This window comes from Falco punctatus (assembly GCF_963210335.1).
Source record: "Falco punctatus genome assembly, chromosome: 5".
NCBI lineage: Eukaryota > Metazoa > Chordata > Aves > Falconiformes > Falconidae > Falco > Falco punctatus.
In genome coordinates, this window is record NC_137584.1 from 10,455,506 (window position 1) to 11,536,604 (window position 1,081,099).

The following is a 1,081,099-nucleotide window of genomic DNA, read 5'->3' on the forward strand; positions in this document are numbered from 1 at the left end:
TAGACATTATAGATGCCGGTGACTGATCATAACCACAAAATGTGCATGCATCCCAAAATCACAGTTACAGAACTCCATATGTTGCCAAAATCCCCTTAAGCGGATCACTCCAGACCTCACAAAAAATATTAAGACAACTGTTTAAAATACTAAAGACCTTCAGGATGACATCTTCAAAGCTCCAGAATCTGTTGGGTTTTTCATGCATAACAGTTATCACCCACCACACCAACCAGTAAATAAAAAAACTTCAAAATACATTTGTCAATCAAATATGTGGATGGTATACCATCATTATATTTCCTGTTAATGTTACTTACAGATTTCCTTTGGTTCTCTTGGAAAATGTATTTCCAAGTTCTTTTGCAAGAAAATTTTAAGAAACAAACCTTAGCTTTTTTAAGTCTTAAAGAATTTCAAGAATATTTCTTCTTTCCCTGACAGAAATAAAATTAATTAGTGTAAAACCTGAAGTTGGGTAGTGTTTTTCAAATTACTGATATTCAGTGGTTTTCAATATATCTAGCTGTTTTACAAAAGCAGAAAGTTTCACATAGAGATATAAATAATTAGTGTTTTCGGTTCAGACTCTGTTAACTTAAAGTATCTTGATTTGAATGCTAAATTCATAAAGCTACTGTTGATTCTTTGCTTTTGGATTTAGCATTTAACTTCATACTGCTGATCACGGTAGTAAGCACTGCACACTGGGGACCAGTATAAAGTGGTGCCCGAATATCAGCAGATGATGGAATCTAGGGGAGATATGCATAGTTTACGTATGGTAATCACCCAGATTAAGCATTAATCCACCATATGCAAATCGCAACATTAATTATCATATGTACAATCATTATGTCTGAGGTTATTGTGGACTGAAATCATTCTGTGATATGTTGTGACATATTAGTGCTCATTGTCAGCTTATTTCTGAAGAGAACTATCACAACATGCTTCTGTGTCATTTAAATAACCAGATAGTCCTGCCTATGCAACCCTCACTTTTCTTAATTTTGCTCATTCTCTACTGGCGATAGTACATTACTAAATAATTAATAACTAAATTAGGCTAAGTGAAGGCTGTATTTTTATGAACTTTCCCATGCAGTATATATGCCCACTTGGGGCAGAAAAATATCTTGTCTGTCTTTCATGATACTCTCAGCACATTTTTTTAGGTTAATAATGGATTTGATGATGGTATCTAATTGTCCGTATCACTATATTATTTAAGTTCATTTTTAGAGATGGCCATACTGGAGTTTAATTTGTATACATGAGTCTTATTTTTATGCCAATAACACAAAATATTTATTTTTACATTTATATAGATACAAACTATTTACATTTGTTACTTACACATTCATTTTTTAAGGCCCTGGACCAAAATTTCAAAATACCGTCTATCTGTTCATGTTTAACTTTCTGTAGGAATTGCTGCATAGTAAAATAACCTTTGGGTATAGATTAGTTTGTCAGGAATTCTCATGCTTACAGGTTGCCCACAAAGCTCTTTTGAGCACAACAAACATTTACACAAAAGATTAACCACATGTGATTGCATTTCTATGTTCAAGTATTTTAAATAAATTCTACCCAAGCAGCTTATGCATGTCACCATTTGCTTTAGCCAATTACCAGTAACGAATATTCGGCAGCCTCCGGCTTGCATCAGGTATCTGATAGAAGACTGCAAGACTGGACACACTCCAGTGATTTAACGATGCAAGCAGACAGCAATGCAATAGCAGACAAAGGAAGAAATTAATCTTTGAAAAGAAACAATGTCAACAAAATCTCTGACATCTTCGATAATATACCTCAAAGCCATGATAATACCTTGTATTTGACAGCTCTGCAATATCCTTTATGGTCCTATGTCTCCTTTTTTTATTATTATTTTTTGGTTTGTAATGTACTAGACCCACTAGAAGAGTCCCTCATCTGTCTATTCATAGCTCCCTGCTCACCTGCTGATGTTAAGATGTATGGTGAGACTCAAAAAGCAGTAAATGTATGCCCCTTCCATGATCAGTGCTGCTCTCATACCTCCCTGGGGATGGAGAAGGTTTTTTGGTTGGAATCCTGGTGGCTCCCAGAGGAGTGAGGGAAACCTTAGATGACTGCGGCTGGCCCATAATTCCTGCAGTCTGGTGCCCTCACGCGCTCTCCTGGTTGCTGCTGCTCCGTGTTTCACCTCTTAGCCCAATATGGTTCTCATACAACTGGTTGAGAAGCACCAAAACTCCAGACCCCTATTTTTTTTCTAGGTAGGGAAAGAGGCTTCCTGGGGACCTGACTGCCTTATCTAAAGGCTCCCTCTCTAAGCTGACATACAGGAGGAGGTTGTCCCTAGAGGCTGTCCCTTGTTCTTTCTGTCTTTGCCATCTCGGTTTTACATTACTAATGATGATGAAAACAACGAAATATGTAAAATACAAAACATTCCCATACAGCAGCATTGAATCAAAATCCCAGATGTGTCTGCTATGGCATACACAGCCTGCTCAGAAAAAAACAATTGAACATACAGAAACATGTGTAAAATCACCACAAAATAAGCATAAACATAGTTATGATTACATGTCTCCACTGTACAAAATCATGCTGATAAAAGAATTCATTGGGTCACCACAGATTTTAAGATGCATGTGTTTAGGCTTCTTTCCTACACTGTGCTGACTGGCCAGCGGGTTGAGCAGGAGCTGGCTGGGAGCTGGACCATTAAGAAAGCTCAGAAAGAGGATTCCTGGAAAACATGGCCCAAAGCTTCAGGCTCCCCAGAGGATCTCCCCTAGAGCCTTTTCAGGCTATGTCTTCTATGAATGGCATCAGTGGGGTCCTGCACTGGTGTTCGGCCACTGCCTATACCTTACGGCTTGGATTGCAAAGCACGTGAGCACAGATAGCGCTACTCAAGGGAAAAATAACTAATCAGGTTTAGGGGAGAGATTATATTGTTTTCCGTTACTGAACACTCCTACTTAATCATGTCCCCCTTGTCTCTCAAGAACACAGGAACTTTTCACTGGAAATTGAATGGACATGAAAATAGAAAGTGGAATGAAAGCTGGATTTAAAGCTCATGTATAATTAGGCTGTGTAAATGACATGAAGGCTGTTTAGTCTCCTCCCTCTTCTCGCCCAGCAGGTGCTGACACAGGAGCAGTATTTATTGTACAGTAACTATACCACAATTGCCATTTGTAGTTATCCTTTTTCAAGTTATAACACCAAGAAATAATATTTCAGGGCCAGGTGTGCTATTTAATCACCCCTCTCCATTCAGTTTTGTGAAAGCTGTTGTTACAAAAATACGTTGGTGAGTAAGAATTAACTTTTGGATTTTGAGGGAGCAGTTGTTTTATCTGTCCTTCTCTGCTGTAATTTCTCATCATTTGATGCTTCAGAAAGTATGAATTCCAGAAACTTTAAGAGCATTTATGCTTCCAGCTAACATTCTGAACTTGCTTTATGAAATCCATTTCAGAGACTAATCTATAGCAGCTCTTTCAATATATACAGCAGGAGGAAGCGTGTGTACTGGTTTTGGCTTTGATGGTTACCCATGGGACTGTCCATCCTGTCTGCATACCTGAAGAAATCCATTTGAAGATCCAAAAAGTGAAAATGAGGTATAGCACTGTTCATTAGCCTATTTTAAACCCAGCTGGAAGGATAGGATGGGTTGGTACATAATACTTAGCCTGAAAATGCATTAAACAACAGCCAGAGCTGAGTCTGCCTTACTTTTCTGTCACTCCCAGTGAAGAAGGAATTCTTTCTCCAGTTCCCTGCAAAAGGACTTTTCTCTGTAAATTAAGACAGCTTTTGTCAAGTGACTCTAAACTCTTAACTGCTCTCCCAGGAGCTCCTAAACCCCCTCCTTGTGAACAATGGTTATACCAAAAAACATACTACCATCGAAGATTTCCTCAACAGTTGTGTGTTGGCGATTTTAGTTCAGGGCAGAAATAATTGAAAAGGACTGGATGATTTTAGACACTACAAAAAGAAATGGAATGAAACATTCAATTTTAAGAAAAAGCAAAGAAATTAACAAGGCACCTTTTCTTCAAGGTTACACTCAGAAGAAACTATCCTGTGAACTGCCTTGTAAAGTACTGCAAAAACATAAAATATCTAGCAGACATTGGTAGGAAAAGAATGGGGTATTTTCTTCTTGTCTTCTTGTCAGGTAGTCTTTTCAATCAACTGCAGACGATCTGTCACATTATCAGCTTCTGTGAGTTGAGGGCTTGATAAATAAGCTGGAGCATGCAATGGCACCAGAACTGCTGTGACCACACAGTCACCACAGTCAGTAGGTACGCTTCTGAAGGGTAGCGTGACATTTATAGGGCACAATAAGCAACTGGGAGCCGAAGATGCTGCACCAAGAGAAACATATGAAGAAACCCCTGAAATAAATATTTTCTCACTAATAATATCACATTAAAGTAGCAAAGTCAACAAAAAGGTCTGTGGTTGGCAGAGTGCACTGAACCAGTTCAGAAAACCCTACTCTGATCAGTTCAGAAGTTTATGATCCAAATTAGTTTGACTTATGAAAAATGGCAGAAGATCCTCCTTTCCCATAGCAGTGCACCCCCCACTAATCCTTTTGGTCTTTTTCTTTATGCTCAGCCTCAAAGTCCCAGAATGAGACAAGGGCGGTAAAGGATTTCCTTGTTTGCAACCATACTAATTTGTTGATGCCTCTTTCCACAGAATTAAATTACACAGAGGTTAAAATAAAGGTTAAAAGAGGTTAGAACAACATCATAGTATACTTAAAACTTATTCCACCAGCTGCTACTGCATTAATAGACAGAGCTGTCATTTCTTTCTGTTGCTCTGATATGTTACATCATCCCTAGGACCTGCTCATTCTGCTATACTGTGAAATATGTCTGAGAAGAGCATGAAGCACAGAAACTCCAGTATATACTGAGAACGCATGACTGTAGCATTGTCAAAATCATGCTAACCCTCACTCCTGGAAACACGATCCATAACTCAGCCCTGCCGCTTCTCCTCAGCCCTCGCCTTTGGAAAGGGTTAGTAACAAATCTACTGCTGTGATTTTGATCTTTGCCTGAATGACTCTTGCAGTGAATATCTACTTCTGTCAAAAAATACACGTAAAGAAATAAATTCCTCCCTTTTACAACAAAAGGAGCAGGGACAGGTCCTACACATATCCAGGAGGAAGCCAGCAGCAGGAACTGAAGGAACCAATTTTACACATCAAGAGGCAACAACTGTGCAACGGACAGAGTTATGTTCTTGGGAAGAGAACCCAGGGATTATGTTGGGGTGCTCTCAAGGGCATTCTCATGCAGGCAGCTCAAGTAAGCACAGGGAGCCATGCTCCAGAAGAACCAGGAGTGGGAGAACATCTTCAACGTGCAGTGTTGCTGTGTTCAGCTGAAGCAACATCTACATCTTTAGATGAGGTGAGTAGACAAGGTACTAGGACTAAAATTGAATGCAAGTTTTCATTTTTTAAATTACACAAAATAGTATCAAGGTGTATGTATGAAGATATTTACCACTTTTTTGTAAACTTTTGTTCAGCCAAACCTAAATGTTCACCCTCTTTTGTACGCCATGTAAGAAATTAACTGTAGAAGAAAATAGCAGCGAAGACCGTATTAATTCCAGAGTGTTTTCATTTGGAGTTTGTAAGCTCAAGCAGACTGAAGATAAAAAAATGATCGCAAAATAGAAACTGAGGACAATTTTATGTTTATGCCCAAGTATTTCTCAAGGAGGAAGGAAATCAGGCTATGTCTGGACAAGTGGCCCCTGCCACTGTCTTATGTAAAGACTGTCCTACTTTATAGGAAAAAGCAATGTTTCACCATGTAATAATGCACTGCTTGCAAATTGCTTCCTTTACTTTAGCAATCAGTGGGTACTCACTAACTCTTGGATTACAAAACAAAGCAATCACCATTCCACATGCAGTGCCTCCATATGTTTTATGGGCTGCTTTCATATCTTTGTTCATCCTCTTCCAAGCCAAGGACTCCAACTGTACTGAGTTTTTTTTCTCTATGGAAGTGGTTCCAATTCCATGGATCAGCTTTGTCGCCTTCTCTGTTTCTGTCTTAATTTCTCTACATTATTTTAATGGTCTCCAGTATAATTCAACTTTTTTTCCCAAAACATCTTAAACCATCTGTGGGATAGTTCATAGGAAACTTAATCCGTACATTTCACACTGGTGACTTCCACACAGTTTATGTAGATCAAGATGCCATAGCAAGCTGCACGACTTTAGGATACTTAAGACATGGAACCACCTAACTTGAGATGATGTATTTACTGTGTAAATACTTATCAAAACATATGTTTGTTAGAGGCAGCATTAAGATTCTTCTGATAATCTTAATTATAATGTTGTCTCTTGAGTGTTTGTGTGTTCATAATAGCTTCCTTTTCAAGTTCTTAGCCTTTAAAACAATCCTATGCAGTATGCCAACTTCTGAATACTGCACAGGTCCTTTAGAACAATGGAAAAGTCTGCAACAAGGAAGATTGAGGAAGATCAGGTTAGCAAACATTTAAACAAACTGCACACAAGTCCACAGGACAGGATGAGATAGAGCCACAAATGCTGAGGAAGCTGCCTGGTTGCAATGCCACTTTAAATTATCTTCAAAATGTCATAGCGATTTGCAGAGGTTCCTAAGGACTAGAAGAAAACAATCACTCCAGCTTTCAAGAGGGACAGGAAGGAGAATCCAGGGAACTAGAAGCTAGTAAACATCACCTCAATCATTGGAAAGGTTATGAAGCAAATAACCATGCAAATATTTCCAAATATTTGAAAGACAAGGAAGTAATTGGGAGTAATCAGCATAGATTTATGAAGGGGAAATCACATCTGACCAACCTGATAGTCTTGTACAATGAGATTATGAGCTCAATGGATGTTGTTTACCCTGGTTTTAGGGAGGCTTTTGATACTGTCCCCATAATATCCCCACTGACAAAACTGGAACGTGGACTAGATACGCAGACAGTTAAGACAAGTTGAAAATGGTCTGAATTGCAGGGTTTATTAAACAGCTGTGAGCAGCAGCACAAAGTGCAACCAAAAGACAGTCATTAGTGGTATCCAGAGGTCAATACTGGTGCCAGTACTGTTCAGCAGCGTTGTGAATGACCTGGATAATGAGACAAAGTGCTCCCTCAGCAAGCATGCAGATGACACAAAACTATCAAAAAAAAGTTGCCGATACATCAGAGTTTTGTGCTGCTATTCAGAGGGACCTCAAGGGTCTGCAGAAGTGAGTCAACAGGAACCTCATGAAGTTCAACAAGTGAAGTGCAAAATCCTGCATCTGGGGAAGAACAAACCCATGCAGCAGTACATACTGGAGCCAGCTCTCTGGAAAGCAGATTGACAGAAAAGATCGTAAGAGTCCTGGTTGTCAAGAAGCTGACCATGAGCCAGCAATATGCTTTTTTAACAAAGACCTACAGCATCCTGGGCTGTATGAGGGAAAGCATTGCCAGCAGGTAAAGGAGGTGATCCATCTCTTCTATCCACCACTGGTGAGACACGCCTGGTTCCAGTTCTGGGCTCTTCAGTACTGAAGAGACATAGACATACTGGACTGAGCCCATTGGAAGCCATGGGTTTGATTAAGGTACAGAAGTATCTGAAATGCAAAGAGAGGGGCTGAGAGAGCTGGGACAGTTCAGCCTGAAGAGAAGGTTCAGGAGGATCTTATCAGTGCGCATAAATACCTGATGAGAAGCATTAAAGAAGATGGAACCAGACACTTCTCAGTGATGGCCCGGGAAAGAACAAGAGACAATGGCCACAGTCTGAATTGCAGGAAATTCCATTTAAACATAAAAAAACTGGGGATGTGTTTTTTTTTTACTGTGCAGGTGGTCAAACACTGGAAGAGGTTGCACAGAGAGCACCTGCATGGAGATATTCAAACCTCAGCTGAACATGGTCTTGCATTACCTGCTCTAGCTCACTATGCTTTGAAGAGAAGGGCTGGACTAGATAATCTTCAGAGATGCCTTCCTACCTCGTCCATTCTGTGAATGTCAAGATCTTCCAGTTACATCCTCTTTAATACATTTAAAGATTTGTATATAAAATTTTTTCATAGATATCTGTATTTTACAAGAGCATATAGTGATAGGATAAGGCTAATGGCTTTAAACTGAAAGAGGACAAATTTAGATCAGATGTTAGGAAGAAATCTTTCCCTGTGAGGCACTGGAACAGGCTGCCCAGAGAAGCTGTGGATGCCCCATCCCTGGGAGTGCTCAGGGCCAGGCCGGATGGGGCTTGGAGCAACCTGGTCTGGTGGAAGGCGTCCCTGCCCATGGCAGGGGGGTTGGAACTAGATAATCTTTAATGTTCCTTCCAACCCAAACCATTCCATGATTCTGTGATTTTATATCCACAGGGTTCTTCCACATGACAGTCTATTTTCTCCAAATATATTAAAGGCATACTACTATGTCACATAGAAATGTCTTCTGTGTCACTCCATACCTATATCACATAATTTTGCCCTAGATAACTACCTCATAGGAAATTCTTAATGTAAGAAACACCTTGGGTTACTAGAATGAGTTGAAGCACAGGCACAGATGTAATATGACCATAAATGAACAGTTAGTGACATGGATCTTCATTTACTTAGTTTCTGAAGTGCTGTCATTATGAAATAACTAATCTAAGGACATTCATTTGTTTCAAGAGAAGAGATTTGTTGCTGTGAAGGGTTCCTAAAGTTACCATCTCCCTTACTGCCTTTCCAAATCTAACTATTCAAAACATAATCTCACACCCATTAATTTAATGGGGAAGCCAACAGACAATTTAACTATCTTCATCTCTCCCTTTTGCATGTCTCAAATTCATTCAAATTCCTGTAAAGGATATAGGCCTTTTGGTTCTCTCCATTATCTCCTTTGAGACCCAAGGAGATCTAGAATTATTATACAAGTGTAAAGCACATAGGAAGAAATTCCATTCTGTGCAAGTATCAGCTCCTACTCTGTCATCTGATCACTATCAGCTGTCTGCTTGTGCAAAAAGTTTTTTCTTGTTAGATGAGATAAGGATGTTTATAGAGGTAACAAGGCTTACAATAGTTAGACCAAAAGCAAAAGTGTCAAGAGCTGTTGTCATTTTGTGCCTGTTTGGACCACAGGCCACCCGTCTGGTAGTGACTGTTCTGTTATAACAGACATGAGGAACCAGAGCATTAGCAGGGCAAGGCAGGAAGCTGAAAGACGTGATGTGCTATTGAAAAACTCTGGGTGAGATCCAGACTGGAATTGGGGCATCTGAAACTAGTTTTCCATGTGTGCACTAGCTGTCTAAGCACCTATTACTCTGAATGAAAAGCTACTCAGTGCAGCCAACGAAGCCTGGAAAATACTCAGCACACACTAAAGTAGATGTTTGTTGGACAGCCGTTTGAAGCTCACCCTCTTGAAAATGAGGACAGACAGGACCAAATGTTAAGCTGGTATGGGTGTGTATTGAGCACAGAGAACTTCAGATTGCATGAAGCACACTAGCTTCCAGAAGTCCCTCAGTGAGAACAGGTGACAACATAAATTTGTTTAAAAGATTTGTTTTCTACCATCATCTACCATTTCAAACTGAGAAACCTGTGAATACAGTTGATTCCTATTAGGCAGCACATGCAACCCTCAGATGAGCTAAAAGTGCAGCCTCATGGGGAAAGAAGCAATGACCTGGGGCACTCCTAACCCTTGAAAGCACACTCCACCACCACAGTAAAGAATGCCAAGGGAAGTTAGACCCTTCCTGGCAATGAAAAAGGACACATTTAGACATGGTTTTCTACATCCTGTGCCCTGGGACAGCACCTCCCCTTCTGGGAGGTTAAAAACTCCTAGAAGACATGAAGAAATTAACAGCTGTGCAGCATTTCAATGTCACTGCAAACAGAAAGTGGAATTTCACTGAAGGTGGCATTGGTGAGACATGGTATAACAGTGAAGAATTAGCAATTGCAACCCCCCTATCTGACAGTCCTCCACCATGCCCCTCAACCTTCCCTGCTTGACTCAATAGTGATGGTTTGAAGAGAAACACAGCTTGAGATCACACACAGAGCTCTGGAAACAAGCAAACCACAGCTGTGGCTGCATTCCCAGAAGACCTCCCTGTCTTCGTACAGTCCCTTTTCACTGCAACAACTTTCAACGCAATTTGGCTGCATTCATGGCTACCTGATCTCCCAGCTCTGTATAGTATCTGCCTGTTCTCCAGCACAGCTAGGTGAGATAGGAAACTTGGAGCCGAAAGCATCACAGGACAACGTGGCTGCCAGGCAGTAGGACAGCTGCCATACAGTATGGCAGGAATTCACTGGACTCATCCTTCTACTTTCATATCTGAGTTTCATATCTGCTGGGGCAATTCACTCCTTGCTGACCAGAAACTACTCAGAGCAGGGCACACATGGTAAACATCTTATGCAAGTCCCACCACATCTGGTCCAAGACTGTTCTATAAAAGTTAAAGTGTCATAACACCTGCACTATGCCAATCTCTGCTTAAATGTGTCCTGGGAATAATACTGCATGGAGTACACTCACAGCCGTATGACACCAGTGGTTTCACATGTCTACTTGGTTCCCAGAGGCAAAATCCAGCTGACAGTGCTAGCTAGAAAATAAAAGAGGGTGGCATCATTTGGTAGATAGATCAGAGACAGGCTACCTCCTTTCACGACCATGGCTGCAAGCTCTGATTTCTAGGGAGGTAGTCTTGTCAGGACATCAGACTGCTTGCCTGCTGAAAACACCAGACATGGAAGTCTACTGGATTTTGCTTATCGTGATAGTGCTCAGTCAGTTTATTAGCATTTAAGCACCAAAGCATTTGATACAGACATCGAAAGATGTCTTTTGTAGCAGTTTCAGGTTGGATTTCTGCCCAAGGAGCAAGGCAACATTTTCTTCCTGGACTCCTGACACAGCCCTTGAGTATGAAGTAATTTCAAATGTCTTTGGCAGCTCCCCTTGGTTATTTTCAAGTTAGATAAAAAGTTAATTTTTCATGATATTTACTTATAGAACTTGTTTTTTCACAAATTTCTCTTCAGTTTGGCCTAAAGTTAGCTGGAAAATTTAGCTGGAGTATTTGTCCACTGAGAAATGTAATCATATTGAATAATGGCATACTGTAGCTTCTGCTGAAATTTCGTTCTGGAGAGAAAAGCGGGAAATGTTCAGACATTTCCAAAATATTTTGCAATTTTCTTATGATTTTTTTTAAAAATTGTGCTATCTCATATGGTATACTCTACCATAACATTTTAAATTGCAACATCAGAGTATTTTTGTCAAAATAAAATATTTATCAACTCTAAATGCATTTTTTTGAATGTTATCAAATTTGTTTCAGGCTTTCTTTTCAATCTGAAATATGCCAAATGGAACAGTCACCCTCTGTTCAGCAGTTCCAAGCGTGCCCCTCTTCATAGGACAAGAGGGTCAAAGAAGCAGCGAGCAAAGGCAGCTGTAAGGTGCACGTGACTCCTAGTAATTGAACCTGCCACCAGTAACAGTTGTGAGTTTTACCTGACTGCATATAAGGACTTTAAAAGAGAGAGAACAATCTGTCAAAATGGTGCCAGAGCAATAAAGGGTGCAAAGATTAACAGAGAAGCTGACGCAGATGAGAAGCAGTACAAAAGTGGTATGATTATTTGTATAGAGAGATTTTGTCTGACATTGTGATACATCTGTGAAAACCTTATGCCACTGTTATTCATGCCAGAAGAGTTATGTAGCTTCCAGAACGCAATAATTAAAGCAAGACAAGGCTCCAGAAAAAACCCAAAACAAAACAGGTATAGTGGTGCAAGGGGTATTATGCCAAAAAAAGCTGCTTATATCCATTTGGAAATTAATTCCAAAGAAAGATATCTTTGTATTTATCCATACTGGGTTTTTTTCCATATGTCTCAATGTGAAGCATGCTGTGCTAAGCTTATATGCAGCAGCATGACATGATAATTACCCTGAGAAGACAAAATAGATACATAAAAATGCTCATTAATTTTATACAGAATAGAAACAAGAATTCTGCATCTGTAGTCAGCAACTACAATCCTTAAAGGAGGAATACAAGAATTCTGATGTCATGATTATTTATAGACTTAGAGACATAACACATGCATACATGTCAGATGTTTCTAAAGGCTTTTTTAAGTTATGCTGTCTTACTAGCCTGAGCAGGCTTGAGTGCCAGCGTTTTCCCACTGAACAGTAATAAGGACATTCTGCAGCCATCACCAAGGTCCACAGGCTGCTGCCAGAAGACAAATGGTCATATTCTAAGCAATTCTTCAGGATTATGCTTCATTCTGTACACTACATCTCATATTATTAAGAAAAACTCCTCTTATAGCTGTTTTCCTCAAAATTCATTGAAACATAAGGTACCCATTTATTTAGTAAGCCAAATAAATTTGGGCCAGGATTCATCCCAACTCACTTCACCTAGAAGCCAAGTCACTCTGTCCTCCCTTTATAGTAAAAGAATAGAAAACACTTGAATAGGCAATAGTGGGGCCTTGGGAGGACCCAACCAAGATCGAAGCCAGGACCTGGAGGTGCACCTTTCTCCACTGGCTGCATTAAAAACCTAGAGTGACTGTGCCTAAGATACGGCATGAATCCAGTCCTCAGTGAGAATTCTGCAGTCTGTTTGGAAGAACAATTTCTCTGAAATCTTTTAGGTGCCTTATCTGACTTACAACCAGTCATAAACTCCAGAAATATTCTTTGAATACTGAAAGTTCAACACATTTTCAATTGGTTTGGTTAAGGAACAAGTCCCTCTGAAAATGGCCAGACTGAGATTTTGGGCTCCACAGGCCCTGAATGCTTGGTTTGGTTCATCATTGCTTGCTCCAGCTCATCATGTTAGGACCAGATTTTAATTCATGGATGCAGAATTGGATGACCTACCTGATAATGATGGTGTAAACATTTTACTTTTGTTTTCTTTTTAGAACACTTACAAGCAAGTTGTGTAACAAACGTCTTTAACCTGTGCAAAAGCCAGGATGCATAGGACATCTTAACTCCCTGACCCATGGATTCTTCCACTTCACCTCTTCTGCTGCCCTTCAAGTTCCACTTAGCTTGGGCTGCTTCTCAGATAGCCTCACAGGCTGAAACAGGAGACTCATTAGTATCTGACTTCTTTCATCTCTACTCTCCCAGGCACAAACTGCTCTAGATTGCTCTCTCCTTCAGTAACAAAAACAGACAAGTAGCTTCAAAAGTTTCAGAGCACAACATATATTTCTATATGTTAATACTAATGGTAGTAAATAAAAAGCACTTTCAATAGGTTATGAATACTAATTTAGTGAAAAGCAATGCATTTTCTTAATCACCATAGTTAAATGGATTTTTTAAAAGCAGAAAATTGCAAAAACAGGGAGAAAATTAAGTCCAAAATTCCCCTAATTGTTTTGTAAAGAAAAAGAAACGCAGAAAAGATTGAGAACACAGAAATAGATTGTGCTCATTGAATCAAAGCCATGTCCACCGATCCAGTGGTCCACAGTAGAGACCACCTTACAAATATCCCACAGAGAAATCAATATTTTGTTGTTCACCAAAATCTGCTATGTAACAAAGAACACACCTTTTTCTGCTCTTGTATGGGTTTTTAAAACAATGAATACACAATTCTTGCATCATTTATTAGCAGCTTTTCACCAGACTGAGTAGATGCAAACCACAGTATTGCTCTTTATATTTGTTTAAAATTTCAGCAAGATGGAAAATTTCCCTCTATGCCATGCCTGAAAGTTCTCCTTCTTGCAAGAGGGTTCTCAGATCCACAGCAATAAATATATTTTCTGCATAGTCCCAAGCCAAGAAAAAAAACATGAATGGCAAAAGATAGGCAGCTTCACATTTGAGGTGCTGCTATTTATGACAGCTGTAGATTTGGGGAGCTCTAACAATTCTATTAAAGAAAGCTGAAAGACAAAATAAAAGATACTTCCCTCATGAGAATGAGAAGTTTGATGAACAAAAGCAGTGAACTAAGGATCAATTACTCATATCATTTTAAGCAATGTTATGTCCTGGGTTGTTTGGATCAATGCACCTTATTATTGCAAGAAAGGAAACTGTCAGGTACCAGCTGTGTGACACATTTCACATGTAATTATAAAGCTTTCACTTATGAAAACAGCTGAAATTCCATGAAATCAAGGTTTTCATAGCCAAAATCCACTCCAGGATAAGCAGGTCTACTTTAAGTTCTACACATGAAAAAACAAGTATTGCATGCTGCGGGCATTTCGGGCGAGCGGGAGTCAGATACAAATACTCATGGAGTTCAAGATCTGATCCGTTTATTGTACTAACCAGGTAAACTTTTATAAGGCATTCTGTAAGCATGTGATAATGTGATTGGCTATCTTACAAGCATATAATATTATGATTGGTTAACAATTGTTTATTGGCAAGATTTCAGTTTCTGCTTGTTCTGGCACATAGGCTCCTTTCTGCGGTTTCCTAGTTCCTCTTATCGCGTCCTGTTGGCCTTGGTTTTGTGCAAGCATCTGCAATTTGTTCCTCTTTCTTCATTCCACTGTTCTGGTCGTGACCTCGTCTTATTTCTTCAGTATTTTCCCACTTGCTTCAGAGTTCAGTATAATCGTTCAACACAGCAAGAGCCCCAACACCTCCCCCTTTCTTTTTAAATACAGTCTTAATACTGCGTTCCACACAGCTCTGAAAATATCGTAAAAGACAAGGTACTAAAAGTAACAAAAGAATAACAAACAACAATATAGACAGACCTTGTTTCAATAAATCCATCAACCATCCTCCAATGCCTAAAGAAGCAAACCATGCGTCTATGCCTGAAGAACCTTCTTTAACTTGATGTATACAATCTCTTAACTCCTCCAGCTGTCGGTGAATACTTTGTGAATGATCAGAAAGATTTAGACAACACATACCTTCAAAATCCTGACACCCATGCCCATGTGCCAAAAGCAAAAAATCTATAGCAGCTCTATTTTGCAAAACTGCATGTCATAAGCTATCAACATCAGTGGCAAGTCCTGATAAAATGTCTGCAATAGAATTAAATTGCTTTACTGCCCAACAAGCTAAAGTCTTTATTTTAGCCCAGTTTGCAGCTGCTGCGCCACCGGGAAGAAAAAATGAAAGAGCCACAGTTCCAGCCACTGTGCCAAGATTTACCTTATCATCACAATCTGGCTTTAAGTCATGAAGACTGCGTTTCGTTCTAGTCCGATTTACCAGGTCACGCATGGCAGGTGCAAACATGGTTAATTTGCCAATGTAACAGGGCCCTCCTACGGGGCGAAATGGTATAGCAGGCCATGCCCTATCCCCACAGATTAAAAAATATCCTTCTGGCAATAATTTTGCTGTAACATTGTCCACATCGAATTCACCGGCATATTTTGAAGTGTTCCAATGACTGGAACTCCCTGATACGTTTTGATATCCCAAATAAAATTGTGTTACATTATCACGATGCATGATGCGTTTCCATGCATCCCCAAACATAACAGCGCCTGAGCCATTGACAGGTCGAGACTCTGGACGATCTATGGTACAATTAAGTGTTTGACTAATGTTTTCTAAAGGCCCAGCTGCTGGAAAAGATCCCCAGAGGTCTAATTCTTGTTGAGGTAAATAAATTGATACATTTAGGTGGTAAACCAATTGTTGTAAAAAATACGTGTTTTTAATAATTGTAGTATTCCACCAGGTACAGTTATCATCAATTCCAAAATTCGTGTTATTATACTCCTTGTCTAACCAAGCTAAATATGATTGATTTATGGCCGTATAGTTTACTCCCAAAGGTTCAAAATCAGGCCAGTGTATATAAGGGTAGCCAATTAAACACGTTCGAAAAGGATCACTTGCTTTCTGCAGAGAAAGGCAAAAATCTGTAACGCCTGACCGATTTGCCCACGTAACCCACATATTCTGTCTAGGCTCTATACTATGCAAAGCAAAAGCAAAAGCAATATTCATTAGGCCTATTCCCAAAAATAATGCCATCATTCACACTTACAATGACGTTGTATTATATGAGATTCAAAACCTTTTTTAATAATGCGAACCCAGAAGATGAGTTCGTTTCGATGTTCTGCTAAAAATATCTGTTCAAAGGCTTCATAAGGTTGTAAGGCTTCGTTTATACCTGAAAAAGTAGGGACATGTGTCCCAGTAAGAAGGGAAAAACCATCGGAACCAAAGCGTAGGATACTATACCGACAGGGTGGACACAGCCAAGAGTGTAAAGCCTTCCGCCTATACACTCCAACCTTTTTACAATATCCACAATATAGGGTAACTCTTGAATTACAAGAAGTAGCACATATAGGACAAAAGTTTTCTGTTTCTATCGGTCCTTGCCCGAAAAGATCCTGCAACATACGTATGATACGATTACAGTGTAACAAAGACAATTCACCGGAGGGTAATTGACATTGTACCTCCCGAGGCAACTGCTGTAAGATGGGCAGAATAATGTATGTTAACTTATCTACAAGCTGCTTTTCTTCATCTGGTCGTGGTGATCGGAATAACCTTTCTTGATGCCGTGCCCACTGTGCCCACTGATCCCTCCTGTCCATTTAAGAGTCAATCCTGTCATAGTCACCCTGCTCTTTCTTTTCAGTGGGTCGACTTTCAATCCACGGACGAACCCATTTTGCCGGAATCCACTTGGTCACTGCTCCTGTGGAGATACATGCATAACCCCGACCCCACGTTAATAAACTATGAGGCCCCGACCAACAATTTGAGACAGGGTCAAATACCTGGACAGCTATGTCACGAGTCGAAAAATCGTTGGGATTGTTAGAAAAGTGATAGAAAATTGGCTGTTCAGTACATTCCGTTCTGGGGTTCAACCAGTTCAGTACATAGCATGCTTTTGCCACTATTACATGAGGACTCCTCTCCCCCTCTTTTTGAAAAACAGAAAGGTAATGTTTCAATGACTGATGGGCACGTTCAATAATTGCCTGACCACCAGAATTATATGGAATTCCGGTAACATGCTTCACCTGCCATTGCAGCAAAAAGGTCTTTACTCGGGCACTAAGATATGCAGGGGCATTATCTGTTTTTACCATATCTGGGCAGCCCAGCACAGCCATGGCTGACGTCCAATGCTGAATACAGGCAACAGCATTGGTAGACTTATGAGCAGTCGCCCAAATAGCTTTCGAGCAGGTATCAATTGTGACATGGACGTACTTAAGTACTCCAAATGAAGTGAATTCTGTGACATCAGTCTGCCAGATCTGTCGAGGTTGTAACCCTCTAGGATTTGTACCTTCCTGTTGAAGAGGTGTTAACCTGGCACAATCAGGACAGGCCGCCACGACAGTCCTGGCGTCTTGATGAGACAGACCAAACTGTTTTTGGAGAGACCGGGCAGATTGGTGAAAAAAGGCATGTGACTGTCGCTTGTTTTAGAAGAGAATTTTGTAATACTGGGGACGCCACTTGAGTGTCTATATAAGCATTGCCTTCTGATAAAACACCAGGTAAATCTAGATGACTTCTGATATGTGTAATCCACCAAGGAAATTGTCTAAAGTTTATTTCATTCCACATCTGAATCACCAGGGCCATAAGTCTGTCATTCGTAAAAGACCCTAAAAGAGAGCGTGAAAGACGTGAAACTATTCCAACAACATATTTAGAATCACTTACAACATTAAGAGGGACGTTGCGAAATTCCTGAAACACCATTAACACCGCTTTTAATTCCAAAATTTGAACTGAACCTTCCATCTGTTCTATATGAGAAATCCAATTGTTCCTGTCATCCCTATAGGCGTAGCCGCACTTTTGAGTTTTGCTACTAGCGTCGGTAAAAACCCTAAGTGCATTTTTTATAGGATTTTGTTGCTGTAAAGGTTTTTCCTCCAATACTAAAGAAGTTTTAAATAAGGGATGATTGGGATAATGATTATCTAATTGAATACCCAGGGTCGCCATAGCAAAACACTCAGAAATCTGAATCCACCAGTCAGCCAAAGACAAATTTTTCACAGGTAAGAATTTTTTCAGGGTCACATCCTGCAAGAGTACGCAAACGTTCTCGTGCATTCAGCAATAACTGTCCTACTGCATCCACTCTAGTAGTAACTGTGGCTTTTAATGTACTACTGTGAAAAACCCATTCCAACAAAATCATAGATCAATTGACAGGCAATTGTGCTATTATAGCCACAATTTCTGTGTCTTGGTTATACACGAGCAGGGTAAATGGACAATTCAATAGTCATCTGTCCACTCCGACATTTTGAATTTTCTGTGTGATCTTTTCTAGGGCTTTTTCAGCTTCAGGTGAAAGAGATCTGGGATCAGCAGGTGATGAGCTACCCTTCAATAATGCAAATAAAGGAGCTAAATCCATATTGGTAATTCCACAGAAAGTTCCTAACCATTGAATGTCTCCGACTAGCTTCTGAATATCGTTAACGTTTTTTATATTTGGGGCACTAATAATTTTTTGTGGCTGGATTCTTGTTTCTGAGATGCGTAGACCAAGATAATTCCAGGGCGCTAGTTTTTGCACCTTTTCTTTTGCTATAACCAATCCAAAGGTATGCAGACTCTGTATAAGTTCCTGTTCTTTTTCAGGGGCTAGTGTGTGAGGGCTAGCTATCAAGAGATCATCCATATAATGATAAGTAATGAGTTTAGGATTATTCTCTCTCCAGGATTGTAAAGCTAAGTCCACAAACCACTGACATATTGTTGGGGAGTTTTTCATACCCTGAGGTAGTACAACCCACTCATACCTTTTTGCTGGAGCGGCACGGTTTATAGCTGGTACTGTGAATGCAAATTTTTCACAATCATCCTCATGCAGGGGGATAGTAAAAAAGCAATCTTTTAAATCAATAATTAATAAGTCCCAATTTTGTGGTAATATAGTGGGAGAAGGCAGTCCAGGCTGAAGGGCACCCATGTCAACCATTTTTTCATTTACTGCTCTTAAATCATGTAATAATCTCCATTTTCCTGATTTCTGTTGAATTGTAAAAATGGGTGTATTCCATGGGCTAACAGAAGGTCTAATATGGCCTAAATCCAATTGTTCTTGGACTAATTTTTGAATATGATGCAGCTTCTCTTGAGGTAAGGGCCATTGATCAACCCATACAGGAGTTTCTGATTTCCATTTTAATTTCAAGGTTGGGCGAGAGCTGCTATCAATGGCCCCAGTCAAAAATCTGTAGAGATTCTCATTCCCCATTGGGAAAGTACATCTCTACCTAACAAGGACAAGGATGTATGTAGGACATAAGGTTTTACCCATGCTTGATGTCCTTCTTGATCCATAAAAAGAATGAAGTTTTTACTGACCTGTGTCAGACAACTTCCCCCAATGCCTGAAATGGTTGAACCCGCACTATCTAATTCCCACATGGTAGGCCAAACTGAAAAAGGAAGAACAGTAACATCAGCGCCAGTATCAATCATCATCGAAACATTAGGAAGAATTACATCTTGTGGACCAGATATTTTAACATTACATTTTGGCCGCTCGACACCAATAAGTTGACAAAAGGCAATGTTTGGCATACCCGTTGAGCCAAATGCACCCTGACCCCTGTCCTTTTCTCCTTTTTGAGGGACAGTAGCTTGAAATGGAATGAGCTGTGCAATAGTGCTTCCTGCTGGATTATGAACAGGTGGAGAAAAAACTTTTACCATAATTCCAATAGGTCCAGTATAATCGGCATCAATACAACCAGGAAGAACAAAAATCCCCTTTTTTGACACAGAAGAGCGTCCTATAAGGAGTGCAGATAAACCATAACCCAAAGGACCACTAACAGTAGAAGGAAGTACATGTACTTTTTCATCAGTGATATTTATGGGTTCTGCCACGGCCAAATCGACTCCTGCGCTTCCTCTGGTGGCTGAACACAGCTCGCCGAGGCAGCCATGAATTTTGTTGGGTTCTGGGGATATTTCTTGGCCGCGTCCCTCAGAGCACGGCTGTTCCCGTTTCCCGGAACAGAAAGGGGTGTACCATCTTTTCTAAATTTTGAGCGACAATTGGCCGCTTTATGACCAAATTTTTGACAACGCAAACAATTTCCATTCAAAGACTTTCCTCCTAGATTCTTTTTGCAGTCACGTTTAAAGTGACCTTCCTGTCCACATTGATAACATTTTTGCTTAGGACCCCGGTCCCCTCGGCCTTGCACTTTGTTATTGTTTAGAGCTACTGCTAGAGCATTGGCATGTATTTTTGCCTTGGCCTCTTCCTCAACCAAAGAAGCCCTTGCGCATGCCTCTATCATTTGAGTAATGGATGCCCCAGGGGGTAAGGATGCTATAAGTTGTTTACAAGTGGCATTTGCATTTTGTACAGCGATTTCTTTAGTCAAAACAATCTTGAGATCAGGAGTGACGTTAGGAGCATTATCAATGGCCTCTCTTAATCTGTCAACAAAACTAAAAAAGGATTCATTAGGTTTCTGTAAGATTTTTGTATATGGTAAGGTTGGCGTATGCAATTGAGGTAGCGCCAAGAAAGCTGCTAACCCAGCTTGTTTCGATTGCTGTAACACCCTAGTATGTAACGCTGCTTGTGCAGCTCCATCGTGATAAGGACCTGTACCCATTAAGGCATCTAACGGTGCTACTCGTAAGGGATCTCCTTGTGGCAAATGAATGTTATCTATAAGTTTCATTTCTAAATTTTCCTGCCACTTTGCCAACCAAAGCATGAATGTTGTTGGAGACAGGATAAGCTCCATAACTGCTCTTAGGTCGGCCGGCACCAACTCAGTATATTTAATTAAGGCTGTTACTTGATTTCTTACTAGTTTATTATTATGGCCATACTGCATTATGGCTTTTTGAATACCCTGCACCAATTTCCAATCCAGGGGTTCCCATGTCGGTTGACCCTGACGCAACACTACAGGGGCAGCTAATGGGGTAAACGAAAAATCCCCTTCTATGCTACAATTCTCTACCAGGCCCCTGTATCGCCTTCGGGGGTCAAAGTTAGGGTCTATAGGTACCACGCATGCATCCTGTTTGATTTTATCCCCCAGAGCCTCTAACCCCTCAACTATAGCCTTATGGGCACTTTTATACGCCTTTTTAACATCTTTCTTTTTAGAGTCCTTGTCGAGCCTCTCCATATGATGTAGTAGGCTGGACATCATCTTTTCCTGCTCTCGCAGCTCTTTCCGTAATGCCGAATAAGGTGTTGATGCTGCCTCTTCATCACTACTGCAAAGACTACCTCCCGAAAGTGGCAAAGGAGGCAGATTGCCAAACGGTTCAGGCTCAGTCTCCATTTCCTCCTCTGGTGGAGCTGTAGGCTGTGACGCTCCCATCCCAGCAGTCTTACATCCAGTACTCGCAACTGCCGGTATTAATGTCTGTCTGCCATTTGCCGTTTGTTCCTTGTCAGGACACCAGGGTGGCAATTCATCATCTAATCCCCACGCTATTCGTTCAGCAATAGTCATCACTGGATAAGCTTTGGGTATATAATCGGGGGGATTTTCACATGGAGGTTGCCCCTCTGGCTCTTCCTCCGGCTGAGCGGTAGGATCGCCGGGAGACCGCACTGCAGCCTTAACAGCTGCACCAACTTGCGCCTCACCATGTAACTGCGCGACCATACTCCGTACAGCCCGATACGTGCGAGCCAAAGTCTTTACCCCCTTAGTCCCGACTTGCACAGATTCCCATAAGTCCTCTCCCACTTTCTTCCATGTTTCATTATTGTATACATCTTGCGTAGAAGCAAGGTAACCACGGCGGCGACTCCAACATAGCAGATCAACTACTGCCTGCCGTGAGACTGGCGTTTCAGTTTTTTCTGCCAGTTTCATTAAACTGTCTACAACTGCTTTTTCCACCACTGATGCAGTGATCCCCATCCTGCTTAAATTTCCTGACTCACCGGTCAGCCGTGCACGTTCCGCCTTTCTTCGGGCGCCCAGCTCTCTCTCCGCTGGCAGCAGGATCCTCGCCGGCTCCGCAGCTTGCAACACGACCTTTAATGGATCTTTTCCAACCCTCACCGTATCACGTCGGGGTCACCAGATGCTGCGGGCATTTCAGGCGAGCGGGAGTCAGATACGAATACTCATGGAGTTCAAGATCTGCATAATAGTACTTAGAGATAGGACTTATCTGTACATTTGTCTGATGGGACAAAATGCTGTATCCATAGCTATACCTGCACCCGTTGACCGATGCTTCCTTTGGAACAAAGGAGTTATTCCAGACAGCAAATGATGTTATCTCACCAAAAATACGTGAAATGAAACGGGCACATTTCTCTCTGCTGACCATAAACAGACCTTACAACAACTAGCTCAGATGAATATTCTGCGTAGCGGGTGAGATGAATGCCATCATAGGCTACTACAGCAAGGAATTTACAAGCAGCAGGGAATAATGACAGATTATCCATCCAGCAACATCTGGGGATTATATGAACAAAGGTGTTGTTGACTGCTTTACTGAATTTTTCTTTTAAGGTCTTTTTGTCTTACCAAGCTCAGAGAAGAGCTCTTGCTGTACAGGTTAAAGAGGTTTTTTGTATGCTTCTTACATACAGTATCTTAACTCTCAGGAATTAGAGGCATTTGTCTCAATTTTCTACTGAGGCCAGATAATAAAGTACTAACAAATCCCACCCCCACCCCCTTTTTTCAGCTGAACCTCACAGTGTAGATATGTAAAGTTATATAGAAATACTTGTCAAATTCTGACTATACAAAGGATGCTGCAGGATTTTTGGTAGTACAATGAAGAAAAATTGGAAGCTGTCATCCATCTCTGCATGAGCCTAGTCTTCATCCGGGATATAAAAACCTCACTCTGTTCCGAATACTTTATCATTATAAAAGATGTAGCTTTGACATTGCAGGAAAAGAGCTTCTGATGCAAAACCAGTGACCTGACACAATTGTTAACAAAAGTCCACTTTAATGATTCAATAGCAATGAGTGTCCTTCATAACCAATTCAAAAAGAATCCTATAACAGCATTAAAATCCAAATGAGATTTTCATTCATGAGACCTACAATCTGAGGGCTCAGAGATTTAAAAAAAATTCTCAGTCTCTAAGTTGGATGAAATTTGTTGCCTGCCATAGTATAACATACAAAAAAATACCCAGCAGATTTCTGAATGGCTTGAGTTTGCAGAATTAGTTAGTTTCCAGCATAGTTAGGATGCAAAGTGCTGGATGTTTGGGTTTTTTCTGGCCCTTTTTAAATTAAAATGACTGCTTATATCCCTTCCATCTTTCCACAGCCACCATTCCAGGGAAGCCATTGGAAATAGCATTGAGTCCTAAACTCAAGAGTGTCATATCAAAAGTGGCTGAAAGATTGAGGACATTTACAATAAATAAAAAGCCAGCAAGCTTAGCTAGAAGGTCAGTGTAAAATGTAGAAAAAGACCACTTCAATTAAATGATTTGTGTGAAAGTCAAGCTGAACAGAAAAAGTTAGTGGAGATTAAATTAACAGCAAGAAGGCAGACTTTAGCCTTCAACTGAGCAAGCAAGAAAAGGTACAAGTGGGCTCTCATAAGACTTTCCACAGTGGCATGATAAAGATGCATCATAAAGTGGTTATATCTACAGTGTAAGCTTAACCTAGGCCTGATCCTGCACCTGTCCTTATCCCCATTAACACAACCGTAATTAACATGTCTGAACTTGCAGCAAGTTTGTAGTCAATATCAAGTTTTGTGGAGTTGCCAGTAAGCTGGAGGACAGGGCTCCTGTTCAGGGGGAACTTGATCACTTGTGGGCTGATGGAAGTTTCATGAAGCTCAAAAAAGGCAAGTGCAAAGTCCTGTACTCAGGATGTCATAGCTCTATGTAGCAGTATAGGCTGAGGGTCAACTGACTAAAGAGCAGCTGGGCAGAAAAAGACCCTCATGATGTTGCAGACAAGCTCAGCACGAGCCAGCAATATGCCCTTGCAGCAAAGGTCAACAGCCCCCTGGACTGCATTAGCAAGAGTATAGCCAGTAGGATGAAGGAGGTGATTCTTCCCTCTGCCCTGGTGAGACACATCTAGGGTGCTGGGTCCAGCTCTGGACTGCCCACTACACAAGAGAAACTGAAACACCAGACCTATGGAAGTGCCTGAGAAGGCATGGGAACACAGGATCTATGAGGAGAGGCTGAGAGAACTGGCTTTCTTCAGCCAAAACAGGATAAGGCTCAGAAAGATCCTACAACTGTGCAAGTACCTAAAGGGAGGGTGGTAGAGACTAGAGCCAGACTGTGCTCAGAGGTGCCAGTGGCAGTACAAGAGGCAGAAACGTGGGAAATTCCAACTCAATATGCAGGATGGGAATGGGGGGGAACCCACAGTGAGTGAGGGTGGCCAAGTGACTGGCCAGGCTGCTCAGAAAGGCTGTGGAGTTACTCAGAGCTGGACTGGACACAGCCCCGAGTGCCTGCTCTAACTGGACCTGCTTCGCACAGGGCAGTGGATCAGAAAACCTCTGGAGGTCCCTTCCAACCTTAGTGATCCTAAAGCTCTTCAGCCTGGTTACAGCAACCTCTGCTAGTGTTTCCATATCCCTGTCATCCGTTGGGTAAGGCTAGTGTGGGTGATCCAGCTGGAGGCCAAATGAAGTTAAGCACAACATAAACCAGTGTCTGTCTCCTCTCTAGAGAACAGGGTTTTTCTTTCTTCTATTCCAGCTCAAAATCAACCAGTTCATTTAAAGGCTATGTGTATTTGAATTTTTTGCTGGAACAAAGAGGAATAGATGTCTTATATGGCACTGACATTGGCTTTGATGCAGGAATTGCAACCTGATACTTTAGTCTAGCTCTGTGTCAGAAGATTCACTGTGCTAGAGCATAAGGCTTACAACCTCTCTCATATGTGTGGGCCAATTTAGTGAAAGGAGGGAACCAGCCCAAAGCTGCTGGTAAAGCATCAAAGACTGAAAAGGAATAAAGCTAAACTGGAAGGAGATAAATTGGGAAAGGAAATATGTGAGGAATAGGAGAAATCTCACCACATGGTAGCACAAAGCAATACAAAGTATGTGGTGGCAAACAATAAACACTGGAAACATCTTGTAACGCAATGCTAACTTGCGGAATTCATTACCATGTATAAATCTGAGGTCAAAAATCTCAACGAGACCAAGCCTTAAAAAAAGGCCTGGATAACAATATCCAGGGTTTTCATAGATACACAAGAAATTTTGTAGTGTAAATCTTCACACTGAGACTTCCAGGTAATTCTCTTGCAATATGTAAAATTCAATGCCTACTGAAAAGTTTCTTGCTCTTTAGATGCAGCTGATGTTTAGCTATACACTGATCCTCTGTGACAGTTCCCATGTATGAGAGAGAACTAAGAGCAGAGCACACTGGGAAGCAGATGATTCTCATCACTTGGGTGCATATCTACATTCAAAATAAACCAGCTAATCTGTGGAAGGAAAAAAGACTGTCCTTTAAGGTAGCTGCAGGAGAGATTCTTTTGATTTAAAAAGCCCACAGAGACATAGCAGAATCTGAAGCTTTACACACTGATGGTGATGGAAAAACAGCAACAAGTATTGGCCTACACCAGTGGAAACCTATAAGAGAGTAGATCTTCCTCTAGCCTGTGAACACTGTCACCCAATGCTACAGGGACAGGCAAGTTCTTTTAGGGATCCTTGGTAGAGGGAGGAATAGTCACAGGCTTGTAATAATTAGAACTTGATTATTACATAAAAAATGTTATCAGCATAGTTTGTTACCTATGATTTCCAGCAGTTAATATATTTTACTGTTACACAGAATGTTGAGCAATTAATGAACATAGTTTTCAATTAAGCAAGATTTCTAGTAATCAGTGTAGTCTTTGTGTTATCTAGTCTGGTTATCTGGTCACTGGTCACCTGTACCCTCTGCAGATCAGGTTAAATCCTTAATAATCAGCATATGATACAGTTTTAAAAGTACTTATTTGCTTTCAACAGGAGCTGATTAAAAATGCTAACATTTGTGTGAAAGAACAGCCTGTTGTAAAGGTACCTCTGTTTTGAGGACATTAAAAATTTCTAATGCAAAAAGAGTCTTAGGTTATCCAAGGGTATCTGTAGTATGTAGGTGAAGTGACATACTTCTCTAAATCCATTATCAGTGTTACATTTATCATTGAGAAAAATGGCCATCCCACAGATAATGCTTAAAGCAATTTGAAGCAAAGAAAACCATGCTTTCCTCTGCATCCTAAATAAAGGTTACTAATTTTGTTTCCATTTCTGACACCAGCTATCTACACATGGTGATTGCAGTAATCTAGTTGAACAAAATATTGCGAATTCATATTATAGGGAATATTCTGAAGACTTGTTAAGCCTTGAAGTGTGGTCATCATACACTCTTGTAATTACTGTATTTGAAATTTCTGGATAAGATCCATTCCATCTCCATTCATGTTCACAGAACTGGAACACAACAGGGGTTTATATGGTTGGGAAGAGAAGGAAAGAATTAAAGTAACTTTTATGTTATTTAATTTGTGAATTACATAGAAGTGGGACACTGACAGTTCTAGAAACATTCTGAGTCAGTTCAAAATGATATGTAACATCTTTAATCACTCCAACAAATGCTGCTCCTGTCACATCAGTAACTCCTGGGAAAAACTATTTCTAATCCTCTGAATATTCATATATAGGTAAGCCAATACAACCATAGACTAATCATGCATCTGTTGTGTATTAAAAGTAGGCAACTATTTAAAATATTGAAAGTCACTGGAAATATAGTTAAATATATTAATAGAAATGTGAAATATGATGTCCTGCAACTACAGAATGTCAGTCTGCTAAGGAAAGAAATGTTTACCATCTCCTATCTTATTTCATTAAATTTGTATTGAGATATTTATAATTGTATTATTAGTCAAATGCTTGTCCATCATGGGAATTTCAGAAAGTGGAGATGGCTATAAATACAATTTGGAGATTTCTTGAAGTGAACATTTCCATTTCTAGCAAAAAATCTAAATTATAAGCAGGAGGTTTTCAAAGTATTTTCAAAAGTATTCTTGTCCCATTTATCTTACCATTTCGTAATAAGAGTGTGATTTAACTGTAGGAGATAATCTTTCAAAAAAATAAGAGTTACCAATAATTCAGGATGGGTTATTCAGAGAAATAAAATTTCTATGACACCTAGAAAAATCAAAGATTACATAGATCTGATTATATTTAAGTGAAATAATAATTACTGTTCTCCTGTTGCTGTAGAATAATGATTAAATAGATATTGAACTGTAGTCATCTGCCTCAGAAGCCTGATAATAGTACATTGCATCAATAACACAATCTTTATCTAGGCTGAGAATTTCAGCTTTCTCTACTTTTCATTTAAGCACCAAAGTCAAAGAAAATAAAATTGTGTTGGTCTTGAAGTAACTTAAGTAGCTTAAATATTAGGCAAGAAACTAACTCAAAGAAATTCCACATGAGGTAAAAGCAATTAGACTTACAATAGGATATTTAAATATCTCCTTATTTTAGTGCGTTAGCATGGCCAGGTTTTGGTAGCAGGGGGGCCACTGAGGTGACTATTGTGAGAGAACACCAGAAGCTGCCCCCATGTCTAACAGAGCCAATGCCAGCCATCTCCAACAGGGACCCACCACAGGCCAAGGCTGAGCCCATCAACAGTGGTAGCACCTCCATAACAGTATACTAAGAAAGAAAAAAAAAAAAAAATCTATCTGCACCAGCAGGAGAGATGAGTGAGAACATGTGAGAGCAGCAGCTCTGCAGACCCACAGCCCAGTGCGGAAAGAGGGGGAGCAGCTGCTCCAGACACCAGAGCCAATTCCCCTGCAGCTCATGGTGAGGCCGGCTGGGCCCTGCAGCCTGTGGAGGTTAACGGTGGAGCAGGTATCCACCTGCAGCCTGTGCAGGACCCCATGCCAGAGCAAAGAGATGTGCCTAGGGAACACTAACCCCATGCTGGAGCACAGTCCTGACAGGACTTGTGGCCCTGGGGGGGCCCCACACTGGATCAGCCTGATGCTAAAGGACTCCACCCTGCCACAGCATTATCAAAATTAGGCTGCTGCAACAAGGCTTCTACCATCCCACACCAGGTTAACTTCAATAAATAGCTCCCACACCTTGCCCCAGCACAGCCACCAATCCCTCACAAGGTTTCAAAAGTTCACCTACTGTCTGTGCTGTTTCTTCATCTTCTCCTAGCCAGTCCACCCACCTTCTTGCCTCTGCTGCAGCCAAATTATTCCTTCTCCGGACTCCTCTTCCAGCCAGCCTCATCCAGGCCCCCTTCTTCTCTCTGCCTCTTCAGGAGCCTCACCTCTCCTACACTTGGGGTGCTCTCTCTTCTCCCTCTACTTCTTCCTCATCTCTCTTTCACCCAATACCCATCTTCCCTACCCCTCAGAGCTATTTAAGCACTTAGCAGAAACCAGCCACAGCTGCACGTTATCCACATCAGCCAACCCAACGCCCCTGAAGCCAGCCCACAGCTGTATGTTATCAGTGTTAATTAACCTGCCTTCACTCCTCTATAATTCCTCTACAATTCCTCCCGATATGGAACCCTGGGGAACACCACTTTTGACTAGCCACCAATTGGATTTAACTCCATTCACCACCACTCTTTGGGCTTGGCCATACAGCAATCATTTAACCAGCGTAAAGTAAACCTTTCCAAGCCATGAACAGTCAGTTTCTCCAGCAGAATGTTGTAGGAAATGGCGTCAAAGTCTTTACTAAGGTCCAGGTAGACAATATCTACAGCTTTTCCCTCATACATCGAGTCATCTCATAGAAGGTGATGAGGTTAGTCAAGCAGAACTTGTCTTTCATAAATCCATGCTGGCTGGACCTAATTCCTCAGTTGTCTGGTACATGCTGTGTGATGGCACTCAAGATTATATGCTCCATAACCTTCCCTGGCACTGAGGTCAGGCTGACAGACCTGTAGCTCCCCAGATCCTCTTTCCTACCCTTCTTGAAAATAGGCATCGTATTTGCTAACTTCCAGTCAGCTGGGACCTCCCTGGTTGTTAGCCAGGGCTACTGATCAATGACTGAAGGTGGCTCAGTGAGCACTTCTACCAGGTTCCTCAGTGCCCTTGGGTGGATCCCACCTGGCCCCATAGACTTGTGTGTGTCCGAGTGGAGCAGCAGGTCACTGACCATTTCCCCTTGGGTTACGGGGGCTTCGTTCTGCTCCCCATCCCTGTCTTCCAGCTGAGGGAGCTGGGTACCCTGAGATCAACTGGTCTTACTATTAAAGACTGAGGCAAAGAAGGCATTAAGAACCTCAGCCTTTCCTCCTCCTTTGGCGCTATGTTTCCCCCTGCATCCAATAAAAGTTGAAGATTCTCCTTAGCCCTCCTTTTGTTGTTAATTTATTTATAGAAACATTTTTTATTGTCTTTTATGGCAGTAGCCAGATTAAGTTCTATAAGGGCTTTGGCCCTTCTGATTTTTTCCCTGCATAACCTCACAACATGTGCCAGGGAGGCAGCAGATTTCAGTAAGTGGGTCCAGTCTGCGGACAGGGCCTTCCCTTCAGAAGGGAGTGCTCTATGACAATGACTTTTCTTTTTTTTTTTTTTTTTTTTAATGGAAGCCAGTTTGACACAGGGCTTAGACTGACTTAACCTCAGTAACACCTCCATGGTAGATGAACCATCATCCTTGTCATTGTTCGGTTCTACTAGCAGAGCCTTATACCATTAATGCAAGGGCACCTCAAAAAATGATGGGCCAAAATAACAGTAAAAACAGTGAAAACAGAAAATTAAACTTGAATTAATATATATATAATAAGTATTAAAAAAGAGAGTGAAAGTATTATCTTGAATATTTTTAGAATTGTGGTGGTCTGACCCTGTCTGGATGCCAGGTGCCCACCAAAGCCACTCTGTCACTCCCCTCCTCAACTAGGCAGGAAAGAGAAAATATAATGAAAGTCTCATGGGTCAAGGTAAGGACAGGAAGATCACTCAGCAATTACTGTCACGGGCAAAACAGACTTAACTTGGGGAAAATTAGTTTAGTTTATTACCATTCAAATCAGAAAACCACCTTGTGCTCATGCATCCCTTCTTCCTAGGCTTAACTTAATTCCCAATTTCTCTATGTCCCCCCTCCCAGCAATGTGGGGGAACAGGGAATTGGTGTTATGGTCCGTTCATCACACATTTCTGCTGCTCCTTCCTCTCCACACTTTCCCCTGCTCCAGCCTGGGGTCCCTCCCATGGGAGACAGTTCTCCATGAGCTTCTCCAACATGAGTCCTTCCCATGACGTGGTGTAGAGGAATTGTAGAGGAATGAAGCTGGGTTAATTAACATTGATAACATACAGCTGTGGCTGGCTTCAGGGGCGGTGGGTTGGCTGATGTGGATAATGTGCAGCTGTGGCTGGTTCCTGCTAAGTGCTTAAATAGCTCTGAGGGGTAGGGAAGATGGGTACTGAATGAGAGATGAGGAAGAAGTAGGGGGAGAAGAGAGAGCACCCTAAATGTAGGAGAGGTGAGGCTCCTGAAGAAGCAGAGAGAAGAAGGGGGTCTAGATGAGGCTGGCTGGAAGAGGAGTCCGGAGAAGGAATAATTTGGCTGCAGCAGAGGCAAGAAGGTGGGTGGACCAGCCAGGAGAAGATGAACAGCACAGACAGTAGGTGAACTTTTGAAACCTTGTGAGGGATTGGTGGCTGTGCTGGGGCAAGGTGTGGGAGCTATTTATTGAAGTTAACCTGGTGTGGGATGGTAGAAGCCTTGTTGCAGCAGCCTAATTTTGATAGTGCTGTGACAGGGCAAGTTCTGTTTAATGTCCTTATCAACAATATCAACAAGGGGATCAAGTGTACCCTCAGTGAGTTTGCAGATGACACCAAGTCAGAGCCGAGTGTTGATCTGCTTGAGGGCAGGAAGGCTCTGCAGAGTGAGCTGGACAGGCTCGATCAATGGGCTAAGGCTAACTGCATGAGGCTTAACAAGATGAAGATCCATGTTCTGCCCTTGGGTCACAACAACCCCATGCAGCACTACGGGCTTGGGGAAGAGGGGATGGAAAGCTGCCTGGTGGGAAAGGACCTGGGGATGTTGGTCAATAGCTGGCTCAACCTGAGCCATTGGTGTGGCCAGGAGGGCAACAGCATCCTGGCTTGTATCAGCAACAGTGTGGCCAGCAGGACCAGGGCAGTGACTGTTCCCCTGTACTGGGCACTGGTGGGGCCCCACCTCAAACCCTGGGTTCAGGTTTGTGCCCCTCACTGCAAGACAGACATTGAGCTGCTGGAGCGTGTCCAGAGAAGGGCAACGGGGCTGGGGAAGGGTCTGGAGCACAAGTTCTATGGGGAGCAGCTGAGGGAACTGGGGATGTTTAGCCTGGAGAACAGGCAGCTCAGGGGTGACTTATAGCTCTCTACAGCTGCCTGAAAGGAGGTTGTAGCGAGGTGGGTGTTGGTCCCTTCTCCCAAGTAAAAAGTGATAGGACAAGAGGTAATAATCTGAATCCGAGCAAGGGGAGGTTTAGATTGAATATTGGGAGAAAATTTCTTCCCTGAAAGATTTGTTAAGCATTAGAACAGGCTGCCTAGGGAAGTGATTGGCTCACCATCCCTGAAGGCATTTAGAAGTTATGTAGATGTGGCGCTTAGGGAGATGGTTTGGTGATGGAATTGGCAGTCCTGGGTTACTGGTTGGACTTCATGATCTCAAAGATCTTTTCTAACCTAAATGGTTATATTTTGAGTCTATCTTTTTCTAATGCAATTGTGTAACTGTGCCATAATGAGCTCTGCCTGCAGAGGTCCAGTGTAAGACAGCAAGACAGATGTTGGTATCTCTCACCAAGCAATCATGGCACTGGAGCACAAGGGAGTCTTAGCTTCATGGCTTTATTTGGATCCACTTTATACTCAACAATGTGGGCATAAAATACAGTAGAAGTAGAAATGAAGGTTCTGACACGAAGAAACTATAAGAGGGATGTGGGGGTAATGCCATAATGGCCTCTGTAATAAGTTATACAGTAATGCATACTGTTAACTGACTCGCCCATCAGAGCTGCAATTAGCTAAGAGACATTCTTCCAAGGAGATGATTTTGCACCTCCTCTAGCTGAAAAGGGGACTGAACCAGGATTTTTTACTTCCCAGAAAAGTAACTACTTGCTATCAGATAAGCAATGTCCAGCACCATTCCAAAGCCTCCTACTTTTTAAAAACATGCTGTAGGATTTTCAGCTACTCTGGGACTATGTTAAGTTACTGTGAGGTACCGAGTGAAGGAGTGACTGGAAGTGGAAGGACTGTTTGGGTTTTGGCCTGAGGTACACGTGAAAATGCTCAGCCCAGGAGCATTATTATATATATATAAACCACTTATCATATACAAGCTCAAAAAATTTGAAGCTTTACAATTAAAATGTAAGAACCAAGGGTGCAACTTCTGGGTTAAGCAGTAACATGCATTTTGTACCACGACTTCAGATTTTAATTCAAGCCCATAAGCCCTCTCTTGTTTAACCCCCTTCTCTTCCCCTCTGCATTCCCAGAGGTGAGGACACAGCCAACTGACACAGTTTCCCCTATCCTGAAGAAAGAAGATCAAGCAAGAAGAGTTCCTTGCTACAGCAAAATTGTACTCCTGAAAGTAGGGTGCTGATTCCATCCCATACCTCTGCTGCATGCGGTCAGATAGTGGCAGAATTACATTCAGCACTGTTCATATTGTCTGTAGCTGAGAAGCTACACATGACACAAGTATTTATAATGAAACTGTTATAAGGTCTCTAGCTTTTGCCTCAAAAGCACACTTCTTATAGCGTAACATGAACAGAATATGAGCACAAACACATAATTACAGCAATGGTTGCTGACGGTAAACTGTTACTATCAGTTAGTTGCTCAGAAACTAAGGCTCTTAATTCCTTTTATTAGAGTTTATTCTGTCAGAGAGGAGATCACAGACATAATGGATGGGAGCAGATGGTCAGGATTACATACCTGTGGGGAAGAAGGGGAAGTAATCTATCTGGAAGTTAAGTGAAGGATAAAGGGTGAAGGGGAAAATATTTAGTTGTATGCACAAAGAATTCAGTGACAGGAGTGTAACTCAAGTTCATCCCTGTAGGGGCTTTCTGACACAAACCACAAGAGGAATCACATTGCTGTCATTTTACAGTATTTACCACTCTGTTAATCTATATAGCTGCATGCTATGTTTTGTTAGTAGTGGTGCAATCTCATGCAGTACATGTGCTCTAAGCATTCTTTCTTTTAATGTTACTGGTGTAGGAAATAGCAAGCAAAATATGTACAGCTGTTTACTTATGCCAATATGAGTTAAATTTGGCCTAAGAAAAATGTACCGCCATCCAAATCAGAAGACAGTCATCTGCTATGTTTCAAGCACTGCAGTGTTACAGAACACAGTAAGTCAGCAGCAGCAATCAAGTCATATTTTCCAATCAATTACTCCAGTAAACATGGTGTAACAATTAGTGACTGAAAACACGAGGCTTCAGTGAACCAGTTACTATTAAAGTGAAGTCATTAATATGAAACAGAATGGTCTTAGCTGAGAAGATGAGCCTTGAGGCTGTATTTAAGGCTAAGGTAAGCACTTCTTAAAGACTTCTTAAGGAGACTATAAATTTAGCTGTAGTGCAATTGGGAACATAATCGGTTAAATTAACCACCACTACAGATCTTGGGCAGGACATAAAAAGCCAGCCTCAAACAGGACTGTGAGGCTCTGACTGCACTGATACTTTAACCACAGCTGAGACTGAGGCCTGGGCCCTGCAGTGTGATCCCTTCTGCCATCCAAACTGATAGAAGGGTCTCTGGCCGTTTTGGGGCCAAAACAATTATATTCTACTGCAAACAATTTTTGTGGATAGAGGAAAAGTTAGCACAGGCTGGGGACCACTCTTAAAATGCAGTTTGGGTATGTCTGTCTTTCCTGAGAGGATGCTGACTGAGACACTAGCTGTTCTGTACCAGCTGGACTCTGTGCTGGAGAACAGGTCTTGCAACAGCTCAGTTTGTGACTACAGATGCAGCCTTTATGCACTAACAATCACATACTACAGTGCATAACACAAAAATAGTCATGTTGATCCACTGGTTCAGCAGTCTGTAAGTTGGTTTTTAGGAGCTGCATAGTTCACTGGCTGTAAGGATTGAAAACAAACTAAGAGAAACCTATTCAAGAAATTATTAGATCTTGGAAAAACTGATACAGCAATTCCTACAGCACTATGTAGCCCTTCAATGGTGTTCTTCAGGTTTCACCTTCACTGACAAGTAAAATTACTCCTTTCAATACACCCTACCAGCTACAGGGAGCACTGAGAAAAAAGAACTTTAATAGAGAGAAACCATAACCTTTAAAGTATAGTCAATTTTCCCATTTTGTTCCACAGCCAAAAATTCTTTGCTGTTTTGTTTTTGGTTTTTTGAACACATTGTGGCTTTATTTACCTTGTACTCATGTGAGAGTACAAGCCAATCCTGCATTCAAAATGAGCATGTGTCAAGTATACAAGTAAAGTATTAAAAGAGTTTCTGACATTTGCTTACTGCAATACCATCAAGCAAGTTAATGTATTAAAGGCATAATAAGACTTTACTGTGTGCTTAAATTGTATTAACTAGAGTATTAAAGGTTAGGAATAGGTATGTGGTAGACACTTTAAGTCTTATCCCTTATTATAACATGCATCACACATACAGTATATATTGTATAATCATATATATAAACTATAGATCATATAGTAATTTCCAGAATTGTATCCATCAGTGTTGTGAAACTGGTTATTTTACTTCTGCTTTTATAAATTTTGGAAAGTGGTTCTCATGCCACATTGTTCACTTAATTCAAATATTGATATAACCTTTAACCCAAAATTCTGAACAGCTAGTTTATATTTGCTGTTTTGGTGGTAGTACAGACTTTCAGTTTAAATTCTTCTCTTGATGTTTATGCTACACTGTACTCACAAAGAGCAATCATATCCAGTTTTGGAGAGCTTCTTGTGAAGTGAAACAAGAAAAGCTCTTTTAATCTCCTCATGCTAGATAGGATCTTTGTTCCTTGCTATCTTGGTAGCCTTTTTTTATCTAGTTTATCTTGTTTATAGCATTCTACGTGAGATCTTACAAGGCTGAATAAAGTGATACTGTTATTCCCCAGAGATTATCTGTTTTAGGATAACTTTGGCTTTTCTACAATTTTGTCATCTTAGTCACTCATAGACATATTTATCAAATAACATTACTGGACTTTTCATCAGTTCAAAGTGATGAGGTCTTTAATTTTAATGTAAATTTTTATTTATTTTTTAAAACTTAGGACTAACTTATTATATAGTCATTATTCCTTATATAACGATAATTTAATTAAATTTATTCGATTTTATTAAGCACCCTATCATGATCACCATATAACTATTTTTCCTTCCAATTTTACAACTATCATACCTATGAAGATTCAGTTCCCCACTATATAAACAGTGCTCTGAGTTTGTACCATTGTCAGTTACCACCATACTCCTGATTTTTGCACCAGCATGTTAAGGAAAACTTTTGATAAGATCTGTAGCAAGATGAGTCCTTGAAGAACACCAAACAACAAGGTCCTCCCTACTCAGTAATCTCTTTATTCAACAAGACCTATTGTTGCCATTGCAGTTTCCAATAAAGAAAAATTCCTCGAGGCCTTTAAGTTCTTTACCAAGTGGAGATAAAAATTTGCTGTATAGGACTGGATGTATTTCATCACTGAAGTACCAAGAAATCAGACCTATTGCACTTTCTTTGCCTAGAAATTGACTTTTCAAAGGAACTTTTAAAAAATGCATAGTGAGGACAGAATTTTATTGGCAGGTAAATAAGCCAGAAGACATGAGAAACAGCTTCCTACACAAAATTTCTATAGCAGCTGTTTCTGATTGTGACAGCATCACTGTAGGGATGTAGAGGTTGACATGGTTTCATATGGCCCTATAGCACCAAAAATGACCTCTATTTAGCATGAAGACACATGATGCCTTGCTGCCTGGGCCTAGTAGAATTAAGTTGGAAAGAGGAACACTGCTTTTTCACAGCTCAACTGCAGCACACAAACCAGAATTTCTCTTTTAAATTAAGTAATTTTAAATAAAAAGAGGAAGGAAAGGACAAAATACATATCTTAGCAAGCCCCAGCCTTTTATTCAAATGTATTATTTCCATTTCTGTGCAAATTGTAATAATAATTCATGGTGATTTGGCCTTGAGAAGGGAAATCCACCTTCGTTATAATCATCATCAACTTCATTACAATCATGTTAAATCATAAAAAGACTTGTTTGAAAACTGTTCAAGTTGATCTCAAAAGCTTTTCTTGTCATCAAGAAAGATAATAACACATTGCATGCTAGCACTTCCTATCAGTATATCTCAAAGTGCTTTGCAAAGCAGATCATGAGCTCATTGCCTTTATATTGTTTGGGAAATGTGAACAGGGAGTGGAAGTGACTAAGCATATGTCAGTGGCAGTCCCAGTTCCAGAGTACAGACTGAAAGACAAGGCTGCAAGTCTTCATCCATTCTTCAGACCTTCATGCACATATGTCCTCATATTGTACTTTCAGTTAACCACAATAGGCATTCATTTGCTGCATTTATAAGCCTACAAACCTGAATCATGTGATTAACTGGAAATTAGAAATCTATTTTAGGCTGGAAGCTGCAGATAGCCTGCTTGTAAAAATGTCCGAAGTACAGGTTTCTCCCTCTTCAGTACTGGAAGTTGTCAAAATTGACAGTTTCTAGAACTGAAACTTGATCACACTTCTTCTAGGTTACAGTAATTTATTTTCTTTACTATTAACAGCTCAGGTGGCTGCAGGTCTCAGTAAGGAGATCAGGAATTTAATTTTCTTCAATATGTTCTATAACTCACTATTGAACAGGTTTTACAAGACAGCCCGTTCATTGCTGTCACCATAAAGCTGAATTTGGAGACCAGTAAGCACCCACCCATGAAACGGTGGCTTCCAGTGGTTTTGAATTCAGAGGCCTACATTAAGGCTATGTGTCAAAAAGCACTACCAGCAGGAAGTTTGATTGATGGATTTTGGAAGTGTAACAAAGAGTACACAAGTTCAGTTGAATCTACTTATGATACTGTTCTTCGACAACAGTTGAAATAGTATCAGACATGAATATTAACATACAAGCATGCCTGAACAGCCATTTCCATGCAGACACTTAAGAGTGCCATATTCTCAATCTGACTAAACTGATGAGCTGAATCATAGAGTTCAAAATTGTAGTAGCCATAGGATTCAGCAGTACTCTGTGAATCAAAATCTTTCAGATGTTTATTTGTACTGTTGTTTTCAAATAACAAGGTAAGAGAGTGTATCAACACTCCCCAGGTCACTTGTGGCCATTTCAGGTAGTGTCTCACTAGAACATTCCCCTTCTAAGCAGGAAAAAACAGATTTCCCGCTGTGCATGTATTCACATTTAGGTGAAAAAGAAGAATGAAACTTCCCAGAAGACTTGGCTCTCTGTTCTAGAGTGGTCTGAAGAGAACATTCATTACAAATGATGCCTGCAAGAATCACCATTGCAATAGACTGGATTTGAATGTGACAGTTCAACATTGCAAGTATTAACCCTGTTGTGGCAAACAGCATAGAAACTCCGAGATCTGATGGAAAAGTTTTGGAAAATTAGCTATTTTTAATCTTTAACACTACTTTTATTTCAAAGACATTGAATAATGCTAAAGCATGTTTCAAGAGAGTGCTGGAGACGCCATCTGCTCACAAAAAATAATACTGAAAGTGACTTGAATAGATGTCACTGCACCTGTGCTAAAGATGCAGGGAGTTTTACACACTTCAAATGTATTTAATTTTGGATTGTTTCAATTATGCTTTTGATTGAATTGAGCTACACTTCCCTCCCACAAATACAAAACCAGTCTTCTTTTACTCAGTATATTTACTAAGGTATACTGCTTCCTTGGTTTACCTTGGATGTAGCGGCAGTTCAGTGCTTCTTGTATGCCAGACCTCTAGATCCAGAAGCAAATTTATCTACCATGAAACCCACATAATTTGCAACTTGTGTGGTCCTGCAAGGTAACTATTTGTGTGGCATATGGCAAGCATGTTGGAAGTGATCCTGAACTGTTCATTGGGCAGAGCATGGTCAGCTCCAGTAGCTGGGAGATGACAACCTGCCTGGCCCAGAAGACATGAGGAACATCCAGTGTGCCATGGTAGCCTTTATCCTCTGGATCTGGGACTTAAAGCCAGTTATAGAATATAATGAATTTGTGTTCATTCAACCGGGCAAGGGTTCAGTCATGAAGGGAAGAAGTAAAGACTGAATTGCTAGTAATCTTCCTGTTGTTTCCTTGTGCATGTCAGCTGGTTTTCACTTCTCTATCTTTTAAACCCACTCTGGTATTCCCTGTCTTCCCATTCATGCCTGAAAACCGGGCACGGTGTCCTTACAGGCCAGCTACACAGGACAGCTGTTCTCTAAGCCTCACGATCAGATGGGGCCTTTGGGTGAGACAGGTGGAAGAAAAACCTAGTGGTTTTATAAAGGCTTTAATTCTGCTGCTTGGTAGGAGTGGCTGTATGCAAGAATAGAAGCATTATTCAGATGTGTAGCAGTTCTAATTTATTAGTCTAATTCTTTTCCTAGGTTGGCCAGGGTGCTGTCAGATCCTTTTGTATGAAGAAAAGCATGTTTCTTTTCTTAATATGGCATCTACTGTTTAGGGTATTAGCTTCATGCGCCAATAGTTTCCCAAGTGAAGCAGCAAATTTTTCATTTAGAGTCTTATCTGCTGCAAGGTGAGAAGTTTGGCACTTGTCTTTAAACATTTTTTATTATTATTTTTAAACATAAAATTCAGTTTAATCTTAGTTCTAAAGGAATGTAAGCTCCTATGGCAAGCAAATATAAAAGCTCAGATATTAGTTAGAAAACCTCACACAGAACTGTAACACGCCCCCAGCCCTTGCCAGCATAAACTGGTGTCATGCTGAGCAATTGTAATATGTGTAATTTCTTACAACTTTGGGTATAGATCAAAATTGGCATAAACCTTATGTGTAAGAGTGACAAAGTGATGACTGAACAATGTGTCCTGAAATGTTTTTAGCCTGGATCTTTTATGTGACTCTGCAGGCCTTGCTAAAGGAAAAAAAAGAGGTAGCAGATGGATGTGAGTGAAGTGTATCGCTCATCAAAACCGGAGACAGAGGAGGTTGTCAGCCAGCTTTCACTCCAGGATACATTGGCAGTATCTACTTAATTGCACTCGGGTTGTGGTTTCCTTTTAGAAAATTTTAGAAAGCACAAATTTCATTGGTAACAGTACTGGGCTTCTTCACAGTAATAAGCAAAGGGCAAAAATAGCAACCTGAGGTGATTTCAGCTTATGCTGGTACAACATATTACATGGTTAGGAAAACCAGTCTGGATATCTGACAAGTAACACCATGTCAACACGGCTAGGAATTGATGCTCACAGCATCCACATTATGGCATTTGGTTCCTGCCTATTGTTTTTAGTGCTGATTGCGATCGTTTCTTTGCCATTATTCCAAAACTTAGTGAAGTCCCATTATGTCTACGGTCTGAAAGTGAAACTATTTGAATAGTACAATATATTTTTGTACAAAATATATTGTACAATAGTGCAATAAAGTTTAAAAGAATGTGAGAAAATGTTCTGGATTCATTGAAGGGACATTGAAAAGTCATCTTACTATCCTGTTAATTGCTGGCTTAAATCCAGTCATCACTGACACCTCTACTCTTCCATATGAAATACCGGTGACTTTCTTTTACTTTTTTTGCTATACATCAAATGACATTCCAGCAGAATACAATCAGAAGTCCTCATCAGTCCAAGAAGCAGCTGCTCAGTGCTTAATGAAATGGTGTCACCTTTGGCTATACATTGATTAGACAATAATTTTGATCTTAATAATTACAAGATATGAACTCTTTAAATTTTTGAGTGAGGCCATAATGGAAAAGAAAATAGCAAAGGAGATAAATATAACAATCTAGGGTTTTGCCTACCTTCTGCCACAGCTTCTGCTGCTGGGGAGGAACTCAAATATGCTTTATGTTTCAAATAATTTGTTATCATATAGTTCTCTACAGGCCATGTCATCTTTGTGCCTAAAAACTTTCAAATGGCAAAAAATTCTCTTTGCTTCTGTCAGTCCTATTTCCCTGATAAAATGCACTCTGCTGTCAGCAATGTCAAACTGCAAGGAATCCCATTTTGGCCCTGAATGGTTCCTACATCCTAGATCAATCTTCATTCCAGAATCTGTGTCATCAGATGAGGTTAAACCATGTATTTTACTTGAAGATTTGTTGGGATTTTTTTCCTCTAGTTCCAACACCCTCAGCTGATGATTTCCTCCACCCACTGCTGTTTCACACAGAGGAATTTCTGGCTTGCTTTGCCCCCCTTCCTAAGTTATAGTGCTACTGCTTTTTTAGGCAGTTTTGAGCCATAGGAACACTTCACAACAAATACCTTTTAGTTTTAAAGAATACATGACCTGGAGGAGGTGTAGCAAGAGAAAAGCCTCAGGGCCAGGAAATTGCTTAGTATTTCTGTTTGAAATTCTGTTATCAAACCTGCAACGTAACAAAGTGTGATATTAAAAAAAAGGGGAAAAAAATCAAAAAGAGTTTTTTAGGCTTCAGGTGAATTATTTCCCAATTGTACTCAAGCAACGAATATACAGGCAAGGTCAAACTAATCTCATTTTTAAAAGTTATGAGAACTAATCAGAAAATTCTTCTAAACATATTATAAGAAACATACACATAAGGATGGAGACTTGGAACTGTGTTCATCAGAAAAGCCAGAAGACCAAAAAGCATGCTCACTCTTAAGTTAATTCAATCAAAATGAAGATCAGTGAAGAAGAAAAATCAAATCCCCACAATGTTCATAACAAGGATCTTTTGAAGACATAAGGGAAATTGATTAGCACAGCATTTTAGGCAATTCACCTACATGCCTTTACAAGGAAACAAAGGTTGAGATCATGCTACAGAGAAATCATATTTTTCAGTGTAGGAAACTTTACAGATGCTCAGTGTCAAGTTGTGTTGAACATACGTGTCTATTTTAGTTTGCAATCTTACTCTTCTATCATTTCCCCATTTCTTTCCCCTTTTTCCTGTTCTTTATCAGATCTAATTTCTATTTTAAAATTCTTGGGAAAAACTGACTTCTTATTTGTATTAGTCTGTTAACACTCATGCCAGCACATGAGATGATGAACTTTCATTACCTTCAATAATTTTAATGTCATTCAGTACAAAAAGAATATCAAGGGAAGATTAACAGAAATCTCAATCAGCCTCCCTGAAGAAAAGCAGTAATTTACTTATTAACTTCTCAGGTTTCTGGGCAATATGAAATATCTGCTAGGGTTTTATATAAGATACAGATCACATAAGTCCTTTCAGAAAACATAAAAGGGGCAGAAGGTGTCACATAAGGATATTCCCCACGTTGAGGAAAAAAAGCAGTACTGCTAAAGGACTGTATGTTCTTTCTTTTCTTGTTCTGGCAGTCTTACTCAGTCTGCAGTTCCTAATGAGGAAAAGCACAGGAGTTATCTTTTTCTGTCTCTATTACTCAGAGGTTTCTCCAAAATAAACACTTTTGAAGTGTTTGTACCTTGAATCTCTTTGTTCATGTCTTCTCAGATTTCTCTGTACGTTGTGTTTGTTATATTTCAGATATAGATAACATTTCTAATGACATGTGCGTATGCAGAAATGTATTTCTTCATTCAGTCGCTATCTTCTGTATTTGATTTTTTTATTAACTATTCCTTCTTCTTCTTCTTCTTCTTCTTCAGGGTTGGGTAATACTCCTTGTATCTACTTCACTGCTGTTCTTTAAAACAAAGGAAATTGACTGATAATATAAAACTCCTACTGTTTTTAAGCTTAGAGAATGAAACGCTAGCCCAAATTAAATCAACAGAAATACTTTTACTGGCTTCATTAGTATTAGGATCTCAAGTGCAATTTTAAAAAGGGGCACAAAAAGTTAACTACCATACTTTTGGAATGGTGCCAGAAACATTTGAAATCAGACCACACTAACCTGGGTTTTTTTCTTCTATAGTATAAATATAGGTGCAATTCTTATTCATGGATTTGATGAAGATACTTCTAGTATAGATATATGATAGTTGTCAGAAGATTGCAATGATATGCAAGGTCTATACACACATTTATTTTTTAAATGTGAATTTATAACCCCATTAAAACATCTAATTTGTTACAGTACCTACATAACTATATCATTTTTTTTATATATATAAAGTTCTTAATCAGATAGGTTTTTCCCTTTCCTTTCCTGACATACTGATTGTACTGACTAACAGCTCTTGAGTATTAGTAAAAGTGGAGAGGGAGACCAAAAACAAAATCTCTAATGTGTTTTCAGTTCTTTAACATCACTAAGTTCTTGGAAGTATGTTCTGTTCTGGAAGACCTTGACAGGTGGTCTACAGAAGGCTACTAAAAAGGCTAAGTAATCTTGAGGTAAGAGACAAAAAAAGTCATCAGTCAATGACTGGGTAAGAATTGGTAATGAAATTAGATGATTCAACAGCATTATATTAATAATTAAAACTTTTATTCTTTAATATACGTGGAAGTGATTTAGAATGTTGCTAGTGGGCATATTGAGGCAGCTGAATTTGTAGCGATATAGAATAGTTCAGTTAGGAACAGAAAGCAACATGAAAAGCCCTCAAAAGACCTGAGCAAGTGAAGTGAATCATAACGACAAATGATTGTCCATACCAATGAAAGCAAATGTTAGAGGTGAAACAATTAAGTATTTTAACTACATTTAGGGTATTAAAGTAATGATTGCATGTTAGAAAGATATGAACATTATTAAACACTAGTTAAGAATTTCACCCAGTGTGAAGCAGTAATCAGAAGCAAAGGAAATATTTAACAAGATTACTGAAGAATGGGATAAAAAATAATTCCAAAATTTTTATCATACAATAATAGCAAGCAGTGGCTCACCCTCAGTTGGAATGCCATCACCTAGTCTCAAAGTTAATGAAGCAGCAGAGAGTTCTCCAGGAACACACAATGCAAAGTAAAAAAGGCACACGATTGAATATTTAAATGAAAATTTTAACTCTTTTCACTAATGAAAGCTGAAGCAAGCATGATAAAATATGCAAAACTATGATTTCTACACAGAAATTCTATCAGAAATTTCCATTTGCACTGTTCAGAGGACAAGAACATTTAGTCATATATACGAAAAGGGGGCTAGAAAATATATAATCAATAAAAAAATCATTTTCCATATAATGTACTATCATACTGTGAAATTCTTTGTCAGTTGATATTACTGAAAACATAATTTTAGCCAGGCTAAAAAAGTATTGGAAAATTGAATGTGTAACACCAATACCAGATGTGTAGCATCAAATCTATCTCTAAAATAAATGTTTATGAGAAAGCATAAACTTTATACCTCCATGATCTAAGGGCATAAGTATTGTTTCCTAACAGTACTTAATAGGAAACATTAATTGATGGTGGATTCCTGCAAGATCCCCTTTTCCCTTGAAAAAGTTTTTGAAAGTACCAATAAAATTAGTTTAATCTATTTTATATCTGTTTATTGTATCTATATATGCATGTTTATATCCACTCTTACCCAATCGAAAGCCTTTGACATTCCATACTGTTGCTACTGCCATTAATTGTTTCTTTTCTCTGTCTAAAGCTGCAAATTTTTTTATCTTCTTCCATTGTAAATAATACACAGCCCAAAGTTTCAACTTGAAAGGAGTAGTAGGCCATCTTGTTACTTGTCGTATAGGATTCTTATATCTAGAAAAGGAACAATCTCCACTCAGTCTGCCATTCCCTGCTGGCTTCATGAGGTAAAAAGTGAAACAAGTTTTTGCTTCTTTTAAACAAAACCAAAGTTCTAAACATGAATTCCTATCATCCTTGTGTTTCTGAGCAAACAAGATGCTAGAAAAGAGCTAATCCAGAAAACAAAACAAGGGTAAAAAGAACGTGTTGTCAACTTCTCTGGTTTTAGTTCTGAAGTATTTATTGACTTTGTACTCAGCTGATAAATAAGCAACGTCAAGAGAAACTCAGCTTTCACTTTTCGTAGACTTTTTAAGGACCTTTCTCACACTTTTGGCTGTGGTGAAAAACTGAAAGACTAAGTCAAAGGCACATAAACAAACATGCTCCTCAAATGCACTACCATTGCTCAAAAAAATGTCTCTAAAGGTAATCTGTCATTTTTTTAACCGATTACATGGGGTTTGTGCACTCAGATGAGATACACTTTGAAAAAGTCTGCAGTGCTTACCTTCAAAGGACAAGTACATAGTTCAGAAGGACAAAACAGATGTATTTTTCCATACATTTCGGAGAACAAAAAAAGTAGTAACTCTATTACTCCTGCTCTGAGGGCAAAGAAGGCTGCACTGCAGCTGTCCCTTGCCTTTCTCTAATGTACCACAAAGCCTTGCACTAGATGTGCAGACTCAGCCTTCAAATCACCACGGCTAGTCTATAAAACTGAAAAGCAAAATAGGAGCTTGCAAGAACGAGCAGGTTATTTCAAGGAATGGTACCACAGGAACTGCCACCTGCTGTCCTGAGGATGCTCCTCTGTCCCCTACAGCAGTCAGTGCAGCTCACCCGGCTGTGTCCAACGGCAGCACACAGACCATGGACACCCCCAGCATCAGCAAGGCAGCTGCTTCCCAAGGTAACTCGACAGCTCTTAGTCAAAAGAGCAATTCCCAGTTAACTCTGCAAGGCAGTTAAAAAGCACAGCTAATTATAATCCTATTAAGTTTTTATTGAACCTTAAAAGTTTGCGAGCAACTAGTCTGAGCGAACTGCATTCCCTAAGAACGTTAAAAACTAATCTTCTCTCACGCTGATCCAGTTAGACAGAAGTTTATGCTTTGAGCAATAATGAATGCAATCACACACATAAAGTTGAGCGTGACTGTAAGAGACCTTATACGTGGAAGCAAAATCTTTAAATCCATTATGTATTTACAGTACCAAGATGGAGTTCCTTTGCCAGTGAAATATAAGCATGAAACCTCCTAAGGAAATACAAGTTTTGTACTTGCAAACAACCTAGACAGGCAGCAATAATTTCAATTTATCTGGATCATTGTTTGCCCTGCTTGTGCACCAGATAAACTCAAGAATGCTAAACCCTTCTAAAGAATAATTCACCAGCAGGTTTACGTTATACTCCAATTTTCTGAATATGCAGTATATCTCTCTTGATCAAAAACAACGGCATCAAGCTCACCAGTAAAAGAAAGACAGGGACTGCTAGGTATCCTTATTAATTGCCACATTATGCAACATCAAGTAAGAAGGAAAAGAAGCTAATAATGGCACAATTTATTCAAAGTTACATTAAACTCAAAATACAGTCCAAATATACACAATTTATCAATTTTTTTTCCATAGTACATTATATATGTATGTTGTAGATGTATCTTTTTCTACTCCTAGATGACCTCCCAACCTGGCCTTAAATCACATACTCCCTGACCCATCAGTTACTAAAACAATTAGGGTACCATTTAACAGGATGTTAAGTAATATATCAGGCAGAAACAAAGAGATGGTGTTTGCTTTATGTAAACATTGTGGAAACATCAGCAGTTTTCAAGGATCCAGCCCTTCAATGCAGACCACTGCCACTGCAGCACAGCCTGCAAACTGAACCAGTCAGATTTAATTCATTATGACTATTAAATGCCTTAAGACAATTCTTAGAAAAAGGAAAAATTTTTAATATGAAGATATATTTACTTGGAAGTGTTATACAGATAAATGTAACTAATCCATACTGCATGAATACATGGACTGTTTTCAATAATTTAGTTCTGAGTAGTCTCCTAGAACTTTCTTTTTCTAATTGTGTTAATTCCTAGATCTAGTTTTAATATCAGGTGCTGTTTGAGACTAAGCCGGTCATCTTTACTTGACAGACTGCACTCTACCATACACCACAGATCTGTATTTTGCATTTTATTTGTGACTTTTCACAAGATCAATAGAACTTCAAATGTATATAGCTTGCAGAATTCAAGTTTAGAATATTCCGACATGAAGGTTCACATCTGGATTATTTAGTTTGCCATATGCATTAAATCTTGATGAATTCGTATCAAATTCAAATATCTAGTGGATGATTGCTGATATCAAAGGAAACAGAAACATTGCTATTTTCCCAGAGTTTGAACATATCATAGTGTCTAAAATGTAGTTTTCTGCATTGACCTTTACACATTGATAGCAGTATTTTTTAAGGTTAGTTAGATTAATGCCTGCTGATTTTTTTTTTTAATACACTATTTGCTTTACCAGTTACTACACATTTAGAAAGAGAGAACACATATCTACACCAAAAAATAATAATTAAAACCACTGCATTGACCTAAGTATGTAAATTCTGGGAAATTACTATTATTAAAATTATATTGATTCTGTTCCTTACTTTCCACCTGACTGTTTCCTGAAGAATTTTTTCAGAAACTTGTAAGTGAACAATAACAAAAGTAAGTCTAAAGCTGTTGATAAAATTCAACAAGATTTTTCAAGAAACATGGTTGATGGGTATTCAGCTAGTTTAGCTCTCATTCTATGTTAATTGACATTTTCCAGTAAAGCTCTTTGAACGCAAAGATGTAACTGATTCCTATGGAAATTACAGAGCAATAAACAAGGTTCACACATAATATACACAATGTTCCCAATATTTCTAATACAAACAATATCATTTTGCATTCTGTAATAAGTAGAACTCACAGTGACAGGCTGTGATTTGGTTTTTTCAACAGGTTGTCCTGAAGAAATATCAACTTCTGACATCCACCTGTGGTATTCCTTTTATGCTATTCTTTCTCCTACAGAAATAAATCAGTTTGCTTTGACTCAGTCCCTAATGGCACCAGGGCTGCCAGCCTGCACAAGAACATGACAAACATCCCACACACAAATGATCACAAAAGCTGGGCCACTGCCTCTTGTCCTACCATTGGGCCCCACAGAGAAGAGTCTGGTCCGTCTTCTTTGCCATCTCTCAAGAGGTATTTTTTCACAATGATAAGATCCCCCTCCTCCCCCAGAAGCCTTCTTTGCAGCAAATTGCTGGCTCATGGTCAGCTTGTTCTCCAGCAGGACTCCCGGTCCTTTTCTACCAAGTTGCTTTCCAGCTGGGTGGCCCCCAGCACGTTTTGGGGTTCCTCCTCAGGTGCAGGACTTTGCGTTGCCCAGTGTTGTACCACCTGCAAACTTGCTGAGGTTCCCATCACCCAGATCATTAATGAAGACATTAAACAGTACTGGTGCAAATTTCAAACCCTGTGGTACACCTCTAGTGTGCAGACAGTGGTCTCTATCTGGACTTCGCGCTGCTGACCATGCACCCTGAGCCTGACGGTTCAGCCAGCTTTCAGTCCAGCTTTCAGTGCATTTACCTTACCTGTGTCGCCTGTGTGCGTGCCCTGCTTGCACTGGGCAGCCCAAAGCTCGGCGCAGCCCTCCCTCTGCTACCACAGTAGCTCAATTCTCTGACAGTGCTTACTAAAAAAACGTCAAGTTGTTATTTTACTTATCTGACTACAGTGATGGAGGACTTTTTCTCAGCATTATACTAGTGTCTTGTCCACATAAATTTCTTTAACATTAGCAAGTTACGTATACCTCTTCTTCCAGGAAACAAATACTTATAGCTTTATGCTGTCATTTAAGTCAGTGTTGGACTGGAAGGGGTTTTTGGTGGGAGTAAAGCACTCTGTTAAAAGCTATGAATCTGATGTGTAAATGTTAGAAGAGAACTTAGTGTTTTCATGATTTTTTGCACTGATAACCAACTTATTGCTCCCTCATCTTATTTTCAGCTATCACCATGGATTTTTTGCCATCTATTCAAAGCATTTGTAATACCAAGGATCCTCTTTAATTCGAAGTACTAATTTTCCTCTCACTTACTTTACCCACACATAAATATAATTTTATTCATTCAGATGAATCAATTCATGAATTACTCTATTGTAAGAGAGAAACTGTTTCTTTTTATATAGACTCAGACCTAATGGGCCATACTTAATTTATTCTATTTTTATTGCATATTAGAGGCATCATGTTAAAGTGATCGCCTTTCAGACTGCAGCTCATAAATATTCATTAGGATATGACTAATCATAGAATCATGGAATCACAGAATGGTGTGGTTTGGAAGGAACCTTAAAGATCATCTAGTTCCAACCCTCCTGCCATTGACAGGGACAATCACATGGCATTTTCTGCAAGTTATTTTAAAACAATATCCTTCCTCCTGCAGACCTAAGTTTTGAATTCAGACAAGTTTATCAGTTATTGACTGCATAAAGGTACCTGAATTTCCCTGTTCTAGCAGTATATAAGGCAGTACTCTATATGCTATGAAAGGATCCCCTTTTAATAAAAAATAACAACAAATTCTAATGTGTTCACAGATCATTAATGGATTTTTTACAGAAGAAAAATATTGACAAGACCTAGTACTATTGCTATACAAAAAAAAAAAAAAAAAAAAAAAAAACAAACAAAAAACCAACAACAACAAACAAACAAAAAAAAAACCCAAAAATAAACAACCAGTATTTTTAGGCACAAGTACAATTTTGTCTTCTCAGCTACCAAAATGGTTCTGAATTAACCTTAATAATTGTTCATGTATTCAGTCACAGAGAATACAAATTTTCTACTCTGTAGTCAAGCTGTGGTGATTTTCTAGATAACAGCCAGGATCTAAAATCAGTTATATTACAGTGGAAGAGTATTTTGCACTGCTGAATTCTCAGTTACTCAATCTCTTCATGAGGTTCTCCATATTAGTTTCACAGCTAGAGGTATATTAGTTTCACAGCGTAAGACATACAAAAGAAAAATATGTCTAAATATACAAGCCAAGTGGACACAGCCTGTAGGACCTATTACAAACAAAAACGAAAGGCTTTTTTTTTTTTTCCCTACAAAAATTGCCACAGTTCTTAAAGTTCTCCTTTTCTTGTTTTATACTGCAATATCAAACTAGAATTGTGTCCCTATTACATGTGAAATAATTTCTTCTCTAAACAACACTTACAATAACTGTAATTCACCAGAAATCAGCCTTATGTCTGCAAATGCCTTTTCTCTGGGAGAATGTAACAAGAATGGGGCAATGCGTGTGAGAGGGAGAGGATGGGGCAGGGTGTGGGTGTGTGTGATAGGGAGTTTCATAGGGTTTCTTTAATTTTTTTAACAGTGGCCTTCACATTTCACACTACCTGTGTCAGACAATTGTCTATTCCAGCAATGGGGAAAAGATGACCATGTTCTTCACTTCCACCTTGGTGGGTCTTGAGCTTCAGGGGAGGTGGGCATGGGACAGTGAGGTTGCAGGTCTACAGTTTAGCTGTCAAGCTGCACTTTTACCATCACTTACCAACATCTTTGCATATTTTAGCTACTCTTCTGTAAAGTGGAGTTTGCAAACCATGCATATGAAAGATTTTTTCACCATAGTTTGGCTGGGATAGCCAGCTTCTGATTCACCTTTGGGATAAGACAGATTTTTATTTTTTTTTCTGACCTTCCAGCTTCTTTAAAAATCTCCTCTGCACAGATTCAGAAAATCCTGCACACTGACTTGGAATGCCATGCTTTCTTTTCAGATGCCTCTGAAATATCAATGTTTCTGGTGGGTCAATGCAAAGTAAAAAGTCTAAAAAAAAGCCCCAGCAAACTAAAGGAACTTCATTAGAATTATGCTGCCCTACACTGTACCTTTAATCAAGTTTTTTTTTTTTTTTCCTGAAAATTAGAAACGACAGAAAAACCCCAAACACTTCCTTTGTCGTGATAAGTTATTTCCTTGTTAATTGTTCATTATATCTCTAATATAGCCAAGTTGACAAATAAGAAAGGGTGAAATATTGTAAATGGTGTTCTGTCATGTATGATGGCTGTGGGAGGAAGCATGTTATAAAAACAAGATCTTGAAGGGCAGGCTCCATGACCTGGAACCTGAGTACACAGAGTAGTGAGTAGAACAAGTTGAAGATGATACAGTTGCCAGTATAATACAACTGACAATACCAAGCAAGTTCTACTGAAAACTAATGAAGGACCTGCCCAGACTGATACCAAACCTCCAAAATTCCCAGATGGACCCTACATTCCAGGCCCATCTCTGTGTTAGAGCCAATATATGCATGAATAGACATGACACTAATGAAGCATCATTTACAAACAGCCCCTGCACTGTTGTTGCCTGTGCAGATGAAAGGAAAGACTGGAGAGAAACAAAACCAAGAACAACTATTCAGGCAGCTGATGCCTGCACGACTAAATCTTCCTGAACATTTTGTAAATACTTCCATTTTAGTTAATATTTCAATTTCTTTTTATTGCACCTTATCTGATAGTGTAAAATTTCATTTACTTCTTGTTAACAGTCAGCAGAACTAATGCCAGGGCTCTGAATTGGTTTTTTTACGTATACATAAGTATAAGGAGCCCTGCAGTTTTGGTAAGTAGTGGCTGTTGTCCATTCAGTTGCAAGAAATGGGAAGTTGTAGCTATGCCAGAGTGGTTTATTAAGTATCCAAGAAATGTATAAAAACAATTAAAAGGCTCACCTCAGGCCCCTGAGTTAGAAAACACAGAGTTATATTTAAACTTATGCTCTATTGGGCAAATAAATCATTCCTTATGCAATGTGGTCCATAAAATTATTCAGGTTCAATATGTACTGGTTAGCAGTCTCCTCCCAACTTAGTATAAAAATGTATTGAACATTCATGCGTAAGTGCCACATGTTCCCTGTGAATATTATTCTATTCACTGTTATAGGGACCTACAGTATTCATCTAGTTTTCTACTCAAAACCCACTTTTTACATTTGGAACGAAAACACAATTACCATGTCCACCTTGTTGATCTTGCATGCTTTGTCTACATCCATTGCACCCAGCATCTTACTGGGTATAGATTTGTACTGCCAGCTGCAAGCATCATAGATGGTAGTCTTACAGTAAGAAGACAGTCTTTAAAAAAAAAAAAAAAGGAAATATAGTTTTTCTAGAACAACTGCAAAGCCAGAGACATGGAAGACAACAGCTGCTAGTCAAAAAGAGAAAGCACATCATCTTACAGTGCCTAGATTGGAATGACTCCCTATTATACTAGAAAGTCCATGCAAATACTAGTTTTATATAAGAATAGCCAGCATGTCTAGAATTAATTAAATATTTAGAGTCTGACACACATTAAGTAAAGCAGTGTCGAGTGCGACAGACAAGAAGTGGTGCATTTGGATTAAGCTCATGGTTTTGGAGTTTAGGCTTTTCGCAGCAAAATCATACTCAGTCTTTATGGCCAGAATACATCTCACCCAATTTATGCTGTTGAGCATCTGGGTGGCTGTTCTAAGCTAAGCATCTAGGGAAAAATTCAGTTCAAGATTAAGATCCCTACACTTAAGCATCCACGTGTAGGTGTGTACCAGTGCACTAGGCATTTACATCTACCTTGTGTAGGCCTTGATTTCATTGCCTCCAACCTGACATCTAAACTCATGGCCTGTGTCCTGCCTGGAGACAAATAATAATTTTTAGCTTTGTGGATGACAGTAATATATTTAGGCTTTTTCTCTATGCAGTAGGATTTTAAATAGGTCTTTATACAAGCTCTTTGTTATCTAGCCATTATTTAATTCTTATGCCAGAAAATCTGATAATTTTCTTAAAAGGCGGTTTTATTCCCTGTAGACAATAAAAATACTGACTTTTTAAAAAGCATTTTTCTATATACTATTGTCATTTTCTTACTGCATAATTTTTTCTTATCTGCTATCTCATCTGAACATATTGGCAATTATCTTGCTATATTACTTCTTTCTATAATTTAATTTTCAATTTGATTTTTGGACCAAAGCCTCTCTTTATATCTGAGAAATCCATTTTTTATGATCAGTATTACTGATCTTTTTAACAGCCTCTATCTGCAAACCATTTTTTGATCAACTCAAGCACATACTGAGAGAGAAACTAACATCCAATAATCATCTTCTCTCTTTTTTATTTTTGGTTTTGTTTTGGTTTTTTTTTTGTGTGGGTTTTTTTTTATTACAATAACTTGTCTTTAAAGTTCCTCCACTTTCTCTGTCAGAAATGCTTCACTTCCTGCAGAGGTCTAATATCACTATTGTTTTCTTTTCACTCTTCCCTCCTTTCCCACTCATACCTTGTAATTTGATCTGTGATAGTTTTAGAAAAAAAAAACAAACAAACAAACAAACAAACAAAAGAGCAGGCTGATTTTAGTAACTTTATGTCATTCAGTGTTTCACTAAATTGTTATGCAGAACTGAGATCCAAATACTCCCCAAATTTGGGAAAAATCAGATTCACGTTCAAATAGTGTGTTATAGAGAAATCCTCCAAAAATCCACCATAACCTAAAGTGCAAGACAACATACTATTAGGAAGAACTTCATTCTTTCCTAAGGCGAAAAAAGACACTTTGTGACTAATAACAGCTAAGGGAGAATGTACAAGAAGAATTAACATCCCTGGGCACAGAAATACCTATTGGAAACAAAGCCAGGTTTCATAATCACTGTTAAATCTACAGCTGAGACCAATGTTACTACCTGCCTTGTATACATTATTTGCTTTGGTGTCCTGGTAAGAACCAAGTCACCCTCTCAGCACCACCCGCACATCTGGCTCTTGCTTCCACCCCTGCAAGGCTCGGAGGACTTCTCACTGAGAGTGTTTTGATCACTCTGGATAGTTAGATGACTTCTTTTCACATGGAGTCATTTTGGTCTGTGCTCTGAATGTCTTTTCCCTGAATATCACTCCCTGCTACTTGGGTTATTATTTACCTGCTTGGTTGCTGGCTGGTTCTGAGGCACTTTTGTTACCTGTGTTGGCAGAGCACACCAGCAGCAGGCATCGGACTCACTGAGATTGCATTGGTGGCCCAGGAATGCTCAGAGGCAGAGGCAGCTCATCATTTGCACAAAACAAAGCTGTGATGCTTGTTTCAAGATAAACCCTAAGAACAACAGGTGACCCACGACTTACGGGGCACAGCCCTCCTCAACGCATTGCAGCTGAAGGGATCATTTAACAGATTAAGTCCATTGCAAGGCACTGAGAGTTTAAAATTAGAAAGTATTTGGTTTGCCTAGAGATATTTTGATAGCACAGAAATGAAAGCAGAACAGTACAATTTTTGTAAGGTTCAGACTAATGTAAAGGTAAGAAAGAGCATCTCTCAACAGAAATGTAAGAAATATCAGTAGCTCTCCAGTGCCATTTTCCCATGACAAGCATTAAGATGGAACTAAAGGATGACAGGACAAAACTCCTCTGTGCTGTCATGTTAAGAAGGGAGGGTTTCCTTGAACCCCTTATATTTGATCAGCCTGTCATTTTCCCAAGAAAGACAAGACCCTTTTGTCTGACCAGCCTGCCTGCTACCTGCGTTTTGACAGCCCACTGCATCGGAGGGTGATTCGACTGACCTATTCAGGGACCTCCGCTGACAGCATCACTGAGTCAAATCCCTTATAACAACTACTCAAATCTCCAGAGACTTATACAAAATAAGCATCAGCTGAAGATTTTAATTACACAACATATAAGTTTGTGAAAGAGTAAGGTTCGAAGATTGCTGGTGATAGTACACTGACTGCAAAACAAGATTAAAACAATACACTTAATAACAGCTAACATGAGTCGGTCATAGAATAAAGTGCTTACCCAATAGGCATCCCTAGGGGGGAGAAGATAGGTTCAGCCTGTCGACTGATCCCAGAAGTTATGATGGAGTCTTCCCTAACTTCTCCCCTCATTTGTCAACTTTTTATACTTCATAGTACACTGCATATTCATTTCTCATACACAGAGTAGATTACAAGTTGTTCACTTCTAACGCAAATTAGCACACATCCTCAGGCAGCGCTACTGAAGTTTTTCACTAACTACGCATGCTTTCCAAGCGGGGTTTTGCTCTCTTTCAAGGGGACTATTTGAGTCAGAGGTCATGATCTCCCACTACCACAATTACCTTTTTCCTACTTTCAACTAATTTTCTGTAGATGTATGGGGGTTACAACACCTTACCAGCTTCTCTTCTCCTGCGGCCAGAAATTTCTCGCTTGAATGCTCCTTTCTTAGATAACAGTGTTCTTTTCACCATCTGTTCTTTGTCACTCATCCTTCCCAAGGCTGACTCCCTTGATTAGAAGTCCCTTCATCCATAGAGAGTGGGTCAGCTTGACCTAACTTTGTGCACAGGTGCGTTTAACATATAGTTAAACACTGAATCAGTGTGGTAATTCGGGATTGTAGACAGCAATTCCACCCTTGCCCTTTTTGGACTTATTTCAGTCCAGGACCAGTCCATTTTCTTTACATTTAGGTGGAGCTTAAGTGGCTCTAGTCATACATATTTTTGTTACTGATTTGTATTGCGTGTCCAGTGAGGTGCAGTAGTACCTTGGAGGCAGGTAACTTTGGGATGGAGGTGTGTGTTAGCATTACAATAAGAATATTTAATCTGAGGAAAGTAATTTCACTACAATGGGCGGCTCAGCAGCAGACATCTCGTATATTCATGTGATAACTGCTAAACAGCTTACCAGCTATGTGGTACCATCAAGTTCCCATTCCTGCAGGGAGTACAACAGAGCCTGGCCATGGGGTCTCCACCCTGCTCCACTCTTCGTTACTCCTATCAGCAGGTGCTGGGATGGCAGGGGGTGTTCCTTAGGGAGCAGCAGTAGATTCTGTGCATGCCAACCATCCTGAAAGCAATAGCTGTATGTTACCCTAAAAAGCTTTCTGTAATACTATGCTTCTATTAGGTTCTGGTTTTCTCTAATTCCCCCACAAAGTAATTTTTCCCACAGTTGTTTAAAGAGAGAAGCTTGAGGGCATGAATTGTGCAAGACACATTGCTGCTGAAAAGGACACACATCTACAGTGGGCTTCATCTCAGCTTATACTTGAAGATCTACTACATGTCTCTTCCCTACATGAATTCCAAACCATCTGAAAGCAGAGCACAAGGTAATCATATGGCTTTTTAACTGCAATGTCATTGATAGCCTCTTTGCCAAAAAGTAAATTTGATGGGAATCTGGTTTGTCCTGTGTTCATCTGTTATTCTTTCTTGGGGTTACCTGAGACTGACTTTTTAAAGTGCAGTTCTTACATGTACAAGAAATTTTTATTGCATTTTCAGGTCCAGTGCACATACACTCCAATTCAGTCATCACATGTATAGAAACAATCATTTGTAGATATAAAACAACCCCATATGAAAAAGCTTTAATTTGTATATCATCCTTGATTTGGTTTAGAAAACCAAAATAAATTAAATAAACTTAGACATCTCCTTCAATTGAATTAGAAGTTGAAGAGAGAAACGAACAAGGAAAGAAAGAACATATTTTGCTAGTTTTGCTCCAAGTTAATATTCGTGGTTTTCCTTATTTCTTATCCTCCTTTTCCCCTTCAAATTTTAAATTATTTGTTTACCTCACCAGAGCCAACTCACTTTGATTCTTTAATTCTCTGAATTATTTTTTCTGTGTTCCTTGTTTCTCTGCCAATCATTAATCCATCTTGTGAACAGACTATTAAAGTTCAACTTTTGCTCCAGCAGAGCAATGACATATTATACGCTGAGCTTTTACATCCAAGAGGTTGAAGACTTCTTGATTCATTGTATGTGCCAATGAACAAGTTTTTCTAATGCTTTGCAAAAGGAGTAATGATGCTGTGTCTGCTGTCATTGTTTCCTTTTTGATTACCATATTCTCTTGAGTACCACTGTCAAACTGACTTCTGTCAGAGCTAATTAATTCCTCTGTGATTGTGTCTTTAACAGAAACACTGACTCTTAAAAACCTCTGTCAGTACGGTAACAATAAACCTGAGAGCTAAGCCTTCTAATGTAAACTGGCAAACCTAAGGAACTGCTCCTTAAACTTCGGTTGTTGGGAACACCATATGTTTCAGACATGCCCTGGCAGGGCTGTGCTGTTTTGAGTAGTTTTCAGCTCTACACTGGATATTTAACTGTCTTCCTCCCCAGTCATCATTTCAACCTCTTTCCTTCTATTGCTTCTGTGTTGCTCCCCTCCAACACCCTTCTTCTCAGCCTCTCACTGTCCTACATTTCCTTTTTCTCTTTCAGAAAGTTCAGAAATTTCACTCAGGAAATTCCCTAATTTCCATACTAATTTCTAACCCCTTTCTCAAACTCTGGTTCCATTCCAGGTGCCCCCCCATCTCTAAAACCCTGTGATGTACTGCCTACAACAAACCCACCAGCTTCCTCTTCTGCAGCTGTTTACCTTCCAGATTGGCTTCCAATATTTCTGCTCAGCTGAAGCTACTGTCACTGCAGTCTCCATGTCCCTTTCCAAAGTCAAACTTCAGGACCCTTTCTTAATAATTTTCATCTTTACTTCCTCTTTTGTTTTAGATATGAACCAACTCTTTAGTTTTTACTTAAATTTTATTCCGATGCACATTTGAAATGAGGCATTTTCTCACTTATAGCCTCCATGACTTCTTCAGCAATCCTCAAGAAAGTACAGTAATTTCCCTGAGAAGATTCCCAAGGTTCCTAAAATGGTCATCTACACACACCTCTTGAAGATCTACTTTATGATCAGTCATCTGAATCACACCATCAAGGACCATGAACTGCCCCTTAGGGATCCAAAAAGTATACAGCATATACTACAAATTTTTGAAAATAAATATTTTGTCATGAGTTTTTTATGAATTATCAGTTTTTACAAGATAATTTCTATAGTGTGGAAAGATTTCCCATAAAAGAAGCATTTTTTAAAAAAATTCTTCTTAGACAAGTAAATTTAGACATGGAGAATTTTCTTCCCTTCTTTGAGTATTAAGAAAGAGAAACAAAACTATCACGGCTAACTGGAAAGTCCTTGTTTGCTACTCAGACTGCAAAAACAATAAGAAACACATGTCAATATGAAAATCAAGTTATAGTAGTAACAAATAAATGAAGTACAGCCTACAAGAAGAAATACAATGCCTTTGGCAGAGCTCAGGCTTTTAGGAAACAGAATGTTTGTATTAGGAAGAAAACCACAGCAAGACTGGTTAATTCCTGAAACAGAGATGAATTGAGCACAGATTCTAACATCAAAGGAAGAAAGAATAGAGACCATGGAAACATTTGTCAGCCTGAGGAAATGAAAGCTCTGTCCAACTAAAAGTGCAGATGCAAATATGAGTCAGTTGGTATGAGAATCCAGCAGTGGGGATTTTCATTATAATGGTGCAATATAAATGATCACATAGAGAAGATCTGGAAACATAGCAAGGAAGTTGCTATATTTCTTACTTTAAAAAAAAAAAATATGTATTAAGGAAATTTTTATCTATTAAAGATACCATTTCAGGCATGATGCTACAGACACATCACTAGATTTCTCCAGTAAAAAACATTCATACAAAATGGCTTGCTATAGAAAAGGTGCATCTCTAGCCTCTCTCTGTGTTAATCTTTTTACAACTGCTGCTCCACCTTTTGTGTATAGGTAATAGAAAATATCTTCATGGGGAAAGGAGCGTGGAAGGTCCAAGTTCAACAGTAGGCATTATTTTAAATTACTGTTTCAGTATTTATGATATTGCCTGAAAGAAAATCAAGTGCAGGCTGAAGTCAGCCATGGGTCTCTCTCCCCTTTAATTCAAAATAAAAAATGCCTGATAGAAAGATTTACATTTGTTCACGGTACTTATCAAAACCTGGACAGTTTGACATTTTCTTTTTCAATATTCCTTTTCACTGACAGTGCTGATTACAAGAATGTACTTAGAGAAAAAAATCCTTGGTCAGATGCTGATCTCAGGTAGCAAAGGATAAATCTGGAGTAATCTGACTGCTCTTGAGAGCATAATAACTCCAGATTTATGTTTATATGCCTAACCATTCAATCTGGTCTCAAGCTTTAGTAACAAGCAAACCCCTTCTGTTTTGTTTTTTTTTCCCATTGTCCTTATCATCTGGTGTATGAAGCCTAAAAATAAGGTAGTTATGTTGATGTTTTAGTTGATGATCTATTTTATTATTGAATGCATTGAAAAAGACACTTATCATATTAAGAAAACAAAAACTCCGCTAAGCCAAAGATTTCATTGCCTTTTCTGCAAAATGAAGCCTTCAAGAACAACACGAGAAGAGCTAGTAAAAGCTGGGAATGTTTTTTCTTAAGGTTAATGTTTGTGGTATATGTGTATCGCCTTCTATTTCAAAGAGCATTTTGTTAGCTCAGTATTTTTAAACCAAAACATTGACTCTGAAACGACTGTCCAAATACTAGAAATTCTCTGTGCAAGAGAGGCATGAGTCTGGTTGTGAGCTCTGTCCCTTTACAGGCAGACTCATCCTGAATGTGTAGCCAGCATCCAGCTTGTGGTGCCTGCCACCAGAATACAAATAACAAGTAAACATGGCAGAAAATGTATAGGAAGAGATTCTTTAATACTGAGTGATTTCTTCAGAACTCATTATTTTAATAATGAACACAGCCCATCCATAACAGGTGCAAGACTGAACTTTTATGCAAATATATTAATCAGTTCTGGAACCACTCTAGCCCTAAAAATCAAATTAATAGCATCCATCAAGAGACATAATACATTTGCACACACCAAAAAAGTGAGGAGGCACTTTCCTCTTGGTAGCAGAGAAGGTTAAAAATATAGTTTATGGTAGACAATGTCCCTCTGTAAGCAAGAACAACACCATAGCAACAGTTGCTATTGTTTAGGTATAACGTTGAAGTTTTTGTACTCAAAGTACTGGATGAACGTGAAAAATAATACATTGAATAATTAAATAAATAGCAGTATTATACCTCTAACATTTTTCACCATTGATTAAGCTCTAAAAATGTGTGGACAGAGACACTGAAATGTTACGCTTACATTTCCAAAGACACACCAGCTGCAAAAACTATGAATCCTAATAGAAGCATTGTAGTATCTTTAATTATGCAAGGTTATAAATTAAGTTTGACTGCTTTATAGCTGTCCCTGCAGGACCTACCAGTTATGAAGAGAAAGTTTGAACGACTTCATTATGGTGAATAGAGATGTGAAAAGCAAAAAAGCTATTTGTCACCTTATTCAGGCATTTGGAGAATGTATTTCCACTTTTTTTTTTTTTTTTTTTTTTTTTTTTTTTTAATAAGAGATGCTCAGGCAGAACTGCAGCACTTAAACAAATACCCTGACTTGTAGCTAGGGAAGGGTAATAATATCTATCTGACTTGAGGTTCATACAAACACAGTAAGACACATAGTTGTGACAAAAACAAGGGGATGTACTGCCTTCTTTGGAGACCTTTGCAGATGGATGCACAGGGGCAACAGGTAACTGTGCCCCTGCTTCATTGTGCAGTTCTACCAGCACCAACTGTCCATTCTTGGCACCCATTCATTTCTCAAAAATAACTTTCCCTTTTATCCCTCCCTTTTTAGTTTTACATCTAGTTGAAGCCAGTCTAAAACAGCAGATCTGCCAAAAGTCTCTAGGAATTATGCAGCCATGGAGTGGACAAGACTTGCAAACCAACATGAAACTAGCCTAGAGAAAAAAGAAAAAAAATCCTACCTGTTTTAATCTCAGATCAGTGAGTCAGTCACATTCAGACTATTTTTGTGGGATGACTAATGTCAGAGCAAGAGACAGGGTAGGAACACCATGCCAGGACAAGAAGAGGATGAGACTGCTTTTTCAGCCTCAGTGCAGACTTATGTCAACTTAAGCTGCCCAGGAAGCTCAAGCTGCTTCATCCTTACAGACCCTTCAGGAAAAATGAACTCAACTGCCACATCCAACCATTACAAAAATCATCTTTCTGTGTATAATCTGGTACTTCATGAACTGACATGTCCCTTTTGGAAACCACATCAGCCATCACACTGCTTCATTCTTGTCCTTCACCTGGATAAACATAAAACTTCTCTTCTTGCCAGTGCTACGTTACATTTTTCTGTGAGACCTGAGCAGCTCTTTTGGCTAAAGGGCATCATTTTTTTCCAAGCAGATGATTTGTATAAAAAAAAAAAAACAAAAACAGCTTAACAACCCAACATTTTCAGAATAGCTAAACTAGTTGCAAATGTGGGTTAACTTTCATGTAAGATGTTTTTAAATTTCTGAATAATTAACTGTAGAATATCCAAATTTAGTTGTTTTCCTGTAGCCCAGATTTTTTATTTGGTGGCACTCAGGGAAAAAAAATAAAATAAAAAAAATAAGGAAACAAAAATATATTCACCCAAATTGTAGGAAGCAGATGCAATTTTTTCTGTTTCATGTGAGGATTTGAAGCCATGTCTCCTCAAAAGTGACCAAGCTACAACATTGTAAGGTACCCTAGAGAGGTTTGTTCACAATCTCTTCCACTAATTCTGTTCCATTTTGCATGGACTGCTTAAATATTCATTAAGCCAGTGAGAAAGAAAATGACTCAGTATTAAAGCACTTTCCTGGAAGGTGACAAATCTTGGCTCAAATCCTTGTTTTGATTCAGACCATAAGTTTGAATCAAAGTCTCTCAGAACTGTATCCTAACCAAGCTGTATTTATTCTTTTTTATTGCCTTAGAGAACATTTAGCCTCTACAAAGTGGAAGACAGTCAGCGAAAGGTGTTGCACACACAAGACAAGATAACATGGGCTTTAAGTCGTCCTGGAAGATGCAAATATAAATCTCTGCAGGGACGGGCTGGTGAAAATGTGATGAAATGGACAATTTCATCAGCTAGAGGGCATGCAACCACAGTGCAACTAGCCTTTCATCTGTCACATTTTCAATTTTGCAATTATACCTACAAATGCTGTTTTGAACTTTATGTCATAGTTCATGAAGCCCTACAGCAGAAAACAATAAGTATTGTTCTGATGGGAGGTAGGAAAAAAGAGAGGACAGCTTGTTCCGCTGTAGCTTGAGTCTCCAGGGCGACAAGAAATCTTAGACTTAAATTTTTATCTCACCGTGTTTGGATTTCTGGGGAAATGAGTGGTAAAATCAGACCACAGAAAAGACCTCCTTTCACTTCAAGACCTATCAAGTGGTATAACTGTCAATAATCTACGTTTATGTTAATCTATGGTAAATGTTGATATAGCAGCGCTGTTAAAAACTGACTGTCTGCCATCAGCAACTGTGATGGCAAAACCAAGACACCACTCTGGGACACATACATTAGTCAGAAGCTACTGAAGGATGAAAGAAAAGATTACTTGCCATGGCTACCATATCCCTGAAAGCTAAAAGAACACTTTAGAAAAAAAGATACCAGTATTTCAGCTCACCTAGGAAATGAGATCTTTTCCTTCAGTATCTTCCTTCAGGAGATAGATAAAGCTAGAAGGATATCTTGAACAGCAATGCATTATTTTAATGTTTATGTTCTGGAACATCAATTATTTCATTTGTTTATGTTGCAATTAGTACAGTTTGGTGACTATTTTAAATGTCCCAGATAATCATGACTGAAAATCAACTTAAGATCCCTTAGAAACTTTCAAAATAAACAAAAGAAAAACAAAAACAAAACAAACGAACCAAAGAAAAAACAACCTAGGGCATTACTCTTTGAAACACCACCTATTTATCTGGAGGAACAGTATGTCACATTTCATGGCATTCAGCCTGAAACACCAGGTCACAGCACTAGACCTGAGAGTAAGGAGTTTTACATTCTTCCCCTTGCCTCAGTGCATAAACTTGAAAGGCGAGAAGTCACCCGATGTCACCAGAAGGCACACTGCAGGCCTGGCCCATCTGCAGAGAAGGAGAAGGGACAGTGCGATCAGTCGTGCGGAAAACAGCAAATGCGACCCGATGTGTGCTGCCCCAGGGGGGCTCCGAGGTGCCCACCCCAGCCAGGCAGCGCAGCCTCCCCGGCAGCCTGCCATTCCCAGCCACCTCCCAGCCTCCACCCTCCAGCACCAGAACATTTTCTGAGCCCTTCAAAACCTTGTAGGAGACCCCTGACTTGAGACTTTTGCTTAAGGCTACATATCAACTGCTCCAGGGTGTCTTTACAATGAGAACCAACAAGAGGCAGGGCAGCAGCTAGACTGGTTTCTGAATCTGGGTGTATGTCAAAGAAAATCTCTGCCTTTCATTAGTGTGGAAAGCTTTCCTTTCCTTGCTAATTTTTTACATGTTTGTAACCTAGCAGTAGTTTTTAGGGGTTTTTGATTGGCTTTGCAAGAAAACATAAAGAAGGATTTTTGTATCATGCATTTTAACATATTTTTTGATATGTTCAAGAATAACATCTGTGGAATGTAAGCTTTCAATTCTCTCTCATGTATTTCCTTTGAAGAAAAAGTATTCTCAGACCTCTCTGTAAACTGGCATTGTATTTACCATATTGATGCACATACGACACAAAGATTAATTATTAAAAATAACTGCTGACTTCCATCAGCTGTAAATTCAGAAACAGCAGATCTGATGGAATCTTCCTTCTTCCTACTGCACATGGGCAATATTATACACCCATGGACAGGCTGATAATATACTGCCTATATGAGTCCAAAGGCCCTGGAATGGAGGCTTACCACACCTGCACAGCAGTCCCTCTCCCTGCATCAAATGTAAAATGTACACCTTAAATGGCTATACCTACCCTCATGGCTTACTTAGGTTCGTCTCTTCTCTTAAGCTTAAAAAATAACTTTGTCATCATCAGACAGAGCCTGCAGAAAATGAGCATCACAGCAATTGTAGACTTTGTAATACTGACATGAACTCTCGGTTGAAACCTTCTGAACTCTGTTAATGAGTTGGAAAAGGATGCATTGCGCTTCCACTGCTCTGATGTTATACCACCGAGGTCCCACTAAGCCTGAATCTTGCTGAGGGTTCAAAGGCATCTAGCTGCCAGCTGGAAATCTGCTAAATGCACATCATGAGAGCAAAGATGTACAAAAGTTGCCTTAGAACATGCATGTGTTGCAGTGAGCTCTGAACATAAATTAAATTCAAGGCAATTTTAAATAATTTATCTAAATAGGAAAATAACATCCAGTTTTAGAGCTCCTCGTCTTCTTTAGGAAAATTGGTCCAGGAGAAAAGGACACACCAAATTATAATTACTGCAACGTGAATTGATTTTAATTAAATACATTCTCAGTATCCTTCTGGCGCTGTCTAAAGCAAACTTTAACTTTAGTTATTGTGCTCATAACATAAGCTGAATGACAGTGAATTAATCTAGGCTGAGAATTAGTTTAAAAGACAAGAGCCCTGACAACCACATGTACAGTGACAGGTCATGAAGATACGCTGTTGATCATAGTCAAGGGCAAATGGTCATTTCTGATTTATATTGAAGTCACCTTAGAGCTAGTCACCAGACAGAGACTCACAAAAAAATATTAATTTTGGCAAACAGCAGAGAAACGTATCCATTTATTTTATTCTCTACCTTATAGAATAATTTAGGTTGGAAAAGACCTTTGAGATCATCGAGTCCAACTGTTATGCAGTTAACAGCTCTAAAGTTCTATGTTATCTACAGGTTTTTGAAGATCTAGTCCATTACCTGCACAAAACAGATGACTTAAACATTTTTTTCACCATTTAGAAGTCCAAATATAAAATATAATGTCATACATTAATCTGTATGCATCCACACAATTAAAAATAGAGGTTTGGTCTTAGCTTTGTCAAAGTCAGTAATTCACTGATACCTAAACAGCATGTGGATATGCAGAGGTGAATGGGATGGGATTTGCTTTATTTATTTATTTATTTATCTATCTATTTATTTATTTATTTATTTATTTATTTATTTATTTATTTGGTTCGCTCTTTACTTATTTCTTTCTTTATCTATCTATTTATTTATTTATAATAGAATTGGGGTTTTTTTTTCAGTAACTAAGGCATGTAGCCATGCTTTAAAAAAGCTCTCCAAATAGGGGCCTGTCAACTTTATTTTCTGTTGGGGAGCACAGACAAAAGAGGGAGGACCACGCACTGTAACAGCACCAGCTCCTGGCTCCAGCAGCCATGGAATACTGAAGCACAACCACAGCTGGAGCAGTTCCAACCTGGGTGTTTGTGGGGAGGGTGGGAGCTGGGCTGGGTAGCACCTGAAGGTGTGGCAGGAGCTGGTAAAGAGGGGGCTCTGCAACCAACTCTCCTTTATCCTTCAAAGGTCAAAAGTACTGTCCACAAAACAGAGAAGGCTGCAAGGTCAGGTGAAGGGCTTCTGTCTTGATACTTATTTCATATTAACTGCTTTATAAGTGAACATTTCATCACATTTGGACTCTGATCTTTTTTACTGTCACTATAAATGAGATACTAAAGCTGAGCTTGCCTGGCAGGTAACGTCAGCCGTAGTCATGGTAGCAGCGCACTTCCACTTACAACGTGACCCCAGGTCACAGTTCAAGATACCGAACAGAACAGTGCAGAGATGCTTAAATTACTAACAGTTAAATTAAAGCATAGTGAAGAGGCACGCAATGTTTTTCAAATACGTAAAAGGCTGCTGAAAGGAGAAATAAAATAATTGACTGTGCCAGTGGTGGAGAGGGCAGGAAGTAATTGGCTTAAATTAGCATGAAGATTTAGATTACATACTAGCAGTTTCTTTGATGTTAAGTGTAGTGTAGCACTGGAGTACATCAACCTGGGAAAGCTGTTGAGGCTCTGGCGCTGGGGATCCTTAGGAACTGCTCATACAAACACCTGACAGGAATGGTCAAGAAAGACCTAGTGACCCTTGCCATGGAGCAGAGTAACCCACTGAGGCTCTGGAGGTCCTTGCTGGTCTGGTGCTGTGATGTCCATACAGATTTGAGTGTTCCCCTGCACAGCAAGTCTGGGAGGAAATACAACCTTAGCTGTCATGTTTAAATTCATTTGTAATTATTATATGTAATTTATGGATTACTGGCTCTGCTCAAAGACACAGCTTGAAAACAAATGTGCCTCTTTTCTGTATTGATCAAATTGTGTGATCATGATCAATAAGAAAGAAGCATAATATTTCATCTGCTAAACTATTTTATATTTTAGCGTTTGCAATTCATATCAGCTCACTTATGATATCTAAAAGCTAGGTGTCTGGCGTAAGGCCCCTTCTTTAAAACGCAAGACATCTCTTCAGGCAAATTCACCCTATTCTTACTGCCTAAATTAAACAAAGTGGTTTGTTTACTATGTGTGTGTCTCTCTCGGCACACAGGAAGCCTCATCAACTAGACAACAATTTCCGCAGATTGCCAAGACAAGCCTTGAAGTAACTGAAAAGATTTTGAAAGGAACAAATAGCAACCCTAGTGTGGAAACAGCAATCTGCATTTCAATTCATATTGCATTACTGATTAAATAGCACCAGTTTAAATGCTCAGATCTATTTTAGGTGTCACGCTGAGAGGATACTGTTTTTTCTACACACCTAGGTATATTTACAATTTTTTACAATTTGACAGGCATTGTTTGAAGTACATTATGATGTTATGAGCCAGTACATTCCAAATCAGCTGGACTGTTGAAAGAAGGGCTTCCAAAAGGTAGACGTTCAAGCCAATTTTTCCCTAAGACCAATGTATGATTGCTGCTTCAGCTCTGGGGCTGTATTCAAAAGCCTGACCCTCCTGCCATGGCCTTCCATTGCCCTCTGTGGTATGTGATACTTCAATGTGCCTTCTACTAAAGGAAAATGCCACATCAGATTTCAGCAAGATTTACAAGTTCCCTGCAGACTGCTGTCAATATTTCATAACAAAATTAAGCCAATGTACATTTGAATCCAACCATGTGTTTAAACAACGGAAAAACTCTGTAAGGTAGACTTTATTAATTATCTGGGATGTCTTGTGCCAGATAGCGGTAAGGAGGTTTCTAATTAGTCTCTATGGATAAGGAAGACTTATCCTTATATTAGTTAGGTTTTTATTATAGTGCTGCAATATTAGTAGTCTTACTTTATTAGTAATCTTACTCTGAAGCAGAATACATAATTTTTAAAAAAATAATTGGTACAAGTTATGTTTTGTGGCATGCATATTATGTAAATCAAGTTTCATTGTGTTAGAATCTGCACACACACACACACAAATCATTTTTCGCTAAGTTATAACTGATATTATATACAATATGCAATTAACATAATTACTTTCCCTAGTGCATGGATAGATAAGATATATTTCTTAATTTTTCATACAGCTTTGAAAGTGATCATAAATGATGTTAAATAAAATTTAGTTTTGGTTTGGATGCTCTTTCATGACAGGAGTTCTAAATGAATTCCAAAATCAAAATGCAACACAGTGGGGAGCTGCAGCTGATAGGCAAAGATCTGCTCAGTGCCTGATATATTAATTAACAACATTTTAAGAGTGCCCCTGTTATTTAATACAATGTTAAATGAAGGTCCTGCTCAATATAAAGTTATTATAGAAGAAAATAGATAATTTTTTTGTGTCAAAAGGGTCAGTGGGAAAAATCTCGTTGTTGCCAACTCGGATCGCATTCTGGTAATGTATATATCCTTGAAGAAAGTGTAACTTTTATTGATAAAGGATGAAAATATTCAAAACCCAGCTGGACAAGAGACCAAACAACCTGCTCTTTTTAACTTTGCTTTGAGCTGGGGTGGCAGGGCAGGCTAGATGACCTCCAAAGGTGCCTTTCTATCCCAGACATACTGTGATTCTGCCACTTTATGAATGCACAGGTGAACTAAGAAAACACAGATAGTAACTGCAATATAGTGATGTGTGTGAACCTTTCCTTTTCCTGGAAATTTCTCTTGCCTTTGGAACAAGCTCATTATTTTGATTAGACATGTGGTGGTATCACCCCAAATCCCCTGTTTGCTGATAGACTAGCTGTCATCCCAGAAGGGACTGATTCAAAAATAGAGAAAAAACAACAGATCAGACACGGGGCTACATAACACAATAAAAGGAATACACATATCTGAGCAAAATTACAGTAGCATTCTCTTCCAGTTTTACTATCTGAAAATCTGGCGTCTAAGACAGCCTAGCTATTGAAGACCCCTCTGTGAAACAGGTGGGATTAAGGCATCTTTAGAGGATGATATCTTTACTGACTTTAAAAGGACATTAGGAGACTTATGACTTGCTTAAACTGAACACTTGACTTTTAGGTAGCAAAGATTATGGAACAGGAACCTCATTATAAAAAAACAAGAGACATTTAGTGAACAATAATCTTAAGTGAGTGCTAGGAACATGGTGTTAGTTGGAGAGAAGCCAATCAAGCACATATCTTGCAATATATTTTTATGTGTTCAAACCTCCACAAAGTTTTATCATCTGTCTTTATAACTGTTTAGATTTGAGTAGTCCTACTTCAACAGATGTATTTTTTTAAATTCAGACCAAGTTCCTGCTTTGAGAAATACATGGTAATAATTAGCCAGGACGATGTTTCTGCAGTGTTGGATATGCATTTTCACCATCTTCTTGTTTGCATGTTTCTGTTTACATACACATTTGTTCAGAGCAGCAGCACAGCCTGCATGCTCTCAGGCAACCAGAGCAGACATAGATGAGCATGTGCCAGTCACCAGAAAGGCTTCAGAGAGATCAGGGAGAATTTGCTATGAGAGCATCTCTCCAGCACACACCACTCTATAATACTTCTCAAGACACAGCACAGTGTATCCTTCCTTGTGTCGTTCAGCAGTCCTTTCTGCTGAACGGATACAGATAGCCTTGTGAAGCGCATCACACTTTCTAACCCTTTGTTTCTCCATCTAGCATTTATTTGAAATGAATGTGCCTTTTGTCCCGTTCCTTGTCATTCTTTCCAATTGCCAGGTCTTTCTGCTATTGCCAGCCTGAAGAATATTAACCTTGAGACAAAAGAAAACCCATGAAACCTGAAGACCTCTGAGTAGAGGCAGCAACATTACAAGGTCTGAATCGTCATTCAGAACTGTGAAGAATGGGGAAGAATTTATATGTATTTGGATATGATGTTTCAGCAAATTAGTACAGTATTAGTAAGCAGAGAATAAGCAGCAAAATTAAAAATTTCCTGACTCCATCGTTTCCATGTGCTGTTCACAGTAACAATGCTTCTAGCTCCAAAGGTTGCAATGCCATGCGGTTTGAGAACAGTACTGATAAAAAGGCATCTAACACCTGTGACCATGGTGCAAAGGGGACCTCAGGGAGAGCACACTAAAAACTCTGAACCAGTTTCCAACACTAAAGAAGACATGGAGACATCAGAGCTTTCATACCTTTCCCCTAGATAAAGCCTGAGAAGTTTTAGGCACACCGGTTAGAGGCAATTATTTGGACCTCCAGTGCCTACCTCTACTTCCCTTGAATGTTACATTGATTTTAAGGAGAATCCTTAAGGACTTAGTTCTATGTGTCAAGGGTACAACCTGACCCTGTTCCACCACAGAGACTAGCAATTCTGGAACAAAGAGACAAACAACCAAGATGTAAAAGAAAGTTTTGTCTGGATGGTAACACACAACATTCAGGTAGTTCTCCAGGGAGCTCTGTGGTCACAGTCTAATAAAATGAGAAAAGTTAGCTTCACTTTTTTTTTTCCTAATACAATGCAGTAGCCTTGCAGCAGTAATAGAAAGAAAAGAGTCCAGTTCCTATTAGAAACCAGCCCTAAAAGTTGTCCTTTACCTGGCACGTGGCAGTTGTTGGGCTGCAGAATGCCAGCTGCAGCAGTTCGGCAGGAACTAGAGCACAAGGCAATAAAGGGTTGTTGGTGATGGAGGGTAGTTTGCTGCCATCCACCACTGTAAGAAACACATATTTTTGATGGAAGTCATCAGAACTGAACAAAATCTCCCTCAAACACCAGGCTTTTATCCACAGGATGTGTGGGCAAAGAACCTAGTTGCACGCTCAGTTGGGCACTTAATACGCTGCAAGTGAATTTCATGCACAGTAAGTTTTGATTAGGATTTCAGCAGATGTGCACAGCGTCGTACCATTCAGAAGGCATGTAGCAAAAGAGAAAAAGCCAAAGAGATTGCTTAGAAAGGGCAAAGCCAGTGCTGATTTTTCTCCTGGCTCTGGTGTGCAGACTGTACACAGCTCATCTTAAATAGGAGCCCCTCCAGGAAAGCTGTGAACTCACAGTATCTTCCCAATGGATCTTCCCGCTTTCAGCGGTGGGAAAGAGAGTAGGGAAGGAGGGACAGAGTCAAACCAGAATTGTACTGCAGGTTCCTTCATTCACTGTGGCACAGTGAAAATTTTTCCAGGGAGAAAATGATGGGGACATAAAATGGGAAGTGATTCTGCGCAGGATTTCTGAACTCATGAATCTGCTAACATCAGTTCTACTTCATTCCTGAAGTGAAATGAATCACCGTGGCAAAGATGGAATTAAATCGTACCAGAGCACTGCCCTGCCCCGCACAGTGGATCCATGCCCGTTACACCTGGCATTCCTTCCCTCTGGCAGGCAATGGGGGCGACAGTACCGACTGTCACAGAGTGGCAGCTGCCCGCTGCCCGGCAAAGTCACAGCGGTGTCACTGCAGCTCAAGAGGGCTCACCGGAGGTTTGAAATACTTCTTATCACCGCATGGAAACACAGTTAACTGCTCATGCCATTGAAAACTTCCACCCGTTACTTCCAGCTCACAATTCCCTTTGTTCTCCTTTGGTGTAAAATCTTGATTTTAATTTCTTACCAAATGCAAGTACAAAACCCAGGACAATTGGGGAAATGTTTTCAAGTGGAAGATGTCATTAAAATGAATGTGCTGGTGAAAAACCTTTTGTTGTAAAATAGAACTGCTCAAGAAAACACATTCCAGCTAGTTCTCCTAACCTGACCGCTGTTCCAGTGATCTGTAAATGCACCTGTGCTCTTGCAGTGCTGCTGGACTGCCAAATACTGACATCTACAATTTCTAATAGGTCAGCTTTTTTTTTTTTTTTAAATTAATCTACATAATATTTTTGCCACCACTTGTACTTTTGCATGCAAATAAGCAGAGCAAATACACTAATGAGCTTCAGTAGTGGATTATATACTCAAAATATAGCAAACCACATCCATAAATTTTCCATCCCATATTTTCTTTATAAAAAAAATTCCAATTATGTGCACACAGTTCACAATTACTTAATTGCTTGTAACAAATTTTAAGTGTATATTTTGCAATTAGTCCTACATAGTAAGAATATAATTAAGGCATAGTTGATAAACATTTGAAACTTGAGTGAGAGAAAAATTGATGGCATGGTGTTTGTATTGCAATTTGATTCCATTTTAGAAGGAAACACTTTAAAGTGTTATTTCTAAACAATAGAGGACATATTTAAAATATTGGTCAGTAGGAGTTGTGTGCATTTACCGTTGGCCACTGTTCTTCATAAAACTATTGTGTTTTAAGGTTGTTTTGGGTTTTTTCTCAAGTAACAAAATCAAGAGAAATCAATCATGCCATATTAAGTATTTTATCACCCTTTTTAAATGTATAGTCTTATCTTAGAATGAATTCACTCTCCATTGGCATAACCTTCCTCAGTATTTCATATTTGCCTACCATCTGGTCATTAGCATTGCCGAAATACCTGGATATATCTAAGTGGTTTGAAGTGTTCAGTGATTTGGAGGACATTTCGATTTTCTGCATCTGTCTGGAGGCATTCAAAATAGATGACTTTTAGCAGTTCTGAAACTCAGTCATCTGAAGAGTGCTTGTGGTTAGGAATACAACATCACTAGTCACTTTTAGCAAATTTAGAAAAAAATACCATATCTGGCCACTTCATATTCACACAAAGTACAATGTGGCAAACAATACAGATTAGAAGAAGAATTTGGAATCCAAAAGGTTGAACTTCTAGGTTACAATGGAAATCCAAGGTATATCACTAGGATTTCAACTCAGTCTCCATCCATGATTTAGTGATCTTATGCAACAACTGTTTGGCTTCAGATGGGAAGGGTTGTTACCATCACTCAAGTTTTTAAGCAGCATAAGAACTAAATCTCAAAAGTGAATCTCAGAACAGTCAGATTTCATCTGCTTTGTTACAGAAGTCCCTTGTGGCCTTCTGGCCTGAATGCTTATAATGCAAAATCTGCTTTGTCCACTTGTTCCAAGTGTAGACCAACCTACATGGGAGTTCTTACAAAACTCTTGTTAACTTCCGATACACCAAACTCACACAATATGTTTCAGACTGAAACGTAATGTAGGACCAAGTCTATTCCATATGGTGTTAAGTCTAAATGCAGATGTTCCCCAAATGCTATGTGGAATCAGAGAAAAATGCCAGTATTAAAATTACTCTGAAGCCAGTTTGCAGGGGAGGAAGGCAGAAGGAGAAAAGAAAAGGGTTTTGTGACATTTGTTTCTCAGCCAAAATTACAGTGTGTGCCACTATGGTGGGTAATGCACAGTGTGATCACATTAATTTAAACTTTTATTTTCATATGTTCATAAACTTCATAGTCTTTGATGAATTTTTAGGCAGCTGAGCTTTACTATTTTGAATATTTCTCAGAAAATAACATAATAATATTTCATTTATAGTTCTACAGGTAGGCAAACTAGTCTGCTAGCTATGAAAAGTGAAACAATAATTCCACCTTTTTAGTAAAATACACATTTCAAAAAACACTTAACCACAGAAAAAAACCCACCAGATTTCAAGTGAGAAAAAGATGTCTAACAAGTTGATAAGTAATTTTGAGCAATTAATATTCTTGAAGTGTTGCAATCCATTCAAAATGTATTTGCAAACATGAATAAGCAAAACTCAAATACATTCTTCAATAGAAATAATTTCTGAGTTCTCACAGTAACCCTTTCAACATATAATAGGCAATCACATTTTTAATGTCAGTTTTTCTCATAAAGAGTGCTGCTAATCCTGTTTGTGTCCTGCTGAGCACAGTAAGCATAAGGTTATAACATTCTTTTCATGTGTCCTGCTAATGGGACCTTGTCTGATTTTCATAACTGGGGTAAAGCCTATACATTTTTACAAAAGCAAAAGAATTTTGCCTCTCTTGTTCTTGTTCAAATAATGCCCTCCTTCAAAAGCAATCTTAGGAACTTCTATAGGGCTATACAAAAAGTAAGGTAATATTCAGCACAGTCAAAGACACTACCCACTTTCAAACTCAAGTCATGACTTTAGGAAATATAAGGGAAGTTACATTTTAACCATTTCTGTTCTAGTTGAACTACAATGACTAAAGGGTTTTAGATATGAATCTAAACTCAATTTTATCCAGTAATACTATGACGATTGTGACAATGGAGAACGTGCTAGATAATTCACTAATAAATTTGGAAATATGGATTGAATGAATATTGAAAAATTGTTCTTTCATTCAAAGACATTTCAGCCTTCTTGGTCAAAATATGACTTTGAATTTCTTACAAGATTATGATTTTCTTATTTGTGTGATTTCTGCTTTGTGTTTTGACTGGCCCACCATAGCCAAGATATACCAAAAATAGGAAAAGCTTTCAGGCTTAAAACTTGGAGTTTACTTAATTTTATTAAGCATAAAAAGCAAGTTATATCTATTCAAATTTTTTGAAAGCTCACACATTGTATCTTACTAGAACAAGCTTTCTTCTCTACAGAGAAATATCTAAAATACCTAGAAATAACATGTGGACGCTTGGGGTTCATCTTGCCTTTAGTCCGTGTTTATGTTTGGTGTTCATATTAGGAAAATATCAGAAACATTCTGGGACCTTACATTTAACAAAAGAAAGATTAGAAGTCTTTTTCTTCTGTTTTTAGATTAAAATTTCTCAACATGTGAACATACCAAATTATTTTACTGACTTGTTCTGGCAGCCGTTGGATTTTATATATGTCAGTAAATGTTCATTGAACACCTTTAAACTACGGTGAAACTCATTTGTGTAAAGGGCTGGAAAGATAATTACACACTTTAAACACAAACTGCAAACACAGTGGTAATTGTTTGCCTTTGCCAGCGATGCTGAGAGCACATATTTACATGACAATGGTATGTTACCTGGAGTTCTCCTTGGCTAATGCAAGGCATGGGCACACTGCTGGGAGCTTTCTTGTCCTATCTTTTTCATATCTTAAAGTCCCTAACAATAATCCATGGCAATCCTTTCAACATATGTATACGCTTTTGAGGATTGGGTGAGGAGGTTTGATGCCAAAGGACAAAGGCTTCTCCCTGGCATTTGTGTTAAAAATTAGATTCACAGTTTCTTCTAATTATACAGTTTATCAAAAGTTCTAGTTCTAGTTGTTAAAACCTGGCTTCATTTTCACATTGATGTCCCTCATCTTTGTTGTTGAATACAGATTTCTTCTTTCACAAATGTAAATTCCAAATTAGTGTGTACGTTCTTACATACACGTGAGAAATTAGCATTCAGCACAGTTTTCCAGTTTTTTGGAAGCTAGCAAGATCCCTACTGAGTTGTGTGGGCTAAAGTGGCATATTTAAGCAATCAAAGGGAAATATAAAAGGCTGAACACACCAACGCACTCTGATTCTTTCTGGCACAAGAGATTAATATTATATGCAACACTTATTTGTGAACACCCAAAGCATATTTAGGGGGGGTGGGAGGGAAATTTTCTCCTTATATTTTAAAAGCTGAGTTGAATTTTGTGTCCTTAAAGGTATACCAATACTGAATTGTTCAGTGAGTTATGAGAACACAGTGGTTCACACTTGAGTAGAGGGGGTAAAGGACATTGATCAGTTGTGCAAAATTTTATCTAGTGACATTTTATTTAGGATACTGTTAAGCTTCTAAGACACTCAGAAAGCAGATACAACCCAAGGCCTTCAGGACATTTGCAGGTACCTAGAGTTGTAGCCACAAAAGTCTGGACAGTCACATTCAGGCAATGGATTTCAGCACAAGTTGTCCCAGGAGGTTAAACTATGATGTATGATGAGATTGGCTTTGAAGCCAAGAGTTGACAGGCCTTCATGTAACAAAAGCCACAATAAATATCCTAGGTCATGTATTTATTGTCACGTTAGCCTGGATCCATGTTCATAATATCCACCTATTTTTTCTCACTCATGATTGCCTCTGGCACAAACAGATGTGTCCCTCAGAAATCTGTGAACAGTTCACATTTGTTCCTACTTCATTTGTCCCAAAATGATCCTCCTTGGACATACAGACTACAAGTAGTAAAGTGGATGTTTCCCCCAACACCATCCTTTACCAGTGAAGCCAGGAAACAGTCAGGTTCATAAAACTGGGTGACCCAGACTGGCCCGTGTCCATACAATTAAATGTTACTACTCTCCAGAAGATGAATTGTTCCAAACTACCGACTGGCACTGGTGCTTGACCTGTGGTAACTCCCAGTCAGAAATCACCTGGGGAATCCCGAGGTGGTGAGGCCAAAAGCATGCTAAGGGGCCATCTGAGCCCTTGTTCAGCCTGTGCAATCCCGTTCCAGTGCCTGGGAAATCCTGGCTGAGGCACCGTACAATTTACTGGTAGATGGAGATGGTCATTTTCTGAAGGAATTAATGAGATTTATCATCCAGGCACAAAAGGGCAGTTCAGCTGCATCTGGACAAGCATATTACACCTTCCTGGTCTGTAGGAAGGAGTCACATGTGCATCTTTTTTGTTCTGGTGTCTTCTTTACAATACATCACAGGGAGAATATTGTCTCCAAATCCTAATTTGAGAACGCCTAGCCAGCAGAGATGTAGCAATACAGCACTTCTTGCTGAGTTTTACTTGGGCTGGGAGAATTTTTGCTGGGAAAAGAAAGTCTGGGTGTCATAGTGAGCATGCTTAGGTTGGGCAGTTGAGCAACCTGCGTGAGGAGTTGTTGGTGCCGGACTTTCCATGAAAAGGAGACGGAGAAATCCACCCCCTTGACTCAGGAACACACTAGCAGACCCCCTTGGGAGTCTGCCCCGCACCCTGCCATCTTCCTTTTATGTTCTGTTAAAAGGCCTCAGGGAATCATGCTCTGCCTGTGCATGCGGAGAAGAGGGGCACTGGGAATGGCACAGCCTTTGGCACAGGGTGTCACAGATGGCCGTTTACATCGGGAAGCTTTGTGCCCGCAACCAGCTGCTGTAAGCCTGGAGGACACACTGCTGATGTCTTTTTGCCAGAACCTCAGGGGGATAAAAGGACATAGTAAGTAAGTATGGCTGAGACATAGCCAAGACCCATCTGCCATGGCTGATGCAGAAATGCAGCCAATTAATTTCAGGCCTGAAATGACAGCACTGAGGAACTGTCTTCCTCCTTTCCCATGGTGCATGGGATTATGTAAAAAAAAAAAAAAAAAAAGCCCTCAAACTTTCCCTCCTGCTTCTGGCCACACTCCACCTGCATCTTGCAGCAAGAGGCAGTGAGTTCAGCACAGCAGCTGAACAAGTGATGGGTACCAGACACTGTCAAGACAGGGACACCAGTAGCACAGACTGGGTGCTGGGAGCAGCATGGACAGCAAGACAGATGACAAGCCTGAGTTTTCTCAAGTTAAAGTGTAACATACCTGGAATTAACTAAAACCATAGGAACACATAAAAAGTAGTACCTAGAAATAAGGCTGTGTGGTAACAGCAAAGGTGACAACTTTGAGCTTCAGTAACTTACTGATACATGACTGAAGCTAGCATGACAGTAAGACCAAGGAAAATTAATTTTCAAAATAGCAAAAGAATGTGATTTCCGAAGCAGCTAGATGTAAAATGGAAACTGACTAGTAGCTCGAAAGGAATGGCTAAACAAACTACCAGAAAAAATAACTGAACTGAGACTCCAGAAGTGCCAAAGTGCTGGCACGACTGAGAAGATGTAGAATAGCTCGGAGGAGCAAATGTGTTTTAAATAAGCAAGTCAAACCAAAAGCATCCAGAAGTCATGCCAGCAGCAGCTTAATAATTAATATATTGAATCAGGGGGAGCTGTTAGGAGAAGCATTGCCTTCACCAAGCACACATGAAAAGTAGATGTGACTAGTCCAGAACAGCTATTTTGCAAGCACCGGTGTGCCCTGTCCCACTGACCCCCACTGTTCATTATTCTATAGTTTGGCAAATTGAGTGACCAAGGAAGGTTAGAATGGCACGATTTAACAGTATTTAAATGGAAATAAAGCAACAAAAACCCCACAAAAAACAACAACAAAAAAAAAAAAACAAACAAACCAGGCAGCCCAGAAAGACCCTTTTAAAATGTTGACAAAAATATCAGCCTTCCATAACATAAGCTTCACTCTTGATATAATTAATACTTATGAAATTTTCCTATAAACAGGAGATATAAACCATTGATGTAGAAGAGTACTTGAGGAGTAAAAGCCAGCTAAATTACTTTATTCTCAGGTTAAAAACTGAATTACCTTCTAAACTCTTCAATCACTTATCAACTCAGGGATCATGGGGGTGCCTGCATAAGAGTTATGTTCAGATTTCTCTATGAAACATTTTTAAACAATTTTAGATAAACTACTCACTGTGTGCACAAAACTAGTAACATCAGCATTCACATAAGTCTGCAAAATAATGGAAGTCCATAGGAACAGAAAGTGTTAAAACAAACCCAAATTCTCAGTGAATTCACAAGGTCAAATTCACTGATGTGATTAGGTTTGGTATTTAGTAACTATTAGATCAGACAAAAAGAAATCCTGATGTTTTCAGAACCCAGCGCCAACTATTTTTAAATAACTATTCAATCGTAATGGCTCCATCTAAAAAAAGTACAGAAAGGTGAAGCTCTCTAGGAAAAGAGGCACAATATGGTACAACTGGAAACGTCCCCAAAGAGCTGAATGTTCCAAATAAAAAGGAAATATTCTATGGCAACCTTTCAGAAGGGGCATTACATCAATTTGACCTGTCGGAAGGTAACCACAACCAGTGACGTTTCTATCTGTAAGCTTTGCTTCCCTGCTTTAATGCAGTTACATAGGAGGCTCCTACAGCAAGCGGCAATGCAGCCTTCATACACAGATCAGTCTTTTGTAAAAATAGGTATATCTGAGTACAGAAGGAAAGTTTAGAGCTCCTAGAATGCTTGGGGGATAGGAAATTTTTTTTTTTTTTTTCCTGAAGAGAGTTTGATAGCATTGGGAGATGCACGCAAGCTTGAACTGAGATTAAAGTAAGTTGAATCAATGAGGAAAGATTCCTACTATGTTTCCAGTTAATTTTTAAGGCAGGCAAATTGAACTCAATTACCAATTTTTGTTTCTCATTACAGCTGTCAAACTGCAAAAAATGTATGCTCTCTTCCAACTGCAACAGGAATCGCACTGATCTAACAGGAGGAAAAAAACAGCAATTTAGAGGTAAAAAAAAATCTAAAGTTTTTTTTCTGTGTGTGTGTTTTTTGTTTTTTTTAATTATTGTGTGATATTTTTTCAACAACTTCTAATACTGTCTGGTGGGGGAAATGTGGTGATGTTTTCAAATCACAGAATCTTGTAATCATTTAGGCTGGAAAATACCTTTAAGATCATCAGGTCCAATTGTTAACCTCATACTCCCAAGCCCACCACCAAACCATGTCCCAAAATGCCACATCTACATGTCTTTTAAATGCCTTCAGAGATGGTGACTCAATCACTTCCCTAGGCAGCCTGTTCCAATGCTTAACAAACCTTTCAGGGAATAATTTTTTCTTAATACCCAATCTAAACTTTCACTGGCACAACTCAAGGCCATTTCCTCTTGTCCCGTCACTTGTTACCTGGGAGAAGAGACCAACCCCCACCTGCCCACAGCCTCCTCTCAGGCAGCTGTAGAGAGCGATAAGGTCCCCCCTGAGCTGCCTCCTCTCCAGGCTAAACACCCCCAGTTCCCTCAGCTGCTCCCCATAGAACTTGTGCTCCAGACCCTTCCCCAGCCCCGTTGCCCTTCTCTGGACACGCTCCAGCACCTCAATGTCTGTCTGGCAGTGAGGGACCAAACCTGAACCCAGGGTTCGAGGGGCGGCCTCACCAGTGCCCAGTGCACGGGGACAGTCACTGCCCTGGTCCTGCTGGCCACACTGTTGCTGATACAAGCCAGGATGCTGTTGCCCTCCTGGCCACCTGGGCACACCGATGGCTCATGTTCAGCCGGCTGTTGACCAGCATCCCCCAGGTCCTTTCCCACCAGGCAGCTTTCCAGCCGCTCTTCCCCAAGCCTGTGGTGCTGCGTGGGGTTGTGGTGACCCAAATACAGGACCTGACACTTCTCCTTGTTGAACCTCATACAATTGGCCTCAGCCCATTGATCCAGCCCTCAAGCAGATCCCTCTGCAGAGCCTTCCTGCCCTCAAGCAGATCAACACTCCCCAACTACCACCACCCAACTTGGTGTCATCTGCAAACTTACTGAGGGTGCACTCAATCTCCTTGTCCATATTGTTGATAAAGACATTAAACAGAACTTGCCCCAATACTGAGCCCTGGGGAACACCATTTGTTTGTTGCTCGTGCTGCGTGCATTGGTGTAGATGCACTTTAGTTGTGTTATGGATCCCTCCACCTTTTTGGGGGGAGAAGCCCTAATTCCTACATGACCATTCTCAAGCACTTCTGTGATTTCTAACACATCAATAACCCTTGTGTCTTTGCTGCTGCATGGATCTCCATCCCCTGCCTCCACTGAGACAGGAGACTGAAGGACTTTGCTAGCACACTGTCCCTCAAACACTGGCATGCTGCCCCCAAGCTTATCTCTACCAAGCCTGATTTTATCACTTTCCCCCTTCAAATCTAGTTTAAAGCTCTTTCAGTGAGCCCTGCTAACTCCTATGCAAAGAACCTTTTCCCACTTTGAGACAAGGGGAAATCACTGTGTTGCATCTTCTGCTCCTTTCCCCACCTTCTCCCCCAACCTTCTTGTCTTTCAATTCTATCCATCTGTCTTTATTTTTTCCTTCTGATTACTAACATAGTCTTTATTCAGTGCTCTTTAAAAATGATTTGGCATTACCATAGTTAATGTTTGGAGCAGTGGCAGCTCTAACATTTTTAACCCACAGAATTCTCAAAAGAAAATTTCTTAATAAGTTTGTGTTTGTCTCTGTGTGCTGACACCCGTAACACAACAGAGGTTTAAGAGAAATATGTTGTACAAAAAAATCAGCATAGCTTATTCATAACCAAAGTAACAGGAACAAGACAAGAATATCAGAGAAAACAGAAAAACTGCCCATTGCCAAACAAAGGACGGCGTAATCATCCCCCATGTGTGCCTTTCTGTGCGCAGCCTAGGCTGATACATGACCACCTCTGTGAGCCTGGGACGATCAGTGAGATCCCAGGTGACCGTTACCATGCAAACACAAATGTCCAAGAATTAGGCAGCACATTTAAATGCTATTAAAAATGTATGTGTCTACAGAGAAATGCTACGCACCGTAACAAGTCTGTAGCAGGTTTGCAGTAACCCCTGTCGCATTATGCCACTACTGCATGTCACTATTGAGACAGAAAGGAAAAGAAAGGTATTGGAGATGGTCGAGATGGTCCCCACTATCCAAGAGCAAGAAAAGCCCGCTTCTATTCAGTGTCTTTTGTGATGACTCAAGGAAATGATGCAGGAACTGTGAATTTCTACCCTCAAATCATTGCTTCATGTGATTACAGGCTTAAGGAGACCACATTGCATCAGTTACAATTAGGTCACATCTGGAAATTTTTCTTCCTAATCATAAGCGCAAATATTGATTACTGCACAATCTGAAGGTGGCATGTGGATCACCAAAAACCCCCAAAAAACCAAACCAAACAAACAATCAAAAAAAAAACCAACCCACAACCGAAAAACAGTTAGGAGATGCATCTGATGTTATCTAATGGAAAGTTTTAAAGAAAATGTCAGCTTCCCATGGAACAGACTCCTTGGAAGATGATGTCTTCATGGGACTGCAAAGAGAACAAAGAGCTTCTCGTCTCCAGCTAGTAACCTCATAACAATAGAGATGAGGGCAGCTAATTCTCATAGTTTTCTGAAAGTCCTCTGGGCTGTTGAAATGATTTGGCAGCTTCCATGCAGTTCATCATGCCCAAGTTATGAATATTCATGGTGTGCTCTCACTGGATCATTCACCCCCTTACTGAAGGATAGTTTTGCAGATGCATATTCCCTCTGTCTCATTGAGCTAATCTGTAACAGTGGATTGCACACTGGAAGCCTGCATTGGCACTGGTTACATGATTCCTGTTTTGTGGCCAGCCATTCCCTCAGCGATTAGCCATTCATCCAACCCCTCACTGAACTGGCACAAGCAAGTGCTTCAGAAGATCCTCTTGTGGTTCCTTGGGCTAGCCTAACAGGCAGATAATGGACAGACAGGAAAAAGAAAAATGAAATACGAGATACTTCTGTGTCCATGGCTTCCGTCATTTTTGATCAGTTGTTCTTCTCCATCAGAAATACAGACATGTGGTAACGAGGCGCAAAAGTCTCCCTCTCCCTTCCCTATTGATCTGAAGTAATGGTAGATATTGAATAGTGAGTGTTTGTTCCTGGCTGAAGTTTTATTAATAAATTCCAGCAGGTGGTGGAAGAATGAGGTTGGTAACTGTGGTCTTGCTTGAAAAATATCAGAACAGGCTTTTCTTCCTATGATGTTTTTGTCTTGTGAAGCGCTTCTTACTCAGACCCAGTCAAAGTATTCTGAGAGATGAAAATCTGGTTACTGAAACTGAGCTATTTCTGAACACCCAGTAGAAGCAGTGCATGAAAGGTGTGTGGCATAAAGTACACATATTTGAAACTGCACATTACTCACAGAATTCACCCCAAGCAAAAAGAGGGAAGCCCATAATTAGCAGGCACAATGCTTGGACTTAGGCACTGAAGTAGTGAAACCATTTATAAAATGGTAGGAACATACAATTTTGGCCAACAACATGTAACATATTCTCTCTAAAAATTAGAACACAAGGAGGGAGAAAAAGGGTAAAAATAAGGCTAGACAGCTGCTGAAATAGCCACATCTAAACAAACAAGGGTGCTAAAGGTCATTCTGAGTATCCCATTTAGCTAAACTCAGAACAAAGAGCTAGTTGAGCAGCAGTAGTTGTCACAAAACTCAGTCTATAAAAGGCTTTTCAAAATTTATTTCTGTTGTTTAAACAGGTTTATGTGTCAGCTTTAATCTTTCTAATACATCAATAATGCTTTGAAACCAGTTGTTATTTTCCAGACAACATTAAGGTCCTACAGAGACCTTTTCTATAATTGAGTTTACATATGAGCAAATGCAGTAAAGGTGTCAAATTCGAGAGCTTCAGATGAAGACTAGTATCCTGCTGTGAATATTTTCCTAGAGGAAGCTTGGAGCTTTGAAGGACAAATAATTATTGATACAAGATGTATTTGGAAGCATGTTAGGCAAGTTAATCCAGTGTCAGGGGGAGGAAAAATCTGGATGCCATGTACTACACAAGGGATCTCCCATAGGGTTAAGAGCATCTGTCAGTTTCATATAGGTCTCTCAAATACCCTACATCCTCTAAAATGGCACTAGATGCCTATTTTTAGGCACTCACATTTCTTGAGCACACTCACATTCACATTGGTTCTCCACAGTCTAAAATCCATTTAAAACCAAAACGTTTGTTTTAGTGCCAGGGTTTCCTACACATTACTAGGTTTTCCCTTACACTGTAGAACAAAAGACACATAAAGTAAAACAAAAATGAAAGTTACCACAATCCCAGAAACTGGCCTTTCACTGATAACATTCCAACACTCAGCTTAGTGTGCACGACTCCGATCTGAAAAAGGAGAGAGAACAGTGGGGCAAATACAGCGCTGCATGTAGTTTTAAAAGTTAAACTCAATAAAAATGAACCAGTAAATTTTGCAGTAAAGAAAAATTCCAGAAAGGCATAGAGAAACAGAGGTTACTCACTTATTTTTAGCAGTGACACAGAAAATCTATGACACTCAATTGATCCCTTCTGCGATAAGGGCAAGCCACAGTGTAGACAGGTAACAAAAAATATATCATCTATTTGAGATGTGACAACTCAAGGTCCTTGTTCAATGAAGCCCTTAAACATCTATTTAATTGAAGTCCCATTGATTTCAAGATCCTTTATGTTAAGCAGGTGGGTTAGTGCTTTGCTGATTCATTAGGTGATAAAGTAGTTTCAGTCAATAGAAATGTTTTAGGGGAGCAATTACATCTGTTTAGGTAGACAGGAGCAAAAGAAATACAACTAGATCTAATGATATAAAATAAAGCCAGACACATCAAAATAAGAAATAACACATTTGTTTTTAAATTGAGGGTCATTATGCACTGGCACCAGAATATCTGTCTCCTTTTTTAAAGTCATCATGTCAAGACAGATGAAGATTAAATTCTATTTAATTTTATTTCATTGTAATGGTGTTCACAGTCTCAGCAGTCCTTCTGGTATTAAAACCTGTATGTTATATCCTTTGACACTAATACATTACTAACCTATACATTAAAACATATACATTATATCTCCTAATTCAAATTTCATGGTTTAGTTCTGAGACTTTTGGAATGAAGTAACTTTTTAAAATACAATATTTCATTAAAATGTTGTTGATAAATACTGCATATTTCTCTTTCTAAAATTACATTATTGTATTAAGTATTCAGTTTAGTAATCTGCACTCACAAATGTAGAGGCATATGAAGTATGCAGAGAGTGTATGGAATCAACAGAACTCCAAGCTTTTGCAAACACAAACCATGCGGTTCTGCCTGTAAGTAGTAAAATGTTGAACTTGCAGGTCAGATACTTTAGCTTCACCTTAGTGTGGAACAAAGTGTTCAAAATCAACAAACATGCAAAAGCATTTTGGTTGAAGATTATTTGGTTTTTATGTATCATGCACCAGTAATGTAGCTATGGCTGCAGCTAGCTAAGCTAATTAACTAATTTAGCTAATGCTAAACTGTTTTTTACATATATAACTTCAGCTGGAATGATCTTACTATCAGTAGAAGTAACGTCTTGGAAAGCTTGGAATTTTATAGCACAAAAGCATTTGTGGGAAAGGAAGTCCTCATTCTGCTTTCTATTGGCATTGGATGGTCTCTGATGACTTTAGAGTTTAACATCAGAAGATTATTCCATCCCTTTCCCCACAAGTTGTTCATTTTTTTTTGATTTTTTTGTCCACCACTCCAGTCTTATCCCAAAGTTACCTTTTCCCTTAGCCCTGTTCTCCAAACATTTTGGTTTAACAACAACAGAAGCATATGCATGGAAAGGAAGGTGTAGCAGTAGGCATCTGCATAACCTGTATACATAAAGAACAAGACATACATAGCCAGTTTTAATCAGAAGTCAGTCCTATTTCTTTTAGTATTTGCCTAATATTCTTGCATTGTACCTACCCCACTAGGTATTGTGTTTATTGACAACACAATATGCAAAGGAACTACCCGAATACCTAAAAAGAGATGCAAGTTCAAACGATGAGAAGATGTGAGGATCCAAGATGCTGCAAGTTTACCATCAGTGTGGTTATGCAGAGTAGTAAAATATGCTCAACTCTACAAAACCAGTTAATACCTCTAGGATAACAGCATGCCTGAAAGCATCACAACAGAAAAAGTGATGGAGCAATGGGAAAGGGAAGAATTGTTCAGAGAAGGAAAGTGATAAGCCAGCAGTTTAATCAGCAAAAGGGGAAAAATAAAGACAAGGAAATGTAAAACGTTATGGTGTAATTTGAAAGTTTTAAAGTTAAATACATAACTAAATCCAGAGAAAGTTAAGGTTCACCACAACAGCAGTCATTATTTATTTCTGAGGATATATTAGAGGGGTTTTAACAATAACTACACTGTCTGAGATTAGTCTTAATGATATTTTCATACTTTTAGTTCAGTATCTCAAGATAAATGGATTTCATAAAGAATGATGAGCTCAGTAATTGCTCAGGCTCTAAGATGCTTGAAAGATTTCCTTATTCACTGATGTACTTTCAACAGTCTTATTAGTAAAGACATATTCTGCATTGCCTGCTCCCAAGGGTTCCTAAGTCTGGGGAACGGAGCCCCCTTGAGAGGTGCAGCACCTGAGACTTCTCAGTGCTGTTTTCACCTACAAATGAAGGTATATTCTTTAACTCTTGATGCTTCCTTAAGCAGAGGAAAAAGAAAACTTTCATCTTTTCCATCTAAAGATTAAATATTAATAATAAAAAGAACATTTCTATTGTATCAGGTTTTGGTTTTCCCATCACTGTTAATATTGAACATTTTGGTTATATTTATTTAAACAACAAATTCTTGTTCATGCAGATCAGGTCAGCAGCAGTGACTGGGACAGAAAATCAATAGTGGAAAAGAGCAATGCTTTGGCAAAGGAAAGAAAGAGATTGCTAAATATTTTTGCTGTCACTTGCCTTGCTTATCACTTTCCTACATCCAGGATAAAACCTGAGTGTGAAATTCTAGACATCACCTGCCATCTCCTTTTCTTAAAAAGGTTTTGACACATTTATCACCTAGGAAATAACAGAAAAGAAAAGTAAAAACAAACAAACAAACAAACAAACCACCAAACCCCAAACCTCTCCATCCTTTATTTATTTATTTATTTATTCATTCATTTATCCATTTATTTCTTTATTTTTTTATTTATGTATTTATTTATTTATTTCTATAAAATTCAGGAAGATTACAGAAAATGCTAGACAACTCTGGCTACTGTACTTCACAGAAGTATATGTCCAGGCACCCCCTCTGGAAAAGCTCAGTTAGTATAACTGGTGACTTGAAATACAACTCTTGAAATTGTCAGCAGTTTTCTTTCCCCCTTTCAGAAAAGAGTATAAAGAATTTATGTAGCAAATTCCTCACAACCTTTGGTTTTTTGACATATGGGCACATTTTCATTGCACTGGTCTGAATGAATCTCTTCCAAATAAACATTTAAAGCTGTCACATGGACAGGGTCTGCCCTAGACAGACACAAAGTACCTGGCTGCCTCTGGTAGCAGACTGCTTAGAGAAAGCTTTTTCCGCATTACCTGGGCACCGGCTCTGCACTGCCTCACCATTGCCCCCTCCCAGATTTCCTAAACTATGCTGTCAACACAAAATTTAATTTCACTGCCATTGGTGATGAGGACAAAAAAGCCTTTCTTCGCCATCCTTGGGGTGACCAAATTAATTTTTCTGATACTTCTGAGCAGCTTTGGGTCAGGTCTGCCTTACTGCAGCTGATTACAAACAGGAGCAAATAAGCTCCCAACACATATTTATTATTGCAAAATCTCCTTGTGGATTCGCTCTGACTCCAATTATCAGCCTGGTGTAAAGTCCAATAACTACAGGATCCAGGAGTTCTTTCACACAGTTTTCTCTAAAAAGAAAGCTAGACCCGGTGCCAAACAATAGTATAGAATAATCATTGATACAAGGAAATAGAACAATAGAGATTACAACCTGCATTTACATGTTGATCAACTTTTGAGGAGGAAAATGAGGGCTAAATTCTCCAGGGATTAAGATCCAGATCAAAATTGCTGAGTACTTTTCATAAACATCAAATGTTATTACTTAATATTTTATTTTTCACGAGTTGTTTGTGATTCAGATTTGAATATGAACATCCTTAATTTTATGTTATTAAGTTATATTTTCCCTAGATCATACAAGTAGAGTTCTTTCAAATTGCTATGCTATATTAAAGCTTTTAAAAGTATTTTATTCTATAACCTCATTATTGTTTGCTAGATTTGATCACATTCCGATTATTCAGGATTAATATGATTGTAACGCTTTTCAAAAGATTCATTAACTCTGATTCTTGAACAGCTGGCAATAAAAAGGCTAAAAGCAAACAAGATTTGTTAGTTAGACTCCTCAGGCATTAGCATTCAAACAGAAGTGAAATCCAATAAATGCAAATTTAAGACTGCCAGCACTTTGAAACCAAAATGAACTTTTAAGAGTAAAGTTAGTTTTAGTGCCTGAAACTACCTTTTTTTTTTTTTTTTTTTTTTTTTTTTTTCTGAGCTCTTCCATAAGCTTTGGGGTTTTTTATAGTAACAATTACGTTTTGGATTTCTATCTCTGTTGCAACATGAAAGATCTACAGAAACTGCAAATGAAAAACTGATTACTATCCATCTATGCAAGGAACCAAATGAGATTGATTGTAATTATAGCGATTCCAAGCATAGTTTAAAGCATCAAGAAAAAAAAGCTTTCACTTAAACAACTATTTTAAATCCTATTTTTACTTCTTACTGCAAAATATGCTAATATAATTATGTGATTATGTGGCATAGATTTATTCAAGTTCTTATGTTTTGTGCAGTCTAATTATTGGAAATGTTGAAGAACTTAATTATAGACAACTGATCAATTTGCGATTTATGTCAAGTTCCATTTGAAGTTGAAATCAGAATTGCATTCTTAACCTGACAAATGTTTTTGTCATTGATACGAACAGATTTAAGTCCAAAAACTGGTTTGCTGACCAGGAACGTATTACCCACAGTTAAGGAATGTAACTGTTTTCTTCTGATTTATTTGATTTTAAAACTACTAGATCCCACCTCCCTTTCCTCATTTAATTCATATATTAGGAAGTTTCTGCCTTTCCAAGTCGGTCTGACAGCTTTCAAAGCCGATTAATTAAACTGAAACAAGGAGGAGTAACAGCTGCAAAAAAAGAATTGTCAATACCAAATGTAATAATTCAACAAGCTCTTCTAACTCCTTGTTGGTTGTCACAATGACTAGTCCAGGCTTTAAAACTCATTTTTACATTTGCAGACAATTCAGAAATGTTAAAGCCTGTATTGCCTTGATACCTACATGCAACATCAACAATACATTTGGCTCAAATTATCTGCGATTGTGATGTTCACAGCACCCACTGCTGAATGCCATACAGGCCCTCTGCATGCTCCACGCCCAAGCTTCTCTACCTGAAGATGAAGTCAGCTGGAACCAGAGGATTATCCAGCATGGGGACAGTGTGGATGAACAGGGAGCCTGGCTTCAAGCCTGGGTTCTCTTTGCCACAAACATAAAATAAATAGCTGAGGCTTTTATCATGGGTACCTAATTATCACAGGCAGTTCATCCGCAGCACAGATTCATTATGCCACGAACAGCACGACACGTGGCACAGCTCTCTACAGACTCCAGCTCAGTGCTGGACATGGCTATCTTGCTTCCACTGCCAGCTGTGGCTGACAAACAGTAACGCCATGTCTGCCCGGAGCAGAGCCCGTGCCAATAAACCTCAAAGAGTAAAGCTGGCTCTTTGCCAGCACAACACGGGATAGGATTTGTCTTTATGGTTTTTTTCTAGATCTGCTGGAGAAACCTGTACACAGGCAGCCCCGTACACATTTCTGCAGAGAGCCAGCTCCCATCCTACAAGGCTGGCGCTGAGCTGAAGCCAGAGCACCAAGTACATCCAGGCTGCTCCGGGCAGAGCTGTGTGGCTTTGGCTGTGCCACACACCCACAGCACTCCAGCTTCCAGTGGGGTGTATTTGCTAGAACACAGTGCCAAGCTTATGGTAGCTCCTTGTCTTTGTCTGAAGCGCGATGCAGAGATGCTTGAGTGACTTTTCAGGGGCAGCTGCAGGGCAGTGCAGGAACACAGCCCACACGGCTGCTCTGCAATGCAGCCTGCTACCCACACCTTCCCGTTACTCAGGGAATCCTAGCTCCCACAGAAGTGCAGAGCTGACTACTGCAGGAATAACACATTTTTAATAAGTAATTCGTGACTGAACTGTCTAACTTCTGCTTGTTATTTATATCATAGAATCATGTAGACTGGGAAGGACCTCTGGATGGAGATCATCCAGTCCAACTCCCTGATCAAAGCAAGCCCAATCCCCAGACTGAACCCTGGCAAGCTGATCTAACTGTAGCTGGATCTACTTTCAAGTCACTCAATGCACTTCCATTTCAGTTACCTTCCATTAAATACATAGAAATTATTTCAGGATTGTCTTGGTTTCAGCTGGGATAGAGTTAATTTTCTTCTTAGTAGCTGGTGCAGTGCTGTGTTTTGGATTTAGTATGAGAATAATGTTGATAACACACGATGTTTTAGTTGTTGTTAAGTAGTGCTTGCTCTAAGTCAAGGACTTTTCAAGTTTCCCATGCTCTGCCAGTGAGCAGGTGCACAATAAGCCAGGAGGGAGCAGAGCCAGGACAGCTGACCCAAACTGGCCAAAGGGATATTCCATACCATAGTATGTCATGCTCAGTATATAAAGCTGGAGGAATAAGCAAGACGGGGGGACACATTTGGAGTGATGGCATTTGCCTCCCCAAGTAACCATTATGTGTGCTGGAGCCCTGCTTTCCTGGAGATGGCCAGACACCTGCCTGCCCATGGGAAGCAGTGAATGAATTCCTTGTTGTGCTTTGCTTGTGTGTGTGGATTTTGCTTTACCCATTAAACTGCCTTTATCTCAACCCACAAGTTTTCTCACTTTTACTCTTCCAATTCTCTCCCCCATCCCACCAGGAGGGAGGGAGGGAGTGCTGCGTGGGGCTTAGCTGGTGGCCAGGGTTAAACTGCGACAAGGATCCAGTCGTCTTTGAGATTCAAAGTGATCCTATTTATATAAATCTAAACAGAAACTTCTTACCCTAAACTCACTGACTCATCACTGTACTGCTGGTGAACTCTGTTAGAATCCTTCATGTGAAATATATTTACATAGCAATATGCACTCTTTGTAAGAAGACTTCAAACCATTTCAGAGCCACACAGGTCGCTGTGGTCTCCATACACAGGCAGACAGTGGCTGACACAGCTTCACATGCAGTGCTGCACACAACAGTTAACGTACAATGTACAGCCAGCAGTACCCGTGCAATAACATGAATACATTGTAGAGGAGGATGAGACCTGGTAGTACTTAAACACAGCACAGAAAGTAATTTCTCTGCAGAAAAATAACAACACAGCACAGAAAGTAATTTCTCTGCAAAAAAATAACAACACAGAACAAAACATTAACTTGACAATAGATTAAGTTTCAGCAAACAGGTTTTTAGCATCTGGGGTTTTGTAAAAGTATCACTTCCTACTAATGTCAGGATAGTTAATACAATTATAATGCATTAATAATGCATTAATAATGCATATAATGCAATATCCTTAAAATGGATATGGTCATGAATTTCTGGACAACACTAGTACATATACAAACAAAATACCTAATGGACTCTGTCTCACATGAAACCGTTTTCTTTTAGTTATTCGTGCTAGCCCCAACATATTTTAGAAATCTTAATGAGTTGTAGAAGCAGCAGTCTAGCTACAAATTTAGGAGACCAAACACTGTTCGGATGAGTTTGAGAAGGCTATGACATTCTGTGAAAATTTATCGAGCAATACAGGGAATACGCTGTTCGACACAGAGAAAAGCAGACTGCCTCTTCCTCCAGAAATTAAATGCCTGTGAGGTAACAAGGAACGGCACTACTGGCGCTCAGATTTATTTGTAACAGAGTTGTAATTTCAGTTCGCTTGTTCATGTCCTCCATTAAAGCAGTTGCCGGTGTTTCTGAAAATCATATGGTGTCAGCCAACACCAAGAGCACCAAAAACTCTGCAGCAATCTCCTTAGAGTTATTTTGTCAGTTGAATAAGGAGCAATTTCATTTCAAGGCCAAATTGATCCCAAGGAATCAAGAATCATCTTGGATGCCCTGTGTCTTTGAAGCATTATTCCCTTCCCACAGCAGACGCCCTTCCACGGACTGAAAGTATTGCTGGGGCCTCACTGTTCTTTATATAGTTGCTTCCAGAAATGAACATTTTTCAGGGAAGGGGAGGGAATATCCCCCTTCTAGTTTGCCCCCGGTGATGCTCAAGGACGGGTTGATCAGCCACGTGACAGCCCCCATGGCAGCACTGCTCCTGCCATGGCCTGGGGCTGCCCCCGGGCTCCCAGCGGTGCTCCACAGGCGCAGGCGGTGCGGGAGGCAGCCTTGCGAGCTACCTGCAGGCCCTAGTGTTCCTCTTGGGACCACCATTTCAGAACAGCGTAGGCATACCTAGCAAGTCCTTAAAAAATTGTGTGTGTTAATCTCTTGCCTTTGTAATATGCTTGTAAGATAGGGGGGGGGGTTAACCCTCTTTCTCATTCCTGCGTTCAGGCTAGTCCATGCGCAGAGGAGTAGCTTATTCTAACTACCATCTGGCATAGCTGTTTGCTTTGCTTAAGTAACAGAGCTTCGTGCGTAGGCTTGAAGGTTCCAGAGTTCAGGCGCTGAAATGCTTTTAACAGAGAATTTTTTTAGTTCTGTTTTAGTTTTGGGTCTGTCCAAGGACGAAGCAAAGACACTATTTTCAATAGGTTGTGAGTCAGACCCATGCCTAAAATACAGGAATTTTTATTGACAAACATGAAGTTCTGTTACTTGAGCACCCCAGCAGAAGACATCGAAACTAAAATACTTTCCTACGTGGAGTAGCTACAAAGGGGTGGCACAACACTCATTTGACTGCTGCACATTGCAACCCTCATTGAATGGAGAAGGGAGATGTGCAGTGCAGCTGCAAAGTGGATGCCTTAATACTCCATAGCACCAGACTATAACTGAGTCAGGGTAATGGGGAGAAACAAAAACTCATTTAGCATTCCACTTTTCCCCACCAGTAAATCAGCAGCTAAATTTACCAGTAAATTACTCAAGTATATGCATATTACAGTAGTGTTCAAAAAGAGTATGTTAAAGAGAACGTAGCTACAGCATATGGTTGGAAATACCATATGAAGTGCAGAAACAAGGCAACAGGAAAAGATGGTCATTCTTTGTATTAATTTAGCTAAAACTAAGTCAGGTGCTATTTAATCAGTAGTGTTCCAACTTGACCCCTTTTCAGTGGGTCATTAATATTAAGGATGAGAGCCTTTAATACTGCAGTTAAGTTCTATACAATATCTGAAATGTGACAGACTTGATTTTTATATGTTTTAAGAAGTATTACCCTCATGTCACGGTGAATGAACTCAAAACTCTGGGGAAGAACATTTATTCTTATTCTGATGTTGGTCTACTGTGTTCCTTAATTATATTTTCCCAATGGAGCCAAACTCCAAATACATCTCATTCTTCACCCTTCAGGACAGAAATTCTTACACACAAGCCCACCTAAGGATCATGTTCAAGCAGAGTTGTAGGATAGATCTAGTTCCTCTCATGTTCTCTGTCACTGGTGCCTCTCTCAGATACAATCCTTGAGACATATCAAACTTGTTTTCTCATCTTTCTTAGTTGTGTATTTTTTTTCTCACAGTGCAGCTAACCTAGGATTGGGTTAGTACAGCCAATGGACTTGTACCTCGTACTTGTAGGTGCATCTCCAGTCCCTAGTAAGAAGTTCTACTGGAAGAGCTTAGCTTTCCTAGCATCCTTAAGTAGGTTACTGGAAAAAAGCTTTGAAATAAAAAGATCTGCCAAAGAACCTTTGCATCTTAAACCAGCATCTAAAATTAATTTTCAGAAATATTGACAAATAAAACTTGGGAAATAGAGGTTTAGGCCAATTAAGTTATTTTGTTACTGTTGACAGATTACTTTTTTGGTATAAAATAACTTGTAATATAAAAGAAAACATTCAAATCAGAAAAAATGGGGGTTTTATTTTTTAATTATCAAAACAAGGAGGCATCAACAATTTGCAATCAAAAAAGTAAAAGAACATCACTGAGCAATTAATCTAAACCAGTACCTTCCCATGAAAAGGTTATAGGTATGACTAATTGAAATTTTCAACAGAAAGGCTTTATCAAAAAAATTTTCTCAGTGGCTGTACTTTGCAACTTTTTGTAAGCATCTTTGACTTTGATACTTTCAAATAAGACATCATTAACCTACTAGTCAATAAGGAAGTTTAAAGGAAGAAAATAATTCCTATAAATTCTGGGTTGATATAAACCATAGGCTATTAGTATGCATGTTTATATAACTTAAGTTTTAAGGATATAGAAAACTTTAATGAAATAATTACTCATATATATTATTTCAGGGAGGGCTATCTTACATTATTTAGGGAACTAGGGCATGCACACACGTGGCTACCGTAATGGAATTAGCAAGATCCACATTCACCACTTACACTACTACAGGGTAACCTGTTTAGCTGGACCTTAGGATTCCTTTTTATTGCAAGACTTCACAGAGACCCTGTCCCTGAATACAGTTCCAGCATGCCGGGCTACAGCGTTATAAAGACGTAGCAAAAAATGATCCAAGCCATAAAAAGCAATTTAAGTTATCTTACCTAAATTAGTTGTTTTTAAATGAAAATACTTTCCAATACCTTCATCTTGGTTACATCAGTTCATTTTCCACCAACAAGCCCACACAGATTTGGAAGAGGCTATTATGTACTCAGTATTTCTGAACAGTTTTTGAGCCAGAAGCACGAAAAATAACCATTACCCCAAGTAATGGGGTCCCAAGACCATTTAATGAAAACAACTACAGAACAAGTAATAGTTTCATTGAGGTCAGGTAGCAGGCTTCTTTTTTCTTTGCTCATCTCACCTCTTTTTCTTTCAGACAAGAGAAGCTGTTCAGGAAGCTGTTACCCCTCATCCTTTGTCACAGCTGTTGAAGCAAAGTCTAGATTCAAATGAATGGATAAAATAGATGATAGCTAGAGATCTGGTGACAAAGTGGAACTTGTTCAACTTCACTGCCAGACAATGAAGAAGAAAAGCCTGCGAGAGAACAAGGGAAATGACAACCAGTTACACAGACTATGCTACCAAAGGAAACCAAAAACCACGCGAAGGGCAGGTTTCTGTAAGCTGCTTTACTTAACATACTTTTATGTCTTTATGGGAAGTAATACAAGCAGAAGAATCCTCCTTAAGGATGTAAAGCCTGTTATCTTCTTGACAAGAGCGACCAAGTGATTTAGAGAGGCTTGTATGCACAGTGCACTCATCAATTTTCAGAAAAACCCTTCACCCACAAACATTGCATGTAGTGGTAAAAGCTCTCACTTTGACTGATTCAAAGAGCAAGATTTCCCATTAGGCTTGCCCAAGAGTGCCTACAAACCATGTGATTAGTCCATTTGGGAGTCTGCCACTGAGCTGCATTTGTGTATGCATACATTATAGAATTGTTATTGACCCTTACGCATATTGGTTGGTGCCATCCGTCAGTAATATTGTTAGACACTTCCCACTGTGTAACACCTTGTTTGCTTTTTTTTTTTTTTTTTTTTTTTTTTTTTTGAAGCTTGCAAAGCTAAATGGGGAGAAATTCTCCAGACCAGATGTTTGCTTGAGCTCACACTTGAATGGAGAAATTCCAGGAGATTAGTTCAGCTAGGAACACATCCAGAAGAAAATATATTTTTGTTTAAATATTAAAAGCATTTATCCTTTCTTATAGAAAGGGTTCTACTGGCCCCTGACTCTACAAAAGGACCATGACATTTGCAGGGCTGAGCTTTTTCATTAAGAATGTGCCTTTTGCCACCCTGTTGAAAATCACCCCATGTGGTTCCAGTCAAAGCCTTTGCAAAATCAGGATTTGCATAGGTAAGACCAACAGAAACTTGCCAACATTTCTGAGATTTAAAAGTGAAAGTTTCTGAAGGCCTGTTTTTACTAAGAATGCTTGAGCCTCACACTGCTCCCACTGCACCTTCTGATGACCAAAGTGCCCCTAGTGTGTTCATAAGAGAAATGACAGAAGCTAGAAAAAAAAAGGTTTTCAGGGGGGAACAAAGCAGAGGAAAGGGAAAAGGAGAGAAAAACATATAGAAAGAGAGGTCTTGACCAGAAAGCTATCTGAAAGATCCCTGGAGCTGTAAGAAAACTAGACCCTGTGTTCAGGCAAAGGAGACCATTTACTTTCTTTGCAAATAAACAAATTTATATCAAAGAGAGCTGGGACTTTTCATCCAAACAGAAAAAATCCTGGAATTTTAGCTAAATGGGAGTGAAAACAGGCAACAACTTTTGCTTCAGCACTAGTCCCCTGCTTCCTAGAATTTCAATTTTCTGCAGGATACCTATTCAAAATTTTTAATTTAGTTGGAAGGACACAGGTTGCTATTGATCACCAGCTTAGTCAGTTCATACAATCTGAACATCAGAGTCTGCAAAACTGTCAGAATTTTGTGAAGCTTTATGAAATTATTAATACAATTATTTAGAAAATATGGATATTACAGGGACTGATGTTTGCCTCTGTATTTTTTCTTCTTGACAGCCTAGTTTCGCTCTTCTACATGAAACTACTTTTGTTTACAGAAGTAGATTTCTGGCATACCATAAATAACCATATTTAAATCCTATCACCATCCGAGCAGCAGCTTCTCCTAAAAAGGCATGAGCTGTGGGATTTGAGTACAAATCTAATTTAGTTCTGTCTCCAGTGGCCACTGCTCATAAAACTAAACATAATTTTTTGCAATTGGCAACTTCTGCTGAAAAGAATCTTGCAAGTTCCCCAGTACAATAAAGTATACAGCTGGTGTGAAACTCTGCTTTCTGCAGGGGTGAGGGACTGAGAAAACAAGAGTCAATTACAGCCTTCCAATTCCTTTTGCAGGATCTAGGCATACATATATTATCCTTATCAAAGTTTCCTGTGAAACACAGGCAATAGGAAAACCCCACTAATTTCAGTGCAGTCTGACACCACAGTATTTAGAGTTTGCTTGAGAGTCCTGGAAGCTTTCAAATAAAAGCTTAAATAGTTGTGTTACTGAATAGATTAGGATGGCTGAATATATCTGAGAAAGTATTTAATGAACATTTGGAAACATCTATCCAATGTTAAGAAACAAAAATAGGAAAGGGGGATTTTTTTCCCCACAAACCAAAATAATTTACAAAACTGTCTTACTCCAAAGATGAGTGTAACCTAACTCAGCTATAGGTGATGCTAGAACAGTTTCTTAAAATTTATGCACATAATAGAATATAAAATAGGCTCATGACCATCCTCTGGTGCTGAGGCCAGTTGGCACAGCACAGCTGGTACCCTGCAAATAAACCTTCCCCCAACCCAACACATGGTAGTTTCATCTAAATAAATAATTTGAAGCACTACGCTACTCCCATACCAAGGAAAGCATACTAACAACTCATCTGTGTGGAGACTAATGGAACAACACTTCAACATCTACCTTGTGGCTTTAGTATAAACACAAGCAAAGATCCCCGACCATGTTTTGGTTTGCTGCATAGTTTATATTGTTGTCGTAGTTTAACCCCGGCTGGCAACCAAGCACCACGCAGCCGCTTGCTCACTCCCCCTCACCCAGAGGGATGGGGAGGCGAATCAGAAAGGAATGTAAAACTTGAGGGTTGAGATAAGAACAATTTGATAGGTAAAGCAGAAGCTGAACATACAAGCAAAGCAAAACAAGGAATTCATTCACCACTTCCCATGGGCAGGCAGGTGTTCAGCCATCCCCAGGACAGGAGGGCTCCATCATGCATAACAGTTACTCAGGAAGACAAATGACATAATAACAAATGTCCCTCCCTTCCTTCTACTCCCGGTTTGTATATCCAGCATGAGTCCCATGGTATGGAATATCCCTTTGGCTAGTTCAGCTCAGCTGTCCTGGCTGTGTCCCTTCCCAGTTTCCCGTGCCCCTCCAGCCCTCTCACTGGCAGGGCCTGAGAAACTGAAATGTTCTTGACTTAGTATAAACATCACCCAGAAACAATCAAAACCATCAGTGTGCTATCAACATTATTACACCAAATCCAAAACAGCACCACACCAGGGACCAAGAAGAAAATTCACTGTATCCCAGCTGAAATGAGGACAATTATTAATTCTTTGATGTCTTTTCTAGTGCAAGAGTCAGCCTTCATCCATCAGACACCAGCAGAGCTGAAGTTCTCACAAGTTCTCACCAGTTCCTCTGCCAAAGAACCATGTACTTTAAATGACAAGGGTGACTTGGGTTATCAACACTGTCTTGATGCTTCAAGACACGGCATACAGTCCACCACTGCTTTTGGAAGTACAGCCTGGGCGTCAGGAAGCCTTTCCGAATATATTACTGCCAAAGGATTTTTCAGGAATAATTTCCAGAGAAATAAACCACCAAGCAAATCCTCCACTCTCTGCCATGGCTACTTTGCAAAGAGCATAGTAAAAGAAACTATGACAGTGTACGTAGGTTAGGGTTTGTTAGCTCAGGTGCAACATTGTCTAACACAACCTCTCCAGGCACAGACACGAGCCCATGCAACATCTGCACAGCACAGGTCTCTGCTAGGTTGGGTCTTTGTACCACTCTCCATTTCACGGTGTAGATTTTCCTGGGAGGTGGCAGCACTGGCAAGTACTGCTTCCCTGAGGGAACTGGCAGGGATACAGAAAAAAAAATTCTCTTCAGTCATTGAGGTTTACAGCATTTTTCCACCTATAAAAGGCAATTTCAGCAATTGCTGATTGATTTTTCAGGCAATTGCAGCAAGTAGCTTTGAGCACCGAAATCAGGAGGGCAAAGACAGTGGAGTAAGCACAAGTATTGCAGAGAAAGTGTAAAAAGACTTTGTATGAAAGTGATAACAGAGGCACCAGCTGGGTAAGCTTCTTTATTACCTTATCTAAGCTCAACTGCAATGTAACTGAAAGCAGGCCTGTTCTCTGCAGGCAAGGTTTTAGCTCCAGCTTGCCTCTTGCGTGATCTGCCCTACATCCGTGAGACCACTTGATTCTTCAGCGTTATCCATACCTACCTATTTGCCACAGATATCAGTTGTGAAAACCTTGCATGTAGTCCTGTTCTCCAAGAGAAAGGTCTAGGAGGTATTTTTGTCATTTATTACTTTTAGTTAATGGATATTGTTAATACATTGTTTCCTGATGAAAGCTTTTATACATGTGAGCAAACAACTTCCAATTTTGCATCTTAACGTTCAGGCTATACAAAGAAGAATGTGAATAGTCATGTGCTGACATACATTCCACTATGAAATACAATTGTACCATCTTTTTCATCAATTTGGTCCTGCCTACCTCAAAGGAAAACACAAAAATGGGTTAGCTAATATACAGTTTTCTTATCTGCCTCCAACATTGTTCACACAGCTGTTGGTGAAAAATTTTATCTTTGAAACTGCCACAAATATCAGCTTAAAAGGTTTTGGTCTGTTTTCCCATCACTGTGCTTCAACAAGCTATTCATGGAATGAAACCAAATTTTACCCCTACTTAAATCAATGGGCAGAATTTGAACAGAACGTTCCCCAAGGTCTTATTCCTACATGCTTAGGACTTGTCATGTTATTCCAATCTCTTTATTCTCCTGTCACTTTACATGTTTGACAGTCTTTTGGTGTGAATTAAACTTATTACATTTTACCTTTTAACCTTATTTTACTTACACCAGAATTAAAGCCTTCCATAACACAGTGTTACCTTGCCTCCAGTCTAAAGCCTTGAGATAGCCTCATTCAAATCACCCTGTTTCCCTTCAGTTGGGCTTGCCTTTTATTTCTTGGGCTGGCAGAAAATCATATGAGAATCTTTTCTTCTGCTCAGAAACATGGCATATTCTCATTTTGTAACATATGAGGGCACAGACCCCTCGTGAGATCCTTTATTGCATACATAAGTGCTGGTTATATACTATCGCTTACCGACCCGAGTTCTGCCCTGGAACGTGCCCATGCGCAGCAAAGCACCTTTGCAGCCATTTCACACTCCACGAAGCTGTTTACTCCTTCCATGCTCATCTCAGAAGATCTCTTCTTCCCCCAATGCTTAAGCTGAGGGAGGCTTTGGGCAGCCTCTCATTGCAGACAGGTGTGCACAGAACTGATTTGCAAGTGAGCTCAGAGCCAGATTCAGTGTCAGTTGTTTCCTCACTACATTTTAAGGCATAATCACTCTGCAACCTGGCACCCAGACAAGGAACAAAGACTTTTCTCAGAAAGGGCTCTTATAATTCCCTGGGTTTTATTTGCTAAATTGAATAAGGTTAAGACTGTGTGAATTTGAATAGTCATAGCTTGATGGATAGCCCTCTATCATGGCTCGCATCAGGTTTGTCACACATGGTAGATGTAAAAATGGCCCAAAACCCTAGCAATATAACAAACCCACACATCAATATTTTTTGTATCACATCTTAACTTACTCAATGTGGTTAAAGCTTGTGCAGCAGCAATGCCAGGTGCAAGGAAAAAAGCAATAGGAAGTTCTACATTATTCTAGTTTGTTCTCTGGCTCATCTTTGGTAAGAGGTCAGTGATCAGCTGGTCAAACGAGCCAAGCAGGGATCCACTGAGGCCCTTGATCTATATTTTTCATGTTCATTAAATTATCCATTGTCTGCACAGTAGCTCAGTCCCAGTACCACATTATCCAAACTGTATACTGCATGGAGGTAAGCATCATATAGGGTCTTTACATATCCTTCTGCAATGGCAGCGTACAAGCTCACAGTAAATGCCCTTACAGCTTTTGATACTTATTGTTGACATATACTGACACTACATTCGAAATCTACAGTAAGCATTGATCCAGTGTTAATTATTTCTTAAAAATAATTTTGGAAGTGTTTTTCTTTCTTTCCTGATATATATTATGAAGATGTTGAGATCTTTTCTAACCATTTCTCCCTAGCCAGTTAAGAAAAGGGAGTCTATGGAGAACAGACAAAAACTATGTCCTTTACATATATATTGACATGTTGAGGACAAAAATCACTCTTATTTATTTCAGATATTTACTTTGCATTTATTTCATTCTTTACCACTTTTCCCACTTACCCTCCATGCTTCAAGGAATCTTCTATGAAACAGCCCTCTGGCATTCCCCCCAGGAATTCATACATATTTCATCTTTGCAGAAACCGCCTAGCAAATATTCCCCCTGTATGTGAAAATTCCAAAATGGAAGTCCAGCAAGAGAATAAAACTGTTAACGACTGTTGAGAAATCAAATATATGTGAAATGAATCCCAAAAAGTGAGCAAAGTTGCTAAGACTTGAAAAATGTGACTACATACCACCTGAGCATTGTACTATTACACATTCCCAGAAAGAAAACCCCCTCTGCTTTAGCAGTCTGCTGCAACCTGTTCTCTTTCTCCCCTCACAGCCAGTAGGTTTCCTTCTCAGGACTTCACAGTAAACTAAAATAACAAATCCTTCCCCCCGCAGTTGTGGTTAGACTGAGTGCCTGACGATGGTATATTTGCAATTTACTAGGATATGGTTTGGGGTAAGTGTAGTGTCTTCAGTAGATCATAATATTACAAGCTTTCAAAATTGTATGTAGTCTGAGGTATCTTAAATTAAAGTTAGTAGTACAAATAAAGCCATGTATCCTCACATGTGTTTATGAGGCTGCAGCCTAAACAGCAATCACAGATGAAGACTTTAGGAAGGTAAAAGCAGCACCAGACTTTAAGAGAAAATGTACAGAAAGCATCATATAATAAGCATATCACCTTCTCTTAATGGATGTGGGGAACATACTGAGATAAATTATCATTGGGCAAGCAAAACCTAACTGAACCATATTTCTTAAACTATGCAAAGTATGGTGAATAAAACTTACCAGACAAATATGGTCAATTTTTCTGACAAAATTAAATGGCTACTTATTACTATGTGGAGTATTTGTGGGATGATCAAAGTAGGAGCAGGGTATTAGGGACCAAATATGATGTAGTAGATAAAAGGGATTTGATTGTTAAGTAAAGTATTGACCGGGATCAAAACACTATTTCACCATACTAATACATTTTAGCTAAATTTTTTCTTTGTTTTAACAGCAATAAAAAGTAAACTTCAGACTTGCAAAAGGCAAAGAATTAATGGAAAGTAATTGTGGATCTGAATGATCACAATGTCCACATAAATTTGCCATAATCAGTGTTGAACCCAGCCTATTGCAGATCTTTTACTAACAATATAGCAGGTGATGAAGTCATGCCTTTTGTTTGTGAATGTAAATGTAGATTAACTTGCCAGGACACACAAATAGTATATGGAAGTGAAATTACTATGGTAGAAAAAGCCAAAAAAAAAGGCTACAACAATTAATGTCTTTCCCATTTTTCTCTATAAATTCTTTTCACAAATGACTTCTTGACATATTGTTTTCTGCTCTGTGAAGTTTGACCTTTCAAACTCTGAGCGTGAATATTGCTTGATTGTAATTTCTTTTAAAATAATCTAATCAAATTGGACCATTTGCACTTAAGTAATCTTTTATTATCAGTTCTGTAAAAAAATACTTTCATCTGAACAGGAATTGAGTGCAAGGTTCTTGCCTGAAGAATTTGGTATTTAATTATTTTTTTAAGCTTTCCAGAAAAATCCTAATACTGTCAGCATAAGCCCTCCTGAATATGTTGGCCAGAATAATGTCCTCCCTAATGACAGGTATTTTTTCCTGTTTCTTGTAGATGAATGTTTAAATGATTGATCTTTCTGTTTTCCAGTCTGTGCTTTATCTATTAATGCATTGATCTCTGCACTTCTGAGATTATTTGCTTTAGAGTTGTCTGCAATTCGGGAACAGACAATGCTGATTTGACATTAAGTGCCTTTACCCTTTTCTGTCTTGTCTGTCTGTGAAGTCCTTCCAGAAAAGGTTTATAAACTCTGGGTAATATTCCAGCAATTTTTGAAGATTTAGTGATAGCCAATATGATCCATTTTATGCTAACGAAATATGAATTCCCACTGTTTAATGATTAGATTTGTAATATTTATGAGCAAGCAAATAAAAAATCTCTTCCCTTCAGAACCATCAAAACCTTGACTTTCCTGTGACATCTGACTTCATTCCCTTTCTCTCATAGGACATAAATGATAGTTCCATAAAATCCTCAACTTTATACCATGTACCATTAAGCTATTCACTTGCAGAGTTTTCTTTCTTCCATACACTTGCTCCTAACCTTATGCAAGTCCTAAAGTAAGGCTGTTTACTTTTGCGTTAATAATTGTTTATAACTGCTTATCTAGTGGCCTAATTGTCTTCCTCATGAGTTAGGTATATTCCAGTGAATGTGCTAGTGTCAAAGAAGAGACTGAGAAGAGTGAAGTCTTTGATCCTAAATGGACAGAGGTTTGTATGCATATCTTGTGCACAGACAGAAGCAAAGGTGCACTAAATTTGGTTGGAAAAAAATTGGTTTGCATCTTGTTCTACCTTGGTTGGGTCTAAGCAGTTATAATTTTCAAAACAAGAATATAATGAAAATAATCGTGTCTGTATTCCTCCTCTGCAACAGCATCGCTGGTTTTGGAGTCTAGAAGCATTGTGAAGCTATGGTCTCCAAGGTGAACCACAACTCAGCTGCAGAATCATCTTACGGATAGCTTGTAATGCAGCAGCATTAATTGCCAGTGTGTTAAAAGGGCTGGTGTTTTACAGTAATAGAAAGAGGCTTGAACTAAAATAAAACAATGGTATAGAGAGGAATAAAGACACTGAAAAGGGACCTTCTGAATGTGCAATGGTTATGGCCATCTGAAAAATTGTAAAGCACAAATAATAATATCTTGCAATAAATAATGATAAAAAGTAATATATTGCCACAGCAATATAGAAACCGGTGGTTGGTGGTAGAACACTGAAGAGCAGAGAAGAAAAATCCCATCAACGCAGCAACACATTTCCTAACATCGCATTACATATTAATTAAAACTAGTATTGCTTGTCCTAAGGACTTAAGTCATCACTGAGGAAATGTTTCCTGGCAGAAAGTCCCTCTTGTTTTCAGAAAAGTATGTTCATATCTTTCCTGACACCGTGCAAAAACCATAGGCTGGAGCTGATAATGGTGGGGGTTTTCCACCATGCAGTTCATCCTTCAGCAAGGCATGATTGCCATCTGCATTGCAGTTTTACCCAGAGGTCCAAATACTGAGGCTCCATTGTTCAAATTATGCACATACAGGAATGACTTCTGAATCCAGATGTTTACAATGTAAATATCCTGAAAGTTCTGGGTTTCTCCTGCCTTGTCAGCAGGGCCCCAATGCAGGCTCACATGCAGCACGTGCCCTGGCTTCATGTCGTTGTACCCTCTGTATCCTGAAAGAAGGGTGAAGCTGGATTTCAAGTCAGTACTCCTCCCTTGGACATTCCCACTCTTTCTTCTTTCCTGGCACAAGTTTCTCCACCTGTAAACCATCTGGTTTAGTCCAGATCAATCTGAAAACCAACACATACACAGGAGGAGCAGAGTGTCTGACATTACACGTGACCTTAAGCAGCAAAGTAAGATGACAAGAGAAGGATCCACCTCCAGAGGCTGCAAGTCGCTGCCCCAATCATCTTTTACTTTGTGCACTATTGAGGTGCCCATGGTGTTGGGATGAAGCAAGGGCCCTGCTGATGGATGCCCCTCAGAATGAGACAGCGTTGAAGTCTGTTGCAAGAGAAGCTTGTTCCAGCACGTTCAAGGCACACTCAAAACCAGAGGTGAGGCACAACTACCCTCCCTGCACCACTGCCTGCAGCCCAGGTGGACCAGAAAGCCCAGCTCAGCGAGTAAACCTCTGCCTTTCAGGAGAGGCTGTATTTTGTGGCTTAGCTCTGACTTTCTATAGACAGGGAAGCCTTTAATAACATTAGCAGGCTTCTTGAGGAAAACAAACTGTGGCACCCAGGGGAAGAAAAGAAATTAAGACATCTGATAAAACTGGACAGGTAATAGGGGGAAACATGAAGTAGAAAGAAGAAGCATTGAAAATAAGAGGCATCTACCTTTTATTTTTTTTTAATTTTTTATGTTGAACTATAGTAAGAAGGTAATGCACAAGTGTCATGGACTGAGAAAAAAGAAACAGGTAGTTACAGAAAACTCTTATTTTTTAAGAGTATGTAGGAGCTGAAGGACTAAATGAGCAAAAAATTATTCATTACAAGTAAATCTGCTTCCTTAAGTGAGGGGTTTATGTCAGACAAATTATCAGATTCTTTCATTTCACTTCATTCATCAGATTCATTGCTTTTCAAATATCAAATCTTTTTGATAACCATGAACATTTGAAAACCTTTTCACCTTTCTCTGATGATTTTTGCTGCTCATTAATACTTCTGGATGTGTCCTTGTCTCTCAGACATCTTTTCTGTTTTTAAGGACAGTCAGGTATCTGTCTTCCTCCTGTCCTGACATAGCCTTTTCTTCCGCTATGTTACCAGATATTTAATATTTCATACACTGATTTATTTTTATTTATGTGATAAAGAATATTTTAGAAAGAGTAATAAGAAAGATAGAAATTGTGCTTGTAGTTTGCTCGTTCATGCTTTCATTTAATAAGGCATCGGTTTACTATATGCAAGCAAGGAAGAACAAAAGGCATTGAAAAGGAAGGCTCTGGTAGCATTTGGGATTACTGCTAACTGGGTTGCCACTTAGTATCCTATTGGTTAATCAGGATGTTTGCACTCTGCCCATCCTCTGTGTGTGTCTGTGCATGCACACGTGCGCATTTTGTGGGCTTTTTTTAAATAAAATTTTTGCTATACAGGGAGAAGACCAAGACTTTCACTTTGAAAAGTTCTTGCTGCTATTCTAGAAAGACTGTAGTGAATTCTGTACTGCAAGGTCAAAACTACAATAGAAAGAATAATCCTTACCATAAAGTGATACCTTTGGACTAGAAAATCATTAAATTCAAAAGATAAATGTCAATATGGTGTTTAGTTAGTGAAATATCTTTCACATTTTAAAGTGAAATATACTATAGTTTTAAGTAGCATACAATATGCTACATTAGAAAAGAATGATAATACAGATTTACAATAAGCATAGAAATCAGGACTAAAATATATTGTATGCATGTGAAAAACATCCAGACTCATAAAAAAACCCACAGCGTAGAATTTTTTTTATTCTTATTTATTTGATTTTGCAGTCTGAACAGTACATTGCTACATGGTAATTTATTTACTAGGTTTGATGAACAACTGGAGTAACTCCATGAGATAACTGTAGCAGACACCTGACATATAACATGAAAAACATAGTAGTATTTGCATTTGCAACCAATAAATACTCAGCTTTTGTCTCTATCTTTTTTTTTTTTTTTTTTTTTTTTTTGAGTACAGAAGTATTTGAAAACATTACTTGGTCATTCTAGGAGTAAATTAAAATTGTATGTTAATTTTGAAGGATAATAATAATAGGTAAGGTATTGGGTAATAATTTAAGGAAATAACTGCTGAATCATCTTGTCCATCCCAGCAGTGCAGGTGTTCAGTTCCTACAGCTCCTGCAATTAGCCAGTTCCTCCTCCCTTTCTGTTGGTTAGTTTCTTGATGCTGTAAGATACCATGGTCCAGCATGTGAAACATTATTTATCAGTAGATCAGTCATCCAAAAAACAAATACCTGTTTACCTCAGTAGCTTTGCTGCCATTTAAAATGTAGAATTGCTGCATATAATTGCTAGCAATTGTCTCCGATAAACCAATTAGTGAAACGAATATAATTTTCTCTCTGGCTCTGATATTCTTTCTCTGTGTCTCTTTCTTACACGACTGTTCATCTGTATAGACAGTTCCTTTCTACATCTGAGAGACTTCACAAACTGTTGTCACAGACATAATTGTAATTACTTTAACAACATAAAAACAAGATCAATGCAGCACAGCAGGCAGAAATGCCACCTAACCTTTGAGCTTGCCTTGACAACAGTTAATGTCAGTGTGCAGCTGGAAAAGGACCAAGCTTTGATGCTTTTATTCACACTTCGCAAACACTGGGAGAGTCTTAATGAGGGTGAATGCTGTGTGCCCTAAAATACACACGACTGAATGCGCTCCAAGTTGTCTCATCTTCATGAGCAAACAGTGATGGTTTGCTATGTACTTAATGGTGATATTTCCTAGAAAATGACAAGTCAAAGAATCCCGGTCATCAGTAACAGCAGCACACCAGACCACAGACCCCTGCTGAAAAGGACAAGAATGGTGCTTATGGCAGTAACTGCTTTTGTGACTGCAAAAGTCACTTCCAAGCCCTTCAGCACAGGTGTACGTGCCACAGCTGAGACCACGGGGGAATTTAATCCCAGCCTAGGAGGGAAATGGCGCGCTGGCATCTCCATGGCTATTAGGTACCACAGTCCAAAACCACTGAAAATTTCTGTGCATCCAGTCTTGCAGCCAAGCTGAGAGTCTGGAAGGAGGGAATGGATGCAGGAGCAGGAAGTGCTTTGACAACAAAGTCATCCAAACTGAGACAGGGTACAAAGAAAAGATAGCACAACTCCTTCTCTAGAGGCCAAGGGGATGCAGTATTTAATAAAGATTGGACCTAAAACCATCACTCTCTCTCCCATATATTACACATTACCCCAACTTTTAGGGGAGCAGCCAACTCCCACATTTATTTCCGAAGTTTAGTGGAAAAACATTGCAAGGAAATGTCTACTTGTAAATGAACATTTTCTTGAGTATTACAAAAAAAATAAACTCCAAACCTCGCCACAAAAAGAGCAACATAAAGCTACATGAGGCTTATTTTGTCCCTTTAACAAAACTGAGATCACTTGCAGCTCTTGTTGCTCTACATGCCTGTTTCCAGTTACTTTTTCAGTGATTTCTGAAAACAAAACTAGGCCATGCATTGTTACAACGGAAACATGTCAACACATTTCCGCAAAATTTACATTTTTAATGCAAAATAAATCACCATAGTACTGAAATGTTTTTGCAAAGCAAGAAGACTCACACTGAATCATTGCAACTATGTACAATATTCCTGAAACACAAATAAGGGTTTTCTTTGCAGATTAAATTTTCTTAAAATTAATAAGCGAAGTATTTACAGAAGAGAAAGAAATATGTGTATAGTTTCTACCTCAAAGCAAGAAGGTTTTGATCAGTTTCTAGGATTTCTTGAGCTCAGAGAGGATCCTTGCTCATGTGCCAGCCATTATGTGGAAGGCCCAGAGGTGTGCTATTGTGCTGCTATGCACTCCCCACCACCTCCCAGATGAAACGAAGTTCTGTATTTTCTTGTGGATATTCAACTGAAGAATTTGCTCACTGGCATTAGTCAGAGTTTATTTCAATTGGTCAAAAGGACTTTTATTTCCTTAATACTTTTCTCTAATTATTTGGTTTTCACTTCATGTCACCTGTAACCAAAGAAACAGCATGACTCTGGTTCCAGACAAGGAAAAAAGCACTTCTTGGATCATTTTGTAAATAATAACCTTGACCTTTTATATGCTTTTTTTAATTCATAAAATCTACCACACCATCTTTATTACATGATGATTGCTTCTACTGCCACTTTTAGTTCTTTTGTGGCACTACAGCAATCTGTATTGTGTTAGACTCTTGTTTTAGCAGGGTCATCTCCTGGATTAATTTCAGACAGAATTTATTTACCATTTGCTCTCAATTATTCCAGGTTTTAGAATATATTTTACTGTAGTGCTCCGAGCTAGTCAAATATGAAGTAGTTGTTACTGTATTCCATGCTGAAATATCAGTTTTTATTCTTGCCTAATGCATGTCTAAAATCTTATACAACTAATAAACAGAACAAATAGCTGGTAACGTAGTTCTCAAAATCTTTGATGGTTAGAGAGGAAATATGTCTTGCAGTTGCATAGGTCTCCATGTTCTCATTTTTCACCTATAACAACTATGTGCCAAATTACCTATCACCTTCAGTATCAGACTGTAACAGCAATAATATAGTTTACTGAGTGATAGCAAGTACTCTTAGTTTGTGGCTTAACATGACTTAGCTTCTACTTAACTCAGAAGGGTAGAGACTTGACACTTCAGTTAAATAACACTAAATCTATTCAGGGGCATTCAGGTTTGCTGCCCCATTTTAAAACAGTGTTTACATTCATTGTTAGATTGGACTTTCAGTGTGGAATCTGGCAGCTTCATCCCCACTGACAAACATAGCGTTCAGCTGTACAAGGTCTAGGTTAATCATTAAATGCCCAATGTAAACGCAAAGGAGTATATGCCCAGTGGCTCCATGACAGCAACTGGGACAGACATAAGCTACTTAAAAAACACCCACTGGAACAGAGCTATTTATCTTCTGATTTTCATCAACTTTTGTTCCTTTCAGGCAATTTTTTAAAAGATGTTGTAAGTTCAAGTGGCCTATTGAAAAGTTCTAAGTTGCCTTAAGTAGGAAGATTTATCAGGCTCGTGATTGACAGATGGTAACAAGTCTCAAAGGATTTATTGAGCATGAGAGCCTCTGGTCTCCTAAAGCTCATTATATTATATCTTACATGACAAGGGTACAGACTGCAAAGCAGGAAAATCTTTGAAGATTTTAATAGAAAAAAGGTCCTGCATTGGAGCACTGATTGAATGAGACTGGACACTACACAGCAATGGGGAAAGGATACAGCACACAAAAAGATCTTCTGCACATTGTGCAGCGTTCACTGTCGTCAAGTGTCCAGCTTGTGACATTTTGCCTTTGCAAATGAATCTGCATATGGGCTTCAAGTGATGAAGAGCACTCTAAAATTTATCAGAGGAGAGGAGCCACAGAGACTACCTACATTGAGACTTAAGAGTGTGTGTCCCTCTACTCCAGCCTCTCTCCAGGCAGCAGGTACCTGATGTTTCCCAGACCCAAATACCCTCCTGAAACAGGACATCTAACTATTGCCTTTGAAAAGTGAGCCAGGTCTTTCATTCAGAGCTGTTTCCTTTTACCCAATTGCATTTATTCAGCCAGTGTATGTGAGAGCTTCAGTTCTCTGCTGATCCCAAGCAGATTTGGTCAAGCATTTCCAGTCTTTCAAGAGAGTGCAATAATTTCCGAGCATGGGGAATACCTGTTTATTGAGTCATAGAAACTATTTCCTCCCTCACAGTAAGGAAATGGTTGAATACTGCTACACCAAAATTCATGCGGAAGGCTGTCATCATGAGGCTAATCAATGAAAAGGGATGTAAGTAATTCTGGGAAAAATCAAATATATGGTAGGTGGACATTTCACCTAACTTCAGCTTTGTAAAAGTAATTTGAAAAGATTATTAATATGACATAGCACAACTTACCAGCAGTACAGCATTCTTCAAACCTCACTAAATCCTTTGAGCGTGAAAGACAACTTTCTTTAGTCTTCTGTCAGCAGTTGGAAATATCAGACAGTGGACATGAGAATGTGAACCATCTTTCTTCTCTCTTCCTCCTCCCTAACAAAGATACAGTTTTATGATTTTGATGTATTCCCACACTGCAATTTCCTATAGACCACAAACAAGAGAGGATGAAGTCACCAGCTGCTTGCCTCCGCAGCCAATGAATCCTAGCCAATATCCCAGTACAAAATCCACTAGTTCTCAGCAAGGAGTAAATTCAAAGTTGCCTAGGGAAGTGCAAAGAAGTATTAGTACTGTTACATTTTCTACAAGTATTGCACTGACTTCCTTTCCCCCCTAGCTCTCTCTAGCCAAGTAGCACAGAAACTGTTTGTCCATGAGTGATGAAAATACATAAACTAAACCAGTACTTTTTCTAAAATGAAAGAAGCCAAATCCCTGCAGGTTTTAATTTTTTCTCTGTGTGCTGGTATCAAAGCATAAATATGCAGGAAGAAAATCTTAATTATGTATGACTGTTTCAATCCTTTAAAAGGTCTTTGTAGCTTCCAAGGCAGTGATTTCTGTTAAGAGCCAGTGACTGAACTAGAAGCCACAGGCCATGTAAATTGCTTATCTATTGATCAGTCGGTAGAAAGTGCGCAGTCACAAAGAGTGAATCGGTTTTGCATGGAGGCACCTTGAGTTTAACAATAAATGTCATGTGTAATTTGAGACTAAAAACAAAGAAGTGAGTGGCGGCCTTCAGACACTATCTGACAGCTTAAATACATTTGTCAAACAGGAGGGAGCCTAATAATAACTTACTCAGGCAAATGTGACATTATCCAACTCAGAAATACACTGGAAATGGCTCACTTTCTACATAAAAATGTTTTCAGTACCTCACTGATAGTCACTGGCAAATAATGTGGCTAACCTCCCCTCTCTTCAGATTTTTGCATTTTTCCTTTTTTATGTATAAAATCATATTCCATGCATGATATGATGAAATGGTTCTTATTTTTCAGTTGAAATATCCAGCATATTACAGTGTTTCTTATTATACAGATAGTTATTGTGCGAAACTACAGCAGCCAAAAGTTATGGCATCAATGTGCATTCTTGTCATCTTTTTTCTTACACAGACTCCACTTCTTTTTATAAATGCTTCTAGTTTAATGGCTGATCAAAATAACGATGTTGTTAATTAATTTCAGGCTGCATCTGCTCTTTGCTTCCTCCTGCCACATAGTGTTAATTCCTGGGCCATGCCAGTCACTTCTGTTAAAATATATAAATGCTGCATTTAATTAATAAGTATTATGTCACCATACGTGCTACCGCTGTGGTGCCGCTGTTCCACAAATCATGTGGAGCTGCAGAATGTGTCTTATCCACTCTTGGAAAGCTAAGTTAGAACACAGTTAATATGTTTCTGGCTTGGAGGGCTGGAAATGGTTGTGACAACTACAAGGGTGAGAAATACCACATATAACCCAATATAGTAGATAACGTTACATGTTTTGATATGTCACTATATACCATTCTGTTAAAATAAAATCACTGAAAATCTAGATAAGCATCTTTTGCTTGACCTTAGGCAAACCTCGAACATATATGCCTTGGTCTCCTCCAGTAAAGAAACTGCCTATGGTGTTTATTTGGCTGAAAATTATAGCTGTTGCGTAGTTGCCCTGATTCAGGATTCTAATGTGAGTGCAACAAGTGCCTGGGTTGTGGAAGATACTTTATAATTACAAAGCATCATAGTCGATACCTAGAATCCTTCATGCCACTATTACACGATCTAGTAACAATTTTGTAATTTCAGCTCTGTTCCACCTTGATGTATCTCCCTCCATTATTAACTGAGGGATAACCAACTGGAAATTCCTGGGGTTTAGCCTGATGTGAAGCAGAAGAAATCTTGCTTCCACAGCAGAGACTCATGCCCAAAGTTACTTTCAGGTCTCATGCCGTCCTTTGCCGTTTGCCCTGGCGCCCCTTCGCTTCCCCCTCTCCTACCAGGGTGGAACTGCACGTTCTGCTACTGCAAGGACTGGCCTTGCCTTTCCTGGTAGAGATGGTGAAGGGAGCTACAGGGTGAGAGGACACAAACTGACTGCAATCGAGCTAGTGCACATCAGAGACAGAGTGATTGTACATTCTCTAAAATCTGCTACCAAAGCAGTATCTGCAGGACCCCTGCTGTGTTGTTTCACAACCATACGGTTGACAGGGAGAAACTGGAACTACAGCTTCATCCTGCTCCACGGCCAGGACTACACAGTGCCTTATGGCACCAGGTATTTTTCTCCTCTTGTGCTCGGAGGTCTGTATTGGAAAATACCCATGGGCTTGGTTTGGAAGATGTCAAGCACCCCTAATCCTACCAAACTCAGTAACAGCTGTGACCACTACCTTACCACTCCTCAGGCTGGCCATTAGTACCAATGGGCAAAATAAAAAAGTTGGCCTTAAGAGCAAATATGTTATGGAGCAGGACTCAGAGTTCAGGTGCTACAACTCCCCATCTCACACCTTCCTTGGGTGTGACCAAGCAAGTTCTTTTCTTTCTGATCTTGAGGCCAAAAGCAGAGTTCAGTAGCAAAAGAAAATGAACTCAAGGAGTCTGGCAGATAGATTTGTGCAGGCTCAATTCACTGGCTACCAGCAGCCAAGCGATAAATAAGAAGCTGCATGGCTTTAGCTCCAGTGGAAAGGCGATACAGCAGCAGGATCAGGTGTAATAAAAGAAATTTTCTAAGATTATATTAACCACCACCACCATTCTTTCTTTCTTTTGTTTCAATCCAAATGAATCCTAGTCATTTCAAGTGCATTGACTTGATTTCTCCTCTTGCATTCAGATGGGTTCATTATTCAGTAACTGCAAGAATGCTAGGTGGGAAATAATGATTCATTTAATTATTTGTATGCCTTTGATATAATAACATTGTAGAATTTGTTTTGGAATACCACATTTCTCAAGAGTCTTAGCAATTATTTTAAGACTGTAATCAAGCAGGTGCTCAGACAGGCTGGGCTGGTAGAACCTGACAAAAAGCTTGGAAATAATGAATACTTATTTCCATGGAATAAATGTGAAACAAAATGGGTAGCGCTCTTTTCCTCCCCATAAAAAAAAAAAAAAGACCATTGTTTACATTGATTATCTAAATATAAAGCAAAAAGGCTCCCAAATACCTCACTCAGTACAGAAAGTTTTAAAATGAGAAAGTAACAGTCTTTTAATTATATCATCTGGTGACTTCAGTGTTACAAATGACTTTACATAGGAACTTTCAGTTGCAGTCCTCCTGAAGCAGCAGCAGAGGAGCAGCATGCCATTCCTCTGCAATCCCGAACAGCAACTTCCAGCAGCCTGGTAGCAAAGCTAGCTACCAGTGACAAAGCCCACCACGTTGGAGTCATGACTGAAATGAAAAGCAGGATCCTTCTTACACAGCTTTCTAGTTCTTCCAGCAAGAAACAGACAACCTCTTAATATTCAGAACAAAGGCACTGCTCTTTGCAGAGCTGGCACTGCATTTTTGTGGGGATGAGCCATGGTAACTGTACTCGCTGGGGTGAGAAACCCATGTTGGACCCAATTTCTCATTGCCTGTTTTGGCAAGGAATTCTCAATCCCACTGTTTCATATCAGATGTGAATGTCCTAATATTCAGATGATAAGAAAGATCCATGTGTGTTTTTAGAGCCAAAGAAAGCAGGTTGTTATTTATACAATAGCGTGGATGATGGAAATTCTAACAATTTAAAAGTGGATAAAGAACCCAATAATCCTGCAAAATCATGTGCCAGAGAATAGGTAGTAAAAGTGGTAATTTTGCTTGGCAAAATCTGGATATACATTTTTGGCCAACTGTTAAGTTTTAGAGATATAAGTAAGTTTGAAATAGCTTAAAATAGCTATTTAATTTTGACTAAGTCAGAACTACATTCATTACATTTATTCAGTACAAGAGATCATTGTTTTAAAAGACTGCAATTGCTTTTTGTTATGCAAGGAGAATAATCTTCAGTAAGTGGAAAAGCTCTTGCATTCAGCTGGTGAGAGTCATATCAGAAAGTGTTTCATACAGGAACCATATAATTGGTATAGAAAAGTAATAAAATAAGAGGGTGAAATTGCAATAGGGTAAAATCGTTCTGCTCTCATCTGAGGAATGTAAATGTGTATGCAAGAAACGCATGCAGTATATTTGGGGATAATCTACCATATCAGTCTAGGAGTCAATTCTGACAAGACCTTGTTATTCACAGTTTAGTATTTTTGTGAACATGAACATTCTTTGCTATTCCCACTTGAAAATCAGTGTGGACCTTTACTGCTGGAAGGACACTTGATGAAATGGAGGATCATATCCTTCCTGTTGAAAAATTAGCAGTTTAATCTCTGGCTTCAACAACAGTGAAGAGCTCCATACTCATGGGTTTTTTCTTCATTTAGCATTATCCCTTTTGTATGTAAACATATACTGCCACATAACATTTAGGGAAGAATCTATTGAATCTGCTTGTATCTATGGCAGTTTAAGGTGATAAGAAAAACAAGGTTTTCTGGTGGAAATAATTTTTTATACACCAACTGGTATGTAAAAAATAAGGGTATTCCAGGCACACAAGCCCTCCTTACGGTCTTCATCACATTACACTGACGGTTGGGTATATAGTTATCAATAGTAAAAAAGCCCATAGTACTGGCATTTTTATTAGTAACCTTTGAAGAAATTTAAGAAGAAAAATATAAAAGTTAAATAAGCGCTATGATCAATATATTGCTTTTTAAATTATTCTTGCTATAAAGGATCATACACTAAAATGATTTTTTAAAAAAAAAAGAAAAAAAAGAAAAACAATTAAATGTAAAACTTCACAGCCCTTCTATAGCACAAACTGATTGTGATATGAACTAAGCTGGACATCCTCCACAACCCTGAGAACACATAACAACTTCAAAAGGAAGGCTGAAGTAGTTGTTTTTCTTTGCCTGCTGATACATTTGTTTAAGAAAAGTGTATCACTCTGATTTTTAAACCCTTTAAAAAATTAATTCTAAATATTTAATCTTTTTTTAAAAGACTTCCTACAAAAATTATCTTAAAGAGAAATTGTTTTAATGAAGACATTTCTCCAGAAAAAAAATAATATTAAAAATCAAGTTTTCACACAAGGCCAAGCATTTTCAGCAAGAAAGAAATGTACACTTAACATTTTAACGATGCTAAAATACTTTCACAATGAAACAGGTTACAAATTCCTGTCTGCACCCATTCATTTAAACCAGTGTCAGCTAGCAATAATTTCAGTAGGTACCATGGTCACATAAGGGCAACAGTGCTGGATGAGACCTACAGCCTTCATATGAATAAAACAGATAATACTGAAGACAAACTGCTGCTGGTTTGCCTAAAGCTATTTACAAATTATTTCAGAACTTTTTAATACTAGTAACACCATCTTCAAACACACTGAGATCGTGGCCCATGAACAAGTACTTCAGAAAGAGCAAAAGGTCACTAAAAGCCTTGGCCAGTCTCAGGCCAGAAACCATGTCTGCTTCACATGAACTGGAATAAGGCAAAACATCATAGATGTCTACTGGGGAACTTCTCTCTGCAGAACTGCACTGAGCACTGCAACCTGCGTGACTGTATCTTGAGATGCTACCTGTATCAGGCTTCCTTAATTTGGGCATGAATATTAATCTGTACTCCCGAGCAGCAGCTCTGCAAAACACATGCCATTCCTACCCTGGATCTAAAAAACACCATGTTTAAATGCATGCTTGGATGCACTTATTTTTGCAAGATACTCTAATTTAAGTACATAGTTGAGGTGTAGGTAGAAAACTAAATGTTTCAGTATTTTCAGTAGAAAAGAGAAAATATGGAGCTCTAGTCAACAAGACCTAATCTGAAGAAGTTAAACGTTCTTCTAAGATCTACTAGGTAAGATGATATGATTGATTTAATTTTGATATTGAAGACAAATCATCTTTGTTCATTAGACAGCAGAGTAATGAGCCTGTTATGCATCATTTTGTTAGGACTGAAACGTGTTATGACTAAGCAGAATGAAGTAAATTGATTTGATAATTTCAAATTACATTTATGAGACAAGTTGTTTTGACTTTGAAATAATTCAGTTATAAGAATAAAATCGTTTTTTCTTCCATAAATACAAATGTCTCTATGTTTAAATCAACAGAATATGATGCTCTGCCTTTATCATGGAGTCATAATGGCCGTGTCCTGTAATTTAACAAGAATGTAGGCACATGGTGTGAAATTAAAAAGGAGTTAAGAATGGTTCTTTTGAGAAGTTCCCCAAAGTGACACCTTGATGAACTTTGATCAACCTTTTTGTCTGTGACACAAAGATTTTGAACAAGTTCACTGTTAGAACTGGCTTTGGTTTAAGCAATAAGAGGAACAATTTTATTTAGTTTGTGTTTTGCTGTGCAAACACAGGTCCCTACAAGGGATCTCAGGTAAGGTGCGCATCTACTATTATTCCAATCGGGAATACTTTGGCTCGCTTGCTGCTAGCCTAGGGCAGGTAGATAGCAGCCTCTAAGAATACAGAAATGGGGCAGTTTCTGTTCACAGCAGTAAGGCAGGACTGCTTGGCACAGAGGAGAGAAGAGTTTTAGGACCTGCACAGAATACCTGTATCAAGATATCAGTGTCTGATGCAACTGTCATCAGAGGGCTCTCAGGGCTGTGGGTGACATGGGGTGAGGCACTCAGCTACACAAATCAAGAGCAAATGGAGACTTATTTGGAGGTATAGTGCAAGTGTTCTCTGGTTTAAATGAAGGTAGTTGAAAGGCCAGTGTTGGGAAAAGGTTTCTCTAGTGCCTGTCTTGTCAGCCTTTACGCATTTGATGCTATCAAAAGCTAGCTGCCAGGTTTTCAGTCTCATTGACCGGAAAGGAAAACTCCCTTTTGTGAAACAATTCATAAGAAGCACCAACTTTGGTTGAAGTCCCCCACTTCAGCTATCACTCACCTTTCCATAACGGAAACATTCTTCTGGGCTGGTGCTGGAGTTTCTCAGCTATGAATCAAATGATGGGAATAAGAAGTCATGCAAAGGTTTAAACAAAGACACCAATAATGAGAGTTTTGCACCATCCATTACTTTCAAAACCACTCATTATTACTCCTTTAATTTATTCTAATTCAAAGACATACTTGCAATTAATTTACAGTGAGGCTTTGTATGCTTACTAATCTCAGAGAAATATTTAAATTATATTCTTGTTCTTATTGCTTCCAAGGGCAGGATAACAAGGTGTTCTCCCTATTAGGGAATCTTCTGCTAGTCAAAGAATCCACTGATTGAAAGGATATTAGAATAAAAATCCTTCTTATACTTAAATCCATTACTTGGTTTCTTTTTAAAGGTATCTTTCTATTCTTGATAATAGTGAGAGGATTCAGATTTCTTCTGCACAATTTTCCAAATAGAGGATAATTTTATCATCTTGGCATGCTACTAGGGAAATAACACATACTAAGTTACACATTACCGGAAGGAAAGAATGGAACAGAATGCAAGAGGAACTCCTTTAGGTATTAAAAAAAAAAACAGTTTAAGAACATCTAGAAAATCATGTTTGAGTATTCAGATAACATTTTTCCAAAATGCAAACTCCACTGAAGGATATATCTTCTTTAGAAACACTGTTCCCCTTCCCTGTCTGTAGAGGTAAACTGTGTTTCCTTCAAAGAACAAAAGAGAGTTTTACTAAATTTTCATTTCAACATTATATGAAGATAGAAACAGCTGTTCAACAACAGGAAAAAACAGCTGTTCAACCACAGGAAAAAACTCATCATTTTCTCTGTTGGAGAATCCAAATTCGTAAGAACAATATCCAAGAAAAATCTACAAAAACTGCAAGGAAGTTGCTGGGTTGAGAACTGAATTTGAACCTCAAAGGATTCAATGACTGTTGTGTGCCAGAGGGCAGAAAAGTGTTATGATTGTGTGTTTCTTAACCTTTTTTAAAGGGTCAGGACTAATGGGAAATTTCAAATGTGACAATTGTTGAAAACGTGTATTTATTCCTGTGATGACAACAGAAATACATATTTTGCGTATCCATCATAGAAATACACATTTTCAACCATTTTCACATTTTCAGTAATGATACAATAGTTCTTTGAGGGAGGTTCTTAGAGAGCAATGGAATGTGGAAACTTATGCCTGAGCAAACCAAGAAGTGCAGGCTTTGAAAACACCCAAGCTACTGCTCTATAAGACCTCTAACAGTCAATGGAGAGATTCCTGTGACCCTCTGACTCAGGTCAGCCCCCCAACAAATGATGGGGGCAAACTATCCTGTCCATTAACTAGGAGGTGTCAAGAAGGGTAGACAAGACACAGCTTTCAGATGGCTAAGCCAAGAGAAGCTAATTTTTTCCTAAACAATGTGGAACATGTGCTTCCTATTTCCAGGTTTATCTGTTAAACTATGAGAAGCCACAGGAACCAATAAAAATTCAGAGATAATTCATTATAAGCTGCAATTATGTAGCAGTGGGGGAGTAAGTATACAAAAGACTTTAAAACTCTAATTAACCCTAGAAAATAAAAAATGAAAGTGACTGAATGTGCATCGTAATAAATGTAGGATATATTATGCTGCAGTGACAGCTCAGACAAAAGACTCCTTTTTCGGTTAAAAAAAATAAATGATTTCACATTTAAACTGAACTCTCACTTTTTGTATACTAATTTTGTAAATGGAAATTATTATAGGATATCTAATCTAGTAGTGAAATGCCCAGAGCTTTTATGTTATTCTCTCCAGTCCATCTGTCTGGATGTCAATTCAAAATATTGACTCCTCCACCTGTCAAAGGTTTACACACCCCTACTTATCATGATAGGAAAGATACTTAGGAGAATGTCAAGGTTTTCAACTTCAGTACAAATGCTCACCCTTATTCCAATTTTCCCAATCTACCCACTCTCATCCCCACATCACAAAACAGGCACTTCCGACTGCACATTTTGCTCTGTTTTTTTTAACTTCGTTAGTGAAGTAAGAGGCAGTGCTCTGAACTCCATCTCCACCACCTTTAAAAACATCCCTTTACAAATAGCTCTCCCACCATTCACCATCAGCTACTTTCCTATCTTCTGTGTGTCTAGAAGCACCAAGCTGGTTAAAGAGGTATAGCTTCTTTACCATAGCAGTCCTGCTTCACTCCATGTACCCGATGATCAGCGTCCAGGGAAAGAAGCAAGATAAACTACTCTGTTTGGGAAATGTTTCCATCTGAAAGTGATCCTCAACCCAGATATTTCAAAATTCTTATAATTCACAGCAGCGCCTGAATTCAGTGTGAAGAAATTTAATTTAACCTAAAACATAAAATTCAAGTCCTAGAAACCACAAACCAGGAGACAAATTTAATAGAATACAGTCTTCTGGATGATGTTACTTGCCTATAAAATATGTGTCAATAGGAAATTTTTGTCAAGAACTAGATTTTATATGATGAATCATAAAGCTACTAATAAAATTATTATTTCTTTTATTTCATAGGAGAGTTTGATTAGTGTACAGTATATAATATATATACATCCATTATTAAAAAGCAAAGTTAAGTATATGGAAATGTGTTTCCAGCCTTAATTTCAGCCTGCTTATACAGATGTGTGTGTATATCTCTATATAATATATAAAAATATATGTGTGTTATAATACACTCATACATATACTCCTCAAGCAAAAAAGCATTGTTTTGTTTGATCAAATATCTCCATAATTTTTTGAGAGGAGCGTTACCTACTTGGGAATTATGCAGACAGTCCCAGAAAGCATTGAAAATACTTCTGATACAGTATTTTACATGTTTCAGGGGAAAAAAAAGCTATTCTGAAATGTTAGAACATTTCAGAGAGAAAATCATTAGTATTAAAAACATTAGGCTTTTCTACTGAAAAGCAGTTTGAAGAAAAGACAATTACAGAAGGTGCACTTAAGATGTTTCTTAAAAAAAAAAACAACCAAACAAACAAAACTCAAACAACTCATGTTTTCCTATCACAAACAACCCTCCTTACTGTTCCATCTTTCAGATTCTTACATAGTTGCATAGCCCTACTGGACATCCAGGCATTTTTACTGTCACGAGTTATAAAGTCTGAAGGGCTAATAGATACAAGATTTTAAGTCACCATTTTTGCGTGATTGAACAACACCCTCCTGTACTCAGACCTGCTTTTTTTTTTGGAGGTAAAATTCCTTAGCAAAGGGAAATTTGAGTTTGATTTTTAAAAGATAAGGCAGCTATTTAAAGCTGCTTAGAGACTTGGAGCATTACAATTTTCCTAGCTGAGATAGGTTCATAGACAGATGAGTGATGAAGTAGATAAAATATTAGAGGCATAACAATTGCAGTTAATGATCTGACCCTGCGATTTATGCGATATCTATTACTCTTGCAAATAGTCACTGTCCCTGTAATAGAAATATGTAGCTGATCAGGCTAAAATCATAACAAGCCATTAATCTGCATTCAGGGAGTACTTTTAATGAACAGTTTTAAGATAAGGAGAAAAAAAAGGTGGATGAATCACAATATAAAAAAGATAGTTCTGACAGGACAAAAAAAGAAAACAGATCAGCTGATCATGTTAGCACATAAGAAGCCAGACTGAACAGCTGATGTATTTATTCATACTTTTTAAAAATATCTGGATTTCAAGGAGACACACTGTGGTGCGTTGACTTTGGCTGGACACCAGGTGACCACAAAAGCTGCTCTGTCACTGGCCTTCTCATCCGGACAGGGGAGAAAAAATATAACAGAATGCTTGTGGGTCATTCAGCAATTGCCATCATGGGCAAAACAGACTTGACTTTGGGAAAATTAATTTAACAATCAAAATCAGAGTAGGATAATGAGAAATAAAACCAAATCTTAAAGCACCTTCTCCCACCCCTCCCGTCTCCCTGGACTTACCGTCACCCCGATTTCTCCACCTCTTCCCCCCAGCAGTGCAGGGAGATGGGCAATGGGGACTAGGCTCCTTCCCCCTCAGGGGCAGGGTCCTCACACTCTGCCCGGCTCCAGCCTGGGGTCCCTCCCATGGGACACAGTCCTCCATGAACCGCTCCAGTGTGAGTCCTTCCCATGGGCTGCAGCTCTTCACGAACTGCTCCAGCCTGGGTCCCCCACAGGGTGCAGTCCTTCAGGAGCACACTGCTCCAGTGGTGGGTCCACCTTTGAAGCTGGCTGACATTGGCTCCATTGGACATGGGGGAGCTTCTGGCAGCTTCTCACAGAAGCCACCCCTGTAACCTCCCTGCTACCAAAACCTTGCCATGCAAACCCAATACACACACTGAATCTCATTCCTCCTGCTGAAATAAAGACCAAGAAACCCCCACAATCTTAGTAAATAACATAATCATTATTATAAATACTGATTTAATTTTTCTGACTTTTAAAACATACCAGAATACTAAATGCTAAAAGGAGTGAGTTAATCAGAGTTTAAGTGATTTGATTTAATTTAAGTTTTAACAATATGGATGCTACAAACTGGGAAATGCAGAAGTCATTTTGTAAAGTCAAGTAGCAGACAAATCATTACGCACCAGTTCCCAGTAAATTTGTGTATGCAGCCTGTTCCGTTAATCCAGGGTAGAGAGCAAGGATAATGTGCTGCACTCTCTTAAGCTCTATTATTACATGTAATTAGTTTATCTTACACTAGTACCCAGAAACTGTAGTCCTAGACCATGTCCTGTGCTAGAATCTGTATGATACATAATGGTAATAAACTTCTACTACAGCTGTGTTTATATGAGCAAATCAGATTGAGGGCCTTCATTGCAGTCCATGTGGTACAAATGGAAAAAACACAACACAGTTGTGGGTAGCAACTATATGTCTGACTAGAAAGCACAGTGATTAACACATTGACAGAATAAAGTAACCAAGATCTTAAGATCCTGAAACAATGGGAACACTACAATGAAAGCTTCTCTTGATACAGGGTCAGGAGTTGTAATGAAGTCAGGAAGGAATCAGGGAAAGAGAAAAGGGAAAGAGAACGAACACAGCATTTGAAAGCACAGAAAAAAATATGGAAAAACAGAACTAAAACAGGAAAAACATAAGCAAGGCTTTTCTTTTTTTTTTTTTTTTTTTTTTTTGATTGTTAATAAATAAGCACGCTCTCAAAACTGCCTTCAAACCTTCTTCCATCTTCTATTGTATTATTCATTTAAAATACAGTAAATCTAATCCCATAATTTTGTTGTACTCCCAAAGACTCTTCCCATACATCTATGCCCATTTTTGCTTCATAAAAGATCAGTAAAGATGAAAAACACAAGGAGCCTTGGGAAAAGAGGCAGCTGGGGAAGAGAGAAGGAAAGGAGATGCCACACACAACACTGCTGTTAGGAGTCTAAGAAATGAGGTAGTGAAGGGAGTGAGCAGGAGTCAGCTGGGGAAAAGAAAGTCTTGCTACAACCTGGGAGAGCAGAAAATATGGAGGCTGTATACCCAGATGGCGGAGAAGCTGCCATCTAAAAACATGTGAAGTAAGCACTCCATTGACAAGAAAAGAGCCTGGATACCAAGTTCTCTATAAAAGCTCCAGTTTCCTTCCCTGACCCCTGTTGTGGGACCTCAGGAACTCTATAAAAAAGGCAATGTCTTTTAAGTAGAATGGCAAAATTCAGGCTTAAGTCTGTTCAGCTGATTTTAATTGTCTTATTCTGCTCTGTGTCCATATGCACAGTTCTTGCTGATGCAGAGTGGCAATCGGTGTTTACCATGCATAGCTGTAAGCAGATTTATATTTAACATCTCTTATAACAGAAAGAAACATAGATGCAAACACAGTAATGCAGTTTAATTGAAACATGCTCCTGCTACAGAAATGACACGTTATTTATCGACCAACAAGCCTGTGATGTATTTCTGCACAAGGCACCCATCGCTGTCTCATGCCATGCAAGACTGCTGCAGCCTGAAATGTTAGCTGTTAGCATCCTGACAGCCAAACACACAAGGCTGTCACGCCACTTTAAAAGGCATCTGGTTGAGCAGCAACCACCAAATTTCCAGAAAGGCCTTCTTAAAGCTGAGTATTATGTTAAGAACCATAACTTTTAAGAAAAAAAAAAAAAAAAAAAAAAAAAAAAAAAAAAAGACAAAGAAAAGAAAAATATCCGGTCTATACACATTTTTTAATTCCTTAAAGTTTACCAGCTCCTGCAATGCTTACTATCATTACCAACTGCATCAGGTCTCTGTAAATGTGTATGAAAACCTTCCTATTTCCCTCCTCTATAAAGAGTTTTCAACTATTTAGATTTCCTAACCTCCAAACTCACTTCAGATTAGTTTGGAAGTAAGCCACTGTCTATTATTTGACCTCTCACATATTGCTGTTTCTCTTCTCTCTCCAATATGCTGTTATTAGGACAGGCTACAACATTTCATAAAAGAAAAGGTAATAACCATGTTCAATAATTTTACTTCACAGCCCATGCCGTATGAAGTACTCATAAACCCAGTACCAACCAGCTTTACATTGCACAGCAGATCACACCTTCATTTCCTGCTTCTCTCCTTTTGCAAAGCATATTTGCCACCATCATCCTTTTTTAAGCTATCCAAACTGCAATGCTTCTAAACAAAGAGCAGCACAAGACAAACACATTCTCCAGAGGACAAACTCTTGGCTCAGCTGTTTCCTCTACTGAGCCACTGGAAGACTTTTATATAGGCATGCAATCACCAGCACGAAAATATCTGACAAATGTGATTGTACATAGGAGAATAAAGTTCTATATGAAAAAGTACAAGAGAAATTTATTCTTGAAAACTGAAGTGTGCTAGTACAGGAAGAGTATTGTTTTCAATTTACTCCAAGATAGGCCATTTACAGATTGAATGAGTTTTTAAAACTCATTCCCAAAGGAGACTTTTCATGACAGTTGATGCAACATAACTGTAAGAGATATTACCCATGGAAGTCCATACACTTGCTAGAATGTCTCATAAAGGGAAAAAAAAAAGTTATTTCTTTAGCTTCTTTTTAACATCCTGTTTTATATAGCATCTTCTTATTGTAATTTCTTCTTCATACATTGTCTAACTGTTTCACTATTATTACTGAAGGCCAAATAGGATTGAAAAAAACCCAAAATAAATGTGTCAGCCTGTTCACAAAGGATCCCCAGACAAGATGGTGATAATTTCTTTACCAGCGCAAAGAAAAATATTTTCAGTATAAACTTAGATCTTATAAAAACAGCTGTAAACAAACGACCACATCAATGTTACATCTGCTAGGTGTTGCATTAAATGGTTTGCAAATTAATTAATGTCCAGTAACTGCTAGTAATGCTATGCATTCGTTGGTCATTGTTATTTTTTAAAGAAGTATCGTCATCATGTCACGAAATCCTAGCATAAGTGGCTATATGAATCATTTAATCTGAATTCATCAAAGATATCCAGTTTTATATGGCACATTTATTCTAAATCTAATATGTTTTTATATATTTGCAGTGAGTTATTACCATAGTTGGTCACCAGGGTTCTAATTTGGCCTTTGTCTGGCTGCACATATCCAAAATATTACTTGTGAATTGAAAACCTCCATTTTCTTATTTAAAGTTGACTATTTAATATTCCAAATTCTGGCGCACACAGAATTGAAAAGTACAGCCTACATACAGGTCACACGGACTCTGAGAAGCATTTGTATGCAGACACATGCAAACACCTAGCTTTCCTGGCCATCCTTCTGAAGCCATGATTTTCTTATGCACCTTCATGTTACATCCTAGCAGTTAAACAGTCTTTAATGAACCAAACCTCAAGGCCCACTCTATTAGCACTTAAAGGACAACACATTCAACCAGCAACATCCTGTCTTTGCACCTGGCAGTTAACGCCTTATTTTTCAGGCACACACACTCTTTGTCTCTAATGCAACAGGAAAAAGTCTTTTTGTATGCAGAGGGCATTCAAAGCCAGGTGCATTGACAGTAACACATTATTTTCATCCACAGAGCCCAAACACAATCCCATGCCCTCAGCTCATATTCTACCACTGTATATCAGTATCTCCTCACAAAAACTGTTCCCATCCTGCATCACAACTCAGTGGCGAAATCCAGAACAAAAGCATATGAAGCTCTATTACCCTCCTGCAAACCTTCTGGATAGAAAGGAACATGTGTAGTGAAGGATGCACATTACATTATTATTCCTAAAGATGGCAACTGTATATTTTGCAGTTTTGACTTGTGAATGTTGGTGGATTCAATTTAACAGCTAAAGGTGCTTCTGCTGCAAGATACCCACCCATGTACATTCCTTGACGCTGTTGCTGGACAAGAAGGTGGAATAGCCCCAAACCCACTGCAGCATAGTCATGTAAACTGATACTCATTTTCAATTGCATTAGAGTGCTTGACAGTAAATGCTTCAGTTCAGGAACTGGTTCATGTATGCTTCAGCCAATCTTGCCTTTTGTAGCAGTAATATCTGCCACAGAGCAAACAACAGAAAACACCAGCTGCCTCAGACACACAGCTTTAAATTGTTTTTGTCTGCATTTCATTATCTCACTAGTGGATATAAATTCTCCCTTACTGCTGTAAACAACAGCAAAGATGTCTAATAGGTGAATAAATGCTGAATTCTATACATATGCAGTCTGAAAATAACATGAAAATCAGCGGAGTGCCAAGGAACAGTATATAGAACTTTTATTCACAGTAATCTGTTCCAGAAGATGTATATTTTTGAAAACCATGCAATTTGCAGAGATAAAAACAAGATATAAGAGCAAAATGAAAGACCACATTCTGAAACACATTTACACTGAGAAAGATTCTGGGGTCATAGTAAATGAGCTAATTAAGCATTCAGCACAGTGATAGCATAAGAAAATGACTGTGATTTCTGGATGCTCTAAGCCAGCAAATACTAAGATTACTGAAGAGCTGGTATTTATCTCTGTAAAGAGTATTAGTGAGACCATTACTGGAATATTATGTCATGCTGTGCAGTGTGCACTTTGAAAATTACTTGGCAAAAAGTTAGAATGGATTCAAAAAAGGTCTTCAAAATAATGTGTGATATAGAAAACCAATCTGTGAAAGCATCAATAAGCTCTTATTAGTTTATCAGAAGACTAAGATATGACTTGATCAGCATCTACACATGCATGTAAGTAAAAGATTCCAGGCTTATAGCTCCTTACAATAACACTTTTAAAAATGTATCCAGCAACCAGAAAACAACAAAAGATAAAGTTCAGGTTTACATTTCAACTGCAAGCCTAAAGGATCACTGGGAAAATATTAGGAGACAGGTGGATTCTCAAGTACTTTTTTAGTTTTTTAATCATACCTTCTTGTTCAACATATGCTATATATTATGCAGTAATTTTGTGCAGCCTAGGGACTGTCGCTAAATGAATACAATAGTCCCTTTCGCTCTTAAAATTCATGAAGCGCTGAGTATTCCTCAAATTGTATGGTTAAAACAAATGTTGGAAAAAAACAAGGGAGTCCCCTGGAAAAACATGTTTATTTTCCTGTATGTTTCTCAGGTGGATGTTGTCTAGAAGAGTATCTGATTGTATTTTAAAGTTCTTCACAGTCTATTCAGAACCTATTTGTCTTATTCATTACTCAAAGATTAGTTCCTAAAGACTTTTTAAAAGACACATAAACTGAGCATCAGGAATCACCAAAGACAATCACAGACAACAGCAAGACCTGGAGCACATGCTGTCAGGCATTCACAGGCAGCCTGAGTTCCAGCAGACTGTTTCTAATTAAATTCTTGCTTAAAATACTCTAAGCAATGCCTCTGCTTTGACCATCCTAGAATAAAATCTTCCACTACTATGCGCAGTTTGATTTTCAAAGCTTTGCACTTGTTCTTTTGAAGTGCCATTTATACACCAGTACCTTTCTTTTATTTTGATATAAACACACAATGGACTGTCGCAGTTTAACCCCAGACAGCAACTAACTGTGGCAGTTTAACCATGAGAAAAGAACAATATAATTGAAGTAATTTTTATCATCATCATCATCATTATTACAATTATAATAAACGGGAGAGAGAAGGAGAGAGGAATAAAATCCAAAAGGGAAAAAACCAAGCGATGCACAATGCAATTGCTCGCCACCGGCTGAGCGATGCCCAGCCAGTCCCCGAGCAGCGAGCGGCAGGCCCCAGCCAGCTCCCCCCAGTTTACATTCTCAGCACCACTTTCTGTGGTGTGCAATATCCCTTTGGCCAGTTCAGCTCAGCTGTCCTGGCTGTGTCCCCTCCCAGTTTCTTGGGCCCCTTCAGCCTTCTCAATGGCAGAGCCTGAGAAACTGAAAAGCCCTTGATTTACAATATAAACATTACTTAGCAACAACTAAAAACACCAGTGTGTTATCAACGTTGGTCTCACCCCAAATCCAAACCACAGCACTGCACCAGCTACCAAGAAGGAAATTAACTCTGTTCCAGCTGAAACCAGGACACTGCCTGTACAGGGCAGCAGCTGGCAGCAGCTGGACAGCCACCCTGCTGCCTTCTCTCAAGTTGCGCCTTACTGCGATGCTTACAAAAGCTTGAGAACATCTAGGCTGCTAATCCTTTTTAAAATATTTCCTTTCTAGGTGAGCAGTTTTGTCTTCATGTACCATACTCCCCATTTATGATACTCCCATTTTACAGATATGGTTAAACCATATACTTTTGGGGACAAGGATTGCCTTTTGCCTTAACCCTATGCAGGCCTGGGCCAACACAGTCCCAGGGTGCATCTAGATTACCTGACAAAAGCCCTGCATTTTACATTATTTTTATACCTATGAAAACACTGAACCATGGATAGAAAGTATAATTCACTCATTTACGTTTACCATTGCTACTGTCCCCAGCTAGAAAGTGTCTTTTAATTCATGATGCAGACATGAGTGTTTCAGGATTGAGAAATCTCGCTTTGGTTCTTCAGGGTTCAGCTAAGGGCATCTACAACATCAGACTGCTTCAGAAATTACTTTTTTGCAATATTAAATTATTGTACAATGTTTTTAAGTACTGCTGTTTTCAGCAAGTCAAGGAGTCTTTTCCTGCAGCTAATATTATGCACTAAATATCACGTTTAAAAATTCAAACCACACTTATCTAATTCCTACTATCAAACTTCACTTTTTGTCCTTGCCTAGTTATTTGTACACCTCCTTTTCTCTAGGTTTGCTATTGCTATAGCTATTGCTATTTTTTTCAAGTTCATTGAGTGCAAGCATCCATTTGTTTACTTCACAGTCACCCCTTTCACAAATACCTGCCCTGTCCTGGCATCACTGTCTGAATCTGCTTCATATTGATTTCCTTGATTTTCAATACTCCATAGGTATGTTACTGCCCATATGCTACTTTCGATCACCTGCTACCCTTCTTTCCAATTTGCATGTTCTCCTTTGCCTTTTGCCATGCCATTCATGTTCCTTCTGTTGAACTCTCAAAATCTCTTTTTCATTGTTTTTTGTCACCTGATCCCTGTATACAGGAATGCTTTTGGAAATATGTATATACACAAAATTTCCAGTACCCTCTATAATCTCTCCTCATTATCTGGCATTTTTCCTACGGTCTCTCCAAAAATAGTTTTCTGATTTCCTATAAATTTAAGAGTGCTGTCTTGTTCATCCCTGATTCATTGCTCGTAGTTTAAGAAACCTTGATGTAATCATTTTTTTCTATCTGAAAGATTACGTCTAGTTTACTGATGTTTCTAAAGTTCATCCATCAAGATATTTACCATATGTAAATAATCATATGGTATTGTTCCCATTACTTTCTTTTATTACTACCTTGCATCTCATGTTATTCGTTACTCTTGAAGGATGTCAAAATTACACAGTAAGTAATACTCTCTGCTCACTTTTGCCTGCTGCATAGATGATGTAAGCAATGGAAGTTTTGTATTAATAATATGAAAAGAATTTTGCTAATGTAAGGAACACTGTAAGAAAACATAAATCCCAGAAGAAAAAAGAAATTTGAATAGTTCACTGCATTGGGACAGCACTATGAGGTAGTAACAAAGAAACAGGTGGCTAATATCAAAAGCCTATTAGCCACTGATGATATAAAATACTATTTTGTAATGTTCTCCGGCACATGTGCATCGTCATTTTAAGTGAAAGCTATCTCAAAGACACACGACTGCACTGTCAGCAAAAGGTTGCTATTATGCTCAACAGCCAGGCCAAAGTGGTAACTGGCCCAGAATGGGAAAATATGAACAAAGCAATGTTGTGGGGGAAAAAAATTGCAGTTGGCCCCACATGTTGAAATACACGAGATATTTTGTATTGTTTTGTATGTTTCAAAAGGCACTAACAAAATAATTAAAAAATGCATGACAGAGGATGTTAAGCTATTCACTATGTAAGGGGACATATTTCGGTGCCCATATTTTACTTCTAACCTTTTCAAAAAGTGCTTTTGTACATATAACTAATCTTGAGAAGCTAATGTGGAAAGTTTATATCTAGTGGACCTTGTTGATTAGTTATCTTTCTTTTACTCCTTGTATTCAATTTGTTAACCATGAAGCATGTTACCAGTGCCATTCCTCCATGGTGGTCACAAACTTTCAGAACTCTTTTTCGAGTTATACAGTGCTGTAGCTTTGATAGGTAATAATTGGGGTGAGCTCTACATACCATGTTCTTCTGTCATTTGACCATTCTCCCACTCATACTGGGAACTTAGTTACAAATGCCAAAATGAATATCAACATAACTGTGCTTTGTTTTAACATTCGGTTTAATCAGACTTGATCTTGATAGTGACACTTTTAAGACTACAGGGTGCATAGGAGGGGTGCATTAATCAAACATGGTAAAAAAAAAGTGATTTAACATCAGTCTTGTTTTGCAAAAGTAGGAGGCCCATTAGATAGCCTGTTTATTTGCCACACAGAGCATTCAGCAAGATGAGGTTGATTCAATGAAGAAAGGTTCTTTTCTGATTAACTGAAAGAATAAAGAAGTTTTCAAGTGAAAACAGCTCTTCACTCTGCAGCAAATAACTGCATATCTGGTTTGACCAACTTGCTAGTGCTACAAAAGTACAGCACACATAGTAACAGAGGAACTTATTGCCATCTAGGAAGAGTAGACAGAAAGCAATCTTTCTGAGTTCAGTTAAAATAAACAAAGACAAGATTATTCCTATATTAGTGTGCATTTCAAATATATACTGAATTTATAAATAATGTTATATCTTATTAGGTCTTTATCTAATTAATTCATTTTTGGCATAAGATTTAGGGCTAAATTTTGAGAACCAACACCATCCAAACCTTAAGTTTTTATGTCCAGAAGGATAATTTCTGACATCAAATATGTCTGGCATCACATGTCTTCGTCTATCTTATCCCACTAAAAGTCAAAATCCTGTTATTTGTACCCACATCAATTATGTTCCTTAGTAGGTGGTGGCACATAGTCAAAACCTGGTTTTAAGACTTGTTCTAGAACTACTTTACATAAGCTGTTCTGTGAAAAAAGAAAAAAAAAAAAAGGGGGTAAACAAACAAAAAGCAAGATACAGTTCGGCTACTTATCACAGTCTAGATAAAATTACCTTCATATGTAATTTACTAAATCTCCAGTATTGAACAAGTTAAAGCATCTTTGTTTAATGTGTTTCAGTGCTATGAAAATTCAGATTAATGGTTAAAAATTGAATAATCTTGCATTATTTGTAACTATGGTGGAGATACGTGGTTTTGTTAATGCAGTTACAAAGGAACTTTCCTGAGCCACAAATGTACTTTATTAAATGATGTGCTGGGAAATGCTTGTTTTGCCCAGACCACCCTGAGGACACTGCAAATTAGAATGAATGAAACAGCATGGTTCTTTTCAAGCTGCATCTCCATATCTCTCTTCCTGCTAATTCTGAAATCAAGAATATTCAAGACTATCTTCTGTACTATCTACTTCTCCTATTGATAAATTCCTTTCCCATACAAGCTCGTAAATCTATGATTCTGTCTTTTCCAGCAAATTATTTTTCATTTTAATGGCAATTAAAAATCAGGTGGAAAAAAAATTTATTTGGCTTGGAAATTTAAATCTTTGTTTTCTTCAACAAAGCAAAAAAAGCAGCGGTTTTTATTATTTCAGGATTAATTACGAGTCTCTCTTCTCCCATTTTTTTAAACACCTAAATATTAACAATCAATGGGATAGACTGAGAAGATATTCACAGAATTGATGGAATAAACCTGGCATTTTCTTTTTTTTCCAAGCAGCCCAAAAACAGGGCCTTTCAGTCAGAGGTGAGACTCATGTTCATACACATACCTGTTCTTTTTTATGGGATTTGAACCTTTGTATCCCAAGAGTGTGTCTTTACCAAGAGGTTTCAGGATATTTCTCATTAAAATTATTCTCAATCCCTCTTCTTGACACCAACACTTTTAATAGAAAAGTATGATAGATATTGCCTTAGAAAGGAAGCAAGAACTATTTTACAGCTGATAGATAGCTGACTTGCAAAACTCAGTTTTCAGTCAGTGCCTCGACTAAGATGCATTTTCTGCAAGTGGAGTAACAGGAGAGACCATGAGAGATAGAATGCTTACAATTTGTGGGCAATTTTGACAAAAAGGGCTACAGAAGAAACTTTGGTTAAGAAGTGCTGGAAAGCACTGCCTGCCACTCATTTTTTCGTGATTTTTTTTTTTCCCAACCAATTGGAAAACTCCAAATCAAAAATCACAAACAGTTTTGCATTAAATTAATTTTTAATATCTTAAATAAATAGAATCACCTTAAATTATCTATATCATGGATCAGAAAGCCATCTAGATATGTCTGAAAAAGCACTGTTATTTTGACAGTTGGAGCAAAACACTTGCCAATCTGGATTTTAAGACACATATATTTCACTATCATTAAATAGCAATTTGATGCTATTGATAGCAAATTGAACAAAAATTGGTTCAGTACTGGCTCAGATAGCTGAAAATATTATTGGGTTTAGTTAGTTAGCAATTGAGAAAAAAACTTGTAAGGGTTTGCAGATGTCTATCTTAGGTTCAGCTATAATTTTTGCACTTGCTTGTTTTTCCTAACAGACCCATATTAAACCAAATGAAGACAAACAAGAAGCATTCCCACAGCTTGGTCAATACACTACACTGGCAAAAGACTGCAGTGTGGCTCCAGAGCAATTGTATAACCAACAGAGGCTACAGAAAGAATCACTTCTATTTTTCTGTTGAAGTGTTGAAGGTACCGATATGTTGACCAGCGTGAATTTGCAGACAATCTTTTAATTATCAAATTGAACCCTATGTCAATCACATGATAGACTTCAGAAGACAAAATATTTGCAGCTACCAAAGGGGGACTGTGAATGCGGAATAACGCAAGGCAGAGAAGTCCCAAGCCTCCCTGTATGGTAGAATGGCACAGACAGACACATTGAAATTGTTTTAGCTACTGGTCCCAAAGGAGTACAGGGGTATCCCAGTGACACTTTGTTAAATGAATAAACTACACTTCAGAAGCAAATAAGATGTTTAGCATTAAGTACACCACTGCTGCGAGATAGCTGCGTTGCCTCCAGCTCCTGTTTGGTGGAAAGGTGTCAGGTGAGACTAGTTCTGGGTTACCTCTACTGGGCTCCACTGCACCATGGACATGCCTTGAAGAGCTGAGGGACACGGCTTCCAGTGACTCTCAGTGGAGTTGCCATAGCCCACCTTTTTTTCTAGGTGGGTGTGACTTAAAGGTAAATATTTCTGCATTTGTGCCATGTTAGGTGGAACACGTGAGATATGTACACACATTTCAATAAAGAAGGCTTCCCAGAGAGCTGAAGCAAGTAGTAAAAAAGGAAAACATAAGCAATACCCATTGAAATTATTTTAGAGAATCATTCAATGTTGCACAAAAAGCAAGGCAACTCCAGACCCTAACAAGACACCCAGCTGGCAAGCCCGCAGTATTTCCAAAGCAACAGCCAGAGCGGACTGTGGCAGCTGCCAGCTGATCAGGTGTTTTAGCTGATGAGATACTATTTCCGATATATTTATATCTAACTCCACTACTATCTAAAACATACTTTCCGTTAAAAAAAATAGAGCATACAGTAGAAAACTGTTGTGAAGAAGAAATCTAGAGGCAAAAATATGCATTTGATGTTTCAATGGTAAAGTTACACTCCATATTCCAAGAATGTACAGAGATCTGAACCATAGTTCACCACCTCTGCCTCAAAAACTTCAAGGGATATAGTATACAAATACACTTGAACCTTCAAAGAAAAGCCCTTTACTCTACAGAAAGGCCTTACACACTATCCACACAGAGCTCTCCAGAAGTGTTTTCAGCCACTGGTCATGGGAGTCCGCTTGTGCAGATCAGATTATAAATTCACAGTGAAACACTGACAGGATCAGCTCTTGGGCTTGAAACCACTTTATGAGACAACCTGAGAGTGGACGCTTTAAGGTACAAAGTCAGGACTCCTGCAATAGAAGCAGCTCCTACCCTACCTCCCAAGCCAAAGTCCGAATTATTGCTTCCTTTAGCATGGCCAGTCACTGCTTGAAGGCAACGGCATGAATCAAATCTTGTAACTCATGGTCTAAGTATGTCGTTCTAAAATCAGGTCCTTGAGCTCTGCACTGGTTCGTGGCATGAACTTTTACAAAGGCTACAAATAGCATATTTGCACACTTTGTGAACTAGTCTATTTATACCAGCTGTTGGTGTTTGCAGAAATTTAAACACTTCTGTGGCTCACTGAGCATTTATTTCTAAGCTTCCGGGAGGTATACTATGGAAAACAAAACAGAGATACTGTAAAACACCAATCCTGTCTCTCAAGGCTATGAAATTCAAATGGCCACACAAGTCTTTTGATGCTGGTTCTGTTTTATGGGCTGTGATCAGGAACCAAGTAATGAAGTTAGCTAAAAGCATGTTGTCTTCAAAAAAGCATTAAATGACAGCTTGACTGGAATGTTAGATGTGAACATCTCTTTTCCAAAGCTTTCATTAAAAATCTCATTGTTCAAAGACAACAAATTAAAAGTATTACTCAAAGTTTATTTAAAGACAATTCAGCAGATGGGCACTGAACCTCACAAGCACTTGAATGTGCAGCATAGGACAGGATCCAGGACTCTTCAGCACAGTGATCTAAAGAGGTTAAGAATACGAGGGAAAAAGTCTACTTAATTGAACCAGAAGATAAATAGAATTTCCTTGAATCGCAGGTATCCCTGACAATATTGCCTTAACTAGGCCCTAAGCAAGCTCTGTCATGGACACTGCTAAGACACTTCCCTCCCAAACTTCCAACAGTCACTGGACCTCCCCTCTCCAATGCAAAGTGCAGCCTGTAAATCACACCAGCACTGTGTTAGCTGTTCCATGATGTAAACGAACAGGGATAGATGTTCAAGATCTTATTTTTTAGACAGAAGGCAGCATCACACTTAAATTGCATCAAGGGTGATTTTAGTGATCTTAATTCAAACCCCAGTTAAATCACAGAGCCACCTAATCCCAAAATCTGTTTGGGGTTGGGTTTTTTTCTGTTGTACCTAATAGAATTTCTCCTGTTGCTCAGTCTGAAATTTTCACACGCAGATTTGTTTCTCTGAAGTTGAAGTCCTCAAACTTCATCTCTTCAGAGAGGGCAGTCTTCTGGAATGGTTCAAACTCTCAACTTAGTCTTTCGTCATATTTTTAATGATATTTTCAGCTCTTCAATATCTCTATGGCTACAGAATCTAAAAAGGCAAGTTCAAGAGGATTTTCTTTTTTTCAAGGTTAAGTGCAAACCAATCTTCTTATTTCTTCCCTTTCCACACCCAGGGGATGTCACCTTAAAGAAAGAGAGCAAATTACATAAGGAAGATCAAAAGCTTCTGAGATATTCCTACCTGTGTCGCTTGTAAGACTCTGATCTATGTTTGCAAAGACGAATATGCTATTCTGGCTATCTGTATTGTCAGAGCCTGCTCTGGAAGAGAGAGAGAATGGGGGAAGGATGGGGGAATAGTTCCTGCACAGCTGCTTCTCACATCACATATATCTGGAAAGACAGCAATGTATTGGAATGAGGTAAAGAGACAAAAAAAATTGTTGGGGCAAATCATACTCCTTACTGGATGAAGATAAAAAACCCCACCGGATTAATCACAAGCAGGTTCCCACCTTCCTGAAGCAAACGTGTGGTGAATGAAGAGTCGGGACGTAGCTTGATGCAAGCAAGATGTCGATTTATTAGTGATTCTTTTACATTAATATACATTTCTACCTTCTACATGTTAGACACTGATTGGTTAAATCTTAAGCGTGAACTACACAGATTGGCTATCTTCTAAGACACATAATTTAAACAATAGGTACTGATTAGTCTATCTTATCTTAGCATCAATCTTTATTCTAAGATTAGGGGTTTTCTTTCTACTTGACTTTCGTGAATAACAAAGTTCCTTATCAGCACTATCTGTTCCCTTATCTTGCTGTATGTCCCTCTTTTGTCCGTAGGGTTGGCATCTCAACTGCTATGGCTCAAGAGTCTGCTGTTGTTAACTTGTTCCTTTGTTCCCATGGCTTATGCCCTACAAGTCCTAACATGTCTCCAATCATCAGGCTAACAGTGCTCAAACTCTCGTCCTTGAGACCTTGCCCTACACAAACTAAACAAATACATTGCCTCAGACTACAGCTAGACTGCAACATTGCAAAGTAATGATATACAAAAAAACGATGTTAAAAGAACATTATTAACATTGCCATTCAAATGCCAGAACTCAGACTTAGGCAGTAACAGAACTGTCTGTACAGACATCGTCATTCACCTCATCTGTTCCAGGAATGTATCTTCTACAACACCATTTTGCTGCATAATCATACTCTCAGTGCAGACATACCAGGTGTCACAGACAACAGTTAGACAACAGGCTCACATCCCATGCTCTTCCACTGCAAGCTCCATACCTTTCATCACAACATGGGACCTTCCTCTTGCCCTGTGACTTCACATCATGTTTCCCCAAATGCATGGATCTGAGGCAGTCTGTGTGCAGCCCACAGATGAAGTACTACAAGAGGAGTTGTGCCTGGTGGGTAATGTTCACCCAGTGCCTCACCACTGTGGTCTACTTCATGTCATAGTGACGTGCAGAATTAGACTCTAACTCGAAAGTTATAAAGTAGGTTCGTTTATTGCACGCAGATGCACAGGGGATCGCTCCTCCACAAGCGCGCATGCCCGAAGTGACGAACCATCTCACATTTATACAATAAAACAAATGAATATTCAATTAACACCTATACATATTCGTTACCTAAACCCGCTTACTCTCGCTTCGTATGTTAATTAGCTTATCAGTCCTTTGCCTGAAATGTGGTGGCCTTGCAGGTTTGTAGGTGATTCATGTTCTTGTGACCATCTGATCTTCTCCAGCAAAGAACTTAGCACTCCCTCCCTCTAGATAGCATTGGAATATCTCTCATCCTTTTCTCATTCTTTTTTAAATAGTTTTCCAGTTTCCAGTTCCTTCTGATTGTAAGGAAATGCTGTAAAAAGTTTTATACAACTCTGCTGATATATCTTTTAACTCCTGTGTTTCTGTGGGAATTATTTATTAGGAAAAATTTGTAACATTTTGCATGTCATGTTTAACTTAGAATATAAAACTAGAAACTCTATGTCTTTCTGTGTTCAACAAATATTGGTCAGGAATGGTTTGCAAGATGTCATTCTTGGCTTTGTACAGAAGGATGGCTTCATGCTTTCCTACGTTTTCTTTCAAAGTTAACATAACCCTTTTTATAAGTCCTGTACCTCCACACCCTTAAAACTACAAATATGGACATTCACATCATCAGTAGCCTAAAACTATCCCTTTTGCATCAGCAACATATAAAAAGAGGCAGTAAGTGTTTGTGCTAACTGCAGCTAGGTTTATCAAACTGTGTCTTTCGCCTCTAGTAGTTTCAGTTACTACAAGTCATACAAAGATATCACAGAAAATAAAAATAAAAAAGTCTGAGGACTGTTGAGGCTACATTTACACTAGCAAGAGGCAGAGGTGCCACCAGAAGCAGATTTATAGGTAAAACAATTAGTGCTGAGAACCTGCTCTTAGCAACAGATACACATTTTGGGTGTTTTACTATGAACTAGCCCTACACTGGTCCCACTGGCAGTCAGTTAGCTGTTGAAGCAAGGTATGGAGTTCATGGAGTTCATCTTCTGACTTAATTTCACCAGAAAGGAGGTAGTTCCTGTCCAGTCTCTCCAGCTGAGAAACTCACTTCAAAAGAACACTCCTGGCCCAAACCAGGACCCTAATATAGGCACACTTTGACAATGAGATCTCTGAAGCTATAGTACAAGCCAAGATTGACCCTAGTAACATTAGTGTTATGAAGTAAGCGAGATCTAAATCAGGGCCCTATAACCATATTGCTGACCTTTACAGATTAATTAGCAACGTTTACATAAAGGTTTATATTTGCCTACAAGGAAAAGGAGGGAAAGCAGGCAGCTTGAGATCCAAGCAAGTAAATTAGAGATTATGCTCATCAACATTTTAAATAATTGCAAGGAATTGTACCTTAGCTGGACAAGGTAGGTAGCCTGTAGATTCATTACTGCCTTAGCTGAACTGTCCATATATGCTGCAGAAAAAGAAAACCCACTTTACTTTTTGTTTGGGTCATGCAGGGCTAGATGCAGAGAATCTGGGTGGACTGTGTAACATGAAGAATTTACAAAGTCTTGCAGGGTAGCCAGAAGCTATCAATTTCTAGATTCCCAGAAGTCCCTATTATAACTGAACTCTAAAAATTTAAAAGGAACCTGTGATGTAAACATATGTATTGTTCTAGTTATAATGCCTGGAGCACAAGTAACTTATCCAAACAAGGCATATAAATTAATTCTTCTGATGAGCAAGGGAGATTCTCCACTTATTTATCCAGTGTGGGTGAACAAACCTGTGCGTGTGTGGAAGGGTTTGGGGAGTTGTTTGTTTGATTTAATGAGTATAATTTCTGTATTGAATTTTCAAGCATACATGAAATTTCAAGCAATTATTTCTACACAGAGCCTCATGGAAGTATATCCTTGCAGGCCTTTAAAAAGAAAAGCACACAATATGATTTAAGATATTCCTCCCTCCTACTTTTCCATAGAATTAAATAAAAAAATAATCCTGTAGCAAAACATCTAACTTTAAAAACAGTATTCAGCAAATATCAAAAAAAATTTAGAAAGAAGATTCAGGCTCTTTCTCCGTGACCAGCTTTTCTGCCTTCCTGATTTAGCCAGCTAAGGTCAGTCCAGTAAAAAGAAATCAATGCTTGAACCAGATATCAGGCCAGATATTATTCCTTTGACACATTTCTGTCTCTGCCACAAAGGTTTGAAAGATTTTTCATGCTTCTGTTGTACCAGGACCAGAAGATTCAAATGCAAAAAAAAAAATTACTTCACCATTCATGATAAAAATAATATGCCATCTTATTGATATTGTGTACTCCAATAATAATAAATGGAAAAATTTATGTTCTTTGTTAGGTTAAAAAGTTCCATACTTCCAATATCTGCTCCCTTTTTTCCCTGTAGACTGGCGTCAAATCAATTCTTAGCCTTTCCTTAGGATACAAATAGATGTTTCCTTAAGTCTCATGAGCGTAACCCAGTTTTCCAGATGCCAACCAATTTCTCTGGTTCTTTCCTAAATATTACCCAGTTTTTCAACTCATTTTTAAGTGTAAGCTCCAAATCTGTGCTTTAAATCAGAAACTTATAACATAGATTTCAGAAATGCTGAGTATAGGTAAAATGTTGTGCTGTGAAGGCCTGTCTTCTAAGCTGCCAAACTAGAAAAGAAAATCTGTCACCACTGAAGTGAACCTGTTTATGAAAGTCAGCCAAAGCCCAAGTGAAACAGAATGGTACAAACTGTATGGTTTAAAAGCTCTCTGACAAGTTGGTCTCAAAAGCACCTGTTATGATTCTAGGTCAGCATGACCCTGGTCTGAAGGATCCTACAAACAATAGGAGATGTTTAGCATGGAGGGCACTCACAGATACTTTTGCTGTGTGTTCATAATGGTTTAAGGCTGCTTATCCGTCTTGAAACTGGTTATAAGGCACTCCTTTGTGGAAACACAGTAGATGACTGGACTTTACTGTAAGCTTTGTCATCAATAGTTACCATACCCGTATTAAATCCTGAAACTCCTCAGCCCAGTTTGTGCTTTTATAGACCTAGTCCTTCAGAGGCATTGACAGTAGATCAGCTCAGACTGAGAATGAAGCCACAGCTTGTGACTAAATTCTGAATGGTGTGCAGACTTGGGGATCCTGCGCTTAACAACTCCTGCCTGTTTTTCCTATCCTTTTTCTAATATTTCCTTTTCTTTGGCATACTTCTGTCTTCATTCAATAATATACTGGCTTAGTAGACCAGAAATATCTCTCTTGAAATGTCTTTTGAGGTCATGATTAGTGAAATCCTAGAAATATTACTCAACAAAACATGTGAATGACACAAATTTTTTCAGCTTTGTAATGGGGCTATTGCAGCTGTCTTCCAGCAATAAGGTTAAGTGTCATTATCATCCTCAAAACTACCTAAATCAAGTCAGTTAGGTTTTTCTTCTAGAAGTACTCACTAGTTGAAGGGAATAGAGAATTTTATCTAAACAAGACTTGTATTTCACAGTTGTTGTTGAAGCTGACGTATACTTCAAGTGCTTTAACATCCATTCTAGCTATATTAACAGGTAATGCTGGTTAGCTATTACAAACTAAACAAGTGTTTTACCACTTTACTGGCAAACTAGTCACTTTTTGTCTTTCCAGCTCAATGTAATGTATTTATATTCCAAAGAACACAGAGAGGAGTGCGGAGTTATGCACATTCCACAGGATGGGACCATTGAGAAGAGAGGTGGAATAGGTTCAAGTACAATGGCATTGGAAGACCCCAATACAACACCACTAGGATCTCACAGAGGGTCTGTGCTTTCTAGGATTATAATAAAAAGGGTTGGGATTTTTTTACTGTTTATAATTCAAATTGTTACATGTTACTAAAACCAACATATTTCCACATAAAAATGGCAGGCAAGTAGAGTCGGGAAGGACTACGTTGAGGCTTTTTGATAATTATCCATTAAACTCTCCAATTTCTCTTCTGTTTTTTCCCTCTTAACAAGAGTTACTAGACAAGCGGCTAAAAGCAAGAACTGTAACAATCAGCAGAAATATCCTTTCTCTTCTCAGTTTCCACATTTTACTCAGAAGTGTTTTCTCTTGTCTTTGGAACAACCTTTCAGCCAAAAAGCTACACAAAATCGATAGGATTATTTTCTTTGTAAGGCACCATTTCTTGTTTCATATTGAAACCTTAATAACTTTAAAGCAACTCAACCTTCCCAGGGGAGGAGAACTTGTCAGTATCTTAAATCTACTACATGAGCTCTGTGCTGTATGAACTAGACAAGAAAACTGTGATACAACATGATGCGGTATAAATCTGTATTACACAAACTTTGTTTAAGTGAAATTCTGTCAGGATACCCTGAGATAGTCAGAAAATTGGGGAAACCTCACCCAATACGAGAAAAAGATGAATGGATTGTAGTACTGTCCAGCTGGAGGCGTCTACCTGAACTTAGGCAATAAGCACAGAAGTTTTAATAATTCTTGTTAAATTAGTCCGCAGGATCTCTTCTCTATCCCAAGGGGAGATTCCATGGCTCCCCTTTTAATTCCATTTTGCTGTAACCTCCATAGGCCCCACCTCATTCCAAAATCAGTCTTTTCCTACCCTGTTGCCTGACCCAGAGCTAACCTCCACTCCCCCTCCTCTCCACACCCCTACGTGTTCAGTCTCAGCCGTACGCTTTCAGATAGGGGCCTACAATGATCGCACAATCGTTAGTGCCCTTAAACTGCTTATGCCTTCTTCATGAGGTCAGCCCCATGCTACACACCCTCAGCAGGGCCCTGAACCACTGTATCCTTTATTTCCAGCCAGCACAGGGTGCTGCTGCAGTGTTTCTAGCTGCAGAAACATTTCTGCAGAAAACAGAAAATCACGTGCCAGTGAGCGGTAATGGCCTGCGCTGCACGGAGGGGAAGAAACCCACCCTTATTTAGAAGGTTCCTTTAGCCAGACCATTAAAGCGCAGCTGCACTCACAAAGCAATGGGGGCTGAGAGTTACAGCACAAGAAGGGATCAAGGAAGGACAAAAGGCAAGACCAAAGTTTTGGCAAAAACCGAACAGGTTTTGCTGCCAGAGACAAATGGTGACAGCCGTCTGGTCTGCTCAGATGCTGTCCTGGAGAGCAGAGCAGGCACCAGGGACTGGGCAGGGGTCGAGGAGGCCCAAGGCCAGGGCAGCCTGCGCCCCCCCAACCCAGGCCTGACCCTCAGCTCTGCGAGGGGCCATCACAGGGAAGGCGTTTGGCTCTCGGGGCAGCCTTGCCCCTTCCATTCCGAGGAAAGGGCCTTACAGAGACATAAATGTTTCGAAATTTTTGGAAAAGATTGCCCTGAGGCCTGCCAGTTCCTGACACTATGCAGCCTTGGCTTTGACATACCCAAAAAGAAAATCCTGTTGGAAATATTTGCTCAGGCAGAGGTTGTTTTGTGAAGAAGAACACAGAAGCTCCATGTTCAAGCTCTCTTCCTTCTATTTTCTTTGCCTCAGGTACGCTGAGATGACATTAATCTCATCTCAAAGTTTAAAGGACTTAATTCCATATTCTTTTGTGACTGTTAAAAGAAAGAAGCAGGAGACAAATATAACTACAATGTGATGTTCAATTATTTCAATTACCACCTCCTGTCTAAATGAAGTCTGTTCTTTCAAAGACATCTGCAATTTTACACTCATTTACTCTTAAAATAACATTCATTTTAATAGTTTCATTGGAAATAATAAAATATGAACAACTTAAATAATTACTTATATACATTAAAAAGTTGCATACACGTTTAATTTATAAATTAGTTATTTACCTTACATAATTAATCATGAGCCAAGCACAAGTCTAAACGAGTATCTCATGAATGTAACATGAGATTTTTGTTCCCTTTTTTTACACGGATTGTAAGAGTCATAGTAATATAGGATTCCAAGCCACTTCACAAAACAAAACAAGTGGACCTTAAGTAGTTGATACTTACAAAACCCACAGTAAAATGTTATAACTTAAAATGGGAACTACCATGCTATCACTTTGGTGCTTTCTCTGGGATGGGGATGATAAGTGTTGGTGGGACTGTTTCTCTGTATGGGATTTTACTAGAGTGTGGATCAATGAAATGAAAGAACAGAGAGGTGAAAAAAGATAGAAAAACAAAGAGAGGAGAAGTCAAGAGAGCAGAAGATTGTTGCACAGTCAGAAAAGGAGTGAAGCAACTGTGAAGCTGGCAATTGTGTTTCACGCAGGGTCCCAGGACATCCACTGCAAACAGCCTGCAAAAGAAAATATGGATAAAGGCTCACAAAGAAGCAGGTCTTTGTGATGTTTTCTGCAGGAAAACTGTATTTGTCACTCTCTATGTAAGGATTTTAATTCAGTTATGAGAAATAGCAGTGAATAAAGGCCCTAAAGTTGAGAAAATACTTCAGTGTAGCAGGTGTACAGGAGTGAAGCGAGATTTACTTACAGACTACCTTGTTGCATGGTTGTGGTTACTGAACATTGTCAGAACAGAAAATGAGCTGACACAAAGTGGTACATTTCTGAAAGATCTATTTTAAATTGTAATCATGTTTTGTGTCTCGTCCTAGGAAATTGTTTTTGTACTCAGAAAAAGCAGGTGCTATAATTTTAAGGTGAATAAACGATGAAGTAATTTAACTTCTGCTTAGACTGCCAGATTCCATTCAACCTTACCTATGAAAATCATCCTCTTTGTATCCAGAGACAAATGGAATGAAAGATGTATAATCCCAGCATGAACAATCTGCATATTAAAAATTTCATTCCCAGATTTCAGCCAGAAAAACTGCAGTGGGCATTGACAAGAAAACAGTGCAAAGAACCTTTAATTTTGTTCTTTAATCTGCTCTTTTTACTGTGCTCCACAGCACAAATTGATGCCACTGCTTTGCTGGGATCAGTGTCAAAGACACACTACTTATTTTCAGGGTACTTCTGTGCAACATACTTACCGGTTTCCCAAGATATGGACATACCTAGGTACATACTGATTCTACATTATTATCTTGTAAGACTGATTCAGGAATACAGACAATATACTACTACTTTTTTTTTTTTTTTTTTTTTTTTTTGCAAAACCATATTATTTGTCCTGTTTAGGTCTAAGGATGGAGTTTGTCATTATTCTGCAGTGGGTGTGGGTGACCAGGTTTGACAGGATGAATATTAATGGAACCAGACATTGAAATTCTCTGCATAACATTGAAGAATGTTAACATTGTACTGTGTTAACATTGTACAAACACAATGACGTAATTCAGCAAATTATAACGAATCAGATCCCAGACGACTGCTTATCTCTAAATCAAAACCTCATACATTGATTTTATTCCTCATCTGTAGAAAAAAATTGCAAAAAATTGACGGTCTATATGTCCACTTAAAACTCCGTGACTCTGTAGGGCATGTGACAGCAGGGACTGGACCCCTGAGTACTGTCAGCATCAGCATGGGCAAAGAAATTGTACACACATAATAAACCTGATTTAAAACAGCTAGTGTCTCTTACCTATTATTTCAAGAAGCTTCTGGTAAAGGGGGCAGAAAATCTTAGCCTTGGGGACTCAGTAAAGGCATATTTTCTTATTAGAATCTTGTTGAAGGAGGAGATTTAGTGCACCAGGGCCAGGATATTACCCTTTCTGATTGAGTAGTAATTAATGAATGATATAAAAAGTGGGTGGAAGCACTGCTGAAACTTAGGCTGCTCAGAGATTTTCTATCTGAATAATGAGATTGCTAGATAATAAGAGGTGCTGGCTCTGTGTTCCTCTCCATCTCAAATAATTCCAGAAGTAAATCTTATATACAACAGCTCCCACTATCTGATCCTTCAATCCTTCTCTGCCTCTGTATTTTAATCTTTGTTGTTCCCTGGTGCTCCTCCTTAGCTGTACATATCACAATTGCTAAAACTCTTCAAGTGTAGTGTGAGAAAAACATATAGACAAATAGGTAGAGTATATGTTTAAACCTCAAACACTGCTATATTAAAAATATAATCCTTTTGTTCATTGGACACGATTTCCCTCTGCTTAATCATACATTGGCAGAAATAGACAACGGATCCCAGAAACAAGAGAAGAATACTTTGTGTAACAATCTGTCAGATTTTTTTCCATGATTTTTTTTACACAGATATTAAAACAGTGGGAGGGAAACCTCAAATGCTTATCCCAAATCATCTTCATTCATTCTCTATAGTGACGCAAAGAGTTCTCTGTATGCCCTCAAAGTCATAGACTAGAATTTAAATAATTTTATTATCTAAAAGAAACTTCCACAAATGGGAAAAGTTTATAGAAACTCATGATAGCTTTATTTTCTGCTTTTCTTTTACTTTTAACTTATAAAATATATGGCATATCCCTTTATTAGTTGACAGCCTTTAAAATTGCACTTAAAAGTTCTACCAATGATATCTGAGCAACTATCATGCAGAACTTTCCTTTTCCTAAATTGTCCTCATGAATGAACATTAATTCTAGACATGATTATAATCCATTATGAGGTACAGCTCTGAAATCTTGAAGTACTGCAGCCCCAGTTCTGTTGATACTTTTCAACTACCAGTTCTGCTGTCACTGGAAACACTCACCTGGAATTTGCTGGCCAGTGAGGATGGACAGGAGTCATCCTTCCCCTACTGTGACATAACGACCTGGCAATGAATACAAAGGGTCCCAGGATAAGAGAGACTGGGATATGAAGTGGTTTCCCTGGAAAATGGTCCTGTTACCTCTTTCAGAGGACAGAGCAAATACGATGTGGGGCCAGAAAAAGGCAAGAGCGAGATAAGATATCTAAAGAGCCCAGCATTCATAGAGAGATCTCCTTTGTCATTTTTCACCCATGATCCAGTGGTGAATTTCCTGATATACTATCTCAGAACAAACCTCTTGGCTACCTACATAAACAGCAGCACAACAGCTACATGAGTAACTAATTCTTACATGAATGCATGTGCTTCCAAGGATCCGTACAGTATTTGCCCTTCCCCAGAAGGACATGATGAGGTCAGAAGGCGCAGATATAGTGACAACATGAGGCTGTGACAGTGTGCTCCTGCCCTGCCCACAACCCAAGTCTGATCTTTATTTCCTGTATCCCTGCTCAAGAGATAACCACCAGGGGGTCATAATGGCTGCATCTGGTGGTGATAGCTGCATCTGACTCACAGTGGGTTTGGGGCAGACAAATAAAAATGCAATAGCCAAGGGATAAAACAAGCAATGCACCCACCTAACCACAGTGCTGGTCAAGGTCCAACTCAAGCCAAGTTTGAAAGAAACTGCTGTACTCAGTATGCAAATAGGACTACAAGTCAATTATCTTACAGCATAAATAGTAGACAGTCCAGGGCCCACTGAGCTCTCCTGCACAGTAGCAGGCTGCATGCCAGGATCTCCCTTTGAGTAGGGATACCTTTCAAGGTTATTTTTTGAGGTTAAGAGTTTCCTTGCCAGAATAGATTCTTGGCAAGTGATTAATAGCATGCTAAACTGAAAATTTAGCTGAGTGACATGAAGGATTGATTGTGCACATTTAAATCTTTAAATATAAATATTGACCAAGTCTGGGACTAAGGCTGGATCCAGCTGCACCTAAACTCCCCTCTGAGGAGTTCAGAATACGAAGGGGTCCTTTCTGAACCTCATGACCCACTAGGAGGGTCTCTTGATAATTTAAATCAGTTAAATTGCTGTTTTATATCAATGAACATAATGCTGCTTCTCTCTTACAAGAGAAGTGCATGACTCCATCTGTGACAAAGGCTGACTATTAACATCATATTTAACAGGATATTTCTCCAGGGGCACAAAAGCTGGCCTAACATATAGCATTCACCAGCAGATGTGGAGCAAAAAGAAACGTTCCTAGGAGCTATTCTTAGAGAATACCACTAACAAAAGAAATGGCAGACAAACTGTTCAGTCCTCCCTGAGAAGAAGACTTCACATGGTCTGAGGCTTAGGCCAGAGGCCAAGAGGACTGAATGTTCATTTAGTGCGTGCATAGAATCTGATGGACTTTAAGGGACAGACAGGAGCTGGAAACATATGGCAATGGTCAGGATGCTCCTGCTGTGCTATATGGAACATCTGAGGTACATTATGAACGGGTGCCTATGGATCATCTAAGTAGAAACCTGACTCAAGATCAGGACATGACTCATGGCAGAGGGAGGCTGAGAGAGAACAAGTAATGTTTTCTGCCTTCCTTTTCACTGTGTCAACCAGGGCACCTCATGATATCCTCAAGAGTGGTGAAAGGACTAGACAATCTGGACAGTTCGGACACAGGCCCTATGACCAGTTCTGGAGCACCTGTCCTGCTGACATGATCACTACTGTCTAAATAACCATACAATGTGGAACGACTAATCACTAGTCTAATGTATTGAGCATATTATGAACATTCATAATACAAATCAAAAAAAACTGATGTCATTCAGCATAACTCAAATCAGGAGCAGATAATTTAGTTTTAAAAAAACCCATATGATCTGAACACTGCTGAAAATGGACCAGCCATGTTCTGTGTAATAAATCCATTGTTCAGAGTGCCCATGCAGATTCTAGGCCTTCTGCAAGAAAAGGTAGTACAAAGTCTCACTTTCAGTTCTCTGGAGAAGTTGGAACACTAGTCGGTTCTGTAAAAAGGTAGGCAACACACCTGTGCTCTTAGAGAGCACTGACATAAAGCATAGTCATAATTTTCATTCAAGCAGCACAGTGGTGGCACTGGCTGTCAATGTTCCCACTCAATTCTTTGGTTTTAAAGAAGAGGAGCCACGAGGTTCGGACAGAAGGAATTCAAAACCATGTATTTGAGCGGTATTTGCATTCACCTAGCTCACTGTGTGGTTTTTTGAGACTGCCCTACACCAACCCAAATTTCTTTATTGCTTACATAGGGAATCTAGTCACTTGTTGATGCTTCTGAACTTGAAACTTCTCTCTTAGGCACTGCAATATTTAACAGTAACATCAGCAGGCAGAAGGGATTTTATGCATAGGTACATCTCCTCCGTACTTTGTCAACAAAGTATCAGCACTTCTTTTAATTCCAGAGGGGATCATTAGCTGAGGAACAACCAAATACTAGGAAAATGAGGCAAAAAGCATACTTCAAAGAAAAATGTACATTTTTTTGTGGCAGCTCCAGGTGCAGACACATCTTCAATTCACAGGGTCTCATCTTTATTATTTTATAATCCTGTGTCAAATTGGATTTTATGAAAGTATCCAGGTTTCTGCAAATATCTATGACACTGTTCCTGCCGACCTTTCTGTCAAGAGAAATGTCGACATTTTTTTAAAGATGCAATTTCTCCTCAAAGCAGCATCTCTTATTATGCCAATATAAAGCAAGAAGATTTGTGCTCCAGCTCAGCTTCCATCCCAGTAAAAGGAAAGATTTAAGGTCCTTAATAGGTAGGTGAGAAACCTGGTGAAATATATGGAATATTTCATAGCAGATGCCTCTGGAATGGCCCATCATGGTACGTTACAAGAAAAAGCATTACTTCAATCAGGAAGGGTTTCAGTTGCTTTACTAAAGATTTTTTAGCAGACAATGAAAGTTTCTTTGAGAAAGAAAAAGAAACATAAATAATACACATAAATGTGTATTATGGGCATATATTATTATGTAAATGCAAAGAATACACATAAAGTAGCTGACTTTTGACACAGCTTCATGCCTCCTAACCTAGCCCAGAACAGGAGAACAGGACCTAAGAAAGAAATGTCGGATAGTCAGAAACATCCTCCAGAAGCATTACAGAAGACTCTCCATATGTCTGTCTATTGCTGTGCAAAATAATTAAGAGTGGAAGCTAAGCAACGAAAACTTTCTGGCAATTGTACTTTCTGGTACAATTAGCTTTCTCTGGGTTTCTCTCAGTAGAAAAACGTTTTTCTGTAATGTTTTTCACAGGCACCTTTTATATAACCATCCAGTTTCCTATTTTTCTAATTTCTTTTTGTCTTCACTATTGCAGGTTTTCAGCATCTCCTCAAAGGCACAGGAAAACTAGACTAAATTATAATTAAAGGATAATACTGAACTACTGTTCGTGGGCAGATTAGAAAAAGAAGAAGAAAACAGGAATATGTTAAAAATATTCTGCCAGTAACTTCTGTTTCCACATGAAATTTCTCAGCTAAATGCAATTGTAGATACACTTCTGCAGAGTATAAGAAAACAATATTAATATTCTACAGTATAACTATTTGTAGATATTTTGTCTTTCTACCAATATTTCATTTCAGCCTTCCTTTGTGTTTACAGCAGTGAAGCCTTTGAAAGAAGCAGCTGTACGGATAGATATATGCTTTAAAAAAAATCATGCCAGCCAAGATCTCGGTTAGGTAAAAACCACACATCTGAACACAGCACTAAGTAAAAACGTTGCTTAGCCTAACACACTCTTTCTGCCTGTAAGCCAGTGAACATGCTTAGGGAAAGAATACAAGAAACAAGTGACTAAAGATTCATCTTTTCCCTACCTAGTGGACTCCTCAGCTTCCTGAAAAGAGTATGTTGAAGGACTTCTTCAGTCAGAAGTTGTAGACAGACTATCATGTTTAACAGCTACTTCATAAATTCATCCAACTTTTTTTAAAACCTGTATAGTCTTTTGGCCTATACAGTATCCCAATGCAGTAAATATCAAAGTTTAATTGTGTTTGATCAGCAGCTCATCTTTTTATTTGTTTTGAACATGATGCCTGATGGTTTTGCTGGATATCCCTTCCTGCTTATGTGAAATAAAGAGGAAGTATTCCCAGGTATTATTTTTACGAGCTGCGAGATCATAATGTTTAGTATATTCTCATATAGCGGCAATCCTGTACCTCTGACCCTTTTTTTATCCTTCATTGTTCCTTTTTCTTATGTGTCTGGGGTGAGTAGAGCTACATTCAACACATGCAGATGGAAAATACCCTCCCATGGTGAGCTCAAGATGGCAAAATTGTGGTTTCAGCCACCCTACTAAGCAGCAATTTTCATAATTTTAACCTTCACTACAACTGAGCTTAAGTATGAATTTCACACAAAGTGCTTCAATAAGAGATTTTAAGGCACAGAAATTAACTGTATAATGAAATAATAGACACTGAAATTCAGTTCTCCCCTGACCTGCAAGTTATAGAATCACACTTATGATTTTTAGGGTTCTTGTTTTAACTGTCAATTTTAAAATAAGATTCTTGTGTTTGCTTATTTTTCAGTAAGCTCTTTTTCTAATTAATTCTGCTATGCTACTAGTCAAGTTTATCTGAGAAATTACAGTCTGTCATAGTATTAGAATGTAATATCATAAGCACAAGAATTTAAAGCAACAGCAAAAAGAGAAGTCGTGTAAGTTGTATCTAGGAGGAAAGATTTCTCATTCAAATATACATTTCCTCAACAAACACAAGTGGAACACAACACAAAGTGAATTTCTTTTTCTGACAGTTTTTTTCTTGCAGTGAAAGTACTTCTTCTAATGCATAAAAATCAACTGGAAAATTGTTTTTTAATCCTAAATAGTATGTTAAATACTTGGCTTTCAATACAAATGTATAAATTATCTGTTAAATGTCTGTACCACTTATACTGAATAATAGCTTCACTGATGAACAAATTTAACAGAACTTCAATAGCAAGTCACTGATCTAAACAAAGTAGAAGCTGTCTGATCGTTTGTGAGAAGAGAGTGGTATGTGCCTCTATGTTTTTCTGGACAAAGATAAACAGATTCAAGAGAGTGCCCTTAAATAATGTCATATTAAATGTGGTGTTGAGCTCCTATTATTTCCGGGCAGGTCCATTTAAGTTCAGAATGCATTAGTATCAAGCAGATAACATCACTGCTTGTACTGTGGACCCTGGCACAGAGCAGTTTAAACATAAAAGGCAGAAAACCCTCCAGGTTGATCCTTTTTCATTTAGAGTTCACAATTTGTAAGCTATTCTGAGCATAAGGACTTGAAAATAAAAGTTTGACACAATGCTAGCTTAAGAAACCAGTGAGAACCTCCTCCCTTCTACTACATGTTTACCATCTAGAGAAGATAACAGTGGGATTCTGTCAATTCCCAGGTTGTAATGAAGTTACTAAGATCAATACATTAATTTCTCATTTTCAATAAGCTTCCATGCATATACAAATGCCTGAAGTGTGGCTTCAGTCATCTTACTAGATAGAATTTCAATATGAGTGCCTTCTACATGCCCATGATTATCACAGTCAAGTGTATTTTATAGTTGTGTCATTTATTAATCATTTGAAAATCGTTCCTTCACATCTAATACAGATTAATTATTACCAAGTAATAAAACATGAGTCCTAATGAGAAATAGGAATTCTATAATATTGTCCTGGAACTGATAATTTGTAAGATACAGCCTGTATGATTTCATTTGAAAGTAGCTATTATCCCAGAAATAATTCCTCAGCAAATAGCTTCTCTGATGGCTTTGCAAAGATGGCCACACAAAGGCTCAATCAAAAGGCATATGATGACAAATTCAACATCACTAAGAGAAATGAGAGCTAGTACTAACTGGAAGATGGCAGTCAATAGTGCTAAGCAAGTATGAAATAAAATATAAAGTTTATTCTATGAGAGGAAGCCATAAAATTGTTTCTATAAAAACGCAACCATCACTACTAAACAAAACAGTTACTCTGAATTTAGAAAATAAAATTAAACTGGGTTTGCAGATTTTTTTTGTCTCCCTTAGGTAGTGGTTAGGTCCAGGCCACAGCAAAGTGGGGAACACTTAGTCACCATCACTGTGTGATACTGACTTCAGAAAAGGCCTTTCACTACACAGAGACTTAGCTTCTTTTTGTGCTAGAAAAGGGAAAGGGCAAAATAATTATTACAGTTATGCATATTTTCCAAACCATCTAGGGGCTGATGCAGCTATTTACCTAGGCTGAATGTTGATTAAGTATTTTGTCTTCAGGCAATTAAAAGCATGAAGTGCAGGACCTGTTCAACTCTAGGCTGATGTACTTACCTGTATAGACAAAGGTAAGCTCCATATGCCACTAAATGCATCAAAAGTTCTGTTTGCGTTCAGTACTTGTGCAACCACAGGCAGCATACACTGTCCAGTTCTGGTCTCCCAGGGTGCAAGAAAAACATTAACACACGAACAAGTCAAATGAGAGCCACCAGGATGGTCAGGAACAAAAGCACAAGCTGTATAAAAATGATGGAAAGAAATGGGTTTGTACAGCCTTAGGAAGAAAAGACAGAGGAGAGATGTTATGGATGTCTTCTGCTATGTAATAGCAAGGTAAGAGGAAAAACAGGCAAATGCTTCTCAGAGGTTAACAGTTTTTACTGGGCCACTCCATTCTGATAATGAATACACAGCTTAATGAAGGCTGATAAACACTCAGAAGTTGGGTGAATTTTCCAAAAGTGTGCTCTGTTCTTATATTGTGGCTACATGTGGAGATGTGGTTTACATCTGGTAAGATAGCGTGGGCCTGCATACAGTCACATGGCAATGACCCTTGACATGAAATGACATTAATACTAAATAAGTTGTCAGGAATTATAAGTGGGGAGGGAAATAAAATACAACTCAGAGTCATTGTACATATTTTTTCCTACATATTATTACTAAAAACAGAGGGCTTGCTTTCAACCTAATTGTTCTGCTTTATAGATAAAGTATATCCTGTAGTCCAATGGCAAAATTTTTCAGTCCTTTAGTTACAGCTTATATCAGCCTCCTAGATCTTTATTGATTCAGCAGGAGTGCTCAAACTGTTATTTCAGTATTATGAACACAGCATGTTAGCAAAGGTTTCTGAATGCTGGTCATATATTTGGCCTGCAATACAAAGGCTTTCCTGTATCAGTCAAAGGAATCTGCTTATAAAATGTCTACATTTTCCTTCTTTCATAAAAAAAATAAATCTTAATTGACTTTGTAGTAAGAATTATATCACTTTAAAATGTCAGCTGACAGACTTGCAAGAACTGTTATAGCTTGCCACTGTTATGTTGGTTTAGCTAAGCGGAGGGAGCAACCTTTCAAACAGTTATTAACATTTCAAGAAACTCCAATCTCTCCCCGATACTTCAATTTGTGGCAGAAGCCAATGCAGCTGAAACTCTACAGGCCCTGAGGGATCCTTCACTTTGTCTGATGGAGCTCTTCAGTTGATGATTCGATGCAGTCAGCTTTTCCCCTAGTTTAGTCTGACACTCTGGTTCACATCTGCTATCTAACAGGAAGTATAAGGGAAATTTTCTAACACCAAAGAGATTTGTGCTTAGTCTTCAAACACGCTCATCAGTAACAATACAACATTCAGTGTTTCCCCAGCAGTTCCTTCAACATTAATAGAGCTATGCTCGGTTTAGACAAGCAAGTGTAACTCTCCTGATAGCTCCACATATACAATAAATTTGCCATTAATGACAGTGTTGTGGTATTGGTTTCTTCCTCACAGCAGCTGAGAAGTATATTAAAAATCATATTTTGAAAATCTTCCTAGAGATGCTCTAGTAAGTATGAAAAAATTTGTCTCTTGTCATTCTCTACTAGTTCATTTTCATGCTGGAGGATGCAATACATCAGGCAAGTTCTCTGAACTGTCAAGGGCTCTGAAGTTCTAGAGGTATATAAACCTGAACATGTCATCATTTGCATTTTAAAATGTATACTTAGATTTGACTTCACGTTTGCATCCAAACCAAGGTAAAAGGGCTCCCTGCATACTTAAATTTGACATCTTTAAAATAAAGTATTGAATTGATATCATGTGTTAGGAAAAAGTTATCATATCTCCCTTCTGAAAATACTGCAACGTGTACTGTGCTTTCTTCAAACTAGTTTGCACTTTGTATGTGGGAGAAGTAATTACATTCGTATTTCATATTCAGAAAGATGAAAAAGTTTTTACTTTGAAAACCATACGAATGACTTCAACATTTATTTAAATGCTGTTCAAGCTCCACAGACATAACAAAGAACTTTTCCACTCCTGCCATTTGAGAATATTATCTAATTCTACAGTTCAACTGCTGGAGCTTTTAATACATATTAATCATGAAACAAATTTATACATTTCTTCAGCAACCTTTAAGGGAAATAATGATCCTGATTCAGCTTTCACTTGCATAAGCACTAATAACTAACAAGTTATTGAATTTTAATAATTTATTTAACCAACATAAGTAAGAACACAAGGTCTGATGTAAGGAGGCAAACCTTATGTGTATATGATCTGCAGTGATAAAACAAAATTGCCTAATATAAATTCTTAGAAAAGTAGAACTACTGCATAGGTTCTGCAGGCATTCTTCAGAGTATATCCTAGCATTGTAACAAAATGGCTTGGGATGAACGAGTTAGTGCCGTAAGTGTCCGACAACTCAAGCTCAAACTAAAAACCATTTTGGTGCAAGAATATTCAAATTAGAAATCTAATGATATTGTTTTTCCTTTGAGGAGAAAGGCTTCATGATTTGACTCTTTGGCAGTATATTATAACTTTTGTACTGTCTAGGAGTCACAATTGCATTCCTATGCAAGATTAAGCACATTGTCAGGACTCAATAATTAATATTAATGGTAGAATAAACTTATTAAAACAGTAGCTCAAACAATAAATTAAAGCTAGTGAAAAAGAAGGGTGGGAATGATAGCTGGTATTTTTAAATGCTGGGTCATGCTGAATATTTCTTTCCAATGTTTGTACTACTTCTCATATCTTTTAGCACACAGAGTGACAAGAATCTTGTGAAAAATAAAACACCAGCACCTGACTAGTGAACTAAAAAACTTAGATTAATCTTAAAAGCTTGCTAGGGTTAAGAATGCAGCAGAACTGGCTTTTATAAAGTTCCAGCAAGCCAGTGTTTTATATTCAACTGACCTCTGCCTATTACATCTCTTCTTGCAAATTCTTCAGAGAAAAGGTTATTCTTCACATTTTTTAAACTTAGACTGAAAAGTAGCAAGTTATTAAAAGTATGTTTTAAAAGGTGTGAGCCAACATTCAGAAAACACACCCTGTATCTCTGAAAAAATACTGGAATAGATGTCAGTTCTACAACCTTTCATTTATTTTCCCAGTTTATTAAGTGCTAAGGGGGGGTATGTGTGTTTGAAAATAATTTGTATGTCATCCAAAACTGCAAACCTGTGATCAGGTTCGAACACAGCATAAAATAAGTAGCCATAAAGTTAAATGATCTATTCTTCCAAGACAACTGCACACTACTAAAATTTTGTCACAGTTAGACATCATAGCCTCTATGTCCCTCTCATCTATTTAATGAATTCAAATTCAGGAAAATAACAATAATTTCCGAATCATCATCTAAACCAATCTGGAATCTCGTAACAATAGTCCTTGACACATCCCAGAGAAATGTCTCATCACCTCAATTTCACAACATCCAAACATAAGAAATGGTAAACAGTGACATTTCAGTGTTCGGTTACATAGCTGAGGATTTAAAAGTCTTGGCCCTGAAAAGAAAACTAGAAAAAGAAAGAACACAAGCATGAACTAGACTTGACAAATTTCTTCTTCTATGACACAGGGATATCACATAAACCCCTCAACATATTGTTCTCTTTCAAACTAAAAGTTGATTATCTAATTATGCTACTTTTAGTCATCATAGAGAGTTAGAATTTACTCTCTTAAAAAAAGTGATTTCATTAACCAAAACTCCACTTTCCATAAATAATTGCATAAAGAAATTTTACTCATATAACATTTGCTGAAAAATGATCAAAAAGGTGTTTTTAAAATGTGATTCTAAAAGCACAAAATGTGGATAAGTACTTCACCCAGGTCCCAGTTTTCCCAGACTTGGAGATGTCTTCACTTGCCCTTTAATGACTAAGAAATGTATAACACAAGAAAATAAACAGCCTGAAGCCAGGAATTTTGCAAGGGGCTGGAAACAATCTCAAGAAATTATTAAAATCACATCTACTTGTGTTAGAATAGAAACATCTGCATAATGAATTTTCCTTCAATGGCATGAAAATAATAGATAATGTATGTATATAATCTGTATATATGCTATTAAGAAACTTTAATTAAAAGAAAAATATGCAGACATTTTCTAGATCTAACAGATGAGACGTTTACCACAACATAAATTACTTCCAAGTCACATTATTGCTTAAACAATTCAACAGCTCAGACCAAAGCCTTCTTTAACAGGTAACAGGCAACCCAGGTGAGACCAGCGTCTAAGCAGTTGTTCAAAGGCTTAGTGTTTCCTATAGTTGCTTCCCTGCTACAGTGGACTGTAAAACCAGTAATTTCTTAAAGGGATAGACATCATTCAGGTGAGACATAGCTCCAGTGTGTTACATCTTTGTGAGAAACTCAACTGAAGCCAGAGTGCAGTAGAGCCTTAGCTCCCCTCAAGATGTGGCTTATGAAATGTTAGAGATGCAAACATATTTAATTAAATCAACACTAATCCCCACAAAAACAGATGGAGCTGTGGCATTTATTTCCTAGATATTTTCAGGAGAGGTTATTAACACACCATATCAATCTACAAGATGAATAATAGAAGGGAGACGGCACTGTGTTAGTGTTTCCTTGAGGTAAGGCAACAAGTCAGACCTTGGCTAAGACTATGAGTCTGATTGGCTTGGCCTGGAGAACTTCAAAGAGATTCACTTTAAAACAGCACCAACAGCGTCAACAAAATCTAATGAACATATTTTACTTTGAACAAAGCTTCACACAATTACTTGTACCTATTAATTCAACAGAAAAGGCTCAAGGGTCATCCTAATGCTGTCTACAAATACCTGCTGGAAAGGTATAGAAAGGACAGAGCCAAACTCATCTCAGAAGTTAACAGTGAAGAATGAGAGACAACAGGCAAAAGCTGCAGCGAGGGAAACTCCAACAAGATATTAGGGAAAAAAAAAATCACTATGGAGGTGGTTAAGTCCTAGAAGTTGCTCAGAGAGATTGTGGAATCTCCACCCTTGGATATATCCAAAACTTGATTGGTATAGGCCCAGTGCAACCTCCTCAGAAAGGATCTGTTTTGATGGGAACGCTGGACTGCACAACCTTCAAAGACTTCCTACAACCCACATCATTCCACAACTCTGTTCAAACATGTATCAGGGTTATAGTACTAAAGAGTTCCAAATACCACATTAGAGAACCCCATATTAAAGGTGGCACACTTCCACATAGCAGCAATCACTGCATGCGTGTAAAGATTTGTAAAACCGTAACAGATACTGCTCATTCGTTAAATCTTTAATTGTAGTGCGAAAAAAACAATTTACTTAAGCATCGTGCTAAGTAATTTATAGCTATAGCTACAGCTATATAACGTCTTTTAAGAAGTATATTTATTATATTTATACCGATTAATATATTTTAAGATCATAGTCCATCTCTAAAGTGCTACAAACGTCTAAAACAGATATACATTTTTCATTGTAAGTAGCTTAAAAGGAAAATAGTTTAACAGAGCTCCAGTGATGTCTGACAGCTCTTTCATTGCAGCCATCCTAATTAGACCAACTAGGAACATTAATATGGTTTGGACAACGATGAAAAGCTCAAAATTATAATATTTGCAACGGGTTCCATTTCTTTTAATGTAATTGGATGTGAATTCTACCCATATATTTAAGAAGTATTAAGCCAGTATTTTAATTCCTATCAACTAAATTACATAAACTTTCAACTTCATGATGTGTAATAAAATTTCAAAACAATAAATTAAACTCTTATTGAAGCATGAGGACACATATGAAGTCACATTCTATTGAACTTGGGACATGTTACTAACAAAGGAGGTGGCCACACTTCCCAACAGTAACAAAGTAAGATGCAAGAGTAAGATGCACATTCTCAAATGTGCAGTAGTTCAAGAAATTCCTAGGCAGCATCTCCTAATTTGGGTGGTAGCAGAAGCAGAAAATAAATCAGCAATATTTAGACCAAGCTAGCAATATTTGGAAAGAGGGAGCTTTCTTTTTACTCAGTGCCGACTTACCTGTCTCCAAGCTATGGGCCACGAATGAAAGCATGACACAAAAAGAAATTAAATCAGAGTATTCTCTAATTATATTTACAACTGTAAATATAGATACCTCTAGGCATAAATCCTGTTGAGCCCACAGGAATATTTTTCCCTGAGGTTCCTAGATCTAATTTTAGCTTTTGCTGGATATAGAACAAGGAACACAGTTCACACACACCTAGAGGTGTCCACCATTTTTACAAAGCTAATGGTCCATCAGCCTGCCTCCAGGAACAGTTAGTTATACTCTTAATATTTTTCCATCTAAGGATTTGCCTTTGACCTTCCACCTTCCCTGAACTTTGCATTAACTGTTATATGAGCAGTATGGACACCTCTATCCAGATACAATGTCTAGCCTGCTTTTCAATGAACTCAGTTCATTTAAGACGCATTCAAGACATGAGACTTGACATTCTGTACATTTTGATCATATGCACAGGATGACCCTGTAATGGCAAGCACAAGTTCTACAATAAGCCTGCACTGCTCTACAGACTGTGTTTGTCCATGTTTCAACCTCATAACCCATTCAAAGTAGAAGTTATTCCTATTGTCAATAAATTAAGATCACTGGTATTCTATCCGATACACTCACTTTGTCATTGCTGCCAACTGAAACCTGGTTAGCAGTCCCCAGTTCCACTGTATGAGTGCTACCAGCCTAGCTCCAGATTCTCAAGTGCTTCTGTCTAAACATATTGCAGAAGACCTGGTGCATTTACATCAATATACCCTACATAATTGTTCTCAGGCATATATCCCAACAACACACAGTAGCAAGAAATACACCAAGCCATAACAAAAACTCACTCCTCCCAGCTGATGAAGCTGTGCCCTTGATGAGTTGACTTATGTAAAATACTGCTGTAGATTGTGAGGCACTTATCCACCCTTAAATTCTAAAACCTTCTTAGGAGTCAACCTATTTCACATCTGCCTACTGACAGCCATTTTAGTGCTGACCAAGTTGTGTTGAGCATCATTGTGGCCTCTGAAAAGGTACATAAATGTTACTGTTGGAATTTTCATCTGAAACTGACCTGAGCACCTTCTGCCACTTCATGGTTGGAGGTCTCAGGTCTGAAAGAATCCAGCATTATGTACATGGCCTCCAGCTGCTGTTCCAGAAGGTCACAGGTCTAGCAGAGGCACTGTGTCAGGTCTGTCAGTCTTGTACAGATGTTTTGGATGCCTTTGGGCACCTCTTATGACACAACATATATATGGGTAAACTGAATCAATCCCTAGGGATTTTCTTAATCATCAGCTGAATATTTCTGACTGCTGGCTAGATCTCCACTGACAATGTCTTAGACACTTTACTGTGTAGAATCCTACATTCAGAAACCTCATCATCTATGTTTTATTCTCAATCTGAATCCTTTGCTTAATTATGAAGATGGTCTTGACTGTTTGTTTAAGAAAAAGTAGAAGCCCATAAGCATAATTTATGAGGTTAAGATAGTTCTGCAGAGAATTACTACTACTGCTACTTTATTTTTATACTTTGTCCCTACATATTTGCCATTCGCTACAGTGGTGAGAGATAGACAAATCAAGAAAAATATTTGGCCTGATCCATTATGTCTATTTAGATTTTTTTTTTTTTTTTTAATGAAGAAAATGTTGAAATATTTAAAAAAGATATCCAAATACTGAGGGTTTTATTTTGAACATGGTAATTTTGAAATTTAATTAAATTCATTCTTTTAAAAAGGAATCTTGGACATAAGCTTTCATTAAAAATTTGATTTAATATACTGAGCTGTCCTTTTGTAATAAGAAATACAAAGAAACATCAAAGTCTAGAGCAGATTTCTCCACTTAAGCAATGTAGTCTGCCTTATATAACACACACATATATATAAATATATATTATTTATAAATAGTTGTTATTTATGATTAGTATTAGAGTAATTACCTGTATTTAAAGGAAAAGAAAGAAAAAAGAAAAAAGAGACTGGAAACTCTCAAACTAGTTCTCAGCATGATTGTCCAGGAGAGGTAAGAATTTCAGAATTCTTTCAAATTTTTCATAGCTCATAGAAATGATAGACGTTACTCAGTCACTTAAAAATTGGCTTGAAAATTAATTTTTATGCCCAGATAAAAGTACTTTCTTGAATTTTATATTCAGCAGGTGCCTCATCAGAGGAACTAGGATTTTATGAATGATTTATCTCATTTGGGGGCTACAATAGGTGCAGGATGAACAGAAAACTTGTTTCACAGGAATTTCAGACTGTGGATTAACATTTTGAATCAATCAGTATTCATGGTGTCTCTTAAGCATTAAAAATCTTTGCCATCTTAAATGTTAATGTAACATAATAATAATACTCTGCACCTATTATATCACCTTCCAGCTAGAGGCCTCAAGATAGTTATCAGGCATCCATAAATTAAGCCTCAAAAAAATCATTGTTACATCAGATTATTTTTCTGGAAAGGAAACAGGAAAAGAATGGTTCCATGCCTTACTAAAGGTTATATAAAAAATATTATAAAGGAATGATCCCAGAACCGAAAACAGTATTCCAGGTAAGCGCAACACATTAAGCTACATGAAAAGTTGATACAAGTTCAGGATCATCTCTCTTCTCTTCTCTGGGGTATTCTCTAGCCTTGTCTTAGTTTTCACTGAGGTGACAACAGTGATGATTAGGTCTCTGTATATGGGTGGCTCTGTATGCAGACCACAATGAGAGATACGAGAATTTCCAATTTTTTATTCTAACACTAACTACATTGCATTCATCAACCATGAATTCTGTTTACCATCTTCCTACTTGACTTCCTAATTCCCTCAGGAGTTCCCCTAAAGGTTTTTTTATAGATTCATACACAAACTTATTAGATCTGAGTAATAATGGTTTCTAGTGGCCAATAGAACTCATATTTTTGTATAAATACATTGGGACAAATTCTGTTCTAATATAAGATGATATGTCTCCTCCGATGACAAAGAAACTGAACATATTTACCACTGTGTATAACTAAACCTTTAAAATTTTTATCAGGAAAGTAGAACACCATTGTTGCCATCAATTCAACACTTCTCAGCAGAAAATAATATATTGGATAGTTTCCTTTTTTTTTTTTTTTTACATTCATTCTTGTCTTCCAATAATGAACCATGTAGACAAACTGATAGTTCTGAGCCAGATCATAAATGCACTTTCATACTGTTTCTGCTGTCTGTGTCTATAGCTCTGTGTTTGCAAGGCTTCTAATAATTTTAGAGGGATAAGTTTGAAAAAGTGCACAAGTTGGATCATTGCAGGTAAATTCAAACAATCTCTCTGAACGCAAAAGTAAGGTTCCTATTCCATTCTTATGTAAACAAACTTAAAACAGCCCTTTTCTACAAATAAGCTATCACTCATGCTTCAGGAAGTGCTGAAAAGTTGATAAAGATTACTTCTGAAAATCCATTTTATAAGAGAAAGAAAACCAGAAAAAGTTCAAAGGCAGGAATTTGCTTTCACTCCTCAGGAGAGAAATTTTCAAATAGATTTTTATAAGGAAGGAGAAATAGTATAAAGAAACATTACATAAATGATTTAAAAGCAACAGGAAGACCTATAAAGTATGAGATGTCCCCAGAGTCCACTGACATATTCAACATAGAGAAAATCCGGCAGGGATTTTATTTTATTTAATTTTTTTTGGCCAATGGGAGTTACATAAATCCTAGAAAGATATTAAAGTTAAGCAAGCAATGACAGGTAGTCTCTAATAGTATCAGAGTTCCATGAAATCTTTTATAACAAGTCCCACTAACCGAAGAGTCACCTCCTGATAAAACCAGAACTGATCAGCTAAAAGTTTCTCTACTAGTGCTTTTGTTCAGTTCATCAATTTTGACTTGAAGTTATCTGGTCTGGTATAGAAAAAACATCAAGAAAACTTTTTCTCCTATGCAAGAAAAGAAGTCTATACTATTATGATTCAGTCAAGCATCTGCATGCACCTTTTGAAGCTATAAGTAAGGTCAGTAACTGCACAAGTCAGCCTTCCGGTTTTGAAGTGCCTGTGGTGCTTCTCTTACTATCATAAAAGCACACTTTTTAACATGCTCATCCTCCCAACACTGCCTAGACATGTGAAAGTTTTATGGAAATGAGTTAGACTGATCAACAAATCTCCAGATCATCAAAGGCTATTAAGCCTCTAACCCCCCGGACTGCAGCCTTAGGGATCTGACCCAAGGACTTTGCTGAAGGTCACACATGTCTGTAGATGAACACAGAATTCAATCCAGCTTTCTAAATTCCCAGAATATTATTCTAATTACAGTTCCTTGAATCCCTATGCCTTAAACAGATTGCTGGGATAATTTTCTTGTATGAGCAATACACTGATGTTTTACATATAGATACTTTCTGTCATCTCCAAACTACATACTGTTCAGTGGCAAAAATATGGGGGATGTGGACTGTTGGTTTTAAGTTGTTTCAATTAGCTTTAATACTGCGTCAGTCAGGATTATCTCAGTTACAGCCTCATTCAGGGTTTGTATCCAGATAACACTCAATTTTTTTTGGATTATGTAAGGCAACATTTGCATATATGCGAGGTAACCTTCTGAACATCTGCTTTGCCTGCACCTACCCTAGCCTCTCCTCTGAACACTTATTTCTTGAGTACGCTTAGCTGCAGTCTCTGATTCAGTCATTAGATGTCCCTGTGCACTGTGAAGGATTCTGTGTGAGGTGTAGTCCCTGGTAAACAACTTCGATCTCAACTAGATTGGTTCTGGGAAGTCTGCTTGTTGTATTTGTGCTTGTTACTAATCTGTTAACAGGCCTCTTTAACAAGGCCTGTTATTTACCGTTTTACAGAGGTAATCCAGGTGATTGCACATCCAGAAATATCAATTGGCTAATCCTAGTTAAATAGCACAGTTCCTTTTATTCAGTAGGACAGGATATTGTCAACTATGCTTTAATTCAGCCCCTTCAGTTTGTCCAGTTTAGATTGATCTTTAGTTCTCATTGGTAAAGCTGCTAGACCGCCTTGCTCACGTGCCGTGAGCACCTTTGTATCCTCTTTTCCCTCCCCACTTGAACCTGTGGTTTTGTACAGCTGGTTTTTAGTCTCTACCTATCCCCCTTGTGCAATATGCAGTCTCCTGAACTATGTAGTAGATTCTGTGGGAATGAAAACTTGCTGATTTGCTCATAAGTTTGAAGTGTCTCATTAGTTGGAATTCTGAACTCAGCAATTTTATAACCATTCTCCCTCATATTCAGTATTAGTTAAGAAGCCTTAAAAAACTAAACAATAAATCATAAAATACAACACGGGTATAAAATACTACTCACTGATTCCCTTGAGACCATAAACAACTTCAACAGGGGCACTGACTGCACAATTAAAGCAGACCAGGCTAGTTTGTATTATGTCAAAAGAATCAATATCATCTGCCGTATCAACAGGAGCAATGCATTTTTGCAGCGCACTCAACAAACAGTGGAATTTTCATTGCTGATGTTCAGTATCAAAGTATCCACTCTGCATTTGGGGACATGAAACAAGCTTGCAAAAACTGTGGAGAAAAGGAGCTTTTCTGCCTTATCATTTGGCAAACTGAACAAGTGCTGCACAATATTTTCATATTTCCCTAGCGCTTCAGTAGCTGTCATGTAAATTTCACGAAGCCCTTTTGTATTATGAAGTGGAAAACACATTCAGAAGCATCAGAATTCCCTGATATTAAATGTTTCCCTCTGTAATGAAGTCTCTGTGAGTGTAACAAAGGCAACAACTGTAGCAACATTTCTAATTATGTTCTTACAGCACTGAAATAAATGATGGCATTTTAATGGAAATTTAATCTCTGCAATTTAAAAAAGATGTGTATTCCTATTATTTCCTGTGTATTGCTTTATGTGTTAAGACATGGGCAGGACTGTGTAGGTTTCCCCACCCTCAAAAAGTGTCAGCAAAACAATTTTTAGTGAACGTTTTACTTGCTGCTCTTTTTACTATTTGTATATTCTGTATAAAATTCCATAAGTGAGCTATATATTTTTAAAGAGGTTCTGACAAAGTGCCTAAGTGCCATGATGCATAACCATTCTAAATTTGTACCAACCTTTGTAAAGGCCAGATGCATTTAAATTTTTGTGTAAAAAATAATATTAAGGTGTCTATGAAACTATAACCTGCTTTCAGAATCCAGTCACAATCCAAAACAAATCCAAATCCAGAACCCAAAACAAATAGCTAGTTTGGTTTGGTGTATTATTTATACCATGCCTTTGCCAATTTTTTATCATTCTAAGATCCATCTCTAAATCTTAGCTGACAGTCCAAGACATACATTCATTATGTTGAAGCAGAAAACTATGAACATTAGCTAAGAAAAGTAGGTATCCAGGGCTTCAGTCATACAAACACATGCATGTGTTGCTACACTCTGCTCACAAGTGGAATCAGTAGTTTTGGTGAAACTGATTGCATACTTTTGGTCAATTATATACCATTTTGTAGAATTCAAGCCAAAAACATGAGGGGATCAAGTCCTTTAAGAGTACACCTGGGACACTTCGTTACAGGACTCCTCAGATTATAACTCTCCATCTGTTGTGTGTTAATAAGAATTAGAATAAAGCTAATTTAAGAGCTGCAAGGCAATGCACTTTCACTAAAAAAGCACAAATCCAGCCTACTAAGAGGGTTACGAGAAGAATCAGTAATGCAAATATAAGGTACTTATCTGATGTTGCTGGCTCTGTGCAATGTTCTGGAAGGAGAAGCTATCTTCCCATTCTGCAGAAGCCCTGCCTTCCATCTCTGCAAGTTTTCAGTAGAACTGTCTGCATTCATAGAAGAAAATTAAGCCCCATTTACAGTTGCTTTTATAAAACACGTAAACTGACAGCTATTCTACAGCACACAATTCTTTGTGGAAAGCAATATAATTTAATCAGTGCAATGAAATTAAGCATGCAGCATAATACATAACAATTTACGTGACATTAACTGCTTTTCTACAGTAAAGCAAAATATAATTTGAAAACATTTCTCTTCAATTGTGAATAAAGACCCAAGTTTGAAGTAATGATGATGTATTACAGAAACCTTTCTGTTCCTTTTGGTAGGCTCTGTAACACCGAATGAGAAGTTATATATCTTTGTTTTATACTTCTCAGCCATCCTAGTGGTGGCAGCCAATAGTTTGTTTTACAGAGGAGCGTTGGTTTTGCCAGGTAAATCACTTATACCTCTAGATCTAGGTATATGCAATCAGCACACTTCCTCACAGTGAATTCCATTTTTACCCAGTCTGTTCCCATGAGACATGCAGCACGTACGGCTTCAATACAGCTTCTACAAATTCAGTAGTGAGGTTTTTTTTTCACCAGTTTTGTTCATTTATTTATTTTGCTGTGAAATCTGCTGGGTGCGCAGCGTTTCCAAGGTGCAACAGGAAATCAATACCAAAAGTCTTGTTAGGGGATTTCTAATATATTTAATTTTTTTTAACATGTTACTTAATCTGCAATACCTTTGTTATCAGGAATCTTCATGTTACATATGTGATAAGACTTTGTAACTGCATTAGAAAAATGAATACTGATAAGAGGCTATTACAAATTATGACAATTTGATCAGACTGTCATATTGCAGCAGAAGCTTGTTTTTAGATTCAAAAAATAACATTAAGAATGTGGAATACACTAGATCTCTTTCATAGTTGATGTAGGAAAATTGACAGTGATCCTATTCACAGATTTGTAAAATATTTGTAAGATTGGATCTCAGTCCATGTCTCACATCCTCTTGCCTGGTTTAGCAAAGTTCTAGGCTATTTTAGGTAAAAATTACCTCTGTTTCTTGTATGTTTATACATAGCGCCATATTCCATTGCTTTCCATCATTGCTATTTCTCACATTGTCATAAAAAACTGCTTCTACTGGACCTCCTGTTTCTCCCCTCTCTAATTCTTCCTCATGATCCATTTTATTTCATTGTGATATTTGCATTCCATTCTCTTTTTATTGTGTAGTTTTGTTGGGGTTTTTACACTCGCTTTCACATTATGCTTCTGGATGAAAACCTGGTCACCATGAGGGATTTTTGCTAATCACAGTGGGATTTTTTCTAATCACTTCTGTAACACCAAGCACTCAGCCTTTTACTCTATGCAAATTAACTTCTCTTTTCTAACCTTCATGTGTCATATTGTCTAACTTGTTTGGAGATTTTACTGACTTAGATAAGTTACACTTTTACAGCACAGAGTTTAAAAACACATGCAATGTTTCTAAAGAAGTGGCCACACATCCTAACACAGTGTTAGACTTTGAGTGAAAGGGAATATCTCACACTTCTAATCCATTCTGTGGTATAAACTTTGTCCCATTTCTGTGTTGCAGGAGTAGAACTGACAGATGTCTGACCCCAAATCCAGACTAATCCTGAAACTACAGTCCTGAAGATATCAGTGTGAGAAACTGCCTGACTTGACAGTTGGAAAGCCTGACTATCAAGAATGTGTATTGCTCCTTGCCCTATATCTCTGACCTGAAATCCTGATCTAAAAGTCAGATCAACCACAGCCATTGCACAAGCTCATTCATGAAAGCTCTTAGCGCGCACACACACACACAAAAATGTTACTTCTTAATAAGTATTGTCCTGTTTTAAAATCAGCTGTCTGGATTTCATTACTATTAAGAAGACACAACACCAGCAGTTCAGGAATTTCAGCTTAGTGAAGTATTAGTTTGCATTGTTCTTAAAAAAGTGTTGGATTTCCCAAAACAGGTAAAAGCTTTCCAGCTAAGAACCGAGGGCCAATTTCAACACTAAGATGTGTAGACATATTTGCCTTGGATGAAAATGAGACTCAGAGAAAAATATACAGAAAGAAAAATGAGGATAAATAGGAATTTGACATTATCTTCAACACGAAAGTAGGACAGAATGTTGCTTTTACCTTGTTCTTGTAGTCTAGATAATCATATGCTTATCATTTTCCTAGGGTAAAGGAAAGATCCTATAGACAAAATTCCTACAGACCAGGGCCATTTGACTTATGAACGTTTCAAAAGTATTTGAGCAAATGGCCCTCATGGATAGCCCACAAATTATTTTCAGAGAAAACTTAGGTCCCAAGAAAGCAGGAGCTTCTTCACATATAATAAGCACACTTACCCATGTGGAGACTGTAAGAGAAGACAAGACAGCTGTTAAAACCCTGCATGAGCTCCCCATGAGAGATGCTACCACAGACCTTAATCTGGGATTCCGCATATTCTGTGCTTCAAATAAGGATGGCCACATTTGTTTTAAACTAGATAATTCAGTCCTTGGCGGGGGGGGGGGGGAAGTAACATGGAGCTTTGCACTGCCTGACTGCTTATTTTTTTTCCTTGCCTCACTTTCATGGGCAATGCTGAGTGTGTGCTGCTGTGGTTCCACCACTAGCTGCATGTAAACACAGATGGACTTCGGGTATTGCTACACAAGTTACAGAAGTTCTAAAAAATGCTCATTCAAACTGAAACCAGAGTCATCTGTGGTAAACAGAAGAAACAGAGCAGTGCCATCCCTCCAAAGACACTATTTTCTTTCCTCCCAAGCTATTAAAGCTGATTGAGGAAGTAATTTGGAGCTGTGACCTGGTGCCACATGTCCCCATGTCCTCACATGTGAAGACGGGTCAATGAAGCTTGTTTGGTTTAAGTACTAATCTATAAAATGTTCCTGGAACATTTTCATGGAAGTTGGCACCCGGGAAAGCATCTGAGCTCCAAAAAAGCTCCCCGCCTGCTGAGAAGGTGGTCAGTTTCACCAGTAAGACCTGTTTGCAGAAGCAGGATCCCAAACAGATCTCAAACAGACAGCAGTAAAATAGCTGTCACTAGCACCCTCAAGGCATGGCAACAACAGCCTCTTGATAACCTTCAATTCAGAGTAGCATTTATTATATTTGCTACCACAGTGCTTATAAAAGTGGGGCTTGTACAATACACACACAGTATCCCTACTGTACAACAGCTTCTTATCTAAACAGACAAGCAGATAACATCTAGAGTGAAGGATTAAATATACAAACAGAGCAAGAGGAGTAACAGACTGCAAATTTCATGTCAGTTCAGCTACTTTTTTTTACCTGTCCTTTGGGCAGAGTTTAATTAGCAAGGGATTAGTTGACAGAAAGACAGAGAACAGGGGATGTTAAAGATAGCATGAAAGAGACAATGCAATGGCCAGAGGGCAGGAAGAGATGCTCACCGAAAGTGGCTGGAGTGATCTGAGCTCAAAGAGTCTGTAAGAAAGGAAGCTCAGAGGGTTGCAGAAGGTGGCTGCATGGCACAGGGAAAAGGCATTCATAACCAGAACTGCAAAAAGCAGTTTGGTGTTTGTGGTATTAAAGGTATAGGGACAGACGCACTTTCTTGTCTTGCCTCTAACAAGTTCATTGCAAAGAGGCAGCCATAAATGGGTAATAAGGATACTCATCCAGCCCATAGTACGTCTTGCATACCTGCTACACAGAAAGCTTTGGGGTTTTAACTTCTGTGCCAAAATCTGCCTTGAGCTGGCTCCTCCAAAACCATCTGGCTGGTTGAGAGTTGCTGTGGTGCAAAAAGCTGATGCATCCCCAGAGGGTGCCTCTTTTTTGCTGTTCCAGATCAGAGAGCTGAGGACCCCCAGTTCACTGCCCAGTCATTTCAGGGCTGAGATGGGAGGTCCACGTAGCACATCCTCTGCACTGAGCAGAGCACCAAGTCCAGCTGACAACAGGGCCTGTTTTTTGGAACCTGCTTTGCCTCCTTGTGTTGTGACATGGGAAACTGAAGATAACAATGAAGAAAGAGGAGCTGGAATGAAAAAGACATCTGAGAAGGAGCTAAATAAACCCTTGTGTTAACACAATCTACTGTAGGAGGTAGAAAGAAGGTACAGTGCTGCTGGGTTTGGGTTGCTTGGTGGTGGTGTTTTCCTGATGAAAACATAAGCTATTCAACCTTTCTAATGATAATTCTCTTGTGAATTTTGAAGGCAGGAGCCATTAGTGGAATTCAGAGGGAAGGAAGGAGGAACTGCCAGCGGAGGGTAGTATTGCTTAAGATAAAATAAGTAGCTTCTCCCTTCTTACCTTGGAGTTACCAACCAGGGGTAACTATAATAAACACCTTAACAATCCTCCACTCCACTCAGCTTCCAAAGTAATGCACCATAGTGGGCTGGAAAGCAACTTCAGGCCAAGGACATGGAGAAGATGAGAAAACTGTGGAAAGAAGCAGAATGAAATCAGGAGATGGGATAAAATGAGAAGGTCAGAAAGGAGAGAAAGCAGAAATGGAGAGGATGGAAACCTGGGGAGAAGAGACCAGACAAGAGGCCAGATGGTCACCAGGGCAGAGGATTAAAAATGGTGCTTGGGTAAATAACAACTTGGTGAGGAGCGGAGCAAAAGATCAGAGAAATATTGAATATATAGTGTTCATGCTGGACTGAAGGAGAAGGAACAATACCATTTGTGTACAGCAGATTTTCTGACCCAGTGTCCAGTTGGGTTTTGAGTATTTCCTAGAACAGAGACTTTATAACCTCTCTGGAGATCACTGTCCCAGTGTTTGACCACCCTTACATTTAAAAAAAAAAAAAAAAGTCTGTTCAAAATTAATTTCTTGTATTTCAGTTCTTGCTCATTGCTCCCTCTCATTTCACTGGGCAACACTGAGAAGTCTGGTTCTGCTTCTTTACTCCCTCCCATCTGGTATTTAAAAATGTTAATATTCCCCCAAGCCTTCTCTTCTGAAAGCTAAACAATCCCAGCTCTATTCAGCATGCAAAGTAACACATGTATAATACATTTGGCCTTGTAAATTAGTACACTGAAAAAGCAAACACTTCCAGAAATACAAATCTGCAAGGAAGAAAAATAAATGGAAGTGAGAGGCAATTAGCAACTTCATAGAAAAGCAAGGTCACAACCTTACTAAATAATATATGACAACTTCTCAAGCTGCTTAATGCTTCATGAAAGTGAAAAAGGCATTCTTAAATATGAGAACTTTACAGTTACTACTTTTGGAAACAATAAAGATATACCTGTCTTCACAGAAAAGTCAAAACATATTTAATTTTTTTCTGTTTAGAATGGACACTAAGAACTCATCTAATTGATATTACCCTTAAAGCTTATTAATACCATGATATCAAAATGAGAAAAAGCAGCTGAGCAATACAAACAAAAACTGGAACATAGTTTAAAAGAACTAGAGTAAGTATTTCCATACCCTTAGTCTGCATCAGCTGCATTTCCAAAAATGTGGCTATGAGATGCAGAATAATGCCCAATTAGCACAGAGCCATTCAGAAAGGATGTAAATAGTAATAATAAAACTTTATTTAACAGTCTAAGATAAGGTGACTAGTGACACAAGGAACAAAGCATGATTTGGATAACGGCAACGTCACACTGTTAATGTTATACCGAATAAAACATAAAGGAGTTTACTGGCGGTAACCACAACATTGGAGTTAACTGTGTGAGATTCCATGGAAGGATCCAGCAGCAACAGCACTGGGAAAAGCAGCTTCTGCATATACACAGAATCCACTGTGTAAACAATTACAAGTATGATACTGTCAGCTGGATAAAAAAAGAGATAGGAATCTATCAAAAGCATAGAACAAGCTTGTTAGATGAGAGGCCAATACTTGTAAAGTTGACATATAACCTGTTTCTCAAAGCATCTCTGACAGAAGAGGTTTTTCACAGCATTTCTCTGAGTTCAAACACTGTAGCTTTATTACTAAAATTAACTGAAGCAAAAAGACCAATAGTATAGATAACAGCAGTGTTTAAATAACTTTTATATAAGTCTCCAAGCCTTGCCAGGTCTATTTAAATGCAAGTTCCACACTACTACTTCCAATTTTCCTACATTTTGTTAAGAAAATGTTGGAATTAAATTTGGATATTTACTCTTGCTGGAACTACATTGTAGATAACTTGCCACTGTTGTTAACTAAGCCATTAACTTTGTAATGACAGTTATCATCACATACAGATCAGGAAGTTCCAGGGTATGGTCGGGTCCGTAAGAGTCCTAACTGTCAGCTGCTTGCTGAAAACAAAAGCAATACCCATCCTTCCTGAAAAAGGAGAGTAAGAAACGGTTAAGATCTGTTTAAAGAAATATATATGTTGTCTACCATAAAGATAATACATTTCCATACATTTGCACACATTTTTATCTTTCTGGGTGGGTTTTTAACTTCTCTCCTTCCAACAGCTTCAGTGTCACAAAACACTGGTGTACTTACTAGGATTTTTTTGCAAGACCTCTTCTTGAGATAAAACCTCTTGCCTGCCAGTCCTGTGCACAGAAAATAGTGTCATTTCAAACGTCTCTCATGTGGTAAATCTGGGAAGTAAAATACTGATGAACAAATGCAGCCTTGTGCGTGACAAGGAGTAATTGAAAGAAAAACTGAGAAAGAGAAAACTGAACAGCATCAGGCTAAGCAATAAAGAGTAACTATTACCTCATGCCAAATCTCTCAAAGAGGGAAAAACTAAACTAGGATAAAGATACAAGCACACCTAACAATTTAGATAGCTTCCTTTTTGCCTGCTCACTCACTACTAAACATCTTCTCCCATTACCATAAAAAGAAACTAAGCTACCAGGTATTCCTGTTTCAACACATTATAAAAGACCACATCTCTGCAGGGTTGGTTTACGTACAGAGACATATCTGATAGCTTGAATTTTTTATTGTTGATAACTACAATGTTCAATTTGATTTGCTACACTGCTGAGGACAGTTTTGTGAATAGTAAATCCATCAGTTAACTCTATCAGCTAACTCCAGAAAGATCCTTTCCGAGCATCAAGAGAAAAACAACCTGGCAAGCATGGGAAGAAACATGTTCCAGCTCATTACAGCTCCCCCTGATAGGAGCCTAAGCAGCTCCACGAATAACAGGAAGTTGTGCATTGGTGTGGAACCAAGTACTTGATAAGCTGTTTGAGCAGATGTACTTTAGTCTTTATCTCCATTGACTGGAAGCTAATGGTCAGCTTGCTGTATTGCTGCTCACTAGAAAAAAAAAGTAGTTTTAATCCCATTTAGATGTTTGATGAAACCAAAGAAAGATCATACCACTATCAACATGACCATAATTTGTTTATCAGTGATCATCCTGAAGCAACAGTCAGGCTGGGGTATTTTCCTTATAATTACTCAGTTAATACCATGCTTTTTTCATACCCTTATCTCCCTTATTACACTAAACAGCATCTAAATACATTAATCCTTTTATGAGTGTAGAGTATAAAGAGTTTCAGAAGAAAGCATGGATGATGGGGTCACACAGTCATCATAGATATATCTGTAACTCATCATGTAAATTAATGTACACAATACTTTTACACATTCTAAATAATAAGGGATTCTAGGACTTCATAACTCTGTTAGTAACAGCAAAACAGCAAAGCTTTTTAAAGACCCCAGGGAACCTTGGAGGTATCTTTCAATTGCAGAAGAGGTTTCAGTTTACATTCATAAAAGGAGGCAAAGAAAGAACTGCAGTAACGTATCACCTGCTTCGATTTTGTATTCAGGCTAAAATTCCACAATGTTTGCTGCAACTGCAGAACAGAGCAGCAGGCTTCTTGTTTTGGAGCAGAGGGGCATCACAGAAAAGGGGCGAGTTTGCTGCACAATTCAGTTTGGGCAGGAGTTGTTATAATTACTGGGTAAGAGTGACTAATGGCAGGTTAGTCTGAGTTAGGGGCTACAGCTCAGTGCCTAACACTAGTCATGTTGGGTCAGATCAAAGACCCAGTCAATCTACCTACATCTATAGCCAATAAATAGTTAAGGAAATAGCATAAGGAACAGGAAATCAAAAATGCTCCAGTTTCTAACTTGCCCTTACAGTGTTTGACAATCAGTGATTAATGGACTTTGTGCAAGAGGTTGCAACTGGAACAGCATATGTATCCCATTCCTTGATGGGCCTAATGTTCATGAATTTGACAAATTCCTTCTTACTCTTATATAAAGAAAGTAAATTTTATTAAAATGCATATATATTGGAAACTTTATTGTCCCAGCAAGCTGCAGAGACCAGAAGCATAAAAGGCAAGGGAAGAAGGTAGAAAATAGAAAATTAAATTGGGTATTTTCCTGTTCTCACATTACAAAAATAAATAAATAAATAAATAAATAAATTTCCTCAATCTTTCTGTCAGCTCTCTTTCAGGCCAAAGAGTCCTAGCCTGTCTTGTATTTCCTTATATGGAAACCATTCCATTCTTCTGACAGTCTTTGCCACCATCCCATTAACATTCCTAGTTTTACTAGGTATTATTGCTATTGCAGGACCAGAGCATCATTAAATATGTATGCTATACTATTTTATTTTAAAAAAAATGCTTTCCTGTCTCCTTCTTTCTTATAAACCACTAATATTCTATTTCTCCTTTTGATCACTGCTAAAGATTGAGCTATTAATCAGAAAATTATTTTTTCAAATGCTCCTTGCCAAATAGCTATTACTGAGTTAGAGCAAATAATAACCTGTTGATTGATAGAATTATTTTTTACCATGGATATATTTTATCTGCAGCTTTTTTATCCACATTCAGTAGGAGGACACAACATCTTTTCACTATTAGAGTAAATATCAATGATTCTGAGCAATTCTGTACGATCAGCAAATTTTGTTACCTTATCATTTGCTACTTCTTCCAGCACAAAACCTAACTGTAACACCTAGCCTTTGAAATGCTTTTTTTCCCCCACCCTTATTTCTCATCTTTTATCAAGCTATTAATACAGTAGATTTTTCTTTTTACCCCATGACAGCTTAGTTTCTTTAAGAGCAGACCTCATGAAAATCTGTTGGCTGTCCAAAGATATTGTATTAGCCAGAACATTTTTGTTATTGTGGTTATTTCTTTTATTATAGTTTCTATCAATTTGCCTAGTACAGAATTTAGACTTGCTGAAATACAATTCTCCAGATTTGTAATGAAACCTTTCTGAAAACTCTTTCCTCTGGTATAGAGGCCCACTTACACACTCAGTTGCACATTCAGCAATTCAGAACCTTAATCTCCAGGTTTCTTTTGAACTCCTGGGTCACTGATACCTGTTATTGGCTATTTCTTGCAATTCAAATTCTGCTTATTTTTCTTTTTTATTTGATTTTATTTACAGATTAAATATAAATATTGTACCAGTTCAGTAAGAAAGAAAAAACATGGTGGATGGGCAGCAGCAGAGAGCAAAATACAAATACTGCCCAACTGTAAAACCTCAAAGAGCAAAAAGAAAATTTGTGTTCTTCATGACAAACTATTTAAGTCTACTACAGGACTACTACTGATGTGTAACTTTGATAGTCAAACTACAATATCTAAAAATAAAATATTGCTTTAAGATTTAGAATGATAATATGTGCAATATTTATCTACATTTTAATGCATGAGAAAGGAGGAAAAAAAAAATCAGTGTTGCTTATATATATTATCTTGTTTGTTCCTACAGAGGCTTTTCTAGCTCATCCCCTCCATTTGCAGATATGGAGGCTGAGAGACAGGCAAGGCTCAATTTGGCCAAACTCAACAGCAAAAAAGGGAGCAGAAGAACCCAGGTTTTCTCACTTCTCATCAGAAGCTTAAAGCTGTGCTGGTGTGTGCTGGCTGCCAGGTACCAATTTGGTCACTATGGAAATAATAAAAACCATAGAAAGATGAGGTTATTCAAAATGCACTACTTAATTATATATTTCTCCTTCCTCAGGGTGAGACAGGTCTCTCAGGTAAACACAGCATGGAAACTGTAAGGAAAACAGTTGGCTAGACCAGTAGGAGAAACTACTCAGGACAACTAAACCAGAAGTCAAACTTAGATGGTACAGACTATGACTCTGATGGTATAGAATCTGACTTGCCTTTTATGGGTAACACGAGTTGGCTGACACCCTGATTTACATGGTTATGTAGGGTATCTAAAACTCAGCACTATGGATAGCAGCTTTTACATCGCCTTTATGTGACAACGTCTTCAGCCCCAGACTTGCCAACAATTTAGATCAAAACTCTTCTAAACAGACTCCTCGATGGCCTAAACTGTCATTTTTCTGCAAGAAAAGGAAACAGCTTTAGTCATATATCAAAAGGCACATCAGTGTATCATTCTAGATATGTACGCTGATTCACTGAGGTGACCATTGAAGGGTCTGATGTAACCCATTTACACGCACTTATCCCCAGTGAATGGGTATTTTAGCATACAGTTCTGCCCTTCCCATGTCTTGGTGGTATATTTGTAATGCACTATTGAATTTCAGTAAGATTTTTTTAACCACCTCTTTAACAATATATAATTATTGTCGACAGCAAACCAACTAGAAGAAACACTTCTAGATTAATTAACAGTGACCTATAATTAAACACCACAGTACTTAGAGATGGAGTGGTCCCTAGATAATATTGCTTTAGCTTTAATTAATGTTTATCATTCTTCTTTGCTTCCCCTGTGGCAGTTATCAAGGTTAGTTACAAAATTCCTTAATTAAATTGAAATACATAGAAGGCAATGCCTTAACAGAAATCAGAAATATTAATGATTTAAGAATCATCTCAAGGTATACAGACTCCTGCTCTACAAATTTTTAGTCATAGTTTACCTGTGGAGCTCAATATTTTGCTTAAGTCACACTTAGATGCTAAACAATATTGTTGTGTGTTCTAGGACTGTTCCTGTTCCTTTATCTCTGAAAGATAAGAGTATGCTTTATTAAATGTTTGTTTTCTCCACCGTGTGCAGGGCTCAAAAATACATTTTTAAATGAAAGCTTTCATAAAGGATTTCTGATTCCTGCTCAGGCTTTACTGGCAAGTCTATGCATAGTAATTAAGTAAATCTCTTTATTGCACATTTTCAAAATGTAGTCTGATGCTTAAATTAGATTCCTAATGGAATTAAAGGATCACATTCCTACCACATTCCATAGGGAGTTTGGTACCTAGAGTGCTCAGAGGAAATAATCTGACTTTCGCCAACCCTGCACTTTCAGATGTAACCAGAAACAGCAGATTCCACCACCCTCAGAAAAATTCCCTACACTTCCAATTGTTGCAGATTGAGAGCTGAAGCAACTAAAAATAATATACAGGGGGGAACTTAATCTTTCAACTATAACATGCTTATAAATGTTTATAAAAGCTAAAGCTTACCTGGTTCAGATGTAGCACTTATCTGAATACGCTATATACTATATGATTATGATTGATATGTAAAGACAAATATTGGTACTGCTAAAGAACAGTCCTTATGTAATATTCAAATTTTCTCCAGTAGAAATCCTGTTCATCTCCACTGTTGCTGTGGCTGCTGGCCAGGTATTTTTAATTTTTTCTGTTAGAATAATAAAACAGTGTGCATGAAACTATATATATATATGTATATATAGCATTAAAATGAGCACTGAAAATCAGGAAAAGATTGTGAAAATAAAAAAAAAAAAGTAGCTCTTATTTGGTCCCAACTCAGTCTTTCTACTAGCTGGTCTGAGCAGCTAAAATTAGGCAATCTTGGGAAGGGAGAGAGGTTGTGACTGTTTAAATCCTAAGTAAAACTGATTGGGTTCAGCTGAAGGCTGTTCTTGAAGTAACTTGCACTTACAGATTCTTGCTGCCAGTCTAGATACTTCCTATGTCAAAGCACAATTGCACAAAAAACTCTAAGGGGGACAGACCAAATGCCCACCTGGTAGCTTTTATAGGTGAAATGCAACAGTAAAAAATATCCTGGAAAATAAAAAATAAATATGGAACATTTACATATGCCAAATATGTAACCAGAGTAGTTACTTGGGAAACTGGAACAGAGCTGTTTGAACAGTGTTTTCACTCACTGCCAATTCTTGGCCTCGTTGTAGCTATGTGCTTGAAACAGCATTTCCCACCACTGTTTCTTATTCTCTCTCCATGCAGCACCTTCCCTCCCCCACTCCCAGTTTGGTGTCAAATTGTGCCAGCCCTGAACACTGCTGCAGTTTACTGCTGACTCATCATTTCACCACTGTCACAGAACATCATCATCACTGCTCCGATAGGAACATTGCAACAGCAACCTTTCGGTATGAAAAGGGAGAGTTTTCCAAGACATACACGGTGGAAAAGCTGAGTATAATATGTTCTTTCAGAAAAAGCTGTCTTCCTCTTCAAAGGAAGTTCCTGGGGGTTTATGATCACTGTTTGGGAAATGGCACAATTAGCTCTCCCTGTGATTTTGCCTTTGCTCACATGCTGTGCCTCTGGAATGGCCAAAGAATCAATGTTCGAAGGCAATGGGCACTAGAAGAGACTTCCGTTGTTTATCGTGGTGCTGCTGAAGTCTTCTGGGGTTGACAGATGCTGCTCCAGAAGGTTAATAAGATGAAGAAAGCTCTTCCAGCTGGACCGTAAGAGGGATTATGTCTGAGCAGCAGATAAACAGATTATTCCAGAAACAGACTCTGCTTTTTTTTAAAACTTCGTCACTCTTGTCTTACCACTCCAGTACCCCAGGCTAGAAGTGTGTGTATTTGAGGTTTTTTTCCAGCTCTTGCATTCTGGCACCTGTTGCACTCTTTGCCTAGTTGCAATTCAATGCAGTTCAAAGCTGGAGATACCTGAAAAACAGTAAGAGAGAAGACGTTTGGGGATTTCAGTTAAGAAAACAAAATCCTTCTACTTGACCTAAATATTCTTATTTCCTGCATGATTGATCTTGAAAACTGTGAATGATCAATAGACAGCATGCATTTGAAAACTGGATTAATATTTTTGATCATTTGCCTTGCTCTCCAAGTTCAGGGAAGCAGAGGTAAGTTCATACATTAAAGGTCTATATACATTGCATATGTTAAAAAAAATATTGAAAGATCAGGGTATTTTCACATTACAGAATTCTTTGTTTGCAATTTGGCATTTTGACAATTCAGCTAGAGACAGTAGTTACTAATGCTGCTAGAAAGTTGAAACAGGAAACGCTGGCAAGATTTCTTACACCTGTTTCCCAGGCTTTACAATCCCTATATGATATGTCATTTGGTTTCTTTTTATCAGCATATGTTCTGTTATGAAAAAAACTAATTTCAAGAACAATTATATGAAAGGGGTAAAATAGCTGAAAGAACATCTAATTGCTGACATTGTTAAAGATGGTCTGTCATCCTTGAAATGAAGATAAAGTAGTAAAGTATATCTTTGTATTTACTAGTCTCATTGTCAGAAATAACTTCAAAAACAGTTAGATATGCAAATTCTGGAGGAATAAACCATACTGGCAAATATACAAGAAATGGCAGTATTAGTAAGGATTACTGTAATAATAATTGTAAAATTATTTGCAAGAAAACACAAATACAGACAACTGTGCTTAGTACAACAACTAACTATTGTTCCTTTTAAAACCATTAAAGTCACAGCAATTTTAAACCTTCATCAACAACAAAAAAGAAAAGGCAGTGATGTGATTTTTTCCTGCTCAGTCCCACATTTAATACATTTAAAGCTTTTGGGAACATGTTTAATTTCGGGGAAAGTTTCTTGCTAACTTTTCCATCCATTGTTTGATATTTATATAACTGAATTAAAAGCCAATGCTACAACTGCTTAATGCTTTGCCATGTCAATGATATCCTATTTATGTCAGTCTCGGACATATTAATTAAATGCAAAGAATGTAAAATGATAAAAGTCTCCTCAATTATATTTAAATATTTGTTAAAGAGACTGTATGAAACAGTCTGCTGTTAATGATACTTGGAAAGTTTTATTTACACTTTTTTTCTTTTTTTGTCTTGCTTCTCTGCACAGATTTTCTTTAAAAAAATAAAGAACACATTTTTTATATCTCACTGAAATGATGTAAAACTTCTCTAGTGGACAATTACAGTACTGAAACAACCCTTGGGGGAAAAGTAACATATTAGTTACCACTGGATTTATATTCTATTGTTCTTTGATTTTGCTTTTAATTCCATAAAAACAGTGTAATTTAATCATTAATGATATTTTGGAAATGTGGCAAAAAAAAATGAGTGATATTCCACATATGACAAGAAGAAAAGTTATATCGAAATACAGTGCTTTTGCATTTAAGTTGTATATCCTATGATGAAAAGAAATAGAAAGAATTCCAGGTAATTTGTGCATGCTTGATGCTATCATTACAGTCCACATTTATAATTATGAACCGAGAAAGTGAAAATGTAAAAAGTGGGGTCACAGAGTTTCACCCATTGTAAATTGTGATTGTATTTTACATTTCCCATAAAAACCTCCCAGAATTTTGCTGAAGTCTATCTTGACAGAAAGGAATACAGAACTGTATATTATCTCGCTAAGAGATGTAGCAGAAGACTGGGTGTACAGAACATTTATCAACACTCAGGAAACAATGACCAATAATAAACTTCACATAGCATCTTGCTTATGTAGCAGTATTGGAATTTTCTCATTGTTGATGGATTTCAGGGGAAAAAACATTTTTTCTATACATGCATGTGAATGATAATTAGAAAAAATCCTTCCCACCAGTTTTATAAACTACATGTTGTACTTGGAAATGCATAACAATATTTTTTTATTGCCATGTAGTCATGCCATATATAATATTTTAAAGCTACATTACCTCAAATATATGCATACAGATCTTTAAAAACTTAATGCTTGTGTTAAGAAACTTTTTTAGCAGAGCAGGGGATGCTTCCAGCACTGTTACTTTATGACTTAGCATTAGGGTCAGATACTTACAAAAAATATGTTCAAAAGTATACAGGCTCCTAATAGTCTGAATACTTACATTAATGACTCGTTAGTGATCCTAACATAGATTATTTGAGGCTTTTATGGCTATTCAGGTTTGCAGTACATGTTAACAGTGACAGACTGGGAAATAAGAGACTAAGATAAAGAATACTTCCATCTTAAAAGAAAAAAACATGAAGCTAATTATCTTTAAATATTTGTAGGGTTAATCAGTTGAATTTTTCCCCCTTCATGAACAAAAATATATTCAATTCAAATGCATGATTTACTCACATCTATATTTAACGAAATGTGAGTTAACAGAAGTGGGGCTTGCTCAGCAATTTCTTTTGGTCCTTCCTCCCCGTCCCTGTTTTAGGATGAAAAGAGTCCTTCTCCCAGTCATTTGGAGGCTGTCCAGGAGCACCTCAAATTCCACCTTAAACAAACAGGAAACTGTAGGGAGCAAACCAAACATTTTAAAGTGTTTGTCTTTGGCCAGAATCCAGGATATTATCTCAGAACTTGAACTCAGGTCTTTGCCACTGTCCTGGCACAAACTCTCTAACAACGGGAAGGGAAAGTGAGTGGGATAAAAACTTTGTAACAGCAAAAAAAAAAATCTACAAGTAAAATATGATAATAGATTCATTTTTAACTTGAATTGTAAACCACTGGAAACCCAGATGAACTAGCAAAATACAGAGGAGCTTTGAACTCCCAAAATTATACATTGATGCTGGGTACATCACAGTACTTTATACTGAGAATGTAAGGGAGCCAGAGACCATTCAAGGCTGTTTAGTGTTATTTTTTATTCAGCAAGCAAATATCTGCTATTTACTTAGCCATTCTTTAGGACACAAAGGCTTTCTGTGTGCTCTATGAAATCATTTTAATTCATTCTGACTTACCCCTTCCCGCTCGGCTGTTCCAATTCAGTAGTAAGTGTTGCAAATCTTCATTACTATAATTGCCCTTGAAAAAAAGAGTTAAGCAAATTTGTGCCAAAGGGAAAGGGAAGTCAAAGAACATATAGCTTCAAAGAAAGAATGAAAAAAAAATGACACCTGCTTATTGCACTAAAATTATTTTCTACTTTCATCCATAGAATAAGAATTACAAGTTAAAATTAGCCTTCCTGGTTATGCTTCTAAACAAATGAATGCTAAACCTTTCTTTTTTCCCCTTCTCAAACAAAGGTAACACTGGATTAGATTTCCTGGCTAAAAGCCAAACTTGAATGAAAATGCTAGAATATTGTCACTCAATCTTAAAGATTAATTCCAGATATAATCACACCTGTATCATAGCGATTAGTAAACTGTATGTGAATGAACAGTTAGATGTGCTGGATATTTTCTCTGAAAACACCTGTGGACAAGATAATAACTATTAATAATAAAAGGTTTTCTCCCTCTACAGGACATTAATTTACAACTTTATTTGGAGTCTTAACCTGCTAGAAATCTCAGCCAATTGTGGTGTCCTAGTAGCTTCAGCAGTGCACTAAGCAACATTCATCGAATGTAGGAAACACACTGTTGTCTTCCCAGAAGGAAAAATGTGTACGCATTTTACTGCATTTTGATGCTTAAAAATATTTTAAATATATGGTTTCCCCTCTGCTTTCTTATCTCTGTTCTATTCCCAGTTCCTTTGGAATTCAAGTGAGTCTTCTGCTCATTCTTTACAATTCTTCCATTTTTATCAGGAGTTAGGTGCTCTACTGTGCACATTTCATGAGCTTTGCACACCCAGCTGTGCTTCAAAAAGTTTCTTCTCCTTAGGAATGTGTGATATTGAACATCACACTTCCTAAAAAGAAATATCTATCTGTCTGCTTGTATATACATATATACTGGCATTTAGTCACTATTAACTGCTGTTTACTGGACAGATGCTTCAGAATAGTAACATATCTGGAAAATGTAAGATTAATGATCATCTGGGAGTACCCTGACACCTGCCACAGTGTAGGTGTGTTTATATACCCTTACATAATTGCACCATGCCTTATCATTTTATGCAAGCACACCGCCAGTTTTAACCTTACAATATAGCTGACAGAGTGACACTGTCATCCTCATTTCACAAAAGCACAAGGACCTGAGGTGTAACATAGAAACTGAAGCCCTGACCAGTAAGAAGTATTGCAGTCAAAGCAGGACAACAGCAGAGTTTAGCAGGCTGATTCTCAAAGCAACAGTCTAGTCACACAGACATCTGCAAATCAGTAGAACCCAGACCCACAGCTACGTAGCTAATTGTGCTGAAGCAACCATGCTTATCTTTTCAATGGTGAGGTTCTACTGGCTTTTAATTTTCTGCTTCAGTGCAGAACCAAAACTACCTTCTCATTGGCCACTGAATATTTCAGTACCTCTCTCAGACTTTATCCAATTGTATATTAACAATCTTGGTAATCCTGTTACCTGAAATACTCGTTTGAGTGGGTATGCTCCAAGTGTACCTTTCATACATATGCGTCAACATAGATCATAGAAACCCCAGCAGTTTCAGGTAGGAAGCAGTAATGCACTCATCTTTCATTTTGGGATTTTGTGGTCACAGCACGAAATGAAGACAGTTCTAATCAAGATCTTTTCCTTTTCCTCTTCTCTCTCAAAACTACGTCAATTTCATCTAGCTCAGAAGCTGGACATGCTTAGAGCAAGGAATTGAACTAGGTGACCTCCAAATGTCCTCCCAATCTAACTTGGTCTATGCAGCTTGACATACAACTAAGTAAGGTTAAGTCCAAGTCACTCTTTGTCAAAATGAGATGGAGTCAATTAGCCAGAGACCACAGACTGTACTGCAGGATGAGTGCCCCTGAACTGTGAAGTAAAACTGACCACTTCGAATTACATAAGTTCAAGTAAAGAAATGGTACTCTGGCTTCTGTCTCCTGAAAACTTTCTCATATGCCAACCATCCCAATCATTATCATATTTAAATAGTTTCCTCAGTAAGCACATTCTGCAGTGAAACTCTTTGACTCATGCTGTCAAAATTGTTGAATTGTTGAAACACATGGCAAAATATTGCTGGAATTTATTCTGTCTCACTGACTTTCTCAGAGGATGGCTGTATGTCTTGAGTGAGACTGATGAGAAAATGAATAGCAGAGGTGCTCAAGTGTTTCATCACTGCAGATCGGATGTATCCCTCCAAGAACTACTCAAACACTTAAAGCATTTTCTTGCATCCTTTGATGCAAACCATATCAAATAACAGAACAGCATTTCAGGTGAAATGCTTCTTGCCTTATTTGAGTATAATGTTAACAGTAACTAAATTCTTCATCTTCCATAAATGTTTAAAGGATCATCATCATGTATTTCTGCCAAGAAGTAGGATTTATGAAAACCCATCACCTTCCTGAATTCTTAAGAAGGAAAACCCCTTGGTACTAAAGGATTCTAATTCAAAACAAGAAAATAGCCTTTAAAAGGTTGAAAATTAAAGAACTTGCCTTTTAAGCAGGACCCTGGAGCTCCTCTCCTGTGTCATAGAGAGCTTGAGCACAGCTTGTAAACATGTGCAGGTGATGTTTTGTCATGCTGAATCCAAGCAAGAGATACAGAGATCAGATTTCTTTTGTCTCCAGTACGAAGTCCCCATTGCACAGGCAGGGCCTAGCACCTCCCTGACACCTCAGGTGATGCAGAGTCTTGCGTAACACAACGTATTAGTATGTATGTGAAAGGTTCTGTAGCGCTGTGTGTACACACCGGCTTTACGGCACTTGTGCAGGAACTTTGCTAGCGGACATCAGTCAATTGAACACAGGGTCTTCCAAACTGGAGGCCTGGACATGGTCCCCATAGCACCCTGCCCCAGTTAGATACCCAGACCTCATTCCACAGGTAATGTTACTGTTTAGTGACATTTAAGAATAGCATTCACACAAACCAACGTAGCAAACAGGAATTACCAAGTACCTCATTGTCAACATCTGTTTTGAGGAATTAAAATTAATCACTTTTAATAGAAATGCCTTAGCCTTCTTCCTCTCTTTTAGGAACACAGGCATACTGACCTGGCCACTGTTAATCATCTTCTGAAGCTAGTCATCAATGTCAGCTCCTTATCTTTCAGCAAAACTTCCCCACAACACTGGATACTAGCCTCTTACCCAGCTGTTCACTGGCTAAGTACACTAAATCTGAAGGAGACTGAAACTGAGTTATCTCCTGTGTCTCAGCTACCCCAATTAGCTTCCAGATAAGACCCACTAACCACCAGGATGAAACAACTGTTGGGGCTCAGTTGCCTCAGTAACTCCTCTCAAAGATCATTCACTGCATACAATGAAAATAGTTGAAGAATATGTTGGACCCAAAGATAAGTACAAGCAAGACATATCATCTTGTGTTTAAGGGCACTGAGCTCTCAGAGACAAGACCTGAGCAGATTAAATGTTAGTATTAATGTTTCTAATATTGGATTCCATACTGTCAAGGTTTTGAAGCTGTGAGCCTTCACAGTTGTGAAAACAAGCTTGGAAACGTAATGCAAACACAGTCAGATATACAGCGTCTGACAAAGCACTGGCAAAGCATCCCCAAGCATCAGCAAGAGTACAAGGAAAGGGCCTCTACTTCCACATCTGCATGGGAAGATATAGGTTGTTGCATGCTTCTCTGGGAGAAGGTAGGTGCTGCTCCCAGTAGTCATATGCAAGGTCTAGGCTGCATTTGATGATAAAGCCATGCCATATTTTAATCTGTCCCTGCTCATCTAAGCCACTTCAATCCTGTCAGACCTTTCCCATGCAACTGGAACTGAGGAAATATGACACAAAAAAGGCTGAAAAAGGACTATGAGGAGAGAACATGTCATGAGCAACCTGTCTGTCACTAGCAAGTGCCCTTAGAATTTGGGGTCCTCACTATTTCCTTGACAGGAGGAAACTGCCTTTAAGCAAAGAGTCTACAATACTGCTTCTCTTTGTACTCTATGCTCCATCTGGTGCTTACACTGATCACCCCTTTCAGAGATCTCAGGATCAACTTTCCATCACTAGTCATCCTTGCTTTTGTTACTGATTGAATTATCAACACAGGGGCTGTTGGCCCCGATGTATATTTAATTGGATCACATTGTCACATTTATGTTGAATTAACTCTCTCTGATAAGCATTCCTCGTCCTATTTCAGCAGCGCCCCTTAAAATAAGCTTAGTCTTTTAATTAGTAATTATTTTATTGTGTAGGTAATGTGTCTTATTTATCAATCAAGCAGTCATCTCTATCCTAAGAACATCCACTTACTTTTGAAATTAATCTGCTTTTTCATACATGTCAAACCTTGTGATGATTTTAATAATGAATTATTCAGACTTCAACAGTTTTGTCCTGATGTGCCCTTGAATTTTCCTGCCTAAACCTTTAGTTATCATATTTTAAGTTCTTCTCTTTGTATATGATGACATCTTAATTTTCTAAGGTCAAATAAAACTAAAAATTTACTTCCAAATTAACACTATAAGCAAAAGTTCCTACACAGAGATTGCCTGTATTGCTGAAAAAAACCCTAAACAATCCACACCAAAACTGGAGGCCTCCCAGAAGTAATACTATTAATATATTGATAAAGCTGTATCGAAAACATCCACTACAGTTATACAAAAAAGTTATGAATACAAGCTTCTTGCTCCTGTGTCTATAAAAGCAAATTAAAAAAAACAACTGCTGACCAATTTTATCTGAATGGCTTTTAACTCTTTTATTTAGAATCCAGTTAAGTAATGATGTACTTTTCCTTTTTCATCATGCAGATTATATGTTTTTACCTCTGACCTTTGAAATCTATTTCTCCTGCTTGTTTTTTTAGTGAGGGTATAAATCTGATAATGCAGGTCTCAAGAGACACAGGGCAGAGGCCTGCCCTAATTCCGAGGATTTCAGATTTTTAATTTCAGACATGAATACCAGTTATCTGCCTGAAAACAAAACCTGAAGATCAGTGGTGTGTGCTTGAGACACCTGTATGGATGTCAAAGCACTTTGATTAGGTCCCGTATGAATACTATTGCTGTACCATACTTTGAAAATTGCTTTATCATATTTTGAAAATCTTTTGTTCTATTTGCCTAAGTTCAGGACTAGAGGTCAGGAACTCCACATTTTAATAATGGCTGACAGTGACTCTGTAGATCACCTTGGTAAAACTATCTCAACTTTTTTCCTCAACTATGCCACCTGGAAAATGGGGACAACAATGCAGATTCTTTCATGTGAGAATAAAGAAGAGTTAAATCTTGTTTTAAGGCACCTTGGAGATTAAGCTAAAGTACAATAAAATTTTACCAGACTTTGCACTTATCTGCCCTTCTTCCCTAGAACTGTCAAAGAAAACTAAAAATCTTAGACATACCTATTAAAGCCAAAACTGAAACAATCACCTTTGTAAAAAAATAGAGTTAAATTTAAAAAAAAAAGTCAAATTGGGCAAACAATCTATTATGCTAAATCTATTAGTTGCATATGTTTGTTTCAGAAAAGAGAACAAGAACAAAAAAAAAAATTACAAGAATTGCTTATTTTAAGAAAAGTAAAACAGCCTAATATTATTGGGGAATTTTTTTTTCATGATCAAACAATTTGTATTTTTTTTTACACCTGTAAATTTTGCACCACTCCAGTTTACTCAATTACTATGTTGCATGGTAAAAAAAAAAAAGGGGGATCAGGTAATATACATGGGTTCAATGTCATAATAGTACAGGTCTTTTTAGATAATTTTTTCAACCCAGGACACTGAAAACAAAGCACCTAAAAAGCTGTAGATGAAGGCATATTATAGTAAAGTATATGGCTGAACCATTTGGGAGACACAGGGGAAATTCATAGGTCTGAAGAATTACAATCAAATAATGTTTGTACCAGAAGACAGGTTTTCTCCCACTCACATTCAGTAAATATTAGGAAATAAGTATTGTACAATCATGTGGAGAGAGGGGCTGATACTTTCTCCAACTCAAATTTTGCTTAAGTTCAGTAAAAAAGTGATTTCAAGAACCGATGATAATAGAAGTCACTCTAGTAAGGGAAATTTACTAACCAGAAGGTATAAATGAAATTAAACCTATTACAGTAAGCATACTTAAGAACAAATCCCTCCCACAAAAAAGTGGAAATTGAAGGCAAGAGATGAAAAGAGAAAACCTGGCCTGAACAGGCTAGCAGAACAGTAATAACTGGAAGTAGATCATGTATGGTCACTTTCTCCGACCAAAAAGTCCAAACAGTGACCCTAACACAGAAAGTTTGAAATCATTACAACAATCATTTGATAAGAATCTCCTTTGTCATTCTTATGAATAGTGTAATTCTTAATTCAAGTTAATGACTTGGGGTAAATCCTGGTGAAGAAGCAAATCCTTGAAGAAAAGCCTCTCCTCTATACAAAAGCTATCAAAGAGCTTACTGACAAAATCCTCTGCCCCAGTTGGTCAGACTGCCTGGGCAGCTGGTCTATTATAGTTAATATACCTTGCAAAAGGTAATAGATTTTTAACTGGCTATTTTCCATGTAGATTTTTGGTGTTTTCTTCTAGAGGATTTCAGGAGTCTGTTTTGAGATGTCAATAGCATTGGATCTTCTGCTCTCACCCCATACGTACATCATTCAAATAATCCAGTGTCTCTGCTGACTCAGTGTTTGGCCACTTGTGGTTTCTGATGGACCCAGAGCCATTTTTTCACAGGGGAAATTCCTTTTATGCAGTTTATGGCTCACGATCTAACATTAATGTGGAAAAATTACTTCCATTTCATTTAATGAAAAACATTATATGACTGCATAATCATTTTAAATTGCCTTGCAACTATTAGTTACAGGTCTACAGGCTGCTGCCTCTGGCTTGCTTTGCACAGAAATAACAATCACCTTAGTGTTTTTGTACAACACAAACTGTTGTCTTCATTGTATAACTTCCTGTCTTTCATAAAATATTCACCATAATCAAACAGTTGACTTTTCTCCATATCAGAGTACTAGCTAACTCATAATACGTATGTCATTAGTATGATATCTACACAGTAAGCCTTGGATGTTCACTCTGAAGTTAAGAACTGAGACATACACATAGATACACAGAAATATATGTATACTGACATATATGGTAGAACTTTTCCCACTCTTTACTTCAAGTACTATTCTTTTTGTAACAGCATGCTTTTCAATTATTTTTCTCTTATCATTTATCTGCCCACTGTTCTTCAAACATTTAATTAACACAGTTCAAAATTGTTGAGATAATGTGGTTTTACCTTCCTTATTTTCTCTTGATTTGCCTAAGAACATGATAGTGTTTCCTATATGCAGCATGACATTTCTTCTTTCTCCAGCAAAATGATAATTTTTTACTCTTACTTTTTTGATAGCATTACTCTCATTGAACTTGATCCTTTTGAACGCTATTTTTTCCTTTTACTCTTCTTTTACAAGTTTTTTAACCATTCTTCAAAGTAATTTTTTCAGTTGATTCATCAGCGTTCAGGTACGCATATGCCATGTCTTTCCTACATTTTCTTCCTTTAGGTTTTCCAATTATCTACAAATTTTACACTTTTCTTTCAAAACCATTCTTTCAAAATGTCTTGTATGGTTTACATTTTTCTTTATTTTTCATCTGTAAAAACTGTATCAAAAGTATGAAAATGCAACCCAAAAAAAGATATTTCCAGATTAACATTAACATCTTTATTAATATGTATGTAAAATTTTGGAAGATAATATAAAAGATACTAATTGCTCCTGTCACATGATCCTGCAAAATGCTGTATTTCAGCTCATTTAAATGTGTATCTTATATGCTATTTTTATCATTAATATTTTTACATTAAATTTAGCTGCTATGTCACATAATACTGCATCACAAATACTTATAAAGTGGAACCTGAAGTGTCCTGAATTTTTGCGTGCCTTTTAAGACAGGGGTTCCTATGCTTAAGGGTATTTTGACACCCTAGAAGCATTACCACTTTTCATAACTGAATAGCTCCATAAGTAAAACTTAAGCCTAGACCTTCAACTCCCACTCACTGATTTCACTTTTTCCTACTGTAGCTGTTCCACTTTGCCAGGAATAGTTAAAGATCTATTGAGATACAATGCCAGAGCATTCACAACACCTATCATCCAGTGGCAAAGAAACATAATTGCAGTCTGTTCTGAATAATTCTTCAGTTTATGAGGGAAGGATACAGAAGTGCACTGTGGAGTAAAAGAGGGAGACTGGAAACAGCTCTTTCTTTCCCCAAAGACAATCAACCTCCTGTTCAGCTTTTGAAAGAAAGTATTTCAAGGTCCAGTTCTTGGGATGGGTTCAAGACTATGAACCTGATGTGAAGGAGGATGTGCCTTAACATTCAAAGGAAAGATAAGAATGTCTTCAAAGAGCGCAGGTTCAAGGTACAACTATTTCTCATTTTACTTATCTACTAGCATAGACACCTTTTTACACTGTAAGCTGATACAGATATGCTTCACTTTCCCCAAGCTCCAGACCATTACTTATCACTGTACTGTAAATTTCCCTGCAGGGTGATATGCTTACAAATGAGATGCTGCAGCACAAAGTCAAGCACTTAAGTGTCCTTTGCAAATCTAACCCAAAGTCACTTTTGAAAACAAGATTTAGGGCTTCTGAAACTTTTACCCTGTGTGTCCTGGGATCATGTGTTGAGATGTAAGGAAATTACTTACCGCGTCTCTTGAGTTCCAGTTCCCCCAGGGTGACCACAGGACATTTTTTCTCAGCACATTAATTCAGTCAGGGCATTGACACCAATATAATGTAACACAAAGAATTCTCAGGTTTATGCCCATTTTTCCATGGGCATAAACTGCTTATGCAATGTATGTTTACGTATACGCTTACTTTTTATCTTTTCCAGAAATCCCTAATAAAATAAACCGTGGTGAAGCCAAACATCTTGCAGATGCCTCAGGGACAGACAAAACAGAAAGGACAACAAAGAGGTCCAGGATATCAACTATAAGGCGGATATTTGACATGGCAAAGCACCGAACAAAGAGGTCATCCTTTTTCTCAACTGGTGTGAAAGTTTGTCCACAAGAATCAGTGAAGCAAATTTTAGCCAGTCACCAAGCTTACTATAGATTAAGAGGTAAGATGATGACTGTAGCATGTACTTCCTCCTTGAAAGTATTTCTTTAGATTGAGAAAACACAGTAATTTTCCAGAATCTTGTTCTTTAGTTCTGGGCTATTTGCTTTATGCTTTATTTTTACATAGATAATCAAATGTTACATGTACATCAGCATGGTTCAAGACAGACAGTTACCAGAACAGAATCAAACAATGGATTCAAAGGACTAATGAACTCTGTGTGATTGCATAGTGTTCCAGCATGGCAGAACGTGAAGTCCAAATCATTGTTGCGCTACTGTGTAAAAATGTACCATCTTTCTCAAAAGTGCAGCAAGTACCATCATCGCTACTCAGAATTAATCCCACAAGCTCAAGACAAGTAATGGAACTATTCATTGGTCATTGCACATGTTGGTGTATCTATTTATATGAAGTCTGTGGCAGAAGTGGAACATTACAAACAGCCCTTTTGGTGTTTTTCCATGCCAGCAGCTTATGCAAAGACCTTAGTCTTATTTTTAAAAACTTTAAAATGGTTTTTCTGCCCTTTCCCAATTAACTCGTCCCCCCCTCACCATTTCTTTACCTCCCTTGGCTTTAGAGAGCCTGGAGTTTTACCACTCTAATTTTAGGTCCCTACAGAGCACAGTGCAAATAACCCCCTGGATTTTGTATTTCCCCTCTCCCTCCTTCTGCTTCTCCCAGTGTTTCATTCTATGTTTGTTCCAATTTGTATTAGAAAAATGCATTTTATTGTGGTCTACAGCTAATTCTAAAACCTACTCAGCACTTCTGGGATGCAAGTATCTAAGGCAACTTCTACTTTTAAAATCAACTTTGCTTATCTATTTGTCCTCTATACTGGTTTCCAACCATTACGTAACTTGGCTGCTCCTCAGCTCTCTTTCAGGGAATCATCAACTTCTTTCTGTCATGAAACCTGGAGTAGAGCTGCAAAAATTTTACTTCAGCAGCCACTTGCTATAGGCAACATGGGCAAACTACACCAATGTCTGTAGCCATTCCTATACATATATACATATTTCGTATCCATTGTGGGACTCAATTCCAACCCAATGGGTATTAGACATAATTCTGAAATATGTTAAAGAGGCTGATCCAAAAAGCCTTTCTTAAATGCTCATTAATCCTGAAAATCCCTAAAACTCACAGGTCATGTCCCAGATTAGGCTGAAAACAAGATATCCTGGGGCAGTCTTGTATCATTGACTGGAACTCAAAGAATGGCAATGATGACATTTTCATTTAAAAACTGATGATGCCAATACTAGAACCTTTTTGGAGAGCAGCACATCAGCTGGGATATTGGGCTCCGTAAGTCTTGTAGTACAAGCAGGTTTACACTTGCATCTCTTTCCCAGCAGAGTGTCCTACACTCACAAAATTCCCTGAGTAGGTGTCATCCTGTTCTTCAATTGAAGCTGGAGCACTTCTCAAAAAGTAAGCAAGAAAACAACTGCAGCTGAATAATTTGTACACTCATTCAGAAAAAGGTACTTCTGCTCCCTTGAATAGTTGCACATTTTCCATTACTATGTCCTTCATTAAAACCTAAAATAACCTTTCTTTCTAGGAAAGATCAGAACCCAACACTTCTGCCCTCCCACCTCAGCATGCTAATTTACCTGCTGAAAGTGATAAATGAAAAAAAAAAAAGTTAGAAGTGAAAACGTGTGGATGCAAACATTATCCTTGAAGTTGTAGCCACAGTATAAACCTCCATGAAAAGATAATTTGGTAGTCATACTGGAGTCTTACAGCCTGTGCCTACCTGTGGGACAATCTTGCCTTCATTTTGTTTTGTAGGCGTACCTTTAGGTCCATTCTTTTCCATATCTACAGTCTAGATCACTTCCAACTCTCCATTTTCCATGACACATTTAGAATTGTAACAACACTGTGAATCATATCTGTCCTCTAGAGAATTTTACTGCTTCGTAAGAAAAATTACATAACTTTTATTTTTTTTTTACAGATATATACAGACATATACATGTATATATTCTGTAATTTCAGGAACGAGCCCACAGCACAAAGCAGCTCAGATACAGGAGCTCAGTCAGTTGCTATTGGATAACCTGAGCCTACTATGACTCTATACCAACTCTGAAATAACACACCATAGTTTAAGTCACCTCATGTGGGGCAAACTGGGAGCATGCATGGAATCAGCTATGCTGCTTCCTCAACTGGCCATGTGTCATGTTTATCTAAATCCTGGTAAACAGACTATTTTTCATCAGATAATAAGTCTTTATTCAGTCATTACTGCTCAGAAAAACATGCTAGAGAATTGTGAGAGAAAGATGATAGAAAGTAGCCTTAACTGCTAGCTCATAAAGATTAAACCTCTTCAAAAGACAGCCTGTTCCTTTTTATTAATCTGACCACATCTGTTCCACATGCAGTTGCTCTATTGGGAGGACAGGTTTTTCCCGAGGTATTACTAAGGTGCTCTTACACAGCTAGGTGAGTGCATACCTACAGCAAGTTTAGAGCATACCCAGAGAAACAGATTGCACCAATATTTTATATAAATGCAGATAATTATCTCCCTCTAAGACAAAGCAGGTATCAAGTACTGAAAATACACGTCCTATCTCACAGTAATGAACTTTGCAAAGTAAAATGCTAAAGGCAACAGCTTTTAAATTGCTAGCAAGTTTTTGTTAAAAATGTTTTTTCTAGTTTGTTTGAAAATCCCCTTCTCTAAAAGCATTTAACTTTATACAACATTTTGAAGTGCATGCCTTTATTTTGAATGAGTGTACTTTATATTTTCAGAAAGACAAACCTACAGTTGGCTTTGTTGACTCCAACAATACCAGAGGAATCAACAAGTAGTGACAGAGACAGTCACCAATGAATGGGAAGGTATAGCGACAGACGAGATAAACAGAACTGGCTTTGCTGAAAACACATTAGTTCTAGCAGCCACCGAGCCATGTTGGTTATCCTACACAACTGAGTTCAAAGACTCTGCAGAGGACAACCTGTGTGGTGGGTTGACCCTGGCTGGATGCCAGGTGCCCACAAAAGCTGCTCTGTCACTCCCCCTGCTCAGCCAGACAGGGGAGAGAATTTATAACAAAAGGCTCATGGGTTGAGATGAGGACAAGGAAATCACTCACTAGTGAACATCACAGGCAAAGCAGACTTGACTGGGGGTGGGGTGGGGGGTGGAAATAATTTATTAACAATCAGATCAGAGTAGGGTAATGAGAAATAAAACCAAATCTTAAAACACCTTCCCCCCACCTCTTCCTTCTTCCCAGGCTTAAATTTACTCAGGATTTTCTCTGCCTCCTCCCCCACAGAGACACAGGGGTACAGGGAATGGGCGTTGCGGTCAGTTCATCACATTGTCTCTGCCTCTCCTTCCCCCTCAGGGGCAGGGTCCTCACACTCTGCCCCAGCTCTAGCATGGGGTCCCTCCCATGGGGACAGACCTTCATGAACTGCTCCAGTGCGAGTCCTTCCCACAGGCTGCAGTTCTTCACGAACTGCTCCAGCATGAGTCCCTACCATGCGGTGCCGTCCTTCAGGACAGAGTGCTCCAGCCTGGGTCCCCCCTGGGGTCACAAGCCCTGCCAGCAAACCTGCTCCAGCCTGGGCTCCTCTCTCCATGGGGCCACAGGTCCTGCCAGGACCCTGCTCCAGCGTGGGCTTCCCACAGGGTCACAGCCTCCTTTGGGCACAGCTGTTCTGGCACGGGGTCCTCCATGGGCTGCAGGTGGATACCTGCTCCACTGTGGGCATCCATGGGCTACAGGGGGACAGCCTGCATCACTGTGATCTTCACCACAGGCTGCAGGGGAATATCTGCTCTGGCACTTGGAACACCTTCTCCCCCTTCCTCTTCACTGACCTTGGTATTTACATAGTTGTTTCTCGCACACAGTCTTACTCCTCTCTCTTCTACAGCTGCAGTTGCTGCTGCACAGGGTTTTTTTTTGTCCCCTTCTTAAATATGTTATCACAGAAGTGCTACCACCATCAATGATGGGCTCAGCCTTGGCCACCAGTGGGTCCATCTTGGAACCAACTGGCATTGGCTCTATGGGATATGGGGGAAGTTCTCATCAACTTATCACAGAAGCTACCCCTGTAGCACCACTGTTACCAAAACTTTGCCACACAAACCCAAAGCACTAAGTGGACATTTCTGCAGTTAAGCAGGAATGTACATACAGAACAGCACTTCCCGGCTGGCTCTGTGCTAGCTCGAGGATCTCTTTGGACCACTCAGTCATTTTAAATGTGACTCAGGTGCAGCCAGAATTCATTCCATGTTTAGTGTGAGGCTGTGCAAAGCAGGTTAAGTGAAACCCAAGTGTTTTGGGTGTGGGGAAAGGCTGCTATCTTAACAGAAATCCAAAGGCATGTTAGTATACTTAGGCAGTCAGTAGCTGTTTGGAGGAGGACATAGTTTATCCTCCAAAGTCTCTTAGAAATGGTTTCAACCTCAAAAAAAAAAAGAGGACACGTCAGCAAGATGTTGGTAAAAATGCACTCAGAAGTGTAGCCCCACCTGGCCATCTGCAATTCTCAAAAACGCACATCTGCAGACATATTTAAGACCTGTGTTATCAGGATCATCAAGAGAAATTAAACTCTGCAAAGTATTTCTGAGCAGTTATTTTATAACCTAGCTGCTGCTGCTCCTTTTTCCCCTCCCTCACATACTCATACATGTCCTGATCCTCACTCACAGTGCTAGAGAGAAACATCCTTGCAGCAAGAACTTATCTTCTACAAGTTTTCCCAGAAATGGCTGACAAGAGTTCTGACTGCTAGAAAACAGATCAAAAAGCTGGACACCACACCCAAATATGCATTCTAATGTATTTCGTAACATACTAAAGCTGAACTTCACAGATTTCCTGCATAAAGAGCAAACAGAATATGTAAAAGTATTAGTCTCCATTATTATATGATGCATTTTACATAATCTCATGTAAAGTCAGTTTGCATCCAGTGAGTGAAGCTTCCTTAGAGCCACTCCTGAATACTGCCTTTTCAAAATCTCCCTCACTGTCTTATTCTCTTTTTGTTCACTTTAATTCCCCTAAATGATGCAGAACACTACAGTTCTCTCTGCAGCCACAGTACCTGTTAATCTTGTCTGATGTAGCCCGGCATTTAACTGGGTGATTCATCACCATGGAAGAGGTATTTAACATTGAACAAATGATTGTATACAGTTGTGCAGAGAGGAAGGAAATCATGTTCTTTCTAAAGGAATTTTGCCTATACTAAGTAATTCAATTATTCCAGTGGTGTTTAAAGAAACCCAAAAGCAGGTACCTGGTGCAGAATATCCTTAAGATTTTAAAAAGACTGATTTCATTGAAAATTTGAAATATAATCAAACCAGTCTGCTGCATTTAAAAAATATTTTTCCATTAAAATATTTTTGTATATAAGTGGGCAACATCAAAATTTTGAATATGTTCTGTTTATCTTGCTTTATGCATAGTGAACCATACTAATGTACAAAACCTTTGTATACAGTTAAAATTATCATTATTCAAATATGACTGCTAGATATTTTTTTTCTCTGCCTCCCTGTTTGCTCTTACTATAACGTCCAGTATGTATCTTTGTTTGTATGTACTTTTGAGGTGAAGGAAGTGTGCTTTGTGTTTTCTCCTGATTCATGATGATTTTGATGTCAGGCCAAATTAATCTCTCTTTTAAATGAGAGAAATTAGCAGTCCTTAAAGACAGTTAATCCTTTAGCACAAAGATAAAGGACTGTCAACTCAAAAATACCTAAAAGATGTAAGAATCTAAAAACACCTAGAAGCTGGATTTGTTTATTAAGGCCAGAAAAATGTTTAAATCCCAAGTCACTTTAAAAAGGCTTTCAAGTTTACTTGTTGGTACAAAGCATCCATCCCCAGCCCCCTTCTTCTTACTCAGTCTGCCAGGAAGCTGTGTGGGAAGCCTTTCGTATTTTTCTGGATCGGATTCCTGATACTTCTGAATATCAGAACTGGGTAACTGCCTGCCAGAGGGAAACCTTCTGCATATTCGACATTGGCAAAAATTTCAGCAATTCTCAAGAGCACCTGGAAATAATCCAACGGGTAAGGATTACTGACATTTGCTTAGAAACTGAGGGAGACTTCCAAGTCCCTCCCCATCTGCTTATATAAGGGCAAAGTATTGCTCAGGAAGAGGAGGGGGCATGTGTTAGAAGGAAAACATAAAAGCACAGTAAATGAAAGAGCTAACAGGCTTCTGCTCAATGGTTGGATACACCCACTAGTAAAACGCTGTTTTTCTTAATCTTTTCGCAGCGAGTAAAACATAGAACCTTCCAGGAAAGGTAAGTAGCACAAGTAGATCCTTGCCACTTGATGTTACTGCCTTTTTTTCAAAAAGATATGTGTAGATGTGCATGTATGTGAACAGATAAACAGATAGAACTGTGGTGTATTTGGTGTGTGCTGTGAGAGTTGTGTATACTGTAGGTCATAGTACACAGTAATTGAATCACAAATAACGAAGGCGGCCAGATTTTGCCCATTCACTTTGAGGCACCACAGAATGTCTTCTTAGATTAATGTGAGCATAAAACCCTGACAGAGCCACGGCTTTGTGTTATACTGGTGTTGACTGGAACTGTGACACAAGATCACCCACAATTACTATAATTCTCAACAGACAAGTGAGAGAGCTTAACAGAAGTTGATCTGGGAGGCTACATTAGGCAAAAATATGAAAACTCTTTGCCTTCACTTTAGCTTTCCCCTGTATTTTTAGTTAACACTATCATGATATGTAATGTGATGGTTTATTCCATAAACTCTTGGGGAAAAATATGCTCCTGGCAATGCTCAGGAGTCTGAGAATGGCAGGACTAAATTACAATACTGAACTCTGTCTCTCTGCACATAAATAATACAGTACAGCCAGACAAATCACCATCCACAGTTTCTCTGATTGATGTATTATTTTTTTCCTTCGAATTTTTTTAGATTTTCATCTGTAGCAAATAATCTTTTCCATTCCTAAAGTATACTGTCTCATGATCACAGAGGGCGTACGTATCTGTGTTCATTATGACATGGGAACTTTGAGTGTTCTTCTTTCTCAGAAATGTATTTAATAATGTAGGGCCTAATTAAACTCCCCTGGAAGTCCAAAGTGAAGTCTTTTTACTCAGTCTAGTGCAAACAGCAGCAGCAAGGCAGTAAGTCAAGTGACTGATCTCAGAGTTCTTATGCTCTTTGTGAACAGTACAGTTCTCCCTAATCACAATTCAGAAGGTGAAGTAAATTCTATGAAATTACTTTGTATTTTAGCTGGAAATACAAGCAGTCACGATTATGCATTGCTGGGCTTCATCTTTACTACTGCGTGGTTTGGGAAACATTTTGTATCTTCTGTAGATGCCATGTAGAGAGATCAGGCTGCAGTTTAAGACACAACACATAATTAGTTAACATTGTGAAAACTTTTCAAATATACTTTAGTTCTCACCACACAAGACACGCAGAGGATGTGGTAAATCAGAGGTTGTTCATGTTCTATATTTATGTTATTGAATATTTAGGTTGGTCCTGTATAGAAATGCCACCCAGTCATCTTTTCTGTCTATGCTATAAGTTTCGTGTTGTCTCACTTAACACCACACTGCAAATGTGCAGTGCTCTTACTTCTTTCACTCATATCAGTTTTCACAAGCACTTCACCTGTGTGCACTGCCTTTAATAATAGGTATTTCAACAGAAAATCTGAGGAATTCTATCCTCATTTATTTCCACAGTTGGGCTTTTTATTTTATACTGTTTGTCTCCACATTCTACTCGGAATCTGAAAGAACTGAAATTATTCATCCCAGTTTCAGAAAAGAAAATTTTCAAATTGTCACTTAGAAGAGTCTTACCTAAGAATCTAAATGTTTCCAAAAGCTACAAATGAATAAAAATTTGGTTTCAGAGCAGAAATTATTCTGTAGATTTAACTGCAGGAATCTGTAACATATTTATTATAAAATGTACCTATAGATACATACGACTTCTGTTTTTTGGGCAAGCTAACAGTTGCAGTTACAAAATTTATTCATCAGCACATGACTGTAAAACAACAGAAAATAATATCGACAATACAAAAACAAATCCTGTGAGGCAAGGCAGACAATCTGTACATCACACCCACGATATTCTTATTTGAGTTTTCAGCTGTCTGCCACAGGCCCCATGGTTGGCATTAACCCATGAATATTACATCCAGATCCAAACATAAACATTGCTATAATTCATAATAATCTTGATCCAGGAACCTGATTTGAAACTTTCATTTGTTGGAAGTGCCCTTACAACATTATAATGCAGGCTGACAACTGAAAAATAAGCCTACCCATCCTCTCCTCACAGCTAACTATATGAAATACCCTTGGAACCATAAAACATTAATTGGGTCTAAAATCAGAAGCAGCCTAAAGCCCTCATCTTAACAGGATAGGATATAGCAAAGGAGACAATAGTTGGTTTAACAATGTACAAGAAGTCTTGCTTCCATTTTAGTCAGTGGTCAGCCATTCATAGACTTTGAAATGAGAAAAAGCAGACCTGCGCACCGATTAAATTGCTGTGACTCCATCCCTTTGATTACTTGGAGAAAATCAGTAATAAAACCTCATGAGCAGACACTTGACAGGATTGGTAGTCCTTGGTAGAAGAATGTATCAAATCAGTATTTTTGTCATTGTAAAAGCAAATACCATATTGAAGGAGAGGAAGGGAAATACATAAACTGTTGAATATAAAATACCATCTACTGTTCCATTGCCTGTTTAACTAGCTTATCAAATATTCCATTAGGTGTAAATTCTCTCATTTAAAGTACACTTAATATAGGGGACATTTCTACTTTTTTTTTTTTTTTTTTTTTTTTTTTTTACACCTTTGCCATTGCTGGTACAACATGCTGATACTTAAATCACTCATTTTTATTTGATTGATAGGAAAGATGAAATATCGACAGAGAAAACAGGTGGAAAAAAGCTGGAAGATGTTCCTTCCGTTTCTGCAGGTAACCAAATCTGCTTGCTGTGCACCTACCTGTTAAATAGAATTGCTAAAACCATAGATCTTAGAAGGCTGTAATTTAATGAATGCAGTAGAAGCATGACAAGTTTAGTGAAGTACAATGAAAATGCTTTAGCAAAATAACCTGTAAGAAGTATTTTTTTATTTCTTTACAGCATGTCTGCTACTCCAGTATAGTATTCTAGTTTGTTTTGGTCTTTAAATACATTTTCCTAATTTCACCTGTAGATAGTAGCACTAATCTAGCTTCAGTTATGAAACATTCAGTGTCAGCTGCTGCATTGTGTTAGCCAAAATAAGCAGATGGATTAAAATAATTACTTTAGCCATAAATTCACAGCAATGCTAGACATCTGAGAAGATTATTTCGTTTAGACCTTCTAACACTGTTGTGTACTACAGTTCTTTAAAATTATGCTAGAAATTTATGCAGTAATAAAAATCTTTAAATATGAGCTTTTTTGTTCAAGGAGGAAACATCTTGCACACATACCTTTATGAGGGCCAAATATGACAGAACCTTATTGATAGCAACTTCCAGCATGGTAATTTTACCTCTAGCTGGAAAACTCTGTCAAAGCCTCTTGTTACTTTACACTGAGCCCTAAAGGTGGCTACCATTGAGACAAAGATCTGAATTAGCAACATCAAGCTTAGACATTTGATGATATATAATGCAATATGACAGGAAATTATCTAATATTCTTATTTAATTCACCCAGTTTCATTGACGCATAGTCAGTGCCATCTTTGCCTTCAGTCACACACATGGATGCTACTGATGTTTTGAGCTGGAAAGGCCATCTATTGCATATAAAAGCAGCAGCTTTACCCATGCCATAAATTGTTGGTGTGCAAACCTGTTCTTGCCTGATTTTACTTTAAACCCTCGCAGGTTCCCCTGGCACATCCCTCTCTCCATATGCACCAGTACCTAATGGCACGCTGCTCAATGAAATTGTTAATGACACGAAGACTCCTGTAAAGGTGAGGGCCACCTGTTTTGCTATCCCATTTTTTTCACCCACATGTTCTTTTGGAGCTCAGCCAGCAGAAAAGAAGGGGAAACCTTATAAACACTTAGTGGTTATAAACCACAAACTGTCCACTCTGTTACTGCTAGCAGGACTGAAGTTTCATTAGCATCTGTCCTGTACTGGAATAGTGCGTGATGTTTCTTGCAAACATGTTAGAAAGTATAAAACCATGCCAACCAGCTTTTAGGCAGAGCCTTCACTCCTCTGAGAGGTCCATTGCCTGTTTTGCACTACTTTGTAACCTTGTTCTTCATTAAATAATGTAAAAACACATACCTTCTGAGCTTTCCACACAGGTGATAGGACCAGACCTTCTTGCCAGCAGCCAGACAGGGGAACCCCACAGATGCCCCCTCAGAGCAGCCGTGCAGCAGGGGCAGCATGGCAGCAGAAACAGGCAGCCCCTCCCCTGCAGGTCCACAGCAGCTGCTGCAGGTTGCCCCTGAGGTGGGGGCAGGAGGGAGGAGGGTCTGTTATGTTCCCTGCCCGGGCTTGTTGTGCCTGGGGGTGGCAAGGTGGGAGTTCTCATCTTGATCCAGCTGTGTGGCTTCAGGGAACCTTCTGGAACCTCCCTTTGGAGGGAGACCAAGGCCTCACGAGGGCCCAGGGTGAACCCGACTGCTGAGGAGCCCCAGGTGGGAGCTGGCGCCTTGCATTTCCCCTCTACTTTACTCTGAGATATTTTTTTTTTCAGTTTCTGAAAAGTTTGCCCTTCTAGAGCAGCTCCTGAAAAAGCCAGTCTGGCTGATTTTTTTGTTGTTTGTGCATGCTGGCTGTAGGAAGAGGCTTATGCAGTGTCCTCCCCACTTCAGTGAACTTAAGGTCTCGGTGCCGCTGCTGCCAAGAATTTGAGGGCAGAAATGCCAGCTGAAGCCTCGGCCATCACACCCCTGGCAAACCACCACTGTTCTCTGCAAGCTTCTCAGCTCCAGCCCAGGAATTGCACCTGAGGGATCCCAGATGAATGCTATTTTTACTATTTTGTAATGTAATTATTACATCCTCAGGATTTGAGAAAGCAAAATAATCTGAATAGTCTTAACAGTGTATTTCCTATCTGTATCATAGCTGCTGGAGTGAAAAAGCAGATAAAATATGAGGTAAAAAGTGGTTTGGAAATCACTTATTTGTGATGTTGGAGATGTACCAGGAGACTGGCATTAACCACTTCCTCTGTTATAGGTCTCCTCGTTCCTTCTCGACCCAGTCCTTAGTGACCAGCTCCCTAAGGGCTGGCTCCTCAAAAGTCATAGGGCAGCTATGCATAAAGTGCGTATTCCTTAATCTTCTGTTTATGGGTTAGAGCATTACAGAATGCTCTTTCTCTAGCTGATGAGCCATATTTTTATATACAACACAAAACATATGTTCCTCTAAAAGTGAGGCATCCTAAGGAATGACTTAGCAGAGCTGAGTTATGCAGAATCAATGGATGCAGAAAGTGTTCCCTGAGTTTCACTCATTCTTTATTATATTAAAGTATTTTCTGTACTACTGACACACCGTAATTGCACATATTTCTTGTTCTGCTTTTTCTTGGAAGTTAGCAAACCTAGGTGTTATGTATGTGATAGATGCCTCTAGCAGCCTCGTGCCAACCCACCTGGCAGCAGAAGTGGAAATCCCAGGCTGATGAGGTTGCTGCTCTTTTAGGACAGTCTTTTCTTGATCATTACCTTGTTCTTCTGTTTGTTTATCAAAGATAGAAAAACCCTGGCTGAGAGTAGAATCATCTTTGAGCAAATCAAAATATTAAAAACTGTTTTAAGAATACAGAATATGTAAGTATTGCTAATAAGTATAAACATGCAATGTATGTGCAGTACTTGCAGTAAAGAAAAACTTGTTCTGTGTTCCAAAATCTTTGTATTTTTAACAGACAAACTTTACAGAACCCTGAAAAGTTTTATTCAGAAAAAAACCAAAGCCTTTTTTGTGTAATAAAACACATTGGCAGTGGAATGTAGGCATTGTATGTGTTAACATTAGTAACAAGATTTTTGAAGAAGGACTGAGAGATTGGCAGAAGGCAGGAGTTTCCTGGGTGTCTTCTCTGCATCACCTCTTCAGGTACTTGTGTTCCAAGACTTGAAATTTGAAGTCTAGGTCTGCTTGTGAATAAGGAACGAGAGATACATTCTGATCTTAAAATTAGCAAATGTGTAATTTTGTATCTAGGATGAATTAGGAAATCTTTCTGAATGCACCCATACTGGCTTTCCTGCTCATGGGCCAGCACGCTGAACCCTACAAATGAATTGGCTTTTGGAGTTTAATATTATTAAAGGAAAAAATTATTAAGCATAGACCAAAACTGCAAATAGTGTTAGGAAACAGCAAACGAAAAGTGCTTTTAATAGCAGTGAAGTCAACTGTACAGGAAAGGTGTTACACAGGTAGGGCTAATCCTACTTTATTATCAGGAAAAACCAAATGCGAATGTCTGAACACAAAACAGTAACAGAGCATCTGGCACTCTGCTCTGGTTGACCATGGGTTTATTGAGGGTAGAATAACAATTAGCCTTTACCATTTACCTGCCACTCTGCTTCATGTCACACACTTTCCTCCAAAATGGCAACTAAAGCTCTAAGACTTTAATGATAATGGAAATAAGAAGACTTGGTAACACTCTGTGCAAGAAATGGTTTGATTCTCTTCATTTATACATATCAAAGGCAATTCTCAAGTCACAGTAATAGAAACTTGTTTGCAAAGGCAGAAGAATTAAGTCAACAGATGTGGCTAGGAACCCTTGACTTATGTAGGGCATGGTTCAGAATGGTATTTTGGGGGTGAGTTTAAAAGGCAGCCGTTCTACCTACTAAACATTGAAATGTGGGGGGGAAATCACTTAGTTTTGGTTCTCCCCTTTTTTGACTCTCCTTTTCTTTTCCAGGAGCTGGGAACAAACACAGTCCCAGAATTGCCTGTGGAGCAAATGGTAGAATTCAGTGTCACTCTCACTGATCAGGAGTACACACCTGAACTTAGTGATCCCAACTCCCCACAGTACCAACAACTAGCTGCCAAATTTCAGCTACAGGTAAGGAGGCTGAGTGAATATTGGCTTTGTAACTTGGGTGAGATTCATACTATGAAAATACCTTCACCATGAAACAGAAATAGATAATTCTGATTGTCTCAAGACCTTCAGTTTTCCTTCATATATAGTCAGCTTTTCCCTTCATTTAGGCCACGTCAGCAGTAGAGCCTCAGACAACTGATGAGCAGAATAACTTTGGGAATATAATTCGGGCTTAATCAGGAATTCAGGGACAGTACTTTGTCGTAATTTAATTTCTGTAATAAATCTAATGAGAAATGTAATATAAATGTTAATAGTCATTAGCTACTGTTGTCTGAACTATTCTTGAAAGGACTTACAGTCATTTTTTTGTACATTACCATAGTCTCTGTAAGAACTGGAACATCTGCAGTGTTTTCATATAATCAATAATATTAACTGAATGTTCAGCTATCAATTTAATAGATAGCTGTTAATGACTTGAGGTTCCCAAAAGATTCTCTTAGCAATAAAGCTTCTCATCAGTTTCATGATCATTCCTTAGTGCAAGCTGTTTCACTATCCTGGTTCAGTTTCGGATATGCACAGAAAAATGGTGAAGGATGTGTTGGCAGAGCTAATAAAAAGTGGCTTCTCTGGAGAATTCCAGTATTATTCTTAAACTGAACTGCCTGCAGACTTTGTTTATTACACATGTAATGATGTAATTCAGCAATCTGACTTCTAAGTTATTTCATCAGTTGGATGGGGAGAAATGCAAAGTTTCTTGATTGCTATTTTCCATTTTCACCAAGTTTTATCTGTTGCTTTAACGAATCCAAAGCTGTTCTTGACATGCAATGTTGAATAGAAAATTATTTGTAGTGCAGTACCATGAAATAAAGCTGATGTGCTTTCCTCCAAAGACAGATGATGGAGGAGGCAGAGGGTAATCTTGATACAAGACAGTTTTACAAGTGCACTCAGAAGGTGAGAGTGAGGAGGTTAGATTCAGAATTAAACCTCTGTCCAGATACAGGAGCTCCTGTACAAATTCCAGAGAAGCCTTTGCAAAGGTTAAGGCTGTGGAGCTCCAAGTTCAGTTTGTAATTCATTCCAGGACATGGTAAGAGAGCAGTTACAGCAGGCATTACATTGCAAATATTCAGAAGTACATCTGTATACCACAACATACATTTAAAATCACATGAGAAATGGAATGCAGATTCAGATGCTCACACTACTCAGTAAATTGAGATTCATTTGGTGAAAGTAGGAAACAGAAAGCTACATACATGCATACAGTGAAAAGAAAGCATCAGCTTCGTTATGATATAAAGCAAACCAAGAAAAGACTGAACAGAGCCCATGCCAACAGTCAGCTGGCATAGCATGGCTAAAGGGGGATTCAGTTACCTAAACTTGGATATCTGGTGCCATTTTAGGTGTCCCAGGTTATCCAAAAATCTGCAAGGGCCTCTCAAATATGAGAGCTGTACTCTTCAGAAGCAGCAACTGAGCAGATGACAACCATAAGGCATCTAAAATTACAGTGTTTGCCCAAGTTTAGGAAAACAAATTGCATCCTCATGATTTAGGCCCTTAATGTCTGTTACTTCCAGTGAGCATTAGTCACATGGATGACATTTAGAATCTCCCCACAGTCTAATTGCTACTTCTGCACTACTTTTGCTAAGTTAGACCAAGCTTAAAATGATTTAGTTCAGTTCCTTTCCTACTGTCCTCCTGTGAGAAATGAGCAAGAGGAGTGTAGATGGCAGGCCATTTTCTGCTCTAGACATTATCTTCTTTTGTGCTTGCTCTGATGAAAAAGACATCTAGGCTTATACAGTGTGGCTGATACCTGATATTGTGATAACATGCTGATCTTCTGCTACTCTTCTTCACTTGACCTACATTAGAGATGCAGAGAAAGCTGTGAGTCTGATCACCCATTCCCTACCAGTTCTGACAAATTCTCATACACGAATGAATCAGTTTCAAATTTATGCTGTATTTGTACAGAATGATATAGCTAAGGAAGAGGAAAGATTGCCACATTAGTTTATATACTTTTTCAGTGATATGCTGAATTAAAAGGACCTGATTCCTCAAAAGGCTCTTTCACTTCTTTTCATGTGCTAAATTCCCTCAACTCCACAGGCTGTGCTTGCAGATGAAAGATGATGTGTTGCCTGGTACTTAACAGGACCAGGAAGTGAATCAGAAAGGAACTATGGAACTGTGTGCCTAAAAAAAAGTCCCTTTCCTCTGACATAGTAGATGTACAGAAAATATTTTATTTCACATAGCTATATAAATGTTGCTAATTGTGAAAGACTAAAAGATCAATCAGCTGGATCTCAAAACACTCAATTCTTGAGTTAATGGTAAAACCACTTATCCTAAAGTCTATACAGAGGCTTCACCTTTTCTGTTCATTTTTAATTCTTCATAAGGTCTCTTCTATTCAAAACCATGAAACTCTACATTTGTTTACATTAGAATTAAAAATATATGAAGTTATTTTATTTGTACAAGATAGTTAAAACTGTTTATAAATGATTTGTCAAATAATCTAACTCCATCTGCATCTGACTAATATTTCTAAAAAATTAGCGATTTACAGTTAAGGTGACTTGAATCAAAAAATTATTCATGGACCAAAACTGCTGAAAGTGAGAAAATAATTTAATTTGTGTTGTTTGATTCACTCATGAACTAGATTATCACTGATTTACATAATTACATTACTAAGAAAAGCTGTACTTTGTACTTCATTTTCCCTATTAACAGGTAATAAAGGCAGCATATACAAACCAAATATTGTGTTTAAGTTGAGCAATGATGATACCACAAAGAGGACTGTTTTCTAAAGCTGTTTCTGAAATATGAAAAGTATTGTTTAGGTAGTCAACCTGTGCTTTCCTTTTAGCTGTAGAACTTGCACTGAATTAATGATTTTATGGTTTTCTATAGATGCAAAAAATATTTGAGAAACTTCCAGGATTCAAAGAAATCCACGTATTAGGATTTAAGTAAGTAAGAAAATGGGGCTAATTTTTCTGTTGGCTACTAGAATTCTCCTCTTCTTTCTTTCCCTCCAACACGAAGAGACCTATAGAATAGTGGGGTGTTTATCACTATAAACAGGAAATAGTTTTCTGGGAGCAACAGAGACAGTATGGAGAGAAGTGCAAACACACCCCAGGTGAGACTATGAGGTTTTGAATTACTAAGCAGAAGTAGCTTTGATTCCCTGAGGGGTCAAGTAATCAATAAATCCTTTGAAATTGTTTGCTAGCAACATTGTATTAAGGACTTACTTAAATGACAAGGTGAAGAGAGTTAGGAGTATGATTATTTAGGTGGCTACTTTTTTGTGTGTGGATCCTGTGCCCTTCATAGATCAAAGTGAAGGTGCCTTGGCAAGAGAAGGTTGCAGGAGGCTACATGTTCACATATATAAAATTTAGCCAGTAGGTGTTTCCCAGGTGTTTCAAACAATTAAAAATATTTCTTTTTTTTTTTACAAATTTGTGTTCTGTCTTGCCATTTTTTTTCAGTTTAGCTTTTTTGTATGCTTACTACTAATGCAAGCTACTGCGTGTCTTTTCAATAGAGAATCTGCAGGGGAAGGAGAGGGATCAAAATCTGAGTATTTGATACTTTTTTTCTTCTGTAGATAAGAGCACATTATGTAAAGAATCAAGGGGAAAGCTAATTATTAATAGTAAGAAATAATATAAATTTGAAAGGGAATAAAGAGCAGGAAAAAAGACATAAATTCATGTGGGTGTTCATTGCCACCATAAAGATACAGATTAGCAATGACAGTGCTCAGATTGCACCATTTGTAGTGGGAAATAGGAAAGCAAATATTTCAAACTATCAAGGTAAAGTAAAATTTCTGTTTCCCCACTCAGATCATGGAGATTCCCATTGTTTGGAAGGGAAAAAGTGAAATGATGGAGAGTAGGCTGTCATTTCCACACAGAGATAAAAATTATAGATGACACACAGAAGATAAGATAAATTGGTAAAAGGTGTTTTTGATGTATAACTGACTGATTTCCTAGTATTCATGAATCTTTGTTTTTCTTTCTTTTGCAATCCTTTATCACACCCTTTCTTCTGTGATGAAATGAAGACAGAAGAAGGAGAAAGATGGGTAATTTGTAATTTATAATTAAGATTAATCATTTTATAGACTATTAGGTGTAGATAGATACATCAATAAATGTTCTTTATCTTGATGTGACAAAGTGAATTGATTTGTGTTCTGCCTAAGTGTAAAATCTGTGATATAAAGCAACAGGGACAGCTTTTACCTTATCCTGAAAGGTTCATGTAATCAACTATTGTCAGGATCTCTCTGAAGAAAAGAAAATTGTTTGACCTAAGAAAATTCACATCCAGACAACTAAAGTTCTCTATTAGTCATAAACTGAAAGTGAAAAAAGAATAGGGGAACTTCATATTTAAAGTTTCATTTTTGATCTGCTGTTTCCTAACTGTATTCCCGTATACACATCATCTTCAATTATTATGTATTTGTTTTGTTTTGTTATCTCTATTATCAGGCCAGATAGAACGGCAAAGAGACCAGTTACTAGCCTGATTAAATGCAGGGTGCTTTTGACTGGTAATACAAACAGCTACAGAGTCTGTTGTTGCTTAAAAGTGTTGCTGGGGAATAATTTGTCTAGCATTTCCCAGAATTTCTCTTTTACTTGTAGTTTAAAAGGAGGAACTGTCTAACGCTTTTCCTGAATTCTTGCAATGTCATATAAATGTAAATATGTAGCACGTACCAGATAAAGTGAAATTCCTCTCTCTCCAGTTATTTGATGTTATAAAAAGCAACATAGAGGAGTACAAATATTTTACAATGTACTCTTTATTTTTCATTTTAACTAGGTGAATTTAGCATCTATGAAAAGTATTGTATTCATAATGGTGAAAATTCAAGATTTCTCTTAAACGAGTACATCTAGGGAGAACCTATACACATTCATTTGGACTTGGAAAAGATACCCATTATGAAAAGTTATTTGCTTGCCATATTAACTAACTTTCATGCTATTCTTCAAAAAAGAGCAAAAAATTGCACCAGATGTGATCTAATTTTTGTTTATCCTTAGTTTTATGAAATGTCTAATCCTTTTTCATTGGTTTCTGCATAATTAATAGGTGGTTATGGCTTCCAGTAACACTCCTGAACGACTATTTGAATGAATAGTCAACAACTTCAAACTATTTTACCAGTTCTACAGGTCTCTGAGTAGTCAGATTAAACTGAATTATTTTAGACCATTTTTATAATTTTCTTCAATATTAGAATTTTTATTAAAAAATTTGCATAGAGAAAAAAAGGTTTAGGTATAGCAAAAGTGACAGTCTCATTAGAAAGAAGTATATCTGCATTATTTTTACAGAATTTAATAAGTTGTGGTTGCATATATTTTTGTTTGTTTGTAAAATCAGTCCTCAGCCAGTAACTAATTTTGCTGCACTGGGCATTTTTGCATCTTCCCTTTGCAGATCAAGCAGCACTATAGCACGATATGTGGTAAACTTTGAGAGAGATGGCTCAGAAATCAAAAGCACACCAGATGACATTTCAACTATTGGATCTAATAAGGTTGAAAATGAGAAAATTCCACTTTCTCCAAAGGAAGAGAGGGAAATATCAGGAACTAAACTCACAGTAACAGACCTTCAGCAACTTGTTGCCATAGCACTCCATGAAGACCAGTCTCTGCCAATGGACCTCGGAACACTTCAGTTTACTGATGGTCAGTGGGCAGGCCAGTGCCAGGCACAGGTCTGAACCTTGCCCGTTCAAACTGATGCAATTTCAGTAAGGTCTCCTTTGCCTCTCTAACAGATCGTTTTCATTTGATGTGTCCCATTCTCCAAAGTGTTGCATAGCACCCAAAGGATGCACAGATCTGAGTTAAATTTTATAGCTAGATGTGCCTTTATAATTATGCAGCCTAACTGCCAGTCATGTTGGAGGATCTATTTTCCTTGGTTCTTTGTTTAGAAAAGCTGGATATTTTGCACGTTAAGACAAATAAGGGGGGTGGGGAGAAGACTATGAATATTCACTGTATCTTTTTAATTCCCCAGTATGGACAGTTTCATTTCTCTAATATGACAAAAAGTGAGGGCTTCCTTTAACATAAATTTAGCTTTCTGAAAGCTGTGTCGATTGTAAGCAAGCCATCTAAGCTCATAGTGATATCAGAGAGTGGACACCTTAAAAAGCATTTGATCCCATCTAAAACTGGTGGTGTGAAACACACTGTAGAGGTGCATTTTGCTCTCTGAAACACAGAGGGAGTGTAGATGACAAGCTAGGTGTGAAGACCTCCAGCAGAAGGCTGAAGGGCTGCCGCCTGTTCAGTAAACCACCTAATAAATATCCCCTTCTAGTCCATCAATGATCTTTTCAAAGCTAGAATAGCCCTGGTTTTGGGGAAGTAAGTTAAAAAGGGGGAAAATAACTTAGAATATTTTTTCTTTTATATATTTACCAAAACAATCTTAAAACACACAAAATACTTTAGCTGCAGTGTTTCATTTTCGAATAGCAACATTTTCTTTCAAAAAAAATACATTTAGATGAACTAATACTCTCTGTAAGAATAAAAGGACATATTTTAATGTAGATTAAAGTCCCAAGAAAAAGTTTCATTGATATAGAATAGAATAACAATAATTATTGTAATCAACTTTTTCCAACTGGTTATTTTTAATAACCAGTTTTAGAAAAACAGTTTGCATGCAGATATATTTAAAAAGCTCCTCTGAGGGGCTGAAGGGAGCATCTGGGCACCAAAGTCAAAATACTTAAAAGTAACAATGGTGTGGACTCTGGGTAAACACAATATAATGAGTCATCACAGCCCATGCAAATTTAACTGAGTGGTTCATACTTCAGCTGGTTATAAGCGTTCATCCATTGTTCAGCTGTCTGCAGACCTATCCCATTTATACTAAATAAAAGGGACAAAGAATAATGCATATAAAATTCCTGTTTTCCTCACAATTGCTAGTTTAGATAGAAATGTATGCCTTTCTTCTTAACATGGATTTTTTTTAAAGTTGGGTTTTTTTGGTGGAGAATAGCTTTAATACTGGTTTTTACTGAGTTTATGAGCTTTAAGCAGTTTTCAGTGTGCCACTGCTGAAATATTGTGTGCTCTCTCTTTTTTCTTTTTTTCCCTGCCAGAATCTATTATACCACCTAGTGATTTTGATAATGATATCCAGGCCATGGTAACTATTCCTCTGGAAGGTCCTGATTTGGTAAGTCTATACTGGTTGTTACATTTATTTATTTATTTCTCCATAAGAAATAAAATTAAGCAGTGTTAAGGTGTACATAGATATACAGACAAAGGCTCTTATGCTAAAATACATAACCGCCTTTTATAAATGCTGTAAGGATTAATTTTGTACTGTTACACGGCAACAGAGATACTGTTCAGAGCATTTACAGGTTAATGCTGCTGCTTGATTACCTTTTCCAGTTTTAATTACAAAGTAAACAATGCCTTACCAATTCAGTAGTACTTTTCAATGTCAGAAGGAGAGCTATTGACAGGGATAGTTAAATTCATCTTTCTTTGACCATTTTTAAAATTACAGGCAATATGATTAGGATCACATGCACATGCCAAACTTTTTATATGTCCCATGACTTCATGCTGAGTAAGCTGTTTGCAAGCTCCTGTGGCTAAAGATTATTGGCCTTTTTAGCAATGACAGTTAAACGTAATAATGAAAGCTGCTTTTAAAAAACTTTTTCAGGACTCCGTGAGTGTGGAACTCCCACTAGGTTACCCCAGCGCAGCAACAGTGGACCAAACCAGAGACATTTTGATCAATGAATTTACAACTGGAATTCCTGTGCTAAGTGGAGAGGTCAGTGCCCCTGAAGAGTTTAATAATTTTGTTTCATCTGAACCTGTGTTCCCTACCAAACCCTCCAGAGAACAATTTCAGGTCAAATCTCCTCCAGACGCAGAAGATATCGCGACTGACCACCAAAGTTTCACAGTGCCTTTCAGTGCTCTGGGTAGCACTAGCAGTCCTCCAGAATCAGAGGATTCCTATTTGCCTCCTCCAGCAGATGATTCTGCTAGCAATGACTTAATCACCGATGGCTATGAGTCTCCAGTGGAGCAGGCTACCACATCAGCAGCTGATACCACAGGTAGCTTTACCCCACCTAATCTCCTGCAAGCCAGAGATGAGAACAGTGAAGCTGAAGAGAAGAAAGAACTGCCTGATATAACAGAAACACCTTTCAAGGAAGCTGACCAAGATAGTCTGTCTGGACAAGGTAAGACACAAAAGATTTTTCCGTAAGAGAGAATGGGAAAGATCCAGTTGTTATTACACACACATACAGCCATGTGTACAGTAAGCATTCCTTTCAGTTGTGACAGAAATTTTTCTGGACCATCAAAGGTGCAAAATTTAAATTTCTAATGCCCAAGTCAGGAAAATCCTGATGTACCTGACTTCAAGGTCGTCAAAGAAAAAAAAAATCCTACCCAACAACAAATGCCTAAGGATAAGGCATGCTTTGTACAGGGTATTACAGTAAAAATTCAAAGGGGCAAGCAAAAAAAAAAGGAAATCCCAAGCAAACACACAAAAAAAATCAGTATTTAAAACATGGAAGGTAAATTACTTTGGATTCCACGGATAGATATGGGTGATAGCAGCAAGAGTATCATGAAATAATTTATTGCAAGCAAAAAATACCATGGCTAAAGAATTTTACATATCTACAGGTCTGATGAATGTAAAAAAGTTTTTTAAATTCCTGTTTCCTATTTTGTTTATTCAGTTTTATCCATACAGTAGGGTTTTTTAAAGGCATCCAGATAAATAAGAAAAAACACTTACATCAAAAACGTATGTACATACATATGTCTGGGTGGAAAAAAGTCTGTATAATTTAACCTTTAAAATGAAAAATACATGATAGTCATGTTTCCCATGGTTATCAGAAAAGTGTTGACTCTGCAGATGAAAAAACTTCAGACAAAGATAAGGTTAGCTTTGAGGCACAGGCAAATTAGGCTTTCCCCTAGAACAGCAAAATGCCTCCATCACCTCCATCGGGGGCTTGGAAAGCCATTCTAGATGCTGTGGAGAACTATAATGCACAGGTAACTGGATTCTGTGGGGCAGCAGCCTCCACTGGCAAAGCAGCAAGAGTCATGGTTCCAGCTATTGCTCTTCATCTGTCCCAGTTTGTCTGCTCCCTCTCCTGATCCCTGGCTTGGCCTCACCATCTCAACATTAGGTCAGTAAACTTTAATTTTACTTACATTTCTAAGAAGCCTGTGCTAGCTGTGTAAGATGCTAGGGTTGCTACAAACACATGCAAGGAATTGGTTCTTGAATGAATCTTCAGATGTGCTTTGTCTCAGATTTTTGACTGACCATCTCAACAGAAATGTAGAGGGCAGGTAAGAACTTCATCGAAGTCGGCAGGATTCTCTGAAGTCCCCACATAGTCTCTAAGCAATACTAAAAAATCTGCAGAAAAAAACAAATTCAGGGCAAAATTCCCACAGTATGCACTAGCTTGCACAAGCACACTCAGTGTTTCTGGATCCCCAAGAACATCATCCTCAAAGCTCACAAGTTTGCTCCCTGCTGCAGGAAAGTCCCCTGCTCCTGCAGGAGGCTCTATTCTGTCCCTGTTCTGCCAGCTTCCTCCTTGCTCAGTCCTTGGCCTTTCATGTCCCACCCTGCACTCCAGAAACCTCTTGGAGTGAGCATAACAAACCCTCCTCCCCCTTTCAGGACGTTCTTCCTGACCGAGCATGCCCAGAAACAGCGAGGCGGCAGGGCCCATTCATCCCTCCTGCCCAGCCACATCCCGTAAGGCAAACAGGCAACGTTCACATAGCTGATCGGAAACACCCCACTACATGGGGATACATCCTTCACAATGAGCCCACAGAGCAAAAATGTGAGAGGGGGGAAGTGCCTATGTACAGTGTATAGTCTATAGCATTCTTCTTTCTGAATCCAGTAAATAACAAGATAATTTTCAAGAATAAAGAACGTAAAAGCGGCCACTTGGGATCATGCACTAATCTGCTCCAGACAGACACCGAAGAGCATAACATGGTCAAGTTGTTGCACCTGGTAGTTTATGTACTGAATAAGAACTTCCCATCCTGTAGTCTGGCCTTTATACGCAGGGTTCTGAAGTGAAAGACAAATACCTTATGACTTAGATTAGAAAATCACTTCTCATAAGAATCAATTTTCAAATGTTCCTGAAAAGAAAGTTTATGTTGAAAAGTGTTAAACACAACTATTTTCAAATGCATGCTGAGAGGTCTTGTAGTGCTACTGATAAAAGCACAGCATACCTTTAAATAACAGTACAGCATACCTTTAAATAGCATTCATTATAACTGTGGTAAAGCATTACATTTGCAGGGGAAAAAAAGAGTCATATGCATTTTTCATTCTCATTGGGTTAGAGATTTGGTGTCATTAAAACCACATAAAGCCACATATTTTGCAGCTTGCTAAATAGCTGAAAAACTTTGTAGCCTAACAGCTTCAAATGATTGAAGAGAAGCAGCAGAGGGTATTTGGCTCACCAGAAACGCAGAGCAACTCAGGCTGAAAATACTAGTTTCATTCTAAAATTGTAAAGAATTTGTTTATTACAATTTATTACAGTTAGTGCTTGACTTTTTCACTGGGTGGGAGAGATACAGGAGATGGATCTCTCTGGCTCCAGGGTTCGAGCTTGCTTGATTGTTCCACAGTGACAGTGTAGGACCACAGTTCATTTGACTCTCACACAGACTTCGATACCTCAGTTCAAAACGGGGATTAGATTCTGTGTTTCTAAGTGATCCTCAGAGACAATATATTGCATATTTAAATGAATTTCAATGTCATCAGGACCAAGGGAAATTTTAGGAAGGATAATACAAACGGAAAGTTCACCACCTACTGACACAGATTTCTTCAACAATTTTTTCTCGTATAATTTGAGGTTTGGTCAAAAAATACATAAAGGTTTTTCATCTTCCTAAAGCCATTATTGCCTGTGCTCACAGAGCATGGAATAGTTTGCTTAAAGAGATGAAGACCTTCTGTAAATGCAGTTTTGATCCTGTAAGCAGGTGATACTGACCCTTTAAACACTACTTTAAGAAATTATTTGTTGCATGTTTGGGTTGGAACCTGTCAATCTGTAAAACAGAATTAAATATATAGAGCTGTAAAAAAGAACTTCCACCAAAATAAGGACCACTATCTTGTTCCTCCTTGTTGAACACAAGCTGTGTTTAAAATAAGCACTACAATATAAGAATTCCATCATTATCTCTGCAGCTGAGTAGCAGAAGAAAAATAATTGTTCCCTGCCTAAAAAGAAGGGATGCTGTAGTTATTATATTTGCTTAAAATCTTATAGTACACAAAACATACTGCATGGATAACAGAAAAGAGATGTTAAAAATCTATTTACTGAGTTCTTAAATAAGTAAATAGTATATACTCTTTAATGCTTTTTCTATTTCTAAAGTTTTTTTTCAGTTCTGGCAGTACTGTGTATAGCATCCCCTGTATTATTTTCTTTCCCTAGATTTTGCATATTTCATAGGAACTTACAGAATTTGATCTGGGAATTCAGGACTTAACAGCATTTACAACAGAGATTTTATTAAAGTCAACAGTGTTGGTAATATTAATTTTAATGCAGCAAGCAGAATTCCTCACTAACAGGTACAGAATTATTCACGCTTTGTGCCTGGCTGCATTTCATAGCTGCATTTCTTAGCAAGATTTAAAAAACAACAACAAACCTTTGAACTGTTGCTGGTGTGAAACAGCAGAAACTACTTGGTGTTGTGTAATGTTGGACAGAGGGTTAGGGTCTAAACAGCTGCCTGCAGTTCTGCTACATAAATTTCCATCCATTTCCCCACCCTACAATTCAGAAGATGAAGCTAATTTTTCTTCACTGCATGTTTAGGACCTTAAATTTACTCTTTTTTACCACAAAAGGAAGAGCTGGCTACCAGAAATAAAATAGTATGAGATTCTTTTTGGTATCCCCATCGGCTATATGCTTCACAGATGGACTTTATTGCATTGATTATCAAATGTGTGCAACTGCAGGCTGAACATTACTACAGACTTCTGAACATTGAACACCAGTAACCTACACCGACTACTTTAATTGTGCCTACCTGAGGTCACTAAGAAAAGCAATAAAAAAATTATTTCACAGCTCCCAAAAAGATAATCAGACTCAGCCTCACACATACAATCGTACACAAACATCTGCATACAACGTCTAGGGAAAGCAGAATGAAAACAGGTGATGGGCAAAGAATCAAACTAGTGAGAGGTGTCGTTTTAGGCTGTGTGGGATGGGATTTGTCAGGCTTGAGCAGCCAGTGGGAGGAATGAGCCAGGACCAGGTGTGAAGCTTCTTTCAGACAGTATTGTGCTTATTGTGGACAGTAATGTTGTGCATGGGCAGTAAAGAGCAGGGCAGTGATGATTAGGCAGTTGTGCTTGCCAAATGGTGATAGTAGTTACTCCACCCCCTGAAGTAGCCCAAAACTACTAGGAAGATGCTAAGTACTGTCTTTAAAGTAAGCTTAACATTTGAATTTCAAATTGTTTTGAGATTTCACAATAGAATTAAGAAAAAAAAAAAAAAAATGAAAAAAAAAAAAAAAAACTGGTATAAATGTCCAGACCTCTTACTGAAAAGTTCTGGAATGGCTGGATCACATGTTGTGGTTTAAACATTTGACTGCTCAAAAAGGTTTTGCTGTGGCACTCTCAAATTTTAGGCTGTTTTGATTTCCCATTTTCAACCAGTGCAAAAACCTTGCTTTTTTTTCTGTTGTCTGAGATTATACCTGTTCACACACCTGTTCACAAAGCATTCCTCTTTCTCCTTGGTATTTTTCCCCCCTCCAGAGTTAATTCATCAATATATCTTCTGTATGGTTAAATTTCTTCTGCCGTTCATTGCAGTCTTCCTGTGGCTCTATCTAAAACAATATGACCATTCAGAAAGGAAGCCACTTGTGCAACAAATTAGACAGATTGTTATTTCAAAAAATGAGAAAATTTCAGTAATAAACCAAATACAAATGTATAAGCAGATAAAAGAGTTCATGAAAGATGTAACAATAATGCTATGTCTTTACTTCCTAAACAGTAAGAATTTAAATTTGTATTTGTTTTAATTGTAGCTACTAGCAAGTTATGCAATCTAGGTAAATGCTTATCCCAAAATCTTGACCATCATGGAGGAAGCATTATTTCTGGAGAAGTTATTCCAGAAGCATAGAACAAAAGCTAGCAATAGAATACTTCAACTATTGTTGTACTACATCTGAGCCTCACCAGCCTGGATCTCAAGAAAAGCTCTGAGAGAAGGCAACTCTGTAGGGTGTATCACGGGTTTTTTTCTGCAAGAAAAAAACACTGATGAAGAGTAGATGGTGGTCACATCTCTGTGTGGGTAACTGATAAAATCCTCATTAATTCCCATAATTGCTTTCATGTTCACACAGCCTTGTTGTGAATGGTACCCTGTAATATCTTCCTCCTGCCCAACAAGGTTGTTGTGCACTCTCAATCACTAAGATTTCTAAACACTATCTAGAAAACCTTGGTTTTCTGCATGTTCGGGGATTCTTTCTGCCTCTGGTTCATCCCCAGCTGCCTAAGCACAATCTATGCTTAGCATAGCTTTCTATTTGGCATAACTGGCATCGTCATGGAAAAGAAAACCGTTATGTCTTGCAAGAATCGCTGTGGAAGTTCCCAGGATTGGAATTCACCCATTCTCTGTGCCACGAATGCTCACCAGTTTTTTCACGTCAACAGTTATACAGGGTAAGCACTCCCCTATTTCCTTGCATGTTTTTCTGTTTTTATGTTTTCTTTGACCATAAACTGACAGGATTTTCTCAACTTTCTCCCCCATCAGCTTCTATCTGTGCCCTTTCATTTGTTGCTTGCTGCTTCAGATGTGCAACGAATGCTTTTCATGGACATGCTACTCCAGACTGATGTTCAGAGAAATGAACAGGTAAGTCTAGCTATGTCCTTTTCTCAAGAATTATGCAATATTGATTAGCCTAAAATTTATCTGTTCACTGATGAGGCTGAAGCAGAAGTTTCAGCAGGCCCGTATTAGGACACGTCAGATTTAAGAAAAATTTCATACGATGTTCACTGTGATAAAATTAGTTCTGCATACACAGAGTACTACAGGTATCGTGAAGAGTTCTAAACATATTAGAGTAAGTGATTAGCATATGGCCAAAATTTGATAGCCTGCTCTGCTCAGTGCTGGGAACAGCAGGAGCAATCTGGGTAGAAAAAAACCTGCATCACTTCTTCAAAACATACTTAAAAATGCTAAAATGAAATTACTAATACAAGCAAAAAGTATGAGAGAGAGTACTATCTATCGTCCCAATTTAACACATCACTTGTTAAAATTATTAAGCTGTCCAATCAGTTCAGTTCAGTTTTATTTTAAGGTTAAGCTTTGCTTCCTTCAAATATGATTTCTTATTCACACATCCTCAAATATGCAATATAAATGCACATTAACCAAAACAAGCGAAACTTTACTTTATATCCAATTGGTAGTTCCAATGACCCATTGAAATTACTGTGTGAGGTACAGAAAACAATTTATATTTCTGCTAAGAAAATTTGCTTATCCAGAGGCAAATCATCTGGGCCACTTGTATAATGAAAAAATGTAACACCTCATTCTCTAGCTATACAGCTAGTAGGTCGATATACCTCAGTGTTCTGCCACTTGTTCACTCATACTTTTTACTCTTAAGTCTCTCCCCCAGACACAATTGCTGTCCCATTGTTTACACCTATTGTGTGCACACCTATTATATGTTCATAGTCTACATACACACATGGGGTTTCTTTTTCACACAGTCACCACTGTATATCGCTAGTCACCTCCATTGCTCCTGCAGCTAATTCTCATGTACCTCACATGTGCCATTTTAGACTTTCAAATCTACATATACTTCAGTACCTGTTTCCTAAATGCTATAACTTCTCTTATTATTAATGTTCCCCTGATGACTGACCCCTTCTATGTTCAGTGCTATTTCACTCCAAAGTAATCCTCTCCCTCCCTCCAAATTCACAATAATACTGCTGACTTAAAATCACTCCGCTAGTCAAAACTTAATCTTTTAATTGGTTGCGGGTAACCCTCTACTACGAGTGAGATGTAACATGTACTACACACTTTCATACATTTCAGTCTCAGATCCCATCTTGTCTTGAAACCAAATCTTCCTGCCTGTGTGCAGAGACAAGATCTAAAGCTGAAAAATGGGGAAGTTTTCTTACCTGCTGCCCAGGAAGAGAGCAGCAGCCACAAGGGCTATAGACACTCAGGGGAGAGAAGTGAAGGAGTACTTGTCATATGATAACATTCAAAACCTGACAAGCCTACAACCCGCCCATAATTTTTCATCTTTCTTACTGTGCATGAAGGAGCTCTCCCTCCAGGAGGGACACATAGCTGTTGCTGCATGTGGTCTAACTGCACTTTGCTCCAGAAAATTAATTTTCTTTGAAAAACTTCTTTCAGGAAGCTTACAGTCTTCAGATAGAAATACAGTAGTTCAAATCCTCTAATAAAACTGGAATATAAAAAGGCAGAAATAAGTTCAGAATTTGAAGAGCCAGTATCACAAATAACTTTAATATGTTAATGCCCTGAATAAAAGCTTTTAAAATCATGTGACCAATGCAGTAGTAAAATAAGAAAAATACTTTAAGACAAATAATACAGCCTTCTAGGCTGGGGGTGTAAGGATACCCTTTGCCAGGTCATAAATGAATGAAACTAATGAAGTTTACATGTCATGTAGTCCAGTTGGAACAAATGTCAGGTAAAGTGGCACCCCTGAGACTGACATACCCTAAAAAATGCATTTCCCTCACTTGTTAAAATCCTTGATCTTGCTAGAAATGCTGGCTTCAAGAAGTAATGTGTTATGATCAAATGGTACTAAAATTTTGATTTTCTAAAATTACAGTCCTCTCTTTGGAAGATTCAGTATCCTTCCAGTGTAATAAAGTCCATCTCAGCTCAGCCTGGAATTTTTAATATCCCCTTATTAGGGGATAACTCATGCCATCTGCATTAGACTATTACAAGCAAATTGTAACTTGAGTGCTGTGAATTGCATCTCTGGATGGAGTTTTATGTATTTACCTACAGAGAGAGCTTGATCTTCCAACTTTGATTCTTTCGGCCATACCTGAGATGCCTTCCATGGATGGCACTGATGCCAATGTCAATTTAAGCTTCAGTTTGAAAGATGTCATAGTAATTAAAGCTAGCAAACATAAATACATGAAAATCGTAAATGGAGACAAATTTTCAAGAATGTTTATACTAAATTTAATGGGGTTTGTGTTTGTGAAAATCTAGAATAAGCAAAACTCCTGCCAGGATAGATCTCATATATATGCACATAGCAATTTACAAAAAAAGAAAGAAAAAAAATACGTTCTGACTTCTGTTTGAAGATAACATGCATTTTTTTCCAATAAGTTCTTAACATTGCTTTCTAAATGCAACTTTATAGAAAGGTATGTAGAAGAAAGTGCTAAACACAATTTCAAGCAATGATACCTTGGTGTAAATCAGGAGGCAGAAGTTTTAATTTTGTTCTATAGAATGGTACAATCATTATGTGCACCAGTAAGAACATGATTAAACTAAACCTCAGTGCAAAAGAATTTGTTTCTCCTTCATTTTATTGTGTTTACATGTTTAGGTTTCTTTTTCATTCTTCCTCAGTTGGTGGAGGTTTTGTTGGCTTTTTTTTTTTTTTTTTAATTGAAGTATTGTAGTGTACAATACTTGTAGAATAGTGGTGTCAATAACAGATAACTGAGTTTACAGTCAAAATTTTATATATGACCAAACATTTATTTAATAATCATCTTTATTGCTGTGCAATTTGGAACGATGTGCTTTCAGGCAGAGTGGGAGGAGGAAGGTATTGTTGGCATAACAAAACCCGTCAAGGGTTGTCTGAGAAAACATCTTCATACCTGAAGATTTCAGTTCCTAAGCTGTACCTTTCAATGAAACTTGCCATTGTTTTGATTTATTTTTCTAGAAGTCAGAAGGGCTGAAGCTGGAAAAATACTGCAGCAATAATATATTTCAGTCCTTTCCCCTGAACATATATGTAGTCCAAAGCAGTGGCAAAACCTGACTAAACTTGTCTTAGATTAAGATAAGCCCAAATTTCCATTTTTATTCCCATTAAATATCTTATTCCCCATTTCAGAATCAGACACTGACACTCTACAGTGAAACAATAAAAATCAAAATTATGCTGAGCAGTTCTTGAAGAAGCATCAGGCCCAAAATCATTATTAATATCACTAAAACTGAGAGGTATTCTTCCAGTGCAATATGGTTAAAAAAAAAAAAAAATGGAGTGATTTGCTCCATTTCAAAGCTGTGAGAAAAAACAGATTACCTACATTCAAAGCACAACAGTTAGAATAACAAAACATTCCTCATTCTGTGACTTCCATTCCATTAATTTCATGGTTTTCATATACAAGTAACTATATAGTATGAAAAAAAAATTGTATTCAATGTTTTCATTTTTATTGTTAAATCTTAAAGTGCTCAACTAATGACAAGATTTTAAGTGTCATGGATTTTAACTTTCTAATTTCATGTTTTTCTTTTCTGTTTTTAGGTCCTTGGGTCAACACATTACTTGAATTTATATCACGTGACCTCTCTTTTGTTTTTACCATTTTGCAAACTAATAAACTTCAATAACACGAAACTGTCTGATGGTCCTATCACCAACAAAAATCTGATCTTTTTTTTTCTATCACACAGTTGATAAAAATAGAGGAAGTGGGCAGGAAATGGGGAGTACTTTCAATTCTGAAAGATAGGTGTTGTAACTGACACGTTTTGGTCCTAATAATTCTGAAGAATAAATCAAAAGTAGTATTCCAGGTTCTCCATCTGGGGTGCTACAAAACTGTTACAGTGGCATGCAAGGGTATTTGCAACATTTAGATGGATGCTTCTTTATGTTTCTAGGTGTTTGTAAAGCTTTAGGTTATTTTCACACAGATTTCATTATTTTAAACTCATGAAATATTTTTTTCCAATTTAATTGTAGAACAGTTAACAACAGCAATAAGAATGGCTAATCCTCCTGAAGCTATGGTTTTAAGTGAGACGTTTCTTATTCAGCTTTGATTCCATTCCTTTGCAGACTTTATTCATGTTTGCAAATTCACTGCTGCTCAGTTTTGCTTCTTTTATTTAATTCACTGAATGGAATACCAATCAAGTCCAGACTTCTCAGGTTAGCATGGTTATTTGTTTAAGATCTGTTTTAATATGACTTTACTATGGTAGCAAATAGTGCAGAACTTTAATACAAAATAGCTTACAATAAATGACAGTCACAGCAGCCTCTGGCATTTTTAACACATTTTCATTGTAAATGTACTTACTAATTCCATTACTTCACAAAAGTATTCTAATCTTAGTTGAATCATTTCTTTAGCAAGGACTTTAATTAGAAAACTGACTTTTAGAGCGCTTGAGCACTAGCATGTTATTTTATCTAGCAATATGAGTAGCAGAAGAGTTAAAGGTTCTGTAAATGGTAAAAGTGACTTGTCAAGTTAGAGAAATAACCTACCACTGACCTACTGTCTATACAAGGTATCTAATTATACACCTCTTTGTATAGTATTCTTATGAAATGGAGGAATACTGCCTCAACATCCAACTTTGTAATCCCTTAATTATGAGTGTGAATACTGTTAACTGCCTAAAGCAATTATTATGGAAATACTGCCTTTTCCTCTGCTGTAGTCAGAAGAGGGCTGAGGCAAATGGATGTTTCTGCATCTTTTCTGAGTCTTAACTTAGGCAGAACAAACACCATAACCAGGTGCAGCAGATGTTGAAGTCAGTGGAGGGATTGTAGTGGCGTGATGGTTCAGACCCAAGTTTAACGGATTGTCATGGACTGCTCTTCAGTCTCTTCCACAGATACTTCCACTGCAGTTTCAGTGCAAAATGAAGTCAAGCACTGCTACACAGAGCTTTGGGGATGCTTTAAACACTATCTGTTTCTGTGCTGTTCAAAGTACTTTTCTGTTTCTAAAATGCTTAATCCTCTAGAACTGCTGAAAAATGAGAAAGCCAAAGACAGTCATTAAACAGCGAAGTCTCTCAGTATATGAATTTGACACAGGTCTTTAAAGTAAGCTTGCCCAATTAATTTTATATCTATAGCTGTATTTCTACCTGTTGTACTTAAATGACTACTTTGAAGCTGGAAAAGTTTTTTTTTAAAATCGTTAAATGTATTTATTGCATTATTTCAAAGTTTTAAAGAAATAGTCTTATTCAAAAACTATGCCAAAAGCTTTAACGAGAGACCCATTAGCAGAGAGCTAACTGAAGTCCTTAATAAAACAGAAAATGGTTATCTAAATTACTGTTTTTCAGCCATGCCTTGGCCAATGCATGTGAAAATTATAATCAAAGAACAAATTAATTTCTAATTGCACAAGAAACTGGTATGTCAGTGGACTCTTACAGGTACAGTGACTAAACATGAAATTGCTCAAGGCAGATGTGACTCCTTTTTGCTACTGACTGATTTCCATGAAGACTAAGGGAGCTTGCATTTCCCAAAGAGAGTCAGATCAATGAAAATATTAACCCTCAGACATCCCATAAAGGAAATTCCTTCTCTGTATTGAAAACTTTGTGTGAGTTGAGTAAGACCAGCTAATTTACATCAGTGAAAAGTTTATGGGCAGAGAGACTGTTGTGAGCTGCACCATTCTGCTTCTCCCACACAGAAGTAGCTGCATCGAGGGAAAAGTTGCAGGGAGCAAAAGTAGTCAGGTCTTGGCTTTATTCTTAATGATTTACTCTTAATCTTTATGCATCTTTGAGGAAAAGTGAAGAATTCTTTGCTTTTTACGTCTTCATTCATTGCAGAAGTATATAGTTCTACTGACCTCCAAAAAAAGGAATCATGGTACAGATCCCAAAGTGAGATGAGGGCCATGTCATAACTCTGGGAGCAAACATCCCAAATCAAACACACAATCTGTTGCCCCAGTCAAAGTACTCAGCTAAGGATGAGAGACAGTAAAACAGGGTTGTCCAGGTTGTCTAGTTACCAAGTAGAAGGCAGGCTTTATTGCTAGTGTGCCGAGACAACTAAAGAAGTAAATGGAAGATTCTTTCATAATGAACATAGGCAAGATTAGGAAGCTGTAGTTGCTCAACACCCTGAATTCTGCAGTGTTTTAGCTTTTCAGATCTTGATTTTGCAAATTTTATGTTTTCCTTTTAGCTTTCCATATCAGGTAGATCTGGATTGTTCTGAGAATAATGAGAGAAGATTATAATTATTAAGTAGTATTTTATTAGGATAGAAAATACTCCTCTTGTGACACCATGTCAGAATGACATTTATATGCATCTTTGGTGGAGACAACATGACGATGAGGCACAGTTGCAAGGTATGAAAATTTTGAGAATAAACTGAAGGCTTCTTCTATAAGTTACACAGAGTACTACATAGTAGTGGAGCTAGAGCTGCAGCTATCAGGCTGCTCTGTGAAAAATGTTTCAGTGAGGATGCTAAGGAAAAAAGGTCAAGAGATACAAGAATTTTTAGGACTGGAGTTGGAGAAGAGATGGGGTTCAACTGAGGTTCACTGGAGAAGGAGTTCTGTTGGTTTCACTGGACACAGAACCCGACTTCTGGAGAATTCATATACACAGACAGAATGACAGCCATAGATTGTGCTGGCTCTTCTGGCTTAGCCTTACAGTTAAAAAGACAAACTTAATCAGTAATTATTTGCTGCAAGACATTTGTTGTGACACGTTAGGTTAATGATCCTCTTCTCTTAATTCTTTTAATCCTCATCTTACTTGTGCCCTAGTTAAAATGAAAGATCTCGAATGCAAATTTGGCACTTTATCTATTTGTTTATATACAATAGTCCTGCATCCAGGGATTTTGTTGTATTTCAGGCACCAACAAAATGTGTAAATTTGAATCCAGCTACTTGCTGTACCAGTCTGGTATTTATATCAGCAAAGCTGCCCATAAGGAGATTCTTACCCTGCATTATGGACCACCCTTTTAATTGCACACTTTTTCCTTCAATAGTTACTTTCTTCAGTCAACATGCATGCAAATATATTCATAAACATTGTAATACTGTAACTTCTGTATACAGAACAATACCCATCAGTGGACTTGGAAAGTTTGTCTGTTGTCAATAGGAAATGTCAGTGCTTATTAAGCTCATGAATGCAATGAAATGCTGGGACCTCTTAATGCATAACCTTCTGGGCCTGCTTATTAATGCAAACCCACTAGAAAAATGTCTCATGAGAATTTGACCTTTCCCAAACAATAACTCCTTATTCATGGTCAATTAGGAGGGTTTCCCTCACTTAAAAAAAATATAAGAGGACCAACTAATTATATACCTAAAATAAAGTTGTTGAAATGGCAGTTGATTTTTTTCTGATAAGTCAAACCTTTCTATTTTACTCCCTCAGCTGGGAATAAATGCCTGCATGCAGCACACTTATTACAAAGATTTAATATAGCAATGTGCCCAGGAAATTGCCTCTTAATTTCGTGTTTACACATCTTTGCCAACAGCAGTTTAATTTTAGATATAAAACTCTCCTCAGTACAATATTTTCCTGCCTTATCCATGTAATACAAAAAAACATCTGCAGAGTTCAGTGAACATCTTTGTGGGAGGGTAAGTGGTGGCTGAGTTAGAGCTGAGTTTTTTATTGCTTTCAACATTTTTTAATTCCATGCCATTGTTTAACCTTCAATATGGTTACTCTGGGGGTATATTTGCATTCAGCATCTTATTTTGTGCTCTCTGTGGATTTCCTACACCTGAATGATAGTGTTGTAGACCAAACTGTATGCTGAAACTAAATATGCTGAGATTAGGAATGTCTAAACTGTTCGTGTTTGTAGCATTAGAGGTTTCATAAAGTAATTGTCTATGTTTCTTCTAGTATTCTGCTCTAAAATTCTCATCTACAAGGCAAACTGTGTGAAGGTTTACAAAATTGCTTTATGATGAACCAGTTTAAGCATATTTTATGTTCCATTTCAAAATTGTATGTGTGTGTATATATATATATATATATGCACATATAGAATCATAGAACAGTTCGGGCTGGAAGGGACTTTTAAAGGTCATCAAGTCCAACCCCCCAGCAATAAGCAGGGACATCTTCAACTAGATCAAGTTGCTCAGAGCCCCATTCAGCCTGACCTTGAATGTTTCCAGGGACTGGGCTTCTACAACCTCTCTGGGCAACCTACTCCAGTGTTTTATTACCCTCATCATTTCTTCTTTATATCTAGTCTGAAAACCAATATATATTGGGCTTATATACAAACCCAATGTTTTAAATGCAAAGGGGTTGGGTTTTTTTCATTCCATTGATCAGCAGGTTGAGGGAAGTGATTCTCCCCCTCTACTCTGCTCTCCTGAGACCCCACCTGGAGTACTGCATCCAGCTTTGGAGCCCTCAACACAAGAAGGACATGGACCTGTTGAAGCGAGTCTAGAGGAGGGCCATGAAGATGATCAGAGGGCCAAAGCACCTCTCCTATGAAGACAGGCTGAGAGAGTTGGCATTGTTCTGCCTGGAGAAAGAAGGCTCCAGGGAGACCTAATAGCAGCCTTCCAGTACCTCACGGGGGCCTACAAGGAAGCTGGAGAGGGACTTTTACAAGGGCATGTAGTGATGGGACAAGGGGGAATGGCTTTAAACTGAAAAGGGTAGATGTAGATTTAGATTTGATATGAGGAAGAAATTCTTTACTGTGAGGGTGGTGAGGCACTGGCGCAGGCTGCCCAGAGAAGCTGTGGATGCCCCATCCCTGGGAGTGCTCAGGGCCAGGCTGGATGGGGCTTGGAGCAACCTGGCCTAGTGGAAGGTGTCCCTGCCCATGATGGGGAAGTTGGAACTAGATGATCTTTAAAGGTCCCTTCCAACCCAAACCATTCTATGATTCTATGAAATGTCTAGGTCTTCTTTGTTTCATCCATAGTTTTTAACTCCTTAGGATTGTTTTTATCAACTTCTCACATAAACAGTGGGAAAGCTTGGCAAAACAAGTTGCAAATCATTTTGCTGCTGATTTCAACATGTCACTCGTGTAGGCAAGTCTTGCAGCAGTAACGTGACATGCGTTAGTGCAACCAACAGAAGGAGTCAGTAACCCCTGGTTTTGGGACTGCTGCTGTGCTTCAGCAAGCACTCGGGAGCCTTGAGGTGAGCCCATTTACTTCCACCTTGCAGGGGACTAACACCACCTCTGCAGTCAGTCACTGTCTGCCTAAGCTGGAGAGACAGTGGCTGGTAAGAACTGGCAGCTTATGAAAATAGATGTTACGTGCACAGAGACCATCTTGGTATGCCCTCAAGGCATTTTAAGTGACTTTGCTTGTAATAAGAGGATGCCAGAAGACCTTTCTAGTGCACATATAGACTATATATACACACGTGTATACACAGCTATATGCCAAATGCATAAGGTATATGGTTATTCTGCTTCAAACTTGCTGCAATTTCAAAGTCATTTCAGTGCTTCTTTCTCCTGTAGTTATCTCTTTCTAAAATCTAATCTGCCTAACAAATACCATCACGATCATATGCTAGAGTGTATATCGTCATGCTGAGAGAAGGTTGGTTTGTGGAGCTGCAGGTTCATCCCATGAGTAGATCATCCTGCATTAATGCCTCAGGCACTAATGCTAAGAAATCTGTTCTGAGTTCCCTTAACTAATAAGTGACTCTCACTCCTTATCAGCGTAACAAGTAACAGCAAGAGCTTTGTAAACAGAGAACGTCACTAGGCTCTTTTTTTATAATCTCTCCATATCCTTGATTACACAAGAAACACAAGGACATGACAAGAGAAAAGCATCTCAAGTTCTCAACAAAGTATTAGGGCATCAAGCTGTGGTGCAGCATTTGGTGTGACGAGCTGTGTGCACAACCCCAGGTTCCATAGCAGCAGTTTGCTATTCTTTTTTGGCTGCACTCTAGGACTGGAGGGACTTGTATAATACTTGTAGCCCTTGTATAATACTGCCAGCAGTGCAAATTACATACCAACACATAAATACCAACAAATAAAAGGACAACTGTGCTAGTTTAAATAGGAATTTGCTGCACCCACTTTGTGGTCCTGTTCTGCTTCCAGACCACCCCAGTTTGGCCTTGCAGTAAAGGATAATGCAGCAGCACTTGGTCTTTTCCTGCATCCCATCCAACACAGATGCTTCATATTAGCAGTGTACTTCAGTCTTTCCCAGAATTACCAGCGCTCTAAGCTCACTTGTTATTTTGTACACTTTGGTCATGGACAGCCACCAGGGAGGGTGGGAGGGAGGTGGGAGGAGCTCAGCATGTGAAAAGCAAGGAACTATTTTATAATCTGGCAGAAAGCTTTTCCCCTAAGGGCCATAGGACTGGGCAATCCCGATCCTCAGAGTAAAGCTGAATATCCTGATCTCTGTTGCTCAGGTTTTATGCTACACAGTTCAATTGATTTCAATGAGTTCACTAATAAATATTAGATTAGAACTCAACCCTAAACATCAAACCCAAAATAGGTGAAATACAGTCTCTTACCAAGTGGGAATTTTTGTCATGTAAATAATTCTGGTTTCCAAATATTCTGCCAGTTAAAATGAGGCACTCGGGGAAGACGTTTTCATGCATGCAGATGAAGGCAACAAAATTGACTGTAAAAATCTGCCTTATCCAATACAGGAAAGGGATACTAAATATTGACAGAGATGAATGATGTTCAATAACATACCGTCAGCCAGCTAGAGTTAAGGGCAAAACAGGCATGCGCTGTGGCATGTCCCTGCTCTGCAGTTGCCTCCCCTAAAACGTGGTCTCTGGAAAACCTTGGCAGCACCCAGCCCCTAGTGATTTGTTCCAATACGTCAAAGTATTACAAAATGTCCATAATCATCAGCTGTCCAAGACAATTTAGGAACTGTCTTTGATGGCTGTTCTACTTAAAACTGCAAGATAACAGAGGAATCCTGCAAGAACATGTAACAGTAACTAATAACCTGGTCTTCAAAAAAGGGGGAGCATCCTGCAAGGTAATTGCCTTACAAACTTGCAGTATTTTGTCCATCCAGAAAGTAGCAAATGTGGAAGGTGTCCTTTCCCTGATTACCCTTGTCAGAGTAGTCCATACCTTGTTTCTCGAATGCTTTTTCGTGCATAGCTATGAGAACATGCATTGCTGCTGTGATAAACTCTGCTCTAGCAAGAATTTGCCCGACATTTCTCAGCACCTTGCTGAAATACAATTTAACATGTTACTCAATACCTGTTAAAAAAAGTCTTAAAATACATTGTGCTTTCAGACGGCTTTATTTGTAACAGAATAACATGCACTAGGGATTGATGTAGTGACTGCATAAATAAGCAGATGCAGTAATGATCTTTCAGCATATCCAGGTGATGTTTGGAAATTATTTCTAGAAGTTCACTTCCCTGCAGAACAGACCAAAAAAATATCTAGTGCTTCCCTTAGCCAAGGCATGCAAAACACTTGTAAGGAATGGAAAACCTTTGAACCGAGAATGAGAGGGGTGCTCCAGTAACACCATGTTACTGGTGTCCCAGAGTAAAATTCACTGACCCTTCTTCGCCAGAGCCAGAACCACACCGCCCTTCTGGTAGTGTCAAACCATGACACAATGGAAAGTGTTTCCCTTTTTCAGAAAACTTTAATAGTCCTTAGTCCAATACTTGAGCACCTCAGAGAAATCACAGAAATCACTGAACCTCAATGCTACAAAGAACTAAGAGGTTGATTTAAGTAGCAGAAATTATGACAGGAGGAAACCAGGCATCTTACATAAATTTGCTGTGTTCTGAAGTCAACAGAATGATAATAGGTACTTCAAAAGATCCAGCATATGTTTGGATGGTTTTCTTCAAGTGAGATAAATGTCTGTCTTGACTAAAAAGGGAACAAAGATGGCTGGCTTAAAGGATGCATCTCGCTTTTAAATGCCTCCTAGAAGTGAGAGCAATACTACCCAAAGGCATATTCCTAAGACTTCTGAGAAGATTGAAGCAGAACCAAAAAGTAAAACTAGCTCTCTCACAGCCTGCTCCAATAATTTAAACACCGCTCGGTCTATTATGTGTTTTATTACTCTTGATACTATTTAGTATTTTATATATTAATTTTAATGTAATATTATTTTTATATTATTAACTTATTTTATTAGCATGCATTTTATTTATCTCTTTACACTACTACCACTGAATCATCATATATGTACTACAACATACATAATTAAACAAATACTAAAGGGGGGGGAAGGAATATATGTAGCAGCTCTTAACATAAGTCTATGCAAAGTGGTAACCAGATGGAAGAAGATTTTTTTCAAGCATCTAATTCTAGTAAAACCACATACGTGCCTTAGAAGAATTCTTCGCTAGTTTAAGAAGTGTGGCCCTAAGAATGGGGCTATATAGAAAATAATCCACATTAGATCAAGGCATTGTATCTGCAGAGGGGAAGCACACAGCTAGTACATGCCGTTAAATTAACAGTGTCAAGAAAATAGCTATCTCTTATTAAGATTGTCCTTGTTGAAAAATGTACATTTGTTCCACAAACCAGCAATACAATAAGCAGAAGATTGGGCTGCATACATTTAGAAGCAAGGAAACAGAAAGGGACAGAAAGACCATTCACGGACAACTCCTATGCCATGGACAGAATAGTTGCCACCTTCTTCAGTCCATGTTACGCCCAATGCAAAACTGCGCTCTGCTTTAGGACTTTCCTTGGCCACTGGGAGGAAGTTAGTGCGTAGGGAATAGAAGAGTTCATCGGTTGGAGAAAAACTTCTTTCCTATCAGCTGATAAGTGGTTTTGCTTGCAGGGGGCATGTCCCACATGAAGGACCCACATATGTATATCACTGGAAAAGGACAAAGTTGTCAGCTTGGGTAGATGTCTGTTCCTTGGAGGCCATCACTTGCTGTGAAGGCATGGTGCTCAGGTAGCTGCAAGCCAAACTCAGAGTCTCATTCATCCTGCTTTAGATTTGGATTTCAGTTACAGCTATCACACAGCCTAGATATGTGCCAAGCCCCAGTGGGGACCTCATAAAAGTTCAGCATCTGGATCGAATGGCTGCTTCAGGTGCAACAGATGATTTCTTAAGGCTTGAATTTGCTTTCACTTGGTGCAGTTATCTTTGGAGTAAATTGACAGTTTGCATCTGAAGAGGCTGTACTGTTTTTTGTAACCACATTTTAGGATTACCACCAAATAATAGCTGTAACCTCTCACAAAGGGGAACAGAATGACTCTAGCTTACAACTGATCTGAACAGACAGCTTAAAGCTGCAATCTACTCTTTCAGTCAATACAAACTGACATTGTGATTATGTGCCTTCAAAACGAGAATGCACTTTGGAATGGCTCAGGAAATATTTACCAAGTGTAACTCTTATATAAACACAGCACCCACAGAAATCTCATCACTCAAACATGTGGATGAGGTGGTTGATTCCAGTACTTCTTTGGTGATGGAAATAATATTTTCAAGTTTAGATAGTGTTAAATCTTGTTTTTAAAAATGTTTCAGTGGAAATACAACAAGCATATTGTTTCCATGCTTGATGTTTGCTATGCTTGCTTTTCAAAATAGCTATTTGTTGTACCCCTGTTTTTCTGCAGCAATTAAGATCATGGATGAACCAGAATCATCAGGCGATGACATTTTGGTTACAGAAAGCACTTACGAAACGTTGCCTTTCTTTATTGGTTCGAGCAATCTCTCTACCACACCGCCTGAAGATGTTATTACAGATATGCTACCATCAGCACCAATGCCTGCAGCAACCAGCCCATCCTACAGCCACACTGAGATCATCAAGCAGTCCCTTGAGGTACTGGATTCCTCAGTGCCTGCATCTGAGAGCGTTCCTCCCGATGGCACTGAGACAGGAGTGCAGGACATTGCTGCCGAGTTAGACCACGTTGTGATGAGCACAGCAGCACTAGATGAAGTGGAGCACGGCAGCGGTTATATCTCTGAGCCCGCAGAAGCCACCCCAGCTCCTACGCCGAAGTATGTAACTACCAGCTCCATGACAACCGCGGCCAAAGGCAAAGAGCTAGTGGTTTTCTTCAGCCTGAGGGTAACCAACATGCACTTTTCAGATGACCTCTTCAACAGGAGTTCGCTGGAATACAAAGCACTAGAACAACAGTTCATGCAATTGGTGGGTGAAAAATCAACTTGAACACCACATGCAATAATCAGGCACAGTTTAAAGAAATACACTGAAGAGCATGGTATTTTAACAATATCAGACCCTACTACAATTCAGTCTAATAAGTTGTATTTTTAAAGGATCCATAAGCCTGGCATGCTCTCGGGGTACGAAGAAAGAGTTTATAAAGCCAGCGATGGGAGTTCTTACTTACTCAAGAGACTCCAGATATACACCTGGCATGTAGTTTATTTGCCTTTTTCTTAGATTCACGTCAACAGTATAGCAGTGCTGAATACATCCGAGGCTTGTGTCTACATGCTAGATTTAAAATTAGGCCTTTTAAACTATATAATAGCTTAGCAAGGGGAATGTGATTAGATATGGATTTTCTCTACGGGTACAATAGGGCAGCAGGTCAGCTCAGTAACATGCCGATTATGCTATGCTCTAACCTGCCTGGATTGAACATTTGAAAATAATTAAAGTTGGCTCTTGAGTAAGGTGATTTTTTTCTCTTCCAGATGAATAAACTCCCCAGCTGCTGTGCATTTCATTACAGGGAAAATTGCTGCCCATCCATCTCAATACATTATACAGAAATATGCAAGAGTCCAGAAGAAGATAGTGCTAAACAGAAAAATGAATTTGGTGGTGGAGTTTAACAATTGTATTAAATTCAGACATAAGTGTGTGGTGTGTGTACTTGATAATGAAAAGTGACTATAAGAGAAATCAATAGCAGGTAGACATTGACAGTAAGTTAAAATAAAGGCAAATTTGTGTTTTTCAGCTACTTCCATACCTCCAGTCCAACCTTACAGGTTTTAAGCACCTGGAAATACTTAACTTCAGGAACGGAAGTGTGATTGTGAATAGCAAAATGAAATTTGCCAGGACAGTGCCATACAATATCACAGAAGCAGTACACTGCGTTTTGGAAGATTTCTGTGATGCTGCAGCTCAACACCTCAATTTAGAGATTGACAGCTATTCCCTGGATATTGAGCCAGGTAAGATTGCATTACTAGTGTATGTGCAAAATCAAAACCAAGCAGATAATCTTTTCCAGATTGCTACAGCTTCAGAAGTATTGCTGTTTTGGAAATAACTATATTAGCAATAGCCTCCCAATGAGCAGAAGTAATAAGAAAAAACAAGATCATAGAATCATAGAATTGTTTAGGTTAGAAAAGACCTTTAAGATCATCAAGTCCAACCGTTAACCCAGCACTGCTAAGTCCACCACTAAACCATGTCCCTAAGTGCCACATCTACACGTCTTTCAAATACCTCCAGGGATGATGACTCAACCACTTCCCTGGGCAGTCTGTCCCAATGTTTGACAACCCTTTCAGGGAAGAAATTTTTCCTAATGTCCAATGTTGCAAATTACGTTGCAGACATATTTTCACACTATAATGAAATGCTGGGTGGAAGTGTTGGTCTGTGCATGTACACCTACTGCTTTTCAGAGACGAATATAGTGAACTAAAAACTCATTCTAGAATAAGGGCTGAACAAAGACAGGTGTAAAGAATGCTCATGTGCAGTTTACAGGAGTGACTTAGGCAAATTGTGCACCAAAGTACGTAAATATAGTTTCTGATAATTTTTGCAATGCTGTAAGGAAACCATAGTTTAGAGCTTCATTAAATCTTTTTTTAAAGGGCTACAGATTTCAGGACTGAAGGAGGCAATTTCTAGGAATAATTTGATTCTACAGCTACTCACTGACCACAGCATGGCTATATGTAGCACTCCATAGATTTGTAATTACAGAATCCTTTCTGGATTAATACCTTTCAAATAAACCTTTGTCTGTTAAACAGTAGAAAGTCAGTAATATATCTGGATGGTATTGTAACATCAGAAGCTTACAGTTTTCAAAATCTACGTTGTTTTAAAAAATTGAAGCCTAGATCTATTTTCAGGTTCTGGTAACTATTTCAGAGCCGAATTTAATTTCATTGGCATGGAGAAAAACAATACTGATTTGGTTCAGCTGCCTTTTTATGTACATAACTGACAATTCCAGAACAAAAATCCATTTGCAATTTATGCAGGCAGTTCCTATTCTGTTTTCATTTCACATACCTTCTCGTGGCCACTAAAAGCAGAGATAGTGGGTGGTCAAGAAAGTTAACAAAATCGCAGTGTTCAAACTATCAAATACTGACATGAAATACTGATATTTTGCTGAATAAAGTATTAAATGAGTTCCCTGGAAAGAGTGAACTTTGGACCACTATACCTTGTCTGCTTTGCTAGTAAATTTTTGATAAATAAAAATTAAAATGGTAAAGTTGCTAAAACGCAAACACAGAAAAATTTAAAAATCTTTCGTTGTCGTCCATATCAGCTGCTTTACTGATGTGGTATTTCAACATTAATTCAAGAAAATAGTGTCACAATGAGTTTGTTAATGGGGCTGTTCTTTCAAGGCTTATGAGCAGTAATAAAATGTCAAAATAGAAGAAATTATGTTTAGAAAGCCAGTGTATTCCCAAGCAGTTGTTTCAAAGCCCAACGGTCTTTTCACTTGAGGGAAAAAAACCCAACAACAACAAACCACAACAAACCAAAAAAACAAAAAACAAACCAAAAAACAACAAAAGAACCCCAATCTGTTTAGAAAATTAAGATAATTAAGCAAATTTCTATTCGTTGTGAAAGTAAGAGCCATCTAGTGGTAATGATGTTATACAAATTGAAACACTGATGGGAACTGACAGTCCAAAATATATACCAAGATTCAGCAGCTGCAAAGGGTTGACTGCATTGATCATTATTAATACCATAAAGAATAACATGGCAGGCTTTTAAAAATACCTGCTTGCATTATTTTTATAATCTAAACAAAGTGAAAATACAGCAAAGATGACAAAGTATGGCAGGTAATTAGCCCAACACTTTAAGGAAAGTGAGACCACATTGTGCAAACTTACAAAAAATGACACTAACACAGCAAAATATTCATGCCAAGCTCTGCTTGTCAAACAGAAATGTGCCAAGACCTTCTAGCTCCTGAAAACTGCACGCAACCCTGGGTAATGCTTAGACGGAGCCTGTCTCTCCTAACTAGTGACGTACGGAATTAAACTCTCTAACTCGAAAGTTATAAAGTAGGTATGTTTATTGCGCCCAGATGCACGGAGGATCCCTCCACCACAAGCGCGCATGTCCGAAGTGACGAACCATCTCACATTTATACAATAAAACAAATGAATGTTCAATTGATGCCTATACATATTCGTTACGTAAACTCGCTTACTCTCGCTTCATATGTTAATTAGCTTATCAGTCCTTTGCCTGAAATGTGGTAGTCTTGCAGGTTTGCAGCTAATTCATGTCCTTGTGGACCATCCGGTTTCCTTTAGCGAGGAGATTTAGTGCTCCCTCTAGATAACACTGGAATGTTTCTCATCCTTTTTTATAAATAGCCCCTTTGTTAGAGGAAGAAGAGTAGGTATTTCCTTAAAGCTGTGTGGTTACCTGACCAGACACCACACCCATGACCAGTCACCATACCTACATTCCTTGAGCAGACATATACAATCACAATCGATGTTTATTCTCCCTATTTCACACTATTTCTTCATATCACTAGCAGTATCAGTCTTTCTTTCCACGGATAGAAAGGTAAACTGTGACCATCAAAACTGGGGAGAGACTTGCAGGAGAACATGCAGTTAATGCAGCTGTTACTGTTTTAATCAAGTACTCAATCATACAAACTCCTTTATTAACCGTTTTTCCTTTGGAAGCATTCTGGTTTTGCTTGGAGTGCAATTCTGTGTGGGGTAAGAAAAGAATCAGTAAGAATCCCCTTTTGATTTGCCAGCTCATTTTGTTTCATTAGAGACTAAACTTTGTAATTCCTAATCAGTCGTATCAATGACTAGGGCAAAGTACTTGGAATATATATATATAATTTTACAGATAACCAAAGGTTTGCCTGACAATAAAGTTGCTTGTATTTTATTGTATTACTTTGATGCCCAGTTGTTAGAGTTTACATGTACATATATTTGCAGCCCAGGAGCAAAGTATGTCCCAACATCTTTATGCTGCGCTTTACCACGCAGTACGCAGGAAAATGACAAGGTCGGTGGTGCAGCCCTCCCTCTCCTCATCCCGTCAGCCCAAGCTGGGCTGAGCACCACGTTAAAATGACTCCTGGGTCTTTTTTTCACATTTCTAGTAAGAAGCAGAGAATGGGAAAGGAGTGGACTTGTGTGACAGCTGAACTCAGGACTTTAAGCTCTCTCTGATTTGAGCCTTCCTGTCAACATCAGCGGGCTTATTTCCCCTTAATCTCACAGAGGCATCCCTTATTAATAATAATAAAAAAAAATAAAAAAAAAAAAAACCAGCAAGTTTTCCCAAGGCTAACACATCACCTAAAAAAAAAAAAAAGAAGACCTGCAAGCACATATTTTCTCTAGATCATGCCAGTATTTCTGGGCTGCAGTCTTCATAGTACTGTGCAATATTCAATAATCTAACTCCCTACCCTTGTCATGTCCTCAATTATGTGTTTAGGATCATTACAGCAGAAACGATTTCTTACACATACATAGGACTGTAACACAGTATCCATGAGTATAAAACTAGCACTTACAGTAAAAAATGGGATAAAAATATCCAAATATGAAAATTCTTGTCAGCGAGATGAAAGTAAGATCACAACTTAATAGTGATGAGGTAGACAAACGTAGAAGTAAATATAAGCTCGCATGCTTGCTGTGTTATCTCCAGAAAGAAGGACCTGTGTCTTTTTATGCTAGATGACATCCTCCTATTAAACACACAAATAGCAGGCTAGTAAATGTGAATTGTTTTCTCTAGCTGACACAGCCTGCCAAGTTACTTTCGGTAATGCATGAATTAACGATTTACGCATCGTTTACAGCCGATCAGGCAGACCAATGCAAATTCATGGCATGTGATGAGTTTTCCGAGTGCATAATGAACGAGTGGACAAAAGAGGCTGACTGCCTTTGTAAACCTGGTTATGCAAGCCGAGACGGATCACCCTGTCGGAGCCTGTGTGAGTCTGAACCACATCTTTGCGTCAATGGTGGGAAATGCGAGTTAGTTCCAGGAAGAGGAGCTGTCTGCAGGTAAATAAATGGTGCTTAAGATGAATGCTGCTAACAGACCCCTGGTATGCCTATTGCATGAACAAGTAGGGCTGAGTATATACTTTTCAACAGCATAAACTATGCTAACAAGCCAAGACCTCAATATTCAGACACTTTAATCTACATTGCAATACCCTTCTTTCGTATAAATAGTCTCACTGTGGATAAATCCATTTCTGCCTGTTAGTACACACAGAGCATCATGATCTATTTATTTTTTAGAGACGCTTTAGAAATTTATTAGAAATTCAGCATCATTGGCAGAGATGACACGTACAAACCCATGCGTTCTTTTCAGATTTCCAAATACATTTTGGAGACATGAAAAAACACATTCACAGTTTTACCGTGGGTTACATAGTAGTATTTTAAGAAATTGCATTTTTCTAAGATTATTAAAAAGGAAATCTATATTCTTATAAACATACCTATGAGCACTATTCTGATTCTCGACCACCCAACAAAGCACATGAAGGCTGAAGCTGCTTTCAGGGCTTTCTGGGAAAGACTTGAAGATTAGCAGCTCCTCCTAACTGCAAACACACTCCGTAAGGATTTTTACATGAAATTATGTTAGAATATGGCCATCTTCTCCTTTGTTTAAACTGAGCTATTTGTAGTAGAATTCTTATTTCAAACCTCACTACTCAGACTGAAATCACCAATGAACAGAACATCGGCTTCAAAGAAGTATTTAGATGTTTCTCTAAAACACACCTGAACTTGTAAGGTTCTAAGCCACAAATATTATTTCGTCTTCACCCGTGGGGCTAGAAATTTGCCAGACATGTTCCAAATGCATCATGTCCTTAAAATCTGGAGGTTGGCAAAGAAAATATCGGTGTCTTTTTATATAACATTCACTCTCATGAATCTAAGAATATTATCTTTCCTCTATTATCAATCACGTTTTTTCATACATAACAATTAATTGTATTGGGAGTACTGTCCTTATATTTAATCGCAGATTTTCCTTTGAGGTACTCTATATTTTCTGCCTTCAAGTTCTGTACATTATCCTCTTCTTCTCCCTATTTTAGATGCCCAGTACGTAGACACGAGCTTTACCAAGGACAGCGCTGTGCAAAATTTGCTCCAGAACCCATACAACCCTTCATTTTTAAACCTCTCCTACTTGGCTTACTAAGCCTTGTTTTTCTTTTCATCATTTTAATTTTTAAGTTAAGAAGAAAAAGCAAAAGAAACTCTAATTTGCAGTAAGCTGCTCACAATCTTTTTCTACACATTTCAAAATATTCCTTTTTTTTCTTTTGCAATTTAAAAACTTACCTAAACAAAAATGTTCTGCATTGTAGAAGTGCTACTCTCAACAGCTGCAATTCAGAAAATGCTGTAAGGATTAATCCTGTTTTTGAACATGATGAACCGATAACTAGCTTTTGTCAAACGGCTTGCAGTGTAAGTGCTTGTGTCAGTTCCACAGAGATCATTGATCACGAAGCATTACACGAACTTGAAAACACAATTCAGCATGGAGGTAAAATGCATGGAAATCCTTTTTTTACCCCTCAACATACAGCCCCACCTCACATAACAGGTCCATCTTCATGTATTAATCCTACAACTAAATCAAATTTGATTCTAACCACTTGCTTGGCTATTTCAGAACTAAAAATACTAATAATTTATTTGCTTTCCACATTTACTGCTGTGTAGGTTTCATAAACAGGACTGTTAGAACTGCTTTTCTTACAGCTCTCTTGCATGGCTTTGGTGGTCCCTCCTATCTGAGTGCCTTTTGTGCTTTAGTGAAATAATTAATCTGGTGTTTTGATTTCTTTTTTAAATGTTGTAGGTCACCAGACCAGTTTACAAAGCCAAGACTGACAAGTTAGTCTCCGAAATTAATTTCCAGCATCAGCCAGACAAAACCAAGGTTTGTGACTACTTTCGAGAACTTTAAATGATGTTTGCAATTAGTATTTTACACCCATCTTAAAGAAACGTGTCTGTGGGTAATTGTAGAGCAATAAACAATAAACTTTCATTGCAGCTGATCTACTTAAAATTACTACTTACAAAAACACTAAATATTTTATGAAAGGAATAAAATGGCACATCTGTGGGAGAAAACCAGGCCTGCATCATCTAGACTCTACTTGAATTGTCAAAAGTATATTGTCAGAGCTTTTCTCAAGATCTAGTCAAGGGAATACATTTAGTGAGAAGCGAGGCAACCACAAATGGGTTTAAGAAAAGCTAGGTGGTTTGGGCCACTTTTAACCATTACTTAAGTTTAAAACGAGCCCTAGTGTTGAACACATTTTTAATCATTTGGAAAAAGTCGATAGAGGAAGAAAAACTTACATAGAACAAACACAGCTTTTGTTAGCTGAAACTAAGAGCACCACTTCCATAACACAAGGTGGAAAACACCTTACAGGCTAGGATTTTTAACACAGAATATGGCATCTGAACTGAATTTTCAGAAGGGGGTGGATACTGAGGATTCTTATGCCAAATTGAAAATTCCAGTCTTTCAATTCCGATTTGCAATGTGTAATGACAGCAGTGACAGCTTTGTAGGACATATTATCTACAGTAGTTACAGGTCTTATTTCTAAAGGCATATATGAAAATAAGCATAAAATTCCAGTAGAAGCCAAAATAACCTTTGGTTTCTTTGGAAGCATGAAAAATGTCTCCAGTTTAGTTTAGGGTCACTACACAGAAAATGATTGCAAAATCAGAAGGGTTTCCTTTGGTTGGGGTTTTACCCAATTAGTCATCCAGGTACTAAAAAACAACATTTCATGTTCAGGAGAAGAACTTGCTCTTCCGAGTTCAGTAGAAAACACAAGTTATTGCAGGCAGCTGAAAACCCCAGCTGGCTCTCTACATGGTCAGGTCTCTGGGAACTTGGTGTGCCTTGGTCCACAAGTAGCGCAATACGAGTAACAAAATGACTGGGACAGTCACCTTTCTGTGGGCTACGGCAGAATGCAACAATGAGCTGGAGTTCACGCACTCAAGCCGATCAGCTCATTCAGACTGAGGCACGAGGCCAACAAGTCCACATTCAGTTGGCCTACCGCGCTTGACAGTCAAACATGCCCGAGTTTCCAAAATGATGCGACCCTCTGCTGCCCACCTCCCCCACGCATGTGCTCTCTGTGGCTTTGAGATGAAAGCTGAAGACACAACCTCATTCAAAATGCAACTTTTCTAACACCTGCTGCCCCTGTTAGTGACCGCGCTGAGTGTTCTCTCTTCTGTGAAAAAGGTGCTGAGAAATAAAGCACATAGCTTGACATAAGACCCTCACAGCTGAAAAGCAACCTGTGAAATCCGTTATTTTTCAGTTGATCTAATGGATGCTAACCTATAAACATCATTTATTTGTGCTAGTACATGGCATGGCTGAGTGGGCTTCTTTTTCAAGATGTTATCTGGCAAAATTCAGTAATGGATCTAACCCTTGGGCGGGGGGTGGGGTGGGGGTGCAGGGAACGGATCTCCTCTAAAGATTCTTCACAAACTTTTCTAATCTTTCAAAAGAACTGTACTGCAACAGATACCACAGAAAATTGGTTTTAACAAATTTAGATAAAACAGTACAGCAGGGGTCTTCAAACTTTTTAACCAGGGGGCCGGCGCGAATGAAGTGGCAGCAGGCCATCTGCGGCTGCTTGGTTTCCCCCCCAACCCCTGGCGGGGGGGTCTGTAAATACCGGGGGCCGGATTGAGGACCCTGGGGGGCCGTACCCGGCCCATGGGCCGTAGTTTGAGGACCCCTGCCTTACAGAATCCAGAAATATTTGACACAAAATAGCCCAGAAACATTGGAAACGTAGCACTGGGTAAGAGGATGGTAGAATAATTTGTTTCATAAAGCTGAATGTAATTGGTATGGACAAAGACTGCTACATTTGATGTAATTCGAATGAAGCCTAAAAGTCATTATCAAATATTCCCAAGATATATGTAAAATGCATCATTCTTTGCTCATCAAAACCAGTAACTAACACACAGCATGATCCTCTGAAAAACTGACTCTCAACCACCAAGCAAGATAACTGACATTAAATCTGAAGCAAAAAACGAAACTGCTATTTGTTTCATCCTCACGTCAGTCACTTGGATCATCAAGCAAACAGTATTTTGGATTAAACCAATAGAACAATACAAGCTAGCCTGTTATATCTCCTCCACCAATATCAGAGACTTTGTGCTTCGTTACCAGGATCACAGAGGAAAGAACACCTAAAATACCACACAGAGATGGAAGTGGTGTGCTCTTAGTTTGAGAATGCCAGGCGTCAGGTTTTATACATTCACAAGTTCGCATGGCACAGCTGCCACACTTACACTTAAAACAATGCATAGAAGCTGAACATCCCAAAGATCATTTTATCCCAGTTCTGCTGTGTGACACTTGTAGATACTTTAGCTGTGACTTCTTTTCTAGCACACTGCACTGTCATTATTTTAGTCAAAAACATGGTCTTCAGATTATGATGGTATCAGCGGTACTTGCTTGTTATTTCACACAGAAGCACAGCACTGTTACACCACGAAGGAAAAATAATAACTTTACTCTGAACTCAGTAACTTAGTATGTAAAAAATAACTTCAGGATTAACTCAGTTGTTCTTACAATGACCTGGACATTATCTCAACAGATTTAGTGATTTATCTAGCAGTAGATAAATAATGCATTTTCAAATTCACAAAAGCTATTCAAATGTCTTATGAGAGTTTCTCTTACAGGTACTCAAAAAAGGAGGACTTCATTATCCAAGACTGGACTTCAGGTTGATGATGCATATGGAAAATATTCAAGGATTTCTAAGGTTATAACATTTCAGCTTTAAAATCAGTACACATTAAAAAAAAATTGTTTTATTAAATAAGAACAAGCTGACCATATCTAAAGTTTGCCTAGTAAGAAGTCACCAGTGTTAAGATGCTTGCATTAAGCATCCAGTGCTTACACACCTGAACTGTATTTTTATTTAAGGGCTGAGTGCTAGAAATAGATTTTGCTGACAAGTGACTTTTTTCCAATATTGTATGTCACAACCATTCCGATAAAAATGTCAGGGAAACTTTATCACATTCCTCTACCCTTTTATGAACCTTCCTTACAAACACTCCTGTGACTGGCAGACACAGAAATAAGACCTGTCATTGACCAAAGGCCACATTAAAAGCATTTGGGAACATTTTCATTCTCTCCCTGCAATGCTCACATTGCAAACCACACAGAAGCTGGGATTATTTTTTTTTAACCGTTTCTATGAACATCAGATTCCTATTTTTCTGCTAGCAAACACATTATGTATACATATGTACACATACACTTCACTGCTTAACTTCTGGTTAAACTGTCAGGTTATCCCAAAACTTCAAACCTTTTGCTGAGGCACAATACCTGCAGTTTCATCTTTTTAGAACATGAGATTTAGGTTCACGAGCACCCCCCGAGGCAAGCAGGTTACAGTCTTGCCCGTAAGTGCGTACACTTTAAACTCAACATACACACAAACAATTTTTAGAGGTTACTATTAGTGTTTGTAGAAGAAATCTAAGCAGACAATGGGTGGCCATTAAGTATTTAATAGGCTTAAGAGTTCATGCTCTATGGATCCACAATCCTGATTCAGGTATGAGCATTACTTTACCTTGAACATCTTTTTCTTGAGTATATCTACATCTATATGCTGCACCTGTGTATCATATTCAGGCACTGTTTGTTGCTCGGTGCATATCGCAAGTTGTACTTACAGCTCAAACTGAGCTTCTACAACATTCACGACTACGCTGGATGACAGCTCCTCATTCAGATGTGAAACTCTCATGTATTCAGGACAGTAGCTGGGTTTAGTGACAATTCTTTTTACTTTGTACCACACAGTTACCACAGCGAAGACCGAACTTTAGTTTACCTTATTATGTACACTCAAAAGAACCGTTTATGAATTCCAAACAATTAACTGCACAGATTTGCCTCCAAAACCACCAAAACTGGTGATTGTGTACAAACGAAGGCAATGCACCAAGAATACAAGGTTGAGTTTTTACAGCTGAAAAAGTATTTTTACTTACTTTATTTAACTAGGAAAAAAAAATATAATAAAGAAACCTAAGATGTGGTTTTACACAGTAACACTTCAGAATAAAACTCTACTTTAAAAGTACTTCTTGCAGGGCACCAGAAGTCACCCCTGCCAACAAATGTTAGCTTTTCACTATTGCTCATGTAAGTTAAGAATGCATTAAGAATGCTGACAGCATTCATTTTTTCCATTACAAATGTATTTTTGTATGTGTTTAGTACATTTCAATTCATGCTAGTTATCAATAATCAGATTAAAAAATAAGTGATTTTAAAATGTGTATTTTAATAATGATTATTCATTACTGTATTTATCACTCTCAACTATTAATTACCAAATATATTTGCTGGACGTAAGCCTTTTGTATTTCAATAAAATATAATAAAAATATTTACTTGAAAATTTCACAGAGAATTGAGCTGGTATTTAATCTCACACTAAAACACATCATGTTATCTTAAAACTGATGTAAAGCTACAGTTGGAGATGAAAGCCATAAAGAAAGTGAAACAAAATTGCATCTCCTAGATATCAAAGTCTGAATTATTTCACTCTTTTAAATTAAAAAAAAAAACAAAAAACAAACAAAACCACCAACTCAACAGTCTGATTTGTCCCTTAAGACAGGAAAGTTTGATAACACTTTTTATAAAAAAAACAAAACAAACAAAAATCCCCATAACTAAAAGTGACACCACATCTCCACCCCAAACAAGGCTTTTCCTGCAGCCCACAAACCTGAAGCATCAGGAGTGGTTTCACTAGTCACCAAGTGTTGTATCTAAAATGGAAAAGATGCAAACAGTACACAGCACAGCAAACGATAAATACATTGGAAGTGATAGCACTATAGGTTAAAAAATAGTAATAAAAAGATACTTGTTTCAACAAATACTGAGAAATGACGTTTGAGACTTAAATGATAACAAAATCAGGATTTTTTTAATATCAGGATGTTATTTTAGAGGAACACTTACCTTAGAAAATAAAGACCAAGCCTCTACTAGAGTAGCTTTAAGCACCATAAACATCTGATAGAAAAGCACCAGACAGCTGCAGCACAGAACTCCTTTTATCCTTCTCATAACTTAATTTACCCTTACTTATTATGCTTTAAATCTTTAAAGACAAAATGGTAATGAGATACAACTGAGATTTCAACATGGAATGTATTTATTTTTTAAAATTTTCAGTACAGTATTAGGAGGTAATTTAAATACTTTAAATAAAGAATGTAGAGAAAAACCCAAAGGATGCAACTAGGTAAAGAAAAACAATCTTATCAGTGGATGAAAGACAAGTATTTAATGACTTTGTGATATTCGAAGTAGCATTCTCTAGAAAATTCATATTCCTGGGTCACCTAGTCAGGAATGTAGCCTAGCACGGTGATTCTCTTCCTCTCCTTTGTTTTGTGGAGTGTTTCATGCAGAAGAATTCAATAACGGACAGCTTCACTGAGAGGCAGGAACATTTTTTTTTTTTTAAATCAAACACACAGAACCAAGCCAACATGCTTACCTCATCATTTTGCTTCAAAAAACAATTGAAATTTTCCTCTATAACCATAGATCAGAAGGGCATTAAGCAATACTGCAATCCTACAGATCAACCCCCTCTTCTCCTTTTTTATTTTATCTCCAAATCCACCAACAGTATAATTATCTGACACGGTAGATGGGACTACAGAAACAATTGGCAAGCAGCTGAACATTGTCTGACATGTCAAAAAAAAAATAAATCTGAAATGACTTGAGAATTAATTTTGTGCACAAAAAGATCAGTAAAAGTAAAAGCAGACGCTGCTTTTGCTGAAAATAATTTTTAAAAAGAAAAAAAAGCAAGCCTGCTACTGTGCAAACGAAAATATCCTGATGTTTTGAATGCGTCTTCTGCTTGCCTCAGGCATACCACTGGAGCAATGCAGAGAGGTGGGAACATCTCATTTGAGAACGTCCAGCCACCAGTTCCTCTTCCACTATTTCAAAGTCAATTTTATTTTCCCGACAGGTCATATTTTTCAGTAATTTAGTTAACAAGCATTCTCATACACCCCATTCTGAAAAATAAATTTTCTTTCTGATGCCAGGCCAGGACATCCTGGCATAATCAAAGGGACAGACTGGAAAAAAATCAGTTAATTTTTAGTTCCCCACAAGTACGTTTACACATACATATACAAAAAAAGTTAAGCATGTATATGTGTATATACATATACACTTAAGTATTGAGGTTCTTTGCTTACCATGTTCAGTCTCAGATGATCTCTTTTATATTACCCCTCTCTCTCTCTCTCTCTCTCTCTAAACTGAGACAGAATGTGTTAAGTCAAGAAGCTAAATCCAGATAGTAATAAACACAGGGTAGGGCGTCTCAGCCCTATCAGTTCAGTGATTTTTGTTCCTTGTATTGCATGAATGACCATAGCTTCTTGCAGTGCCAAGTTTCTAGAGGCTGGAAGTTCTGAAACTTTGGTTCCAATTCATTCACCACTGTACAGGTTTGCACACAACTTGCTAGCCAGCAGTCTGATCCACCGCTTTTGCCTTCCAGCCAAAAATTACTGCTTCAGTGAAGAATTTGGGTAAAAAGAAAACATTTTCTCATTCACAATCACATGTTGAAAAAGTAAGAGTAGGTACACAGTGGAAGCTGAGATTCCCTGATGCAGTGGACTCATATGGAGTTAATGTGTTAACCAAATATCTCCACATGTATTAGAGTAAGGAGTGCATTTATAACAACAAGAAAACTGTGGCATGCAACCGCAATCCAAGGTCAGCAAAGGTGTATGCATCAGGAGCTCTCTCTTTCTGTAGCCTTCTTGCTACAGAACCGTATCCCTTGAAAGTTCAATTAAGTGTATCTATGCATTTAAAAAAATAAAGCTTCCGAGAGGTTTCAAACTGAGTAAACAGTGAAGAAATTATTTTATAGCGTAAGCAAACTTTATCAATTCATAGAGCAAGGCTTCATTTTTAAATCAGGTTCAGTAAGTAGTTAGATATCAAGCTACTTATATTTCAAAATCCTATCAGAGAGATAATAAATAATCAAGTTTACTTTGTTGATATAATGGCCAGCACAGTGAAACTGTGTTCACATAGAGTGAACAAGATGCATCCTAAAACTGCGAGAATTTAATAATTCCCACCCACAAAACCTCCCAAAAGAAACTGCTTAATAAGGGAACAGTTATAAGCTATGAAACTTGATAGAGGCGATTAAGGTAAAGCTCAGTGTCTGAATCACTACCATATTCCAGTATACTAAAAACTGTAGCTATTTCATCAGCACATAGTATTAGGATGATGCATTACATTATTGGACCAAGTTTTTACACGGTCTAACAAACGGTACAGAACTTATGCATCTTTTTACAATTAAAATAAACAGGATATCTGAGGCTCAGGCCTCAATATTCAGTGAAGTTATACCACCACCAAAAAGCTGAACACATTTCCCTTATGCTATCCTTAATCTTACATGCCTCCAGATACAAGTCTTGGACAATTTTGCATAATATACTGAAATTACACTAGCTGGATAAACAAATTGTCCAAAAATTCCTAATGGAAACCTGGTCAGAAAATAAAGGTCTAAAGGAAATTTGTACTTAAAGAGAAAAAGAAACTAAGGGAGAAGTGGTATAAGCCCTAATGAGCAGTACATTCTTTGAGTACCTCCAGTATTACACAGTATTGACATACATGAATGCTCTTCTCTGGATGTACAGAAAACCCTTTCTCTTAAACCAAGACAGAGAATGCATTAAATAGGACTTTATGGGTCTCAAGTTTAGGAGGATTTCCCATCAGTTTCTGAAAAAGTAAGTACAGACACTAACCAGCCTTCAAATCAGGACATAAAAATGTCTCAGATTATATAAAAGTATACTCCAACTTCTCCGAAACAGAAGTCAAAGCTAAGGCCTCACAATTCCAGTTATTAGCAACAGCATACCCTCTTACTAGGGTCACCACTAGAAGCCAACTATTCAGTGTTTTAAAGAGGGGACATTATAAAAAGGTGGTTGCAATACAGTTCTTTGTAATATGTACCCAAGTACAGACAAATTGCTTAGAAGAGTTATAACAGAAACTGTTAAGGAAAAACGCAACATATAAACAAAATGCAACAAACTACACTGAAGTTTCTTCAAGGTCCTCATACCTAGTGAAGGTCACTACACAAATTAAACATCATAAAGTACAAATTATCAAACCACATGATTAATAAAATCTGTTCACTTTATATTAAACAACTCTAATACGATTCTAGAATGTGTACGTCCTCTGTTGCGCAGAGGAACTCTTCCCTTTGTATCATGGGCAAGGGTTCTCATCTCAAACGCTACGGTGCAAAATGACCATTTATTTCAACAGGTTCTGCAGCATGGCTGTAGCGTACGTAGGACGAGCCTGTCTGCTTTCAATTGCATTTTGAAGATACTGGATACCTCCACAGCGCTCCCAAATTTCTTCAAACTGTCTCGGCAAAATTTCAGCACCTCGCTTTCGAGTTAAACCAGTCTCTTCAAGATTAAGCTCACACATATCCATATCATCCTTACCTGGAATGGTAAAGGGAAAAAGAAAAAGCTCTTACATCATCAAAGGTCCCATTAACAAAGATTAGATCTTTGTTAATTATATTTCCTCTGTCAAGCTCTAGTTTGTTAATACACCAGAGTTTACTGGGAAATCAGTCCTCAGACACAGATTATTTTTGGTTTTTGGTTGGTTTTTTTTTTTTGTGTTACATACAGAGCAGAAAAGCACTATCAGAATAAAGTAGTATCAGATGTTGCAACTGACAAAATTGTCCTTAAAAAGGGAGCAAAATGGAACAGAAAAGATCCGCATCTTGATACAGTCTCCTTAAATCCACTACAGGATGACAACCTGCATTTGTTTTACACACACTTTCAGTTTTACACTGAACTGCTGTTATTATTTAATTTGTTTAAATGTAGCAAAGCAACTAAGAACTCAAGACTTGATCAAGTAGCCAGTATTCTTAATCTCTCGACCTCCCATGCTAAACAATGTTTCCCAAATGGGACTGACACAGAGAATCTAATGAAATGATGAGTGCAGCTCACACACTGTATTTTAATCGTACTTTTTAAACGCAATCCACTGAATGTGGTATACATGGTAGCAATGCTATTTTTAGCTATGGGCTTTGACACCGAACAGGCAAGTTGTATAAGGAATTCTATTAAAAATAATCAGCAGAACACAAATGAACTTTTGATGCTAGTAAAGCATCACTACGAAGCTAAACAAATTGGTTATGGCCTTTTCTGCAGTCGTCAAGCTAAAAATAAAAACTTGAAACACAGAACTGTAAACAGCATTTCCCCAGTGTTTTCTCCCCCTTTCGTTATACTCCAGAAAAGGACACATCTCATTACCAGATAAATCTCTACCTATCCATTGCCACGTTTAGTTTTTATTTTAAATGTTTAAGATTAAAAAGCTATTCTCCCATACTAGGCAGCATAAACATGGTAAAAGCATCAGTTTGCTATTAGCACTTTACTATGGAACGACAGTATATTGTGTGTGCAAATTGTTTTGATACAAACTGCTGTAATTTTTCAAAGCTAACTAAAACCTAATACAATGACGACTAGAACTATTCCAGATAAATTGTGACTTTTTATCTTCACGCTGTCTTGAGTTCAGTGAATCATCTGAGGACACTCAGTGATAAAACTATTTACATCTGGATTCCCACTCTGTCTATTATTTCCTAGATTAAAGTACATGTACAAGTAAAACACGCGACCAGTTATATTTCCAACTGATATTCTGTAACATTTGGCCACCATCAACAGCCATCCCAAATCCTCAAATTCTGCCCAGACAAGAACTGCTGGTGAAAACAAGATGACACAACTTGGGAAATTTGTATCATTACCCTCTTTTTCTGAAGTTAGTTATCAACTCTGACCCTTTTCAACACTTGAATTTTGCTGTCAATACCAACCTGCTACAAGGAGAATGGGTGCCTTGTCAGGATGAAGTTCCATTTGTCGAGCAATCCATGGCCCATCAAAATGCGCATACCACCAACCCTTCTTCTTGTTCTGGGGATCTTTGTACTGGTCCGCAGGACGGATGAAGGGAATGCGGAAGTAGCGCTGCTGCCTGTTCATTTCAATCTCTTGTTGCCTGGCTGGTAGCTGGGTTGTCGAATTCTGTTGAGCTAACATACAGGAAAAAAAAAAAAAAGGCAAACAAAAAAGGCAGAAAACAAGAAAGATGTATTACGACTTGCTTGATACTAGCAAAGGAAAAAAAAAAAAAAAGGAAAAAACCAAACCAACCAAACACCCCCCCCAAAAAAAACCCCAAACCAGACCCCCCAAAACCAGAGATTCTCTCTGAATACAAGGTCATCTGAAGTCCAAAAAACCTGAAAAGTCCTCCCATCTCATAAAATATGCATTCTTTTAATCACTACAGCTACAACACTGGTGAGGAAAGGCTCACATTAACTATTGTATCTATAGGTTACTCTATAGGTTGCTCAGTGGCATCAGGTACATTTAGACAAAACAGAGTAAGTAAAATAACACATTCTGCTTTAAATCAATATTTAGGTAAAACTTCCCCATATAAAATTGCTTATCAACAGAAACATTAATCAGCAACTGCCCTAGTTCAGTCCATCTCTTTGTAAAACAAGGTCAGTGTCACAGCGCAAAGAAGCATTTTCAGTTACAAAAATACAAAGCATCACTTGAAGATTTTTGATAGTCAACACAGAAGTGTGTATAATACTGTTAGAAATGAATAATTTGTTAATAGAAACATTGACAACAAATTGCTTATTACAAACTGCCACCACACATAACTTTCTGCCTAGATTTGTGTGTACTAAACTCCAGCATTAGAACTAGTCTCTGGCTGCTTTCTTTTTCAAAGAAATTGTTTATGTCAGACCATCAAGATCAACAGACCGAACTCTAGAGGAGACAAGAGTTATATGAAATCTTAAAGCTTCCTATATATATATATTTTAGTATACATTTCTTGTGCAGTTCTGGAGTCCCTCAGAGTCCCACACATTTCAGACTTGGGAGAGAAACTTTCTTTTGAATAAAAGCATATACTCTCTATGTTAACTCATCAACTGACCAACCTTCTTAATTTTATGTATACACTAAAATAATCAGTTTAGAATAGTAAATACTCTTATAAGCAAGATCTTTTCCTTTAATAACTGCCTCCTGTAAAATTACAGATCCTATTTTAGTGGTTTACAATATCACTGTTACATATATCCTGTTTAAGAAATTCTGATTGTGAATCTATGTCACCTCTACAAAAGAAAATCAGTATTAACAGTTCCATGTTTCAGCATAAATGGAATAAATAAAAATGTATTCCTTTTTTTTCCCCCATTGTCTATTAAGCAGCAAAGCTAATTTAGAGCTAAAATTTGATTAAATAAAAAATTACAATCTCTTCTAATTATGTATTTATGTTATGAACAAGACTAATAGACTAGCAACTGCACCTTGAAACTCATTTCACTTAGATTCAAGCAAAAATAGTTTTTCTAAATGTGAAGAGCAGAACCTTAAAAAAAAATACATACTATACAAATCATATCCCCTATTTTACTTCCATGTCTACATAAACAAAGAGGAGAAAACCAAGAGATTTTAACAGGTGAATGCCACTTTTATACACCAACTCTGATAAAGCATGTATTTTACAAGGAGATATAGTTCACAGTTTATAAGAGATTAATTCTATTTTCTGCAAATTGTCTGAACATCTATCACAGCAGACCAGTGCTTTAGCATCATCTAACACTTTTTTGCACTGGGTGGTAACTGCTAAGGCTTATGTCTACACCTATGCATAGCTAAATCCAAGAGGAAATCTACAGGACAGAAATGCTAAGCAGCCAGTATAGCCTCTACTTTTCAGTGCTATAGAATTGTAGTTCTTTATTCAAAAGAAACCATCACCTGAATGTTAGTCTGTGTGCTAGGAAAATAGTTGTTATATTAAGTTGATTCCAGAGTTTTGCTACAACAAAAAGCCATGTGCAGACAGTAAAAAATATCAGAGCAAGCACAGTATTTCTTGGGGGCCTGGGGAGGGGAGGGGAGGGGGGGGAAATAGGGATTATACCTTCAAATAACCTACATAAAAAGGTTATTTCATTCTCCCTTCCCATGACTGCTCAAATGGATAAGAAGGATCTCATGAAGATCAGCAGTAAAGTACGTTCATATATTACTAGAGTAACATATAATTACCATCAGCTGAATAACGTTGCCAAATTGTAAAATAGAATTTTTTTGAACAATTAAATTATATGTACAGGTGTAGCAAAACACTGGATTAATTAATGTTAGTACAGAGCTCTCAAGTGTTCCTATTCTTCAAAGTTAGCTTAAATAATCATCTCCCCACTTACTTGAGTTGCTCAAAAATGGTGCAAAATCTGTGAACAAATATTACATGTTGAACAAAACATAAAATTGCTGATCCTTTATAAGTTATAGTTTCATTACCTCAACATTTTTCATCAATGCTGAAGACGGACAAATGGAAATTCTAGTTAAAAAATAAACACAGATGTTGAGCTAAATATTTCTATTCATTTTCTGCTCACTGACATATATAAAATGTCTCCTCAAGTTTCATAAATCTCCAAATACTTCTATCTTCAGGATTTAATTTTGAAATTGATTACTTCAATGATTTGTGATACCTGTTATAAAGCCTTGGCTGCACACATGCTAAGCACAGACTGCCATAACAAATCTCCTATCTAATTAACATAGTGCTTTTTAATTTTTGACATTTCTGTTAAGGAAAAAGATTCTATTAATACCGAATCTGCCTATTCCAATAATAATACACAAACCAGTGGTTGGCTTCTATACTGAATGTATAAATTTAATTAAAGGATGCCTGTAAAATTACACTACATCAGTGAAAAGGTGGAAAGATAAAACTACATAATTTGAAGCACACATCCACTGACACCTGAAAGACTTTTAGCTTAAACATCTAAGAAATCAGAGTTCCTTCTTACTACCCTCTCAGATCACAGTAATATATAGATGTGAAATGCCCATATAGTATAATTATTTGCAATAGGAAGAATTACTTCCTGCATTCATGAGAGTTCCTGACGGTCACTATCAGTGACTTTCTCTGAACAGCAGCATTCTAACTTCTCTTCAGAAACATGAAGCCATGTTTCAAGAAAAATTAAAAAATGCAATGAAAAACACTGAAAGGAATGCTGTAAACGTCTATCTAAATGTGAGGAGAACATGAATATTCCAAGCTTTATTTGCACAAATCCAAATATTTCTCTGCTCTTTGATACTTTCCATCAGCAATGCTATGCATGAATATTTATTTTACCCATTTAGCTTCAGACAGAACTTGCAAGCTCAAGTTCAAAGCAAAATACCACTTTGCAGAAGTGCTTCAAATGCCTTTTCCTGCTATTTCAGTCATAAGCTTTCTTAAGCACTTAAAACTGCATTACTAGGTATGGACACAAGGACCCCTTCTTTGATAACATCTCTTCCAGGGGCCGAGATTTCACCTACCATATACCTGTACCAAACTTCCCTGAAAAACTCAAATTCTCAGGTAATGCTATAAGCAACACATAACTCGGGAAACGAACCAAGGGGAAGGAGGCACCTTTGTAGAAGGACTAACACTGAGAATAAGAAGGGCATCCATATCCCCCATTGCTCAGGACAATGCTCCAGTCCCAGGCTAATGGGACTTTGGGGAGAGCACCTTCTTGACATCATCTCTTTCCTTTGCCTCTCCCATTACCTGTGTGCCCAGGAACACAAAAATCACAGAACCAGAAAACTGCACGAAAAATCTGACTTTATTGTACCATTTGCTGTGATCCTGTTAATTTCGTAGATTCCTTTTATAACAGATGATCACTGGACTTTTGGGGTGGAGTGGCATGAAAATAGTAATAACAAACTCTGCAAGTATCACTCCAGAAACTGGGCACCTGATTTTCAGGTCTGCCGGTGATAAACATGTGGTAACTCCTACACCTTCTTGTTGAATTTAAAAGGCAGTCACTTTCATTAGTGCAATGTTTGATGATAAATATCCATGTGTGAAATCAGAATGACAGTCTAGAAAGAAAGTAGGGACTATGCAAAGTTTATCATCCCATAATAAAAAACTGCAGTATCAACACCCATAAAATTTTTATAAAAAGAATGTAACCTGAAGTCTACAAGGCTTACAGTGATGTAAATGGGAAAATTATTAGCACATTTCAAAAGGATCTAAATCTATGTCTATATATCTATATCTTACAAAAGAATAAACCCTTATCACCAACACTTTTTGTTTTGTCTGGCCCCAAATGTAACAGGGAATTACGTAACAGAGCATAACTCCTTCCAATCTTGTTCTTCATAGTACCAAAAAAATCACAGGCAATTCCTCATAGATGGACTATCTGAAAATGGCAACAAGTGGTGTTCCCCTGGGCCCAGGATTGGGGCCAGTTCTGTTTAAGCTCTTTTATCAATGGTATGGACGAGGGGATTGAGTGTATCTTCAGTAAGTTTGCAGATGACAGCAAATTGGGGGGGAATGTTGATCTGCTTGAGGGCAGGAAGGCTCTGCAGGGGGGTCTGGACGGGCTGGACTGATGGACCAAGGCCAGTTGCATGAGGTTCAGCGAGGCTCAGTGCCGGGTCCTGCACCTCGGTCACCACAACCCCACACAGCACCACAGGCTTGGGGAAGAGCGGCTGGAAAGCTGCCTGGTGGGAAAGGACCTGGGGGATGCTGGTCAACAGCCGGCTGAACATGAGCCATCGGTGTGCCCAGGTGGCCAGGAGGGCAACAGCATCCTGGCTTGTGTCAGACACAGTGTGGCCAGCAGGACCAGGGCAGTGACTGTCCCCCTGTACCGGGCACTGGTGAGGCCGCCCCTCGAACCCTGGGTTCAGGTTTGGTCCCTCACTGCCAGACAGACATTGAGGTGCTGGAGCGTGTCCAGAGAAGGGCAACGGGGCTGGGGAAGGGTCTGGAGCACAAGTTCTATGGGGAGCAGCTGAGGAACTGGGGGTGTTTAGCCTGGAGAGGAGAAGCCTCAGGGGGGACCTTATCGCTCTCTACAGCTGCCTGAGAGGAGGCTGTGGGCAGGTGGGGGTTGGTCTCTTCTCCCAGGTAACAAGTGACGGGACAAGAGGAAACGGCCTCCAGTTGCACCAGGAGAAGTTTAGATTGGGTATTAGGAAAAATTTTTTCCCTGAAAGGGTGGTCAAGCATTGGGACAGGCTGCCCAGGGAGGTGGTGGAATCACCATCCCTGGAGGTATCTGAAAGACGTGTGGATGTGGAGCTTAGTGACATGGTTTAGTGATGGCCTTGTCAGTGCTAAGTTAACGGTTGGACTCAATGATCTTAAAGGTCTTTTCCAACCTAAATGATTCTATGATTCTTACTATTTTTAGTATTTCTATGCTAACCTTACATATAACTCTCTGTTCTGAATTTTCACTATCTCAGAAAGCAACATTTGTAATTATGAGGTCAGAACTGGTATGAACAACCTTAAAAATGAAGTCTCAAAAGTCTCAAAATGCAAACCACGGTTTCTAAAATGAAAAATTAAATTCCTTATTCTTAAGTAGCACAGCAATGAATACTTAGCAAAAATGCCAGCAACTGCATCAGCACATCGAGAACTACTTTTAACAGATGTGAGCTGGTATGAGAAAAAGTTTCAGGGAAAGCTATTCAGCTCTAGAAATATTCTACTTTCTCAAAGTATTTGCCAGTTCCAATCCTTTCAAAATATTTACCTTAAATCGATATAAAAATACTCTTTAGAAACCCAAGAATTTCTTTCAACCTAGCAATGCCAACATTCATTCTAGAAATGTTTTCTTTAGAATACTGTCACCAAAATTATTATAAACACAAAATTCTCTCTCCTCACCATAGTCTGTGACTGATTTGGGAGCACGCTGTTCTGCTTCTGCATTGCGTTTCTTGTTCTTGGATTTCCAAGCATGATATACCTTTAGCCTCCTGTGAAACTCTTCTCTGCAAGCTGCCAACAGTTCGATATCTGTCACAAAAAGAAGGAAGAGATGAACAAGAAATCAGAAAAAGTATCTATGCAATGCTTTTCTATATTGACAGGTAAATAATTGTAGATCACATTGTAATACTAATATGTTATAACAAACCCTCGTTCTCTGCAGCAACAGGACCTGTATTTTATGGCCCAGAAAGACTCTCAGAGTGCTATATATCCTTTTCTCCCTTAGTGAGAGTAGTCCCCAAAGTAGCTGTTCTACTGTGAGATTTGGATCAGTGAAATGTTACAAATAAAACATTCAATTCACTAAATTTGGCTGTTAACAGTATCACAAGCCAAGCAGTAAAGAAACAGATCAAGTTTCACTGCTGAACTTTATTTCTGCAATTTAAAAAAGGAAAATCAGCAATTTGACTGCTCAGACCTAGGGTCTTTTTTCCACTTTCATAAACATATTTTAATTTTGCTGAATTTCATGATACTAAGAGACTGAATGATTGCAAGGCTTCTTCATTAGCCACCTAAGAGAATCCAAACTGGTTTCACTAGGAACGAACACATATTATCACCATGTATTGCTGCAACACCTATTCAGCTGAAAACATTGCTCCAGTCTTGCATATATAAAAACAAAAGAGGAGCTAACTTTGGGTTTTAAATACAAATAGAGAGAATGGGTTTATTTCTAATTCCTACATCCAGGGAGACATTTTGAGTTATCTTAAATCAGAAATTAACCAACTGCTTTCAATCAGAAGGAGGAAGAAACAGTAAAATTTAATAAAGGAATAATTCTTATCCATCTTCATAATATTGGGGAAGAGTAATTCATGTCCCATCTGTGAGCTTGCCAGTGAAATGACACATTTTGAAATTAAAGAATAATCTGAACATCTAAGACAGAAAATATTTCACACTGTGCTTTACATGACATATTTTGTTTTTTGTGATTTTTGTGGTAACAAGAAGCGATAACAAAATAGTTCTTAGAACAAGCAAATTCTAGGTAAAGCATTATCACTATTATTCGCTTTGTGGAAATTCATAATTCTGAGAAATTAAATTCATGTAAAATAAAAAAATGTATTTAATGGCACAAGCAGTTTAACATCATAAATATATAATCAGTAAAGCAGGTAATAAAGGAAATTCTGTTTCCTCAGTAGGGAAATAGCTTAGTTTGCTGTTCTTTTGGGGGTAATAGAACTTTTAAAAATTTATTTGACATTCATTCAAACCTGAATATATGAATGAGCAGGTTTTTATCTTTGTCAGAGAAAGAAAGGAACACCTTTCATACAACAACAACTTGACTGCTTTCTCAAATCAGAAAAAAAAACCCCAAACAACTTACCACAGGATGTATTGATTGTATCACGAAGCTCTGCATATTTCCACTTACTGAGATCATGCTTCTTAGTACCAGCAGCAGCTTTCGTGGCTTGAACTGAAGGACCCCTACAATTATTAAAAAAACCAGATGTATTTTTTCAAGTATGAAACAGGAATTGCTAAAACAGGAGGAACAGACCACATGATCCACACTGCAGTACATTTATTACAATGAAAAGCAGCAGCAGAGGGACTGAATTCAAAGATAAAGTGCCATATTATTTTCCACATGTTCAAATGATTAAGAGAAAACGAAAGTATCATTTATGTCCAAAATCATATAATAATCTGATTGCTTGCCTAGAGAGTAAAAGGAATTGTCATTAATTATTAGCACTTATTTGTGAAAAGACACATATTCCATTTATGTGTACATCACCCCACAATGATGTACATTTTTCTTAGTACTAGTCAAGATGCAGAATACAGGCAACAATGAGTGGCCACACACATTTTTAGTTCCATTAGAAAAACAGGTGTAGAAAAATATTTCTGAAGTAGACAAGTAGAAGGAAGAAAAGGTGTTTCCTCCGCTGTTTAAAACTGGATTAGGACAAAAACCTCACACCAAGATTAGAAAAAATATTCCATGTCTTTGACAAAAGTCTAATATAAGAGAAATCAAACTAATTCCCTACTATTTCTATAGTAGCTGTCTGAGAACAGCAATACTTATTTTTGGGGGGTGAGGTTGGAACCATCAAAAGATGCCAAGGATAAAAGGACCACTCTCAGAAGAAAGGCTGACCAGTATAAAAAGACTTATCCAGAAACAGTGTTTTTCAAAGGCAAAAGGTATTTGTCGTGTAGGTAGTGTATGCAATAAAGTCAGTAAATACAATTGATATATTATTACTAAAATCTCCATCGTCTTTAACCATATGTGTAAGGTTGCCCATGAAACAAACATTAAATATATATGTATAATGATAAACCTGAATTTTTTATTTTTTTTTCTTAAAAGTGGTATGGATAAGAAGTGGAAGAACTCTCCCCTTGGAACAGTAAACTTCCCATGGATTATTTGGATATAAACGAAGTTCAAAACAGTCCAACATTTAGTGACAACCAGAATACCTTTTAAACACTAAGGAAATCAAGACCACAGACATGCTTCTAACCAACCTCTGCTAAAGCTGAGGACTAAGAACATGAGGCAAACTGAATTATCTTTCAGGATCTGAGAGGATTTGTTCAGAAGAAACTAGATCTTTAACAGGGTAGCAAAATACTTGATACAATATGTGATATTGAAAATCAACAAGACAAAAAAACAGAAGAGACCAGGGCTTTTCATTTAAAGCCCGTTTGTGCAGCAATATCTTTGTGGAACTGTTACATTATTACAGTATTTATAATCCAGTTAATATTATTGTAAAGTTTGTTTTTCCATAAAGGTCTCATGTGGTACTATAAAGTTTGATATTGTTTATTCTCCCTTTTTATTTAATAGGTTATAAATAAATTTTCTGTGAAAAATCTCTCTATATAGATACAGCAGTTTTAAAACCAAGGTAACAAAGGCCATTTAAATTTCATAGAATAAAACAATCTGTTTAACCAAATGTTCTTAATAGCAACTGAATCATCTCTTCAAATGTAATTAAAACTACAGAATCTTACTGTTTATTGGACCATCAGCTTAATTATGCCTATGTATACTACTAATCTGAGTCAACACACAGCTTCCAGTTACGGTATGTGAGAACTCTGACATAAAAAATTACCTCTTTGACTTTTAATCAGTACATAGCTGAAGGACAAGAACTCTTCTGCACCCTCAGCACTACTCACTAAGTGTAAAACAAATCATTAGACAGTCCCCTTCAAAATATGTATTTTAATATTTTGTTATCACTGGCATACCTGCAGGTCATTAAAGGATTGCTGCTAAATGTAATTTCCGCTGCCTGGTGTCTAACCTTTTTGAACCTAATTTGACAAATCCTAAGGATTTTCCTTATTTAGCAACACTGCCCACCACTCTAAGAGTTTGCTCCATAATTTAGAGCAGCAGAACTAGGCTGTAAGATCTCTGGTTAAACTAGTAATCTTTAAGAATGCTAATCCAATTGAACGGCTTAGTCTTTCCATTACAGTACTACTCTGCACTCTGCAGATCACTCTTGTTTTCTACATGACTTTAAGCATAACAGTCTGGCAGTGAGAAGCGCATGATACATGACAGTCAGTCTTCAACACTCAATCTAACAAAATTATGTGTCATAAACAGTATTTTCAGACCTAATAAAAAAAATAAAAATCAGTCTTCAGTGAAGTTTTCAGTACATGAAAAGTTAAAAAAAAAATAATAGTTAAACAAGCATACAGTAAGTACTGCATTTTTAATTCAACCAAAACACAAACCCTCTGATTTTGCCCCAAAGTTTTGTGACTTTTTTTCACATTAAGTATTGGCCGTTGTCACTGGAACTGTGTCAATATATGCAATACAATCTAGCCATCGAAATTCACATGCTAACTTCATTACACACAACATTGTTTATTCCTAGTCTTAAAACACCACTGCAAGAAACACATTTAGTTAACAGCTGTACTCCCAATTATCAACGCTACAACTACAAAACTCATCAATCATGAGAGACCAATCATCTTCAGACTATATATACACAGCGTAGCAGCTTATGTAACAACAGATTCACTTTTAAAAGCTCTCTAAACAATTTCGCTTCTTAGTAGGCTTCAGAAAATGAATGTCAAAAGGTTATTTCTGTCCTAAGTTGCACAATACACTTTCTAATTACTCACTGACATGTAGGACATTGTTACAATTTCTTTCCACAGAGTATTAGTATTCTAACACAAGTTAGTATGAGACTGTTCCAGCAGAACTGTGTTCAGATCTAGACCTGCATTCACCTTTTCTCCTGCATTGTGCATAAAAATTTGCATTAGCATTCAAGAAATCTCAGAAGGGGATGTTGTTTAGTTGTCTTAAGAGGGGGTTTAATATGCTTTTAACATGGTAATTTTCAAAATTGCTTTTATTTGAACTAGAATATCATCTTACTATAAGTGCTAACAGTTATCATTAAATAACATCTTTAACTTTGTGTTGAATCTATAGAAGTACTCCTACAAAAGATGTGGAGCCTAGTTTTCTATTATCATTTTAAGAAAGGTGAAAAGAGAAGAGCACTGGAGGAACATTACCAAAATTACATAAAACACCAGGGTACATGAACTATTTAATTTTTTTAGAACCAATTAAAATAGCAGAAAAATAATTGCTGACAAAAGGTGTTGATTAAGGAATCATCTGAATTATTAAGGATTAAGGAATTATCTGAATTATCTGAAAGAAATAATTTACTTATTTGCTTAGCACTTAAAAAACCCACCAAACTTGATTCTATGATTTTTTATTCCGTAACACTTCAATCCATTTAATGTGTGATTTTATAAAATAATTAGTTTGGTGTTGTCTTCTCACCTACCTAGACAATATTTCTGACATTTCTGTGGCCATTTGTTCCCTATAAGAAAATTGATAAATAAGCATAAACCAAACATATGAATATAAAAACAACCTTTACAACTGTGAAAGTCTCTTGCCAACCAAACAGAAGCTAATTAAAAGTGCACCAAAAAGTGGCTACTTATTTACATATTTTCCATTCTAATATATATATACACACACAGAGCTCTGATTCTTTTAAGAGCAATAAATCACACAGGGCAGTGAAAAATAGATGATGATATGTGAAAAAATTTACACTATATAATCATCTCTAAATAGATCTTATTAGGTATATTAGATTATTAACTTTTTTATTAGAAGCAAAGTAGTGGATATAAGGTATTGCAAACTGATTTAAATTTTACAGATGCACACTAATAGAATTATTATGGGGTATTAGTAAATATCAGGACTATCAATCTCCTTTGAATTAATTAGTATTGCTTTTTTTTCTATTAGAGCATTCAAATAGAAAAAAAATGCCATACGCAGTCATTTGCAGCTTTGCTCCACTGGCTCTGCAAATAGAAGATATTTATGTTAGACAGACTACTTCCTAGTTACTTTTAACAATGTGAAGTGGGAAAAGGTGGGTCATAGTATTTACATCTTATTTACTATCTTATGATTATTTTTTTTATTAACAGAGAAACAGCATTATATTGACCTTTTTTCCTCACCTTTCTCATTCAATCATGACTGTTAAATTATTTTTTTAAAAATAAGTTAAATTAAGACAATCTGGAAAATATGTACAAGCTAAAACTTCCCCCACCCCTTCTACCCTCCCACCCCACCTTTCAAAATCAAAGATTTTGAGACATGCTACTGATAATTTAATGTCTGGATAAGCATATCAGAAGAAATAACAGCAATCCTTATGTAGCTACTCTGGGAACAGAACAGATAGCTTCTTCTTGCAAGTTCTGAAAAGACACTAACTGCCATAATGAAAATCCACATAATACACACCATAGCATTAAATACGCTACAAATTAGAACTTACTTGGATTGTTCCAGCACAATGCACAGAAGAGAGATACAACACCTTCACTGAAGCTGGCTTATTTTGTTGCTATATGCTATATTATATTTCAATAAGCCACATAAATAAAAAACAGCTACCTATTATTTAACTATTTTTTAACTTAAGCACTAAGCACTTCTGTTAAGGGATTCACTGCACCTAGGAGTAAACTATTACACATGATTTCACATGGGTGAGTAATAAAATTGTATGAAGCTAGGAGAAGTCCAGCATACTCAGCCCAGAATAAGCACAAATTAAAATGCTGGATCTACTGGCAGAACAAACAACTTCTCTTTTTCAAAAGGAGTCAATGAGTATATTTTTCAAAGAAACTACTAATACTTACGAACCTTTAAATATCTATGAAAACTAATGGTGGATGCAGCAAGGTATTGAGAAGGAAAGAAATAAAGTATTTTCAACATACAACACCACACAAGGAACCAATGAGCAAAATACAAGAGTTCCTTCAAAGTAGCACATAAAAATCACCTTCTTCTTACTATTCTCACTGCACAGGTAGTACAGCACAATGGAAAATACCCTCTTATTCATGCCAATATGTAAGCATGAAATGATTCTTTACAAAATTGTGTGAACATACTGTAGAACCAGTATACTCCATGAATTCAGCACGGAGTGATACATGCTTTATCTTACTACAGCAGAATTTAATAGAAAATGGAAATACACATATGTAAGTCATAGTGATTTCAGTGCATCGTACGGTAATACACAAGTCTCTAATCCAGAAGATGGAAGAACTTAAGTTCCTTAGACTCTAGCAAAATTTTAATTGCTATCAGTTAAAATAACTCTTGAGAATTTAGGTTTAAACTATTAAATTACATGTTTTGTTCAAACCAATAAATATTTTTCATTTCAGAAAATTCCCACAGTTTCTACCTTTAAGCCTATTCCCGCAGTTATGTGGAAATCTACCCTTGGATTTCAGTAGAAGATACTGGGGTCTGGGAAACGTTTTAGTTTGTTTTTAAACAAACCAAAACAAAATCAAATCAAAGAGGCAATTAAAAGCATTTTCTTCAATTTTTGGACATACTTAAAACTCTTTGAAGTAACTGCAGAAACGGAATGAAAAAGATCTGCTAATGAGCTGAAAAGAAATCTCACAGAAGCAGAAACAACTATTGCTTTTTTTCTAGATTTATACGTTATCTTGTTGAAGAAAGTATTTACATTGTGAACTTAACTTGTTCAGACCATTCTGCACTTTCCAATCACTCAGAAAAGAGTCTTCATTCTCCTACTGCTAACTACACAGCAGAGAGAAACCGGCAGCCGGTTAGTTCATCATCCATTCTGGGACTAGACAAGAAATACAAATACCAGGGTCACCCGTGAGCAGTAGGAAACACTGTGGGAATTAGAGCTTCACTGTCAGAAAAGCTGAATCCTCTGAGTCTTTCTTGTCTATTGCCTCAATTCTTTCATAATTAAGAGAAGTCTGCCAGGTTGCAACAGTAGAGTGACTTTGTGTTTACCTTCAAAGTACTGCACCAAAATCCAAACAAGGGAAGTATGAAAATCTCCAGAATGCTGTCTGTGATGTACTTGGACATTCAACTGAGCGTGTTAAAGTCTTATCTAAGACAATATGACAGCTGTTGTGTACTGAGAACCAAACCACAATAATTTTACTGGAAGTGTCTAAAAATCAGTATTGTACATGAAAAGTAAATCACCCAGCTACCTCACATAGGCATAGAGTTATTAAAAAAAAAAAAAAAAGAGTATACATCTATATAACATTTGAGTAGCAAAGAGCACAGCTGGGAGCTTGAAATTTCATGGAAACACTTGGGATGTTTTACACCCCTTCTTTCAACAAGAACAAACTGAGTAGACTAGCACTAATGATGTGATCATGTTCATAGGTCCCTTTACACAATTTGACCAATAAGTACCATTTTTACTGGAACTTCTAAGTTGCTTCTAAGGTGTCATCCTTCACACACAAAGAATTCTTGTTTTGCATGCAGTGTGGATCTGTATACCAAAAGCCACGCACTTCTTGAGACACATCAAAAAATTAACATAGAACAAAATACTTAGACAACATACAAACTTCAAACCCATTTATGTTAAATGTATTCATTCCACTTTAAAAAACTTGCCAGTCAGGACACAGGAATAACTACTATTTCTGCATTCAAAGAGGGCTTCTTGTTAAAAAAACCTCAAAACATATACAAATTCACACTATACTACTGGAACCATCAAGTACCTGAAAGGATATATTTCATTACTACCTACCACTGAAGAAATTCCATTCACTACTCCAAATGAGTCATAAAAATAATAATTTGCATTGGTTGTCATCCTTGCCAGAGCTCAAAAAAAGAAAAAGAACCGTAGCTGTATTCACAAGCACCTATTAAACTACTGATGTAGCAAGATGCAAAATGGAGAAAGTCTTTAAGCAAAAGTAATCTATTTCTAAACAAATTTCATGAGTTAATTTGAAAAATTTGACTTATAAGGTCATTTAATTAATACAAAAATACATTTAAAAAATCAACAAATGCATAGTCTTCTCAAAGGGATAAGTACAGTATGATGGGGGGGTTGGGGGGGTAGCGGAGGTGGTAAGGAGCAGGGGAGGCAGGGAGCAGGGGAAGAGATATGTAATTATTTAGCCCCATACCTGCGCAATCCTAAATCAAGTTGAGCCTCATCACTGATGAGTTCTGCCTCACTCTGGGCAATTCTCATTGCAAGTTCATGATCACGGCGTTCCTGTTCAAGCACTGCCTGGTGCTGGGTTTCCTCTTCTCGTTCTCTAGCTAGCTGAGCCTCAATTTCAGCCTGTTTTATAAAAACACACCTTTAACCTTATCCAATCAAACCCAAAACGCTATGTAAGGTAATTATTAGAAAGATATGCCAAGTAGTATATTTATAGCTTTCAAAACATGCAAAATTTACAGAACTGAAAAAGTAACAGCCTTAGTATTTAGGTTGACCCACGAAATGCAAAAAAGCTACAGACTGCATCTTGGGTTTCATATAGTCATCAAATCATTATTGTCCACCACTTGTATTACTTTTTCAAATTGAAGCGCCAATCAATTATTCCTTATTTAAACAGCACATGAAGCTTTTTGTAGCTATTAAGAAAATTAAGACTTCAAAAGTTTTTAGAATTACTAAAACAACTCAGATGATACAGAGCGATATGTTTACTACTCCATAGCACTAACAATACTCCCTTGATATTCTGCACTTGGCATTATAGGACTTTGCAACAGGCATTGTTTGCATCTAGGTCCATGGTTCATTTTGAAAAGGGATCAAGACAAACAGTGAAATCCTCTGTGCACTTGACCTGGCTTTGAATTTAAGCAAATGGTAAAATTCTGACTTACTGAAATGCAGAAGCAATCCAGATATACTGCCTCTGCAGAGCAAAACTGTAATTCCGGTTTACCATCATTATTTAACACAGGGTTACTTCTGCACAGAGTAAGCAAAACACAACCATCCAATTCATACTCTATAAGTCATACATGCTAAGTCTTAGCACCTTTCTTGGTGCCCAAACTTCAACAAAGGAGACAAAGTCATTCCCACTCATCATTGTGAATTTGCACCACTAAAGCAATGCAGTAACACCAGAGATTTTATCCTATGAATCCCATTGTAGATTAGCTGATAGTAGCAACCACCAGCAGGAGAGATAATGAGTAATTAACTGTATGTAGAAGAAAGCAATACCCTACTGGATTACATATCTTCTTTGTATCCAAACACAGTGTTTTAAAGTGTAAATTACATTCTGCATTGCAGATATTCACATCTCAGAAACAAAGAAACATAAAGAAAGGCAATCCCTAGAGACGCTCATAGTGCTGGCAGACCCTGTTGTTAAACCTTCTGGCAACAGGCCATCTTGCTTCCTCAGTGGACAAAGCTGAATTCATTTAAACTGTCCCTGAATGGAAACTTATTCCACAAATTTCTCACAAAACTAGGCACATCTGCAATGGTCTCCAAGCAATGATTTAGAGCCTAATCAAACAGCAGCTTACTCTTTTTACGTTTAACTTCTACAAGCTGCTAGTGCTTATTATTCTGATACAGGTGACAGACTCAGTAACACAGGAAAGATCCATTTTTTCATCAAAGTTAGGCTATAATTTCTCTGTTCGTTTCAACGACTTGTTTATCAAGAATGAGGATGAGGTAGATAGAAAGAGTATGCAGATGCAAGGAGGATAAGCAGTGCTAGGCTAACGCCAGGGATAACAAGATACCGCAGAAAAATACTGCTTCTGCTTAGTCATGGAGAGGGCTTAAAACAGTCTTTAAATAACAATGACCACAGCCCTACGCTTGCTACAACTGCCGTACAGAGAAGCTTTTTCTCTCTGAAACTGCTCCCCCAGGTCACACACGTCATCTCCAAGACAAGAGAAAAACAAGGGTGCAGGGGCCAAACACAACTCAGAGTGAGAGTTCATGATGGGATCAGTAAGAAGTGTCAGAAATCAAGGGGGAGGGGTGGAGGAGAAGTGTTTACACTGCATGTATTCTACATGAATGTAGCCAAACGAGCTACTAGAGACAGTCCTGTACCCTCTCATTACCACCAATATTCTGAAAGTGTTTACAGTTAAATGGTACGTAACACAGCCAGATGTCCAGATGTGACTGCTAGTAAACGTGTACCAAACTTGACTGACATAGAACATCTGCAAAAATTTCAAAGGCTAAACTAGGATCCTCCACTGTTGTGTATTTTTAAATTTAAAATAACTTTTAAAAACAAATGCACCTCTACTCATAAGACCTGAACTTGCATGTGTACTAGAAATGATGATCTGTCTTGGGAAGCCCTAATCCTGATTTTCACCTTTACATTTACTACTAAAGCAACACTACTGAATGACTCTGAGACACAATTTTTAAAATAAAGCCATTAGACTCAGTAAAGAACCTAAGCTGTGAAAACAATTTAAAAAAATAAAACCAAACCAAAACAAGCTAAAACACTGACCTGAATATGCTTTTCTTCCTCTTCCCTCCTTTTCCTCTCTTCCTCTTCCTGTTTTCTTTTTGCCTCAATCTCAGATTTCCTATTAGAAAAGAGGAAGCGGGAATGAAAGCACGTTATTACGATGCGAACGAACAAGAGATAGGAAAGCATCTTCCATAAAACTGAACGGTAATCCAGAAGTCAGTACAGTCCTGATGACAGGACACTACATGTAAAGTCAAGAAACTTTCCAAGTTAATCTCTGTTTCCAGCTGCATCATGTCATTTCTTCCATACTCTATTCTGACTACACTTACCTTAAACCACTGGGAAAGGGAATGTTTTAACACTGCATAGCACACCAGGAGTACGATCCAAGTGACCCTCTTTAAGCACAGGAGTATTAAAAAAGACCTCACTAAAGCACCATTCCTATTTTCTTCTCATTCTATAACCAGCAACTTATTCAAGACTCACAGACGTCTTTCCTTTTCTTCCTTCCTTCGTTGTTTTTCCTCCTCTTCACGTCTCTTTCTTTCTTTTTCCATTTCCTCCTGGATGCGTCGCAGCCTCTCTGCTTCCTCCTCTTGTTGTTTCTTCTTTTGCAGTGCGCTCAGAAGCTGCTCTGAGCTTCTAACTAGAGCATCATACTCTTTCTGTATCTGCTCCCTAGTCATTACAGTGGTCTGCAAAATGAATAATAACAGAAGATTATACTCCTTTACATTTGTACTTCATTTTTTAAAAATGTATATTGAAAAATATTAAGTGAAATGAGAGCGTCGAGCAGTATAATTAAAATATATATACACTTCAAGGTAGGGGAGCTTAAGCACATCTTTCCCTTTCTTCCTAAAGTCCTGGGGATCCACTACTCTCTTATAAAACCATACAAGGTAATCTCCACTTTACCACTGAAATGAAACATGACTTCTCTTTAAAACATGCCTTCATTTTTTAAACCTTGCAGTTTTAAGCAACAGAAAGTAATTGTTACCACACTAAGATAAAAACTAAAGGTCTCCTATGCGCATTTTGTGTGGTGTTCCCAGCTGCTACAGTGGTTATTTACAGCTCTGCCTTTTATGCCATAGCACAGAGTAGTTTTTCTTACTACGTGTGCTAGCACTCAGAAAAATTATTGAACTGTGCTGTGACTTTTTTTAGAAAAGATAGTAGTAGCAAATAACAGTTTGAAAATATTTCAAACACTACCCTTTGATACATACGATTTCAAACCTCGTTGATAGCTACAATTTAATTTCACTTCACAATTCACACTGATGTATAACTAATAAAATTGTGATATGGGGAGCTTGCTGACCTTTTCTGAGGGTGTATCATGATGATAATCAAATTATCTTATTTTTATTAGAAAAGATAACTGTAAGTTGATAGGGTAACTCTAGCATCTTTTCAGCTGTGATTTTAAAAAGAAAAATCTTAATGAAGTACACTAAGAAAGTTATAATATAGCATGAAAGAAAAATTCAATACAACGATTTTTTTCTAACATTAATAAATCCTAGAGTGTTTTCATTTTGTCTGTGTAGTTTTGTGGTAAGAAACTGAGAACTGTAGACCTTGAGGCATAATGAGCAATCTGAATTATCTTTCCTACCAAGTCTGAAAAAAAGTTGTAACTAAAATATAAATCTCTTCACTTTGTGATAAATGCTTGTATGTTTAAGCCCTGATTAATTTAAAACATTGCTAACATGCATTATTCCAATAATAAAAGCAACAAGCAAATTATTGACAACATTTGTCTCAAAATATCAACATGCATTTTTGCTTTAAATTATCCAGTGCTGATTTTGAAACATATATATTATTTTGAAAATAATACCAAAGTCTAGACATATGCACCCAGTTTCAAGGTTCACTTTAGTTACATTACTAAATAATTCTAAACAGGATTTACCCAGTGCCTCTGAAAATTAAGACCTCTGTATCAAAATGTCTTTTATAGAGAGAAAAATAAGTTTTTTAAATGTAATGAAAAACTATTATCTCTGGTTATTATTATACCTTAATTTTGGTCATTGATGCATCAATAGAATACTCCAGCTCCTTGACCTGCTTGCTTGTCTCTGCCTTCCCCTCCTTCAGAGCACTTACTACTTCATTAAATTTATCAAGTCTCTTCTTCAGTGTACGCACTTTTATCAGGCCATCAATGCTGTGAAGGTAAGACAGTTTATTTGTATAGTGAGATGGTTTTACAAGGCGGTATTTTTAAAACCACCGCTAACCACACACATTAAAGAGGTAGATAGGGGAGACAAGTTATGCCTTCTGGTAGAACTCATCCTCTTTTCTTGTAATTCAAACATTATCACATAAAGTGCCTAAGCAATAGAGCCTTTTGCAAACAATAATTAAAACTGGTTAGCAGACACTGACTCAAAATAGAAAAATATGGTTTTATTTTGAGGATTAACATGGGGTGGTGGTTTTTTCTTTTCAGTAACAAAACATACTGATGTTACACCTGTAACGTAAAAATCTACGAGATTACTGTAATGTAAAATGTACTGGAGGATTCTGACTGGAGTAGATAAAGGTTGAGTTGTGCCACTTACTCAAAGAGCAATAATGGGACTGAATCAGATAAAGCTCAACTATACAGCAGGGAATCCAGTCATTAAGCCCCATAGGGAAAAAAAAGTCTGGGGAAAAGAAGAGTTTAGGAAAACCTGGGACAGTCTTCCTAGAAAGAAACTGAACTGAGATTCAGGAAAACAACATACAAAAGGCAGAAACTAAATCCAATCATTACAGATGAGTACAGAACAGCTTAAAAACACAGGGACATTGTCAGAAATGCCAAGGTACAAAATGAAACATAACTATCAAAGGATGTAAAAGAAAACATTTTATAAGAACCCCACTATTAAAGAACAGAGAGTTGGATCTCTAACAAAGAGCAAAAAGGTGTCAGCAGAGCTTCATGACTGAAGAGTTTTTTCCATCAGTATTCCATGTAGTCAGATTAAAGCTAATGGAATGACATAATTTCATGAGGAGACAAGATAGACAGAACACACAATTATTTTTAAGATAAAAAAGAAAGGGGGCCTATAAGGGAAGGTGTGAATGGGTAAAGGATAAAATTAATGAGCTTAAATTTCATTTAGAGGGACTTAACTAAGGATTTCTAATAACTAGACGATCACTGAAGGATTTTATGAACAAAGAGCTAAACAAACATATCTTGGGAAAGGCTCAGATTTAGTCTATTCATCCTTGGGAAAGAGGAAGAACGTGGCAACTATTAAGTCTCTTTCAGTCATACTTAGCATCATTCTATGACTTCAGATACATTTAGTTAAGTGTAGTAAATCTCTTTACATTCACAAGAAAATTATATTAAAAATCCATTTTCTTCACCCAAGGAATATCCCCTTACCGTGGTTTGTGCTTTCTCTTGCAAAGCCACATACGAACAGTCTTTTGTATTTTAATGCAGGCACTGGCTCGATATTTTATCTTATTTTTCACTGTAAATAGACAGAAGATACTGAGTCTCAATGGTTTATACCATTTAACGCAACTCATACTACTCACACACTTGATGGCTCAAAACTCTATGTAGACTGCATGTGCCTAACAGCGAGGTCTACACTAGGACCGTAACACTTAACGCACGGCAGACAACAGAATTCACAATCCTGAGCCAAGCACAGAGGTTTCCACCCGAAACAAACAGGAAGGATTAAGCACGTGCACACTGGCACGCATGCACACCCCCCCTCCAGATTCTCAGACATCAGTAAGCTCAGTGAAAAGCCACTGGACCTAGCAAGCAGGAAACGCTCAACCTCTAAGTCCTGTGCTGAAGGGTAATCAAGTATCCAGTATCTGCTAAAGATAATACAGTAGCTGCAACTTTGCTGAGCATTTCTTTGAAATATTGAAATGAAAGAACAGAAAACAAAACCTCCAGCTGTGGCTGTTCTAACAGTCTTCATCTAGATTGGGACCAAGAGGCAAATTAAACAGAGAATAATGTCAAGGCACAGGCACAAGGATGTGTGCCAAGTAGCTCAGAAGTGCAAGAATGTATTTTTATCTGTCAACTAGACAAAGCATAGATACCTAAGGATCCATGCTAGTTTTAGTCATCAGCCGAGCACATGGCTCGTGAACATAGTAATACTTAACTACAGGACGGAGGTGATCACAAAGACGTACTCTACTTTTTGTGTATCTATTTCAGCGTTATTCTGGGGATAAAATGAGCTTCCAATTTTCCATAAAACACTAAAAAAAAAGTAAGGCACATCAAACCAGCATATTATTTTCCTGGGTTTCTACTTTTTGAACACAGGACTTTCTGTCCTATCTTTCCGAAAAAACAGACTGACCAGCACAAATTTCTAGGTCAAAACCATTATTTTACTTTTACAATTTCTGATATCCGAAACCTATATAAGAATTCACAACTTGCATTTGCCCCAGTGCAAACAGTAAAAAATAGTATCCAATCAGTGGCAGATGTCACGATTGTGCTGGCCCAAATGCACAGCCATAAGGCATGAAGCCTTTGTGATCTTCTTTCCCATCTTAATGTATACTTTCCACCCTCTGTGTTATTATTAGATCCCTGACATCCTGCATCAGATCTTTCCCAATCTCCCAGACATCTTTACTGAAGCAGCCCACAAGCACCAATGTCTATTCCACACGACCACATTCCTACTTTGCACAGTAAACTGGACAGGCCAAGCAATTAGAAACTGCATATCAATAGTGATAGGCACTTCTTTGCTGATCAGCAGTAATTGCTGAGGCGGAGATGTTTGCCCTGTAATTCACGTTAGTGCTTTCAAAAATGCAGTTTCTGCCCAGAGATGACAACCACTTGCAGGGACTTTCCAGAACTAAATGACTCCACGTTGTCAGCTAAAAGTTGAACTACTGTTCCTTCCTGCTGATGTAGAAGTGTCTCCCATGCAAGATCTGTGATAGCTAATTATTTTTGTACAAGTGTTTACCCAGGCTTCAGTAAGCACCCAGCAGACAGGACGCAGGAGACATATAACTGGTGGGTGGTGGCCTTATATCCCACTTTGAAAAACCTCTGCTTTAAGTGCCTCTCTTGGCAATCTTGAAATCAATTACTCAGACTTTAGTATGTAACCGTGTGCTATGCATCTTCTTGGCTACATTTCAAGGCGATAATAATTGCTTTACTATATTTTTAACAAATATTTTGATTTAATAAAACATAAAATACGTACATTTAATCACAGAGAGAGAACACCACTGAACTTTTTTCCAGCGACTGCAGATAAGCCAGCGATTCACTCGTTTAACTAGCTCTGCTAAGTGATCCGGATCAGACTTCATTATCTGATCAAACTCTGCAAACTAAACAATAATGAAAAAAAGTTTTACAAAAAAGGAGAACGGGGAGGGTTAAACATTATTATTATTATTCAAGAGCATGTTGAGTTAAAAGGTAAAATATTTTTAATGTAAACTGTGTCATCATATCAGCTTTCAATTAATTCAAGTGAGCGAGTATGTCTGGCATCACTTTATTCTTTAATAACAGCAGTGACTACTAGTTTTTTCTGTTTGTTTAATTGCTGTGCAACACTTATCATTTAGAATAATTTAACTATTTGTTAATTACTAAAAGTATTTATTGCCAAAATTTTAAAAAAAATGTTTCTCTATATCTTGAACACTTACTCTAGCCTTCCACAACTTCAAGACACTTCTAATTCTGTATCTGGGAAAAAATAAAGCCCTGAAAGCACTTCTCAATTTCTAAACTTTGTACAAGTGTACAACTAAGGCAACTTTTTCTGAAAATCCTGCACTTCTACTTTTCAGTAATTGTTACAGTTAAAAACATATTTCTGGGACTACAGTAATTCCCCTTTCTAGTCACAACAGCTCCCTACTTCATCTCCTTTCTCTGCACAGCAGCAGCAATACTCAGAATCACAGAAAGAGATTTCAGCTATAAACAGATTTCATTAGAAAAGTTTTTTTTTCTTTGCCCTGACTCGCTCTTTTTAATAGTCAACATAAGTCATAACTGACTGGTAGAACATCTTGGAATACAAACACTGCATCAGGAATATATTAGCAACAAGCATATACAGCTTGCATTAGCAACAAGACTGTGAAGCCAATTATATCAGTATTAATACTGATTTTTTTTCATAGAAAAGGAACAGCATTTGCAAAAAGCCCTGAGCAGTAAGTTGGCCACGCTTTTAGCAATGTGTTGAACAACGTTACCTTTGGAGGTCCCTTCCAACTGAAATTATTCTAAGATTCACATTCATAAACTCCAAAAGAAACATTACCTTGCCAGGTCTAAAAAACACCTTGGTTAGCCCAAATTTGTAATCATTTTCATTCAGTCCCAAAGCTTTAAATAGTGCCTGAAACACAGAAAACAGTTAAGATTACATTCTGTCTTGTTAAAAAAAAAAAAAAAAGTTCAGAAAATCCCCACAGCACATTTTATGTCCAGGACGATATAGCATAAGAATTTATTTCTTACCTTGCAAAAGAGCCTAGGATCCAGTCGAGCCAGTTTTTCAGGCAAGTATTTCTTGTACATATTATATAGTTCATGAAATGAAGCTCGTGAAGGGAAACCACCTTGCATCAAATCGAGAACTGACACCATTCCTAAATTCATAGGAACACAAGGACAAAAGCTGGTATCGGTAAAATGCAAATGAAGCAGTGATTTTTATGAGACATTGTTCAGAGACTAAACCATAAAGTTCAGCTGGGTCTTGATCCAGCCTGTAATGTTTCTTGATCATGGGATCATTCACAAAAAGTTAATACTGAACAGATGAGAAGAGCCCACACAATTCTGTCCCTATTTCAGCAACAAGGAACATCCAATTGTGCAGCGGATCTTTTTCCTAATACTTCTTCTAAGTGTTTTCTTCTTTTTAGCAGATTTGGCATTTTCCTTTTTAATGAAAAAAAAAGCCAGTAATGCCTAACCAGGCTTTTATTTTTCTCATGTCAGTATTTGTGAGATGAGATGCAGATGCAACATCAGATTCATACACGGTGCCAGAACATTTTGTGTATACATTTTCAATACAAGGCATCAGATGCTAAGATGAAATTTGATGTCCCAAACAGTGTTACTACATTTTGGCTGCAACTAGAACATGAGTAAAGCACAGACACAGTCAGTAAAAGGTATGAATCACTTCAAGCAGCCCAGGCCATGCCAGTTTTTGCCTGCTGCTTTACATAACCCTATCAACAGATTTTTTTAATGTTTTTAAGTTAGCCCTTAACTTGTGGTTACCGTCTTTAAACTTCATCTTTTCCATATTTGCTTTCAATGACAATTATTTTTTTGTTTACATTAAGTCTTTCTTTTTGAAAAAAAGATTTTATAGCATTACATCTTGCTCTTTTATCATTAAATGTTGTAACTTTGTTCTACTACATTAAGCTTCATTTACTGTTGTTAAAGTAAACACATGGAAAAGTGAGCTTGTAAGACTACTGTAAAACAGCAATTGTTGAAGCTTGGAAATTAATTTGCTATTTTTTTCCTCTCTGACACATCAAATGCTGTTAAACTGAAGAAATCTGCTGATAATGCTGTTAATGGCAGAAAAGGACCTGAGAGTGTTGGTTGATGGCTGGCTGAACATGAGCCATCAGTGTGACCAGGTGGCCAGGAGGGCAACAGCATCCTGGCTTGTATCAGCAACAGTGTGGCCGGCAGGACCAGGGCAGTGACTGTCCCCCTGTACTGGGCACTGGTGAGGCCGCCCCTCGAACCCTGGGTTCAGGTTTGGGTCCCTCACTGCCAGACAGACATTGAGGTGCTGGAGCGTGTCCAGAGAAGGGCAACGGGGCTGGGGAAGGGTCTGGAGCACAAGTTCTATGGGGAGCAGCTGAGGAACTGGGGGTGTTTAGCCTGGAGAGGAGGAGGCTCAGGGGGGACCTTATCGCTCTCTACAGCTGCCTGAGAGGAGGCTGTGGGCAGGTGGGGGTTGGTCTCTTCTCCCAGGTAACAAGTGACGGGACAAGAGGAAACGGCCTCCAGTTGCACCAGGAGAAGTTTAGATTGGGTATTAGGAAAAATTTTTTCCCTGAAAGGGTGGTCAAGCATTGGGACAGGCTGCCCAGGGAGGTGGTGGAATCACCATCCCTGGAGGTATTTAAAAAAACACGCACAGATGTGGTGCTTGGTGACATGGTTTAGTGATGGACTTGGTAGTCCTGTGTTAACGGTTGGACTGGATGGTCTCAAAGGCCTTCTCCAATCTAAATGGTGCTATGCTTCTAATCGCTGAAAACTGGTAAGCTTTTGTGACAGTAACAGGACATGCCAAACACATGGGCTTGTCAAAACATCAGCTGCAGAACATGGAAATATCTTTGACTTAAAAAGAGGAAAAAAAATCAAGCACAAGCTACTGAAAGTACAAAAATACAGAAGAGGGAAAAAAATACTGAAGTACTTTGATGAACAAATGCCCTATGAAGATCGACAATACCAGCAGTGATTCCCAGACAAGCAGTTCCCTCTGCTCTTCAGTGAGGCATAAGCAGAACTGCAAATATTTACTCTTTAAAAATAAAGCTGTAAAATTGGAAAGCGCCTAGTATTTCAAGAGTAATGAAAATGCAGCTTTGCAATCTGTAGTATACAAAGCAACAGGAAAGACTACACTGAAGTGTCCTTGTTCAAAGTCCTGCTGCAAATCAAATTAACAGCGGTATAAAGAAATCTAAAAAAGTAAACCAATATGATTCAATTCTTATTATAGTATCTATAAAATTAAACAGGTGCGTTTCAATTATTAGGTATCTCAGCTAATACTGACTGCCTCTAAGTGCACACAGGCGTTTCTAATGCTTCAACTGCCCCAGTAATCTAAAAGCATTCTATTGTTCTGACCTGAACTGCTGCCCCTTATTAACACTGTGGGCAATGCAAAGAGATGGGATTCAGCTCCAGGTCAGGAAATATAAATCTGTGTGCCAATTTATGGCTATATATGCTCCTGGTCTCTGAACTCTCATAATCAATTGGAAAAACAGTTGATGGAAATTACACCAACTCTTCCTGCAAGGAAGAGACCTTACGGCTGTTCAGATGAATTATTTCTAGGGTTCTATGGACTAAAATGAGACCTAAGTCACTAAGAATCTAAATAATTGTTCACACGGCATAAATAAGGTACCTTCTAGAAAGCAACCATTCAAGTAAGGAAATACTGCTTGCATCACACATATTTCAAACTTAAATCAATCTATAATGCCCAAAGTGATAAACAGAGAGAAAAATATCAGAGGTATACATTACCTGAACACTGGAGCTGAGAGAGGATCTGTCCTCCTTCAAAATGGTGATTTGTCATCTTTAAATTAGGCTTGATACAGCGAATAAAGCTAGACCCCTAATAACAAAACAAGAAGTTAGCAGAATCTACACATTTCTAAACCTCCTGAAGCAACAGTTAATAATTTAAGTATTGGGGGGGGGGGGGGGGGAAGATACAAAGTAACAGTATTCTAAAAGAGAAATGCCAATGTTCTTTTTCTCTCATGTATCAGTTCTGTACTCTAGCCTTGATCTTGATGTAACAGATCTCAGTGCTCAAGCTATTAATTGGAGTTTTTTGAGTTTTCACTCAACTCTTCTTAACATTACTATGACCTAATTATGATTTAGCAATCTAGATTCTACTACCCTCGTTATCTTCTACAGTCAAATCACCTAATGCCTCAGTCCTCCAGAGTTCACATCAGTGAACATGCTACCAGCCTCCTGACATTGGAATCATCCCAGATGAACCTGACTTTCCTTTCTTATTATTTTTACTTTTTACAGTTTCTTCCGGCTCACTGCTTCACTCTCCCTTCCTCCATGTTATTCCGGTCTGCTCCTCTCTCATCACCATGTGTACTATCTCTACAATTTTCACCACTGCTTTCTCTGATCATTTCACATTCATCAAGGATGACGTTTTTGCAAAACAGCATCCAGTTATTCAGATTTTCCTATGACAGGTGGCTGCTAATGATAGCCTGCCTTATAAACTAAAACAAACTGAGCCTGAGAAAACAAAGTATTACTCCTTGTTTGCAGTGTTTTCTCTCTTTTTCTATCTCTCAGCTCAGAGTCAGAGAGCACTTGCCAAGTGAGCTCTATATTAACAACACATCCTCAGTCGTGGCTTAGCTAAACTCAGAGTACAGCAAGCCTGGCCACATACTTTTTCCTTGGACTGGATCTCTGTTCCTGAGTGTTCTGTGTGAAAGCGATCATCTTTCTTTCAGACCAGCCTCATGAGTACAGTAAAATCTTAATGTTGGATATACCCCAGCAGCTGTCCCATTTGTTTTCCATGTTTTTCCCCCTTTTTCTTTTTTGGACAGAGAATAACCTCACATCTAGAACTGGTTAGAACATGTGGTCAGGAGAAACAAGAATGTGTTCTTACAACTTCAAGTTCTAAAACATGGGTATGTTAAACCACACGGAGCATTCCACAAACTATCAAATTACATCAGCTACATTAGCAAATACCCATTAGGGGAATCATTCTTTGACCATCTGTGCGTTTACAGCCTATCACAAAAATGAAATGAAACATTTAATTTCTAACGGCATTACAGAATCCAAAAACAGTAACTAATAATAAATTATCATCTGCCTTACTTCTAAATAACTTCTCTAGGTCTTCTGCAAATGAGTCATCAATGATAAACAGTGAATGGAAGGAAGTAAAAGTGACAAAAAATGAGATCACAGCCCAGACAGATTTCATATTGCTTACTCAAATTATGTAAATATCATTCTACAACTTTTTTAAAGGTGGTGGTTTTGTAGTGCAATAATCATCACCTGCACAGCAAGGCATCTCAAAAGTGCCATGTAACTGCAAACTCTAAAGCAATTACTTATCACAGTTATTGTAAGCCATATTGTTGAGATAATTGATTATGACTTACATCAGAAAATTATGAACCTGCATCTGTATATATACTTACAGTACTGTGAAGCTTCTCAAGAAGCAAATTTAACTGAGTCTGTAAAAGAAAACAGGTATTTCAAGAGTCTTACCATGACAACTACAGAAATACACACACAGAATAGTGTACAGCATCACTGCATGCATGTTTGTTGTTAGTAAATCAGATGAATTGATAAATCAAACGTTCACAAATTTTAATAGACAAAAATCATGCAATTGTGCATGAATGGTCCTGAGGAAATTACTTGTGTTTAATTGCACAACAATACTGTATGGACTAGTTAGTTACTACAACATAGTTATAAAAAAAAAAGTGCAAGCCTATTGGGAAAATACAGGAAATAATGGCTATGTGATAAAATTATAAAGAAAACGAGACTGATCAGCAGTAATTAAAAAAAAATACACTGCAAATTTGCAAAAGCCCAAATTTAATTTAGAACAAGCATATATTTGTACATCAAATAATTAACACAGAACACACATACGCTCAGGGTTTTCTTGTTTTTTTAAAGCTAAGTCAGTGTTTAGGTGAATGAACCTACACGAACTATTTTTAATTCTCTGTTGATGACAATTGACTATAATTTTAAAATCACATTTACTGAGGCTGCATTTAAACATATTGTGATGAGAAAAGACCACAGTCCTATGATTATCTTGGGCAAGTCTACAGGATCACCAGAGACTTAAGGCTATCAGGGAAAACAAGTCACAGTTGCTACTGAATGTAATTGGTAGGGACTTCAAAATATTTCAGAACCACATCAGGAAAACAGCTATACTTCTACTTTATAGATGCATCTGTTTTACCACAGAGATTACTGCTGTGCCAGCCCTTCTAGCATACTAGCAAGCTTTAAGTACACAGACTGACAACAAAATTCTGTATGTCTAGCATATTCTTCCTTTTCTGTACTAGAACCAAAACTGAAAATTTCTGACTTCTGACTAATGTTTGTTTGTTTGTTTTTAACCAGATCTTTCAATTACCTAGAATCTATGAAATGAGATTTGTACGGGTGATGTGCGTCACCTACAGCCACCAGTCATCCTTCCGGTGAATAAAACTGGTTTGGTTTTTTTTAACTTATCATGGACATGGTTAGAAAGAGAGAAGGAGTGCCACAAGAGGCATGACAAACACTAATAACCTCCTGCTCAGTTCTCACTTACACATACTCTTCATATCTCTACTTGAATATAATCATCATGGTTTTTTAAGTTAGGAATACTTCATTTTGGAAGGGACAGCCTAATTTCCATCAACAAAATACATTTCTGCTAGAGGGAAAATACCCCTTCCTTATACTCTGTGATTTGACAAGAAATAAGCCAGAGCCATTCTCAGGTAAATTTCGCTAATGAAATGACCATATGAATAGAACATAATGCTAAAACTACTGCTCTTTGAATTACAACAATTGAATCCATCATTACCACAGTAAGGTAAAATCATCCCAGAGATTCTGCATAGATCTGATGACCTAATTAATCATTATTTCCTCAACTGATTTAAGTGAATTAGTTTTAATTAGTTATAAGGAAGGGAATTGTGAAAGATTTCATAAAGAGAAGTCCTGCGACATCATCTAATAAATTGATGTAATTACAAGAATTTGAGACTGACATACTGACACACTAAGAATTCTTACTCTTAAAGAGATGAATTTCTACTAAGATAACAGAACTTATTTTGATGTCATCTGATGTGAAATTTTCAAGGCTATTAGTGTTCATCAGCAGCACATGTTGTGTCTGGGAAGGTAACACTAAATGAATTACTGGAAGTAACACATACATTCAAAATGCCATGAAACTCAAAAACATTGAAAGAATTATAGATTGATGGGCCAGATCCAAAGAGGACGTTAGTCATGTTCTAGGTGCAGAGGTGAACACCAAAGTCCAAAAGGCAATCCAAAAAGTTCCCTTTCAATTGCTGCTTAACTTAAAAAAAGCCTCCTTTTTTACTTCAGCCCTCCTTGAACAATGGTATCATTGACATGTCCGTATCTACTGGATGTGGGGTGCTAAATCCAAGAGGAATTGAAAACCCAGATGTAAGAATGTGGAAACTATCTCAAAGATCCCACAGACGCTTTCATTTTGAAAATGTAGCTATAAAAAACAATGGATCATTGCTTCACCTACAACAGACTCATGGTTGCAGGGTTTGCTCAGGAGATGGCTTATCTGTATGCATTTCCATTTTTCAGTCTGCCTTCTGATCATGCATTTTATACTGTCTCCTGCTTTTCCTGGCCCTGTGAAAATTTTAATTCTGGCTACATAACAAACCATCTCCAGAAAGGTGGAAGAGGAATTCCCTTCGTCAGACTGAACAATAACTTCACACTACAGGAAATACAGTAGATATAAAACACTGAATACTCTATAGACCTAAAGCAGAATACTGTTGCTACACAAAAAAGCAAGTGCTGCTACCATATCCTTCCCATTCTTCAGCCCCTGCATTTTTAGAGAACTGTTCTAAACACTAGCCACAAGACAGAATTATGCAAGAAGGAATTTATCTTGCAATCACAATTCAGCACTTAACCTTGACATGGAGCAGAAATGGTCTTCTGCTACTGGAAGTGCTCCACTCTACAAGAACGTTTTTGGATTGTTTAAAATACCTGCTTTTCCCAGGGACTGTGTAAGGAGTATAGCCAGGAACATGATGTGGGGTTTTAGGTGCGCTAGGTAAGGCAGCGTACCAAAAATGTTGCAGCACTTGACCTGAAGGCATGCAAATCCTTCATTGGATCTGGCCCAGATGTGTAGAGAAGAGCTCTTGCTGAAATTGCAGCAGCTCTACCAACAATAAATCCATGAGATTGAAAAATTTACCTGCAGCCCACGGCTGTGTCTGCTTTTCATCTCTTAATTCCCCTACAGTTCTCTTTCTAGCCATCCTGAGCTGGAATAGTCCAGCTCAAATAAAACTGCTGAATGAGAAAAGGATGCAGAAAACATTTGGAGAAGACAAGGTTTGAAGGTCAGCTTTACAACAAGCAGAAGAAAGGAGAAAATGAGGAGAAGCATCAGATTCCGGTATTGAGAAAGGAAACATTCAGCACATTGAACATCTTTCTGTGAAAGCCATGACTATATATTTTAGAAGAGGAAAACCAGTGGTTAGGTTAGGTTTTGAATTTTGAGAATGTCAAACTGTAGCCAACTGATACATCTTCTAGAATGCACAATAAAGATAGGAGGGAAGAACACCTTTGTTACATTTAGAACCCCTTAAAGTCCACAGAATCCAAATTTAGATCTCAAGACTTTAAAACTTTTGAATAAAGTCTTCCATGTGGCTTTGCAAAATTCTGACTTAAAAATTACTCCATAAGCTCTGTAAGGACTATTATGAAACATCTTTTTGACAGAAACACATAGCACGTAGCTTGAATATAGTGGTTTCTTATAATTCAACAGAAAAAAATGTCTATTTAACATTTTCTTTGTCTGAATCTCAAGTTACCACTAATTCTCCCAACCTTTAGGTTCTGCTTATTTCAGGTAACTTGAAAGTGGCACATACTACAACAAGATACAATACTTTGCTATATTATGTTACCTTGAATTTGTTTCCCACACTGATGAAGCTAAGTTTCCCAGCTTTTTGTTTGGGATCCTTGTTGTTGTTACTGTTGGATTCAAACAGCTGTCGAACAAACTTGTCCTTGGATTCACATATAAGAGACTCAAGGGACATGTGCAAAGCATCATTGTTTTTTTCCACAAATTGCATCTGAAAAGACAACCCAAGAAATAGCAGCACATTTATTTCACTACCCCAGTTACTTAAGTCTTAAAGAAAATTAAAGAAAACAAAGTTATATACTTATTTCAAAGAACAGCAAGAACATGTGGGGTAAATATTCATACATTATTCTAAGCAATTTTTCAATTGGACACATGAAACACTAATGACAGAGAGAAAAGATACTCTCAGATTTGAAGGATGTTGTTGGAATCATGAAACCCAAGGTAAGGGTTAGCACCTTTTAAAAGATAGCTGTGTTTTTGTCAATCATTTCTTTCCATTTCCAGTACTCAGCACATCATCACTTGTTTGTTCTGAGAAGCTTAATACTTTCATGGCTCGTAATATCAGTTAAGATCTGTTGTGAAATAGGAATTAACATGCACACGAACTGGTGCATCTACAGAGTTTGGAAAATTAAATGAAAAAGTTATTTCAGTAGTACTATGACTATTCAAGGACAGTTGATTAAAGATACTGTCCTGCTTTCTATAAACTTACCTCTGTGTTTTACTTAAATTTGCTCGCTAACTTCTAGAAGTTACGAACAATACATTACACTGGAATGCAGAGATCAAGACACCAGTATCCAATTTCACACTAAAAAATTTCTCAATGGCTGTTGGTGCAACTATAATAGTGAGTTTGATATTTATGAGGACAGTAGGCCAAGACTAATTGGAAGAAAATACAAATTTGCAAGATATCCCACAAAAGGATTTAACGGTGATGACAATCAAAGGACAAACACGGGCCTTCAAAATTCCCTTGGGCTATGAAAACAAAAGACTGGAATATGAATGCAGTCGGATGAGCATCCTCACCACAAACCAGATTGTGAGAAGTGCCACAAGTGGCAGTGAGAAAGAGAAACAAGTAACAGGTGAGGTACAAGGCAGCTATAGTCTAAAATTCTAAGGCCCAAGTCAGTCCCCCCCTGAAGGAGCGAATAAATCAAGTGAAGCATATTAGGATAGCTCCTGGACCAAAGGCACCTCACATTTGACCTAGCTCTGACAGCAGAGCTTATGTGCTCATATCTGGCTCCTCTGGTCCTGCAGACACTCTAAATTATTATTAACATACCACGATGAGGTACACAGTTAAATATAAGAGCACTTGGAACAAATGTGTTCCACTTTTATTTGTTATTTTCATACTGACTCACTGAGTGACCTCAGAAAATCAGGTAGGCAACACACACTTCAATTTTCTTATTTGTAAAATGACCTACAGCGTGTGCTTACTTCAAAACAGCACAACAATCATTATCATTCTTGGAGTATTTTGAAGTAAGAACGAACAAGCCTTTGAAGAACACATTTTCAAATTACAAAAAAACATCTTTGGCAATAGCTTCCCTCTTACACACAGGAGTTACAGACCAGAAAAGCAAAGCATTATGGATCTTCTGTTTATCCTATACTCTTTTTTTTACTAAAAAATTAGGTTTTAAATATTGGCTTCAGGTGTTTCAATGGTTTTGTATGTTGAACGTCAAAAAAGCAGAAGAATCTGGAATGTATTTTGACGGTAGAAATTTCAGGTATTTTATATTCTTGCATGAGTGATTCTATTTCCAGTAGAAATAGAAAACAAGAAGTATAAACTGTGATTTTTATTATACCATAAACAGTGATTGCATACAAAGATAAGCATGCTTCCAAAAAGCTACCCTTTACAATACTTTTACAACACGTAGTGTATTCCTCTCCCCAAGACACAAACGTCTGTTGATGCAAGACTTGCAGTAGATCATGAATCAATATATTTAATATTGACACCGTTACCTATAGATTTATAACAAAGTCTTACACAAAATACGTCACCAAAACAGTCTGTAATCTGAGAAGTAATCTGAGAAACCGTCAATTCTGTCAAACACTCACAAAATCAGTTTTAAAGCTAAGACATATCAACTTTTGAATTTCTCTTTTGATTAAAAGAAATTTTGTTATTTAACCTATATGCACTGAAAAATACGAAAGTACTACAAAGCATAACATAAATAGTTTTGCGTAAGTAAAATTACCGTCTCATAGCACACTGCTCCTGCAAAGTGTCGGATAATAAAGCCTTCATCATCTCTGATATTTCTGTGAACAGCCAATTTAGATTTTCTAGGAATCTGGAATTAAAAAGTTGAATTACAAACAAGGATTACACTGGAGAGTGAGAAAAAGCTTACTCTTACATCACTACCATGATTCTGCCAGGAGCACTAAGTTTTGAAAATGACATTTCCTGCAGTACAATTGTGATGACCACTACCATTTCCATTCAAATTCGGATATTCCAAAAACTTATTTTCAATCTCATTTGCACTCTTAAGTACCTCACATTCAAAATAAATTAATGACAATGTTATTTGGCTCCCTTTGCTTGTGTTTTTTCAGCAAGGAAGTAACTTTTTTTTCTTTTTTTGCATTTCAACAGAAGTCATGTACATAAATTGCAATAATTTGCATTAATCTTCCAGAGAGTGCTGTACGTTAAAGAATTAACAAGAAGATTTCCTTGTGCATTCCCTATTTTCATCTCTGAAGTGCTAGCTAGACACTCCATGAGTCAAATATTCTCCAAAGCAAGCAGTGTTTGGAAGGAACAACAAAATAACTCATCTGATACGAAATAATCTAAATTAAAATGTGGTTTTATTTCCTTTTCGTGCATTACATGTTAACAAACTTCAAAAGTAAGTGAAGAATATGGCTTTAGTTTCAGCAGGATATTAGAATTCCTAGAAGACTTAAGCCTTCAGTGAACTTTTCAACAAACCTAATAACCAAACTTGTCCTTAACAAAAGAATATGGATTGTGCAGACTGGTGTGGTATGTGATTTCTTAGGAAAGGTTTTCATTAAACTGAAGTGTTACTATCAACTGTTCCAAGACCTGTTTTATTAAAACAAGACAGCATAAATAAACCTACAGACAGCCTGAAATGGTCCTTGTGTTTTTGGTGCACAACTGAAGTAAAATGCTGATCACTTGGTTGGGGAAGACGATTTTCTTCATCCAAAATATCCAGTACACCTATTAATTTTGCTTCAATCAGATCTGTTAATAAAACAAAATATATGTACAAAAATTGAATACCTAAACTCTTATCAGAACTGAACATTACAAGTTTAAAACACTACTGATCCGATTCTGTACAAATGTTATGTTAGGGAAAGCTGTTAACACAAAATTTGAAAAGTCATTGCAAATTAATTCTACATGTCCGAATTGTTGATTTAATCAATATCCTACACATACCAAGTTCTAACTGTAACACAATGAACACAGGGGAAAAAAGATCAGACAGGTTTTGTTTGATTTTCACTCTGGGTCTTATGTTGGATTTAGTCATCTAATTCCCAAAAGGTGCCTAAATGTTTCGGTGGTATGACCATCAGTCTTTATGGGATAACTGCTTATACTGTTGCGGGTTTTTTTAAGCTTCTCATCTGTGCTTCACCACATGTCAAAACTAAAAACATGAAAAGGTAAATACTTCAATTTACAACAGGATCCAGGGAGAAAAATGAAGTGCATTTGTTTTAAGAAAGGTAGATCAGACTTGAGCGTACAGAGGTGGTTTCACAACATTTTACAAGCGTATTGCCTTGACCTTCCACATACATATACAAAAGCCCTTGTAAGCTGACACAGAAATGCATGGTCTTGAAACTATTAGACACAAGAATTTTGCGGCTTTTAAAAGTTTTTTATATTATCTACACAACTGTTCTTATAAGAGGAATTTTTACTACCCACTTTCTTACTGTGGAAAGGCAGAAGAAATTACTATTGCTTGTACTACAGCCATGTCTATGAACTTACCACAGCTTGTACAGTATGAGGCTATATCTAAAGCATAAAGACAGCCCCAATGCAAAGAATTTACGCTTATAAAATCTGAATAAGCTATTTAGCTACAGAGTTGACTACCATTCCATCAAAACATTCTAACATACTAATGACTGCTTCTAAGATTCTTCCACAGTGTTAAAAAATTGTCCACCTCAACATAATATCCTTCTCTTTTGTGACAGTTAATATTTCTGCATGTTCACTGCTGTCACAGGACTGGCTCAACACCTTAAACAAAATCGTATTTTGACAGAAACCAACATTATTTTTCTCATTCACTTCAAAAGGCAGCAGAAAATCCCCCTTTCTTCTGACTATGCAATAATAGGAAAAAAAGGTTTAGCTAAGCTAGAAGTGATTAACTTATATAAGAATAACTCATCCAATGAAGACATATGTCAAATCTGTGGTGGGGTGTGATATGTTGGTTGGAATAGTAAACGGGGTCATGACTGAGGGACTGCTACTTACAGTCTTAGGTAAGCTGCCCAAACCTTTCCTATGGCAGGAAAAGGCAACAACTTGGCAATTTCTACAACTCGACCCATTTTCCCACTATCAGGTCAGACAGAGACCTTTTCCTCCAACAGGCACCACAAAACCCTTTTTGATTCTGATATATGTTTCAAACAAAATTAAAAAAACAAAACAAAACAAACCCCCCCCCCCCATGCATTAGGGGGGAAGCAACCCTTTTTATATAAACATGGCAGTCCCTAAACTACAACAACATTTTTGGGAACAGACTCGGGCTCACATACGCATTTTAAACCACCACTAAAGAGAGAAGGTTTGTATTCATAGAAGTCACTTATTTCTTGTTTCTGTGCTTTTGCTCTCTCCTCCAAATACCTTCCTGCTGCTTTTTCACAAGGTAGCCAAAGGCTTGCTTGTAAAAAGTTGTCTTTAATTAAGTCAGTTAGTGACTGTACAGTCTTGTCTGACAAAGTGAACACTTCTTCAGCAGAGCAACAGAAACTCAGAAGAACCAGACGTTTTGCAACAGATGTTGAATTTTGATGTCACTCTGGATCCTCTGCTCAGTCAGGACTGACTAGTTACCACAAGTAAATTACTGTAACTGCAAAAGCAAGATGAACTTTGGTTCACAACACACCAGTCTGGAGAATACAAGCTGAATGCAGGGGGGGGGGGGGGGAAAACCACAAACAAAAAACCCCCCAAACCAAACAATATCTTAATCCTCTGGTCTGTGGAAATCTTAAAGCAGCGTTAATATCTACGGCCTGCTGCCTATAGGTCATTTTGTTTCTTTGCTCGCTGGCTCAAAAAAGGTGGGGGAATGGGATGGGATTCTTTTTTAATTCATGGAATACTGATCCGCAGACAGCTTCACACCTTTCTTCACTTTATTTACCCTATTCAGATGTTCTAATCAGTTTTCTAGGAAAGTGCACAAGAAATTCACAAGTCCCAGCTGCTGTTATCACACACTGTAGGACAACGTGGCTCTATTACCAACCAGAACTGGCATGTTACACAAAGCTAGAAGAATTCACAAGGTTGCAGTCATTAAATGCATAATTAGAGCATTACTAGTTTACTAGTAATTTACTAGCATTATTAGTACTAGGGATATTTTGTCTCTTCTGCTTGAAGCTTTCTTCCTCCAGGATACTAATAAACAGCTTGACATTGCAGGACGTACATACCTATACAATCCTGATTATCTACATAGCGCACTTCATTAACTCCCAGGCCTTCTTTTTGGTAAAGTTCTTGTTCCTAAAAAAAACCAAAAAACACAACCAAATACCACTCACCGTATTTTTTTTACCCACCAATATTATTTCTTTTTAAATAAGCATGGAGACATTTTTAAATACAGCATGAATCAACACACATTTTGGAATTTCCTTCCATGGCATAAAATATTCCAACTTCACCTTCTTAATGACAAGGCCATGCAATCAGGTATTCACATTAGATATGGCCTATTGTCCAGTATCTGGATGCCTTATTTTAATGAAAGGTAAAAAAGAAGAAAAAAAGATCGTTGGTGTTCAAAAAGCCATATTCTTTTCTGGCACAATGAGATGTCACACAGTAGGAAAAGTTTGTCAACTTAATTTTTTTTTAATTTAAGCATAATGTGCAATCTCATGGAAAGCAGTGCTACTGTAAGTATCTCTCTACTAAAAAAATAAATCCTCAAATATAACATTAAATATAACATACCTCTTTCAGAATCCTTTCATTAAAAAACTGTTGCAGCTTTTCATTACAGTAGTTAATACAGAATTGTTCAAAACTGTTGTGTTCAAAGTATTCTGAAAAACAGAAGTCAAACTTCTATGATAAACCAGTGTTCCAAGAACTTTTATTAAACAGTAAATAAGAGAAGCTTCACAGTGCTAATATTTAACGATGTGTTCAGATGCATATCTGTTTCTTTCAGTAAAATAAAAGCTTTGACAGATTTTTCAAGTTGGACATAAGACAGATAAAAACATGCAAGCAGATTGTATTCCTAAAACAAATAAGAGACAGTTATGTCTGGCAGCAAACCAAAGCAAGATGCTACCATACAGTAAAACTGTACGAACACATGCATCGCCATGCATCCACATTGGAACAGGCTGGCACAGGATAACATAGCTCTGAAGACCTGAACACTAAAGGTTCCTTTTTTCGCTGTTCTTGGACCACCTTAGCAGGGCTAAGACCAGAAAACATGCCCTATTCTGAAGCTCAGTGAGCCAAACCAGACAAAAGCTTTATGGGAACCATCAACACCCATCACTTCCCAAGTGCAAGCAGGAGCCCAAAGTCCAACTCCAACAGAACTATTCATCCTCCAGGAAACAGTATCATAATTCAAAGACTTCCTTTGCCTGTCTGTCAGTATGCAGTGACCTTCTCAGGACTGAATGGGAAAAGAGCACGCACATGCGATAGCTTTCCTAATTTTACTGGGTGGCCACAGTAAGATGCAATTCTAAATTTTTAGACCTTCAAAAAGTGTGCCTATGTAAACATTACAGGAATCTGAAACCGTTACAAAGATGCTCAGTTTCACACTAACAAGTGTTAGTGTACCAGGTCATCAGGAGAAGCTCTAGACCTCCTTTACACTCTTGTATCTCAGGAAAGCAAGGCTTTATCTGCTTTCTTGTCATCTTCTTAAGCCCATGTAACCATCTCACCCACCACAACCAAAAAGCAAATCCTCCCACTCTCCGTTACAGAATTTATCCCTGAATCTTTGGTGGCAATAATAGACAACTAGATTTATTTTTTTTTAAAGTATACTTACCAAAACCAGCTATATCTAGAACTCCAATGAAGAAAGAAGAAGTCTCAAATGGAAAACACTGGTTTACCCTGTTCACTACGTGGTCAAACAGATGACTATAAACTGTTTTAGCCAAGGCATCACGAGCATTGTTTGCTTGTTCCACTTTCAAGGGTACTCTAAAAACCAAAAGACACAGATATTATTTTTCAGAATTCCTTACTCTGAAATACTGACATTCGATGCTAAACTTACAAAGAGCCGTTCCAATTATTGTAAATTAAGGTACAAAAGAAACCTGAGCTCTAGGCCCAGGTAAGAAACAATCTTGCCAGGTTAGACTAACCTGGAAAAACAAATAACATTCCACTATCCTCAGCAGAAGTGAGATGCAGACGTTTTCACACTCTTTTATTAGGTAATTAGAAACTATATTGGCAACTGCCAGAGAGATATTTAAAATATATACATAACCACTCCAAAAAATATTTCAACTACTAATTTATGAGCAGTCCCATTACAATAGTAAGAATCATTTAGATTGGAGAAGGCCTTTGAGATCATCAAGTCCAACCCTTAACCCAGGGCTACCAAGTCCATCACTAAACCATGTCACCAAGCACCACATCTACGCATGTTTTTTTAAATACCTCCAGGGATGGTGATTCCACCACCTCCCTGGGCAGCCTGTCCCAACGCTTGACCACCCTTTCAGGGAAAAAATTTTTCCTAATACCCAATCTCAACCTCCCTGGTGCAACTGGAGGCCGTTTCCTCTTGTCCCGTCACTTGTTACCTGGGAGAAGAGACCAACCCCCACCTGCCCACAGCCTCCTCTCAGGCAGCTGTAGAGAGCGATAAGGTCCCCCCTGAGCCTCCTTTTCTCGAGACTAAACACCCCCAGTTCGCTCAGCTGCTCCCCATAGAACTTGTGCTCCAGACCCTTCCCCAGCTCCGTTGCCCTTCTCTGGACACGCTCCAGCACCTCAATGTCTGTCTTGCAGTGAGGGGCCCAAACCTGAACCCAGGGTTCGAGGGGCGGCCTCACCAGTGCCCAGTACAGGGGGACAGTCACTGCCCTGGTCCTGCTGGCCACACTGTGTCTGACACAAGCCAGGATGCTGTTGCCCTCCTGGCCACCTGGGCACACCGATGGCTCATGTTCAGGTGGCTGTTGACCAGCACCCCCAGGTCCTTTCCCACCAGGCAGCTTTCCAGCCACTCTTCCCCAAGCCTGTAGCGCTGCGTGGGGTTGTGGTGACCCAAGTGCAGGACCCGGCACTTCTCCTTGTTGAGCCTCATGCAGTTGGCCTTGGACCATCAATCCATCCTACCCAGATCCCTCTGCAGAGCCTTCCTGCCCTCAAGCAAATTAACACTCTGCCCTGACTTGTTGTCATCTGCAAACTTTCTGAGGGTGCACCTAATCCCCTCATCCAGATCATCGACAAAAATATTAAAACTGGGGGGAACACCACTTGTGACTGGCCACCATCTGGAGGTAACTCCGTTCACCACCACTCTTTGGGCTCGGCCATCCAGCCAGCTTTTAACCCAGCACAGAGTACACCCATCCAAGCCATGAGCAGCCAGTTTCTCCAGGAGAATGCTGTGGGAGACTCTCTCAAATGCTTTGCTAAGGTCCAGATAGATAACATCCACAGCCAAAATTAAAGCCTATAGTTCAGTTTTGCTCTGATGTCTTTGTCCTTACGCTTTCATACGTGCTGTAACTAAGGCTGTAAGTTAATTGTTTACAGAAGTAAAAAAAATTAGATAAGGGATTGTGTTCTCATTAAAGTTAGATGCAATCCCAAAATAATGATTCTTTTTAAACACTGGAAGAAGGGCCTTTTAAACGTTGATAATTTATTCTTTCCCTCTTATTTATAAGCCTTTATTCCGCATTGTGACTACTTTATTACAAGTTTATATCCCAGTTTAGCAGTTAAGTAAAAATAACAAAAAAAACCTATGAGTCACAACTTCAAAGCCTATTAAATGCACGACAAAACTGGGAATATCAGACAAATAAACTACATCTTTAGCTACATATATAATAATATATAGCTAGCTATTTCATAAATTCAGTAGAACAGCGACATGCTTATCATGGCTATATCTCAAAGCACATTTAACCACCTCATTTCCTGGATAAATACATTCTTCAACACCATTGTTGGTTTTTTTAATAGGTTTCAGATCAGCAGATGAGAGTACCAAAATAAAGAACAGTTATACTGTACACAGCTGAGGAAGCACACCTGTAGAATTCTCCAGAATAAGACAATTCATACAAAAATAAAGCTTTAAGAAAGTGTTTTAAGAAACAATGAGGGAGAACTACATAAAATGCAATTTTGGCTTTATGGTATGTTTGCAATTTGCGCTTAGATCCTAATCATGTTGCCAAAGAATTCAAAAGCAAAAGTCCCACCAGCCTGGACAGAATCAGATCAGAGCAGAATCAGACTGTCAAGGATCAAAACTCCAAAGGATTTTTACATGTCAATAAAAAAAATATAAAGAGAAAAAAAATTAAACTGAAATACTGATAACCTCTTGACCAGTCAGTATCAAAATTTCATACATAGAAAGACAGCCTATAATTTAGAACAATTACAGGTACACAAAAGCTTTGCATAACACTGTACCATGACATATAGATACTTCAGATATTAAAGTCAATAAAAAGAAGAGACTTTCAGGGAAAGCATCTTTGCTAATCAAACTGATAAAATTTGCAGAGAGGAACAGGGAGAAGTAATGTCAAGATTTCTATCACACCAAGCCCTTTTCATGAAGAATACAGGATGACAGCTGTACGCTAAAGCTCTTATGCTTTTTCCAAATATCTCAATCAAGTTGGCTTATAAAATAAATCACCTCTCCCCATATAATTCCCTGTATTACTGCTTTCCATATACCTTGCCTCTCACATCCTTGGACCACCAGTGCTACAATAATAAATAACAATAATCAAGGGATAGACGCTCCAGTAAAGGTGGCGGATAACCAATTATGAAACTTCTCAAGCACACAGCAAATCTCGGTTTAAAAAAAAATCCCTCTAATCTGAACTGTTTAGTAAGCCCAATGTACAAAGTTCAAGATGTCCCCACTGCAGAACTGCCCTGTTACCCCCTCCAGATAGTCTTCTGTTCACTGGAGTACAAAGAACTGGCAGGTCAGGAAAGGAAAACTTAACACTACACAGCTGTGCTGGTTTGGGCAGGGATAGAGTTAATTTTCTTCATAGTAGCTAGTATGGAGCTATGTTTTGGATTTGTGAAAAAAACGGTGTTGATAACACACGGATGTTTTAGTTACTGCTGAGCAGTGCTTGCACAGTCAAGGCCTTCTCTGCTTCTCACACCACCCCGTAAGTGAGTAGGCTGGGGGTGCACACTAAGCTGGGAGGGGACACAGCTGGGACAGCTGACCTCGACTGGCCAAAGGGATATTCCATGCCATAGGATGTCATGCTGAGTATATAAAGCTGGGGGGAAAAGAAGGATGGGGGGACGTTCGGAGCAATGGTGTTTTATCAGCCCAAGTAACCATTGCACATGACGGAGCCCGGCTTTCCTGGAGATGGCTGAACATCTGCCTGCCGATGGAGAGTAGCGAACAAATTCCTTGTTTTGCTTTACCCATCAAACTGTCTTTATTTCAGCCCATGAGTTTCCTCACTTTTACTCTTCCGATTCTCTCCCGCATCCCACTGGGGCAGGGGGGTGAGCAAGCGGCTGTGTGGAGCTTAGTTGCCGGCTGGGGTTAAACCATGACAACAGTTACCCATACTGCATCATTTCCTTCATTTCCCAGAATTCACAAGCACCAAACTAACTCATTATTATTTTTATTTCTGTATTTTTTTCAAGGATGATACTTCTGATGCAGAAATGTGAAACTGATGGAGATCACTTTCTATTGTGACCGGTAAGTCAGGGAACCAGAGACTCTGTTCATTAAGGACAGCTGCAGCTACATTACATTAGATAGTAATTAGCTTTAACACACAATCTTATCTTCCACTAAGTATCTGCTGACTTATCTTAAGGTAATGAGTACTGACAGAAATCTTATGTTATAAATAGAAGAAAGATACCTTTACATTCCATTCTGATACGTTTAAGAGATCAGAATACTAATTCCCACGTCAGCTGCAGGCCCATTACATAATACAATAGTCTAAAATTATTTATGCATTCAAGTTCTTTTTTTTTTTTAAACAACATAGCAAACAGTCATACTTCTAGACCACATATTTATAAAATGGCCCTGTTCTTCAAAAATAACAAATTCTGCCATCATTACGTAGAATTCCAGAGGCTGTACAAAACCCTATTGTTAAATTTCATAGCATGCAGCAGAAACACATGGAAAGAAAATGTAACCCTGAAATGCATTTTGCACAGCAAAAGTATAGAATAACAAAATAATGCCGAAATTGCGCTGATCCAGTAGATACAAAAAAGCCCTATTACAGAACAAGTAACTTCTCATAGATTTGCTTTCCCTCAGGTCCTCCTTTCCTCTGGTCTGCATGCCAACAAAGGAATCTCCTTGTTCCTCCTGTTTCTTGTCTGAACAGGAAAAGAAATGTTTTCCTGCCTCCTTTTAAACATCTCCTCTCCTCCTCCATCCGTCAGCTACTTGTAAGGAACAGGGAAGAAAGGGAATTAGTTTTTCCAAATTCTAAACTATTCAGTAAGGCTGAAAATTAAAAAAAAAAAAAAACAACCACACACAACCAGAAAAAAAACCAACCTTGTTTGGTCTTCATACTGATTTCTTCAGCAAGGTTTCCAGATATCTACAGAGTCTGAGACCTAGGGGAAAGTGCTCTCATGGGCTGGACTTATCCTGTAGACAATTCCATGCAGCCCCCAGACAGTTTCCAGAACAAATAAACCGCAATTAACATATGTATAATTTGCCCATGGTTGACAATAATTAAGGGAGAGAGCAGGTGAAGAATACTCATCAGTTACTGTCATCCAATACAGTTTATTTGCTTCACAAATAAAATGGCCTGGATGAAATAATCTACCTAGTGAAAAAACTATGTAATTAAAGAATATAAGCGGTACATCTGTAATTTGAGAAATGATGAAGTTCAAAAAACTATAGGAAAATATCTTTTTAAAATACCACGGTGTTTTTCCAACAGACATTTTAGTACCGCCACCAAAAAAAAAAAAAGAACACACACACATTTTGGTAGAATACATACTCCGAAAGAATCTGAAGCTGGACTGATGTAAGTTATTTTTTTCACACTGTAAAATCATTTACTTTGTGATGACAGAGTCCTCTTTGAAAGTCTTCTTGGAAAGGCAAAAACTGATTAAGAAAGTAGTACAGTGCATTTACAGTCTAAGAGTTGTACCAGATTTTGAATACTAACACGTTATTTCTCTCTGTAAACACACTTTACATGGATGGCAAAAACATCAGCCAACTAGGTGATCATTATGCTCTTTTTAGGAGACTAACAGGGACAGATAAATGTAGTGCAGGTGTCAAGTCTCCCTGGCAGTCCTCTGCACATTAGTATTTCATAAAATTCACAGAGATAGCGCTTAGCATCACCCTCCTACTGTTCCTTGTTGGCTCCATTGCACCCAGCAGAACAAAGCCTTTGTTATACTCTAAGCACAGTGATTTCAGCTGAGCTATTTATTCCCTGTGACCTATTAGGACTCACATGATCTACTTGCACACAAAGGGACACTAAGAAAGAGAAATGAGTAGCTCTTTGGGTTGCTGGAACAAAATAAAACACTGTACTTGTCAAAACTCTGATATTAATATCAATCAAACAGTTTTTAAACTATGCTACCACAGAAAAAACTGCTTGCTATTTAGTAAGTATCTAAAGCAGTCCAGTCCATTTTCCTTCTACACCCAGTAAGTCACACAAGAAGATACTGGTGTATTTATTAGTGTATGTTTGCTTTTAGCTGCACAAGTTTAGAGAAGGCTAGAAAAGGAGGCTTAATGCATTAATTCCTTGAGATGGTGGAAGGAGTCCTCCAAATTAGTTTTTGCCATTCACCAAATAAAACACTGGGGAAAAATAAGATCTGCTGGCACAAAAACATAGCTCCTTGTGTTTGCAGGCTGTTGAAACAGTACACTGCTAACAACACCCCATGCTTGTCAGGATAAACAGGCTGAACAGAAAATCTTTACAGCCTTAATCCAAAATGAATTTGAAGCTGTAACAAAAATTGTATTTGTTCTAAGAAACCTTCCTTGGCAAGGTCACCTCAGGTGTGCTGAAAGAGAAGCAGTATATTACAACACACCTTTGCTTTAGTGCTTGATATGTCCCACCAAACGTTCTCAAAAGAAAACTAGACAGACACACTTCATGTGTACAACAGCCAAAACTAATCTGTTCACAGGGTCTGAGTCAATAGTTCCCTGAGAGCATTTCCAGTGGGGTGCCATCTGAATCTGACATTGATGCTGTTTGTTCAAACCTCTTCTACCTCTAGTTAACACTTTCACTTAAAAGGAATGCAAAAGTAAGGATCTTTTCAAAAAATGGTCTGATCATACTGAACTAAGAAAGCAGAAAATCTTGGTAATGAGATGAGCATACAAAATTATTTTCACAAATTGAAGATAGAATTGAAAAATACACAAGATAGATCTCGGTAAAGTGTGTGGTGGTAATACTTGAGAATTCAAAAACACAAAGGCAAGATGGTGAATAACCAGGTAAGCAGTGAGTCAACAGAGAAAGATCATCAGTTACAGTGGATCACAACCTGAATTAACTAAAAAAAAAAAGTGACTAACTTTCAAAACCTGCAATTCTTATACTGCCATGTGTTAATATGAGTACCGTCTGTACTACACAATATATAATTTTCTACTCTAATGTTATTCATAACACGGATGAAGGTTCTCCTGGATGAATATATCAAAGATCTTGCTGTCAATTTAGACATGGTCTGGAAGAGAGCAAATAGTAAAACTTGGAAAATACTGGCCACGGGAGGCACTTTGTCCTGCAAGACCCACATCTTCCTACATGTAAAGGTTATTATAAAGAGAACAATTCTTTTTAACTTTTCATATCAGCTGATAAGGCAGCAAGATGATAGTGACTAAGAGTCCCCAAGTTTCCAATGACTGGGGGAGGAGGCGGCAGGAAGGAAGAATTTATAATCACTTTCCACAAATGCACCATTGCATATACTACAAAGAGACCCAGATCTTGAGCTTTCAACTCAAGGCAGAATAACCCCTCCCCAGTCATTACTTACCATTTGTCACTGTATTGTAACTTTTTCCACGGTAGTCACTATGAAGTTCTAACTCTTGAACATCCTTTCTTTCAAATTACAGAAATAAGCAGGCCACCAAGAAGTCTACTTGTTTGCTCGATCTAGAAGTACACCTCAAAAGATCAGCTGTTTGGCAATAATGTATTACAGCCCACACTCATGCTAAACTTAAGACTCCTGAATAGGAGTTAATTCAGAAGAGCTTCTGCATTCCCCTAAAACCCCACAATGTTCAAGCAGCAAAGCCTGTCACTGATGGTTTATTACGCTCAATTTTTTGCCAGGAAGATCAGTTTCACCCTGGAGATCAGGAAGCGAGCACTGGAAAGTATTTCCCTAGCTATTCTCTTTTAATTTATCATTATTGGTTAGAATTAGGTAGAGATCAAGATTACTTCTCCTGCACAGAATGAACTCTTGGCCACTGGAAACCTTCATTACTCAAATCCATTACCTCCCTTGGGGACTAAAAAAGCCAATGCTCTCAAGCGCTCAAAGATCAACTTTTCACCTCATAAGTCTGACATAACCTAAGCATGCATTAACTAACACCTGCCACCTTTACTGGCCACAGTGACATACCAAGGTTAAATCAATCAGCTGTTACTTTGTTTCAGTCCACAAGTTTATGAAACGTTAACAAACACTTCATACTGTAAGATACAAATATAAATAATAGTAATAAATTTCAAAATAAATTTATCTGTCCAAAAGAAATTTCAAAAGACATAAAATAGACAAGCAACTTATAAAAAACACATTAACACAGATAATTATGGCTTTCATATATTAAACTTATGGTGTAATGTGCATAACGTTGTATTTCTGATTCACAAGAACAACTTGATTGTTTCTGTAAGTCAGTGAGAAGCACCCATGCATTCTTCCAATGAGTGAAGGTTCATTAGTTTCCTAATTAAAAGATTGATGCATTCAGCTAATTACTTTCAGTGTGCTCAGAATGGTTTAACCCAAGTTCAGTTTTCAATGGGATGTTTTCTCTAACTCCAGAAAATACAAAACACAGAAAACCAAACTTTAAAACACACAATTCAGTTGCACACATTTTAGCTAACATCCCTGACAGCTTGCATGCTAGAAGGATCCGTCTCAACAGGAGAAAACTTGTGGTGGAAGCTAGAGGTTTTTCACAAAGAAAAAGCAACTGTAGTGAAATCATCTTCATAAAACCCAGTTTCACAAGAGTCATAACTTCCACAGTATTGAGACGTTATCATTGGTACCATGTTTAGACATTTTCTTTGCAATTATTCCTTCTCCATGTGTGTACAGAAAGAAATCAGTACCCTGCTTCTGTGCCTAGGAAGTTACCTTGATAATAGCTTCTTGTCAAAATAAAAGGGACAATCACTTTTTTTTTTTTTTTTTTAATTAAGGTCACTGTTTACTTAAACAGTGATGTGTTCTCTTCCTAATAGCTACTGGGGGGGGGGGGAGGGGAAAGGATGGGACAGGATGACATGACCCAAAACCCACACCTTTCTCGAATTCATCCTGTTCCACTACTTTTCATGTTTCTGTGAAACAGTATTAACTTTGCAGTTATGAGTAAACGTTGACCAGCAACAGCAAGCAGCAGCACATTTCTGGATTACCATTTGCAGTGGTGTTTTTAAAGCTGAAACTTTATTTCAGAAGAATTAGATGTGGCAAACACAGGGATGCTGGTCACCCAGACACTGAGAAGGGTGGATATACTACCCCCTCATTAGAGCACCCCAGACCTAATTATCACAGGGCAGCAGTCTTGGGAGTACGGTGCAGCACCCATGACGAGAAAGACAAAGTATCTTCTGAAATATGTCAGGCACAGTGTTGTCATTCCTTGATACAGTGTATCTGTTAAATCTATTAGGGTATGTAAATTTCTGTGTAGGTTATGGATTTAACAAGCCAACTGCTATACTTTCTTTGGCCACACATCATACTCACTGGCATGCAACAGGTCTTATAAAATGTGATAGTGACTTATTGAAAGCTGTTCTTTTCCTGGAAAAAGGGCCATTTTGGTCAGACATTGTACAACCACCACTCTTCCAAATAAAAGTAAGAAAACTCCAGTGACCTCACAACAACGAAACAAATACGAAGCATCTAAAAATGTGCGTTTGGGTCAACTGGTTTAGAATAAAAAAGTGAAACAATAAAAACGCAAAGCCCTGTTAAAAAGCTGTAATCCCAAAATTATCACTTGCATGATGGAAAAGCATAGCACGTTGTTTCTGTTTGGAAGGGACTAACAGTGTCAGCGCGGTAGCCTTCTGCACTCAGGTCTACTTGTAGCACTGTGGGTTTGTACTTTGTAAAGCATTAAGTAAGCACTTCCAACAGCTGCACTCACGCCAACTGCGACTCAGTTCCCACTTGCAAACGGCCAAGTGGGGGGGTCTGAGGCCGGTTTTCCCCTTTCCCCCGTGGGTAAGAAGGCAAAGCCGGCGTCCGGCGGCAGAGCCCCTGGGCAGCGGGGCTCCCCCCGGCCGCGGCTCGCCGTGCCGTGCCGTGCCGTGCCGTGCCGTGCCGGGCGCCGCACTCGCTGCGGGCCCCTCCGCGAACACACCGCACCGCCCCCCCGCGGCCGCCCGCGGGACTCACTTGATGACCGTTCCTTTGGCGCCCCCTGCCGTGGTGAGCATGACGCGCGTGGTGAGGCTGCCGCGCAGGTCCTCCGTGTCCAGCCCCAGCAGCGCGGCGCAGCGCTCCAGCGCCGGCTCGCTCCGCGCCCGCAGCGCGCAGCCCCCTGCGAGCAACGCCACAGCCGTTACCGCCACGCCACAGCCGTTACCGCCCGCCCGCCCGCCCGCGCTACAGCGCTAACGGCAGCGCCGCGGCTGCCGGCTGGCGCTTCCAAGGAGAACTCCAGGTAAGAGAGCAAGCTGGTGACGATCGTGCCATGGCGACTGGAAGCAACTCAACTTTAAAAGGAACTAAAGTTTGCCTCCGGAAATTACTTCTATATTAAATGTGAAAAGTCAGTTCTCCAAAACAAGAACAACCCCCCCCCCAAAAAAAAAAAAAAAACAAAAAAAACAAAAAACCAAAAAAACCAAACCAAAAAACCAAACCACAAACAAAACCCCACCCCCCCAATAAAACCCCAACCCCCCCCCCCAAACAAAACCCAAAAAACAAACCCCCAAAAACCAAACCAAACAAAAACCCCAAGAAAACACCCCCCCACCACAAAAAAAACCCACACCAAACCCTATGGAATTACGCGTGCAATTCTGTACTTCTAGAACACTGTTCTAAATGTGGGCTGTTCGAAAGCTAACCTGCTTGTCAGTGAACGCACTATCTCACAATGCAGAAGTGCTAATACATAAAAAACTATCTGTATTGATTTAAAACCTTTCAAATTTAGATTTTCCTGTAATCCTTCAGACTTCCTTGCCATGCAACAGAAGTGCCTGGCACAGCGGATTCCTGGCACTTACACTTTGAGATAACGGTGGTACCTTTGCGCTGGTAAACAGCTGAGAGGCGTGTTCCCTGCTGCTCTGCACCAGGGCCTTAGTGCCGGAGCTTGTCCAGCCACAACAGGTTCATAAATCCCTAACTGAAATGCTCAAACACTTCAGCAAAATCTAACACTTAATTACTTATGTCAGGATTTATTTCCTGCTCTCAGTAAAATTTATTTCTACAGGCAAGTGAAGGGACCAAAAGGGCTAGTAACTAACTAGTCAAACTTTGCTTGAATTCCTTAACCCTACAATGGCACTAAGCAAACAAAACAAAGAAAAAAACAAATGGAGAAAGGAGTCCTTAAAAGAGTAAGGTTTTCATGACTTGATTTTGGAAGCTCTGAAACACCATCTGACCTGTAATAAAGAGCTTTCGTTTGGCATTTCCCATGTTTTTGGGGCAGCAACAGAACTTTCCAGGCTCTCCGGTAAGAGACATACTGCCTGAGGCAGTGCAAATGCACACCCTGTGCGTACACATACAGGTGAGCGCAGAATAAAACCTGTATTTGCAAGGCACACTTTAGAAGTATAATAACTTACTCCATAAAAAAACATGGGTTTGAATTTCAACGTTCAAGAGAAAGTAAGTTTCCTGTTGTCCTCCTTCCCTTCTCTAAACCCTGACGTTCCTCAGCATCTGTGGTTCCCCCTCTCCTTGTTCGTTTGCCTCCTGAAATTGCCTCTCCACTCACATTTGCACCTTTTTCACTCTGTCCCACCTTGTCAAGTCCCAAGGCCCAAAGAGGGCAGCTCCTGCAGCGTGCTGCCGAGCCCCACGAACCCCCTGCCCTCCTCTACCCTCATGTCTTCCTAGATTCAGTCACATTAAATCATGGTCATTTCACTCATCTTCATGAAGACAGCAGCATCATGAACTGATACTGGGGAGGTTCTGATTTGATCTGAGGGGGTGTGAGGGGGGCAACACTGGGAGGGTGGACAAAAGAAGAGAGAAAACCCCACCTTCTCTGTGACAACCCTAAGCTGCCCCGACTGAATTCAGTGTTGACCGTGCTTTGACACAGGACACATCCAGAGAGATGGGTGGGAGGTCTCCAAACAGAACGTTTGTGTGGTTCTGTGGTAATTCTGTGCTTGGGGTCAGGAGCTACTGAACCTGTAAGCCTAGTACTCATTTAATCATTCTTCAAAACACCTTTTTAAAAGTTCTTTGGTATTCCCTTCCTAACAACTTTACCAAGTTTGGCAACAGCTACACATACCTGAGCATGACTAAGAGGAACCAGTTTCACTGTATCTTGCAACTCAAGGTAAGGTTCTACAGAAATATCCTTTCTACTATAGTTACATTTGTGGTACATCCTGATCAAGAGTTTCTTCAGTCCTTCAGGAATATATGAACAGCAGTTCTCAACTTAAGAGAGGCTGATTTCGGTAGTAAGGCAAGAACAACTGTTCCCAAAATACTCATTCCCCTTCCTCAGCCTTCCTGCACATTCTGCTATATAGTCCCAGCCACGCTCATACCAACTCATCCTGTGAGTGACATCTTGAAATTAGGAAGTTTACAATTACCTGTAGTTTTGCTGTAACTTCCCCCCCCCCCTCGCCTCTCAAAATACTAACACGATGGTGTTTTTGGAAGCCAAAGGACATAACACCTTTCCCTACAGATGGAGTTGCTGATTTCAAGATGTTTTCATGACATTAGCAAGAAGTTGGACTTTTAAAAAACATTATTAAAATACAAGTACAATTTTGAGTCACAAAATGTCTCTTTTCTTCATATCAAACCTTGCACTGAACAATTTCTTGAACAATTTCAGTGAGAGCCTATTTGCTTTCAGAGCCTATAAAGAAGTACAACTTTAAAAGAAATAGGCAAACCTGACTTCAAAATGCGGTGAATTAAGACTGAATTACCCTTGAACACAAGGCAGCTTTCTAAAGCACTAATCCACATGGAAAGGAATCATTTACAATCAAGAGGCATTTTCAGTATTTTTACAGAAAACAATTTATGTTTCATCTAACCTGAACTGCTCCCAGCTTCCTCAAAATCAATATTTCCAAGGTGAAGGACACCAGCCACTACTCTAAAAAGATCGAGTTTTTCTGCATCATCCAGTCCAATCTTTTTCATTGCTGTGCACATTCTGTTGAAATCTCCATGATCATCTAAGAGTGGATCCTTCAAGGAACCCGCTTTGAGATACTATAAAACAACAAGAGAAACACAAAATTCAGAAGATTATTTTAAAGTAAATGTAAGCGATTATTTCCAGTCAAGAATAAACCATAACAAAAAGCGTAAAAAAGCATGCCAAACTAAGTAGAAAGAGATGAGAGCTCTTCATACAATACAGGCTTTGCAAAAACCCTAATTTAGTTTAATTTCTTGATACTTCAAAGCATGATCTTCAGCTTCAAAGCAAACTTCAAACTGTCTTCAGAAAGCAGAAGTTGGAGGATGTGACAGCTAAGGACGGGAATATAGAGGAGTGAGCAGTGGAAAGGAAGAATATGGCTAAGGGAGCTGTCGAAGCAGTTACGTATGAGGAGTGCTTCTAGCCCCCAGCAGCTGATAGAAGATTGAGGTACTTGTAACAGCATGGCAGAAAGTCTGAGAGGCCACGGGAAAGGAGTATCGGACAAATCAGAACTGGAAGAGTAACTGCTGTCCTAAGCAGACTTATTTAGAGAAATATGCTTGTTAACGTTTGCTGGTGATTAAGAAACAGCAAAGTTGTTTGCAGTGTTCTATGGGTTAGAAGAATAGCAGTTACGTTTTAAAATACCAGTTTAACATTTAAATACATCAAAGGCCATTTTAACTATTAATGGGTTTAAATAGTAGATAGCAACACACTGCATGCAATCAAGAGACTAACTGAACATGCACAGACTGAGCTACATTTTTAGTTACTTTGTTTTCAGCTAAGAACAATGAAATAAATAGAAGCCTTGTTAATGTCAAATAAGCTAAAGTGATTTTTATCAAAACAAAACACCACATGCATCTGAAAAATTCACTTCACACAACATTTAGACACATCAGTAAAATTAAACTACATCTTAATGATGTAAAATGATCACCTCATCTTCCTGATAAGGAAAACACAAAAATAGTTTAAGTATTAATTGACTATTCCAGCTACTTTTATTCAAATAAACAATATCTTTCATAAAATGACAGAGCAAATACTAACATTTCTTTTAAAAAACGTGAACAATGCAATACATTTCCTGTTTAAGTGGCTAGGCTAGGTTTAAATATCATTGAAATTTGATCTTTTATTCAGCCTTCAAATTGACATGGCTGTAACATGCAGGTATTGTGGCACCAAATGTTCCACTACTTAATGTCTAATACACATTTTCAGAATTATTCTCTCAGTATGTTTTAGACAAACACTTATTTCAAATTAAGTCCTGTAGAGGACATGTTTTATGACAGAACACCTGCCTGCAAATAACATCAATAACAAGATTGCTCAGGTTCATCTTCCAATAGCAAGAATAAGTGAATGTTGATACTTCCTACCTACATAAAACGCCAATTTCACCACAAGTCTTCATTTAAGGCAGATCAGGGAAACTGAGGCAAAAAGTCCCAACCATCTATCTCCTAGCCTGTATGTTTGGCAAGAATTAAGTATCTACCAGCTCTCTGCCTCCTAGTAATATCAAATCAGCATTTGTGCATCGCACTTTACACCACCCCTGATTATAGAAAACAGCCTACATTCAAGCAAAAGAAATTGCAATTACGTGCTCAAGTGTTTACAACGTACAAACACTAGAAATCCAGGAGCAGCCTTTACAATGCTGACCTGAGCAAGGGAAGTACCTGTATTGTCTCTCACAGCTAGGCACGAGCTACGTAACAAGCTTAAGCACAAGTTCTTAAAGGCAAAAGATATGGCATGGTCACTGGGGGAGAGAAGCTCTTGAGTAAAGATACCTTTGTACTTTTCCCATGTGCATGCAGCCTGCTCTGCTACTGAGTCCCAAGTACGGATTTGATTAAGATTTGAAACATCTTCCAGCTATGCAAGTAAGAAGTTCATACTTTGGGTACAAATAGATGAAAATTGTAGTAGTTTAGAAGTTTAATGAAGTGTTTAAACAACTTCCTATTCACATATATTATTAATTGGGACCAAATTCTTTAGTGTCCTCATGTGAACAAGCTCAAAGGCTTAAATGCTACAAATTCTAGTAATTCTAATTTTAAAAAATATAAATGGAGATGGAGCAAGAGGAAAAAAATGTTTTGAAGTTCCACGCTTTCTTCCAGGAATCGCCATGCTCTGCCATAAGAGTTCATAGCAAGGGGACAACAAAAAACAATAGAAAACACAGTGTACTGAGGAGGGGGATATACTTGTGCTGGAATTGAGGTTGCACTAATGTTTTATAAAACAGTTTGGAGCATCACTTCAAAAATCCAGACAGTAAAAATGGCTCTGGAAAAAACTACTGCTCCTGACCTGTTCCTAGCACTAGTAAGATTAAAAAAAAAAAAAAAATCAAAAAGATTTTTGTTTTCCACAGAAGAAACGCTGCATCATTAAGTGTTATATTATTAAAAGAATGAAAAGGAAACAACTTTATATACTGTTCTACTTGGGATTTTAAAATTTATGTTAAAATGTCTTTCTAAGACTGTACTCCGAAACCAGAGTTCCGAATGCACCAGCTTTGACAGAACCCATTCAGACCTATAAAGATGTGTAAAATGAACATTTCATTCCACACTGTAAAACTGCATCAACATTCAACTCCATCTGCATTAATTAATAATATAAAGGAAACAACAATACCAACATACCTCAGGACTCTTGCGGTTTTGCAAAATCTGCTTGTCTGTTTCTTTGTTAGCAAAGTACCTGGTACAGCCTCGATTTAAATACTGTAACAATAAAAAAGTGGAAATTCATACTTAAAGACAGAACGAAGGAAAACTTATGTTTTTATTTAAGGCTTCCTCTACATAGGTTTATTTAATCGTGTGATACCAGCAACATGGCAGGTATTCAGAATCAATGTCTTGAAAACATACTTATCTACAGAATTACAGAAGTGCAACAGTAACAAACTTCTATTGAAAGCTACTCAATTTTGACAACTAAAATACTTTTTGACACAGTGGGATATTCATTTTGTTAAGTTCCATGAAGTTTTCTTAATGTTTGACTCTCCTAAACTTACTAATGGAGTTTGGAATTACAAAAAAGACAATCATAATTAGGAATCAAGAAAATAAGTTTTCTGTCCTATGCATAATACTGAACTTTACTCTTTTTTCCTCACCAGCGAAATATTTCTACAGCTAATAAGACACATAGTGTATTAAAAAGCTTGAAGAGTATTAAAAGCTTATAAACATGGTACAAGCAGAAGCCCAAGACAGAATCTGGCTTCTGATATCCATCTCGTGTTGTATGGTAAAAGGAATAGACCAGGCTTTCAGATAATGACTGACACTTCCAGCAAAATGGGATTGCCAGCTTCTTCTTCCTGATTTGTTTAGCTGAAAATAAGAACTCTGTCCAAAAAGCTTGGACAGAGCCCTTTGTCTAAAGGAAGTGAACTGATTCTTCGCTCTAGCCCATGAACAAAGAAGATGTTTTCAACTAGGTGAACACAGATAATTCTACACTTTGATCAAAATTTATATACAAAATTCTAAAAAATAAAATACTCTTCAAAGCATTTTTAACAACAGAAGAAAACCCGATGACAAATTTGCTATTAAAAGTGACAAGACAAACAGCAAGCTAACTTTGAACAGTGTAACAAAATATTGAAGAGTCTTCTCTATCAGCCAGTAAGAATGCAATGCACAGCACATTTTAAACACAATATATCCCTGTATTACAGTATTAGTAACACAACCCCAGCAACTGGGGCTGGAAAGTGAAAAAGGTCATACTTTTCAAGAAGGGAGTGTGGAAATTGATGTGACAGGCTGAGAATGTGAACCAGCACGGTATTCAATAATAACCTATGTATGAGACATTTAATCACAAGATAATTTCTTTCATTCAAAAGCTAAAAACTCAAATAAATTTACATACTAAGTCTAGGAGAAATTGTATTTTTAAAAGCAGAGAAATACAGAACTTGAGGCTATCATATATAACGTACAAATACCACTAGATTTTGGGTTTTTAAACTCTGAAGTGCAACACCCCATTATAACACCAGTGACCCAAACATAAGGCAATCTGATTTGCCTTACGGAAATTAAGATCTGAAAAAAATTCAGGTTCTCATCTCCATCAGCTATACTCCAGGTACAGATTTACCGTGCAGCTTTACTTTCAAAGCTATGTGGTACAGCCCAAGGCACTTAGACCTACAACGTTTGCACTGACTTTGAATTTCTCAAAACTTAAAACATGAGCATCCACGACTGCATGTTTTTATGTGGGTGTGCTCAGAGTAGGAGTGTGTAAGAAACCTGCAACTGTTCAAACTCCTTTGCCAAGCAAATTCACGCTTCCCCAGGGGAACTGCAGGGGAAGGATGAACTAACAGAGCGGTAACCCCCATCAGTGCTGCTGAAATCCAGACAACAGGTCAGGCGGGTGCAGCCAGTGCCGTTGTCTTGGATCCCATGCCTAGAGCAACTGCGCGCCTATGCCAAGATGGCCAAAGGCACGGGGAGAAGACTCCAAGGGATCACTTAAGTCAAAGGGCAGGGGCGCATTAAGTTACTCTTTGTCTTTTAGTACTGTTTCACTTCTGTGAAAAATGAGAATTGCCTTAGATTTGAGATGGTCCTATTTTCAAGTGAGTGTAGTTAAGAGAAACCAGGCATGGAGCAAAACATGTCTGAGTCTTAGAATCCAAGCTGGCCCTAATTTGGACTTTGACTTGATTAGGCTAAAAGGCACGTGACAAGTGGCACAACAGAGCCAATGCAAAACTGTGAATTTAGGGGTGGGTTTTTCTAAATAATTGATTTAAGAGTATTATTTGTTCTTGTCAAAAAATTAGCAGTAATATCAAAACACTGATCAATCACCAGACCTTGCCTCATATAATATCACCATCTATTATTAGAAGCTTAAAAGACAGTATTTTCCTTGAAATTTGAACCAGACAGACACACAGTCAACAAAACGTGGTAAAAAAGTGTGATTATTCAGAACCTTTTTATAATAAAACCTGAATGAATAACACAGAAAAAAAAATCTTGACAAAAATAATATGGATTTAGGAAGAACATTAACCTTTTACAACTTTTGTTCCTAAAAATCTCCTATAAAGTGATAATACATGAAAATTTAGTGCAATACAACTAATAAACTTCAAGTACATTTCTTTTAATTTACGTACATACAAAGATGAAAATTATTCTAAGGTATTTGTTGGGGTTTTTTCTTTATACATAATCTACTTCATCTTCAGAAAGGAAAAGAACTGTTAAAACTTAACACACAGAGTAGACCTTTCACACGCAGCAAGGAACTCAGGATTCAAATACTAACAGGGTAGTAAAGCAATAAATATTCTTAATGGAAATGAAAGTACCTGCTGCAAACTTAGTAGAAGTCAAGTTATGTCACAGTGTGGTAAGGCTGGTGTGACTGTAAACTCTTTATAAATTAAACAGGCAAGTGAGTGCCTTCTGTAAAGGTACTCCAGCTGTTCAGTACTGTACTGCACCAACCTGATTTTAAGCAGGTTATAATTCTGACCATGAAATCTACCCTCATTAGCAGAGGTTTTGATTAAAAAAATCCCCAAGAGTGGGCACACAGCATATTCAGCTCCAAAATTAAAAGTCTATTAATGACAAGAAATAATTTTTAATGGAAAAGTGGCTGCACAATAAAAATACATGTATTCAAAATTTTGTTCAAGATTTTAGCTTTAAAACATACAAGAGACTATTGCATAGAATAACTGCACAGTAAAGAAGAAAGTTTTGAAAACTAGGTCCATATTACATGAAAATAAATGGTGTGGGAGTTTTTTAAGTATTGTTGAGTGTTTAAAAAAAAAATTCCTTCTAGAGAACAGAAGTAGTTCTTTCTTAATAAGCATCAGATCAAGTTTCCATCACACAACTAAGTACAAATAGATGACCTATAAGAAGATACAAACCAAGTATTTGGTGAAATATATATATATAAGGCCCCTAAGAATGCCTTTGAGGAAGTAAGAAAACTTGTCCTAAAATACTGCCAGGGCTTTTACGGAGCAAGATCATCTAGATACCACAGTACAGATGTATGACGTGGACCAGATGTAACTGTAGTTCTGTGTATTTTAGAAATACAGAAAATTCTGCTTCCATGAGGTTCCAAGCCAAGCATAAGCCAAGAAACAGTGAGAGATGCAGACAAATGACAGAACACAAGCAAACAACTGACCAGTATTTACCAGTAGGATTTGATTTGCAAATATTTTTCTTTTCAATGCAACTCAACAAAGCACATGGCGATATTTGTAGATACTTACAGTTCAAATGTGATTGTCAAAACAAAAAGAAAAACAAAACTAAAAAAAAATGTAACAATATATTTATAAGTAATTAAATAGCAGGAATGAGTGATTGAAGGCAAGAGTCTTCACTTTACTAGTAAAATTGGTGATGACAGTATAAGATGTGAATAGGCTGTAGAAGGACCCTGAAAGGGATGGTAGAAGCTTGCTTTGAAGAGAAAGAGAAGGGACAATCAGGAAAACAACAAGAAACAGCTGTACCAGCAAAGCTGCACTGGTAGGATAAGAGTTCAATAATATTCTTTTCTCGAGGAAAGAAAATACTGCAATAATTGAGATGTAACACATTGAGAAATTAAAAGAGACTTTAAAAATAAGGGCAGTGGGGGCTGGAGTCACTCAGACAAATAGAAAAAAAAATAGAGAAAAAATTTTGACTGCCAAGAAGGGAAAGAAAGCAAAAGGAATCACCATGTTGTTTGTCAATCATTTCTGAAAACCAATTCAATGAAAACTAAACAGAGTAGGGGAGGAGAAAGAAGGAACGCTCGAGGAAAAAGTTAAAAGTTAAACTGAAGTAGTTAAAAAAAAAAAAAGGGTAACAAAAATGCAATAACTTAGTGGTGGGACAAAAAGTCTGCCTGTTTGCAAGTTTGCTACTAGAAACATAACAGAGAATCAGGGTTAATCAGGAGAAACCACATATGTCACGTAAGAATAAAGCATAGGGAGAAGGGAAGACAGTAAACAAATCAGAAGTGGTAAGAACAGGCACGCTGGATTGAATGAAAGGGACCATACTATCCAAAAGGCTATTTTCAACCATGACCTCTGCTTCACCCAAAGATTTTACTGTTCCTTTCTGAGATGGGGTGACAAAACTGTGTATGCAATTTACAAATATGGATGTACATTGGCAGCACAACTCACTATTTTTTCTCCCTTCCTTTCCTAAGAACTCCTAAGATTCGACTCTGCTTTTTCCCTGCACTGAACATTCACCTAACATTTTTAAAGGAGTATGCACAACAATTCAAGTCTTATTTCCCTGGTGTTTACTTGAAGTTCACTTTCATTTAGGTATAGTTAGGAGTATTACATTCAGCACTGATTTTATTTGTATTTTATTAACTTCTCCATTATTTGAGTGACTGGACCAGTAACAGGTTGTGGAAAGACAGCCAAAACTCAGAAATAGTAAGTGGTCCTCAGGAAGGACTACATTAGGTGAAGAAAAACCTAAGAGGGAGGATCATGCTTAATGAATATAAGTAATCTTGGCAGAAAGAGCTGAACATGGGCTTTGGGTCAATTGGAGACAAAAGGGTAAGCTTTCAGCTGAAAGGGACTAGTGAGTCTTATCACGTAACCTGGAGTGACCAAGAATGACACAGACATATGACGACAGGAATGGGAGAGACTGGAACAATACAAATGACAACCTAGAGTGTACAGTATTATAGGAACAAGGTGCAACAGAGTAGAAAAGACAGGTGATGTGAAAGCACATGGACCGGAACAGAGAAGCAACAACCTTTTTACCGTGTCTGATATTTGGTAGGAAGTATGAGGAAAAAATTATTTGAGAGAGAACTGTGGGACAACTACATCTTCCTAAAGGCATGGTTGGACTAAGTTTTCAGGACTTAAAAGATGGGTTACCCACAGAACAGTTAGGTCACAATCAAGAAATTCACACTTTGCAACTCTAGAAGAACCCGTATCAACATTACTAGCAGCTGGGTATGCAAAAGTTCATCTCTGGAAAGCAAAGATTCCTCAGTTTTAAGACACAGAGAAAACACATAGGAAATCTTCCAATAAGGAAGAATGGCAGGCGGCTTTATTTCAGGATCAAACAGATTTAACAAAAAAAAAAAATATTCTGATTCTTGTAACAAGAATGTCTGTCAAAGCTAGTGAACAGCAATTTTAATAATATCTGTATGAAAAATCCATGTATAGCAACATGAGAAACTTTATCAGCAGTGACTCTGATACTCACCCTAAAGTTGTCAGGAGAGCTTAGATGTAGTTTTTCCCTAATGTCTTCTGGAGCACCAGCACAAAGCCTGTAAAAGATATGATAATTCCTCTCTTCTTTGCCTTGCACACAGATCCTAGATTTCTCCAGCAGATAATGTGATACAAATCCACCAACCACCAAGTTCTAGGAGGAAGAAATATTTTTCTGATTAACCGAGTACTTTTTTGATTGTTTAAGATTCAGCAGTTTTCAATTTGCATTTGTCTAACAACATGTAATTCAGTGGACACTGCTTCAAAGATGTATTAGGTGTAGGTATATTTTAATATTAAGCTTAGAAAAGAAACCATTTACTAACTTCTCCCCCCAGCTCCTGTATTGCATATACATACATTCCTCTTAAAAGGGTGTGCTTTACCCCAACAAGCAGAATCCTTTGTATAATTCCAGTAGTTCCTGCAAAAAGCATTGCTACAGCCACCCTTATACTTTTGGATGGCAGTAAGTGCCATCCTCTAGTTACATTTCACCGAGACTCTTGCAAAGTAGAGGAAGGGTTACATGACAGAACACATACTTGGACAACATCCTAGGCAGACTCACTATGAGCAAACATTTTATTTCAAACACTTGCACTTCTTTTCCGAGACAGAAGTCTGACACAGATTTCAAAAGCCATTTATTATCTGGCCTATAATGAAATTCCCTATGCCTAGACAAATCTTAACAGCAAGGAAATTCCTGAGCATATGGCCATTACAGCAACTAAGAAGAACTTGCTGACTGACAAGTTTGACCACGGTTATGCAGCCATTCACTCATTCAAGAGGCCCCAGTCTGTACTCACACTGCTTTGAGAAACCAGAACTGATAAGGTCACCACAAAATGAAGTCTTGTGAATTATGAAGTCTTGTAAAAAGGGGACTCAAGTAAACAGGCCAATCTTGCACTGGTAAGCTAAAACAGGCTTTTAAGCAGTTTCTGAAGATACTCTGAGCGCTATTTGCTTCAACCAAAGCAATTAACATGAAACACACTTAAGTGTTGACAGGTCACGAATGCATCATTCCAAGTAGAAATTTGGGTCCTTTCCATAAATTTATTAACATGTACTGGACCAACAGATAAAGTCCTTCTGCTCTTACAGGAACATAGTTATTTAGTGTCTAAAATATTAACCAAAGATCTGAAGTTTAGTTACAAAACCAAGTGATGAAAGGTTCGGAAAAGACCACAAGCTCAAGAGCAGATGATGAGCTTAAACTCTGCAGGAAGGAACTGCAGCTATTTGTTTCTTTATGTCCTCAGTCAGAAAGATGAGGAGGCACGTACGTAATCTCTACAGGGATCATCAACAAAAGCCTGTGACTTGAACATGCTAGACAGACATACAGTCATCCTTAATAATGGAATGTGTTATACATATGCTATCCAAACAGAACTACATGCAAAGGAAACCATACGCTACACAAAAGCTGACAAAAGCCAGTTCCATTACTTGTGTCACATGCATAATACTAATCTGAGGTCCATAGATTTCCTATAAATACATAAAACCATCAATAATTGAAGTATTAAAGCATTAAAATACATTTGTATCTGTTTATATCCAATATGCAACTCACACTTATTTGTATATTAAAGGAATGCTTAAACACTTAAGAGCAAGTAAGTTATTCTTCAGATATATATGCCTTTTTGCAATGAAGGGAACCATTTTTATTCTTTTGTGGATGGAAGCAACTGCCTCCTACTGACTTAGCCTGCTGTTTTCCAGTAGTAACACAGTACTGCGTCGCTTTGGTTTTCCTTTCAAGATGACAGAATACAAATCAAATCTGTAAAGTAGGACAGTAGCTATTTGGTGCAAGATTAATAAGTCTCTTCAGCCTGCTGTTAGTCTAACATTTCCATTTTATGGCAAAAAATCATTACTGGTTACCTGTAACAAAATTCTAGTACCTTTTCATTGAAATGAATTTCAACAAATTTTCCAAAACGACTGCTGTTGTTGTTGCGAACAGTCTTTGCATTTCCAAAAGCTTCCAATAGGGGATTTGCTGTTTAAAAGATTGAAATTAACATTTTGGAAGTGTTAATACTGGATCAATAAACTACCAAAAAGAAAGAGAGAACAAAACATGGTAACTATTCAGTGTACTTACTGGGAATAAAGTTTGAAAATTAAAGGAAAAGTATTACCCATTAGGAATAATCAATATTGCAAATTGTACCGGATATACTGTGGTGGAATTTACAATGAAGTACTTAAATATCACATAACACTGCAAAGTATTTGAAGCGAAACACCAAAAATTATTCAGTGATGTTCTTCTACAGCAAGTAGATAAATAACTGATACATAAACTATATGACACAACACACAATTTGACACTTCCCAATGAGTTGTTATTCATAAAATCTGAACTACCCATTTATCCCACTGACAAAAATGCCACTTAAATGTCATGTACACAACATGTTAGATTGATTAGGGAATTAAACAAAAAAAAAAGTATTAGAAGAGTGTGTTGATTTCAAAAACAACTTAAAAATGCCCTTTAAAATTATAATTAGGTCGATTAAGTTTTTTACTGGCTGCTATTTTCAAGCACCTTAAAGCCCATACAGAAAGAGTGGCAGCAATGTAATATGCATATATACATATACACACACGAACATCATGCAGTTTGAAAATGCATAGTAGTTATGAAACACAAGGCCTCTGAAAGACTGCATTTTACCAGCTCTGAAGATCAGAGAAAACCTATTTACTGAATCACACTAACAATAAACCACTGAAAATATCTGCAAGATTTTTTTAAGGCTTCTAGCCAAAAATATGCACTGGAAACTAAGTGAGCAGAAACTCAAATTCAAAACTCCACCAACAACCATCAACAAATCTGCTCCTACAAAAAATAAAGAATGAAAGAGAAACTACAATGGTTGGATAAAGTATGGATGATAATGCATCATTTAGCAGCATTCATTTTTTTGTTTTGGTGAGATTTTCATTTATTTAATGAAAATTAAATCTTAATCTTATGAAAGTGCAAACGTGACTTTCAAAAATTGACTTCTTAAGAGTTTTTAGGTTAACTATTTGGTTATTTTACATTATATTAAGAATTCCAAAGAAAAGTTTATGAATAAGAACAAATTGTAAGAGATCTTCTGGATAGGTTAAATGTTCCTCTAGCAACACATATGCTGTAAGCATGCTTGTTAAAATCGTGCCTAAAAACCTTCAAAACTCATGCATCAGGTGCTGTTTTAGACTAAACAAAACAAACTCTTCTAAGAATACCTACAAGTACCAATTAATTTTATGGCATACAGCATCAGGCATTATCCAACACTTGGCCACTTCATGAGTTCCTTTAGCACACAGTGGATTTCACTAAGGAATTGGTTTAAGCAAACCTACAGCAACAAGAGATTAAAGCCTGCAGTACTTTTGTATAATCCAGTGGCTTGAATTTGAAAGGAAAAAAATTTAAAGCAAAAGGAAAAATTTTTGGTTTAAGACAGAGAGTAACAAAATTCCAAAGTAAGTCTACTACATGCTATAGAAGACTAAAACTGATGTATGAGGCATTATTAGATTGGCTGAGAGTTCTTTGTTTTTGAGATATGTCTACTTTCACAAAAAGTTATTTTCTGTTCAATTAGGAAGTGCACGCAACGTTCAAGAGGCCCAACTGGATGATAATCAGGCTCTTCTGACCTTGTTTGAGAGTCTATTATAAAGACAGACACAATGAAAGTATTAGTTCAAATTATGTGCTTTCTGACAAAAAAGTAGTAAGAGAAAAATTACTCAGAATAATAATTTAAAAGAACTTCCCTGCTTTATCTGACTTTTTGAGACCATTTGAGAACTTTATGGTGAGGAGGAGGAATTATTCTTTCCTGGTACTAACAGATAGTAATGATAACACAATCTTGTCCTTACAGTTTTCAGGCAGCTTAAAATCCAATCTTGGGTACACATGTGTGTGAAGTTCAACTCAAACACACACTTAAACATTTTCTAGATCAAGGACTGCATGACACTATGCTAAATAAAGTGAATCACAAATATAAAAATACGTTTTCAGAATTCAGGATCAAGGTAAACAACCAGTAAATTATTCCCTAGGAAATCTGATAGTATTTCCATGCTAGCTTTTATTTAGTTGCTGTTGATTGACACTTCAAATTTGAAAAAAAAATTAAAACATTGGAACCTTTAATTCAATGGAAGAAAATTCAATACCTTCTACAATTCTGTCATCAATATCTTGGCCAGTACCATAGGATTCTGTCAAATACCTGTAAAGCAAGACAAAAATATCATTATTTTCATGAGACAGGTTACCACAATTCAACAGGGTTTAGCATGGCTCTGCATCATACTTCCTAACCATTTACTAACGCGAAAGCATGTTGATTTTAAGTTCCAAATACCTGTATCTTTTAAAATAAATGCAGCTGGACTTTTCCTTTTTGTTAAAACAAAGGTATTCTTGCAGACTTTCAATTTTTTTTCAATACTTCAAGACATTAGAAATTTCTTTCAGACACGCATAGGGAAATTACACTTTTTTATCAGTATAATGAAACCATTACTGTACTATCTATTTATTAATAATCATAGTAAATGCATAAGGCTTCATGTGTATTTCCTGACTTAAAGACTGTTTCCATGCTTACATTTTTTGGATTCATAACTATTAGTGTTAATAAAAATTCCACATGGAGATGGTGAAATAGGAAATTGCAGGTGCATAATTAAGGTAAGATTCAATTTAGCAACTGAAGAAAGAATTTGAAAATAAATACTCAACATACTTGCTCCAAAGTTGCAGCTTTTTTAATATATTTTTTTCCTGTGCACACGATACGGAAATTTACAAGTAAATCTGGAACAAACTAAAAACAGTTCTTGAAAATGGGGCCTTCCAAAACAAAACAAAAACAACCCTTTAGGAGCACTAACAGGGATGTACCTCTTGCTTTCTCACCACACAAGGAAAACACCCTCCTGCTTTTAAAAGTCAATAATGTTTTATACGCTGACTCTATGGGGGTGGGTTGTGGGGAGAGGAACAGCAATGGTATTTGCCTGCTGTGTAATCAGAACTTCCCTTGCTGAGAAGCAGAAGAATAACCTCCTTTGAGAGCACTCCTCAGAAGTTATCCTCCCAGTGCCTGCTGTCTTTTTTTACTCTTAGCAGGACCAACTCCTGTAAAATCATTACCGGCACCTTGCAGTAATTCTTAAGAGCTATCTCCTAAAGGCTGCACAGGGGCAGAGAAGAGCAGTATGAAGGACAGACAGTCACGACAATTCTTCAAGAGATAATACTGGTACTGTACATAAATACTAGAGAACACATGATGTCAGGGAAAAGGGAACTGAAGATTTATACAGGGAAACGAGGGCAAGGTGAGGAAGGGAGCATATTCACACTGCCTGCACTGTGCTTCCCTGGATAATTAGGCCACCTTAATGGAGCAGTGTTCTCCAGTTAGTGTTGCAAAGTGACATAAAGCCATTAAAGTATAATGCAAATATGGTCAAAAACATTAAAAATCATAGAAGAGGAAGCAAGGCTGATATATATCAGCAATATGGCCTCCATGTGGTTTAATATGCTTGAGTTAGTATTGGTCATACATGAACATCAATAAATAAATAAATCCCATTATTCAATCTTATTCAGTAAACCAGGATAAAGTATATTACAGAATCCCTGCAGTCATCTAAAATCAAGAGTTAAAAACCTTGGATACTCAAGCAAAATAAAAACACTGAAGATAGGGAAAACGGAAATGTACATTTATGGCAAAACCTACAGTGTCTTGCAGGATACAGTTAAAATGCCTAGTTACGTTTTTATCTACCACAATACCAGATGTGCGATACCAAAATGACTGCATCATAAACCATAACTACACAGTGTCACTGCAACTGAGTTAAGGTTTTTGTGAGTATGTAGCCATCTCCCTGTATCATCATCAGCACTTAAGTTTAACCCAATGAATTTCTTATATTAAAGTGCACATAGAAGCACGTATGTATCTTAATGAATTGTCTCTCAAACCTACCAACTACCTTGTAATTTGCTCCATCTGTATGTCAACTAAATGCATCAGCACAAGCAATTCACAGAATAACTTTGGTCCAAAAGCACAAACCTCAAAACAAATTTAGTGTTTTCTGTCTTGCCAGCTCCCGATTCTCCAGAGACTATGATGGACTGACTCATCTTGAGCACTTTCATGTCACGGAATGCTTTATCAGCTTAAAAAGAATACGTTAAACATGACAAGAATTAATATTCATGAGAACTGCAAGCATAAAGTTAAGCTACAATGCACATATTAAAATGTAAGAACATTAATTAAAATTTTCAGGAATGAAAGGTAAATATTCACAATTAAGTGCATTACAATTTATTAAAGTCTGTTTCCTTTTAATTTATATGATAGCTGCTCACTCCCCAACATGGATATGTAAGAGCTTAGTCTTCAAAAATAAAATCCTACTCAATTATATCCAGGACAAAATAAAACAAAAACCACCAACCTGAACTAAATCTCTTTAATTAAATGTAATCACAAAACAGTAACTGATCTTAGTTTAATACATTTTTTAAAGGGAAAATTTCAGTTGTGCTTCATAACAAGTAACATCTGAGACAAGGAAACCTGGAAAAACGTAGGTTTCTTGTTTGCAACAGGTACTAAAACCCCAGCTATTTATACTTTTGATTACAAAACAAAAATGCAGCATTGTGAGAAGTCCTTTAACAAGTCAAATGCTGATTTGTTTTGGAAACTCCAATATTTTTTTTCTTAAAAAAAGTGACAGAAATCAGGTTTATCACATTAATAACATTTAAATACACTTTCTGCCTGTAACACAAGCACATAAAAAGAAACAGTGCATGTCCTCTGGCAACATAAAAAAAGGCAAAGGAAATGACTGCACTGAAAGACAGTGCCAATCATAATTATGTTATTCTTCACTTGTAAATTCTGAATTTCTTTTTCTTTTTTTTTAATGGTTATATAATATATTTAAACTGCTTAGACAAAAAACACTGGAGGTGCAGAATAATCACAACAGGGCTGCTAGGGTTGCTGATTTCCAAGTTCTGCAAACTGATTATCAAGGACAACAAGATTTGCAATTTTAGTAATCAGTGGTTTTATTTTATAATACTTTAAAATTATTTAATTACTATTACAGGTGGAAATTTTTAGATTACTGCAAAGTATTTAATGTTTGTTTTTTAAAAGACAAATACAGGTTAAATACATACCAATAGCAAAAACATGTGGTGGCAATGTTCCAAGCGATCTCCCCTGGTACTTTTTAACAGTATCTGAAGAGTAAAACTTGGGTATATCAAAATACGGATTCACTGCAATAAGAATGTTGGCTACATAGGTCTGTGAAGAAAACAGTTAAGAGCAAACTATTAGCTAGTATCCAACCAAGTGGTTAACATCAATTTTCTATTACTATTGAAGGCTATAGCCGAAGTATTAACAATTACATTTACAATTCTCCCCAGCTAATGCAGATACAAAAAGGGATATATTTTCAGAGTTCCTCTAATTATCTTCTCAGGACTTCTATGAAACTCTCTCAGGAGCATTTCCTAACCACTGAGCTGTGCAGTATGTCCTGAATTTGACCTCTCTTCCAATCTCCTTTTAAATAATTTCCTATTGCCCGAGTTATTGGATCAAGGATAGGACACCACAACCTCCTTCACAGAAGTGAATAAACTAAGCTCCTGGCTAGCATAACACACTCTCCTCCAGTAAGGAGGATAACTTTTCATTATCTACTGGAAGCAACTCAGCAGGAAGAACTGACAGGATCCTGCCTGGGAACACACTCAAGCCAGGCAATAAAAGCATTCAGCCGAGAGAAAATTAGCTATGGCTGTTTCTACGGTGAGAAATACAGCATGAAAATGTTCTCTCACGGAGAAAAAAAAAAGGCAAAGAATCTTAAACCAAGACTTTTTTACCTTTTTTTTTACCTTTCCATAGGATAAGGAAAACTGAAGATAAGGTTTTTTAAGATTTCTGTACAAAATTTTCATAGCTTGGCTATAATGGCCAGATTACATACGAGGAAGAACAGATGTCTGAATCACAGAAAAAAGCAAATTCGCAGGAAAAGGTCTGAAGAAAATCAGATAAGCCTTCAGCTTGAATAACTTATTTGGTTTGTCGTTACTGAGCGTATCCTTAGACAAGTGAAATTTGGACACTACTATAATATGTTAATAGAAGGCTGGATCACACACAATGTATGAATTTTCTTAGTTTCTATTTTAAGCACTTATTTCACTGACGGAAAACATTTCAAGAGCTGCAAGTACTAATATTAGTTTTCCTTTTAGTAACAAGACAAATACTGTTAACCAGCATTAAACAAAAAGCAAAAAAATTTACTGATTCAATCTGTATTTTAATGTTACAGGGCAAATATAGTTAAAATATAAATTGAATTTTTTTCCCCTCCAGAAAATACACCCACTGAGGACAACATATTAGTAGTACTTGTTTACAATGAAGAAAGGCTTTATGAACCTAAATACTATCCTACCTCATAACCAGTTCAGATGTAGAATTTTACTTCCTTGGATTTGTTTCTTTCTTAATTATTATTTTTCTAGAACAGCATTCAAATGAGCATTTTTATTTATTTATTTTAAAGCTAGTGCCTGATCTTAAGCCATAAAGAATTTATAGCTATGTGAAGTTAACTGCAACAAAGACAACTATAATTTCTTTTTATGTTTATATTTACATAAAAGGGTTTACCTCCAATTCATTTTGTCACAGCATGCTAACACAAAAGTTGATTATCTTAACACTTTAAAAAAATGCATAGAACTGTTTTGTGTTATCACTAGCCAGCATTCTATTAGGAAAAAAAAAAAGTAAGAAAGAAAACTCTTATCTTTCTTCTATTTCACAGCTGTCAGTGTCCAGGCAGATGGCAAGGACAAAATGTAATTTAGTCAGAATTCATTAAGCACAATTAGGCAATCTGATAGCAATATAAAAGATTAAGATGGACATCTGAGCTAGGAAGTGTCAAAGACAGCACCTGTTTGCTTCGTTCAAAAATAATGAAGAAAGAAAACCATCTTTGTTAACAGCTACTCCACTGGCGAAGTAAGCTATCTTTGTGTTACAACACCGTGCTATGGTTGCACATGAACAGTTATGTAGAGAAAAATCTACTGCTCTGCCTGGTAAAAATTAGCTACCGTTAATGCAATTAATGTGATTCAGATCTCAAACAAGGTATAATGAAGACAAAAACCACCAAAACCAGACCTAAAAAACAAACAAACAAAAAAAAAAAAAAAAAAAAAAAAGGCAAGAAAACCCCCCAAACCTAAAGCCTCCTAACCTTCCAACGTTACCATTTCTGTTTAGTTTCTGTTACAGGAAAAAACAGAACTGGAAACAATTGTATTGTTGATTTTCTGAAAAGACATCTATATCTATCATTAGTGTCCTTGTCATGACTTGTAATACTTACGTAAATTCTGTCCTTATTGTACCGAACTTTGATGTTGTGAAGGAGAGTGGCCTCATTTAAATACATAAGGGAACCTACAAGTAAAAAAATCATATACTATTAAGAGCTCAGGACTACTTTCATGTACAGCTGAAAAACTAAGTCTTAGGATAAAGAAAATTTTACTTCCCCTCTCTTTTGTTACAGTTTAATCCTGTCATTTCTTCACATGCCTTTGCAGGCCTCTGAGGTGAGCATGGCCCGTCTCCCACCCCGCTGCCCCACAGCGCCGGAGCCTGCGCCTACCAAAATCCCAGCGCCCGCTGTCTCCTTCCTTCCCACTCCCCTCTCCCATCTCGGCCACAGTGTCCCCAGGGTAATGCCACCTACCTGACATTTAGAATAACTGCTGGCTCCTGGCAATTTTTAGATGTTTATATTCACTGATTCGATCGGGAAATACTGCCTAGAGGCGGCAGCAGGCATCACTGCAATGCCAGGCACCAACACAACCTTTTGTGTTTCAATTCTGAATTTTGTTGCTACTAGGCACTCTCAAAGAAACTAAACCGACAGCGCTGCAATGTTACAAGGTGGCGGCTCAAGGCAGCGGGTACCCACAGAAAGCTTCAGACCATACAGGTTCACATTCTGGCAAAGTTCATCCTTGTTTTCAGCTATAGAGCACTGGAAAGCATTAGCAGCCGTAATTACAGAGGTCATTACCAGTTCCCATTGTAACAATATTAAAAACATTATCCCTAAACCAGCTGAGGGCCCTACTCACTACACAGCCTCCATTTTCAAATATGCTCAGTCCTCTTTTTCTCACCACTTGAATTTTAAGTGCACAGCACTTATTTTGTCTAGGTGCAACTGACTGACTACCATACTGGTAAACTTTACAGTATTAGGGCCGCTTAAAAAGCTGTACATATCTGACTACTGTTCATGGAGTAAGCACTGTGCCTGTAATAGTAACAGCTACACTGCGCCTCACACATGGGCCACATATGCACCTCTCGTGTAATGACTGAAGTTGCTTCCCAAGTTGGATCGATGCCCTTTCTCTAGGGCTCCAGCAGAGAAAAAACATATTGCAGCTTATTTACACAAATGTGCAAGAAAGGCTGACGGTTCTTAGCACCTAGTCAACCTGCCCAGCCACCCTGCCCTGCAAGGATGCCTGAAACTCAGTAAGCAGCTCTTAACACCTCCTTCAATGCTCCTCCTGCTGAACTAAAAGATATTGGCAAAGGATAATGGCAGCTTCTCAAAAGAATGTGTTTTTGTTTTCAACCTTTTACCATTCTTCCTGCAGTGGACTGAGAAGCGGCTGTGGCTCTGCATCGCGCTACTTACACCTGATCAGCCTGAAGCAAAGGGAAGTGCAGCAGCCACTCGCTGCCTCCCTTTGGCTTGCGTAGCTCCGCTGAATAACAGCCCTTCCTTCCCTTACGGGACCACATACAGCTTTGCTTCAAATGGCTGGAATCGTTCACGCTTCTCAAAGGACCCTGCAACTTCTGGGTTGTTTAGAAGAAGCCATCCTTCTTCCCAAAATCCCTTGCACACACATCCCTGCGTTGCCAGAGGCATAAGACACACTTTATCTTTACACTACGAAAAACCTCCCCTTGGATCACAACAGCCTTGAAACCGGGCCTGTGCATGATACCTCCATGAAGCAGCAGGGCTGGCCCACATCACCGTGGCTTTTCCCCCACCGCTCCAGCAGACCTACATCCCCCCACCCGCATGGTCACTGGTCCATGCAGCGACCGAGTGCAGCACTGCACACTTCTCCTCCTCCCCTCCCCAGGCACACACAGTCCACATGGCTGAGAAAACAGTGCTGGGACCACAGATTGCAGCTCTGTCCATAGACCTCCATCAGCCTTCACCTCTTTTAATGAGGTCATCTCAACAGAAAGAGAAATTAAAAGGAAATGGACCAGAAACCAAAATGCCTGCTTGCTCTAATGAAAGTTAACATTTTCTCTCCTTGTGTATGCCTTGGGGAGGACAGACTTTTGAAATTTGCTATTTTTTTTTCTCAGCATCAAGTTCAGAAACTACCATATAGTAACGGTCTACATGCACTCAAAGAAACGACGGTCTCACCTGACTTTACTTCATGTCAAGAGTTTGCAGTATGTTTTAAAGGAAACAATCCAGTTAGGCATCCTAATAAAAACTTGATAATTATCTAAACAACAAACGACTCTAAATTTCAGTGCCTCCCCATTACTCTCTTTGCAAGTCCTTGTTCAAGCAGTTATACCTGCAGACTCCATGCATAATGGGAGCTTGCTCACCAAGGGAATGTTACCACCTTCACTCAAGACATGCAGACTAAGGCTTATGTCAGCAACTTTGAAATTAGAATTTCATTAGAATAAATCCTTTAAAAGAGGCATCCATATCCAGAGGCAAAGGAAGTCACCAGAGAGAATTCTGAATACTCACATGGTTCATGCCTAAATATAACCAGTGTATGTGCATGCATTTAGTAGTCCATATATTTACACATACACACACACAAAGTTCACAGAAGTGAAGTCAGGCACTCAAAGCTAGGAAATATCAATGTCAAATTTGCTCACACCAGTTGTCCTGTGCACGCAACGAAGCAGGTTTTGTATGGAAAGTAATTTTATCTAGTAATTGCAAGGCTCTGCATCTGTAGAACTGGGGTTTTTTTAAGATTCTTATCTGATACCCTGCCCCCTCTTCATTTTTTTTTTAAATGTTTCCCCCCAGAAATAAAAAATAAATAAAACCATCTTTTTCTTGGCCACAAAAAAAAAAAAAAAAGGCACATATGCTGATAACCCCCCAAAACCAAGTGGCATCTAGGGGGGGAGGGGGGCACAAGAGGAGTGTGAATCATAAAAAAAAATCCAACAGTAAATGCTTTGTCTCTGCACCGCTTGCAGTATTTACTGAAAATTCACATCTGAGGAAGGGCTAGATTCTCAAAAGTTGTCTCTTGCAGCTACTGCATTTGGGATATGGAAGACTAAGCATGCAAAAAAGCAATACTTCAGCAAATCACTTCCTAGAAGGGAGTTAATCACTAAACCATAGGTTGGAAGTGTATTATTAACTAGTTTTTCAGGATTTTTCAGAACATTATTGTAAGGAGAGACTGAAAGCATTCAGTATTTCATAAAGTTTTTTACTTAAAGATCAATGATATTTGGCACAAATGCCCTCTGACAGAGAAGGAAAATGAACTTGGGTTTCACACATCCTGGAAATAAACTTCAACTAGTGAACACAAAGTAAGAATACATTAGAAAAGTCTCAAAATAATGTTTGATACAGAAAGGATTACAAAGTTTTATAATTTACTCAGTAAGCTAAAGATTACATTTCTTTGATAGGAATACTGTTTTAACTGAATTGGATAGTATTTTGATGGAATCTTAAGTTATTGCCATAACCTCATTCCAAAGTTCAGTTCCCTGACTAGCATGCTGAGATGCCAAGACTTCTCAGTAAAATCACTGTGGCAGATGCACAGATTAACTGCATTTCCCTAACAATCATCATGTTCAGAGAAAACAGATACCAGCTTTGAAGAGTTTCAACCTGCGCAATGGTTGCAAAAATACGAGCAACTGGAAACAAGGCTACCAGCTTGGTTCCATCTCTAACGACTCTGCACCACATAAAATAAATCATAAGCCTCAGGTCTCGTCTTCTTGTTCCTCATGGAACAGCTGAAACAGCTGTATTTCCTGTCACGGGATATAAATAGTAACCCCTATTCCAAAACACAAATTGTGGTTAAATCAACTAAACAACTTTCAAAGTCCTAGCCTGTATTTTAAATGAAGAACAGCAGAAGATACATTTGCCCAGCATTTACAAAGTTACCAGGATTTTCAACAACCAGTACACACCATAGGAAACCTTTAGAAGAAAAGCCTCACTAAGGTTTTCAAGACAGGAGAGTCTCTGTGATTTGCTCACGCTGAGCAACAGCAGAAAAATATTTGTTTAACAGTTCTCTACAAGCTGATGCTAGTACTTACTCATTCTTCTTGGTATTCTCTCCCCTCTACCCAGATCTGAATACTGTATTTTTTTCTACACATCCAACTATAAAATGTCTAACAAAATAAAAGCCCTGTAGATCAACACTTCAGTTTATTACACAAGTTCACCTCAAAACTCCTTCTTCAGAAGCACTCCTGTATCTGATTCACTATAATCCATTTCCTTTTCCAGCAGCCTCTACAAGTCCAGATTCCTGTCTCCAGTTTTGGGAAGGTTATCTTAAAATTTATTTTCAATTACCTGCACTTCCACAGCAATGCTATCTGAGAAATAGGTTACGTGCAGGAAAATGCTGTACAATACAGCTGCTGATAAAGCAACTAATGCTTTTGCTGCACTATAAAAGATACAGTTAACCCCCGTAATGCTGAATTAAGTTGATCCTGATGCAGTTAGGTAACACCTGATACACATCTGAAGTCAAGTAACAGTTGTATGTGAGAATAATGTAACTACGAGTTCCTCTAAAGTATTCAATTCAAAACTAAACACCACACTAAATGGTATCTAAAATGGGCTTACTTTAAGAAGTTTAAAAGACTAGTAAAGGTCATAAATTCATATAAGCAAAACAAAGACTACAAGGAAGAAAGAAGCTTGTAAGGAAAGAATATTCTCTTCTATCCAGTTGTTTTTTTCAAATGCATAATTTATTTTTAAATTCATAACTTACAATTATCTTCTACATCCTTTTTGCTGTCCTCTTCCGCAGGAAACACTTGATTGATAGCAGCCTGGAAAGTCTGTTAGATGAAAATATTAACATTGTCAGAATTCTGTAAAAATATATTTCAAAGATGCCTGATGCAACGATACAAGTGAGTGCACTGTAACGGTGCGTGGTTCAAAATTAAGTTGCTAGCTTTCTACATCATCATGGGAAATGTTACTGTTACTGGATGCACATAGGAGCTGCTGCATTTACATTACTACAGTACAATATAAAAATGCAGCCACTGTAACATTTTTTTATTGCACTATTTGATGCTCATTTCCAAAATGGCATGTAATATTGTGCAATATAAAAAATAAGGATTAAAAAAAAAATGAAGTACTTCAAAGGGAACAGCATTGTAAAGGACAAAACTTCCTCAGTTTTGCAAAGAAGCACAAAGATTCAAAAACAAATCATTAATTCAGTCGAAGGACTGTGCTGTCATTATCATATGCTGTTTAAACATTCCTACTTGAAATATAAACGCTCAAAACATAATATCCTCTGTATCCTCCAATACTGTAGCTTTGGTTGTTGCCTTTTTTTTTTTCTTCAATAAATCAATACTGAAGTGAAACAAGACCTTTCTTCCTTTCTTCAACCCTTGTATTTCAGTTACACAAAACAGGCATTTATCAAGTGTGCATGTCCGACTGGAGAAATCTGTAACAAAAGCAACTTTGTTTCTTCTTTATTCTCCAGAAATCATAACTTACATTGTTGTAAAAAGGAAGGGAAAACATCCTAGCACACAGACATTGCAGCCTCTGCACAAAAATACCTATTGTAAAAGGTAAGGTTTTAATTATACTATTTTATTTACCGTAGTAACAGCTTGTTTAAGCTACCTATGAATGAATAAAAACCCTGTTGTACCAATTATGCACGATAGCTGCCATGCTGCTGCAGGCACACTCTCCTTTTACCCACGGAAATGGAGACAAGAAGTCTAGCCTCATATTTGAAAAGGCAACCAACAGGATATAAAGAACAACCTTAATAAACAAACATGTTTGCTCATTTAATTTTGTATTCAGCAAGACATCCCCATGAGGAACACCTCACATGAAAGTTTAGGAGAAAGACAGCCACTTGCTTCATCTTTGCTTCAGTAGAACAGACACAGTATGTGAACTCTTTCAGTTTATACCATCACAAACAGCCACAAATTCCAACTCCCTTTGAACTGGGACGGCTTAAAAACCTCTCAGAACAGATCTAATTGCTGCCAGTTGGAAAACAGTAAGACAATGATAACCCTTCCCTACGCAGTTATCATAAAGTATGAAATCTATAGCCATAACAAATATATTTTGTCATCCCCTTATCAGGATCTAATGCAGAAAACAGGCAGAAGAAACTTTCCTGAGGGAACCGGAGCTGCTCAATGATGTTGGAACATCTGAACATCCATCAGGGCACCTTCCTCCAAAATATCATTTATCAGAGCTTGGCAGAGCCATGGAGGACCTGAACGTCTTTACCTACATCAGAAAGTTGCCAGCTGCTAATCCAGAGTTTAGCAGGGCAGATATTCCACCCCATCTTTCCTCCCTCTGCCAATACTGCAGTTAATACCATCATTATAATTTTCTCTGCAAGTTTGTAAACAATAAGGGTGTATCTCATTGGGCAAAGACATATTTCAACACAAGTTTCCCAAATAATCAGTTCCCTGTACGTGAAAGAGTGGAAAAGTTTAAAAAGAGTATTGAACAGCTTCATGAAAAATCTAACTTCACTTCTTGTTCTCGTCTGCTGATGTGTAACCCAAGTTTAACCACGAACAAAGATTATTTTTTTTCCACAGGAGAGAATGAACATGACACTCAGTATATTCTGTAAGACTCTTCACAAATCTCTGATACTTTTTACATTTCATGGGTCTAAAGCCAGCCATACCAGATCTATTTCAGAAGAGGAAGGAAGAGCTTTTTCAATGTCTCACCACTCAGACTTGTGATTCAAGATAAATGTCAACGAAAAAAATAATGAGAATGCATGCTGTATTATCTCCTATTTTTTTTTCACTCAATGTGAATTCTGAATTTATTTCTAGAACATTTCAGAAGTGGTAAAACAAAAAAGCAATATAAAGAAGACTTACCTGAAAGCCGATGTTTTTCTGTTGGACTTTTTTAGATCAGAACATGAAGCCTAGCTGCAACTACATCAACAAAGAATTTCAAACCTGTACATCATAGTCTGACTACTGCTTTATGTAAAGTGATTATTTGTTATGTAGGTAAGTCCACTAGCTAGATATGCAGAGCTCTGAGTATTGCCAATTACTATTAAAATGTAATATATTAAAATAGGAAAATGGGCAAGGTATCCCAGGTTTATCAATAAAAAATTATCCAAAGATATTCTGTCCCATGTTGTCCTTTTTTTTTTTTTTACCATTTATTTTACACTTCAGACATTTGGTGGAAGACTTGCATTAAGGCACACCTTAGAACAAGTTTGCCCTATGAAAATGGAGAGGTTATTAATCTTATGAGACAATAAAGTGGTCTCAGGAGATAAAACAGAGTGTTTCAGGGTTCTTGTAGAGGTTTTTTTTTCCCCCCTCTTGGTAATGAAGCAGCCCTTGAAATCCAATGGTGATCTTAAGTATTATCCCAGAAACTAGAAGAGTGAAAAAAGATATCTTTCCATTCAAACAGGATCTTCTTTCTACCATGTAATGCAATATGTGTAACCATGCCTCCCTTTATACCTTCCAGATACAGTCAGGAGACATCCCTACTCTCAACTCACAAACCAACCTAACATACAGTGCGTAAGACAAACAAGAATATGTCTCATCTGTGCAAACGAGCTCTACTAACTGAAAAAAAAAACCCAAAAAACCAAACAACTCTTAGCTTGAAACACTGAACTTCGGCCATTTTGATTCTTAGTTGCAAAGTACATTTATTCATTTATACTTAGCCCAGAAAAAAAAAAGCCACCAGACTGCTGGTGCAGCCCCCTGCACCCGCCAAATCCAGAGCCCATTCTCAGGGCAGCGCTCCAGCCCTAGATGGGACCATGCTTATTAGCAAACCACTCTCCAGTTTCTGTTTCCTTTCTAGCCCTGGCATTTATCAGCCTTGCAAGCCAATGATCTAGTTTTCCAGGAGCAGCTCCCAGCGCACGCATCCTCCGTTCTGATAACACACTCCTGCGGCTTGGATGACTCTTCTCTCTACAGGGTAGGCTGAGTGAGATTCCCACCTCTCTCTGGACACCCAGCCTCTGCACAGAAATGTATATGCTGCTGTTAACTCTGTATGGGCTGTGGTACCCAAAACTGCTACTGCTGGTTTGTAAGTACATCAGTGTGCTGGCCAACTACCTTCACCCAGTTTGGACTGGGTAGCTGGGTTTCAAAATACAAAGCAATCCACGTGGCCTCGGGTCCTGCCTCCTCCTGCCACTGCTTGCTGCTGTCCTGAAAACTTTCCACTTCTCCATTTTAAAGGTGGATCCGTTCTCTGACCTCATTTGCTGTGTCATGCACAGGTTGGCAGGCAGAGCTGAGAGGGTGCCACTCTGAAACACCAGAGCTAGCTATGGGTGGGGAAGGGAGGGAAGATTTTAAAGACAACATGAAACTGCTTCCTTGCAGCATTTATTGCAGTTATTAACAACATATTTTAATTAACGTTTAAGTCATCTAAAAGGCAATAATCAAACGTATGTATACACATTTCCTTTCCAGCCTGTGATCTCTGGTGAGCCACCAGCACCTACAGAAAATACATATGACATGTTAATGACCCAGATTAAATAATAATAATAAATTACACTGCCCAGATATGTTTACAAGATCAGGTTACTCTTCTCCTACCTGTAATTATCATGGGCAACTCTGGAGCTGCTAGATCACTCCTTACTGAAGAGCACTTTTGAACTATCATTTCAATAAACAAAGTTGATGATGATGGGTACTAATCCTGACTTCTTCAAATTAAGTACTAAATTAAAAACTAAGCACACAAGAACTGAGTCTTCTTAAAAAGACAAAAAGCAATGAGAAACATTTCACTATAAAAGGAAATCAATGACACCTTGAAAAGACTGAGAAGGTAATCAAGAAAATGGCTTACTCTACCCCTATTAATATAAAGACGCTTGATAATTAGAATTATAGGACCATAATCTCTACAGCACTTAAGCTGTTAAATGTTTGTTCCCTTAGATAAGTGAACATTAGGCCCTTAATTGTTCTGCATAATATAAGAAAACAGCCAACAGCAGAATAACAAACTTTCTAGACAAAAGAGATTGTTATGAAGCAAAGTATTTGTATTTTAGGATCATTTTTTGTTTTCACAAAAAGAAAATAAAAAATTACATAGGCTCCCTGAAAGGAACGTATGTTACAAATAAATAGCAACTCTGGCATCTCCTTATTGTCTGCTTCTGTTTCAATATATGGACTTTTGCTCTTTATCTCACCAGAAACCTTTGGAGATATAAACAGGGAAAAAAGTCATTTCAGTCAATAAAAGACTCCTTAGCCATAGCTTTGGAATATTTAATATTCTTGTCCGAATAATTATGCTCTCCCTCAAACTGAGGAATGCATACTACTCCTACTAAACCTACAGACTGTATCTCTCACACACAAAAATCAGATGTTACACTTGCTTTATAGTTCTAATGAAAGCAGAATCAATTTCCTCTCCAAGATGTAGAAAAAAGAAAGCCTATAAACATTCCCCCAAAAGGAAGGGCTGCTGCATAACCTTTTGACCTTTGACAAAGCATTCTCTACTACTGCTGATGTGAAAAAAGTTACAAAAAACATTTTGTCTTTTCCATACCTGAAGACAGAGAAAGGACAAAATTGTTAGGAAGAGTACATATCACATAGTCACTTTTAAAACAGCTAGCAAAAACCAGGATGCTGACCATCTAAATTAGAATAATTGGTAGACACAAGGTGCTGCCCATAAAACCTGACATTTAATTACAACATACTGAATCTGAAGGTGTGTCATGATAAATGAAGCACTTGGAACACACTAACTAGGATAAATGTAACTTTGAAGTCCTAATTCATTTTGCCCTTAATTTGATGTAGTAATTCCATAGGACATTTGTTTGACATCCTGTTACTTCTCCAGATACGTGAGGTAAAAGGATTCATCTCTCAGCCTTCAACAATCTCACAGTAAGGTGGTCTAATCTACGCCAGAGCCTAGCACACCCCTGTAGGACAACTCTCTATGCGTGTAAGGGAAAAGAGAGAAACTAATCTCAACAGTGTATTCTTAATCGGTCTCTAATTTAGAAAAAGAAAATATACAGTACTGAATCAAACTGCTACAGAGATTCAATCCTCCTCTTTCACAAGCAGGTACTCAAGACACATGCAGGTAACTGACAGAAATCATGCACTTCTTATCAATGGGACATTTCATTTGCAATGTAAGCTAAAGTTAAACAAAGATTCTTAGCCAAACTTCAACAGAAAATTGATTTTCTACTCCTTCAAACTGCATGTAATTGTAGATATTGGCAAAGAAATGACCTACAGGTAAAACGCGTTTTGTAAGGTTTTTCTCTGTCCCTTTGTAAGACACTCACCTTGCCTTTTTGATTCAAAGGTTCAATAGTTAAGTTGTCAGTTCCAATGTCCACAATCATCCCCATCTGAAACCCATCAGTTGGGTGTGGAGCCCAAACAGGCTTCCCGTCCTCCATTGTGGGACCTATCCAGTATTTCCTGTAAGAAAAAAAAAATAAACAAAAACAATCTGTATATAAATTTAGCAAGCTATCAGGATTCACTATACAGGCTTTAGTTTGTTATGTTTATTCCTATTATTTGGTGTGGAAGGAGCCAGTCTGCAGACAGGAGCCAGCCTGTCAGGACAAGATTTTTCCAGCCTTTTTTTTTATCTGCAGTGCTTTGCTTACAGAGGACACCCTCAGACTTGAGTATGGAGAAGATTCAAGAACAGATCAGTTTGGGCAGGGGGGGCGGGGGGTGTCCACAGACCGGTCCCTATAGCTCTTTGCCCTATTTCCCTAACTTACAAACCAAGACGGGTCTCTTTCACAATCAAATTAGAAGTACAAGACAGATTCAAAGTTAAGACTATAGTATGAGTGCATATATACACATCTGTATACGCACATATGGACACATACACACGTATATATACTTGCATGCAGTGGATCATATGACTAATGGATACCTGTCTGTACCTGATTTGGTGTGCAAATACTTGAATTTCTGTCATGGGCATATGTCAAGGCACGCAAGCAGAAATCCAGTCTCTTGCCATTTGAGATGAATGAACATGCTCACTCTTTCCACATGGCTGGGCATATGGCTTTTAAATAATCTGTAAATATATTCAGTCACAATTGATTTACTATACTATAACCCTTTGAAAGGCTGACCTCTGATACTGTAAACATTACAACTCTGCCTCTTAAGGAACACCAACCTTACTTTCTATAAAAATACAACACAAAAATTGTTTCAGAAGAATCTAAAGTGTACAAGTGAAATAGATGCAAAGGCCAAGGCACTCAAACCTTGGGCTCCTCAAGTTATGCAGCTAAATAGACTCCCAATTAAAAGGAGCATTTGATTGTATGCAATGCTTATTGAGTTAACCAGGAAAGCTGCCAGGACTGGCACACTCTGAATGGCTAATGGTGCCATTTTAAACACAGTGAATTAGGTGGGCTTTCTTAAAAAAAAAAAAAAACACCCAAAACCCCCAACCAAAATGAAAACAAAAACAAACAAAAAAACCCTACAACTTTATAGTCCTTACCCTGACAAGAATAGTCTCCACACTGCCTGAAAGGCTCACTTCTCCTGGCTGTTTCTTACTCCCCTCCAAAACTCATTCACATACTAAACAGACATATTTTAGTGATTCCAAAATTTCTAAAAGTTATCTCATAACACCAAGGCGTAACTTGCCTCTCTCAGCATGAACAAAATGAGCATGCCAAGCAGCAAAGAAAACACAGGCAGCAAACTCCACAAGTCTGTAAAGAAACTTGCCCCGCATTTTTCTTTTCCCACATCTGAAGGATGCAGAAGGAACTCCAAAATATCTCACAACCAGTGAAGGCTGCAGATCCCTTTGCCATAAGCAGTGGAAAAGAAATAGCATCATCAGTTCACTAAGTTGTACAACCACAAGCAGAAAAGGACACTCTTGTCCCACAGAGGATCTGTCACAACATGCTGCACATAACCTGCTTTTTGCTGCCTCCAAGGACTTCAAAAAGGTTTGAAGAGAAGAAAAAGGCTTGCCATGACTGTTTGGAGAATGCTGCTGGTCTTAGCATCTTACTTGTCAAGGAAGAAAACAATTTGCTTTTAACTTTGATGAGAAATAATAGAAGATATAAAGTAATTCTAAAGTAAAGAATCAGAATGCAAAAGTCAAATATTTTTTAAATGAAGCACTGTTCTGAAGCCACTTTGAAAAAACTAGTCATAGAGTATTTAATTTAGTGTTAATGTGTCGTTTTGTGTTTAAATTTACTCAGTTAATGAGATTTTTTTCCCCCTGAATGCAGTTCAGTATGCAAGAAGCTCAGTATGATTTCAACAAAGTTTTCTAATGTATTCTACTCAAGCAATTAATGCTATTTAAAACATTATATTCAATATGGGAAAACTTGTTTTATCTTTCCCCCATGAGGCATACTAACTTCTTTAACTACTCATAGAAAGTTTATGTTCTAAAACCTCAAGTGATACATTCACTTTTATTGACTTAAAATCTTTTGCCACTTCCCATGAACTCTACAGAACACTATCATCTTCATTACGTGTTGCCATCATCATATGGTAAATCCTGTGAAGCAACGTCTGTGTTCACTCACAATTGGCTGTTGGCCATTTTTTCTTTGCTTTGGGAGACTGTAGATCAGATCTAGTATACAACAGTTTTATGGATTATTTTTTATTATTATTCTTTTTTTCAGCCAGATCTGACCTCTGAGTACAACTGCCACCATGGGCATAGTTGCTGAACAGCTGAGTTTATTTCTGGATATAACCAGCCTTTCGTTTCTTCACAAGCCTATCATTTGCTTTTAAAATGCTAGTTCAAATTAGCACTTGAGTGGTATGCCACACAACCACTAAAAACAGGGCACTTTTTTACATCCCGAGTAGCATGGCCAGGGCTCCAGATTGTAACCATGCCGCACAAGAAATAAACCCTGAAATTACTGCCAAAATTTCTGCCAAAAGTTAGGATCCCAACCTCCCCAATTAGCACCTGGAGGCTTCTGCTTTGCTTACTTACATGGGCTTTTGCATTCTTGCATATTCTTAAGCCAACTTCATGATTTATTAATAAATTATGGTATTGGAGTGTTACAAGCTAAAAAAATCCTCTTGCAGGACAGAGCAGTGACTGAATTCAGCCAGCACCAGGAAATGCATAATTAAGAAAGATACCTGGGACTTTGCAAGCATCAAAGAAGCCACTGGGTGAAAGCATCTAAATACGAGTGTAGTAGTTATTCACAGGAAGATTACTTTTAATAAATACAGTCTTCTGCCTGAGAAGTGATACAAAACTAGTTGTAACATTTTGGTTTTGCCATCTCTGTCAGCTGGGGACTCTGACAGGCAGCACATTAAAACTGGATGCCAAAACCCATCAGGTCATACCTGCTCTATTATCTACCCCTCCATCTGATGTATATGCCATTGCCCTTGAGACAGATTCATAAAGTCTACTCCTGAACAAGCTCTTGAATAGCCAGTTTCCAGTCCGGCATTTTAAGGTGAACAGAAAAGAAAACAAGAAAAGAAAACAAGAAAACAAGAGTTCAAAGTTCAACTACCTGATATAAGTCCTTTAGAAAAAGAAAACAGCACTTCTTTCAAACATGAAACTATGCTTTACTGATTAAAATGCACATATCACAGAATACAAACTGGGAAAAAATATAGATTTGGATGGAGACTTTCAAATCATATTTTCCCTATAAAAATACAGCCCCAGTCTGGTTACAGACCATTCATTAATAGCTATCAGTAGGAATAATTTTTTTTTTTCCCATGTGCATCCATCTAAATCAAATCTACATGAAATCAGCTTCACTATGCTGTGGAAAGAGCACCATTTCTGGAAACTAAGAAAGCAAAAAGACCCCTATCTAAGCTAAAAGCACTAAGGCAACAAATTTGAGAGCAACACCACCAAACACAAGAAGTCACATGAATGGCACTTCCAAACAAAGGAAGCCAGAATGAGCAATCTTCCACATTTGTATTTGTACGTATGCACACAACATGTATTAAAGATTCTAAGTTGCTAGGTCATTTCAGTCTCCAAAACTAAGACTTTTTTGCAACATGAAAGAGAGAATTAACAAAAGTTACGCTTATAACCAGGAAGCCAGCAGGCCTTTCTCTTTCTATAGTCAGTAAAAAAAAAAAAAAAAGAGACCAGGAACCCTGTACTGGAGTTTGTCTCTCAGTTGAACAGGACAGGGACAGTAATAAAACAAGCGTCTGAAATGGGTAAACTTAATAGCTATTCCCTCAAATGTCAGATTTTATATATTCATAATTTGCAAGCAGTAATAGACCTTGCCTGAATTATCAGTAACAGCATTCAGCGCTAGCTAAACACTAGTAGCCAGCAGCTCAAACAATTGCAAGGCAAAACTACACTGCACTCCCCTAACAACAGCAAGAAAAATACCAGCCAGTTCTTTAACTTTTTCTGCACTATTATTCCCTTTTTAGAGAATGTTTAATGATAGTTTCTCAAAAAAATTATCTACATAACATACTGACCATATGAAACAACTAAGAATTCCTCAGTTGAAAGCTGGCACATTATCATCCCACTTATGTTTACCTAAAGATTACTGATTTTAAAATAATGTAATACAACTACATTCTGATCCTGTAGAGTATTCAAAAGGAAATCAAACACTACCGTCTGATGAAAGAATTCCAGGAAGGCAAAATACAGTAATGCAATTTTAAACTTGTTTCCAGAGTCCAGAGGTAGGCATTTGCATGCTCTGATCCTATTTACTATCCTATGAACAGTTTACTATACCAGGGCACTGTACCAATTGCTGAATTAACTAGTTCAAACAAGTGAAAAATTAAACTTCACTAAACAACTGACAATATCTCATTAGGTTGGTTAAATCCAAGGAAAATAGACTAGTCAGGATACACATAGTAGAAAATTATCACAGTAAAAGTAGAATTACTTAGGTTATTTTATATTTTAAAAAAAAAACACCAACAACACTAGTACTTGTGTGCTTAAGAGCTGCTCAAAATTCTGCAAATTGCACCAGGCACGTAAGAATGCTTTGGGAAAGGTCCTGTGAACACACAGACCAAAGGAAAACATTGATACATAGTGGTTACTTTACTGTCAGTCAAGTTATTTTTTCAACCCTATTTCACTGTTAATTGCAACTTCCACAAATGAAAGCTTAGGCAGCAGTCCCCACTCTACTGCAGGTGACGGTATTTCAAAGGAACTGCAGATAAATACCAAGTTGGGGGGGAGGTGGTGTGGGGGGGGATGTGGTGTTGAGCTAAATGCAACACAGTCATAAGTGCATTGTTTCACTGAAATCAAACCCATTGAATTTTTATTCCTTATTTACTTTTTCAATTTACTATAAAACTTCTCCGCATTAACACATTCTAGTTTAGCCATACCAAACTGTAGGTTTTTTCATACCTACTTAACATCAGCAAGGCAACTGTGTCAAGCAGAGACTTCTGCCAAACCAGGACAGAAGAAAACAGGCTGGAATCCAGCACAGTACAAAGGCATATTCAAAAACAATTTGCCTTGAAAATGTGAATGCTGACTTGTTAATTGCCAATACACTTTGTAAATATATGCAAGTAAAGCAAAGAGTAATAGATCACACATCTGAGAATTACTAGATAGAAAAATCTTTTTAAGCTACATGCTATGACTGCTGGAGACAATTTGAGCCCAACAGCTGATGAAATTATTGTCACGGCATGCTCATTTTCTTGCATATTTGCATGTATCAACATGTTTTTGATAGTGAGCAGCCAGAAACTGATTTCTATAGTACTTCTGTAAGAATCACTCTTTTGTATTTGGATTCACTTTATATTTAGCATTCACATAAGAAATACCTACTTTGCTGTTCTGTTTACTACTAAAAACGTTTGAGAAGACAAGCCAATCCCTCATGCTTAAAGCAGGGGAAAAGTCTTGTTTTATTTCATCCGTATTAAATGTGGAAATTGCCAAATAAAAGAAAAACAAAACCAGAAAACCAATGTTCTGGATCTTGGTAAGGCAAGCCTGCAATGCTTCACATCATTTCTCAAACACCTTCACCTGGAACATCCATGCTCCTGGAAGACCAAATTTTAAGGAGCAGAAGAGGAGCTGTGGTAGAGACAGGATCAGCAGAAGACCTGTATAGCTTACTCTTAAACCATCCCACCTTCCTGTGTCTTAATTAGTCAAGCTAATTCACCCCAGCTACACTCCTGGCTTTGCTCCCTGCTCCTGCCTCTTCTCCTCCAGGCCACCTTGAAAAATACTGATGCAGGGCAGACGGTCTGAGTAAGAACAAGTACTTTGAAAAAAACACACAACTACTTTGGAAATTTTTAAATGGCTGTCCCATTCACATAAACTCCTAAAAAGAATCATTTTTTTTTAATCAATTAATGGTAAGAAATTGCCTTCACAGCAACTGAATGTTTATCACCATTCTGAAAATGGGGTGTTACATGCATTGTGCTGCATGCAAGAACTCTTTCTGTTTTGAAATGTTTGTTTCATGCCTTTTCAAATGCATCATGTTTAATCAATTATAACTTCTGTATCTACATGCACTTCTCACATAACAAAAATTTAGCCCATTTAGCCTCATTAGCATGAGATCGTAAGAGCATGTTTGGGAACCATATAAAAATGTTAACAGTAGTTCCAGCTTCAAGAATTTCAAATCTACCAAAAAGCAACATCTCACATTTACTAAGACAAACCAAAACCACTAGCTGCAAAAACCGCAATGGAAAGTTTTTCCAGCTGCCAACAACACGGGTTGCAGGAGCAAGTGTTTCTGGGCGAACCTTTCCAGAGGACTGTGCCCAACTGGGGTTTCTGGAAATGCATCTGCCTAACCAGACCCCAGGAGCACCGAAGATCTTTGTGGCACCTGATGTAAGACGTGAACTGTGCCCTCTGTCAAACTGTGACTTAAGCAGTAACACCCCACTGCAGCAACAGTTCAAAATAAGAGCAAAAGAAACAAACAAAATCCCTCAGTATCATGAAAGCTAGGCTGAAAAAGCCCTTATTCGCAGCAATGTAGTTCTAGTTAACTTCGCAACAACATTCCAGCTAGTTTTAAAATTCTGTTGAACTTCACTGGCCCATATTTGTCCAATTCCAACTGCCATTATACAAGACTGAGATGAATTTTGTACAACTTGTAGCTTGTAAAACTAACCACAGAGGTTGTGGTCTTTGGACTACGACATTGGGAAGTTAAACTCGATTCATATTAAGATCAATGAGGTCTGATGGTTTCCTCTGTGATTCCTGCTCTTCTGCCAGCTTTTTAAAGCTACTGCTCTCCCAAGAACATTGTGCCTACTAACAAAATAGAGATGTTTCTGTCCCAGTTCTTGCTAATTAAAATACCCTGAGTGGGGCTTCCTGACAAACAAAGGAATACATTTGCCAAGGGGATCTGCACAAGCATTTTCAACCAACAGCAATACCTAAGCCAGTAAGAGCAACAAGCAGAAAGAGGAAAAGTAGCAAAACCCAAAACACGTCAAATTCAGCAAGACAAAAAAAACCCAAAAAACACACCCACAAACCAACCAACCAACCGAAGTTAAAATTAAAGAATGAACTCCTCAGATATGGTCTGGACACTACTTCAGAAGCATTACAAAACAGAAATGAGGACCAGAAAAAACAGAAGAAAACCAATATGGCTAAGAGAGAGAGCTTGAAAGAGGTTGTTCAAAGCAACTTAACTCTTTCAGACTGTGCTACTCAGCCCTAGTGAAACCAGCAGGCTGTGAAAGGGGAAGAAAGGAAGCACAAGGCAGAACTTGGCAAGCAGATAAAGGCATCAAAGCAAAATCAAAGGCATCTCATGATAAAGAACACATAGGAGCCGACAGACATGCTCTCTTGCAGATTTAGCTGGAGTAGATCAAGCTAAGAAGCTGAACTCTGGAGTTAACTACCCCTATAGCTGAGAGACCGCGCCGTGTGACCACCGGTCAGGCACACTAGTTTAAACCATATTCAGTGAACAGCCTCAACAAGGGCAGGTAACTTCAAACTCCTTCAGCTAGCACTCTAACAGTGTATTTGTTTACACCCTCGCGTGCCACCTTTTCCAAGTATAAACATCAGAAAGAACAAATACTTCCTGAAGGCTGAGGATGACTCTCTCTAAGCTAACGAAGTTTAAATTCTCCTCCAGTTATGTCATTTCCCAGTCTTCCACACCCATTCATCTTCTGCATCTCATACTCTCCTACTGTCAAATTAAGTGCCCTGTATCCCCACCCAATGCACCCTGCTGCCAAGCTATTGCTCATCTTCAGGTGACCTATTATAAGGACTGATGTGTTTATTCTCTTTTAAGACTATTCACCTATCAGTTTCTCTTTGAGCTCTGTGCAGAAGATAAAACAAAAGCTACTAATCGGCCTCGAGTCTGCCAAACAGAAGGGATCTCAGCTCCAGTACAAAAAGTAGAAAATCAGATTACATAAGTGAAAAAACCATAGTAAGCTAAGAAAGCCCTTCCTTTCATTCTCAAATATTGAAAGGAAATGCTATCACTTACTATAAATACTGGTTTGGTATGCAGGTATCTGGTCGCTAGCTTCCAGTGACCTGAATTGCAGATTTGAATCAGAATGATCTGAATTGCAGAAGCTGCACATTACGGTAAGTAATCAGGACCCTAGAATTTTAATCCTCTGTAGACCATCACAAATGTTGGCTAGAAGGACATCTTGGTATAACCAGACCGTACCAGTTAAAGCAAGCATATATTGTATTTTACATCAGCTTTTTCCAAGCTGATTCAGGAACAGGCTAAGGTAGACTGAATCGCAGTAATTTATTCTAACTTATATGAATGCAGATAAACTCAAGAAAGTTCATGCACTCACAAGAAAATAAGAGGCATATTCCTAAGCACCAATTGAAGAAAAGGAAAAAATGAAAAACACAAACAAACAAACGCTGCTTGTGAGTGTTTTTGAATTTTTTGGAATTCACCAGCAATTCAAGAACTCTCCATAACTTAATCAATTTTTCAGAAAAACAGTGGAAGAAGAAAGCCTACACTAACTAGTGACAATACCATTAATTTTGTACTTTTAGATGAGTCATGCTTAGCCCCTGAATTTCAGGCAACCCTGCAATTCCAACAGATAAAATCCAGAGCTGCATTGTAACCTTAAGCCTATCTGTAACTTCTTCTCACCAGCTGCACTTGTGAATGATTTAGAAATACTCTGGGAACTCCCAGGGGCGACCAACACACAACTCTGGCCACTATCCCTGAACCCATTTGTCTTGTTGAGTTGTGAACTTCAGCTATGTAACCCTCACTGCAGGGTAATAAAGCAAAACTAAATACGTGAGTAAATACAGAGGTAAGCAAGAAAGCTACCTGCACTGACTTTTATCAATTTGATAAATACATATGTGTATAAATAACAGAACAGAGACATGCATTTGCCTGATAATTTGTTTTTAAAGTCCAGCAATAAGAAAGCATCAGCCAACATCACTTCCAAGTATATATCAGAGTGAAAATGGAACTGGTATTTTAGAAAAGAAAGAATACATACTCAGCCAGGATCCAATCAAATCAAATAAACTAAGCACTGCAGATGGCAGCATCAAAGGCTGCTGGAGGGTCTGCAGGAAACCTCAGATGCCTGACCTCAGACAACTGCAGAGAGGCTATACTGGAAAAAAATACAGTTCTATTTTCTGTCTTACTACCAGAAAAACAAACAGCAAGTAAATCAGAGGTTTCCAAACAGTACCAGCTTTGATTTGGCCACTTTATTAAAGGAGAAAATACTAGAAACTAATGACAATCAGCATCTGTAGATTAACCAGTATAATCCAGGAACTGTTTATTCCCATCCTTCTCTGTACAGAAACCATAATTCTTTCAGAGACAGAATTAGTTCCTAAAAACGCTTATATTATCAGTTTCAATCTCCTTTTTCATCTCTTCATATCTGCTTGTAGTTCTTAGGAAAAGTACAGGTGTAATTTATAGGCAATAGGCTGAAACACAGATGATCCTCTATAGATCAGTGAACTCAGGAGAAACTCCCCCCTTCAGAAACAAGTAACTAAAAAAGGAAGATTCTTGTCCAAGTCTACTCAATCTTGTAATCTAAAAAAAAAAAAAAAAAAAAAAAAAAAAAAGGGGACAAAAATCAAAAATCTATTGCCAAGTTCAGAGATATCATTGATAAAGTAATTCTGAGGGAGGAGACTGAAAGCTTTCTCTTAATATAAAAGCTATTTAAGATAGTCTTAACAGCAAAGGACAAAAAAGCTACCCAGAGAAAGTGACACAGAACACGTTTTGTCAGCAGATCCATCAGTTTTCTTGGAAAGACGAATTTGTTGAGCCCATTACTACGATGCAAGAAAATAGTAATTACACAGAAAAACAGTAATTGCAAAGAGATCATTTACACTATGTCAGTCTCAAAAAAAGATCTGGAATGTATGCTTTAAGAATAAAATCCACCTGAAATCCAGAAAAATGACCAGAGGGCTGGCACACCTCCGCTGTAAAGAAAGGCTGAGAGAGCTGGAGTCCATTCAGCCTAAAGAAGAGAAGGCTCTGGGGAGACCTTATTTCAGCCTTTCCATATATAAAGGGGGCTTATAAGAAAGATGGAGACTTTCTACCAAGGCCTGTAGTAACAGGACAAGGGACAACAGTTTCAAACTGAAAAGGTAGATTTCGACAGGACATAAGAAATTCTTTATGAGGGTGGTGGGATACTGACACAGGTTGCCCAGAGAGGTGGTAGATGCCCCATCCCTGGAAACATTCAAGGTCAGGTTGGACGGGGCTCTGAGCAACCTGATCTAGTGACAGTTGTCTCTGCCTACGGCAGCACAGTTGGAGTAGATGATATTTTAAAGGTCTCTTCCAAGCCAAACCATTCTGTGATTCTAAAATAACCTTTAATGCTTGTACTATTCCAGAAGCTTGTATTTTCATAGAAGTGCTTAGAGGCCAGGCATCTGAAAAGCAACAAATCAAGACAAAATCTGTTATCAGGACTGACAGGATCCCAGCAGCAGGGAAAACTGCAGACCATAGCATCATCCATGTTAGCCCCATCCTGACCACACCAAAGAATGGGAGAGCTGAGCTAAGACACTAGCTTGCTCCAAGGTCTGAGAAAGTCTTGGGCTTCCCTAAACCTTGGGACAGGGTCATGCAGATTATGGACTCTGGACCACAGCTAACCTTTGCTCAGATTTTGCCACAGTCTAAGACAAACATACTCCTGCCAGACGGGCTGTTCTTCCCACTGACTCGGTGTCTCAGGGAGCCACAATGTGACTGATGCAGCTCCCATAGCTCCGTACTTTTACGGACCATAAGTTATAAGAAATCTGGCTCAAGAACATCACACTCACTTCTTGTTCAGAAAAGTTAGATCTAAAGCAGAAGACTGAGATTAAAGTCCAATTTTAAAACCTCAAATACATCAGCTGAACATTACTTCCCATTCCTGCCATGTATAAAATATTATTTATTAATTAAACAGGAATGCTGCAAGAAAGTACATCCCTGCTCAGAAGGTTCTGTTAATGTCAACAGTTAATAAAAATTGCTAACCTGCATTACCAGAAAAATCATTATTAATTTTCTGTCCAAGTGTTACAAGACATATACAAGAGACCAAGCTTGGCCAAACCCATCTTTCAGAAGAAATCTGGGGTAGCTTTAAGGCTTTCAATAGCAAGTTTCATGGTGCAGGCACAGTCAAAGTGCTGTCTCTTCACATGCAAAAGAGCCATTCCTGAGGCTGGGAATTGTACTAAAGCCCAGCAAGCACAGGCACACGTGGTCTCAACAAATCTGACATGAAAGTAAACTGAAAATAACTCATGCAGAATCACGGCTACCAAGACCAACCCTTAAGCATAATTACAAATCCTCTACAGAAGCTCATGCAGCGGACAAACCACCACAGTCACATGCTAAGAACTGCCTATTTATTTTGGCAAGGAGGCCAGAAGTGGAATCAAGGGAAGCTTTTAGTCAGGTTGTAAATTCAGCCACAAAATGTGGGTCAGGTGTTTTTAAATTCAAAACTTCCTGAGCAATTACAACTGGAAAAAAAAATTTCTGGGAGCACGAGTACTGTCATGCTGCCACTGGTACTTCCCGATTGGACTCAGCAGCTCAAAGATGAGAGCATTTAACCATGGCACTTGAGCCTTCATTTCAGACTATGCAAAATATTTTATACAAAGAGCGTACCTCTTGCCACCAAGTCCTGCGCCCACTGGGAATTAGATCAACTGGAATAGTGTCAATCAATAGTGTCTAAGACCCATCCATCTGATGATAAACTGATGGCTAGACACTTTTAAGGGGGTGGATCTAAGACCAGAAGACAAAGTGAAGCTGGCTCTCTGCTAAATAAAAAGATACTGCAATTATCATGATGACTTTTTCATTTTCCTCCTTCAACTACATGAATATTTAGTTTCCATTTCATTTTCCTTTCTTTAAGAAATACCCCAGAATTTAACACTGCAGTGAGGCTAGTATTACATATTTCCATCTCTGGAACAAACAAAACAAAAGAAAACACCAATATTTTCAACTCTAAGTAACACACTGCTTCCATTCTGTTGCTTTTTAACCCTTCTTACAATGTTCTGAATTAAACTGCACACATTGTAGGGCAAAAGAAATTAAAGTATCACACTTTCAAAACCAAATATGTCTTACAGAAGTCCTGTATGGTCAATTTTAGGTATTTCTGGTTTTGATCTTTTGTTTGGTGTGGTTTTTTTACTAATTATAAATATTTGAATATCTATTATCTCAATAAAAGGCTAATTTCAGAAATGGAGAGCATATTACTTACAGACATTTTTTCAAGTCATTAGTTATCCTGACATAAATCTGGAAGGCAAGTTTTAAACTCAGTGGATACATCTATGTTAGCAAGTAACACAGTACAATCGGAGCAAATTTGTACAGTGAAACAGCAGTGCTGAGGGGCCAGTGCCCATACTACACACACTGTAAGGATTTTGCTAATTCCAGTCTGTACCAAGCATCGCTACTCTGATTCCCCCAGACTAACTATGAGTTCACTGCTGGAGAATATCAGGTATTTTTCTAAGGAGCATCTTCCGCTCTGGTTTCATCCAAATGGGATCCCGTTTGGTGCCTGGACCTGCAGTGCGGTAAGTGCAGACAACCAGGAGGTTCACCACAAGAGCAAGCTCCTGCGATGAACTAAAAGACACAACTCTACTCATTCTTCATCCAGCTGCTGATGGTTCCTGGCACATGAAAAGACAGAAATTGTAGACTGCTGCTCTAACATAGTCATAGGCCAGGTTAGGGCACTTTTTCCCCTTTTTTTATCTGCACTTGATCTTCAACTTCATCACCATTTTAATCTAAGCTTCACTCTTTAATACTCAGCATTACTGATCATATAATATATAGCTACCAATCACACAGCATTACTTAACCAGCAAAAAAAAGGCCTTAAAACAATGCAAAGACGGTTTCTCATAATTTTTTATTTTTTGAATAAACAAACTAAATTATTCTTTTCTCTTTCTTCCCCAAGGACAGACTATTGCTATTACAACATAAAAATCTTACCTTAGAGCTCCAAATTTCAATACTTTGAATACACGCTTCTTTTAAAAAAGAGAGTTCAAACATCAGCCAAACCTAGTTTCTCCCTTCAGAGCTTATATAATTATAGTGATCTTGCTCTCTAAAAACAAAGCATGATTAAAATTATCTTTCGTTCCCTCTAAATTGTCCCAAGATGATCCAGCAGCCCCCCCCTGCCTGTGAGCCACCACGGGCAGCTCTCCCCAACACAGCCATGGGCACCGCACTCCAACCAGCACCCGCCAAGCAGCCCTTGTCCCTGCTGCGAGAGGACACCAAAAGATACTGTTGTCTAACCAAGTAACAGCTCTCAAAGTAAAATACCGCTTGGACACTCAGCTGGTAGTTTACCACTGCCTCCCCATCAGATGATGCTGCGGGACTGGAAACATGGAAGCAGCAGGAACAGGAATGCGAGTGAGTCCTGTTCCTGCATGTTTTGACATAACCCTGTTCAGCAGTCCCAAACAAAGGCTTGTGCTTATTCAGCCTACAAATAACTTTAATCATTGTGTTTTGTCTAAAACTGGAGTATGGATTCCTCTCACCAGAGGAGATTAATCTTCCTGCTGCTTGTCAGACAGGGGAGATTTGAATTAGGGCTTTAAGCCAAAAGCACAGCTAACATTTGCAGTTGTGCAGATCTAATCACATATCAAAATTTCTGCTCCTGCTCCAGCATCACACTATAAAAAGTCACCATTTCTTTCATTTATGGGCAATATATGAAATGCAAATCCAAATCGTTTCAAAACCACACTGGAAGTCACCACTAAAAATACCTTTGAGGAAACTGTACAAGGGTCGCATAGAAATGTTTAAAGTTCCCAAATACAGGATCAGTGCAATGTTAGTCTTCCCTGCAAACCAGACAGCTCCACCAAACAAAACCCAAGTAAAGTCTTCTAAACCTTCCTTCCCCTCTGCCAGCACAACTCATCCCCCCTATTCAGTACATAGTGCTCCACTCACAATCAACTAGGAAACTATTAAGAAGTATGAAGGCCACTCTGCAACTTAGGGAAGAGCTTCTCAAGAAAGAAGAAAAATAAAAAAGCAGGTGAGGTAATTTAACAACTCACTGCCCTAGGACAAAAGTTTCGCCTTTCTCGGTCCCCTGCTCCCCAGCTCAGGCAGTACCAGCCCCAGCATCTGCAAACCAGCTCACTGCACTGCAACAGCAGAAAAATATCCCTGCTGAAGTGCATGGTTTAATCTACTTATTCCTCCCAGTTCAAAAAGAAAATGGATGAGCTCCACTGCCATCATAAGATAGAGGTAGAAAATGTATCCACAAGAAGGCAGAGATGACAGCAGAAACTCCTCCTTGAGTCAACAGCAAGTTGTTACCTTGGCTCTCCACATCTCTGAAAATATGTGCAAACGATGCAGTCTAAGAAAACCAATAGAGATCAGACAGTTCAAGCAGACTTGTATTCAATTTGTAACATACAATAATTTCTTAGACATAAAGGTTTCCCTCTACTAAAACCAAAATATTCGGTGCAGAAATATGAATATCTGAAACATTAATTAAGGACATTTTCTTAATGCCTCAGGTTAAAAACTCAGACCTTCCAAAACCTAATGGTTTTGCGATAGCTTTGAAGATTTTGTTCAATATTTCTCAAAAGTCAGCAGGTTTTCTCATGTCTCCCAGCTGATATTACCTGTACGATTTTGCAAAAAAATCTCAAAACACATACAAGCATGGCCTCAATTGCCTGGACACAATCTGAATCTAGATGCTCAAAACCAATCTAGAAAATTGTAGCTTTTAACTTCAAAGAATAAGGATACATTTTTAAACATCTCAAAAAGAAGCAAACGCATACAGTATTCATCAAACAATAGTAATTTTTGTTGTCATGTTTGTGCAAAACAAATGAGAAAAAGGGAAAAACACAACAGAACCTCCATCAGCATAGCTTCTGGAATTGATTACCAGCATTTGTTTGAGCTATTTGATGTCAAGGATGGTTGAGGGCACATTTCCCAACTGTAAAAATAGGGCACTTCATGTGGATCACGAGATTTGACCAGTATGACCTTAATGATTTAGGTAACACTCTTCTAGAACAATAACTTTTAACTGCTGTTTTGGCAGCCCCCAGAAGGGGATTAAGAAAAAAATACTCCAAAGATCAGAGAGAGATGAAATTTCTGACAGAATCCAGGTGCGGCAGAATCATAGCATCATAGAATCATTTAGGCTGGAAAAGACCTTTAAGATCATTAAGTCCAACAGTTAACCCAGGACTGCCAAGTTCACCTCTAAACCATGTCACTGAGCACCACATCTACATGTCTTTCAAATATGTCCAGGGATGGTGACTCAACCACCTCCTTGGGCAGCCTGTCCCAACGCTTGACCACCCTTTCAGGGAAAAAATTTTTCCTAATACCCAATCTAAACCTCCCTGGTGCAACTGGAGGCCGTTTCCTCTTGTCCCGTCACTTGTTACCTGGGAGAAGAGACCAACCCCCACCTGCCCACAGCCTCCTCTCAGGCAGCTGTAGAGAGCGATAAGGTCCCCCCTGAGGCTCCTCCTCTCCAGGCTAAACACCCCCAGTTCCCTCAGCTGCTCCCCATAGAACTTGTGCTCCAGACCCTTCCCCAGCTCCATTGCCCTTCTCTGGACACGCTCCAGCACCTCAATGTCTGTCTGGCAGTGAGGGACCAAACCTGAACCCAGGGTTCGAGGGGCGGCCTCACCAGTGCCCAGTACGGGGGGACAGTCACTGCCCTGGTCCTGCTGGCCACACTGTTGCTGATACAAGCCAGGATGCTGTTGCCCTCCTGGCCACCTGGGCACACCGATGGCTCATGTTCAGCTGGCTGTTGACCAGCACCCCCAGGTCCTTTCCCACCAGGCAGCTTTCCAGCCGCTCTTCCCCAAGCCTGTAGCACTGTGTGGGGTTGTGGTGACCCAGGTGCAGGACCCAGCACTTCTCCTTGTTGAACCTCATGCAACTGGCCTTGGCTCATCAATCCAGCCTGTCCAGACCCCCTGCAGAGCCTTCCTGCCCTCAAGCAGATCAGCACTTTCCCCCGACTTGGTGTTGTCTGCAAACTTACTGAGGGTGCACTCGATCCCCTTGTCCAGGTTGTTGGTAAGGATACCAAACAAGAACTGAGCCTGATCCTGGCCCTGGAGAACACCATTTGTGACCAGCCACAAACAGGATTATCTCCGTGCACCACAACTCTTTGGACCAGGCCATTCAGCTAGTTTTCATCCAGCAAACTGTATACCTGTCCTAGACATGAACAGCCATTTTCTCCAGAAGAATGCTGTGGGAAAGCGTGTAAAAGGCTTTACTAAAGTCCAGGTAGACGAAATCCACAGCCTTTCCCTCATCCACTAAAAGCCTCACTAGAAGCTTCAGAGGATCCAGAAATCAAAAAGACGAAATGATTTTTACAAGGTAATGAGTGAAACTGACCTCACAGCTGACATCACAGGTTCAAACCATGTATGACATACCTGTTTGTAGTCAAAGGACCAGATACAGCTGGAGAAGAAATGCACTGAGCAGTCATTTCCGCTTAGTGCTTTTATTTAATTAACTTTCTTGAAGAAATTTCTTATTTTCTCAACAACATTCCCAAGAAACAGGCACAACCCAATTTAATGCAACCTGCTATAGATCATTAGGATTCATCCAGGTAACAAAAGAAAAAAAAAACCCAAACTTAATTAGATCAATTTAGATCAGTTGCTATAAAATCCATGGGTTTTGTTATTTGGCACATTTAAACCTATTAACCAGTTAATCAATTAGAGAAGAGGATAACATGAAATAGTTCTTAAGCGTGCTTCAAAGATACTTAAATCTTCTTATATTTTTTTCTTCTAATTCAAACACCTTCTGTGATCAAGAGCAGCACCTTTAAAGCCTTCCTCCAACTCTAGCCAAAATCCATCATTATTATTATTATTATTATTATTAATCTGTAACCTTGAAGACACATCTCCTTGTTCTTCCAAGGCCAAGGAAAAACATTTTCTTCTTGTACATCTTTACAACTTTCCTCTATATGCTCATAGTACCAGCCACACAGAAATTCCGTGAAGCTTTAAACAAACCCTTTGCCAAACAAAAACCAGTAAGGATCATGTAATCACAAACGAAATATACACAATATTTACATGGAAAACAGACTACAGAATTCTTCAGGCTAGCAGAAAAAGCTGTAATACACAGTCACTGGAAACAGAGGTCACACGGACTAGAGACAGGCACTATTTTAAACAAAGACCATCAATCATTTTGAAAATCTTCTGTAGAATTACTTTTAACCAATAACATGGATTTCAAATTAGGACTAGATTATATTTTTTCTTCTTAGTTCAGTATTTCGCAGTCTGATTTCCAAGACATCACACCCAGTCTGCAAAGCAGCTACCTTTTTTATTTACTTCTAGTACATATACAGACACAGCCAAAGGTAAGTGCTAGTGCCCTCTGCCAGAAATACTTCAAGGTCAATTCCTGGGCTGGTTTCAGCTTTTGCAGATATTGCAGTACTCAGAAATGTCAATCATGTCAATCAAAAGGTCTAGGACACAGTTCAAAAAGCCACATGCAAAGTCTTGGGATAAAAACATTTAATTAATGCATTTGTGATTACAAGCAAGACCCTCACAGTTGACTGCCAAACAGTGAACCGTAAAACTGTCCCTGATTATTTTTTTTTTTATGGAAAACTAACATGTTACTAGTTTCAAAAGGATGGAAAATACAATTCTAAACCAAATGGACTGATTAAAGCTGCAGAAAAGACTGTGCCACTATTGAAGGAAAAATTGTGGGAACACGTGGAACTTATCACCAACGGATCCACAAGAAGACAACCTGAGGATTTCCTTGCTCAGGGCTTTACAAAGCATCCTCTTCAGCTTTCTGGACTTCTGGTCTACAAAGTTCAAACTCAGATTCACTCAAGCACTCTATCTGGGACTCCAGTCTAGAGATCTTCAGCACCTCCTATATTCCAGCAAATATATTCTTTATTGCAGATGCACACAGTCCATATATCCCTTGTAAATTCATCCAAAATTTGAGCTCCATAGAAGCTTAATTAGAATGATCAGGAAATTCTACTCAGAAGTCTGATATGACCAATTCAAACTCCTCCTTGATATTGAAAACACAGAAATATTTCAAAACTGCTTTCAGGATGAGTATTTCTTCACACGGTCAAAGGATCTAAGCACTCTCTTGGAGGGCAGAGGGTTAATACTAAACTCCTCATAGATTTCCTGTATTTCCTCTCTGGAGTAAAAATCTTCCTCAGGGAAGAGTTTTTGGTTTTGAATTATTCATAGGAACTAGAAAACTACAAGCTTATGGGTGCCCAACATCATATGATTAGAGACCTTCTAAGGTCATCTTAGAAAAAAATCAAAACAGTGTAACAAAAAAAATTATGTGTAGAATCTGACTACAATGAAGAACTCAGAGGGTTAATTCAAGTCAGGCACTTCCTCAGGAACCAGAAAAGCCCAGTTCCTTTGCCTGGTGCTGAAACAGAGTGAGCAATAAACACATGGGGTTCACTTGGTGCTGAAACAGACCGAGGAATAAACACATGGGGTTCAGTCACCTTCCAGAGACCTGTATGAAGTCTTGAGGCAAGAACTCAAGAATAACTGAGTTCAAAAAGGAAAAGACAGTAAAAAGCAGCCCAAGTGACATAACTCACTGAACTAAAAAAAGCCAAAACAAAACAAGAAAAAACACAATCAACACACAGACCCATTTTGCAAAATGCATCAACAGATGAATCAGTACCCTCGTCACACAACGTTAATGGAGACGCTACCTCTCTTTACAAAGACGCATATTCCACCCTTCACAATAGCATACCTGCCTTCAATTACAGGGATGTACACATTTCCTTTTATTGATTGAAGGACACAAGGTCTGAAAAATTATCTTATTATTTCTATTAATAAATAGAGGATATTTAAAAGAAGCACTCAACCATAGTTTAGAAGGCTGAACTATAAACCCAGAGTACATTTTTTTGCCACAGTATCCCCCCAAAACCAAAAGTAGATGATCTTTCTTTCTTTGTACACAGAAAGAAAATTAGTAATATTAACCATCAACCTAACATTGCATTTTGGTACTGATGCTCTGTTAAAAGGAAGTTCCAGTTTCTGCTTTATTTAGGTAACTAGTAAAAAGAACTTTCTAGCTATAATGGTTTTCTCTGACAAACTTAAAAAAAAATATACATGCTTTTTGAATAACTCCATTAACTTGGAAACAACAAGGAAAACAAGAAATTAATCAAATGTCTTCTCAAATGCCTGCACAACCAGCAACAGCCATTTCCTATACTCCCTTCCCAGCCAAGGGTGAGACGTGCTGGCTAACCTCCCAGTGTTATGACCTGTGAAAGATACAGATCTAATTTTGCTAAAAGAAAAACACCACTGCATCTGGTCTGTTAAGAGATAATAAATATTTTATATTTTTTTTGGAAGTGGCAATTCACCAAAATTTGCTGATGTTCAAGTTTAAGCGCACAACAGAGAAGCATAGATATATTTCAAAGGTTATCAAACAAGTATTTGGTTTTCCAGCTTCCACTCTGTAAGAGTCATTCAAGTTTTACTGGATGCTGTAATTTAACTCATTTCTTCATGCGTCCAGCAACCTGCACTGTGTGATGATCCTCCTCTGATACGGAACCTTTTGACATAATTCTAGAAACGTATACAGAGTGTGCCCTGCAGCAGCAGCCTCGGAAGCCCTAATGCACCAGGTGTGGCTCCAGAGGCAGATCCTGAGCCACCCTGGAAGTGCCCTCAGAGTGACGCAGCCTCCCTGCAGAGCCTTTGCTGCTGTGGGTCTCGACTACTTTTACACTGAAAAACACAAGGGAAGGGAGGGACTCATTTTCCGCTTGGCCTGCCCTTCTGTTATAGCAGTGCAATAAAAGATAGGCCTTGACTGTAGCGAATGACTTTCATCTTTGATAACCGGCTTCTTCCCTTTCTCTTGACATCCTATAATTTCTGTCTTCTCCCAGCCTCAAACTGCTTTTTTTCTTCTCTCTAGAGAAAGCTTTTTTTTTTTGCTCTCTAGACAGAAACACATTTATTGTGAAAACTGTCAGCTATCAGCAAGTCAAAGAACACAGAAACGGCAGGATCACTGAAGCTACTGAGGAGAAAACATAGCAGCAGAAAGCGCCAATCCTAGAAAATCACCGCTGGTGCTATTCCATGTAAGAAAAACTCCTTGAAATGCTCTTGACAGCTTTTGGTTTTGAGGAACTCCAGGAGGCCAGGAGCCTTCCATCCTGCCAGAGGAGCAGTGCTGGTCCTGCACCGTGCCGTGCCTCTCAGCCCAGCTAGCCAGCGAGGCTCTGCCTGGAAGGTGAACCACATCTCCTCAGCCTCCTCCACGCAGCATGACCAGAGCTCAGCAGCCACTGTTCCAGATCATGCTTTCCCTACAGCACGTGGCTGCTTCTGCTTACACCACCCTGGTCATCATCAGCATTAATAATTTCGTACCACTGGTAGTTACTCTCCTTCTCAAGTCCTTCTACTCTAAACTTCCTTCCTCTTACACATTAAGCTGCACCTAAAATTACCTTGTAAAGCAGATCCTCATCTCAATGCAACAGTATTCCCCTCACTTCCATTTTTCCCCAAAACAGGAAAACAGATTGCTGCTTTGGTCTAGGAATCTAGTGAATCCACACGCATTTTTGGTGGCAAATGGCATAGGGCTTTCTTTGCTAGGGTGCTCCTGAAACGGTGACATGGTGCTTCTGCTGACCCAGAACAAGATCAGTGCGACGCCATCCAGTGCAAAGACCCCTGTGAGTAGTCAAAGCTCGTAGCAGAACAGCAACCCACAACAGCCTGCAACAACAACAACAAAACTCCTTCCTTCCTGCTGATTTGCATGGGGAGCGAGCACACTCAACTGCAGGGCTTCCCAGGCTGTGCTGTGCACACATAAGCAAAGTTTGCTGCGAGAGGAGTGTCCCCCACAGCAAACGTGTCCTCCACTTCACTCTCCCAACCTCTGGCTGACGAGCAAGGTTAATTGTAGGTTGACAGCTTCCAAGTAATTACAGCCATTCCCAATCCAGTGCTTAGTGGTATGACATTGGTCATGCTCAACAAGGGAAGGCAGAGTAGAGAAAAACATGAATTTTTATTAAAACTCTTTCCAGTTTTCAAATTCTGCTTGTACCAGATGTTCTGCCCTATATCTCTCCACTGCCTTTCTCACTAGACACCAAAACTGGCTGCCAAGTAAATAAAAAAACCAGCATCTCTTTCATCCTCAGAAAACCGTACTGAAGGAGCCAGTTTTACTTGCTCTATTGTACAAACTCCATTTGCAATCTGTCTTGGTATATGCAGTCCACAAAGAGCATGCGAAGCTGCATGCTCATTTGTAGGACTGACGCCATGCAAATCCTTCTCATTTCCAGCAAGTTGTGAAACACAAAAGGCAGGATATCCTGCAAGTAACAAAGTAAAAGAAAAAAAGAAAAAAAAAAAAAGGGGGAAAAAAAAAAAAGGCGGCGGCAGGTGTCCTGACTTACGCAGGGCTTCTTCAAGGGCAGCAGCTGATTCTGAAAAACGAAGTCTGATTCAGAGGAAGCCACCTTGTGAAGCCAGCCACAAATACCTGCACTGGAAGCACCAAGGACCCAGATCACAACTCCACTGCAGCCTGGATCCCAGAGTGATCCGGGAGACAAACAATGGACAAGACACAATGCAACCCAGGAAGCCAATCCAGGTGACACGCTAACAGCATACACTGGAGTATTCATTACATTTTACACTTCGGTGAACTCAAAATGCTATCACATGCATCTGGGTCAAAATTTGACTGCCATTCCATCCAACAGTACAAAGAGGTACTATCAGCTATCACCAAACCAAGGTCTACATCTCACCTATGACTCGCCACAGCCTGAAGCACCCAAGCTCCACACCAAGCCATTCCTGTCCCAGCTGGGTCAGGGGCCTTGGAGAGGAGAGCCCTGATACCTGAAAAAAGAGGAAATCCTCCCTCAGCTACAGGAAGATCTTTAAAAAAACCCTTTGCTCTTCTCCCACATTTTCTTCTTGTTGGGATGGAAATATATGTAAAGACCTTGACAAAGGTACAATAATAGAGAAGGCACTTTAGTTTTTCTAACTTACCTAAGTACTAGTACAAGCTTGTAGCTTATATTAAAAGTTCAGCATAGCCCAAACACTTGCAGGAGATGCTTAAGGGAAGTGGTGATGTGGCAGAAAAAAAGGAAAAAACCACCCTCCTTTTTTCAACAGCAGTAACCTGAAGACTGCTAAGACATGCACTTCAAAAACTAACAGCCCCACACAAACATAAAACTTCGTTTAAATGCTTGCTAACATCACTACGCCAATTCCTCACAACATAAAATTGTTTTTCTTGCAAACGTGGCTACTATTTCATATTTGACTTGGTTCTCCTGTATCTTCAGGTGTATGGTAGTTAGACGGCTTTTCAAACTGAAGCAAAGGCCTGAAAAAAGTAAAATTAAATACTTGGAAAAAATCCTGTATTTATCACACAGATGTGCTTACCATATTGTCAGACCAGAGACTACCCGTTAAGAGTTTTGTTGGTTTGCCTGCCTATAAGATGTTCATCAAAAAAATTAGGCCATGAATTTAAAATGGAGTAGCTGATCATAATAAAAACAAAGCCACACAAGTCTCATGGACAGCTGTGTCTTGTCCATTCAAATTTCTCCATAAAGCAGCTGCAGTGGAGGAAGTAACAGATCCTTTTGAGAAGGCTGCTATCTTACCTGGATCCTCTCAAAACTCCCTGGCCATTTCCAAAAAGACAACTGATGGAAATAAAGAGAAGCTGCTAAAGGGAACACACAGAGTCCTAGGAAAACATGAGCCAATTAGCTTTCATTAATTATAACTAACCACAGTTCAGCACACCTTCTGTTGTTGCTCCTAAACCTTTATCTGTCTTGGGGTGAAATACTTTGCCAAAATTGTGAGGCCTCATGCTCTTCTTACACCCACGGCAGGCACACCCAGGGTCAGTGCCTAGGCATGTATGGGGATCAGGCAGCATCTTCCAGTTGAGGATAAAAATATGGCTTTGAAGTCCAGCCCGGGCATGGTAGGAAGAGCAACCCTGATGCTACCCTGTTTTGCCTCCAAGCAGCCAAGCCAGCATTTTTCTTCCACTACAGGTGTTCCCTCTTGAATCTGCTGGGGTCCCTTTGGTCCTCTCAGCTCCCCAGCCTTTCCCACCTTGGCGTCATCCTTCAGCCTTCTTCTGTTCCTGAAGGAGCTCACATCATACTCCTCCTCCTCCTCCTCCTGGTAGTTTCTGTCTCCCCTGCTTCTAACTCCTCCCTAGGGCTAAAGCAGCAGAGTCACTAAGCAAACAGGCCGGCAACATAAAGTGGCCTTTGTCCGCCCTCTTCCCTCCCACAGGGGTTTGTAAAGAAACCAGGATTAACACAGAAAACAACTCATCTCAAACTGCCAGTTTCTTTGAAACTATGCAAATTTCCACTTCCATCTGATGCACTCAAGCAGTCAGTACTTATTACTTAGATGAATTCCTAATTTTTTAGTAAAAAACAAAAATTAAAAAAAAAAATCAGGAATAGAGCTGCATTTTTTTAAATGAGATAAAGAAAAATAAAATTCTCCTGCTACAGAGCTCAGTAACTGATCCAGGACCGTAACAGAAGGGTTTGCAACAGAAGCTGCAAAGAGAAATTTAAAATAAAGTTTATGAAGCAGCCTAATATCTCAAATATCTGCCTACTACCATGAATAAACACACAACTCAACAGATACAAAGAAGCTGAACCCCAACGCTCATTAAAAAAAGTACTTTCCATTCCAAGCTAAAAGAAATCTGATACAATATTTTAAAAAAATACATACAGGTATGAAAAATTTTGAAAGGTTGCAAGGATTTAGAATGAAATAAAATAATACGTAAGAGTATAAGGTCAACATATTATTTATCATTGCTGCTTTGGTGTTGAATATCTATAATTATAATTTAGCACGTAACACAGAAATACCCATAGTATTAGATGCCGCATCATCAAAAGACGGTATTTTCATTTACAATAGGAAAGACTGTTACAGATCCAAGAAAAGCAGCTACTTGGTCCACAGCACTGCAAAAGCCATGTTCTGTGGGTGTTGACCTTTTGAGCAAGACATGACTTGTAAGCATGATAACAGGCTAAGAGACTTTATGGCTAAGACTCCTCTCCCTAGGTTAGTAAGAAATAATGTTTTTCTTTGGAGGAATGTAGAACTCCAAAGCAAAACATAAAATCTAAGATTTGTTTCAGATTACCATCAGAATATGATACAAAACATATTTTAACAAGCATCCTTCCCCTATGCAAAGCTTAAAATTTTTTCTTCTATAAATGATCTAGAAGAATACTAAGGTGTTACACTACTTTTTCAAAAGCCCGTAATGTATCTCCAAACACCTAAATAAAAAAATATATTTTAATATATGACATCCATGCAGTGAACCAAAAACTATCTCAAGGTCCATATAATCTGACACTGAGTGTCTGACCACGACTAATTTCAGCTGCTTGAGAAGATGCCAGAGTACTGTAATAGGATTACAGCTGAAGACGAAGATCACCACACCGTCTCTGGAACTTCTGTTTCTTCTGTACACTTGCAGTTAAATGCTTTGTTCCCAACAGTTCCAATTCCAGACAACTATGACAGACAAGCCCATTTCTCTTCTGTTTCCCATGAACTTTGAAATTTGAAACAATGTTCTTAAACAGTTCAGTTACTGAAATCTGTAAAAAACATTAAAGTCTCCAAGAAACTTTTTCTGCAGCAAAGAGCATACAAGGACAATGAAGCCATGATACAACACGCACATATTTTCCCACAAATGAATACATAGCTGTCAAGTCTATTTTAAAAGAAAAAATTAAAAGAGGAAGAGAAAACAGGCCTGGCAGCACGCTCACCAAAAGGCAAGCCAAAAAGTACGACGAAAGGAGAAACAGCATCCTCATAACACTCCTTGCAGCACAGCAGAGATACAACATGCTTCAGATTGCCATTTGTGTACCAGGCACCTGCCAAAAAGGCTTGCTTCATGAACACCGCAAAGCCTTTAAAGCAATCAGCAAACACTGCAAAAATAACAACTTATTAGGAGCCCATAAAACCAGACAAAGATTTCTCATTAGTTTTCCTATTTTTGTAAAGGATCACAGGTAAGAAAAAAAACCAAACACAAAAAAAACCCAAAAACCATAAAAGAGATTCTTCCCCACTCCCAAAACTACCACATGTACTAAATCCAAGTATTATCTTTACGCAGTAATAACAGCCCATGTCTTCTTAGGGCCCTCTGAAGTCCGTGATCTTTTACAGTCCTTTCCAGTCCTACTGTTATTACTCTGACATTCCCTACATACACTCTTTATGTCCACATTTCTCTCTGCAACAGGGCTGTTGGAGGTGTTTGTGTACCTTTTGGTAGAGGCAACAAAGGGTTACACAGGTTTAAGAGACTGCAAAAAATGCTGTAGTTTTCTAAGAGAGGGTGGGCTGAAAGGGTAACAGCTTACCACCCCGAGAAGGGTAAACCTTTCACCTGCCTCCCCCTCATTTTTGCTCCTTGCTCCATGTCCCTGCTGCCCCACTGCATAAGCTCGGACATGCGTGATGTCCCTCTGCAGCAAGGACAGGGAGAAAGGTGATGGGCAGCGGCACTGCCGGGAAGGGAGCAGAGGGGAAGGTGCAGCCATGAAAAGATTTCCTCTTTTCAGGGGACCAGCAGGTAATTACCTCAGTCCAACTACTCACAAAACTGCAGACCTAGAAAATAATTGAAATTGAAGTTCCTAAAAATATTTGTCAGATTATTCATTCCTGAATGCTTTGAGTGCTGTCCTGAAACTCTGCGGTACGTAAAAGCAGGGCCCAAAGCACAGGAGGTTACCGCACACCATTAAACATCAAACCAGCAGAGCAGCTACAGGGCACCCCCCTCCCAAAACTCTCCAGTGTCCCCGCTGAAACGCAGAGTGCTACTGTGGGCAGATTCCCAGGTTCGTGCTATGCCTGAACACAGAGTCACCCAGCCGAGAGAAAGGATGATGGAGCAAAACAGCCAACCTTTACCACGGAGGATTTCAGGAAAGACTTTGCTATCACCTCCGCAACTATACAGCCGGTGCGATGGGCTGCACTTGAATAAATCAGGGAAGAACAAAGCACAGATGGGAACTCAGAAGGGGTGTCATCACCCCACTGCAGACACGGCCTCCCTCGCAGGTCGTGCCAGAGGACTGGAGAAGTACACGTTTCCCTCCCATGGGCAGCTTCTTCTGGAACAGGGCTGTTGCACTATCACCTTTCAGTCAGGTTGCTTTGGATCTGGGTCACTAAGAACTAACCTGAGATGATCAAAACCAGCTGGGTGTCACAGCAACAAAGAGGGCAGAGCACATGAGAGGGACAGACTTCCTGACCATATAAATCACAAGCTGGACTAGCTCAAAATACAAAACGTAACGATACTTACACAATTTCAGATCAGGCCTGAAGGATCCACAGAAACACTTAGATACAATTCACAAAGTTTCTGCTACCAATATAGCCAGAGATCTTGCTGATATTCGAGAGATTTTGTGAACCACTGACTTTGTTATATTCCCTGCTTCTCTTTCCCTGCCCCCCCCAAATTTCAAATGAGTCTGCTAAATCTTGCTAATGACAAAGAAAACAAGTTTGTTCACAAATCATTATCCACTACATAAATAATACTCTTAATTTGTCTGTTTAACTACCTTCACAAAATAAATTCAGCAAGCTCTTTCAAAGCATACTGCTTGGGAAAAAAAAAAAAAAACACACACGAAAGAAAAGTTTTATGTTAAAAAAGGCCTTTTGTTGAGCATTTGCAAATCCAGGGTTCACGCAGACTTCCAGCTGAAAACTCTTGGAATTTCTCCATTGATTTTTCTGAGAGCAGACCAAAGCCCAGAAGGTGCACATACAGACACAGCCACCGCAGCTCCAGCAGGGCTCACGACACCTCCGTTCAGCACTGCCAGGGCTGGATCCCAGTTTGAAGACTGGCCCCGTTCTGCCTTTACCACTCGGAGATCAGGTGAGCACAGCAGCAGGAGCACTGTGAGCGGCACATACGAAAAGTTGAGTTTTAACTCCAGATGTCTCATCCATCTGTCATTCCCTGGAGCAAGCAGAAACTACCCGTCATCCACCCACTTGCAGAATGAGAAGCATTCAGCTGACCAGGAAAGACCCCTGGCTTGACAGAACTGCTTTGGGAGCGATGTAAACCCTGGGTACGACCTGCAGCACAGCCACAGCAGCACCCGGCTAACCCAGCGTTCGCGCATGCTGTGCTGCTGACAGCAGCTGCAATACAGCTCACAGAGCTCCAGCATGCCTACAGGAGCGGCAGCCAGCACCGTGCCTGCAGGGTAAATGCCACCTGGCCTCAACTCACTCCCTTTTCACCAGAAAATCTTAGTCTGCTCCCAAACCACCACACCAAGCAGTCCACAGGTGGCAACAGGCTTTGCCTTTGAGCTGCAGCACGCAGCACAGTGGCAGGACCGAACCAAACCCGCCGTCCCTGGCCAAATCACCCTCTGCTCTCTTCTTGCATGCTGTTCACAACAGAAAAAGCAAAAACTAGCTTTGGCTAAATCGAGTTTTTTAATTGGTGTTCTAAGATAGTCGCTTACTGAAAGACAGAATCAGCATGCTCTTTCCAACAGAACACATACTATTAACTATGTATGGTCCTTACTTACAGAAATCATACTACCAGAGATTAAAGAGCCCAGCGATTTCTTCTTCTTGCCATCAGAACCTTAGCAAAAACCATGAAGGGTTTCATTTCACATTTATTCACATTCACATTTAGCTTCACAAAACTGACAACTCTAGGGGAAAAAAAAAAATTTCATCCCCAGGATTTTCCTGAGTGTTCTTTGTATTATTATAGTGTCTACCAATACTTAAAGAATGTAAGTCTGTCACCAGTATTTACTACAAACATCACAGTTATTCCAAGAAACAGCAAAGCAAAACACTAAATAGATGGCATACTATGTTAAAATGTTGTCATTTTTCTCTTCCCCTGCGTACTTTAAAAAACGGATTCAAAATGAAGGTATCTAAAGAAACATACACCACTTAACAAGTCTGACTTCTTTTTTTTAATAGATTGACAGTTCTTTAAAAGCGTTTCAGAACAGAAGATGCTGTAACATTTGGACAGAGGTTATGAAGCCACATACAGTATATACTAAAATAGATGATGAATACCTCAGGTGTCCCTCTCATTTTCCTGGTTTAAATCACAATACGATCCTACACCTACACTTCCTGAGGGATTACAGGCTGTGCTCCTAAACCACAACATTTTGCTGTCAAATGCAATAGTTTGCCGCAACACTATTTTAAAACCAAATGCATTAAGCTGTGACATCAGATGACCAACAATAATTGAAAGATTCTAGGTCTTTATCACGGAAACTGCATTTCTTTTGAGTACTAAAATTACTCTTTCCACATCAACTCAGGCCAGAATACAGACAGCACCTGACAAAATCATCACGTTCAACCCCCTGCACGAGAACAAGTAAAATAGTCATGAGGAAAGTCTTTAATATATCCTTAACACAAGTCCTATTATGACTTTCAAAAACCTTTGCAAAAAGAAGATTGTGCAACCGCAGCTTGCTCCATTGTCCCCCAAAGCATATCAGACTAAGAACTACATCAAAATTCTGACACAAATTAGTTTTACCTTTTTCAATATAGTCACTGGCAGGACACAAAGCACTAATTTTAAAACTATAGCATCTTCTTGTCCCCTCATCTCATCCTCTTTCTGCTGGAAGTGAACTTGTCCAGCCTTTGTAGAACACACTTCCCAAACACACATGGTCTCTGTAGATGATACTTTCCAAACCCTTCCTAAACCTTGACTACCATTTCTGCCGGATTGCGACATTTGCATTTATCTTTTTAAGGGCTGTGGCCAAAACTGAACGCATTATTCTGTTAACTTAGGTTTCACTAGTAAGAAAAGTTAAATGATAAACTTCAACAGCGCTGCATCTCACTGCTTACCGCGATCCCCCGTAACCCTCAGATCTGCTTCCACAGTGCTGCTGCCAAGCTGACTTTACCTATCTGCATTATGGGACCTCCTTCCTGGAAACAGTGTAAGATGTACTTATTACATTATTATATTATTACAATGAATACAGTCATTGAATAATACATCACAGATCTCTTGGCTTCCAAAACAGAGCTTCAAAAATAAGGCCTGAAACGCCTCCTTGGTCTCCTTCAGACTCTGTGCTAATTCTGTTGATCAAAGACATCAATGAAAACACAAAGGTGCCTGAACTGGCCCCAGCACCACTCAAGCTGACTTTCCAGTTTGATGGCAACTCATAATCACTTAGTGAGAATAATCACCCAGAGCTGCTATCTCTAGACTTGGTCTCTTTGGCTCCGCTGTTCTCAAACACTTCAGATGAATAAACAATTTTCCTAAGAGCAGCCCTACTGGGTCACACGGCTGGTCTGTTGTCTCCAATATGCTGCCTGAAGTAGTCAATGCCTAAAATTAATAAAAAAACCTGGTAATTACTTGACGGTACTTTCCCAGTATATTCTCCCAGGCTTAACGTGACTCCCTGAACCACAAGAGGTACTCTGTAAAAGTCAGCCTTACTGGATTTTTCTTCCATCAATTTGTCCAGCTGCTTTTCGAGCCCCTGTAAACTTTCAACATCCACACGCTTCAGAAAGGATTTCCAGAGCTTAACTAACTAAGCACTGGGTCAAAACCCAAACACACTCCTTCTGTTCATTTTGAACGTGCCAGCTTAAACTGATGCTTCCACATTTTGTACTGAAAGTGACAATAAATAGTCCCTACGCAATTTTGCCACACCACTCATGAGACTGTCAACATTTCTAAAACTTCAAAACTTTCCTCAGACCAGAATTATCAAATACCAAGAGAATATGAAGGTTAGATTAGGTCACAAAGCCTTCGCCACCCCTGCAGACCAGGCACAAGGAAGCACAGCTTCACCTTGCTTACAGGAACATTATGGTTAATGGGTCAAAATACCATCCCAATATCAAAACAAAGGCGAATGCAATCCGGATCCAAAGGATGCAGTACTTAGTGCAGATTATACATGAATGCCCACTCGGCTAGAAATGTGGGGGTGGGGAAATTACTTCAACTTACAATTTCTGCAAGCTAACACTGCCGTGGTTTTAACTCAGAAAGCTATTGAGCCTTGCAGCAAATTTTACTGCCTTTATGCTCATGCCGCTGGCTTTATAGTTTCACAGTCAAGGGCATAACTGTACCATCACTGAATAGTTTATTAACTTACACGCGTTAAAAGCACATCCACTAAAAATACAGTCAAGCTAAATCCTAATTTCTGTTAGATAAAACTGCATTGCAAAGGTTTCTAACTTGTGCTCTGACAATTTTTAGATTTACTCTCCCACCCCAACAATACTCAGATCTTTCTTTAGCAGTTATTTTATAAATAGCATGCTTTAAAACTGTGCTAACGTACAAGTCAGCTATGTGGTATTTAAACAAATATCAGAAGAAGACATTTGCTTGTACTTTTAAATCTGCACAGAGATAATTTTAATCGTTAAATCATTTCTACTGTCATCAAGCTTTTTTCCCCAAGTACTTCCCTCCGTCTTGAAGAAAAAAGTACTGATGACACTTAACTCATGAGTTCACCTCTACCCTGTTAATTTGTCACATTTGCAACAGAAGGACTCAGCCCCACGGCCAACCTTTGTACTCCGATGGCTGTGAACCCAGTTCAGAGGCTGCTCCGCAGCCCAGCAATGCTCACTGAACTGTAAGAAACTGGATCGCCTCAAAGTTCCTTCCCTTCCGACAGCAAGACAGGACACGAGTCACGACGCACTGCTTCCCTCCACCTTTGTAAAAAAGGGCTGACAAGCAGCAATATTTAGATGAAATAACAGGTAACAACCATCCTTTTATACAATCTGTAATCAACTAAATTAGCCATCTCAAGCTTGCGGGCCTCTGTGGGCATCAAGATTTACTAGGTTAGGAACCTGAGGGCCAAGTAGCAGACAAGCATCAACAACAAATGCGCTGCACCGCAAGCTGTAGTCGAGCGATGGCCCATTCCCATTCAGGTGAGGAACCTTTTGGAGTTTCCCTGCTCGGTGAGGAACGCAGGTTACAGGAACCGGGTACCGCTTTTTGGTTGTACAGGCCATTCACATATGCTGCTCTCCAAAAACGCAGCCCACGTAAGTATTTACGCAAGAAATACTCCAAGAGAAAACGTTTTCCAATCGCACTACTGGTCATACTGCGTTCAGCCAGTCGAGGCTGTAAAAAAATTATTTTCCGTGACAATGGTAATACTACAAGCACAGAGATGTTAGTGAAACACGGAGAGGAGCTCAGCATAACTCATCATCCTCTGTAAAACACCATCCCTGCTAATGGGGAAAAAAAATGAAAAAGGAAAAAAAAAAAACCAACAACCAAACCACAGGAAAGGAATTCCCATGACAGTTCAGGGAAGGAAGTAAAGAAAAGCCACTGCAGACCGCTGCGCGCCCGGCTGGGAGGGCCCGGGGCCGCGCACCCACCACGGGCAGGGCTGGGGGATCCCCGCCCCAGCCGGGCGCTGCCCCGGGGCCGCCGGCGCTGCCCGAACCCGCAGACCCCGGCGCCGGGACACGCCTTGCGCCGCGCCGTCGGCGCCGGTACGTTTCCTTCGTTACCGCCGCCTGTAAGGTGAGAGTTACCGGGCGCAACAGCCGCCTCGCTCCCTCCCTCCCCGGCGCCCCGTCCTGTGCCCGCAGCGCTCGCCCCCCGCCCCGAGCAGCCCTTGAAGAAGCACCGGCCGCTGCAGCTCGCGTCTGCTGCCGGAGGCCGCCTGCCCCGCAGAGCCCCGCTCCCCTCCACGAAGCCTCCGGAGAACGCCCCGCCGGGGAGTCGATCGCACCTGCCGCCGGGCCGGGCCGCGCCGCCCCGCGGTCGGGCGGGAGGCGACGGGGCAGCGCGTCGCGGCCGGGCCGGGCGGGAGGGGTTGCGGAGGGGCGGCGAGGGCAGCCCAGGGCCCGCCGCGCCGCGTCCTTACCTGCTGCGGCCGCCCTCGGCGCCCGGCTGCCAGCCCTGCCGCCGCTGCTGCGCTGCTCTGCGCCGCCGCCCGGCACGGCACGGCACGGCACGGCCCGCCCGGGACGTCACCGCCACAGGGGCAGGCCGGGGGCGGGGGCTGCGCCGGCGAGCGCGGCGGGAGGGGGAGGCCCTGGCAGCTGGGAAGCCGCGGCCCGTCCCGCCGCCCTTCGCTCCGCACCGGCGTTGCCTGACGCGGAGGCCCAGCCCGCCGCCTGCCCCGGGGCTCCCCGCGGCCGCCCCGGCCGGTGCGGGCAGGGCCGGGCCCGGCGCCCCCCGGGCGGCCCGACCCCGCGGCCTGCGCCCTGCCGGCCCGGCGGTGTTGTTCAGGGGGCGGGCTCCGGGCTGCTCTGGGAGACGCTGGATTTTTTCCTTCATTTTTTCACCCACCCGGTCACGTCAAGGGTCAGGTTTGGGGTGATCTTTGTCTTTATAAACCGCGGCCCCCTAAGGAAAGGTGCAGAGCAGGTGGCAGCTGCTGCCGCGGGCAGAGCTGGGAGGGCAGGGGCGGTGTGACCCCGCGGGGGCCCGGGCCCGGGGCCCTGCCTGGGCGGATCTCACACGGTCACGGCCCCGCTCCCTGGAGGAGCAGCACCTGCCAGCCCAGCCCTCTCCCCGCGGCTCGCAGGAGGCCGCGCGGTGCCGGGCCGCCTCCCTGCCGGCCTCCGTGGCAGCTCCGCGGGGTTCCCCTGGCACCTGCCCACGAACCAGCCTCTCATCCTGGTGGCTGGCGCACTGGTGTGGCTCGGGAAAGCGGCCCAACTGGACAGCATTGCATCATGCTCGGCACCCACAACCACCTTCCCCTGAGCAGCCACACTGGAATTCTGTCACCTCCACGTCCCTCGGCTTTACGAGCGTTCATTCCTAGCATTGCCAGCAGGTTCCTCAGCTTTCCTGTAAACACTTTGTTTCTCTTCACGCAGTACCTCATGAGTGACCCTAACTGCATGTGCGAAGCCGCTTTGCTCTCCACCCAATGGCCATAAAATTCTTGCGCATTTTGCTGACAGAGGGAAACAAACCAGTTCATACTTCAAAATCTCTCACATTTGCCTTAATCTTGCAGCCCTAACTGCCTTTCTTTAGCCACAGTGTGCTTCACTGCATCCTTTTTGAGTGTTCGGACAACATCGGGAACATTGTACAGCCACTAGCTAATAAATAATCGAAACAAAATGTTTTCTTCCAGCCGTATCAACCCCTGTAGATACAACAGTTATAATAAGGCCTTGGCCTCTTTTAGGGGTTAAAGAGAAAACCCAGGGGATTCTCTCGGGAAGGGATTCAGTCAAGGATCAGTGTGGATATATATACACATGGGAAGGAAAATGGGAGTATGAAAAGCACCTGAGTAATCCTTCATCCTGGGCAAGGCATGGGTGGAGTTAAATCCTATGTCCAGATTAACATTCCTACAACTCCTGAAACGCGCTATGAGGTTGTTTTGGTTTGTAAAACGTTCCACACACCTGCAAAGCAGCAGAGTGAATTTGACGGTTGCATCTTTGCTTGATATAATTTAGGAATCTTTAAGAATTTGGACAAATCAAAATGCTGTATAACTTCTAGCGAATGGGAGTTTGCCTTTGGCTTTACCTTTCAGGGCAGTACTTTGTATGTTCAGCCTTACTTCTGTTTATGTAAAAGAGAGATAAGGATAATTATCTGGGAGGAAAACTGAATGGAGTTTTATGTGGGAGGATGAAACTGACTGGACCACTCGATTAAATGTAAATTTGCTGACTGGATAATCCCCTCTCTGTTAGCAAAACAGGCTACAATGTCAAGAAACAGTCAACAAAATATTTTCAGTGTAAACAAGCTGGTCAGTTCCATGGTGCAGTGGAAGCCGGGCAGTGCTGAGCGCTCCCACCATCCGACATGCCGCTCCCCCATCAGGAGAGGCGTGTCTCCACTCTCTCCCCTCTTTTCTCCCTGGGAAACCTAAAAATAAGCCAAGACACAGCAGCATCCGTTCTGTAAATCCTCTGGGAAAATGCAGGAAAACTCACACACAAGTAAAATCTGAGGGCAAGAACTTCATCGTAAGCCAAAGGGCAGGATGGGGTGTGGAGGGAAACAAGGCAAAATGTGTTTTACTGTGCCCCTTGCCTGTATATGAGGAGGGAGGCAAGATGCCTTTCCAGTTTCATTCCTGGGAAAGTTGGATCAGCCTCTAGTTTTAGTCAAACTGAGACTTTCTTGAACACCAGCAACAGCAGGGCTGGGTTGGAGATGCCAACCAATTTTTGTTTAGTAGCTGTATAAGGGACAGACGCAGTTCAAGGCTGTGAGGGAGAGCAGAGTGCCTTTAGCATCACCCTGTTCGCCCCGCACTTCAGCACGTCGAGCAGGGGAAGCTGCAGTGGAGGAGCATCCGCTCACAGCTGCAAAGCACAGGTGAGGTCTGTTGGCATAGCTTTCGCTCGGGGTGGGTTCATGCTGTACCCATCAGACCGTGAGGGTCTGTTCTGATGAATGAGAAATATCACGAATAAGAAATATATATAAGTGCTATCTTAAATTTGCAAACGCAGTATTCTGGACAGCCAACCAGGAATCCCACCAGCATGCCAAAGGCAGAAGGATCACCGAGACAAGGCAGCGTGACATATTAAAATGTCTATTGACAGGTGCACGTGCCTCTTCACTGCAGCCCTGCTGCAAAGAACTGATGATATTCCAGATGTTTAAGGTGTCTTCATTCAACCAGATATTAAAATCAAATATTTTACTGTGAATTCACGTTGTTACAGATTACAGTAAGCAGTTTCTGCCATTAAAGTTGCCACATATTTTTAAAAAAAATGTGTTAATTGTTTAAGCCACCATATTTTGTCAGTGCTGATGAATGGTAGTTTGGAAGGATGAGCAGGTAAAGGACCCCAGATGACTTCTCAGAAAACCCTGGGAGAATACTATGTGTGTTTTCATTTCAAAAAATATCATACCATGTCTTGGCTGTTTAAATTCCTATGAAAGTGATTCCTATTCATATGTACAATTAAGCCAATCAAAATGTAGACAATTCAATATAAACACAAAACTGTAACAGCTCTCACACTTGCATGGCTGGAAATTTCATTCCAGAGGTGGCTAGTATTGTGAGTGCCAAGTTTCTCTCCCCACACTTTATTATGAAAAATTAAATGCAAAAATCAGGTTTGACATCGACTACAAGCCTTTACCAACTCCTCAGGTGGAAAGCCTGTGTTTAAATCATGTTGGTGTTAGCTGGGTTTCCCCATGGATTACACATAGCTACAACTGTTTTACACTTCGCATATAATGAGCAAAGTTCTGCTTGTAAAAATGTCCATGGGCACTGATTTAAGTCACAGCCAATAACTTAATGAGGCCAGAACTTCATTTACTTTACACTGCTTTGTTGGCATACTCTAAATATATAGGAACATGATGTAATTACACTGTATCTGTGTAGTGTGGTTGTGTTAAAATACCTCACAGCTTGTCAGCATCAACTCACAGAGTTTCCTGATTGCTGAGTATTTCATTTTAGTGCCTTGATCCTCCCTAAAATGATTTTATAGTTTTGCAATTAATTTCTGAAAAAAAAAAAACCAAAAACTAAACCAAACCTCATTGGTTTTAAAACCATTTTGGAATTACCCATGCGGAGTTTCCAAATATAGGCACTGTAGCTGCCAACATAGCCCTGCCAGCACAATTTATCTGCTACTTGGCTGGATAAAGAATAGCTTGCTCATATGTTTGCAAAGAACATTTCTAACTGGCTCAAAGTCTAGCAGCTTATGTTCAGAGGCAGAGAAAGACCAAGAAAATTTGCTGGGTTTTTAGCAGTAGCGTGCTTACCAATTGCAAGATGACGTTCCTTTCGGGATCAACCTTTGGTTTCTTTCGAAGGAGGCTTAGTCTAGATAAGCACCGTTCATTTCCTTATCATGTAAATTATTTACTGGAAATTGGTGTGTAAGTCTTATTTTATCTGCTCCCTTTCACTTAGTGTTATGTGCACATACATAATTTTCTAATTTTGACAGCTGTGAAATGATCCTTTTTTTTTTCCCTTGCTCTTTCTTTCCAGTAGACTTTACATGAACACCTATTTTGCCCACACCTAATTTTTTTAATATTCTGACTTTTCCACATGCCTTCTGTATTCCAACAGCTTCGTTCAAGTTTTTTCAAATTTTAGACAAGTTTTAAGGCAAGAGCTCCTCCGTAAAGTCTTCCTGTTTCCTTTCAACTGGTAAGTAGTTCCTTTTGCATTATCAGACAATGTATTAGTTAAGGAAGGTTCATGGTTTTGCATTTCCACCCCTAACAACATGTAACCAGTTCCTGAAGCTGTTTTTTTTGACTGGGAGTAAGTCTCTTGGACTGGCCCCATTTTTCTATTTCCTCTCCTTAAAGGATAATTCAATTAAGGAAATTGATTATTTTGAATTGTGGGTAGCTCCAGAGAAACAGGCTTGCATAAATTATAGCGTGAAAGGAGGTAAGAGGAATCCCTAACTCATCAACTCATAATCCTTCTGAAGTCTATTGCTTTTTGTTTTACTTTTGTGAGCAGGTTCATTCTACAGGACCCAAATGGTGAGGAAAGGAAAATGAGATTACAGTACCTCAGAGCAGCTGGAAGATATTCCTGGAGTCATCCCGATATTTGAGGAGAGATGGATTCCATTCCTGGTACAACACGCCCCATGTTTCTGCGGAGAAGATTTGCTTTTGTTTCTGCTGAAGCTTCTCTCTGGCAAAGGTATCATGGGCCCGCTCTCACCCGTATTAAAAGTAGAATGGGCCCCACCAGTTTAGATATTTCACCTGGAGGACAGGGAGGAGCTGCAGTGTAGGAACGAGAACCCAGTAAAAGCCACACAGATAACACACAATAGCAATTACCATAGCGTAGCTTTTTTTTTTTTTTTTTTTTTACATTTTTGCTTCTTGCTCCCACCCCTTGCCACACACTGTGATCACCGACGTAGACTTCCTTTTTAGAGATGAACAGCTATTGTTGATAAAATAACTGCAGGCTATCTGAAATGCAGAACTAGCCTGCAGTAAATAAGTAACCTACAGATAGATGTCAGGCCTAGGGCTGCCTTCACGGAGCAGAAGCTACTCACCTGCAGTTAAATGAACTTCAGTATGGATATGGTAGATCACGGTACTGATAGCTTCTCAGTGCAGACTTTTTTTCCTTGTTAATTCTGTGAGGATAGTAACCAACCTTTAAATCTTTCTGTAAAGGCCACTGCTCATCTAGCATGTTCCCAAATTATTGTATCCTGTTAAACATACTGTGAGGACTTTTCTTCCATTCCATTTCAGACATTTCATTTTAGGCATTTTTAGCTTTGGCTTTTGAGCCAGTCTTGGGCAAGAAAAGTTAAAGAGAGCAATGAGTGATCCCCTTGAAATTATACCACACCTTTGGGCAGGGACCAGAGGTGGTCTGGCAGTAATCTAATTCACAAAATACGAGGGTCCAGCTGTGGCTCTCCTACACTTTGTTGATAGAAGAAGGAAGAAATAAAAAATAGTTTCAATGCAAAAGGCAGCGTGAGGAACATACTCCGACGCCGAAAAGGAAGATTGCTAATGCTGCTAAGAATCAAATTCTGCAAAGTTCTTGCAGGCACACCTCTGCTGTCTAGCCCTCACGTATCACTGCGAGGTTATTATACAGAACAGAGACAGCTTAATTTACATTGCTCATTGAATAAATCCATTCTCAAAGATGCAGGTTCTGTCACTGATATCCATCGGGGCAAACCACTCAACAAACTTGCCTTGGGACCATTGCTGCACGAAGGAAGAACAATACTTTGGCAGAAAAGTAGGGTGTCAAAGTGGCACGTTGTGTCAGCATGTCTCTGTTCCTTGGCAGTGCAGTTACACGTGCGCTTGAACACTAGCAAAAGCGCAGACTAAACTTGCCTCCCCACACCCTTCCCGTACGTGTGCTAGCTAGATTACCTTAAACCTCACCCGAGTGCTCTCCTGCTAGTGAGCAGCCTTTGAGTTGGGTTTCACGCCCACACTTAAATTCCACACCAGCTCTTTAACACCTTGTGGTATGAATTTTAGTACAGCATAAGGCAATCCTCACCGAGAAGTTAAATACACGCTACAGCATGGCATTCTCTTCTGGCGTGCTTATTTGGCTCAGGGAGTGCCAAATTGTCCAGTTCTGACTCGATTTACTAAATCTGCATCACTTATCTGTTCACAGACAGTTCTAATAATGGGAACCAGGTGGGAAAGACTTAAGATAGTCCCTTAGTTAATTCCTTGTGAAACTACATATCTGAAACAGATGCAGAATGACATCTCAAGCGTGGACACTGAATGAAAATACTAGTAAATGGGGGCTTTGGGGCATAAACAATCACACCTCCTGGATTCAGAATACTACAGCAGGTCGTCTTAGCATGGTCAGCTTTTCAGACAAATGAAGATAACTCTGTGGGTAAAAGTAAGTTTGAAATCAAACGAGATTTCCTCCCCTAAGCTCAGGGGATTTCTGACTATATGGACAGGCTGATGATCACAGTCATTTAGTGTCACGTTGGCTCAGAAATGGGAGGAGCTTGGTATAGCAGCTGACTATGCAGGATGCAAACTGAAGCTCATCATATAAGGAAAAAACAGAAAAAATTAATCACAGAATTAATATATTTGATAAGTTCTACTTGAAAGCACATCTAGCTTCTGACAATCTCAGGTCAACGAAATTCCAGTCTAGGCAAACAGTCCTCCTAACCACAAAATCGGTCTCTCTCTTCAAGTAGCTAAGTAAACAGCAAGCACCTTTTTTTAAGCTTTCTTTTCAACAGCCACAAGCGAGAGTAGCTGGACCATCAATTTCAGCAGTTTAGTTAGGGTAGCTCAGCCTAGTTAAACTAAAATGCTTTTAACCTCTTTCCCTGAACTTCAGCACTCAATTTGCAAAACGGAGTTAATGACATGAAGCAACACTGACTGCAGACAAGATACAGAGTGAAGCCAAGTTTACCCTGTCTAGCTCCTAACTGGCCAGAATAATTAAGTGTCTAAATAAAAGCATTGGAATTAGACAATGTCCCTATGAAAAAGGGAACCTCATTTGACTTGGAGAACTTACTTGCTTTACACAGATGACTGAGATACTGAGATACACAGATGCAAGTTAGATACTGAAATCAGGCTGACTATACTGCATCTGACTTAATTCACTAGATATGAAAGACTGAGAATAATTGAGAGTAGAATGAAAAGTTCACACAAATGACTGTAGAGTAAAGTATAGAGCAAAAAAAAACCCTAATAAATTCAGTCAGGGAACACTGCCTTTGCAAAACAAAGGCTCGGTTTCCCTGGGCTAAGCAGCTGTATCACTTTCCAATTAAATATCATATCATAAGCTGTCCATACAAACACATTCAACACATTAATCCAGATGTTTGTTACAAATTTCCTCTTGATCCTGGAACCTAAACATTCATTTGCCATGGAAGGAGTCAGTGCAAATTTTGTTTGAATTCTAGAAGGATGGGAGTCTAGAGTTTTGTAGTCTAGAAGTCATGTAGGATGGGAGGAAGCTGTGCAACTTCTCATGGCCTTTTATTGCCCTTTTGTAACACGGACAGATCTTATTACAATATTGTTTACAAAGCAGTTTAGGTTTCAGAACCAAGGAACATTTAAGTAAGAAACATATTCCATTTGTTTGCATTCCAGTGTATTTAGTGTAATTTTCTGTGAGAAACTTGTCATGCTTTTAATAGTCCTCTTTTGGGGTTAGCCTGCCTGATTTGCTTGTATTACAGAACCAAGCCACCATCTGGTATATTACTGATCTATAGTATGAAATACACTTCGAGGCCTGAAGCTATAGAATATGAAGTTTTCTAGACCTACAATAATCACTGTTTTCAGCCTGCCGCGTAAATAGTGCACACATCCTAGAGCTTTAAATTCCCAACCATTTCCTGATTATTATTATTACAACCAATTAATATTGTAGGTTTGGTCCAATATATACTGAAGTCCCTATCCAGGCTACCACCGTACTCCTCCTTACATACATACAAAAAGAAGGGAAACACATTATTTTTACGAAATCTGAGTTAGGAAGGAGAACCTGATGTAAACAAGCACTGTCACAGAGCTTGATTTAAAAACTGTTATATTTGGAGGACAACAGGGGTAGAGGTTTGTGTTAACAGTCTGCAAACTACTGCTGGGAGTTGGCATCAGTCTACTTAGTTATATTCAGTGTATATATATCTTTTTAGTTGGCATCAGTCTATGTGCAAAAGTAAACCGAGTTCTCAAACTTAGAAATATGGTTAAGCAGATACAGGTTTGTGTAAACAGTTGGTAAATTTCACTAAGTTAAACCACTGTGGAAATCTAACATGCTCTAATTTCTGGGTTAAAGACCAGAATCTAAACAGACTCAGCCCAGCAGAAGCTCAGGCTGGCTGGAGCAGTGTGCTTTTCCCTTATGGGGACTCCTCACAGCTTACAGGGGAACCAATGCTGAGCTGAAAGAAACTAGTCTGTCTCCCGCTAACCTTATATGTATTCAGTATTCAGTCAGCTTACAGTAAAAGAGAATCTGGTCCTGATGATGGAATTTGTAAATACAACCTAAATCTATGATATTGCGCAAAGGGACACATACACTACGTGGATTTGACTATCTACTTATAAGTACATCCAGCTTTTTTGCTGCTGCTGTTTTTCTCATATACAGGAATCTTTTACTTAAAAGAAGAACAATAGTAATCCTTCTTCCCTCTCCTGAATTACTTACCATGACATACTGATGATTGTTTTGGGTAAAGTCATACCCCAAAGAACCCTAGAGAGAATCTGATCACAATACCCAACAGAACAAGGAGGGACGAAGACGACAAAAAACCCAAACAAAAACCCCCAAGAAACAGCCTGGCTGTTTGTATCTAGGTTGCAGCTAGCAACTACTTGCACAACTGAATAAAGAATCCCTAAGGTATGGCGTACGTTACCAAGTTTCCTTTTGTAACCACAGGTTTGCATAGGTGCAAATACAAATTTGTTAAGAGCAAGCAAAATCTAGCCTGTTAAAATCTAGCAAAATCAACAGAGAAAAGAGCCACTTTCCAGATCACATCCTCACTTAATCAGACCGGAGCCTACAAAACACACGTTTCATCACATTGTTGAGCAGGCATGGTTGAGTTAAGGAGAAAAGATTTAGTTTAAAAATGTGCTGGTGAAAGGTAAGTAAAATGGCTGCTACCTCACCCACTGTTTCAGAGTTGTGGTTTGTAGCATCAGCTCCCCTTTGATTTCCAGAAGTAGATGGGAAGAGTCAAAAGACTTGGGGGAGATGAAGTACCTTTGTGAACCTAAGTCATTGCATAGAGGTTCTTTAGGGGTACTGGGTATGTAGAATTGGAGACAGACCGTTACAAAAAGTGTCATACCACAATGAAATAAGATCTTTTACCTAGACTCTGGTACCTCTGATCATTGTGGCCCCAAGAATCAGGGCTCTAAAGAACAAGCACCTTTATAGCTATCTCTTCTTTTCACATGCCAAAACATGAGTACCATGTTATCAATGAAGGGCAATATGAAGCTTTTATAACCGGTGACTGAAAACACATTCTACTTAAAAATCTGAGTAAAAAATTACAGTGGATAGGTAAGCTGCTGCAGTTTGTTCATCAGAAAAGTCTAGTAGTTCACTCCAATTTTCAGAGAAACTATGTTAACAAGAATGAAAAAAATCATACATGCAAAAGCTTCTTGTTCTGCTTTACCCATTTGCTATGCAATACAGTAACAAAACAAAAAAATCAACAGCATGGTTTTCTCATCATGGTGTAAAGTTGCTTGATTTTTCCAACTCTTTCTTTACTGAGTGTTTTGGAAGTTAGATTCTCCCAAGGCAAGAATGCAGTGCAACCTCAAAAATCAACAACACAGTTGTTCTGTTTAAAGTCTCTGGTCTTTGAAGAGCCTGCTCAGCTTCTTAAGCAAGAAAAATAGGAATGTCACAAGGGACTACTTAGATGTCTCTTCTGCTTTTGCAGCTATCCTGCAAATGTGCACCAGAAGTACATGCATTTTTTATGCTAAGTAATCTAAAACTTTTATAAGCATTCTTAACTGTTATTCTACCCGATGTGAAAAACAATACCAACAGATACGTTTCATGAGGTAGCCATCTGACACCTTATACTGCAGAACACAGTTGTGCTACTTTTAAAGCATTTGTAATCTTAAATCTTATAAAGGAATATACAATTTGTACTTTCCTTAGACTGTATGCGTTGTCACAGAATTATGAAATAAACGTATCTAGTCCCTACCTCACTAACTTGCACTGAATAAATCCGATTCAGAAAGTTCACTGGTAAAACTCCTTGTCAGACCGCAAAACACCGTAGCGTAGCTGAACCATTACGTTGAGAACAAATATCTAACAAGCACATGTGGTAGCGAGCTTTTTAAACCAAGCCAGTAAGGTTTCAAATAACTCAATTCTTAATTCTGTGGTTTTTTTCTATTAACATCACATTTTATTAAAAAAATAAGTTTCCTATATTTAACATGTATATTAGCTTGCTGTATATGACTGAAGATCTCGAGACCTTTAACATTAAATGATAACAAATCAAACACTTTCTTCACAGCTTTGAAAAAGGGGGGAGGGGAGGACGGAAGAAGGGGAGGACAGGAAAGAGGAAGGAAAAGGAGGAAGCACCAGGCCATTCCTAGCAAGAAAACCAAACAGTTCTACAGCATCAAATTTTGAACCTGCATCACAAACGTTAGCAAAAGGAAAACCGACTATGCTATTGATCAAATTTGGATATATTCCGTATGATTAGAATATACCACTGGGAAAGGCAAGACTGGCAAGGAATACATTCCATTTGCAATTGTCTCTCCTCTGTATTTCCAAGAAATTATTTTCCTTCCTTCCCTACAAGATCTAAATCACTGATTTACTTGCATTTGTATAAACTACTCTTCCAGTATGTCAGCTGCACGAAAGCCAGATATACAAGACCGTGCAGGGAAACAATCTGAAACTGTTTTAGATTTTCCCCAACAGTGGCAAGAACACTGGATAAATCTGATGAAGGAAACAACTCGGAGGTGTGCACATTGTGTATTTAATTTGTAGTCCAGAAGATTGCCCCCATATACTTCCAACAAGAAACCTGTGTAGAAGTCATCTCCAACATAACATATATATGTGGTGCTTACATGTTCTCCATGGGGCCCAGGGTCCATGCGAGAAGAAAGAGATGAGGGAATGAACAACTCCCCAAAAATCTCACAGGTTATTTGTGCAAAAGGTTAGCAGCCCATGGTTGTATCGCCTTTGTGAGTGTACCCCCCTTTTTAAACAGAGGGATCCAGAGAGAGCCACCTGTGCAGAAATGCCCTGGCAGTAATGTTGTCAGCAGCTGTGTTTTCAGGGTTTGGTGAGAATGAAAACTCATGGAGACCCTGAAGTACTGGGTCAGACTTGATCTTGTGTATAAAGGTTTATCCCAGGGCACACAGAGTCGAGCCAATGAATTTTCTGCTGCTTCTCTTTGGGAGAAGGGAACGACAAATAACATTCCCAGTAGAAAAATGATGAGAGAAAAATACTATCTGCAAGGAGGGACAGAAGGTCCCCCTCTTCCGCCAACAGATTCCTTCCTGGGAAGACACAGTTTCTGGTTCCCTTGAAAGATATCTGTATTAGCAGAACATTGGATATATAAATATCCTTTCAGGAACCATCTCTTACTTTCCTCATTTGAAATACCAAAGCCTTTCTATAACCAGGATAAAAGGCCATGTTTGCAGTTTAAGCAACAATGGCATTTTAAGATTATTGTAAAATCAAAATACACTGGAAATATCCAAACAAATCCCAACATTAGTCTGATGCTACCTAAAGCCAAGAACAAACAAGCAAGCAATGAACACTGGTATTTTGGTTTTTTGCGTGGATATTACAAAAAATAGTAATCATACACTTTTTTCTTTTTAAATGTTCATTACTTAGATAAAGCACATATGAATGTAACATTCAGAATTGTAACATAGAAAATGTAATGTGGGCAATCTGCTATTCCAAGTACACTTACCAAAATACAATTTTATAATGAAGAAAGTCTCAAAATACACCTGTACAACAATTGGGATCCACAAAATATGATTTAATAGTATCACTCAAGATCACTTCAATGAAACCACTTTTATAATACTGTTTGAATAGTCATCTCTGGTCAAAGAGCATTCTCCCTTTCCCTAGCCCGTCCCACTAAAGCAAGGGTGGAATTTTAATTGCAATGCGTATCTTTTAAAACCCCAAATCTGAAGCAGTCCTATTAACTATTACACTGCCTACACTTAGATACTGGGAGGATGGGAATCACCCTCTCTGAGGCCATGGTACATTGAGACACTTGCCCATAATTACTGTTTGTAGCGCAAGCAGAATAATCTTGTAAAGGGCAACTAAATAGGGTCAAAATATGAATTAATTATCTCACTATCAAATCATTCCCCTATGTGTTACTTAAGCCTGTAACATTACAACTTTACTGAAAAAGAAAAAGTTAACCATTTTATCCTATAAATATTTTCTTTATTTGCTTTATGTTTAGAAGTTGCTATTTAAGTTCTATTAACAGAAATACATAACAAAAGCTCCCTAACAAGTGGAAAAAAAGTAATTACAAATGCTGAAAAAGTTGGCCTCATTAACATATGTACAGACTTGCTTACTTAATACACATCTTTGTGGGAATTATATCATTTTATGACACACATTTATACAGGCATTAAACATTCCCAAGTAACTCTGAGCAGAGAATATGCCAAATCTTTAGTCTGGGCAGACAAAAATGTATATTTCAGTTTTGATTGTGGGGCTAACATGCAACAGATACAACATTCAGTCTGAGCTGCTGTTGATAAGCTGTTCTGGTTTTTCCTGCAAAGATCTTTCCATTGAACCTGGGTCCTTTTGTCCCTTCTTTTCCTTGTTCTGCTGTTCCTGTAGCTTCAGGATTATTTTTCGTATTTCTTCTCTTTTGGTTTTCATTCTTGGGCGTGGAAACCAGTCTGTTAAGTTCATTGGTAGCTCAAAATTCACAATGGGATTCTGAAAAGAAAGGTCATTTGGATATTACAGTAAGCAGTTATCCCCGAAAGGACTGGAGAGAACTGTAGAGAGGAAAAGTACATTCTTGCTCACCTCATTCCATCAGCATAGAACAAAATTCCTACAATTTGTGTGTTTTGTACATGTTCAATTAAGATAAAATATATCAAGCTTCAGTATGTTACAGAGTAACATTCATCAAGATCACGGTTCTGCTTATAAAAGCATCCAAATTACTCATTTTTCTACATCTTTCAAGATAAAACATTTGACTGCATAAATGCTTAAAATTGTTCTATTTTCTAAACAAAATTATTATTGTAATGGCATAGTACTTTTTTTTTTTAAGAATGACTAGCATCAAAATCTAGAGCTGTTCAGGAATTTCTTGCTAAATACTCCTGTTCTTATAAATATCTTTAGGACCACAGCCAACTAGGAAAGTCAGTTTTACATTTCACCCTAGAAAACAGGGCCTGTGAAAAGCCCCTGGCTGCCACGAGCACTTTTTATACTTACATTCTGATTTCTTGCTACAGGTAAATCATCCAAAGAATTGAAAGAATGATTATTATCAGACATCATCTATGTCACTTCTGTGACACTACAACAATTTCACCCTAACCAAACAACAGTTTGTAGAATAGTGTTTTCTCTCAAAGAAAATTCCTCCCTTTGTGTATTCCAGTTTACATCATTAACAGGGTTATTTAAGAGTGAATTGCATTCATCCATTGAGCTAACACTAGCAAGGCTACTTGGGAAAAAAACCCAGTGGCATTCTGCAGATGTCAATGCCTAATGTTGCACTAGCCACAGTACTCCAAACAGAACATCAAGTAGATAATGCAGCAATAACAACCCCCTCCGTTTAACTGATTTTGCCAATGAAGCTACTTAACACCAGAAGTAAGCAGACTTCAGAAGAATGACACTAAAGATGCAGAAAACCACGGGCAAAAACTGAACAAGTTTTCCAACTGTTTCAATTATGAAATAGGCTAGACAGAGGCGTAAGAACATTAACAAAACCTAATTAGTGTTTGTACCAAAACCAGAAAGATATTTCAAATTAATCTGAGCACATCCTTAACTAGGGCTTTTTGGGGGCCGCCGTGGGGATGCGCGGGGGGCGGCCGGACCGGGGCCCCGGTCCGGCCGCCCCCCCCGCATCCCCACGGCGGCAGCAGCCAGGTAACTCACCCCCCACCCCCTCCCCAGTTAAGCCAGTCCCCAGCACCGCCGGAGGGAACTGGGGGCCACCATGCGGCAGCTCAGAGCCGTCCCTTTGCGAACAGGCACGGTGCTGACTGAACGAGAGTACCCGCTGGCCGGCAGGTATGCTCCTCATTACACTGCCTACCCTGTCAAACAAAGTCTTTGATTTAAAAAAAAAAAAAAACAAAACAACACTCGCCATGATTTCAACCCTTATTATTAACAAGATGATACTTGAATTAAATCCACAAAGAAAAGGTTGTGCCTGAATAGTCCACAAATGTCAAATTAGGCACCTTCCCCATTCAGTTTGTACAGCTGCTAAAAACAATGAGACTTTGTGAAAATTTTCAAATATATGATCAGCTGAAATTATCAGTTCAGTAACTGTAAGGCAGTCAAGTACCATGCAGCCAGTACAGGTTTTCCTCTCCCACTACGGTGACTTCTGACAATACCTTGTGATTTGCCATCTGACACACTTACGTGCCATATCCCTATTCCCTGGCAGACAAAGCTGCTGCACCCTTGCAAGACCAGGCGGGACAAGGGATTCAGCCTGACGTAATTCAGCAGTCAATTCACAAGAAAGAAGGGGCTAAGAGCACGAAAACTTGCTTGCTTCTTACATCCCCCGTGTACAAAACAGGAAGCACTCTAGGATGGTTCTAAGCTCTCAAGGACTCAGCAGTAAACCAAAAGCTTTTAGACTTCGATTTGTGTGAATGCACTCTGCTAAAGCCCTGCTGCTCTTACAGAAAGTATGAATGAGGGGAGGGTAGTCGAATGGAGAAGAAACCACCAGCCTTCCCAGGAAAGGCTTGGTTACAGGACAGTTTAGGAACAGTGCTTTAAAGTACTGTGGACTGTAAACCGAGTTACTGTCCCATGCAGGCAACATCTCACTTGACCACCATTTCTCCTCCCAACCTAGACCTGAAGGTGCTAATGCCTCCACTGCTTCTCAAAGGAGCTGTAACTTGAAGACCAAGACAGTTTAAGTAAGTAGGACTTTAACCAATTTCTTCAATGGAATCAAGATCTGGCATTTAGCTGTAATGATTTCCACTTACATGCTCTCTTGCAAGTTGAAAAAACAGCTGCATCATATTAACTGATTTATTCATAGTCACAGTTCTTAGGGCGAAAAAACCAAGCTTTTTGTGCTGCATCTTTAGATTTTTAACTCAAATTTGAACTCCGGTACTTCTTTGCTAATATTAAAGGATACTCACTATATAAACACAAAGGAAGACTCTAAATGCATTCTCTCAGAAAATTCCGTGGCTTCTGATTTCTGATACATACATACAACTAAAAATGATAGTTTATTTTTGAAAAAGTATTCATTATTATGTATGCTAATGTATAAATTAGTTTATAATGCATAACTAACAAATAGGTATAAAAGCTACACTAGGAGCCTTTTATAATTGCAGTACTTTTAATAGCTCAGATTTGATTGCTGCAGGAGACAAAAAACGTTACACAAACAGGTATACATACCTCAAAAAAGCTCTCCACATACTGCAGTATGTACACTCCACAATCGCTGAAGTTGTTCTGTTGTGGCACTTTTGGGTTGGAACCTTTCATGACATCTTTGGAAAAGCTTCTTTTGTTGCCTTTCCTGACTTCCCATTCCACCTCTAAATATCTATGATAAAAGACCATGCAAATTAAAACTTCTTTTTCTTGAAGAATTTTGCAACAACACCACACCACCACCCACCCCCAAAAAACCCCTAGTGAAAAAACAACCACCCACAAATACAAAACTTACTCTCTTAGTGTTTTCACAACATTTGACCGGGAAGGGCCTCTAAGTGAGTCCATAAGCAAAATGCAGGGCCTAAGACAGAAGGGAATTTTAAAGTACACAGTATTTTACAGTAGTTCCGAAAACACAATGTTACAGAACTAGCTATGAAATAGTTTGTGGGGCAACCTTGAACAAAACTAGATCAATACTACGAAGTTTTGCCAGGGCTGCTATAATCCCCTAACTCGGATAGCTAAATGCAAAGTTATCTTTAGATTTAACCATATATGAAATACACTTACGAATGTACCAAGAAAATACAGCACTGTCAAACTGAAAGGATTTGTTACAGGTAAAAGCTAATTGCTTAACACCCCCTCAGGTGTCTAATGCCCTTTTTTAATGTACAAGGTATCTGGGACACTGGCAAGAAACTTAGAAAGTAAGGCACAGAACCCACAAACATCCTTCTGGAGTAGCAGCTGGAGGACAGATAGTACAGTCCACAGCACCTAAGATGACACCAGGTATGCATGTTCAACAAGTGATCCCAGCCAATGAATCTGAAATGTAGCTGACAGTTATGCACAGAACACACAGGCACTCAACTTGAAAGGCTTTAGAAAAATAATGTACCTATAAACAAACATTCTCTAGAGAACCAAGTCTGCTTGAACACTCTCTTGCATACTACAGGTGCTTACATCCCATCACTTAATGCAGAGGATGCTACCTTTGCAGTAGCTAAAAATGTTAACAGTCATACCAGCTGCCTTATATGCAACAGCTGGATTTATACATCAAAGCTGATACCAGAGTTCAGAATCTCAGGACTAGATGCAAGACATATTTTAAGGGATGAACAGGATGTAGATTACTTTTCACAAAGCTCTGTTTTCTCTTTTCTAACAATAATACACATGCACTTAAACAAGGTATCATTTCTAGAAAGCAGTAAATTCAGACAAATACCTGCATGCATTTACGTGTAGGTGTGTTTGCATTTATAAATTATGCAAATTTTTTAGATATAAGCATATAATTACTGGACTAATGTTTGCTTTTACTTGTACTTGGTTTCATTTCTGATAACAAACAGTTATTAGATAGGCAACACTCTTCAAAAGTGCACAACTCATCACCTGGGGGGGGGGGGCAGGGAAGGGGAAGTAGTAAAAGCCTTTTCAAGGTTAATTTTCTTTTCCGTATAGAAGTAATTTAAAAATATTCTAATTGTAAAGCATTTAAGCACCCTTAATGACGTTTGATACTTCAGTGTCAAACATCTTACTAAATTTCATGTTTGGACTATAATATCGTGGGAAGTATTACATACAGATAATCCATCATCAGAATAGGACAAATATAGCCAAGCTATCTTCAGAAGCTCATAAATATTCTTAGAACTCACAACACAGATGGATTTTTACCCTTTCATGAAAATGTATTAAGATGTCATAAACATTCCATTATCATGTATAATTTTATTCTGCACCATAAGAACATATTGTGAAAGTCTTTACCTTTCTAGCTACCATTACACTGATGAAGAAGGAAATATAAAAATGGATAAATACATTGTGAAAAAATACAAAGGAAACTGTCAAGACAGCAATACTAGTAGCAATGTTTCTGGATTTGCAATAATGCGTTTCTGTCACACCAAAATGCAAGCAACTGCAATCAATGATTATTAAGAATTTCTGGGTTCCAAACATCAAAGAATAAATTTTAAGGGTTTTCAAATCCAAAACAGCTCAAAAAGTTAATAAAATGTAACTGAATTTAGTACTGTGGAACACTCTTATTAGAGAAAAAATAATCCTAAGAACAGAGAGAGAGAGAGAGAGAGAGAGAGAGGAGTAATCCTAAAAACAGAGACAATAAAAAGAAACAGCTAGAACACATTTAGATAAAGAATGGGGGCAGTTAAAAGTTAAAGTATTAATAATACTTTATCCCATTTTTCTGTACTAATCTGAGTGGTGACAAAGGTTTTCTTTAATATTAATTTAATTATTTTAAAGGCATTTAACTGCTTTTTAATATAGAAGGATACATTTGAACACATTTGATACTACTGCGGCTTCTTTTTGTAGGAATCTAATCCCAAACCATGTTATTTCTCTAGCAGTTTCATTCATTAATTTTCTGCTCACTGAAGATGATACTACAAAGTATAAAATCCTCTCTCAAACACTAATAACATCCTGATTAAGGTGTTTGAAACTGATGACCATTTCCCACAAATACTGCTTTTAAAGTTCCATAAACTTTTATGAAATATCCATTTTAACTGTTTTAATACTTACTGTTTGCAGATAGTAGGCTTCAGGTGCCATTGTCCCATTTCTGAATTACAGTTATCATCTACAAGGCCGCCATCATCGCTACTGTCTTCCTATAGAAGCAACACGTTTACAGGTGTAGTAAAGCTAATATTGTTTTTCAAACGGATGCAAAAGAAATTATTGCTATACTTACACTTTTTATTGAAGACCAATAACATAAGTTTAATAAAGAAATGGTACCTTTAATCTGAAACCATTCCTGTTTGTAAAGTTTGCATTACCAACTTTTAGTCACACAGTTTCTCAAATCCATGCTGGAATGACATGGAGTGAATGGTGCTATTTATTTAATGACTGCTGAAACTAGAAAAAAAATGCAACTGATCTTTTTAAAGCATCCCTGGCTTAAAAGAAGTGCAACTCCATTATTTGCTTATAATCAAAATTGGCAACACTTTCCCCCTTGCTAATGATTACTGGAAATTTACTTGGTGGTTTCAAGTATCGTATCTTCTAGATGAAATGAGACAAGAACTGCAATGAACTCAGAAGCAAAATCTGATCTCAGCTCCAGAATGAAACAACTTGGTTCTTAGGGCAAGGGAAATTAAGACTGCCATTATTATATAGACCATGGTGCAAGAACAGCCATGCCACAAACCTCGGAATATTCTTTGGCCTTTTGATTTCAGTATTGATTGCTATGAAGAGTATGGAAGTTTTATGAACAAAACCACTAAGTTATTGTATCTAAAAGTATCCCAATGATTTAGTTTCTTACCCTTCTACTGAGTTCACCATTATTACCGCAGACCATTACGTAATAGGGAAAGAGATGCTTTCCAAAAATAGGAACCCCTGTATCAGCATGGTTTGTGAAATTTTTGGTGAGAATTATGTACACATCACTAACACATAGGATCCTATGACTGAAATCCTTGTGCTATGCCATGAAGATGTTATCGTATCAGAAACTACCGCCTAGTTCCTAATACACTTGTTTCTGTTGCAGCCTCAGCTCCATTTTTGGCAGATGAGAAAGTGCACTCAGCTTGTCATGTTCTACCATTTCTGTACTTGCTTTGTGCATTCTACATGATATCAGTAACAGCTTCAGCCTCAGTTAAGTTCTAAGCTACACTGCAACCATGAAATTTGCTATCTTTTCCTCCTCTCAAGGAACACAGTTGGCCATGTGCTTGCTTTCTTCCCTGCCTTCATGCCCCGTACTTGATTGGAAACATTCTACTCCTCAGCCTCCCATCTCCAGGCAACTCTTAATTGCTACAAAATAGACAAAAAAGGCACTTCTGTCAGGTGAGAATCACAGAACATTTGGGCAAGTGGCATGACAGGAGAGGTGGGTTGAGTCTACATGAAAAGCATTTAGGTTTCAACATAAACTGAGGCTTTTATATGTATGCATACATAAACATACTATTTGGAAGCCACTGCAAATAGCTGGAGACTTTGGGAAATAATTTTTGTTCTAGACTCAGAGGTGAAAAATAGGTAATTCCTAGACTGTATATCTGATAGTCTCCAACTCTATTTCGGACAACTTGGAGTCATACACCTGGAACACGAACAGGAAGGCCAATTAGGAAGAATAGTAAACATGTAACTCCTAGCTTGCTCACACTGAATATACACTGTGGAAGCAACAGGCCTATGGAATCGTGCCCTCATACCTGGCAGTGAGTCAGTAAAGGACATTTTAATGATCAGTCTTTCCACAGCTCTAAAATCTAAGCATCTTGCAACTTGAACGAGAACACTACTTGATTATAAATCCCTGCTGTTTAAATTTGATCAGGAGAAGCACCAATGAAATCAAACAGCAGCGTAGCAACTAGTCACAAATGCATCTCTTTATGTCCAGAAAATGCAGCTGAAAGCTGACAAACTTGTTCTTGGGTCTGACAGATAAAACAGAAATGTATTAACTTCCAGAGTTTCCACTAAAATAATTGCATAATATTGCCACTATGCAAAAGACTCACAAAACTAAATGCAGGATCAGTACAGCAGTGTCCTATTAAACAGTTTAATGAACAAATGCACAACGCCCTCCTGTCAGCTAATTTGCAAGTTTTTGTAGGTAGCCAGTGCTTTGGATTTGACACTTGTAAAGAAAAGCAGCTTTAAAAAATGCACATTTACAATATGTATACAGCTTTTAAGCTGCCCATTCAAAATGCAACACAACAGTTCACATTTCCCAAATAAAATTGCTAAATTCTTTACCTGGTTATCTTGGTCTTCAGAAAAATCTATAAGCTCATCTTCATTTAGTTTACTGCCATCAGCTGAGTCTTCACTATAGTTTAGCCTGATTTTGTGCAATCCATCTGTATCAATCACAGACAGCAGTATATTTATTTAATCATCAAATACTATGTCATCACTGAAGAGCAAACTAAATTTAAATAAATATCTCAAATTTCCTCAGGATTGCTCACAATAACTGATACAGCTGACATATTTTACTCATATGAACGAAAGTGAAATTTCTTTTCCAAGTAACACAGCAGAAAATGTTCTTATTTGAGAAATACAAAAAAAAAATTCTAGAGACCTAGACTAAAACCCACCATGAAATTACCCTGTAGTTCGATTAAGTCTCTACAACAGTATGAATCGGTACCGCTACCAGAAGGGTCAGTCTCATCTGGTCCCTTACTATAACTCCTTATTCCCATCCCTAGCTGCTTCCTTCCATAACACTGAATGCTTCCACACAGAGAGGACCAGACTGAGAAAGACAGTCACAAGCTTAATATTTTTTAACCTGAATCACTTGCTTGATCAGATTCGCTGTGCCGTTAATACGAAGACTTGTGCTGGTAAAAGGGAAAATGCAGCTTGCGAACACGCTGCTGGGGAGGGTTGAATGCAGGATCAGCTCTTCTGGGAGCAGCAGCTTAGAAATGTTTGTGAAACTTAACAATTTGCTACATAAAAAGAGTATCTATAAATTTACTCCCTACTCCCTCTACGTATTTAGTTGCTTGGGAAACAGCAGCAGAAGAAATAAAGAATAATGAATGTTATAGCCATACCTGTGAAAGAAGCAGATGCAGACAGCTATGGTCTCGCTAGTCTTACTAGACTGCCATGCAAGACTTCAGAACAGATTTTGAGGGAAAAAATAATAAACTCTGTGGAAATTGCTCAACTTATTCATCAGTGGCCTGGCTGAAGGGACAGAGCGCACCCTCAGCAGGTTTGCTGATGGTACAAAGCTGGGAGGAGCAGCTGACACACCAGGAGGCTGCGCTGCCATTCAGTGACACCTGGGCAGGCTGGAGAGCTGGGAGGAGAGGAACCTGATGAAGCTCACCAAAGGCAAGTGTAAGGTCCTGCACCTGGGGAGGGACAACCCCATGCACCAGCACAGGCCAGGGGTGACCTGCTGGAAGGCAGCTCTGCGGAGAAGGGCCTGGGGGTTCTGGGGGACAGCAAGCTGCCCATGAGCCAGCTGTGTGACCTGGTGGCCAAGAAGGACCCTGGGGGGCATTGGGAGCAGCATGGCCATCAGGTCGAGGGAAGTTATCGTCCCCCTCGCTCTGCCCTGGTGAAGCCACACCTGGAGCCCTGTGTCCAGTTCTGGGCTCCCCAGCTCAAGGGAGACAGGGAACTGCTGCACAGGGCCCAGTGGAGGGATACCAAGGTGATGAGGGGACTGGAGCATCTCCCTGCTGAGGAAAGGCTGAGAGAGCCGGGGCTGTGTAGCCTGGAGAGGAGAAAACTGAGAGGGGATCTGATTAATGTCCACTAATATCTTAAAGGCAGGTGTCAACGGGGCCAGGCTCCTTTCAGTGGTGCCCAGTGACAGAACAAGGGGCAACGGGCACCAACTGCAACACAAGAAGCTCCATCTGAACATGAGGAAAAAGTTCTTTACTTTGAGGGTGACAGAGCACTGGAACAGGCTGCCCAGAGAGGGTATGGGGTCTCCTTCAAAACATTCAAAACCTGCATGGAAGCAATTTTGTGCATCCTGCTCTAGGCAAACCTGCTCTAGCAGGGGGTGGGACTAGAAGATCTCCAGAGGTCCCTTCCAACTCTGACCATTCTGTGAAATAAGTCAAAAATTGATAACTCATGCCAGCAAAACCTGAAATCTTCATAAGAAAACTTCTCCTAGAAAAGGACTATATAATATATATAAACAATGACAGAAATAAAAGTGCTGGTTATGGTGTCAGCGGAGGACATACTAAAGAAAACCAGAATTTCTGTAAGAACAGTAAATAGGGCAATGGACTAGTTAGTGGAAAAAATGGCTAAGACCTGAATTTGAGAACACTTTAACTGAGAAGTTGAAGTAACTTTGGAACACTTTGGAAAGAGGTCACTAGTGGAGTTCCATAGGGACAAAAACTTGGGAATTAGTCTTACTCAGTATCTTTGAAAAGACCTTAGCACAAGAAGTAGGCCATGTATTAATGTGACTCATTGCTGAGATTCCTAAAAAATAAAAATTGGTATTGAGAAGAATCATCTCTCATACAAGAACTGAGCAATAAAAAGACGATTAGGTAAGTAATAATAAAAAAATAAATCTGTGATTTCCTCAACGTTATTTAGATATCAACTCCTACTGATTTACAAGTCCAACACCAGAATTTAGTCTGGGATCAAGACATCTAACTTTAGGTTCCCATGCACAGTAGGCATCTAAGGGCTCACCAGTAGAGCCCATACTCAGAGCACACAGATACTCAACTGAAGAACTACTCTGTGTCTGCTGAGTATGGATGAGAGGACACAGTCTCTTGGTTTCATTGACATCAGAGGCAACTGCTGTCTTCTGATATCCTAGGATATCCAGGAGATATGTATGGATTTGGCAGAGTCAAGACTCACACCCTTCTGGAGCAACAGCTGAAGGCTGGGCAGAAAACCCAAGGCCTACATCCCCATCTTCCATCTGGTTGAAATGGAAGTTTAGATACACAGCACATTTAAATTTAGCTGCCTAACCGTATGCTTTGTGTCAATCTCAAGTTGAATCTCATCCTTAAACCAGGACTGCGACCTGTAAGAATGTCGGTGTTAATGAAAGGGTACATCATCTGCAACAGCTGAGCAAAAGTCTGAGTGTTTTAGTCAGCAATAGAATGACCATCAGCCACCAATACAATGCAGCTGTACAAAAAGAAATGTAATCCCTGCAAAAATAGACATCATAAAAGGTGTCCCAACTAATTACAGACACGTAACAGTAGCAGCATCCAAGACATGACACCATATCTTACAGCAGCAACATCATAAAAACAGTAACAATCACACATAAAATGAAAAAATCAATTCAAACAACAGCAGATCTACACATACGCCCAAGCTCCGCCAACAAGACCTTCTAGAAGTGACAATGTTATCACAAATGAATAAATTTACAATAGAAAGTAGGACAGTGTTTATACTCACAAAGATATTGAAATTGTAATGGCCTGCAGTATACAGATTATACTGCATGACTGATAATATTTTCAGATTTTGTACTGTAACCTATGCAATTACTTACTGTATAAATTAAGCCAGCAGGAATAGTATCGGTTACTAAAGTACAGTTTTTGCATGACTAGATGTTTCATACTTCATGCCTCAAAGGGTTCCAAATCTTGCAGCGGGCAGGGAAAACAATCTTTTCCTAATTCCTTCATCTTCCTTTAAAAGTATGTCAGCTCCTTTGTTCACTTTGGTACAAACTGTTCCAGATCACTGAAATCAGCCTCCACAGCGGCAATGAATGGAGAAAGCCTCTCTAAATGGAGGTCATGTGAGATCTTTAAATTTTTTTTTAAGATTATTTTCATCTTATTCTTTTTACATACTTCCTACCAGGACATTAAAGAACTTAATGGTGTGGAAGAAAAACCTCAGATGCTAGAAGACGCTGACATTAAAGTTGCTCACTCAATTTTTAATTTAGTTCTCCCACACACATACATTATGAGGATCCATGGTCAACTATTAGTCTTTACTTAACGATCACAGTCTTAAGTGATGCGAAGCAGTATCTACAAAATGATTTTGTGTGAAAAAAGGTCACACAACTGAAAAATTAATCTGGTTTAGGAAAACAGTGTTTTATCTCCTGCCCTTTGCCATGAAAGTTGTCTCAATAGCCACAAAAACATTTTATAAGCAATGGCTATAAATTACTTATACTGTAAGCACTCAAAATTCAGCCACATAACGAACTTTCAAAGTATGAAGTTTATACCCTGCAGAAGTACTGACAGATGTGAAATCTCAGAATTTTTCATTAAAACGTGCATATTTTTACAATTACATACCCATAGACTGGCTAGCAGTTGTGAATTCACCCTGTATACCATTTTCATCCGGAGTCCTATGGTCCAGTTTAGGGCACACTGATTCCACAGTGTTAGGATCTTCCACATCACTGTCTATTTGATTTAGTTTTTTGAAAGCACTTTTTCCCCTGCAAGGACTTCTTCTACAACATGAAGACTCACTGTCTTCTGTTTCAGTGTTTGGGTCAATTAAAGCTGTATTATACTTTTTGGTCAACGTCTTCTTTGCTGTGGACTTGGAAGGTGAGTTTTGTGCATCTAATTCATTTGGCAAAGGAGATGGTGTGTTGCTCTCTCCATCTGATGAGGAAGATTTTATCTGTGTTGCAGCATTTTCATGATAGTTGGGATTTGGTTCATACCTGGGTTTTTCTAAACCAGGAAAACAGATGACAGCCAAAAACCAGTGGGCGCTGCAAAGGAAAAAATAGATTAAAAACTAACAACTATATCAATGCTCAGAGTTTAACCTGGAGTAGGTAAAACTCAAACAAAACACTGAGTACATGCGCACATGCACACGCAAAACCCAAACCCTGCCCCCAACAGGTATCAAAGATATACTGTAACAGCTGTTCACTTTTCTGAGCAGGTTTTACTCAAGCCTTCGCAGTCTTCTCTAAAGGTAAGATCACTCCATGCAAGTAGTCACCAACAAATTCATTAATATGATGCCGTTAGTGGAAAACGGGTGCTGTCTAAATATTCCTTTCAATTTCCTCATACTGTATTACATTCTTTTCCTTCTTTGAATTAAAGCTTATTTATCTTTTTAACATTTTCTTTATCAATGCATGAATTAGAGATCATGAAGTTCATGCTTTATGGCTGCATAAAGTTTTCTAGCAGTTCAGTGCTAACAGCACAAGTAGTCAGATCTAACGGTATAGCTGTATTGCCCATATTCTTCTGGCTACGAGATCTTCCAATGGTGTATGAATGACACTTCGTATTTTTAAAGAAATCTTGTAACAATGAATTTAAAAAGGGGAGAAAAGCGTGTTTATAAAGCCATCACCATGACTCTGTTGTCCTCCTCACCCTTCAAAGAACTGACATTCTAACCCTTTCAGTATCAAAAACAGTTATATGCCCCAACAGAAACTAAGCTTTGCCCCAGTTTCCTCCTTATCTCCTTGTCTCTTCAGACTTCACTGACTTGCCACTCAATCAGAAATGGAGCAGCAGCAAATTCAGGGACTGAGGCACTGAAAGTAGCTATCAACTGACGTGATTTAGAAATTTTCTGAAAGATCTTAAGATTCCCTACAGCGTAACAAAACAGAACCTAGCTACTATGTATTATGCAGGTGAAGCCACATTTCAATGTGTTTTAAGAAAAGAAAAAGCAGTAGCTAACAATGTAGGTCTGACATACTAAAAAAATACTCAGATGATTACGAAGCCTAAATTCCATGAAAATTAAATGGCAGTTAAAGTTAAGTGGCCTTTGAAAGCAGCATGTGAAGTATGGAGGCATTTTGTCTTAAATAATTCACCACATCTAGTAAATGAATACATTAAGTATTGCCAAACCCTGGATCTGTGTGTGCTCTATTAATACGGGGTTTATGTACCAATTATGTAAACAGAATAGCAAATTAACCTGCATCTAAAAAGAAAATAGCTTGTAAACTTTTAAAAGAACAACCTATTTCCATTGAAGACTTGAACAAAAAGAACTGTACTGCCACAGAATACTGATGCAGTTATGGTTAAAACAGCCACATTGTTCTGAAGTTAATTCTCCCCTAGATTCATCCTGCCCACCTCCAGTTACTGCAGTTTGAAAACTTGTTAGATGATGAGCCCCCATTCCCTAAACTAGTGGTTTTGGGAAGAGTCTGGAAAGTCTTTCTGGAAGTAGATATCAAAGTCCAGCAATTCCAAAGCAATCATTTCTAGAACGTACTCTTAAACCAGATGCCAGAATAAATAGCTGTGTCCTAAAAGAAAAAAAAAAAAAGCATCATTCTAGGCAGCACAGGAGAAGCGTTATCAGGAGCAACCATTAGCAGCGTTCCTATAACGCAAGAGAAGCTCTCAAGTTTTTCCGAATCCTAGAATAACTTGCTTCCCATACTAATTAATTCAAGACACAAAGAAGCTAAAGAAACTCTGAGACTGTTTTTCAGCCAACCTTAACCACAGATTAAGGCTTGAGACCTTTTATAAACAGTAATGAATGTAGATCTCTCACTGGAACCAAAGAAACACTTCCATACCTTCGATCCGCTATTGTATCACATAAGAGGAAGTTCTGTTTACAAGGACTAATTACCAGCACCAAACCAGGTGGCAAATTCCTCAAAAATAGCTGCAGTGCTGCAACACATCAAGTTGCAAACACTGGGAGAGTCTAGACAACTCAAGGCTGTATGTGAGTTTTATGATCATAATTTATGAAGATAAGGAATAAACTGATGGATGAGAGGTGGGTGATGAAAGCCTTACTACACTACATAGGTTGCATGTACAAATGTCCAGGCAAAGGCACACTGAAAAAATTCTGAAAACCAGGTTCTCCAAGAACCACACAGAATGGCATGGACTCTGCTCTCTATACATCGCAGGCATTAATTGGCTCTCCCTCCACACCGCGGATTCTCTGTGCTCCTAGTGTTCTGACTTATCCCTTGAAGTTACAGGGCAATGCTCCAATTACAAAAAAAAACCCCAAAACCTAGACAGCTAGTCAAGGAGTTGGAAGTCATGCTCTACTGAACTCAGGGCATCTAAACATCTCCACTCTTGTCAACACCAAGTGTGACGATCCTCATTTTGCAAGTGAGGAACAGGAGCACAGCAAACTACTGTAACACAAAAGTAGTCACACAAGGGAGTTTCTGAAAAAGCTGCAACTTCATACAGATGTTAGGTCCCAGCCCATAGCCTTTGTCGTAAGATATCCAAAACTCACTGCAGATTAAGAAGCCAACTAATATAGAAATCAGCACCACAAACACATAAAAATGTTGTATTTGGCCCAAAAGCAAGGTTTCACAGTTCTATTAACAGACAAAGTCCAGGGGCTATATGTTTTATAACACATTATATACACAGCTACGGACTGTTACCTGAGGCTTAACTTACACAAACAGTATCTATACTATACTTGATAACCAGATCTGAAATCCTTCAGGTTAGTATTTTGCCATTAAGAAACAAAAATCACTACTAATACTTATTGCCTTTTTTGTCAGCAGTATGTTTAGTTCTAAAGATAAAAACTTGTGGTTCTATATCAGAAAACCTAAGAAGCACCTGAAGTGGTACTGTAGTGAAGTTAATGAAAGTAAAACAGGATTTACATGTCAATTCAATATAAAGACAAGAGCTATGTATCAAAATAAGAGAGATACTTGCAATAAAGTAACCAGCAAAACCTCAAAACATTTTGGCGTGGTTTAACTGGAGCTAGCAACTGACCACCACACAGCTTCTGGCTTACTTCCCCCCTCCTCTGGTAGCACAGGGAGGAGAAGTGGGAAAGAGGTAAAAGCCAAGGGCTGAGATAAGTAGAATTTAATACTTGAAGTAACATAAAATACAATAAAACCCAATAATAAAAACAACAGTAATTGTAATGAAAAGGAGGGAGAAGGGGAGAGGAATAAAATCCAAAGGGAAGGAGAGGAAAAAAACCAAGTGATGCGCAATACAGTTCCTCGCCACCCGCTGACCAGTGCCCAGCCAGTCCCTGAGCGGTGATCAGCCGGCCCTGGCCAGCTCCCCCCGTTTATATACCCAGCGTGACATTTTATGGTATGGAATATCCCTTTGAACTAGGTCGGCTGTCCTGTCCCAATTTCTTGTGCCCCTCCAGCCTTCTTGCTGGCAGGGCCTGAGAAACTGAAAAGTCCTTGACTTCGAATAAGCATTGCCTAGCTACAACTAAAAACATCAGTGTGTTTTCAACATTATTTGTATACTAAACCTGAGACACAGCATTGTACCAGTTACTGAAAGGAAAATTAACTCCATCCCAGCCAAATCCGTGACATTTTTTGATTGAAAACACCATGTTAACACAACTCCAGTTCTCTGCTCTTGACCTATTTTGAAGCACAAGTACATATGGAAAAAAGCAGTCACATACTAACCTAGTAAAACCTGCTACTTTTCTGTGTCATGGCAATATAAGGAAGGAGGAGATACTTTAGCAAGTGACAGTTCTGTTACTAGGACAGAGGCCTAGAAGCCTTCATACTTGCCAGTTTTTGTTCTTCCCCAGGTAGCTCCCCAGCCTCCCCTCTGTCCTGCGAGATACCAATTGCTCATCATAATGGCAGTATATCAATGTTGAGTCACTGATTCTTTCCTAAGTATGCTGGCATCTCCCGCAAAAAAAGGTCAGCTTTTTGTTCCTCAAAAATGACTACTGAGTTTTGGAGCACTGGGCAAGCGACATGTTTGAGGGAAGACAGAATAGCAAGGTGCATCCAAAAATAATAGCAGCTAATAACAATGAATTAAAAAAAAATACATAAGATCTAACGTATGCTTTCTTTGGCAGAAGAAGGTTGTCAAAACCAACAATAACAAACCAACCCACTCTCCTGCCCCCCAATAGACCAGCACTTTCTTGTCTCCCTGGATGCTTGTTTTTTTTCTGCTCTGCAATATTCTTACTATACATATCAAAAAACCACTTTTTCAAATGCATATCCTGCTATCACCACTTACAAAGTTTCAGTTCACAGTGAAGGGCAGTTCCACAAAGTGTGAATAGGATCATTTCCAGATGAAAGATTCACACCAAGAGTACACTTTTTCTGCTCTAATCATTACTGCACGAGTCCATGAGACCAAGGCAGACCAAAGCAAAATCCCCAACCCACACAAGGGGTAAACATCATGCCTTCACTACAAGCTGTTTTGTTCTGCAGATTCACTCCTACTGAGCTGCACTATTTGCTTAGGTAGATACTGCTTTAGCTCCTTATCAATAGATGATCAAGACAGTGAAAACTACTATATGTTAAGTTACTAGCAACTAATTCTTTTAAAACCACAGAACTATTTCTTTTCATTTTCAGGTAACTTCTAAGTTAAGACTGTCTGGTATTTGCAGCATGATCAGTCTCATTTCTGCTATGCATAACCAATGTGGATGTGGGAATGACGTGAGATACGATGGTGGGAAGTAAATAAACTTTAGTTGCCTTAGAGCTTATATAAGTGACAGACACTTCAAAGTTCTGGTACTTAAAGCTTTGGGGGAGGGAGATGGTAAGGATGAAGTCTGTAGTGGACAGGGAATTATCCTACACCTGAAGTTGTTTTCATCACCTGAGAACTGGCTGTCTTCCCATAGCTGTACAGAGGTCATAGCATCTCAAAATCTAAAGCCAGTGCTTGTGAGAAGCTTTCTCAGAGATTTACTTAACAACTTTATAACAAAGACAGATCTATGGTCAGTTACCTCATAACTGCCTCTCTACAGCTAGTCTCAGAATTCAGCTGGACAGAAAAAAAAAAAGGAATTGGGAAATTTTCCTCCCACTTCACAATGGCATGGTATTTAGATAAATTTATTTTGAAAAGCTTTTACTTAAAAAAACTCCCATTCTTTGAACTTCTCAAAGATCAGTTAGGTATGCCTATGATAAGTCAGTTACAATTCTCTTGTCTCTCTGTCCTTACTTATGTTTTCTATTGTTTAGTTTTTAAATGCAGTAATTTGGCTTAAGGACTGCTTAGATTCTTTTTGTAAAATGTAGAAATATGTTTGTGACAACTTGCTCTGATTATTAAGGATGGTAAGCATCATTAAAAGTCTAACAATGATCAGAATGCCAACAGTCTGCTTCCTGATCCAAGAAAAGTATCAGGACAAAAGGATATAAAGAAAAAGAATACAGCTTCCAATACAGGCCAGCAGAGGTTTCCAATTGCATTTTCTTCCAATACAGATTTATTGTAATTAAAAAGATTATCTCAATCTATACCAAAGAGATGTCATCAGAAGTAAAATGACTAAAAAAAAGCAAATCCAGAAGTCACCAAAGATAAGAGCTTAGAAAAAGGAAAAAGGAACTCCTGAGAACCAAGTAAAACTAGAAAAAGTACTCAGAAAAGTTCATTTTTGCTTAGTCTTTACATTGGCTCATACTTCTTATATTATAACACTTAAAGGTCTCACATTATTATTTTGGTTTTATTACCTGGAAAAAGATGTTTAATCTTTTAATTTTTAACTTCAATTCACACTATAACTTTCAATTTTAGAACTATGAAGCTTAAGTCTTTACCAAATGCGATAAAAAGGTATGTTTACTTACGCTTCATTAAGGGGAACAAAAATGAAATCTTTCTCAAAAATGTCAACGTGCCGTGTCCATGTTTTTACTCGCCCATGTCGTTTTTGTTGTATTCTGTGAGAAGAAACCAACACATTATTTGTAGGGTGGCTTATTTTAACTGGCAGACTACTTTTCCAGATATTTTCACTTCAACAGCTTCTTAAGATTTCCAAGGTACATTCCATGTTTGCTATAGGTCTGGATACCTCCTGCAGTTCTGTCGGTATCATACTATTGTCTGTAAAGATTTTATGTCTGTAAAGCATCTGTTCTTGTAGTCTTTACTGTACTTAGCTCTTAGTTAAAGTGACCCATCAACAGACTTACGAAAGGTTTGAAGTTTCGTGAGTATTTCTTCTTTCTCTTTGATTAAGGCGTTTATAGAAGAATGAACTGAACACGTGTATTCTATCAGCATCTTCTTTTTTCAGTTTTTCAAGTACCAAATACCTAATCAGTTAAAAAAGAAAAATTCATGGAGGTGTTAATTTTAAATATTAACCGCTGCAGTAAAAATGACTGCCAACCTCCCCACCAAACTGTTGCAGCCTCTCACAAAATAGCTGTAAGAATATCAGAGCCAAGTAACCACAGGAACTACTTAATGCAGAAAAGTGTGTCAATACTGCAAGATATTAAGTCCTTTCCCCAATCAACAAGTGGTTTTGCTGCTGTTGTATTTATTTTTATATCATGGCAGGAAAACAAATGTTCAATGACTTTGTTACATAACAATCAACCTAGGAAAGACCCATATTTTATAACTGAGCTGCTAAGCCTCCGAACACTCCCAGAGTGATGCATTAACTTTCTTTTTACCTGTAAAATATTTCAACAGACTGAAAATTACACACACACCCCTTACGTGTAGCATAAACACAGCAGCACATACCAATTTTATATGCTTCTAACATCTATAGTGTCAGTGACACAAAAAACAATTTATTTTAATCAAAACATGAAATTCCAAGGAACACAAATACTCTGGAAAAAAACAACTGAACTTAAAAAGACTTTTTTTTTTCCTTGCAGTTAAATTTCCACTGCAGATACTAGGAAATTTTAAAGAACCATTTTTCCAAGTGAGAACAATGTCACTGTCAAGCAGGACAGGAAAGAAACCAAAATTTCTCGCAAATATAGAAAACAACCTTTGAAATTACAGGTATACATACTTGGAGACTGACTTTAATTGGAGACCAACTAAAGAACTAGGTTCTTCAATGTCAGAAATTTTCAGGTTTCAAAGTAAAAGATGACTAAAAACTGATTTGAATTAAAACTTACTTTAAATAAAAATCAATAATAACATCATTTAAAAATTCTCCTTCATTTAGACAATGGAGGTCTTCATTGGTCACAGAAATACCACCTTTAGCTGGAGGAGGTGGATAAACTATCAACCTGAAAAAAAAAATACAGTCAATAATAATAATTAAGAAATGCCAAAAAACCTGAGAAAATTATTACAGTGCAAAGATTAATATCTTACTTTTCTATAGGACCAATAAATACTGTATGTGGTTCTCCAATTTCTTCATCATCATCAAAATATGGTAACTGTTTATTTCGCTGCTGCACTTTGGACTCAGAAGCAACCTTAAAAGAATAAAAGTAAATACTAATTTGCATACTGTGTTCAAATTTATCAAAAAGATAATAAATCTTTCTGAAGTCCAGCAGTGTCAAGTTTAGGTTTTTGCCTTTCCTAGCTCATTGATTACACTTAGCTCCACACTCATTTCTTGCAGGTTCACAAAATTTGCAAATTCTTGAAGAGGTAGTTTTGTTTAAAGAACATGCTAATTCAATTTGAATTTCTTGTTTGAAATACTGTAATTTTACCAGTAAATTAATGTGGAAACAATTATGTTGTCCAATTATTAAGGGATGAGAAATTTGTACTATAATTTCTAAATGACAAAATTACTTGTGGACCATTGTACATTCTTATGATCAAACTAAACACACTATAAATAGTACTGTGAATGCAGACCATTTCCCATAGTTTCATAACCCACCATGGACCAGTCTGGGAATCCTCATATAAAAGCCAGTAGAAGTTGTTGGGATTTTTTTGAATCTAGTGACTAGCACACTACCATTACTGTATTTGTAACCTAAATAATATGATGACTTTGTTCTAAAACAAACCCAAAAACATAATTACATTTTTTATTTTGTTTTCTCTGTGAGATGGGCTTCCTTTGGAATTGTCTTCCAAGCACTTAGTAAATGCGACAAGCCTGCCATTGGCTTCTTCAAAGGAAATTTTCACAAAGAAGTCAGAAATATTATTTCTAATACCAATGTCAGTAATTATTTTTTCAAATACTGAGTTTGCATGAGAATCAAGCCCAGTTTCAAAAATCAAAATGATGTACTGTTCTTCTTGACCTATAAAAAAGCAGAGAAAATTATTCATTTACAAACAAAACAAAATGTTGCAATTATAAACAGATTTCAAAGAACTGTGGGCCACCACATGTACACGCTGCTGACAATACATACAAGCAGTAATACACATGTATGCCAGTAGACAGAAGGAATAACTACCAAGCCCTTCTACCTACATTTGCAAAAAGAGGGCATTCAACTTTTACCTTAATCTAGAAACGTTAATTATTACACCTGATAATTTGTTAAGACACACTGAATGCAAAGCCAAAGCATATTTTGAAATAATGGCTTCTTTGCTTACTGACAGTAAGACTCGGTAATCACTATTTTCTATTATTCTTATTACAGTTCCTATCCTATTGTTTCTATGCAATTCTAGAAATTATATAGTCAGCATAATTTCCTCTCTATAGGGCAACACCATGCCCTAATTTCTCCCAGGTCAACACTAAGAAGTCTAGAGCAGCTCTCTCAAAAATCCATCAAGATACATTCACCTATGGAAATCTATTAGAAAAGAACTATATTAAGAATGTAGGTGGGCTTTTGTGGTCTCAATGTTTATTATAAAAATGGCTTTAATCTGCTTAACTCCTACTTTCCAATAGATGGAGGAGGGGGAGCACACGCACTGAGACAACATACCCTAGATTAAACAAGAAACAGTATATGAGACCCCACGATTCAGGCAGATTCATGGTCTGTCCAGATCCCTCATCCTAGAAGGCTACACTACAAAACCTTTTTGAAAATTTTACATATTAAAGTACTACAACATATAAGCCCAGAGGTTCCCAGCCTTTTAGCTAAAACTGTCTATAAGAATCACTTCTACATGGATACACAGCACCAACATCTGCACGTCAGCTCTTTCCAACAATGGAGATTCTCAGAAACAGTGACAGGTTGGAAAAAAATACTACTTTAACTTGGGGTATCTAGCAAGTAGGATACAAAACTTAAACCAGTGCTTAGAAACTAAACAGAATAGAATACTAAGGAGAAGAAAAAGTGCATTTTGGGAACGACTGTTTCCAGAGTGAAATGTGAAAATAAGCACGATGCTTTTTTAAAGTCAATACAAACTGTATACCACATATTAGAAGCACAAAGTTCTAACAAAACTACTCTTACTGATTTTAGGCATGTGTTGTTGGGTATGTAAGTACAAAACCTGTGATGGCAATTTCACAAAAGAAACAGTTATTTTTCACTGATCAGATTTCTGTTACCATAGAAACAGAAATCTCTTCAGGATCTCCAATCCACTGGCAAACAGTTTTCATTTCTAAAAAGTATGCATCTGAGCAAGGAAAGGAATTTAAAATGTCACAGTAATCAAAATCTTCATCCTCTTACACGGGTAAGGGGATCTCACCACCTAGAAGAGCAAAGCCCTGCTTTCAGGTCCTGTAACATAGACAAACCATAACTTCTCTGCCCTTGGTGAACACCCTGCTAACAGAATACCATCAGGCATTCTCTCATGATTACTCTGGCTAGCTCTAATAAATCTTGTATTTCTTTTGGTACAGTGGCTGTCTGAACAGGTCAGCTTACACCTTTACCAAAAGCTGGAGACTGTAAGTCAGATCAAACAGCTGTTGTATAAATACCACCTGCTCACATCATCTGAAAAATAAGCAGTAAATTGCACTAAGAGGAATTATTTAGGCAGTCAGACACAGGAATAGGATTCAGGCTGCAAATCTCAGTCTCACGTAGCTGGCTAACTCAGAGCTGCAGGGACCTGTTTTTCTGTAAGAGAAGAAGAGTTTCAGACACATGCATAACCATTTCCTTTTGGTTATTCTTAACTCTGCATGCTAACTTGTGAGAAATAATTCTTCAGCAGCATATTGCCCAATTCACCACACACAGAATTCGGGTGTCTAACTAGGTTTTATTTATTCCTGGTTTGGGAACTAGGCATCTACACACACAATTGCTTACACAGCTATGGGTTCAGGCTTAAAGTAATTTCACGCTCACAAAGCAAATCGCAAGTGTGTTACAACAAAGTGCTCCTAAATATCAAGTACAATAAAGCAGCTGGGTGCAAAACTAGCTTGGTGCCACAGCTTCAGAGGGAAAAGGCAGGGGGTGAAAGGCTGAGAGACAATACTAAGGGAAGGATTTTTTACCTGAACAACTCAGTAAGTTTTTCCTTTTTTCACTTGTGAACACCTGTGATACCTGAGGTCTGATGCCTGCTCCCAGGATTGTCTCTAGCTCCCCTACATGCACTCCAATTACTTTTGTAATTGTAACACTCGTTGCAGCTCATACTTTTTATAGGAGGTGGATGAGGTTATTATAACAGTACTGTGTGCTGGAAGCACACAATTCTGAGATTGCTGAAAGCATTCTTCCTCCATTTGAATGCATCACGTATCTATGAAGCTCTGTACAAGTATAAATAACCACAAAATTTAACTTAAAGAAAAGCCTATTTAAGGGGAAGAGGACTCTATTAATTTGAAGAATAGCGTACATATTAAGATGCTAGACCCTTGAGTAAAACTATGTGGAAATTAAAACTTAATTTTAAGATACATGAAGACAACCCATTTACTTTCCAAGCAGGTATTTGTCTGCATCACAACATCACTACAAGCATATGCGGAAAAAACCTCAAGTCAACACACACAACACTTTCTACTGAAACTAAGGCCTGGAAGCAGAACACCACAGAAAGCAGAAGCAAGTATACCAAAAGCTAAACAAACCAACTTGCTTTAATTCAGTACAAATATTAGTGAAAAAAAGTTACACTTGATTGGCTAAATGTTGTAACTAGCATGTGCCTGGACAAACAGAAGACTAGTTTTGCCAAGCTGTTCTGAACTATACTCATCAGCCTGGGAAGGTGATAGTATCTGGAAAAACACTACCCCTGCCCCAGCCAATGATGCCAGTTTTAGTCTTTAGTACACTCGGTCATGATCCAAAATAGTAAAACAAAATTTGAAGTGAATAGTAAACTAAAATTGTTTTACTTACTGTCTCCTTTACATTCGTACCAAACATTATCTTTACTCATTTTCAGTTGGTCTCTCAGGCTACTACAGGTTGATGGTATTGTTTGTAGGAAGACTACTGGTAATTTTCGCACACTACACCATTCACATTTGGTAAGTTCTGAAGTTTTCAGGTTAATCTCTCTGATATCGCTTTCTGATTCTAGGAGAAAATAATGACATTATAGTAAAAATATGCAGGTTTCCTTTACAATTTCCCCCTTGATTTTAACAACGTATCAGTATGTACTCATTAACAATCTTAAAAGTTTTTAGAAGTTTCAGATCAACACGTAACCAGGAAGTGATGTCTGTTATATCTTAAAAGACAAACTGAACTCCACTGTCACCTCTCAGGGAAGTAATCAGAAACAAACTGTTTTTTCTCACCGACTTCAATCTAGTTTTTATTTCAACGAAAAAACCACCCTTTCCAGTGATTTAAATTTGCAACTACTGCTATGACACATTTTACAATAGGTTTGTAAAACTTTGTAGATTTACCTTTGACCAATTTCCCTTATGAAAAATAACTATAAAAAGAAGAGGTGAATGAACACATGAAGAGAAATGATCTGACTGCCTGAGGGAAATAAGGTGCTCCTTTCAATTTACTACCAAAAGGAGATGTCAGCAACATGGTAAATTTTAACACTACCTCTGATGCTGTCAATGGCAATGCTGAGTATTTTACAGGTTTTAGTGAATTATAAAAACGAAAAGAAAATTGTGTGAAGTCAAAATTCTTCAATTTGATGAAAAGACCCAGAAGTTCAAGGGCATTAATTATTTCTAGATCACAAAAACGGTTAATGGTAGTTACTTAAAGCTTTAGTTAGCGGCAGCCTCCACCACAAAAACTGTATGCCCTTATGTAGGAACAAAGCACAGAATGGAAGGACAAATGGAGCCAATATGAAGTCATTTAATAAATAATAATGCAACAAGCCTGTCTCCTCCTCCTTTCCCTGTAAAAGGGAAGAGATGCTGCAGGGAATTCCTGAAAATATTAAGGATTTTCTTAAGTTAAATTCTAGTAAATATTTTGTGACCAGACAGATGGCGAGTAAAAATTAGTAAAATGGTTATCACCTAAAGAGTTTAATTTGCATCACCCTGAACATAATTGCAAAAAAACGTATGATGGGGGGGGAAGACATAAAACACATACCATCATTACTTTCTAGTTTAGCACATCAGTGGTTGTTATTATTAGTGAAGGAAGCGTTTCCCCCTCCCACCCCTGCGATCCTTATCTTGGCATCTAGCAGTCAAAGTCCAGCAGCCACCCTCTACACCCACCCTTGCCAGCAACGGAACGCACACCCCTGTGCCTGCCCTGCCAGAAGGGGAGTCTGCTGCTTGTAAAGACAGGGCAGTCACCCAAGGCCAACTATCCACTGGCTGCAGACTGGAAGTGGTGGCCACCACAGCTTCTGTGGAGCAAAGCAGCCCGCCTTTTCTTCTAAACCTCCAATACCCCTGTCCCACTAGCTGCGGAAGAAGCAGCCCGGCTCCGAGTCAGGCTGCAGTGACAACACACTTCCTCCAAGCCGCCTGGACATTCGCTGTTCAGAACAGTTTGTCATGTTTGCCATGACACGTTTTGCCATCTCATCAGGAAAAGAGCAGCAGCAATGTGCTACATGGATTCTGACTAGTCTATCTCCTTGCACTGATTCTCCTTTATCTCCTTAGGGACTTAGACAGGAGAAAATGAAGTTAGTAAATGAATGAAGATTTGTAGATGACTCCTAGAGTCTTCTGCTCTTTTTGTTTAAAACAAACAACAAAACAGCTTTCCAAGGCTAGGCTGCAGTATCTCAGTCTCTATAGTAATATTCAGTTTTCTCCTTCCTAAATGAAAACACTTGCCTTAGTTCATTTTACCCAACTTCCCACTTTCAGAGGCAGGCTGCAGTAACGACAATCACAAGTGAAAACCAGAGGTATACAAGTCCTTCTAATGCTGTCTAGATAGAAAGTCCTTGCCAGAACATGAGCTAGCTGGTCTTTGGAGAAAATTCTGAATCCTTGTAACGGTGGTTTGCACTGAGGTAAAACGTACCAAATTTCATGTGCAAGGAAGACTGTCTACTCTTCATATGAAAATTTAAATTACATTGATCCTTTTGTGTTAAGACAGGCATCTTAATAATACATTTCACCATAAACACCTTAACCCCTGAACAATACTTCCTGTAACACTGACGTAAGACAGACAACATGACTTATCCATTAAAGGCCACGTGAATAGATTTTTACATGTTAGAAACAGAAAGTTGTTTCCTTGAAACACCAGTTGGGAGTTGCAGAAAACTGACAAGGAATGTGGAGAGAATTTTGAGAACCTGACATATTTATACATGCAAACACAAGCTCAAAGCAGGACAGTACTGCTGTTTCTACAGCTGTTCAAAGCATATGCCTTTCCCTGAAAAAGCATGACCATTGTAATCAATCTCAAGAAAAAAAAAAAACAGGTGTCATTTTTATTCCAAGACCCTTACTTGTATTAAAACAAGTCGTGCTGTGATTATGATGTTAATAGAAATGGACCTAGCTGGGAATACACCCATCTCCCTCCAGTTGCAAAACAAAAAAAATTAAATGGAAGTGTGCTAAATGTTCCGATAAACACAGCATTTAATGAGTTGCCATATTTATGCTATTGAGGGACCAAGTCCCACATAAATCATTTCACCATGCAGCTGTTTTGACTAAAAATTGACATTTTCTACAAATTTTACTAAGCTTTTTAATGTTTTTTTAGAAATGCATTTAATGCATGAAAACTGATAGTTTCTATGCATCTATATTTTATACACAGCAGAAAATTAAAATACTTTACTGAGCAAAGCCTATGCTTATCTTTATAGGTTACGAGACACCTTTTTGTATATAATAATGACAAAATATAATAGTTCTGTTTTACAAATAACAAAAGGCAAAATTCAATAGGACTGCATCTTCATGGAAACTTAAGATTAAGAAAAGGAGGCATTGCTTCTTTTTAGGCCTAATGCAAAACCCTACAAAAGAAAACAAAGGAAATAGTGCAATAATTGTAAGCTCACCATTTCCTAAACTATGTCCCTGTATTTCTTTCAGGAACATGAAATCTACAACTCAGAGGCTAGAGAAGAAAAATTTTTCCAGGGAGATATAGACAGGAAAGGTCTAAGACACTTAGGTGGTTTTTACTCTCTACTGATGCATCTGAAATAAAAAAAACTAATAAAAGGTAACATGTTTTACAGGAGGTTACTCTTGCCTTTTGTTTTTGTTAATAATTTTCAAGACAACCTTTGCCAGTCATCACCAGAATATCTACAACTCTTCAGTCAGAATGAAGGGGAAGAGCTAATGACCATCCATTTGCACACCAAATGCACACCACAAATTCCTAATTCCTGCTATCTGTGATTTTTTTTCTGTCAGTGGAAGGTATAAAAAATGCAAAATCATTTTGTATTTATTCACGAGGCAGTTCAAATTTATACTCCCATTCTTCTTCCCTGACTACAGGCACAAAATGAGAATCAACATTTCATTATGACTTATTTGTTAAATCCTTTCAGAAAGTTACTTCACGCAATAAATATATATGATCAGTATTAATGTAAAATGAAAGATGTACTCACCTTCTTGACTTTCTAAGCGTATTTTGATATAATCCAGGCAAAACTGTGGAAGACAACAAAACAAGATTTCACATCTTCTCTAAACCAAAACTGACTTAATGCCTTTTAATTGTGAGCAAACATATTTCAATTGACTAAGTACTTAAGTAATGAAAATTTTAAAATAAAAACTACCTTTTTAAAAAAAGCAAAGTGTACGTTTTAGCATAAGTCAAGGAAGCAAGTATATTCTTTATTATTCAGTGTCTCAGTCACATTGACTGTTGAAACTTAAAGAGTTCTCCTAAGTATTCCACTTTCAAAAAGGTTTATAATGCTCTGAAAAATACCACCAATTATAGCGAGAGGAAAAAAAAAAAACTATCTTCAAAAGAGAATGTCTTCTATTATCAGTATTTAAGCAAATCAAACAACAGGGTTTTGCAGATAAGTGGAAAGAGCAAGTAACACTTCTCTGCTATTTATGTGGTTACCCCAGCAAGAAGTGTCCATTTTCTCTGGCTTATTGCATACAACTAACATTCGATGTCTCCTTGAAAGTCTCTGAGTAACTGAGCTAACGAAAAAAATGTTATATAAAAATAAAATAATTCAACTGCAGACATGCTTCTTCCTCTCATCTATCAATATTAATTTTTTGGTCACTGTTGCCTTCAATATTCTTAACAAATGCATGCTAATCCACAAGCCTCCACAACCAAGTAAATTGTTTTCAAGGGTTTTGCAGGCATGATGTTTCTCTAACACCAGCACTAGATAGTATGTCAGTACTTTAGGATTCTTTGGGAATCACTGCCCCTGACATTAGAGACAAACTTACTGTTCCACAGATAAAAGGCAAAAATATTATGTTGTTCAAGTATGAAAATAACAATGTCCATCAAAAACTGAAAGGAGATTTGTGAAATAGTAAGTTTACTTACAATCACAGGTTCCACTACCATTCTTCGCAGTGTTCCTATTCGTATACTTCGACAATGCAGAATGACACTTTCACAGGAATTCAGAGGTACAGTCTCAGTTACAATCTCTCGAGAAATAACTTTACGCCGTTTTATTGGAGTGTTAGACACAATGTTCCCAAACTGAAAAGTAATTTTCAAGGTTTCAGAATGTCTCACTAAGATTTATTGCTAAAACAAGCTTGCTAAAAACTAGCGACTATATTTTCAACTACTTTTCTGTTGGTCAAGAACATTACTTACTATATAGCATCCACCTCAACCATAAACAGAAGATACAAATTTCCTAAAGGGCTTTATGGAACATCTAAAGACCTTAATATTCTAGATTAAGGAAAAAAAAAAAGGGGTAAGCTGACACTTGTAAACATTTTGTTAATATTTCCAAATCACAAATAGTGCTCCTAAAATTGCCAAAACCAATTCAGGTTTTGTCATTTTGAAACACTGTGCAGTCCAGCAAAAATAGGGTTATTTTTAATATATTTTATTTATATAAAACTGCTAATGCTGTAAAAGCACCACAATGTTGGTGGGTTTATTTTTTCTTTCAGTTTTTATTAGTGCAAGCTTTTTGTGACTGAAAACACTGAGTAATTACTGAAGTACAGTGCCTCACCACATTAGCAGCAGTAGAATCTTCAAGAAACATAAATAAGCCCAAACAAAATTCCTTAAAGAAACTCTACAGAACTATTAAGATATTTTTAGGATAGATTCCAGGACCAGAAGTCTGAATACTGAAAGAAGGTCACGTGGAGTTTGGCTCCAGTTCAAGAAAGTCTCCAGATGCTGACTGAAGCTGTAATCTCAATGAAGCATCCCGTTTACCAACAGATCAATCTTATGAAAACCTATTAAAATGAAAGAAAGCTGGCCAACAGCCACCTGATTAATGTATTTATTTTTTGTATTGCTTATATTGCTCTGCATCGTGGAAGGATTTTCTGTACACTAGTCTTTTATTTGGTAGTTACATTGTTTCATAAAGCTGTCCATTAATAAACATTCTTTTGAGTTACAAAATACAATTAAAACTCCCACAGAAGAACATTTTAAGGGATTCAACGTATTTACTAAGACTAAGTCTTGACAATTAGGTTAAAGTCCCTAATCACTAGCCTATCTTGGCCGTAATTCAAGCTACATGTTTGGATGCTTCATTTAAATACAGTAGAGAAGGCAAAGATTCCCAATCCCTGAATAAAATATCTTCTTCGGACTAGCTAAACTTTATTAAAAGCTCAAAACTCAAATCACAGACAAACAGTAAAATAAGTGGAGCTATATTCAAGTAGCCTCTTCAGTAAAGAAATAATGAATATTTTTGAGAGAAAAAAAAAAATGAACAAAACTTCTCCAAGCTTTTTCTATCATATCTGACAAAAACACTGATATCTGCAATTCTTCGTAGTTTCCTTGAATCAATGGAAAGTTTGTGTCAAATTTCACAAACAAAAATAATTGTTTCCCTTATTTTTAAAAGCAAGTTATTTCCTACTTTTATATAAAATGCATAATTCATTTCCAATGTTACTACTGGTTCTTAAAGACTGGTGAACAGGAACATATGGGTCTACAAAGAAAAACATTTGGGAGAGTTTCAGGAGTCTTAGACACCAGTGGCTTCACAATGCAACAGTTTCAATTAATCCAGTAGATAATGCCAGAATAAATGAAATTCCAAACTATCTATCATCCAAGCTTTTAGCCCCACAGCTTTATTGTAGGCTAGAGGTTCACAGCTTCATATTGATAGTGGTGACTAATTATATACCATATTACAAACATCCATAATTTCATCAACTACAAGACTAGAATGTTGGCTTCTGAATCTCAGCATCGCATGAACGTTTTGGCATCATGACTCCAGTATTCTAACTCAGAAAACACAAAGGATTTGAGACTGCAGGTGGAAATCTGATCCGATACTTGTGTTGAACTAAACAGTGAAGCTGGACAAGCGACCCAAGAACAGTTTTAATCAGCACTATTAATTCAACACCACACTGCCACAGAGGAATTATTTTTCCTAATGGCTCACTGTTGAGGTGGTTAATTTTTTAACACACTGTGAAAGCTGTCCCCTTTGACAGCACTTAAGAAGTCTGCTCATGGAGTACTTTTTATCTTTGTTTATCCAAATCTTGCAGTGGTACTCAACTACAAAACAAAAGCCCCACCAGGAAATCCTTAAAATAAATGATATTAATTGGGACAGTTGTTCGAAGTATTTTGATTTTAGAGGGGCGCTATTACTCCTAATGTCTCTTTTCATGTTTAACTTTCTAAGTCCAAAGTCTCACCAAGCAAGAGCTGGTACTTATATTTTTTTTCACAAACTAAGCAGGCCCTTGAGTTTCACACAGACAGTCTCAAAGAATATACATTCAACACAGAAGCACCTATGTTAACAGCATAATTCAAATCACGATGAACATTTGTAAAAATATAATTAATACATTTTCTTATGTCTCCAGTATTATGTAAGCAGATATACTACTCAATGAGCTGCTAAGTAAGAAAAGCAATCAAAATATAGTCAACTTCTGACAATGCAAACAAGCCTTTACATTTACCATTATCTGATTTTTGTTTTCTTTAAACAAAGCATTAAATAGTACCTGATCTTTCATTCTTGCTTTTCTTGGTAGTGTGACTGCAATTTCTGTATCTGTTGTTATACTACCTATTCTCTGTTCTATTCCACAACTGTTTTCCTTTAATGCTGCTTCCACCTTTCCTGTAGAAGGAGCTGGGGAGGAGCGGGCTGAATCTGCAGGACGAGGTGAAATGCTTTCCATTCTCCTAGTGCTGCCACTATCCTCCTCATCATCATCATCATCACTAGACAAGACAACTAAACAGAAAATATTACATTCTCAACCACTACATTTTCCTGTAACAGAAATTTCTTTTCCAGCAATAGCTTAAAAGTAATTTATGTAATTGTCCTGCAGTGCCAAAAAAGTCCACATTTATCATTATATTATGCTTTTAGTAATGTTTATTTTGAATCTGCTCACAGGCGCTCCCTCCCCTCATTTATTTCTCACAACTAACTATACAAGAAATGGGTATCGTTAATCAGCCTCCGCACACAGAAGTGAAGTCATACATTTCCTGGTTCAATCAAAAATTGAGAGTGAATAATATAAATTAAGAAAAACCGTCAAAAGAAATTACAACAAGTTATTCAAATCAGTAAGACAACATGGTCTAGTAAACTAAGCATGGAACCAGAAACATAATTTCCCAAATTCCAAGTTCCTTCCTGCTTATAAATTAATTTGAGTTTACGCAGAGAAAGCACAAAAAGTCAACATTTTACAAATTACGAATTTGAAATAAATGCGTAGCTCAAAAAGAAAGGCAGGGGGAATATAAAATAAAAAACAAAGACTGTCTTTCCCTTTGGGAGAATGAATGATGAAATTCTGCTAAGAATGCTTTTTTGCTAAAGTTACAAAGTGTATTTTTAAAAATAAAAGATTCATGAAGTAATATGTTTTCCCCAATGTTCAGCCTTCTCAGAGAGTACCTCAGCATATGAAAATGAAATTAAAAAAAGGTCTGTCCCTCTTCCCCAAGAAGATTGTTCACAAAAAAATTCCATGCAAAATCAGTAATGTAAACCTGCGGGAACAGTTCTGTCATTATACAGTATTTTGGGTTTCCAGTTCATGGCTATATGCATAAAAAGGTACTTACTTGGATCATTTAGTTCAGATGGTCTCGTACTTCTCTGTCTTAAGCTTCCTGTAATTTTAGGATTTTTTGTCCCAGTAATAAGACCGACTTTTCCATTCTGTCGTAACATAGAATGTCCTACTTCATTACTCAGTAGAATATCTGTTGGACCTTTCCCAACAGCAGAACTATAAAACTTCTTTGTGCTGAAGCCTGTACCTGAAGATTTTTGCCCTGTTGAATTCTGATGTATCGAAGAACGTGATAAAGGTCCCACAGATTCACCTAATGTCACAGTTTGTCTGGAGATTCTTTGCAAATCCTTTAGAGAAGCACTTTCACAATGTCGGCATTTGGTCTGATTCTCATTTGCCCGCCCACAATTTGGGCAATCAGTAGAATAATCAATTGGTTCCAAAAGCTAGAGAGGAAACACACACACAAAACTAGTTAACCACATTAAGTGCAAAGATACCATTTCCAAATCATGCATTTAATTCCTGTTCAGAATAAAAATTGACTATATTAGCAAATATAGTAAGCAGGGAAAGCAAACATTAAAAGACAGTTTGATTTTTTTCATTTAAGGAAATGAAAAATATTCTAACAGGAACAACTGGCACTTGTGGGTATTTTTAATAAGTGATTAATGTCGGATAATTCAGATTTTTCTTCTTGCTTTTTTTTTTTTCCTGTACATAAAAGGCTGCACATTATTCAGATATATTCATCAGCAAGAAGGTCCATTTACATCACTCTGTAAAAATAGTTTCATTGGAGAAAAATGGAGTAACCTAAGGATCCAGAGAGCAATGCTAACGAGGACTAGAAGCGACCTCCCGGTCTCCCCAAAATATCTTCCAACAGCCTGGCAAAGCATGCAGAAAAAAATCACTCCTCAACAAAAAGACAGGATGGACGGACAGACAGACAGACAGACAAGGAAAAAAAAGTACACTGCTCTAGAGTTCAGCATCTCAGAAAAGAGAATAGGACTTCAGAATAAGGAGATCCCCAAACTTTCAAGAGGAACGCAGGGGCTACAAGGGAAAATGTATCCTATCACTGCAAACACAGAGACATGTTTTGTTTCTCTCACATGCACTAGGTCCCACCAAAAAACTCTATGAACATATTTTCAAAACATAGCTATTACAATTAGCACATGCATCCTCATCCCCACCCCACACTCCATGCCATCATGAACATCTTTCCAATAAAGAAGACTTCTTCAGGTGTTGGATCTTCAATCACTTTTTAAAACAAATGTAAAGACAAAAATTATGCAAGGAGAATATATTATTGTTACAAAATTTCTGCAGTTTAACAAAGCTACACATACTATAGCAACACAGATGCAAAAAATCCCAGCATATAAAAATGTAGTATCAGACCTCTAAAACCAGAGTGATAAAATAGCAAGTGACATGAAAACCAGTATTGTGCCTCAGTGCTTAGTTATAGAATGTAGCAAAGACACCTCTAATCACATTGAAGAATTTCAATCAGACATTAAAATATTCAGCAAAAGCTACCAATTCTACCTGAAGGATCAGAATAACTGCACCCCTCTACTCGAGCCACACACCAAAAATTTAAAACCTACTTCCTTTTCATGGTTTGAACACTTGCATATTGATGGTAGAGTTAGTAGTGTTTAAGAGGTAGCATTTAATTAAAGAGGGGCATACCCCTTTATTTAGACTCTACTTGAAGATAAATGAGTACTTAAGTAGATGAGCTCTACCTAAATGTGTCTGGCTTAACTTGTAAAATACAGCATTTTTAAAAAACTTTGAAATCTGCAAAATATAAATACTATATGCCCTATAGCAGGGGTCCTCAAACTACAGCCCATGGGCCGGGTACAGTCCCCCAGGGCCCTCAATCTGGCCCCCGGTATTTACAGACCCCGCTGGGGGAAACCAAGCAGCCGCAGATGACGACCTGCCACTTCATCCGTGCCAGCCCTCTGGTTAAAAAGTTTGAGGACCCCTGCCCTATACAAATACTCTGTCCTATGACTGAAGTTTTCCTTTAAAAATTATTTAAGTTTTTAAAAATTAGAAAGCACAATCTATGGTCTACTAAGATGGAAAACATTTGCACTTTGCCTGACAAGCAGGAGGCTGTACCTGCAATTCCTCCTGCACAAAAGCACAACCAACACTTTTGAATTGTTCAGAGGTTCCATAAACCTCTGCTCTGGTTTCAGCTGTGATAGAGTTAATGCTCTTCTTTGTAGCTGATGCAGTGCTGTGTTTTGGATTTAGTACCAAAATGATGTTGAAAAGACAATGATGTTTTTAGTTGTAGCTAGGCAATGCTTATTCGAAGTCAAGGACTTTTCAGTTTCTCAGGCCCTGCCAGCAAGAAGGCTGGAGGGGCACAAGAAATTGGGACAGGACAGCCGACCTAGTTCAAAGGGATATTCCATACCATAAAATGTCACGCTGGGTATATAAACGGGGGGAGCTGGCCAGGGCCGGCTGATCACCGCTCAGGGACTGGCTGGGCACTGGTCAGTGGGTGGCGAGGAACTGTATTGCGCATCACTTGTTTTTTTTCCTCTCCTTCCCTTTGGATTTTATTCCTCTCCCCTTCTCCCTCCTTTTCATTACAATTACTGTTGTTTTTATTATTGTTTTTTTTTATTTTATTACAACTATTAAACTGTTCTTACTTCAACCTTTTTGAGGTAAAACTTCAAGTTTTACCTTTTTCCTGATTGTTCTCCTCACCCCTAGGGGGATGGGGGCAGGCAGGGTGGGACAGGGGGAGTGAGCAAGGAGCTGGCTTGCTGGCTGGGTTTAATTGCTGGCTGGGGTTAAACCATGACAACCTCCAATCCATCATCTGCACACTCTGGCAACTCATAGCTCGTGTAAACGCGTATAGTTCATGACAAATGCATAAAAATCCCTTTACTGTAATACATGATAAAACTCTTAACCCATTTAAAAAAGAAAATAAAACTGTGAGTTGTGCTAGTGAATTCAGTTGCAGCGAGATCTGTTCTATATCCAAAAAGCATATCCACAAACTAGACAGTCTTATAAGGATCCTAACTACCCTATGGGACTGGAGTAAAGGTTCATCTAGCACTGTGCTTACCGTTCAGCAGTGGCCAGCGGTAGATGGTAGAACAGGGAACAGAGTAAGGACATACCCTCCTTATTTGATGTAATCACCAATTTAGACATTTCCTGAATCAGTGGCTGAATTTCAATCAAATTGTTCAATGATTATGTAGCCTCACAACAACTGATTAATAAAATCTCTGAATTCTTGTAATATATCATGAGAACAATATGGGGGAGTTGCCTTTTTTAGGCTTACTGCTTGAGAGTTTTACCACAGGTACTCAGCTCTTTTGTTTCTGAGAAAAGGTAATTGGTTTTCATTCATGACTGCTGGTGTTCTCAACTTTACAGATTTCTAAGATATGCACAGGAAAAAGTACCAGACAATTATTAAATACTGTTTACAAGTGCAACCTGCCTGGTGGCTTTCGAAATGAAATCATGCCCCTGACCTATAATCGAGTCTGCTGCTTTTTTAATCAGGGAGACAGAAAACAGCTTATTTTAGCAACATGGTCAGCCATACGCAATCTAGCTCAAGGATACCAAGCTGCTGACACTTCCACATACAGCTCCAACCTCCGCTTTCCCCATGTATACAATGCGGGAAGTAGTTCTGGGTTTCAGTACCATGGGTTTGCAATAGGGAGGAATATGCTGAAAGCACACATTGCTTCTTCATGTACTGAGTCTTCTAGTGAGAGCTAGGAGTTACTGCAAACGGCCTAACAGTTCACAATGCAGCCACAAATCATGAGGCTGCTTTCTTTCCTCTCATGCTAACTCAGATAATTTGTAGGGAAAACAATTTATGTATTAAAAAGATGACATTTGTTAGATCTTCAGACTGAAAATTGTTTTATCAAGGAAATGACAAGATTCCATTTATTTTTAAATTGTTTTCAATGACCATTTCCATCTAGAAAACGGTTTTCTGCTTTTGTCCCTTACTTGACAGGACATAAGGTAAGCTGCAATGAGTATTTTATTTCTTTAAACAAACATAAACCATGTTTATCAATATAATGATTAAACAAAACCCACAGAACGGTAATGTCTTTTTTTCGTTTTTAACTGCTTTGTTACTTCATTACTTTGCTTGTATAGATCATAGCTATATAGATATCATACACAGATCAAAACCTCAGGTATTAAGATTTTCAAATAACATCATATTAATTAACTAAATACGTCATGGTAATGCACAAGAGTAGTACCAAGTGTAATAGATGTATTTGTTTATTTTTACACCAAGATCTCCTTACAAGAAATTTTGCTTTGACAGTCATACAGCGTGACCTGTATGCGTGCATTATGAATCTTCCATAGTAACTTGGGAAGATGATAAGAAATACAGAGCACCTTACGGGAATTTCAAAAATAGCTTGCATCTGATACTCAGCAAAGTTCCAGGCAAAATAACCTGGTTGGCTGCACCTAGACCACAGAATGCCATTTGGATACCTGTGCTAGTTTCACTGAGAAAGAGAGCAACTTATTAAGAAGTACTTGCATTTGTGCAGTACCTCTATCTTTATTGTTATGAGTACAGAAAATCACGACACTGAAAAAAAAAACAAAAACAACAAACCAAAACCAAAACTGCCAGAGAGTAAAACAGTGTTCCTCTACTTCATAGACAGCAAACCAAAATTATCAGTTTCTGGTTTATTGATCATCCAATCAAATTAACTACAGGTTCTTTTGCTTTCCAGTGCAGCATCTGTTTGTTCAAATCAGAAAGTATTTCATAGCTAGTATCAATATTAACACTTAAATAGCTCTACTTTTGTAACACTTTTTTAAAAAATTATGTAACGCTTTCTCCCAACTAAGGATTTTTAGAACATTAACTTGTTCTACAGCTGTATATTTGTTTTTAAAATATGCAACAACTTTTAAAAATAAACAGAAGTTTAAATGCTTTTAAAATGTAACCCACCTTTAACGGAGTTAAGCATTTTTTTGTAGCAGAAGACAGAGTCAAGTCAGATTGATATGAATTGCAGTGACGTTTCTGTTGCACCTTTCTCTTAATTTCATATTCCGATTCTGATTCTGACTCTTCTGTGTTTTCCATTATACTGTCTAGGAGGGAAAACGCAAAAATGTTACAAAAAACGTCTATTCGTATGCTTTAAAAATAAGTATCGCCTTATTTTTCACATTTTACACTAATGTGAACTAAACATAAACACCTTTTTAAACATCCAACAAACTACACTGCTTCAAGTTCTCATGATTTGTTGTATGAATAAGAAAAAATCCCCAAAGTAACTTCAAAAATCTTGTTTTACTAATACTATTTCAGTGTCTTTCAGTGACAATTTTAAGTCCAAAGCCTCCTCCAAATAGGAGGAGGCTTTGGACTTAAAAGTCTATACTAACTTCACTACAACTACAATGGACTGTCCGCTACTGAAAATAGGAGATCTGCTACATCATGCTCATGGTAATTTTCACTAACAGACTGCTGGTAAGTGCATTCAGAATAACTGGAAATGTTCTGTGTCATTAGAATTTATTCCTTCAACACAAGACTCAGCAGTACAGTGAACTATACTGCTGTATCTTGTTTTTTATTGGGGCATTCACTGAAATACTGCAAGAACACTGGAACAAAGAAACCAATAAATTAACAATGTACAGAGTGAGATCTTCTTCTTAAGTAGTACAGTATGTTGTACAACAGTGCCTTAATTCGGTTTAATGTAAAAGTGCTATTTATACTCCCTAGTTTAATTGTGGTCTCCATACTGGAACTTTTTTTAAGTCTGTATTTTTTTAAATAGATATGAACACTTTTTCAACATACACACTGATAGTCTCACCAACTTCCTACTATTAGAAGACACCTCAAAACTAAAGAATGAGTAATTTTCAACAAAGAAATAATAATAAGTGAGGTTTTTCTATGTTAATTTACTTTTGTGTAAGTAACTACTTGTGTGAACTGGTGAAGTTCTACTTAACATTAACCTAAAAACACACAGCAGAGTAACTGGTTAGCATAGATGGGTAAGCAGCTGAATAGCAAGTTTACAGACTGTTACCTGTACTGACAAAGCTCAAACACACAGTGATTTTTCTTTTCCAATTTCACAATTTCCACACCTCAAAGCAAACTTTATTTTCTCTTTTGCACCTCCATCAATGGCCCCTAACCAATTATGTAAGTGCATATTTCAGTTGAGGTACAGAGCAGTGCTAATGCTGGCTCTTCTACTCACTACCTCAGAGCATGAATATACTTTGTACCCAGTGTTATTTACCATTTTGCACATACTAACAGTGTTACAGAAGTTCCTTGTCAATAATTGAAGAGAAGCTGAGGGCTTGGGCTCAGACTAGAAGATCTCGAGAGAACTGTTCTATCTCAATTCTATGAGTTGAAATTTTTCCAATTTCAGTTGTTTTTAACATAACTGAAGCCTAATTTCAAATTAATTATAATGTGACTGATCAGGTTGCAAAAATCTGTCGAAAAGGGAAAAAAATCCTCCCTTCATGCACAAACTTGTATAATCTAGAATAACATGATACAAGGATATAAATAGATATACTAAAGGTTACACAAAGTTTGACAACACACCCACCCAAAGCAGGTATTCAAAAAATTATTCTGCTTAAAAGAAATGAAAACTCTAAACGTAACTTACCCACTCCTTGAGACCGTGGCAACCTAATGTGGTCTGCTTCTACTTTCTGAAGCTGAGGAGGGTATTCTTTTCTGCAAAATGAATTACATGTACAGTTGTTATTTTGACAGACACCATGATAATTTAGTCACAATTATACATGAGCAAATAAACCTGGAATGTATCTGAAAGCTATGAATAAATAACTTCTATTACATGCTATCTGCCCTTTTAAAAATAGTACCAGAACACTAGGAACAGCTACAGTAAAGGTCTCAGAAGTGTTCCTGATCTAAATCCCCTTTGACAGTAATAAAGAGTTCAGGAGTCTCTCACTTTCAGACCCAAGTCTTCAAAGACTGAAGCCTGCATTTCTTCCTCCTCATTCATGAAGACAGATACTTTTAAAGTCCAAAAATACAAACAACTGTTATTTTAATATTAAAGTAGATTCCATAAGTTCCACAACCTAAAAACAGGAAGAGAAGATGCAAAACAGAGGAAGGAGATCCGACGTCAAAAATTGTTGTGGCCAAAAAATAAAAAGAGCAACGCAGAAGAAGACATAGTTCCCATATGTTTGTTTTTAAAATATAATAATATAGACAAATTAGTGGATAATAAAGATTTTTTAATAAATAATTTGCATAATACACATATCAAATAATTGCTGTGCAAATAATGGAACATAAAGCATTATAGTATGGTGATTTTTTCAGTCCCCCGAAAGACATTTTTAGTTTATACACTAGTGTGTCAAATCCTGCTACTACCAAATTAAGAAATTCTGAAGCTCACGGCATCTCAGTTACTGTTTGTGGCAGTTCTCTCTCTCAGCTGCCTTACCATGCTCTACAGCTGTAGAGTACCACTCCTCTTGGAACAGAAGATGGCATGCACCTGAAACACAGGAAACCTTGCCAACAACTTCAGTGGAGAATGTTTTTATTGGCAAGTTAAGCCAGTGCACTGGGCTGTAAATGGGTCACACACTTCCCATAATGCTCTTGTAATCAGAGGCAGCAGTAATCAACAGAAAGGGAGCAAAGAAAACAGGTGTAGAGAGTAACATCTCAAACTACCAGCTAAATTTTGAGGACCCACCTGACAAAAAATTTGGATATGGCTGAAGAGGACTTCAGCATCAGGCTTCAGTTTTTATTTCTTTCAGCATAGCATTTCCTAATAAAACCTTTTAATTTTCTGCATTTCTAGATATTTTTCAGGGTTTCCCTACATTTTACTATTAACTAACACCTTTGAACAAGAATAATCTACGGCAGAGAGGACTGAAAAACAAGCATGGCTGGATTGCAACACTGAATGTAGAGATGGCACAACACCGTGAGTGCCCACCAACTTATCACAGATCACAGATTAAGTAGTTTGTTAGTGATTGTGTCAAAGATGTTTCTGAAACAATCCTGCTCCCCAATTTTTTTTTTTAATGTCTGCACACACACAAACTGACCCAGTATCAGAAAGTCAACATGAATATTTGTTAGTAAGTTACATGTATGATTTTTTTGAACGTTTTCTTTAAAAATTCAAATCACAAGGGATTACTTTGAAGACAGAATTGCTGGAAATATAATGGCAGAGCTCAAACTAATCACTGCATAATGAGAAGCTGCTGCTATTAAAACCAATGCTATTGACATTCTAAAGGGTAGAAATATCCCTGTAACTTCTTTAGAGGAGATCTCAAAAATGTAAACTTTGCAGTGAGGATGCATGAGCTGTTGTCTGACATGTTATATTTATCTTCCAGTAGTGTTTAATAACAATAAGTCTTGTTTTGAATATAACCACTGTTAGAAAAATTATTTTGTGTAAAATGTTTTAAACATAAAACATTTAATTGATATTTAAGACAAGCAATATTGAAACTATTTGGCATTTAATTGAAAGCAATGAAAACGATATAGTAAATTTAAAATAGTAAAATTTCTTTTAAAATTTAGTTTGACAATTTGAAGTCTCTGGACGTTTGTAAGTTATTTTTCTTCTAAAAATTGTACAGGTTTGTATTACATTTTTAACACACAACATATATTTATGGTTTTTATTATGATAAATTCTTCACCATATATTGCTAAATAATTGACAATAAATTGTAATACAGTAGCATTATCTACCCTTGTCTGAATTTTGTGTTATCAGCATAGACCCATATTGATACTTATTAAATAGGCAAACACTTGCAAGAATACACAAGGGCTGGCATAAAATGAGCATCGATGATCTCCCGTAAGATTTCTACTCATAAGCTTACCATCAACCGATAACACTCAAATCTAAGCTAGGAAAAACAGCTCCAAGTCAACTGAGGCTTCCCAACACAGTTTAACCTGGTTACCAATGCAAGGTCAGATTAGAAACGAAGGCAAAGACAATTTTAAACAGTACTTAATTGCAGATTTCATCGGGGGGGGGGGGGTGGGGGGGGTGGGGGGGGTGGGAATCCTTTCTTGGAGACACTAACAGCATTCCCACAAGAGGGCAGCAACTTGAAGCACCTCCTGCTAGTGTCCTTTCCTGAAAAAAACCCACACAAACAAAACGGCAGAGACCACCACCACAAAGGTTTTACAGGTGACAAAAGGAAGGTTCCCCTTTCAGCACAATGTCTGTTGCCATCTGAACAGCTGCAGATGCACTGACAACTTCTCCAATGAAGTACTTAGTACACTAAGCAGTTTAATTGTGTGTGAGTGCAGGAACAGAATGGAAATTATAGGGTTTTTTTTAAATCAAACATGACACCTATCTATAAAAGGGCTATTTGGAAAACAAAAAAATTCTTTTAGGAGATTAAAAAACATACAGCACTTCAAACCAAATGCTTTCCTGCTGTTAAATCCTAACTTAAACTAATAGCCTCCTGGTGTAAAAGGAATAAATGAGGGATCTAACAGCTAAACAGATCCAAGATGCAAGACTATCCCCCATACTGTGTCTAACACAAAAAACAAGAAATACAATATTGACTGCTGTCCCTACCATCCTAGCAAATATTACAAATATACAATGCTTTTTTGTCTGTTAGATCTCCTAAAAATATTTATGAAATTTAGGATTTTTCTTGAAGAACAAGGCTCCACACTCACAGATTAAATCATTTTAGGCATCTAATTTATTTCATCCATTATAAGCAGCTTTGATTTTAATACCTTGAAGTACAAGGGAGGTAGACTGTATCGGGTAAAAGCAACCTCAAGAAGTAGTGAAGCATCAAACAGCAAAACATTAATTACAATACCAAGAGAGATTAAGCTCTTACTGCAACAGACATAAAAATACTAGCATAGTCTGGACTGTGGAGAGTCCTGAACTTTTGATGCATCTTAACAGCTAAATGGTATATAGCATTCTTGACTAAACAGGTTTTGCCCAGACAGAGTGTTGTCACTGATTTAGTATTTTCAGTACACATTCAGGATTAACTGCATTCAGGAATATGGATTACTGCCATATTCCTTTGCTGATGAAATTAGACCTTAATATCTTCCCCTTGGGTTGGTAGACAGACTTCTGTGACACCCTCCAGTCAAAGTGAAATTTTCCTAACAAAATTTCTTCTCTAGAAAAGAAAAAGGGGAAGGGGAGCAGGGAGGACAGGGACAATAATTTCTGTCTATGCCAGAAAGGAATAAACCTGAAGAAACATCTGGATCTTGGAATTTAGGGTACAGTGCCGTCTGAGATCAGAACTTTGAAAACTACCCACAGTCCAGTATGAGCCACATCAAAAATACCACGTCATGTATCCACAAGGCTGCACCAGCTCCTAACTTTGTCGAGGTGCACAGGCTCACACCAGCTGTGTTTAATGTGTATCCTGGCCCTTTGAGAGGCTGCCTTATTCAGCCCTTCCTCACTCTGCCTCTGTATACTACTATTCAGAGGTAGACCACCGCAGGTAGGCTGTTGGTTTCTACGTCACCACGCAAAACCAGTATAAAAGCATGCTGACAAGAAGCACCAAGCTGCTGAGGTGCGATTTAGCTTCCATGTGTCTTACAGGAAAAGCAGAGTATAAAAGGCAAAGGCTGAAAGAGAGAACCAGCAGCGCAGGGAGTTGGATTTTTAGTATGCAGGTTAGTAGCCCCATTTGGCCCAGAAAGTCAGGAGCTGCAGCCACACTTATGATGGTAATGATTAAAACTAAATTTAGCAGCTCTTGCTTAAATCACCTTCCCCTGCTAGGACGGCAACAAAAAAGCAGGGAAGGAAAAAAAGAACATATCCAGTAGCACTGAACAAAGAAGCAGCAGGTGTCACCAAGGGATCATTAAGATCACCAGCATGGAACTCTACCCTAGTCTTCCATGACATAGAATACCAAATTAAAAACATTAATAGCTGAATGGTTAACTAATAACATACACGCAGCACAAAGAAAAACAGGAAAAAGTACATTAACTCAAAGCACGGGCAGCAAGAGGATGATCAAATCACTTCTAAGGGGTCAAAACTAACCGGTGAGTATCTCTTTTGGTATTTCTTTTAATAAATAACAAAAGGCAGTAAACCAGAAAGGCTTGATTTTACTACTGAATTTGAAATAAATCTAGAAAATCCTGAATTCACAAAGAACAGTTCTACACTAGATTTCTGTGTTATTTTTATCATGATTGGTTAAACATTACATACACTGTTTAAACAATTCAACCTGATATCAAGCATATACCGCCAAAAACAACTACATAGACAAGGTATTTGCAAAAACTCAAAAGAATTAGTTACCATCAACAAAACATTTCTACTAACATGAATTTGAGCTATACAGGAAGAAAAACAAATGTAGGGTATTTCACATTGCTAACAAAATATTAAAGGCAGTAAAACAGATGCAAAACGAGTAAGAAATGAGCAATGAAAAACCAGTGTACCTGGCTTTGTTATAAATTTTCTGTTAATTGCTTCAACGTACACACTTCATGAACAGAATGTACACAGCAATGCAATAAAAACCTTTCATGTTATTCAAACCAAGCTGAGATGACAAGAATGAAAGCTCTTAGACACCCTACTAAGATATACTTCAGATCCATTCTATTACACAAAATATGCTGCTCTATGAAAAGAATTAGCAGTGATTTCTTAAATTCCAGAGAAAGTTCAAAATTCTCTATTTTCACATTGGATATATAAATAGATGGATAAATTTCCAGCGGAAATGTAGGCAAAGTTCACATTAACATGTCATTATTTAGAGATGGATGTAAAGGTCCTTTTTTAGTAAAAGGGAACAAATGGACCACAAAACCAAAACAAAAACAACTAGCCCCCCTCCTCACACATGAGCAGATATGATTGACTGGATTTAATATTCTTTAACTAGCATAGATAAAGCACTCAGTTAATTTTCTTAATGCTCATTGCCATGCTCAAACAGTAAGCTTACCTTTCCTTTTGGTCCAGATTGCTTAAAATATGAAAAAAGAAAAAAAACCGTAAGATGCAAAGCCCCACATGTGCTGCACATCACTAAATTCAAAAGTTATTCAACTGTTTCATGGTCTCTTGCGCTCACTAGACTAGTTTTCAAATAAGCATTATTATTTTTCACAGCATTTTTGTAACAGTAATTATAAACACACAAACAAATGTTACTTCACAGACAGTGGTTTAAATACTACATTGTCTTGCCTCTTTTTCAATGTGTAAAATTTCATTAATTCTGATCTCATCCTGGACATCTTGCTTAACTCACTGCAATGTAGAAGCTGACACGACAGAATCCCAATACATGAATTAAGACGAAGCCTCATTTCCAATCCCTGATTGCCATGCAAAAGATAAAACAAATTTACGTAACACATTGCTTCCAACTATTCAAAAAATATTTCAGTGTCTAAATTAAGAAAAAATATTCAGAAAGCATTACTTAAAATATTTAGGAGACCACATGCAATCAGCTACTGGATAGAAAAGGATAAACAGAAGCAACCGGCCTCCTCCTGAGGTTTTGGCTGAAAAGAATCTCCAAAAATATTTAAAGATCAGGGCCACTAGTTCCAGAAGTGTCTCCTTTAACATCAGTGAATGTAGCTGATGCTCACAACTCAGGTCCTTCGTATACAAAGACTGATACAAAAACAGATCTAAGTAAGCGCAGCAGGAAGACAACTTGAAAACAGTATCTTTCTCTCTCCTGCCTTTTCAAAACTTGAGATAGGGAATGCTGCAAGCTTTTAATCTATGTGCCTTTTCCTACCAAATATCAAAAGCCTAACAAACTTATGTCATATATGCATTACACCAACAGTATTCTAAAACAAAACAAACTGTTTCCTGTTTTACTTTAGCCAAATTAAACAGAGTGATAATATTACAGAGTAATATAAACTCAATTCTCCTTTCCTTTTCACGAACAGAACACTCACAAGAATAGAGCAAACTCTCCCTCTGTTACCCTGAGGAATGGCAGGACTGAGAGTAAACCAGGTAAGAAGGTAACTGTGATAATCCTACAGAGTTCAGTATGAAAACACATTCAGTCTCCACAGTGCTCTGGGAAGAGAGTAAAAGGAATTAAAAACTCGGTGTGACCACTGCAACTTAGACTAGGGTGGGGCTGATCAGCCAACGCTGCATGGAAGTGGGGAAAAATTGCTTCGAACTGGAGCTAGCCTTTACAAACAATAAACACTGGTTTTGTGTGCATCACATTTGAGTTTGTAAATTCAGTCAGATCCAAACCATGTCCATATGGAACCACACCCAGTATCTTTGCATCCTTCCCACAGTTAATACATAACTTCAATTAACTGTTTACAGGTGCTGTAAAGAATCACAACTGTCAATAATTGTAAATTCTAATGCTAAGGAAACTTAAAGGCAGGAAAAAAATTTCCAGAATGCCTGATACTGTACGCTGTCATTATTACATCAGATGCTTCACTTGCTTGTTTTAAAATCCCATATTAATATAATGCATTTAAAACAATTCTCACTTTTACATCTCAAAAAGATTAAAAAACGAGAATCTGGACAGATCCAGGAATTATAATGAGCAGGCAGTGTCTCTACAAATTGCTTCATGCAGCTCATGCATAAGATTTGTTAGACATGCTGTACATACATGCCATTCCAATGCCAAGTCTTAGAGAACAGCCAGTCAGTAGCATAAGACAGAACTATATATCCATTGAATGAAGCAAAATAGTTTGAACCATCTTCAATACTAGGCTAAACTATCTCTGAAAAATCTGTTGTATCACAAATTAGCAAATTTTAATTTCAACCCCAGACTCCACTAGAAAAAACATGAATAAATTTTATCAAAATATTTTTTTTCAATGCCCAGTTTTGTTGTACTGGAGACCTATATTTTAAATATGAATGCAACAGTCAGAATTGAAATTAACATGCATGTGCAAAAAAGTTGGAGATCGAGTACACATCACAAGCTCCAAATTCAACCTGATAAAGAGATCACAACTGAGTTTTATAATTAGCTTGCCCCATGTGACACCATCCCCACCCAAAGAACCCAGTAATGTCGGTGTCGGAGACTCAATCTGCTCAAAACTAACTTAATAATGCTTTTAATTTTTGTTATCCTTTTAATAATCCACTGCAGATTTAAGAACAATATATTAGGTCATTTTAAACTATTTTCCCCATGTTATTACTGATCACCATACCATAAAACAACTCTACGAATGCAAACAATATAAAAGACGACAACTTTGTGTTGCCTGTAAATTGGCGTAGGAAAAAAACCAAACACCTTAGGACTCAATTTCCATGGTACCAGCTTTGCTTTGTGTCGATATACACCTAGAATTTTATTCTTGGTTTGCCACTCACGTTTTCTGCATATACTCATCTCTCAGAAGAAACCACCAGAATTTACTTTTAAACTTAACTATCGTCTAAAGTCAGTAAAAACCAGCAAAGAGTATTAAAAAAATATCACACAACTGAAAATACATGGCCAAAAAAAATACCCACATTCTATGTAATGGTATTTTGTATTAGGAACAGTTTAAAATAGTCCTATTTTAGTTATTTATTCTAACCACCATTGTCTTCTCATTCATAAACCTATGTTTTCCATATCAAGTAGCCTTAAGATCCTCCTTTTTATTTTTTTTTTTTTAAGAAGTATGATAGGAGGCCATGTCCTATCAATTTTCAGTCCCCTAACTCAGAAAAAAGGTTTAGAAGCTTTTTAAAAGTAGCCAATCAAGTCAACTGGCAAAAGACACTGGAATTAAATACCCTTTGCACAGTTCCTCTGTAAAGCTCACCCTCAAGTCAATTAGATCACGCTGTTTCTGACATCCTCCAGGAGCAAAGCATTGCTTGGAATTGTTATGACTATTTCCTGCCTTTGAAACTTCAAAAATATTTTTAGCTTAGGAGTTAACTGTCTGTTGTTGACGTAAATTAACTACAATAACAATCCTAAAAGAAACATTCAAGATGACTGCTATCCAATTACTTCATGCAATATTCAGCTTCCCTGTATTATGCATTAGTTTTCTTTCTTCATGTCACACATACAAAGTTGCTTTTTTCTCCCCCACATTACACTGAAGCCTTAGAAAAGAAGCAAGTCCCATAGATGAGAAAGGCAAGCAGGCAAGTCTAACATCTCCTCAAGAGTACTAGTCTCCAGCGCGGACTCTCTTGCGTGCTGAAGCAGCCTGTGACATTTAAGTAGGTAAGATGAACTGGCTGTTTCAAAGAACCATCTCACAACAAAGCTTAATTAAGTACACTAATATTATTAAGGTCAACATTCAGAGATCCATGAAAGAGCCATCTCGCATGAAGAATTCTGCTTACTTCAGATCACTTTAATTAGCACTGCAGACCAAGATTTTATCCCTTAGAATTACAAAAAAAACCAAACAACCCTCCCCCAAAAAACCCACAAAAAGTGAAAGGTAAGGGCATAATGCTTAGAGATGCCCCATGCTTTCCTCGACAGAACACTGAACAAAAATATTTTTAAAAGGACTGCATGTAAGAAGAAAAGAACACAGCTGGTTCACATTAGTATATGGGCTTTGTTTTTCTGAAGACAGCAAATCGAAGTGAGGGAAGTGGAATGAAAAGCGGATGATGTCAGCGGATGATCCCATCATCCCAAAAAATCTACTCTGAAAAACAGAAGAAAAAAGGGGGCAGAAGAAAGAGGCTACAAAATGCTGACAGGATGAAGCATTCATGTGGGCTAGTGGAAATCCATGAAATTCATAGGTAAAAAAAAGAGCTCTGAACAGACGAACTCTGAAAGAAAAATCTTTAAAGCAATGGTTAGCTCACATGTTTGTGACAGACGTCAGGTGTGAAAAGCCTGTAACAAAAATTTAAAAACCCTGCAATTTAATAAGTTTTCAAAACAGTAAATTTAATTCAGCAAGTTTCCAGTCATTTCTTCTAACAACTACTTACATAAATGCAAAACCTTGCTTCTGTTTGATGTTCCAGTTTGTATGTTTTATGCTGTATTTACATATGATCATTAACCTTTAGATGGATCTTACACAAGCTGGAGTTGGTGTAAATTAGTATTTGATGATCCTGTTGTCAGTTACGTGAATTTCTACCGCATACTATGTCCATTTCAAAGTATTTTCTAAACATATTTGCATTAGCAGGTGCTCTCCTACTGAATACGTGTCATAATATGCTTTAAAACTAGCGAAATCTAAGATTATATAACAATAACTCCTAAATGTTAACTTTTATGAAACTTCTGTAATTAAGATCAAAGCTCATGATCAAGAATGCACCACGACAACATACAAAACCAGAAAGGACTTTTTACAATGTGAACATTTGGCAAAACAACTGCACTTAGTCTTACCTTTGGGCTGCTGTTTTTACTACTGCTGTCTGTGCATGTGCATGGTGAAAACGTCTACCATGTACCACAGTTACAGGACAAGACATATTCTGAGCATTTTCACTGCAAACATACAGAGAAATGGTTTAAGAAAAGACTCTGGTGTACTTGTACATTGTCTTAACTAAAAATTGTGGTGTCCAGATTTTACAATAACAGCCATACAAAATGAAAAATCAACAAAGTATTTCTGGATCTATAATACAACTTGTTATGATCTTTTGACAGGCATAAAAACAGACAAAAAAGGTAAAGATTTTTTAAAATGTTATCACCACCCAAAACACTGCAAACCAGCTCTCTTTTACTCAACCCCATCACAAAAAAAGGACACTGTTTTTTTAAATCAATTATGAACATTTATAATTAATTTTTTATTCCCATCCCTACATTAAGGCATAATACCGAACTTCTTTAGTATGACTTAGAGGGCATAACTTTTGAACAGATTTAATTACACATTCAGAAATTTCCCTCATCTTATTAATTGTAAGTGAAAATAAATGCAGGAAATTTAGAGATGTAAAACAGCTCATAACTGAAACATCACAATGCATCTCAAAAAAAAAAAGGATTTTCAGGTGCTCAAGTATCTCAGCAGGACTCTGCGCAGAGTATATTCACCAATGTCTTTTAGAATTTCTTTGTTTTTTTCATTTGTTGCCTTTTGACACTTTAATCTCATTACTACATAATGTAGTTCTGGAGAGATTACTCACCATTATCCTCTCTAATAAAAGCTTATACAAAGTAGATCAATAATACAGTACTCGTTCGAAGATCATTAGACCCTAACAATTATCCTGCACACTTCTATGACACGACACATAATACTGTATTTGAAATGCTCAAAAAACATGCAACTTTTAACAGACAGCATGTTGATAATGCAAACTGTTTCAAAATATTAAAATACATGGCTCAAATTTTGCTTGCAAAACTGCTTGGAAATTTCAACTGCACTAAATAAAATCATGTGAAAGAGCACTCTGACTGATTAATAGTATTTCTCAGGAATATTATTCAGCAAAAGTTTTGCTCCTACCATTTGTCCTGTTATGAACAATGAAAAGAACTGAAGTACCAAAATTCCTCAAAAAGCTGATGACCCATTCCTAATCCTTCTTTTATATTCCCCCAAAAGATGAAAGTGAGCAAACTGCTAGCTTGCTTTTTCATTTCTTTTCAGCTTAGCACTACAAACCCTTTGGGGAGCCTTATATCAAGTATCGTAACTCAGCATTAGAAGCTTTCAGAGCATTTCTGACTGATCGTAAGATGACCATTATGATCTAGCTGATCATAACCATAAATATAGTAGAACAAGACTTACTAAAAGCAACCAAATGGTAAAACTCTCTTTTCTGGAATACAAAGTTCAGAAACATCATCGATGTTCTAAGTTAACAGTTCAACTTCCTCAAAACTAAGCTAACAGTATCCCATTCAAACACCAATCTCTTGAAAGTAACCGCATCATGTTTCCAAGTCAGGACTATACAACTCCAGCTGGTCAGTCATCATCCAGACTAATTTACAGTGAACTTTCTGCTTAATGTTGTCACCTGAGAAATAAGAAGCTGACTGCTACTTGCCCTAAGCATTTTAGGGTGTCTCAAATCCTCTATGGCTTCCATTTTAATGTCTTTGAAAGAGACACTAGATAAGAAAAAGCAGAGTGCAGGAATAGATTCTCAAATCCTTGAGACTGAAGGAGTTTAAAGAAGCAAGCAAGTCTGTAAAAACACCTATCTCATGTTTTAGCATTTTATTTGTTGAATCTGAGCTTTGCCAAACTATCATGATTGGAAAACTTAAGTTTTGTGCCCCCACAGAACAAAAAAAACCGTTAAGCAGTACTACTGCTTTCTGCCTCACACTCAAGTAGGTGCTGGAATTGAATATTGCATCCTGCTGGGGGATCAGATTTGAGTCAAAGACAACTGTTCTAGACAGCATGCTCATATGGCATCAGATATGCTTCCAAGCAGGACAGCTGTAAAAAAAATAAATCTGCTCAATGATCCTGTTCTTTGAACAGAACAAACCCAGAGCAGACAGAATCACCAGAAAAATTAATCATAAACTCCAAGCAAGTGGCTAAATGGGCACATCCAAATTGAAAACTCTGTTTGCAAGTTTCAGCACAGTTTCAGGAAAATTAACATACAATAGTAAAACTAGCGTGATGTAGCGGTCAGAAAGTTCCTTGAAAGAACTATTCCAGAAGTCTCAAAGAACTTACAATATAATAACGATTTATGCCTCTTTGACGTGATCTCAGAAACCACAGAATAATTTGAAGTCTAGACTGACAAAAACAAGGTTATACTATCACACTGTATCAGCTGATCCCAGGAACTTCTTAAGACCACAAGATTCAAAAGGCAAGGCACGGAAGAATTTTGCACTAGGCAAAGGGATGGATCTGGAAGTAACGGAAGGATGATGTTTCAGGAACAGATGACCAACTCCAACTCCATTGATTGCTGTTCATCAAATAACTTTTTTGGGTTTGTTTTTTTTAATGAAATGCTACAAAAAAACCCAACAAACTAAAAGGGACTTAATAATGTGAGAAATTTTGATACAAGTTATTGAAAACTAGCAAAGATAAAAGCAATTTAAACTAGGACTTTATGATTAAAAAACAAAACAAAACAAAACTACTAGGGTTAAGTTAAGAGTTTGATACTGGATTTCCTTAACTAGATAACAGTTGATAACTTTTAGGTTGGTTTAAACTTTTTTACACGCAAGTGGGTATTATACAAGGAAAATTTCTTCTCACTGTCCTGGCATATCCCTTCCTCCTATCACTCATTCCCTGAATTTTAGAGAATACTGTATTACTATAATACTAATTTGAGTCAAGCCCCACCAATCCGAGGAGTTTTTAATCCCTATTCTGCAGACAAAGTGGACAAAAAGATACCTCCACTTCATGACAAAAATTACCAAGAACATCTCAAGAATCTCAAGTATCTACCTGATCTGATCTTGTTGTACTTAATCTAGCAGGTTAGCTGCATGATCAAGCTTCGCCATCTTCTCTAGTTGAAGAGTCCAAATATTGAAAGTGTAACTCTTAAGCACCTTCCACGCTGCAGGTAAAAGTGCCCGCACCACCAATCTTCATATAGACAGTGATCGGCTAACAAACCTTTACTGATTTGGGGATTTTGTTGTGATACATGTGTTACGAAAGATATAATGGTATCACAGTTAAGTTTTTAAATCAAGATAATCACTTATAGCATAATCACATTTCCAAGCAGATTTAGTGACCAAAATCTGAAAAGGAGTTAAATAATGTTGGTAGTATGAGTTTTAATCAAGCAAGTGTTTACAGCTGTCACAGTGGCCTACACACATCCATTATTCCCAACTAAATTCCTTCATTAATAACAGTTTATTAAGGAGAATGTGTAAACTTATATTTTCCAGTTAAATTTAGCATGCAGCTCAGTACTAGACAGAAGGTGGATACCTGCTTTCAAAGTAGATATGTGACCTTTAAGTAAGTTAACATACATGTATCAGATTTTACTTTTTTTAGTTGAATTTTATAAAATCACCCCAAGTCTTAGGTTTACAATGTAGTATTTGTCAACAGAAGGCAGTCCCAATATAAGTAACAGAATGTCTGAACAAAATGCTTAGACCATCTGAAAACACCTCAGCAATTACTTTAAAACCAAAACAAAACTCACGCACCTTTCTGGAACTTAAGAAAAAAACCCAACATACACAGTCAAATATGACTGCTTTAATAGAAAAGGGAGAAAAATTACATAGTAAGGTTGGATTTCGCTAAAGATCCCACAGCCAGACAGAAGAACATCATATCAGCATGCAGGAATTAAGACAAGAACATCCCTCACAGCTACGTGTGGGTAAGATATTTGATGACCGGCCCAAGTATAGCCAGATATCTTAGGAACTTTTCCTTCCTGTAAAGGTAATCAAATTAAGTGCACTTTAGCAATATGAAACACTCCCAGAGAAAGTTTCATGAATATACCACTTTTTATTATATGCTCAATAAAAGAGATCAGTCTGTTTACAAGCTAGGGACGGTACTAACAAGCAAGTACAGCACTGAATGCTTAAACACTCAATGTTGTGTTTAACACAAACACTTGTGACGATCTCAAGCTATCATGTAAAAGTACGGATATTTGCTGAATCCTTTAAGAGAATAGTCTGTGACACCTAAATCAAATGATATCTTGCAGTAGGGAAAACAGAAAATGCATCCTGAATTCACCTTGGCAATTCAGAGTCAAGGAAAGAAGAAATTCTTGATGGGGATGTTAGAAATACTCTTCTACCTGCTAGCACTACACAGAGAAACAACCGCACATGCAAACATTGGTAAGGCACCGACAAGTATGCCAGTGAATGCTCTAACTCTATTTTAATAATCTTCTGCTATTTTACTAATGTGCTATTTAACATTTTGGTAGAGCAAAGACCTTAACAATCTAGTTTTCTGTCTTTGCTCAGAAGCACAGAACAGCATAGCTTCTTAAAATGCACAGCAGATAATGTAAACGTACAAGTTCTGTTCATATAAGATTGATCTATATCAATGACCAAGTAGGTAAGTAAACATAAAACTAAATGTAGTACCTCAGTTTCTTGCTATTTCCCATCATGTTGAGGCCAATTGAGTTCCCTTTAAAAAGTCTCAAGCTTCCAGCTCTGCCTCGCCTTGCATATGTTTTTAGGGAATCACCACTGGTGCCGACAGCTCCAGGTCGACAACGAAGTGACTGTAACAACAGAATTCACATATATTAAAATACCTGTATAAAAGTTATAAAGAAAAAGTGATTACAAAATATTTACATAAATATTACTTTAGCTTCATTTTCAGATTGCTTTTGTACCAGATTTCACGTAAAATATATCCCACCTACACCCTTACTCACTGACATTCCTTACCAAACAAAAAAAATCAGTATTTTCCAAGTACTGTGAAGCATCTTGCAGTTGTAAACTGTTTCAGTATACATGAAAAAATACAAAAAGCATGGGGTTTGCCTACTTATCTTCTCCTTTTATACACACACACACACACATATATGCATACAAAATTGGGCAGTTTTTAAATCAAGATAATCACTTACAGCATAATCTATACTGGTTGGTTTAGACTTTTGTAATATATATTTGCCAAATAAAATATGAATCCCCATAACAGTAAGCAATCAAGGGATATAATGATTAGTGATAGCTGTCTAAACTTAAAACTAGTTATTCGTGTCTGTATTTTCAGGATACTATACAAACCAACAAGATCTATACAAATAAGAGGAACAAAAACATTAAGGATAGGTAGATAAACAGCTGGAGCATATATTGCTAAATCAACACAAACTTTTATTTTGTAATACTGCACAGATGACTATGCAACATTATTTAAGAACCTAGCTAGCTTTAAAGATACATTTTCACCATGAGATAAACAGTCTACTTACCTTTCTTTCTTCATTGGGACTGAAAGGCCCATCACTGTCATCTATGCTGAGCAGATTTGCCTCGCTAGATAGGTGTGAGAGAGAAAAGCAGATACATTGGAATGCCACAGAGCACTAGCAAAACATTTAAAACACAAATGGCTTTTTTTTCCTCTTTAAATTTAGATGTATCACATACACATTTTATGTATATGCCTAAAACAATAGGAACAATAATGGACAATGTAGTGATCCAGACGTATTATGTGAACCTCAGCTTCACAACGTACATCAAATTGTTTCACAAAATGCAAAATTAACACAATGTTATTAATTAGAAATAGAGAAAACTACTGAACCTTCAATATTGTTATGGCAATATTACTGGCATTGTGAATAAGGCTATACAAGATTCTATTCGAATTGAGTCAAATACTACATCAACCTATAAAGCACAGTCTTAGTTTGTTCATGCATAACAATGTTCAAGTATGAGGTTTAAAACTGCAAACTTCACAATGCTTTAGGAGAACTGACATATAACTAAATTTTATCCCATAGCAATTACTGCCAAAATATGTCTTCCTAAAACTAGCATACTCAGATTGGCTCAACTGCTCGTTAAAACATGGAGTTTTACTACTTTTATGTCTGTAATCTTCAACTTTGTGGAAGAAGATACAAAAAAAGAAAGCCACCACATGATACTGTGAAAACATACTTTTTTAAGTAAAAGGCAATTACCCTCAAATAATCTTAAGTATTTAAATTAAAACCCAAATCATACATTTTATATTGATAGTAGCTAGACTAGGCTAACACATTCCTGCTTCCAGGAGAAACAACCTGCAGATAACCCCTTCTCATCAATCCTGATCTCGCCTCTTGGCCCCAAGAAAATAATGCAACTTTTAGACTACTTTTAATTTCATGTTTTTTGGGGTTCTAATTAATATAATACAGGGAGAAATTACTTCATTCAAGCAGTTATGCCAGGAGTTCCAAGGGAACAGCTACACAAGAGAAACAATGATGGAGATGAAGGTGGAAACATTTCTCAGCTGCAGGTATGACATGTTGACTGCAATACAGATAGTGATTTTAGCTCAGTACCCACCCCACACCCCAATTTCCTAAAAACATCCATGCACAAGATTTCCTGTCACATTACAATTTATTCCTCCACCTTATGCAATACCAATATCCCTACATCACAGAAAAGAGAAAAAAGTTCTTGACTCATAGGGTGAGAACTGCAGTCCCTGAAACTTCAGGATATAAGATGGTGCATACAGTTGGTTTTGATACAGGAAGAATGATGTAAATGTCAACACAGCCAGTAGCACTGCTGTTTTTTCCTTTCTTTTACAGACCACAACAATTCTAGGTGTGTAATGGTAAAACGAACAGCGCAGTGGATCATCACTAATTTGCAATATAAAGTGTAACAAAGACAAGAGTGTACTTGTACTTCTATACAGACTATCCATGGATATTAAAATTTTAAAAATACTGTAACTTTTTTTTAAACTCTCTTTAACAGATTATTTTTTCAAGTAAGGCTTACAGAGCTTTCTCAACTCTTCATCAGGAGACAATAATTTTAACAATGTCATAAATTTTCCAGAACCTAAAGAATAAACAAAACGCTGCAGCACAGACACAAATAGTACCTACAGTACCTGTAGCTCTGGCATTCACCTACTGTGTTGACCTAGCCAGATCATTTCACCTCTAGATACGTTTTCCTTCTTCAGCTCCAGCTTGAATAAAAAATCATGACCATTTTCAAAATGCTCCTGCACAGTGCCTGTATTTTTAGAGCTCCAAAATGCCACAATACTGCAACGATTTTAACAAAGGCTGTTCGATGGGTGAGAGAGATGAGAAGGTAAAAGACTGAAAATGAAAAAAGCACTGAAAAAATCCTCAAATCAAACTGAACTATAACAATTTTTATGATGCAACTAAGATGACATGACTAGAAAAATATGTGGGAATTGGATGTTTTAAAAAAGTTAGTATTTTTAGATTTTAAGGAATGCAAAGCATATGCATCAGTACCAGAATGACTGTTTTTTCAGAGAGCAGAATACATAGCAACTGAGTAATGTCTATTTGCTCATGTACCACATGCTTATAGTTGCCTGCTTAAAAGATGCAATTTATACAGTGAAAAAAAACCCTGACACTATACAGCACTCCCACATATCAGACAGTAACAGGTTTAAGACTACTGGAATAAAACCTCAGTGGTCTTGCTGGGAGGAGGCTACACTTCCACACTTTGTTGCTTTTAGCCAAAGAATGAGAGAGATTTTCAAATTAGAACACTAATTCCTAGCTTTTCAATAATTTTCAGTAAAAATATTGAAAACAATGTATTTTCAATAATTTTCAATGAATAACTAAATATTCAATAAATAACAAAAACTTAAAAATAGCAAAAGAATGTTAAGCGTTTACTAAAATTAAGGGGGGGGGGGGGGGGGGGGCACAGAAGTATTTTAGGTAAACAGAGTTATTTCCAAAGGGGAGTTCACAGCTACGCATCCAAATTTAAGTATTGAACAAGAAAAAAAAAATATTCTACTTACCCATCTCTCATCACTTACCATCTGTTTGATGTTTTAAAACATTAAGCACTATGCAATACCTGGTTAGATAACTCAGTTTAAGACACAATGTTTTACTGCCATCTACAAGCAACCCAAACTTTAAACCTCTGTTGATCACTGAGGTTACACTCCAATAAGCTGCAATCTTTCTATGAACTACCAATTGATCCAGTCACATTTCAAATATAAACTGGAATTTCTTTCTGAAAACTCTTACATATGAGAACAGCAGGCCGACATATTTTCCCTCACAGCACACTGTGTACATTCTTTATTTTAAATTACATTAAACAAAGTCCTCATATCAGAGGCACAGGAGAAGTAGTGGTATAATTCAACTTATGCACAATGCCATCCCGTTAAAACTAACCTTAACTGAAACTGCTAAAAAATAAGAACTGAGGTTCTGAACAAAAAGTTTATTAATTTAAAGGCTATAGTGCCCTACTAACAGGGTCACAAAAGAATCACAGGATCATAGAATCATCTAATATTTAGGTTGGAAAAGATCTTTGAGATCATCAAGTCCAACCATTAACTCAGGACTGCCAAGTCCATCACTAAACCATGTTGCTAAAGCAGCACATCTACATGGTTTTTTTAAACACCTTCAGTGACGGTAATTCTACCACCTCCCTGGGCAGCCTGTTCCAAAGCTTGACCACACTTGAAGAGAAGAAATTTTCCTAATATCCAAATAATCCAATAAAATTCAAAAATAATTCAAATAATCCAATGTCTAAAAGAAGTATAAAACACCTATATAAATATCGGGGTTTTTTTTGAGAAAGGAATAAAAAGGAAAAAATTATCAGAAAAAAGCTAAACAAAAATAATAACAAAGTATCATTGCTTTTCCAGTCAGGAACACAAAGAAACAAGCACTTTATCCCCCTAAATAAAAGGAAAAAAAAAATCAAACTTTATGAAATAAAATGTTAGTTAAGAAAGGATATCACAGTGCAAATAAACTAGACAGACCCATTTATTTGTATTCAATTTTTTCATAAGGCTATTATTGAACAAATCTCAGCGGAAGGCCCAAATCTGGACTATTAACCCGTATGACAGCCAAGAGAAAACCAGGCCCATCCGTTTACAAAACCACTATGGGACATATCAAGACATATTTCAAAAACATTTATGCAGATATTGGAAAGGAGTAAAACATAAATTATCCAAGACACTTCAAAATCATCTGTAAAACTAGAAAGCTTCTTATAACATGTCAAATCCAGAAATCAATTTAATTATTACTTTGACCACATTTGCATAAGTCTGCCATCCCTTCGTGTCTTCTGCTACATAACTAATTTCCATCATTGTCTATCATTGTCTATTCCATCACCAACCATGGTCTACACGAGTTTCAGTGTGTTCAACTGACCAGCTGGTCTTTTTTTCCTTATTGTTCTGCAAAGCAAGAAGAGCTTCAAGTCACTTGGTATCATCTTGACTGTGATCCTGAGTAGATCAAATCTTGATCAAATCATCAGAATTGTTACTTTCACTCTCTAAAGTGGATGTAAGATATCTGTAGGCATTTACTTTGGGATAAGGTACTTGTCAATTACCATTTTGAATTTCCATAACTAGTTCCATGCTAAGTATCAACTCTAACAGAGTTCAAAAATGTAAATATTGTGTTAGGTGATCATTAATTTTTCCAAATCTTTGGTTTATGAAAGTTCTTTACTCTTTTTGTGTTCATTCCTTGACACTTTACCATTATCACACAGCCCATCTAATTCCCCAAGTAAGTTAAACAACACACTTCTTTTAAAATAATCTACTTATTCTAAAAATTGCTTTGGCAGGAGGTCATTAGCCATGTATTTTGTGTTCATCTCACTGAGGAAAGATAATCCCAGTAGATCCAGTATTGACCAATGACAGTAGCATATGTCTCACGGGGTAATACAAGAACACAGCCACACCTTTAAGTGCTGGAATGTTATTCTTAGGCCACTTCAAAATAAACTTACTATGTCTCTGCCATTAAGAAGGCAAAAAGCTATGATAAGGTCAGACAGCAAAATGCTTGCACCTCACCAACAAGCATGAGATGCATCCAGATGCTCAGTTCAGATTTACGGCTTTCTCCACACAGAAATGCAGTAAATTACAAGCATTGTTAGTAAGTATCAGCATACCATAGTGAATGACAATTTTTACAAACTGCCATAACACAGACTTATTGCATAGTATAATCAAAATATCGAGGGGACACAAAGATCTATGCCGGAACAATTCTATGAACTGAAGCTGCTGATCTTTGAAATGTTAAGGATAAAGCAAATTTAGAAAGAAAAGGCCAATTTACTGTCAAATAATTTGTTTTATAAAATTCCCTTCTGTCAGTATTTTGTTATATAAAGTAAAAACTTCTCAGAAAAGCAAAATACACAGATTACTTCAAAATGCTCAAAGCTTACAACGCCATTAAGACAAAATGCCAGCTGTTACCAGAAGTAGGTATGTGGGCAGCTTAAAATGTATAGCTGTTCAGAGTGAGAAGTTGCCTTAAATGGTATCAGATGATAGGTAAGCAAAAAACACAGGATCTCCAGTTTCAATCAATTTTCAACTACTCTTTTATCTATACTTTCAGATAAGATTCTGCATAATTCACAGGTATAAAAATGAATTACTGATGTGAGCAGGTAATAAAGTTTCAATACTGGCTACGGGAGAAACTGTTTATTGTACAGAATATTTGACAGGAATGAAAAATCACTCTGAAATACCATCTTAGAATCAGATACAATTACACAAAACACATGTTGCACAATCAGTTTTTCAAATTTTCTTTAGGATCACTACACTACAGATTTTATTCTGTGTTAATTCAACATCAGCTGGAGACAGATGGAAAACAGCAGTAAATTACTAAAAAAAAAAAAGCTGCTTTGCTTAAAAATGTGTGTTACTTTTATTTCTGAAGACAAGTAAAATGCAAATACTAACTGTATTGCATGTACTGCCACTACACTTAAAATATATTACTGCGCACCAGAAATGGATGTAAAATTGCTAAGAAAAAACCCAAGTTTAACTCTATAAAAATAAAATGCCCTTAGTTTGACAACCGCTTAAAAAGTGGTTTTAACTTGATTCAGTTCTGTTCTGACAAAAGCTCTTAATGCTTACCTCACACTTAACTGAACTAATTTTTTAACAACTAGAACATCACATTTCTTAATGTTTTTCTAAGATTACAGCATAGCATGTTGCTGCAGCATAAGTGGTTGTGTGTCTACTTTCCCACCTCCCTCCAATGCACAATATTTGTCTGACTATTACAAGATACAGATTCATATAAAAACTATTTTTGTACTTCACCACAGGATTCGGTTCCTCTTTACAAGACCCATAGTATCCTTTTTAAACTTGCAGGTCCTACTCTCCAAATATTTTAAACCAACGAATAAACCTAACAGTCATTCCTCATGCATGAAACTTGCTTTTTTTTTTTTTTCAACAATTCATTAGTCTTTTTGGAAATAAATACATTAACATTGAGAAAACTATTGTTACTATTAGTAACAATAAAATGTCACAAGGACAAAGTTAAGTATTCAAACTACACATACAGGGTTTAAGTTTTAGTCAAAATCCAAAACATACCAAGTAAAGAAACAAATGATCAGGGAACAAAAGCAGACTTAACTCTAGCCAGTGAGATAAGCACAAGGGAGTAAACCCTATAGTCTACTAAGCTCAGTTTAACTCGATGCAGGCCTACAGCTACCGAAGTACCTTAATCGTAATTGTGAAGTACTGGGTAGTATCGCCACTAAAGGAGAAGCTGAAGCTGCTTGGATACCGTACCTTACCATTTCCTTGCTTTGCAGTCGGTATATTTCTTGTCTGTATCCCTCAGACTTACACAATAGCTCCAAAGACAACTGCAACACTTGAAATGCATTGTGCCCTCTTAAGCCTCATGTTCACAATTAAATTTACATTATAACACACTTTTATACGGCAATACTATTTAAAATATTAACTTCTTTGAAATAATTTTTCTTAATCACTGGAATTTTTAAGATATTATATAGTTTCTTATTAATAAATTACAAAAAAGTATTTATTTATAAATAGACACTTATACTTTCAATAGCCTAGATGAAAGCATCCTTACTCTTTCTCTGCATCTCCTTCACTTTCTTCTGCATGATCAAAGCTCCAATTATTTTTAAAACCTCCATCTCTCTTGGACTGTGATCTATCCAAAGCTGAAAGGAGAACAAGTGAAGATAAGTCTTGATTTCAACCCGAATTATTAATCAACACAAACTAGAGTAATAAAACAGATGCATAGATTTTCCCCAAGCATTTACATTTTTGCTGTCGGTGTTTAACTATCACTTAACAAAATAAGTTCATCAATGCAGTGGTGACTCATTTTCCTAAATACAGGTGAGTATCTGTCCACATCTTGATTACTAATGCAACAAGTTAGCAAGCTATTAAAAATGACACAAGGTAGTTTTACTGACACCTGTAAGTTAAAGGTTCCTTCTCTGATATGAACTATATGCCACATGCAGAAAGGGCCTTAAAGTTTATTATTTAAATGTTTAATACCCAAGCACTTTTTAAATTTTTTCATAAAAAGCAACAGTTTTGAACCCCAAGTACAATTGCAACATAATACACTTTTTTTTTAATTCAACATCTGACACTGACCCAAATTAACATATGATGGTAACTGAAATTTCAGTGTTAGCATCAACTAAGTAAAAATCTGAAAACTCTGCAAACACTCACACTATATCAAATTTCAGATTTATCTACTGCCATATCCAACAGTATAGAGATTTTCATATAATATGATGGCATGGGAGTATTCTTCAGTGAAGGAGGTCCAGAGCATGGAGACAGCAATTAAGGCACTGTTCACCCCAGGCCCTAATTACCGTGAGTAAGAGCTGTCTCACACAAATTCCGTATGACAAACCATGCAGCAGCTTTGACTTGATTATAATTTAAATGTGTCTTTTCTTACTATGTTTTTCTCTACATAGTTCGAAATGCATATAGAAATAATGAATGCAACTCTGTTTTGATAGAAAAGAAAAAAAAACCACAACCAACAACAGATGTCTAGGGTGAAGTATATACATTGCACACACAAATATTTATTGCACATTCAACCTCTACTTCCAGTTGCTTGCAACTACTGAGGGTTTCCCCAGTATCCACCAGCCATGGGTGATATTTTTGTGTTTAGCTGCCTTTGCTAGCCTTTTTCTTCTCCCCGCTTGCTTTTTTCATCAAGCCTACTTTACAGAATCAACAGCATCTTGCAGCTGATAGTACATCAGCTTATTTATGTATTACATGAGTAAGTATCTCCTTTTGCTTGTCCTGAGTCAATTTGGCATCTTTTGCTCCTACTTAGCACTCTATTCCTCCAATTCTTGCACTTTGGAAGACAGTATTAAGCAATCCTTCCACATTCATTCATGACGACATAGATCTCTGCTGTATTCTTTCACTGTCATCCTTTTTCCAAGCATTATCTTTTTGTGTAAAACCCAATTAACAAGCTTCAGATTTTAAAAAGCATGCTTATAAGAAGAATGGCAGAAAGCAGTTTAACACCTTCAGGTTAGTGTGTGTGGACACTGTTTTGTAAACTCCTTTAGCAGGAATTTCTATCATTCAACAGTGTGGTTGAGGAATCCCTAAATGGGAGGAAAAAAAGTTCACAGTGAACCTCCATGAAACAAGAACAAAGTTGTGCATTTGGGGAAAAAAAAATCCTTTAAAATTCTGCCTAAAACACTGAAATGAGGAGTTACATATACAGTATTTAGTAAAATGCTAGTATCCAACAGAAGACACCATCTTAGAAAATTTTTTTGCATGTCTTGTACCTTGTGCTGTAAGGCAAATCATTTCATATGAATCTACATTACAGCTGACCAGAAAAATACACCTGTTTCTTTATTGTTTTGGATGTAAACCTATATTGGGTTTGTATGCCAAGATTTTGATGGGGGGTGAGAGGCAGGGGGGTGCAGGGGTGTCTTCTGTGAGAAGATGGCAGAACCTGCCCCCATGTTGTACAGAGGCACCTCTAGCCGGCGCCAAGGCCAAGCACACCAATTAACAGGGGTGCCGCCTCTGTGGTAACAGTTAAGAAGGAGGGAAAACTGCTGTGCAACAGCAGCCAGAACAGAGAAGTTAGGATATGTGAGAGACACAGCTCTGCAGACCCCCAGGCCAGTGCAGAAGGAGGGGGAGCAGCTGCTCCAGGCGCTGGAGCAGAGATTCCCCTGCAGCCCGTGGTGCAGCCCACGGTGAGGCAGGCTGTGCCCTGCAGCCCGTGGAGGTCCATGGTGGAGCAGGTATCCACCTGCAGCCCGTGGAGGTCCATGGTGGAGCAGGTATCCACCTGCAGCCCGTGGAGGTCCATGGTGGAGCAGGTATCCACCTGCAGCCTGTGGAGGAGCAGGTGGAGCACCTGGAGGAAGCTGTGACCCGAGGGAAGCCTGTGCTGGAGCAGGCTCCTGGCAGGACCTGTGGCCTCTGGAGAGACAAGCCCACACTGGTCAGGTTTGCTGACAGGACTTGTGACCCTGTGGAAGGGACCCAGGCTGGAGCAGTGAGTGAAGAACCGCAACCTGTGGGAGGGATTCACACTGGAGAAGTTCATGAAGGACTTTCTGCCATGGGAGGGACCCTGCGCTAGGGCAGGGGAAGAGTGTAACGAGGAAGGAGCAGCAGAGATGATGTGTGATGAACTGTCACAACCTCCATGCCCAATCTCCCTGCACTGCTGGGAGGACGGAGGTAGAGAACTCGGGAGTGAAGTTGTGCCTGAGAAGAAAGAAGGGTGGGGGTGAAGTGTTTTAAGATTTGGGTTTATTTCTCATTATCCTACTCTGATTTGATTAGTAATAAATTAAATTAATTTTCCCCAGGTTGAGTCTGTTTTGCCCATGATGGTAACTGGTAAGTGATCTCTCCGTCCCTATCTCAACCCACAACCCTTTAGTATTTTCTCTCCCCTGTCTGGTTGAGGAGGGGGAGTGAAGCAGTTTGGTCGGCACCCAGTGACTAGCCAAGGTCAACCTACCACAGATGCCAGCCAGATGCATTTACTGGCCACACAAAGAACTTTTCTAGGAAAGCAACTTTTTCAGATGTATCACAGCACTGCCAGAACTCCCTACCACACCTGGAATACAGCAGTAGAGACTGTTTCTATTACAACACACAGAAGCTTTTACAAGTCTTGCATCTGCTGAGATCACATCTTTTTCTGTGTGTCTCAGAACCATTCTGAACATGAAACCTAAATCACAGGTTTGCTTTGGGACCAATGTATTTTTCCAGGAGGACCTTAAGTTCACATTTTTTTTCGCCCAGTTACACTGGTAAAGAAATAATACAAGCCTCATCTTACAAATGCTTAGACCACCATAACTGCAACCAACTTATCAGATACTGCAGCATTCACACAAATTCAAATTAAGTGTGCTCAGAATCATTGCCTTCATCCAGACTCTAAGTAAATTAAAAAGAATGCTTATAAGCTTTCAAATCTGTCGTTCATCTAGAGTCATCACATATATTGTTAAGAGGATACAAGTACTCATAAAAATCTGACACAGAAACATTTTTTTAATTGTTTTACCTTCCCCACTGCTTCATTATTCTTTCAGACAGGCTTCTATGCAAAACAGCTCTTTATCTTCCAGCTCTGATACCATCAGCTCTAGTACATCAACTGTGTGACTACAGTAAGGTTGCATTTGCACACTGTGAAGCAGCACTGCATGGACACGTTTTACACACCCCTCACATTTCCTATAACTTGGGTGTTCTTCTCCTGTCTGTTCATACATCCTGTGTATGTCAGCGCAGCTGTTTCTTCACTGAGAGCAAACATGGGGAAGGAAACTAATTCAGGAAAAAATATCTAGAGCAGTGGGGCAGGGGGAAATTGGAGGGTTTGGGTTTTTTTTTTAAACCATATCAGTTCCCTCCTCTGTTCAACCACACTATCACAGCAGTTGTGACAGTACAGCAGAGGTAAGGGGCATCCGGGAACGGTGATCATTTTAGGCACCAAGGATTCCAAAGGAATGTGCATGGAACCATAGCCTAACCTACATTTATAGGTATAGACTTAGAGATCTATTGCTTAGAAGATGCTTAAACTTTCCTCTCCCTAAATTAGCTGTAGATGCAAAATACCTGTCAAAACTACATCCAATAATAGGCAGTAATAATAAACTGATTGTGAGATACTCAATGAAACACGGATTTCAGTAGTAAAGTTCTATGATACCAGTGTAACAGATGCAAAGTATGGATGTTCTTTCACACATGAAGGCAATTTAATTTCTCAAATGGCTAACAAAATACCCCGCCCTTTCAAGAATGTAGTATCAACAGAAAAACAACGATAAATACAGAGCATCTACTCCTGGGAAAAGGAGTGCTTTGCAAATGCTTTGCAAAGTAGAAGCACTTAAGGGTTCTGTAGTTCAAAGATGGAAAATCATCTGCATATTCTGATAAATGACTGGGTTTTTCGTCAGGACTTTCATACACGTTGGGTTACGTACAGTGCAGAGTATCACGTAGAATGAACAGAATTATCATTTGCCAAACTGTGTTTAACATTTTCTAAGGATTAACAAGGAGTAACAGAGGAGGATAAAAGGAGGACAGAGCTTTGAAATACGTTACAACATTTTCTTTGCAATGTCTTTGAAAGTTTCTCTGCTAAGATAGCAGTGGTAACCACACAATGGACAACTAGTGTTTCTTGACCTTTTCTACTGATTCTCCCAACAGAGATGTAGAGGTATCACCCAAGGATTCTGCCCTTGTGACAGCATCAGAAAACAATGCAGAAGTATTTCAAGAGGGCTTCTTTATTTATATTAGCAGCAAAAGGAATGCAACAGAAAACACGGGCCCATGGCTCACTGAGACAGGAACCTAGTGACAAGGGACACTGGAAAAGCTGAAAAACTTGGGTTGTTTTGTTTTGTTTTTTTTTACCACTCCATATTTCACTGTTAAGTTCTGCTCTCAAGACGTCCTAGTTCCCTAACCCTACCAACAAAATCTGTGGGAATGCAACATCACCCATTGTCAAGAAAGATAGGCTTAAGGAACACTTAAACCAGCTGTACATGCAGAAGTCCACTGCATCAGACAGGAGGTACCTGATGGTATTGAGGAAGTTTGCTAATGCCACTGTTAGGCCCTTCTGCATTATCTCTGAAAGGTCACTGCGTAAGAGATGTTCCCAATGACTGGAAAAATATCACACATCTTCAAGATGAGCAACAAGGATGATCTGGTGAACTGCAGTCTAGTCTGCTTCACCTCAACCCCATTAAGGTTATGGATCAAATCTTCCAGAAATCTATTCACAGCTACATGATGACAAGAAAGCCAGCATGGATTTACCAAGGGCAAACTGTGGCCAACTAACCTAACTGCATTCTACAGTTAGATGGCTGGCTGTGTAGGTAAGAAGAGAACAGATGTTGCACGGTTTTCCACAGGGCCCTTACAGCCAGACTAGAGAGACATGGACTGAGTGAATGAATGAGAAGGTGAGAGGAAAACCAGCTGGACCATTCGAGTCAAAGGATGATGACCACCAGTACAAATCCAGCTGCTAGCACCCCTCAGCCATCAGTACAGCACCCAATACCATTTAACGTCTTTGTTAATAACGTGGATGCTGGGACCAATGGCACTCAGCAAGTTTGCAGGTGATACCAAACTGGGGGAAGCAGTTAATACACTGGAAGCCAGGGCTGCTATTCAGAAGGACCTGACAGGCTGGAGAAATAGGCTGACAAAAACCTTATGAAGTTCAAAAGCAAATGTGAAGTCCTACATCTGGTACCAAACAACCCCAATGCAGCAGTGCAGCCTGGGGGACAACTGGCTAGGAAGCAGAGGATGCGGGGGTGCTAATGGACAGCAAATTGACCATGGGTCAGCAGTGAAGCCACATGGCAAGGAAGGCCAACATGACATACTAGAAAAGTTTAGACAGCAGTCAGGAGAAGTGACTCCTTCCCTCCATATGAAACTGTAGCCAGAGTACTGCACTCAGTTTTGGGTCCTCTGCAAAGGAGATACAAGGAGAGGTTAAAAAAAGTGGATTTACTCAGCCTTCAGATGCAGGGAGGGGAGTCTTCAACTGCCTGATGGGAAGGAAGAGAGAATATAAAGCTAAACTCTCCACAGAGATGCACAACAGAAGGACAAGAAGCACTGGACACAAGCTGGAACAAAGAAAATTCCAACTCAACGTAATAATTTATTTTTTATCATGATGGTACTCAGGAGTGGACCAGGTTAACCTGAGAGGTCATGGAGACTGAACAAAGACCTGAGCAACCTGCTAACTGGGCTTGGTTCGGACAGGAGATTCCAACCCACATGCTTACAACCAGCAGTCAAGCAAAATCAGTGGCTACTCACAGGTACGAAGCATCACCTAAGGTAACTGCACCACCATCACACACACTTCCAAAATTGTGTACCTCAGTCACTTTTCTCTCTCTCTGAGTAAGTCTGCCACCCTCTCAAACATTCCAAACAAGTAACGTAATTTAAATAACATCAAAACCAGGATCCAATAATAAAGGGGGGAAAAACAAACAAATAAGTGATTTTTTTCATCTCTAGTATTATGAATATATATAATTCTCTCCTTATATAAGACCTCTATTGCTAGACTGGAGATACACTAAAAATTCAGAAGGGAAGAAGAAGGTTTCAGTGTTTTCATAGGGAAGATAATACAGGGAAGATATTCCTATTTGATAAGAAAACTGGAGGATAAAAAGTTAGGATAGGCTAGGGACAATTTTTGAGCTGCCAATATACTCTTAAAGTATGAAAACATATATAAAGCTAACAAGCCATTTCAAGGAAGATGACCAAGAATTCCAGAATACGATTTCCATGGCAAATCAGTACATATTAATCACACATGATCTCAAAGTCTGAACACTGGAAGAATTTATAAGATAAGCAAAGCACAGCAGGAAACCTTACAGTATATTATGCATCAGTATATTATGCATCTGATTTGCACACTTCTGATTTTAGACAGTTATGCACCATGGGATCCATCTTCATAAAAAAGTCTAAGCTTGTGCAACTGACAATGCAGCAGCACTAAACAGCAACCTATTTTTAGGAAGTGTTGAAAGGCAGTCACATACAAAACAAGATTAATAACCCAGCCCAACTACCTGGAAATTAGGCAACCAACGTTCTGAGAATGTTTCCAGGTTTGCTGCAATAATTGGAACATCAGTTTGAAATAAAGCACTGTATCTACATACAAAAAAGAAAAAAAAATCAACAATTTCTATTATTTAACACTTCTGGATTTATCCTGCAAACTTTCAGGGATGATGTCAGATAGATACTATCCCCTCTATAAAATTTTACAGAAATTAAAGTCCAGTAAGGTTCCATAACTTCTACATGAAAATAACTTGCAAACATATGACAGGAGGAGAAACTCTTAAAATGTAGTTAAAGCAGAAAAAAGCAAGACCCTTCTCTGATGTTGTCAATTGTTAAAAATTCACCTGAAATGGACAGCAACAAAAGCACACAAAGAAAACACACAACATCCTCAATATAAAACCTCAATAATTTGGTCAAATGGAAAAGGCCCACCTCAGACAATTCTGAGTAAGGAAAGGATGAAAGGAGGATGAAAGAGTTAGTTAAAGTCTAAGCTGTGAGAAAAAAATGCATTTGCCTTTCTGTAAAGGCCAAAGACCTGCGTTTTTCCCTATTCTTAGTGACACTGACAAGCTTTCATACCCATATGAGAGAGCAGTCAGCTGGATTAGATTGCTGATACGGCTGAAAAGTAATACAGACCGTCTCCACCAACACTTGCCCCCACACAGGATTAGTTTTCTGCCAATTTAGTTCCTTCAGCCAACTTGCCATGAAGCCAAAGAAGTGCAGGTGTTGACTCAAGCAAAGCTGTGAGCACACTGTCTCTGGGAGGGGCAGCAGGTAGGACTGTCACTGAGCCTGGCTGTGTCATAAATCGCTGGCACAATTACTTGCATGGCCATACAGTATGGCCCCATACATGTGGACTCCTGTTAGAAAATGACCCTGCAAATGCACATACAGTTAAAAATCACATAAATCATGTCTGTTTGGAAAAAAGAATACTGGAGAAATGCAACACTAATACAGGCAACAGCCTCCTGCTCACACTAGATACATCATATACTTCAACTCCCTTTGCAATTAGAGGTATCAATGCAGTGAGGCATGATGTAATACAACTACATTACTACACTAAAAACACAGAAATCTTTATAATGTAAGTATCAGACTTCACTAGACCTAACAACAATGAGTATAAGGAACACTGACAACTGCTAACTAAACCACAGTATGCTGAAATTCACTAAGCAGGCTTTCTTTTTAAAAAGCTAGAAAAAAATAACTTTACCATCCCTGGAAAAAGAAAAATTTATTTCAGTAATTACTTGTAAAGGTACTGAAGATGAAGAAGTGCTATCAATCAACTAATTTTTAATGTAACAAAATAATACAAGCTAGCTTGCTAACTGCACCTAGTTATGAACCTACTTTTCAAGAAATATCACTCGAAAGACACCCAACTTCTTAAGAGACCATTCAGCAACTGGAGATGAGTTTCAGCCACCTTTATCGAAACATGAAACTCATGCTTACCTTGATCTATCAGCTTTTTCTATCACAGGGCAGAATCGGTTTTTCTTCCAAGTAAGAAACTGTGCCTTAGCCATCTAACAAAGCCTTTGCTAGATGACAAAGAAATTATTTACTTCATTAACAACAGATATATATATATATATATTTTGGTAGTATTCATTGGGTAAATATTCAGAGTCAGCTACAACACATCTGCCTTATGGCAGAATTAGTAATCTCAGTTAAAGGTTTACCGCCCCACAGTGCCAGGTTTATGCAGTCATAAGAACCCGGACCAGCACAGTCCAGAAGTTCACTTTTGAAAGTTTATCCCCAATTGTAAAGAATCCTTAAATTGCCTCTTGAGCAGTGAGCTTTGGTAGAAATAAAGTTACAATGGACTCCAGTAAGGGTTTCTAAATGAAGAGAGCCTCAGAAATTACAAGGGCAATTGTAAATATGAAACCTAACATCTACTGCATAGTTCAAATTCTCATCTAATGGGCACTTGAATAATCTTTCTGTTAGAATGTCGTATTAAATTCTATCATCAGCAGGATATTCATATTTTGCTAAATGAGCCATAAAAATCGGACACGCAAAACAAACACAACATTATATCCTACAACATTAATAAAAATACATCAGTAGAATGAATTTTAGTACAAGTGAAACAACTGTATGGCACTGGATAAAAACATTCTCATGAAAATATTTTTGCAGCTGTTTCTTACAGACATAAATTTCTATGATTACATAATGTTAATCATGTCATATAGTATTATGTTGTACCACACCAGAAAAATATTACTGATATTTATCATTCCTAGAACAAACAAACAAAAAAACCCACCAAAAAACCAAAACCAACCAACCAACAACAAAAAACAGGGAGACTCTGCTCCAGCTTATATGGTCTGAGAACAAACAGAAAACCAGGAAGGCTTTGCAAAGAGTTTCCAGATCATCACTGTTCTTTGTTTATAATCAAGATTCAGTCAAAGATATCCCAAATTCACTGTCTTTCACTCCAAATTATTCTTTCGTAGGAATTACTGGGGGACACATTCAGAAATGTTTCCTTGCCTCGCGAAGCACTTACAGCACTTCCCCGTTAACAAAAACTTTTTAAAGGCCTGCTGACCAACCTGGGAAGAATAACCACAGCCTGTTAATTTACTCCCTCCAGTCTCTAGCCTTCACCATAAACTTCTTCTGTGCACAAGTTAACCTGTTACTTAAAATAATTGCATTTCCCTGGGCAGAATAAAGCTGTTGTTATACAAAAGCATTTATTCTAAAGTTGTTATGTACTACAGCTTAACCTGACTTAACAGCTCACCAGAGAGAGAAGAAAGGGGGAAATGTCCTCTTCCTCTCACATGCAAAGTCTGTCCGATCTCCCCATCCGAAACCATTGTCCTGTCTCGCCTGCTTACCCTTCAACAAACAAATTCAACAGGTTTGGCAAAGCACCAATCTGGCAAGACAATACACATCAAATTAAATCTCTTTGGCAATAAACTGGTAGGTGTCAGGGGTAGGGGACATTACAAGACACACCACCACAAGGGCTGGGGGGTGGGGAGGCTGGGGTGGGGGAGGCAAAGGGGGAAGAGAAGCAGACCCTTCTCCTCCACCTGCAGTAGTGAGGACTAAAAGCAGCACAGCTGCAAAGTGTAACTCCTTCTAAATAGTAACATTCTGTTAGTCCCTATGCTCAAACCAGTTAATAATTTTAAGCCTTGCAAAGAGAACCAATAAATAGCTGACATGCAGCTTTGCATCCAAAATGGAGTCGGAGCATGGTAAGATAAAAGCAGCAATGTCACAGTTCCAGGCTTCAGGGAATTCATACACCCAATTTATCATTATCTGTACAAGACAATAGCACCACACCTTAATCATTTTACTATTCTTTGGATATTTTATTTGGAGAGCATTATTTCCAAATTTTATATCCATGCAGCAAATTACTAGTGTAGATTAACTAGAAAACATCAGTACTCATGCATTTCCTACAATACTTTTAATAACCAACTATCCTCATAGTAGAGCATAATCCCTTCCACAATTTATTTAGAAGTTATTCAAACAGCAGCGTTGCCAAAATGCTATTTCTTTAACTCATAGCAGACATTACACCATAAATAAAAACAAAACACCTTCTCAAAAGTTATTTGCTCTTAATCATTCCTGTTAGCTACAGTACCCAACCATTAGCCATTCTGTATTCTGATTTATACTAGACTGTAATTCAGAGACTGAATTCCATTTGGCACAATCCCCAGTTTCGTGCAGGGAGACTACACCATACAACAAAGTTAAGTAAGTTTTCAGTACTTTTACAACATTCAACTGAAAGTAATCAAAAAACATTAAAAAATATGTCTATGTACTAATGAACTACTAAGCTCTACTTACAACATGTTAGTTCTCAAAAAAGCTTCCAACCTAAACATGTGTCACTGAATTAGGCAGTGATTTAATGATTAAAAATACACCATTTGATTTTAACCCATTATTTAAGAACTGGTTATATTTTCCACATTTTCTAAAGGAAATGAAAGTTCATGGCCTCAGCAGCAAGATTAAAAACATTTATTATCTTCTATTTGTGAATGATCAGTGAAAAAAAAAAAAAAAAGATTGCCAGGTAATTCTTTTTGCATTACGATATCCATCAACACAGGCTGCTAGAGCACCCACTAGAGAAGTAACAATTGCTCCTGTGAACATGACATTCATAGGCAACTGACTTGACCAACACAAGACACCAACTTTGACTTCACCACAGCTTAAGATCAGCTTCACCTAAAAATACTACATATGCTAGGCAGTCGAATGCAGTAAAAGAAAGTTTAAGAACATATGCTTTTAAAAATTAAATGTGTAAGATAAAATTACCAGCAGGTTTAATGCTATATAATGAGTAAGACTAGTAATATTATTACTAGTGCTTTAGTTTGCTTCACTTTAAGTAATCAAGCACAGAACATCCGTTTCAATCTAGAATATGCCTGCCTTAAAAATCTTCCAAATTGAAACCAAATAGGTGCTGAAATACATGCCAAAAGAAAAAAACACCAAATCTGCTTTAGCCTCACCCACACCCCAATAGAAGTGCATTTTAGAACAACAAAGTTAAGAGAAGAATTACATTTGCCCTTTTTTCCCAAAAAAGGAGTATGTTCCCTGTATCTCTACAGCCTCCCGCACCATAACAGCTGCATTTTTATTTATCTTCTTTTCTCAGTCTCCTGCAGGATCTTAAGCTATCTTGTACAATCTTGCACTCTTTTATGCAACACACACACAGATGGAAGCATACACTGTCCTGTGTACCAAGTCCTCCAGCTGCTCTGACCCTGGAATGTTCAGCCAGTTAGCAGCAAACTAAACCATGCTGAGGAAATACTAAAACCTTCACTTCAAGGACACTAACTTTGACTTCTCTGTTTTATGGGAAGTGGGCAAGTTTCACAAAATTTCTAGATATTTATTTACATGTGAGATCTCTAGGCCTCTGCAAACAGAATGGTTTAATAGCTGTTAGTGGGAAGAGGTAAAATGATGAGAGAGGACTCAAAATCCCCTCATAATCTTATAAAGTAATATTTACAAGCGGTGAGTTTGGCAATTAGTCTCAGATTATAGGACTTAACTTCAACACAAAACACCTTGACACATCTCAGTTATCTCAAGAAACACAGCTAAAACTCTATAGAAAAGGTGAAGTCTGATACTGCACAAAAATCCATGCAGTCTTCCAGAAACTACAGTAATAAAAGCCAAAGTTGTTGTTGAAACCATTACAATAAATAATCCATTATGTTTTATCCCTGTACATAAAACAAGAAGCAAAAGACGAAAATACCCAAATAGGCTTATCATAAAAGTATCTGCGCAAGCATGACATTTGCAAAATGTTGGTTTATGCTTGCTATCAAGCCACATATTGACATTATTACTTATGTTATTACTATTACTTTTCTATTTATAATTACATGAAGAAGAGAGTAAGGATCTTTTTTAAAAACACTCCCAATTTAAATTTTTTTGGGTGACTAAACCCCAGAATTTCTGTACTTTTTGTGAGGAAAGAGTGGTGCCTTTACTATCAAATCCAGGTGCCAGAAAATAATGAACGAGGCATCCCATACAAGACAGTTACTCTTTTCACCTGAAGCTTCTGTGTCCCACTTTGTGCAAAATTATTATAGCAGCAGCTACTTAGGAAAAACTACCAAATAATAAATGCCTCCATAATAGCAAATCAGAATTGCACAGATATGTTTTTCAATTCAGAAAGCCAAGGACAAGCCTGGGCTCCTAGAATCCTACATCTCCAAATTTAAAAGGTGGTGATGATATGGTAGAGGACTTGGACACAGGCCCTTGTTTTAGAACATGCTACCAAGCACATTACAACAAATGTTATAGAGCATTAATAGTAGATAAATTAAGTTTATTTTTTGTATCTTTCTACACGCCTTAAGCAGCATTCTGCCTTTTTAATACTTCATGCCACCTATCACCCAAGTTCGGCTGGCACATACAAAAAGACAGTAAAAAGATAGTTTCAATTTGACTGCTGAGAAATAGTTCTCGACAAGTGGGTTTCACTCTTAGAAAATAATCTGTCACTGAAGTCAACGAGAAGGTTTCTTATTCTTAAAACCACTGGGAAGGACAGCTGAACAAAGGTCTGAGAAGGCATTTACGCAGTACTGGAAAGACATTCTGAATGGATCAGAGGACTGGGAGCCATAAGCAAGCTATGAAAGAGTCGCAGATTTCCCACTTTCAGATAGAAAACCACTCTCAAGAAAAAAAGAAGAAAGGAAAAAACATGCCTGGACATTGATGGGACTGACAACAATTCAACAGCGCAAAGCATGAGTTTAGATTATGACAAAAAAAAGACACAAAAGAAGGTGAATGATACCTGAAGCATCCCCCCATTTTCAAGCTAATATCTCCACTAGGTCATAAACAAAGTGTCAGAGACTGCTTCAGAGACAATTACAATTAATAATTAAATTTCTCTATTAAAAATAAAGAGAAGTCAGAGCAGGTAGAAAATTTTCAAGTGTTCTATTTGAATATGAACTCCACTCTGCCCTCCTAATTTGTATTAGTCCTGTCAGAGATTTCTCAATATGATTAAAAGATTGGGGGGGGGGGGGGGGGGGGGAAGCCCCACACAAAAAAAAGGCAGGAAAGGCTGACCACCACTTCAAATGGCAACTCTGTCTATATACTAATACACAAATGCTGTGTGTTTCTGTACCACTCCAGAACCTTAGCTACCTTTAAGAAAATGTGCAAGTCTACAACCCTTGCTTTGGTGAAGGCAATCCTTAACACATGAGCTGAGTGAAAAGCAAAGCAGTCTCTAGAATCCTCTGGCATATAACTGTCAAGTTTCTGCTGCTACTGCTGCTAATGGGTAGTCCACATAGTTTTCCCTATCATTATCAGGAAACCTGTAACCAAGAAAATGCAATGAAAATTGAGCAGATTCCTGCCATGACTGCACTGAAATCTCTCCGCAGCTCTGAAGGTAGAAACTGGCAACATTCCTTAGAAAGGAGATCCTCAAAAAGAAAATTCAATATTGGTTCTCAGACATCAGGAGACTGAAAAAAGAAAACAGGAAGGAATAAAATGTTTCTTCTTCTTGAAAATATATGCAATTAGGAATACTTTAAAGTTTGACTGTTGTCTACTGCATAAACATAGGGAAACTTTAAATTTAAGGCTGGAAAAGGGAAATTACAATTTCCTTGCAACTCAGTATTACGCAAGGAAACAATATAACAAGAGTTACCACAATTTTTCTCCAGAGGAACAGTAGTCCCTATTCCCACAGCTGAACATCCCCCAATCTCAATCCAAACAGATCTGCCTATCATTGCTTTGTACTTTAGCTGTAACTATCAATCAAAAAAACACAGGAATTCCTGAGGATGGATACCTCCAATCACTAAATCTCTACTAATCTAAATCTGAAAAGAATTCCTATGCAACAGGACTACTTTGTTAGTATGAATTAGCTTGAATTTCTGCATATTCTGCTTATAACTTTGAAACCTTACTGTAGGAAAGTAAATTCCGAAAAGTTTTACTAATTCCACTTGCAAACTGGCTTAAATAATAAAAATAAGGTACTTTCCACACTTCTAAAATCTAACAGTCCTGACATTTCAGGAAAAGTAAACATGCAGGTTATGCATAGCAGTGTATATATCGTGTTGGCATTGCTCCAGAATGATAGCTAATGTAGCTTTAAAGAGTCAAACATTATAGTTCTAGGCATATTTTTCACATTTTCCATTAAACAGTCTACATAACAACATAAAAAATGAAGCCACATTAGATACGCAAAACTGGACAAAAAACATGTACGGGTATGAATCATGGTGTTCAAGAACAGCATTACCAGAAAGGCAACAGATAAATCACCCAAGGAACACCCTCTCAGAAAGACCATTTTGGTTTTATTGGAGAATAAAATAATAAAAATATTTTTAAAAAGCACTTTAGCAGCAGAATGACAGCCATATTTCTTCATAGTAACATCTGTTACACTAATTGAGAAAAAAAGTAGCATCTTACTGGACTGTGGAATCAAAACCTAAATTCTGAACAACTATCATACTTAAACGCAATTAATTTCAGTTAACTATGTTCATCTTAAGTCTGACTGATAGTCAACATTACCATGCCAACACACATACAGATACAGGTACATATTTAAACAACACAGTTTCCATTAGACTGAGTTCAATTAGTGACAGATCTAACATCCATTTCGCCCATAATTTGTTTAGTGCATTGATGGCAGGGAGGGACAGAGGACTACCCCACCTTAGCAGCCTTTAATGTAAGGCTTCCAAAAACATCAAGTAAACAATTTTTAATTGTTGCTTACACAGACTTCAACAGAGCCCATGAAATATACGCACACCAACAAGTTATAGATATAAATCCAGGCTCATGCAATAGAAGTTGCCGTATTTCCTACTGTATACACTTTTATCCCAATTTTTGTCCACGTTATACTTGTCTCACAAGTCTGGCAGTCTCGTCCTTGTCTAGCCTTTGAACAATGGTGGTTCTAACATCATTAGATTGATTGAATGTATTGTGTACATTTCCAAATTACAGATTGCCAAAACCCCCACATGATAGATATATATATTCTATGACCTTACTTTTTCCTATAATGCCAACATCCCTAATAAGAACCTCTCAAATAATATCTGAAAGCCGCCTTCTTCCTTTGCTTCAAATCAGTACCAAGTTTACCAGCTCTTACAAGATCTGCTGTAGTACTATCAACCCATTTTAACTTGGGCCACCCTCAGAAATTTTTTTCACCACCATCCACATTAGGCATTCTTCACACATGCATGCACACTCTCACACTCTTAGGGTTTCCATCACATCATCAGTCCTAAAATTAACACAACCCCAAATAATGGGGAAATACAAAACCAGCTGATAACTCAGTTCATCAATCATGGAATAGTGAAGCTTCAAACGGTGATGCTATCCAGTGTCACACTGGTTCTGCTGTTGGAAAGAGATCTTTCTCATAAGCAAAAACCCTGTCTTTTCTTAGCCACCTGTCCAACCAGCAAGTAGCCAAGGTGCACACAGAAGACAGTGACCAGTCATCACCCTGACACTATTAGTTGTCTGCACAAACCTCACTATGCTCTATGGAAAGAGTTCAGGAAAAAATGGAGTTGTCTGCATTTCACCACCAAACACTTTAAAAGGCAGAAGGGCAGTAATGTGACAGCCCGTATTAACTAGAAAGTTTCTGAACATCAGAATTTCAGACTAATCACTCAAAACAACAAGCAGTATTTTGTTCACACAGTACTTCCCAGTACTTCTACTTCAAAACATCTAGGAATTAAAACCAAAACCCAGCATCCTGCAGCAAGAGAAAAGCTGCAAGAGGCATGTTCTGTTTAACAGTGGTACTACAGAACCTCCAATGCTAAACTTATCCCTGACTTGAAAAACTCTACTTATGAGGAGTAATTTATTTCATTAACATAGATTTTTTTCTTCACTATCATCATGGTAACGTAGCAGAATTTAGCAGATTATTGGTCTATGTCATCAGGATGTGTGCTTATAGCAATTTTGCAAGACTACAATAGCAGATTTTCTTTTACTCGGCAAAACTATATAAAAGCTCAATAGTTAATGATATTCGAATTTCAGGAGACTTTTTGCATTGTAATTAAGACCTTTACAGTGACAAAAAAAACCCATCAAACCCATATATCAGAAAGATTATTCGAGGCTTTATAAACGCTAAAGGTTTCTTTCAGTGGCAGCTGATAAATCCATAGTCTTCGTATCACAGATGTAAACGCGATCCCCCTCCCAAAATTAACCTCAGTCCCAAACCTTGAAAGGAGCGTTTTAGAAGCAGACGAGACTCATTTTACGGTGGGGGGAAAGGGTAGGCGCTAGGCCGGGGCCTGGGCGCAGGCTGAAGGCAGGGAAGTGCGGCGGGGAGGCGGCACGGCAACCCTCGCTACCCCTCACCTCGCACTAACCTTGCCCGCCGCCCACCAGCCCACCGCCCCGCCGAGAGAAGGTTCCTCCCGCTGCAGAACCGGCCCTGCTGCACCAAGCCCAGGCTGCTCCCAGCGCTCCGCCGCTACAAAGGAAACACTGCGCTTCCAAAGCCTCCAAACATTAACAGAGAGAAAGAAAGAGAAAGAAAAAGAAATCAAATCACCCTCACTAAGCCCTCCCTCAAAAGCAGGTCTCTTTTCACCAAATGAAACCACCCCTTACAGCACCCACCCTTCCCCCACCACGAAGCCACCTCTCATTGTCGTCGTCCCCCAAAGGGGACCCATTCCCCCCCCCCCCCCCCGATGCACACACACACGCCCGCCTCCCCCGTTCCCCAGTCTGTACCGTGCCCCTTACTGGTTGCCAGAAGGGAAACGCAGCCCATGGGCCACATTCCCCCCCTCTCAGCCATGCACGCACCTTCCAGAAACAAGCTGTCTCTGCAGCCGCCGCCGCCGCCGCCACCGGCCATCTTCCTGCTGCCGAGCCGCGCTCCCTCACTCCATCGCCCAGAGGGGCGGCGGGGCCTGGCCCTTCCCCCGGCCTGCGCGCTCCGCCGCCCACCCCCACTGCGGAAGGCTGGGTGACCCGCAGCGGCGCCGCCGAGGCCCGGCCCTCTCCCGCTCCCCACTCCGCGCGCACGGCGGCCCGGGCCGCGCTGCCTTCCGGCCGCCCCGCAGGAGGAAGCGGCGGCAGCGCGCCCGCTCCTCCCTCACCGCGTCCGCCGCCGGCAGCCCCCCGAGCGGCTGCCAGCCGGGCACGGCCCAGCAGCCGCCGATGGCGCCCGGCGGGGCAGACGGGCCTGGCCGGGACTCGGTCGGAGGCGCCTCCGAGCACACGGGGAGGACGAGGAAACGGAGCGCGCCGCGCTGCCGCCCCTCTCCGCCGTGAACGGCGCGGCGGAGCCTCACCGGCTCGTCCCTGCCGGGACCCCGGCACCGCAGCCCGGCCGGGCCGCCACCGGCACTGGGGGCTGCCGGCTTCCCCGGCCCCTAGACGGTAAAATGGCCGCAGCAGGGCTGCGCCCGGTGCTGCCTCGGGCTCTCCCGCTCCCCCCTTGATCAGCTCGGAGGCAGCAGCCTCGGTGAGGCGAGGAGGTGGATCGGCCTGCGTAAAATGAATGGAGTTTTAGGAGTGCGGGAGGCCACGGTACAAGGCCGAGGCCCGGCGGTCTCTCACCTCGCTCACGCTGAGGCAAAAGGCCACTAAAGCCTTACAGATTCTTACAAAACATAAAAACCTTCTGTTGCCTAATAAAGGCGTGTTTGAATCCAAAACTGGGAATTCTGCAAAACGTACAACGTTGCTAAGCCAAGTATACAGAAATTGCAAGTCATGGTCTTGGGTGTATTTGACTTAAAAAAACCGGTTTTGGCATGTAAGGTTTTACATTTTAAAAACCTTTTCTTGTGAAGCCTAAGTATCAAAACCACACATCCTTTAAAAACTGGAAAGTAAATTATGACAGTCCAGTTAGGGAAAACTAGATACTCCTTGCTAGGACAGGTTGCTTCATCAAATTCTACTGACCCCACTTGTACTGCAGAATTGGAGAATTTTTATATCTAACTTAAGTACCTAGTTTCTAAAATGACTAATCCCTGAAAAGTGTACTTCCAAAAATGTCTGACCTTAAACAATTTGTAGATTGAATTCCTAAATTAGGTAAATTCAAGTACCCAGTGCATATAAAAATTAAAAATAAAGGAAAACAAAGAATATCCTCTAAGTCTTCTAAATTTGTTACTTTCATTAACGAACTTTCTGTATTGACACCAACCATATTCATAAACCAATGTGTTTAAAAACACTTCTAAGTGACAGCGCTCAGTTTTTACAGAAGCAAGAGGTAAAAAGAAGCCGAGGAGAGTGCAGAGCTAGCTTGGGTAAGACACAAGGGACACCAGACAGATCCCCGAATGCTACATCACACCACCAGAGCTAAGGAGCAATTAGAATTCCAAAAGCTGGAACAGTACTGGCAAACCTAGGTATCTCGATCTTCAGAAACTCCTTAGAAAAAAGGCTTTTTCTGAAAGTGGAATGACAAAATATTTTTGCTTCATTAGTAATGAAATTAACTGGAAACATTTAGGAAAAATCGGTGCAAGCTAATTATACAGAAACCAGAAGACCATATGTTTAATAGAAGCCTAATATTAAAACTCAAATAAAACCAGAAAAAAGGAAATTTAGAATCTAATTTTCAAAAAAGGGCCTACTGTGTCTCAGAAAGGCATTGTCTAGATGGAGGGCTTACTGCATAGGTTATAGCATTAATCCACAACAAAAAGTCCCTGTTGACAGTTGAGACCAGACTGATTCAGGTCTACCCAATTCTTCACAATTTTTTAAAAACTAGGGATTACGAGTTATGATTATGAGTTATTTGAATAAATGTTTGATACACGGCAGTGTGCTAGTGTGCTTTTGTTGGTCAAGTAAAGGCATCAAATAGGGCTTCATAGTCTTATTTTTAGCGAACTGAGGCACAGTATAGATTAAAATACCTTTTAAAGCAGAAGTAGAAATGACAAGGGAAGATGTTACCAATATTCATCTAGATGCATGGTTGATTTTAGATTTTTTGATTGCTGATTTAACATTTACTTTTTTATGAACAAGAGCTGCCCCAAATTTACATGTCACTGCAGTGTTATTTTTTCCTTTATTTTGAAGCTCTTGAAGGGTGCAATAGAATAGTATGCAGTCAGATTTCTTTTTAATTTGTTTTTCATTAAGCTTCTATTAGTAGTCTGTTCTTTAAAAAAAAAAAAATGTGGTTTTTTTTTTAATTTGAAAAGTATTTGTGAGGGAATGCAATACTGATGACACTCAAATCTTAGAAAACCTTTAAAGCATCCTCTTAACTTTGCTTAAAACCAGAGGCTTTTCTTCATGTATAAGAAGTACCTGAGTGATCAATGCGAATTTCCCCTTCCTGCTGGGAGAAATGATACAGAATTTACTGAGTCGTCTTTCTCTTCTTGGCCAAAATGTATTCTCAGAGTAAGAGCCCAGAGACAAAATGCGTTAGATCACCTTCCTGGCCTTTAGCAGCGACTAGAAGTTGACTAGTCCCACTATGTGTAGCTCACACAATCTAAGATCTTGAATTTACAAACACTTGCATGTGCATAGTTCTGTTGGCACAGCACTGCCAGAGTGAAAAGCCGATTACTTCATTAAGCAATGATGAAGAATTTTTGGTCTGCCTTAGAAATCTAATTTTTCCATCTCTTCCCACAGTGAAAAATTTGTTATTAATGAATATGGCTTGGATGATTCTGTACTGAAATTATGGAAAAAATACATCTTTTTGTCTTTGTATTTCTGATTCTTTCTGATTATTTCTTGTTTCCTCTATGATTTTTAAGGTTAGCCAACAAAATGGGGATGGCTACTCCATAGAAACACTATTTCCTTACTTAAGGAATAAAATGGAATTGGGATTGCGGTTTTGCAGCTTCTGTAGTTGTGGTAGTGTATGCTACTTAATTTTCTTTACTGCTACATAAATTGTGTATAAAAATTTCAGGGAATTTATAGGCACCTTGAACAATTTTTTGTTATTTACAACCCAAGAACTCATTCTACATACTATAAAATCAATGCTTTTTAACAGTCCTACTTTTCAGAAAATAATGGTTATGGGCTGAATTATTTTTCTCTGTTTTCCACTGTTGTTCTTAGAACTGTTCCTTGAATGTATTTGTGATGCACAATCTATGTCCTCTGTTAAAAAAACAACAGTTTTGTTGTTGTCCTCATGACTGATGCCTGGTTTTGTCTCTGTGCATTTTTAAAGCAAAATCAGATTTATTTCCTGTGCTTGCAATGTCTTGTTCTTACTATTAAAGCTAGTGTTTTAATTTTAATTGTAGGGATTTTTTACTTGGTATTATTCCAGGATAGTTCCATACTGTAGTTAACTCTTCAGGAACCTTCCTAAATGGAGAAGTACCATTCATCTGTGTGCTAAGACTTAGAATGATACAGCAGGATGTGGAAAAGCTTTTTGTTAAATTTTGGTATCAAAGACAGCTTGTTGAGTAGGTAGTAGGTAACTATGGACGCCTAAGATCGGGACTTTGTCTAAAATGTTTTCTTAACTCCTTCCTTGAAGGAGACCTGTTTTTTAAATCTGATCAGGCTACTATTGTAAAATGCCATATTGTGTTCTTGGAGAATAACTATAGTAAACAAATACCTATGAGGTTTCCTGCTACTCTAATAAACCTTTTGAAAATAAAAATCCCACTATTCATTGCTGTGGCTGTTGCTTAAATATCTGCTGCACTGTCTTAGTCATGACTACATTATAACCACTCAAAAGAGAAGAGTTCTGCTTAAAATCTGCGAGTTCTTTTGTTGGAAAATGAGATGAAGCAACTGTGTTGGGCTAAAAAATTACAACTCATTAAGCATCAAAGTGAGATCTATAGATATAAGAAGAGTGATTGAGAGGTGTGTTAGTATCGTTAGCCACAACACAGCATTAGATATTAATTTTGGAAACTTTTTTTTTTTGTTGTTAGGGTCTGGGCTGCACCTGGAAGGCCATTTTTTCTAGAAGAAGAAAGTAACAGAATTTGGTGCACAGCCCAGAACCATTACATCAGTGACCTATCACTACTCTAAGCAGAAGAGTAGTTACGATCACAAGAAAAAGTAAAACTCTTTATAAAAGAAAATTATTTAAAATGTATGCATGGGATCACACTGAAGAAGAAATGACCAATTATAAATCAAATATAAAATGTTCCATCTGAAAAATTTTGGATAATCTTCCATGGTTTTGATTATTCCTTAGTAATGTACATTGGGTAATTATTTTATGACATATTTTGAGTCAAAGATTGATCTTTAACTAAAGAAAAGCAGAACTGTTGATAGTAGTTTTGTAAGTTGTAAAAGCAGAGCACATAAAAGGCTCAAGAGAATACATCAGATCTGAGATACCTAGAATCTACTTCCCAGTGTATAGTCAAAATATCTGTATAAAAGATATTTCAGTATATTCTGATGCAATTTATCATATTTGCTATAAGTTTCCTGAAACAACTCTTGTTAATCGGAAAGAAATTTTTCCTTTAATACTTTTACGGTGATACTGTAAAGGAAATATGTTTTTGCATAGAGGCTGATGAAATATACTTATTGATTGCAATCCAAGCTTTATGATTAGGCAACAGTGTAAATTTGTTGTCTTCCAGTGTAAATCTTTCATCATTTTACTAATAAGAGCAGAAGTTCTAACTGATTTAAAGGAGGAAAAATAGAAAATGTTTTATTTGTCAACAAAAATAGTATGGCATAATCACGGTAGTCTTTCATGTACTAACAGAAAGAATATAATGAATGCATCTACAGCATGAAATATTAAAATCAAAGACTATGTAATCAGAAAAATAAAATAATAGAAAAATTTACTGTAATAAAAATAAAATAAAGCACAGCAAGACTTAGGCTGTTGCTTAAGGCACGTCAGGCATCCAAAAACATCCAGCATAGAAAACATACTGTGCATATATGCACAGGGTCAGACCCTGTCACTAATCTCTTGCTTTTCAAATCAGTAAGAAATATGCCTAAGTCAACTTCTAAAGTATTTTTAGACACATTTAATAGATGGTTAAACTTTTTTTGTATGCTGTTACACAGAAGTCACTCTCACAATCACACATGAAAAGAAACACATGCTCTTAATCGCCAGCTAACATAACTTACAGATGGTCTCTCTTTATAATGGTCTCACACCCATCAGAAAAGGAAACTGGTTTGTAGCTGAAAACCTTGGAGATACTTTGTCAATAATCATTACTCTCAAGATCTTTATGTTAGTAGAGATGTCTAATTTAAGCAAGTGCCTATAATAGAAAATATCTAACTGAAATTGTTTCAGCAGGGTCACACATCTTAGAGGAGGATCACCTTTCCCTGCCTGTTTCATTAGATACTTATTTGTCTAAAGCTTTAAGAATACTTAGGTTTCAGAACAATTAAGGCAATCTTTTAGCAAAAGTTATTATGTATATATGCAAATCACATTTATAAAAATAAACTACACCAAGGGCACATAAAACAGCAAATACTAGCCTGTACACACACATATAAGCAAAAATACATACTAAAGCAAAGAAAAAGGTCAGGTTTGTGTACAAGCAGTTGTATCATAATCATAATGAAAGCAGAGGCAAAAAATCACTACATCCCACGTATAGTCAGTGTTCGTGACTTAACTTCCTTACCGCTCATGCTGCTGGCTAAGACACTGAATTTGCTTCTTACAAATTCCCCTTCTAACCTGAAGAACTTCTGAAACCTTTTTCTCAATGTACAAAGGAGATTAGAGACCTGGGCTATGAAGATGGATGTACTTCTTTCTGTCTCTGTACTTCAGTGGTTAAGTACAGTAGTGTACTCAGTCTCATCTGTGAAGTGGAGCCAGTAAAAGCATATGTAGGAATAACCATACTGCAGAGACTAGAATCCATACAACACAGGATTTGAAAGATGCAAAGAAATAATTTCATTTGTCCTGCATAGACTTAAGTGGTAAAGATTTAAAACATCACTGGCATGTGCCCATAAAAGTCTCAGCTGAAGACTGATCTTCAGGCTCCACAGTGTATCAGAAAGGTGGGGGTTTCTCACATATTAACGTAAATAATTTTCTCTACAAAGAAGTTTCTTCTTCTACCTTAATTAGAGTTCACTGTGCTCTTTTGAGTAACTTTTCTATACTGAGAGACTGCTGTTGTATTTCTCAGCCTTCTCTAGTTCCTTCAGTCTTCCTTTATTATTTTTAATCCCTCTAGAGTCTCTTTAACTTAGCTGTATATTAAAGTGGGGCATTCAAAACAGGATGCCATACTAATGTACGTCTCTCCAAAGCGGAATAAAGCAGAATTACTGTCTTTGGCTTCTGACATACTGTGATTCCCTTTAATATGTCCTAAAATATTTTTCAACAAAACCACAGTTAGATCATGGTCAATTTGTAATGCAATATAAACCTCAGGTCCTTTTCGGTACTGTTGTTCCCTAGCCAGCTATATCTCATTTTGAATTAGTTCATTTGATTTTTCCTTCTGAAGTCTATGATTTTCTACTGGTCTTCACTGCATATCGTCTTGCCGATTTTAGATAATTTCTTTTAATTTATCCAGATCACTTTGAACTCTAACCCTGTCCTTAACCTAAGCCCCTGTTAGTTACTCGCAACACTGGTGGCCTGGCAGTGAAAATAATAGTAGAATTATAGCTAGGATAAATCTGTGTAGGAACAAGTGCCTCTCTCAGACTGTCAGTGAAACACTGAGATTGCATTTTTTCAGCCTATTTCCTGGTTCAGTTTTAAGAAGTGATAGACAACAGCGACTAATGTCTTACTAGAGTCAGTACCACCAGCATTCTTTCCCTATTGATCCTGAATGCCAACCCTTCCAATGAAGATGGACAAAACTGTAGTGTGACATCAGAGCTTTCCAGTGATTCTCAGGAGATTGGAATGAATGCAAGTCCCAGAGATGCCTAAGATGACCCTCCTATCTGTGCAGACATCCAGAGTTCTTTGCTCTTCTCAGTCTCTTTTCCACAAGATGAGGAATATTCCCTCTGTTAGAAGGATGTGGATGTCCAATACTTTTTCTGAAGATGTAATTTACATTCTGTAATGGAGTTATAGCCTAACAACACCAGTCCACATGAAAGACTCAGTTATACGTACAGTAATTGTCAAATGGTGGAATGTGTTTTTGGAAGGCTCAAGGCAAGATGAAATTTTCTCCAGAATGGCATGGATACAAACTAGCCCCTGTATAATACCTGTGAAATAAAAGGTGAGAAATATTCATGGAGTAGAGCCTTGGCCCTGCTGGAGTCTGTAGAGAACTTCAATTGGTGTAAACAATATAAAGCCCTGAGACGGGAAGTTAAAGAAATGAGAGTTGTCTCATGTGCTCACAGTTACACTGTACAAGGACATCTCAGTGGGAGAGGATGTTGTAACTCATAGTGATTTGTGATTTCTGCAGTGTTTGTTAACAAGCTCTCCCAATTGATAAAGTGGCCTAACACAATCATTTATTTTAACTTTAAAGATTCTCCACGTTTATATGCTTTTTTATAAATGGCAGTGTCAGTCATTTGATTCATTCCAGGTGTATATAATCCTTATCATTAGCTGCATGTATAAAAATTAGATTCATCTGATTGTCATTGGTGTATTATTCCTAATGGGTACCATCAGGTCACATTCTTCCTCAGGTAGTCACATGTAGCTGTTAAAAGTAGAAGGGCAAGATGCTAGGAGACAATGAGGTCAGGAAATAGCTGCCACCACTCTTGAGTCCTGTCACGAAATCACTGGCGACCCTATAACACCCCCATGTCTCATAAAAATGTCACTAGTATTGCTGTTGATTTTGCCAAAAGCTAAGGAGATGTTAACTACTATGAGCATAACCAGTAGGTGATTAGCCTGCAAATTTTTACAGGAGTGGATTAGACTTGTTTTGATGTTACACTTCTTTTCATGCTAAAAATTCTTGAGAGTTGCTTAAGTAGGTATTTCTCTTTTCAGGGAGCATGAGGTCCACAGTGGTTTGTGAACATAAGGAAGCATATTACTCACACTGCTTAGTGCTCATTAGAAAGATGTTCCTTTTAATATTATAAAGACGTTGATCTCTATTTCTTTTTGAGAAAACCCTGTAACTTGTGATTAAATTTGCTTACTATAATATACTGTATTCTGTAAATTTCTATAAAAGGTGTCTAGATCACATGTGTTGTTTTCTTTACTTCTAGACAAAATAAAGATACAAAACCCAATCAGTTTTCCATCAGTTTGAAGATACATGGACTTTGACTGAGGATTTATGGTTGCTAAAACAATGTGAAATTTTAGCAGACTGTTTAAATTATGGTTACCATATGAGGACATTGAAAGTGGAGCTGACCTATTATTGGTCTGTCCTGTTTGCTGCCTTGTGGTATAGAAGCTAAATGTATTGTTTTTCAGCATAAAAAAGTTTTAAAGTGCTGTATCAGTTTTCATCATAAAAATTCCAGACTCTGTACCACCCATAAGGATGAATAAAGATGGTAATCATTCTATGGAAAATTTAGCAAATTAAATACAATCTCCTTAAGTATAGATAATATAATTTAAAGAAAGGAAAATTAAATTTTATTCATTATCCATAAGTAGTTTTCCAAGAGGAAAATCATCAAATGACACTTAAAATATATTGGGAAGAAATTCAATGCTGTAGGGATGTTTCCTTTCTTATTGCATGAAACTTTGTTGCTTACGTACAGCAGATTCGGAGGCCTTAGAATATATATGCTATCTATGTTAAACTATGTTACAATGCTTTTATGGTTTCTAGTTTGTAGGATCTGATTAACAATGTTTTCATAATTTGGGGTTATTTTGAGTTCTATTATTGTCCTCATCAGTATATTTAATAGCAGCATATCAACTACCATCTCCTCCTCCCCAGGCAGACTCAACCTTGTTTTCAGAGTATCTTTATCCCCTCCTATCTCACTTCTCCCTGCATCTCCTGCAATAAATACAATCATTCAACTTCTTGTCTGTCATTGCTCCAGTTCTTCCCTTCCCTTAATCTGCCCTAAAATCTTTCTCTCTGGCGCTTTCCCTTCATTCAGTTTGTGTTTTCAGCTTCTTTCCACCTACTCTCTCAGTACCAAAATCCTTCCCGTGCTTCCAACAGAGATTTCTCCAACCCTATTCTCCCACAGTTGCCACCCTATTCCGCCTTTTGTTGTGGCTCCCTCCCACTGCTGCTTCTGCTTTATTAGTTTATTAGGGTCCATGATTCATATTCAATAACTGAGGATATTTTTATATAATATATAATTTATATAATTGCTGAAATTTAGCTAGATGAATAAAAAAATCTTGTCCCTATTTCTTGAGTGTATTTTCTTCAGTGCCATAATTCAGTTTGGTAATAAAACACATCTTCTTTTCTTGTATTAGCTAACACATGTCATTTTGTTTTGAAAAATGTTGCATATATACATGTAAGACTGAAACAGAAATGCAATAAATTTCATACTCAATGCAAAGACCCTTAACAAAAACATAATTAATGCAACACAATGTTTGAGATTTTAAGCCAACAAAAGCCAGACCATTTAGAGCTAAGGTTCCCATAGCAACCTTACTCTATCTCCTCCTGTGTCTGTGTGATAGGGTCTTTTTTTACATGACCACATATTGCTAGAGAATGTGCTGTATTATTCCATAAATAGAACATCGGTTTAATAGGTGAGTTAACTACATAAGGACCTACAAAATTATATGTATGTCTTCAAAGGATATTAAATCAGTGTGGCTTGTAGAGGTAGTGTACATTTATAAATACTAGAAGAAATCTTCATGTAAGCTTCAACATGATGTTACAACATCATTAACATAAATCCTGCCTGCAAGTGAATTTTTGGCATGTTTTTAGTTTCCTAGTTAGGTTTCCCTGCATATATAGAAAATACAAAGGCTCAATAATTACAGGAGGAAAATTATTGGCAATTCTTAAAAAATAATACAAGGAGACTCTTCCGTTTTAAGTGATTATTTTCCAGAGTAGGCAGTTACACAAAAGCATATGGGAACTCAAAAGATGCAGACTTTAGTCAGACTTCAGGGGCTGAAATCATCCTATTTAACTACAAGCACTTAAATAAAGGGGCAAATATATATATATATATATATATATCTTCTAATTTCTGCACAACTTAGGGAAGTAGAAGAGCCTCTCCAGAGGATGATTCAGTCCTCCTGAGATGTGATTTGTCTTCTGCCTATCTTACTTTACTGACTATAAAGTAGGTCTGGAGAAACCAGTCAAGATTCCTTCCTACTTCAAGTTATTGCTTAAAGTAGGATAAATCCAAGTTGTATTGTCCCAAGAAAAAGAAGTGTGATTTTCAGATATTTCTGAGTACCTGATGTGTCTTACAGGTTAGGTGCAGGAGTCCCCCTAGACTACACCTCTATCAGTGTCTAAATCCATGACTTCACATTCACTTGACAACACAAATGTGTTCTTGATTAGATAGGATAACAAAGGACGTATTTTTTTTAGTATACAGAACAGTACAGTGATTATTCTGGGTTAATGTTGACTGCAGAAAGACAAATTATACCTTATTTGACCTAATACTAAAATAATGCAGACAATAATACCTGATTTATATTTAAAGACTGTTGGAAGAACTTTGTATTCTCTGGGTGTGTATTTGAACCACCAGAGTTAACATTGATTCAGCACTTTACATTCTTCAGCTGTGACATTTTTGTTGCAGGACTGTCTCGGAGAACCTGGGAAAGTAGCTTTACAGGCATTGGATAAGGTACCTCAGCATCCAACTCATGAGATTTGATTTCTACTTCTAGACGCTGGGGTTAGGCACTGCAGCTCAAAAGTAATCACACCCTAAGTTTTTGTTGGATCTAGATAAAGGTGACAAAGTTGAGGTCCCTAGTAATATATCTCTACTCTTGAAATCTATGTTTGGAATTGGAAGTGTTTTATATGACACTGAAACAAAACTCTGGCAAACCAGATGGCCATCAGTTAATTTGGATAGGATTTTAAAACAAGAATAATATCAAGGAAAACAAGGATTAACACTGAAGGAAATAATTCTGACACAAAAGGGAGAATTGTCATCCATTTCCATATTCAGTTTCTTTGTAAAAAAGACTTACAGAGAAGACCTGGTTAATGTTCTGACAGTTGTTAGAAGCTAAGCAGGTGGATAGTTCTGGCATTCAACCACTGTTAGCTCTGAAGAAATCTGACACTCAACAATTAGATGACTGGCAAATCCCTGAAGTATCTGCTTTCCCGTAATAATATATAGACAACGAGACAATGTGTCCAAATAAAAGTGGGTAGCAGTCTGAAATATTAAACAGTTCTCCACAGAAATAATATGAGGAACTACTCAACTAATATCCTCTTTCTCACATGGATGTTACAAGGCAGTAATCGTATTGTGCTATGCTGGATTAAACTTTGTTGGAACTAGCACATTTAGTCGTAAACCATTTTTAAAAGTTACGATATTTTTTTTTTTTCATCTAAACAAAAAGCAAATGCATGAGATCCTAGCGATCTGAATGCTCCAGGTGAAAAACTTTCATCTAGATACAGTTCAGGAAGGTAAAGTGGGGAAACAGCTCAGATGAAAATACATAAACAACAAATACAAACAGAACGGGGGAAAAAGCTTGAGAGTTTGAAGAGTGTGACTGCTGTTATAAGTCAAGGCTTTTATGTCAGAGCACAGGCTGAAACAGTTTCTGATGCTTTGAACAGGGCAACTCTTTAAGTTATCTATGTCCTCTTATACCCAGGGAAGTAGAGCCTTGGAGATTCTCTTAAGTAAATGCAGTAGCAACCAGAACGTTTGACCTCCTTGCCAACTTGTCCTCTTAGCTGACACAGTTCAAAACATTCTCTGCAGCGGGTCAATATACCTTTAACCTACACTACAAAGTTCACGGACAACAGCACATTATTGCCTCTTCTAAGGCAGGAATAACTGCCGTTCCTCACTCGCTGGGAGAGCAGCACCCACCATCAACGCCCGCCGGCCCCTGAGGAGCGCCATGCGCTTGAACCAGCTGTACCCCCGCGACAGGAACCTCATCAGCCCTGAGGACCCACAGGCAAAAGTGGGGTTTTCTTATCAGGGTTCAGCGTGGTTATTTTTTACAACTTTTTTCACACGTGGTTACTTACGGGCTTGTAGCAACTGCTTGGTGGAATTTTGAAACGGGACAGCAAAATATCTTTCCTGCATTGCCAACGGAAAGGGCCACATGTCCCGCGAGTGGGAGAAGCTTTGGCATGTGGGAAGAACCGTAAAAGATGCGTCTGGTCCACAGACAGAAATCACCTGCCCAGGGTCCTGCTGGTGAGGTAACCCCGAGCCAGCGCCTGGCCGGCTGCCCCTGCCAGAGCCTGCGCCCAGCGGGGCAGAGCTGGCGCCTCAGGACCCCTGGCAGTTGCCCGGGCCCGCCCAACGGCCGCCCCAACGGCCGCCCCAACGGCCCCTCCCCAGCGCCGGCCGGCCATGCCGCCTGCCCGCCGTGCCGCCGTCGCTGCTCAGGCCCGGCCCGGCGCGGCCCGGGGCTGTTCGCCCTGCGTGGGCGCCGCCCGCAGGCACAGGGCCCCGCACCTGCCAGGTGCGGCCTCGCTCGGCGCGGCGGAGCCGTCCCTGAGGGGAGGGCGCTGGCGCCGCTCCCTCTGCCTGCCGCCTGCTTTGCGCTGGTCACAAAAAAGGGCGAAGAAACTTTTTTGGCCGGTTGTGAAAATGTATTCGCATCTGGGTAAGGAAACCTGGGGTTACAGCTACAGTTAAAATATAGACGCTGTGTTACTGATGGCCGTATTACTCTAAGAAAGCAATTTACAAATCCTTAACACAAGCATTATTTTCATCTGGAGAACTGTCAAGGATTTCCTTTTTTCTTAGGCAATGGGTCAAACCGTGGTTACTTTGCTCAAGCTCTTTGTGACGAACTTCAAAAAGATGACGTTTTTCCACTGTTACTCATTGTGTACAATATTTGTCAGTATACTCGTCGTAGCACTCAGGTTAGTAAAATAAATATATTAGTCTTGCAACACTTAGGTTGAGAGATACATATATGATACTAGCATTGCAAATAACAGGCAAAATTTCAATTGCTGTGAAACACTAGTAACCCATGAGCAAAAACTGTACCAGAGGGTATGTTGAATTACCCATAATTTATGTGTACTTGTAAGAATAGCTTACTGCCAAAGCTAAGTGCAAAGAGATAAAGTTAGCTTTATCATCAACATTTGCCTTTCTTGGGTGATGAAGATTTTTGTCATGCTTTTACGCTACACATTTATTTAAAGAAGTCAAAATTTCTTAGTGACTAAGTATCCTTTATTGGCAGCGCTGGATGCACGGGGGATCCTTCCGCCTAACGTGCATGTCTAAAGTAACTAACTGTCTTATATTTATACCATAAAAAAATGACTATTCAATTAACGCCTATACATAGTCATTACCTAAACCCGCCTACTCTTGCTTCGTATGTTAATTAGCTTATCAGTCTTTTGTGCTTGTGCAAATTATTCCAAGAATTGTGGGCAGGGGTCCTCGGGATGTGGGTGATGGTCTTTGGGAGGAAGGCCGTAGGTCTTCCTCAAGGTGTACTTTTCCCCTTTTGCCAGAAAATGCTGAGTTGGGTGAGTTACCAGTTTCAACCAGCTCTTGCTATCTGTCTTTCCTCCTTGGGTGTGTTTTAGCTTAGGATGCCGACAGATAACAGGTTGTCCACAGCCTCACAAGATGTTGGCAGACACACAATACACAGGGGATGGATGCCCACAGATAACAGGATGTCGATAGCCTCACAAGATGTTGGCAGACACAACACACAGGGGATGTCATGTATCTTATATTCATTACATTTTAACTGCAAAATTCATTCTATCCTAGAGTGAGTTCATACAATATCAATGCGTATCATCTGCGGGACTTGCAAGTCATAATGCCATGGGAACTGTAATTTTGGAACCATGTAATGGCATTCTGATACAGACATCTCTGGTTTAAGAAATAAGCCGCCCCTTCTAACTTGGATGAACTCGGAAACTGGCAACTTACATTTCAGAGGTAAAATCTTGTGGATGTTGATGTAGATGCCTTTCTGCAGCAGGGATTAGGGTTACTTTTTGCTAGAGATCAACTATCTATCATTGTCTGAGGCATACCTACTTCTTAATTGGAGCTTCTGGTGCAATAATTACTTTTTGTTTACAGCGATAATGTAACTTTTAAATCAGGTGTTTCCTCATAGAGCCAAACAATAAAGATTAGCAATGAAGTATCAGTGCTGCAAGGTACATTAACTTGGCAGCATGAAATAGATTAACGCTTAGTTTACTACTCTTTTGCTTTGATGCACCATTAAGAAAGCTAACCAGCACTCAGCTGCAGAGAGGAAACTCCAGTTTTGCTCTTGTTCAGTTTTACATTGATCACTAAGACAAGATCTTGAAAGCGGTTGATAAAGGTAATTCATTCAGGTTTCAGACACAGGCTGTTTAATACACTAACTCTTTCAATTATGGGAACAAGGAATCTGAAGTACTAAAAACAGTAAAGCTCAAACTGAGAGGGGAAAGATACTGAGAATGAGAATATGTGAGAGCATACAAGGAGATCCAAATCAAGCTTTTAAGTCCATCAGCAGGACCAGCTGGTGAATGTTTTGGAGAACTGGGCAATTTACTTGGGCAGTTAATATGCAATCAGAAAATTAGCACTTGGCCTTAGACTGTGCTTTAGGAAACAGCTGTATAGTACAGACGATGCTGACTGATACTTGTAAAAATATGTGGATGAAGCCAGGTATTAAGAACAAAATATCTCAGATATATATAATCTCATAATACCTATGCCAAGAGGTAAGAATTCTTTTATAAATGCTATTATAGAAATAAAATTCTGTTACAGCTACCTGGCCCATGAGAAGTTGGTCTTTGAACCATTCACAGCTTTTAAAGCCTTACAATTACTCTCACTTAAAGGAGCATAGGTACAGATAGTGGGATTAGTCTTTCTTGTCTTTAGGTGAATGCAGAACTGAAGTCTATGTCTGAGCTAAAGGTCTGACATTCTTTTATGTTTAATGAAGAGAGATAGGCACTTTTAAGGTATGACTCATTTGGGATATTTTTAGATGTCTACTTTAGAATGAGATTAATTGCTCCCTCAAATCTCCTGTTTCTTTCCATTAACTATAAAGGGTAACTAGATGTCTAGCTCAGATGTAGATTTCTGTAGTGTAGGAGTCTCTCTTTGATTAGATGAACGGCATCTTGAGAGACTTAGCAGAAAATACAAGCTGGCTATGTGGGTTCCAGAATCACACACACATCCCTAGTCTTAAAGAGGAAACTACTGGATAATGTTATATTTCTATGCCCTGTCCAGGTATCAAGATTAATTTTTTATTCTGTTCCTCACTGATTTTTTCTGGGAAGGTTGTCTTTAATGCTTTTGGACCCTGATTTACATTCAGAATATGCCTACATGTCGTGCTGTGATTAGGCACAGCCTTTCTGTGCTGGTGCTGAAAGCTGATATAACCACACAAGGCAAGTGTTCTGCGCCAACTGAGAGTGTGCGCACTCGGTGTCTGGCCCTTACTACTTAACCATGCCATGGAACAGCCTTATTAGTTCTGACACGGTGTGACGTTTACTGCGCTCATGCATTTTTTGATCAGCACAGAACATGGGCAAGGTGATCTGGACCCTGTCTAAAGTAACCATGTAGACAGAGCTGCAGAAAGGTTATATCCTTCCATCTGCTTTTTTGCAGCTGTGTAGTCTGCTTGTCATGTGATTAGGATTATGACTCTGTAATAGAGTAGATCACTGCACGTAAGTAAAATAGAAAAGATATAAAGTAGTGTCTTGGAATTGGTGAATATATAGCTTCATCGTTCTTCTGTGTGATCTGATTGAGTAGACAACTTTGAAGAAAAGAATGTCGTCTTTTAAACAGAAAGAGCCAAAATTTGGCATTACACTAATGTGAGTAACAAGTAAGTAATGAGCCATTTTTAAGCTTGCAATCAGAGTAATTAAGATTAGAGGATGTCCTATGCTGGGCAAAGGATATGGTATACAGTCATTGGGATGTAGTAAGACACAGATTCTCCAGTGAGATGGACTTTGCAAAAATGATGTGTTAACCTCTCCAGGAGGTTCAAGTGACAACTTCACCTCATGCAGTCTGTGTCTATAATCATTGCATCCGCAGTACTATTCTCCCTTTTTCTTACCTTCATCACTTGTTGTGGAAACAGCCATATGACGTTTTCCCTTGACTGTTGTGTTACCTCCTGGGAACAGGGAACTTAGAGGGAATTCTTTCTTATCCTGCATCACACAGATGTCATTTTACTTGTGGAAGCAGCACTTTTGATCAGTTTTAGTTAGGACTTCTCTGTTATCTCTGGCATCAAAATTATTTTTCAACTTTTTCATGTTGAGAAATTATGTTGTTGTGGCAATGTTTTATAGTCCTGACCTATGTATTTAATGAATATAAATATGAAGTTTTAAGCAAGCATAAGAATTTATAGACTACTTGGCCATGCTTCAAAGTGAAGTGGAACACTGTCCATCCACAAGTCATTTACAAATTAAATTAAAGGATTATGTTATTTTGATTTTTCATTTCCTTATAATGTTGAAACTGAAGAATGACTCTTTTCAAGTGTTGGAGGGAGTGTTCTAATTAGTGAGCTGAAGAATAGCTCCTATAAATGTCAATACATAGGTGGTCTGGGCTTTCTAAACTACATATGTGCAGTAATAAAAGTGTCCTTCAAAGTAATTTTGTCACCTTTTCAAATCATACTTTTAGAACTATACTTTTAGTCAGATGAATTACAGCTGAAAGTATTTCATTTTTATGAAGCTAGTCTTGACCAGACAGTGCCATTAACATACTTCTGTACACAAAACAACAAAAAACCATCATCTTGACAGTTTTAATCTTAAAAATAGGCAAAACTAACTATGAAATTATGTATGAATATTTCACTTTTAAGAAGAATTTACAAGTCTTATGAAGTACCCTGTCATATCACTGAACTGTGTGACACAAGAAGCCACAGTATTAGAATAAAAGTATCCCAAATTGGTATAAGACATCAGGAAGTATAGCACTATTTGATGACAGACCTATTCTATCACTGGCATTTAGTGAATGAATCTTAGTGGACTGCATCTAGTGATGCTGTATTCTCACAACAGAATCAAGAAGCTTTGATATATCCAGCCCAAATTTAATTTCCGTTTCACTTACTGAACTCTCAAATGCATTTTTTAGTGTAAAGATTCCAGGATTTTATTGATATAACAATTTTTTCTTAGTCTGTCACAAGGGGGCAGATTAGTATTGTTGAAGTTTATAATTTTTTTCCAGCAATCAGCGGTAGCAATCTACAAGAGAAGACATATGTTCAGATTGATCATTTGAGAAATTTTGAAATACATTGTTGCCTACCGTTTGATTTTCTTATCAATATCGAATGATGAGTTTTTTATTTAAATATTTCAATCACAGAATGGATGCTTGTTCTGGGGCATTGTTTTTGTAGGTTTTTAATGCAAGAAATAAATTAAACAATATAGTGTAATGGATTTTCCATTCTGCTTATCACAGTACTCATAAAGTGTTCAGTCAACCACTGCAAATGATTAGCTATTGCCACTTTTGTAACTTTTATAATTTATAAATGCAAATGAGAAAGATTGATTCATTAAAGCTTGTTTCCAAAACTTCTAACTCTTTCACAGTTTCTGGTAATAATGTGATAATAGTGTGTAGCACCCCTTAAAAATAAAATTTATTTATGAAGGTAAATTAAACCAGTGGAAATCTAGTTCTGTAAATAAACCCCTTAAAAAAGCAAACCTTTATTCTCTCTTTTAGCCTTTACTTTTCAAACAGTATCTTCTTACCTCAAAATGCATCCCTCTCTTCATTTGCTACAGGCATAATTCAATGCTCCACTCAGTTGAAGGCTGTAAACCAATTTAACTGGAATATTCTTAATTTCCTTTTTCTCTCCATTGTGAATTCTGCTATTTTTTAGCTTTTTATTTTCTGCTGAAAAGTAACATTCTAAGTTTCCTTTTTTGATATTTACTGAATTCAAAGTAACAGCATTCAAAATTATCTGTGTTATGATTAGGCCTCCCTGTGTTTATATATATACTGAAAGAAGAATAGTGCTCCAGTTTACCGATTTTTCGAGATACGGCTTTACTCAAGACTTTAAACACTTAGCACAAGCTAGTATCCAACTCAAATGAGCTGTTAAAGGATCCCCTGAATTTTCATCTAGAAAAGAAATAACAAAAATTTGCTTTGTATACCAGAGAAAACCAGTAATAAATCCAATTAATTTACTGCATGCTGTAAAGAGAAAAAAAAAACGCATTTCTGGTAAAATTCTTGCTAAAATCTGTTGTAGCATGAAAATATTTCCTGTGCTGAGAAGTTTTAGACTGAATATGCATTGTAGTACCTTGTTTCAGCAAGTATTTTTAGAACATATTTATGGACTAAAGAATGCCTCATTTTTAATACCTATGATTCTAGGAAAATAAATATATAAATAACAAATCAATATAGTAAGAAGCTGCTAACAGGAGAAAGGTAAAAATATCTTCTGCTTCTAACCACATGTAACAGAAATGTTACCAGTGTTGCCTGGGGAAAACAAAATAAACGGAAGACAGATGATGATATGAAAGCAAGCCTAACCGAATTTCAGGGATTAATTTCACCAAAATTCTGTTTTACTAGACTCCAACATGGAAACTATACAAACAGAATCTTTTATCTGTGAAACTTACAAGCAGGCAAAGTTTTAAACTCTTGCCTCTTAAGTATGTGCAAAATAAGATAATTCAGAAGGTTATAATTTGATAACAAATCGTGGCTTTACACTGTAAAAGCAACGAACTTAAGAAGAATCAGGCCTCTTATGTAAGAAAAAAACTCACAAACCCCAACCTTAATTTTAGCAGAGTTGTGATCAATATTTACTAGAAGAGAGCAAGATTTTCTTTTTTAAATAAAATGTCTCAAACCAAATAAAAACAACCTGAGCCTGAAACTGAGATCATGTGTAGAAATTCAGCACAGGTGTTTATTGCATGAGAAAACTATAGGAAACAGAATCTAGCTAGTAGTTTCACATGCTATATATATGTCTGTGTACAGGTATATATATTTGTGTATAGATATATATACATACAGTGACAACAGCTCTGTCAAAGGAAATGGTATTTGACTACAATATTTGACATGAAATTCTGATGCCAAAGTCAAACACAAATTATTTAAATGGGATTATATATCTTCATACATATATAAAAAATGCATCTTCAGATGTCAGGATTTGTTACAAATAAGCAAATGTCTTAGACATCTGTTCTTGGTCTGCAGGTCATATGTACGTGGGATGAGTACAGAGTGGTGATTGTTCTAAGATCAAAAGAAAGGCATTAAAAAGCCTTGTTGAAATTTATGCTCTACTTCTAAAAGAACAAGATGTTAACTTGCCTTTTACTTTTCTACATCAAAACAGTGTTATTTAAATTCTATAATTATTATGTATACTTCTCGTGTTTTTAAGTGTCCCATGATAATATTTAATGAGAGAAACAGAAATGGATTTATTATGCCAACTATTTATTCCATGCTGCCATTACTCCTACTGGTAAATCTGGTGTGTACTGACCTTATTCATTGTATCCAGGGCATTATGCAAGGGAAAAATATGCATAATGTTGTTGCGGACTGTACATCCCACACTTAAACAGAATCAAAGTACTCTTTAAGACATTTTGTAGAATATAACTAGTGATAGAGACCAGATGGCAAACATTCAGCATACTGTGTTTTCAAGTTTCAGCAGAGAAATCTTTCCGGATGTGAATGGACTTTTACTCTATGCACATTAAAACACCAATCAGGATGTGTATCTGATCTTTTCTCTTTGATTTTGAATTCAGTAACAAAGTAGAATGCTCAGAAACTTTTGGAAAAGAGTGACAAAGGCAATGGTAAGAAAGTGGTTTTTTTTAAATTCAGTTTACGTTTTGGTACTCCTAGAAAAGTGTTGGAAAATTAACTTTGAATCCTAATTCAGTGGATAAATGATTTTTTTGCTTAATAACTTTTCAAATATTGACTCCATACTGAACACAGTATGAAAGAAGACCTGATGTAGCTTATACTGTTGTTAAAGGTTATGTTGTTTGACTCAGATTTGTTGGCAATATATACTTATAGATACATATGCATATATGTAAGGTCTATGATATCTAGTAAGTTTACTACAGTTAGAAAAAATAATTTATTTTCTAATTTTTAGGAAAGTGTTTTTATCACTGTTTTACTGATCTCATGGCAAGGGACTATACATTTCTACAAGAAGGCAGAGGGCACACAGCTAATGGGAACTCTAGTGTTTAAAAGTCATTAACAAACTGAAAAAGGGTACCGTGTGGTTTTAAGTGTTACTCGGTCTTGCAGTGAAAATGACTAGAAACACACCATCTTAAAATCTTAGACCGAAAACAGCTGTTCAGGGAACGCCATGTAACAAAGCATCAAAATTGCTCCCTCTGTTATCTCTTTGGAGACCATAGGGTGCAAGTGGAAAAGGGAGAAGAGTTTCTGAGTGTGGTTCATTTTATCCATCTACTTTTGTATGGTGATCTAAGACCAAAAGAGTTGACAGCTTCTCAAGAATGGGCAATGAGGCATGGCTGTAGCTCGAGTATTCAGGACTGCATTAGTATATGTGAACTATGAGACAATGTCTACTCCTAAGTAGTGTTACCTTGGAAAGAAAATAGGAAATGCACACGCAATGCTCCAGGTGCCTAAATTTCAATTCGGAATCGAGTCTCTGAAACAGGAACTTTGCTGTCCAGTGACACTGTTAACCATGCTGCAGGCCTGAGAAGGTTGGTGTAAAGCTGCTGGAATATTCATAAACCATTTCTTTTCATTCCAGTTTGAATACTCTAAAATGCCATTTATTGCTCCAGCACAGTGTTTCTGAAAAAGCTGCCCCATCATCTTCCAGAAAATCAGAGCTTTGTGTTCTTACCAAGTGGGAAACCTCTCCAATAAGACTCAGCTTTATGGATATAGCTGAAAGAACACCGATGAAAAAATGGAGGGTACATCTTTACTGGTAAATCAAACTGGTCCAAACTATGGGCCTGAGCCCTGACACATGGCCATACCATTAAATTACCAGAGCAAAACCTGTGATGTTTTTGGTTTGTGCCAGCCAACATTTTCCTAGATAGTGTCTGGGAAGGGTTCAGGTTAGCACAGGCCAGGGTCTACTCCCAGTAGGTAGTCTGGAAGGAGGTAAAGGAGAGCCATGTGGCCACAGTATTATTTATTAATACAGGTGTAGTCAGGGATGGTGAAGCCAGAATCCCAGTCTCATGTTAATGAGGAAGGTAAAATGGAAATATTTAAAGGCTGGTAGGGAAGGGTTTATTTCCAAAAGAGTTGTGTAAAGGATCTAGTAGAATAAAGAGCCCCTGTGGTTCTGACACAGAGCAAGGTCTTAAAAAGATTAGTCAGGATGAGTTTGGTACAATGCTCTGGGTGATGCTCTGTGTGTGTTGAGAAAGGAATGTACTACGAAAAAGAAGAAAAGGTTCCACTGACGTGTTAAAGTGTAGGAATGTACCACTGAAGATGTTAAAGGAATGTACTCTGAATAATTAGAAAAGATAAGGTGGGCACCTGAAGGAGATAAGGAGACCATGAGTCAGGAAATTGTTGAAAAAGAAAGTTGAAAGGTTTACTCCACCTAGATCCCACCTATTATGAATAGAATGATTAGATGTCAAAATCAAATTATTATGTATGTAAAGATGTTGTAGCCTCTCATGAAAACTGCATAAATTACTTGACTTTCCACTGAAAACTTCTGAGCTAGTTTGTCTGGTGTGAACTGGCAAACTCCAACGTTGCACGAAATAAACACCTTTGCTGCTTAAATACAGAATTATTACAAAATACAAAATGGTTACTCCGTGCCATTTTGGCCTCAGTTCATCTTGCTTTACAGGGCATAGAACTGGGAACCATGTACCACATGGCTCATTATGCACTGACTCTGATGTGTGACCTCCATAGATGGAATATATGTGTTAAATGGTTATTTATTTAACATTGGTGATTTTTACGTATGATAATTTTATGGTATTTTAGATATGGTAATTATAAATATTATATGTACATATAATATATATATATATTTATTTCTGCTCTTTTACATATGGTAGTTATAAAACGGGTTATAAATACACAATCACATTTTTTTTTTTTATATGCACCTTGTGTTTTCTTTTGCTAATAGCCGAAATATATTTGCATCAGCCATGAGAATGGGTACTGTATATTTGCCCTGAGGCTAAATAACTGGGTAGTTACTGTGCCTGTTATAAATGGATAATAATATGCTTTGAAATCTCCAAGTTTAGAGGATCAGTTTAAACACCAAAGACATAATTGTGATGGTTTCAGTCACGAGTCACACCATTAGACATCGTGACAAACTCCAATTTAAATTTGTTTTCAAAAGAACTACAGCTCTGTACCACTAGATGGCGTTATGTAGCCATTTAGGAACTGGAAAGGCGCGGAATACTAGTAAACCACCAGATAAGGTGAAAAAAGCTTAAGTATTACTGCACCACAATAGATCTTTTTCTTTTCAAGTAGTAATGAAAACGTCTCATACAACTTTTCATGGTATCGCTGTGAGGGTAGGACATAAGATGTGATAGCTGAATATTACTTTTGTAACAGCATGTTAGTAATTGCTAGCTTACTAACTCAGGCTAGCAGTATATACACACTTAAAATGATCTCTGGAAAATTTACTAATATTAAAAATGGGGTCAGATGACAAAGGCATTGTGAGTGCAATGGACTCATACAATGTAAGGTTTCTTCTGCGGTTCCTCCATTTGTATCCAGCCTTGACTTACAGCTATAGATAGGTCTCAATTAAAACCCTGGAGATGAATAACTCCAAACCCTGATGATGTTCAACACTCATTTCCAGTTAGGAATTTTGCAAATGTTCCCCATGTTTAGCATGGGACTAACTCCTGGAACCAATTATTCATGAATTTTAGTGTGCTTGAATTGCAGTCTCCGATCCAAAGTTTGCAGCCTCAGTATCTCTACCAAGAGTACTGTGGCCCCTGGGACTTTCTTAACAAAGCCTATTCAGTTTCCCATTTGCTATGATGGCTTCATAATGAGAGAAAACATCCATGAGAAACTAGTTTTCAAATGCCTCAGTTCTTCAGACAATGCCTATAGCCCAAAGGCTTGTCTGAGTAATAGTCCCAATTCTGACCACTTCTCTACAGGCATATAGCTCTTGTTGATTCACCTTTATAAATGAGGGCAAATGTAGTCTTTACATTTCTCAAGATTTTTGATAAAAAATCAAATTTTACTTATCTGTAAGTCTTGTTTATACATGTTTTTAGTTAAAGTTCCTAAAATATTCTTATTTGTGACCTGTATTAAATTACCTGTTGGTAATGGTGCCAGCAGGCAATGGAGAGTCTTCAGAGCTGTTCATGGTGGAAAACCTGAATTTGTGGCATTAGTGCCCTCCATATGCAGGAGACTGCCAAATTTTGCTGACAGCTTTTTTAGTAAATGCCTGAGTAGGCAAACTGTTCAGTAGATCACTACAGGAGAAAGCTTTCCATCCCATATGCTTTTAATATTTGTCATTAGGATGTGTAAGCAGAATATATAAAAATAGATGTTATTTTGAGTTATATTATTTTTAAGATTAATCTAATAAAACCTTAATCAAACACAGGTATAATAAACATAATCTGTTCTTTCACCAGTCACGCTCATTCACTCTATACTGGATAGTATAGTAGAGAGAGAGAGCGAGAGAGAGAGAAAGTGTGTGTGTGTATACATACACACACACACACACACACACACACACACACAAATGTAGTTATCTAATATAGCATGGTAGGTCTGTCTGCTACCAACACAAGTCTGTCCTGATTTGAAGAATCAGTCAGCAATATGCAGGTGACCAGAGGTTATCTTTATTTGGCAGCGCTGGGTGCATGGGGGATCGCTCCACCAAAGTCATGCACACCGAGGGGACTTTTCAGTCCCCCCTTTATACAAGCTACGCATACCTATTCATTGGTTTTCCAAGAAATTGTTTACATATTCATTACAATTCTGAGAATTCATTTACATATCTCGTGCCTGCGCAATGTCCTTGAGGAGTTGTCTGCGCCGACTCTGTTCCTCAGCGGTCATGTTTAAAGTCTTTATCTTCGCCACGTTGCATGTACAACAGGAATCTAAGACAAAATGTCCCTTCTAAAGATAACCAACCCAAGGACTTAGCAGTCTGTGCATCCGTCATGTTGCAATAAGGGTCCTTGGACATTTCCCAACTTTAACTAAATATAGGTGCGTCATCCTTTAGATAAGTGGTACAGCATTCACTATTCAGTCCAAGGCAGTTTAATTATTATCTAGCTTCCTTTCTTACTTTCCTTTTTTTTTTTTTTTTTGGTTGTTTGTTTGTTGGCTTTTTATTTGTTTTGGTTTTTTTGTTTTTGTTTGGTTTTGCATACACTGAGTATGGTGTAGTGTTCTTTATAAAGATCTGATGTAAATAAGGCTTGGATAAGACTCATTGAATTTTCCTGAGATAACCAAGATGCTTTCAAGAGTTTTTGTATTTTGTGCTGTGCCCTTCCTTGTTTATACTAGCTTCAGCTGAGGTAAGCATGACCACAGAGATAGTTTACATCAAGCTCAAGTTCAAGTAGAAAAGTTGGATTGAAACGTGGAGAAGAGCATTATTAGCTTGGCTAAGTGCATTTATTGCCAAGGTATATATCTCTGTTGACCCTTAGTCAGTAGGTCTGAGTAGTCTTTCCTGTCTGTGGCATGGGGAAAGAGCCTCCTGGCCCTGCTTGTCCCTCCCTCCTGCAGAAATTCGTTGGGTTTTAGATACAGAACTCTTTTAAACCAATAGGTGTTTGGTACCAAATGAATAAATTGGGCAGGTTTTAGCTGCAATTTATGGTCATCTTTCTACTTAACATATAATGCATAGTTACCTCTGTCTCAAGCTCATTATGGTTGTGTTTTCCTTCCATTTAATGTGAAGTTCATCAGCTGAAGCCCGAAGTTACAAAAACTCCTCCAAAGTTTTGTTAGCAGGAATATCTAATCTGAAGTGTCTTCTCTTCAGGTATCAGATTTCTCACAGCTGCACTCCTTGTGTGAAGAAAAATTGTGGGATTTCTTCTAACCAGTAATAAAATGGTGCATTTCTGGGTAACCACTATTAGCATCCTTCCTGAATTAGTCTCAGAGCTGTGGGATAGAGTTTGAGCAACATTTTCATACTATAATATGCTGAAAAGTTGCAATATATAGTTTGTTAAACTATAACAAGCAAAACAAGTAACAGAAATTAATTGGGGAACTGCCACGCCGGGTTTTTAACAAATAGTGCTTTGCTGTTTTACCATGAGGTGTACCACAGAAAGAATGAGAAGCTTTAGAAGCTGTGGGTAGTCCAGGGGAATGTGTATCTCTGTGATTCTATTTTCTGCAAAGGTCAGATGAAGGCTGACTTAATTTTGTTAGTAGCTGAACAGAAGACAAACCTGTTTACATTCCAGAAGGATTAATTTCATGATTGTGGTGAAGTCAAAGAAGAGGAATTTGGGAGGGTCTGCTCATTAGTGATCTTTCAGAACAACATTTCAGTGCTCCTTTTCCTTTTATGTGTTTTAACTCTCTACTTTTGTATTATTCAAACAGTATAGACAACAAAAATCTATGGTCTTTGTTTCTGAAGTTGTTTTTTATAAATAGGGTTTGCTATAGTTTTGCTTATTCTGTTGTAAGGAGCTAATTTTGTAATATTTATAAAATTTAATTTGTGAAGATAATGATGTTGGAGAATTGTTGAAAACATGGGAGATTTATTCTGCTATGTTCTCTTTTACTCACCTATTCATTGAAGAAACCTAAGGCAAGATCTGGGATGTCAGAAATATTTACATAAAAGAATAGGGAGATGGTCATATTCAGTGTTATGTGTGAGTTTAAAGTTTATATGGCCCATATATGTTTGGACTAGATTTTGTTCTCTGTGGAATCTGTCAAAAGTGTGGATCTTAGTATTTGTGGAATAACCTATTTTTCCATTAATTCCTGTAATGCATCCTGGAAAAGAATCAGGAATACAATAAAAGACATGTGCTAGCTAGAATTAAAGAAAAAAAGCAGGGAATCAGCAGTAACAAAAGAGTCAGAGGGTATTCACTAAAAACCCTCTGGCCTCTGTCTATGACCTGAAGACAGTAGTGGAAGGACCTCTTCCCACAGTGCCTCTGTAAAGGTTTTACTGGTTTTGATGGAGAAAGATCTCAAAGTAAGGAGATACTGCTCTTCACTGGGAAGCAAGTCCCTTTTTCTTAAGGGTTCAGTGCTTTTCTGGGGGTGACTAGCCCTGCTTCTGTCCTTGCCAGCACTCTGGAGGCTTTCTTGTCTTTGTGCAGTTGAGTGGTACTTGTAACTTCAAACCCTGGCCATCCTTTGCCTTTCTGGGAGTCAACGACTGGTATGTTCCTCATACTCACCAGGGAGCTGGTGAGTAGCTGCATCCTTTCCTAACATCCTAATAAAACTTCTCATCTGTAGCTCTTGCTCTGCACCCGCCTCAGTTCCACCTCTGGCATCCTGATAATTTGAGATCAGTAGTTTGATTGCCCAGAGGTGTCACATAGGTTACCAACTGTGCTTAAATACAGTGTTTGTTCAGGTTTGCTTTGTCCCATCAGTTCTAGGTCTTCACAAGGTGTGAAAGGCCTCTGATGTGCTGCTGTACTGTGCAGGTCCCGCTTACAGCTCCAGTGACTATCTCTGTGCTGCTGCCTGGTACACTCCGTTATTCCTAAGATCTACTCCAAACATGCTGGTTAGCAAATGCAAAACAGTTATTTTCTGCGTTTTTCTTTGTCTGTTTTTTATGTACTTCCTGAAGGATTACAGAGATTATTTTCTTTGCAGTTTGAACAGTGATTAGGCTGATCCTATGACTGACAAGATGCAAAATGCTTGTATGTGGAGAAACAGGTGGAAAACTGGACACTGCCTGCCCATCACCTTTGCTGTACATGGAGGCAGGCTGCCTATTTCTTTCTGTTGCTCCCTTCCAAAAAGAAAATGTTTTTAAGACGTGTTTGTACAGTATTTTGTCCTTTTAGAAATGAATGATGCCCTCAGACAGGTTTCAACATCTTGAGTTACAGTCTTTCTCTCAGGCCTGAGTGGTGCTAGAGTGCTTAGAGTAATCTGTGTTCATAGGAAGCTATTTTCAACTTCAGTGTAATAGTTAATTGGCTTCAATTATCACTCCAGAAAGCAATTTAAAATGCCTTTCTATTTTACTTATTCTTTTTCATCATATTTCTCCTCTGATGTTACAATAATCCATGAACATGCCTTTTGGAAGCCAATAGGTTTATTTTACATATATATATATATATATACACACACATATATGTATCAAAAAAATGAAATCCCCACATTTGCAGCTAAAGGTCCTTTTGGCAGCCATCTCTTCCTCTGTGTGATGGCCCCTGTTTTTGTTATGAATGGTAGAAATAAACCTCAGTGCAGGTAAAGGCTTGAAACTCATGCTCCTAAAGACTAATTTTTACTCTTGGATTTGGAAAGACATTTAAAAATGTCTGTCAGCCAGCAGTGTAAGCCAAACCGATTGCACAAAACGCTTATTTATGTCTAGTCAGGTTCTTAGGCTGCCTTCATCTTTGAAACTTCTCCACTTCTGCTACAATGTATTGGGTGCACAGGCCGCCCATCCTACCTCTTCGCTGATCTCTTGTTGGCATCAGGACATTTTTCTGGTTTCTTCCCTTTCCAGGTTGGATGATTTGTTTGGCTGTTTCTGAAGTGCTTTTTCTCTCAGATTTGTCAGTTTATTGCTTAATAGAGAAGGTACAGTTCCTACTAATATTTAAGGTGAAGGATACAGAGCTCTTATTCATAGTTTTCTCCTTTTTTGACTAGCACGCAATTCTTTTGCTTTTTTGTCTTATAAAGCAGTACAGCTCTATGTGACAAACCAGCCATATCCTTCAGCTACAGCAGAATTAATCTTTCCTTCAGGTGCTCGGGTTCTGCTTCAGTACTTTGTTACCCTCTGTTCAGAATGGTTTGTTTTACTTGTTTTGCAGTGTCTTTCTGATTTGTCTTGTTCAAGATGGTCTTGTTGTTCTATTCTGTTTGAGTTAATTCCCAGCTATGTCACTATCGTCTGGAGACTAATAGCTTTTTTATCTATTACTTGTTTTCTGAAGGGTAAACTGCCCCTAGAAGAGTCTTAGTGATGGTGCCCTGGAGATTACTTGCTGGAAATTTTTTATATCCCAACCTATCATGCATGCAACACTAAAAAGGAAGCAATGCAGAAGCACTTAGTGGATGATCTGGAAGGCATCCTTTTGACAGAAATATAGAAGAATAATTTGAGATTCATGAGCGTTGTCTTGAGTTTCTAGAAGGATTTACTTAGACCTGAGTGAAAGGAAATCTGCTTCATATGAAAGAGTTGTGGGAAAAATACGACAAAATAAAGTAAGCCTCAATTTTTAAAGGTATATATGTAGGAGGGATGCACAAAACACTTGAAAATCTTGGCCTCCCACCTTCTGTAAAAGGAGGAATGTGAGGGTAATATTTGCCAAAAAGAGATCTGTTTCTGATTAAAGGAATCTTAGGCTTGATACAGATTCTAGGGATAGTACAACAGAAGTGCATCAGCTCCTAATATTGAATCGTATGTTTCCTCAGTATCACTTAAATGTGTAGTTCGAGAGATTCTTTGGACTCCTCTTAGATAGTTAAACTCTGACTTTCAGAGGCAGTTAGGTACTGCACTCTTCAGCGCTGTAAGTAACACTTACATGACCAGGAGAGCACTATCACTTTGAATAACCAGCAGTGCAACTTGCTGTTTTATTTAGCTAACTATGAAGACTTAGGTCTCGACACACTAGAATCTTGAAAACATTAAAAAAAACCCAGAACTTGAGGAAGTTCCCCTCATTTCTGGGGGAAAAAAAAAAATCTGCTTTATTTACTTTCTTGTCCAACCTAAACTTTATTTACTTCTTTAAAGCACGTTACATAAAATATCACATGAAAAATGCTACTAAATACACTCATGAAAATACTACAAATTATGACTCTGGAAAAATGATAAATATAAGATGTGGAATTGTACTGCAGACTAGTTTCTTCACGCATTACTCATGAGTTTCCAAAAATGAATGTTTTATAATCTCCTCTGGATGAAATGATTCACTTTGATTGACTATAGAGGAAGCATAAACAGCCAGCTCAGACTGTGTGCCTAACTTCACGGCTGTTTTATGATTTAGATGTTTTCATGATTTAGAGGATGTGAAATCTGCTTGAGGTACTGTTCATTTTGTTTGTTGATTCCGTCTTTGGAGATATTCAGGAACTGTCTGGACATGGTGCTGGGCAGCTTGCTCCGGGTCACTTTGCTTGAGCAGAAGGATTGGATGAGATGACCTCCAGAGGTCTCTCCCATTCTCAACCATTGTCTGATACTGTGACATCTTTTGAAAAAAGATGACATTGCAAGTAGAATGTAGCAGTATTGTTAATTAGTAAGAAGAAAGGTGGCCTAATAAGGTAAATAGCATGATACCATTTTCTTACAAATTTCTTTAGCCAATACTAGCTCTGGCTTCTCTGCTCAGCAGTCTTTGTGGTGCTACGCTTTTGGCTACTGAAAGAAGGGACACTCAGGAATTAGCTGAATATACATCTGCTTAAATTAGCCAGGTAATGAAAAAGAAGAAAACATACATGACTATCAGTGGTGATTGCTGCTTACATTTCACTTAGTATGTACCTCATTCTGTTGAGGTTGCTCATACTGTGAAATCCAATAGTTTAGTGGATGCAGAATTTTTATGGCACTTTCTCTGTTTGTCTCCCTTTCATTCTCTAGGAAGACGTGCCTTGTAAAGAGGCATTCTACAGTGCTCTTGCTACTGCAGGTTCAGTTTCCTCTGTGTATCCCCTCTCTTGATTTCTGCACTGTGCAGTATCGTATGTCCCTGTTGCCTAGGGATTCCTCATCTCCTCTTCCATCACTATGTTGGTTTCTCTAAAAAACTGCATTCTTATTTGCAAGGACTGAAAGGAACCTCAGGTAGTTTCTTGTAACTTAAAGGGATTTTCATCTCAGTAATTTGTGCTAGTAGACAGGTATTGGACACCAGTGCATAGTGAGATTGTCAGACGTTCATCGTAGGTTTTGGTTCAGGTGGATTTTCTAAGCAATTGCGTAGTTACTATATATAGAAAAAGGAACTGTATTTGTCAGTTTGCTTTTTAGTGCTATGAGCCTACAGTTAAGTCAGTCATGTGCTGATATGATCCCGGTCTCCTTTTCCTACTTCAGTGCTATATTCTCCCATGGATGATGTTCTAGCGTAGTGCTTTGTAGTCACAGTGGTAGATTTTATATTTGGTCCAAACATGTTATAGTTTAAACTTTTTTCTGTTATTCTAACTGCTGACGTACTCGTACTAACAGGAGTAGTGTTTATGTTTTGGGGTTTTTTTACAGAGAATGTTTTCCAACAGGTATGTTTTAAAAATACAAATTCTCCTGTTGTTTGGGGAAAAAAAAAAAAAAGTAGTATAGGTTTAGTGCCAAAATATACAGTAACTTTGTATGCTAATATGGAAAAGTTGGGGCAAACCTGACCCTAAAACAATAAAAGTGTTTTTTTATTTTTTTATTTCCTATTTTCATCCTTACTTCTTACTGTTAAAATTTTGTTATCTAAATTCTCCTGCCTTTTCAATAGTCAATAAAAAAGGCAAAACAAATCTCTCCTAACACTCCCTAATAAAATTTGTGCTTAGAGAACAGCATCACTGATTAAAAACAAGGCATTTTGAAATACTTATTTTTTTATTATCACTGGCAAGCAATGTCTCTTTATGTAAGTGAATAGAACACTGATTTATCTGAGCACTCTTCATTATTGTTCACCAAATTCTTAAATAATAGGAAGTGGAAAGAAGTGCTTCAGCAGATTCCTCTTCCCCACATCTGTGAAAGTAAAACCACAAAGTGTAAATTATAGTAAATGTTCAGCGATATCTGGAGAACAGTGACTATTGTTTGCTGAAGAGTCTGACAGAAGTAAGCTATTGTGGATATATCCTCTTTTTCTTTATATTTAAGATGGCATGTCTTTGTTGCTTCATGGAGATTGTAATCTTGAATTTCAAACCCCTGCTTCTGGCCCCTTGCAGAGATGTTCCTCAAGCATAGATTTGTGCCTGAATCTATCTTATCCCTTCTTTCTTGTACTCCTGCTCAGCACACACAAATTATTCTTGCAAATGCACTGTCTGTCTTTGAGAGTTGTATGTTTACACTTTGGTCATGAGACTGGAGACAGTTCTTCATGAAAAAGTTCATTGGACTGTTATTTACATCTGGACTACATCTGTGGCTCATCTCTGGGTCATCTTGTCCTGAGGCATCCAGGAAGACAAAATAGTTGCTCCTGCTGTCCTACCCCTGCTGAGAACTCCAGGCGGGTACCTATTTTGAAGCTGCTGGGATGCTTACACATGTTTTAGCCACTCCTTTCTCCTCAGCAATTGGAGTTCTACAAGTCCACAGATAATATAATAATAAGTTTATGCTTCTATCAATAAAATCTACAGGGATACTAATGATATGAGTGTTAGCTTACAATGTCTTGAGTGAAGTAAGGTATGACAAGTCAAGAACTTGAACTGAAACATGTGAATGGCACCGAGTTGATGACAGAAACCAGTGTCTTACGGGAAATGCAGCTGCAGTCTGGGGGTGTTCAGTGGAAGAAACCTCCCCCCAACTTGCAAGAAACCAAGCAAGGAAGGAACAGATGGTGCAGAATTGGGTGCAAGGCGTACAGATCCTTCTCATCCTCTCCCACTATCTTCCTTGAGTTAACCCTAATGTATAGATAGGTGGCACTGTGTTCTTGGAGATGTCAAAACCAGAGCTTCACCTCCTATGGACATCCAGTAGTCTATGACACTGTTTGCAAGGGCAGAGGTGCTCTTCTTGGTGATCTAGTCCTTACACGTCACAGCTTTAATAATACATTCATATTATATGTTTTGTTTGGAGAAAATATTCTATTACTTCTGGTCTATACATTTATTGTGTAACATTCTTGGTTTACAAAGACTGCCATATTTCACCTCAGGCTGCGCGTTTCATTTGAAGATGCTTCATTTGTGTGGAGGGGAGAGATCTGGTAAAGAACACATCTACAGCAGAGGGATCGTACCACATTCTGTTGATATCCGTACAGTTACATAATTACAATAATGGAATTGTATCTATTTGTTAATTCCACTTTTCCTGCAAGCTATTGTTCTAATGAAGGCAAGATGGCAGAAAGTTGAAGCTATTTGAAAGATAAATGGCCAGACCCTCCACTGGTATAAAACAGTTGTTGATCTACTGATTACAATTAAGCTATACTTTACTGGTTCACGGCCTGTTAGATTTTCTGAAAGACTGGAGTGCTTAAGTGAGTTGAACACTTAATTAATTAAGCTGAGCTAGAAGGCGGCTTTCTTTGGTCTTATTCTATTAAAAGTTTAAGTGAAGTTATTGTTCAATTCATTAAGACCAAGTGTTTATAATATTCTTTGCATGTACTACTGATAATTACCTACCTGAAGCTAATATCTTCATTTTCTTTTCCAAGTGTTTTTTCCTTAGGTATATCTTTATAAAAGTAAGATTAATACAATATTAAATGGAAGGTGATATTTCAAGTACATTACAAAAAATCTGTAGCAAATCTTTTTGACTCCCTTCAGGGCTGAAGAGTGCACAAACAAATCTTGAGAAAATACAGGGCTATTTTCGTTCAGTGCAGCATCTTATCATGGGACTATTCATGAAACATATTCTAGGTGTCCCTTCAAGGAAATATTTAAGCCTCAAAATATTATTCTGGTTTTATCTGTATTTATCCACATTTATCTGATAGATAATTTAATGTCACAGCATTAGACAAGTAGGGTACTTGCTTAGTTGCTTGATTATTTTTTAACAACTCTAGGTAATCTGAATAGCTTCTTTCATAACATGCAAACATCTGCTAAGGGACAGTAAGAAGCTCACTGTATTTAATCCCTAGAAAAGCAGGCTCAGAACTGACTTCGTAATCATTTTTGATTGCCTACTTAGTGAAAAGTGGTGTAGAATTGGTTTTGCTCTATGATCCAAGGGTATCTGTGCACTGTTTCTGAGAGGTCTATAAAAGCCAGGAAAAACACAGCTAGCTCCTGTAGGCTTAGATGTTCTCTGCATTGTAGTTAATTTCCATAGGAACATTTTTAGAATTGAAAAAATTAAGAGAGGTTGAAGGCCACTTGCTAGCCATCTCATGGGCTAGAAGCTAAAATCAGCCAGTATCAAACTGGTAATTGCAAAGTTTCGGTTTGCTTGAAAAAGTAAATGTAATTAACTGTTGGACTGCATTATACATTGCTGTGGCAAATTATCCATATTTGATTTATATAATCTTGTGTGCTTTATTTCACTGCAACTTGCTGTTTTACACAAGGAAAATTCCACATTTCCTGTGTAGGATGCTGTACTAGATTATGAAAATAGTTTCTTCTGGCCTTAAAAGCAATTAATCCATGTTCAGCTCATTTTTATCATAGTCTTTGAGCAAGTTGCATACCACTCCTGGGGTGTGGCAGTGAAGCAAATACGATGATTTACTCCGTTTCCAGAGGTCTGAGTTGGCACTTTCCTCCAGACTTGTGCTTTGGACTGTCTCCATTTGACCCAACTGCAAGTGAGAGCTCGGTTCTGGGGCTTTGGACTCAAAAGTGTCCAAATACGATTCTAAAGGTATCACTGTTTATTCTGTCATTTTTCGTAGACAGCATTGTGCCACTCTGTCTGATGTGCCATCTGATGTTCCTGATGTGGCTATGTACCTAACAGTCTCAAGTAATCTTTGAATTGCACCTCACTTCATCTGGAGAAGACTTATGAAATGCCAATATTTTTGTGGGCACAATGGAGAAATATGAAATTCAAAATAACTGAAATGCCCAAGTTTTTAAATATGTTTCTTCTGTTACTTTTTTTTAAAAAAAAAAAACAAACACTTTTTGAAGACAGAATATGGATCAAGACAGCATAAGAAGAATCAAAATGAAAGACACCTTTTTTTGTTTCACTGGTAAAGCATGCAACACTATTTCAGGAAAGACTATAAAACTCCAGTAAGTGTTCCTGGAAGTTTGTGACTGGCAAGGCACCGATTTTTGAAATATATGTGACATGTTTACCACTAGCAAAATTGAGATATGTTTTTCAGATGTCAAAAAATGGAGTAAATAGTGTAATGAAAATATAAATACCAGTTTTATTTATGCAATTCACTTTTTAATTCTACATGGGGTTTTAGGAAAAAAAGATTATGTATCTGGGAAAATATTTGAATTGCAGAATGTCACGAAGTATTTTAGTTTCATTAATTTAGTGAGATTATGAAGTAGACAGCTAGATAAATCTAAGCTACATGACAGAAATGTGTTTTTTTTCTTTGGTTCTAAAATAGCAGGTGCTTGAGCTGAAGATACAGCAGACCTAATACCTAAAAAGCAGTATCAGCTTTTATGAACTATATGACAAAAGTATCTGGAAAAATGAAAAAAAAAAAAACCAACCCAACACCCTAGCCTTCTCAAAATATAGATTTGAGGGGATGCAGCCAAGATCAGATTCAGCAAAACATAATCAGACAACCCTCCCTTCCAACACACTGTAAGGCAGCAGAAGTTACACTGTAAACTCAAAACAAAGCTGAAAGCAGTAGCACAATCTAAAATAATACAGTTTTTATGGAAGTGAGCAATAAGTATAATGAAAACCATGTGTCAAAAGACTATGGTGCACTACTCTTCAACCAAATGAAATTTTTTTTTTTTAGAAACTAAAATACTGATGACTTACTTCAATGCATTTTAAGGAGCACTTTAATGAACTGGCAGTGGTTGCTCACACAGAATTACATGCATTTTAGAGCTCTTCAGGACATATCGTTAAGAAATTCTAAGCCCATTCAGATAGATTTGTTTCTAATATATTCATCCAGTTAATTATGATGTAAAATACATGAAAAAGACAAAGGTAGAAGGCTGTATCTCTGGATGCCACTATGACTTAAGAGAATGAGATATACTTGTACACTACAGTGATGGATAGTTGAAATAAAAATTATACAGTAATACTATTGTATGTGTACCAGAAAAAGCTTATTTACAGACACACATTTAAAGGTCAAAAGAGATGAGTAAGGTCAGAAGAAGACACCTGTTTTGACCTTCTTTATAAAAACCCATGGATTTTCTGCCAGTTATTTCTGCCTTAAGCCTGGAATTTCTGTAGAGCAGCTCAGGTCATCAAATTTTTTCTTCAATTTTCTAGTAACATAAGTACATGGAAATGTGATAATGTGAACAATGAGAAACACTTCTCTGTATTTGTGACTAAAATTATCTCAAAAAAGGGCGACAGGTCCTGCTGCTGCTTTTGTTCCCTCTCAAAAGCCACATTTTGTCCCCTTTGCATTGAGCTTTACATTGCTCTGGCATTTGGTGTTTTGACTGAAATAATGCTGAGAGCTTTGGCTTCCATTAAAAAACTTCTTAGAAATATTTACTTTGGACTCTGGTATCCTGTTTACTAAATTAAGAGATAACATCATTATCAGAAATTGTAAGAAAGCAACTTTTTAGACTTATTTGTAGGATGCCACTAGGACTGAGGACGATGCTGTGTATTGACATTAGGACCTAATGTAGGATGCCAAACTAAAAAGTGTCTTTTGTGGTTCTGTTTTTTCTCTTATTCCCCAGCCTCCACAACCTATCTATTTATAACTATTTTTTCTGTCATTCAGTAGAGGAAAAACTTCAATGTGAACCATTTTGATACTGAACAAAGTTAAAAGTTTTATACTTCCAGTAACGTAGATTAATTCCACTCTTTCCTGTGATAGAAGTCCTTATATTTTCTTTGATTCACTTGCAAAATCTTCTATTTCCCCCAGATTTTTGCTGAAATTTCCACTGTGCTTCAGGATTGATAGGTATGGTGCACAGCTGGGGAGTAAGTTTGCCAGTGTACAAGAATGAGCAGACTTGCATCAGCAGGTCACTATTGAAACCCACAAGGACTGGCAGCAGAGATTGCCTCCTAAGAAGTTGTTTTGTTTTCCACTCAGTGAATGTGCCACTAACTAATGGGAGAGAAATGTTGAAAATTATTTGGCTTTTCTGAGATTTATGAGCCAAGTTCATTGTTTTGTTTGCCTGGTTTATTATAGTTGAATGGATAAAGTGCTATTACTGTTGCACTTTGAGCAAGAAGTTAAGGCCAGAAGAGTCAAAACATTACTCATCTGATTGGATTACCTCAATTTTATATGAAGGAACAAAATTTGATGTTCTTTTTAGAATGTGGATATGTGTAACTCTGGTTCAAAGTATAGGCGTGTAACACCAAAGTCTGTGCCAATATATTGTCTGTCTCTACAATAATCTTCCAAATAGCTGTTTCTGTAAAATAGAAGTGTTTCTATTTTCATACATACTCATTATTCTGTCCAAGTCAAATATTGAAATGGACAACATGAAATTAGTGATTATTACTTGGTCTCAGAAATAAAATATATTTGACATGATGGAAGTATCTGGGGCATTTGTAAACATGTCATCAATGTCTAAATATCAGTTACTTGACATAATACCTACAATTTACTTTGTTTTCTGCTTATAAACTCCTTGGGAATGGAAGTATTTTTTCATTGTTCCTTGCTTGTTTAGACAATAACATAGACCAGCAGAAGTCATTCCAGACAGGGTTAGAGCACCAAGCTACAGCTAATCCTACAGCTGCTTTCCATAAGGGCTTGTACTTACCCCCTGGTATCTCATATAGTTGTGGCCAATTAGGTTCCTGCAGGCTAAAATTGCCACAAAGAGCATCATACCTTTTCACTACCCATCCTACGACTTGCACAGAAAACCAGCATCGCTGAAGGCTACTGTTATGATTTGCTTCAATCTTCTTTTGCTCTGAAAGCTTGGGGTGTCTCTACGTATAAATATTGAGAAACAAATTTTTTAGCACCTTTCTACTTTTTTCTTCCCTTTCTTCTTTCTTTCCTCCTTCTTCATCTAACCCTAGATGAATATTGCAGATCATCACTAGGGAAAGGCTTTCCAAAGGAGGCCCATTCTGCATTTCACTCTGAAGCACAATTCAGATGAAAAGAGTTGCTGGGGTGAGGAATTTTCCTTGCCAGAGACGTTTACAGAAGCTGTTCTGCCATGAGGTGGTAGAACTTTGCTCTGGAGTCAGAGATCTGCAACATCGTTGGAGAATCCTGATATCATGGTGGTTTGTGGGCTGAAAGCTGCGCAATGTTACTCCTGGTCTGTTGATTGAGAGACAGCTTAGAATTAGGAACACTAATTAGACCCAGAAGCAAGCATGGATACATCAGAACATGTACAGCCCTGGAGTAATGTGTTCCTAATACTCATATGAAAAAAATAGGGATTTGTTTGGCTTTCCTTTGCTTCTTCAGTGAGAGTTAGAGACAGAGTAGGAATTACTGTAGGAAGCTGTTGGTCTGCGAGAAAAAGATTCTCTTTTTTGAATTGAATAAATATCACAGTGAAAACTTTCCAGACTAAGCCTTTCATTAATTTCTCCATGTAATCTTAATATATTTAAACTCTTTAAAAAGTTATGCTGCAAAAAATTTCTCCCCACGTGTAATTTTTCCCCAAGTGAAGTGCATACCTTTCAAATTATAAACTTTCTACTTGTCCTAGGAAAATCCTCACTGTATAAATAATTGAACTCATCTGCTGTGTACACAAGTATTCTTTCTCTAGCAGTCTAAAATATATGCCTAAATACACATCTTGTACGTAGTACTTTAAATAGTAATTACTCCCGTGAAGTCACTGGAAGCCCTTAAAAGGATTTGACAGTTCCCCCACAATCTTTCAGTGAATGTAGTAGCTGGGCTGTGCAGTGCTACATCCACTGATAATTCAGCAGCTGAGGAACTCAGCAAAGCCTGCTCCAAACTTCTCAGCTGTTGACAGGCTTGACTTGCTGAGAACACTGGTTAAATATAGCACAAGCGAGCTGAGCTCAACAAAGTCATTGCTGTAACACTGTGTGAAGAGACCAGAAGAGGGGAAATACAATCTGAGAACTAAACTGCCAAAGCCTAACACCACCTAGCAACAGTTGAAAAAACTTTTAAACAAAAGTCTGGGTGAGACACAGGCAGAGTATACCTCCTGCTTCTTCTGCCTGGGATTTCTGCGAGAAGCAGCTTCGGTCTTCTGTTCTCTATCCCGTTTCCTTCATTACTTCAGCTGCTGGTAGACCTAGAAAAGTGGGAAAAGTTTCTCCTTTGTGTTCTCCTGGGCTGGATCAACCTACTACTGTGGCACGAGCTGCTGCGTTCTTGTAGTGTAAAGGATATATTCATAGGTTCGTGTTGCTGACAGGTAAGACTGAGCTAACCACTCTAATGCATTCTTTTTTAAAGCTATTATCTTTTCTAGTGACTATTGTCTCTTTCCTTCTGCGAACAATCCTCTGCATGTTTTGGAAACATCAGTAGATGAAAGCTAGGAGACAGGTTTTAGATTTTTTTTATGCTTTCATCACAGAATAACATTGCTTAAATAACTTCTGCAGTTCTTAGAATGAGCATAATCAAGTAGCCAGTACTAATACGAAAAATGTATATAGATTTTGACATGTCGTACTTATATCTGCTTACATCTTGCATTCTGACAGAAGACAAACCAACATTTAAGAATAGAATATATATCATCCCTTACCAGTGATAGTCTAGCAGCTATTAAAACCAGTGACAGCCTGCGTGGTAACTAAGAGGAAACAGCCATTCAGTAAGGAATTATCTGAATACTTTGTGACCCAGTGCATTTGTACCTTTTGTTTCCTTACTAACTTCTAGCACACAGGCACACCTGGTGCCTTTCATACCGTCCTTGTGACAACAGTTCTTGGTTCTTCATCTTGTACTTACTTAGAATATTGTTCTCTGCTCATTTGATTAGCTGTAATGCAACCATCCTAAAGACTGACCTTATGTTTATTGTACCCAAATGTGCTTGAGCTGGGTCATTGTTGTTAAAGCGTTTGTTTCTTTTAGCAAAATAAATGAGAAACTGGTTCTCAGATGTTTTACCAGGACAGCAGAATGGAAGCCAATTTGTCTGTTGGAAATGCATATCCTATGGTCCTATATGGGACCACAGGATATAACGGTCATGTAATTTAAGGGAAGAATTGCTTGGTATGATTTGCTTTCTCTAAACTGACAAAAGCTGCTTGGTCAGTTGAAGAATGAATCCCGCCCCCCCCCCCCCCCCCCCCCCCCCCCCCCCGTCTTTTAAAGATCTCATTTTCTCCAAACAAAAGAAATTTAGTATGCATGTATTTTGAAAGATGTACTGATTATAAATTCATATGCAATGTGAATTCAGTTATGAAGGCAAAGATTTAAAGAATGCACTTAACCCCATGAAAAATCCCTGTTCACAGATTTATGTAGAATTGTCTCAGATGAAAAATATTTATCCTAAAGAAGGAATGGACTGACTGAGTCTATGCTGACTGTCTGTGGTGTTTGACACTTCTTAGTCTCTGGACTCTGGGACTGTCTCAGGAAGATGAGAAGGTCTTGCTTGAGCTGAATAATTCATCCCTGCATACTATATAAATGACATCAATACCACAGCAGGGACATGCTTACAGATTGGATTAAATAGAAATACTCTGAAACAACTTTGACTTGGTGGCTAAGAATGCAACTGCCTGTGAAACAATAAGATAAATCAAGTATTAGAATGGAGGAAAAATCTTTTATTTCATAGCAATGGGCACACTAAAGCACTAAACATGAATACTTTTTGGTGGCCATGATTTAATGTGTAATCATTGCTGTGGAATTACTACAGCACTATGGTATCCCAAATTTAAATCTCAAAAGGATACTTTGGTGATACTTTTTAATTTAGATGTATATTGAGAAAGTTATTTTTTCGTAAGAAAACTGTACAGTAAGAACTAAAACTGAGACAATATGATTGATAGAGTTTTTGTCATCTTGACATTAGAGTGAAAATTCCAGTTTCTTCTTTTGACTGAGTTAATTGGACATAATAAACTGGAGAAATGGCAAATTTGACCTTCTGAATACACAGGGATGACAAAATCTGGGAAAATGCTATACTATTGTCTGCTTTTTGGTTTTGGTTGTTGCTCAGCACAATGTATGGTTTTACAGTTTGGCTTTTCTTGCACAATTTACTTTTAGCAAAGTTTTTAAAAGCAAAAGTTGAATTTATTAGACTGATAACTATCAAGTGAAGTGACTTGAACAGGCTGATAGCAACTTCCATTTCTAACACATGGAGTTGTGGTTTTACGTACATCTGTCTTCCTTTCCACTTCAAAATGGAGGAGAAGACTAAAATTACTCTTCTCAACAGGTGTCCACGAAGAGGCTCTGGGATTTTCCAATCAAATCTGTGGAATATGTAATGTGGCTATTCAACAGATGGTTTCATATTTGAAGAACAGCCAATTCTGCTAATGACTACAGTGATATCAAGCTCAATTTTATATCGAGTCAAAAAGTAATTTAGGTTTTGGCGATACACACCATTGTAGAGATTTTCTTGGAAGACAAGTAGACATAGCATACCCATTTATTTTCCCCATTATAGTTTTTATTTTGTTTGTATTCCCATAACTGGAATGAATGGTGCCTTTCATGGTGCTAAAGACTCTGTATTCCTCCCAATCTGAATCCACTTCCAAACTCTGCCTGTGGCTCATTCTTTCACCTTCATTAGAGCAATGTTATAATTTATGGCCTCTTCTAGCCAATCTAGCCACAGCTAAAGTCATCATCTTAACAGTGTTTTGTCATCACCTCAGTGTTTCAATCTCTATAGAACGTCTGGTTCTTTTTAACACCAAATTCAAAGGCTTGAAATTCATCTTCAAAGCTCAGTACTGTTCTATCTTTGCCTACATCTGCCCTGATTTTCCCATACTCCTCCCACTCATATCTGGTAGACTATTAACCTTCAGCTGTGTGCTAACTGGTCCATCCTCTATGCTACTGGCTTTAGTAAGCTTGAGATTGACTTAATGACATAGGGGTTTTCTGTAGGGACTCTCACTACATGTAGCACCTGACACTAAAGTCATGATAAAACTAAACTTGTCTACTACCAGAGCTGTGTTGACCCACGTAGGACTCCTGAAGATGTAGCTGTGCTTCCTGGAAGCAGCTTGTAGAGTATGTGTAAGCATATTGGGAAATCTCTGCTTTTACTGGTGTGCCCTGTTTTGTTCCTCTGGGTCACAATTTCACCAGTATATGTTCCCATATGAAAAGCTTTTTACTCATACAGGTGTATCAGTAAAACTCCTCCTGATACAGGACCTTTCTGTTGGCATATATTCCACGCATGCTTAATTTAAGGCTTTTGGTAATCTCATCTAACTCGGTTGAGGTACCCGCAGGCGTAAATTAAGAGTGCGCCTCAGAGCTCTGCTGAGTCAGAGGCCAAGTTTATGCCACTGAATTCAGAGTGGGATTTCCTTCAAGTTTAATAAGATCAGGTCTTAGTGTTCAATAATTAACAGATAAATTTCCACTCCCCTCAAGAGCATTTAACAACATGGATCGTCTATATTCCTGTCTAAATGAGTTTTTTCCTAAGAGACATTTTACTTTTTCTCCAATTTCCTGTTTCTTCTCGTCCTTTCTCAGGGTCTGTTGTTGCAGTTTTGCCGTACTATTTTAATATATAAACTGAATTTGGGAGCAGGGATTTTGTCCTTCTACGTGTCTAAAATGCCATTTAGAGAAATAGAGCTATAATATGTGCGAGGAAGCCAGATAAAACAACAAGAAAAAGGAGAAGGAACATTCATATTTCCTTTTTCACCAAAAATATTTAGTATATAAAACCTATGATAAAAACTGAAAGCTAGAAAGATAAAGTAGTGTATGTGATAAAATACTGATAATCTGATGTATAGAAATGTTTAAATATATCTTTACAAGAAGCACAAACACCTGTACTTTTCAGCTTCATCATCTTATTCTGGTGCTTTTTCATTTTTAGCCTTTTCTCATTTCATTTTTTCAATGTTTTCTACTGAAAGTTGTTTCCTAATTTTATACAGAATACTGTGCATTTTTGGGAAATACAGGTTTTTTCTTGATATTGGAGGATACTGGGTAACTGAGGAAAGAATTATTCCATAAATAATTAAGATTTCTTAACCTCTCTTTAACTAACTGTCTCAAGTTAGTGATACTAGAAAAATAAAGCATTTATAACACAGTCCTGTACTTATTCTTTGAGATACTGTTGTCCAAAGGACTGGAACGATTGTGCCTATTTCCTGGTCATGTTGAAGATTGTGTGATGCCTTTCTGGATACTTGATTAGATTTTTTTTCTTTTATTTTGGGTCTTTTCATCTAGTCCTTCAGTTTCTGCAGATAATCTGCACTTGCTCTATTAGTTTTTATTCTTGCCATCATAGCAAACTAAGTATTAATATCAGTGCAAACACAAAGTCTTCCTAAATTGGGGCAGTTATGTGGGATTTTTTTTAACATTCAAGATGTCTTTGTCCTATCATTCTCATTCTGCTTTGGCTGTACTATATCTCTAAATCTTTCCCACAAGTAAAGCGTGCAAATGCTAGCTGTAAAGATGATATGTAATATTACATAGATTGTGGTCTCCTCCAAAATGCTTTACACAGTCCACAAACAGAGACAATTACTACAATTAAAAGCATATATCATAAAAATGCAATTGCATTTCATTTTGAAATCATTCTTCTATAGATACACAGCTGTTAAAATACATGCTTTATCCTGGGCTGTTTAATGGGTGGTGTTCTGAGGTGAAGAAATGGCAGTGCTTCCTGCCCCTGCCCCCCCCCCCCCCCAATAGAAAATTGCTATATGTGGTATTATGGAACTGAGAAGAACATGAGGAATTCCAGCATCCAGTTCCTTAATCTTGCAGCTCAGTAAGAGCTGAAACTTAATCAGAAATGGATGTATGTTTGTGCACGTGTGCATGCCTTTTACAAGAAAAGCAATGCCTTTTGGCATTACAGAATGCACTGCTGAAGCAGTGGGACAAACACATCCGAAGGACAAGGAAATAATAGGCTGGAGCTTGTACTTTTTCCCTTAAATGGGCAACCCATCTCGCTGCTGTGAGCTGACACAAGCAAAAGGGTGTGTGAATCTAAAAGATTGCTGTACGTTGTCCAAACGAGTTTCATTTCAAAGCTGATAAAATGAGAATTAAAATCTTAATTACCTATGATGTGGCTCATTCAGATATAAACCGGTGGGGTTTTGGAACAAGAGCAAAAACCTCAATGAATTTATAAGAAACTTTTTTTTTTAGTTTGATGTATATACTTTAAGAGCTCTTTAATACAGTGAGGGTTGCTTTCTTTGCTTTTCCTTTTTGGGGAAGTGGTGTCAAAGTGTACAATGTTTTGTGATTTATGCTGTTCAAAAGTTTGTTCCAGTGCATATGTAAAAGTAATACTTTGGAAGACAAATCCATTCTAGGTTTGGGTGGAGGGAGGTATCTAACCAACCAGTGTGTTATGGCTGTGGCTACCAAGAGCTACAGCTTCACCAGCAAACTAAAAAAAAAAAACCTGAGAAAAAGTGGATTCTGTTGAAATAACAGGATTTTTTAAGAAACTGCTTTTAAGACTGCTCCTATTTTTCAAAAAAGTCATTGAAAATGAAAGCTCATGTGTCCTTGTTAAAAGATTTCTCGTTAGAGTTTATCAGACTGCTTGCATTTTTCAGAAAATACAAAGCAATGAACACAACAGAAAGCAGGAGACTGCTAACATCAGTGCAATCGAATTGCTGCCAACTTGCCTTGTTTATCTAAGAGATCTCTGTGAAAATAAGGTCTTTCCCACACATGCATGAGTCATAGGATGTAATGGGGCTAAGCAGGCTTGCTTCAGCTTTCTAGTGTGCACATATCTAAACTAACCTGTTTTAGTGCCTGTTCCTGTAACTAAATGAGATCTAGTTTGACAACAGGAAGGGAGAAGTGGTGGTGAGTTCATGGCGCTATTTCAGTGCAATAACCTGAATGCTAAGGAAACGATGCAATTTCCATTTATTGGGAAAACTTAGTTACTGTTGACAACAAATATACACTGAAGAAAAACATATACAATTTATCCTCAAGTTCAAATATGTGAATGTAGTAGATAGGATATTTATAAAATGTCACATTGTCCAGTTGTGTGACTCAAAGAACATTTTAACCTTTAAAATATGTAATCCAAATTGTCGAAAAAATACCCCTTTAGAAGCCGTAAGCAAGGACATAAGTGAAAGGATGGCAAAGCACATGTGGTTAGCCATGACTGGTCCAGTGCTGGGCTGACTGAATTTTTTTTTTTTTCAATTAGGCATCTATTTCTCAGGTTAGAGCTATTCGGTTCCTGTATCTGTCATTCATACTTATCCCCAAAAACTCACATCTATTTCTTAGGCTAAAGCTATTCAGTTCCTGTGTCTGTCATTCATACTTACCCCAAAAACCTCACTTGTCCCATCATCATAATCACAAAACCTCTTGGATCTAACTTCTAAGGTAAAGGTTACAGTAGGTTTCTATAGTGTCTTATTTCTCTCCTTTTATTCTTCTATGAGGACTTCTGTAATAAAAATGAATTATATTCCAGTAGATAAGGATTTCAGTTCCTGAATCTGATGAAATTCTTTAGAAAAAAATAAACATTCTGATTTTTGTCTCTGGGCAGGAGACAGAAGGAAGGGAACAGTGCCATGCCAGATGTCCTCAAGCATGTAAAACACAGCACAGAACGAGATATCTCTTCTGCATGGAGGGACAGACATGGCAGCAGAGCTCCTGAGTGCCAGAGGAACCATGTCTTAGAAGGCAGCTGGATATGGGAACCACTGCTGCTTCAAGTGGCAGGAGCCAGAAACTAGAATCCAAGCCACAAAAGCCATCACGTTGCAAATAGTAAAAGGCAGGGTCACAGTGGCATGCCCTCTGAATGAGAGGTGCCACTTAAGGAATTATAGAACCAGACTTTAGGTGGAGGGAGCTGAAAGATGTTGTCCGGTCTCACTCAGAGTAGGGCTAACTCCAAAGTCTGATCAGGTTGCTCAAGGCTTTGATCATTTTCAGTTATCTTGAATATTTTAAATTTTTCATTATTCTAAGATCTCACATCTTTTTTTGGTTCACAAAGTTTTGACCATGGCTGGCTGAGGAATATTTTGCTGGACTTTTTACAAGGGCATGTAGTGATAGGAAAAGGGGCAATGGTTTTAAGCTGAAAGAGGATAGATTCAGATTAGACATGAGGAAGAAATTCTTCCCTGTGAGGGTGGTGAGGCACCGGCACAGGCTGCCCAGAGCAGCTGTGGATGCCCCATCCCTGGGAGTGCTCAAGGCCAGGCTGGATGGGGCTTGGAGCAGCCTGGTCTAGTGGGAGGCATGTCTGCCCACCGCAGGGGGGGTTGGAACTGGGTGATCTTTAAGGTCTCTTCCAGCCAAAACCATTGTATGATTCTATGATAATCTGTGTATCGAAATTCATACACTGTATAAAAGATGGCTGGAGAGATGGTTGATAGTAACATGAATCACAGGCCTTTGGCACTTTCAAAATTACAAAAGAAGCAGTATCTTTTGGTTTTTTTTCAGTTTGTTATGTTTGATGTGTTCTATCCTAAAATAAGCAGAACAACAATGAAAACACTTCTGTGTATTTTTCTATCCTAGTTTACTCCAGCTTTTAGAATGCACACCCTCCTCCTCCTCCCTGTCATATTCTGCTTGAAAGCCAAAGATTTATAATTAGGATGCCGTTAAGGTGCCATCTGTCTGCAAAAGAATTCTGCAGGTTAAGTACATCCTCTCTTTATCTTTCCAAGTAGTCCAATAACCTGAAAGGCTAGCGTTGAGTAGCAAATAAGGAAAGAAAATAAGAGATGCTGCTTTTGAGGAGGGAAACCCTGGAGCCTGCTTCCACTGCTGAGTTCACTTTTCTTACTGAACATCTCTTTCTAATTGTATCCTAATCAGGAACAGAGCATGATGCACATATGGCAAACAGGATTCCTAGATGGAGTTCTGGTTAACCTGAGACTAGCTTAGGCCCTTTTGGCTTAGAAAAGCCCTTGGCTGTGGAAGCACGTTTACTTGGTGGCAATTACTGTAGCATGAAGCAAGGACAAAGAAGTGGCTTTGTGGCACTCAAAGGGATGTGGCAGGCCCTCTTTTCATCTAGGATTTCTCATACCTGTTAAGAATAACCACTGAAGACAGATATTATTATCTTTAGGTGAATCAGTGAGTGATGTTTCTAAAACTGGATACCATGTAAAGTTTTGCCATCATTAATAGAGATAAGTGGAATAAGGCTAGGGATTTTCTTCGCTGTGAGGGTGGTGAGGCACTGGGCACTCAGGCTGCCCAGAGAAGCTCTGGATTCCCCATCCTTGGGATTGTTCAAGGCCAGGTTGGATGAGGCATTGAGCAATGTGGTCTAGTGGAAGGTGTCCCTACAAATGACACAGGGGTTGGGTTTAAGGTCCCTTCCAACCCAAACCATTCTACGATTCTATGAATTCTCACGGACGGTGAAGTACAGAGGTCTCAGCAGTGCTTGCTGCAGAGAGGAACTTGAGGAGCTAGTATGACTTGCACACACACAAAGGTCATACAAATTACCCCTGCAGCTGCTTTAATAAAAAAAGCTGCCATATGCTCTAGCAGTGGTTAAGTTAGTGAGAAAGTTAGTGAGATTTAGGAAGAAGGGATCATGCTTTGAAAGACACCAGAACAGGCTGGGACAACAAGAAGTGCTTCAGCAGGAGGCTAGGAAGCTTAGTGTTTTAAACCTAGGGGCCTTTACACCATGGATTAACGAAATGGCAGCATCTTTAGCTACCCTGCCTTCAATCCATCTGGGCAGTGTTTTTAAAAGTAGCTTATGGATTAGAGAAAAAAATAAGGAAACTGATTTTCCTGCTTTCAGAGAACGTATTCTTAAAACCCAAATTATTTTAGAACAGTTTTTTTATTAGAAAGATGGAGGGAATACAGTGTAAGTACCTTTGATAGAGAAATTGATCTATTTGTAAATAGAAACCTACAACAGGATTGCTGTGGTACTCAGGAGCCTGGGACGACCTGTTCAGAGCCCTCTCTGTGACAGTGACACAGCTGCCTGGCTCCAAGAAAACAAATTCCCTGCAGTGATACTAGTCTCTAGCCCCTCTTCAGTATCACTACCAGTCACACAAACTATATCACCACAGGTCTCTGAGAGCTAAGGAAGTGTTAGAAAAATACATGAAGTTAGCTATAGACAGTGTAATGACTTTCTCCTTAGCTTAGATAGCACAAAGGAAACACAGGAAAATATCAGAAATAAACTGAATAATCAATGTAAGTGTTCGGTAAATACCCAGAACATAACAGTTTATAATAGTTTGTTAAGGAATAAGTAGATTGGGAACAATTCTACAGGCACTGGTGTCAAAACGAAAAATCCCTCCAAGACAGCAGTGAGTATCTAAAAATGCTTACAGAGAGGGTTAATTTAGATACATCCAGCATTAGTTGTATAAACAATGGGTAAATCACACTGCAGGGAAACAGGCTGTAAGAGTGACAGGACATCTGATAGATTGCTTATTAAGCAAAAACACTTTGCTAAATTCAGGTCCCCTCTCCAAAATATTCATGTTATATTTTAATGTTGTTATTTATCCCTTTTAAATAATGTTACCATAAACTGTGAGGTGCTAGGTACCACACCGGGGCAGAGGAAGGCTGGTTAAATGGCTGGCTTTCACATCAGTGACTCCTTGTAAGACTCTCAGCAAGCTATTTACTTCTACACTTTTAATAACACCTGGGATCTTACAGGAATAAATATAGTAGTGACTTTGACGCCCTGAGATGTTGCAGTATTGAACATAATGTCAACAGCTTTGAATAGCCCTCCGTGGAAACCAGCTTCTGCTGGGAGAAGTAGGAATAGAAGTTGTATTAGTCTGAATGACAAGAATATGTATTTTTAGAGGCGCTCTGCAGAGGGAAGCATAGCTGTGTCCTGAGTTGTGGATAGCAAGAAATCGGCTATACTGGTAAAGCACAGCAGAAAAAGGAAAGAGGAGGACCAGGGATGTGACCAGGAAGCCATACCAAAACAGAAATCAAACTAAGTCAATACTAAGATGTTTCAGGAAAAAACCCATTCCCTCAGGTTGAGTTGTACCAGAAGTAATTCATAGGACAAAGATGGTGCTGTCAGTTTGTGAGCTTCTTGTTATTTTGGGAGTACTCAGGACAAGCTGCCTGGTACAAGGAGGAGGCTGCTGGGGTGAAAAAAAACAGCTTGGAGGAAAAAGGACCTTTGAGAGAAGGGCTGGGCAGGTGGTGACTGCCCAAATTAGCTGGTGGTGGGGCAGCCAGCCCCAGAGCCACTGTGGGGCTGGGGGAGCAGCCACACAAACCCCATGTACTGGGCTGGGGAGGAGAGAGTGCCTGGAAAACAAATGTCCTGCCGTGCTGCCTATCTCCTGCAGGAACAGCAAGCAGCTCCAGTCCTGCCTGCTTTGTTACAGCAATGGCAGCAGCTCAGGCGACTGTCATGGCAACAGAGATTTTTGGTAAGGATTTACCCTAGGGATTAGATGGCGGTTACATGACTCTCGGCTTCAGTTAAAAACAGAGAAGATTAGAAAAAGACAGTCTTGATGGCTTCAAGAGAGTTGAAGTCTATGAGCTATGGATGATCTGATGCCATTATGTATTGCCTTAAAGTCTTCTGAAATAAAACTTTGGATAATTATTTCAAGATTTTGAAGGTGTGTGGTTGGCAATGCCAGTAACAGAAGGGACGGTGAGTCCAAGAGCAGGGCAGAATCCCACACCCATGTACATGGCATGGCCCAGAAGAGGCAGGCCAAGGTTTGCAGCCACAGCTGCTGAAACACTGTCAAAGGCAACACAGGTCTACCACACCGTGCCCTGTCACGGTGTAACGACAGCAGCAACTGCAAAGACAGGCCCAAAGCTAGTCCAGATCAAATCAGGTGGTCAGGAAATTATTTCTTAGTTTACTTGAGAGCCTTTCCAGCCTTTTCAGGGGGGTAAATAATGGGGTAATACATGACCCTTCCTTGGATTTCATGAAAGGGAGGTCAGGTCTTGATTGAGAGCTTCCCCTGATAAAAGGTGTGAAATATGGGAATCCCGAGCAGCCACCCATGTACCTGGGTGTACCAGCACAGGCTGGATAGGGAGAAAACTGCTCTGTGTGTCCTGCTTTGCTGGGAGGGGCTGCGAAAACTGTAGTCCCCACTTGGGGTATGATGCAGGGAGGGGATGTGGGAAGATAGGAAAAACACCTACAAAAAAAGGGTTGGGAAGAATGAAAATTGAATTTTGTTAAGCTGCAAGAAAAGGGAGTGGAAAGGAAAAGAAAGCAGTGGCACCCTTTTAGGTGTTCCCAACTAGCTGTAGGAAATCAGTTAATTTCACTCAAAAAATAGGGGCCCACATTAACAACATTTTGAAGGCTTGAAAAATTCTAGGGTGTTGCATATATACCGTAGTGCTGTACAGAAACATAGCAGCATTTCAGCAAATGATTTAGCATTGTGGATAGTGGAGCTTCTCCGCACGTGTACAACGGTAGCACCCATTCTCTACAAAAAAGGCATACTATTTTCAGCCGGTGATGAGTTCAAAAGGTTTGTTTAAAGTCTTAATAGTAAATTGTAGCATATCAGGGTTTGTTGTTTTTTTTTTTTTTTTTTTAATTTTGTGGGTTTGTTTTATTCTTTGTTGTGGTTTTGGATTTTTTTTCCTTTTATAGTGAAAGAACAAAGTTAAACTCTCAGGGTTTGGACTGACTGTCTCAAGGCTAAACCTAATCTCTAAGCTCCCCTGGACAGCCTACTTCATTCTTGTTTTCCTGATGTAAAAACAAGGGACTCTGAGGAACAGACAGCTAGTAACTTCATTTCAGGGTGGTCATTTGGTCACTTCTTGAACCAGGCAGCTTGAGATGCTTGAACACAACTCAGTGTGTCTTCTCCAGAGGATACATATATATCACATCTCTGATGTGTCTAAGCTCCCTTGGCCTCTGTCCAGGAACATCCAGATTTCCTGACTCATGGCAATGTACCCTGTCTGGTTGTACTTCATTAGCAGCAGCTCAAAAATCAGAACAGTATTCTGCTGTTGCATAAGTTTTTCCAAGCGATAAACAATAACACTCCACCACAAGCTTTATTACATTTATCTTGGAATTCAAGATCCAGAAGAGACTGCTGCTTATTATTTTCTTTAATAGCAACCCCAAAAGACTGTAAGATGTTATTCTTTAATAAATATTTTCAGGATAGCTTAATATCTTATTAATTAATGTTCTGAAGAGGAAGAATAAATGCTACAGAAGCTATAACAAGCCAATAATTTTTCTTCCAGCTGAGAAATGTTTATGATTTTTTATTGTCAATTTCATTGTTATATCAGCACTTACACACTAAAACAGTGAGGGGAAATATAAAGCTACAGCAGATGAAAATAATTAGTAGGAAAAATTACATTTTATAGGAGTAATAGCATACCTTTCAATAAGTCCTATTCTAAACAGCTCTTCTTGACTTGCATTAAAGTATTTGTTTAAAACATTTTAAAAGCAGTAGCATTATCAACTGGCTTAAACCAGGTTTGAAAATAAACAGTCCATGACTATTACTGGGATTCATTAAAAGAAAACTCTGTCTGACTCTCAAATCTATTTTGGAGCTACGACTGCGCCACTCCCGTGGTTGTGGCATGATGCAGCTGCTCTTTCTTTAATATTTTTGCTGACAGCTACAGCTGACAGATAACATTTCAGTTCACCCCAGCATCAACCCTATCTCCAGGCTCCCTTACTCAGACTGAAAATGCTCCCTTCCTCGTGGCTTTACCTGCATCACAGTGCAACTGTAACTATGCCATTATTTGTACTGGTCACTTGTAATGGAGCAGCAGAAATAGGGCTGCAGCTGGGTCATGTGTTGGGGGGAGCACATCAGCCATCCCACAGCTGCTAATGGTGCAGTGACAGCTCCTCTTCTTTCCCTTCATCTTCTCTCCCATGCTCTAAGGAAACAGGGACCTGAATCTGGGAATAAAAATAATATTGCATATATAGCTATGCGTTGTCAATTGATATTTTACATTTTACATTAGTATCTTTGTTTTAGTTTTATTTGTTACCATGGTCAACATAAAAAAAAATATTTTATCCATCTTAATGTATAATCCCCTAGCAAACAGGCTTTGATTTCTTGGTTCACAACAGTTTTCATGTAATAATCAATCATTCAGTAATACCGTGGTGGTTCACCCACAAAAGTAACTTTTCACAAATGCAGCGCTGTTTTCCTCCCAGACAGAAAACAAGAATATTTACAGTGCTCCCAGTTCTGCCTCTGAACCTCTGAAGCTGTAAGACAGCGAACTTTGACAGAGAATTGGGACACGTGGAAAAAGAGGGCAGAGAAATAATTTTCTCATAATTTTTCTGCTTCACTCTAATAGTACGTCTGACTTCTTGTGATCTTAGCGTGGGGGAAAAATGATGAGAAAAAGCATAAGGAACTGTTTCTGCAGTTCATGCATTCCATTTTCTTTTTTTTTTTTTCTCTGAAACTTTATACTGAATTTGACCCAAATCTTCAGAGTGCTCAAACCCATGCTTTTATGCAGGATGAATTGTTTACTGGAATAAATTGCGCAGCATGATTTCAGCTGCAGGCTCTAATCAGACTGTTCTGCTTCCAGTCCGCCTGCGGTGGGAATCCCCAAGGGGCAAAACCTTGGCAGCATGATGGATGTGTACCTGTAATACCAGGCGTTAAGTGAGAAAAGCACATCCTCGAGCTTTTAACAATAGTGTGCAGGTGTCCTAGCCTTTCTCTAGGCCACAGGAACCGATTTAGTGCTGGAAAATATTGGTATTAACCTATTCCCATTTCTCTCCATAGAGAGGACTTAGGCAAGCAGAAAGCCATCACTGAGAAAAATATCTATCTGTACAAATAAATATTATGGTACCACTATACTATGAAGAAAGCAACAGACCTAGGTTTTCTGTGAGTCCAGTGATGATACTAGATTATGTAGCCTTTGACAGTTTAAGAAATACCTAGTGTAGGTACTATTGTATTTTATTTTTGGTTTATATTGTCCACATACTTCTCAAGGATGGCAAAAACTTTGCAGTTCTGTCGTGCAGTTCAGTGGAATCACCTGAATTCTAACTCTGAGGAGTAGCATTTAATCTGTGTAACCCCTAAAATCGAAACCGTTTCTTTATAGAAACAAGCCTGCCTTAAACAGCTTGCGTTAAAACTCCATTGTAGTTAATAGGTCAAAATTCCCAAGGACATCACAGAAAAGTCTGGCAGAGTGTCAGGTTAATCTACAAATGCTGTCATAGAGCATCGCACACAGGAAAACTTAAATTGCAGACGTTATGTTATTTTTATATATTTTCAGATTGCTGCCAAAATAGGTCATTTGCAGATCAAATAAGGAAAAAAACTTAGCAAGTTTGGCTGAAACCATTATAAGTAACATTCAGAAATTTCTTAGGGCATCTTTGAGAATGTGCTGTGTATGTTAGCGCAACAGTCACGATCATCTCCTTTTTTCATGTACTTTTTAAGAAACTTCAGATTTAGATGTCTCATGAAATCCACTCAGAAAGAAAATGAAAGTCAGGACACTACTTCTGATGTTTCCATTACAAAAAAGAATATGTGAATTTATTTAATAAAACTTCTGTTTTTATTTTTAGCATCTTTAAAAATGCTTCCTTTTGAACACAGAAGGGAGGGAATGGGTTTGTTGATAATTAGTCTTATCAACATAGGTATATTCTGAGTCTCATCTATTTAATTCTAGAAAGAGAACTAGTTGATCTAAGTCAACTGCTTCAGCAGCTTTCTCTTAAATTTTCTTTGTGAGTCAAGTCATGAGAAAGCTGGGAAAAGTCAAGATGTTCCATCCATATACTTTTGTGAGGTTGATTTTTCTGATCTAGAAAATAATCTGAAACTCTGTTAATAGAGGCATTAGAAGGAATCTCAGGTTTTGTCCTCGTGTTAGCAAAATGTAGCTAATCAACTGGGAATTAGCAATAGATTAAATTGGGAAGTATAAATGTGAGCAGATACTAAATGCTATATTAAACTCAGGTATACCGATTAACTTACAAATGTGATGTTAAACTGGGACATAGAAGAGAAGACATAGTAGACAGCAAGCTGATAACAAGGCCCCTATCTAAGTTGGCCTGACATTTTTCTTTGAAATATCCAGCTTGTATGAAGCCCAGTTGTTTACAGCTTTGCAAAACTTCAGTCGTTCAGGCTGGATGTCTGGCTGAGTCTGAACTGTTTTGGGAAGTTTCAATGAGAATGCTCTGAGCATTTCTAAGAATGACATGAGACAAAGTTGTTTGTCCATGTGAAAAAAATCCCATAACCATTTTGCTGAAGAGCTTTAATGTCTACGTGTTCTAGAATGATCTACTGAAATTCAACTAGGGAACTGCCTTGTGGCAGGGAATTGACTTTTGCCATCCCTGTGAAAATTAGCCAGGCTAAGAGCCAATGAAAAACGTATTTCACTGAGGGTACCTGGTAGAGATTTGTACCTAACTTCTCAGAACGGCCCACACATGCCGATGCTGTCCCAGTCGCTCACATCTCACCTATTGCAGATGGTTTATGCATGCGCCATTCCCAGAGAGCGCTTCCGTCTCAGGCTTACAGGGTTAAGTAATATTCTTCCCACAGTTACTTATTCATCTAATGCTACAGCACTGCGGCGCAATAAATGAGGTGAAGGCTCTTGGTTTTTTCTGTTGCAACAATACTTCCCCAGCAGAGCCTGTGCCACGGTGGAAGAAAAGTGTGTGGACAGCCTGATTGCTCTTGCTGCTAGGGAGGGACACTGGGAAAGAACAGCGCTGTGACAAGCCCTTGTGTGGAACCTTTGTACCTCTCAGTCAGGATCTCTTTTCCAGTGGTAGATACTGTCCATCACCTTTGCTGTGGGACAGAAACACTCTCTTCAGGAAGACAAAGGATAATCAGCAATCATACTGACACTTTGGCAGTGTGAATATGCTTTTATTAGGATTTGGATTGTTTGGATCTCCAGCTGACTCATTTGGAATCAGAATTATCTCAGTTCATGTCTCTCTGTGGTCAGGGCTTTGTGTCATTGTTCTGTTTGGCATTCACCATTGCCTGCCAGGCAGGCTGGACTTCTCTCTGGGTCCCGGTGTCCACCTTGGCTGATCTTCCAGCTGCGAGCTTTGGAAATGATTGTCTCTGATCCCTCTCTAATATCTGCAACAGTGCACAGTCCAGCCTCACCCATCTGCGTGGCACTATACTTCCCTGCAAAGCTGTCGTCTTCGTTCTTCCCTTTGGATTTGGGCACAGGGCAGGCTCCTGAGGCAATTTGCTCAACCTGCTTTACTTTTGTAGAAACAGCTATGGCAGCTGCTATTCCCATATTTTTACCATGCTTGCTGTTCTTCTTCTCTCTGCAGCACTCCCCCTCAGGAATTCATTCCATCTGACTGTGCCATCTGTCTGAGTGCTTCTCATTTGCTTGCCCTCCTCTCAAAAATCAGGGCTTTGCAGTTCTGCTGAGGTTTTGTAGAGCAACAATACGTGTTTCCGCTTCTCACAGTTTTATCCTTGTTTGAAAACAATGTGGTCACTGCCACACAGAAACTGTTAAGAATTTATGGGTGACACTGGCTATGTCTGTATTCAGGAAATTAGACAATGCCAATGCTGGTTCTCTGACCCTCAGTCCAGTTGTCACTGGCACGTCATACCTACAGTATTAAACTTCCTCAGTCTTCGAAACAGGTTGGCTATGTCCAAGCTGCAAACCCCTGGCTAGGCTGGTCGCCACCCAGGGCTAATTCCTGAACCATTCTGGGAAGACCACTGGTTAGTCAGTGCCAAGCCCTGACACTGTTTAATCTACTAGTTTACACATAGTCCTCATGTCATACTCATCTGAACGCATCAAATCCCTGGAATCATCTGAACAATCATCTAAAAGCTTTTCTGCATTATAAAGATACATTTTATTATTATTGAATTAGACTTCTTTAATATTTCAGATAGACTGATTGCTTTCCAAGCATATTTTGAACTTCTAATGCTGGAAGATTCTAGCATTGGAAAAAAATTTGTGGTTTACTGATTTATTTTTTTTAAATTGTTTAAACTGAGTTTTTTTGAGTTGGTTCCTTAGGGGTTATTTTAGTAGCTCCTCTGCATGCACCTTTGTTTGCTTTCTACTGTTCCACTTCAAATGTCTGTTTCCTTGTCCTCCTTTCATGTGAAAAAAAGACCCAGTCAATTTTAATAAAGCTCAGGGACCAATGTTTCCACCTGAACTATTGTAATTAATGAGCATACCAGATGATACTTTGGTCAGATGAGTCAAAGCTGGTAACACTTCATTGTGTCTTCTTACTTCCTCATGGGTAAACAGTTCTTAGAGCTACAGGCACAGTTGTGCACAGGATTTCACAGAACTATCTCCTTTTCAAAAGGAAACATGAGCGAGGAAAAAAATACCAGCAAAAAAAGCTTATTTTAACCATATGTGGGTTTGGAGGACTGTCTTTTACTAAACAGCAGTTCAATGAGTAACATAAAAAACTCGTACAAGCAATTCTAAGCTCTGTCAGAGAAGAGAATAATAATTTCCTGATGCATCAATGGCTAAACTGCAAACAGCCAACAAACCAACCACAAACTGAAAAAACTACTTGAAACCCTTGGCTTCAGCAGAACAGAGCCCACACCTTTACACAGTGGGAACATCAGGCCATGCAGGGCTTTCTGCACTGTTCCATGCAGAAGTAGAGCATTGGTGTTTGCAGCAACACATGAAGATTTGATGCTGGCTGACTCCCTTGGCCCTCCTCTCCTGTGAAAGGACAGTGACAGTGGCTTAGAGCCCCAGGAGTTGTTCCTCCTGTTAGTGAAGCAGAACCTCAGAGGCAACTCCGTCCTGAAGTGATAGCATGAAGTTAAAAAGACCACCCTTTTTGCATAAGTTTCCAATGCCCTATGTACCATGTATGTTTAGTTAAAATTATAAATTAATGTATCACAGCTCTAAGGCAAACCAAAAGGACTTTTATCTGCCAACATCCCTGTTCAAATTCTTCTCCCAGAGCTGATGAAATCATCTGACATAAAGCAGAGCAGAGGCTGCGTTGTTTAGAGCTTTGAGTGATGCATATTTTACGGACCCATCCATGAGAAAGGGATTCTTGACCAAAATGGCTAAGTGAAAGAGATAATTTTAAAAATATGCTTATGTGGAATTTTAGTTGTGACATTCACTGTGAACATTGCTAGTGATTTCAGTTATCAGACTAGCCTGCAGTTAAGAAGCAATTCAATATGCTTTTAAATGGTAGCTCTGAAAACATAATTTGTGTTTCCTTTACTTTTATCTTAAATAGTATTTCTGGCTCAACAAAAAATTGGATACAGATTGTTTAAAACCTTGCAAACCCAGCACTAACTCAGCTGAAAAGTTTCAGAGAAGCAACTGTTACACCAGTAAACATAAATCTCTAAATATATGTACGATTAAGATCCTTGCTGTTCAAGTTATTCACCTTTCATTTTAGGTATTTGAGGCATTACTGAAAGCTTAAAAATATTACTGAAAAGAGTGCTGTGACATCTGAGCCATGGCATGCAACTCCTCCACATGGGCAGTGACAAACAGCATGCTCTGCCCTTCTTTCTGTCCATGGGAAGAGTTCATTCTGGATTTAATTTAGGGGTGAGGCAAGGGCTTTTGAGATAACATTTTGCAGTTCCCTGCTGCTCTGTTCTTATTCGAAGGCCCACTAAATACTAATACTGTGAGAACAGCTTTCTCGTTTGAATGGCTCAGTAATGACAACAAATTTTTGTGGTTTAAGATTAACATAAACCAGTTCTAGAGCACCTGCTGGGAGATAGTATGATTTTTATGTACTTCAGCTAAGGATACAGTTGGCTTGTGTTGTTGCAAGGTATGAATTACAGTTTTTCTTCTAAAAATATAAGTGTTTTGCACTTGGACAATAAAGGAAACATTAAATTTATATTTAAAAAAAATTCAATGAAAGCGTCATCAGTGAGATAACTCTGTTTTTCATGTCAGAACTACAGTGGGTAAAGAAGCCTGCTTTCAAGGGCCCCAGCCAAGCCATAGTAATTTAAAATAGTTGAGCATCAAGTCCTTCAGTTTTAGCTCCATGTCCTGTCACAAGCAATCAGATGAAAAGAGAGAAGTTTACTGAATTAGTAGTAAACCACTGAGTAGGTTTCCTAAGATGAGATTTAAGCCTTGCATTCTCTCTGTGCCAACCCCTGCAATTCAGTCAACTGCAGGGAACTCTGCAACATAATTTGTGGCAGCTGGGGACTGCATTTGTGCTCTGCTCTGGGCAAGCAAACAAACCAGCCAACACACAGACCGGTGGCTGAAAGCAGTTAGCAGGAGAGAGCAAGTGCAGGGCAAGGATTTGAAACTTCCCCCGAGTACTCTCCCAGCCTCCAGCTACTTCAGTTTAAGAGATTGCCTGAACCTGATGTGGTTTATCTGGTGAGCAACCATAAGCAAGTATTTCTTCCTGTCTCCCTCCTCCAAGCCATGTTAACTTCTGCATCCATGGACAAGGCGTTCTACAGATCTGCTGTTTGGGGTGTGATGAACCACCCCATTCTGTTTGTCAGTGGAGGCTTCTTCAAAGCCCATGTAAAGCAAAAATAACCATCCAAAGAGAGCAGGTGCATGACATGAGGACATGACAGCAGCGTAGACTAGTTTTCTACTAGAACTCTATGAGTTTGAAACATGTCAGTCACCCACCTTCCTGGCTTCCTTCCCAGACACAGCCAGGACAGGGGGCAGTCCCCGCCAGAGCCCTGCAGAGCCCAGCTCCCCACTGCGAGCAGGCAAGCAAGGGTGAAGGCAAATCCTCTCTGGCTGCTGCGATGCACAGAAATGATCTGGCAGCTCCAGGAGATTCTTGAAAACAGATTTGCTTCTCACAACAAATGAATAGAAAACCTGCACATGAAATTGTTGTTCAGGGGTCTGGATCTAGAATTAGTACCATAAACTTGCTGACCATGCTTAGAATATTTATCCCTAATATTTCAGAAAAGCACAGAAACCGTCAGTCCTTTGGGAGGCTCTACTGTGCTTATACCAGTCATAAAGGAGACTTAAAACCTACGGTGCTGGACATTCCTTAGTGAAGCCATCTCTTTCATCTGGTAATCAAACCTGAACAAAATCATGTGGCCCATTAAGATTTTCTCAGGTGCCTTTCAGGGCCCCGACACTGTTGACTCACTTGTGAAATAAGTTTGTGATCTTTGCCTTGCCAGTGTCCAGCAGCTCTGAGTAGGATCCGCATGCAAAATACCATGGTGCTTTTGCTATGTGAATAACTTTCTGTTAGGAATTCCACCACAACCACTAATTTATTCCATATAAACAGCAAAGAAAGGAGAAAATACAGGCTCCTATTTACTACCAACCTGGCCTACTGTCACACAAGCACATGTACATGCTGTGTTTTGGTCAGCTCTTGCTGAGAGTAGCAGCCATACTTAATTTATCTTGTCTAAATCAATGCACTGAGTAGTTATGACTTTCACTGAACATGGAGATGATTTAGTTTTTGCATTGGTGAAATCAGTCTATTTAGACAGTAAAGCATATATTAAGCATTGAGAAAAAAGCACAGAAAATGCCTAACCACCTTAGTTTTTTGCACAAGTCTTCAAGAATTGATCTGTAAATTTGCAACTGAAGATTAGCATACTTCAGCATGTTGCTATTTTAGAACTACATTGCTATATTTACTATAAAATGGTGGAAAAGAGATCGGGCATCAAGCTTTAAATTAGTAGGTGACAGTGATTTATGTTACTTCTATTGTGGGAGGAAGAAGTTAAGATTTTGAAGTCTGTTAGAAAATAAATCTTGACAAATCAAAGGAGTACATTTTAAAAAACCTATTAAATTACTGATGTGTAAATTCAGAATCTAGTGTCAGAAAGCATGTAACTTTTCTTTTGAATATGGATCATGTTTTCTCTTAAAAATAGTAAGGACATTTCCCCCCATGTATGAAAAAATATTTCAGAACATCAGACTTCTTGAAACACATTAGTCTCCATTTATTCATGACCAGTTTGTTCCTGAAAGAGTTCGGAGCCCATAGACAGTTTCTGTTCGAATCAAGGACTGGTTTTGCTTGAGACAAAAGTGGCAGGCAGTTTAAGGAGGGAAATGAACTGTTTTGATGTATATACATCTTGTGGACTGCTGAGGTAAATCAGGAACTTGAAAAATGTGTCTCTCTTCTGAAAGAATCCTTAAAAATACATAACAGGAATAGAAACAGAGGCTATGATGAAAATCACTAGCGTTGTCAGAGTCAAAAGCGAAATTGTGATTGCTTAGTTAAGAGAGAAAAATATAAAGGAGGCATGAAGGAAGGATGTTGAATAAGAAGAGGCTGGAGAAGATGAAGGGATGCTCCTTCACAATGCATGAGTGAATGTGTGTATGGTAAAAGCAAAAGGCAACAAAACTAAAACAAAAAACAACAACATGCAAAGATATGTAGACAAACACATATGTAAACGGGTTCTTCATTTTCGCCGTGTTTGATTAAAGCCAGAAGCTTAGAATGCTTTCAAAAGAATTTTAAAATAAGGTAGGAAAAGATGTTAGAGGTCAATAATTTAGGTCTTAAGCCATCCATTAACTGATGACAATGGAGAGATGTGTTCCATCCTACTGAATCCTTTCTTCCAGAGCATCTAATGCTGCATCTGAAGAGCTGAAATCAGCATTATTCACAAGAAACTGATGAGAGATTTTTAACTTCACCAGTTAAGAAAGCAAACTGCTAATAACAAAACCAGCAAAACTCCCCTTGGGTGAAAGTAGAGCAAATCAGATTAAGATGCTATCAATTACCATAAGATATAATCTTACAGTAATGTTTTGGGCATCTTCATAGTAAAATTTGCCTTCACTGTGCTAGTACAATTTATAGGAAGACAGCATGCTGGTATTTCTAAAAAAATTACAAATAGGAGCTACAGGAAAGTGAAAAAATGCATAGTTTCATCATGACCATAGTTTCATCCCATTTTGGGGGGTCTCTGTGTGTGTGTATTTATATGTCTGTGCATTTAGAAAGAAATAATTTTTGTAATGATTGATTTTCATGTAAATGTTTTACTGCTTTTGGTGAAAGTAGATTTTTTTTCCAAACTTTTTTTTTTAACCAAGAAGATTTCTGCTTTGTAGAAATTCATGGGTTTTTACTTAAAGCTTAGGATAAGCAATCCTTTAAGCATGAAAAAACTGAAGTTCTGTAAAGGAACTCCAAAACCAGATGGCTCTGTTTTTAACAAAATGTCTTTCCTCTCATGTGTACAACCCATGCAATGACCAAAGTAAATGAGAAACAATCATAATTCTGTTCCTTTGGCTATATCTTTTGGATACCCTCCAACATAAAATGCATTAGCACAAAAATGTACTTGTCCTTAATTAATTTATAGCTTAAAGCAGAATACCATAAATAACAGTTGAACTTCAGCTGCAGAGGTTTTAAAGTAACGGCTAAAATATTGTATAACATTTGTAATAAACCTTAAACAGTGCTAGAGGACAAGTAGAACTAATTATCAATAATCTTAGGAATTTCTGTGATGGACAACTGAGTGTAAAAGATGTTTATTTTGTAATACATTTGGGTTCTATTGAATTTATTGTCATTGTGGGAGAGAAAAATATTTGTTTTACCACTACCCTGAAGAAATATACTTACTAAACTGAACTATTTGGTTGGGGGTTTTGATTTAAATAGCTTGAAGCATATAAAGTATGCTGCCATATCTTGTTCTGAAGCACGCATGGTTGAAGGTTACAGAATCTCCGTGATACGCTATAGCCTTACACAGGAACTCAGGACTGGAAAGGATCTAATAGGTCATCAAATCTATTGTCCTAATATTGGAGGAATCCCATTTTATAATCCCCTTCATAACCTTATCAGGTTCTACTGTGAGTGTAGTTAGGATTTTTTCTGCTGTTACTCCAACTGGAAGATGGTTCCCAAATCTCATTGCTCAAGTGCGAACCTGTTTCTCGTTTCTAGCACAGATTAAATTCTGGCCAGTCTGTGCTGATGGATTTCCTTGCCGACATCTACATTTGGTTTAAATGGCTCTCCCATCTCCCTGATGTTTGCCTCCATTATACATTTATAGACAGCAACTGGGTATCTTAACAGCCTTTATTTTGTTAAGCTAAACAAGCCAAGCTCTTCATTCTGTCTTCTCATATGACAGGTTCTTTATTCCCCTCATCATCCTAGAAGTCCATCTTTGTACCTGAACAAGTCTGAGGTAATGTGCTACAAATGACAGTCTTGTATAATAGCATAATAAAAGAAACCATAACAAACAGAGTAATAATTTCAGGCTTGTAAGGATATGCTGTGCCAAATATTTAGGAGGTTGAGTAAAGGTTTTGAAATCTTCTAAGGGGATCTTTATTAGAAATAATGGAGTTTTTTCTACGTTGTTGATTGAAATTGCAGTATGAAAGGTTTTAGGGTTCTAATCAAAAGCTGGGAAATCAGTGAAAATTATGATTTGATTGAGACCTTCAGCCAGCGTAGTATGCACTTAATTAGATTTGTGACAGTAATCGTTAAAGAAATGGGTCTGGCACTTTGAAAGTTTGTTTGACAGTAATGGCTGAGAAAATTCCTATGAACACTGTATAGGATGTGATGAATCTTTCCTGGATAAGCTACAATTGCATGCACATGTTGTCTTTAAGAAATGGCAGGGTTCAGGGAAAGCCACTGGAAATCAGAAGAGAATGTGAGGACAACTGATTCCACCACCTCCCAGGGACAAGGAGAAAAGGATATTTGGTCAAATCCAGTATCTCTTGGTCTCTTGTGCCATAGCTGCTTGGAAAACTCCAGGAAACTCCCAGCTGTTAAGACTGTGACAGCAATCTTTTTGGCTGTTTTCCTTCTAATCCCTACTGAGTCAATAGTTTAATCAAGTTTCAGGGGGAGCTTCGTACAGAAACTTTTTCCCATTTGTGCTGAGCCTGCCATCCCAGTGCTTGGGGCCATGATCACTGGAGTGTAGGATGTCTCTGATAGTGGGGAGGAGAGGCATTGTTATGTCGAGGGGGGGTCATTTGTTTTTCTACAGTCCTTCTTTTTGCAGGAATAAACACATTGATTTCTTTTTTAGCTTTTTGCTGTCCTATAGCATAAGGAAGAGTTTTATAATATGCTGAAGGAAAAGAGAAGCACAAATTTTAGTTGGTACATGCACATATGAAGATCAATGGAAATGAAAAGCTTTTAAAATACAAGGTATTTCTTAAGCAAGAGCAAAAGGGAATCCCAACCGTGATTACAAGCAATTTAATACACAGTTAAGGAAATACATGTCAGGGCAGTGCATGGGTGGCTGCTCCTTGAGGGGTGGCAGCAGTCAGCATCCCCATAGGGACAAGTGGGCTGGGGGCAGCCCCAGCCCTGGGCATCAGGCACTTCCCTGGGAATGGGGATGGGCCGAGGCCCAGATGGGCCCAGCTCAGTGGTCCATGGCCAGGCAGGGCAGGGCTGTGGGGAGCTAGAGACCAGCCTGCTGCAGCAACGCTGGGGCAGGAGCTGATGGCCCCCCAGAGGGGCTGACATAGTGCATTTTTAATGTAAAATTGTAATGCAAATGTAATTCTAGTTAACAAATCTGATGATAACAGTTGTCATCAAATAGTTGGTTTGATAGTGGAAGCTGTCACACGTTGCCTGCCCCCATGGTGGCCTATGGGCTGTGGGAAGTAGGTGCCCCTTCATGCATCCTGAAGCTCCCAGTGATGCTGGTGGGGCATAGGGTGACTGCCAAAATCAGCTTCAGCTTGTGTCCTATTCTGAGAAGCTGTGCATAGCCAGACCTTCACAGTGCCCCACCAGACTTGTTTGGGAGGACTCGTCCTTCATTGTACCATCCCCAGTGTGACAGCTGGGGCTTGGAGCTGCAAGGGAGAGAAAAGCAGCTTCAAAAGCTCTTTGCTTTCCCTGGCTGTTCCTTTGAGGGTCGTGGGAACTGAGGCTTGTAGATCAATGGGAATATGGAGACTTTCATCACAGCTGTCATTAGAGTATCTTGGCTAACCTGCCAAAGAAAGCTTCACAACTTTCCTTCTGCTAAGTTTGGTTCCCTGGTTGTGGTGCATCAGGGGAAAGGGGATGTGTATGTGAACGAGGGAAGCTGAGAAGCTTTCTCCAAGACAAAGCTACAGAGAATCAATAGCTTTGTATTACTGCACTGAGACTAGCAAACAAAAACGTTTAGTGCATGTGATTAAAAGTCTCAACAACTGGCATGGAAAAAGCAGCCCAAGAGGCATCTTGCTGTGCCAAGTGCTGTCATGTTATTGTAACCCTGTTAGGTTAAAGATGCTAGTAAGGCAAAGTCTACAAGCAAAGCTGCCTCTTGCTTTAGCCTAACGGGTGGTTAGGAGCATTTTTTTTATGTACCAGTGTGATTGCTGTGAATGAAATACCAGCTCTATTCAAGTCAGTGGCAAAATCCCATGGGCTTTTCGGTACAACACAATGTTGTATAATGGAGAGTATTTTAATTAAATAGTGATATTCTTCCTGTTTCATTTGCTCACCATATTTACTGTGGCATGACTTAGTTAAAATGGAGAATAAGACATGTATAGGCATAAATATTATCTCAAGATATTTTAAAGATGAACGAAGAAAACGGTTTTCCAGAGTCATGTAAAACATCTACCTTATCCTGCTGCTTGGTAAAACACCGGAGGACCTAAATTACTCAAGTCCTAACTGTTTTCAAGGATGTCTCCTTTTGGAAAGATGTAGGTGTAGTTACTACACTTGTAAGATGACTTTAAAACAACATATAGTGGAGGGAAAGTACTCTTGTCTATTTTTAAACCATGTTTTCTGTGAACAAGGTCTGTGCAAACCATGAACACTGGCACTTTTTTTGCATTCAGTACATCAGATTTTAATCTCATTTAGACTGATGAAAATCTAGAGTAACTTCTTTAAACTCAGAACAGTCAAGACAAATTAGGTCAGAATTCGACCCATTAAGCCTTGGTCCACCCTTTTTGTCATAATTAGTGTGAGATGATTGACAGAAAACCATTCTTTGTTTCTTATACTTTGTGAATTGCACTGAAAATTAAGCTCTTCATTGCAAAAACATGGCCCACTTTCTTTTATTAGCCTTTCATTAGCTCTAGATAGTTGCATATTAACTTTTAAAGACAATAGTCTTGATCCTTCCTCAGTTCAAATTAATGAGAAAACTCTCACTGACTTTTCCAAAGGACAAACTTTTTATAGGACAAATTAATTCCTGTAAATCATATGTGCCTCATACAAATTATCTCTAATTTGCTTCTTGTAAACTGTTATGCCAGATGTGATTTGAAGCTTGTGGGCGTAGGAGTGTGATAATCTGAATTCTTGAACTTGTAGGAAATGCTTTCTACTATTAATAAGTAAAAATATAGATGGATAATTGCTCAATTTTCTCCTGGAATTAGCTGTTCAAGACTAAAGTTTTCTAAATAAATTTTCAAGAAAATTGAAGTATGTATCAATAAATAATCTGGGCTTTTTTCCTATAAAGCTAAGTTTCACTAAAGTGATTGCACCAATTTAACTGTGATGACAGCTGGTTAAGATTTCATTGTTGTATCTGTCCTTGTGTTGTTCATAATCCAATAAATCTTTTTCTTTCAACTCAGAGAAAGGATGAAAAAGATCTACAAATACTAAGTTGATATTTACTATTTTACAAGAATTCATATATAGTTGGTTAAGAAATAATGGGGAAATATGCCAGACGGTTCTAATTGCTATTAACTTTGACACTGCAGTAGTCCTGCTTTATTCCTTAAATAGTAGTGTCCCTTGTATGGCTACACTGTTATTAGGAGAACTATATAAATGATTTAAATAACAGTTAGTCTGTAGAGTTGAACAAAATTATTACTGTTTTCTTTAAAAAGATCACAGCTTTCCAGAACACCATATTCTCCTTGACCAAATGTTTTGCCAAAGGAAAGACCTCCGTGGTCTCCTCACAGCCCTCAGAAGCTCTCTGGCACCACCAGTCCTGGCACTGAGCCTGCCTGGACACATTACTGCTCAGATCCATTGGCTCTGATATTTCCATACTAGCTGTCTCGGAAGTGGGTTTGACCTACCAAACTTTGGTTAAACCATAACCATGCTGCACAGTTAAGAAGGTCAGGGCAGAATTCAGGGAATCAACAAGGTGGATTCAAATTTTGTTCATTTACGCAAACTAATCAAACGCCTGAACGAGCTTTTATCAACATGAGACCTTGCCTCCCTTCAGGATTACAGCTCTGTTCCTCATATGCCCTGCAACATCCCCAGCTTTCCAGTAGTAATGCCCTTCATGCATTCTCACTGAGCAGCTAGAAGTCTGCAGACTGCTTGCAGTGCAGCTAATAGATGGGCCAAGCTGGACTTGTTACTTCTCTGCTGTCATTTTGTCATTGCATTGCACTGCATTGCATTGCACATATTCTGCAGAGCTAGTCTACTCAATGAAGAACCCAGCACGTCACCTGTAGAGGAATGAAGGCAGTGGGTTGATCACATTGATAACATGCAGCTGTGGCCTGGCCTCAGAGGCAGTGGGTTGGTTGACATGGATGATGCCCAGCTGTAGCTCATTCCTGCTAAGTAGTTAAATAGCTCCGAGGTTGTTGGAGGAAGGAGAAGTGGGGTTGTTTGGCCTCTGGAGGAAGGAGAAGCAGTATAGACAGTAGAATCTGATGGAAGGTAAAAGCCTTGTTACAGTATACTAGTTTGTGCTGTTGCAATTGGTGCCCAGTGTGAGGATAACTGAGTTGGAGTTTGGCTACAAAATTACCTGCCAGCTTTTTTCTTCACTTGTTATGGCTGCTTTTCTTTTTTTTTTTTCTTTTGGATGAAGGGGTTTACTTGGTGTTGATTGCTAAATTAAAGCAGAAAGCTGTGACTTGTGGTACCAGCTCTTAGGAGGCAGCAGCAGCATGAAGTTTTACCACCTGGGTTTGTGTATGGTATCACGTCTGTAAATGTGTATTCTGGATTCTTCAGGTTCCTGTGCTCTGTCATGGTTTTGGAGACACATGGATAACATCAATGGGAATCTCTAAATTAAAAAATGTAATTATTTTCAAACCACTTTAAGTATGGAAGCCTATGTTTTCTAGCTGGCCTTCTGGCTGGCAGGCAGAGCAAGCGGAACATGTTGCTTCTTGCTTTGTCCTCACATGCAGCTCCTGAGCCTTATCTTTTCCCTAGGGAGCAGCAGGGACCCCAGTCAGCCTCAGGTGGGAGCAGCAGAGCGATGGCACAGGGACACCTCCATCCTCGACTCCCTCCTTCCCCCTCCGGACCTAGATTCTAGCGAAGCCCCTGCTCTGGAAGCATCCCTCAACACAGGTATTACTCCACACCATGGGCTGTCTGCCTGATGTGCAGGAGCTTCCAGGTGGAAATCCTAACTTCATAACATTCAGGAGAGGCTGTTGCAATAGCATGGCTGGAAAACAACACTTGAGCTTCTTGCAGATACCAGCTCTAGGAGGTGACCAAAATGACTTCTTGTCACCTCTTGTCTTTCAAAGGTTCATCTGAACTGCAGAGCTGTCAAAGCCCTCAGGGACTGTTGAGAATTACCAAGAACATTCTGAATGTACGTTATTTTCCCTAATTTTTTTTAGCATAATGAGTTAATACTAAGCATCTTAAGTTAACAAGTTAATATAATGAGGATGCTTTCAGCAGGCATTGCTGACTTTTATGACCGTAGTGGGCGTCTCACAATACTTATCTGGGCTTTTGCCTGCCTTTTAAAAGGCTTATTGCTAGTATCACATTGGTTATACAGTAATCTATTTCCAGTTTTAAACTGCCTCATGATGCTGGAATATACTTTGAAATTGTGAACCCAGCTCAAAAACTGGAAGGCAAGCTCTTAACTGATTTTATAAAAATTTCACAACTTTAAGCCCAGTATCATATATTTTTAAATGTCTGACTCATTTGGAAATCTTGGGATTGTTTATGTTAATTATGGCCCCAGATGATCCATCTGAACAGTCAGAAAGCAACTCCATTTGTAGTCAAGGATTGCAAACACAATCTTCCTGGAACAGAAAGTTGTACAATGTGCAATTTTTATGGCCTGTATAGTTTTTCTATTTTTAGTTGGTTGAAGCCTGCAATACATCATATAATCTTTCTTAAATTGTCATTCAGAATGCTAATTTCCATTAACTTGGCATAAATAAGTTATTTTCTTTCTTAAATTTGTATAGTTACTAGTGTACCTAACAATGTTACACAAACAAAATGTTAGCTTTCTCTGATACAAAGTTGATGTGACTACAAACTGCTATTGATGTGTTTATAGTTATGGACTCTTTAAACCAAATTAAAAAAACCCTCACCACAAAATACAAAAAAGGATTTTCTTTTTTATTTAGAAATATGCATGTGTTATAAAGTCCAGTAACTGTTCCATTACTTCAACAAACCATTTATTTAATCTTCCACCTTTCCAGGCATTTGGAAAAGTTTCTTTGAGGTTTGAGAAAGCCTAATAAAATATCACTTTGAAGCTTTTTTTGAAGATACAATGGGAAGAACAATTCTGCTTTTTTTTTTCCCCTTTCTAGAAATGCATCTTCAAGGTGTAAGAGATTAGTTGGTGACAAGTATTTCTACAGAACTCTCCCGCCTTGTTCTTGCTTACTTAAGTAAAGATAACGTCATATATTTGGCTGCCTGCAGAAATTATGCAACATTACTTTATGCCCTGGCTGAGCAGAGGGCAGGGGAGCTAAGCCTGCTGCTGGTGCACCAGTTCATGATGTCTGTGCCATAATGCTAAATGCTGGGTTCTGACAATATTTTTATTTTCTAGGCTTTCCTAACCCTCTAATTATAATCCTTTGTCTTCAACACATGCTTATTTAAAGTCCAAGGTTTGCTGAATACTTAATGTTTGCTGCTTTCCATGGGGTATGGCCAGGTGGTTTTTTTAGTGCTTGGAAGGCTGGTACTTACAGCTGAGCCATGCTACCATGCCGGCATGTGCTGCCAAGTACTTTTCTGTGCAGGCTTTTGGGTTTTCTTGATTAAAAAAGTAATAACATTTGTATCGGTAAGTACAATTATAATCAAGATTTTTTTTTGCAAACATGAAAGTTACCTTAGGTCAAGCATGTGGCAAACTCCCATCTGTACAGATTCTCTAAAGATGGCCATTTCATATCAGGTCAGTTTTGCGGTCCTAGAATCAACTAACAAACTGCTGACTGAATTTGGTTTTTTAATGTATGTTTGTTTGGCATGCAGTCAATGATGTTGTACAGGATGAGTTTAAAAGACATGTCAGTATACCAGATTTTGGAATTAGCTTTGATTAACTGAGTTACAGACCTTAATATGGAGGCAAATAGTTTTTCGGGGGGGGGGGGGTTGGCTGAGTCTAGTGATTTTTTTCACTAAGATAGTGATGTATATATCCTAAAGCAATGTGCTGATAAAAGAAAATCTGAAACTGAGTAGAAATGAATGTGAACAGATGAATTTTAGTTTCCTAGCTGATAAATATTATAACAATGAACAAATGTAGGTATTCCTCAAATTACATTTAGTCTAGCAGAGTCTTTCAGGATTAAAGATATAAAATACTCTTTAATAACTCGTAAGGAAATATTTATTCAACATAAGGACTTTGTCCTGGCTCTTCTGAAAGCCTTGTGAAGTATTTTCAGTATATGTACAGCAGAGGCTCAGTTGCTTAGTCTGAGCTTGCTTTTTCTGGACAGTTGTTCTTACCAGTCAGCACTGGGTGCTCTGGAGAGCTGTCCTTTAACTTTCAGCTGGGTGGGACTGAAAAAAACCTTTCACCTCTGAAATTCCTGCTGTGTGTGTGTGTGTGGACAAATACAGATAAGGAAAAGCTCTTATCTGTGGCCTGTGTGATGAATATTGAGGAAAAAGGTGGTACTACAAGCTGACTCTACAGACATTATCGCTAGGGATAGAAACCTGTGTGAGGTTTATTCTCACTGGGAGTAAATCAGTATGAAATGTGAACTGACACATGAGAATACTTTCTGTTACATCTTGTTTCTTAAGATAACTAAATATAGCACTTTAATATGACAAGAGGTGAATTTGCATCCTCCTGGGAGAAAAACTGGTTAATCTTCCTTTTCCCAAACCACAGGTGAGAAGCTAAAAAGCAGTAATGATATCACTTTGAGCAATTAGGAAAGATTAGAGTTTTGGCTGTAACTAGCATTTACACCTAAGCAAGCAGCTGCCTGGGCAGTGCAGGACCTAGCCTGGTCCCCACAGAGCCAAGACGTGACAGAGCTGCCAACAGTGATCACGGCAGGTCCTTGCCAAGGCCATGGATCTGCCACACATGCACAGGGGAAGCAGCCCAATGTCATTTGCCAGTCACCTAAACTTCCTTGAAGGCAGCTAAAAAATAGTTAAGCAAACAAATAAGTAATGTTGAGACATTACATAACTGGGTCAGACAGTTTTTCGCTAAATAAAGAGAAATAGTTATTTCTCTATTTATATGCTGCTTTCTTTTTACCAATCACCTACCATCTGTATATGCCTTCCCTCAGCTGGTTTTTTTTGATGACCAAACATTTTGATATTATTGTGAAAAGTCAAATCAGCCTTTAAAATTTGTATTGACAGACCCAGCGATGCCTTAATATTTAGAAACACTCATGAGTTCACTTGAGCCACACTGAGACCCACATTGCTTTTCTGTCATCTACCTCCTCATAGAAAATTGGAACTTAAAAATTATTTTCCAGATTTACTTATTAAAAATTAATCTCTAGTTTCTCTTGCTCTAAAAGAAAGCTAACATAGATCCATTATTTATTGCTATTTTTTAAATTACTGTTTTGGGGCAATAATGGCCAAATTCACCCCATTTTTCCTCCCAAGAAATAGTTCTGCACAAGGAGTTGTGGCTGGAGAGTCAAGTAAGCTCATTTCTTAGGCAGCTCAGTAAGGGTGAGCTTTTGACTCTTTTGTACTTTTTAGAAAAACTGTGTTCTCTTCTCCTCTCAGCCAGAAGTGTCCCTGCAGCAGCAGTCTGTGTGCTGATGCTTTGTAGAAAATACATCCCAACAGCACAAGCCACTTGAGCCTGCAAATTTATTAACACAAAGTTGGCAGGGCTGGTTATAGCAGGGACTGTGAGGGGTGGACGCAGTCCCACAGCCTCTGCCATGTCCTAACACTTGCCACCAAGTGTGGCACTGTGTCAGGTGCTGATAACAAGGTGCCAAATACCTGCTATTGCCTCCCCACCCAACAGGAAAATCGGCCTTTGTGATGATGCGTTTATGGATCCAGTGCCAGTTTATCAGTTATCTTACTGATGTGCCTGAATTCAGGGCACAGCCTCTTCAGAGAAGTCGTTAGTGGCTCAGAGGGGTGAAACTGAGACTTACAAGCACATCCCAAGGTCAGATGCAGCGGTGTCCTCCAACCATGCCCTCTCACAGGGAGGCTGGAGCAACACCACCCTCTGCCTAGCACCTTTTTCCATGGAAAGAAAATCAGGGGATGCTTTTCATGACAGACAGGAGCCATGGTGGGCTTCAGCAGTGGTCACTGGAGCTGCATGACTGAGGACAAGGACAGGCCTGAAGTCTTAACATAGCCTCAGAGAGCTTGGGCTCCATTCCAAAGAGTGCAGATTACAGACGAAACCTAAACTCCTAGCTCAGTCACACAAGTGAGGTACTTAAAGCTGAACAGAGTGAATTTGTGCAAGTGCAGATGATTTTAACTTGTAAAACACCCACTCCATTTGTAAGGGCTCTTTTTAACATCTTTCCATGGCTCTGAACTGAAATTACTTTCTAAGAAAAGCAGCTAAGAATTTTTTACTCTATCCTAGTGGGAAAAAAAGAAAGTTCAACCTTTTTTAAAAAGTGAAGTAAGGTAACATGTTTGGCTAGTTGCAACAAGGCGCACACAATTCACTCGGGTTTTATCCCTGTTGAAACCGGATTTTAAAAAGTCACAGACATTAAAGCAACTTGAATCTGGCAGCAGGTAATTTTACTTATGTTAATGCGGGACCAAGCCCATGAAATGATACTTGTGTCTTCCTTCCCTACTCAAAGTAGCTATCCTGTGTTTTCAGCTTAGCCTTTTTGCTCTGAAGTAAAAAGCCAGATGAATAGTTGAGCAGATTAGAATTGATAGGTTATTCAAAAAAAGATCAAAATCAGCTCAACCTGTAGAGGTAGGATAACTCTTTACCTTCGTTCTTTTCAAGTGAGGAAATTGTCTAGGGGTTTTGAAACCGAGATATTAGAAGAGGCACATAAATATGGTTCCTATAAGTAAAAGCTATTACAGTGGATGAAGCCATTTTCAATGCCCAGGTGAGGTAATGGCAGGGTTTCGTGCCGCTCCCTGTTAGCGTGAGGCATTGGTATTATTTAAATCGGTTAGGCTGACATTTACTTCTTTACTTTCTTTGCCACAAGTTCTGAAGTCAGTGGAAAGCCTGCAGGATTACTGGGAAATAATGACAGTCACTAGGCTGGCACTGCCAGGAATGAAGTAAGACTCTCCTTTCCTTTTACCTCTTTACAAATAGTAATGGGCTTTGAATAATGCCAAGTGCCACTCTGAAACCTCACAGTGCTAGTTGTCTTATCAGTGACATGAAGCAGAAAAGCTCAAAGTTTGTGCCACCGAGCACAGCAGAAGCCTGGTGTGAATGGGGATGTTGTGTGATCTCTCTGCTTCAGCTGCCCTGTCTCTTCCTGACCCCTGCTGAACTGCTCTATCTCCAGACCATCCTTCAGCAGCAACTTAAAACTACTCCTCTAGAATAAGTAATATACTTCTGCATGCCTTGACCTAACTTACTTGAAAAAATATGGATTCTTTTCTGTTTTCCCACCACCCTCTGCTTATTTTCTCTCTGCAGACTGTGTATTTATGGTGAGTTGCACTTTCCCTTTACACAGCTGATTAGTTTTCCATTTCCTTTGTTTGTAAAAGAGCAGGCTGTGGAAAGGAAAGGCTCTAAATTAAACAGTGCCAGGGCGTGAGCACAGATACTAGAGGGTGAATGTCTATGCTCTTATTAAACCACTGGAGTGGTCCCCGGCATGCTCCTGCTGAACCATTTGCGAGCATGTTTCAGGAGTCAGCATGGGCTAGGAGCAATTCCCAGCGGGCAGCGTGGATGCAGCCAGCATGTTATGGATGCTGAGAGGGCTTAAGAGCCTGAAGGATTTTCCAGGACAGCTGGCCTCACAGTCAAAGAGCAGTCCTGGACGTGGTTATTCACTAGTATACATGTAGCCAGATAATTCCTTTTTTCTTTTTTCTTTTCCCCTACAGGGTAAATATTATTATAAACCCACCAAAACTGATAGTGAAACTCAAGGGCAGGTTTATATCAAAGGCTATTTTAACTCCTTGTTTTGAAACCACCTAAACTTTACAGAGGAGAAGAACCTTCTGGGAGGTGGAAGGCAGCCCAGTCTAACGGAGGGGGTTAAATTCACCTCTCACCAAATGACCAGACGTTCATGTGCAAGCTGGTACTCTGTGTCTATCAACAACTGAAACTTCCTACAAAGGAGTCACTGAGAGAGATTTGGAACTTGCTCCCTGCTTTGTTTGACAGCTGAAATTTGAGATGCTGCAGATGTGTTTTTACACTGTTGCCTCTTGGAGACAATATTTGTAGAAGATACAGGTCTTCTGTATAATTTTCTTTCCATTTGCTGTAAAATCTGTAAGGGTATCTATATTGTGGGGTTGGTTTTTGCTATTTTTGTAAAACAGAAGAAAGATAAATTAGTCAAATGTAAAATGTAGCTATAGTTATTTACTGGTTTCAGCAAAATCAGAGCTGTGCAAATCATGGCTACCGAAAAGAATATGGGATTCACAATTCATGTCTGGTCAGCAAGAGACAGCAAAATATTTCCTTTGACCCAAAGCCTGAAGTTTAGTTTTGGGACATTTAGCTTTTTGCCTTGTCTTACACTCGTCAAAATTCAAGTGAATTTTGAAATAAAAAATAATTTTGAAGTGAAAATTTGAAATAGATTTCATAGAAAGCTAATAAGAGTAATTTCATCATTTCCTAATTGCATTCTCTATTTCCCTGTGGTTCACTTCTAGGTTAAAGCAGGATTGCAAGGACCACAGAATGACTTTGCTTTCCATGTTGTGTTCCCTCAGTGATATATCAGTTTTAGGTTTGTTTTGTTTTTTGGGTTTTTTTTATCATTATAAGGATAGGGACAAGGGACTCAGACGCAAGAGCTGTGACTATTATCAGCCTGCTCCTGTCTTTTGCTGCTTTCAGCATTTTCTTGCCATCTTGGAAGCAGAAAATGCATTGTTGTAGGAGCAGTGTTCTTTAAAAACTACTTGTGAGAGATACAGTGTATTTCCTAAGTCCATAGTACATTTGATCTTGCAGGTTACCAGCTTGGTTCTATGCTGTCAACAAAAAGGAATGACTAATGCTTACCTAATACTAAAGATTACTCATCTGCAGGAGAGAAAAATCTTTGGTAGGCCAGCTAATCTGCACCACCTCTTACCATTTTCCAGGCACGTTCTGGCTGTCAGATGATAAAACAAACGTTTAGTGGGTTTGGACTGAAACTAATGGTGACATTGCTACATTTATCTTCATGTGAAGTTCACAGTTTGATTTTTCAATTGAAATGACATAACTCAAAAGGGCAGAAAGCTGCAAAACAATATGTGAAGAATCATGATAGAGCACAGCGCGCATCCAACCCTCAAGGGGTGGCTGTGTTTCGAGACAGGCTCCATCAGCTGGGTGCAAGGTACAGAGCCCCAGGAAGCAGGGACATCTTTTTCCTCCAAGGATCCACGCTTTTCTTTTGAATCAGGAGTAGTCCTGGGCACAGGACACTCCAGTGGGCTGGAAACAGGCCAGGAAGAGGCATGAGTAGGAACCAACCTATTCCCATGTCTCCCAGCTCAGCTGAAATGTGCTAGAAAGGCTGCACAGTTAGCACTGTTGCCACCCACCATGCTTTTGGCCAGTCTCTTTCAGCGACATAACCACTCCAGAGGATAAATATCTAAACCCTCGTCAGACCTAGTAGTATGTTTGTCTAGTGGTGTCAGCTACTTGAGCTGTCTCTTCTCTATGACTCCTGTTTGTACTTTCTGGCAGCTGGGAAGCACAGTAATCAAAACATGGGTAAAGTGATATATAAAAGTTTATTTTTTTTTTGACTGAATGATGATCTAATAGCTTATCATTCCTCATGCATCCAAGATGTTTTTCCAGATGAAGGCTGGGAAACATGAATCTTTGTGTAACGAATCTGTGTTACTCCTTAGTTGGTCAGCATGCATTACTCAAGTAAAAGTATTCCAGCTGAAACCACAAGTTTTCCTGAAGATGACAAAATTAATGGAATTATACCAGCATAAACTCTGTTCTTTGTAATTCTGTGCCATAATTTAGCCAGCGAATAGTTTATCTTGGAATTTTTAAAAATTGTGTTAAAGTGGTATAAATCTGCCTTAGTGATGGCTGGGTTTCCTCCTTTAGTTTTGTGAAAGCCTTTTCTGCTTTCACACAGATTGTATCTATTCAGAATGGCACCTGGATATGGAATTTTCAGAAATGTTTTTCTTTTCTTCTTGAGAATACATTTATGCTTATTCCTTTCATTTCTTTTTTTCAAGCAGAGGTACTATTGTTGGCATAATCCTTGGTGAATATAATCCATGTGCCACTATGTCCCACTGTTATAAGATTCAATTTTAGAAGCTATAAAATAAAACTTTGATAAAGCAAAAAGGCTTTGCTGATTCTCATGCTGTACCTCAACAAGCTTGTCTGCTATAACTTTGCTACTTTTCTACGCTATTTGCAGGCAGCACCAAAATAGATTAGGGATTACTGAGATAGAAAAAAATAATCTGTCCCCTGCATCCAAAACAGTCACTGAATTTTTGTCAAATACCCTTAACAGGGACATATTCTGCTTCTTTCTCATAATTAAAAAGACTGAAAAGTTTCTTCCACTGATGAGACTCCATGTGTGGTATGACAAAGAAGGAGACACCATGACATTTGCCTGCCATGGGGTAATATACCCATCCCGCACAGTCTGCTCTGAGCACTGCCATGGCCTCTCCCCCTCACTGGACTGCAGGCAGCAGGTGCAGTCCAGGGACCAGCCCTATCTGCTGCATCTGGCAAAGGGCTTACATGGTGGGAGGGAGCCCACCAAGCAGCACTTCTAGTGCAGGTGGTGCAGACCCCACTATGGAGGCAGCGTCAACAGGATGACATGAGCATTTCTTTTTCAGTGCATGAGGGTCAGCATGCGTGTTTGTGTGTTGCTCCTCCTAACACCTGTATGACAAATGCTTTTCCAGTGCAGCAAGCAGACCAGGTGAAAGGATGAAGGCAGTAATGGTGTTACATAGCTAGACTAGCCACAAGTTCTCTCCTAGTTTGTGTAAGAATTACAGCCATGTGGCTTGGTTGTTTAAACTGTTTAGTTGTCCTGATTCATAAAGTATCTGCACCTCTGTGCAAACACTCCAACAACACTGACAAGCAACTAACACATGCTCTCACAAAAGCACATGGGTAACGTATAAGACTGTCAGAAGGAACAGAGACTTTGTCTTGCTTGCTCTTGCAGATAAGTGATGATCCATATGAGGGCAAGAGATTGAGGAGGGGTTAGAGAGCACAATGGATTATGCTTTAGGCATGAATGTTTAGAAATTCAGGAAACTCCAGAGCTGCTAAGGGTAGATATTTGTTCTGTTCTTCATTGTATTATTCATTTAGATTAGCACTCTCCTCTGACCAGCATGACTGAAACAAACACTGGAGTCATCTACAAAAGCAAACCCAAGAATGAAGTCTGCATTCCCTTGGCACAGTTTTGTTTGGCTATTGCACAGTCCGGAGTCTGACACATGTCTGCTTCATGCAGCATCGCTCAGCATGCGTCTCTACACAGTGCAGCCATCAGTTCCTAGCTGGTCCTATGACAACCTCTTGGTAGCATGATTTCTTTTATTTCTTCAAATCAGGTAATAACAACAAACATTTCCAAAGCCCAGGAAAGCCGCCTGTAATAGCTAATAATAAGGAATAACTAAAAATAAAACTGATAATTTTAATCAGTTTCTGAGGTGGTACGAACAGCGGCATCTCTACATGTTTGTTCTATGAAAGCCACGCCACTGAAGCTATGTAGCTTTAGTTCTCACTACCTAGAGCCCCTGGAGCTAAAGCCATCCATCCTCATCTGGAGTGGTCCTTGCTGAGGACTCAACAAGGTCAATTTGGTGCCCCTTTCTTCCTCTCTTCCTGATATCTCCAAAGGTGTCATCTTTTTTTTGGTGTTTTTGTTTGGTGTTTTTTTCTTGGTATCTACTACTACTTATGGATACAGACTGATAGTATTTTAAACATTTTCCAGCTCTCCTCTTCATTTATGGGATGTTGCAGATTTGATGGAGATTTTATATGATTTGGTCTCCATTTTGAATATATTTAAATTATTTTTCATTTCTGGTGCTATACATTGACTGGCAATCGCTGGGCAAAGATTTGGCTTGCTCAGTGCCTGAATTCTCAGCAGTCATCTCTCCTGTGTACCAAGCACTTCTGCACAGTGCTTTGTCCCTCTCCAAATGCCTGCACAGCAGACCCTCTGGAAGTTTTGGTTCCCTAATAACTCAGTTGCAGCAATTGTTAGCCTGTCAGAAACCCAGAACTTTCATGTGATATCTTATCAGTTAGATCTGCAACTGAACTCCAGACTACAAATTTATAGCCAAAGGCAATAACCATATCATGGCCGTAAATCAACTTTTTGTGTGTGTATATTATAACATTATTATGATGATTTTAAGGGAAAGCACTACAGAGCCAAGATCAGCATGTCCAATTAGCAAGAGGGACTATGCATTAAGTTTAAAGAACTCTTTTGAGTTATCTGATTCTAATAGCACTAGCAATGGAGCCTAATCTAACCTGTCACTTCAAGAGCTATAGGGAGAACAAATTGCTGTCAACGGGGGGAAGGTCTGGAACAGCATGCAGCCTGTCCTCTCCTGACATCCTACTCAGCAAATTCCTCACAGATTTTCTCCTGATGTCAGTAAAACTAACATAAAGGTTATTTCATAAAATCTTGTGTGGATTGCTAACTTGTGAAAACTGAAGGACCCATGCCCAGAACAACAATACAGACTGAAATAAATAATCATAGCATTTGTCCTTTGTGCTTAAAGCTTAACAAACAAGTGAAACAGAAGAGAGGCTGGAGAGTTCCTATGCCAAGTACCAATGCTGTGAGCACATATTGAAATGAGTAGCCAATAAATGTCAAAATCAAGGTGACTGATCATATAAAGACTTCTTGTTTGACTGGAGACTGTTAGCAAAGGTTTCCAGTTTAATATGCAATATGATAAGGGGTGGGAAAAACCCCAGTAGAGTTAAATATTAAATGCTAAAGTCATTATAAATCATACAAGCTATTTCTTCAGGGAACACAATCCCTTCAGCAGATCAGGAATGCTGTAAGATATAGAGACGTGATCAGGGCAGACAGCAGGAGGACGTTTGTTACCAGTGTTAGACTGGCAGGGTCCCCAGGATCGGTTTTGGAACCCTGGTGAAACAACAAATAGGCAAGTTTGGGGATTTTGGTATTTGTGTACTGAAATAAAGTTGTGCAACTGGTCAGAAACTTGCCTTCTCTATCGTGTACCATCAGAAATACAGATGGACATCCAAAATGATAATACTAGGCACTCCTTTCCAGCACACAGTATTTCAGCCAAGATCACTGGTATGTTCTGGCTACTTCACGCTGCTCTAATTAAAACTCAGTCATCCTTACAGCTGCTTTGTATTCCTAGAGCACTGCACAACAGCTGGATCATGCCGTTGATTTTGGCCCTTAAACTCCTTGGAAATTACTGTGTGAATATCAAAACGTTGGCCCTTTCTGTCACCATTTAAGCTTGAGTTCACCTGCATCTCTGGCTTCAGCACATAACACCTTTGCATTTGGATAACATGTTGGAAAAGTATCAACGTCGTAACTGAAGACAGAGTAGGTGTTAGTGTTACACTGATTTTGGCAGGCTTTTAGCATAGAAAGGCTGTTAGGGACAGTGTCTCCAAGAGTGACAGCGTGTCTGCCACACTTACTGTGATGTAAGACTTGCTGCAAAATAAATCTACAAGTGCTAAAGAAATTTTTAAAAAGGCCAGATTTGACTTACTTTAGCAACAGTCATATTCTAATTAGCTAGTTGATACAAAACTCCAGATCAATTGTTTAAGCTGTTCTGCTGCTGTATTAATGAATTTGTTAAAAAAATAAATTTTCATCTGTCCTTTGTAGACCTATATTGATTTACATCAAGTAAAAGAACACTTAAAATATGCATTCCTTATTTGTTTGTTGGTGTGCTTATAAACCTATAGTCAACTATGCAGCCTTTACATGCCTTCGTGAGTTGTGATCATCTCAGCTTCCACAGGGACAGGTGGATTGAAGCGGCTATCTTGAGTTATGATGTGACAGGGTGACACACCACATTTCATGAAGTCTAACGTATCCAGCTACGTGCATCTGGTTGATTAAGCAGTGCTAGATGTGGATGATGTGTCTCAACTAGTCATGAGTTAAATTTAAAATTAATTGTGCACCTTCAGGTCTAAGAGTTGAGTCATCTTACTACAGAGAAGTCACTAACATAGCATGTTACTAAGCAGAATACACTGTAATGTAATAATCTGTTTTCCACCGTAAAACATGTGTAAGACAGACTTGCAATATTTATTCTTAAAACATGTAGGATGTTCTAGAGCCATGGAGCCATTCACTGTAAGCCATGAAAAATAAGTTCGTTTAGAGATGAAAGTGGCTGGAGGCTGTGACCCATAGGGACTCAGAAGGAAACACTTAGAAAATAGAGACAGATTGAATCCCAAGTGCTCTCTCCTGAGAGGAAGCGTGGTTGGAAAGTTTAAAACCCATTAAAGTTAAACAAATTGAAAGGCCCTATCTGAGAGGAAACATAGTACAATGTTTATTTTTCCATTACAAACCTGAGACCTAAAAGATTTCCTGAGGTTCTCAGGTATTGTTCATGCTTATAATGGAGATCTGTTTTTAGAAAGCATAATTCATGTGTTTAATCCAAACTGTTTGATGAAAACCACACTGCATAAGCATTCAGGAAGTTAAAGGCCATTGTATACCTGTATCACATATTGTTTGGATAGGAGCAGACCTACAATGCAAGGAATCTCGTAGTGAAATTCTCTCATTCGAAAACATTGGGTCTAATTCTCTCCCCATTTATGCTGCTGGACAAATTCCACTGAATTAATGAAGTTAAGACATGAGTAACCAACGATAATAAAAAGACAATCTTCCTGCTGAGTGTGAAACTACCAAAATGCAAGGCTAATGTGAGCGAGAGATTTATAACACTGGCCTGAGTCAAGTCAGTAGCAAGACATAGCAGGCCCTGTGTAACATTAGCCAAGCTGGTCAGTCAATGTAATTCAGGTTTTGCCGCATCACTAGTGAATTGCTGCTCTGAGATCCTTATCAGACGAGTAAGTGTGTGATGTTAGCAATGTTGAGAAGCATCTGTTTGACTAATGAACAAGATGCAAACTAAATCCAGAGATTAAGTGAGAAGAAAGATTCGGAAGCAATGGAATATTATTCATTAGATCTATTGATATAAAAACTGGGCAAGCCTCAGACATACAGACTCTTCTTCACCTTTCTTCAGTCTGTGTGTTCAAATTGTAGTTGATTATAGAAACAGCAACATATTTCTCTGTGAAGATATTGCTTTCTAGTATTCTTGGACTGTCTTGGGTAAATTGGATTTAAGTAGAAAATTAAAGTACCAGAAAATATGACCACAAACAAATGTAAATTGGAGTAAGGCAACACAAACTTCTGATGGTTTGCCTTGTCTGTTATAGAAGCAATTTCAAGTAGGATGAATAATGTCTAATTTTCAGGAGACCAGCTTACTTTTTACATTTGAGTTTGGCCCCAAACCGAGCCTAAATTCACTATTGTCTTTGTACTGTTCATGACAAATACCTTGACTACAAAGAACAATCAAGGTCTTCTACAGTTGAACACTGAAGAAAATTACAAAGACCTACTTCAACATAACACAGGAAGGTGACAGGATAGCAATATAGGTCCATATAAAAACATGTCTGAGTATCCTATGCACATGTGTTTAATAGTGGTAAGTAATGAAATACACACAGATGAACCCACACTGTCTTCTGTGTGATTGTTAACCAGTGACACAGGGCAAGACCTTACAGAGTAAATAAATGGGATTTTAAGGGCTAGCAACCTCCCTGGCCAATCTGCAGGGTCAAGGGGAAAAAAGAGAGATATTCATAGGAGAAGACAGCAGACAGGCAGATTAAGCTAATTTTAGGTGAATGCATTGTGTGGATGACACCTTGAAAAGAGCTGATGGGTAAGAAAGAGAAGAACTGTGTAAAGATTTAAAGAAAAGGGCAAGTGGCTTAATTTGATATTGCTGAATGACATTCAGAAGAGGGAATCAGAGAAGACTTGTTTAGTGATGATATGCAGGAAGGATGATTTTCACAGCTGTGTTTTGTGGGACACCAAGGTTATGTTTGTTGTAAACTAAACAGTTCCAAGGCCCCCCATTCTGTGTTAAATAGCACAGTCTAGCTACGCTTGTACTGCTAAACTCTCTTCTCTTCCAGAACAGGGTGGCTGCATCTGGAGCTGGCCTGGGTTAATTCCTGAATTGTGCTTAGGAACTGGTTGGAAGAGTGGTAGTTTACCTGGACCAGAAGTGTGCCAGGAAGTGTGGTAAAAATTTAGCGATACAGTAGGTCAAGTGTGAGAGCTCAGGAACATTTGCTGTCACTATTTAATTTCCTAGGATAGATGTAGTCTAAGAGTGTAGTGTAAGTGCTTAAGAGGACAGAGATGTGAGCATTCGATAACCATGACCTGACATTTTGGAGAAACCTTTAATCTTCTGGAACGACTGCATTGATCTTGCTCATTTACCTCTTAGCGGTTTCATGCCCTCTGTGTTCTTTTTTCAAAGTGCTTTTCAACTTTCCTTTACGGCACTTACTGTCTAATAATCTCATGCAGTATTTAGCTTAAGGTGGAGTTTACCACTTGATTCAGTCTGCATTCCCTGTTTTTCTTGGTTACCTGGAATAAAACCACTGCTTCACTTAGGGAAACTAGAGAGAGAGCTTTGTTTGTCATGCATTGTCACTCCGCTCTTGTGGATAATTTATACTCAAGAAATATGCTTTTGTAACGTTCATTTGCATTCCTCTCTCTCAAGTAAACCTCATGTTAAAATAAGATCTACGTAACAACATGCTTTGTTTTGTATTGAATTGTGAAGGATCAAAATGTTGACTGAAACCCTGGAAAATGTTCTTTATAATTTTTCTGCATAATTTTTAAGTTTCATACATTTAAACTCATATCAGCATCTTAACATGCTGAAAAAGATGGTTACCCTTACTTTAGCGCTCTGTTAAATTTATAATTAATGACCTGGATTCACTGTCTGCCACACACAGAGTTGTTGAAATAGTTGAGTTTTCTACTGCTGTCTCTTGAGCATGACAGTATTTTTCACTGTTTAGAAAATTGTTGTTCTTCCAAAAGGCAGTATTTCCATTGCGACTTTTTTTATATAATCTTGTTTATAAATGCATCTTTATGTTTGTTTCTTTTTAGGTAGGGATGAGATCCCGAAACCAAGGTGGAGAAAACTCGTCTAACGGGCACTTCTCCAGTTCCAAGCCTGTCATCAGCCATGCAGAGAATGAAAAACTTCAGGAGGATGCCAAGAAAAAGAATAAACCTCATCGGAAGGAAGATGAGGTCATGGTTTCAGCAACTGTCAAACGGCACTCAAAATCACCTGGACCTACTGAACGAAAGAACAAGAAGTCCATAGAACTTTCTAAAGAGGACTTGATAAAACTCCTCAGTATAATGGAAGGAGAACTGCAGGTAAATTAAACATCTTTTAAACTGTATTTTCAATGTACCTATTTATTTTTTGGTTGTCCAAAAAGCACAAGGTTCAACTGACAGGGATATGAAAATTTAAGGCAAAGGACGGTAAGGACAAAGCAGTGGTAGCTGGTGTTTAACAGGATAGCCATAGCTTTAAGTACTGCTTTATTTACCGTCTCTACCTGCAGCTACCAAAGCAAAAGAAATTATAAACACCTGTCAGAACTGAGGAAGAAAGGGGCATCTGCAGGTCTTGAACACTTAAAAAGAGGCAGAAGACCACCACAGAGGAATCAGTTGTGGGGGACAAGGGGTGGGGAGTAAAATAGTGAGTGTCGTTACAGTCAGTAATGCAAAGATTCAAGAGGCAAATCTGCAAGTCAGTGATACTGAAGGAGGAGTTAAGATGGCCCCTGGACCTTCTGCATGTTCAGATTTTGCTCAGGGCTCAGCCAGATCTCTGCCTGTCCCACCTGGCTTCCAGTGCTCTGCACATTCCCTGCCTTACAAAGACCCATTAGTTTTATTTCTTGGAGTAGTGCTTGCTTGAAAGTCTTCTCAGTTGTCCTGGCTTGCATGTTTATTCAGCCCAGTACTAAGTCCTCTGTGGCAGGCAGCCTGATTTTGTCCTTAACTCCCCTAAATGTCCACCCCCTTCTGAGGATTCTCTTTAATGCTGATAAATCATTGAACTCTCAGAAGTGTCATCCTTCAGGGAATTTCAAAATAAAAAGCTGAAACATGGTATTTAAAAAAGTCCATATGAAGACTTCTGACTTTTCAAAACTTATCCTCTTTTGCAACAGGAGGGCTTGCCAAATTTATAAATTCTTTTGTTTGCACTTTAGTAATATTTTTCACTGAACCTATGGACAAGCAGAAAAAACTGCCCAACCTGTGTGAAAACATTTTGTCTCACTCCCTTTATTCTAGTTAACCATCATTATTTAGCATTTTATATAAGGCTTTACTTTTTCCCTAAACTCAGATTCATAACATTTTTGCTTTAATTTTAGACTTGTGACCATCTTATCCGATTAAAAGAAGCAATTGTTTTGCTAATTTCTTGGTATGAGTCATCTGAGTTGCACCATTACCACAATTCTGAGATTTCATCCTATTAAGTATCATTAAATATCACTCTTCCTGTACATAACTGACCTTCAGTTTGTTGGCAGGTACTTTCAAATTTCAAGAAATATGCATTCAAACTAAATAATTTTGTCACAAAGACAAGGAATGGTCATTCTGCAGTGAAAAACTGTAAAAAACCTGTTGAATGCAGTTTTGCAAAGGAAAAAACGTTTTAGCATTATAGAACAGTTATCCATTTTTACAGTGCTTCATTTTACTTTATAAAAAAACTTGTGTATGTCATTTCCTAGAAGATGGGGCTAGGATGCAGCTTCAGTGATGATTAGAGCCAAACCTCATTAGAAATGTATCACGCTCATGTTGTTCAGAAAGGTTTACCCTGAAGTCACCTTTGTGGTCTGGAGAGGGGAGGCGAAGAAAATCACTAATATTTCCTGGGTGGCAATAAATGTGCTCTTTATTCTTATTTCTGTATATTTCTCCTGCTCAATACATGGAAATGTGCCTCTTCACCATAGCCTTTTACACTGTGGGGGAGTTATACAACCTTTAAAGGACTACCTATGTTCTCATTATCCCTATGGGGAAGATGGGGATAGCTGCCATCTGCACTGTAATATAGTTGAAAATCCTCACCAAGGTGATACTCCCATTGTCCTGGACAATATTTTTAGGGATATTTGTACATACAGACCCCACAGAGATGTTAGACACTGATAAAGCTTCCTGGCATCATGGGAAGATTGTGAGCATGCCACCATGGTGGCAGCCGTAGAGTATGCCTGTTCTTCTGCTCCTACTGCCAGGCAGGGAAGAGAATCATTATTCTTTTTAATCCACAGAAGTTTTTAATTTCATTTCAAAAAGCCCAGTTTTAGTTATTTACCTGGTACCTGTGTTGAACTGTCACTGAAGTGGGCAAAGCTGCAGCACTTTGGCTCGAGATGAGAGCCTGGCTTTGATGCTGCAAAAGAAGATGAGCCAAAGAAGACTCCAGCCAAAGTAAATGCTCTGGCATTACCTCCTGGCTGTCACAGTGACCTAATGCACTGAGTCATTTCATGGCTTTTCATTTTCGGATCTGTTAGAACATCTCTGGTGGCTGGCTGGTGTTTGTTGGACTGACAAATCAGACTGTGGGTTTATTTTGAAGCCATTTCAATACTGGCAAAGCAAGCATGATATAGGCCTAAATGTAAGAAAATTTTGTTTTGAGAATAACAGCAGGCTGTACCTGTAGGGAGATCAAATATTTTCTGAAGAACGGGATAAAATACCATGACTCTTTACAGCCGTGAGCAGAGAGGATCTTATAGCTGTACCACAAACGCAGAGCAGGGTGACACTGCCTTATAAACGCCAGTGAGCTCAGGAAGCAACCTGGTCATGACAGCCATGGGGTTAGCAGGGTAAACTGGTAATGTGTACAGATCCTTCATGTGCTTAGTTCACTATTCACGTAATTTAACAACATAGGAAACACTGCCATGCCACGTTGCTGTCAGTATCAATTTTGAGTCCTTACTTTGGGACTTGACCTCCCAGCTCATCATTTTGAAGGTGAATCTGCAGGTAAACCATGGAAGGGCAGTGATGTTTATGTCTTTTTGTTTGGTTTTGTTTTGGTTTTTTTGTTGTTTTTTGGGTTTTTTTTTGTGGGTTTTTTTTTTTTTTTTAATTATAATTACCTCAGGTAGCTTGCCTGTGCTTTAGTTTCTAAGGCCAAGTTGGCCTTGGCTTTTCCTGTCATCAGATTTCCTGGCAGGGCCCTGTGCACTTACAGAATACAGAGAAGGAAAGGCTTTCATAAACAGCTGAGGTCACCGTAGCCTAGGCCTTATTTTGTAAGAAAACAAAAGGGGAGAAAAGGTATACAGGAGCTGTGGCGATGAAACTGTATCCCAGTATACATAGCAGGAGAGCTCTTAAGTACGGCCTCTCTGAAGGAGAGTAGGAAACAAATTGACTGATGACAGGGATTGATTTTAAAGGCCTTATAGCTCTGTGGAGTGTCTTGTCTTGTGAGATCTCACAGGTCATATAAAAAACCAGTGATTACATGGTCTTTAAACACATATTGACTCTACAGGGGTAAAAAATCCATAAAGGATTTATTCCTATATCTGGGGAAAAAAAAATATATCTGATTTTTAAATGCTGCAAAACTGAATTGAAAAGAAAATTTCTAATGCAGGTAGAAAGAATTGGACCATGAAGGCATGGTGTTAATTTGCCTAGTTGTCACAGTGACTTCAGACAAACCAACATGTGAATATTATTAATTACAGAGCAACACAGGCAGTGAAGACCTTTACAATGATTATATAATCCTATCAGTGGTTCACAGATTTTTGTCCAATGGCCTACGTATTTGTCCTGGCAGGAATATATTCCCTGTACACATTCTGAGCAGCAGCCATTCATCTCCAGCAATACCAACACTGATTTTCAACATTTCCTGATTAGGGGCCCAAAAGGAAACGGGGAGTAGTATTCATACATGTTTACCATTCATTCTTCTATTGCATGTTGGAACAAAACCCTCACAATAATAAAAGTACATTTATGAAGACAGCATCACACTACAAATCATTGGGTTTTTTAAGAATAATATCTTAGCCAGGTTCTGTGCCTATTTCCAGATGACAGTTTAAGCTTAAGGAGACAGTTTCCTATATTTCACACCGATTTAAATAGGACCAACTTTTCCACTCAAGGCCTTCATTATAGCCAGTGGTTTACTGTGTTTCTCCAGTGCAGAAATGGCATTCATCCCCTGCAGCTCAGCCACCCGTTCCTGTTGAGGTCCTTTACATGCTTTAGGGCTGAGGGAAATGTTTCCTGAGAGCCTGGTGCGGTGGAGGAGCAGAGCTCTGCCCCTCAGAGCTAGGCAGCCATGGGGTATGAATGAAATACATGTTAAGGTATGTTTCCTCTGATGCAGGCCTGAGGATGTTGATGGGCAATATGTGAAATGTGATGTCTTGGAGAATAGTATGTATAGTGTACAAATTAGATGTAGACTAATCACAAGCCACAACTCCTGAGAAGTCTTCAGACTTCCGAATGGTCTAATGTAACACTGGGTTTGGGCTGACTTTTGAAGGGAAACACTGCATAGCAGATACTCAGAGGTAAACCTATTTGCATAGCATCCCTCCTTCAAGGGGAGAGGCCAAATGACTCCACTGTCAAAAAAGCCCTTTTCTTTAATCTGTATTTATTTAAGACTTCATTTAATAGTTACCTTGAGTACTCACGCAAGGTGTCAGAGTGATAGCTCCCAAGGAAGGATGTTTCTCCCCTTGCCTGGGGAGCAGCAGCCAATGCACCCCATAGCAAGGTGTGCTCCCTCTGTATATCGAAGCTCACACTTGTCATGTCCAGTTTGATTTTCTCTATCTGATGAGGTTGCTATTGAAAACATCATTCCAGGATTAAGACTGCCAGTCTGGCATTAGTAGCTTAGTTGCATTTGTGCCACCGATTACCAAACTGCAGATTGCACTGGTGCTTCGTCAGCTGCAGGAGGGGTTATTGTAGAACAGATACAGGTACAGGGGGCTGGCTGCTGATGGTTCAGACAGGGTAATCATGTGGGGAAGGAACTCTCTAATCTGACAGAGCCAGGATGAGGTCACCTTCAGATGGGCTGCAAGACTTTCTTCTTGACCTGGGTGTGTGAGGGAAGGGGTAGCAGAGGTGGGTGAGGGCTTTGTGTTTTGTTCTGTCTAGTGAGGTCTAGGAAACACGTAACAGTGGCTGTACATCCTGTCACAAGGGAAATCCTCTCTCGTAACACACTCCATTAACAGGTACCCATGTGGGTATAGGTGGTGTACTACCTATTGTGTTCTAACATTTTTAAAGGTATTTTAGTATTGTAACCATGTCTCTACCAGAAAGCTAAGCTTTGTAAATGTAAAGGAAAGGAAATTTCTTTACTGTTTCCATTTGTCTGCTTTTTACTTTCCTTTTTCTATAGCTACATATTTTCTTAATATATTTCATTCTATAATAACATTCTGTTCTCTTTCCTAAGATCAAAATTTTCCTCTTTCTTCAGCTTTCCTTCCCTCCCTTATCTCTCTAGTTGTGGCCTTTTTCCTTATTCTACCTTTTTGTCACTTCCTAACTTAGGCTTTCTTCATCCTCATACTGCAGATGCATTGACTAACCCTTTTCCTGAGATTCCTGGTAAAACAATTGTAAAAGATCTGCTGCGAATCAAGTCCCAGCAGCTAATTCTTTAGACAACCACTTCATTTAACCTTTGTCATGAATAAGATTAGTTGGGTAAACCTTCACTAGTCCTATTGGAAAACAGGTCCAGAACTGAAAAGCTTTAATGTATAGTAAATTTCTGTCTTTTAATTTCTAGTGAAACCTTCATGATATGGTGCTATACGTTGATCATGCTTTGAAAAGCCTACCTCTCTCCCTACTGTTTAGTGCCTGATGTGTTTGTAGGCAGCAGTCTCACACTCTAAGCCTTCATTTTGCTGTGCTAGCTGTGCCATGTCCTTTTAGTTTCCTCTAGCAAAATAGGCTTTCCACGTCTTCTATCACCCCTTCATCGGCACCTGTTAAACCCTGAGTTCACCTTGTCTTTTTGTCTCTGTAACAGGAACTGCACACAGTGCAGGAGGATAGAGTTCACTGGTGTCTTGTATATTGGGTTTAATACTTCTCGTTCTCTGCTGACATGGCTTTACTTGGCCTTCCCATCACTTGTCAGTCTCTTTGATATAAGTGAGAGAGTTTGACGCTGTAGCTGTAGTTGTGATGTTTTTCTCTCTCTTTTTGCTCTTGCTGCAATGTGTAAACTTTCATACAATGCCTTTAACTGCTTTTGTTTCAAGCTTGACTTTCCTGAGATGTTGAAACAACATTGTGATAGCCACCTAGGTATCACTCAGTTAAAAACAATGTACAAAGTCCTGTATTTTTTCTTCAGTGCCTTTCTTGATACTCTTGCGTTAGTATTATTTAATACCAAGCTGGTGTTAAAAGGGCTAGATAGGTGGGTAGAAATGAGATGTGTTTCTTTTGGGTAATAATAAAGTCAGAAGAGAAAGGTGGGACAAGGTGTCTTGGCACCAGAGGAAGGGGTACATAACAGTGAAGAGAAGGAGTTTTCAGTCATTAGCAAAATCTCACAGTTTGAGAAGCTGAAGAAGAGCCAGAGTGGAAACAACAGGTAAAGCCAGAGAAAAATGCATGTAGAGTAGCTTTGGCTAAGTGTTTATAACTGCAAATTCTTGTTAATTGGATTGAAATAGTTCAGAATTTTCTGAGCATATCATACAGATGAAATTCAAATTCCCTGAGAGAAAAAAAACTTGCAATGTACAGAGTGACAGGGAAAAAGAGAAGATAGGGTTAATGTGAGGAGGGAGAGGTGACTTAAGGAGAATGGAATGAGGGGAAAGAGGTTGGGCAATAGAAGAAAAAGAGTGCAAGGAAAACGGGAATACAACAGTGATAAATGGAACCAAGCTAGAGACATGGAAAGGGGACATAGAAAAGGCAAGACAATGAAGAGAAAGGTGGTATCCACACTGCTGCAAAAAGATCCCTAAAAATATCTGGTGTATCCTAAAAATGAGTTAAAAAAAATCTCTCCCCTCTGACTGACCCCTTGTTTGTTTGTGTTTTCCTGGTGAAGCAGGACAAAAAAATGAAGTTAGGATAGCCTTCAGACCATAAATGCTCTCTTCTATTTCCACTGAATAATTTATAACCAGAGATTAATTTTGTCCAGAGTAGTATGTTTTTTCTGTAGCTTGCAATCATTGCTGTGCAAAGTGCAGGAGATACCATGAGAACTAAGCATGGCTTGTCTAGCAAGTCCCAGAATCATGAATTTTAAAATAGAACCCTGCTGTTTTATAAGAGGGGGAAAAAAAGCGCCCCAAACCCAAACAACAAAACATAAGACAGTATACTGAAATATAATATAATTTTGCTATTTGGGCAATTTCCTGCTCCCTCTGAAATTAAGGGCAGAGGTACTAACAACCATAGAGATTATAGTCATCTCTTTGGTAATAAAATTGCTTTAGAGTTATATGTTTTTCAAAGTAATTATCCTCAATAAAATGTCACTGTTACTGCACAGCTGTAGGCTGAAAACCTTTTTCACAAAGACATTTTAACATCCTTCTCTGTTAATGACTGAGCTGTACTTAACAGAGCTACTTCTATGATGTTATTTAGGCTTGGAGGGTCAGAAGAGAGAGGAATAATTCACAAGTGTCTCTGATCCATTGAACATCTCATCTAGACTGGAAGGAAGAGTATGAACAGCTTGGGTTTTTTTCCAAAATTCTTGGTCCTCTGTCCAAAACAGAACAGTAAGGACTGCTCCAGATCAACTTTTAAGTTTTGGTCTTGTTCCCATTCGGATCAGTGCCTTTAACAGATCCTCCTTCACAAGCTTTTAAAAATAATTTTAATCAACCAATGTAATTTGATTTTTTTTTCATTTACTTAATAGAAATTTTATACTCAGTGAAACAGTAATGTGAAAGCTTGTATCTTTTCTCATTTTCTTGAGAGAAGGCTCACTCTGAGAGAGGGGACATGGCCAGCCCTTTTGCAATAAATGCTAGATGCACGGACTTGCTGGCTTTTTAAAATATCTGGGATTCTTGGGAGAGCTTGCAATGAGCACGTCTTATGTATCATAATGCTGTCCAGTACTCTGAGTCACCAGTTGTTAATGTAACGTTGCAGTTGTAGCTGAGTCTGGTTTTATTAACTTTACTGCCCCAGTTGTGCATTTATTGAGTTTGTGTCTCCTGTTCTCCAGCTGAGGATTCAATAAGCTCTTGAGAGCAAAACAGATTACTTTCCATCCAAAATGAGTTTTAATAAAAGCAAATATAAGTCTTCATATAATAATTGTGAGAACATGGCTATCTGAGAAAATGTCTTGTTTCTAGGGTTAAAGGCTCCACCTATTGGTTGACTAAAATGAGAGAAATGTAACATTTTCGTATAGAAAACTGCTGGCCCTACTGAACATCCTGTGCCTTGCCACATCTTTACAAAACTGCTGGCTTCAGTGTAGAATTTTGCATGATGTCCAAAACAAAATGAGCTTGGTGGCTTATTTCTGAGGGCTGTGCACATGCAGCACCCAGAATGATACACTGCTGAGACACTATGAAGGAAAGTCCTTTCCTAAGACAGGAATGGTTTGGATTTTGCAAGTGAAGTCTTTCTCATGCTGGAAATGATTGTTTTTCTTTGCAAAGTAATTAGCATCAATTCTTCCATGCCAGCAAAATGAATGGAACTTCCAGGCATTTGTCACCTTCAAGTTTAAACAAATCAGAAACAGAAGTACTGATGCAGTCAGCTTTATAATGAAAGGCTGTTTCCCCAGTATGGGCTCAGGCAGTCTCAGCAGTTCAGGCAAAATGGCATTTTGAAGGGCTTCAGAGTCATTCCTGGGAATGCAATGGGAGGATGGAGAGGGGAGAGCTTGTCCAAGTGGGGTTTGGGGAGGGTGAGGGGAAGGACAGACAGTGGCGAGGATCAGAGGGATTTCAGAGACAGCAGGAGGCTGTGAGGGCATCGTGGGCATGGCTGGGAGTCGCTCCGTGCCTTTCATTGCCGTCACTCTCTAAGTTACTTCACTCTAAGAGTTCACAGCACTCCCCTCGTTTCCTTCGACAAGTCCTCTGTTCAAACAATTGGCTACACTGGTGAGCGCTTGCTGTAATGCAGTCCTACTGTTCTTGACCATTCATCAGTCATCAGTAACTTGAATGCACATCCGTGTAACACACAGCACTGAAAAACAGCTTGTTGAAGCCAACAAAACGCTTGGACAAGAGAAAGTTGTGTATACAGTTTATTACACATGTATACACACGTCTGTTGGTATTCCACTCTGAGTTTCTGAGTTGTGCTCATGTCTCCACAGAGGAGGCAGAAGGATTTCCTCTGAAATTCATCATCCTGATGGCTATGGCCCGACTGGCACCTATGGTCCCACTCCAAGCGTGCTCATTCCTGCCACAAGGCAGCTAGATCACTGCAGAAAAAATACCTGGGCAATTTTGTTCCTCTTGGAGAGGGGGTACTTACACCAGCAGCTTCAAGTGCCTCCCTGGAGTTCAGGTCAGACCACCTAATCTCTTATTCTTCAGTTCCTTATACAGTCAATGAAGCACTTTCAAAGAGCAATTTAGACAACCTGAGTTAAATGTCTAATGAAGATACTTTTTAGTTTTGAGTGCGTTTCAACAAATTGGGTATAGTATAGAAGTACATAAACGTGGAGGAAATAATATAATGAATGAGAGAAACTGAATGGAACAACTATATTGATGTTGGAGTGCCATATTTTTGGTATTATTCGCAGCATTAGTACCTAGATCTTATATATACTTATGAATTAAATCTTGCAGCATTTCTAGGCAGTATTATTTCCTTTATGGAATGGAAATTGGAGCATGGTGAAGTTAATTTTATGTGTGAAACACAAGAAAAAGGTCCATGAGCAGAACAGGGATCTCCTGAGTCTCGGTCCAGTCTGGCTAACAAGATTAAGGGGCAGATGATAACATAAGAAAGAGGAAAAGGAATGCTTTTTCTGTTATTACCCTTTCATTATTCTTCTGTTTTTTCTTCTGAAGGAGGTGATAACTGGTCACTAAATAAGTTGTGGTTACAAAAGGAACATGACAACTTACTATGTGACTCCGGCAATATAAAAACACCGCAACGTGCAAAAGTGCTGCAATATTAATGACTTCCTATACTGCTACAGTAGCTCAAGAGTGGCCATTCACCTATGGTATGGAAAGCTGCAGACACTTCCTTAGCACGAGTAAACCAGGACAGGGAGTTAGTCACTTGGGTTTTCATGTCTGATTTGGAGTACCTGAACCAGGGAACTCTCTGCCTTTCCAAGCATTGTGGTGACTAGCGCTGGTCAGAAAAAAAAAAAGACCTAAAGTTGCTTTGTTAATTAGCTCATTTGTTAGGATGTACACTGCACCATGCAGCCACATACCGGCCCTGAACTGCCAATACAGTCATTTGTGCGCTGTTAATGATTCTTCCTGCTCAGGAGTCCAAAAAGGTGTTTTAACAGATGTTCCTTCCTCTCTCTGCTGGATAGTTGGATCAATCTGCCGTCTCTGCTTGCTGCTGGGCTTCAGGTCATGTGCAAAATGTTATTGTATGGTTAATATTGGCTGAGACATAAACTATATGACTGGAAACAGCAAACCCAAAACAGCGGGTTTAGCCATTGTGATGCATTGCTGAGGCATGTAAAGCACATCCCAACATGCAGATTTGTGCGCGTAACTGACGGCGATGCCTTGCACTGGTCTTTCTGTGCTGACTGGATCATGACACTGTAATTCTATATGCTACAGTAACTGCCTCAAAGTTCGATGTTATCGAGCATAACACTCTTTCAATGTGAAAAGACAAGACAGGATATCCCAGACCCTAATAATTCTGAAAACATCAAGCAGTGTGGAGTTAATACTTCTCGGGGCCTTGCCATGGGAATTTTCTGGCTGTGGCCCAGACTACAGATAATTAATTATGTCAGTGAAAGGCTCTGGTGGCCTGTTTTCTTCAGAAAAAAGTGACATCATCCATGGAGCTCTCTGGCAATAAAGCAGAACAAAGCTGTGTGGGCAGGAAATAACAGACAGATGTCTTCCAGTGCTCATTTGATCTGTTTCAAAGCTTGCTGTAAGAAGTAATACATTGCTCAGTGCTGCTTCTCCTCAGCTCTGCAATCTTTAGTGTGGACTTTTTAAACATAAGAGGCCAAATTAATCTCTGATGTAATTCTTCTGGAGCCACTTCAGAGGGTTTGTGCAGTGGATGAGCTGGTCTGTCATGTGCCTATCCTTCAGTATTGGTTTTAGAAGGACTTTCTGTGTTATCACTGTAAGAAAACGCACAACAAAATGAAATACACTGTATAGCTCCAAAGGCTTCATACAGGGCCAGAAAGTTCTGTATGGTGTGGAGAAGGCAGAACATTCCTCTATCATATCCCCAGAGTTATGAGGGATCCCTTGCATTTCCAGATATATTTCACTAAACTTTTGTACAAAAACATGATGGTCACTTTTAATCACTGAAGTCATCTCTTTACCTCTAAAGTAAATCATGTACATAGACCCAAGTCCCAAAAAGTTAAAAGAAATTCATGCAAGTGAACTCAGCAATTTCAAGTATTAAGAAATCAATCTAAGATGAAAAGCAAGAGAATAATTCTGCTGTACATAGAGTCTTCCTTGCAAGAAAAACTATGTATACATGTAATTAGCCAGCATTTTGCATGCGTCACAGAGTGATATAAACAAGGGTACTTCAGATATCTGCTGTAGGAGAGAAAAATATTTCTTGAGTTTTTAGCAAAGAAGAACTTTGTACGATGTAATATGCAGTAGGGCCTCTAACTTTCCAGCTTTGAAGCATGCTTTGTACACGAAGTGCATCTGACCTGGAAGGCAAATTGCTACCCAGTCCTTATAGCAGTGCGTAGGGACAGTTTGAAGAATCAGGCCTTTAACAAGCAGCATTCCAGTAGGCAGGTGTAATTTTTGTTACTTTCTCTACTTATATTCATAGTATCATGACAGAAAATGAAGGAAGTGCACTTTCCTTTTAATTATGTGAATTTCCTCCTGGGGTAAGAAAAGAAGGGAAGTTACTGAGTTTAAAAAGGGAGTAATGGTTAAGTTTTGCAGATACAGGGGTTTGAGTACACCTGCCTGAAGATGCTTTCTTTATTAAAGTAAACAAAGCGAAATTGTGCTATTCACTTTCTGAGGTCTCTAATGGGAATTTTCAGAAATAAGGCTATTCCTGCCCTGACAGCAATACAGCACGAGCATGTCCTGGATAGCATAGAAAGCAGCTCTTGATCTCCCTCAGAAGGATGCCTTGAGTGTAATGTTTGTTAGCTCTAGGTGAAATGTTTGTAAAACCTACTGGAATGTAGGAAATCAGCCACTGGTAAGACCACAACATTACAGGGACAACCTGTGACCTTATCTAGTTTCTGATGCAGTACAGAGCAGCTGTTGCACTATAAATAACCTGAACTGTGTGCAATGCAAGTAACAACAACACAAGTAGAAGTAAAGGTTCCTGTCTGTGGTTTGATAGTTATTTCTTGTCATTAATCACTAGCAAGAAAAATATGACTTCATAAACATTAAACGTCTATTACTTGGTGCTTTCACTTGTGCAGGCATAAGAAAGTGTCATGATAACTAGAAAAGAAGTAGTCAAAAGGTGCAAATAAAATATCACATCTTCCAAATATTACCCAAGTGTATTCCTTGTAAATGCCACTTACTCCTGCTCCTAAATTTTCAAAACTCAGATAATTCAGAGGATTTCCATCATGTGACTGAAATATTTAGATTGGTCTGAAGTAGTTACATGTCTTTTAGATGGCTCCAAACATGCAGCTATGAAAAAAATAGTTACTGGTAACTGATTTAGAGAGAGGCATACTGTGAGTTTTGCAGGAAGACTGCTTCTAAACAAAATTCAGGAGAAGCGTTTAGAAGATGTACTGGAAAAGGATCTTGAGTTTGATTTTACCTTCAGCTGGCAGTGGTTACTTTGACTCTATTCAGCCTATCTTGAATACAATTGATTCCCCCCCCTCCCCAGTTTACTAGATGCCTTACATTAAATGAGTTTGATCAGCTCAGTCCCATTTCCCAGGTGACAAATGGCCCGTGGCAAAAATTCCCCGTTTAGTGGGTGCTGAGTTTTGTTAGCAGTCTCACAGGAGAGGCCAAAGACTGTGGGAATGGGGAGAGAGGGCTGTAGTAAATTGGCAGGGCAGGGCACAAGGAGGAAGCACTGAAGGAAGCATCTGAACACCAGGCTTGTGTAACAGTCTTTCCATTGACCAAGAATTTGGTTGCTAGGCTGCCAGTCCCCTTTTACAAGCAGCAGAGTCATGCTATTGTTTCCTAAATGGTTTCAATTTTATGCAGGGACCTCTTTACATCCTTTCTATATCATTTAAATATTTTACTAGGCACATAGTAAAGCGAGGTTTGGAACTCAGACCCCTGCGCTGCTCAAACCAGTGAGCAAAAGAAAGCCCTTCTCTTTTATTCTGCCAAAAAGTGAGTGTTTCAGCGTAGCCCTGCAAAGAGTGGCCTCACATCAACCTTCCAGCTGGGCAGCTAGCATGCACGCCTGAGGGGAGGGAGCATTGTCTCCTCCTGTTTCCCAGGTAGAAATGCAGAAGCCACAAGTAAGAGCAGTACTCAGTGGGTAGTAGAGGTGGGTAATAGGGAGGAGGGAAAGGAGAGCAAGCAAAGCTGTGTGGGACTTCAGCCCCTCCATGGACATACTCAAGATCTGAGGTCATCAGCCTTTAGATTTTGGCACCTCCAGTATGCATAAAATAAGGCTTAGATACAGTTCAGCTTTGCGGTTCCCCTATTAGCAAGGATAGCTGAAAGGAGGTAACTGAGTATAATGTCCAGTCCTGGCCCTCACAATTCAACAAAGATACAGACGAGCTGGAGAAGGTCCAAAGGAAGGCCATGAAGATGACCAAAGGGCTGAAGAACATGCCCGGTGAGGAAACACTGAAGGAATTAGATATTTTCCCCCTGGAGAAGAGAAGGCTCAGGCAGGACCTCATCGCAGTATTCCAGTACTTAAAGGGCAGCCACAAAGAACACAGAGGCTCTCTCTTCACAAGAAGCCACATAGAAAAGACAAGGGGTGATGGGTAAAGGTTGCACTGAAAGAGGTTTCACCTCAACATAAAGAATTTTTTTACAGTGAGAACAATTAATCACTGGAACAACCTTTCCATGGATGTGATAGAGTCCCCATCACTGGAAGTTTTCAAGATGCAGTTGAACATGGTGCTAGATGATCTCGTCTAGGCTTCCTTTCCCATGAAAGGCTGGACCAGATTATTTTCTGAGGTCTCTTCCAATCTGAGCTGTTCTATGATTTGATGGACAGGGAATCTCTAAGCAGTCTTTGCTCCTGGAGAAAATGAGTGTGAAAAGATACCTCTTAACATAACTGGCCTTCTTTGTTTTTTGCCTTGAGTCTATTACTAAGAGATAAAAGTGGCCTCTTCATTAGTCTGTCATCATTGCTCCTTCTGTTTAGAGAATCAGGTATTTGGGGGCACTTTATTAACAGAAAAGTCTGTTTATTTTCAAGAACCCACAATCTGAACAACATAGATAGAAAGTTAGCTTGGAGTTTTCTGTAGGACAGTTTAAGTAGCAAAAACCCAATAAAAGTAAATTAATGTATTTTCGAAATTCTGTATCTTGACATTAAAGAACTTCTGTAACTAATTGCAGTCTTCTGGACTTACACAAATAAGTTTCATTGTATTACAAGCTGTTGCAATATGTGGTCTTCTCATGCCTGAATACCCTCTCTCATCAGAGCACCAACAAAACATAATAAAAGGACTTGAGAGATGACTTTCCTGTGCCAAACAGCATGTTCGTTCTACCAAAGCAACTAACAACTCTCCTCTGGGATTTTTAGACAAGTTTACTTCCAATTTGAAATCTCTTCCTTGTGTTTGTCTCCTATCTTATGATTTATGCTAAACAGCATTGTGCTTTGAGACAAGGGAGGGAACTACAGTAAATGTCCATGAGTAGAAACAGCTTGCCAGTATGGTTCCCTCTTCTTAGCTAGGACCCCCCACTTTGAGCCTCCTGAACCTGTATCCAGGTACATGTGTGTAAGTAGCTCAAGTGCTCCTGTACAGGGTTATTCTGACTTGTTTTCCGAAAATGGTCTGTATCTGGTGATAGTGTACAGTGACAACTGTGTCCTGTGTAGTGTTAGTTGTTGACTCTACATTGAGAGAAAACATCTCTACATGAGCTTTATTCTAGTTGTTTCAGTGGAGAGTTAGTCATTTGGAGGAAACATGAAATCATGAGTTTGTTTCAGCTGTTTCATCTCCTTCCCTCTATATAATCCTCAGGAGTTTGAAAGGGACTAACTGGAGTTTGCAAATCCCAAGGCTGATGGGAGGTTAGGATGTCACCCTGGCCCCTCTCTGACCTAGGGTTCGGACTTCAGAATCTTCCGATGCTAGGGCTTGTTGCTGAAAAGCAATTTGCTCTCTAGTTTATTATTAGCACAAGGCCCCTTTTTTGGTCCAATGCTTCATAGCAACATGAGTGTCTGTTTGTTAGTTTGCTTTTCGCAAACTGTTATAAGAAGTCCATTGAAACAAGAGTACCTGGTGAATTAGCCAATACCTTTGATACCATGATAGGAGCAATGGCAAAGCCCAGAAAAGGTGGAAGGCACCTTGCCACACTGACGTGATCCAGATCCTGAGTGCCTGCAGAGCATGGGGTGCTCAAGAAGGGGTACGTGAGCAGGGAGCTGCCTGTGCCCTGGGGATGGTGGCACCCGGGGCACTGCCTCCAGGTTGGGCACCCTCCCCTTGGGCTACAGCGAGGGGTTTTCAGGGCTGATAGCCCTGCGCTGTTCCTTGGAGCTGTGTCACTACTTCCTTTTAAAGATGAAGCAATGTTCAAAGCTCTGGACAGAGCTTGGGCGCCTTCTTTCCTGCTCGGAGTGCTAGTTCCTCCATTCAGCATCACCCACTGCCCTCACTCAGCTCATTCTGGCTCTTGGGGGACCCAAACCTGCAGCTTCCAGAAACCTTTCTTAGCTGGCAAGTTATAAGCTGTTTCAAGGACTCTCCTTCCCTCCTGCTCCATTTTAATTGTCAATGATTAATGAGGCTGGATTGAAAGTATGCACAGCAGTGCACAACTAAAGAGGGGCTGGGGCATTCGCTGGGAAGAGCGGTGTTCGGTCCCTCCATCAGCTATTGCTGTATTAAATAACCATCGCAGGGATTGGAGTCCAGCTTCTGGCACGCTGCTTTCCCAAGTCAGACTGTTAAATCACCAAGCCCAAGCTGCCTCTCTTTGCTCTGCCTGGCCCTGTCAGTGCTTAATTATGCCACGCAGGGACCGACAGCTTCAGCAGGAGAGAATGAACACGTCCTCCTCCCCTCCAGAACAGCCTAGGGTCTGAGGTGTGCCTGGCCCTGAGGGTGGTGGGTGGTGGGGCCTGAAGCTTTCTGTGCTCAGGACCAAAACCATTTCAGGTTTCAGCATGCCTGGTTGCGGCCCCTGGTGCATAGGGTAGAAGGGGGCTACCCCCTCATCCTGCCGTTTGCAGTGCTCCCTTTGCACAGTGCCCTCCCTGAGCACGCCTGTGCCATGGGGTCCCTGCTGCGAGGCCACAGTGGGGCACCGAATTCATTCACTGGGGCAAGACACTGATATGACCCAAAATGGTCTCTTCCTAAAAGGGCCTAAGACAACATGTCATAGAATCTTGATACTGATGAATCCCCACAAACTCCCATGCTATCCTATTAGACTTTTTAAGGACTTTTTTCTTCAATATAGAAGCATTGGCCTCATAGTAACAAAGACACTAAGATAACTGTTATTTTTATGGGGATATAAAAAATTATATATTCTCAAACCTGTCTAAAACATTCCTAAAATAACATTTTTCCTGTACTGAGAGTGGCATATTCCCAGGATGTGGTGTAGTGAGGAGTCTTTGGGACTAGCCCACATAATTCACTTGTAGTTTTGACATCCATGAGTGATGCACCTTTCCCACGATCATGCTGAAACAACATTAACACCGTTCCAGTCTACATTTTGTGTCTTGCAGACATGCGCAAAGCTTTTACTTAAGGTCACAAAATGTGCAGTGCAAGTTTCTACAGCTGGCTGCTTATAATTGGGCTAGTCCTCAACTGGGTGGCATGATCTTTGCTTCAGGTTCATTTTTTGTTTTATTTTCATGTTACTCTGTTTTATTAAAAAAACAAAACAAACAAACAAACAAAAAGATTACAGGGTCTTTGCCATTTCCTGAAATTATTTCCTTGCTCATTTTAAAAGCAGATGATTTTGTAGAGCTGTGATGCCTCTGTAGTACTGGATAAAGATTTAAGATTTGCTAAAGGGATAATATGGAGTGCCATTGTGAACACCGTGGAAAAGTGTGAAGCATTGGTCAGTTCATAAATCATAAACAGTCATTGCTTACATAGGGGCAGGATTTGTAAGGGTTTTTCCCTGAAATATCTGAACCTTTCTTTTCCCCTTAATTTGCTTCCCAAGCTCACATGGGTTGAGCGTTGGAAGGGCAGGTGAGAGAAAAATTGGTGCCCATACTCTTCTGTCCCACATCCCTTTGGTCTTGTGGGAGAGAGGCTCTCCAGGGAAATCTGGGAGCTCCCTTGTGTCCACCGAAGACTTGGACCTTTTACAGCCCAAGTTTTACAGATGGCTTAACAGATGTTGGCAAGTATCGTTAGAAACAGAGCTCAGGGTTAAGAGTTTGTCCACAGCATAGCCCTAAAATGCCCCTTGTTCATAGCCAGGTGGCCTCACAGAGCAGTTTTATCACGCCCAGATGCCTGCTTGCACTGCCTGAAACTGGGGGCTCCCACCCAGGGCAGGGAGCAGGAGCTGGGACCCACGGTCCCCTCAGCCACAGGAGCACTACTGCTCCCAGGGGTGCCCTCTGCTCCAGCATCAGCAGCTCTCCTCTGCTGCTAGGAGGGTTTGCTCAGCCTCCTTGGGTCTGCTGCCAGTTATGCTGGTTAGCCAGGGTCCGCAGTGTTTCCAGGGTTTTGTTTAAACAACAACAAAAGTTAGAAAGCTTTATTTTAAAAGTTACTTGAAGAGAATATTTAGTCACAAAGTCAGGTGGGGAATGACTAGAAAATACTTGATTAGAGGCTGTCTGAGAAATATTAATTCGGCCCACTTGTGCTGCCTGTTCTACTCCTCTCCTTACCCTAGTCACGGAACAGCATGGGCAGTGAGTAAGATGAAGTATAGGAAGAGAAATTATGTTCCCTGGCTATAGTTGCAACCCAGATAAAAATGCATAGCATTCAAACGTAATAGCAGGCAGGAAAAGAATAATTAATACCTATGAGGACGACATTTGGATTGCACATATCATGTTTACTCTGTTATCTCCCAATGTTTTTATATTTGCATTGGTAGCCTGAAATTCCTCTAATTTATTTTATTTTTGTGTATGCAGTCCATATATATGAAAAGCCCCTATTTTCCCTTTTTCTCCCTGTTGGTTAATAGGTTAGCTTATGGTAGTGATTTGCAATGTTGCAGGCAAGGGAGGATGTGATCCACATGCTGAAGACGGAGAAAACCAAACCTGAAGTTTTAGAAGCTCATTATGGGTCTGCAGCTCCAGAGAACGTGCTCCGAGTGCTACACAGGGATGCCATTCTTGCCCAAGAAAAGTCTATAGGAGAAGACGTCTACGAGAAACCAATTTCAGAGGTAATAACTTCTTAATTCACATCAGTATGTCTGTGCAGGGGGAGCCCTACCCAGAAGTGAGACTCCACATATTTTGGATGTGCACAAAGCACAAAAGGGGGTAACAGAGCTTTTGTACATTGACAAGAAATCAAAGAAAAATTTAATATTCGTGTTACTCAACTGCAGAATAAATTGTAAGCAAGTCACTGGGCTAGAACACAAACAATAAAGAGCTTGTATGCTCCTTAGGGCTGGTGCTTTTAAGCAAGAACAAAATCTTTGGGTATTATATTTTTTTAAAAAAAATTCCTTTCAGTTATAGGCTCCAACCTCTACTGCTCACAGCACTGTTAAGCACTCTTGGCATACTAAACCACAATCATGTGGGTAGTTAGGAAAAGAAGACCTTCAGAGATTGCCTTTGACCGTATTTATGGTATCATGAATCCATAATCATTTTATGTCACTTAAGCTCTAGGACTGCAAAGTCAGTTCAGCCTCTAAAGGAGAGCTGTAGGTCTTGATCCCTTGCTTTAAAATCTAAGCAATAAATGAATGTAGAATAGACCTGGGACTGCCTGAGGCCAGCATGAGTGTCAAAATAAGCTCATGTTTATAGTTTTAGAACAGTCCAGGGCACGGAGAAAGAACATGCAACAAGATACAATATAATATGCTGTAGTGCCTGTCCAAACTTGCATAATTCCTCCTATTAGAACATTTAATTTTTTCACCAGGAATTGTGTCTACCACAGGATATCTTTATACTGTGCATTCTCATTGAAGCAGCTTCTGAACATTTTGGGGTGATAGTAAATAAGGAAAGCAAGTTCTAGCATGTGGGAGCATGCATGAAATACTGTTGAACAAGATTAAAAGAGCTTAGCAGGGCTTTTGTCTAAAGAAGCTGGTTATTTGATGGGGACCTCAGTGTAAAACTTTTGTCATGTGTAGGTCCACAGAGATTATGATGGAGGTAAAAATAGGATGGTAACAAAATTTTGTAAGTGCAAAAGATCTATTCTCAAAGGCTGAACGCAACCTGGCTCCTTTATAAAATGCAGTAACTGTTTTGCTTTGGCCGTCGGGGTCAGTTTCCAGAGAGCAAATCATGGTGGTCCTCCTGCTCTCTTATTTCCCTTGGTTTGCTGAGACAGCCTGTGAAACAGCAACCGCCCGGTGTAGCCAGGGCTAAGGAAGATATGACTCCCACAGGGTAAGGGCTGGGGGTGGGCCGAGCAGGCTCTGCCAGCTGCCATGCCAGGGGCTCGCAAGCAGAGAAGTGCCAGGGCTGTGGGCTGCTTTGGACGGAGGGAGGAGGATGGACTTTGTCATCAGCTCCCAAGAAACAGTGAAAGGAGCAACATGAATAGCCATGGTGGCTGCAGGGTGCCCTGACAACTTTTTAGACACACCTCTCTGACCTTAGAGTTTGTTTCAATAATAACTGGCATATTAAATTAATTAAAAAAAAAAACAAAAACAAAAACAGAAGATAAAAAAGCTAGTATGTTGCTAAGAAAGAAAGAGAAATTTCTGTCAAAAAACAGGCTGAGGGGAAACCCCAAAGGCTTATAATGAATTGTATTTGGTAATGTAAAACTGAATCTATGCTGAATATAAATAGTTTAGACTTTTTGTCTCAGCAGTCCTACAGGTGCATTGAAGATGCATAACTCAAAATTCAGCCTTGAGTGTACACCTAATGCCCATACAGGTGTGTGAACTCAGGCTCCCAGGGTCTGAGGGCATGTATCCTGCCTGGCATTTGCTACTGCTTTTCCTGTGTGAAATGAGAAAAGCGTGCATAGCACCTTGCCACAGGGGAAATTCTACACTGCAGCAATATTATTTGTTACCCTAAAACTAAGCGAAGTTTTGTCCTTTGTGTATCTGAGAACCGTTGAAATGCTTATTGCAAATACACCATTCAAAGAAGTCATTACTTTTACAGGACAGTGATTTCTAGTCATTGCTTTATGTGACGCCTAAGACATAACATTTTTTTGGGACTTGCATTTACCATACACAACATTGTTGGTTAATAAATCAGGTGAAGTAAGCAAGCAGACGTTTAAAACAGTCTGTTCTCTTGTCCTACAATCCAGCTGGACAGACTTGAAGAAAAGCAGAGAGAGACATATCGGCGCATGCTGGAACAGCTCCTATTGGCAGAAAAGTGCCATCGCCGCACAGTTTATGAGCTGGAAAATGAGAAACATAAACATACAGATTACATGAACAAGAGCGATGACTTTACCAACCTCTTGGAACAGGAGCGGGAGAGGTGAGTACCTGACACAGTGCAAAGAGTATCCTCAGTGTCCCAGAGCTTTCCAGTTCAGCAGTGACATGGTCTGGTATTTTCTATTATGACACTAAACTCATGTGTAAATGATTTTTAAGTTCCACACGTGTTGTTAGTAAGTACATTACCGTGCAAGTCTAGAGGTGGAGGAACACCACTGAATGTTCCTGTAGCGTGCGCTTGAATTAAGAAACGAATTTGTTTTGAATTACTCATGCCCATTTTGGGTTCACCTCCAGGTAGCTTTTGATCAGACATTATTTATGTTGGCTCAGTCTGAGGCTGGCTTACTTAGCCGAGTGCTGCACTTTGTGAAGGACGGGGCACTGTTTGTCACAGCAGGAGGAAAAGGTAAGGAAAATCACAACACACATTAGGAAGCTGGCACACAAATGGTAGGGACTTTGCCATGCCCTTCACATTTAGGCTCGCAAAATCACAAACCGCTTGCATTATTTTTCATATTTTTGAAGGCACATGCCTCAGACAAGATCTGTGTTCCTCTGGAAGAAAATATTTTCTTGTTGTATAAAATGTGCCTGGCCTGAGATGGACTATCTGCAGTGTTTATGTCACAGGCTCATACACTCCAGTTTTTTTTCTTCAAGTGCTTGTTCTCCTCGTGGGAGTAATTTGTTCTTTGAGTCTCTAAGAAAAGAAAGAGCACCTACCTTAGGTGAAGAATAAGCACTCAGTAATAGCCTTAGTTTTTCAATATGAAATTTTCATGCTCATACCAAACTGCTTGAAATCAATCCACAAAGTGGTTGTTGTTTGTTTTTTTTTTTTTTTTAAAAAAAAGGCTCTAAGAAAAATACTTAAGGCTAGTTCAAAGAAGAAATGCTTTTGAGGAAACCACAGTCTGGTGGCAGACATTTGCAAAAAGCCAGGAGCTAAATTGTTCAGTGTATTTCCTGAGCTCAGTTCAGCGCCAGCTTTGAGTAGGTGGCACATGAGCTACAGTGACCATATTTCCTGGTTTAATAGCTGCTGGTTTTCTGTCTCTCAGTTTTCCTGGGTTGACTGACAATGCTTAAAGGACAAAAATGCTTCTGCATCTTAGAAATTTGATTCTCTTAGCAGAAAATAAATAAATAAAAAAGTTGTATTTCCAAATAAGGAGCAATTTCACATCTGATTCTCACAGATGCCTTTTTTTCTCTATGCTGAATATCTGTGTATTTGTGGACATCCAGGCAACTAAAATGCTACAAAAATAAAAGTGGTATTAAAATACCATTTATATTTGTCTTTACATTTTACAGTCACTTTAATTTGACAATTATTGCCTTCTTATTATTCCAGCTCAATTAGTGAATGCCACCAAATAGCCTAAAATTATGACCTGTTTTGAACTGACTTCCTTCAATTAACTGATTTCAGAAAGCTTTCTGTCTCACATTGCTACTGCTGAGATCTCAAGTCCCATCTCTGTGGGCATTTTCTCATACTCTTCCTGGTCTTTTGTGTCTTTTAGGCTTCAGTTTTTCTACATTCTACAGTTTTTGGAAACACAGCAGTAAAAAAAGGAGAATCTGAGTTTGAAATTCTATTGAAAGCAGGTCTTTAAGAGCAAATAAATCTGCTAGTTTCAGTCACCAGTGCCTTCATACTGGTGGCTGCAGGGGAAGAGCTGCAGTGCTGAAGCCCTTTTGATTTATGTTCAGTGGCACAAGAAACCTGATGTTTGCTATTTAATACACTTTGTCTAAGCCACTAATGAGAAAAATTCGTTTTGAGTTTAGCAGCAACCAAGCAGAGAGAACAGTACACGTAGCTAAACATAGAAAACCAAGCATGCACATCCCTCCCTCTTCAGGGTCCTCCTCCCGGCTCACTTGCAGACTAGATTAGCAAGATCAGGATGGGCTGGAAATCACTTACTAGTTTATAGTCTTAAATGATCTCAACTCCTTATCTTTGTTTCCTGAGTGTACATGAAACTGAGGCTGTTTGTATCCACATCTTTGTAAGTATTAAAAACTGGATGTAGTATCATTTGAGGGCTATATTCACAGAGAAAGAGGTTGATGGGCTGACTACTCAGGAAAGCCCCACAGTGGCAATCAGCAATAGATTTTTGTTAAGAAGGAAGAGTTTATAGTGGAAAGATTAAGTTGCAATAGGCTAAAAGGTACAAAACCCCTCCTGTATTCACTTAATCTGCACATTGGGACAGAGAACAGACCTGCCCAATTGTATTTGTCAGGGTCCTGCATAGGCGTTCTTATTTTAGAAGTACCACTATATATATAATTTGTTTTACTGTGGCCTTTGAGGCCTGAGTGTTATTTTATTAATAGCTGAACAGACTTGTAGTCTCCGTGAAAAAGGGACACGGAGGTGAACTTTGCTGGTCAGCCACTCTGCTGCACTCGCAGTTATAATGTTAATGAGACAGGGTGAGCCAGAGGAAGAACAGTCCTGTGGGACAGCCATCGCACAGCAGTCTGGTACAACGAAAGCAGTAATAATTTCTGTCCTGGATCACTATCATTCAAGTAGTTTCTTTCCTCATGGTATTTTTACTAATCTTTCCTAACCATTGTTGTCCACACCAACTTTTAGAGGCCACATCTGCTTTTGCTGTCCTGTGAAAGTTTGAACAAGATAAAAAGGAAAATTCTTTAAGAGCAGAAATATGCCTTGGTTCTAATGTATTTCTAGCACTCTCCTAATGTGTTTATTTTGGAATACTTCTTTACATACACTTTCATACGTTATCTCTAACCCATCCATAACAACACGATATGAAAACAAACAGTCCCTATGAGGGAATAATTATTAGGTCAACCCTGCACAGGAAGGAAGGAACAGGAAAATATGATTTGTCAAGAATAATATGTATGAAAAGTCTAAAAAAGAGAAAATACTTGTACACAGGGATATTAAAAATGTATGCAACTAGGAGGGGTAACTGGAGAAAGCTGGAGAGCCTGAATGTTGGTGTTGGTTCCACAACACCAAGTGCAACTTAGCTGTAGAAAGGTTGTGGAAAAGGTTAGCATGTTATAGGAAAAAAGTTGTGGCAACCATTGGTATTTCTAGTGAAAGGTGCTTCTACAGACATGGTGGCTGAAGTGCTTTGCGAATTTCTGTATAGTACGCTACAATCATATCTAAAGATGGGAAAGTTTTGAAAATTAGGGACAGTAGTTTCTATTTTTACCATTCGACCAAAAGCCCCCTTTTCCACACTTGCCCACCTCATCTGCTGTGCCTGTAACACTGAGTCGTCCTTGGTCATCTCCCAGCCCTGGGAGTACAAAAGCAGCCATCTTCCTGGAGCCTTCTGATGAGGCTGAGGGATAAGGAGAAGAGCTGGAGGCCCCCCAGCCCCCTCAAGACCTTTAGCAGCAGACGGTGGTGTGAGGAGTCTGGTCTGGCAGGGGGAGAATGAGGGGTCTGACTGGAGCTGCACTGAGAGCACAGCTTGCAGCGGGCACCACGCAGCAGCAGCTGCAGCAGCAGCATTAGTCCCCCCAGCACAGGCACGCTTCTCTTCAGCCAGGTTTGGGGAGTGAGGGGTGGTGTGAGCTCAGGCATCGGTGGAGCTGGCTGCGGCTAAAAGCACTTCCCTGCTCCAAAAAGTTCTTGTGTAAAGCAGACCTAACATGAAATGGGACTTGGTTGTTCTCTGTTCTGCCTAGTCCCAGCCGCCTTGCCTTCTCTTAAGGAAATGGGCAGTGGGAGGGAGAGAGAGATCTTTAGGATCAATTATAAACTTTTTTAATTTGATCAGCAGGGTTTTTTCCTGGTGGAAAAGGGGATTGCTCTGTGTAACCTCTACACTGCTTCGACCTCTCCATTGACATAGGAGACGGGGTTTAAAATCCTGACATTTTCAGAAGTGCTAATCTCTGAACAATTTGTCTTGTACTCTTCTTTTAATCCTGTTTGTTGACAGCATATTTTGCTATTAAGAGCACTGGATAGATCCCATTGATTTTAATGGTTCAGAAACAGGCTTGTGGTGAGGACCACTGAGCCAGTCCCGAAGGACAGATGGCAGAAATAGCCTGAAAGCCTTCAAAAATGGGGGGAGGAGAGAGTTTCTTTCATATGCATGGGATGGGTTTGCCGGATAGAGGGTGAGATGTGGCAGAAAGGCTTTGTTGGAGCTCATTAAGGGCGATCTGTGCAACTGCTTTGTGAGTAATTTGATCATTTCCAGCATGGTCCCTGAGACTGGCGAGACTCTCTTACCCCACCACGCAACACATCAGTAAATAAACGCCCAGTATCTGATGTAAGCATTGTCTGTCTGAAAGCATCGATATTATGTTCCGTCACATTTTATTCAAGACTTCATTGAAGTGATGAGGATTTTAAATTGGCTCTTGCTTTCCTTGCCGCAGCTTCAATTTTTTCTTTACAACCACAGCGACAGCGTTCCCAGTACACTGAAGCATTTCGCATTTTCCTCAAAGGCAAGGCCGAGATTCAGTCTGTACTTCCTAAGCAGTGCCCTGCTAAATCTGGTTTTGGTTAAACCCTCTTTTTGAAGTACATGGCCATAATTAGATCTGCTTAGAGGAGACAGCAGGACTGTGACCCCAGATCTTTCCTCCACAAAGTTTCCTTTCAGTCTTTGCATAAAATTGTCTCCTTTCTGCCTCCCCCATCACAGCACCCCCAGCAAGGAATGCACTGGCAAGTCCCTCGGAGGTCTGTGATAATACATTCCTCTCGGCTTTGGTCATCCTGGCACCGAGATGCTCTTGGCTGCCCTGCTGGTGATGTAATTCTGGGCCCACATCACCTGCAAAGGAAACTGATCTGCGAGCAATAAAGCACACAGCCGTCTCGAAACAAAAATGAAGTGTTGATGTTAGCAACTTTTTAAAATCTCTTTTCTCCCCTTTTTGCATTTCTGCTTTTATTACCAAAGCTCCCCTTCTCCCTTTTCCCACGAGACGGCAGCACCAAGCCTTTCATCGGGAAACGCTGGCCTTTTTGTTCCCCTTTATTTCGTGAACTCAAGCAAGTGTAAAGGCTGGAGTGTGACATAGCTTGGAGTTTTTGTGTGTGTTACCTTTCCAGTTTGCATTTTCTCTTTATTTTTATGGAGACTGTAAAATGAAGAAGCTGGCAGGAAGAGAGCTGGCCAGAGTATCCATCAGTCAATTATTTGTTTAGAGGACAATCAAGCCAAAAGTATGAAGTGTTCAGGGCTAATAAATCTCTGTGATTTACTAGTTTAAGGCAAAATTCTGTGGTCAGAATAGCCCCATACAGAGATATTGCAGTGAGGTTTATGGTGCAAACATATAGCACAGATTTTGGCCTGTAACTGTGTAATCTGTTGGTGATTCCTTTAAAGCCTGGAAATGAAGTTACCTTACAGAAAGATTTTTGCTATTTTTTTTCTCCAAGAGTTCTTAGCCATATTTGTACTCTGGGTTTTTTCTCATATGGTGATAGTTTCTGTGTCCTGGTTTCCAAATTGTGACCCAAAAAAAGGGAAAAGCCAGCCCAGTGGGACTGTGGGAATTCACCGTTGCCTACAGTATTTACTCATCTTACCGCACATTGCTGGCTGTAGTAGAGCACTGAGTCACTCTGTCTACTTTTCAGTAAGTTCATCTCTAAACTTTTGCTCTTACAATGTAGAAGACAAGGGCAACAGTACAGGGTGGGTTTTTTTTCTTTTCTTTTAGGCTGACATGCTGTCTGTGTAGTTTGGAAGTGCTGGCTATTTTCTGTCAATGTTATATATTCACAGATTACAAATTCTGTGGTAGTCTATTAAAAGAAATAAATGAAAAAAACTGGCAATGACAAATACCGTTTCCGCACAGTTAAGTAAATCTGAAGGTCATCTATTTTGCAGGTCCTGTTTTACAGCTCTAGCTGACTGCAAGGCAGTGATTGCTCAAAGTTTATGTTTTAACTAATGAATCTGGTCCCAAGTTCCAACAAAATGGCTCCAAAGGTAATTTAAAAATGAGAGAACAGGCACATCTGACTGTGGAGAAACAATATGAAAGTATTGCGAGCCTTACACAATGTGAGGCTTGCCATGAGCTGGGACTAATCCAAATCCATCTCTTCACACTTGGATAGTCCTCAAAACTGTCCAGTCTTTCAGTCACTTCTGGGATTATATAAAATGGCATCATGTGTTGTTTCAGCTATTCTTCCAAAATTATTTCTAAGTAGGCATCAACTTCACAGCCCTTGAGAGACGATTATTATACAAAAATATATGTGGTTCATTATTCCTAGCAAGTTTGCTTGCTAAAATCATCAATTCAAATGCTCCCAAGGTCAGACAGGGGGAAAAAATGATTTCATTCAAAATCTACTCACGAACCCAAACTCCATCCAGGGTGCAATAGGTGACAATTTTAACATTTAAGGGGCCTTTGGCATGTTTCAGAGTTATTATACTTCTGAAATAAATATCAGTTCACAGTTCTGCTGAGGCCATCTTTTTAAGTTGTCGTTTTTTAAGGCAAAGAAAACAAGAACTGAGTCAGGGTCATGTAGGGAAAATTGCTTCCTCATTCAGAAAGATTAGAAACAGGTTTCAGGTGAAGTGCCAGGTTTCAGTAAATTTCTAAAAAATTTAGATAGGTGCCACTTATTTACAAGTACGAATATATGCTAATAGGCACTCAAGCTTGAACATGCTGGATATTTGCTTTACAGTTAAATGGAAGTTCCCCCGTGCAGAGATGTACAGACTGCCTAGTGAACTATATGAATGACTATTTTGATTAATGCCCTCCAAAAATTCAAGACCTGTTCTACATGGTCAGATAACTTCCACTAAGTTGTGTGAAGACCCACAAGATGTCATCCGACTGGGGGAGTTATTCTGACCCAGTGAGCCTATATAGAAGCTTTCCTAATCCTAAACAGATGTAACGATTTTTCCATCTCCTTTCCCAAAAAGGGTGCTAAGTTCTGCATCCCTTCTCATTCCTGCAGTATCTCCACCAGCAGTGGAGATCACCAATAACGAGGCATCATTTCAGTTTTCAGTTCTTTTTAAGGCTTATATGTGGAGAAATCTTAAGAAGGAAAAACCCATGGGGTGCAAAAATCCAAACCAAATGTTCTTGTGAAATTTGCCAAACCTTGTGCAAATGTGAGGGGGAAGAAATGCAGAACACAAAATGTATTATTCTGCACATATTTGTAAAGCACCTGTGATTATAATATTCTGTTGCCATAGTTAGTGTTCCAACTAATTTTTAAAAAACACATTAAAAAATACCATTTTGGGTGTAAGATAATTAATATGAATGTCATCAAATAAAATCTGGTGACTTAATTTACAAGACCAGCTACTCAAAAAACCCATATCAAATAACCCTGTGATTATGCCATTTCACCTGGACTGTGGGAAACTTTGAATCCTCCTGTCAACCCGTTGGGATCCAAACCCACCTCTCTGAGGAGGCATTCCTGGTCATGTCGCTGGGTCTCTTGGAGTGTCTGTTCCCATTCTTCCTGGGTAAAATTGTTCCGCTTTTACAAGTTACAAGTTGCTTACATACCTTATTGAGTTCTTTTCACTGAAGGGCTGAAAATCTTGTAGCTCAGTGCCTGGGTTTTCAAATTCCCCCAGACACAGGAATTCACCAGGCCAGGTCTCCGTATTCTGAAAAAGGAGAACTTTTCACTTGTTAGTTTGGTGCATGGTGCTAAGATATGGCCTTCTCTATCTGCTGCTTTTCTTAAAATGATGAAGACTGAAATGAAAATACTTATTCAAGATGAACAAAAGTTACAGTGAAATCCACATGAAACTTCTTTTCACTTGAATGAGAAAGAAAAAGAAAGTGTTTTTTTTTCTTTGTTAATTACTTATTGGATTTTTGATTCAGCCCTGGAACTGAGTAATCAATTACTCACACAGCTCTGATATACAGTTGCTTATGTTAGGGAATGGTTAATAGTAACGTAGCTGAATATGTAATGCCCTAATGAGAAAAGATAAAGAAAATAGGACAAAATGAGGCTAAATTGTAGCAGTGTGACAGCAATGCTTTTCTGATGATAGCAATTACGTCATAGGTGAAAAAGTATCTCTTGGTGACAACTCTGTATATGACAGGGTGAGACTTCCTGTACAGTTCCATTTAAAATGTTTATTTTCAGAGAAACTGGAAAGGGATAGATGTATGCTCTTTCATCATTGAAATATAAGGCTTTTCCTAGATGACTTAACTTGTTTTAAAATAATGCATAGCTTTCAACATTTTTTCATTCTGCAAATTACTGGCTGGGATAGAATCCCGGTTTCCGAAAACAGCAGGGGCAAAACAGTGCCCATACTGGTGAAAGGCGGGCAGGTGCTGTGGAGGGTAGGGCATTGCCACTTGCAGTTATTGCACAGCTCACGCTTTGTAGGCACTGCTGATCCTATGATGGAGAAGAGAATGTGTCCAGGTTTGACTGGCACGTGTCCTTACGTGACAGAACGAGAGGTGCTGGTCCAACTTGCTTTCAGTGGCGAGCACTATTGCTTTGTGCCCATCGTTAGCACGCTGAGCTCTCCACATCCAGCTTCTTTAGGTCTTAGGAAACTAATCCATAAAAATGCCAACCTGATTTCATGATCACATGATTTGGGTTTCATGATCACAAAGCTGGTATCGTTGCAATTCCTTTGAAGTCAGTAGAGCTCTTCTTGATTAATGGGATTAATAAGAATCAGGGGAGGAACGCTGAAAATGCTACAGAGTGTGTGTGTGTGTGTGTGTGTGTACCTGTAAAAGTATATATATGCATATAGAAATGTATTATATATGTCAGTTTCTTGAATTGAGTTATAGCTCCTAGATAAGAATTTCTCCAGCAAAATAACTTATCAATAATATTTATTTCCTGTATGAATATATTTTAATATAAATTATATATACATTTATGTTTATTATAACAGTAATTTATTAATGTATTATTTTTACATAATTTCTACAGCCAAATAACGCCTTTGTATTTTGAATTATTTTTGGTCAGTATTGCCTATTTATTCTACCATGGAGGCTGTAAGCTTTTCCAAGCTGGTTTTTCCTCTCTTTCTGTGTGTGGCATCATTTGCACTTATGTCACTATAACATTTTTAAAAATGATAGTGATTTGTAAGTGATGACGCTCAGTGGAAGACAACAGCTGACAACCAAATACCTGACTAGAAAAGAACAGGTCCAGGATGCATAAGTTCTGCATTTATTCGGATGGCAACACAGACAAGGTAGAAAGAAATTTTAGGGCAAGAAGAGCACCTTCTAATTCACTTTTACTGTATGAAACTGGCCTGGTTTCTCCTTGCTTGCTCTCCATCTATGTACATCAGTGTTCCTTGTCCTTTCTTTTTGCCATCCAAACACTCAACAGGCTGGTGATCGGGACATTATCTTGGAAAGAGGTAATGCGAGCTGGAATTATTTCAGACTGAGGAGAGAAATAAAACGAGGCATACCACTCCCTGGGTAAGCAATGCAGCTCACAGGCGCTGGTGCAAGAGGCAGCCCCCTTGCAAGTCTTCATTGAATGGAAGCACCTATGGCTCCTGTCCTTGCACAGTGGCTGGGGTCAGCAGTGTCTCCCTGGTTCTCAGAACAAGCCCCTTGCCATTCTGTGTGTAGACATGTATTTCATGAGGCCCAAATAACCTCGGGTGGAGAATGATGTTCAGCTCAGGCAGGATAATGGGACTTCCAAGGACGTGTAACAGCAAGTTTGGGTGACCAATATACAGATCTGCCCAAAAATCAGGTGCCTATAAACATTCAGATTTATATGTGTGGGTTTGGTTTTTTGGGTTTTTTTTTTCCCCTTTCCTGTTTTTTTTTTTTTTTGTGGGTGTTTCTTTTTACCTTTCCCTTTTAAAATTCTTCTTTAATTACATTCCAGATATCTATGTCAGTCCTTTTTGGATTCTGCTTTAAGCAACTACAAGTAGGAGGTTAAAATAGCAGGCTTAAATCTCAGGAGAGTCTAGCCCCTAGGAGAGTGCCGTGGGGTGTACAGTGGGGAAAGTCTCTTCCATAATTGCCTCTTAATTTTCTAATGTGAACAGCAAACCTAAGAATTGCATAAGCTGTAGTAATTATCTATGTGGTAGTAGAAAAGCTTTGTGTAGGTGTAGGGGGGGGTATTTGTGGGTTTTTTTTCATGGTTGCAGTGGGGTTTGGGGTTTTTCTGGTGTGTATGGGAAGTGTCCATTTATGCTGCATCTCCAGAACACAGGGGCAAAAAGCATTAGCAAAGGTGGGTTTGTGGGATGGATGTGGTGGGCAGGTGTGTGCTCCTTCGTGTTCAGGGCAAGAGCTAAGGGTCCTGGCATGAAAATAAACAGGAGTACCTTCATAGCCTTTTAGACTGACAGTTGGGACACAGCCAGGATTACTCAGTGCTGATGTTAAAATCGATAGATTTTCTTTAGCTCATAAAAGCAGCCACATACTGCTCTTTTACAGCATTTGAGAGTTTTACTGAGGATTCATTAATTGCTAAATCACTGAATATGGTGCTCACAGGAAGTCATGTTTAAAAAATCTAGAAGAAATCTTCATGAGATTATTTAATTTTCTCCACTTATGTGTATTTTATCCCTATGTCAAGCTGTGACTGAGGTGGCCAAATACGATACAAATCAGTGCGCATATAGCCTGTATTTCTAAGAAAATCTGAGACCCTGCATTGAGGGAGATGGAGTTTTTATATTGAGTATGCCTGAGCAGGCTCTTGCTCACAAGTTGCATTGCTGTTGTACAGCTGTGTGAGCTTTTCCATGCTTGACTAGCCCAGTGCATGCAATTATTTGAAAGGTACTGCTTCCTAAATCCAGATTTTAAACTTCTTCACTCTTTTTTTTTTTTTTTAACACTTTCCCATGTTTGAGACACTGTTATGGTGACTCCAGACACCATCAGTTTGGGTTCCTTGATGCTAAAACAACCTGTTTTCTCTCATTTTTCGTGGCCACCTTTTTTATTCACTCTCTCAAATAAATTATTTCAGTGGTGTATCAAATAGGAAGCATTGAGATGGAAAACCTTTAGTTTTAGGTGTTGGACTCAGGTGCCTTTGAGTCCCAGTCAGTCATTAGATCACTTTGCTTTGAGGAGGTGTCAATGAGAAGAAGCAACAAAGAAAATGAGGTCCAGAAAAGGTCAGAGTTAGAGCAACGAGGCAAGAACTGAACTGATGGAAAGGGGAAATAAAGGGCAAGGAATAGCAAAGAGGCAGGTTTAGTACAGGGAATGGCAGCCACGAGACAAAGAATATGGGAACTGAATCTGAATTAAGAGATTAATGAGAACAGAGGGAGTGGTGAGGGGAACTAGCTGTTGGCAAAAGTATAGTGCTATAGAGCCTTCGAGGTGTATGACTGAAGAAAGATAGTGAAGAGATAAAGATGGAAGAGAGACCAAGCTGCAAGCAAAAGATGACATATATAGAAAAATACAGCAAAAATGAAGCAGAAGGCATTGTCTTGATGATGATGCTTGATGCAGTATAGCACAGGCACTGGGACTTCCCAGAACTTTTTTGCGCCAACAAATCATGTGCTTTAGGGGAAAAAAAAGTAATTCTGCCTTGATTTTCAATTTCCAGTAAGGGAATATTCATCACTGTTCTTTATGAGTTACTTACTGTCATACTTTAAAATGTAACCCTTATCTCTAGAGGGAGTATTTATTTCCATTCTATAAACCCATGCTCAGAGAACTCAGGTGAGGGGGAGGCAGCAGAAGGGGCAACCACAAAGCACCAGCTGCCAACAGAATAAAAGCAACACACAGGTGAAAATCAGTCAGATTTAATTCATGTCCCAGACCCAGCCTGAGCAAGAAAGGCCAAGACACTGCCAAAAGACTCTTTCCTGGTAAGCCAAGAACAGGCACGGCTTTCCCTGCTCTTAAAGTCTCAAGCTCACTCATCCACATCATTTTTTGACATGAACACCTAGCATATCAGAAGTGAGTAACGTAGAAAAACAAGGGTAGGGACCAGATCAGGTAAAGACAGCATTTGGTGGGGTGCTGTGGTAAAGCACAGATACGTGAAGCAGCCAACACTAAAGATGGCAGGTCTGCAGGGAGCAGCAAGGAAGCACTTCACTGAGGTCCTGGACACCTTTTCCCCTGACTCGAGAGATGCTTTCTGTGGTCAAAGGGCCACAGCCTGCTTCTATGACACTGTTGGTACTTATTCACAAAGTAATGATGAAATTATATTATAAAAAAGTATCCTTGATGTAGATGAGCCCTAAGTTGTAATCAGTTATCCTTCAGGGCATCTCACCAGTATCGGAGATGCTGAGCTTTCCCAGATATCAAAAGGGTACACAACAAGTGTTAAGAAAGCAGAAAACCGGAAAGCAAAAAAAAAAAAAAGTGGAAAACAAAGCCAGAAATGCTTTTGTTAAACTTTTGAATCATGCTTGCATAAAAGGCAGCAGTTCCTAACACAGGGCAATTTCCATGCTACAAAGAGAAAAAGAATTGAAAATCTAAGCAGCACGACTTATTTAGAAAGATCTGAGGAGTAATAAAAAAGCCTGTGTGGAAATGTGTATGCATGTGTATGTGTGCGCACAGTGTCTTTAACAGCTGCGTGGAACAACCTGCTTTAAATAAGAACAAAGGTGAACAAAGCCAGTTGTCAGTGCAACTCACCGAGTGAAGTTTTTTTAGTGTGCATGACGTATGCCATATAAAATGTATTGCCTGAGATATAACAGCACGGAGTCCAACTTGAAGTCTTTTTCTCTGGCTTTTCCTACAAAGTCATGTTTCAGGAATCTGCTGTAGTTTTCTTCATTATTTATTTGTCTTCAAAAGGCCCAATGGATCACCTTGTTCACTGTATCTTCAGCAACAAATTAAAAGTCAGACTCTCCCCTCGCTCTGTGTTCAAAGTTGTCATGCTCGATCAAGACGCTACTGAATTCATTAGTATCTGTTATGCTCAGAGTAGGCAAGTGGCTAAGTAGAAAGTGGACAGGTCTGACTTACCAAATGAGTTTGACTTACCAAAAGAAGAAAAAACCCAAACCCACCCCAAGTAATGATAGAAGATTTTCACTGCTTTGAAGCTTTTATGTACAAAGAAATTAAGTCTGGCAAGCAACACTGTATTTTTTTCATGTATGTAAGTAAACACAAATTTAGGACAAGTTTTATTTTGCACAAACAGAAATATTTGGGCTTTTTGTAACATGTTAGAAAACTTGGAGAGAGTTGCAAGTGCTGCCTTTGCTATAAATGTTACATATGTTTCTGCACTGAAGATAAAGAGCCAACAGAGAGCAGGGCAGTCCCTCTGGAAAGGTTACAAAGCCCTGTTTACAGAGAATTTTATAATCCAACAATCATTTGGTACAAGTCTCTAAGATCCACAAGAGGAATCCATTGCTGTGCAGAGTTTAGTGAGTTTTTAAAGAGAGGCACTTGTCAAAGAAATGTGTAGTCTATTAGCACATCATTTAATAGTTAAACCAATTCCATCTTTTGCTTCCTAGTTACTCTCCTCTAGATCAGACAACTGTGCCAGATGCACAGTATAATTTCTGACTTTCTGAGGTGAGCTGGAATTTGGGATTCCTAACTATTCCTTCCCCTGCTTTTATTTCTTGGTGTTTTTCTTAACTGGTCTCACAATGTCACAAGTGCTCCTTTACTCAGGAATGCATTTCTTGGACTACTTCATCATAAACAAAAAGACTCATGAAATTCTGAGAAGCAAGTTAGGTTTTCCCAGCCTTTGATGTGACTTGAAAGTGAAGGTACTCTTGAGAAATAACACCATATGTAGTACCCTTATATTTTTATATATACACATAATTTGATTCCTATGCAGTAAAAGGAAAGTTGTAAAGGTTAAAGGCCTGTTTGACCTCAGCTGTGACGTTCTGCATGATGTCCTCTATAGCTCTGGTACTGCTGTCATGGTGCCTACCTGGAGCAGTTGTACTGGTGATGGAGAGTAATTATGAAATCAGGTGGTGGTACGGCCATACCTCAGCTAGTGCAGGGTGTGTAGGCTCACCACTGCCGCGCTGCGCTTTCTCTAACAAGTCTTGCAGCCAGTTGCCTGCTGGCTTACATCCAGACAACTTCAGTGACTCTACATCACATTCCCTGTGCTTTTATTTCTAAGTTGCAGAGTAAGCTGGAGGAGCTGGCAGGCTGGGATAAGTCCCCTCTGGGGATCACTGGTGGACACAGGTGCTGCTGGTGACTATCATGAGGCAGTGTATGTTGTATATGTCACCTTGTCTTAGTGTTCCAGCCTAACTTAAGATTTTTTTTCAAGATGAGGTTGGTCAGGCGCTGGAACAGGTTGCCCAGAGAGGTTGTGATGTCTCTGTCCTTAGAGATGTCCCAGATGGAAGTAGACCAGGCCCGGTGCAACCTGCTCTAACTGGACCTGCAGGGGGCTGAACTAGATATCTCCAAGGTCCTTTCCAACATCAGCCATTCTGTGGTTTTATGATGCAGCACACTATGGAGGACACCACATGTTTCCTGACTTTGCTTGCACCAGGGCAAGATGTAATGGCTTAGACTGGGACCAGCTCTGTGGCATCCTCTGGGCATTCCCTTTAACACATCCCTTGCCAGGCAGGGACACTAGCAATGCCCTCAGTCAAGCTCTGGTTTTCTCGTGGTACATTATATTTCTGGCTGCTGGTTTTTGGCTGCCAAATTTGTGATGGGCAGAGGTAATGCCTTGAGGTCTCTGGTGTGGCCAGGAGTCCACTGCACAGCTGCTGTGATTGTGTGTGGTTGGACTTCATGAGACAGGTGATCTCTTCTGGCCTGGATCCCCAGTGTCCCCTCCCTTCTTCATGTCACATCTGTACAAAGCTGACTGCTATAAACTCACAGCTGCCTTCCTAATATAAATATTAGGATCCTCTTGATGTCCCTGAAATTTCTGCTCTGAGCTGAGACCAGGAAAACATAGATGAGGGAAGATGTGTCATTTGCAGTTCCAGGCTAGCCTAAGAGTGCCATTACGGATGAAAGAAGAGCCAGAGCAGATATGAGGGGACATCTAGGTGGGCTGTGGATTTGGGAGGGGTGGGGGTTAGAAATAGAGTGCAGAGGTGAGGGTGAGCCTAGAACTGAACAGTGGGTACAGTGGGACTGGTGTGAGCTGTGCAACGAGCTCAGAGCCCAGAGCCAGCCAGGTCGGGGTGTGTGACCAGATATCCTCCTGCAGAGCCAGCAGTGTCGCAGGGCAGAGCCTTGCTCTCAGCTGCTGATCACAGTCAAACCCGTCTGTCAGCAGATAGTTTTGAAACTTGCTTGCAAAGTGCTCTGTGGCTTTCTAGTATCAAACTGCCTCGAGGCTGACAGCCTGCTATTGCTATCAATTATTTTACTAACTCAGAGCGTAGATTTTCATGCAGGCAATCTAAAGATCTGAACTCTTCAGATGATCTCCCTAAAGCGCCAATATAATGCCACATCATTAAACTTCGATGCTGGACATCTATTTTAGTGTTTACCACTGTGCATGTAATTTCCTCTTTTTAAAGAATATGTATCTTTACCAGAACAGTTACTAAGATTGCAAAGAGCACAGTAAGTAGAGTAAGCAGAATATTTGTCCTCTTGATGCGTGTAATGATTTTAAACTGCATAATCAAACACAAGTTTTGTATAGAAACATTTCTTCTGACACTGGAAAAATAGAAACATATTGAGATGCAACAGCTTCGTGCACAGGAGGCAATGATTTCTCTGTAGAACCTCAACTTCATCTCTTGGAAAGTATTTAGTAAATGAGGTAGGGGAATATAAAAAGGGAGAGAATGATTAAGGCTGGTATATGTTTCCCTGGAAAATGTGACTCTACCCCTGTTGAGTTTGTGTGACGGATTTCCTACATGGTGCTAGTTAAGTCATGTGAAGCTAATTTACATGGGTTGTGAAAGTTTTTCATTCTAAGACTGATTCTCATTTTGAGGAGCTTGCTGGAGATCTGGGCTCAGACGTGCAGGAGCCTGGAGCATCCACTCCTGGGCTGGAGGCAGATGGGGCTGTGATCTGAGCACAGGCGGCACCCACCCTGCAGCACTCTGAAAACCACATCCTACGTACCCTGGAGCAGGTGTCCCAACAAAAACCCTGGTCCCTTTGTGCTTCTATCTCCCACCCAGAAATGAATAATTCCGTTCTCAGCAGAGTCTGAAGAGTGTGTGGTAAATAGGGCCTCGAATAAAAAGCATAAAATCAATCATTAAGCCACTGCTTTTCAAATGAGCACTGTCCAGCCTGTATGCTAAATGAGGTGAGGGTTCTAAGGAAAAATAACAGAAGGACATGAAGTTAGATAGTTGCTCAAAAATGTAAATACAACACTGGTCCTTATTTTTTGGGTAATAATATTTGACATAATATTATTTCAGTGGGTTTGGATATTACAAGCTTCTTAAGAAAAGAGGAAGGTGGACAGGAATGGGAAGAGGAAAGAAAAGGTGAAGGAGAAAGGGAAGGGGAAGGGAGAAGGAAGAGTAATTTGTAGTTCCCCTTGCAAAGCCTCGAAAAGTGACCATGGGCAATCTAGAGAATCATTAGGCAGATAGAAGGAACCCCCAAATTCTTTTATGCTGGTTTGGGAACAAAAGGGCTGATTTAGGACCTCTTTAATGCAGGGAGCTAGTAGAATGGTGCTTTTCAGACCTCACGCAGACTCTCAGCCGTGCTACTATGCATGAATTTTCAAAAACAAATATGCGCGTATATTAAATCCACAGGCGATTTTCTTCATGTATTGATGCCTTTATCAACTGATCTGAAGATCAGCCAGCGCCTACCAACAGTAGCGCTGTCACTTCAAACACCAGGAAGACAAGAGAAAAGCAACAGGAACTTTCCTTGAGCCAGAGGAATGAATTGGCAGCTCGGACTGGGAAGCATTGCTTTTGTGCATCCCAGTTCAGCTCACAGCAAGCAATCCGCAAGCGTTCTCGGCGATCAAACTGTTAGCTCTTAATCGTTAACCTATAAACTGCAAGCCCGCAGGGGGCTGTCAATAATAAACTCCGGGAAAGTGGTGCCACAGGGAAGCGCTGGCAGAGGCGACCCGCCACGCCAGCGGGACCCCCGCACCCCTCCTGCCCGGCCGCGGCGCAGCGGCGGCTCCACCCCTTCCCCGGCCCGGGGGAGCGCACGATGCCGCGGCCCCGCCGCCCGCTGCCGGCCCCGTGCCGTGCGCGGGGGACACGGCAGCGCCCCAGCCCAAGGGCGCCGTCCCGCCGGCGGAGCGGCTCGGCCGGCGCGGGTCGGGCCGGGTCGTGCCGCGGAGTTTTCCTTTTTTATTATTTTTTGGTACCTTAGGAAGGGAAAAAAAGTCTAATTATAAGGTAAGGTAATGGAGGGGATTTTTAGTGTTGACTCTGAGCCGTGCTAATTGTTCTTGTACGTGCACGTCACTGGTTAAGCGAACGCACTGCGCACAGGCGTAGGCGCCGGCGGGGGGCTGGAGAGGGGCGTGCGGCCGGGGGGCGGGATGCCGGGGGGTGGGCGGGATGCCCGGGGGGCGCCCGCCGCCCTGGCTCGGCTCCGGCCGGGCTGGTCGGGGCAGAGCGGCGCGGCGGGGCTGGGGCGGCCCGGAGCTGATGTTCCCGTCGGGCTGGAGCCCTGGAAGGTGCACCTGGGGGGGCTGGGCTGCGGGGCTGCCTCGCCCGGACAGCGCATCCAGGGGTCAGGGAAGGATAACCGCAGCTCGGAGACAGGTTTGAAAAATTTCAGCCCTCAGCTGAGCGCTGCTGCTTCCTTCTCGCACAGATGCTGTTTGCATGCTTTCTGCTCGTCCCCCTTCCCCTCCTCCGACCTGCGAAATTAATGTGGATATCTTAACTGGGGGCAGGGGTGGGGTGTACTGGAAAAAAGTGCCTGTTGGATTGTAATACTGGTTGATAGCTTGAACAGGTTTTGTTCTTAAAGATCTTTGGTGCTTTTCTTCTGTGACCAAGGTGCTGGAAAGGTGCTGGGACACTGAATTTCCTAAGTGTCCCTGTTCCAAAATACTGCCTTTAGTCACTGTTCGGTTGAAGTAAGATGGTTTAAACACAAATTTTTTAGCAAACCAGATTTTAATTTTTTCAAAATCAGTGTTAGAAACAAAAGGAGGAGAAAAAATTGTTGTGGAAGACAAGCAATGTGTCCTCCAAAGTAAAGAAAATGTTTTCTTTCTTGCAGGATAATTTGGGAACTGTTGTGTAGTTGTGAAGTAGCAAGAATATTAATTTGCTTTTGATATAATTTGATACAACCACTTTTTAAAAGTGAATTCAGCAGTGAAGGATATGAAGTTTTTTACGCTTCCAATTTTGTATAGGAGGTAGCCATAAAAATTTGGCTTTATGAGTTACTAGAGCTGGTAACATTTATTTTCCCCACAAGTTTTTTATTTGTTTTCAGAGTTGACCCTGTGGTAAACTGAACAGCAATTCGGGAAGTTCTGTAGCAAGGTCATTCAAACATTTGTCTCTGTTCCTTGCCTTTAAAGATTAATGGATAGAAAGGAGAGAGTAACACAGATGGGCTTTATTCTTTTGCTTCCCGTGGGATCTGATCTGATTTGCATCTTTCTTCTCTTAGTTGAGACGGATGTGAGGGAAGGACTGAAGCTGATGATTTGAAAGTGTTACCTAATTTTGAATTGACCAGCTGGAGTGTTAGCCCTGATTGTTTTGCTTCCTAGAGAGCATGACTACCTTTTGGCTCTCTTTGGTTTTAGCTGAGATTGTAAGTGCTCAGACTCAGTGAAATTCAGCCTCTGAGTATCTCACCCTGGCCCCAAACACAGAAGCACGCAGAAATAGTCCTGACATATGGAGGATTTCCCAGTGGCTGCAGAAATAATCTTCAAAATCAGCTGTTGTACATTAAACAGGAGAAAAAAAAAATAAGAGGGAACTCCTTTATTAAGTTAAACCACCTCTTGCTGGTTTTCATTGTCCAGGGATTCTAGTGAGCAGCCTCTCAAATCACTTAATGGGCAGCAGCTTTCTAGCTACCACTAAGAAGTTGTCCAGTCTCTGTAACTCTGCATATGCAGTAGCAAACTCTTTAGGGTTGAAATGGAAAGACGAGTTTGTGAAGGCTTTTGCTTTCCCAGTGCTTCCGTGGGATTGCTGAGTGAGTGGCAGGAATGCTGTTGGCTTCTCAGGGAGGAAGCAGCCTTCATCAGCCCTCAGTCAGCTCATCCTTAGAGTGACTAGGTCCTCATTAAAGCGCTTCTCTTAACACCTACTTATTGGCCATCCACAAAATAGGACAGAAGTAATTACATCCCATCGCAACAAACGTTTTGGAATCTAAATGGCAGAAAAAGGTACTACAGGAGCAGTATGTCCGAGCTGGCTTTGTGCTAAAGCAGCAATGAGGAGCTCTGTGGACCTCCAGGTTGTGAGGTCCTTCCAGAGACCTTACCTGCTTCCCTCCTTCCCACCCTCTTCCTTCTACCTGCAGTTCCTCTTGCTGCCCTGGTTTGACAGCAGGGAAAATAGCTCTCCACCTCTCTCCAGATTGCCCTCCACATTAGCCTCTCCCCTGCTAGTGCTTCATTAAACACTGACAGACGCCTTGGGAAGCTTGGCTTAGTCTGTTTGCAAAGCAGGAAGCTAAACCAGGCCAACGCAGCTGAAACGCGGTGCCAAAATGTTCACACATTTGCAGACCACAGGGGCAGCTCATGTCCTTTCAGGTCATCCTCTGGCTTGCCCTGCCTAATCGGCATTTCTTTGCATAAGTGAGTGCTTATTTCTATGCTAGAGATGGAAGAGGTTGCATGAGCATTTGTGATGTTTTCTCATCTTGATGGAAGTACAAATGGAAAGGGCAATGCAAACACTGGTATAATTTTCAGTACATGTTTTGGGGGCTTTTCATTTGTGCCTGCTCTGTTTGAAAGTAAATTTTTTTGAAAGTAAAATTTCTGAAGTAAATGCTTTTTTTGAGGGGAGAGGTGGTTTTTTGGAAGTCACTGAGCATCTTTCCCCTGGTAACTGAAACTTCTTTGTATTTTCTGAAAATACTGTAAGCCACTTTGGAGAATGGCTTCTCATATCAGCTATCAGTGCTAAGCAGGGGTTTTTATAGTTCCCAATTTGCCACATTTATTGTATTTCAAATGTAGTTATGAAGCTTATGATCCTTCAGAAGGCAAGAAAATGTCTCTTGGCCACTATTTGTAATATCTTTTGCAAATGTAGATGAGAACTAATGCTTGATTTTAGCTAAAGTCTTGCTGCTGCTATCAAAAAAGCTTTTACCATCTACAAATGAAATCTCATCTAAAATCCAGTAATGCACGTTGGGGCTCTCCTGGTATGAAATTACTGCAGCGTCTTTCAAAAACACGAAAACATTATTTCCCAGCTGTAAGTTATAATTATAATTTGCATTGAAGTCTTACTGTGGTCTGAGAAGAGACACTGTGAAAATGGACTGTGGGGTTCCGCCTTTGCATCTCAGTGACTGAACTTGACATATGCAGAAATAAAACAGGAGACACAATGTATGTGGTTAAGCAGAGTCTGTAGCTTTATCGATTCAATAAATTGATCAGACTTAAAGAGAATGTTAAACCACCCTGATGGCTAGCCAGCAGACTCCAGCAAGAGCCCTCCAACCACTCTGCATGGAAGGAGGAGATACAGTTATCCATGTCCTCTGTCACCTGTCCTTCAAGACAGACTCAGGGACTTGCTTGCAGCAGACCAAAGCCCTGTCTGTGTTGGACATGTCTTCTCAATGTACCTAAAGTGCTGTTTTACAAACTGTGTCTATTCCGTAACCCACAACTATCAGAAGTACATTGACACAATAACTGTGCTTTCTGGCAGCTGGCATGTCACTGGGGGAAGGAGGGGAAAAGTATGGTATTGGCTAGGTTTGCTTTAAGGAAAAATTGCCATCCAGATCTGAAGGAGTGATTAGTCCCAGCCTGAGCAAGGCAGTCAGACTGGTAGGACAAAGCACTGGAGTATAACCGTAATAAAAGCAGTGAAGCCACATCTCTGGAGGGATAGGCTTCAGCAGCTATCAGCATCCTGTTGCACTTCTGATGATCAGTCTGAAGGTTGGAGGAAGGAAGGGTAAGCAGAAAGACCCTTTGCAATGAAATGCTTCAGCACAAACCCAAAGAAAGGAGGACACGGAGGGCCTGGTTACTGCCCGTCCACTCTCACCTTCCTCCTTGCTGGCTGCTTCCAGCACACCATTTATGAAGGATGTTAAAACTAAGTCCTTAGTTGCACTTCCTCCGCTCCGGGGCCTGCCTGCTCTGCAGGCTGAGATTGGTTGGTGAAAGTCTTCTCGCTCCTTACTCCCTGTGCTGCCCAGCATGGCTGTGAACAGCTAACGCTGCAGGCTGTGGAAGGATGCAGGAGAGACAGCTCCCTGATGCAGCAGGGACCATGCAAAGTTGCATCAGTAGCTTTTGTAGTCCAGTGTCCTTCCCCATGCCAGTCAGACATCTTCCTTTGTGGTACAAAATCAGGGAACAGCATTGTCCTGGGATGTTTGGTTTTAACTGAGGCAGTTAACAGTTTGCACATATTCATACCTAAAGCTTTGCTATTTTATTTATCTAATATATTACTGCAAGGGGGAGTGTGATCATCTTGAACGCTGGAAAGCTGTAGGGCACCTGTTCTTCAAATACTGTGGGGAGGACAGATAGCAAGGAAAGGGAGAGACCGTCTGGATCCTCATGGCAGCAGGAGACCGTGTGTTCGGGGAATGACTCGGGCTGCATGTTTTGATATGATATGCGTGGTAACCCGTGCGGAAAAGGTGCTGCACAGACCTCAGCAGTGCTCTCCACAAAGGAGCAGGCAGCATGGTCCCCCTTTCCGCAGGGAACTGGAGCAGATCTGCCTGTTTCCCTGCGGTGATCCGGATACCGAGCCCCTCAGACACACTGGTGAATGCAAGTTATCCAATTGTATCCAAATTATTTCTCCCCATCTCTAAAAGACCCCAAACCAAGACAGCAAATACAGGGACTGGACTGGGAGTACCAAACTGTTGGCTTGTCAGTGTTTTGACTGTATCTAGCCCCACATTTCATTATTAAAGATTTTGGTTTGGTTTGTTTTTCTTTTCTTTTTTGCTTGTTTTGATCCTGAATGCAGGTGCTTTCAACCCCTTGACAGTCCAGAGTGCAGTTGCTCTGGATAACACGTTGCAGACACACGTGCTGTGAATCTGAGGTGCTTTTAGTATTGCATCAGAGCCCATGCAGGTCTGCATTACTTCACACTCCTTAAAGTAAGCATTAGCAGCAGCAGTCCGATGAGAAGCCCGATAATACATCAGTTGTGATGGTCAAGATGGGACAACATCAATTCCATTTTAACCACTGAGGTAGGAGAGTTCTACAAGGATGGAAAAGCTTAAACTCAGCTTTATTTTAGTAACAGAAGTAACACTTCTGAAAAGGTGTAGATTTTTTTTATTACTTTGGCACCTGCACTTATTTGGATGCTGTTTTCCCATCCATCCCTCCCAGAATCAGATTTTAGAAGCGGTTTCCCTGGACGTGGAAAACAGAAGTATTGTCAGGTATCTCCTGTGAAAGTTCACTTGTCAAATCTTAGGCAGTCTAGTTTCACCGTGTAAAAGCTGAGGCAGGATAAAATGCTGCATGGTGCTTCCTACCTTGTTCAGCACGGACTTGTTAGTAAATTCATCTCCACGTATTGGCACAGTTACAGTGCTTTGGTTTTGCATCTCCCAGAGGGGCCAGGCCAGATATTCCCCACTGTCACCTCTCCTGCTAGGTACAGCAAGGCAGTTGACAGTGCTAATGTGCTTTCTTCTCCTGTTGCTCAGTCTCATCCGTGGCATTTCTTTGTCTTAGTGTAACAGGTATTTGGGCTTTTTTTCAGCGGCTTTCTTGGCACTATTCCCTAGTAGACTGTCAGGTAATCATGGGGGCCATGTGTGGCCAGTGAATTGTTTTGTACTCAGCAGCTTGGCTGGTCTGTACCACCTGTAGCAACTGCTAAGTGAAAATCACACATGTCCATTATGAACAGCCTAGGAATTCAAATTCATAGGCAGTTTTGTGAGCAACTCTAGATAGGCTTTCAAGTGGCAAGGCTGTTAAAAAGAAAACAAAGTGCTGTCTTCTGTTTTTTGAATTTATAGGGGTCACCTTAAAATTTTCCTGTGGGACAAGGGAGGCTGGAAACATTCTGTTTTGAAGATCTCGTATTCTTGTATATATGTTTATGAGTTTGGGAGATGGGTCATTTAGAGCACCACCAGATTAGGGCACACTGTTCTGTCATGGCAAAGTAATATTTTGTGGAAAGGTGCATACTATTTCTTTAAAAATGTAGCCTGGGAGAGATGAGGGAGAATTCTTGGCAGAACCTTTTGCATGAAGCAGTGTGATAGAACAGCCACGGAATATATTGCATGCTAATAAAGTTCCTTCTTCAGTGGGAAAAGTGCATGCTTTGTGAGTGGCAGCGCGTCTTTTACCTTTTGACATTCTAACTTGACCCATAATGAGGCATCCACCAGCATGCCTTTTCAGTCCTTTCCAAAGAGCTGCCAAAACTAAAGAGATTTTTTTGAGAATAATCTGTGACCCAGCAAGGTTGGCTGTGAGGTTTGTTTGTTTTTCTCTCTCCTGCTGGTTCCTGCTATTCTCTTACTCCCACATCCTACCCGACTCTTGTTTTCAAATGCATTCTTCAGCCTTCTCCTTCCCTACCTACTGCATCCTGTGTTCTGCTTTCTGACTTCCTTCTCTTTTCTTATAGCTTTTATTTCCAGTTCCTGTTCATTCTGGTCCCCGAGGAGCAAGGAGTGAAACATTAACAGTTGCTGGAGGACCAAGTTAACATGGCTGTTAGGAGTTTAGATTTCAGGTGAGGGCTCCGGGAGACATCCTTTGTGTATGACATTGTGCCCCGGAGCTCCTTGCACCACTTCATTGCTGGGGCAGCAGAGAGGATTTTATGTCTGTGCTTCCTCCACTACCATCTACAGTCCAGCATTTCAAATAAAAATACTGAGAAGAGTAAATCTTTGCTAAGATATGGATGTTCCAGTTATTGCAAGTTAGTTAACAGGTGGTAAATTGGTTTGCTATTATCACTTCGCTGTGTGTGTCAGTTACAAAGAAGTTGAAAAGCTTCAGATGTAGGATAAGCAAAGCAAGTGGATTTGCATCGTCACGTGTATCTTGATAGGGTATATGGGAGTTATAGGTACTTTGACAGTGGTTTGAAAAACATGTCATTTCACGGTAAATTCAGAGCGTGTACCTGTGTCTTTTCTAGGTCGTATTGCTACTTTTATAGTAAGGCTCTTACATTAGTAGAGGATATATCCCTGTGTTATCTGCACCTCTTTGTCAGCTAAGGATCACCATCCTCAGAAATCTGTGCTTAACAACATGTGCAAACTTCCTGTGCTGATGTCCACATATCCTGAATACAAATCACAGATATAAAATACTTCTATTACTAGTAATTTCTCCATTTAAATGTTGCATGGGTAAGGCTGTAAAATGTAGTTCTTTATTATCTTTCTGAGGATACACCTAATTTGAGTATTGCGAGCTTTTATATTGGCTGAAAATACAGCTTTGCAGACTATATAAAAGAAGAGTGTTTTCCAGCTGAGGTTTTCCAAAGGTTTGATTAGTCTGACCCTTGCAGTCCACAAAATCTACTGCTGTAAATGGAAATGTGCCTGGAAGAAGAAACTTTTGCACATCATAGTCACTCTGCTGGCAAATTTATCTTCCTGCTAATTTCTTATGCCTGTGATGCCCAGATGGTTTTCAGTTGTGTGCTAATGTAATCTTCCGTCCTGCTGGTTTATTTATAACCAGGATTGATCCATTTATGTGTGGCTGCATATATCAATTAGTTTTCATTTTTTGTATTATTTTACTCATTTTTGTGTATGCAAGACATAAGGAGGAATCCACCTTGTAAAACAACTTTGGTATAAATGGATTGGTGAGTAGATATACACCTGTCCTGTTGGGATATTACATACTTTTACCAACATCATCCTAACAGAGAAATAAATGTAAATGTATCAAACCCCCATGTATGTGTTATCCACACAGGTATAAAATTTCACTGCTTTTCAGAATTCTAGATGATTTTATGTCATTTTCAGTTAACTTTTGTAATGTAAAATATTTGGGTTTGGAATGTAACTGTAGTTGGTAGTTATTTCTTGAGAGACTACTTAGGTTATTACCAAAAAAAAAAAAAAAGAAAAAAGAAGGTTATTTTAAAAATTGAGAAATACACACATACACGCACACACACATATATTAGTTTAATGCATCTCTTCTATGTTTCAGGTTGAAAAAACTTCTTGAGCAGGAGAAGATCTATCAAGCCCGGAAGGAGAAGGAACATACAAAGCGGCTCAATAAGCTAAGAGAAGAACTAGTCAAGCTCAAATCATTTGCACTCATGCTAGTAGATGAAAGACAAATGCATATTGAACAACTTGGTCAGCAAAGCCAGAAAATACAGGACTTAAACCAAAAGCTAAAGGAAGAAGAAGAAAAACTTAAAATTATCAGTGCAAAAACAAAAGAAGATGGACAAAACCTGATGAAGTTAGAGGCAGAACTTGAACACAAAACATCATCATTTTCTCAAGAACATGAGGAGATGACTGCTAAACTGGCTAATCAAGAGTCACATAATAGACAGCTGAGGCTTAAGCTAGTGGGGTTGACTCGCAGAATAGAGGAGCTAGAAGAAACGAACAAAAATCTTCAAAAAGCTGAGGAGGAACTTCAAGAACTAAGAGATAAAATAGCTAAAGGGGAATGTGGGAACTCTAGCTTAATGGCAGAAGTTGAGAACCTCCGCAAGCGTGTGCTTGAAATGGAGGGGAAAGATGAAGAGATCACAAAAACTGAATCCCAGTGTAAAGAGCTGAAAAATAAACTGCAAGAGGAAGAGCACCATAGCAAAGAGCTGAAACTTGAAGTGGAAAAACTGCAGAAAAGAATGTCAGAGTTAGAGAAGCTGGAAGAGGCTTTCAGTAGAAGTAAGTCTGAATGCACCCAGCTACACTTAAACTTGGACAAAGAAAAGAGTTTGACTAAGGATTTGATAAATGAGTTGGAAGTGGTGAAGACTCGAGTGAAAGACCTTGAAGCATCAGAAAGCAAGTTGGAAAAGGCTGAAATAAGCTTAAAAGATGACCTTACGAAGCTGAAGTCATTTACTGTAATGTTAGTTGATGAACGAAAAATTATGATGGAAAAAATAAAACAGGAGGAAAAAAAGGTTGAGGGTCTAAACAAGAATTTTAAAGTTGAACAAGGGAAAGTTATGGATGTAACAGAGAAACTGATAGAAGAAAGTAAGAAATTTTTGAAATTGAAATCTGAAATGGAAGAAAAAGTATCTGGTTTGACAAAGGAAAGGGATGAGTTAATTGGCAAACTGAGAAGTGAAGAAGAAAAATCCTCTCAACTAAGCTGTAGAGTTGACCTGTTAAAGAAAAGAATTGATGGTATGGAGGAAGTAGAACGAGAAATTACAAGAGGTAGAACCAGGAAAGGACCAGAGCACGGCTGTCATGAGGACAACAAGATTAAAGAACTTACCATTGAAATTGAAAGACTGAAAAAACGTCTCAAACAATTGGAAGTGGTTGAAGGAGATTTGATGAAGACAGAAGATGAATATGATCAACTAGAGCAGAAATTTAGGACTGAGCAAGACAAAGCTAACTTTCTTTCTCAGCAGCTGGAGGAGATAAAACTCCAGATTGCCAAAACCAAAGCAATAGAAAAAGGTGAAGCGGTGAGCCAGGAGGCAGAGCTGAGGCACAGGTTTCGTCTGGAAGAGGCTAAAAGTAGAGATTTGAAAGCAGAAGTTCAAGCTCTTAAGGAAAAAATCCATGAGCTGATGAACAAAGAAGACCAGCTTTCTCAGCTCCAAGTTGATTATTCAGTTCTGCAGCAAAGGTTTATGGAAGAGGAGAATAAAAGCAAGAGCATGGGGCAGGAGGTGCTGAACCTAACAAGAGAGCTGGAGCTTTCTAAGCGTTACAGCCGTGCTCTGAGGCCTAGCATAAATGGACGAAGAATGGTCGACGTTCCTGTGACGTCCACTGGTGTGCAGACAGATGCTGTGAGCAGTGAAGCAGCAGAAGAAGAAACTCCAGCAGTGTTTATAAGGAAATCCTTCCAGGAGGAGAATCACATCATGAGCAATCTACGACAGGTAGGTCTGAAAAAACCCATGGAGCGTTCTTCAGTGCTGGAGAGATACCCTCCAGCAGCGAATGAACTTGCAATGAGGAAATCTTGGATACCATGGATGAGAAAGAGGGAAAATGGGGCTCAGGCAACGCCTGATAAAGGAGCCCGGACCCACAGTAGTTCAGCGCATCCTGGGGAGGTTGTCCTTTCACCAAAGCAGGGTCAGCCTCTTCATATTCGGGTGACACCAGATCACGAGAACAGCACAGCTACTTTGGAGATAACCAGTCCAACCTCAGAGGAATTTTTTTCAAGTACCACTGTCATTCCTACTTTGGGAAATCAGAAGCCACGAATAACTATCATTCCCTCTCCAAATGTTATGCCACAAAAAGGAAAAGGCAATGAAAGTCCCATGGGCCCTGATCGTTCTATGTCTCCAGTCACTATAACAACATTCTCCAGGGAAAAGTCCCCAGAGGGAGGGAGAGCACCCTTCGCTGACAGACCTGCATCACCAATTCAGATTATGACAGTATCAACATCGGCAGCACCGGCAGAAATCTCTGTCTCTCCACAGTCGCAAGATATGACCATGGGAAGGGCTGTCTTCAAAGTAACACCAGAAAAACAAACCGTCCCAACTCCAATCCGCAAGTACAACGCCAATGCCAACATTATTACGACAGAAGACAACAAAATCCACATCCACTTAGGTTCCCAGTTTAAACGGTCCCCCAGTGCTGCACCTGATGGTGCAAGTCCTGTCATAACAGTCAGACCGGTGAACATAGCAGCAGAGAAAGAAGTCGTGACTGGTACTGTCCTTCGATCGCCCCGGAACAACCTGTCCTCGCGACCTGCAGCAAGCAAGGTGACAAGTACTATCACTATAACACCTGTTACAACGTCTTCCACCCGAGGAACACAATCAGTGGTAAGCAGCATCGTCTCATGATGTAGTCTTGATGGTAAGGAGAAGGGCAACTACAGTTGCGGTTTGAGATGCCAGCAGGGAAAATGGATGGAGTGAGGAGAAACTCTTGATTTCCCGACATTTGTTTTAGATACGAGCTTAACCATAAAATCAAAATTTGCCGGATTCATATATTTTTTGTGCCAGTGTTGGACACTGTTATACTTCTGGCATTTTCTCCCAAAGGATTAACTTTCAAAGGAAGTCCCTTCGAAGTTCCTTTGAAGTTATTTTCATAATGGTAATCCTGTAAAATTGCAAGTGAGAGACAGAGAGGGTCAAAGAATGATGAAGGTGACAGAGCAGGAAACTTTCTGTTATTGGTGAGTGCAGTTTCTGACTTCTGAAAATACTTAGAATGATTTTTGGCCCAGCTGATGGGTCTTTAGAGTGTGATCATGCAGGCTGGTATTTCTTTGGTATAATCCCATCATAGTTATAATTTAATTAGTATCCGCTATAATACTGAACTCCAAAGGAATAAATAGGTAGACATGGTATCATTGCTGACAGTGCCAAGGCCCTTTCAGCCAGCGAACAGTAAATCTCTTTCTGAATCTGAATCTGAAATTCTCGACTTCTTTGAGTGCTGCATTACAACAGTGCTTCATCTAACATATTTTTGCTAACATATTGTGCCTCTGTGGTGGTACCCTGGCTGCTTTTTTGTACTTTAATCAGGCTTTCAGCTATGTCTTTAAACATATTGGACAATTATTTATTGATAGTCCTCCCCTCAGGTTTATTATTGGACATGGTTTTGCACTGCTTTAGTTGGAAATACCCTGGGAAAGAAGAATTTAACCAAAATAGAAAACCAGCAGTACTGTATTAGTCCAAAAGCTTATTTAGCTACACAGAGCCTGCAGCAGATGCTTAAGGGAAGATTATTTTGGGTAAACACACAGTAATGTTTCCCTCAGCGTCTGTTCTCAGTTTTTGGCAATAGGTGGGTATTTCTTTCTGAAGCAGGGCCTGTAGCCACATCTTTGTGTTTAATAGACCGTGGCGGAGTTTTCTTCTATTTATTCTTCTAATTACTTTTTGAACTCATTTATACTGTTGTTTCCGCAACATCAAGGGGCAGTGAATTCAGTTGTGAGCTCTGGGAAAAATGCTCTTTTGTTTGATACCTTTTATGCAATACCTTCATTGGTTACAGCCTCTTTCTTGTATCTTGACAAATACTGAATAGTCATCCCCTGTTCATTTGTCTGTGCTGCTCAGGAGTCTGCAGACCCCCACAACACGTCTCGTTCAGCCATTTCTTTCCAAGCTGAAATGTCAAAGTGTATTTAAGATACACTTCCACACTTCTGGAGAGAGACTGCCATGCCCATTTAAGCCCTCTAACTTAAGGAAACTTGCATTCGTCATACAAATCTATTTGGGTTTGCACATGTGCGCTCTCTCTCCCCACATATATAATGTGTACACTGTACTGTACAGTGTTTTCCTAGAGACAACTGTTCATTTTTTAAAAAGTCTTGAATTAATTCACTTACAAACTCCTTTGTCTCTCAGAAGCTTGGAAAACTTTTCTTTTTTAAGAGTTCCTCATTCTTTTTTACTAGATGTCTGTCTCTACTGTGATGATGCGCTGAACCATGGCAGACAAAACTTTTTTGTTTTGTTTTCATCTAGCTAAAAAGTGGTTTCTTTCTTCACTTCATACTCCCTGACTTGGAATGTAAGGAAAATAGTTCAACCATAAGATTTACTTTTATCTTTTGCTCCCCTTTGTTTTTTAAGGTCCCTAGTCCTTAGATGAGCAGGGAACTTCCAACAAGCCCAAATGTGCCTTTTCCTCCCTAACCCCTTGAAAAAAACTCAGAAGTTGTGTATTCACCATCTGTTTTGCAAATGACTACTTTACAAACACATTTCAATACCCCTAGTCAGAAAAAAACAAGTTGTGATGATTTACTCAGTAACTCTAGAAGAAACCAACATGGATATAATTTTGAGCATTTAAGTCCACAAAATCAGAGAAGACAAACTGATACACAGCTGCTTTCTTAGCTTACTGATTTTACTTCTTTTCTCAACTGTCCTCATACAAGATGCTTTGTGCAGTGTACTAGTGCAGTGCCAAGCTACAAAGGGGAAAATAATTCTGAAATTCGAGCTTTCATCTGTTGCTATAACAAATTTGCAGTTACTGTTTTCATATTTGAAAACATTTAACTCTTCTTCCAATTCAAATTTTTAGTTACCTTCAGTACTGTGTTGAAGTTAATGTTAAGGTGGTGCACACAGGTTCAGCCTGAACTGTGGTGTCTCCCTGCATATGTGAGTCCAAAACCAGACTGTGGTTTCTTGATGAACCATCATGACTTTTGAATCCCACAAATCCCATGGATTAAGGGGTGTTACAGTTGTGTTTATTTGCACTCTAAAGTAGCTAGAGATTTATGTTCCTTTGATCCAAGTCCTCTTCCGAGTCTGCCACAGTTTTGATTTAGGTAAAATGAGACCCTGATCCAAAGAAAGACACAGGCACCTGAAGGAGAACATGGGAATTTTTTGAGCGCTTAGCCAAAAAGATGAACCAAAAAAGGCACCCGTCAGTGACTGTGTCTCCACTGGCTTGTAAACTTACTGGACCCAAATGTTTTGGAGGACTTCACGTTCTGCCTGCTGCACAAGCCCAGGGTTATCCAGCTGAGGACTGGCTTTGTCACACCAGTGCTGACACCCAGTGCAGTCCAGTCCCACAGGGGCCTCCACAGCAGGAGCTGGTGTGGTGGAGACTGTTTGACCAGTTGGATTGAATTCAGCATTTAACAGAATCATTGCCACTTGGATTAAAAAAAAAAATACAACCAAATCCTAAGCTGGTAACTGCCTTTTATATGATAGCCTATGGATTTGGGTAATTACCACAAGTAAAAAAAATGGATTTTGGTGCTCCTTAGCTTGACTAGAGTCAAACCCATTCCGAGGGAAATACTTGGACTACCGTAACAGAGGTAGCAGATAGTTTTATTACTACAGATGGACCACAGCACAACCAAAAATTCCAGACTATGAGGCCAGAGAACATGCAGACTAAAATGAGCCTGAAACTGTAGCCTGGCTGTTAGCCCTGCCTGAGCACATTAGCCCAAGTCCCTGTTCCCAGGACAGTTCTTATAGTTTACAGTAAAAAATTCACAGAATAAAAACAAATATTCTTGGGGGAAAAAACAACTGTGGTGCCTATATCCTTTATTTATTTATTTATTATTTTAATTTATTATTATTAAGGCCTTATATTTGGCTGTAGGATTGCTGGTAAATCTGGGTCTTCTTTGGCTACCAGGATGGGTGTCCGTCCTATAATGGCTTCATCCCCGTGCTCCCCACCTCCTACAAGCCTGGCATCCAGTGCCAGCTGTTCATGCTGCCAGGGTACACAGTGGAACTGGTGACATGCAAATCTGCAGGGAGCAGAGGGAATCCTGGCTGCAGCAGAGCCAGCACAGTGGCATGGCACCAACCGTGCAAAGCGTTAGGTAACCGAGGCAGGAAGGCACAGCTGAAAAGCTGTTGGGTGCCAAAGCTAACTGGGCACACGTTAAAGCAGCTATAAGGCTACTTTCATCTGAGCAGCATTCAGTTTGAGGCCAGCATCTAAACTGGGCTCTTTGTAGGTGTCCCATGTATGCCCTAAGCTTCTGTTAGAGTTACTAGAGATCCAGGGGTCAGCTCACTTGCCTGTATAGAGGCGCGTGGTGCTGTCTGCATTCCCTATAGCAGTTGAGACAGGCTGGTAGTTCTAACACAGACCGTACCTTTCTGCAGTGGAAGCTGACGGGATACCTCAAATGGCACAGCATGCCCAGAGCACTGAGCCCTGTGCGCTGGCACGGCACTGTGGAGACTGGAGGGTGATTCAGCTGAGACCCCACTAGCTTCAGTGTGAGCTCAGTTGCCCACTGGGCTCCACTGACTGTACTGACTAGATCTCAAGGCCCACCCTTTCAAGATTCAATTGCCTAAACATACTTCTTTAGTGTCATTTTAAGTGCTGTCAGGTAGCCTACCTAACTTCCAGCTGCTTTATCAGAGGCTGAAGGTCTCCCTGGGTCCTGTGTCTTATCTACCAGCCCTGTGCTGGTAGCTTGAGGTAGCCCAGGGCATCTCAAATTGCACTAGGTATCTGTGGCACCCACCGAACTGAACCATTTCTGTTCAGGGCGAGCTGGTCCCTGATCTGATCAGGAACAAGTGCTGAAAAAGCACCTTTGTTATTAAAATATTCCAAAAGTGAATGTGTGTGTGAAACCACTGTTTGTATGTGTCAGTAAAATGCACTAAGCAGGATCTGTTATAAACAACAAAACCATGCTAAATGTTCTGTACATTCAAATTGCTTTTCTTCCTTTAATGGGACTGTTCAACTACTGCAACCTTGCGGCTTAATATACCTGCCGGTGTCTGCAGTGAGCGCTGACTACCGACCTAACCAGCTCAGCGGCCGCATGTGTTTATCTCACTCCCAGTAATGTATTTCCTAACCTCGCTCTGGCTCCCTGTGCGATTCCAGCAGCATGTACTGCCAGCTCAGAGCCAGCCAGCATCACTCTGCGTCCCGTGGGGCTGTGCCTTGGGCACTCCGTGCCAGCTGCGTAAGGGTTGGTTTCTGGTTGGAACTGCATTCCTGTATCAGCCAGAAGACAGCGGCCTGCAGACAAACAGGGCTGGAGGGAACTGCTTAGAGCTTGGTTCTTGGAAGAGATGACCAAGAGACAGACAGTCGTGTGGCTTCTCTGGAACTCTCTACTGGAGAGTGTCCTCTGCTCGCTTACCCCGTCACTCTCGTCAAAGGGGACTGCTTGCTGGAGAGCCACCTTTGTGCCGTTTCACTTAGCAAACACAACATGCTTTCGCAGCTGAGTGTGAAGCTGGCATTAGCTTCCCTATGATCAACATGTTAGTACGCTGTAAAGAAGGCAACTAAGAAATATAAAGCAAGTTAGAGCTCTTTTCAAAGTGCTTTTGAGTGATCTAGGCTTGAAATGAGTAACTTGAAAGCACCCAAATCCTTAGTTAATAATTTACATGTGAATAAAGCCGAAGAAATGCCTGAGATTCCAGCTACTTCATTTGATTGCTTCATGTTTACACACTGTGGAGCTCTTTCAGGCAGTACAAGATGTTTGTCATTTAGGTTCCCTGGGATGTTGACATATTTTCCAAGGCTGATGGAATGCATTTGCATGTTTTGCCCTACAGAATTGTATGGGCCTAACTTGTTTTGACATCTTCATGTGAGTTCCATATTAGCCTTTAGACTGCTATTGTAAATGTTGCTTTTAGTTATTGAAAATGGCTTCCTTCCTGCCAGGCAGACAGTATTCGAGTTTTGCAGTTGTGACTTTTTGTGTGTGTGTGTGTGTACGTGGGGTTTTGAACTGTCCTTAGAAGATTAAGGAATGGTTTTCCTTTGAATACTCAGGCTGCAGACAGAAGGCTCTGATGCTACTGGCTGGAAATCCTTCGAGAGAGAAAAATGCTCCTTCATGGATCATTTTTAAGTAAATGTGCAAATAAATGTTGCGGTTGGTGCAGCCCCCTCATCCAGTCTATTTCAGCAGTTTACTTGTATTTTGCTTACATGTCATAAGTTGCAGAATTTAGTCACTTAGCAGATGGGTCTAGCTAGAATTCCAGGACCTTATGAGAATTATTTTCTTTTGTGACATCAAAGTCTTTATTATCTAACCAGAAAAAAGTCACATATGAAGTTCAGCTGAGACACAATTTGTCACCAAATTTGTTAACATTTGAGTCTGTATTGCACACTGCGGTAGGTGAAACGCATTTTCCTTTCAGAATTGTCATGGTTATAAGTGTTTTCTTTAGGTCATGGTCCATAAGGGGTAGCTTCCAGTTTTGGTGTTGGAGTATGTGCAACATTATCTGGCCAGTGGAGACAGAAAATAGCAGCTGGCCCTTTCGAACTTTTTTGTCCTATCCAAGTGTTCCTTGTGTGTTTACACAGTGGGATTCAGTTGCCTAAACATATGTACTGATTGTGTTTTCAAAACTATAGAATAGCTTCGGCCTCCAGCTGGTGCTCCAGAAGGGCACAGATCCCTGGTAGGAGCCGTGTTGGGTCTGCTGGCCCCATGCTTGGGTCCTCAACCGCTTAGGCCATTTTTATTTTTCTTTATTCTGAAGTCCTCAAATTTGAAGCTAAATGCACTTGGTAGGCTGTTGTCCAGGGCAGCAGACTGGCAGAGATAGTGAAATGACCATGTCCACACTGCCTTGAGGTATCCCTGGAAATCTGGGCTGCCTGCTTCATCCTCACCAGAGTTCATCGAGTTGTGGCTAGGGTCAGGGGGGAGAGCCCTCTCCCACATCCCTCCTCCCACAGCCACAGGAAAAGGAGGTCCAAATCTTTGCTCTGACTCTCTCTCCTAGCCTTCTGCAATTCCCAGTGCAGAAATAAGTGGTCCCAGCCATGGCCCCAGCATACTTCGGGAAGCAAAGTTCAATTTTATCCATAATGCTAAGAAATCTTGCCCCAGCTCTGAAAATACGGCACTTACTCTGGGTTCAGCATTAGCCTCATGTAGCTATACTGTTTTGAGGGCCTGTGCTAGTCTCTGTGCAAGATGCTAATATTGCTCTCCGACAGCTAAGCCAGTGTTTCAGTAGCTTCCAAGGCAGTCCTGCACCGTGTTGTGCTGTGGAATCGGAGTTTTAGAGGGATTCCCATCCCTGTGACATCTTGATGCAAAACACCAGACCTCAGTTCTGGGAAATGTTTAATCCCCACCGTACCTTTGGCCCTACTCTACCAGTCTGTGCTATAGCCAGGTTCCAAATGTGTACATTAATGTGCTAATAGGGGTGATTTGGGACATTGTTGCTTGAGAGGTAGATGAAGAACCAATGAAAAAATACAAGATGAGCATATATGAGAAGAAAAAGTCCCCTGTTCATGTCATTTCTCTCTGTCTCTTTCTTTTGCAGACAGGACAGGATGGGTCATCCCCGAGACCTACGCCCACCCGCATTCCTGTGTCAAAAGGTATGAAAGCAGGAAAGCCAGTAGTAGCAGCCCCAGGAGCAGGAAATGTGACAAAATTCGAGCCTCGTGCCGAGACTCAGTCTATGAAAATAGAACTGAAGAAATCTTCAGCCAGCACCTCTGCCTCCCTGGGCGGGGGTCAGGGCTGATGGCGGTGGCTCAGGGGGTATGTTCTGCAGGTTTTACTGCTACCATGGAAGTCAGCCCCCTCCCTGTCTGTGTAGTTGCTCACGTTTCCCTGTACTAATGAAGTCCTGCAGCTGTCACTTACAACAAACTAATAAGTGTGTGCACTGACTACTTAAGTAACAACATCCTTTTGTTTTCTTACTGAAGTTTAAAAAAAAAAAAAAAAGCTATCAAAAAGGCAGTTGTATGCCAGGAGGCTTTTCAGCCTAGGAAGTGGGAATGGGAGAACTGCACTAGGTTATTAATCTAGTTCAGAAACTCTTAACGATAGACTTGGTCACTTTTTAATAGATTTAAGGAAGTTTGGTCACTTCTACTAGATTGTCTTCCATCTTAACAAATCACTTTCCACCTCTGCTACTGCATGGGGCACTTTCCTTCCCGCCTGTGATCACATTGTTGAGGTGCCACATTATCTAGGGAAGCAATGCCAGGGGACAACACACCTGAGGTCCTGTTTTAATGACAGCTAGTACCTCAGGTGTGGGAAGGAGGGGAAGAGAGAAAGGTCGGGCACTGTGTGACCAGCCCTGTCTCTAGGAGTCTTCCGTCCAAATCAGTGTTTCTCAGTGGTGAGCTGCTTTCTCAAGGCGGTTACAAAATTCAAGGAGGTAGGGAATTTGCACAGTATTTGGCAGCAGCAGTGCTAAGCAGCAGCTTATTTCTTCCAGAGGGGGTTAACATTCATAGATAGTACTTAGAACCAGGTCTCTGACTTACACATGCTGGGATGCTGCCAGCTCAGGGGTCAGATGAAGGCAAGTGAGCCAAAACATGTTTAGTCTTTAGAAAAAGCTTGAGAAACATTGATCTGGCTAAAATCAATACAGTCCATTTGTGCCTGCCAAAGGCTATGAAGCAAGTAAATTCATTGACTTTACTAGGTTTTCAGTTTTCCTGGCTGGCTGAACTTATGCTATATTTAAACCTTAGTTGCCAAGCATCCTTATGTTGTCTTAGAGAGGAAGTCAGCACAGACTGCTGGTGGCAGAAACTGGTATCTAAAGGCAAAGCTCGGGTACAGTGAAAGAGAGAGGGTTTGGTATGGAAGTTACTCTCAATTCTCAGTTGTTTGAAATATTTTCTCTTAAATACAGACCACCTCACAATACCATGGCAATTCATCATTTTTCCTTCCCTCTTTGTGATTTCCTCATTTATATGTTTGCATTTTTAAGCATGTTTTAAGGAATTGTTCCAGCATGGAAATGGTGTGGATGCCAATGATTGTTATGGTTGTTTATTTAATAACAGTAAAGTTATTAAAGGGCATTTCCATTAAGTGATCAATTTCCACAGGAGAAAGTCACAGCCAAAAGAAATGGAGCCAAGCAGACTGATAAATGAGTGTTTTAAAGCTTGTATACTACCTCAACCACCACAGCAAGCTGTAAAGGACCCAGTGGTTAGGAATAGCTTTCAGAAGGCAAGGCAGGAAGACCACCAATAAATAATAAATACAATTCACAGAAAAGAAAATGCAGCAGTGGGTGAAATACTAAAGGGCTTTCTGTCTGGGGGAAGAAATGTGATGTAAGAACCTGCCACAAAAGGTCAACAAAATTATATTCAGTCCAAGGAGTGTTTAGTCTTCAGTCTGCGCTTTGCATTGCTCTCCAATTTAAGATCCAGATATGGCCATTATCGCAGAGTAAAGCTGGCATTTTATTATTCACATGAAGGGCATTTTGTCTGTGGTGTAAATGCTGCTGCTACATCAGAAAAGAAAGTTTCAATTTTCACACATGTAGCACCTGCTACACTTGTTAATTTTAAGGTTCTGGTTTCATATGACACCTGAAAATCAGATTTGTATTAATAGCATTTTTCATAACATTCAATTCCCAGTATTTCAGATAATACTTGGAAACTGGAATTAGCAAGCGATGTGAGTTACTGTGCCTGAAATACATCTGATCCTCTCAACTAATTGTTATCACTTAAAAGCCTCTATTTTTCAATAGATTGTTGCTGAGATCTTACTGTTCTTATTGTAGCATAGACTCTTTAGCAGATGTTTTGAAGCAAACACATTATTAAGAGCTTTTTGCTGGATAGTCTCTCTAAATTCTGGCACTGAAGCAAATCTTCAGGTCAAAACATTAATTTAAATAATATTGCAAACATGAGCCCCAAGCTAGTGTGGCTTGATGCAGTGATGAACTACAGATGCCTTAAGCCCTCCTTTTCAGATCCTTGTTTCAAAGAGATTTAGTTCCTTAGTTAACTGTTGCTATACAGAAGGCAATATTCAGTGTGTGCCTGTGGTTGAAAAAATTGTTTTGCTTGAGATCTAAGAAACTAATTCACCTGAAGAAACAAGCCAGCCTTACGGTACCTGAAATCCAGGACACAGAAAGTAGCACAACTGAACCAGAACTTGCAGGCACAAGCCAGGCATTGACGCTTGTAGGGTCAGCAGGATTTCATGAGACAGACTCAAGAAATTCCAGACATGTCAGACAGAAGATCCTGTTATTTTCCTCAGTGGCAGCACAACAGAAAGAAACTTTTTCACCGTAGCAGGAGCCTAAAGAGTTGGAACCAGGCAACTGATTTAACCGTTAGCTAAAAATAGGTATTTAGTTGTATTCATAATTTTTAACATCTGTTTTAATTGACTTGATACTCTCATTTATTGAAGGTAGAAGAAGGGTAAGATGAAGAAAAAAGAAAACCTATGGTTCAGAAGTCTTAAAAGTTGAAATGTAACGCTCTTCATTATATTGGAATTTTCTCTGAATCTGAGGACAGTTATGTTTAGCGACTACAGTAAGATTCTCCATTCAGTAGGTCAGCTCAAGAAGGCAATCTAGACAACCAAGTCCAAAAGACAGTGCCTGAGCCCCAGAGGCATCCTGAAGATCTTCCTTAAGTTCTTCCACTGTCCTTGTCCAGTCAGTGTTTCAGTTGTGACATAATGAGCACTGCAGCCTCTGAACCTAATAAAGATCCATAACCATAACCATAACTGCATCAACTGCATAACCATAACTTCACTTTAAAGACTCTCTTCAAGGAGAGGAAATTCTTACATTTCCTCTGAGGGCTTTAAGTCAAGCCACAATTTCATGGTCACTTAAAGTCAGGATGTAACCCCACAGTGGAGTCCAAAGCTGTAGTCCTGTCTTTGTCACCTCCAGGCAAGAAAGTACTCACTTCCATGTGGTTGTCCTTTGAGCTGGCACAAGTGTTTGAACTTAACTGGGGAACTGATCTGAACTAAAAGGAATCTGGCAAAAAGTATAAAGGCTGGCTTTAACATAGCTAAGTTCCAGGCTCTCAGGCCAGAAAAGGAAAGAAGGCAGGTGTAGGAAACCAGTGGCTGTTCTAAAGTCACTGCGGCATCATGAATGCCTCCTAGTAGATCAAATACCACACAAATGTAGGGGTAATACTGCATATTTTAGAAAGGTTTGATTGAAACTTTTCTTCAAAGGTAGGAGACAGGTCCCCCTTCTCACCAGTAGCTGAGAGGACTCAAACCCACATCAACTCCAGCCAGGTTCACCAATGGCACTGACAGTTGAGGGGGAAGGAGGTGGCATTCTCATTCGCTCCTGTAAAGGCTGTGCTGTTCTGCATGGAGGGCTTCAGTATTCACTGAGCAGAAACGAGGGAGTGGTTGAGTGGTCAGGATATTGAACTAGGAGGAGGGAGCCCCCCTGGATTCTGGTCCCTGTTCTGAAGGCTGCCTTTGAGCCTGGCCTTTTGTGAAAAGACAGCTTGTAAGATGAAGTGTCTGTGTTCATCCGCCCCTCCATCTGTCCTTCATTGATGAATAACGTGGAACACATCAACCGATTTCAACCAAATCTGACAGAGTAAGAAGTTCTTCCAGTTTAATGAAAAGGGTGACAGAGAAGAGGAGCAAGACCTTAGCAGTGTCCCACTGTGTGAAAGAATGTAGCATGAGCTCACTTCATACAGCACCAAAGAATGAACACAAGAGAGTGATGTCAGGAAATGCCACAAGGACAAGCTTTGTTCAGACCTCAGATTTTACTAGGCACCAAAGAATCAAACTCTGATACACCAACCCACAGGAAAATATTAGGGCCTTTACTTTCAGGGCTTCTTGTGTATTCGACATTACTGGATTACGATGCAGAAACCAAGCCTTCCTCTGCCCAGGTGATCATCTAGAATGACGCATCCTCATGCTTTCTCTCTCTAACCTTTTCCTCTGTATTGATTTTTTTTTTTTAAATGAAATGGAACAGTTTCAGTAGCAAAATGCGCTCAACTCAGAGTAAAAATGATAGTTACAGTGCTTCATCGGGACCTGAGCTGGCTGAGAACCGGTCTTCGTATTTTTGGTAGGATTCAATGTCAGCTGGAGAGATGCCCTGTTCTGGCTGACTGTGTGGCCATATAAGCAGTTGTGGTAACTCAAACCCAGCAGTGGGAACATGAGGCTTAGGACAGCAGTAAGGTGGAGAGGGGGAAGAGCGGGTAAGATGCCAACCCATTCACGAGCAGCACACACGGACTGAGAAGGTGCACCCTCTGGTCCGGATGGTCTGTGTGCTTTTAAATCTAGTTCCTAGTAAGTTTTCCACTGTGTTCCCTATATTGGATCCCATCACCTGAATTACTGTTACATATGAGTATTGCTATTGTGCATTTGAGGAAGTGTGACTGAAAATGAGAGCACAGAACTTCAGCCCTAATGCCTGGGGGATTTCTCTCAGATTGGTAAACATGCTAAGTAAATAATAGAAGAAAACCAGAAGTTTTGATTTATTTTGCCTACATTTTTTTTCTTCTGTGACATACATTAGTGTGATTTTTTTTTAAAAAAAATAACACTTTGTGACTCTTCTGAATATGCTGATAGAGTATGCACGTTACCATATTCAAATCTCAAACCACTTACAGCACATACTAATTAGCATCATGTGAGTAATCTCTAAAGTCGAATTAATATGTTGATTCGTGCCAGCTGGATGCCAAGTCATATGTTACTGCCTGAAGTATGCTACACATGTTCTGAAGCGTGCTCAATATTTACATGAATATTCAGTAATTCTGATCAGATGTGGAAGAGCATGTCTTTAAAGAGAGTAAGCTACTGTCCTGCTGGCTTTCAGGTGCTTGGCATAAACCGCAACAATCTGGACAATTTTCAGACCAATTATGTGTTCCCATCACACATCAGTGGCTGGTTTCATTGAGTCGCTTTGAAACCTGTAGTTCGCTGGCAGGAGTTTCTGTGAGCTCATCTTTCAAACCATTTTCATGGTTTTCTCCCCTACGTCAGTGTGAGTTGTTCCCTTTGCCTTAATTTTGCCTGCGCTCTCAGGCAAAACTATAGGCAACATTTCTCATTATAGTTGTTAACTTCACTTTGCATCTTACTCCCTGCGCACTGTTCTTACTTGGCTTTTTGGAAGACACAGTCAGGGTTACGTACTCTCAGATGCAGATCTGTTAGCTCAGAGATGACGGGTATGAATCACTCAGGTATGAATAGTTCTTCACTTTAAAGACTCTTTTCAAGTTTTTAAAAATGGAAATACTGATGTATGGTTTTCTTCTGTTGCTTGGCTGTGTGTCGCCTGTGATACATAATTTTTTGTATTATCTGGTGTTATTTCTTTGTATATATTGTAAGAAGAAATTAAACTTCATATGTTAAAATGTCAGTTGATGTGCTTCATTACATGAACTAGTACTTTGCATAGGGCAGCTGTTAATGATGTGTTTCCTGGAGAAGCTGATTTACATCAGTGGGACTGAAAGCAGAATTAGCAGTTTTACTAGGCATTTCTTTTCCTGTCATTAAAATAAACTGTTTTAAGTGAATTCATAGCTCCTTGAAATATTCACATTTATAACCCTAGAAAAAATTATGTAAACATATCCTACAGATGTAATCATATTCCTACAGAGGGTGGTCCAACAGAACTCTGACAAAATCTGCCCTACTATAATTTTAGCTTAGCAACTGTTCAGACACCTCTTTTAGTAACTGGAGTGTATGTGTGTGTGTGTATTTTATATATATATATATATTTTTATACAAAAGTATTTCAAATACAAACAACCGATAGACAAACTAAGAGCGTACATATACGTGTGTAAGAAATGAACAAATGAATACTAGAAGTGGAAATTATTTGATTTTTTTTAATTATTTCTCCTATTCTTTTCTGCTATATTATATATAGCTATAATTGCTATAGTTGGTCTGTAGGAGGAAGACTGAATCAGAAACCTACTGTAGTTTTGCTCTTCAATCAGTGACTGAGCCTCTACAAGGAGTGTGATCTTTTTCTGCTATTTTTAGAATTTTGTATCTAAACTCCATATTAATATCTAATGCGCACAGTGAATATTAAGACAAAATTTTTCCTTATTGAGTTCGTGTGACTCCCATTGAAGTTAATGGGAGAGTTCACCTGAGGTTACAATGTGGTATTAAGTAAATGCAGCTTTTTACATCATATTCTGCAAAAACTTGGAAGTTAAAGAACAGCACTGACTGTAAGGTAAAATCGTACTGTAGTTTGTGGTTCTTTCACATGCATTGCTCAAATTCAGTAGAACTGGTGTACACATCTTGTTGCAAATCACTTGTTATTGATAAATTATATGGAAAAGAAATCCTTTCTGTTTGGGAAATTCTATTATTTCCTTTGTTTTAACATATTTTCTTGAATGTTGCCTTAGCCCTGCTTTTCTGATTCACCACATACGAAAAGCATCGCTGGAATCTGCCATCTAGTGGCATTTAAGTTCTGGCAGTATGGGTACATGGAAAACTTTTTGATTTTTTCTTTTTATAATGTAACTTAATCAAACATCTTGCAAATATTAGTTAGGAAGCAGGCAAAAGCAGAAGTCAATAAAAATGTGAAAGGGAACAATTATATCATTAGTGTAATTTCTTGGGTTGCATAAATTTTGAATAATTTTCAGACAAGAGGAAGAAATAATAAGAAAAATAATTTCAATTAAGAAAACTAGTATTTCTGAAAGTGTATTAATGTATGTTTCTAGTTAGCATCGGTACAGTTATATTATGTGAAGTGCAGAAAATACACCTTCTCAGAGAAAAATGTCATTGGTAGCTACATTCTTATATTTAAAGAGTTGCCTGTGAGAGCAGTGTATATAGATAGAACAGAAGACGACATCACTAGTATTTCAGCAGAGCCCAGAGATTAATCAGGATCAAGGATCTCATGCGTTACACACAGGGCAAAGTTAAACCCAGCCTTCCAAAGACAACACCAGCACTTCGTTTTGCATGCTGTGGCTGAAATTCATCCCCATTAAAGTCAGTAGCAAAACTCAAGCAGACTTGCTGAATAAAACTAGCATATGTTTCTAAGCCAGATTCAAATAAAACGTGAGAGAGAACTCCATACCTCTTCCTCATCCCCATTTCAGAATTGCCAGCAGATATATATGATGGATTTGCTCAGGCAGGATACAGCAGACCCAACTGCAGGTCTTCCACTATCTGATTTGGGTGTGGGACTGGAACCTTGGTGCCCCTGTGGTTTAATCCATTCCACTGTATTATTCTTTTTCCCTATAGTCGACTAAACGGTGGTCTTGACGAGGAAGTGGAAGCCAAGGGGCTCTTAGCCCTAGCCTGGTACTAATTTAGTTTCCCTTTGTAGCATTAGCCAGGACAGCTTTTATCAACCAGTGATGTAACAGTATGCCTGTGAGACATTTCTAGAAGAAAAATGCTTTGCACTGCCATTGTAATTGTTCTTCTTTAAAGTAACTTGTATTTGCAGTTTCATAAAACCAAATGTTTTGCTCTTTTCTTTTAGAGAGTGTCATCATTCACCAGTTACGCATGAACTCTAGATGAGTTTCCGCCCCCAGTGTATGTGCTCTGTGTGCACTACCCTTCTTGCCAGTTGGATGGATCACTGTAGAAGCTCTCTACCATCAACACCAGGGTCACTTGTGCTACTGATTATTCGTGGAAGTATTTATTGCTTCCGTTAGATTTTATATATTTTTTTCTTGGTAGAGCTTTAAGAATGAAGGGCCTTGCTGATACTTTGAGAAGCAGTCTTTCTGCCAGCTGAATTTCACTTTTATTTGCAAAGCCTAAGGCACGTGCTTGATTTTGTTTGATGTTTGCCATATAATTTATTTTTATAATACACTTTGTAAAGTTACTGTCCCAAAGTTGCAATTCCTGTTGTTCATGGCGCATTTATTTGTAGAATACACTGTCAAATCCACAATTTGATATTTTTGTAATAGAGAATATGTAAAGAAAGAAAAAATTCAGCAATGTTTGTGTTTAAATGGAAAAATATTCAGCACATTTTTTTTGCCACCATGAGATTCTGTGAGGCTAAATACTCTGAAGACTGCTGTATGGAATTTGTAGTATTGCAGAATATTTCTTGCACTGTGTGATGATTTGGCATAAAATTAAGTATTAAAGTCCAATGCCTTGAAATACAACCAGATTTACTCATTTTAAACAATGTAAGCCAGTTTTTAAAGCTGTGACTTTTTTTTTCTATATAATGTATGTTTTTACTTCTGCCTGTACCAAAAAAGTTGATTTTCATTACACTGTAACTAATAAATTTTCACACTATGCAAATGTAATCAAGAGTTTGAATTTTAATTTCTTAAGGTTGACAGTACTTATATATGTATTTGTTTATAGGGACAAAATGTATGGCTTTGGAAGGTCCTTTTTCTGACTGATATCTCACTGTGGTATCACAGTGAGTGATGTACACAGTAAAACTGATTCAGATGTTAAGACACAGAGGGGGATTTGTCACCAAGCCCTTAATGACTTAATGATTTCTAGCCTTGTGCTTTCACTGCATTGACAGAGATCTTTGACTGGTTCCATCAGAATATTCAGTCCTGGATGAGCAGGACTGCATAAATGAGATGCCGTGCACTCTGCTGTACACTGAAGGGCACATTTGACACTGGTGGCTGTAACTTTTCAAATAGCATCTAGACAGTTCTGCGACAGCTATACTCAAAATGTGATTTTTTTAATGAATTAATATATAAAGCTGTACACAACCCAGGCAGGGTCTTTTTTTTCTTAGCTGTTTCATAATGAATTATTTTTAATCAAAATCTTGGCACATATTTAAAATACTGCACATCTTTTAATTGCGGGAGCTGCTAGGAGATACTACTTTTTGGAAGGGAAAATGGTGTTGCTTGCAGGAGATACACTGCGACACATCAGAAAAAGTGCATTAACTCCGCGTCCCACTGAGATGACTAGGTTAGTTCACCTTTGAAGCTGTAATACCACAGTGCTGTGTAGTCAATTTGATCTTCATGGGAGACCTGGGAGTTGCTTTTCCTTCTAGATACGAGTTCTGCAGCAAATGCTGACATTGTAGAGAAGCAGGATCTTCTGGGACCTGTATAAACTTTCTTGGAGTTCATCTGCATTGTCAAGAGTTTGCTAATACGGCTATGCTGAGTAATCAAAATAAACGCTGCTTCTCCTTGGAAAAGAGTTGTTTTGTTGGTATAGCTTATGCTTCAGCTGGTGCGCCAAGTTTTTAAGGAGTAGGGATTTTTTTTCTTATGGCAATGTATACCAATAACATAGCTGTGTCTGTAGCTCCTATTTTAGATTTGAGAAGAATTCCAGTTTTCAGAGAATAATACAGCTGAGGTGAATAAAGTTTAGTACGTGCCACATCTTAGTTTACTGCACAGCTGAATGAATATTGTAATGACCCAGATCTTCTGTTTTCTAAGCATTATTAAGGAATCAAAACCTATCCATGTTAAGAACTACATTGAGCTCATCTGGAATGAGGTTGCTGGCTATTTGAAAGTGACAGTGACATGCCTGAAATAAACTTCAGCTTTTAAATAAGAGTGAGACACAAGTAAAATCTTATTTTGAAATTGAGTCTAGATTTAGGTCTCAATCAAAGTAGAAAATATTTTTCCTTGTCTAGATTTTAATATAAAGCTGATTCAGTGTGAGTTGTCACCTTTTGGTTTATGATTCCGAAAGAAATATATAAACATTTACCATTTTGCAAATACATTGTTTTTAAGCTTTATAAAATAAAGGTTTGTTTAAAGCATAAACACAGTCATGGTGTATTTGAAATAATTTAGATTTTAAAATATTTTCAATGAACTGCAGCACTTCAGAGTAGGAGACTGGTAACACTGGTCATAAAAGGTCCGTGGTGATATACTTATTTTATCACCGATAATGGTTTATGCAGGTAGAACAATAAATTCTGATCAGACATCTGGCAAGCAGCTGAAGTATTTCATAGAAATGCCTGGAGGTTATAACTCATGTGTGCAAAGGATGCTTTGACAGGTGTATTTCATCTTCAATGGATTTATGTTCCTTGTCAAATTTTTTACATTATCTGGTTTGGATATGAATCTAAAACAAGTAAAGAAAGTGCATTAGTCACCTAACTGGCCTACATTTGAGGGACGCTCAGGAAGAAATCTATTAGTATAGGCTAAAGCTGTGATTAATTTCTACAAGTATTGTAATTTTAAAGGAAGTAATCAGGAAGTACTTTCAGACTAAGAAAATGTAAAGGCTACCTTGGGCTATAGATACCAGTAGATTTTAAGCAATTGAAAACCAGCGAAAGATCTACTTTTCTCCTAAAAATCTCTTGCTGTCTAAAGAGGATTAAAAGACCTGTGTTAGTATAATTACAAAATTATGATAAATAATTACAATAAAGTGTTTCAATATATTTAAAAAATCTCAAATGCTTTGGTTTCTAGAGAAAAACTCTACAGCCAGTGAGTTTTCCTTTTGCCTTCTTGAGAAACGTAATTGGACCAAAGATGAGACAAAACTGCCAGTTTTGTAGAACCATCTCTACTGTAAAAAACAAGGTATAAAATTGTGGTTACTGCCCTGACTGTTCCACCTCCTACTGTGAATCGCAGGGTTTTATCTCTTTTCCTGAACAGCAACACTGTAGCTGAAAACTTTGCATTTAATGCTTTAAGTTACCTAGCTTTGCTGCCTGGAATAATCTATTTGGCATTCAATGCATTTTATTTCCTTGCCTGTTCTACATATTAGGGGGTTTAACTGCATAAGGTTTTATGTCTTCAGATTTTATTTTTTAAAGTATCAATTATTTACATCTTTCCTAGAAATAAGCGGACAATGTGATAGGGTGAGTGCCAGACCATTTTGAGGGCTTAATGGAATATAAATAAAAAGTAAATGCCAATTGGTGGTCTTCAGATTAACTATACATTCATTTTTGTACAATATTAAGGCTTATTTTATACCCCCAAAATTAGACCTCAGTTTTCAAATTAAAATGTTGTAATTTTAGTGTTTATTCATAGGTAGTCTGATACATATTTGCTTCTTCCTTGCCTTAAAAATGTAACACACCAAGGCCTTGACTATGCAATATGTTTGCGCAGCACTCGTTGCTAGGTGAATGAAGTTTGCCATTACACATATTAAAAAAGAAACATCATAAATGTATGTTTTGATAAGTATTTTTTTCCTCTGTACCCATTTGTCTTATAACTGCCCACAATGTGAAGTACGCAACATTGCACAGCACCTCACTGTAAAATTTGATGAATGTGAAATTTGTTGGTTGCACTTGTCAGGATATTAAAGTTTGCCGTAGCATAAAACTGGGAAGTGATACTCCATCACCCAGCCCACAGCCCCACACTGCTACTGTGGCCATTCCCCAAGAGCTGACAGAGCCCATGCCCCGTTTAACCACTGCAGAACAGATTCCCACACAAATTTAATAATCCCTTTCTTGCCAGTCCTCTCAGACCTGGCAGCATCAGGTTTGCAACTTCCCGATACTGCCCCTTGGTTATCCTGCTGCCAGGGAAATTTCTTGCCACCTCAGCCCATTGACCTGTCTTGTTCTCTTGGGATCCCAGGTTGCACCTCACTGGATTTTCTACAGGGCTGTGGGAGTAGAAGTTATTATGACTGAAGATGGTAATTGAAAACAAAAGATAATAAAGAAAAGGGTGATAATAGGGACAAATGGCTTAACCAGGGGGAACGACAGCAAAAGGTGGGGCCCACAAGATAGCGGAAAGGATACATCAGAAATGAGGTATAGCTTTAGCACAGGTGTCACAAGGTACGATTCATCTTTGAACACTCTATAAGCATTTAGGCACCAAATCCATTCTTAAATTTTAGATGCTGAAGCGTCCAGATTTCCTATGGCGTCTCTGAAAGGTCTGTCGAGTCCCCGCAAAGAGCAGAATTTGCACAAGTCATTTGCTCCCCCCAGTGGCTTTTGTTGATGCTTTCACTTCTTCAGAGAACTGAAAGGCACCTATTTTAGAGAAACTGTACCACAGGCAAGCTAAAAAGCCTTAGATTGAATTACACCTTATAAACTTTTTAATTAAATAGTTTTATTTTTTCCTAAAATCAAATAAATACATAGACACTTGGTGAAAGTGTTTGGCTACACTTTACATAGCAAGTCCTCACAAAACAGTTTTTAACGCAAATGCGCCGGTAAAACGAGAAACACAGTCTTCCAATGTTACGCCGGCTTGAGCAATGCCTGATAAAGCAGGTATTCTGGGATACAAATACATGCTCCCACACTGCCTTCCAGTGAATTCAGTGAATTGAAGCCAGAGTAGTTCGTACGGGAAACAAAGTTAACTCTGACAGCACCATCCATACCGGCACTCCTTGCACCCCTCTTCACTCCCACCCCTCCAGACAACAGGGCAGGAACGTAGCGCAGAACCCCCCAGAAGTGATGGCCAGCATGAACGGCGTCATTCCCATAAGCTCTTACAGCTTTGCCGAGACTCCCTTTATGACAGCACCTGTACGGCGGCGCTGTTGCTTCCCCTATCTATGAGGGCAGGCGGCTTCGGTTCGTTTCTCCATCCCTGACCCAGCAGACACTGCCGTTTTCAAGCCGCCCCCCGGCGCAGCGGCCAGCCGCGGGGTGGCAGCGCTCCCGCCCAGGCACGGAGCGCAGGTGACAAGGCCGCAGCACCGGGGCTCTTCTGCTGAGGCGGCCGCCACCCGCTCCGGTCCCGGGGCACACGGAGGCCGCAAGGCCGCGGCGGGGACCCCTCCGTGACCACACAGGGCCGCACCGCCCCCTCGGAGGGCCGCGGGGACGCCAGGCCCCGGCAGCCGCACCGGGCCCTGCGCCGCCGGAAGAGGCGGAGGCGGCTGCGGAGAGGCGCGGCGGGCCTAGGCCCCCTCAGCGGCACCGCCTCCTGCTCGTGCACCCTCTGGCCCCGCCCCCGCCCGGGCCCGCGGAGGCAGGCGAGGCGCGCATGCGCGGGGGGCCCTGCCCAGCGCCCGCCGCCCCCAGCTCTGCGCATGAGCAGCGTCCTCGCGGCCGCCCTCCGGCCCCGGGAGACGCGGCGGGCGGCTGGGAGCGCGTCAGCAGCCGCGCGCCCGGCGCCTCCCTCCTGCCGCGGCTGAGCGCGCAGGCGCGGCGGCCTCCGGTCACGTGCGGGGGGTGGCGGCCTGTGGGTGACGCGGGGCTGCGGGGGTCGCCGGCGGTGCCGGTGGCAGCGCGCGGCGCCGGGCGGCGGGGTGGGTCGGGTCGGCGCCATGGCTGTGAACTACAGCGCGAAGGAGGAGGCGGACGGGCACCCCTCGGGCGGCGTCGGCGTGCCGGGCGGCGGGGCGGTGGGCGGCGGCGGCGGCGGGGCCGTGAAGACCCGCAAGCCCGATAACACGGCGTTCAAGCAGCAGCGGCTGCCGGCCTGGCAGCCCATCCTGACGGCGGGCACGGTGCTGCCGGCGTTCTTCATCATCGGCCTCATCTTCATCCCCATCGGCATCGGCATCTTCGTCACCTCCAACAACATCCGCGAGTACGAGGTGCGCGGGGGCCCACACACACACACAGGCGCCCGCGGGTTCCTCCCGCCGGCGGGGTGGGGGGCAGTGGCGGCCGGTGGGTGCTCGGGAAACCCCGCTCGGGGGCGCCGGGCCCGGCCGGGGGCGGTGGCAGGGGCCGCCCGCCCGCCGCGGCCTGCGCCTCCTTCCGAGACCCGGCGCCGCTCGGCGGGAGGCGCGGTGGGTTACGCGGTGCCGGAGGAGCTGCCGCCTCGCCCCGGCGCTTCCCATCCGGTGTAACGTTGGTGCGTTTCAACCGCCCACCCGTGAGTTACGCTGAGTAGACCCTGAGCTTGCAGAGTATCCTCCTCGTAGCTTGTAGGCCTCCTGTCAGCCTTGCCAGCCCCTCCTGAGAGAACTTCCAGGGCAGGGAACGCCAGTATTTGGTTAACGCTGCCCAGTGCAAGTGGTGGTCGCAGTAGCGCAGAAGGTCTGCGCATCGCCCTTGAGGTAGCTTGTGGCAGTGGATTGTATTTCTTTAAATGTCCAGAGTAATTGTAGTTTCAGGATGAAAGTCTGCGGTGTATACATTGCTGTAATTCTTATGTGCACTAGTGATTTAACATTTTAAACGCCTTACGGGATACCAGGGTGTCCCGAGTAAACATAGAAACAAGAGATCGAAGAGTATGGCTTTTTCTGAAAATCCTAGACTTAATTATTTACTTCTTATGGGTAATCACACCACTGCTGTGAAAACTCACAGAACATTAACTGAAAACTAAACTGTATATCACACTTAGGACCACTTGATAACAGAATCACTGTGTTGTAAGGAACAACCCAAAAAGATTAGGGGCAGCCTCAAAAAGCCTATTGATGGCTATGATCAGTGAGGTAATGCGACTAAGACTGATTGTAGGAAAAAACATGCGTAATCATTTGTTGGATTGATGTTTGGAGAATATGAATTTTTGTGGATCAAATCAGAGTAAGCTGTCACTTGCAGATAAGTCGTGTTCAAGACAGTGGCTTGGCTAGTGGTAGCAGTGAGGCAATGAAGCCCAGTTAACGAAAGAAATCCTGAGGTAGACAGTGAATGGTATTGTATTATCACATTTCTGTTAAAATGCAAACAGTGTCGTAATAAATCAAACTTAAGGTTTGCTTTCCTTTTAAGTGCTAAAATTCCAGTCAAGGAGAAAAGCAGAAGTGAAAAAAAACAAAGCTGAAGTGTATTTTGCAGTGACCAAATGTGGTATACAGGCATAGTTTTTGAAAAGCTTCTTGTGTTAAGGTTTGAGGGTATGTAGAACATCTGAAAATGGCTTCAGAAAATATTGCCAAGTTGTCATGGGCACGTAGACTTTTAAATTGTTGTGTTGTAGTCATATTTAAGGTAACCACAATTGTGTGTTCAACAGGAAACTCAATGGGGAGAAGTAAAAAAACTGTCCTTGCTAACTCTGATTTTTTGGCAATTGCATTTAAAATAGCCATTTCTATAGTAAAGAAATACAAAGTCTTAGATCATAATGATTGTAAGGTAAATATAACTAGATAAATATATATTTTTTTCCATTATGACTGGATTTGTGTTGATGTATAGCGACAGGTAATGCATCAGAGTTTCATGAGTCCAAGAATTTGTAAGCGACTTCTTGCTTGTGCCTGTATCACTACTGTATGCATATACAGAATTTTTAGATACCTTTGTTGCTTAGCAGCTCAGTCATATACTCCTGGTAAGTTCCAGTAGGAGCCAAAAACTAGCTGTTCCCACCTATTGTGCAGTATAGAAGTCCACAGGTGAGCTGGAAGCATGACTGGGGCTCCCCTATACCATCAGATTGCATATAGAAAGCAGTAGTAGCCATTTATGTTTGTAAACCAGTTGACAGGTGCTGGCCTTCCACCAGTTCTAATGTCAAGATTGAAAAGGGTTTCATTTATTTGTTTGTTTTACTGTGTGGGTTCACTCTTGTATCATCCACCTCACGTGAAGCTCTCCCAGATCAGTTCATTAGGCTTTCGTGAGGACAGGAGGGACAGAGTTCTTTGACTTCTGAGGGTATGGTTGGACAGTTGGGGTATGCAGGTAAGAATGGGGAAACTTGGGTTGTGTTCTCTGATCCTCATGCATGTTTTGTCGAGTGTTATAATGTAGAAATTCTGCAAGTAAGATTATAATTCTAAAGGTGACAGTGGGTTTTTTTTTTTGAAAAAAAAAAAAAAAGGTTTAAATCAAAAAAGGTTTTATAGTTGCAGCCGTGAAAACAGGTGAAGGGTTTTACAGACCAGCATTTGGGCTCTGAACGCCAGTGAGGGATGCAGTTTAAGACTCTGCTATCACTTACATGCTTAGCTGAAATACATACCTGCTTAATATGCTGGCTTTTGTTAGTAATTGCCAAATGTTATTCACAAATAGCTGTAAATTTGGCTCCTGGAGACAAGACATCTAAAAGCTAGGTGCAGTGACTAAGCTCTTTTAAAAATGCAATTGGAGGAGGAAGTGGAGGTGGTTATTTACACCTACCTCCTAGTCAATAGCATACTTCTCTGTGTGAATGCGTGTATATATACAGATGTATATAGCTGCCTGTAAACTTAGTATATTGAAATTGAATGGGATGTATAATTTATGCCCCTGAAATACGTGTTCATGTACAGTTCAAATCACTGTTCCCTGGAACTGGATATTGCAGCCATTAGAGTGTCTGTGGACTGTGCTGTTCTCTTGCAGGCGCGAGGACTGAGCAGCAAAATGTAGCGATTCCATTGATCTCCTTTATAAGCTCACTTGAATTCAAATGTGGAACATTTCCAACAGCTTTAGTATATTAGAGTTACAGATTTTTTGCATTTTTTTTTCTCTCATATTGTCTTGCTATTTCAAAGGGTATAAGCAGCCATTTATCTTGGGTCTATCATTAAAACAGTTCATTTGGGTGGAAGGTGACTAGCAGTTGTATAAACGTGTCTTTTTGTACTGTTACTAAGGATGAAAGAGTTCTGTATTTCCTGGGGTTTAATTTTTTTTTTTTTTTTTTTAAAAAAAGAGTGGATCAGCAGCATTGACAGAGTATATTAATATGTGATAAAAATTCAGGAATATCCAAAATATTAATTGTGTAGGAAAGAGATCTTTGTGCTGTGACTGCTGCTGTGAAATGCATAATGATAGTTAAAAAGCAAGATAAACTTCAAGGCATGACTAGGAATGAAGAACTGGAAGAAAATAATTACTGTTGCATACATCTTCGGTGTTGTGTGCAGTTCAGCTAGCCCTATTTCAAAAATAATACAAAACTTAATAAAAACTGCAGAGGGGGATAGCAAATAGGACCAGTTATAGGATAGCTTTTATACTAGAAGTGGCTAAGCAGAGTAGGATAAATGTGTGACAGCATATGAAGTCTAAAAAATCATAAATGGTTTGGAGCATATGTATGTGCGATAGTAATGTTATTTCTGTACTGCAGACATGTGAATCAGCTGAGAAAGATGTCAACAGCCTGAAAAGCTATTGGTGCTGGGTAATTTGGATATACCCATTGCCCTTAGATCAGGGGTTGTTGGGGAAGGGCTCACTCTGTGGGTTTGTCATGCTCAGCTGCTGGCTGATCCCTGGGGACAGAACGCTGGGTCAGATGGGTTCCTGCGTTGGACCCCAAAGTCAGTCCTTCAGATATGTCCTTCAGAGATGAAGACAGATACCTCTATCCCTTTAAGCTTTCTGTTGAATGTAACCTGTAAATGTGGATGCAGAAAAAACTACTTGTGTTGGTGGTTGCTCTACAGGAAAGCTCTTGAATAGTGGTGAAGCTGATAGCAGGGGTCAAAAGCATGATTCTGCTTCAATGTACATCAATTTCATGCTCCACAGAATTTAGTCAATTATATTTTTAAAAGTGAAGTCTTTAACTCTTTTGCAACCTTGGAGTGTTTGAGTTCTTGATTGAAAATTTTCCACACTGGAGAACTAGCTCAAGATACAGAGGTTTAACTTTTTTCTAAAGGAAATGCTTGCTAAAGCTTTCTTTAGCAGGAAAGGCCCCCCCGCCCCCACCCCCGAGTTATCCTTGAACAAATGAGGTGCATTGTTTGTTGAGAGCAGTGGTGGTCTGTCTGCTGTAGCTAAACAGAGCTGTTCAGGACTGCTGCAGCACTGCTATTTCTAGATCTGCATAAACTCAATATCTTGTTCAGCAAAGGAAGCAAATATGATGTGATTCCCTTTCTCTTTGCCAGCTAATAGCTTCTGAAGCTGACTTGTTTTAGCTAGGCTTGTTAGGGTGTAGGTCTCATCTGTCAGAAAATTGGCAGCAGAGCAGATACTAATAAAAGTGCTGAAGGAAGCGTTGCAGCTTACTCTTAGTAGATATCAAAGAAATTACAGGAAGAGAGACCTTGAAGAAGACCCGGAGGAAAATAGGCTTCAGTTGTTCCCTGAACCTTGAAACCGTGTGCTTGTTTTAGCTAACCTCAATACAGGTATTAGGGCAGATCATAAATCACTCTAATGCTTGATAATGTGTTTCACTATAAGCGTAAATCGGAGCAAACCATTTGCAGCAGCCTTTCACAAAACTACGTAGGTGTTGTAGTTTAAATGATACTGCTGTTAAACAGTTTGTTGCTATAACATGGTATGTATTGCAGCAGTCTGAGTCTAAATTCTCAATAGGAAGTTCATAGTAAGTGTAGAAATACAAGTTTATAGGCAGATGGAAGCTTTCTCCTGCTACGCTTGGAGCTAGCCTGCTGAGCCCAAGTTAATTATTTCCTGCCATTCACGTGCTAGAGCTCTATACATGAGAGAGCCACTGTGGTCAAGTGAGTTAGCTGGCTTGGGCCATAGGGTGAGCTCATGGCTGCTGAATATTATAAATACTGTCCAGGTAGCCTGTATATACAGATTTCAAATACGGGCCTTTTTGTGTGGCATTGTTAAAGACATAATATTGTGTAAGCCAGATTAACACTGATCTTTCATGTCCATCTACTGGTATTTTACCATTTTTGGCAAAACAGTATTAGCATCTTCATTTTCCTATTTTAGGACAGTTCTTGGGCATTAAGTGATTTATTTTTTTTAAGCTTCTGACTAATTAGATAGCTAAAAATGGTCAGCAAAGCAAGTTTTCTAATGCAAACCTTTTTTATTAAATATCTAGACTTTTTGAAAATTTAACCTCTTTGGAAAGTGTGTAAAAGTTCAGATCTGCTTGTCATATAGTATGTGTTTGGAAGTGTCACATTTGTATTATCTGCTGCTTGTGTTTTGGTGGGTGTTTTTTGTTTTGTTTTGTTTTCCCCTGGCAGTAATGGAAAAATTGAATTTATTTAAGGCTGAAATGGAGCATATACACAGAATTACAAAATCCTTTAGGTTGCAAGGGACCTCTTGAGATCAAGTAGGCCTGAATGGGCTTTTGGTGTTGGAGTATAATAAGATTGCAAAATAAATGCCATGTCAGCTTTCTGGCTTACCATTTTTGCTTTACTCTCCCATTGTAAATTAATGATTTTTTTTTCTGTTATAGATTGACTATACAGGAACAGAACCTTCTAGTCCCTGCAACAAATGTTTAAATGTGTCCTGGGATAGCACAACACCGTGTACTTGCACCATCAATTTCACACTGGAACATTCATTTGAGGTATGCTACCCTGCATGCAAAGTGAAATTAGAAGAGTTTATATGGTTTATTTTATAATCAATAGGAAAGCTGTATCACTTAGGTCTTAATTGTATTTTTCTATTTTAAAGGACTGTTTCTGGTTTTCCTATGAACTTGTATCTGATTTTTGTGTGCCTTTTCAGTAGCAGGGATGACATGGTTTTTCATGCCTCTGTTTATCTGGAAATGTACAACATTAAATGGAATGCTTGTGTTTTACGCATTTAGATTTACCATATGTATCATAGCTGGCTGGTAGATCAGCTATTCCTACATCATGTCCAAAAACTCAGTTCAACTAAGGTTTTTTTAGTTTTAAAAACTAAAACTAAGTTTTAAGTATAACAAAACTTAGATCTGTGCTTTCTGACAGATTAGAGGCAAATAATGAGGCTTATATTCCTAAGGAACAAGGTTGGTGTGGGGATTAGTGCTGGTAAATTATCATATTGATACTTCATGGCATGTTTATACTGTTTGACTTCAGGATGCCAGCTTGTGTTAGGATAGTACTCTTACGTACTCAGTGTGAAGAAGGGATTGAGGCTCCTACTTTATGAATGTTGCTGTAAAGTAAACATGAAGTTTAAGTGGTTAAAATTTAAGCTTTGTGTGAATGAAAACCTCTCTTGTCCCATCTTGCTTCTTGTAGAGCAATGTATTCATGTATTACGGACTTTCCAACTTCTATCAAAACCATCGTCGTTATGTGAAATCTCGAGATGACAGCCAACTAAATGGAGATAACAGTTCCCTACTTGTAGGTATTAATGGTTGGATATTAATAAGTGATTAATTTCCGACTATTGCATAAATCACCACATAGCAGAGTATTTAGTTTAATGATAATGAGGTACTAGAGTTTTTGCACAACAGAAGACAACCATAAGGAATTTGTATTTTGTTTATAGAAAATAACTGTAAAATTTCATGTCATTTCATTAAGCAGACAGCAATGCAGTACTTCAATCACTTCTCAAATTTAAATAGTTTTAAACTGTCTTGTTATGTTCAGTCAGTAGTATCTATCTGTATCCGTTCCATCTGAAGCTTTTGTTTTTAGTATAATATTCGGCTACTTAGCAGTTGGTTTGGATATTGCAGTTCAGTGCATCCCTTTTTGTAGACTCTGGTTCATTATTGAACATCAGCAATATTGGAAAATATCAGTACTGTGGTTTCTGTTCAAGGCACTGTATAATGTTTAGGGCCAGACCTTTCCTTTACCCAGTTTTTATGAGGCATGGAAATACAGTTGGGTGTTCTGTTTCAGCAAGAATGATTTTTCCCTTTTTATCTGTAAACTTTAAAAAAAAAAGGGGAGAGTTTCAGGAGGCTACACCTGATCACTGACACAGGGTTTTGAGGGCCTTTTTCTGCTTGCATTTTTGGCATGCTATTGGGAGTCCTTGCAACCTTTTGCATTTTGTTACGCTTGGTTTCTTATAATCTTATTTTCTGTAACACTGATGCATACTTAAAACCCCCTTTAAGAAAAGAATACTTGGGTACTTCATGCTGGAAAACTGTTTCTATTAAAAGATAAAAGAAAAAAGTTGTAATAGCATCCAAGAAAAACCTTGGTTTTAGTATGAACATGATGGGATTCTGACTTTGTGTTTTATTTAGATTTTATTCCTGTTTGTAAAAGAAAAATCAATCATGATAACTAGTATTGAATGCTGAAGTATTTGTAAATAACCTGACTTGTGAAAAGATTACTTTGTGGTACATATTAAGATGTGCACATTATTGAGGTACTGTAGTAAAAAACAAGTCAGTTAAATCAGCTAGCAGAGACTCATCTGCCTTTTTTCTTTCTAACTATCAGAATCCAAGTAAGGAATGTGAGCCTTACCGCACAAATGAGGACAAACCCATTGCTCCTTGTGGAGCTATAGCCAACAGTATGTTTAATGGTATGGTAACACTTTTACATTATCACTTGGATGTTTATGTGATCTAGTGTATGTTTTGTGTTGTGTTGCAAATTATTCTGAATAAAGACATCATGGGGGTTTTTGTTCTGCTTTAATATTTTCATTGTTCAGAATAAAATAAATGTACTGCTGTTGCTTTTTTCAAAATTGTTATGAGAATTAATGTAATCTGATAGAATACAAAGGATGAAAATGCCTGTTTTGAGAAGCTGTTACTGCAATGGAGTAGAAACACAGATATCATATATGGATAATATGCTGCTATCTAATAATATTCATTGATTCTTGCAGAACAGCTTGTGATTGTGGCAGGCAGATAATAAATGCCTTGTCCATTTTTTTGTTTTGTTTTGTTTCGTTTCATCTGGAAGTAATTATTTCACTGCCTATTGGGATCATCTGTCTAATGAAAGTCTCTTCAGCTGGTTTTCTAATTTGATTTTCTCTTCAGACACATTGGAATTATACCGCATTGAGAATGACACAAGGACTCCTATTACTTTGATTAAAAAAGGCATTGCATGGTGGACAGATAAAAATGTAAAGTTCAGGAATCCTACAGGAGATGGAAATAACTTAACTGCGCTTTTTCAAGGTAAAAAAAAAAAAAAAAGTGAACTTTTAAGAATAACAAAACGCTTCATTCACATTTTGATTCCAGCGAGTTTTACCTGACTACATTTCACTGAACATGCTAATGTAAAATATTGTGGTTCTCTGAAGAAATCCAAGCTATGGACTACTCTGCTGTCTAGAAGGGTCATCTTTAAATAGTGAAAGCCGCAAATTTTATGTGAAAGTGTTGGGGTTTTACCTTTTTACCTTTAATGTAATCTTTTTTTTTTCTTTGCCTTGAATACTAAGAATACTAAGAAAAGTAATATGTGCACTGCTGTTGTGGCTTAACCCTCACTGGCGACTAAGCACCACGCAGCTGCTCATGTAACCGTGCCCCCACCCAGTGGGACGGAGGGAGAATTGGAAGGGTAAAAGTGAGAAAACTCATAGGTTGATATAAAGACAGCGTAATAATTAAAAAAAAAAAAACCCAAACATTCTACAAAGAAACCCCAAACCACAAAAACAACAAATTGAGAGGACAACAAACCCCAAGAAAAACAAGCGATGCAAAAGAAAACAATTACTTAACATTGGCCAAGTCCCTGAGCAATGGCAGCTCCCTACCTACCTCTGCGTGATGCCGTATGGTATGGAATAGCCCTCTGGTCAGCTGGGGTCAGCTGTTGTGGCTGCATCACCCCCAGCCTCTTGCGCGCTCCCAGCCTACGCGTTTGCAGGGCAGTCTGAGGAGCTGCTCAGTAATAAATAAAACATAAGTGTGTTATCAACACTGTTCTCATCACGAACCCAAAACACAGCAGGGTACAAGCCACTATGAAGAAATTTAACTCTATCCCAGCCAAAGCCAGTACAGCCACTGTAATGCTTGGATTTAACTTGAAAAGAAATCCTGTGGTAGCTTCATCAAACTCTTCATACGGAGTTTTCATTTGAATGTTTCTACTGCTAGATTGTGCAATGTTTTCTAAAACACTGATTCTTTTTTTGTGGTTAAAGTGACTGATGTCTCATTTGTTATGTTAAATGCAGTTGGACAAATCAAAGTTTTCTTTGGCTTCTAATGTCTGAAAATAATCTTCCTCAGGGCTGTAAAGGGGGTGTGTGTTTATGCAAGGTATATAATAATTTCAGGTTTAACCTGATGTGGGTTTCTTGCTTAGTCACAGCCAAATTACGTGTTAACAATGTGATGCTACCCTTGGAAAATCAAGATACCTTACCCTAATACAGCATAGAATTGTATTTCAAATAAATTTAGCAAAAGCATTAGTATGGTGTTATCTAAAATATTGTATGTAATTTTATTTGCTTATGATCTAGGAAGTGGTGGTCAAATGAGTGAGCAGAGGAGCTGTCTCCTAATGGAGAACTATCTAACGAAGTATTGTTTTGACATGAGACTGCGTAGCATAGCTATATAAATGTGTTCAAACAAATGGACAGTGCTGTTATATAAATAAATAAAGCTGTTTATTTATATAAATTAAACTACTTAAGCTGCAAAATGAAGAATTCTTAAATAGCCCAGTGTCTTGCAGTAGTAGTGAGCCAGCCTGTCTGTTCATACTTTTTAGAAGCCAGTAATTTTTTTTTTGTACTATTAGAATGAATTTTGATGGGCCAGTGTGTTACTTGGCCCTCTATTTGAAATACCGTTCATTTAATCCTAGGCACAACAAAACCTGTAAACTGGCCCAAGCCGGTGTATATGCTGGACTCGGAGCCTGACAACAATGGCTTTATTAACGAAGACTTCATTGTGTGGATGCGCACTGCTGCTCTGCCAACGTTTCGCAAGCTGTATCGTCTCATTGAAAGGAAGGATAACTTACAGCCTACCTTACAGGCTGGAAAATATTCTTTGGATATTGCGTACAGTATCCTTTGAAAAACCTTTGGAAGTGGCTAAGAGCTTTAGCTGGCATGGGTATATGTATTTGTGCAAGTTCGAATTGAACTAACCTTTTTTCTTACCATCTCTAAAAAAAGATGGTATTGAGCTGTGGTTGAAAACTGGCAGTGGGAATTGGGTAGAGTATTACCATCTTTTACTTCTGTGCAAGTTTTTATAGAATTAGTAGCTTCATAGTGAGAGGGAAATCAGATTGCTTGAGTGCTGTAAAGGAATTGAGAGAAGCGTAGGAAAAAGGAAAGAACAGAGGTAGTTGGTAGTCTAGAAATTTTAGAACTTTAACTTCAAGGTGCAATGACAATATGTAATCAAGGGCAGACTGACTTTGGAGGTCAGAAAAATGCTAGAGCTGTGGATCAGGTGGAGGTCTGTCATTCTGTTACGGACAAATTAAAGACTAGGTAGATGTGTAGGAGACTGGAGGAGGAGGGTTGTCATAGTTACCGAATTCTTAAAATTTGAAAGCACTTAATGATCATTTTTAAATAGCTACTGCGGTATTTTCCTTTGCTGCAAAATGGTGGGGAGCGCATATAAAACTGAACATAAAGAAAAATGTTGTGCTATAATATAGCCAAGAATTAAAATTTAGACTTTTCTCATTTTATTGAAGCTGCTTTCAACGCGCTGCCCCCCCCCCCCAAAAAAAAAAAAAAAGAAAAAAAAAGCCTTTATTCTTTGCTTAAAAAGAGATTAACATCTCCTAATGTGGCATTTGTCTTGGAGTAGCTACCAGTGCCCAGATTAGTCTTAACCTAAAAGATCAGCTTAATGTTGCATATTTGCACTTCCACTATTCAAAGGCAGCAGTTTATATTTGGAACCTGAGTGTAATGACCCAAAATTTTTATATGCCTGACTACATAAAGGTAGATTTGGAAATGTGCTTCTTGTTTTCCTAAATATTTTTCAGATTATCCCGTACACAGTTTTGATGGACGGAAAAGAATGATCCTAAGCACCATCTCGTGGATGGGAGGCAAAAATCCCTTTCTGGGAATCGCTTACATCACTGTTGGGTCCATATGCTTCTTCTTAGGAGTTGTATTGCTGATTATCCATCACAAATACGGAAATCGAAACACTAGTGCAGACATTCCCAATTAATCTTGCATTCTGAAAACAAATGTACTGCATGTGCATCAAGGCCAGTCCAGAATGGACCCAGTTTTTGAAAGATAAATCTCTGCTTCTGTCACTGCTGAGACTGGGTACATTATTTTTATCTAAAGCTCCCCTTTCCCATACTGTGGATTAACTCTTGAAAATGACGGGTATACAATTAGTTGTATTGGTTCTGTCTCTTCTGCCTACGCCAGAAACAATTTTTCTGATATTTGCCGCTAACTGGGCAGGCCATATGATGCATATAGCTCCTGTTCCCTTGATGCATCTGCTGCTTGTTCATGTGCTGTGTAATGTTGGTATGATTCAGGACATACAGGTTGCGTGGAGAAAGACTGTTAGAAGATAACTGTAAAATGTTCACTTTCCAGAATTCAGGTATCAGTGCTGTTGAAAGAAAAAGTCAAGTCTTAAATATTTTTTCAATTTACTGTCTTGTGTGCATGGGCTTTTACATTTCTTGCTGAGATTTTAATATATTTATGTAAGTTGTTAAATATTTTTCCTGTGTCCTACCCACCTCTGTTTCATTAAATCCCTTAAGTGCTATGTAAATCTCAGCACTCTGGATTCTTCGTGTATTTACAATGTATGCGCCTGGCCAGTAAACTAGCATCCTATGAAGATACCAGAAAACTTATTTGTTGATTATCTGTGTGAGTCTCTTTTAAAGATTTTTCTAATTTGGGAAATGTTTGTTGCAGGTAGAATTTGCTTTTTTCTAATTTTCTTTGCTTTAAGTCATATCCAATACTAGTTTACCTATTGTGCTTGCTGATTTTGCTTTTTCTGAGCAGCTCCAAGCATTAATCAAGAAGAACCTACAATATTTTTTCCGTTCACAAATTTGGGTGAATTCCTTTTACTGGAGGAGCTTCCTAATTTTCTTGAGGCATATATATTCTGAGCAGGTTTTGTTATAAGGAATTGTCATACACTTTTTCCTTATTTGGAGTGAAAACAACATGAATTTTTTGCAGTGTTAAGATAGTAAACTATAGAAATTCAGAAGTTGAGATGGCAGTAACCTCTTTTCACTGAAACACAGGTTGAGCTTGCTGTGAAACCTACTTTCAATATTGCAGTTAAAAGCAGTATGTGGGTTAGTGTCTTAAATTACAGATGGATCCACTTTTAGGTTAATTAAAAGTTAACTGTAACCTGTAAAATACTACATTTTGGTGACTTCTTTTTTTAGATGATGCACAGAAACTGTAATGTATATGGTGGAGATCACTTTATATGCAACTAGCTTGATAAAGTATTGAGTATATTAAAAAAGACCTAATAAATTCTGCAAACCATTTAATAAGAGATTCTATTTTGTGCTTGAACATACATTTATTTTAATTTGGATGAAAAGATACATTCTCATTAAGTCTGAATGCAGTTTAAGTGAGTTGTATTTCTGGGATTGCATATTTGTTAGAAAAAGTTGTTTATTCATGGTCCAGTAGCTTAATCTATACCAGCTTTAAACAACACCATTAATTTATCACATGAACACATGACTGTTCTTACTGAATTACTTGTGGAATCTTTTTCAGTTAGCAGTTGAAGTGTGTGGGTCTGTATAAGCTATGGAATGAGGCAACATTTCCAATGTGCTAGCTTTCTGTAACTCCGTAGAATAATTTGTTTGCATAGTAGAGTGTGGCAACACGGGGTGTTTTAAGTAGTCAAAAGACTTTTAAGATTTTATTTACAGTGCTGTATCTAATGTTCCTGGAATTGTAGAATAAAGGTATGTACCTTTGTATGTTGCAAGGCAGAAAACTCACATAAAACGTTAAACTGGCTTTCATCTGTAGAGTAGCTGCTAGTCTACGATATAGTAAATGACTAAAAGGATGTCTTCCAATTACTGGTTATTAAAATATTTTGATTTTTAAACTTTGTGCTTGTCACTTGAAATACAAATATATTCTGCTTTGTTCAGAATCCCTGTCTTTTTCCAAGTAGGAAATGCTGCTTTTTGGCCCGTGTTCAAAATTAAAACCAAAGTATTTCTGTATCTTTACCTTAAAATATTTTTCGATGCCTTACTGTTGGTTTTTTTTTTCTACTGACTATACCTGTTAGTGCTTCTTTGAAGTTCTTAATGAAGTGCACTGGGAGAGTTGATGTCTGATTTTTGTTACAATTAAGCTTTTTTTCTGAGAGCCTGTAGCAGTAAATACTGGTCAGGCAGTATGCCTGATGAACAGCATGCCTGAGGGAGTTTAAAATGCTTGTAAGAGCCTAAAATATTACGCGAGATTTGTAAACTCTTCCTTCACTCATGTTCATTTGTTGTGATGTCAAGTTGATAACTATGGAGATCTTGAATTTTCTGTTTCTTACAAGTTGCCCTTATGTCATGTGTTCAAAGATGAAACCACGGCATCCCTGTCTGACGCTTCAGGCAGTGTCACTGTCCCCGTGTTCAGTGTCATGTTGAATTTGGATTTGACCACCTGTGACCAGGTTCTTCAGTGGCATCCTTCACAGGTATTCACTACCAGGGTTCAGGAGTACAAAGAGCCATGCCTCTGCTTTCTGAGTGCCCGTCAGGCACTTTCCAAATCTTACCCAAAGGAAGCAGTGCCCAAAATGTGAGCGATTATAAGTTTTTTGGAGGCTGCTGCTGTATGAGGGTCTGCTTGTAAGAGGGAAACGACTCTTTCCTGGAGACAGTAATTTGGGAAACTAGGACATGTCCCTCTCTTAGGCAAGAGGTCTCTAAGAAAATTCTCTTGTGTGAGATCAAGTTCCTTCTGGTTTCTTGTAAAAATCTACATCCCTGTAACAAAGCAGGTTGTCACCTCAGGTGTATTTTTCTACCTGCACCAGGGTATTTAGGAGCTGTTGATTGTGCTTGGCTGAGTCAGAGGGAAGTTACCAGCTTGTAACTGGCGCGTGAAGGATCCTTCACAGCCTTTGCCTCCCAAGGTCACACTGGTACTGAAACTAGGTTCTCGGCAGCATGGTTTTGCTTTTAATTATGGATGTTAAACCTTGGAAGAATGCAAGCCTTGTCTTTTTTTACAGAAATCTCCATGGGAGAAAAGGCCATAACAGTCTAGGGTCACGTAACGTCTGCAAGCATGTGTACCTGCTTGAATCCATCAGGGTAATGAACATGGCTGGCATTTGGGTTGGATTCACAGGAGGCATTACTGACTGCACTTGCTCTCAGATGCCTTACTTGCAGTGGGAAAATTTTTAAAAGAGTTTCAGTGTCTATAGATTGATAGATGTCCAAGACTGAGTTGAAGTCAGTGTCTGGTGGAAAAAGGTAACTGTCTAAAGTAGAATGTACCTACACTTTAAAAAAAAAAAGAAAAAGTTACTGGTTGGAATGCAACCACTGAAGACAAAGGACAAGGCATAACCACAGAGTAATCTGGAAGCACTGCAAATGATTCTGATCTTCGAAGTTCCCGTGACAAGAATATGTTTCTGGTCTTGCCTGAAAATTTGTGAATCTACCCTTGGTACTACGTAAGTTGTTTTTTTTTTTTTTAATAAAAGTTCAATATTTGTATTACCTGGGGGTGTTCCCTGTAACTGAACTAATTAGCTATGATGAGTTAGAAATGAAGAGGGCAACAACACAAAGGCCTTCAGGAAGGTCTACAATATCAATCTTAAAATCAAGCCCAGTCCCATGAAGGCTTTGTATTGACCTAGTCAGTAAGTTTAAAACAAACAAACAAACCCAAACACAAAAAAACCCAACAGCCCAAAATGTTCCACATATCAGTACTTGCCTGTATTGAACAGCCTGCCAAAACTTCACTTTTGAAGTAGGAGAAAAAATGTGAGAATCTAAGCCAGTTTTATTCCTGCTCTTTCTTAGCAACGTGGCCTGTTCGTGGAAGAGGCTGCTTCTAACTGTGAAAAAGAGGTCTGAGGTAGAAAGCCCAGTTGCAAAATGCTTTTTTTGTAGTGGTGGTAGTATTAAATTTTCCTCAGATCAGCAGAAGTACTTTTGTATAAAAATACCCTATGTTCTAGCTCATGGATTCTGTTCTGACCACACTGCCTTCTGTGCCTAAATGTGGTCTAATCTTACTTGGCAGTTTCAATTAAGACTAAAGTCCATTATGAAATGGCCTGATAAGAATTAGCAGATCCTTATATGACCTGAGTCTCAAATAAGAAACTATCTTCCTGTAAGCCTCCCATTCCAAATACGCTCAAAGCGTGTTTGAAAATAAAAGTAATACTGTTGGTTATTTGAGTTACACCAACTGCTGCTATGAAGTCTGAACTGGAAAATTATTTTTCTCATTTCCTGTTGGGAATTAAATAAGAGAAATAAAAGCATAGGTCAATAATTCATGAAGCTCAAGAAGTTTAAAAAATAATTGACAAAGCAGGTAGGAGTTCTTTCTCACTAAACCCTGATTTCAGATAAAGACATAAAGTAAGCAGTTCAAGCAAACTGCACAGCAGAGTTATGTACAAGTGCAATTGAATTGGCACCTGAGGATTGTGCCCAAATTTTGCTAAATAAAATGGCAAGATGTTTTAAGTAGTGTTAGAGGGCCAGGGATTTAATTAATGACCTCATTAATTTGGTTATGAAAATGAAAGATTGGATTGTGATATTCTTGGAAGAAATGAAAATACGATTGTCTTCAGGCTCGCCTACTGAAGTCTGGAGTTACATGGAAGTTAGTGTGTGCTTCACAATGGATGCTTGTAAACTTCAGAACAAATTGTTCTTTATGTCAGCAAGTTCTTTTAATGCAATTTTAGTGTATTCTACAACTCAAAAGTAACTTGGAAAGTGGTTACACTACCAGTACAGCATGTTGTCTCTCTTCATACACAATATAGCTTTTAACTGGGTTAGTCAAGTATTTTGCTTGCAAGAAAAAAACAACCTGTGGGCAGGTGAGACTGAGGAGACTTAAAAAATTGTCATTTTCAGCTGTCATGCTGCACCAGATGTTTCCACTTCCACACCTGGATTGAGTGTTAACTCAGTTGTTTCTGTGATCTCTTCAGCAGGGTTCGCATACCCTTCTATTACTGGTTTAAGATGTAAAACATCTTTTTGTGATGAATACTTTTTAAGATGCAGATTAACAGCCCTGTTTTTATTCTGGCTTTAAACAGAACTGTGTAACAGTAAGTTTTGATTAACAATTTTATTATTCTTCAATACAATAACATGCAAAAGTTACTCTGTCCGGTTAGGAAAAAGCAGTCCGTGAGTTTGCTTCTGGTGAAATAGCCTCACCCTGAAGCAGCAAGTTGCCATTTCTCTTTCCCTCAAGTTTTCATTTCTTCATAAATTAGTCAATTCACAAGACAGCAGCTGTGCTTGCTCTGAGCAGTTATCTTGTAGCTTTGACTGGTACCTAACCCACGTGCCAAGCTTTAAGTATGGCCTGTCTGTTGTAAAGTGTATTTTGGGAGGCAATAGCCCTGAAGCTGAGATTCAGACATACCAGGAAATGGTCCACACGGTTGAAATTAAGCAATAATGATTTCTGTGGGCATTATGATCCTTTTACCAATATCTAAACACAACTAAGAGTATAAAAATCAGAACACAAATGTTGTTATGCACTCATAAGATGAAAGATTGCAAGAAGAATGAATGGAAATCTATCTTGCAGTAGTAGTAATGTATTCTAAGTGCTATTCTGTAACAGCACTGCTTGAGTGTTTGAAAACTGTTAAATAATGCATCCAATTTCCTCCTTTGTTACAACACATATTTCTCCATGACTATGCTTTCTAAATGGTATTTTTAATATTCTGCCCAGCTAAGACTATACCTATAAATACTTCTTCATCTCTGCATTTTTAGTGTCTTTCTGGGGCAGCTCATCACGTTGACAAGTGCTGTGCTTTGAGGTATGATCCTTGTTATTTCCATACTAGATCGAGCACTAATTTGCTGTGTTCGACGTGCATTATTCATCATGGGGTTTGGCACCAGTGCAAGAGCAGTGTAACACCAAAAACCCGAGTGCAGGGCCACTGCAGCAGAGCCGGGAAATAGCGTTCCTGACAGCATTGTATTGCAGCCTATGGTTGAAGCACAAGGAGATGCAATTAGGGGGCTAGATCTGCAATGCAGGAAAAACTCCAGGCTTCTCAGAGCACCATCTTGAAGGGCAAATAGTTTCTTCCCTTAGAATCGAATAGGCTTGCATTTCAGACAAATCTGGCATTACTTCACTGCCTGTCACACAATCTTGTGAAACATGAAACTGGTTGGTTTGTTTTGCACGTGCAGAGTACTCAGCGTCCCTGCTGCTAATGGCGTTTGAGCCAGGGAGCGGGTGCACGGTTTAGTTCTGTTTTCCCAGCGCGCACTGGCTCAGGAAGGGCCGCCCGGCTGGGTCAGCGCCGGGCCCTGCCGCCCCCGGAGCCGGCCAGCCGGGACGGCCCCTGCGGGCCCTGCCAGCCCGGCAGCTCTAACGAGAGGCTATCGCACAGCCCGTGCCGCCGCCCCGCGGGGTGCCGGTCTCACGGCTGTGCCCAACCGCCCCTCAGGGCCGGGCAGCGGCCGGCAGCCGCGGGAGCCTGCGGCAACAGCGCCGCGCAGAAACGGCTGAGCAGGGCCCGGGTCCTGCCCGGTGCTGCGGCCGCCGCCGCTCCGAGCCCCCTCCGCTCCTGGGGTGCGCGTGTGTGTCTGTGTCGCCTCTGCTTCCCGGGCCGCGACACCGGACAAACGTCCCATCGGGCCGAGGATGGGGCCGACTCGCGCGGGGCTGGGCCGGGGCCGGGCCGGGGCCGCCCTCTCTCACCCGCCCGGAGGCGGCTCCTGTGCAGCGGCCGCCTCCTGCTGCCCCCCCGCCTCACGGCGGGCACCCTTTTGCGCCGCGGGGCCGCCGGGCGACGTGTTTTGCTGGGGAAAGACCGTCGTGCGAGTGCGTGCCAGGGGGGCACGGCCCGCCCCGCATCGGCCCGGAGGCGGCCGCGGCGCGGTGCCGGCTCCTCCCCCAGCCCCGGCGCGGCGGCGGGCGGGCGGCGGCGCTGTAGGCTCTGAGGCGGCGCTCTGGGCGCGCCGCGCCGCTGCCTCTGTGGTACCGTCGGTGAGGGCGGGGGAGCTGCTTCCGGCTTCCGCTGCCCTTGCTGCCGGCGGGAGGTGACGGGACCAAGAGCCGCGATGTGGCGGAACCTGCTGGTGAGGCCGCCGCGCCGGGCCGGGCCGGGCCGAGCTGCGGAGAGGAGCCCGCTGCCGCTGCGTCAGCTCGCCGCGGGGCTGCCGCTCCCGGGGCGCCGCGGGCAGCCGAGCCGGGCCAGTGGGGGGTCCCCTCAGGGGCTGCCGGCGCCCGCCCCGGCTGCGGCACTCGGCCGCCCGGTGCCCCCCCGGCCGAGCGCTGACGCCGGGTGCTGCTGCTGAAGGGGCTGCTGGGGGGAAGTGCTACGTTTGAGGTCCTGGCCCACTCGCCCCACCTAGTGCTGAGCTTTAGGCGCCGGGAGGGCTGGGAGTTGGCGTCCGGGTGCCTCGGGTACGCTTAGTCCGTCTCTGAGGAGATAAATTTGATAGCGTGTTTATCTGGGGAGGGGAGGGGAGGAGGCGAGGCGAGGCGTGTGGTGCCGTTACTTGCAGCCAGCATCACCTGCTTGGCTGCCCTCTTGGCTGCGTTTTTAGCGGCGGTGATTTCGCGGGGGAGGATCGGTGTTAGCAGCGTTGCTGGAAGGAGACTGGCGGCAGCTCAGAGAGGCGCGGATGTTCTTAGCTTTGAGACCTGACACTTGAGCCCTCGGAAGAATTACAGATCATTGTTTTTGGTGGCCTGACCTGTGCTAACGAGCGCATACACGATCTGACTGTGGAAACAGATTCCAGCTTAGGACACAGCTGGGTGTCTTTAAACTATGTGTATGCAGGGGTGGGGTGTGCCTTCTCCCGTGCTGGATTATCTCCCGTGCTGGTGGCTAGCAGGTGAACTGTGGCTATGACAGAAGATCCTTATCTGCACAAACACGTTTGTCCTAAATATTATTGTCCCCATTGGTAGAGTTAATCACAGCAAATGGTGTCTAAAACTGAGGTCTAAGGGCCAGAGGTCGAGGTTTCCCCTAAAAGGATGCTAAATATGAAGGTCATGCTGCAGATCCATAAATCTGTTGAGCCCTTGTGAAAGTAATTTTCCTTAGTTTTTCCTTATTAGATAACCAATCAGTCAGTCCTTCACGTAGTCTGTTGAATGGATGGGCTGAATTAAAACCCAGTGGGTTTTGATGAGAAGGTTTGTTTGGTTTTTTTTAAAGACCTTCCTTTCTTCCTGTCCCTTCAGACTTCAATCTTAGTTTTAAAATAAACTTTCTATCCAGCGTGGATATAGCTGCAAAAATTTCACTATTTGTAAAACACTGTTTATCTTTTATTTCAGGGTCTTCGCCAAATTTCCCAGAGGACCATAAGCACTGCTTCACGCAGGCAGTTGGGAAATAGAGTTCCTGAGAAGCAGAAGCTTTTTCAGGTAATGAGTGAGCATTGATAGTAGAATAATGTTAGTAGAGTAACAGTGTTCTAGTAGATCTTAACTGCATACGTTTTTATTGCTAAAGAACTGGTGAAAGTCCTCTTTACTTCTGAAGTGAGCTCTTGAAATCAGTTATTTTCTGCAGAGATTAAGAGTGTACATGCATACTTGACTTGCAGGCCCTTTAGGGTTTTTTTGCCTTGTGAAATGATTTGTACCCTGGTTTCTTATGAGTAGTAGGTACTGTACAAAGATAAAGATGAAGTATGTTCTAAGAACAAATGGAGAAAAACAAGTGAGAGGACAGAAGTACAGGGAAAAGTTAAACCTGCTATTTTACTGCTATATCCATAGATCATAGACGAGCCCCATAATTCTTAGTGAGGATGTGGTATTGTGGTACTTCTCAGTTATGAAAACAGTAAAGGTCTTAAGGGATTGGATTCAGTCCTAGAAAATTATAATTTCTGAATTACTCTCTTCCTGATTGATAGGGCCACCTCGTGAGAACTAGTTGTTCTTCAAATGCCAAAGCAGTGGATATTCAAGAGCATACTCCCAGCTGTCAGCTCTAACCTGGAACAGCAGCTTCATACGGAGGATAGAGTAGTCTGGGATTCAGCCATATGAAAGGGAAAACTATGTTAGAAGCCCTAGTTTAATAGTTTTTGTCTCTCGTTGCTTTCCTTTTCCGTGAAAGAGAAAGCCAGTCTTGTTGGGACACTGCCTAAAAGGAGCACAGTGTTCATTGTGAGCCAAGGGGAAGCAGGAGGTTGGTGATGGGTGAGGTCAGAGATTCTGTTTCTGCTGGTGGACATCTCTAGGTTTATCTCTTCCCGTTTCTTTCTTGTGGGACAGCAAGTTAAGCGGGACTGGTGTCTTTGGAGTTTTACCTCAAGTGGAGCAAAACAATTTCCTGTGTGATACCAGGTGACAGTAGAGGCTCCTTCCCTTGTTGCTTCCTATAGCAGGGATTGACTATGCTGGAGACAGTCGGGAAGTTTCTAGGGATGGTAATCATATCCTGTGCACCCGAGGGGGCTGGCTACTGGTGTCAGAAGTGTTTAGGCATCTGCCAATCACTGCTTTAGAAATGAACGTGAGCATCATTTACTGTACTTCCCTAGCGAGTGATCATCTGGTTACAGAATGAAAGCTTGAAAGAGAAAGCAGAGTCAAAATAAGTTTCAGTGTCTTTTCAGAGTTGGGAAGATAATTTGGGGAGGTGATTCTTGTTCTGCATAATTCTAATTATATTAACACAATATTGCAGGAACTGTATTTAAATAATTCCTTTTTGTCACTTGTTTTCATTAGGAGGATAATGGCATCCCAGTGTATCTTAAAGGTGGTGTAATGGATTCTCTGTTGTATAGGCTCACCATGGGTCTTACAGCTTTTGGTAAGGCTAGTATTAAAATACTTACAGTTTGATACAATTTCCCGTGTGCTAATGTTAAAATATTTTTCCTTTGGTACAATTTCCAATATGAGTGGTGTTTCCTTTGTAAATTAGTCACACAGTTTGTTCAGTCTGTTCTTCAGAACATGCAAAATGCATGTGGAAAGGGGAAATTTATTTGTGCCTTCTCAAATGTAGCTTTTCAGATGGCTTTTTTCCCCCTGATTAATGGTACTATGGGCTGAATACTCCTTCAGAATTCATGTACGATGTTAGAGAAAACTAGAACTACTTACAAAGCTTATTCTGGAAAGGAGTAAACTGAAATTATAGCACATATGTATACCATTTTTGTCACTAGTCTGACTTTTTAGTGCTAGGTGATAATGTACTAAGGTTTCACATGTGGTGAAAAGTAGCAGAATATATCCAAGCTTCATGATACTGTATATATTTAACCTTTTTGTTGCTTGTTTCATAATTTTTTAATAGTCTAATTTAAATATGTTGATCTCATAAGAATAAATAGCAATTACTTTATGATCATCTGTGTAGGTTCCACAAACATGTCTCTCTCCTTCCCTCCCCCCCCCTCTTTGTTTTTATGCAGTCTATGGAGAGGTATTGAAGGATTTTTTTTCTCTAAAATAGAAATTGCCAAAAAACCCACACCAAAAATCATTTAGAGGTGGCTATGGAAATGTGTTGTGTCTGAATTGCAGCTGCTTGTTGTCAGTGTTTCTTCTGGAACAAACTGGGAAAGGAAAGCTGACTTGAAATGAACTCTATTTACCATTCTGAAAACGTATTTTCTGTCTCTTAATTCAGGAACGGCTTATGTTGTTTACGAGCTGCTTGTTGCTTCAATGCCCAAGAAGCAGAAATGATTCCAGTTCTTGATGCCTCAGTGACCAGCATCTCTTCGTCCAATTCCATGCGACTATGGTGGCAGCTTATACTTGTTGTAAGCAGCTGGCTTAATGCTTGGAATCATAATTTAATTGCAAAATATTAACTGCAATCAATAAAGCAGTTTCTATGTTGTGTTGTGGTGGTCTGGACTATATCGTGTTTTCCTGTGTGCGAGCATCTTCAGCCATAGGCTTCCAGGCTGGTGGAGAGGGCTTTAAACTAAAGTTGCCGGAGGAGGGGAACCTCAGTCCTTCCCACTCCTACCAGTTTGATGCCAGTGCCAGCAACAGATGCCCGGAGCGGGATCACGGGTCGGCAGGAGAGCAGCACAAAGCAATTCCAGCCGCTGCAGCCAGGTCAGCTTCATGGGGGCCCAACTTAAATCCCTTTAGGTGAATGCACACAGCACGGGGAGTAAACAAAAGGAGTTAGGGGCATGTGCACACCTGCAGGGCTCTGATCTTGCTTGCCTTACAGAGATGTGGTGGGATGGCTCTTACGACTGGAGTTTGGCATGGAAAGATAGGGGCTCTTTCGGAAGTATGGGCAGGGGAGAGGAGGAGGAGGAGGAGGAGGTGTTTCACTCCGTTGGTGACCAGCTGGAGTTTACAGAGCTCCGCATGGGGATGGATGAGGAGCTGACTGAGAGTTTATGGATCAAGATTAAAGGGAGGGCAGGGACAGGTGGCATCATAGTGGGTCACTAAGCATCACATTTGAGGAGTCGTGGCAGTCTGGTGAAGTTCCCACTGACTGGAAAAGGGGAAACATAACTCCCATTTTTAAAAAGGAAGACCTGCAGTGACAGGCCAGTCAGTCTCATCTGCATGCCCAGCAAGACCGTGGAGCAGATCCTTCATGCTAAGGCACCTGGAGAATAAGGAGGTGATTGGTGACGGCCATCATGGCTTCACTAAGGGGAAATTGTGCCTGACAAATCTGGTGGACACCTATGATGGGGTTACAGCACTGATGGATGAGGAAAGGGCAACCAATGTCATCTACCTGGTCTTGTGCAAAGCATTTGACATTGTTCCACACAACATCCCTGTCTCTAAACTGAACAGACATGGATTTGATGGATGGACCACTTGGTGGATAAGGAATTGGCTGGATGGTCACACTCAAAAGAGTTGTGGTCCATGTCTCAGTGTCCAAGGCAGACAAGTGGCGCTGCTCAGGGGTTGTACTGGGACGGGTGCTGTTTAGCATCTTTGTTGGCAGCATGGACAGTGGGATTGGGTGCACCCACAGCCAGTTTGCTGACAGCACCAAGCTGTGTGATGTGGTCAAGATGCTGGAGGGAAAGGATGCCATCCAGAGGGACCTTGACAGGGTGGCCCTGTGCAAACCTCATGAAGTCCAACCAGGCCAAGTGCAAGGTCCTGCACGTGGATCGGGGCAATCCCAAGCACAGATACAGGCTGGGCGGTGGATGGATTGACACCAGCCCCGAGGAGAAGGACTTGGGGATACTGGTGGGCGAAGAACTGAATATGAGCCAGCAACGTGTGCTTGCAGCCACAAAGCCAACCATATCCTGGGCTGTGTCAAAAGAAGCATGGCCAGCAGGTTTGTCCCCCTCTAACAGAGATTTTGATGAGCTGTCATAGAGACCCCACCTGGAGTACTACATTGAGTTCTGGAGCCCCCAACATAAGAAGGACATGGACCTGTTGGAGCGAGTCCAGAGGAGGGCCACAAAGATGATCAGAGGGCTGGAGCATCTATTCTATGAAGACAGGCTGAGAGCTGGGGTTGTTCAGCCTGGAGAAGAGAAGGCTCCAAGGACACCTTACAGCAGCCTTCCAGTACCTCACGGGGGCCTACAAGGAAGCTGGAGAGAGACCTTTTACAAGGGCATGTAGTGACAGGACAGGGGGGAATGGCTTTAAACTGAAAGAGGGTAGACTTAGATCAGAGATTAGGGAGAAATTTTTCACAGTGAGGGTGGTGAGGCACTGGCACAGGCTGCCCAGAGCAGCTGTGGATGCCCCATCCCTGGGAGTGCTCAAGGCCAGGCTGGATGGGGCTTAGAGCAACCTGGTGTGGTGGGAGGTGTCCCTGCCCATGGCAGGGGGTTGGAACTAGATGATTTTTAAGGTCCCTTTCAACCCAAACCATTCCATGATACTACACTAGAGTGCTTTTTACTTTCAGTAAATTTATGCTGGGTTGATCAATATGCTGATCTTTGACTTGAAAGCCTCTCTTCTTTTTATGTGATTTATGTTAGTGCTTTAGAGGTGAGTTAAATGCCCTGAAGCACTGCGAGAAAGTAGTATCTTGTCTATTATAGGAATTTCCTCTTCTTGCTTTAGTAGAGCAAATTAATTTTATAATAAATGATTAGGATTGGATTATCCTGTGTGGAAATAAATGTTGAGTACTTGATGATTATGCTGTATCCTTGCAGTGGACTGCTGGAAGTTGACTGTAATATGTCTAGAAATAGAGGAATCTGATTCCTGATCACCCTCCAAAGGTGATAGTTTTTACTGTAGAGATAATAACACTGTCCTCTGCAGCTTCAGGGGCTTAGAAGTAGTTTCAGTTAAACTCAACACCTTCATCTAACAAGTTATTTTTTTCAGTGGCTTTTCTGTGGTACGACTTAGTCAGGCATTGCATTTCCTGAAAGAATGAAGATTTCTAAGCATGCAAATACGATTAGCAAGTGAACACGTATTTATCTTGCTACCCATGAAATCAAGATTTATATGTTAATCGTAATTAAGACTTGGTAATCTTCCAACATTGCCTCATGTTTCAGGTGGCTAAAGCCGGCTTGCTCTCAGTCATTAGGGTAAATAAAGCAATTCCTTCTTTAGGATAAAATAATAATTTAAAAAAATTTTAGAGAACTTGGGGGTGTTCTAGAGCAGATAATGAAGTGAAGGAGGGGCACAGTAAGTGTTAATACTAGCTGCACTAGTGCAGTCCTAGAATTTTTCTACTGATTGAAAAGGTTTACAGTGATTGTTAATTAGATACTCTGGCAGTTGACTGCTAATTTGATCTAGGCTGAATGGGACCCTGTTAAGCTAGAAATACTGAAGATATTGAAGGCAGCGCTTATAAAAGTTAATTCTTTTATTAGAAGTGCTAAAAGTTAATTAAATTCTTATTGATAATTCTTGTCAGTTTCTAATGCTCTTTTGGAAGACTTTCTCCAGTGCTATCTGTAACTTTGGGGATAGGCTAAATGTTTAGAGAGGCCACCTTCTGTCTATGAATTGTACTCTTCAGTAGCTTAAGAGCAGGACTGGCACATGTCTGTAGGGCAGGAGCAGGTCTAGTTCATAAGTACATACCAGGTTACGTGGATTAGGTTTCAAACAATTGTAGCATAATTCAGGTTGGGAGGGACCTCTGAAGGTCAACTGGTCCAATCTTCTGCTTAGAGCAGTGCCACTTCAGAGCTACATTGGGTTGCCCAGGGCCTTGAACAGTCCCACAGGGAGCGTCTCCAGGGATGCCATCTCCTGATACACCAGAAAACTCTGTGCTACCATTCAGTGACACCTGGATGAGCTAGAGAGTTGAGTGGAGATGAGACTCATGAAGTTCAACAAAGGCAAGTGTAAGGTCCTGCACCTGGGGAGGGACAACCCCATGCACCAGCACAGGCCAGGGGTGACCTGCTGGAAGGCAGCTCTGCGGAGAAGGGCCTGGGGGTTCTGGGGGACAGCAAGCTGCCCACGAGCCAGCTGTGTGTCCCGGTAGCCAAGAAGGGCAATGGGACCCTGGGGGGCATAAGGAGCAGCGTGCCATCAGGTCGAGGGAGGTGATCCCCCCCCCCTCACTCTGCCCTGGTGAGGCCACACCTGGGGTGCTGTGTCCAGTTCTGGGTTCCCCAGTTCAAGGGAGACAGGGAACTTCTGGAGAGGGCCCAGCGGGGGGCTATGAAGATGCTGAGGGGACTGGAGCATCTCCCTGCTGAGGAAAGGCTGAGAGAGCTGGGGCTGTGTAGCCTGGAGAAGACTGAGGGGATCTGGTCAATGTCTACAGATACCTTAAGGGTGAATTCAAGAGGACGGGGCCAGGCTCCATTCAGGGGTGCCCAGTGACAGGACAAGGGGCAACGGGCACAAACTGCAACACAGGCAGTTCCATCTGAACATGAGGAAAAAGTTCTTTACTTTGAGGGTGACAGAGCACTGGAACAGGCTGCCCAGAGAGGGTATGGGGTCTCCTTCAAAACATTCAAAACCTGCATGGAAGCAATTTTGTGCATCCTGCTCTAGGCAAACCTGCTCTAGCAGGGGGTGGGACTAGAAGATCTCCAGAGGTCCCTTCCAACCCTGACTGTTCTGTGATTCTGTGACAGAGATTCTACAGCCTCTGTGCAACCTGCTCCAGGGTTTCACCGTCCTTTCTCTGAAGAGTGTTTCTTTTTCTGGGATACAGGAGTACATGTGTTTAAAGGATGGTTGTTAACATTGCTGTAAACACAGCTAAAGGAAGCCACAATTGCACTTGAGTATCTCCACCTAGAGAAATCACGAATTTCACAGACTCAAAGCGGTAAGCAGGTATCTTTCAATGTCTTTTGTTCAGACCTTTCACAGAACGTGAGGCAGAAGCTGTAGGTATGGCTGAGTTTTAGGTTGTTGCTACTCGTTTGTGTTAGGCTGTCAGTAGCTGCTGCTTCTAAAGGTGTGCTTTCTGGGAGAGCTGTCAGTTCTGCTCCAATGTCATTTCTACTGGGTCACTCCAAACTTTCTGGCAGCAGTTTGAACTATGTGCCTGAAGTCAGGTTATGTGGCTTAGCAACAACATAGTGGAGGAGTGCTCGCCTGCTCTGTTTCAACAGCAGAACTGTATGGAAGCAGTCTGTATACGTAGAAACGCAACAAAATGCTGATAAAGCTAATGCTTTGATCATGATCCTTTCCAAAGTCCTTTTTCAGTGGCTGAGGTGGTGTTTATCAGCTTGCTGTGACACTGACAACCACAAATGCAAATGGAGATCTATCGTGGTCTTTGGAGGAGAAAAAATTGATTGTGCCATTGGGCAGGGATACCCAGTAATAACTATTAGCTGCTATCATGTATTTAGGAACAAACCTTATATCTGAAGTAGCTCGTGCTGTCAGTGAAAATGCCTGCTCTGTGAAAACTGCTTCTGGGAAGCATCATTAAGTTGGTGAGTATGAGAATCACTTGTAAGCTACCCTGATGCCTCTTACTAGCTTGACTTAAAATTACTGGGGAAGAACATATGTGGGAATCAGTGGCAGCTGTGCATCCCTGGTTAGGTTTTATGTTCCTAACAATTTGTGCCTTTGCAGCCTTTCTGTCAAGTTGCTGCTTGTGGGTTATTACGCTGAAATTCTGGTGTTGGCTCTCTAACAAATAGCTTGTAAAACAAAAAAATTCCATCAAAACAATCCTTTTGTTTCTCTTCTCATGGAAACAGTGGGTTTTCCAGAATGCGAAAATGAGCACAAAAATCTAGTTTCCTGTTACGGTACTATTTTGGGCCTCTCATGGATTAAATTCAGAATTTTTCATTGCTGTCCTGGACAACCAGAATGTGCTTGTTAAACCTGAGGCAAAATGGAAGAGAAGGGCCAGTGTATTCAGAACTCTCTAGCAAACCCACAAATCTCAAAAAAGGAGAGTGGGGAAATCCCCCTTGATGGTAGCCTCTCTGCATAGCTGGGTTTGGCCAACTGCATGACTAAAAGAGCAAGAACTGCCTGTATGGATGCCTCAGAAGAAGGTTTGGGAAATTGGATCCAGCTTATCTTGAGAGGAACATTGATGCCTACAAGGAAGAGATACCTCACAGCACAGTGAATTATACTTCACAGCATGTGAAGGAATCAGCCTGCTCTCTGCGACACTGGTAAGGCTTCTGCTGCCGTCACATGCCCAGGGTTACTGCCAAGATGTGGACTAAGTGGTGGGCATCTGGAAGGCAGCATAGGGAAAGATCAAAATCTTTAAGAAACCCATGTCCTTTCCCACCTGTGGGAATTATGAAGAATGTTGAAAGAAGGACAATTATTTAAATAGTTGAAATTGTAAAAATCCTGTGATGACCTAGGTGGTAGATGTGCATTTCTGTGTGTGACTGAAGCAGAACATGCACCTCAGATTCCGCTGTCTCAGGAATGGTGGCAGCTCACGAGTTGTGCTGCAGGCAGCATCCCTGGTGGGAGGGCGTGTGGAGTAAATGCACACTAGAAAAAAGATCTCCATACCACGAAGCGATCAGTATTCATAGACAGAGCTTTGAAATGTTACTTAAATGAATAACAAATGACAAAAAATTGTCCTGGCAGAGGTGGGTCTAGTAGCCCCAAAGCACGTCCCTGGAGCCTGCAGATGGAGGTGGGCAGGGGAGCCATGGGCACCGCCAAGATTCTTTCTGCTGCAGGAGCAGGAGGAGGGGGAAAGCAAACAAGACCCAGTCAGCTGCTCAGCACCATTTTGTGGGACCACATTACAGAGCTAACAGGGCAATTCCCACCTGCTGTTCAGTCTGTATGTGTAATTTGTTGCAGCCACGTCCACACCACAAGCTGCCAGAAGGTGTAAATGAGGTACCTGGACTGCCTATACTTTCTTTCCCTAGGAAAATGCAAAAAGAGAGCTATGCATTCTAGGGCTAAAATGAATGGAAAATGTTTGGAAGTATCTGAAGATCTTACCTTCAGCCTTCCAATGGGTATTTTATGAGCAGAAGAAAATAAAATAAACAACATCTATTGCTCCTTGTTAATGTGGAAAAAATTATAAATGTGAAAAAATAAAATGGTCAGTAATAAGAAGTCATGGACTGCTAGCAGGTAACACTCAAACGGTGTGTTTTTCTTGTCTGATCTTATTACTGTAGTGCTTAATTACCACCCTTAAATCAGGACTCTCTGGACTTAGCTATTATACTGACGTACAATATTGCTACCTTACTGCAGTCCTACTTTTGTGTTTAGGCAATACACATTGTACCTTTCCCCAAAAGAGATTTCATGTAAACTTTATTTTCTATTTCAAGTTCATGTAAAAAGTATTTTTCAGTTACTTAGAATATTAGAAACGGTAACTATGATTTTTTTATATTTTGCTGTAAAGAATGGGAAATCCTCCTGGCTTCCACTGAGCTGGATTGTTCTAAATGTCACCCCAAAACTATGGGGGACATTTTCTGCTAGATAGGCAATGAGTCCTCCACCTCTTCCAGTTCCCTTGCCACCCTATTTTTCATTATTCAAGTTTTTAAGCTTCCATGGTTTTAAGGTTAACAAAGGAAGCTTAGTAGTGTGCCAACTGTGGCAGAATAAAAAATATTGTTCATGCTACTGTAAGATAAATGACTGTTCAAACAATAATCGGACAGATGAAACAGATGAAAATTAAATCCTCAGTATTGCAGTTCTAGGTTACGCAACCAGTTCTGAGACTCCAGATGTACAGACCATGTTTTACTTTCTCCATTGGGAAGGTAGCTCAGAACTCTTAGAACTGTGCCCTGGGCTACATTTTCTTGGCTGCTGAATATATATACAGACCCAATTAGCCTGACACAAAAAATTCCCCAGCACGTCTGAAGACTAATAATACACAATATCACAGCATTGGCTTCCTAAAAGACACCATGAAAAAAGTTCAGAAACTCTCAGAGGTAAAAAGAAAACACTAGAGATGTCTCTAAGTGTATGAACTTGTCTGTACTTTTTTTTCTCTTTCCTGATACCAGAGAAAAATGCCACTTTCCTAATGTTGCTCAACTTGGCTATCACTGCCCTGAACTGTGAGAAAGCATGATGAGGGTTTTTTTTTGTGCATATTTTGTATTAAGCTGACCTTCCTTACTCTCCCATTGTTTCCCAGTTCTGTTGATATATCAAAGAACTGGAGGCTGACCTTCATAGTTGCTGGAGTGAATCAGATTTTCAAAGACAAGATCAATCTGATCAACCTGACTTGACCCTAAATAAGGTATTTAGGGGATAAGTCAGAACCAACGCATCTTTTCATGTGCATGCTTGTGTGATTATTTTGATAAAGAAGTTCCTTTTAATAATAACACCACCTTCTCTAGCTGAACTTGCCTGAGCCTTTCCACTTATTTTTTCAGTACTCAGTCAATTCTGCTGTAAAAATAATGGCTTGTACAGAAACGCAATCTGAGGATAATCTCTTGGCTGTACTGTACTTTTTCTAAATGTGAGTATTCAAGACTTTGAACTCAGTTGGTAGTGTACACAGTTTGTGATACATGTTTTGGTCTTAGTATTCCTCAAGAATTGTTATTATTCACAGGTTTTCTGTTAGACTGACTGCTAACAGGCTGCCCTGAAACACATGTAGAGCTAAAGCACACTCACATCTATTTTCTCAAAAAGATATGTCCTCACAAAAAAAGGGTAATTGGCTGGGATTTCTGTTTATGAATGTTGTGACAAAGCAAATTCACGTGCAGGGTCTAGGGAGGTATTGAGAGAAGGATGTTGTCCCACTGAGTCCCCAGTCAGGCAGTCCTGGTTTTAGCTCCTAGGGGAATACCAGTATCTGTATACAGTTAGCTGACAAAATACCCACTCCCATTGCATATAGCCTGCTATGTCATAGAGAAAACTGCCAAAGAGGGATGAATTTGTCCTTTGCTGATGTGTTTTGGGATTTTTTTTTTTGTTTGTTTCCAATCCAACAATCTGAACTTCATGAAATGTAATGATCTTTCCTCTCCTCTGTCTGATTTATGTGGTGCATGTGATTATTTTTTCTTCTCCCTCCTGAATATTTTGTTTTATTGTTATGCTACCAGCTTTGGTATTTTCATTGGTGAAACTGTCTGTCTTGTTGGGTCTTTGCTGGCTGCAGAAAAGGTAGGATGCTGTCTGGTGGGCGTGGAAATAACTTGGAAAGGGATGATCAGGTAAGATCCAGTAAGATCTAAGCTTTACATATATCAGAACATAGAAGGAGGTACAATAGAAAAGATCACAGGAGGCCTGGAGGTTTAGAGCTACTTAAATTAAGGCTTCCTAAACAGAACCGTTACAAACCAAGTATGAAATTAACAAGGTCACAGTGTTGCTTTAAAAGCATATTGCAGCATAGGTGCTGCTTTTCCTTTGTGAGCAACACACATTTGATTGCTAACAGAGGTGTAAAATAAGAGAGGAGTAGTGTGTCTTGTGGTATGTCCGTCTAATAAAATGGTATCCTTACCATTCAAGGTGTATTGAGTAATAACTCTCTTCTTGAGGCTGTGAAGTTCACCTAGAGATGCAGTTGCCTGTGATTTCACCAGAAGCAGCAGCAGCAGAATGTTTTCCTTGAAAAGAACAGTAAGGTGATCAATTGAAATACATTATATGTGCTAATCCAAAAGTGTTTCAGCTGCCACAAGGATCCAGAAACAACTTGAACTGCCTTTTAATTTCTTTGGATTAAAAATTTTGTAGAGAACTTCCCTGGGCCAAAACAGACATGTTTGTTCAGTTTTAACAATATCTGAAACAGCAGCAAAAAATGAAAATTCTTGTAGATGGTTGTCCTTCATTTTCCACAGAAGTTTTCCCTTTTAACCAAGAAATCTGGACTGTGCAGGGCCTGATGTATGTGCTCTGCCCAAAATGTTCTTACTCTGAAATTAAGATTCCTCTACGAGTTTCTATGCAAATCTCTTGTATCATTCTCATCAATGTGATCATAATATTATGCATATTCAGAGATGCTTTTTGGAATAAAAGGGAGATTTGGTGCTGCTAGAGCTTGTCCCACCTGTTGAGATGGTTTGTTCATATGGTTTGACTATGAGCAGCTTCTGTTCCTCCAGTGGTGCAAGGAGGAACTTGTGATTCCATCAGGACCTTTAAGCTACGGATATGTTCTTTAACTAATTGAGTTATACATGTTTGTTTATTATCAAAGTGGTTCCACATTGTTTCATCTCAACATGAGCACTGACTCTGGGTGACTAATGCCCTGGGACCTGAAGTTTATAATCGAAAGGCTGACACACACATGCAATCTTACCTATCATAATACTGTGCAAAAGGGAAATATATGATTTAAACATTATAATGATCTCTGTTGCTCAGTGGGAAGTTACAAGTCCCAAAGGAGCCAGGCCAACTTTGTTATCAAGGTTTATTCAACTCTTAGAAGCAGCAGGGCACATTTTGCTAAATATAGTGCGGTGTGCTAATATGGGCTATGTGTGGAGCATTGCACTGGGACCACTCTGCCACGGAGCTGGAGCATAGTGCACCGGGAGGTTAGCAGACCTTCTTCCTTTGGCTGAGGTTTTCAGAAGTATGTCTAAAGTTAGTCTCCCAGATCTATACTAAAACATTTACATGAATAGCCTGATTTTTAGAAGAGCAATACCAAGAAATTATCTTCTAATAAAATAATAAAATAGAAAAAAATCTTAACAACAACAACAAGAAATGATTTTATTATTTCTGGAAACAGTACTCAAATGTGTGGCCAGATTTCTGGGAAAGAAAGAGGGGAATTACACCTTTTGGCTACCCCAGCTTAATTAATTATGGGATATAAATGCAGTTTCTAAAAGGAAGTCACAAAACCTGGAGTGGTGCAGGAGAGACGTCAGCTGTATGGCCGGGCAGTGAAAGCTGCATATGACATATTTTGGAGTTAGGGAGGAACCTCTGTCACAATCTTTACCTCACTGTCCAGGTCTGAGATCCAAAAGCAGATGGGTATAGACTGGAAATCACTACCATCTAAACATCTTTTGATCAACTCAGGCACATTTGCTAGTCTTATTCTGATCCCCAGTAAGTGGGTATTTACATGGGCAGACTACAAAGCCTGGCCTCAGCAAGACTGGCAAAAACTGGAAAGGAAAAGTAAAAGTGCTCAATCCAGTTGCCTACATTTGGGTGTCTAGCACTATCTCAGGCTATAGTTGAGGCACTTGCTTGGAGCTGGCAGATAGAACAGAGGACCTGCAGGAGACTTGCACACTTGGAGGCCTAACAGGATGCCTGCGGCACCCAAAGCCACACTGGGGGCTTGACTCTGCCTCCTAAGTGGTCTAGTACAGTATGAGATGTGCCAGTGTATATGGGTCCTGGGCTGTAGCTAGCAGCTCCACAAGAGGTCTCAGATGCTGCAGGGCACTCAAATGGCTCTAGAACCCAACGTGACAGCAGAGAGCCAAGCCCTGTGGATGGTAGATGGCCAAACTGCTCAGGCACCGCTGAGTTGGTTAACTGGATCTTCATCAGCCATTGCAGAAGAAGTTTAGATGCTGGGCTCACATGCAGGCACCCAAATGGATCTCAGCCCACAGCCAAATACCACCGGAGGTGACCATGCAGGACAGAGCAGTGGGCACAGACGATGCTGTCAAGCAGCAAAGCTGTGATGGTGGGGCATGTGTCAAGGAGCACACAACCTCCGTCTGCCTTATCTTCTCTGGAGGTCAGAGAAGCAGAAATTAGAAATTAGTTTTTATTAGAAAATAAGGTCCCAACCGCTACTCCTAGCATGAAGAAAGGGACTTCATCTTACAGCTGCTGCTGTTCTTACGTGGGGAAGAAGATCATGATATAGTAAAGCCCCCTGTTGTGGTGTGTCTTAAGCAGCACATCACTTAAATACATTTCAAAGAGCACTGGGCAGAGCGTAAAGAGGCAACAAGTCAGATTGCACTCTAGAAAATGGAATAGCAAAGGATGGAAAGAACCTGGGTGATGTTTCAGAGTGTAATTTGTGATTAAAAAACTATTTCTTTAAAAATCCTAAGAAGATTTGGATTTGTGTTTTTTTTGTTTTGTTTTGTTTTGTTTTGTTTTGTTTTGTTTTGTAAGTAAGAGACACTGAGGCTTGCAACAAACACATTTCTCCAGAAAAGAATACATTATAATAGAAATCAGGACAACGCCAAACCCAAGATATGTTCAATAAACTGGGGTGGCTAAAAACTAGCAAAGTAGGGAAGCCAGCTGGAAAGCATCCAAGAGAGTGGAGGAAAGGGCATACGAGAGCAGACATTTTAACAGTTTCTTGTGAAGCCTTTCTGCAGGCTGTAGAGGTGTTTATACTCAAGAGAGACATTGAACTCCAACAGGTGATAAAGCCTGTCAGCAAAGTGTGGGTGGGAGCTTTCAAGTAACCTTTACAAGTGGAAACAAAACCCAATAGTTTTCTGTTTACACAACAGAGTGCTTCTGATACTGAAGCACAGGGCAACATCTATTTATAATCCAAATAAATCTTATGTTCTGGTATTTGGAACTGTCAGCATTCAACATACTGGGAAGCAGCAGCCACAAGGCTGCGTTAAGAAATGCTGGTTTAAGTCTGCATTGTTTTCTCCGTGTATTTTCCCCTTTAGTCACTAGCCAATTATGACTTGTGCAAAAGAAACACATTTCTTTTTAAAGCTACTTTATGTGGAGTTCATAAATGTCTTGACAGGTGATACCTTGGCAGTGTTTGTAATGCCTGCGAGCTAAGCTCTTGCCTGACTTTTTTTCTGCGAAACCTCAAAATTTCCATGTGTCCATCACACCTGTGATGGGTGACATGCAGATGAGAGCCCCATAGGTCTCACGGAAGTGTATATAACCTGGGCTATCCAGCTCCCTGGGCTCGGTCTATTCCCTGGCCATGTCCTGACCCAAGTTTTGCCTTTTGTGCTCTTTCTTTTGGAGATGAAAGAGCTGTGGTGAATGTCACAACCTGACAGTCTGGATATCAAGGCGCTGAGATTGGGAAGGTGGGGGAAGAGGGGAGCAGGGATAATGATGATGACCATGGAGTTTATCTCCCCTAAATTTTAGAAATGGTTAAAAAATTACATGACTGTTGCCAAAAGGGGTTTTAGCAGCACTGGTGGGGTCTGTGCCTCTGGCAGTCGCATGCAAGAAGAAATCTTCCAGTCCTGGTTCTTGGCTCTCAGGCTGAAAGTTTGCAGGGATGCCAGTGAAGTAATTTTTTTTTTTTTACTCTGAATGGAGCCTGTTTTTGTGGAATCCTCCAAAGATACAGGTTTGTCTGGTAGAGAGCTTTTTTTTTTTTCTTAAATAATTTTTCGTTTCACTTCATGGTCAATTTACTCTGTCGATCCAACTTATTTCTGACTTCTGTGCTCATAGTCCAACTATGGACAACATGTGACTCACCTAAAACAAGTTATTATCTATTGTCAGCCACTAGGAAGCAGGTCCCCAAAGTATGCTGTTAGTACTAAGTATGGTATGAAGGATTTCTCTTTGAAGCCCCAGCGTACTTTAAATAACAGGGGATGAACTAAATGGCCTCTCAAGGTCTTTTCCAGCCTCATTTACTATGGGTCTGTGCATTCGTATCAGATTCGCTTGTCAGAGTGTTTAAGATTTTGAGTGTTTGTCCTGATGAACTGACAGGAAGTTTGGAGCTGACCTTTACATCCTCTAGACTTTCTTGGGACGATGCATATTGGGAGAGAGCGCAGCAGCAGCTAAGTGTTCTCCCTTGCCAGCTTCCCTCTGACCCGCTCCCCAGGGGAATCACAGCATCCCTCCCTACTCAATGCCTTTTGTACCTGTGGGGGAGAGAGGGACAGCATCAGCGGTTGGCCTAATGACAAAGCATTCAGTCTTAAAATTCCCCCACTAGCGTTAATTATCCCCCTGTCTGCAATGACAGGATCAGGTCACTCACTGGCTAGTGCAACTTGAACTTTCAATAGCTTTGAATACCTTATTCATTCAGGCACAAGTTCACGTTCTCCATAAGCCTGCCTACCACCTACATGGACCCTACTCTCACAATATATATTGATATTTTTTAAAGTAGATATACTAAGGAGAATTAGCAAAATGTTCCTATTCAGAGCTTGGCACGTCACCATTTCAGACTGTTGCTGATTAATTTTATGTGCTTCTTTGTAGGGAGTAATTACATTGAAATAGTTGAGGGGTTACCAAATGTAGGGGAACCTATGGCTATTAACCCTTCATCTTATGTGAATCTAATTTAGGTATTCAGAGAACACTGTATTATAATGTTCTGTAAGTAGCACCTAGTGGTTGGTGATTTTTTTAAAGTGTTTTCATTTTTTAAAATGATGTGATTCCTCAGTGGATCATCATTCTTTCACCGGGGACTCCTCAGCCATGTGGAGAAGAGGAATGCTTAGACCTGTGTCTGCAAATCTTTGCGGCTAGTTCATTGTAACAGGAACGGTCAAGTTAAGTCGTAATGTGATACTGGCAAACAAACACAGTCACTGTCCTCACTTAATTTCTTTTCTCGCCCTCTTTAATCAAGCAAGCCAACAATTCATTTTGTCCTGAATAGATCAGGATTCTGTTGTGAAATAATGAGTGAGCTTCTTTGAAGCAAAGCAACTTGATTTAGGAATCTTTTAATGTAAAGCATATTTGTGCATATATATATGTAAGGGACTATAAGATCGTGTCATCTAATTTTTTCCAATTTTAGTATTAAAGCTCTGATATTTTAGAAAAGTTACTGCCTACAAATTAACTGGCTTTTGTAAGACTCCCAAAACACATTAAAAGGCCAGTTCCTTTCTATTTATACTTTCTCTTTTGAATGATTTATTTACTTTTCCAGTCCTACTTATTTGGAACCACAATATTTTCTTACTTTCAGAGCATTACATGATGGGAAAAATCAGTTATAGAAATTGAATAGTTACTAAGGAAAACATACCTGGTGAGGTAGATAATTATTTCATGGCTGTAACTCTCCAGGCATGCTGCTTCCATAGTTGTTCCACTAAATGAGTAGATTTCAGATAGAATCAGTCCTCTCTGAACACTGCTAATACAAGAAGCCATTCCTCGTCATGAAGGTCAGACTAGTACTGCTCTCTGAATACCAGCTCTGAAATGAAATTATCCAAATAAATGAACGCCAGACTGAGTTCTTCTCATGCCATTGACTGGAAATCTCTCAGAGAAGGTAGGGTCTGCAGGAAGTGCTTTGCTGTATTTTGTCCTTCGGCATTTTATGGATGCAGATAGAATACAGTGCAATATTAGCTTTATGACTGATTTAACAGGGAATAAAAAAAATACACTGGAAAGGCAGTTCTTTGTGTTCTAAGGAATGAATGGGCCTCCTGAATGACTGTACTAAAACGATGTTTAATTTAGATACACTGTAGTTATAGATGCAGTGATAGACTGACCAGCAAAGTACTTCCCAGGTAGATGCAACTAAGTCACTGGCAGCAGCACGGTTTTGCCTGTATGACAACATTCAATGCTGAATCTATTTATCGTTTAATGCTCAAAGAGCTGACACTTTTTTGAATCTTCCTTTGTGCAAAACATATACTCAAATACATATATACATATGAATAAGGCATTTAACATATTCCTATGTAAAGCTGATGCAACTAACTGTCGGGAAGGTACAGAGGCCAAATCTAGCATGACAGCCACATGGAAACGATATTCAAGGTTTATGGTGCTGAACTGCAGAATGTCCTGTTCTAGTCTGTCCTGGGCAATGCAGCCTGAGGAAATAAAAAGACCCCAAAGGTGCCTGAAACATAAAGTAGCTTGAATTACTCTAGATGCAAAACCAGTTTCAAATTTCTAAGAAATTCCTGGTTATCTGCAATGTTACTATCGTGTACCTACACCAGAAATGGGCACTATTATGAAAAGTATAAATATGAATTCAAATCTCATTTTTGTGTATTTAAATTTGTCACTGTTTCAATTTATTGAGCTTAGCAAAGAAAATTGCAGAGCTGGAGTGCATGGTCTTAATGTGTTTAACACTTGTCTAAGAAACAAGCAGACAGGAGAGTGTTAGTAAATGTTTGTGCATTTCAGAAATGCCTTCTGCATCACATATTATGTGCTCAGACTATGAATGTACATAGCAACAGAGCTGATTAAAAACAACCCATTTAATTACTGTGACACATGGAAGCATGCACTCTAAATGTTATTAGTTGGTGTATTTTACATGTGAAAGATCTTAAGAGAAACATGGTTAGGATAGTTAGAACAAAGAGTTAAAGATAAGAATGAAATCCTGCTGCCCTTGGAGTCAGTGACTTACTTGCTCTTGCCAGCTCTGAGTCTTATTTCACGCCAAGAAATTAAGTGAAGCTGGTCAGCTGGGAAGAATGGGAGATAGCCCCCTCAGCTGCCCCTAGGTCCTGTGAAGGAGAGTCTACAAGATTCTTGCACCCCTGAGAGATCCATTGGTTTCAAAGTCTCTACTCATGTAAATCCAGTTGTAGCTTCAGTACCAAATTATTTAAATATTTTAATATTTACCTGAGCAATTTAACTTTTAAATAGAAAAATACATCTTTTCTTCCATCCTCATTATTTGCATTAATTGATTTTTAAGTCTTAACATAAAATCCTGGTTATCCTATGATGAAAAAATCCACAGTACATTGTAAAAAAATACCGTTGCAGTGCACAAATGATAAAAATACCTCATTTGCATTAATTCACTTCATATGGAAGCATATTTCTCTGTAATCCCTGATGTCTGTTCTTCTGAAACGGTTGTGGACACCACATTTATACTGGTGTTCTTGGTGTGTTTGTTCCGGAAATCAAAATTTTAGAAAAGTACTGTTTCTCAGAAACATTGCTTTTACATATCAGATCTGGATAGGAAGAAATTAAATTCCCCATGGCAAAGTGCCAAAAGAGAAAAAACAACTCAACAGCTGGGCAATGGGGTTAACAGGTCAAGAGTATTTTTATCAGCAGAGGAGATGTTGCTTTTGGAACATGCATTTTATCAATACCAGACAGCTGAAGCTGTGGCATGTCCCTAAGAGTAGCTGGTTGACTTCCAAAGTGTCTGGAAATGTCAGCACGTGTCTTCTGGTTATCACTTTCTTTTCAGCATCTGAGTTCTCATGCAGATGACTGGTCTATTACAGAAATGCAGACAACCTCATTCAGATCAGGAGCGACATGTCCTCCCGTCGACCACGTCCTTCATCTCCCAGTCCCACGGAAAAGTGCCCAGGAGCGGTGCCCCGGTGAGTTATTAATCTCCTCTTATCAGGCACTTCCACCTTGGCTGGAACTCGACCTGGTTGCTCTGCAATTCATGTCTGCACATAAAGCCGACGTGGGGCCAACACGATCCTCAAATCTTGCTGCCCTCTCCAGACAGGGGCTCCCAAACTCCGCACCGGGGGGCTGCCCCGTCTCTCCCTCTCTCCTGCCCTCCCAGCCTTGTTTTCCTTCTTGTCCCTTCTGGTCGCACGTTGCTTTCTGGCAGCCGTGGCCCCGGGAGCCCCGCGGAGGCCTCGACTGCGCGGCCGTCGGTGTGCCGCTGCCGCCCCTGCCCGCCGCCGCCGGGGGGCGCTCCCGCACCGCGAATGGCCCGGCCCGGCGGGCGGGCGGTGCGGGGGTCCGGGCTGAGCGGGGTCGCGGCTGCGAGGCCCCCGCAGCTCCTCTCGCTCCCTGGCTGCCCCGCTCCTCGCCCAGCTTTTTTCCGCGTCCCCAGTTTGCAGACCCACTCCGAGGGGGCGGGAAGCAACGCGCTCCACCGGGACGGTGACAGCCCCTCTTTCAGCCCGAAGGGGTCCCAGAGGAGCCTCTTCCGAGAGCGCTACCGGGGGTGCCGCTCCCCGCGGGTGCGGGAGTGGACCCCGCTGAGGCGTGGAGCCGGCGGCGGCCCTGGGGCAGGAGCGGGGTCCCTGGGAAAGCCCTGGCTGGGCGACCTGCTTCCCCCGGGCAGGGAAGGGACCGTGCGTGCCGCCGTGTGACCCCCGCGCTGCAGGGGCCGGGACACGCCGGGTGCCGGGAGCAAGCGACAGGAGACCCTGGGCGAGCCTCCGGCCCAAGAGGCTGCCCGATTTCGGAAGGTGCAGTTTCTTTTGAAGGCACCCGGCTTCAGACAGCGGCCACGGGCGCGGGTTTTCCCTCAGGGTCTGGGGGAGGAGGCTGCGGGGGCCACGCGCCCCGTCCCCTCTGCCCGAGGGGTCGCGCCCGCCGCGCTGCGGGCGGCACCCGGCACCGGCGGCGCTTTCTGCGCGGAGCAAAACAGCTCTGTGGCGGGGGAGGGGGGAGGGGGCGCGTTGTGTTAATGTGTGTAGGCTACACGGGGAGGAGGCCAGGCACACCTGAGCTGTGTCGGGATGACTATGCCCTCTTTGCCCGCGAGGCTCCCGGCCGCGGCCCCGGGGCTGCCTGTGCTTCTCTGCAAGGCTGCCCGGGGATCGGCCCCGGCCCCGGGAGAGGTCCTCAGCGCGGGGCGTGGGGGTGGCGCGGGGACACCCTGCGCGCTGCCGTCCCTCGAAGCCCTGCCCGGGGACTCAGTTTTTCCACTGCCCTCCCGTGTGCGCCCCCCCCCCCCCCCCCCTTTGGGAAGCCGAGGGGAGGGAGGGGGCGGCGGGCCGGGCCCCTGCCTCCGGGCGCGCTGCCGCGGCGGCCGCCCGCCTCATGCCGCAGGAATGCGCGGAGGTATGCGCCAGTTTCCAGAAGTGGATCCCCTTCCTTGCTGGAGCAGAGCAGCGCATATATCACCCGGTGGCAGCAGTCCACCTTCCCTGCAGTTTCGTAACCGCTTACGAGGGTAAATTGAGAGTTGGGAACAGCCCTCTATTAAGTAGCAGATTGAGAAGAGGCTCTTCCCACTTGGAGAAGGCAAGTCTTCCCAGACAGACCCCTCGCATCGGGAGCTACAGTAATCGAGGCGCCTCCTCTGCGCTCAGCTATTGCCGCTGCTTCTGCTCCTCCTTCGCCGCCGCTGCTACTTGCTGCTCCCTCCACAAGGTGCCCCCGGAGCTTCATCCTTTCTCCTCCTCCCTTTACCCAGGTCCGACGGCTGCGGCTGGCCGTGCAGGCACCGCCGGAGCCACCGCCGGAGGAGCTGCCCCGTCACCCTGCAGCCGCCTCTGAAGGTCTGTGCCCGCGCGGGAGCAGGGACCCCCTGCCTCCCCCTCGGCCGCCCCCGCCGCAGCACGCCCGCAGCCCTGGGGATGCCCGTTAGGCTGCGATGCGCCGCGCTGGGCTGGGGGTGACGCGGGGCGGGGGGGCAGAGCGTGTGTGTGCGTGTCGCCGGGTGCGTGTCGGGCATGTCGGGGCTGGCTTGCGGGTGCGAGGCGAAAGGGAGGAGGCGCGGAGCCGAGCCCGGGGGGCTGCCGGGCCCGGGGGGCCGCGGTGGCGGTGGCCGGCCGCGGTGGTTCGGCCCGGCCGGAGGCTGCAGGCGGTGGCCGGTGCACGCTGCCCCTGCGGCTCTGGCAGGAGCGCTTCCCTCCCTTGCGCGCTGCCGGTGATACCTTCTGTATCCAGTTTTTTATGCCTTTGGTAGGTAGAGGTTTTTTCCTGTGATTTTTTCCGTTTAGGTCGATTTTTCTTCTTGAAAGTGGTAAATGTCGTGCACTGCGTGGTTTGGAAAAGCTTTGGCTAAGCTTTTGTAGGTTGAATTAGTGTGAGGTTGGACTGGCGCTGGTGAAAGCCTGGTTTTTTTTAAAGTGGTCTGTAAAGATCAATGAGAAAACCTTGAGTCCTGACACAAAGTCTGCTTGCGTCCATGCTGAGCCAGCGAGAGGGCCTTTCCTCTGCCACCTCCAGGCCTTCTTTCACACACCTAAGGCTGCAAGAAGGAAACAAAATGTTTCCAGGTGGGCAAATGAATGCTTTGGCTGAGACTTTTTATTTCATGAAAGAAAAATGTATATCGGGCATGGAAGACATGCAGCAGTAGCAAACTCCTAGATGCCTTTGGGAGATCATTAATTTCTGTTGCTTTTCAAATGGATCAAAAGATGGCACTCCAAGCCCACACAAGATTTCTGGGACAAAAGTCCGTTTGCTTGGGTTTAGATGATCCTTAAACTTGCTGGAGAACACAGTAGGTGTGTGCTCAGGGACAACCGTTTCCCACGCGGAGTGGTGGTATGACGTTGGAGCTTTCAGGGCAATTTAATGCTATCCGTGGTCTTTCTTGTGTTGCTGTCAGGGAGTTGTTATGATCAATGTTACTTTTCTGTTTACCCACTGGAGGTACCATTGGACTGAAACCATTGCTTAGTTTTTCTTCAGGCTCTCGGTATTTTTGTGTGCAGTAAAGGTGTTTGGCTAAGACAAGTATATACAGCTGCCTGGCAGAAGCCTGTTAAGTTCAGTGTCAGTAGCTGGGAAATTCCTGGATGTCCATAGCATCTACCCACTAAATGTGCCTTGCACGTTAGATCTCTAGATGGCAGAAGACTATTATTTTCCCTTTCAGCTGTTTCTGCAGACTAAAGATTTATGTATTTTTCTTTTGTTTTACTCTTGGCACTTCCCGATATAATCTGTTGCCTAATTGCTTTTGGAATTCTCTTTCCTCCAGCCTAATTATGATCTATGATGCATTTATGACTTTATTTGAACAAATTACCCCTCCCCTACTTCCCAAGATAGAAAAATCCAAACTTTAGAAACACATGCGTATGCGATGAGGACTGTTCATATTAGCCGTTACTTAGACAAGGAAATAATTTCGAAGCTTTGCTGGAATAATTGGGAGTAATTTGACATGACCTAGAGCGTATAGTTACGAAGGTACAGCTACTTGCAATTAGGAACCGCTAACTTAGCCTAATCCCACCTATTTTGCTAGACAACCTGCAGTGATCACGAGACTCTTTCACCTGCCTGCTTTTTATAGTGTGTTTTAAATCTATTTTCTCTCAGGACATGTAAATGAATTATCAGATGTTGAAACATCATGGCTAGACAGACTTGTCAGGTTTCAGTTGTGTGTTACACACACTTCTGTATAATCTATTTCAGACCTTCAAGAAATGAAGGATAGCATATTCGCAGGCAGAACCCCTCAAAAAAAAGTTTTATTACAGTTTCCAAACTGCCTTGAGACCACTAAAACACAGCTAACTAAGTGCTTCAACAGTTATGAAAAAGGAGCAGAATAAAATCCCCAGCTGAAAGAGACATTTAGTTGATCCAAGGCAGGAATGACCTCTGAATTAGCTATCATCACACTCGGCGATGAAGTCATGGAGCTCCCTCCTGGCTCCTGCCTGTGCGGAGGCACGGATCTTCACTGCACTTCTCTGATCAGATTAACCCCAACTAGGTTAAAACCGCGTGTGCTTACCGTGATTGGAAAGGGTTCAGCAACAAAAGGCACATTATTGCGAGATGATACTCTCCAGTTAGTCATGCAGATCTGTCACCATCTTGGATGGATTTCAAGTCTAGAGGTTTCAACCTGGTCCCGTGGGTGGAGGCTGGGGATAAGGGAACAAAGTGAAATCCATGGTTCGGCTTTTTTATGTTTCATGAATACACCCACGCAATCCTCTAATCCACGCGTATCATTTCCTTCTCCTTTCTCCCTTTCCCCCCCCTCCCATCACTGCAGATTCATTCATGTTGTTGTGATCTGAAAGGGCAGAAATGAAGACAGCGCTGTGCTTGGCAGTCGCTGCTCTGTGTGCAGCCGCCCTCCTCTCCTCCATCGAGGCTGAAGGTAACCTTCCCCTCCCTGCCCCCTCGCCCCCGGCGCCCTGCTGACCGGCAAACCTCCCAGCCAGCCTTCAGCTACCCGCTCTCTCCCTCGCTGTTTTTGAGTGTAACTACTTCACCTTCTCTCTCTCTCTCCTTCAGAGAAACGCCTCTCCTTCCTTGCCCAGCTCCTTCTGTGCTCTGTTTCTCCCGGCTAGCCAGCCGGACCATAGCTCCCTCTCTCTGTCTCTCTGGTGTGCTGTCCACACCGCCCCACAGACAGGGGGGTGGCTGGCATGGCCGCCTGGGCGCAGCGCCCCAAGGAGACCACTGCCACCACCGCCGGCGGGCAGCCCGGCACGGCTGGGGCCCGCCAGCGCTGCCTCGCTGATGGACCGAGAATGGCTGAGCTCTGTGCTGTAGAGTCTCTCTTAGTTATGTTGAGAGAGGAAACGAAAAGCCCACCACCCAACAGCCTGCAGCTTTGAAATAAAATACTCCAACAGAGTCTGGCTCTCTGCGCCTGTGTGTTTTGTCTGGACTGGAACCCTCGCCTCCATCCCACCGGCCTCCCCTGCTTGGTGGGGCGACCCCCGGCCGAGCCCTGGGGTGGCCAGACCCTTCCCTGGGACTGCTTCGGCCTCTGTGGTGGGTCTGACCTGGGGAGCACCCCCGGGGAGGTGCTGCCGCCGCCATGACGTACATCCTGGGCACCATGGAAGGGTGGCTGCGCCTGGGCCAGGCCTTGCTGCGGTGGCCAGGGCCCCAAGGTTCTGGCATGCCTGTGTTACTGTCACCCCCAAAGGGGCCTTTCTTCTCCTCCTCCTCCTCCTCCTCGTCCTCCTTGCAGGGCCCTGGCCCAGTCTCCCTGGAGGTTGAGGTCCCTGTCAGCCTGTGGCAGTGTCCTGCCTCCAGCTGCATGGACGAAGACCTGGGGAGGCCCATTGTGGCCACCACAGGTGCTATGGCATGGTTCAAAATGGCTTGGCCCTGGCGCATTTGCGTCCCTGGTGGATTAACAGCAAGTGTGGGGCAACCTCCCCTGTTGCTCTCCGCGTGAGCTGGATGGCTTTGGTTGCAGTAACAGTGCCTCTGCCAGCAGTGGCTGCCAGGGGAAATAGAGATGCTGGACACCCTGCGCTGAAATGACTTAATCTGACCTCCGCGACCCGACTCCATCGCAGGGTGAACTGAACCACTGGGTGTGGACTCCCCTGGATTTACTGGAAAAAAACCCAGAAGCCAGCATTTGATAATTCAGTTTTTTTCCCTTCCTTCTCTTTCTGTATTGAACTGAAGCAAATTCTCTGATTGTGGCCAGCTGCAAGCTCCTGTGTCTGTACCTGGTCACCTTGGCTGATGGCTACTAAAAGCCAGGCATGTCACAGATGCCTCTGGGGTGTGTATGCCTCCCCAGCAGCGGTGCTTACTTGGGGCATGCAGATGTAAAGTACACTGGCTTTCTGGAAAAAGATGACATTTCTGCTAGTAGTGCAACATCTGGTCACCCTAGGAGAGAATCAGCCTGCTGCCTCCTTCTTGCGCTGCGTTGTTGTTGGCTGTGGAACTGAACAAGGTCATTTGAAGTCATTTCAGAGTTGCATTTGAAATGCAGGATGGCTGTGCCAGAGAAAGCAGAGAAAGCGTACGGTTTTGGTGGAGGAAGGGAGTGGATGTGTTCGTGCATTCTTCCCCATCTTAGGAGGGAGCTCATTCAGAGCTAGAGTAATGTTGCTGTTGTCCTGCACCACTGATTTCACGTTTGGAGTAGGTTATTTTGAAATGTAAATGAAGGTATTTTATTTAGCTATAGCTCGACTAAACCAGTCATAGCTCGAGTGCTGTTAATGAAAGCTACAAAACCATATTTGAAGTACACAGTTGTTTTACAACAGTGAAACTGGACACATTGCCAGACAAGCTGGCCAAGTTGTTTACATCTCATGTTGGAGGATGTGCCACTGCTACGTAAAAGGGTGGACAAAGCCTGACCTTGTGAATTGTAGAGGGCTCCTGGACAGCCCTTACATTACTCTGCATTCAGAAATGTGTATTAATAGAATACCTAGTTTGCAGTGATCAGGTTTCTATGAGAAACTTTTTCTAGCTTCAGAGTTTTGAAGTAAGAGCAGAAAAGTGTCTTTTGAGTAGGAAGTGCAGTGAGAAACAGTGGTGCTGAAAATGGAAGTTCAAAGCTAGGCATACCTTAGGGCTTGCTTTGGTGGCAACTGCTTCCCCCCCTAAGACTTTTTACAGTGTGTTTTTTGTTTGCACTATACTGGTCATCCTTCTGCACTGTTTTAATTTTGTGCTTCAATTTTGCATCATATTGTAAATTGCATGTTGGATCTTATTTACTTAATTTCAGTATCATTACCACTTAAATCCTGTCTGCTGAACTGACTTTGTCCTGGACACTTATCCTTTAATCTGTGTTTTCAGATAACACGGTGGCAAAGCTCTCCCCTTGGCTCTATCTGTGGTGTTCACAAGAGATGCAGTTTGAATTTTCTTTCCTTGAGGTGTGGGTAGACACTTGATGGGATGAAAAAGTGAGAGGGGATAAGAGAGAGGGCCATTTGATGTGGTAAAGATTGTTGATATGGAGTGGGAAGATGGAATGAAAGCAGAGGGGAGGAAAAGCTGCGTTCTGTTTTTCTGTCTTCCTTCAGATTTCATTTTGCAGTCTCCCCTGGGACTAGATCTGGTTTTTATCCAATACTGCTGTTCATAGATTCCTAGCTCCTCCACAATGAAACTGGTTCTCCATCAGCACCACAGCTGCTCTGCGAGTCCTTGCAAGCCATGCTTTGTTGCTGTTTGCAAGGTGGTGAGCTGCAGTAATGGTGATAGAGCTTTTCTACAGAGGTACAGCAATGCAGTGGTTTCTAGTCGGATGATCACTACAAATGCACTCATGGCATTTCACTGGGGAAGTTGTTTATCCTGGACAAGGAAGCCAATCTGTTTTCATGGTCAGCATTTTTGCACTTTTACTGTGAAATTATTCTTGTTTTATTTTGCAATCTTTCTGATGTTTCTCTCTCAGCTTAAACTTCTTGTGCATGATGCTGTATTTTGTGCTTTGTTTAAATCTTTCTTGCCTTTTTAGTCCAGCACTGTAACATTCCAATGCATATCCTGTGTGTCATGTCAACATTTCTTTCTGTCATGGTATTTTTTCCACCTGTGATCAGAAAGAGCTGGGGGAAATCTATGTCCTTTTGCTAGATAAGAATTTTTTTCATTATTTTAGTCATATTTTTGCCAAGTAGATTAGTATGTGAATAACTTGTCAGTTATAATCTCAGGGTAATGCTGTGGTGATGTCATGGCTTGTGTAGTTTGTTGCATTTCCTGACGCAGAGGGATTTTCAAAGGTACAGGAAAGGAATGATTATTGGTTCTGTGTGACTTCACTGAGCATGTGAAAGTGCTGACTTTCCCATGTTTCAGGAGTGGGTTCAGACCTAGAAAAGTTTCTAGGTTGGAGGTAGGGAAGGAAAGCACCACTAAGCCAAGCATGGGACCTTTGTTGTAGTGCAGAAAAGCGTTCGTCAGGTGAAAAATCTGTCTGCAGGACATGCAATAGAGGAAGTGACAAATAATTGCAGCACAGCAGTTACAGAGGATTAGAAAGTTTCTCATATAATAAACCTTGTGTTGAGTATATTAATTTTCATTGACTGAATAGTTTAGAGATGATCTGGGGTAGCTGAAACTTTTGAAGCTAACCACCTACCCAGCTTTGGAACTGGTTGGTGGGACCATTATTTTATGACCTTTTGATGTCTGATTTCTATCTTTTGAGAAACTAGCTTCTGATTTCTAAGTTCCTAAAGAGAAAAACACATAGAGATTTGTATATACATGAAAGTGACTCATGTCAGGAGTAAAAACTTCCCGTTTTTCCTACTGCTAATTAGAAGCAAAGTGTACGCATGTGTGTCTGTGTATACACACAAACACACATACATATATATGCACAAACATGCTTAAAATTTGGTAAATATTCATGCATGCAGTGTGTGTATATATATGCAATTAGGTTTAGTTACAAATATTTTTATAAGTGTAGGTATATATAATTAAATTATTTTTTAAAAAATACACTATGAGCTATATATCTTGTATCTTGAAGAAATTTCATATACATCTATAAAATAAAAAAATGCAAGTATACAGGTGGCAATGTTTCTGCATTGTGATTGACAATAAGTATATGACAAGGCCGAGAAGCTGCTTTTTACTACATTTCTAGGCTATAGCTCATTTTTTCTCCCATTCACGTTGGCAACACTGACTTCAGAGGAGCTTGACTGGGATCCTGACATAGTTTTTTGTGTCAAATTCATGACATTTATGGAGAAAATAGTAAATCAGGAGTTTTGGCCTCTTCCAACCCCAGCAGGTCTTATCTGAGTGAGAGCAAGGCTGGTCTTGTTCTTCAGCTTCTGTGGCCTGTACATTCTTTTTTAACGTGGGCTAGCATGTTATTTCACATGCTAATTATGGTGAGTCTTTTCCAGTGATGGGATTACAGATTTTGTTTCACATAAGGAGTGGATGGCAGCTACTTCCAAGTTATGTCACTTTTAAGTCTGATTCTAGATTTAAATTTCTTGTTCTTCCCATTATATTTTACTTCTCTCTTGTTAAGATATTCATTGGGATCCTCTAGCAGTCGTATTGTGTTACCTGTAAAAAGCCATAGACTTTTGTATATTAGGTTTGTATTACCTGTTAAGTAATACAAGGTAGTATAAGACATACATAGCATGAGAAAAATGCCTTGCTCTGTATTTTTTGTTTCAGAAAATATACTGATATTATACATGTGTGTACCCAAGGAGTGGCAATGAATTAAGTATATTATGTCTGATTTTTTTTCTTTTCTTTCTTTTGTGGTGCATAAGGTAGGACATCTGACTGGGGAAGTTATCATATCACAGTTCTAAGAGTGGTGGAAAATAATACTGTGCAAACATTATGGTCATGCAGCAAGATATTTTTTTACAATGCTGGAAACCTGTAGGGAAGCCATACATTTCTGTGCATCAACAGTGGAATCACTGCATTAAGGCAACGTTATAACACCATTGCATGTTACAATCATGATCCTGTACCTTGACAAGTCAGTGAGAGGTCTGACATGGATTTTGATGGACACAGGGTCAGACTGATCAGCAGTGTCATTACACTGTAAGCATCGGTGCAACTTCACTTCCACAAGTAACCTGACATCAAAACTTCTTGCTTGAGTAAAGCTGGGCTCACACATAAACCTGGAGAGTGAAGTTTTAAGCTTTGTCCCTGTAATGGGACAAACTCCCACCACAACCAGGGGCATTTTATTCCTAGTAATCTAGTCTGGTTCCATAGTGCAGATGTATTATTTTTCCACTAGTAAATTCTTTTCTGAAAGAAGAATTTTAATAAGGTGGAGCAATAGTTGCCCTGTTTGATTATCACAATAAGATTTTAATCGTCTAAACATTTTGCTGTACTTCAGATTGACTTACTGCTGTTAGTCATATGACCATGGTTTGGTCTTCACCCCACAGCTGGTTTCACATGGGTGAAATCTGACCCATGTGAAGGTCCATGGATGTTTGGAGGTTTTGTTTGAGTAACAAAAGCTCACAGGCCATCTGCAAGACATTTTGACGGCATTGGATCCAAACTGGCTTTTTTTCACTTGGGCAAGGTTCCTTTTTGGATTTCAGTTGGAGAAGTATTCCATGCTTGAGTTTGATAAACCAGCCACAGGTTGAGAAGGAATGGATTTAAAGCACAGTAACAAAGGCTGGGGTTAGGTGTCGGGAATAACTTTATGATGACAAAGGCATTGAAGCATTGGAGTAATTTCTGTGGGAAGATAGTAGTCTTGCCAACAGTGGAGGTCTTTAAGAATGATCTGAGCAAACATGTCGGGAATGACATGGAGTGGCTGATTATGTCTTGGCTGTGGGATGGATGAGGGGACTTTCTGAGGTCCCCTGCAACACCATTGTTCTAAAAGGCTATGAACACCTGGATGAATGGATACGTCACTTATATATCGATGTACTATTCTTGTTACCTGCCAAGATCCACATCTGAATTGTCATAAGATGGATTTAAATCCTCTAAAATGTTAAAGACTTTTCCTCACAGTCAGTTTTTTCAGTTTATCTGGAATCCGGTCATTTGGATATCAACAAGTTGGGCTGCTGCTGTCCTTCAGCAGTTAAAGCCTAGTCTCTGCTGCAACATGCCAATTTACTTGCAAGGTTGGTGGCGCTATTTTTTCCATGTACTGAATTTTTTTTTAAAGCATGCTCAGGTCAGTTGTCTCTGCCTTTGCATTAAATTTGTCCTGAGCCATTGCTACTGAAACAATATTTTATAATGATATTCTTATCATCTAAATGTATTTTACTATTAACACGTGTTGCATGATTTTGATACCGAGTAACTACCCTGCTGTCTCTAGCGTTGTGATACTCATAAACTGAATGATGAATAAACTATGCATGCAGGTTAATGGTCTAATCTCACTGCCTGTGTATGGACAATAGGAAAAATAACATTTACTTCAGTACTAGTGTGTCTATTGTATCAGTATTACAAAGCCATATTATCCTATGGTTGGAAATGACAGGAAATTAAAAGGATAAAAATGCCTACATAATTGGTTGCCAGTTGTTTGGAGCTCAGTATTACTTATTGCAATTGGACCGTGTCTTCTCATAAGTGTACATTCTAGCATTTATTTCTTTATGTGGCCTTTAAATTGTGTTCAAAAGTGAAACAAAATCTGACACATGATGGAGATCTTCCATGAAACAGAGAAGATCTGTCTATTAAAAATGCCTGCAAAATGATCTCACAAGTAGTTAAGGAAAGTATGGCTGAATCTAATCTTACTTTGTAGACCTATTTAAACAGTAATATATAATACACCTACCATGCACTGACAGTGAGTCAGTAAAATACTGCATGAATAAGCATGACAATTTTACAAAGAGAATATCATTATAAAATATTTATGAAACCTCTTTGTGTAATGAACCTTGTACATGGAGGCTTTTGTCCATTGTGGGAAGCTAAAAAAAATAATAATCAACATTTCATTTACATATGCATGATGCTGCAAAATAGCGTATGTAAACTATTTCTTTCTGTACTGTTCAGTTACTTCTGTCATCAGCTCCAAGTTTTATTTGCAGTCATTTGTTCAGATCACTGGTGGCCTCTTTGCTGTTTTCTATAAATTCTGTAAAATAAATGTCCATAAATATACTTTGATGTTGTCTTTTCATAATTAACCATTGTGTTGTTTGGAACCATACTGGCATTTTATGTTAAAATGCCACTACTAGTATGGGTACACCTGCTGCAAAGGGAACATTAAAACAATAGTTTACACCTCTGAAATTGTACAGCCATCTGGTGTAAACAGGTAGAATCTTATTTTTGTGAGCTTTCACATCAGCTCAAATATTTCAGCAAATTGCAACCATTGCTAACCCCATTTGTTGTCCTTTTAGTTCCTGAACCCTTTGCAGCCATATGCAAAGTATGTCACTTTAGTGGCTTATAGGAACAAAGGGGTGGAGCTCTCCATATTTTGAAATAAAATGATACATCAGTATATCATTATTACTAATATACATTTTACATGTATATTTATATCTGGACCCTAACAGAAATTGTTTTACTGAATATTAAATACCCAATCTTTTCCTGTATTCTTTGAAATATTTTTTTCTCTGCCAAGTTTCTAGATTCAGTGAAATTGGTAAGAAATATGACTATGCAGAGACTATATCAAAAAGCTGATAAATTCTTTGATGTCTAATTAAGAAGAATGCTGTGTTCTCAATGTCTTAAATGATCTCATGGTATTGTAAGCAGGTTGTGATTTGGCATGCTTGTACGGATTGCACCCAGCATGTAAAAAAAATTCCTTTAATTGTTATGTGAAACGTTTGCATATGTGGTGATTATCTGTGAACTCATTGTACATGTATCCAAATGTGTTTTCTATTGTGCTTGATTTTGCTGGCCATTCTTGAATGTCTTGGCAACTCAAGAAACATATGTTCTGTGCTGTCCTCTGTAATGCATATACTCTTTGATGTTTTGTCATATTTTGTCAGCTTTTATTTTACTCTTTTTCCAACAACATATCTTTATATTTGTTGGAAACAAATTTATGCAAAGACAATTTTAGTAAGCTTTGCTCAACATTATTTTATTTATTCATTTGCCAAAACTTGTTCAAACTTTTAAACATCCACCTGGTATAAATCTTTTGCAGTTAATCCACCATCAGACTTGAATTTTACAATTATAGATGAACATAATGTTCAAATGTCATGGAAAAGGCCACCAGAGGCAATAGTGGGTTACAGGATAACTGTGGTTCCAACAAATGGTAAGTTCTGTGAAAATGTGTTATGTCATTACATTTTTTTAAAACTTGGTTTTATTTTCACTTATATCTAACTTAAATATGAGAATAGCTACTAACATCTTTCTGAAGTGTTTGATCAAGACAAGTGATTGTTCCAAGTTAGAGTTCTTCTTACCATAGTATTTACACTTTGGGGGCTGCAAGTAGTAAGTTTTGGACATCTTTCCTTTGCAAGGAGTGAAAAGAAGGTAGAATCATCACCCTGCTCCTCTTCTATGCTTTTATCTTAAAGTTAGAGAATTGTATTGTACTTTGTTCAAGTACTTCTCCCAGGGGAAATAATGCATGCGGCAGGTAATGATGCAGTAATGTCATCTAAATTCCTTATAATGGCTAAGACACTCATTATTCCATTTTATTTTGAGAAATGAAATCAGTGTAAAAGTGATACTGAATTGGAATGGGACCATGATTTCTTAGATGATAGTACATTTCGTATGTGCATTTTAAGTTTCAAATTTCCTGGAATTTATTAAACGCTTCAGTAATTTTTTTCACTATTGAAAACAAGTTAGTTCGAAGTTTCATGTTTCAAAATTCATTCTTCAGGAAAAAAGAAAGTGTATCATTCTAAAATTATTATTGGATTTTAGATAGATTATTCTCTGTTGCATTTTTTTTTTTAATGATCGACTTGTCATTGATATTACTGGATTTAAAGGCTGCATTAACTGTTTTATATATGTATTGCAGATGGGCCTACTAAAGAATTTACTCTTTCACCTAGCACTACCCAAACTATCTTATCAGATCTTATACCTGCTGTAGAGTATGTTGTATCAATATCTTCATATGATGAAAGAGAGGAGAGTCTACCTGTTTTTGGCCAACTGACAAGTAAGTACCTGTAATACCCTTAGAAAACCAAGATAAGTGGGTGGTCGTTCACAAAACTTGGCTTTGTTCTGGTTCCTCAACAAAATTGCCACATCCCTAAACCCTGATCAGATGTAGCTGTCTGAACAGACTTTTTCTATTAAGCCTAATTCCTAGTAGAAGCAGAGATAATTTGCAAGAGGTAAGAGGAGGCTAACATAGATATATTGTGGCTGATAACCCCTCTAGAATTCTTTGCAGGAGGCCACTGGTTCTTTTGAGCTAAACCTGCTTCCTATAAACTGCGTCTGCTTAAGTCAAGGGGAAGTTTCTCATTGACCTCAGTAACAAATGAATCTAACCGGCTTCTTCTGTGGGAGGAAAAAGAAGACTAACTACCTTCATCAAACAATAAAATATAACACAATGTATATGTATCTATATGCGTAATAAAATATGGAATTTACATTTTTATAATTTATATTTAGTAATTAAATATAGCATACAATTAATTAAATAAAAATGTTAAGCACAGCAAACTATCTTATATGACACATTTTGTCACATGTCCCAGGCTTCCCAAACAACCTCGGGAAAATGACTTATGATGAGTTCCCTGACGTGTTAGAGAGGGGTGATACTGGTATTTCATCCAAGGATATTGCCATTAATTTTCAGGAAATTACTGTACAAGATGTACAAATACAGAGGATTCTTAATTATTTGTGTTTTCTGTCTTTTGTGTTGCCCTGAATGGTATATTGTCAAATCTGTAAGGACAGGTGAACAGGTGATGTATTCATGACTTGCATTTATATTTTCATGTTCCCTGGCTTGTCAGATTAGAGCCTGTAATTCCCTACACACTTTTCTTTGATATTTACAAATTTTACCTGTTTTCCTCCATTAATTCTCTCTATGTTGTGCTTTGTGCAGTTCAGACAGGTGGTCCAGGGATACCAGAGGAAAAGAAGGTTGAGGCTCAATTGCAAAGTAAGGTGTTTCATCTTTCAACTGATCTGACATTTTAGAGATAAGTGAGTTCTAGCTCTAGGGCCCTATAAAGTTAAGCTGTGTTCCCGTGTTACCTAGCAATGAAATTAACTTGTAAACTTGTCCAGAGTTAAGAAAACTTGGGAAGGGACTGGGATGGAAGGAATTTATAGCCATATTGAAAGAATAAGGTGCAAAGCTGGTACCAAAACTGAGAATTTCAAGCAACTAAGCCGAGCAAGTCCGTGAGTGTCTTAGTCCTATTAATAAAAGGCTTTGTGCTGGGGATAAAAGGCATTGCAGAAGAACCTGTGTAGCTGTTGTGGAGAGATAAAGATGCAAAGCAGAAGTGGTAACAAAATGAAATGTTCCTATAACATCAAACTGTTGTAAAAAGCTTTGTGTCTGATTTTCATCTGCTGTGGCATAACAACTTGTGCAATAGCATGAGAGGTGTCTCAAAACTGAGTATCTAGGTGACAGTTTCCTTCTGGTAATTGCAGCTAGAAGGCTTGTATGGGTGTTCACTTATGTGAATAATGCTTTCCCAAATCAGATGTTCCAAATAAGAATAACAAGCTATTAAATATCTGCTTGTTTTGGCTTTCACCTACTAAGTTTCTGTCAGACATTTCATACTGATTTGTGCAATGCAATTTCTCATTTGCTAACAGAGATTTTTTTTGTGTATGTGTATTCCAGGATGCTCCATAAGTGCAATGACAGATTTAGTTTTCCTGGTAGATGGTTCATGGAGTGTAGGGAGAAATAACTTCGGATATATTTTGGACTTCATGGTTGCCCTTGTATCAGCTTTTGACATTGGGGAAGAAAAGACGAGAGTTGGAGTTGTTCAGTACAGTTCAGATACAAGAACAGAGTTCAATTTAAACCAGTATTTCAGAAGAAGTGATCTTATTGATGCAATTAAAAGGATACCTTACAAAGGTGGCAACACAATGACAGGTACAGATTTCCCACATATATGCTTATTCAGCATTTCATTTTATAATTCAAATTTGCTTAAATCCTAGTTCATTCAGGCCTAATAAAACACAAGTTGTGCTGGTATTTTTAGGTGAGGCTATTGATTACTTGGTTCAAAACACCTTCACTGAGTCTGCTGGAGCAAGAAAAGGCTTTCCCAAAGTAGCAATTGTCATTACGGATGGAAAAGCTCAAGATGAAGTTGAAATACCTGCAAGAGAGCTTCGCAACATAGGAGTTGAAGTTTTTTCTTTGGGTATGTTGAGTTTTTCTGATGTTTGAAAGATTAACATTCCTAAAGAATTAAGTTGTATGTTTTACAGATTCTAGACATGTTTCAAGAATTTCGCTATGTCACTCCTTCCATGTGTATGCCTTGGAGTGAGTTGTTTGCACACTCCAGAGTGGAACATACCAGTTGTGTTGATTTGATAGTAATTCTGTAGCTCCTACGTGGAGATTAAAATGACTGACAAGCGCAGTTTCAACCTCGGCCTTATTGCATATACCACGTTATTTTCTCAGGCTGAAAATGTCACCTCATCACATTAATCATTTTTTTTGTAGTTTGATTATTGATAATGACAGAAGACAGAGCTGAATTAAACTCAGCTTTACCCCAGGATGTTCTGATACTTTATGAATGCATTCACAGGTGTCTGTATTTTATGGCCACTTAACACAGTCTTGCCTGTCGCAACTTCTAGGAATCAAAGCAGCAGATGCAAAGGAACTCAAGCTAATTGCATCTCAGCCTTCACTGAAGCATGTGTTCAATGTGGCTAATTTTGATGGAATTGTGGATATACAGAATGAAATTATCTTGCAAGTGTGCTCCGGTGTTGATGAACAGCTAGGTGAACTGGTTAGTGGAGAAGAAGGTGAGATACTTTATATAAATGTATTTATTGACTTCAGTTTATTCTGATGAATACTTAAGGGGCTATTCATACTTCCTTTACTTTGTTTCTGGAATTTGATCCATTTCCTCATTTAGCAAGTGTGGAAAACAAGTCTTAGCTTTGTGCATTTAAATGCAGAAAACCAGAATATGTGATGTAGTAGATTTGGAATAGCTCCATTATTCCGTAGTTTCAAGGGCAGCACAATGATGTGCAGTTGTTAGAGTCTTATACGGTCAGTTTGAACACAGGCATCACTCACTCCTACGGAAAAAATGTACTTAAGGGAAAAAAACTGCTTGGTGAAGACGCAGAATATGTCATAAGTTAAGAACCAAAGAATGAAAACTAGAGAATGCTGAGAAAACATGGACATCAAGCTGTGTCATTGCAGCTTTCTGGCCTAGTTACTCTTTGACCAAATTGGCAGCAGAGGTGACTTCACTGTCATAGTGCTCTGCTCAAGTCCGCATTTGTTCACACTCTGTACTGTGTTCTCCTGGAACTTCTACTATACTTGGGGGACCACAAATGCATTTTTCATATTTCTGCCCTCTCGCTGATGCCTCATTTGGACTGTCCTTTAATTCACTTGTGTTTATTTATGCTACAAAAAATATGTCATTTTTAGTAAAGATTAAGTAAGCATTACTAAATTTATTCCAGAAATAAAAATGTGGAAGAAAATCTGTTTACAATTGTAATTAACATTTTGGGTTCGCTTTTGATTTCTTTCAGTGGTGGAGCCTCCTTCAAATCTGGTGGCCACTCAGATCTCCTCAAAATCTGTTAGGATCACTTGGGATCCATCCACAAGCCAAGTAACTGGCTATCGACTGCAGTTCATTCCAATGATAGCTGGTGGAAAACAACATGTACTGAGCGTGGGTCCTCAGACTACTGCTCTGAATGTTAAAGATCTCTCTCCAGACACAGAGTATCAAATTAATGTTTATGCAATGAAAGGACTGACCCCCAGTGAGCCAATAACGATAATGGAGAAAACACAACAAGTAAAAGTTCAAGTGGGTGAGTTAGGAGCTACTATGTTATTTTCACACAGTAGCTTTTTGTTGTTTAAACCTCTGATGCTTGTTTTAATATCATACCTTTATTATTTATAAGAAACATCATTACTTAGCATGGTTTATTTTAATTAAAAGCAACTGGATATGATACATGAACTGCAAATACAATTGTGACACTGTGTATCTGTTTATAGCGGTGCTTCTTTTTCTTTACAGAATGCTCACGTGGTGTGGATGTAAAAGCTGATGTTGTGTTTTTAGTGGATGGTTCCTACAGCATTGGTATCGCCAATTTTGTTAAAGTAAGAGCTTTTTTGGAAGTGTTAGTTAAAAGCTTTGAGATATCACCTCGGAAAGTACAGATAAGTCTTGTACAGTACAGCAGAGATCCCCATATGGAGTTTTCTTTGAACAGATACAACAGAGTGGAAGACATAATTCAGGCTATTAACACCTTCCCCTACAGAGGTGGATCTACCAACACAGGCAAAGCAATGACATATGTGAGGGAGAAAGTATTTGTTACCAGCAAAGGCTCAAGACCAAATGTGCCGAGAGTCATGATTCTTATTACTGATGGAAAATCGTCAGATGCTTTTAAAGAACCTGCAATAAAGCTGAGGGATGCAGATGTAGAAATATTTGCAGTTGGTGTGAAGGATGCAGTGCGTACAGAGTTAGAAGCAATTGCATCACCTCCTGCTGAAACTCATGTTTACACAGTGGAAGATTTTGATGCTTTTCAAAGAATATCATTTGAACTCACACAGTCTGTCTGCCTGCGGATTGAGCAGGAACTGGCTGCTATAAGGAAAAAATGTAAGTAAGTGCAATGAAAAATGTCCGAACCAATTTTTTGTAATTGTAGTTACCTAGACAAATAGATGTTGATGAAATTGTACATATACACATGGTAATTTTAATAACAGGGGATTTGGTTCTCATTTTCAAACATTTTCAAAGCAACAGGGGAAATTAATGGAGAAATGGACATGAAAAAATTCTTGGAGAAGTATTTTTTCCCCCTTCTCCCCTAGGCACATAGAAAGTTGTTAAAAGTGTGTGTCTGTATGGAATGACCTTAGTGGATGTGCTCTGCTTTTACGCTTGATGTCTTAGTTAAAGCAGTTACTTACTAGGGCCATTCTTCTTTAGCTGTCCAAAATGAGGTAGTTAGTCTAAGCTTGTCTTTTAGAATTTCAAAGGCAGTAAAAAAATGCTGACACGTCCAGAGGGTGATTAGATTAATTTTTAGGGTAAAATGAATGGCCCTCTGAAATGGGCTTATACAAAACAATTTGAGACAGGAGATGCTAAGTGATATTAATCTCAATCTAACTGTGGAGACTGAAGTAGTACGTGAAAGTCTTCACATGTATCCAACTTGGTGAATTTGGATAATGTTTAATATTTAAAAGATTTTTAAATGACCAACTTTTGGTTAACTAAAGTTACTTATGATTAGTTGCATGCTCAGTGTCCCTACCAATGTTTAGTAGAACACTAAACATTGGATAGTCCCCAGTATTGAAAACCCCACTCTCTTTAAAAATAAAGCCTTTTGCTTCAGGATAGTTTTGAGGAACAAACCAGAAAAGCAGCCTTTGTTTTAAAGGGCTCAAGCTGTCTTAACATCCCCACTGTCAGGCTGACTAGGCCAACCAAAACAAGCCTGGAATGTCAGGTTTGTGTTGTGTCTCATGTCAAGACCCTTGTTTCCCCTTTGCCTCCATCCTTGAAAAAATACTGGGATTTATTTTGTCCTATTTCTAATCTAGATCCGAAACCCCCCAAGGATTCTTAGTTCCCGAGGGCATAATGTTATTGCTGTTCATGGGACGTAAGAAAAAGGGAACCAACTTGATCATCAGATTCTAACTTCAGTTTCATAAGTAATTGTTTTGGATGGACTGTTCTCATTTGATCCAGAAATCACTGAGTTGGTGCTTCTCCTCATTGTCATATGATTTGAGACAACTTAGATATGATCTTCATGAAATTTGATAGTTATAAGCAAATATAGAAAACAAATACTGTTGCATGTGCAATAAAATATTTGTGCAGTTAGAATAAATCAAAGTATTGAGGGACATTTTTCATTTATTTTAGAGGTTTTGTGTTAAAAATGTTCTAGCAAGTATGCCTCATCTATGCATTTTTATTTCCGTACAGCTTATGTACCTGCAAAGAATATGGTCTTTTCCGATGTAACATCTGACAGTTTCAAAGTGAGCTGGTCTCCAGCTGGATCTGAGGTTTTGTCCTATCTCATTAAATATAAAGTAGCAGTTGGTGGAGAGGACTTCATTGTTTCAGTACCAGCTTCAAGTACTAGCTCAGTTCTCACCAACCTGCTACCTGAGACTACTTACGCAGTCAGTGTGATTTCTGAGTATGAAGATGGTGATGGCCCTCCCTTGGATGGAGAGGAAACCACCTTAGAAGGTAGGCTTCCCATTATTAGGTTGCAAAAGAGTCATATGTTCAAATAATAATTTGCTTAATTGAGGGAATGGGTGTATGTGGAACAGCCAGCTAAGGTTGAGAAGCTGTATTGGTACGCAGGATGAGAATACACATTATTGTCTCTCAATGCATTTAGTAAAGATATAAAATTCCAATAATAGGCCAACATTAAATTGTTAAGATTGGATTTTATTTTCCCTGAAAGTTGGATGGATGCTATATTTCTATGCAGTGACCTATTTTCAAATGAAGTGGTGTGTTGTCAATAACAAATTCATTGGCATGTAGTAATCTTAATATACACTTCAGTTGGACTAGATGGTCATTGTAGGTCCCTTCCAACTGAACTACCTTATCCTATCCTATCCTATCCTATCCTATCCTATCCTATCCTATCCTATCCTATCCTATCCTATCCTATCCTATCCTATCCTACTCTGATGCAGGAATGCATGTTGACTTTAACACTTTTAAAGTCCAGTACGTACCTACGTAATTTGCTGTGTCTACATCTAACTTACATTAATAGAAATTCGGGTTTATATACCATAGGCTTAAAGGGGGCTGAGTTTTTGGTCAGCTGTTTCTCATCAGAACTTCATGGGTCCGATTCAATAACTCTTGCTGATTCAAAATTTCCATTGATGACAGTGTGAGTTTGTTGTGGTTTAACCCCAGCTGGTAATTAACAGTAACATAGCCGCTCGCTCCTTCCCCCCCCCCCCCCCCCCCCCCCCCGCGCCCAGGGGGTAGAGAGGAGAGTCAGAAAGGAATGTAAAACTCCAGGCTTGAGATAAGAACGGTTTAATAATTAAGATAAAATAAAACCAAAAGAACAGTAATATTAATAATAAAAAGAAAAATAATTAACAGTTATAATGAAAAGGATGGAGAAGGGAAGACAAATGAAATCTAAAGGGAAGGGAGGAAAGAAAACTAGTGACACAGAATACAACTGCTCACCACCTGCTGGCTGATGCCCAGCCAGTCCCAAGCAACAATTGGCAGGCACCAGCCAACCCCCCAGTTTATATACTGGGCATGCCGTCCCATGGTATGGAATACCTCTTTGACTAGTTCAGCTCAGCTGACCTGGCTGTGTCCCCTCCCAGTTTCTTGTGCCCCTCCAGCCTTTTTGCTGGCAGGGCCTGAAAAACCAAGAAGTCCCCAACCCAGTACAAACACTACCCAGCAACAACCAAAACCATCATCAGTGTATCAACACTGTTCCCACACCAAATCCAAAACACAGCACTGCGCTAGCCATCAAGAAGAAAGTTATCTCAGCTGAAACCAGGACAGAGTTTATGTGATCAATGGCTGTAAATTTAAGCAAGGTAGCTGTACTTGTTTTGATAGAGTTGCCGTGATGCATTTCCACTGATTTAAAGGAGAAGGATAACAGAAAAATTGTTTTTCTATTTCCATAGTTGAATACTCAGTTCAGCCTAAATCATGATTTTTAAAATATTGATCCAGTCTTTTTCATTATTCCATGCTGTCATTTGTGACCTTTGGTGATGTAAATGGTTCCAAGGCAGCAAAAGAAGCAGCATGGAAATTTGTTAATTGCTCTTTCCTCTTAGGACTGATAGAAATACACACTTATAAAATAGCTCAGTTTGGAAGTTAAGTTTGGAAGATACAGGTTTCACTGTTGGTGTGCATATTTCCATGACTGTACCAGTCAGAATGTTTTGGCCGCACATAACTTTCCCTTAGGAAAACAGACAAGCTCTTGGCTGATAGAATATATAGCTTTTGAGTGTAAGGGACAGGAGAAGGAATAGCTTTTATAAAAATAATCACTATTCCCATGTTGTAACTGATACTGCCTTAAATAATTGTCAGCATCTTGATTTGATGAAATCCCAACATGTCTGAGAAGACACAGTTCTTCTGCAATCATGTAAACGTCAGCAGCTTTCCATGCAGATCCAGCTAACGACTGGGGCCAGACAGATTTCTTGGCAATTAACCTTGGTTTCAGTCTTTTAAAGAATTTGAAATTGAATATTGTGTTTCTGATTAGTAGAAGACAAGTTTGTTTCTTTTAAAATAGGATTATTAATTGTTCCATTCTTAACAGGTCTGTAATTTAACACTGAATGACAATGCTTTTGGCATATAATGTTCCAGTTGCATTAGCTTTAGATAGTAAATAGCAAAAAACAAAACAATTTTTGCCTTAATGACAGTGATACATACTGCTTGGCAACTTGCAGTACAGTAGAACTTAATGTATGTTGGAAACGTCAAGTTCTTTGGTGTGCCCACTGAGTTCATATGAAATGACCTGAGCTGCTATATCTTTTTTCAAGGAGCAGGCTAGGTTAAATGATTCAACACAGTTTTTCATTAATTTCTGGAATATTTCTTGTCTTTGAGATTGAGACTTAATTCAGAAGTGTTTTTTAAGCATTAGATGCAACTCATATTGAAATGAGTATATTTTTTGTTGTGAAATATTTTTTGTGTGGTTTTTTTCCCTGTTACATTTACTTTGGTCATTTTGTTAAAATAGGTGAGCTGCCTCTGTGTAGTCAGGTGTATCTGACATTTATCTGTAAATGGAGGTGGTGCAGAAGCAAATGGCCACAGCAAAGAAACCTGTATGATTTACTGTGTTAAGAAATTTCCCCACCATGCCCAAATGTCCCTTACACAGTTCAATTCTGCTGTTACTGCTAAACACAGTCAGTCTTAAGTTTCAGAAGCAGTTGTATAAACTGGGATTAATACAACTGGGACAGCTTTGTTACACTGCTGGTTGTAACCCTGGCCCTAAATTATCAGAAATGACTAATGGTTTGTCTACCTTTAAGCAATGGAAAGGCAATATAAACTGTTTTGATAAACTGGATGAGCTAACGGAATGGGTGGAATGGTTTCACTTCAGATACTTCAGATGATTAAAAGCAAATATTTACAAATTATATGTGTATATTTTTTGTAGTTAAAGGTGCTCCTCGAAACTTAAGGATAACAGATGAAACTACTGATAGCTTTGTAGTTGGCTGGACTCCAGCTCCAGGAAATGTCCTGCGGTACAGACTTGTATATAGACCACTTACTGGAGGAGAAAGGAGACAAGTGACTGTCTCAGCAAATGAGAGATCAACTACTCTGCAGAACTTGATCCAAGATACAAGATATGAGGTGTCTGTTATTCCTGAGTATCAGTCTGGGCCTGGGAATTCGCTGAATGGATATGCAAAAACTGATGAAGGTACATGATCAATGCTGTGAACATAGTAAGCTTGAGAAGAACTCCTGCATGCTGACATATTCATACTGAAAAGAGAATAAGCCATATTGGCATATGTATTATCCCAGATGAACAGGGAATTATAAAATTACTTAAGCCTCTTTTTTTTACTTTTTACTCAAGTAAATTACAATTACTCTCAAGAGAGGTAATTTAAGACAACATAATTTATCAAAATAGTAGTATTTCATTTTAAAATATAACCTATTGAACCTACAACACTTAATATGGCAAGGTAACTGGTGAAGAATCTACCTGTATGTTTAATCAATTGTCCTCATGATTCTTCATATTGTCAATGATATAAATTATATTTCCTTTCAGCAAACTGAGACCCTGTTTGCACTTTGTTCTGAATAGCTAGCAAAGAATAAGTGAAACATTTAATTTACTAAAGTTATCACCATAGCCTTAACTTGTATAAAAATATATGATCCTTTAACAGGTATCATGCCTTATTAAGCAAAATCTAAAGACTACAGAGACAGTACAAATGTCCTGATCACTGGTGAAACTTCATTGAGATTTTAAATATCAGAAATCAGAAAAACTGTCATCAAAAAGAACTCTGTAAGAAATTATGATGTGTTAATTTCAGGCTTCATTGCTGATCTTTGACTCGATTCTGCAGACAGTGACTTCAACATGGATTTTGGCATGTTGAAGTTGAGCATATATTCAGGTGCTAGTATGTATAATTGTTCCAGGACTGAGCTTGTTTTAACAGAAAATAATAGGAGCAAAAAGATTTGTTGGGCATTTTTGCATAAGGAGGGTGGGGGTGGAATTGTACAATCCTGATTACAATGAAGTTACACTGTAGCTGAGTTAGTGCAGGCTATTCAGGAATTATTTTTTTCAGCATTAAGTTCTATGTTGTGGTAACCTAAAAAATAAACCAAGAAATGAAGCTTGCTTTAACTTCTTTTAAACATCTTTTGACATGTGCAGTCCGAGGAAATCCAAGAAATTTGAGAGTTTCTGATGCTACAACATCAACAATGAAGCTGTCTTGGGGTGCTGCTCCTGGCAAAGTGCAGCAGTACTTTATAACATACACTCCAGTTGCAGGAGGAGAAACTAAGGAAGTGACTGTGAAAGGTGACACTACTTCTAAAGTGCTGAAAGGCTTAGATGAAGCCACTAGGTATGCATTGACTGTGTCTGCCTTGTATGCCTCTGGAGCTGGGGAGGCCCTTTCTGGAGAAGGAGAAACACTTGAAGGTAATTATTTATTGTTTCTGTACAGTCATTCACTTATTTGATTGATGTTTAAGGTGTCTTAAAGTGTACTGTCTTCCTGAGTTTTCTGTAGGAGTAAATATGTGAATGAAAAATAGGCATAAAGGCACTCTTCTACTTTACAGGAATTTTCCAAACCTACTGTCCATCAGAGAAAAGAGTGGGGTCAAATCACTGGTTGTGGAGGGGACACTGGGTTTCTTGAAAAAGGTATTGCTGGAAGCACCAACCAAAACTGACTACTTCCACACCAGCCTCAGTGAAACATTTTGTCTTGTAACTCTCAACTTTCAAGAAGTTTTAGTGGCAGATTGTTCTTAATGTAACAGGATTAATTAATAGGGCTAAAATATCTCGTCCTTTTGAAAATTTGCAGGATTTCTGCAGTGCTTTCTACTGAAAGATATTCAGAGGCTGTTTTTTGCATTAAAGAAGCAGCATCTAGTCTAGGCAAGGGAATAATGAATCATTTCCTGCTTTTAACTCGTAAGAACCTGGAGCTGAGCATTAACAGAATTCTGGCAAAAGCCTAAGTCAGAGCCAGAGACTTTCTTATAAGGAGGGGAGGCTGCTCTTGCTCTGCCTTCAAGTTGAGAATTTCCCAGACTTCTCTATGAGCATTCTCTGTGTCATCTGTTAATTGTCAAAGGATAGGGAAAGCTGCCTCCTAGGCCATGAAAGGAAGCGTGACTGTACTCTGTGCTGGCCAGGTATGTATTGCTAAAGTCTGGCACTGCAGCTGTGTAGGCACGGCATTTGAAAACATCTTACAGATGAATTATGTGGAATTAAAACTTGTCCATTGGCTCTAATGGAGTTATAGTAGGGATATACTTGGCTCTCAGTTCCTCCATCAGTTTAACTTTTTGTTTATGACATAGCTTAGGAAACAAACCGGAAAACCTATTTTAAATAGGAAACTGGAAAAAAAAATCAGTTCCAATGATTCACCAATGTACTGAATTCATCCCACTAAAATTCAGGCACTTAACTGAACGCTACAGTTTGCAGCACGGACTCTCTAGGATTCTTCTATGATTGATGATGAAAGGCAGGTTACCTCCAGAAGGCAGGTAGTCCATCTGAGATCCCATTTTTTCCTTCAAAGGAACATTTCTCTGTCCATTGACTATAGAAGGAACAACTGAGAGTTAGGCACCAGCCGCTTGCCTGCCTCACTACCTAAGTCTCAGGCAAAAATCCAGTCCACCTACTTACAGAGACAGGACGCAGCCATCAGAGAATCAGGCACCTTGTAATTCATGCTGAAAATTCCCTAACTACCTGGCTTTCACTACCCATGTAAGATCCAAAATGCTCCTTTTGTAGGAGAAAACAACCTGTCTCTGGTCCAGAACACTGCTGAGCTCCAGGTAAATGAGAAGAGGTAACTGGATTCTGCCCATATCCTCCATAAAAGCCAGAGGTGCTCAGGACTTGAACTTCCTCGGTGGTGGTGGTGGTGCTGCCACTTCCTTTTGTATGGTATTCTGCTTTGGAGGGAAGATTGGGCATGGAGATGTAGGCCTTACTCAGTCTGGGAGAGTCTGAATTCACATTTTCGCATCCCAGCAGATTCACAAGGCTGTAGTATATGCTGGGCAAGATTCTCCTTCCTTTACTCTTTCCACTGAACCTGAGCCACTGTACATCCAGGAATGCAAATTTGCTCTCAAAACAAGACCAGACTGGATCCCAAGTGGACAGAGGAGCCTGATATCCCTGCTTTTTTCTCTGTGCTGTCAGTGGAGAGGGGAGTGCCTTGGTCTTCCTTTGCAAGTCTTGAGAGGCCTCTGGCTCTCTGTTAAACAGACTGAATTGTCCACTTCCTTAGGGAGATGCCTCAAATTTTAGTGAAGGATTGACCAGTTTAACTGTTTACATTTGGTGGAAAGGTTTTTATTGAGTATCTTTGTAGTGAGAGACCATTTATTAACATGGAGCTCTGGAGAGATCAAGCATTTGTCATATTCATAAAATAAGCTTGGCTTTTTACCCTATCACAAAACCTGAGCAACAGAAAAAAATTCTAAGGCATTGCCTAGAGCTTCAGTTAAAACACATTATAAATAGAGCAGTGAATTAAAATACAGTGGAATTGAAAAGACAGAGTAATCAGAGAACCAGAATTCAGCCTCAGGTAGAGACTGTCTTGTTCTTTCAGTGTGTGCCCCATCCTCACCATCTTCCAGGAGGGCTCTGATACTGATTTGGACTTCCTGCAGTGATAAATTGTCAATAATAAGAAAAAAAATTCTGAAATTTGGTTGAAGAGTCAAACAATTTAAATGGCTAGTAGACTATAGCTCGGGAATGGGTTTGTAAGCAACCAGATGAGTTTAAACTGGATGTTGCACTTAAAAGGACAGAAGCATTCCTGTAGGAGATTTGACTCTAAGCAATTAAATTAAAACCTTAGTTAAAAAACTCTGTGACAGATTTTGTCTTATTTATGAATAAATAAGCATCCTAGCACTTAACTGAATTACTTTTTATTCAGATCCTCACCTGGGAGAAACCCAAATTTAAAATTACTTTTACCATTTTGACAGGTGTAGTTTTGTGACTGGAATGTATACCCTTTGATGATTAAGCTGGATTTGAAAACTCTGTCAGGGTGCACTCCAGAAAATATTATGCTTTGCATTAAAGCTGTCTATTACATTTTTCTTGGTTAAATAAAATGTTAGTAAGAGCATATACAGATGTCAGTCATTACTGGGTGATCAAAGGTAAAGAATAGAGTACAAATTTCTTTTTGTATGACAGCAGAGGCTTCAGTCATGATGTTTCCTCATGAAACATCCACTGTATATTTCAGTAATCTGCATATCTGCAGTTTCACGGGGTAATAAAAATACTTGAATTAGGCCAAAACTCTTTGGACATGGTCCATGCATATTTTAAAGGACTCTGACTAATGTCATGAAATGTTCTCAGAATATCTGTTAAAGTGGATATAAGATGACATTTCACTGTATGGTACTGTCTTACCTCATTGAAGGATAAAAAGATAATACCTTTGAGAAAAAAGAGACAATTAAGAATAAAAGGGTTGCAATTTTAGAACTGAAAGGTAACATTCAGACTTCAAAGCTTAGTGCAGAAATTTACTTGAGAAGTCATGCTGCCTGTGAAGCTAAAATAAATATGGTTGGACTTGGCTGAAAAATTATACAGGTCAGTGAAGTGAATACTTGACTAACTATTAGCTGAAATAACTTGTCTCACTGAGGCTGGGAATGGGACAGCTCTTAGCTCCTGGAGAAATAAACTTATCAACAGTAATGACAAAAAAGCTGTGAAAGGAAGCATAAAAAAGTGTTTAGTATTTCAGATAGTTTTTCCGTGAGCCATAGCGTCTGAGAAACAAAATAGTGCAGTGTGTGTTTTTCATTGCCAACAGCACTGAAGTACCGAGCACTTAAGTATTTTCCTGTACTAGGAATCCTGATGAGGCTTACTTGATGTCTTCACCATATGAATTCTCACCAAACCTATTTGATCAGTGATGCCATAGTTGCTGGCCACTCCAGTTCATCATAATATCAAGAACTAGACTTGAGATTACCTTTCAGGCTAGGACAGTTAGTTTATGGTATTGATATGTAGCCTAAGAGAAATCAGTTTGGGTGCAGTAAACATTTCAGCACTAATAGGAAAGTGAGAATAAGAGGAGCTGGATACAGTAGCTTCTCCAGCTATTGTATATTCAAGTGGCAGGAAATGAAAAATCCAATCTCAGATGTTTAGGGAATTTTACTGAGTCACTAAATGGTCCCCTGTGACCAAGGGTGTAGACAAACATTCTTACTGCCTTCAATAATGTTTTATTTTTCTCTGCATGTAGTAGGAGAGCTCACATGGGTAAGGTTGCAAGGGTAGACTTCAGCAGAGAGAGAAAGACCGATAATTTTTCAGACTGCTCTAACATGATTTACAAGAACGTGTCTGCCCAGGCATTCACAGAAGGTCCTTCAGTTATGTATGTTATCTCCAAAGTATTTTGGAGCAGTTAAAAATTGCTCTTGGAAGGTCCTCCTCTTCCTCAGCTTTCCTCTGCATGGCAGTTTTTCAGTGTTTTGAAGTGGCTTGTTTGTTTCAGGACACTCAGGAAAATTAATCCACACAAACCCAGCAATCATTCTGTGTACTTGATAGCATTTACCAGCTGGGTAATCTCTACTTCTCCTTTTGTTTTTCTTTTTGCTAAGTATATACTTGCCCTTATTGTTTCTCTGTATAAAACAGAGAACGCAAATATTCCCCCAAGTAACTGTAGATAATCTCTTCTATAAACTGTTTGCATAGCTATCTGGTCCAACCCAAAGATAAACACATGCCAGAGGATCAGAATTTTATGAACTGTTCACAGACAAAATGAAATAGAGACTTTAGCAAATTGAGTAATCAGAAAATGACTCTCTTCTGTGGGTGCTGTTCCATACCATACAGGTAATTGTTATTCAGAGAGAATGGGTTTATTTCTTTCTTGTGTTTGTAGAGTGGGAAAAGGGAAACAGTGTTTTTGCCCCTTTGTTGAAGAAGTGTGCTTTCCTTCTTCAGTAATCCAGATTTTAGGAAAATTATAGTGCTCTGATCTCTTATACAGCCTTTTTGAGTCTGCAGTTATGAAGTACCATCCAGAGGTGAAAGTTCTGGAGCTTTATATTTCATACTGCATTAAACATAACTGCACATGCAAAATATGTGCTGTAGAAAACACTCCACTTTTATCTTCTCAGTTTCAAAGGTGCATGGTGATCCATCGCTAGGCAGCTTTGCTCGGAACCCTTCTATAAAGGTGCCATGGAAAAATTTTCCTCAGGCATATTTTGTTGGCTCTGAATCCCCTCAGCTCACACAAAGTCATTGAAACTGCTGAAGTAAATTAAATCAGTGTAGACTGCTGTTTGCTGTGTGGTGGCACAAGGCTTGTGACAACTGGGGGAACTAAAATTAGCAGTGAAGGTTATATTTGATGATATGTTCTACAGATTGAGGAACAAGTAAGAAACACCCACAGCAATGCCTTAGGGAAAAGTCTCCCTCCTGTTCCCCTAACAACCCAAACAAACCATATGCCTTTCAATTTTTGAGGAGATCATAAGATCTTACCCAGGTCATCATACATCAGAAATAAAATACAATGATAAACACAGTGAGGGCAGTGAGTGTAAATGCAACAGACAGTGAGCGGTTTGTGAGAGCTACTGTTTTTCTAATCTGTTTTTTAATAAGAGAGGTGGTTATAAGTCTGGCAAGAATCTAGTTTTCTGCTCAGAGGCATGCTGTCAGATGAAAAGAACATACTGTACATTAGCTGCTAAATAGATTAACTTTCATAATTTGCTGTTGTTTTAAACAGAAACAAATTCTTTGTGAGATTAAAGAATCTACACAGAAATGTTTAATCTTAATGATTGTCTGTAAATTTGGAAGCTGCAGATCTATTTTATGAGTGTCCTTTTGCTGGCAGTTACATATTTTTAAAGAACAGCTTTAAGAATATTTCACTTACTGACTCTAAGCAGGGAAGTCATTACACTTTTAAGTATGAATTTCAGAGGCATTTATCATAAAAGCCTTTTTTTCAGAGAAAGATTCAGTGGTCAGATTCCCATCTTGCTTGCACTGAGAAATTTCAAAGCATTTCCATTTATACCAGTGAATTTCCTAGGCTAGAAACACTGTTGGTGCCAATGAACATAGTTTTTTTTTTTAAATAAATGAGACCGCTAGTCTACACTAGCAGAAAGTCAACCCATTTTTTGTACATTGTAGTATAAACAAGAAGTGTGGTATATTATATTCAGGAGGCAAATCTGAGAGATAATTATGTCATAACCTCTCCCCTTTAGAAAGAGAATCTATGTTTCAATGATATAGGGCTCAATCCTGCCATCCCATTTGATGGGTTCCTATTTGTTCTGTGAGGATTGAGCTGTACTAAAGCAATATATTAAAAAAGTTGTCATGACTGTGTAGTTTTTCACTTTTAAGTTATTTTATGTTGTATATATTTCTTAGAGTTTAGGTTTGGGGATTGTGGGGTGGTGGTGTCATTTTTGGTCAGAAAGTAGAAAGCAGTTTTTTGGTAAATAATTTTTTTAAAAATTGTTTTTATAGTAACATAAGAGTGCTTTAGAAATTAATGACCTCCTACAGGCAGCATAGTACAAATTCAAGTGACATTTTCTTACAATGAGGTTTTTAGCATATCACAGGGACTTTACGTAATGTTCAGACTTTGTAGTGCTGCTTCTGTCCTGACAGAAACAAGGACTCAGTGTCCTCAGGAGATTTAATGCTGTTTCATGCATTTTAAAAATTATACATTCCAAGATTTTTGAGCCTGACATTTGAAAATGAGTTATGATAATCTGTGGAAAATTATCTTAGTTTTACATGGGAAATTACATATATATCAGAAAAAAATTAACACAGGAGAAGGTTGAATGAACAATAAAAAGATATTTCTAGGCAGCTGAGAGTAGTGTTAACTGGTTTACTGTTGGAAAAGACATATAAAATATTAAAGGGACCGAGTATGAATTCCTTCCTGAGCAGGGACTCAGGAGTGCTCTGGCCAAAATCCCTCATGCTGGAACTCTCCTGGTTTGCATCTTCTCACCTTTCTGTGTTCCCAGCAGCAGAAGAGCAAGAAACCTGCTGTAACGGTCAAGTGAGCATTTCCTTTGTGTGGCAAGTCCTTGACTCTCACTTGCACCATGTCCACATCCCTTCTTTACGTGCCTGATGGCTGGTACTCCAGGAATAACCAACTACTTTGTGCTTTGGAGGGAAGGATATCAGACAGCCGATGTGACTGCCTCCTCCAGTGCTGAGGAGAGTTGGACCATTAAAGTAAAACCTTGAAGTGATTCTGCTACTGTCTCACTGTCTCATCTGATGTGCGCACTTGTATCCTTGGCTGTGGCAGCCTAGCCTGCTGACTCCTGATGTATCCCATTGTAAACAGGCAGGACTCAGGCCATAAAGTTTTGGTATATGCCTCTGCAAGAGAATGCTCATTTATTCAGTTGATTCTGACCTTTTACGATGCTGGCTTAGATCAGTCCTATGTTTAACTTAAATGAAACATTGGTCTGCATGAAATTTACCACTGCAGATTGTTCTTGAAAGCTGATTTTAAGAGCACATACAGAAAACTGTTTAAACTTTGGGCCCAAACTGCATGTACAACTCCTACTGAAATCTGCTGGAGTTGTGTAAGTGTTTCTGAGGGGAAAGGCCATTTGAATAAGGCTTTTTGATTTTTATGAAGGTCAACATTTTAATTTTAGCTGATTCACAGTCTTGTGTTCAATAACAACAGTGATTGCTGGAGAGCTGTGGGAAGTAATCCAAGTGGACACAGGGAAACTGCATTAATTGTGTCTCTGGCATACTATAGTGGAAAAACTTAATGTGGAAACTTGACATTGCAGAAATCGAGAATGGGTGTAAAAGCACCTGACTGAAAGATACCAAATCAATTTTTGAGAGTGTGTCTGCACTGAGAGATGGTAGAGATGTACAAGGGACTGCAGATAGACCAGCTCTGAGATAGACTGCTAAAGACAATCTGATAGCCTGAAACTGGTGACTAGCTTGCTCATCCAGGCAGAGGTTTGACCTGTCCATGCAAACACTCTCTTTTACTGTGTATGTATTCACTGTGACTTGCAGCTGTGCTTATACCAGCTGCTTTGGTGCTCCAGAGCATCATAGGACCTAATGCTTGTTAGGGGATAATTTTAAAAAATCAACTACTTCCTCACTTGCTGATGACCTGGGGGCTGTATGAAGTGATGAGCATACTTTAGCTTCCATTTCAAGTCAGGAAAAATCAGGAGTCTTTCAACAACCACTTGTGACCTGAGCAGCCAGCTCTTTTCTTTCTTACAGTGTATGTTGTCTTCCTGTGCTCCTTATCCATACTGTTTAAACAAGCAGGCAAGAAGTAAGTGTACAACAAGCATTTCTGAACATGTGGACCAAAGAACGGAATAACTGCTTAGGTGTTACAGTTGTAGACTTTATTTTTCTTTTTTTTTTTTTCTTCTTTTTTTTTCTTTTTTTGTGTGTGTGTGTGTGTGTGTGTGTGTGTGTGTGTGAAACGTAAGCAAGGTAACTAGATACTTTGTTTTAAACCAAGGGAAAAATATTTAAAAGATCAAATGTTTGCTAATAACTACATTATGTCAGTGTTATTGTGGAGCATAAATATGTTTCTTGACTCTGAGTGTAGCAGCTTTGATAATATTTGATGGAATCCTAATAATTTAAGGCTTACAGTTGAACTGCATCTTAAACACAGCTGCTCCCCTAATACAAAAACACTAGGAGATCCAGTGAAGCAGAAAAAAGTTGTCAGTGAACTTCCACCTCACACATGAGGTGCAAATCAAGTTAGTGTGTTATGTTAAAAAAGTGTTCTTGGTTGCAGTGTAACATATAAAAAGTCCAATTTCCCTTAGTAGGTAGGTTGTCTTGTCAGCAGTTTCCAACTATTTGAAGTAAAAATTTTCCATTTAGTTCTAGTGGTTTGGGAGGAATCCCAGTCCCTTTTCCCACTCTTACCTTGACTTTTAAAAAAGACATTTAGGTCTAAAGAATATTTCTTTCAGAACCATCATATTACAGTAACTGGTGTTCGTTATAGTCCATTCCAAACAAATTATTTTCCTCTGTTATTTAATTACCTCAATAATGACTTAATCAATAAAGGTTTTAAATATGCAGTTGTTTTTGTGGTGTTTCCAACATATATCATTAGCTGTAGTGTCCAAGAGTAGGCTTGCAAAAAATTGTGCTGTGGTAGCAGATACTTTAATACTGAAATCATGTTGTGGCAGAGCCATGTTTTAAAGTAGCCAAAATAAAGTGACTTGTATATTTATATTACATTAAAATATGGAAAGAAAGTTTTTTATTGTGAGACATCTGTGCATTCTATCAAGTTAAGTTTTCCATATTTTTTCCATTTGGATTGCTTGAATATTTTTTTTATTATATGAAAAAGCCAAGATTTGGGAGTAGAAGCTTAAGAGCAGACAGAAAAATTGGTGTAATTTACTTTTGAAGGCAAGTCCTTTTTTCAGGCTTCCAGGAAAATTGGTCTTTGGAGTTTAGATTCTGCTCTGGCTTTCATTTAATGCAGTCACTGAATTTGGTGAGACTTCATGAAGCATGAGCTGAATCAGACCTTTTCACTATAACTTTTTCACTGTGTGCAACTGCTATTGTTGTGAAAAGGTAAACAAATGAACTTTACCCAGACCTCTGTATCTTAAGATTTTTTTGCAGAGAAGATGCCATAAATTTTGGTGATTTATATTGTGAGGCTAAAACTTGGTTTGAAGAGTAAGATTGTAAGAACTGATTAAGAGTTAGGATGGGAAAATAATTGTCTCCAGAAAAACATGATGGGATGTCCCAGGACTGTGAATTAATATCAGAAAAACCTCACAACAAAAGGAATTCTAGTACATGCTCTGTTAGCTATATTTGAGAGTCAGCTTTGCGGTTTGAGTGGTACCCTCTGATTCCGTAATCTGTGTAGTTGGTGAATCTTTATTATACTGTAAACATTGTTTTCAGATAGCTTGATATTAATTTCTTTTCATTATTAAGCCAAGTGGCATTCATAGGCTCAGTTTTAATGAATTTGTGCTGGCAATGAGGTATTTCCAAAATGATGCTTTGTACAGGTAGTCCTGTTTGCTCCAGTGGGATTATGTTTGGAAATGTTGCAGATTTGCAGTGGAAGTGAAAGACAAATGAATAGGAAAAGTGAAAACACAGTATATGACTTTGAGCAACTTATTGCTTAGTCTTGGACTAAAACTGCTTCAGGCTTCTGAAAACAGTGAGGTCTGTTCTTGCAATGAGCCTAAGCAGTGGAAATTAGATAGGTACTGAATTTCTCTGTGTTCAAAGAATTTTGAATCTGGTCCTGTGGCTGCTACGGTATAATATAGGGATATGTTTTTATCAGTGAAGGTAAAACTTAACTGTGATGTTATAAGGCCACCTCAAATGTTTAAGTTATCTTGCTAAGCAGTCTCTCAGCAGTGTCCTGTACAGGGAGAAAGGCCACAGGGAACACGCATCAAAGAATCAAGCACTTCTGTGTGTATGTGGCTCTCGTTTTGTAGATCCCTTTTGCAGTTTTTGCTACAGTGGGGCCATTTCATTAAGTCCACCAGTCAGCGCTCCTTTCCTGCCATCAAAAGCCAGCCACTGCAAGAGGAAAATTGAACATACGCTATAGACGTATGTTAAACATTAAACAGAGACACTCCTTTCACTGCACCACTTTAGACCAATAAGCTCCATTTTAAGCAGTGGAATTGCTCTGGTGTGTTAGGTGAGACTCACGCATCCAGCTGACAACTGGATTTCACAGACTAACGAGCTGTTTCCTTTGTTCCAAGCTGGCTGGAACAAACTCCAGGGAGGAAGGAGGTACAAATCTTATGAGTGGAAAGATGGAGACTATTTTCTACTGTAACTGTGGCATGAAGGAAACAACGCTGAAAATTAGTTGTAAACATAAAATGAAATAGCTGATAGATCTGGTAAGCGATAGTCGGGAAGATAAGAATAGTACTATTAAATAAGAAGATACGGTTGTCAGAGAAAAGACTGTTTGACTCAGGTAAAAGTTTCCTTTATTTACTCCCCAGAAAAAAGTTACACACATGAGGATGAAGACGAATGAATGAAATAAAGTTATTTACTTGAGAGTTAAAACCTACCTAAATGAGCTGCAGCATATTTAAGCACTGGCTTCATTCCAAATCTGATTAAAGCCATTTTTATTTTACATATTCTAAAACATGACTGCTAAGTATCTTGCATGGCAGGAGATAGGATCATTCATAGTCTAAAGTTAAGTTTAAGCGTTTTGTGGAACTACAGATGTATATTATTGAAACTAATATTGATGGGAAAAGTTTGATTTTGCCTTTATGATCATTTTACTTTTCCATTTGTATCTTGCTAACTTTTGCTGTTTGTAATTTAGAGATAATTTTCTGTTTTCTTTCTTGCAGAACGTGGTTCACCGCGTAATTTGGTTACCACAGACATAACTGACACTACAGTTGGGTTATCATGGACACCAGCTCCAGGAGCAGTTAATGATTATAGGATAGTATGGAAATCACTTTATGATGATGAGATGGGAGAGAAGAGAGTCCCTGGAAATACAGTGGATGCTGTGCTAGAAGGCTTGGAACCAGAGACTAAATATAGGATTTCAGTATATGCAACCTACAGCAGTGGAGAAGGAGACCCAGTAGAAGGAGAGGCTTTTACTGATGGTGAGTGTAGTACAACATTACCACTGTTTGCAACGTTCCATTCTTTATGAAATTATCATATTTTAAAGAAAATGGACCTTATTTTTCTTCACCATTTTTTTGCTGTAAAGTCCCTCCAAACAAAAATGCCACCTCAAATCAGTCAGTTCTGGCTTTTTGTTTGACCATTAAAGAAAGGAAAATATTTTCTATGTAACATAGGTTTGGATTCAGCAAGAATTACTTCAAACTTAAGGTGTGATTTTTGTCTGCAAATTACTCTGAAGCCAGCCTTTCATGGGTTTGGTGTGACTGCTGGAAATCAGGTGGAAGAAATGTTATGAATAGAGTAAGGAGGAAAGGTGGGGTAAATTCCTACAGAATGAATAAATTTCCTTTCCAAACTATTGCCCTTTCCAATCTTCACAGTCCTCAAACTGAGACTCACTGGGTGATTTTGATGTTTGTTATTTACCTTTCCCAAGGCTCTTCTTTTTTCTTACTTGCTAAACATTCTGTAGTATTAGTCAAGGCAGGCTCAAAACCTCTCGTGCATAGCAGGCAAAGTGAAAAATACTGAGAGGCCAGGGATAGCTTGTTGCCTTATTGCAAGAACTGGCAAGTAAAGGAACCAGAATGAATGAAGGGGTGCCCTGGATCAGCCTGAATGTTTCTGTTTGTCTAAAGGGGCCATGTGAACTGGGGTTGTGTAGTCTGGAGAGGAGGAGACTCAAGGGGGACATTATTGCTCTCTACAACTACCTGAAAGGAGGTTGTAGGTAGGTGGGGGTAGATCTCTTCTCCTAGATAATGAGCAACAGGATAAGAGGAAATGGCCTCAAGTTGCACCAGGGGGGGTTTAGATGGGATATTAGGAAAAAATTCTTCCCTAAAATGGTTGTTAAGCATTGGAATGGGCTGCCCAGGGAGGTGGTGGGATCACCACCCTTAGAGGTATTTAAAAAAATGCGTAGATGTGGTGCTTAGGGACATGATTTAGTGATGGACTTGGCAGTCCTGGTTTAACAGTTGGACTGGATGATCTCAAAGATCTTTTCCAACCTAAATTATTCTATGATTCTATGACTCCATGTGAAGACAGGGCCTGAGGGAGTGCTCCAGGGAGGCATCATGTGTTCAGATGTTCTTGTACTCTTTCTTAAGCATCTGTTTTGACTGCTGTGGAGACAGGATGCTGAACTATGTTAATGTTTGTCCTTCACCCATATAGTTGCTCTTAAGGTCTCGCAAGAGTAGTGATTGCTGCTCTTGGTTAGAGCTGACTCCCCAGCATCAAAGCAGACTGCTGTCCCACATCTTCCTTCCTTCTTCAAGAACAGCAGCATTAGCTGTCCTGCCTTTTCCGGGTTAAGCAGGCAGCTTAGCCATATCATTTGTTGTTTCTCTCAGTGTGCTGTCTGAGGGAACTGGCTGCCAGGCCTACCCATAGACCCAGACCTGAGGCTAACTAACATTGCATCTTTCTGGTACAAACACAAATAGAAATTATCAGTTCCTAGGACTGGGAGAGGATACTGTACCCTGCAATTCCTGCCTTACCATGTGATGAAATACTGACCAATCCTGGCACGCCAAGAAGGTTCTATTTTGCCAAAACCTAGATGGCTTGTTCCAGCTGACAGCCAGCATTATGTACCTTTCAGTTCACTTCAGATCATTTGTAACTTTTGTACAGCCTGGAAAATATTTCTGAAAAGCCAAATGCTGCAATTTGTAGAGAAAATGCTTTATTAGTCCATGTGCTTATTTCAGCACATATACTATCCTGCAAATAGTGGTGAGTGATTTTCTGAGCATTTGGAAAGTCACTCAACGCTGTTTGCAGGATAGTTTGTGTGGAACCCAATACCCAGCAGTTTAGCTATTTACCGGTACCTTATCCGATCTGTAAACTCAAAACTTAGAAAAACTTGATTCTATAGGACATTGTGTTCATAAAAAATAATGGCTTTATAATTCATCATTTTCATTTGAGAGTGCTGAATCCATTATTTAACAGATTACTTGAAAGTGTGACTAAATAAAACTCCCAATTATGCCATACTTTCCTGTAATTTATACTTCCGTCTTTTTTTTTTTCTCTGTAGTAGAAAGCACACTTATGTTTAGTCCATTTCAGTTAAAAAAAAATAAATTAACAATAGCCTGTGAGATTCCTCTGTGTCTTCCCCACAATCAAATACTGTAATTTTAAAGTGGGCAATTTTTTTTTTTTAATAGAGCAGAATGAATTTTTTAGGCATGAATTTGAATATATCTTCATATGACAAAGTAAACATTTATCTGTATTTTTACACTGAAAAGTGTCACCAAATGCCAGGACTGTGACAGTAGACAACGAGACAGAAAATTCAATGAGAGTTACATGGCAGCCTTCACCTGGGAAAGTCTTGTCATATCGTGTGTACTACCGACCACGCAGTGGAGGAAGGCAGATGTTTGGAAGAGTAAATGCTCCTGCTACAAGTATAGTGTTAAAGCGACTTAAGCCACGAACTACATATGACCTCAGTGTTGTTCCAATTTATGATTTTGGACAAGGAAAATCAAGAAAAGCAGAAGGAACAACAGGTATGCAAACTTGTACAGGATTTGATAATTAAAGTTTTGTGCTTAAAATTAATAATGATGATACATAGAAAAGTGTGATGGAGTCTGCCAAGATCATGAATTTACAGGCAAATTGAGGAAAATGTTAGAGATTTAGGAAAGCTTGATTTGTTGGAAACTTCACTGTGGCATAGCCTGAGCACAGCTTTTTGTTGTTGATACTGAGGGTATAAAATATGGTTGAAAATATTGGACTTGTTCGGAAAGACTGTCATCAGAAGTCAAAACAGTGTTCTGTGAGGAAGACAGTATATCAACAGACTACCTAAGTGTTGTCCGTAGTTTCATAATTTGCCTTTTGATTGTGAGTATTGATTAAAAAGCTACCCATCATCCTACTACTTAGATTTGTTTTCTTTGGTCACCATATTTCCTGTGGAAAAACTGAGGTAATAAAATGGAGGAGTAGATAATTTTGAAGAGTCATCAGTGGAAGCCTGACCTCAGAGGCCATGCTCTTATGGACAAGGTGTCTTCTGTCTCAGAAGCTGAAACTTTAAAACATTTATTAAGTCCTGGTGAAGGGATTTTTGCAGTAAAAGCAAAAGTAATTTTCTGCTTTGCCTTTAGTATGCATCTGATGCTGGTATTTAATTTTGTAAGGAAATGTCCTCTTGACATCCAGAGCAAATCAACCAAATCTAGAGTCAGTTTTCTGCTCCCACAGATAGAAAGCCATTACCAAATGAGAATTTTTTTCAAGGTATTTCTACCCATATGGGACTAGTGCCATTCGCTGAGGTACACTATAAGTACTTCATGCCATTCTTTGTTCTTTGAACATATGTCATATCGCATGATGATGGGAAGTAAGAAACGAGTCTCCTATCAGTGGAGATATGGGTACCTCTATTACTAGAGGAAGATTTCTTTTTAAATTAAAACGTTTTTGATGCAGAGGAGCCATGAAAACTTGATCAGCTCTTGACCAACACTTAGTTTTTCAATATTGAAAATTATACTGAGAAAAATCTCAGATCATCCAGCTGCTTTTGATTTTTGACCTGTTCATCATGACACGAATATGCCTCCTTGCTTTCAGTGTAAATAGTTGTGGTGGTAATCACTCTTTGGAAGCCAGTGGAGCCTGAATGATCTTGTTAGTTGAAGCTGTCACGATAAGTCAAGGAGTATCATCAGAGATGAGACAGAGAAGCTGTATTTTAACTTGTGAGTGGGAATGTATCTACAGTTTTTCAGCAGCATTCACAGTCTGTGAACATTTATGATCTTTCATCTACAGTTAGACAATTACATAGGCACAGGGATAAGACAAACTTATTTTTTTCCCCTCCACCATTTCACTCCAAAGCTATAGCTGTGACTTTGTGTTTACTATAATTCCCATTTTTGCAACTTTGAGGTTACACTGCTGCAGTTTTTTATGACTGCACTTCAGAGTTGCACAAAAGCAAAAGTGATGCAGAAGGTAGTAGCAGGCTTGTTAACTGCTGTCTGTGAATGCTGACCTGCACCGGCCAGCCGTTAGTCTTCATAGGAAGTTGCTCTTGACCTAAAAACCTCAAGCTGTTTGGCTGGCACTCCTCTGAAGAATTATTTTTTGACATACTGCCACACCCGTGGTTGGTGAAGTTGCTTGAGCTGCCAGGCCCTGAGCCTGTAAAGGGAGAGAACTGTTGGCAGGACCTTCTCTATCAAAGGGTCCTTGCTTCCACCCTGTCCATATTCTGACCTCTGGGACCCAGGGATTTGAGAAGGAAGGATGTTTGAGAAGTGATACCGGTGTATGAATACTGGCTGGGTGTGACTTTTGCCTGCACTAAATTCTGATTTTTCCAGTGTTGATTTGAGAGGAAGCTGCTTCCATTTCTCTCTTTTGGTCTACATGGCTCACCTACTTGTTGCCATTTAAAAGAGAAAGGGCTAGTTTAAGCTGGTAATCTAGTCTTTCTTCATAATTAGTAGAGAGGAAGACTGATGGTGGTTAGTCCACCTGTTGTCAACATTTATTGTAAGATCAGATGGATGTTCAAGGTAGGTGAGATGAATTGTTATCTATCCCTCAGTCACTTGACTGTAGAGGGAGCCTTGGTAACAAACTTAGCCTACATACCTACTGGTTAGAGAGCTAAAATTAGGTGAAGTGAATCTCACCTCTCACATCTCGGTACTCGTCTTTATGTCAAAGGAAAGGCATGAAGAGTTTAGGACTACTACTAATACTGGATTTGTATATGGATTTTTACATAAAAGCGTACTTTTTGATTTTTTTCCAATAAGCAGGCCTGATTTAAACCCTTTCTTTCCATCCTTGCAGCCTCTCCCTTTAAACCACCTCGAAATCTGAGAACTTCTGATTCTACTATGTCAAGTTTTCGAGTAACCTGGGAGCCAGCCCCAGGGCGAGTGAAGGGGTACAAAGTAACTTTCCACCCTACTGAAGAAGATGGGAGTCTTGGAGAATTAATAGTGGGGCCATATGACAGCACAGTGGTATTGGAGGAGCTTAGGTATGGATAATAATTAATGTGGATTTGTTGTTGTTGTTGTAATTTTAAATAGCTTTAGCTTAGGGTTTTTGTTTAATCATGATCTGGGAATGAAACACCTGGCAAAATCTACTGTAAGTAAGAAAGTAATTTTGTCAATAAGCTGTGAGGATCTTGTTATGCAGTTGCTGAAAGACACCTGGCAGGGCTCTTTCTGAGATTATTCATTCACATCGCTTGTGATATTCTCACAGGAACTGAAGGAGGCAAAGTTGTGAGCAGAGGCTGTGTTCTGCATTTTGCATATGAGAAAGCTAATGGGATACTGAATAAAGCTGGGATTTCTAAAGTTTCCTCCCAAAAGATCCTTACCTCATGTTTGTTAATAAAAGCTTAGTTTAGTTCTTGATTCATTTTCTCAGAGGCCTGGATTTATAAAGTAGGCTTCAGACCATAACAAAATCTGTTATGCAAATATATTAATTATGTTAAAAATAGGATCATGAAAAGTCATAGAATCATAGAATGGTTTGGGTTGAAAGGGACCTTAAAAATCATCTAGTTCCAACCCCCTGCCATGGGCAGGGACACCTCCCACCACACCAGGTTGCTAAAAGCCCCATCCAGCCTGGCCCTGAGCACTCCCAGCGATGAGGCACCCACAGCTTCCCTGGGCAACCTGCTCCAGTGCCTCGTCACCCTCACTGTGAAAAATTTCTCCCTAATCTCTGATCTAAGTCTACCCTCTTTCAGTTTAAAGCCATTCCCCCCTGTCCTGTCACTACATGCCCTTGTAAAAGGTCTCTCTCCAGCTTCCTTGTAGGCCCCCGTGAGGTACTGGACAGCTGCTATAAGGTGTCCTTGGAGCCTTCTCTTCTCCAGGCTGAACAACCCCAGCTCTCAGCCTGTCTTCATAGAATAGATGCTCCAGCCCTCTGATCATCTTTGTGGCCCTCCTCTGGACTCGCTCCAACAGGTCCATGTCCTTCTTATGCTGGGGGCTCCAGAACTCAATGTAGTACTCCAGGTGGGGTCTCTATGACAGCTCATCAAAATCTCTGTTAGAGGGGGACAAACCTGCTGGCCATGCTTCTTTTGACACAGCCCAGGATATGGTTGGCTTTGTGGCTGCAAGCACACGTTGCTGGCTCATATTCAGTTCTTCGCCCACCAGTACCCCCAAGTCCTTCTCCTCGGGGCTGGTGTCAATCCATCCACCGCCCAGCCTGTATCTGTGCTTGGGATTGCCCCGATCCACGTGCAGGACCTTGCACTTGGCCTGGTTGGACTTCATGAGGTTTGCACAGGGCCACCCTGTCAAGGTCCCTCTGGATGGCATCCTTTCCCTCCAGCATCTTGACCACATCACACAGCTTGGTGCTGTCGGCAAACTGGCTGTGGGTGCGCCCAATCCCACTGTCCATGCTGCCAACAAAGATGCTAAACAGCACCCGTCCCAGTACAACCCCTGAGCAGCGCCACTTGTCTGCCTTGGACACTGAGACATGGACCACAACTCTTTTGAGTGTGACCATCCAGCCAATTCCTTATCCACCAAGTGGTCCATCCATCAAATCCATGTCTGTTCAGTTTAGAGACAGGGATGTTGTGTGGAACAATGTCAAATGCTTTGCACAAGACCAGGTAGATGACATTGGTTGCCCTTTCCTCATCCATCAGTGCTGTAACCCCATCATAGGTGTCCACCAGATTTGTCAGGCACAATTTCCCCTTAGTGAAGCCATGATGGCCGTCACCAATCACCTCCTTATTCTCCAGGTGCCTTAGCATGAAGGATCTGCTCCATGGTCTTGCTGGGCATGCAGGTGAGACTGACTGGCCTGTCACTGCAGGTCTTGCTTTTTAAAAATGGGAGTTATGTTTCTCCTTTTCCAGTCAGTGGGAACTTCACTGGATTGGCACGACTTCACAGATATGATGTGTAGTGGCTTAGCCACTTAATCTGCTAGTTCCATCAAGACCCGCAGATGTATCTCATCAAGTCCCATGGACTTGTGCACTTTTAAGTTCCTTAGATGGTCTCAAACCCAGTCATCTCATGCAGTGGGTGGTTCTTCATTCTCTCAGTCCCTGCCTTTGCCTTCTGCAACTTGGGCAGTGTGGCTGGAGCACTTGCTGGTGAAGGCTGAGGTAAAAAAGTTGTTGAGTACCTCAGTCTTCTGCATGTCTGGGTAACCAGGTCTCCTGTTTCCTTCTGGAGAGGGCCCAAATTTTCCTTAGTCTCCCTTTCCTTGCTGACGTACCTATAGAAGCTTTTCTTGTTGCCCTTGATGTCCCCGGCTAGATTTAATTCTGTCAGGGCTTTACCTTTTCTTACTGAGAATTGCGCAAACAATTTCTCTGTATTCCTCCCAGGCTACCTGTCCTTGCTTCCACCCCCTGTAGGCCTCCTTTGTGTTTGAGTTTATCCAGGAGCTCTTTGTTCATCCATGCAGCAGTCCTTCTAGTGTGGTGTTTTCTTTTTTTGGTTTTTTTTTGTTTTTTTAACCCCCTGACTTAAAATTTGTTGGGATACATTGCTCTTGAGGTTTGGGTCTTAAATTGCTTGAATGAAGGCTATACATTTTAAGTATAGAATCTAGAATCAGCTTTTAAATTATCAAAACTTTGCTGTCTTGTGGAAGAGCTATTCTTTGGGCTTCAAGTTTTAGCACCTTCTTTTCCATGGGGGATTGTTTTCCTGTGAGAATTTCATAAGTGAAGTGTCAGCATCGAGTAGCCAAATTACTTCAGTTATGGTACATTTGTTTATTTTACATTTGTTATTGCAGGGCAGGAACTACCTATAAGGTAAACGTTTTTGGAATGTTTGAAGGAGGAGAGAGCAGCCCCCTGGTTGGACAAGAGATGACGACACTTTCAGATACTACTTCGGAGCCATTTTTATCTAGAGGTAAACATGGAAGGCAGTCTTTTTGGATAAAAAAAAGACCAAATATTTGTCAGTGTTTTCTTGCCATTTTTCTGATAAATGCACGTAAATATTTATTTACAGGATTCAGTATACTCCCTACCCTGATGACATAACCCCTAGTCTGAAATGACCACTCAGTGTGCCCCAATCCATGGTTCTAGTCCTTTGCACCCTTTAGATGATCTTACAGAGATGATAACTCAGGAAACCCATGTTTTGCTGATTACTCAAAGCCATCTGCATTGCATTTTCAAGCTATCCACATCTGTGTTAAATCACATAAGGTCAAATTCTTGAACAGAGATCATGGCTCATCTACAGGGGTGTTCACAGGAGTAGAACAAGGAATTTTAAGCAGGTCTTTAGCCCTTTGCTTGCCCTTATATGATGACTTTTCCTTTTAAGACTAAGATGACATAATGAACAAAGATCTGATAGTTGGGAATCTCCTAGTGTTATTGTGTATTATTTAAGTTTATATTCAACATAACCAGTATTTAGGTTGTTGGTGTTTGGTTGTTGGGTTTTTTTTACTATAGAAGGAGGAGATTTAGTTCAGAAATGCAGTTGCTGAGTGCTCTCCAATATCTGGGAGTTTCTCCCTCTGTAGCTAAACCTTCCAGTCAAAGTTTCTAGAATGTTATACCTGATCCCTTTGTATGGTTAACGGGCCTTTGCATGCTAATATTGTGCCCACCATACTCTCAATTAGTATTGGATGAAGAGGGTTTCAGGGCTCAATTCTCCTTCATGGAATGTGTAAATAAGCAGGTCTTTGCTTCGTAATAGCCAAGTATACACTTAGATGTAAAAGCTTTTCTACTCTGTCCTTTCAAGGCTTGCAAAACCATCACAGAGAATTTGGTGAGAAGAAAGAAACCAACAGCAAAGGCTTTTCAGAATTAAATAAAGAAAAAAGATTTCTGACAGTTGACTATATTCTTTTCGCTTAACCTCTTTCATGCCTTGTGTCCACACTGGGCTGTGTAAAAAATACTCACCTTGTGTAACTTTATTGGCAAAATTTTAGAAACTTCTTAATTAATTGCTATCCCACTGTATCTACTACAAGAGGGTAAAACTGAGAAAAACTACATAACAGACCATCAGTGACATTAGAGTAAAGGTGTAATAAGAAGTCTGGCAGAAAAATAATTGCACCAAGTGGTTTGTTATTTTTTATTATGGCAGCTGTCATTTCTGTCTTCAGTGCTATATTATTTAAGCTAACCAGTTTTAAAAATGCATGGATTTAAGTAATGGTTAATGTGAAGAATAAATTTTATATCTGGGACTGTAAATGTAATAGTTCATTATTTATTAATAGGGGGAAAAAAATCACCCTAGGTTTGGTGCCTTTGCTAGAATTTTCCATGTGGGGACCTATGGTAGTTGGAAGAAAGATAAAAGTCAAAATAGTTTAACTTTTATATTGTACATGAAGCTAACTTTAATTTCCATATTAAAGTTATGCATGCAATTTTTTGAACTAACATGGTTTTACTTAAAACCTACTCCCAACTGATTTTATTGTCTTGACTAAAGACTAGATCTATATTTTCTATGCAGAAGAAGATCATGCTTTTAACTCCCAGGTACAAGGAATAGTTATATTCATGAGTCTACAGTGTTGGATCAATTATGTGGAACATAAATGAAATCACAATATCTTTCAACTGTGATGAGTGTGGCTGATTTTTCTCAATGGGATTTCTTCCATATAAAGACCAGAAGCTCTGATGGCAGGAAGCCAGAAAATTTGCAGCTGGTAACACAATCTACAGGAAAAGAGAGAGAGCAAGGATATATTTTTTTTTCCAAAATGGCTGTGGATAAAATCATTGTGTCTTTCTGTTTTGTGTAAATATTTTGTGACTTTCCTTGTGATGAAAACAATATGATGAGTATTTTATTCTGTAATTTGTAAACTGAAGATATATGAAATAACTTCCTACCTTTTCAGAACATTGCAGCTTTATATAAATGTTTGTTCTTGCCCCCTCTCTATCTCTTCACCTGTGTTTATGTTTGTGTATCTTCTCTAAATTGTGTTCTTTCTTTCCTGTATGTGCAAACTTCTATACCACTTGTATTACTATTTCCTTTTCCCCTGAAAATTCAGAAATGCTATTTATTTGAAAGTGGTTGTAATATATACTATTAACTCTACTATTACATAGTTGAAAATTAAGCAGTAGTTTAGCTATCTGTGACAGACTAAACCACTGTAAATCTGGATAATCTGATAATGCTCACTGCTATGTCAGTGGTTAGTTTAGTAATCTTTTGCAAAACCTCTGAAATCAAGTTATCAACCAAAGACCAGAACAGATTATGACATAACAATAGAGAAGAGCACTGGCCTTGACATTTGTGAAGCCTTATTTATAAAACGAAACATACATGAAGAAATTTATACAGCTTTTGCCATGGAACCAGTGACTAGTGTGAATAACGTTCACAAATAGGTCATACTTGACAGCATGCCAGTGAATAAAACTAGAGTTATTTTGGAAACTAACTCATGGCATGTGTCATATAAAAGGATAGGGAAAGAAAACGATCATGCTAAGGCTGTATGTTTCTGGTTGAAAGCTATCATGCTAAGTTTTTATTTTTCTGGTTGACATGGCAGGTTTAGAATGTAGAACCAGAGCAGAAGCTGATATTGTGCTGCTGGTAGATGGCTCATGGAGTATCGGGCGGCCAAATTTTAAAACTATCAGGAACTTCATTGCCCGTATTGTTGAAGTTTTTGATATTGGTCCTGACAAAGTACAGATTGGTAAGTCCTCATATGTCAGAGGGAAAATGAGGGGTAACTGCCACACAGCCACATAATAACTGGGTAATGATGGCCTTTTTTCCAGGTCTTGCACAGTATAGTGGAGATCCCAGGACAGAATGGAATCTCAATGCTTACCAAACCAAACAGAGTTTGTTAGAGGCTGTAGCTAACTTACCATACAAAGGAGGGAATACTCTAACAGGTATGTTACACTTCCAGGATTTTCGTTAAGCTCCAATAAGAATAATTCGAGTAACTGACCACAGTATTGTTCGATGAGCGCAAATTTGTCCATGATGGAAGTGCCTTACAATTCAATTCAGTCTGGGAAGAGAACAGGCATATAAAGTCAGTGGAAGTCTGGAGAAATGTGATGGAGAAGAACTTGAGAGATTAAAAGCTTGTGTTGCTGTTGGGCTTATAAGAAGAAAAGGCACTTCCATGTGAGGGTTGGGATGAAGATGAGGTGAGGACCCAGAAGGGAGGCTAGAGGAGATCAGATAGGAGGGTGATGCATAAAAGGTAAGAGGTAAGAGACTTTGAGAGGGCTGCAACAGTATCAGTTGCTGATAATTCTAGATGATGGGCTGCAACTTGATTCTGAGTGCTTCCAGAAGGAAGTAAATTGTGGAATGATGTTGTCAGAGTGAAATTATTGGGATGAAATGCTCTCTTTTACCATGACTACTATATGGAAATATTATGTAGTGATGGTTACCTTCTTTGTATCATGCTAGGAATGGCCTTGGATTTCATCTTAAAAAACAACTTCAAACAAGATGTAGGCTTAAGACCCAGAGCTCGCAAAATTGGTGTTCTCATCACTGATGGAAAATCACAAGATGATGTAGTCACCCCTTCAAGAAGACTCAGAGATGAGGGAGTGGAACTTTATGCAATTGGTAAGTATTATATGAAGAGGTGGCCTGCACCATCCCCCTTTTGCCCATCTGCTAAATGCCCAGAGAAGTGGCCACATATATAAACACCTAAAAAGGTATTCAAAGAATGGGTTTAGGGACTTAAATTCATGGCATTATGTTTCATGGCCATAATCTCTAATAAGTTTTGTTTGCATGTCTTCTTTGTAAGGTATTAAAAATGCAGATGAAAATGAACTGAAACAGATTGCAACGGATCCAGATGACATCCATGCTTACAATGTTGCAGATTTCTCCTTCTTGTCTAGCATTGTTGATGATGTTACCACAAATCTGTGTAACAGTGTGAAAGGTCCAGGTATGTCACATTTTCAGACTAATTCATCCTTTTTCCATTTAAGTGCTTGCAGTGCTAATTCCTTTTTATTACTTATTGGGAACACTGTGTGGCCCTGGGCTGTTTTTTCAGCTGCTGGTGTGAGGAAGTTATGCAGACCACCTGGACTACCCTGCAGGGGTTCTTCCTTTCCTTTCAACAATGACTGTGTTATACCTAACGCAGCATGACATGGCTGGAAGTGCCTTCTTTTCTTCCAGACTCAGGAAGGATGTTACTCAGTGTGTCACCTTTTTGCTCACTGTGGCAGGTTCTTTGACGATAGTCACCCAATAAGGAAAATTTCAACAGCCCTGCTCTTTTCAAGTATTAATGTCTGACAGTCCAAAAGCAGAGCCGAGCATGGAAAAACAGTAATGTTAGCTGGTGGTTCTACAGTGAAACACTGTTTTTGAAGGTGGAGTAGGAATGATAGGGACCTTGTTTGTTCTTGAGGGTATGATGGTGAGCTATCTCTTCACACAGTTGTTTTAAGAATTCCTGAGGAAATAGAAACATGAGTGAGCACATAAAGTGGTTTCCCCTGCCCCCTCAAGCAATTTTTTTGTGCCTCATGTTTTATTTCTGATGATATAAGATAAATTAATAATTTTTAAATTTGCTTCCACTTGTAGGTGATTTGCCACCTCCCTCTAACCTTGTTATTTCGGAAGTGACACCTCGTTCTTTCAGACTGAGATGGAGTCCACCTCCTGAGAGTGTTGACAGATACAGAGTTGAATATTATCCTACCTCTGGTGGTAGCCCTCAACAGGTTAGTACCATATGTTCATCTCTGACATTGTCCATAATAACCTTGGACTTCCACATCACAGTAATATATTTCTGAAGTTTGTTCTGTGTATGGTATAACAGTAAATGAAAAAAAGCTCCCAAGGTCAAGAATATCATGCCTCAGTAAATGATACACAAAATTATGAAAATTAGGAGCATAAAGATGACTTTAGCGGTTTTGGTATCATGAATCCAGGAGTAAAATGTATTTCTGAAAAGCCAGTTGACTTGTGTTTCTAGTAATTCCTTTCTGTCCATATTCCATTGTCATTTATTGGTTTAAATAAGTCTGTAGCAGAAATTTTCTGAGCATACTCATGGGTAGGCTCAATGTCCTTTTAGTACATTTTCTTGACAATAGAAAAAAAGGCAGTGGGTGATACAGGTTGTGAGGTAGTACTTAGATTAACATTGTATGATGGTACTTTGAATCTGTGCAGAAGCATAACCTCCAAACTGTTTAATGCACAGGGTCAAACTCATCTTGTGGTTATTTTCTACACAGAGAGCCAGCAACAGGCAACTCTTGATTCCAGACAATCTGAATTGCTCATTACTCACTTCAACCACACAGAATAATATTTAGGAGAATGAAGTTAGGCATCTCTGTGTACCTAACTCCGAACTTCCCACCTCTGAATGTGGCTTTTAAATCTTAACTCAGATTTGACTCATGGAGAATTTAGTCTTAGTAAATCATAAAATCAGGATTTGGTCTTTGATTAAGGTTAGAGCAGTCATTCCAGTTCACACTGACTTTACAGCTTGACTCTTTGCTGGCATTTCTGTTCTGCAAGGTGGTGCTAATGCCATGTGCTGCAACCATCTAGACTATCTTGGGTGTTTAAAACTTTTTTGTAAAGTGGTAACATACATCCCTGGCACTTTCTTTATGTTGCTGAGTAATGTAAAAGTATAAACTATGTGTGAAAGCAGGATGCACAGTGAGTACTGCTAGATATATCCAGCTCTATTGAGAACAATTGCCCCTCTAAGGTTTCCCTACGGGTTGCTTTGCAAAAATAATGGTATACTGTCAGACAAAATACATAGAAGATTAAGACCATACTTATTTTTAGTTCCATACCATTGATTTTTGAAGGCTTTCATAAGGAATGATGTTTTTTTCTTAGAGATAAGATTACAAATGCATTTGTTGTACAGTGGCTAACATTGCTTCTCTTTTATGTAGTTTTATGTAAGTAGGATGGAAACAACAACCGTTCTGAAAGATCTGAAACCTGAAACAGAGTATGTTGTTAACGTGTTTTCTGTGGTAGAAGATGAAAGCAGTGAACCTCTAATCGGCAGGGAAACAACTTGTAAGTTAGAAATGGAACTTGAATAACATATTAACAGCCAGTTTGGCATCTGGGAAACTGTCCAGTAGAACTTTTAGCACTATGAGTTTTCTTCTTAGAAGAAGCAAAATTTTTAATTTGAATGACCAAATTGTGTTGTGTTACAGTGGTTGTTCAGATCTTGGCCAGGAAACTTTAGCAAAGTGAAACTGCAGTGTAGTAAAAAATGTTTGTTCCAGCTTTTTTCCAGGCTTATAAAGCATGACTGTACAAGACTAGAACAACAGACATGAATTACAAGACAGAGTTTATAAATTCCTGAAATCTGGTCATATACAAATGTGTACTCCTTCATTTTTATACTATGTAATTAATTCTTGCTACTAGCAGCCAGAATACTATAGAAAATCATTCTAATTTTATAAGATCAACAAAAAGCAATTCAACACAATTATGTCACTTCTATGAGACATAACTGTGTTTCTATTATTAGCTGTCTACATGATTGATTTTAGATATATTTATGCTGAATGCAACAGAGTGACTTTGCTGCCTCTTTAAGAATATTGAACGTTAGCTGTTCATTGCAGTTCTTTGATTGTTTTGTATTAGGCTTGGTATAAACCCTTAAAGTATGCATATGGTGTTTATGAAATCTATGGCAGCTTTTGATGTTTATTTAATAATTTCAGAAATATAGAAAACAAGAAGAAAGTACAAAAAAATCCTTTTACAGATCCAAAACTAGTCATGTTGTTTCGTATTGGAGCATTCATGTGAGTTAGTGTTGCTTTTTAGATTATTCAAGTGTTCCAATGCAGACTTGCAAGATAATTTTAGTTATGTGCATAGCAAATCTTTAGCACATTCAAGATATGATAACCTTTATCTCATTCTTAAACTAAGCACCACTTAAAATACCACTACTTGCAGATCACCTTTCTACTACCCATAATTTACCCTAAATACCTATGTGCAGTATTCTCAGTGATACTTTCCTGTGATGTAAAATATGAAAGCTGAAGAAGGTGAAGGAAATAAATTAATATATATTTTCTATTTGAAAGTGCCAATCTCTTCAGTTAGAAACTTGAATGTTTATGACATTGGATCAACTTCCATGCGAGTGAGATGGGAACCTCTCAATGGAGCTACTGGTTATTTGTTAACGTATGAACCTGTGAACGCCACAGTCCCAACCACAGAGAAAGAAGTAAGAGAATTTGTCTTTATTTCCTGTATGTACCAAAAATAAATTAAGAAAAACTGATAGATTTCCTTGATCTATCATAATAGTCAAAAGAGATTGCATGTAGTTCTTGAAGTGTGGTGAACTTACAGGGATATTGTATACAATGACATCAGTCAGGAAGCTGTAAATATACTCTCAAACTCACAAACAAAATTCCCTTGAAGTGAAATCATTGCTTGCTTTTCTGCCATTGCTTTCTTCAGTTTTTAAACATGGTGTGTTATTTTTCATGTGCAGATGCGTGTTGGACCATCAGTGAATGAGGTGCAGCTGGTAGATCTCATCCCCAACACTGAGTACACTTTAACAGCTTACGTATTGTTTGGTGATATCACCAGTGACCCACTAACCACCCAGGAAGTGACATGTATGGACACCTTGATTTTTGCTTTGTTATTGTTTCAGCAATATTTAATTTTAATTTTATTTAATGTAGAATTTTTTATATATTGTTTTGTTTAGAAGACCATCTTTTCCATGTCTTATGCATTTTATAATGCTCATACATTTCTAAAAGATCTTAAAGGCAATTTCATTGAAAAGGGACCAACTATTAAAAGGGAACATGAGATTTTCCCTTGAACAATGAAGGAAGTTGGCTTGACAATCTTGGGGTTATAGTGTTTTTAAAAGGTTTCAATTTTGCTTGCATTAACTTAGAAACCTTATTCCTGAATTCAGACATTCTCTTAGGTATAGAAAATGCTAAGGGAACATGTCATATCAAGAAAAAAAATTGAACTGAGCATGGCTTCCTTTTTCATACTGTTCCTTAAACACTTCCTACTGGCAGAGGCATGTTTCTGGGCTTGATGCACACAGTATGGTTATTCATATGTTCTTAAAAAATGTTAAACCCTTAACCATACATGAAAAGTGGCTGTTGTCACCAAAAGTTATGCTCTTAAGCCCTGATACCTCTAGAAGTATTGTGCTTGTAATTTACAAAGGTGAAGCTACCATAATTTGTAACTATCATGGTCATTGCTGGGACAGTAAGCTCCTAAACTGTCTCATATAATTGCCAGAGTAATGAACTTCCCAGAAAGTTATTGCTTCCATTTCATTGAAATGCATGGAAAGAATTTAGTTCCTTCTGTGAGAGACCTATACTTCTGCCATGAATAGCATTTTCACTTACTACTGTCATTATTTTTACAGTACCTTTGCCTGGACCCAGAGGCTTAACAATTCAGGATGTTACTCACAGCAGCATGAATGTCCTTTGGGATCCTGCCCCAGGGAAAGTTCGAAAATACATCTTAAGATACAAAATAGCTGATGAAGTTGATGTAAAGGAGGTAAATGACAGGAGCATTTTTGAAAGTACTGCAAGACAGTTTTATTTTGGGAAGCTAGGTTACTAAATAGTAGTAAAAGAAGTACTATAAACCACCGTTGAGAATAAAGAACATCAGTTCATGGTGGTTGCAAGGCAGTGATTTCCTGGAAACTGAATAAGTATGAGGTAGATTTCTTTGAGTACTCCCCTCTTCCTTCTCCTCCAGAGAGGAAAAAATCCTCAAACTGATGAAGTTTTTCCTGTGCTTTGATAAACAGCCATTTCTACTCTCTGCTTAAGTGTTGCCAAGCTCTAAGAACAGCTTACAATTGGAAGGAGAGGATTGTATGTCAGCCCCTTTGCCTGCTGTCAGAATATGTGTGAGCTTTGTTGGAGATATCTTTTGAGTCATGTGCAAGCGTTCCATAATTGCACTGCTAAGTACGAATCAGCTCTTGGAGAATTAAATGTGGTTTTTTAAGGGAATGAGAATTTTCTAGAGACACAGTCTGCATCCTCATTTCCAAAAGAAAGAACCAGTGAAAGATCCACAAGTAGTACCAGTATTGGAGACAATATGCTTTGCAAGGGAGTTAGTAGGTAACACTCAATTCAGATGGAAATTTAGGGCTAAATGGCAAAATTAAATGCAGAACAGTTTTCTGGGTTTTCTGTTTTCTTTGTGTGTGTGGTTGTTTTTTTTTTTTTTTTTTTTTTTTTTTTTTCCCAGGAATTTCTGCCATTTAATCAAATGCAGAGTCAGAACTTAAAATTCTGAAGTCATTATTTTTATTATATTTCATTATTTTTATTCTTAGGTTGAAATTGACAGACTCAAAACCAGCACTACTCTCTCTGACCTTTCCTCCCAAACACTGTATAATGTAAAAGTTATTGCTGTATATGATGAAGGGGAATCCCTACCGATAAATGCAGAAGCTGTTACTCGTAAGTTTTCCTAATATTCCTTCTTGGGTTAATTTTTGCCTTATGTTCTATGTAAGTTGTGTGTTCTGCAATATGTTACTGAGTTTAGGTGGAACTGTAATTTAATCTATCTGAGAAATATTTCACATGCATTTGTAGCATTATTTGCAATACAATAAGCCCTGGGAATCTTCAATGAGTTCAGTGTCTTACTGCAGTAAACACTGAGCTTCAAATCTGCAGAGGTAATAGTCCAGCAACTGAAGCAAAATTAGTTCTATTTGGAGGCTGAAGGAGGAGTATAGGGGTAGAATTAGTAAGGAAATGTGAGGGCAGAGGAAAGGTTTAGCAAGTCTATGCAGAAACTTAAGACAGTAAAAAGCTGGGGCATATGCTAGAGGATTATAGAGACATGATCTTGCTTCTGATCCAATAAAGTTTTTCTACCATGGAATACTAAGCCAGTGAGTGATCTCAACAAAGAGAGGCAAGGAAATGGTGTTGCACAAATGGTAAAAGCTGATCTCCATGCAAGAGAAGCGAAAGACCGAAAGTAGAAAACTGATATCAGGGAAGCCCTCATCCTGATCTAGGCTTATGATTTAAGAAAACAGCTAATCAGAAGGGCTAGAATAGAAATTAGTTTGTTACCTTATCACTGCCCCTCACTCGGGGGGGGGGGGGGGGGGGCGGGGAGGGGTCAGGGAAAGGGAAAAAATGCACACGCTGCCGCTTTTTTCTTCTGAATTTTTCATTTAGTAGCCTGGATTTTTTAGTAGCTAGAGTTTTTTTCCCTTGCTTTTGTCTTATGCTTTTCTTCTACAGCTGTGGTTTTGTGTGGATGTGTGTGTAAGGAAAAAGATGAAAGCTCTGCCAAAGAAATTATTTTTAGTTTCATTCTCTGGTTTTACCTATTTACGCATTTCTTCCCTGTGGCTATAATATTTTGCCTCCTTAACCTACAGTTAACCTCTGTGAATTCTTTCTAAATAAGTGGTTTAATGCAGTTGTGACTTATTTGGCTTATGTAAAGAATTTTAAAATCTGGAAGAAGCTCATGTAGGAGCTTGACCTCTGTGTGTGTGTGAGTTCATAATCACTTCTTTCAACTTGAAAATGTAAAAGCTAGGACTTCAGTTGTTGTAAGTAGGTGTGTAATTTGTGATCTCTACTGAGGTCAGTAGAACTATGTCTGTTTTATCAAGTGATGACCTAGTGATGTGACCTTATGAAGGACAATTTGGTTAGGGTAAGTGGGCTGGATTATGTACAGCATTTTATTGCAGTCATTAGAAGTAGTGAGAGAGGAATCTGCTACATAATCTCCTAAATTCTTTGTCTGAGTAATTCCTTGGTTTAACTGTATTTATTTCATAGTTACATTTGGTGGAATACTTTTCCTTTTCTCATAATAGAACCTGTGCCAGCACCAGTCAATCTCAGAATCACAGATGTAACCACGAATAGTTTCAGAGGAACTTGGGATCATGGAGCTCCAGATGTCTCCCTATATAGAATAACTTGGGGACCCTATGGAAGATCAGAAAAACAGGAGGTAAGAATAGACAGTCACCATAAGATTTTGAGGGCAGTCTCTCAAAGGGTATATTTTAAAAATCAGAAATGTAATTAATAAATAGCCTATAACTTCCAAGCCCTCTTGTTGTGGTCAATGGAAATTCAGTGAGAAGGTGTAGAACACATAGTAGCAGCCACTTGTAGCACTGTTAATGTGAAAAATGTTACTCTGTTACATCCCACTCTGGTTTGGTTTGTTTGTTTTGTTTTATTTTTTTAAAACTTTTTTTTTTTTTTTTTTTAATTTCTCCACAAGACTATCTTAAATGGGGATGAGAATAGTTTGGTCTTTGAAAATTTGAACCCAGATACATTATATGATGTCTCAGTTACTGCCATCTATCCTGATGAATCAGAAAGTGATGACCTCATCGGCAGTGAACGAACATGTAAGTAAATAAAGAGTTTCTGCATGTTGTTATTCATAGTTATTAAACCAGAAGGGATACACATCCAAGAATTCCTAAAACTATTTCTATTTTTTTCTAGTACCCTTGGTACCTATCACCACGCAAGGTAAGAATCTGAATTTCCAGGTACAGTATTATTAAAGAAAACTCATAACTACCTTTTTCTAAACTGTGGGGAACTTTGACATTAAAAAGATGAGATCATTTAATAAATATTATTGTGTATTTGGAAGAAAAATAAGCACTAGATTACCACATCTACTATTTTACAAACATTACAGTTTATGTTGTCTTGTACTTAATACATTCTGCTCTTGGTCAGGCATTCTTGCAGCCCTAAAAGTATGAATGAAGTGTTTGTCCCTGCTTTTTGCTTGAATTCTGTATTTATTCTTTTCTTCATCACATTTCTCAGCCCCAAAGAGTGGCCCACGAAACCTTCAGGTGTACAATGCAACTTCACACAGTTTGACTGTGAAGTGGGATCCTGCCAGTGGCCGAGTGCAGAGATACAGGATCATTTACCAGCCTATCAGTGGGGATGGCCCTGAACAGTCGGTAACTAATTTTGAAGTGCTATAGTTATTCAACTTTAAATGATAGGTCTGAAAAGTAATCCAGTAGGATAATTTATTTCCAAAGCACAACAGTGTGTGGTTTTCATCACAGGTCATCACAACAGATGACCTTTTAGGCGAAGTTTTTTATTTATAGTGAAGAAGTATATATTCCACCTTTTTCTTCCTCCCCTTTCAAATCCAAGATAGAATGCTCGTTATGGAGCAAAAATAACTTTGGATACTGCCTGTTTTCTTGAAAAACACATAGTCTATAGATATAACAAGAATAAAGTTAAAATGTGTTGTGGAACAAGTTAATCAGCATATGAGACTAGAAGTCACAGATATATACTTCTCACAGCAATCAGTAATATGAATTACTGTGACTAACTTCCACAGTCTAGTTTTGCATCGTTTTCATAGTGTGGTTTGTGTGCTGTCAGAGGGACTTTGCTATGGAACATATTGTGGACAGTTGAGGCTGTCTCTTACCATGCTAGGGACAGAATAACTGTCCAGAAGTGGCAGTTGCAAAAGCCAATCTCTGCAAAACATATGCTAGGGAAGTGTTTAAGGTATTTGAGTGTCTTTTAATATGATTGAGCAGCTGTAATGATAGGGATAGCCAGCACCCTATGATCAGCCAGCTTTCCCTGCACTGTCAGCAAGAGCTGACTACTGGCGGCCTACGCAACGCAGCCTGGGAATTCAGTCAGCCTGTTTATCAGAAATGTGTGCTACTTAAAAATGCCTAGTCTGCAGTGGGAGGCTGTTGTGGTTACTGCCAAATGACTCAGAGGAACAGTCTCAGATGAGAGCCATACTCATTTAGCTTGTTCCTGTATTCAAAGATCACACATATTCAGAAGCATATCTAGGAATGCTTACTTTAGAATCAGTTGGATACTTATGCCCCCATTTTTTCTCTCTTCTGAACAACACACATTTGAGTTGAGGTAATTGAACAGTTGAATGCAATTTTAGTGAGGAATTGCTAGAAGAATAAGGAACAGCAATAAGGTTAATTAATACCTGTAATTAATTGCTGGTACTGGAGAGAAAAAAAGAATTACAAGCATTCTGTTGAAATTTGTGCAAATTAAAAACTTAATAGACTTAATTATTCACAACTGGACAGAGTTCAGCAGTGACAGTTGGAGAAGACACCTCTTTTTAAGGAGAGCACACAGAACACCTATGCTTTATTCTTGACATTTTAATGTTTGTTTGCAAGTAATTCTCAGTCATATGATAGTAATTCCTTGCCTGCTTTTTTTGTGCATATTTGATTAAACTGCAGTTGCTGGGTATGCAGTAGCAGTGTGCCCACTGAAATATTTAAAATAGAATTTCTGTAAGTTTTTTTATTGCTCTGTCTGATATTTAATGGCCTCAGCACCAAGAAAGAGCACAGGTGATTTGAAGACAGATCTGCAAAAACTTCACACCAAACTCCAGAGACCATCACAATAATTTAGGCTCAGGTTTTAAATGCAAATAGATACTAAAATATGGAGGCAGCCAATGATGGGATGCTAAAAGCACTTATGATTTGAACTAAAATTTGCAGAGTTGAGTACAAGTAAAAAAAATCCTTGTAAATTAAAATAATATACTTCTATAACATTGTATAAATGCTCATTATCATTTCTTCATCATCAGAAGCTTTTAAGTGTTATGAGAAGCTTATTAGCTGAATAGGCTTTGAAAATGTGCAGATAGTCTTAACAAAGGATGCTCTTGATCAAGTGAAATTTCACGCAATTAAAAACCAAAAAGGTAATGATTCACAAATGCTGAAGATCAAAGTATTATTCTCAGTGCACTGTAAATATTATACTTGGTGGAGATTATGATCACAGGATTATATGTAAAAGAAAAATTGAAGTGAAATATGTATAATGATTTTGGACTCTTAACAAAGAAGTTTTAGAAACTGAAGTATCATGCTGTAAAGTTTTTGAAACCGTGGAGGGACATTGTTGATACTGTATCAAATGTACATTAGAGATCTACAGAGTGTTGTAATTTATTCTATGCTTGCATTCTGAGAGTGAAGCATAAAGAGTCCAATTCAAAGTCTGTCAAAATGAATAAAAGACTATTTCAATATGATATAGTCAGAGGCAATGCATAAAAACAGCTTTGTGCTGGCACAGAACTGACAGTTCGTATATAATTGTGGTTATATGCAAGTTTGGAGGTCTTAACACTGGCGTTGTGTCACTGGACTCTGTCTAAACTTGCTAAAATGAATATGTACAAATATTATTATTGTTCAATCTGTCTACTGTTAGTGTCAGTCACTGTGATATAGTGATATGTGATACAGTGTTTTTCACTCTGCATCCAATGCTTACATTCTTCACTACAACAGTAAGCATAAAAGGGGCAGCATAAAAGGGATTTAAATCTTTTTCTTGTGTTTTACTGCAGACTGTGGTTGGAGGGCGGCAGAACAGTGTGGTGATACAGAAGCTGCAGCCTGACACACCATATGCTATTACTGTGTCATCAATGTATGCAGATGGTGAGGGGGGACGAATGACAGGACGAGGCAGAACCAGTAAGTAACTTGAGGTCTTCTCAGTAGATGTAAAACAATATTGATGTATTGCTTTTGAAATTAGCTGAGAAAAATTTCCTGTGTTGAAATTCATCCCATCTGTAATTTTCATTTGTCCTTTGATGGGTTTAAAGTATCTAATGTAAGAAGGTCTGTCCGTCTGCTGGTTGTAGAGAAACCCTGGACCACTACCTTAGACTGGATGCCCAGCTTTTAAGGCTGAGATAAACCCTAATGGTACTATGGAACTTCTTCCTCATTTTGATCTGTTTAACTGTTTTATGGCACATTTTAGTAAACACCTTAAAGCATCTGAGGGCATGTGACTCTCATATGTGTGCTGGGAAGTTTACTATTTTCTTGTTAGCACCGTCAGTTCAGAGGCTGACCTTTACAGTATGCACTTTGAGACTCTACCATCTTGCGTTGGTTGACAGCATTGTTTTGATCGTGTTGTAGAAAGCGCTAAGTGATTTGCTACCAGAGGCACTTCAGGCATAAAAAACAATCCACTATTTTAATTAGTTAATTATTTAACTATAAATTTATTAATTAATTTGTTTACTCCTGAGTCTACAATGGAAAGTCAGACATAGCAAGTATTTGGTGAGGAATTAAGAAAACAATACTAATGAACTTATTGTATAATTCTGAAATAGTGTCCAGAAAGGAATCTTTCTTATTATATTTGGTGTTCCTTATGCTGTTGGACAGGACTGATGTGTTGTTATTAATGAAGAAAAGTACCATTTAACATGAACTATTAAACCTGGTTTTTAGATTTCCTAATGATATATTATTGCATAAGCATGATCTGACAGCACAGGTGAGAGAATGTGGTTTTACATTTCTGACAGCTCATTGATCTGTTTTAGAACCTCTCACTACTGTGAAGAACTTGCTAGTTTATGATCCAACCACCAGTACTCTGAATGTGCGATGGGATCATGCAGAAGGAAGTCCTCGCCAGTATAAAGTATTTTATGGACCTACAGCTGGAGGTGCAGAAGAAATGGTAAATGCTTTGTGTGGATCTCACTAACTGTCTTAGGCAAATTGCAGCTCATGGTGCTAATGTAAGAAATACTGCTGAGTGAAGTGGATCTTGTTTGCCTTTGCACTGGCTTTTTTTTGTTTGTAACTACCCTGGAGAAAATGCAGAGCACCTCCATGAAAGTCAGTTACTTCCATATGTATTACAGATGTTTGATTTTAATAGCAGACCTTCAGCGATTAGTTCTTAGCACAGGGATTTAATACCATGTACATTTTTTTTGTTTATTTATTCTTAGGGCAGTGCATGTGAATGTAAAGCTGACTTCAGAGTGTACAAAAGGCTATAAAGTTATCAGACCTCATTTCTACCAATTTTTACTGCTAAGAAGTCATGTGACTGTAGGCGGTCAGCTGGGGTGATATTTGTGAAAACAGAAAAATCCACACAGGTGTCTTATTCTAATCTCCAAAAACTACTTAATTGCTAAAGAGCTAAAACAATCTTGAAAATGGGAACCCTTATTGTAGGCTGGGAAAATACTGTTCTTTCCCGCTTGTGTTTCTTTTTCCACATCTGTGCAATTTGATGAGCCTGTGAAATGAGGAATGCATGAATTGCCACTGTTTCAATAGCAACTAGAGAGCTACTGATAAGTATTGTTAAATTGTTAAACGCTGTGGAGTTTTACTTTCTAACACGAGCTGCCTATTACTTATTGTGATTAGCATGTTGTAGTGTTATGTAATATTTTTTAAAAATTATTATTTATAAAGTGACCTTTTAGTGCCTCTGAGGTTCTGAATAGTAGTCATTAAAGAGATCACTGCTGTTCTGCTACTTTTATTAGTAGAACAGTATCTGGACCCAAAAGTGTAGATAGATGTAAGGTGTTGTATAGGAGAGCATAGGACTTAACAACCATTTTTGTTATGTCCAAGACAAACCCTTCTTGAAAGGCAATTCCAGAAGACACCATGAACCCTGTTGCTTCAGGGTTCGCCTTTTGTAAAGTTTTTATCACATCCAGTCTGGAAATCAGATTTGGTGGAGGAGTAAGTGAGATATGAAAAAGCTTAAACTTTTTCCACTTGTACACAAATGTTATGCCTCTGTCTTTCTTTATAAATTTGTAGACCACAGTACCAGGAAACACAAACTATGTCATCCTGAGGACTCTTGAACCCAACACACCTTACACTATAACTGTGGTTCCAGTTTTCCCAGAGGGGGATGGTGGACGTGTCTCTGACACTGGAAGAACTTGTAAGTAAAATAGTCCTTTTCAAGGAAATGATAAGATTTTTTGTATGAGTGGCTCGGATAATTAGAATTTGATTTTACATCAGATGTGGAAGTTTGTTTTCCCCAAAGCTAAATCATAAGTGAAAGAATCTCTGTTTACTTGCTTGGTTATGGTTGCAGCCTTGTAACTGTTTTCTTTGCTTATTCAGGTAGAAGCTTCCAGTCCACTTATCTCAGGCAAGCTCAGCTCTTATGTTGTGCAGCAAACTTACTGTTTACTTCCACACAACAGTAAAATTTTAATTATTGTGCCACTAGCAATACTGGTGAACAAATAGCAAATATTAGTGTTAATCTATGCTAAATGTCCATATCATGTATTTAAAATTTTCCAGGGAGTCTGAGCTCCTAATGTCAGCATAAGCTAAGACGTGTAGTTTGTGGCTATTTTTCCTATCTGTCTGATCAATAATAGGGTAAAAAATTGTAATGATCATACCTTCAATTTGCAGTATAAACATATGTACTTTGCTGCCTGACAGGGATGTTTGTAAAGTCTAATCACCAAGGTTCTTAGAACTGTAGATTTTGGGGTAGCAAAAGAAATGTGTTTATCATGGGCTGATGTGCTTTTCAGCTTGCTTTGTTCACTGTTGCAAATTCAAGTAGGACTAGACCTTATGTAAGCAACTTTGTAAAACTTAATTTAAATTATCCTTGATCTAGTGGAGAGAGGAACACCAAGAAACATTCAAGTTTACAATCCCACACCAAACAGCATGAATGTCCGATGGGAACCTGCTCCAGGTCCAGTACAGCAATATAGAATTAATTACTCTCCACTGTCTGGCCCAAGGCCATCAGAATCTGTAAGTAATTTAGTTTATGAGTGGGAATATGTGTATTAGTACCTGTTAGAAAATGTCCTTTATGTCAGTAAACCATGACAATTTACTTTTTTGGTTTCTGTTCCTGAATGTTTCTTCTTTTTTTCTGAATGGTTTTCATGTAAAATGTAAAAAATAACAAGTCTATTTGCAGAATGAGAGCTCCTTATGAATTTATCATTTTTTTTTGCATCTGCTCTTGAATTTTTATCAATATTATTTGGTTATTTTAGACTTGTATTATTTTTCTTAGAAAATGTGCAACATGGTTGTGTTTCCAATTTTTCTATATTTCATTGAAATTGTTTATTCTAACTAGACATAGTATAAACCAAAGCTTTTTTATATAACTGCCTTTTGTTTCTGTTTTAGATTGTGGTACCAGGCAACACTCGTGATGTGATGCTGGAGCGCTTGACTCCTGACACTGCTTACTCAATAAATGTTATAGCTCTGTATGCAGATGGAGAAGGAAATCCAAGCCAAGCACAGGGCAGAACATGTAAGAGGCAGTTAGTCCCTGCTTTGTGAAAAATGTGTCAAAACTTGTATGTGAAGATTTTTTAAAATTGGTTTTAATCACAAATAATATAAGCCATTCAGTGCAACTCTGAGATCAATGCATCTGAGTTATGGCTGAAGCCATTATAGGCCTCCATGGAAGGGAGCTTTTGCTATGTTGTCTGGCAGTTGTAGTACATGCATAATCACCAATGTATTTTTCACTTGTGAAATAATCCTAATTTGAATGTTTGAGAGTTTAAACGCTGTTCTTTAAAATGTGATTACAGACAAATAGCAGATTGTATTTTGGAAAAAAGAAATAGCACATTAAGATGGGTAGAATTAGCTGTCAACAGAAAAAAATGTGCTTTGTGCTCTGTCTTACATAATTGTGTATGTCAGCCTCACCAGCTGTTTGTTTTTTCTGCAGATGCCTAAACACCAAAACCTCCTTGTTACAACTTAGCTTGTGGGATCTCGGTTGTCTTACACTTGGCTTCTTTAAAGTTCATTCTAAAAATAATGTGTAAAGAAGCTGTCTATGGCAGTAACAGGTCATCTCCCTTGCTGCTTCTATGTTTTCTCTATTAAATCCCCATATTCATCTAAAACTTGCAGATGTGACAGGCTATAGTTATACTTGTCTGCAAGAGTCTGAGAAGCAGAGTGTATGTAGATGCTCACTTTGCAGGTCCCTCTGATGTTCTCTGCCTTCCTCACTGCTCTAGTTCTTCCCATTAAAGCCCTATTTCTATTTAAGACCTTCAGGCCCTGTTATATTATCATTGACTGAATCTACCTCTATATGTTTATTCAGGGTTTCAGGGAGGGCCCTCAGCTTTGGCTTCTGGGCAGCATTTGAATTAGTGAGAGTGATGCTGAGCTGGAAGAATCATGCTCTGTAAAACCTTCTGTATTTTCTTTCCTTAGTGCCTCGCAGTGGTCCGAGGAACGTGAGAGTGTTTGATGAGACCACAAACAGCCTTTCTGTACAATGGGACCATGCTGATGGGCCAGTCCAGCAATACAGAATCATATATTCACCCACTGTGGGAGACCCTATTGATGAATATGTAAGTTCTGTAATTCCTTAGTAAGCACCAAGATGTTCTCAGTTTATTCTTTAGGCTACAGAAAAACAAAGACACCTGCTCTACATGTATACACTTTGCGTGCTCTATGGGTTCTTTTGTCATTGTCAATGCTGAGAAGCCATGGTTTGTATGAAACAGAGGCTTTTTTGTTTTCTTTTTCTACTTCTTTTTTTTTATGAGATTGCAGACCATACATGATTTAATGAGCCAATTTGTGTGCAAAACAATGTTAAATACATGATTCACACATTAATCAGAAGATTGTGAGCAGAATCTCCTTCCTAACATTTAGTTCAAACATTTTGCTACAGTGAGTAGCCACCTATTACTTCATACTTTATTCATTATGAAGTCAGTGTGCTAAGATACAGAATAAACATAGGTCTGCATTTTATAAATTGAGGAGAGTTGGCAGAGTTTAATAAGAAAGCAATGGTAACTTTACTTCAGCATCTCACTTGCTTTTGTAAGGATCAGTATGAATTGTAAATGTTTGTGTTTAATTTCCTGCAGCTTAATGATAGCACAAGTTAATCTGCAGTTTATAAAATTCTCTGAGTGTTTATAGCAAGGCCAAACTCAGATCCTGTGGAGGTCAATGGCACAATTCCTGCTGACTGCCACCAGCCAAAATGTAACATATAGAGAGTGCTATTTAAATTCCGTTACTGCTTATATATTATTGCATAGGGCATGCTGAAAATTCACTGCTTTGAAAATTCCCTACTGGACCTGTTAATCAGGACACGCATAATTTTCAACACACATATCTTCTTTGCAGAAAATATTGGGCATTTTTAAAGAACAGCAAGTTTCAACTGATTTTTTTTATCAAGTAATAACGTAAAATGTTGATTGGGTCATGCTTTTGAGATAGACACCTCACATTACTTTCTGTGTTTTATGACCATTTTATGGAGCAGAGTCACTTCTTGGATTACATCTACCTTTTCTTTAGAAGGGCACAATAGTGCATGGCTGCACCAGGAAGTTGAGGAGACTGAGGGATGCACAAATAGGCATGTTTTTATAATGAAAATATTTAGAGCTTCTTTCTCAAACTAACTCGTCTCTGCCAAGAAAATGATATTCTAAGATGAGGATAATGAAAGGGTAGAAATGAAACTGATGAGTAGCATGAATGACTTTGACTTCCATCCCCATTTCAGGAGCTTTTTCCTCCCTTTTTCTGCCTCCAAAACACATCATCATGACTTTTTCCTTTCTATGAGGGAACAGTACTGAAATCTTGGTGAGGAACTGCAGCAGCATAGCCTGATGTGAGGGTAGGGACTAAAAAGTCAATTTGATTTATCTTTTTGTGCTGATCACAGTGTTTTATAATTTAAAATATCAAATACTAATAGTTGTTTATAGACTATAACCCTTAAGATATCCCGATGACTTTATCTACAGTGGACATAAAAAAAGTGCACCAAGTGTCAAAAATTTGTTTTGACACTTGTCATTATTGAGCAATTACAAGACTTGTGAGTTTGTTTATGTCTCTTTCTTTTGTGTTCTAGACAACAGTTCCTGGGATAAGAAATAATGTGATACTACAACCACTGCAATCAGATACACCATATAAAATTACTGTTGTGGCTGTGTACGAAGATGGAGATGGTGGACAACTGACCGGAAATGGCAGAACTGGTAATTAGTTTTAATATTGTATATTTTGTAAATTTAAGACACATACTCCTTAAGCACTCCATCATTGTTAAGGTTTCATTATGTTAATTATGTCTTTGACATGATTATTACACAACAGAATTACAATGTAAATTTCTAGACATTGAAAAACAGTCACTCGTCTAATTAGAATGTTTTTCTTTCTTTTTAGTTGGCCTGCTTCCTCCTCAAAATATGTATATAACTGATGAATGGTATACACGCTTCAGAGTTTCCTGGGATCCTTCACCATCCCCTGTTCTTGGCTATAAAATTGTATACAAACCTGTGGGTAAGAAAACCTGTTCATTCTGAGTATTCCACTTTCAGAACAGTGAGTGTCTAAAGGGAGATCAGAATACAAGTCATATGTATCATTAAATGTTTGTGTTAAAGGATTTATTTATTACCTTTGTTTACTGATTTTGATGGAAACTTAAGTCTTATTATCAGTATTTTATAAGAAGCACAAATTATCAAACAGTGTTTCATGCATTCAATGACAGACATTGACTGGTATAGTTAAAATTTAATATGGTGACTAGATGAAGTCCTGGACTAGACTTGGTTTTCCTCTCTTTAATACTTTTTGTTCACCTGAGGATATGAACTGGTGTATGTAAGCTGAGTATTGGACAGGTACTTAGGTACTAATGTCCTTCAGAACCTTTGTTTTATGTGACAGTGAAACAATAGACATAACCTTTCTGGAAGTTAAACACAAATATTGCACAATAGCCTGTAAAGCTATGTGTATGTTCTGTTTGCAACAGTCTAATATGCTGAAATTTAAGAAAGCAGTATGTTTTGTTTTAGGAAAAATGAGATTAACCCTTAATGGCATGTAAAAGACAGCAGAGAGTTTTATAGCTCACCTAATGATGAATCTCTCTCTCTTTGTAATTCCTTAATTCTTCCTTTCAATTCAAGGTTCAAATGAGCCCATGGAGGTTTTTGTGGGAGAAGTGACTTCCTACACCTTGCATAATCTGTCTCCCAGTACTACTTACGATGTGAATGTTTATGCCCAGTATGATTCTGGAATGAGCATACCTTTGACAGATCAAGGCACTACATGTAAGTCAAAATAAATTTGTTGTAGTCATGTAGTACATATACTGATCTGAGATAATGTTGATTAAGAGAGGATTTTTAAGCCTGGCTGTTAGAAAATCTGAATATCCTCTCATGGAGAATACTTATGATCTGGCCATCATGTGGATCTTAAGAACAATAAGCTTGGGAACAGTAATGGAAGTATAGTTTACGTATTGATTTGATGATATAAATTTTTCTAGTCAGCTTCCCAAAATTTTATTCAGCTATAGTGGGAGTTAATCTTTACCTGTTTTCAGGGTACTATAGAATATAACCATGCTAAACAGGTCTAGGCTTTTCGCTACTCTGCTTTTATCTCACAGGAATGTCCAGTGATTGAAATTTCAGCTTTTCATGAGGATGAGATTTTGTTGATGGCCTCAGCTAAGAAACTTCTAAATATTTCTTCAGTTAAGATGAATCAAGAATCCCGAATTTTGTTGACTCACTACATTCTTTTCATATTGCCATATATGAGTCAGATTCCACTTTTTGAAAGTTTCTTATTTTATAAAGAGCTCAACTTACTTCATGTGAAAATTCGTAAAATGGGCTGTTACCCAGTAGGGGAAGGGTATCAGACTATGGACCTTTGTAAATAACTAGGCTAGGATCTCTAGGGCATAACAGAAGAGTAAGAAATTTAACTAGAATTGTGCTTTTCTTCTGTGAGTATTTTTAAAAATCAAATTCTGGACCAGCACTGCTAATGTAATGGATGATGCACATCAAAATGTAAATTATATGCTACTTTTCAGTGAACAATTTATCTCTTTCTCTCTTCACAGTATATTTGAATGTCACTGACTTGACAAGTTACAAAGTAGGTTGGGATACTTTCTGTATCCGATGGTCACCTCATCGGTCAGCAACTTCCTACAGACTGAAGCTAAACCCAGCTGATGGTAAGTACGTTTTATTTTTTGCATTTTCTGGAGACATAATTGTTTTATTTCAGGGAGAGCACCACTTATTTGGGAAGGTGGCAAGCACCCACTAGAAGCCAGGATACATCCGGTTGAGCTTTAAAGCTCTGAACACAACCTGTTTCTCTAGAGTGGTGAAAAAGCTGCAAAGAGGAAGTGCTGCTTATTGTCAAGTTAACTTTATTTAGTGGGAATCTGCTAGTTACCTGGTTTTCACATGTATGCAATGGTATTCTCCAGTATACCCCAGGGTGCATAATCACCATATAACCTTGGTCTAGAAAGGCTTTTATGGGAAAGAGTAAGACTGCTGTCCCATCTGCTCCAGCCTTGTTTTAAGAGGTGTCTAATTTGTACACTTATTTGTACACATACTAAAAGGGAAATAGGAGGTTCTAACTTTCTTTCCATTGGGCTTGTTTTGACAGGTTCCAGAGGACAGGAGATCACAGTACGTGGATCAGAAACAAGCCACTGTTTTACTGGCCTCTCACCAGACACAGAATACAATGCAACTGTCTTTGTTCAGACCCCTAACCTTGAGGGACCTCCAGTCTCTATGAGGGAGCGTACAGGTAGGTAATAGATATTGTGAACCTTAAGTTTTGGCTATAGAACTTGTCTTGTTTCAGCTGTAGAACCTGTCTTGCTCCTAAATGTCTTTCAATACCTCTTTTAAGTGACCTTCTTTCCTCTTTCTCTCAGTGTAACGTCAACTGGAATTTATGAGGGAAAGAGAAATTCTTATGCTTTTCCTCAAACCAGTTATTTCCTAGTACTTGGATGAAAAATGGATGCATTATCGGAGTGCAACATAACTCAACTCATGTAAAAGTGTTACTGCTATAATGATATCATGTACCTTTGCTTTAACAATAGCTAAATCTCATTATTTTGTAACAGAAGAATTTTTTCCTTGCCAATTATACATTGTTTAGGTTAATGAGAAAAGATCATAATCTTTCTGTGTGGTAATATAATACATAATCTGGAGTTTTTCATTGAATGAAATAATTTATATGGAGTACAAAAAATTATTATATCATTTCAGTAATCAAACCTACAGAGGCACCAACTCCACCACCTACACCTCCTCCACCTCCTACGATCCCTCCGGCTCGGGATGGTATGTTTAGTTGTAGAATTATTCAGTATTTTTCGTAGTTGCTGCACTGCTTCAGAGTTCAATTCTACTTTTTCACAACTTTAAATAGATTTAAAACTAGCACATCATTTTAGGGAAATGAAGTTTGAGACCAGTTTCCTAATGCCATCCATTTGCTCTTGAGGTTTACTAGACTTCAACATTTCCTGGTGTAGAACAGTAAGGTGTATATATTTGGGGAAAAAATTCATGATATCCTATAGCTCTGCAGCAAGTCTGTGACTCTGTCTGCCCTCAGAAGACAGTTTTTGTTTTATGGTAGCTTCTCAGAAAAAAAAAAAAAAAGTAATTTAAAACATTCATATTTGTTTCTTGAGCTCTTCGTCATTTATTGAACTTTTCTTGATAATTTTTAATAAATGTTTCTGTGTTGAGCATTAGCCATCTGCCAGGTTGACTGCATGATAATAGAAGTTTGCTGAATATTTGTGATTCTTGAATTTTCAAATTTTGAAGCAATGTTCTGTATTTCAGTGTGATATGATTTATATGTTTTAAGTGTACCTTCTTGTTCTTTCAGTATGCAGAGGTGCCAAAGCAGACATAGTATTCTTGACTGATGCTTCCTGGAGTATTGGTGATGATAACTTCAACAAAGTAGTGAAATTTGTTTTTAATACAGTAGGAGCCTTTGACTTAATTAATCCTGCTGGAATCCAGGTAGGTTTGTATTTCCATTGGGTACATTTTGGAGGGAAACTGAAGGTGAAGTTGAATTGCTAAAGTTGCATCTGATTTTTCCTTTCTTTCAGAATACTGTCATTTGTTTGTATTAGATTTTTGTAAAACTCATGTGTGCACATGTATAATTATTCGTGAAATATATTGATCATTTTTTAAGTACAAAGGGAATCCAGTCTATCCTGAGAGGTTACTATTCTGAAAGACAGAAGTTGTAGTGTGTGGGAATCCTCCAGACAGAGAAACTGGGGTGGAGTATGGTCAATGTATGGTTAATTTTATATTTTTGTTTCTTTGTATAGGGCATCAACAACTGGCACACTGCCTAGTTGTTATATGCTAGGTTTTGTCTGTGTCATACCAGAAACCTGTTTTGGGGACAGTCTGATTGTTGAGTGAGGGTTATGCTTTAATTTCTCAGTGCAAGAAAGAAGTCTTGTGCATGTAGAGTCCAGTTGGCTTGCTATTAGCCTTGTCCTGTTGAGCTCCTAGAAACCCACTTCACCAAGTAGGCAGAATCCCTTTGGGAGAGGCACTTGCAGAAGTCTCTTCATCCCATCCTACAGATAACATGGGTCCACACCACAGTGGGCGTAGTGAAAGTATGAAAAGGTGAAAAGTTAGTTCTCTTAATGAATTAATGTATCTTTAAAGAGTAAACAGTAACAGCTAATGAAGAATAAACTTTCAGGATTTCTGAGCGTATCGCAGTTATGTCAAAGACATTTCCTGTCAGGCTTCTTACTATAAGTCTTGTACCATTACTGGTTTTCTTCTGCTTATGGGAAGCTGGATGAGATCACTGCCTAGTTTCCCATAACCATTTCTCTTTCACTAGATAAAGTGAATAACATGAGATGTAAGAGAGTTTCTTACAAGGTGTTTCTAGACCATAGCAATGACCTGCAGGTGCAATGTATTTTCCTTGATTAAAGGCTGAAGGTGGTTTCTTTTGGGTACTTTTTTTCTTTAATATGTGGGAGATTGTGGGAATGATGTTCCCAATTAATTATAAAAATTATTTCCATTGCTCATGAACTGCCTTTCATCTTCCAGGCATATTTTTAGGTCTTTGATTCCCTATGTTTACAGCTCTAGACATTTTAAAGGAAACAATACCCTTCATACCTTGTCTCAGACAGTCTTTATCCTTCCTAGCTCGAATCTAGGTAGTTTTCCTTTCCATTTGTTTGTTTGTTTGATGTCCCCCCCTGCCATTGTATATCTGTGTCCCTAGCCTAGAGATAGAGAAGTCCTAATATAGGAGATAAAGACATGTAAAATGCTAATGTTTAGTAAAATATTTAAGTTACATATCTCTTGAGATGCAACAATCTCAGGTTTTGAATTGGATATGAATCATTTTAAAAGGGGAATTTAATTCAACTTTACAGAACACTAAAAGCAGCAAATGTAATATATGAAACATATTATTTTTATATGAAATATAATATTTAAAGATGATTTTAAAATAAAGTTAATGTGATTATATTCCAGTATTTAAGGCAAGAGAGTACACAATTTTGTATATATCCAACTTTAGAGAAATTCTATTGCTGAATTATTTTGTATTTCCTAAAAAAATGGGAAGAGAATAGATACTGTACATCTGCTCAGAAGCAGAGAATAGGCACTACGTATACTGCATTATAGTAACAGCAATGATTTAATCATGTATATTTAAGGTCACATCACAATTCATACATGAAAGAGAAAGAGGTGTGTGCACATTGCTATGATGGTATCTGTGTATGTGAATATATACGTGTGCGCATAATTGTAGATACACGAAAATATTTTGCATTTATTTAACACCTATTAATATACCACAATACATATTTCAATGGAGAGAGCTGGTCTGAATGTGGAGATAGGAGGCTGAACACTGTGATATATTCCATTTCAGGTTTCCTTTGTGCAGTACAGTGATGAGGCAAAATCTGAATTTAAACTGAATACGTTTGATGACAAGGCCCAGGCCCTGGGAGCTCTTCAAAATATTCAGTACAGAGGAGGAAACACAAGGACAGGTAGTTCTTAGCAGTAGTTATATTTCTTATGAGACAAAATATTTTCAGAAACTGGCTCATTATCCTAATATTGCATGGCTGAAGAATTAGGATTTTGTGTTCTTCAGTTGTAGCTGTGTGGCTGTTGCCCTTTCAAAGTAAAATAAGGGATTTCTTCCCTTATGGATAATATGGCTGACTCCTTGTTCACTGTGTATGTTGCAGGCAAAGCCCTAACATTTATCAAAGAAAAGGTTTTGACTTGGGAGAGTGGCATGAGGCGAGGTGTTCCCAAGGTACTTGTTGTTGTCACAGATGGTCGGTCTCAGGATGAGGTGAGGAAAGCAGCAACGGTCATACAGCACTCCGGTAAGCAATTCATGGTACCTGGCTGTTTCCTTTTCTTATGTGTTAAGCAATGCAATTATAAGTGGTGCTTCAATTATCTGGGAATGCTTTACTCATTATTTATGGACTCAGAGATATATTCTGAGTATTTGGGGATAACTAAAAAATGTTTAAGAACTTAGACTCTCTGGGCCAGACTTACTTTTTCTTTCTCTAGTATTCTTTCTGGGGAAGGATGTGGCTTCCCAAGGCTTTCAAGCAATTCCTCATGCATATTGCTTTATAAACATGAATTTTGGTTACTTCTTTCTCTCCTTGCTGTGTGGACCCCAGGGATCGTTGTGAAGTGTGCTCCATTCTAGTGCTTTTGATGTAATGGGCCTGGCTTTTTCATCTTTATGTTTTCCTGGTATAAACCAGTAAATCTCCAGTTAAAGTAGCTGCTTTTGATAGAGCTGGGTCTAAACCGACTCTTTCATTGCGTTTTGAGCTGAGAAGTGTCACAGTTCCTCTTCAGATTTGTTGGATGTGACTTATGCGAGTCTAATAATCTATTCCTGTCCTTGCACCCAGCAGTTTTGCATTGCGGTGCATGAATGACCTGGAGTCCTGTTCCCTGAGTAAGGAGATGTACTTCCTTATGAAAATCACTGGCTTGTAATCTACAAGTGGTCATCTTCTCTGTCTCTATGATCTGAAGGAATCAGCTCTGCCTAGATGGTTTCTAAAGATGTTTGGCTACCCCATTCATAAAAATCTCTACGGTCTCCCTGGATTATCTGCTTCAGTGCTTAACTAGCATAATAGCTGAAAAGCTTTCTCACATTTCACCTAAGTGCTTCTTCAGGCTAATGAAACTATTGTTTTCTTTTCATTTACCTAGTTAACCAGGAAAGCTGTTGATCACTGTCCGCTGTGATGGGCCTTCATATTTGAAGCCTGTTGTCATTTCCTGTCTCTTCTCATTTCTAGACTAAACAAACCCATTTCCTTCAACCTCCTGTTGATCATGTTTTCCAAACCTCTTATCATTTTTGCTCTCCTCTCTACTTGCTTTGGTTTCTTTGCATCTTAAATGACATGCTCAAAGCTGGACAGAGTATTTCAGCCAAAGTTTCACCACAGTTGGCTACAGAGGAATAATTAACTTACTTTTGAAAAACTAAAATTTTAAATAAAGTTAGCTTTATCATTTGCAATAAATGTGAATTCTGCTTTCAGCTTCCAACCAGCATTTCCAATCTGTGCAGTTTCTTGTCAGTTAAATTTTGTGAGAGATTTTCTTCTAGATAGTGCTGAATTGTGCAGTGACTTTTTTTTCCTTCCTTATTTTGGCAAAAAGAGGTCAAATTATAACAGGAAGACTTAGGTGTGAGAAGAGAAAGTAAGAAATAAGCCAGAGACAGAATTCTGTAAAAGCTAGAGGATAGCAGGAAACAAAAAACTTGACATAAAAGGCAAGGAGACGCTAATTTAATGATTTGAAAAGGAATATCACCCTGACAAAGGAGATTATGCTGTTACACCTGGTGATATAATTAAATTCTAGGTTCTGGGTTCTTGTCATTTGACTTAAGCTATCTAACAACTAAATGTCTAGTCTAAGGTTGTCATGTGGGGTCCTTTTATAGTTAGGGAAGAGAGCAACATACAGGATCCACAGACCATGGCTGCTTCAATCTTGAAGGTAACATTTTAGGGAGGCGAGATGAATTGCATTCTGAATCTGCCCATGTCTGCCTGTTGGTTATGGAGGAAGACTAGACAACTAGTTTAGACTTGTTGCTAACTTGGAAAGTAAAAATTGGTGAGATAAATGCCACCCTAAGAAAGTGAGAGAAACTGAGGAGCATGAAATGCAGGAGATGGCAACAGACAGAGGTCTGGATAACTAATAGTCTGCACAGAGATTTTGAACACAGAACAGATTGAAGATACAGTAGAGTTGAGAAGATTGTATTTTGTATGAAAGAGTGAAGGGACCATGTACCGAGGCTATGTGAGATTGGATAATGTCCAACAAAAATCAATGAAGGAAAAAGGAGAAAGTTTTGAAGGAAACATGCAAAAATTAGTTTAGTCCCTCCTGACTTTTGTTACGGTGAAAGATTATTCAGAATGTATGCTTACAATGAAGGTCAGATCGAAGACTAGCAGAGCCCGAGAAATCGATGATAGAGATGGTTTGTGAAATGTTGACCTGATAAATGGTCATGTATATTTACTACATTTCAAGTAACAAGTGTTATTTTTACAGGCTTCAGTGTCTTTGTGGTTGGCGTGGCTGATGTAGATTACAATGAGCTGGCCAAGATTGCCAGCAAGCCCAGTGAACGTCATGTATTTATTGTTGATGATTTTGATGCCTTTGAAAAGATTCAAGATAACCTTGTCACCTTTGTGTGTGAGACAGCTACCTCAAGTGAGTAGAAGACATTGTTTTCCTTTTTCCCAGATTAATACATTTGCTTATATACTAGCTACGCTTGTGTGATAGGTTGACCCTGGATGGATGCCAGGTGCCCACCAAAGCCACTCTATCACTCCCCTCCTCAGCTGGGAGAGAAAATATAAAGAAAAGGTCATGGGTCAAGATCAGGGCAGGGAGAGATCATTCACCAGTTACCATCACAGGCAAAACAGACTTGACTTGGGGAAAATTAATATAATTTATTACCAGTCGTATCAGAGTAGGATAATGAGAAAATAAAAACAAATCTTAAAACACCTTCCCTTCACCCCTCCACCCCTCCCTTTTTCCCAGGCTCAACTTCACTCTTGTTTTTCTCTGCCTTCTCCCCCCAGCAGCGCAGGGGGATGGGCAACGGGGGCTGGGGTCAGTCCATCACACGCTGCCTCTGCCGCCCCTTCCCCCTCAGGGGCAGGGTCCTCACACTCTGCCCGGCTCCAGCCTGGGGTCCCTCCCATGGGGACAGTCCTCCATGAACCTCTCCATGTGAGTCCTTCCCATGGGCTGCAGCTCTTCACTCACTGCTCCAGCCTGGGTCCCCCACAGGGTCACAAGCCCTGCCAGCAACCCTGCTCCAGCCTGGGCTCCTCTCTGCAGGGGCCACAGGTCCTGCCAGGACCCTGCTCCAGCACAGGCTTCCCTCGGGTCACAGCCCCCTTCGGGATCCACCTGCTCCGGTGTGGGGTCCTGCACGGGCTGCAGGTGGATACCTGCTCCACCATGGACCTCCACGGGCTGCAGGTGGATACCTGCTCCACCATGGACCTCCACGGGCTGCAGGTGGATACCTGCTCCACCATGGACCTCCACGGGCTGCAGGTGGATACCTGCTCCACCATGGACCTCCACGGGCTGCAGGGCACAGCCTGCCTCACCATGGGCCTCACCACGGGGCAGGGGAATTTCTGCTCCTGCGCCTGGAGCAGCTGCTCCCCCTCCTTCTGCACTGGGCTGGGGGGCTGCAGAGCTGCTGCTCTCATGTGTTCTCACTCCTCTCTCAGGCTGCAGTTTCTATTGCATAGGGCTCTCCCCCTGCTTCTTAAATATGCTATCCCAGAGTCACTACCACCATTGCTCATGGGCTTGGCCTTGAACAGTGGCAGGTCCGTCTTGGAGCCAGCTGGCATTGGCTCTGTCAGACATGGGGGAAACTTCTAGCTGCTTCTCACAGAAGCTACCTCTCTAGCTCTCACACTACCAAAATCTTGCCACTCAAACCCAATACAAGTTGTCATCCCATCTAAGGTCCATCAAAAGAAATGTTCATATATGTAAGTTAGGTTTCATATAACTGGATATAGTTTTAGGAAGCTAGGGTTTTTTTTTTAAATTTTGAAGTAGGTAATATATTTTATGTAATCTTGTTTCACTTTTCAAAAGTACTAGTGTAACAAAAAAGAAAGTAACAACCAGTGAGAATTACTGCTCTTTAGGAAGTAGAATGACACCCAATGTGAACTGGGGGGCACAACAGGTCTCCAATTTACCAGTGGTCTAGAGGTGCTAAAGAGGTGTAGCTATACTGTATGGTGCTGTTTTAAAATTATCTAAATAAAGTTCCGTTGTTTACTCAACTGAAATCTTTCTATGGCAAAAATGAGAAATTCTCAGGCCTGTCACGTGCAACTGTGTACTCCTTAACTGTCTCATCCACTGGCTCCCGATGAGCCATATAAATCTGCGATTTTTCCTTGTGAATCTGACAGCTATTATGCAGCCTGACACATGCCTTAAGTATTCATGGAAAAACTGTGTCATTGTGCTCTTTTCTTCTTATGAATTAGACTCTTAAAATATTTGGGGGGTTCATTTGTTATTCCATACCATTTATTACAGTAGAAATATCATACTAAACATAACAAGTAAAGATGTTAACAGTACATCTACTGCAGAACAGTACACAGTATGACAAATGTAACAAAATCTGGGTGATATTTAATAATAGCACAGACTTTCTGGTAATAAAACTTTCTAAAATATATATAAGTTAATATCCTGTTAAATTTTATAGTTTTGAATTATATCTTGTTTCATGTCTTTTAGCTTGTCCTCTTATTTACTTGGAGGGATACACTTCGCCGGGTAAGTAACTGTCTGGTATTTTGGCATGGGTTCATTTGTGTCTTTTACAGCTCTACAGTGTTTTTATTTTTTTGTTTTCTCTCTGGATTTAAAGGTTTCAAGATGCTGGAATCGTATAACCTAACAGAGAAGCATTTTGCTTCTGTACAAGGGGTATCACTGGAATCAGGCTCTTTCCCAGGTTATGTAGCATATAGACTCCACAAAAATGCCTTTGTCAGCCAGCCAATAAGGTAAGTAAACCTGAAAGCCTCATAATTAGGACAAGCAGGTGAGGCAGGATTAACAGAGTTCATAGATGATAGCATTAGTATCTTATGGAAGATGCATTTATTTGGTATTCTTTTTACTGAATTCCAAGAAATATGCTCCAAAGAGCATCTATCATTGTTCTTATAAAATGCTAATCTATTTCTTTTGTCGCAATCTATTCACTATTAATCCAGTTGTTTATTGTTCTCTTTAGACATTATGTTTCTTAACCATTTGAGTTATATATAATCCACAGTTTGTCCTTAGGGAGCTGAAAAACAGCCTCCTTAGTACAATGAGTTCCATGTAGCTGGAGAGAAATGGTTTCAATATGGAGGGTTAAGCACCACTTTTTCAGAGGCATCACTCATACTGCAATAGGGAGCCCATTGACGCCATTGATTTTCTCCTCTACTCGATTTGCCGTATTTGGAAAGTGGAGTTTTCAAGGGCCTGTGGTCTTAAAAGTTTGGTTAGAGAGGGATAATATATGGTCATTTTTGCCAACATTTTTTCACAAAACCCGAAAAGACTTAGTTAGCAGTTAGTTTTACTAAGAGGGGAACAGTACCTCTCTCTTTTTCTTTTTACATTTGTTCTTCCATCTATTTAAGTAAGTTTCAAAAAAAGTCATTCTGAGTCAGAGGACATGCATAAAGTTAGCCCATTATCCCTGTTAAATTTAAGGAAATTTAATCTTCTCTTCATACCAGTCTTTGAAATCTTCTGCAATCCTGGCAGATCAGGTAAAGATCAGATCACAGGCACAGGAGCTGAGGTGTATGAAGAAATCATTTCTTTTTGCCAGCCTTCACAGCTCTCAACTTTAAAAGTGGAGGACTTCAGGACTCTTTGAGTTCACTGATATGCCATTATATCTATGGGGTAATAAGTCTCTGACAGTCTGGATTTTTACAATCTAGGGAAGTACAGATAATTCCAGTTTTGCAACTCTCTTACATTAAGATAAACCTTGCATTTAACAGGATAAGATGATAAAAAGACAATAAAAAGACAGATTTTCTATTTATTTCATATTTTTAATAATACATAGTCTGTTGTCTGCTGTAAGAGGTGGAGTAGACTTGCCAGAGTATTCTGGGCACTTATTTTTCATGAGAAGCCAGAAAATAAAACTCACTTTAGACTGAGTCAGCAAAGCAATAAAAGCATCCTGATCCTGGTGGCATAGTTGTTTCTGTATCTGAAATAACTTTGTATCCAAGTTATAAATAGTGTTTCTCTATCTAATTTAATTTCATTCTTGCTCTGTGCTGTGTCATGTTGTTGACTTAGTGATATGGCTGTTGCAGTGTCCCATATGGGTACTGTATGCATACACATCCTGCAGTACTGTATGGCTGCATAAGCTTTGCCTAAAATACAGAGCAGCTCCTCTCTTCATTTTAAGGTTTCCATGTTTATGTTCATGAGGCCAAATCCCCTTCCCAGTTCCATTAGAATGGTTGAGGAGAAGCAGAAGCTATATAATTTCTTACAGTTCCCTTCCTGAAGTCCCTCCCATCCTCTTCAGAAAATGCTTCAGGCCATTTAATGCACGTGCTTGTTTATTTTTGGCTTTTTTAATATCTAACAGTCTGAACATCACATATCTAAACCTCAGCCACTGATAAATGTGGTGGAGCACAAATATAACACCAGTTGCAGAGACTACATTAAGTATGTCTTTCACTGTATCTGTGCCTGAAGGGCAGCAATAGTTCAGTGTGTTTTCTGTTGCCTGTCTAAAACAGGACAGATGGAAAAAGAAAAAAAAGCTGTGGTCCTTTTTTCTGTAATTACCATCAAGGAATTTAAAATATATTAGTTTGTACACAATCTTGCCATGAGAATGTATCTCCAAGAGTTCATGATCATATTCTGTCTTCCTTCATAACTATGGCACCTGTACCAAGTGAAGACAGGCTGTGAGTTCATCTTAACAAATCACATAGTCTTTTTCATCAGCAAGTTTTATTTGAGAGAGTAGCTAAAATTCTCAGTTTCATTAAACACTGTGGTTTCTCTGTTACTCTCATGTCTTTTCTTTGTAAAAGAGTAAATTATCAAGATCTTATTTTCCTCATGGGTTTCCATGTGAAAAAATGTCTTCATATTGTCTTCACAGGGAGATTCACCCAGAGGGATTGCCACAGGCGTACACTATCATTCTGCTATTCCGTCTTCTGCCTGAATCCCCCAATGAGCCTTTTGCAATTTGGCAGATTACAGACAGAGATTACAAGCCACAAGTTGGAGTTGTGCTTGATCGTAAGGATGATTATGCTTATTGCACAGAGTTTGTACATTACATTACTTTGCATGCATTCTTCCCAAATATTTGCAAACCAAAAGCATTCCTACATGGTAAAAGGATTATATATTTTTAGTTTTAGGAGTTTTTTACTTTGTACATCAATTATTTTTTCAACTAAAAAGAATTCATCTAAGCTACGTTTCAACTTTGGTATTACCTCTAGAACCAAAGGAAAATACATCTATGTACTTATGGGTCAGTAAGACCATCTATAACCTATGTTTACTCACTTGAGTGGTATACTACATTTTATCTGTAAGTGTATTTTAGGATGATGGTTTCAGTAATACATATGAAATGAAATATATTTTAATTTATTGCAGCTGCCAGCAAAGTCCTGTCATTCTTTAACAAGGATACAAGGGGAGAAGTTCAAACTGTAACTTTTGATAATGATGAAGTAAAGAAAATCTTTTATGGAAGCTTCCATAAGGTAAAGGATCAAAATTAACAACGTTGCTTTCTGAAGTGCTGTTCTTTGAAACAAAAGACAAGCAAGCAGAAGTAATGGTCAGTTATATCCAGTCTTTGTATAGTACTGTTAGTTGACATAGGGACTTACAGTTGTAGCTCTTCTTTGAACCAATGAAAGAGATTTGTCAAGAATTTGTCAAGATTGTAGAGGGATATATCTGATTCGTGGCATACAAAAGAGGAAGAATAAGAGATAATCTGGAAAAAAACCTGAAGTTGTGGTGAGAAAAGACTGGAGGGAAGTGTAATGATTTTAAATCATTCTGAGAAGAGGAAGATGTAGCCTCAGAAAGTAAGTAGCTATTGACTTATAGATAAAGGCAGGGAACCAATTGTGGGAGGAGAATAGCATATTGAATAAGATTCATATGTTTAAAAAATATAGTACATGGATATATACAAACATATTTTGTATGTATGAATGTGTATTGCTATATTTTTGGCTTATATTCCCTGGGCCTAACATATTCCAAAGTCATGTTAACTGAAGAAGCAACAATAATGAGAGAGAGCTTATAAAAGATCATATGATCGATTTGTGATTCAGAATGAAACTCACGTTTTTTAAATTGTCAAAATGGCTAGTGAAATCCTTACGTGTTACTCCAACAGCCTTAAATTGTGATAGTTTTGTGCTTGTTTTTCTAATTTTGTGCACTGAATTATGAAAACTTGATCCTGCCAGGCTTCCTTACCTCTAGTTATCAGAAAGTCTTTGACTCAGGCTATGTGTATGTATGAAACACAATTTAAAAAATATTTTCTTGCTGTGTTAAGTATATATGCTTTGGGCAAGAAAGTGAATTTCATTTGCAACATTTTTGGTCAGCTGAATTGCGTATTCTCATGTTTTCGTTTATCTCCCTTCTGTTTAGTTTAGTTTTCTTCTGATGACTAAATATGGCTGGAGTATAACATTTGTTTTCTTTATGATACCCTCTCCTGCATGACTAGTCACTACCAGAATTCCTTTGAGGATACTGATAAGAGGTTGCCTCTGTCAACTTGCTGATACTGGAGGCCACGCTGTCAACCTAGCTGTGCTAGGCTGAAAGCAGGGAGCAATTGCTGGTGCCAGTATTATGTTTTGTGACTTCATCTGTTTAAAACATGGTTGACTACGAAAATCACACAGTTCTATAAAAGCCATTGGTTTCCTCAGAATTTGGCAGAGGATAATTTCCCAAACTGCTTCTATGTTATATACAATTATTCTTGTTTTATAATTTATTTAATGGCTAATTATTTTTACATATATAAAGAAACATTTATGTCATTGACTTTGTAACTGATACTTATGCATAGGTTTGGATCCTGCATTAGACAGCCTCTATTTTGTCCTTGGCATTTGGCTTTTTGCCTTTTTTTTTGATAGCTTAGTAGGACAACTGAACTCTAAGGAAATGTATTAATCTGCTGGAGTGACAAAACTGTCAGTAAAGGCTAGGGTAGATACTGTTTTGGTGTAAAAGCTGAGTCATCTTATCCCCATTAAGTACTGTTAAGACACAGAACAGTAAGTAGCATGCCTCATTTCAGATATCAGTGTTAGAGCTGAGACTTCCCTTCTTCAGGTCAGTGGTGTGAAGCTCTCTCTACATCCTGTACTGCCAGCAGTTGGTTTTAAGTGTCTGCTGCTAATTTCATTGACATTCAGAGTCACGTATTTCCTTTTAGTTCCTTTAAGTGTGATAGAGCTGAACAGAATTATCTGACAGCATCTACAGTAAAGGTCTGTTTATTTATCAGAGCAAATGGGGAGCAACCTGCAAACCCAGCAATACTAGCAGTTATGTATAACTGTTTATTACTCTTGTTGGTGAAAAACAATTACTGGGGAAATAAAATTCCAGAATTATGTATTATTTTAATAATTAAATCCATATAAACAGAAAGCAATCCTAAGATGCCAAATGAGGTACGGGAGGAATGGCCAGTTGTAAATTATCTTAAAGCTCTGGAACTATGAATTCTTGCTTATGAGATGATTTCATAAGAAAAAATATATCAGTTATTTAGTGCAGTGTGTTGTTGCCCTTCTTTTTTTGCTGGAAAAAAACCAAAAGTTCAGATTTTGACAGTATTTAAAGTAACTGGAGTAGCCTTGATTTAAAGAGCTCTATTTGGGATTTTTCACCATGTAACTGAGCTGACTCCTCTGGATTCTCTCCAGGATGATTACTGAGATTGCTATATGACTCAGGTTGTTAATGATAGCATCAGGGGATTCCCCAGCTTATGCGCTAGGAAAGCCTTGTGTATCAGCCATGTTGATTAGCTCCTAATAAAAGATAGCAGTAGTTTCAGCTGGATGAAGGAAGGAAAGTAGGATTAACACATTTCAAAAGGTACTTTTGCAATTTCTCCTACCGTCTGGTTTCAAAGAAATGACGAATCTTTAGAATGCAAGGAGATGTTTTCCAAAATATCAAACATTTTTGTGGCTTTCATTCGATGACTTACTGGCTCATTCAGTGAAGCACAGTTAACTACACCTAACTGTGCAGGGAAATTTACTTTGGCATACTGGAACACTTTGGGTAGCATAGCTATGGTGAAAGCTGTTGAATCTGGCAAGTCCCATAGGAAAAATCCTGACTGCCTGAGACAGTCATTAAATTTATAATTGAATGTTTTGGAGAGACAGACGACTTCTACTTTCTTGTTCCTACCACGCTAGACTTCCTTTTAGATTGCAGTTTTGCAGTAGCTAGCCACAGGAAATTTGATAATGAGTGTATGTCTTTCTGCTGATGTACATATGGGATAACAGTTTGCTTAGCTTGTTGATGTGGTTCATTTAGCAGCAGATCAGAACACCACCAAACTGTATCTTAGAAAGGGTCCAGAGAGGAAAGATTAAAGTATGTTTTCTTAAAACCTCAGTGCCTTCTGGCACTGGAAATTGTCAGAAGTGATGCTTTGTATTGGTGCATTAGAAATTGAAGAGAAAGTTTCTGTTAACATTTTGTTGAAAACAAAATGTAGCAGGACTGAATACGGAGATATTTTATTTTTTTTAAACACTAGATGCCTACTTTTATTAGATTTATTCCTGGGCTATGAGATTCAGGCTGGAATTCAGAGCTGGCATTAAATCATCCGTTAGCTGACGGAGTCAATGACTTGGGGGAGTTCTGCTTATTTTTGGTTGCTGGGATCACTTCTTTGGAAGGAAAGGCGATGCTCAGCAGTCATTGCTGTTTGAACATTTTCACATTGATAGTCCCTTTCAGCATTCTGGTATAGATTCCCCTCTCCAAAGTTCTGTGTGCAACTGAAAATGCAGAAATATAAATTTGCTATGCAGATATCATTTACTGTATTTAAATTGTGACAGATACTTAGCATTCCAGTAAAAGGACTTACATGTTAGGTATCTTTCAGAATTAGGGAATTACATCTGTGATGAGTTTAAACTGTTTGATGCATTGGTTAATGTGTAACATTCAGTCATATAATCAAATGACTGAGAATACGATGTATAAATGACAATTAATTTAAGTTTTGGCATAGCGCTTATTTTATTTTGTGGAAATTTTGGTATGCAATACCAAACTATGCTTTGCACACACTCAGTTATCTTTCCATTATTTTTTTATTTGGTCAATGAATGATATTGGGAATGTTAATTAAAAACCCACTTGTATACACAGCACCGAGAACTTAATTGTGATGACAACTGAATTTCAAATGACAAAAAATGGGGGCAGTTTCAAAAGCCTTAATTCCAATTATATAAAGCATAAGCACACAATGTTTAAAGAGTTTTAGATAAGCTATGCTGATGCCTTGGAGACAACTCCACATGGGAAAATATTTAACATGGAAAAAAAGAATGAATTCTCAGGAGATTGTTCAGGCACTTGTTGACTCAGGACATTTAAGGAAATCTTTGTTTCAACTTTATGGCAGTTTTTAAGCAGTCATCAAATAACAATATGGTTTTGAAGGGTTATGTACTGTGATAACAGAAGCTTTAAAACATAAATACATACTTCAAGGATTCTTTGCTGCTGATCTTACTGTGGTGCTATTTCAACAATTACATAGTTGTTATAATGTTGTATATAAATATATGCAGTATGTAAGGTATGTAAAGCCACTGAAATATTTCTGTTGCCTTAAGATGTTCTTCCCTCAGATGCATATTAGATTTACTAAAATGTCACACACGTTTTTCTTTCTTGGAGGCTCATGAATGTCTTCTGTTTTCATAGAAATGTAAGAAATTCAGTTGTGTAACATTAGTCGTATGTACTATAAATTTTTGGAATGGTAACCTTCACTTCAATTTTGTTTGTTCTTCTGTTTAAGGTTTACTGTGTTTTTCCCAAACACTTCATTCTCTTCTCCTGGTAAACATATTCTCCCTCTGTCACAGTCATTCTTTTCTCCCTTCTAAGTTTCTCTTATTTCCAGTAATTAATCTCTTCCTCCTCTTCCCTGTTTCCCCTTATTTTGGCATATGTTTTTGTAGCCAATTTTTTTCTCATGGAATTTTCTCTGTTGCATCTTCCATTATGTTGTCTTTTTCTGGGCAGGCTTCTCTGCTCACTTCCTGTATCTCAATGCAACTAATGCCTCGGGTTGAGTCATCTGTGGAAACTGAACCCTGGATCTTTGGATCTGAAACAATCCAGTCTCTGAACTACAGACAGAGTCTATTAGCCAGTGGGCAGTCACAGACTCATAAACCTCTTGTGTGGTCCCAGCCATCAGAAGAGGACAAGCAGAGCTTATATTCATTTCCTCTCAATAATTCTTTTTGTTTTTTACTTCTATTCCATCTTAAAGCAATTTTCAGGCAAGCCTTTTTAAACAGATCATTGTAATTCAACTATTACACTAAATAGTACTTCTTAGCTGTGCTTGTGTATTCATCTCACTGACCTTCAACATATTTTAAAGAGGTTACTTATATCATAGAGTTTCCCTGAGTTTGAATTTTTCCACCAGTTGAAAGTAAAGCAGGATTACTAGGAAGAAAATTTAAATTTGTGTTACCTAAACAGCGAAATACTGTTAAAGTATTAAAATAAATATGCCTATGTGCCTTTCCTAAATACTATGTTAAACTTTTTTTCAGGTCCATATTGTTGTAACTTCATCAAATGTTAAGATTTACATTGACTGCAGTGAAATACTGGAAAAACCAATTAAGGAGGCTGGGAACATGACAACTGATGGCTATGAAATACTTGGGAAACTTCTAAAAGGTGACCGGAGATCAGCAACTGTAAGCGATAAAGATTAATCCATTCATTAATGCAAGCCCTTGAAATTTTCTGAGTAAAGAGATTAGAGATTAAGGATTACTAAATATTCAGTATTACATCCAAAGCTTTGAAATGCCTGTACTGCAAGACCCAATATACTTAACTAACAAGTTTGGTCTTAATAACTTCTCATTCTACCAGAACTGCAAGAACAAAAATCCAATACCAGAAAGTTGCAGTTACATAAATTCAAATGAGCATAAATGTTTTTCTTCTGAAAGGGAGAGCAGTTAGTCATTGGAACCATTTACGGTGGATTTTCAATCATTGGAAAGCTTTAAATAAAGATTGTTTTGTTTGCCTAAAATATGTTTTCTAGTGAACAGATTTTACTTCTGGCAAGTGCTATGGGCTGGGTGATCAGGGTAATCTCTGCTAAGTTTATGATCTATAAACCTATAATGTAAAAGTGGCTGCTGCTATGAAGGGCACATCGATTATCTTGGTGGATGAACTATACTTAATATGTAATAAATGCTTTTACCTGGGCTTCATATTAGAAGATTTAAGTTTGCAATCTGACCCATCTATGCAAATCCTAACACCTGAAGAAGATTCTTTGTGCTCACCACCAGATGTTTGGTTGTATGTATTAAACTACAGGATCATAGCTCTTGGGATGAAAAAAAGAGAGGAAACTGCTTTTACCGTACAGTCTACCTAAAGTCTCAGTTTCAGCTTTTCTGCAGAAGATTTCCCTGCTAATGTCAGTGGAAAGTTTCATACATGAATCTGAATTAATATATGATCCAAGGACTGCAGTCTTTAGAAGTGGTCCAAATGTTATTGAGCCAGATTTCATGTTGAAGTGCACAGCACAGGCAATCATCTGATTGTTCATCATAAGTATTATTCATCATATATATATATGCATAAGTTCATGAGTATTATTCATTAAGTATTGAAAAATATTTATTCATTCACTTACTTTAGTTACTTTTTGCCCCAGAACAAGAGCAAGCATCAGTGCTTGTAGTTCTTATAGCCTTACACAAGCTTGGTTTTCAATTTTGTATTATTTTAAAATCATGCTTTTGTCAGTGTCAAAAAAAGAAAGTCTGAAAGATGTTAGCTATATTAGAAATAAATAGTTTGATGAGTAATTTTTAATGATAATGCCACTAGATTTCATAAATAACATCTTTAGTATCTTTCAAGAGTCCTCCTTTCTTTTACAGTTAGAAATCCAGAATTTTGACATTGTATGCAGTCCAGTTTGGACTAGCAGAGACAGATGCTGTGATCTTCCTTCTATGGTAAGTACAAATGAACCAGAGGCTATTCAGAAAATCATTACTAATAGCAAATTTAACAATATCATTATTAGCCTGGTATTATACCTCATACTGACAACATATCTAAATCACAGTTGTCAGAGCAGCCAGTGAACAGCAATGCATTTCAGTTTTGTGTCTGAGGTAGAAAAATTGTAATGTGCTAGAACTGACTGCTTTAGGAATGGTGGAAAAAATGTCATTAATATTTTGTATTTCAGTGATATTTAAGATCATAGGTATTATGAATGGAATAGCTATGTTATTTTTTAATTTAATCTATTCTTAGAATGGCATTCCAAAAGTAACTGTTCTTTGTCAGTTCAAGCTGATTGTATAATGGGTATAACTATTAGAACAACAGAAACTGCATATGAATCTGATTTTGCCTGTGCCTCTGTTGTTAGTGTCCTGTATAGCTCGCAGAGAAAATGTGCTAAAAATGTGAAACATTCTGTAGAAACATTTGGAAACGCCTGTTTAGCTGTGAGTTTGACTTGTACTTGCAAACAGGATAATAGAGCCTTGCTGTTATTGTTTTAGAAAAGTATGCTGCCACCAAGTACTTATCTTTAAAAGGACAGTAACAGTTGTGATTAAATTTTCAGAGAGATGAAGCAAAATGCCCAGCTCTTCCAAATGCTTGTACCTGTACTCAAGACAGCGTGGGACCTCCAGGGCCCCCTGGACCAGCCGTAAGAAACTATTCGCCATAGACAGATTTTCTGATTTTTAAAATAATGGAAGTAGTTTTGTGTTGATCTGTGGTTTTGTGAAGCAAAGGTCAGTCAGAGAGATAGTTTCTATCAACATGTACCACCGCTACTTGTTTATATAATAATCTGTTTCCCATATTTCCAACGTGATCACTGTGAATAGCTCCTCATTGTATGATAGGTTGAAAGAAACTGGCCCCATCTCAGCTGTCTTGCACTTCATGTACAAGATATTTTTAATGGACCGTGCAAATATTTTCCCTGAATACAGAGTCAGGATTTCACTCCAAGGAAAGATTTTTTTACTCTGTCAGGGAAATAAATTAGTTAGCCTCTTTCTTTATGTGGAGAGATAGTAATCTATGGAATGGATATGCTCTTACCAATTGCTTTCAGTATAAAGGAGTTATACTCAGCCCAGTAGTCCTTCTATTTTGGAGCTATCAAAAATGCATGAGAAATCTGAAGCCCAGTTAAGTTGTCTGGCAGTCTACTGGAGAGGTGTCCAGAGATTTTGATTAATATAAATTGAAGAAGTTTGCATCTGCAGAGAAAAAAATGACAATAATTTTTCATGGGTTGAGTTAGCAAGATTGAAGCTGATGTGGCTTACTTGAGTTTCTGATGCATCTCTTATTCTAGTAATCTTTTTAGCAGTGTGATCTATACACTTCAAAACTTCGGGCTTTCAGTAAAAGTTTGATAAAAATGTTTCATAACGCATACCAGTATGATGTTCCCTTGCTTTCCCTGTATGAAATATGTTTTATTTCCAAATACTAATTTAGGGTGGCCCAGGTGCTAAAGGTCCTAGAGGTGAAAGGGGTTTGACTGGATCATCTGTAAGTATCTTTCTGGAATGTTTCTATAATGTTGCTACATGCTTACCTGGATGAAAGTGTGTATGCTTAGTTTTATGCTGAGCTAAGAATGGAGATTAAAAATTTACTTGGAAATATTCCTACATGTTGTTTATGTGCAGCCTACCTATTTGAGACTATATATACACAGCCTATGTATATATGTAGCCTCGAAGGCATTGACTGCACGTCAGGAAACTAGAGTACATACATCAGGGTGTTAATACATCCTCTGCAGCATTGTTGTCCTTTCTTCTGTACAGAGGAAACAGTTATAGTTCTAATTAACACTGCCAGAAGGCGTGTATTGACCTGAGACTGCCAACATGAATCAGAGAATAGCTTATGAAAGGATATGCCACTTGAATAACTGTTTCCACAGTTGTTCTAAGCATTAAATGTGTCTCCACGCTTCTAACTTAATATATTAACACAAAAGATTTTGCATTACAGATCTAAGAAAGGGTTGTCATTCACAATCTGTTTTAATTTTCTGCTTTAAGGGGCCACCTGGTCCTCGTGGTGAGACAGGTCCTCCTGGCCCTCAAGGTCCCCCAGGTCCACAGGGCCCCAACGGGCTGTCAATCCCAGGTGAACCGGTGAGTGACCATTCTGAATGCAAGTGGCAATGTGTTTGGAGTCAGAGCTGTCCACGGGGATGGTGGTCTTGGAAAGAGGGTGGCAGCTTTGTCCTAACATTCAGTTTTCCCTGCAATGCAGTAGTATTATGAAGCAAGTCTCTTTCAAGACGATAGCATTTTTTATCCTGAATGTTATGTGTGCTCATGGGATGCCTATGAAGGGACAGAGTCTAAATGTTGTAATTGTGTATATTGTGCTATGTTGATTTTAGTCTTAGATCTTTTCTGTAAGGGTTGCATGCAATATTACTCTGAAGGCTTCCTCACAGTTACATGTCCAACTATTTCCTGAGCTTAAATCAGTAGCTGAAAGTTCAGAGAGGCAATGGGTGCCTATAGCTAGGCATACAAAACAGCTGTCATTCCTAGGGGGCTGTCTTGGCAGCAGCATACATATTTTAGTGAGAGGCTACTTCTGATTTCATGTGCATATCTACAAAGCCAGAGTAACTCTATTAACACTGATGAAGCTTCACCAGATTCTGTTTTTCTTTGTGATAGCAGATAACATAGATAACCCTTTATCTAAATTCTGAATATATTAAGACTGCTTTTGCCATAATCACCCCAAAAGCAGGAATATAATTTTGGTGTTTGCTGTTTAGGATTAGCTTGATTTTTAATAAAGCAGGAGCTTTTTTGTATGAAGTCTTCGATTAAAATATAGTTTATGGAAAAATAATCAGAACTGGTGTCTGATTGCACGCTGTCTCATTTCACATTTGAAACTGGTTACCTTTTAAGTTTATAATGTAATTTGGGAAATGGAAAACAAAATGTTCTTTAAGATAGACATTAGGTAAACCTTCTTTTCTGTTAGGACAAAGTAGAAAGGTTTTGTTGTACAGTGTAGATGCTTTTCATTTTTTTGTTATATACTGGGAAGAGAAACTTCATGAAGATGACCTAGAGGTGCCAAGCAGCAAGAAAGGCCAAACACATTCCTTTTACATGTGGAATATGATAAATACATTTATTTGTCACATTCCGTTTGAAAACCTCTGAACAATGAAAACACCAGCTTTGGTGGAATTTCTCATTAGTTAACAATAAGTTAGAAAAAAATCATTTTTCATAGCAATTGCAATTCACATTGGCAGGCTATGTTTATAAGTTGTTTGATTATGTGTGTGACATCAACAGTTATTCATGCTGGGTTACCACACCAGCCACTGTGGAAAATAAATACTGTATTGTCAAATTTAACTCATGTGGATTTAGGCTGTGCATTTATACTACAGCGCTGTAGTGTATGTGGAATGCCAGCTAGTTGTGAAAGGCAATACTTTGCTTCTTTATTATGGTCCTACACCTTATGTCCTGGAAGTGTGTAATGCCTTTTAGATGATGGGTTAGAGAAAAATAGTGATACTTTAGAAAGAAAAAGGTTTTACCTTTTCTGAGTGTATATAGCTCCATTGACTAGTTGAGAAAGATAAGGGAGGTTGGGAGAAAACATGTAACTCTTCTCTGCTTTCCTGTTTGTGAAGACATTGCTATCAGTCTCTCTTACTGAAAAGTCCATCACTTCCTTATCAAAATATGTGCCCCCTTCAAATGTCTGCTTGCTCATGTTTTTGATATAATGTCAACCAGTTACCCTGCATTTGCAAATGTTTGTGAGATGATCAGTATTGTCTCAATTAAGACATGTATGTATCCTGATTTATTTCATAATGCATAGTTGGTTTATGGATTCCTTAATTTAAGTATCTTGCAGGAAATATTTTGTGTCTATTTACACAAGTTAATTATTTTGCTGATCTGTTCTGTCATTCAGCATCTCTAACAATCATTAATGAAAATTATAGGGTCGTCAAGGAATGAAAGGTGATGCTGGCCAGCCTGGACTACCAGGGAGATCGGTAAGTCGACACTTAGACAACATGATGTCATTTTACACTGTTCCTGATGTAGGTTGGCTGCTGGACAGTTTTCTTTGACATCACTAGGAGGCATGGGCTATTTTCATACCTTCCTAAGCAACAGTTTTGGAAACATAATTATCTTACACTTGGGAATTTGAAGTTTAAGAAATAGTAAACAATTCATAACAGCAAAAGTGAAAAAACAGCTGTACTAAGTCAAGCCAAATGTCTGCCTGGACAGTTGTGAATGCACAGGGATGGACCATTGGATTAGGGAAAGTACACTGATAACCCCCAGGAAGGTTCCTCAACTTCTGACCACCTGCATTAAATGTCTTCCTAAGGTAAAGGTTGGAAAACATTCGCTGAACTCCTTTACAGCAATGTTGTCTAATTGATTGCTTTCTACTTTTGGAAGTCAAATGGTCTTGGGAAGTCAATTTTATGCTTTCTGAAAGAAGAAAGCAATATTAAATTTCACTTACTTGCAGGTTTCCATATTGTAAACTAGGATTAGGTTTTGAGGAGAAAAAATAAAATCAGCCAGATTTGGATAATCTAAGGATTTTAATCTGTAGATGTGGTGATGTAATATTCCTTGGTTACTATATTGTCCTTGAGTTTACTGGGGATATAAAGACAGTATGGGAGATGCTTAAATGGTGGTGTTTTCATTTAGTTTCATATATCAGATAAGGTCAGTCATGAACCAAGGGCCTTGAATTCTTTACCGGCTTTATTAGTTCCTACAATCCTGAGTAATATACATTTAGGGAATTGTAATGCCCTGTAGAAAGCAATGCTACATTTTCATGCATGGTGAGATTAGACAGAAAACAGGGTAGAACATGACAACATGATACAAGGCTGCTGAATACCAGTTCCTACAGCAATGGTACTGATCCTACAGAGTGTTGAATGAAATTATTCCTGAATGTCCTGTAATGTAGTGTGTTTAATTTTAGGATTTATTCTTTACCCAGAAGCTACAAGGAACAGAAACAAAGAATTTAGAATGTGCACAATAAAGGAGCAGAATGTTAAAAAAATAGAACAGTAGGAGGAAAAGAATGATAAAAGAAGAGTCTATTTTTTTTTCTTTAGATACACTCTGATTGATGGCTGCAGCAGGGCTTTAGCACCACATGTTAAAGGATTAGCTAACATCTGTAAGTTATGCTTGTAAAGGCAATAAACCAGATATATCTGTTTTATGGAAACAGTACTGAAAATTATTTTTGAAGTTGAATTATGGGCTGGTAAGGAAATAAAAGTTAAAAGTAGAGTTGGGTAAAGACTCTTGTATGATGTATGGTTTTTTCGAAAGGTTCATTTTGTATTTGTAAATGCCAAAAAGCAACATTGAAGGCAGTTAAATATTTAAATGTGTGCATATATACTGGGGTGATTAGCATAACAATGGTGTTCTTTCATGGATACAGCTTATAATTCCTCTTCCTTCTAGGGAACCCCAGGTTTACCTGGTCCACCTGGCCCAATGGGACCTCCTGGAGAAAGGGTAAGGTTTTCTCAGTTTATCTTGTGAAAAGACCAAGTAATGTGGTTTTGGCTTTTTTTTTTGTTTGTTTGGTTTTTTTTGTAGGGTTTCTCCCCCTTCTTTATCATATCTTTCTATTTTCAAATGCTTTTTCAAAATAGTCCTTTTATCATTATCCAATCTGGAAAGGTAAAAGGAAGGACTGGGAAAAACGTAGGGATGAAAACCTCCCCAGATAGTATTGGCTAGCCAGATAGGTTCCATAAAAATCGTGCTGCTCTCTTCCCAACTAGGTTTTCAGATGTCTGCACCCATAGAGATGTTATATCTGTAAAGAATCTCTATGCCATTCTTACTGTGAAGGTCAAGTTTGCTCCTTAACTATTGGCTATCTGGATCTAAGCACTTTTCTTTCTATGGGGGATTCTGAGATGTCTTCATAATGAAGGGCATGCACACAGGCATTTCTTTGTGGAGTTGTTGCAATCCCTTACTTTTAATTTGGGGTCAGCTAAGTAAATCTCTTTTATCTTCACAGTGGCATATCACCTCTGAAATGATTGAAGAAATGAATTACCTTTACAGTCAAAATTAATAGCTCATATATGCATTTATAGTCATCCTTTAGTAGGAGTTGATAGCCAGAAATGAAAACAGACCACCATGTGATAGATAGCCAGTTGCCAAAGAACATACCATTGGATTGGTAATTAGTGGGTCATCAACGCTGATTTGTGAATGCTATGTCAGATTACTGAAATGGGATTTCTCAGCATCACTTCTTGCAGGAGAAGTATCTGAGAGGGAGGTTATTATTCATTTAAGTAGAAACCTCAGATTTTCCAGCTAACCTGTGAGTGAGAGAACAGCAAGTAGGGAGATCTTGCTCCTCTGGAATAGGACAACAATTCTTTTTCTTACAAATGTTGAGAGAGACTCATTCTGTCTTCAGTTAACAGCAATTGAATATCTTCTACATCGGCTGAAGCTTATTGCTCTATGGTCTGCTCCAGTATTGTGATAGCTATTTTTATAAACATACATTGTAGATATGTTTTGAAATACGTGCTAGAATAAACCAGAGTATTGCAATTGCATAATATTAAAGGCCATTTTAATCAGGCTACAGTCTTAAATTAATCTGTACTCATGTTTTTGATTTTGAATAGGGTTTCACAGGAAAAGATGGGCCCACAGGTCCCAGAGGCCCACCAGGACCAGCGGTAAATATAATATTTTCTTTGATATGCTCTTGAAACAAAAGACCTGAGCCAAGAAAGAGCTGCATTGACATTTTCAGTTTCTGTCAAATATGAAATGGATCCTTTGTTTAATATCCTAAACAGATCTGGGAAACTGTCAGTAAAATGTGAGCAGACAGCTGCATAAAGCCTGTATTCGCAAACATTCATAAGAGTATTTTAAAACTGATTCTGCCTGTGTAAATAAAGGAAGAGTAAAGGAATAACCTGGATTTTTAGCCATAATCTTCAAATGCATAGCTAGGTCTACTGAAACAAATAAGCTCAATACTTGTAGTCTGGTGAAAAAAACCCACTGTTAATACAAGTTTTCTTGGTGAGTATCTGAGGATTAGTTTTTGCTTAAAAAGCTACTTTGTTGTATTTTGTGGGACCATGATAGAAAAGGTGTTGGTTTTGGAGAAAAACATATACTGGATCAGACTGCCTGAGATAGGCAAGTTGATGCAGCTTGATGTTACCAGGTCCAACCAGTAGCAAGATGGAAGATGTATTCCCAGTAGGCCCATGCACACAGAGCACACATTTACACCATGATATTTATATAGACAGGAGTTGCTAGAGCACGGTATTGTTTAGGCTGATCCCACTCCCACACAGTTGTCTTTCTTGTGCTTCTTTGTGGATGTGCAGATGACCTTTTATCACATAACCTAACACTGGTCTTTTATTTGTTCATATGTATCTAGTATCACTAGAATGACTTTTACGGATTTCTTGTGGACTTTTACGTGGATTACAGACCTGCTAGATGAAGTTAGAAGGGCAGACTGTCTGGTACTTCTTCAGGAATTTGTCATTAAAAGTGATACCAAAATCACTCTCTCCATCTTTAGATTCAGAAATACCTGTTAAACTGTGGTGTTATGTAAAAGGACACATTTCCATGAAGAAACAAAAAATTTTTTCCAGAGGAAAATTTTCAAGTCTGATATGTACCTAACAGAAAAGAAACCTGATAGGAGTAATTTTCAGTATTGCTTTGCACTCAACACAGCAACATATTTCTTATTAGCACTTAGGCAGTTGTGGATTTCCACAATTCACTTTACATGTCTTCTGCTGTAGGGTGCCCCAGGAGTTCCAGGAGTTGCTGGCCCAAGTGGAAAACCAGGGAAGCCAGGAGATCGTGGGACACCAGTAAGATAATTATACACTTACAGTATCAAATTTAAAATTACAGTCTGTTGATGAATATGAGACTTCTCCTTTCTTTAAATACTTGTCTTGCTCTTTCAACAGTGGTTAATGCAGTGGAGCTGACCTAAGACCGCAAGCCTTTTTTTCACAAAAATTTATTTTTACAATATGGCATTTTGCTGAGTTTAATAGTTGGGGCTGGAAATTGTGGTCTCTGGTTTCCACTAAAAAGATCGTAGGCTATTATGTGCCAAGACATATATTCCTACACTGCATAAGTATGAAGAACTAGGTCAGCAAAATGACTGGAAAGTCTTTATATTTGTATATGTGTGTGGTATACTGCTGAAGGTGGACAATATTTGATGATGTTACACAATCACTTCTGTTTTGCAAATATTTTGTGCATTTTAGAATGCAATTTAAAAATTATTTGGGAGTGGTTTCTGTGGGTTCTATTAAAACCTTTAAAGTGCATCCTGAATAAGAGAAATAAGGAGGTACCTCCCACCAACAGTTTCAGGAGAAATTTGAATTGATTCAATTAAAAAATCCAAGAACACAGTGTCCAATCCTCTTTAAGGGCATTATATTATTTCCACATTTTGATGTAATATTCAAAGAAAATGACTACAAATGAATTAGCAAGGGAAATATTTTCCAGAGAGTGTAGCCCCAATACAACTCCTTTGGTTATCTCAGTATGGCAGTGTGGCATGTAAATCAACAATACCAAATGGGTTCTGCAATGTTCTAGTCAGGAGAGTGTTTAGTCAAGCATGTCTTTCCCTAAGCTTAAGTAAAACAAGTATCATATATAGCATTCAAGACTATTTCATGTTTTTAATGTGCTTTCATGCTATAGAAAAGAAAATTAATATTATTTCACAATACAATTTTAGATGTTGCTTACTAATAATGTAAGTTCTTAGGTTAGTTTTCTTACTATTTCATACAGGTTTTTCTAACAGCTGATTTACAGGCAGGATCTCTGAGAAATTATGCTTGAGTCAGGAGTGGAGACAGCAATCGAAATGAAAAGTCATTCATTGCTTGTACTTAATGTCTGGCAATCAGCCAGAATTTTCCATCCCACTGTAATGTCATTGTGTATGCAACAGCTGGATAATCTGGAAAGATATATAGTAGGCTGGGCAGCTTGATAGATATGAAGTGGAAGTTCCTAGGAACACCTGGAAGCTGGGTCATTTTCTCATAGACACACTAAATCAAGTCTGCATTTGTCAGCCTATAAATCACATTTCTCCTTGCAGTAGAGGACATTGAGTGTCTTAGGAAAGCACTGAAGCTTTCCTACCTTTAGACATGCATTGTTAATGTGATTTTCCTGCCAGGTCAGATGCTTGATAGACATAGCCAGGGCACAAGGTGCTGTGGTTTGTTTGCAAGTGAGCTTCAAGCTATCAGTTGTTTCAGAGAGTTTTCCTTTAGCAGGGAGACTAGATAGCTGACTCAGTTCAGCAGCAAAGATCTGCAGGTAGACAACGTGCATAGAAGGAAATTTGGCTACAAGCCCAGTTTCAGTGCTGTTGCAAAGTAAAGCAGTCAACTCCTGTACAAGCACCTCCTACACTCTAATCTTAAGAGTTCCTTTCAGTTAGAAATACATTTTTTCTCCAGTTATTGGACTTTCCTGTAATGGGACACTGTGCATCACATTTACCATTTCTTATGTTTCTAGAACAAATCCCAGCAGGGATTCTGGCTTGCACCTTGCACAGATGTTTTATCAGACTCCTGGTGGACAGAATTTGAATGCTTTCCTTTGTGTCCAGTATTAGAATTGCCAAAGGTGCACCCTGATGGCCAAATACAACTTGCAGTGTCATGAATCATAGTTCAGGCCGGCCTGAATTTGTAACTTCCTCTCCTGGACAAAGAGAATGAGGCTTTCCACCGCCTCTGGTAAATACAAGGAGTAAATAATTTCCGACCAGATCCTGCCATCTGTTCTTCTACCTGAAAAATCTGTGTTGCTGGTACTATGCAACACAAGTTAGGTGAAAGACCACTACAAAGGAAGGGACGTTATACCCCAGGCAAAAGATACACAGTTACATGGAAATTATGAGGAGCCTTGGTGTTGCAAAGATATTCTGAGTGAATGCAGTTAATTGGGGCTCTTTCCTGATGTGTTAAGTACCACTCATGTGCTAAGCTGAGGCAGACAACACCATGAATGTGGCTGTAAACACTTCTCAGACTCAATGTGTACTTATACTAGAACAAGTTGATACTATACTTGGAGTGTTAACTGAATTTGAATGGAAATAGGAAATTTGACTTTTAAAATTTGCTTATTTTTCTCAGTGTAGTAACAAAATGACCACAAAAGGAGCAGTAAGAACACAAATGTGTCAGTGATCTATTGAGCATTGAGCACTGGCTGTTTTAGAGACTAAAATACACATCCTCTGTCTGTCTGGTCTAACAGAGAGTGAGAATTTGGTACAGACTGCTACTACAAATTGTGGGGTAACAACCAGCAAGGGTACGAAAGAGTCATTAAACTAAAAGAGGATATTGGCTTAGAAAGAAATAGATTTGATTTCTGTGAATAAGTGTAATGGGAAACCGAAGATCTTGGAGTGTCAGAGGAAAAGTTGCAGTACTGTTTTTGTATAGGTATGAGAGTGAAAATGGTAATGGATGGATAGGCAGACTAAGTTGTCTTAAGGTAGTGCTGTCTCGTTTATAAAACAGACTGTGACAGCTGGGTCTGACTGTTGATCTAGAAGGTCCCCAGGGATCCCCAGGAAATAGTGCAAGGAATTTATGTTTTATATATAAGGTGGTATTAGGCTGGTGTCTCCAGGACCAAACAGACTGTGAAAACCTTTAGAGGGTAAACTCGGGCACACAAGGGAGAAGTTTGTTGTGAGTTAAATGCAGTTTTGGAACGTTTTCCATTCTCTGCTGCCATATGTTTACCGATCTTGCATCCAACTATGCAGACATCCTAGATGAAGTCTCAGAAAGATACTGCTTTGGGAGCAATGAACTGGTGGTTCTTGTGGGGAGCAAACATTCTTTTGGGGAAAACAATTGAGCGCATTATCTTTTAAAGTAAAAATAGCAAAACTTCCTTTGTTTTGTCCTCCTTCAGCTGTACAATTTTGCTGCAGCCCCAGCCTTCATCCCACAGCTCAGAAAAATCCCACATGCAGCATAAACTAGCTTTTCCTCAAACTGACCCCAAGTGACTCCCTCATTGCAGGATATCAACAAAACAGAATGTCATCAGCAGCTGCTGCTTCTCAAAATGCTGGCAAGCAGTTGGCTAAATTCCGCTTTTTTGTCTATTAAAAGAAAATAAACTGAAATTTAAGAATATAACCAAGTGGGAGGAAGGTGCGAATAGCAACCCAGTAATTACAGTTGTAATTATTTTTTTTTTGGAAATTGTATTTCTAAAATATCCAGGTGGAAAATGAACTTCGTTGTTAACATAGCCAGTCAGCCTCTAATATCCACTTTTATATATAAAGTCTGGAATAACCTATAGATTTCCAATTACAAGGTTGAAGCAATGTATGTCACAGATTGAAGAATGAGGCTCATTTGATTTCAGTGAATTGTAAAATTGACTGTGTATTAGAATGGCCTTAGAATTTTTCTACCTGGGGGACCTTTGTTGGCAATACTTTGGAGCAATGTTGTGATTTTGTTACCAGAGCACCTTCTTGTCTTACCAACATGGCTTGTGGCTGAAGACAGCCTGAAAAACTTTCCTTGACTGGTCAGCAAAAATATTTCCAGAAACAGTATTCAGGATTTGAACATTTTAAGCTTGCTTCATTTTTTTCTCTTCTGTGAACGCTCTAGCAAGTGAGTTAAATGTAATACAGCATTTTAAGTAATTATTAGAATATTGGTGGGATAGCAGACCAGAAGTCTGATTTTTAATGTTTACACTTACCTAGTAAATGGTATGAATGAATAAACAAAAAGACATATTGCATAATTTGCTTATGTCAAAACAACATGAGGTTGTACTAATGCCTAAATGTACATAATGCCTAAATGAAGGCAGTAGAAAGGAGGAGAATACAATGAGCAGGTACTATAAATATGTACTTAGCAGATAATTTCAAACAAATAGGCTTTCAGAAAATAACAAAAATTGCCCAGTTTCAAACAGAAAGAGAAGCACCTAATAATTTGACAGTATTTCCCCCCCAGATTTTCATGTTATAGACTAGTGCAAGTAAAAAACTTGCAATTCTGTTCAATGGATATTTCAGATACATGTGATAGTTTATGACTGAGATATTAGTCTGTTGAATTGAGAGTCAAATTACATCTCTTTTAGAGCTTCACTACATCAGCTTTTACCAGAGTGTTAATTATGAGAGAATGACAGATAGAAATGTCATATTTTCCTGATGGTTTTAATTGTTCCAGTTTATTTATGTTGTTATGGCATTTACAAGTCCGTGATCTGTTTCAACATGTGGCTGTACTAAGCTAAAACTAAAAGACAGACCTTTTCCCTGTGGCCTTCACAGAGTAAGAAAATATGTAGATGAAAGGGTAAAGGACAGAAAGGAAAGAATATTCATCAGTTTGATGAGTGTATTTTTTACATATTAATAACTGTCTCATTGTTATGATTTATTCCAGTGACACATTTATGGTGTCACCATTCTAAATCTTTTATTTGAGTCTGTACAATTAATTTTGCATAAACGATCTGTTATGCATGATGCAAATGAACTGTATGCCAACTACTTAACTCAGTAATGGATGAGCTGCCTCATATTTTCAGTGGCATGTCATGGGGTAGGCACATGCAACACTGCTGCAGAGGAGCTCAGACAGCATACCGAGTTCATACCCTGATGCACCCCATGGGAACTTGTTTGCCCAAAACCTTGATAGGAGTCTGTGAAACAGTGCCACTGGATTTGAACTGTATCTGCTGTGACCTCAGTGGAATGATTTGTTGTCTCATACTGTTGAAATTAGTTGCAGGTACTATAGGAATGTCAAGAAAAACAGCTGCGGCCCACACTTAGCCTTCGCTTTTTTAAATGGTGATAAACAGAGTCGTTGAAGAAATACTAAGATGTAAAAAGCAGTAGTACTTGGGATGTGTGTGTAACTATGTAGAGAGCCATGCAGAGCAGCAGATGACCAAACTGGTCTTTCACCTTTGAAATACGCCTTGCGTTCAAATGGTAATTTAGGGCTATAAGTGAAAATCTATTTGAACTCATGCTACCCCCTTTGTGTTTAAATAACAAAGCTCCTGTGCTCTTTGGACACATTCTATCAGATTAATTTACAATAGATTTTTAGGACTCAGCTGTGGCCTAACTGCATCTGCTGAAGTCATCCGTAAAACACTGTGGCCACTTCAGGAGCATAGTTTTGGCCAAAGTTTTGTTTGTACTGCCCTGGGATTTGGCACATGTAACATTTGTCACAGTGAGTATTCAAGAGCACTGGAAGGGCTATTCATGATGGCTTCCTAAGCAGGTATTGCAGTAGATACAGTTTTCTTTTTTTTTCTTTCTTTCATTTGTATTTTGATGTCAAAATTAAAAGCATAGTTTTAAAACACTTTGCAGATTTCTAAATTTTTCAGAGGGTGACCTAGTGGCTAAAACAATTGACTGTGGATCTAATTTTCTGCTTATTTTAAGTGGCCAACTGCAAATTTTACTGTGTCCAAAATCATGTCAAACAGACCAAAGCAAGTTATAAACATCCTTCTGAGATCATTGCTGTCTATTTTGAAAAGCTTTAAAAATCCATCATACCAAGTATTGTGCCATTTTCTTTGCAATGGATGATTTGCTCTCTCTTGATGTTTTTCTTTCCTAGTAGAGGTATGCAAACGTAAGGCTAAAATCTCAAAATCTTTTGTGATGTGCACACACAAAATTTTGTTTGCAGAGTATGTTGTGTGTGCATATCTACAGTTCAGCATTTAAAAACATCTTTACAGCATACCTAATGTTTTTCCAGCCATATACACATACATATATAAAAATTAGAGTCAGTCCTTCTGGCTGGGTTCTTACATACTATTCTTGAAAACCAAAAAACCCACAACAACCACTAGAGTATTCAAAGGGAAATGGAAATTGCTGTTAGACAAAAGTTAGCTCTTGGCAGATGTCAATAATTATAAAGCAGATCAAGCTAAGACTTCTGTGAGAATATTGTAAGACTAGAAATGGTTGAGAATTAGCAGGGAAGCTGTCGTTATAGATAGAATAAGAACTTAATGGCATCTCTTCATCTTATGCGTTACCTCTGCATAGTGCTTTTTTTTGCTTAACACAGGCTGTTTCTTGTGGGCTCAAGAAGACAGCTGCCCTTCCTAGACATGTTATTCGACCTAGCTTACCTTCTTTAATGATGAGTTCACTTAAGACTTAAAATTAAACAGTCAAATATAACTCATACAAGGCCATTCACCATTTACAGAAATGTGATGCTAAAAATTCAACTTTCAAATTGCCAGTGTGGTCCCAGTGTCAGAATACATCAGTTTCTTTAGCCCTAGTTTCAATTTTTCCTTCAGACCTTTTTCTTCTGCATCTTTTACTGTGTTTGATCATACACAAAATATCATTGCTTGTCCAGTCTTTTCTGGAACCTGCTTTAACATCTCTGAAATTTGAAGTTAAAGGAGGACTAGGTCTGTCTTCTTGAAGGAGTCAAAATGTTTTCTAGAATTGCATGTCTCAAACCTGTAGGTGGAGTGGAATAATATAATCCTTCAGTTGCTTTATTTTTACTGTATTTGTTTTAGGGTACACCTGGAATGAAGGGAGAAAAAGGTGACAGAGTAAGTCTGCTTTAAAGTCAGTTTTTCTCAGAGTTTTTAATTCAATGCTATGTCTTTAAAAGCACAGACACTCACTAATGAAACACTTGGTTTGGTTTTGATTTAGGGTGACATTGCTTCTCAGAACATGATGCGAGCAGTTGCAAGACAAGTTTGTGAACAACTGATAAATGGTAAACAGTGTTGCTTGCATTGTCTCTCATGCTAGTAATTTACTACTTTGTTTGTTAACAGAGAAAATGGTTTAAATTCAAGGTGAGGGATACTGGCCCCAGAGCATAGGGAGAGTTTTAGTGATCTGATAGTTGTCTAATGCCAATGATTTGGTGGAAAAAAATGTAGCACTAAATTTTTGCCAGATCCAGATGGCTACCTTGATCATGAACTAATTTGTGATCTTTGGTAATACACAGGCAAATCTAATTCTCTGTCCAAGGAAAGTGATCTTCCTTTTGTCAGTCTTGTCCAAAATCACTTCATCTTTGTCATAAAATCAGTATATATTTTCTCATTAAACACATCTTCAGGAGGAGGCAATCAGTCAGAAAAAGGATACTCACTGCAGGTACTTTGCTAGCAGGAAAAGACAGATGAGTGTTGGGTAAATACTGCGCACAGAACCATCTGTGCTATGCAAGAAAAAATTATATTTGGAGGACTCCAAATTGAATTTCAGTCCTCTATGGCCACACAGTGCAGCTCTGCAGCCCAAGAAAGTGTTCTCTACAGAGGCTTTCTCTCTGTCCCTGAGGTGATTGCTGTAAGTAGACCTGCCAAGGAGGACAGAGACAAATGTGCCCATAAATTGTTTGTCATATTGTTTTTACAACAAGGGTCAGTGCTGACTGAGGTAAACAGATACTTCTTTTGGATCTTTAAGAGTGCTTGTGTACAGGGATGAGGACAGAATGTCCTTTAAAATGTCTGTGATGGCTGCTATTTAAAACATGTCTATTACTTAGCCATCACAGAGGAAGGAAAGTACAATCATGCATGTATTAGACTTATGAATAAGCTTGTGTTAACTGAGATCTTTTAGCATCTCTTTTTTGAACATCCCTGCCTTATTTTTTTCATATTCAGCTCATCTTTTCAGGGTTATGCTAGGACTGGCACCTTACAGTAATCAGGTAGGGCTAGATGTGGCCCCTTGTTGAGGGCTCCTTTCTGCATAGTTTCACAACTGTTGCTTTGGTTGAGACACCCTTCTTCGGAAATGAAATTTGCCTGTATGCAGAAATTATTTGGGTACAAGCCTATGCATCCTACAGGCTTAGGAAAGCAACTTCATAGACTATGTGCTGCTAGCCCAACACATGAATAATTTATAATGTATTTGTGATAACTTCAAAGCTCTGAAAATACATGGAAATGCGATACTCCACTTCTAGAAGTTTAACAGGTCCTTTCTGTTCTTCAGAATAAAAACAACATCTAATTAGACCTCTGAGAGCAAGAGTATTGTAAACAAATGCTCGTTTTGTGACTTTAATTGCTTTAAAATTAATTTTTGTTAATGTTATTGACTTCCAGAGTCCCCCTTACCTTTCTTTTCTGCCCCTCCATTTATTTTCAGCCTTCTTATGAGACGTTCATCTTAAGTCTTCCTAATTCATCCATATGAATTCACCACTAATTTATTGAATGGGAAGGATAGGATTTAATGAGGAGACATAACTTGTTATCCCTTCCCACTCTGATAAAAGATCTTCACTCATTTCACATGGTTTATTGAACCATTTTTCTTTCCTTTTGTAGGCCAAATGAGCCGGTTCAATCAAATGCTGAATCAAATCCCGAACGATTATTATTCAAACCGTAACCAGCCAGGGCCACCAGGACCACCTGGTCCCCCAGGAGCTGCTGGGACAAGAGGAGAGCCTGGGCCTGGAGGAAGACCAGGATTCCCAGGACCTCCTGGGGTCCAAGGACCACCTGGTGAAAGAGGTCAGTAGATGCCAGGGCAGCTGTATATTTTGCAGTGGACATAGTGCAGAGGCTGCCAGAGAGGCAGTCTGATCCCTTTACCATGTCAGACTAGGAAGCCCACACCTTGCAGTAGCCTGGTAGGTCAGTTGTGTTGCCTGAGGGATGCCAATGTTCTGAAGGACAAGGTTAATTATATCAGTGCTTTCCTCTGTCTCTCCCTGGCTCAAGTTTCATGAAATACAAGTTGGTATAACATTTTGGCTGTTGTCTTAGGCTTCCACAGGATATCCCAGGGAAATGAATGTTCTCAGAACTCTTCTGGCACTAAACAGCTACATCTTGAAAGGCTGTTTGGAGTAACACAACTCTTTGCAGAACAGAACTCTGATTAAGAGAGAAAATGAGTCATTACCGAGAATAAAAAGTAGGAGTTGACAGAATTAGGTCTCCATCCTTGGCTCTTTGCAGTACTCCAAGGGAGGGAAGCAACTCTGAACTGAGTTTGAGTATATGGATGAACCTATTTTGTGGCTGCCTTGGATCACTGCAATGACATGGAGTGTCTTTACTGTACTCTGTTGTGGCCTTTGCTCATTCCAACTGTGCTGCTGTAGCATAGACTCAGTGCTGTGTTTTCTAGCATGTATTTTAGTATAACCTTTAAAATAAAGACTGCTCTTTCTCAAACTTATTTCACAATATCTAAGAAAGTGTAAAGCATCCTTCATAGCAGACATATGAAAGCTTGAAAATACCTTCCTGTTTGTAATTTAAAATAATAAGGTTCTGTGGTGGTTTAAGTCTCTGAAAAACTTCTCTTTGAAAAAAATTATTTACGCTAAATTACCTCTACATCCTACTTTATTTTAGGTGAGTATATTTTTGTCAAATAATTTTCCCAAATGCACATTTGGACATCTGTACAAAATAAGGTTTGACCAGCCTTGTTACATTACATAATGGGAACTAAATATTATCAATGAGAGACCATGAAGAGATGTTGTTTGATGTGGTTTCCTTCCTTGGGTGGTTTTTTTTTTTAATTATTTTTTTTTAATTCTGTAGGAATGCCTGGAGAGAAAGGAGAAAGAGGGACTGGATCTCAAGGACCACGAGGTTTGCCAGGACCACCAGGTAAATATTTCATGTTTTATCAGATTACAGAAAAGTAGGAGTAGATGACACCATTTTTTCATAGGGAACCAGACTACATATGGTGAATGAATATGCTTTACTCTGCCCATGTCATGTTTTTGACGTTTATTAGAGTTTACTGAAAACCCCTACCAAAAAGGGTAATTTAGAAAGACTTTTTGGATAGGGCTAATAGGTATTTATCTTCATCTTGCAATTTACTCATCTGGCGTGCTTGTTTGTATGAAAATGTAATTCATGAATATACATTGTCCAAATATTTGACATATATTTTCATGTATCATCAGATGATACTTCATAGTTCCATTTTTTACTTGTGATTACAGAACTACAAATTTGCCCTGGATTACAAATTACTCCCACATGCAGAGTTACCAAATGATAGAGACAGATGATTTGAGCATTGGTTTTAGTCTTTGTATCATGCAGTTTTGTTCACTGATGCCTTGGCAGAAATCAGCTGCATCATTTTTTTCTGCTAGTAGTTTACTAGGCTAAACATGGTTTTTCATTACAGGACCCATAAGATGCTTGCAGCAAATTGTAGCTCCAGTTACTTGAAACTTTAGTTTTCTGCTAACCATAATAAGACCTCTTCCAAAAAAACCATTACCTCATCTGTCCTGGGGCTACAGGGTAGCAGAATTGATGTACTCCTATATTTTAATTGAAATTCAGTGTGTTTGTCTAATCTAGTAGTTTCCCTCGAGATCTTTGTATCTTAACGCAGAAGCGAAATAAACCAGAGAATTCATTGATGTTTCTTACTTGGCTCAAACCTTACTAAGTCAGTTTCTGTGAATAAATCCTTAAATAAGCCACACACAGGGAAGCAACTAATGATGAGTCATATTTCTAGTTTTCTTTTGTTTTTATTTCTGTTGACCCCTGTATAGCAAGTAAGCGCAAGTGTTTTCTCACCGAAGACATAGCTTACTCTGTGTAGTCTAGACAGCAGTAATGTTAGCAGTTTTATCAAGCTAGCTTTTATAGAAAACAACCTCCCAACTTTTCAATTCTAAAATTAGGTCCACAAGGAGAATCTAGAACTGGTCCACCAGGCTCCACAGGATCACGAGGACCACCAGGGCCGCCAGGTCGTCCTGGAAATGCGGGTATTCGAGGTCCCCCAGGGCCACCAGGATATTGTGATTCATCCCAGTGTGCTAGCATACCTTACAATGGCCAAGGATTCCCAGGTAGGTTATAAACAGCTTGCCTTAAATAACCTTCACAGATGTAACTGTTCACATTGAGTTGCTTTACATGGGACAGTCCTGCTAGCCTGGACGTACCGAATCAGGAGGAAGTGGTTGCAATGAGCAGGCCTACCTCATTGTAATGTGCAGGTATATGAGCAGTCATTAGGACTTTGATGCAGATTTACTTGATGTTATTTGTGGTTTGCTTTAAATAGGAAGCAGTAACAATATTAGTCTTTTTTTTTTTTTTTTTTTTTTTAAGATAGACAGTTAGTAGTTGTAATGTTGCTTATAGGATTTAAGTGACCATTTTCTTCTTCTTCTTTTTTCCCCTCCATCCCCACCCCTTCCAATCGTCTTCAGAGCAAGGTTGAATTCTCCATGTTTCTCTTGAAAAATAAAAAGAATGCTGTGGCTGGCAATTTCCATGTGTCTCTTTTTGAGCAATGTCAGGATTATTTATACAAAATTGATACCTGAAATAAAATTTTTCCACAAAGGAGATCCATTCGGTGATATAGTGCAGACAACTGAAAAACACCACTGTCCTACAATTTCTACCGAGTTAAACACCATGGAATCTCTGATTAGTCCTGGGTTGTATCAGCCTTCCACTCTGTGATGTAGCTTAAAACAGTAGGCTGCTTCTGGAATCAAAATAAAGGGTCACAGTGGCCACCAATTTCTGACTGGAAATATACTAATATATTTTACATGGGGATCCTGCAGGACCACAGTATAGTTAACAAATTAATATGTATGCATTGCAACATCTCAAAGTTTGTGTATGTGATACTACTATTGGATATGGTTTGCTGTTAGTGTATTGTGCATGTACCCATGGAAAGAAAAAAAAAAGAAAGGATATATATATATATGTACACACTTGCAGGCTCAGTGCTGCTGGTTAAAGAGCCAGGTGGTTGTGCAGATTTCACACACAATTCTTATTTAAAAGAAAAGGAAAGAAAATTGTACCTGTGATTCAGCAGTATTGTGCTTTCTAGTAAGCAGCTATGTATACATATATAAATATATGTGTATGAGTTAACCGTTATGTATTTAGTTGGATGAAACTATGTGTTTGCACATCAGATGGACTTTTTTTAAAAGACTAACATCATCTTTGACCTGTTTCAGGTTTCGGCTAACACATTTTCTAAGGCGCCAGTGCTGCTTACAGTTTGAATACATGAAAATCCTGTTTCTGAGATGTTTGCGCACGTGCTTATTAGAAAATGAGTCCGTATGGATATTTCACCACGCATATGGTTTTTGAACCATGTTGGCCTCATAGAATGGGGAGATTCTTTTTACTAACACAACTCGTGAATGAGATAAAGGACAGTGATGTCAATTCATAAAGCCTGTTGCATTTCAATAATAGACAGCCTTTCTTTTTTTAAAAAAGACCCAGACCATCAAAAGCCTCAGAGGTGAAGGAGGCTTATAAAACTACTAACCAGCAAAGGTAATGCCATTAGAAGACACAGATTTAACCTGGTAAATGAGAAATGACTTATGTAAATAGTAAACTAATTGTGGCTTGTAAATGATTTGTATGAGACTGTACCCACTAAAATCTGTTAACAACTCTAGGTGATGCTTTTGCATAAAAGCCTGCTGCTGCTTGCTATATGCCAGAATAACATCTTTGACAACTTATGAAACCTACCTGTCTGTTGCTTGTTACCAACATGTCTGAATCGGGGCATGCGCCTTTTTTTATATGTAATCTTGTTGGATTCTGTAACTGCAGTTATAAATACCAAAGTTTTATAATTATTTTTCTTCTGTTTTGCTGTAGTTTTTGGTGTTCCTGAAGCACCAGCTGTAACTCGGTTTGTTACGAGGAACAGCACAAGAAAATGACATGTACTGTATATTGCCGCTGGTGATAGTTATGTCTACACTTCCTTTCCCCTTCTCAGAGAAAATTAGTATATGGCAAACCTACCTGTTCACTTTACCTGGTCCATGTCTTCTACTAATTATGCAATTTAAAATAAACTCCAGTGCTTGGATTTACTGAAGTAGCTGTAAAATAATATTTTTATTTGATTTGCTTTGGTTTTGTTTAAATAGTTTTACAGTAATTTGTCCTTTACATAATTCAAAACTCTTTCTGTAATGATTTGTGTATTATAAATACAAAGCTTTTCAAAATTTAAACTTTATATTATTTTACTGCCAAAAAGTATTCATGAACAAAACTGAAAAACAGTCCCAGTGAACTATTAATTTATATATTTATTATATGGAAATAAGATTGGACTAACGTTATGTAGACAAACTAACTTTCATTGTATTTGTGGATTCAAAGACATGCGATAACTATTATGTTCAATCGGACAACTATTTTCAACCAGAACCGTACGTGCCTGAAAGTGGACCCTATCAGCCTGAAGGTGAACCTTTTATAGTACCTATGGAGTCAGAAAGGAGAGAGGACGAGTATGAGGACTATGGAGTTGAAATGCATTCACCAGAATACCCTGAGCACATGCGCTGGAAAAGATCACTGTCAAGAAAAGCAAAAACAAAACCATAAAAGATCTGCATCTTGTTTTGGTTTTTTTGGTTGGTGGTTTTTGGTTTTGCTATACCTGCATTTGCAGATACACACAGGGAGAGTGCATCATTTCTTTTGCAATACAGCTTTCTGGTCTTTTCGTATCAGACGCACCCCTGTTTTGTATCTGGCTTATGTGGGGATAGCAATGTGTGTACCTAGAGTCTTCATATTGCTCCGGAAATGCTTGTAAAATACTTTTGCTTATAGTGGCTGCGTGCAGGTTAATATATGCATTCAGTTATCCCAGTGCTGCCTTTTCATTAAAGTAACGTAAAAACGAATAAATAAAAAAAAGAAAACCAAAACCCAAACCAAAAATAACCAAAGAGTTGCTGCAAATTTTCTAAGGAGTGTCTGCTTTAGCTCTACATTTTTCTTTTTCAAATGCATGCTTGCAGTTCAGTCAGATCACAGGTCTGCATTATCTAGTTAAAAAAGAAAGAAACAAAAAGTTCCCTCTCCTTCCAATATCATTGTCATTTTCTTCTATTCTTAGTTACACTTTTCAGAGCATATACTGCTCTTATACATCTCCTTTAAACACCACAAACATTAAGTAGCTGAAATCATTGTATCAACTGGATACAGTTTAATAATGCCTGAAATCTCCTTGTTTGTAGACACAGTAACATTTATGCCAAATTGCAGACAATCCTGCAGAGATGGAATTGCATGTTTATGTTGTATATTTAGTATGGATTTTTTTTTCAGAATACAATGTTTCTTAGTTATCAAAAGCAGTTGGAAATTGTTTGCAAGACTATGGATATAGAATTGCTGCTTTTATATTTTAACTGCAAATTGTGAATTTCACTGCCTTATATTATTTATTTCTGAAATGAAAGAGGCATTTTTCAATAAAACTACTGAAAATTTATACGTGTCTATTCATTTCTTGAAAGGCGCAATGAGACTGAGGCGTGTGTATTCTATTAGTGTCGTTTACTTAACCATTCGGAAATGCCAGCTACCAAAAATCAACTAGAATGGGAATAGTCTTAAAATAGGTATTTGAGCTGTGGTGTCTAGAGGTGGGTGGATGAAAGCAGGAGGGAATTCCTTTGTCTGAGGCATGAATAAGACTTTTCCCAGATTCAGTCTGCAAGGCATTTGGTGAAGAAAATGTAAGAGAGTCTCTGAGCTTCAGTCGCTGTCTTTTTGGGGGGTTTCTGATGGATGGCTGTTGCAGAGACACTTTCCACCTGAGGAACTACTTAAACTGCAGCGAGTACCTAAAACTACACAAACCTTTATTTCCTTGTGTGCTGTGAGCATTGTAGCCATGGCAGCACTGACTCCAGTATTAGCAAACAACTTCCTTGAGGAAGTGGTGCCTGATGTTTGATGGGCTCCATCCTGCTGGGACCATACATGAGCTGGCTACTACCTGCTCAGGAAGGCATCTGTATCTGCAGAAGCTTTGATCACAGTAGTGACTGTGGTGGAGCTTTACCTAGAGACAGTGACAAGGATGATTTGGAAAAGAACAACAAAACTGCAGTGGACCAGAAGAATTACTTGCTAACTGAGGAGAAGAGACCAGACTGGTGGTGATCCTTCCTATCCATGGTATCTTAGCCAAGGTCTGTCTCAGAAGTAAAAATGGCTTTTGCCGTAGGACCTGGAGCAAAGCCTTCTAACTTCATTGGAAAAGCTGGAATGCCATTTCTTAAGATCATGCAAGACATCTGTCACAGAAGTGACACTAGACATGCTGGCTGGCTTCCTAATCAATGAATTGTACTCCACACTGGAAGCTATATAACAGATTTCACTGTTCACAAATGGGAATTGACAATTCCATAGACTGCCTGACTGGTTATCAGTGAAACTAAATCCAAACAAATGGCATTTCAAAGACTGATCTTGATTATAGCCATATGCCTTTTAGATTGTAAGAGAATTATTCTGGGATGAACTGAGGTACGTTTAAAGGAGAATCAAAGCCATTAATTCTTTATGTTTTCTTCTAATTGCAGAGAGTTCAGTAACAAAAACATGTTCTGCAGCTTCATGGCCAATAAAGAGATACAGGTGTCTGACAAAAAAAATGATTCTGGTAGAAATTTGGAGAAGCGATTAAAATGTTTTTCTGAATTGCATTTAAAAATAACAACATCTTGCATTGATCTCCATTTGTCTTTTTTCCGGGATTGTGAGTCCCTAGGAAAACCTTAACCAGATGCTCACATCTACATAAGAAAGATTCCCTTCTGTCCTCCAGACAAAGTTTTACCTTATTTAAAGCATATATTTTAAATTATTTTTGTATTTCTGCACAAAACACACTCAATGCCTTGTATTCTTTGTGTTCTTTATTAATACCTATCTTAATAGACATGCTGCTATTTGGTTATCTAGTGGCCTGAAATATTTAAACATTCAATAAACCTAAGGTTGTTGGTAGTCAGTATATTTTAACAACAAAATTCCGCTCCCAGATCTGCAGGATGGATGCAAGCTCTAGGATGTATATTTCCTACAGGCACAGATTTACAAAGTAGGAGTCATGACCATCTCTGAACTTACTTGAGATAAGTGCCGAGAAGCATTTGTATTTCATATCCCAATAACCCCCAAACCTGGTTAACACTTCTTACACCTCTTTGACAGATGACTTCTGACAGCGCATTCTGAAGTAAAAAGGACTTTCACTGGCTCGTTCAAAATACGGAGAAAACACTGGAAATGTTTGGACAGCATATAAATGAGTGTTTACTGATGAAGGCCAACAAAGAAGAACAACTAATTTCCAGGAATTCTCAGGGGAATGACCCTCAGGGGGTGGGGGGCTACTGATGACACTTCTGGGAAAGCTGTTGCAAAGCCGAGCCAAGCAAATCCTGGAGAAATACAGATGCAAAGCAAATACAAACAAATTTGAGTTCCTGAATATCTCATGCACAACCAAGCAGTTTGCATAGTCTGGCAATTTTAAAGAAGGAAATTGTTTAAAAGCTCAGTTTTAATTGTATAAGCATTTTCTCTTATTTTGGCAAAAAACATGGATACGAACAAGCAGGTGGAAGAGGGCTGCTGCTTATTTGAAATTAGGATGGAGCACTGCAGAGAGGACCTTGTTGAAGACTGTCTTTGCGTGTCCCACAAACATTTGCTTAGAGAGCAAGTTCTGTGCATTCCTGATAATATGGATGGGAAAAGTGCACAAATACCCAGATAGTGTTACTGTTTTATGGACTGTAAATATTGTGGTAGCTCATAACTGCAGAGATGTCTGTGCAGTAACAGGCAAAAATAGAGTGAGAGAAAGCACGTAAAGAGCCTTATGTGAAAAAGTACTTCCCTTCATTTTTATTTCTGTTGTGGTTTTGCAATAGTCTTTTGAATACTCTAGCACTGACTGCACAGAGATGTTTATAAAATAAGAAGATAAAGGCACAGTGACTGATTTTGCCAGACATAAAGAGTTTCAACCAACAGCATAAGCAGTTGATCTTTGTTCCAAGGAAGGCCCCTTCTGGTAGAAAAAAAAATAAATTGGTATATTAGTGATAACTTGATTAATCTATATAGATCTTAAAGGCAATAATATGTATTAGCAAGTTTCCAAAATAAATTCCACTGTGGAAAACACATTAAAGGATTCACATAATCCGTGAGGTTGTCTGCTGCCATTATGAAGTGAGATAGCATGTTGATTTTTTTTTGACTGCAATTCAGGCCAAATGGGAAGATGCTGCACTGTGAAAACACTATTTATTTTAATGACAGCTTTTTAATATGAGTACCTTTTGTATAATTTTACATACCGTTGTCAAGATCAGACCAACTTATAGCCATCAATAAAAGTGTCCAATAAAGGCCTTACCTCCTTCTGTATTCTGCTGAAGACCTCAAACTTTTGCTTTGACTAGCTAGTTAAAAGATGCACAGCCATCACTTTCATGGAAAACTCTGGAAAAAGATGTGGGAATGGAAGCAAATTCTCTTGAAGGCTTCTCTACATCTGAAAGTTTCTTAGATGACATTCAGCTAAAAAGAATAGACTGCAACAGTGATTTCAGTGCTGATACACTATTGGTCTCTGAAAAGAAATACTCAGCTGGATTTTCCTTGAGTTGTTTTCCCATGCTGTTTGTTTACTGTTTCCATCACATTGTTTGTGTTCTTTAGTATCATGCATGAGATCACTGAGCTAATTGTGAAATTGCACCTCAGAGAATGGTTCTGAAATAAAAGAAGCAGGATTTCATTTTGTAAGATCAGCTGTTTTGCCATTGATTTTAGTGATGAATTTATAGTCTTGTTTAACAAATCTGTTCTGTGAGCTTGGAGATGTAGAAGGCCCTTTACAATAAGATAGTTGTTTTTTGATGAGGAAATGCAGCAAGACCATTTGGAGCTGTCACCCAGATGCTGCTCAGTTTCATTTCTGGATCAGCTTTGTTCTGAATTTCTTCATTCTTGAACACCACTGTTTCTGAATGGTTCTTACAGAATAGTTTAGTGCCCAGTATAATTTCCACTGTCTTTCATTCCTGTATAGACAGTCCAGGATGTCTTGAAGGTTTAGTTCATGACCACTGCACCTTTTCTTCATGCAACCCATATTTATTCCTCCCTGGAGTAACCAAGCTACTCACTGGATTTTAAGAGTTGCTGAAGTTTGGGAAACATGACATTTCTGGTTGTTCACTTTAAGACACACACTGATCTTCTAGTTTCAGAACACCGTATGCCTCTAATAACTTGACCTCTTTAACCAGCCTGGAGTTGTCTTCCGAGTCACTATCAAGATTATTTGTATAATATTAAATATTGAGCAAAACAACAAAAATAGGACAGAGAAGAAATGATACTTTGTGTCTCACTTTCATAGCATGTTATCCCTGCAAAGTTCTTAAGTTAAAAATCCTGAGGGAGATGAATTTTCTTCCTCCAGCTATTATAAAAGTAGAAAACCTTGAGATGCTAAGGAAATATCAGAAACGAGAAAACAAAAGCTGTACCTTTTTCCATTAAAGTGTGCACCCCTTCTTCTCCCATAAACTGTACCAGAATGATTGGTCTCTGAAAAAAAAAAAAAAAAAAAAAAAAAAGACATTTATAAGTTAGTAGAACTCCAGTACTAATCATGAAAAAAGTGTTCCTCTCTGGGATAAGCAGAATTATACAAAACTGGTAAATACCCTGAGCAATAGCGTTTTTACAGCTGCCAATCTGAAGCAAATGTGAGACCTTTATCAGTTATAATGGCCTGCTGTTTATGTCTCATAGCAACCACCACTGGAAAACTGCAATACATTATTTAATGTTTGTCTTTTTGGACTCTTCATGAAAATGAATTCTGCACATTGTACAGTAATGGTTTTCTCTTTATCAGTTATGCCATGCCCTGCACAGTCTTCCTTCCCTTCTTCAATGCCCCCTTCCCTTCCTGAAGCTTACATGCTATCCCCCTCTGTTCAGCCCTCCTGCCTGTGCAGCTCTAGCCTCCGGGGTGACAAGAAGGAAAAGAACATGTTGATCCAAGTCCAGCTGAGGAACACAAAGTCCATCTGGGGGCTGGAGTGCCTTGTCATTTCAAGAGTTGGGCTTGTTTAGCCTGGCAAATAAAAGTCTGACAAGGACAGTTCCTTCTGCTGTCTTCAACTCCCTTTGCCTTCCTGCTATTCTAAAAAATTTGGTTTCTTTTTTATTTTGACGGCAGTATATGAACAAAAGATTAGCAAAATTCCCAGGATTCCTGGATCAGGCATTCCATGTGACTTGCATTTTGCTATTGCCCATCTTGCATCTAAAACTATAAACCTCTGTTTTAGGAAGAGAGGTTTAGGGCTCCTTCCTGTTGACATTCGTATAATGATTGGCCTTTTCAACTCTCCCTGTGTCTTTAACCGTAGTCCTCTTCCCGATTTTATATTACTCTTGTAATAGATTAGCAAGCAGGAAGTCTTCTGCGTAGATTTTATTTTTTTTCTTCTTATATGTAGCTATAGGTGTCAATTACCAAGTGAGATAGCTCGAGACATGTTTTTAATCCAAATCTGTTCCTTCAATGTAGTTACAAGAAGCCAGGCAAGTACCTTTTTATGCACTGGAAGATGGTGTTTTGAATACAACGACTTGTAATTTTACCTTTAATTTACATTATAGGTACATAACCAAAGCTATAAAACGATAACCAAGGTTTGAAATAAAAAGCCAAAAAGGAATCCTGGCCCAGTATCCATCCTTAGATGTTTATCCTTAAGTTTTCAGTTCTAGAATGTCTGTTGATGTGAGAAATGTCAGCATAACATCAAAAAAAGGGTAATCTGCAGACTTGTTTTCTTTGGCAATTCCTCAGAATACCATGAATACTCTCTGTTCTTATTTGGCAATTCCCTTGCATACAGTATATCTGACAGAAGATGGCTGTAGACTCTAAAATCCCAACCAGCGCATCCTCCAAGGTAGTATCCTGGGGTTATATTTCTCAATCTCCCTAGCTGATGTCTTTTCAGTAGCAACAGAAGTCAAAACAGCACCAAACATTTCGTGTATCTGTCCCATTTCCTAAAGGCATGTCTGAAAGATATGTTATCCCTCTACAGTACTTGCTTCCCCAAAAATCAACCAAGAAATTTGCTAGAGAAATAGGTGAAGCTTTCAGAAATTTGTAGGGAAAGTTTTAGATGTACAGTAAAGGTTAAAAGCTTTAACCTGTGACATGTTTCATGACAGTGGCATGAAATTGAAGTGTTTCCGTGATTCCGAGCAGTGCTGGTCCACTGCAAGTTCCCACCCGTAGATCAAGAAAACCAGGTAGAGAGACCATCTTGCACAAGAGCTATGTACTACACTGCCACAGCACTACCAAAACCAGCCAGCTACAACAAGGCTTTTACCATCCCACACCAGGTTAACTTCAATAAGCAGATCCCACACCTTACCCTGGCACAGCCACCAATCCCTCACAAAGTTCCAAAAGTTCATCTACTGTCCGTGCTGTTTCTCCATCCTCTTCAGGCCAGTCCACCCTGCTTCTTGCCTCTGCCACCTCTCCTACATCTGGGGTACACTCTTTCCTCCCTCTGCTTCTTCCAGGTCTCTCTTCCTCCAGCACTCTTCTTTCCTACCCCTTAGAACCAGCCACAGCTGCACATTATCCACACCAGCCAACCCCCCAAGCCAGCCCACAGCTGTAAGTTATCAATGCTAATTAACCTGCCTTCACTCCTCTATAATTCCTCTACACTACACAGGGTCACAGGTTGTTCCCATTTCTTCCTGAATCTGAGACATCAGAGGTGGTTAAAAAGACCGGAAGGGGAAAGCAATAGTAATGAGATTCCCAGCAGTTTCCTCAATGCAATAGATTAATTAGCATAGACCCAAACAGTGAGCTATCACCAGTGTAATGAGTGCTTTATCAGTGAGCCATAATGATAAGGAATTTCAAGAAAAGAGTCTCCCTAAAGGCCTTATCCATCCATAAAGGCATTGCCTTTATTTAATTCCTTTATAACACCTCTTTCTCTGGCTGAGGTGATGCAAAGTTCCTAACTTCTTGCTCAGATAGGCAGTATCATAGAAAGGAGGAAGAATTTGCAGACTGGGATTCCTATTGCCCTGGTCCAACAGATTTCTAACAACTGTCCCGGTGTGGGTTACTGGACTGGCATATATCTGTGAACCTGAAAGGTTCAGAATAAGGAACTGAACCAAAGATCAAATGTGCAGGAGCAAAGGAGAAAATGCAGAGGAAATATCCATTTGCAGTCACCAGCTGGTGTAGTTCGGTGGCTGTATTTTCTCCTGGAGCAGGCTGGGAGGAAAGGCTAGTCTTCAAGGGTGGAGGAAAGCTTACTTTTTACTGAGGAGGGAAAAAGAAGGGAGAAATACAACTTGCTCTTCTTCCTTTGATAGAAAATTATGTAAGGAGCTCTTGCATAGCAGGTGTCCTTGCAGTAATCCTAGAAATCAACATGATTTTCTTATTTTCATAAGTACCATTGTTGCTCTTGACAAAAAGAATGTTTTATGAGAGGCTGGTTTCTGACTGCTCCTTCTTTTTCCACATGTAGAGCAGAAGTTACACTGTTGCTCATCCCATCAGTTTATATGCCAACAGACAAAAAAGCTCAATAGGACCTAACCCACTTTATTAAGCCTCTTTTAGCCTGTGAACTAGTGTTGGCCTTTTAGTGACTCGCTCTAAAATAAGTATCAGTTTCCTCCCGTAAAATCATGGAAAGGCACACATCCCTTAGGAAGCCTCTAAAAGTCCATCCAGTTGATGTAATATGAGCACATAAACTTGGGGATCAGCATAGGCAACGGTGACCTCTAGGCCTGGAAGATCAGTGCGTTAGAGTAACCAAACTTTTCTCATGTTGCCCATCATGAGGGAAAGAGCAAGAGCTCTGTGTTGTCCAGAAGGACATCACTGCACAGGTAACAGTCTCAACAGCTGGAGACCAGCCCTGCTGTGGTGTCAACTGGGGCAGGGGCTGATGGCCCCAGGCTGGGCTGAAATGGCATAGGAGGGTTGGGAGACCCCCGTGGGGGTTTGGCAGGGACGGTCAGGCCTAGCACTGCCCTCAAGTCTCTGAAAATAGTATTTTCTCCTCAGTATTTTTCAATATTTAGTTTGGGAAATCCTGAAATAGTCGTCATTGGGGCTACTCCTTCACAGGCTGGATGATAAAATACGTGTCCCTTACAAGGACTGTATGGGCTCTTTCTCCGAATGCTGGAGGTGTGCGGTGAGGGACAACAGCTACTGACCCTGGAAGATGTTTCAGCGCAGCATGGTTTTGCTAGAGGGATGGAAGAGAGTGAGTGTTGTCACTAAAAATTACAATGAGGCCTCTGCTGAAAACAGAGAAGTGGAATAAAGTAAGAACCAAGATATTACACATATAATACTTGGTCTTCAGATGCTGGAACAGATGTAAAATTTAAGAAAACCCACAGATTTGCTGAGAAATCTTCGTCCTCGTATTTAAGGCAATGCTATTTACTGTGATTCATTGAGATCTGCTGGGGAAAAAATGGTGAAGATTGTAGCGAATGATCTAGGGATTACAAAAACAGAAAGTAAGAGGCCTACACTTCTAAATAAATGTACCCATCATACATTTCTAGCAAAAGATACACAGATACAACTTCTACCTATTCTAAAAATGCAATCATTTGAAGCAGGAGGTGATTTTTTTTTTTTCCCCAAAAGGTAATATGTTGACAAATGTGAATAACAGTTGCTGTATCCTGCTTTATGCACTAGTATATAGAAACAGTAACTAGAAATGTAAAATGAGTAAGACCTACAGCCATTTATTTATAAATAGATATTTTAGGCAATTCTCTTTGGAATTTAGCTCTAGATGGAAAGACGTTGAAAGAAAACACAGACAGCATTTTTTCAGCCAAGCACTGGCTATGTCAGAGGCAATATTACGGGTTTCCTGAAATATTGTCTTCAACAATCCTGTTTGAGAGAATTCATTCAGTTGTGTGACTCTGACTCAGTCCATTTGCAATATGTCTCAACTTCAGTCTAACTATATTACTCAGACTTCCAACTTAAAATTTTAAATTCCTGCCTTAAATGAAAAAAAATATAATCTTTTCACACTTCTGAATCATTCTATGTTTCTTATTCAAAGCTGAATGGATAATATTACAGCCGTATATGACAAGGTATCACAAGAACAGTTTTTTCCTATTTTCTGTGTAGTAATATTGTGCATTTTAATAGATTCATCTGGCATGTTAGCTTAAATGAAAAGTTCATGGTGTCTCAAGGAAAAATGAATTCATCCCTTAGAAGTACTTCTAAGACTGTCTGATAATATGTGGTAGGGTTCGATCTGAAGTTAGAGATGCTGGAGAGGAAAAAACATCTGGATGGGTATATGCAAGAACAGTTTCATTTCAGATCAAGTTATAGATCTTACCCAGAAATGCTCAGGAAGGGCAGACCTCCCTTATTTTTATTACCTGTTAACAATCTTTGTCAGACTTTATGCATGTATTTTAATGCTTCACGAACATATATAAGTTAGAACATAAACTTGGTTTCATGGTAACTTACAACACCAGAAGTTTCATTAAAATATTTTTCAGTATGAAAGAATGTTCCTGGGATACTTAGATACTATACTACATGGTCAATTAAGGAAGTCTAGTTAACTGTGCTTTCAGAACCCCAGAAGATCAAAATAACTTATGTTTCCCATGTAGAATGGCTCATTTTTCCCCCTTCATTTTGCATTCTGTGTAAACAGAATGAACAGAATCAAGTACATTAAGATAAAATGTGTTTTGTGATTCATAAGATGTATTTCACTGTCATGACTTGGTGTGATACATATTTCATATATTTTATCTATTTTGCTTTTGCTGTTTTAAGAATGGCTCCAGCTATAACAACTGGGAAGTTCTTACTGTAATACCAATAGTATATGACATTTAGTTCCAGTTTAAAGTTCACCCAGATTTATCTGCTACATCTGATTTTATTCTTGCTATTCTTTCCCCAAGATTATAATCTACACAAAATACTGCAAAATTATACATATTCCTAAAGCTGCATGAATCAATTCAGCTTTTGCAGCAAAAAGTCACAACCAACAATTCTCACTTGTTTAGTATGTAGTCTTTTGGCACATCACATTGGACTAGGGTTGTTCTGTAACATTAGCAGCATTGTGCGTTGTACTGTGGGAAAAGCCACATCTCAGTGTGGTGGAAATTCCATTGGAGGAAGAACTAGCTCCTTCCAAAGCAATTGGGTTTTGCCTTTAATAAGCTCTTTGGAAATGTATCAGTATGGAATTTCACGAATTATGGCCAGATTTTCAATAGGTCTCAGTACCCTGAGTTAAGCTTAGGTTTTTTCCCCAGAAAGTTCAGGTTCTGTTTAGGCACCGAGTCTAGTTATACTCTGGGTTCAGATATGAACCAGCTTTTTAAAGGAGGCTGGTTAGCCATGCTGTCATGGTGCTGACCCCTAGCTAGCAACAGCTGCTGAAAGGATACACTTTTTGCTGATGCTCAATGCCAAACTAACATACCTACACAGCTTCTGACTTGGAGATGACTTGTAACAACCCACCTTCAAATGCAGGTAGGGTTTACATGTGCCTGTCTTGAAGTGACTACGCAGCCTTAATCTCTATGGAATGGTCATGTTTTCAAGAATGCCTGTCGTGTAAGGACTCATTGTCCGGCTTCAATGAACATGAATATAGAGGACAGTGTCAGAGAAAACTCAGATTAAAAGATGTTAACAAGTGTCGTTGCCACCCAAAGTGCATAAACTAAAGGCCAGATGAGAGGGTGGAATTGGTTCAGGGTGGTGGTAACTCAAGGGAGACGGTGAGATGTCATTATCTGGAGTAGGGGGAAGAAGAATACATAATGCAAAACAGAGCTGCACCCACGTACTGCTCATCTGTATTGCACCCTATGGAACAGATCCCTGTGGGATCCCTATAGGGTCAGCTGCTGAAGCTTGGCAGTTTACTTTGCCATTCATAGCCAAAGTAAGCTCGTTCACTTTGTACCATGAGCCTGTACTTCTAAGTGACCCAGTGCTTTCCATGAGGAAGCAATAGGCTTATGGAAAAGTAATCAGTCAAGAGTAAAGTATAAAGTCTTTTGCTAAAAATCTTTTCCTCCCTAGTTAGCCAACCAGGCCATTTAGGAGAAGAAGGCATGGTGAGTGCTCTGTGGTGGGGATCCCGTGCCTAGATTATGTTTTGTGTTACAGAACCTCACTCCCTGCTTCAGCAAGCATGAGACTGGGAAAATATCATCTTTGAGTGGGTGAATTTGGATCTCTTAACTAAATATGCTGCTTACATTGTACAAAAGCAAAATATAGAATAGTTTTCCTGTGGGCTATTTTTAGGGTAGAAACTAGAAAATGGTCCAAGGAGAAAGCAAGTAGAGAAAAGAGTTGTCTCTCCTGCATTAAAAATGTCCATCCACCTCTCCTAATAGGTAAGACACAAAGGGCACATCTGCTAATATCTGCCACTGAAGAGAAGCATATGAGCTAAATCATATAGAAGCCTGATTATTTTAACAAATTATAAATAGCAATGAAATTATTTTTGTAGTTCCTATAAGTTTCTCTGTCATCATATATATTTAAATGAAATGTAGGTAGCTGGACAAGGACAAATTGAAAAAACCCAACAATTTATCTCTGCCTGCTTTCTCTTGCACTTTAATAACATTTAAATTGCCATAGGTTTCTTCCTATCCAATCACGACCTCATGGGTATTGAAAAATAAGGCAAGTCTTAGTGGTGCTGTCAATCAGCTTATTACAGACTGATCATTTTTCACTCATTCTTCACCTGCACATTTTGCTGCACTAGACCAGTATGGGTGAAGTTGTAAGTGGGTGCCTGCTATTGCCTGCCTGCCTGGGAAGAATAAGTGCATCAAGTCTTCTGCAGACAGCTAGAAGTAACCTGTTTTTTGCAGGCCCTGGTCTTCATGGGGTCTTCAACCACTGAGATAACTTCTGGAGGAGCAACACAGCAGGACTTGCACGATTCAGAATGTTCCTGGATTGTATTGATGATTTCCTGACACAAATGATAGAGGAGCCAACAAGGAGACGTGACCTGGATCTCATACTTACAGACAAGGAAGGGCTCATTGGGGATGCGCATGGTCAAAGACAGCCTTGACTGCAGTGACCATGAGATAGTGGAGTTCAGTATCCCGAGAGGAAGCAGGACGGTAAAAAGCAAGGCCATAACCCTGGACTTGGTGAGAGCAGATTTTGACCTCTTCAGAAATCTGCTTGAAAGAGTTCCATGGGATAAGATGCTAGGGGAAAGAGGGGCCCAATAAAGCTGGTTTTGATATTCAAGGATCACTTCCTCTAAGCTTCAGAACAATCCATCCCAATGAGCAGGATGTCAAGCAAAGATGCTGGGAGGCTTGCATGATGAACAGGGAACTCTTGGAAAAACTCAGACATAAAAAGGGCATATACAGAAGGCAGAAGCAGGGACAGGTAACCTGGAAGGAATATAGAAACAATCTCTGAGCATGCGAAGATGCAGTGAGAAAAGCCAAAGCCCACCTGGAGGTGAATCTGGCCAGGGATGTCAAAGAAAGCAAGAAGGACTTCTATAAACAGTGAAAGAGTAGCAGAAGTGTGGGCCTGCTGCTGAGTGGTGCAGGGGCCCTGGTGACAGGACATGGAAAAGGATGAGGTCCTGAAAGCCTTTTTGCTTCTGTCTTTACTAGTAAGACTGGCCTTAAGGAATCCCAGGTCCCAGAAAGCAGATGGAAAGTCTGGAGCAAGGAAGGCACATCCTTGGTGGAAGATGATTAGGTCAGGGAACACTTAAGCAAACTGAATATAGATAAGTCCATGAGCTTTGTTGGGATCATGAGTGCTGTGGGAGCTGGCTGATGTCATTATGAGACCGCTTTTGATTATCTTTGAATGGTCATGGTGATTGGGAGAGGTGCCTGAGGGCTGGAGGAAAACAATATTACTCCTGTCTTCAAGAAGCACCAGAAATAGGACCCAGGGAACTACAGACCAACTAGCCTTGCCTCTATCCCTAGGAAGCTGATGGAACAACTAATCCTGGAAGGCATTTCCAGGCAAATGAAGGACACAAAGGTGATTGGGAGTAGTCACTGTGGATTCACAAAATAGATGTCATGCTTGACAACCTTCTATGATGAAATGACTGCTTTGGTAGATTAAGGGAGAGCAATGGATGTTGTCCTCCTGGGCTTCAGGAAGGCTTTTAACACTAGGTCCCATAGGCTTCTCATAGAGAAGCTGGTGAAGTATGGGCTGGATGAGGAGACAGCGAGGTGGATTGAAAACTGGATGAATGGCTGAGTCCAAAGAATTGTGATCAGTAATACAAGTCTAGTTGAAGGCCTGTAACTTGTGGTATACCCCAGGGATCAATACTGGGTCAATTCTGCTCAACACCTTCATTAATGGTCTTGATGATGGGGCAGAATGTACTCTGCTGCTGACACAAAATTGAGAGGAGTGACTGATAGACCAGTGTGTTGTGCTGCCATCTGGAGGAACCTCAACAGTCTGGAGAAATGGGCTGACAGAACCTTATGAAGTTCAATAAGGAGAAATGTAAAGTCCTGAACCTGCAGAGGAACAACCTCATGCACCAGTACATGCTGGGGGCCACCCAGCTGGAAAGAAGCTCTGCAGAAAAGGACCTGGGTGTCCTGGTGGACATCAAAGTTGAATGTGAGCCATCAGTGTACTGTTGCAGCAAAGAAGGCTAATGCTATCCTGGGCTGCATTAGGAGTGTTGCCAGCAGGCTGAGGGAGGTGATCCTTCCCTCTTACTCAGTAATGGTGAGGCCACACCTGGAGTGCTGCATCCAGTTCTGGGCTCCCCAGTATAAGACAGATATGCACAGACTGGAGAAAGTCCAGCGAAGGACCACTAAAATGGTTAATGTACTAGAGCATCCCTCCTGTGAGGACAGGCTGAGAGAGCTGGGGGACTGTTTAGCCTGGAGAAGAGAGGGCTCAGGGTAGATCTCATCAATGTGTATAAATATGTGTGGGGTGGGGGTGGGAAGTAAAGAAGATGGAGCCAGGCTCTTTTCAGTGGTGTCCAGTGACAGGACCAGAGACAATGGGCACAAACTGAAACACAGGGGGCCCCATCTGAGCATCAGGAAAAAACTTCCTCACTGTGAGGGTGACTGAGCACTGGTACAGGTTGTCCAGAGAGGCTATGGAGTCTCAGTCCCTGGAGATATATTCAAAAACTGCCTGGACATGTTTTTTTGTTTGTTGACAACAAAAGTCAGGTGGCCCTGACTGAGCAGGGAGATTGGACAAGATGACCTCCAGAGGTCCCCTTCCAGCCCCAACAGTTGTGTGATTCTGTGATTCAGTGATTGGCTCTTCCTTAATTCCTGCAATACAAAGTGGATCATACCTGCATGCAAAACACTTGGGCAAGTGTAATAAAAAGAATGTAATTTGAATTTCTGGCACAATTTCTCGTGCGATAAAAATAGTTTTTGAGATAAAGCATGAAGATGTTCTTAGTAGTGTTGTATGATCTTCTCAGATTTTGAGATCTTGCCAGTCTAGCCTTCCCCCGCAGCTCCCACTGCAAACTTATCTCAAAGAAATGTTGAGTATCCATCATTAGCATAGCACATTTCCAAGTATTGATGTGAGTCATGTAAATTTATGCAGTCACTGTCAAAACATTTAAAACAGAGGCTTATTTTCAGAAGTGAACCCTTAGAGAGGACAACATTTAAATGTAAACAAATGACAAAGCACTAAGTAGTGGCTACATTTTGGAAGAGGGTGGGAGCCTGATGTGTGCAGAGGTGGCTTCTGAGCATCTCTGCTGGGTCCTCCATGACCTACTGGTGTTCCAGTGTCAGCATAATTTCCCACTCCAGATCATCCAGCACTTCATAGTTCTGATCTACAGATCTACAGCAGAACTTTGTCTCAGAGGCCAGCTGCTACCATGGTTTGAAAAACTGCAGTTCTGAGCTGCTTTAAGGCGTGCCTGAATTTGGACCAGAACAGTCATTTTGTTCATGTGTAGATTTGAAAATTAAGGCAATTAATCCTATGAAAATGTTTTTAGGGAAAGAGCAGTCCTAGGACAGATGAAGAGCGATGGAATGAGGAGGTCATAAAATAGCTGATTTCTGACTGTGCTCATCCAGTTCCTGCTTTTAACCTTTTCCTGGCACCTTGCAAAATAAAGAATTGTAGTCAGCATGGGAAGCAAGATTTTTACAAGACCTTTTTTTAGACTAAAAATGTAAGGCAATAATGAATTCAGTGCTTTCTGCCTGTTTTGTTCTCCTCCCTCATTATAAGGGACTAAAAGCAATGGAGGACCAACTGTCACCCTCGCTGAAATGCTGTGCTTTTAAATGAGTCATTAGCTGCCACCCAGTGAAAGCTTCAGGGCATGGACTCCAGCTCTAACTGGAACACCAGTAACTGACCCAAGAGGGAACCTTCTTACCCATTAAAAGAGGTGTTTGTTAGAGGAGTATCCTCTCAATGTCAGTGATCCAGGGAAGATACTGACAGCTGCCTTTCAGTAGTTTGTCACTCTGTGGCATGTTATTGTCCAGACGCAACATACTACTTTGAAGTTATCTCTGAACTGCTCTTTCTGGAGAAGTAGATTCAGGCCTTTTGGTAAAAGCTTGGTTTATTTCCAGGATTTATCACAACCACAACCACAAAGCTTCAGGAAGGGATGAATTATATGCCTTTATCTAAATGGACCCCCTTGGTTCTGCTACATTTAATGTACTGTCAACAAACAAAAGCATCTGATCCTTCAGAAGATAAACCAGCAGTTCACATCTCTGCCAGGAGGACTATCCATGCCCGGCAGCTCTTTCTAGCTACGCTGCTCTTCAGGAAAAAGGCTGAAATACGTTATATCAGCCGGTGGGAAATGCTGCCCTCAGATCTTTGATGAATAGAGGAAAGTCTTGATTACTTGTTTTCATTTTTCCCCCTGAGGTTATGCAGCATGCCAAGTCTGAAATTAATGCTCATGATGCTCTTAAAGCAGAATGAAATGCTAGCACTGAAGGCTTTTATGGCTGTGATGTCATGCCTAGAGACAAGTTTGTTTATGTGGTTGAAAGCAGACTTACTGGGTTTTCCCATTGCTTTTTGTTTGCCCATGCCAGTACAGTCTGTTCTTGCAGAGTGTTGAATTCCCAAGAAACACTTTCAAAAAGAAAACCAGACATTATCTTTTATATCTGTAGACATCTTCCCTTTTGATATTTTATTTATCATCTTAACCTCTTTGATGCGATACCATAACCCTCCTTGGCGCTAATCCAGTATTGCTCTGGATTGGTCAGTGCTGTAACTGCAACTGGAAAACCAGGTTGATTCTTATATTTTCCTATCCTGTTCTTATTTTTGCATCCCTGAAGATCTCAGACACCTTTTTTTGGATGTGTTCAGATTTATGATGAACACTTTGATTGCAACTTTGAATAATTTAAAAAATATGATTTTGGGACGCTACTTCAGATCATGCATTTTGGAAATTCATGAACTGACTGACTTTGTCCTACCTTCAAACCCAGCAGCAGCTTCATAAGAGCAAGGATATAACAAATAGCTTGTTTCCAAGGCACCACCTTGGGCTGGAGAAGGGCTCAGACCATTCTTATCGAGGGAGGATTTTGACATGTGTGGATATCAGTTTGTAGCTCAGCTGTTACCCCTCACTGTACTGTTTCCCTAATTTGGTTCAGTGAGATGGATTTGTGTTTCTGAGCCTGCTTGAAGAATGCCTTGGCCTTACTTGTGCAAAGGCACTGTAGTAAGTCACATCTGTGTCATGACCTGTATCCACATCCACAACAACACTGTTCAGGGCTAGTCCAGAGACGGAAACATGGAAATAAATCTGGGCTGTAAAACTGCTTGTGAAGCCCAGTAAGGTCAGCCAGAGCCTGGCCAGGTCAGGCATAACCAAAGCAGTGCCAGGCTGGTGGGGGCAGCACAAAGTTCTTTCAGCACAGAAACTGGAAGAACTCACACACACATGCACACACGTCTGTGTTCCACAGCAGGATCTGCTCCGTTTGTGTCTTACCTGGGCTGACTGGCTGAGATGCTCATTCTTGGCCTGAGTGACTGCTGACGTGGCCTGAGTCTCCATGCCCCATTCCTGCAACGAGAGCCAAATCTGCCTCAGCAGGGAGCAATAATGGAGCGAGGTGATATAAATGGCTGCATGTCCACGGCCTGGCTCCCAGGACTACCAAGTGTCCACATGGCTAGGCACGCAGAGAACAGGGCTCATCTCCTCTGGTCCTGGTGCTCTGAGGTTGTGTCTGGGCAAGCAGTTTTGTTACTATTAAAACCCTCATTTTTCCTTGTGCTGCTGAGGTGGCTCTGGATGGACATACTGAGACACATGCTGTGTCAGCGAGGCTGCTGTTGTTACTTGGGATGTAAACATGGCAGGGCCACTGCTGTGGTTCACAGCACTAATGCTGCACTAATGCAAGATAACCCATTTTTTGCTCAGAGGGTCCAGGACTGCCACCCTCCAAAAGGTACTAGTCTAGTTCCACCAGGCACAATAATTTCTGTGCTTTCTCTCAAACACATTGAGATCCTTTCTCAACAGCTCACAGGGAAAATCTCCTTTTGCTCACAGGCTGTGCAAAAAGCCAGAAGTTTGCAGTCTGCCAAGTTTTCCCGTTCTTACAGAAGCCCAGTTCAATTGTTGCATTTAATGAAACATTCCATGATTATTTTACAATTTTGGCAATCTAACAAGAATTTCCGTCAGTGAAAACAATCCCACTACAGATTGGCATAAATAATTTATTTTTTATATACAAACAAAAATATTGTGTCTGTGGCTTCTGGCATAAAGTCCCACATAAATCTCATGTTGTTTTCCCTGGCAATTCTGATTGCTGCAAAGTTTCATAAATGGATCAGCATTTGCACAAGCTCACATCTTCATAGTGGGAGTCTTGTTCCAAAGCTTTTATGTTTGTTTGTTTTGTCGCACGTTATAGATACTGTATTATATTTACTGAACATTTGCTACTTACTGGTCTGTTGTTTTGGGTGTGGTGACTCACAGTTGCTGCCTATGCTTCTTTGGAAGTTTGCTGTGAAGAAGGAAACCGTGCTAAAGCACTTGGGTCTTTATTTTGGACCATTAATCGGAAAAGATTTGCAGAGGCAATATGTATGTGTTAATATGTGGAGCAAAAGTAGCAAAAGACAGCATGTATGTTCTAGACCCATGAAGTATTCCTGGTCCAGAGAGAATGGAAGTCAACCAGAAGTCTTTCCGTTCATTGACTGTACTGGATTTTGGATCAAGTCTTGTGTATGTAAGTGGCGTCCAAAGGTCTGAGCTGTTCACAAATGGTCCATGACTGTTGTAGTTACCAGGCAATGCAGGGAATGGGCCAGAGTTCAAAGCCTGAGCTTTTTCAAATCCAAGTCACACAGACAAAAAGAAAGATGCCATTATACAACCTGCTGCAGTTCTCCAGAGTGCTGAGTTTTCCTCTGATCCAACTCCTCAGCTATTAAAAAAGTAACAAAAATTTTGCTGCCTAGAAGTGTATTGGGCAGGAACCGGTAAATCTCAGCAAAGGGGAAGAATCGTTCTGAAAATGGTCATAAATATAGTTGGGCTGCAAATTAGGAATACAGTGACTTTCCGAACCAGACCTCTGATATAAGTAAACCCACAAGTGCACTAAGTCTTGAGATGAAGTGTAGGGAGGGGAATCTTATGGGAGCATTCTGATGTTGGCAAAATTGATAGCCAGACAGTGTCTTAAGAAGGGATTACACAGTACAGTGTCTGCCATCGTGAGGACTAGGCTCAGCGAATATATATACTATGATAATTACACTGAAGACTACGAAGTATGCAGGTACTGAGTTAGCTGCAGAAACACAGAGGATAAATTTCTATGTACACTGCATTAGCTACTGAAGTAATCTATCCAAGTACAACATAATGTCATACTGCACTGAAGAACTACCATGGATGTCTGGGTAAGAGTTGTGTTCCACGTTGATTTTATGCACAATGTGTAAGAGATAATGACTGCTTTGAACTTGATTTTCCCATCTTCCCATAAAAAAAAAAAAAAAAAAAAAAAACCAACAAACAAAACAAAAAGAATTTTGTTCACTGGAGCAAACTATGCTATTGGTAAAATATTTGCAGCAAGCCTTTTCATTTTATAGATGGAAAAGGCCTGCAGAAATCATTGCATAAGAAAATTGAGAATTTGCAGATCTGTTCTTGAGAAATAGTGGTTTAGAGGACAGCTGCTTGCTATACTTGAAAGTAGTTCTCCATGAGTAGTCCTGAGGAGGATCCATTCGCAGCTCCAGGTGAGCGTAATCAATGGCACAGTTAAGTAGGATGTAAACTGCATTCAGCATCTGTAACCTCTTACTCATGTAAGCTAAAAAAATAAAAATAACTCTGGCAACGCTTCAGATGTATAAAGAACATGAGTGAGAAGTTGGGAAACCTGTTGCTCCTTGCTTATAAGTGCCCTGAAAATGTTTAACAATTACTTTCTCCAAGGGGAGTCCTATGATCTGACCTGGTTTATCAGTTTCAGCTTCAGGAATACAGAAACAATTTCCAGCTTGACTGCACCTTTCCAAATATAACAGAAGAGTTTTAAGCTTGGGTTGTTACCAGCATGTCCAGTGCTGCTGAGAGGAAGGCTAGACATTGTATATCGGCAGCTGGACACACCACAGAAGGCAACATCTGTTTGACAATTATTCATTGTTCAGGGAAGTCATGGACAATTCTCCAGAAGTGTGCCTGGCTATCATCATTATTTGATTAAATCCTGAAAAGTAACATTACAGATAAATTAAATTATGAGTTTTTGTATTTGCACTGGGTCCTTTTCATGTCTATCAACCACCCAGATTTTGAGAAAACCCAATAAAGTAGGAACAGCATGAAACACTTTGACTTCAGACTTGCAAAAATGCCATGAGAAAAGTAGCACTTGAAGGACAATATGCCTTACAGTCACAGAAAATCTATTAATTCCTTTTCCATCAGTGGTGACAACAACAGACAAAAAAATGCCTGCCTTACTGGTTAAAATAAAAGGTGACTCATAGAAGCAGTGTGGGTGAGTAAAATTTTGCAAGACTGCCTTTCATATTTGACCAGTGTAATGATTATGCTGCAGACCTTTTATGGATGATTTGGAATATATATGAGCATAGAATGTACGTGGGGGTGAGAAACAGCTTTTTTCTCACATATAAACCCTAACCACATGAATTTTAAATGAACCTTAAAGCCATAGTTCAAGACAAACCCAGTTGCACTGGGCTGAGCTCTAGCAGTTCTTTTTAGTGTGCAGAAAGAGCAGGAAACAGGAGCTTACGCCCTTTTCAGGGTCAGTTTAGGACACCACAGGTTCTGGGAGAACAGAATCAGAGCAACTGTCATCTCTCCCTAATCAGCAAGGCTGTTGCCCATGATCAGGTTGTGCCCATATACTCCAGCCCAGTAAACATAATTGCACAATCCAGGTAGATGGGGTCCGTACAAATTAATGTTCAGAAAAATGGGAGTACTTTGGGTCTTTTTTGCATGAGAGGCATAATTTTCAATGGTGTGGAGTCAAATCCAATCTTGTGTTCTCAGCCTTGGACCCTGACTTCCAGTCAAAGCCGTCCCCTGGGCTCAGGATTTTCTTACCATGTGTCAGACAAAGAGAAGAGCTTCCTTGGACACTGACAAACTGGAGGAGTATGTACAACCTTAGAGCTTCTCCTGGGAGTCAAGACGGGCCAAAGAAACTATGCAGAAGTCAGCTAGGTGGCATTTCTCATCCTGCAGCCCAACATGGTCTTCCCTCAGATGCATGCTTACAGTCCCTTTCTTGCACATCTCTTGGTATGCCTCCTGACTTGATTCTACTCCCCACCACAGATTTTACCAGGGCTATTTCACCTCTCTTTCTCTCTTCCCCCCCATTTCTCTTTTCTGTGTGGATACAATCTGAGTTTCTCTACAGCCTTAGGAACAGGAGAAAGTTTCTATTTATCTGTTGCCTGCACTCCCATTATCTAGTTGTTGTCAAAGAAGCAGTGCGGCCAAGGTTGAATGTGGGGGGAGAGAAGAAGGAAACAGTGCAGCTGATGTATGAGACACTGACTATGGGAAGAGAAAAGGCATACACTGATTTATTTCTGCCAGTAGTCATCCCCCTGTCTTTGGGTTCTGTGTAGGTACCAGCATCTCCTCCTGACATATGACCTGCCCTTCTGCTTCTTCATGGGCAGGAGCAGCAGACAAATCAATGTCAGTTTGGGAAAAAAAAAACCATATTTTTCATTTTGTGCAGAATTAGCCTACCTTTGGTAGATTCATCCCCTGAGGTACTAATTGTGGGAAAACCAGAACAGAAAGAAGGCAAAGAGATCTGGACCATTAGCTTCAACTACCCAAAACCTTGGGGAGGTTTTTCTCTTACTAAGCCCAGGCATGAAATTGTCTATCTTTTTGCAATCAGAATTGTCTAAAATCAAAACAACACATTGAAATGAAGGGTATTTGGTTCCTAAATCTATGTCTAAGTCAATTTGGACTATAAGTAAGTCCCTTGAAAAAATCTGTCCTGTTTAACGGATTTTGAATTTCTTATTCTAGACATATCGCTTCTATGACCTTTTAGTTACAGAAGTATAACCCAAATTGTATATTTTTTAAACCTACTTGAATTTATTTTGGAAGCTCTCTGGAGATATACCAACAAGAAAGAGACAATTGGTCAGTAGAAGAAAAGCTTTATATGCATGGCAACATTTTCAGTAATTCCTTCCTGCTGTACAATGTATTAGTGTTCTAATCAAATCACATGATCACTGCCGGAGTCTTCCCAGCTATATTTCTTAATTTCTCAAACCATGTAGTTTAAGATATGTTTTTAATGAAAATAATTATTACATATTGTTCCTGTGACATTTTTTGTGTTGAAATGAGTTGGGGCCCTTGCAGGGATCATCCAGCTAATCCCTGTTTCCAAGCAGGGCACAGCTAGAAGTCACTTGACGGCATCTGGAGTGGATTGCCTGGAGGAAATGTAGGCAATCTTCGGATGTCTGGCTTTTGTCAATACCACTGTACATACTTAATGATGATATGATGCAAGCAAAGTCCTGCTTTCTGGCTTAGCCTTGTGATCTCAAGGTCGGCAAGCAAGTTTCTTAATGCTACTGTGAGAACAGACTGTTTAATCTGTCGTGTAGGCAGTTTAAGGATTTTCATTGCCCTTTTCTCCTGCCAGTAACTGGAAGCATAGTCAGGATCACACTGTCATAAAGAGTCTTAGAATCTGTGCACCAAAACCAGCAATTCTAATGTTAGCATGTCCCTGGTTTGGCACTTTTTTTTTTGGTGTGTATCCCATAACACCAACACATGCAGAGCAGGTGCTTACTATTTGATAGTTTCCTGCACTTCAATTTTTTGCTGCCTAAAACTGAAGGAATAAGTAGGACTTCTCTTGGCACATCAAGGTCAGATCAAACACAATCTTATGGCTACTTTCAGCTTGTAAGAGTCAAGACAAAGGGTGGTGAAGAGTGCTGGTTTTTCACTCCCCATTTTTAATATAAGCCTCAAATCAAAGCCAGCAAGTAAGGACCTCGAGGCTGTTTTTTTTTGTATTCAAACTTCTTTTTCTGTTAGTACATTAGTGCTTTCCTAATATTGGTTAATTCTGCTGACAGCTGCAGAGTGTGACTTCCATGGGGCTACTCTGAAGTTTCTTGCATTGGTTTGTAGAACCTCGTCAGAGGTTTCTCCTTAGTTTGCAACAAGGCTGCCTCTCTGCTGGGTGGGTGACCCAGGGCTCAGCCCTCAGCCTGGGCTCCACTTGCTTCTGTTCCCTCCACTGTATTTTTTGGCACTCCAGTCTGCTACAGACGTTTTCTAGCTCTCCAGCTAGAGTAAACATTTCTGAGAAATTGCTACCCCAGGTGCAGCTAAGAAATGCACTGGTGTCCTTTGAGCAGAAAGGCCCAGCAGTCGCTCCTCAGTTCCTGCTACCTCTTGTCTCCAGACTGTCCACCAGCACATTCTGTCAGCTCTTTCAGGGGAATGCATAGCTGGGAAGGCATGTAAGCAGAAGTATCCTAGAATCGGAGTGGTTTGGGTGAGAAGCAACTTTAAAGATCATCTTGGTCCAATTCCCTTGCCTATAGCAGGAATACCTTCCACTAGACCAGGTTGCTCCAAGCCCCATCCAACCTGGCCTTGAGCACTCCCAGGGATGAGGCATCCACAGCTTCTCTGGGCAAACTGTGCCAGTGCCTCACTGTCACAGCACTCTCAGAACTAACCAGCTGCAACAAGGTCTTTTACCATCACATACAAAGTTAACTTCAATAAGCAGTCAGCACACCTTGCCCCAGCACTGCCACTAATCCCCTACAAGGTCTGAAAGGTCCATCTACCGTTCATGCTGTTTCTTCATGCTCTTCAGGCCAGTCCCTCTGCTGCCTTCTTGTCTCTCCTCCTCCAGGGCACAAGCTCTCTCCTCCCTTTGCTTCCTCCAAACATCTCTTCATTAACTGCTCCCCTTCCCTACCCCTTAGAGCTATTTAACCACTTAGCAGGAACCAGCCACAGCTGCACGTTATCCACATCAGCCAGCCCACCGCCCCTGAAGCCAGCCACAGCTGTATGTTATCAGTGTTAATTAACCCAGCTTCATTCCTCTACACCTCACCACCCTCATAGTAAAGATTTTTTTCCTTGTATCTAATCTAAATCTATCATTTTTCAGCTTAAAGCCGTTGCCCCTTGTCATATCACTACATGCCTTTGTAAAAAGTCTCTCTCCAGCTTCACTGTAGGCCCCCGTGAGGTACTGGACAGCTGCTATAAGGTGTCCTTGGAGCCTTCTCTTCTCCAGGCTGAACAACCCCAGCTCTCAGCCTGTCTTCATAGAATAGATGCTCCAGCCCTCTGATCATCTTTGTGGCCCTCCTCTGGACTTGCTCCAACAGATCCATGTCTGTTGGGGGCTCCAGAACTGGATGCAGCACTGCAGGTGGGTCTCACGAGAACGGAGCAGAGGGGCAGAATCACCTCCTTTGACCCACTGGCCATGCTGCTTTTGATGCAGCTCAGGATTCAGTTGGCTTTCTGGGCTGTGAGCACATATTGTTGGACCATTTACAGCTTTTCATCCGCCAGTACCCCCAAGTCCCTCTCCTCAGGGCTGCTCTCAATCCATTCTCTGTGTAAAAGAAGAGACTCGAACTCTTATGGGTTGCTCTAGGTTTGCATGTTTTAATCGGTCCAGCAGCGTTGGGTCACCTCCACAGAGAGTGACAAGCTTACGAGATTTTCAGTCACATATTTATAGTATCTACCTAAACATTACATAATCTCTTGATTCCACAATAAATCTTCTATCAGTTCCTATCTTGACAGTCGGCTTCACAAGTTGTTCCGTATCTTGATCACCTCGCTATTTTGCTTCTTCTTTCAAGGACGATTGCTTCGGATTCCGTACGTCCCAGTTCTGAGTAATCACAATAGACAATCTCCATGGTTTCAGCCTTCTAAAGGTCAGGGTCTCCTGTTCTAGAAAGCTCCTTCAAACTGTCAGGCATAATCTTATTAATATTAAACTTTTATTGTCTAGCATCTATCAGCTGACTGTGCTTGCAGTCCTGGTTTGGGCTATACCAAACAAAAGCTCAGGGGACAAAGCTGAGGTGTACAGCCTACAGTAGCACTGATCTGGCATTTTCCTCCAACACTCTGCCCAGTTTGTATTGATGCTGGAGGTTGACTAAGCCTTTTTCTTAACAAAAACTTAAGCCGTATGGAACCATTATTCAGGGTAGCTGGTGGGATAAAGAAAAGGGTTGGATTTCCTCCTTTGTGATTTCAGCTTGGCTTCATATTAGTATACTACAGTATTTTAGAACCTGACCTAAAAATGGCATGCCAAATATCCTGGCTTCTAATTTGGAATGCTTCTTCAAGTGTTATTTTCCTTGTCCTCTCCAGTTGCACTGAGAAGCAGTTGTATTATCCATTTATTGCCAGATGTCAGCTCTGAACAATACAGGACAAGTTATCACCATCCTTCTATGACATATTTATGAGAAGTGTCTTCATACATTTTCCCAAGCTGCTTTTCTCATGAGAGTAACCTCCTCACATGTATTAATAAATTCAATAACTACATATATTTTAGCATATGCCTTTTCTATAGTACCTGTGAGACTCAAGACTAATTGGTGATATTCTGGCTGAGAGGGTTGCCTATCAGTCTAAGTACTGTTCGTTTATGTGGATCTAACTGTTGTCTCTTCTTCTACAAATATTGGCTCAATTTTTGGTTCTGTGGTTGTGCAGTACACAAAAGTCCTGGACCATGACTGACACACAGAAGCATCACCGCAAAGCAAATAATCAGTAAAGATCAATAGTGACAATTGTGCCTATTCTTTGAGCCTAAGACAGTTCTCTAGTGCCAGGGGATGAGGTGTGTAACCCATCCTGGGCCCTGTGCACGACAGAAAAGTGAACATGTCTGCAGGAAAGGGAGATGAATCTAACACCTCGATTTAACATGGATTTAAGCAGGCTGTGGCAGATAGGGAGCAAGTTATTTGGGAAAGGTGAGATGATTGTGATGTGTAAATCCAGCACACGAGATGTATTTCTGTATAATGGAAGCAGGTATCAAACAGGCTCCTTGAGATGTTTGGGGGGTTTGTAGAATTGGGTATAAATCTTTTAAATTAAACTTTCAGTTCTGTGTCTTAAGCTATCATGTTCTTTCTTTCTCTCCACACAGAAATATACGTACACACACATGCATGCTATATTTTTTATACAAATCTATATATGCATATACATACACACTGAAATGTCCTTTTAATTTATGACTAACAGCAGATGCTTAACAAAAACTTTGAGCTTCTCAGCTAAGGAATGCTTGTAAAAGCACTATTATTGTTCAAACACTAAATTATCACAGGATGTGGTTTTCAAAAGGCAGTGAGGGATAAGGTTTGACTGTCCTGAGTTATGGGTCTCTATTTGCATGGTACTTTACATTCTACTTTTAAAAATTAATTTGTCTCCCTGAGTTCTTGACAAAAGCAGCACAAATCTGCGTAAACTGCCATGTTAACACTAGCCAGCACTGATGTTTTGCATAACTATGTAGGCTGAAACCTAGAAGCAGCTCAAAGTATTATTGCTGAGATCACCTCCTACAAGCTAAAAGATGTTAACCAGTAACTAACACATGCTCATTTCCCATCATTTATTGAAATACTTGCCCAGTTCTCCATGGGCAGATCAATTTCATTTGCCTAAAAACTAAAGTAGGTTAAAAAAGAAGACGAAAGTTCAGCAGTTGGAAATTAAACCCAAGTAAACTCAGGTGACGTTATTGATTGTTAAGGTAACTATTGAAAAGCTATAACTAAAGGATGTGCAGTCCATCACAATCTAAATCTTTAAGTAAAACCTGTGTGCCTTTTGGAAACATATGATCTGGTTCTGAGAATCACTTGATGGAGATCCATGTGAAGAATACAGAGTCAGTCATGAGAGAAGAAGGGGTAAATGGGTCTCTCTGTCCTGGCTCAGATGTTCCAGGTTTCTTAGCAAACTGTTAGGTAAGTTGGAGCTATTACATTTGCTAGGAGTGTTGGCTTTGCACCTAATGGCACATTATCTGGACTTGCAACCACTTTTACAATGTAGGGATTGGGCACAGAGGAAAACACGTGGCATGCAGGTAGTTAATATCTAATGTATCCCACATGATGTTCCCTGACATGGAAAGTTAATGGGCTTGAGAGCACCATGTGAATGGGAAAAAAGTTCAAGCCCCCATGCCAGGGAGAGAGATGGCTCACCATACTTTCTGCAAGGGTGATGGGCTAACTCCTTTTCTACATGTGAATCCAGAGGGATGCCCCGTGTGCTCAGGGTCCCAGGGGTCCCTCTGAAGTTTGTCCAGTTCCCTCAGAAAGTCCTGAATCCCTGGGATTATGTCCGAAGGCCTGTGTTACACATGTGAAGACGCTTTCCCCAAACTGTCATCTCCATAAGCAAAGAAGGGAGACATTCTCCCCCAGTGACCAATTTGTTGCATTCCAGGTTACTGCTTTCAGCCCCTTCTCTCCTGTACAGAAAGGTTCTGGGGTTACTGGATGAAAATTAACTGCTGGGAATACTTTTGGTTCCTCATTTCATTTCTAAGCAAACAGTCTGAGATGGCAGTTTTCCACTTTCATTAACTCTGCTAGCCTCTCCAGCTGACAAGGTTAAGTGTTTGCATTAAGACCAATTGTTCAGTCTGCGTCTGTATTATTCAAACGATGTATTGTTAGGGGCAATATTGTTCAGAGCAAGCAAACATTACATTGACCTCAGAGGAAGTCTGGAAAACATTCGGATAAAACTGCTTTTTCACTTGTGTCCAGGGTTTCTGTCTTGTTCCAAGTTCCATTTACCATGACGAGTCATCGTGGCGGTGTAAGGAAGAGGAGGAGCCAAAACACATGCCTCTTGCTACAGGTTTCCCCGTTAACATCCTCATTTGGACATTCGCTGGGTCTGTGCGGGCTCTGACCCTTGTCTGTCAGGAGTGGCTTGGCAGCCTTGCTCTCTGGCTACCACACAGTCTCACCCAGTCAGACGTACGTCATCTGCAACCTGCCCACCCATCTTGCAGCACACCTACACACAGAAGGCAGGCCAAAAAAAGATAGATTCCCTTGGGTTTCCCTAGGAATGTAGTTATAGAAGATTAATATAGGAAGCTGTGGCTTAAATAGAAGTGGTGAGAAGACGGAAGGCAGTGTTGCGGTTGTGGTTCAAGACCCAAGAGATCTAGCACTAATTTAGCTCCTCTGCTGCTCCCTGAGTAATTTTGAGCAAGTCACGTAGCATCTCCAGGCTTTGGCTCTCCGTCTGTATGTTGAGTCAACACTTTTTTCTTAAGCTTTGTCAAGACCGGGTGTCTGAAATGTAAGACAGAAGTGAGCTCATGTAATTACAGAGAGGTCTGTAAGTTATTTAACTGTGTGATTTAAAGGAAAATGCTATTTGAACGTGTTCTAATCAGGTACAAAATACTATATTCAGCACGTTCTATAAGCACAATGACATTCAAATGTAAAATGGGCCAATTTAGAATATACTAAATATAGCAATATATAAGCAAGTCACGGAACAGGGCTTTTAGAGGGTCAAAATAACAATGAACAGAATAACCATTACATTTAAAACGACCACATAGCACCTTCAAAAAGTGACCAAATTTTGTTTACTGATAAACAATCAACGAGGTTTGTACATGAAAATCCCCTTCCACAAGTTGCTTCAAAATGTTAAACTCTTAACTCCCTGTACTGGGTCTGGCTGAGCCCCACAGCAGCCCTCGTAACGCTGTGCTTGTATTGGTAGCTAGAAAGGTAGAGATAACACACCAGTGGTTTGACTACTGCTGAGCAGTGCTCGTGCAGTATCAAGGCTGTCTCTCCAACACCCCTACCATCCCCACCCCTCTCACCAGTAGGCTGGGGGTGGGTAAGATCCTGGGAGAGAACATAGCCAGGACAGCTGACCCAAAGTGACCAGTGGGATATTTCAAACCCACCATACACCGCTAACTGGTTGAGCTGACTTGTGCAAAGGAATATTACCAGTCATTGGCTGGCTTCAGCAGATCAGTAGATTTCATAATGAAGTTAATATTAGTATGTTCGGTTGCTGTAGTCAATATACAAATTACGGCAGGATCGCTGATCAAGGTAGGAACAGCCATGCTGACTGATCAAGGGTCTGACTAGATTAGTATCCTTTTACAACAGAAGCAAGAGAAAGCCTAGAGGGCAATCATGTGAGATATTTCCCCCAAGCGCGCTTCTGGCCTCCGACTATTTCAGCTCAGGGAATTTCCTGAGCCAAATATCAGACAGAAGTAATTTGAAGACTGTTCTGAAGTAAGGCTGCCAATAAAGCAAGGTACATACTGTGTGGATCCAGCAGTTCAGGGGCTGTTGGAGGTGGGGGCCTGGATAAAGTACATCTGCTCAACAGTCTTCTCTATGCCGTTAAAGATTGTTTACTTGGCTCCCAAACTCTCCGCCCTCTATTGCTTTGTAAAGCTGGTTGTGGTTTTTGCCCCCAGCTCACACCAGCATGAGCAGTGACAGTAGTCTGAGCAACTATACTTACATGGCAGATAACTGTAAGACTGTCGGTTATACAAGCCTGACCAACAGCAGTACCCCAAGGATAAACCATACGCAACAGTACAGAAAGAACCATTTCTTCTCTGAGAACAATTTGTAGTCCCAAAGTATTCGTTCGTGGATCTGCTGGCCTTGAATTTAATTCCCTTTTAAACCCTCTGATACTGTCTGCCTCCAGAATTTCCTGAGGCAACAAGTTCCAGAAGTTCACTACCCTTTGTGTAAAAAATGTACTTCATTTTAGCTGTTTCATACTAATCTCATACTAATTCAGTGAGTGCCTGAAGTTACAGCCTTGTGAAATATGGTGAAAAACAATTTCGTGTTCTTTTTAACCTTGACTGTTATGAATTTGTAAACCTCATGAATATTCCATTTAACCTTCTCTCCAAATTTAAATGTCCCAGGGTTTTTAGTTTCTTACTGTTTGGCAGGTGCTCCATCCTTTTGATCATTTTAAGTGCCTTTCGCAGCGTTTTATTTACATCCCCTGTGCCCTTTAGACATGAAGACCAGGGCTACACACAGTATACTAAACGCAACAGTTTTCAAAACTGGCAACGTGATGCCCACCGTGTTGTTCTTTGTATCCTGTCTGGTGACACAGAGCACTCCAATGACTCTCTTTAGGCTGCTGCTGCACCCTGAGCCAACAATGCCAGAGCTGTGATGACCCCAACACCTAAGTTGTTCGTTGTATTGTTGAGCTCAGACCTGACAGCTGCATCTGTAGACATGAAATACATAATTTCTGCTTATATATGTCACCTTCTGTTTTTCTACACTGAAACTTGCTTACCACTTTTTGGCATTCACTCAGCATACTACCTGAAAGGCCTTAGTAACATTGCTAGGCTTGGAGATCTCACTAGATGTTCCTCTCATCAGGTCACTGATGAAGATACCAATTAAAACCTGTTCTAGCAGCAACTGCCAAAAGACTCCACTAGTGAAACTCTGCTTTATCTCCTGTAACCAATTTTAATTCCACAAAAGGACCTTTGCTGCAGCCCTTTGCTGACTTAATTTCTGTAATTGTCAGGGTCTGATGACACAAATAAAACTTAATTGCCCTGATCAGCTTCACCTGGGGGCCCCATACACACATCTTGCCTGTGGGCCTAGGGGCTCTATTTCAGCCCTGGCCCTGAGCCTGAGCCACACTGCAGGGAATCTTCCTGGTCTCTTATCTTGATGCCCTGATTTACTGGCTGAGGTTTCATTGCATTGGTGATGTAGCCTTCTCTCTAGTCCTGTCTCATGGTAGGATCTATGCTGTAGGTAGTCTCCTGCTCTGTTTCCTATTCTTTCTGTCAGGACTTCCTGGATTGACCCTGGATGTGACTCAGCACCTAACTTCACCCTACCTGGTGATCACCAGGTTGATAGCACCTGTTACACTCACCGCCCTGTCCTTGCTTAGGTGCAGTGGTACAGTGTCCCAGGGTAAGGGCACTGCTTGTGTTGGGGTCACGCTTGGCTGCTGGTTTGCCTCCCCATGGAGCACCTCTGTTTCTGCTGCTTTCTGGTATTAATAACTTCAGTTTTGAGCCTTGTAAAGATTTTTTTTTAAATCTGGATATATTATGTCTATGGGCAGAGGGTTAGTTGGGGCAAAATTTTCCCTTTGCAGAAGTCACACTGACTCCTTTGTGGTGGACTTGATTTATCTACATGTTTAGCAATCTCGTTCTTGCTTATAGACTCTACTACCATCTGATCAGGGCTGGAAATCTGTCTCATTAGCTTATGAAGTCCAGGTTTTCCTGCATAGCCCCTTCTGTGGATGGATGTTATATCATGAATCCTTATACATTGTGGCTGTTTGCATGACAGATTGCATACCTTGTCCAGCAGCTCTGCAGTTTCACATTAGAGTTACTTCAGGGCACTTGGGTGAGTATCAGCCAGCCCTGGGTATTTTTTTGCTATCTTCTTGAACAACCTTTTCTTTACGTTCTTTTTAAATTGAATGTTTTTATTTTCTTTCTGAATTGCAGTATTGAGGCTACCTGTGTATCCTAGTGGTTTTGAACCTCCAGGCTGCTGGTAGGCATTTTTCTTTTTGGATTGCATATTTTTGAGCTTGGTGTGGAGTTTTTTGTTTTGGTGTTTTGTGTGGTTTTTTTCTCTTTTTTTTTTTTTTTTTTTTTTTCCCCCTAATGATCTGATTTTAGAGAGTCCTCTTTCTTGAAATTTTATGATGCATTGATTTACTTTACTATCTGCTAGTACAGCTTTGAAACAAATTGTATTGTGAATATAAGTGCAGAATAGCTTTCCCATTAATATACTTTGAACTGAATGCTCCAGGCCAAATCTGGAACAGTGTCATTTCTTGTGGGTCCTGTGACTGGCTGGTTGAGAAAGCAATCCTTTACTGGGTAGCTACAATCCCTCGTTATTACTAAATCTTCAAAATTCACTGCTTCTGTAGTCTTGTTAAACTTTTACTGATCATTATCATCATTCCAAAGTGGGCTCTGTAGAACAGTTCTAGTATTACACTTTTGCTTTTAGAATGTGGGATTTCTACCCATAGAAATTTCAGGGTGGTTCTTTTTTCTTGTGATCTTTGAACTGCTGTATTTCATGTACAGCAGTACTCTCTCACATATGAATCCTGTCCTGCTGAAGTTGGTAGCCTACAAACAGTGCATCACACTGTCATCCTTCCAGGAGGCCTCTGATGTGCTGCTCTATCACAGTGACTAGTCAGTGCCTGTCCAATGTTTCCCCGGTCCTAATTTTTGCATGCCTATCACTGGAGTAGAAGCACATCCAGGCTTTGCTTTTGCTCTGTTGTTCAATATCAGAGTCTAGATTTTTCCTTTCTTGCCTATACTATTTGTTTTTCTCCTGACTCTTTCAGGATATCTCAGATGTGCCTAACTGAGCGTATTGCTCTGAGCCCAGAGAACAACTTCACCCTAATGTAAACATGTGGTTGGCAGTGTTTCAGTTACTGTTGGCTGCCTGAAATGTTTCTAGATACTTAAGTTTATGAATCTGAGACATCCTCAGTGGGCCAGAAGAGATGATACAGAGCTGGGGGGAAACAGTGACCTTTGAGACCTGCTGCTAGAGGCTGGGTAGACTACTCTAGGGCACCTCAAAGGGCATCTGATGCTTATATGTGGAAAGCTGAATCAATCTCCTGACAGTAGCAGTCTGTTCAGTGCTGATCAAGGAAGCAAAATATAGCTGGTCTTCCCTGCCACAGCCCACTGCATATATACCTGAACACAAAGGTATATCATACCTTTTTAATAGAGTCTTAGCATGAGGCTTTTTGGGGTATGCTTAGTTAAGTGTAAAACAAGAAAGACTGGTGGGGTGATTGGCAGAGACTGGAAAAGCTGGATACAGATTGCAGAGAGGGGGAGAGAAGGTAATCAAAACAGGACAGCAACTGAAGCATTTTTTAAGGTTAAGCTTTTGGGAAAACTTTTCCCTAATGGCCATTCATACTGCCAGAATTACTACTATTCGCTACAGTATTACTTCCCACAAATAAACCAAAATTCTACAAAGACTGAGCTACATTAATGCTTTGGTTATGGTAAACCCTATTCTGAATTTTTGGCTAATGGACATCCAAGTTGCTGCATGTTTTCTAGGAACTGAATTGTTATAAGACATTGTCCTTGGACAGTTCTTTGTCATTGGTTTAGATCACAAGAGAAGTGAAATATCTTAGATTGAAGACATGTTGTGGTTCATTTTTTTTTTTTTCCTTTGTAATTGTGGTCAGCTTGTGATATTTTGTAACATTGAGCTTTTCCCTCCTTTTCCTAACCCCCTAAATTGACACTGACATCTTGGTCAAATAATTGAAATTAACACACCTTTAGGCTTATATTCAGATTTGCTATATTTTCTGAATAGCCACTGATCTCAAGGAAGGATTTTTCTTTATAATTATTCAGGCCCTAATAAAAACTCTTTACAAAGATTATATCTGTAGCTCATGCTTTTACACAGGTAGAATTGTAACTTAGGAAATGGAAGAAAGACTGTATGACATACGTGGGAACAGTGTTAGAAGTGAGTGTATGAGAGGTAGTTAATGTACTTCACTAATCAGGATAATAACCTCTTAAAGACTTAGTGAGGGGGAACTTATTCTACAGGGTGCCTGCTCCAATAAGACTTCTATGTAGAACAGCGTACACGGAGTCTCAGTCATGCTTATCTCACCTAGAGATGCCTGTGACCACATGAATACCCTCACTTGAAATCTTTCTATTTAGTGCCCATACCTTATGTGAGGTCAAGGTGACAGAATGGATTTAAAGCCTAGCATAAAAGCTTCCGTGTTTGTAACAGTATGGACATCTTGGAGCACCTACTAGCTTAAAGGCATTTTTGGAAAACAACATGTTTAGAAATGCATCTTTCTTCCCTCTGGATATCAATGGCATGCTTTGACACAGACCTACTGACCTTGGAAAAGTATCCCAAATCCTCCTTAAGTAAGAGTACAGGGATAAAAATTACATTATTTCTGTCTCCATAAGCTCAGCATCCCGGTAGTATGGATATCTGTTATTGGTTTGATGCTAACAGCACAAGTGGAAGAAAATCTCACATACTAACTGGCTAGTGATAAAATCATCAAAAGTCAAGCAATAAGCAGCAACGTATTTGAAGAGTGATGTCGTCTTCACTTGTCAAGGAGTACAGATGTAGCAATTGGCAGATTATTTACAAAGAAACAGAACAGCAGTGGAGAATTAACTATTGAGGTCATCATCCTTTAATCTGGAGCAGAAGCTGAAGGATATTGTCCTTTTTGAAGTCAGGTGTTACTAGGGATTACTGGCTGTTACTAGATCTGTTACCAGGGATAGCATGAAGTAAGGAAGGAAGCTGAATTCTGACATCCTATCATTTGTTCTAAGATGTTTAGGCATTCAGTCCATTGCAGAAACATTTTAACATAGGCAGTCTTTTTAGGATTTTATAGGTAGGATAGAGTGGATGAACAGAAATCATCCCAAAGAAAGGGCCTTATTTCTCTCTGTTCTTTTCTGCACTGCATAAATTCCCCAGTGTCTTTCAATTTTTTCCCTGTAGGTTATACTTTTCTAGACTTCCCTATTGTTTTTATCTGAGCTTTTCCCTATTTGATGCACTGGTTTCTCGGACTGCAGCACCTTAAACTGGGCAAAATACTGCAGCTAAACTCTTGTCATCATAAGCGTATGACAAACTTTTTTTTTTCATGGTCTTTGCAGATAAGGCTCCAGTTTCTCCATCTGAATGGGATTGTTTTCTTTCCTTCAACCACAGAGCATAGTTGATTCTTTCAATTTAGGAACCACCAAAACTTCCAGCTCTTTCCTGAAGAGCCATTGACAAATCCAGCATTTCTGATGTATATGACTCAGGTGCTCACAGGACATTCAGGGCAACCAGAGGGACGTTAAATGTGCTTTAGACATCCCTGTACTTCGGAGCTGCCAAAGACTGGGCAATGTGGACCATTCATTTAATTAGAGATATATGCATTTGACATGAATCATCCTAGGGTGACAAAATCCTGTGCCAGAAAAAACAAGGAACACACTAAAGGTTTTGTAGAGAAGATGCTCTGCTATTATGCACTATCATTTCCTTGGCTAGACAGTTTTACTAAATCAGCTTTCAAAGTTAGATTCAGCTTTAATTTTTCAGAAAGGAATCGTGCACCATAGACACTGGTGTGTGAATTAAGTGGTGTTGCATGGTGCCCTATGTGCCTCAGCTTTTGTAGTGTTTGGGGTATTCCGTTTGCAAGGTTCTGGCCCACCTTTCCCTGGAAGCTCTTTAACATCTCATCTAAGCTGTTGTGGAAATGTCTTTTGAAAGATTTTGAGGTGCTATTTTCCCATTGTTCTCATGCAGTTGTTTTTGTGCTGATGTTTTCAAGGCCTTGCACCTGAAAAACCTGACACTACTGTGACATTTATGGGAACAACCTTCCACTGGTGTGGAAATCTTCTTTATCTTTCTGTTCCTTACCTTCTTTACCCTCCTTACCCTATTATTACCCCTTATTTCGTAAGTTTTCATGTGTATTATACTAAAAGTTAGTGTATAACAAAGTAGACAGTACTAATTTAAGTACCTTATGTTATCCAACATTACATATGGATGGAAGCTTTGCAGCTGATCACATGCAAAACTTGTGCTGTGCCAAGCATATTCCATTCAGTGAGAGGAGCATCCTCACAGGAACAACCACCAGGGAGCAGGTACTAGGGAGAGTGTACAGTACTCCTGGAAAAGCACAGTGAAAATTCTTTGTTACATTCACACCAGCTGCACTGAACGGCACACTCCAAGGAAGGTGCCCCTGTGGGACCACATCACTGTTCTTTCCTGCTGATCGCTAGGGAGAGTTATCCTTTTTCCTTCTCTCTCCCCTCCCTGATGCCCACCCCTACCCCAAAGTATCTTTCACCATTAAAGCCAATGCCTGGTGACAGGGTTGCTGAGCTATGGGTCTGGCTAATAAAGCTCTGTGTATGTAAACCTGTTTCAACATCCTTTGTGCAACAGTGTGCATTTTGGTACTTAACCATGTGAACTGCCCAAAGCAACAGCTGCAAGTCATGGCAGGTGTTTTTTTTTTTTAACAAACGTTATGCATATGCTCCAGACCATGCGTGTTTAATTTAGATATAAGATTGCTACTAGATAAGGCTTAGTAATTGGTTTAATACTGTGGTAAGAATTGATCATAGAGTCATTTAGGTTGGAAAAGACCTTTAAGATTGTAGAGTCCAACCGTTAACCTAGCACTGCCAAGTCCACCACTAAATCATGTCCCTGAGTGCCATGTCTACACATCTTTCAAGTACCTCCAGGGATGGTGACTCAACCACTTCTCTGGGCAGCCTGGTCCAATGCTTGACAACCCTTTTGTGGATTAGTTTTTTTCCCAAAATCCAATCTAAACCTCCCCTGGTGCAACTTGAGGTCATTTCCTTTTGTCCTATTTCTTGTTACATGGGAGAAGAGATGGGCACCCACCTGTCTATGGTCTCCTTTCAGGTAGTTGTAGAGAGTGGTAAGGTCCCCCCTGAGCCTCCTTTTCTCCAGGCTAAACCACCCCAGTTCCCACAGCCACTCCTCATAAGACTTGTGCTCCAGACCCTTCACCAGCTTTGTTGCTCTTCTTTGGACATGTTTCAGTGCCTCAATGTCTTTCTGATTAGGAAAATCAGGTCAGAGAGACCTTCCAAATGTTAAATATCTCCAAGACAAAACAGGAGCTTCTGTGCAAATGGTTAATGGTCCCTGGGACACTTGAAGATGAATGAGACCATCCCAGTATAAATTGAAGAGTGCTTAACTTCCATTGATATATTAGTTGCACGATTTTTAATAGCAGCAATGGTCATCATTCCTGGGCACTAAAAAAGATTTAGAACAGACTGTGGAGTCAGTCAAGTCCAGATACAGTTTTGCTTTGGTGATAAGCTGTGCTTCAGTGCAGCCTTCAGAGTGAACTATACAAGAGCTCTTAAGAGCTTCCAAGTGCATAGGGCCATGGCCCACACACCTCCTATGCACAGAGCTAAGACACAGAAAGGAGTATGTTTTTCGAGAAAGACATCTGGGGGACACTGGAGGTTTATTTGATTGTATAGCCTGCGAGCCAACTCCTTTAAACTGTTAGGAGCAAATGGCAGCAAAGGAGCAGCAGTATGAGCAAAAGCAAAGGCTTTCAGTTCAGCTACAGGAAGACTCGTATACTACATTGCTCTTGCACAACTGCTAATGTTATTTACACTAGGTTGTCCTGTTTGTTCTCAGCTGTGAGTGACATGTGATGATTAAGCCAGTAATAACGTATTATTACATGTCTGCATGATACAGGGAATTTGAACTCTTTTCCTGCATTCAGAGTTGATTACAGCGAACAATTTGCGAAGAAAAGGGCCTAGCACAGCTGTGGGAAGTGGAACACTGGAAGCAAAGTTTGCTGCACAAGAAATGAAGGACCTGGGTCCTCAAATCAGATCAAGGGAAGGTTCATGCCTGTGTCAAAGAAGAAAAGAATCGGACAGCATGATACAAAAAGCAGCCAGGCAGACTCTCCAGGGGAGAGAGAGAAAGAGTGTGTGCAACTGTTACTTGCTAACTGCCTCATTAACGCTTATGAGTAATTATGACAATTAGCAATAAATACGCAGTGCCATATCTGATAAGCATTTATTTCAGTGCAAAGTGCAAGTGCTGTTGTGAATATTTTCTTCCAGTTCTTGGCCGGGATTACTTAATTAGAGAAAAAAAACCTGTTATGTCTGAGAAGAGGAACTCTACTCTCGGTGTTAGCCTTGAAGTAAATACATATCTTATTTGTGTTACTAAATTATTACTTTGTTTTAATTTACTCTTGAGTCACTTCTAGGGGGAACAGGGAACACTGAGAATAGAGCAGTATTAAGCTGATGAATGTGTAATCAGCTGAATCATCACAAATGAGGAAAAGAGTTCATTAATCCAACCGAAAGGATTCTGGCTTGCTCTTTTTGAGAATAAATTCTGTGATCCCTAGCAGAGAAGTAGAAGAAAGCTTTCTAGCTTTTACTTTAGCCTACTTATTCTGTTGGTGCATCCACTGGAAAATCATTTAAAGTTGTAAAGATTTTAGAAAAAGCCTATGTGGGAGAAATGACTGTGAAGACAGTGAATTTTTTGTAATGAGACATCCCATAGGTGCTGTGTTATATGTGTGAGCCTTGTGCAGAGGTCTTAAATACCCTAGAGTGACATCAATTGCATTGGGTACCTATTTCTTTGCAACATAAGACTGGCAAATATGCTATGTAAGGCATTTTTTGGATGTGGCAGCCAGAGGCCAGACAATGCCAGAAACAGCAGTAGGCTCTAAAACTTGTGCAACTGAACAGAAACAAAGTAGAATTCAGTTTATGCTGACAGCATTGGCATTTAGGCAATGCTTTTTCAGATGTCTTTGGCAATCTTTCCTGTTTTCTGGATGCTGCTCAGGGAACCTGTCAGTCCTCCATAGGTCTTGTGACACATTTACCCATCCCTTGTGGATGCTATGTGTACCCTTGGGCATTGAAAAGTCACTTGACACCAATGTGTGAGCACTTGAATTAAACTCTAGATGAGTCCAGACTTGCTGGAGCTCCCTCTATAGCCAGGGGACAGATAAAGGCTTCTTCATATTGATCAGGAAGGGAACCTAAAAAACAGTGGGATCTGCTTTTTAAAAAAACATATATACTTTAAGAAGCAGAATCATATACTTTAATATAGAATCATAAAGTTATAGAATAGTTTGATATTAATTAGATTAAATTTATATAAGGAATAATATTTATATTTCCATTATAAGGGTCATCTGGATGGAAGCAAGACAGAAAAAATTCTGTTTGCACTTAATAACCATAAAAGCAATACTAAGTATAGAAGTGAGTTCCAGAGATTAAGAGCCATGGAACAGAGTGGAGAAAGATAATATTGACCACTAATGACTGCAGTATGCTGTTGAGTTTGGAGAGGGTTTGTGAGAATAGAACTGAAGAGATGTTGGCCAGTTCTGTATGCATATTTATTTGCAACTTTTTGAATCAGTCCTGAAATTTAAAATAAAACAATCTGCTGAGATCACAAACATGAACAGGTCAACATATAAGAAATTTAGAGTACATTAAAACAGAAAATTGTAAGAAAAACAAGTTGGTTATCAGACATAACAACGATAAAAACTTTAATATAATTTGAAACAATATGCAAAGAAGGTAGAGAAGAAACTAGCAAACTTAAAAACTTCCTCCTATCTTGTTTTTTTTTTTTTGTTTTTTTTTTTTTTGTTTTTTTTTTTTTTTTTAAGTGTGCAGTCCTGCTAAAAATTTGTTAGGAATAACCCATGAATAGCTAAGAGAGAAAAAAGATGCTTCTCAGTTCCAGCTGGTGATATTGAAACCTCTGCCTTTGCTACAGCTGGGAAGCTCCAACGTGAGTGTGAGTTTTGAATTCATGTTGAAGGCAAGAAATGAAGCAATTGAACTAAAAAGAAACATGCAGGTACTAGGCAGTACTGCAGACTTTCTGGAAGTTGAAATGGTCATCTGGTGCATAAGAAGCATTCCTCTGCTATAAGAATTATTGTGGCCTTTCACAGAGGCACCACAACAGTGGTGATGGCAGATAGCACATTCCCTTAATGTGCTTCATACTCGCTGTAGATGTACTGCATGTTGTCTTCTGCTAGAAAGAGTGGCTGGGCAGTAGGAGGAGACCTCTGCTTGCCTTGCTGTGGATGCCGCTCTCTGGGCCAGATGGAGCTCCTGGGAGAAGGAGATTTCTTTTGGACTGTCTAGATGTGCACATCTGGAGTAGAAGATGGGACAGGCAGCGTGAGAGCATGAGGGAGCCAGCAGGCAGGAGCCTGCAGTGCTGAGACACTGGGAGTCTTCTGAGAGGCTTAGGGAACAAATACACATGTCTAGGAGGTGATGGAAAGAAGACCTTCCCAGTGGACCCCATATAGGTTGCTTAGTGTTTGTTGCAACTCAGGCCGCCAGGAGAAAGCTGTTGGCCTAAGAGAAGACCGGTGAAAAGGACCTGTGTGCCAAAGGGCAGTTTTGTTTCCTAACCTTTTATTTTAATTTGTCTCATCTGTTGGAGTTGACTCATTCTGATGTAAAAAAGTACTGCTTTTTGGTCTGTGTTTTCAGAAATCTTGGCTTTAGAGATCTAAACCTTTGCTATTTTTGGCACGCTCCCTGTAAGTGCAGACATATGCACCTCAAAGTAGTGGCTGGCTCGTGAGCCTTTCAGAGTCAGAGAGGCCTGGATACGTCCCCCTGAGCATTAGGCACAAAGCTGAAGTAATTAAAGGAAGGAATAACCTTTCCTAATTGCATTTCACTGAAAAAGTGGATATTTAGTGGAAACTTTTCTGTAGGAATGCCTCACCAGGCAGATGAGAGGTTGGCTGGAGGGCTGGAGCAGGGCAGCTCCTGCTGACCTCCCCAGCATGTCGTGTTCCATCAGTTAAATTCCCAGCATCTGAGTGGGTGAATCTGTCTCCAGAAGGGCAGAAATTAAAATGCCTTTCTTAACACATACAAATTTACGGCAGGCTGAAAAAGGAGGTGGTTGGTGATAACTTTTTCTTGTTGTAAATTGTATTTCGTTGGCTCAACAAGATAAACTCCCTGTTAGGATTGCTGGATCCAGGACGCTGGCTCTCATCCAGCATCCTGTATTTGTGCAACACAGGTGAGGTATCTCTAATAAAGGACCATATCTGTTAATGCCAGCAAACAGCGCAACGTTCTCTTCTACAGCAGACAGAAGGCTGTTTATGATGGAGGGGAAACGTTTCTGGTATTAACTGATTATTGTAACGTTCTCCTCTTCGCTCATTTGAAAGTTATTGGAAAGAAACAGGAAAAAAGAGCTGAATGTGTGGAACTCTATGTGTGAGTGCAGGACTCCTGAGCTCCCCCCAGCAGTTTTGGGAGGCTGTTTCCTGTACAAATATTGCGTAAAGGAAAGAAAGATGGGCTTGTAGCAGAGCACCCCATAAACGAGTCTCTTGGAAAAATACTTGCTGTTGTGCTTTGTTAAAGAGCAGCTATGATAATGCTGAGAGGGAAACTTTCTAGCTAATGTTAAGAGCTAAGCTGTGGCCCCTGTGCAATAGTAGGCTGGAGCTTGACTTGTTTTTTGGAAGAGAGGCCAGTCTTTTAAGAAAGAAGGGGAAAGAGAGTCTCAGGCTGGAGGTGGATGCTTCTAAACAGAGTGACATATAAGGCAGGCAGTGCCATTCACTTTTTGCCCAATAATTGTGGGGCACTGAGCCATGATTCTCTGAGCCATTCATGTACTACTCAGCGTGAATGTTAAAGGTCACAACAAATGCTGAGAACCAGGCAGACAGATTTTTTGTGGTTGCCTTGAGTCAAATCTAAGAGAAGGATCAGATTTAATTTTCATCAGATCTTAGTAATATACATATTTCATATCTCTGCCTACTTACAATTATTTCACTATACAGCATTTTCAAGTATGTCTCTATATAGACATCTACATATATCAGAGGTATGCATATTTAGTGTATATATTAGATTACTATTAAGAGATTTCTTCCATTAATCAGTATTTTTCTGTTGTTTTTGGAACTAAAGAATAAAAATGAAATGGATTTCTGCCAAATACTAACTAAAATAATATCAGTTTAGTTATAAAAGGAATTTCTTTAGTGAAAAAATACAGATTTTGCAGACTTGTGTCTTCAGCAAAGAAGGTAACGTTAGTATCTGGTGAGTTAGAAAAGCAGAGTTTTGCATTGTCCACAGAAATCAAAACCAGCTGTGACCCTAAGAAAGAACTGCAAGGAATCCCAGCTGGCACACATGAACATGATTAACAATAGCACTTTAAAGGTGTATATTTTCAAAGTGATGTGTGAGGTTATAGCCTCCTGATATCCACTAAATGTGGTGAAAGTCATGTAGCTGAAAGTCATGCAATGCTGTGAAAATTCAGAAGATTATGATAATTTGATCAGATGACATGAGAACCACATGATTAAAGTGTCTGTAATTCCAAGTTCCAAGACAATGGAAATTTATAAAGCTCTTCATATAAAGAGACTTTAAGTAGCTAGAGGAGTGCAGAGGGCATGGTGTGAGTCCACAGAACGTTGCAGTACATGCTGGATAGATGTACAGATGTGCGAATGTAAGTGAAGCAGGCTAACCTGAATACTTTTTTCCTTTTCCCACACAGGATTTTTGTGGAACTATGTTAAGTTCCTATATGTCATAGTGCAGTACTTGAATATACAGTGTTTATCTACAAGTTTTAATAGTGGCTTTTATTACCATCAAGAGTTTTGATGGGTGTGTATCACAATGAGAGAGGCCATTACAAATACTATATCAAATACCTGTGTATAAAAATTAGGATTCTTAAATGCTACCAATATTGCTGAACAAAATAATTACCGATGTATAAAAAAGAATAAAGAAGGTGATAATAAACTAAATAATTTAGGCAACGTTCACATCTGCTTTAGCTGTCCCAACTAAGCCATTCAATCTAAGGTAGATGTTTTGGATTCTAAGGTAAAGCACTGACATCTACCCACTTAGATGCCCATCTTAGTAATTTGCACCCTTTTACTTCTTCATAATTCATCTTCTGAAGGCAGCTCCCTCCATCCTATCGTCATCTTTTAATATCTTTTCTCCAAGATGTTCTTTTGAGTCTATACAAGGATTTTCTCATTCAATTTTTTAAAATTTCTGGACTCTTCTCCTTTCTTTTTTTTTTTTCATCCCTTCAGCAGTCTTGCTTTGTTGCCAGAAGGAAGAGGGATTAGTGACAAATAGGTGAATCCCAGAAGTTTGGTTCCTTATCTGATGTCTCTTAAATGATGAGCTTTTGCATTTTCAAAATTGGCCTACAGAGTTCATGAGAACAGAAGACTCATGAGAAAAGACTGCCTTACAAGATTTTGAGTGTTTTCCACTTTTTATTTGATGAAGCATATGATTTGAACAGAGGACTTTGGCATTCTCACTTATGGATGTTGCCAGAAACCGGAAGCACAATGACATACAAAACTGAAACAAAATGAAAATAAATTAGCCAAGGGTTTTGAAGCTAAAAATAATTTTGCTTGCAGAGTTCAAGTTTTAAGAAAAGATTCAGGGTCAGGAGCTGGAAAATATCTCATTTGATATGGCTTAAATTTACCCATTGATACAGTTTTTTGAAGTTTTACAATTTGGACCTTGTATTTGACATGGGTCTGAAAGAAAGAAGTTGTATTCATTCTGTCAAATTCCTGCCTGACTGGGGATCAGCAAGCTGTTTTATGCACTGGGTGCAGTTCTTATCCCATGGAAGAGATGATCTCTGCCACAAAGAGCATGCACTGGAAGTAGGCAGACAAAAGAGAACTACTATCCCGAAAATACAAGTGAGGAATGTGACTTGCCCAGAGCTGCAGGGAGCTCTGGTGGCAGATGCAGGGCTCTTTTTAGAATTGGCTCACACAGAGACCATTTTTGACCTTTAAGAACAAAGCTTTCCAACGCTATTTGTTCTGACAACAACCTTAGCTCTAGAAGCTGGAGGCTAGCTGTAAACCACACACGGTCAAGAGTATGAAAGCATACTGAGGGTTACAGCTGTGTGACGAGGTTCATAGTGTTGGTAAACGCCAATGCCTCTAATAGAAGTTGCCACCTCTTAAAAAGGTGAATGCCTTGTATTTTATGAGAAACTAAAAGGTATATTTTCATATGACAGAAACTATAGTTTAGTTTTCTGCAAATGCTTTTGTGCATAAAATAGTGAGTTTACGTAAATCAAAAAATATTTTGTATAGGATTGAATGGTACCTAATTTTTGTTACTAAAAAGAATGGTTGATGAAGATAGTAAATTTTTTTGTTGAAGTCATAATACTGATTTTCAAACATGGAATGAAATAAAAGAAAATTGGATGTCTTGATACAGATCTGCTGTTAATATACTCTTTCTAGGCACCAAAGAAGAGTGACATAGTGCACTCTGCTTACACTTGAGTATTTATCTTTGGGTTGACTTCCAGATAATTGCTTATATTAGACGGAGACATTAATGTGAATTTCTAGTTGAACTCAGGAAAGAATTTAAAAAATAACGAAATACAAGGATTCCAAACCCCATCTTATACTAAATTTATTGGTAAATGGATCAGGTACCAGAACAGAAACAAATATGAATGATAGAGCACAGGATAATCTTTCAAAAATGAAGTAATAAAAACTTAATGTGTCTGGAAGAAAATGAAGTCCAAATGTTTTACATTACATTTAGGAAACCAGTGCATTTTAATATGACTTAAAATCTTTACTGTAGAGTTTGTTTTCTCAGCAGTTGTAATGGATAACATAATCACAGGAGGGAAAGATGACTATTTTAAACCAAACTGAAAGAAACATTACATTAGTTGTTGCAAATAAAACTAGTTACTAACTGTAAGATATTCAATACATGGATGGTCACAGAAATGCTTAGTATTATTATGAATTATTTTTAATACAAATGCAGAGAATCTGGCAGTTGAAAGTGCCACAGCAGCTAAAAGAAAGAAAAGATGTAAATAAAGTGAATCTTACTCCATCCTGAACTAGTAGAATTTAACAGAACAAAGGCTTAAGACCCTGGCATGGAACTTCAGCTGTTGCTTGCATGAATCTTAAAAAGAGTAGCCCAAGGAATGCAAGCCTTGAAGTCACATTACAGATTCAAGGATGAAGAGTATAAATTTACCTTTAAGATTCTGAGCTGAATGCCCTAATGTATCTCTGCAGCTTAGATCAATATGCAACTATATGCAAATATCAGATGCTTTGGTACACTTTAAAAATCCCATTTTCTCCTGATAATAATGGTACATAAGTTATTCACTGATCGTTACTTTTATATACCTTTATAGGAATGTTCATATTTTGTGCAAATCTGTTCTTCCAGTTCTGTTTCCTGTATGGACTCTCTTTTAGGAACTGATTTGGACAAAGTTATTTTTTAGTGTTCTCCTTAGTTCATATAACTTGATCTATCACTACAGTGAATACTGCTAATACGCTAGGACACTGCAAGCAATGAGATATAGTACTGAGAGACTGAGGAAGAAGTGCCAAGCAATTTACTTATGTCTCACCAGAACATTTGAGTCATCCAATGGGCAGCGCTGCCAATGAACAGACAAGTGAGCACTATCTGGCATGATTCACTGCGCTTGGTGCTTTGGCACATCTAGTGACCCCTCCTGATGAGCCAGGAGATCGAGAGCTGTGGAGACAAAAGGTGGGGTATGGTCAATCTCCGTTAGGGGCTTTTCACATGGGGCAGACGATATGTTGGGAAGAGAATCATGCTATGGAACAAACAGGCTATTGAGGAGTGATGTGCAGGGAAGATAAGGAGTGGGACATCTTTTATATTAAGGATCTCCTTGACTTCACAGAGGGCAAAACTAGAGACATGGCTTGGGAGCTTCTGCATCAGCTTCAGAGGGGGAAGTAACACTGGTATAGACCTCCTGACTGATAGGAAACAGAGGAAGGGGCCTTCTTCAAACAGCTGCTGAAAACCTCCCACCTGCAGGCATCTATCGTTATGGGTGAGCTCAACTGTCCAGACAACTGCTATGAGGGCAATGTGGCTTCATGCAAACAACGCAAGGTTAGCTGTGTGGGTGACATATTTCCAATGCAAATGTTAGAGAGGCTGGCCAGGGGTGTTGCTCTGTAGGACTTACTGCCCACAGACTGAGAAGGGCTGATGAAAAATGCAGTCACTGATGGGATCTTAGGCTGCAGGGAACACAAGGCAATAAAATTCAGGATCTGGAGGAAGGCTGGAAATGAAACTGCAGAGCTAGAGCTCTAGACTTTCAGAGAACAGACTTGGTTATTTAAGGAATTGCTAAGCAAAACCCTCTGGGAGGCAGCCATGCAGGGGCAGGGTGCCCAATGGAGCTGGATGACTCCTTCAAAGTGAACTCACTTAGGGATCAGGAACAAGACATCCTTTTGTGTGGGAAAACTGGAAGTTTCAGCACAAGGCCAACTTGACTGAAAGGGAGCCTCTTGCTGAACTAAAATACAAACAGTGAACATGTTTGAAATGGAAACAAAATCAGGCAACAAAAGAGGAATATAAAAGGATGGCTAAGGTACTTAGGGACAAAAGCAGGAAACTCAAAACCCAAATAAAGCTAAAAATAGCTTCATTAAATTGAACAATAAGGACAAGTTGTAAAGGGAAGATGTGGGGCTGCTGATGTATAAGAGGCAACACAGAGCGGGTTATATAGAAAAGGCTGAAGTACTCAGGGCCTTTTTTTTACCTTTTTCATCACACGCAGAACCTTCTTCCTGACCCCTGCAAGTACCAGAACAGTTTTGGAAGGAGCCAGCACTGGGCGAACAAGTTAGAAACTACTTCATCTGGATGGATTCATATTCCTGGGACTGACCTAAAGGTGGTGAAAAAGATGGCTTCTGCAGTTGCCTTGCTGGGTCCTGTGATTGCAAGGCTCCTCTGTGTTGTCTGTGAAAAATTGTGATGATTAGGAAAAGTGAACATTACAGTCATATTCAAGAATGGCAAAAAGCAATATCTGGAACGTTATCAGCTGCTGGCTTCCCTCAGTCCCTGAGAAGATCATGGTGCATGATCCTCTCTTGGAACCAATTTCTAAACTTAAACAGGACAAGTAGGTAATCAGAAACAGTCATCCATACTGCCTTCTGTAGTGAAAAGACTGGTTATGAGAATGAGGGGAGGGAGGTGGATGTGCCTTTAATAAGGTTTCTGACCCCAAAGCTCTCATCTGGAAGGCAAGAATGTACGGGCTCGGATGATCAGACCGCTGGGTGAGTTGAAAATTGGCTGGGCTGCCAGGCCCAAAGTGTAGTACTCAACGGCTCCATGCCCAGCTGGTGGCTAGTAACAAGTCACAATACTGATGTTCTTCAGTGTATTTATCAGTGACCTGTATAATACAACAGAAAGCACTGCTCAGTAACCTTGCAGGTGTCACTAAGATAAGGAGGTGCTGATACATCAAAGGACACAGTTTCTATCCAGACGACCCTGAGAAACTTGAGGTTTGGGCCAGCATGAATTTCAACTGAAAGAGTATGTATCTGCACCTGGGAGAGTGCAAACAGGCTGGGTGAGTGGCTATCTTACTGCAGGAGATCTCAGCAATACAGTGGATGACAAATAGAGTTACATAGGCTTATGTAGGTTTGAAAGGTCTCTGGAAGTTGTCTCTTTGACACTTCTGCCATTACATCAGGTTGCACAGAGCCTTGTCCAATTGTGTTTTGAATATCTCCAAGGATGGAGACTCCACAACACCAACCTGATATAGTGCTTATCTACCCTCATGTTGGGAATTTCTTTTTATATTGAGTTGGAATTTTCTGTGTTCCAACTCCTGTTTGTTGTCTATTGTCCTTTCTGCATCTCTGAGAAGAGTGGGTCTGTCCTCTCTACATCCTCCCAGTACACTGTTGTAGGTAGCAGTATCACCTCCCACAGGCTTCTCTCTCCGTACTGACCAAATCCAACTCCCTCAGTCTCTCGTTGAACATTCTGTGCTTCAGCCTCCTGACTACCTTGGTGATTTTCCTATTGGAGTGAGCCCAGAGGCCAATATCTTTCTTGGACTGGAGTGAGCCCAAAACTGGATACAGAACTTGTGGTCTCACAAGAGCTGTAAAGAGAGGAGAGTCACTTCCCTTGACTGTTGGCTAAACTCTTTTTAAATACAGCTCAAAAGCTGGTTGTCTTTCTTTGCTGCATGTGGACACTACTGACTCATTTTCAGCTTCTTTTCCACAAGGATAGCAGGGGTTTTTTCTGCAAAGCTCCTTGAATACAAGCCATTATAAATGAGGAAAAGTGCATAATGGGCTACCGTATACATTAAGAAGGTGTGGCTAGCAGTTGGAGGATTTTATTACAACCCTCTGCATGGCTCTGGTAAGCCCACATCTGGAGTACTGCTACCTGTTTTAATCCCCTTTTTCAAGAGGATGAAAAATAGTGAAAGTCCAATTGGAGGCCTTCTTCGGTGGTCAGGGATTTTGAACAGATGGCCTTTGCAGGGGAGTTGGGGAAACTGGGCTCGTTCAGCATGGCAAAGAGGAAGCTAAGAGCTAGTCTGGCAGCATTCAACAAATACTTGAATGGCAGTTGCTAAGGTTATGGAGCTTAACTCTTTACAGTAGTGACAGATGAGATAATATGAGACAACACCACAAAGTGCAGTTTGAGAGGTTGGACATTAGAAAAAAAACCTTTTCACTGGGAGGGCAGAGAAGCACAGGAATAGATCACCCAGAAAGCTGATGGAGACTTCATTCTTGGAGGTTTTTGAGACTTTGCTAGACAAAGCTGCGGCAGACGTGATCTAGTACTGCCAATTGTTCCTCTCTGAGTGGGACTTTGAGACCTGCAGAAGTTTGTTTCAGAAACATCTCTGTGATTCTGTGATTCAGTGCTATCAGGCAAGAAGCCCTCAGAGGAATGAACTGTGCTGCTCAGCAGAAATCATTCCCTTTCAACACTCAGGGAAGCACAGTGGAATGAACAACCCTTCCCACTGATAACTGCCAGGAACAGTCCTTTTTAATTTGGATTTGGCTGTAGTGATTCACACGTTGACTTTGACCTTCCCGTTTCATTTCTATAGTTCTTTTTTAGCTAGAAACGAAACTACTTACCTTAGTAGCTAAAAATTATTCAGGATTAGTAGCCATTCTGCTCAAAGGAGGCTGAAAAGCCAGTTGTTACTATTTCTTCACTGCTCTGTCACCAGATTTCACAGAGGTCGTGTTCTAAAATGAAAGACGGTCAGGAGAGTATATTTTCTTGGAAATGCTGGTGAATATTAAGAAGTTAATAGTGAGGACGATTGGTGTAGTGGTAACTACTATGAGGACTGAAATTCCTGGTATTTTGACCTCTCTTCTGGTGGATGCTGAAGCAGTGGCATTAAACCTAATTTCCCAATGAACTTCATTGGCAGTTTAGTCAAGTACAACAATTGGTTGTGAAAGAATCCAGAAGATTCAAGCAATGTAACAACATCCATTAATTTATTCTTCATACTTTTTGTTGCCAGTACAGATGGAGGTATCATTAGAGAAACAAGCCTATAATTTAGTTTATATTACCTTAGTAATGTTGTTAGTATGCTTATGTTAACCTATATTCAGTAAATCCATGCTTGTTCACCTCAAATGTTACTTGATCCAGGATGTACTTGTTTATGCGTCACATCATATACGAATGCATTCTCCTGGCATTAGGATCTCATTTGCAAGAAATGCATGTGTAGGACAAAAAGGACTCTTTCTTACCCTGACACTCAGTACGAGTAGGGAAGAAGACTTCATGCCTGGTATTCCTTATTTTGAGTGAGCAGGAGACATGATCTGGGCTGCTTTGTTTATTATGTGTTGGCCAATAATACAGATTGAATGGTGGGGGACAACCTGGTGTGGGCGACAGTGTTAAACAGGTTGTTTTTTGCTGTGAAAAGTGGGCATTAAAGTTATGAATTGTGTTCCTGCAGAGGCAAAAATAAGGCATGGCTGCCTGCTCTGAAACAATAACAAAATTTAATTTGTTTTCAGTATGCAAGTTTTATTAAATAGATATATTTCAATGAAGTTTTTGCCAGGAAACTGACAGCTGTTTCAAGCTGAATCAAATGGTTAGAATTTTTGGAAGTGTTATGGTCTCTGTTGTTTACTGGAGTAAACAAAGGGACTGAGAGTTTCCAAACTTTTTGTCCTCTTGTTCCAAACAGCAGGTTAATTTTTAGATGCTTAAATAGCATTCTGTTCTAAACCAAAAGTAATGTCACATTGCAATAAAAGCAAATAACCGTTCCTTTGCAAAGACAAAGCTTAACTAAAAACTTTTGAGTACTATGCCATTTGGGATGCAGATATGAAGTTAATCACTGATATGTTGGAGTAATATAGGGATTGAGAAATTTCAAAATGTTTTGCATTAGTCAATATTGTTGAAGAGGTGACCTGGCAACGCGTAAAGCCTGTGTGTCAATTAACAGTTTTCTGATAGCCAGAAAGCCATTACTTTGTGATTCTTCCTGAGCCTAGAAATGGCCCCCACACTATAAATTATAATGATTTCTTTCTCTTTTTATACTCAGATCTCTAGGTCATCACTTCAATATTTCCCCAATAGTAATACCAAATGTTTAGGTATGTGTGATATTGTATGCAGTTTTATGGATAGATATGAACCGTATATTATGCTTACGAAGAGTCCTAAATTGATGGGAATACTTTTGCATGTGAATTTAAGTATGCAGGCAAGTAGGACATCATGGCCTGAGCAGTATGTTCACTTTCTTTTGTGTGTATCATGTTAGACCCCTGCCCCAGGAAAACCATGAGATGTTTTTCAAAGAAATCTAGTTCAGAAAATAGTCCCATTTCAAAAATGAAGATGATGTTAAATGCAAGCTCTTACAAGCCTCTTGGAAAAAAATGTCCCTTACCTAGAGGTTAAGAAACGAAGAAGCCGTGTGTAGATAGCTCAAAATAGGAACTGGGCCATCATGGTCCCTTTATAGCATGACTACCTGGTTATATGTAATTGGCTGTCTACAACCAAGGTATGCAGAAACCAATCCAGGAATGTCTGATGATCTGACTTCTGCAGAACCTGTAGTAAAGACAAATGGTGCTGAGCCTGGCATCTGCCCTCAGCCTCAATTAAGGAAATGTGACAAATAGACTGAGGCTTTAGTTGTGATTTTTAGGCCAAGATCTGCACAGCCTCCTTATTAGTGAGTAAAACTCTCCTTCTCTTTATGAGATAAGCAGTACTACTGCAGTTGTGAAAGTTCTCTTTTGTTTTATTTTACAAGTTAGGAACATATCGATGAGTAGTTGCTGTTTGGTTAGAGTATTGTCACTAGAGGTTTTTAGAAGTGTTTTCCATTAATTTCAAGAACGTATTTCTGGCACAGAACCTAACTTTATCCTTCTTATTCCTACACACCTGGATGTACTATGTTCCTGCTGAATTCTAAAGCCCCTTACCTCCTAGCTTTCTTCTAACCCTCCCTGCTTTAGACTTTCCTTTTCCACTGTGTATATACAGCTTGACTAAAAGCACATTGGAAATCTTTTGAATTAGTGTTTGATTGTCTCTTGTCAGATACCCCACAAGAGACCAGCTCAATTTTTGATTCCAACATGGGAAAAGCCCACACAGAATCATACAATAGTTTGGGTTGGGAAGGGACCATTAAAGGTCACGTAGTCCAACCTGCCTGCAATAAGCAGGGACATCTTTGACTAGATCAGGTTGCTCAGAGCCTCATCCAGCCTGACCTTTAATGTTTCCAGTGATCGACGATCTACCATCTCTCTGTGCAACCTGTTCCAGTGTTTCACCACCCTCATCGTAAAAAAAACATTTCTACCTTATATCCAGTCTAAATATACCATCTTTTAGTTGAAAACCATTACCCCTTGTCTAATGGCTACAGACCCTACCAAAAAGTCGGTTCCCATCTTTCTTGTAAGCCTGCTTTAACTACTGAAAGGCTGCAATAAGGTCTCCCCAGAGCCTTCTCTTCTCCAAGCTGAACAACCCCAACTTTCTCAGCTTGTCCTTGTAGAAGAGGTGCTGCAGCTCTCTGATCATTTTTGTGGCCCTCCTCTGGACTTGCTCCAGGAGGTGGAGTCTCATGAGAGTGGAGCAGAGGGGCAGAATCACCTCCTTTGACCTGCTGGCCATGCTTTTGATGCAGCTCAGGATTCAGTTGGCTTTCTGTACTGTGAGCACACGTTGTTGGACCATGTCCAGCTTTTCATTTGCCAGTACCCCCAAGTCCCTCTCCTCAAGGCTGCTTTAAATCTGTTCTCTGCCCAGCCCGTATTGATACCAGGGGTTGCCCATGTGCAGGACCTTGCATTTGGTCTCGTTGAACATCATGATGTTCACATGGGTCCACTTGAGCTTGTGCAGGTCCCTCTGGATGGCATCCTGTCTCTCAGGCATGTCATCTGCACTAGAAGCTTGAGAAAGACTGTATCTTCTGTCAGTGAATCCCTGGGACCCCAGAGGAAGCAGAGGAGTCAAATGAACCCATCAGGACAGGCTTTTATTCTTTCCCTGATTCACTTGGTTAACCTGCTTGTCATGTTGCAGGTCCAATAAGAAAATCAGTGACAGTATATGTGGTAAGAATGACATTCTTTTTTTCTCTGGATTACAACTTACTAATGAAAAAAACCTGCCATTTTTGTGAACAAAGAGCTTCTACATGTTTTCTACTTGAGCAAACAACATTCTTTTCTATTGCTGTTGAACATCTAAACCCACTGCTCATTTTGTTGGCTAAGTTACCGCACACAAGTGCTTCTGCCATAATCCACTAAGTCTAAAGACCAAGTTGGTGGAATACAATGCACCAAAACACACATAGAAAGGTCAAAATTACATATTTAGGAGTTTTCATCTTCTTGCTTACAATATACCACCCTATTTTGTTGAAAAAAAAAAAGTGTATTGTGGACAAAGATGTAGCTTTGCAAACACACCATGAGGAAGTACTGAGCTTTACCAAGGATACAAAAAAAGAAAATCTTGCCATTACAGTCCAGTCTTCAATATAAGAAGAGAGCCTTTCTTTAATGTCAGTTCAAATGTAAATAAAATTATTTTATGAATTTTTGTGTTATCTAGGAGCCAAAGCAAGGAAATAAGAGGAAACTGAACCTACTCTAAATCAGTAGTGATAGTCCCTTGTTGAATTTTTCTTAAGAAAAGTGAGGAATAGAAAGCAGCCCCCTGCCCCAGTTCCTTGCCCATAGGGTTTGTAACACCAGCATGTAGAGGAATCTTGGACCTGCAGTGGTTCATTGTAATGAGCCAACAGCAACCTCCAAAGAGGCCATCCTAACAAATCTAATTTCTGGCAGCTCTGAGTCCTTCAGCATAATTTCAGGGTGGAGTCTCCTGTTTACAGACCCCTACAGGTTCCTGAAATTCTACTAGTAAACTGCATTAAAACTGGGAATTCCAATACTGCTGATTTCTTGGCAGACTGGGAATAATCTGCACAATGCAAGCAGTTCATCACTAGTTCTTTGTGAAAGAATATTATTTCTTTGGGCTTGCTTAGTATAAAATAGCCCTGATTTTGAGTTTATTGTTCAGTTTGCTAAGGTTGCCTGAAACGTAAGTGGCTCTGATCCAGAGAGTGGAATTTATATAGTGGTAATGTTTTGTACTTTATTTACACTCCAGATTTTGCTCTTTGATCAGCCTTTATGTCAGCTATTATGACTGCACTATGGCTTAAACAAGCTTTTTGCTGTCTTTGTTCTCTGGGTCAGAGCTTCCCAATTTTTTTAATTTGTGTCCTGCATTGTGCAGATGGTAGATATTACCAGTGTTGGTGCCAGCAGCAGCAGCTCCTGTCTTTGTCATGGTCCATACACAAGGAAAGACCTTCACTGTTTGTCCTTCATCCTCCTGACACATATTCTCTCCTCCCAAAACTAACTTGGCTGAATTTTCTGCAACTTGTCTCTGTCCTGCCACTACATACTGTTTTGAAAGAAATTTGGAAAACTCTGATGTAAGTGGTACAGAAAGAAAAGGAAGCTGCAGAATATTACTAAAGATGAAAGTAGCATCATGCTGGAAACTGAGAGAAATTTTTATTCCTGTTCTGTTTTTTTTATAGGATTTTTTTTAGACTATAAATAGAATATTCCAATGAAGATCACAGATGCAATGTCTGATGGAGATAAAACTTTGAGGATCTTGACAAAAATAAACCCAAGTACTAATAAATTTCCTATTCCAGAAATTACTTGGCAGATTCAAAAGGAAGTTGGGAAACACGTATTGCTTAACATATTGTTGAAATAGAATGTTTCATATTAGTGCATTTTGGCTGTGGCTATGCCAGACTGAAGACACCTCCAGCTTGTCACAGAAACTAATCCCAGACTGGTTGGTAATTGGATGGAGAGACCACCTGGGAGTCTTGGGTGCTATAAACACAAGCCAAGAAACTGGGGCTGAACACTTGGCAAATATCTAACAATGGAAACCTAATGAATGGAAAGACTTCACTTGGCCCTATTGTTATTCCTGAGCTAACAGACCAAAGCAGAAGAAAGTTACTGCTTTTTATTCATTGATTTGAACAATGAGGGAACAATAAGAAATGATGAATTTTCTAGAAAAGGAAGCTTTAATCCTGGAGACATACACAACTTCACAGAATACTTCCAAGCCTCAATGCATTGCATGAATTATTTTTAGGAATGAGTGGTAATTATTAAAGTGATATCAATGAATAAAAATAATATCAATGAATTCTTACCTGAAGTTGCTGACTCACTGAAAAGTAGGGCTCCCATTGAGAGACCTTGATATGCAGGCTGACAACTATCTCAAGAAATTTAACAAAGAGAAATGTAAAGTCCTGCACCTGGGAGGGAATGACCCCAGGCTGGGGATCAGCTGCTGTGGGGGGTAATTTGTAGAGGAAGATCTGATGGTCCTGGCAGACAAGAAGCTGAACAGGAGTTCGCAGGATGCCTTTGCAGCGACAAAGGCTCAACACATCCTGGACTGCAGTAGCAAGTGGTAGCTGATTGGTTCCGAAAAACTATTAAACCACTCAGCCCTTGTGAGTCCTTATATGCACTACTGTGTCCAGGTTTCAGCTCCCCAGTTCAAGAGTGTTAGGGGTATGGAGCATACAAGGAATGAAGAGAAGCTGAGGGGGTCTGGTTCGTTTAACTTGGAGAAGTGCAAGCTGAAGAAGGATCTCATTGTTGTCTTTAACTGCCTAATGGGTGGATAAAGAGGAAGCCAGACTTTTCCTGGAGTTGCATAATGAAAGGCCAAGAGGCAATGATCACCATTTGCAACCAGGAAAATTCTGATGCGAAAGTCCGTAAGCGGTAAAACAGCTTCCTCAGACATACCATGAAAACTACATCCTTGGGGGATTTCCAGAACTTTACTAGACATGATTTAACTGATCTAGCTTTGAAGTTGACCTTGCTTTGTGCAGGCAAGCTGAACTAGCTGACCTCCAGATGTTCCTTCCAGTTTGAATTTTTCTATGATTGTAAGTAATGTAAATCCTGATATACCAAATTCTTAATCAGAAGAAATATATCAACTCCATTTCATCATGATCAACTTTTAGAGATGATACAATACAAATTATTGCTGTTGGGGCATAATTTGTAGCTAGTCAGTTTCACCCCACTTTCCCCTTGCAGGCCTAAACAAGAGTTGTGTTGGGGAATCTGTTTGGCTCAAGAATGGGATTTTTGATCAGAGAAAGTCACAGTCTACAGTTACTAACAAAGAACCAAGTGGCTGAAGCATCAGCCTGGTAAATTTACATTCCGTTTCTTCCACCCAATTCTGGAACATAGAACTACATGGAAAATAAACACTTACTGCAGAAGCTATTTTTAGGTTGATCTCTCATCTTTTCTATTATTATTACCTCATGCTTATAAATAAAAAGTGCTGAAGCAGTCCTTCATAGGCATTTCTTAAAAAAAGCCCTCAGTCTGGAAAGACTAGAGGCTATCTGAACACCTTCTCTTAAAGAAACCTATTCTTCTGCTTAACCAGTGCTGGATTTCACTGTAAGCAGAGCTTCAAATTTCACCCACCATCTTTAGATTTGAAAAATACAAGACTTCTTTCCTGATTTTGATTCCTTCTCTAACTTTCCTCTTACAAATTCTCAGTATTATCACCTACTGTAGTATAAGAGAAATAAAATCTTTTTACTCTGAATTCTGTACAGAATATAGATGGAATTTTTACTGATGGTAACTGAGTCTTTCCAAGAGTAAAATTTCCACTGCTGTCAATTCTACTTGCATTAACAATGAAAGATAAAACTCACCTAAAATCTAAGTCTTTTGCTTACCCATCCCTGGATAATTGTAATCTTTTCTATTAGGTATCTCAAGTCATGGAACTGTTTTTTCAAAGTGAAACAATTTAAAATAAGGCTTTTTATGCTGGAATATTTTCAAGATGCTGGCTCATAAGAAATCACCTTACTTTTCACTGTGACTGAATAAATATATAATTATAGTGATTATGATATGCATTTATGGGGTCAGGAAGGAGATAACTTTCCTAAACTTTTAGACAATGAGCAAATATTACTTGGCGTATTTGCCTCTCATTTTTATTAGGTAGTGTGGAGATGGTGATAGAAAAGGAAAGCACTGTTCTATTGATTTCTCAGCCTTCTTCAGTTTGTGGACCCCTAAACACTTTCTGAGATTTTTCTAGTTCAGTGCATAGGCTCCTCACCCTTTTCCATGGGTTCCTTGGTGTTTGATGGATACTCAGATACCCACAAACAGGTTCTATTTTGCTGTCACTGTGCATTCTGGGTGGCTATATAGTCCTCATTGCCCCTGTACCTGAGCACACCACAGTTACTGACAGGATTTACTGCCATCTTACTTGTGTGAGGTGAGGAAGTATTATCCCTATTCTTTTGCTGGTAAAAGGAGACAGAGGACAGGACATGGGATGTCCCCAGCATGATGCTGGACAAGGGGAAAAAGTCCCAAATCTTTACAGGAGGGTTCTAACCTACTTTCCCCATTCCTCCTACCATCCACAAAATAGCAGTCGAAGAGGGTCAGACTAAATTTCTAACTCTTCTTCCCATCTCCAGCAGTAGCCACTGCTGGATGATGAAAGCAAGCACTTCAGAGCAAAATGCCTTGTCAGCATTGGCTCTATCCTGCCTCTGGGACTCAGAGATTGGGAGGCTGCCAGAGCAAGAGACTGATGTCATCCTGCCCATCATGTTTAACAGCTGCCAAAGCAACTGTGAATTTGTCTCACCCATTCCTGAAACCCACTTATAACTGTGGCCCTCAAAGCATCTTTTAGAAGTGAGTTTCACTATTCAGCTGTACCACGTGAGGAAATCTGCCTCTTTTCGTTTGCTTCACATTGGCATTGGGTGCTAAACAGTTTTCCCAGTAATGGATTTTGTTTGTCACCTTCTCCAGGCCCTAGATGGTTGCCTATGTATGATTTTTGGATATTTATTTGTATATGGTTCCTCTTTCTCAAAACTCCAGTAATTATTACTCCACATATTTCTTTATTGTCCAGTTTATTTGGGCAAAAAGTTTGCCTGGGTAAAACTCATACTGATACTTAGCAGCTTTTAAATATCTAAGCCCTGAATTTGCAAGTGCCTTTGCAATTTATATGAACTTGCTGAGTGAAATGGATCTGATTCAGACATCAATATGTCAATTTAAATGACAACTGATTTTACAGAAAGCCTGCAGAACTGACCTTTGTATGAACAGCTGGATCAGTGCACGGCCCATTATCTCCAGATGAAGATTGAAATGCGGCCCTAAGATGTTTTAGGATGAGACACTTTTATTTGGAACTCTGTTAAAAAACTAAGCAGCTTCTATGTGAGATTAAATGACTTTAAGAATATATCTAAAGTATGAATCAGTTCCTAATCACTGGGGAAAGCATTCTGCAGCAACAGGAATGAAAGCAAAAACATCAGCATCTCAAATTCACTCTCTAATTAAAAAGAAATTCTGGATAAAAACAGACACTGGTGTCATGTATAAAGTGCATGTAAAAGCGCACATACTCCTGTACATCTATCTTCATTCATGGAGCTGAGAACAACTCTGTGAATGAAATATGTGGACAGCCTTTGTAGGGGGTTAGCTGTCCCTTTTATTGGCATTTATACTGGGCCAGGACTCAGGGGCACTTTATGGGCTGGCATAAGGCACGGCAGACTAGATTTATTTATCCTAGGAGCTAGAAAGCTAGGAAGAATTTTAAGACTAACAAAATATTTTTAAGACTTGAAAAAATATAAAACAGCCAAGCACAACTCTTCTTTACTACATGGACAAGAAAAATTTGCTCTAAAAAGTGGGCATTTTACTTCAACCAACTTTAAAAATCAACCCAACAAATCAACCCCTGCTGCTGCATATTTTGGTCTCCTTTAAACATTTGTGGGAAGATTGTAATAAACATCCTTATTAATGAAAATCTAGCACAGCATGTGAAACTATTTAAATTTCAAAATCTACCAGAGACCAATCCCTGGCAGCAATTCTGTCATTTCCCAACAGTCCACTCCAAGTGGTAAGTAGTCCCTGGCCACCACTCTTTCATCTGAACTCCCAGGTTACTTTTCAAATACGAAAAGTCCTACTGTTTTACAGCTTGCTAAGAGTCTGAGTCACAACCCAAATTGTACCCTGCTAGTAAGGAGTGGGCATTGGGCTTGGGAAGTCTGAAATAGCTTGGAGAGGTCTATATGGTCTGGTAAGGATGGCCCTGATATCACTCTTCAAGACTAGCTTTCCCCCCCGCTGCCACTCTTGATCCTCTAAGTAAAGCCTGAAGGCTGGGCAACATACACCCAGTGGGGTGGATGTGTTCACAGCACAGGGAAGTCTCCTTTGCTCAGCTGTGTGAAATTTGGCCAGAGAACAGGTAGAAAGGTTAGCCACACCTACTGCAGCTCCAGATGCTGCTTGACAGTCTGACACAAAGATGATCTCTGAATCCAGTCAACTAGGCTTTGCCATGGACTAAGTTCTCCAAAGGACACCTGTGAAGTGTACAACTTCTCTAGGCTCCTTTGATGAACGATGAAACTCCTACAGTGCTGTCTTACTCTTTTGTAACCCAGGCACACACACATAGGCTGAATCCCAGCCAGATGAGAGCCTGGTTTCACTGGTTACTTCCGCAAGGATGCAAATAGGTAGAGTATACACTATCTATAGATCACATTTGCAGGACAGCAAGGGAAGTCTGGCTATACTTCACTATCTGACCTAGGTGAAATATAAACTTCTCCGACTTTTACCCATCACTTTAAGGTATTCTTGGGGACCAGATCAACATATGCTGTGCTACACAATACCCTTCCTCTTCAGTTCATGCACTTTCTAGTGAATCATAGTCCTCCTTAAGAGGAGCTAGGTCTAGCTTGACAGGTCCCACAGCTTAAGAGCTTTTCTCTAGTATAAAAATGTGCCTCTCTCCTTCTTCAGTACCTTTGTTTGCCTTCTGACACACTGTGTTTTCTGTGTATTAAGTGCCACCACTAGAACTTTTACTTCAATGTTCTGCAGATGGGGATTTTCACTCCAAAGTACCAGCTACGTTCAGGTTTATGGAAGGAAAGTTTATCCTAATTAACTCAGCAGCTGCCCTCAGACTGTTTCTGTACCAGCTGCCAGTGGAAGGAATGCTGTGTCATTGCACCTGACTGGAGATAGAGGCAGGGGAAATGAGGACTCCTGTGCAACAGAGGTGCATGGCATACTCGCAGCCATGAGGAGACCCGTAAGAAAATGTTATCTTGCTATTCTGAACTCAGACTGCCTCATCTAGACAGAGGTGCCCCTATATCATAAGAGCAGTTCCTTGACACGTGTACTATGGCCCATGTTATATTACAGGACCAAAGAGCTGTAAAGCCTGAGCTGTTCCTTGATTGCAGAGCAGTATGTATCTGCCGGGTTGGCTTCATGCCATTCTGGTACAAAATCAAAGCGTGAATGCCCTTTGAAAACTGCTGTCAGGGTCTTGGCAGAGCTTTACTGCTTGCAGATGAAGACACGAGATAAGGTGGTGAGTTATTGCTGAAAAATCTGAATATACAGTCTAAGTGACAGATTTACTGCACCTGAAATGAAAGGAAAAGCTCTTACATGAGCCTCATTGCAGTGTAGCCATCTTCTATGACTGATGCACAAGGGTGAACAGGGATGAGGTGGGTGTGAAAAGGCAACTAGGAGGAGGCTGGGAGGTCCAGGTGTGCCAGTGCCTTCCAGGGAGGGCTGAGCAGTGACATCTCTGAGGCCAACATTGATAAAACCAGCACATACTGATCAACACAGTACAACTCTTAATTACATTTTCTGGGCAGGAAAGGATGCTTTTTTCACGAAGTTTCACATAATTATACTCTCTCTCTCACACACACACACACCCACCAGCACAACAATGACAGGTGTTTCTGTTTTATGTGCATAAGCACTTCTGGCATGGGTACACCTGCAAGGAAAATCTGGTGGGATGCCATCACCTGGAGGCACTGCAAACTCCAGCCTCTGGGCTCTCTTCCTTTCCTTGGTTGAAAAAATGTATGCGGTGATACCTCTTTTCAAAATAAACTTCATTAAATAACTTCTGCTTCTCAGGGATCCTCAAACTGTGCCTGTGAAGACGGGACATGTACTTCTGCTTTGGAGAGAATTCCCTAGGACCTCATAGCATGTTTTTAGGAAAGCTATTTAAAGTAACTTTGGTTTAAAACATCTATTCAGGATAGGCTCTATTTCCAAGCAAGATGGATCCAGATCAATTTTCTTTGGGTCTCAACATTTTTCCACACTCTTCTTTCCATGCTCTTCTATCCTTTTTTTTTTTTTTTTTTTTTTTTCCTAGTGTCATAGTAGAATGTTTTAGTTTTGGAAAGAGATTTAGGTTCTTAAACATAGTGCAGAACACCTAAAATGGCTCTAAGGCACATCTCAATAGGGCTGGCACATATGACAGCAGATCTGAAGAAAGCTGCCTCCTGATGTAGTGTTTGGGTATGTCACATGGGCAGGACTTTCTAAGGCAACTATCATGCTGTTAGGTAGCTACTGAAATCCTGTCTTTGGTGTCAGGGGTAGGAAACATGAAAGCTGAGAGGCTTGACCAGGAGCACATGTAGCCTGCGTGGCTGTTGTAGCTTTCTTTTTTAGTGAAACATGGAAGAAAAGGAGAAAGGAAAAGAACAAAGCAAGTATAAACATGTAAACAAGTATGGTTTTGCAAGCTGCCCGCAGCAAAGGCAAACATTCCCGTGCTGGAGATCAACAGCACTTCCAGCTTACTCTTCTTGTCTTCTGTACTTGGTGAGCAGATGAAAGATTAAGAGGGCAAGGCCAGTAAAGGGCTATCCATTACTAACACCTCTCAGACTGCAATCCCAAATCACTGTCGAAAGCATTCAGTATAACCATATAAAATAGCAGTGACAAAAGCAAGCAAACAAAGAGAGAGCTTTTTTCCACTCAGAATAAAAATAGCTGGAAAACACCCTCTCTGGCCCCAGAATGCAACACCCTATTCACAAAGGCAAAGCGGATAGTCATTATAATGGGAAAAAAAAACCCTTATCACTTGTTTACACTGTGTGCCAGGTTGTTGGTAAAGGATTCTTCTCCAGAGGATAAGGGGCTATATAAAAAGGGTAGAAATAATTAAATTCACCCATTAATTAAATCATATCAGCTCCCAACCTGAATGGAAAAGTTCTTTTCTTATTTTTGTTTACTTACCCTCAGTCAGATGTTTCACAAAACACAGAACAGTAGGGAAGGAGCTTCCACTCACAAGCTGAAAGACAAAAATACATGAATGTAGAAGGAACAGGGTGAAAAAAAATCCAAAAGAAAGGGTCATTCCATTGGATGTTCTTAGTAAAATTTGTTCTATTGGGTGGTGTTTTACCATTGCTCAATTAATTTGTAAGCAGGTGCTTTTGTTTTTGGCTGTGAGTTGAAAATAGTTACATTGTCCCCAGGTAGATCAGGCCATATAAGCTATTGCACTGCAGTAGCACTCCGCAGCATCAAACATCTAAAGGTAAAAAAAGAAATAATCAAATTCACTTCCAGCCTTCAGCTGTTTGCTCATTAAGCAACTTCCCTCTTTATCAAACCTTTTAGAACTCTTGCACATTTTCAGGGTTATGGGCAATTATCACCATCTGGGATGCAGTCTCTCAGGTGCAAATAATCATAAACTGTGCACTAGAGCTTTCCCTTTTCAATGGTGTGCAATGCAGGGCAGTTATATCTCAGCTGCATCCCAGACAGCAGTGGGATCAGCTTGTTGCAATTACCAGCAAGACATGAATAGAAAGGAAATGCCCTGCCTCCCTGCTGGAGCTTGCTGCTGGTGCTTTGATTTCTTGCCACCTCCTCATAAGCTGTCTCTTGATGCAGCTCATTTTGCTGCCCTCTTTGTCTGCTCCACCTGTAGGTATCACAGCCACCAGAAGCTGATGCAGCGTGAGGCTTGTTGCTATTCTTTCAGGAGGTAAGAAAGGTCTGTGTAACCTGAAATACACTAACCTCATTAGTTATCCTTGTAACGTTGTTTTGCTTCTCGTTAGATTCCATTTTGGTAAAGGCTTCCGTGGGGAGGAATATTTATGACTTTTGCCCTAATCAATAATTTCCTTTCTTCAAGGCTCTGGATAAATTCTAGAATCTAAATATCCCTTCTTTTCTTCTGAGACCTGAAGTCAAACCAGTGAAAAATCTGTGTGTACAGTATCTCTCTTCAGCTCTCATTGTCTCCTGTCACTATTTGGATGAAATACATACAATTGTCTTTTAATCACATATAAACTATAATCAGAGCTTCAAATGTTGGATTTTTAACCTCAGAAGCTTTCTCTGAGCTTCTTCATGTGCTTTGATTTTTTATTTTTTTTTTCTGGAGGGTGGGGCTGATTCCTAAGAGAGGAATCAGGGTGTTAGTAATCTGCAAGTGGGCTTGCAGAGCGCAGCTCCTCATCTGAGCACTGTATGTACTGTTGAGTCCAGGGCATGTCAGAAAGACTGCTGCCATTTGCATCAGCCCTGTGTTTTCAAACAACAGGGCTTCTACTGCCTCAGTTCAGTGTCTGCCTCCGTAAGCACAGTATGTTTTTAAATAACGCTTCCAAAAATATTAACATCAACCAGTTTTACCTCCTTGTGATCCCTCATCTACTTCCACTGTTGCCCTTCACTTTAAAGAACAATGTGAAAGCTCTAATTTTTAAGGTCTTTATTCATGCAGTGAAGTTCTGGTTCATGGAAAGATGCTACAGCAGCCACCGCTACAAAAAAAAGTTATTTGCTCTGTGAGCAGTTGTTGTGGTTTAACCCTAGCTAGCAGCTCGGCACCATGCAGCCAATCCCTCACTCCCCAGCAATGGGATGAGTACAGAATTGGAAGACTTCAAGTGAGGAAACTCATGGGTTGAGGTAGTGACAGTTTAATAAGTAAAAAAACATAAACCCCTTTCCCACCCCTTAAAAAACCCAAAGAAAAACAAGTGGTGAAAAAGACCCCAAAACATAATTGCTTACCACCAGCTGACTGATGCCCAGCCAGTCCTCAAGCAATAGCAGCCCTGGCAAACTTCCCCTCCAGTTTTTATGCTGAGCGCTATATCATACAGTATGGAATATCCTTTTGGTCCATTGGGGTCGGCCGTCTCAGCTGTGTCTCCTCCACAAACTTCTTACCCACCCCAACCTGCTTTTTGTCAGGGCAGTGTGAGAAACAGCAAAGGCCTCGGTGCTGTATGAGCCCTGCTCAGCAGTAACTAAAACATCCCTGTGTTATCAACGCTGTTTTCATCACAAATCCAAACTAGCACCATACAAGCTACTATGACAAAAATTAACTCTATTCTACCCAGCTATATTGAAACTAGTCACCTCAAAGACAAAAGGGTAACCAAATGAACTGTGATGGTGATAAACATTTTCTGGCAGAATATGAGATGTTAACAGATCACCTGTATTTCCTTATTGTGACCTTGAACCACAGAGCAATACAGTGATGAGATTTTTTAGTTGCCTTCTATTTTGTTAGTTTACCTTCTCAGGTGCTTTGTTTGGTATACCTTTGGTCAGCATCGTATCACGGAATGGTCAGGGTTGGAAGGGACCTCTGGAGATCATCTAGTCTGCCCCCCTGCTAAAGCAGGTTGCACAGGATTACATCCAGGTTTTGAATGCCCACAGAGAAGGAGACCCCACAGCCTTTCTGGGCAGCCTGTCCCAGTGCTCTGTCACCATCAAAATGAAGTTTTTCCTCATATTCAGATGGAACCTCTTGTGTTGCAGTTTGTGCCCATTGCCCCTTGTTTTGTTGCTTGGCACCACTGAAAAGAGCCTGGCCCCGTCCTCTTGACACCTGCCCTTTAGATACTTGTATACATTGATAAGACTCCCCTGTCAGCCTTCTCCAGGCTAAACAGGCCCAGCTCTCTCAGCTTTTCATAGAATCGTAGAATAATTTAGGTTGGAAAAGACCTTTAAGATCATCAAGTCTAATTGTTAACCCAGGACTGCCAAGTCCACCACTAAACCATGACTCTAAGCATCACATCTACATGGTTTTTATACCTCCAAGGATGATTCTTCTACCACTTCCCTGTTCCAATGCTTGACCACCCTTTCAAGGAACAAATCTTTCCTAATACCAGATCTAAAACTCCCCTGGCACAACTTGAGGCTGTTTCCTGTTGTCCTATTGCCTGTTACCTGAGAGAAGAGACCAGCCCCTACCTGCCTACAGCCTTCTTTCAGGTAGTTGCAGAGAGCAATAAGGTCTCCCCTGAGCCTCCTTTGATCCAGGCTTAGGAATCTCAGTTCCCTCAGCCACTCCTCATAAGACTTCTGCTCTAGATTCTTCAGCATTGCCTTTCTTGTAGTGACAAGCCCAAAACTGAACACAGGATTTGAGGTGTGGCCTCACCTCTGCCAAATACAGCAGTACAATCCTTGTCCTGCTGGCCACACTATTTCTGATACAAGCCAGGATGCTGTTGGCCTCCTTGGCCACCTGGACACACTGCTGGCTCATGTTCAGCCGGCTGTTGACCAGCACCCCCAGGTCCTTTCCCACCAGGCAGCTTTCCAGCCACTCTTCCCCGAGTCTGTAGCGTTGTGTGGGGTTGTGGTCACCCAAGTGAAGGACCCGGCACTTCTTTTGAACCTCATACAACTGGCCTTGGTCTATTGATCCAGCCTGTCCAGATCCCTCTGCAGAGCCTTCTTGCCCTCAAGCAGATCAACACTCCCGCTCAACTTGGCGTTGCCTGCAAACTTACTGAAGGTGCACTCGATCCCCTCATCCAGATTGTTGATAAAGATATTAAACAGCCAAATACTGAGCCCCAGCAAACACCACTTGTGACCATCTGCCAGGTAGATGTAATTCCATTGACTCTTTGGGCTTGACCAGCCAGCCAGCTTTTAACCCATCAAAGAGTACACCTGTCTAAGCCACGGGCAACCAGTTTCTCCAGAATAATGCTGTGGGAAACAGTGTCAAAGTCTTTACTAAGGTCCAGGTAGACAACATCCACAGCCTTTCACTCACCCACCCAGTGGGTCACCTTTTCATAGAAGGAGATCAGGTTTGTCAAGCAGGACCTGCCTTTCATAAACCCGTGTTGAATGGGCCTGATCCCCTTGTTGTCCTTCAGGTGCTGTGTGATCACACTCAGGATGATCTGCTCAATAACCTTTCCTTGTACTGAGATCAGGCTGACAGGCCTGTAGTTCCCTAGATCCTCCTTCCCGCCCTTCTTATAGATGGGCATCACGTTGGCCAGCCTCCAGTCTTCTGGGACCTCCCCGGTTAGCCAGGACTGCTGATAAATGATGGAGTGTGGCTTGGCAAGCTCTTCTACCAGCTCCCTCAGTACCCTTGGGTGGATCCTATCCGTCCCCTTAGACTTGTGCATGTCTAAGTGGAGTAGCATGTCACTAACTGTTTCCTCCTGGACTATGGGGACTTCTCTCTGCTCCTCGTCCTTGTTTTCCAGCTCAGGGGGCCGAGTACCCCAAGAATAGCTGGTCTTACTATTAAAGACTGAGGCAAAGAAGGCATTAAGTACCTCATCCTTTTCCTCGTCCTTTGTCACTATGTTTCCCCCCACATCCAATAAAGGATTGAGATTCTTCTCAGCCCTTCTTTTCTTGTTAACGTATTTGTAGGAACATTTTTTGTTATCTTTTATGGCAGTGGCCTGCTTGAGTTCTAGCTGGGCTTTCACCTTTCTAATTTTCTCCCTGCATAACCTCACAACTTCCTTATAGTCCTCCTGAGTTGCCTATTCCTTCTTCCAAAGGTGGCAAGTTCTCTTTTTTTTTTCCTCTGAGTTCCAGAAAAAACTCTCTCTTTAGCCAGGCTAGTCTTCTTACCTGATCCCTGAACCTTTAAGATTTCCTTCCTGGACCTCTTTGGCCTTCAGGACTGCCTCCTGATGGGAGACAGTCCCTTTCTTCATAAGGGAGATGCTCCAGTCCCCTAATCATCTTTGTAGCCCTCCACTGGACCCTCACCGGTAGTTCCCTGTCTCTCATGAACTGGGGAGCCCAGCATTGGGCACAGTAACATATGTATTACACATTCTTTCTGTATATGCCTATTTAATAAAAGATATTTTACATACAGTAGTATTTAATAGATGTTCTTATCCTAACCTGTGACTCAGGACTGACCAGAAGAGATCACAGTTTTATAACTGGCATGGTCAGTTTGTTTATGTGCCTGAAAATGCAAAATGGGGCTCTCCACCGAAAGAGAGTTCAATGCCTAATTTGTCCACTTCACACGCATGCAGCTCTGCACTTCAGGGTTCCACCACAAATGAAAAAGTCTCCTTCAGTAAATGGAAACCTTTTAGTGAATGAATCAGAGACTACATCAGGGCTGATATTGCAAATAAGTAAATTTCATTACAGATTTAATTGGGTCCATGTGTTCAGTATCAACAGCATCTAGGAAGGTTTGTTACTGATGAAGAACACCCAGCAGGAAATAGTGGCATGCTGAATTAAACTTGAGCACTCTAATCAAGAAAAAGAACGGATGTAAATTCTGCCTCTTTGATGTATCACTCCTCAATGTTATTAGCTAACAACTATTCGTTTACTGTTTCTTTGAGGCAACAGATTGGGTTGGATGACATTTATTTTCTGTGCTATTGGTTAAAAGGATAAGTAAAGATTTTCTAAAGTAACTTCAAGCAACTCGACAAGTAAATTAACAATGTCACTGAGGGTGGTGGAGAAAAACCCCTTATTTGTTGCTGCTGATTACAAAGTGTCTTATTGTGTTCAGAGAAAGAAATACTGAGAACACTAATAATAATATTCATAGGAAAAAAATGTTTATATTGTGGGAAAAAAATAATATGATGTCTGTGAGGTGGAACTTAACCTGTGCTTTACCAAGGGACCCATGACTGCTTGGAGATGTTAAAAATACATCCTTTTCTCATTGTATTCACTGAGTGAAGGGGTTATATGAATGGTTACAGGAAGATGGCAAAGAAATGGCTCCAGCCAAACACAACTTAATTGTTCCTCTGTAGCTATTAATTTCTAAGATATAGTTGCTAATTATCCAAAGTTGTGTCCCTTTTTTCCTGCTTTTTTTAGTTGACAAAGCTGCAGTGCAACTCATTTAGACAAAAGCTTTTTTATTTTGTGAAAACACTTCAGTTGTTAACCAAAACAGTAGACTTATCAAAGCCTCCTGCGATTTAAAAGGAAAATATTTTGGAAACTCATGCATATTTTTACAACCTGATTTATCTCCCAGTAGCATTAAAAAAAATATCTACTTTTGCTGTGAATCAATGATGTCTAATAATATGTGCTACCTATTTTAGGGTATCATATGAGATTTAAGGCATAATTTTTAACCATTGATACTAAAGCAAAATTTGAAAGACTAGATGATAATCACTAGATGATATTCCACCTTAGTTGGTTCCAGCCTGTAAGGTGCTCACATCCAGTTTCTCCCTTTCTGTTGGAGAGGACGAGAGCAGCTATTTGAAAGGCAGACCTCCCTGAAGAGCTGACTAGCCCTTGTGTGCCTGTGTGCCTGTCTGTGCAGAGACTGGAGGCTTGCCTTGCTCCGTGTAGACATGCATGCATAAAGGCCAATCTCCCAAGTGCAAAAGCACAACTAGAAGCCTGTCCCAGGCTGTCACATTTCTTTAGGGTATTTGTAACATTTCTTTTCAGTCAGATTCAGGAAATATAGGACACCTAAGTAACCTTTTCAATCAAACTGTAGTTTTATTCTTCGTTCTGACTTATTCAAAGTCCTAGGTGATGGCAGCAACTGACTGGGGGAATGTACAGTATATATGTAATTGGAATTGCTCAGAGGACTGCCGCGGGATCCTGCCTTCTTTCTCTGCCCCATCAATAGCTCTGTTTACTCTGCTTATTCTCAAAGAAAAGGACTTCTCTAAGAAGGAAGATAAACCAGCAAAGTCCAACTACACTGTTCCACTAGAGCTGGAAGAAGTTCCGGGACTGCATCAGCTCAGAAAGCACTTGGGTTAAAATTTCAGAATTCTGTACCATTACTACATATTCTACTCAGTTCATTGCAATATATTCTTGCATTTCATGCAGACTCAGTGCAGTGTTTCCTAGGGTTTAGTTTTCAAAGGGAACATGATACAGAATTCATTGACGTAGTGCACCATAATTGAATTCAGAAGACTGAGCCATGAGTGAAGGTGTGCAGATTTTGACCAACAAAACCAAAGTATTCTTCAGATGGTAGCAGCATTTTAGATTCAGAACCAAATATTAAAGAAACGTCTACTGAATCCTCTAGTCCTCTATACAATATTCCAAAGGCAAATCAAGTTTTTATAGCCAAATATCTTAGGGGGCCTAAACTTTGTGGGAAAGAAACTAGGTGTGTAAACAATTAGTTGCACATGTTATGTATGTGTGTGTCTACCTGCTATAGGTGGTCTTTCTATGAGATAAACTGTCACTGCTGTCTGTGTGGGACATTCCATACAAAATTTAGGACCTCCCTTAAAACGACTGTTATATATATATATATATATATATATATATGTAAACTGTCTGACTACTGGGAAAAAAACCATACTGCTTTAGAAAGAGGAGATAGCAATAACAAATGAGCATTTGTCCAAGAAACCTCTATGCAGCAAATGCAAAATGATTACAAGACTGTTCTGGTATATTGCACCATAATTCAAATAATTTCAATAATGAAGATTATGTTTTCAAAAGCAGCAGATGATTCTGGTGTTAGAAGCAAGAAAGTGTATCCTTTCTCAGCTAGGAGAGACCAAAGAGCAGTTGGTTGGTAAGGCTGAAATTATCCACTGTTTGTGAAACTTTGAGCACCGTGACTGCAGAAGAGCTTTAATTCTGGCCTGAGGTGATAGGGAGAACTTTCAAGTGATGACATGCTTATCTGAATCTTCAGAGAGCATTATTCAGGAAAGCAAACTGGTAATCCCATCTGATGAATCTTTTGAAAACTTTTTAATACTTATGCTTCTTGTTGGAGTAGAAAGCCATGGGCGGATCCAAAGCCCAAAAACAATAATTGAGAACTACACTTTATGAATAACTTCAAAGGACTTTGGATCAAACTTATTGTGACAGCTGGCTTTCCCCTGGTATTTTAATACTTCTATACCCAGCTTTATCCAAAGCAGGCAATGAACTGAAAGGCAAAAGTAACATAAACTTTTTTTGGACCTTGAAGGGAATCTGAAGATGAGTGTAATTACCAAAAAGAATCAGTTCTGACATGAATAGGCATGTGTAAGAAAAGAGAAGATGTAAAGGTAACTGATGCATGATCAGTAGAAAGCAAAGGAAAATACAAGTGAGGTGCCTATGCTGCAGGTCAAACTCTCAAGGCAATGTCCACTCCACATCTGTTCCTTTCTGTGTCTGGAAGTAATTCTGAAAAGTGAATACATATGGAGTCGTATGTTCTGCAAGCCCGAAGATGTCTGTGGAATTGTTTAGCGTGATTTTCTCCAAAAAAAAGACAATCCTCCCCCCGCCCCCCCCAACAACAACAATATTATTTATTTTAATCATTTTTATAACCCCACCTGTGAAAGGTGGAAAATTAATTCTTTGTATGTAACACATCCAGTGTTCAGAGCAGCTGTGTAGTAGTAAGCTCATTTGTAAATGTTTTTCATGACACTGGTGCTGCCTGTTATTTATTTATTTATGAGGGTCCCAAGAAACATTCATTGTTGAAATTTCTTGGAACAAAATAAAAAACATATAGATAATTACAAGGTCATTTTTTCAGCAGAAACATTACATATCTTTTCCACGATTCACAAAATTTTTAAAAAGCCACATAATAGGTTTCCTTTGCTTTCTAGCTATTCAGCACGAATGTGGTTGTCTATTCAATTCTAGTTAGCCACCTCCTTGGAAACTTCCTGTGGAAAGTTAATAGAGGATGTAACTGATATCCCCATATTTTGAATCCTCAGCCCTTACTGAGAAATAGTCTTCCTAAAAGACAGCTGAAATATTTAAGATGTGTTTTGAATCTATTCTCTTTTTTTTGGAGTTGCAGGAGGAAGAGAAAACCCTTTGAGACATAATTAGTGTAAGGACTATTTAGCTTTTCTGTTTTCAAATAGATGCTCACCAACCACATTCATGGTTGCTTGTCAGGAAAGAACTATTGCCATACATCATTATGAAATTAAGGTCCATTTTCAAGGCACCATTACAGTAGCACAAAGGCATGAACATATACTGGAAAGGCAGTGAGATGGCATTTGCTTCAGACTGTATGCAGCATCTCTCTTTTCTCCTTTGTGACATTTCTGAAACTACCCATCTATTTACACCAGATTATTCCCTACTGTTTGCCAGCTGGGGGAGAGGGAGACAGGATCTTGTGCATCACCCATCACAGATTCTGAAAAATTAGAATTGGAAAAGCTTAGTCAGATGATTAGCCGCATAAAATGGTTGTGTCGGATTATGAACGGGAAGTGTGTTACCAACACATGTGTTGTCACAAGGGAACAGGCAGTGGGTTGTACACCGTGGCGGGGCAAGCTGTCACAGACAAGCATTACAGACTACCTGACCAAATAGGAGAATCAGGCTGACAGATTGAGAGCTAGCCTGTTTGGTTTTTTTTTCATTGCTGAAAACAAGGTCCATGCTAGTGGTCTTGGTAACTAGTGGGTACATCAGTCAGAAACCACAGAGTGAAAGTAATGTGCGTGTAATCCCAGTGAGCTCTAGATTTATTGACCTTTCAACTGATTCATGGGATGGGCCTAATGATGCTAGGCCAAAAACTCCATATGTACAGGGAAATAGCCAGGACTAGCCTTTTCCTGCTTCTTTTCATATATTTTTAGCACTGTATTTTTTTTCTTTTAAAGGAAACAAAGAAAGCAAGGTGGAGGTCAGAGCCAAGGTTTGATCCAAAGAGACCTTCCCCCCATCTGGTATCTGAATTTTGAGTTTTGCACAATTAAAGTCACTTTAATCAATGTTCTCCAAGTCACCCGAAGGTAATACACATAACAGAAATCTCTTGGTTATGTCTATTGCCTGAGGGCTGGAGGAACCTGGGCTCCAAACCTGCTAAAGGCAAATCACTTAAGCTTTTCGTTTCTCCACTTGTGAAACAAGGATGATAATGGTGTCTCTGTGGAAAAAGATGGCTGCATGACTCTATTTTTGCTTCTGTAGATTCTGTAAATTTATTCAGCTTCAGTTCCTCTGCAGTCTCATCAGCTTCAGCTGGAATCGCAATCTGCACCTCATCACCCTCCCAGACCTCTTCCTCAGTCCTTCTGTGCTCGTCTCCCCGACCCTGTGCCTGCTCTTCTCCCCTGGGGCCAGGATTTCTCATGTCAGCAGTGGGTGTATTTTTCCTTTGTTCCCCCACTTTCTTCCCATATACTCTGTGTGTTTCATTTTGTATCCTGCTTCCCTTTAATGACCTTTGGGGACTCCCAGGCTTGTCACTCATGGAAAATAGATTGCACCAAGAATACAGTGCAGGCTGTGATAGGGCAGCAAAGGAAAGATACATATGATGAGGTAAATGCTGGCCCGGAGTCCTGAAGAAACCACAGAGCAGCATTAACATTTCCAGGCAGCTGGCTCAGCAGTGATGTATTCTACTGGTTAAGCGGCGATCATTGTCAGTGTTCTCGGAGCACGGTGCTCTGCAGGAATGATGGGAGTAGCAGGCTAGAAGCACTATGAAAATCACGTGCCTGCTTTGCTTGTGGTCAGGACATGACACAAAGCATGGCTCCAAAAATCTCCTCTGCAGCATCTTCTCCTGGTCCACCTAAAGAGAAACGGCAGCCAGCAGCTCCGAAGTGACTGCCCACCCTGTTGTTTCTCCAGAGGCAAACAACATAATTGCTGCTGTCAAGCCTGTATCACCACAGCATCTTTGCGGTGATGACTGTTCAGTGGTAATTGCTATATACCTAACTCTTTAAACGAGCTACATTGCTGTGACAAACACCAGCTGAAGTCATGTTTACATGCTGACAGACGGAACCTGCAGCCATTTGTGGTTTATAGCTCTGGATAAATAATAGTGCAGACAAACTGGATCTGATTATTCTCACTTTATCTGTTGCATTCAGCAGTCTTACCTTGCTGTAAAGGAAAGAATAGCTAGACCTACAGTGTCTTGGCAGGTTTAATTGAAGAAAGTCTGTATTTAAAGGGCAACAGGTCAGCCCATGGTTTGGGCTCTGTGCCTGTGCAAGGACAAATGAGGATGCAAAATGCTCTTTCCTCACACTCTGTGGTCTTTCCACATGCTATCTTTCTGACTTCATGTCCAGGCATACAATGGCAAATGGGCAAAGGCAGCTTCCCAGTGCTCTACCTCTCCCAGTTCAGAGGCCATCAGGACTGGATTCAGTCACAGTATTAATGGGGAACAGACGGTCCCTGTCATACTTTATAAAACATGCACTGTAACAGACAACGACAACAGAAGGCTGCAACTCATTTATCTTCTTACTGCCAGCACGTGAAGTCATTGAACCCTTCTGCGGGGAGAGCATGGAGGGCAATAATCTGCTGCTGAAGAGCCACACAAGAAAGAGCAGAGAAAGCCCGGGGATCTCTGTACTGCTGCGAGCCAAAGCTGGAAGAGGACAGTGATGGATATTGTGTATTAGGTTGCAGCACAGAACCATGGCTGATGTCTTATGCTACTTAAAGCAACTGCCTAAATATTGTACTGTTCAAAAAAAATTTCCAGTGGTTTCATCCCATGGAGAACTCGTTCCATTGTAGAATATTTTGTACCATTTATTATGTTTCTTAAAGTTAAGAGCTTTTGTTGCAGCATGGGAAGTGACAAAGCACCTTCTGTGCTGCCTCATAATCCTGCCAGTAAGTTTCAAGTGCAGCATTTGTTTAAAGCAGCGTCAATACAGGATGAAAAGTAACAGTCTAGCAGGGAAGAGGTTAAATGTATTTGAACATATTTGTTTTATGGTTTTTTTTTTTCCTTGCTTGAGCTTTTCCTACAAGCTTCTATACTCTCATTAATTGCAGCTGACCAGAAAACCCTATGGGTGATCCAAAAGCTTCAATGGTAAGTTTTTCAGCTTTAGGGTTTAATTGCTTATAAAACCTCCATGCACATGTTGGGCTCAGGGAGGATTCCTGCAGGCTCACCATCAAAATACATTTGATTTGTACTTGCCAACTTTCCTAGTAATATCACATGCTCACGTAAATTACTTCATTAGAATAGAACAAGAACTTAAAAGAGAAGTGAATACATACTCTCTACACTGTTTAAATATGAGTCAATAGTGTAAAAGGACACAGAACAAAATGTGAACACACAGGCATGTAATTAGTTACCTTATGGAAAACCATCACTGATGTTTCACAGTTTCTATTTTCATAATATTTGTTCAGCTTTTCTGTCTTTGAGGACAAACTATTCTCACACGGCTGTCAGCATCTGTGAAATTTTTTCTTGAAAGGCCTAATGCATATTATGGCAATTTTTTTTTGTATTTTTGGTTCTTTTTTTTTTTTTTCCCCAAATACTTTTTTTTCTTTTAAGAAGCAAGCAAACTTATGAAACAAGCTTATGAACCAGACCATACAAAGCTGCAAGAAGACATAAGTTCATAATCTAAAGAAATACTGAGGCAAACTATTTTGACCCTGTTTTCTGACCCAGAATTCTCAAAAATTATGTCAGAGATACCAGGAATTATCTGGCAGTTACAAAGGCTGATAAAAACATTACTATAAAAATTATTTGTTACTGCTGTAGAGAAAATACAGAAGTGACATGTGCCCATCATCTTTGAAGTTAATAGGTTCATAATTGGGAAGATTTTGTTGCATGGATGTAATGGAAGACATGGGATCAAGGTTTGGCTTCTGCACCATTACATTAAATCCTACCCTATGGGACAGGTAAAATCCAGAATATATTATTTAGTGCTCTCTGGACTTTATTACAAGTTTGTGCAAGTTAAAGCTACTTTAATATACATTTGGATATTAAACTGTCCCACGTACAAACCGTTCTTCATTTGGAAACTTGACTACATACACAGTTTTTTGGGGTGGGTTTTTTTTTTTTTTTTTGTTTGTTTTTTTTTGTTTTTTCCTTTTAATACCTTGTTGTCCAGCAAAGGGAAATGCCAGTTTTAATAATCCTTAAAGCTGTGACATAGTACTGTACTGAACCAGTCATAAACTTAACATTTGTGTCCAGATACACCTCTGAATTTCTGGAGTTTCTTATGACACTGTTGCATGTCGAGCAGACTCCAGGCACACTTGGGGAACAGTCAGCTATAAAAAAAAACAGGAGAAAGAAAAGGAAAAACCAAAAGGGGGATTCAGAATGTTTTGCTTTCTTTAGCCCCTTTTAAGGGTTTTACCCTCAGTCCACAGAACTCTGTTCCCAGTCTCACACAGCTGCTTCTCACTCCTTGATCTCCAACTTGTATCTTTTATCCAGTGTTCATCTGCAGCTCCAGAGAAGCCCTTGATAAGCAGACGGATACCTCCTTCTGGAGGGATATCTGGCTTATCTCCTGCTCCTGTGGGCCATGGAATCCACATGAGAGAGGTCTAAACCCTCATACAGTCACTTACTGTGTCTGCCATGTCTGGAGGCAGTAGTCTTAAGGTGAGGGGTAACAAATAGCAACTTAGGGCTTAATGAGCATACTTGCCCTTCCTCACAGGGCTCTGTTGACTTGCACTGCCTAACCACAGAATCACGGAATGGTCAGAGTTGGAAGGGACCTCTGGAGATCTTCTAGTCCCACCCCCTGCTAAAGCAGGTTTGCCTAGAGCAGGATGCACAAAATTGCTTCCATGCAGGTTTTGAATGTTTTGAAGGAGACCCCATACCCTCTCTGGGCAGCCTGTTCCAGTGCTCTGTCACCCTCAAAGTAAAGAACTTTTTCCTCATGTTCAGATGGAACTGTCTGTGTTGCAGTTTGTGCCCGTTGCCCCTTGTCCTGTCACTGGGCACCCCTGAATGGAGCCTGGCCCCGTCCTCTTGAATTCACCCTTAAGGTATCTGTAGACATTGACAAGATCCCCTCAGTCTTCTCCAGGCTACACAGCCCCAGCTCTCTCAGCCTTTCCTCAGCAGGGAGATGCTCCAGTCCCCTCAGCATCCTCACAGCCCCCCTCTGGGCCCTCTCCAGCTGTTCCCTGTCTCCAATGAACTGGGGAGCCCAGAACTGGACACAGGACCCCAGATGCAGCCCCACCAGGGCAGAGCAGAGGGGGAGGATCATCTCTCTCTACCTGCTGGCCATGCTGCTCCCAATGCCCCCCAGGGTCCCATTGCCCTTCTTGGCCACCAGGTCACACAGCTGGCTCATGGGCAGCTTGCTGTCCCCCAGAACCCCCAGGCCCTTCTCCGCAGAGCTGCCTTCCAGCAGGTCACCCCTGGCCTGTGCTGGTGCATGGGGTTGTCCCTCCCCAGGTGCAGGACCTTACACTTTCCTGTGTTGAACTTCATTAGGTTCTTCTCCTCCCAGCTCTCCAGCCTGTCCAGGTCTCGCTGAATGGCAGCGCAGCCTCCTGGTGTGTCAGCCACTCCTCCCAGTTTTGTACCATCAGCAAACTGGAGGCTTTCTCTGAGAGACTGCTTCAAATGTGTGAAGTCAGGGAATTCTTGATATTTGTTCAACTTGCACAGTTTGCATATGGTTTATAGATTAGTTTGCGGCTGAATCTTGAACTACACAATTGGAAAATGCCTAATGCACTTTATTAGAGTAAATAATGATGTGAGACGATGAAGAAGAGATGTTTCAAATAGCACTTTTACTTAGGGAGACACATAAAGGTATTCCAAAGGCTGGGAAAAAAAAAAAAAAAAAGGCTCCAAGCTGTGCTCAGGATGCTGCTGAAGCTGTAACACAGGAGAAACTTCTAAAAGCCAGGGACAACAGGCTGTGAGGAAATAGTGTATAGAAGCACAGAGACAGAAAGGAGATTTTAACTCCCATTTCAGTCAGAAAAATATCCTTTTCAAAAGTGCTGCTCTCCAGACTGAAAATGGCAGTCCCATCAGTTTTCACCGTAAGCATAAACCAGTGAATGCTGTTCACGGTAAGGGTAGAAACCTTGATCAGAAAAGGGGGAAAGATTTACCAAATGTCAGTGTACTCATTTTCAGTGTTTGGAAATCTGACAGAGTCCCCTATCCAACTCTCAGCCATCCCAATGGAAACCCTCCTCTCCAACCGATTTCACTGGGATCCAGACTGAGCCTGTAGAGCAGAACTGGTGCAACCAAGACGGAAAGTTAAGATCATGGCAAAATTCCTGTAATCTGCAGCATTTCTGGGAGGCTCATTTGAAGTTTGTGCCCTTCCACTCACATACTCACTGTACACCAGCCAGACAGGATACTCAGACTTACCGACTTTCTAAATATTTCTTGAAACCTCTGGAATGTTCTGGGCAAGATCCAGGAACTGGAAAAATATAATCGTGGAGCTTCATGAGAGAGAGAAAATAAAATAATACTGGTAATTATTTGAAAGCACTAATTTAGAGTGACTGAGGGAACCCGAAAGCTGCTGAATGGGTGGAACAGCTGGGTGAGGTTCCAGAGAGAGGGACTTGTGCTGGAAATCAATGCCATGTAGATGAGACTGGAGGTGTCGGGCTCACACTGAGCTCTGCCTCAGGTTTGTGAGAACTGGTAGCAGCCATGGGCAGTGCCATCTAGTGGGTCTGGGACACCTTTTAGCCATTTCTTCTGGCTGTTGCAGCAACTCTGAGGTCAGCTGCCTGAACCGGGCACTAATGGTTCTGTAGCTGAAGGGTCCGGTACACTGATTTTCTCATTTGCGTTGTAAAGCATAGCTGCAGTGATAAATATAGGGCAACACGTAAGATGTCTGGAAGACCAGAACTTACAAAAAACTGCATGAGACTGAAAAACAGCATATGCCCTGTGCCAACATGGGAGACATACTCCTGAAAACTGTAAGAAACGGCCTTAATAGGGCACCTTAGGTTTTTACCTCTCCAAAATGAAGAAGTAAAAGAGCCAGAGGCAAAACAGGCCAAAAGCACATCTCTCTTTCACGTCCCACCAGCACCTGGTGGGTAGGACAGTTTTCTCTCCCTTGTCTCTCATTCCCTCACACTGATCTGGGACAGCTAGAGCTGAGATGTTTCTCTCATGCCTGTCTGCTGTCCCTTGCTTCTGTAATCAGTTAGATTGAGCATCATGATGGGCTCAGGAAGGAATTTTCCCCCAGCTCTGATTAGGAAGGATCTTCACATTTTTAGTGAAAGTATAAAATCTCTGACGTGAGGAGATGCCAAGAATATCGCCTGTGGCTCTTCTTGTAGTAAAGGTCTGGAAATTATTATAAGATGTTGGGAAATACTCTGAGGGTTTTCCAGTGTGGGAAAGAGCAGAGTTGTTTGATCCAGCAGCATGTTACCTGGTTGTGGACAGGGGATGGACTTGATGATTCATGTAATCTCTTCTAGTCTTTTGTTCCTCCCTCAGAGTTTGCTCCATTCTTCTTTTTCTTCCAAGGAAAGAAGAGTGCAAGATTTCATCCCCTGGGTCAGTTGCATGATGCTTTCTCACTTTGTTTAGCAACATGAATAACTGCTGCTCATGAGATAATTCACCCGTGTGAATTTGCTGGGGAATGCACAGCCTGGCAACCCTTGCTTACTGTGCAGTGTGCTTAGACGTGGTTTTGAAACCATCAAGGAAGGCTTGTTTGCCCTAGACAGGGGTCTGCCTTTTGAAACTGGTGGGGTGTAGGTGTTCATGTTCCCTGAAATAAAAGTTGCCTGACATGTCAGAACATGGTTTCCTTAATGTATGTGCAGAGGATCCTGCAAGCAGATTGAGAAACAAACAAAGGCAAATCAAAGGTACCGAGGAGAGACAAATGTTGGAAGTAACAAGTGAAAACTTCAAATTAGTGATAGAAAATACTTCTTTTTTAGCTTTAATGTGGCCTCAACTATATCTGCCAGAGTTATAATCTGCCTCTGCAGTTTCTTTCTTAAATATTAAAGGAACAGACAAAGATTGTCATTTGTAAACTTGTGCTTGGATATGGCTGTTGATTTTCTACCTTAGCATGCATAAATTTTGTTCTTAATATAGCTGCAAATAGAGAAACATCTTTCTTCCAAAGTAAGAATGCAGCCTCATCCAACTCAGATCCAGTATGACTTGATTCCCACTCTTCTGGTTTGAGGTTCCAATTTTTTTAAAGTAACACTGATAATGTTATTAATTTGAATTGATTTTATGAAGAACATTGAATCAAGGACATAATAAAGAATCAAGGACATAATAAATGCTGGAGAAAGAGAGGAACAGTTGTGATTAAAATAAATAGGCTGTATTTGTTCTTTATCAAGCTCTCCTTGTGCACACATGCATATAATTTTTTCATTTAGCAAAAAAAGGTATAGCTATATAAAACCTACTTAAAGCATTGTAAAAAAATAAAATAACACCCAAAACTCTGTCTTTTCATTGCAATTGTTCCCTATATACCAGTAGCAATTCTCTATTAAGTCCTAAAAGAAGACTAAATTACTCCATTAAGGACTTCAAGTGCAAATGGTTAAGCAGACATTACAACCTTATAGCAAGGATTTCAGCTAAATCTGAATTCCACAGTCTCAGCTGTGGAAAGAACAAATCCAAGAGTCACAAAGGGATGTTACTAAGACATAGGACTGAATATGCATGACCCTGCTAGTCAGTAAGTGAGCCAATGATTAAATAATATTGTACAGTAAAACTCTAAACACATATTAACCATTTAGCACTTTGGGGCCTGATCCAGGAAAACAATTTAGCATTTGCTCAATTCCAAGCCTGTGACTGGTCCCTTTGAAGTAAATAAAAAAAAGTTAATTGGGGTCAGATTCTCAAAATGGGGGTTTTCTATCTATTCACTTGAGTATCTCCTACACAGAGACAGCTCATGGCTCTCTTCCAGGTCATGTGTGTACACAGTGGTGTGGTGTTTTCAGACTCTTTCATTCCTTTGGGACCTTCCCCTCCCCTCCTTCAGCACGCCTATTTTCTTCACTGCTCTACCTCATACTCTGCTTTCCTAAGCCAGAACTATCCTCATCTCATCTCACCTTTTCCCTGAATTATCACGGGAGTATCTCCACACAGGCAAATATTACCCATCAGTGACCTAGACAGTCAATTGCTCTGTGGCACTCACCTACCTCCACACAGGGAATTACTGATAATCAGTCGTTAAGTTCTGGTGTGAACATGTTCCCATGGACAGACATGCTTGGTACAGACACAGCTAGACCTGCTCCCCCGGCTGCCACCAGCCAGCTGTAGTGATTACATCTAAAACAGGACTCCTAAAGTTAATTCATTTGGTGATCACTGTGTGCAGAACTGGTCTGAAACCACTGCAACACCACTAGCAGTATACAGCACAGTCTGGGAATCTCTGCCTGGAAAGACACGTATATTTACTGGAGAAAACCACGATCCTTAAATATCACATACCTTTCCGCATGAGCCATCAGACACATCTTTCATTTAAGCAGGCACAAAATCAATACTTATTCCCGTAACAGATATCTGACTAACAGGTTAGAAATGTCTGGGGTGAGTCAGCTACTGTCTTCGCTTCTGTCATTCGGTGGTCTAACAAACTGTGAAATACCCACCAGAAAGGGGGAATGAAAAAAAAAAAAAACAAGAAAGAATGTAAATATCCACACTATGTGTAGGAAATCATTGTGAATATACGTGTCTGAAAGCCTTCAGTGTCCTTTTTCTACAACATAGTCAGATGTGTTTCATTGTGTTTAGTCTCAAGCACAGTTTTCCACTCTAGAGCTATACATTTATGTATTTATTTATTTATTTAACTTCTTGTTTTCCCTTGACTTGTTTCCATGTAATTTTATTCTCCTTGCCTTTGGTTATGCACAGATTTTTCTGAAAGAACATTCTGTACTCAATCTCTAAGCAGGTTATGCATGTGCATAGCAACTGATGGGGCCGGCACTGGCAGCACCAGCTCATGGGATCTGTGGATTCCCTCACATCGCTTTTTGAAAATTTGGAGCGGGACACTTTTAGACTGAAAAGCAGAAAATCACATCCAACTTCTATGAATATGAGTCATGTTGCCAACTTGTGCTTATTGTGTTGGAAATGTATTTGTAAGAGAATCTTTGATTTTATTGCTAGCAGCAAATAGTTACTTTGAATCATCTGTCTTTCCCCCGTCCCCATCCCCCCTCCCCCTTCTTTTTCCCTGATCTCCATGCTACATCTTGAGCTATTTCTTGTTCATGCAGGTGCCCACTTCCTCTTTCCTTCTCAACAAAGCAACCCCAACCAAACAAGGATCAGTCAATGGCTGATTTCTGTCACCCAGCAGCACATAAAAGCGAATGTCCTTGTGCATCCCTGGAAGGACCTCCTTGGAAAGTGCAGGGTGTGCTGAACTGCCCCACAACCCAGCCTGGGTTCTGGTACTGTTCCTAGGAGCACGGTCCAACCGCACGGCTGCAACTGGGCTCATCTGCCATGGGAGCAGAAGGGATGTGGCCACAGATTTTCTTTTACTGATGATTCGTTTGCCATTCTTCTCCACTTAGTTTACCAAAGGTGATCAAATGGCCTCTTTGATCATGAATTACCCCAAAGAGGCTGAGACTTAGCACTTATCTCTCTTTGGCAGAACCAGACTTATGTTATCTAGACACAATTTCACAGTGAAACACGAGCAACAGGTTTCTGTCTATTATACGCCTTGTTTGTGTCTACCATACACTTTTCAGTTAAATTATAGCTTGGGTTAGAAGGGACCTTTAAAAGTCATATAGTCCAACCCTGTGCAATGAGCAGGGACGTCTTTAATCACTAGCTCCATGATTTTCAGTAAAGCATATCTGGATGCAGACCAGTATGCCAGAGTTTGGCAACATTTAGCAAAGTGTTTCAGGGCTTTCAGAGCCGTCTAAGATTTTATATAGACAAGAAGAAACACTAGCGACAGAACTGCACAGCACTTACTCCTGCTCTGCAGTTCCTCCAAGGCCATGTAGCTCTGCCTAAATCAGCCAGCTTTCTATCAATTCCCAGGCTTGTCCATGGGATAAGCCAAATGTTATTTGTGTACATGTGCTGGATGATAAGCACCTAAAATGGTGGAAATATTCCTGGGAAATTATTTAGAATAGTGTGAAGATGTAGGTTTTGGGGTTTTTTTTCGACAGAAAAGGTCCTTGGTCATTTTCTAAGAAAAAAAACACCAAACAACAAACCTATCAGACAAATCTCTCCCTGATCTTTTCTCTTCTACACCTGGGTCCTTTCTTCATCAAGGGGATGTCCTTACCATGCTAAGCCCTTAATGTATCTTTGCTTACTCTTTCTATTTTCAGAACTCAGATTTGTTGACTTTGGTTGTTTTCCTACCTTTTTTTTCCTTCCCCCCCCCCCCCCCCCCCCCCCGAAGGTCTCTTTAATTATGTTCTTTTTATATTTTTTATCAGAGATCACACTCAGTCTACATCAAGGCTCAGCAATGACTTTTTCATGCTTTCGTGTCACTTGTACCACAGCCAAAAAAACTGGCTAGAATGAATGCTGTGACCTGACTGCATAATTTCTGGACAGAGATGGTAACTAAAGAGGTCCTGAGAGACATCATTTTTGTGTAAGAAACCTGTCCAGACTCTTGAGCTGACAGCCCTTTGATATGAAATCAGGGGAAGAATTTGATCTAGGTACTGTCTGCCAAAGATCGCTTCCCTCTGCCTGGAGGCTGGTAGCATCAGCACTGCTAAAGCACGAGGGACAGGCCTGCCTGTGGAGTTAGAGGTAATACATGAAGGAAAAACAGAAACATCTTTATTTTATTGCCATGTCTTTAATTAGTATGAGCTCATATGTGGAAGAGCTTGGTACATTGACTCGTCTTAAAAATAATTGCTATGGTTATGAGAAATGCATTTTCTCATTCAATAAAACAAAAAAAGTGCAAATGTTTGATACTGTGTACAAAAAAAGGATTGAATTTTAATGAAACCTATAGGCTCTCCTGTTAGTTTTTATGTTTAGATTTGTAACTTTTGACCTGTTCCTGGCATACCAACCATGCCAAACAGTTTATAGAGCTGTATTCACAAAATAGGGGAGCTTTAAAAATTATGTCCTTGGATACACTTTCCAAAGCAGGATGCCTGAGCTGGTACAAAGTGTACTCATATTTGTTCCTCATCATTAACAAATTTACTCAAATTGGATTTGAAATGTGGAAGTTGTTTTATTTCCAGAAAATAACAGTATTTTTATGAGACAGTTGGGATAATTTATGGCCTTGTCTTGTAATACCAACTGACTGTTAAATAATATAGTGGAGAAATGTATGATTGAAAGTAGACAATATGAAGATGTAGTAGATTATCTAATCTTTATCTTTTCCAGTAGATTGATTTCTCCGATAGATACTGGATAAACACAGTCTTTTCCTGACAAGTTTCTAGATCTTATTTTTAAGGCATATTTTTGAGCAAATATTTTTCTGAAATCATTAAGAGGGCATCACAGAAAAGACAAGCAGAGTATTTATTCTACAGAACTCTCAAAACGGAGGCCTTATTTCTGCTGCTATGTCTTTTGTTTGCTCAGTGTCCTATTCAGCTTGTGATGTTACTGAGATAAGAAATGGAAGAATACCAGTAATGTAGGCCATCATTTCTCACTGAAAAAAACCAAGCTGTATATTCATGAATGAATTGTTGTGACTTGCTTGATAGATAAGTGGAAATGTTTAGCACAGTCAAGTGTCCAAATGCTGCTTCCTTTCTGAATTGCCTCATTGTTTCCTGATGGCTTACAAAAGGAGTGATGGCATGAGTGGGACTTGGAAAAGCACCTGTGCTGGAAGAGAATTGGTAACAAAGATGAGAAAGCAGTGCCAGATTATGCTCCCATGAAAGAGAAATTGTGGCAGATATCCAAAGACCATTGAAAGAAGGGATCTGAGGAAATGAGATTTGTAATTATCTGTCAGGTGAACAATGCCTTAGTTGAATTATGAATACCACAGAAAAGTTTGATAATCTCTAGGAAGTTAAAGTCGATTTTCAATAACTAAAACTAACCTCTGTCTGTCTTCTTGTTTGTGTACTTACTTCCGGCATGTAGAAAGTCAAAGACGTTAAGGTAATTTAGTGAAATATATATATGAATAAGGGTTAAATATGCACAATACAATTAGAGACAACTTACATGGCAGCCATTTCTCAACGTGTTGTTTCCTCCTCTCAAGAGAAAACAATGAAAGAAAATGTTAAAGCAATTTATTTTCATTCTGCACCCCTTTCTTCAGTCCCTCTTCTACTTCTATTTTTTCTATCACCCTTCTTTACCTTACCATGATTTTATCTGGATTTTAAGGACTAAATACATTTGAATAAGGGGCTGCTGCTTCAAACTAATGCAGTATTTGCAACTTTTTGGAAGATTGCTACCATGCGTGCAGTAGATAATTGCATGAAAATTTTGAATACAAGATTCAAAGCCTAGGGAAGTATCATTACCTCATCTGTTATATATATGACACTCGTCAATGATTCTTACATACTTTGTTTGCAATTGTCTTGTTCATTAATGAATTATCTGTCTTTTTATTCAAGCCACTCATGTAAATATTGAATATTATTTATAAAAATGTAATAAATAGCACATAATGAATAGTAACACATACCAAGTTTTAATTATATTTGTATAATAAATTATAATATTTTGTATAAGATTTGACCTACTTAGGTCACGATTCTCGCTAAGTGCTTTTGGTTTGATAGTGAGCCCTTGATAACTACTAATCCAATTTAGTTTTTCAACTGTTTATTCACCTAATCAATAGTGACTTCATTTTCACTAGTGATGTGCAAACTTACTCAGGTTGTGAGAGACTACTTACAGACTGATAATTTTGTGGAACCCAGATACTTGCAGAAACAACCGCATTTTGGTTGAGCTTGTAGTCTAATGACAGTCATGACCCTAAGTGGTGGTGTGACTCTAGTATGTGAACAACCACTTGAGACTGTATTTCCGTTGTTTTTTTATGCAGATAGCATGTGAGTCACTGTCACAAGCTTATTAATGCCACACATATATCCACTGCTTCCTGTCTACCCTATAAGCCAGTTATCCTACCTTATAAGCCAGTTATGCTGTCAAACAAAGAAAACCAGACTGAGCTGACAAACTTTGTTGGCTGGCACCCACAGGTATCAGTGGGATCTGCCAAGATTTGTCTTGGCAGCCTTTCCCATCAGAGCTATCAAAGCTGGCAGGGCACAGAAAAGCAGATGGTGTGCTTACTCTAAGGAATTATTTATAATGACATTGTTTATGATAAATCTATGCTGTCTGTATCTCACCACCTTAGCAGTTTCCATATTGGAATTTGTGCACCAGGTGAGCACCATGAATGTGGAAGCATTAATGATTTCCTCTAAAAAATTGTGAAAAGAGGTTTAAGTTATACAAGACTGCAGAAACTATCTTGTGAAGCCTTTCTTCAATTCACCATCACTTTTATTTCTGGGCATGAACACTTAGAAGATAAGAAGATGATGAATATGCAGCACTGGGTCATAGTGAGAAATTCAGGGGCCTTGGCAAACCAGGGAAGGTCAATGAGTCAGAGTGACTGAGTATCCACGGAGGGGACTGGCACCCTATGAGCAGTAACAGGATTGCTGGTGCAAGAAGCTACGCTGTGCTGATTCTCAGATCTGCCAGGCGGAGGCACCTATGGGACCATGCTCCAGCCCCCTTCCAATCAGGATCCCGCCTTGCCCTTCAATAGAGGTGGTAATGGAGAGGCAGGAAAAAAAAGATGGGGTCATGATGTGCAGAAAATGATTGGGGATACACTGAGGTGGGAGCCCTCTATGTTCCACTGTATAGGTGCAGTGGAGGATACTGAATTCACAAGTGAGATGCAGACACAGCTGGGCTGCATTTCATACTATAAGTCTGATGTAGCTAGTATTGGACCCCTTACACCAATTGTCACCTTGTTGAACTGGAAACAGAAGGCATGCCGTCTCAGTTATTTAAGCCCTGAATCAACACTAGAGCAAAAATGTATTTATAAAAACATATTTATTTTAAATCTGTTTAATTTCAGTTTGGGAAAGGATAACAGCCCTTGTGGATAGGCGATAAATAGTAAATGTGATATTACTTGGCTTTATCAACAGTTTTCACACTGTCTCATACTATTTTCTTAAGCAATGAAGGCAGTGTAGTCAATAGGAAATAATCAAAATGTGGTGTAAAATTGGATGGAAGAAACACAGACAATAACTGTCATTGGTCCATCGTCAAAATGGAAGGATGTATGTACTGAGTCTTTTCCCATGCCTAAAGCTATTTACATTTCACTACTGACTGAAAGGTTTTGTGCTTGAGTAAGATATATGCTTATTAAAACCAGAAATTATGCCAAATTGAGAGAAGGTAAAAAAACTCTGTAGAACACGATGAGAACTCAAAATTAACCAATGGAGTTAGAGACAACTTCTGAAAAAGGATGCTGTTCATTAGGGATAATCACAAAGGATTTAATTTGGTTCATCTCATCTAAGCTTTATCTAACAGTTTGAGATCCAGTCTAATCCAGTCAAAGAGAGTCAACATCCAAAAGTCCTTGAGAAGCTGGAAAACTAGCAAAAAAGACTTTGCTGTTTTGGTTAGAACAAGTGAAAAATACTGAAATTAGAGAGTAATCACTGCACAGTTTGAAGATGTATTGACTATGAGTGTGCAATATCATGCAGATTTGGAAAAAGCAAATACCCAGATGGAATGTATAAGCAGTAATATTGCACATATATATGAAATGTGAAATAATCCTTCTGCTATATTGGCACCACCAAAATCTTAACTGGAATGCCATGTTCACTTCTGACCTCTGCACTTTGAGAAAGAGGTGGATCAGGTCAAGAAATCCCAGAGGAACGTGGTGAAAACAATAAAATATTTGAAAAACCGTGGCCTGTGAAGGGAAGTTGATGGAAGGTGGGATGTTTAGAGAGGCAAAGGGTAGATGATTGATAATACAAGGTAGGAAATAGGCTGTTCCTCATGCCGGATGGATTAGGACAGAAAGTGGTGAGGTAAACTGAAGAGAGAGATTTAAATTGATATCAGTGAGAGAAAAGGAACCAACAGTGATGTATTGTTGAATATAACATAGCAGGGTTGTGGTAGCTTTAAGGTTTAAAAAGAGAACAGATGAACTCCCTTTAAGAATGATACTGTATTGTTGATCCTCCTTCAGAGAACGGGAATGAATTAGATACTTTGTTGAGGTTCCCATAGGTCCTATGTGGCCTCTCCTTCTCAGAGTTCCTTCATTCTTCTCAAGACAGTGATAACAGCATTGGATATGTAATCAATGTGCCCAGGAAAGTGTAAAGTTGCCCAAGCCAAACGCAAAAACTCAGCTGATGGATATTGCTTATTTTCTTATATCTACCCCCTCACACATGTGACCTTACCCAAAGGAACTCTCTTTTGTTATTGGATGATGATGATGATGATGACAAAAGAATCATACTTGGTTTTAGTAATAATACTGCAGGTCCTACTATCACTTTTGAGATGTTCACAGAATCATGGAATGGTTGAGATTAGAAGAGACTTCTGGAAGTCATCTTGTCCAACTCAACTGCTTAAGTGGGGTTACCTAGAGTCAGTTGCTCAGGATCATGTCCAGATGACACGCTATTTTTACCGTAAGCCCTCTGAGGATATGTCACCTGCCACCAAGCCATATATCACATGTACTTACAAAGATGGGCCTTGCAGATCCATGAACTGTGCCATTTACCCTAAAAATGGACAGGGATATTTAAGGATAAATGGTATTTCATTTTCCTGACATAATAGGTTGATTTCTGTAAGCAATCCCAGACTGGTAAACATTATTTAAGACTTCCATTAGTAATTCACTTATTGCACTCAATATCAGCTACATCAGTACTCACCCATCTTTGCCTTTTCACCAGCAAATCAAAAATTTCATGGTTTTATGCATACTAAAAAGTAGTGTATTTTGCTTCCCTGCAGAAGCCACTTGTTATTCAGAGCAGTAGTTATCCCCACTTTTGAAGATTTTCACGTTAAAAATAAAAGGGAGATTGAATTATTCCTCTGTTAGGAGTTTCCTGAATCTGTCTCTTGAGCTACCAAGTTGGCCACTTCCTGAGCTGACAGTTCCTTGTCTTGACACTGCATTTCAGCTCTCATTTCTTACACTGCACTGGGAGTCAAGGAGGGACTAATGTCTGGTGCCTCCACACTTTGTCTTCAAATTGAAGATCTCAGGATTGCTTATCTGAGGGTCATGCCAAAAAGCACTAATTAAAGCCCAGGAGGTGCGTAGACAGCATCTAGATATGGAAGGGCTCCTACAACCTTTTGCAGTGTCTGTGCCAGAGTAATCTTGGCATGTATCTTGGAATGCCTCATATCAATAAATCCCTGTGTTCTGACTCATGACTGCCTTGCAGGCATCTAGTGCACACCTCATACAGCCTGCTTGGCTTCACAGACCTGGACATGTAGGATCTCACATACCCTAGAGGCCTCTCTGTGGCTCAGCTGGAGTGAAGGAGATGGATTAATTTGATAGCGACAGCAGTCTTGGAGCGCCTATAGCAGACTCTGACACAGTCATTGACATAGTCACTGACATTTCTGTGGTTCCAGCAGGTAAAGATGACCTATTGCCAGACAAGACATCCACTTCAGTTTTTTCTGTGACTTGGACTTGTTTTGTTTTGTTGTTTTTCTGGTTGTTTTTTTTTTTTTTTTAACATTGGTTTATGTATCTGTAAAATTAAACATTTTTTTAAAAAAACTTTTTTGGATGTGTATACTGTGCTTAGTGCTGCTTCTCTAACCACACTGATCTGTAAAGATGCCAAGTTGCTGTACAAATTACAGCCACCACAAAAATGAAGCCCTACAGTGAGAAACAGCATTGTCAACATTTTATCTTTAGAAATAAAGATAAATAAATAGTAGGATAATTGCAACTACAAAACCGAAGTGCCTTTTAAGGAAAGAACACATGATAGCACCTGATTTTTCTGATGGGCCGTTGTCATAAAGTATTTTGTCAAAAGTGAATTTTGAACACCTAAGAGCTATTTTTCCAAATGCAAATGAAATCTATATGTAGTAATTAACAAAGAAATAAATTAACACCTCTTTAATAATAATAATAATGAAAAAATTCCTACACAAGATAGTTCATTTGTTGTTGGGTCCACAAAACTGGTTATGTGGAGGCAGTTAATTGGTGTAAAGTTAGGGCTACTGTCTCTTACATATTTTCCCTGTCAGCTCTATAACTTTTAACATCTGCCTAGACATCTTTTAGCAGAAATGATCCTCTATTTACTAGCCGACTTCTTTCCATCTTTCTTTTAAGGATATGAGAAATCAAGGATGGGATTGCAAGAGTTTCTGGAATGAAATCTCAATTGCTGGGAACACTGGCCTTTTTGACTATAAGCCAGCTCTGCATAAGCTCAGCATTTCTGGTTTTTTTTTCTCTGTCTTTTTTTTTCGGAACTATTTATTCCTTATGGTAATATTTTATCTTTAAAACTCTATTAGAATGCATCAGTTCAACAAACTTCCTCAAAACTCAGCGCTGGGAACAGCAAGAGAGGCAGAGATTCTCCTTGGACTTAGGAAAGAAACTGACCACTGAGAGTTAGTGCAAACAATATAGCACATCTGCACAGATTGAGTAGAAAAAGATGTCTGTGCATGTTAATTTCTACCAGTCTAAATTACAATGTGTCTGTCATTTGTCCAGGCAGAGGACAGGACAACTATATCCCTGGGATATCACTGTCAGACCATGACTCAGACCAGTGCTGTGCTCAGGGGCTTCCTGTGCTACCCTGTCTAAACCACACTGAAATTTCCTTTGCCTCAGTTACCCATTGGTTAAATGATAATAATGGCACCTATGGGTCTTATAAGGTAAAAATTTGAGGGACACTGTGATACAATGCCAATTAGGCACTGTAAAATAGGTAAGTATCTCTGAAAGAACCTGTTTTCTAACTTATGTGCTGTAAACTTTAAATACCAAGCTTTTGAGAAAGAGTTGGTATCTATGGAGCAAATGCAATACTACCTGATCACTGATGTTTTTCTAGCAGAAATTCATCATATTGCAAAAAATCCATGACTGTCTAGTCCGTAGCAAACATCTTAGAAATTTTAGTGGGAAGGCTATGTTGGTATATAAGCTTTTTTTTTTTTTTTTTTTCATTTTGATGTAATGAGGATTTATGAATTTTTAAATTTAAATTTTAGCAAAAATGGATTCTTTATTGGCTATGGGATAGATCAGGGACATGAGGAAGAAGGATTATGTTTTCCCACTTTAAAATGTAGAAGAATACACTTTAAAAATTGTTGGCAATAAAGAAGCATTAGTGTTCTGGCCAGCAAAGAGAAACAAGTACTTTGCTAAATCTGGATGTCTGGGTTCAGAGCCATGTATTTAGGTTCTAGTGCATTCAAATTTCACACATTATGGAATTAGATTTTTTTTTAATGTTTAAAAAATTCTGTGACTGTTTCTTCAATTAAGGTCCGATTTTTGTGTACTTCCTGGTGAAAGTAATACACATTAATCAGAAAAGGCTATTTTTTCTTGGGTGCCTACTCTCTCACTTGATGGAAATCGAACTGATCAAGATAAAAAAGCATTGCTACAGAGTTACCAAATTAGACTGTAGGAATCTTCTGATGGGCTATCATGTCACTCACTGCCATAGCTGAATTGCTGAATAAATGGTAAAAAAACCCCTTGTGCAACAGGACATTAAAGGTCACATACAGCAATAAAATGGAAGTAAAATTCTACATTATATATGTACATAAAGACATTTTACTTCTCTGTATTGTTTAAATAATTCATTTGATACTCATGTGGTGAGAATGAAAATAGAATGAATATTGGTCAATGCTCTTCTGCCTCACGCTTTGTGACAATAATTTTTTTGGGGAAACTGCTCCTCAGATGCCTATAGTGGAAGCTTGCTTCTGATGCACCGTGTCCTTTAAGGCATCTTTAATAGTCTGAGGTCACTCCTGGAGGACATATTTCCCCAAGTGAGAGAAAGCCAACAACTTCTGCTTTTCACAGAAATGTTTTGAATTTCTGACATTTTAAAGACTTTTTATTATTAATTAAAATATTGCTGCCTCAGTCTGCTTCCCAGTGTCCTGATGTGAGAAAATAGTCTTATTTTAGAGGCTAAGGGTAGATTGCTGTCATGGTTTAACCCAGCTGAAACCAGGACAATTGCAGCCTCTGTCACTTCGGTGCTTATGCATAGATACACAGTAGTAGCATTCTCCTTCAAAAGCTCTATGTAACTCTATTGCCTGAATAGGAAATATAAGTATTTACGTCCTAGGTTAAAACATAAATTAGGCTCTCAAGTTTGGCAGACTAGATGCCATGTTATAACTCTGCATGTTGTAACCCACCTCAAGTTTCTTGCTACCAGTACTGCTGTAAGAGAGATGGAGCTAGCATCTATGACACAGAAGGGTAGAGGGGAGGCTTGTGACCCTTTGGAGTGGAGCTGGTTGCTAAATGGGAAACTTCTGGTGATGTAAAATGTCATTAGATGCAGATGTGACATGGCTGATCCTACTTGAGTAGTCTTTCATTGAGGAGGAGGGCTCTAGCAAGAGGTATTCAACTTACTTTTCAACTATATACATGTCTTTGCCTTTGGCTCAAGAGAAATTAAATGATAGACACTAAGGAAAAGAATAAATTTAATTACATTCCTATTTTCATGATGTGCAGATTGATTTCTCATCTTTGTCTTTGAGGTAATCAGTCAGTTACATTTGAAGGTGTCTGAAGAAAAGCAGCAGTACCCTGGGAAAAGTGCTTTCCATTTTTGGCTGGTACCAGCATTTAGAATTTTACCAAATAGGCAGATATAAAAATCACTGTATAAAAGTTATGTGGAGTTACTAATGACCTTTATCTAATGAAATAATAGAATAAACTGAGTTCAATGGTAAACTCAGTTCAACAACAAAAACTCTTACTCATGGCCAAAACGTAGGGGGTTTACAGTATGAAAAGAATTTGTATCAACAGAGACTTGACCACATGTACTTCAGTTTGAATTGAGAAAGGTTGCTTTTGTATAGAGAAAAAAAGAGGATTCATAAGGATTAATCACTACTTTGAAAGAGTAATCAGCACATAAATCTTCAAATTTAACCTTGATGGTTTTCCTCCTGACCACAAGTAAGAACAAGTTGGAAGAAAATGTTGCCTGAATTCTTGCTAAGCAGAGAATTTAATTAGCTTACCTTCAAAGGATAATTTTCACAGCATACCAAGATGAATAATCTGCAGGAACCTGTAATTATTAAAACCAAATTCTATTTTAATTTGTTGTTGAATGAAAAGAACACAACAGCTTAATAAAATGAATTATCACCTCAGCTGAGATGCAACTAATCACATTTTTGTGGTATGGACCAGTCTTTGGTCAGGAATTTCTAATTGCTAGTGAAGTAATAAATGTGATCATCATATCATGGGCATATTACTACCAACATATATACCAGCTGAAATTATTACTTTCTCCCCAAAATCTTCCTGTCTTCTGCTGTTCTACTGCACCATGGTATTCTTACTCATACAGGTCCACAACCTAACATCATCAATTTAATAACTGTGGAAATAATAATTAAGTAATAGGAATAGTATGATGGGCCATAACTCTGTAAACAGAACCAACAGCGAAGTTGAATTTTACAAGAAAATTACACCTCTTCCAAAATTAGTTTGATCTTTTCATTTATTTTGCTTTTTACAAGAATAGCATTTACAAGGGCAGTGCACTACGTTTCTGTAATAAGCTATTATTTTCTTTAATTATAGAAAACACAAATAACGGAATTAAGTAATGCATCTACCAATGATGGCGATGACTGATGCAAGTGATTACTCCCAGAGGGTTCTGTTCTTGTCACAGTGACTCTCATCCTTTTTTCCAAATCCTCCTCTGCAACATTTGCAATATAATTTGCTATGTTTCAATTTAGTCAATGTGTATTTGGGGCAAGCAATTTTATAGCTATCATGAGATAAATTTAAGACCCAACAACATTCAAAGAACTATACAAGGCAATCTCCTAAGAATTAGAGAATGATGGAGTAGATCCTAAGAACTGAGGAGAACAAATATAGACTTTAGAAATAGGGCGAGAAGAATCTGGTTGATTTTCTAAACTTCATTGTCCAGAAGGGTGTTGGTGCAGCTGATTTGTGAGCACTGAGATGACCTTATAATACAACAGGATTATGAGAAACAGCTAGTATAGTTCTTTGTTAACAAGTCACAGCCAATCAAATGATCCTTTGACTAGATTTGTATAGCATTTAAGGAAGAGGGCAGGGACAATAGGATGGTCTTTATAATAAACTTTTCAACAACCTCATAAAAAAATGACATCTCACACACAGATTAGTGAAATATAGCCTGCATGATATCACTGTAAACTGCAGGCCCAGTGTAGGCAAAAGCAGTTATTAGTGCATCGTGAAACTTGAGCTGGCTGGAATTCTTCAACATTTTCTTATGGGAAAAAGCACCAACTATATTTATGGTCATGAATGAAGTTCCTCCATCTATGCGTGCAGAATGCTTACCTCGGAAGGGTTCATGCTTTTTCAGGGGTAGGATAAAGTGCTAGGAACAAAGAAGACAAACTCCAGATATCAGGCTTGTCCCCTAGATGCAATTCATCATCATCACCATCATCATCATCATCAGTGGCATTTTGTATCTTGATAAGTAGCAATTTTCCAAATTCTGGGTCTTGTCAGGCACTGACAACTTGATCTTCAGTAACTGAGTTCTATGGGAGATTCATTAATTTCATGGGAGAAGGAGGATGGCTTTAACTGTTCATATTATTTAAGAATAGAAATAAGGACTCACCTTCATTTCAGTCTCTTGAAATGCAAACATCAAGAGGAAAAGTTCCTGTTCAGTCCTTTCCTCTCTTAATAACAGGTATGCAGAGAAACCCTTTCTGTAGCTATCTACCTCCTTTGTCCAAGTCACATTTTGACATCTTTCACTTCAGACTGATGTAGCTACATAGTTCAAAGCTCTGTTCTATGCCTTTTCCCTGGGAGCTGAAGCAGAGGAGATGAGAAGAGAGGAGTATTGTGGCTCCACTTCTTTCTTCAGCTGTGGAGCAATGACAGAAGGACACATGCATGTCACACACTTGCCAAAAACTGGACAATCACAGCAAGTCCAGGAATCAGGAGAGGAAATACAATGTAACCCCCCAGAAGAACCACATTACAGCGTCATTTACTTGGCCCAAAGAACTGGCCAATATCTGGGGCAAATTTACACTAGAATTATTTGTTTCTTTCAAGCAATAATTTACCAAATCCCATACACCAAATCCTGTTTACCAGAAGAGAGTAAGAATAAGACACCTGGGGGAATTCCTTTGTTTTACTTTCTCAGCCTTTCTAACCTGTGCTCTACCCAAGAAACTCCTTGTCCCACTTTGTCTTATTTTCTTTCAAGTTTACACTCTCACTGCTTGTTTTGAAGCCTCAGTTTCTTCCTGTTCTATGGCTGCTTGTCAGCTCCTTCTGACAAATGAATACAAATAGCTTCACTAATTAATTCCTGGCCCTTTTCTTTTCCTTTAGTTTGGTTTGGGCTGTGGCTTTCATTATATCTCTCTTTTTGCTCAATAAGGGGCATTTAATCTCTCCTTCTTTTAGTGTCACTGGAAGGACGTGACTGTGGTCTCCAGCAGGCTTTTTTATTTGAAACAGTGAAATTCAGACTTGTTACAATGAGAGATTCTTTTCTGGCCTACTCTTAATTACCATTTCCAGGCATTCTCAAAAGAGAATTGTTGGTACGGATCCAGGAAATTTTTTATATGTTTCTTTCACTTAGGTGTGGCAACCACATAACCACAGATGTAAATGGATTCTCCTAGGGATAGAAACTTACCATGTACGAGTGGAAAAAGGAGTGTGGGAGAGTGGATGAAAAGCCTGGTTAAGAGAACAGTATGGACAACAATATCGATTGACATAACTACTTAATCAGTTTTTGTCATAACATATATACAGTGATGAATGATGACATAGTTGATAGGAGACATGAACCTGTGAAGTTCCTTTATTCACTGTGACACATGAATTTGCATTTGAAGCATGGTAAAAGCTAGCGATGTAACGACTTTAATATTCAGAGGTATTACTATTGTGCCTGGCTGCCACATCAACTAAAAATGGCATTGATTCCAAGTGAATAAACATTAATTTTCATTTCTCCAGTGGTTCTGCTGCCTTTTCAAGCACGGTTTTATCGTTAGATCTCCAGACAAACCTTTCAAGGGAAGGCATAGTGAAATGACACATGTGATTTTGCAAGGTGGCATTGTTAAGAGGTAAGTCTGGTGGTTATCGTGATATACAGAAATTCCTGAAACAACAAGTGTCCCTAGGTGTAGTAATTTTTCTTTTGTTGCCTGCCATGAATAAGGGGGCTAATTTATGCACACGAGAAAGTTAGCTCCTTAATTTTTTCTATGTTTTAATATGTCAGGTCAGCCACCCCCCAAATCCCAAAAGGAGTCTACCTGAAACTCACGTTTTCGGTTGTTGTTTTCTTTTGTATGAACTTCAACATCTTAGCAAAACTACACTTCAGAGCATGAAACCGCTTACAGGATTTAGGTGACCAGATCCCAGTATCTAATTAAGAGCTTTCAGATACTGGTCTCATAATTAGAGTACTTGTCCAGAAAGCTGGCCCAGACCTGGCTCTGAGGCAGGAGACGCACGAATCACCCAACATTTTGCATAGCAAGCAATCCTCACTCTGGGTGATGCTGGGCTGTGGTACAGACAGGAATACACAAGGAGAACAGACTGGCTTTGTAACATAGTGGTTAGAGAGCTCTGCTTTTGGAAAAGCTTGGCTCCTGGGCCACGTGCCCAGAACTGTTTGTGCATTTTGCTTCAGATCATCACTGGATAAAAAACAGAAACACTGAAGAGAACAATGACTGGAACCGCACCTCTCTGCCTTTCCAGCAAAGTTCCTGAGTCATTACAATATTAAGTCAAGCACCCATTGCCACTGTGGTTTTGACTATCCATGGTTCCAGCATCAACAAAGAGGTATGGAAAGTGATTTTTTTTCCAGAACAATCTGTTGTTTAGTAGTTCAGGCAAAGCAGACCACATACGCAAAAAGTAAGTGTTAAAAGATCGGCTCTCCATGCCACCTGAAAGGCACCAATTTATCATGGGTCTTTCAGCTGCTTTCAGGGAAATATGCTGTAAACACACCTCACAAATGAGGATGCACAAGAGAGACAGTTGAGGAAATGACTTTCTGGGTTGCAGATTCATGTTGGAGAGGGAGTTTAAGTCACTGCAAAAGATGATAATACATGATAACTCGATATGGCTAGAAAGTGTAGGTGTGCAGGGTATTTCAAGTACCTAAGTGCACTAGATGGACTTAAGAGATGATGAAAAAGATCACCTAAAAGATGGACTTCAATTGACCAGTACTTTGAATTTAGGCGACAAGATTATTCTTGAATTACTAAAATGCTCAATAGATCTTCTTCCAGTTCCCCTGAACAGACAGCCTTTCCCAAATTTCTTTAGTCTCCAAGACCTTGAGTGGGGCTCAGCACCTTTGCTGGTTCTTAAAGTGATTTCATGTAGTTGCAAAGAATGTTTGTCCGAGGCTTCAAGAGGTGTCCCAGTAGAAAGGCAGCCGATGCTTTTTTTTTTTTTTTTTTTTTTTTTGGTAGTCATTTGTATGACAAGTTTCAGCCTAACTCAGGACAGAACTCACATTGGTCTGTTATATCATAGACACATCAGATGAAATAAAATCTCTATAATTTTTTTTCCTTCTCTTATTTTCTTTATGGGCCCAAGATGAGCCTTGTAAGTCGTATGGGAAGCTATGTATTTTCTAATTCATATGTTCATGACATTTGGGATGATGGTTGCTTCTATTTGTGTAGCTCTTTGTTTTTGTAGAAGCACCATGTTAGAAAAAAAACACGTATCAAAAACATATGAAAGAGGTAAGAATATGAAAAATGATAAAAGCACTTTTTATTTAATGAAGTTTTACTCTAGGATGACCGAACTGCTGGGAGAGCTAAGTAAAAGAATGTTCCCAACTTTTGACATTACACAATGCTACAATAGCCTGTCTTTGGATTATTGTCTGTTCCTAAAAATGTATGGCCTCCAGATCGCAGTGAAGATAATCTCAATAGCACAGCAGGCTTCAGAAAATGGCTCCAGTGGCTTCAACAGTGTGTTCCTGATTTCCTCTGGTTCTCTTCTGTTTTGATTCTCTCTTGTACCTTTAACTTCTTTTTCTTTGAAAATCCTGGAATTTTAACCACCCAATGCTCTGAGTTACATTCAAAATTGCTGTAACTGAAAGTGATTAAAGTGGAATTTTATTTCCCTTATTTTTAGAGAAATTTCAACTGGTGTATTAGATAGAACTCTGTTTATACCCAGCTTCACTGTTTACTCTTTAGAAGATCTATTGCCCTTTATCACTGATAAAGTGATTATATCATGTAGTCAAAAAGGAGTGAAAAATATTTCAGAACAGGAAAATATAATTAGAAAAAACTGAGGGGAAAAATGTTTAAAGTATTTTCGAGTTGTTTAAAAAAAATCAATTAGATTTCAAGGGATCTTTGTCTAATTCTGATTCTCAAAATGATTTCTTGGGAAATAAACCTCCCAAGTTAATTACACTGTCTACATCTGTTCATATTTATTTAGAGTTTATGAGATGGATCAAGTTTGTTGCCAAATCTTGTGATTTTAATACACGCCTTAGGAGATTTGGGTGAGAGTTTTTCTAAATCTCACATGATCTCAGATTTATTGTTTCAAACCTAATGAAATCTTCCTCGAGTATAATGGTTCCTATTACTTTCTGCAGGACTTAAATGAAACTACCTTTAGCTGTGGTACAATCATTCCCTACAGTCCTTACCTTTACAGCAAGAATTCGTCCATGAGGAGTATGATTGCATCACCAGCTTCTCAAGATGTCAAACAGAAGGATCCGTATCTGTACCTAATAGGTTCTTTAGCAAACTGTTAGGAAAGAAATTAATAAAAATATCTATATTTAAGAACAAGAAACTGTATTTTGGGTTCTAGAACATATTCTGAAAGAAAGGATGAAGACCACAGGAAAATGTGTTTTAAAGCCACATAGATTTACGTGAAACTAATCCAAATGCTTCTTTGACAAGATAACAAACATTCAACACACCCTCCCCCCCAGCTATTAATCTGACCTGTTTGGACTTCATTAACACACATAACACACCTCCACAAAGAAGGATATGGGTACTGGGCCAGAGTTAGACAAGAGGTGTCTTCAAGAGAGTTTCCAATGGGATGTGTTGCCTGGGGAAAAATTAAGCAGGACAGAAATCACAGCGGCATTCCTCATGAGTTAGTGAAAGGATTGTTTTCTATTAACTTTCTCATTAGTGATGTGGAAAAATCTAAGCTCCATTGTTTATGGGTTCCCTTACCAATATGAAAAAGGATTGAACTTTGGTAATGAAATTTCATGGTGAATTTGGGTAACCTTGAACTAATGTAAAAGTAGTGAATGGAAATACATTAGTATAATATACAAAGCTGTTTTTCTGGGGTTTTTTTTGGTGTGTTTTTTTTTTTAATGGGTTTTATTTGGTTGTTGGTCGGTTTTGGATTCTTTTTTTTAAACTAACACCTACATAGTGAATTTGACCTTGAATAGGTCAAATTTTGTTGGAATTTTAAATCCAGCTTGTGAGCTATACAAATTAAACTTTGCTGAATTCTTTCCTTTCTTTCAATCTCTTATTGAAATTAATACGACAGAAAGAGGAATATAGTTACCCACAGTGTGTTTCAGCCCAGAAAAGATACTAACAAAAGTGAAACAAACACTTCTGTACAGGAACTCATGAAGAAAAACACCTTGTTTAAAGGTTTCAGTGTTAGCGTTTGGGTTGTAATAGTCTTAGAAAAATCAGTGTGTCTTTTTGCTTTTGTATCTCTCTAAAGGCAGGTTTTAAGGAATGTATTTCAAGGTAAATTAAACAAACCAACAAAAAACTTTGCAGGCAACGTGAAACCACACATAAACCTGCATAAATGTTGCCAGCATTAAGATCAGTCATAGGATTATAAGCAAAGAGCAGAAATACAACATGCATTTCACATAAACACCTATAGGCAGGCCATATTTTATCTATGCAAAACCCTTCCATATAATCACAATAGCCTAACTGTCTTCCTTACAGCTTCCTACTATTTCAAAACACTGTCTCATTTGGCACAGTTATTTTGTGCTAGCAGCTAAATGTAATTTGTCTTGGGGCAGAAAATCTGTTAGTTTCAGCAATGTCTTAGAAGGGAGCCAGCATTGGTAAAAAGAAACCAACATAGATTTTCCCTTTGAAGCTTCCGGCTACTGACAAGTCACAGGACGTAAGAAAGAGGAGGGGCTGTGCCAAGAGTTGTGTTAAATAATGCTTCTGTTATATATTGAGGCATAGGAGTTCGGTATGTGCCTTGAGCACTCTGTGACTTTGCAAAGTGATACTCTTGGTCTGTGTCCTTCATGACTTTTATTTACTGACTTTTTGATGCAAAGCTCATGCCATAAAAACTCAGGTATTCCCAGAGAATGTTCTCATGACTGAGTAATCTTCTGTTTCCATTTCATATCTCTGCTTCTTGCATACACTCTGTATTTATTTCTGCACAGCGACCCAGTTTCTGCAGTGGAGATGGAGAGTGTCCCCTAGCTCCTGCTTCTTCATGGGCTATGCTACAGAATATTCTGATGAACTGGGCATTTTCCTAGAAATGAAGTAATACAAGGCTTTCAAATGTACTTTCCTGCAGGGGCTTAAAACTGAGAAATCTTGATTCCTGTATTTCAGCCACTGGAGATTTTTTTCAGACTGAAACGTAAGGTCTGGCAGCCCAGGATGGCAGCTACTATTCTCTTGAGTTTGAATTCTAACTGTGTACTCCACTGCATTGTAGGTGCCAGAGCTAGTCTGAATACAGCTTAGCTCCCAAATGGTTTACATGAAGCAGTCCCCCTTTTATGGGATCCAAGCATGTATAACTGTAATGGCTGTCATGGACTTTGTGGTAGGAACCAGTGAATTTGCATGAAATGGCACTGAAGTATCATTTCAGAAGATGCTATACTTTTTTTCCCGTAATTTTGAAGCATGCTGTTTGAGTTTCAAAATTCTTCATCTAAGTTTGTGAAGTTGAATCAAGAAAAGAATTTTCCTTTTTGAATGCTAGCTATCACTTGTGGGATTGTCCCACCTGTATAAACCCCCTCCAGCAATTCCACTTTTGCTCTCCCTTGAGGAAATTGCTTGGAAGCCATCACACTTTTAGACTTTCTCCTGAAAAAATTATCTTGTCTGACATTTCCTCTCTACTTCTCATGCTGCTCAAGGCCAATAAAATACATCTGTAGCCAGCTGCAGGTTTCTTTACACTCCTGTGTGGTTCATCTCATTACGGATTCTTTGTCATGTTAAGTTGCGAAGAGTGGAAGGAGTCATTAGCGGTTTAAAAACTTCCTTTCTTTTCTGAATCTTTCAGCACCGAACCCACCTGCTGTAAAAGCTCTGGTTCATTTAAATGTGCTGCAGAGTATCATATGTCTCTTTCATCTTCTTATCATAATTTGGTCCACAGCCAGGTTCTGAATAGTTATCCATCCTATTTGCTTATCGGATCATGGTAAAGCCCTTCTTTCAGTAGGATGAAAATCTTGGACATTTGGTATTCCAGGTCATAATCTTGAAGTTGAAAATCTTAACATCCTGTGTCATCATGAAGCAGGCTCTGGCTGCAGTCTGAGCTGCTGATTATGCTTTTGGATTATCCTCTGGTGATTTGATATGTGCTTTTTGCAGCAGCATGGTTTTTCAGAGCTGCATAAAAATTCATGAATGCTAGCACCTCACAACAGTGCGATTGTCCCTGCTGCTGTCACCAGAACAGGCTGGGAATAGTAAGTGAAAAACCCCAAATTTATAGTAGTACCAGTAGAAAAAGTTCTTATTATTTAGATCAAATTCTGACTCATTGACACAACTACAAGAAGTCATGAGGAACCAGAATGATTGGGAAAGTTTGCTCATGTGCAGAATGTAAATGAAAAATAATGTTATGAAATTTCAACTAACTCAAGGGATGAAAACATATATTGGTCTGGAAGCCAGAGAGAGACACACAAGATCCACAGCATCAATAAATTTGGTGGGCATTATTTAAAAGACAGAAGTCTGTGTCTATATATTTATAGATACATGTACATTCACTTCAAAATGTTAAAAAATTATAAATAATAGAAATCTTTTCAATAGACAAAAGAGAATGTATACCTGGTGAGATGGTCAGTGGCAAATATTTTTACCTGAGCTTTCTGAGAGCTGTTCTTAGAAAATTAGGATTTACTCTTTCCTGCTGCAATTCCTTTTGGTCCTATATTCTTTAATTAGAAAATACAATTTTTTGTGTGTGTGATATAAAGGGTTGTAATGTCTGAATAGACAACATTTTGATCTAGAGGAGAGCAGACCAAATGCAAAGCAGCTTAATCTGCTTTGAGAACTTTTTGAAGAAACCTGTGAACTTGTAGAACAAAGATTGCATAACTGGAGAAAAGCTAATATATAAAAGTGCACAATTGTTTACATGAAGATTTAGGCATGTTGAGGCATGCCTCAGCAGAAAAATAAGCAGTGAAAATATTTCTTTGAAATATAGGCAGAAAAATTTGAGTGTCTAGTCTAGATATCCAAACCAGCCACACAGACATTCATATCTCAAAAATGGAAAAGATGTCCAGATGGTGTGGTAAACAAATCTTGATAAGGGGTCTAAGAAAGGTAAAAAGTTTTATTTCAGAAGCTGCGGTGCTGGGATATAGTGCAAGCACCAAGCAAGTATAAAATAAAATTCTTCCTAGGAGAGTTTGTATGGTTTACTGCTAATAGCATACTCAATACAGTCAATATTTATCCTATTTATCCCAGTGATTTCCCCTAGACAGAAGGTAAAAGAAGCTGACTGCCAATCCACTTAAATAAAAAAGGAAGTTTTGTTCTGTGTCCATGATTATACAATGTTTTTGGCACTAGTCAACATTTTCATTAAGTACATGAATGATGGAAGAAATTTTACATTTGCAACAACACAAAGCTAGAAGAATACAGTAGAGGACCAGGTTAGAATTTAGCCAGGACCTTGACAAATTGGAGATGAGCTATGAGAAAAACAGGATGTCATTCTGTAAGTGTAAGCAAAGAACTCTATATTTATGCAGGAATTGTCAGCTACGTAAGTGCAGGATGCAAAACAACTGGCTGCCTAGTGGTTCTGCAGAGAAGGATCCCAAGGTTGTAGTGGATCATAGCTGGAAATGAATCAACATCACAGGCATATAGCAAGGCAGGCAAGCTGAATACCAGACTGTATAGGGAGTTGTCTTTTGAAAGACATGTAAAAAATCCTTCTGCTCAGCATTAGCACCACCTTAGCTGGAGCACTGTCTCCAGTTATGGGACTATAAGACACACATAGGTTTGAAAGAGAAAAGCAGTGAGCACAGACAGAGGCTAGAAAATATAATGGATAAGGAAAGATGTAAATATTGTAGTAGTTCAGTCTACAGAAGGGAAGATTGATGTGACACGATAGACTTCAAGTATTTAAAAAGCTACTGTGCAATGGAAGGGGATACGATAGTAGTGGATAGTGTAAGAAATAATTGGCTTAAACTACAGCAAAAGATGCTTAAGTTAGACCTTAGGGAAAACTTTCTAAGGATAGTGAAATATCAGACAGATTGTGTAAAAAGGTTGTGTAATACTAGTCTACGTTGTTAGAGGCTTTTAAGGCTTGGTTAAACAGGTATCTGCCAGGAATATTTTAACTAAGCACTAAGTGAAGTGTAGATATAGATGAAGTTGTTCATAATGAAATAAGGTTGCATTGGTGGTACTGGTCACCTTGGTTCCAGAGACAAATGTCAGGTACTCAGCTAGTGTAACATATCACGGTGTGAGGAACTTTCATGACGATTAACAGAAACTTGGAGTATGATTGAGTATCCCTGCAATTCGAGTAACCATATGTGTCATGTGTCAGACAATGCATATCCTGCCTATTTCCCTGCTAAAGTTAGTGAACTCTTTTATGACCTTGGGGATACTGTTAAGGATAGCCAGATGTTTTTGACCCATTCCTGGTCATGTCATTTCTATACGATGATGTAATCCTGCCTGGAATACTTCTCTGTCTGACACAAAATTGCAACCAATACCTGGGTGGGAAGGTGAACTGTTGCTGCTTGGACAACCCTGTCTTTTCTCAGTACATTGATCAAGAATGGCTTGATTGCCTGGTTCCATTAGGTACAAGTGACCTGAGTGGTGACACAAGGTCCAAGTCTCATTGTGCCTTCCACATGAGCCACCCACAGAAAGTCTGTTCAGATCATGTAGGACAGGAGCTCAGGGTTGCTGCTGAATTCGGTTGAATTAGAATTGTAGTTGTATAGCCACCTAAATTGAAGCAACGTGCATTACAGAGGGGAAAAAACATTTGGAATAATTATCAGGTGGCTGTGAGGTCCTCTGGGCAGGTTGAATGGATGCAGGCAGCCTACCACCAATATCCCTTAGCTTCACCAATGTAAATGTCAGCTAACGCGGTCCAGTCTGCGTCGCTGGGGGCAGCCCTAGGTACCCTTGTGTGCACTGCAGATAAAGGATCTAAAAACCTGTCATTAGCACCAAACAGTAAATTTTTTCAGGGAGAAGAACTATATATGGGCTGCTTATAGATTATGGCACAGCATACAGCACAAACAACTGAGCTCTTAAAATAGAAAAAGCATTGAAAACCTAAATCTTTTCCATTTTATCCTACCAAGTACCCCAAAATCAGAACTGCAAAAATTTACTTTGGGTGAGAAGCCATTCTAAAAATAGACAAGGGGAATATGAAGAATAAATAACTGGAGAATGAGGAAAAGAAACAAAAATATAAAAGAATATGAATTAAAGGTGAATTTATAAGGTAGTTAATAAGGAACATGATGGCATACTGCTGATTGATTGAGCAAAATATACTAAAGTGGCTTTTAGACATTAATTTATAACAAGGAAATACCTCCATTATTTACAGTAATATGTAGGTGAATAGGAAGAAATGCTCTATCAGTTGCTTATCAATGCTTTTAGGTTTTAACAGGAAGAATTCAATATACGATACTTCTGGTGAAATATTTCTGTGATGGGACTGAAGTCTATTTGCTAAGATTAAATGTTCTCAAATCAGTAGACTAAGCATATAATAGCATTGATAATGTTAACTACTACAGAATTGCCACTCATAAGTTTTTTTTTTCTCTGGAGGAATATTTAAAATAAACATTTTAAGGTATGAAATATGTAAACTCAGCTAAAAATTAAGACTGAAATTCAGAATTTTACAAAAATTCACTCCAGTATTGCCTATTGACTTGTAAAAACTGATTTTTTTTCTAGTTTCTTCTTCTGCTCTTCTAGTTTCATTCTAGTTTCAAATATTTTGTTTGTCCTGCTCTTTAGTTAGCACATCCTGTTCTTTGTTGCCTGCTATTTACCACAATTCCCTGCCATGTCAGAAATCACTATAATCATATGGCTCATGAGATCTCTGGTTTCTTCTTGGTAGTTCCCTGTTCAACCCTTCTGATTCAAATACAGAATAATATTACAGAGTTAATTAATATTGCCATTTGTGACCAATGATTTTGAGCTGGATCCAAAGCCTCTAATTTTTAATGGGTTATTGGTTATGTCTCAAATGAGGATATGCTCTTGCAGAATTGCTAGAAATCCCACCCACTATCATAGTGTAAACAGTATTTTATCACTATTTTTTCTGGCAAAGCTTTTCTTACAAAGTAATGCTCACTCTGACCATCTGTGCTCATTTAAGTGAAACTGAGCAGTTTCTTTTTCTGATTTAGATACCAGGCTTCTAAAAATTTTTATTTTGTGACATCAGAATCATTGCCTATTTTTTCATCAAGCTTTTAAATTATTTTCTGATTTTAAGACTTATTAATGTTTTCATAGAATTTTTCACAAAAAATAGTATTGAGGAACTCAATTTTTTTCTAAATTTAACCTCTACATTACAGACCAAGTAATTTTGCCCAAATGCACTACTCTCCTTGGCAAAGCTTCAGCAGAGATTAACAAAAACCAGAAGAGATCACTGTCGCAGCACTCTCCAAACTAGCTGGCTGCAACAAGGTTTTTTACCATCTCACACCAGCATACTTTTCATACAGTCCCTCTGCTACCTTCACCTCATCCAGGGCCTGTGTTCTGTCTCCTCTTGTTTCTTCCTCTCTCTCCACTTCTTCCTCGGCTGCTCTCTCTTCCTTGGCTCTCAACCACTTAACTTAACCAGCCACAGCTGCACCTTATCTAATCAGCCAACCCGCTGCCCCTGAAGCCAACCCACAGTTGTATATTATCAATGCTAATTAACCCAGCTTCATTTCACTACAGATCACTATTCCATCAATAGTGGCAAAATGGTTGAGACTAATATAAATGGTGTCAGTGAGTCAAATATGGTTCTGGATGATCACTGAGTGGCAAATCAGGCAACAGAAGGAAGGGAAAGTTTTCTAAGGAAAAAATAAAGCTCCTTCCAAAAAAAGAGAACCAATGACCAGTATAAATTTTATGCAGCATGCTTCAGCGAGGCACCTGGGAGGCTTTGCATGCACAGCTGATCCATCTTTCTCAAGATGCTCCAGTCTTCAACCCTCAGATTAGCACTCTGTGATCAATAACGCTGTAGAGAAAGATAAAAAATATTTAATCAAAATTCTCCTCATTTTTAAGTCATCTTGTGCAATTACTACTAACCCTCTGAACCTTGAGAATCTATTAAGTTTTATAGGGCTATGATGATACGAATGCTACATTGTAGTGGTGGACAAGCTTGTCCCAGCCAGCCACCTTCACTCTGCCTTCATCTGATGCAGGCAGAAAACTAACCGTGTTTTCTAAAACATTACACTCATTTTTCCTCCAAAATTCCAACCAAAATGTCCATCCACTTTGACCCTTGGACAACTCTTTTAGTGTTAAATCCTACATCTGCTGTTGGGCCGCCTTAAGCACATGTAGCAAAAGACATTCCACAATTCTAGACTACTTTTATGGCACTCTTGAAATCTCCGGCAAAACCCAGGGCAAAATGTCCTGATAACAATGCCGGGTACGGGAAGGTAACAGCATATGTGATGGGACACCGAAAACTGAGCGCCAGTTTGCCCCAAACTGGTTATGTTAAAGAGCAAGAATTAAAGAGTATCCAGTGAATCACAAAGACTTTGGAAACACAGATGGCATCAACTCGAGAAGCAGTGTCTCAGAAGCATTAAAGCCTGTAACGGGGTGTTGGGAGAGGCCTTGGAGGAGGAGTGATGACCCTAGCAGGCACAGCCAAGCATTGGCACACAGCATCCCCAGCCCCACCTGAGCTGGGCCCAGCAGTGCCCTGTGGGGCACAGGAGCAGCCTGCACCCTGCCAAGGACCCACAGCACAGGGGTGGCATGGGGGAACCTGTCCTTGGGGTGCATGTGGGGCACCTGCCCTCAGTGGTGCCTTGGTGGGGTGCTGTCAGCGGCAGGAGTGCATGCATGGCTGGAGCACCCACATCTCCACATGAGGGTCTGACTGTTTATGCTGTATGTACGTACAGCTGACAGAGATACACAGTTCACTGATGACTGCTTAATTATGTGTCATTAATAAATCAATAAACTACTTCCATCCTGATTTGTTTAAAGTAGTGAACTGAGCTTTTTCCCATGCGACAGTCCTATACATCTGACTTTGCATCATTGTTTTCTACTCTGAAAACTGCGTTCTACTCCACAGCTCACACGGTGTGCTCCCAACAGTATACAAACAGTATACAAACAGCTGTTTGTATAGTTGTATTGAATGCACCTGGTTGCACCACTTCAGAAAATGATCTAATATGTTTTGTGTCATTTACTTGTTCTCATTACTTACTGTCATGCGCTTTTTTTTTTTTTTTTTTTAAATGTATTTTTACCAGAAAGATGTGATAAGATAAAAATACTTGCTAGCCCTGGTCCAGGAAATTTTATTAGTAATTCTTTCTCGTTTACATATTAGCTCTGAAAACTGTATGCTGAGCTCTGTCAACAAGACAGTTTTCAAGTAATTTAATTTTTTTCCTGCTGTCAGTATATAATGCAATATTGAAAATGTCGTACAGTAATAACTCAAGTATTGGCTGTAAAACATCGGAATGTGCAATCTTCCAAATACACTATGTCAATGCCATTGTTTTTGGAAACCAGATTTGTATTGCTATCAATAAAGACCATGAATTTATTTCTGACAAGACTTCAGTCTGCGAACAAGGTCGACTTATTTAAATACCAAGTTTTATCTTTATTTGCATGTACCTATGAATCTATTTAAATACCTTTATTTTAGCCTTCCTATAAGTTAGGCTAACTGATTTGTAATTCACAGGATTATTCATTTTATGGTGTTTAAATATTGGAACCCCATTTGTAAATATCCCATTGCTTGGAATTTCTTCAGTTTCCCAGGACTTGTGAAATATCACATGAGCTGTTCTGAAAGCTCCCAGCTGGTTTTCTTAGGGCTCTTGGGTGTCAGTTATCTGGGCCTGTTGATTTGCAAATGTTTAATTTCAACAGATGTTCCTTTACATCTTTCTTTGCTGCACATGGTAAAATTACTGTTACAGCAGAGACAGCATATGGGATACATAGAACCTCATGCTTCTTTCCACGTACAGCACGTAAATATCTATTGGACATTTCTGCATTGTAATTAATTTTCTTGCCAGAGCCATCAGATGGACATGTACCTGTAATCCAGTCCTCTCAATATTAGCTTTCCTTCTGTTTCATCAGGCCTTCAACATCTCCTTTTAATTACACTGGCCTCCTACCCAGAATAACCTTTTTTCATGTCCTTAGAATTATGGTTTATGGGATAGTCCATAGGACATTCAGGAACAATTCCTGGCTTTTATTGAGACACTCCACATTAGAACACATGAGCTTTGTCAGTTATCATCACCTGCTTCAAATTTGGCAAAAGTGGCCACTTCAGGGTTCAGGTATGCTGATAATATATTAGTGCTGTGTTCTGTTCTCATAACTGAAATCTAACTAGTTTAAGATCACTGGCATCTTTTTTATATAAGTCATTGCCCCAGCTCTGCCAGTAGGAATAATGCCCAAATACTGAGTTACCTTGTGCTGTCTGCTCTTGGCTACTCAACCTGTCCAGCAAAGACCCCTTGAGTTGAAGTCACACTTGGGAACACTGGCTTTCTTCCTATTGCATCTCAGCTGTGGTTTAAGGAACAGTCAGAACTTTTGTTCATAAACTTCCATAGTGCAGAGCCTGGAGTCCTCTGTGGCTGAAGCACCGTTGATGTGAACTGTTACTTCCTCTCCCTCATCTCTCTTCCAGCCACTCAATTTTTCTAAAGGCAAATTACAGGATTAGTTGCAATATTTGTGCAGTAAGATTCATCTTGCCCCTTTGCAGTACTACCTGCTCTGTAGTCCTCACACAAGGACATCTCCATGCCATTCATCATGGCAACAGCCTGGACTCCCAGATTTGTTACACAGATGTTAAAGAAGGATGTCTTCCTTCTGTGCCTGGATTATTATGAGGTCACAAATTTTGTGTATATAGTTTAGCATATGTCCTATAATGACAATGCTATTATTCTGCTCTGTTTACGTAGCTGTAAAACCTTTCTGACTAATTTTTGCTGCAGAGAGAAGTTTGATTTGTGCAATGATATTTTTATAGCTAATGGTATCACCCTACCCAAATTAAACATTTCTCTCTGCACTCATATAAAACAAGTTTTCATTTGTAGCAGATACCGTCTTTTTCCCTTCTATTATTCAAGGAACAGAAAGGTTTTCTGAGAATGCCAGAAGTCTGTTTTATCAGCTTCCTACTCAGTTTCAGGTTGTTTTCAAGTTTGGATAATGACTCTGGTAGCTGTTGAATAGATAATAAAAAAAAACCAAACACCTTATCATAGTGAGCTTCTACACTGACAGGCTTATATAAGCTCACTTTTCCTATCTAAGCAAGTACAGATACTCTAAACCAACACAATTACTGTAAGCACAGAACTTGCACAAATCTATTAGGTCATTCCAGAACATTGTCCAATGTAAAGGAAGGACCTCTGCAACTCAGCAGGTTCAACGGACACGTAGGCGTAAAACCTGCTGTTTATCACCTCTGACTCATGAAACTTATTTTAGGCATGAAAAGTGCTTGTCATTGCATGACAGATGTGAAGAAAGTTATAGTAAAAGTTTAGCTCTTTACAGCCAGGAATTCCCCCTAACTATGCACAGTTCCCCCTGAGTGTGCACGCATGAACATCATGCACCAAATTCATGCATCTAACCATAAAGTATATAAGTATATACTTAACTAAAATGCAAGCTCTTTTTTCTTTTTCTTTTCTTTTTTTTTTTTTTTTTTTTTTTTTTTTTTACCCCCATCTGGTTTCATTTGGGGAGTAAAAAGCCCTTTTTCTAATTTTATTTTTGAGACAGATATTGCAGGTGCATGCAATAGTATATGCACCCTGGTGCAAGCCATATGTGACGTAAAGGAGGTTAGGAAAGAGATTTCAGCTGTATTTGTTTTCTATGACATTTAGAACCTCTTTGTGAATATTTTTTCTCCTTAGTAACAGGTAGTTTTCTGCTGTTTAATAAATGGCAGGAAATTATTAATCATATTTTAAAATAAAATATTTTGTTTGATTTCTGTATGAGGTAATGAAGCAAGGCTTTTTTTCCTCTTGGTTTTCCATATCAAACTACAAAATTTTATTCTCTGAAGAACTGAATAAACTTCTTAAAAATGATTAGGCAAACTACTATTTTGAGCATGAAAACATGCTGCTTTAACATCTATTATATTAATTTGAATGGGACAGAATATAACATTTGAAATAAGTAATTGTCTAGCAGTGAGACATGAGAAATCCCCAGTGTGAGATATTTATTAAGTTTTGAACAGCTTTGTCAGTTAGTAATGCTGAAGGTGATATTCACATATTACATATAAAAGAGTCTAGCTCTCTTGACAGGATACTCAGGAAAATTCCCATTGTCTAAAGACACATTAGTAAAAAAAGGTAAGAGGGGATCTTCTGAAAGATGATCTCCAGACTGGAAAACGCATTGTTTATACACAGTGACAAAGGTCGCTCTGACACTGAGGACTTGAAAGGGAACGCAGCTACAGGAATGAATGATAGACACTATGGCTAATCTTGGCCTTCCCAGTTCTCTGTACCTGGCAGCAGATCTGGGGGGGGAGAGACACTACTCGTGGCAAAGGAGGCACAGTGTTGGCACAGCTTGAGTAAACTGAACGTATTTAAGTTTGTGAGACCAGGTGGAGTGCAACATGGTGAACTGGCTGAGGTCCTTGCAAGGCTGACCTCTGTTGCTGCTGAACGATGGCAAGGCAAACATTGCACTCATCTTCCAAAAGGGATGAATCATCCTTAAATAAGGAGAAATCAGGAACTACAGACCAGTCAGTTTCAACTCAGCCCCCGTAACAAGTTGTAGAGAAAGTCCTCTAGGAAGCCGTGTCTAGGCATTGAAATCCCAAGAGAACAGATGGTTTAACCTTGAGAACTTTGTTTTCAGATGCATACATAAATTAAAAAAATGTATGCCCCTCTTCCTTCCTTAGTCCCATGCCCTGTTTTCACTGGCTGGCTTGTGGCAAACACGTAAGTATGTTATGTTGGAGTATGTGTCTACAGAGTATACCTTATAGAAGTGTTGTGGATGATTCAACTTCTGTCTCACCTTTTCTCCAAGTATTCCCAACAGCAGACCCTCACCTTGTTACAATGGCTGAGTTGCACTATTTTATACTAATCATAGTCATCCTGAATCTTCCTGTTAGCTGATAATGAAACACTGAAGTTGAAGGCACTTGAGAGAACCCATATACTGTATTTATTGTTGGAAAAATTACTCTACTGGCCTGACGATAGCATAGATATTTCATGGCTGGAGAAATGCCAAGTGTACATTAAATGATTTTTCTCTTGGAAAGATTAAATGTATAATATTTCATTCCAACTTGATTCATTTCAGTTACAAAATTGGCAATTGAGTCCCCTTATAAAATGGGTCTGCTCATTAAACACTTGCAATTGGTAAAAATGTTAGTATGATTTAGAATTGGAATGGCTTCAGATTGCTTATTTAGCTGTCATTGTTGGTTTTATTTATCTATTTGTTTAAATTTATTTATTTATTTATTTATGTTCCATTGCAGAGGTCTTGTATTTCATTGGTTATAGTTTGGTTTTGGAAAATCCAAAGCTATAAACTAGTAAAATCAGCATTTCACTCTACAAGTTATGGTAATTCTATAAAAGAGCAGTGGACTTTTGATTAAATGCTTTAGAACAAATGGAATTATGTTTGTGTTCGTGTATGAGTTCAAAAGTTGTCTTAATTTATAGCAGGTCACATTCTTCTGTGGGTTGCCTTTTTGCACTCTCTTGTCTGCACTTTAAATTTGACTTTGTGTGGTCTACCATTGTCTTTGCTGAGAAGTCATTTCTTATTTCCTGAGACATTGACATTCCTGAGATCAGCTTAGGTATTTGAACTGACAAATCCTTGGCTTAACACTTGGTTCAGTGAAGAACTTGAAACTATGACTAACTTCAAGCACCATTGATTTTCGTGGGACTGATCACATGCTTTAAAGTAAACGTGCCCTTTGCACTTCTCTGGAGTATGCCTGTACCCAAGCAGTGAGGGCTCCCTCGGCTCTAGGAGGGAAGCTGTGCTTTTTCCCTCAGTTAGGTGCTCCGAGAGGTACACGTGCCAGGAGTGCTCAGGCGTCTGGAGAGGACCTTGGTGAAGAAAGAGAAAGGGTAACGCTGTTGTACTCAGTCATGAGCATTTCAATAGTAATTTGTTATGCACTTTTTTAAAGTCAGTTGATGATTTTGGTTTGCTAATTTTGGTGAAGATTTAGACCAGTGCACAGAGCCTATGTATAGAAACTTTGGTAAGTGCTAAGAACGGTATGCTTGATTTACTAGCCAATGGTGCTATTATGGCTACTTCACAGCACCTTTGCAGCCACTGTAATCTCCTAAGAACTTCTGTTACCAGCAAGTACTGGACAAAGTCAGCCCTGCTGCTAGAAGACAGACTGCAATTTATAAGCATGTAAAGTTTTTAATGCAAAATTCAGCTGAACCTTGTATCCCTTGTGGATCATCTCCCTTTTGAGAAAAGATTATTACCGTTACATCAGAATGGAAGCAGCATAAGCATACATGTCTGAAACTGCAAACTACAACTCAGCTGCTATTTTTAGTCTTGAAAGGGACTGCTGTACATATTCGGAGATTCAGTATCTATATAATCCCTTCAGATTCTCTGGAATGAAATACTCAGCATATACTTTTCACCTGAAGATCTCTCTTCCTTCCCTTGCCTTTGCCTTCTCTTCTCTTTCCTTTTCTTATTAACTAGTTTCCCTTCTAATGGAGACACATCTGGAGTTAACAAAGAAAAAGGAGCTGATATTTGCACATCACCACTGGGATCAGTCTTCTGCATGTTCTGCCCCTGTCCCTGCCCTTTGTCTGTCTTTTCAGCAGTTGAAGCCTATTAGAGAAGGAACTGCATTTGTATGAAACAAAGCACTGCAGAGACCATTTTTCAGCAAGTTACTGAGGCTTACTTTAATATCTATAATATCAAATGGTTTAATATGGCAACAGTTCAGTAAAGACAAGAAAAAAATAAATGGCATTTAGGTCACATTCCTAGTTTCTGAGAAAATAGTGAGGGTCAGAAGAAGGAAAAGAAATAGACTTATGTCTGGAAAAAGCTAACATATGTAGCTCAGTCCCCCTAGCATGAAAAAAGAACTGTGTCACAGACATAGCTGAGGTTAAGAATAGACATGTTACATCATCTTTTGCACAATGCAGTAGTGGGAAATGGGAGGAAATGAGACCTTAGGAGAGGAATAAATAAATTACAGCCAGATTTTATAGAAAAGTGGCTAGACTGGAAGCTCCTTAGGAAAAAAATCTGGATTGTGGTCTGTGTTAGATACAGGTGAGGAAAGAATGGAAAGAACTACTCTGTGAAAAAGAATAGTTGGGGTTACTGATGACATTGGATGACATTGAAGAAATGGTCAGAAGGGCTGAGAACATTCAGTTCTTTCTTTTATTTTATTTTTTTTTAAGATATCCTGTAAATACTTCTAGGATGTTAGCAATGGTGGCAAGCTGTGTGGCAGCCTTTCAAACTCTTTTTTCTCCCTAAGCCCAACAGAAAAAATGTATATAAAACTCTGAGCAGTTTCTTTCCAACATTAGACTGTATCCAAGACTGCAATCAAAAATCAAATTATTTGAAAGGAAGTTTTCTTGAGAGCAAATTCTACCTTCAGGACTGAACTTCTGACACCTCATCTATAGCATGTGGAAAAATAAGGGAGTTTCAATAATTCTGTGAGAACACAGAACCTCTATAGGGTGGGATCTGTGTTCAGCAGTGACAACATCCTATCATGCTTGGAGAAAGGTAACACTGATAGAAGGACAGTTGCCCGATGGGGTGAATGCTAAGCTTCTTTGAACAGACTGAACAAATGGTTCAAAAAGTCTTTATTTCATTGGTGGCTTTAATAATGAACAATACAGAAAGGAATACTTAACCTGTCAAACCACAGTGTGAGGAACTGAGCTGGATAGCATATCAGCCTCTAAATCTTTGGGTAGGGTTTTGCAGAGAACTGTTCCATGCTTCCACTTCTACTCTGGAGAAAAGAAATGGTGGGAAGGAGAAAAAAAGTGTGATTGGTTCAGCTGAAAAAACCTACCATCTCAGCTCTTAAAGTATAGACTGAAAGTCTGAAAACAATTTAAGCTGTTTGCAGAAAAGTTTGGAAAAATAAAGTGCATATGGTTACATGGGAAAAATGCTGGATACTGCATGATTAATTTAGAAGCAGGTGTCAGACAAAGACTGTAAAAGCTAGAGCCCAGGGATAAAAGCGAATTGGGAATGATACAGTATGTCCACTGAAACCAACCATTAGCTTAATTCTGGTAGTGTTGCATTGATATGTGGAACAGGATGGGATTTACTTCTTGCAAGCGCTTTTTTGTATCTGGAAATTAGAAAGATGGAAACATAATCTGGAACATCCTGGAATATATCGTACCTCTTATCACTCTGTGTTTTTAACTCTGTGTTTTTAGCAATTATACTTATTTCTGAGGATTTTTTGTTTGTTTGTTTGTTTGTTTGTTTATTTGGTGTTTTTTTTGGTTTTTTGTTTTTTTAAATTCTTCAGCATACTGATATGGTTTTGCTTCAAACAAGCAAGCAGATTCAGGAAAGTTGTGTGTCGTGTATCAGCAACAGTGTGGCCACCAGGAGTAGGGAAGTTATTGTCCCTCTGTACTTGGCACTGATGAGGATGCCCCTGGAATATTGTGTCCAGTTTTGGACCTCTCAGTACAAGAAAGACATTGAGATGCTGGAGCGTGTCTGGAGAAGGGCAATGAAGCTGGTGAAGGGTCTGGAGCACAAGTGTTATGAGGAGCAGCTGAGGAACTGGGGTGTTTAGCCTGGAGAAAAGGAGGCTCAGGGGAGACCATATTGCTCTCTACAGCTACCTGAAAAGAAGTTGTAGGCAGGTGGTTGTCCACCTCTTCTCCTAAGTAACAAGCATTAGGACAAAAGCGAATGACCTCAGGCTGAGCCAGGAGAGGTTTAGAATGGATTTTAGGAAAAATTTCTTCCTGAAAGAGTTGTCAAGGATTGGAACAGGCTGCCCAGGAAAGCGGTTAAGTCACCATCCCTGGAGGTATTTAAAAGACGTAGATGTGGTGGTTAGGGTCATGGCTTAGTGGTGGATTTGGCAGTGCTAGGTTAACAGTTGGACTTGTTGATCTTAAAGGTCTTTTCCAACCTAAATTATTCTATGATTAAAGGTATGATTCTATGTAAAGGACCATAGCTCCTAATTTCACTCTCGCTTGGGGCCTGTGTCTAGGGAAGTGTGTGTCCCAGTAACAGACAAACAAGCGGTTGTAGTCAGTTTGCATTCACAGTCCCATGTGAATCTAAAAGTAAGCCACCAGCCACAAATGATGTGTTCATCTTGTAAAAGGGTTCATGCTGTTTCTATATGACCCTTCTTTAGGGAAGCAGCTCTTAAATTATAACTGGCATCACAATGGTGTAGAAGTCTAATGAAACCTGTAGAGGGACGCTGAATCAGAAAACCTTTTGCCTAAATCACAGTGACTCTTTCCAGGGCAATGCAAGCCCTGTGCTGGCCTCCAGAAGACCAGGTAATAGATTCTTTCCATTGCTTCCATCTTCACAGTGGTTTTTTGATCCTGCTGGCTTCATCTCACAAACTCACTGCTGTAAAGCTTAGGAGACTTTGGGCAAGCTGTCATCAATGGAGACTCATCAGAAAATGCTGCATACATATATGACAGGCATAAGTTATGGATGACTGAACAAAATTAACTTTGGCATTTTTGAAATTTTGACGTTCAAATTTGCAATTACAACACTTTTTGAAGACTTTTAAAATAATTTTCTTCTGTATTTAAAGTGAAATAAATTATTGTGTGATTTTATGCAAAGCTAAAATAGAAGACTGCCTTCTAATCATTGCACAATCAATAAGGCACGTTACAGGAATAGGCAATGGAAATTTATGCAGTTGGATCCATTTAAAGAAAACACAAATAATATCTAGGTTTTCATTTATTTTTTATCAGTTCAGAGGAAACTGTCTTATAAGTATGCTTCCTGTTACAATTTCAGATGATCATTTCCTGATTCCAGATAGACTACCTTTTCTCAGTCCTCCAAAGTAAACCAGCTAAAAAACCCTCCAGAACTATAGGGGATTAAGCTGTCAGAAATGTAAGTCTAAAGGTAAAACCTGCTCTGGTTGCTATTTTAATCTGAACAGACACTAGCTCAGCCTACTCAGAAAATAAAAATAGATTTGAAACAGATGTCAAGAAGTCACATACTTTACAGGAGCCCTGCATGGAATGGACTAACCAAGCAGGGTCACTATGAATGAACACTGATACTGTTTAAGAATGAGCATCAGTTCCAAAGATAATTGGCATATTATGGCAGTCTTCATTGTTTCCATTATTACCATGGTTTTATAGGATTTAGAACTCTTCTACAGTATAAAATATCATATCTCAGCCAAATTCAGTGTGGTGTTATTATTGCAGTAAATCCCCTCAAAAAGATTTCTTTCAGCTTTCATTTTGAGTTTGGCAAATGCAGTGAAAGAGAGAGCATCACTTGGCTTGTAGTCTCTCGGCAGTACCACAGAAAGCTGTTTTGCCAGCAGAGCAGCTCAGACCTTCTCAGCACTGGAAGCAAAATCTAAATTCTACCACCATGTTTTGGCCAAGACGCTCCTGTTTTGGGGATGGGGAGAAGGGTAAGACCTGAAATTGTAGGGCAGGGAGCGAGACAAGTGTTGCTGCTATTCCAAGACTGCCATACACACTCCTGTCTACCTATTGGCAGCTGCTGCTGCTGTAGCCAACAACCTTCCCAGGCCTCTAGCCCAGGCAAAAAGCCTCTGACATATCCATTTTGCTGCTGGTCTATGTCACTGTATCTTTCCATATATGCCAGTATAAATGTCACTAGTTCCACAGGTGGATATGTCCCCACATGAATAAAGTCAAGCATCAACGGGTAAAACCCCTCCCTTGCCTGCCTCAGGCTGGTGGGATAACCTCTGTCAGCTGCTCCTGGCACCAGTGCTGTCTGTTAGTTCACAGCCCAGAAGGAAGCACCTTAATTCCCTCATCAGTACACCCTTCTACACAAATCTCCATTTTAAACAGAGAGCTGAAACGGAGCTTACCCATCCTTGATTGCTTTGTGTGGTAGAAGCCCCAGAACGTCACTAGGGTAGGGGAGAGAGAAGGAAGGGGAATAACGTGGAAGCATGTGTTGCATCAGGAATGAGCTGAGACATTTCTAGCAGTTTTCTGGAACTAAAAACTCCACTGTTTTACTTAACTTAGCTGGGAATACTTTCCAGAATTCTAAATGGTGGTTTTTTTCACACTGCGTACAAACACTCAGTCTGAAATCTACTTCTTTAACAATGTACTTGAGTTATCCTGCTTGGTTATGCTTATCTTGATTGTCTGAATGGGATATTTTAACACTGGAATTCTAAGGGCAACTGACGTGATACTAATGGTATGCGATCTAGTGTGTTCATGTCAAATACTGATTTTTGCCTACATGCAGTTTTGTGCTGGATTTTTAAATTGTGTTCCCTTCTGGAGAGGTGTTAGCAGACCAGAGGGAGGAGGGGGAAGGAGATGATGGGGAACAGTGTTAAGAGTAAGTACTGACTTGATTTTCATGCTGGCATTTTTCCTGTCAGTCTGAAAGTCTCCTGGAAGGCATTTTGCCTTTGCATTAGGCCTTGACATATTGGAAGTATATTGGAATATATGACTTCATAGATTTGTACATGATGTTTTGCATATATGTAAACCACACAAATCAAATTAACAGCCTGTAAAATAAGTATGAGAACTAACAGGGACTGTTTAGTTCTTTATTAGTTCATGAGATATTATTTATCTTAGTCATTTTCTATCACATGAAAAGCATTAAGGAGAGTTACTTAGCAGCTCAAATGCATGGTTTTACACAGAACTAAACATAAAGCTATGAAAATCAAGCTGTTTGTGTCTTGGATACATTTTTCTTCTTTAATGTAAACTTGTAAAATCCTTTGGTCTTAAGGCAACAAATGGAGGAAAACATTTCAAGACAGACCACTGAAATGGAGTCTTGAAATCTAGAGTTCTACCTGTGAGGAGTTTTTGTGCTGAGTTTTGTACGAAGTGATAGCTCAGCATATGTGTATCAAAATAAAAGGAGAATCCAAGCCCACCAATAGTGTTCCAGCCATAAAATGCATAATTTTCCAGTTCTTTTATATGTAAGGAATACAAATAGACCAAAGTGCTTAACTCATTCTTCCTTCCCTTCCCTTCATTGGATAACGTCACTAAAGCAAAAGGGCTTAATTTGCTTATAATAATTTCCTTTATTAAGTGCCACTTTCCCTCTTGCTTAAGAGAGCATTACAAGAGTGATAGTTTTCTGCAAACAAACCATGAACCAATCTGTTGCATACTGAAAACATCTGCCCAAATTGCAAAAAACCCCAAGAAACTTAGATACCATAGAACTCCGCTATGACATTTCAAATCTATCTGTTTTCTATCTTTGGTATTGCTTTACTTCATTTCCTGGTCTTTTTGCTTGTTTTCTTGGATGCATATGACAAACAATGGTGACTAAGACTATGACTGCAGGATTAATGCTCTATTTTATATTTGCTTGAATGAACAAAATTAAACAAATGATCACAAAGTTTAACTTCCCTTGGTATCCAGAGCAGCATCTGGAGCTGTTTGTTTTGAGTATGTACCATTTTGAAACATCCATCCACAAAATATTTCCAGCTAGTCTCACGAGGCCCAGTTCTTCTCTCATTTAACTTGGATAAGCCAGGAATTACTCCACTCAGTGGAGAACGTTAGGTTGCTCAAATAAATGAAAACTTCAAGTAAATGAGAGCAGAAGCTTTCATCAGCTGCATTTATCTTTTTTTGTTTCAGCTTTTGCATTTACTTGTGTGCCAGACAAAATGGCAGCTTCCCAAGTCTCTGAGTAATAAGAGAATTATAAATTATTCTGTATGGTTACAATAGGTCTATGTGAATTGTAGGACTGAGGCATGCCTTCCAGCTCTTCTCTCTGCTGCATGCCCCACTAGTTACCTGACTGCACTGGGGGGAAACATGGGGCTGGGCAGTAGAGGCAGAGTGCTGTGGTTCAGTGACTGGACGCTGGGAAACTTGGCAGGACTATATACACTCTGTGAATTTATACGCATGGGTCTTGTCAGTGAAGATCACCAGAGGATTTCCATTTAGGCAGTTTTTAGAGCATCAAGAGAATGTATAAACAGAGCACTTAGCTAGGATTGCATTTTGAGGTGAACAATGATGTTCCAGTATAAAATTGCATCAATTTCTCTCCACCAATGTCTGCTCCTGCTGTTTCCTCAGCAATCAGTGCAGCCTCCACATTCTCACTTTTGAATGGCACGGAGACTGCTCCCTACCACTGTTATAGCTCTCATAAATGATGTGACCAAATTATTTATAATCACAGGCAGCAGGCAGGAAAACTGAGACACGGATAATTTGCTAGAGTTAGGACACATGTCATAGAAATGGGGGCGAGAGATTTTGATTTCTAGATCTGTTACCTAACTATGTATTTTTGTATCCTCAAAAGCAAAAATGTTTATAGAAGCTCTTCTGTTATTTCTTCTTTTTAATTGCTGTGTTCTAGGAAATAAATGGATTACAATTTGAAATGCAAAATGAAAGGGCTAACATACTAATTGGTATGCTTTAATTCAGCACTTAATTTATTTGCAATTTAAATATTCAAAATGTGAAGGCTGGGCTCAATGGCTTAAGCTAAAACAAACTTTTCCTAGTTAAAGACACTGTTTTACTAATTGTCATAGTATCTAGATGAAGCTGTACCACATGCTAATGCACTGTATTGTTAGTAAACAAAATTAAGGAATAGATTAGAATAGGCTGGAAAACAAAAGGACCTGGGGCAAATATGTTCCTCATGTCTCCAAAAGCTTCCATGAACTTGGACTCTACACTAATACATGAAGCATATGTTCTGCTGGCTATGGTATCCTGGAAAAAACTCTATAATTTTCTGTGATTTTGAAAAGCTGCTTGGGGAACTACCTGAGATTGTTATCCAACACCTGTCATCTTTTCTTGCATGAGCATTTCCTGAATGATTTTGCCTCTTGTCTCAGGAATTTTCCACCCTCCTTGTTGAAAAGACTCGTTTCAAGTGATGACCTTTCTTAATATTTCCTCCCTTTGCATCCTTTCTTAACCTGAAACATTGATTCAGCTCTCCCATTCAAAAGGATTTTTCAGCTTCGTGTTTCTATTGGTGTATTTACAGCGTAATGTAAAGATATCCAAGCCTTACACTGGCAAAGTTCAGGTAAATACTGCAGACTAGCTACAGTAACACAAAACTGAAAATAAGTTGCTCAAGCTGCTTGAGAAATTATTAAATAGCTCACAGTATGCTTGTTATTGCATTGGACTGTCACACATGATCCAATTAGTTTAATGCTAGCTCATTTACAAGTTACTTCATGCCTGTGGTGGCTGTAGATTTCCTGAAGTTTTGTCGTTTTGACCTTTCCCAGCTCCTGCTTACATTCTCTTTTATAGTTACTTCATCAACATCTCTCCTCCCCACTCCCTTCTCCCTTCTCTGAAGCTCCGTTACACCACTCTTCTGTGTTAGCTGTTTCACACCAGGAAGTGCTGCTCTGTTATTATCTCAATAAGAAAGATGCTCAGATTCTGTGAAGTATCGTTTAAAAGGCTATTTGTTAGAGCTAATACAATAAAGAAATCATAATTCCTTGTAGATGCTGGAAAGCCCAAGCTGTGAAGCCCCAAACAAGCCTCCAATGAATGTGCAGCGTGCCATGCAAAGGGTTACTCCATTCTGGGCATTTGACATACAACAGGATTTTTTTTACAAGGCAACAACTCTACTCATAAGTTCTACTGTCAAACAGAAAAGATGTTCATGTGAGAACTTCTTGTTGCACTTTTTGATAAGGCAGGGACAACACAAGTGGTGTAACTGCTGGTACCACGAATGAGCTACCTGCAGGCTCCTCTGTTACAACACGACGGCAAGGTTTATCCTGTGGACAAAGAATCTGCACAGCACCACACACGCCTGAAGGTCATGCTGTATGTGCAGCACTAAAAACTGTCATTGCAAAACTATGTCTTCATTGTTACCGAAGATTAAAAGTCTCTTGCATGCAGCCCTAATCTCCTCTTTCGACAGACCATAATCCCTTTCCTAAGTTTGTCATTGATGTCCTTGGGGTACTTTTATTTTAAATATTCTGGTTTTCCCACTAGCAGTGGCTCCCACAGCATATAAATTAGATGAAAAAATGTCAATAAACAATTCCCAGTAAATTTTATAACCGATAGATCAATGGTCCTGTTAAGGAACAGATGCCCTCCTTGTGAGAGTATAAACTTGGCTCCTAGAAGATCCAAATCCCAGAGCCACCTGAGTTGCTTGCTTACTTGGTGAAATTGTTTGTTTGCTTTTGTGCTTTGACTAGTGCTGCTTGTTTACATTTCAACCTTTTTGTTGAGCACAGCAAATAAAAACAACATTACTAACTAGTAATGGCTTTTTCCTTTTCATCATTGTAATGGCTGGTTATTAAAATACTGTACCAAGCCATTTAGTTTTGACTTCTGTTATTTCCATATTTGTGTTACATTCCTTTGGCTCTTAAAGAAAATATGCTAATTTTCTGATGGGAATGCCATGCACAGTTTGCTGGTGTGGTTAAGAGGTTAAGCGAAAACAGACTCAAAGGACATTAAACAAATATTTTCACATCACCATTTAATTATCTCAGGTCATTCCTAAAATAAAGTTTGTTCTATCATTTGAAATTAATTTGTCTTACTTCAGTAAAATGAATTAGTTTTTACTTCTTTCCCCCATAAGGCTAAGAAACAACAGATGTATGAATTTACCCTTCAGGTAAAACTGAATAAATCTTGAGGTTCATTCAGAAGGTGGGTACTTAAGAAATAGGATGTATTTCATGGTCAGTGCTATGAAAATTTGCAGTTTCATTTTGTATTCTGCTTGAACAGAAAATAATTTCTCTGATTAAATATCTGACATGATAGATTTGTGAGCTTTTTGTGGTATGCAGTTTAAAGCAGCGTCTTAGGCAATGACCTATGATGCCTTAAGCTAGAACAAGAGGTTTCTCAGCATCCTTCTGGAATATTGTACCTTTTTCCACTGGATAGTGTCTTCAGTGTTACCTAGTCTCTCATGGGACAGGCAGTTCTTTATTTGGGTACAGATATCTAGCTGGCACTGTGACATCTTCGTGACAGTACTGGCTGCATATGGAAAAAAAAAAAAAGTACAAAAATACCTTTTACCACATTTTTGTTCATTATGAGAATCATGTTGTTTCTCTAAGCAAGGCCAACAGGAAAGACCCATGCAGAAAAGGGAGACATTTTAGGAAGCAGATCAATTATTCTTTATCAGTCTATGGGTCTTGCTGAAAAGTGTGGTTGAAAGTGGTGCAATGTTTCACCGTCCACTCCTGATAATATGTCTCCACTATTGCTCTGCTCTTCTGATATGACTGTTTTCAAGAAAGTGTTTTGAATCCCATAAGAGTTCTGTATTTTTTAAGATACATTACAATTAAGAAAGAGCATCTCTTGGAGCCCAGGAAGTATTCTCTCATGCTTTACCCAATACTGGAATTTTCTTTTTACTTTACAACTTGTGAGCTAGAAATTTGCTGTAAGCATGAATAGCAAAAGTTTTTGTTACCACATTTCTCCAGTTTAAATTTTATGCATCTAATAAGACCTTCAAGACAGCAAAGAACATTTGCTGTTTGCTGTTCCTCCTAAGCATATGGGTATGCTGCTCCTTGCATAGCTATTACATATCTTATGTTAGACTGAGAACCGATCACCAGTGTACTGGGGGAAAAAAAGGGAGAAACGAATGTGGGAAGAAACCTCAGGTTTTTTATCAGCCTTTGAATGAGACTGGAGATAGTTATTGTTTATATAGCTTTGACAGTAAAAAGTTAAAATGAAACTAAAGCTTTATTCTGTTAAAAATCATGAAATTATTTTTTATGTGGGGATAGTTGCTGGTATTGTATATATAAGAAAAAAAAGTTGCTTTTGCATAGGAAAGCTGCTGAGATGAAAATCTTGGAACATTGATTTTTTTTCTTTGCAGTACATATTTCTCACTGATATTGTTAATGTGAAAAACGTACGTTTACCTTATGAATCACACAAAGTATCACAATGATATATTAGGAAAAGGAAAGCCTTCCACAGAAAGTGTACTTTATTCAGAAAGTGACCGTATGCAAAGGTTACCTCTTATACATAGCTTGTCTGGTTTTGTCTGAATGACAAAACCCAATGTTTAATACTTGGCTCTCAAATGCATCTTAGGAAATCTGACTGGGTTTCTTTATTACATTTGCTGCATCAAAAAAGCTACTAAGTTTCGAAAGGGCCACATTCTTCTTGGCTGCACTTGTGGAGCTCATTGGAACCAGGTGTCACAAAATCCAGACAAAAGGCAGAATTTGAAAATAACAGGGCTGGTACATGGAGCCAGTGGCACAATATGTCCTGCTGCGTCTTTGCCCTGGTTCAGTGATGCACAAGTCAGAAAATCTTTGTTTTGGAGATATCAGGTGTGACTGCTCAGAGTCATTATTTAATAGACAGGACAGTAATAAGAAAGTGAATGTAATGAGAAGCCAAAAGTGTCATAAAATCATATTTCTTTGAGCCTTGCTATACTTACCCATCTCTTTTTAAATTATTTTGGGCTATTTCATCTGAGGTGGTGTTAGGCTTTGTTTCAGCCAAGAGATTGTGATTCTGTAATATCAGGTACTTAAAAATTTCATTTGAATAAAAATCCAATAAACTAAGATAAGCCTTGCAAAAATGGGAAAGGAGAAGGGCAAACAGACAATCAAGCCATTGGACCCTGCTAGAAAAATGACAGAACTTGCTCAGAGGAAGCAGCAAAATGATGTGAAAACAGATTTCAGAGCACAAGTGACCCAAAGAGAATCACAGAATATGGAATGCAGAATGTGGAAATTCAGGACCACAATAGGTTTGCAGATAGTGGATTAACAGAAGTCATAAAGAAACACAGATTTAAGTCCATAGCAGCAATACTTTTTTTTTTACTTGAAGGGACATATTTGACACAAAACCAACAAAAAACTCATGTGGATAAGAGTGTAGGACACATCAGAGGCAAAAAAATGTAGAAATAGTTCCGTTAGATCACTTTCAGCAGAATCTGCTTTCCAGCACCTTTTGTGTGGTGTAAGCAGATTTCTTGTTACAGCAGCGTGTAGAGGTAAAAAACACTGGTAGCAAAATTTATACAACAGTTCTAGTGAAGACATTTTCCCACTTCGTTGTCTTTTTAGATTAATCACTTCTGCAGTGTTAAAAAAGGAACTACTAGATAAACGTGTCTGAAGTCTAATGTAATTTTGAGGAGACACAACTGTGCTTAGACAAGCAAGAAGTGTGGTAAAGCAGTATGTGTGACAAAGATAATAAAATTATTTTTTTCCTCCTAAATGCTTATAACCTTGTCATTTTTTATTGGTACATTGATAAACACCTCAAGAAACCAGGCTCAACTCCCCTAACAGCAGGCTGTAAATAGGATGAAGTCTATTTATATGTATCCTATGTAAATAGGATAGAAGAAGCACTTCTCATCTAGGACCTTTCATTTTTAACTGGCAAGGCCTCCTGAATTAGAGAGATTGGAACTGAGATTTTGACTGGAATCATAGAGACAAACTACCAAAGTACTGAACACAGGAGAGACCAGAGGAGTCTGTTGATCCCATCCATATGATACCAAAAGGTACAGACTGGGATTTGAACCAGAAACTTTCAGAAGTGTTCTGGTGATAAAAGACAAGGAATTACCTCTTAGAATGGACCTTATCATATCAACAGGTGGATCTTTAATAAATGCTATATTTAATGAAAAGCAACATCTGAATGTAAGAATCACCAGTGTTTTCATGAGATTCTCTCTCTGTAGAAGAAGAAAGCTAAGGAAGACAGCCTTCTACATTCCTGAAGAATTACATGTGATTTTGCTAATTCAAGAAAGCTGAAAGACTGGCTGCTGCATGTCTAAAAAGGGCAGAATGGATTTTTGTCAGAGGCAACACTTCCTATTCTTTATATGGCCATTTATATTTATTTTGTACTGATATTTCATCCTGTCATTAATGGAAGTCTTGACTCAGGTTTTATCACTGCAGCCTTTTCAGAACTGTAAGATCTGGTGTTCAGTGGCCACAAGGGGACTCTTAAACAGGAGGTAGGAAGCTTTGGAAAAAGGAAATAAAGTCAATCTTTTCACCACGCTAGCCACAGTATGTCTACAATAGCCTTAGTTTTCAGTTCCTACACTGCTTGCCACCCTAGCAACTGGAAAAAAATATTTTTCCTTGCAAAGTGAGTATGTTTGTGCTGGAAGGTGACTGGTATCTAGTAATGCAGAGCCAAAAATGCCATCTTACACAGCAAAAATTTGGAGCAAAATCACAGTTTAATGTAAACATATGCATGGGACTATTTTACGGAAGTGGAGGCATCTCCTAAACCCCAGGAACTCCAGACTACGCTCTTTTTTTAAGGTCAACTGAAACAAGTGATATTTATTTAATTCCTCTTGCCATACATTCACTATATTCCTGTGCCTGCTGCAGTAGGAATAAAGATTGAGAAAGCATAGGCAGAATGGCAACTTTAGCCCATATCTTCATCAGCCTATGGAAGGGATTAGGGCATCCAACTACTTGCAATAACATAGGATGTGACTTAGTAACAAAGGGAATCTTTTTAACAGCATTATTTAAATGCCATAAAGAAGAAACTGGGACGAATATAATGACTAATTCCTTCATTTCAGTACACACAAAAAATAAATCTCTCCACGTCTAGTTGCCACTGATTCAGTTTTCAGATTTTGATTGCAGAATACTTTCTATGAGTAAACTTCACATAGAATTAGGGAAATGGCTAATTATACATGCAGTTAAAATTACACAGATCAGTTTTTGACTGAAGAAGTTGGGCAAAGAATAAAATATAAAATATGGAAAAAATAAATCTCATCATGTCATTAAATGTGTTACTGAGTAATTCTAAATTATGTCATATATCAAAATTAGGACTATATTAAAGAAAGATTAAAAGAAATAGACTATAAGCCAATTTTTGAAAACATGAATAATGTCAAGAAAAGTACATGCAACTTTGGACTTCACTGTCATTTTTCTGTAAACATAGACCCTTACGCAGTTTACATAGTTAACATCTGGAAATTCTTGTATGTAAGTTTCATGTGTAACTATATTAGTAAAAATTCCGACCCATCATTTACCATTGAATGTGTGATGATGAAATAGGTTAGAATTAGGTTAGAGAATAGAGTTGTCTGTGTGGCTTTTTCCTAATACTCCAATAATGTTCATTCCATGCGTCCTGGATGTGATGTTGACTCAGTTCTGTGGTACAGTCTGGACCTGAGAGCCACAGCAAAACACAAAGTGATTCTTCTGTTTCTTCAGTTAGAAATCTGGAACTAGATATAGTTTCTCAGACTCTCCGAAAAAATGTTAGGCAACTCCCATGGCTAACTAGGTTATCACAAATAGCTTCATCCAAGTATGGAAAATTAACTGATCCTCTTTTTCCTCAGAGACCAAATGGATGGCTGAACAAAACACTCTAATGTGCCAGATGAGACAGCTTGTTATTGGCTGTGTCCCTGGGTAAAATGAAACTAAAAATGCAGTAGAAAGAGAAAAACTTCACAGTTTTTGCCTTTCACCATTTGTTTGATTTGTGCTCCTTATCTGATTACAGTAATTGCTTTCCTATTTTCAGTATTCTTATGACAGGTATAAGAAAAGTTTATGTTTTCTCTCACTTTACATCTGCTGTTTCAGCTTTAAATAAATGTAGCTGCATGGGTAGGTAGAAAATGTAATGAATTGTCTTTGAGATGCTTTCAACAGAGGGAGCAATTATTTTCTAGCATTTATATAAACAAAAAAAAGATTAATTAGGTGGCAATGTAATGCATTTATGAGTTTAAAGACAACACCAAATGTTTGTGTCGTCGTCAGTTTTGGAATTTGCAAGAGCTAGTCATCAGAGTCAAAGTTCAGATGGAGAAACGAACATCAGCTGACAACTTGCCAAACTGCACAGCATTTTAATTTGAAATCATCAAACACTTCTCAGTTTATCAGTCTTGATAAATCATTTTTGCACATACAAACAACAAAACATATTGGATTGTTTTTACACAAAGGGAATCAAGCTGGGAAAAGAAAAAATATGAAGCTTTTATATGGAGAGGGGGAAAAAAGGACTTGTCACATACTGTGAATACCATTTTCACTCACAGCAGTCATCCACATTTGACTGCTTTTAAAAAATATTATAGAAATAATGGAACAGTACCTTTATGTCTTAAAGCATATAGCATAGATCATTTTCTTAGTCCAACAGAGAGCTTGCTGTGGCCTGTGCCTGAAAGACTTTTCCTGAGATGTTAGTGTTACTTTTCACTTTGAGATGTTCTCAGGTCCCTCAGGGCATGGGACAAAGGTTTAGGAAAAAGTGAGTGACCAATAGAGTCTATACCCCATTGTGCAAATACATAGAAATCCAAGGGGCACATAAGATCAGTTGAGAGCTTCCCTGTATTTTATAGGCTATCAAATTACTATCACTCTGAAAGCAATCATTTGTTCAAACTTTTCTGTAGTAAAAACTGGCATGGGAGTGAAGCAGAAGAGATCAAAGTATCTATTGCCATTTTGCTGTCATGCTTGCAACGTTTGAATAATCTGTCTGGGGCATATACTTGAATATCACTGCAACAACTTGGCACAGAATGTGAGATACTGTGTCACTATCAGAATGTAATACTTATCTATTTTCCATGAAGATCCCTCTGAGCTTGCAATTTGGATCCCTGATGCTGCTTTTCATCTCCAGACCTTATGCAACTGGTGTTCTATATAGCACAGGAGAGTGTTTCCCTATATTACTCCATTAGAATAGAACAGTGTAGAATAGAATAATTCCAGTTGGATTGATCATCTAGTCAAACTGTCTGACCAATGCAGGGCTGATCAAAAGTTAAAGCATGTTATTAAACGCATTGTCCAAGTGCCTTTTAAACACTGACAGCCTTGGGGTATCAACCACATCTCTAGGAACCCTGTTCCACTGTTTGACCACCCTATCAGTAAAAAAGTACTTCCTAATGTCCAGTCTGAACCTCCCCTGGCACAGCTTTGAACCATTCCTATGTGTTCTATCACTCAATACCTGCGGGAAGACGTCAGCACCTCCCTTTCCCCCTCCTCATGAAGCTGTTCAGAGCAATGAGGTCACCCCTCAGCCTCTTTTACTCCAAACCACAGAAGAGCATGGCCAGAAACCAGAAGGAGTAGTAGCTCTAAATAGGGTATTTTTTTCAGGTGAAAATAAAGCCAAAATCCTTCTTGCCTTATATTAGAATTTTTCATTCTCTGAATTTTCTCTTAGAGGAGATAAGGATGGGTAGAGTTCATTTAGGAGTATGCTGCTTCTTTTTGTTATCAGATGTTGATGCTAATAATAATAAAACTGTCAAGACTTCAAGTTAAATAGAATTTTTACTAAAAAGGCATGGTTCAAACCATATAATCCCCCATGTTGTTGTGCAGCATTGTGTTTCCATTTGCAACACTGTCTGTGCGTCTCCTAAACCTGAACCATCTCTCGATTCAGGTTTACTTGAAAAGGTTCATGAACCAGAACAGAGTTTCAAATTTCCAACAAACTTTTAAGCTGAGTATTCACACGGTTTCTGTTTTGTGCCATAACATGTGTTTTATACTCTGTACTAGTCAAACAGCCAACATAAATCATAAAATCTTAGATTAACATCAGATGCAGTGATCTTGAAGTGAGATCCTTGTCTGATTGACATAAAAGGTGAAGCTTTACATTTTGGTAGTCATGTGCTGAACAACAAGATATTGGTAGTGAAGAGTTCAAATTAGACTATAAATAAATAGCTCAGCAAGCATTTGTGCTTTTGGAGGCTTGCAAAATTGAGAGTGGGGTTGAGGCTCATCTCATTAAACACAAGCCATCTAAAAGCTGCACTCAGCTGGCTGTCTAAGCCCCCCTGTAGTGGACTGGTAGGCAAGCACGTCCACTGAATATCTCCACCTGCAGGCTCTTGATATCTGTCTCAGGACAGGGTACATTGTCATTTGAAGATGACTATGTCTATCCACTGAACAGGAATACTGAGCAACCAGAATAAATAAGATGACATCATGACAATTAGAATAACATCAGTTTAATTCCCTTGTAAGAAATGAGGGTTGAGGCAAGTCCTTAGACCCATCATTGGCTCCAGTCAGTACCACTGTTCTCTAATGTACGCTCCTTGTCTGACTATAATCCTTTGTATGTTCTCATAAAGATTTCTAAACATGCAAATGGCTGTTCATACACTGAGAGGTACTTGCTACTTACTTTTATGATGGATTTGGGGAAGAAAAGTCCTTGCCCCATTGTTTCCTTTGTGGTTGCTCACTAGGGATTGATTGATTAGAAATAATTTGTTTCAGGTGTGATCATCTATTATAAGGGTGGAGCTTTTCTTACTGCTTCCCACATGGTCCTGTCCAGCCTCAGGGGAATTTATCCTCCCAGCACCACGGTAGGAGATGGGAATTCAGAAAAGGATCTGAGACTCAAAGTTTTCCAAGAATGAAAGAAATATCGGTCTAAGCCAGAAAATAAAGACCCTCTTAATTTTCATGTCAAGCCCTTTGTACTAACCTCTTGTTTGCTGGTCCAGAAATAAAGCAACCAGGTAATTTCTCTGCCTCTTATTCACTGTTTTGCTCTCTCATTCTCTCATTCCTATTTAAGTCCAAGGAGAGGAGAAGTATAATTTTATTTAGGAATTTTATTTTTTTGGATCACTAAAGCCAAAAATACTTTTATTCATTAATTCGGTGGGAGAAAGATCAGTCTCTAAACCACTGCTGTTAGCAGTAAGCAGAAAGATTTTATGATGTGTCTGTTGGCTTTGGGACTGTTACTGAAATCAGTTTTCAGATTCTCCACCTGGAATATGATATGAAGAATCCAGCTTTCATGCGGTCATGCACCATTAGCTATGTTTAACAAATGCTTTAAACTTTCAGATTGAAGCAATAATTTTGATTATGACTATAGTGATATAAAGCAGCCCTGAAATGTAAAAGCAGGATTCCCTGGAGAGCAGAATGGGCGTCAGAAATGAAAACTCATGTTTAGTGAGGTGTTCCAGTACAAGTGTGGAGGGTCTTTTGTGAACGAGATTCAACATATGTCACTTTTCACACATGCTTGGATGGAGTTGTGTGTACCAGGGAGGCATCTGGAGAAAGAATAATCCAGGCATTTGTTTTAGGATAGCCTGTGTGAGAAGCTGGCACTGTGAGTGCATAAGCGGGAGCAGTTGAAATGCCATGTACCCTACATGCTACTGGCTCTTATTCAATGGTGCAGATTTCTTTTCTTAATATCATTAAAAGTATTCTGCTTGCATTATGTCATATACAGTTTTCCTTTAAGGCAGTAAAAAGCAGTTTTGATTTATGGCTGTATTTAAAATAGACAGATAAATGCAGGCAATTAAACTAAACACACACAATTGTTTTAGACAAATAACTGGAAAATCATGGTTTTAATTTGTGCTAATGGGTGTGAATGTGAACCCCTGATACCACTAAGTAGATAAGGTTAAAGTGCAGGGTGATTTGTCAATGTAATCTGACCAACAATATCCACACAGTTAATTCCGGCATGTAGTTCTAATTGATTGAATCTTATGAATATTGGTGGTGGGTTTTTAGAGTGATCACAAGGAAACATGAATTAATCAAACCACAAAGCTTGTTCAGTTTGTAACCTGAAGTAGTCTCAACTCATCACATTAAAAAATTGAGTGCAAGTGAAGGTGATTTAGGTTTCCTTCAAAATAAATCTAACACAGACTGTCAAAACTTGAGAAAATGGTGGGAAGTATAATTGTGTTTTCAGTTCCAAGGTTATTTTGTCTGCTCTGATTGAAAAAAGAGTTTCTGGAGAAGTCACATGACTTCCTAGTTTTTATTGATTTCAAGTCCCAAATATTCAGCATCAACTTGAAAAACATGCTTAAGGGAACATTTAATGGCAGTTTATATTCTCCCTCTTCCTGGGCTAGACAAACCATGTTATCACTGAATTAAAAGCTCCCAAGTTTCATACTTCTGCAGTGTTCAATCCCATTTTTTTTTTTCAGTTCAGTGTCAGTTGCAGGTCATCCTGTAATGTCCTAATTTGATGTTATCATTGCAGTAAGTGACACCTTTAATGACACTGAGTATTGTTTGAATTTCCATTTATAACTGGAGTCATGGTTGCTTAAGCAGCAACAGACCACACATATACTCATTTAGAGGACAGGGATCACAGGTCTTTGAGAAAAGTCTTTTGTTTGCATAATTTCCCAAAAATCTCATTTGCGTACCCTTTTCCACCTGAACTCCATGGTAGAATGTTGGGATATTCTATCAGACTCTAAGGTAAACCATCCTATTTATGTCCCTAGCAAAGCCACATGAAGATAACAGGATGGTAGGGCTAGATCAGAAGCAAAAGACAAAGTATGTAAAGGTGAGGGGGAGGAGAGTAAGGGCAGACAGCAAGGGGAGGCACTGATGGAAAGATAAAATAAAGGAGAGACTGGATTCAGCACAGAGTCATAATCCTAAAAGGAATAATTATTTGTGAGGGAGAGCTTGCCAGATGGAAACTGGAGACTGGAACAATAAAGATTGCTTGGCCAAGGCCAGATGGAGGCGAGTAGTAGAGAGGATATTCACTGAAGTGAGCTGGTGTGATTTGTAACACTGCCACTGCATTCATGCCTTTGCAGACCTACTAGATGTCCTTGAATTCTCTGTGTATTTTCCCTAGTGATAATCTTGCAGTTTATCTAAACTGGCAAAAAAATGCATCCCTTCTTACAGACTGCTGGTATCTGCACATGTTAGCTTCATGCTTTTTATAATCTGCACGATTATCCTGTCCCTTTTTATTTTCCCTTTCCACTAGTTTTGGCAAGAGTAAATATACAATTTCAGTAATCCAAAAAGATCATGGTTCGAAGCAGGCAAAATTATATCACACCTGGGGAGAAAGAAACCTGATCTTTAATTTTTACCAGCTTGTCAAAGTTTACGGTACCGAATTGGATTCAGGTGGTAGAATCTACTTGAAGCATGTACAGAAGTGTTGTTCAAGAGAACTCTGAAAAGTGGTAACAGGGTACTACATTAGCAAGAAGTGATCAGGTGGAAATGTATATAAATATAGTCAAACATTTGGCTTCAGTTAATACTGAACTGACAGCAAGTAAATGGCACTAGAGTAAAAGTTACAGTCCTGTTAACCAACTGTAAAGCTGGTTTTTTCCTTACTGAGATACCATAATTATCAGGGTAAGTTTCATTTAAATTTCAGCATGTGTAGATAGAATTCAAATAAGACATCAAAAAGCAAAAATAATAATTAAAAAAAATTAATCCCTTGTAATGTAAAGGTACTTAATTTTCATATTTTTAACAAAATATTCTTGAAAGATCATGAAATCGGATATTCATGGTCTGTTAATCACATAAAACCCCTAACCATATAAAACTTCAATTTCCCAAATACCTTTCTAGAACATGAAAGTCAGTACAGTTTATAGAGCTTTATATTTCCTGTAAAATAAACAATATGCATGGAGTGTGTGTTGAGACAGAATGCTTGGAAGTGGTGGATCTAATTAATTTCTACAGTATCTCCCGTCTATGCAAGAGTCATAGCTAGAATGAAGAATTTGAACATAAAATACTAGAAAGTTAAGAAATTTTAAATAACACATTTATTTTAATGTGATTAGTCACATTGTTCATAGTATTTTTAGCATGAAAAGTGGTTTATTATACTTGTATTCATTATGAAAATTAAATTTAAAATATTTCTTTTCCTTGACTGCATCAGGTAAGCAGATCTGAAAGCATGAAAATTTTAACAGAACTGGAAAATTAGTAAGACTCAAGAATAAATATTTAGATTATAATTATATAATAATATTAAATACATATATATGATAAATATGTCCAATCTGTCAGCTATATACAGTTTGTATAGTTATGAATGGTGAGGTACGTAATGATCTACGCCTTTAAAATAGATGAGGGAGTTAAATCTAAGATAGTTTCTTGCTTAGCTGAATTTCTGAGATTAGCACATGCTTTAAAAGGGTCTTTAATCACATTCTATTTACTTTTAACTCTGTGGGGCCCCACTCCTGTCTAGTACAAGATAGGCAATGATGACATGTCCTATATTCTGGTTGACACCAGACATGACCAGTTTATGGAATTAAATACTGGAAACATTGCAGGGAATGGTGAATAAAGTTGACCAGATCCCTCCTTGTAGGGCCTGAAGCAGATGCAAAGTCAAATCCCAAAGGTAAATATTTGAGGAAACCCATAGAAAACAAATTCTAGACAGGTTACTTGAGACTTTTGTTGTCAAGATGTGGAAAAAAGAACTTCACAGAAAGACACCTTTAGTGAAACTTCTGAGAAATAGGTTACGTCTATACAGTTCATAAGAGAACACTGCATTGTTGTGTTGGCAACCTGAGGGAATAGTTCTCTATATGGTTAAGCTCAAAACAGTTACAAGAAAAATGACCAACTTTTGACCAAGGCAATTTGACTTCAGGAAAACTATTAGCTAGGGTATATGTGACATCTGAAGAGCAGATAAAAGTTGCACTAGGCAGGTGATAAAGAGGTGTGATCAAAAATTAGGTAGATTGGGAGGTTGCATGCAATAGCAAAAGAGCAGCCATACGTAGCTTTAAAAGGGGCATATGTAGCAAAGGCTTGGGCACCACAGATGAGCAGCTGTTCAAAAGGTAATGAACCTGGGAGATGGGAGATAAGGGCAGAGCAAGAAAGTACAGTGCAATTGAGAAACACCTGCTAAAAGAGATTAGTGTATTCCTTTCAACTGTAATATAGAACAAGGAAAAAAAGAAAAATGTGGCCACTTTATTTTAGTAAATTTAGAAATGTTCATAAAAATTAAAACTGGCATTGAGATGTAAGATTATGAAACAAAACAGAGGAAGCAAGTTGTCCATGTCATAACTTTAGCAGTACTCATGTCAATGACACAATGTTCATACTGTGAATGGAATCTCTCACACATTGCAAAAATGCAATGACAAATAAAAGGGCAGTTGCTATTGTACAGAAACCACAGAAATAAACATAAAACCAGATTAGAGATAAAAGTCCTTGAAGTCATTCATCTTGGTCAAAATGTCTCGTAAGTAGCATAAAAAAAAGGGCAAGTGACACTAAAGGAAAATAGTTATATTTTACAAAGTCGATATTTAGTTTTTTTCAAGATACTGAGAATAGGATCTATCTTATTGCAGTTTAAAGATCTTTCAGTTTATTCCTGGATCTGAGTGTCTTTGCAACTAAACAGAACACAACAGTCAATTTATGCCATAATTAATCTGATTTATTTTAGAAGTCTATTTTACAGTCAGATGAATCAGTAAGTGCATTTATTTTTCTCCATTATGAGAATGAGAGTCTATAAAATTGGATTGAATGTAGTCAACTAAATTGTAGATACCTAAACCTCACTGCAACAAATCTTGCCAGACTATCTACCTGGCAATTTCAAAAAATCCTGTGCTCTGCACCTCCAGTGCACAAAAGTGCACACAGCAAGTACCTTCAACAAGGATGTACTGTGTGAGGAGGAAATGCTGAAAAGTTGGAAAAGCACTCGGATTACCCTTCTGTGCAAATCAGAAAACCAAATGTTGGTATTATTGATTATGCAGAGGTATACAAGTAGGAACACTGCAGCTTCCCCACAGAGCTCTCTTCACTTAAACTGTCTGCAGCAGAAATACTACATATACTAGGTTTCACAGACTTTGGAGGCACAGTCAATATTACAGAATTATTTTTTATCTCATCACCCTCTTCTCCCATCTGCTGTCTTCTTATCCTTAGATTGCCACAGGTGCATCTTTGGCCTTTTCTTCCTGCTAATGTATCCTCACGTTACTCTCTCCGGAAGCCACTGTTAGTCTTACTGTGTAGCAAGTACATAGATGAAGTGGTCAAAATTCCACTTTCTACAGCAGTTTTGTTATAGAAACTATTACTTTCTTTGTGAGAAAACAGGCAACATTTCCAGCTGGACAGGTTAAAAAATAAAATGAGAGAGGAAGGTATCTGCCAGAGTCCATGTACACAGTAAAGCAAACTATCATAAAGAAAGCATTTCCAAACACCTCATATTTTGTCTTCTGGGTTAACGTTTTGGCCCATCTCACTAGATCAATGTAATCCTTGTGTATTCCATTTGAAAATTAAAAAATATCTTGGAATGAAGGCTGAGAATCCAGGTTATAAGCAGATGTAGAAATCATGAAGGACATATTGAAGACAATTCTAAATCTGAATATTCATGGATAAACAGACATGTAATTTTTGGAAATTAATATTTGAAATTATTTATCCAAGATGTAACTGTTGGGGTTTTTTTCCAGCTATGACTCTAATTTTCTTTAATTTGTATTATTGCAGCTTTAGTTCTTCTATCTGAAGTCTTTAAAATTCAGCATGAAAGTGTGTTCCAGTATCCTACACAACCACTCAGCCCCATCTTGTTCTCCTAGGGATATTTACATTCCCATCATAGCTCTCAGCTCCACTTATTCACTACCAGTGTGAGAAAGATTTGCCTTCCTGATGTTTCTACCTAATTGCACAGCCATATGCTACAAGGTCCTTGGATTGTTTACATGTTCACTAAGTATACCGGCAAGCAATAAAATGATACCACAGCTAATGGATCTAGTCTACAAAAGCCCTATTCACTATAATGACCATTTTCATAAATGTCAAAAAACGCACATTATGCCCGAAAATTGACTTATTTTGTGTCAGAACAAAGGAGAAGCTATTTTTGCATTTTAAACCATTTAAGAGAAACTGACATGTTGTTTTATATTAATATCACCAAAAATCCATGTTTTTCCTTTTCATGTGCATGGGAAAAGCTATAAGGAAATTCCAGTTCTTTTGTATTAGTGGAATTACATCTACCTTCCAGTATAATTCTGCAGACCACGCTGGAGTGAGTCACTGACCTCTCAGAAATGCAATTTATTTTCCTTAACATTTTGACATTTACAAGTTTCTCTTTGGCCATTCCTTCCAATGTTAAGAAAGACACAAAAAGGGAATGTTTAAAATGAAAAGCAGTAGCTAAGCTTAAAGAAACAGCTTAATGTTTTAGCTTTCTCAGATGAAGTGTTGTTTTTGTAATTGACTTGCTTAAGAGGAAGATTAGAAGACGCAACAAAACATGAAAAGAAAGCAAATTTGGGGTGAAGTCCACTGCTTGGGTGGAGACTGAATGAACAGGCTTTGTAAGTGCAGAATTTGTAAACTGATGTTGCAAATTTACACTGAAATTTCATGTATGGGAGGGAAGTTGCTTTTTGACTGCTTCATTCTTGTGAGACTGAAAAGCAGACTTGCCTTGCTAATTAACTTGTAATAACATGCAAATTGCAAGTCTTTCTTATGCCAGCTTAGTAGCATCTATTCAAGTCACCAACTTTTCTGCTCCCTGAAGCTTGCTTTGCACTCATCTTTCCAAGGAAGGGTGGGACAGAGATGGAGACTATTAGGTATAATTTTTCTTTCCACTGCATCAGATCACATGAAAACTGATTCTTCAATCCTTTTTCTTCTTTCTGTCAGAAAATTATATGAGAACAGAAAAAAAATTGTAGTATGCTTGGAAAGTTAGCATATCTCTTGAAAGGGTTTCAGAAACAAACACTAAAACAGGGACTGCCTCATAAAGAACATGCATCAAGCAGCTCCGCCATTTAAAATGAAGGTCTCTTTGCTCCTGCATGTCCAGTAAATCTAGAAAACAGTTATCTTTAAGCATTCAGGCATAAACTATGCAATGTGTTCCTGGAAACTCCCTCTTCTCACCCCAATAATCAGAATCCTATAGTGGGGCTGCTGGTAGATACAGCTTCACCTCCAGTAACTTCAGTTCCCATATATCAGCATCTAAGTATATTCTCTTTCAGAAGAACTGGTACAAAACAAAACCTAATGGAGATTGTTCTCTGCTTAAAGATGAATTGCCTTAGAATCATAGAATCATTTAAGTTGGAAAAGGCCTTTGAGATCATCAAGCTCAACTGTTAATCTAGGACTGCCAAGTCCATCACTAAGCCACGTCCCCGCACACCACTTTCACCACTCCCAGTATTACCTGAATACACTGCATTAGAACCACCTTTTTCAAGACTTCTAGCAGGAAAGAGAGACATGGAGGAGGAGGATGTCTGTGTAAACAGAATGTATTCTCCTTGTTTTTAAGTAAGAGATTAGATATTGCTTCTTTCTTCTATTCTTCCATTGCTGGAACACTCCTCTTCCATAGGGAGCTAGCAATCATTCTCCACCAGAATCAGTAGAGATTCTGTGAATTTTCATCCAGAATATTTAGTGAAGAAAACAATGTTAAGTGACCATCTATATTAATCTCTTCAAACACTTGCTGAAACTGTGGTAGTTCGGAACCTATGATCATGGTTCCCTTGTGTCTTCAATGGAAAAAGAATCATTCAATGAACACTGTTACTTTAATTTTTTCCATCCATCACTTCTTATTATGGGGGAGAATAAGGAAGGAAAGGAAGGGAGGAAGCTGGGGAAAGCGGGCAATATACAAATAATGGCTTAGATATTTAGTATTGTAAAAAATGCAAGCATTTGAATTTGAAAGCCTTTCTGTCAACAGAAAGTTTACCATTTTTCAAAACAACATTGAAACTAAGCCTCCAATCTTCCTCTCCTGACAATGAACTGTTAATGAATTAGGTGACTGTGGCGTCTCAGATACTTAAGCAATTTGACAATGTCACATGTCTTCAGTTACAGTGCTTGCAGTGCTTGAAGTTGGAGCCTTTCTGCAAAAGTACAGCCACAACCTCACAGCACAACTGTGGATTGACATGGCAGTGAAAGGAATCACGTTTTGATTCCCATACATCAAGGTGGTATTTCAGTGTCTTGTTAAATCTCTGTCAGGTGAAAGTAGTCAGAATGAGATACTGGAATTTCTCGTGCATGCCAGGGAGGCATATTTTGTCATGGCACTAGAAAAATTTCTGCTTCATGATTGTAGCATACTTGAAACTTCCCGCTTGACAGAGATTCATGTCTGGAGGCCAGTCAGGCACATTCCATGTGATGTACAGTAACACAGAAGTTTATATTTAAAGATCCCTCCACTGAGAAAGTTACCTTGTTAATGGTGTCCAGTTAGATTATTTTCTCATTAGGCATAAACATATCTAACAGACTGCAGGTGACACTGGTCATCAAAATGGGAACATTTAGCCATCACAGGAAACAGACAACTTTTCTTACAACATCTGGCATAGCTAGAGCAAACTGGGCAGAAATCACTGCTGGCATTTTAGAATACTTATTTTTTTAAAAGATCGTAGATTCTCTTTTCTTAGATTCTAATCCTTTTTTTACTCCATACATTGTAAGAGAATAAGATTACCTTAATGTATTTTTCTTCCTTTCTACAGTTTTGTTTACATTACAATCTTCAGGAAGCACTTTCCTACTGAAAAGTGTGAGTAGAAATTGAAGGGGAAAGAGAATATCACAGAAGAGAAGCTGAATAATGGCTGATAGCAGAAGAAATATAGTTAAGGATTAGGAGGGCAATAGAAGGGAAACTTCTGGGCTTTAATACCTTCATTGCTACTGATCCTATCACTAATTTGAAGTACCATCCATTATTTCTGATTTTCTTCTGCCACCTATAGATAGGTGATGGTGACCTACCAAACAGTGAAAAAATAGCATTTTCAAATTCTTTTGAGGCCCTTACTTCTGCATTATGCCATTAAATATTTATTTAACAGAGGTTTCAAGCAGCAGTACCAATTGTTGGTAGTGGGTGAGCACATAAGCTAAAATAACAATGGAATTAAATCTCAAAACTTGAATTGGACCTCTGATGCTTTGGTATCTTTCTTGAGGTGATTTTTCATTTTTATGTGCTCTAAACTTCCTGATTCCAGTGGGCCATAAAACCAGTTGTGCTGAAATACAAACACTACCAAAAGGTTGATTTTCTAGTATTTCCAGCCTGAAAGGAAGCCAAAGATGTTAAAAATCCCTCGAGAATGTCTATTTCCAGCCTATTTTTCCAGGCAAATTTGCCGATCATTCATTTCTTTTATGACAGTAACCCAGGAAATGGCAGAACTCAAACACACTCTGACTGTTATTGGGTCACATTCCTACAAGGTGCTGAGCAGAACTGTGTGGGGAAAGGTAATTGTGCTTCTTGAAGGGTTCCCATATTTCAAAGCTTGGTCGAAGTTTGTTTTTTTGTGAAAGCAAATGATATCAACACTCTCAGTGAAAAGGCAAGGGTCCTCACCCTGTGCTGTGGGTGTGCTTGATAGATCCTTGAAGTGGAGGCTGCTGGTGAAAAATTGAGAGGAATTTTACCTGAATTTGATCTGGTTTGAGTCCTGAATAAACTTGTAAATTCTGCAGGAAACATATTATTCTGGAATTTCTTTCATCATTTTGAGGTTCAGAGACTTCCAAGAAGATACAAATTTCATACTCACTGGAGTCTGAAGATTCAGCTGATTCAGGTCACCTTAAATGAAACATCTAGGTCTGATTCAGCTACCTAAACCCAGAAGCATTGTGCTGCTTAAGTTGTCCAGCTGATATGAGATAGGTCTTCTTGTCTTAAACACGTATGGAATGGTAGTGAGTGTTGATGATGTCAGCCCTAGCATGAAGTAACAATTCTGTGAAGGACAAAAAGAAATTATATGCCAGTGCCAGTTCTCTCTTCTTGTACTTACTCTTTACTTTTTGATGTACTCTGCTTCTGAAGCAAAAAGGTCTCAGAGAATAACCTGTTTTCTTTCTGTAGGATGCAGTTAACATTTCTTGTTAGGAGATGTGAAGCATGATTTAATGTTTTGAGTTTATGGCCTGCCCACCAAAAACCTTGTGAATTAAGTTTCTCTCCAGAAAAGGAGATCCTGCGGTTCATAGAGCAGCCATGGGGTTTTGGAATTGGATGGTCAAAGGTAGGTGATAGTACAGGTGATAAGCAGTAACAATACCAAACAGTTTTTCTATAGGCAGCAGTGAAGAAAAAGTTTAATAGTAAAGGTTCATGGCTGAACTCAGTTCAAAATTGTATGAGTAAAATGGCTGTAGTTTTATCTGGTCATTTGGTCCATTTTTGTAAAAATGTAGGTAATTTACCAAATGCAGAGTGCCTGCAGATGTTCAGGCCACCTCTGGGGTGAAGCACTGCATAATGTGCTCCAGCACTTGACAGGAGTGCTTCAGAGGGCAGGATGTGAAGAAAAATATATCCAGTTGAAATTGATCCAAGAAAGCAAAATTTACTTTTTTGAATTAAAATCTCTCACCTTCAGATGTTACCAACTCAGCATGATGGCACATTACAAACTGAGAGACCTTGTGTCCTTATAGATTCAAAGGGAAAAGAGCCATTGACTGGCTTGTCAGCATTGCTTTGTGCTGTATGCATGATATCCCTTTGAGATTTCTGATTCTGTTGCTAACCAGATCTAACCTTGCTGAACTTATGAGATCTGACAAGAAACAGTTTGAGTGGCATATCTGCAGGTTATTGCTATAAATTGCAGGAAATTCATGTGTCTAATTTGCAACAGCTTGGGTAACTCCTTCATTTCACGTAATTCATGTAATACCTATTTCACAGTTTCCAATAAGCCATGCAGATGTTTCTGTGGTATGTTGCTCCTGAACCTGAAATAAGTACTGCTTTATTAATCCTCACCAAATTGCATTCAGATCATGATGCCACATTCTACCTGCCACTAGCAGGAGGACTGGTTTTTGAGTGGACTAACCACCATCAGTCCTGGATATTATGATGCTAAGTAGCTCTGCTTATTTGTAACAAGATGTTGCATTATTGCCTGAATTCTCAAGCAGATGAAGAATCTTATGATTTCCATCTCATAACATTTAGCCTAGCTAAGCTGGTACAGTGAGTTGGGCGGGTATAGCTCCACTACTGGTGACTCAGAAAGAATGTCTAGGTCTCAAGTTAGCACAGTCCTGCTATCGGTCGTCTCATCAATTCTGGTAATATCAGTGTAAGACTAGGATACTTTCCTCTGTAACTTGAACCTTTCCAAAGCTACAGCAGGAGAGTGCTTAAAAAGCAAATAATTTCAATGACTTGGGTAGCTTTACTTTCAAATAAGGAGAACAATGTTGAAAATAGGCAGATGTCTATTTTGTAAAATTGTGTATTCTTTCACTGTAGAAGAACATATTTCAACACCTTAGAAACAAGCTGGTTTTGTTGTTATAATATTGAAATCACTAGTGTTATAGAGCAATAAATCTGTTGTGACAGAATGACAGGGTTTGTTTTTTTTTTTTCTTAGTCCATAATTTTTTTTTCTCTGAAATGAGTTAAGAAATATTTTTAGGTTGGCTACGTTGGTCTGTAAAGCTACAGCAACATACATTATTTTTTAAAAATGTTTCTACAAATCTGGTACAAACTCAATACAAACCCCTGGGTAAGGAGAGTTTAATTAATTTTAGAAACTGGTGCAAATTCTGTGGAAATAAACTTTCTTAAACTGGTGAGATGTTTGAATTCATCCTGTCTTATTTTTGTGAGTTAATGTAAAGACCTAAATAGATGTCTAACTATCTTCTTCAAACACTGAGTAGAGATCAACATCACCAGGTAGTGATTCAGCACATGCAAGAACTGTAAAGCTAGGCAGGAGGAATCTGAGTTTGGCTTGCAGATACATGGACATGAGTTAAATTATTTTAAATGATACCCTATGTTCAGCTCTGCAACTCATTGCGTGGGCAAGGCCTCTGGTTATTTCAAATACAGGCTGAATTGTCAAAAAGATACCAGTGACTATGCATATGAAATAGTGGACAACTATTGTCATCAAAAGAAAATGACAGGTAATGAATGCAGTATGAGGAAGAATAATACTTCAGCTGGTATATCAGCAATAGAAAAGCAGAGGGTCCTGTGCTGCATCTCTGCAATGGGAAAACACTTTGCATTGCCTGTCCCTGGAAAACACAAATTTGGAGAGAAGACCTTAGACACTGTTTTCCTCTTTGAAAACCATGTTTGGAGAAGAAGTATGGATTTGATGAAAACTTGCTTTTGAAGCTGTGACCCATGAAAGTAAAGCAACCAGAAAGTTTGAAAAAGCCATAATAAAAAACCCTAAAGCAATTCAGACTTTGAAGGGCAAATGGAAGACCTGGATGGGTTACCTGGGATTTGCTCTTTAAAAATATTGGTGTCACCCTTTTCCTGTCTAATTGTCTCACTGTGTCCTCTGTGACATTTCTCTATAATTAATGGCAACTTGCTGTTGTCATGGAACACTATACAGCCTCCTAGCTTTGAAGGAAAAAGACCGAGAGACAGAGACACAAAGGACACGTATGTAAATGCTCAGGTACTCTGAATGATACTTTTATGAATCTTAACAGGTATGTTACAGGAAAGATGACCAGATGTACAGTTTGTGACATGTAAGTTCTTCTGATTGGCCCACATAAAATCTTTTGGATTGATAGTGTTCGTTGCTTAGATGAAGCTCCATTGTTTCCTATCCATACAATGAAGGATAGCTTGCTTTTTGTTTGTTTGTTTTCATAACTTTCATGCAACCTGATAAAATAGTTATAAAACTTCTGTGTTTACAAAAGAGGAAAAGACACACGTGCTGTGGTTTGGCATATATTTAATTCATCTATTCCAGCTGGAAAAAGTTATCAAACTTATTTCAGCTGGTTTGATATGTTGTCCTGACTGGTGATTCATTTTAAGTTGAAGACATGCTTATGTGGCACTCAAAGGGAACAGTCTAAGAAGACAAATTTATGAGAGATTGGAGTGGGTGACGAGTGAACAGCTGCCCTGTCCTTGAATATTGCTGTGTGGTACAACAGTGGTTAGATAGATCTAACTATATGCTGTGCTTAGCGGATTTCACCTTATCAAGAGGTCTGCTGTGTATGAAATCTGCTTTATGAGGGAAAAATATGCAAGAGCAATGTACTGTGAGTAATTTCCCTTTAATGTTTTTCTATAGAGAAAATTCAACACGTCAAATGTCAAACTATTGGAAAGGTAAATAAACAAGCTCATTTAGAGCAATGAAAAACAGTCTCGATGGCCCAAAGCATACATGAATGTTAAAAGCTGCACAACTATGCTATAAACAGAAAAAAAATGCTTTTAATAAAAATTTGGAGAGTTTTATACTTGTCTGCTTGGTGAGTGAAAGGAAAATGAACGTGTCCCATTCAGAAGCTGATTTAAGCCAAAAAATTTCTTATAAAATTAAAGCTTATAAAGCTGGAAATGAACATTTTGTAAAAGGAAATGGAAAGAAATTCTTTTAGTTCAAAGGGTATCTTTAAAGTGAGAAAATTGGATTGGAAAGGAACATGAACATTCTTTTGCACAACATCTATCCCTTATTTGCACTGATGTATGTGTCTCCTAATCAATGAATGTGAGCCTTTCAGGTCCATCAAACAGATAGAAATGTAGTAAACAAATCTAGTCCTTTGCATTCAATGAAGTAATTTTTACTTCTAGACAGCGTCGTGGTTTAGCCCCGGCTTGTAATTAAGTACCAAGCAGCAGCTCGCTCACTCCCCCCTCACCCAGAGAAGAAGAAAACTAGCTCTATCCTAGGCAAAACCAGGACAGACAGTCATATCAACATCTGCTTGGTGAATTAGGAATGCTTTGTATTCCGTTTAGGATTTTTGTTATAAGCAAAACAATAGCATCACAGTTTAAAGTACAAGTATGCATGGAAGAAATGACATCACTGTGTTTTGCACTTAATTTCTCCTAGTTTCCATATCCCACATTTTTCCATATTAATCTAGCTCAGTTTTACAAGCTAGAGGATGAATATTCTGTAATACCATGATTTCAAATTTTATTTACAACTCAAAAAACTAGTGTCTCCTCTCTTTCTTTTATCCTCTCCTGTGATAAATATTTTGCCGTTGGCTGGGGCCTAGCAAGCAATTTGTCTGATGTAGGAGCAGAAGGTTGCTTTTTCTGCAAACAGGCTCATCAGCGGTACTGAAAACTTTGCCTGTTACAGAAAAGTGAACGTAAAAAATGAACAGGCATGTGGGGTATGGCAGATAGGAAGTAGTACTTTATTGTGGTTTAGATTACAAAGACATTACCCAATGCTTATCAAGTTTAATAAATGTTGCCTGGAAAATTAACATGGTTTGTTTTTAGAGTGTTAGAAATTACAGACAGCTGAATAACAGAATGAGAATTAGTATTTAGCAGAGGATGTCCTTGCCTACTTGACAATATTATTGGAAAAAGAAACAGGAACAGTTAATTAGCAAAAAGCTTTGTGGAAAGAAACTTAACAGATATAGCCTTCTCAGCATGGGTGCTAATATGCTTTGTTTCAAACAGTGTATCATCAAGTTACTATTTGTATGAATATTTCTTTTTGACTGGCTTTTAGCATGTATGAAAGATACCAGACTGGGAGCTTTGGAAACCGATTTATTTATCCGAAGAAAGCCTACAGCCTCAGCCACAGCAGTAAGAACCAGTGTTCACCTCCCCACACGGAGAAGCCTGTTTTGCAGAATTACTAATAAAGTCAGAAAATAGGTCAGCTTCCATGTACATTAGCCTTTGCCCTCTCTGCTGAGGCTGCCGACAAGAATGCCAATTAATGACAGCTGTGTTGGACATTTGTTGACTGGGAACGAAACTGAGATTGCAGATTCCTTTCACACAGCCTACCAAATGGCAATTTCTTTTTGACCTTGGACAGTATTAGAAATATTTTCCAATGTGGAAAACTTCTTAAAAGTGCTAGGTTGATCAGCATAAAGAAAAAAAAAAGGGCTTTTCCCCCCCTTGGCAGAGCAAGTTCCTTTTATAAAGCTTAACAAAAAATGCATAATTTACAGAAAAAGTATGTGGGTATGTCAGAGAAACTCTTTTTATGTGACAGCAAAGATATTTTCTTAAGATTATTTGATATTCATGAAAATGTTATTAAAAATCAGGTTTATTTATAAAGGGAACATTTTTCCAGAATATTTCATGAAACAATTGTTTTTTGTTAGGCTGAAAATTTTGCCTTGAAAATTTCAAAATTATGTTATCTCAGGATGCACCAGAACCTCTAAGGAGATCTTGAAGTATCCTTTTCTGAAACTCAGGACCCTTCAAAATATGTAATCAACAGGGCTAGCTAGGCTAAGTTTTAAATGCAGATTTTAAAAAATAATTACTTTAAACTATGTTTAAAGGTATTTGTGCTTAAATAGATTCTACAAAAATCCTGCAGTCTGTGGCATGGTCAGTATCCATTCACACCCTCAGCAAAGCTGTATCTCTGATGCTATGGGCAGTACCTTACATGTGAGTTCCCACCGGTGCACAGATGTTAAGTGTAGTCATTAGTGGATCTTTTGAATCAAATTTGTCTGGCTTTTGATTTGAGCTTACATTTGCCTTTTGACATGACAATTTACTAAAACGTGGCCTGTCAGTATGATGTTTCCAAAGTCTAAGAAGCAGAAGGCTGTGAGCACACACCCCAGCACATCACAAAGGAACCTTTTTGGGGAGAGAAAGTTAATGGCAAATAAAGAAGCTAACTGTTTCAGAAGTGCACTTCTGACTACTTGTCAGCTTTTCAACTCAATTCCATCTTTAAGACTGTGGTTATATCCAGTCACTTGCTGGAGAGTCAGACCCTTATGCCCTAAATGAGGGCCATAATCAACATCCTTCCTTGGGGGGAAAGTACAGACAAGGCCAAGAGAAAGAGGGTCCTTGTGGGCTTGCATCGTGAAGTTTTCTCATTCATTTAGCCCCTGGGCCAATGCAGAACAGTTCCCAGAATGTTCCCTGAGACTCTGCAGATTCATGAGATCTTCACAGTCCCTGGAATAGCCAGAAGCTCACATATTCACTTGCCATTCTTGTAGTCATCTCCATCTGACTAAATAAGAGGACGAGTATCAGAATGCTGCCTTATTTTTACGGATACAAATACTCATTATAAAAATCTTTTCTAAATCAATTCCCCATATCTGCTGGGCAATCCAAGCATAGAGAAACTGTTGCATGGCAAGGGACTCTTTCTATGTTACAGGACTATTACCATTAATGCAGAAGAATTTTTGCATACAAGTGAAGGAGATGCATTAAGAAATCCTTAATTCTTATTATGCCACTTGCACCCACTCATTAACATCAGTGTATCTCGTGTTCTGAAAAGGTTCTAAAGATTTCAAAACGTTATGCACTGTGCTACAGACTGGAAATATGCAAGTCTGCTACAGAAAAATTGTTTCTGCTTCCTGGTGACATGAATTAGCAGAAATCTTTTCTTTTTAGTGTATTTTGCATTCCTATGAATTCATGTGAATTCTGTTCAGATGAACAGAAAGCAGTACACCTTAACATTGAAGGAGGAAATTTCCAGGAAGCTAAATTCCAATAACTTGAGGTATGACTGGAACATTAGGTATATTTGTGCTGAAACTTTTCAGACTTGAAAATTGATTCTGCATCTACAGGAAAAGGTCATTTGCTAACGTCGTGACTATACAATAGTTAGCTTTCTGTTTCTTTTCCTGCACTTGTGCTACATTTTCTGGATGCTTTTCCCTGTATATAAAATAATATAGTATCTATTGCACCAGTTTATTTTTTATTTGTCTACAGTTTAATCAAGAGAAAGAAAGAAAGATAAAAAGATAAGCATATGCTATTTTTATGATGGGGATGAAATAATAACAAGATGACAGATATCGTAAAGTCTTTTTGATGATTTTGGTTCATGTTATGATTTTAAATAGTATCAGACCACCATATGACAAGCAAAAGAAGAATAACATGAAAGTTATCCTCAGTTACAAGGAGACAAATCACAAAGACAGTTGTTTGTATATTGCTCTAATATGTGCTGGATTAAGACTAAGTGCATATTACATTCAGGATAAAAGTCTGACAACAGCTGTTCAATTGGTTTTAAACTGATTAGCAATTCTTTGTGGCTCTGCTTGCATAAAAATCACTGATCACAATATCTGATGATAGATTTACTTAGTAGATAGTTTCACCATTTTTAAAATGAGATTACTAGTTTCTTCTGGCTCTTTCAAGGAAAGTGCCTGTCATCTTTTAAAATGTATCTCTAATGACAATTTTAAATTTTAGCAGGATATAAAACACAAAAAGGAAACAAATGATAAAAGTACATAATAGCTTTGACAAACCACATTGAATTTTATGGTTTAGCTGACAACTACACTTGTAATGATATTCAAGGCTGGAAGACAATTAGCAATTAATAGATTTTTACATGTAATGAGTTACATAACTAAAACAAGAAGCAGTTAAAGTCAGAAAGCATTTTCTTAAATATTTTTATTGTCCTGAGGCAAGGAAAATTTTGATACTGCCATGAAACACTGGGTTAAATTAAAAGAGTTGGTGATGTGGAGTGAGTCTTTCTTAATATAACTACATGTTCTCCTGACCACGCTTTTTGCTTACAACGTGTTCCTAGCTTAGACTTGGACTCTTTGCAGTACATTGCCGTGTTAAGCACCCTTTGACTTTTGCTTGTTGACCAAGTGCATGAGAGACTCTAAATGAGTCTAGAAGAATATTAAATTGCTGTTATTCATTCCTTCCAATGATGTTGTATCAAACTGTACTACCATGAGAGTATCTTTAAGGATTTTTTTTATTTTTAGAGCACATCTGAACAGCCTTTTCCCAAATACTCTCGGAGTCCTCATTAGTAACTAGTTAACTCTGCACATTGCTTCTCATCCTATAGCTTTCATGACTTGTCATACAGAAAATGCCATAAATTATTTGGGAACTACAAATTGTTGTTGACTTTCTTTACACACATATTGGAAGCTTGAAGGTGCCTCCAAGCTCAAAGTGCTGTAGCACAGAACTGAGGCAGTGCGCTTACTATATTTCCTCTGAAATACTTATTATTTCAGAGGAAAAGATGCCTGCATCATCTCTACTATTTCTTGTGACATGTCCAGCTTCCTGAAAGTCCTCCAACTCTTTGTTATGTAAATGCAAATGTGTTTAGCTGGAAAGTTTGGATAGAACTGTTTCTAATAAAAATGTTACTGAGAGTGCAAATTAATCTTCAGCACATACATGCTTTATCCATCACCGTATGTTATAGATTTATATAAAATTGCATCTTAGACTATTGTTCTAAATCAACATCTTTTGCTAAAGAAACTAGTCTAACATTTCAAGTTACCTACCTTTTTCCCCCCTCTCTTATTTATGATCTTTGCACCACTTATCAGGTAAAGCTGCAGCAAAGTGAGAGTTTGAAGAACTTTATTTTTAGTTCACTGCACTGTAATTGTTTTCTAGTTCAAAGTTTTCCTTAGTATATATGACTCAATATCAAGCCAAAATTTTTTTGTGAGTTTTTGGCAGAAGAGTGATGTCATCCATTTGGCTTATGGAGTGATTTTCAGTGGATTCAAGCCATTGGTGGATGGGAAACTTATTTGGAAAGAGGAACCATTGCTCCATAGACTACATCCAACTTTTAAAAATTTCTTAAAGTTAATTGAGCATAAATCATTAGATGGAATTTGTGATTGAGCAGATCAATCTTTTCTAGCTTGTGAAGAGGAGCCTTTGTTAGCTGTGGTATCTACTTAGCTGAGAGATTATTTTTCAAATGTTTGGTGAAAGGGATCGCTCAGGTTCTCTTAACTACCGCAGTTAATCACTAGGTGTCTTCAACAATAAAAATTTATGCAAGTATTAAGAAAAGGAATTCTATGCAGACATTGCACTGGTGTCTTAAACCACTAGACTGTAGCTCCCCTCAAAACCACCAGAAGTTGAGTACCCTTATTTCCAAGTGCATGTAGCATATAGCAAGAACCTCGGAAAATGTTTTAATATGTTCACTATTTTCTGAAATTATGTAGATTGCTAGTAAATGCATGATAGTACATCCTGGCTTCTATTTGCTAACGTTAAATGTGTGTCTAAATCTTTACAAAGCTGAGGCCTGCAGAAGTAAAAATCTTTACAAAGCTGAGGCCTGCAGAAGTAAAAATGAGGGGACTGCAGGATTAAACTGTAACTTTCTGTAAACACATTAATTGCTTATAAAGATGGGCATGTTAAATTCTGCCTACTTATGCTAATTTCCAGGAAAATGAGAATATTCACATGCTTTTTAATAATGGATTCTAAAGAAATTAGCAGGAAAGCAGCATACTATATACATAAGGCATATACTTAAGGGGCTATAACCTGAAGTTGTGAAGGGTTAGCTTCCAAGTCACAGCCTAGTAACTTTTTGATACTGCTCGGAATGTTGAGATAACAAAAAATAAATCATATTTTTAGCTGATGTAAAGTAATCTTTGAGAGGAAGAAATTAGCAGAGGCAGAAACAGCAGTGAGTCTCTAAGTACCTTGCTGTCCAGTGAGGGACAGCTGTTTTGAATGGAGTCTGTCTTAATTTGCAAGAGTAGTATGTTTTATTTTAATAGATTTCTCTGATTGTGAAAGTTCTTTGAATAAATCAAGAAGGTATTGGTTTCAGAGAAGCTGGTTTTCTTTTTAGTCCATGGCCAGAAGTGGAAGGAGTATTGGGTCTGCTGTGTTAGCTTTTGAAATTGAAGACAGAGTGCAAGCCAGAGATTACACTGAAGATACATGTCTTCTGAGAAATGTCTTGAACAAGGAAAATAGAATAGTCAAAAGCACCACCTGTTTTTTAACTTCCAGAAAGCCAAAACCGCAAGAAATGAGCAAAATACAATTATAAAGAAGAGACACAGCTGATGGTACTTTAGGTTTAAAAACAGGATTTCAGAATTAAGGGAATAAACTCAATATTTGTTTGAGTCTGAGGTTAAATATTTGTAGAAACATTTCTATATCTCATTATGTTTCATTTCCAATTTAAACTGACTTAGATCTGATTGAAAACAGGCTGAGGATCAGTATTTGGGGCAGTTGTAAAAGGAAGCAAAAACATATTGAGTTGGAATGAGGTGTTTAATGAGTTTCTCTTTCACTTAACTGTTTATTGTTTTTCTGTGTTTGTTCATGTAAGATGAGTGACAAGTTAAAATTAAAGGACCTACAAGTCACAGCTGTCCGTCCTGTTTTCTGTGCATATTTCTAACTTATGTGTATACTTTTGCATCAGTCTTCCATCATTCTGACATGTGCAACATCTGCACTTCAATTTCACATGAATTTTCGATCTGCTTACACTATGGAGAGGTAGTCTTACCTTTCTGCTCAACATATTCACATTTTGATTCAACATATTTTGTCTCACAAATCCTCGTTCCTTTAGAGAATAGTTATCATCATCTTAATAAATCAGACAGACATTTCTCACCTTTATTAATTTTATCAGCACCCACCATTGTATAGGATGTGAAATTCCCTATAAGATTACTCTATTACCAATAATCACTAGATATTTTTGTCACTCATTTACTTAATAGCTTGAGCAACTCCTCATGTAATGCTGTTGTACCTTCATGGACTTCACTGAAGCTGTGGTCTGCCTGTCTCATTCGGTGACTGTTCTTAAGTCATGATTTCTCTGCTTTTCCGTTTTCCACAACTTCTTGTCTTTTTATTCAGCCTTCTCACTAGAGGACTTAAAATGCGATCAACAACCAATAAAAAGGAGGAATTACTCAAAAATTAATTATTCAACACACTATTCTCACCTTTGTTAAATTGTGTTGCATCTGAGGCTTGTGGGTGTCATAAGAGTACTTTCAGCAGAATATAGTAACCGCATTATAAGGATTTTCCCATTACTTTTAACCTTATTCTTTTATTCAGGGCAGAATGTTGAGGACAAATGGAGAGAGGAATACTCTGCCTCTGTTGATACTGCAGTCAGGGCCGTTCTGCAGTGCACCCTGCAGTCCCTTGTCACCCAGCCGGGCAGACATCTAGCAGTGCATTACAACCCCCTTGCTATGAGCCTCTGTTTCTTTCTAGCAGAAGCTGGCATCTATGGGGTGGATGTTGTACGCCCACACTGCATCCTGACATGCAGCCAGGGCACTGCGAAGTGCTCACCCACGCCTGGCAGCCAGGGAGCATTCTCATTTGCTGAGTTTAGACTTCCCCAGGGTAATTACGCTCTGGAGAGAAAAAGAACAATGGCCTTTTAATACGGGGAGGAGAGAGAAAGGTCATTATGGAGGAAAGGTTGCTATCGTTTTCATCATGGAGATTATTTGCAAGGATCTTAATTTGTATTTTCTCATCACAGTTTATTTCTATCTCCGCATCTTTTAACCCATCTGCTTCATCCTGTTACAGTGTTAGCCTGGCAGAAATTGGTTTTCATTTACTGTTTTGCTTTATACTAAATGAGGTATCCTGACATCCACTGCTTAAGTCCTTCTCATAAGTTTGCTGGCAAACAGACATTATATACAATGTCTTTAATGTAAAGGATGCCATGTGAACCCAGATGCATGGATTCATTCAGCTAGTGTGAAAATATATGAGGTGGAACCAAAGCCTTCCCAAGAAAAAACTGAATGAAAGTCAGTTTTTTTGTTTTTTTTTCCTATGGTCAGCTGGCCTTTTTTTTTTTTTTTTTTTTTTTTTTTTTTTATAAGTTTAGCTTCAAAGCCATTGAATTCTTTCTGATGTGCTCATTAGCTACACTTAGCGGATAACAGTGTATTTATTTTGGCACAAAGCTGGTGGGCAGAGAGAGTCAGAAGGTGATTTGAAGGATTTAAATAGCTTTAATGCCAGTGGAGGGAGTGCATTGTCTGAGCAAGCACAAAGGAGAAAAACACTGAAGAAATTAGCTGTTTATTTCCCTTCTGATTTGCAGGTGAAAAGGATGAATCAGGGCCTGCAGGAAAACAAGTTTTCCTCTCATATGTAGATTTTTGCAGGGCTACTTCTCATTTTTTACTAAGAATAGTCAAAACTTCTGGCCTGTATAGTTGGAGGCATAGATACTGTGAACAAAAGAAGATAGTGGGTAGAAGATCTGCATACTGGTGTCTCTTGCAGATACTCACTAATCTTAGGCAATGTGCCTTACAGGTTCTCTTGAAACAAGCAACATGGCCCCATATGCTGTAACCTTTCTGTGGAAACATGCGTTTCCAATAGTAGAAACACTTTGAAGCAGTGTTTGCATATCTGCAATATTACAAAAGCTTGTTAAGAGTGAACGTAAGAAATATGAGTCATAAGAAACAAACCAGCCAAGCAACCTATAAGTCCTTGTTGTGTCTGTGCAAAAGGAACATTTTATTTTATGGTTACTAGACTGGATTGAAAATTCACTGAAGTCAAAGAGAATCTTTCCATTGACTTAACTGGAATCTGGGCCCAGCCCAACATCCTTTAGACTTCAGCCGCAATCAGAGCCAGCAAATCAGTTACACTGAAGATAGCTTCACTCAGCCACTGGGCTTCTGGTTCGCTGCAGTTTCTTCCCAAATATATTTGGTGGAAGCTGCAGAGGGAAATGGAGAATCAACATGACTGCCATGACAAGTGGTAAAAACGGTTAAAAAATGAAAGACATCTTTATGTCCTGAGCATGTGGGTGTCAGGCTAACCCTATGCCAAGTGGGAGGTAGCAAGAGGGAACACGGCTGCAATGTAACTGAATGTGTGATACAAACTTTCACCAAATCAAAAGAATGTATCCAGCTTTGTGTCTGAGGTCCAAGGTGAGGACAAGAATTTTGACTGAATGCAGACTGATAGCCAGATAGCCAGCTGTGCAGTGCTTCCGTTAAACTGCTATTGAACATTCATGGGCTTCTGGCTGATGAAGTCTTTTCCTCTCTTAAATCTGTGAAGGGAAAATACTCCTGTCTCGCATGTATCAGCTTGAAAGAGATGTGAAAATGTTTCCCCTAAGTACATGGACTCAGCAGAACAACATGTACTGTGAGCACTGTTAATGAACTAAGAGTCGTTTATGGTATGAAAACCAGAGTTCAGATACTCATCTCCATCAAGTGTATACTGAACCGTGTGAATGCAGTGACAGGAAACATAAAATTTGGTCACTCAATGTGCAATATTAAAATCAGCCTCAGAGGTGAAGGAAAGCTGTGAGTTGTGTAGGTCGGGCCAGCAGTATCACTTTGGGAAAGGCTGTAAATTTAATTTGATTTTATTGGCAGCTTTCCGAGGTTTTACTGAAGCCTTTTACAAGATCTGACATATATCGCACACTGTTAGTTAAACAGAGCCAAACCAGAACAGCTGCCCTTAAATCCAGACACGAGCCAGGGTTCATGTTGGCTGGTAGAAGGTCCATTTCCCATCCAGAGCACTCATATGCCACTGCAGAGGAACCAAGAAAAGACGAAGCCCATTGCAACGTATGTGTATCGTGAACATCTCTATGTTTGTATGTGGGCTGAGCAAGTTTCATTGCCCCTATTATCCTTTACTGCTTAGCTATGCAGGAGATTGCCACTGTCTCTTTCTAAAAAAACCTGCGTGATAATGATGTGAATTGCTGTGATATTTTTATATCTGTAAAGAAACTTGCTTCATCACAACCAAAAGTTTTTAGTGCGACAATATTAACTTCAAGCAGTTAAACTTTCTCAGAGAACTGCTTGTCAGTGAAAGAAGTCAAACACTGAAAAGCCAAAGGGTGAGATACAGGCATGGGATCTGGGATGGTTGTGGGTCCTGCTCTAAATCAAATCTCTCAACTCCTTCTATTGGAAGACTACAGTGTCCATAGGCCATGTGGAAACATGTGGATGAGAGGACAGTGATGGCAGCCTGGAGTACTTTTACATCTGCCATCTTCTGCTCTAAGATTAGAGACACTTCCAAAGCAAGGAAAGCATCTCTAGGAAACATCATTTTTTTTCAAAGACTTATGATTGTAATAATTTACAGTAAATATGCTTCTCTATGTGATTTTATCTTTGCAGTCTGAACAAACATATATTCTGATTTCTAAGTGGCATCAGTAAAGTGAGAAATAATAAAATTACTGTGGTTTATGAAGAATAACATTAAAAAGCTCTACTGCAAAACGTTTGCAAGGTGTTTGCAGTACGTATTGTAAAGAGAAAATGTTCAAACATGCCTGAAGAATCAGGGTGCCAAATTTCCATTAAAATTAATGGAAACTTGGCATCCAGATACTCTAGGTGGCTGCTGAAAATCCCTCACCTCCCTTCCTCTACGTTTGTGGAGTAGACAAAATTTTCTAATGTGAAACATTGTTCAGAAAATCACATACATTACACAGAACAGGAGTTTGTGTTTCTGACTCAGTAGTGACTTAATCTAAAAATAGCTGCTTCAAAGGGAATACAAGTCACCGGAGGGTAATGATCTGACTGGGCTGTGGTTTTAAAAACAAGGTTACTTAAACATAAGATAAACATGGAACAATCTGTTCAAGCTTTAAAACAGCTTCAAACATTGTCAAAAACTAGATTTCTGAAGAAAGCAAGTGGGAAGATCCCATCTCCTGAAAAAATAAGTGCTATGACTATGCCGGCACACATTGGAAAGGAATGCCTTGCAGGAAGTGTAAAGCTTAGCTCATCAAATAGTAGCTACTGGGCTTCACAACACAAACGGGTGTTGCAGTCCTTTCTCTAAATGCAGCAGAAAGTCTGAAGGATCTATGCAATCTTCCACACATGGAAAAAATACAGATATCTCACATTCAAAATACAAAATTAGAATGGGCACCTAAGGTCCCCCCAGATAAAAAAAAAAAAAAAAAAAAAAAAAAAAAGTATTTTGTTATTTGAGAATTCCAGAGGTGTCTGAACACCTGTGAGTGACTAGTCCCAACACCTGCTCTGGGATCCACTGACATTCCTAGTATGGAAAGTTACATTGCCCTCAAGATCATATCAGTGCAAACTTTTTGCAAATGGTGATATCAGTCCAACGTGCACAAGGATCGCAGGCAATGAAATACTAACTACCAGTGGTTGTTTGCAAATAAGTAGCCTTTGATGTCTCATAAACTACTGAGTTGGAGTTGCTTTGTCTGGAATGACATTTCAAGAACAGCAAGTGGCTTTCTTTATTGGATTTGAAACATCATTTTTTGGGAATACCATATGCTGTGAAGTATTTGTAGCAGATGATTATCAAACAACTGCATGCAAGAGAAAAAGGGCTGACCTGAGCACAGCTTCTCTATGAAGCACTGTATAAAACAGCTGTTTTTTTTATGTTGTAAGAAATCTTCCTAAAAATCCAAATACAAACCAAAATTATTTTTAATTTTTTCTTCCCTAATGATACATCTGTCTACACAGTTGGGTTTGGTGAACTGATTTCTCATGGATTTTCCCCTTTTTTCTTTCTTTTTTAAAGACAATTCCTTTTTGTCCTTTGTCTGTCCCTGGCCATGCCCTTTGCCCCTATTGTGTGTTGCAAGAACTCCATAAAGCCCTACGGGCTATGAGAGCACTACCCCGTTGCAAGAGTCTGAGACTCTGTTCCTACTTAAAATTTTATGTTCCCTTCTAGATGATCATTGCTTGCCATGACTTCCAGGAAACACCTCCTTGAAGCTAACTTCACTCATGAAACACCTCTTTGTGATCAATCACTTTTGCAAAGTTATAACCTCAGCTCAGTACATCAGGCTTCTGAGTTACGGCAGTACAGAAACTCCTCACGGACCGCATTTTGTCTGGAACAAGAGTATCAGGTTAGAATAATTATCTCTTGCGCCCTTATGTCCCAGCCGCTGGGCGGTGAACAGTGCTGATGTATCAGAAGAAAACACAGTAAACTTGAATTAGACAATTATGAAGCAATCCGTTACATAGAATAATTTTCCTTAACATATTTCAGGAAGTGACACATGCTAAACCCACTTGGATTTCTAGCCTAATTATTTTCTATATTCTGCCTGCTGCATAATAAAAGAGCTGAACAATACTGAAATAACTATCAAATGTGGGTTCACATGAAGCTTGACCTTCATAAAAGCTGTGCAGACACAACTTCTGTTTACCTTATAACTGCCCAGTGACCTACACTGTCAGTTCCTAACTCTCAGCTAGATTCTATCAGAAAAGTTGACAAGCAAAGATGAATGTAAACTCAAGGTGAGAAAGTGCCACTGAGTTATTAAATGGAAATGGAATATCATAACTTGCTGTGTGTTTCCTGGAGTTTCGTTCTGTAACTAGGGACAAAGCATTGTCAGCATGGGATGAGAATCCAATTCTAGACACAAAATCCACAAAATCTGCAGCTTAAATCAGCACATAGCCTTCTAGAGAAGTAAATGGCATTGTCCTGATGCTTAAGGAAGAGCACATCTTCTTTATCACAGGAAATGAGTTAAACAACCCAGTTCAAGCCAACAGAAGTTTATCATAAAGGGAGGGAAAGCCAAACAATTTAATGAATCATTTTAGTTAACTGTTCTGCTCCTCAGTCAGCTGTGATAGCCCCAGTCAGGTCTTTCTATAGATGATGAACCAATAGCCCAACTTCCCTCCTCTCTACACACTGCCCATCTTTGGCAAAAGGATGGCTGTTCAATCTGTTATTCTTAAAGGTGTTCTGCTTTTGGATCTTCACATTCCCTTCTGGTTAAACAATCAATGTCCTGTCCTGGGTAGAGCTGCTGCCAGTCTGTACAATAAATGGCTGAAGACAGCAGAGTGGGTCTTTCACTCCCTTTGGACAAGGTGCCAGGAAGCCCCAGTGAGAAGGTTCATGAGCAGGCAGCCCCGTGCTGAGCCTGCTGCCAGCCCCTGAGCTGTGCTCAGCTGTGGGCTGCTCTTGCAGCACAGCCTACATCTTCTGGTTATTTAGAAAACAGTTGGTGATGTTCAGATGAGGTGTCAGGTGAGAACTGTCACTGCACTGTACCTGTCCTGCAATACAACCAGGCAGGTTCAGGTGTCCAGACAATTTTTAATAGTCCAGTTGCTGAGCAAAGGTGCTCCCTCCCAGATATGTAGTTCTCACAGTACAACAATGGTCGATGTATCAAGCTAGAAATAATAGGAATAATCCCATAGGCATTGGAAAGAGTCAAATGCTTACCTTCAAAAATCAAAGGAAAGGAATGGAGGATATTCAACTTTAGCACCTGATAAGGATTATCTTTCCAGTTGTGTTTCTACTAGCTGGATTATCGGTATGGAGAAGAAACTCTGTAAAGTAGAACTGCAAGTTTGGGTTGCATAACTGTCGAAGAAAGCGGGTGGAAGTCAGCAAGAAGTAAAGGTAAATGATTGAAGACTTCTTTTTATTCTACAATCACTGATTAATATTTTACAATGTAGCAGTTATAATTGCTAATGGGCAAACGGGCAGTGTATTAACTAAACGGGGAATTAAAAGAAAGGAAAATGAAGACATGTAATCCTCTCATTTGCTAAGGATACTAACATAAAAGATGTGTTCATGATTATTGCACAAAATGTTGATTAATCCAGTGAACAGTTCTTTCTTTTTGCAGGTTTATTTATTGAATTTCATAATATTTTCTCTTTGTAAAACCTTAACTACAGAAAAAAAATATCCTAGATTTTCATACTAATGGGAAAATTAAATTCCTTTCTAAACTTATTGGATTAATTAGTGTCACTACTGTATAAAAAAAACATCTGTGTCACATAGCAATAAGCTGAACAAACAGTAAGGTATGTTTTCAGCTCCATGAATCCATAGGAACTACAGAAAACCTACATACCTTTAGATCAAACTGACTGAATGCTTCAGAGCTGATGAACCCTGCAAAGGATGATCAGGCCTGACTTCTTTAGAAAGAGAACTGCAGTAAAAGCTGAACTCTTATTTTGTGAGAAATTATTGCATTATGCATGTTCATTTCCTACATCTATGCTTATATTAAATACACAGTTGAATATACCTCTTTTGGGTTAGTATTTGCTTCCTTTTTTTTTTTTTTTTTTTTTTTTTTAATGGTTATTTTTAATTTTTAATAGAATCACTGAATGGTTTGGTTGGAAGGGATCTTTAAAGATCATCTAAACGGACCCTTAAAGATCATCTGTGTTATCATCTCAGAACTAGTAGGGGTGGATAAACAAGGCTTATTCACAATGGCTAATTTTAAACTCAGAGACCAGTCTAAATTAAGCTCCTCTTTTGAGTCATTCTCCAAAGGATAATCTGTCTGTCTGTCTGTCTTTCTCCGTCTCTTCCTCTCTCTCTTTTTGCCTGAAGAAGCTGTGGAAGATATTAGCCCTGATGAATATTCTCTCTGATACCAGTTCATGTTTCTCCTGAAGAACTAAATACTTCTATCTTAAACAAGGAAAAGATTGCTTAGTAAAAAGATTTCAAATAAACCAAAAAAAAGAGATGACCTTTGAAGATAACTTGCAATTTTGAATGCAGCTGAGACATGCCATTCCTTTCAGTAGGACACAGAATTACAGTGTATATCTATGCTGTTCTCTGTAAATACAGCTGTTACATTTACTGTCTATTTTCTCTCTCATTTCCAATTTATTTGAACTTTATTAAGGTTGAAAAAAACTATAGATGGAGTAATTTTTCAAGGATGCCTACAAGTGTTGTCACAGATGTGTAACTGTCTTTGGTGCAGGTTTTCTCCATTTTTATCCAAAGTTCTAATAAAACTATGCGCAAAATGTAAACAGAAACAGTCAAGGGAGTAGACTCCAAAATGTGTGTCTACACTCTTTCCAAACTAGGAGATAACCCATCCAAATATGTTCTGGAACTGGAGCAAATCTGTACTGCTCTACAAGGAATAAATGTGATTAGAAACTTTATTACAGAGTAACTCTTAACTATCTGGGAAAAAAAAAAGATTTTTTGGTTTGAGTTGAGGGTTTCTAAGTATTTACTGGAAAACACACAGAGCCGATTGCATTTTGAAAAAAATGTCTGCATTGTAAAAAATCAAAGTCTGGGACATAAATCCTGAGCACGTTGTATAACACAGTTTACATGGTGAGCAAGTAAACCCTGCCTGAAATGTACAAACTTAAATGTTGTGTCTTAAGCTGTATTTGTGTAAAACATAACTTGAACATGCATTGTAATGCAACTATCCCATACATCTATGGAGAAGACATGCAAACATTAAATTACAGAATACAAAGACAGAATGATAAAAAACGTTGGACTTTTGCTTCTGAGAGATTTTTCTGTGTTTTCATAAGCGAAACATCACAAGATAGCTTCTCTATTAACTGAATTATGATGACTATTCTGGTAAATGTCATCTAAACAGTTTAAATATTTAATATGTTATTCCACATACATAGCACTGAAGAAGCATACTAATAAATAATAACAATGATTCAAGTTTACAGCTCACCAAAATCTAATAAAAGGCTCAAAATAAATTGGGAGCAAAATATGTGAGCTGTGATTCAGTCAGACCCTTTAAATAAGCACATGGGAAAACTATTAGAAACCGGGAGAACTCAGTTTGATAATACATGACATTCCACTTATGGAAAAAAATGCTTTGCTTTATTGCCCAACACAGGAAGCTTTCTGCTACTAGTTAATACCAAAGCGCATTCGAAAAAACAAAATGTCAAAACATTACTGTTTTTCTCTATTTGAACTATTTAAATACACAGATCCAAGAGACCTCATGAGTGACAGAAGTGACTTAGAGGAGAAATATGCCATTTTCAGTTACCATACTTGGAATCATAAATGAAGAAATGATTGTAGCAATAAAAGTCAACTACGAAGTACTAGTAGAATATAATAGACTATAGTGAATTCTACCTGAGTATTTTAAAGCATCTGTACACATATTGCTTATCTAAGGATTGCAACTTATGGAGGTGGGAAAGATGAACAGTAATATTATGCTTACATAAAAGTTAACATCCCAAAGTGTCTTGGCCACAGGAGTTCGAATACAGGTATTCTAACTCCTAGACTCTTCCCCTTCCCTGTTGGTAGTTCTCCCTGCCTTGGACACAGCATGTGGGTAGGAGCCATGTTTGCTACCTGTATCAAGGTGGAAGAACAGTTGTCTATTTCCAGTCCTTCTTTACTGAGATTTAATAGGGTTTTGCAGATTTCTAGAATGAAATTTAATTAATACTATTTGAGTTTTACTATACAGAATGAGCACAGTAATGCAAATTACTCACAGTCCAAAAAGTTACCTACAAGCTGTATGTGTGCTTATATTTACCATGCAAATCAGCAATAGAAAGAGTTGAATGCAAATGTCAGAATACACTGTGTTATCTGGGTACCAGCTGTTTCTAAAGGTGGGCGGTGATGGTGGCATTGAAAAAAGGTGGTAGGATCTGTGGTTGGAAGCTGGCAGGGATGAGTCTCCTCTTCCCAGCCCTCAAGGCTGTGAATTTCTCAAGCAGCGCTGCCTTCTCAGCTAAGAATACATGGCATGGGCTACAACAGAGGGAAAAGCAGCAGCAGGAAGCAGAGCAGTTTGGAAGTGGGATTTTAACAGGTGATATGGGAATTGGCTCTGATCTTAACAGCTCGTTCAACTGTGCCAGACCAAACCTTTCTTAGTACTACCCTGAAGAGAATATTAAATCTCAGAGCAAACAAGACTGAATACTGTATATAATATAATACTGTATATAATATAATACTGTAAGGAGTAAAGCAAAATGTCATGTGATGTTGAGCTAGCAACTGCCTAGAAAGTGAGATGGGATCATAAACATTCTGGAAATGTTGCTGTATAACTACAAGTTTTTGATGTCACTGAATTATCACTGACTGAAAAATCTTGGATTTATCTGGAAAATAATGAGTTTAAAATTTTATAAATGTGCCATCAATAATATTTCTGTAATTTTAAGGAACAGTAACAAAGCACTGTTTTATTGTGCAACATGTGAAGAGAAGAAAGATAAGTTAGAAAGCTACTGAGGAAAGAAGAGATACTGCTTCTGATATTAAATTTCAACATAGTCAGAAAAATTACATAAATGCGATTCTTTATTAGTTTTTCAAAATAACGTACTCAAAATTTTGCAATAAAATTCAGTATTCAGTAATCAGCAACTGTTGAGCCAATAGAGAGCAGCAGTAACTGGAGCAGGCTAATGTGTGCATGTTTTTGCCTCTTAACATCAGGAGGTTTACTGGCTGAGAATTGTTATGACTAATGGTTTATAAACAGAAATAATATGGGCTTAATTCTTTGGGTCTGGGACTCAGAACCAGTTTTGGTTTGTTCAGCAAATAAAGAATGAAGTTCTGTTCAAAGGTATTTTTAGAGAGCATCTTTCTTCAATTAAAGTGATTGCAATGACCACAGTATTTTCAGGCAATGTACATACACTTCTAGAGGAATGAGAAAAATTTTCTTATGAGTATATATTTTCTTACTTCAAAATGCTGTCAAGGAGAGAACTGGAAGGAATTGATATTCTCTCCTTTTTGGTAGGTGAGATAGTAGAGAAAGATAGACACCAGTGACCACACCAGTATCTCAAAATGGGAACAATTTAATTCTAAGGGATTGAAGGTACTGCACAATTAAATAAGATGTTGAAAAAGATACGTATGACTCTGCAAAGGGACTAAATCTCTCTACAGGCACATATGCTTGATGGAATATGGCAACATAAAATTAAATGTAATTTCTACTTAGAAAGGCTCCAGACTTGTCGGTGTCATGGTCCTTCAATCAATCTCTTCTGTTATAGTACAACTTCTGGTGTAGGATATGCATATATGTGATAAAGGGTAATTTCTTTCTCATATGAAGAATAATAAGCAAAAAAATTAAATACTCACTTTAACTTATAAGAAGAGAAAGACTTTCACAGAATGTAAAAAAGTCTTCTCACTTATTTCTTTTAACAAGAAATTTAAACCTTGCGTGAGTCTCTAGATTATCTATCCTTTAATAGCCTTCTATTGATTAGAAAGTGTGCCATGTATCAGGGAGCCAAGGGTAACAGTAAACAAGTATATAAAGCTGTTCAAATCTGAGATATCCCTGTACTATAACAATTTGGAACCATAAATATATACAGATAAACATCTTATGAATATAATACATGAGTTGAAATATGTTCAGGTATTTCTTGTCAAGTAATTCTGGAAAAAAAAAAAAAAAAACCAAAGAAGAAAAAAGAGAAAAGGCAACGCAAAAATACTCCATCTATTTGAGCCTAAAAAGAAGAGAGACATTACTCAAACTATTTTCAACATGTAGCTGGACAGGCTTGCTATCTGTCAGGCAACATGCAAGTTGCAATCAGGGTACTCAAAATTTTCTTAACTAAATAAATAACTTTCTGTCTGCTCTACTAAACTTCTAAAAACTGTGTTATATTTAAAGTGTATGTATGCTAACCTATGATTGTAACAAACTTTTTAATTTATGTCTTTACTCATGAAGATAGAATGATGGAAAATACAAAAGTTTATAAATACTTGTGAAGAGCTACAACCAAAAAAAATAATCCCACTGTGTACAGCTTGGTTGCAATGTACCTAATCTCTTTCAGTGTAAGGTGGAGCACTTAATGCAGGTTTCTCATCAGACTCAATTGATTTACTTCTTTATTTACTTTTTTTACTTTGCTTTTGAGCATAATATTTTCAAATTTTCACTGAATCCACACAGGTCTGGCAAGAAATATTTGAGGCTCAATATGCATTCTATTCTTGCACCTTTATCTCTCCTTAGTGTGTCTCCATAAGCCCTACTGCAGCCTTCCCCCTTTGCCAGCCCAGGATCCCAGGCAGTGACCAGCCCCAGTAGTATCACCTGGGCTCAGACTGTAGAATAAATTCCTCAGTCTTGAGAAAGAACTCTGAGAGAGTCTGTAAAAAGAGAAGGTAGAGGTGGGACTGGTAAGTCAGGATTGTTAGTAAGTCAAGGGTTCAAGAGGAGAAATACCAACTTGGAAATGTATATAATACTAATGGGAAAAAAAAAAAAAAAAAAAAAAAGGAGTCTGCTTGAGGCTGGTTAGGAAGCTTTGGGTCAAGTTATCAGTTACCAGTATTGATGGAGCTGGGGGACAATGGCAACTCAACAAGACTGAGAACTTGTCCCCAGAAGCTGCAAAGGCCAACCTTCCCCTCCTGCCTAGCCAGCAAAGACTTTCTGGGTGTTGTAATGGGGTACTGAGCACACGGATACTTAGTCTAACAGCTCATCAAATCCTAAATATTTTTTTGTGTGATAATCAATTAAAAATCTATTTTCATTTTGAAGTTGTATATATCCTGCCTTCACAGTCTTTGCACCAACTTAAAGATGATCAGACAAATTGAGCCAAAACAAAGGAGGTAACATTATCCTCCTTCCATCTTCTGCTGTTCCCCCTTCCCACCTTGGAATTGCTACCTCTTTTCCTAGACAGCAGCAGCAGGTGAAACTCGGAGCTATTTGACCCCTTTTGCTAACCCCTTTTGTAGTCCCATGGCAGTAACGCTACAGAAATATCAGTTGGGAAGCATTTTTCCAGCCTGTCTACTGTGTGTTTCTGTTAGGAAAATGCTGGTCCCAAACATTAAAACCCTGTTTTCTTGAAGCTGAAACCAAAGCTTCTTCTGTACAGTAGTGTAAACATAAAATTTAATTCCTATGTTCCAACTGTGATTGTTTTTCTATAGACTTTGTATAGATTTCAGATCAAGAATGCTTGTGCAAAGTGGCATTGAAATCAGACCTTGATTTTGCTGTTAATAGCTCTAGAGGGAATGAGAAACAAACAGTGAGAACAATTTAGTGAGGTTCACTGCTTCGGTAGCTAAACTTAAACTGATGCATTTAATAGATTTCTGAAGGTGTGAAGATGCTTTCCTTTAACACAGCACTTTTATTTTAAGGTTACTTGCAGTTTCTGGGTGACTTTGTCTCATCAAAGGAAGATACAGATCTGTTGCAGAGGTGCATCTGATATCTTGCAAAACTCATAACTTCCTGCCTCAGTGTTACGAAGTGTAGAAAGAATCACCAACAAAGAACATAAATCTCACTTGGACTGAGTGCAGTAATTGGTTGTGGACCAGGACAACCATTTCTGAAGAGCGGAATTACAATTCTTTGTTAAATAGTGCCAGAAAACTGATTTGTGGTCATTACAGCAGAGAAGTGGTGCTCTTGACCTACACTTTCTACCATTTCACATAAGATAATAATAATTTATCATTGCTTCATTTGTTCTCTGCTGCTTACAGTTCTCTACTGGAATTCAAATCTGCTTTCATGTGGCTTCAAGTGGCCCGTATTTCTTAAGAAGCGTGGTGATCTGTGGCAGAACTTCTGGTGGAAAAGCCATTTTGCTGCCAGTATACCAAATATACTGGAGCTATTCAAATCCTTAGTACCCTTTTTTAAGGTTTTCTAGTTTCATGAGCCATTTTCCTGGCATCCCAGAATGGCTAAGTTCTGGTTTTATAAGGGGAAAGTACTGGATTTTTTTTTCCATTCTCTAATTCGCTCTATCACAAAGGCGCTTTTGCGTATGTAGTTTTGTTCCTCAGTGGGAACATGGTCTAAGCAGATGTTCCTGTACAATGATGATGCAAAGAAGCAGCATTTATATGGCTGGCTTTCATTAGTTTGAGCTATCAGATGCAGAAATATTAATTTTGGCTTGCAATTTCAGGTAATTGCTGTATAAAATTGTCGGTTCTTTATAAACAATTGTTTTTCCCAAAAACGTCAAAAGTCAGTGTTCTTACTCTGGCTTCTGTAGTAGCCTGACAGTATAGGTCTGTGGATTTATCTGGGCGTTTCTTGGCCTGAGCTGATGTTATCTCATTTCAGTTGTGGCAACAACTGTCTAAGAGTCAGGTTATGAAGGTCTAAGGTTGTTGCAGTTTAGTTTACATTCATGACAGGTAGTGATTCTTTGCGGAATGAACTGTATATGTCTAGAAAAGAATGCAGTGCAGAAGAGATGATGATCAGCTCAGGATGATACCAGATATCCAAGACGGTAAACACAAATCAGACTTGTCCATCAATTACCACTGCAGGAGTGCACACATGTGAGTCAGTAAAGGAAGAGAGAGATGTTAGGGATAACAAGGAGAACAGAAGAACTGTGTAACTGGTAACCAATAAAAATAAAGAACATTGAGCAGACCATCTTAAAAAAGTTAAAAACATAAACAGAAATGAACCCCAAGAAAAAGGAGGAAAAAAGCATCATTACTGCCATTGTCCACCTCCTGAGAAGAATGAAACCCTCATAAGAAGCATCACACTCTTCCTGGTGAAGACTTTGGGATCTTGACAACTTATGCTAAGTGCCACACCTCTTTTTTGTTGAGGAAGACAAGAACTGTCAAGATTAGGACCTGGAGCCATACTGGAAATTTGAAGATAATACCATAAGAAAGGGGTAAATGCTGGGATGATTTTGTGGCAGAAGTTAAACTGCATTATTACAAGACTCTTTGTATTAACTAAGAATTTTGATTATCTGACTGTTAAAGCATGAGTTGGACTAGTAACAAATTCATAGCTTCTTATGTATGGTATTTTGCCTGGAACAACATTTTGAGAGTAGAAGTATTCTCATCGAGCAAAACAGTGGATAGCAAACCTAATATGCCTGCTTACACACATGGGAATGAGAGAAAAGAGGAATGATCAAGGAAGTTTAACAAATTAAATCAGAACTAATTCTTTCTGGTGAAGAGAGAGGAAAACAATTGCATTTTAACATGGAGATAGATGGAGATAGCTGTTTTCAGTAAATGTTTATAATATTACAATTATAGAGAATATATAAAGGAATTCAAAGTTAAAACAAGGCAAATAACAAAAACTCGATCATGATTATTTTTGAGGAAACTGGAAAATAAATTAAGTGTTTCTAAGTGCAAACAGAGAAAGAAGCTCAATGGTGGACACAAGCATGATAAATGAAAGTTAGGACATAATAACTATTACAGAGGCCTGGTTTCTCCCAAAGGAAGAGGCTGCATTATAGAGTTACAGGATGTTCCAGAAGAAAATGTTCAGCAGAGAAAAGCAGAAGAGGAAAGGGAGTGTATCTTTGAACTTTAGGAAAGTTAAAAGCACTCTTGAATGAAAAATAAAATCAATTTGGCAAAATTAATATGGAGCAACTGTCTAAGCACCAAAAAAATAAAGTGGTAACTTAAAGACTTCTCATTGCCAAATAAGTACAGAGGACAGAAAAATATTTCAGCTGCTCTAAATTAGTACAACAGTATTGCTTTGAGTGGAGCTACAGTGATTTGCATCATCTAAAGATAAGTGAAAGAACAGTCTAGATTAAAAGAGAGGATGAAAGGTGACAACAGTATTCCTTAGCAGGAAACCATGGAGGAACTTAAATGAGGACTATCATAAATGATCGGTGTTAGAGCTGGGGTTTATTAACTTTATCTGATCTCGGATCCACTTAGGCTTTGGAGCTTTTAAAGCTAGATTCAAACTAAAAGCTCTTTGATTTGTTTTTCCCATAAGAAAACTTGTAAAAAGAGGAGTGGGAAAGAAATAGAGGGGAAAATTCCAGTAAAAAGGGGCATGACATCTGGAGAAGAAAGAACAGGGCATTAAGAACTTTGCAGAATACCTTAGAAAACCTATTCTTCACTATTTTGAGCCAGGGTGACATTCCAGCCCTGATCTTGCTGTGACTTTGATCTGCTTTGTGGTCATTTTTAACCAGATGGGGTATAATTTTCCATGAAACATAGCTGTGTGAAAAAGAGTATTACAAAATTTGTAAATCACCTCCTATACATAGAAACAAAAATATACATCCCATGTTCCACTCTTTTCTTTTAATGGTGTTTGCAGGTTCAGGCTAGGATGTAACACTGTGTTTCTTAACAGTTTTATTACAGAATATGCTGATAATTTCTACGTAATACATACTTAGTTCAAATGAACACCATTGTGATGGAAAAGGTCAAAATAAAGCAAAGAAAGCATTCAAAAATAATAGGAGACTTTACAGGGGGGGCAATGTGTAAGTACTGAATATCATACAGACTCAGAGCTCAAATTCCCCGTGTGTGTTGGAATTTACATTTGGAGATATAATGAATTTCAGATGCTGGTTAAAGTTGCACCTTTGTCCTACTCTTCGGCTCAATCCCTGCTGACAAGATAGGTTTCACTGACCTCTGGTGTCTGTACACATTTTTTCTCTGCTATGTAACCAATTTTGGTTCCAAATAAAGATTGCCTTGCAATGTTTCAGCTGGTTTTTTTCTTTCCTTTCCTCAACAGGCATAGTCAAAAGTAATAGAAATGCTGTAATCTTATCTTAAATCCTCTGAATTCAGCAGGCTGTACTCAATAACCTTGAATTCATATTTGATTCTTATAGTCCTAGTTGTCCTGAGTATAATAATTAAATCACCTAACATGAGACAGTATGGTGAAAAAGAGGATTTGTAGTAATTGCTTTCATACCCTCACATTTTACTAGGTGAAACAGTTGTTTCCATGACAGAACAGTTTTACAAACTACAGGGCAACATTTTGTCATCTTTATTGCTTTTATTGCTTTATTGCTTCTAAACATTACCTTAGTCTAGAAAGTCCTTTACAGAATTCATTGAGATATTTGTAAAATTAGATATAAATCAAGGCTTACACAGGTCAGAATCTGGATCAGGATAAGTGAATAGGTACAGAAAGATCTATGGGATCAAGCTGAAATGAACCTTGGTTAATTTCTTGAAATTACAGATACATGCTTTAGAAAATAGAACCTTCATTTTGACTTCAGTGATTTAAAGTCCATTTTCCATAATCGATCTGGGAATAAGGGTGCCATCAGCACAATGTGTCAAGATGCATTATGATTCCCTTAATAAAAATGAGGCACACTAAGATGATGTCCACGACTTTTCCTACAAGTACAATACAACTCTTAGCTCATACTTTTAGCAGATTTAAAAATATGATTTTCAGGTCTCTGCCTAAGTAATATCACAGATAACTTGCACAACCATTTCAATGCTCTGTAATGAACATTATAACTAGATTTGTAAATGTAAAGCTGAAATAGGACCTTGACTCAAGTAGGCCAGGACTTGTGTAGTACAGCCCTGTCCGCCATCTATGGTTCTTGCTGGGACCTCTTAATGATTTTTTTTTTTTTCACAATTGGAAATAAGTTTTTGCTTGCTTCCTCCATTAAAATTGCTGTCCATCAGACTACTTAATGTACAGTTGGGTTTTTAGACATGTGATGCCTGTAATTTCTATAGGCAATACTATTAAACTGCAAAAAGAAGTGGTACTAATATGAATCAGAAAATGTCTGGAAACACCATTAAGCATGAATTGTTTTTCAAACCTCAGATTTGTGGAGAAGAAAAATATGGAGCAGGTTTGATGCTTTCCTGCTTTCTTAACAGGGCCTTTACCTATGGTGGAGGGCACTGTCTTGGAAGACAATAAACAAAACAGTAAAAAATACAAGGTGGTGTATTTATGCCACACAGAGGCATTACTTTAAGGTATCTCATGGCCATCACATAACTGATGTCAAGTTCCTGATAACATCGCTCTTCGTCACAGTCCAGCATAGGTGTGGGGAAGGAGCTGTTGTTAGATACTCAAAACCAGCTATCTCTGTTGTCAATGGAGAAAGACAGGTGCCTGAAGAGGACAAATCAGAGCAGCAGAGCTGTTAGGTTATAAATAGCTGAGTCCAGCAGTCATCTTTGCAGCAGTATATTTCTCCATGCTGACCGTAGAGGGAGCCCCATCTCTTAACCTGGGTATCTGTTAGATGCCTAAAGAAAGATCTTGTAAATAACCCCCTGAAACAACGGTCCTTTTATTAATGAATCATGTATAGTTATGAGGTAGGCCTTTTCCTTCTATTATGCTTTTAAAAAAAACCTTATATATACCTGGCAATTAAAATCTGTAGCTATTTCCAGGCCACAAAATACCTTCCAAACTAATTTCCAGTACCTTCTCCAAAAGTTTTGTCTGGCAAGCAATAGACATTTCCAACCTTCTAATATGTACAAGCATAGTAAATTGGCCATATAGAAAGAGGAATTCTCCAAAGGCCTTGCAGTGAGTGGAAAGACCTGCACTAATATCTTCTCTTCACAGGCCTTGAAACATAAAGGAAGTACATACACTGTTTACAGGAATTTAATCTCACTCCGGTTTATTAAGGCTCCCAGTAGCTGGTCCAACTCTGACATGTGCTTAGACTGAAAATCATAATTTTGTATGTTGTTCTCTATTCCCCCACCCCCTTTCCTGTATGCTTATGAACAATTCCTATTTAACAACACCTAGTGGAACATTTTATGTGCACACGAACAAAATGCTACACTGAAATAGATGTGAGACAGGAGCATCATAATGAGAAACCACACACACGTGGAATGCCCACTAACTCATCCCTGCCGTGGTGGAAAATATCTGTTGAAATGTCAGAGGCTTGTAACCCTACTAAGCAGAGAGAAACAAACCATCTAAAACATCATGTCGGCTCTCCGCTAGACTCAGGCAGCTGTAATTGTAGTTTTCCCTTTCATACGGTTCCCCTTTTACAAGCTTGTGCATGTGATGGAGTCAGCATCATGGGCATGTGATGAAAACTTCTTCAGGACACTCACAGCTTCTTTCCCAACCTGTACGTGTTTCCAGTCATTCAGTTCTTAGGAGCTGATAGTTTTCCACACACCAGAGCAAGAGAGGGGAAAATGAGAAACCTCTTCCCTCTAGCCTCTTGTCCCCCCCAAAAAAGATTTTGTTTCTGCTGTTTCATATTTAGGGTATCATTTAATCAGCTCATTTTTGGTCAAATAAGCAGAACTCATTTGTTTTGCAGATTGGTCTTCCATAAAAAAAAATAATTTAAAAAGATCACATTATGAATCTCAAGAGGTATTATCTGGGAAAGGTAAGTATGTTCCTTTTGGAAAAAGAATCTCCTCTGCTCTTAGTCATTATTTGGTGAAAGGAATGCTCTTACCAACTAGAGATGAGACCCCTCTATTGATTTCTTTTATTCAAGAGAACATGAGACATTGGATTCTGCAAGGAAAACTGGAACTGTGGTTTTGTGTGTGGTTCAGTCTAGCTAGGACAGAGGACAGACAGGGCTGCTGCTGCCGCCTCTGTGGCCAGTTCCTGATGAATTTCACATAAATGCTCTGCACACAGACTAACATTTGTTGGAGTCACCTTATGGGCATATGTTTTTGCAGTTCCCTTTGCTGATACTTGTTAGAATCTGGAAACAAGATTCTCTTATTGTAACTGATCTATTTTTTCTTTGTTGTAGTATGCATTAGAATATTAAACAAGTATTTAATAGTAAAGGAAATATCAAGTATATTAGGTTAGATTGTAGGTTGTCTTGGAGGTCTGTGTAAGTATTTTTATTTTGTGAAAAAAATGAACAAATAATAAAACCAGAACAAAGAAATCCAGGCTTCATTAAGAGAAGTTGTGATGAAGAACCTCTAAGATTTTGAACTCCATCCTATTTCTAGGAGCTTGTGGTTACTGCCACTTTTCAGTAGTTTGTGGTGGGACATATTAATCTCACCGAAGTCTAGCCTTTTACTAGAGAAGATTAATGAAGAAAGATTGGAACAGGGATCCAGATCCTAAATCACGGGTCTTAGGATATCACATATTGCTGAATAATGCTTCATTTGGTAGTTGACAAAAAGGAAGTAAGAATGTGAGTGTGATAGCAATAATTCACTCGATATTATTATTTTTAAAATGTGGCATTATATACAATACTGCAGATTATTCCAAAAACAGTTACTAATTTGGAAGTAAATAGATATCAATTTTCAAGACATTTTTCCATGTTTCTGTTAAAATGAAAAAGAAACCCAGTAATGTGCTATTCCAGTTCATTAAAAGATGTTCCTTCCAGTTTTGAATTTGGAGGAAGGTATAAGGATATCTTTATAAAATAAAATGTAACTTTAATGCCTCTATTCTAGGCAGCAGAGAAATAGGCATAGAATAGAAAAAATTCCACATTAATCTTCCTAGACTGGTAAAAATGGACAAAATTTAATTCTAATAAATGCAACATTTAAACACTAAAAAAATGATTAGGAAAAACCAAGCGTTGTTTCCACAGCAGTCAGTTGAAATGATTGTGTTCCCTTCTGCAGCCAAGACATGGCACAGGTACATATAGTAATACATCAGTGTAATGTACAGTGAAGGATGCTGAGTTAAAATAGGGCACAATTAAATATTCTTGTTACATCTTATGAACAGGGAACACACTGTATTTTGTGTTTGTGTGTGTTTCCATCAGAACCTGCTTTTAAAAAAGACGATAAAATTGTTATTTTTTTATGCAATTTTTGGTAAAATCTCACATAGTTTCCTGAGATTCAGCAAGAGATCATATACACTGTACTCACTTTCTCATGGAAGAGGACCACTTGAGAAGCCAACTTTTTGAAATAACACCTGGTATCTTTGCAATTTAGCCTTATTTAAACTTTCCATTCTTAATGTTTCCCACAAATTTCTTTTTTCCAGATGAAATGGAATGAGAACAGCTCCACAGTTGAAGGCTTAAGAACCTGTGTACAAGGCTAAAGTATTCCTTAACATCCTAGCCTTTCTTCTGCCTGGTCTTGCTCACGTTGCGATTCAGCCAGCTTACAGTCTATCCATACTTTTCAGAGAAAGCTATTTGTACTAAAGATCTCAAATGTGTTGGACACGCTCAGATGTGTGGAAGACATAAACTGCAGCTTTTCATAATGGTGCTACAAAAAACTTTCACTAGCAAGATATATGGTGCTGTCAGCCAAAATTGGACCTGGCACTGAAGATTTCTGTGCTTACTGAATTTAGCAGATTGTAGTGCACCCATAGTATAAGTTTTATAAATTTATCTATCATAACCAATTTTTGGAAGAAGAGACCAGTGCTGGTGCATTAGCTGTCCTCCTTGTTCCACTGTAAGTTTTGTATATCGATGATATACTCAAGGATAAACATGAACATGGGGAAAAAGATGGTTCAAAGCTGAAACAGGACTTCTCATAAAACCTCTAGCAGGTAGATTGCTGACAAGAAAGTGTGCTGGTCTTGTCTGGCAGCTGCAGGAACTGATGGAGATCCTTATCCTCTCAAGATAGGTCCCAAACATGAACCCTCTCCTCCACAGAGGAGGTAGAACTCAGACTGGTGTAAATGCTTTATCCAAAGAAACCAAGTGGAGGAAGTCAATTTAAAGTGGAGTTTCTAGAATAAGACCATCTGAAAATAGGTTTATTTTTTACAAGACAGTTTCTTGAGTATTTCCCATGACAGAAAAATTTGGGAATCTCAGAGAAATTGGGAATGAATTAGTGAAATATCAAAATGTTTGTTTATTAAAATTATGCAAAGAAAGGTGCCTCCTTACTTGTTTAGCTAAACACTAAAATATATCTGAAATAGAGTATTTTGGAGGAAAAGGTAGCAAACTTTTTCTTCCTGTTAATTTTTAACAGTTGTCCACATCTGTTGTAATTCTTCCCATGGTTTCACTTTACATTCCAGTGAAAAGCCAAAAAAACAATTAGTGGAAGTCAGAGATCCTGGTGCAAAAGCAAGATGAGATATTCTACTTAACAAAAGCCTATCCTAGATTTAGATTATAAACAGAATTTAAGTATAAACCTTCAGAGAGCTCACAACAGTACTTTATTATAGAGTAAGCAATAGCAAGGGTTAGAAGGGCATCACCCAACTTTGAAAGAACAGACCAATGACTCCTAACTGTAGGCAGAAAGATACAAATCAGGGCAAGTTATTACTCTTTCACTTTTGGATAAGCTAAACTCTGACTAATCCCTCAAACTGCAAGACTGAACAATAAATATTTCAATCCTTGAGGTCTTTCCAGCCAGTCATAGAAGACACTTCTTCATTAATAACTAAGAATCATATTTGCTTTAGTCTCACATATGCCCTTAAAAAGCAAAGGCAAAATGAAGAGTCTAAAAGAACAGAACTAAATTTATTAGGGATGCAATTCTGTATGACGAGTCCAAGGTAATAACTTAGGCAAATATAATCCTAATATGACAGGGGAATGATTACTTAAGTAGCTGTTCTTCAGCAAATTTGGTAGTTAGAGTAGGTCCCAGTCTGAACATGATAGGTTATTTTGTAGTATAACTTGCAAAAGGCATGAAATAAACTTCTGCTTTGTTAACATTAATAAGGCCTTCAGCTATATCTAGGTTTTAGTAGGTCTTGCAGTGTACACCAGTGTAGACCAACTGGAGAAAACCAAGGGGGAAAAAAAAAAAGAAACATCTAGAAAGCTTGACATACAAAAGGTGAAAGATGAAGGAGAGGAAAAAACATTTAATAACAATTTTTAAATATATAAAATTTGAGGAAAAGAAACAGAACAGTACACCCAGGTCCATGGTGGGTGACATAAACTGCAGCAGGGAAAATCAGTTTAAGTACAGGATAGTTTCTTACCATAAGGAGTATAAATACACTTAGGAGAGCTTGAGAAACGGGGGAATGTCTGCAGCTGTGGTGCTCCTGAAGAGTAGTTTTATTAGGACTGACAAAGGTATAAATGCTTCTGGTTGTAATTGAGGCATGGATTGGAATACACCGTACAACCCATTTTCTATGTTCTATAAGGCTACTTATTTATTTTTTATTTATTCTGCCTGGTGTTCAACTCCTGCCTATGATCTTCCCACGTCAGTTTCCAAAAGAAGTAAGCACTGACAATCTGAAAAAGCACATATAGCTACCCAGATAGTCTCACCTCACTGAATGCTTAGCAGAATTTAGGAGACTATTTTGAATCTTTTGGCCATATGTACAACAGGGAAGGTGAAAGAAACAAAAAAAAGGAAAACTGCCAGGAAAAAAGAATAATTAGTTACAGACTGATGGAGGACTGTATTAAATACATTACTAGCTGGAATGTTCAAAAGAAATTGTAAAAAATACTTTAATAAATATAAGAAATGAGATTTAAGCCCAAACCAAACACTTGGTTGAAATATCTTTAACTTTGGTAGGTTTTGCACATTCATATTCTTTGGATAAAGTGAAAAAGCAGAAATCTTTCTCAGGTCAAGGTCTCTCAAGTTTGTTACATTGTGTTAAGACTGATCTTTTGGCTGTTTATGATGACAAACACTAGTGTCTTAACTGGTGATGAGCAAGATCACTGGGCATACCAAAAAATGTGCATCACGCTGACCTTTGCTAAATTGGCACTCCTGAGCTTCCAGGGACATGACTTGCCTCACAGAGAAAAAGGAATGCTGGCAGCACTGCATTTAGTTTGAGCCAGCATATACTGTTTCTTTCAAATGTACTTAAAAATGCATATATCCTTTGTGGAAAAAGTTAGGCATCCAGCACCGCTGTTTGTATTCAGTGATAGAAAAGCGAAGCAGCAAAGTAAAAGCTGACCTTCAGTCTGGGTGATGTACTGCTGCTTTATTTTTCAGTCTTTTTATAGCATCATTTTGTAGAAAGAGAACTTTTTTATCTTTGTTGTTGTTTCTTAGCCAAAGACTATTTTGTAAATTACTTTCCCTCAGTAGGCTCAAGATGGCTGCAAATGTTCTGAAGAGGAAAAGCTTAAGGGCAGATTTTGTAAGAGAGTAACTGTGGCTACTTCCATCCTCTGGGAAAGTAGGACAATCAGACATGAAGAGTGCCAAGTGAAAAAGAAAAGAGGTAAAGAAAAACGTTTCCAGTAGGAACAAAAATGTTTCCAGAAAGGAAAAAACTGGAGCAGGGAAGAGGTTTGTCTTGGTCATCATGGCTGAACTAAGGTGAGCTTTACATTTCTGTGACACAGATGAAATAAGTCATATTTCAGATCTCATTTGGACACTGAGTATCAAAAACTTCAAATCCACTTCAGCTGTTTGGAAGTACCTTCCAGCTGTTCTGACTCTGTCCAGATGCGTAATTTCATACTTGATGTATTCCCCTGAAGTGAGACCAGTTAAAGCAACTTTCAAACACTGCCAGGCTCGTCAAATGCAGAGCATATATAGTTTACAGTATCAGTGTTGCTTAAAGATAATGCAGTCTATCATAAACGGAGCTTAGGCATGGTATCCATAGGCATCTTGATATAATCGGAATTGTCTTTCTATGAAACAAATTATTAATCTTTTACCAGAGAATTCAAAAGTAAAAAAAAGTGTATGTTATTACAAAACTCTGGATTCCTGTTAGAGAACTTGTATGCTGTTAATATCTCTAAGACAGATGCACTGTTGCAAACATAATAATTCTGTCAGAACAAGATGCATTCCTTGGATTCTTAAACCTGGAAATCCTTCCTGTAGGAAAGTATCTTTGTGCCAGAGAACAAGACAAGCTCAAACACAATGCCGACTTTTTATGAAGCAGATTATCTTCATAAGTGCCAGGAACAGAACATTTGATAATTTCAAGAATTTATGGAGGTAGAAATGCAAACCACCTTTGCATTTACCTTTGCATGTACCTTGAGAAACAAATTCTTCATTGTACCAGTTTATTGTAGTTATCTTCTTTAATATGTGAACAATGAGTATTACAGTCATAAAACCACCTCAGCAACGTTCTTGCTTTAACAACTATTCATAAATCTTAGAGCATATTTAAATCCAATTTCTACATCATAAATAATACATACATTATTGAAAAGTAATCCTTTTATACAGTGATGCTGTATTTGACTGCTTACAGGTGCTGAGAGCACAGACTTCCTAGGACAGACTAAGAGGCACTTGCAGATGACACAGACGTGAAGGAACAGGAGTGTGAGATGGTCTTTACTCTGTCAGTCCTGTTCCTAAAGTGGTGAAGAATGTCTCTGCCAATTGCCAGTGAATGGCATGCCACAGGGATGAAAGTCCCATTTCATGTCAAAATTGATCACAGTTTGGGTAGGTTTGAAGAATAAAAAATGCTGCATAATTTCAAAGTAACATCTGACAACATCACCAACTTCCACCTCTCTCTGCACGGAGAGTGAAGAGCTTATGGGCTATGCTGAAAAAGTCCATGAGAGCAAAACGTCTGGTTTCTTAAGGTTTCTATGCAGTTCAAGTTGTAATGAACCATATAGGGAAAAGAAAGACTTTGGGTATTGGTATGTAAATGTTGGTAACCACATTTCAATGCTCCTCTTAACATTGCAACTTTCAGACCAAGAATAAGGGAACAAATAACTTCCAAGAGATTGCAACATATCTAAGAACAACCTGGAAGTACTACAGCTGAATTTGTCTTAAAAATCTCTCTAAACTCAAAACTATTCACAGGAGGAAAAAATAAAACGGTTGATTGCATTTCGTTTGCAGGAAAATATGTAGCAGGAATACACACACAGAATATTTGGTATTCACCCACCATTTTTATTACAGGATTTTGATGTTGCTTCCAAAGGTAGTGGTAGACACATCTGAATCTTCAGAGGTGGAGCTCAAAAAAGACAAGATATTATTCAGAAAAGACTAAGCTTTTGTCATTTGGGATAAAACCTTATGTTCCTTAAACTGAGAAATCATATTACATTTTTAAATAATGTAAAAGGTCTTTCTTAGACCTTAAGATGTTTTGGACTGAACATATTTTATCAGTACTTCATTTGTTCTGCCATGCATTTTGCCATTTCTACATTTTTCAGGAGTCAAAATTTTGCATTTCCTCATGTTCATGCTGAGTAAGAAACTGCCAGAAATGCAGGATTCCCACTGATGTCAGTGGGAATGGGACTTATCACTGCATGCATTCATGCTGTGAGTCATGCTAGCATAACTGTCAGATGATCACATTTCCTTTATGCTTGGCTTTTTAATTTACTATAATTATTAGGATAAAAAGATCATAGGATCATTCAGGCAGGAAAGGATCTTGGGAGGTCTCTAGTACAGTCAATTTGAAGTAGCTTCAGCTTTGAGGTCAGACCAGATTTCTCAGGGTTTTAACCAACTGAGTCTTGAAAACTTCTGACAATGTAAACTGTGCAACCACTCTGGGCAACCCCTCCGGGTAAAAGAAGACAGGTGGAGGAAAGTTGTTGGGTTTTTTGTTTTGTTTCTCAATGACCAAATCTATTTGAATTGTCAGTAAATTAAATTATTTTTCCCCAATTCAAGTCTGTTTTGCCTGTGACAGTAGCTGGTAAGCAATCATCCTGTCTTTATTTTCACCAAACAAGCTTTTCCATCCTATTTATTGCTTTTTGTTGAGGAGGGGGACTGAGCAAGAGGTGGGTGTCTGGCTGCAGGCCAAAGCTAACCCACCACGCCAATACAGACCCCTCTGATACTTCATTTGTTCCCAGACTTCACGAGTTGACCTATTCACCACCAACCCCTGAGTCTGATCATCCAGCCAGGTTTTTATCCATCTTAATATGTATATAACATCCTAATGTGCTAATTATTTCAATACTATTCTTAAACTTTTAAAATACTACCTATTTATATTTTATGGCCTTTATTTTACTTGATAGTGGACTTCATATATTTTACATAATATTCAGTAGTTCACAAACATGAACTGCTGCCTGAAACAGTGTAGAGATTCACAAATGTATGAAACCTTGTCTGGATTACAGATAGAGATTGAGCCAGAGACATATCAAGCCAGGAAAAAACGCTCAACTCTTATCTGGAAGAAACTAATCTCTTTTATGGATGAAATGCAGGTAAGGATACACTTTGGGCCTTACAGTCGCCCATCAACACTTTACATGGGCACATCCAAACTACTATTTTGTGAAATTTCAACATAAATCAGCGTTAAATGCAGTGCTTAAGCCAGTGGTTTTGTGACAAATACATTTTAAATTTAGAGTTTTCCAAAGTCCAATCCACTTCAGATTTAAGAAGACTAAAATTTTATGTTGACCCCTTCTGCAAATAAATGGTGAGTTGAGGAAATTGTCTGAATTGCCAGAAGTTAAGGGCGTGGGTAGCAGTGTTTCACGACATGCGTGTTTCACAAGATGTGTGTGTTAACTCTGGGAGATTACAGGTAGGAAGGCAGCCAAGAGGGTTTATTGATACAATAGATACCTATATCTAATTTATATTTTGCAAAGAATTGAATGACTCAAACCTAGCTCTGTAAGTAGCTTATTTATAAAACCACATGGCCCAAATAAGGTGGCAGTTTCTTTCTTTTCCATACTTACTGTTTGTTTGTTACACTCAGATACTGTGCACAGTGATGAATCTTCACTACAGAAATTTTCTCTTGCCTGGCTAAAAGTGGTGGTGTACTCCCTGCCCCCACCATCCTGGCCTTTATTTCAGTAACCCTGCTCAGGTGATAACCACCACTGGAAGTTGTGATGGCTGCATCTGGTTGTCATGGCTGTATATGACTCAAAGTTGATTCAGGTGAGACAGATAAAGATGCAATAGCCAAGGGCTAATTTGAACAATACACCCAGCTAACAGGGCTGGTCAGGGTCCGACTCAAACCAAGTTTGAAAGAAACGGACCTCAGTAGTCAGTGGGTGAATAGGACTGTAAATCAATTATCTTACTCCATAAATAGTGGATGACCCAGGGCCCATTGAGCTCCATTCCTGCATGGCAGGAGGCTGCATGGCAGGATGTCCCTTTCAGTAGGGACATCTTTTGAGGTTATTCCTTAAGGCTGAGAGATTCCTTGCCACAACAGATTCTTGGTAAGTGGTTAATAGCATGCTAAACTTTGAAACATTAGCTAAGTGGTATAAAGGATTGATTGTGCACATATAATCCTTTAGATATAAATCACTGACCAAGTCTGGGACTAAGTCTGGATCCATCTGCACCTAAAATCCCCTCTGAGAAGGAGTTTAGAAAGCAAAGTGATTGTTTCTGAACCTCATGATTCAATGGGATGGTCTCACTGACAGTTTTGTCTGACCCTGTCCTCTGCAGTAAATAAAGTGTACCTTGCTATTGTATCTTCTTAAACCACTGTCACATTTACTATGAAACTTTGTTAAATTGCTGTTTTATACCAATAATTTTTTGCTGCTTCTCTCTTACGTATGCGTAAAGATGAAGCGAAGTGCGTCAGTCCATCTGCAACACTGAAGAGCTGCCAATATTTCCAAGTTCAGCATATTACAGTACCCTTTACCCTCCCATCTCCTTTAACTCCTCTCAGTCAGCTGTAGACTTTCATTACGAAGCTAAGACCAATTTATTTAATTTCTCTCATGCTTCACTTGGTTGAAATTCATTTTTCTAATACCTTTACATTCCAGTAACTTTTATTCCTTGCCTGGAATTTAGAAAAAATTTAGATCCCAGCTAACAAGAAAATGCAGTCAGTATGGAATGAGTATGTATAATAGATAAATATGATATAAATGCTGGAGCATTTTTGTGTTTGTAACATTTTGGTTGCATTGAGGTAGTGATTATAAAAATCTAATTTTGTAAAAAATGGTAAACTATGCTTTGTCACATTCAATTAGTTACACAAGCAGCTTTCAAATGTAGTGCACTGATCACTGTAGAAAGCTGTATTTGCATCTCAGCTGCAAGGGGCTCAGCCCAGATTAGAATATTCTGTAGGTTTTGAGGGCATTCAGACAGTCTTTCAAACAGATGCTTTGTATTCATAAGCCAAAGTCGATGGCCCCAGAAGAGCTGAAACCAATCTCTTATGTCTGAGAAAAAAGAAAAAAAAAAAAAAAAAGTGAGCTAGAACAATGGTTAGGGTATAACAGTCTGTCAATTTTATTCCTGCCAGCTGAATGTCAAATGCCCAAAGGATTTAGAGAACAGAAGCCTTAGTTTTGCACCTAACTTTCCTATCTGTGCAATCGGGATGTTAATTATATTTCTGTAAATCTCAGGAGGGTGTGGCCTATTGAAGGCTGCAGCCTCAAAAGGAAATAGGTATGTCAGCATTGCTGTGTTTGAGGTCTGGAGGTCTGGAAAACAGTTCAAATGCAGAAATTGATATCTAGGCTCAGGAAAAGTTAGCCTATGCCTTGTTTAGGCTATGGCTCCTGGTCTTCTGTGTATGCCCCATCTGCACGCCTACGTGATGCTTGAGCTGAGACCTGCGCGCACACCATTTCCTGGCTGAGCAGGCTGGAAAGGAAGTGTGATGCATTTCAACATCTTCTGGATTTGAATACCAAGAGGTCAAGACTGCAGTACCAGTGTAGACTTAGACAGCTCTGAGTAGGATTCATGTGGGTAAGTATGTAAATGTATAAGTACCCTATGGCGTTCTTTTCCCTCTAAAAGCTTAGCAACACTGTTAACTGTGCAGATGAGAAGCATTTCTTTTGCAACATGTTTTATATAAAGACTTGGGAAGACGAAGCAGAATTTAAAGCAAAAGAAGTGTACACACAAGCCATAGGGAAGAGCAGCATTGTCATTGCTGCATTTCACAAATCATTCACTTTCAGTGTTAATGATGGTAGTAGTAAAGAGGAACACATTCTCCATTCTGGAGAAAACACCGCTGTCTTTTTCTTGATCTGCCTTCTCTCTTGTTTTTTCTACAGTTGTGTATCTGTTCTCTAGGTGCTTATATCAAACAAACAAAAGTACAGAGGAGTTAATTGACCTGTGTACCCGAGGCTGAGTCCCCCTTCACCCACCAAGTTTGCTTCCCACTGGCTCCCCTTGTCTCAGCATCAACAGACAGGAGCTTTTATTATCACCTGTGGCTGACTGGGAGCATCTGACCCATTCTGGTGGAAATTGTCTGTACCATAAAATCATATCACATTAACAGATTTCCAGCCCTCATTACAATCACAGGTGCTAAAGTTAAAAATTACAAAGCTACCAAACATATGTGGTGAACATATTTCACAACTAATGTAAAAATGTCTAAGAAACTGTGAAGAATGTTAAAGCTCCAGGGAGCAGTTCCAAAAAATACAAACTGCCTGTTCCTCTCAGCAAGGGCCCTTGATCGTAATTCAGACACTGCTGTTGTGAACTTCATCATTCCTCAACAAGCAAAAGAGGCAGCCAAAAACTACATTATTTTCTGTGAGTCAAGTCTTGTGTTGTTGGCCCAGCTAAGTCAGTGTCATTTATTGCAGTTCCTCATGTTGTTGAAGAGGTGGGTAAGGCCTAGGAAGTTTTCATACCCACCTGAAGGACTTCAGATGAACTTACACAAACGTGTCAAGGGCACAAAGATTATTTTGTAGAAAACACCTTGTTTTGGTGTTTGGGTAGATGAAGTAACCAAGTAGTCCCCATTTTCTTCTTTTTTACATCTTTATGTCAAGCACCTAAAATGTAGTGACCTTCCTGATGAAAGTTTGTAATTAATATTAGGATGCATCTATGTGATATTCCCTTATAATGAGGAAGATGCGTATTCTGAAATCTTTGCAAATCTTGTTTCTGTTTTTAATGCTGTGGGTTAAAACACCACAGATTTTTCTACTGAGTCCACCCAGCAAACTTATTATTTAAAATTATATTGAATTAAATTAATCATAGCATATTCTCAGATGATGAAATTTCACCAGGACATTTTTAACTATAACACAGATTTATTATTCAGAAATAAGAATAAGATAATAATAAGAAATGCGATAATAATAATAATAATACTCTAGTTTCTAGGTCTAACAGTATTTCTTCAATGATTATATCAAGTTTTTCTTAACTTTTCTCTAGTTCTGTGATTTTTCATAAACACTTATTCTTTAGACAACAGGTATTTTCTGTTTTAGGTCTCCATACTCAGGAGTTTGTTGCAGAGTTTGAGATTTTCCTCAAGAGCAATGATATCCTAAACCCAAGAATTTTTAATTACAAACATTATGCATTTTTCCAAATTTGAGGTTTCATTTCTGTACAGCAGAAAAAAATTTTTAAAATTTAAGATGAAAACAAAATAACTGGGAAACCAGGTAAAAATAAAAGCTATGCAAATGCTTCTGTTTGTTTAGAATAGATGAAGAAAAAAAATTCTCTCACAGAACCAAGCAGGTGCAACAATGACACTGTCAACTCAAATGTAACCCATGAGTGAAAACACAGGTATATGCAGGACATGTAAGCATGAAGGCAATGTTATGATGTGTTTTCATCAGCGGCTTCTGGTATAAATAGTCTAAAAATGCATCTCAGACCTGAAGTGCATTGCCTAAATTCAGGTTTCCTCTGCAGATTTCTGACTCGGTAGTCAAAGGAGAGAGAGAAAGAAAGGCACCTTGGGAGTCTATCCCTCTGAGGAAAAGATAAATGTCTCTTTGGCAGTACCTGTCTATTAGTTCTTTACTAGATTTTGTTTAGTGATATCATTTTGAATAGAAAAAATGTGGACTCGAGAATATTTGTCCTACAGTGCTAGGAAAACTACGTAACCTTTTTTTTTTTTTTTTTTTTTTTTTTTTTTTCCAGGTACTTTAAAACTGCCAGACTAGACATTCAACTAGCAATAAATTTTGCCTTCTTCAAGATAATTTTTGACGTACTAGCTGTAGTTTTTATCTGCTGTCTGTGAGTTCTGTCAGCTCCTTCTTGGAGAAACAATCTAGGCTTGTGCAAATAAAGTTGCATTTGCAGCAGTGATTTTGAGGACAAACTGTCCCTTGGACTGTTGTTACTGAAACACTTGTCTGCTTTCCAATTGTCATAGCAGTGACAGTCTGGAAAAGTCTCCAGAGAGTTTTTGAACCCAAGATCACAATTTACATCCCTGGCCGAACTATATGCCACCATAAAACTCAGAGAACGCCATCCAAAGGCATAAGTAGTCTAGAAAAGCTCTAAATTTCCTTGGCATTAACGTCCTGGCTGTGACCAGTGTTAGAGAAGTGCAAATCTGGCTGAAATGAACCTTTTCCCCATGCTTTCCTTTGTCTCAAATTCCACCTAAATAACTACTTAGGAAGCACTTCTTGTGATGGCAATTTAATTTTCTTTGCAGCTAATCAAATGTGGACATACCATCCCTGGATTTTCTTTACAATTGTCAGTTCAGGAAATTCCAGAGCTGCAAGGCAAGGTCTGCAAAATAAAGATGCCTTTTGGCTTACCTTTTTGCTCCCTATTAATTTATCTTCATGAACAAGTGCAATTGCCAATAAAAAGCTTCACAATCTGTCTTTTGATTTATATGAAGTTCTGACAGAATTTCTCTTGGAAAGATGCCTGTCATTTGACGTCAGAGCTCTTAATACATTTCTTTTCATCTAGTGGTTGGGTCAAGAAAGCTGCCATCTGCCGATGCCTCTGTTTCCCCCATCATATTTCTTGAATGTTTGATTCCAATGATGCAAGCTTGAGGGTTCCTTTCTCAGAGCAATGGCATTCACAGCAGGACGTGGGAAATCTAATTTGAGGGTAAAAACACGGTCTTTCCGAAATAGCTCTTTTAATGGAATGGTGAATATTTCTGGGAGATTTTAAGAAAGCATTTTATGAATGCTGATAGGGTTCTGCTGAGACCTTTTAGCTTCCAGAATCCTTGCAGTACGGGCTTTTGTCAGGGACTATACATCTGTATTCTTTTCAAAAGGGGAGTTCATGCTCTCAGTAGTAGTTATAATTGGCATTTAACTGGAGACCCACAAAATGAAGAGGAGGTGCTTACTGCTTTCCACTGATTCTACAGGGAGCTAGATGGCTACATTTTGCCCTTAGAACTGTAATCATACCCGAGACCATGTCAGTCATTCCCTTGATTCTCAGGTTAAGTGTGCTCAGGTGGTCCAGTTTCCCTGTGTGAAAAGGATTGAACAGAATGCCATGCACTGTACACAGACATTGTAAACATAGCAGTTAGATGTATTTTCATTATAGATGTAAAAGGCCAAAATTAAAGTAGGTCACATGGTCAATGCGCGGAGATGCGATATGCTGGGATATACTTTGACATCCTTTCTGAAGGCACAGAGGGATTCTTAGCTGAAATCAGTCACAGCTACAAAACTACATCAAGCCCATCTGATTCAATGCTACCGTCATGTTTGTAGCATTTCATGTATATTGACAGATTTTTAGGAAAAATTCCAATAATCATTTCAGCATTGCATCGTAGTTCATCACTGTGTTACATTGCCTTGTAAAGGGTTGTGTCCCTATCTTCTTCAAAAGTCTGTTTTTCTTGCCTAAACTTCATCTTCCTTAACGTGACATTGAGGTCAACTGGCCCCAGATAAGTTACAAATGGCACAGTCTTCTTAATATGAAAAGGCTGAGAAGTGACAACTCTAAATTATAGCCACTTTGTGGCCAAATCACCACAAGCGAGGTTTAAAGAAATGGAAAGCTCAGGATTTATTATCACTTTCAGTCTCCTCTGAGGTAGTGTCAAACATATCCAGGTCAATCCTGACATGTTCACTGTGAAAAATGTCTGCTGAAGGAAATTTCACTTATTCTCTGATCCACTCACTCGCCTGCCCACTGAGTCTGCAGGTAAAAATGTCCAGACTAATTAGACTATCTTCAAAGTACAGCACTATGTAAATATGACAGAAATACTGTCGTCAGCACCACACAAATAAGGAAATTTATCTTTCCTTTCTAACACGAGGCTAATTAATGTAATTTGACATCCACCTAGAGATATATATATATGTATGTATGTTACATATTGAAAAAAAAAAGAAGTTTGGTGTCAACATATCAAAAATGTGATCTTACTCCCCAAAAGTGCCAATACATAAGAGTATTATATATGAGATAGAAAAATTAATATTTTGATATCCTTAGAGCTAGTGTGACTTCAGCCAGAAAATAATTTTCAGTTCTAGAGACTGAGACTTCAGAAGAGATGCAGATACCTGAAAAGAGTGCAGAGCAGATCCAGATATATGATACAGGGTTTTTTTACATATGTCGAAAATTCATGAAGAAATGTACATATGAGAATGTGGAGCCCCTGAATGACTAGAAGACACTCAAGATTTTGAGAAAAACTTTGTCAAATGCTTTTCCCTAGTTCCACCAAAACCTTTGCTATAGCCACATTTTATGTAGTAGAAAATCCATTGTGTGCATTTGTTCATGGACAAAAATTTCGCCTTTTTTGCTTCTAGGACCCCATCATTCTTCGCATGAGACCTTTACTATAATAAAGCTGAGGAGACGTTGTAGGTATCTATTGCCTTAAAAAAATTAAATAATCCTTGAAAAGTAAAAAAAGCTTTAAAAAGGCAAGTAAGTAAGGATTTCTCATGTTAGTGCTTCCTTGTATTTAATATTACTAAAGGGTATTTTGTTATCACTTTTTTCACAAACATTCTTTTTGAAATAACTATTTAAGTTCTAATAATCTAAACAGATAACAATGACCACGACTGGGACTATGTTTCTTTATTTGCATCTGTCACTGCAAAATTAGAGAGAAGAAACCCTGCAGAGTTAACTTTTTTGGGAAGCTGCAGTTGACCACAATCCATTAAGAAGAAAATGTGGGTCTTTTTGATATTTTGGCACTATTCCATGCATATAGGAAAAAAAACCAGTATAGGCTGCAGTATAAGCATCAGCCATAATTTGTGATGCAGTTATCATGAAAAATTATACAAGTAGACTTTCAGCCAGTTACCAAGGCATGTTACAAATGCACTTTTTTGCTTCATATCTACAAAAGTAACACATTCATAAATTATTGAGGTCTTTTGCCACTCTTGTTGGTAGATAATGTCAATGAGTTTGAGTCAGCCTACTATTTGTGGAATATGTAGTTTGTGCTTCTGGAAGATCATGACTTAATGTTGAATATAGTCACTTAATGTGACTATATAGAAACTAATGTTTCTATATATTATAGAAACAGGGATTTGTTTCCTTTGTGTTGGTGTGTCAATACAACTAGGTGACATTCAGCTGTGTTTGAAGAGTGCATGGTTGCTGAAGGAATAACACACCAGCCATCACCATGTCATTACCTTTTGTAAGGCTGTGTGGTAAGTGAGGACAGCAGTTGGTTAGACCTCCATCTGATGTTTAGGAGGCATAAAGGAATACATCCTAAGACATACATTTGTGCCACTGGTAGAAATGTAAAATGCCCCTTGAATTTGGTGTAAGTATAAGATTCAGATTTTGAAGTTTATTTTGACTATCATTTAATAACCAATGATGTCTGACTTCAATTTCCAGAATATAGGTTATTTAATATGCTAAAAGATACATTAGAGTAATATAAGCATGTAGAACTTTATGAAATTTTTGAAAGTAATGCAGAAAAATCAATCCCTCCTTTGCTGTTTTCTGTTTCTCATACTTGCAAACCCTCACAAACTTGTATTTTTTAGTTTCTGGCTGCATCTTCATACCAAGAGTGGATTGGCATGTGGTCAGCCTGATATGCATAGTTTCAAAGCCCAAATCTGGCACAGGGAATGCATTCTAGGGGTCAACCGGTTGCACTGCCCAAGCCACTATCAAATGACAGCTTCAGTGCTGAAACTGAGAGCGTTGACTCACTGTGCTTAGGCTGGGAAAGGACAGTCCTGGAGATGGAGAGGGCACTGCCTTCATTTAAAGACTGGGGAAGTACAGATTCATCTTCCTCCTCTACACTCCTTTTCTGATCAGCTTGTCTGAAGGGCAACCCCTTCTCTGGCATGCTTTCTGGGAGCTCTGAGTGTGTGTGAGGAACAGCGACTGTACGGAGTGGAGGCAGGTCTGGAAATCCCATTAGCCCAGCCAGCAGGCTGGCTCCAAATGAGCTGGGGGCCAGTGCACATGCCAACCAAGAACAGGACATCAACCACAGGCAACGCTTCCACTCTGCTGCTGCTTTATGTGGAAAATATCACAGCTGATTTTCTGAAGGAAAAAAAAACAAAACAACAAACAAACAACAAAAAGAGAAGGCAGTCCAAATGTTTTTAAGTGATCAGCAATAGGAGCTGATTAAATGAGGAAATTTGAAAGGTTATCTAATGGTGATTGTCCCCCTTTTCACGTTCACATAATTGTCATGACATATGGAAAAGAACTTTGCAGTTAAAGTGGAGGGCAGCATCAAACTGTCCCATTCTGTGTAACTTAAGGAGTTCTGGGATTCTCTGACATGCTTGTGCTGTGCAGGCGATGTGTGTGAGAATGTCCTATTACTCTTAGGGTGTTTGTTCCTTTTCTGTGAGGACGAGAAGTACAGTGATGGAGGATTTTCATTTTCTGGTCCTTCAGGCTTATAAACTGTAGGGTAAAGAGGAAGACAGAACTGGTACTAATGTCAGCCAGGAAATTAAAGGAAAGATATGGTCCCTCTTCAGACCAGGGACCCATTACAATGCACTTCTCCAGAATAACGTCAGCACAAGGTGTAAAAAAGCAGCGGAGCGCCTCTGCTTCTGCTCTCAGAAGAAGCACAAAAGAGAGAGATGTGGCTGAAATAACTCTTTGCTACTTGGGAAGTTCACTGTCATGCTGCAGCTAGGAGTCTGAGGCTGCTGTGGGTTCCTAAGCACATCTGGATGAAGGTGCAACATGAAGCAGTGGAGCTGTTGAACGTGAACAACTTCAACACTGAGGCAATGGTGGACCAATGGCAGGCAGCAAGAACTCCTGAACCTGCACTGCCAAGGGCAGGATTGAATGCCATAGATCAGACCACAACTATCAGCTGTTTTGACATAAGATTCTTCCAGATTTGCTGGAGTTTCTGGAGTGGATGTGATACCCCTCTGTCCCTTCACAAAAGCAGAGCAAATGCGTGGTGGGAAAATCAGTGACCCACTGAAGGACCCACTCTGTCTCTGGCAGTAGGGGAGCACACCAGCTTGGCTGCTGTCTGCAGGGCACCCCCTGGAAGCCCTCAGCATCCACTGTCACTGGGTTAGCAATGATAGAGGTATCACATTCCTGCTGGTCCCTCTCAGCCTGACACCTAAAACCATACCCATTTATTTTTTGAACTTTCTGACACTGCCCGCTTCCATGATCGCCTACAGCAGTGAGAGCAGACCCAGCCTTGGGCATCGGGCACCTCTGGAGGATGGGGATGGGTTGAGGCTGGGCAACAGAACCGCACACAGCATCGAAGGTGTGACTGCACAATGCTTTTATCTGACTGGAGATGAGGTTTTCTGTTGCTGTGGATTTATTTACATGGTGGGTTTTTTCTTTTTTTTTTTTTTTTTTTTCTCCTCAGTGGTCCTCTTGAAATGTCCAGCTCTCTATTGACTTTTTTTGGCTGTTTTTGTATTTCGAGCTGACATTTAAAGATAATAGTCAGAGATAACTCCAACATTTCTTTCCTGCATTGCAGCCACCAGTTATGAGTTCAGTGTCACCTAAGTATAGTTTAGATTATTTTCTCTAGGTCCATTTTTTAAGCAAATAACTGATTCTTTGGACCTGAACAAAGATGAAGCCATTTTGTGAACAAAGACTCCTTTCAGCTTAAATGAGAAGGTAATGTACTACCTTCTTCCTCATTCTTTCTTACCCCTTCCAGGTCTATACAAGCAGTTTTAATTCATTCAGACATAATACTATTGCAAAGACATGTAGTAAAGAAAACTGAGACAATGCTAATTTGTGTACAACAGTGTGGCAAGTAAGGAGGTGCAAAATTTCCCAGAAAATAAATTTTAAAATAAACAGCAATAAATGTTTGGGTTCCTCTGTGCTAAGGGCACTTAAATATGGTAAGGTAGATATTAATGATATTGTCATGAAGAGTAAAAACACAGTAAAAGGAGAGGATGAGCAAAACCAAGGTAGAAACTGAAGACTAAAGAACCACCAAATGGCTTACAGGAATCACCCTGTTCTGTGACAGTCTGGCAATGTCGTCATGAAGAAGGTATTCCTTGCTTGGGCAACGCAAATTGCTTTATTACTCTGATTTATTTCTGGTGACAATAAATCAGTGTACTACATATGGCTGGGAAGTTCAGAAGTCTTATTACTTGCCCCCCTAATATGGGTGGTATCACATTGCCCTTCAAGGAATATCCTGTATATGGTGTGTACCAATCAAGGAAAGGCTATAGTTCAGATAAAGCCTGTTTAAGTAAATAATACATTAGTGTATGCTGAAATCTTCTTTCTACTATTTAGGTGGTGCCAAATAGAAAATTCCAAAGGAACTGAGAAGATTCTGGCTTTTAGGGAAGTCCTTGAATAGTTAAGCATATCTTCCCCGGTCTGAGTGCAGACCCTGAGAACAAATTCTGCTGGAGTAAGTTTCATACAGTCCTTCTGCTCTTCCCAGTCAGAGGACTTTCAGTAAAGAGTCTGTGATAGGGAAGCGGACAGTGATCTTCAGCAGGGACCTTCAGGCACTGCTGTCCCTGTAAGTTTCATGTTCAGCATACCAGACATTGTACCATTCCCTCCCACCCCACCCCCCAGCCCCATCTTTCTTCATCTCCAACACTTTCCACCATCTCCCAGCTAACAAAACAATCTGGAGGTGATTTACAACCTTGTCTTACAATGCAAACTACAAAACAGAAGCAAATTAGTTAATGCACTGAAACTAGGTGTTTGAACCTGATCCGCTCATAGATGTTGTCCATCAGCCATATATTTATCTTATAGGGGTTTTTGTTTCATTTTTTTTAGCAATTAGCTTTTCAGGGTAGAAACTCTTATCTCCATTTGTCTAATAGCTGTCTGGGTCCTTTTCTCAGCTTGGCCATAGTCATTGACTGAACATGAAAAATAAATGAAAAGGAAGAGAAGAAATGCTGCGGGCAAAATGATTTTAAGCCCTGCTCATAGACAAAAATACATGCCATTATTACAACTGGATATGGGAACGTCATCTGTTTTCTCAGAGGTGTGCAAACACATATCTGTAATTCAAAGCTGTATCACTATCGTGTATATTTCTCTTTAGAGCTGGTCAAGATCTAAAAAGGCTGGTGCTTGGACTTGATTTATGCATTACACATCTTTATTTCTTCATTGTGGTAATCTGTGCTGTCATACTGCAATGATTTAAATGTTAATCATATTTAGTATCATCTGCACTATATATTATACTGCCTCATAATTTCCCCAAAATACTCTTTGTGTAAAGAAAAGTAATAAACATTTTAAAGAATGGATGCGGACATGTATATGTAGTCAGACTTGCTCACTTCCCCCAAACGCACTCCCATGAGCAGAGAACAACAAAACCACGTGTTTTCTCGAGGGAATACAGCACAACTGTAATACTCATTTACTTTCATGTTTCTTCTCAGGTCGTCTGTCTTTCCATGAGTGTATGTGGTAGGAATGTACTATTGGTCTCATCAGTTTCTTTAAAAAAATACGAGAAAGCAGTTTTCTGACACCTGTACTGTCTTTGGGACGCTCGCTGTCCATTACTTTGGAAAACCTGGACAGCTCTGCCTCAGACAAGCCTTCTTAGGCTACGCAGCCACTACTGCATGACCTGTGACTGGATCGAAAAGCTTAGTCAAGACTGAATGGATCTTCCGCACAGACAACCACCTGGCTGGGAAGCTTAACTTCATTTCTGCAAAAAAGATTTGATGTTTTGAAAAGACTTTTTTGGGGGGGATTAAAAGTCAAACTCTCTGTTTCCACTACAGGAACATGTCCGAGTTTCTGAAACGCGTTGTGCTTTCCAGGCTCCTCACTCTACGACAGCCTGCTGAGCAGCGCTGGAGCCTGGGAGCTGGTGAAGCGCTCTGGAGGCTGGCTGCCTGCATCTGCCTGGGGGTGTCATAGGACCAGGGAACTGCAAGAACCCCGACTATCAGGTTCTATCACATGAACTGCCAAGAAGCCAGGGAGCCAAGTGGTCATGAATCCCCATTTCCCTGCAGAAAAAACTCTGTTACAAATTCTCTAGTATATCTTCCTAGAGCAAATATTCTCCAGTTTTTATGCTGCCACAAGAAAGAAATACAGGGGTTTTTATGCCCAGAGTCCATACTCAGTAATAGAGGCAAGGAAAACATAGCTACAGCTCTGTGTTATTGGGGTACAATCCCAGGATTACATGCAGAAATCTTTCTAACACCCTTAGCGAAAAGATAATACAATTGATATGTGAATATTTTAGAAATGAGCTGATGGGTTCTTTTCAATATGATTGCTGGAGTCACCATTTTCATTACTTGGATAGCGGCTATTTGCAAGTACCAGAATTTTCTAAAGACTTCCAGTTGGAAGAATCTTCCTATTCAAATGTAAAGTCATTATTCTGCTTTCAAAACACTACTTTCTTCCTTAGGGAGAACTCAGAGTACCCTTGGAGACAGAGGAAAGCAAAATTATTAATACTGAGTTTAATCGTTACTTCCTTAGTATTAATAATATCAACATGTAATTAGAAGAGTGTCACTAGAAGGTATTAAAAAGATCTGAACAGAACCGCAGGATCATTTATACAGGACCCAGAAGGGCCTTCTGAAGCAGGGCCAGCTTTGAAGCTAGATCCAGGTAGCTGGATCAGCTTGCTCAGTCTGATCCAAGTGTGTTGCACTTGCCTTTGAGGATGGAGGTTCTACAACCTCTCTGGGTGATACTCAGTCTTGACTATCCTTACAGTGAAAAATTATTTCCCAATAGCTAACTGGAATTTGCAACTTATAGCCATTGTGCCCCATTATTTTGCTGTGCAACTTCAAGCAGAGCCTGGCTTCATCTTCTCTATAACCTCCCGTTGGATAGATGGGGGTCTGTATTAAGATTCCCCCTTTAACCCTGTCTTCTTCAAAGAAGTACAAACACAGCTCTTTCAGTTCCTCTGTATGTGCCATGTGCTTCCTAATCTTCACAGTGACCTTGTCCTGGACCCCTCAGTTTGTTGATGTCTTTCTTGTACTGGAAAGTCCAAACCCGGACACTTCCAGGTGTAGCTCACAAGGGCGGACTAGAGGGAAATAAACAAATAATCATTTTCCTTATCCGTTTGCTATACTCTTGCTAACATAGCTCAGTGTGATATTAGTCTTCATTGTTGCAAAAGCAGACTGCTGACTAACGCTTGACATGTTGACTGTCAGGAATCCAGGTTGTCTTCCACAAAGCTGCTTCTTTTCTAGTCAGACCCCAGCCTGCACTGCTGAATGGAGTTGTTCTGTCCCAGATGCAGGACGTTGTATTTACTTCTTTTTTAACTACACAAGGTTCTTGTCTGTCCATTTCCCCAGCCTGTCCAGGTCTGTCTGAATCGCAGCCCTGGCCTCCTTTGTACTGGCTGCTCCCCAAGGTGTAGTATTGTCCACAGACTTGCAGAGGGTATATTCCATCCCTGCAGCCACTGAATACTATTAGCCTCTGGGGAACACCATTTGGAACTGGCTTCTGGTTAGACTTATATTGCAAAACCCTCTGTGCCTGTCAAGGACTCATACACCAGACTGTAGGAAGTACAGTGTTCTGGGTTATCTGTCCATTATTACTATTTAACAGTAACTGATTAAAATGTGTTTTTTTTTCCCAGTTGCTCACGGATTTCTGTTCCTGAAAAATATTATCCATTCATATCAAGTAATCCTCCAGTTTAACTGACTCTTTCGACACATGCTTTTGAAAACTCCTTTTATCTGACCTTCAGCTTTCCTATCTTACTAGCTGAAACAGAACCAAAACCCAGGCACTGTTGAAAGTGCAGTTATCTGCTACCACAAGATAGCAGGGAGCACATACACAAATAGTAGGAGAGAAGAGAAGCAAAATCTTCTGGCTGCTTGCAAATTCACAATGTCTCTTAAAGGATTGCTTTTGCTCTGCCAGTTGTAAGTATGAATGACAAACAGCAACAGAAAGCATTATATTATACTGTATTCTCAAATGCTGAATACTGATATGGATTTCATTAGATTTTCATTAGTTCAGTAGAAAGCCCATCTGTGAACTCCAGTGAACACAATACAGTAAAGTGGAATCCAAACAGAACATCTGGTAAACCCTAGAGAAAGTTCAAACAGAAACTACTCTGATTGACTTTGGAAAAAGAAAATTTTAACATGAATAAAAAGCACTTTTCCAGTTCATGACTCAATAAAAACCCACCCTGTTCATTAACATACACTCAGTGTAATAGAAATTGTACGGTACAAAGAGAACTTGTTTACATTTGAAGTAAGCACCGAGTATTTAATTTTAGTAAGCGCTCCATTATGCAAAATAGGTCGCTTCATTGCACTGAGAAACCCTGCCTCCATTTATATGAGAATCCAATTAATTCCCACTTTTAAAGTACTCCTGACACTAATTTTACTGGGTTACAGACACACTTACACCAAAATGCCTGTAGGTTTTTAAAAAGTACTTTAAAAGCAATTCCAACCAAATATCTTAGGGCCTGCTGATTCTCTGTGATAGCACATAAATTGGACCAAGAAGCTGTTGTCAATGATGACAGGAACTGCTGAGCACTGAAGTGACAAATGTAGCCCTTAAATGAGCTTGTTCTCTGTTCCATGAAGAGACCCAAGATCATGTAGCCGCTCCTGGCCACTTGCCCCTACCAAACACTATTGCTCCCAGCATGAGGTAACTTTTACTTAGCAGCCTGCTGACAGCACAAAACAGGAATTGTCAATATTTGTTAAGAAAACACAGGCCTTTATCAATTCTGGCAGTTTAACAGAATTTTCAGTAACTCAGCCTATATAAAAATGGGAGACAGAAGACAGTGTCAAAGCATTTGGATTGTGGATTTTTTTATCTTTCTTTTCCTGTATGAGGATAGACTTTTTTCTGGGAAGGCACTTCTTGCTGAAAAACAAAAGGCTTTAAAAATACCAGGTTCATACAAGCAGTGGAAAGCCAAAATACATATTTAACTTCTTTTCCACTATTTAGTCTGTGCCTTAAAGTTTTCAGGCTCAGCTACTACGAGACAAATCCAAAATGTAACATTTCTTTCACTGGTGTAGGCAGATTATAAAGTCAGTTTCAGAACAATGTAACTATGAAAATCCTAGCTGTGATGACATCCATAAATCTTCATACCAGAGAAAGAATGAGGTGTTAAATCAGGTGTGTTTATATTGTAATTTGCTCATGAAATCTCAAGTTGGCAACTGAAAAGAAAGATTCATATATACTTACTTTTCTTAAAATTACCAAAGCAGATATTATCATAAAACCTGAACGTGTGATTTTGCCTCTATTTTTAGGTATATTGAAGGCCTAGAAAATGTCAAGAAAATGTATTTTTCTGGAAAAATCTGTGCTGTGGACATGAACAACTTGAATGAGATTTCCAGAGCACTGGACCGGCTTGCCAGCTGGTGTAAATTAGTGCGATTTTAGCATACTTAAAGAATGTATGCTAGCATCATCTGATAGCTCTGTGAAATAAAAAAAGTAATTTGAAAGAACATCTTTAACTTATTTTTTTAGGTTAGAAGTTTGACATGGATCATGTCTACAGAAGGTTTCCTGAGATTTTCCTTTCTGTGCCTCATTATTATGAAGTCTTAATAGTTGTTAAGTGCTTGAAAAGAATTCTGATTTTCTTTATTCCTGAAAAAAAGAAAAGTTGTATTAGTGTCACAACCATTTCAAAAGTTTATTGTGTTTTTATCTTCTGGTGCAAATACCAAAATCATTAGAAAGTGGTTCATTTAATCCAATAACTGCTCTTTAGCAACTGAAAAACTTGTGAAGCTGAGTATTCAGACACTGAACACCATCACTGTTTAAGAAAACATCTGTTTTTTCCAAACTTTAAGGAGAAAGAAAGGGTTAACACATGTACCATTCTAGTTGTTCTCAATTCCAGCTGAATCAGTGCTTTTTCCTTACCCCATTACATTTTTCATTTCCCGCTTTTTTTGTGACAGAGGCCCCCAATGCTGCTTTCTTTTGCCATTTTGTATTTCTTCCTCTTTGTCATACAAGCTCTGCTTCTTGTATAAGAATATATTCTTTCTTCCATTTTCTTCATTATTAGTTGTATTTTAATAATGATTTATTTTCTCTCTTACCTTAAAACAGATGTAATCTTCTGATAGCTTTTCTGGATTGTTCTGAATTACTCCCTCTCTCCCCCTTCATTATTCTGCAAGCGAAGCATACCGGAGATGCTTGCTTACTTGCAGGAGTAGACTATGTGGCCTTCAAAATACTCTTCCACATTATCTCACTCCAGTGCAGAGAGGAGGGAAGTCCTTTCAATCCACTGCTGCACTTAATGACTTGCTCATATCTGGAGGATTAGAACCCACATTGATGCTAATTCTGTAATATTACAAAGTTTGAGTGAGTAGCAAACTGTATTTTTAGGTAGAATGCAGTTTGAAGAAACAAAGAGGCTTCACTGGGTTTTTTAGTGGATTTTGAAAGTTGGGTAGCTTGTCAGTAAGAAGCATTGAGCCTCACAGTGAGTAAACAACTTTTCAGTGTTTGATGAAGCAAGAGAATAGTTGTTAGCTATTTCTATTCCTGTTCTTGGAAGGTAATAACCATATCTGTCCTTCCCAAAGGACATTAACATCCAAACTGGGAGACAACAGGTGATGGGCTGATGGGAGGAAAGCCCAGATCACAACTGAGTCAGTGAATCATAAGTAGATGATTCAAAGACTGAATTTGAATCCATCCCTGAATATAAGACTAGGAAAGGAATTGTAATTCCCTAAGCCTGTTTAGATCTGCAAGTCCAATTCATAAGCATGTGAATAAATAGGATGATATGAAGACAAGCACCTCGTATAACTCAGTGGGAAATTCTGAGATGCGTGTTTCATTTTGACTGCCTGACCATGCAGCATGAGGCTAATTCATCCATAAGCTAATTAAAAAATGCATCACTTTCTTTTGTTGCTCTTCACTTCTTCCTCTAAAGCTCATGACTATACAGTCTGTTTTAAATTGTGTAAATGAATGTCACAGCACTCTCCAAACTAGCCAGCTGCAACAAGGTCTTTTACCATCTTATACCAACATACTTTTCATACCAGTCCCTCTATTGCTTTCTCCTCATCTGTCCTCACCCAGGGCGCATGTTCTCGCTGTATCTTCCTCATCACTTCCTTGGCTGCTCCCTCTTCATTGGCTGCCCAACTTCTTAACAGAGGCAGCCACACCTGCACTTTATCTACATCAGTCAGCCCGGGACCCCTGAAGCCAGCCCACATCTGTATGTTATCAATATTAATTAACCCATCTTCATCCCTCTACAAATGAATATTTTTATGTGTACTAACATTGTCCTTTAAGGCAATAAACAGAAAGCGTAGGGTGACCAGTGTTCTAACTCACGTTATAAAGAGTAGCAAAGAGTATTCCCTAAACCACATGTATTGTTTCAGAGAGAGCAACAGAAGAGTCTGTCTGAGAGAAAGAAGTGTTTTCTTGTGGTCATTACTGATCAGGGAAGGTGTTTAATATGCCATGAGACCACATGAAAGACGAAAGAATGAAGCGATGGTGTGAAGCACTGCAGCCCTAAGATACAGTAACAAAGCTCAGGAAAACTTTCACGATTTCCTTGTGAGTGTCTGAGTTCCCACTGTGATGACAACTTTCCCCCTGTCCCCTAAAGTTATGTTTGAAAACAACTTCAATGTAAAGAAGGAAAATAAGCTTTGTGGGTACAGGGGTTCCTGCTGGTGGCTGGTTTTGCAACACAGACTGCCAGTCTGTGGTTACAAGTCCCTGGTGATATGAAAGAGGTCTACATGATCATTAATGGCATGGAAGAGGGGAAACGGTCTTCTAGCTGTTCTCACACAAGAAATGAAGTTCTGCAGATGAAACTAGCAGTAGTCAGGATCAAAACAAACAAGAGGAGATGATTGTGGATCATGACCAGAGACCTCCATGAAGGAGAAATCTCATTCAAAAAGCTTGCATGGTTTTAACGGGAAATAGAACAAGTACTTGGAATACAGATCTACTGCGGTTACTAGACAGACAGAAGGCATTAGGTGTAAAGGAAGATAAAAAAAAATAAATTAGCAGCTAGCATAATACCTGGGGAGATGTTATATGTGCCTGTTTTGTTCTTCTTTCATGCTTACGTTTAAGACCATTGCTGGAGACAAGGTACTAAGCAAAACAGAACTTTAATCTGAATCCATACAGCTTTTCTCATCTTGCTATTCAGCTACTAGTCACTCATCTATGCCTTGTTTCTCAGACTCTTATAGTTCTACATTCCCATGATGCCTTCCAAACTGGGTTCAAAGACTTCATCATTGAGGAATACATGATCACAGCAATTTTCCATGTTCTCCCCATTCTAGGGAAGGTGTAGCTATGAGATTGTTTGCCCAAAACAAAGAAAACCTGTATTGTGCTTTATGTCCCATCTGTGCCATCTAAATTATATTTACTGCTTAAATCCTTTTTTTTTTTTTTTTTTGAAAGATCATATGCCAGTGTAACCTCTAAAACAGAGGACTTGTTTATCTAGCTATGTCACTGAACTTCATATTTTTGAAACTAATCTAAAACAACTACGGGAGGGGGAAAATTGCTATAAAGAAGAAAAGAGAACACAGAAAAGGGAAGATGGTCACCTACCGAAAAAAGGAAAGAATGTGCACTGGGCAAGGGTTGCCTTCACTGGTAGCTGTCTGAAATTACTACTGCACAATAACCACTACATGATGGCTTCCTATAAGGACATTAATTTGGCATAAAAGAGACTTCAATCCAGAATAATTGCTTTGCAAATAAGAAAGTAGAATCAGCTTAGCTGATTTAGCTTTAGCTTGGAATAAAGCAGCTGCTTTTTTTTTTTTTTTCCCCCCTGAAATAATGTTTTCACATGGGAACTTGTCTGGAACAGTTAAATTCTATTGGAATACTTTCCTGGTATGAGCTTTACTACTCATTTCCTCTTGTCTAGATGAGGTTTCAGCATGTTTCTTCTACATAGGGGCTGTTATCAAGGCCTCATTTTGATTTCATTTATATAGCACCATTTTATACCAACATACCCAAATAAATTTAGTGGAGTCATTCCTGATTTAGTCTAGTGTGAGATCAGTATCAGGAGTTTATGGTTGTTTGAATAGATGCTTTCTCTGTTTAACAGCCAAGCTGGAAAAAGAGTTTGGATCAAACTATAAGTATTTTTTGTTTGTCATCCTTGTTGAAATGAAAATGAAGAAAAAATAGTTTAAAACAATATAACACATTGCATTTGGCCTGAGATTAAACATTTCATATATTCTAAGTAAAACAAAAAAGGGAGGATTCACAAAAATAAAAATTCCTTAAACTGCTTCTGTTCTCTTCCTCTCCCTTTTGCTCCCTAGTTCAAGGTTAGACTTTTCACTCATACTTGGTCCAGCTACTACAGTTTTGAACTCATTTCAAGAAAATGCCTTTAACAACCAGGCTATACGCCATTCTAAAGAGAAAAAGTAATCTCCTTTCCTGTGATGTTTTACACCCAATTTAAATAGCATTTATCGTTGCACAAAAGTTAGATTCATCTGATTAAATTCAGATTCCTACATCTAGATATCCTCAGCTTCCCTTAAATAACAGCAAGAAATAAGCACTTTGAGGATATGATTCACTTTAAGATCTAAAATAAGTGCAACATCTTTCTTTGACTTTCAAAACCTAAATGTGCATCCCCTCCTTACGCCACCAAACTCTTTTACTGTATGCCAGACAACCTTTAATGTCACACCTCTGTCTACACTGCCCTCTACAATACCAGATCTCCACCTGATGTATACAGAGCATACAGGCAGTCTGACACTTTTTAAAACCAGTGGATGCTGAGCTGGGCAGATATTACTATTTGTTCAAGTGTCCAAGATGTCCTATTTATATATTTGTCATGCTCTTGGGCTGATGAATGCCTTGCTATTTTCCAGTTAGACTTAAGCCAGGGCAAATGAAACACAGATACAAACATTTATTCAAAACATCTAACCTAGACAACTGCAGGTGTTTTTGAGAAACAAAAGTGAGAAAATGGAATGCAAATATAACATATTCTATCTGTATAACCTTCAACATCTAAACAGAGCTTGTTTCTGACTCTCAGCTAGGACTGAATAATTGCCATTATACTTCCACTTTGGGATAACCACAGGGCTGAGGCCTGTATAGCCACTACCTTCCTCTTAGGCATATTGTAACAACAGTTTAGATGATTTAAATTTAGGATCTCTATTTATTTTTCCTGAATGTGGAACAAGTCCTGACAGGAGGGACAAGTGTAACATATAAACATGTAGACATAGTAGATGTTTAAAGCAAACTGAAATGAATCCCTGGACTCCCACCTGCCAGATGAACATCTGAAGCACCTGAGGGCAGTTCCTATCCTTACATACATATGTAATTCCTCTTACGTTTCTCTTTAAATAGTTCATGCAAAGCAGAGCAGTTGCAACAGGAGTATCCTAACACTTCATCTCACAAAATCTTACAGCCTGATGGCACTCAAGAGAGAGGTGGAAGACACTGAGTCAAATGTTTAGAGTGGACTGAGACTTGAAAGTCCTGCCTGCCAGGTGGTTCATGTAGCCACGTGGATATATAAACACTAAAGGGGGTGCCTCTAAAGCACTCATTAAGACCTATTCTACTCCATTTTCACATAGCCCTTGGCCGGAAGAAAGCTAGTGCAGCAGAACATTTTTCTGTTGACAATGTCAAAGTGTAAACTCACAACTCTCAAACACACATTTGAAATCTGTTGGTTACAGGAGAGAAGAAAATCTGCATGCAGTAGTATGTAATCTAGCATTCCCCGCCCCCCACCCCACCCCCCACCCCACCCCCCGCCCAGCAGTTATGTGGATGTAGGCATATAAAACAACTTGATTCACAACTAACCAGTTAATTCAGAATGAGTGTGTAAATTTTGCAAGAATGACTGAATCCATACTGAGATTTTAAGACATCCAACACTTGAAAAATAGCTTTGACTCTAGAGCATGATTAGTCTGAGATACACTCAGTTACTTTCCCAAATAATGGACAAATCTGCTGTCACCTATTTGTTTTGTGTCACCCTTGATTCCCTCAGCAGCCTATGGGATTTGCAGCTAGCCTAGATAGCTCTACACTAGACTGTGGTCACATCCGTGACCACAATAAGGATGTAAATGCCCCCCTGCTTCAATTACTCGGCAACAGGGGGAAAGTCTGCTGTGTAAACACAGTGGTGTGTTACATATGCTGTGCACACATTTTTAAGGTGTTATCTACTTGCATAAAATATAACATCTCCTTCCCCATCTCAGCTTGTATAAATCAGTACTTAGAATAAGCATTTGGGATGACCCAAATGAAAATTCCGGGAGTGAATCAAGCCTCCCTTTCTTTTTCTCGAAGTAGATCCCAATCTCTGTAGAGAAAGCAGTCCATCTCTGATGCCAGGAAAGAGGAGGAGGGTGAGAATTGTGCTGCAGAGGATTTGTGAGGTGTGGAGCTATTTTAATATTGCTGGATGAAAAATCTGTTACTAAAATAAGAGTCGGGAATGAATCCACCTCCACCAAAGCGGAGGAATGTTGGCTTCATGAGGTTTAAATGCTCCAATAAAAATGCTACTTTTTCATAATTCTGTCTATGTTCACTTTCAACTTAGTCTCCATAAACTGCTGACACTTGATGAAAGCTTTGCCCTAGGCATTTAATTTTCATTATCAGTCCTTTGTGTTTGATATGGAGAAAAAGACATTACAACCTGAACAAAAAGGTTACAGGCATGAAGAATACGTGCTATATGTCATGGAATGACACAGTTCTAGGACATTTTGAGTATGTAAACATAATAAAATAGTCATTAACTATTAAAGGCATAAACCTGATCTGAAATGCCAAAATGATGTGCAATCATTTAAGAATTCTTGATTGAGAACTGTGTATTTAATGGTTTAATTTCATATTTGTCTGAAAAAGCAAATATGATAGTCTTTCCAGGAAGAATCTTTTCTCTTTATTTAAATTTTTAAAAAGGCAAAAATAAGTGTAAATCTTTAATGAATTCATAATATAGCAAGAATGTATTTTTCACTATGTGTAACTTGATCCGTTTCTCATCAAAGCTGCATACAAATTCCCATCACATAATAACAGAATCATTTTAAGCAGGCCTTGCACTGTCTAGCAGCACCAATGCAGGATTAGATGTAGCAGAAATCTCATTCTACAGTATCAGTTTCCAAACCAGGTTAAGGTGTGGAAGTCTGTTTGCCCTCTACAGATGTTTAGAGTATACAGTTCTGCTGTATACAGTTCAATAAATTTAAAGACATATTTATAGAAAGGTCTTCCTTAAGACTTTCTGTTGACTCAAGCACTAAAAGGTTGATCCTGTTGATTGTAACAAGAGCACCAGTTCTTCCAGCTGAGCATTTGAGAACCCGGCTTTACCATGAGCCATCACACTGCCAAGACACTTGATAGTCCTTCACGTAGGGTATGGCAGTATCTTTTGCTGATGTTGGCAGTTGGAGACTGCTCGCATCCAGCCTATCTGAAAAGCTATATTCTCCCTTGCATTGTGCATTCATTTTTTGGTAAGAAATTATCAACTTACATTTAGATGACACTGTTTACTTAACTGTCTTTTTGCAAGGGAAAATGGCTTTTTCTTTTTTTTTTTTTTTTTAACTTTGACTGGAAGAGAAAATATCCTCTGCAGTTCATTTCTCTATATTATTGGCAGAGGTATTTGGTATGTCAGAAACCAGGGTGAGAAAAGGAAGGGAAAGAGAAGTTTATATGTGGCTATTCTGGAACTTTCTTTTCTACCTCTTCTTTTTTCTCCTTCCCTCTTCATTATTCTTGAGTGTAGTCAGGGTTCCAACTTGAGCAGGAAGGAAAGCAAGCAGGGAAAAAGAGAGAAACAGTGGCTAGAGAGAGCTAACAGTTTCTTGCTCACTATATATGAAGTCCTGTATGTGAAGTTCTTAAACCATGTCGTAGCCCTCCCACTTTATTTTGCCTCCTTGCCTTACAATTAAATTTCAAAGGCAGAGATATGAATAATGTCTAGTCTGGGTGAGTGAATGAGTGAGTGAGTGAGTGAGTGAGTGAGTGAGTGAGTGAGTGCCCCAGATGTGGGAGGCAACAAGTGGGGTGAAGTGGCTTGGAGAGGATGAAGAAACAGCACGGACAGTAGGTGAACCTCTGAAACCTTGTGGGGTGGTGGTGGTGACTGTGCCAGGGCAAGATGTGGGAACTACTTATTGGAGTTAATCTGGTATGGGATGGTAAAAGCCTTGTTGCGGCTGGCTGGTTTTGATAGTGCTGTGACACCCTTCAGTCATGACCTTAAAGCTCAGAAGGGCTGCCTGCAATAGGCAATGTCAAATTCACTGATAAGTAGTTGTTCTTACTAGTGTGGAAACAGAGGTAGAAACATTTTGTGTGTTTCCCTATTTATCTTCACAGCATACTGAATCAAAATTATTAGGCTGGAGACATCCTGAATTTGGTTACTGGATATGAAGGCAGCTTATCTATGGCAGTATACCTACATAGATATGTGCTGATTTGATAGATGTTTACTGCTTTTAAAAGTATTATAAAGTGTTTTCTTGATTTGTAAAATACAACTCTCTGTTCCATACTCTTTAGTACCTCAATAAGAGGAGTTGGGATACTTCAATGAAACATTTTTTCATCAGAAGATTTTATTTTTTTCTCAGAACTGTTGATTTTTTGTTTGTTTGTTTGTTTTTTTACAGAACCATAAAATCACATGGGTTGGAAGACACCTATGGATATCGTTTTGTCTAACATCCTGACCAAGGCAGGGCCAGTCACACCAAGCTGTTGAAGGTCATGTCCAGTTGGGTTTTGAATACCTCCAAGGAAGGATATTCTCTCCAGGCAGCATGGTCCAGAGTCTGAACATTCTCATGGGATTTTTTCCCCCTTACATCCAACACGAATTTTGCATCTGGTGCGTTTTGCCTCTCATCCTGTCTGTGCACCCCTAAGAAGAATCTGGGTATGGCCTCTTTGCATCATCTTATCAGGTAGTTGCAGAAATCAATATGATCTCCTCCAAAGCCTCCTCTTCTTCAAGATTAACAAGTTCAACTCCCTCAACTTCTCCTTTCATTTCATGTGTTCCATCTCGGCATCTCTGCTCAAGACACTCCAGTATATCAATGGTGGGTGGGTGTTTTTTTTGTCAAAATCATAAATAAAAAGCAGTCTAATGGCTAGGGACTTCAGATGTGAGGAGCAGACTAAGGCCCCTGTTGCACATATTTTGGAGTGGGAGTCTGAAGTTTTGCTGCTTTTCCAATTTTATGTTTAATTATGAGATTACAGATGTTTGTCACCTTTGCCACATCCACTGTAGGAATAGTTCTACTTTATATAAATTATGAAGTGTTCATTTCTGGGTAAAGAAAGCAAGGACAAGTTTTCAAGAGTCCTCAACTCCATTGGAGAGGATCAAAGTTCAAATTTGTAGGCAAGTCAAGCTGGGCAGCATGTTGAAACTAAATCAGGCAACTTGTGAAACTAGTCTTTGAGCAAGCTATTGCTTATAAAGGTGTGTTTCTCTGGTGAAAGCATGAAGTGGTCCTGGCTGAAGCATAGAACCAAAATGTAATGCTGAAATACTGCCCTATTTAACAGAAACCCAAAGTCTTCTGGGGTTTTGAATATTAATATCTCACAATGCAACATGTTTCTACACGAAGAATGTTCTTTTAACATAATTTTGAAGAACTGATTTGTGGTTGGTTAAAATGTATGGTAATTTCTGCGAACAATTGTCAGACTTCTAAAGTACTTGAATTTAATGTTTATAACCTAGTGTATCACTTGGTAGCAAATCTATCAGATATGCATGATTTTCAAGAGTAAAACCCTGCTTGCTTTACTTACACTGGAGGTCTCCATTTGTTCTTTGATATGATTACTTTCAGCAGTAAACTAATCAAACCCAGTGCTTGACAAAGCCTTGAGGACTACAGGCCTTTCCCAGAGAACTGTTCTACTGACATCATTAGGAAACCTGTCTAAATAAAAGACGGGCAATTTAAGGAAATTCATAGTTCTCAAGATTTTGGGACATAGTTTGCATATCAGTCAGTACCAAACCCATAAATTACAAAGATTAAAAGACAAAAGGTTGCCAGTATTGTAATTGAACGGAATATGCAGAGAAGGAACTGAACTAACTATGCACTAAAATATTTTTTAACATATTGTTACTGATTAAATTAACTCCCTACCCAGGGTGTGACTCATGCATGTGCTTTTAGTTTAACTTTTATAACACCAGCTTTTATTAGTTAATTTCTCAACATTCTGCTATGGCTGCATTTCCCAAACACCACAGTTATAAAACAATATGACAAGAACTAGAGGAAACCATGCTTTAATAGGTAGCTAGGATTTTGTTCAGCCTCATGAGAAGAGGACTGAGGACATAATTCTGCTTTTACTACTTTTCCAGTTCTCATTTTGGGTCTTTCTATATCTAACAACTCTATAGAGGCGATCTGCTATATAATCTTTCTCTAAAGATGCTTTTCTTTTAGATGTGCCACATGAAACAAACATAAAGAAAGCAAAGAGCATGTATACCTTGTATTATGGTAATAGACTGGTTATAATAATATCCTGCAGGTCCATAATGTGGATTTGAAATGTACTCTGGACCAGGCTAGAAAATCTGGACTCAGATCTTCTCTGTCATCACCCAAACCATTACCACTACCTGGTGGACTGGTCTGAGGGGAGAGAAACAATTATATATGAATGCTGACTGCATCGTTCCTGCATACATCATTGAAGGCAAGTGTCTGCCAGCCCATATAGCAAGCCTAGTCAGACTTTGAGGAACATGTGAAACTTGATTGATGTGGTATCAACACAAATACCTCTTTTTTTTTTTTTCTTTTTTTCCCCCTTAATCTTACAGGATTTGCTCACATAAACTAGTTCATCTTCTTCTTACCTGGACTCACTTGTCACTTTTTCCTTCGGTTTTCTTTCTAGTTGTCTGAAACCTTCCTATTAAAATCTACCTACCAGTGCAGCATATGTGTTGGGATTAACAAGATATTTTCCAACATTACACAGTATGGCCCAGTATGCAATTCCTCTTTCCTACTGTTGTGTATGTCAAGTCTATTCAAAGCATGATCTGCTCAAAGCACGGTTCCTCTACTACTCAGTGGTGTACAAGCATAGCACAGGGTTACCAATGTGTGAGAATAACTTCAACCCTTCTGCTGATAATATTTATTTAGCCTGTTGTTCTGTGTCTTAATATATATCTTTGCCCTTCCAGCACACTTAAGGAAATCAAGAAAATAATTAGTTTCCATATTTATTGTTGTTTGAAATTTTGTGTCTCTTTAGAACACTTTTTCTACTTTTAGAGGTCTTGAGACCTATAAAACCATGATGTTTTTTCGCATAGATGAGAGTACATACAGATGAGCTATGTGGTTTGCTGTCGGCATATTCACTAAAATGAAATCAAACTTCTTTTCCATTGAACACATCACCAAAATGTAAACATACAATTATCACATTGAAATCTATGTATCTCTTGACAGTTCTGGTTTTACACTGGTACTCAGTTAAAATATCACCATTTTTTAAAAGATAATGTATATTTTAGAAGAAAAAGTTGACAGACTTCTAATTCTGAAGTGTGGTGGGAAAAAGCGATACATATCCACTGAAATGAACCTTATAATTTTAAAATATTTAGTGCCACTTCCTTCGTTTGAAAGATTAAGAGTCTGCCCTGGCATGCTGTATTTCCTAGTGGAACACAAGCATAAGGGAAAAGTGTTGTCAGTGCTCTGCCATAAGTACATCTTTAGCCAAAAGACATTTGCCTCTACAGTGTAATATACCAATTCTTAAGGAAATTTAGTCATTCTCTGTTCTAGGCACTTTAGGCAGATTGCAAGGAATTACAGCTCAGAAAGTAAAGGAAAATGTGCATGATATTTATTTTCTGTAGGTTTGAAAGAACCACTAGAAATCTTCTACTACAAATGCCAGAAAGTTGGAGCAAATGGTATTATTATCTGCATTTAAGGTAATCAGCATAAAAAGAAAGCAGTGTTATTTCCTTGAACAACAGACAATGCAATTACAGCACCGAGTACAAGTTATCAAATGAGCTAGCCTATGTTTGCCAGCAGTGTATGAGTGACATTGCAAAGTGGAAGGGAGAGAAAAGAGTATGGGATTGTCATAATTGATATCAGATGCTAGTCAGACATGCTTTTTGGCTGCATTTCGGCTCATGTTTTAATAGACTTTTGACACTGCTTCCAACCAATCCAGTTCTGTCAGTATAGTGCACATTAAATAATTTGAAGACTAGAGTTCTGTCTCTCAGTGGGCTTAATTAGTTCATCCTATACCTGAGGAAATGAAGTTGCATCCAATCTATTTCAGTTTTAGTGAAGTTGCATCTTCATCTTCCCCTCCCGAGGGGAAGCAGAGGATAAAGGGAGTCCTCCTCATGAGCTAAGTGCTACCAAAGTAGCAATAGCTCTGGGTAAGTAATACCTTGTCTGAAGGATGACACTCAGTAGTAATCATTATTACCATCAGGATTTTTTTTTTCTTTTGTTCATATATATAGAAAAATGTAACACCCATGTCTCGAAGAACAGCTTTTCCAAAAAAAAACCAACCAACCCCACCTCCCCAACCCCCACCCCAGGTAGCACTGTTATGATGTTCATATCATTTAAAATCTTCTACTTGAAAACAGTGAAAAGATCTTCATGCCAGCCACCACCCTTTAGACTAAACAATGTTCTCATGGTATTTCGTGATATTGTTCCTACAGTTTTGCATTGGCACTTCATAAGATGTAGTATAAAAAGACCACGATGATCCCAAATGCTTAATCATAAATCACTCAGGTTGTGACAGCAACATAGTTTTAATATTGATTTCTTTTCTAAAATAAAGACTTTACAAAGCCAGTCTCAAGAGAACTCCTCAGTCTTTCCTCTTCATCAAAGTGTCCTGAGGAAGATGAAATGCATGCCTGTGGTTGGTATTGGTATTTCAACCTTAGCTGAGTTGCCAAGCGTTTCAGCTGGCAAAATTTGTTCCTCAGAAGCCATGGAGCAATTTAACTCCACTCTTCTGCTGAAATAATTTTAATACTTTCCAGAATGTAGAAAGATGGATTTAATATAGGGATGTTTTTACAGACAGCCCCATTAAGACCTAGGTTGCATTACATGTATACAAGTATCATTACAGATGCAAACTGTTTCTGTTTTATGTAACAACAATGGCATCTGCTTTGTAAATACTGTAAAACCACTTATACTCGTTGGTATATATACTGAACAGTAACAGAGTTACACATTTCCTGATGATTATTCTAATGGTTTAAATGATATGTATTTGTGATGACTCATGGTAAACACGCATATCCCACATGTGCATTGCTCACTTATTCAGACTTCAAAAGAACATTATTGCGAAGTCAAACAGAAGTTATAAAAAGCAGAATCGGTTTACTTGTGGATGCAGCCTTTGATACTGTGGTCACATGCTATTTTTTCATCAAGATCCTTTTCTCCTTTAGTGGCCAGAGGAGGATTAATGTTCCCTTTTCGAGCATCCATCCTCTAGTCAGTGCATGATCATATGCCTGATTTACTGGCACATCTAACAATGTCCTTGAACACCAATAGTGCCACTCCTGGGCACAAACCTTTCAGAAATCAAAGCTGGCAAGAAATATAGGATACCTGAGTTGCTATACTATGCTGGCTAATACCAGCCACCAACTTGGCATTCAAAGTAGCCTTTTTTCTAGCTAAGCTAGCATACTGCTCTTTATTTCCTAAGAGTGCAGATTGTTTTGCCCTTCAGTCACTTATGAACCCAAAGAACCTCTACATGTCTTTGCCATCAAATGCCATGTGTAAATAACATCTAATTTGAGAAGTGGCTGAGAGAAGTAAAATACTGAAGTCACTATGAAAAATGTGTGAGATTACTCTTCCTGTAAACCTTCATTAAATGTGTTTGAACTTTAATAATTGTTATGATTGCTTGTTGACAACTGAAACATCTTTTTCTATTGATGCTAAGATACATAATCTCCATCCAGTTGCCCGTGCCTATTGAGATGGACGCCTGGAACAGCAAGTAAGCCTGCTTGACTTAGCAGCACAGAATCGGAATTTTACTGGAGAAAACATTACTATTTCTCCAGTCAGCCAAAATCCAATTCTTCTGAAGCTGAGCGTTAAAGTGCATCTATACTGAGGAGCAGAGAAGCACGGACCAGCTCTTCCAGAGTCTGGGCTTGTGGGTCCAAGCCAGCTTTGGTCCAGAAGGTGTTCAGGCACGTCGGCCTATGATTGTACCGATGCATGCTTCATCTCAGGAGGGAGAGCTGGGTCAGTAAAGCAAGTCCTGTGCTGTTGTGTATTAATGGTTTCCAGTGCACCGTCAGCTCTATTCCCCACTAAGAGCCAGGCAGACCTGATGGTGACTACATGTGTCTGTCAACATAGGCAAAATGCTTCCCACTGAGGCTGCTGACCAGAACATAATTAAAGGTGGCTTACTGTCCAGCTACACATACAAGAACTACAACTGGAGAAGCAACATGAAAGATGAGAAGGGTAGAGGCAGTATAAGAAAAACATCACAGAACACTTTCTGTGGCTGGACCGTTATCTGCTCTCACAGGTAGTCAAACCGTAACACTTTTCATAGTGCTTTTTCACTTCAGCAACACTTGGCTACTGAAGTAATCCCAGTGGGTGTCAGTGAAACAAGCAGAGGCCTATGAATTTATGAAAGCCTGTATTCCTTGTGGCTGAAGCCATTTCAACATCTCTTTTGTTTCTTGCCAAACAGGTCCTGATTATTACTCACCTAAGGTAGCAGCATGGTACACTGGTAGATATGAATGTCCACAGTCCCCATGTCAGCCTACATCATTCCTACATGATTCCTACTTCAGTAAGGTTGGCTGCAGATCCCCACTTCAAAAGCATGCTGGAAGTTTGTTGTTTCCCTCCTTTGATTCACTGACCATTCTGAAAGGAACATGTGCCCTGCCCTTGTTAGACCACACAGAAATAATTTTGTTGCTAGACTAGACTAGAACACAGGGACATAATAACACTGCTTTTATCAAGGGTATCATTAAAAAATATTTGCTAATTAGACAGTGCTGAAGAGAAAGAATGAGATATAAACTCACACCTGTACTTAAAAATGCCCTAGCTGCTTCAGTGTGTTAATCATCTCAGAAGAATCAGCTTTTAGCTGCTTTGATCAGAATTTTTCTTAAGCTATGTCCTTCTATTATGCTTAAGGGGTCCACCCCATTTATTTTCTTGGACTGTGGGGTGCAAGTGTGAGCTTTGCAGTACTGCCTTCTCTTCTTGTCGAGGCTGTCAAGTAGCCTGTATGGGGCACGGGCACAGTGTGTACAACCAAAGAGGAATAATTATTTCCTTCCATGCTTCTGCTTTATTCTTAATTTGATTTTTGTTGACCTCCTTCATTACCATCTCTTTTTTAGACTCAGGAGTACTGCAACAAAATCTTATGAACCAACAGGGGAAAAATTATTCAAAATGCCCATCTGTGTGTGGCTTGCGAATTAGGACAGGTATCACATATTTGTCTATTTTTCATGGTGATTCTCAGTTTTTAAGCATATATATATGTTACAAATATGAAGGCTTTTTTAACCTATGCTAGGTTTAAACTCAGCTTCTAGCTACCTTATGGATGAGGTCAGAAGATGTTGTAGACTTGTCTTTGTCTCAGCTTTTGTGTAAATCAATCAGCCCTGCCAGTTCCAAGATGCAGGTTCTCAGTATCGATATCCATGTGAAAAAATCTCACAACTTGTACTAGGACTGAGTTTCTCTGGCCACTTAATGGTGAATCCAATCACAGTCCGGGACCTGCCATAGAAGAGCTAGGTTTGCAGGGTGAGTCACCGTGATATGGACCCGAAAAAATAGTATGGTTCAATTCCGGAGAGTAAAAGAATTTAATGTCTCTTGGAAGCAATGGAAAACAAGGTCATGGTTAAAGAGCATTATACCAAATTGTCAGGAAAAGAAAGGCTCATAGGAAAAATTAGGCTGCAAGTTATAATTTATTAATATTATTTTAAGGTATCACAGAAAATAAATCTGAGGATGGCAACACAGGCTGGAACAGTGCCTGCTTCGTGTTTAGAGTGCTTTGGAACCACACCTGTTTACAGCAAATTTTCAGCAGCAAATCAAGTGTTAAAGTATTTTCATTTCAGTCAGAAATGGTTTTCTGCGTGTATATTATAGTGGTCATATGCAAGTGTAATTTATAACATTTCAGTATATAATTTGAGAAAATTGTGTTTAAGCACTTATGTGGCAATGTCTGTTATTCTAGAAAGCAGACACCAGAGCAATACAATTTTTTGGGATGCGGTAACATTTCCATTTGGCTTCCCACTATTCAAAACTTTGCTTGCTTGGCCATTAAAAAAATATTTGTAGGCAGAAAGCTAATTTGCAATATCTTTGTTAAAAATGCTGAAGTAAACTCTGAAAAAAAGGAGGTTTTTTTCATAATTTTAAGAAGAAAACCCAAATTTCCCCTCCTTTAGATGTTTGTTTAAAAAGTCATAGCAAAATTTAAGAAGAAAAAATATAATTAGGCTGAATCTGCAAGCTGTTTTTTTGCTCTCCAAAAGCTACCAGAAGTATGACAATGTTATTAACATTTGAAAGTAATTCACTTGAGTGGTCAAAATGTTTGAAGGGAACAGCACACAGGGCATTCTAAATATACATATGCTTTCCCTTTCCTTTATAGTTTAATTCATAGGTAAGAACAGTTCCTTCCGTATGCATGAGGGGGATCTTATTAATGTATACAAATGCAATATAGGAAGGTTGTACAGAAGGCAGAGCTGGGCTCTTTTCAGTGGTGCCCACTGACAGGACCAAAGGCAATGGACACAAACTTAAACACAGGAGGTTCCCTCTGAACATCAGGAAACACTATTTTGCTGTGAGGGTGATGGAGCACTGGCTCAGGTTGCCCAGGGAGGTCACGGAGTCTTTGTGTATGGAGATATTCAAAAGCTGTCTGGATATGAGCCTGGGCAGCTGGCTCTAGGTGGCTCCAATTAAGCAGGGGACTTGGACCAGATGACTTCCAAAGGTCCCTTTGAACCTCAGTAGCTCTGTGACAGTATGATAAATATTCAGTAATGACCACTCCAGGAAGCTATATTACTGATTTGCATCTCACTGTCATCTATCACACATATCAAGTGGATACCAGGAATTTTTTGAGTTTTAAATGAGTCTAACGTAACATTTATTTGCAACAGTTAAAATTCTCACTGAAAAACATTTCTAAACTCCCTATTCTTATCACTGACCCAAGTCTCCATAACCTTTTAATTATACTTTTCAAATGGGTTCAGTATTATTCCTATATTTAGTGGTATATTTGTTAGCCGAAATTTCATACAGGATTTAGATTACATTGTCCCTCACAACTGACATTTCTTTTTGCCCCTCGCTACTCGGATAGTTTAATCTTGAAAGACTGCACAACAAATGCATTTTACATATAAACAAAATGACTACATTACAGTACAAGAAAAGGTACATCCACCTAAACATGTGATAAGAATTTTGTTACACCTTTAAGCCATGAAATTCAGTGCTCTTAGAAATGTGCTAGTAGTGGATGCTGAAGTGGATGAAGTAGGAAGACAAACAAGATAATTAAACTTAAAAGAAAAGAAGTGAAAACATCAGGTTGAATGTGCATTAGGTAACAGAAATTCAAAACTATTATGTAATATCTGAAAGCAATGTTTTTCTAAGTAGATAGACCCCATGGTCTATCATTTGGAGAAGAGAGACATCGATGGAAAGTTCATGCTAAAATGGAGCCTTAAACTTTGCATTTAAGTTGTAAAATCACTCAAAATCATGAAATTCTGAAAACATTTGCAAAGTTGCTGCTTATGTGTTAGGAGGTGATGGGGTGATGGTGGATTCAATCATCATTTATTATTTTTCATACAGAACCCCTATCTCTTTTAGTGCAAAAGGAAGGCTTACACTGATAAAGAAGCAAAACTGAAGAGTAGAGATTGTTGCCTAAAAAAATGACTTTGCAACTTTAGATTATTCTTTTTTCATGTTTATGCAATTTCCCTAAGTTTTAAAAAGCAAACTCAAAACTATAAATTTAATTGTGTAACGTCCACATGAATTGTCAGAAAAGCTGCAACATTTAGATCAGAAATTTTAAACCATTTTCAGCTTGCCAGTCCCTAATATTTTTTCTTAATTGATGTGTGGACTCCTGCATAATGTGTTTTGCCTGCTGGTAATTAGTCTTTTGGTTTTCCCTGTCACCTGTAAATCTGCCCCTAATTTTGATGCTTGAGCTAATGAAGTGAGGGATAGTGACAGTAGGTTGCTATCCTAAGTGTGGACCTGTGGTACAGAAACATGACATACGATGGCAGTGGACTTGACACATTACTTTAGGCCATGCCTAAAAGGTGACTTGGTACTAAAGGAGTTGTTTTCTTCCCAGAAACATCATTTTTCTCAGAAGTCTTTATGATATTTTCATTTAGACTTCACCATCTGTAGACTCCTGCTTTTTAGCTCAAACATTCTTTGATTTGTCCTGCTAATTTTTAGTTACAAGAATTGCAGCTCTGCCATTCAGGGTTTTTTTTTAACCTGTATTTCATATGGATTTTGTTTTGCCTCTACATTTCTTTCCTTGGTTTCAAGCCATAGCTTTTTGACCAGCCAGTCTGAGCTCCCATCTTCTACTAGTCTCTGCTCTGCACCAGCATCCACCTCTCTTGCTAGTTCCACTTGCATTTCTGTGGATTCTTATGTTCAGCACCTATCCTGCATGCCTTTGCATAAGGCATCTTCTCTTCTGACATTTGCTGTGTGTCAGCAAGTGGATCATTCACAGCACAATAGAGAGAAGCTTCTTTATCTCCCTTCTGATGTCTGGCCCCATCCCAGCCTGGATATAAACATATGAAGAAAAACCCGGAATCCTGCAAGTATATATGAGATAACAGCACAGTCCATGCTGGGGTTAGTGAATGGACCATTCAGGTAAGAGGAGAAGCAGCAGAGCCTATTGTTTTGTGGGAATGACATATAGACAGACAGCTTCAGAAAGCCGGGGAGCTTCAGTATACTCAGTAAGAAAAGAAACTTCTGGGATTTTTGTGGTCAAGCTTCAGCAAACTTCTGGTGAGTACATACAAATTGGACTTTTCCAAGACTTATATTATGAGTGGTTTCTTGTACGGATAGCAAAAAGCACATCAGGGCAGTGACACACAGACGACCCTTTTGCCAGATGTCAAGTTCCCGCTCCAACATATGAGGAGGGCATAAGAGCCGCCAAAGTAAAGGTTACAGGATTGTTTTTTTAACAGCAAAAAATAGCATGTTTTTCTCTTGCTTCACAGCAGAAACATTTTGGCTGAAATTTTCCAAAGATTTCTTCATAAGGCAAATGCCATGGATGGAAAATTTTAACCTAAACAGTTAGTTTGGCAAAAGTATAAGCGACTAGGTCTTATAACAGGAAATGTTTGCAGCCTTAATACTAGGCAGTGCTACCAATTCAGTGTATAATTTACTCAGCACCACCCTATTGCATTGACAAAGATATTCAGCTGCTTGCAAGGCCAAGTTGTGAGCTTGGAAGGCAGGAGTGTTAGCTCCCAATTGATGCTGACTAGTGTTAATACCAAGATTCTTTTTTAGCTGCATCTTTTGCCCATTTTTTGCAGCATAGCTGATTACATTCCACAGCTATGTCATATTTTGCAAAGCCCTTTATCAAGTTTCATGTTCATGGTGATTTCAACCAAGAAAAAGCGTACTGGATTTGCATGGCAAGGTTTTGGTAGTGGGGAGCTACAGGGGTGTCTTCTGTGAGAAGCTGCTAGAAGCTTCCCCCATGTCTGATGGAGCCAATGACAGCTGGCTCCAAGATGGGCCCACCACTGGCCAATACCAAGCCCATCAGTATGGTAGCACCCCTGGGATAACATATTTATGAAGGGGGAAAAAACACCTTGCACAACCAATTGAAGTGGGAGAGAGGAGTGAGATTATGTGAGAGCAACACCTCTGCATACCCCAAGGCCAGTGAAAAAGGAGAGGGAGCAGGTGATCCCTGCACCAGAGCAGAGATTCCCCTGCAGCCCATGGAGGTTAATGGTGGAGCAGGTATCCACTTGCAGCCTGGGGAGGACCACATGCTGGAGCAGAGGGATGTGCCCAAAGGAGGATGTGACCCTGTGGGAAGCCCACGCTGGAGCAGGGTCCTGGCAGGACCTGTGGCCCCATGGAGAGAGGAGCCCAGGCTGGAGCAGGTTTCCTGGCAGGACCCTACTGAGGGACCCACACTGGAGCAGTCTGTTCCTGAAGGATTGCACCCCATGGAAAAGACCCACACTGCTGCAGTTCATGAACAACTACAGCCCATGGGAAGGACTCATGCTGGAGAAGTTCATGGCGAACTGTCTCCAGTGGGAGAACCCCCACGCTGGAGCAGGGGAAGAGTGTGAGGATCCTCCCCCCTGAGGGGGAAGGAGCAGCAGAGACAATGTGTGATGAATTGACCACAGTCCCTATTTCCCATCCCCCCTGTGCTGCTAGGAGGGAAGAGGTAGAAAAATCGGGAGTGAAGTTGAGCCTGGGAAGAAGGGAGGGGTGCGTGGAAGATGTTTTAAGTTTTGGGTTTATTTCTCATTATCCTACTCTGATCTGATTGGTAATAAATTAAACTAATTGCTGAGTGATCTCTCTTGACCCACAAGATTTTCATTATATTTTTTCTCCCCTGGCAAGCTGAGGATGAGACTCTTCGAGCAGCTTTTGTGGGCATCTGGCATCCAGCCAAGGTCAACTTACCACAAAGAGGAAGATGGCTTGGGAAGTTTTCATTAAAGTTATCATGACTGAAGGTAATTTTTGAATCGTTTTATTCTTCCATTAAGATGTTTTCTACCTGTGTGGGGTTGCTGTGTTGGAGGGGAAAAATGAGGTTATCCGCATCATCAAATATATGACACATGACCATTAAGTGTCACTGAAGACTCCACAGCAGTGATGCCAAGACTGAACAACGTAGGTTATTGGTATGTAGGTTTCTTCATCTTTTTGATTAGATGGACAGTGACCATAGGTGTTAAAGGGCTTTGCTTTTAGTTTTTATTTTCCAGGATGGTGTTACAATATCACTGTAAGTAGATACACTACTATGTCATCTGTAATGAGTCTAGAAAAGTCACCTGTCTCATAGGATTTTGTGAGCCAAGTTACTTGTACATAGGTGTTTTCTATTGGTCCAGACCCAGAAACACATCGGTATTTCTCTGGGCAGCCTCTTCCTCTGAGCTGATATATTTTGAGTATAATGAGACACAACGCTGACAGTCTTTCAAACTTTTCAAGCTCATCCATGGACTTGAAATGCAAGCACTGCTTTCTTGCTGTTTCCCTTTAAGCATTAAGCTTGCAGAACAGAGAGAAGAGAATGCATGCATATGGCTCACCATTGCCACCAAACCCCACTGAAAGGGATAACTGCAGCAGGAAGAAGGTGGCAGATGTCTCTTGGCCTGAATGTGGTCATGCAGAGCATTTCCTTTACTGAACTCCTAGAGATTATACCCACTTTCATCTAGCACTGCTACATCATGTCATAGCCAGCTGTTCAAAAACAAGACTTGACGGTGAAAGCATGTATCAAACATTGAAATGCACAGGGGGAAATGCAGAAATAAAGCATACTATTATGAAGTCAGAGCCTTAGGAATGAAGGAAAAGCTATTGAAAAGAAATTTAACCATCCTAAATATATCAAAATCACAGAAATGCATTGTTAGATAGTCAGATAACCTCACAGCTTCCAGATAGAGAGATCATGCAATAATTATGTGAATGTAATTAAGGCAAAATGGTGTTGCTGCAGGCAGCAAGAAGGCAGTATTGTGTGGCTGCATGATTTCTAATGAATCAGTTGACAGATAGGGACACTATCTTAATGAAAAAAATCCATTAACTAAGTTTAATTTAATATCTGGGAAAGCACTGAGGAGTAAGAATTACTTATTTCATATGAAGGTTACAGTTGTCATTAGAAATGAAGGATTAAATCCTCATGATTCAAGAAACTAGTCCTCAAAGTGAACAGCCAGTATCCTACGATTCACTGTAAGATCTGTTAATTCACAGAGTAGAATATGTTTTTATTCTTTCCCTTTGTCCAAGTGGAGTTTTACCTGCTGGTAACTCAGCAGACATTGATATTCAATTTTTACTTCAGGACAGCACTCATTGTTCCCACAGCTTTTACTTGAGCTTTGGTGGGATTATTTTATTACTAAATATGATTTCTTTTCACCTTTTGGCAAAAAAACCCCAACTGATGAATGACAATAAATTTATATGAGACAAAAGCCAGGAGTACAAATAAAGAGACAGAGAAGTCAGAAAGTATATGTTTCTATTAGTTCTGATGACTTCTATTATGCTTCCATCTTTCTGTGTTTAGATTTGACCCTTAGAAAAGTGATTGTGACTAAAAGGAACAATAGAATTTAAAAAGAAATGTTAGTACTAAATACTGCATTCCATTTACCCTAAATGACGAATTCATTTTTGCTAGGGAGCTAGTACTGAACCTCGGCCACAAAGATGCTGTAGAAATACCAATAGCAGCTTTGCTGAGAATTTTGTAGTTTACTTCATTTCATCTACTCATAAGAAGCATGTCCTAGTGAATCAAATGGCATCTGGAATGTTCCTGGATGAAAAATAAGAATACTGTTTTAAGAAAAATGGTAGTTTGAACATTTGGTTTCATTTCATAATAGAATAAAAATGACATCCTTTGAAATATTTAATTTAAAATACAAGAGACAGTCTTGCTTATTCTCCAGCCCACACCCCAGTGGTTAGGATGTTGGAGTAAAAGCTATCTGGAAGATTTTCAATAAAGTGTATTTTGTTGGAAAATGGCAGTTCATTAAAATGGGAAACAAATCTGTTTATCACAATGTTGTTAAAAGAATTTTCAGACCTAGGGCAACATTTCTCATCCAAGATAAAAAGAGTTCCCTTACTAAGAGATTTGAACTTAGTTCTTCTGGGTCCCTAATGAATTCCCACAGAAAGATGACCAATAGGTTTAAATTTGATTTCCTACTCTGCAACAGACTTCCCATGTTATCTTGGATAAGTTGCTTTGTTCCAGATTATTTAAAGGAGTTGAATGTCTAAGCCCACTACGTATGCACATTTTTTCCAGTTTGACTGCATGGTCTAATCTTATAAAGAGGCCAGAGCACACGTCAGAACAAGATATGGAAACACCAACTACAGACCATCAATGGATAAGATAACAGCTTGACATTTACACATTTAGCAGTAGTGGGAACAAACACACTGTAATTGAGTGTGTAACTGGTGGCAAAGGATGCTGAGATGTGGGCAACCACATTTCAGGTTCACACTCTACTCCCAAGGCTGCAGACTTGTGATCATTGAATTGAGCAGCTTGACATAGCTGGCAAATCTGTCTTCTGATCTATTTTATAGAACAATCAAACTGCATTTTAAAGCCATTTTGCTCAAGAGACTATATGACTGGGAGCGGTTCCAGAACCTCACTGCTTTGATTGCCAAACAGTCTTTTTTATCCATTAATCAAAAAGTATTAATTTACCATTTTACACTTGCTTGCCAATGCTGTCTTTTGACTTAAATAACTTCTTTCTTCACTGGAATTCATGCACCTGATGTATCTAGGGCCAGCAATCACACCTATCCTAAACTTTGCTATTTTTAGGTTAGACAACAAATGCCTTCTACTATCCCTTTGTAAATGAAGTTTTTTTCTGGTGCAGATTCCAGTAGCCCTCCTCCACATGTCTTCCAATGTGGCTTTTTTTTCACTGCATGAATACATTAGTACTTCTCTTTTTCTGGTAATACTTTGCCGAATGCACTTTAGGATCCCTCTGCTTTTTCCAATATGGAAAATCACTGATGGTGCTGAGCCAGTGTGTAACTTGTTCACAGGCCCTGTTCCTCTTTTCTTTTTATCCTTACTGATGGATGAAACAGTAGAAAGGTGAAAAAAACCTTTCTGCTTCTGGTCAACAAGTCTATACCTTGATTATCTACTGTCAAACTCAATCCCAATTTTGTTATATCAATTTTCAACAACAACCATCAGTGAAGTGCTTACATGTCTCTGAGGATACGTGCCTTAGTCATATTATGTGGCAGCTGAGCTGCCATTCTGCAAGGATAGTTACAGCCAGTGTAGTTACAGCCAGTGTATCTTGCTCATAGGTTTGAGTCAGGTATAAACAACTTTTGAGTTTATAATCACATGCTGTATAATCCTCAAATTGTAACATATATGGAATCAGAAATATGGTCAAAATTATGTGCAATTCTGCAAAATATACTTTTGCAGTGTTAGATCACATTCATCATTTTGTCTTCAAATTTCGTGCAATAAATGCTAATGAAGTAGTAGAATGTCTGCTGTTGGCAGCTGGAAAAGGTACTGATATCTGGTTTTCTCTCCTTAATTTTCCTCTGTTTCAACTTAAGCATTTTTCTAACATGAATGGACACAGATTTTCCATGAAAAACTGTTAGCAGTGGATGAGTAAATGTCTGCCAATGTTACAGCCAGTTCATGAAGAATCCAGCTTCACGGTCTCGCCAACACAACAATTAGGACCACATGTGCTAGAGAGGGAAGGGAAGCCTGTGCATAGTGATGACAGTCCCATAAGGCCTGATAGCTGCCTTTCCAGTTCAAAATTTCAGAGACTTTTTAAAATATATCTGTCTATTACAAAGTTTCTGATTTGTGTATTAAAATCCACAGTACTTATTTCGATAGTATTATTAATCTCTTCTTTGGCTATTTGTATTTACATCTTATTATATGAGAAGAGTCAGTTTTAAAATGATTTAATGAAAGAGCAACTAAAACATGCTAGCATTGAAGATGTTGTATACAGGTTGTGTGCATATAGATAGCTATATGTGTATGTGTGTCTGTATGTATAAAAATGCACAAGAATATTAAGCCTCCAAGTATTTATACCATGAATGGCTCATGGGAGTAGCACCAGCCTATGGAAGCGTTTGCCCCTCAGTCAATGGCTTTATTTCAGTCCTGATCAATGCAGGACATGAGTCACTTGTTTTAACAGCCTGTATGAAATTCATTTGGGGTTATGCTCCAATCTCTTCTTAACAAATGTGCAAATCATGCTTGAATATCTGGATCTTAGTGATGTGTTTTGCAAAAGGGATTGTAACCCTGCATAGGTATGGAAACCAAACTATACTACTGCTATAAAGTTTAATAATGATTTGAGCAATTAGAAAATATTCATGATAAATACATATACAAGAGTTGTAACTGTGATTTAAGGATAGAACCAAGTGCAAATGGTAATAAAATGACAACATCAATCAAGAGAAAAAAGATCAACTTTCCAAAGTAGGATTAGAGGATACGGACATCCAGACACAGAGCTCTCTGACATTAAGAGCCAAACCGCATATTTTTCAAAGAACAACTCAACCTTGCTCAGTGACAGCAGATGCAGTAGAAAACATTTTATTACTGAGGGATTTCTGAGGGGTGGCACAATGCCTGAGATGCCCGGGAACAGGCTGTATGCACACTTGAGCCAGGGTGGATGCAGAAATGCAGGCTATCTGGGCAGAGACCAGGGGCATGCCCAGTGATTCACAACTTAAAAGGCAATTCCAATCCCTTCTGCATTCACTGGGTGGGCTGTATGTTAGCAGACACACCTGCCTCTGAAGGATAGCCTGAGATTTGCAAGGTCAGCATGACACATGCCTCACATCAGCAACCAGGCTGTTACGGCCAGGCTGCATGCCAGGCATGTCACAGCCCCTTTAGTAGTTAACCATGTGAAATCAAGGCACAAGCTCACATCTTGGCATCTGACTGGCCCTACAACACAATGGCCTGCATGCTGCCCAGCCAGTGCCAGCGTCCCTCTCCCAGACACCACTGAGCACAGCTGGAAGGATAGCCCCTGTCAGGCTCCTTTCCCAGTTTGAGTTTTTGATGAGGGCTCACTGGTTTGGAAGGAGAAGAGAGCTCCAATCTGGGGACAGGAGAGAGCTTGGGCTTTTGGTCTTGTGGACAGACAGTGGTTCTTGTTCTATTTTTTACTAGCTTACTGCCCTCGCCGTATCAGGGTACATGCCCCATGAGGCAGCAAGGACCCAGCTGTTGGCTGTCTAAATTTTGTGGGAATTCAGTGCTACAGAGTGGAGACATAGGCAAATGCTGGGGCCCAGGATGCTTGCCTCAGGGTGCAGGGCCCGCTTTTCAGACAAGCACTGGAGCCACTACAGATACTGAGGCATGCCGCCACAAAGAGCTCAGTATTTTCAATCATTTTCTTTAGCTAGTTCATTAAGCACTGTGCTTGAAAGTGACATTTTTGTGTGGAGAATCTCACCTTTTTTGCATACTCAAATAAACAAACCCATTACTTCAACTTTGCATTGATAGCATTTGCCAGCATACTCTGTCTGTTCACTTGGGGCTTAGAGCGGACAAGAGAGGCCTGCAGTACACTGAGCTGCAGAAGCACAGTATTTTGGTTAGGATGGGTACTGCCGGGAAAAGCCCTGACATCTAGCGACTGAAGGCTGGTAGGAACTGCAAATCCTCAAAGGGCTGAAACCAGACTAATTTTTTTATTTATTTTTTTTTCCCCAGCCTTGGCACAGTGCCAGCAGGATGCCGTTCTGTTACAGCACTGCACTGAAGTGGTTAGGGTCAGAATTGCATTTAGGCACAGTCACTGTTGGATAACTGCCCGTCCAGCCTCATTCATTCACATACAGTACATATGCTTATAATGCATTTCAAGGCTTCTGTAACATGGACTTGAAATCAAGAGAGAGAACAATAAAGATTGAACCAACCAGCATAGCTGGTTCTTTTCCCAGTCTCTGAACTCTATCCAGAAGAAACAGCCAGACATGGCTTGAAGAAAGAACCCATAATCCAGAGAATGAAAGAAGAAGGTGGAGAGAAAAGGAGTTTTCAGGACATTAGTTAAGAAAAAAAAAAACGAAAAAGAAAAAGAAAAAAGTTTTTCTTACATATGGGACTAAGGAGTCTACAGATGTGCACAGGATGAAACCTTATCCTCAGCTTCAGGCATACATTTCTCAGGAAATCACTAATTTCCAGCACAGACCCCAGTAACAGATACACAGACCTGTATCAGTTAGATACAGGAGTTCTGAACTCGTATTTCCTCTTCACATAATGTTCTCCTGATATTTTAAGAAAATGGATTTATAATATTCTTGCACATGGATTCTAGCATTCAGGATGTATGTGGCTGCAAAATTAAGCTTCATGTAAGATGCAGTTTCAAAAATCTCCTTCAGGGCACAGCTATGCTATGGAGTACAGTGCAGTGCTGTGCAGAGATATATCATACATAGAAGCAGAAGTGGAGAAGAGCAGGCTCAGGGTGGGTTTTATGAATGTGATGGTGGGGGGCAGTAAAGAAGATGGAGCCAGGATCTTCTCTGGGATTTCCAGTGATAAGGCAAGAAGCTCTGGTGACTAACTGAAATACAGGAAAATCCATGTAGGTGTAGAAAAAGGTGAGTTTTCTAATGTGAGGATGATTGAGCATGGAACAGGTTGCCCAGAGAGGCTGGGCAGTCGACATAATTGAAGATATTCAAAACTCAATTGGATACAATTGAGTATCTGTGCAAAATGTTGTAGCTGACCCTGGACTGAACTAGATGGTCTGCAGAGGTGGTGTCCAGTCTCGATCTGCAGTCTGAAAACTGTGATTTGGCATCACTAGTGCAAAGCAGCCAGACTCTGTTGCTGTGGTGCTGTGCTCAGCCTGCTCAGCCAGATTAGGTTTCATTCAGTGCCACCTAACACAGTTTTACGACTCCTGACATCCAAGCTGGTGTCTCTGCATGCTCCTAGATTAGGGCATTTAGATCTATCACTTCTTCCTGTGAGAGCTTTGTTGTTGCATGCCAGTGTCCTACATATGGCCTTGTATTCCTGGAAAATGCCTTCCTCCAGTCTGAGTTTTCGTCCTCTAGTTTTAACTCCTCTGAAGTTTTATGTGGCGTTCTGAAGGTCAGGAGGTCCTATGTGAGAGACCAAGAAGCTTAACGTTTGGAAACACTATGCCTAAATGTAGTATTATTATCTGATCATGATACGATTAGTAAAATCATTTTTGTTGACAAGCCTACAAAGCAAACATTTGATACTTTTTCTCCATTACAGAAACCTCACTATTTGCTGCTGAAATGTCAGCCAAATAATATGAAGTGATATCTTCCGATCAGAACTAGACTTTAAAAATAACCACTCTTTCTATTAATCAGTTTTATGTGTACTTCAGCAAATACTGACAGAAATATTCTACCTAACATGGGAAAATTTAGAAAATACAAACCTAGTTTTAATGCAGAAAACTCATTATTTTTATCTTCTTTTTTTGTGACAACTCTGCGGTATACCTTGGATCCAGTTACAGCATGTCAAGAATAAGGGGTGAAACCCTACCCCTATTGAAATCACAGACAAATAGACCAGGGTTTCATGCGTGAACTGTAACTGGCAAGACTTAAATGTCATAAATATTCATTTTGTTTGGAATTAATGATGGAACAAGGATATGTGAAATACTGTTTTTCATTTTCATTACACATTTTAAGAATTTTGAGAACTATTTTAAGAGATACACTCATTTTACCTATTTGGTAAAATTTTTGGCTTTGATTCTTGACTCACAGTATCCTTGAACAGGATGGGGCTTGCTAGGTCATGGAGTTTAGTAGTCTTCTATAATGAATGACCACTTTATAATAATACCCTGTATTCATTTATCCAGAGACATCCTAAATGCTTCTTGTTTTTATTAGTCTAAAGAAAAACCTGTTCAGTTACCCAGTTACTGACGGTATTTTAAGTGCATTTTGTCACTTCTGCACTAGTACATCCGTAAAACTGGAAAAGCAAACTGGCTAGCATAACACAACCTAGCACTAAATTAATAGGGAAGAGCTACCCTTTATAAATCAAGAGTGGTTATCCAGAGAGGCTGGATGCAGCTGTGCATAAATGGGAAAACTTTGCAGCTGCTTTCCTGTCCAGTGATGTAGTCTGGGAGGACACTGGCTGACATTAATGGATGACAGTTTCTTTTAGTGCCTAGCATAAATCTCTGGCTGGCCTTCAAGTACTGCATTTAAGTACCTTATTGTTTTTGGGCCATCATGGTATTAACAAATATTTTTTCTGTGACTCTTAAATAAAGTTTATTTCTGTTAAAGGAACACTTTTAAACAGCATCGAGGTATTTCTCTAGTGTGTAATGTTGTTGGTTATAAGTTGATACCCACCAAGTATTTGCCTAGTAGGTTTTAACACCTCATGGTATGTATTATATGCTATTAAAACTTTTTCACCTGTTAAGTTGTGTGCATCTGTCTTTTGATATTATATCAATAGCATGTTCTGGCCATAATTTGAAATGAAAAGGTTGCTATAAACACTCATCTTAGCCCTCCCTAGCTGGCAGGTTTTATAGAGACGATTTGTTAGGAGGCTATATATATTTTTATAATTTTATGTTACTAAAGAAATCTCAAGTAATGACACCTGGGGAAAAAAGTAAGGAGATAGGGTCAATACATTCAGCTGTCTGGTAGACTTAAGTTTTTATGAACCCATGGACCAAGCCATGCCTGGAATAGACCTTTGATTAGCATGGCATCACTGAAGGCTTGAGGCATCTTTCTTTGCCTGCAGCGTGCCTTTTGTGGATAAGTACTGTGAAAAAAACTTTTACAGCTCCCATCAATCTTAAAGCACTCAGGAGAGACATTTTAATCCCCATATACAGATGGTACAAACATGTCACGAAGAACCGAAAGGACTTCCTGAAAACTACCCAGCAGGTCAGCAGCAAAATTGGCATCTGTGGATTCCTCCTTGAAAACATCCTACTTATCCAGACATACTATTTCCCAAAATGTTGTCACTTTTGAAACCATTGCCAAGCATTCCCTTTGCTTACCTTCTTGCTCAGATACTCATGGACTAGGTACAAGATTGTCCTTTCAGGCTCAGGCAGCCAGGAGTGATGCAAATGGACACATTCCTAAGCATTTCACTGATTTTGTGCCTGTCTGGATTTCTGTGTCTAGGAGACGGAGAAAAGCAACTACCGTGATTGTATATGCACTATTCTATGCAGTGATTAACAAATTAAGGTCAATTAGTTATTACTGGCTGGAGTTTACCTTCTCATTCCCTATATATTTGTGTAATTACTTCAGACTATTGAAACTTCAGTTTTCTATTTTTTGACTTCTGTGTATCTAGTAGCTATATATCTGTAGTTCACCTTCAAAGACTAGAGAAAAAAAAAAAAAAATGGTGATGTGATTGACAGTCTCAGCCTGAGTAACAAACTGCTGTCAAAGTGACATCCCAATGGTAAGCAAAGGTGGAAAGGATCCTCCTGGCTATACTACTTGGAAATATATGTGGCTATTGTAGCCCAAAGGGATTCAAGACAGCTTAAACAATGTCATTATGTGTTTTCTAGGCTGGAATGAAGTTTGTCAAGCGTATGGATATAAAAATACCAAAAAGTCTAACTATCTGCAGTAACTTTACAGGCTTCTGTTCTCTCAGTTACGCCTTCACAGCAGAATTAGCCTGCACTCTTCCTCTAGTGCTACTCCTCAGACTTGTTTTTGCAGAGAAATCTTTCAATCAAATGATCCCTCAAATTAGGTTAAACAGCCAAGCGGAGTGCTACTGGTTTTGTAAGACTGGTAATACTTCCCCATTTTAATGTGGATGCATTAAATTAAGCAAATGTTGCATCTTAAGCATTTTCCCAGAAGTTCTGTAACAGAGCAACTCGTCCCACCGTCCACTGGGAAAACAGCAGTGTGGTTCAGCATATCGATACAGGAAACATCCCCAGAAATCCTACCAGGGCACCTGCATGATAACAGGACTAGTGAAGATAGGTATGGCTGTCTAGTGCATTGAAGATTCCAGTAACCGACAAGCTCATCAGTCGAGCCATAACTTCAGTAGCAAATAATAACAATTAGTGCTAGCTGATTAAGAAGAAGAACTGTAAAAGCTGTTCTAATTCTATTTATGCTTTTTTTTAAAAAAAGAGAAAAAAAATCCAAGGAAAGGGAAGTTTTGTATTGTCAGGCATGTGTATGTGAAAAATCTGATAAATGCTTTATTCTGGTTAATTATCAGCCAGATTCTCAGTTCTTCTAATTTAATGAGGTGGTGGTAATTCATTTTAAAGAGATTTAGTAGCTGAGGATCTGGTTTTAATGCTGAACACAGTAGAAACTGCAAGAAAACAAACAACATTCATGTAGCTTTTGCAGCATAGTGACAAGATTTTGAATAGCAGAGGTTCATACCAAGGTTAGGTGGCCTAATTCTTACACATCCTGACTACACAGCCAGTTTTCCCAGTGTCAATGCCACATATGGTCTTAAGACATTGCATCTCAAGGATATTCCTTACCAATTCCTTTCACATTTTCTTCAATAAATATATCTGTTGGATCCTCTGCACTTGCTGACTGCTCTCCTATTAAAATATGCATCAAAGTTCTTGTGACACTTTTTCAGCCCTTGCTGAGGCATATCTGTATTTTGTGGTCTGCCTTTGCCACATATCAGACATCATAATGCTTCTAAGGGACAGGGAGAACTGTTTATCAACCAGGGACTCACATAGCTTATAAATGTTTTCCACCCACTAGAGGGAATGCTATGCTTCATTATGTGACTCAGCTCATTATCTTCTGTTCAGCTGGTGTCAGAAACTGATCCTTCTTCATTTGGAAACACTATGCTTCCAGTTTTTAGATTTACATATTTTCACATCACTAATGAGTAAATATGATATTGGGTAACAACATTTCTTGTGGTATCTGAGATGAATCAAAAGTGTTCCACAGGAAAATGGCAGACATGCTAGCAGATGGAAATGATACCACAACTTGGACTATGGCTCTGGATCAGCAGGAGGAGCATATTAAACAGTTCTCAAACTATGGCAAGGAAATAAAAAAGGAAAATATTGTTCTATCAAGACTGGAACTTACATACTTGGTGAATAGCATAGTGAAAATTAACCAAAAAATTTATTCATCTGAGTAAACAACAAAGTAGAGACTAACATGAATAGCAGTACTTCAAATACCCAAAGTAGAGGGATTCCTGGAAAATTTTACATGCTTTTCCATATTCCAGTCACACATATCTTCAGTAACTGTGTTGTCTAAAGATTCATTCCAGGGAGACTGAAGATGACTAAGAGAAATGACATGCTGTAACACCTTGGAGAAGCAAAAATAAGTGTGCACAAAAGCATCTATTTTGTATAATCTGGTCCCAACCAGTTTTATTAAATAATTTCCTGATGTCACATAAGGAAGATCAGTGGAAAGTGCTTTGTTGACTTTGCTTGTGGAGGAATGGCTTAAAATTCAAGAAAGGGAACAAAAACCTTTTAAATTAATAACCAGTTATGCTCTCAGTAGAAGTCAGACTTGAAAGCCTTCAGAAAATCTGCTTTGTAAATGATGGGGCAGTAATGAGTTGACTTAAAGCTATATGCAATCACCCATGAGATTAAAATAATGCTTCTGTGATGGCACAGAAAATGTTGTCTGATCTCATAAGAAACACTGTTCATAAATCCCAAGTTGTCCCTGATGACTAGATGAGTCCTGTTAACCAAACTGAACACAATAAGTAGTAGCACAATGACTTCCTGATGACCTAACACAATCTACTGCTGCTGATGTACAGAAATCACTACGAAGCTCAATGAGAAATAAATTAAAGATCTCGTATGACATTCTGGATTATCACAGAGATATTAATTGTCAAACAAAACCAATTTATATTCTAAGAAATCTGTCTCTGAAGACTATCATAGCGCCCAGCACACAGTGAATCCAGCAGATCTTTGTTCAGGACCAAATACATTACAGCGTTTCTGTTACTGCTGCTTCTAAAGCATAAAGAGAAAATGGAGAGGGCTTGATTTACTGTGGTTTGTTGTGGTTCCTAGGCCATGCATGTGCTGAAAAATAACTTTTCTGGTAATGTAATTATTGCCAGATAATGGTCTTAGGTCTGTACCACACATCTATAGAGTTAGCTGCTGTAGCATCTCGTGTTCATATTGCAATTGGGGTGATCTTGCTGGCACACTGTTGTAAGCCCCTCACCAGAAGAAAAATTGTTTCACTCTTGAGACTGAGCTCAAAGGCAAATGTGCATAAAATACAACCTCTCCAAGCACATTACATTGCATATTTATGCATCTATGGATTGTTTCATCATATCTGCAACCTATCATAGAAAGCCACAAGAAAGTCTTGATTTAGAGGTGTTCATGATAGCAGCAAATCCTTCATACCACTAAGAAACTTGTTTCAGTTTTCAGTAACACTCCCCTGTAAAAACAGTATGCTACTCTTGCCCGAGTTGTTCTGACTCTAGATTGTAGCTTTCATCTTCTGTTATACTTTTCTGTTATATTTGTATGCTAGTTTTCAGTTATACTTTTTCTCAAGAGAATAAAACACTCTTTATGAAACTTTTTAAGGAATCTTCTTAACATTGACTCACTATTTGTGCTGAGCACTGATTTAATAGGAAATCTCTAAATGGTTACTGTGTTCTGGATTAGTTTACCAGATTTTTAATCAGAGAGAAAAGGAAAATTTCACATGTCAAAATAAACTTAATTTCCTATTGAATATGAGTACCATGGACTAGCTGAGTTATGGAGTGAGAATTTTACCTATATACTAAATATATTTTACCTATATACTAAAAGAATGGAATTTTCAGGATAACAAATTTCCATGGAGACATCCAAATGGAATGTTCTCATACACTCATACACACATAAGTATAAACAGTTAAAACTCAGTTCCATCCTGTTGTGAAGTGAAACCTCATAGATTATGAGATTTTAACACATTGTCACAAATTAGTTGACACAATCCTTGAGATCAGAAATAAGTTTCTTCAAAGCTTATTGTGTCTAATTTTATATGAACTTTTTGAAGAGCTCTAAATTTACTCTATTATATTACTTCTTTGAACAACTATGATGGTAGTGTTTGCCTCATTTCTAAGAGCAAAAAAGAAAGCAAGGGCCAACAGGAAAGATAATTTAATCAAATATGAATTTATTTTTTTTTTTCAAATCCTAATATGGTCACATACAAATGAGAAAGCTACTGGTAATGAACTTGGAACTTGAAGCTACTGAATCCTTTTTCTAAGAAGATTGGAAGGGACCTTAGGATAATGAGTAGTTCAACCAACCTGCTCAGATCAGAAGCAATTAAAGCAGCTTACTCAGGACCACGACCAGTCAGATTTTTAATATCTCCAATGATGGAGACCCCAGAGCCTATCTGGACGTCCTGTACCAGTGCTGAGTCACCATTAAAAAAAAAAAAAAAAGTTTTGCCTGATGTTCAGGAAGAATCTCTTGTGTTTCAGTTTGTGCCCACTGCCTCTTATCCTGTCACTGACTACCACTGAAAAAAAGCCCAGCTTTGTCTTTCTTCAGCTATTTAGACACATTAATAAGAGCCCCCCTTAACCATCTCTTCTCCAAGCTGAACAGGGCGAGCTCTCTCAGCCTTTCCTCATAATAGAGATGCTCCAGTTCCATAATTGTCTTAGTGGCCCTTTTCTGGACTCCACATTGCATTGGGGAGCCCAGAACTTCACCCAGCAGTGCAGATGGATCTCACCAGCTCTAAGCAGACAGGAAGGGTCACCTTCCTCCACCTGTTGGTGACAGTCCTCCTAATGCAGCCCAGGACACTTGGCTAGGGCACATGGTGCTTTATGTTCAAACTGATGTCCACCAGGACCACCAGGTCTTTTTCTGCGATGCTGCTGTCCAGCTGGGCATACCCAGCATGTCCTGATGCCTGGGGTTGTCCCTACCCATGGGCAGGACTTTGTCTTTCCAGTTGTTGAACTTCACAAGATTCTCAACAGTTCATTTCTTCAGCCTATCAGGGTCCTTTTGAGTGACATCACATCCCATCTGTTGTATCAGCCACTCCTCACAGTTTTGTATTATCTACAGACTTGCTGGGAGTGCACTCTGTCCCTTTGTCCAGATCATTAATGAAAAAGTTAATAGTACTGACCTCAGTATCGATTTAAGTGACTGGCCTCCACCTAGACTTTGTGCTTCTGATCTCAACCCTTTGAGCTCAGCAGTTTGGCCAGTTTTCAGTCCTTTTCACTGTCTGCTTACCCAGTTTGTACTTCATCAGTTGGTCAGTGAGAAAGTTATGGGAGACAGGGAATGCCTTACTGAAGCCAAAGTAAAAAGTTTCCACTGCTCTCACCTTGTCCACCAAGCCAGTCATCTCAGTATAGGAGGCTATCAGGTTGGTGAAATGTGATTTCCCTTTCATAAATCTATGCTGATTACTCCAAATTGCCTTCTTGTCCTTCATCTGTTTAGAAATGTTTTCAAGGAAGTTTTGCTCCATAGACCTTAGTGGGGTTTGAAGTAAGGCTTCTGGCTTCCCGGATCCTCTTTCTTTCCCAACTTGAAGACAGGGGTGACATTTGCATCCTATCAATCCTTGGGAATCTTCCCTGATTGCCAAGACCTTTCAAAGATAATCAAGAGTGGGTTTACAGTGTCATTGGGCTAGCTCCCTCAGCATTCATGGTTGCATACCAAGAGGTCCCACAAACATGTGTATGTCCAGTTTAACCATTTCCTAATATGATTCTCCTCCACCAATGATAAATCTCCATTGCTCCAGACTTTTCCTCTTGTCTCAGCAAAGACTGAAGCCAAGAAGGCATTTACTACCTTGGACTTTTCCAGATCCCTTGTCAGAAGTTCCTCTACCCCATTCAGATTTCCCTGGTCTTCCTTTTGTGGCTGATGTATTTGTAGAAGCTCTTCTTGTTGCCCTTCATATCCCTTGCTGTACTCAACTTCAGGTAGACTTTGTCTTTCCTAGTTCTCTCCCTGCACACTTGAACAGTGTCTCCATATTCCTTCTTGCCCCTGCTTCCACTTCTTCCTTTTTATGTTTGAGTTTTATCAGGAACAACTTGCCCAGCCACGGCCTTTGCTTAACTTCCAGTACATGGGGATTGATTTCTTGAGCTTGAAGAAAGTAATCCTTGAATATCAATCAGCTTTTCAGGACTCCTTTTTTCTCCAGGACTAATTCCCATAGGATTCTTCCAAGCAGGTAGTAAGTACCTGCTTTCCTGAAGTTCAGGAATGTGACCCTGTTTGTTGTCCTGTTCCCACCTCTCCGTATCGTGAACTCCACCATCTCCTGCTTACTGCAATGGAGGCTACCCTCAGACTTTACATTCCCAAGCAGATCTTCCTTGTTTGCAAGTATGTCCAGCAGTGCATGTGGGTACCTGTTGGTTCTTTAATCACCTGTGTCAGAAAGCTGTCATCAATGCATTCTAGAAACCTCCTGGACTGCTTGAGCCCTGCTGCGTTCGTATCACCCCTCAGCCTTTGCTTGCGAAATAGTTCACCACTTTATCACTCCATTGCTGACAATCCTCTGCTTACCCTGTCACTCATAGTTTAAAGCTCTCCTCACGACAGTGGCCAGCCTGTGGCTTTACTTATGTGGATCCCATCTCTTTCAAGCAGTCCTTGGCTCTCAAAGGAGGTCCAATGGTTTTAAAAGCTGAATCCTTGTTGTTAAAACCAGCAGTCAAACCAGTTTTGACTTGCAGGATCAATCCAGTCCTCCTCAAGTCCTGCACCATCATCTGCAGGACTGAGAAGACACCACCTGGAGCCCCCCCTTAATCCTGGCTATCACCTCTGGAGCCATGCAATCACACCTGATATGCTCCAGGTTGCCTCTGACAATATCATTGTTTCCCCTGTGGAAAAGCAGCAGGGGTTGGTAATCCCAGGGCTGGGCAAGTCTCATCAGCCTCTCCAAAACATTGCCGATCCAAGCTACCAGCATGCAGTGAAGCTCCTTAGGCAGCAGGTCATGTGGGCAGACAGGGACCTGCATCCCACAGCAGGGAGTCTCCCATCACTGCTTCCCAGTGCTGCTGCAGGGCTCAGGTGCCACCAGCTCAGACACTTCATGGACATGGGTCCCAGCACCTCCTCTGCTACCAAGGTACTGCCTCCTTTCTGGAGGATGCATGCTGTAATTGCACTGATGTGTTGTGTTGCACTATAAACTTCAATAAAACCTTTCAAGGGCAATAGAAGGTGTAATAAACATTAACAATTTTATTATGTACTGAGGTAACTATAAAAAAGTATTTTAAAAATTGAGTGAAAAATTGAGCCAGAGGCTTCCCATTAATATTCTCATCATTTATGGTGGTTTACGATCTTAGGTGATGAATCACTGCTGCAGAGCATTACCTCAAAGATACAGTCCAATTATTGCTGATGGTTAATAAAATCCCAGAAGTTTATAAGAGACTACCACTATGTGGTACGTAACTTCTCATTGAAAGCCACATCCAAATGAAGTAACCAAACTGTGTGCTGTACTCTTTCATTTGAGAACATTTTGTTTTCTTTGTAAGTACTGCACACATTTTGGATGTTTTCAGCTGCTCCATTTCCCTTGCTTGAAATGTGGTCTCTTTAGCAGCATGATACTATGAAAATCTGTTTCAGAAGGACTGCCCACATACTGAATTTAAAGGGCCAAAGCACAATGTTTTATTGTTAGATTATATTTATCATAGCCCATAGAAAACAGAGTGGAAGAAACCTCACAGAGTCACCAAATCCTTCTCTACAAGAAGACTGGCTATATCTAAACCATTCTTGGCAGATGGTTGTCTAATGCTGGTCTTCAAAATATCCAGTGGCAGAGAGTCCACAATGTCCTCAGACAGCCTGTTCCAGCCCCCATTCTGCTGACTCGCAGGGTTTTGTCACTTGGGTCTGAGCTACAGCACCTACACTCCAAGCCTGCTAAAGACAGAATGTTTTGTTCTATTTATTACCTTTTACATATTTAAAGAGTGTTATCACACACACCCACACACACACACACCCCTCTTCTCCAGTCTAAACATTCTAATTCCTTTGGCATACTTTTTTCCATAGATCATACTTTATAGACCTCTGATTGTTCCTCTTTGTACTTTTTCCAAATAGTCTATACATACCTTTAATAAAGACCTTAAAAACATAATACTGTGCTCCTGCTGTGTCTTATCATATTGAGTAGACATACTTTATAGATGAAATTTCTGTTTATACATCTCAGATTGATATTTGCCTCTTTCTCCAGCCACATGGCATTGCTGTTTCATGTAGAGTTTGTGTTGTGTTGTAACCCTCAGCTTTTCCTGAAGAATTGCTACCCAGCCTGTAATCAGATTATTTACATAGACTATTCTATACGTCTGAGTATGTTTATTGACCTACATTCTATTTTTTAGATTATTTTTCCAATTGGTGAGGATTGTACTACTGCCTTGTTGTGTGCTTGAGGGTCATCCCACCTTGGTGTTACCCATAAAAAGAATAATATCACTCTCTGTCCAAACCCCTACAACTGGCCCTAAGGCAAATAGAAACCCTACTTACCATTACACTTTAGTCTTGCATTGATCTTACTATAGTTTACTAAGACCATATTTCTTAAAATTGCTTATGAGAACGTTATGTGAGAAACTGTCAAAATTCTGGCTAAAGTCAAGAGATATCTGGCATCTATTGACTGTCTTCTGTCCACAAGGTCTCCTACTCTGTCATAAGTAGAAGTGAAGCTACTTTGGAGAAGTTTATTCTCAACAAATCCATGTTGGCTCCTACTTACCCCTCCTGTTATCTTCCAAGTGCTTACAAATAGTTTAGCTGACTATTGCTCCAGTACTTTTCCAGCAACTGCAGTTAAGATGATTCCTCTACAAGTCCCTGACTCCTTTTTCCCATTTCTAAATGCAGGCTCTGTATTTGCCATTTTCCAGGTTCTCAGAACATTACCATTCCCTTGTGTGTTCTCAAAGATAATCACTAGTAGCTTGGAAATAATTTCCGTCAGTTTTGTAAGTGTCCTCAGGTGAATTACAGCAGGGCCAGCTGATTTGACAACATCCTAGTTGAATGAGTATTCATCTTTTTTTTCTATTCTATATTCAGCTCCTCTCTTTTTATTACTGATATTGTGATAAACTTCTGACCACAGTCAATCTTTGCATGACAAAACAGTGCTGTTGATGACTCACATTTTCTTACTGCTACCGTTCATAAGATTTTTATAGTGTTTATCTCCCTTTCAATTATTTCAGAAGAGATAAAAAAATTTATTCCTTTTACAAATAAATAGATCAAGATAAATTCTGATCTCATTTACACCAGAATAAATCAAGAGTCATGCTCTCCAGGTCGTTGTTGTTAAGGTGAGGGAAAGCAAAAACAGCTGCCAAAGAAAGGAAACTAATTTAAATAACAATTTCTAGAGCTCTGAATGTGTCGATTTAGTGCAATTAGGTTTCATTACTGATCAAAATGTTCTTACTAGTCTGTGCAGTTTGTGTCAATTAGCAGCTTTTCCAGTGATAAGTATTATAACAAGTCTGCAGAAAGTGTTTAAAAGGAAATAATAATGACCAGGTTTACAGTGTAGTCTCATGGATTTCATGAAGTGCTCACTGGTTTTATATTATTTTTAAAAAATGTTAGTGAAAAACAAAATTTCCAAAAGACAGAGGAATAACACAGGTTAAGCCAATTTTTTTCAAGATCCATGAATCCTTGCATGAAACTTTCTGATGGGAAAATCTTTAAATCTTCAGCTTCTAGGAAAAGAAAGAATGTTGATTCTGGCACCAAGTATCAACCATCTACCTACCATTTTTCATGAGTTACCAAAGATGAAGCCAGTTAGGTACACATGTTAAAATTCCTCCTTGTGGAAATGTATAAAAATCTGTCAGATTTTTTTAGAGACTTTTAGCTTCACAAACTTATTATTTAGCTAACAGAGAAGCCTGCCTTGATTAGTCCTTTGATCTAGTAATTTCAGTCCACAGATGCCACACTCACATAGTAGCCAGATGAGAAAATGAAGGCATCTTTTGCAAATCTTGTCCTATTGTAGCACTGAGGTCTGCTTTTGGGACTTGATTCAGCTACAGCTTACCTGTGTGAGAATAGTCATGGCCTTTGGACTGTATCAGGCATTAGTCAGCCTTGGAGACTTGCTAGGGGTTTTCTGACCTGCCCCAGCTGGAAGTGGCTGCATCAAATGATGAGGTGACAGAAGACTCTCAATGGGAAGTTACAGCCACCATTCTCCTTCCACTCATTGCACAGGACAACCCTCTCGCTCGCTCACCACCTGGCTGTTTATTCATTTCTGGCCAGACAGTCACTGAAGGCTGCCCCTGCTCTGCAATCCTGAATATAGCCTAGAGGTACTCCTCGAGGAAGTAGGACCTCTGAGACTGAATCCCTTGAGACTCAGAGATAAATTAGGCCTGTGACCTAGGACCTAGACCTGAGAGGCTGTTTGCTGAAGTTAATATTCATGTCTTCAGAAAAGGATGCTCAGTTCCAGGGGAGAGTGTGTCTAGCTACCACCTTTACCTAGCAATTCCAGTCAGCTACCTTGGAGCACCTGATTTCCCAGGGAGAGAAATACAGATCTGCTATTCAATTTGTATCTCATGAGCAGCCAGCTTTGCGGGTATTGACTGGAGAGATGAGCTCGAGTCACCTCTGTCCTGGACAATTCAGACCAGTGCATTGAATTGCCAGTAAAAATAGGGCCAGGTAGGATTTTTGCCAATAAAACTATTTCCTTTGTCAGATCATGTTCAGGAATTCTGAATTTCCAGGACTCACATTTCGCAAGCAATTCTGCCATATTGAAGGGCTGGGAATTCCTGGACCTCTAGCATCTATCTTCTAGTCCTAGGGCCTTCCAGGCACCTTTGTACATGAAGAGAAACTGGCTATGGGAAAGAAAATTTTATTTCCAGGGAAATATTTTTAATATTAAGTTTTCTTTCTACTTTATGGAGAAGACCTTTAAAAAAAGAGTAAAAGCTTTTCCCTAGAGAAGAAAATTCTCTTGAAATTTTGAACAGTAACTGGAAGTAAACTGAGAGCAACTAGGGCATGAAGGGTATGGGAGGAATTATCAGGTTGTCCGGGACAATCCATGTTCTGCCAGTTAGAGATTTATAATGTTGTAAATGTATAACATATATATAAATTTTTCTGTTACAGGTGTCTTCCTTTGGCTGAATAGTTTTAGAAAATATCAGACAAAGTAGTTCAGCCGTTACTGAAAAAGAGATAGAAAAAATACTGATATGCATCAATAAAATAAATATCAAGGGTAAAACCTCTACCCATCAGTCTTTCCACAAGAACTTCAAATTTGACAGGAAGGTAGTCTTTTAATCAGAAACAACTTGGGGTGGGGGATGGGGGAGTGGGGAGAGTGGGGGGAGGAGAAGACACTTTAAAAGAACTCTCATTTTCATTTTCCCAGCAGAGAGAATGAAATAAAATACAGGATGTTTGTGCATGCTGGTTATACAACACTGATCTTTGCACCCACCCATCCCGTGCATTGAACAAGGCCAGATGCTTAGAGGGTAGAGGGGGGTAGAAATAACGTAACAGTCTGGAGCAGAGAAACAAAGACTCTGCCACTGGGCAGGATCAGTCAGAGAGAAATTTAAGATGTTTCTTAGGAGTTTAATGTCTATCAACTTCAAAATTTTGTGTGCAGTATGGTGCATGATGTACGTATCTATCCTGTATCACCAATATATCGTAATTAGAATAATCACATCATATCTGTAGGCAATGAAACAATCTACTCCCAACAACACTCGCTGGACACCAGAAAGGTCTGCCAAGAACCCAGGTGTTTTCTAGCCCCTGAAGGAGCACACTGGGGTCTGTGCTCCCTTTTTGCAACAGACTGGGTTGTGAGAGGGTTTGTTACAGCCAGGTAGCTGCACACGGCTAGGTCAGGTCTAGCCCCGTCTCAGGCCAAAAGCAGCTCCTGCAATGTAGGGCAGGAAGGTGGAAACACAGGCACAGCTGCATTGTTGTTGAGTTAGCAGGGTCTGGAATGATTGGCCTTGAGCCAGAGCTAAGAAGCTCAGTCCTGCAGAGCTGCCTAGGTCTCTGCACTGAGCTCCCCAGCATCTTCAAGCATGGCAGTGCATTAAATGGTGTAGTGTTTCCACACCTGTAAGTGTTTTGCCCATGTTAAGTTTCCCTGTAACCGGGAATATTCAGGAGCCCAACACTGGCAGCCAGGAGTTCCAGGGCTCAGCTCTGCTCTGTCAGAATTTATTTTTTTGGGATATGGATGCAGGAACCTCAACACAGAAATTTCCACCAGATTCAACCTTAATCTGGCCTGGCCAGCATGTTCCACTACCATTACCCAGGATAACTCAAACTCATAACATATTGGATAACAGAGAATTGACTATAGAGACATGAAATTAATTTCTTGCTCCATGCTGCTTCTTGAATTAGAGCAGTAGTTTAATTTATGATCTTATGATCCAGCACTGGAAATAACTTCTTGTGTCATTGGTTCAAGTCTCCTGCTACTTCAGAAACCACTTCATCTAATACCGTTCATAAATTTATCTTAAAATTGATTAGATTTCTAGTCTATACTATAGCCCCAGGAAAGTAATTACAGAATAACATTACTTTGATTATTTGAATTATTATGGTTTCCAGACCAAGTTCCTGGCTGGTTTGTGCATGATAGTTTTTGTGCCAACATTGTTCTTTAACTTAGATACCCCTTCCCTTTCCATATCATTTAATCTCTTGATGTATTCCTAGTCAGTAATTAAGAGGACAAAACAAACAGGTCTTTTATCTACAGTTGTTATTTCTCCAAAGATATGTTATACACATCCTAATTCAATGAAAAGCCAAGATAAGCTGATACTTTGGCATCAGGTTAAGAAAATATTCTCATTGTCAAGCTGAGACAAATAAATGAAAAAATGTGGGCTGGCAAATACCTGTTATCTCCCTACCCATGCATACTATCCATCCTACTCATTGTTGCCCTGATCCAAAAAGCAAAGTGCTGCCAGAGGAGAGGATCCTGCAGAAGGCCCTGGAGCTCATTTCCTCATGGGAGGCAGAGGTGCATTCAGGGGTCCACCAGCACATCAAAATGGGGCAGCTGTGGCATTCTAGGCCTGTATAAAATAAATATACCCATAAGAACAAGTAAAATATTATCAACTGGAGGCTATGACATTGTCCTGTCTTTTATATTTTTCTTCTTTTTTTCTTTGTGTGTCTGTGTGTATTAGAGATTGTAGATTTCATGAGATACCCAGATGAGACAGACTCAACTGAGCCAACTGGGGAAATTCACCACTGGATTGTTTCCATTTATTTCAGAGAATTTTGGATTAGGCCCCCAAATTACCTGACATGCCACAGTGATGTGGGTGCTTGGCTTGTTGGCTAGAGGAGCTTGGGTTTTTTCAGTATTGGCCAGCTGCCTTCAAAGAAGAAATCCTTTCACCCCAAAACCATGGTGTTCATATTCTTGAAATGTTTTCTTTAACGTTTAAAATCTCTTATGGAATCTGCAGTGATGCAAGCAGCTTTTTGGGGTGTGTTTGTTATGTTTTCCTCAAAGCTTGACCCAATCTGTCAGTCAGTAGAGAAATCATTACTTTTAGGTTGATGGCATGTGGGTTAGAAGGTCACGTTATGTAGATTTTCTTTGACATTTGGGGTTAAAACAAATAAGCCAAGTAAGTCTTCAAGCAGAGCAAGGAACCTTGGGACAGAAGCCACCTGCTGGTCAAACTATTCTATCCTTTTGAAAAATCTTTGCAAGTTTGTGAGCTTTGCAAAAGTTTAAATCAAAGCCAGGGAAGAAAGAAGCCTCAGGCCCAACACTGCTGCAGTGTGTTCCTTTCACCATCTGATTTATCTTCAAATAGAGATTCAGAGAGTGCCCAATTTAGTTCAAAGATCAAAGTGCGAATCTTGGAGTTTTCTCAAGGAGTGTCCAACCTTTTGTTGCAGAAGTAAAATATAACTTGACTCCTTTACACAAGCATGCTGTTTACATTAACCAACTGCCTGTGTTGGGAAAAAAGTGTTGATATGGTCATCTTGTTTTCTTTTGTTCTTACAACAAAATTTGGTTCTGTAAGGACTTTTTGTGATCTTGACATACATGCAAGCAGAATGTATGGGCTGCTCACAGCAAGACCTGTGAATGGTCTCCAGTTCCTAGTTTGTTTAAACTGGCATCAGCAGAAGTATGTTATATTCTGCTTTACAAGATAAATTTTATTTATTGCTTTTAGAAAAATGGCCTTACTTTATAAAAATATATTAACTATCTTAGCTCGTATTGTGGACAGAAGCTTGAATAGTCTTTGCCACTGACACAGAATGTCAGAAATTAGAAACAGATGGTAATTACTAGGAACAAAGATGAGGTTTCAGAGGGGAATGAATGCAGTGCATTCCAGAGCACATAGAGTATTTTTTTCCATTAAGATTAATGGCTATTATGAAGGCATTGTGTTCAGTGAACTCACATATCACTGACTTACCTAGAAAGTGGAGCAATCCATTTTTAAAGGCTGACATAATTTAAAAGTTTGTGAAGGGGTCAGTGTGACTGATAGGAAACTCAGATTATACTAGATACTTTCTTCCACATTTCATTTTGCAATGTTGTGGCTCTTGCCTTTATCTATTTCCTTGTTTTTCTCTGCCTCTCTTAATCATTCAGGTATATATATATATATATATTTGCTTAATGTGCTTGACACAAATGAAAATACATTATCTTATCACATCATCAGAAACCATAAATTCCATACTTGCAAATAAGACCTCTGTTAATCATATGAAAGAATTGCTGGCTGTGTGGTTTCAGCCATTTGGCAAATGACCAGCGTTTAAAACTTCTGTTTGACATTTTGATCCAAAAATACAATGTCTTTAGAAACACACAGTGTCAATTTGTCTTATTTATCTGTATAGTCTTGCAGAGATGTAAAATTACAGTATATAGGAAAAAGGCTATCGTTCTACAGATGGTGGCAACATAGTTTAATAACTAATTTTCAGAAATCCTGCTTTCTGTTTAATTGTTATTACTCTATTCATCTCATAATATTAGAAAATACAATTTGCCAGTGAAATGTTCAACGAAGCAATTGGATTTTGTGACAGGACCTCATAGCAAGTGGATCTGCTATGAACTGAGATATTCAATTAAATTATTTGAAGTAAGCCATTTACAGCTTCAGATTTTGAAATATTTCAAACGTTTAGTAATTAGGTAAAGGATGTTCTCTAGTGTCAAAATTTAATATAACAAATTTCATAGAGGGTTATTGTTCTGAAGTGCTTGAGCCAGAAGTCTGCACGTGAAAGTGGAAAGAATAACACATAATTTTAACCACATCTCTGCTGTGTTCTGATTCAATGACCTAATAATATTGGCTTAAAAGGTCTTTCAAACAGTTTACATTGAGGCACTCAAGTGTGTGTGTGTATATATATATATTTATATGTATGCACACACACACATATGGCTTGTGTGGCAGATCTCCAGGGGTCAATTATCTAAGATGTATCACTGCAAACCATTTATTTTATTTCTGTGGGAGTAGACAGTAAAAAGGGGAAAGCTAAACGAACAAAGAGTTCCTACTCCAGAGACAGATATATTGCCATCATTCCTGGCATTGGACAAGCTGACAGCTACACTGCTAAACAAGAAAAACCATGCCAGCTTCTGCTCCACCAGTAATGCAGGAAAATGCTTTCTGAATAGAAAGAGACACCAATGCCAACAGGAAACCATCTATCCTATTCACTCTTGTGGGAAGACACAGGGGCCTCCAGAGCTAAATTGGAATCTATAACAAAAAAAAATAATTGCTGAACCAGTCTATTGATAACCACGTTTCTTGAAAATCTCCCTTTGGACTGCAAATCAGCTTGCACAAGCCACTCTTGATTCTCAGCCATTCCTGCTCCCCTGGACAGTTTGTAAAACCATGGCAGTGTATGGTTAGATTTGCTTTGACACCCCAACCCTACGTCTCAGGCACCTCAAGACCAGTGATTTGTTAAAGCTTGGTTTGCTGGAGGGCAATCAGGGGGCTGAGCACCCTGCTTCAGCCTGCTGATCTGCTGGACATTGCCTCTCCCTGGCTCCTTGCCACTGAATCCCCTCTGTCCTGGAAGTGGGAGAGTTCTCCTGGGCAGAGTGGGGAGGAAGGCCACTACATGAACATTGTGTGAAGGAGAACATACTTTGGACATTCAGTGTGCATACAAGAGCTAAAAACCCAGTTATTTTCAGCCAGAAAACATGAAAACACTTGTTTTGGATTAGATGTCAGTTAATGTTGAGATTAGAGAAGTTAAATGGTAACGCTTTAAGGCACATCTACCAAATACAATTCTGTTCTTGAGATGTTTTGTTAGGGAGGGTGGATAGTTTACTTGTACTTCTTTCAAACACTTTAAAAATCATAGTATTTTTAAAACAGTGTGAGTCAGGAACACTACTAATAGTTGTTAAGGGAAAAAAAAAGGTGAAAAAAGAGATGCCCTTCAAGAAGAAGTGTGCCTGTGTACATACTAGCCCTCTGTGTATGCAAAATAGGAGATATGTTTGTGCACACATACTGACAGCTACGCTAGAGAGAGAAAAAATCACTGCAGCAAGGAACAATATTGGTCCTCATCTACACCTCCTTGTCAGTTATGTTATAAATATTTCCAGAATTTTCGTAATTTTTATTTAAATCCATAATCAGTCACCAAAACCAAACAACCGAAAAATATCTCCTAATTAAAAGTATTAAAACATGTTTTCATTTTGCAGCTATCATTGTCCATTATATAGATTGTGGAGACTCAGTAGCTTATGCACAAATCTACTATGTAGGGGTGTAAAACGTACTTTAAGATCTGGCATTCATTACAAGTATGTAACATATACATCTGCAGTATAGTTACTGGATTAGTCACAAAGCTAAACACGTATATATGTACAATTTTTAGTCATGGATTGCATATTTTTGAATGCCAAAGATTATATTATGGTTTCCCATCTTATTGCTTAGTCCGTTGCATTCTTTATTCATATCCACCATATGTTCAAGAACAGTTCTTTATGAAATGATTATTCTTTTAATTTCAGTATTAGATATCCTCTTCAGAAGGTGCCATCTTGTGGTGCCTTTTTCAAGCAGAAAGGAACTTCTACAGAACCCTCTCGTGTATTTTACAGTGTTCAGCAAAAGCATTTTCAAAAACACAGAATTCACAGTCATGCCTGCTTAGTTCATTCAGATGCTTTACACATACAGATGCTTATAGACATTTCTCAGCCAAAGGGTGTGTTTTTAAAAAATACTTTGTGAATCTTTGTAGCCTTCAGATGTCTGCAAGACTTTGGTTGCTTTACTTGTATTGTTTTCTTATTTTACTGAAAGGTCATTTAGCTTGGCAGAGAATGTTTCTACTACTGAGCATTCACATGAACAAAAAAGAAAAGCCTCTTGGCCTCTGTTAAAACTTTTCACATCACTTTGCCATGATCCAAAAAAAAAATCTCTTCCTGGAGGACTTTCTCCAAAGTGCATATATATTCCTATTGCTTTCAAAAATTTGTGAATACAATGTATAATAGAGAAGATAATAAATTCTCTTGTTCCACCTTCAATATTGAAATGGAAGAACAGAGTTCTTTGTTCACATTGAAAAATTCCTACTCAAAGGTGCCTGAGAGAGGAGCATCCACAATTATCATATATTTTATCTGAGCTGAAAAAATACTGCTGCATCCAAATGCTTCCCAGAGTCTGGGCGTTCAGGAGGTCAAAGCTGGATTTCAATCTTCCACTTAGGCTTTTCCAAAAAAGCCTAATTCCTGAATCCCTTTGAACTTCTAGGGGATTCTGCTTTTGAGCCAGGTTTTCTAGTCAAATCTGTGCATGCAAGGTAAAAGCCAAGACTGGATGTAAAGGCCGTGTACTGCTTAAAGACCCTGACAGGACACTACTGCATCCAGCAAAACATCTTACTGCATTAGGGGGGTGCCCTGTGGGAGAGGTTTGCTGTGATCCCCAGGCCTCCATTTTCACATCTCTGCCAAGCTTCCAGACTGCTTCTTGCCCTCTGCTCCTGGTAGTCATGCATTCCCCTTCTCCTTGTCATAACTCTGTGAGAAACAGCAGGCAGATAAAAAAGGGAAGCAGAGGAAGCCAACACATCTGTAATTAAAAGCCAGAAGAAAAAAGAAGAAAAGACATCAAGCTGTTCTCATACGGTTTTTGACCCGGGTATGTTGCTGGTGGTGCTGGAACTATCCCACTTTCACTCCAGCAGTGATTTTATTTTGGTATACCCCAAGGACTCCAAAGCTGTATGATGAAAGTGGTAGACGAGCAGTACCCTTTAATGTGTGAATGGGCCTGGCAGACATTGTAGACTTGGATCATTTTGTTTTGGGGATGTGCAGGAGCCAGGCTGACATAAGAGCTCAGTGTGGGCTCCCAGCCCACTTGGCACAGAAGGAGCGGCTTCACTGGACAGGCTGGGACATGCTCTGATGGAGAAGTGGTCTGAGGGACACCTGCAACATCCTGCTCTGATACACGCCGTGATAGCATTTGCAACTCTCATAGAGAAGAATTACCTGGGAGAATGAAAAAGATCTTGGGTAATGCAGGTGCTGTGTGGCTTTGCCTTGGAGAAGAGGAGACACTGCTCTTGGCTGCCAGAATGATTCTGTTTGGACATTTTAACAGTTTAGGCTTCATAGTAATCCAGTCCATGTAATGTGATTTACACAACTGGACTGCCAACACAAACAGGCACAAGTTAACCTGAAAGGGAGGAGATGGAAGATATCACGCATAGTTAAAACACATTTGTAAATGTATTTACAACTTTTCCTTTTACACTGGCAGATTATGATACTATCAAGTGTCCTACTGAATTGGTCAAGAAACTGTTGTAATACATTAACAATTTTACATCAATGCCAAACAGTAAAGCACAATTGCTATTTAAACCCTTCATGCTTTTAGATTCAGATTCAGATGAAGTAATGTTTTTTTCATTCCCTGATCTTCCATATTTTCTCTAAAAATGGGTGCTTTGCCGGTACCTACCATTGCAAGATAAGACATTTTGGAGGATCTCAGTTTTTGCTGAACTTGTAGACAGGAAAATTCCTGACCCCTGCCTCTCAGTCAGCTGGCTGTGTTGTTTCAAAGATCCTGCTCAGCAGGGAGAATAAATAAAATACTGGTAACAATATGGTTTTTTGATCTTGTGCAACCTCTGTGTGCATATGGCAGCTGTCAGCAGTGGGCAACATTCTTCTCAAGAGGAAGCAGGATCAAAACGCAAGGTTCTGGGAGCCTGTAACTGCTCCTGAGGAGAGCTGGAGATGGCAGCAGCAGCAGGACACAGGCTGCTGTGGTATGTGGCTTCTGACAGCTGCTGGTAGTCTGTACCTGGTTGTATGTCCCGGAATCCCAAGCCTAGAGAGATTTCCAGAGTCAGGAAAAATTTTGAAGTGAAAAGTCTGTGAAGCTGGAGGCACACAAGCGTAGTTTCAGTCTGCAGGAAAGGAGAAAATTACTTTAGCAAAGGATTGTGAGAGCCCAGCTTTAAAAAGACCAGTGTAAATCAGTACTATAGGTACAAATGCCTCACATCAGAGACAGATTCAAAATCTAATTTCAGTGTATTACAGCATAATTTTGGACATATTTTATTGGGGGGGGCCAAGAAGAAATTAATTGTCTAGATGATAGGAAAAGGTTTGCAAGGAGAGATGAAACAATATTAGTGGTAACAGACAGTTGTCTGGAATATTCCTATTAAATACATGAATAGTAGATTTGGCAAGAGGTTGTTCGGCACAGACTATGTCACAGCTTGTGGGGATGTGGTAAAGCAGTGTACAGCAACTAAGGACCAGTCCTGTCTGTACCATGGAAAACAGAAGCTAGATCTATTATAGAGTCTCAATTCAATTACACTAATGATTTCAATAGAAGCAGTGAAAAGGAAGATTCAGGATGTCTCCTCTCCAGGGTATCATGTCCTGTCTCTCCTGTGGAGGGAAGCAGTCCCAGGGGAAAGTTAAACCTCATCATGGACAGCATAGGTGGAGGTCTGAGACCCCAATTCAGCAAAACCCTTCAGCACGTTTACCTTTCTGTGTGTATCACTTCCAAGGGCCAACACTCAGGTGTTAGAAATAAACTCTATGCTTAAACATTTTTTTGGATCAGTTCCTAACTTATTGCAAAAACAGTCTAATAAAAAGTCCTGAAGGGTCCAAGCAGCAATAGGAGGTTCTGCTAATTTAGTGCTAGCGCTGGTTTTGCTTCTTGACTCAAAGGCAGTAGGCAGGCTTAGCAAGGCACAGACCCAGTGATTATTTTATTTATTCTGACCCATGGGATTACTGGGCCAACTTTAACAAGCTGGTAGTCCTTCCTAAGCAGTTTGCATCAGAATTTCAACACACCCCTGGTGGTCAAATTAAAGGAATCGCAGTCATGAAGTCAGCCCTTTCATTAATTTGTTGAAACAAGTAGTAAAGTCAAATACACTAAGCAAGCCAGTCTCCCAAGTTATGTGAATGAAGGTTCATGCTTAACAGAATCTTATTCTCTCTGCCCTGGGATCACATGCTTTAATAATTTTAAAGGCTCTTTCTGATGATTTAAAATAATCACTTTTTAGTCTGAAGCTGCACTTATATCCTATATTAGAGGCCTTCAGTTTCATTACAGTTTTCCCTTTAAATCCAACAATAGGTTCTAGAAAAGTCAACTCCACTTGCAAAAATAGCTGCTGATGCTAGGTTTAAATCCTTCAAATATTACAGGTCCTTACAGTGGAATCTTTTCTGGATTCAGACAGGGCAGACAATTAAGGGTAGTCCAGACTATGACTGGACTCTTTATTTTTTTTTTTTGTAATGGAAGATGCCTGCATCTATACTCCCAGGAATGCTTCCCATTCAGGAAGCCTGGGTTCAGGTACGTGCCCTAACTGCATCCTACTTGTGTGATAGACTAAGGTGCTGGTCTGTAACAGTTTCTTCTCCCTCTTTCTTCTCCACATCTCAGTTTCTGTGCTAACGAAATTAAATCAAACGTCTCAGAGAGGATCATGACATGTCCATAGCAGGGACCTGATCTGGAAAAAAGATTCAGAAGTGCACAACAGTGTGCATCAAAAAACAAACCTAGGATTTAAACTAAACACTGCCTATGAGACCTGGCTTGTCTGCAGTCACCAATTCCATCAGAAACACGAACAGTGGTGTGGCCATTGTTTGAAAGTGAGGTCAGCGGTTCAGGACTCCAGACCACATTTATTGGTGTGTTCATTTATTTGGCTTTACCTATCTCTTCTTTTTTTTGTTAGCAAATTCCTCATTCTTCTGGCATCACTCACTAACATGTCAGACATATTTGGTCTTCATTGACTTAATCAAAACATCAAGAGTTGACATAACTGTGTTATTGGCGCCCTCCCATAATCTTGCAGCACTAAGCAGAAAATCATGTCTGAATTTGTCTTTTCCAGTCAAGGTTTTGGCCTTTCAATTCCATTTTCCAGTACAAAGTCTAAATGAGCGTAATTCTTGGGAGCAACTATATGCAGACACATTTAAAGTTCATAGTCCAAACCAGTATCAGTTTATATTACCTATTTGGTGTGGTGACATTCTAGTTCACCTCATATTGCATCCTTTCATAATTTCCAAAATTATGTAAATCCTTGCCTGGCCTCTATATCACACCCATCTGCCTTTAAGTGACACAATTCATTCCTTTGTGTTGCATTAAGAAGTTATACAACAGGCATTTGTACTATTGCTACTAATTTTGCTTGCAAAAAATAATAAATCACAGCTTGCAGGAAGACAAACAGATACATTTTAAGCTTGTATTAAACTTCAGTTTGCAAGTAAACTGGGAAGGCTGGGAGCATGAGAGGACACAGATTTAGTGTGCCTTATACAAAAGACACTCCAGTCTGTGATTTTTTATGTTGATTTGTGACAGACAGAATGAAAAGCTACACTCACATGCACACACACAAATATATAGAGAAGGACAGTTGTTAACATGTTCCCTTGAGTTGGCTCATCCATCTGTTTCAGCTGTGTAAGAGTTCCCTCAAGGAAACAGCTGGGCATACTCACACACACTAATATATTGAAATAGCAGGAAGAGCCCTAGCTAAAACAATGTTTGACATTCAGAGTTAACCCCATCATCACTAGACAAGTCAAGGCATCTCAGGGACCTACTGACTGATGGCATTATTTTTTCCTATGGACTTTGCTTTCAGTGCTCTGCTTACAGATGAAAGCAGCATCAGTGCCTGAAGTTGTAACCGTGATACATTCAAGATGCTATTTGGAAACTTGTCGTCTAACCAGACAGCCTTCACTCCAAGGTTTTGTTAAAGTAATAATATAACTTCCCTTTCACTGACTTCATAGTTTACCACATATCTGACATTACTGGGAGTCCTAAAACATTTCATGATAATATTAATTAGTGAACTGCATTACAGTACTTCTAGAGCTAATTTTTTCCTGAGGCTTATTTGTTTCAATGTGTTTCTTGTTGGTAGATACAGACTTTTCACCACTTCTGCTTACTTTTCATTCTACATTTTTCCAGGTCTAGACGTTATCTTCAAGTGTAAATTAATTTATTTCTGCCACAAACTGGATTCTTTTTATGTATACAAGGAGGTACATTTTTTTTTCAAAATAAAACCTGCATGTAAAACACAAAAGTAGCTTATTTTAAACCAGAATGAATTATAAGCAAACAAACATCTAAGAAATCATCCTTCTTGACTATAGCTTCAAAACTTATTTGAAAGGAATATGATTGCTAGCTGACGTAAATACCTTTAAAGACACCAAAAGCAGCGTAAAACCTTCTGTAAGATACATTGACTTTCTTTTCTACTCCAAACCAAATTTTCTTTTTCATATACTTTTCAAAACTCATATCTGATTCCTTTTCTTTTTTTAGGGGTCCCTAAGCCATGATGAATTTTTTCAAATTACATTTTAGCATCCTACTAAAGACTCAGTGTTGATGATGCTTATATCAAAAACTGTGGTTATTTGAAATGGAGAAGGTCATGTACTTCATCGTCCCCTCAAAGTTAAACTGTTCTCCACTCTGCACTTTATTCATCTTTGCTTAAAATTGCTGAATAACAGAGTTTTCACCACTTCTTTTGAGCAACTGAATGCTGAAAATAATATAAAAGTCTCAAATCATTACTTTTGTGAAATATTTATGAAATACTGTATGGAAGAATTAGTGGTGGTGTTTGACTGTTTTATTTTTTTCTTTTTAAAAGTTCTGCTTGCAGAGCTATTTGGATGGAACACAGCACACATCCTCATGGCTATGACATACAGAGGAATGTTGGGTGATAAATATTCCTCCATATGCCGAAATGTATTTTCTCTATGGTTAGCTGGGAGCAGGGAGAAAAGTTCTCCGAGCATTCTCCCATAGACATGAGGTTCATGATTACCACCCAGAAAGGCTGCCCAAAGGAAGTCATTCTGTCTTTGGTTAGGTAAGTGGCAAAAGGACGCTGAACACCTACTCTGGATTGCAGAAGGTGCATGGTAAGGGGACTCAGAAACCTGAGGTCTATGATAAAGACCCTTTTCCTTATGCAAGGAACTTCAGCCTGGCAGAAGTATTCCATGGAGGGCAAACCAGAGACAACAAGGGGTCCTGAGGCTCCTGGAATAGCTAAAAGAAGACATCCAGCACCTCTTCTGCTACTGGGATTCCAAAGAGAGGATTATCTGAAGAGTTTTTTTTAATGAAGCTTGTAGGTCAACACACAAAAAACCTGACTGATTGTCAACAAAAGTGTAAAGTATAAACTGTTGTTTTGTAAGTGTATGTAATGTTTGAATGTTTTATCCATTTCTTAACAGAGCTTTTTGTTTATGGGAGGCTGCTGGTGCAATAGCACTTGTCACAAACTTCTCCGAGAAAGAAATTGTTGCAACATTGCATAGTACTGACTGCTTGCCACAAATGGGCAATCTTAATCAAGTTTTAATCAAACTTAGGTCCAGAAGTGGGGAAGCTGTGACATTCCAGGTTGGCATGAGTAGGGGCAGAAAACTCCACTTCTTAGAAGGCCCTGGATCAAGGAAGAAGGTAAATTTGTAAAAGTGCCACTTTCTGTCATCTCTGTGGCAACAGCTGGGCTTGGACTCTTCGCATAGTCAAAACTAGTGGATAGACACAATGATGACATCAATAGCAGTGAATTAAAGGTCCTTGGGATTGTTCTTTTGGCAATGAAGCCAGCTGGCATTCAACAGCCCATGTCCAAAACTGCCTATGAGAAATTACGTAGCCCCATACAAGCAACCTGTTTGGAACCATCCTTGGTCTGTCTAGTCCCTGAGCCTCACCAGGAGCTGTCAGAAAGTGAGCTACATATTGTTGAACAAAAATGCACCATGGACTTTTCAAACAACTTAGCTATACAAACAATGCAGTTTCGGTAACTGGGAATGTTTTCTGGTACTCTATTTAACTGTATACATATAACCATCATAGTTCTATTAGAAAATACTTCAGTGATCTAAACAATTACAAATAATAGTCATTGCATCACTTCAATATTTTCACATAACATTCTTAAAGTAGAGGTACATTGTCTTTAAGGGCTGTGATGATAGTTTTGTTTTAATGTTTAGATTTCTTTTTTAAAAAAATGTTTTTTATTTTTAGAAAATGATGCGTCCAATTAAAATGTCATGAGATTCAATTTCAGAGGAGTCTCCAGAGCGCAAAAACAAGTCATCTGCTGAATAGCCTTGTGCAATATTTTTAAGGAGAACCTTCACTCCTTCATTACATGGGCAGATTTTTTTCCAGTCCTCTTTTGTTTCCATTTTGCATTTAACTTTTTATTTCCTTACTTCATGATACACAAAGGAAGTTCTGACACTCTCCATCTGTTAATTAAATTACCTCATGTTTCATTCCTCTTTTCAGCATTGTTTTTGCTTGTTTTATGAGGCTGAGGCCAGACACTGGGCATGTGTAAGAGAAATATATAAAAAGCATTCTGGCCACCTACCTTGTTTCAAGCAAAATAACGTATGAATGTATTTTGCAACTGCTATGTCAGCTGTTTCCACAGTAAAGCTGTTACTAAACATAGCCCAATAAATGACTTTGTTAAGAATTTTGGAAAGGCTTAATATACTGTATTGTTTACTACATAAACTCTTCTACATATCTTGTAATGCAAAGCAATTATCTTTACCTGAAAAAGATGACCAGCAAATCAAGATGCATAATGTAAATAGTTCAATAACATTTCTAATAATTTAAATAGATCATTGGGGGTTTTCTACCTGAAAACTGTTGCATCACACTTTGCTACTTATTATGTGTTCTACTGTAATTCTGACATATTTGCTGCCAAAGATGCAGGGGCAAGTGACAGGAAACCAAGTGATAAAGCAAGAAAAAACCCAATACGGTCATAAATCATTACATACAGACTCCCATAAGATGCATTCTTGTATAGTTATTCTCATCAACCTTAACTCACATAACTGGCTTGAGTTTGCAACATAAAATCTATTTGAATAATAGTAACAGAGTAAACCTTTATGATTGCTGTAGCTTGGTTAAAGAATTATTGTTAACAAAATTACTATAGTAGCATGTAATTGCTCCTCTCCTGATCCATTGGTTTTGAGATAGGCAGGAATAAAGAAAGAGTAGGCCCAGAAAATGCAAGGGAACTGTGAGATGAATACTGGAAATGCAGCAATAACAAAAACCTCAATGAGAAATATCCTGAGCCAAGTGATGAATTGTATTAAAAAAGCCTTGGAAGTGTTAGCAAAGATGCTGTTTCTTGTTCTCCAGTTCCTACTGCACTAAGAGAACCTGAACTTCATAAAATGTTTGTAAGATACAGTAACACATGGAAGAAATACAGACATCTCCTTACTGAAGAAAACCTGCTTGAATCTATTGTTTCAGACAAAATAAATAGAGATGTTCTTGCTTCATCTTTTGACCTACTTATCCTACACATCACTTTAAAAATTCTAGATAGCAGAAGAGATGTGAAGCAAGCCTAAGGGCATAATCTGTATCACTTAGACCTCTGATAACTTCAGGACTAATTTTTTTTTTTTTTTAACATGTTCACATCAGAAACTTAGACCAAACACTAGGGAAGGTCCCAAAACAGACCTTCATCAAAGGGGTGAAAGAAAAGGATGAAGAAGTAAATTGAAGGGTCGGTCTTCTCCAGATGTTGATGTAGGTACAAGATGGTCTTTCCTGGAAACAATTCCATTGCAGTGATCTGCAGTTGTCTTGCACAAATAAACTACCTATTATAGCTTATTGTCTGTTGTCCACACACCTGTAAAAGATTATCATGACAAAGCCACTCTGAGCTGCAGCAAGCCTGGAGCTAACTAGTAAAAAGTACTGAGCACAGCAGTAAATCTGAAATCCCACTCCTTGGCACAGCCTAGCTCTCTGACTCAGCGTTACACTTCAGATACTCTGGTACTCAGAGACCAAATTATCTTCTGTGAATCTACCTAATTCATGATGACTCACATAATCAATACCAGTGGCGTTATCAGTGGAGGCTGTTTCTTCCATAATATCCTAGTAATTAGGCTGTATATCTGGGAACGTGATATTGAGGGTTTGGGTCCTCTTCAAACCTTGCAGCAGTCTTGAAGAAACCATTTTAATCTTGTCTTCTGGAGAGGAATATCACGACAAATTTTGCTTGCCTGGAAACCCTCAAGGTTTCAGAAACTCTAAGAAAAACGAACCACATAAAAAACTAGTCTGCCAACATAGACTTAGGTCAGGAGAGACATCTGAGAATAACAACTTATCATATCATATTGCCACCTTCCTCCAACCACAAAACCCACCAATTATTTATTGTAAAACTATGACACTTCCATTTTGCTTTACCTTTAGCTCTTCAGATTTATAATAGGAAGGAGATAAAATCAAGGGATGAATAAAGAGCGAAATGTTCATTCAGGTGCCGAATCACTCAAGAAAATTGCCAAGCATGTTGACATTGTTACAGCCTAAGAAGATGCTCAAGCAGATCCAAGAATTAGTTTTCTCTCCCACATTCAAAACAAACACTTCAGGTATACGCTAGAGATCTGCTGAAGATAGAGCAGCCCATCCCGGAGGTAAGATAGAAAAGTCTTTCAGAGCAAGGTCTTTTTCAGAGCATATCTTCATCTGTGGTCAGGGGACTGGTTTCTTGTGTATGTTTCCAGCTATGCAAACCCATGGGCCTAAATATAATTTTCTGGCACACTAAGTGCACTGTTACTCAACAGTATTTTTAGAGGTTTCTTTTCCCTTAGGTTTTGAATGTCATTCCTATAGACACGGGGCATATACTTGTCTTCGTAAAGGACCCACTTTTGTGCTCCGTGACTCCTCTTCTAGAAAATTCTTCTCCATACCCATATATTGAAATGAAAGCTGTTGCTGGTAGAGGTGGGATCTCCATATTTTTGGTGTTTTCTTTTGTAAATAATGCCTTCTGTTTTATGAATGTCTCTGAAGGGTGTGGTGATGTTCTTTAGCATTTCAACACAAGCTCAAAAATAATTAGAAATAGGTTACAGTAAGTGGATATTAATGTTCAAATCCCTGTTATTAGGTCACATATGATCTAAATTGCAAGACTTGAATTAACAATCAAACATAACAGGCTTTGAGAATGTTCACTTGACAAATCATATAATTATAATGCACTTTGTTACACCTTATTAAATATGTCATAAACATAAGCTATGTTCCACAAATGCTTGTTCTGCTTAGGACCTGGCCAAAGCCCAGAAGACAAAAGACAAACACAAAGGGCAAAGCAGATTAATGAGACATTGTAAAATCTCAGAGCAGTTTTAGTGGATTTAAATTCTGCTGAAAGCTGGCATTTCATCCTGTTTTTTCTCAGTCACCCTGCATTAATTTCTCAACATTCATATCTCTTTATCACAAGTTCTGAAAAGCTTCTGAGATGTGTGATTGTAAAATCAGAAAGGTTACACATACGTTGACCAGAAGTGGGCAAGATAACGAAATATTGTAGATCTTTGAAGATTTCTGATTAATAATATTTTTTTTTAGGTCAGTTGAAAACAACAGATTAATTCAACTTTTCTGCTTTCAGAAGGCAAAAGTTGATAGCTTCACTACTGTAATATTCTTACAACTAGATCTTACCTATATTTTTATTTCTTAAGTAATCTTTAACTTTCCTACTCCTTACTCTGAGTCCTTGCCACACTGGGAGTGTGACTTGTGAGGCTTATTTAATGATATAGGGATTTTTTCATTATATCAGCTGTTTAAATAAAGACAGAGTGACTTTCTAAAAGCTACAGTTTTAGTTGAAACAGAATTTATGGTCTTAATACAGAAACACTAGAAAGAATTCTTTGATCTGTTTTATTGCCTTAAAAATTTATGAATCTACAAGAAGCTATCTTTCTTTATCTTAGGTTAATTGTACAGATCCTATGGGAAGTTTAGGATCAGATGAGTACAAGAGCTGCTTTGTTCTTTCCTGTATAGGAGGGGTGGGAAATTGATGAACAGAAAGAAGACTGAGGAGGTATAGGACTCCTCACATGACTAGCTGCTTCTCAGTGGGAGTTAGGGCTGTAGAATTTGCCTTTTGATTTCATATACCAGCAGTGTTGAATATTAACATGAAAAGATAGTGGTAACTTTATCTCACAATTTTTTGTTAGAAATTGATACTAAATTTTTCTGAAGATTACATTTGCCAACTGCATTGACCACAAGGTATTTCAAAGGTAAAGTCTTTATTTCATTGAATTGGTGAGGAAACCACAGTGCAGAATGGTGAAATGACTTGCCAGAAATACTGCTGGATCTATCATTCCTGCTGATTATTATCTTCCTTGGGTTGGGGATGATAAAGTATTGAAAAAGGAATTTTTATTTTTTTTTTACTATGAACACCAAGTCTTCTAATTATTGTTGTTACTCTCCTGGTTGCTAGTAAAAAGTGTCTGAACCTATTGTGAATTTGTGAGTTGCTTTGAAGTGTTATGTATTGAATACAGTTGTCTTCATAACACGTGTATGTAAATATATGCACTATCCTTACTGTGGCTTTTTAATGCATTGGCACTTATATTACAGGTTACGTAACATATCAGCCATATGATATCAAATGAACACATCACTTCAAATGAAAGAGCAAGGCTGCTACTTGTGCCATATTAGGGTTTTAAACACAGACATTTCTCCAGGAAGTTTACAGTCTAACAAAACTTTGTTTGTCATAAAGAATTTTACTACCTTAAATTTGCTCCTAGGGGTGCATTAAACAAACAAACAAAAAAAATAGCAGTAAAAAAAAAAAAAAAAAAAAGAAGAAGAAGAAGAAAAAAGTAACTACCTAGAAAATGTGTACAGTTGGCTTCAAAGTACAAAAAGGTTTTTGCTACTAGAAGTGTTGAGTTCTTATTTGTTAAAGAACAAAGAGTCTAACATGTGACATCTCTGGATATTGTTCATAGATATTGTAAAAGAAACCTACTACAAAGGCAACATCAACATAGAATTTCCCCATCATTATTTCTAGGCACCCACGAAAAAGTCTGTGAATCCAAGATCAGAGGAATTACAGTACTTGAACATCCAACATGCAAAGGAAGGAAACAGTTTTTCACAGCCAGACTTTATTTTTGTCTTTTCTTACCCACCTTTATCATATTGAGTCGCTAGCCCAAATAATCTATACATTGAAAAAGGCATAGTTAGGGGTAGGTAGACCCTTTATTATTCATGTCATGCCTGTCTTCTGCTTAGATATATTTCACACTTTCTTTAGTTAAAGTGGGTCTGAATTCCTAATTGCTTTACAATAAAGTAGTCTGTCCATGGCAGCTTCTGCACTAGTAGAAGGTATCTGGTTTTACCTCTCTGCTGGGCATTAATCATGTTCCCTGTGAGGTCCTTTTTCACACTTGCTAAAATAATATAAAATATGGGAGATAATTCATGGCTACTTTTTGTTCTTTTCTATGCCTGGATACATATCAAAGGCAGGAATATGCCACTTATCTGCTTTTTCTATAAAAATTTACTTTTTTTCTTCAGTGGGTATGATATACCTACCCTGGACTAGTTGGAAGACTACAATCTTTATTCCGATCTTAAACCTTGTTATAGTGTTAGTCATCTCATACTTGAAAGAATATGAGGTTATCTGTGACAGCAACTTATCTCCATGTAACATAGGAAATAGTAATTTTAAACTAGTTTAATATGTGTCTTTGTCTTTCCTTATAATGCTGTCAGATGGGTATATTCAGGACTAATTCAAGGCCTGATTCAAATTCCACTGAAGCCCCTGACACATTCCCACTGAATGTGGTGAGTTTCAGACCTGATCTGTAGAGAAACCCCCGTATTAACTGTGACACAGCGTGTAGGAAAGGGCATTTCTTTTGAGTGCTCACCCAAATCCTATCTGGGGTGCAGAGGCACCAATGGAACTGGGAGTTTTAATCTACTTATTAGTGGTAAATTGTCATGGTCTTAACCTATCCAAGTATCTTGCTGGTGCTATGCAGTTCCTGGTGACACCTTTCTCTGTTAATTAAAATTAAAAAAAAAATCAAAGCAAAGTTGTAATCCCTTCTTTAAGCAGAATGCATTTTGAAAGCATGAAATCGTTGTCCTCTTCACCTATGGTGTTTTCATTGCTCATCAAGAAGGATATACAGAGAAACAGTTCAGAGAAAAGTACATTAAAATATATTTAGGTGTCAGGAAGGAATGAATTTTAAAGGGAAGAGCAATACAATAGACTGGTTACACAAGGTAAAAGAGAACATGGCAGTAACATGAATAACATGAAGAAGGACAGAAGTATGTACATCTGGTGTCATAGCTATGGACAAAGACCAGTGGGGGTAAAAGGAACAAAGGGGTGCTATAGACCGATTATCAACCTACAGCTCTTTTCATTGTGCAATGAACCTGTAATACAGATTCACTGAGAGCATCTGATAGTACTTGACAGCATGTGAATTCCCTAATCTTGATCCTCAGCTGCAACAACTGAGAGCAGTTCTGTTGAACTCAAAGCAGCTATAATGATTATATGGATAACCTTTAGTGTCAATAAAATGGTTTGGATCATTTAATAGGGTGGAGCAAATACCACAAAATATTTTCCAGAAATACTTAGTTAAAAAAAAAAAAAAAAAAAAAAAACCAACGAAAAAAAAAACCAAAAAAACCCAAACAAACCCCAAACTGAGTTCATTCTGGCTGCCTTTCTACCCCTTTCTCATTCCTTTTCTGGGAAATCGTATATTTTTGAAGGGAGAGCTCCTGCTGCACAAGCCAAAGAGAAAGAAGAATTATGGGGAGGTACAGGTTCCTGGACCACAGGGAACTGCATTCCTCTATATTTTTTTCATTGTTTAACCCCTGATCTTAACAAACATTTATTCTGGAAGCAGTATGCATGGAAACAGCACATTTAAAATTGTTATTTCCAAGTATGTGTTTGATGTGACTTTTGAGAAAATAAATATACTTATCAGCCGGTCTGGAGTGACATTCTTCCAGCTGAAGAAGAAAATCTGTGCTGCATAACACATGTGTGACTAATTACAATTCATCAGTATTCAAACGGGTTGAAAGCCACCCCATTTCCATTCACAGATATTAGACCTGACACCCATATTAAAAAAAAATTAAAAACCCAGCAAGATTATAAATAAAAAAACCTCACCATGATCACCACCAAAACCCAGCCTGCTAGAGCCTCAGTTCTTCAGAGAAATCAGAAGACAGTAGTGAAGTAACTTCATGGATATCAGCTTTACTGGACAGTTAGGAAGAAGCTCATAGAACCTGACTCTGGGGCAGTTTGGGTAGCTCAGCTACTTGGAAGTGCCTAAGCCCAAGCTTCAGAAGCCAGCCCAAGGTCCAGTCCAGCATCTTACAACAGAGCAACAACAAAAGTAGTAGCTGGCTTTCTCAGGACTTCCAGACTCCACACAAGCAAAAGGGTGACTTGTGTGCCACTACCTGCCCTAAGGCCAACTGGCGTGACAGGGCTTTCTTCCATGTGGACAGCTGAGATTTCTTACCTGCTGAAACAGGATGTCCATATCTAAACTGCCTCCGAGAAAACAACCCATAGCCCGTGATAAACCCCAAGATGTAGCCAGACATTAAAGACTTAACTGGGCTGCACCATACTAAGCTACCAAATTTTTAATGTGACATCTATGTGTCAGTGAACAGCTCTTTCTTCTTACTGTTTCATTTACTAGTATGTAGTCCTAGGTTTGTCCATAGAGAAATCTTGAAGTTCCAAGAACATTTGCAAACAAAAAATAAAGAATATTTTAGTACTTTCAGTGAAATGACACATGGGGTTGAATGGGCCATGGTACAGAAAGACACTCACTGGTGTGGATGGTAGATGGATTTATGGCAGGTTTTTTTCTGTTGTCGTATTTTTCATTTGCACACTTTTTTCCCTGTATTTCACAGCTATCTTTCTTTATGAATATTGTTTTAATTCCTTACTGAACAGAAATTTCTCACATTCATGTCAAATTATTCTTCGTTGAACTACATAATAAGCAGCCTGTCATATCACTAAACAAATCCAATATGTGGCCCCAAAATAGATCCAGTCTCTCACCAGCCATTTATTAATGTGAAAATAAATGTTTTATATGACATGGTTTTATGTGTAGGACAAGAGGAATCAACAACACATTTTGGTAAAACTCAGGAATTGTCGAAAATGTGTTTCATTTCTCTACAGGCAAGTTTATTTTCTACTCCAGGATGTTTCAAATACAAATCACAGAGCATATGAAGTGAGGTAGATCCATAAATATTTGCTCATAACACTTTTTGATTCCATGCTATCAAGTGTTATAGAAAATCATGATCTTGCTTGAACCTTGTCTGCTGTGGGACTATCCCTGTCTCTAACTGATCTGATGGCTCTTTCCAGGTCCACTTGATCTTTACAGAACATCCAGTCTGAACCCCCTGCCATGAGCAGAGACATTTTTCTGTAGATCATGATGTTCAAAGTCCTGTCCAACCTGACTGTGGTGGATTGACCCTGGCTGGATGCCAGGTGCCCACCAAAGCCGCTCTAACACTGTCCTCCTCAGCTGGATGAGGAACAAAAATCTAATGAAAGGATCATGGGTTGAGATAAGGACAGGGAGGTCACTCAGCAAGTACTGTTATGGGCAAAACAGACGCAGCTTGGGGAAATTTGTTTAATTTATTACCATTCAAATCAGAAAAAAAACCCCAACTTGCTCCCCATCCCTCCCTTCTTCCTGGGCTTAACTTAATTCCTGATTACTCTACCTCCTCCCACCAAGTGGTGCAGTGGCATGGGGAATGGGGATTATGGTCAGTTCATCATACATTGTTTCTGCTGCTCCTTCCTCCTCACAATTTTACCCTGCTCCACCATATGGTCCCTCCAACAGGAGACAGTTCTCCTCAAGCTACTCTAATGTGAGTCCTTCCCATGGGCTGCAGTTCTTCACAAACTGCTCCAGCCTGGGTCCCTTCTACAGGGTGCAATCCTTCAGGAACAGACTGCCCCAGCATTGGTCCCCCCTGGGATCACAAGTCCAGCAGATGTGCTTCAGCATGGGCTTCCCATAGGGTCACAAACTCCTTTGAGCATCCACCTGCTCTGGTGTGGGATCCTCCACGGGCTGCAGGTGGATACCTGCTCCACCGTTAACCTCCACGGGCTGCAGGGCACAGCCTGCCTCACCATGGGCTTCACCAAGGGCTGCAGGGGAATCTCTGCTCCAGCACATGAAACACCTGCTCTTCCTCCTTCACTGACCTTGGTGTCTGCAGAGTTGTTGCTTTTACATTGTCTCACTCCTTTCTTTCACTGGCACAGTATTTTTTTTAAATTTTAAATATCTTATCCCAAAGGCACTACCATTGTCGCTAATTAGGTCAGCCTTGGCCAGTAGCAGATCCATCTTGGAGACAGCTGGCATTGGCTCCATCAGACATGGGGGAAGCTTCTAGAAACTTCTCACAGAAGCCACCTCTGTAGGCCCCCACTACCAAAACCTTGCCATGCAAACTCACTGCACTGACCTTAAACACTGCCAGTGATGGGGTGTCCACAAATTCTCTGGGTAACTTGTTCCAGTGCCTAACTACCCTCATTATAAAAAATGTCTTTCTTTTGTCCAATGTCTCTCCATCTTTCTTACAATTCCTCTTTAAGTAATGAAAGGTGGCAATAAAATCTCTATGGAACCTCCTTTTCTCCAGGCTGAACAACCCCAACTGTCTCAGCCTGTCCTCACAGGAGAGGTGTTCTGTCCCTCTGATGATTTTTGTAGCCCTCCGCTGGACCAGCTCCATGTCCATGTCTTTCTTGTCCTGAGAACTCCAGAGCTGGATGCCGCACTCCAGGTGGGGTCTCACGAAGGCAGAGTTGAGGGGCAGAATCACCTCCCTTGACATGCCGGCCGTGTTTCTTTCAATGCAGCTCTAGATATTGTTGTCTTCCTGGGCTGTGAGCACATATTGCCAGCTCATGTCCAGCTTTTCATCCACCACTACCCACAAGTCCTCTGCAAGCCTGCTCTAAATTCATTCATTGCTGAGCCTGTGTCCATATTTGGGATTACCCCGAGCCAAGTGAAGGATTTTGCACTTGGTCTCGTTGAGCTTCATGAGGTTTCCATAGGCCAACTCCTCAAGTCTGTCGAGGTCCTTCTGGATGGCATCCCTTCCCTTTAGCTGATCAACTGCACCACTCAGCTTGATGTCATCTGCATCCTTGCTGAGGACACACTCAATCTCACTGTCTATGTCATTGATTAAGATAGTAAATATTACTGTTCCTACTTTGGACCCTTCAGGGACACCACTGGTTCCTGGTTTCCCCTTGGATATTGGGACATTTACTGTAACTCTGGATGCAGCCACCCAGTCAATTCCTTATCCATCTAACAGCCCATCCACCAAATCCATATCTCTCCAATTTAGAGGTAAACATGTTGTGGGGGTCTGTATCCAAGGCCTTATAGAAATCCAGGTAGATGACATCTGTACTTCTTCCCTTGTCCACTCTAAGCCCAAAATATCCTCAAATGCTTTACTTTGCTTCCACAGGGTAACAAATTATCTTTAATGGAAAAGTTGCCCATCAGCTGTTTTTTTTTGCAATAGCAGTTCAAATGGAAAGACAGGGAGGGGTAAACCTTACCTCAGAAGATGTCCTGATTACTGCATCAGCAGGTACCCTTGAAAAATCCCACCTTGCCTTTTCAAGTTGAACCACTGCAGAGACAGAAACAGAAAATCTGGTGGGGCTGCTGGGTGACTGACTCTGGCACAGTGTGAAGAGCACTCACCCTGCTGCACAGACACAGTGTTTTAGTCAAGGATACCCATGGCCCACCAAGTGTGATTGAATAGCACCACGCCAGGAAGGGGTCTGCAAGGCCACCTAGTCCAATTCCCACCTCAAAGCTGGGCCAACACCAAAGTTAGGCAATGTTACTTAAGGGTTACCTCTGTGGGTAACCTGCTTAATTATCTTCCCAGTAGGTTGGGGTTTTTTTTTGTTGGATTTTTTTTTCCCTCATGTCCTGTGTTTCTACCGGCCGCTGTTGTCTCTAAGCACTGCTGAGAATGGGAATTTGAACTTCCATTTCCTCCCTTCTGCAGGAGAATTTCTACCTATCAAATTGCCAGGACAAAACGAGGTAACTCTTGCTTCATAAAAAAAAATAGTTATAATTAATGGAAGATCCTATTGATTTCTCTTGCTCTGCAGTTAGGGGGTTTAACGTTGGTAGAGACATACTCAACAGAGCTGAACAGAAACAAAGGTGACAACTTCTGTACTTTGATGTTGAAGGAGAAGAGTAAATTTCTCGTCCAAGTAGAATAATATTATTGGCCTCCAGGATTCAAAACCTATTAACTGACTAGCTGGTACTTGAAAAATTGTACCAACACAGAAATCAGAAGACTTTGTCTAGCAGCCTGAACATGATGTTAATAGTGTCATGAAGTAAAGGGTTTGAGGGACTAGAGAGAATAGAGGAAATGGTAGAAAGTTCAGGAAAATAAAGAGAGGGTAAAGTTAAGAAGGAAGCAAAACCAAAAATTTCAGAATATTCTGTGTTAGTAACTTTTCCACTTTCAAGTGTGGTCCAAAATGAAAGCACAAGTCATGACCCAGGGTGCTTACAAAGCCTTGTATTTCTTACCTCTTATTCTTTTTTTCCTCCCTGAGATCCGAGGTAGAATTACAAAAATGTTGTGACTATATGAACGATGAAGGAAAAGGATAGGCAGCAGAGCTACTGTAAAGGCCAGTGTTGGTTAGGTAAGACACAACACAGTTATTTTACCTGAGAAGATAAAAGCAGTGGCTTCATTTTAAGCTCCCACAAAGAACTGTACTCATTCCAAGAAACCATACGCAGAGAGCAGATAAAATAACGGTAGTGAACTACTGATGACAGATATGTTTTAATAGCATATTAGAAATGACCCAAATAATGGTTTTGGAACCTGAGAAGTTGGCTGTTTGACAAGTTCTGCCTTTCTTCATCTCAGATATATAAGTGGTTGATGACACTGGAAGTGGCTTACTTTCTCTGAATTATAGCCAGATAAGAATATTAAAGGTTGGGCACTAATGTGCTTTAGGCAGCATCATCTCCCACCTTGCACCAGATGTCTTATCTCTTTATAAGCAGCACCGAGAAAGAAAAAAATGCAGATTTTCTCCTGGCTCTGCAGCGGCTGCCTGTGGAAGTGAGTAGCAAGGCTGCATGATGGTAGGCAGAGGGAGTTCTGTGGGACACCTAAGAATGGTTTGTTGAATTAATGACCAGTCCCCTTGGGAAGCCATCCTTGGACTCCAGGGAACAGTAAAAGAAAAAGAAAGAGGGGAAAGTGTGAAGTTCTGCACCATGCTGAACTCTTACAAGCATCTTCTCTGTTCTTGGCTGTGTATACAGGAGCAGAGCCAAAGATAGCCAAGGTCTACTTCATCACAACGAAAAGAACACGTGGGTAAACGTATTGGTTACTGATAACTGAGAAATACATTCCTTCAGCAGTTATAGGGTCCAAAATGCTTGAATATCATAGATCATGGTATTCACAACTCCCTGCCCTTAGCCTACGATGGGATTTGGCCTATTTTATTAGTCCCTGTCTATATTAGTATTTTTTATGAAAAAAGGCCTTCTTTATCAAAGAAGCCTTATAAAAGCAGGCACACAGAGGTATCTAACAAGTGATCATAAAGATAAAACCACTGGCTATGAAAGACTAAGATTTGATTACTTCAATGTTCAGATCGTATTTCCTTTGATTTTCAAGGATTTAGGATCAGACTGCCACTGCACCAGTAGTAATGACCCATCTTTCACTTCACTCAGCCAAGCTGACAATGAAAACGTGACCTATAATAAAGTCAAAACATAGTTTTATGCTATAAATCATTGCAATGGAAGTGCTTGATTTTTAATGCAGTTTGGTATACTGGTAATTAGCACCTAGCAGATTAGTAGATAACTTTTTACTCAGTTTTTTTTTTTTTTTTTTTAAGCTCATTGATTTAACTGTTTATTAGTCTAAGCAATTTGTTTAGTGATAAACCTGAGCCAGTCTGCTGCCTCTTCTGGCAAAGGCTGGGTTTAGTTTAGGAGCAAAAGTGAGTTGGAAAAAGCATTGCAAACATGGAGTCAAATTCAAATGCAACTCACCACATGGTTTAGAAAATTGATTACTCAGATCATTACAAAATGGTCCAGAAAAATCTAAGCCTACTCGTTTTCCAAGGTTTAAAATATCTGAACTGATTCTGATCTCCAGTTATACTTACGAATTTCTGTTCATTAAAACTACAGCAAAGATGGCAGTTCAGGATTTTCTTCAGTATTATTCTATCTATGCAGTAGCATATATTAAAAAAAAAAAAAAAAAAGAAAAAATAAAGAAGATTTTAAGATTGCAAGTTATAGCCCCAACTGATTTAGAAGTCTGGGTGGCCAGAACGGGTAATGCTTTTTGGAACTGGGATATCTCTTTATGGCAAAATTCTAGGTTGAAATAAACAGAACTCTTCCTAAATACTCTGAATAGTCAGACGGCCTTCATTTTTCTCGTCTAAAAAACTGAATCTTTGATGTCTGCATAAATACCACATTATGTAACTGGCCCTCCAAGGCATTTTTAGTATAATTGAAATTTACCAAATATCCCATCTGAAAGTTCTTTTCAAATTGCCAGTGAATAGAGGGCTTGTAAATTGTTGCTGTGTACAAAGTAGGTAATTATGGATTAGGCATACTCTGATACTAATACCACTTACACTCATTCACATTTTCCACTGATGTGAACTTTTAAGTGAGATACTGAAACTTAAGAGGGCACTAAAAATTAGGGTTTGGTATTTCCTATTACATGATGTATTTTTTTTGCTACATTTATAAAATTCTGAGAAGCTGTTTCATTACATGGCAAAGTCAGTAGTTTTACATGCTTCCAGTCTTTTGCTTGAGAAAATCTTCCTATAGTAAAGATATTATTGTGAGCTTTGAAAATACAGTAACAGTGCTTGTTAGTGCAGGTTTCTAGGTCCCAATGCAGACTAGTGGTGGATTAAACCCACTTCTTTCCTGCAGTCCTCAATGAATATCTGTGAAAATGTAATTCTCTATTAGAGGCTGCATAGCTGATTTCCCCTCCTTCTCCCGCAAATACATCATATTTTGAATCTCTGTTGTGATGTCTTTTTAGCAGCAGTTCCTCGTCATTGAGGTTTTTGAATTCTGGGATTTTCTGGAAATAAAATCAACAGGGCCTAGAAAAATTCCATGTTTTCAAAATACTGTACACTTTAAATAATATTAAAAAGTTTCTGCAATGTAGAAATTATAATACTTATTTTACAGATCAACAAAATGAAAAAAAATACTTGACTTGTAAAAACAGAAATAAGAAACAAAAATTAAAATACCCTTAAAACTGGTAATATTTTTACTGCAAAACAGTTGCAAAAATTTTTCTTATTAGCCAAACCTACCCCAAAAAGTCATAAAGAAATGGCCTTTCAAACCATGAAACTGTTGCAGTGAGGAACTGTGAGCCCCATCATCCTGGTGGTTCCTGCACACAATGGGTCTTTGCGGGCAGCTCATTTGCTCTTTTTTTTTTTTTTCTTCCTGTCTAGTCTTCATAGGTAAAAAGTTCCATGACCATTTCTACAAATACTAGTACTCTAGACATGAGTCTTCTCCTGAATGATCATTTTAAAGGTCAGGAATTTATTATGTTATATATATATTACCAGGAACACTGGTAGCACAACACCATGAACACTCATAATGCTTCATAAATCATAAATAACAGCTTACAATTCATATTCTTTCTAGTATGTGTCTAGAAACAATTAATCACTGAAGAAATAACCTTAGTACTGCAGTACTTTATGCCCATTTGTATATTAATTAAGGGAAGAAGTATATTTTAATTATGTTATGTGCCCCTTTTGGTTCACATGTTCAGAAAGATTAATTGTCCTTATTATTTCAATCCCCAGTGGCATAAAGCCAAAAGAAATAAGATTTGAAAAAGGTGCTAGCTAGGAACGCCACATAGAGAAGACTCCAATTTGTAGGATTTATCTTACTCCCATTTTACACTGGGTTTCACAGTGCCTGCCTGCTGAGCCTGATGTTGCTGACAAGACCAGAGACAAAAGTCACTGAAGAAAATAGCCATATTGGTTTATGTTATTTCTGTGCTCTGAACCTTTAGCATTTTTTTTTTTAATTACATCTCTGCTGGAAACAAGCCCCTTTGTAGATGAACCCAGAGATCAAGTTATGAGCAATTCTCATCCACATCATTGAAAAACTCATTTCCTAAGTTGAACTTGCTTCTGAAGGCCCTGTAAAATAAAGTGGTTGGCTGTGTATGGAGCTGAGGCTGATGAGACAATTCATTCCACTGGCCCTGCTGTGGAAGTGAGTTTCCAGCAAGGGAGTGATAGCAAACAGCTGGCAGACAGGCACTGGAGTTACCCTCAGTCCTCACAGCATCTCTGCACTGACTGCCCAGCCATTGCCTGAGACTTCTGCATGCTGAGAAGTGAAGAATTTGCCTTACCTTTCTTGTCCACATCAGGTTTTTTGTAGGGACCACGCACTAAATAACTTGGTAAAAGAGGTTTAGCTGGTCACTTCCTTGGCCTTCCAATCCCTGTGCTGCAGCATTTCCTGGTGCTAAAGGTGGTGTGAGGTGTTTATGCATCACTCAGTTTTGGACTATGCCTACTTTCTAGTTCACTCCCTGTTATAAGAAAGTAGATATTTTTTTTATTACTTTTCAGATGTATGTACTATTTTAGACGGATTTCCACAAAAGAATCTTGCTGTGATAGATCATTTGCCCATAATTCTTTTCTTACTGTCCTGGCAATATATTTATTGTTCTTGATTTTCTTCAGCCTAACTGCCTCATCCCGTGCCACTGAAATCAATGGAAATTGTAAAATTGATTTAAATACATGCTTTCAAAAAACTAGCCAAGAAGACAAGAGCAAGTTCTCTGCACCATCTGATGTCATCATAAATGTATAAAAGCCTCCAAAATAATAGGTCTCAAACGTTCTCAGAACTCTGGTGTAAAATTAACATTTGCATCAGCTGCTCTATCAATGTCAGCAACTCATCCACTGGAAATTTCAGATCACCCAAGTCTTCATTAAAATTGGAATGAAATGTAACCCTCCCTAAGAAAAATATTTTCCATCTGATTTGTGCTTTCTATTTAGAATGCGTAAGCAATATAGTGTCCTCGAGACCTTCTGATTTAGCTTAAAACTCTACACTGTCTGGAGAAACATCAGACTTGTTTATTTTTTAATTTTTTGTCAGTCCTTGGCACTAATCCGTGGTAAGCTGGATATGTTTATCACTAATTTCTGCATGCAAAAGGCACACAGACAGGCTTACATTGCTCACAGGGATTTTTTACTAGTGGATTTATTATTCAGTTATCAAGTTTAAAATTGATCAGTTTTGCCTGAAGTCCTTCTCTGATTTCATATCTAATATTGTAATTTAGAAAAGCTTTTGGAAACACTGTACTTTCAATGACAGTTGTATGAATAATTTAAAAAATAAAGAAATTTTGGAATATAAAATATGGAAAGATTTTGTTACACTGTTTAAATGTCAAGACAAGTTTTGAACTATCTATATAGGGTCTTAAGAGATGTTCTGGAAGATATATTTTAACCTGGTATAACAAAGTACTGTTGCTTGATTTTTTACAGCAAGGGTAGCCACGCTAGCAAGATCTTAAAATGCTAGGCTTGAAAGCTTTCCGTTGTGGCTTTTCAGTTATTCCTTGCAATTTTGGTATTAGATCTACTGCTGAAGCTCACATTCTGATTCTTTTGACTCACTGACGTACTGAGCTGATTTCAAAACTCAAAATAAATTAATGGAAAATTAGTGGATAGCTAATACATACAGTTCAGCATATACTTAAGCACTTTAAAAAAACAACAAAATTGTCTCTGGATCCTATACTTGCACTTCAGTCTTATTATGAAGAAATAATGAAAAAACCTCATGGTAATGGTGAAAGTGAAACCAAATAGCCACAATACAGCAGAATGATCTTACAGAAAGGACTGATAAAAGACAAAGCCACTCAGCTAACAGCAAGGGAACAGTTTCCATTTCTCCATCTCAGGTCTCTCACCTCTGGCCCTTAAAGGAGTGCAGAAAACACCTCCCAAAAACTAATCATAGAATCATAAAATGGTTTGGGTTGGAAGGGACATTTAAAGGTCATCTGGTCAACCACCCCCCCTGCAATGAGCAGGGACATCAGCTGGATCAGGTTGCTCAGAGCCCCATCCAACCTGACACCGAATGTTTCCAGGGATGGGGCATCTACCACCTCTCTGGGCCACCTGTGCCAGTGTTCCACCACCCTCACTGTAAAATTTTTCTTTGTTATATCTAGCCTGGATCTACCTTTTTTAAGATTTAAAAAAATGTTTTAATTTAAAACTGTTACTTCTTGTCCTATCACTAGAGGCCATATTAAAAAGCCTGTCCCCATCTGTCTAAGTCTTCTTTAAGTACTGAAAGGCCACAATAAAGTCTCCATGGAACCTTTTCTTCTCCAGGCTGAACAACCCCAACTGTTTCAGCCTGTCCTCACAGGAAATGGTCCATCCCACTGATCACTTTTGTAGCCCTCCTCTGGACCTGCACCAACACATTCATGTCTGTCTTGTATTAAGGACTCCAGAGCTGAACGCAGCACTCCAGGCTGGGTCTCATGAGAGCAGAGTAGCCTGGCAGAATGACCTCTCTTGACCTGCTGGCCATGCTTCTTTTGATGCAGCCCAGGATACAGTTGGCTTTCTGGGCTGTGAGTGCACAAATGTGGGGGAACAAAATGTGGGTAATAAAAACAGGCATGGGGAAAATAAAATGTGGGAAATTAAATCCACAAATCTACTGAATAGCAAAATGCATAAACTTTGATAGAGTATTCTTTCCCTCCACCCACTATGGTGTTCCACAAGTTGCAGACAAGACGCACCTCTCTTCTCCCTGGCAATTATCTCTTTCTTCCCCACCCTTCCGCTTACATCCTTTTTATTGGAAAGATCTTAATTATGTTTTCTTACAGAGATAACCTGATAAACACTTATTTAAACTGTGAGCATTGCTTTCAGATTTTATTTGGTTACTAAGGTTCCTGTTTCTCTTTCAGAAATGAGGACAAGACAGTAACCCTGACGACAGTAGCTTGACCACACTAGCTGGTCAAGTAAAAGATTAGTGTTGGAATATGTTCTTTCAAACCACTTTTTATGAGCTAATATTTTTTTTTATATTATTATTTACATTCAGAGCCATGAAAATAAGGGCTTACGGGGTAAGTTCTACAGGCTAGAACAGGCAAAGCCAGTGATGGAAAGGTCATCTGTAACATTTGCCTGTCCTCCTCTGCTACTGTTTTGTACAACTGCAGGATCTTACTTCAATGGCCTTCTGACCAATCTACTTGCCTTGTTTTCAACTAGATCCCAAATATTTGCAAATCATTTGTGTTTATAAGCAGGAAGATGCAGAAATACCTTTTTTGTCTTAGTGTGACAAACACCTTAGGTGCACTTAGGCTTCTGGCATAAGCACTATGACCTCATAACGTATGAGGAATTGCCACATTTCCTGGATGCCACTGGTTACTGGACCACATTTCCTCATCACTTGATCTCTGAAATGCCAACACGCAGATTGGGATGCTTAGCTTGAATGGAGATGCCCAGATCGGTAGTATGTTGGAAAGCTGGCCAATTCTTAATGTTTTCAGTTGTTTGACTTGCCATCACGTGCTCATATGAGGAATTTTTAACATCGGCAACCCTTTAAGACAACCTGAGGCAAAACAAAAATACAAAACCTTGTTTACATGACCTATCTTAAGGAGTCTTTCATAAGAAGACTCACCTTCTAGAGATGCCTGTTTTTCTCCACTGACCATAAAGGGAAATTCAGATGTCTAAGCTAAGACAGATGATCCCACCCTCTGTATATACATTTAAATGTGAATGACAACCATCTACTCAACGTCATATGTATATCAACTTGTACATAAACAGATATGCTGACAACAACATTGATATCAGAGTAATGTACTTAGTTTATTACTGTTTTTTGACTGAGAACAGCCACAAATGTAGTCAAATATTTGGAACAATAACAAATTTTCTTGTGATTTGCCTAAAATAATTTGCCTGCATACTTCAGACAGGCCCACCCTTCTTTCCAAGAGGGGAATCCTTATCAATCTTTTTATTCAATACTTACATTAAACTGTTTCTCTTATTCAATTGTAATAAAAGCTTTTCTGTGGGATTTAAGTAATCATTTTCACCAATCTTATTAAGTATTAAATACTTAACGTTGATAATCAAATGAGCTCTTATAGTAGTAGCTGCCAAATCCCTGAAGTCCAAAGAATGGTTATAAATACAATCCCTTGAGCAATGATGCATAGCAAGCAAATTAATAACTACTTTGATTTATGGGCAACTTACAGAGAGAAAAAGTTTGTAATGGGATACAATACATCATATATTTTGAATTCCTGAAGGACTGCCAGATCATCTACTCTGGCCACCTGGAAAACTATAGGCATCAGTATCATATTTCAGCAATAACCCATGGAGAAGAATTTGTATTCTAAAACAGAAGGTTGGAGATGTTCTTTGAGGAGGCATCTGAAACCAGATGTTGGGAAAAACTAAATAAATTTTTATATCTGAATTGTTTCCTTCTTTGAGGCTTACATGATTACTCATGATTTCATGTTATTCCCTTGAGACAGAGCCCAGGGTTCTCTCCTGAGGCAAAACATCTAACTCAAGCTCATTCTTGAAAAACATGGCCACAGCAATTTCCAGTTTGTGTGACCTGTGTGCCAAAGCACTGAACAGGGAAGCCAAGTTCCTTTTCATTGTAGAGGAACAGAAACAACTTGGATGTCCCAGGTCTTAGCAAACATGCAATGCAACCTCTTGTCAACTCTCCATCTAAACTTAATGAATCTTACATTCTTACAATATTCCATTCCACATCACATTAAGCTTCCACCACAATCCACTATTGCCATAAAATCCAGACCATTTCCTGGTCCAGCTTCCTCAGCACCACTAGATGCATCTTGCTGTGTGGACTTGTATTTTTACAGTTGGTTTAATGCTCCAAGACTTGGTCTTTCTCTACTGTGGGTAATGCTTCACCCCCACAGATTCTGATATGCTCAGGAACCTGAAAGGTCTGAAGGCAGACATTACTAGTAAAAACCTCAGCAAAATAGGCACACAAATAAAGCTGTGAATTGTAATATCAGAGAGGTTGTTTCTTAACTTTCAACACCAAACAGAATAGTCCTTTCTTGGATCAGACAAGAAAAAGGCCTGCTGGAGAAGGTCTTAATTCCTTATCATGGTGTTTCCATAGGGAATGTCACAATAGTTTATGAGTCACAGGTATTCTGCCCAGATCCAGTATATCTGTGAACCTTCCAGTGGCTAATTTGGGTTGGACGGATTGCTCCCAGTGCACTCCACACATACCATGCCTTTCTTACCACTTGGATTCAGAGTTATGGAATGGGAACGCAGAAAATGGCAGAGCAAATAAACTATTCCTGTAACACAGGTTAATATTTTAAAATTGCATTTCAGTAATTTTCTTGCTGCTTCACTACACAACTTGTAGTGTAATACAGCCTTCAGATGTGCCTTATGACACAGAATAGTCCACCCATCCCTACCTGGTGGCAGTTCTTTGTCACTTTTCCTGTTATCCATTTCTCCCAACTTTAAAACTATTTATTTTGCTAACTGGTGAGAAAATATGGTGAGTACTGGGTTTAGTAGTGACAGCAGTAGCTAAGCTCCCCTTTTTCATATTTTCATGTTACAGCATATGGTAGAAAATCAGATATCGAGAGGTAATAAACATTTAGAAGGGCCTAAGTGACTTATTTTCAGTGTCTTGTATATTTCATATGAACTATTGTTTATATTAAATGACGATATTAATAACACCCTCAGGTTCTGTTAACGTTACAGAGTAGCTTCCCTGACTTGTTTAGAGAAAAGAATAAACAAATAATTGGGATGATTTTAAATCATGATACGCTGAACTACATCTACACTGGTTTATCAGTAGGCTCTGCAAGAGTGTGACAGCTCATCAGCATGTGCCAGAATGATGTTCTCAGTATGTTGATGACTGCATCCTCATTTAATACAGCAGATGCAACAAGAATCCTTACTGACCACTGTTGCTGTATATTATATATGTTGCTGTTGTAATATAAAGCTCTCACCTATCAAACGTCTTACATCTATACTTTAAAACAACTAATGAAAATAAGGCTGCTGTGAAGTATAAATCGAAAGAACCTTCTCTAATAAAATGAAAAAATAAGTTACTCCCATCAAATTAAAATTTTATTGGAAGTTTGAGACTTTAGGAATAAATTCGCAATCTCTGTTTATTACAGCAAAGGATGATGTAAGAGAGCACAGTTGTAACATTCCTCCAAGTCCATGAAATCTATAAAAATGTGACTCAAAATGTAATTTTTTTGTTATTTTAATAGCCATACTAGTACAATATGATAATGTAATTAAGTAGCAGGGACAATATCATATAAGGAAAGGGTTCATGTTTGACTTCTTTCCAGAAAGTAACACAGCATATGAAACATCTTTATCACCCATAACAGTTCTCTGCTATGGTTTCCAAGGCAATCATCTTTAGCTATTGTTGTTGCTTCAGGCTTACGAATGTTTACCAGTACTGTGTCCAAGGTTTTACTCTAAAAGATTTTTAGATAAATTATTGGATTTAGGTGTGTAGTGTTTAAGACCCCTGTAAAGTCTGATTTGGCCCTCATGTCAATCTGATATCTGAACCACACCTCTTATGTGCTTCAGAAGATGAGAAAATCGTTCAAAAATTTGCTTAACTAAAGGCAACAGAAAGGAAAAGGTTTTACTCAAGATCGTCATTTACCGTGAAGATGACTGTGATCAGGATTGAGCCATGGTGGTAATTACTAACACAGTTGAAAACACTTGGTAGGCAGATGGGAAGTAGCACCATTTTGGGGGATAGCCTGCTATCAGTCCCTGAAATGAGGTCAGGTGCATACCTTGCCCTTTTTACCTTTAATTTTTTTTATTATAATTATTATTATCCTTGGGCTACTGACAATTAGCAACAGAATGAGTAAAGAAGCAAACCTAACTTGCCATGATTTTATGTGAGAATCTCAGACAGCCACAGAGCTAGCTGTCAGAATCCGCACCTAGACTTCTTGCCCCATGACTTCAGTGGAAATGGGTGCAATATCAGTGCCATATAATTTTCTGATTTCTCTTAACTCAAGCAGTTTGGACTAGCACAGCCTCTGCTGAAGCTAAGGAAGTGAATTGCCAAACTGTGCCTCTAGGATACCAGTCACTTCCCTGCTATGCCAAATCAGTACACATATAACAGAGGCTAGCAGACCTCTAGGATTCTCCTCTGCTTTGCCACGTTCTCCCAGCTATGAACTGGATTAAGCTCTATCAGTTGTAGAAAGTATTTGGAAATTAACTTCCAGCACTTTAAGAACATAAGGACTTTTTAACAGTTCCCACTTACATAGAAGAAATTTCTTTTCTTTCTTCTGCATTGCAGGTAAATGAAGGAGACTGAAAGCTTAAAAAATAACCTCAATTTCTAGTCAGAATTCTCAAAATCTGTATTTCACAGGTGGGAATTCAGATAGATAATCTTCAAACTAAGCTGGTCTGATACTTTGGGTTGGTTTCTATAGCCAGAAATATTTTGGATATACATCACCCAAATGACCAATCACATTATGAATCATGGTCCCTTCCAACCTACATGATTCCTTGGTGGATCCATGGATGCTCTGAAAACAACTACTTCAAAATCTTGTTTTATCCACAAGCAAAACATCTTATATTAGTAGCTTAGTCCTGTCAGTTAACCAACCAGTCATCCCTGTTTTCCAGCAAAAGAAAAGTTTCTATATTCAGTTATCCCTTAGACACAACATGGAAACCAAAAAGGTTTCCTTTGGTCAGTCACCTTAGTAAATCATCAAGTGTAGATTAAGTTTGCTTTGCTGATGAAGCTTTGCCCCAAAAACACTGTGTACAGACCATATGTTTTCAATTGTCTGTATACATATAATAAAAAAATGTTCCTTCATTCCTAATCAAAACACGTACTAGTACATTTTAGGACACTTTTCTCCTTAGCCAACTTGAAAGTTGATTTATATTTCACTAAATGTTCCTTTCTATAGGAATTCCAACTCAATTCTGAAGAGGCAAACATCTCTGCATTCTTCAGATAGTGTGCATGGCAGAAATATCAGAAATATGTAGTATTATTTAGGAATGTGTACATCCAGCAGACTATGCGTGCTTTCCATGCCTGAATAATCTAAACCAGAATATAAAATACGAAATGTTCCTCCCTGTTACCCCCACAGTGCTGGCATAACATAATGGTTTTCTGAATCCTTGGCACTCTAGGAACAGTTCCTTTGTTCTCATTCATCCTGGGACCGACAGGGCTGCCTCTGAATGCTGGGATTCAGTGTGAGCCTACCTACTTTAACCCCTGACTCTTGCTGGCTGCTACCCACAGCTGGCAGAAAGTGGTGAGCAGGCAGAACCACCAAGTTTATATGTGGGGACTGGCTCAGTCCCTTTAAAGAAACTGAGTTTAATTGGAAAAACTGAATTAAAAAGCAAGGGTTGTAAACGGGCATCTCTAAATCCCAAAGGAGACAGCTGTTACAGCTTAGTCCCTAAGTAAGCACACTGACTTGCTTTGTCATGAAGCTGACTGGTTAACAATTTTCTTTAGCTTCTGTGTATGATTAATTAGCATCTGCACTGGACCAGATTTTGTGAGAAAGGAGCAGTTTTTTGTCATTAACGCTGTGGATTGGTATACAGTAAACACAGGATGATTTGCCAGTTCTGCCACAGACACCTTATGATACAAATGTTATGCAATGTCTTTGCACACTTATTCCCCAAATAGGGGACAATATTATTAAGATGCTGCAAAGCTCATTTAAATATATATATATATATATACAGATATTATGGTGATGAAAGATCAGTTACCAGTGCAAATATCCTTACCATGAAAAAATATCCATTGAATGTGAGCTTTGCTCATCAGTAAATCAGCAATCCGTAACGATTTCAGCAGCTGGCCATTTGGTAGTAAAACCATCAGGCCTACGATAAAGGCAGAGGCCTCCACAGTTATTTTTTTATGCAGTTGAGATCAGGATTTAGCTCTTACATTTAAATTGCCTTGATGACTTCTGCTTCTAAAAATAATCTAGAAACAAATTGCAGAGGGTGAACAGTATGCTGAAGTACTAGCTCATCTATGGAATCTTCTGGAAAGAGCATTTGCCGCACTGTCTCCCTTTTCTATTTCAGCTCCAGCAGGCTACATCAGGAAGCTGTGGTGTATGAAATAGTTTGCCAGACGAACTGAGAACAGACTTAGCCTGATGTTGGTTATGGCCTATTTACAACGCTGGCTGAAAAACTCAACCCTCCTCTACCACTCCATAAGCCTGACAGAACAGTTTTCCTTAGACTATGGAAAAGTGATATGTCTCAGAGCATTTATCCAGAGATCTGGCTGCAAGGGATATTGTGGGCAACAGCATGTTGTGCCCTTTCATGAGTGCTTATAATAATGGTACTTTTTGTTCTTGCCATGGCTTTTGGCAGATTTGCCTTTTTGAGGTTGAAAATAACTATAGCAGCAGTATTTGTGTGACATGAGTGTGAGCCGTGGGCTTTGCATTGTACCTCAGTGTGAGAACCTACTTTGCTTCTGAGAAGCTCACATGTGATTATCACAACATACAGGGCCTGCTATGAACACCAAACCTTCACAAATCTAAATGGGTCTGAAATTGCAAAGACACTGCAGCATCTCTGATGAATTTATCCCTTTCCTCTATTAATGCTTGTTTTTTGTAACATGAGTATGCAAGCCAGGCTGCGGTCTGGAATTTCTTTTTTATGTTCTTGTTCCTTCCTAACTGTTGTCTAAAACTGTATTTCACCCTTCAAGGGGCTCCCACAGACAGTATGGTTGTTTTATTCCAGAGTGTTAAAGGTAGTAGGGATGGGGAACCACAGCCTCCCTGAGAGCAGTAAGAAAGGTGAAATGACTGGGGTTAGCAGGCAGGGCAGATGGCTCAAGGGTTGCTTAACTAATGCACCAGAGATGGGGAGAACATTTTGTTCTGATTAATGGAAATGTTTGTAGAGAGACTGTGCATAGTAGATATTTTCACCACCCTTTAGTAACTTTGGAAGGCATCAGAGCTGGAATTATACACTTACTGAGGCTGCCATGTAGGGTGATAGGCTTCCCAGTAAGCTTGCATAGAAAAGTCTCTTCTCCTTCCTGAGGGTGGCCAGAAGGACACGATGTGAATGGCAGAAGTTAGAAGGGAACATCAGAGGGCAGACTAAGCTAGAGGGGAGAAGTAGGACCTTCCCAGAGCATCCAGTTTGTAGAACATAAATTCATACCCAATTGCTCTTACAATGGTCTTTGAAGCAAGCATTGCCTGTAATTCAGGAGTTGAAAGATGTGGAGGTTTTTTTCAGTCTCACTATGGTAGTATCAGAATGATCGAATCCAGTACCCAGGTCAAAAATCCCTCTTCTTTTGTCTGGCAGAGTTGCATAAAGGTAAAAGAATGCAGCTTGCAATTCAGGATAGTATTGAGAAATTATATGAGAGTATGCTTAGCCAACACGCTCTTGGCCTGCAGTAAATAAAACAAGTTATTTCCATTAGAGTTTTGAAGGGACTTCTGATGCTGTTGACAATTGTTTTCAATCACTTTAAAAACAAAGAAGGTATAAAGCCTGTTGCGGTGTGATGAGACAAATACTGTAGTGGGTTTCCAAGCATCAAAGTAAAGTATATAACAAGTAGTGCAAAGCTTACAACTGAATCTTCATAAAGCTAAGCTTTCAATTATAATGCAAATATAAAGTGTTTCAAAGAGCTGTGTATGTTCTCTGAGTACCTAAACATGGACTAAGTTCATGTGGCTGAGCAGATCAAAAGGTCTTTGCTTTGGCCTGACAGGCTAATGGAGTGAAACTTCAGTGATCTTCGCAAGACATGTATAGATTAAAAGCTTACTACTGTTACTGCTGCTGAAGCCCAGCCAGGAACAACAGAGGAAGGCACAGTGCTGATGTAATTGTCTGGAGCTGTTGGGACCACATTTATCAAACTAGACATGCTATGGAGGCTAAATAATGGGTTGCAAGTATTGAGGGCTTTATAATCTGATTACATTTTAAAAAGCTTCATACTGTTTTGATAGCTTTAAATAAAGAGTCACTTAAACTGGCAGTGAACCCAGAGAAAATCCTGTATGGTGACTATGCTTGCACCTCTGCCACTTTTTTTCAACAGCATAAAAAAAATGTATGTGAATTCATGCACTGGGAATGCATGGAGACAAGAGATTTTCAGCCATACCTCTGCTACTACCAGAGGTAGCAAGCTCATTTGAAAACAAGCATCTGTACTATGTATGAGACAGAGGGAGCATTTGATATTAATCTGGAGTGGTTTAAATGGCTTTTCATATGCATTTCTTAAAATTGTCAGTGCAAGTGAGGTATTCTTAATCCCCAAATGCAGCAAAAGATAACTGATGTACAGAGATCAACATCAACACACAGGTGGAAAAAAAGCAGATAGCCAACTTTTATTTTGAAGTCCTGTCCACTGAAGAAATAGTTTATAGCTTATGCATAATTTTGTTTTCATTTTGTACAGCTTTTTCTTTTCATTTTTTTAAAAATCTGCCTTTGATTATCTCTTTATATGAAGCAAGTGCTTTGCCCTTCTCACTGAAAGTAACAAAGCAAAAATGTAGCGTTTTCTTCCCATTCCTTTATGGCTTCTAAATGACATAGAAAAGTTAATGGCAAAACCCTCATCCTATTACACATACTACACATACTGCAATCTGTCTGCATCATTCTGTGTGGCATGGGCAGTCATCTGTAAGGCAGTTATATACTTTTAAAGAAAGACAACTCGTTTATCTTACAGATTACTTCTAGGCAAATTAAGTAACTGCATCATATCAGTTAAAACATCCTTTCTCATAACTTCAGGTAAAAAAAAAGAAAAACTAATTTTAAAATTGTTGTGGCCATTTCAAAGAAATTGTTTGGTGCATCCATCAACATGTCCTAAAAAACCCAATTTTCAATTTGTTTTTAGGACTCAACTATGAAATTCTAACGGTCTAAGCTGAAAGACATTCTGGACATTATGTAGATGAACATGAAAAGCATCCTGTTGCAATTTAGAATTTCTTCAACAAGTAGTAGCAAAATAAGTAGATTTTAAATTAATCTGTTCAATTATTAATTTCAGCAATACTATCAACTGTATAAAGACATGAATTTTCTACTGCATAGTAATATCTATGAAGTATTAAAAAATGAAACTAAATTATAAAAATATTTCCACAGTCCTGGACTGCAAAATGCTGAAAAATCTTCTCTCATGGTTCTTAGGAGAGACATAGCAGTGTTAGAATTTAATTTTGTTAGAAGGAAGATAACAGTTCAGTGGGATACCTTTCCTTATTAATTGACTCTCCTCCATACACTTCATTTTCTGTGAAGTAGCAAAGTTTTTTAATTACACATTTAACAGAAAATCTGTATGGAAGTTATATTTACTGAGTAATTCTACATATAGTTTCTCATCAGGTGTTTACACCCAGAGTTGTACCTGCTGAGCAGCAGTTTTTAAACATACTATTCCCAAGGCAACTGTGTAAAATAGAATCTCATTTGGATTACAGCTGACTGCAATTTTCTGGGGCAGGGCTGGGAGGACAGGGTTGGAAGATGACAAACAAACAAACCCACCACAAAACATATATATTCTCAAAATGTAAACTCTTATATAAGAGTATATATAAGCTGTATGTATAAGCTATATATTTAAGATATATATAAACCCTGCAGCTGAATGATTTCCTACCATAATGAAACTTAGTGGAACGCGAATAAAGCTGGTGCCCCTTTCTGTGCATACAAAAAGGCTGGAGGATGTTCGCACCTTCAGCCTCCTCTCAGACACAGAATTCCTGTGTCTTCTATAGGGACTTTGCAAGAAGAAGAAATGAGAGGGAGGATACCTATACGTGGGCAAGAAGGGTATATGGACTGATAGCCATGGGGCCACAATGTATACGGGAGATAACAGATGGGCTGGGCACTTGCCTCAGAGGAGCACGGTGGCAAGCACTGCCTCAGGGACCACGTTCGCAGCACAGCCTGGAGGCTCACGGTGGCCGAAGTCAAACATTTTGATTTCAGTCAACAGTCAGAAAGAACACTGTTCTACCCAGAAATGTCAAAACCTATTCTTAATAGTAAACCAGTAGCTCTTAAATCCAAATTTCTACCTGGTGATATTTCAGATTTTGAACCTGGTTTAGCACTTGAACCACATAGTAAATATTATAACATTCTCCTGGGTAGATATTAGTTATCATTTCTCTTTACAACCTATTTAAGACACTTTGCTTCCATGTTACCAATGCCACTTGCTAAAGCCTGGTAGCCAGAGAAGAGCAAAGTACTTGTGCAAAGTTCAGCTTTGGTTCAGGGGCAGATAGAGGAGTAATTTATAATAATTCTGTGCTTTCAAGAACACTTTGGTGATCAAAGGGTAGAAATGGAACTGTTGTGCTGGGTGAGGCAGATCCTTCTGCAGAGCCTAGAGGCAAGCAGGTTCTAGTAGTGAGAAAGTGATGACTCCTTAAGGACTCCTGCATTTCCAGAAAAGTCTCACCAGAGGTTTATTCTAGGTAATTGTTTGATCTGACTTTAGCTTCTTAATTTCAGGTTGACCATCAGCACATTGTCTGTATTTAACACTTTATTGTACTAGTGATTTATGCTGCAGGTAGCTGTGTTTCCAATTCTGTGTTGCTTGAGCCATCCTGATGGTAGGCAAGACTCCTTTATTTTCAGTGCATTCCCCAAGAGCCGAGAACCTTAGCTTCCACGGGGATGAGTGCAATTACTTTGAACTTCCAGATGTCAGGAAAAGAGAAATTAGTTAAAAGGTGAAGATGTTCAGTTTAGATTGGACTAAGTGTATATATGCACCAATTTTCTTTAGGAGTTATTTGTTTATAGCTCACCTACCAAACTGAAAAATTTCCCCGTAATGCTACCGGGATAAGCATGTAACATATGCGGCTTTATTTAAGTAGTGCTCTAAAATATCATTGCTTGGGAATTATCTCCTTTCTCTTGCTTAGAAGGTGAGTGCAGCGTTTGTTGCTGAAATTTCAGTGTGGCTAGAGTTATTAATGAAATATGTTTTAGAATAATCAAAATAAACTTCTTCTAAGTAAACAGTGTATATTCAGAGTTATTGACACTCTACGTATTCATCCAGATATTGCCCTCTTTATTCTGAATAGACAATACCACTATCAGTAACAGCATCCCAGAACTCCAATATAAAGTGTAGGCAAAGCTTTAGGCACATTTCGTTGTGGAAATGGAGGGCTATCTCACTTTCTGTATAAGTAGCAGGTGGGACAGTGCATAGTCCAGTTCTTTTGAAAAGCACAGGAATGTGTCCAGCACTTATTAGCTGTTAATGAAATGCATTTTTTGTTTTCCTTTGTCACTTTGATTTTGAGAAATATCTTTGACTAATATTGCAATTTGTGTTTCATGTGGAAGGAAGAGTGGCTAGAATGAGGATTAAGAATTAAATAACTATTTTAATTATGTTACTTTCCTATATTGTAATATTGACATTTATTTTCAGAATATTTGAATTAAGCTTATTATTTAAGCTCCTTATGCATCCTCATGATCTTTTTCCCCTGAAATTGGTAACACTGATGAAAAAGACTGAATCTGTAACAACATAAAGAAGTTCTCTAACATGGCAATATTACTGTATTAAGAAACTTTAAAGCCTGCCTAAATGAGCATAAACACTGCATAATGGACAACTGAACTGATCATTCTGTGTGAGATCATTTTTACTAGTGTCATTATAATGCTCTGAGATAACCGACTAACGGTTTAATCTTACAAATCAGGCATATTCTGGCTACTGTGATGGAAATCTAAAACCATCCTCCAAAACAGCTTAGAACTGCCAAAATAAATAGCAATTGTGAAATATTGTTCCTTAAACTTAATTAGATGGCAGATTCTTGCGGGAGCCTTTTAGAATTCTAATACACAATTTACAGAAGGAATAGTTTTTCAGCTTCTGACATCACAGAATGATATTACTGCTGTATCTTAAAAATAATTGGAAATGTAGTGCCAATTGGTAGAAGAGAGATGGCTTTTTTTGGTTGTTGTTTTCTCCACACACACCACACACACACACACCCCCCACCCCCACCCCCCCAATAACTCTTCAGGACATCGGGAGTGCTTCTGAAGAGCTCGCTTTTACCTTTCTTTCATTCTTGAAGCGTCTCAAATTGTAAAAAAAAAAATAATTTTAAAAGATCCAGTGTACTCAAGGACCTTCTATAATACCATCATTCTGGGGTTTCTAAGTAGCATCAGATATTGGCAAAGATGGGTTTACTGGAGCATCACAAGGAAATGTAAGAGGGGGCAGCTGCTGCACTGTGCAGCCCACGGATCAACCCCACGGGTGCTTCCAGGCTCAGCCCAAGTCTATCAGTAAGCCAAGTATGTGGTTTTTTTTCAGAAGCGGAGCATAAGTGTTTCCAGAGAAATTCAAGCAAGCGTGAAGTTTCCTAGCCAAGTTGTGTTGCTGCTCTCTGAATTTACAATTCTGAGAAAGTATTCTACTTAAATGGAAAAACAAACAGATTCCCCCAGTCGTAGCCCCTTCTTCCATGTGCGCAGACATCTGGCATAGGAACTTTTTACAAGCTAAGGGAGAGAATGTGGGACCCTGATACTAACACTTGCCCTCTCCTCTGTGTCTGAAGGACCCTCTCAAGAATCCTTTTGCCTATTATTTGGTAAAAATCATTAAAACCCGTCAGTTTATTTTGGCTGAGTTTGAGACTGATTCAATCCATTTTGAGCTATTTTTTAGTGGTTTCATTATCCAAACTTGTATGCATCTTTTGGGCTCAGGAAATTTTGGCAAGAGTGCAGTGTTCTTAGTTTCAAAAGTATTAAAACATCTTTCCCTTTCACCAGGGTTTTATTTCTCTCATTACACCACACAAAAAGAAACAAGAGCTCCTCATTCTGCTGTCATATTTTATTCTCATAATAATAACAAGAAGCAAACTAAAACAAATACAAAATAGGTCTTTTTTAGTCTACCTAACTTTTTTTCGTATAATTAAAAAAGGGTTACAAGGCAACTGACTTTCTTCTACAGAATCCGTCAGTGCCAGAAGTTAATTCCCATTTCAAGATCTTCATAAAGGCATATCAAATCAGAAAGGAGTGATTATAGGTGGTGGTAAACACAGCAGAAATATTAAAGAGAATAATGAAGGCTTGAGTACTTAAAATAGTTTGACCTTTTGTTGTAATACCATCCATTTGTAAATGGTGAGACATCTTTGACAGGACAGGAAAGATGGTCACAGTATTACAACGAAAGGTAATAAGAACTGTGCTTAAAATTAGTTTTTATGAAGTTCAGAATTAAATTAACTAAGAATAAAATATACCTATGTCATTAAGAGATTTACAGAAATATGTGGCACGTTACAAGCAATGGAAACACCATATTTACTGGGCTAACAAGGCTACAGATTTTTGACATAGATCTGGGGATTTTTGGATTCTTCATAGTCCAGACTATTCAGACTGATTAATTGGTCTATCTACCTATCTTCTGAAATTTCATTCCTACACAAGAATTCTTATCTTTTATTGTTTTGTGAAGTGCTTCTCTATCTCTTCTCATTTCTAATGTAACCCTGCTCTATATTTTCCCTTTCCTGCAATAACCATATATAACTTGACAAAATTGAACTCAGAATTAAAGGGGAGGTTACATCATGAATTTATATGATTAATCTAATATTTACAGTGTTCAAATCTGAGTTTCTTCATGCTCAGTCAGTATCCAGAATAGGACTGCAGAGTCTTTCTTTCTTTTCTATCTTTTTCTTTCTTTCTTTCTTTCTCTTTCTTTCTTTCTTTCTTTCTTTCTTTCTTTCTTTCTTTTTCTTTCTTTCTTTCTTTCTTTCTTTCTTTCTTTCTTTCTTTCTTTCTTTCTTTCTTTCTTTCTTTCTTTCTCTCTTTCTTTCTCTCTTTCTTTCTTTTTCTTTAAATAGAACGATTTTTTGCATTATTAAAGTTTCTTTCGTGAAGACAGCTAATAATTCACTAAATAACCGACTTTCAATATTCAGATGTTGGGTCAAATTATCTATTTAAGACTGTCTTACGGGGTACAAAGTAGTGTTTCTAACTGGGTGAAACGAAGTTAATTTGGCAATAGTATGCTCATTTTAAGTCCTGCTTCCATCAGGTAAAGAAGTTAATTTTCATTCAATTTTAAAGCCTGAAGAGAATGAACATTTGGAGAGTTTTCAGAAAGTATAAAATCAAAAGTGTAGGCATTGCTAGAATTAATTCTTTGAGTATTTCAGAAAATATTCAGTCAGATATTTATACTAATGGCTTTCTCTATATTTTTCAGAATATTTTCCAATCTGGATGTAATATTGACCAATTTATTCAAAATTCCTGTTTCAAATAGACCTGATAGCCCATCATCATACTTTCCACAAGAATGGCTGTCCAACCTGATTGATACTGTCACCAACAGCAATAGATGTATAGCAAAGGGTATAAGATCATTTTCCCAAAAATATGTTAACTTATAGCCATTTATGATTCACAGATCTACAATTAATAGTCCTTAAATTATCCTTTTGTGTTTAGATGGCCTCCAGCTTGCCTTTGATGGATTTATTCCATGGATGAATCAGTGTACTTGAGTCTTGAAGCAACATAAACTTTTGACATCCATATTGTCTTGAGGAAATAAATTTCATCATTTTGATACTTGCTGTTGTCTGTTTCGCACTTTGACAACTGATAATCAGATTTGATGGCTCTTACTTCCTATATTACGGAAACAAGAAACAGCTGTTTTCTGTTTGTGCTTTCTGTGCCCTCTGGGATTATTACAGATCTCTCTTGCATCCTTGCCCCAGCTGTCTCTTTTCCTGGCTGAAGAGACCTACCTTATTAAGTCACTCCTTCCATGGCATCTTTCCAGACCCTTTCTCACCCTTGTCTCCTTTTTCTGAACCCTTTTCAATTCTGCCTCAGCATTTAATGATGCGGATAAGAGAACAGTACCCTGTAGTCAGGACAGGGCTCCACTGTGGACTCAGAGTCACAAAATGAAACTGTTTCTTTTTCACACTGTGCCTTTCCCTGTAACTCCTACTACTTGGGCTGCTTCCATGGCTGCTACTGAACTGTTCATTGAAATAGGATTTATAAATCCAAGATCTTTTTCCTGAACAGTAACCTCTCATTCAGAGCCCATCACCAAATGTGCATGTATGTGTGGGTGTGTAGGTAGCCACTTCAGTTATTTAAGATATATTTAATTATTTTTCTCTCCGTACGTTGCTGTTACATTTTCGTAATGCTATTACATTTTCATAACTCATTCTATTGCCATTATGACACATATATACTAATTTACTCAACTGTTGAGTAAATGGAGATTTTAAAAGAACTTGGTTTTATTTTGAAGTAGTTCACCTTGAATTGGTGGTCTTCTTATGTGACCCAGCAATAAATGACTTCTACCATGCAGGATAGGAGAAACTTTCAATATTTATTTTTTTTTTCACAGTGGTTTTGTCTTGAGGAATATAAATGTGAAGAATTTGACTTCACCTCATATACATTCTACTTCTACTAGGAAAAACCTTTATGAAAGAAAAATGATCTACCACTGCTTTTTTTTGTTTGAAATTCAAGAAAATGTGAATACAATTTAAACATTTTCTTCAAACACATTTCACATTTAGTCTGCTAAATTAGTCTTTCTGCACTGCCTTTCTGCTTTGGGTCACCATATGCTTATAACAATAATTGAATTGTTACTGGATTGTGATGATATGCAATTTTTCTGTCTGTTTAACTGTTGTGGACCCAAAGCTTTGCTTTCCAGTTTTTAAAATATGCCTGTGTGATTTCAGGCAGATCACTTTTCTCTTAGTTCCTCTTCTGTTTATTAGGGTTACTGATGGGAACAGGAGCCATGTATGTCATGAAAGGTACAGTGAAAGTGATAAAAGATATTATTTAATATTGTAGTCTCGGATTCATTAGTTGAATTCCAGAGTTCATCTATCTACCTGAATAACAGCCCTCAAAGAGACAATTTACACCATGACAGTGACAATGATAGTGTTATTTATTCTACAAGATACTGAGCATTTGCAGCGGTTAATATTTGTTCAGATATATAAATGTTCAGGCAGTAAAGTTATTGTTGATTTTTGTCTTCAGCTAGGTTTTTTTTAGTTGTTTCCATTTCAATTTCTTATTTCTAGAAACTGTAATCTAATTGTTGAAATGCTAGCTCATTGATCTGATGTTTGATCAAAGCATCACAAAGAGCAATATGTGCAATTACTTCTAGACTTTTTGATTGCAGTTTCACTTACTTGGCCGTATACTTAGCATAAAGAAGGAAAGGGCATAGGAGCCTGCAGTTCCACATACTATTGACGGTACAAAACAATTTGAGGGAAACACTATGTGTTCTTGTTAAAAATATGTAAAGAGCTTCCATACTAACAAAATGTCTTTAGGGACATCACACAGTTAATGGAAAAAAATTCATTATGGATATCAAAGAAAATTATTAATGTGAAAAAGTGTTTACCACATTGTAAAGTAATTTTACAGCTGCAGGTGTATATCACAGCATATTTTTTTTATATCCTAAAAGATAGAAACTGTTCACTGAATTGGACCAGCGGGGGAGTCCACCTGTGGCGCAGCTGGGATGGGGAGCCCTGGGTGCTGAGCAAGGGCAGAGCATAGGCTCCAGTATGCCAGGAGCAGAAATGTCATGTTTTGCTTCTGGTACCCATCCTGATACAGGGCCGTGAAAGATGAGTGTCCCAGACCAGCCCTGCCGTGAACTGGAAGAGGTAGTTTCTTGTAGGGGAACAAAATGGGGATCATTACAGTGCTGAAAATGTCATATGCTTAGGTTAGAAAATTTGCATTTTCTTCTGGATCAGCTAAGGTCTTCAGTAGGAGTGCTGAAACAGCTGAAACAAGGGAGATCTGTGAGGTCCAAGCTGCCACCCAGAGACACATGTAGGATTATTCTGGGGTGTTGCTGTCCAGTAACATGTGGGTGTTTTGTAGGCAGTGTGGAAAGCAGCAGTCTAGCTGGAGGTCTGGCAAATTTTATTAATCTCAGCAGTTTTTTTAAACCTCATTACTGGAACCTCAGCGACCTTTATGAAACTGGTGCCTTTCAACCGTGCCTAATTTGGCCTTGAATGTTCACTTCAATGTTATCCATTTAATCTCACTTTTAATTACCTTGTTGTAATCTTTCAGACAGACTTCATTTGAAGTGTAGTAAGTTACTTTGTAGGTAGGATGTGGCAAATACAAGTTACAAGCAGCTGTAATTAATGTTTCCTTTTAAACTTAGCTTGTTAGAACATACTTGGATCTGTTTTTCAAAGAAACCAATGACTGTTTTCTCCTGGACACATTCCAGAAGAATACATTTAACACTCAAAGAACTTCTATTAAATGGTAAAGAAAGTCAAAAATTCAGTTTGGAATGGAAACCTTAGGGAAATCACCTTGAACATGGATGTTACTACCGTTGCTGCTGAATGTAACCCTAGTGTGCATTTTGTTATAGTATGAAATGGGGAGTGTGAATATGAATACAGATGCAGAGGAAAGATTGAAGGAGAGTTTAGAGATAATCTCTGAACAAAAATCTTTGAAAATTTAGGCAAAAGACTTACAATACACACAGAGAAATCTGGAGTATTTTTCATCAAGTTTTACAAATTCTTTATGGCGAAGATGGAGTGAATGCAGAAAAAAAGTGAAAGAAGAGTCTGGCATGTGTCATAGATGAAGCAAATGGTGCGATGGCACATACTGACTGGGTTATTATCCTTCACACTTTGTAGTGTATTTTTTGATATATAGTGAAAAACTGGCACTTACTGAAAATGAAAGACTTTTCTTCAGTGTTTTACATTAAATATTTTCTATTGGTGCATAGTAAAATCTAGACTTTTGTCAATCAACAAAGCTGACAGATTTGGCAATCTAAGTAGAGAAAATGAATCAGCAGAAGAAACTTCTATGGTATATGAGAGATATAACACATATGATGCACCTTAATTCCCAAATGCTGGAAATAATACTTGACACAGAATAACATAAAAGCTTCTAGCTGTTTTGTTGAAACCGTTTTGATAGGGTAATCTCATGGATTTCTTTCTATAATTAACACACAACAGCATGATGTGCAGCTGGATTCTGAGCAATGGTAATATGAGAATATACATTTTTGTTGTTTGGTGAATTTATGCTAATAAAAGAACAATGCATTGAAATAAATACATTACCAACCTAAAGAATTTTAAGATTTCTTTCATCTTTGATTTTTTTAGGTAACAGACATTAACTGGAACTGTAATACTGGAAAATTATCTTCATTACTGTTTGAAACAACTCAGCACTCTACAGCCTTGAAAAGATGCATTCTTATTTTGAGTAAACTATGGCGCTTTTATTTTTATTTTTATTCTATGAAATTTAGGTAGGAAAAGGTAAATTCACTCTGTGAGAGGGCAATGTGAGTTATAGGATCAGAAAACAGTTTAGGTTGGACAGAAACTCTGCAGGTCTCCTTACCTAGCCCTGCTCAATAAAGGGCTAACTTCAAAGTTAGATCAAAGTTGTTCAGGTGCTTACTACCTTCTGTCATTAAATACAAATAGGAAAAGAATTGTAGGAAAAGCAAAGAGAAAAAAACCCAACACTTCCAGGCCATTTCCTTTCTTTTATGTTCTGCTTGTTTTAAATGGAGGTTTCACACAAGTTCACACCTCATATAGCTGTAAAGCTCCATGATATCAGTAGCTGAAGGAGGACCATTGCCATCACCTAATCTGCCTATAAGTCTAACACAAGCAGTAAGTCTTCAGTTACTTACTTATTCAGACTTACTGCCTTCTGGTTATTTGCAAACTAAACATTTTATTAAGTACTAGAACTAGTTAGGCTTGTTGAAGTACAATGGGAACTTTTTCTCAGAAAACTTTCTCTGATGCTGCTTCCTCCTACTTCAGGTCATATTCAGTGAGGACTATCTGACAAAATTATTAAAAAAAAAAAATCTTTTAATGCACTGCAGGTTACAAGAAATGCAGACTATGTACATGTCTGGTTGCTTTAAGGCTGACCCTCCACACTTTTTCTTCGTGATGACCAATGTACCAAATTTACTTCAAAGCCCTACCACCCTCTAACTCGTAACTTTTGAAACAGAGAAAACTCAGCTCCTCTGCACCAGCAAGAAGGTTAGAAAAACAGTCTCCCCTCTGTGCGTGTACTCCACCATTCAGCCCTTCAGCGCAGACTTTCAGTCCTCAGCCCAGCAACTTTCAGTGCCTTCCCGAGTTGTGTCAGTCCACGCTGTCCCGCCTAAGCTGCGAGGTGATTTTTCCACAGCACCTCCCGCAGCCTGCCCATGCCCCAGGAGCCTCCCAGCCCCAGCACACGTGGGGCCACCTCCCTACTTGGGCCCGTGGCTTCTCTCCTCGTGTGAACGCTGAGCTGCCTCTCTGGAAGGTGCCACCTCCCCTCCTGCCAGATGTTTCACCTGACTGAGAACATGACAGATGGGATAAGGCCACCTTCCACCTTGCTCAGCAACACATCTCTAGTAAAGTGGAACATACGGCACAAACAAAACCTTTACACCATCTGTCACAATGTGTGAAAACATGGAAACTCTGACACAAGCTAGAACATCTCTTTTAGAACGAAGGTTGGACTGCTAGTGGGATTGGCTTTGGCAATAATGTTCCAAACCAAAATTACCTTATTTTTTCTTCCTGAACAGTGTGACAGTATTTGAAGCCAACAGCTGGGTTCAGACTGCAGCTGGGGGAGGGGTGGGAAGAAAGAATAATTCATAATGTTAAGTATAGAGCCTGGCAGTTCTGTCAATAAGCAATAAGAAAAATACTTCCTGCTACAAAGAATTAATCCATTACTAACTCCTATTCAATCTAAACTTTAATCAGGTGCTTGTAGTTCACAGTTTCACATGAGCCAAGCTATTTCCAAGACTATGATTTCATTAAAAAGTGAGAAATTGAGTTAAATTGTGTTTACATATAATGTTTGCCAGGCATTTTACATGAATTAAAGAATTTTCAGGAAAATGTAATTAAGTAGGGAAACAATGGTATGGCAAGCAATTCCACTATCTTATAAAACTTTTCAAGTTTCATAAAATTCCATTTTCTGTAGTAGGATAAGAGCTTCCCCTTCCTATTTAGCTGCCAGGTCATTGCAGGGCTGCCTTGTTCATTTATCTTAGGTATGAAGTGAAATTTATGAGTCTATCTCATCTCCACTGTAATTTAAACGACGACATTTTAACTTACAGCTCCAACACCACATTCTGGCATGGGGATGGGGATATCTCACTAAGGTGAAATAATTTGTGTGTGATGATACCTCCGTACTCTAAGATTAGTTTTTGCTGTAAAAGAGAAGGAACAAGGTGCTGACAGGCGGTGCACTTCAGCTGGTGCACTTCTTTGCCATGTGGGAGAACTAAGGTCAGGTCTCGACATCAGTGCTTACTTAATCATGTTTGGAAATTGAAACAGTTCCAAAAGGCAGCTGCTTTATAAAAGCCAATTGTTCGAGCAGGCAAGTGTGAACTACAAGATGCCCAAGCCCAAGTCTCTCATCTGAATAGAGTAGAACAAGGATTGTTCATCTCTCAGATGACAGGAGACTGCCTACCAATTTGGGCATAGCATCTCACATTCCATCTCTTTCCCTCCTCCCCTTTTTCATAAATTCTTCTCCAAATAGAGCATAGAGCAAAGGTATTGCCTTGGACTTGCACTTTGCAAATGGCTTGTGAAACCTGCTGAAATATAGCCTGAGATTAAGATTCAGAACAACATGTGAAAATACAAGGAGAAGTTGCACAATATTTGAGATTTGTCTGGAAAGAAAAAAAAAAAAATGCTTGGAAGGCAGAGACAAGCCTTTCCTAACAAACATCAAAATCTCAGAGTTTATCAATAACTCTGATGTCGATTCCCTAAACCATTTCTAAAAAAATTATTCCAGCATTAAATGCTTTAGTAAGTGCCTTAACTAAAAATATAATTATGTCAGCAGTGAAAGTGAAAGTCAAAAAATCGGTGAAGTTATTTCTTTCTCCATATTGGCATTGAAAATGACCATTGAGGTGAACTTTTGAGGGGGAGTGATGGAATAATCCTCCCTTGGTTCTTCAGCTCAAGGTTGAATGTAATCCTGAATATGCATCAGCCAAAGACAGGGAAGGGGAAAAAAAAAAAACAAAAAACAAAAAAACAAAAAACAAAAACCAAAAAAACAAGGGGTTTTACACGTAAGCTTTTGGGTGAAATGTAAAGCCTCTTTGCAAACATGAGAATGGCCTGGATTTTTCAGAGATCCCTTTTGACCTAAATGCTATGAAAGAAAAACAAAACAAACTATGAATCAGATCACTTCTAAGTAATGGTCCCTCAAATGGAATGTTTTCTTAATCTGACTATTTCTGTAATGCTGTCAAATCAGCTGGTCATATTTTCCTGGTACAGTTTGTCCTTTATTTGCTTTTTACCCTTCTGGAAGTTTTCAGTATTAAATTATACCACCATTTGCATTAATGGAATTATTTTCCTGAGGAAATGAATCTGATCGACAGAACGCTATTTGTCATGCTGGTCATCTTCTCTTTTTCAGTTTGATTTACTCCTCTTCAGCCAGCAGGGCTGTTTCAAGAATTAGTAAGTGTTATTATCAGCCATTTGAAAAGGTTATTACTTCACTGTGTAACTACTTAATTTACAAACAATTTGTATCAACTGGCTGTGATATATCTGCGTCTGGGTATTGCCTCTCCTGTTCTTTGACAAATGCCCCACCTCTCAAAAAGGCTTTTGCAGGGAAGCAAGAATAAAAAGAAGGTAAGACTCAGAGAACTGCAAACATGTGCTGAAAACTATTGCAGAGAAATATGTATTCCCTTTTTGTGCCTCTTCCCTCCAAGGTCTGCAGTTTATGTAACACAGTGTCAGATAGACTGTGCTCTGCAGAGACAATTGAACAGCTTCAGGCAAGCCAAAGAGAAGTTCTTATTTCCTAAAAAAAAAAAAAAAAAAAAAAAAAAAGCATAACAGAATAATTTTAAATTTTTCCAAAGCTTTTAAAAAGTTTTCTTAAGACACTTCAATTTTATGACAGATTTTTAGATGAAGAAAAAAGCCAAGTGATTCTGCTTCATTGAAATTGTATTTTTTTTGGTGGGGAAAAAAAATATGGACTTTTCATAACCAACTCAAGCCTTCCCAGCAGTATAAACAAAATTGAACTTTGTTGGTTCAAGATGGATGGGAAAATTTTCAGCCACAAGAAGGGAAATAGCAGAGAAAGGGACTGGCTGGAGCTGGAGAGATCCAGTGAATCGGGTTTACCGCTCCTTGGAAGATGGGAAGGAAATCCTCATGAGATGGCTTTTGCTGGGAATTCCTTCTGTTTGGCCATAGTTTGCCCCCTGTGTCCTCAGCCACCACTTCCAGCAGCAGTGGCAGCCACAGCCAGCCCTTCCACAGCCTTCTGTCTCACCTGGTGTTTTTTCCTTGCACCCAGAATCTGTGTCTGGGCACTGCAATATGCAGCCTCTCTGGTCCCTGTGATTCAAGTACTTTCCACAGCTCACAAGGAGAGAATTAGCCACCTTAGACCAAAAACGTTGGAGGTCATGATCTTCGTAAGCTCAGCAACACAAGCAGAGTGTTGACATCCTGTAGCTGCGGGCTGTGTCCACTGACCCTGCTGCGTTGTGGAGGCTCAGAGCTGACTCTGGCAGGAGGCACAGTTGTGTCAGTACAAGCTCTGTGATTAGCAAACTCACCCAAAACGTAGGACACCACAGTTAAACTGCCTTCTTTGCCAGAAATGAAAAAGAACAAAAAAAGAAAGGTGACACGCCAATAGATAAGCCTATGATACAGGAATTGCATGGGACTTCAGTTTACAAACTTTTGTGAGCTTTATACACTGGATTTAATTTAGGTCACATTAAAATGATACAGAACAATTTCCTTGTGATTGCCTACTCACAGTAAAACCTAAATTGTGTGCTGATCTGCAGATGACTGTATATTGTCGTCATGAATAGTTAATTAATACTTGAGTGTTTATCTATTCACTCCAAAAGGTTTCCTTGCTTCTGTACAATCAGTGGCTAGTGTAGCCCAATTCCAGTCCAATTTATATGGACTGGAAGGGTCCTCCCAGGCTAAACTGAGTTCCAAGTCATGACAGGAAACCACAAGCTATGTAAAAAAAAGGTATTTTGGTAGATATTATCTCCAGCTCTGTATTTAGTAATTGTTAAAACAAATAAGTACTCTGACCAATAATAGACATAATTAATACAGATGAAAAATGTATGGAAAAGTTGTGCACTTTTAGTGTCTGATAACAAGGAAAATATTTTGTCATGTCTTTGCCAAATTCCTGTAGATTTTTTGAGAGATCCACACTTCCTCCTTGCATTGAATATTTTGTCTTCTGCAGAGAATTAATGATTGCAGTGTTCATGTGTTCCAAGTTTCAAATTTGTGGTAGTTTTGGCATGTCTGTTTGATGCAGGATTGACAGTGAACAATATGAATTGAATCTGTGTTTACATAGCTGGCAATTGTATCATATAATTTCAAAGGAAATCACAGTTATACCACAATTATGCAACATGAATATTAGATTGTACTTTCAGATCTTCTTCTATTTAATCTTTGTTTCCTGATTTCTGTTTAGATCATAGTTTGTAAAGCCAAGAGACACTTTCACGCATCTGAAAAGGTCTGAAGCTCAGATTCCTTTTATCAAGGAGCAGCGTCTGCTTTCACATTTGAGCCCTGTGGGAAGAGAAGCCGTGTATCTGTAGCTTTGACCAAGTGGTCTACTCTTGACAACTATTCTAGGAAAGGAAGCAATAAGATCTTTTTGACACTTAAGCAAGTAGTACAGATGACACATAAAACTGAAATTCTGTTTCAAGGGAAAGTTGCAGATTTGTTTCTTTTAACTACTTGGACATAGGTTTACACTATGTACCACATGCATAGATCCATTCACAAGACCATCGCCTTTCTCAGGGGTGAAACCCACAGAAGCAGAGAAAAAGCTCATTTTTCAAACAGACGGCTGACAAAGTATTAATTATTTGCTTCTTTTCCCTGCTGTGTCCTCCCTGCTACCACATAGCTATGCAATTAATTGTAGCTGAACCACACTGCAAGATTGGTCCTACTAGCCGATGATCAAAAAGAGGATATGCATGCACAGTTATTTAGATCTTTGTCCCATTTTGGATCCCACCGACATCTTAGTACTGGGTCCCAGAAAGAGGTACTACAAATGCTGAATTTTCATATTCATGTGTCATCTTCTGACTTCTTCTGAAGGTATCCATATTATTGCACAAAATTTCTCCTTGAATATACCAATTTCAAAAAGACACTCAGTAGCTTGTACAGTGAAAACTGTAAAGGAGGCACCAAAATATTTTGTATTTTATCATGCATGATTTAAACTGAGTACCCAGACAGCTATTTCTGGCTTAAATTATTAAAACAACCCATAATTCTTCAGAATTCTAAAGACAGCCACAGTAGGAAACATAACGAACCAAATCTCAGCTCTGTACATGCTTAAGTACTGTTTTGTCCTGCTTAAGAATTCATCTTCTGAACTGCTGTGTCTTCAGACTATTCCATTTCTCATTTGGTTTAACATTCTCAGATTTAATTAAAGCTTCTTTTTATCAAATATTTTTGAGTATCAAAGTAGAATTTCCCTTTTCATTAGGACTGGATAACAAATAGCATTAATATATTAGAAGATTGTTTTTCCCTCTAGCATGCTAAAGAATTATTTTTTTTGCTTCTTTGTAAGCATAGTGAATCTGATGTGAAAATCAATGTCCTGGCATTAATTATACTGTATTAATACTACGTAGGTTGTTAATTAGTGGCATGTTACTAATAATTCAAGTGCATTAAGGTCACATTCCAGTCTGTATCTTGTGTCTCTGTCCACTTTCGTAAGGATCCAGAACACTGCAGGCACAGGAACCCTAAATCCATTCCCTGGCTCCCCATGATCCTCTGGCACACATTTAAGAGATGAATCGCAGTTTTCAGAGGAAATTCACAAGACCCAGTTGCAATGTTTTCCATATATGCATCCTTAGCAATTGCTCTGCTTTGGGGTGATGCTGGTCAGAAGCCATGCTGAAGCTAGGGATGGAACAGTCTGAGCTGGACAGAGGATACCAGCTCCTGGAGAAGGTAAGATGCTTTCATAGGTCAGGACAGTGTGGGAAACCTTGCTCTTTCAAATAGACAAAACCACAAAACACAGAAATTATGCCTGTTAAGCTAAAGACCTTTTCTTATAAACCCTTACCAGCAAAAATCAAGTTTTAGAACAATTCAAAACTAGACAATGAGAAGATTTTACTCTCGGAAGGCAGAAGGGTGAGAGATTTTGAACAGCTCAGAAATCAGCTTCACATTGACATCATTTTTTAATGGAAAATTCATAAGTAGTGTGATCCTGCGTGGCCACTGTAAAACCATCAGATGTTAGATAGGTAGGAGGACAGAGAGAAAGATAGCTAATAATTAACCTGAAGGGAGCCAAAGAAAAGTCTAGCTCACACCCCTTTATGCATCTGCAGCTATCTCCACACATCTCTACCTCTATTGATCCATATATATGCTATGTGTGAACCAAGCTTGAGACACTGATTTCTACACAATGCCACACCTTGTACATGGATATGTTCTCATAAAGAATAATGTTTATCATCTGCTCGTACTCTTACTTATGTGTAAGCCAACAGTGAAGTTTTAAAAAGAGCATACAGTACAACTATTTGGCATAATGCTTTGCAATAATTTCAAGAAAATATCAGAGAATCATTGGGACATACTTAAAAGGACAGGACATTTGCAGAAGTCATGCCATTTCCTTCTTGTTTATAACAAACTAAAAGCAGACTGGTTAGTCCTACATCTAAGAAATAAAATTTAAATTAAAAAAGAAAAAAAGCTCTGAAAAAACAGTGAGGCTATTTGCTAGCTCTTTCAGATAAGCGTTCTCAGATGACAAGAATGATGACTGCTCTAAAGAAAAGCTGTCATTTAAAAATAATAATACAGTTTTTGTCAGAGGTACATCCTGATTTAATTTCTTGTTGGATTGGCAATGTATTATTGGTGGACATAAACTTTAACCTGTGGTTTGCTTGTGTCTTTTGGCAAAAGGAGCTTAAGCTGGAGAACATCCCCTGAATTTGGTTTGATTGACCAAACCCTGTGTGATTTACCTTACTAGGAAAGTTGTCTGACAGCAGAGGCCTCATCAGCATTCCCAATGAGAGCCCTTCACCACTGACCAGCTTATGGAAATCACAGCACAGAAGTTAAAAAGATGAACATTTCATCCCCAATACAAATGTCATTGCTTTATTTTAATTGCATCTTGGAAGATGAGTTTACTAGGGACTACACATGTCCTTTTTCTCCTGTATTTAATTTATACATGTACAGACTTCACAATTACAGCAAACAGCAAACTGTAGATGTAAGGACAATATGTTTAAAATGATGTCCTATGCTGATTCAAATTTTATGAGAACAATCTGTGGCTCCTTACTCATGCCTTACGTGTTTAAAATCTGATTGCAAGGAATAGGCAAATGCTGTGTTTCTCTAAAAGAAAAAAATCCAGTCGTCAGAATGTTCTGCTACAGAAAACTCAAATCTGTTCACAGTCAATAACCACTTTGTGCAAGCTCCCCGGCACAGCAAAGCAAGGTGAGGTTTGTGTAGGGTATTTCAGTAGTAGAAATTCATGACAAAAAACATAAATACAAATTAGACAAGATTAAACTTTAGCAGACTTTCTAGACAGATAGGAAAAAAATGCTTTTCAGCACTCACCCTTTTTTGGATTTGAAATGGGGATGAAGCGCAACTTGAACCATTGGAAACATGGGACCTCTTTGGTTTCTTCTGGCCTTTGAGAAAGGTCTAAGGTGGTTTTTACCATCCTAAAACCCTATCACACCCAGGTTTGCTATTAAGCCCTCAGCTTGACACAGAAATGTGGTTTTGGGACCTATTGCAGAGATTGCTTTAATCATCTTTCTGGGAAAAGTGGAAAGGATTATTGCCCATGTCACTGAGGTACTACCACAGTATGAGGTGTCTCTGCTCCAAATACGACCAAGAACAAAGCTCAAGAGACAAGGAGGTACCTAACCAGTTGCTGGCTGGCTGCAAGTTTCAGGGATATCGTATGGGTTCATCTTCCACAAAGGGCTCAACTTCCTTGTGAAATTAATCTAGAAGGGGATTAAGTGGAAGATATTCCCAAAACAAGCTGGGTTTCCCATCATGCCTGTGTGAGGAAAGATATTAGGGTCCATGTGGGAAAGGGGGAAAGACATCTATTTATCAATCAGAAACAGCTCCGTGAGGAAATATGATCCCAGATGCAAAGGTTACTGCTGCACAATGCACAGACAAGCTCTATTAATGAATGTGTGGCCTAAATAAACCACATCCCTCCATCTCATTCTCTCCTTTCAGGTCTGGGACAATGGGGCCTGTGTAGTGAGCACAGCATACATTTCACTCTGTTTTTCATAAAATACTCTATAAATATATACAAGTCTTTTGTTTTAAAGGACAAGTCACGTGTTGAATATTTTGAAAGGCAGTAATACTGTCAAATTTAATAACAAGAATTTAGAAGTGATCTAGCTGTTTCTACTCAGAAAAATGCAGTTTGGATCAGTAAGTTTTATTGCACTCATAGATATTACCATCTAAGAATTTTAAGCAGAGTTTTAAGGCCATTAGCCTCCAGCATGGGAAAATGCCTGAGCGTTTTTTTTCTGTGATGTACATCAGCTGTATGATTGAGTTTTTGGAAAATTACTTTTTCAGCACAAATCTTACAAGGCCTTTAAGTAGATTGGGAAAGGATCAGCAAGAGGAGATAGATCTTTTTATCACCAGACTGCCTGACCTATCCTTTTGTGGAAGGCAGCCTTAGGGTGTGCCACCGTTCATCTGCTGCTCCAGGCACCAGCAGTGATACCAAGGGAGCCCAGTTCCACCTTTCCCTCCCACGAACAACATCAGATGTTTTCTCTTCTGCCTCTGAGTTTCCTGCTCAGTTGCCACCATGCAACTGAAGATTTCCATGAATCTCCCTGCAAATCTTCATCAGCATCAGCACTGCACCATCATATGCCTCACCACTACCCAGACTATCATAGTCCCATCATGGGACACCCAGCACCTCCCACCATGCAACATTAGCTCAAAATGCTAAATGTGCAGAAGATCAAACATCCATATGGACACAAGCCTCGTGTGAAATGTCCAGAGGCCTGCAATCATCAGCAATTTCAGTAGCTTTCTGCCCAGCTCCTCTGAGCCACAGGGCTGGCCACAACATTGTTGCTGCATTCTCGCTAGCACGAGGAGTTATAGTCACCTCTGCACTAGGGCTTCAGCAACTCTCAGCCCCCTTTTAAAGAAGTATAAAATGTCTCTTTGTAGTTATTGTAATTTCTGGTGGAAAAGTAGGCTGTATTTTATCTTATATTTCATATCTAGCTTTTAGGCTTAAAAAATTAGGCTCCCTTCCCTTCAATGTCCTGCCCCACCCTGCCTTTTCTTTTTTGTTTTCTTTTTTCATTTTTTTGGCAAGGAAGCTTCAGATCATGTTGAACTCAAAGGATGAAAACCACAAGAATGTAAGAAAATCATGACAATCTTTGTTTAAATCACAGCTGTGTGATGCCAAAAATATTTGCTCCTGGTATTTATTCCCAATTGTAAAAATCATTGCAAATAGCAGTCCATCTGAAACACATGGATTTAGTCACCGGCAGAAAGCAAAGCAAGGGCCTTGTGAGCTGTATGAAGCACGCCACACTGACATTGGAGATTATCCATTTGTATTGCCTCAAAAATTATTTATATTCATCACTGCTTCAAAGAAACAAGACTACACTGATAAACGAACCTGCTATGCAAACAATAGGAGTGATTCATTTAAACTAACATCTGAGACTGGCTGTACTAGCCATTTATTTTGGCAGCCCACAACAAAAGATGAAACTGAAGTGAAATTGATTGAAGACCAATATTGATTACTCTGCCTCATACCACTGTTTGTCCTAGAAGGTGGCAGTCACATGGAAAATGAAATACCTGCTTGTCCTTTGTTTCCTCTGAATCAGAAACTGTGGTAATTCTGAAACAAATTGTTACAGTTAAAGGTTGTGGTATATTTAACATTGAGAATGGTCTCACCTCTATGTTTTGTTGCAAAATCCATTCCCAACCAACTCATATGATTGTGACTATATCAAGCAGAAATATACAACGTCCTATAGGTGTGTTTGCCTCTGTTTTCCAAGAAGATGATTCTGATCAGTGCAGAAAGAACAAGGACCATCTTTACATTTTGTGTTGGGTGAGCCTGGACTGGAAGACTGTGGCATGGCCATTGCTTCAGCAAAAGTCATTGTTGAACCTGGGTGCAACGTGTCTCAATAGCTTAGCTTGAGCATGGGGAGACCATCAGTCCTAAAACTCTAGTTTTAATTCTTGAACTGAATCACCCACTATTCTGCAACAGGAAAACACTTTAAAAGGTACTTCTCTGTAAGCACATATAGGGGCTTCACAGCCTTAAATTAGATTATTTGTGTAGGTGCAGTTAAGTATATGCCTCAGAGCTTTGCTCCAGAGAGATGGATTTAGAAACATTAGCTGTATAAGCACTGTAATAGCAGAGTCCCTGTATCCTATCTGATTACCTTCAGAGCTTTAATATTTTGCATGCCAGCCTTTAGTTTTTGAGAATAACCGAGCATGTGGTTTATATAAATGACCCAGAGAAGCTGTACTGCATGGCATAGCAACTCTTTTTTTTCCACATAAGCAAACAGCTGAAAAGGGTGAACCCCCACCTACTTCTGCATGAACTTTTGTCATGAATCTGGATCTCCAAGACAACAGAGAACTCTGATTATAATGAAAAAAATGTTTTCTGCACTTCCTTTTACCCTTTCTGTACTATTCTGGAACCTATATTCTTTTAACAAAACTCTGTTCTTCCGCTGTGAAAATATTGCCACAGCAATCAAGTAGATTTACTAGAGCCATGTATTCTCAAGTAAGCAGGACCATAGCAAAAGGTTATATTCTCCTCTCAACTGCCTGGTTTTTTTTGTTCAATTAAGATTTGAAACATATTGTCACAAACTGGGTTTTTTTAACTGGGTATTTATTTTGTAAGTGTTCTTATAACAATACAGAAAAAACATTCTAAAGATGAAAAATTGAAAAAGACATTCAAAGTACTAATCTCAACTCCCTTCTCAACAGCAGAAATGTAACATTGCAAAAGGGGAAATTTAATTATTAATGACAACATCAGGCAAAACATTCAGCTCTGATTTTTGTGTCAGCAACTCTTTTCTTTCTGCAGATCAATTCTGTCATATGTTTTCTGTGCTTAACCTTCAAACAATGCTTGCTGCAAACTCACTTCGGCTTTCAGGTTTCTTGACTCATAAAACTGATTTAATTGCATGTGATTGATTTCTAGTGAAATGTGACTAATTACGTCAATCGTGTAGTATCCCTTTTCCTTTTAAAGTGAATAGGTAAGAATGCTTATGTTAAAAAATGCAAACTGTAAAAAATATTTCTTAGTTAAATTTTCAGACAATTTATAATTATGTGCGAAAAATAATATTCTTATGAATAACCTTACAGCTATGTGAACGCTCGTGATCAAAAACCAATGGACCATTGCAAATATACAGCAAATTTTTCATGTTTATTCACATAAGTATCTTCAGTTCATTGTGGTTCTATTTAGCTAGCTTAATCTCCTGGGTAGTACTGTTTTGCAGTAAATCAATACTCTTTGCATGTATAAAAATACCCTCAAGACATATTTGACATGAAAAAGCCAACAAGAAAAAAAAAATACATTTACATAAGCTAGCACTTATTTTATGCATCTTTATTTTGATATTTAAACTTTGAATTGACAATGGCTAGCACTTATTTTATGCATCTTTATTTTGATATTTAAACTTTGAATTGACAATGTTTCATTAAGAACATTTTAAATTATATATGAACACACAGAGGTGTTTGCGTTTTCCCAGTGGAATGCTCTGTAATATGGGAGCAGTACATGGTCTGTGGATAATGGACAAGAACCAAGCACTTCATCCTTGCTTTCCCCAGACCAGAAGACAAAAACGGGAGTTGAGTCCATTTGCAAGGAGATACTGCAGACCTTTAAAGTCACCATTTCAAGGTAGAATACAGCTAAAAGTCAGCCACAAGAGCAAAAGTTTGGGCAAAGCTACAGTCACACTACCTATTAATGACTACTTCTCTTATCCAGAGGAAAGCTGCTATTCCTTTTTAATTCTTCCAGAAATAAATATGCAGCTTGGGTAGCACAGGAAGAGGCAACACCAATGACAGGATGAAAAGGCACAAACCTGAAATACTGGGAGATTCACTACCCTCATTCTCAGGAGGAAACGAAAATGTAAAAGTAGTTGGTGACTTCCCCCTGCTGGCAACGAAGAGACCCATCTGTCTCCTGGCTATGATTATTGCTATCCAAAACGTTATTGACAGCCTAAAGAGGTACATATGGGCTCCTGGTACACATTCCTCTTCATGCAAAGACAAACACCTCGGCCAGAGTGAGCCTAAGCAGACCACAAGTGACTACAGTGTTCTGGCGGTGTCGAGGGTTAGTCTCAACAGCCCTCTCAGGAAAAAAAATCAGGGTTCAAACAGGGACAAACACAGCCTGAGGGTACCTATGGCCATGCCAATGTCAGCAGCAGGGCTTTGCTTTCCTGATTCATGCAACGATATTCTGTGAACTACTGAGTGAGGATGGACTGCCCCAAAAGAAGATGAGGAAGACTACCTTTGCAAACTTTCGAATGCAATGAGGAATGTTTTAAGTTAAGATTGAGGGGAGAGCGAACAAGTTCCTCCAAGTATAAACAGGACAGAAGCTTAAAAGGAGTGGGACAAAGTTTTACACAATAGGATCAAAAGAGAAAGAAGCTGTGATAATGCATCAGCTGCTACCCAGAAATGCCTTCATTCCAATGCAAGAGACATGGGAAGTATACTTCAGAAGTGGAAAGCCCTAATACATAACCCAACCCGGGTTTTAATCAGTAGAGAAAATTTGATAGGTTATTTTTTTATGCCAGGAATATTAATAAGAAACAACCTAAATTCCTTTAAACATGCTTGTTGGTAGCTAACAGATAGGTTAAGAAGGAATGGTCTTAAGCTGCAACAGGAAAAGGGGGCAGATAAAAGTGTAATAAAAAACCTAGACATGCTATGGGCTTTTCAGCATCAGGACTGTTCAGGAACTTTTCCAACATCTGTCAGGAATGGCAAAGGCAAAACTGATGCTGTCAGCAGCACTAAGTAGATAAAATGAACTGCTGAGGTCTCTTCCAGCCAACAGTTCTGTGATTTTCTGATCTCCCTGTAAACCTAAAGTGTGATTCAATCATTCAGGGAAGCAGCAGAAGTATTCAGAAAACAGGAATTTAATTTGGGGAAAAAAAAATACAGGTCTGGTGGGGTTTTTTTTCTTTTCCTATCAAAAAGAAACCAAATTCACAACATAGAGTCACTTCATTCATGAGCCGATTGCACAGTGGATGGGGGACTTGTACAAGGCTACATGCAGCTCAGGACAAGGTTCTGCTTTGTCTGATTTGAGGCACCTTTTGGTGGGGTTTTTTTTGTTTGTTTTTTTGTTTGTTTGTTTGTTTTCCCCCCATGATTACATCATCCTACTGTATTAACCAAAGAACCCCTACCTGGCCCTTCAGTCTCACATACTGTGTCTGTTTTCAGATGGATTTTGTGACCAGATATTCTGTCTAGGGCCTGACAACAACCATTGCAACTACTGTTGGTTTTGCCATCTAAACAGATGCAGTATAGCAAAAGTTCTAGTTTCTCTCAATTTGTGTTTTCTGATATATAAAGTTTCATTTAAGAATTTCTGTTCCACTCCAGAAGTGGCATAATAAGCTCTTTCAAATCTATATTGATATCTTGTGACTATAGTGTAATACAATAGTGTATAGACTAAAATGTAATGCTATGTTCTCATCCTTTGCTCAACAGTGATGAGATTTCTTTGCAGTTCAGATTAGTTTAGTAGTGTCAGATTTTGTCCCCAAATCTGCAAAAAGAAAATACAGCTTCTACAGACTCTAAGTAACTGACTTCAACAGTGTGTCTTCTGCAGAAGACATTAACTTCTATGGAAATGTGGTAATCGGCCTCTGAGGCTTGCATGTAATGATTAGCAAGCTGTGTGCTAGTAACATGAGTAAAGAGAAACGATTCATGAGTCTGGGAGTTGCTATAAAAGCACACAAAATCAACCAATCTTCTCAATCATCTATTTTTGATAATAGGTTTCATGCTGCAATATTTAAGCTGACCAGTCTTTTGATTTCTGAAAACATAAATAAACCTCTGACTTTTTTTGATCATGCTTAAATTCCTTCTGTGCTCAGTATGAAAAAAAAAAAAAAAATATTATTTGAATCTATATTCTGTCATACCAGTTTAGAAATGTGTTCAGAATATGACATGCATCCCTACATTGCTGTTTCTCTGGCCTCAGAGCACTTTGCAAACTATTGAGGTGCTGGATTTTGTGGGAATTGACATAATCAGGATACAGAAGAGGCTGTGAACACTGCAGGCTTAGGTGGTGGATACATTGTAATTATTTCACAGGCCCCGCAATTCCGCTCCATATGGAAGGAAATGCAGTAACAGTTTGCTGTTTGAAATGTTACTATGTTGAAAAGGAATATCCTCTGCAGCCATAACAAAAGCCTCCTTCGGTACAAACAAATGTATCAACAACCGTAACAAGACAATTAGGTTTAGCCGGAGGAAGAGCTGCTTGTTGAATCTCAATTCAAAAAGATGACATTTTGTTATTGGAAATTTCAAAGAATTCAGAACCACCTGTCAATTTCCTTCTGTTGAGCATACTGGGACAGTAAGTTCAGTACTGGGGGTTGCTGACAGATGCTCCGTACTTCTAGAGAGATTTTACAGATGATATTTTAAATCTTTCTCAACCCTTTTGGAGAATCCTTCCATGCCTGCCTATCTCTGTAAAACATGGCTTGGTTCCTTCCAGGCTGGCCTGCAGCTATGTGATATATTTGAGTGTGAAGCATTCAGTATTTAGGAAACTCAACCGAGGGACAAGGTCTTTTGGTATATCTTACCTGCAAGTACACCATAGACATCTGCTACTCTGAATCAAATTCAAGTTGACTTGCTTGTGTTCAAAGACTCAGGAATTAACAGCAGGTTTAACAAAGTTCTGAATCTAGTTTTTCTTACAGATGGTAAAATAAAGATAAGCCAGTTACTTCTGATTTAATTAGGATCATCTTTCTAGATGGTCACATGAATGTGATAAATGTTACTATATGAAATACATGCTTGCCCTGCAAAACAAAGAAAAAATAAATTTCACATTCTTAAGAATACCATATAAATATTCTAGCAAATGTATACTGATAATTCATTAGCGTAAGTCAGAATCCCGATAGCCTAATAAAGACAAGATGGGTGCTGAATATCTGAGATGTCTTCTTTTGAAAACAGTTAATTCTCTAAATAAATCCTCAGACAGATTTATATGCAAGCTATCTAATGCATATATATTTTCATGCTACACCTTAGCTTCTAATGCTTTTACTCAAAATGTGGAAGCTGTCTTCAGCCCTGATTTCATGCCTCTCCTCAGATAGCAACTCTTTAGCTCTAGATTATGTATTGTAATTGGCACAAACTAGGACATAGATTTAAACACAAGCTGAGATCACAAGCTAACAAGCTAATATAACAAACATAAAGTTCCTACTGGTTTCTCCTTGATCTTTCCTGTTTTTTTCTCTAATGTTGTGTTGCACTAAGAAGGAAACTGTTCCAAGTAAAAAATGTAACTCAGAGTAACAATTTAGTAACTCATTTTCTGGTTGTAGTCCTGAATCTAATATGATCAATGGAGGCATTTACGGCTGATGGCTACTTCAGAAGACACCTGTTTCAGTATGATATACGCTTTGACAGCCATCTGATTCTTATCCTGATCTTCTCTGTTGGGCTGGGCTAGAAAATATATGCAAGGGTTTAAGTTGTGTCCTGGGTAAGTAGGGGAGTATATATATGCATTCTTCCACAAAATTCACAGGACCACAAGTACTATGTACCCGTTGCCAAGGTTTGAATTTGGCTTGGCCACAATATGGAGGAGACACCCAACGCTAGCTTTTCATATTAAAGTGTCTTGGATTTATTATACTGTTAAAATAAAAATAAAAAAAATCAAAGTGTTGTCTTCCAGGGCCAGTGTCTTCATTGCACACAGGATGCTGGGAGACAGTGGACAAGGAGGGGATGCAGAAGCTCAGCTTGGGAAGCCATGTCCTAGGCAGGCCTTTGCCCAGCAGCAGCCCTGTCAGGAGCACAGGTCTCACCCAGCCCCCCCCATACACCTCACCTCCATGCACAGGGGTGTCGGCTGGAGAGTTGACTGGCCACTTGCCTCACAGGATTTAATCTTGGATCCACTGAAAATATTGGCAATGGTCCCACAGACTCAAATTGCACAGGACTGGGTCTTTAATGAGGAATGGTACTAATGGTAATGTATTCCACCTATATTTATTACAAAGGTTTCAGGTTTTGTATGAACGATTCATATATATGCCCACCTAGTCAGTTAGTATATTTCAGCTTCACTGGTCAATGAAACTAAACTGATCTAAACTAAATGATCTTCATTAATTTAATCCAGCATATGGTATTTATCACCTGTATTTAAATTAAACATATTTATAAGTGACAAGGAGAAGCAACGAGCTTAACTTATTTAGAAGTTCTTTCTGTCTTTCTTTGGAAGAATTGTATTTTATACAAGAGCCTTGCATCATAAATTTTCATCAAAACAGCATCTCATTTGCTAAATGCTTGCTGTTCCAGCCTCAGTTGCCATCGTCACATAATTTGCAAAACATGTCACACTGAAATTGTTTCTGATGGAATCAAAGGTCCACTCAGAACTGCAATGAGATCATTGAAGTAACTTCTACTTGTGACCTAAGCAGAAAAACACATTAACTTGCCATTTTTATTACTGCAGGTTTCACTTCCTATAAGCAACATTTATGTGGTCTTAGTGAGAGATTGTTAAAGTTTAGATCAAGTTAGGACCACACCAATCCAGTATAAGTGACCATCTGCTTCTTTTCATCTGAAAAAAAGGACTTTTCTGGTATGAAGCAGAAAAATATCAGAGACCATCAGTGTGTACTGTGTAAGAGTGCTCATGGGCTTCATGGTGGACATACCATGAATTAAATTTTATTCACAATAAACGTATTTATGCTGTAAATTTTTGCAGTCTTGCATATTTTATCATTTGTGCTTAATCTTAACCTCTTTTAATATCACAGGCTATACAAAATATATGCCCAGTTCTGGGCTGTAGAAAACCTCAATTCCGTATGCCATAGAACTATTTTGAATAGGTGTGGTTCCCACACACCCATGGAGGAATGAGCACTCCTTCTGCCTGAAATATAACTGAAAACAGTCAGAGACATTCAAGAGAAAGTGTTATCAGTCACTAGAGAGCAAACATTTCTCATTCAGGAAATAAATGTAGCCGTACTGTCTCTGTCTCAGAAATCTCCTAATCTTGCACACATCTACCCAAGTCCACACCAATTCATGGCCACCATGATCCCAGCGAGGAGAGCCTCCAAAGATGCCTTACTCCCACAGTCTGAGCACCACTCACATCTAAAATCCTTGTACTTCTGCTCTATTTCTCTTCCCTACTCACATTTGATAGTCTTCATCTCTCAAAAAGTCTTTACTAAAAATCATTGATTTGATCTTCCAGTCAAAGACCTAGGAAATTAAATCATCTGGATGCTCAGTCAGGGAGTGAGTTCAACAGATGGATTTAAACAAGAGTTCATTGGGTCTACAGAGGACAGAAGGGAGGAAAAAGAAAGCAGTAATGATTCACAAGTAGCAAATTACCATTAAACTCAACAAAATTCCTGGTAGCTTTCCAAAGCCAAGTCCTCTGGACACTGTGTGACTGGGCAGCTGTTGGCTCCTCGCTTACTCTCTTACAGCTCGCTCTTCACTGGCTGCCCCAAGGAAGGGAAGAGGCTGAGTTTTGGAGGACCTCAGCGGCCTGCCCCACTTTGAGGCTTCAGGGAGGGCAGAGCCTCACTGCATGGCTCCTATCCTGAGAAATTGTTTGCTACTCCTGCTCAAAGCGGCTGCTGCTGGTTGCTTCCCTTCACCAGTTCCCCACCAATCATCTCTAGATGAGCTTTCTAGTATTCCTGAAAATCATATTTGCTTCCAATTCTCCTCACTATCCATGGCCTTTTACTGTCATTTGAATTAGCCAGGTTGACCATCCACTGTTGGCTGGACTCCTGCTCTGCTGCTACCACGGCTTGCTGAGCCACTCGTTGCACAGAAGCCCGTATTTCACCTCCTGAGAAAGGAGACACTAATAGGCACGATCCATTCAACATCCATGCCACAACTGACATGTTCAGTAAGGGGTATTTTCTCTTTTTTTCCAAAAAAATAACTCAGAATTCTGTAGCCAGGCTACAGGTTGCAGCTACAGATCACACTGGCCCCAGTAGGTCATCCTCACCCCAGGTTCTTGGGAAATGGTTTGCCTGTGCTTTTCACAACCTGATTATGAATTATATCATATCATTGCCTCAATTTTATAACAGAACTGTTTTTAATAGAAATGTCACGTGTCATTGCCAAGCCAAGTGAAAGCTGGACTTGTTTCTGCCTGTGTGTTGGCACTGTCTAGCCATCACCCCACTCTGTTTTTCACCATTGCCCTCAGCATCCACAGGAAGACTTCTTCCAGTCTCTGGGGAGCAGCAGCTCTTCCTGCTCAGCCTTCAGTCCACCAGCCTGCAGAGTTACACAACATAATATGAGTAACTCCACTACTGTTGCTACAATTAGTCTAGACTTTCACCAGTGCATTAAAAAAATAAAAACTGGTTTAGAGGGAGTTTGAGATGCTGGGTTAGATATGCATTGCCAGCCTAATATAGGACCGTAGTACAAAAACAAAAATTAAGGCTCGGTTTGCTAGGCTCCAGTTTTGGAATAGAAGAAAACCTGATCTAAGATCTACTGCTGCTGTACATCACAAAGAAAAGCTTACTGACACATGGATTGTGAATTTAGTGGATTGCAGAACTGGTTCTTAGTGCCTGGTGTAGGCAAACTGCGGATCCTGCTCTCATTGTGAGGCAGAATAGCTAGGAAACTCCACTGGTTACAGGTTCAGGTTCATACAAACTACCCTTTAGACTGCCCTTTAGACAGTGAAATTAGTTTGGCAATTTTTATTATTTCTACATTGTAAATGTACAGAACATCCAGAAGGGAAAAAAGTCTATGCCCTCTGCCTCTCTTTTTCTTCTGCCTTTTATTTGCAGGCATTTGTTCTTTAATTCCTTATATAGTAAAAGATACAACAAATGAGTTCCCGAACACAACACATGTGTTTGTATACATATACAAACCTATATACCTAGAAATAGTGATTTATGGTTTAACACTGTAGCAGACTTATCTGAAATGGTTTCTATCAAAAGAAAATTGGTGTTACCAAAAATAAGTCTCTTCTGAAATAAGTGACGGAAAAAAAGTTGATGTGGGAGGGAAACCAAAAGCAAACAACAAAAGGAAATTAAAGCCTGGGAAAACAAAACAAATGAAACCAAAACAATCAGGTTCAAGTTTCCAGAGTTGCAGTATGAATTATTACTATTATTGCTCTTGAATTTCAGTTTGAGGAATGTTTGACTGGTTAAGTGGTTTCTGAGTTTCCCCTTATTAACTTGATTTTTATGCAGTTCATGAGAACATCTTTCTTTCTACTCCATCCTGATTAGTTAATGCTTCATCTCTGTCCCAGTTGTGATGTGCTGTGGTTTGGTGGCCAAATATCAGCACCAATTTGAAAGTCCCAGCTCCAGGGCAATACTCATTGTCTCAAACTGTATCACTAGTTCACTTAACTATGTAGTTAACAGTAAGAGAAACAGAAACTTCCATGGATTTGAAGATGGGGGAAATAACTACTTTGAGCAGATAAGCAAAGGGCAAGATTATATATCTAGACAGCGTTCCTCTTGTTGAAAACCAATGCAAAAAAAAAACAAAATAATTTTTTAAAAAAACAGCAAACTTTTGATATCTCCACTCTCACTATAAGGAACGTCCATGGCCCATTTCCACTGGCTTCTGTAAATAAAGGGAAAATGCCTGCAAAATGCAGTGTAGAACTTCTAAGTATGAGTGTGAGGGTCTCTTATGCATTTTTTTGGCACTTGTGTTGATTCCTCAATAATTTATTTCTGGAAGAAGAACCAATTTGTGGATATAGTATTTGAAACTGTGGGGTGGAAAATTTTAGTTTTGTCTTCATTAGTCAATTGATTAACCTCTACCAGTATTCTGAAGCCATTTCATCCAAGGTTAGAGCTGCATACGCTGCAAATTCAGAAGGCTGAGCAGCTATGTCCATAAGGTCTGTCCCAAAACAAGTAAAAGAAAAACTCCAATATTGTGGCTTTCATTGTGGAATAATACTAATATAAAATGAAATGCTGATCCTCATGAGAAATTTAGTGTGGAATACTAATTATTTTTTTATAGGAATTATCAGTCAATTTTGAAGAAATAACTGATACTGTCTAAGGGAGATTAAAATATGAAAATGGTGTCCTTTTCATTCTTACTTTTATGCTCTCTCAGCTAATTTTTATGTTCCTTTTACCAAGAAAAGTGCTTCCTTTATGCTCAAATATAAATGACCTTTGTCATATACACAGGCTTCCTTCTCTTGGAATTTGCAAAAAAAAGGAACATTCCTTACAGAAGCTAAATTACATTACAAAAGTGTTGTGTCCATTTAATATATTTATATTCAGGTCCAATTTCTAGTGGCTTGGATGTTGCTACCACTGTTTGTAGGGAAAAGAAATGTATTCAGGGCTCAGGATTGCCACAGGGATTTACTGTTCTAGAGTGTCTCTTTTGCTATTTCCACAGGGAAAAAAATAAAGAAAAAAATAAAAGCATACACATATCAGTGCTTGTCGCTATGCATAATGTGCAGTACGTTGTTCTGGCATGGCAAAGATACAGAACCATGCAAAGCATGAGGTTCAGATACATTTATAGTGATATACCCAGGAATCAAGCGCTACATTATGTATGTCAGATGGATTTGTTTGCATGGGTCACAGAAACAAGAAATCAGGGCTGGAGCGGTGGGAGGAGATGTTTAGGTAAAAAGGTGAAAAAGACGTAGGAAAAAGGAAAGTAGCAGTGTCAGATTGTTGCACTTTCAGAGCTTTCCCCATTTGACTGGTCCTTCATATCCTTTGATCAAAGGCTCTAATTTCAAGTGCCACTTCACTGCCCTAGGCACGAGCTGGCACCCTCATTTTTTACAACTCTTCCTAGGAGCCAAGCATTCCTTGGACACCCAAGAAGGGACTTGGGTGCAGAAGAAACTGGAGTAAAGCATTTGAGTGTTAAATTTCTTTTCCAAATAAGAGGCACTCCAGAACTCCAGTCAGTTCTCTTCACTGACCTTCAATATTCTTCAAATCCATCTGTCTTAATGCTGCATTTCTTAGGCCTGGGAAAATGAGTGAAAGACACCAAATATTAGGTATGAGATAGATCAGAAGAAAGAATCCTCCCCTTTCTCAAAAAACAAAACAAAACAAAACAAAACAAAACAAAAAAAAAACCAACCAAAAAAAAACAAACCAAAAACTTCAACCGACAAAAAAAAAAAAAAAAAAAAAAAAAACAACCAAAAAGCTAGAAAAGAAACTGAGGGACAGGTAAAGAAACAGAGAGGCAGTCAACATGAAACTGAAGATCCCCTGTGAATCTTTTTGGGGAAAAAAATACTTTTGCCAGTAAGGAAATAAGTTTAAATGTTTCCACAGTGGTAGAGGCTTAGGCACCTTTCCAGCTGCCTCTCAGCAATTTTAGGAGCCAAAAGGAAGTGCCCAATAATACAAGCATGAAAAGATGACCCCTTTTGCTTTACTTCTTATGAAAATATAGGTTTGAGTCTTAGTTTCAACTATTTCTTACATGGAATGATCTACAGAGGAAAATACACAGGCAAAAGTCTATTATGCAGCCAGGGAAAAGTAGGCAAATGGAGATGATCTACTTTTAGTCAGCACTTTTAAGGAAAATAAAGCATTGTACGTAAAATCTAGTTTCTATTTAATCTATTGAAAGATGCCTCCTGCAAAACTGGAAACACTAATTTTGAGAAAAAAATTCTGTTTAGGGGCTGAGTTTTTAAATCTAGACTTACCTACACCATTTATCATCAAAGATTATTGCCTTAAAAGTATGAATTCTGCTTATTCCCACCTGAAGCCATCACTCTGCTTGCAACATCACACTTTTTTGCCATGGAGCCATGTATGATAGCATAGAAAGGCATTTGAGTTTGTGATGGGCTGACTACAGAAAGTTCCACCCTTTAATTTAGTTTAGGTAAATACCAATATTCAGATGTTAAATTCAGCAAACACTTTCTCGATTAACTAACCTCTGGGAAATTGCTTGCTCTCTCCCTTTGATCCTTCATCAGTTTCTCCTTCCCTACAATCACTCGTTCATGCCAGCACGCTGTAACACAGCAGCATGCTGCAGTGCCTCCTCCCCAATTTGCCATTTTACCACACGCTGCCCATACTTGGATGGCTCCCAAAAGCTCCGTGAGCCCTGACAGCCCACTCCAGCTCTGCTAAGCCCTTTCTTCTTTTGTCTCTCTGATCCTGTACAATGCCAAGAATTTTATGTATACTCAAAAATATCTGACTGCAATTAGTTATAGATTGTGTCGATTGGAGACAGCCACAGCATTATGAAGATTGACAATTTAATCATGACTTTCATGGCATTTACTATCACCAAAGACCCTTGAGTGTAATGATTGCAAATGAGTTTCTATGCCATGAAGAACTCATTACACTTCTAAGTCTATGATTTCAAATAGAATCTGAAAGCTATGAGAATGTGCTCTCTGAAAGGCTCAGTAGCCAAACATATTTTCTTTTAATATAATCCAAAATAGCTTTCATCTGAAAAGCTTCATGGTCTTAGGGTCATGTGCCCTAATTTATTTTTTTTTAATCTCCAAAACTGAACATACTATGCTCAAATTTGTATCAGAAGGAGGTTAGCAGTAGCACTACAACTTACATTTAATATCTCCAAGAATGCTGCAACAGATGAAAACAGCCTACAGCAATGCACACAAGGTGAGCATAATGTTATTGAGGAATCGTTAGACTGCATGGTCTACTGGCAAGTTAGGGAAAGGAAAGAATTAAACAAAAATGGACTTTGTTGGAATCAGAAAACACAAGGAGCGTAAAGGATCACCTTCCCCAAAGACTTCTCTGGTGTTTAATTAAGAGCTAAATTACATTGAAGGTTTTGTGTAAAGTTCAATGACATCAAGCGATGAATGCTGAAAGCAATAAAGATCTTAGATCATTTTTGTGCTTGTGTGCCATTTATAGCTCATGCTATCCTACCAAAATCATCAACAGGTTCAAGTGGATGTTTGGCAAAAATTTTACAGAAATATCACTACAATATGCAACAGTGGTTAGGGAAAATTCAGATGAACGTAAGTGGAAAGGAAAGAAAGAGTCCTAAATGTCAGTACATTTCAGTGACTCCAAACTCCTTACAAAAGGATCTCTAAGTGGAAGCAGCCCACTGTCTTGTTTCTCATGTTTGTTCGGTTGTTTATTGTTTTTTGGGTTTTTTTAAAAAACAATTATCCAATATTATTTAAAATTCTGTAATAAATTTTCATCAAATGTTGTGTAACAGATAGTACAGAAATGAACCTGATTTTCCTTAGACACATGTTGTTGCACTTTCAAAGGAAGATGTTTTACTTTTGTCAACAACCAAAGAGCAGCATTATTGACAAAAGGAATAGTTTATAATATTTTCTTGCAAACTTATGTATATATCCGATGCATATCAAGGAAAAATAGCTCTATTGAATATTTGGGTTTTTTTCTTCTCAGAAAATGGACAAGATATTTTCTCATCAGCTTTGCAACATATGTAATCTTTTCCAACAAGTTTAGATATACCTTAATTGTAAATCTTACCCTCTGCCAATCAAAGTAAAATCAAGATAGACCTAAAGGAAATGTAGAAAATGGATAAAACAGTAAATGAAAATATAATGCTGTAACCCATACTGCTCCACCCCACAAGCCAGAAATCTCAACTTTTTTTCATCTTTTCAGCTGAACTATTATTATATTTAAAGAAATTTGACCAGATTTCAGCTTTATACTCCACATGGTAGACATTTGTAAGACAAGCATTTGGTTTCAAGACAATTATTTCCAGGATCTGGAATTACTCCTTACAGTACTTTTGGGGACAAAAGATAATGTACAAAAAAAGACACTTGTCGTAAACAGCAGCTTGTTTCTTATTAAAATTATTTGGACCTAGTTCCTCTGACTTTTTGCTTTCTCTAATAACTTCCACTGGATGAATGTTTTCCCAGCATTTCATCCCCAGTTTTGCATGACTCACACATGTAAGCAGTCCTTTTTGACCTATCTTCACTTCTTCTCATGTATTACATTCATATATTCCCCAAAGCTAGCTTGTGCCTGAATTGTGGTTCATTTCAAAATAATATGTCTTTTTTTCATACTTACAGATTCCATTATTTTGTTATTTTGAACCATACTCGCTACACTGTGAAAGGATAAATAAATGTATCTGCAGGTACATAAAGACTTCACTGAAATTCAGAATTATTTTAAAATTATTAACAGAAAAAGGGGAAAATCTTAAGTAATGCACGTTTTCGAGGTTTCCTTAAAATTGATTGTTAGACTTGAACAAGTAGAATGAACTACTCCATGTGTATTCATTACCATTACTATTTAAAGTTCTTCAGCATTTTTGAAACTGAGTTACTTTATTCCGAGTTCATATATTTTCCCTTTCATGTACTTCATACATAATTTCACATAGTTTCCCTTTACCCCTTTATTTTTCCACACTTGTCCCTCCCCAAGGCCCTAATTTCATCCCTTTTCTCCCCTACACATCCCGTAGTCCTGTGCTATCCCGAAGTGCTCTTCCCCTGCGCCCCATGATGAGTACCATACAGCAGCAGCCCCTCAGTCCAGGTGCTCCGTTGTTAACCCATTGGTTACATTTGGACACTGTGGCTGAGGTTATCCTGAGACAACTCTGGGAAGGGCCTGGACAGGGTGTCCCCCCTTCTGAGTTCTTAACTTGGCCATCCCCTCCAGTTCTGCCTGATGGCTCCTGCGACGGGCCTGGGAGCAGCTCAGCAGGGTAATATTTGGGAAGCTGTTCATGCCATTGCCTTTCTGCACTCCTTTGCAGATGTGCAGATGAGCTCTATTACATAACCTGAGAGTCTACTTCTCATAATCCTTGAAAAGCGCTCCAGTCTGGAAGTTGAGTTTGTAACATCTCCTTGTCGCACCTCTGATGACAAAAGAACAAAAGGAATTTGCTTTGTGTTAAAACGTGAAATTGAACGAGAAATTGGACTAGAAGTGATGTGAGCACATTTTAATGTAATTTTTGATTGTTCATACAGCTTTGATTCTAGATGACAATAACTAAAGCATTTCAGCATTTCTGGACTACTGACTATGTTAATTATGTTATTTAAATACAGAAAAATCAAGAGGCTAGTTATTATTGGGTCTTATGGCTTTAGAAAGAAAAAAAGGAAAAAAAGGCTAAATTCAGAGGCCATTTCATAAATGAAGTAATGAAAATTGTTTTACTTCCATTTTTTAAAAATAATAATTGCAATGCCAACACAGACCTGTTAAACTGTTGTGCTGTGGAATAAATTTTGGATTTTTGGCATAAATGTATGTATACAGGATTTAGAACAGAACTTTCCAAAAGGTTCCCTAAAATCATGGATGACTGGTGTGTACCAATAGATTACTTTTTTCCCTTCTCCTCCATTTCTCGGTGTTACCCTGATCACGTTTATGAAAACTGACATCTCAACCTTTATTTTGACCTGTTAAAGAACCCCAGATTCTTTTTCTCCACTTGCTTCCTACTCTGGATTTGTTAAATCATCTAAGAACCCATTCTACAAACATTCAGTTTCTAGGTTGAACGTGTTTTCTGAATGTGTGAGGTCAAAACTGTTAATTTTCCAGTACAGGAATACCAAGTATGTAGAGGAATGAAGCTGTGTTAATTAGCATTGATAATATACAGCTGTGGGCTGGCTTCAGGGGCGGTGGGTTGGCCGATGTAGATAAGGTGCAGCTGTGGCTGGTTCTGTGAACTGGTTGAGAGTCAATGAAGAGAGAGCAGCCGAGGAAGAGAGGAAAAAGCAAGAGGAGAAGGTGCCCTGGATGAGGTGAGGGGGTGAGGGCAGCAGAGGGACTAGCATGAAGAGTATGCTGGTATGAGATGCTAAAAGACCTTGTTAGAGCTTGATAGTTTGTGCTGTGACAAGCTAAGCTTAATCTGATAATTTATGGGAATTAATTTGATTTTGTTATCCTCACATCACACATTTTTATACTCAAAACAGTTCAGCTATGCCTTGTATTTATTGTGATACCTCTTACCGATAATGCTGACAAGTACTTCATAATCAACTTTTTTTTTTTTTTTTTTTTTTTGCTAAGGTCATTAATGACAATGCTAAGTTAAAATCAACTCATAACCTTCCTCCAGAATAGTGTATTTTACCATCAAACCCACTATTGTCTCCCAGTTTATTGTCCATGTTAAATCAAGTAAGTATTTGGTTGGTTTTATATCTTTGCTCATATTAACTTTTAAACTTACAAGAATGAAAGTCTTCTGATTTATATTTATGTTAAGTTGTAACTCAAGGTTTTAATACTCTTAATAGTTGAAGTATGTACAACTCCAGGTTTGCTTGTAAAATACTTTAAAAATCTGTTCATTCTTTACAGTTTTTTTTTCAGGGTTACCACCAGGTTTCCTCAGGAGAGGCAGATCTTAGTATGCAAGTATGGAATAAGAAAACTAACTGAAAGTGATCATATTAACTTAGAGAAGGGTGACAAAAAAAGTTGTTTGAAGGGGAAACACCAGACATAGAATGGTAGTGCCATGGAACATGACTGAATAAGCAGACATAATAAAGGCATGCATGGGTGACTACCAGAGAAAGCCAGATATTTCACAAAGAATACATAGAAATGTGCCTGCAAACCACAGGCAAAGAATTCTGACTGGGTCCTTCTACCAAAATGACTTTTTTGTTGCAGAATAGTTGCCCTGGAATTCTAGAATGGAAATTACCTTAAAAAAAATATATATATATCTGTAGTCCTTGATTTACCTATACCTCTTTGGTGTTGTTTGCTTTCCTTAGCCCTTACCTATAAAGCAAACTTGTTCCCTTCTTTGAAGACCTGCTTGCTCACTGGCAACTGGTTACTGCTATGCTTATGCTTTTACCAAGGGGTCCACCACTTTGAAAATCTCAGCCCTGCTAGAGCAGCTCTTCCCAAAGGTGAACCTTGGAAATTTTGAAGAAAAATGTCAAGCAAGAGGGAAACAGCAGAAAATGATGTCATGAACAGTGGATAGTTAAGAACAAAAAGACTGTTGTCAAAGAATCACAGATCTTGAGTAAAGTTCTGGCTGCCAATGTACTAAGATGTACTGTGGATGTACCAAGTACAGTTTCAGGCAACAAAAGACCAGAGATGGTTTGTACTCTACTTTTCTGGTTAGTATGGATCAAATAGGCTTCAAATGCTCTTTTAATTATGCAATTCATAGAATCACAGAATGGTTTGGGTTGGAAGGGACATTAAAAATCATCTAGTCAACCCTCCTACCATTGGCAGGGACACTGTCAACCAGACCATGTTTCTCAAAGCCCCATCCAGCCTGGCCTTGAACACTCCCAGGGATGGGGCATCCACAGCTTCTCTGGGCAGCCTGTGCCGGTGCCTCACCATCCTTGCAGTAAAGAATTCCTTCCTAATATCTGATTTAAATCTACCATCTTTCAGCCTAAAGTTGTTCTCCCTTGTCCTATCACTGCATGCCCTTCTAAAAAGTCCCTCTCCAGCACCCTTGTAGGCCCCCGTGAGGTACTGGAAGGCTGCTGTAAGGTGTCGCTGGGGCCTTCTCTTCTCCAGGCTGAACAATGTCAACTCTCTCCGCCTGTCTTCACAGGAGAAGTGCTCCAGCCCTCTGATCATCTTTGTGGCCCTCCTTTGGACTTGCTCCAACAGGTCCGTGTCCTTCTTATGTTGGAAGCCCCAGAGCTGAATGCAGCGCTCCACATGGAGTCTCACAAGAGCAGAGTAGATGGGGAGAATTAGAATTAGAGCAACCTGCACTTTCTGACCCTGCTTTGAACAGGACATTGAGCCAGATGACCTCCAGAGATCCTGTGATCTCTGTGATCACAACTACTCTGTGATCCTGTGCTACTAACCCTTGCATGATGGCTGCATTTGACGAAAGAGTGGCCTATGTATTTTTGTACACGTTCTCTTTTTTCCCCCATATAGTCTTTTAGCTTAACGTTTGCTGTTCATATGTTGTCCATTCGCTGCAGTGGTCTTTTCCAGCATCTAAGTTCTCTGATTCCTTGCCTCCCCTTTCCCAGAAACACAGAGTCCTTGTTCCCATTCTGTGATCACAGAATCACAGAATAGTTGAGGATGGACAAAACCTCTGGAGGTCTTGTCCAACCCCCTGCTCAGGCAGGACTACCTAAAGCTACTGCCCAGCAATGTGTCCAGACAACTTTTAAATATCTCCAGACATGGAGACTCCATGACCTCCCTGGGCAGCCTGTCGCAGTGCTTGGTCACCATCACAGTAAAAAAAGTGTCTCTAGATGTTCAGAGGGGACCTCTTGTGTTTCAGTTTGTGCCCGTTGCCTCTGGTCCTGTCACTGGGCACCACTGAAAAGAGCCTGGCTCGATCCTTTTTACATGTTCCCATCAGCTATTTACAAACATCAATGAGACCCGGCCTGCGACTTCTCTTCAATCCTTCTGTCTCTCTTTGTGGGTAACAGAGAATTTGAAATGGAAATTCCTGCTGTGCTGAAATTGGGAATGATTTGTGAAATACGCAAAAGCAGCTGTTTCTGTTCTTTAGAAATGTGCACCTTGTTGCTTTCAGATATTAATTTTTAAATATGTACTGATTTCTGCCTATATTGCAGATTTACAGAATATTATTGTCAGCTGAGTTATGAACTTAAAAATTAAGGTACCATTCATTTTTTTTTTTTGTTGGAATGATGGTCTTTGTTCCTACATAATGTAAACAAATCACAGGGAGAGAGTTTCTGTCTCAGGAGACCTGCTGCTTCCCAAACAGCAAAATATCTCTCCTGGGGAGCTTGTTTCTGTTTTATATGTGCGTGTAGCCTGTAACATTTCCACAAAAACCTTAAATGGCATTTGAATTTTAACAAAACCCAGGTTTTTTAAAATTTGTTATTTGCAAAACAGTTAAGAGAGCTGGAATATATTTACTGGAGGTTTGTGCCAATTCAAAATGCTGCTACATATAAATCCAGAAAATTCACCATTAAACCAAATGACCTATTGGCCATCAGAATTAGGGTTCTGATTCAAAGATTTGGGACAGCACTTAACACTTGCAGGAGCCAAAGACAAAGGTGCTGTGCCCATTCAGCATCACCCAGCTTGAAAAGAGGCCAGTTTGTGTAAGGGTAGGGTCAAGTGTAGCAGTAAGCCCAGGCAGCTGTCAGGGGCTGAGGATCCTACCAGGAGGAGGAGGATAGAAAGTCTGAGGAGCAAGAGAAGAGAACGGATCTGTTTGCTAAACCAGGTGTGCTTGGCTTGATTCTGGAAAAGTGGCAGAGGCAATAAGGAACAGGGTATGAGGAGACTCGTAACAAGATATTCAAGAACATACTGTGATTTCAACATCCCATTTGACGAATTGTAGAAAACTATCTTCAGCACAGCCTGGGATAAAAAAGAAGTGCTATGTGGACATTTTTTTTAGCAGGCTTGTTTGCTTTTTCGAATGAGCCTTATCTTAGTGAGCAGGAGGGTTTGGAAGCGAGTAAAGTTCTGTGTATTCTGAAGATTCTGCCAGAAGAAAGCACAATACAAAGATTGCAGTTCAGTTTCGAGCATTGCCTTTAGCACACTGGTTTTTAACAAATCTGCAGCTTTAAGTGAATCCCAGGCATTGCAAAATATGAAGCAAACAAAAAAATAACAAAGAACCAAAAATGTTCAGTTTGATTCAGAATAATTTTTTTCCTCTTCTTTCTGCAATTTGTCTGCTCAGTGTAAGTGGGGCAATAATTCCTGTTCCAGTACTCTTCAATCATGTCTTTTTGCTCTGGCAGAGAACCAGACACTGGAACTCAACTGCCTACACTCTTAAAATGTAATAACCTGTTGGGTGATTTTGTGGGGGGTGTGTTTGGAGTTTTTTTTATTTTTATTTTTTTACCTGGGAAATCTAATAACAATTCCCTAGTACAGATCAGGAATTACAATGGGCCACAGGCCATTCCCGAAAGGTAATTCAGGTGTGATTTGGAAACCAAAGGAGCTTAATAGTATGGTCAAACTGCCAGTTGGCCTCAGGACCAGAAAACAGGCCCTGGGACAGTTAAGCTGATCAGCAGGGAAGCTAACCTAAGTGACAATAAAATAGAGAGGAGTTTATACATAGATAATGCTTCAAGATGTTAAACACAGGAAAGCCCTCTTTCTGAATTTTTAATACCAAACAATTACTTTATATATCATTGTTCAAAAAAAAAAAAAAAAAGTTGTCTAACAGATCAGTTAGATGGAAGGATTCACTTTAGTAAGACTGAATGACTGAAGATATTGCAGTATAATTACTGCCTTATTTAGAATGCATCTAGCCCTATTGATACAAAACACAATACAGAGTTTTAGCATACCCTCTCTGTTTCAACTACATGCTTGTTTATTTTTGGTTGGGTTTGGCTTAGGAAGATATCGTTTAAAAAATTTATTTAGTTATAAGTAACTGAAACCCACTTTGGGCAATATATTCTTCGTGTTCCAGCTCTCCACTTACCCAAATTCAGTATGCCACTCAACCTAAGCCAGCTACAACCGGAACGAAAGTAGGACTTTAGTTTGGTGGATGTCATGCTTTGTCTCCTTTCCCAGCCTGATAACTTCAAATCTAATTTTTGAGTGACTTAGCTTAGTGCATCCAAAAATATTTTAATGTGTTAACTTTGAGACAAGGAAAGGTCTCCTCATGTTTTGCTTCACTTATTCCTTTTACTTCAAGGTGACTTGTGCAATATAAGTGAACTTTAGGCAATAGCTCTGCATATATCATATATAAGCAGAATGTAAGGGGGGATTTTCACTGTTTAGGACCAAAGTCACTTATGTGGGATCATTTCAATTAAAAAACCTTACTGTCTACATTCAGTGCATTTCTGTTACATGTACATTAGCTAGCTGTCGACAACAAGGTTGGTAGGGGAAAGAATGTCCTTAGCTGAATGGAAAGGTACTTCTGAAACCTCAGATTTTATGGTATAGGATAGGATTATGGGATGAGGGCCTTGGACTTGAAGGATGAAAGCAAGTCTTTGGAATGGAGCATCAAAAGAAGAATGTATGGAGGAAGACTCTGGGGAAGTAGAGGAAGCATAGAAAAGACTGCAGGAGGAGGAGAGGCTTAAAGATGTATCATGAAGCTTAGAGGAGACAAGGAAGTGGGAAAAGAAGAGAGAAACAAATTGAATAATCCTCTGCAAGAAAAATCCATCCCATTCACACCCTGATGTATTCTTTGGGAAAAGCAATGTAAGAACAGAGCATATAATTTCTGGTTTTTCTTTCCCTTATTATTTTTTTTTATTTTCTTTTTCCACTTTATCTGGTATTACAATGATGTCTTCTTTTTCTTGCTTTCCAGCTTTCACACCTTTCTCCCCCTGTAGATTCATCTGAGGGCTGGTTGTCCTGTGAAAGTCAGTTAGATTTCCCTTTCCTTGAATACTCCCATCTAGCATGTTTATATTGGTTATGTTTGTGAACACTATGAACTATCTTGGGAAACAACCCATGCCTCTTTTCTGACAAAACAGGCTAGGCACAAAGCTTCCAGAGAAGTTCTTTTATTGCACAGCAAAACTATTTATGCCCAGTCTGCAGTACTACTTCATCATGTGTGACTTGTGTCAGACAATTTTTTGTTTACAAGCTGGGAAACAGTTTATAAACATGCGGTTTTACTAACTGTATTCAAGCAAGCACCTGAGAACCTGGTTATTCATTACCTTTGCTCTAGGGTACTTCCTACTAAATAACAATTTGAAAATAGCTATTAGCAAAAAACCACCCCAGCCTATGGCATCTAATGCTTTTTCTATTAAATCACTGCACAATGAAAAATCAAAGCTGCTTATTCAATTGTTATTAGCTGACAAACCCACCATTACCAGTAACTGGCTTTCCAAACTATTTTGACAGTTAATATGGGTTTGAGAAAAGTCTGATCTAAACCGGACATGGTGCGTTTAACCCAAGTAGCCAGCGACTCATGGAATGAGGGATGAAGGAATATGAACTTCAGAGTACTCAGAGTAGGCTGCGTTTCATATTTTACTAAAGGTATACTACCTGATGAAAGCATAGGGGGGAAGTTATAATCTCAGGATCTTACAAACCTACATTAAGATCTTTATATATTTTCACAATTCAGTATTTGTAGAAGGATCCTATTATTACTAGTTTATACTCAGCCCTAAAATCAAGTATTACTAAACTTAATTAGACACATCTTTATTCAACTTTCACTAAAACAAAGTTATTTTCAGCCTGTATCCCCTTCCCCAAGCATCACTGCATTCTTTAGTATGTACATAAATAGTTCTTTGCAGGAGTAAACACATCGAGAGGGAGAAATCATCCTCCCCCATGCACATATTTAGAAATAAGTGTAATACAAAGGCCCGTATCATGAGCTCATACATGACCACATACTTTTATACGTTTTTGACAAGTGAAAAAGAATGATAACAATAAAATCCAGGATCCAATAGAACAGTGAAATTGAGTGAAGTGTATAAATCAGTGATACGATGAGTGACGTCAAGCATAGAAAATGTCCAAAAAGTACCATCGGTTTTTAGTCAGTCAGAAGAATGAATGTGGAAGAGTGAACAGGAAGCTTTTATAAAGATAACTTAATTTCCCAATGTTCTTTTTTTTTAGAACAGGTTTTTTGCTTGTGAGTTTTTTATTATCTTACCTGACTACTTTATTTCATGTCATTTAAAAGAAAGAAATTTAAATGGGGGGTGGCAGTGGGGGTAGGGGAGGGAAGAAACGTTCATTTGCCTGTTCTATTTTGTCACTTCCTTGGAAGATACACAGAATGCCCCAGGGTATTCCCTGGTGAATCTGTGCTATAATAATACTAATGATATAACCAGGAGCTGATAGGAGAGTACAGTATCATGAGAACTGAGGAGTTTTTCCAATCACAGTGAAAATGTGACTAAAAGAACTTCCCTAGGAAAATATCAGGTTTTTCTCTATACATTTACCCTACAATATTAAATATTGAGTATATAGTTGTATTATTGAAATTTTTATGTGACTGTGATTTAGGCGATACCAAGAAACAATCCTAGAGTTCATAAACTCTCCGCCAGCTTTCCAAAACTCTGATTCCGACCTGAATTAAAATAAGTTAAGAAACATGTTGTGTCACAATATACAACTAAAATTAATTGTTTATCAACAATTCAAGTTTGTCATCATTTGAAGTCCTTAGTTCTGTTCATTCTTGACGAGTTGGAAGTGACTTGTATTGCACAGCTCCTCCATGTCACAGGCAAGTTCTTTCCTCGGAAGGGAAGTCTGAGTACAGCTGTTAGGGTTCATATGCAACCCCAAGAATTTAATCAGGGATTTAATGATCTGAAAGTGAATGCAGGGGAGAAAGATAGTAATTTCTTAGTGATCTGTTTAACATAAAATCTGTCAGGTTCCCCTTCTGTGCTTATTTTTATCGTTCTAGCTATAAAATATCTCTAGTCAATCTAATTTATCCATCATTCTCTGAAGGGTGTATATATGTGCTAATATGGTGATGCTTGTGACTCTTTTAAAATAGCAATTTCCTTAATAGTGGATCAAGAAAGAGGGATTAGCAAGCATTGCTCTGAAAGGAGGCCAGGTATCTGCTGCACAGCTTCTTAGTCCTTAAAAAGTATTGGTGTGCTGTTACTATGTAAATTGTGTTAGAAATGCTGTATTTGATCCCATTAACATCACGACTGATGTGAAGTAATATACAGCAGATCTGTCATGAAAATGCATCCCTCAGACAGTCCATGACTGTCGTCAAACCCATTTCCTTTCCTCATGAGACAAACCCACAGTCCATCGTGGCAGTTCTGAATGGTACAGCACCCTGCTGGCAGGAGGCATGATCCTTGTCCTTCCTTCTGGCTGAACTCACCATCACTCCTACAGTTCTGAGCCCTTGCTCTCAGGGGACCAAGCTGACCACATTCTGGGCTAGACAAACCAGTATACAGCTAAACACTACTGAAGAGTCAAAATTATTCAGGACCTCAAAAGCCAGAAAGACTTGCTATAAAATGAAACCTTTTCTTGAGTATTTTTCTTGCCATCAGCCTGTTCTTCTGTACTTTTTCCATGTACAGCTCATCATGTTGCACTCAGGCCATTACACTGGATTTCAGGGAGCTGCCTATATCATATACACACCATGCCTGTATTTGGCTTACACTCTTCTCCGCAAGCTACAGAGAGAGGATGGGGAGTGCCAAAACCAATATATTTTTTTGGCACCAGCAGACAAGCATGAATGAAAAAAATAATTTCAGTATGGAAGGAGAAAGCCACTTCTGTTTAATGAGTGCTAAAAAAAATAATCAATAAATATCACCTTTTATAAATGGATTTTCCTTTAAAACTGAATTTCATCCTTTTCACAGCCTACTAGTGCAGGAACCATTCCTGGAGTGATACAGAATGGGTGCCAATTCTTACAGCAAACATGAACATTTTCTCTGTTTCAAAATTCATATCCAGTTCTGGCAAGTGAATCAGAATGTTCTTTTAAAAGATATTTGGATAAAAATTAATCTGCCATACTCACTATGGAAAGAAAAAATATTAGGTGCAGATTTGGAAATCCAAATGTATAATATGGAACACCTGCAAAACCTATCTGTTCATAAATTGTATTAACAGATATTCTTCATCTCTTTATCCCTTTTTGGTAGAAACTCTTCTTGATACAATCATTTCTCTTCCTAGATGGCCTTGCGAGGAACATGATTATTAGTAGCAATGGAACAAAGAATATAAAAAAGACTGGATGTGCATATGAATGACCATATTTACTCTCTGTAAGGTCTAATACAGCTGCATTTTCTGCATTTTTAGGAAAAGCTGTGGTGCCTTAGCTGTTGTAGATTCTATCCCTTATTTTTAAGATGCTTTTAACTAGAAGGCTTCCTAAAATAAATTTTACCAGCAGAATTCATGGAAGAACTTCTAAGGGTTTTTACCTAGCAAAGCTTTCCTTCTTAAGCCCTTGATTCTTTTGGCCAAACTCACGATAGGGGGGCCTCACAGAAAGTATTTTAGAGAGATGTGCAGTAGCATAAACTCCCTAAAATATCTATTTCATCAGGCATGGGCCAAGGAAGAACCGACTTGCTTGCAGCCCTTGAGACACCAAGCAGAGTTCCCAAGGGATAAAAGCTGGGTCAAGCCTCCCTCCCTGTAAGCTTGCCTAGCTGGGCCCCACAGCCATTCCTGCACCATGCTGGTGTTGAACTGAGTTCATTTAGGGTGATTTCACCATCTCACAATAAAGACAATTTAATTGCAAAATAATTTGCAGTCTTGAGAGGAAATGTCCTTGAAAAGAATCTGAGGGCAGAGCTGAACAGTTTTAAACCAGATCTCCTTAAATGCACATGCTTGTTTTGGTTTTCTTTTCCTTCATCAACCTATTAACATTCTTTTTTTTACCTCATTGCCAATTTATGGTAAGACAGCGGTGTAACCTTTCAAAGAAAAAATGCTGTGTAAAGAGCTTCTCTTTTCAGTGTTTCTGTGCTGCTTCACCATAGTTTTCTCCAACTCTTATGGACAATAAATTGGCTGCTTAGCCATTAAGATTCATTAACAATAAATACTTCCAAGAGGTGAACTATGTTTGTACCTGATTTTCGCACAATCCCCACCCTTTTATGACTAATCTATAACATAGATCATATGCCAGAAGTGTATGGGAGGAATAACAGGCTTTACAACTGACACCAGTGAAATTTAAACCATTTGGAAAATAGTAATTTTATATGAATATTTATATTTCTGAACATTTATAGTTTGTATTTCAATTTCTAACATGAAATGGTAGTAGGTATTGCTCTATATTCTATATATTCTCTATATTTGCTCTATATTCTACAACTCCTGTATTTGGATTAATGTAGGGGCCACATGCAGAGAAAAAAGGATGTTCAGATGCAATGCCAGGCTTCAACACCATGAAGAGACAGCATACACAAGATAAAATGTCATTATATATCTTATTGAAGTGGACACTAGAAGGAGTGATTTTCCATAGTTCTTTTAGGTCACATTTACTCAGATTATTTTTTTTTCATGGAACTTAATATCTATATTCTTTTCATCTCCAAAATAGGAAGAATTTCTGATGCAAAAAACATACAAATGCAGTATGAAGCTTATTAGGTGGAAATACAGAGAAAATAATCAAAATATCTCAAAGATAATTAACTAGAAGAATGTTCAGTCCATTACACAACTGTATTAGTAGTATCTATATATTCTAAATTTTAATAACTAATTTTGAACTTGGCCTCTTCAAAAACATGCATAATGATCAAGTTCTACCCCTGGATGCTGACGCTAACTTTTTTTGTTCTGGAGCCACTCTCCATCAAGTTGAATAGGTGAGTGATGCATCTCGTCTCAAATCTGCCCCTCCAGGTGGCCTTGAACATTTTTACAGGGCTGTGTTCTGTAGTTTTGACTCATGGAAGTCACACTTGAATTTGTGAGAATGCCACTTGTATTTCAGTCCTCATGCGTATGTCAGCATAAATGAGGAGCAGATCCAATGAGCTCAATAGGAAAAGGCAATGTGAGAGAGAAGAGCCAGCCTCAGATTGGTTCACTTCTCAGTGTAAAGGTTGCTACAATTTTTTCTGTCAGGAATATTATTTAAGCATTGCTCCTTTGCTAATGGTTGGACGAAGGCAACATGCTCCAACTTTTGCCGTGCCCAAAATACCTTCTGTGAAAGTAGTGTAAGATCACTGACATAAAGATGACTTTCCTCTAGCTTGGGATTCCTTCACACTTGGGAATCTTCTCAATCTCTTCCCTCCTTCACAGGTGGCTAAAGGTTTCTTAACAATATTGAAATAAAGGGACAAGGGCAGTGTAGTTGACCCGGGAGATCAATACCACAGTTTTCTTGCTTAATGATACAAAAACTGAGCTGGCTTTACATCACTTAAAATTTACAGTCAGAGGGTCCCAAGTGCCTTTTTTATGTCTCTGTCATCTTAGTTAATGACATAAAGCTTCGTTAAGAAAAATTATTTTGCTCAGATGGCAACACTACTAAGTATAGCCAGCATTATTAACAGAAATGGAACAAGTAATCATAACTAAATGTCAAGTGAATAAGTGAATTTCTATTATAGTATCATAGGGACTAGTACTAAACCTGAGGCCCTAGAGCATTTCACACAGCAAATGCTGTACAGCATTTCCACAGTTACACAGGATTATCATTTAAATCATTGCTGATAAGCTTTGGAAATAACATTAAGACTGGTGGAAAGGAAAATAAGATGACACATGATGCATAGACAGCGAGTTACTGTCTATGAACTCAAGTAGATGTTTATCAAACAGTAAGTCCCCAAGAAAAATCATTGTAATAGATCCAAGTACAAAGCTCTAAATAAAAAATAAATAATAAATAAATAAAATAAAATAGACAAAGAGCAAATACACAGAATGGAGAAAGAAGTGACTCCAGAAAGGATGGCAGACTTGAACAAAATTAATCCACAGCTCCCAGTTTCATACTCTGTCAGGAAGAGTAACAGGCTCCCTGCTTAGTTCATATGAAAGGTTTTTTCCCTTTTCTTTAAGGGAAATAACCAAACACTACAGGGCTTTTTAACAGAAAGAGGTAAAGAAGGGAGACGGAAGGGCTCTGAGCTCAGCTACTTCAGGTAAAAACACCAACCACTTTAACAATGAAGATCACTGGCTATCTCTAGTACACTAGTAGAGGTCTGATGTATTTCCCATCTTTTGCCTTGTCCAAATCAAGACAGGATGTCTTTCTGAAAGATTTTATTTTTCTCATAAAACAAATGTTCTTTGGCTCAAGCATAGGAGTAGCTGGGGAAATTTAATAACCTGTTGTATGTTTAAACTAGATGATGGTATGAAGGAGGGGATAGTCAGAAGGTTAAAGCCTAATCTCTCTCTACAATAAGGAGAGACAGAAAAAAATTCAGAAAGCTTAAAATTTGGCTTTGCCCTGAGTTGTCATCCAGAGAAGAGAGGTAGCATTCCTAGGCTAAATTTAACATTTTTCTTGTCTCCATCCAGCAGATGCCTTACAGAGTGTGCTACCAACTTCACTGAGCTTAGAAAGGAAGAGTAGAGAGAAACTAGAACAAGGTTTTTTAGTGCACAGTGTACTAGTGTTGCTTTGACCTCAGTTTTCCTCAGGGTTGTAAGAGAAGGAGTCATTAAAAAAAAATAAAATAATTTCCTTCCAGTGTTTCCCCTTCAGTCCTGACAATATTTTTGACTGGCCATTCTTCTTCCATTTTTCTTTATTTGCACCAATGTAAGAGAAGAAATCATTCTGCTGAGCCTTTCATCAGTTCTATGGAAAGCTGTGAAGTTCTCTGAATATGAGTGTCAAAAGGCCAAGAACAATAATATTAATAACTAAATAATAATAATCAAATAAAATTTCTCTTCTGTAACTTATGAAAACCAAGTTTCCCAAAGTTGTTCTCATTTTTTGGCCTAAATTAAGGTCTGTTCCGTGAATACTGGAAGCAAGGAAGGCATTGTTAGGTATTTGGGTAGAATGGCTGTTTGCTAATACCAGTGGAACTGCTTTCCAGAATTGCAGCATTTATCAGATATCTGTCTACAGCATCTGGTGTCAGATATCCACCCCATATCCAACAACATTTGGTCATATCCACACTCTTAATCAGGAAAAAAAATGTTTTCTAACAGAATGTAGCTCTAGGGTGCAGTTAGAAGAGAAAAATGTAAGCGCACCACACGAATAACAAGTCGTTCTCAGAAAATACCAGTAAAGAGGCAAAGAGCGTCAGCAAAGAAAAAAAAAAGAACATAGCAGAGATATACAGAACCAGAAAGTTATGAGAAAATAAATTGTGATCGTATCAAAACATTGTAATATTAAATGTAGGAGAATCTACGAAGCAAGGTCTTTAAAGACTAAGAACAGTAGAAAGAGCTAAAGAAAGTAATTGACAAAGCTAACCCAAAATTAAGTGCTCTCTATCTGTATTAAGGGTTAGATTACCCAGGCTCCTAGAACTGTGGCAGTGAATAGAACAGTCACTTGGGGCTCAGGCTGCAGATGAAAGCAGGAGACTGAGGGAAGGAAGTTGGGCAGGTCTGTGCTGCCACATCTGCGGTCTGAAAGAAGCCATATGGCCTTGTGTTTCTGAAGGTTTTGCTCTGGTACCACCCAGGTATGGGAAAACAGAATATTCCTGCTGGAATATACCTGACAAAGCAATGGAGATCCGAGGCGACTTTTTTTTTTTTTTTTTTTTAACATTACTTCTGTCATCTTGGAGCACAGAATACACCTCTATGCATTACATTTCATTGCATTTACAGTAGGACTAGCATTTAAATTCTGAAGGAGGAAGAAAAAGGTTAAAAGCATGGAGAATCACTGGGAATGGCTAAAAGGTAAGAGAACGACTTCTGTAACAATATTTTCATAATTTATATGACCCTTTTGAGTATTTCACTGACCCAGTACCCTAATCCTTCTTCTATCCCCTTTGTGTAAGCCATCAGAATGGTATCAGCATTCAGGCCAAAAAAAGCCAGTTACATTTAGAAGAAAGTAGATTTCAGGACTGCTAGCACTCCTTCTCCTACCAGTGTTGTGGAGAGCTCGCAAACGTGTTTCAGCCATCCAGTATGGCCATCACTAGCGTGTCAATCACCTCCTTCCCCGGTTATGCTACAAGCCCATGTGTCTCTGCTCTGACGCATTCGGCCTTGGAAAAACACTTCTAAACCCATTACCTCAGAGCATTACCCTGGGAAAAAGGCTATGTATTTTACTGAAGAATCACAGGAAGATTAGCAACAAATGTTTCTACCTACACTGTACTGTTTACATTTCAGTTCTGTTTTATTAATTGCCAGGAGTCTGTGACCATTTCCCTTATTCCCAGTTGCTTTCTACTGACTTCTCCAAGCTTTAGAAACAATTTCATCACAATTAACCAAGGAAAAGAAACCTTGTGCACTTGATTGCTGTCACAGCTGTGGATGTTCAGCTATGTAAAGAACCCTGGCTACAAATCTCTGATATAAACTTGGTTGTCTTTGTTGTTTCCAGAGCATTTTTACTAAGCAATTTCACTCAAAAAACAAGTGTCTATTCAAACAAATGCTGCAGCTGTGGGACATTGCAGACCTTCCAGAGCTGTGGAAAATCCTTCTGCTGTGTTCCTGGATTCATTCTGACATCAGTGGTGTCAAAGCAGACTCTTTCCAATGCCTGTAACTTTTCCTGTAACTATTCCTCCACAGCAAAAACACAATACTATTTGTTGTAGGATTTTGTCTCTGATCTTCTCCCTCATGAACTGCTTGCAAGGATGGAAATTATTGGGATGTGTGTGTTTTACTATCAGTGTTCAGCTGGATGCACTGAAATGCAAAGACCTTTACTAAAAACGCCATGGAGCTGTTCCACTTTTGATCATGCTCTTGTATTCCTAAATTCATACAGATTATTAATTGTTGAAAATATGTATATACAGGTCAGCGGACTACAAGTCCTGGAACAGATTGCTACACATTCTAGGTTTTGCAGCTTTTTATTTTTCTGACCTTCTGAACTATGATTTACTGTGATGAGTCTTGATGACTACAGTCTATTCATTATTGTATTTTGAGAATTATTTTTAAAGGAGAAAAGACTTAGATGGATATTTGGTGCTTGTATGCTACTCTTTTTATTCTTCCAGCAATTACTGCAAAGTGGCAAAGAGTGGAAAATCATTGCTAGCAACCACACAGGTAAGCATAGGGAAGTTTGACTGTCAGCACAGTTGGAAGTTGGTCTTCTGTGAACCCTAGAGAAACTTTGGCACAATAAGTTTGTAGAAACCTGGGGCTTGACATGAAAATCTACCTATTAAAGAGAGCTTTATTACTAACAAAAACAATTATCATTTTTACAGATTAGTCCTAGTAGGAATACATTTTATATTTCTTACATTGGGCTTTTTACCTTCAGTGAAGTAAATTCCTAATTAAGATGACTGCAAGAAAAGTGAGGTCCCCTCCTAATAGTTGCTATGGGGACTAAAATAAAATCTTTAGCTCAGACTTTAGGAATTCTTAGCAACCCAGAAGCTTACCACCACTTATTTTCTAAACTTTCTTTTGTAAATAATAGAAGTGCCCTTAGAAGGAAAATATTTGTGTGTTGTACACCATAATCCTAGCATCTGCTAACTGTTTTTTGGCAACGGGGGCGGGGTGGGTGGTGGTGGTGTGTGTGTTGTTTGGCTTGTTTTCATAGTTTTACTCTGTTTGCAAAATAGACGAATCATGAAATGAATTTTTATTTTTATTTTTTTAGTATTGCAGGCAGTAAATCTGGATATGACAGAATTTTGGATCTCTAGTTTGTTATGATGCCATAAAGAACTATAACCAAGTTCTAATTAGAATACATTTGTACTCTTTTCTTTGCAGAAGTTTTGAAAAAAAACCAACACCCTAACATAATCAAAGAGATTTGCAATATGTCCTTGTTTATTGTGCACAAAAGAGGAAAGGCTGAAGTTTAACTGTGGTTAGGAAAGCTAGCAGAGGACATACAATTAAAATCACGCTATATTGACACTCTCTCCTCTTGCAATAATGGTAGGAGTAGATGGTCTATGAAGAGAAACAGCACTGTGATCTGTCAGCCATACTGCACATCACTCATGCAAGAACATGAGGCAAATGTTATGCTGGGAGGCTCCTGGCTGGGTGACCTGACTCCACTGTTGCCTCCAGTGCAGCTCCTGGAGAACCACCTTCCAGGAGGGGACTGTGGCGTTGTGGAGCACCATGTGTGAGTGGTGTCTGTCATTGTGGAGCACTATGGTAGAGAGAAGAGCTGCATCATGGAAAGATGCATAAGCTGTGGAAAGATCCTGTCACCCTCAGACTTTTGCTACTTATGCTGTGGGAAACAATGACTGTGGGAAACAATGACATCACTAAGGGAAACTTTGAATGGACCAAGCAGCTCTAGCAACTAGGGTGAGGGACACAGGAATGGATCCATCCTGCAGACCAACACCTGTCTGCATGGCTGATATTGCAGGCAAAGCATTGGCTTTCATGACCAGGGAATGAGAACTGCTGGGAGATGTGAAATCCATATGTCAAAGGGGAATATGAGCATGTTTTCTGACTGGCTTTGCTAACCTAGTGAGGTGAATTTTAAACTAGGAACATTGAGGACAGAATGCAAGTGAAATGGGTGAAGAAAAAATTGAGAGGAAATACTCAGAGGACAGGGCCATCTCTCTCACTCCACTTCAGAAGGTGGTACAGCTGGAGCATATCTCAAATATTCATACACAAATCCATGCACATGAGAATCAAGTAGGAGGAATTAGAGTCCACACACAGTCAGACATCTATGACATCACTGGAAATACTGAGATGTGGTGACACCACAGAATCTGTGGGAATGCAATTATCAGTCACTGTCATGGAAGATAACAGGGGACACTTAAGCCATTTGGACATGAACAAGTCCGCAGGATGAGACAAGATGCATCCCTGTGGGTTCTTGTAGATATCATCACAAAGCCACTCTCAACAATCTTCAAAAGGTGATAGCAATCACAGTTTCCTGACATCCAGAAAGAAGGCAACTATCATACCCATCATCAAGAAGGGCAAGGATGAAAAAAAAGGATAACACGGGCTTACTCAGCCTTACCCCATGAAGACCGTGGGCTAAGTCCTCTGGGAAGCTGTTTTTAAACAAATGAAAGACAGTAGTTGGGAAGACTTTTTACCTAGTGTAAATCAAGCCTGACTAACCTGATAGCTTTTTATGATGAGATGACTCATGTTTTAATAGACATTTTCAGAGTGTTTTACCTTGCACAGAGGCAATGGAGGAAGAATCTCTCTGGTCAAAAGAAGCTAACACCCGCATTCTGCTATATGTTTGTAAGACAGAGGCTTTCCACAGTTATGAAAACCTACTGAATTGAATCTCAAATGAAAAGACTAAAATAAACATCCTGAGACTGTGATGCAACAGAATATGGATACTACTCTAGAACTTGAATCTTCCCTGAGTTTATACCTTCGGGGTCAGCTGAATGTTCAGATGTGAATGTTGGAAATACAGATGTTCATAGTTTAAATTTCAGTTCTCTCTTGTATCCTGGTTCAGTACTTCTAAATTTACATGTTTCTTCATTTCTTAAGAACTGCAGAACCTCAGGCACCCATCAAATATCTGTCAAAGCCCTCTCAGCCAGGCTTAGTTTTACTACAAGCGCACACTATCCTGAATTTTACAGCAACAATATGCAAGTATTTTATTCAAGAACTTCAAGGTGTTTTGAAAAATCTATAAATGTAGGGTAAGGTGAAATTCACTGATAGACCATGAAATAACCCAGAAACATCCTTAAAGTTTCTGTACTTATCTTACTATCACTGATGTCTGAAAATATAATAGAACTCTTTCAAGGACTCCTATGTCATCTCTTCCTGAAATAGTTTATATGTACAGTCATTCATTTAACACATTTTTTCTGGATTTCAACATAGCTTTCTTAGGGTATTATATGGACTCTTATACCACCTACAATGTGTCAGGAGGAGCTATGCATGTTAATTCACACATTACCAAGCACAGATACATTAACGTCGACACCAGGACAACAGAGAAAAGCCATCTTCAAGACTCATTCATACATAACGGGAATCTCTGGAAGAGTCTTTCAAAGTTTTTTCTAAGAAATCACTAATCTTGAATATTGTACATTTTTCGTATTTCATCTAATTTTGACATCACCATTCATGTTTTCATGAAGAAAGACACCATCTGTTCTTGGTGGTCATGGTGGTTTTGCCACACCCATAAAAAAGAACAAGGACACATACTTCAAAATTTATCCTTGGATATCCCCTAAGCCATCTTCTCCAGAGTCAAATTACATTTTGTTACATTTTCTTCTTCAAAGACCTTGTATACAGCTTATCTTTTTCATTTCTCTGTCCAAAGCTGTTATGTTTATATACTAGAAAAATTTAAATTAAATAGCTAATTCGTTACCATTTTGGATTGTTGTGTAAGTCATGACAACTTATGTAAATTTTCTCTTAACAAACTAAGATACTGAAACTTAGATTCTAAACGCACACCTTTAAAAAATGGAAATCTGTATAACAGCTCTCATGAACTGCAAAATATCTAATTGAATTAAGAAGAGACATTTGCTTATAATGTTGTACAGAAATCCATTCTTTAGCATTAAGGTTTTGGATATCTCTATCATTTTTACAGATATTTTTCCATTCACTAAAATGTGCCAAAAATTTATCTTTCCACACAGGTAAATGAATACTATTGAGTCTGCAGGGTCAAAAAAATCCTTTTTTCTTAAGTTTTACACCTAACATCCTTATTGCTTCCAGACTGAAACAATATATATGTTGAAACTCTTGAACTATTAGAAAGCAAACACATTAACTAAACAGTATACCAGGACATGAGTATCTTATGTTTGGACACTTTCATGACTTTCTCTTCAGTTGAGCTTTTGTGGAATATAAAATGTACTTCAGGACTTTTTCACTTGGCCCAGTGTTCTTTTGGTTG

The 1,081,099-nt window shown here is 38.9% G+C and overlaps 8 protein-coding genes and 6 long non-coding RNA genes across 36 annotated transcripts; 7 read left to right on the top strand and 7 right to left on the bottom strand.

The window, feature by feature from the left end:
- Window positions 1–16,725: 16,725 nt before the first annotated feature.
- Window positions 16,726–22,003, bottom strand: LOC308064987 (uncharacterized protein). 3 transcript variants are annotated; one of them, XM_080390355.1, is made up of 3 exons: window positions 19,665–22,003; window positions 19,444–19,517; window positions 16,726–16,792 (listed from the first exon to the last, which is right to left on the bottom strand). In XM_080390355.1, exon 1 carries the CDS (start codon window positions 21,990–21,992, stop codon window positions 19,956–19,958), a length of 2,037 nt encoding a protein of 678 aa, XP_080246481.1. In that variant the 5' UTR covers window positions 21,993–22,003; the 3' UTR covers window positions 16,726–16,792; window positions 19,444–19,517; window positions 19,665–19,955. The 3 variants fall into 3 exon arrangements, with proteins under 3 accessions (XP_080246481.1, XP_080246480.1, XP_080246479.1); XM_080390354.1 differs by having other exon boundaries at window positions 16,726–17,179; window positions 18,826–19,517; XM_080390353.1 differs by having other exon boundaries at window positions 16,726–19,517.
- A 111,663-nt stretch (window positions 22,004–133,666) lies between these two features.
- Window positions 133,667–234,104, bottom strand: LOC308064169. The gene is made up of 2 exons (XR_013928272.1): window positions 232,507–234,104; window positions 133,667–134,770 (listed from the first exon to the last, which is right to left on the bottom strand). It is a non-coding gene; the product is annotated as an uncharacterized lncRNA (long non-coding RNA).
- On the top strand, window positions 165,062–242,005 carry IMPG1 (interphotoreceptor matrix proteoglycan 1). 2 transcript variants are annotated; one of them, XM_080388165.1, is made up of 18 exons: window positions 165,062–175,593; window positions 187,432–187,665; window positions 193,596–193,762; window positions 193,976–194,004; window positions 196,648–196,715; window positions 197,628–197,719; window positions 200,669–200,815; window positions 203,756–203,814; window positions 204,927–204,947; window positions 206,321–206,574; window positions 208,017–208,093; window positions 208,598–209,132; window positions 228,694–229,241; window positions 230,026–230,245; window positions 234,148–234,358; window positions 235,420–235,596; window positions 235,696–236,276; window positions 239,111–242,005. In XM_080388165.1, exons 1-17 carry the CDS (start codon window positions 175,527–175,529, stop codon window positions 236,054–236,056), a joined length of 3,267 nt encoding a protein of 1,088 aa, XP_080244291.1. In that variant the 5' UTR covers window positions 165,062–175,526; the 3' UTR covers window positions 236,057–236,276; window positions 239,111–242,005. The 2 variants fall into 2 exon arrangements, with proteins under 2 accessions (XP_080244291.1, XP_080244292.1); XM_080388166.1 differs by lacking the exon at window positions 235,420–235,596 and having other exon boundaries at window positions 236,196–236,276.
- Window positions 241,610–359,598, bottom strand: MYO6 (myosin VI). Of its 3 annotated transcripts, XM_080388160.1 has the most exons (34): window positions 359,047–359,594; window positions 326,463–326,601; window positions 320,838–320,907; window positions 316,118–316,191; window positions 313,866–313,995; window positions 312,736–312,841; window positions 310,811–310,866; window positions 308,512–308,609; window positions 306,567–306,731; window positions 300,933–301,013; window positions 298,133–298,313; window positions 295,263–295,407; window positions 285,364–285,521; window positions 284,286–284,377; window positions 283,760–283,832; window positions 281,161–281,288; window positions 280,261–280,356; window positions 278,040–278,213; window positions 274,470–274,508; window positions 272,779–272,872; window positions 269,983–270,113; window positions 269,783–269,860; window positions 268,700–268,829; window positions 266,866–266,956; window positions 265,485–265,635; window positions 263,931–264,139; window positions 263,475–263,553; window positions 261,123–261,283; window positions 257,913–257,942; window positions 257,402–257,440; window positions 253,906–254,009; window positions 252,447–252,578; window positions 246,457–246,675; window positions 241,610–245,032 (listed from the first exon to the last, which is right to left on the bottom strand). In XM_080388160.1, the coding sequence occupies exons 1-34, from the start codon at window positions 359,460–359,462 to the stop codon at window positions 244,833–244,835; spliced, it is 4,269 nt and encodes a 1,422-aa protein (XP_080244286.1). In that variant the 5' UTR covers window positions 359,463–359,594; the 3' UTR covers window positions 241,610–244,832. The 3 variants fall into 3 exon arrangements, with proteins under 3 accessions (XP_080244286.1, XP_080244287.1, XP_080244288.1); XM_080388162.1 differs by lacking the exons at window positions 241,610–245,032; window positions 246,457–246,675 and adding an exon at window positions 246,691–248,934 and having other exon boundaries at window positions 359,047–359,598; XM_080388161.1 differs by lacking the exons at window positions 257,402–257,440; window positions 257,913–257,942 and having other exon boundaries at window positions 359,047–359,592.
- Window positions 359,599–359,650: 52 nt separating this feature from the next.
- Window positions 359,651–369,933, top strand: LOC308064168. Its single transcript, XR_013928271.1, has 2 exons — window positions 359,651–361,487; window positions 363,238–369,933. It is a non-coding gene; the product is annotated as an uncharacterized lncRNA (long non-coding RNA).
- A 1,688-nt stretch (window positions 369,934–371,621) lies between these two features.
- Window positions 371,622–450,470, bottom strand: SENP6 (SUMO specific peptidase 6). Of its 2 annotated transcripts, XM_080388163.1 has the most exons (24): window positions 450,275–450,470; window positions 432,669–432,762; window positions 425,928–425,991; window positions 425,077–425,219; window positions 420,403–420,504; window positions 415,981–416,001; window positions 410,592–410,662; window positions 408,875–409,020; window positions 403,871–404,270; window positions 402,784–403,019; window positions 400,121–400,282; window positions 399,198–399,240; window positions 395,537–395,716; window positions 392,304–392,530; window positions 391,626–391,732; window positions 391,421–391,537; window positions 390,461–390,583; window positions 390,113–390,205; window positions 383,808–384,241; window positions 379,747–379,850; window positions 377,521–377,609; window positions 375,230–375,298; window positions 374,953–375,103; window positions 371,622–372,228 (listed from the first exon to the last, which is right to left on the bottom strand). In XM_080388163.1, exons 1-24 carry the CDS (start codon window positions 450,324–450,326, stop codon window positions 372,019–372,021), a joined length of 3,438 nt encoding a protein of 1,145 aa, XP_080244289.1. In that variant the 5' UTR covers window positions 450,327–450,470; the 3' UTR covers window positions 371,622–372,018. The 2 variants fall into 2 exon arrangements, with proteins under 2 accessions (XP_080244289.1, XP_080244290.1); XM_080388164.1 differs by lacking the exons at window positions 420,403–420,504; window positions 425,077–425,219; window positions 425,928–425,991; window positions 432,669–432,762; window positions 450,275–450,470 and adding an exon at window positions 416,963–420,374.
- A 26,717-nt stretch (window positions 450,471–477,187) lies between these two features.
- On the top strand, window positions 477,188–602,718 carry FILIP1 (filamin A interacting protein 1). 5 transcript variants are annotated; one of them, XM_080388108.1, is made up of 10 exons: window positions 489,028–489,236; window positions 517,412–517,552; window positions 517,738–517,805; window positions 518,791–518,805; window positions 532,981–533,259; window positions 551,568–551,741; window positions 553,832–554,010; window positions 579,361–582,166; window positions 589,175–589,398; window positions 597,215–602,718. In XM_080388108.1, the coding sequence occupies exons 5-9, from the start codon at window positions 532,987–532,989 to the stop codon at window positions 589,379–589,381; spliced, it is 3,639 nt and encodes a 1,212-aa protein (XP_080244234.1). In that variant the 5' UTR covers window positions 489,028–489,236; window positions 517,412–517,552; window positions 517,738–517,805; window positions 518,791–518,805; window positions 532,981–532,986; the 3' UTR covers window positions 589,382–589,398; window positions 597,215–602,718. The 5 variants fall into 5 exon arrangements, with proteins under 5 accessions (XP_080244231.1, XP_080244230.1, XP_080244233.1 ...); XM_080388105.1 differs by lacking the exon at window positions 518,791–518,805 and having other exon boundaries at window positions 477,188–489,253; XM_080388104.1 differs by lacking the exons at window positions 517,738–517,805; window positions 518,791–518,805 and having other exon boundaries at window positions 477,188–489,253.
- Window positions 554,828–564,382, bottom strand: LOC308064134. Its single transcript, XR_013928215.1, has 2 exons — window positions 557,478–564,382; window positions 554,828–557,446 (listed from the first exon to the last, which is right to left on the bottom strand). It is a non-coding gene; the product is annotated as an uncharacterized lncRNA (long non-coding RNA).
- A 115-nt stretch (window positions 602,719–602,833) lies between the features above and the next one.
- TMEM30A (transmembrane protein 30A) lies at window positions 602,834–616,355 on the top strand. The gene is made up of 7 exons (XM_080388109.1): window positions 602,834–603,258; window positions 608,766–608,882; window positions 609,556–609,663; window positions 610,735–610,822; window positions 611,295–611,438; window positions 613,096–613,302; window positions 614,251–616,355. Exons 1-7 carry the CDS (start codon window positions 602,986–602,988, stop codon window positions 614,442–614,444), a joined length of 1,131 nt encoding a protein of 376 aa, XP_080244235.1. The 5' UTR covers window positions 602,834–602,985; the 3' UTR covers window positions 614,445–616,355.
- Window positions 616,356–621,444: 5,089 nt separating this feature from the next.
- COX7A2 (cytochrome c oxidase subunit 7A2) lies at window positions 621,445–625,352 on the top strand. Its single transcript, XM_080388167.1, has 4 exons — window positions 621,445–621,597; window positions 622,814–622,903; window positions 624,224–624,308; window positions 625,137–625,352. Exons 1-4 carry the CDS (start codon window positions 621,580–621,582, stop codon window positions 625,193–625,195), a joined length of 252 nt encoding a protein of 83 aa, XP_080244293.1. The 5' UTR covers window positions 621,445–621,579; the 3' UTR covers window positions 625,196–625,352.
- Window positions 625,353–639,924: 14,572 nt separating this feature from the next.
- On the bottom strand, window positions 639,925–646,843 carry LOC308064167. Its single transcript, XR_013928270.1, has 3 exons — window positions 646,762–646,843; window positions 646,272–646,404; window positions 639,925–640,052 (listed from the first exon to the last, which is right to left on the bottom strand). It is a non-coding gene; the product is annotated as an uncharacterized lncRNA (long non-coding RNA).
- On the top strand, window positions 643,655–750,147 carry COL12A1 (collagen type XII alpha 1 chain). Of its 8 annotated transcripts, none has more exons than XM_080388153.1 (67): window positions 643,655–643,810; window positions 643,983–644,067; window positions 646,539–646,646; window positions 654,927–655,043; window positions 655,776–655,919; window positions 656,835–656,891; window positions 657,594–657,857; window positions 657,970–658,134; window positions 658,586–658,759; window positions 659,519–659,809; window positions 660,025–660,627; window positions 661,981–662,253; window positions 665,231–665,503; window positions 666,494–666,766; window positions 677,848–678,117; window positions 680,422–680,688; window positions 683,006–683,198; window positions 685,970–686,091; window positions 688,748–688,897; window positions 688,983–689,102; window positions 689,638–689,802; window positions 689,993–690,139; window positions 690,793–690,932; window positions 692,145–692,274; window positions 693,321–693,466; window positions 693,743–693,872; window positions 694,667–694,806; window positions 695,606–695,735; window positions 697,130–697,269; window positions 697,549–697,681; window positions 697,782–697,808; window positions 698,118–698,260; window positions 700,699–700,828; window positions 701,704–701,843; window positions 702,959–703,088; window positions 703,794–703,936; window positions 704,327–704,456; window positions 705,389–705,531; window positions 707,079–707,208; window positions 707,399–707,518; window positions 708,157–708,303; window positions 709,113–709,229; window positions 709,679–709,825; window positions 710,302–710,376; window positions 710,936–711,075; window positions 713,003–713,126; window positions 713,331–713,474; window positions 715,711–715,875; window positions 717,967–718,005; window positions 718,100–718,238; window positions 720,386–720,528; window positions 720,898–721,007; window positions 726,138–726,287; window positions 727,506–727,583; window positions 728,210–728,296; window positions 729,106–729,159; window positions 729,681–729,776; window positions 731,630–731,683; window positions 733,152–733,205; window positions 734,354–734,407; window positions 735,515–735,586; window positions 742,374–742,409; window positions 742,516–742,582; window positions 744,168–744,356; window positions 745,404–745,472; window positions 746,522–746,692; window positions 749,065–750,147. In XM_080388153.1, the coding sequence occupies exons 3-67, from the start codon at window positions 646,574–646,576 to the stop codon at window positions 749,244–749,246; spliced, it is 9,369 nt and encodes a 3,122-aa protein (XP_080244279.1). In that variant the 5' UTR covers window positions 643,655–643,810; window positions 643,983–644,067; window positions 646,539–646,573; the 3' UTR covers window positions 749,247–750,147. The 8 variants fall into 8 exon arrangements, with proteins under 8 accessions (XP_080244279.1, XP_080244280.1, XP_080244278.1 ...); XM_080388154.1 differs by having other exon boundaries at window positions 643,680–643,850; XM_080388152.1 differs by having other exon boundaries at window positions 643,680–644,067.
- On the bottom strand, window positions 749,944–818,333 carry LOC308064164. 5 transcript variants are annotated; one of them, XR_013928262.1, is made up of 3 exons: window positions 803,995–818,333; window positions 766,868–796,142; window positions 749,944–754,301 (listed from the first exon to the last, which is right to left on the bottom strand). It is a non-coding gene; the product is annotated as an uncharacterized lncRNA (long non-coding RNA). The 5 variants fall into 5 exon arrangements; XR_013928263.1 differs by having other exon boundaries at window positions 766,868–792,659; window positions 794,749–818,333; XR_013928264.1 differs by having other exon boundaries at window positions 766,868–794,165; window positions 794,749–818,333.
- Window positions 818,334–895,855: 77,522 nt separating this feature from the next.
- On the top strand, window positions 895,856–931,809 carry LOC308064165. Of its 2 annotated transcripts, none has more exons than XR_013928267.1 (4): window positions 895,856–927,015; window positions 927,525–928,005; window positions 928,367–929,521; window positions 931,706–931,809. It is a non-coding gene; the product is annotated as an uncharacterized lncRNA (long non-coding RNA). The 2 variants fall into 2 exon arrangements; XR_013928268.1 differs by lacking the exon at window positions 931,706–931,809 and having other exon boundaries at window positions 895,856–906,622; window positions 913,196–927,015; window positions 928,367–928,480.
- The last annotated feature ends 149,290 nt before the right edge of the window (window positions 931,810–1,081,099 follow it).

Excerpts from the sequence above, each read along its gene's own strand:
- LOC308064987 (XM_080390355.1), bottom strand. The coding sequence starts at position 21,992 with ATGGGGATCACTGCATCAGTGGTGGAAAAAGCAGTTGTAGACAGTTTA.
- IMPG1 (XM_080388165.1), top strand. The coding sequence starts at position 175,527 with ATGCATTTGAAAACTGGATTAATATTTTTGATCATTTGCCTTGCTCTC. Across the intron at positions 193,763-193,975 it reads ACCTGGAAATAATCCAACGG|CGAGTAAAACATAGAACCTT; the intron begins GTAAGGATTACT and ends ATCTTTTCGCAG. Across the intron at positions 200,816-203,755 it reads CTGCCAAATTTCAGCTACAG|ATGCAAAAAATATTTGAGAA; the intron begins GTAAGGAGGCTG and ends GGTTTTCTATAG.
- MYO6 (XM_080388160.1), bottom strand. The coding sequence starts at position 359,462 with ATGAAGGAAAAAATCCAGCGTCTCCCAGAGCAGCCCGGAGCCCGCCCC. Across the intron at positions 298,314-300,932 it reads AAAACCGCAAGAGTCCTGAG|TATCTCAAAGCGGGTTCCTT; the intron begins GTATGTTGGTAT and ends GTTGTTTTATAG. Across the intron at positions 245,033-246,456 it reads ACCCATTCTCCTTGTAGCAG|GTAAGGATGATATGGATATG; the intron begins GTTGGTATTGAC and ends TTACCATTCCAG.
- SENP6 (XM_080388163.1), bottom strand. The coding sequence starts at position 450,326 with ATGGCCGGTGGCGGCGGCGGCGGCGGCTGCAGAGACAGCTTGTTTCTG. Across the intron at positions 409,021-410,591 it reads GCCACGGTCTCAAGGAGTGG|ACAGTATAATGGAAAACACA; the intron begins GTAAGTTACGTT and ends TTTCCCTCCTAG. Across the intron at positions 372,229-374,952 it reads ATGTGGAGAGCTTTTTTGAG|AATCCCATTGTGAATTTTGA; the intron begins GTATGTATACCT and ends CTTTCTTTTCAG.
- FILIP1 (XM_080388105.1), top strand. The coding sequence starts at position 532,987 with ATGAGATCCCGAAACCAAGGTGGAGAAAACTCGTCTAACGGGCACTTC. Across the intron at positions 533,260-551,567 it reads TAATGGAAGGAGAACTGCAG|GCAAGGGAGGATGTGATCCA; the intron begins GTAAATTAAACA and ends GCAATGTTGCAG. Across the intron at positions 551,742-553,831 it reads ACGAGAAACCAATTTCAGAG|CTGGACAGACTTGAAGAAAA; the intron begins GTAATAACTTCT and ends CCTACAATCCAG.
- TMEM30A (XM_080388109.1), top strand. The coding sequence starts at position 602,986 with ATGGCTGTGAACTACAGCGCGAAGGAGGAGGCGGACGGGCACCCCTCG. Across the intron at positions 603,259-608,765 it reads ACAACATCCGCGAGTACGAG|ATTGACTATACAGGAACAGA; the intron begins GTGCGCGGGGGC and ends TTTCTGTTATAG. Across the intron at positions 608,883-609,555 it reads CACTGGAACATTCATTTGAG|AGCAATGTATTCATGTATTA; the intron begins GTATGCTACCCT and ends TGCTTCTTGTAG.
- COX7A2 (XM_080388167.1), top strand. Across the intron at positions 622,904-624,223 it reads AGAAGCAGAAGCTTTTTCAG|GAGGATAATGGCATCCCAGT; the intron begins GTAATGAGTGAG and ends TGTTTTCATTAG. Across the intron at positions 624,309-625,136 it reads CATGGGTCTTACAGCTTTTG|GAACGGCTTATGTTGTTTAC; the intron begins GTAAGGCTAGTA and ends CTCTTAATTCAG.
- COL12A1 (XM_080388153.1), top strand. The coding sequence starts at position 646,574 with ATGAAGACAGCGCTGTGCTTGGCAGTCGCTGCTCTGTGTGCAGCCGCC. Across the intron at positions 686,092-688,747 it reads GGAGCCATTTTTATCTAGAG|GTTTAGAATGTAGAACCAGA; the intron begins GTAAACATGGAA and ends TTGACATGGCAG. Across the intron at positions 734,408-735,514 it reads GAGGCCCACCAGGACCAGCG|GGTGCCCCAGGAGTTCCAGG; the intron begins GTAAATATAATA and ends CTTCTGCTGTAG.